Below are 1,132,760 nucleotides of genomic sequence, written 5' to 3'. Positions count from 1 at the left end.
ATCCTAATTTTTAACTTTTATTAGTTATATGGTGAGATTTTTTATCTTCATGTCACTATATTTATCTTATCTGTGTTTTTTTGTTTCTTGCATGTTTTCCATACAATAGTCTACAATAACCAAAAATATGGGCTGTTTTCTTACTAGAACCATCAAATATGAACTCATTTGTTAGATGCACAAATTTGTTAATATCAGCGCTGGGTCTGCCAGGTAATTTGGCTGCCCCTTCTATCTCCTAGGGACTTCCTGTCTCTGTTCTTCATGTTTCGCCCCCCTCAATCTATCACCACCAAAGGTGCTCATCCACCTTTGGTGTCCATTTTTCACTTGTGGCTCCAAGCAACTGTAGCATGCACAGCAACCATACCCCAGTAAGACTGTCTTGTCAGGCTAAACCAAAATTAGGGTAACCAACAGACCTCAGACCTGCTGGTGAGTTAGGGGGATGTCTACCCCAAGTACATGAAGACTTTCCTCATCAGAATGGGCAAATGAGAACCATTTATTCCAACAGCCTTGAAGGCAACTGAAGCAGGTACTATGGAATGTTTAGAGAGCATAATGCATGGAAGTTGCTGAGGTCATTCACTGCATCCCAGGCCCATCTCCAACCATCTTGACATTTGTCCTGCACTGGACTTCAGTGACTGGAAGAGAGTGAGGCCGATGACTGTGCAACTCAGCCTCCCATCCAGTTCAACCTGCAAGTCGAGACATCACCCTGTGATGTCATCAGGGCTCTTCGAAACAGTGAACAACGCCTTTATCCGTCCCAGGAACCACTGAGATGGTCAGATTCTTCCAGTTACTGTCCCTGTAAGCTTTTTTGTCTCAGAGTTCATATTTCCTCGGCTCCTTTAGAAGCAGTCTTTTATTTCATATAGGAGAGGTAGCATGATGTATGGCTGCAAGAAAGAATCCTAAGTCTGCTGCTATGTGATCTTGAGAAAGAAACTTCCACAATCTTCAGTTTTGATTCTTCCTTTGTAAAATGAGAGGGTTGAACTTAATGATCTCTAAGGCTCTTCAAGGTTACAAACAAAAATTGACACTATTGTACTTGGATGTTTTGTTTGCTTTGTAGTATTCCTAGCCATGGAAAGAGAGGGAAGGAAATGGGATAGATGTCTTTTTAAAGAGTGATTACAAGTAATAGTTACATAAATTAGGGAGGTGTTTGGAAAGCAATACAAATGAAAACTTCAAAGCTGTAGTCTCCTGTCTTTCCCCTTGTTCTTTCTAAAACAAGACTGAAATGCCAACAGTAGAAAGGGAAGAAAGCTGGAGCCCCATCTAGGTGGCAGAATCTTACTTGAAATCAAAACTTATCTTGCCTAGTTGTTAATGCTTGCTCCAGCATAAAACCTTTAAACTCTTCATTGGTGCTACTATGAAAACTCCAAATCCTGCTCATGATCTTTGCTGATTCTTTTTTCTTCCTTCTGACTACTAGTATTAATAGATGTCACAATTGCATTCCTGTAGAGGAAGCATGCTTGGCTTAGCACTCAGAGGAAATGTAACCTGCCTATCAATTTAACTAAATAAAGCTAGGTCCATTGATAGTAATAGAAATTGCCAAGAGTTCATACTGTTAAGTAAACAGTTTTTTTTTCTTTTAAGAGAATATACTCTATATCATGATGTACTAAGATTGCCTATTAAGTATTAATTCAGCTGTTAGCCTACCTAATGTGCTAACAATCAATGCCACTGTCAGAACTTAACCATGTCTGTATTGATAATCTTCCTAGAAATGAAACCATAGGACGAGGTTGCAGGCAAGTGAATGAATGACTCAAGTCCTTGGAGAGATAGATAAGGTATTTGTTTTCATCATACATGCACATTATTTTATGCTGCTTGTCTCTCCCAGATGTGCTCAAGATGAGGATAAGCAGATAACCATCACAAAAGATCATAGAACCATACAGCCTTAGAACTAGAAAGTACATTAGGATTCACTGAGTCCATTGCTCTCATTTGTACATGAGGGAACAGGCCCAACCAGATTTAGTAATTTACACATTGTCATACAATTGGAAAGAAAACTAGAGTTTCATCCCATATTCTCATGATTCTAAAACCAGTACTCTTTCTGTAATTTATTGTCATTATTAATCATTTTCAGTCATGTCTGATTCCTTGTGACCCCATTTGGGGTTTTCTTGGCAAAGAAGGTAGAATGGTTTGCCATTTCTCTCTCCAGCTTATTTTAAAGATGAGCAAACAGAGGCAAATGGAATTAAGTGACTTTGCCCTACATCACCGAGCTAGTAAGTATCTGAAACTGAATTGAACTCAGGTCTTCCTGACTCTGGGGCCAGCACTCTCTCCTCTGCACTACCTAGCTGTAACTTGGGCAATACCAAGGTGAGGGTAAAGTAGTGCAAGTAATAGATGTGCATATGTACAAGACAAAGTAGGGTAATGTCTCACTTAGGAGGAAAACAGTAGTCACGTGAAATGGATTTTTAAGGAAACCAGGGTTTCCCAGAAGCAAGGGTATTGAGGGAGGAAATTCCAAGTATGGGGACAGCCAGTACAAAAGCAAACCATTAAAAAGACAACCAGGAGAAAGTACTGTCACAATAAACTAAAAAGGAGAAAATATCTAAAAGAAATTATCAACTTTGTCAAAGGCCACAAAGTGGTCAAGAAAGATAAGGATTGAGGAAAGGACATTATACTTAGCAGTTAATAGATCATTAGTGATTCAGGATAGAATAGTTTCAGTTGAGTGATGAGGTCAGAAGCCAGGTTGCAAAGTTTGGAGTTTGCTCAGGCCATGTAGACACACAGAATGGCAAGTACCAGCAGGAATAATAGCTTGTTGGGGCCCATAACCAGTGCTGCAGAGTTCTGAATTGCTGATGTGAGCTGGACGATACTATAGCATACGGGACTGGCTGAGACGTTTTGAGACCCAACCACCCAGGAAACCAGCACCAGGGTGGAGGAGTCAAAGTGAATAGGGGAGAATCAGGATGGGGAAAAAAATGACTGAAATTATCAATAATCTCAGGAAGAAGAAAACTCAAAAACCTTGAACATGAGCAAATAAATTAACAGGGAAAACATTAACAATCAAAGGAAATGTGGCATCCTAGTAAACAAATTCAGGCATCTATGAATAAATACGTCAAAATGAATCTGAACACCTGATGGGACACAGAACTTTGTGGAATGGAGAACATGGAGCCACAATACACTTTTCCTGAGAGGTTCAAAAGAGAAAAATAATTTATGGCCTACACAGCAAAAATAATGGGCAGAATATAAAAACTGGAATCTACAATAGCAAGTCTCACCAAAGAAACAAAAGAGAACAATAGATAAGGAAAGTTGAAAGATAATCTAGAAGAAAAACAAAAGAAAAAACCCCAATAACTTTAAATTAAAAGATGCTCACTATGTAAGCCAAACATACTGATCTCAAAGACAGGATGTGTAGAGACAACCTAAGGATCATAAGTCTTCCAGAAGAATACAATAGGACAAAAAACCTTATCATCATAATGCAGGAAATAATAGAAAAGAACTTCCCAGAACTCCTAAATATAGAAAATGAGATTCCAATTGAAAGAATTCACTGATCACCTCCAGAAAAAAATCTAAGGCTGTAAAACTTGCAATCTCAAGGTGCATAGTGGTTAAATTTAATAATTTAATTCAGAAACAAGTTCTGCAAGTGATGAGAAAGATCTTCAAATACAAAGGAGAGGAGACTCAAATAATAGAAAAACTTATGCACCCACCAGAAAATGAAGGAAGAAATGGGATAATGTGTTTCAAGTAGCAATTAAGCTCAGTATGCTGTCCAGGATGACCTACCCTGGAAAATTTGATTTCAGCCCTATGTGAAAAGACATGGACATTCCATAATAAAGAAGCATTTGAAACAATTTTAGAAAGAAAAACCGGAACTAAAGAGACAGTTTGCTTATCAAACACCCAAATAACAGAAATGCAGAGGGAGTGAATAAATGCAGTGGTCAAGAACAGCACTAGTGGCAACGTCCCCAGAAAGACCAATAATTAACATCTTTCTAAATGTATACAGGGAAACGGGTAAAGGCAGAAGTTCTGTGAAGGGAACAATAAAGAAGCATGCTTAGGGCATCACGGGCAGAACTTAGTGATCCCTTGCCTACGAGGGAATTGGTGGGTTTTGTTTTGGTCTTTTCGGTGGAACTACATTAACATATGGGAAGATACATGGTGCGGGAGGTGAGGAGGAGGTGGGCAGAAGAGGGGAACGTGTGATGTGCCAGGGTCAGGTCCAGGGCTAGAAACAAGGGAAAGATCATTCACCTGTTATTTTTGGAAGAACTTACAGGGGAGTGGATGAAAAAGAGGAGAAAGGTGAGGAAAAGACTGAGGCTTTGCTATGGTGGTAGGAGGAAATTCCATTGATGAATCTTCCTGTGGGTAAAGAGATGGTCTGTGAAGGGAGATTGGAGACCTTGCACTGGGTGTGGCCTGAGATATTTGGTGCTTGAAAAGTCTGCTTGTCCTACCTCAGGAATGGGGCTTGGAATTCCAGGAGGCAGCTAGCACTTGGAGGAGTGAGGGAGCATGGACCCAAAGAGGAGATTTTAAAGCAGATGGGGTGGGGGGTGGAAATAAGCGAGAATAGTTATAGATCAGTGGTGGTTTCGATAATCAGAGATGTGGAGATGTATGTGGTGCTCTCCTATGACACCTGCAATAATTGGCATTGTGTTGGTAGTGAGTCACAACTAAAAAGAGGGATCCCTGAGACCAGCTCTCTACAAGGCTGTGGGAATGAAAAATGTAGAAGTTTTGATTACATAAAGAAAAAGAATAAAGTAACTAAAGAACATAATACTTAGCTTACAGCAGTTGAGGGGAAAATAGTAACATTGGGGGGGAAAACAATGTTATAGACAAATGGAGGAAAATATAAAACCAACTCTAATAACTTTAGATGGACATGGATTAAACAATCCAATAAAATGAAAAAATAATCCCAAAAAATGAGTGACAGATTGGATTTTTTCTTTAAAAAAACCTACAATCTGTTACCGAAAAAAAATTTTTTTAAGGGAAAAAAATGTTTAAAAATAAAAACATGCAAAATAAATTGAGAGGAAAGAAAAATTTTACTATGCAGCAAATGACTCCAAAAAAGCAGGAGTTGCCATCATGCTATCAGAAAACACAAAAACTTTCAAAAAATAGAAAGGGATAAACCAGAAAACTATATGCTGAAAGTAACCATAAACATCAAAGTAATGTCAATAATTAACTTATATGTCCTAAATTAAATGCCTTAGCATCAAAATTCATAAAGGAAACACCTGAGCTACAAGAATATAAAGAAAGTAACACAGTAGTGACAGAAGACTTCAATAGTCCTCCATCACTTTTGCATAAGTCTAACAAATAAAAGGAAAATATGGAACTCAACAAATTTCTGGAGAAACTAAAGTTAAAATACTAATGGCATCTTCTAAATGGAAAAGCAAAAGAATATACGTATTTCGCAGCACCATATGGAACTTTTACAAAAATTAACCATGTACTAAGGCACAGATAAATTGCACAAAAAAATGTAAAAAGGTAAAAATAGTTAATACATCCTTTATAAATCACAATGCAATGAATAGAAATAAGTTCAAGGACTACAAACAAAAGAGACAGGCCCAAAAGAAGATTTAACAATGAAATGCTAAATAATGAGTGAGTCAAAGAACAAGTCATAGAAACAATAACTGTAAAATAAAATGATAGTGATGAAGCAACACAACAAAATATCTAGATTGCAGTTAAAGTAGTCCTCAGGAGAAAATTATATCTTTAGAAATATACATTAATAAAACAAAAAAGGAAAACATTGAGCATGCATTCTTAAAATTTATAAAATCAATATATCCAAAAATACAACAGAGTAGATACTAAAAATTTGAGGGGAAATACATAAATTGGAAACAACATACAAATGATAACTAAAACTAAAATTGGCAAACTCTTAGCTAATGTGATTACAAAGAAGAGAACAGAAAATAAAATCAAGACTTCTTGGGGAGTAGTGGCGGGGTAGAGGGGGGGTGCGCATTAGCTTGGAGAAGACCGGCCGGGGTGCCCCTTATGGCTGGGCTGGGACCACAATGGTTTCCTGTACTTTGTACAGGGTGGAGGCTGAGTGGAAGCACAGCACAGTCTTTCCCACTTGTGTTTTGGAAAACAAAAAATAAAAAGCAAATTATGCTTTGAGGACATTGTATCCCCAGAGCTTTGGGCATCACAGCCTTGAATCTGGGGTCCTCTATCCATCAGCGAACTCTGCTGCCCACCCTGTCCAGTCCGAGTCACAGCCAAATTGGCCTTCCTGCTTCCAGAGCCTAATTACTCTCTTGTGGCCAAGTCTGAGCCGGGTTCCAGTGCAGGGGGCTCCACCCTGGGGCGGGGTTCTGGGGGGCGGGGGGGGGGGCCTCTGGAAATTGCACCTGAGAGCTGACTTCCAGCATACACAGCGTGATCTGGACACGAATGAGGTCTTTACCAAGAACAGTCGGGGTAACCACATTTCCTGTATGTATGTCCGCTGTGTGCCAGGAGCCAGGTTTACAGTTCCATTCTCCCATGGCAATGCAGTGGACCTCTGCCAGATGAGCAGCTTCTGCATCGACCTGGGCACCTGCACCAATTGCTACATCTTCTCTTATGACTACTCAAGCTACGGGGTGAGCTCCGGGAAACCCTCCGAGAAGAATCTCTATGCTGACATCGCCACTGCTTGGCCGGCCCTTCGGACCAGGTATGGCATCATCCCAGAGAACATCATCTTGTATGGGCAGAGCATCGGAACAGTGCCCACCTTGGACCTGGCCTTGCGCTACCAGTGTGCTGTTGTGGTGCTGCATTCCCTCCTTATCTCAGGCATGAGGGTTGCCTTCCCTGAAACCAAGCAGACCTATTGCTTTGACGCCTTTCCCAACATTGAGAAGGTCTCCAAGATCATATCTTCTTTTATGATATTTCATGGCACTGAAGACGAGGTGATTGACTTCTCACCTGAACTAGCACTTTATGAGCGCTGCCCAAAAGCTGTGGAGTCACTTTGGGTGGAAGGTGCTGGGCACAAATGACATCGAGCTCTATAGCCAATACTTGGAGCGTCTTCAAAAGTTCATCTCACAGGCGCTGACAAACCAGCCTAACTGAGGCCCTCAGTGAGCCCCTCAGGGCAAGATGGCCTTCAACAGGCAGACAGGCCCAGGGAACCCACTGGGAACTTGGAACCATTGCTGAGGAGTGAGAACTCAGCAGGGTCAGTCCGCTGGAGGATTGGGAAGTGGGGAGGACTCCCCACCCCTGGGCTTGCCTCTCCAGATTTGGTGCCCATGGCCTCTTCCGACATCCACTCCCCTTCCAGGAGAGGGGAGGGACAGAATGACCCCCATCTTTCCCTCCACAAAGTCCGCAGTGATGACCCCAAACTGCTGCTAACACTGGGGCTGCCCCCACCACCTGGGAGGGGCTGGGCAGTCCAAACCCCCTCCTCCTGCTTCCCTTCCCTGTACCAGGACAGTAGCAGTAATCCATCTGCTAAGTGTGGTAGGGGTGGACCTCATTCTTCCCCACAACCCTTTCCCCAAATCCCAAATTCCTGGGAAGGCAGTGACTGCATGAGAAACACCTGCCCTCCTTCCCCACCCCAGATCTCTCTGCCAATCAGGAAGGGGTATTCCTACCACACTCCAAGCCACAACGTGGCTCAGCCCCCAGCAGGGCCCTTCGTGATTTCAGACACCCAAACTCCCCTTCCCCGCTCTCGCCAGCATGTACAGATATACAGATAGGCAGAAATATATCTGCATTCGTTTTGGAAGCAAAAACAAAGAAATCAAAGATTTAAAAATTTACCGTTTAAAAAAAATAAATTCAATAAACTAGCAAATGAGCAAGGTGTAATCACAGCAAAATAAGAAATTTTTAAAAAATAATCAGAACATATTGTGCACAGTTGTGTGCAACTGAGAATACACCTGAGAACACAAAGAATAAAGGAATACCTTCAAAAATATAAAATACTTAAACTCTCAGTAGACGGACAGAAATCTTTAAAAACCAAATCTCAGAAAAGGAAATGGATCTAGCTCTAAAAGAACTACAAAAAGAAAAAACTCCTGATCCTAATGAATTCACTGTAGATTTCTATCAAAAATCTTAGAGAACAGTTAATACTCATACTTCACAAATTACTATTACAATTTGAGGGAAAAAACTTCTAGAATCCTTTTATGAGAAAAATATAATCCTAATACCTAAGCTAGGGAAACATAAAACATGGAAAGAAAACTATAGGTCAATATCTATGAACTCTGACTCAAAAGTTTTAAACAAAATCCTATCAAGCAGATTACAGTGATTTACCCAAGAAATCATTTCATTTTGCTCAACTAGGATTTATACGAGGATTGCAAAGATGGTTCACCATTAAGAAAACAATTAGCATAATTAATCATATTAAAACCCAAATCATGCAAAACTATGTGATCATCTCAATAGATGCAGGGGGTGAAAAGCCTTTGACAAAGTACAACACTTTTATGCTAAAAAACCCTACAACTCATAGGCATAGAGAGGCCTTTTTAAGTATCATATAAAGCATTTATCTAAAACCAAAAATAAATATCATATGCAATGGGGATTCACTAAAACCTTTCCCAGTAAATACCAGAGTGAAGCAAGGATGCCCACTTTCCTCACTGTTATTTGACATAGTTCTGGAAATGCTAGTAACAGCAATAAGACATGAAAAAAAAAAGAAAAGAATAAAGATAAGTAAAGAGGAGATAAAACTCCCTGTTTGCAAATGATATGATGGTTTACTTGGAAAATCCTAGGGAATAAATACTCTAACCAAAACAATAGCTTCAGCCAAGTTGCAGGCTCCAAAATAATAAAAAATCAATAGCATTTGTGTGTAATACTAACAAAACACAAGAAGCAATAATGGAAGGGGAAATCTCATTTCAAATGACTACAAAATGCATAAACTCTGGGGATTATCTGAAAGCATAAAAAAAGGCTTGTATAGATTCGATTATGAATTACTCCTTAAAGAAATAAGGAGAAATTTAAATAGCTAGAACAATGTTCAGTGCTCATTGTTATGTCATGCCAATATAATAAAAATGACAACACTACAAAAATTAATTTATATATTTAATGCTATATCAATCAAATGACCTGGGGAAACTATACAGAAGCTAATAAAATAATAACAAAATTAACTTGGAAGAATCAAAGATATATATATAGAATATCAAGAAAAAAATATGAAAAAAAGGGAGAAAGAAGAAAGGGGAAATAGCAATTCCAGAACCCATACTATATTATGAAGTAGTCATCAAAACCATCTGTTATTGGCTAAAAAATAGAGAGATTGATGAAACATATTAGACAAGGGAAAATCAGAAACAATCTCATGGTCTGAAACTTGGCAAAATGACCCCCAAAATGACACTAGTTGAGGTTGGAAGGGTGTGGTATGATAGGCATACTAATTCATTATTGGTGGAACTATGAAATGGTACAACCATTTTAAAAAGCAATGTGTAATTATACAGATTAAATCACTAAAATGCCCATACCCTTTGAACCAGAGATTCCATCACTGGGCTTATACCCTAAGGAAGTCATCAGCTAGAAGAAAGACTTCCATGTAAATCAAAATATTTATAGCAGCACTTTTTGTCATAGTTAAGAATTGAAAACAAAGTAGAGGCCCATCATTTGGGGAAACAAATTGTGGTCCATGAATTTTAATAGATGTGTGTTTTGAATACAGAGAAACTGGGAAAGGTCTATATGAATTGAAAAAGTAAAAAAAAAAAAGAAGCAGAGACAAGAAAATAATATACATAGTAACTACAACAATGTAAATGGAAAGAACAACTATACACACACACACACGCACACACATTAAGTGTAACAAAATTGTATAGACCAAGAAAGACTCAAGTGAAGGAGATACGAGAGGACGCCTCCAACATGTTTTCAGACATTTTCCATATATTCCTGAGTTTGATGTTTGTTTTTTTCCTTCTCTTAAAAAATACTGTTTGTTATATGGGATGACTTTCTGAGAGAAGGAAAGGGAGGGATACTTTGGATAACTATGACAATGTAAAAAGCAGAAGACATCAATAAATGGAGAAATATTGGATGAATTGACTCTAATTTTTCTTTTTTTAAAATTTTTGCAATTGTATTTTTTCCAATTACATGTCAAGATAGTTTTAAACATTCATTTTTGTAAGACTTTGAGTTCCACATGTTACTTCCCTCCCCTCTCCCCAAGACAGCAAGCAATCTGATGTAGGTTATACATGTACAATCATGTTAAACAATCATGTTGTGAAAGAAGAATCAGAACAAAAGGGAAAAAAATGTAAGAAAGAAAAATAAAGTGAAAATAGTATGCTTCAGGTTGCATTTAGACTCCATAGTTCTTTATCTGGATGTGGATAGCATTTTCCGTCACAAGTCTTTTAGAATTGTCTTGGATCATTGTATTGTTGAGAAGTCTGTTGTAGTTGATCATTGCACAATATTGCTGTTACTGTATACAATGTTCTCCTGGTTTTGCTCACTTCACTCTGCATCAGTTCATGTATGACTCCAATTTTTTAATAAAGATGTCCTAAGATGAAAGGATTGTGAGAGGGGATACAACAGAAAGCATGAAGAGGGACCACAATGTTTAGAGGAGTCACTATGGTGAGTAGAACAAATAGGGATATGAAAAGGATTGCCTTGCTACAGTGAGAGTCCAGCTAAGATTATGTAACATAGTGGACCTAGTCAACATGGGTGTGGCCACTCCTCATGCTATATCTTCTTGGAGCCACAGGTGAGAGTTGGGTGGCAGGTGGACACCAAAGGTAGATGAGCAGCCCTGAAAAGGGCTCCACAAGCCCTCACACCCAAGATGGGTCTGGTGTGAGGATGGCTTCTGGATGTCTTCAGAAGGCCATGGGTTGGAGATATCACAGGGGGGTGGCCTGGATCCCAGGCTGTACAGGTCTTCCTGTGAAGGAGCAAAGAGCCTGGGATGAGTTTCAGCTCTGGCTTTGTATTCTCAATGCCTAGCACAGTGTCTGGCACTCAATAATGCCAAATTGAATTGAAATGAATCATCAAGAGACCCAGTGTGTGACGTTAAATCATTATAAATCATATATCATCATAAAATCAACTTCTGAAAAACTTAAGACAATACACATGGTGTTGCCTATGATACACTCCCCACCTTAGCCCCAGCACAGAATGGTCTGCTCACCTAGAATGTGGTCTTGGAAGAGATTTAAGTGATCCAATCCAGCCTGCAGTGCAGGAAAGCCATGAGCCCCAATGACACTGAGAGCATTGTCATCACCTCCTCTTCAGAGACCTTCCTCAGAGATGTCCATCTGGCCTATTGAAATCATTGCCACTCAGAGACTGCCATCAATGTCCATCTCCATACTGTCTCTAACATTCTGCCCTTCTCTCTACTCGTCCAGCCACCATCTTATTTCAAGTCTCCATCTCCTCTCACCTAGACTTTTTGGTCCTAATTGGTCTCCCTTCCTCAGCCCCACCTTCCTCTCCAATTTGTCCCACACAGCAGCCAAAGTGATTTTTCTTAAACACAAATATGACTAGGTTACTACCCTATCCAATAAAGTTCAGCAGCTCTCTATTACCTCTAGGTTCAGATCCAAGTTCTTCTGTTTGGTTTTTGAAGCCTTTCACTACCTGAGCCTGGCCTCCCTTTTCAGCCCCACTACACAATACATCCCTTTCTACACTTTATAGTCCAGCCAAATTGACCTTTTGTCTCTTTCCATCTCCCTTCTCCATGTCTTTGCACTGGCAATCCCACATACCTGTAAAGGTCTCCCTCCTCACCTCTGCCTCCTGAAATCACTCCTTCAAGACAAAGCTGAAATACTACCGTTCATATGAGAACTCCTGATTCCCTCCCCTACTCCCTACAACTGTTGGGTTCCTACCTCCCTACTAACCTTGCACTTACTGTGTATTTATTCTTTATAGACCTTAAGCTTTAATAGTTTACAACTGTACTAAGATTCTTGAGACACTCTCTCTTCCCCCCCCCCTTTGTCTCTCTCTCTCACTTCCTCCCTCTCCCTTTCTGTCTCTGTCTCTTTTGTCTCTCTCTCTCTGTCTCTGTCTCTCCCTCCCTCTCTCTCCTTTTCTGTCTCTGTCTCTTTTCTCTCTGTCTCTGTCTCTCTCTTTGTCTCTTTCTCTCTCTGTCTCTCTCCCTCCCTCTCTCTCCCTTTCTGTCTCTTTTGTCTCAGTCTCTCTCTCACTTCCTCCCTCTCTCTCCTTTTCTGTCTCTGTCTCTTTTCTCTCTGTCTCTCCCTCTCTGTCTCTCTGTCTCTCCCTCCCTCCCTCTCCCTTTCTGTCTCTGTGTTTCATCGCAGTCTCTCCCTCTCTCTCTCTCTCTCTCTCTCTCTCTCTCTCTCTCTCTCTCTCTCTCTCTCTCTCTCTCTCTCTTTCTCCCTATCTCCCCCCCCTTCCTTTCTGTCTCTATCTCTTTTGTATCACTCACTCTGTCTGTGTGTATTTATTGTTTTCCTAAAAGTGTGCTAGATCAGTTCAAATCCAATTGTTAAATTTTTAGATGAGCATTTACTCCTAGGAAATCAGCAAATGCTAAAAATCAGGGCTTGATTTATTGTTTTGTTGATAATCTAGACTTAAGAAAATGATGAAGAAAATGCAAATGATATTAAACATAAAACTCATGTAGACTTTTTTTTTTAAGACAGTTCAGTACTTACTGGCATACCACTGTGTCTCCCCAAAGGTAATATAAACACCTTGGGAACATGGATTGTTTCATTTCTTTTTTTTCCCCTTTGGTCTTTGCAGTCTTACTGTGTGCCATAGTGCCTGGAATGTGTCAGACCCTTAATAAATGCTTGTTGGTTGGTTGATCGATTGATGTGAATCCTTCCACTTTGGAGTCCCTAGAGATAGCCCCAACCCCAGCTCCTTTTGTTCCAAGGCTGATGTGGCCAAATGGAATTCCATCAGTTTGTTGACTAGGAATTTCTTGGCCTTTGTTCATGGAATGAAGACAATGTGAGAGAATCCCACAGGGTGGGGACTGGATTGCCTTCTCTGTTAGCACTAGTAGGTCACGCTGGAGAGCCTGTTCAGTGTCCATTCTTGTGACAGGCAATTCTCTCATTCAGTAGTGGGTTTAACCAGACCTTTTGTCGTGATCTCTTCTTCCCCCAGCTAGACGATTCTTTGTAATGATAGAACTGAACAGTATCTTCAGGCTCATCTAAGACTGAGGAAACAAGCCACAGGTGTGAGGTGACATATCTAAGGTCCCTCGGCTAGTTAGTGGAAGAACCAGGACCAGAATTCAGGATTCTGAGTTTCAGGACAGTGTTTTCCCTTTACCCTGGTCTTGTTAGCTCCCAAAAGTGGGCTAGCTAGGAATTTAAAAGCAGGTAAAAGCTTAAATCCTCATTAGCGGCTCTCTTTAGATATTTTTGAGAGGAGGTTGACAGTACTGGCTAAAATTAATCATGGTATAATGCAGAGTGATGGATTTGGAATCAGAGGACCTGATTTTATGTCCCACTGTGGTTACTTATTACTGGTGTGACCTTGGACAAGTCAATTTCCTTTTCTATAAGGGGTTGGACTAGATTTCCAAGACTTTACAACCATGTTCTTAACATAAGGTTTGAGGTATTTGTGGATGTGAACTTTTGTAGGCCAGAGTGGACTGTTTGTAATTAGTGACTAGTGAAGATCTGTCCTTAGAATTAGACCATCTGGGAGCCAGACAGCAGCATTATACACACTCCCTTTTGAGCCGTTAATGTTGCTGTGGGTCCAAAGCCCAGGCAGATACTTCCCTCTTCCCTTTTCCAAAGACAGACCTCAAAAGTCTCCACTCCACCAAGTTGTCCTAATTTGGAGGGACCAGACCTAATAGAAGAAAGCTGGCACTTATGTGGCATAGAGCCCCATTGTTCTACCTCTACTCTATCCCAAGAGCACATCCCAGGAAACGAGAGATAGCCTTCAATGTTACTGACCTTCTTAGGAAGAGATCAGCAAGTCAGAGTGGGTCAAAGTAGTAAAGGACCACACAGAAACCAGAATCAGACTAGAAAAGTCCCAGCCAAGAGGATGGCCTGCGTAATTAAAAGACTGGGAGGTCTGGATCAGCAAGAAAATGGAATGAGAGTTTAAGGTGTTATCCCGTTGGCAGGGTCCCACAATAAGAAACCCTGGACAAATGCAGGGTTGCACAAAAAAAAAAATGGGTGCCTCATGAGGTGGCAAGGACCAAAAAGGAATTTCATCCATATCACAATTTTTGTTTAGGCCGGCCCTGGTCCAGACCAATGTGGTAGGTGTCTGCCTTTGTAAACAACACCTTACCTGAGAGGAATAAGGAACAGCTCTGAGCCAGACATAAGTCCAAGTTCCTTACCAAGTTTCTGATAGAAGCTACCCCCCCCCAAAAAAGGCATAGTGATATCTGCAGGTTGACCTTCATTAGGACCCATTTGACCTCTGAAAGATACTGGAAGAGTGTATTTCATCTTTGTGCTCCTTACCCTGGACATGGTACTTTACACATGATACCCACTTTATTGGGGATGTCAGAATGGCATGAAATGAATAAAGCTTAAGGCCTGTGGCTGTTTCAACCTTAAACAAATACTTCCTACTAGTTGAATGAGAAGTTCTATCTCCTTTGCTAAAATGGGTAAGATGTCAGGAAACCCAGCTGCCAGGAGGGTAGAAATATGCTTGCAGAAGACCCCCTTTTGGCTCCCACCCATGACTTTCAGGAAGCCAGCTGGAAATTGGGCACCTGTTCACTGCAGAGATTTTGTATTGTAAATGCTCCCAGCGATTTCAGAGCAGGCAGGTAAATACATTCACATAATGCCATCCAGTCTTCTCTCCACCATCCTTTACCCCAACTCAGAAACACATCCTCTCCTACCCCTGGAATCTAAAGACAGGAAGGCCAGTAAAAGGGCTTTATAGGTGGATCTGTGGCCATCACTGCTGTTGAGTCGTTTCGGTTGTGTCCAGCTCTTCATGACCCCGTTTTGGGGTTTGCTTACCAAAACTACTGGAGTGGTTTGCCATTTCCTTCTCCAGCTCCTTTTACAGATGAAGAACTGAGGTAAACAGAATTAAATGACTTGCCCAGGGTCACACAGCTAGTAAATGTCTGCGGCTAGAAGTGAACTCATAAAGATGAGTCTTCCTAGTTCTGATCCCAGTGTTCTATCCACTGAGCTAGCTGTGTGATGTGCCTATCACAGCCCAGTCTTTATTTCCATGCTATGCACCTTTTAAAAAATTAATTTCCCCTCCCTTAAGCTAAGGGAAGCCTAGGGGGCAGCTAGCTCCGGCCTTGGAGTCAGGAGGACCTGAGTTCAAATCTGGCCTCAGACACTTGACACTTACTAGCTGTGTGAACCTGGGCAAGTCACTTAATCCCCATTGCCTCACCAAAAAGCAAAAAAAAAAAAAAAGCTAAGGGAAGCCTGCCTGCAATAGGTCTGGGTGGTTCAGTATGTGGCACTCTTAGTTCCCTGGCCGTATACAGCAGACCACAAGGGTGGGTTGTTTCCTCTCCTGCTTGCTTCTCCCTGAACTCAGGCAAAAGAAAACAGCTGTGTCTCTGGACATTGCCTTCTCCCCTCAGTGGGCCAGGTTCCACCGGGACCCAAGGAGTTTAAAAGTAAAGCTGAAATTGAGAGCCCTGTCCAAACACGCTTCGGAGAAGACCTTGTTTCTCTGCCTGTGTTGCGGGTCTTTTTTGTTGTTTGTTTTGTTTTTTTTAATTTGAATTCACCTCCAAATTCTGTCCTCCTCTGGTAGAGGCCTGTGTGTGGTCACTACCCCAGCTTGGCTTTGAGAAGTTTCTCAGTAGGTGAATTTAACTAATTCTCTGGGCCTCAAACAGCTCTCTCCCATCCACCCCCCACCTCCCCCCCAACACACACACACACATATACACAGAGCCAAAAAACAACGGGGGAAAAAGGAGAGGCTGAGTGTTTCAGGAAACCCTCTTTCTAATGTTTTCCAGTGTGGTTTTCCTATTTCAAATAGTCCATTTGGGAATGCATGAATGGGAAAGATGGAAATCCTGATTCCAACAGAAAGAATTCTAGCTGAAACACCAAAAGAGTGCAATTGGTATTTATATCTTTTTTTCACTGAAAGTGGGGAGGGAAAGAAAAGGAAGTGAGGACTGGGCCCTTTGGCTCCAGCCCAGTCTATGGAAAATGAGCATAGGCAAAAATCCATAGAGAATCCTGTCGCCTTTTTCAGTGTTCTTTGTGTGGATCCATATGGCACTATTTCCCAGAGTTTTCCCAAACCTCAGCACACTTATGGACTTGTAAGTATAAGGGTGTGCCAAAGAGGATCCCAGTAAGGCCCTCCTGCATCCCTCTTTTTGTCCTTCTGAAAGTTAGCTCCTTATTAACAAGATTAACGAGGGCGAGCCCTTTATTCTAGCATTGATGGTGTCTACTTAATTAGGGTGAACTTGCCTTGCCCTTGGTACTTGGCCCATGGACATCACATTAAGGATGAATGATTCCTGGCCTGTTCACAAACCTGGGCTATACCCTTGAACTTGATCTTTAAAAGTGAGAGCAGACACCAGATGTGAAGAACCAGATCTGAGGGGAAACTGTGAGGGCAGTGGGGTGTATACAGATTCCAGTCAGGGACACTTTCCTGGAGATGATGGTCAAGAGTCTGTGAGTCTCCCCTCCCTGAAACTATGCATCCATAGAGGTGGTTGTGGCATAATGTCAATGAGTCCCTGGGCCAAGCTAAAAGATGCAAGAACTTGGGTCAGTGGGGGGTGGGGAAGAGGGCAGGGCAAAAGAAAAATTCTTGGATGCAGAAAAAGAAGTCCTGTGCCAAGCAAGAGCTGGAGCTGGGAAAGAGTAAGGAACAGAGCCCCAGGTGCTTTGCCCTTTCTCGATGCTGTGAACTATCTAGACCCTGAAAATCCAGGAAACAAGACTCAACTCTCAGGGGCAGCTAGGTGGCACAGTGGACGGAGGACCAGCCCTGGAGTCAGGAGGAGCTGAGTTCAAATCTGGACTCAGACACATAACACTCACTAGCTGTGTGACTCTGGGCAAGTCACAACCCCAATTGCCTCACCAAGAAAAAAAAAAGAGCCAACTTTCTGGCACCCCTAAGAGCACTTCCCCTAACTGCAAAGGAGCGCGCTCAACATCATAAGTCAATAGGATACAAAGGGCCCTGGGGAAGGCGAGGCCCACCAGAAGGGTGGGTTGTCTGGTTCTAGGAACCCCAAATGTTTTCTCTTGGCATGGACAGAGGCCGGGAGATAAAATAATTGTGGAACTGGAAAAAATTCACCTACTCTAACCTCTTCAAATAAGGTGATTAAATCTCAGAGAGAGACCAATATCTCATGAGCCGTAAGAACTGCAATTTGAAGAACCTAGGTCTTCCATTTCTAGGGCCAATGTTCTTTGCCCTCTAGTTGAAAACCCAATACCATGTTGGGTTTTCATTGGGTGGCATCATTCTATGAATTAAGAAAGGGAGTGGATCTTGACATCAGCAATAGTGTCCTTTCAATCATTTTAAGTTTTTCAATAAAATTCATTAATCAAGAACGAATGAAAAAAATTATTGTGCACTTACAGTGTACCCAGTGCCATACGATGTCTAGGTTTACAAATAAAAAGAAGGCAGCCTCTGCTCTCAAGAAGCTTAGGTTCTAATTGGGGGAAGTGGGTCAGCTGCAAGGCAGGCAGAAATGAAAGTGGGCTTTTCCTCTTCACCCTTTGGGACGGATATCCAGATACGTTCTATAGACTTCTGGGTCCTAACTGTCCACTCTACTTCTTTCCCCTTAGAACCACCAGGCTTTTCTCCTCCTCTGATGCAAGGCCTGTAAAGTACATGGTGGTAATGGTGTTCTTCTCAATGAACTAATCCATAATTTCTAAAATCTAGTAATGTAAAAGCAAAAAACCATACTCTTGAGTTTAACATTTTTTGAGGCATTTAAATAAAGTACAAAGCATCAATTTAATTACTTGTCTTCATAAAATCAGGTCTCTTTTGAACTAATTTCTCATCATGGTTGATTTAAAGGAATAATAAATCATTTAACCCAATATAAAAACAAAAGACTACTTAACAGAAACAAAAGAGGATTTATTTTATAGACAATAGGTTTTTGTTCTATGGGTAACAGTATAATGCAGCTAATGCTGAGTTTCTTGACCTGAGGTCTGTGAACTAAACAAAAAAAATTTTTTAAGTAACAGGACCTCAATATTATTACTTTCCTTTGAAATCTTAGATATCTTATACACTGAAAAACATTATACTAACAAGGGGTCTGTAGACTACCACAGGGCAAAAGGAATCCATGCCAAAAAAACAAGGACAACAACAACATTCAGTTACCATTAATTATGTATTTTCCTTCATCCTATTCCCTCATATTTTTCTTCTCTTTGTTTCCTCCCTCCCCCTTTATAAAGTAGAGAGTATGAGAGAAAAGGAGTATACCCAGCACCCGTGCTGTATTCCAAGCTTTCCACTCTGTTAAAGTAGTAGCTGCTAAATTTTATATCATCTTGATGATACCTCAGTAACTCCAAATCTTTCTTTATGGATGCTTGCACTATTTTTCTTTAATCTAGAAGTTCTGGATTTTAGCTGCAAGGTTCATGAGAGTTTTCATTTGGGGGTTTCTTACTGAAGGTGATAAATGTATTCTTTCTATTTCCACTTAGAACCTGAGGAATTACCCTTTAATTCTCAGAGATCTGGTCCATTTTCTTTTATAATTTCTTGAAATACGATGTCTTGGATATTTTTTTGCTCATGCTTTTTGAGTAGTCCAATAATTCTTAATTTTCCCCTCTCAATATATTTTCTAGGTTAGTTGTTTTTACTAAAAGATACCTTATATTTTCTTTTTTCAGTCTTTTAATGTTGTCTTAATATTTTTTATTATTTCATGAAATCATAAGCTTCTATTTGGTTCATTCTAATTTTAAAGGAGTTTGTTTCTTATGCAAGGTTTTGTACCTCTTAAGCCCATCTGTTAATTCCCTTTTTAATTCTTTCTTCCATAGCTTTCTTTTCCTTTTGTTCTCTATCGTTTTCATTTCATTTATAAAAACATTTTAAACTTAAAAAAAAATTCTTGCTTTATGTCTTCCAGAAATTCTAGTGAAAGTTGTGTCCAAGCTGTGACTTTCTTTGAGACCTTGCTTATAAGATGTTTGGAGTCATTCTATTCTTCTGTTTTTGTCCTGAGACTCCGTGTCACCATAATAGTTCTTATGGTGCTTTAATTTTTTATTTGCTTATTCTTCCAGCCTACTTCCTGACTTCAGACTTTATGTTAGGACCAGTCTCTGAGCACTTCTGGAGGAAATGTCTGGGCTGAGCTTGTATCCTCTTGAGTTCTATTGCTGCTTTCTTGGGATTTTGAGTATTGTGTTATACCAGGACCTCGGGACAGCACAGGCCAAGGACCTTCAAGCTTTCAGTGCTCCCAAAGTTGTCTAATGCAGGGCAAAGTGTGATCGTTAGACCCCTGGTCTGAGCCCTGTAAGTTCTTGACCTAGGTTTGGGCCTGAGCAACATGCCTATGGGCTTGCCCTTCACTGGAGTTCCAGTAGACTGCTGTTGGACTCAGCTACTATAAATCTGGAAAGTTATGTTGGTTCATAATCAGAACTGCAGATTCCGTTTTGGCTTGGAATTCCTGCCCCAGTGATTCTACTGCAGATTTCAGCCTGAGCTGGATGTTGGAACTGAGTCTCACACTCCATTTTTTCTCCTAAGGTCAGAGACGCACAACTGTTGCTTGCTCCTGAATTTACTCCTCGCTCAGGACACAGCCTAGGCCAATGACTGTTTCCCCCTGTGGAGTGCCGCCCCTCAGCACAGGCCCACTCCTCACTCTACTCGGGATCTGTGAACTGGACTTGGATAGTGAGCGACAGAGTTGCCAAGTGACACCTGTTCCTCTATCCTGCACAAGGTCAGACCTCTCTTTATGGATTTAGGACCTCTTCTTGCCCGGGTACACATCCCCTTAGTCCTTTTACTGGAATGCTCCAATCCTCTCTGTCTGTCTACCTATGTTAACCAGGGATGGAAAAATGACTCCAAATAATTTTTTTTTTAATTCTCCAGTTAAGACTTGGCCTGATGCATTTTCTAGATATTTGTTTTAGAATTGTGGAGGAACTCTCAGCTGTACTTCTTCCTGCTATTTCACCATCTTGGTTCCTTCCAAAGTCACTCTCAACCAATCTATCATTAAATATTTATTAAATGCTTACCATACATGTCAGGGAAGCTAGGTGGCACAGTGGATAGAGTCCCAGGCCTGGAGTCAGGAAGAGTCATCTTCCTGAGTTCAAATCTGGCCTCAGACACTTATTAGCTGTGTGACCTTGGGCAAATCACTTAACCCTGTTTGCCTTAGTTTCCTCATCTGTAAAATGAACTGGAGAAGAAAATGACAAACCACTCCAGTATCTTTGCCAAGAAAACCCCAAATGGGGTCATAAAGTCAGACATAACTGAAACAACTGAATAACAATAACAATATATACTTATCCCTTCCATATCACAGGGGTTAGGGGCATGGTGCCCCTGCAATCTGGAAAATCCACATAAAATTTTTTGGCTCTCCTTTTGTACCAGACAAGGTCTGAATTTTTTCCTTTTCTTTTATGGGGAATAGAATACCTTACCATAAAATACCTTACTATAAAATACCTTACCGTAAAATGTGGGTTAAGTGTTTGGTCATAGATTCTGTGTCAACTGCTGGCCTTCAAATACTGTCTTCCACAAAACTCTCAAAAAATGTCCATTTGATTTCTTGTGCTGGGCTGCAATATATCGAAACCACAATGAGGAAAGCTGCAATGTGGAAGGGATAACTGTATGTGCCAAGGACTCAGCTAGTTCCTGGACATGCAAAGTTAAAAAAAAAAAGAAAAGAAACCATCCCTTCTTTCATAGAACTTACATTCTATTGGGGAAGACAATAAGCACAGTTATTAAAATATACAGAACAAATATAAAATAAATGTAAAGTAGTTAGAGAGGCAGGCCACTAGTAGTTGGAAGGGATGAGGAAAGTCCATGTGAAAAAATGGTGCTTGGACTTAATCTTGAAGGAAGTGAGGGATTCTGAGACAAAAGTGAGGAGGTAGTGTACTCCAGGTATGGGGAATGTCCAGTGCAAAGTTACATAGACAGGAGGGGGAATTTCTTGTAAAAGGAACAGAGAGAAGACCAGGTTGGCTTCACTGTAGAGTGTGGAAAGAGGAGCAGTATACAATGACTGGAAAATTAAATTGGGTTCAGGTTGTAAAGGGCTTTAAAAACCAAACAGAGAATTTTAATTCTGATCCTATAGGCAACAAGAAGTTGGAGTTTGTTGAAGGAAATATCCTGATCAGATCTATGCTTAAGGAAAATCTTTTTTTTTTTGTATCCCTTAGCTTATCACAGTTTTTGGCACATGGTAGGTACTTAATGAAAGCTAACTGTCTGACTGACTTACTATATACAGAGAAGGGAGTCAAATGCTAGAGACATAGAGAAATAGTAAGATTTAGCATCAGCTTCAGTGAGGGGAGTGAGGGAGAGTGAGTAGTCAAGGACAGCATAGAGGATATGAAACTGGGAGCCTGGGAGAACATTGTGCCCTTAACACAAATAACTTCTCTATCTTTTCATTTCTTTCTTTCTCTCTGTCTCTGTCTCTCTCTCTCCTGTCCTCCCATCTCCTCTCTCTTTTCTCACAGCAACTTTATTTTTAAGTTCCCACCATGTGCTAAATTCCTGCTAATGGCAATCTGTGAGTTGTGACAGTTGCCACTAACATTTTTCCCTTTACTACTAGAAACATTCCATAGAGCTTTTAAAGTTCTTTGAGTGAATATCTATTATGTATACACACATACACACACACACATCTTATCTGAAGAAAATTACTTGTAATTCTTGTTCTCTGAAGGTATGCTATTATCATTATAATAAGAACAGCCATCAGCACACTAATGATACTCACCTGTGAATCTCCACCTGCTTTCCCCCAAAAAGCCTATTTCTGAATTCCCACATTCCCCATATAATAGGAATGATAAAGGAGAGGGAGATCGGGGTATTAAATCTAAGAGGAGAAGTAGGGCTTAGTGTGTTTAGCTTTCTATGGTAAGTATTTAGAAGTTAGAGGTGAAGTCACTGATGTGGATAACTATCTGTGTGACTACCTGAAGAGCAGTCTTTTCTGGTCTCTCTTTATGGAATGCAAAGAAGTCCTGTTTCCAGAGCCTGGTGTAATTGACAATTCAGTTTCTTGCCTTCAGCAGACCTTTTACTGAGACTTACAATGATGATGATGATGATGATGATGATGACGACGACGACGACGACGACGACAATGATAACAATAGTAACTAGCATTTATATAGTGCTGTAGGTTTGCAAAGTACTTTACAAAATTATCTGATTTTATCCTCATGACAGCCCTGGGAGGTAGTTGCTCTTATTATCCCCATTTTATGGACACTGAAGCAAACAGAGATTAAGTGACTTGCCTAGGGTCATAAGGCAGGACAGGACCAAGGACTTCCTGACTCCAGGTCCAGAGCTCTATCCACTGTCCACCTAATAGGGAGGCTCTGGCTTAGAGGCCAAGGTCATGGAGACTATCCTTGAAATGCTATTAAGAGGACAGGGCACCAGCAGCAATATTGGATCTGCTCTGAGTGCCAGATTCCCTCTTGTGCTCAGACCTTTGTGTGGAAACAACTGTTTATTTCTATTTAAATTATGTTCTGTTCAAATACACTTTGTTTTCTGTTTCACAAAAAGCAAACACAGGCCCTTAAACCTAGGCAGGAGATGGTGCAGAAGTTAAAGCTCTAGGACTAGTCACAAAGATCTGAGTTCAAATCTAGTCTGAGACACTTACTACCTGCGTGATTCTGAGCAAGTCACTTAACTTCTATCTGCTTCAGTTTCCCCATCTGTAAAATGGGGGTTATCATAATAGCACCTACCTCCAAGGGTGTTTATAAAGATCAAGTGAGATAATATTTGTAAAGTGATTAGCATAGTGCATGGCACTGAATAAATACTTATTCTTTTCCCCTTCCCTCTTAAGAAACAGGGTTGGAGCCATTGGGAGGGAATGATGATAGGATCACCTCTGAGTCCACAAGGAAGCCAGTTCCACCCACTTCATTTACTTTCTGAGGAGAAGCTTCCATTTAGCACTTTTTTTTAAAACAATTGGGGTTAAGTGACTTGCCCAGGATCATACAGCTAGTAAGTATCTGAGGTCACACTTGAACTCAGGTTCTCCTGACCCCAGGGTCAGTGCTCTATCCACCGTGCAATCTAGCTGCCTACCCCCCTACCCCCACCCCCGCTTTAGCTTCAACTTTTTTATCTTCTGGTTCAATTTATACCCAAAATATCTACGGATGTGGCTCAGTTCCTCCCAAGACAGTTGTATCAACACCCTCACTAGTCATTGGACAAAGATCTCACCTTGAGCTTTTGAACTTAGCCTTGCTATATTGCTTAAGCATGCATTGAGGAAATTGACTCTAAAAGGCAGATCTGAAACTGTTCTGCAATTTACAGCCTTAGAGAGATGCCCAGATACCTTAAAATATAGGAACATGGATTTGGAGCTAGAATGGACCTTAGAGGCCATCTTGGCCAACTCTTCATTTTATAGACAAGGAATTGGGGCCAAAAGAAGTTAAGTCAGTTGCCTATGTGGGCAGCTAGGTGGTACAGTGGATAGGGTGCCAGGCCTGGAGTCAGGAAGACCTGAGTTCTAATCTGGCTTCAGACACTGACTTGCCTAGTGACCCTAGCCAAAGTCACTTAACCCTGTTTGCCTCAGTTCCTCATCTGTAAAATGAGCTGGAGAGGGAAATGGCAAACTGCTCCAGCATCTTTACCAAGAAACCCCCAAATGGGAGTGGACACGATTGAAACAACTGAACAACAACAAAACGCTTTCTCATGGTCGCACCACCAGTGTGTTCCAGAGGCAAGAGGAAAACCCAGGTTTTCCTGATTCCCAGGAGAGCTCTCAAGCTGCTACCTAACTACCAGTTCTTTCTTGAATTGATTACCAACAGGTAACTAATGTTTGTTAATGATATAATGAAGGGCAGCCAGGTGGCAAAGTCAGGGCTGGAGTTAGGAAGACCTGAGTTCACATCCAGCCTCAGACACTTACTAACTGTATGACCCTGGGCAAAGCCAATTAACCCTGTTTGCCTCAGTTTTCTCCTCTGTAAAATGAGCTGGAGAAGGAACTGGCAAACCACTCCAGTACCTCTGCCAAGAAAACCCCAAATGGGGTCACGAAGAGTCAGACACGACTGAAATGACTGAACAACAACAACAAAAATAACAACGGCATGATGATTTGTGGCCCTCCCCAGCCCCCCTTTTTGCCGCTCCACCTCTATCACTATAGAAGTAGAAGAGGGTCAGACGAGATTTGAATCTGTATCTGTTTCATGAATTGCTGTGGCTAAGAACAATCATTACCTAGCAGTCAATCTTTTGGTGATAAGCCTCGTTCTGCTAAGCTAGGATAACGGGGTTCAGGGGATCGAGGTGGTGTACCACATTAGGCTAGTCATCTGTCAGTGGATGACATCTGTGTCTGGGACTGTGCTCAAAGCCTTTTCAGCCTGGCAGATCCTGCAAACGAATGGTATCCAATGGAGCTGGCCCCCTGCCTGTTTCATGACCAAGATCTCTCTTGGTTCCAGGCATTTGCTCTAGCTTCCCCCATGCCTGGAATGCTCTCCCTCCTTGTCTGTGCCTCCTGTCCTCCCGGGCCTCTTCTAAGTCCCATCTAAAATCTCATCTTTTACAGAAAGCCTTGACCACCCTTTCTAATTCTTCTACTGCTTTCCCCTCTCAATTATTTTCTATTTATCTTATGTAGCTTATTTGTATACATTTGTTTGCCTGTATCCTCTACCACACTGTAAGCTCCCTGAGGAGCTTTTGCCTCTGTTTGTACCTCCAGTTTGTAGCACAGTGCCTAGCACATAGTAGGTGCTTAATAAATGTTTATGGACTGACTGACAGCCTTCAGAATTCAGGATCAACTTCCAGGCCACAAGTAGATATTAGAACAGCATTTTGTAGCTGGTTGGGAATGGGGGGAGGAGAGAGGTGTGAAAATAAGGACAGAATTTCCATATTTATTGTATATCTTCCAGCAGTAGGAACTGTGGGCAGAGGAGGGTTTCTCCTGTACCCATGAACTCCACCTCTATCCCCATCCCCAACTCTTACCCTGTCTTCTGACTACATTTAGAGGTAGTCTTGGCCATTACCACTACCGACACCTGTCCCTAGCCCTGTAGGAACTGGAACTGGAACCGCAGAAGCAGCCTGAGCAGCAGCCTTAAGCTGTGGACACAGCCACTCTTTACTGTACTATTTATGTATTTCTCAACCAATTACACGTATAAAACTGTGTTACCACTTTTACTAGGTTCCTACGTCTCTTTTGGGGCAGCTAGGTGGCCACAATAAATAGAGTGCAGGACCTGGAGTTAGGAAGATTCCTCTTCCTGAGTTTAAATCTGGCCTCAGACACTTAGTAGCTATATGACCCTGGGCAAGTCATTTAACCCTGTTTACCTCAGTTTCCTCATCTGTTAAATGAGATAGAGAAGGAAATGGTAAATCATTCCAGTATCTGCGCCAAGAAATCCTTAAATGGGGTCACGAAGAGGCTGACATGACTGAATAACATCTCTCTTTTTATATGTCACTGATAAAGTTTTTGAGTGTTGTGCTTCAAATGCCCCATGTTTCCCATAAGCCCTGTGGTTTTTATGGGTCAATTTTTCACAGCAAGGTGATTTTTAGGAACACATATGTTGACTTGTAGCAGAACTGACCATATGAAGTAATTTCCAGACAGAGGGCATAAGATGTTATTTTTCCTGTAGAATTTGTAGTTCAAGGAAAGAATCTAGGGATTCTCTGAGGAGGGTAGCAAGTGCATTCCAAGTATGAAGGACAGTCTGAGTGAAGATGGAGAGATGGGAGCTAGAATGTCCTTTTCAGATCATAGCAAATAGGTCAGTTTGGCTGGAATGCAAAGCATGTGAGACTAGAGCTGGAATGGGAGACAGAGGAACAAGACTGGAGGCTACAAAATCAGTTAGGTGGCCTTTGTGATATCTGAGGCAAGAGGTGATAAAGATATGGAGTAGGGCGGGAATTGTGTGAGTGGAGACAAAGGACCGGATTTAAGATAGATCGTAGAGGTAAAATCAACAAGATCTGGCAGATGAGTGGATATAAGAGGTGAGGGACAGGGAAGAATCCAGGATCATTCCCTCATTTCTGTGCAGGTCAGTTATCTGTCAGGGATTAAAAGTCTGCTGGTGATCATTTGGTTCAGTTTTGTCAAAGTAGGTTTGTTAGAAAATTCCCACTATGTGCTATAAGAATTGACGAGCAGGTGGGTTTCTGAAAAACCTGGAAAGACTTACATAAACCGATACTGAGTGAAGTGAGCAGAACCAGGAGAACGTTGTACACAGTAACAGCAACACTGTGTGATGATCAACTATGAGCAACCTAGCTCTTCTCAGCAATATAATGATCAAAGATAATTTCAAAAGACTCATGATGAAAAATGCTATCCACATCCAGAGAAAGAATTGGTGGGGTCTGAATGCAGATCAAATCATACTATTTTCTTTATCTTTTTTTCTTTTGTTTTGTTTCTTTAACAACATGACTAATATGGAAATATGTTTTACATGATTGCACATGAATAACCTATATCAAATTGCTTATCTCAGGAAGGAGGGAGGAAAGGAAAGAGAAAATATAGAAATCAAATTTATATTTAAAAATACATGTTAAATTAATGTTTTCATGGAACTGGAAAAATAAAATACTATTTAAGGAGCCATGTGTACAAAAATTTTTATAGCAGTTCTTTTTGTGGTAGCAAAGAATTTGAAATTGAGGGGATGCCCATCAATTGGGGAATGTCTGAACAAGTTGTGGTATATGAATTGAATGGAATACTATTGTGCTATAAGAAATGATGAGCAGGCAGATTTCAGAAAAACCTGGAAAGACTTGAACGAACTAATGCTGAGTGAAATGAGCAGAAGCAGGAGAACATTGTACACAGTAACAGCCACACTGTGCTATGACTGATTTTGATAGATTTGGCTCGTTTCAGCAATGTAAGGATCTGAGACAACTCTAAAAGATTCATGATGGAAAATGCTATCCACATCCAGAGAAAGAACTATGGAGTCTGAGTGTGGATGGAAGCATACTATTTGCTCTGCTTTTCTTTTGTTTTCTGTTGTTTCTTCTTTCTAGTGCTTCCTCCCTTTAATTCTAATTTTTCTTTACATCATGACTAATGTGAAAATACACTTAATATGAGTGTGTAAGTAGAGCCTATATCAGATTACACACTGTCTTGGCAGGGGTGAGGAAGAGGGAGGGGGAGAAAAGGTAAAACTCAAAATCTTTTGGAAGTGAATATTGAAAATGAGAAATAAATAAAATAATTTTTTAAAAAAGAAAACAAAAGAGTTATTCCCTCTGTGCTTAGGAACTGTGGAAGTATACCTCCTTGTACAAGTTTGGTGTTTCCCTCTCCCCAGGTATACATCTATAATTCTGTAGCATTCCATGACCACAAAATGATTCCAATTCCAACAACTCTTTTACTTGCCTCTAAGGAAAACCTTTCAATCATCCTTCCACTTAGCTGTAACATGTCTTTTTTATTTTTTATGTTTTAATATATTTTTATTTTGTTAATATTTCCCAATTACACATAAAAAAATTAACATTTATTTTTTAAAGTTTTGAGTTCCAAATTCTTTCTCTCCTTCCTACCGCTCCCTCCCACTTGAGAAGGCAAGCAATTTGACATTGATTATACATGTGAAGTTATATAAAACATATTTCCATGTCAGCCACATTATAAAAGAAAACAGACAAAAAATAAAGAGAAATAAAGTTTTTGAAAAGCATGCTTCAATCCGCATTCAGAGTTCATCAGTTCTCTCTCTGGATGTGGATAGCACTTTTCATCATGGATCGTTTGGAATTCTTGCATGATTATCTTAATCAGAGTAGCTAAAGTCTTTCACAGTTGATCATCCTTACAATATTGCTGTATAACATATGTCTTAACCAATTAGATGCAAATTAACTTTTACTTTGGCTCTAGACCACAAGGCAAATTAACAGCTTCTCTCTCATAACACATCAATTGTTGGAGAAAGTCTAACCTATTAGGCAAGGATCAAAAGCAGGAGCAAAATAATAAAGCTCCAATGTGCTGCTATGAAAATTCATGATCTGTTGGCTCACTGAGAGCATCTTCAGGACAACTCCAGCAGCAAACAGGACAATATATTTGACATAAATTTCATCTTATTCTCACATGGTTTTGGTTTCCTCGGCTAAATTTCTATATTTTGAATGCTTTTCATTTCACATAGCTTAGGGACGAAAAGTTTGGGGCTATGGCAACATCTATTTAAAATGCTGTTTTGACATTTTTGTGAATCTATGTCCAACTTATTGTTACGCAATAAGTTAAAATTTGAGGTCTGTATTTGTATTATAGTTATCTGGTAGTTTATAAAAGATAGTGAGCTGATGACATATATAATTCCAGCCACCACGTCAGGTCTTGCTAAGTGCTCGACTGCTAAACGTTTGTAGCCTGGAGTGATAAGGCTGCGTAGTTTTACCACTTCCTTGCTGAATCTGCAAGGAGCACTAAGTCGGGGTTGCCCGCTGTTCAGCCACTTCAGTCATGTCTGACTCTTTGTGGCCCTATTTGGGTTTTTGGTGGGGTTTTTTGGCACAGATACTGGTGCGGTTTGCCATTTCCTTCTTCAACTAATTTTACAGATGAGTAAACTGAGGCAAACAGGATTAAGACATTTGCTTATCTGAGGCTGGATTTGAACTCAGGTCTTCCTGAATCCAGGACCGGTGCTCTATCCACTGCGCCATCTAGCTGCTTCCTATTTGGGTTTTTTTTTTGGCAAAGATATTGGAGTGGTTTGCCATTTCCTTCTCTAGTTCACTTTACAGATGAGGAAACTGAGACAAACAGGATTAAGAGACTTGCCCAGAGTCATGAAGCTAGGAAGTGTCATGAAGATGAGTCTTACTGACCTCCAGCGCTCTATCGACTTCACCTCCTTGCTGTCCCTGGGTTTCTTCTGGATAAGCTTTAGCAATGTCTGGTGGCAATGACTAGTTCTGAATTGCCATCATAAACGCCTTCATTTCCATGAACAAATCCACATGACTGAACATTTGTCTGAAGCTTCTTTGTTGACACGTTAATGGCTGGATTTGGGAGGACGTCACTCATGGCGGGTACTTAGATTCCATTCTTGGATCTTAGTCATTTCATGAGGCCCATTTGGAAGGGAACCACTTTAAATTACAGATACATTGTTATATTCCTGTCGTCAGCCTTTCCTAATTACTACTTGGTAAAGTGACAAGCCGTTATTCCAATTATTCTGTTGTAGGTTTTTGACCTGCTTCTCATGTGGCCTAAGACTGTCTACAAATCCTCTTCCTTCTTTTTGATGAGAAAGTATTAATCTTTTTTTTAGCTACCTTACTGGGATGGGCCCTATGTCTCATTTTTATAAGGATACTGGTTTTTTAAGGACATTTTCCAAATTGATTACAGTTTATTTTACAATTCCAAAAGTGTACAGCAAGATGGGCATTGAATAAGTTTTAATTGATTTAAACACATTCTTCCCATTCAGCTTTGATTTCAGAATGCCAGAAAATCTCAACATATTCAGCTAAATGGAAGGAAACACTACCCTTTAATATCTTTATCTTTAATGTATCTGAACAGGAGGAAACCAAAGTATTTGTAGCTGTATTGCCTGAGTCTTCTATAATATTTTGAGTTTTGGATTTGTAGTACCAGGATTTATCATCTGTCAGTAAAGAAAACAACTTTCCGATATATGATTCTAGCCACCAGGTTGTATTTTGCTAATTATTTAATAGGGGCTAAATTTTTACAGCCTGCAGTGATGTGTTTCATAGTATCTACTATTTCCTTGGTAATCAAGTCCAGGCTCCATAAAAATAACTTTTTTAGTAGTTTCTTATAGCAATGACTTGGTCCTGAATTGCTGTCATAAAGTCTTCCATTTCTATAAGCAATTCTGCATGTTTCAACCATCTCATGCTTCTTTGTTGACATACTGTGTGCTGAGCTCATCTGGATACTACCTAGAGGAAAGTCTTTTTATTCTACTCTTAAATCTTAGTTGCTTCATTGGCCTCATCCAGAAGTAAGCCACTTTAGGCATGACCCAGGTGTGGGCTACTGAATGTTTGACAACCAGCTCTCTAAAGAAAAAAAAGTACACATGACACATTTTAAAATTTAATCTGAATTATTAACATTTTTTCCATCATTTTTCTTAAGTCTAGAAATCAACAACAACAACAAAAAATCAAACTGATTTGCTGACTTCCAAGGTGTAAATGCTCACACTGAAAATGTGAAATTTTGTGGGTTTTCACAAGCTGGTTTGAGCTGGTTCCAGCACAACCCTGCATATACACATTATTGGTCTTTTCTATTGCTCAGTGAAAGCTGCATATTCTAAAAAGATTTCTGTAGACTGTTTGACCTTTTGATCATGTGTTCTAAGAATGTCTATTAATCCTCTTCCTCCTTTTTTGGCCTAGAAATGTTAATACTTCTATAAGTGCTAAAGGGTGATATGTCCTATATTTTCTTAATGTTACACAAGATTTTGTGAAGATACTTACATGGTCCATCTAACAGTTCCAGGGTTATACAACTGGTCTGGAGTTTTGTGTGTGATAATTGCTTTAAATGGGTTCTTCCTATCCAACTTGGAATTTAGAAATACCAATGAGCCACTTAATATTGAGTAACAGACTTCTTCATATCTTTGTGCTTGATTTGTCTCGCCCAGAGGAGAGCAAGATATTTGTAGGTAGCACCTTCATTCATTTGTTCCTCCTCATTTGTTCAATGTGATATCTGGATTCAAGCAGGAAGCCTATATTTCCTTGTTGTACAATAAGAATTTTATACATATTAAGTTCAAATTATATTTTTATATCTTTGTAGAAAGATTCTACGAGACAGAGAAGCTGTTTAATTTGGTTTTAGGTGAAGCCATATGGTTTGATGTAATTCCTATATACCAAATGGTTAACAAGTGGTTTTGATTTTCCTCCTTTAATTTGGAAGCTATACTAAGTTCTATTTAGGAGAGATGATAGCAGATTTAAGGCTAAGCAGAATCATGATGGGCTTAAACCGTTTCCTTGAAAAATATCACATTTTTTCTGAATTGTTCTTGACATTGTTGTGTTGGTAGCAGATCTTAAAAAGAGAACAGTTTTTTCATATGGACATCAATTACTCTAGCATTTTCTTTGTAGTTGGGTCTGTTTTAAATAGTTTCAGGGTGTGATTAAGCCATGAGTGTGGAACTGAGTCAAAGGCACCAATAATCAGCAAAGGAAGTCTAAATGTTATGGTTCTTTCAGGATACTTTTAAAATAATTACCCAATTGATGAGTTGTTCTCTATACTCTGGGTCTCAACAGGAAGACACCAAGGTATTCCTAGCTATATTGGCTGAGTCTTCCAAGATATTTTAAGTTCTGAATTTGTAGTACAGGAAATTGTCATCTGTCAGTCAATTAAAAAAAAAATACAAGCTTCTAGTCATCAGGTTGTATCTTGCTAGTTATTTAACAGGGGCTAAATTTTTATAGCTTGCAGTGATATGTTGCATAGTCTCTATTGTTTCCTTGATAATTAAGTCCAGACCTCAATGCAATTGGCTGGCTACAAAACCTGGAATGGAATTTTATTCTCATACGTCTCAATAGCTTGCTTTTAAAGCTCACATTGTCACAGCCATCTTTACCTAGAAACTAGATATGAATGGACATAACAGACAGAGAGATAACAGAGGGGCCATGTGCTTGCTTCATGACAGTTTCATGAGGTTCACAGTAAGAGAACGCCTGAGGATGGGGGGCAGCTAGGTGGCGCAGTAGAGAGAGCACCAGGCCTGGAGTCAGGAGAACCTGAGTTCAAATGTGGCCTCAGACACATAACACTTAGTAGCTGTGTGACTCTGGGCAAGTCACTTAACCCCAATTGCCGAGAGAGAGAGAGAGAGAGAGAGAGAGAGAGAGAGAGAGAGAGAGAGAGAGAGAGAGAGAGAGAGAGAAAGCCTGAGGACATTCCCTCACTCCAAAATCTACAGCAATTCATTCTCCTCCAATTTCAGCAAGTCTGAAAAGAACCCTCACCAAGAGACTAAGATATTTTCTGTTTCTTACAACACCATAGTATTCCATGTTTCACTCTCACTTCCCTTTCCAGAGAGCCATCCCATATGAAGATAGTATTTTTAGAGAAAATAAAAACAAAAACAAAAATCAGCATAACTAATTCATAATTGAAAGTCCAAAAACATGTGCAATGTGTAACACTTATGAACCTCCCACCTCCATGAGGTTGAAGTAGGGTTGGTGGTGTCTTCTCATACCAGTCCTACTTGATGCTGAGTCTGTCTTGACTTTTGTCTTGCCAGTGGAATCTGATGACTCTGGAAGAGAGTGAGGTTGATGACTTTGCACAGCTCTGCCTCACTTAAATCCAATTTACCTGATAGTCAAAAGATATCACCCATACCATTTTACTATTTCATTGTTTTATTATTTTACTATTCAACTATTCTACTATTTCATCATTTTAGTATGTTACTATTTTACCTACTTGGAAGTCTGTGACAACAGGCTAGTAACAACTGCAGATACACCGGGAGCTGTAGGTACAGCCCTGCACACAGGTGGCTCAGGGTGTAGGGTCATCTCGCTGGACTGAAGCGGCAGTGGGATTCAAAAGCCCCCTGCATATCTGAGCAGCCTTTTTAAGGACTGAACTGCTCACCTCCTGGTATAAGGAAGGGGCTAGAAAAGGTCCCCTAAAAATTGTCTGCTTCTCCTTACCCTGGTCTGCAGATGGGGTTGCAGTGAAAACATAAAAAAATGTACAAAAACTTTTGCAAAGATGAGTACCAAAGTCAGAGCTGGCCACACATTTTTCTGGAGTGAGAAGCACCATGAAGCTGGTGTAGGTTTCACAATCATATCTAATCTAGTCAACAAACTTGTATGCCTTCCAAAAGGAGTGACGGACAGGCTCATGATGATGTAATTGCTACTTGCAGGAAAGGGCTATGCCACCATCATCAGTGCCTATGCTCCCACCATGATGGACCCTGATGAGGTTAAAGAAAAAATTTATGAAGACCTAGAGACCCTCATCATCAATGTGCCAAGAGAGGACAAGCTTGTAATTCTGGGTGACTTTAATGCTAGAGTAGCACAGACTATCAGACATGGCAGGGAGTCCTTGGGAGGAATGAAATCAGAAATGGCAACAGTAATGGTCACTTACTACTGAAGACTTGTGCATCTCATGACCTCATCACCAACACTGTTTTCCATTTACCTAAATGCAACAAAACTTTGTGGATGCACCCTCACAGCAAATACTGGTATTTAATAGACTGTCATTGAAAGAAGAGGCAAAGAGGATGTAAGAGTGATAAAGGCAATGTATGGTGCAGAATGCTGAACTTACCATAGACTTATCCTCTCCAAGCTAAATATTCACATTCAACAAAAGTGCTGACCCCAAGGCAAGAGGGCTACTAGAAGAGTTAATATCAACAGATTAGAGTACTTCTCCAAGCGGAACAGTTTGTTGCTAACTTGGAGGGAAAGCTGAACCAACACACAATTGGCAACAGTGGAGCAGAAAAGGAATGGGCAGCTTTCAGAGATTTGGTTTACAGCAGTGAATTTACTCCTCTGGGCCAGAACACTCACAAACACCAAGATTGGTTTGATGAAAATGATGAGGAAATTCAGAAGCTACTAACTAAAAATTGAGAACTCCACAGGGTTTACCAGCAGGATAATTTGTCCATCTCTAAGAAGGCATCATTTAACTCCATCAAAAGTAAAGTGTAGGGGCAGCTAGGTGGCACAGTGGATAGAACACTGGCCCTTGATTCAGGAGGACCCGAGTTCAAATCCAGCCTCAGACACATAACACTTAATAGCTGTGTGACCCAGGGCAAGCCACTTAACCCCATTGCCTAACCAAATTTAAAAAAAAAAAGTAAAGTGCAAGCAAAGCTTAGAGAAATGCAGGATTCTTGCCTCAGTAAGAAGGCAGATGAGATTCAGTTTTATGCTGATGATCCAAAGAACTTTGGTGCATCTCAAATACTCAGTGCTGATGGTGCCACACTGATTAGTAATAAGGATATGATATTGGAGAGATGGGTTGAATGCTTCCATAATGTTCTCAACAGACCATCAACCAATGCTAAAGCCATTGACCACATAACTCAGGTTGAAGTCAATCCCTTCCAAACAAAGAAGAGATTTATGCCATTAGGCTCCTCTTGTGTGGGAAAATTCCTGGTGCTGATTCCATTCCAGCAGAGATCTACAAGGCAGGGAGTCCACTGCTCAAACAAAAGCTGACTGAAATCTTCTGGGTTATATGGCAAGAAGAGTTTATCCCCCAGGAGATCAAGGATGCTTCCATCATCCATCTTTATAAAGGAAAAGGAAATAAGTTGTCCTGTGATGAGGGTGGAGGGTCTCTCTCTTAGTCATTTTTGCTGACAAGATTCTTGCCAGAGGCCTTCTTAATTAGCTAATCCTTCATTTGGAAAATGGTCATTTACCTGAGAGTCAGTGTGGCTTCAGAAAGGTCCAAGGAATGGCTGACATGGTGTTTGCTGCCCAACAACTCCAGGAGAAATGCCATGAGCAGAGCAAACATCTGTACACAACTTCTGTTGATCTAACCAAGGCCTTTGACACTGCCAGGTTTTTGTTTGTTTGTTTGTTTTTGTTTTGTTTTTTGATAGTTGGTTTTTGCTCTTTGGTGAGGCAATCGGGGTTAAGTGACTTGCCCAGGGTCACACAGCTAGCAAGTGTGATTTGAATGATACTGTCAGTTTTGAGGGCTTATGGAAGATCGTGGCAAAATTTGGTTTCCCAGAGAAGTCTGTCAGTATTGTATACCAGTTTCATTATGGCATGCTTGCCCAGGTTCTGGATAATAGGTGATGCTCTTGCACTTTCCCAGTCACCAATGGAGTGTAGCAGGCCTGTGTGCTTGTTCCCATGCTTTTTTAGCATGATGTTTTCAGTGATGTTGTCAGACACTTGACTTCAACAAGGATGAAAATGGCATCAAGATAAGCTACCACACAGACAATAAGTTATTGTACTTGAAAAGGCTACAAGCCAAGACTAAAGTGGAGGGAGAGTTGTGGCATGACTTTTTGTTCACAGATAATTGTACATTCAACACAGCCTCTGAGCCTGATATGCAACAGAATATGGATTGATTCTCTGCCAACTGTACTAATTTTGGCCTGAAAGAAAACACAGGTTCTCCACCAGCCAGCACTACAACATCCATACATGGAACCATTGGTTACAGCAAGTAGAGAAATTTTGAATTCTTTGGTTAAGTTCACTTACCTTGACAATACACTTTCCAGAGATGTACATTTAGATAGTCAGAGCTAGCTCATTGTTTGGGAGTCTCTGAAAGAAAGTGTGGGAGAGAAGTATTAGGCTGCCTACTAAACTGAAGGCCTACAATGCTGACCTTGTTGTTATATGCCTGTGAAGCTTGGACAGTATACCATCACCATGTCAAAAAACTGAACTACTCCCATTTGAATTGTCTTAGGAAGATTCTGAAGATCACTTGGCAAGATAAGATACTGGACACTGAGGTCCTTTCTCAAGCTGAACTGCCAAGCATTCAAACTCTTCTGCAGAGAGAGAGCCACTCCAGTGGGCTGGCCATGTTGTTTGAATGCCAAATGTATGTTTGCCTAAAAGACTGATTTACAGAGAACTCACATAAGACAAGTGCTGACATGGAGATCAGAATTATTACAAAGACATTCTCAAAGTCTCTCTAAACAATTTTGATATTGATTGTGAGATATGGGAGACACTGACACAGGACCATTCAGCATGGATGCCCGCATCTGAAAAGGCACTGTACTCTGAGCAAAGCAGAATTGCAGTAGCCCCAAAGAAATTTGAGATATGCACCTTTAGAGACATCTCTCTCCCAAATGTTCCTTCAGATTACCTGTAGTAAAGCCTGCCGAGTCTGAGTCTGATCAGCCACAGTTGACACACTGTACATTGACCCCTGACATCATGATGTCATTTTGGTTCTCTTCAAGTATGAAGAACAACAAACTCAATCTTTGTAATTTTGTTTCATTTACTTTTGTTTTTTTTTAGTGTGTAATTGTTCTTTCCATTTATTGTAGTTACTGTTTATTTTTTTTTGGTTCTGCTTATTTCACTCAGCATCAGTTCATATGGATTTTTCCATGCTTTTCTATTCATCACATACATCATTTCTTATAGCACAGTAATATTTTATTACATTTATGGACCATAACTTGTTTAGCCATTCTCCAACTGAAGGGTATCCATTTGTTCAATTCTTAACTATCACAAAAAGTACTGCCATAAATATTTTTGGAGTATGTGCAGACTTTTTTCTTATCAATGGCTTTCTTGGAATATAAGCCTAGTAATGGAATCTCTAGTTCAAAGGATATGGACATTTTAACCATTTTATTTGCATAATTCCAACTTACTTTCCAAAATGGCTATGCCATTTCACAGCTTCACCTACAAAGTATTAATGTACCTATCATTATACAACTTCTCCAATATTGATTATTGTCATTTTTTGTCATTTTTGCCAATTAGCAGGATGTGAGGTGAAACCTGAGAGTTGTTTTGACTTGCATTTCTTTTGTAATGAAAAATATAAGTTAATTTTATTATTAATTATTATTAATATTTATTATAATTTTATTATTATTGGCACAGCCTAGCCATGAATAGTGAATATGTCTCCAGATATTTAGATTGTTCTTTATTTCTCCAAGGAACACTTCATAACTGAATCTATATTAAGTCTTTTGTGTGCTTTAGGAGGTTGATTCCGATATATTTTATGCATTTTGTAGTTATTTAGAATGGGATTTCCCTTTCTATTATTACTTCCTGTATTTTGTTTTTTATTATGTAGACATGCTGTTGATTTTTGAAGATATATTTGTAGCTTGCAATGTTGCTGAAACTATTCTCTCAATTATCATCTTTGCTGATTACCTGGGGTTTTCCAAGTAAACCACCCTATCGTCAGCAAACAGGGATAGTTCTATCTCTTCTTCACCTAGCTTTGTTTCTTTGATTCCCTTTTCTTGTCTTATTGCTAACATTTCCAGAACTACATAAAATAATAGTGGGGACAGCAGGCATCCTTGCTTTACTCCTGTATTTATTGGAAAAAGTTCTAGTGTATCCCCATTTCATATGATGCTTGTTTTTTTTTGTTTTAGATAGATGCTTTTTATATTTTTAATAGGCTCCCTCTGTGCCTATCCTTTGTAGGTTGGTGGGTTTTGTTGTTGTTGTTTTGCACAAAAGAGTGTTGTAGTTTGTGAAAGGTTTTTTTTTAATCTATTAAAATGATCATGTGGTTTTGGATGTTTTGAGTTTTAATATGATTAATTATGTTGTTTGCTTTCCTAATGTTGAGCCATCCTTTCAACTCAGGTATAAATCCCACTTGATCATAATGAAATGATTTCTTGGACAAATTACTGTAGTCTGTTTGATAGGCTTTTGTTTAAAATGTTTGAGTCAGGGTTCATTAATGATATTAGCCTATAGTTTTCTTTCTCCATTATATCTGTCCATAGCTTAGATATTTGGATTACATTTTTCCCTATAAAAGGATTCTGGTAGGGTTCTTTCTTTCTCAATTTTTGAGAATAATTTGAAAAATGTGGGTACTAACTATTCTTTAACAATTTGATGGAATTCTCCTGTGACTCCATCAGGACCAGGAGTTTCCCTCTCCTTGCCCCCCTTTCCTGCCCCCACCGCCCCCATACTTTGGTAGTTCTTTTACTTCTAAATCTATTTCCTTTTCTAAGATGGGGTTATTTAAGGTCTCTGGTCTTCTGATTCTTTTGGTATCTTATATTTTTCAAGTTATTCCGCTGTTTCTTTTGTGTTTTCAGTTTTGTTAGCCTATAATGGTGGCTACTTTTCCTAGCTTAAGGCAGGTAGGTGATGCCAGGGAGTCAGGAAGACCTAAGTTAAAATCTGGCCTCACACACTGTGTGACCTTGGGTAAGTCACTTATCTGTTTCCCTCAGTTTCCTCAACTATACAATGGAGATATCATACCACTTACTCCCCAGGAATGTTGTGAGGATTAAATGAGACAATTCTTGTAAAGTGCTTAGCACAATGCCTGGCACATAGCAGGTGCTCAATAAATGTTATATATTCATCATCATCATCCTATTTCAATTATTCCTAGGAACTGTCCGTGAGCTATCCTATGGAGTGAATTAAGCTTCAGAAAAATCTTTACATTCCTAATGGGATCCCTGCATAAATGCATGATCAAAACTCTACCTTGTTATTTATTCTACTGAATAATGGAGAAGCCAAATATGTACCTCAAGTCTTGACTCTAGCCTGGAGGGAGAAATGGACAAAATAACCAACACCCAAACCCCACTGTCTACATGAGTCAACAACATTTGGGGCAAAATCCATCTACAGCTGGTGACTTTACCAAGCATTTTGGATATCACAAACCTTTCTCCCCGAATGCCCTGGAATAGGGAATGGTGACTGGCATTTAGTGACAAGGAGGTTTATGGGATACCCTGGGGAACAATGTGAAGAAATTGTCAATATTATCTTATAGAAAAAGAAATTCAGTCTTTTAAAACTTGTCTTTGATATGGGCTTTCAATTTTAAAATCAAGAGGGAAAAAAACATGTTTTCTTCCTCTTTCAACTTACTACTTCTGTGACTTTGGGCAAACAATTTAACTTTTCTGGACCTCAGTATTCTTAGTTGTTAAATAAGAGTTTGTATTGTATTAGATGGCCTCACAGATCCTTCCAGTTTTAAATCTCTGATCCTATGAAATGAGCTAAAAAGTATTTTTTCTTTCCTTTACATATATATTTAGAGATTAAATGTTTCTAATATCTCAAATGAATTCAAAGGTGTTTTTGTTTGTGTGTATGTTTGGTTTTTGCTTTTTGGTGAGGCAATCAGGTTAAGTGACTTGCCCAGGGTCACACAGGTCCTCCTGACTCCAAGGCCAGAGCTCTATCCACTGCACCACCTAGTTGCCCCTCAAAGGTGGTGGGGGTTTTTTAATTTTTGGACAAAAATTCTGAATAATGATAAACAATCACAGTGCTATAGGATGGATGAAGAAATGCAACTTCCGCGTTTCAATAGAGTGGTAGGGGACCACAGCTGCAGAATGTTGCATTCTCTGTCACACTGTATCTGTTGTTTTCCTTAACTGTTTTTCTTTGTTACAAGGGAGGGCTCATTGGATTTGATTGTAATAGGGGGAGGGGAAAGGAGGAGGGGAATATCCAGAAATCACTGATATAAAAACAAAAGACAGTAACAAAACTTATTTTTAAGGGTTGGCCAAGATCTGCATTTTGAACTCTATCAAGAGAGAATAAACAACTTGACCTTTCTAACATGTGAAGAGTCAATTATAATTTGTTTGTACTCAGGATGATGGATGCTTTGGGCATCAATGGATTGGTTGGTAGACCAGTAATATTTGTAACCATCCAATGTGTACTCATTGCCACAAAGCCATCATATTTCAGTTACCTGAAAATGTTCCATTTGATTTTCTTCAGTCATTTAGTTCCTCCCTGAAATGGAACTGGGGAGCCCCATCGGTCATTGTCACTGAGACCCAAAATCCTGAAAAACACTGAAAGCTTAAGAAGCAGATGCAGGTTCTCTGAATTCCAGAAAACTCTGAATGAAAACAGCAGTTGAGAATGGAATGGCTTAGCAAACCCAAGCTCATTATTCTCTGGCTGCTCTGCTTTGTTTTTGGCAGGAACACTCGAAAATCTGCAGCTCCAGTTGCTCGGGCTCCAAAATGAGCAAAGAGAACCTGCCCTGGTAGGGATCCCTGTGCTTGAGAGTGGGAAACAAAGAGCCAGACAGTGGTGCTTCCCTGTCTCCTGATGGTTCTCTGCCACCCCCTCCTTCCCACCTGCCCCCACAGTCACATTTCTTACAAACTCTAGGATTCATCTGATTTTCTCCAAGAAAATCTTGGCCCTTCCCCACACACAGGATTATTTGGGTACTGCTCTGGTTCAAGTTTAACTTGCTGGTCCTTTATGCTAGGGCCATGGTAATATGATGCCTGTGAGTTTTGAGCCAATTATGGGGCTTAGCCAGGGTGGTCTGAGGAGCTGGGCCTGCTATTCATGCATTTCAGAAATGTCTATGTTATTTCTCAAATAGGTCAGCAAACTGTCATGGATGCCAGGCCTTTGACAGAATGAATTTTGGATTCCAGTCAAATATTTAAATTGATGCTTCCTTTCATTGTCAGGATTCTTTTTAGCTGGTTCTGAAGACCCATTCCTTTAAATGAGCTTTGACGTTATTTAAATCCTGAGCTTCTCTTCTGCTTGGGTATGGGGGTGGGGTTGCAAAGGAAGGGCACATTTCAAAGTTCATGAAAGCCTCGTTCAGAATATAGCTTCAGAGAGAGAAAACAGAAGTCTTCTCAACTCTTTTAGCTAATCTTGTTTGTTTAAGGTTCACTTGTCCTAAGATCATTTAGTTGGCTTTTGGGGGCCAGGTGGTTACATTCATTGAGATCTTAGGTCTCAGGTTTTTTGCCGTGTACCAAGAACCAGTGATTTGCCCTTGCCTTTTAGAAGGATAGGAATGACATGTAAACTCACTCTGTCTATCTTCATCTGCTTTTTGAGTTTTCAGGGCTAACTGCAGAGTTTATGTACATCACAAGGCTGTGACATATCACTTCATGTTAAAATACCCACAGATGATTTCATTTTCAAAAAGAGCAATTCATGAAGATAATTTCCCCCTATAGGAAATCTAATTTTAGGTCATATAATTCAGGCAATTCCAAATTGTAACTAGTTTTCCTTCTCTCCTGCCCTCCCTCTTTTCCCTTCTTCTTCCCTCCTTCTTTCCTTCCTTTCTTCCATCCTTCACTTACCTTCCTTCTTTCTATGCTTCCCTTCCTTCTCCCTTTCTCTCTCCCTTCCCTCCTTGCTTCCACACAACAAGTTATCTGAACTTCATTTTTAACATAAATGGGACTTGGAATCTGTGCCTGAAACAGCACGAGCCTTCATTATTGGCTAATTATTGGCTGGCTAATTATGCCTGACACTGTGAACACAAGTCGCAGCTGAAGGTGTTTCCTAAAGGGTATGGGCGTTTAGTAATATCCCTCCCACCAAAATCAAAGAAAAACACTTTGAAAATGCAGGGGGTAAATTTTCTTTCAGTGATTGGATCCAGGAATATAGGAGGGCTGCTCTCTCTGCCTAGTCATCCTTGGAATGATTTCTCATGCTCCAGTGTTGCCACTGTTAATGGCCCTTGAGCCCTTTCTCAGTGTTAGTCAGTCTTATTATTTCTACAATGTGCATTTAATTCTCCCAACACATGTATTCATTCTTTCTATCTCCCAATCCACTCTACAATCTGGTAAAAGAGGTGTTTTCCTAAGACCACTGGGTCTTTGTTTCATTTATTGCCAGGAACATGCAATGTCAGCTCATCTTTATTTTACCATCTTTTTTATATTCTGTTGTTCTAGCAAAATTGAGTGGTGCCAGAAATACGTATGGGCATTGGACACAAATCAGAAGACTAGATTCAAATACCAGCTCTGCCACTTATTAGCTGCTTGACCTTGAGTCAGTGGCTCTACCTGATAAAGTGTATATATACATACATACATACATATATATATATATATATATATATATATATATATATATTCTTACTATATGCTAGACACTGCTAAACACTAAGGATACAATACAAGCAAAAGAGATAGTCCCTACCCTCAAGGAGCTTATACTCTAATGGGGGAATACAACACATAGAAGAGTGCTAAAAGGTGGGTGGGGTTGGGGGCAATGCAGCAGGCCAAGAAAAAAAGGACAAGGAGTCAAGAAAGTATCAAGGTGAGAGTTGAGGCTCTCTGAGCCTCAAATCACTTGAATGTAAAATGATGCTAATAAAATTCACACCTACTTCACAAGGTTAATGTGAGCCATGGTGCTTTGTAAAATCAAAAGCGCCTTATAAGCATGAATGGTTATATGGGGTGTCCCAAAAGTCTTAGTGTTTAATAGTTTTAAACTGCATCAAAGAACCAGGGTTAAGCGGTAGAAAGGCCAAAGAGACAAATTTCGGTTTAATTTTTAAAAAATCCTAACAATTATAGCTACGGGCTATTTCCTCCTGACTGGAGTCTTCACAGAGCAGTTTGTTGGGTTTGTTGTAGCAGGAATCTTTTTTTTTTCCAAGTATGAGTTTGACTGGATTACCACCAAAGTCCTATTCACTCTAAAATTCTATGTCTTTAGGCTGTGTATGTGTGTGTGTGTGATACATGTGCACATAAAATCTGGAGTACTGTGGATCAGTTCTAAGTGCCCCAGTTTAGGAGGGCCATTAATAAGTTGGAAATTATCCAAAGAGGAGCAACCAGGATAGTAAAGGTCTTTGAGTCCATGCCAAAGGAAGATCAGTTAAAGAAAATTGGGGTGTTTAGCCTGAAGATGAAAAGTTGAGGGCTGGGGGAATTGTAACTGTGTTCAAGTATCTGAAAGTTTGTTGCATAGAAGAGGGATCCAGCTTATTCTGCTTGGTATCAGAATGACAGAACCAGGAACTATGGGTAGATGAGGAAAAGAAGCAAATATAGGTGAGATGTCAAGAAAATCTTCCTAATAATTAGGGCTATCCAAAAGTGGAATGGGCTGCAACAGGAGACAGCGGGTCCTTCCACACTAGAAGTCTTCATGAGGAGGCTGAATGACCATTTGTCAGATAGGTTGCACTGGGGGATGTTTGGGGAGGGGGGCATACTTGGGACTGGAATGCTATTTCTCTTACTCCAAATTTCTATTATTCCAGAGACCACATGATAATATCACACATGTAACATTTTAAGATCTGTAAATTGCTTTCCTCATAACACCCTACTAGCTAGGCAGTGTAAAGTAATATTATCCCCATTTTACAGATGAGAAAATTGAGGCAAGAATAGATTACAATATATTACTAACAATAACAGAGATGATATAAGGGCTATAATCCTGAAACATGAACAGAAAAAGAGGTGATGCAGTCATGGGGCAAAAACAAGAGATGAGCACAGGGACAACCTGAAAGCTGTACTGGTAGTTGTGAAATGTGGATTCTTTAGAAGTAACATGTAGAGTTCATGGGCAACAATCACAGAGGACGAGAGAATGGATGGGCTATGATTTGCACCAATGGAAAGGATTTCAGCATTGATGAGATTACATATCCATTTAAGTAAGTTAGTTTAGGGTCAGTGGTAGAGGTTCCTCCCTAGCAGTCCCTTAAAGTCCCTTTAAGACTTCAGGTTTGGTCTTTTCTCACACTTTTTTCAAGCAAAAGAAGCTATAGGGGCAGCTAGGTACCACAGCGGATAGAGCACTGTCTCTGAAGTTCAAATCCGGCCTCAGATCAAGCACTTGACACTTACTAGATGTGTGACCCTGGGCAAGTCACTTAACCCCAATTGCCTTAAAAAAAAATTTAGAGAGAAGCTATAGACTACCACTTTTTTTCACTCAACAGCTTATCTCCAAAGGATCATAGTTTATCAATTTGCATTTGCAAGTCCTGGCTTCTCAGCCCTGGGTTTTCTCCATTCATCTATCTCATTTGATGTAGTATATTACCATCTGTCACTGGCTCCAACTTAGTGCCTATTTGGTCTCTGTTTCTGCATACTATAAACCCCTTGCCCTCTTGACCCATTTTGGTGTGACTTTCAATACTGGTTAACAATTTTGTTATCCCAAACTGTATTTTGCTAATTCCAACCAAATCTCAAAGCAGAAGCAAGAAAGATGATTTTGCTTAAAATAATTTGTATTTTTTTAAACTATACAAAATTATTGGGATGTCCCTATTTATTTTCTTTGTTTTACTTGCTCAATCTTTTGTCAATGTATTTACCAACTAAACAAATGTTTAGCTAGTACAGTACAATAAAATTTATATATATATATGTGTTTCCCTAATGAACAGTAAGCTCCTTCAAGGCAGGGACTGTTTCATTTTAGCCTTTGTATTCCTAGCACAGTGCTAGGGATACACTATCTAGGGATACACTAGGAATATAGTAAGTAGACACTTAATAAAATGCTAATTGGCTGACTGATGTCAGAAGAGGAGCCAAGGGCGTTAAGAATTATACAGTTTTTAGACTGTCTATAGCTATTGGTAGATACTCTAAATATGACATCCTCATCCAATGAGTGAATAGAGGGATGGTAGTAATATAAATTTTGACACTGTAAGCGAAATCAGAAAAGAAAAGAAATCTCAGCTGAAAGGGACAATTTCTCACAGATTCTCCTGAAAGAGGCAAATAGAAGTTAGTGTAGTTGGTTATGTTGTATAATCAAAGACAAGGAAACCATATCATGAGATACTTGAGTCATGTGGTGTTTTGAAGTGTTCATTATAAACATTTGCAAAAAAAAGTCACTATGAAGATAATTGCACCTCATATGCCAACATCTTGCAGATGAGGAGGTAGAGGCATTCTATGAAGATCCTCCAAACCAAATCAACATATATTTTACCACTCAGTGATTTCAATAGTGGGCATAAGGAGAGATGTCAAAAAATATATTAGGAAGACATGATTCAGGGGTAAGAAATGAGAGAGGCAAAAGACTTAAAGAGTATACAGAAGCCTGGATGTCATGAATATTTTCTTCAAAGAGAGTTGAGATGTGCTAGACTTGGCTAGTACGGAATAACATCATAAAGAATAAAACTGCCTACATTTTAACAGGCAGAAAATACCAGGCTAATGTTGTAAGAACCATTTTTGAATCAGCGGTCTGTGTAGAGTCAGATGATTAATTTGTTAGAGCAAAGATCAAAACCAATATCTAATTAGGAGAACAAAAATGAGAAGATTTGAAACAAACTGAAGCAAGTCCAACTTTAACTATGTGTGTAACAGAAATGATGAAGGGACTGTTTGATCTGTTGACCTGGAGCACTTCTCATGGAGCTGTGCATGCACTGGCTTTGTGGGAATGGATTTATGCTCCTGCTCAGTGGGGAAGAATTTGCACTTTGTAACAATCCCTACTGTTCCCTGTTATTGGGGTGCTTTGTCAAGATTGGTGATTAAACTCTTTTTAAGAAATATTTATTTATTTCTTAATTTATGGAATAAAACAGACATTTCCATAACATAGCATAATAAAAAGATTGCACAAGAAACTGTAAATCTATTATATACAACTTGCTATTCCTTTTAAATACATAATAAAGTTATCAAATACATTTCTTTTTTTCCCCTTTTTTTCCCTCTCCCCTACTCTAGAGATGGCTATCATTAGAGCTAAATATATATATATATATATGTATGTATGTAAAATTGTTCTATACACACTTTTATGTATCAGTTCTTTCTCTGGATGCAGAAAGCATCTTTTTTCATATGTCCTTTATGGTTAATTTGGATATTTGTAATCATCAAAATGACTTATTTGCTCAAAGCTGGTCTTAGAACAACATTGCTGTTACTGTATACAATGTTCTCTTGGTTCTGCTCATTTCTTCTCTCTTAGTTCGCTCAGTTGCAGCTCATTTTCTTGGCTGCATTTCGGGCCTTTGGTTTGCCTTCTTCTCTTAGAGGGAATGTGACTGCAGGAAGTAGATCCAGCTAGGCAAACAGGCACCAACCCAGTGACTCTTAAGCTCATGAGGTAGCAGCTAAGGCTAGAAACATCTCTCTTTCTCTCCCACGGTCACTACTCACTTGTGCTTAAAGAAATGTGCTGCTTCGATTGGAGTACACCTCACAGACCCCTGAGCCTGTGCCTTGGCCACCGTGTACTTTGGAATGACAAAGCAATCCCCTTTGTAGCCTCTGAGCAAGAAGAGCTGTTGATTCAGTGGATTTTTGACTGCATCTCTCCCTGCAGAAGTGGGGAGAAGCCTTCCCACTTAGTCTGGCGGCATGGTTACTGCTCCCACATGGTAGCCAGAGCTAAGGGGCTCAATTAGGAGAGTTTGAGCCATGGCTGTCTCTTTTGAAAAAGTGCATATTCAGTGCTTTTCTGTTTGTTCATTTGTCTTGAGGCCCTACTGAGGTAAGAAGGATAGGGGAAGTGTTCTTTTGTGCCCTTAGTGCTACTTGAAAGGAATATTGGTTTTCTCTTCCCTGGAACAAATGAAAATAAAATCGAAAAATCTGTGTGGAGATTAAGCTTGATTACCTCAACCCTTGATTATTCGAGCAGCCTCAGGCATAATCCCTTTGCATTTATTTTTTTAAATTTGGTAAATGTTTTATTTATCTTTACATGACAGTCATTTCAAATTTAGTCTACTCACTGGATCCATATTGAAACACCACCTCCTCCCTTTCCCCCCATGACAAAGGAAAACAATTAAATCAAAACATCTGATACCACTGTGACTGAACCTGGCAACACATACTATACTCAGTCCCTTGCTTCTTTATGAGGAGTAGAAAACATTATCTGGTCTCCAGGATCTTCACTGGTTTTTCACTTACTTAGATTTCAATTTCTTTGTAGTGATCTTTTCATTCACAATTATTATAGTCATCATGTATATTATTCTCTTGGTTCTTTTTTTTCCCACTCTGAATCAATTCATCCCAATCTTTCCATCTTTCTTTGAATTCCTCACATTCATCATCTCTTATTTCATAGTAATAGTTTATTATATTTACACACCAGAAGCTTTTCAGCCATTCCACAATCCAAAAAAGTGCTGTTATGCATATTTTTGCCTATTATGGGTCCAGAGGATAGCTGACCCTCAGGATTCTAGAGGAACCCTGAAAGACTGCGATTTCTGGTACTGCAGCTGGCTCCTAAGCCCCCATACAGCATGCTATCCACTATTAATCAACAAGTACGACAACATCAGTTTTTAGAAAACAGATTTACCTAGAATGTATAGAAAACATTAATAACAAAATCCCTCCAATGTGGGGTTTATGCACCCTTTTCACACACAAAGTCCTTGGGGAAAGTGGGGTCAGACATAAAGTACAATGTGCTAGAAGAAAACTTTAGAGATCATCTGATCCAATCCATTCATTTTTACAGATGAGGAAACAGAGACCCAGGAGAAACTTGCCCATTCCCTCACAGCCAGCAATAAAGAGGGCCAGGAATCAAACACAGGTCTTCTGACTTTGAATTCAATGCTCTCTCTACCATACTGCTTTGCTATAGGAGCAATGCTAGTTTAAGAAAGAAACTAAAATTTTCCTATTCATAATGTAATATTATACCCACTCCCTTCCCTCAGTGACTAGAAATACAGGCCTGTTTTCTTTTCCTTCTTTAAAAATAACCATGGCAAATAGATGGTTGTTCATAGGTTATAGAATTAGACATACCTTTCTCCCATTCTTAAACTCCATCTATCTTATCTGGCTCTATTATATTGAAGGCTATGTCAGGTTGCCTTGGTCTAAGAGCAAAGTCTCCTAAAACTTACAGCACTTGTTATTTGGAATAAGAACCAGATGCAAATTCTGTTAAAAGGGAAGGGCTCAAACTTTTCTCATTAGCTGGCAGAAGAAAAGTCGGAGAGAATATGATTATCTGTTCCTGTTTTCCTTTCAGAGAGAGCCCCAGAAGTGGATTTTCCACACCAGCCCTTGCTCACATATTCCCCATCACACACCTGATCTTTATCTGCCCTTTTACCCCCAAGGAACAGTCTAGCAACATCCAGATGCTTGAAGCTGTATTTGGTGGAATTTCTTTTTAAACATTATTTTCTTCCTTAAATACAAGTAGGAAAAGAAAAAAAGCAATCCAACTAAGAATACCAAGAAACCCCTATATTTTTTGTCTAAAGACAATAATTAAACTCACTTTATGAAGAAAGCATTGAGATATGCCATATCTGGAGTTTGTTATTGTTTAGTCATTTTTCAATTGTATTCAACTCTTCATGGTCCCACTTGGGGTTTTCTTGGCAAAGGTACTAGAGTGGTTTGTCATTTCCTTTTCCAACTCACTTTACAGATAAGGAAACTGAGGCAAACAGGGTTAAATGACTTGCTCAGGGTCACACACCTAGTAAGTATCTGAGGCCACGTTTGAACTCAGGTCCTCCTGACTTCAGGGCCGGTACTCTATCCACTGTGCCACCTAGCTGCCGGAGGCGACATAGTGGATAGAACACTAGACCTGGAGTTAAGAAGACCTGAGTTCAAATCCAACCTCAGACACTAGCTGTGTGACCTTGAGCAAGTTACAATCTCTATTTGCTTCAGTTTCCTCAACTGTAAAATGGAGATAACAATAGCACCTACTTTCCAGGGTTATTGTAAGGATCAAATGAGATGATATATATAAAGTGCTTAGCACAGTGACTGCTCTATATAAATGTTAACTATATTATTATTATTGTGGTTAATAGCACCTCCTTAGAACACACACGCGCGCACACACACACACACACACACACACACACACACACACACACAGAGGAATGAGGTGAAACCTGGGCATTAGACATGATCTCCACCCACCACAGGCTTGTAGTCTGGGAGAGACAAGCACATGAGTCACTAAAATGCATAATAGAAGGCAGCCTCTGAAAGGGGTTTCAAAGCTGGATCAGCAGCACAACAGATGCTCAGTGAATACCAGGCAGACTAAAAGAACAAAACAAACCTAAGTTGCTGAATCTTGTGTTTAAAAGGCAGACATAGCCACTAGGGAATGCTTTCTAAGCCCCTCGAAATCAAAAGCCATCAGCCAAAGGAAAACAGACCATTAGTGGCTGGAGGAGGCAACAAGTCATCTGTCAGCCACTCCTTTGGCCTCTGTCCACTTCTCCAGAAATGGCGTATGGTACTTGGCTTCCATCTTAATAGGTTGGATTTATCTATTCATTATGATGAATACAGCAGTTAATTTGTGGTCAAAGGAGACAGTTTTCCCTCATCAAGATTCTACAGAATAAATTGGTAGCTGTTTCCCTGGTCCCCAAAGTGCCTTCAAGTTACGCTACACTGATTCAAAAGCAATCTGATCTTTTCAAATCTTTTTTTTTTTTTGGGCCAGGCAATGGGGTTAAGTGACTTGCCCAGGGTCACACAGCTAGTAAGTGTTATGTGCCTGAGGCCGGATTTGAACTTAGGTCCTTCTGAATCCAGGGCCGGTACTCTATCCACTGTGCTACCTAGCTGCCCCAATCTAATGTTTTTAGAAAGATTCTCGCTGAGCTTCATCATTCCTTGCCCTCCATACAAGGACCAAGACTCCATGTTGTTTCCACATGACCAAACATGGGGCACAAAGGAACAGTTTTTGTATCTTATGGTTCCTTCAAAACCCTCCTTTGATAGTTTTGCTCCACACAGATCCATAAGGCCATTTTCCTCTTAATGCTAATTTATCTACTTTTATCTATCCCAGATGCAAACTACAAGCTGATGTGGGTATCTCTGTGTGTGTTTTAATCTTGATTTTATGTCAGAGCAATTTTTACATTTGGCAAAGCAAAAGTGAAAATTATTCTACACAATACTTATAAACACCTAGATGGCTTGGGGGGAACCAGTGTCGGGCATTCTGAGGGAGTGTGAATATGTATTAAAGTCCCCTTGTATGAGGGCAGGCGTTGGGAAGGAGAGACTGAGCTATTCACTAAACTCATTGAGGAAAGAGGGAAAATGTCTTGGGGTTCGGTAGATAATAGTCACCAGTGTCCAGATCAGGTGATAAATTTACACATAGCGAACTTTAAAAGAGAAGTTGCTGAGTGATGTCTGGAAGTGTCAGTGAGGCACCATTATTCCAACTCCTCCACCAGGACTAGCTGATTGGAACTGGGAGTTTGGGAGTAAGAGGAACAGGAGGTATGAGAATAGATAGAAAGGATGTCCAGGAATGGAATGTGAGCCAGTAGCCAGGTATCAGTGGGTGCCAGAAAATGGAAGGACAAAAAGAGGAAGAGGTCTTAAATGAAGAAGTTTATTAATTATAGAGCGAGAGTAACAGAGGGCATAGTGAAAGGGGTGGGTTGGATCTGGAGTGGTACATTGAGGGAGGGGGGAAAGGTTGTCATACAGGCTAAAAGGGAATCACACAGCAGATGTCCGGGAGAGGAGTTTTGTTCTTCGGCCAGTCAAGAGTTCTCCTGTGCAATTCTTTCTTGTTAATTTACTACAGACTGCTGAAGCCTACCATACAATTCTCCATTGACCTGTGGGTGACCCATAACTCTAAGTCTTGAAGGACTCTGGTATTCTACGCTTCACAGCCATAGAGCATCCCTCGAAGGATACTGCTTTGTAAAAGATGGTTTTTGTTTCAGAGAGAGACCTGGAATCATTAAAAAGCACTGCACAATTTCCCAAATGCAATCTAGCCAGCTCTCTTTCTCCCATTCAGTGCTGGGCCTAGTTCATTGTTCTTCAGCTGCATTTGGCTGAGACAGATGTACTAATAGACCGACTCTATGGATTATACATCGAACTGAAAGTCATAGTCAGGACAACAGACATTCTTCATCCATTTTTTTTTCTATGTTGGATTCTCTTAAGTGACTGTGAATCTCATTTAGAGGGCTCTGCAATGTTCCATGTTATCATTTATAGTGAAGCTGTCTTCCAATTGGACTCTGTCCTGGACATCATTCATAACAGTGGCAAATACCTTTGGTGAGCATATATTTCCCTGCTTTATGCTTTGTTTGACATTTATGATCAAAGGGTTGAACAAAGTCCTCTGTTGTTGCATCTTACAAGGAATTTTACAGTTTTAACATATGTAGGAGAGACAACTTATTGAAGGAGAGCCTTTAAGAGAGAATTTAGCCCTGACTCAAGTGTATTTTTATAATAAACAAAGAACACTGTGGTGTATTGTATTCTTTACACCTTTCAGTCATTTGTGTGACTGTAAAGACGAGGGCTGCTTTAGACTATCATTTGTGAAAGCCTGTCTGTTCTCTTCATATAATTTCATTAAGAAGTCCCTCAGTATTTGTATAGATCATTCTGAAAAAAGATTTTGTAGAGATGGGAAAGTAGGTATAGTTTCAGTAGTCAATGTTTTTTTAATTGCCTTTTGTGGGAGAAGGTAGTAATAATGTCCATGACATTTTTAAAGTACTTGGTATCTTCCCCTCTTTCAGAAATCTTGAAAATCTATCCTTCGACACACTGAAAACATTAATAGTTTTAGCACAGGGATCCTCCATATATAGCTTTTCCTTCTATCTTTGTTTGCCTTTGTACCATTTCTACTTTCTCATGTAGAAAACTGGATACTGTGATATTAGAGTCTAAACGAGGTGATTCCATTGATGAAGCAAAAATTTTGTGATACTTATCATGACACATTTTTAAAGTTCACCTAAAACTTTAAAGTTTTACAGTTAAACATCTTTAAAGTTCCCAGCAAACCTTAATGCTTAATTTAATTTTAATCTGTAAACAACATAAAACTTAATTTGATCCTTAAATGCTCTTGGAATGATCTGTTTTAACTGGGTCTCTTGCCAAAGTTTTTGAATACCTGTTGTTCCCTACACTACTTCTCAACGTTTTAAGAGATGATGCTGCTCAGATTTCCAGGCAAAATTTTGTAAACAAATTTACAATTCAGCAGTATTCATTCATTACATCTCTTTACTTGGCAAAGAGAATAAATGTTTGTTGGCTAAGTCAGTGTCTAATTAGTCAGTAACTACTATGTGCCAGGCACTGTGCTTCAGAGAGGTCAAGAAGGATGAAGCCTGAGGGGGGAAAACTGGATCTGATGATTAACAGATCCTTGGTAACTTTGGAGGGAGTAGTTTCAATTTGCTGAGTTTGGCTGAGAAACGGAGGCAATAATAGGACAAGAATTTGAGGAAATGGTGAGAGAGAAAGTGTTTTTGTTTTGTTTTGAAGGAGAAAGAATCCTTAGTGTATTTGGGGGAATGTGGAAAAGAGAAAGGAAGAGGTGAAAAATTAAAGACAGGGAGATGACTGCAGAGACAATCTGCTGGAAGAGATGAGAAGGGATGGGATCATGGTTCACGTAATGGGATTGGCTTGAACAAGAATTGTTGCCTTTCATCAAAAATTGGAGTGAAAGAAAAGAGAATGAGGGATGACATCAAGGGCTTTTTTTTGGACATATGGAGTAGAGAGGAGGAGGAAGCTCATAATGAATGGCCTCTGGTTTTTTTTATTTTTTTTTCCCTCCAGTAGAATATGGGGCATGGTCCCCTGTTGAGATGATAGGCACGTGGGTTGTACAAGGCTTGAGGTGAGAAGGTATGGCTTGGAACATCCTTGGAACAGTAGGGAGTGAGAGAATCAATCAGGAAAACAGAATTGTCTTGTTACAGTGAGGGTCCAGTTGAGATTAAATAACAATTTGTAGTGGACCCAGTCAGGACTATTTTGAGATATCTTCAGCATTGTTCAGCACCATGGGAATAGGAGAGTTGGGGTTTAGCAAAGCATGCTGAAAGGACAGAGGGCAAGAGATTTGAAAGTAGAAGACAGAGTCAAGTGGCTAACTAAAGAGTCATGATTATGAAAGGAAGAAAGTGAACTCTGAACAAGGGTAAATAGCCTGGAAGAATAAGCGGGGTGGAAAGACTGGAGGTCGTATTAGGGAAGAATAGATCAGGAGTAAGGCACAGAGAAAGACAGAATGATAGGTAGCTATTGTCTGAAAGGACAAGCTGGATTACAGAAGTCGAACCCCTGTGAGTGATGGTGAGATCAAGGGCATAGCCAACACCTGTGAGGCTACAGCAATGTGAAGGTATAAGACACAGGAGCCGAGGAAAGCAAGATCTTTTTTTTTCTTAGTTCTTTTAAGTCTCTTTGTTGTGTCAATTGATTTACATCAGTTAAACTCCTTTGGAAATGGTGATAATTTGTGTTGATTCTATTAATATATTCTGCCACCCCCCTTTTTAAGCATCAACAGCTTATTTAAATGGACAACTTTGGAGTTCATTGCATACTGTTTTCTCATTTTCATTTACTCTTCCAATTTGAAATTGAGTTTTATCAATGTCTATTAAATCAAAGACCTGACTACACAGCTGACTGACATAATTTCCACATCTCTAACTAATAAGATTTAATAAATTTCTCTTTATATCACACCTTTTGGTGATTTTGTTCCAACCCACACCACACCCCTTTTTTGAAACTGGGGTTCCCTATTTCACTCCAATTGGTAACACAGCAGGCCTTTCATGGGCTGATAAGCATAGGAACTTGAACTACTCCATCTCTGACCTGGGCTATCTTGCCACTCCCTACGCAACCCAGTGGAAACCCCACCCTCCCCTGGGGCTCATCATATCAGGTGCTAGACTGATAGGAGATACCTGGTCAGTTTTAGTCTGCTGCAGCCCAGGATTCCTAAGCTCAAGTGATCCATCAATCTCAGCCTCCCTGCTAGCATTAATTAATTAAAGTATGTGTCACTATGCTTGGTTTTGAAGACAATATTCCTGATAAACAGGCGTGAGGCTTCTGCATGGTCTCTCAGTCTTTAGTTTCTTTCGTTTCTTACTCCTCAGCAGTATCTTTGAACATTTGTTTTTTGCCTTCTCCTAATACCAAATTTGCTTTGAAGTTACTGAATATTAAAGTATATGTTAAGGCAGATTTCAAAAAACCTGGAAAGACTTATATGAACTGATGAAAAGTGAAGTAAGCAGAACTAGAACACTGTACATAGTAACAGCAGTACTGTACAATGGTCAACTATGAATGACTTAGCTATTTTCAGCAATACAGTGATCCAAGACAATTCCAAAGGACTCATGATAAAAAATGCGATTCACATCCAGAGAAAGAACTGATGGAGTCTGAATGCAGATCGAAGCATACTATTTTCACTTTATTTTTTGGTGGTTTTTTTCTTTTGATCTGTTTCTTCTTTCACAACATGACTAATATGGAAATGTTTTACAAGACTGCACATGCATAACATGTATAATTGCTCACCGCCTTAGGGAGGGGGTGAGGAAAGGAGGGAGAAAATTTGGAACTCAAAATTTAAAAAAAAGAATGTTAAAATTTGTCTTTATGTATAATTGGAAAAAATATTTTAAAAGATGAAAAATAAAGCATATGTTATTTTAGAGTGTTTTATGGACTTCTTTAATAGAATTTCTCTACCTTATAGAATAAGACACCTAAAACTGGAAATGATCTCAGAGGTAATCTAATGCAACACTTTCATTTTAGAGATGAGAAAACTGAGGAAGAGGGACCTAGATAGGTCACGTGGATAGTCATCATCAGAGATGGGATTTGAATTGAGGTCTTTTCATTTTAAAGCCAGTGCTCTAGTTTCTACTACACCACACTACTTCCTCATCCCTATGAAATAGGTATTGGTACATAATATAATAATCTTTGAGTTCTCTTTGTTTTTTTGGTTGGGCAATGGGGGTTAAGTGACTTGCCCAGGGTCACACAACTAGTAGGTGTCAAGTGTCTGAGATTGGATTTGAACTCGGGTCCTCCTGAATCCAGGGTCCGGTGCTCTATCCACTGTGCCACCTAGCTGCCCCTCTGTTTTTGTTTTTTTACAAATGCTTATCATACCAGAAGACCAAGTATCCCATGGACTACTTGTTACATTTGGACAAGCAATAAAAACAAATCTGCCAGTTCCTTCCTTTTAAAAATTTTATTTATTTTTAGTTTTCAACATTCACTTCCATAAGACTGAGTCCTAAATTTTCTCCCCCTTCCTCCCCTCTCCCCAAGAGGGCATGCTGTCTGATAGAGGCTCTATATATACATTCATATTAAACATATTTTCATATTAGTCATGTTGTAAAAAAGAATTAGAACCAATGGGAGGAACTACAAGAAAGAAGAAAAAAAAAGAGCAAATAGTATACTTCAATCTGCATTGAGACTCCATAGTTCTTTTCTGGAGGTGGATAGCATTTTCCATCATGAGTCTTTTTGGAGTGGTTGCCAGTTCCTTTCTTTGCCTCTCTGAGGACCTGTGAACCATCCATCCAATTAGCTGCAATTTCCTTTTTCTCTTAATTTCATTTATAAAGGAAATATCAATATTGATGTAATTCAGTTCCACCAGTTTTTCCTTCTCCATTGGTCCATCAGATAAGACTCTCCAATTAAACTATCAATAGCTACATTAATGTTTATAGATGGTCTGTGGTGTGATGTTTAACACTCTCTGCCCCGATATTCTGATATTCTGTCCCTGTGTCCCTGGAGAAGCAAAGCGGACCAAAAAGGGCTGAAGGCCATTTACATCTTTCTTTGCTTCCATGGGTTGCCAAGGCTAAAGAATTAATCACGCAGTGGCCAGCCAACTGGTGATGGCCCTATCTATACTTAGCTAAGTTCGTCATTGGAAAACAAACTCAATCTGTTGCCATGACCCTGGCTTGAAGCTTTTCAAGCATGGCAGAAGAGGCTTGTGCTCTGCTGTCATAACCTTTAAGAATCCAAGGTCACCTCCATTCCACAAAGAGGCATCAGAACAGCACTTTGTAGAGATGAACATAAGGACCAAATCCCTAAAAATTGTCTCTCTTGGCCCAAATATGTACCTACTTGGGATACAGCATTACAATCAGTCATTAACATTAATTAGGTGCCTACTATGTGCTAGGCACTGTGCAAAGTACTGGTGATACAAAGGCAAAAAACCCAGAAGTCTCTTTTCTCTAGGAGCTCAGTCTAATGGAAGAGATGATATGTAAACAATTATACACAAACAAGCTACACACAGGATAAATAGGAAATAATCAATGGAGGGAAGGCATCTATGGGGAAACAAAATAGACTTGCTGAGGAAGGTAAGATTTTAGTTGGAACATAAAGAAAGCCAGAGAAGGAAATAGTTGGAGATGAGGAAGTAAGAATTTTCCAAGCATGTAGAACAGTAGGTGAAAATATCCAGAGTTGGAGATGGAGTGCCACAGGCCACAAAGAGACAGAGGATGGGGGAAAGGAGAAGAAAGAATGTCAGAGACAATGGAAACCAGTTATCAAAAATGAAGATAAAAGCACCTCAAAGTATGTCAATGAGAAAACAGAATTTGATTTAAAATCATTTAATTTACACAGATGTGTTTCAAGAACACACCTATTACAAAAGACAAGATACACTTAAACTGAAATTCACAGGAGCCATGGTAAATCTACTGCTTTAAACAAAGTGAACCTTACAGCCTTGTACTACCCTGTAAAGAGGTCTAGATTTGCAGTCATGGTACAGCTCTGACACATTATCTGTTTAATTCTGAGGAAGCAATTTACCCTTTCTCACCCTCATCTTCCTTTGCTTTAAAACCAGGGGGTGGTTAAGATGACTTCTAAGAAGATGCCCAGCTTTAAATATGTAATCCTAGGATACCAACCAAACTCTGGTCCCAGCTTCTTTTAAATAAGAGTACATTTGCATAGCATACATACTTGCTTTATTAGAAACTGGAGGAAAGGTTTAAATGTGAGATCAGGGGTTTATAACCTTTGTGTGTCATGGACCCCTTTGGCAGTTTAGTGAAAACCTATGGACCCTTTCTCAGAATAATGTTTTTAAATGCAAAAAATGGAGAGGGAAGACTGACAGAAGAGAAAGCAGACCCAGGGAGGCAGTAGACAGAAGCAAAACACTTTCAAGGAGGGAAAGGGTGAAAGAAGAGAGATGACAAACAGGAGGAAAAACAGGATGGAGGGAAATACGCAGTTAGTAATCATAACTGTGAATGTGAATGGGATGAACTCTCCCATAAAATGGAAGCAGATTGCAGACTGGATCAAAAACTAGAATCCTACAATATGTTGTTTACAAGAAACACACTTGAAGCAAAGAGATACAGAGTAAAGGTAAGAGGGCTGGAGCTGAATCTATTAAGCTTTAGCAGAAGTAAAAAAAAAAAGCAGGGGTAGCAATCCTGATTTCAGACGAAGCAAAAGCAAAAAAGAGATAAGGAAGGAAACTACATCTTCCTAAAAGGTACCATAGATGAAGAAATAATATCAATACTAAACACATATGCACCAAGTGGTATAGCATCCAAATTTTTAAAGAAGTTGAGTTACAGGTTTATGACCAAACAAGAGATAGCGTTACAAAATGTAAAATAAATGATTTTGATTATGTTAAATTAAAAGGCTTTTGTACAAACAAAACTAAAGCAACCAAGATTAGAAGGAGCGCGGAAAGCTGGGAAACAATCTTTACAGCATGTGTCTCTGATAAAGGCCTCGTTTCTCAGATATATAAAGAACTGAGTCAAATTTATAATAATACAAGTCATTCCCCAACTGATAAATGGTCAAAGGATATGAATAGGCAGTTTTCAGATGAAGAAATCAAAGCTATCTACAGTCATATGAAGAAGTGCTCTAAATCACTATTGATTGGAGAAATGCAAATTAAAACAACTCTGAGGTACCACTACACACCTGTCAGACTGGCTAATATAACAAAAAGGAAAATGATAAATGTTGAAGAGAATGTGGGAAAACTGGGACACTAATGCACTGTTGGGGGAGTTGTGAACTGATCGAACCAATCTGGAAAGCAATTTGGAACAATGCCCAAAGGGGAACCAAGTGCATACCCTTTGATTCAGCAACACCATTACTAGGTCTGTATCCCAAAGAGATCATAAAAAAGGGAGAACGATTTACATGTGCAAAAATATTTATAGTGGCCCTTTTCATGGTGGTAAAATACTGGAAATTGAGGAGATGGCCATCAATTGGGGAATGGCTGAACAAGCTGTGGCACAGGAATGTAACAGAATACTATGGTGCTATAAGAAATGATGAGCAAGCAGACTTCAGAAAAACCTGGAAAGACTTGTACGGACTGATGCAAAGTGAAATGAGCAGAACCAGGAAAACATTGTATACAGTATCAGCAACATAGTGCAATGATCAACTATAAATGACTTAGTTCTTCTCAGCAACACCTTGATCCAAGCCAAGTACAAAGGACTCACGAAGGAAAATGCTGTCCACATTCAGATAAAGAACTGATGGACAAGCAGATTGAGGCATACTTTTTTCACTTGTTTTATTCTTTTTCGTGGTTTTTCCCTTTTGATCTGCTTCTCTTTGCACAGCTGTGACTAATATAGAAATACATTTTACATGATAGCACATGCATAACCTCTATCAAACTGCCTACCATTTTAGGAAGGGGAGAGGGAGAAAAATTGGAACTCAAAATCTTGTAATAATGAATGATAAAAATTGTCTTCATATGTGATTGGGAAAAAGATAAAATACTATTAAGTGCATAAAATGCATAAGTTTACAAAGGAAACCAGTTATACTGAAATGCTGTTATCAGAATATTCTTTTTGAAAACAAAATCATGGACCCTGGGTAAGGACTACTGCGTTAGATGAATCTAGTCTTTCTGACGTAATCAATACTGACTACCTTGGAAGCTGCAGAAAAAACCCTCATCTCTAGCTTTAGTGACTATCTGCCAACTCAAACCCAATGGGCCATTCTGAACCAAATCCAAAGGGAATTCACCTTGATCACTGGATCATCAATCACAACCGTACAGGGTGTCCAAAGCCGATCTTCTCATTGGTGCTTCTTGTCTGCTCCCTCCAGTTAAATACAACTCCTTGGATGCTGACCCTGGCCCACTCCCTCAGAATCTGCCATGTTCCTGCTTTCTCTTAATTGCCTGAGGCTTGAGGGCTCAGTATTTAGCCCGTCCTTTCAGTTTCTCTGTTCACACAAACCACAGAGCTGGTCCTCTCCAAACTGCAGGGCTTTGCTGGTTCACTGTCCTACACAGCCCTTGGACTGGCCTGCCCTGCAGCTGCAGATAAGCAACACTAACATTAGTTTTTACAAAAATGCAAAGTGACTGGCAATCACTCCATTAGGTTATACCAAAACTCTTTGAAATGAGCTAAAAAAGGTTGTGGAAAAAAAATTCTCATCACCACAGCAAACACCACCCCAAAACAGAACATTAGTCTTGGTATTAAAAAAAATATATCATATCGTATAAACACCCTAAATGTGCAACTTCCTTGTAATGAAGGCTTCCAAAGTCTATCAGAAGAAAAAAAATCACAGGCAGCTTTATTTATTCTCATGGTGGACAGTCATCATTGGCCCCCACAGCCATCTGAAGCCAGTAGTCCTGATTGCTGAAAATAACGAAGTTGTACAAGTGTTCTCCCCCTTTTCGAAATCCATGCTCATTTTCTCTCCAAGACACAGGGCTGTCTGCAAAGCCCTGGACAGACAAGGTGACCCAAGGAGTTAACTTTGGGTCATCAAAATAGTGACTAAACGAGAGAAAGGAAAATAAAAAGCTTTAGTTAAATAGGGATAAAGAAGGAATAAGAACTTCTGAAAAATCCTGTTTGCCCATACAGAATAACCAGTGAGTTTGGTGATATTCTAATCAAAGATGTCAAAATGTTAACTTTAGATTACAGCACTAAGAAGATATTCATTAAACTCCTGCTGCCTTCTGTAAATATAACAAACGTAAATGGATATAATACACATAAAACATACTCCAATTATTACCCTACTCAGCCAGAAATTCATTTACCAATGAGTCAGCTGTAAAGTGCACAGTAATCATTTCCCTCCCTGGGCATTCAGACTTCACTGTTACTATGTTTACACAGACTTCCTTAATTGGAACAATGAGAAGGCATTGCTCCTCCTTTAAGTGTTTCCACAATTCTATTATGGGGAATTAAAGTACTATGCCAACATGAGTGAGAGAATAGAAATTATACTGGAGTGAAAAAGCAAAAGACAAACTCCATAAATGTTTAAAGTTTAAAAAAAAAAAGAATATGGGAATCTGTCTTGATACATAAAAACTAAGGGGAAGTAAGTTCACCAGATTGAACTGGTAACTAGTTAGCAAGTCTCTTCTTTGTTATGAACTCCAGACAGCAGAGACTATGCTTTATTTAGCCTTGTAACCCCAATGCCTAGCACAACTGTAGCACAGAATAGGTGTTGAACAAGTGCTTAATGAATGGAGAATACTACTAACAAGTTATCTGAATCTAGTAATATTACAGAGTAAGTTTCATATGGTACTTAATGTCAGGAACGCAATGAATTTTCATGTCCATTAATATCAAATGAGTAATTATTTTAACAAAGAACTCCATACTGTGGCAGAGTAAAATATATTGGAATATAGAGCTTATCAGTTTAGGGTGAATAGCCAGCAGCAAATGGATGAGTCATGAAAATAAATTTACTTAAAAAAAAAACACTAACACTTTGCTTCTAGTAAACATTTTTATGCTTTCTTTTCCAAAAAGAAACAAGCTATTTCATCACAGTTATTCCTAACAATCATTCTAGAATACCACTTCAGATGACAACACACTATCCCAAGACACCAAGAAGGAAAGAAAGGCATTTGCAAAGGAACTCCCCAATTCTAAGCAATAATATTTAAGGTCAAGAAGAGATCATTAAAACAACACATCTGCACAGACAGACAAACAAGACTTTTCTCACCACAGCTGTTCCAGTAACAGGCATATCTTCTCAGAGACTATGAAGCCAGTGATTGTGCACAAATAAGCTTTTTCCACCAATATACTCGGCTGAGGACAGCAATAGGTTGATACAAAACTGAATGACTGATTATTTCTGCCACAAAACCAAAAAGAGAGAAAGAGAGAGAGAGAGAGAGAGAGAGAGAGAGAAGAGAGACATAAACTATACATTGGCATCTGCTACACAATCATTCAGTGGAATAAGAAGTTTTGTTTCATTTTGGTTTCATAAGATCACAGACATCCTTGATACCTACAATTCCACGTTACTGAAGATAGCACCAAGCCAGTCAAAGAGTTCTGGTGCACTGCACGATTCGTCAGGCTTTCCTTCAAGTTCTCCACTCTGCAGCAAAGGACACAGAAGATCTCGTAATGTGCTCGATGCTATTTTTGGCTGATGCTCCTGAATTTGGTATTTGGAAAAGTATGACATCACTGTTGACTCTTCTGCACCTTAAACACACCAGGTACCATTGTTTAGAAAAATGCAAATTAAAAATCACTCAGTACAATAACAACCCATTGAAACAGTTCTCTTGGTGCCTTTGAATGACGCAGAAAAGGTTTGAAGAGAAAGTCTGAAAGCTGTAATGAGGCTTGTATTCAAACCATTATGGTCCTGCTCACTGTTCTTTTTCCTTCCCATTTGCTCTAGAAATGAAGCATAGTTTTAAATCCAGCTGATGTTACGTGCCAAGCTGGATAAGCCAATTATGTGCTTAATATAGCAATTTTGATTGAGTGAAATAAAATTCATAATTCACACACAGAACACTGTCATAGAAAGAGATAAGCCTCAAGGTTATCTGTAAAGAAAACAAAGAGAAGGAACACAAATGATGAAGCTTCTTTTTTTTCCGTGTAAGCTGGCATTTAAAATCAGTAACTCTGGATAGTCATTGAGCTATACATATCTTAGTTATGGAAATACTAGCTTGCCTACCTACCCCCAAGCACCTAAAAATAAGAGCCTGAATGGATGGGTAAAGTGAAAGGGCTGTTCGGCAGAGTAAGACTGAATAGTGCTGAACCACAGGTCAGCCAGCATCATTTTCACACTGGACTAGCACACTTTTGATGAGCTGGGAGAATGCATTCCAAGTTAGGGATGGGAGTTTTTCCTATCTTCTTGTCTTTACCCCATAGTTTCAAAGTCATGTCTGGAAACATGCAAAAAACATGCCATTCCCTTAGGCCCCCAAACAAACTAGGAACTCTAAGGGGACTGGATAAGTATATTTAGCACATGAGAGCCTTCTGTTTGGAACACAGTGTCTAAGAGCTGTATTAGAAGAGAGGTCACATTAAAGTGTTTTCATTCCAGGAAACCAGGTTTTAGGGCTGGTTCTAATGAAAACTGAAGTCCTTACTCAAACAAATGGCCTTGAAAATCAAAGACTAAGCGGACCATAATTCAACAAATATTTATTAAGCAAGTACTATATACAAGGTCTCCTATAGAGGCAGTATGGCATAGTGTATGAGAATTTTAAGTTTTAAAAATTTTTTATATTTTTATTCTGAACTTAAACACAAAAAAGAACGTTCCTACACACACAGCATACAAAGGTCGTATATAAAACCATGAATCATACTCATACCACTTGCTTTTTTTTTTACAAAAAAAAAGTAAATAAATTCCATGTGACTTTCAGAACTCTCCTGCTTGTCTACATTTCCTTCTGAATTTTCTTCTATTCTGTCCTGTACTTTTAAAAATGCCTTCTCTACTCCTACTTTCTTGGCATCACCATGGTTAACCTTTCAATTAAAAAATGAAAAAAAAAATCCTTTTAACAACTAAATACAATCAAGCAAAATGAATCCACACAGAGGCCCTAACAAGTATGTATAATGTCTTTTTCTGAACCTTCAGCCTGTCACCTCTCTATCAGGACATACTTCCTCATAGGACCTCTAGGGTCTGTTCCAGTTTTCAGGAAGTCCATCACTAGGGTAGGGTTTGCCAAGTTTCTATTCTAAGCAACGTTTTATCTTTTCAATTCTTTCCTCCAGAGCTTTTATTTCATTTTTTATGCTTGTTTTATTAATTTTAGGCATTCATGTTCCTTGGAGAAAACAGATTTTTTTTCCTTTGAGTCTTGGCGTACTATTGTTACAAACTTATCTGTTCCGTCTTCTCTAAATGTGCAATAATTTTTGATACTGGTCGGTGCCTTACTTGATTTACTCATCTGTCTAGCTGCAGTTCTTGAGTTAAGGCTTTGTGCCAGGGCCAGGCTCCACCCGCCCAACATCCCCCGCCCCCCACTGTACTTCTAACCTTGCTTGGTCTCTCCTGAGTCCCTGGGGTTCCTAAGTTGACCACTTCCACCTCCCAGGGGCAGAACCATCTCCTTCTACCTCCCTGATCTCTGAGGTTGGATCTTTAGGGCCCTATTTAGTATCTCAAGACAGACAGCTGTGGACCTCAGAGTCCCTGGGCCTGGACTGTCCATATCTGGGTGCTGTGGCCACACTGATTACTACTCCACTGTTCCCTTCCCTAGGACTTCCAGGATCCTCATCTTGAGGCTTTCTGACCACCTTCATTTTTCATTAGCACCCTCTCTTAAACATTTCAAAGAACATCACATCAAATCAACATCTAGATACTAATATGTAAGAATGTTTTCTCAGAGAAGATATGAAGAACATATAAAGATATGAAGAATATGAGGAGTGTAGTCTTCAGAGCTAAAAGGAAGCTTAAAGATCTGGCCTAAACCCCTCAATTTACATGAGGAAATTGAGGCCCAAGGTAGTAAGTAGCAGAGTCAAGATTCAAACCAAAGTCCTATGTCTCTACATCCACAGGTCTTCATTGTCTCTGGACCAAATTACTTCAAAGGGTCAATCGAGAAACAAGAACAAAGATTCTTGGCCCCAGGAAGAAGAATCTATTCAGCAATATGTGAAAGTTACTATAAACACAGATTCTGGTTCAGAATACAAAAACAAAAGTCCTAGGAGTGAACAACACAGCAGTGTAACGAAATGTTTTGGAGGGCAGTGAGTTCTTCATCACTGGATGCCTTCACACAGTAATTGGGTAACTATTTATCAGGGATGTCATAGAAGGAATCCCTGCCAAGTACAGGTTGGATTGGATGACCTCTGGGCCCCTCCCACTGTTCCCAGATCTTTGGACCTTGGATATTCCTGGTTGGGAAGTCAGGAAGGTCTCTTATCTCACCTGCCCAATATATTTAGTCTCAGGAATCTTTTGGAGGAGCTAGAGGTAGAGGGCTCAGGTTGAAGAGCCCTCTACATTTAGGGAGGTAGTCTGCTCAGTGAAATTTATGGAAAGTTTCCGGTCCAAAAATATCTCCCCATAATTATCTTAAATTCCTCCCATTAGAAATTCCTTAGAATGGTACTGGGAGGACAGTGGGAAAGGTTGGGGCTGTTATTGATATTGTAGTAGAGATTCACTTAATTAGAATGCTTTCCTAGCAGAGATACACCAACGAGATTCGTTTCTGGAAGGGAAAAAGCACTTTGTATAGCATGTGGCATATAATGAATAGGAAAGTAAGTGGTAAAGCCCAGGGTGCTTTGGACAATCCAATGACAACATAACAAAAGGAGTGTTAGGAAATAGGAAGCAGGAACCTATCAAAGCAGCTTTGTCTACCTGTCAGGTCGATGCCACCCCTTCCCTCTTTCCAGACATCAGGCACTGCTATTTTTTAACCAGGATGAGGAAACGGAAATTTCTTGCAATGATCTGACTCCACAATTCAATGAACAGGAACCTAAAGAGCCTTCCAGGAGCAAAGACTGGCTGCAGATTGGAATACTTTACGCCACCAGAAATGCAAGGCAGAAACAGAGTAAGAGCGATTGCTTCCTATCCAACGACTAAAAGAATTACTTGAGTTTTCCACGACATGACACTGACCACACTTTAAGAAACGTATCAGCCATAACTATCCAAATGCGTAGCCCACACAAAGTCATACTGAACAGCTTATGGGAAGCATAAGCTCTTCACTAGAAAAGCTAACTGTAATTACAAGCAGTATCTGTGCAATGGGAGCATTTCTGCTCCTGACCATGGATGCAGAGCTGTGGGAAAGCCAAGTGGCTTGTCTTTCCTGACTAATTTTATAACCCCACCCCCACCACAGAACTGAGCTACCATTCAATGTTTGGCTGACTCCCTTCAATTTATCAGCTGAATTTCAACTTCACAACATCATCACACAATGAATTCCCAATACCTTCATGATGCCAAGCCAGAAGGAAATTGAATTTCAGTGGTTTCTTTTCATTCAAGGCCCAAGATGCTCTTTTATATTTCTTGGACTCAGGACTGAAGGACGAATCCATCAAATCAAGGGTAACAACTTGAAAAGTTAAAAAAGAAAAAACAGAACACAACATATTATTTATCTCACATAATTTATACCACAAAGAAATTTCACACTAAAAAAGTTTTTTAAAAAGCTTTATCGTTTTACCTACTTGTCAGCAGAGCTACCTTGCAAAATTATTTTTTGTGTTCCTTTTGTCTACAAAAGCAAAATTTCTTGAGGAACCATATTTCTAACACTGAAAACAAGAAACACATTTTTTCCTCCATTCTGTCCTTAGGCAACAACAGTTTCCAACAGATTAATCACGTTCTACTGGTATACCTCAAAGCTTTATTCCAACTGATCTCCAAGGCTCTTGTTATCTCTATGCCCGGCTCTCATACAACTAACAAAGATTTCAAGTGGGGAGGGCAGCCTGGCAGCAACCCTCTCACCCAACTGCCCAAGTCATCAACTTTATTCCCCATCCTAAAACTGGGGGAATTCCAAAATAGCTCCTCAAAAGGAAAAAGTTAAGAAATCCTGATGATAATAATAAAATAACAGCCAGCATTTATATAGTTTAAAGATTTGCAGAGTGCTTTACAAATACCTTAATTGATAAGAATTAGAATATCATTATTCATTGCTTTTTGTTGTTGAATTTAAAACCTATAGGCAAACTATGTCTACTTAAGTTGGGAATTTTGAGGCAAAAACACTTAAAATAAATCCTCATCTTCCTGAAACAAAAGAAGAGGATTGACACAAGGATTTCTATTTAAGCGTATATAAGATCACTTCTGATTGTTAAAAAAAAAAATGGAATCTTTACTTATTGGTTGATGGCTTTTCTTCTTACATCCCATACATTTCCAAATATATCACTCTCCCCTCTCTCTACTCTTCAAGCCATCCCTTCTATCAAAGATATAAAAAAGGATAGGAAAAAAGACATTTCAGCAAAACTAATACATCGAGTGTATCTAAAAATATATTCAATATTCCATATGAATCCCACCAACCTCTGTATATGGGAATGAATTTTGTATAAACACTTACTGTATCTCATGACTTTTCTGCCAGAGTATTGAGATGGGCGACCTTGAAGTCCAATTTCTTCATAAGTGTCCTTGTCCAGGGACAAAATTAGTTTTCCTATACATCAAATCATGATTTCCATGAGAAGCATATTATAAATATAAATAGGTTTTCTCTGAACTAAAATAAAGTAAGCCATACTCAATAGTCTGGTGTTATTAGGAATAAAAGGAATATTACCATTGGGTAACAGGGCAACAGTATTGTCTTGATCAATATTTGTATTGTATGTTAGGGCATAACAGGAACCTGTAACAGAAAAATAAGCCCAAAGAAAGGATTAAATGGAAAGTGAAAACAAACATCATGCTGGTAATAATCAGTTTAGACAGATGAAATCCTCAGGATGACTTGAACCCAGTCATGGGGGATGGCAGGGATCCTAGTCAACTGACCACTGATCCAGATTACCCATCTGACCATGCATAGTAAGCAGTGTGCCAAGGGAAAGAAAGAATGAGAAAAGCCACGTTGCTACTAAATCACTCCACTCCAACAAGTTCGAGCTAGATCTTGAGTGATAAAGTACAGACTCAAGGACAAAGTTTCTGCCACAACTGATCTAGGTAACATTTTGTTGTTTAATTTCTCTCTTTTTTTTTTTCAATTAAGAAGGATTTATGTTCTCTCCCTCCTATTTCCCAAACCCTTACAGGAGGGATTGGAAAAAATGAAAAGCAAACTCCTTGTAACAAATATACATAGTTAAGCAAAACAAATGTCCATGTGGGCCTTGTCAAATAACATATATCTCATTCTGCATATTGAAACTATCACCTCTCTGTCTCTGATCAACTACGATTCTAGAAGACTGACAAAATGGAGTGATGAAGCATGCTACCTATGTAGGCAACATTTTCAGCAACAGCTCTGATGGTTGATACCTCTATAGTGGAGCAGCATTACTGGGATTAAGATGGACAATGATCCTTTTATTCCAAGGAAAGTTTCCCAGGCAGCAGAGAAAGATCCCCATAGGCTAAAATTTGGCACACTCCTAAGAGTCTAGGCAGACATTTTTGACTTACATAAATGAAATACGACCACTCAGGGATCTAAAGTTTCATATGCCTGCTAAATTTGGCTGGCAATTGGTTCTAATTTAGAACTTATCTGTTGGAAGAAGAAAGATTTTCCTTTGCAATTCAAATTATGGTGTTCCAATCCCTAACTCTATAAGCAAGGATGATCCTGGCAGTACTTAAAATGATCCATTCAACGGAAAAGAGATACTGAGGGAGATCATTTAAAAAACCAACAACAATCACTCTTCTTTTCCTTCACATGACTGCCCCTGACCTAAGGCACACAGAATCCAACAATTTTGCTAATCTAAAGGTTTTAGAAAGCCAGCTTACTTTGCTTACTCATTTTGTTACATATTCACTCAAACAAACAGGCAAAAAAACCCCAAACAAACAGAAAGCCTTGGGCAGCTAGGTGGCACAGTGAAAAGAGCACCAGCCCGGGAGTCAAGAGGACCAGTGTTCAAATGTGACCTCAGGCACTTGATACTTAACTAGCTGTGTGATCCTGGGCAAGTCACTTAACCCCAATGCCTAGCCAAAAAGAAAAACACACAAACACAAACAAAAACGAAAAACCAAACAAATTCATTCAACTTGTAAAACACGCACACTGACCAGTTGATCAGTCGCCTGGGCACAGTATAACTATACTTGGTCTAAAGGTACTGAAAGGTAAGGGAAGCCAGGTGTCTCTAAAGCATACACATTCTAGGAAGTTTAAAAAAAAAACCACAAACGTTTTTATCCTAATTTGGGTTTGGACATAAGGATATGAGCAAAGTCCCCATGGCAATGTGCAATTTCTTTCTTCCCAGCCACTGCTTTCACTAGCTTTTGCTTAAATAATCTGAATTAAATCACATCCTCCAGACACAGTAGGTGGTGATTCTTTTCTAAACACCTGAAATACCAGGCTTATTCTTGTTGGGGAACATTAGCACTATAATGGATTCTACTATATTTATGCCCATGCTTGAATTTTTAAAAGAAGTTTTCTAAAATGGGCTTGATGTAATTCAAAGAGTTTATCAAACTCTTGTCCATTCTTCTTCTCAGTCCTGTTGTCTGCAGGAGTTAATATAATCCAACAGGCTAATTTGGCATTATAGCTAAAAACAGAACTAAAATGTTCCACACCCCTTCACCTAGAGATCCCACAGTTAGGTATATATTCCAAGAAGGTCAAAGCCAGAAAGATATACCCCACAATATGCATAGCAGCAATGAACTGGAAACAAAATAGATGGGCTATCAATCAGAAAATGGCTAAACAAATTATGATATATGAATGCAGTACAATATTGCTGAACCAAAAGAAACTATGAATCTGGAGAATTCGGAGAAGCAAGGGAAGAATGACATGAACTGAAGCAGAATTAATGAAGCAAACATAACAATCAAAACAATACACACAAGAATAATAACAATGTATGCAACGAAAAGAACAGAAAAATTGAGACTGAATGCTGTGTAATTCGTATAATTAAAATGACCAAGAAAACATACTTCCTTCCCTTCCTGGTAGAGGTGAGGAAATATGGGTGTGCGGAACATGGCATATCGCATCAGACTGCATTAATATGCAGTTAGTTTTCTCAAAGTGCCCTTTTGCCTGGCACCCACCCACCCCGCCAATCACCTGTCAAGCCTACTGCATTCTAGTATTATATTTCATTAATCCAGCTTTTTGATCAGCTTCATCTATATCAACTATAAATTGTATGAACACTAAATGGAAAGAATCAATCAAATTAATTTCAGGACAAAACCAATGTGGTTTGCTTAATTATTCTTATTGTCTACAAGAGATTTCTTTCTGTATCTCTCTTTTTGGGGCTTTTGGTGTTTGGACATAAAAATGAGAGCCCCTATGGCAATATGCTATTTCTTCCCTCCCAACCACTGCTTCCACCAGGTTTCTACTGAAATAATCTGAATTAAATCATGTCCTCCAGACACAGTAGGGGGTGTTTTTCACCATAACACAGTGTAAAATACCAGGCTTACTCTTCTTGGGGGGTAATCAGTACTATAATGGGTTCTATTATAGTCATACCCATGCTTGAATTTTTTAAAAAGTTCTTTCTAAAATTAGCTTGATTTTAAAAAAAAGAAAAAGAAACCACTGAAGCATTTTGAAAAATGCAAAGAAGGCCATTCAGATGGAAAAAGAGATACATATGATAGTTTTGAAAGTAACATATCAAATTTATTATGTAGGGTTTTTTTAAGTAAGATATACATAATAGAGATTTGTGATTTCATGTTTCTCTTTCCATTCTACTTGGTATATTGAATTTTTTTATGTTTGTCATATTCTTAATTTTAAAAAATCTTTTTAGAATTATGCATATAGCTAGTCTACTGCTATTGTGGTGGTGCTCATCACAGTATAACTTCACTGGACAGGGCAAATGAAATTGCCATGTAGTTACTCAAGCAGCTATTGCAGAGTAAGCTGGCAAGGCATAACTTCTAGCAGAACACCTTAAAACATGAAAATAAAATTGCAAACAAGTTATATAACCAAGGGCTATTGGGTTACAACTGAAACTGAACCATCAACCCACTGCTGCACAAATCCAAAGCCTTAGAAGTCAACTCAGGCACCCAGAATTCCTAGTGCAAATAGCCTGATCAATAAGAGTTTTTCTTGCTTGTGCTCATTTCATTTCTTACTAATACAGTAAGGTAAAAAGAAGTTCACAGAACAGCAGTCAGTCTGGACAGAAGCAGGAATTTGCTTAGGGAATCTTAAGGCTTCTAAGGTATGACTGGGTCTTCAACAGATGAATCTTGAGCATTATTCTGTGCACTTTTAAATGGAAAAAGACTTAGTGAAGAAAGATCAATTTGCTCCCAAGGCAGAGTGTTGGCCTTCCCCATCCCCAACATACAATTCCGGAAATACCCAAATCAATTGTGTTCAGCTTTTTTTAAGTCTTTTCTGAAGAAAGACTTCAAGACTTCTATTGACTCTACTTTGAGTTGGGACCTGAGGTAGGATCAAATTCCACCTGGCAATGTGCTGTCTCTTTTCCTAAAACCCTACCAGCCTTTTGCTGACCTTTTCTTGGAAGCTGGCTCCTAAAGGTCTAGGCCGGTCCTTGGGTCCAAAGCAAATCTGTCAAGCCTTGAGACAGTTTTTCTTGAGCAAAGATTCTGAGTAGAGGCTACACCACAAAGTCTAAGTGTTAGGAAGAGAAGAGCCACAAAGATACCATGCTCTGCAAATAGCAGCTGCAGATATAAGCCACAGTACAGCCTTCAGAAAAGGCAAAGTAGGGACTATTGATTGTGCACTAATTTTTTTCAGCCACGAAGTAGCTATGTATTTGAAAACAAAGACAGCAATATCATTTATCTTCATTTGTCCTTATAAATGAAGACTGTGTATGTTTCCTAGCGAACAAGCTAGCTAAGTATGGAAAGGCTCAACAGTAGAAGGTAAACTACCAGGTAATGAATTTTATGGAAATGGCAACCCATGAAACAGCTCAGCACACAAAAGCCATTCAGTATGTACCATGTGGACCCCTTATAGTTCTATGGTGACAATAACGAAATGACAAAAATTGGGGGCATAGGACACTAAGAAACACAGTCCTCAGACTGTCTACAAAAATTAACTTAATTGTTGGTACTTTTAATGTGTCGTCTTTCCAGAGATCAATTAGGAGAAATTCTGCAAGATGAACTGAACCAGTTTCATGCTGACATCCTCACTATAAATGAAACCAGAAGTTGTAATCAAGTTGGAGCCAAATGGATTCTCCTCAAAAGGAAAATAATGGACTTGGAGGAGTTGATTTCACTATATAACCAAAAGCAACAAGAAACAGAGGGGAAAGCCTGGCCCCAGAGAAGAGATGAGAAAATGCACCACCCTTTCTTGGTTGAAGGGGTGGGGAGACTGTGAATGTGGAATGTTGTTTTGGTCTCGAGCATGATCAGTATGCCGTTTTGATTTACTGATTCTTAAGAATCTTTGTTCCTTGGGAAGGCTTGCTCCAGAGGAGAGGTATATTTGTAAATAAATAAAAAAGAAAAGGTATCAGTAAACCTTTTTTTTTAAGCAAAGGCAAGCAGATTACTATGAAAAAATTATAGCTTATACATCAATATTCATTACAAAGGATGAAGAAGTAAGGACAAGTTTTGAAGAACTTGACAAGATCTTAAAAATTCAAGTCAACTTCTACCTGGGCACCGAGTGATTTCAACATTACAGTGGGCACTTAAGATGGTGCAATGTGTTGGAAAACATGGCTTATGATTAAGAAATAAGAAAAGCCAAAGTCTTGCAAAGGTATGAAGCTTCTGACTAATCCATATTAGGAATATTTTCTCCAAGAACACAGTCAGAAAGTGCTGAATGTTACAAGTATTGAACATCATAAAACATTAAAGCCATAATCAGAATGAAAGTTAAAATGAGAAAATAATGGTGCAATTACGGCAGTTCCAATCTAATCCATTAAAACAGTCAACTCCAAAAAAATGGGAAATAGACAAAAGAATGCTGACTTACCCAATTACTATTTCTTTGCAGTTTAAAGCAGTAACTAAAAAGAATCCCAAAAGGCCAAAAAGCCATCTCAGCCAAATACCCGAGAGCTGCCAAAGTGATTTTCTTGATGTATAGATCCGACCATGCCACCTAATTCAAAAAATTCTATTGGCTCCCTATTCAACTCCAGGATCAAATATATAAAAAACACTTTGTTTGACATTGAAAGCTCTTCACAACCTGGCCCCTTCCTACCGTTCAAGTTTTTTCACATTTTACTTCCCTCCAAGAGTTCTCTGATCCAGTCATTCTGGCCTACTTGCTGTCCCTCAAACACAACTTTTCATCTTCTATTTCTGTACCTGTGTACTTGTCCCTCATGCTTGGAAAGCTCTGCTCTTCACTTCTGCCTCTTAGAAGATCCAACCTCCTTCAAGATCGAGCTCAAATACCCCTTTCTGCAAGAGGCCTTTTCTGGTCTCCTCAGCTGTTAGAGTCTCCCCTTCTAAGGTTATCTTCCATTTACTCTGTTCATATCTTGTACCTATCTAATTATTTACATATTGTCTTCCCCAATGAAATGTAAATTCCTAGAGGGCAAAGACTATTTTAGCCTTTCTTCAATGCCTGGCACATAGTAAACACTTAATAAATGATGCTGACTGCAACTTTATGGCTTTCCTTCTGTTCTCTTCTTTGCATTTAAAAAAAAAAGTTTCAACGACTCTCTCTTTTGTGGCTACCCTATTCCTACCACAACTCTTACGGCTATATAGAAATTGTTTTTAAAAGAAACAAAAAAGCCCTCATAATATGCATTGTCAAACAAAGTGTATTTCCACACTGGCTCTGTCCAAAACTATATGCCTTATTCTGATTCTTGAGCCTCACACTTCCCTGTCAGGAGGTAGGAAGCAAGTCTCATCATCAGTCCTCTGAAATGATGGCCAGTCATTTAAACTGATGAGAGTTCTTAAGTCCTTCTTAGCTGTTTTTCTCAACAATGTTGTTGTTACTGAATAAATTCTTCCCCAGGTTCTGGTCACTTCACTCTTCATCAGTTCAAACAGGTGTTCCCATGTGTCCCTGCAACTGTCTTCCTACAGTATAATAATATTTTATTACATTCAGAAACCACAATTGATTGGACCATCCCCAGCTGATGGGTATCCCCTGAGTTTCTAGTCCTGTAATAAAAAGATGATATAAAAATGTTTGTACATATAGGTCTTGTTCCTCTTTCTTTGACCTCTCAGCAGCAAAGACCAACAGCAGAACTGCAAGCTGGTGCAGGTATTTGTGAAAGCAATTTGGAATTAACTATACCCCAAAATGACTAAATTATACTGCTGCTGGTGCAGTGATATCACTACTAGGCCTATGCTTCTGGAAGGACAAAGAAAAAGGAAAAGGACCCATATTTATACGAATTACTACATATATATGTGTGTGCATGTTTATATCTTTATATATGTACACAGAGATATACAAATATACCATACAAACCATATACATATACGAGAACATCAATAGTGGCACTTTTTTGTTGTTACTACTAACTGGAAGGAAAATGAGTGCCCATCAATTTGGAAATGGCTGAACAAGTTATGGTAGGTGTATGTAATTGTGTAATTATGCCATGACAAATGACAAATATGATGAACTCAGAGAAACCTGGGAACATTTGTATGAACTGATAGAGAATGAAATGAGCAGAACCAAGAGAACAGTTTATATAATAACTCATCATAAATTTAGAAAATTGATAATGAAAGATGCTTCCTACCTCTTGGCAATGAGGTGATGGGCTACAGTAATTGTGTCAAACTCAAATTCAGACAGATCCCTGCAGGCATATATGCACATAATGACTTAGAAAACCATAAATTAACATTATCTATGTTGTACTGCATTTTTATTTATTTTGTTAACTATCTCCCAACTACATTTTAATTTGGTTCAACTGCACTACTCTGAGTTTGACACCTCTAGGCTAGAGGTTCAAAATACACACATACACACACACATTCTTTTTGTTTTTCAGACATGCTTCACATGTCAATTTGTTTTGCTTGACTATACTTATTTATTATAAGAGAGGGCTCCTATGTGGTGGGGGAGTGTTGGTGGGTAGTGACAGCAATGTAAAAAAAAGAAAAGAGTTCAAATGAAGCAATAAAAACACAAAGATTAGAAAAAAATTTAGAAAGGAATGCAGACAAGCAGCACAATTTTTATACTACTGTGTTAAATTTAATATACATTTTTAAAATGTCAGCATATAATAGAGGTTCACAGTTTAATATACAATCTTCACTCCTAGTCACTTTGATTTACTGAAATGTTATGTCTGTCGATGTTTAAAGTGGAAAGCATTTTAGCAGAAATGGTGTTTTGACTAATATCTTATACCATATACTACAAACAACTCCAAACAGATACAAAATCTAAACATAAACATCAACTAAACAAATCAGAGAAGCAAATGAGATTAACTTAACTAAAGAAGGGATGGAAGAGATTAAAGAAGATAAATGGAAAATTTTTAATTACATAAAATTGAACAATCTTTTATATAAGCAAACTAAAGGCAGATTTAGGAAGACTGAAGGGAAAATCTTCACAGAAAGTATTTCTGATAAAAAAAAAAGGTCAGATATCCAAGATGTTTAAGAAATAATACAAATAAATAACAAAACCCATATCACAACAGATAAGTTTTTGAAAGATAAAAACACATAGTTCTCAAGTGAAGAAACTCAAACTATTAACAATCATGAAAAATGTTCCACACTCATAGGTTCCCAAAGTGGGAGATACCACTCCTGGGTGGGGGTGGGGGAGAGGGGGAGAAGGCACTGGAATGATCCAGGGGAGTGGTAGTAGCCTTGGGTACAATTAGGGGAGTGTTGAAAAACACTAAGGATTAACCTAACCTAACCCCAGGGAGGTGGTGAGCAATTTTTTTGAAAGGGGGCAGTTGGCCAAATAAGTTTGGGAACCTTTGCATATAATTAGTAATATAAGCAATTAAATAAACAAAAAGTTAAAAATAAAGTAATAATTAGTAATAATAAAAAAATTAAAATTTCTCTAAGATTATAACTCACATTCATCAGATTGATAAAAGAGGAAAATAATAATTGTTGGAAGGGCTATAGAAAGACAGGAACACTAATGAATTGTTGGTGAAGCTGTGAATTGGCCCAGCTATTCTGGAAGGCATAAACTATACACATACCCTTTGACACAGCATCTATCCCAAGGAGGTCAAGGACAGAAGGAAAGACCCCACAGATACAAGACTATGCATAGGAGCCCCTTTTGTTGTCACAAATAACTGGAAACAAAATAAGTGCCAATCAATTGGGAAATGGCTAAACAAATTATGATGTATGAATGAAACTGAATATTATTATTTCATAAGAAATGATGATGCTCTGAGTTACACCCGACTGGTTATCCCCTCACAGTTCAGGTTCAATACTGAAACAAAATGAGATACTAATAATAATAATTTTTTAAAAGCTAGCATTTATATAGCAACTTAAGCTTTGCAAAGCACTTTACAAATATTATTTCATTTGATCCTTACAACAATCCTGGAAGGTAGGTGCTATTATGGTTCTCATCAAACAGAGGTTAAGTGATTTGCCCACAGTCACACAGCTATTGTGTGTCTGAGGCCAGATTTGGACTTCGGTCTTCCAGATTCCAAGTCCAGCAATCTATCCCCTGGACCACCTACGGTAGTAATACCATTCAACAGTTATCAAAAGGAGACTGACTTAGCCAGAGCAGGAGGACATTCAACAGGGATAGATACCGTGAAGTTGGTTCAGCTGAGCACGGATCCCTTGTCTGAGATGCCAATCTTTTCCCACCAGTCAATCAATCATCAGCCACCTCCCAGCCATCTCTTGGAGGAGGTTATGTCCACTTAGGTCATGAGGAAGTGAGGTCAACAGCCTGAGCCAACTAAATCTAGAGGATGGTTTCAAACCTTTAAAAGTAAGACTAGCCCAGGGGTGTGCTGGTAAATTTTTAATGACCTCTCTCCCAGTGAAAAAAATAAGCACAAACAATTTTAAGTGTAACCTGCTTGTGGCAATTAAGATTCCTCAAGTATAAATGTTCACACTGAAAACTGAACAATCTTGTCGAGGCTCCAATACACCTTGGACTTGCCTAACTTCCACAGGAAGAGAGGTCAGGCTATTGCTTCTCCCACTGATGAATATGACAAATTCAAAGAAACTGAGAGGATTTGAATAAATTGATGTAAGATGAAATGAGCAAAACTTGCATAATGGTCACAGTGATGAATAAGAAAACAGCCTTTGAAAAACTTCAGAACTCTGAACAAAGCTATGATCAATTGTGATTTCCAAAGAGTGATGATGAAGCATACCTACCACATCTTAAATAAGGTTCAAAATCAGACATGCAATTTCCGATATGTCCAAAAGTGGTTTGTTTTTTTGACTGCACATACTTGTTACAAGGGAGGGCTTTTCTTGCAGAAAGGGGTTGAGAGTTAGTGGATAGTGATAAAAACACCCCAAAAAGGAAAATCAATAAAATATTTTAAAATGTACAGAAGAAAAAAAAAGTATAGAAGGGAATATAAACTTTAAAAAAAACCACAACTACATATCCTAAGTTCAGTTTCTTACACAAACTTTTTTATTGTATACTGAAATGTCTGTGTTGCTGATAACTCTTAAATCATAATAAAACAAGGGAAAATTAAAATACAAACATTTCCTATTACAACCCACTTCTCAGTGCTATGTGACTATAGAAAAGGAAGAATTCTCATAAATACAATACGAGTTATGTAGAATGAAAAGGCTTTACTGATGATTAAAGGATACAAATATTATATGAAGAAAAAGAGACTTATGTATTGATTATTAACAGTTCCTGAGTATACTAATCTTCACAAACAACTATTTTCCTACCTTTTTTCACAAAGTTATTGATGAACTCATGTGCAATTAATTCATGAAGAGGTAAATTCTTCACCAAATAGTATGGTCCAATTTCCATGACAAGATTTTTTAATTCTTTTGACAGTATTCCACATTCAGGAATCAGAAACGATACCTATATGAATATGTAATAGAAATAAAGATCTTATTTCAATGGCAAGTAGTACTCAAGTTCACAAGGACAAAACAAATCAGCATTTTTAAAGCACCTCTACATATAAGGCACTGTGCTCAACCCTGGGTATTCAGAGAACAGAACAGTTCTTATCCTCAAGGACCTTACTTTCTGCAAGAATTCAACATATACAAATAAATATAATAAAAATAATAAGCTAATGGCAGTTTTAGAAAAGAGAGTACTAGCAAGTGGGGACACCAGAATAGTTTCACAAAGAGAGTAGCAAGCAAAATAAGGCTTGAAGAAACACCAGGATTCTGAAGCAAAAATATGGAAGGAAGTGATAGATTACTGATTTCGGGGAGCAGCTGGCTCAGACACAAAGTTGTGATGGAAAGTAGTGTGAAACAGGACTGGAAGGGTAGGTTGTAGCCAGACTGCAGCAGAGGGAGGGAACGGAACATGCTTACACAAGAAAAATTAACATATTTCAAGGAGAGAGAATTTACAAAAGATTTGTTTTATGATACGCACCTCAACAAACAATACAATAATGGTACTAAGCAAAAAAACCTTTTAATCAGGAAGCCTTTACATATAGTTTAGAATACATAGGCTTAAGCTATTTAAGCTTAAATCTGCACTAAGACTTTTGGGACACCTTGTATATTGTTGCTATCTTCTCAATAAAAGTATTGTCAGGCTCGCACTCTAGGAATCCACTAGAACAGAGAGTAACTGTTTTCTCTGACACCTTGTAAAACAGTTCATTTACATGTCAAGAAAATAAAGCATCATTAAATGCCCCATGTCTCCATCTCCATTCTGAGACCAAAGAAAAGATGCTCAACTAACAAACTACAAAGAAAACCACAAATAGGCTCCCTCAGTCTCATTAATGTCAAAAATTCTACAGGGCAAAATAGAGAAATGGGAAAGGAAACATCACTGCCTGGTGTAGGAGAGGTATAAGTTTTACATCCAAAGCAAAGAAAATTCTGAACATACAAATGAGATGACCAAGTTGCTACTTTAATATAGAAAAAATGGATCTTGGTTACAGAGGAAGGCTGGAGATAATATAAGTACAACAGTCCAGTGATAATCAAGCTCATTCCTCCTATTTAATTCTGGGAATAGATAACTATCAAACCTTTGTGTATGTCCAAGATATATACGTACAAATGGACTATATAGGCCAACTCTATAAATAGTCCATCCAATGGGAGGAAAATCTTTAAGGCAAAAGATTTCAATCTGTGCAACTATAAACATATGGTATTCTACAGAATATTGTTTGCAAAATCCTGCCTGTTCCCTTCTCATACCACCTGATGTGTGTGTGTGTGTATATACACATATATACACATACATGTATATATGTATATATTCATATATAAATATACATATTTTGTAAAGACTTTTATAGAAATGAGAAAGGAGACATGAGTCAGCAGTTACTGACATTTTCACAATCACCCTTTTTGGGTAATACTTTTTTTTTTTTGGCTAGGCAATGGGGTTAAGTGACTTGCCCAGGGTCACACAGCTAGTAAGTGTTATGTGTCTGAGGCCAGATTTGAACTCAGTTCCTCCCGAATCCTGGGCCAGTGCTCTATCCACTGCACCACCTAGCTGCCCCATAGCCCATTTTTCCCCCCAAGTATTTAACATCCTCTTCCTTTTCACATAGCTTGAGAACTGATTCTTCAATATCCACAAAACTGTTGTCTCCAGTATGAAGCTATCAATTTATGTAATTGGTTTAGTCAAGCTGCTCTTCCCATCTTTGTTTCGATTCCAAAGTCAGCTTTTCAAGTCTGACCACAGATTTGTTAGAGTAAAGTTTATAATACCACATTAGAAGAAAGAATATCAAGGCAACTTCAAATATGAGCTATTTAAATAGGTTGCATATGTTTTAAAAAAGAGGGGGAGAGATGAATAAAAGAACAGACATTGCCATAAATGATCACCGTTTCCTAAAGAAGTTTAACCATCTTAAATCAACACAATAAAGAGGCCCAAAATCAATAAATACTTGATGTCCTTGGCACATAGAGAGACTCAGCAGTCAAGGGCAATAACCAATTAAAATATTAACTCCTGAGTTAAATCTCACAGAAGAGCATTGTGGAAAGTTGGAAGCAGCATCACCTCATAAAATAGTAAAAAGCTATAATGAGGGACAAAAGTTTACAGAAGACCTGGCAAGACACTCAATCAATCCAGGTCATTCCCTAAGCATGTAAGAATAAAACTGGAAGAACCACAGAATATTTTTTTTAAAGGGGGGGGAGGAGATACAAACTATTTTATTTTCTCCATTCACGACAGTTGAACTCCTGTATTTGGACTCTTAACATCACAATCCTCTGATATTCTTTAGGAAGAAAATAAAAACTAAATGGATAAAATAATTTAAAATGTGACTGGATGTAAAATGCCTAAACTAACATTATCTGAGGCTTTATCTTTCTAGCTCACCAATATTTAAGTTGGTGACAAGCATCAGGTAAACGTCACAATGGGAAGTTTCCTGCCTCTTGTCAGGGAGATGGTAGACACTACGTGCAATCTAGAGGGAATTTCAAACTGAACTATTTAAACAAGCTATAGATAAGTTTTTAAAAAATAGTAAAGGGATAAAAGAAGGGTCCTTGGCATACGTATTGTCTGACAGCAAACATGTTGACTTTGGAAAAGAAGGCTTATGAATTTAAAAACACTTCTTACTGAAATAAATACAAATAATTGGAGGGATATTAAATGTTCATAGTTGTCAATATAATCAAAATGATAATACTGAATTAATTTGCAGAAATAGTACCATGGGTCATTTTACTGAAATAAGCAAAACAATAACAAAATTTATCTGGAGAAACACAAGGTCAAGAATCTCAAGAGCAATCAATCAACAAGTACTTATTAGTGCTAATTATTTATTAATATATTTATTAGATGTCTGGCACAACAATGTGCCAGGCACCGTGCTAGCACTGGTGATACAAGTTCAAAGAATTAAAATAATCTTTATAGCAGGGAAAAAAATAAGCAGGAAGGAATGGGACCCAATCTCAAACTATATTGTAAGAAATGCTAACAGTTTGGTTCCCACAAAATCGATAAGATGAGGGGCAGATTGATTTATTGGTTTACTGGTTTACACAAATAGGTAAACAAGATGAGAGGGAGATTGGTTTTCACAGACTCTATAGAAACAATAGATACTGCACTGCAAACACAGCTGTTACACAGGACACGCAGGAATGTTGGGACAAGTTGGGGGTTAAAGCCAAGTAATCCTATATAACCACTTGCTCCGCTCCAGTATAGGTGTGCGATTCCTCTGAGGGAACGTACACACCCAACTGTTGAGAAGTGACAATAAAGGTATCTCCTCTCTCACTCCACAACTGTGATTTCGTTCTTAACCAGCTAACTCTTGTTCAGGGAATTCACTGAGCCCAGTCTCGGACTGAATTCTGGTTTTTTGTTTGTTTGTTTGGGGGGGGGGGTTTGGTGAGGTAATTGGAGCTAAGGGACTATGCGACCTGCCCAGAGTCACGCAGCTAGTGAATGTTATGTGTCTGAGGCCACATTTGAATTCAGGTCCTCCTGACTCCAGGGCCAGTACTCTGTCCACTGAGCCACCTAGCTGCCCCTCGGACTGAATTTTGCATTGAGTCTGGGTTTTTATGACAATATGATAAAGCAATAATGTCAGAGCTACTTGGTGCTGATTCAAAAATAGAAAAACTGATCAATGAAACAGATAAATGAGACCCAGAAGCAAATAAACAAAAACATAGTGTTTGATAAACCCAAGTTTATTAACTACTGGAGTAAGAACTCCCTACTTGACAAAAACCTCCAGTAAAGCAGTCTGGAAGAAATCAAGTTTTCAGACAACAGTGATATGGAAATCATCCAGTTTTGTTCCCAGCTGTACCAGTAACTTAAAAGAACCTTTAGATAAGTCATGTAATAAACTTCACACCTTGATTACTTTTTACACCTGTAAAACAGGGACAGCTCACAGTGCTTGTGCCCTTTGACTCATCAGTACACTCTATCAAAATAGCTGCTAAATTTTATGAAGCAAACACATTTTTATCATCATGGTAATTAGGTGAACAGAGCTAAGTGTATCTTCTTTGTATCTATCTCCTTCTCTCCCTCCCTCCCTCCCCCATTAAAATGCAATCTCTTTGGAGGCAGGGGCTGATTTTGTGTGTGTATGTGTGTGCCCTCTGCACTAAGCAGAGAACCTAATACACACCAAGGGATTAATAAATATTTGTTGATTGATTAATATACTCCATAAAGGCAAGAGCTCTGTCTTTTTATTTATCTTTGTTTCTCCCCCACTTCCTATAAAGACTAAACTTTTAATATTTAATAAAGCGAATCTAAGAATGCCTTCCATTCTTCACAGGTGTAATCGATATCATATTGCTTGCCTTTTCGAGGGACAGGGAATTTGAAACTCAAAATTTTTAAAAAATGAACGTTAAATTTTGTACATGTAATTGAGAAATATTTAACGAAATAAAAGTATATATTTTTTTAAAATTCCTTATAAAGCACCCCCCCCAAGGGTGGCTGACTTTGATTAACAACTGCAAAGGATAGCAAATGCAATTCCTCCTTTAGATTTCAAGCCATTTCCAACCAGTATCTTTTGGAAATGCAGCCCCCAAATTTGGGGTTAACCACATCTTTTGGCTTACAAAGAAAAGTATCCAAAATCAAGGTTGGGATGGAGAGGAGAGTGTAAGAAGAGTAAACTAGTAAGGGACTGAGGCTTTGGGTGAAAACAAATGCAAAGATATTTAAAAGGGCAGCCGGCACTAGGTACCACCAGCCAGAGCTCTAAATAAACATCTGAAAAGGCAACGTGAACATCGCGAGTATTCTTTTCACTGCCACCTACTCCAGGGGTGACATCTACGAAGCCCCAAACTCTGGAGTCTGAGATTGAAGATGTAACAGGAGTATGCCCATCAATTTCCTGGACTTTCCCCAGCACGGTACAGGGCACTAGTTCTGGGGTTAAGAAGGCTGAATTCAAGTTATTTCTCCGACACCTGACCACCCTGGGCCTCAGTTTCCCAATCTGTAACCTGAAATAACTGGACTCTCGGATCTCCCGGCAGGGATCTTCGAAGTCTAGAACCGAAAGTCCCAAACGCTAGTCCTATCCCGCCTGCATTGTAGGAATTGTAGTCTTCCCAAGCGGCAGGACGTTAGGCCAGAGAAGAGGCGGTATACTACAACTCCCAGGGTGCTCAGCGCAATCCTCCACCACCCCCGCCAGCACCCGCCCACGTACCGGGTAAAGGGAGTAGTACTCCGGTATGGGGCTGGGGAGAAGGTGCGGAGTGAGGAGCTGGCGCGAGGTCTGGGTACACTGCAGTGCAGGGCCGCGCCGCCCCCCACCCCATGTACCCTGGGGGTGGCGCGGACCACGCCGGCGGGAGAGGAAGCTGCCATGGGCGGGACTCACCCTGTAGTTGTGGTAGTGCGTCTCCACGTGCTGCCGGTGCCGGGACTTCCCATGGCCGAAGTTGGACTTCTCACACACCAGCAAGTGTCGTGGCGCCTCCCGCAGCCTGCGCAAAGTAGACATAGTCACCTGCGAAAACACCCCCGGGCCAGTTAAAACTGTATTTTGCTAACCCGTGGCCGCGCTGGTGCGCGTGCCCAATACGGCTCCTCTGGCCTCCCACGTGGCTAATGGGAAACACGCGGCTCGCGACTCTGTGTCGGGATTGGACGAAGCCTCCTGGGGCCGGCCCCAGTAAGAGGATAATTAGGGAAGGCGGGTCCAGAACGCTGCCGCCTCGAGTCAGCCCCTTCCCCCTTTCCTATTCCTTTCCTCCCCCTCCCCCCCCTTCCTTCCTTTCTCCTCTTTCCTTTCCTCTCTTTCCCTGTCCTCCACCCCCCCCCTTCCTTATGCATTCACGGTCAGTTTAAGAGTCTATAGTATTAGAGGTTCCTTCCTCTAATGCAGATTGCAATTAATCCCTGCCTGACCATATTGAGAGACCAGTGTACCCCCATAAATTAACCACAGGGAGTCCCAAACACAAGGGAGCCTTTTTTTCTGCCTCTTTCTGACATTACAGTATTTATCAATGGACTAATAATAGTAATACCAGCTAACATTTCTACTACGGGCTAAGCACTTTACGATTAATTTCTCATTTGATTCTCACAAAAGCTCTGAGATGTAGGTGCTATTATCCTCATTTTACAGATGGGGAAACTAAGGCAAACAGGTGAAGTGCCTCTACCAGCTTCCACAGCTGGTAAGTGTCTGAAGCCTAGTTTGAACTCGGGACTTCGGACTCTGGGTCCAGCACTCTCTCCAGCGAGGCACCTATGTGCCCCAGGACTTAATAGTTCTTAGGCCATCCACATCTAATCCCTCACCATTGCCTGGGTTTTTCAATCATTTAGTTCCTTGGTGAGTCTTTTATTCTAGTTTCAGTCAGTAAACATTTAGCACCTACTATGTGCCAGGCACAGTGCTAAGTGCTGGGGATACAAAAAAAAAGGGGGGCAGTTCCAGCCCTCAAGAAGCTCAGGATCTAATGGGGGAGACAGGTACGTACAACAAGCTATAAATAGGAAATAATTAACAAAGGAAATGCACTGGAATTAAGAGGAGTTGGAAAGGGTTCCTGTAGAAAATGAGATTTTAGTTGCAAGTTAAAGCAAGGCAGTAGTTGGAGATGAGGCAGGAGAGCATTTCAGACATGGGGAATAGTGAGAGACAATGCCCAGTGCCAGTGTTTCTTTTGTTATCTGTCCTATCCAGCTCCTATCCTGCATAGCCACTGTCCTCTATAATGCTCATTTTTAATTCCATGGATACTGTAGAATCTTGTGTCTTGCAGCCAGATTACAGGTTTTTAAAATACGGGCTTTTGTTTCCAAGAGAAGTTACTTTTCATATCTATGGATAGGGGAAGAGTTCATTACTAACTAAATGACCGAAAGGGTCATGTAAGATAAAATGGACAATTTTGATTATATAATTTTTTTAAGGTTTTGTGCAGACAAATCCAATGTAAAAAATAGAAAGGAAACAGGGAATTGCAGAGGGCGGGGGGTAATCTTTGCAGCTAGTTTCTCTAGGAACTGATTCAGATTTATAAGACCAACAGCTATTCCCCAGTTGTTATTTGTCCTGTTCTCAAAAAGGACCATGACATCATGGAGGTGGATGCCATGACATGCAAGTGAATTGCATTTAAGTGAGGGAGGGCTGTACAAAGTCACCAGCCTCACTTTCTCCTCTGGGGCCATCTGGGTCCAGTGGCCAGATACACATAAGGATGACTGGGGATGGCCCCCAGATACAGTGGAAGACCTTGGCCTTTTAAAGGTAAGGTCTTCAGCAAGTTTCAGTTTGACTGAGGGGATACTCATTCAGTGATTAAGGCTGAGTAAGAAATGAGTCAAATTGAGGGAGTTCAGAATTAAGAATTGAACTTCAATCCTCTCAGTTTGATATCAATCCATTAATAATCATCATTAACAGCAAGCATTTATTAAATGCTTACTGTGTACAAGACGCTGTGCTAAACACTGGGAATACAAAGAAAAGCAAGCTGGTCGTTCTACTAGTTATGAATCTACTTCACTTTGCTATCATCTAGCCCATCTTTCCATATTTTCCAAAAGGATATAGTGAAAGATGTCATCAAATGTCTTGCTTAAGGTCAGGGATACTATGTTTATGAGAGTCCCTTGATCTATTGTCTAATAAGTAACCTAGTTTAAAAACAAATAGGAAGTTAATGCACTATTCCTTGATTTGTGAGGATTTTGAAGTTAATAATTGGGAAACTGTGACAACTAAAACTTTTGGGTTAACTATGTGATAATTGTATATTTCTTCTTTATGTCAAGTCTGACAGAAATGTGATTTCATTTTATCACTTTAAGTTAGAGGTGAGTGACTTTGTTGAGGTTCAGGGGCACCCCAAAATGTTGAGGCAGGCAGGCTCCTCCTTAAGGGAGATAGTTGCTCCTTAATATAGACAGCAGCTCCTTAAGACAGGCAGGCCCCGAAGGGAGAGGGCCCCCCAAGGGAGATGGCTGCTTCTGGGAGACATCCACTAGCCAGGAAAAGCTAGGCATAGATAGAGGAAAACCTGCCGTGGTTGGGGAGGAGATGGGGTAATCAGAGACAAAGATGGGCAGAAAGGTGAGGTAACCATGGACACATAGGCAAGGAGGCTGGTAGTTCAGGGTTTCAGGTATGTCTAGGGACATCATTATTCCATTGTTCAGCCCACTGGCCCTGGGTGGAGACTATTTCATTGACCAAACTACTTGAATCTCATTACATGTACTAAAGTGGCTTTAAGTATTACATGAGATAATGGGCTTTTCATTGCCCAGTCTATTTGAATATCATCTTCCTCCCCTCAAGAAGTAGGCACCCAAAATCATTTGGAAAAAAAGATTCATGCATTCCTCTTCTGCTTCACAAGGGAACCTTGCTTTAAGATGGGAGTCAGTCAGCAACTGAATATAAATAGAGCACAGAAGAGAGAAGCAGAGGGAAGTAAATCTGAGGAAAAGGAATGAGAATTCTGCTCCTGGAAGAAAACCAACCTAAACTGAGCCCACACTCAGAAGGGAGAATGCCCCTTTGTCTTACTGAGAGCTTTAGAAAGTTTAGAATCTGAATTGCATTCTCCTGCTGGCTGGAATGGAGGGAGAAAGAGCATGCTTTTGTTGCTGATTGGTGGAAAAACTTTGTTGCCCAGAGCTGATTGGAAGAGGAAGAATCCTCATTTGTTTAGGGTAAGGAAAGGTTTGTCCGACTTGCCTATTAACTGTCACCTGGGGGAGAGTAAGAAATTCCTCAGAACCCAGCAAACAGCCAACCTGAGTAACTTTGCAGTTTCTTAGGCTTAGGAGGACTGCTTTTGCTAATGAAGCCTAATCCTTGCTTGAAGCACAGCCCAAAATCAATTCAAGTAGAGCAGCCAGAAAACAAGTGGTGATGGGGTAATGGGACCTGGACCCCTAAAAGGAAAAGACCATGTCTTTGTAAGCAACCCAGTCCCTAAATTTTCCCACACATTTCAGCAGCTCAGATCACTGGTCTAGCCCGAAGCATCTGGCCCACCCCAGTCCACCTAGATACTTGACAGTCCTTTCACAGTCCTCTTGACCCACTCCAGACTACTTAATACTCCTTTTACTATTAAAACTGGCCCACCCCAGGCTATTTACCACTCTTTAATCCCATCCAGATCTTTTCTGTATATAAGTATCAGTCTCACTCTCAACAACTTGCAGATTCTGTAAGAATCTAGCCGTTCCTATTGGCTATAATGAACCTTGCTACCTTGAGTGGAAGAAGGTTTGAGTGGGTGGATTCTTTCCAGGTCAAATCCACCCTGTACATTTTGGGGTTCCTAGCAACCCCAAACCACATCAGTGGTCTCTTCTAGCTTGTCACTCTATGGAGCAAACAGTTTCCTAAAAATATCAAAGACATCAAGGTCTGTAGTCAAGAGTTGTGATTTGCCATGGATTTCTCTACTCATGTGCCTTCCTACTGGGTTTCTCTGAATTTGTTCCCACTTTTCCCCACAGACATTGTGTGCATTTGTGGGATAGTATTACCCGCATTTATGGATGAGCTTTTATGTTATGATTATTCTTGTTTTGCATTCTGTTTAGTAAATGTTAATTTGAAATGGATATGTGACCCTAATTTAAAAGATCATAAAAAATGTTTAAATTAGAAGAGAAACACATCACATACTTTTGACAGGCATGATGGGTAGGATATGTGTTCCTAACCCAATAAGGGATAGAGGCAGTTCCAAAAGAGAAAATAGATAATTTCAGTTACATGAAACTGAAAAGCTTTACACATACACTCACAAAATTAATATCTACAGGGAAGCAGTTGAATGAAAAAAAATTATATCCCATTTCTTATTAAAGGTTTATAATCAAAGACATACAGGGAACTAACACATACCTGTATGTATGTGTGTATATACATACATATATCAAAAACCATACACCAGTAAATAAGTGGTCAAAGCATATGAACAAATAGTTCTCAGAAGAATTTCCGACTATTAGCCACTTGAAAGAATGATCCAAATTGCTAATAAAAGAAGTTAAAACCAAAACAACCTTAAGATTTTACCTCATCCCCAGCAAATTAACAAAGATGACAAAAGATGAGAATAGTCAATGTTGGAAGGGATGTGGGAAGACAGGGCCGCTATTATGTTGTTGGTGTAGCAGTGAATCAAGACAACCATTTTGGAAAACAATTTAGAATTATGCAGTTAAAGTGACGAAAATGACCGTATCCTTTGTCCCAGAAATTCCAGTGCTAGATATGTGGCTTAAGCAGAAAATTGGTAAGATGAAAATTCCCAAATATACAAAAATATTTGTAATAGCACTTTTTGTGGTAGCAAAGAATTGCAAACAAAGTAGATGCCTATCAATTGGATAACAGCTAAATAAATTGTGGTACATAGTGGAATCTTACTGAGCTGTAGGGCAAATGAGATGAATACAAAGAGACATTGAAAGACTCACATGAACTAATGCAAAACGAAGTAAGCAGAGCCAGGAAAACATGCACAATAACTGCAACAATGTAAATAGAACCACCATAAATCAGTCATAATAGTGTGAATTATAAAGAATAAGCTTGCGTCCAAAGAGGAAATATAAGAAAGCACTTTCCCCTAGTCCTTTGTAAAAGTGGAGACCCATGTTGAACACTGCATATAGTGTCTGATTTTGTGTGTCATTAATTTATGCTGATTTTTTTTCTTCTCTTAAAAAAATTATTATATGGGATGACTTTCTGAGGGAGGGAAGGGAAGGATACAATGGGAAATGTAGGTAATCTAAAATCAAAAGATATCAAATAAAAAAAATTTAAGATAAAGAGAGTTAATGTTATCATCTTGGTGGGTTTAGTTAAGTTGGGAACAGACTATGAATTGTAGGCATGTTGTTGGGAAGTTACCCTAGGGAAGTAAACTGTAGGACCCTGACCCACCAATGTCAATGTGGGTTGGGGTGAACAAAGTAGTCCAGAGAGCAAAGAGAAGAGTTAGGGTATTGGGATGTTCACACTCCATGCCATACCTTTGCTACATTAATTTGTATTAGTTTGTCATTCTGCATATGTTTCCCATGTATATAGTCTCCAAATTATAATCTTCCTACAGTTCATTATTGAGTCAGTTGTTTAGAACTTGAGTTGTACAGTCTTACAAGATTATTGTTGGGGCAGCTAAGTGGTGCAGTAGACAGAGCCTTGGAATCAGGAGGACCTGAGTTCAAATCCAGCCTCAGACAGTTGACATTTACTAGCTATGTGACCCTGGGCAAGTCACCTAACCCCAACTGCCTCACCAAAAAAAAAAAAAGATTATTGTTATAAATAATATAGTAACACTACATCTAGAACACAACTATCCAGCAACCTCACCTATCAAGAACAACACTAATAACCAAGAAGGGTCCCCACCCTAGCCTTGCCAAAAAGAAAAAGCCTTTGAGCAACCACTATAGAAGATCACAAAGTACATTTTTAAAGCTAATATACTGTATTCAGGGAAAGTTCTTAAAGCCCATTTTAAAAACTCTTTTAAAAAATTTTATTTAATTTAAAAAAATTAAATCTCTTCCACTTAATGCCTCGTTGCTCATTAACCTCATTACTCATTTACCAAAAATTCACCTTCTCCTCTCTAACTTTTTCCTTCCTATTGACTAAGAAAGAAAAACAAAACCCTTGTAACAAATATAGTCAAACAAAACAAATTCCCTCATTGGCCATGTACCAAACCAGTACTAACCCATTTTGATGATTGCTGCTTTGTAATTGCATTGTATTGGTTGAGATTGGTACTACTAAGGCCTTCTTCCTTTTTTTGCCCTGAGGTTCTTGACCTTTTTTTCCTTCAAATGAATTTTGTTATTATTTTTTCTAGTTTTCTAAAGTATTTATTTGGTAGTTTGAATAATATGGCATTGAATAAGTAAGTTAACTTAGTGGTATTGTCATTTTTATTATATTAGTCCAGCATACCCATGAGTAATTAATATTTATCCAATTATTTAAATCTTGATGCAATTAAATTTTAGCAAAAGAGTAAACTGAGGCAGATCTCTGCGCAAGATAACATTTATTAGCAGGGGCATGCTACCTGTAGATACCTTGCTTCTATCAATGCCAAAGATCCCAAGCAAAAGGATAAGCTCCCCTTCTATAGGTTTTGGGGCATATAGAGCAAAGAACAGAACAGGGTAAATGAATTCATGGAATTAAGGCATCATGATTGGTTAAAGAGCTGGGGCCCAGGGAACAATATGATTGGTTGGAAGTTTGGTAAAGGGAGCTAGCAACACCTTCCCAGCTCCTTCCCCCCTTCCCCCTTGCCATGAGACTAAGAAATGCCCTTTGTTTGAGTCTAGGTGTAAGATAGTGGTTCAGACTTTTGGACAGCAAACCAGATATTCTTGAAGGATGGGTTGGTGGAATAGAGATATTAGACCTAAACTCCCTTGCTTTCTCACACATTCTCCAAGGTCAGTTAAATTCCTTCAGGATGGAGAACTGGATTTAATTTAAACTTAAGCCATTACAGGCCAGCCGAACTCTGAACCAACTTCAGAGACAAACAACTATGACTTAAGCAGTTACAGAGCAAAATCAATTACAGTTATTACATCACAACTTTCCCCATCATGATTTTGATATATTGTGAGTTGGCATAAGAAATTGAATAGGAATTTTTTGGGAGTTTTGTGGAATCCCCAGACAATATGTGAAGGCCAGCAGATGACACAGAAACAATGACCAAATACTTAACCCAAATTTTACAATAAGGTATTGTAAACACCCCATAAAAGAAAAAGAAAAAATTCAGACTTCTGTGGTATGAAGGGAAGGCCAAAAAATTTTACATGTATTTTGCAGATTGTGGGGATGCTGTGTCCCTAACCCCTACAATGTGGAAGGGATAAATATACTTGTAGATTGGATCAATGAGAAAATGATATTGGATCAATTTTAATCTATTTGTTTAAAGGGTGTTACAATTGTATTAGAATAGTTCTTCTATGTGTGTTGGCAGGTAAATTCCTAAGTATTTTATACATTCTTTAGTCATTTTAAATGTAATTTTTCTTTCCCTCTCTTCCTTTTGGGGTTTGTTGGCAACATATAGAAGTCCTTGTGATTTGTATGGATTTGTTTCATGTCTTACAATTTTGCTGAAGCTATTAAATGTTTCAATTACTTTTAGTTGTCACTAAAGTTCTCTAAGTAGAACCATCAAATCATATATAAATAATTTTGTTCCTCTTTATCTGTGCTTCTTTTCTACATTTCTTTGTCTTGTCATCACTATACCTAGCATTTCTAGTCCTACATCAAATAATATTATTGATAATGGATATCCTTGCTTTACCCCTGATTATATTGTAATGTCTTCTAGTTTAACTCCATTACATATAATACTTGTTCTTGTTTCAGTTGGATACTACTTATCATATTAAGGAAATATCTGTTTATTCCTATGCTTTTTAGTGTTTTTTTTAAATAGGAATGGATTTTGTATCTTGTCGAAAAAATTTTCTGCATCTATTGAGTTAATCACATGATTTTTGTTGTTTTTGTTATTAATATGGTCAGTTGTGCTTGTAATTTTCCTAATATTGAATAACTGAATTCCTGTTATAAATTCAATCCAATCATAGTGTTTAATCATCATGACATGCTGCAGTAACTTACTGGAAGATGTTTTAATTAAAAATTTTACAATCTTCATTAAAGATAGTGTTCCACAGTTTTCTTTTTCAGTTTGTTTGGTTGTTTCATAGAAGAAGTTTGGTAAGGATTCTTTCTTTTCCTATCTTTTTCCATAGTTTACAAAATTTAGAATTGATTTTTCTTTAAATGTTTAAGAATATTCACATATAAATCTATCTAATCCCAGTTTTTTTCCCCTTTGGGAGTTCATTTATGGCTTATTCAATATATTTTTCTGAGACTGAGTTATTTAAATTTTATTTTTCTTATTCTGTTGATCCAGGCATTTTATATTTTTGTAAAAATTCATTCATTTCAGTTAGATCATCAGTTTTGTTTAATTGAGAAAAATAATTTCTAGTAATTTCCTTTCTTTCTTTCTTTTTCACTTATTGTTAAATTCATTTTTTAAAATTTTGATACTGAAAATTTGATTTTCCTCTTTAAAAATCAAATTATCCAGTTCTTTGTCTATGTTAGCATTTTCCTCCCAAAAAAATAAACTTCTGGTTTATTTATTAATTTAAAACTGTTATTTTGCTTTAAAAATTGTTCATCTTTTCTTTTATTTGTAGGATTTCTATTTTGGTATTTAAATGGACTTCTATTGTTTGGTTTCTAGTTTTGTTTTTTAACTTCCACATTCAATTTGTTCATTTGTTCTTTCTCTTTTGATTGATATAAGTGTTTAGAGATGTATTTTCTCCTTAAGAGCTGCTTTGGCTGCATCCCCATAATTTGAATATATTGTCTCATTGTTGTCATTCTTAATGAAATTATTTATTTTTTCTATGATTTGTCCCTTGTCCTGCCTAATTATTTAGTCTCTAATTAATTTTAATCACTCATTCAATGCCCCTTTATTGGATATAATTTCATTTCATTTTGGTCTACAAAAGAGATGTTTAATTTCTATTTTTATGCACTTGTGAGTTTTTTATGTCCTAGTATATCATCAGTTTTTGTGGAGGTGCCATGTATAGCTGAGCAATATATATATACCTTTCTCTTCGCATGCAGTAATCTCCAGAGGTCTGGCACATTTAGCATCTAAAATTATATTCAGATTCTTAATTCCTATCTCATTTTTAAAAAAGTTATATTTATCTAGCTCTGAGAAGAATAAATTGAGGTCCCCAACTATTATAGTTGTACTTTGTTTTTCTCCTTGTCACTCATTTAAATTTTCCTTGAAGTATTTAGGTGTTATGATACTTTATGCATATATGTTAAGTGTTTACATTAAGTATTGATAATAAATATTGATAATAAGTACAAATAATGATAAATATTGATATTCTATATCTATGGTAACTTTCATCAAAATGGAGTTCCTTTGTTTATCTCTTCTAAGTGTGTTTTTGCTTCTTTTCTTCACTGAGTTCATTATTCCTACCATTGCAATCTCTCCTTGATCTTTTTTCAAGGTGAGTTGTTTTTAATATGAAATATTTTATAATTTCTTCTTTTTTTAGCTCTTTTACTTTTTAAAAAATATTTCTTTTTGTCTCATAGAGTCATTAATTTTTATTTAGTCAATTCTAATTTTTTTAATTTTATTTTTATTTATATGTATATATATATATATATATATATATATATATATATATATATATATATATATATATATATATATATATATATATATTCATTTATGTCTGGCTTTCAACATTCACTCCCACAAGTTTTTGAATTCCAAATTTATACCCCATCTCCCCCCTCCTCCCACCCCAAGATGGCATGCATTCTGAATATCCCTTCCCCTAGTCTGTCCTCTCTTCTATCTCTCTCCCCTTCTCTTATCCTTCCCCTTCTATTTTCCTGTAGGGCAGGATAGACTTCTGTACCCCATTTCCTGTATTTCTTATTTCCCAGTAGCATGTGAAAACATTTTTTTTAAACATATGTTTTTAAAACTTTAGGTTTCAAATTTTCTCTCTTCCTCCCTCCCAACCCACCCTCACTGAAAAGGCAAACAACTCAATATAGGTTATACATGTGCAGTTATGCAAAACACGTCCATAGTAGACATGTTGTGAAAAACTAACTCTATTTCCCTTAATCCTATCCTGCCCTCCCATTTATTCTATTCTTTCTTTTGACCCTGTCCCTCCTCAGAAGTATTTACTTCTGATTACCCCCTTTCCCAATCTGCCCTCCTCTCTATCATCCCCCTGCTCTCTTGTCCCCTTCTCCCCTATTTTCCTGTAGGGTAAGACAGATTTCCATACCCAATTGAATGTGTTTGTTATTCCCTCCTTAAGCCAAATCCTATGAGAATAAGATTCACTCATTCCCTCTCACCTTCCCCTGTTTCCCCTCCACTGTAAAGACTTTTCTGTTTTTTTTTTGTGAGATAATTTACCCCATTCTACTCTCTCTTTCTTCTCTCCAGTATAATCCTCTCTCATCCCTTAATTTTATTCTCCAGATATGACCCCTTAATCTTCAACTCACCCTGTGCCCTCTATCTATCTATCTACATATACATACATATAATTTTTTTCCTCCAACTACCCTAATACTGACAAAGGTCTCATGAGTTATAAATATCATCTTTCCATGCAGGAATGTAAACAGTTCAATCTTAATAAGTCTCTTATGATTTCTCTTTCCTGTTTACCTCTTCATGTTCCACTTGAGTCCTGTATTTGAAAGTCAAATTTTCTATTCAGCTCTGGTCTTTTCATCAAGAATGCTTGAAAGTCCTCTATTTCACTGAATGACCATTTTTTCCCCTGAAGGATTATACTCAGTTTTGCTGGGTAGGTGATTCTTGGTTGTAATCCTATCTCCTTTGCCCTCTGGAATTTATATTCCATGCCCTGCGGTCCTTTAAGGTAAAAGCTGCTAAATCTTGTGTTGTCCTGATTGTGTTTCCACAATACTTTCTGGTAGCTTGTAATATTTTCTCTTGACCTGGGAACTCTGGAATTTGGCTACAATATTCCTAGGAGTTTTCCTTTGGGATCTCTTTCAGGAGGAGATCTGTGGATTCTTTCAATTTCTATTTTGCCCTCTGGTTCTAAATATCAGGGCAGTTTTCCTTGATAATTTCTTGAAAGATGATGTCTAGGCTCTTTTTTTGATCATGGCTTTCAGATAGTCCAATAATTTTTAAATTCTCTGTCCTGGATCTGTTTTCCAGGTCAGTTGTTTTTCCAATGAGATATTTCACATTGTTTTCTAATTTTTCATTCTTTTGGATTTGTTTTACAGTGTCTTGATTTCTCATAAAGTCACTAGCTTCCAATTGCTCTATTCTAATTTTTAAGTAAGTATTTTCTTCAGTAATCTTTTGGACTTCCTTTTCCATTTGGCCAGTTTTTCTTTTTAGGGCATTTTCTCCTCATTGGCTTTTTGGACCTCTTTTGCCATTTGGGTTAGGCTATTTTTTAAGGTGTTATTTTCTTCAGTATTTTTTTGGGTCTCCTTTAGCAGGCTGTTGACTTGTTTTTCATGATTTTCTTGCATCACTCTGTTTTTCCTCTCCTTCCCTTACTTGCTTCTCAAAATCCCTTTTGAGCTCTTCCAAGGTCTGGGACTGATTCATATTTTTCTTAGAGGCTTTGGATGTAGGAGCTTTGACTTTGTTGTCTTCTTCTGGTTGTATATTTTGATCTTCTTTTTCACCAAAGTAAGATTCTATGTCTGACTCTTTTTGCGCTGCTTGCTCATGATCCCAGCCAATTACTTGAGTTTTAAACTCTTTGTTAAGGTAAGAGTCTGCTTCCAATGTGGAGAGTGTACTGTCCCAAGCTTCAGGGGTTTGTATAGCTGTTTTCAGAGATACTTGTAGGGATCTGTAAATTTTCAGTTCTTCCAAGGTGGTATGATAAGGGGCGAGGTGTTTACTCCTTTCCTGGCCTGTGACCCAAGTATTCCTTTCTGTCCTGTAACTGTGAGGAGGGTTCCTCTCCACAGCCACTCAAGCTCCCATGCCAGGTTCCTCCTCACCCCAGCACTGCCCCAGAACTGTGACCCAGATCCAAACAGGGCAAAGCAAGAGATTCCTGCCTCAGCACTGGCAAAGAGATCCCTGCAATCCCTCTCTGATCAGCCACTGGATTCCCCCTCAGTCTGTGGGCTGGAAGCTCGGGAAGCAGCTGCCCCCCCCGGGCCACTCTTGGGGAATGGAGCTGAAACCCACCTTCCTGTCTCAGCACGACAGAAACAGACTTTTCCCACTGACCTTCTAAGTTGTCTTTGGCATTTGTGGATTGAGGAGTCTGGAAACTGCCACAGCTGCCCGAGATTCAGTCCTCTGAGGCCTGCTCCAGGTTCACTGCAGCCTGCACGCCTACACAGCGCTGTGCTGCGCTCCCAGCCCGGCACGATACACCTTTCTGATCAATCATCCAGGTTGTCTTGGGCTGGAAATTGTTTCACTCTGTCTTTTTGTGGGTTCTGCTGCTTCAGAATTTGTTTAGAGCCTTTTTTTATGAGTATTTGGAGGGGTTTGGAGGAGAGCTCAAGCAAGTCACTGCTTTCACTCCACCATCTTGGCTCCGCCCCCCTGGTCCATTCTAATTTTGAAGTAATTTTTTGCTTGAGTAAAATTTTGTACCTTTTAGGCCAAGTTGTTAATTCTCTTTCCAATTCTTTCTTACATAATTGCCATTTCTTTTCCAGTTGTTTTCCTACTGCTCTCATTTCTTTACCAATTCTTTCCTCTAGTGCTCTCATTTTGTGTATAAAATTATTTTTCAACTCTTTAAACAAATGCTTGCTTCATCTCTTCCAGGAATTCTAATTGAATTTATGCCCAAAGTGTTCTGTTCTTTGAAACTTTTTGTTTAGATGTCTTAGAGTAATTCTGTTCTTCTTCCTTTTTGTTTTAAGTGTCCCTGTCATTCTAATAGTTCTTTATGGTGGGATTCTTTTTTTTTTTTTGCTTATTCTTCCAGTCTTGTTTCCTGAATTTGGACTTTGTGTTAGGGCCAGACTCTTTATACTTCTGGAGCTCTACTTAGTCCTATTTTTTGTCCTCTTGGTTCCTAATAATGCTTTCTTAGGGCATTGAGTGTTGTATTACTCAGAGATTTCAGGGACAGCTTAAAGTTGAGGACCTTTAAGCTTTCCATATGCTCAAAGTGATTTGATCCAGGGTGACGTCTGAGCACTGCCTTTTTAGCCTGAGTTCTGCAAGTTGCTGTGCTGTGTTGGAGTTTAAGCAAAATAGATATGGGCTTGCCACCCCTAGGTAGGGTTTCCTCCTCAGGCCACACTGGATCGGTGATCTACCTCTGGGGTATGAGAGACACATTGCCAGTTGGCCCCTGTTCCTGCTTCAATACAAAGTCAACCCCTTCTGTGCTGGATATGGGATTTCTTGCCCTGGTACACAATAGTGGTCAGGCTCATATTTAGTCTCTACTGGAATGCTCTCCTTAGTGAGCTTCCCATTTGTCAGTCCTATTGTATGCCTGTGAAATCTGGACAGTCTACCAGTGCCATGCCAGGAAATTGAATCGCTTCCATTTGAATTGTCTTAGGAAGATTCTGAAGATCACTGGCAGAATAGGATACCAGACACTTAGGTCCTTTCTTGAGCTGAACTTCAAGTGTTCAAACTCTACTGCAGAAAGCAAAACTCCAATGGACTAGGCATGTTGTTTGAATGCAAAATGTATGCTTGCCAAAAAGACTATTTTATGGAGAACTCACACAGAGCAAGTGCTCACATGGTGTTCAGAAGAAGTGATAAAAGGACAATCTCAAGGTGTCTCTTAAGAACTTTGGAATTGATTATGTGACATGGGAGAAAATGGCACAGGACCACTCAGCATAGCATGCCCTCATCAGAGATGGTACTATGCTTTATGACCAATGCAGAATTGAAGTAGCTCAAAAGAAATGCGAGATGTGCAATTTAGAGAATCCACCCCAAATATTCACATGGACTATTTGTACACTACCTATGGTATAGCATTCCAAGCTCATATTGGTCTGATCAGCCACAGTCGGATGCACTGTAACTTGACTCTAGCATAGTGGTATCATTTTGGTCCTCTTTGAGAATGAAGGACAACAACCAACCTGTTGTTTGCAGCCTTAGAGAGGTCTGTGCCAACCTGGACTGGAAAAAATGACTCCCTGTGATTTTTTTTTTGTAATTCCTGATTAATATTTGGTGCATTTTTAGATCTTTGTGGAGTAGTTGTGGGATAGAACTTAGCTGTACTGCTTCTTCCTACTCAGTCATCTTGGTTAGCTTAAACTCACTTACTCTTAATTAATTCACTTTTTAAAAAATAATCCTATCTAACTGATTTCTAAGCCCACACCAAGTTTTTTTTTTAAGTAGATTACATGGGAGTGAAAGAGGCTGCTACAAGCAAATAGACTGATATAGCAAGAAAAGGCAGTTACCAACCCAGTGTGAATGTAAGAAGACAGAATGATTATAATAAGTAGAAATGAGGACTCAAAAATTATGGTACAGGTATTTATGGAATAGTCAAATAGCCATACATGTATCAGTAAGACAATACAACATAACAGAATCAACCTAAGAGTTGGAAGAGATCTAACACACTCTAAACCCAAACAAGAATTCCTTCTATAATTAACCCAACCTTTGATATTCATAATGAAATCCTTATTAAGAAAAGTTTATATTGAAGAAGGTGGGATGTTTAAAATACATTTTAGAAAGATTTTTATCCAAGATGATTAAAGTAAAAATTGTGTGCATAATCCCCCTGAGTAGGAGGTGTAAAAACAAAGAGATGATAAGGAACAAGTATAGTATAATAAAAAAAAAAGTTTTAGATTCAGAGGACATGGGTTCAAATTCTTTGATACTAGGATGTGGGTTCAAATCCTTTGATACTACTTTTGTGACTCTATGTAAATTACCTAACCTCTTTGGGCCTCAGTTTCTATATTTGTCAGAAAAAAAGGATTGGATCAAATGAGTCTAAGTTCCCTCCCAGGTCTAGGACTCTAAGTCAAATTCTCTCCTTTGCTGGTCATCAGGTGACACCAGTGCTCCCAGACTGCTTAGTTTTGTCTAGAACAAGCTAGAAGGAGGTAGATAGGAAGGGTATGATGCTTTTGAGCTAGATGAGGAGAGAGAATTCAGTTTGAATTGACCCATAGTTACTACATATGTTCAGGATATGTCTATTATTAAGAAAGGCATAGTGTTCAGCAGTAGGGAATCCCAGGGTGTTCCACTCATGTCAGACTACATTTGGAATGTTACGTTCAGTTCTGGGCACCATGGTTTAATGGGTATATTGATAATCTGGAGAACTTTGAGAGGATGGTCACCAGGATGATGAGGGGTCTCAAATTTGTGTCATTCCTTAAAAACAGTAGGAATGTTTTGCCTGTAGAAGAAAGTACTTAGAAGATGTAGTAGTTATCTTTGTAGAGAGATTAGACTGATTGGGGGGAGGGGGTACAGTCTTCTTCAACCAGCCCAGTCCTTGTGATTTTCATAGAGTAGAGGAGCATAATGTTGGGCGAGGGGTGGGAGGAAGGTTAAAAAGTTTCTTTACCATTTCATCTAGCCATTCTCTTCTGTCTTTCAAGCAGTAGAACCTTGGGGATTGAATGTTTTTCATCTACAGGCTATGATAATATCTAAGAACTAAAATAGGTTTATGACCTTAAGTCTGATGAGAATTAACTGAGGAGTTCAGAGTAGACAGTAGAAATTAGTTAAAAGAACTGTTCAAAGAGTAGCAGGTGGTCCTGAAGCTACCACCCCAGATGAAAACTAAAGCTGAGGCACAGTGAGAAGCCTTAAGGGCTGCAACACTTTTCTGCAGGGGAGAGGCTTACTAACCACAGCATCCCTATTGGATGTTGCATAAGATTATGTCCCTAAAAATAGCTGGATAACTGAAGACCAGATGGAGCAGCATCATGAGGTGCAAAAGGGAGCTCCAGAAACTTGGTAATGCCTAGCAGAGCACAGTGGAAAGTAATACCCTATAGGGAGAAGACCCAGCATGATGATAACACCAGAAGACATGAGCAACTCTGTAGTATTGGAGGTATTATTTGTCTTTTTACTCATATGCCTTAGCCAAGTGTATTCCCCACGTGTATATGCTGCATATGTGATTTCTCTGCAGGTTTAGTCTTCCCAGTGAGCCTGTATGTATTTGCCTGTGTGTAAGTTCAGAGTGTATGGGGGTAATGTGTTATTGTTACATTTGTTGCGGGGTAAAGATGGTGAGGTAGTGCAGTGGATAGAGCACTGGAGTCAGAAAGGCTTGCATTCCAATGTAGCCTCAATCACTTACTAGCTGGGTGACTCTATGCAAATCATTTAACCACTAACTGCTTCATTTTCCTTGTCTGTAAAATGGGGGTAATAATAGCATCTTCCTCCCAGGGTGGTTTTGAGGATCAAATGAGATAATATTTGTTAAGCACTTAGCTCAATGCCTGGCACCTAGTAGGCACTTAATAAATTGCTTATTCCCTTGCCTCTACGTTATTTCATTAAATGCCTTTATTCTTGCGCTAGGAAGCTTGGGTTGCTGTCCTAAGCCCATGTAGGCAGATGGTTCAAATAACTGATTCAGCACAAATAAGGAGCAATGATACGCACTGGTAGTTCTTGTGCTGATTCTGGTTCTGGTTAGCTCTGACTCAGTTCTGACTCCTTTTCTCCTATGGAGATGAAGCTTGCAAAGGTGGCTAGAGAGTGGAAATACCATCAGGTCAGAAGAGGCATTTCTTCCTGCCGCCCCAATACACATATTGGTAGGTTTTATGTGTGTGTGTAACTGGGGGCAAGGCCTCCAGAAACTGCCACATCACTGAGGTTTGAAAACTTCAGTCAGGCAAGAAATAAACATTTTTGTTTTAGCTTGAGGTAGCTGGTGGCATAATGGATAAAGCATTGGGTCTGGAGTCAAGAAGACCCAAGTTCAAATCCAGCCTTAGACACTTTCTTCAACTGTAAAATAATGATAGCTCCTACCTCACAGGAATAAAGGGGATAATATTTGTAAAGCACTTAGTGCAATGGCTGGCACATGTGAGGTGCTATATAAATGGCTTGTATTTTTTTAGCTGCCTGTGGGGGAGAGGTGAGAGATGTCCACCAACATCCTTAATTGCCTCTTTCTCTCTCCCTCCTCCAGCCCAGTGGTTTGTAATCCTGTAAGTTCTATAGCTTAGAGACTTGGAATCCCCACCCAAATCTCAGGCAAGGAACTTCCCCTATTGAAATCTTGGCTTCTCTTTTGGACCTGTTTCTTTTCTTGTAATGTATATAGGCCTAGTTATAGCCCACCACATCTCTGAGCTAGGTGTTTCCCTCTGACTGACTAGTAAAAGCAAGCCCATCAATGGGTCATTGTGAGCTATAATTCAGAAGAGAGGATTCTTGCTTAAATCCTGAGGTAGCCTACTGTGAACTCATAGGTCAAGGGAACTCTGGGTGCTACAGCTTAAGACATTTAAAGGGATTTTATGTGGAAGTGGGACTAGACTAGTTCAATCTGGCCCCAGAGGGTAGAAGGAGGAGCAGTGGTGGGAAGTGGCAGAGAAGAAAAATTAAACTTGATATGAAGAAAAACATCCTAATACTTAAGCGCTATCTAAAAAAGGAATAGGCTGCCATGACAGCTAGCGCATTCCATCTCCTAGAAGTCTTCTAACGATGGATGGATGGCCATGTGTCATCCATGTGTCAGCCATGTTGCACAAGTGACTCGGTCACATGCACGCTTGACTAGAGACTCTGAGTTTCTATGATGTATTTGACAGTTGGATCATCAGATCTCTTAGAGCATGGACAGTACCTTTTGTTAGTCTTTTTGTACTTCCTAGTAATAATGTGCTGTGTTCACAAGGGCTAATCCATAAATATTGATAACTGGATGACAACAATGTTTCTGACAATAGAAATTGTTCATTTAAGTTTTAAAGCAAAACATGATATTTTGTGGTGAAGAAGGATTACAGGATGAAGGTTAACAAAGCAGATGAAACAAAGTACGAAAACTAATTTTCTTACATAAAATGCTCACACTGATATCAGTTGGAGTTTTTCACACATGACAAATACAGTCTAGGATTTTTAATTGTTTTTGTTTGGGGTGGGTTTTTTATTATTTTAAGGAAGGAAATCACTTAACAAGTGATATACTTTCTAATTTCCTTGCATTCCAAATCACTGTTATGATTAATGTGTACATGGATGTATTGTTCTGCAATTCCTTTCAGTGATGCATCTGTTTGCATGTTTTGTGTTTTTCTTAAATTTAGGCATTGCTTTTGAGCCTTCATCAAAGCAGTCTTGCTTCTAGCTTGTGCTTCTCTCCTCTCCAAATGTTGTTTACTGAAAAGAAAAGGAAGAGTTACCTTGAGTCAACTCATTTAACCATCCTCACTGCTTTCTTTTTACAGAAAGTATGTTATTCAAGGTTTCTGGATAACTCCTGGCACACCTCAGAATACAAGCACTCAGAAAAATAAAATAAGCAGCTCAGTACTTTAACCACCATACATGGTTCTCCATGACCACCCACATCCCCTCACCCCGCCCCCACCATGCATATTTTGCTATCAGCCACAGATTAGCATGAGATAAAGCTGGAAAAGGAGGATGGCACCAGTACCATGGGTACCACATGGAACAAGGGTGGAAGAGACAAAAGGTGGGTGGGAGACTCCCCAGGGCTAATCTTGTGTCATTGAGGTTGTATCTCATGGAACTCATAGAGCAGAAAGAAGTAGGTGAAGCTGTTTTGTGAGTCAAGTCCCAGGGTATGATTATACCACCTCTTCCTTCATACAAAGATGGTTTGGGGGTGGGATATTTAAAGAAAAGAAAGGGCAATTCCTAATGCCAGTGGAGCTAAGACTGGTCACAATTCTTGTTTCCTTTAAGGTAGTTAAGATTAGCAGTGAGAGAGGAACTGAGAAAATGAGTAGACACCTTCAACAAGAGAAGAGAGGAACAGTGGCATCAGTGTGGTTGATGGTGTTTTCCCCCTTGTAGACATTTTGTAGGCTCCACTGGTCTAAGTCCACTAGAGGCAAGATTATGATATCTCTACCCATCCCCCTCTCCTACTCAAGTGGCACTGTGGCTATGCTTTGTTTCTGTTCCAATGTTGTGGGTTAGCTCATTGGAAAAGCAAGTCCATGAACCTACACATAATTCAGGTTTGATCTAGGCTGCATTTCTGACCAAGCAAGTTGAGATTCTACCCTATTCCACAGGGGCATATTATACAATATCCCTGGCATTATAGTCAGATTGTGGAAGGCCTTGAATGCCACCTGAGAAAGGAGTCTGATCTTCATGTATTAGGCAGTAATCACCAAAGACTGTTGATTAGAGAACTGGCATGATCAGATCTACATATAAGGAAGGCAATAGTATGAAAGGTGAATTAGAAGGTAAAGAGAGGGGTTGTTCTTCACAACTATCTTGCCCTTAATTTATCTCCTGAGACTCATTATACGTTACTCTCCTCACACTCTATGGTCCAGCCAGATTGACCTTCTTGCTGGTCCTCATACATGACATTGCATCTCTCATTTCTATGCCTTTGCTGCCCCCCATACCTGGAATGAATTTCCTTCTCACCTGTGCACCTTAGAATCCCTTCTTTCTCTTCAAGACTAGACTCAAGCACAGCCTTCTACTGAAAGCCATTTCCCAGCTGCCAGAGCCCTCCTTTCCTAAGTATTTTACATTTATTTTGCATGAGTAAAATCTTCCTTACTAAGATACTGTAACTTAAGGGGCAGGGGGTAGGGAGAGCCACCACTTACAGAGTGTTTGGACTACTCAGGAAAGCATCAAGTCCTAGTGGACTTGGAAAAGATTTCAGCAGAGAAGCCATGAAGTATTGGAGGAGAAAGAGGAAGGAGGGCTGTTCTTGGAGTCCAAGAGAACTGGAGAACTGGACTGAACCAACTCCATGATGGTCCAAACCCCCTTGCTTGCTAGGATACATGAGCAGGAAGCTGAGTATTGGCCAGCAGGCATTGTTCATTTGATGGTTACAAGAAAAGGTCAAAAGAGAATGAAATAATGGAAATACTGACCAGACACTATTAAGATACAATCATACCATGACCAGACTGAGGACCAGAATACACATTGACCTGGAATAATAAGTGTGTTTGATGTTTGTGATGAACCCAGAGAAGCTTGGAAATATCTACATGAACTGATGCAGAATGAAGTGAGCAGAGCCAAGAAATATACACAACTACAACAATGTAAATGGAAAGAACAACTACACACAAAAAAAATCAAAAGTGAATGTAATAAAATTATAAAATCGATGAAGAGCTATAACGAGACCCCCTAACCCAGCCTTTCATGGAGATGGGAGGTGCACAGCTGTTACACATTGCACCTATTTTCATACTTTTTAAATGTATCAACCCATTGTACTGATTTTTTTTCCTCTTTAAAAAAATACTATTTATTATATGGATTGTCTCTCTAGGAGGGGGTTACTTGGAATAACTATGGTGATGTAAGAAACAGAAGACATCTATGAAAACTTAAAAAGCAACAACAACCAGATATGTTGTTTGTCAGTCCAATCCACAGTTCTTTGCTTCCCCACCTCTTCTATGCAGTGCTGCCTTCTATATTTTACCTATCTGAACATTTCCTATCTAGTTACCCTTCCTGTCATTGCAGAGTAGGGTGGGGGGAAAAGAGATTCCTCATTTTTGTAGCTTTGCAGCCTGTGATTTAATAGGAGATATGGTATGAGGGACAGCACAGTTTATTTATATTAGTATTGGAGTTGTGTTAGAGTCAAGAAGACCTGGGTACATATTCTGCCTTATACACCTACTAGCTGTGTAGTCCTGGATGAATCCCTTATCTTCTCTTGGAACTCTGTTCCTCATCCACAAAATTCAGGGATTAGCCAACACGGCCTCTGAGGTCCCTTCCAACTCCAAATTATGATCCTGTGACTGGAAGGCTTGATCCTTTCAATGCTCATTTTCTTTTCTGTGCTAATTGAAACTTGAATTGTTAATGGCCATTTACAGTGATTCTTGTATAAATGTGTGGTTAGAGAATGAGAGCAGGGAACCTAACCCAAAGGGAAATAATATTTTCTCTAGCTCAAACTGAACTGGTGGACAATGAGTTGACTAGAGAAGAGAGATGCTGCAATTTTAGCAATATCCCAAATATAACCATATCCACTTTTCCATCCTACATCTGCCTAAGGGAACTGGCTTCAGGGAAGTCTTTCTCAAGAAGGTATGTATGGCAATGGGGTATTTTTGGTCAGAGATGTGCAGGCAGCTTACAAAGAACACTTCCGGTTTCTTGGAGAGAAGGGGAAAAGAAGGTGCTAAGATATGGGAGAAAGGCATAGAAAGGAAGGTAGGAAGCCCGTAAGTCTGATTAAGGGCAAGGAGGATCTTGACTGCTAGACAAAGAAGTTTGGACTTTATTCAGTAGTTAACAGAGAATAATTGAAGATCTTTGTTTTTTAAAATTCTTTTTTTTAGTGTTATGAACTGACAGACATGAATTTTTTTCTGTATACAAAGAATAGAGAAAGACCATATGTGACACCATGAAACTATTACCTATTGTTTGATTTATGCAAAAGTATATATTAAATTTAACATGGTAGTTCCAATACTGCTCAGCTTGTCTGTACCCCCAGCTGAAAATCTTTTTACTCTTTTCTATTTTTAAAATGTTTCATTGATATCCTCCTTTTTTGAGGGGGATCACTCCTATTCCCTATGAATTCTCTCAAAATAAAATTATTCTTGTGCCAAATTAGCAAAATCAAGCAAAAAAAAAATCTATACATTGGCCATATCTGAGAATATGCATTTCCTTCTGCCAAGAGGTGGGAAATATGATTCATAATAAATGAATGATAATGTGAAAAACACTGTGCTGAGCCCTGGATATACAATAGAATCTCTGCTTTCAAGGGACTAACAGTGTAATCAGGGAAGACAATAATATGGAGGAGGTTTCATCTGCAAGTTAAGTGGAAAGGACCTATGGACTTTAGGGTGCAGCAACAAGGCAGAGAGCAATGCCTCTTCTTTAAAGTCATTTTCACTGGAAAAAAATAATATATATTTCTGATGTCAAACAATTCGAAAATGCCAAGAATTTTGGTGGTGAGGGCTTTCTTTTCTGGACCTTCTGTAGGTGAGGGCTGCTAAGGAGGTAGACTGCAGACTCCATTAACAGGTCATGTCTCCATGGGTTGATTTCCTCTATGGTGGCTAGAGGGGCATGCTTGAAGCTAGCCCAGTGACATGGATGATATTAGTATTCTTGGGTATCTTGAGCTCTGGGTCTTGAACTGTGTTACAACCCTGAAGGGATGTGATATTGAGGATCTGGTCTATCACAACCTGAAGGGATGATTTGACCCACATGTCACTTTTATTGTCTTACTAGGAATACTTAGCTTTTGCACTTTCGCACTTTTGCCCCATCAGTGGCGGTTGTTGAGCAGGTAGTGGTGGTGATAGGCCCCTTTCCCACAGGGTTTGCTTCCCTAGGTGGTGGTTGCATGGGCTGGTCTGGAAGCAGGACTAGTGGTCTGGGGAAACTTCTCTTCCCCAGGTGGGGAGGGGGGAGGATTATAGTCCAAGTGGTGATGATGGATTCACCCACCTAGCACATTCCTCTTCGTGCCTCTCTTTAGACACCTTGTGGCTTGAAGTGGTAAATACAGTTTGATGACTTTTGTACTATATCCTTTGACCCAATACTACTACCATTAGTCTTTCAAAGAGATTTTTTTTTTAAAAAAGGGAAAGGACTCTTATGTACAAAAATATTTATAGCAGTAATTTTGGTTGTAGCATAGGACTAGAAACAAAAATGGGTGTCACTCAATTGAGGAACTGTTGAATTATGTTTTATGAATGTAATAGAATATTATTATAATATAAGAAATTACAAAAATAAATGAATTAAGAGAAACTTGGAAATGCATTTTCAAGTGAACAGAACCAAGAGAACTCTTAATACAGTGAACGAGATATTTTAAATTAAAACAACTTTGAATGATTTAAGAACACTGATCAAGGCATTGAAAACTCACAACTCCAGAAGACTGATAAATGCCTCCCACCTGATAGAAAAGTGATAGGCTATAAATATGGAATGAAGTATACATTTTCAGATATGACCATTACAATCTGAATTTGTTTTACTTGACTATATTTTTGTGACAGGAGAGAGCTTTTGTCTTGAGGGAGAGAAATTAGAGGGGATGGAGGGAGATAGGGATAGTGATGCAAGCAAATGGAAAGAGAAGAAAAAAAGAATGCAATATATACAGAGGAGATGGGGAAGAGGGGAAGGTGTTCCAGAGAGAGAGACACAGGTAAACAGAGCAATGCTGGTACTACCATATTAAATTTAATGTATATTAAGAGGAACAACCTATGTGTAGTGGATTCATGATTTCATATATTATCTCCCTTTTATGACCACCTTTGTTAATTGAAACGTTCATGTTTGTTGATTTCCTAGTTCATAAAAATAAACATTGATTTTTACCATCCATTTTTTTCTTTGCTTTATGAGAAAATACTTCTCATAGATGTCATCCTTCACCTTTCTTCACAGGATTTTACAGACAAATTTATATTCCGGTTCTGGCAGTTTTGCCTTTGGCTGCTATGTCTCTCCATGTGGCAAGTGAGTCAGATGGTTGTTGACTAAGGCATTTTCTGGGCTCTTTTGGTCTTATTATGACAACTAATTTGCATCGGTAAAACATCTGGGTAAAATTGTCTCAAGTGGTGTCAACATCATTTTTGTCCATTTCTCATTTTATCCATGTTATCCATTTCTCATTTTTAAATTTTTAATTACTTGTTTAAATGATTCAAGGTTAAATCATTTTAATTGCACTCCATATCTTTTTCTCATTACTCTGTCTTGCTCTTGTCATTTACAAATTTTGATCTTAATTTTGATAAATTGATGGTCCTTCTGTATGTTGACAGCTGACTCATGGATAACTCCCATATCAATAACAAGTCTTTTCTTGTCTCTTAAAATGTAACCTACTTTGTTCTTTACGGTGTTATTTGGTAGTCACTGTATCCAATGTTTAACAATTCTTCCCCCCACCTCCCAATAAATGTATACATGATACAGAGGCTTGAGGCTTCTCTGTAACCTCTGAGGCCAAAGGATCTATCATTTCTTTTCCCTCAACCATATTTTCCCAAATATTTTTCCCCATCCTCACCTTTTCCTACTTTTATTTTGAAGTATTAGCTTATATTCTGTTTTAATCTAAAGGGACTTATCAAATTCTTTGTAGAATTTCTCTACTATTTCATCTTCAGAAACTGATGTTGGTATGTAAACTGCAATTATTTTCACGATGATATTTTTGCAAATTGCATTACTTTGCCAGCTTACAATATTACAGTACTTACCATTGGCACTGCAGGGGTAATCAAATGTCATATGAAATAATGTCAACGAAGCTTCTGCTCACTCCTTTCTTTCCCTCACCAATGAGTTCCTATGAACTGTCCTGTCATTTATCTATAACCAGGAGTGTGCTGGAGCCAGCTGAAACTGGCTCTGCAGAGCAGATTGTTAAATTTTGAGTGTGAGCATTTACATCTTTGAAAATAAGAGTTTGATTTATTATTTTGTTGTTTGGGTTTAAGAAAATAATGGAAAAAATGTTAAAAATGCAGATTAAACTTTAAAATGTGTCACATACATTTTTTGTTTTATTTTTGGAGAGTTGATTTTTAAACATTTACCAGCACACTGCTGGCTGTAAGTTCCTTTTATTTTTCTTTTAACATGTTTTTCATTGATGTCTTCTGTTTCTTACATCATGATTATCCCATGTATCCCTCCTTTTCTCCTTCCCAGAGAACCATCCCAAATAACAAATAATATTTTTGGAGAAGAAAAAAAATCCTCAGAACAATTGATAGATATATTGAAAAAAACTGAAAACATGTAATGTGTAATACCTATGGACCCCATGAAGGAGTGGGTAGGTAGAGGGTAACTTCTCATATCTTTTCATTCAAGTCCTTTTGATCTTTATAGCTTAGTTACATCTCCTTTTTTGGTGTGTAGTTTTTCCTGTTGTTATTGCGTATATTTCTTGGCTGTACTCATTTCACTGTGCATCAGTACATACAGATCTTTCCATGCTTCTCTTTATTCATCACATGAAGCATTTCTTACAGTACAGCAGTATTCCATTATTTTCATGTATTGTAATCTGTTTAACGGTTCCCTAATCAGTGAGCATCTACTTTGTTTCCAATTTTTTACCATCAAGAAAAGTGCTGCTACATATATTTTGATATATGTGAGAGACATTCTTCTTATTGATGACTTCCTTGGGTTTTAAGCCCAGAAATGGAGTACCAGGAAAGGGTACATATTAGTCACTTTCTTTGCATAATTCCAAATTATTTTCCAAAATAGTTGTACCATTTCACAGCTCTACCACCAATATGTGTGCCTATCATTCCACAACCCCTCTAACATTGACTATTATCACTTTTTGTAATCTTTGCCAATTTTGCAGGATATGAAGTGAAAACTCAGGGTTGTTTTGATTTGCATTTTTCTTATTATTAGTGGTTTGAAGCATTCTTTAACGTGACTTTTAGTTTTGTCTTTATCGAGAATGTCAAGATTGGTATGACTCAGCTTCTCCAGCAATATTTCTAATCATTGGTCTCTGGACAACTATCTCACATTTAGAGTATAAATGGTCAAATTAAAGTTTGTTGATTGTTTAAAAACTGATTCTTAGCACCCTCTGCTTTCTTTCCTGCTACTCTGCAACCACCACTATAAAAATGGAAGTGATGCCCAGTACCCAGGACCATTTTAAAAAATTTTTCTTTAGCTCATAGGTTGCCATGAACAAAAAACCAATTTCATTGCCATGTAGCCAGTTTACTGGTGATGTGCCCCTCTCTGATTAACTAGCTCAAAACCTTTCCAGCATGGCCATTTTGCTCCACCGATATAGTTTTCTAGAACGCAAGGTCACCTCCATTCTATAATAGGGTTCTAGAGGATGACTTAGTGGAATACTTATCTAAATACAAAAAATAAACAGAATCATAGAACCTCAGAGCTTGAAGGGCTTCAAAGGCCACAAAGTCTAAACTAAACCTGAACAAAAACAAAATTTGCAAAATTCCCAACAAGTGTTTATTTAGCTTTTGCTTGATGAGTTTACTCCTTCCTGAGGCAAACCATTGTACTCCACTAATTAACTTCTTTAAAGAAGATATCTTTCATTTCTTATATCAGAATTTCTCCCAGTAATCTCCTCCACATTCCCAGAAAGCCATCCTATATAACAATATTTTTAAAGAAAAAGAAAAAAAGATGAAGAGAAAAAAAATTGTCAAATTAATCAACACATCAAAAAATTCTGAAAATATATGAAGTCTTGCACATCCATGGACCTCTCACCTTATACAGGAGTGCAGTTGGAGATGGCTTCTCATATCCCTTTCGATTTCAAATGTTTTGTGGCCGCTGTTTTTTCCATTTACATTGTTGTAGTCATTGCATATATTGTTTTCTAGTACCTGCTTACTTCATTCTGCGTCAGTTCATGTTAACTCTGTGCTTCTCTGTATTCATCACATAGGTGGTTTCTTACAACACAATAATCTTCCATCACATTCACATACCACATTTTGTTTAGTTCTTTTCCATATAATGGATATCTACTTTATTTCTAGAGTTTTTGGCCACCACAAAAAGTGCTGCTATAAATATTTTGGTGTATATGGGTACTCTTTTTATTGATGACCTCCTTGGGGATATATGCTTAGTAGAATCTCTGGATCAAAGAGTATGACTGTAACTTCCAATGGAAATTATTGATTCTATTGTGTCTAAATCAGTGTAATTATAACACATGTAGTAAGTGGTGAGACATTTTTCCCTCGTTTTCCCTTTCCCTTTGAGTAATTGGGGAAAATAGAATTTCCATTCCAAGGGTTAATCATGATGATAGCTGAGGCTGGTAACTGGAGGAGAGACTATTCACTGGTAATTGCTTGTGAAAGTGGTAAGAACCAAAAAAGAAAAGAAAGACTAATAAAATGTTTTTGCCTCTGTTTTGCTTGAGATAGCATTGAATGATGAGAGAGCTCATTTAAGACTTCCCTGCTGTAATGAGCAATCATGATTCTAGAAGATGATGATAAATTATGCTTCCAATCTCTTAGCAGAGAATTGATGGACTAAAGGTAGAGAATGAGACATATATCCTCAGATATAGTTGATGCATGGTTTATTTTGCTTGACTGTACTTTTTTTTTTAAGCAGGGAGAGTTATGGATGCGAAAGAAGGAATGTGATACCAAAAAGAGAGAGAGAGAGAGAGAAGAAATAAAAAAGTATTAGTAAAACATTTTAGAATTACCCATGATGAAGTTTGGAATGGGAAACAGACAAGCAGGGTAGTGCTAGAACTACTATGTTAAATGTAATATATACGTTATTTTTTTTAAAAAAACCCTCTATGTAAAAGAGAATTATAGTTTCAGTTATACTCTTCTTCTTTTGCTCTTTTTCTTATATAATACAATGATTTGTGTTTGTTGATGTTTGTCAGGTACAAAATAATAGAAAATAAAATAAATAAATTCTCTACTTTCCTAAGGAACTGCAAGACTGTACTACTGAACCATGAATGTCAGCAGGAAGTTAGAGAAAGAGAGGAATACTATTTCCTCTTCTCCCTTTCCTTTGAGTGGTGGGCAAGAGCAGGCTGATATAGAATTTACCACCAAGACACTTCTACCAGAGGATGAGAAACCCTCATGAGAAATGTAATTGACTCAGGGCAAATATATATGTATGTATGTATGTGTATGTGAATGTATGTGTATATACATACATGGGACAACTAGGTGGCGCAGTGGATAGAGCACTGGGCCTGGAATCAGGTAGACTTACCTTCCTGAGTTTAAATCTAACCTCCGGTACTTACTAACTGTGTGACCCTGGGTAAGTCACTTTACCCTGTTTGCCTCTGTTTCCTCATTTATAAAATGAGCTGGAGAAGAAAATGGCAAATCACTCCAGTATCTTTGCCAAGAAAACCCCAAATGGCGTCACGAAGAGTCAGACACTACTGAATAGACACAAACATATATGTATCTTTAAGGGTAACACTGCTTATTCATCCTAGGATTTCTGTTTTCCTCTTTCTAATAACATTTGGCTCTATAATATTGTGAATGGAATGTGCCTGGAAGTGAGGAGTTGTTCTCAGTATACTAAGGGGAATAGGTATGTTCTTCCAGGTCTCTTGAATAGGAGACTCCTTGTTATCCCCCATGAAGGGAGATATATTACATGTCTACTATGTGCCAGGCACTCTGATAAGTGTTTCACAGTATTATTTTATTTATCTTCAAAATAACCCTGGGTGGTAGGTGCTATTATTATGTACATTTTACAGTGAGGAAACTGAGGCACAGAGAGGTTAAATGAATTGCCCAGGGTCACATAGCTAGTTGAGGCTAGATCCCTTCCTAGTACAGCAAGTATGTAACCTTTGGGACCAAGCCCAGAAGTAGCTAAAACAAGGGCTCATTTAGCAGCAGTGCTACATTTGGTCATTGACTTGGAAGAACCAATGTTATGTAAAAAATATGCTACTGCCCCCAGAGATTGAGGTGGTATGGGAGAGCGTGTATTCTCTGAGGTAATGGGAGAAAATGTTTGTACTTTTTTTCTTGCCTTATGTTCAAAGCAAATATCCCATTGTAAATGTTCTTTGATGTTTCATTGGCTAAATGGAACTGAAAGTGCTAGTCTAATTGGTATCTAATAATGGGAGTGTAGCAAACACCAGAATAGGGATCAAGGTGATAGCATTTGAGAAAGAGATACCCTCAGCCCTTCAGAGGTACTCCTAGACCCTGACAAGAAGACACAGACAAACTTCTTCTGGGAGAGGAAGGTGAGAGTTCTTGATGAGAGAGACAGACAGAAAAGGAGAGGGAGAGGGAGAGAGATAGAGAGATAGAGACAGAGAGACAGAGGAAGTCCAAATTAAAAATCATTCCCCAGACTTGTGAGATAAACCATAGATATAGATATAGATATAGATATAGATATAGATATAGATATAGATATAGATATAGACACAGATACAGATATATGCATACACACATATATACTTATATATACATACAAACACACACATATACATATATATATATATAATATATACATACATATATATATACACACACATATAAGGCCATATGCACATTAATATATCCAGGATCATTGTTACCTCAGGACCCTTCATGCACTGTATGCTCTAGCTAAACTTTTCCCCAATTTTGTCCCATGCTTTTCTGCTTCCATGCAGTCATACAAGCTGTCTTTTGTCCCTACAATTTCCCTACTCCACATCTCTTTCTATTAGATATTTCTCTTCCTTCAAGGCCTAAGGTGCCATTTCTGTGTCTCAATTTTTTGAAGTCGGGAACTTTCTCATTTTTCATCTTTGCTACCTCAAGTCATGGCAGCTTAGCTTCATTTTTTGTATTTTTTTTTTGACATGGTCACTAGATTGGAAGATAAAAGGAATGCTGTAGATATGGTATATCTGAATTTCAGGAAGACATTTGGCAAGGGCTCCTGCAATAATCCTTGTGAACAAGACGGAGAGATATGGGTTGTTAGATGATAGTAGAGTTACAATAAACTCAGAACTGATTAGATGGATCAATGTCAGGAGTGTCCTAGCCTCTATTCTATCAGACATTTGTATCAGTGACTTAGTTGAAAGCAGAGATGGGGGGCTTATCAAATATATGAATGGCATGAAGCTCTGAGGGATGGCTAATGCACTGGATGACAGAATCAGAATCCAAGAAGATACTGACAAACTATCAAGATTGGCTTAATTTTTATAGAGACAAATAGAAGAAAATAGCTGAGCTCCTAAATATGCAGTAAAAAATAGATTAACAGAACAAATAAAAGATTGGGGAAACAGCTACATAATATTGCTTATACAAAAAAATTTGGGAAATTTAGTAAATGGAAGCTAATATGAGTTAATAGTTTGATATGACAGTCTAAAAACTAAAAAGATCTCAGGCTGTACTAACCAAAGCTTAGGATCCAGAAAGAGAAAGCATTATAGTCCTGTGCAATAATCTGGGTCAGACAACATCTGGAGGATAATGAATAGTTCTGAATGCCATGTTTTAGGAAGGCAATGACAAATTGGATGGTGATCAGAGAAATGTGACAAGAATGGTCAAAGAACTCAAAAGGAAGGAACTGAAGACATTTAGGCTACAGAAGAAAAGTCTGAGAAGGACATGCTAGCTGTCTTTAAACATCTGAAGGGCTGTCATGTGGGAAAAAGATTCAACTTTTTCTGTTTGGCACTGAGAGTAGAACCAGAAATGGTGGATGAAAATTTCAGAGAGGCAGATTTTGATTTGGTATAAATACAGCTATCCAAAGTGGAACAAATTGTCTCAGGAAGGCTTGCATTACTCATCACATGAGGTCTTCAAGTAGAAAACTTAATAGCAAAGATTTCTGTTCAATGACAAGAAGGACTAGAAGACCTCTGAGGAAGTTCCTTCCAAATAGGAGACTCTGTAGCTCTATGATTAGTACTTACTCATGAAAAATTCATCTGATTCTCTGTACTTAAAAATTTAACTATGTTTTGGTCATTTATTTGAGATGATTCTGATTTTCTAGCTGGTTTTATTTCTTGACTCAAAGGTAATTTTTTTTAGCTAACAAAATTTTGTGGATTTATCAAATGTCAATTTCAAAAGCATGTTTTGAAGAGATTTTAACAAATCTGCCCTCAAAATTAATTGTACTGATCCTTTTGTAGATAATGGAATTAATAATAACTAGAATTTCATTGGTTTAATTCTTAATTGGTTTAATCATATAATACCTTTTAAAGAATTTCTCATATAATATCTTTTAAAGTATTTAAGAGATAAGCAAGGTGTAGCAAAGAACTGGAAACAAAGTAGTTGTCCATCATTTGGCCCATGGCCAAAGAAATTGTAGTACATGAGTGGAATGGGATATTACTGTGTGATGCAAAATCACAAATGTGATGAATACAGAGAAGCATAGAGAAATCTACATGAACTGATGCAAAGTGAATTAAAGAGAATCAGGAAAACGATGTAAATGAAATATAAATGATTATAACAATGTAAATTTTTGAAAACCCAAAATAATTGAAACAATGTTGCAAAATTATAATAACCAAAGCTTATACTAAAAGAAGAGATATAAGAAAACAATTCCATGCCTCCTCTGCTCCCAAATTCTAATTCTTTGCAGAGATTAAGGAATCATGGGTGTAGAACACTATATGCAACATTAAACTTTTTTGATGTATTGGTCTACCTCGCTTAATTTTTTTCCTTTATTTTAAGAGATGGCTGTCTGGGAAGTGGTGGATGGAGGGATACAATGTGAAATGTAGATAGTAGCCTTCTGGAGTTAGCTTACTGTGAATCTGATTGTTAAATTTTCTGTGTGAGTGTTTACATCTTAGAAACTGGCAAATGCTACAAATCAGGGTTAGATTTATTGCCTTGTTGATTGTCTAGGCTTGAGAAAGTGAGAGAGAAAATGTTAATAATGCAGATTAAACCTAAAAGCATGTGTGTACATGTCTACCTCCTTCCCTAGAGAACTTATTGTTAAACATATACCAACATACTCATGAATATAGTTGATATAAAAAACATAGGAAATCAATAAAATTGATTTTTTAAAAAAACTACTCACTGGAGGAAAGTGGAAAGGAGAGCTATAGTTTCATTAACTGAAAAAAAATATTAAATTTTCAAAAAGCTGTTTGGAGGAGGGAAGCCAAGCAGCTTTTAGGAATTTATTTTGTTTGTTACAGTCTGACCTCTTGTTTCTTTCCTTACCTGATAGAAAAGGTAGGAATCTACTGGCTAAAATACTAAAAAATTCTAGGAAGGGGGACATCCTAGAATACAAAGAGAGAGCTATAGAGAATAGTTGGAGCAGCAAAGTTGCACAGCAGCTCAGCATCTCCCTGTGCTGGTTCAGAACAGCTGACATCCAAGGAGGAAAGGAATTAAACACAAGGGAGCACACACACACACACACACACACACACACACACACACACACACACACACCCTGCTTTACAAGGGGGTTTCTGTATAATTAAATCTGCTCTTTCTTTAGTGCAAAAGTTCTTAACCTGGGTTCTGAACTTTAAAAAATTTTGATAACTATATTGTCATATAATTATTTTCCTTCGTAATCCTATATATTTTGTTTTTATGCATTTAAAAACATAATTTTGAGAAGAGGTCCGTAGTTTTCACTACCCTGCCAAAGGTATCCAGGACACAAAAAAGGTTGGGGGAAATGTACATGATGTGATACACACAGACACACACACTGTATGTGCATACAATCTATTTTAAAATAAATAAAATAAAGATGTGCTATATATTAAAAAATATATAAAAGCCATTTATCTCCATGTGTTCTCTTCTTCACTCCATCCTACAAAATCACTCTTCATCTTGACCCTCTCTCTCCTCCTCTGTTCTCTGGTGAAGAGATGGTCCTTCTCCTTACCAAGGTCAGCCACTCTACCTGGGCTTTCTTTGGCATATCCTCCTGGCTCTTTCAGGAACTTGACACGCCAGTCATTTCCACTCTTCTTTAATCACTTTCCATTTAGTGGCTCTTTTCTGTGGCCTTTGAACATGCTAGGGTTTTCTCATCCTTATTTAACAACAAGAACTGCTATTGGGTTAATGAGGTGGGGTGCTATACCTCCTCCCTCTCCATTAAGGGGCCCATCTCAGCTCTGGACCCATAAGTGTGGACCAGATTCAGTCCTGGGGGAAACTGACCTACAGAGACAGGGCTCAGGATTTTTCATCTTCCTGTCTGTGGCTCTGTATGCTCCCACCTCAGAGTAACAGGGGAAATTACTCAAACTTTAAGTTTTGGCTCATGTATAGATTATTTCCCGTGGGGTGGAGTAGAAAGGTACTCAATGAATCATGTAAACTAGGCACAGGACAGCTATTTATTTCTTCCACATAAAAGAAATGCCAAAACAAAACAAAATTTAAAAACCCATAGACCAACAGCATACATTGACAAAAAATTAAAACAGGCTACATTAACTTCTAACTATTGTTGTGCTCTCCTGGGAGATTGAAACTTAAACATCTGAATATGAAGAAATCTGCAGAATTGCTAAATAAACATTTTACATTTCACCTCAGTTCTGTACTGTCCAAATAGTTCCCTCCAGGTATGTGTCTCCTGACAAGCCAGGCCTGGGTTTGGACTCATCTTCTGCCATTGATGATCTTGTCTTCCCAGAAGTGTTGTAGTGGATTTAGAAAGAACACTTTTAGCACTGATTAAGAACCCATTATCTTTTCAAGAAATCTTGAACTTACAAAATGTCCTCCAAGCTTGGAAATGTTTATCTCAGGATTGCTGCTAGGTCATCTAAATTAGGCAAAGAAATATAAAACAGAAGAGGTAGATAGGACTCTGAGATCCAGTCTTTAGCTCCCACATGCTCACAGCCACCATTTAGCCATATTTGCAGGAAGGCAGCCCTTCCCCCATCCCTCATGGGAAGAGTTACTTGCCACATCTCCCAGAGAACTGAAGTAAGAGCTTGCAAAAGCTGTTTCTCCTTTTTTAACTGACAGAGCTCCCTAACTCCCTGCAGCTGATATGGGGTAGGGGGAAGGACCAAGAGACAGCCTAGCACAGGAATGGGGAATAGGTCCTCAAGTGTGGCCCTTTGACTGAATCCAAACTTCACAGAACAGATCCCCTTAATAAAAGAATTTGTTCTGTAAGAGTTGGACTTAGTCAAAAGGCAGCACCCAAGGACCTAGAAAGCCACATGTGGCCTCAAGGCTGCAGGTTCCCCATCCCTGGCCTCGAATTTGCTGCAATATCCCAAGAGCCAGTACTAAATTCAACATTTAGTCATGAATGACCCCAGAGTCCATGGAAATTGCCAGAAGAGCTTAGTGGGATAACTTCTACAGGCTCATTTCCATGCGTGCTCTGTGGAGTGTAACCTCTGCTACACTTAACAATCACTTACTGATGCAAAGTGAAGTGAGCAGAACCAAGAGAACATTATACACAGTAACAGCAATATTGTAATGATGATCAGCTGTGAAAGACTTAACTACTCTGATCAAGACAGTGATCCAAAATAATTCCAAACAACTCATGAAGAAAAATGCTATCTATCTCCAGAGAGAGGACTGGTGAACTCTGAGTGCAGACTAAAACAGACTTTTTAAACTTTATTTTTCTTGAGTTTTTTTTTTGAGGGGGGTGTTGGTTGTAACAATGGCTAATATGGAAATATGTTTTGCATGACTTTCTCTCTCACTTTCTCAATGATATTACATTGCTTGCCTTCTCAAGAGGTGGGGGAGGGGCTAGAGGAAGGGAGAGAATCTAGAACTCAAAATTTTTTTTTAAATATATGTTAAAAAAATGTTTTACATGAGTTGGGGAATATTTAACAAAATAAAAAATATATTTAAAAAACCCCTCACTTGACACTGCCCCCTCAAGATTTGTTTTTCCTCCATTTCTTTGCCAAACTCCTGGAAAGAAACATTTACATCCATTGCCTTCACCTCTTCACCCCCATTCACTTATCCCCTGCAATACAGTTTCTGTCCTCACCACTCAACTGAAAACCCTTTCTGCAAGGTTACCAGAAATCTCTTAACTGCTAAATCTAATATTTTTTTAACTCAATCCTCATCATTCTTGACCCCTCTGCATACTGTTAATTGTGTCTTCTTCCTGAACCTGTTCTCCTTCCCTTAGTTTTGTGATACTTCTCTCCCCTGGTTCTCTTCCTAATCATCTGGCTGCCCTTTTCAGTCTTCTTCAAAGAGACAATACCCATCTCCTGACCTCCCTTTAGTGTAGGCTCTGTCCTGGGTCCTTTTTTAATCTCTCCACACACACTTTCTCTTGGTGATCTCATCAGCATTCATGGGTTCAATTGTCACCTCTATATTTCCATCTAATCTCTCTCCAGAACTCTAGTCCCATTTCACCACTCTGCTGTAGAGTACCACTCACCATGTCCAAAACAGAAATAATTATCTTTCTGTCTCCTCTGACATTTGCTCTTTCTGTTGAAAATACAGCCATCTTTCCAGGGTAGGAAACCTTAGAGTCAACCTCAACTCTCCCCCTTTTCTAATTCTCCTCTCCCCAGCCACCAGGTTGCCAAATCTTGCCAATTCTACTTCCACAGAATCTCTTGTTTCTGTCCCCTTCTCTCCATTCACACAGCCACAACTCCAATTGTTCTCTTTTCCATTTCTCCCTTTTCTAATCCATTGTCCATATAGCTGTCAAGATAATTTTCCTGAGGCACTGGTCACTCCTCTGGTTAAAAACTTTTGGTGATTCTCTGTTGCCTCCAGGAAAAAATACAAATTCCTCAGCCCAGCATTTAAGGCCCACCACAGTCTGACTCCCCCCTATCTTAATAGCCTTATTTCTTACTACTTCCTTTCATGAACTTTACATTCCATTGATCTCTGTTGTTGTTCAGTTGTATAGACTCTTTGCGACCCCATTTAGAGTTTTCTTGGCAAAGACACTGTAATGGTTTGTCATTTCTTTCTCCAGCTCACTTTACAGATGAGGAAACTGAGGCAAACAGGTTTAAGTGACTTGTCCAGGGTCACACAGCTAGTAAGTGTCTGAGGCCAGGAAGATGCCTGACACTCTACCCAATGTGCTACCTAGCTGTCCCAATAATTGGACTTAGAGCTGTTCCCCAAACTTGTATCCCATCCCAGGTCTAAATGGTACTCTCTCTCCCCTTCTCTCGGCACCCCCTCCCCATTTCTTACCCAGCTGCATTTCTGGACTTCTCAGTCATCCTCCCAATAACTTCATCTTTGAGAAATATCATCCTGCAAGATCCAATCAGCCTTGGTATTCACACCTTATCAGTACCCTCTGCCTCTCTGTTTAGAAGGTGGAACCATGAACTCTTCAGCCTCCAGTTAAGGAGGAGGCACAAGACAGACATCTCATTTTACACCTGGCTGTACTCATTCGGATTTTGACTTTTCCACCATGCCTTCACTGGGTACCTTCCCAATCTCCCCCAACCCCCCCCCACCTCTTCCAGCTTTCTTTTGTGTTTTGTCTTCTCTCATTAGATTGCAAGCTCCTTGAGGGCAGGGACTACCTTTTCTTTTTTTCATATTTATTTCATATTCCCCAGCATTTAGCACGGTGCCTGGTCCATCATCTTTTTTTCCTTGTCTTCCTTCAGGGCTCAACACAGGTGCTACCTACTCCATGAAGCTTTCCCTAATTCCACTCTTCCTGGTTGCTCATGTTCTCTAGTTCTCAATTTTTTTTGTTCTTTCTCTCTCTCTCTCTCTGTATATTTATCTACACACACACACACACACACACACACACACACACACACACACACACACACACACACTCTTCATTTTTGTCTTTATCGCCAGCACCCAGCACAGTGCCTGGCATGTGATAGGCACTTAATAAATGCTTCTCGGTTTGAATGATTCTTTGAATTATTTGAAGTAGCAATGTCAGTAATTGTCATTTCTAGTTCATAATTAATATTCAGGCAGTAAATAGTGTAATTTTCTAAAAGCCACTCCTTAGATTTATTTTGGTAGCCCTAGAGTACAATGTAAAATGTAACAAACTAACCCAAAGATGGTTGAGGGTCTAGTATGTCTTTATCACAGCCACCATTAGGAGATGAGGGCCTAATTTTTCTTGTGAGTATTCTTATGCCAGTCTTTTACAGAAAACAAGTGACTGATATAATGCTTATACTTTCAAAGTACTCATAGATATTTTTTTTCATTGAAGGCTTTTGTTTAACAGGCTACATCTCTTTCATCTATTGCAAATGAAAATCTTAAAGTACAAGTGCCAATAAACCCATCAGCACAATCCTACAACTTTGTCCATTTAACTAATCAAAAAGTAAATTACTTGTTAATGCAGATCATTAGGCTAGGCAATGGGAAAGGTAGAAAGAGTTTGATTCCAACTCTTATAGGTGACCTTGGGCAAGTTCTTTAAGCTTTTGGAGTCTCAGTTTCCAAATTTGGAAAGTGATCAAGATGGAATATCAAGAAACATGGAAAACACTTTGTGAAATAATGCAAAGCCAGAGAAGCAGCACTAGAAAGATACTTACTAAAAGGAAAAGTACATAAAAATAAATGGACAAGAAACCTGATAGGGGATTGTTGTTGTTCGCTAGTTTTAATTGTGTCAAACTCTTTATGACCCCATTTTTGGTTTTCTTGGCAAAGATACTGGAGTGATTTGCCATTTCCTTCTCCAGCTCATTTTATAGATGAGGAACTGAGGAAAACAAGGTTAAGTGACCTGCCCAGGGTCACACCGCTAATAAGTGTCTGAGGTCAGATTTGAACTCAGGAAGATGAGTCTTCTGACTCCAGGCCCGGCACTCTGTACGTTGTGCCACCTGTGTTACTGAAAAGTTGCTTTTGACATTTTGTGTAGTTAAATACTTATTTAGGTATATTTGAGTATACATTTATTTAAGTATAAATGATTGCACACCAAGTTTGAGTGGCTGTTTTGATTTCCAATATTAAATTTAAAACAAATCACTTACTTCAGTATAAATGATTATAGACCAAGTTTGAGTGGCTGTTTTGATTTCCAATATTAAATGTAAAACAAATCACTTACTTCAGTATAAATGATTGCAGACCAAGTTTGAGTGGCTGTTTTGATCTTTAATATTAAATTTAAAATAAATCACTTTAAAAAATAAATCTGATTTTTAAGCTGATTCAGGGTCAGTGCAAAGGCAGGCTTTCAGACCACTGGCTGCACCGAGGAGTTAAGAAGAGGAGCAAGCGGTGAGAGTGTCCTAGGTGCTAGGTCGATTTTATGTGGCCGCAAGTGTTGTTGCTGTAGGAGAAGAATAACCCCACTGTGGGGCTGGGCAGAAGTATGTTGAAGCCAGCTCAGACGGGGCCAATTGTGAAATGTTCACTGTGAGCATTTTTTTATACCTTGGAAGTCAGCAAACTACAAATCAGGGCTTGATTGTTAAGAAAGGGATGGAGAAAGTTTTAATAATACAGATTAAATGTAAAAGCTTGTTGTGGGTATTTACCTCTTCTCCTCCCCCATCCCCATTGGCAAACCTTTACTAGCACACTCCTGGACCAAGACTTTTGGCTATCCCAGGGCTCCTTTTCCCTTCCTTTGCCTTTTCCTCATCTCCCCGGCTGTCTTTTTTTGGGAAGGTCTTACCCAGTGAGTACTTCTTACACTAGGCAGTTGCTCTAGTCCAAAGCTTCTTAGCCTTCTTTGAGTGACATCCCTTTTTCACAATCAGATAAAACATGGACCTCTTTTCTGAGCAATATTTTAAATGTACAAAATAAAATACATAGGATTTCAAAGGAAATAGATTATATTGAAATAAAGATGTAATTTTTCCTACCCTAGGTCATGAACTCCTTGGATAATTATTCATGGATCACTTCCATGGATGCCTAGATCCAGCAGCATGAATCACAGCTCTAAATGCAAGTAGTTCAGGTTGGTCCCTAAAGAAGGCGTGTGTGTGTGTGTGTGTGTGTGTGTGTGTGTGGTGTGTGTGTGTGTGTGTGTGTTTTCATAATGCTGGAAGGCTTAGGCTGGGGAGGGACTGGGAAAGGGAGAGGGGGCAGGGAATGGTTGACTCTATAGGTGGAGCAGAGGAACATTTTAACTGTTATCCTTGTACAATATGTTCTTTTAATTCTTAAATAGCAAAGTGGCTTTTAAGAGGATTTTAAACTTTGAAGCAGCTAGACTGACCTAATTTAAGTCTGGGCCTACAATAAAGGGGAAAGATGAGGAATTCAGTTCTAGACATATCACTATGTCTCATCATAACCTTATGGTTCTTCGGCTGGGTTGGACTAATCCAGGAGGCCATTGATCACATATCTGGTTGCTTTTGAGATTATCTTCCCCTTTGACGTTTTTCCTGATGAAGATGCAACCAATACTGGTCTGTCACCCTGGAAACTTTGTCTTGTGACTTGGAATCGTGAGTATTTAACCCAACCTATTTTGGGCAAGACTTCCAACCGGAGGCCATTTAAGCCCTCCAGCTGAGGCATTTAAGGACTTTGCCTCCTTTCAAGATGCTTATCTTTGGGGGCAGTTTTAGTTAACCTTGATCCAGGAAGGGATCTGAGGGCATAAGTGACTCCACTTTCTTAGCTAGTAACTCTCAGGATATTTATGCAGGGCATGACAGGAGAGTGAGCTGGCTGAATTTTGCCTTATAAACAGTCAATTTTACACAAAAGAAAGTGACGGAGATGTTTAATTAGAGTTTTCCAAGAAATTTCTAGCTCAGCTCTATCTTTAACTGAAACATGCAAATTCTAACCATTGAGAATATAAATCTTAACAATAACCTTAAGGACATAGACATAATCATTTTTACAAATCAACTAAAGTTAGATTACCTCACCCATTCCCTATTGGGCCTACACTGGAGACCTTAAAAGGATCTCGGTTCTGAACAAAGATAAGAGAGAGGAAAGAGATGCCATTTGTCCTTTTATGGATCAAAAGGGAATTCTTCAAAGAGCTGGAGGAGAAGACAGATGCCTACTGCTGCCAACTGCTCTTATGACAGTCAGAAGAGAGAACAAAGACCTAGAGGGGTGAGCAGAAGCACTATGTCAAGTCAATAAGCATTTATTAAACACCTAGTATGTGCCAGGCACTATGCTAAACACTGGTTTTCTGTATGTTCTTCATTCTTCCTCTGCATTCTTCTGGTCTTCTTAGTAGAACCTGTCTAGGCTTCTCTTCAGGCTGACTGGAGATACCACTCTATGCACTAGAGGCTTTAGGACAGATTTGAAGGTAACTGGAAGTTAGGTTAACTATTAGGTACAGATTAATTTTGAATTCTTGAGAAGATCTCAGTCTCTCAACAACAGAAAGCAACCTCCTCAATCCATTCAGGTTGATCTATGACTTCCTCCTTTTCCCAGACCAACTGTTCTGGTGAGGAGAATGTGGGAGAAAGTATTGTATTGTCATTTCCCCTGCTATTCCTTTTTCAAGTCCTTAGACAGTTGTCATAAGAAGGCACTCCTTCTTGATACTGCATAGGACAGCTAAGCTGGCAAGGCCGCATATGAAATCTCACCCTGTCCCAATTGCTTACATTTGCATGTGCCCCATAAATTGTTGCCAGGGCCTATTAATTTTAAAAATTCCTGACTACAGCCCTGAGTCTAACCCTTTACATGCTTAACATTCTAGCAACCGTAAATTGGGAAGCGGCAGACAACAGGAGAGTACGTCTATTCCACACACAGATTTAAAAAAAGAAGAAGAAAAGAAAAATCTCTTCAGGAAGGAGAGGTGGGGTAGAATTAGAGAATTCAAGAAGTAGTCAAAAACCTGGGAAGAGCTTGGTGAGAGTTCAAAACTTATTCCTCAGTGAGTGGCAAATGCCCAATAGCAGACAAAGCTTTGCACTTTTAAGTTTGACATTGTCTTGTGGTATCTATATACTGCCTCACATTTGCCTTCTCTGACTTATATGGACTCACCACTGGCCTATGGGCCAATGCTGGGCCTGAGAGGACAACAAACAGATGTGTTTTGTAGGTCTTCTAGAAATCCACTGCTGAAACATGGGGTTACCTGCTGCATTTGCTCCTCCTAATGGATGGCAAGGATATGAAGGAATGTGCCACACCAGCATGCCAGGAATTTTTAAGGTTTAAAATAGGCTGTAGAGGCCACTTGGTGTGCTATGATAAATCCTGCTGCTACAGGGCAGGGCAGGCAGATGAGAAGAGGCAATAAGGTAGAGATGGAAAAAGTGCTCTTTCCGGCTTGTCTCATATCTTGTGTGAATGGAGGCAATCATGAAACTTGTATGGTGAATGTGGGTGAGTGGGCTCTGTCCTGTAGGCTCACAGGCTTTCCTATATAGCTGCAATTTTTGGAAAGCTTAAACTTGGGCAAATAATTGAGATTTGACTAGTACGTATTCTGCTGCATTATTATACAAGTGGGGAGGGAAGATAGAAAGGGGGGAAAAAAGAAACCCTAATGGACCACAGAAGCAATAATGATTTAAAAAAAATTATGGAATCACCCTGGCTCTCAGCTCACTTTAAAGTAGGATTGAAATTGTCACTGTTCAAATGTCAATTCAATTGCTGGAGGATTGGCAGTTACCAGTTTAGCTGAGAAATTCTGATGAGTGACATATTCAATTACTTTGTATCCCCTCCCTCCCTCGAAAATAAAACAACCTCCAATCTCAATCACTGCTTGTCACTTGGCATTCTAAAAATGTGTGCAAACAGGCAGTTCACATGTATATTACTATCATCTTTCCTTGTTTGAAACATTTTTTGGGAAAAAACCCAACCAAGCCACATTAACGATTTCTAAATAATTGGGGTTTGGGGCCAGTGCCATGTAAGACTCCCTTATAAGATTTATGTATTTATATACTTTTGAGAGACATGGCTCAATCATTCCATTTAAGGATAATAAAATGAAGAGCCCAGAGGGTGGTTGTTCATACACACAAGGGGAGTAGACGCAATAGAAATGTATAGAGGCATTCATAAATTCCTTTAATGATTAGGCTCCTGCTTCAAGCATCTGGACAAGGAAATGGAAGGAAACAAGCATTTATGAAACACCTACTATGTGCTAGGCACTAAGCACTTCACAAATGCTACATATCTCGGATATGCTGTGAGTTTGGTTTCAGACCGCCGCAATAAAGCAAATATTGCAATAAAGTGAGTCACAGGAAATTTTTGGTTTCCCAGTGCATATTGTGTTTATGCTATACTGTAGTCTATTAGGTGTGCAATATATAAAAAGCAATATACATGCCTTAAGTTAAAAATACCTTATTGTTAAAGAATGCTATCCACCATCTGAGCCTTCAGAGAGTCATAATCTTTTTGCTGGTGAAGGGTCTTACCTCGGTATTTATGGCTGCTGACTGATCAGGATGGTGGCTGCTGAAGGTTGGGGTGGTTGGGGCAATTTCTTAAAATAAGGCAGCAACCAAGTTTGCACATCAATTGACTCTTCCTTTCACTTGAACAGTTAGAGACCATTGTAGAAGTATTGATTAGCCTAATTTCAATACTGTTGTCTAAGGGAATAGGGAGGCCCAAGGAGAGGGAGGTGGGGGGGGGCATGGGGAGAACAACTGGTTGGTGGAACAGTGGGAACACACACACACACACACACACACACACACACACACATTTATCACTTAAGTTCACCGTCTTAGATGATTGTGATGCTCCAAAACAATTACAATAGTAACATCAAAGATTGCTTATCACAGATCTCTATAACTGATGCAATATTTGAAATATTGCAAGAATTACCAAAATATAAGAGACACTATGTGAGCACATGGTATTAGAAAAATGGTGCTGACAGACTTGATTGACACAGTCCTGCCCACAAACCTTCAGTTTGTAAAAAATGCCATAAAACAAGGTATCCCTGTATTATCTCATGTATTAAAATCACACCCATGTTGAGAAAATGGAAGCAGATAGAAGTTAAGGGACTTACCCAGGGTCACAATAGTAAGTGTCTGAGGCTACATTTGAATTCAGGTCTTCCTGACTCTAAGCCCAGAACTTTATCCAGTATGCCACCTCTGCCTCTAGAAGCAAACAAACAAACAAAAAAGAAAATAGGACAGGTTGTGAGAACGTTTAGGAGGCATTGTATAGAGTAGTGGTTCTCAAACTTTTTGGTTTCAGGGACCTTTTATACTCTTAAAATTTATTGAGGACCTCAAGGAACTTTTGTTTATGTGGGCTATGTCTACCAATATTTATCTTTTTGAAGTTAAAACCAATAAATTTTAAAACATTCAAAAATTCATTTAAAACAGTTATAAAACCTTTCCATGTTAACATAAATAACATTTTTATGACAATAATTATATTTTCTAAAACAAAAATGGTGAGAAGAGAGGCATTATTTTACATATTTTTGCAAATCTCTTTAATGTCTGGCTTAATTGAAGACATCTGGATTCTCCTTTCTGCTTTTGCATCCAATCTGTTGCAATATATTGTTTTGGTTGAAGTATATAAAGAAATTCAGCCTCACATAGATATGTATTTGGAAAAGGAAGGAGAATTTTAATAGGTAGATAATGTCTTAGTATTCTTATGAAACTAGTGACCTTGTGGACTTGGTTGAAAAGATCTCAGGGATTTCCTGGAGTCAACAGACCACACTTTAAGAACTGCTATTGTAGAGGAAAGAGCCTTGAGCTGTATAAAGTTCTTGTTCTGCCAGTGTTTAGCTGTGTAACCTGAAACAAGTCCCTTAGTCTTTTTGGACCTCTGTAATCTCATGTACAAAATCACAGGTCCAGACCTGATGATCTATAACATCTTTTTTCTAAAATTCTGATTTTCTGAATATAATGTAACTTTATTCATTCACCCTGGAACTAGGATAAGTTTTTACTTTCTGTTGGTGATAACTTTTTTCAGGCTAGCTCACATTTTTTAGTTCTTTACCATTTGCAAAGAGCTTTCCTCCCAACAGGCCTCTGAGGTAGGTCCTGTAAGTAATATCTCCACTTTAATCAATAGCTAACATTTATATAGTTAGTACCTTAGGTTTTGCAAAGCTCCTTACAAATATGATCTGATTTGATCCTTACAGCAACCCTGGGAGGTAGGTGCTATTATTATTCCCATTTTGCAAATGAGGAAACTGAGGTCGACTGAGGCTAAGGGACCTGCCCAGTGTCATATAGCTAGCAAGTATCTGAAGCTGGATTTCACAAAGGATATAATGATGGCTTAGCTTGACCTGTACAAGATCATGGAGCTAATAAGTGGCAATGTTTCTGAACCTCCAGTTATAGATACTACAAACTTATTTATTTATTTGAATTTTAATTTATACAATAAAACAAGCATTCCATAATATAATATAATTTTTAAAAATATGATTGCACATGAAATTGCAAATCTATTATATAGATATAGCCCACATAAACAAAAACTGTTCCTTTTAAATATATAATAAAGTAATCATGAAATTTTTTTCCTTTTTTTTCTTCCTTTCCCCTTCCCCTCCCCAGAGATGACTACCATTACACACAAATATGTCTATATATGTAAAATCATTCTATACATGCTTCTGTTTATCAGTTCTTTCTTGGGTGTAGAGATACTACAAATTTTTAAAGGTGGTTGTTTTAAAAAGTTAAGAGAACAAACTGTTTTTAAGTACTTGAGCACTTTGGAAACATCATTAAATTTACAATGTACATTTGTTAAGCACAAGCTGTGTATAGAACGTTGTACTAAACTTTGGGTGAGGGGGGAAGAATAGAAACTTTATATGACATACTTCCTACCCTCAAGGAATTTACAGACCAATAGAACCAAATGACATACATATCTTTACCATACGGTATTACATTAGATTAATGTAAAAGTGCTAGGTGATGTTTGAAAGAGGAATGTTCATTACTCACTGAGTGGGGAGTATGGAGGACTTTGTGGAAAAGATGACACTTGAATTTAGCTTTCAAGGATGAGCATAAATTCAACAGACAGAGAAGGCACTTTGAGCCAGACCTGATTCGGTCTAGTCTGGTGGTTCAGCTTTGAGATTAGAATGATACTTATTGACCATCTAACATTTAATAAAAGGAAATTTACAACACTGTTTCAGTTGGGTGCAAGGTCCCTGCCTCTTGATTTGCCACGGTGGGTTGCTTATCAGATGCGTGTACTGGACCTGAGAAAGGAGCCATTGAATCTTCATGTGCCAGCTTTTATGCTTAGCTGACCAGGAAGCTACTTACGGGATCAAGCCTTGGTCTCTTGGAAGTCCTGAAGATGGTTTCAGGACCTGTTAAGGAAAAACTAGCCGTCTTTGAGCGGGCATCGATGTGCTCCTACAACAGAAGGGGAAGAAGGACATTCCAGGCATAGGGCATAGAAACCAAGATAAATAGGCCATGTTTAAGGGGCAGAGACTAAAGCATTTGCCTAGAACTTAGAGTGCGTGGAAGTGTAGTAATACAAGGCTAATAAAAATAGAGTGGCACCACACTATGCAGGGTCTTTATTACTAAACAAAGAAGTTTGAACATTACTTGGTGGTTAATGGGGAACCACTGAGGATTTGGGGGCAGATGAGTGGCATGACCAAATGTAAACAGAAAAAAATATTGGTTTGGCAGCTGTATGAAGGATGGATTGGCAGGGGAAAGTGAGAATGATGAGGCCTGATAGGAGGCAATTGCATTAACTCAGGTAATCAGGGCCTTTACTAGGATAGTGGCATTGGAAATGGAGAGTAAGGATCAGATGAAAGAGATATTGTAGAATTGGCAGAACTGGATAACTGATTGGCTTTGAAAGATGAAGGAGAGAGGAATCAAAGTTAACAGCAAGGTTTCAAACATGGCAGACTGGTTAATGCCAATAACAGAAATGGTGGAGTTAGAAAGAAGAGCATTTATGGGGAAAGAGAATAATTATCTCAGTTTGGGACATCTTTGTTAGTACAATCAGAGGTCAGATCATGTAATCTGTGGGGCAGGAAGATGATTGTTGTTCAGTCATTTTTCAGTCCTGTCTGACTCTCCATGACCCCATTTGGGGTTTCCTTGGCAAAGATATTGGAGTGGTTTGCCATTTCCTTCTCCAGCTCATTTTACAGATGAGGAAACTGCGGCAAACAGGAGTGACTTGTCCAGGATCACACAGCTAGTAAATGTCTGAGGCCATATTTGAACTCAGCACTCTGTGCACTACGGCACCACCTAACTACCTGCAGAGAAGATGGTAGCTGTTGCCAAAATACCTAATGAAGTCATTTGCCTGTGCCCTTCTGAGGCTTCCTGTAGCAGTTTATAGAAGCAAAGGTAGTCAGGCTTCTGAGCAAATGTTTCCAAATGACATATATATGTACACATGTGTATATGTATACGTAGTTTAAGAGAGAGATAAGGAAAGATTGGAAGGAGAGAAGAAAGAAGAGAGGAAGGAAAGAGGAAGAGACAGGCAGCTAAGTAACATATTACACTTACAGTGAAAAAGACCCAAGTTGAAATCTAGCCTCAGATACTTACTACCTGTGTGACCCTGGGCAAGTCACTTAACCTCTTTATGCCTCAGTTTCCTCAACTGTAAAATGAGAATAATAATAGTACCTACTTCCCACGGTTATAGTGAGGATAAAATAAGATAATTATTTATAAAGTGTTTTACAAACCTTAAAGAACTATGTAAATGCCAACTATTATATAAAATGAACATAAAGAGTAGTACAAATACATTCAAAGGGATTAAACATAAGGTAGGCTAAGAGGGAGGGCACTAGCAATTTGACAGGAATCAGGAAAAGCATCATGGTACCTGAGCAGCATCTTGAAAGATGAGAGAGTTTCTGCAAGGTAGAGTTAAGGAAGGATTGTATTCTGGGCACATGGGATGGCCAGGGCAAAGAGGCTGACAGGAGATGGAATGTTCTGTGTAAGGAACAAAAAGAGGGTCATTTTGGCTGGACTGAAGAGTGTGGGAGGGAGAGTAATGTAAAAGGCCGCTGAAAAGATGGTTTGGGGCCAGGTTGTGAAGGGTTTTAGAAGCTAAGTAGAATTTCTTTTTTTTTTTTTAAATGAGACAATTGGGATTAAGTGACGTGCCCAGAGTCACACAAACTAGGAAGTATTATGTGTCTGAGGCCAGATTTGAACTCAGGTCCTCTTGACTCCAGGGCTGGTGCTCTATCCACTGCGCCACCTAGTCGTCCCAGAATTTCTATTTTATCCTGGAGATGTTAAGCAATTATTGGAATTTGAGTAAAGGAGTCGTGTTTTCAGAACTATGTTTAAGAAAATTACTTTGGGGCCAGGATGGACTGGACTGGTGAGAGATTCGAAACAAGGAGAATAATCAGGAGGCTGTTGAGATTGCCTAGGTGGTGGTTGTATGAGTAAAAAGAAGTCAGATGTGAGACATGGCGTGAAGGTAGAAATAGCAAGATTTAACCACTGATTGGATATGTAGGGTGAGGAAGAGTGGGGAGTTTAGGATAATGTTGAGGTAACATACTAGGAAGACTGGGAAATGATGGTGCTTTCAACAGAAAATGGGACATTTAGAAGAGAGGAGGGTTGAGGAAAAAAGAATGATTTCAATTTTAGACATAATGTTTGAGATGTCTCCAGAACATCCAGTTTGAAATGTTTATTAGGTGATTGGTGAGGTGGGACTGAAGCTCAAGAGAGAGAGAACTGGGCTAGATCTACAGATTTGTGAGTCATCTGTATAGAGACTGAGAAATAAACCCATGGAAGCTGATACAGTCACCAAAAGAGACTAGGAAGAGAGAAGGAGAGGGTTTAGGACAGAGCCTGGGAGAACACCCACATTTAGAGGGCATGATACACATGCCCTGTGAGCCAGTAAAGGAAATTTTGGTCAGATAGGCAGGAGGAGAATGAGAAGAGAGTAGTATCACAAAACCCCAGATTGGAGAGAATATTCAGGAAGAGAGGGCAGTCATTTCCAAATGCCGCAGATAGGTCCAAAAGGATTGGGGCTGATACAACATATAGCAAGTAAGAGCTCTTTGGGACTTCTGGCCAACACAGCTCCTGAATCAAAGCAGACCACACATACCCAACATACCTACTCCGTCAAAACCTTGAAATTCACAATGGTCCAAACAATGATTTAAAAAATCCAGTTAAAAACTAGTGCAAACTATTCTCCCACCATTGATCTACATAAAAATAAACCAGAAGCATATGGGGAGTAGGAAAGAGGACCTCAGGGCAAAGCCAGCAGCAGCACAGACAAACAAACCCAGCTTCCCAGTACAACCAGCACTTGCCAGAGACAGGTGCAGCCTGTAAGACTCAGCGTCCAAAGGCAACAAGAACGGAGGACTCTATTGAGAAAGATACGAGATTAGGAAGCCCCAGGATCATCAGAAAACCCCAGGATGGGGACTTTGGAAACCTCAGGCTCTGTCAGTGACTCACACAGTACCACAACATAGAAGGCCCTGAAGATCCTGTGCTCTGAACCTCAAAGATGCGGTGAGCCTTACCTTAGGAGGTGTAGGTCAGCACAAAAACCCAGGTAAGATTTACAATCATCTACAATCTCAAAAACAGCTGACCTGAAAAACAGGCTAAGGAGAGATAATTTGCAAATCACCGGACTCCAGAGGACTCATGATAAAACATGCTACCCATCTCCAAATAGAGAAATAACGGACTCGGGGTACAGACTGAGGCTTTTTTTTTGGATGTGACTAATGCAGGGATTTTTTTTTTGCTTGATTATATATGTTTGTAATGAGTTTTGTTTTTCTTGCTTTCCCAATGAGAAGGGGAGGGAGAGAATTCAGAACTGAACTCTTTTTTAAAAACTGGACTTAAAGAGAAAAAAGAAATCATTGGACTTTCTGAAAACCATGATTTTAAAAAAAAAAAAGCTGGAACACCACATTTCAAGAAATCGTAATGAAAGCTGACCAGATCTATTTCAACCAGAGTGCAAAGTGAAGATAGAATCCATGAGTCACCTCCTAAAAATAACACAAAAGGAAAAGTCCCAGGAATGTCATTGCTAAAAAAAAATAATAATAAATGATAGAGCTCCTACATCAAAGAAAAACGCTGCAGGCATCCAGAAAGAAGGAGTTCAAGTAGCAAGGAACCACAATTAAGATCACACAAAACCTGATGGAACCAGGAAGACCTGAGTTCAAATCCCATCTCAGTCACTTACTAGCTATGTGTCCCTGGTCAAGTTATTTAACTTCTGTCTGCCTCCATTTCCTCAACTGTACAATGGGATAATAATAGCACCTCCTTCAAATGAAATAATATTTGTAATCAAGTGAAATAATATTTGTAAAAAGCCTACAACAATGCCCAGGATGTAGTAGTTGCTTAATAAATGCTTATTTCCTTCCTTCTAAAAACCAGAGGAGATCTTGTCATTTGTTCAGTTGTTTTTCAGTTGTGTCCAATTCTTGTGATCCCATTTGGGGTTTTCATGGCAGAGATACTGGAGTAGTTTGTCATTTCCTTCTCCAACTCATTTTGTAGATGAGGAAACTGAGGCAAACAGGGTTGAGTGATTTGTCCAGGGTCACACAGCTAGTAAGTGCCTGAGATTTGATTTCAGGAAGACAAGTCTTCCTGACTCCAGGCCAGGTGCTCTATCGACTGGACCAATGCAATATTCTTAAAGGCAAAAGATAGAGATTAACAACCAAGAATTACTTAACCTGCAAAGCTGAGTTTCATTTTACAGAGGGGAAATGGATTTTTAGTGGAATAAGAAACTTTCACAGATTTTTGATGAAAAGACCAGAAATGAGTAGGAACTCTGAAACCCAAACATATGGATAAAGAGAAATATAGAAAGGTAAATTTATTTGAGCAATTGGAAGGGGAGGTATGATGTTAGAATGTTAGCATTCTATAGGAGAGAAAAAATGTGTCCAGTACCCTAATGATTTCAAAGAATGTTGGGGGAGTTCAGTAAGGGAAGAAAAAAAACAACTTAGGAGTTGGGGATAGATTGGTTCTGTTCTGAGGACTTTAAGAAGGGAAAGAGAAGGGAAGGTAAAAGGAAGAATACAGTATTATAGAAAAAGGAAGAGGAAGTAAGTGGAACTTACATTTTTCATAATTGAGAGATGTGAGAAGGGCATATGGAGGTGGAGGAAGGGTCCAGGGAGCAATCAACAGATGGACCTCACTCTTATCTGAAATGGATAAAAAGGGGTTGAACACACACACACACACACACACACACACACACACACACACACACACAGAAGAATTTGGTGTAATAAATACATAAAACTCAACAGAAAACAAGCAGGGAAGGGGATGGAGGTGAGGCCTAAGTAAGAGGATAATACAGAGCTGGGAATCTGTATTTATGATAATACACAGCTGAGAATAGCCATGGGGAAAACAAATTTCCTGATCCTGGAGGGGGAAATAAGAGGAGGAAAAAGAAAGAAGGGAGGGGAAGGGAAAGAAAAGAATTTAAAGGGGATGCTTATCAATTGGGGAATGGCTGAGCAAATTGTGATTTGTAACATTGAACAGTAAAAAAAATGTAATGAAAGGGGGCATCTAGGTGGTGCAGTAGATAGAGCATTGGTCCTGAAATCAGGAGGACCTGAGTTCAAATCCAGCCTCAGACCAAACACTTGACACTTATTAGCTGTGTGACCCTGGGCAAGTCACTTAACCCCAATTGCCAAAAAAAAACCCCCAAAAACCCATGTAATGAAAGAGATGATTTCAGAGAATCCTCGATTGTATCAATTGGCTCAGAGTGGCATGAGCAGAAACAGGAAGACAATTTATACAAGGACAACAGCATTGTAAAAAAAAAAACCAACAACTTTGAAAGACTTAAAAACTCTGACCAATGCAATGACTAATTATGCTACCAGAAGATCTATGATGAAACATGGTACTCACCTCCTGACAGAGAAATAATATACGTGCAGAAAAAGACACATATTTTTGGGACATGGCCACTGGGTACATTCATTTTGCTTGACTATCCTTGTTACAAGGGTTTTTAAAAGAATACTTCTCTGGGTTTTTAATTAAGGTTTGGGAGAGTTGGGAAGACAGTAGTTTTATTATGCCATTGCTATTGTTATAACAATGCAAAAAAAAGAGGGCCATTGAAATGAATTTTAAACTGTACAGAAGGAAACAGAAATTGAGGAGGAAGCATAGATACAGAGGACAATTTTGAAAGTGATGGGGTGATAGGACCTGGACCCCTAAAAGGAAAAGACCACACAGGCCAGTCCCTGAGCTTTCCACAATCCAGTCCATGGCATTTCACCTGAGGCATCTGGCCCAGCCCAGCCCAACTGGATACTCAATAATCCTTTTAACTGCATTGTGGCTCTCCAACCACTTAAGTCCTTTCATTGCCTGCACCTGGCCCACCCCAGGTTACTTACCATTCCTTAATCCCACAAGATCTTTTCACTGACTCTTTTTCCCTTTTTCTGTATAAAAGCATCATTCTCACACCCATTAAGCTGCAGATTTACTAGGAATCTTGCCTGCCATAGTGATGTTACAGTAAACCTTGCTACTTTGACTGAAAAAAGGCTTGAGTGGTTGAATTCTTTCCAGGCAGACCACCTTGTACCCTTATATTTCAGGGTTCCCAGTACCCCAAACCACAATAAAAGTAGTATGTGGTGTATAACCTATTTTTATCAAACTGCTTACCATTTTAGGAAGAGGGAAGGTGAGAGAGGAAGGGAGAAAAATTTGGAACTCAAAATCTTGTAAAAATGAATGCTAAAAATTGTCATTACATATAATTGAAAAAAATACTATCAAAAAAAGAAAGTAACGTGGAATTTATTATGTACTTTTTTTTTTAAGCAAGCAGTATGAAATGAAGAGTCATAGTTTTATATCATCAACCTCACAGGGTTGTTGTGAAGATCAAATGAGATAACATTTGTAAAGCACACAGTAGGCACTGTATAAATGCTTATTCCCTTTCCCTTCTCTTTTGCAATCCCCTTTTTGCATTCCACTGTATACACTGAAATATTCTTAATTTGTGGAGTTAAAGTGTAGAATAAAAAAATAAGATTAAAAGAGAGAACAGTTTCCTGTGATGTCAGAAGTCAGATTGCAGAGGACTGCAAGGACTAAGATGAGAGGAAATGGAGTCTTTGAGTGTAGACAGCTTTTTCTAGGAGTTTGGCTGAGAAAGGGAGTATATATTATATGGGGTAATAATTTAAGGGGATGGTGGGATCTAACAAAATTTTTGTTTTTTTTTAAGTCTAGTTCAGTGGCTGGCCAGGTGCCACTGCTGAGGCCATAGTGGCTGCAGACAGTTACCAATTCCTATCCTTTACCTTCTCCCACCTTTTCCCAGGGTTTTTAGCTCTCAGGTTGCTTACCTCTGCAACTGGTAGAGCTGGTGCTTTGGTTTGCTAGTAAATGTTTACCAAAAAAAATGTACAAGACACTTTTAAAGTGGATATGCATTACTAACGTTTTCTCCATCACTTTCTTAAAACTAGACACTTAACAGAACAAAGCTCTGATTGGAGACCTTACAGATTTCCAGGGCATAAATGCTCACACTGAAAATTTAACCATCAGCTCTCGGGAACCAGTGTGAGTCAGCTCCACCACACTACTGTGAGTTGAAAGATTCCTGAGGAACAATTCTATCTTTGGCTCTAGATTAAAGCATCCTCCCCACCAGGGCTACTGGAAATGAAACTTAGGTACCTAGACCACAGTGCAAATATAAATCAGGTGTCGAACAAATAGTTTTATTTCCACACAGAAAAGCCATTTTAAAAAAATCACCGAATGACTACAATCATTAGAAAAGCTAATATTCAAGGCTCACTAGAACATTTGCAGTTTCTTTGCAATGGGCTACTTATTAAGTATTTTGCATTTTACCTCTACAAAGTATAGCTTGATTGCTCCCAAAGGGCTCCCCCTGCCCTGCTCTATGGGAGACTCTTGCCCTCTTTTCTCATCTGCCTCTGCTGCTGTGATCCTGGGCAAATTATTTTACCCCTCAGTACCCAACATAGCAAACATTCCTTTAATTGTCTCAGCACCTGGGAAGATAATTAATAGGAAAATGAGACAATAAAAAGTTAGAGAAGGGTGAGAGTTGGTGTGGTAGTCTGGGATTGTAAAATTATTTTTTCCTTTCACAGAGATATTTTTTTTCATTAGCAATCCTCTGAAATTCATAGAATCATAAGTGTAAAATATCTAACAGTGCTGTCAATGAGTCATGGCATTAATGTGTATATGTTAGTGTTCTATTTGAAATATATTAATTACATGTAATTGCTGTTTCACTGTTTATTACTATGCAATGTCTTGCTAAATACAGTCTTATCTAACAACTACTTGAAAAAATGGCAGTCAACATCTGTAATAAGTCTTGTGAGGTAATGAGTGCTGACACACAAAGGTCTCAATATTAGTAGTTCTTGAGAATGAGAATAAGGACATTATGTATTAAAAAGAGCTAAAAAAGAGTTGGAAGAATGTGACATGATAATTGGCAGAGTAAAACCAGAGGAAACCATTCAGTCAATATTTTGTGAATTAACAGACAGTTATTCAAAAATTCCTGATACGGTAACAGCAGACAACAGCACCTAGAAATTAATCTCTAAACCACCCTCTGTGAAGGAGTCAATTAAAAAACTGGAAGCTTTCATGTGCAGGGGTTTGCCAGGGGAAAAACTTAGATGCAAGCTGAAGTCAGGGAAAGATGCTTCACACAGAGGTAGTGCCAAATATAGGTTTCCTACACCACAAAATTATTATTGGCCCGTGCTAGGAATCTTCTCAGGACAAGATCCTCTTCCTCTTAGGGAAGCATCAGTAGAGGTTAGACTGAGTAGGCTAGAAAATTATTAAAAGACTGGTAGGCATCTGAGCGAGACAAAATGTATAATTTAGTAGGAGGTATCAGAGGACCTTGCTTTTGAATTTGTGAGGTCTCTGAGAGCAAGAAAACCTGAAATTACATATCCAGAGCATTTGCAATGACTATAGTGTCACTATGGGCCTTGCCTAATAATAATAACTAGTATTTACACAAAGAGCACTTTCAGGATTGCAAAACATTTTACAAGTATGATTTAAGTCTCACAACCTGTAAGATAGATGTTATTATCCCTATTTTACAGGTAGAGAAACTGAGACTGAAAGGTTAAGTAATTTGCCTAGGGTCACAAAACTACTATGTAGCTACATCTGTAGCTACATCTATCTCTATAGGTATACCCATATCTACATATCTATATCTATACACATACATATAATGCTTATAAACCTTAAAAGAGTTATATAAATGCTAGCTGTTATTCTACCTGTGTCCTTTAGGAACATGAGTGTGGTTGTTGTTTGTCCTTCTTGAAGAGGACTGTGACATCAGGGAGGCAACACCATGACTTGCAAGTGACATGGATTTAAGTGAGTGAAGGCTGTGCAAAGTCATTAGCTTCACTCTTTCCTCCAGAGCCATCTTGCCCAGAGGCAAGATATAGATCAGGACCACTGGAGATGGCCCCAGATGCAATGGGAAACCTTGTCTTTTAAGCTAAGGTCTTTCCCAGGCCTCAGTTTGACTGAGGCAACACCCATTCAGTGATTAAGGCTAAGTAACAAATGAGGCAAAGAATGGCCTCTTTTACATGATTGTGGAAGCATGCTAAGGCCCTCTGGCCCCCTTTCACTCTTTATCAAGAAATATTATTTCAGTCTGAAGTCACTTAGGACTCATCTAAATTAAATGTATCTTGTCAGTACTTAATCCAATTCCAAGGAATATATCTCAGGCTAAAATCCTTTTTAGCCTTCTTATTAGTGGCCTAACCTATTTCTAAAGAGAAGCTTAATCAAAGTTCAGAGAGGAGCTCCTTCTCCCAGAAGATAGAATTAGGGTGGTGATTAGCCTAGAGCAGGAGGCCTTTTGATGACTACAATTAAGAGCTGCACCTCTTTTTTCTCCGCTTTGACCTGATGTTTAGCTAAATGGTTTTCCAGGGGTTTACTGGAAGTTGTTACTGCTTTTCTTTTTTTTATAAATCAAAAACTATTATCTAAATTTTGTATTCTTGTTTAATCTTAACTGAAGAATTATGCTTCTTATTCTTAAATCCTATAAATTTAAAGTAGAAAATGGCTAGAATCAGAGATTTTCAAAAGCATTACATGTCTACCTCCCATGTCCCTTTGAATCTCTCTCCAATCAGTGATGCTTAGATTTAGATAATAAATTTGTCTCTGACAGACTTGTGTGAAAACACAAGTTATTGAGTGTTTCGCCACACGAGTGATGTGAACCTGAAACTGAAATAGGAATGCAGAATTGTTGTGGGAGAAGGTTAATTCCAAAGAATCAACATCAAGAAACAAAGATGGATAGAGATTGTCCAGACCCTGAAAACAGTAAGAATGACCTTATCATAAGTTAGATCACAATGTTTGAATACAAAAACATCATCATCAAGGTATAATCAGAGAATCACAGAACTATTTTCTGTTAAAAATGTAGATCTTGTCATTCCACCAAAACTCTCTCCAGAGTTACTGATGATTGCCAAATCCAATGGCCTTTTCTCAATCCTCATTTTCCCTGACCTCTCTGCTGCCTTTGACACTGTTCATCATTCTCTCCTGGATTCTCTCTTCTCTCTGTGTTTTCAGTACACCACTCTCTTCTGGTTCTCCTATCTATCTATCTATCTGGCCCCTCCTTCTCTGTCTCCGTTGTTGGAACCTCTTCCAGATCATGCCCTCTAATCACAAGTATCCCTCAGGGTTCAGTCCTGGGCCCTCTTCTTTTCTCCCTCTCTGCTACTTCACTTGGTAATCTCATCAACTAACATGCATTTAATCTCTATGCTAATGAATGCTCTTTTTGCAGATAAGAAAACTGAGGCAAACTGGGTTAAGAGACTTGTCTCATAGCTGTCTGAAGCCAGACTATTTACCACTCCTTAATCCAGATCCTTTCACTGTCCTTTCTGTACATAAGCGTCAGTCTCACCCTCATTAGGTTACAGGTTCACTAGGAGCCCTGCCTGCTGCTATTGGTGTTACTATAAACCTTGTCATTTGACTAGAAGAAGGTTTGAGTACGTGAATTCTTCCCAGGTGGATGCCACTTTGTACCCTGACATTTTGGGGTTCTTAGCAATCCCAAACCATATCACAACTACGACTTCCCTGGCTTCCTTTAAGTCCCAGCTAAAATCAATCTTCTATAGAAAACCTATTCTAGAAAATTCTAGTGTTTTCCTTATGTTAATTATTTCTTATTTATCCTATATGGTTTTTTTCCCAATTAGATCGTAAGCTCCTTGAGGACAAGGACTCTTTCTTTTTACCCAGTGCTTAGCACAGTGCCTGACACATAGTAGGTGCTTGATGTTTATTGATAGATTAACTAGATGTCTATAAATGTCAGTGAGACCAGCTTGAGCACCTGAAAAAGGCTGAAAACCTAGACTGGCCAATCAGAGGAGGATTTGAATCCTTCTGGACTGGCATACCAACGATGCTTTGTGATGCTCTCTAAGTGAACCCGAAAATCTTCCTACTATGTCAGTAACCACAAGACCAACGAAGCTTGCACAAACATCCTGTGTTAGGGGCATTTCCTCTCCTTGTGGAAACTAATCTTGGCTAACAAAAGGACAGACATCCCAACTCACGGGCACTTCCTTGTTTCATAGCTTTATAATCTGTGCAGCGTAACCCCAAATGAGCTCAGTTCTGACTGTAGCTCTGCATCCATGCGTGCATGCCTGCCAGCTTTGAGAGAAATAAACATGCATACAGCCTAATTTTGTTTGTCTTTTTTAGACAGAATTCTGGAGGTTGACATGTCTCAGGCACACTCAACAGGAGAATTATTACGTGACAGTATGATACTTGAATTTGTTATCAAAAATTGCAACCACAAAATTGTAACATTCAGCAAAATGACAATTTTGCTTAAAAAAAAACCACTTTGGTGTTCAGAGAATATTGGAGAGATTTGAAAGAGAAGCAAAACAAATGATAAACATACGGAAAAGCTTGAACACGAGATAATCTTAGCTGAATAAAAAAATCAGAAAGTGATGTGGCACAAAGGCACACTTTTATAAGAAATCAAACCATTTTATAGATAAAAAGATAGCTAGACTAGCTGTGTGACTCTGGGCAAGTCATTTAACCCCAATTGCCTCACCAAAAAAAGCAAAAAAAAAATAGCTAGACACTAAAACAAATCACTGCCTTAATACAAAAGGGCTGCTCCAAAGGAAACTGTGGCATGAAAGTAGCTGCTCAAGAGTGAGGAACCCAGCTCCCTTTCTGATCAGCTTAGAAGGCTCATCTGAAAGGTGCTGCTTTGAGCAAAGCAAACACTGTATGTAGAAACCCATTAACTTTTCCTAGGACTGAGAAGGACCCCAGTTCAGACAAAGGGGGAGCACTGAGAGAAGAGGCAGTACGTTTCCTGCCTAAAATCTCATTTATTAGAAACCCCATAAAGTTTAGAAAGAATGAAAATCAGCCACAATTTGAGGCTTATGTGCATAAAGATTAGTAGACCTAGAATCATATAAATTATGATGTTATAGGAAAAGTAGTTACTCATTTACCCTAATTCACTATATTTTTTAAAGTATTTAAAGTTTTTTAAATTTAATTTTAATTTTTATTTAAATTTTTAATTTAAAGTATTTAAGTGCTTACTATGTGGAAGACACTATGGTAGGTGCTAGGGATATAAGTATAAAGAAACAATTCCTGAGTGCAATGAGGTTATATTCTAATGGGGGAGATAACAAGGACATAAAAATTTTGGCATTAGGTATTTCAGATTCTTCATGACCCCATTTGGGGGTTTTCTTGGCAAAGATACTAGAGTGGTTTGCCATTTCCTTCTCCAGCTTACCTTATAGATGAGGAAATTGAGGCAAACAGGGTGAAGTGACTTACCCAGGGTCACACAGCTAGTAAGTATCTGAGACTGGATTTTAACTCAGCTCTTCCTGACTCCACATCCATCACTGCCACCTAGCTGGCTCTGGGCAAATAACCTCTATTTGCCATATAACCTCAGTTTACCTCAGTTTCCTCAACTATAAAATGGGGATAATAATAGCACTTAACTCCCAGGGTTGTTGTGATAATCAACTGAAATAATGTTTGTGAAGTGCTCAGCACAGTGCCTGGCACATAAGTAGGCACTTAATATGTGCTTATTTTCTTCCTTCCTGGATATTATGTTTACTTATTATTAAGAGTGTTACATATTCTTCTCCTTGTGCATACAGTTGTGGTGCATACGTGTATTACTTTTGTATGTATGTTAGAAAGCTTGTCAAGTGGAGCTTTGCATTGTGACACACTCATTACAAATATCATTAATATAAATTAGCTATATTTCAGATATCTTGTTGGGACCTGGAACATTTTGGATGCAGGGAGAAAAATGTAACCTCAGTTTAGATAACCTCCCTTGTAGAGACCTCATTTTGCTGAGGTAATGAAGGGTTATGGTTAAAATGTAAAAGTATAAACAATTCACTGTATTCAAAAAACAGCTGCATGAAAAATGTAAAAATATACAGTGATAAAGTTTTTTCACTTTGGGTGAAATATGGCTATTTCTACATATTTTCTGTCTGTATGCTATTTTTTGTAAGAATGGAGGAAACTTACTGCTTTTATCACCAAGTCATTATTTTCCTAATTGGAACTGTCTAGCAGCTGTTCCCCAGGTCCAAACACTCCATTCAGGAAAAGTAAATTGGAAGAGACCTTTAGTCCCCATAAGCTCACTGCAGAGCACCAAGGAAGTAATGGGGAATTTAAGATAGAGTGACAATCCTTTTTTACTGCAGGTTCCCAACATGTTGCCTTGGCATTCCATCTCATCACTATCTACTTTGATTGGAGGGTGGAGCCATGAACTCCAAAACTCCCATGTAAGGGGCAAGCTCTTCTGAGATACCTCCTCATTTCTCATGTGGCTGCACTACTTCAGGACTTCTTTGACTTCTCCAGCATTCCAGGTATCTCCTCCACCCCCTTTTCAGCTTCCTTTTATGCGTCCTCTTTCCTTATTAGATTGGAAGCTTCTTGAGGGCAGGGACTGTCTTTTTAAAAAATTTCTATCCCAGATGCTTACCATAGTACCTGGTGCATAGTAGGCCTTAATAAATGTTTATTGACTGTTGATTGTTATTCAGGGAAACTGAAGAATTCTCAAAGCTCTCCTGAGGCAGTAAGAATCTTTAATTAATCAAATCCAGCTCAGACACTTGACACTAGCTGTGTGACCCTCGAGAAGTCACTTAACCCCAATTGCCTCACCAAAAAAAAATACCTTTAATTAAGTAATTTAAAATTTAAATTTAAAATTCAGCAACCTTCTTGGAGATGTTGTAGACAGATTTTTCCCCTCCTATTTTCTATTCTGAATCATCTAAAAAGTTGTCTTTTCTCAATCAGTGAACATTTATTAAGAGCCTACTATATACCAGGGCCTGTGTTAAGTGCTGAAGATACAAAAGATGGCAAAAGACAGTCTCTGCCCTCAGAGAGTTTACAACCTTTCAAAGCAGCCATCTATAATATTCCTTTACTTAAGAGCAGGAAAGAAGAGATACAATGGAGACAGAAACAACAGCAGGTTCCCAGCCTGGGTGGGAAGATAAGGGCACAAGGTCTCTCTCCCTACCCAGAGCTTACAGCATGTCTTCCTTTGATCACCACCAGAAAAGAGAAAGACTAAGTTGCTCCATAGGAGTCTTTTACATGTACTCCCAGTTCCAACTCAGCTGCTAATCAAAGGGCTTTTCTTTACCACATGGCAAATGTATAGGAGTCGTAGAATACCTGTATTCTCTGAAGTCCATGTGCGGGATTTCATAAGGGCTAGTCTCTCATTGGTCAGACCTGCGTTATGCTTCTTTTCCTGACATTGGCTAGAAGCATAGTCAATAGGTCCTAGTGAGAGTCAGCAAACTTATGGAGAAGTGGGGATATAAGCATGGGGGAGAATAGTAAATATAACAGGCTTATCCCATGGCATGTAAGCTGAGTAGCCTTGGCTTCTTTCTTAGAAAGATGCTCACCTCTGAAGGGTTTATTACTTTAGGATGAACAGAAAACACTGGCTAGTCCCTTGGTGCCTTACCCTTTATTGACTGAAGCAGGGTGGTGAGGAGACTGTTTCATACCAAACTGATGGGTCCTTCGGAGGTGATCACATGTATCCCCAGAAGTAGCCAGAGCAACTCAGGACACACTCCATGGAATGGCCTTGGTTACATGAAAAAGGGCCAGTGAAAGAAATAGGTAGATACTGGAGAGAAAATGGGAAATGCAGCTTTAAGTCAAAGGAGGAAACAGAAGACTTCATAAAAAAAAATAGTAAAGCCTGGGAGGAAAGAGGAGAAAAGGGATCTAACAATTTTATCAACTGATCAACTATAAACAAGAAGTACTGGTCCTAGAATTCTTATCCCTGAAAAAGGGAAGCCGGGGGATATCATCAGAAGAGGCCATATCATGTGACTAAATTTTTAAAAAATTTGGGGGGGAGGAGTTCCTGTACCAAAACTGTAAGACGAAGTGAGAAGGAAAGAGAAAACAGAGAGAAAACCCACCCTTGTGTAGGCAGGGAGAGGGCCTTGACACCAGGGAGGCTAAGGCATAATTCTTGTTCAGTCTCTTCGCCCTCCCCCAACTTGGGCTACTGACGTGTCCCAGAAGGGAGGCAGATGTTTGATACCCAGTAGCAATTCTTCAAGCCAATTAACAAGAAGTGCTGACTGTCTCTGGAGAGTCTGCTGGCTCTCCTTTGTCAGCAGTCACAACACTGGACCTTTGGGGAAAGGATCTGACAGGATCTAACTGACCCCTTGGAGGAAAGAAATGGAACATGGCTACTTCTCTGACATGAAACATGCTTTAGCTGGCATTTCTCTGTCAATAATTTCCCACCAGAGGAAGCAGAGGCTTCTCTGCTTGTTTGGCTTTTTCTAGCAGATATTTTTCTTTGCATTTCTGTTATCTCTGGAACTAGAGGCTGTTCCTTAGCACATCAAATAATTACTTTGTTGATTTTGATAAAAAATAAACCAGCAACAGCATTTAAACATTACTGTAAAAATCCAAAGAGGGCCACAGAATTTTTAAGATAGACAGGTCGGACCATTCCTATGGGAATCCAAAACCACCTCTGGATTAAATAGGATAATTGAGATTCTTTTAACTTGTAAATTCATTGAGAAAAAAAACACCTTTCTACTCCTTCCCCCTATTGTTTCTTAGTGCCCTGTAGACAAAACAGCTACATATTTAATGGAATTAGTCACTTTTTTATCAAGGATTTTGGTTTTATCAAGCCACAGCCCTGGAGAGAAGTAAGGTATTGTAAGATTTTCAGAGGACCCGAGCTCAAAGAGAGCAGAGAGATAATCTAATTTACCTGCATCATCTTTACAAGGGTACCCAAGTGGCTTGCCCAACGTCACATAGGGAGTAAGCAGAAAGACCACGATGGATGGATCAGACAGTGTCCACTGCATCACTATTCACACCTTCCTGTGAATTGTTAAATCCACTGATTTCACCTGTCTGGTGTTGGGAGAGTGGGCAAACCTTAGAATTTAGGTAATGTGTTAAATATTCACACCTTCCTGTGAATTGTTAAAGCCACTGATTTCACCTGTCTGGTGTTGGGAGAGTGGGCAAACCTTAGAATTTAGGTAATGTGTTAAAATATTAGAGAAAGTACCTTTGTGGTAATTGTCTATGAGCCTTTCTTGACAATATCAATTTAATGGGCATTTTTTCTTCAGCAGGATGGCAAATACCTTTACAAGGAATCCCTACCTCATGCGGGTACTTCACCGCTCAGCTCAATCAATCCTATCTGATTAACTCTCTACTTCCCTCTTCAGTACCTTTTCACACAATTCATTGATTTCTGAATCTGGACATGGCTTCCCTAACTGTGAACAAACAAGCAAACAAGCAAATATCACCCAACAGCTAAGCCCTGAGGCTAATACAAAACTGGGACTGTTACTCCTCTCCTTTCTTCCCTCTCCCCTCCATCAATCAATCACTAAACATTTATTAAGTACTTACTATAGGCAGCTAGTTGGGACAGTGGATAGAGTGATGAGTGTGGAATCAGGAAGACCTGAGTTCAAATCCAGCCTCAAATACTCACTAGCTGTGTGACCCTGGGCAAGTCACTTAACCCTGTTTGCCTCAGTTTTCTCATGTGTAAAATGAGCTGGAGAAGGAAATGGCTAACCACTCTAGTATCTTTGCCAAGAAAACTACAAATGGGGTCAGGAAGAGTTGGACACAACTGAAAACAACTGAACAACAACAAATGTGCCAGATATTGTTCTAAGGTTAGGAGTACAAAAAGAGGCAAAAGGATAGTCTTTGCCCTCAAAGAGCTTACACTCTAATGGAAAGATAACATGCAAGCTGTATACAGGATATATACAAAACAAGCTATATACAGAACAATTAGGAAATATTTTACAGAGAGAAGGAATTGGAATTAAGAAGGGTAGAACGTGGGATTTTAGTTGGGACTTAAAGGAAGCCAGGGAGCTCAGTATTCTGAGCAAAGGAGAGAGAGCATTCCAAGTATGGGGGGACAGCTAGAGAGAATGCCAGAGCTGAGAGATGAAGAGTCTTGTTTGTGGAATAGCCAGGAGGCCACTGTCACAGGACCAAAGAGGATATGTTGGAGAATAAGTTATAAGAAGATTGGAAAGGTAGAAGGGGGCTCAAGTTATGAAGAGTTTTGAAGGCCAGACAGAACATTTTGTATTTGATTCTGGAGGCAACAGGAAGCCACTGGAGTTTATTGAGTAGAATGATGACGTGGTCAGGCCTGAGCTTTAGAAAAATCACTTTAGTGGATGAAAATGGAGAATAGCTGAGAGTTTGGAGAAACTCAAGTCAGACCCACCAGCTGGGCTATTGTAATAATCAAAGTGTGAGGTGAAGAGGGCCTGCATCAGATTGGTGGCAGTGGCAGAGGAGAGAAGGGGGCGTGTTTGACAGATGTTGTGAAGGTGAAATGGACAGGCCTTGGCAAGAGCTTGAATGTGGTGGGTAGGGTGGAGGGGAGATGAGAGATAATGGAGAATTCAGGTTGACAATACTGCCTGGGGTATTTATATGCTGTTGCAATTGTTGGGGGTGGGGAAAAGATGTTACTCTTAACTGGTGCAAAGAATGCTGACAATGCAGTGGACCTGTGTAAGGAGAGATGATGATGCCAAAGCTTCTTGGGAAAGAGACACACGTGGAAGGAAAAGACTCTGGAAGCTTCAGGCAGGGAGGGGAAGCAGGCTCTTCAACATGTCCTGTATTTCTAGCTTATGTCCCTAGAAAAGTCAGAGACTTTACCCTTGAGTAAGATTAGAGCCTTTGTCATAGTTGAGCTGAGATCTTTTCTTGCTCCCATATAAAGAGCTCTTATTTATGTTCTGCTATATATTAACCTGCATAATATCTTTTGTTGTTTGCTGTTTCCTTGGATAAATGGGTTCACTCGCTAATTGTGATGGCCTTTTGTTTGATGGGAAGCCATTAAGCTAATAGTATACTCTCCTCTTAGGAATGACCGAGGAAGTGGTATTTGTTTTGAAACTAAAAATCATACCCTTTTACCAGCAATACTTAAGGGGAGCAGATAGATATAATTCTAATCCAATACACCTGTTGAAGTTAGGTGCGTGAAGGAGCAAGCTTGAATCTAGGACCCCCTTCTTCTGCTCCCCTCAAGAAAGAAATTGTATCTATACAATGAAACAATACTCATAGACACACATATTTTATAGTAATCATACAGAGACTTACATGTAGATATATGTATCTTACATTATCTATAACCCATGTAGATATCCATATCTTACATTAAGAATTTTAAAATAAAATTAATTTTAAAAACTTTCATATTCCTCACAACAGTCTTTCAACCAAGGACCTCACTTTCTACTTCATTCTCTTCTTTCTCAGAATATCTTGCTTTTTCTTATCTGACATTATGGTTTATCCACTAATTTCTTCAGGGCACAGACTGTTTTCTTCTCTTTTTCTTTTTCTTTTTCTCCCCAGTGTTAGCACATAGTAGTTCTCTCAATCTCTCTCTCTCCTCTCTCTCTCTCTCTCTCTCTCTCTCTCTCTCTCTCATAAAGAGGTTTACTGAGTCACATATGTAATCTCCCTTCATACCACCATACAAAACCAGATGCTAAAGCCTAATCACAATCACAAATCTGCTCTTTTTCTTGAAAACACAGACCTTACTATTGCTCTCAATGAGCTGCCCAAGTCTTTCCACATGAGCCACCAGTAAGTCCTCCCATTCCCCAGGACATCAGCTCTTGTCTGATCAATGTCAACATTCTGTTAATTGAGCTGTGCAGATGCCATAGCAACTGAGAAATGAGAAAACCTGAGATGTGGCACTCAAAGTTGCTGTCACTCTTTTTGCCTGCTCAAGTTGTTAGGGTTGATTGGCTCCAAGTTCCAGTTTCCGAAATACAGTTAAGTACATAGCCCTAAACTGTTAATTCGTACAAATCAGACCTTGATTTATTGTTTTGTTAATTGTTTACACTTAAGAAATTGCTAATAATGCAGATTAAACTTAAAAGTATGTATACATACTTTTCTCCCCAGAGAGCCTGGTTGTTAAACATTTACCAGCACAACCCTGGTCACTAGTGTCACTAGGTAGGTTCTCAAAAGCCCAATTATGTTTCATTATTCATTAGGCTGATTTTTCACACGCTGAAGTATACCCATACACATCCACAGTAGAATCAATCAAGATAAAACTGTTAATAGGAATTGAAAGGATACGGCATTTAAGGGAAATGAAAAATCATATACAATTACATGGAACAACATTGACAGCTGTACTTGTTCTCTTCAAATGATAATGCCTTGCCATTTATTTAAGTAAATGACATTTATTTTAAATGACTGGGAATGAAGTCATCACCGTGCTAGAGGCCTAATGATTGTAGGCTAATAATAATCAATAATAATAATAGCCAGCATTTACATAAAAACTTTAAAGTTTATGAAATGTTTTACATCAATTATCTCATTTGAGTCTCACAACACCCCTGTACAGAGCCCACCCACCTGCCTCTAACATCTAGATATGTTCAACTTTTCTTGAATTGGGACAGAATTAGAAACTTGATAGGAACACGAAATTGAGGTTTGAGTCAAACAAAATAGAACTGTACACGCATAAAGATTGGGCAAAAATTTCTTCATAAGTCAGCCAAAAAATCAAAGTCAACAAGCATTTATTAAGCACCTACTATGTGCTGGACACTGTGCTAAATGCTGGGGATACAAAGGTAGGCAAGAACAGTCCTTGCTATCAAGGAGCTTACAATCCAGTGGGGAAGATAATACGGAAACAAGTATGTACCAAGAAGATATATAGAGGGAGGGCACTAAGATGCGGGAGAATAGAGAAACACTCCTTGTAGAGGTGGGATTTTAGTGAAGGAGGCCAGGGGGCTAAGATGAGTAAGGAGAGAATTCCAGGTAATGGCAGCAGCTAGTGAAAATGCCTTGAGATGGTCTTGTGTAAGGAACAGCAAAGAGATGACTGTCACGGAATTGCAGAGTTCATGGAGGGAAGTAAGGTATGAAAAGAACGGAAAAGCAAGAAGCGACCAGGTTATAAAGGTTTGGGCATTAAAATCCAAACAGAGGATTTTGTATTTGATCCTGGAGGCAATAGGAAGCCATTCAGTTTTATTGACTAATGCATGAGGTGACATGATCAGACCTTCACCACTTTGACAGGTGAGTGGAGCATGAAGTGGACTGAGGTAAGGAGACCAAGCAGTGGCCTAGCTAAAAAGATAGAGGCCAGATTGTGAAGGACCTTGAAGGCCAGGAATAGAATTTTGGCCTTTATAAAGAAGGCAATGCAGAGTCATTTTGAAAGTTTTTGATCATACAAGTAATATAATCAGAGTTGTATATTCAAAAACTGATCTCAGATTAATCTCTTTCCTTATCAATAAAATAATGGCATGTGACAAAATGCACACTCAAGGTCCTTCCAACTCTAAGTCTATGATTCTATAATAAGTATAATCTAGAGATGGTTTATAAAATGGATGGAAGGACATATTGCCTTCATTTCACATTACTATAGTGTCAGAGGTCCTTATATGTATAAGTAGCTTGAAGAAGAATTAGAGCAGGGTCAGAAACCTTATTTCCTATATTTATTAAAATTCTCATTTCCACAGAGGATTTCTTTCAGACCTTCCTTCTGTGGAAGCAGATAACTCTAAAACAGATAGATCTAAATATCTAAGTCTCATCTTCCTCCTCAGCTCCAGTCACTGATCTCCTATTGTCTGCTGGACATCTCTACCTAGATGTCCCATCGACATCTCACACTCATCATTTCCAAAACTGAACTCATTATTTTCATCTTAAACCCATCCTTCCTCCTAACTTTCTTATCTTCCAAGGGCAACACCATTCTCCTACTCATCTCCTAGTCATCCAACTTTAGTGCCATATTCACTCCTTCACTTGCTCTTTTTGTTGTTATTGTTGTTTCAGTTGTGTCTGACTCTTTGTGACCCCATTTGGGGTTTTCTTGGCAAAGATACTGGTGTGGTTTGCCATTTCCTTCTCCAGCTCATTTTACAGATGAGAAAACTGAGGCAAACAAGGTTAAGTGAGTTGCCTAGGGTCACAAGCTAGTAAGTGTCTGAGGTTTGAACTGGTCCTGAGATTGGGTCCTGAGTTTGAACTCAGGAAAATGAGTCTTCTTGTCTCCAGGCCCAGCACTCTATCCACTGCACCACCTAACTGCACTTGCACTTACCACCACCATATGAAATCATGTTTTTTCTACCTCTGGAATATCTCTCCTATTTATTCCCTTCTTTCTACTTATGCTACAGTCTCCCTAATTAAAGCTTCTATCATCTCTTACCTGGGTTATTGCAACAGCCTCCTAACTGGTATCTCTGTATTCAGCCTCTGTCCTCCCCCATTCACCTTCTACATAGCTGCCAAACTGAGCTTCCTAAAGCACAGGTCTGACCATGTTACTTTCCTGTTCAAGAAGCTCCTTATTGTTTCTAAGATAAAATATATACTCCTCTGACATTTAAAGCCAAACACTCTGGCTCCAATCTGTCTTTCTGAGCTAATTTTATATTATTCCCCTGCATACCTACTATATTGCAGCTAACTCAGTTAACTTGCTATTCCTTGTAGACAACATTCCATTCCCATCTCTGCCTTTGTGTGGTAAGCATATTTACCAGGCCAGAAATGCATCTCTGCCTCTTGGAACCCCAGCTGTCTTCGAGGTTAAGCTCATGGTACAGCTCCTACAGGAAGTCTTTGCTGATTTCACACCTCTACCCCTACACCCCTAATTTTATTAGTTCATCCTCTTAATTACTTTGTTTTGTACCTATCTTGCATTTGCTTATCTGTACACAGGTTGTTTCCTTCAGCAGAATGTAAGCTCTATGAAAGCAGAGACTGCTTTTTGTTGGAATTCCTAGTGTCTAGTATATAATAGGCACTTGATAAATACTAATATAATAGAATACAATGATAGGATGGGAAAGAAGAGAATACAATGATAGGAGTGGATAGGATAGAATAAAACAGAATAGAATGATAAGATAGCATAGAATGACAGGATAAGATAGGAGAAAATAGAATGATAGAACAGAATAGAATAAAATAGAAGTATATTCTTGTTTATCCTTCCTTCTTGAAGAGGACCAATGGTATCATGAGGTGATATCTTGACTTGCCTAGAACTGGATTTAACTCATCCACCCATTCCACTGGGGGAAGTCTTCACGTGCTTGGGGTAGACACCCCCTTATTTACCAACTAGTTTGAGGCCTATCAGTTACCCTCAACATGGTTTAGCCCCTTGGCTGAGACAGGCTGTGGCCACTGTACATGCTTCTTCAAACCACAAATGAGAGTTGAATGCCAGGTAGACAACAAAAGTGGATGAACAGCCCTGAAAAGGGCTCAGCAAGCCCTCATACCACATGTGCTAGTCTTCCCTGAGCAACCCACAGACCCCTGAATAGAAGGTAGGATAGAATAGAGTGATAGAATGGAATAAAATAGAATGGAATGGTAGGATAGAATACAATAGGATTATAGAATAGAATGATAGGATAGGAGAAAATAGAACAGAATTATAGAATAGGAGAGAATAGAATAATAGGATAGAATAGAATAGAATCAAATGATAGGATAGGAGAGAATAGAATAGAATTATAGAAAAATAGGAGAGGATGGGAGAGATAGAATAGACTTATAGAATAGAATAGGAGACAATAGAATGATAGGGTAGGAGACAATAGAACAGAATTATAGAATAGGAGAGAACAGAATAGAATAAAATGATAGGATAGGATAGGATAGGAGAGAATAGAATAGAATAGAATTATAGAATAAAATAGGAGAGGATGGAATGATAGGATGGGAGAGATAGAATAGAATAGCAGAGAATAAAATGATAGGATAGGAGAAATAGAATTATAGAATAGAATAGGAAAGAATAGAATGATAGGATGGGGAGAATAGATTAGAATGGAATGAATAGAATAAAATAGAATGGAATGATTTGGAATGGAATGGAATGGAATGGAATAGGATAGAATAGAATAGAAAAGAATAGACAAGCCTACCACATGCCTTAAAATGACATTCCCAAGCCTGTACATCTGATTAGGTCAAAGTCAACAGGTAGTTTTGAAAAGCTACATCAAACAGTGTCAGCAGGGACTTAAAAATGTAAACAAGGTAAAAGGTTATCGCAGAAATAAGGTCTGACTAGGAATACCTACTAGAGGAGACATAGATGAAACTTTGTGCTGAGCACACCCATACACACGTTCTGCTTCCCCAAATACAGACTTTACCATGTTTATTGTCCTAGCAACCAAGCTCAGGCCACTATTGATTGAGTCCATCTGTGACATAGACAACAACATTGACAAGAGTACAAGGTTGTGGTCATCTGGTGGGAAGCATGTCAAAACACTGTCTGGAGACTTTCCATGTAGGAGATGCAGAGTGCCAATGAAGTCTGAGGTCAGAGTTCTCTGCTGCCGCACACTTCTTGTTCATATACTGGGAACCTATTATCAGAATCATAACAAAGAATATTTTCTCCTGGGGCAAAAGTTGTTAGAGGCTGAAGGGAGTTGGCAGCAGGGAGGATGGTCAAACTGTGGGTGAAGTCATATTAGAAAAGGAGGCATTACAACACATGCCCCTTCAGGGGTTGGGAGAGAAGGTACCCTGGGGCAAGAAATGAACCCTGGGGGTGAGGTTCTGGGTGGGAGCAGTTAAGGCGACATAGGGTTGGCAGTCATCATAAGGGGAAGCATTCCCCACTCCCCCAGATATTCGTAAACATTTATTTTTTAGGCAAATCCCTATTTCCCCTATGTTAGTTATAACTGTACTACATATATGACACCATACTATCCCAGAGCAGTTATTTAAAGAGATTGGAAAAGAGATCTGAAGTTAAAAAAGAGAGGCAAGCAAAAGGGAAGATTCACTCATTCATTTATTCAGTAATTTTATTGAACATAGCCAAACAACAACAATAATAACAACAACAAACTTTACTGAACACCTACCTACTATGTACTTAGCACCTACACTGTGCTGAGTCCTATGGGAAATAGTAAGACCTATAAAATATGGTCCCTAATTTCCAAGATCTTGTAATCTGGTGGGATTGATGATGCTTACACAAATGAGTATATCATAAAGCAATCTGTAATAAATAACATGTGGAAGACATTAATAATAAGCAACATAAGATTGCAACAGAGGGCAGCTTGGTTGACTGATGGGGAAAGTCTTCCCAGAAGAGGGTAAGTCGTGACCTGGGCATTGAAGGATCAATAGAATTTCAATAGGTAAGGTGACTGTTCCTGGCAGGGAAAGCTACAGATAAACAAAAACATAAAAGGAGGAAGAGTGGCCCAGGGTTGTTCAAGGACAGCAGGGAGGAGGCCAGTTCATCCAGAGAGTAGGATAAATGGACCTTCCTTCCAATGGACATAACCTTCCATCCAGTGATGCTGGCCTCTCTCTCGTTCCATGAACAAGACTCTATCTCTTGGTTCTGGGCATTTTCTATGGCTGTCCTCCATGCCTGGAATGCTGCTCTCCCTTCTCTGTTCTGCCTACTGACTTTGTTGGCTTTCTTTAGATCCTAACTAAATCTCATCGTTTACTGGTAGGTTCTCCCAACCCCTCTTAATTCTAGTGCCTTCTCTGTGCTGAGTATTTCCAGTTTATCTTGTATATAGCTTGTTTGTACGTAGCTGTTTGAGTGTTGTCTTCCCCATTAGATTGTGAGCTCCTTGAGAGCAAGGACTATCCTTTGCCTCTTTTTGTATCCCCAGATCTTAGCACAGTGCCTGTCACATAGCAGGTGCTTAATAAATTGATTTGACTGCTTATCAACTGATTCTTAGGGTCATCGATCTAGGGCTGGGAGGGAGGGACATCTTAGAGATCATCTAATCCAACCCCTTCACTTTACAGTAGAGGAAACTGAGTTCCACAGAGGTTAAGTGATTTGCCCTAGGTCACACAAGTGGGAAGTACCTGAACCAAGATTTGAACGCTTGTCCTTTGATCCCATATCTAGAATTCTTTCCATTGCACCACAATAAGTTATTTTTCAACATAGCTCAAATCCCCGGTGTCAACCTTCCCCAGGACTGGAGCCCCAGACTAGGGGATGATAAGCTCAGATGTCAGAGGCACAAGCATTCAGAATAAACAAGAAAGACAAGAACAGAGAAGGAGAGGTGATACTACTGACTAGTCTCTATTGATCCCTAGTAGAGTGTGGTACTTGCTCCCAGGCTCTGAGATATAAAGAGGTCACTCCCCTCATAATAAGTCTCTGTGGCATATAAAAGCTGAGAGAAGTCTCAAGTCTCTTCTCTGAATAGGGGTAATCCCTTCAGAGAGGCAGCATGATGCTGTGGAAAGATCACTGGCTCTAGGTTCAAGTCCTACCTTGAATGCTTGAATGCTTACTACTAGTCTGACCTCAGGCAAGTCACTTAACCTCCATGGGCTTCAATTTCCTCCTCTGTAAATGAGAAGGCTGGAATACATGGCCTCTTTTAGTCTAAATCTATTATCATATGACCACTCTGCAGCCTTGAAACCTTCCGGATATGGCTTACTGATCAGGGTAACTCCTGGAGTACTAACACATACCAATCACTTGTCAAGGTTTCTTGTTCAATTGTTCAAGGTTCGACTTGTTCAAGGTTTACATTTGTTTCCGTACCTTGATGTATGGTCAGTTTTTCCAGCGATTCAAAGCTATGTCTGACAAGCACACAGATTATGAGAGAAGAGGTGCCCTATAAATATTTATTCATTGATTTATTGAGAGGAAACAAAAGGCAAATGGCATTATCACGTCTATCAAAAGTAAAAACTTAGTTTACCAAGAATTTACTCTGTTAAAAACTCAGGAACTCAGGGTACTTTGAGGCTAAAATGTGATAATGGATAAGAAGTACTTAATCAACCTTAAAGTGCTATATAGATGCCTATTATCATTGTTATTAGCCTACAGTCACTAGGACTTCAGTCTGGTGATGACTTCATTCCCTGAGTCTTCTACTGCTCTCCTGAGATCAGTCAATGTTTAAAGAGCAACATAGAGTGTACTGGTAAATATTTAACAGCCATGCTCTCTGGGGGGAATAGAGGAGGAATAATGTATGCAATGAATTATTTATTAATCGAATATTTACTAAGCCACTACTATGTGCCAGGCACTGTGCTAAGCACATCTTTTTAAGTTTAGCCCACATTTTTAATACTTTTTAAAAATCTCTACAACCAACAAAATATAGATCAAGCCCTCATTTGTAGCTATTGCCAGTTTCTGAGCTGTAAATGCTCACACTAAAAATTTAACAAAGGGCTCTCCCAAGACAGTTGGAGCTGGCTCCAGCACACCCCTGCAGGAATTGGGCTAGATTCTGTGTTGTTTGTCCTTCATTTTCAAAGAGGACCAGTGACATCACAGGGTTAATATCTTGACTCCTGTGTGAATTGGATTTAAGTGAGGGAGAGTTGCACAAAGCCATCAGCCTCACTCTCTCTTCCAGAGTCATCAAGGTTTGGTAGCAAGACAACAGTCAAGAAGACTGGCAATGGCCTGAGATGGTTGCAGTGGATGACTCTGACTTCTTGGATGTCTGACCAAGGCCATAGCACTTGCTTCAGCTGCCTTCATGGCTATTGGAACAAATTGTTCTCATCTGCCCATTATGCCAGAGGAAGTCTTCACATGCTTGGAGAAGAGAGCCCTGTGAATCATCAATGGGTTTGTGGCCCATTGACTAGATTCTAACAATCTCCCCAATCTTCTGAGATCATAACAGGACTAGTATGCAAATCAAAGATGTGCAACAGACAGCATGGACATGAATAGAAAAGAAAATGCAAGCCATATGAAAACAGCTAAACGTCATAAGGATCGGAATGTACATTGGGGAAAAAAAAGATGGTTAGGAGAATTGGGACAAGAAGAGCTTGGTCAGACTCCCTCATTGCTATTTTAATGCCTCATTCTGCCTTGGCCTTACACATCTCTTTCTCTGATGAGATTTGCTTTTGGAAACAGCAAACCCTACAGTTCTTGTTCTAAGAGATATGGTGCAGGAGGAAGAATCTTGAGGAGAGAACTGGGCTTCAGTCCTTGCTCCATCATTAATTAATTGTGGAACCTAAGGCAAGTCACACACAACTCTCAGGACCTCAGTTTCCCCATGTCCAGAATGAAGGATTAAGCTCTGACTTCTGAGTCATAGGTCTTCCCTTCCAGTGTCAATATTTTCTGAGTCTATAAACAGGTAGAAGAAGAATTTGTAAAATGTAACAGATGGATGAGAAACTAATAGCTTTTTGAAAGAGAAAATGGAGCTACTATGATGATCATGACAACAAGAAGCACTTCCCCCAAATTCATTGCAAACTCACTTTCTCAGACATTTTAGTTCTCAGATGAAGAAAGAAGCCAAAAATTCTATAGAATTAAACTTTCTTAAGATAAAAGGTATTTTTATAGGAAGTTTCCATTACTATATGAAAATCCATAAAAGTGTTCCATTTTTTGTGCGAAAACAAGATTGAATACATCTGGTTAATTTTCAGCGTGTTTCCAAATTACCATTTGATTGGGTATGACAGTTGTTTCTCCTATGAACTCATCCTTTTATTTTTATATCAATATTTTCCTTTCAGACAGAATTCCCTCTGCCCTACTGGCCTACTATTTCATTATACTAGCTAATTAAGTAAAAATAATTTCTAAAAATGTGTTCAGAATATTTCTAAAATCATTTGCTCTTTCACTACCAGATTCTGAGCAGGAAAAAAAAATATTCCATAGACCTTAATCTACATTAAGCAGAAATGTTATTAGATGTTTGGGTTTAATATGCAGACAGTTTCAACTAGAAGTTTATGAGCTGATTGAACCATTCTTATTCAAGGTTTAGAAATCCTATTAAATTTTGATTCTGGAAATGTGACGAAATGATCCAGTGTTGGGTTAATGATACTTAAAGATCTCACCGCTAATGTCCTCCTTCCATGAACCATCAGATCACGGAGAGAACCCTAAGTTCTTAAAGGCTAAACTGGAAAGGCTTTGCATATGGATCCAGTAAAAAATTGGTCTCTGAGGACTAGTTTAGTAAGCTCAGAGAGCCTCTTTCCCAGGTTGGCCCAAGGGTGATTAATTTATCAGTCTCACTGACTCTGGAACATTCAATCCATACAGGGATTGACATCTGCAAATAGCATCAGTGGAAGGAAGCTATGTTGCTGAGAGCATTGATGGGTTCTTGAAGTTGAAGTGTTAGAGTCTTTAATAACCAGTCTGCTAAATGGCCCTGGGGCTGAGACTAGGACCAGATTTCATTGATATTTGGAGTTCTCAGAAGTGAAAATTCCCATGACCTGCTTAATGACCAAATAAAAAGGGGGAGGAGTAGAAGCACTTAGGGAATGATCTCATCTTTTGAAAAAACAAGACTTTTTAAGACTTTAAAATCCACAAGGCAAACAGTTTAACTTCTAGTACATCTAGCTCTTGAAGTGGAATGTGAATAGTCATTATTGGAACCCCTTACAATTGCCTGTATTGTATCATGGTGCAGAAACATATATTTCAGTAGTTTTGGTTTCTATGGCAAACTAATAAGAAAAGTCTTTTCCTGATGTATTTCTAAAGATTGGCATTGAATTTTTATTCTTATTTTCCCCCTTGTAAATGCATCGTTTTCTCTAAATACAGAACATTCTTCCATGCTTTTGGATGGAGGTGATTTTTTTGCTATGTGATTTTCTGCTCATATGTAGAATGTTTCCTAATTCAGAGAATGGTGATAACAGGGAGCTCCATATAGAATAAAAGTTGCTGCTGGGAATCTTAGACATCATCTAGTACAGCCCCCCTCATCTTACAAATGAGGAAACTGAGATCCATTGAAATTAAGTGACCTACCCAAGTTCACACGGGTACTAAGTACCAACCAAGATTCAAATCCAGGTACCACTCCCCAACACAATGAATTCTCGTAGACTGGTTCCAATATAGATACCTGCCCCAAAGATGGTCAGTTTCTCTTTTTGGTCCATTTGGTTCAGTCTCTTTTGGTTAGTGCTGAGCCTGATGCCAGCACCCTGTTCAGGTTTGATTTGAGGATGAAATGAGGCACTCATAAGTCATCAAACAGTTAATAAGCAGAGTTTACTAAGACCTAACAGCAAAATGATGCAACAAAGATTCAGTGGCACTTAGTTGTTATAGATACCCCCTACTTCTTGTCTTCATATGGAAACACAATTGTTCAGCAGGGCAGGGGGTGGTGACTCTCATAGTCTTCAGACATCCACTTCATATGGGTGGGATTTTTTTATGCTCTTAGGTGACCAGGAAACTGTGTCAAAGGAGGCAGGGTCCAACAAGGTCCTGGGGGATAACTTTGTTACCTATTAGGGAAAACTAATTCCTGTTGCAGAGAAACAGGGGAACCCTGGTCTTATCATGCCCTCATATGAAATTGCCCCAGAAAAATCTCCTATATATACTCATGGTATAGTTCATGCCTACCTGTACAAGCATTCAAGATACCAAACATATGTCAGGTGCAAGACAGCTTTTATTTCACAGCACAGAGAATGCACAAAATTCAAAGTATTCAAAGGAGTCCAAAAGAGATGCAAAAACACCATCCAAATAATCCATAAATTCCCCTTGAAAAGAAACTAAAACTTTGACATTGCAGTGAATCCCTCTTTCCCAGAGTTAGACAAAGACTCCCCAAGACTTTTAGCAAGACTCTGTGGCTTAGTCTCCCCTTGGAAGGCAAACATACTCTGAGGGCTGATGGATAAACAATCTCCCTTCCATCTAGCTTCCAAAGAATAGTCATTAATGATTATTGTTATTTTGAAGGGAAGTCTGTGGTAGAGCGCACTGGGGATCTCTCTTTTAGTCTACACTGTCCAAAATTTTTATCCTTAATTCCAGAAAATGCATAGGTTTTTTCACACACTTAGTTGATACTAGCAATTACCAAAGTACAACATGAGGGAGCATGGCTGGACGATAATTCTCATGAAAAATATCTAAAAGTTTGTGCAGACTGCAAATTTGGCTATCACAACAGAGGGAGAAGGAGAGGAGAAGCTAATACAATTTTAGGTTGCATAAGAGAGGCATGCTCTCTAGAATGAGAAAAGGGATAGTTTGTATATAATCTGCTCTGGTCGGACTATATTTAGAATACCATGTGGGTGCTACATTTTAGGAAGGACACTGACCAAAAGTATCCAGAAAGGAGTGACTAGGATAGTAAGAGGGCTGGAGACCAAGTCAAAAGAGGATCGGTTGAGGAACCTGGGAGTGTTTAGCTTGAGAAGAAAATTTTTTTCCTTTGGTGGGGGGCACAGCTGTCTTTAAAAATTTAAAGATTTGTCTCATGGAAAAAAAGATTAAAGTCATTCTACCTGATTAGGGTAGAATAATGAACAATCGGTGAAAGTTAGAGAGTTGCAGATTTTAACGATGGGGAAAACTTCTTAATAATTAGGGCTCTGCAGAAGTATTTCAGAGCTGAGTTTTTCTCTTATTGGAAGTCTTCCAACAAGAGGCTATATGACCATTTGTTGGGGCTATTGTAAGAAATTATTATTTAGACCAAAGTTAGACTAGATTTATTTTATGGCCCCTTCTAACTCTGAGATTCACGTGAGGCTTTCTACAAACCATCACTGAAATAGCAAAGAAATGGTAAGTAATTGGGTGGGCTTGTGTCCGAAAGTTCTACCAGGTAAAAGAGAAGTACATTCTTCAACAGTTCTGTTCTATTATGGCGTTGGTCAAATTAAGATTGTGGGGAGGGCAGTGTGTTGATTTGTAAGCTCCTCGAGGGCAGAGACTGTTTGCTGCCTCTTTTTCTATGGCCAGTGCTTAGTACAGTGCCTGACATGTAGTAGGAGCTTCACATATGTGTTGATTTACTGATTGACTGAGACTCCAAAGAGGTACTGCTTCCTCCTGCCTAATGTTAACAGTACTGCTCCCAAAAATCCTCATCTTTGCTTAAACTGATTTTCATGATTCTCTCATTCTGGTTAATTTCCAATGATACACCCCTTAAATTTTATTTTATTTTATTACTATTTAAAATTTTTTCTTCAATTACATGTAAATTTTTTAAAAAACATTCTTTTGTTTAAATGTTGAGTTCCAAATTCTGTCCCACTATCCCCTTCCCCCTCCTTGAGAAGACAAGCAATTTGATTTAGATTATACATGTATAGTCATGTAAAACATTTCTTTATATGTTGCAAAAGAAACCACCCAACCAAAAAAACCCCACCAAAACCCCAAGAAAAATAAAGAAAACTTAAAAAGCATACTTCAATCTGCATTCAGACTCCATCAGTTCTTTCTCTGGAATAGCATTTTTCACCATAAGGCCTTCAGAATTGTCTATGTGTTGCTAAGAATAGCGAAGTCATTCAAATTGATCATTGTACAATATTGCTGTTACTGTGTACACTGTTTTCCTGGTTCTATTCATTTCACTTTGCATCAGTTCATGTAAGTCTTTCCAGGTTTTTCTGAAAGCATCCTACTCATCATTTCTTATAGCAAAATAGTATTACATCATAATTATATGATTCATTCTTTATTCTTATTTTACATACAATTTTAACAATCCTAGTTGTGTGATCTTGGACAACCCATTTTCCCTCTCTAGGTTGCAGTTTCTTCATCTGAAAAATGGAGGGGTTGGCTGGATGGTTTCTAAGATCACTTCTAGCTTTAACATTCTGAGTATAACAGAGGATGGGTTCTATGATTCTAAGCTTAGTGATCTGTTTTTGCAGCCATATAAAAATGGTGTTCATAATGTTAATCCTGTATCATCTTTAAAAGGTTAATTATATTCAATGTGCTCTATTCTATTTAAGAAGTCAGAGAAGTAGGTAATCCACTTGAGAAAACTGTCTATCCAAGATTACTGTGGTGAAATTAAGAATTGCCACTTAAAGGGGTAAGCTTCAATTATCTGGAAAATTAATTTGAGTGAAGGGCCTCAGTCCCCACTTCGTAAATGAGGTGCTTCTGTGCTTAGGTGTTAGATTTTGTTGCAGACTGGATCTGTGATTTTGTCAATGTAGGGAACCCTCAGTGGTGAAACTCCTTCTACCATTATAGATTGACAGCTTACAGTCTTAGAGAATATATATACATATAAAAGATATACATATATAATTTAATTAGACAATGTTTAGCACTTAGCACAGTGCCTGGCCCATACCAAGTGCTTAATAAATGCCCATTCCCTTCCACTTAGAAGCTGCCTGGAGCACTGAAAGGTTATGACTTATTAACAGTCATATAGCCTGTGTGTGTCTAAAGCAAGACTTGAACCCAGGTCTTTCTGACTCCAAGGTCAGCCCTCTGTCCACTACTGCATGTTGTTTCTCTGGTAGTTAGATGTTCTGAGATGATTATCAACAACAATAATTATTTATTCAGTACCTACTGTATAAAGAGCATAGTGAAAAAGGAGAAGTCATGACAAGGAATACTTTAATATTTCCCTTCACTGATTCAGACCAAAGCCCAACCTCACCTTAGCAAATAATCTCCATGAATTCCTATGACTTCATCCTCACCCCTCTTCCTCCTAGAAAAAAAATCACTGGTGATGAGCTCTCAGAACTTAGGCTGATTTTTGTACTGTGGACACAAAGTTTATGGAAAGACTCACACTTAAAGCTATTTCAGTGTGGAAAGATCTGACAAAGCTAGCACTCAGTTGGTTTAGCCTCAAAGTCCTCTTTGTTACTTCCACACAGACATGAGACACTGTGGTGGTGGGGAGTGAGGGGAAGAAGCATTTATATAGCACCTAGTATGTGCCTGCCAGGCACTGTTCTAAGTGCTTTAGAAATACTGTTTAAGCTCATTTCTGGGAGGGGCATTAACTATTTATTTATTTAGTATTTTATTTTCCCCCCAGTACATAATAGAAAGAATTTTCAACATCTGTTTTTTAAAATTGAGTTCCAAAGTCTCTCCCTCCCTCCCCACTCCCCTCATTGAGAAAGCAAGTGATTTGATATGTTATATACATGTGTAGTCATGCAAAATACATTTCCAAAATTAGTCATGTTGTAAAAGAAAACAAAGACCAAAATTTAAAAACTCAAGAAAAATAAAACTTTAAAAAAAGTATGCTTCAATCTGTATCCAAACTCCATCATTTCTTTAATAGGATGTGGATAGCATTTTTCATCATAAGTCCTTTGGAATTGTGTTGAATCATTGTATTTCTGAGAACAGCTAAATCATTCACAGTTCATCATCTTACAATATTGCTGTAACTGTGTACAATGTTCTCCTGGTTCTATTCATTTCACTTTGTATCAGTTCATATAAATCTTTCCAGGTTTTTCTAAGATCATCGAGCTCATCATTTCTTTTTCTTAAATTAATTTATTTTGAATTATCAACAATCACTTCCATAAGCTTTTGAGTTTTAAATTTTTCTCCCTCTCCCTCCCCACCTCCCTCCCCAAGTCAGTGTGCAGTCTGATATAGGCTATACATATACATTCCTATTAAACATATTTTCACATTAGTGATGTTGTAAGTAAGAATTAGAACCAATGGGAGGAACCACCAGAAAGAGGAAACAAAACACAACAGAAGAAAAATAAATAATAAATAGTATGCTTCAATCTGCATTCAAACTCCATAGTTCTTTCTTCTTTGTGGGTAGCATTTTCCATCACGAGGCCTTTGGAGATGTCTTAGATCCTTGTATTGCTGAGAAGGGTTAAGTTTATCAATATTAGTCATCACACAACATGGCTGTTATTGTGTACAACGTTCTACTGGTTCTGCTCACTTCACTCAGCATCAGTCCATACAAGTCTTTCCAGGTTTTTCTGAAGTCTGCCTGCTCATCATTTCTTATAGCACAGTAGTATTCCATTACATTCATATACCACAACTTGTTCAGCCATTCCCCAATTGATGGACATCCTCTCAGTTTCCAATTCTTTGACACCACAAAAAGAAGCTCCTCATTTCTTATAGCAGTAGTATTCCATCACAATCATACACCACAACTTATTTAGCCATCCCTCAATTAATGGGCACTCCTCCATTTCCAATTCTTGGGGCATTAACTTTTCAAAACTCTTTTTGAGTCTCATTTGGTAAAATTCTTCCCTCAGAGTGCTTCAGAGAGGACTCCAGAAGGTAGGAAGAACTACAAGATAAATGAAAAGAAAATGGTTTAATTTTTTGCCTACCAATAAAATGACCTCGCTAACATACTGTTGAATGGATTTATGATTTGATTTATGTGGATACTGTCTTCAGTGCTACAGATCTTAACCCATCCAGCCTGACCATTATGTACAACTCTTGTCCATGTCCTCCTATAAGTTTCCCCAGGGGGTCCACCCAAAATGTTAGAGACCTTCCTCCCTTTCTCAACATTATAAGGATACCTGTGGAGCATGTGGGTTGTCCACTGGTTATTCCTTTCTGTCCCCACATGACCAACCCTTCTTTTTTCTCTCATACATTTATTTCTTTGATGCTATCCTTTACTCTGCTGCTTCTTCATAGTCTCTGTTTGTAACATGTTAAAGCCTAGTCACACCCAACATATGCCTTTCCATTGTCCTCTGGGTATTCTTAATTTTCAATTCTTCATATACTGTAATGTTTCATGTGTTTAAGTCATGCAATAACACTAGAAGAATATTGGTATTTTTTTTGGAGGGGGCAAGGCAATTGGGATTAAGTGACTTGCCTAGAGTCACAGAGCTAGTAAGTGTCCAGTGTCTGGTCTGAGGCAGGATTAAAGTTGGGTCCTCTTGACTCCAGGGCCTATGCTCTAACCACTGTGCTGCCTAGCTGCCCCCAGAACATTGGTGTTAAAAAAGGAGACTTTGTTTCAAGTCTGGGGACATTAAAAAACCTCAAAATTTCTGAAAGTCAATTCAGCCTGCTCTTCTCCTATTCCATTCTAGATCTAACTCATTGTCCAGTTGTAGTATCTGTCCAAAATTATATACACATGTGTGTATATACACACTGATGAATGGGTTCTAAGCTCTGTGGGTTATCTAACTGACTATCTATCATAATCTGGACAAAAGGCATTCTTTATCCACTTGGTTTTCCTTGGGTAGAAAGGCCAAATTCTTTTGAGTGATTATGGATCTCACCTAAGCATCTCTTCAATGTTTGAGAACTTGGTGGAATTAGCATCATGCCATTTATAGATGGGAGGCTATGAAGATATCAGAAACCCTCCTTCAAGCTGGACTTTACATTGTATTATCTTTGGAAAGAAAACATCTTCCTGTTTTATGCCTTGTTTACCAGTGGAATCAGGGATAAATCAGTATCAGATCTGTTACCACATTCTTCAAAGAATCTGTAAAATTTTGATGTAAGAATGGCAGGCAAGTTATCAGAGGAGAACCTTTAAGGCAGCATTTTGTTCTACTGAATCAAATTCTTTTTTTTTCAGCGTCAACAAACAATAAAACTTAGTGGGGATCTTATATTCTTTATATCTTTCAATCACTGAATGATGACAAAAATGTGGTCTGCTATGGAATGTCACTTGCAAAAGTCAATCTTGTTGCTTTTAATACCCTCTTCAAGGAAGTCTTCGATATGTGCATAGATTGTTCTCATAAATATTTTATGTAGATGCATTGGTAGGCTTTTGGCTTGGTAGCTATTGATATTCCCTCTGTTGCCTTTTGTGGTTGTGATAAACAAACCATTTTAGTCAGCAAACACTCACTAGCATATGCTACTTAATTAATAGTTAATTTGGGGAAAGTTTTTTAAAATTAGTAAGTGACTCCCTTAAAGTGCTGAATAAACACTTTGTAATGCTAAGAGTGTCTTCTCTTAGTGGAGGATGCCTTTTAAACAGTGCAACATTGTCTATGTCAAACTTAATGAGGTGGTTAGATTGGAGGTGTCTGTGATTCTAAGTTAGGTAATCCCTTGGTTCTTCAAGATTTAGAAGGAAAGAGCTATTAAGTTATAAGTATAACTACTAGGGGGCAGCTAGATGGTGCAGTGGATAGAGTGCCACACCTGGAGTCAGGAAGACCTGAGTTCAAATCCAGCCTCAGACACTTACTAGCTGTGGGACCCTGGGCAAGTCACTGAACCCTGTTTGGCTCAGTTTGGCTCATCTGTAAAATGAGAAAGAAATGGTAAATCACTCCAGTATCTCAGCCAAGAAAATCCCAAATGGGGTCATGAAGAATTGGACATGACTCAACAACAAGTTGGTAGTGAATAGAGCACTGGGCTTGGAAACAGGCAAACTCATCTTCATGAGTTCAAATCCAGCTTCAGACACTTACTAGCTGTGAGAACCTGGGCTCTTCACCCTGTTTGCCTCAGTTCTTCATTTGTAAAAATGAGCTGGAGAAGAAAACAGCAAACCTCTCCAGTATCTTTGCCAAGAAAACCTCATAAGGGGTTATGAAGAGTTGGATACGACTGAAAATGACTAAACAGGAAAAACAGTAACTCGTAGAACCAGACATATCTCCTAGTTCTAAGTCACAGGGTGGGGGCTCCATAAAAGACTACCCAAGGCTCGATGTGTTCTGTTGTTTTGAATCCACTAAAACCAACGACCACAAACCCTCACCAATGTGTTTGCTCATAATAGTTAGCTAGAGGACATAATTAGCACAAAGAAAAAGTATTTGATGAAATGACATGACAAGAGTAGTAGTAATAATAAAACATTTCCTCTGTATAAATCTGGGGCTCAATTCTTCCCAGATACACACATCTTCCACAGAAAGAATGGGGACATATGTGTAGAGGGATGAACTCATAGGGCATATGTGCAGCTAAGGTGCATCGAAGGAAAGGCACACACCCAAGGAAAACATGTGGTGAGGGCACTCATATAAGGGGGCAATTCATGCCCCTGACACCTTAGGGCTATTCATGTCTTTTAGTGCTGTTGGGGTAGGCAATTTTTCTAGGCTTATACACATAACTAGAGTATGAGCAGGCCCTCTGATACAGGTAGGATTTTAAGGGGAAAATCCCCAGGTTATGGAGTAAATATGGTTATAAACCACATGTGAATCAGGGGCTGCTGCTAAAGAGTAAACCCTACCACATAGGCAACAAGAATGTCGAGGATTTTTTTGTTTTGTTTTGTACATAATAAAAGGCTTTGCCACTGGTGTGGCCCCTGCTATCCCCATGATCATGGGTGGTTAGATTGGCAGGCCACAAGCCTATCAGACATGGCAGATGGTCTAATCCATGCTAGTCATAGTTGCCGTCACTGGACACTGCTCCCTGGATTCATGGTGTCCATCCAGTAGTTACTGCCAAGCAGAGCTCCATTGGGCATGTGACTGAAGAGCTCCTCTCTGCTTCGATCATATGGCTTCAGCTGCAGTCACTGGCTACCCTCATGAGAAGAGTAGGTACTTTCATGCTCTTTTAGTTAAAAACTTGAGGCTTTTTATACGGCTATTAGAAAAGCAGCTACTAAGAAATAGTTACTACAAATGTGTACTAGGTCACTTTTAGTGATGGTAAATTTGATGTTTACACTTGAAATACGGGCAGCTCAGTGAGTTAAATACCAGCCTGAAAAGCACTAGTCTTAACACTTCTGTGATGTAGACCCATGAAACTGAGATTGCTAAGGCCCTCTTTTGACTCACAAGTAAGTTTTTACAGCTGAGCCACAGAGCTCTGAAATTTTTTGTTTACGATGGAATTGCTTAACTGTATCATCATAAATGGTGCTTTAATAAAATGTAGGGGGAGGGCAAAGGGTGGGAAGTTTGTGGTTAGGGGTGGAGTGGGGGGATAGAGGGAGGCGCAGCCAGAGGCTGAAGAAGCCAACATTGGCAGCTAAGACAAACTTCTAGCACAATTCCTTACTTTGCCTTCTATGTTCAACCTTATGATTTTATGTCAGTATTGAGGTCTTCACTGACTTTAAGATTATTTTTAGATAGTCTAGCGCTTGGACTGCATATTTACACATTTGCTGTTTGTTATATAAAATTATATTCAAGAAATAAAATATCTTAGAAATTGTTAATACCCATTTCTTTCTGGTACTTTGTCTAGTGGTCTTTGGCTGATGTGATTGGGAGGCTGAGAAAAATCATGTTTGGTCCCATTTTTTGTGAGGTTAAAAGTTATCCCTTTGAAACGTTAAGGAAAGATGCTTTGAAAATTTCTTATCTTTAATAGTTTCCAATATTAAATATCGGTTTTTATTAGAAAAACAAATATAGTCTTTACAGCAGTATTGATTGGAAAGATCATGTTGGTTTTGTTGTTCTGCTGTCTTTGAGAGCTCAGAAGAAATTTAAGTATCTTCTTATTAACTTTTTGCTGTCTTATGTGTTTCTAACAGTTTAAAGCAGGCCGCCAAAACACACACACACACACACACACACACACACACACACACAAGACTGACTTGTGATAGATTTAATTTGATAGTTGATTTTCCAAGGATATTTATTTTTGTTGTCATTCAGTCATTTCTAACTCTTTGTGATCCTGTTTGAGTTTTTCTTGGCAAAGATACTGGAGTGGTTTGCCATTTCCTCTCCAGCTCATTTTACAGATAAGGAAACTGAGGCAAACCTAGTTAAGTGACTTGCCCAGGGTCACACAGCTAGTAAGTGTCTGAGGGCAGATTTGAACTCAGAAAGAGGAATTTTTCTGACTCTAAGCCTGGCATTCTACCCGCTGTGCTCCCTAGCTACTTGGAATCAGGAAGACCCAAGTTCAAATGAAACCTTATTTGAACTTACTAGCTGTATGATCCTGGGCAAGTCACTTGCCCACTGCTCCACCTAGCTGCCCACCAGGGATATTTGTACCCTTGTATTTATAACCTTGATCACAGGTCCCTTTAGAAAGTTATACTTCAGGAATTTTTAGTGTCAAGGAACAATGATCTAGCGATTGCCAAAGGTAATATTTATATGCTATGAGCTCTTTATGTTTGAATTGTAAACATGTAAATCTGCAAAAACAAATTACTTTTACTAGGGAAGTAACTTGTGTATGAACTGAACTGTTTATCATTTCAGTTGTCTTGACATTTTTTTAAATGGGAAAAGAGAAAAGAAAAGCAGCCATTCCTATGTCAGCCTTAGGACCAGTAAAATCCCTTGCTAGAGAAGAAAAAAAAATACCAACAAACCTGTTCTCCATTAAATGAGTGAACCATCATTCTTTTTCAGAGTTTTAGAAAAGAATCTTCCTATTCTCAGCAAGAGATTCTTGGCTTTAGATAGCAAAGTCTTCTGGGGCTTAAAGCTGAGTCATTTGCAAATGCCCTAAAGTTTAATCTTTTCTTTAGCCTAATCTTCTTGGTTTCTGGGTTTAGCTGCCTGTGGGTGATCTCCCTGAACCCTAAAGTGAACATTTGCTATACCTTTTAATCTCTAAAGGCTCCACAACACTAAGTAGTCAGCTCAATGGTTATTCTTTCGGTAACTCCAAACAGTTCTGGGTTTCAAGCTTCCCAGTTTCTCAATTCTAAACCTTCCTCCCATTCTCCAGGATAAGTTAGTAAATGGGAGAAAAGGATAGAAACAAAGTGAAGCAAAGAAGGAAAGATAATTTTCTTTCCTACCTGGTGAACCACATTTCTGGCCTTCAATCTGTAGTTTTTTATTATTTTTTTATATGTTTTTCAGTACTGTCTGACTTCAGGCCTGGCACTCTATCCACTGCTCTACCTAACTGCAGATATGGCCAGCCAAAATCTAGAAGGTTTTGGGGTTATCCTTACAGTAGAAAAATGCCTAAAAATTAATGTTGGGAAAGTGCATAGAATGCTGATTGAATCTTTATGGAGCCTGTCTTCTCATCTGGAATACTGACCTAAACCCCCAAACCTGTAGTTTCCTTCCTTGTGGCTTGTTGATGTATTAGGAAGGGAGCATGTTTATGAGCATGCACAAAATGTTGCCGATCCAATTCTCCACGTGGAAGAGGCTGGGAAGCAAGCTTCCAGGAGAGTCATAATGATGCACAAGAAATATAACTTGTTCTGATCTGCTAGCTATAGAGTAAATGGCAGCCTTATTGATTGGTTGAGTTATAAAGCCAGAACTAGGGAAAGAGTTTTTATTCAAAAGCCTAGTCCTTCTTTTGGCCTTCGGTTGGGTTCTTCTCTTCTTGTGATTCCTTCCTAGATGATGGCATCATGTGAGACACAACGCTATTGGACCATCTCCTTTAATATGCGGCCCCATGAATATGGGCATTGGTGCTCTGCTTTGTGGTTTGTGCTTTTTAAAAAAAAATTTTTTAGGCAATTGGGGTTAAGTGACTTGCTCAGGGTCATACAGCTAGTAAGTGTCAAGTGTTTGGTCTGAGGTCAGATTTGAACTCAGGTCCTCCTGACTTCAGGGCCAGTGCTCTATCCACTTCACTACCTAGCTGCCCTGTTATTCATCCTTTTTCCTTTTAGGTGAAGGAAGTGGAAGGCTTTGAACTTGTGAGTTTCAAAAGGTCAGGAGAGTGAGCCACCCATAAAACAGTTGTTTTTCAAGAGAGATTAGATCTTGCACACTATGCAGAGTCTGCTGGTGGAGCTGCAGAGATGACTTCATGGATTTCCTTCTATTAAAAGCATAAGATGCAAAGATCACTGCAGGAGAAGGTCACATGATTAAGTTTGGGTGGTAGAGACAAAGAGGAGGTGTTCCCAAAGAGAACACGTTTTTTAGTGCAGAGACTTTTAACAAAATTTAACTCTTTATAATAAATTTATGTATATATTTATGGTAATAAATTATAAAATGGATTAATGATATACAGTATTTATGCATTTATGACAAAAATTTTTTAGTTTTCTTTACATAAATTGTCTGTGATTTTCTGCAGTATACCACAAATTTCCAAGAATTCCCATTCAATTACTGATGGCCCATCCACAAATAGCCAGAACCATGAATGTGAAACCCACAAATGTTGAGAGATGACTGTATAAACAGCTGGTTCTGAAATGATTTTCACATTAAGACAAATTTAGTTTCTTCTTTTGTTTCTGTTTCTTCATGTTTACTATGTTGTGAACCTCTAGACTCTTTTCTCTAAGCAAGTATTCACGACATACACTCCTAAGTCTTTTGGGAAGTCTCCAAGCCTTTAGTGTCCTTCTTTCCCTCCTTCCATTCTTTTTATACAGGTTATACATGTATAATCATACAAAACATATTTCCATATTAGTCACGTTGTGAAGAAAACACAGACTGAAAAACAAAAACAAAAAAACAAAAACCTAAACCCAAGAAAAGAAAATTTTAAAAAAAAGTCTGTTTTGATCTTCAGTCAGACTCCATCAGTTCTTTCTCTGGAGGTAGATAGAATTTTTCTTAGTAAGTCCATTGGGGTTGTCTTAGATCATCGTATTGCTGAGAAGAGGTAAATCATTCGTAGTTGATCATTGAATAATATTACTATCACTATGTAAAGTTGTCTCCTGGTTCTGCTCACTTCACTTTGCATCAGTTCATATGTCTTTCCAAGTTTTTCAGAAAGCATCCTACTCGTCATCTCTCATAGCACAATAGTACTTACTTTATCACATACTACAACTTGTTCAGCCACTACCCAATTGATGGGCAACCCCTAAATTTCCAATTTTTCACCACAAAAAGAGCTTCTATAAATATTTTTGTACATGTAGATCCTTTTTCTTTTTCTTCTTCAAATCTCTTTGGGATATAGACCTAGTAGTGCTATTGCTGGGCCAAAAGATATGCTCAGCTTTATCTTTGGGCATAGTTCCAAATTGCTTTCCAGAATAGTTGGTTCTGTCCACAACTCCACCAACAGTGCATAATGTTCCAATTTTTCCACATCCCTTCCAACATTTAGCATTTTCCTTTTCTGTCATATTAGCCAATCTGAGAGGTTAAATTCTTAAATTTAAGGTGTATCATTTTAAAAAAAGTATATTTTTTGAAATGATGCAAATAAAAAAAACCATTAGAGGGTTAAAGAAAGATTTCCAGGGCGGCACAAAGTAATTTTTTTTTGAAAAGGGGGTGGTAGGCCAAATAAGTTTGGGAACGTCTGATTTAGACCTTTGCATTTATCAAACATTAGATGACCATGATCATTTATTACTGTGTATTGTATACCTAATCTATTGCACTGACCCACCACTCTGTTTTTAGCCAGTACCAGACTATTTTAATGATTATTGCTTTGTAGTACATTTTGAGATCTGGTACAGCTAGGCCATTTTCCTTTACATTTTAAAAACTGATTCCTTTTATATTCTTGATCTTTTTTCTTCTAGATGAATTTTGTTATTTTTTTTAGTTCTACAAAATAATTTTTTGGTAGTTTGACTGGTATGGCACTGAATAAATATATTAATTTAGGTAGAATTGTAATTTGTATTATATTGGCTCAGCCTATTCATGAGCAATTTATATTTTCAGTTGTTTAGATTTGAATTTATTTGTGTGAAAAGTGTTTGTAATTGTGTTCATATAGGTCCATATAAAGGTTCATACAGGTTTACATAGGTCATGTAGATTTGTCTTGACAAGTAGACTCCCAATTATTTTATATTATCTATAGTTATTTTAAATGGAATTTTTCTATCTCTTGCTGCTGTACCTTGTTGGTAATGTATAGAAATGCTGATGACTTTTTGTGAGTTTATTTTAAATCCTTTAACTTTACTAAAGTTTGTTAATTATTTCAATTAGTTTTTTAGTTGATTCTCTAGAATTCTCCAAGAATACCATCATATCATCTGCCAAGACTAATTGTTTTGTTTTCTATTGCCTAGTCCTCCAATTTCTTTTTTTGTCTTACTGCTATAGTTAGCATTTCTATTATAATATTGATAATAGTGGTGATAATGGACATCTTTGCTTCACTCCTGATCTTATTGGGTAGGCTTCTAGCTTATTCCCATTACAGATAATGCTTGCTGATGGTTTTAGATGCTATTTATCATTTTTAAGGAAAGCTCCATTTATTCCTATGCTTTTTAGTGTATTTAATAGGAATGTGCCTTGTATTTTATCAAAAGCTTTTTCTGAATCTATTGAGATAATCATGATTTTTGTTGGTTTCATTACTGATATGGTCAATTATGCTGATAGTTTTTTTTCTAATATTGAACCAGCCCTGCATTCCCAGTATAACTTTTAGTTAAATTCATTAGGGAAATTGGTCTACCATGTTCTCTCTGTGTTTTTGCTCTTCCTGATTTTTATATTAGCACCATATTTGTGTTGTAAAAAAAAGTTTGATAGGACTCCTTTGCCTATTTTTTCAAATAGTTTATTTAATATTGGAATTAATTGTTCTTTAAATGTTTGGTAGAATTTACTTGTCAATCCTTCTGGTTCTGGTGATTTTTTTTTTCTTAGGTAGCTCATTGATGCCTTGTTCAATTTCTTTTTCTAGGATAGGGTTATTTAAGTGTTCTATTTCCTCTTCTGTTCATCTGGGTAATTTATATTTTTGTAAACATTCATCCATTTCACTTAGCTTCTTAGATTTATTGGCATATATTTGGGGAAAATAGCTCCTAATAATTGTTTAAATTTCATCTTTATTGGTGGTGAATTCATCCTTTTAATTTTTGATACTGGTAATTTGGGGTTTTTTCTTTCTTTCTTAAAAATCAAATTAATCAATGGTTTCTCTATTTTGTTGTTTTTTTTCCCCATAAAACCAGCTCTTTCTTTTATTTATTAGTTCAGTGGTTTTCTTCCAATTTTATTAATCTCTCCATTGATTTTCAATTTGGTGTTTAATTGGAAATTTTTAATTTGTTCTTTTTCTAGCTTTTTTTAGTTGCATGCCCATTTGATTTGCTCTTTATTTTTAATATAATTATATATTTAATATATTTAATATTTTTAATATAATTTTGCCCCTAAGTACTGCTTTGGCTGTATCACACAAATTTTGGTATGTTGTCTCATTGTTGTCATTCTTTTTAGTGAAATTATTTATTGTTTCTATGATATGTTCTTTGATCCACTCATTCTTCAGGATTAGATTAATTTCCAATTAATTTTTAAGCTATGTTTGCATGGCCCTTTATTGAATGTAATTTTTAGTGCATTATGATCTGAAAAGGATGCATTTTAATACTTCTACTTTTCTGCATTTAGTTGTATGGTTTTTATGCCCTAATCCATAGTCAATTTTTGTACAGCTGAGAAAAAGGCGTATTCCTTTCCATTCCCATTCAATTTTCTCCAGAGGTCTAGCATAGCTAACTCTTCTAAAATTCTCTTCATCTCCTTAACTTCTTTCATATTTATTTTTTGGTTAGATTTATCCAGTTCAGAGAGGGGAAAGTTGAGGTCCCCCACTAGTATAGTTTTTCTGTCTATTTCTTCCTGTAACTCTTTTAACTTTTCCTTTAAGAATTTGGATGCTATACCATTTGGTGCACAACTGTTTAGTATTGATATTGCTTCACTGTCTCTGATACCTTTTGGCAAAATGTATTTTTCTTGTTTATCCCTTTTAATTAAATCTTTTTTCTTTTTTAGCTTTTGTTTTGTCTGAGATTGTGATTGTTACCACTGTTTATTTTTTACTTCAGTTGAAGCATAATAGATTGTGCTCCAGCCCCTTACCTTTTATGCTGTGTGTCTCTCTGTTTCAAGTGTGTTTCTTTGTAAAAAAACATACTGTAGGATTCTGGTATCTGCTTCTGTTTTATGGGTGAGTTGATCCCATTCACATTCACAGTTATTATTACTGTGTATTTACCTGCATTTCATTTCCCTCCTATTTATCCTTCTCTCTCTTTCTCTCCTTTTTCTCTGTCCTCCTCAAAAGTGCTTTGCTTCTGATCACCACCTCCCCTAGTCTGCTCTCCTATCACCCCTTCCCCCTACCATCCCCCCTCTTCCCGCTAGCTCCCTGTAGAGGAAGATAGATTTCTATACCCAACTGGATACGTATGTTATTCCTTCTTTGAGCGAATTCTGAAGAGAATAGAGTTCAAGTATTGCATGTTCCCTCCACCCTCTTCTTTCCACTGTAAAAGCTCTTTTATGCCTCTTTAAAGTGAGATAATTTACCCCATTTTACCTTTCCCTTCTCCCTTCTCCCAGGTCATCCCTCTTTCTCACCCCTTAACTTCATTTTTTTGGATATCATTCCATCATAGTTAGCTCACACTTGTGCTCTCTATGTATGCTCCTTCTAACTGCCCTAATAATACAAAAGGTTTTAGAGTTGCAAGTATCATCTTCCCAGTTTAACCCCATTGAATCCCTTATGATTTCTTTTTCATGTTTACCTTTTAATGCTTCTTGAGTCTTGTATTTGAAAGTCAAATTTTGTATTCAGCACTGTTTTTTAAATATCCATTTCCCCCCCCAAAAAAAAGTTTATACTCAGTTTTGCTGAGCAGGGGATTCTTGGTCGTAATCCTAGCTCCTTTGCCCTCCAGAATATCATATTCCAAGTCCTCCCATCCTTTAACGTAGAAACTGCAAAATCTTGTATTATCCTGACTGTGGCTCCACTACATCTGCATTGTTTCTTTCTGACTACCTGCAATATTTTCTTCTTAACTTGGGAGTTCTGAAATTTGGCTATAACATTCCTGTGAGTTTTCATTTGGGGATCTCTTTTAGGAGGTGATTGGTGGATTCTTTTAATTTCTATTTTACCCTCTGGTTCTAGGATACCATCAGGGAAGTTTTCCTTGAAAATTTCTTGAAATATTATGTCTAGGCTCTCTTGTTGTTTTTTGGATTATGGCTTTTAGGTAGTCCAATAATTCTTAAATTATCTCTTCTTGATCTATATTCCAGATCAGCTGTTTTTCCAATGAGATAGTTCACATTTTCTTCTATTTTTTCATTCTTTTAATTAAATTTTATTGTTTCTTAATGTCTCTTGGAGTCATTAGCTTCCACTTGCCCAGTTCTAATCTTCAAATAATTATTTTCTTCAGTGAGTTTTTGTACCTCTTTTTCCATTTGGTCAATCCTACTTTTTAAGGAGTTCTTTTCTTCAGTGGATTTTTGTGCTTCTTTTACCATTTGGCCTATTTTATTTTTTAAGGGTTTTTTTTTTTTAGTTTTTTTCCTTGTGTCTCCTTTACCAAGCTGTAGACTTTTTTTGTGACTTTCTTGCATCATTTTCATTTCTTTTCCCACTATCTCTCTGATTTGATTTTTAAAATCCTTTTTGAGATATTCCAGGAATTCTTTTTTTTTGGGGGGGTAGGGGCTAAGACCAATTCACATTTTTTCTTTGAGGCTTTGCATGCATCTGTTTTGACAGTATTGTCTTCTGAGTTTGTGTTTTGCTCTTCCCTGTCACCATAGTAACTTTCTATGGTCAGGTTGTTGTTGTTTTTCTTTTTTTCTCATTTTCCCAGCCTATTTCTTGATTTTTAACTTTATGTTAAAGTTAGGATCTGCTCCTAGGGTGGAGGAAGCACTGTCCATGGCTTTAGGTTTTTGTGCTGCTATTTTCAGAATTAGTTTTGGGGGGGTCTGTAAGTTTTTAGTTCTTCCATGGTGGTATGATCTGAGGGGTGGTGTGCTCTATTCTCTTGGCCTGTGCTCTGGTCTGTGGGTGACCACAAGTACTCTTTTCTGCCCTGGAACTGTGATCAGAGTCTCTGCTCTTGCTCGTGCTCTTCCTTCCCCTGGGTCTGACCCAAAACCACATATGGGCAATGAAACAGAGTCCTACATCCACTGCCACCAAAGGGCCCTCTTGTAATCTCCTTCTGACCAATTGTCTGACCCCTCTTTCCAGATGTGGGCTTAGAGCTCTGGAAGTACCACTGCTGATTCTGTTGCCCCCAAGGCCTGCTGCTGGCTTGCTGAGGTGGGATCTGGTGCTGTCCTGCTGAGCATTGCTTGTGCTGGACTGTGCTTCACTCTCACCCTGGTGTGACAGACCTTTCCTGCTGACCTTCTAAGTTGCCTTGAATTAGAAAATATTTTCATCCATCCCTTTGTTGGTTTTGCTACTCTAGAATTTGTTTTGAGGCTTTTTTTTTTGGTGAGGCAATCGGGGTTAAGTGACTTGCCTAGGGTCACATAGCTAGTATCATGTGTCTGAGGTCAGATTTGAACTCAGGTCCTCCTGACTTCACGGCTGGTGTTCTATCCACTACGCCACCTAGCTGCCCCCAGAGGGATTCTTTTAAAGTTATTTGGAGGGCTATTTGGGAGAGCTCAGGCAAGTCCCTGCCTTTACTCCACCATTTTGACTCTGTCCTGTGTTTCCTTTTTTAAACAAATCAAATTTTTCTATATGTTTTTTCCTGTTCTCCCCTGAGCCCACCTTTGCATTGAAACCCTCAGTAGGTGTTGACTTGGTTTGGAAGATCTTAATTTGTTCTTCATTCTATTTTACTACCCTTTCATAATCTGCAACAAATATCAGAGAATAAACTCAGATTATCTTCCTATGGTTTTTTTGCTTCTGCTTATACTGAGCACTGCAAGACATAATGGCCAACCATCCCATGAAGCTATGTTTTTCACCATCTTTGGGCACACAGTGAAATCAAACCTGCCATTTGTCGTCTCTCCAAGAATTCATTTGTTATCTCTCCAAGAAGATATTCTGAGTCATACTTACAAAATTTAACTGCAGTGTTCTTTTATCTTCTGGTTTTACTTATTGTGAGAATGTCAATACTGATGTAGCTCATGTCTTCCATGTATATATGGATTTGTTGGTCACTGAACACAGATGTGACATTTAAGGTACTAACAGGTTCATTTTTGTGATAGATTGGGTTAGGGATTAAAACTTTGATTTCATTTGTATAGGTAACTCACAGGTTAGGAAATTTCCTCTACCAGTGCAAGTTCAGCACCTTCTTTGAAACTTAAGAGTCTTAGAGAGGTACTGGAACATTGACTTGCCCAGGGTCACACAGCCACAATGTGTGAGAGGAAGATCTTAAACCTAGATCTTCTTGGCTTCCAGGCCACTCTCTATGCACCATGCCATGCTGCACCTGAAGTTCATGTTTATAAATATTGAAAAACAAGGTGATTCTCAGAAATCTCTGCCCCCTCCTTCTCTCCCTTCTTCTACCATCACTACAGCCCATGAAATGAGGGAAATACTTATTTCCTTCAGTATTATGAAATCAGATATAATCTAGTGAGATCTCTAGCTCAAGTCTTATTCTGATGCCTTTATTTCAAGGAGAGGACCTTGGTTTCTCAAAGGCTAACTATGGTAGGAGAGCATAAGCTCTGGCAAGTCTGAACAAACTAGAAAGTTTTTAAACGTGGGCCTGGTGATTACCTATATGTCTCTTGGTCATGTGCTAGCCTAGCTATGTTCAGGGAAATTAATCACCAGATTTATGACTTGAAGAGCAATTTTTTAGTCAGCAGCTCTCAATAACCATCTACCTCATTGTAGAAGACTTGTATCAAAACCATTGTTTTAAGTGTTACAATACCATTATTCCCTCAGCTTCAATAGCCTGTCTCCAAGGAAGTACTGTTATTGTGAGGGCACCTTTAAGAAGCTTTGGAATCTTTAAGAGTGATGTTTTAACTACCCTTCCTTGAGGAGTCAATGGAGTGATCTACAAAAAGGCTGTGAGGAGGTAAGGAGAAACTGAGGAGAGTTAATAGGATGAAGAAAATTTCTTTGTGAAAGAGAAATAGTTTATCTACCAGATTGTGAAGAAACATCATAAAGAGAATTCCTTGAAGAGTGTTTGAGGAGACTGAAGAGTTTTAACTGTCATTCTGAAGAATTATCTGTCATGTTTGGAGAGTGATAGTGAAAAGAGAAAAAAAACCTTGTTCCTTGAGAGAATTGATTTTAACCCTTATACATCAAATAAGTAAGAGGATTCTTGAGAGACTTTGGCTGTAATCTTAAGAGCTAAGTGGTGGGATTGTGTTCCAAAAGTGAAGAGAAGTCAAGAGTAAAAGTGGTATATAGATGGGACTCTGGTTTTGATCTTTCTCAGAGTTAAAATGTTATAAATGAGCAACTGCTTGTATGGAAAGCTTTTTTTCAGTTTATTAAATAACTAATATTCAATAATCTAGGATAAGAAAATCATAGCTAATTATTTAATTAATAAGGAAGATGCTACTAATTTTAATACAGAAATATCAAAACATATCCTTGGGTTACCTTAGAACTTGGGATAATGAGAATGAAACCCCCAGGGCTGCACTCCCTAAGAAATCTCCCTTCATGTGCTAGTAGGTCAAATCATACTGGGATCATATTGCTTGGATTTTTCTTTTCTGGCTAGAAGGCCATATTCCAGGACTGTTGAACATGGGGTTACCTGAAAGGCAAACCTCAATGCTGGTATTATCCCTAGGCCATGTGGGCAAGTGCCCAGAGCTCACCGTGCATGTCTACAGCAGCAGTCACCACTCCACCTCAGTCCACCCAAACACCTGCTACACTTGGTGCAAAAGGCCCAAACTGATCTTTTAGTTCTCTTTTATAGCTCAGCAGAGTCAGCTGCTCTTCCAATAGTTTCAAAAAGAGTCTGAGTCAGGCAACTCATCTGGGGGGCAGTTTTCATCATTCGCTAAGAGGTGCTGAGGTGACACTAATGGGTAAGTTAAATTCCACAAGCATTTATTAAGCACCTGCTCTATGCCAGGCACTGTGCTAGGTACTGTGAATATAGATATAAAAAGAAAACAGTACTGCCCTCAGGGTTCTACTACATTCTACCGGAGAAATGGCATGTAAACAGAGAGCTATAGACAAAATAAATGCAATGCAATTTCAGGGTAGGAGATGAACAATTTGGACCATCAAGAAAGGAGACAGGCCTTGAGTTGAGTCTGAATCTAGGAGTTCTGAAAGCGGAAAGGAAGAAGCACATTCAGGCAGGGGGGGGATGGAGCACTCTATACAAAAGTATGGCGATGAGAAGTGGAACATTGTTAATGAGGAAAAGCAAGAAGGTCAGTTTGCTGGGAATGGAAAGTACTTGAGGGAGAGTAATGTGTAATCAGCCTGGAAAGATGGTTGGACCCAGATTGTTTGGCTTTCCATGACAATCAGGTGAATTTATATTATGTCCTAGAGGCATAGAGAGTCACTGGAGCTTTTTGAGCAGGTGAATAACGCGTAATTTAGGAATATCAGTTAGACAATTATGTGTCAGATGGCCTGATCCAGACAAGAGTCTGGATATAAGGAAACAAGGAAACTATTTCAGGCAAAAGGTGATGGCTTGTATTAGGGTGGTAGCTGTGTAAGTAGAGAGATGGTGACAGATTTGAGAGATGCTGTGCTGCAGAGTTAATTAATGTTTGCTAGCATTTATGTAGAGCCTGCTATCTGCCAGGCATTGTACTTTACAAATATGATCTCATTTAATACTCAGTACAACTCTGCAAGGAAGGTGCTGTTATTTTCCCCATTTTACAATTGAGGAAACTGAGGCAATCTGAGGTTAAGTGACTTGCCTAAGGTTTATTATTGTTGTTCAGTTGGTTCAATCATGTCTGATTCTTCTTGACCCTGTGGACGTGCCAATACTATCCATGAGATTTTCTTGGTAAAGATACTGGAGTAGTTTGCCATTTCCTTCTCCAGTGAAGTAAGGAAAACAGAGGTTAAGTGACTTGCCCAGGGTCACACAGCTAGTAAGTGTCTGAGGCCAGATTTGAACTCAGGTCTTACTAACTCTAGCACTGTGCCCCCTGGCTGCACCTAGAACTGATAACCTGACAACAGATTGGATATGGAAGGGTCAGGAGACAAGGATGACAGATTTTGAACCTGTGTGATTGGAAGAATAGTGATCAGAAAAAAAAAGAAGTTAGGAAAAAGTGTGTTTGTGATAAAAGATAATTCATTCTGTTTTGTGTAAGCTAAATTTGAGACTTCTGTGGGCACAGTGCCAGTCAGGCCTTCCTCAAAGGCAGTTGCAGTAGAGGCAGGACCAATTAACCACCTCTCTAAATTTCTGAACAGGACATGTGACTTTCTGATTTCAACAGGTATACAGGGCACCTCAGCTTCCTGGTCGGAAACACAGCACCTCCTGTGTTAGAGGACACAATAATGCAGGGAAGGCAGCCAGAGCCTAGAGAGTCAGTCAGCAAATTGCCAAGGAGCTCATAGTCTGATAGAATGGACAACATACCAATAACTATGTACATGCAAGATATATACAGAACTAAATGAACACTGAGCCTTTTTCAAGAAGACCTCACTGTTAGTTTGCTTCTATTCATTATTCCCCAGTAGTTAGTATACTCCGACCCTCCGATGTACCCCCAAACAAACTTATCTTCTCAACTTCAGCTGTCTGCTCTTTCATTTCCACTCCTCTTAGACTTATTCTGTTCCCACCTCCTCCAATGGCCCACTCCAGATAATGCCTGCTCCTTCTATTGTGCCTTCTGGGCAGACTGCTCAATACTAACATATTTCTGTTGCACCATTTCCTATTTTACTCCTTTCATCTTCTGACACTCAGTGAGACATGGTTCTCTCTTACCACACTGTATCCATCCCTGGCTACCCTTTTCATACCTTCCTACTCCCCTCCCCTCCCCTCCCCTTAAGAATACGATGTAGATCAGAAGAATTTACTAAAAAAAAAAAAGCCTGCTGTCTGGTAAATTATACAAGTGGCTTGAAGGCCTCTGTTCATCCCTTTACAATAAAAGTCTCCAAAGCTTTTCTCTCATTAAGCTCATCAAGATGAGAGGAAGCTGAGGGGAGCTTTTTAATTAACTCCCTCTGGTATTCGAAGGCAATTTATACAGAAGGTGAAGTGAGAGCATAGTAGCAAAGGAAGGAGCCTGACAAAATGTTCTGGGAAAACGTGAGGGCCCTCACGCAAATCATTAGTTATATCTGGAAAGAGCTAGAACAAATTCCAGCTAAACCATCCACTGGGGTCAGATAGTTCCCTCTGAATTCTTTGACTCCTGCCTAAGAATAAGGTGGGGGGTGGGATGGGGATACTCTGGTGTATCTCTTCTAGTCCTCTCTACTGTACAATTCAGTCACCCACCCCTTTAATCTTCTTGCTCCTAATCCCTAGCTCTATTTTACCCCTAGGAATGGAAAAGTTGCCCGAGTTAAGATAATTTTGGTACAGAGTTGTTTGAATTTTTGTTGAGAAATATTTATCAGAAAATATCTTGCCTTCCTCCCATCTTTTCCCCCACATCTACATTCGTTAGCAGTTTCTCTCTTTAACCAAATGAGATCCAACCATACATCATCCCCTTCGCGTGTTTAAAGACTGCCCAGGTCCTCCAGTTGAAATGGAGACCAAAGTAAACTAAACATGGAGGTGCGGCGGTGAGGAATAGGGGAGAAGGGGGCGGCCTCCTTCTAGCCCTCCTACTTCCTTCTTGGCGCCACAAATTGTCCTTGCCAGGGGAGGTTGATAAGGCTCCGCTACGTCACGAAATATGGCTGTCTGAGTGCATGTACTTTGCAAAGATGCCAGAATGAAAAGGCGCCCAGGAAGATGGGTTGTGTCTAGCTGGAGAAGCAACTCCCCAGCCCAGGCCATCCTTTGCACACAGACCTCTTTCCCGTCCCCTCCCCCCAGCCCTGCTTCTCTTCTCTGGGCTCTCGACCTCCACCACAGGGCAGTTTGTGCATTGCTCTAGAAGTTCGGCTACTGACTAGAGCCCTACTCAAGAACCTGGAAACGTGTTTGGTCCGGGTTGTGTGCTTTCGCACAGCCGGGACTAGAAGGGAAAGGGAGGAGGGTAGGTACGTGCACTGAAGTCGGTGGTCAATGTCTTACTGTACTTCCTCTGCTTTTAGAGGTCTCCGCCTTCCCCCAGACACACCCCCTGCTCGGTTTACACACCCCTTTCCAGCTCGGCTTCCCCGGAGAGTTCCAATTTCGGCCTTTCTTTTACCTCCATACTCCCTAGTGCCTGTCATCTCCGGTAGCCGAAAAGGAAGACGTGTCTTCCTCCCTTCCTAAATATCATCTGCACCGCCAGCGCTCTCTTAAAGAGAGACTCAGCTCTCCGACTAGTTTTCCTTCTGCTGGAATCCCAATTACTTTCTGTTGGGTACATAGCTCACTCAGCGCCTCCGGGGTTTTGGAACAACTAGGAAAGAAGAAAGTGGAGGGATAGGTAGTTTCGGCTGGGGATAGGGCCCCAAAACGTCCAGATTTTCTAGGAAAGTACTTATCTATCCATCAAAATCAATACCATCAAAAAATGCACTGACCCCACGGACCTGAGCCTATGCTTCCTCTTTGACGACGTTTTCATTTGTTTACGGTTTTGGACTGGAGATGTATATTCAGAATGGATTTTCTGAATGTTTCCCGTGCCCAGATTGGGTTTCCATTTGGAGGAGAAAAATTGCAAGAGGTAACAGCAAAGCGATGTGTGCGTTTTGACTGCTGTAGTTAATCTGCGAAATTCTTCATTCACTTTATAAAGCCAGATGCAATCCTGGGGGAAGTGACAATGGCATAAATTACTCTACCCTCAGGCAATCATAGTTCATTTTTTATGCAGCCCTTCAAGATTTGTAAAGCGCTTTACACACAGTATCTTATTTGGTCGCACAATACTCACAGGAAGAGATGCAGTAAGTTATCTTTATGCTACAGAGAAGTGAACAACTTCAGAGAGGCCGATACTTGCCCAGGTCGCAGAACTAATAAGATTGACGTGGGTACTCGAGGAAAATCAGGTAAATTTGCTGCCAAGTAATTTTATTCTCTCTCTTATCTCGGGGTTATTCCACAGCCCCGCCCCCCAACCCCTTCTAAACTGCGTACATGCTTTGAAGTATCCAAATGAAGCCATGTGAGTTGAACCCATCCCAGAAAACCTTGCCCTGGGAGTGCCCCCAGGTAGAGCAATGGTGAAGTCTCCCCTTCCCAGCAATTAGGTCCCTCCCACAGCCCATCACAGGTTCGATTCCAGTACTGGATCCATAGAAGGGCTATCCTTCCGTTGGTTTCCTCCTCCCACCCCTGCTTTTCCCCCCCTTTCCTTTGTCAGCCTCAGCTAAAACCCGGAGACTCTGCAGCGGAACAGCTCTCGGCCTCAAGCAGATTTCGGGGTTGGGGAGAGTCAAGACGGGGAGAGCTTTTCTCTCTCTACACGTGCAAGTAGGTAATAAAATCCCGAGGCTGGCCAAGAAGCCCCAGAGTTCACGAGAGACTGGAGGAAAGAAGCTGCCCCATCCAGCAATCCTACAGGGGCCCAGTCGGGTCCCAGTGATCCTATGGAGACCCAGGCTCCTCAGATCCTGAGTTTGGATCTTTCGGGGTCAATACCTACGAAGATCTGCCACCAGTTGAGGAGAGCCCCGATCCAGCGACCCTACGGCTGGGAGGGAGCGGCGGCGGAAACTGCCACAATTGCCCGGACTCCCCGGCTCGAAGCCCTCCCTCTCTGCCTAGGGGCAGCCCCCAACTCCCCAAAAGAGATGCCAGCCTCTTGGAGCAGAAGCTGCTGGATGCCCGCCGCTGCTGCCGCGCCCGCTCCTTCTCGCTTCCTCCGAGCCCTATCCTAGAAGCAGCGAAGTTACTGCAGCAGCAGCAGCAGCAGCAGAGGCTGAAGCCTCAGCCCGAGGATCCCGGCGCCGAGTGGGACGAGACGGACCAAGAGGAGGAGCTGCTGAGCCCCGGCGCCTGTTGCACCAAGTGCAAGAAGCGGGTGCAGTTCGCCGATTCTCTGGGGCTCAGCCTGGCTAGCGTGAAGCACTTCAGCGCGGCCGAGGAGCCGCAGGTGCCCCCCGCCGTGCTCAACCGCCTTAAGAGCTTTCCCATGCGGGAGCGGGACCTAGAGCAGATTGGGGACCTGCTGGCCGCGGCCTTCTCCCCGCTCTTGCCGGAGGGGAGCCGCCCCACTCCCGCTCTAGCGCCGCAGCTGCCCAGCCTGCAGCCTCTCTTCGAGCTGCCCGGGCCCGGTGGCGCTACCTCCGAGCGCCTCCTTCTGCAGCGAGTGTGCCTGGAGCAGGTAGACTGCGGAGCGCCTCCTGCCTACGAGGTGAAGGGCTCCGGCCGGGTGTTACGCTGCGCTGGGCCCCGGGAGGTGACCGTGCGCTACACCTTCACCGAATGGCATTCCTTCTTGGACTTGCCCGCTACGCTACAGCCCGGCCAGCCAGCACAGCTGGAAACGCAGGGGCAAGAGGAGCAACCCGGGCGAACTTACCTAGACCTAGGGACTGGGAGATCTGAGGAGGGGGCTGGTGACCCGGGCGAGCCAGACACCGAGCGCTTTCACTTTTCCCTGTATTTGCCTCCTGGACTGCTAGGGGAGAAGGAGGAGGAGCAGCAAGGCTTCGCCGTGCACTTCGCTGTCTGTTACCGCTGCGCGCAGGGTGAGTTCTGGGACAACAACAGCGGAGCCAACTACACCCTGCTCTGCCAGCTGCCGCATCCCACGCAGGTGCCTCCCGAGGGCAGCCTCGAGGGTCCTCATTGAACCGCGGATCTCAATACCTTTCCTCTTCCTCCCACATGCAAACATTTGTCTAGTGGTCAGACCTGGAGACTTGGGGGTGGGGGGGACTGGGGAGAGGTAGCTAGGGAAGGAGGCAGGGACAAGCTCAGGAAACTTTGGGTCTCTTTTGGCGACTTGCAAACTCGGCGGGGGATTGTGGGAAATTTGCCGGGTGATCCCATTTCTCACCTATAAACTCCTTGGGATTTTTTTTTTTGAGGAGGGAAGGAGGAAAGAGAAGGGGAGCGTAAAGAAACTTCGAAAGCTGTGCCGCTGCTGCTTGTTATGGGATTGATGCAGAGTCTCCAGGAATACTGCCAGAAATGGCGAGAAAGGGGAAGAGGAGCCTTGGGAAAGGGATGCCCTGTAAAGCGTGACACTGGAAAGTTGTTTTAACCAGAGGACGTTGCATCTGCCTTATTCCTCAGAAACTATGGCTTACAGCGGCCCAGAGAAAAGAAGAAACTCTAACAATAATAAATCATAGGAAAAGAGGGCCTTGCCTACAGATCCTTTATGAGGTTCCCTAAAGCTGAGGGTGACATCTGTCCAGGGAATCTCGAGGGTTGGTTTGCACGTAGACACATCTATTAATTTCTTCCAATATGAACTGTTAAATGCCCAAGAGTCTTTACCTCTACACCTCCACACTTGGAACTGTATAGCTCACCTATTTTTGTATGAATGCTCCCATAGAGAAGTATTTTTTTTAACGGCAATGTTTCCTATTTTTGCTGCCCTCAAGTTTTAGAGGCCTTGGCTGACAAGATTTGTCAGGCTGATAATATATGCACTTTAATTATTCTCAGTATTTTTAAAACCGTGCTTCCCTCTTTCCCTCTCCCCAGTGTGAAAAAGCTCTGGTTTTCCATGATGCACTGAAATGCCTAATTTTTGCCAGCCCTAGCTAAAATACGTATTTTTTTTTCATTGGAGGGCAACTACTTTTTAAAAAACAATATGTTCTGTAGATTATTTTGAAGTGCCAATCATTTAGTTGGCTTGTGTGCAGAAGTTGAAAAAACCATTTGTAATAGGTGTCCAAAGGCAGACTTTTTACAGTAGCTAGGTTACAGCTACTATTTAGCTCTGCCATTAGCAATTAGATATGTTGGATTCTCTTTGAAGACCAGGAACAAAAAGAAATTTAAAGGTTGTTTTCTGGAGGCAACAACTTGACAGTGAATGGTGATGAAACCCAGTCTAGCAAGTGAAATCTGTTAAATGGAGCCCCAGTGTAACACATCTGTCCTGCTCAACTAACACCTGGTTTATTGACCTAAGTTCTAATGCTAGACTGACTTAATGAGCTCTTCTTGGCTGCCAGAAGTTAGAACTGTGTTGTAGCTAGCCATCCACGACTGAATGAGGTGGTGGTCTTACCTAATGAGAAATTGAATTTACATGCCTGTCCTCACTAGTTTATGTGCTAGTTTCAATGTTCTCTAAATGAAGCTCCATTGTTTGTCTAGTACCATTAGTTATATGTGGAATGATAGCTATTTACAGTATTTATGGGCATCCCTGCAGCAATAAGGAGAAACAGCACATTAAAAACATTGTGTTGATAAGAGTTCTTAATAAAGTACTGCCCTCATAACACAAGCTTTTTCTTAGTGGATTTTGCCACTTGCAATAAGTCTTTCACAGGCAATACTTTCAAACTGTTTACATTAGCAGTTTTGATTAGAATAAATACTCCCACCAAAAACTCAACTCATATGTGCTATTAGTGCCCTATATTATTAACACAATAATTCCCTTTTTATTTATAGTAACTTACAACAGACAACAAACCTATATATTTGAAGTATGGCACAAGCCATGTTTTCCATTTAGTCTTTGTAGCTTCATGGAAAACATGACAATTCTGTTTGATATTTTCTTGTCTCAAAGTATTCAACCCTTAGACTGCAGAGATGTTCAGGGAATTTATTTTGGATAGGTGTCCTTTATAATTAGCTTCAGCAAATATTATGTTAACATGGGCGTGCATTGTAATAGAATCTATTTAAATGTCATCAGATTAATTTTTATAAAACTAAAATAATTAAATATTTTAATTATGGAGGGCCATGTACCCAAAATCAACTCAAATGCAAAATAATTTAAGAACTGATTGTAGTAACAGAAGTTCAAACAAAATACTCTTAAAAATTAAAAGGGACTTTGGAGGTTTTATTTTTTTTATCCCTGTTAGATTATCATGTTATTACAAAATAAGGAGCCATTATTTAAAAGTAGATAGTCCATGATATCAGTATGTAAACATAGCTAATAGCCAAAAGATGTCTTCAGTGTTCTCTGGGAAAACTTGCAGACTAGTTTTTCAAAACTACTGAACTGTGAAAAGCACTGTTAATACTCATGCCTTTTGTGTAAATTAGGATACATCTTTGCAAATCACTTGAAGTCAATTGAAAATTTTTAGTTAGGCAGCTTTATTTTGAAGAATCTCAGCTTGTATTGTAGATCACTTAAGTATTTTATAGTGAAATGTGAGATTTTAAGAAGGGCTAACATGAGTAATTCAAAGCCTGTGCAGTGTTTTCTCTGAGGTAAAGGAATGGGAGTTGTATATTGCTAAACACATTAAAGGAACGTACACACACACAGTGGAGATGTATTTTTTGCAGCATTATTCCACCCCTTCTTCAGTAAATGCTATTCAGTTTGGTATTTTAATAATTTAAAATAGTCATGTAGCTCCAGTGACTAAAGGTTGAACATATGATTAGCTAATTCTGCTTTGCTATCTTTGTCATTGCTGGAACGCAAAGAAACACTGAACTTCCAGAGATAGACACTAGCTCTTTTCTCTTTCTTTCTTTCTTTCTTTCTTTCTTTCTTTCTTTCTTTTCTTTCTTTCTTTCTTTCTTTCTTTCTTTCTTTCTTTCTTTCTTTCTTTCTTCTTTCTTTCTTTCTTTCTTCTTTCTTCCTTTCTTCCTTTCTTCCTTCCTTCCTTCCTTCCTTCCTTCCTTCCTTCCTTCCTTCCTTCCTTCCTTCCTTCCTTCCTTCTCTTTTTTCTTCTTTCTTTCTTTCTTTCTTCTTTCTTTCTTTTCTTTCTTTCTTCTTTCTTTCTTTCTTTCTTCTTTCTTTCTTTCTTTCTTTCTTTCTTTCTTTCTTCTTTCTTCCTTCTTTCCTTCTTTCCTTCTTTCTTTCTTCAATTGGGGTTAAGTGACTAGGTCAGGGTCACACAGCTGCTAAGTGTCAAGTGTCTGAGGCCAGGTTTGAATTCAGGTCCTCTTGACTTCACTGCACACCTAGCTGCTCCCTCCCCTCATTATTTCTGAAGTCACTTGAGTCTGCCACTGAATTTGAGCTTAAATGGTGAATGTGAGCATTTATGTAATAGTTAAACTTTTCATTCATCAGTTTCAAATCTTGAGGAAGAAATGGGTAGACTTTGGAAGTTTAACTAAATTTCTGTAGTAGGATCCAAGGAGGACCCAGTATAATAAACGGATCCCCCCAAATATATTAGTTTCTGATTAGCCAGCCAGGGTCAAAAAGGAAAGAGCTGGATACATAATGAATTGCTGTGTGGTGAACTTAAATACGATAATCACTTTTTACAGGGATACCAAAATGCAATTTTTAGGATCATTTAATATTAGAGCTAGAAAGAATCTTAGACATCTTTCCATTTTAACCCCATTGCCATCTGACAGATGTGGAAACTGAGACCCAGAGAGGTGAAGGAATGTAACATGGCTAGCCAGTGGTAGGTAGCTCCTGAACAAAAGTTTGAGGAAAACTGTGAGTCAGAGAGGCATGCTCTGCAAATAGAAGCTGTAGCTAAGAACCAAAGGACAATTTGGGCCTTGTCTGCACTGAGATACATAATTTTCATCTTTTTAATTACTTCCTTGGATGGTCAAAAGTATTAATCAGTTTTCTCATACCAGTCATTCAGTCAACAAGCAGTTATGTGCTGGGCTGGGCACTCAGAATGCACATGAAGAGATCAAACACTCCCGGCCCTGAAGGAACTTACATTCCATCCACATTTTTCTAACCAGGATTTTTGATGATCTTGATAAACTGCTCTGGGCTTCATTTTCCTCATCTCTAAACTAAAGGAGCAGGACAAGAAGATCTCTAAGGTCAATTCTACTCTTGACATTCTGTGGGTTTCTCAACCCCTTCCTTTATTCTGACATTTGGGAAACTCAAAGGTGAGTTCTCACCTTGAAATTCTGATCCTTTCCTTCATCCCTACCATAAGATGTCAAATCACACTGAAGCAGAGATTTCCTGTTCCACTGTTGGAGAGCTTGAAAAGGTACAATTCATTTCTAGTCATCTTGTTAAAAACATCCTTTCCCAGGCATTGTAGTATAAAAGCAGTGCATGGACAATTTTAGAATGTTAATTTTGGTTTTGAAGTCCTGGCTCAGCTTGATGTTTTACTTCAAAGTTGTGGATTTATAGCATTTGTAGGATTGTTGTGATTTCTGTCATGTGCTGCCTGTCAATGCTGCTAATAACTGCCAGGTGGAGGGAAGTCATTGTTTCCTTTTCTCTGACATGAAAGAAGTTTTTGGGTCTACTACAACTGGTAGATTTGCAATTCCACATTTACATATGGGCTGGGGATATAAGATTTCTAGGTTGGAAGAGGAGCCCTGTGTTAGCAGTAGTTAGTGCTGAAGAAATATACAAATAACACTAGGAAACCATGTCCACTCACCTTCAGACCAGCCTCTGTCATGAAGAGTCCCAGAAGTCCAGGCCACTACGCAGAATTCCAGGGCTGGGGCCGTAAGGATTCATGATGCGCTAAGTGATATTAGTAGATAAAAGAGCTGGGAGGATGTGGATTTTTCAGCTTGTGTCCTCTGCTTCCTTCCATATGGAAACATGTTAGTTATCTTCTAGGTAAATGGGCAAATGCCCAGATGTTTTCTGGGAGAGGCTGACTCTGGCCATCTGTTCAAGACATTGTAACAGATGTGTTTAACCACAATTCAAGGTCAGAAGAAAAACTGTGTTCATATAATTTTCTTGATCACTGTCACCTAACTGGAAGTCTCTAAAACTCTAATAAATACTCCATTTTAATGACCTTAATCCAAAGTCAGGATGTCTGTAGGCATGTTTCCTGCCTGTTTCTTGAATCAACAGTACTCCTCTGGAGCTGCTAAGCCCTTTTAGCCCTTTTCAGGAGGCTTTGCATTTGTGTTTTGTAGAGTAATTTTCTGACCTTGGCTAAACAAGCCCCTGTTAACAAGAAGAAAACTGAGCAGCATCTCAACTGAATATAAATTCAGAAAGGGCTAAGATCAGGGTGGTTGAGGAGAGGAGTGAAGATTATAAGAAAATAAGCAGCATCTTCAAATAAGCAAACAGTATAGAGACTTCAATTAGAAAACATACCTAAAAATAAACATCACCGGAAACACGGAAATCATTTGGGGATAACTAATGGAAATGAGTTTTGTTTTTAAACAGAGCAGCAAGATCCCTCTGCTGATAGTATTTACCCATCTCATTTATGGCCTTAGTATTGCTCAGCCCCTTGTCTTTTAAATAGTTTATCTGATACCATTTGTAGAGGACAGCAAATAAGGATTTAAAAGAATCATTCTGTTGCCTATTGGAAAGTCAAATAAGGGCTGAAAAACGCAAACTTAATAAACTAGAACAAGCAGTCTAAAATGAGCTGTTTGGAGCATTTTGATATTTTTGAGTTTAAAAATTCATGAACGTATTTTCATTGCAGATTTTTTTTTATACAGAATTATGTGTGTCGAGGGAGCATACTACTAAAGCTGATGAGGATTTACATTCATGGAAAGAAGAATAGTCTTTAAAAAAGGATCTTTTTTTTTTCTTCACCCAGCACTATTGAGGAGATTTGTGTTTTCAACACTTCTCTTGACATACGAGAGCGACTCCTTGTTGCTACAACCTTTCCATGGCAGTAAAAGTGTCTTTCCATATACTAAGTAGCTGCAAAGAGTCATTATTACCAGCTGACAGTTTGATTCTTTAAATTCTCACCTTGTAACATGACAAGTTTGGAAACATTTTAGTGAGCCCAAGCCACATTAGCATTTTACTTTCAGTTTTGTTCATGAACAATGTAGTATCCATTTAAAAAAAGAATCAACTTTTCCACCAGGAAACAGGACGGACTCTTACATGACCCTGTTTCATAATTCAAGTAAATACCCTAGGCTTAATTTAGGTTCTCATTAGGTTGTAATTTTTCTTTTGAAGTCACAGGCCTTTGAATTCATTAAATTGTTCTTTCATTTGCCTTTGGATTTCCAAGCTTTATCTATTCACTGAAATAAACATTTATTAAAAGCCTGTTATATGTAGAGGCTGGGGAGGAGGAGGAATACAAAGTGTGCTTATGGCAATCCCTACCCTCATGGAGCTTTCAGTCTACAAGGGAGCACACAGACATATTATATATGCATAGGCTACAAAATACATTATATCTTGAGAGAATTATTTGATACATATTTAAGAAAGCTTTAGACATATACTTAAACCTTAAATCACTATGGATCTCTCTGAGTTATTTGGGACTTTGTTGTGCTATTTAGCAGCAAGGCATAATAAAATGGATTTATTTACATGGTAGCATGGTTTATAAGAGCACATTCTTTTGAAAAACTGGCTTAATAAATACCTCTTGCAAGTATTCTACTTAAGTATTCTTCCATTGTCCCAAGAACAGTGATTTTTTTTTTTAATCTCTAGGCCTCTTGGATACATGTAGCCACCCTCAATTCTGCCTTGGGACTTGTAAAGGGGAACTTTGTTGTTGTTTTTAGTAGTTTTCCACATTTCATGATCCCATTTGGGGTTTTCTTAGCAAAGATATTGGAGTGGTTGGCCATTTTCTTCTCCGGCTCATTTTATAGATGAGGAAACTAAGACAAACATGGTGAAGTGACTTGCCCAGGGTCACACACCTAGTAAGGGTCTGAGGCCAGATTTGAACTCAGGAAGGTGAGTCTCCCTGAATCCAGGCCTGGCACTCTATCTATCCACTGTACCACCTTGTTGCCCCCCAGAAGGGGAACTACCAGGCCTATTCATTTAGAACCTTCTTTTTTGCCATAGAATACACATAAGTGTGTTGCAATCACTGGTGATTTTTGCTTAGCTCAGGAGTGGGAGTAGGAGGTACTGGTTTGATCAAACAGTCATTTGGGCCTCTGCCACCAGCCAATTTACTCAGTAACACAGGAAATGTGAATTTTTCAAACTTGGAATTTGAACTGTCTGAGTAATTACTTCCTGTGATATCTCAGAAGCAAGGTCCCTTACAAAGAGGCTCCAGATAATACAGAGAGAAGGGCACTAAGAGGAACTGCAGTTAAAAGCCTGTATGAAACTCTTCATTATATAATATCATGCTTTCAGATGTATAGGTTAGGGAGATCTATTTTAGTAAATCACAGCTTACTCAGTGATATCCAACAGTTTTCTTTCTACCTATCCTATCAAGAGTCCTTCCTTTTTTTTTTTTAAACTGCTGGTGCTGTAATTTTCCTTAAGTGTTCTTGTCACAAGTGGTTTAAACCCTATTTCTTTGGGGTCAAAGAATACAACTTAGCTTAACCAGGCATGAGGCTGGAATATTGAATGTCTCAAATACTCTTGTATTCTGCCTTCTCAGCCTTGCATTTTTGACTTGTTGGTGAGAATCAGTAATATTCTAGGTTCTGTTTCTGTCAAGGGGCATTCAGACATATAGCAATAGTAACCATCTACTTTTTTGGACTGATGTTAGGACCCCTTGGCAAACTTTCTATTTTCAAAAACCCAGCAGCAACAAGATTAAGGCTACTATTTTACATTATATATTTTTGTGTAATTACCATAAACTTTAGGGAATTCTTTCTCATAATGCTACTTTAGTTTTAGGATTCACCAGTGAGATTTGCCAAGTGTACATCACCTTCTGTGAATAATTTTGAAGCTGTTTATTTAAGCTTAGAACTGTTGGAAGCAAAATATGTTCCCAACTTTCCTTCTGGATTTTTAAAAGATCAGAGATGCCCTTATAGTTTGAAAATAACTTCTCCTTTTCTCAGACACACACTATCTATATGCCATGCCAATGTTCTGAGTTAATTTTGTTTTGTGCTATACTTAAAAAACTACTGAATTCACAGTCCTGGTATGAATAAAGATGTTTGAAAAATCAAGTTTCTTGTTTTATTTGGTACATTAATGTGTGATCAAGAGCTCTGTCAGATTGTGGTTGTTTGTCTTTTTTTTTTTTTTAGGCAATTGTGGTTAAGTGACTTGTCTCGGGTCACACAGCTAGTAAGTGTCAAGTGTTTGGTCCCAGGCCAGATTTGAAGTCAGGTCCTCCTGACTTCAGGGCTGTTGTTCTATCCACTGCACCACCTAGCTGCCCTTGTCCTTCATTCTTAAAGAGGACCATGATGTCAGGCAGGTGATGCCATGGCATGCAAGTGAATTGGACTAAAGTGAGGAAGGGCTATGCAAAGTCACCAGCCTCACTTTCTCCTCCTGAGCCATCTGGGTCCAGTGGCAAGATATAGATCAGGATGACTGGAGATGGCCCTAGATGCAGTCAGTGGGAGACCTTGCCCTTTGCAAGCTAAGGTCTTTAACAGGTCTCAGACAAACACTGAGGCAACACCCATTCAGTAATTAAGGCTAGGTAAGAAATGAAGCAGAGAATGGCTTCTTTAACCTAGTCCAAAAAAATAGTAAAAAAAAAAATCAATCCAGGAGGGGAAGACCCTCAGAGTTTCTGGCCAAAACAGAAACAATTGCTATTTATATTCACTCTGAGCCAATCAGGGCCCAAACAATGACAAAGTAGAGCTTAGCCTGAGACCTCTTGTTGGCCAATCAATGAGAGCAGGAGTGATTTGGGTTTAAGTCTCAGTCCTTAAGAAAAAAATCTAACCTATAAAACCTAAGATGTCTTTTGAAGTTTCAGGTATGACACCCCATGTAGACAGAGGGAAGGGAAGGAAAGAAAAAGAAGAAGAAAGGAAGGAAGGAAGGAAGGAGGAAGAGAAAAGAAGGAAGGAAGGAAGAAGGAAGCTGTGTTGCCCATCTAGCTATTTCCAATTGGGTCCCCAGTGGGGCAGCTACTACTATTCACAGAGGTTGTTGTTTGTCCTTCACTCTGAGAGGACCATGACATCAGGGAGGTGATGCCATGCCTTGCAATTGAATTGCATTTAGGTGAGGAAGGGCTACATGCAAAGTCACCAGCCTCACTTTCTCCTCCAGAGCTATCTGGGTTGAGTGGCAGGATTGCTGAAGTGTCCAGATACTAGTTGCTATAATTAAAGATAAAAGTGAATCTCTGATTCCATATAGGTTTTTATTTGCAGTATAATCCAGTCTTTTGTACACCGATATGAATTATTTACAAACCCATCAAATAAAAGCATATTTTCTTATATGCTCATGTAGAAGCCACATCTTAAGAAAAATGCAAAACCAGAGATATATGTAGAAAACATAATATTCTCTGGTGCCTGTGTAGATAAGTTTTTTTTTTCTGATGAATGAATGATTTGGGTATTAGTGATTGGCTTTTTCTCTCCAAGTTGGACCTCAATCTGGCTTGTATTCCTGTCACTTTATTGAAACTTTGACAAGAGTTTATTAGTTACCTCTTTATTCTTGACAAAGGACTTTTCCTTGGTCTTCCCCAGAACTAAGGTTTCTCTAACTTCAAAGCCAGGCCTTTGTTGTTATTGCTCTGCCATTTTCAGTTGTGTCTGACTCCCCATGATCCTACTGGGTTTCCTCTGTAAAGATACTGGAGTGGTATGCCATTTTCTTCTCCAGCTCACTTTACAGTTGAGTAATTGAGGTAAATGGTTAAGTGATTTGCCCAGGGTCATACAGCTAGTAAATATCTGAGACCAGATTTGAACTCAGAAAGATGTCTTCCTGACTCCAGGTCTGGCACTCTATCCACTGTACCACCTAGCTGCCCAACTCCAGTACTACATCATCTAGACACAGTATGGCAGTTAATTGTTTTTTTAATTTTTTCATGCATGTTAATTTTGTCTAGTAGGCAGGTAGGTGGCACAGTGTGTAGAGCACTGAACCTGGAGTCAGAAAGGCCCAAGTTCAAATCCAGCCTCACATATTTATTAGCTGTGTGACCCACAGCAAGTCACTTAACCTCATCTTCTTCAGTTTCTTCATCTGTAAAATGGGGACAGTAATAGCACTTACTTCTTATGCTTGAGGATAAAATAACACTTTTAAAGCACTGTCTAAATCTAAAGGGTTATAAAATGCCAGGGTTTTTATTATTTATTTTATTTTCTTATTGTTGCTACTAGTTTCAACAGCTAGACTAACCTTTTTAAAAAATTTTTATTAATTTATTTTGATTTGTCAACAATCACTTCCATATGCTTTTGAGTTTAAAATTTTTCTCCCCCTTCCTCCCCACCACCCTCCCCAAGACAGTGCACAATCTGATACAGGCTATACATTTATATTCCTATTAAACACATTTTCACATTAGTGAAGTTGTAAGTAAAAATTAAAACCAATAGGAGGAACCATCAGAAAGAGGAAACAAAACTCACAAAGAAAAAAAAAAGATAGATTCAACTTTCACAGTTATGATTACTATCTGTGTCTTTTTCTCCATCCTTTTCCCCCCAGTTTATGCTTTTCTTTCTCCTCTCTCCCTTCCCCCCTCACCAGTACTTTGCTTTTGACCACCGCCTCCTTCAGTCTCTCCTCCCTTCTATTATCCCTAACCCCCTCTTCCCCTTTGCCCCCACCGCTTCTTCCCTCCCTCCCATCCCCCCTTCCTTTTCTTTCCCCTTTTCCCTCCTACTGCCCATAGGGCAAGTTAGATTTCCATACCTAACTGATTATGTTATTCCCTTCTTGAGCCAAATCTGATGAGAGCAAGGTTCAAACAATGCTCACCCCTCCCTTCTTTCCCTCTGCTGTAATAGGATTTTCTGTCTTTTCCTGTAATGTAATTTACCCTTGTCTGCCTCCTCCTTTCTCAGTACATTTTCTAAGATCAGACTAATCCACTTACTTGGATCCATTTAACCCACTTGATTAGATTTTTTTTATCATTACATCAAAGTCAACTAATATCCACCCCCTTTATGTATACTCCTTTAACATGGTGTAATAACAATACAGTTCTCAAGAGTTGCAAGTGTCATCTTCCCTTGTAGGGATGTAAACAGTCCACCCTTATTAACAACATTTTGTATCTTTCTGTCCCATTTACCTTTTTATGTCTTTCTTAAATCTTGTACTTGAAGATCAAATTTTTTGTTGAGCTCTTCTTTTATGAGGAAGGTTTGGAAGTCCCCTATTTCATTGAATATCCATCTCCTCCCTTGAAAAATCATGCTCATTTTTGCAGGGTAGTTGATCCTTGGCTGCAATCCAAGCTCCTTTGCCTTATGGAATATCATGTTCCATGCCCTGGTCTTTTAATGTAGAAGCTGCAAGGTCCTGTGTAATCCTGACTGTGGTTCCATGATATTTAAATTGTTTCTTTCTGGCTGCTTGCAGCACCTTCTCTTTCATCTGGTAATTTTGGAATTTTGCTATTATATTCCTTGTTGTCAATTTGGGATCTTTTCAGGTGTGAGCTGGGTATTCTTTCTATGGTTATTTTACCTTCTGGTTCTAGGACTTCGGGCAGTTTTCCTTTATGATTTCCTGAAAGATACTGTCCAGGCTCTTTTTTTCATCATGATTTTCAGGTAGTCCAATGATTTTTAAATTGTCTCTCCTGGATGATTTTCCAGGTCAGTTGTTTTACAATGAGGTATTTTATGTTTTCATCTATTTTTTCATTTTTTTGTTTCTGTTTGACTGATTCTTGCTCTCTCATAGAGTCATTAGTTTCCATTTGTCCAATTCTAGTTTTTAACAGACTGTTTTCTTCTGTTAGTTTTTGTACTTCCTTCTCCAATTGGCCAATTGTATTTTTAAGGGATTTGTTTTCTTCAGTGTACTTTTTTTCCAGTTTGCCAATTGTGTTTTTTAGGGACTTGTTTTCTTCAGTGTACTTTTTTTCCAATTGGCCAATTGTATTTTTTAAGGACTCTTCTACCTCTCTCATTAGACTTAAAATCCTTCTTGAGCTCTTCTAAGAAGGCTTTTTGGGCTTCAGACCAGTTCATATTTCCCTTTGATGTTGCAAATGTGGGTTTGTTGACAATGTTGTCCTCTTCAGAATTTCTGTCTTGATCTCACTCTTCTCATAATATGAATCTATGGTACGGTTTTGTTTTTTTTTTTTACTCATGGTTTCTTTATTCCCTGGCCTTTAAAGAGATTGAGCTCTCCTGCTGGGGAACAGAGGGCACTGACCCAAGCTTCTTGCGTTGGGAGCCTAGGTCTTGGTCATTGGCTTTGTGTACTGGGGCCTCTTATGTTGGCAATTGGAGGCTGTAGGGTTTTGGTAGCTTACCTCATGTTGGGCTGGAATCAGTAAGGCTGGAACTTTCAGGCAATTCTAGGTTGCCTGCTTTTTCTTTCCTTTAGCTTTCTTCAGCTCCTTTTAGATGGGTGCTGCAGGGTGTTTATCTGCCTGGGGCCCCTTGCAATGCTGCCTCCCTCCTTTCTGCTAACGTGCTGGGAGAATGGTTTGCTGGGCTGCTGCACTGCTGTTCCTTGTCTTTCTTCTAGTTCAGCTGTTCCAGGTTTTTTTTCCCCCCCTAGGGTGATATTTTCTGGGTTTTCAGAGGTTGATGGGGAGGGTGAGAGTGACTACCTTTTTACTCTGCCATCTTGGCTCCCGGAAGCAGAAGTCTCCAGCTAGACTAAACTTGAGGGATTTTTCTATATCTCTTGAGACACAAGTTGGTATTCAACAAGCATTTAACATAAGTGAATCTTAGGAGCAAGTGACCTTAAAGGCTTTCAAGTCCATCCTTCTATCAAAGTAAAGATATTATCAATTTGTTGATTAACTAATTATTATTAACCCAAGCCATCACTATAAAAATTTTTGGTGTGAATTTACTTAATTGCATATTGTTTCTCTAAGACCTTGCAAAGCTCATCTGCATTAGAAGAATGGGAATTTTGGTAGTTAAAGAGGCTTTGGTGGGCTCATCTACCACCATGGTTTCAAATGTCATCTGTATGCAGATGAATCTGAAATCTCTACATACAACCCTCATCTTGATCTGTCAATCCAGCATCACTATGTGCCTGCTGGATAGCTCTTTCTGGAGGTTTCTTCATCTTAATCTCAACATGTCCAAACTAGAACTGATGATCCTCTGTTAAATCTCCTTCTTCAAGCTTCCCTATTTTTGTTAAAGGTACCCTCCTCTTCCTCCTCATTCTGGGCCATACCTTTGGAGTCATCCTCAATCCTTTTCTCACTCTCAACATTCAAATGGTTGGGAAGTCTTGCCTCAGTTTCCTTTTCTCTGCCCACACAGCCACATGCCCTATCGTGACTTGCCTGGACTACTGATCTTGCCTCTCCTATCTGTCCTCCACAAATTTAACTATGGCCTTGGCCTACTCATGCAGCCTCAAGGATAAAACAGAAATACCTTATCTTGATGTTTAAGACTTTTCACAATCTGTATCCCAGAGAAGCAGCCCATCTTTTTGGAAACAAGACCCAAAAGGGTATGTAGCCTGGTGACTGTGCCTACCTATCAGCTTACCCTGGATACCTCTCACCTCAATACCCCTCTCTCTTATCCACACAGCCACACACAATCAGTAAACATTTATTAAGTGCCATATATATATATATATATATATATATATCACACACACATACATAGGAGAGAGAGAGAGAGAGAGAGAGAGAGAGAGAGAGAGAGAGAGAGAGAGAGAGAGAGAGAGAGAGAGAGAGAGAGAGAGAGAGGGCAGATAGAGAGAGGGCATGCTAAATGCTGGGGATACAAAGAAAGGCAAATGAACAGTCCTTGCCCTCAAGGAACTCACAATATAATGAGGGAGACAAGCAAACAAATCCATACAAACAAGCTATATAGAAGATAAACAGGAAATATTTAACAGAGGGAAGGTACTAGCATTAAGACAAGTTGGGAAAGGCTTCTTGTAGAAGCTGGGATTTTAATTGAGCCTTAAAGGCAGAGCTAGGTGGCATGTTGGATAGAGTGCTGGGCCTGGAGTCAAGAAGACTGAAATTCAAATACAGCCTCAGACATTTAATAGCCGTGAGACCTTGGACAAGTCACTTAATCTGTTTGCTTCAGTTTCCATTTGTAAAATGGGGATAAGAGCAGCTATATTCCTAGGGCTGTTGTAAGGATCAAATGAGACAATAATTGTAAAGCCTTATTAGCACAGTGCCTGGCACATAGTAAGTACTTTATAAATGTTAGCTATTATGAAGGGAAGCCAGGGAAGCCTGTAAGCAGAGTTGAGGAGGGACAGCATTTCAGGCATGGGGACAGCCAGAGAAAATGCCGGAGCCAAAAGATGGAGCATCTTGATTGAGGAAGAGAAAGGAGTCCAGTGGCACTACAGGAATGAGTACAAAGTACTTTTGGTGAAGACTGGAAAAGTAGGCGTAGGAGTGGGGATAGCTAATGAAGGGGCTTTGAATGCCAAACAGACAATTTTTTATTTGAGCCTGGAGGTGATAATGAGGAACTGGAGTTTCCTGAATAAGATGATGACTTGGTCCAACCTTTTGTTTAAGAAAATCACTTTGACACTTGAAGTAGTAAAGATACAGGACAGGGGAGGAGGTAGGGAGGCAGAGAAAGAGTCGAGAAGGAGAGAGATTGGACTAGTCCCTTTTCCACTGCTAAGGTCCCTCCTACTCTAACATGCTGTGATCTTAAATTAAAAAACCAGCTCACTGGCAGGTTTGCTATTTTAGGCCCTGTAAATATTTATATGATTCTATCCCAAGACCCAAGTCATTAATAATACATTTACTCAGCTTAATGTACGTATGTAAGGGGAAATTGGAAAATGTCTTAACCTGCTTTTCCTACTAGTTCTTTCTGAACTTCCTAAAGCCAAGTGAAAATGTTTAAGAATCTATCTGAGTTCATGTTTGTTCTCCTCAAGCTAAAAGCAACATTCTTTATGGGCACAAAAACATCATCTTTGCTATTTGCAGAGGATCACAGATTTACAGATGAAAGAGGTCACTTTGTCTACCTCACTGTACAACCCCACAGAGGTTTAATTAAGTGACTTGACTAAGGTCACATGCTGTTAATCACAGGTCTAGAATTCAAACTCAGGTTTTTTTTTTTAACTCATCATCATTATCATCAAAACTAGCATTGATATAGTGCTTCAAGGCTGCAAACTGCTTACAAATACTACCTGATTTTACCTCATAGCAAACTTCCAAGGCTGGTGCTATTATTATCTCTATTTTACAGATGAGGCAACTGAGGTAGAGAGTGGTTAAATGACTTGCCCAAAGTCACATTTAGTAAGGATCTGAGGCTGAATTTGAACTCAGTTATTTCTGAGTCCAGGCCGAGGACTCTATGCACTGTGCCACCTAGCTACCTCAATCTAGCCTTTCTTTTTTAAAATTTCATATATATATATATATATATATATATATATATATATGTATGTATGTATGTATGTATGTATATTATGTGTGCATATAAAATTTGTTTCAATAGATAAGAGCTGCCTTCTTACCAGCCTCCTCCCCTCAACTGAGAATAGGAGAAAAACAATACCCACTACAGACATGTATAGTCAATCAAAACCAATGTCCAAAAATGTTGTCTCATTTTGCATTCTTAGTCCTTTACTTCTCTTTCAGGAGGTAGGTAGCAAGTCCTCTAGAATCCTGGTTGGTCATTATGTTGATAAGAGTTCACTACAATAGTATTTCAGCATATTTATATACCATAACTTGTACAGCCATTACCCAGTTTAGAAGTATTCCCTCAGATTTCCATTCTTTTTTTTTTAACCTTTATTTTTGGAATTGTTTTTAAACTTAAGTACCAAATAAGAAAAGAAAAAAAAATTGCCTTTGCATAGCAGAACATGAGAGGATGCAATGTAAAGCAATGACATTTCTATTTCAAGAAAACCTATATAATAAATATTATACATTGTTTTCAAAGCTGTCCAGCTCTTCTTTGCTTCCTTGTAGTTTTTCTTTTGTTTTCTGCTGTGCACTTTTTACTTTATTTTTCCCTCCTCCCTGCTTCCCCCAGAAGGCTACAATTAAACATGGATATATATACATACATATATATGTATACATATATATATATATATATACATATATATATATACACACATACATACACATAGATATGTATAAATACACCCACATATACTCATTCACATATATGTAAGACTGTACTATGCTTATTTCCACTTGTATCTGTTTCTCTGAAGGTGGATAGCATCTTCTTTCATAAGTCCAGGTCTTTCCATATTTTTCTAAATCAACTAGCTCATCATTTCTTCCACCACAGCAATATTCCAACCCATTTACATCTTGAGAAATTATGAAAGTTTTTCCCTCAATTTTCTGCATTCCTTCTATTCTTGACTACATAGGGTTTATTTATACAAGAAAATTTTAATTTAAAAAAATCAAAATTATTCATCTTACACTTCAACAATGCTCTTACTTTATAATACGGTTTAAGGTCTGATACTACTGAATCTGTTTCCTTTACATCTTTTTTCCCCTTATTTCTTTGAAGTTCTTGACCTTTTGTTCTTTTAAATGAACCTTATGGTTATTTTTTTCTAACTCAGTAAGATGGTTTTTTAGTAATTTAATTGGTATGGCATTACTCGAATAGTTATGTAAAATTGTCTTTTTTTTATTACATTGGTTTTACCTACTCATGAACAATAAATATTATTTCAATTCTTTAGATATAACTTTATTTGTATAAAAATGTTTTATATATGTATGTATATATATATATATATATATATATATATATATATATATTATATATATATATACATGTGTGTGTGTGTGTGTGTGTGTGTATGTGTATATATATGTATATATTTGTATAGTTCCTGTGTCTTTTTTGGAGGTACACTCTCAGGTATTTTATACTGTCTAATCAGATTCCCATTCTTTACCATGTCTTACAGCTGTCTTTATACCATACCTCAATGACAAGGTTTTCTAAAGAAATATATCCTGCAAATCCTTCCAACACCTCAGTATTGTGAAATAATAGTAATGACTTAAGGTTGACAATGATGGCCCCATGGGACACAGATAGTAAGGGACAGATCTAGGACTTTAACTCAGGTCTCTGGACTCTAAGTTGGGAGCTCTTTCCACAATATCTTCCTTCTCTTCCACATGGGGATTTCATTTCTGGTACCAGTAAGTTTGGTGTGTATTCACTATGGCAGCTCCCTCATCTCATCTGTTCCTGGACTTGCCCTTCCCACTATGTGGGTCGTATCCTCTTACCAGGCCTATATAGCCATGGAGGAATTCTATCAGTATGAAGCTGAAACACTTTAAGATCTTAAGAGATTTTTAGAGACCAGTAGTCAAAAGGTAGGATGTAACCAGGTTCAGGCATAATTAAATTTCTAAGTGAGACCATGACAAATTCATCTGGAGTAGAAAGCACTGTAGAACAAACTGAGGTCACGTTTTACATACTTTTTTTTTATTGTCAAAAGAACCAAAAAACACAGTTTTGAAATATTCTCCATAAGAGGTGATGAACGAGAATATGAAGGTGAAAAAATATAATAGACAGACTATTTTCATTGAGCTCCAGTTATACTGACTAGCACACGAACCACAGGAATTGTCATCTACCACTAAGGCAGCAAAACACTGGAAACATTTTTCAGTCTTTCAGCTTCTACAGCAGAGAACAAGGCCTTTTTAAAGGTGATGTAAGAGGCAACAGAAAGCATGCTGGGAGATGTCCTTAAGCACAGACTGCTACTGATGGTCCATGGCTGCTGCTAGAGAGCCACCCAACTTGCTTAGGTCCTGGGCTTCTTCGGATTCTCAATAACAAGCTTGTTAGTTGAGTACATTTCACTAAGGTGGGTCTGAAAGCAAATGAAAGGCATGTTAAGTTGGAGGATGCTGGAAGAGGTGTGTGTTCTTTAAGAGAAAAAGGAAAGAAGATTTCAAACATTTTAAATTCAGGTTAAAATTCACCATTTTTCTCCTTTTGAAATGTATTTTGGGACTACTGTTTATTCATCATATTATCTTTTTACTTGGTGTAGCTATTCTCTTTATCCCTATCCCTCAGTCTTGAAATTGTACCTTTCTCATTTTGAGAAGAAAATCTAGAAAAATATCCTCCATGTGCAATTTCTTCCATTCTCTTTTTTCTCATATATTCTTTTCCTCTTCTACCTTTCTTTCTTTTCCCCCTCTTCCTCTTCTCTCTCATACATTCTTTCTCTTTCTCCTCTGCTTTCTTTCTTTTTCCCTCCTCCTCCTCTTCTTTCTCTCTCTCTCTCATATGCATGTGCATGCACATGCACGCACATGCACGCACACACACACATGCATGCACAGGGATGTTCTTCCCCCTTCACTGAGATAGAAACCACAGCTGTAACCTTATTTTCTCTTACTGTCTTCCAAGCTCTTTAAGAGTATCTTCATTAACAGTTTCATTAGATTCATAGTTGGAGGAAGAGTGAACTAAAGCAATGTTACCCCAAACCAAACAAACTCCACTGCTGATAGGTAAAAATATCTGAATTTTCTGCCACTTAGTGATCCTTCCTCTGCTGCTCCACTAGGACAGCTCAGGGGACAGGGACTAGAAGCCAAGGAGAAGGAGGATGCTATGAAGGGAGAATGGGAGGAGAATGATGCAGGAGGGAAGAGAAATCAGTTTTTTAAAGTTCATAGGTTTTATGAAATCAGGACCTTTGATAGTGAAAGTATTCTTTCCTCCCAAACCCTCCCTTATTCCGAACTTTCCTATCACTGTCAAAGGGTACCACCATTCTCCCAGTCACTCCTTTGCAGCTGGTCATCCTTGACTCTTCACTCTCTCTCACTTTACACAGCCAATCAGTTGTTCATTTCTGTCATTCTAGATTCTTAATAGCTCTCAAATACAACCCCTTCTCTTCTCTGACATTGCTACTACCCTGGTGCAGGCCCTCAACACCTCATACCTGGACTACTGCCATAGCCTGGCTGGCTGGTCTTCCTACCCCAAGTCTCTCCCCTCTCTGGTCTATCCTCTACTCAGCTGTCAAATTTATATATTTTTTTCTTATTTTTAAAAGTATTTTATTTTTTCTAATTACATGTAAGGACAATTTTTAACATTCCTTTTTCATAAATCTTTCAGTTCCAAATTTTTTCCCTCCCTCTCCCCTAAGGAAGTAATCAATTTGATATAGGTTATATATGTGCAATCATGTAAAACATATTTACATATTAGTCATGTTATGAAAGAAGAGTGCAAAAAATCTAGTTTTCAAAAGGAAAAAAAAAACATGAAAAAAGTAAAGAAAGTGAAAACAGTATGCTTTGATCTGTATTCAGATTCCATCAAATCTTTCTCTGGATGTGGATAACACTTTTCATCATGAGTCTTTTGGAATTGTCTTGGATCATCGTATTGCTAAGATGAGCTAAGTCATTTATAGTTGATCATCATACAATGTTGCTATTACTGTGCAAAATGTTTTCCTGTTTCTCTGGTTTTGCTACTGGTCCTGGTTCTTCACTCAGAATCAGTTCATGTAAGTCTTTCCAGGTTTTTCTGAAATCTGCTTGCTTGTCGTTTCTTATAGCACAATAGTATTTCATTACATTCATATACCACAATTTGTTTAGCCGTCCCCTAATTGACGGGCATTCCCTTAATTTCCAATTCTTTGCCACCACAAAAAGAGCCACTACAAATGTTTTTGTGTATGTAGATCCTTTTCCCTTTTATTGGATGTCTTTGGAATACAGACCTAGAGGTGGTATTGCTAGGTCAAAGGGTATGCACAGTTTGATTGCCCTTTGGGCATAGTTCCAAATTGCTCTCCAGAATGGTTGGATCAGTTCACAACTCCACCAACAGTGCATTAGTGTCTCACAAATTGATCTTTCTTAAGTGCAAGTCTGACTATGACCCTGTAAGTCACTTCCTCCATTCAACAACCTCCAGGATCAAATATAGAATCCTTTTCTCTTTGAAAGATCTTCATAACCTGGCACCTTTCTACCTTTTGAGTTTTCTTATACCCTTCAGTGACACTGATCTCCTTGCTGTTTGTTCCATCCAAATGACACTCCACCTCCTGACTTTTCTCTGGCTATCCTCCACACCCAGAGCTTTCTCCCTCCTCATCTCCACCTTCTAGCTTCCCTCATGTCTCACCCAAAGTTCCATCTTCTACAAGAAGCCTTTCCCTATCCTCCCTAGTTTTAATGTCTTCCCTCCGAGGCTATCTTCAGTTTATCCCACATATAGCTTGTTTGAACATGGTTATTTGCATCTTTCTCCTCCATTAAAGTTCCTCTAATATATGGATTGTTTTTTGCCTTTCTTTGCCTCATACTTCCTTAGCACAGTTCCTGACACACAGTAGGTGCTTAATAACTGCTTGTTGATTTGATTGGCAGATGACAGCGCGAGAGAGATTACTGTCTACTAAACACCCTTTGTCTTTGCTTACTGGAGAAAAGCCAGTGGTTAGATCCTTGAAGCACAAATGTGTACTGGTCACTGAGGTCTTTAATCCAGCAGCTATATATATGTCTGACAGATGTCTCTATACAGTAATTGCACCTAAGCACCTACTATGTGTTTAGATATTATGCTAGCATTTCAAAGAAAAAAAACGAAAGAATTCCTGCCCTCAAAGAGCTTAAATTCTATTAGGGGCACACAATATGTATATAAGTAAGCAGATGCAATTTATCATCTATCAATATATCTTACTTCAGATACAATCATTTTGGGAGGTGGTGGAAGTAGTACTGCCCCAGGTTCTAGTCCAGGCTCTGCCATTCATTGGATGTGTGACCTTTGGAAACTCCCTTCAGTCTTCCAGGAATGAGATCTATAAGATGCTGGGGCTGGACTCAATGGCCTCTGAATTTTCTTCTAGCGGTGAGATTCTATGATTCTACATTCACTTAATAAAGTCTGGCAGGTGTTAAATGAGATACAAGTACAGTCTTTGTACCTGCTGGCATTGAAACTATACTAGACTCCCCAGAGGCTGCCTGAGGGAACTCTTTCAGTGGCTATTCCCCATAAAGACAGTGGGTGAGCACCACTGTGTTCTAGCAAGCAGAGCTCTAATTGGCTTTCTGCCACCTCTCAGACCTGCTGCTCTTCCCCTCCCAACTACCTGCCAGCTACAGCCCAGAAGCCCAAATGGTAAACACACTAATAGAGGAGGCAATGGAGATCTTTGCGGGCACTCTGATCCTCTGCTAGATACATGAGTAAGAGAGGAGAGAGCAACCAAAGAATGCAGGTGGCCGGCTACTGTCAGCCTCCTCCACCAGCCTTTTCCTTATCACCTTGACTGCATGGGCTCTTCTAGCTTCTGTACTAGCTTCTCTACTTCTGTATAGCTCTTTGTTTATACCACTCTTATTCCACAGTGCCTTGAACTGCAGCTATCTTTTTCCCCTGCTAGACTGTAAACCCCACATGGGCAGGGAATAGATTTGGGACCCCATAGTACCTAGTATGGTGTCTTGCCCATATAATTTCTCAACAGGAAAGAATCTTAGACATCTAGTTTAAGAGTTCTTAACCTGAAGTCTATGAACCTGTTTTTAAAAAAAAATATAACTATTTCAGTATAATTGGTTTTCTTTGTAATCCTTTGTATTTTTCCCTTTTTATTTACTGATCCATTCATTTATTCATTTATTCATTTATTTATTTATTTGTTCATTCATTCATTCATTCATTTATTTATTTATTTATTTTTACATCCATTTTTTTACATTTTGAATTTCAAATTCTTTGCCTTTCTCCAGTCCCTCCCTCACCAAAGGAAAATGCAAGCAATGTGATATCATTTATACATGTGATGTCATGTAAAACATATTTCCATACTTACTGTGTTACAAAAAAAGAAAAAAAGTAAGAAAAGGGAAGTGATAAAAGTACGCTTCAGTCTCCACTCAGAATTCATCAGTTCTCCCTCTGGAGTTAGATAGCATTTTTCTTTCTGGGTCCTTTGGAACTATCTTGGATCACTATATGTATTTCATTTAATGAACTGAAAAACATTAGTATGAGAAGGGGTCCATAAGCTTCACCAGACTGCCAAACAGGTCAACTGCACAAGAAAAGTGAAGAACCCAGATGATTTAAAACTGCCTTGCCACCTCCTCCTCCCTCTTCTGCCCCCCTCCCCTGCCATGGGATCATAGATTTAGAACTGGAAAGGACCTTAGAGATAACAAGTCCATTCCTCCACTTCACAGATGAAGAAACTGAGGGCTAGTGTGGTGAGGTGACTTGTCCAAGATTATACAGCTAGTAGGGGTTCAAGAAGTACTTGCTGAACACATCCATACAGGATGGGATAGTGAGTTTTGTGGTCTGTTGGAGGAAGTATGACATAGATTCAAATAGGTTCAAAGTAGACATAGGTTCAAATCTTAGCTCTGATACTTCCTCCAGTCACTATATCGTATAAGACAGTCACTTCCTTTTTTAGCCTCAGTTTTCTCAACTGCAAAACAAAGATAAAAAGGCCTTGCTCTCTGTATTCGATGGGTTATTAGAGGAAAGCATCTTGTAAATCTGAAAGCACTACAGAAATGTGCAAGCTTTTTTATTATGGCAGTAAGGCCAATGTTCCACACTGGCTAATGAAGATTGAGGGAAAGCTAGGACTGTATCCAAACCTTTTCTTTCCTAGTATACAAACTTTTCTAAGTGAACAAATCTCCAATGAAGATTTCATTGCCCTGAATTTTCATGTGGAGCATTCAAAATGTCCTATACTTTTCAGCTTTAATAATTTCAGTTGTAAGTAAAATAGGAACAATCTGCAAACAATACTTACAAGCAAGTTCATTACAGCTTAGGACAATTATATCATTCAAATGTACAAAGAATAGTCTTACTAACTGGCTAAAACACAGGTCACTCCCACAAAATAAGGAATGCATCCTTCATATGAGACCTCTTTGAAAAAAAAAGTATATGTGTGTGTGCACAGGAATATACTGAAAAATAACATTGATTACATGGCACATGGTAGAAGCATACCCTTTAACTTATAGATTCTACTTGTAGGCATTTTCTCCAAGGGTATCAAAAAGGAAAAATCTCCTACACAGTAAAATATTCATAGCAACACTTTTGTAGTAGTAAAGAACTTGAAACAAAGGCAACAGCATAAGAAATGGGGAAGATGAATTCAGAACTGATCCAGAATGAAGTTAAGTACAAGTGGGATAGCTATGGTGCAGAGAGAGTGCTGGGTGTGGAGTCAGGAAGACCTGAGTTAAAATTTGGCATGAGGCACTTACTAGATGTGTGACTCTGGGTAAGTCACTTCACCGATGTTTGCCTCAGTTTTCTCAACTGTAAAGTGGGGATAATAATAGTACCTACCTCCCAAGGTTGTGAGGATCAAATGAGATATAATTGTAAAGTGCTTTAGCACAGTGCCTGGCATATAGTAAGTGCTATGTAAATGTTAACTATCATTATTATTATCCTGAAAACAATTTATACAATAACTATGACAATGTAAATAGAAAGAGCAACAACAAAAAAAACTAAAATGAAACTGAGGGCTATCTAATTTGACTGAGTTTATCCCCATAGAAAAGATGAGAAAATGTGTCTTCCTCCCATCTTTGCAGAGGTAGGGGGCTATCTATGGGTGTGGAATGTTGCACACAATATCTTTTTAAATTCTTTATTACAAGGGATAGCTCACTGGATAGGGGAAAGGTAAGATATGTCATTAAAAATAAAAAGTAAAGTACTGAAATATTCTGACAATTCTGAATATGGAAAGATAAACTGGTTTCTGTGGCCAGTAGAGGAAGTTCATGTCAGATATGGGAGGAATACTCATTTTGCTTTTAAATTTCACTTTAAGGTGACTTCTATCCTACTGTCAGCCTATGTGATTAAAAATGAAGTTTAGAACTTCCACAAAGACTTGAAAAAGAACCTGTATTTCTATTTCTTGGCCTTTTAATAAAATGTAGTACCTGATTATAGCACTGTGACAGGAAGGGGCAGAATCCAACATTTTGCCATTATTTTTTTTGACATTATTAAAGAGAGCAGATACATCTGTTCCCGAAGATATGCACAGGACAGCTGAGATGCAAGTCACCGTGCTCTGTGTGTTAAGAGTAGTTCGTCTTGTTCATTGGATTGTCTAGAAAGAGGACAAAGTTCTGGCCTCACTTCTTGGCCCTTCTTCCTGACACCCGGCCAGATTTTAGGAGACAAAAGCCCCATTGACATAGCACCCCACTTGTTTCACATACTGACCATCCTAAAGGACTAACACATCTCCCATCTAGAGTCATAATCATTTACAAGTGCAGGAGATCAAACAAAAAAAGACATAATACAGAACTGCAAGAAAATAAGCAGGCCTCAAGTTCTGCAGCTCTTAAAATCAAAATGAACGTACCACTTGGATACATTAGATGCAAATCCAATCTGACATGGGATTTTTATGTTCATCTGGAGAGAAGGGAATGAAATGAGGCCTTATTAATAAAAATGGTGTTAAGAAATGTCATAAAGATGAATGCATTAAAAAAAAAGCATTATCAAGCAGTATGTTTCTGGCTCTGTGCTGTGCCAATCTCTCCTTCATCTAAATTCCTTGAATGTTCTTGGCTATGGCACTCATTCAGAGGAGGGTAACCAGGATGGTAAGTGGACTCCACACCAAGCCACACAGAGACTGAGGGAAGGGACTGGCAACGTTTAGTGTGAAGAAGCCTTCAGATGCCTTTATGTGCGTATGTACGTACGTGATGTATGTGAAGGGCGACCAAATAAAGAGGACATACTTTATTGGCTTTGGGCTGACCAGGACCTAGTGGAGAGACTTTCTCATAATTAATGCTATTCAAAAACATACTGTTTAGCTTACATAAAGCACCACTGTTTGCAGTTTTGTATAGCTGCTTTCTCATTATTGAGAAAACAGGGTTGTTACAATAATCTTGTAATTTTTTTATTAATTAGTTTATTTTTAGTGTTCAACATTCACTTCCACAAGATTTTGAGTTCCAAATATTCTCCCCATCTCATCCCTTCCCCCACTCTAAGATGGCATGCATTCTGAATACCCGTTTCCCTAATCTGCCCTCCCTTCTATCTCTGCCCCACCTTCTCTAATCCCCTTTCTCTTCTATTTTCCTGTAGGGCAGGATAGATTTCTATACCCCATTGCCTATATATCTTATTTCCCAGTTGCATGTGAAAACAATTTTTTAAACATTTGTTTTTAAAACTTTGGATTCTAAATTTTCTCCCTTCTTCCCTCCCCAGCCACCCTTATTGAGAAGGCAAGCAACTCGATACAGACTTTACATGTGTAGTCATGCAAAACACTTCCATAGTAGTCACATTGTGAACAACTAACTGTACTTCCCTTCATCCTATCCTGCTCCCCATTTACTCTATTCTCTCTTTTACCCTGACCCTCCTCAGAAGTGTTTGTTTGTGATTATCTCCTCCCCAAATCTGACCTCCCCTCTACCATATCATCCCCCTCTTGTTCCCTTCCCCCCTATTTTCCTGTAGGGTGAGATAGACAATCTTGTAATTTAAATAGAGTTGTAAGGGCTGCCTGAGGATAGTGAGATAATAATAATAACAAAATGTCAATGCAAATAATCAAAATGTCATTTGGACATAAAATTACAAATTCTATGAAATTATGTAATTTATTTATTAATAAGAATTTCTGACCATTAAAACAAATAAATAATAAATACCAAAGAAAGGTAGAGACTGAAGGCTCCAGGATTGAATCTACTTTGAACTAACAGATGAAACCAATATCTAAAAGCACCTTGGCCTTCTCTTGGTAAGACTTATAAAGCAAAAAAGATATCTGAACTGAAAGGGAAGACTACTTTGCACATGCTAAACAGGTAAATTTAACTGTACTTTTATTCTACTACAAAAAACAGTTATTTTACCCATCATTTTTACTTGAACCACAAGGAAATAGTTGAGCAGAATGAGATGGTAATAACAACATCAGATGAGGATAATGAGGCAATAATAACAGTTTACATTTATATAGTGCAAATACTTTATAAAGCAGGTGTAGCAAGGCATGAGGAGGACCTGACAGCTCATCTTCTTGAGTTCCAATCTGGCCTCTGACACCAACTGGCTACGTGACCCTAGGCAAGTCACTTAACCCTGTTTGTCTCAGTTCCTTACCTATAAAATGAGCTGGAGAGAAATTGGCAAACCATTCCACTATCTTTACCAAGAAAACCCCAAATGAGTCATGGAGAGCTGGACATGACTTAAACAATTCAACAAAATCTATAAGCACTCTATATTTCACCTGATCCTCACGATAATCTTGTTAGGTAGGTGCTCCTATTATCCCCACTTTTTTTCCGAGGAAATGGCCTAATCAGCATCTGAGGTGGGATTCAAACCCAGGACTTCCTGCTGCAAAGTCTAGTACTCTGTCTACTCCCTTATACTGCCTCTGGAGGTCTTCAGGTGGAGGCTGAATGACAAGCATCAGAGATGCTGCAGACAGGATTTATTTTATTAGGAATTGGACGAGACTGATCTCTCAGGTTCCTCCCCACTTGTAAGATATTGTGGTTATGTTTCTCCTCATATGTGTTTGGGAAACAGGTTTAAAATGGCATCATTTGGTTTCATGAAGTCTACAAACACTATATTTTGACCCTCAATATGCCCATTTATTACCAAGAAAATTGGGGACATCTTAAACGTCCCCTACTCCCAGACTTGTGACTCCTCAAGTTTTTATTCTCACACAACTGTGTGGGTTGGGAAAAAGATACAAGAAACAATTATTGCTAAAGTGTTTGCTGATAACAACTTGAGGCATGTGTATTTGATAGGGACTCCTAGAGACCAAAAAAATATTAAACACTCATTGGAATGAATCTACAGTGGCAGAATTTGAGATGAATAGTGATGGAGAGATTTGGAACCAGTGGACTTCTGATCTTTAAAAAAAATGTAGGCTGTCACTTATTAAGACCAATTAGGTACGTGACCTATGCCATTTTTCTGCCCAAGGAAAGGGTTAAACTTCTATTTTCTTGGCTCTCTCCTAACCAGGTATGTTTGCAGTTCACATGGTGATTCTTTCTTTCTCTCCTCCTAACCCCCCTCTCCTCTCTTTCTGGCTAGATGCCAATGTAGGAGGTCATTGTCACAGTCTTCTTATCACAGATCACCTGTCATAATAAAACTTAATTTCCAAACAAATCGCATCACTTTGACAGTACCCATTTGATCTCCCAAATAATCTCTTTGAAGGGAAAGCTGGATAAGCCACTCAGCCTTGGGCTTTAAAGTATTTCTAGGATTAAAAAAAATCTTCAGTTGAAACTGTCTTCTCCTACTCCTCTTGCAAGGACAAAGGTTCAATGGTGAGGTTACAATCTCAACACAGGAGTTATTGTTTCTGGACAGGGCAGGCTACTCAACCCCCTCCAGGATTCAATTCCCCAATCTGTAAAGCAGAAATGAGGAAACTCAGGCCTAGAGAAGTGATTTACGTATTGTCCCACAGTTAGAAGACAACAGGCATGGGATTCAACTCCAGGTCTTTTGACTTCAAATCTAATACTCTTTTCATTTGTACAACTTACTTTAGAGTGTTGTTGTGGATAACAGTGATTTGTAAACTTTAAAGGTCTAAATCGATGTGAATTATTATTACAATTACAATCATTGCTCCATGATGACATTGGCAAGGAGTAGACAAAATTCCATTTAGTATCTAAGGCAGAAAGTAACCATTCACAAGATCTCCATTAATACTTCTTTGGATGAATTATGTGAACTGTTAAGAAGATAGTTATCTAGCCAAAAGTACATTTAGGGAGAGACTGATTAAAAACTGGTTCACTTGGCTATGAGACTCCTCTGGCCTGTCTCATGGTGGGAGAAGATTGTCTCTTTTACAAATATAGCTTTAGGGAAAGAAAGAAGTTTGTAGGGACTTGTAGCCACATCTTCCAAAGGAATAAATTATCAGGGAAAATAAATGATCACTGACTCCGATGTCAACTTTAGTACATAATAACTGGTCAGTTGATAAGGATCTGGAAGTAATTTTCTTTTATCACCCCCCCCCAATATTCCATATTGAAGCTGATAATTAATAAAGTACATGGTGAGAGGATTTTGAACTCAGTTTTGGTAATGAGAAACCAGATGTGATAGGTGTATACTTTGATCCTACTTAGCAAAAACTATGGATTCTCACCTATATCCCTCCATTTCTTTAGTTCTATAAAAACACCACATGGGAGTCTCTTTCTTTCACATCCGAGGCTGCTGGAGCTAAAGGAAGATGACTCAGTACAAATGAATCCAGTAGGCAGTGGCTCCAGGAAGAATTCTTCACTTGCTGCCCTGCCCCAGGAAGCCTGAAGCTAGGAACAGCTTCACAATTATTTCTCCTTCCAGCAAGGTTACTTTAGTCCTCAGGAGAGAACAAACCCATTCTCTTTCCATGCCGTATTACCTCATTTCTACCCACAGCTATGTCTGTGGCTGTGATTACCACCTGCGAAGCAGATGTGGCATAGTGGGAAAAGCACTGGACTTGGGAGATCTGCATTCAAATCCTGGCTTTGCTACTTATTAGTTATATGATCTTGTTAAATTAAGTCCCTTCATCTCTGCATCTCAGGTTCCTCATCTGTAAAACGAAGGAGTGAGGAGAGATGATAGCTCTAAATCCAAGTCTGCATTACCAGAGGACAATGAATAAATACCATTGGATGCCTGGACTGTCAGGCTAGAGTCACCTGTTGAGGCCAGGATTGCTCACCAGGGCATTATGTAACAAGGGCTTCAAAACATAATAGTGTCAAAGCAACAAGCACCTGATGTGTAGGTCTGGTTTGTTCTTAGAACCTGTTGCAGGCTTGGCCAAGGACACCTCGACGTCAAAACCGCGTAAAAGCTGGCCTAGCAACAAGGACAACAGGAACTCAGGGCACTGGAGAGCACAAACGCCTAAGGATGATTCCCTGTCAAAGGTCAACCAGGCTGGGCAGCCAATCAGCACCTGAATTCATGCTTTGGGTCACCACAATCCCGAGAATCCCAATGCAGCTATAATTAGCTACATCATGATGCAATCAGTTATGTTGATGCTGCAGGGGCATGTGCCTTTCCTTATGAATAATTAACTCTCAACGTCCAGTGTGGGCACTATCCACTTTACTGATATATCTGGCAAATTTTTATTTCACTCAGTATACTCCTGGAATACTTTCTCCAACTGCTACCTTTTGTAGGCTTTAATTGTAATGTCAGTTAAAGAGGAATGTTATTTGAGAGAGTAAAACTCCTGAAAATACTGCAAATATTGGCAGAAACCAAATATTTCTGTATTATCCATCATTATCTCATTCCAAAGCTAGTTTAGCCCATGACTGTCCAGACTCCTTCTGGACCCTGACCCAACATGAACAACTCCTCCTCTTTTCCTACTGTTCCAGTTCCTTTTTATGTGCTGTCTTCCCCAATTAGAATTCTTGATTGTCCTTTGTTTTTGAAGAGGACCAGTGACATCATAGGGTGATGTCTTGACTTCGATGTGAATTGGATTTAAGTTGAGGCAGAGTTGCACAAAGTCCTCAACCTCACTCTCTCTTCTAGAGTCATCAAAGTCCAGTGGCAAGACAGAAAGTCAAGATTTATTGGTGATGGCCTAGGATACAATGGATGACCTCGGCATCTTTGTTCTAAGCCCTCCACAGTGCCTGCTTCAGCCACCCTCTTGGCTGTTGGAACAAATTGCTCTTATCCACCCATTCTGCCAAAGTCTTCACATGTTTGGGGTAGACATCTCCCTAACTCACTGACAGGTTTAGCTATCTGCTGAGATGGTTTTACTGGGCTGTGGCCACTCAGCATGCTATAGCTTCTCGGAGCCATAGGTGAGAGTTGGATGACAGATAGATACCAGAGGTGGATGAGTAGCCCTGAACAGGGCTCAGCAAGCTCTCATAGCAGAGGTGTTAGTCCTCCCTGAATACCCCACACACCTCTTTCTACTATATTAGTTGGTGAAATGAATTTTCCTGTTTATTCTTCTCATTTTTTTAAAGCTCTTATCAAAAAAAGAGGTAATAGGGAAGACAGAAAAGAGGCAGGGTTGAGGAAAGCAATGAAATGTTAGAAATGATGGAAGGTCAGAGCCAGCAGATCACTCGATATAAGACCCTCATTTTTACAGGTGAGGAAACTGAGACCCAGCAAGAAGGAGTGACTTCCTTCCCAACTGCTATTTTATACTCCTTGAAGAAACCTGGGCTTATGGAGGTTGACAGGCTTGGGCACCCTATAAATAGGGAGGAAAAAGCATTGGCAAATGTTACTAAGTGAATTTCCTTTCCTGGCTTTGCTTCTGGTAAACGGATGAGCTACAGGGAAGCCTACTGAAACCTGGTAGGGAGCAGAAAGGAAAATATGGACTTAGAGCTCTTCCCTCTGAAGCATTCAAATGGATCTATGAGCTCAATGATTCATGAGTTCCCTCCAAAAATGCAGATCACAACTCTCCCATGTCCAATCACTTTGGTGACTCTGGTCTGTGCCTTTCCATAGAATCTCTGAAGGCAGGAACTGTTTTTCTTTTTCTTTATATTATTATTCCCAGGGCTTAGAACTGTGCCTGGTACCAGGTAAGCTTTCCTTGTTCCTTCATATATTTTTTTGTTAAATATTTCCCAATTATATGCACATTTTAAAAATATTAACTTAAAAAAATCTGAATTCCAAATTCTTTCCTTCCCTCTTGCCTCTTCCCAAGGAGGCAAGCAATTTGATATCAATTACATGTGTGAAATCAATGTATTTCCATATTAGCTATGTACATGACAAGTTCTTAATAAATGCTCTTTGTCTCTGTATAAAATGATTCATGATAAAGATAATCAAGAGTTAAATGTACTTGATTTGATTTGTCTTTTTTCCCACTGGACTAGCTGGAAAGTATTCAAAAGACAGAGAGAAGACATTTGATGAGATTTTTACATTTGAAGATTGGCTATTTGGTCTGGAAAACAGAAGACTTAAGGGGGAAGAGACAGCCATCCTAAATGGTTTGAAGGATTGTTGGAAAAAGGATTGGTTTGGTTCTGATTGTTCCTGGGGACAGATCTAACAACAGAGGCTGCTTTAAGGGCAGAATTTCCAAGTGTCACTAAAAGTTCTTAACAGTCTGCTTTCAGTGAGCTTTGAGGCTTGGGGGAAAGAACTTTGAGGAACTTCACTATTTCCAGAATCAAGAATACAAGTGGGCCAAGGTCACAACAAAGAAGGATGGATGCATAATGGTTTCCAGAAAAGCAAAATAAAACGATATAGGAATAGAGCTATATTTGGGTCTTATTGCGTATCTTGATCCATGGTACTTGTATACTCTAGGGCTAGGCAGTGTTTGAAAATCTTATCCCTTGTGTATTCAGTAACACATGCATCTGGAATTATTGCAAATAATTACTCATGTATCATGGATAGAGGAATTTTCTGACAAGAAAATGTGTACATTTATACAGAGCAATATTAAAAAAATGCACTTCTTTGAAGTCCCTCCATACATGTACTATGTCATAGGCTGTTTACCTTTATATCCCTCATCCTAGTTTTACCTTGATATCTCTGACAGTGTCAGAAGTTATTTTAGGACAAGATGCTGAGACTACTGAAGTGATTTAAAAAATATATATTTTTATTATGAATTTATCAATCAAGAGTAAGCAAGAAGCAAGAATAAGCTTTGTTCCCCCTAAAAAGGCAATGCAAACTGCTATATATAGTTTGTTTTAACAAGGCAGTAACAAAATTGCCCTGTTTATGTTAACTTCTGAATTTATTTTCTGTTTTTGATGTTTTACTGATATTCTTTTCTTTTTCACCTCCCTCATTTCTCACTCATTCCCCTTTTCTCCTTCAAAAAAAAATTAACCAATCTTTTCATGAGAAGCAATTGAGTGTGCATAGAGACACAAATAAACATAATCATAGCTACATCATATCCCTTCATGCAGATCTTTCAAATCACCTTCTGGCCTTTGGTCAATATTGACCTTCAGCCTGCCCAAGCTAAACTGTGGAGCTGTCTAACGTGGGAATTGTGCTGAACAGGTCTCACGTTGCTGATCTTTCCATCTGTCCTCTTGGTGCCAATGCCTTAGCCTACATATAGGTAATTTCAGGTTGAATTTTCATCTAAAGCAGAATGGTACAACCCTTGCTATGAACCAACCCTAGACAATGATATCCTCTGTCCTCTATCTTCAACTTAACCTGCAAGAGGAATCTTGTTCAGCAGGGTTAAAAATTGTTGTTGTCATTGTTAGATGACCTCGGAAGTCTCTTCCAATTTAAGATTCCATGGTCTTATATTGTCTCCAGTTCTTCCAGATTCTTTTTGCTTGGGATAATTTCAGCCTACAGGTAATATTACATTTTCCAGCCAGGATGCACTCTGCCTGAATTGTCCATGGTTCTTCATTTCACAAAATCATAGCATCATAGATCTACAATTAGAAGGGCCCATAAAGGTCATTTAGTCTAACCCTTTTATTTTACAAACAAGGAAACTGAGTCCCAGAGAGTCAACTTGACTAAGGTCATACAAGTATTAAGGATTTAGAGGTGGAAGGGATCTTAAAAGGCAACTAAGCCAACATCCTTCATTTTACACATCAGGGTTCTGAGAAAGGTCGACTTACTTGGCCAAAGTCAATGGTAGAAGCAGACACCAGAGCCCAAGTCTCCTAACTCCTAACCTATGCTTTTTCTTTGGGTAGCAGTGAGGATCCTGTCCACAAATCCATTTTATTCTGCACCTCTAGTCCATCACCTCTCTGCCAGGAGGCAGGAAGCATGTTTTGTCTTGTGAAGTCATGACTGCCCACTGCATTGATCAGAATTCTTATGTTTTTCACAGTTATGCTCCTTTACATTACTGTGGTTCTCATTGCTTTCCCCCCCAGACTATGTTTATGTCAATATTCTTGGGGATCAGTGCATAAATTTAGTTATATGGTTCAGACTCAACAGGCTTTCCACAAAATTGCCAACATAGTACTTTTTAAAGTTTTTTCACTGAAGTCAGATTTTGATCTTTACCTGTAGGGACATTAGCAATGTTGTGTAGTGAAAAAACAAACAAACCAACCCAACAGTGGAGTGAGAGTCAGGAAACCCAAGTTCTAATCTTACCAAGACATTTAATCTCTTTGGGCCCAGTTTCCTTATTTGGAAATGAGGAAGCTGGACTTGAAGGTCCCTTCCAGCTTCAACAATGTGATCTATTTCCAAAGATGGATGAAAAGGCCAGCTAGGTGATGCAGTGGATACACTGCTGGGCCTGGAGTCAGGAGGATCTACTAGCTGTGCGACCCTGGGCAAGTCACCTAATCCTGTTTGCCTCAGTTCCTCACCTGTAAAATGGGCTGGAGAAGGAAATGGCAAATCACCCCAGTATCTTTGCCAAGAAAACCCCAAGTGGGGCCATGAAGAATCAGACACAACTGAAACAACAGAACAACAACCACAACAAGAAAATACCTGAGGTCCACTTCCCTCTTGAGGTACAGGGACTCTAGTGTTAAGGTGGGGGAGGTGGATACCACCAAAGGGAGGGAGAATTTATCTTATTTATCTACTCTTGTGAAGCCTTTGTGCTTTGTATCATCTGCAGAGTGAAATAAAGGCTGACCTATACTCGATATATTAAAAGAAAAAACCCACAAAAGTTGGATGAATAAGGTAACTTAAGAAGTACAGCTTTCTTGAGCCGAATGACACATATTACACAAAAATTTAGATGAAATTTTTATGTATTGCTGTACTTATTTCTTTTACCTGTGTTTTTTAAAATTGCAAACTTCACAAACACCAAATACAATGGGCACATACACCACAGAATAGAAAAAGACCACCCCCCAAATTGCATATCTCCACTATGTCCAGCTTACTTCTCCTTTTAAGTATACATGTTCAACTTGTGATTTTCAAAGCTGTCCTAGTTGTCTGTTACTTACTAGCCTTCCTTCTGTTCTCTTTTCTGCCTTGTACTAATTTCTCAGTATTTAATCTGGGATAATGCTAGTACAATTAGCTAGCTTAATATTATTATCATTTTCTTAAACTTGCCCTTTCTGTGCTGATGGCGCAGCTGTAAGTGGAATGAAAATTCACAACCTCGAGTTTGGAGGTTTGAATGTCTCTGATTGGTTTGGAAGTCATGTCTGCCAGCCCAATTATTCCCAAGGCTCAGTATCCTATCTCTGCAAAAGGGGCCAAACATGTTCTAGCACTGTGCGATTGACAGAAGGGACTTCAGAGGTCACCCACCTTTCTGATTCTTACTTCTCTAGGATAAATCATGTCCTACTTAGAAGCTTAGGGAAACATGTGCTCTTCTTTGGCCACTGACCCTAGTGATATAGCAGCCTCTGGTTTGTTTTGAATGTGGTTTGTACTAGCTGTCTCCCAGCAGCCTTTGCCAAAAGTCCTGTTAGAAAGCATTTGATGTTCCCTCCAGCACTAGGACGTGCAGTCTCATGGTACTACACAAGAGTCACAAGGCTGAGGTGTTAGAGAAAGTTGGATGGAGTCACAAGGGATAAAGAACACAGCATAGGGGTATAAGCAGAGAAAAAGAAAAGGGCCCTGGAGAAAAATGGTCGGAAGAGTCACTTTTACAAAGAATACCCTTCCAAGAAAGCTTCCGCTATACTTGGAACAGTGCCCGGCATCCAGTCAGCACTTAATCAATGCTTTATTCACCTATCCATCTCCCATATTTGAGGAAGCGTGGGCTTTGAGCTAATGAAGAAAGGTCAGCAGGTATGTGCCAACTAGACGTAATACCTCACTTGCTAAGCTGAAAGAAGGGGAAGGGGAGGCTAGACAGGAAGCTTTGAAGAGAATAGAAATGCACAGAGTATAGCCTCTAAAGATACAGAGGTATGAAACTAAAAACTGACCTTTAGTGGTTGGTTATTCCAGTGCTGGTGTGGAATTCCATTTCTTTCTGTCAATATTTGTGAAGGGAGAGGCTGGCCACAGTGCCAGTCATGCAAGGGACCTACTCCTGCATCTCACTGCCCTCAAGTAAGGACACAAGCCAGGGCCATGCTTAAGTATGCCTAACCCTCTGACAAGTCTGTATGCCCTAGCCCTCTTTCTACTTCCAACCTATTGCTTAGCTTTTTATCTTTCTCCATACGCATTCCCTTAGTCCAAATCTTGTTCCTCATTCTCAGTGCTTGGTCCCTCATTTCTGGCACTTAGCTATCAGCCCAAGGGCTGTGGTGGCATTTCAAATACTTTTAAATGAATGGTCAAGGGACTAGAACAAATCCTTATGTAGTATCAATCAATCAATTAACATTTATTAAGTAACTACTATGTGCCAGGCACTGTGCTAAGTTCTGGGATACAAAAAGAGGCAAAAGACAGACCCTGCCCTCAAAGAGCTCCAAGTCTACTGGTGTAGACAACAAGCAAAGAAATATGTACAAACAAGCTATATCAGGATAAATAGGAATTAACAGAGTGAAGGCACTTGAATTAACAGGGGTGGGAAAAGGCTTCCTGTAGACGCTGGAATTGTAGTTGGGACTTGAAGCTGGGGAGGTCAGTAGGCAGAATTGAGGAGGGAGAGTGTTCCAGGCCTAGGGAAAAGCCAGAGAAAATGCCTGGAGCTGATAGATGGAGTATCTCAGTGGAACAGCCAGGAGGCCAGTGTCACTGGATTGAAGACTTTGTGGTAGGGAGTAAATTCTAAGTAGACTGGAAAGGCAGGCGGGGGCTAGGTTATGAAAGGCTTTGAATGTCAAACAGAGGATTTTGTATTTGATTCTGGAGGCTACAGGAAGCCTCTGAAGTTTATTAAGTAGGGACACGGTCAGACCTTCACTTTAGGGAATTCACTTTGATAGCCAAATGGAGAATGGATGGGAGCCGGAGGAAACTTGAGGTAGGCAAACCTGCACTAATCAAGGCATGAGGTGATGAGGACCTGTACTACAGTGGTGACAGTGTCAAGAACAGAAAGGCCAGTGAGTATTTGAGAAATATTGCAAAGGTGAAATCGACAGGTGTTGGCAACAGCTTGGATGTGGAGGATGAGCCATAGTGAGGAATGCAGGATGACTCCTCGGTTGTGAGCCTGAGGGACTGGGAGGATGGTGATGTCCTCTGTAATAAACAAGGCAGGAGAAGGGGACAGTGTAGGGAGAAGATAATGAGGCAATGTAGTACATGCTTGGCGCTGACCGGCTCATGCTGGCAGTATAGCCTGTGTGTATGGTGTCTGATGTGCCAGCCACAACCCCTTTCTCTCTCTCTGGGCCCATTCACTCATCTCAACCTGTCCTCATGGTGGTTGGTAAGTCTTAGGGGATTTTTCCACAGCAGAAAAGGCCAGAAGTTGCCATGCTGTTAAAAGTCAGGGGTAACCCTGGTATTGGGCGATATACTACTACCCACCACTTTAGCTTCCAAACCCTTATTGGTGTATTTTCCATTTACATCTAGCCTAAAGCTGCTTATTATGTTATTATATACCATTTGCTTCTTATTATATACCACTAGTTTCTTTCTTCAGGTGGCTGCAAGGCCTTTTCATTCTTCTGATTTCTTCTCAGCCCATCTGGCTTCTCATCTCTGCTAATCTGTCTTTTAATGCTGCAAATCAGGACCCCTCATAAGCAGTGATACATCTTTAACCCAGGTTGAGAAACCTCAAATGTATAGTTTTATCAGGAATGACATAAACAAGTGATATAATTTTCCCATGGTCCCCAAGCCTTTATCTGATTTATAGTTTCTCAGCTATATCCTTCAAACTCATACGGAAACGAGCTGATGGCCGACCACGCACCGAAGCCATCTTTACATCTGTCAGTGCCCTCGCCTGAACTTCTTTCAAACAGTTCCTGGAAGTACATTTCTCTAAGGGGCTATTTTCTACTGACAGTTGTCTCAAGTTGCTTTTCTCAAACAAACTTACTTCTTCTGTCCACATGGCAAAGGGGCAGTACTTTACATTTAAAAGTCCAGAATCTAGAAATCATCCAGCTTAATTTGTGGTGGAACGAGGCTGGCTCTAAACTATAGAGTGACAACAGCTGACTTAAGGGTACCAAAGTAAGCTCTTATCAGTCACAGTGACGACTTAAGATGGGTTGATAGTGAAGATATACTGAGTCAAAGAATTAACAGATTATTGAAACACAAAATGTTAGATCTGTAAGTAACATATAAAGATTATCTTTACAGATGGGGAAACGATGTCCAGAATGTTAAATGACTTGCTTAAGATTATAGAGGTGGCAGAACCGGGTTTGTGACCCATGTCTTCTGTTTCCAAGTACTCTTTCTAAAATTTCACATTATTACTATTAATACAGTTATCCCTTCCACATTGTGACTTTCCCCATTGCAGTTTCAATATATCTCGGGTTAGCATGAGAAATTACATGGGAATTCTTTGGGAGTTTTGTGGAAGCCACTGATGACATGCAAAGGCCAGCAGACAACACAGAAAAAGTTTAGAAACTCAGAAATACATAAAATATATGTATGGTATTGTACAATATCAATATGTTTTATCTTTTAACACCCCATAAAAGAAAAAGAAAATATTCAGACTTCTCTGGTATGAAAGGTGGACCAAAAAATTTTACGTGAATTTTCCAGGTCATGGAGGTGTTATGCCCTTAACCTCTGCCATGTGGAAGGGATAACTGTGAGCATTTATGAAACACTATGTGCAGGTACCAAGCTAAAGGTTGGGGATAGAAATACAAGTAAAAAAAAAAAGACAGTTCCTGCCCCAAGGGAGCATACATATGAATAGGGGAATATAACACCTAAAAGGGAACTGAAAAGGTGAGAAGGGATAGAGTACCTGGCACAGGAGCACAGTAGCAGAGTCTAGAGACTCTGGTCTGGACCCATATTCAAAATGGAGGATCTAAGAGGAAATTATCAATGGGAGAGAGAAACCAGAGGTGCAAAGGGAAAAGGTAGATGAAGTGTAGTGACAAAGTCTAGTGGAGTCAAACATCATAGAGTGATTTTAAGTACAAGTACACAAGCATTTCCTAGATCCACTCAAAGCCTTCTTCCCATCCTTTGCAGTTTGGCTCATTAATATACTCAATTATTCACAATGTATTATGGTACATTGTCGGATCTGTGATTTTATTAGTGTGGGTACTACCTCTGCCTCCTACATGCCTTCTTAACTTGTGCAATTCTTGTCTACTGTTTCTCACAAATATTTTTTAGGAGATACAGCTGACATGCTGGAGGTCTTCCTCTGGTTCTTTTAACATTTCAGGATACCAACGTATCATTCAGGCTCCCTATTTGTTGTCTCTCATCACTGTCAAGGAATACTGTCCATCAATGTCTCTTCTTGGGAAGATAAAACAATTTTTAAACTTTGCAAACAATGTAAAAAAATGGGTCAAATGAGAATTCATTTTCCCCATAGTCTTCTGCCTATGTAGATAACACTTTTTGGTAAGGAAGTGATTGAAAAAAGAGGAAACTTGGTGGGGCTCTTGCTATTGCTTTTAATGGTCTAAATGACAAGTTCCTAAATAACCTATTTAAGGAACTGTGTATCAAGAAGCCAACGGAGAGCCTGGATCATCTCCAGTGAAACAGGAACTGGTATCAAATCACAAGTCTGGCAGCCATTATGGGACATTCTGCCAGCTTCAGCAGGTGCCAGCTTCAAATATGTTTCATCCACCAAGTTCTGATTTCATTTGTCCACCAAAGAGAAAGTCTGTTACATCAATCTGCAAAGTGGCAACTGGGACACATGCTTATGCACAGTGCTGAAATTAATTGTGTGCAGCTGGACCATTCATGTTCCAGAGCACTAACTAGGCTGCTACCCTTTGTCCCATTTTCTGTGATTCTGCTTGTTTCCATAGGGACAAATGGAAAAGAAGGCTACTTCACATAAGGCTTATTTAGCTTCTTGTAAATTTTAGCAGCTGAAACTGAGATCTACAAATTCCATTTCTCCTTGACTGCCACAGGTGACAAGGTCTCATGGCCTCTTCAAGTCTGCAGTATTTTAAACTCTGCAGGCAAAATGTAAGGAAATCAATCATAACGACTCAACTTTCCAAACCAATACTTCTGCTGAGTCAATAAATTATCTAGGAGATACTGTTTGTCCACTGTATAGATTACAACCTAACCATTTAGTTTTTTTGTCATACTCATTGAATAAAATTATTTTTTTACAGTTGTCATTACTAAGAAACTGAAATAGGTCACATGCAATATTTACAATCTTATGCAACTTTTTACATCTGTAAAATGGAAATCATGGGATAACAGTTTTGGAGGTAAATAGGGCTTTAGAGTTCTTTTAATTCAGCCCCTTAATTTTGAAAATGAGGAAACAGAGGCTTGGAGAGATTGTTTACTTGTGAAGTGGCAGAACTGGAATTTCAGTGTTTTCCACTGCATTACATCATTTTTGTGAGAACCAAATATAGAACATCACTATTATTAGAATAAATGCAATCTTCCAGAAGATGCACAATTGGAAAAGGAGATGGGTCAGTCCTACAATGAAATCTAAGGGTAACAGATGGAAAACCTGAGTTCTGTACTGTTGCCATGTAATGTAAAAGATTTTAGAAAAAACTCATTAACATACTGGGTGGAACAAGGACAGAAGCTGTACTTGATGGGAAGGCATAGGTGGACTGTAATCTGCATGGGTGAAAGAAAATCAATGGAAATCATGAGTCCCTTGAAATAGGTTTGGTGAACTATGGTAAGTGTCAGTATTATTCTTGTATTTAACACTGCAAACAAAACTCAAAACATTCAGGTCTTAAAGAGAACTAACTTAAGTGAAGAAATGGGAAGAAAGCAGCTAGCTGCTCTCCAAAGTTCAGGTCACCAGGCCTGGTTGAACTATATCCCAGTATACTGAAAGAACTTGCAGATGTGTTTTCCGAGTCACTCTTGATCTTTAAGGGAAAAAAGAAATGTGAATAAGAGGAGAGTTGCTGTTGGCCTGGAATCAAGCAAATACGGTTCCAGTTTTTCTAAAGGAGGAAAAAAGTGGGTTTTTCAAACTCTAGACTGGCAAGCTTGAATTCAATTTCTGGCAAAATCCTAGACGGTTTATGAGTATTTTAAAAAGGAAGTGGTGATAATTAAGGCAAAGCATGAGTTCTTCAAGAATAGGCCATAGAGTAGCCTAATTTTATTTTTTAATAAGTTTTGTAGAACAAGGAATGACATAGACATGTTATCTTTGAATTTCTATAAGGCCTGAGATGATGTCTCATTCTTTGTGAAAAATATGGAGAGATCGGGTTAGATGGCTATCCAATTAGGTAGATTTCAAACTAGATAAATGACTAGACCCAAAGCAAAGTAATTAATGGATGTATATTAACCTAGGAAGAACTCTCTAATGGAGTTCTCCATTAGATAATTAGCTCTGTACTGTTCAACATTTTTTGTCACTGTACTGGATGAGACTATAGTTAATAAGCTTAAGAAGTATATGGATCAAATCAACAAGTATGTATTATGCACCACTTATGTGCTAGGCATAAAGCTGAGGATAGTGAACATATTGGATGGAAAAACTGAAATCCCCAAAAGACCTCATCAGGCTAAAACAATGAACTGAAATGAGTAAGATGAAATTTGCTAGGGATAAATATAACATCCTAAACTTAAGCTCCTAAGTAAAGGAAGGGGGGAGTTTTGCTTGTGCCACAGTTGTACAAAAAAAAATGCCTGGGGTCTTTAGTGGACTGTGTGATTCAACAGCTAATCCAGAGTGATGCTGCACTAATATAAGCACAATGTCAAGAATAAGGAAAGTTGACAGTCCTGCTCTATTTTCTCCCAGTTGTATCACATAGGGAATATTGTGTTCAGTTTTAAGCACACATTAAGGCAGAGAGCAACAAGCTCAAATGTGTCTAAAGGAGGGTAACTAGGGGCATAGTATGGTTTTACATCTATCTATCTATCTATCTATCTATCTATCTATCTATCTATCTATCTATCTACATCTATATCTTCTCTCTCTCTATATATATATCTATAATCTATGTCAAATGGTGGCCTTCTCTAGTGCGGGGTGGGGAGGGAAGAAAGGAAGAAAGGAAGGAGACAGTTTGGAACTTGAAATGTAACAAAAAATGAATTAAAATTTTAAAATAAGGAGAGTAATCAGGGTGTTGAGGATACTTATAACCAGGTCATGTGAGTCTTGGCTGAAGAAACGAAATGGACGGCTGGTAAAGGATTTCAGGGGAACACGACAGTTGTCTTCAAGTATGTGAAGACTTGTTCTGAGGAAAAAGGATTAGATTTGCTCTGAATGGCTCCAGAGGGCAGGCAGGACAAGGAGCAAGAGGCACTTATTACAGAGAGTCAGGTTTTGACTTGACTAGGAAAAATTGGTACTGGACAGAAGGGGAATAAGCTGTATTATGAGTAAGTGAATTCTCCGTTCTCAGAAGTCTTCATGTAGAGGATGGATGACTACTTATCAAAGATGTTGTAGAGAGGATTTGTATTTGGGTAATGTATGGACTTGACGCTGAGATGCTATGATTCTATCATTTCCTCAGTGTCTTCTATCTTCTCCTTAAAACATTTTTTTTCCTAAGTTGAAAGAGGGAAGGGGGCAGGTAGGTGGCACAGTGGATAGAGTACCGGCCCTGAAGTCAGGAGGACCTGAGTTCAAATCCAGCCTCAGACCAAACACTTGATACTTACTAGCTGTGTGACCCTGGACAAGTCACTTAACCCCAATTGTCTAAAAATTTAAAAAAAAAGAGGGAAGTATACAATTCCATTTTTTCCCTTTCCCACATTTTTACTAGTTTATGTTTCTCTTCTCTTTCCTGCATTATCCTTGACTTCCCTCTTTCATCAAACAAAGGAGCTGTCACAAAGATGTCAGGCATGGTCATTACTGATTGGTGGAGTGCCCACGAATCAATCATTGTACCTGGGGAAGTAGATACACATGCTAAGAACTATACCTAAACCCACAACTACCAAGGTGGTGGGAATAAAGAGTATAAAAATACCTATGTGGAAGACATGCTTCCTGTTAAGAAGTCTTTGTTTCCAAGATCCTATCTCTGTTTAACGTTGTGAGCTTGGGTAAATTATCTAACTTCTCTAGACCTTGGTGGCTGCATCTGTAAAATGAGAGCTGTAGACATGTAAACACTGAAGGACTGTCCGGGACTTCTGAAGCCATCTAGTTCAAGTGCTCATCACACCTTGAAGCAGATGCTCTCTCTGTTTCCTCCTAGTTTTAAAATGCCACATTTCTCTGAGTTTAAGGTATAGTAGCCAATAGCTGGAATGAACATTTCTGAGTGTTTTTTTCATCTGTCACATGAAAGGGTTGGACTCGATGACCTTTAAGTAATCCCTTCTAGCTCTAAATCTATGATCCAATGAACCTAAGGATGCTTGGCTTTTATCAATTAATGCTGCCACTCTAATAAAGTCACTTTATTTTAGGCTCTGTGAAGAGCAACACTGCCACCAGCTAAATCCTTGTACCTTTCATCTTCACAGTCCTAGTTCTCTAATGAAATTTAATCCTCACAAAAGTCTGGCAAGCCCATCACCCTCATTTCACAGCTGACACATGAAGGGAGCGAGCAGTTTGCTCAGGGATATGCTCGAAGTTATCTGCGGAATGAAAATAAGAGCCCAAGACCTCCCTGCACACCAAATAGCCAAGAACATACGCTATCAAAAGAGAATGCTTCCTCCTTAAACAGCCTCTCACTGGATGTCCATCATGATGAATTCCATTTGGAAACAAGACATTCTAATGACATCCTCATGGACTGGAGTAAATCCAGCTCTTATAGTGTTCCCATTCCTCTTTGGCAAAAGCAAAAGCAAAGGTTTTTGTTGACTTCTTTTAGGTACATTCTGGATTGACTCTCGAACACAGAAAGCAGAAAAGCCTCTCAAACAATGCCCCGATGGCAGAAAGCTTTCCTTTAGGGTGTCTGCACAGTTTGGCAGAAATAACCTTGGCTTTGGAGTTGGAAGGCCTGCACTTGAATCCTCTCTTTGATACTTTCTGGCTCTGTGACAATGGGCATGCAACTGAACCTCTACGAAGCTCAGTTTTCTTTTCTGTATAATGGGAATGATACTCATATTTCCTGACAGGGTTGTTGTGAGAAAATGACTTTAAAATGCTAAAACTCTATAGAAATGTGTGATTACTAGAATTTAAAATGTTTTTCAGGTCAAATATGGGAAAGACTTTTACATGGATAACCAAGAGCAGAAGAGGTGTCTTTTGTAGACATTTCAGTCCTGCATACTTCTTTCCAGTCACTTGGGTTTACTCCCATTTCTGCTGAGAGCATTCTTTATCTCCCTAGGCAAGAAGTGTGAATTTTTTTCTTGGCTCTTCCCTGGTTCTTTCCTGAGGCCATATAAACTTCCCCCATCTCCCTTGGCTGACTGCGGAAACAGAGAATCCTCTGTTTTCCCATGTTCCCATTCTGGAGCTCAGGTCTAAATACACCGTAAGCAGGTCCTGGGGTCTTTGAGGAGTAACTTTTCACTCTGGTCCTCCACTTCTCTAGCTGCCACTATCCTGTAGCTTCCTTAATCATAACTTCCCTCCATTTCTCTTGCTGCAATATACTCTGTAGAGCGTTGCTAAATTAAACTGGTACTAAAAATCTCAACCATAGAAACAATCATACCGGGTTTTAAGGGTTAGCCTGAAAGGAGTAAACAAAAGGTCCATGACTTCAAAGAGCTTAACCTAGTGGGGCAGGGAGTGGGGGAAAGGTGAAGGAGAGGACCACTATAACTGTGGTCTGAATACAGACCAAATACTCCTACAATGAAGGAACAACAACAAAAATAGATATAATCCTCCCCCCCCCCGGGGAATCTTGATTATACGCTGTACCTAGGTTTTATACAAGCCGTATTTTTAAGGAAAAAATGTGGCCTATATTTGGATAGTATGGTAACCAAAGAATTTGATCAACGTCAGAAGTACAGACAGAGCTCTATGGTAATGCAGAATAGTGAAAGATTACATTCAGTTTAGAGAGAACAAAAGAAGCTTTATGGAGGGGGCAGTACCTGAAGGATGAGTAGGATTTCAAAAGGAGAGGTGGGTGGGGGAAAAGCATGGCAGATCAAGGAATGGTTTAGGCAAAAAGAAAGTGACAGGAAAGTAAGGGAGCCATTTAGGGAAGCAAATAGTGTAGTCTGACTAGAGCATAGAAAATAGGTAGAGAACAGACTAGCAATACGGACAGGTGGTGGCTATACTGTGTATGGCTTTAAATACCCACCTCTTGGACATTTCAATCTGGATGGCCTTCTAGTTGAGCTCTTTGCCTTATTGCTCTTCACTCCAATTTATGTTCTGCAGAGTTGCCAAAGCAATTCCAAAGTACAAATCTGACCATGTTATGTCATTGCTTTCGATTCCAATCCATCTTCCACACAATTGTCGAAGTAATTCCAAAGTACAGATCTGACCATGTTATTCTTCTATTCAGTAAATTTCAGGAGTTCTCTATTGCTTCTGGGATAAAACATGTGCTCTTTTGTTTGGCTTTTAATGCCCTTCACAACCTGGCCCCAATCCCTATGTCCAGCTTCATTACTCATTATTCCCTATCCCATGATCTTAGTCCAGGCACGTTGGCTTTCTTTGTTTCTTACACGACACCCTATGTTTCCTCTCAATGCCTCTGCACCAGCCACCCCCATGTCTGGAATGTATTTCTTTCCTCACCTCACTTCTCTGATCTCCTCAAATGTGAGTGCTCTCTCTCCCTCACTACATTGCATTTATTTTCTATATGCTTACATGCCTATATGTTGTTTCCTCTCACAGAATGTCATCTCCTTGAGAAGAGGGATGGTTTAATTTATTTTTATCTTTGTAATCTCAGCGTATAGCACAGTGCTCAGAACATATCACGTGCTTAATAAAAACTAATTTTGATTGAGATAGAATTTGTAGGGCCAGGCAAAGACCTAAAAGGGGAGAAGGCAGAACATTTCCTTCTCCAGCTCTTTTTTTTTTTTAATAAATGAGGAAACTGAGGCAAACAGGGTAAATTGACTTGCCCAGGATCACACAGCTATTAAGTGTCTGGGGTCAGATTTGAACTCAGGAAGATGAACTTTCCTGACTCTAGGCACTCAGTCTACTGTAGGAAGAGGGGAAATGGCTAATAGGATATGACAGCCAAGTGTAAGTAAGATGATAAGAGAGCCACCTCCCTGCTTTCAGTGAGCCCAAGTTATCAGGTCCCTGAAAAAAAAATTGGCAGACAGGATTATTGGGCCACTATCAGTGATCTCTAGAAGATCATGGAAAATGGTAGAAGTGTCACATGACTTGGAAAGGGAAAAGGCTTCCTCCTTTTTTAAAAAAGGGAAGAGTGTGCAACCTGACTTTGATTCCTGGAATAGTTATTGAATGTATTATTAAAGCATTAAAGGGTTAGTAAGAACAACTAGAAAAGGAAGAGGTGATTACAGAAGCAGCATGGACTGATCAAGGACAAGCCACACCAGATTAACTTCACTTCCTTTTTTGTTAAGATTGTTAGACAGACATACTTAGGGGAATGCTGTAGGAACGGATTATCTTGATTTCAGCAAAGCCTTTGATAAAGTCTGTTAGATATAGGCTAAATGAGAGTATATTTATGTGGATTTGCAACTGGTTGCCCGACTAGATCATCACTGTTGAATGACTAGATCATAACTACGTGTTGATGGTTCACTGTTAATATGGAAACTGGTCTCTGATGTGAGATCCCAAGGATCTGTGCTGGACCCCGGGTGGCTTAACTGGCTCTGTGAGTTTCAGATGCCAGTGAGACATGTTGGTGAAATTAACTGCTTGATATTTTTTTATTCATGATAGACTATCCTCTACTCATCTATCAAAATGATTTTCCTGCGGCAACTAGGTGGCACATTGGATAGAGCTCCAGCCTTGGAGTCAGGAGGACCTGAGTTCAAATGTGACCTCAGACATTTGACACTCACTAGCTGTGTGACCCTGGGCAAGGCACTTAAACCTGATTACCTCACCAACAAGAAAAAAAAATTTCCTAAAGTGCAGGTCTGACAATGTCATACCACCCCCACCCCTGTCAATAAACTTCAGTGGCTCTCTATCACCTCCAGGATCAAATATAAAATACTCTATTTGGCATCTAAACTCTCTCTACCTGCCTCTTCCCCTCCCCCCTTCTAGTCTTCTTACATCGTATAATCCACTATATATTCTTCTAACAAGTGACACTGGCCCCTTTGCTGTTCTTGGAAAAAGACGCTGGACATGTTCTCTGTTTGTCCCCCAAGTACAGGATGCTCTCCCTCCTCATCTGTCTCCTGGCTTGCTTAGTTTCCTTCAAATATCAGATAAAATTCTACTTTGTACAGGAAGCTTTTCCTGATCTCTTCTTAATTCTAGTGCCTTCCCTCTATTGAATATTTCCTATTTATCCTGCATATAGCTCATTTGTACATAACTATTTGTATGTAGTCTCCCCTATTAGATTGTGAGCTTCTCAAGGGCAAGGACTGTCGTTCGCCTTTTTTTGTATCCCTAGTACTTAGCACATAGTAGGTTCTTTATGAAGGTTTATTGACTGACTGGATGAAAGCACAAAGGCATGCCTATCAAATGTGCAGGCATCAATGCTGGAAAAGATAACAAATTGGACAACAGATTCAGAATCCACAAAGATCTCAATAAGCTAGAAGTTTGGGCAAATTTAAGGAACAATTAAGGAAAATTAAGAAACAAATGCAAAGTTTTTCACTTGAGTTAAAAAAATCAACTTCAAACATACAAGATGGGGGAGATGTGGTTAGACCTCATATCTGGCTGCAACAATGAGGCAGGTGATACTCTTGCAGTCCTAGTCACATCTGGAGTATGGTATTGAGATCTGGATGTCACATTTTTGGGAGGGTATTGATAAGTTAGAGAATATTCAGAGCACAGTGACCTAGAAGGTAACATGAGAATGACCGAAGGAACTTGGGATATTTACCTTGGTAAAGAAAAGATTTAGAGGAGGAGATGATTGGTGTCTTTGATCTGTGAAGGACGGTCACATGAAAGACTTATTCTGTTCGGTCCTCGAGGGTAAGCTAGTACAATAGGTAGAAACTTCAGGGAGAAGGATTCAGATGGGAAGTAAGGAGAAGTTTCTCAACGTCTGGAGCTGTCCAAAAGGACAAGAGGAGGCAGGCCTTTCCAGATTGGACGTCGTCAAGCAAAGGCCAGATGGCCATTTTGGGAAGATACTGTAGAGGGTATTTAGATACAGGTTGGACTAGATGGAGAGGATGGTAACCTTAGAATACACTTCCTTTCTAGTGCAATATGAGATCTTGCCCAGGGTCCCCTGGATGGAGTGTGGTAGGTTTCAATGAATTATAAAAACATTAGTAATTGATTATCTTAGAAATGGAAGTACTGAGAGTCCTTTGTAAGTTACCTTGACCTGTCTCAAGTTACCCCCACCATGCTGATGGGAACTCACGTGGAAATGTGCAGAAATCCTAAGAATGTTAGATTAGCAGAATGTTTCTACATATCCTTGATTATTAAATAGCAGATATTTGCAAGCAAAACAAATGTAAAATATCTGAAAGGCAATATAATGATTTTGTATTTTAGGACTCTAGCCTCTATCTTGTCAGTACAATCTTATTTTTGTATGAAGCTGGAGTGATGAACTCCTGGGCAGTTCCACATTTCATAGATAGTGCAGCTGTAGGATCAATATCTAATCTCAGAAGCTCAGCAGGCAGGGGTCAGTCTTGTGATAGTCTTCTGTAACAAAGACAACCTTCTGCTTCTAATTATAGAAAATTAAGTGACGATTCAAATCTAGTTTTCATGCTCTCTGTGCAGAAATTCTAGAGTATGTCCAATGTGGAGAGAATCATACTTAGCATCTTAGGTGGGGTTAATCAACAATTAGAAATCTAAGTGGCCAACTGTTTATCAGGAAATTAGAACCCCTCAATAAGCATTTATGAAGTACCTACTAGGTGCAAGGTGCTGGAGCTGGAAAGAAAAAAAGTAAAAAAGAATCTCTGTCCTCCAGAAGGCTGTATTTGACAAGGGGGAGGAGGAGAGGGAGAGAGTGAAAGTGTATATAAAAGTGAACACAAGGAGAATTTTTCTCTGCTGTTACCTTTATATGATACTACAGTATCATATAAAATCTATACACTGTGTTCTAGCCTTCACTGGAGTTTGCCTAGTTCCCCTATGATCAAACCTCCTGCCCATCTACATCACTGCTCTCTTTTGTCCTTTGTAGGAAGCTAAGGGCCTGTCGACTTAGGCCTACCTTAAAACATTCTCTCCTATATTCATCTATTCCATTCACATAACTTAAGTGTTGTTTTTTTTTTTAATACTTGGGGTGTGTGTATGTGGGGGGGGGTAACTGCTGGGTCATCCCTCACAGCTGTTATCTTTTGTCTTAATGATGAGGGCAAGAACCATTTTGGTTTTGGTACCCTGAAGTAGCATCCTGTACAGTGCTGCTCCTGGGTGCTTGCCTCCTTTAGGGTATAGGACCATAGAATACTGGAGCTGGGAAAGACCTTAGAGATCTAGTCTAGCCCCCCATTAGGACACAGATTCTGCTGTAATACCAAACTTTTTTTTTTTAAATTCCCCTTCTGCTTGTCAACTGAGGGGTAGGTGGTCAACTTCCCTTTCTCATATCAGTTCATTCTCAAATACTACCTTTTCTCTCCAATAGTTATATTGCCTTAGGGTAACATTTAACTGGTAGACTTTAAAGCCTTAGCTGTATGAACTCAAAGTCTATTGCTACCACCATGCATTCCTTCCTGTGTAGTCTAGGGAAATCCAGAAAAGGAATTATGCTAGGTTGACCTCCCCACCAGGCCAAAAATCAATGACTCACTCTGAATGTCCTTCACTTCCTCCCTGACCCATCTTAATAATAAAACTTCAGAGAAATTTAAAGTAGCTGCTCAGATAAAGCCTAATGACTCAGGTTTATGAAGCTCCTTTAAACCAACAAAATACACTCATAAACAAATGATTCCTTCCTGTTTTTCAAAAAGTAAAACTAAAGGGACATAGGATTTTAAAGCTAGAAGAGACTTTAGAAATTACCTAATCCAGATGTCTTGCTTTATTGAGGAGGAAACTGGAGGCCCAAGAAATGGCTTACTCTTGATCTACATAAGCAGTAATCATCAGACTTAGGATTCAAACCCAGATCTTCTGACTCTTAGTTCTGCTTCCACAATACACTGACTTATTTGCTTTATAAAAGGTCCTCTTCCCCCCCCCCATCCCCATGAGATCCAAAGTTCTCTACTTAGAAGAATCCTTTAGTTATTATAAGCTGGGGAAGAAATCAAGCAAGCAAAGAAGGAAGGAAAAAAGTATTCATAATGACAAAAAGATGTGAAAGTGGAAGATGGGCTGGGCATAGTGATGCACCCCTGTAATCCTTGCTACACTATCTCTTAAGCTTGGGAGTTCACAATATGTTACACCACAGGTGTCTCCACTAAGCGTGGCACCAATACAGTGAGCCTTGGGGAGGGGAGCGGAAGGAAGGAGAGGGAAGGGGGACTGCCAGGCTGCCTAAGGAAAGCTGAACTGGCCCAAGGTGGAAACAGACCAGGTCAAGGATCCTGTGCCAATCAGTGGTGGGGCCGGTCTGTGAGTGGCTTCTGTATGTTTATTTTTTCTTTTATGTATAATATTTCCATATCAGTAATTTTGTACAGGAAGACCTCAAATAAAAGAAAAAAAATGAAAGTGAAAAATAGCACCCCTCACTCTGTATTCAAACAATATCAGTTCTTTCTCTGGAAGGGGATAGCATGCTTTATCATGAGTCCTTTGGGATTCTCTTGGATTGTTGTATTGCTGAGAATAGCTAAGCCATTCGCAGTTCTTCACAAACAGTATTGTTACTGTGTACAATGTTCTCCTGGTTCTGTTTACTTTACTATGCATCATGTAAGTCTTTCCAGGTTTTTCTGAAACTATCCTGTTTGTCTTTTCTTACAGGACAATAATATTCTGTTGCAATCATATACCACAGCTTGTTAGCCATTCCCCAAATGAGGGGCATCCCTTCAATTTTTAATTCTTAGCCACCACAAAAACAGCTACTATAAATATTTTTGTACAAATAGCTCCTTTTCTCTTTCTTTGGACCTAGCAGTGACATTGCTGGATCAAAAGATATGCACAGTTTTACAGGCCTTTGGGCATAGCTCCAAATTGCTCTATGGAATGGTTGGATCAGTTCACAACTCCATCAACAATGCATTAGTGTCCCAGTTTTCCCTTCCAATATCCAACATTTTCCTTTTTTGGCATGTTAGCCAATCTGATAGGTGTGAGGTGGTCCGGTATACATCTCAACCATAGCCATTTTCAGGTATGAACTTTAAGATACTAAACATAGAGTGAAGCTGAGCAAAGAAAACCACACATTGTCCATTTTTTACATCTCATGGTGAACTTATTTTTGTGCATTTCCATGGGGAATCAGATGGCCACTCACTGAGTTATCTTAGTTTAATTCAAATTTTGTTAGAAAAGAGAAGTCTCTGGATACAGGGGAAAACTAGAATTCCCCATTTACATTTAATCTAATCACAACTCTGCCAAAGGCCAAGTGGTCACAATAGCAAACAGTGGTGTCATCTGTGGCCACTGGGATGTGTGGCTAGATGAAAAAACAATACTTTCTTTGGGGAGTAATAGTAAGAGGATTGAGGAGATGGAGTGGGAAGTATGTACTTTTGAGATTCTACATGAGTGGAGACAGAAACCATTGTTGCCACGGCAAGATGACTAAAACAAACGGATCATTCCCCTTCTCCACTCTAAGATGACAATACTGTTATTCTGTCTATCTTCTCCCCTTAGATTTTTTTGGAGAAGTTGTCAGATCCGAATTTGAGTTATGTTCGTGGCAGAAGCCTGTGTAAGCATGTGTAAGCTCAAAGGATCATTTGTTTTAAGGTGACTACTCTAGAAGTTGTTCTGTTTATAGCAGTGCTACTATGGACATTTTAAGTTTCTGTTGGCAATAATTTTTAAGGGTTGAACTTGGTTGAAAAAGTGGGCTATTTTCCCCACATATTAAAAGGTCAAGTCAAGTGCTAGATATTTTTCCTCCTTTGTCTTTGAAGGTAACATGGGAAATTATAAGAATCTTAGTTTCCTCCTTTATAAAATGAGGGGACTGGATAAGGTGGTCCCCAAGGTCCCTCCTGTATCTTAGTCTTATGATTGCAGCATGATCCAATGTGCCTGCCAGATATCAGGCTTTTGATGATGTCTAAGTGGCCAATACACAGTCATTGTGAAGACAGTGACAGCTCTCCACTAATACCAGTGGAACAAATTGGTATGATTTAAAGCTTAAATATATCACAACCACAGTAAATGAACAAATGGGGAGGAAATATAACAAAGCTCTTATTCATCACATTCCCCTTTCTCTCTTTACCCAACTACTTTCCCAGAGGACCATGTACATGAAGGAATTCAGACAGGTGTGGTTTTCACAGCATAAAATTAGTTCCCTCTGTTTATACCAAAGGCCTGAGACCTTACAGATTTCAAAGACAACAATCTCATTTTTTAGTTTTTATGACATTCTATTTGACAGGTGTATTAAAAAAAAAGGTAACTTGAAACATAATTTGAATAAAGCAAGAGTTGCTTTAAAATTGTTGTCTTCAAAACCATCAGACTCCTGAAAGTTTTGAGTATGGCCTATCTCACAAGTCACAGCTACTCCTTCCCCTCTGATGGTGCCATGATATAGTCTAATATCTTATATAAGCATGGGTGTATTTGTTTTGCATTTACTCTTCATATCTTTATACATAGATATGTCTCCATGAAACCAGTGTGAGCTTGAGAGCAGGGATAATTTCAGATTTTATATTCTTAGCAGCTAAGACAGTGCCTAGTACTATGTTGATGCCTAATTAACGCTTGCTGATTGACTGAGGGTCAAACTGCTCAGCATCTGTCTTGGTTTGTAAAGAATGACAACTTTATTCTCAGACCATCATACTCCTGATTTTCAAACTATGTGGCTGATAGGCATTGTTGTATGGTGGAGAAAAAACTAGCCTGTAAACCAGAAAGACACGGACGGGTTCCTGTCCTGTCTCTGACACACAACTGCTATATGTTCCTGGGTAACTCACAACCTTGAAATGCTCTGTCCAGCTTTCTGAGATAATGCATGTCTGATAAGATGTTGTCCTACCATTGGTGGAGGGATTTTCTACTCTTGGGAGTTCCTTATAAACACTGAAATCCAAGGTCCTATCTCTATAGATGACAAAGCACAGTGTACTGAGAGTTGACACCCAAACTCTAGTCCTGACTCAGTTATTGCCTAGCTTTGTATACTTTGTAAGTCATCTCACCTTTTTGGCCTTCAGTTTGTACATCTGTAAGGTAAGTGATTAGACTACGTGGCCCTTCAGATTTTCCAAACTTCAAGTCAAGCACTTTTTTTTCACTAAACTACTTCTTCTTTTGTCTGCTTGAGAGGTCTTTGAGATTAAGGATCATCGAGGCAGTGAGCAGTGGTGGGTTACCAAAGCTATTGACGACTGCATTTCTAAATTTTGTAGGAGGAAGGAATGACTTTAGGCCCTTTGGATTGTTTTACCTATTTCTAGCAGTCAGAGTCCTGAAAGTCTTTATGTATGTCTCTCTGGACAAGACTGCTGTACTCTGCCTTTACTTAAGGAAGGAAGGAAGGAGATTTTGTTGAGAAGAGAGATAATCAATATGAAGTTCCCATATTTCTCTGCCTAGGCACTACTCCATTACTGGTGACTAACATAGAGCCACTGGAGAGATGGAAGTTAGCAGCCCAAAAAACATTTAAAGGAGAAATCAGAAGTCCTGGACCAAAAGCTCTAGGCTGGGCTGAATTCATGCTTATTTGTTGGTGTATCCAGAATTGGACTCAGGATTAGGATTGACCAAAGATTTTGTAATCACTTTTCTATTCCCTCTCTCCTGTTAGCTTTTTATCTGCCAAAATTCCAGGACATGATTTATTTAGTTTGAGACCTCATTTGAAGAAACTCCTCCTCTCCAGTTCTCAAAAACCCAAGACTTTAGCTACAGGGTGACTAATTACAAAAATGCCTGACAAAGCAGGGACCACAATAGGCTGAGTGGAGTAGGACTTTGCAATGTTCACAATAGGCAGATTTTAGCAGAACAAAAATATCTAGCCAGCAGATGGCAACAGCGTACTTTGCAAGTGTTTAGGTGGACAGATTCAGAGCCGCTGGAAGGCAATGTTTAACTGGCTATTGTATAAGTGATTTATGTATTTGGACTCTGCTCAATGTTATATATGCATTCCTGAATAAAATATTCACAGTGTATTTTCCACTGGCAGCTGAGCTTCAATACTAAGCTCCATGTTCTAATTCCCAAGGCTCTTCAAAGGAGCCTCCTTGCCATCAAATTGCTTTCCTCCCAGAATAGCCACTTGCTACCCCCAGAAAAGGCTCTGGGTTGGGAGGGACTGTAATGCAGCCAACACCAACTGAATGGTTTACCAGGAATTTGTTAAGCTTAAGCAAATGTGTTTGCCAGCCTGCTCCCCCATGAAAAAATTGCCTGTTCCATCTTCCCAAGGCTTCTGAAAATTATTCATCAGATTTTACTGGCATCACCATTTCTAGCTTAGTATATTGTCATATTAATTTTTGGAGTCTGAAGGTTGTGTGTGTGTGTGTGTGTGTGTGGTGTGTGTGTGTGTGTATGTAGCACACCCATACTCCTAAGAAACACATTACAACACAATATAAAAACACAAAGAGTCAAACCAGATACATAAATCAGGTGGTGCTGTTCTCTCCCGCTTCAGCAGACAGGAGGTTCCCAGGAATTCAACACAGCCCCCACAGCCTTGAAGCTATGTCAGAATTCCAAAAGGGATAACCAGGAATTTTCTGGAATAACAGAACAGGATCATTTTGTTGGATGGAATGTAGTAATGCCACAGTAAAGCTACTATTATTTATCCACTCCAAATCAACTTCAACCCTCTCTCCTCCAAGGTCATTTAGGAGTCTTGCTCCTTCACTGGTGTTCTATCACCTATCCAGCCCTTGCAGGATTACAGGATTAAAAACCAGAAAAAGCCTTAGGAATTATCTAATCCAACTACTCTGATTTCCTAGAGAAAGGAAGAGATTTGCTCAAAGTCATGCAAAGAGTATCAGAGCTAGGATCCACTGGTTTCCACATGTTCATCCAATGTTCTTTGGATGACTACCCATTGTTCACTAGATCTTTCTCCACTTTCTCCCAAAGAGGATCTTCTGCTCTAGCCAGGTTAGTTTTTCCACTGAAATTACCTTCCAGTTCATGCTCATTTCTGCCTTTGTTCAAGTTGTTCCTTTCCCAACTTTTTCAAATCCAAATCTCGCCAATCCTTTATAGCCCATTTCAACTACGATTTTCTCCATGAAGGTTACCCTTAACCCTCTAGGGAACAACACTGACCCTTCCCCTTCATAAGTCCTTACTCTCCATAGTACTTAAACTCTCCGTTCTTTTGGCCTTAGATTCCCTTCAGTTTAATACGTACTGTTTTGTACAATTTGTCAATTTGTTCCTAGGTCTAAGTCTTCTTCTTCAATAAGTCTGTAATTTTCCTAGGGTCAGAGATCATCAACAATAAACATGAATTCATTAAGTACATATGTGTCAGGCACCATGGGAATACAAAGACAAAAATTGACACCTGCCTTCAAAGTGCTTATATTTTTTTAAAATAAGTATAAATTGGGGTGGAGCCAAGATGGCGGAATGAAAGCAGTGACTCGCTTGAGCTTTCCCCCAAACTCCTCCAAATACCTGTAAAAAAATGGCTCTAAACAAATTCTAAAGCAGAAGAACCCACAAAAAGAGTAAAGCAAATTTCCAGCCCAAGAAAACCTGGATGTTTGACTGGAAAGGCATATCACGCTGGGAGAGGAGGGAGCGCAGTGCAGCGTGGGCGCACAGGCTGCAGCTAACCTGGAGCAGGCCTCAGAGGACTGAATCGCAGGCAGCTGTGGCAGTTTCCAAACTTCTCAAACCACGAATGCCAAAGACAACTTAGAAGGTCAGTGGGAAAAGTCTGTTTCTGTGGTGCTAAGAGAGAAGTGAGGTAGTTTTAGCTCCATTCCCTGAGCACAACCCAGGGCAAGGGCTGCCTCCTGAGCTCTGGCCCCCAGACTGAGGGGGAGTCATGTTGCTGATCAGAGGGGGATTGCAGAAATCTCTTTGCCAGTGCTGAGGCAGGAATCTCTTGCTTTGTCCGTGCTTGGATCTGGGTCACAGTTCTGGGTGGCAGTCCTGGGGCAAGGAGGAGTGCTGGCATGGTGGAGCTTGTAGTGGCTGTGAAGAGGAAACCCTCCTCACAGTTCTAGGACAGAAAAGAGTACTTGTGGTCACTGATGGACCACAGCACAGGTCAGGAAAGGAATAAACAACTCACCTCTTATCATACCACCTGGCAAGAATTGAAAATTTACAGGTCCCTACAAGTCTCTCTGAAAACAACTGTACAACCCCCCAAAGCTTGGGGTAGTACATTCTCCACATTGGAAGCAGACTCTTACCTTAACAAAGAGTTTAAAACTCAAGTAATTGGCTGGGATCATGAGCAAGCACAGCAAAAAGAGTCTGACTATATTATCTTACTTTGGTGACAAAGAAGATCAAAATATACAACCAGAAGAAGATAACAAAGTCAAAGCTCCTACATCCAAAGCCTCTAAGAAAAACATGAATCAGTCCCAGGCCTTGGAAGAGCTCAAAAAGGATTTTGAGAAGCAAGTAAGAGAAGTAGAGCAAAAACTGAGAAGAGAAATGGGAGTGATGCAAGAAAATCATGAAAAACAAGTCAACAGCTTGCTAAAGGAGACCCAAAAAAATACTGAAGAAAATAACACCTTAATAAATAGCCTAACCCAAATGGCAAAAGAGATCCAAAAAGCCAATGAGGAGAAGAATGCCCTAAAAAGAAAAATTGGCCAAATTGAAAAGGAAGTCCAAAAGCTTACTGAAGAAAATACTTCCTTAAAAATTAGAATAGAGCAATTGGAAGTTAGTGACTTTACGAGAAATCAAGACACTGTAAAACAAATCCAAAAGAATGAAAAAATAGAAAACAATGTGAAATATCTCATTGGAAAAACAACTGACCTGGAAAATAAATCCAGGAGAGAGAATTTAAAAATTATTGGACTATCTGAAAGCCATGATCAAAAAAAGAGCCTAGACATCATCTTTCAAGAAATTATCAAGGAAAACTGCCCTGATATTTTAGAACCAGAGGGCAAAATAGAAATGGAAAGAATCCACCCATCTCCTCCTGAAAGAGATCCCCAAAGGAAAACTCCTAGGAATATTGTAGCCAAATTCCAGAGTTCCCAGGTCAAGAAGAAAATATTACAAGCTACCAGAAAGTATTGTGGAAACACAATCAGGATAACACAAGATTTAGCAGCTTCTACATTAAAGGACCGCAAGGCATGGAATATAATATTCCGGAGGGCAAAGGAGATAGGACTGCCACCAAGAATCACCTACCCAGCAAAACTGAGTATAATCCTTCTGGGGAAAAAATGGTCATTCAGTGAAATAGAGGACTTTCAAGCATTCTTGATGAAAAGACCAGAGCTGAATAGAAAATTTGACTTTCAAATACAGGACTCCAGTGGAACATGAAGAGGTAAACAGGAAAGAGAAATCATAAGAGACTTATTAAGGTTGAACTCTTTACATTCCCGCATGGAAAGATGATATTTATAACTCATGAGACCTTTGTCAGTATTAGGGTAGTTGGAGGGAAAAATTATATGCATATATGTGTAGATAGATAGATAGAGGGCACAGGATGAATTAAAGATGAAGGGGTGATATCTGGAGAATATTCTCATAGGATTTGGCTTAAGGAGGGAATAACATACACATTCAATTGGGTATGGAAATCTGTCTTACCCTACAGGAAAACAGGGGGAGAAGGGGGCAAGAGAGCAGGGGGATGACAGACAGGAGGGCAGATTGGGAAAGCAAATGCTTCTAAGGAGGGACAGGGTCAAAAGAAAGAATAGAATAAATGGGCGGGGCAGGATAGGATTAAGGGAAACAGAGTTAGTTTTTCAGAACATGACTACTATGGAAGTGTTTTGCATAACTGCACATGTATAACCTACATTGAGTTGCTTGCCTTTTCAATGAGGGTGGGTGGGGAGGGAGGAAGGGAGAAAATTTGGAACCCAAAGTTTTAAAAACATATGTTTAAAAAAAATGCTTTCACATGCAACTGGGAAATAAGAAATACAGGAAATGGGGTACAGAAGTCTACCCTGCCCTACAGGAAAACAGAAGGGGAAGGGGATAAGAGAAGGGGGGGAAAGATAGGAGAGGGAAGACTAGGGGAAGGGGTATTCAGAATGCATGCTGTCTTGGGGTAGGGGTAGGGTCGAGATGGGGTGATAATTTGCTCAAAATCTTGTGGAAGTAAATGTTGAAAACTAAAAATAAATCAATTTGTATAAAAAAAATAAAAATAATTTAGAAAAGCATAAATTTAATCATCAATAGTATAAACATTGTAATATGCAAAGAACAGAAAGAACTGTATTTATGTAATTAAATGTAATTAATTTAAATATACATTTAATTAAATTAAAATTGGTGTATCTTACATAATCTTTCTATTATTTTTAAATATTTAATTGATACTAAGAATTCACATTCTATTGAAGGGTGCTCTTTATATATATGTACATATAAATTAAATAAAGGTAATGGGGGCATATGAGAATTTAGGGGAGGAAGACAGGCTTCATAAGATGGTTCTAGAACTGAGTTTTGAAGTAAACAAGGAATTCTAAAAGGCAAAGGAAAAGGGGAGGAGAGAGTACATTATTCCAGGTATGAGGGACAGACAATCCAAAGGTATGGAGATGTCATGTGTGAGAAATAGATCAATATGAATGAATAAAAAAAGGCATTTATCAAGCCATTACTATGTGTATGTACTAAGCCCCAGGGACACAAAATAGAAAGTCAGTCCCTAACTCTCAAGAGCTCACATTTTTATAGGGAAAACTATAATTACATTTGGAAGATGTTAGCTCCAAGTCAAATGGAAATGTCCAATGGTCCTTAGGGCATGGTGGCAAAACAGATGCTTTAATGTCACTTCCGCTGATAAAATATCAGTTTCTAATGTTGAAACATTTGACAGTGCCAAGGACTTGGGTGGCAAGAATTTTATTTTCTGGGTTTTCAGTAGCTGTGGCTGTGGCATCCATAGAAGCAATAGCCAGGGTACGTCTCCACAGGGGATGCTTCCCAGGATAATGCTTGTAGACACTGGACTAGAGGCATTGCTATTCCAAAGGCTCTTGGGTTTTATCTGCTGGGTTGTGAGGGGAGATGGTTGCTAAGGTGCTGGTGTTGGTGGGGGTTTGATTTGCCTGACACATGCTGCCTCTTGCCTCTCCTTCTGCAAGGCTGTCTTACCTGCTGGTGGGTAGTGGCTGGTTGGTAACTGGTGGTGATGGCTGGCCCCTTTTTCACAGGAGTTGCTTCCCCACATGATGGCTATAGAGCTATACAAGAAGGGTAGTGTTCTTGCTGCTCCTAATGGTCTGGGGATGGGGGATGGGGATGCATAAACAGCAAAAAAGCTAGTTTGGCTAAACCATGGAGTATATGAAGTGGACTATAATAAGGCTTCAAAGGTAAGATGGGGCTAGGTTGTGAGGGGCTTGAAATACTAAAGTATATAGTTTATTCTTGAGGCAACAGGGAGTAGAGGAGTGACATGTTCAGATCTGCTCTTTAAGAAAATAATTTTCATGACTTTGTAGGGTACACGTGAAGTGTGGTAACTAATTAAGAAGGTACTGAAATAGTCTAGGTGAGAGGTGATGACAATTTGAACTAGAGTGATGGCTATATCAGTCAGTAAGTTAACATTTATTAGGCACCTACTATGTGCCAGGCACTGTGTTAAGTGCTGGGGATATTAAAAGAGTAGATAAGACTCTTATTTACAAAAGACACTCCTTGCCCCTCCAAGAGTTCATAATCTAGTAGGGGAGACAAGAAGCAAACAAAGACTTACAGACAAGCTATATGCAAGAAAAACAGAAAACAACAAAATGAAGACACTAGAAGTAAGAGGGTTTGGGAAAGGATTCCCATAGAAGGTAGGGTTTTAGTTGGGACTGAAAGGAAGCCAAAGATCCTAAGAGGTGGAGCTAAAGAGGGAGAGCATTCCAGGCATAGGGAATTTTCCAGAGAAAATTCCAGGACCTAAGAGATGGAATGTCTTGTTAAGGGAACAGTAAGAAGGCCAATGTCACCTGATTGAAAAATGTGTGGCAGGGAGGCAGCGAGGTGGCCCAGGGGATAGAATACCTTTCCTGGAGTCAGGAGGATCTGAGTTGAAATCTGGTCTTAGATCAGACATTTGACACTTACTAGCTGTGTGACCCCAGGTAAATCACCACCCAACTACCTTGCCAAAAAAAAAAAGGATGTAGCAGGGAGTAAAGTGTAAGAAGACTGGAAAGGTAGGCAGAGGCTAGGTTAAGAAGCGCTTTGTGTGAGCACAGGCACTGGAGTCAGGAGGACCTGAGTTCAACTCTGACCTCAGACACTTGACACTTACTACTTATGTGACCCTGGGCAAGTCACTTAACCCCATTGTCTAGCAAAAAACAAACAAACAACAACAACAACAAAAGAAGTGCTTTGTATGCCAAATTGAAGAATCTGTGTTTGATCCTGGAGGTGATAGGGAGCCACTGGAGTTTACTGAGTAGTCAAAGTAACATGATCAAACCTACACTTAGGAAAATCACTCTGGCAGCGAAATGGAGAATGGATTGGAGTGGGGAGAGACTTGGGCAGGCAGATCTACCAGCAGGGTATTGCGATAGTCCAGGTGTGAGGTGATGAGGGTCTGCAGAGTGGTGGCAATATCACAGGAGAGGAGGGGGTATGTTTGACAGATGTAAATGAGCAGGGATAAGGGCACTAGTACAAGAGATGTTGTAGAGATGACCTGACTCGGCAATTCTTTGGATATGTGTGATAAGGGAGAATTATAATGAAGTTAAGGATGATGATTAAGTTATGACCTGGATGACTACAAGGATGGTATTGCCCTTGATAGAAACCAGAGGGTTTGGAAGAAGAGTATTCTGTTGTGTATTGTTGTTGTTTTTTGTGTATTGTTTTTTTGCAGGGGAGGGAGGCAGGGGATAATGACTTGTGTTTAGATCCTACCTTCTATAGAACACCATTCCCTTTCACAAAAGACAGCTAGGATGCTCTGGGCCAGGGATTCTTCCTTAGACAGCCCGGTGGCAGGGCTCCCCCTACTGGTGCTGGGCTTAATCAACTTTTAGCTCACTACAACTCCCAAGCTTTAGTGATCTACTTGCTTCAGCCTCTCCAGTAGAAAGGGATTATAGATGTACATCACCATGCTTTTTTAAAAGTATGATACAAATGCTACACATTACTTTCAAAACTGTCCTTTTTGTCTGTGCTTCCTTTTGTTCTTTTCTCTGCATTTAAAATATGTTTCAAAAGGTCTCTTATTTTTGTCATCACTATTGCTGATAACCCTCCCTTTATTCTCCAATTAAGTACTGAGAAAAAGAAAGAAAAAACCCCACTAAAACCTTGTAACAGATGAGCATTGTCAAATAAAAACAAATCCACACAGTAATAATGTCCCAAAACAAGTTTCTTTCTCCACTTTGTATCCATCTCTTCTCTGTCAGGAGGTAGGGCTGATCAATTTTTTTATGTTTCTATGCTGGGCTCTTGCCTCTTGCTGAGCAGGTAGAGCTCCTTATGTCATGCAGGTACCTGGGTGATGGCTAGACAGGGCAGTTGGTGGTGACGAAGGAGTAGTAGAAAGGAGATGGAAGAAGCTGGAATGCTTTGGAAGTGGACAAGAGGCCAAGTCTAGTGAAACAGACACCAACAAGCCAGAATAGGAGACTGGGCACAAGGGTCAGGGACTGAGGACAAAGGGCCTCCGTGATCAGAAGTCAGGATCTAGGCAAAGGATCTGGTTAACAAATATCAGTTTCCAGTAGTAACAATGTAGTCTGACAGTAAGCCAAGTCCTGGGGAAGGTTCTTCTAACATATTTCCTGTCTAGTTGAATGGAAGAACAGGGTCTCAGAGTAAAGAGAGGTGTAACGACTTGGCTGGAGTGGGGAGAGGAGAGGATAGGAAGCTAGGCAGTTTTTGGCAAACATATACTTAGTATTAATGTAGCCAACCAAAGAAGTCACAACAAGGTCCAGTTCACCTAGAACATGGTGGTATTAAAACAGGCATACTGAAATACCACCTATTAATCTACACTAATGTATTAGTCACTTACATGCTTCCTTCCAGCAAGTCTTAGTGGTTAGCCAAGACTTGGAATTCTCTAGGCTATACTGAAAATGTTTTAAGACATGGAGGACACCATTCCCTCTCACAAAAGAAAGCTAAGACACTATGGGTCAGGAATTCTTAACCTTTTTGTGTTATGGACCCCTTTGGCACTCTGGTGAAGTTTATGGACACCTCAGAATAATGTTTTCAAAATACAGTTACAAAGGAAACCATTAATGTTGAAATACAAGTTTAAAACACTAAAAAACAAGTTTATGGACTCCAGATTAAGAACTCTTAGTTAGGCTATAATTCTAGCCTTTTTAATCATGGCAGACAACCATTCCTTCCCACTAAATACCCCCTGGAGACACTGCCAGAAAGGATACCAGAGGCTGAGTATATGGCATTTCTCATATTCTTAGGTAATACTTCAGTCCAAGGCAATTCTTCTAGCTCCCTATATATTCCATAAAGCAGCTCACAGCACAGAGTTATTTAATAAAAAGCAACCAACCAAATCTACACTGTGCTGGACCAACAGGTTAATATATCAGCTGGAAGAGTTGAACTGACAACAGTTGTCAATAGTATGGATAGGTTATGTTGTAGGCAGGCACCAAGAGATCACATACTGACATTGTACAAAGATAGCTGTGGGCAGAAGGGAATCAGGGATGCAACCATGAATAGCCATTTTTAAATTGTTCTTACTCTGGGCTCTTTGCCTGGAGTTGGCTACTCCTAGAGTACATGGCATCACTTCGATCATTCTCTTGATTCCCACTATAAATATTAGATTCTTTCTCCGCTCACCCCCACCCTGATATTTGTATTTCTGGATGATCTATGGGAGTGGAGTGGAGGGAAAAAGAAGCTTGGGATACTATAAAGAGCGCTGAACTTGGAGTCATACAACTTAGGTTTCACATTGACTATGCTACTTATGACTTGTGTGATGCTGATGATACACTTTACCTCTGAGCCTTAATTTCCTCATCTATAAATAGAAGAAGGTTTTTCTATAGGTTTAAAATCCCTTTCTATTCTAACATTCTGTGATTCTGTGACTTCAGCACAGAATTTGTTTCCCTCTGAGCAGTAACAGTCAAGTTTTCAAATACAAACATACCACTGAAAATCCTTGTTTCTTAAATATCATCAAGAATTATTTCACGTATGTAGGGATCTACTTCTGCTAGGCGTGGGGCAGGAGGTCCATGGTACGTCCCTGTGACCTCTGAACTCCAAACTCAAGTAAATACCACGCTGGACCTCAAGGAAGACAAGGAGAAACACATTCTGTTCTTTTTGTGCTGTGACTTCGACTACCAGCAGAAGAGGACAGCACCTGCACCTGTGGGAACAAAATGCTCCATCAGGTAGATGAACTGACCTGGATCATTGCAGACATGTCCAAGGACCCTATGATGCGAAAGATGGAGGACTCTCCCTGACAGCGGGCATAAGGCAGCTCTGGTCTTCTGATCCCATGGTGCCTGGGCTGACAAGGCTAGGTAGGCGCAGCTTCCCTTTCCCCATTATGGCTACTGGACAGAGTGACCTCAGTCCCTCTATCCTCTCTTTCTCCCTCTTTTCTCCAGCAGATGTATCCCTAATATTTAATTTTTATTTTTTGGCAAAAAAAAAAGTAAGTAGTACTCCACCTAACCTATTTCTATGTCCAGGAGAGATGACTCAACAGTGACCATGTTTCATCTGGTTACAATGTATTTTTTATAGGAAAAACCTTTTACAATGAATTCTTTCTCTGATCTCTGTCCCCATAAAAGTTCTCTTCTACAAGGAAAGGACCAAACTACATAGTATTTGCATTTGAGGTAATGTAGGGGAGAGGACAGTGATCTGAACTGCAGCATATAGCTAAGTTCTTGAATTGCAGCATCAAATTAGTCAGTTTTGCACTCAAGTCTCATGCCAACAGTTTGTGGGGCCATGGAAAGCTCTTATGGTTATACTGGAAAGGCTTCAAGTATGAGTTTGGTGGTGGTCTCTCAGCCTAGTAAAGTTCAGAACACTTTATTACCAGAAAGTTGGCCACTAGGTGATGAATCTTTTTTGGTCACAGTAAATCATAAAACCAAACTGACATGTACAAAAGGATATGATTGTATAGGTATAGAGAGTACCCACAGAGATGACATGTTCAAGTGGCAATTACTTCTTAATTCCCTTTTCCCTTTGACATCTCAAACATCTTTTACTTCTCAGCCTCAATAAAATAAAAAGTAAAACAAACCACTACTCTTAAACTATAGCACTACATACAAAAATACAGTTGTTAGGAGAGAAGGGATTGGAAAAATGTGCATGTGCAGAACTTACCTCTTTTCCACACTGGGTTAAAAGATACTCTTTTCACTCAGAGGGAAGATATTTGTTAGCTTTATTTCATGGCCAACTCATACAGCCAGGGAATATGATTTCTAATAATTTGTTCATTTTATCAGTACTCTATCATGGCAACAACAACAACAAAACCTGGGATTCAATGGAATTTGCTTGTATCATTGGGTTTTGTAGGGTAACATGGACACTAGAATAATTTGATGTTATATGCATACATTCATACACACAAAGAAAATGACCACAGCATCAAGAATAGAGTGGACACATTCTGAACTGGACCATAATACGTAAATTAAATCTCTTGACCAGAAACCAAAGTGACTTATCTAATTACTACATTTTCACACCAATGTCCTTTAAAAATTTATATACAGGACCACAATTATTTTTTACATATGTACAAAACTTCTGTTAATTACAGTGTTCTAAGAGAACATCCAAGGTTAAATGGAAGACATTTATTTGGCAAATGGGACCAAAATAAGATTTTGTCTTTATCTTCCAAGTACATACTGATAAGAAAGTGAAAGACAAATTCTTCACACTCCAGGTAAGGCCAGAACCAGAGAGCCACAGGAAAAGATAGTCAGCTATTTACAAATGGTTAAAGCACTCTTCCAAGACTTGAGTTTGTTCTTTTCTAACTCACAATTGGCTAGGAAAATAACAATGGCCTTGGTTAGCAATAACAGTAACAGGAGTATACAGAGTAAAGAGAATGCCATTATCTCCATAATCCAAATCGGTTCAAGACCTTTCAGCTGGTATAATTTAAACCTATCTCTCAAATCCCAAAGAACAACAGACAAACCCACTGTCTGCCAATTCTCAGTAAAGCTTTATGAATAATTCCCACTGACTTTACAGACAGTAAATCCAAATAAAGGTACTAGGAACTATAAAGTAATTGTTGGTGTAGTCAGGACCTTTCCCACATGATACTGGACATCTGTTTACTTTGGCTGTTGTGTCAAACTCAACTAAAGGTGATGGAAAAGTGGACGGGAGGAAACAAACTTTTAAAAATGGAGCTGGGAGGTATAGGTGAGCTACTAAACCCCAGCTCTGTCATTACATAGAGGACTTTTCTGATTCCCTGTGTTGGTTGTGCTCTTCCACAAAAAAAAAAGTTTGTAAATAAGAGGAGTAAAGAGGAAGGTAACAAAGGAGGTGTGAATAAGTTACTTAGTCCAAATGATGGAATTAGAGGATACTGGTCATTGGAAATGGGCAACTGAGAAACAATGATTGGCCCCATGCCTTGTAGGCTAGCCTCATTTTAAGAAGAGAATTGAAGGAATTCAATCTTCATCTTTTGACACTTGCAGCAAGTGTTGGGAGAAGGAAGTCATTTCTTCCTCCTCTCCTCCCTCCCTCCTTAGCAATAACGTCTTGTAGCTAAAGAACATAGCAATAGAGTTTTGCCAAGTGAGTTGGTGAGATTAAAGAACTTCCTGTCTAGGGCTGCAACACTGCACCTCCAGTGCTGAGATTCCGAGACAGCAGAATTGAAGATCTCTTGATCCTAGGGTAGAGGCGTCAAATTGGTCCCAAAGTGCACAGTGGTACCTCAAGCCAGGATCTCAGCTGACAGGGGCGGGGATGGCTAAGACCACAGCCTAGCATAAACATGGTGCACCCAGAAGAGAAAGGAGCCCAGAGCAGTGACTCATCCAGTGAAAAGCAATACAAGGACCTGATGAGAAGAGAAAAATACTGGATCTTACAGTGCGTGGCCTTAACTCACATGCGTTCCTTGTGTGTGGGCCTCTCTACTTTCTACTCTTCTCACAGGTATGTGTATTTTTCTGAGGCGGGAAAAGAGAAGGGTGCATCCCAGGCTTATGAGGGAAATGTTGCTCTAATATTGTTCATGCTACGTAATTTTGATAAATGTCTCTGTCCTGAGCTATGTCTTTTGGTGGCACGTTGGTGGAGACTCATGTAGTTTTAGGTGTGTGGACTCACAGAATAATTTCCTGAATCTTAGTCATCTCTCTGGAGGACAGGACCTGAGAGTGCAAGATAGGAGAGTGATACAACTTTATTTTATATATATGTATATATATGTATGTATGTATTTTGTACTTATATGTGTTGAAGGCAAGGGTCCAGTGTATATGTGTGTGTGTGTGTGTGTGTGTGTGCATGTGTGTGTGTGTGCGTGTGTATCCCCAGGGCCTAGCATAGTGCCTGGCATATAGTACCAGTATTACTTATAGTACATGCAATAAATAATTAATATTAAACTAGCTGTGTGAACTTGGCAATATAGTACAACAAAAAGAACACAGATTTGGGGAGTTGGAGAACTTGGGGTTCAAATCCTAATTTTGTTACTTGCTACCTGTGTGATCTTTGGCTTCTATAGGCTTCTATTTCCTAATCTATCAATCAAGAATCGGGGGGATGTTGGGTTATATAATCTCTAAAGTCCTCTTCCCCTCCCCCACACCCCAGCTCTACATTTAGGGTCCTATTATCTCTGAGCCTCAGATGCTTCATGCTGGGGTTGGAATAAATGGTACCCGCAACCACTTCCATAAAGGTCTACAATTGCACAAACATTTTAGTTTTAAGCATATGGTGTTGACACACCATCAAGGAGGTAAAAATCACACATGTCCATAAAAGCAGACTGGTGACAATTCCCTTTAAAGCATTCAGCTCATAAAAATACAAGGCTTCTGAAATGTTCCATGTGCTCTGGCCAGACTCTGATCCCGTGGACAGGAACTCTTATTCAGTATGAGCATCTGGCCTTACCAAAAGTTATTAGTCACAGAAAATCTTAATACATTTTCATGTCTGTGAATTGATGAAGAGGGACCACCAAAGGCGATCCCTTTTCACTAATTCATAAACATCTAAACCACAAATGAGGAGACAACATAAATCATTAAAATAACGATCTGTACCATAAGTGGTCTTCTCATGTACAAGGGAGTTCTTTAGGCAGTTAGGAGGTTAATTTCAATGGTTAGGAAGAATTTCTATGCATTGGTGTTACTGTGCCCATGGTCACTTGAGATTTAGGTTATTGCTGCTTCTAATTACTAGACAGGCAAGTATTATTCTTTAGCTTTTTCCTGATGTTCCACAAAAATGAAAACATTAATAAATAAAACAAAAACTCCTATTAATTAAAGAAATTATCACTCATCAGAAACATGCCATATTTGGAGTCTGAGGACCTGGCTATGGGAATTTGTGACAATCACTTAAATTCTCGGGTCCTTAGTTTCTTCATCTGTAAAATAAGGGGACTAGATAATTTCTAAGATCCTTTCCTAATACTATCTCTAATGCAACAGGGGTACCTTTGGGTCTATTTAGTTTACACGTTAAATTGCTTGCAGAAGGCAAATATACCTGTCAGTGTACTTCAACTGGCATCCAGACTCCACTACAATGTGGTGTGACTATCACCTGTGTGACCTTGGCTAAGTCACTTCAGTTCATTGTTTCCTCATTTATAAAAAGAGAGGTTGGACCAGATGACCTCTGAGGTTCATTTCAGCTTTAAATCTATGGTCTTATGATATGTTCTGAAATCATGTAATTGATTAAATGAAAGTGGCTTAAAAAAACCCCAAACTTGTTTTGTTGCTGGGAATTGCCTCCCTTCATTTTCGGCCTGTTGAAATCCCTCTCTTCCTTCAAGGCACAGCTGAGGTGACTTCCATGAAGACTCTCCCAGTTAAAAATCCTTCTATTTGAATTTCCAATATCACACTCTATTTGGACCTCTTCTACTGAGAAACAATTTCTTATTACAGTAATTAGTACTATAATTATGTACATGACTTACCTACCCTATTATACTATAAGTTTCTTGAAGGAAGTGATTGTATCTTAATTTATCTCCCATCTCCAATATCTGACACACTGCCTCCTATTTTTAGGTGATTAACAAATGTTTGTTGAATTGAATGGAATTCAAAAATACCTTAATGGGGCAGCTAGGTGGTGTAGTGGATAGAGCACTGGGTTTGGAATCAGGAAGACTCATCCTCATGAGTTCAAATTTGGCCTCCGCCACTCCCTAGCTATGTGATCCTGGGCAAATCACTATCCTGTTGGCCTCAGTTTCCTCATCTGTAAAATGAGCTGAGAAGGAAATAGCAAACCACACTAGTATCTTTACCATGAAAACTCCAAATGGGGTCAAGAAGAATTAAACACGACTGAAATGATTCAAAAACGACAACAAATACCTTATGAAGCAATAATCTCGGGCCATCTTAGGATCTCACCCAGAGGTTCTGTGGGGATCCAAGAAAGAGCAGGGTTGACTTTACACTGGGTAAGTTTAAGATAAGAATTAGGGTTTATTCTTAACTCCTAGGAGATAAGTGTATGCTCAAGGTAATTCTCCTGGTACAGTATTTTTAAAAATTGATGACTCAGCATGATCAAACTATAGCTCTGTTAAAATCATTTCTCCGTTTATAAATCATGCTTCCAATTTAATTTCTTCATTGCGGGAAACTCATTTGTCTTCTAGTGGGACATCTGAGAACCGTCATAGTTTCACCTTTGCAAAGTTCATCAGTCATAAAATATCTCATTGCAGAGGACTATGAAGGAAAGGGTCTTTAAAAACCCTGCACCAATCAGAGACTTGTGATTTAATAGAGGCACATAAATTTATATTGTTGTAGTATTGCCATGGGAGCTAGAACTCTGAATTTAAATTGTGACCCTGCTATGCATTTCTAATGTGACCTGAACCAAGTCAATGTACCTACCTCATTCCAAATTTTCTCAAGTGTAAAACAGGGATAAAAACACTGACCTCTTTTAGATGAGTCAGGCTAATTAGTCATGGAAAACATTTTGTTAATGTGGTTTTAAAAAAAAAAGGAATCTAGGATTCCCTTATGCACAGTCAGTGAACATGTAAGTAATATTCTTCATCTAACCAGGACACATGCTCTTTACATCCACTGTCCATGCATAGTTCTAACAACCATGACTGAAAGCAGCCTCTTAATTTTTAAAGAAAGCATTTATAAAAGAGATTGCAAAATTTTAAACTGTTAATTAAAACCACATAAAGCATAACTCTTTATTACTTTGTCCCAGCTAGGCACCTTCAATTCAGGAAACAGAATTCTGGCTGTGGATTTTGGGAAAGGCTAAACTTTGCATCTAGGAGAGTGTGGCTAATGATGTTTTTGTCATGAAGCCAGTTTGGCACTTCTCTGCACTGACTGTCCCCATCATTGCTAAGCTCTTTTCCTTTACTTTTATCTCTTAGTTTTTGTTGTTTTCTTCCACACTTAACTCAAATCCCACCTTCTAATGCTGTCTTCTTTCAGATCATCATCTAGTCAGTATGCATTTTGTATGTACCTAAACGTGTATGTGTTCTCTCTCCTATTACATCATGAGATCTTGAGAACAGGGACTGGTTTTTGCCTTTTGTTGTATCTCCAGAGCTTAGCACACTTTCTGGCACATAGTAAGCTGTTAATTAACACTTATTGACTGACTGACTAAATTTGAACCTCTCCTGAAACACAACATTTGTCAGGGGTGCATAATCCTACTAATAGTCCAATTCTGTGACTGAGTGAGTACGTGGAAATTATTATTCTACTGGAAGAACAGTCCTGAGTTCTTGCTCATTAATAATTCAGTGAAACTTCATTAATACATGTGATTTTTCAGGGACACAAAAATATATGTGGGAAAATGTACTAATGAGGTGATAACAATGAGACCAGGACCAGGAAAAACCACCCATGATATGTGGGAAAAGCATATTAGCAATGTTTCACAATAACAATAAGATTTTACATGAAAGGATCTTCCAAAAGTCTTACAGTATATTACAGAGATCAGCTCATTAATTCTCCCAAGGTCCTGGGGACACAGGTAGCAAGGACAGTGCCTGGCTCATTATTTCACAGGCACAGAAACTGAGGGTCAGGAGACATTAAGTGGTCTAACCAAGGTCAGGCAGAATGTCATAGAACTGGGATTCAATTCCCTCTGGATACTGGGTTTCAAAGTCATAGTTCTAACCACCAGGCCTTATGGCATCTCCAGACAGATTTCTTCCAAATTCTAGTCTTTATGGAAGTAAAAAAAAAAAAAGATTCTAGCAACTACAAAGTGATTCTGGGCAGCCTGACTTACCTAATTTATCAGGCTATAAAATGCCCTGGATTATAAAACACACCAAGGTTAGGAGAAAAAAAATCATTTAAAAATCTTGTGTTTGGGAAAAATATATAGCCCTGATGTCCTTGGTTTCCTGACAGAATAGGACAGAGCAGGGCTGTGCACAGCATAGGATAATCTGAGGCAAGTGATCTCCTTGAATTTCAGATAACCCTTTGTAGCCCCTTATTAGCAAGGGGGCTGAAGGAAAGTGTAGTTATTTTCAGCTACATGAAAAGAACTGAAACACCATGGGAGATGAAAACTGGGTAGGCCAGGGGAACTTATAACTTTTGAGTCCTACCGAAAGGGTGTGGGAATGCATGCCAGAACCAGGGGCCAGCTGATTGCAAGGGAAGGACACTGCAGCCTGTAACTGAACATAGTCATGACCAGTTGAAGCCTGCCTGGCTCCCTGACCCACTTAAGAAGTAACCTCCTTGTCAGAATTTGCTGCCACATTGGGAAAGGCTGAATTTATCCCCCTTCCATTTCATCCTCCTCCTATGCCTTGCTGCTACTAGGTGAACTGTTATCATTTACCCCTTATATCTTGTCTATTTGTATGACGGATTTTGTCTCTCGATAAAGTGATTTTTACTTAGTTCTGGGCAAATGTTTGCTGTGAATGAGTGGGCCCCACTATGGGATAAAGACAAGGGGCTGTCTGGACACAGAGACCTAGACTTAGATAGGAGCCTATATTGAGGCTTTCTATTTCTTTGGACATACAGAGAGGGGCTTCAATGGGATAATAGGATTTGGAGTTGGAAGAGATCTTGGAGATCATCTGGTCTGGTCCCTCATTCCATAGGTGAGTAAACTAAGAATCAGTGAAGGGAAATGATATGGCCAAGGTCAAAAAAGCAAACAGCATGTCCAGGATTCAAATCTATGTTCTCTCAACTCTAAATCCAGGGTTTCCCCCGCTATATTACAGGATGACTGAGGTTTTATTCAGGTGGTAAGTAGCAGATCCTGTTTTAAATCTAGATGGTATGACCCCAAATCCAGTTGTGATTAGGGCCAATATTCCCCTGAAATTAGATAGATGTCTGGATGGATGGATGGACAGACAAACAGAGAGAAAAAATAATTACCATAAAGTTGGTAGAGTTTGGGTTTATAATAGTTCTTCATACTAATGAATTGGTCACACCTGTATGTAATTTTATACAAGAGTAAATCATTTGCTGTGTAAAATAATATACTGATATTAAATCCTCTAGAATAAACAAGAAAGAAATATCAAATGTTAAATATTGATGACTATTGTGAGTAAGGAAGCTGAGCAGCTTGACTTTAAGATCTTAGTTCTTGCTGACATTCACAAACATTCAACCTTGTTTCAGGCTAAAGTAATATAAGTATATTAAAAGGCAGTAATATGCCACAATCCATCTGTTCTATTATGAGTTTCAAATACATTAGTAAAACCTTCAGATGTACACTATGAGAAAGACAAGAGATAAGCACTGACAGAAAACAAGCCTCACACTCTTTAAATAACTACTTTTATTGCAATTTTCAAACTTTCTGACGGTAATCAGTAAGGCAAAAAAAATCACTTAAAGAGTTAGGCTATTTTCTAGGGAATATAAATTAATTATGGATGGTGGGAATGGTGGGGCATCACTGGATGACATTTGAAACTGAGGACAATAATATTGTGTGGTTTAGGAAATGTTCTCGAGGAAAGCAGCAACATGTTTGTAATTTTTTCTAGGATGAAGTGCCTGCCATACATATCCTTTTTTTCATTGTAATGGGAAGACGTAAGGCCTACTGTCTGACATTCTCTATGTTTCCTTCACTTTAAAAAAAAAGTCTAAATAGTGACATATAAGTGATTCAGTGGAATAATTTCAGGTTAGATGGCATGGAATATTTCAGGCTGTTGGCCAAATTATGGAGGCCCCAACGTTTGTCTTCCTCACCCTGAAGTAGGTGCCATATTCCTTAGGTCTTCCCTCTTTTGTCTAATATTCTCAGGTTTCTGCCCTCCACCACCCAGTCCTTGCCAGCAAACCTCCCCCAGACCAAAATCCTATGAAATTTCCCAATTCTGTTATCTTTATTTGTTCATAGGATCTTAAGCTAAATAGAACCTTAGAGATCATCTGGTCTGCCTCTCTCTACTTTAGTGATGAAGAAACTGAGACCCAGAAAAATGAAGGAACTTGATCAAGGAAAGTAGCAGAGTCAGAACCTGAACCCAGATTCTATGACCTTTAAAATCCAGTACTTTTAAAATTATGCCATACTGTCTAAAGTGTCAGCTAGCTAATCTGACATAGGTTAATCAGAGTTTTAACTGTGTTCTAACCTTCTGGCTGTGGCACATGATAAGTGTCCCAGGTGTTACAACTTAGAAGGTAGCTCTGGGGGTCAAGGAATCACAGTGACTCACTCAGTCAAGTCAAGGATCACAGTTCTGAAATCTAGCTGCAGAATGCCTCATGGCTTGGAATTGGACATATCCATACATAATCTGTTTTTTGTTTTTGTTTTTTTGGCTAGGCAATGGGGTTAAGTGACTTGCCCAGGGTCACACAGCTAGTAAGCGTTATGTGTCTGAGGACGGATTTGAACTCAGGTCCTCCTGAATCTAGGTCCGGTGCTCTATCCACTGCGCCACCTAGCTGCCCCAATCCACACATAATCTGGACAGGTATTGAAGAGAACCTGGATAAAGTGGCCACTTATTTTGTGCCCGTGGAGACAACAATGGACAAGAGAAATAATATCCTTGAACAGTCCTCCCAACAGAAAACTGAGGCCCTCCTGGATGTTGAGCTTCACAGACAAATATTAAACATCAGCAAAATATGACAAAATATTTGTAGTTTTTTGGATGCATACAGAACACTGTCAAAATTATTAGCTTTCTTCTCCATCCAATCAAGAAAATTACCTGCCTGATGTTATAAATGCTGAGAGCTACAACTTTTCTAGAATACTTTAGCACCTTTTTTAGTAAAGCCATAATGTAAAAGGAGAAGAAAAAAAAACTTGGTAAATTGGATATTTTAATCTTCAAGGACCTAATTTTAATCAATACCAGTTTGGAAGTTTTAAATGACTTTCCATTGCTATTGGGTCTACGTATTCCCTTAGTGCCCCCCAAAAGTAATTATCTGAAATATTGATTTCATTCCATACTATTCAATCTTACGAGTTTATAAAATATGAGTCCATTAATGTAACACTGAAGGATATAGTTTAATGGAATGAAACCAGCAATGGGAATTTCACATGCCACCTGTAAATTTGTTCTAGATTAAGTAGTTCTGGAATTTAATGGAGCTTGTGTGTTTATGGAGGCAAAAGAATGAAGAAGGGATGAGGACAGAAGGGAATGAGAGTTTTTTTAATGAATAAATATCACTTTGATATAAGAATAACTAGCTCACAACGTCTTGTGCCATGTAGTGCTTTTAAGAGTATAACCAGAGTGCTCTTCTAGTAACTAGCATCTTTATGAGGTCAGTCAGTAAACAAGCTTTTATTAAGTGCCTACTATGTGTCAGGCACTATGCCAAGTGCTTAGGATACAAAGAAAGTAAAAGACAGGCCCTGTCCTCAAGGAGTTCCCAGTCCAATGGGGAGATAATATGAAAACAAGTATATACAAACAAGACATACACAGGGTAACATGAAGATAAATCAAGAGAGAAGGTACTAGCATTAAGAAGAATAGTAAAAAGCTTTTTGTATAGGTGGGATTTTAGCTGAGAATTGAAGTAAGCCAGGAAAGCATGAGGAGGGAAAGCTAGTAAGTCACTTTTGATCTTTGGAGGTCACAGTCATTAAATGAACGTGGACTACACTATTAAGATTATGTTAGTCAACCATCAATAACATTTGGCTTCAGCAACCAACTGGGATATTGGTCAACCTGGACAATGAAGCGTCAACAGTATGAGCACCCATGAGTTCCACAGTTTGCCTTGGGATGCCAAAGTGCTTCTGTATGCTGGGGCAGAAGGCATGTCCTGATAAAACACTTTTTCCTTATGTAGGGGAAAGTAGCTCAGAATGGAATCAGTGGAGACTCCTAGGGTGTACTACCGTATTTACAAATTAATAAATCAATTGATTTATCAATCAATTTACAGTCATTTATTAAGCACCTACTATGTGCTTGGCATTATGCTAGGTGCTGAAGGACTGAAACAATCCCTGCTTTTCTCAAACCTCTTCTGCTGCTCTTAGGATTAGTAGACTAGTTTGAGGAACCTTTAGACATTTTGTCTGTCATTTGAATGATGGAAGAACTTTAATAATATCTTGGAATTTAATTTGGGAAGTTAAATAAAATAAGAGAAATTCACATTTTGGGGTTTTTCACCTTCAACAGAACATATAGCTTAAAGGAAGATAAGTTTACAACATGATAAGGTACTGAACATAAAAGTGCTGCTCTCATTTCTCTAAATGCAGCCTCAAAGTGGCTCACATGTTTACTATGAAGGGTTTCAGTTACAGTATCTTCCAACTGTGAAAGTGAAGAAGGGTTTAATCATGGGAAAGCATTCTCCCTAAATCCTTAAGAATATAAAAATATGTTTAGGATTTGAATTTAAAGCCTAAAATTTTTAAAATAAAAATTATAAATTATAAAAAAAAACCAAACATTTAATTATATGAATGAACACCTAGGTATTCATGATGGGAGAGGGTAGTCTTCTGGTTATTTATACTTGATTATGCCTACAATAGTTTATCTCACTAATTTTACATACAAAAGTAAGTTTCGACCAATATCTTGCATGATTAGAAACTTTATCTCTATTAAAAAAAATCTGTGCTTTTATTACTGTGAGAGTTCTTTTCTGATACAGACTATATAACACTTCCATGCTAGTGATTCGTGAATTGCTGTGGTCAAAGAAGCCCTCATCCATGCTTTACACTGACAAGCCTCATGGAATTTAGCTAGGCAGATTATTGGATGAAAAATACATACGTTGTCACTAGATCTTACTTTCCTCATTTTTTTGTCATTACCCCTTTTACAAAGAAAGAGCTTTGACCATATAACACTATTCTCTTTCAAATCCTGGAAAATAACAGCTTGTCCTCTGTTGCTATAGGCTTAGAAAAACCCAGGTGACACCCACACCACGATGAAAACAGGACATTAGTGGAAGAATCAACAAATCAGAGTAAGTATGTTATGCATATGTTATAGTCAGTAGTTATGCAAACACATCTGAGAAAGGAATCTCATGAACAGGAACCAGGAAAATGGTATCCTGAGTTAAAAAAGAAAGGAAGAAACAAAGAATCCTCAAATTCGGTGTTTACAGTAATAGGTCTTAACTAAAAAAAGGAATCCTGCAGATGATGCTAAAATAAAAACAACAAATAAAAGTCCCAGAGGTAGCATTGAGGAGTGCGCTTCGGTTTCCATCTCATCTGGCTTAATAATGAAAACCTGAAAAATGGCTCCCTATTTCCAGAAAACATCAACATATTAGTCCATTTAAAAAAATGCCGTGAGAGACTATTCCAGCCTTTCTTTATGAAACAGATTTAGTTTTTGTTCTTCCTTTAAAATTGAACGCATCTCTCAAATTTAATAGCCCTTGAGCCCAGCAAGAGGAAGCATGAGTTGGATTTTAAATCAGGCCTTCAGTACAGAGTCTAACTAAATGCCTCCTGGCCAGGCAGGGCTACATAGTTGTTGCTAGGTTGGCTGCTGTCTTCTGAATGAGTTTAATGACAAAGCAAGTGGGCCTATGAAACAAGACTCATGATTAAACCCCAAGATAGTGAAAAATCATAACCAATGGGAACTGACAAAGAAATAAATACCTAACAGCCTCACCTGTAATGATAGGTGTGAGATTAAAAAGTTGAATTATTAATCAAAATAGTGTATCAGGAATCAAAAGAAGATACAAACACCATTGTGGAGCCATGATTTTTTCTGCTCTTTATCTTCAGATTATTTCAAAGGGGACTTTGATGAAAATTTATACTGGATAAAATGTCACAAGCAAGAATTAATTGTACTCCTCAAAGTACATGCCACGGTGTGATATAAATTGGATGCAATAGATTCTTTGCTCTGTAATCTGCTTTGTAGCTTTTGCTGCTGTACCTTAATATCTGAGAGATTGAGTCAAAACAAGTAGAAACAAAATTCCTAGGGATTAAGAGTTTTCACAAACTTGTCTGGAAGTAGTTTCAAATATGGAGTCCATCTTGGCAGATTTGGCCTGGCTTTGAATACAAGCTTTGCTACTCATTAGGGATGCAATGCAGTGTTGCATTTAGAAAGAGTTTAAATCCTGGCTCTGCCACTTAAAACCTGTGTGACTCTGAGCAAATAACATCTTGAGCTTGTGCCTCAGTTTCCCCAACTGTAAAATAATAAAGTAAGACTGGATGGCTTTTGGGGTCCCTTCTGCCTAGAAATTTATGATCTTAAGACTGAGGAAGGCCTCATGGAGATGAGATTTGAGATGAACCTGTAAAAATTGGCTGTCTGTATTTTAGCAAGTCACTTAAACCTTTATAAGCCTCAATTTCCTTTTCTGTGAAATGGGATTTGTCCTGCCTTCTTCACAGGGATGTTTTTGGAATAAAATGAAATAACATATATTAGATACTTTGTAAACTATAAAATAATAAAATAAAGTACTATATACATACTCATTACACAAATGCATTCGTGATTGCATTGATTTGAGAATTACCACCAGAGATGCAGATCACAACCCATTCATGCCTTCCCATTTTGTGTAACTCTCGTCCATGTCTTCCTAAAAATTAAACATTGAGGTCCACCTCAAGGGCTGGAGCCCCTCCTTTCTCCCAATATTGTGAGGATACTGGTAGAGTACTATGGCTGTGTAATTGTCATTCTTTTATCATACTATGTGGCCAGCCCATCTTCTCTTTCTTTTGTACAATTCCTGGATGATATCTTTAACTTCCATTTTTCTTAAGAGTTCTTTGTTGGTTAAATGTTGCAGCATGTTCATTTTTGTCATGCACTTCCCCACTGCCCTCGGTGTGATGCTCACCTTCTCTTCTTTGGAGGCAGTATTGTTACAGGTCTTGCTGCCACACAACAACATTGGTAAAAATACTTGTATTGAAAAAATGGCCCTTTACTGTTGGGTTCAGTAAAAGTGCTTTCTAATTTCTGGAAAGCAATGTTAATTCCTCTCCTCCTTTCCTTGTGAAGTCTGAGCCTAGTGCATTGTCCATTGATGTTGTCTGTTTCAGACATACATGCTGTTGGATAAGGTCTACAGGGTGTTCATTCAGATGCATGCTGAAATCTGAGCAATAGATATTCTTTATTTGGTCTTTCCTGTGCAAATGGATACAAGCCAAATTCCACTGAGTGACTAAAGATCTTTTCTAAGAGGCTCTGTGATGTCTTGGGGTTTGCTACAATCCATACAATATTATACACGAATAGTATTATCTAGAGGACCTAACCATCCATCCAACCCAACCTAACCAAGGAAATCTCTCTTTGACCTACTCTCTGAACTGGATCTCCTCCACCACAGTGGTGAATATTTTTGGAAGTATATTTCTGTCTTATACCTAAATTGATGCTTCTTATCATACAGTCATCAAAAAGGCATATTTCTACAGTTACATCTTCCAAAGAATTTTGAATGTATGAATTACATGCAAAAAAAATCTGGAAGGGTTTTGTTCAAATGAGTTGAATGCTTTTTTTCTAATCAACAAACAATAAGTACAATGGGATCTTACATTTTCATTTTAATAAATTGTAAGATATTAAAGATGTGGCCCATTATTGAATATTATTTGCAAACGTTCTCTACTAATACCCTCATAAAGGACAATTTCAATATATAGATGACCCTCATAAAGATGTTGTACGGGGGGGCAGTTAGGTGGCACAATGATAGAGCACCGGTCCTGAAGTCAGGAGGACCTGAGTTCAAATCTGGCCTCAGACCAAACACTTGACACTCACTAGCTGTGTGACCCTGGGCAAGCCACTTAACCCCAACTGCCTAAAAAAAAAAAAAGATGTTGTACAGATGGGAGAGGAGGCACATACTTCAATAGTTGTTGATATTTTCTCAGTTGCTTTTTTTGGGGGGAGGGTATCAGTAAGGTTTGATATTTTTTGATTTTTTAAAAATATCTCTTCCCACATTTATATATTTTGTAAACCTTCAATGCCCTTATAATTGCATCACCTCCATATCAGTCCCTCTCTCCCTCTCTCTCTCTTTCTCTCTCTCTCTGATCTAATCTGACAGTTTTTCCCATCTGTTTTTTTTCTTTAGTGACCTTTCTATTTCTTCTGCAGGGACCCCAAAGACTGTGATGTTAGGGAATAAACATGGTGTCCTTGGTGGATAACCTTGATGATGGAGAAAACAGTTGATCATAATAATTTAGCAAATCCTTTCTTCCCCCCACCTCCACCCTGTTTGTGGACTTTTTTTTTCCCCCACTTTCGTCCTTACATATCTTTTGCTTGGTTGGATATCTTGCCAAGCTTTATTTTGTTTGTTTTTTTTACCCTCCACTGTTTTTTCTTTTCCTCTGCATTATGAGATGATACTAGTCATAATCTTCCATTATCCTTCTTCATAAAATTTTACAGATAAGTTTCAAGACAAGTTAACAAGCCAGGCACTAGGTTTATATTCTAACCTGCTATTGCCTTTGGTAGTCATCTTTCTCCATTTGGCAAATGCTTGCTGACTAAAACTCTTTGGGCTGCTTGTTATAGCAATTTATTGTAGCAATATAATTATTTATTAATTGGTTTAATTTCTTGATGAAATTAGTATAGTTGGTGTCAATGTCATTTCTGTTGTCCACTTCCCATTTTTGTCTTCAACAGCTTATTTAAATAATTCAGGGGTGCTTCTTTTTGATTGTATGTAATATCTTTTTCTCATTCCTATTCTTTCTTCTCGTTTATTATAAATTCTGGTCCTAGCTTTGAGAAGTTGATGGTTTGACTGTGAAGTGATAGACGACTCAAGCATGACTCTCATATCTATAATAAATCTGTTTTCTCACTGTTAAAACTTAGTCATTTTCATTCTTTGTGATATTTTTTCATATTTGTCATGTCCAGTGTCTACTAATTCTTTCTTTCTTTCTTTCTTTCTTTCTTTCTTTCTTTCTTTCTTTCTTTCTTTCTTTCTTTCTTTCTTTCTTTCTTTCTTTCTTTCTTTCACTTAGTTCTCATGATACAGGGGCTTGAAGCTTCTGGATAATCTATAACAGAAATAACAAACTAGGCCCAAACAGATTAAAATGTAATTGGGAAATGTTTAATAGAATTAAAAAAATATAATACAACACAGATACTGTTAAATTGTGATGGTCTAAATTAATATGCAGCCTGTAGGGATCCATTTCTATTTGAGTTTGATACCACTGATCTATAAATCTCTGGCCTCTTTCATTTCTTTCATTTAAATCATATTTTCCTAACTATTTCTCCCCATCCTCACCTTTTCCCACCTCTGCATTAAAGTCATCAATTATCAGTTATGGATATTTTCAAAATCTTTAGTGATATTGTAATAACAGCTTATATTAATGAAATACTTTATGCTTTGTAAAAGTACTCATCTCATAATAAGTCTTTTTATATAGGTAGTACAAGTATTATTATTCCCACTTCACATATGTATAAACTCAGGCTCAAAGAGGTTCAGAGACATTCACATAGTTAAAAGGTTAGTAAGTGTCAGAGCTAGGGCTTTCTATAAAGAATTTTTAAAATCAGTGCTGAGCTTCTATCAATACAATACTCTTTATTGACAAGTCACAATACAATATGTAAAACTTAACAGCCATGAATATAAGAGCAAAAGCATATACTAAAGCCATAAAACAATACAAATAACAAGGTGAAATAAAGTAGCAGAACCATTATCTAGCTCCACAGAAAAATGGATTTAATCTCCTAAACTCCAGAACTAGTACATGGAGAGGAAATCACCTGGTTGTTCTTCAGTACAAGGAGCAGGAAAACATGCGGTCATTCCTATTTCCTTTCAGCATGGACAGATGTCCAGGAAAGAGATCCACTGGAATCCTTGGAGACTGGATTCACCTTAGCTCTGACTCTTCGCTGATAGCTTCTTCCTTATGGAGTTTATTTCCTAGGTTTCCATTCTCCACTGAACTAGATTGTTGCACTATCCTACTGGTGGGTCTGCCTGCCTCAAGTCTCTCCCTACTCCAATCTATCATCCATTAGGCAACTAAAATGATTTTCCTAAAGCACAGGGTCGATCGTGTTATTCCCCTACTCAATAACTTCTAGCGGCTTCCCATCACCTCCAGGATTAAATACAAAATGCTCTGTTCAGCATTCAAAGTCCTTCACAAGCTAGCCCCCTCCTACCTTACCAGTCTTCTTACACCTTACTCCCTGTCATGCACTCTTTGATCTAGTAACAATGGTTAGTTGGTTGTTCCAAAAACAAGATACTCCATTTCTCATCTTGGGGCACTTTTTTTGGCTGTCTCCTGTGCCTGATATGATCTCCCTGCTCATCTCTGCCTACTGACCTCCTTGACTTCTTTTAAATCCCAACTAAAATCTCGTCTTTTGGATTCTCTCTGTTATGCTCTGTTTACCCTGTATATAGCTTATTTATATATGTTTGCATGTTGTCTCCCCATTAGAATGTAAGCTCCTTGAGGGCAGGGACTGTGTTTTGCCTCTTTGCGTCCCCAGAGCTTAGCACAAGTAAGCATTTAATCAATGTTTAGTGATTGATCAAACTGCATAGTGTGGGCTGTAATGCTGGTATCTTTTGCTCAGACTGCATCCCATGACAGCAGACTGGACCAGTTTGGCTCTCTGCTCATAACTTCTCTTTCTGCCTGGTCCTGTCCATCTGATTTCCATCTACTTTCCATGTGGCTATCTTTCCTTTTCTAAGTTCATACCTCATTGAGAGAATATATACTTTTCAATAAAGTTGGCAGGCATTTGGTAATAAACTCTTTTCCTGTGAAATGCCCATTTTCTTGCCAACAATTTAAGCTCCATCAATGCAAAAAAGGCTCTGCATAAATTCATTCAGTTGATTATGGATAAGTTTGCTGACACATTGCATTTGGGGGACAGATTAGGTTTTTTAGACCTTACTTTACTGAGATTCTTTTTCAAAGAATATGAAAGGAATTTGATGGTGAGTTGCTTAATTAGAATTTCATTTTTATGATAGATTATTAATGGAATGATCACTGCTAGCACACTCCTAGAAAAGCCTGTTCCCTTGTAAAGCATACATTTTATCTAGCTCATAAACACATAAAATTCTACAGAAAATTTTAAAAAAAGGATAACAATAGGAGCTTTTCTAATAAATGTTTGTTGAATTAGATGCTCCAAGAATGTTGGGTCATAACCAAAGTCCCTGAAATTCTTTCAGCTAAAAGGCAAGACAACAGACTAAATGTCAGGGGCCCAGTTGTAGATTAGAATTTCCTCAAGTGAGAAAGATTTACCCAAGGAACTACTGAATTAAATTAAGGATGCAACTTGTATTGCTTAAAACACCACTGGGATATGAGATAAGGCATGGCACACTCTTTTTTTGCTAGGTGGAAAACGCATTTAGGTTGAACCTTTTATCAGTATTCATAGCATCATGGATTTATAGCCCAAAGGATCTTGGAGTGGCCATTTAATCCAACCTCTACCTTTTACAGATGAGGAAACAGACTCACAGAGTTAAAAAAAACAAACAAACCCAAAACACTTGGGTCACACTGGGCGTGAGTGGTAGAGTGAGACTCAAACCTTCAATGCCAAATCCAGCGATCCTTCCACTGAACCATGCTGCATCTTGTTCTGGAGTGTAACTAATTAGAATAAAATTCATTCTTTGTTCCATGCAAAACGATACCAAAGGCTCTTAACTTCCATCTCACAATCTGCTGAGTTCTAGTTAGTATCACGTAGAAAACCTCTCCTATTTACAAGGCAGGGATTCCCCTCTGCAACCTTTTTCTTTTTCTCAACCTTTTCATAAAAAGAAAAAAAATCTTATCATCTCTTGGTAATTGAAATATCCTCTTTTTAGCTTTACAACATGCAGAAAAGTACAGGGCTCAGAGAGAAGTGAAGGTGAGAAAGAGCAGAGATTTGAAGGTACAGGCGCAGCATCAGGTGAAAGACATAAGACAGAAACAATTACTGTTCATGCTGATAGTCAAGGCTGCCCCTTCCATACTCAAATCCCATCAAGTTTTCTTCTTATAAGAATCCCCCTCTTTCCACTTGTCCAATCTTGCTTCCAAGTTTTATCAACTTAAGGCCAGACTTTTTGAAAAGCCTACTAAGTGGTCTCTCTCTAACCAATTTTTCCTACTTCTAATTAATTTTGCATACTCTGGCTTTATTAGTGTTCCTGATCATCATCATCATCATCATCATCACTTTCTTCTCACAATGCTTTATATTTTGCCTTCCTCATAACTCCCAATTCAAAACTTTTTTTTAACAGTTTCTCACTGCCTATAGGATAAAATTTCTTAGTCCTGGTAGTCAAAGTTCTTCTCTCCTTACTACACATTACCTCTTTACTGCTTGTACTGTTCACTCCAAGGGAAATAATTTATTTATCTTGCTAAATATGCTTTGTTCTTTTCACCAAGGGAAATAATTTAGTCATTTCACTAAATATGTTTTGTTCTTTTCACCAAATCATAGAATTTGAGCATAGGAAAGGATATCAGTGTCCATTTAGCCCCATCGATAACAGAAATGAATCTCTACTATAACAGCCAACAAGTAGTTTATCCAGCCTCTACTTGAATACCTCCAAGGAGAAACTCAGTCATCGAGTATGTCATAGTGAAGTGGATCACTCCACTTTTCTTGACATAAGTAAACCTAAATGGATCCCTTTCCAGTTTCCACAATTCTTCCTGGTTCTGTCCTCTGGAGTTAAACAGAATGTTCACTCTGTCTTCCACAAGACAGCCCTTCAAAGACTGAATCATCTTTGAGTCTCCTCCTTTCCACAATGAACATCCCCAGTTCCTTCAAATGATACTCATAAGACAGACTCAAGACTCTTCATCTTGGCTGCACTCCTCTATATACCTTCTAAATTATCAGTGCTCTTTCTAAATTGTGGCACTGAAAATTAAACACAGCACTCCAAATGTTGTCTGACCAGGGCAGAATACAGACAGACTATCATTTTATTCCTGGAAGCTCTTTCCGTCTTGTAGCAGACCAAGATCTCACCATTTTTTTAGCTGCCATCATCATATTGCTAACTCATATTAAGCTTTCAGTCTACTAAAATCCCTAGACCTCTTTCTAGACAAACTGCTATGTGCCCCCTATGCTGTACTTTTAAAACTGATTTTTTTTAACCCCAATGGAAATGTTTACATTAATTCTTGATGACTTTTTTTCTCGAGTCCACTTTTGTAGCTTGTCACCATCCTACATGTGGTCATCGAGTGTGTCAGCTAGCCCTTTCAACTTTGTTATCATTTACAAATTTGATGACTGAAAGATTTATACCATTAACTACATCATTGATAAAAATATTAAGCAGCACAGGGCACTCCACTGGAGACCTCGTGCCAACCTAATATTGTCCTATTAATAACCACCAATTGTTTCCCACCTGGATGCGGTTCTCTGGACTTTTCATGCTTCTCCAAAACTCATCATCCTGCAAGATCACATCAATCCTGAAATTCACACTTCCTTAGTACCCTGACCCTTGCAACTTTCCCCACCTCAGGGTGGATAATGGAAAGTAGAGGCCTCTTCCCAGATCCTCCATTTAAGGAGGGTGCCCAGGGCAGCTTCATTTTCCACCTGGCTGCTCTCCTTGGGACTTCATCATGTCCCTGCCACAGGTAACTTTTCCCCTAACCCTCTTCTTTTCAGCTTCTTTTTATGTACAGTCTTTCTTCTTCATTAGATTGTGAGCTCCATGCGGGCAGGACTGTCTTTTGCCTTTCTTTGTATTGCTAGTACTTACCATGGTGTCCGCCACATAGCAGGTGCTTAATAAATGTGTGCTGTTATTAGTGGTTTCAGTTGTGTCAGATTCTTTGTGACTCCATTTGAAGCTTTCTTGGCAAAGATAAGTGGAGTAGTTTGTCATTTCCTTTTCCATCTCATTTTACAGATGAGGAAATTGAGGCAAAAAGGGCTAAGTAACTTGCCCAGGGTCACCTTCACAGCTACTAAGTGTCTGAGGCTAGATCTGATGAGTCTTCCTGATTCCAGGCTCAGTACTTTATGCACTGAGCCACCTAGCTGTCCCTAATAAATGTTTATTGACTGAATGATTGACTTGAGTCCTGGCATCCTCAGTCCAGGAATCCATCTATGGTTCTACTGTCTAGTCCACATGTCACCATCTTCTTCACGAAAGTAGTATGAGATATTTATCAAATGCTAAAATCTAGGTAAATTCTATGTATGGTATTCCCCTTCTTGACTAGTTTAGTAACCCCATAAAAAAGTAAATATATATAAAATTAGTATGGAATAAACTGCTCTTGATAAAACCATGCTGGCTTTCTGAAATCATCATTTCCTCCTCTAGATTTTCATTCTCCAACTATTTATTGCTCTTTTAGAACATCTCTCCAAGAATCAAATCTAAGTTCATTGGCCTAGAGTTTGTAGATGCTATCCTCTTTCCTTTTTTAGAAACCAAGTCAATGTTTTCCACTCTCCAATCATGTGGTACCTTTTTCATTTTCCCAAAATCTTTGAAATATCACTCAACTTAACACATTCGGCAATTTTTTCAAAATCCAAAGGTGTCCATCTAGCTCAGGTGACCCAAATTCATCAAAAGCCACAATTTGTTCTCTCACAAATTCTTTTCTTATCTTGGGTATCAACTCGCTGTTAAGAGACAGCATAGCGTGGGGATGGAGAGCCAGACCTGAAGTCAGCAAGACCCAAGTTCAAGTCCCTCCTTTGATACAGACTTGTTGTGTGACTCTGAGTAAGTCATCTAACCTCCCCAGGGACCAAGGGAAACCACCTAAATTTGTAACTTTAGAAAACATTCTAAAGTTACAAGAGAAAGGTAACAGTAGAAGGACTTTTCTCATTCAGTGGTCCCCTAGACAAATGAAATCACGAATCCAATCCCCATCCTCTATGATACTTTGAGCTGGTCTCTGGAACTTTTCCCCCCTCCTTCTAAACCAGTTTCAGCCCACAAAAGATTACTGGATAACTCATGGATGCTTTTAGTGCTGTTTACTTAAATGGAATCTATTAACAAAAACACAGCACAGAATGTTTAAAATATTCTGTATGTTAAAATATTTTTGCTATTGGAATGGAAAGCAGACATAATTTTAATCACTAAAGAGCATGATTACAAAAAGTAGTTTAAATAATTGATAAATTTTGACAAAGTTTTTCCACTGTAATGTCTCTGATTAATCATCGAATTCAAAAAATTAAAACCAATAAACAAAACAAAACTATTAGTCCCACTTTATGCATCAAAGGAAGCTTACTGAGCTTAATGCATTTATTGCATTGACATCTTTGTCTTAAAGTCAGGAGTTCTTCATAGTGGAAGGGGAGTAAAGAAGTAAGGAAAAGGAAGGAGAGGGAGGGACAGGTGAAAGCATTTTCTATTTGCAATGGCCCCTTCAACTGAGACACAACTATTCACCCACTTTCTTTTATAAGGCAATGACACAATAGGTAAAAGGGAGAGGGCAATCTCTAGAGCGCTGGCCCTGGAGTCAGGAGGACCTAAGCTCAAATCTGGCCTCAGACACTTATTGGCTGTGTGATCCTGCACAAGTCACTTTACCCTGTTTGCCTCAGTTTCTCATCTGCAAAAGAGTTGGAGAAGGAATCCTTGCCAAGAAAACCCCAAATGGAGTCACAAAGTGACTGAAAAAAAATGACTGAACAACAACAAGAAGAGGGTTCTTAAAAGAATACTAGCACCATTTCCTATTATATTCACACCTGAAGTCCATAGAACCTCTCCAGGGACTTTGGGGACTATAATCACCCCCTATCCCCAACACACCCAAACAAAACAAAGCAATATTCAAATATGTAAAGAAGGTAGCCCACACATGGTAAACTTCTTTGACTGCAGGTCCAGGATATGTAGTATAAATATTTTAGAATAATAACTGGTTAAAGACTTGTTTATAAAACACATTTAATGGTTTCTCATCAGCAATAAAGATAATAAATTCTGAGATTTTAAACTGCAAATCAGTAGTGAAGACTGTAACTCTCAGGGGGTACTTTTCATGTAATTGAAGGGGGAATCCTTTAAAAAAAATAAAACTCTACCAGTTAATTTTATATTCAGGCCAAGGAAATTTGTTTGCAAATATGAACACATTAATCAAACAATGTGGCGAAGATTCTGTTTGATGTCTCTAGTCCTTTTCAACAGATACTCTTTTAAACACATTACCACAATGGGTTTTCTTCATTTTATAAATGGAAAAATAGCTCTGTCCATTAGTGAAACTAAGCAGTTTCAATAATCTAATGTCCTAATTTTCTGTAAAAACGATTCCTCTATAATCCCTCCAGCACCCAAAGAATTTGCCTCATTGGCATACACAAATATTTGTATTTGGAAGGGGGCAGGGGAAAGAGATGGAGGGAGGGAGGAGAGAAAGAGAGAGAGAGAGAGAGAGAGAGAGAGAGAGAGAGAGAGAGAGAGAGAGAGAGAGAGAGAGAGAGAGAGGAAACTGAAAAAGCTCTATTTCAATTTGGTCATCTTTGGGGACTTCTATTATTAGATAAGGTGTGTCACCGTCTGGCTTTCTTAATCTGTTTTTCTCTCATTTTGCAAGAATGGGAAAATAATTAGCTGACAAATTACAGGAAATTCCATTTCTGGATACTGGACCACATTTTCTAATAAATATGTAACAGATTGAATTCATTTCCTTTTAGTCTTTCTGAGAAAATGTTGGTTGAGACTGAGAGTGAAATTTCTACAACCTCCTTAAATGAACTAAGAAAAATGGGGAAAGTGAGGCTGTTCAACAAGACCATGAAATTGAATGCCAGATACATAATTATTGTGTTTATGTCTATGTGTTTAAAGAATTGCAATTATACTCTCTAGATAGAATAATACTAAAAACTTGTTGCAATTGAGAACAAAAATCCTGACATACTAGAACAGCAATCATTCTCTGGGATCCAGCAAAAATATATCTTGTTCTGTGTTTCTGTTTTCCTTGGCTTTTCTAGACAATAAAAACCAAAGGCAAATATAATTTTTAAAGATTAATTTAGGCTAGCCATTGCTACTTCAATACTAATAGTAGTTCTTAAGTTTCTCACAGTGAACTTTTTTTCATCACCAAACCACATTAAATATTTAAGATTCACTTTAATGTACACAGAGAAAATTCCATTAGATAATCATACCACAATTTAAAGTGGTGCATGGAAAAAAATACTGTTAATATTTTTTAAAAGTAGCATTTAATATTTTTGTTCCAAACTTGGTCTTTATTTTTAAAGACAAATAGACTATTTTAAAAGTGATTTTCAGTTTGAGTTTATCCTGCAATGAGACCCAAACTTGCAAAAATTGTGATCTGCTTGTCTGACTGGGGGATGGTAAATTCTTTGTCTGAAAAGAAGCAGGTACTAGCAGTTTCAATTTTTCTTTAAGTCTTGTTTTGGGAAACCGTGTGAGAAAACAAAGACGGAAAGGGTGTTCATTTTGATCTTCTGAACAACTTGTCTTAGAAGGTTGGCAAAATAATAATAATAATCATAATGAGAAATAATAATAATGAGAAATAATAATAATGATGATGATTATAAACAATGAAAATCTTGCCCTTTTACCATTAGATGGCAGTAGTGTACCATTGTGGCAAAATATTGCCTGAGTTCGTTCTGTTTTTGAAGGTTGGGTGGAAACTGGCCAACCAGAGGTTTAAGGCAATGAGAAGTGAAATGTGGACAGTTTTAGGGTACTGTCACAAGAGGAGATCTATGAAATTCAAGATAGGGAAAAGTGGGTCCTGCTGGGAAAAAAAAAACAAAAAACAACAAAAACGCAAAAAACTCCATAGAGAATAAGGAGACTTGAGATAGTAAAAATAATTGCTGACATTTATATACTTTTTTTTTGCTAGATGTTTGGACACATTACCTTCTTTGATTCTCACAACAACTTTGAGAGGTAAATTTCCACTGTTATGCCAATTTTATAGACTGGAAATGCAGATTTTGAGAGGATAATATCATCTATCTATAGTCACACAGCCAGTAAGCATCTTACCTGGGATTTGAATCCTGACTCAAAGACTATCTTCTTTTCTGCTCTACTAGACTATGAATCAGTTGGCTTTTATGAAGCAGAATGTAGACAACAAGCAGGATTATAATAACTGAAGCCCATACTTACACAGCCACCCTGTGAGACAGGCAATATGAGTATTATTGTCTCCATTATATTTATGAGAAAATGGAGGTTGAGAAGGGGGAAATTAACTTGCCCATGTTCCATTTGATTCAATAAAACATTTATTAACTACATACAAGGTACATATGGCAGATACTGTGCTGAGTGCTGGGGATACAAAAAGAGGCAAAAGGCTGTCCCTGTCTTCAAGAAGCTTACAATCTAATGGGGGAGACAACAAGCAAACAAATATATACAAAGCAAGCTGTATACAGGATAAACAGAAATTTATTAAAAGAGAGAAAACACAAATTTAAAGGGGTTGAAGGTGTCCTGTAAAAGGTGGGATTTTAGTTGGGATGGAAAGGAAGCCAGGGAGGTTGGGAGTAAATGTTGGATCTTGAATTTGAACTTGGGCTAGAACAAAAATCTAGTACTCTCTCCACTAATGCCATATTGCCTCTCACACACTTAATAATGACCCTAGAACTATAAAACCCTGAATGACTCACAAAAACCTTTATATACCCAACAATTAGCTTCTGGGCACTATATAATGTCTGTTCACACATTTGCTAGCTTAAGACAAGCTAATATAGGAGGTAACTATGGTCAATTAAAATGTATATCACCCAAATAATTTTACAATATAACCCAAAAGACCTTGCTTTATTTAAAGTAACTGAGTGGTATGAGTGGATATAGCACTGCACTTGGAGTCTGAAAACATGAGTTCAAATCCTGCCTTAAAATACTAGCTGTGTGGCCCTGAGCAAGTCACTTAACTTGTCTAAGCCTGGGCAAGTCTCTTTGCCTCAGGTTCCTCATATGTAAAATGAGAATGATCCTAGCACCTACCTTGGGTTATTGTAAGGATCAGGTTAGACAATATTTGCAAAGTGTTTTACAAACTTTAAAGCAGTATATAAATGCTAGGTATTATTATCTGACAGATATTGTTATGGTGTAGTGTAAAAAACATGGTACTCTGGAAGCTGGGAGTCCTGGGTTCTAATCTCAGCTCTGTTATTAACTATGTGATCTTAGGCAAATCCTTTCTCTTCTCTGGACCTCAGTTTCCTCAACTGTAAAATTAGGGGGTTGGACAAAATTATTTCTACGGTTTTTTTTAGCTCTAAAATTGCAGGATTTAAAGTAATATGTGGGCTGAATTTCTTCCACAAAGTTTCATTCTGTTTTTTTTTAGCATGGCATAGAGGTGACGATAGGCTCTTTGAGGCTGTGCCAGTGGAAGTCCAAGTTCTAGAAGGTTCTAATACAGCTGGAACAATTCCAAATACACAGTTCTGGTGGAAAGCTGCTTGCTTTCCAAAGACTGATCTCGCTAAGTAAGTACAGAGAGGTTTATCACCAGAAGGCTGGTCCTTTGGTGATGAAATCTTTGGCCATAGCACCCTATGAAACAAAGGAAAGTACAAAGTGTCCCTCAATATGGTACAGCCTCCTGCTTCTGCAGGAACAGTGACCACATGAAAGAAATGGAGCAGAAGATTCTAGGAATCATTTCGTTTTTAGACCATCTACAAACAGAAATCTAACTGTTGGTAGTTTAAATGTGAGAGTCTTGTTCAATGGCCAACAAGAGAACATATTACTGGAGGAAATGAAATTTTTCAATCTTTCCATTCCTGTCATAAATGAAACCAGAAGACAAAAGGAAGTTGTAGTTAAATGAAAGGATGGCTCACAGGTCGTCTTTGGGGAAGCAAATGAAGGTGTTTATGGAATTGGTTTTATTGTGCATCCTTAGGCAACAAAAAACAGCATTTCATGGGCTGCTTGACAATGTTGTACTGCAACGCTCATGATGAGTAATTTTGAAAAGACCGCTATGGAGATAACTATAGTTTACATACCAACATCTGTTGCAGGGGAAAAGTATAGAAATTCTATAAAGAATTCAGTAAAGCCTTCAAAATTAAATCAACATGAACTTTAATTCTTGGTGAATTTAATGAAAAGACTGAATAAGGGAACATGAAAAATATTAGAAAATATGACTTGAATAAGAAATGAAAGTTTATAAGATTGTAAACAATGTAAAAGCCTCATGCCTTTTTCTTTTTGAGCATTAATATTCTTGTCGACCATGAGTCAGGAGGTGCTAGACATGGGGAACACCAAATAACATTACAAGATTAAATTGATTATACATTAATAGACAAGAAGGAAATGTTTCCACTGATATAAGAATCATTTCCAGATCAGCTGTCTATTTACAGTTCGGTCTTTATGCAGTGTTCCTAAATGGTCAGGTTCTCAAAGATTGTACCTAGTGATGTTCTAGAGCAGCTTTCCACTGTATCTGCTCAAATGGTACCGTGTACTCTTCTTTTGTGCAAGCTGATGCCAAGGGTTGGTTGGGATCTGTGACAGCAACCACAAGGGCAGGAGGAAACCAGCAGCCACTCAATATCAAGAAGTACAGAACAGATCATATTGGATGGATCTTACAATGGAGGATTTATGGGAAGAAAAGACAAGTTACACAGGATGAGAGAGTATGAATAATGATAGTGATGAGGATGTTGATGCTGTATATGCTTTAAAATTTTTAAAGTTCTTTATATGCATTCTTTCTTTTTTTCCTGTGTTTTTAGTGTTTTTTTAAAATATAAATTTATTTATTTTTAGTTTTCAATATTCACTTCCACAAATTTTTGAGTTCCAAATTTCTCACCCCTCCCCCCACCCCAAGATGGCATGCATTCTGAATACCCCTTCCCCTGGTCTGCCTTCTCTTCTATCTCTCCACCCTCCCTTCTCTTATCCCCTTCCCCTTCTATTTTCCTGTAGAGCAGGATAGACTTCTGTACCCCATTTCCTGTATTTCTTATTTCCCAGTTGCATGTGAAAACATTTTTTTAAAACATGTGTTTTTAAAACTTTGAGTTCCAAATTTTCTCCCTTCCTCCCTCCCCACCCACCCTCATTGAAAAGGCAAGCAACTCAATATAGGTTGTACATGTGCAGTTATGCAAAACACTTCCTTAGTAGACATGTTGTGAAAAACTAACTCTATTTCCCTTAATCCTATCCTGCCCTCCCATTTATTCTATTCTTTCTTTTGACCCTGTCCCTCCTCAGAAGTATTTGCTTCTGATTACCCTCTTTCCCAATCTGCCCTCCTCTCTATCACCCCCTGCTCTCTTGTCCCCTTCTCCCCTATTTTCCTGTAGGGTAAGACAGATTTCCATACCCAATTGAATGTGTATGTTATTCTCTCCTTAAGCCAAATCCTATGAGAATAAGATTTCCTCATTCCCTCTCACCTTCCCCTGTTTCCCCTCCACTGTGAGAGACTTTTCTTTTCTGTTTTTTTTGTGAGATAATTTACCCCATTCTACCTCTCCCTTTCTTCTCCCAGTATCATCCTCTCTCATCCCTTAATTTTATTCTCCAGATATGACCCCTTAATCTTCAACTCACCCTGTGCCCTCTATCTATCTATCTATATATACATACATACAATTTTTTTCCTTCAACTACCCTAATACTGACAAAGTTCTCATGAGTTACAAATATCATCTTTCCATGCAGGAATGTAAACAGTTCAATCTTAATAAGTCTCTTATGATTTCTCTTTCCTGTTTACCTCTTCATGTTCCACTGGAGTCCTGTATTTGAAAGTCAAATTTTCTGTTTAGCTCTGGTCTTTTCATCAGGAATGCTTGAAAGTCCTCTATTTCACTGAATGACCATTTTTTCCCCTGAAGGATTATACTCAGTTTTGCTGGGTAGGTGATTCTTGGTTGTAATCCTATCTCCTTTGCCCTCCGGAATATTATATTCCATGCCCTGCGGTCCTTTAATGTAGAAGCTGCTAAATCTTGTGTTATCCTGATTGTGTTTCCACAGTACTTGAATTGTTTCCTTCTGGCAGCTTGTAATATTTTCTCCTTGACCTGGGAACTCTGGAATTTGGCTACAATATTCCTAGGAGTTTTCCTTTGGGGATCTCTTTCAGGAGGAGATCTGTGGATTCTTTCAATTTCTATTTTGCCCTCTGGTTCTAATATATCAGGGCAGTTTTCCTTGATAATTTCTTGAAAGATGATGTCTAGGCTCTTTTTTTGATCATGGCTTTCAGATAGTCCAATAATTTTTAAATTCTCTCTCCTGGATCTATTTTCCAGGTCAGTTGTTTTTCCAATGAGATATTTCACATTGTTTTCTAATTTTTCATTCTTTTGGATTTGTTTTACAGTGTCTTGATTTCTCATAAAGTCACTGCTTCCAATTGCTCTATTCTAATTTTTAAGGAAGTATTTTCTTCAGTAATCTTTTGGACTTCCTTTTCCATTTGGCCAATTTTTCTTTTTAGGGCATTTTTCTCCTCATTGGCTTTTTGGACCTCTTTTGCCATTTGGGTTAGGCTGTTTTTTAAGGTGTTATTTTCTTCAGTTTTTTTTGGGTCTCCTTTAGCAAGCTGTTGACTTGTTTTTCATGATTTTCTTGCATCACTCTCATTTCTCTTCCCAGTTTTTCCTCTACTTCCCTTACTTGCTTCTCAAAATCCCTTTTGAGCTCTTCCAAGGCCTGGGACTGATTCATATTTTTCTTGGAGGCTTTGGATGTAGGAGCTTTGACTTTGTTGTCTTCTTCTGGTTGTATATTTTGATCTTCTTTTTCACCAAAGTAAGATTATGTCTGACTCTTTTTGCGCTGCTTGCTCATGATCCCAGCCAATTACTTGAGTTTTAAACTCTTTGTTAAGGTAAGAGTCTGCTTCCAATGTGGAGAGTGTACTGTCCCAAGCTTCAGGGGTTTGTGTAGCTGTTTTCAGAGATACTTGTAGGGACCTGTAAATTTTCAGTTCTACCAAGGTGGTATGATAAGGGACGAGGTGTTTACTCCTTTCCTGGTCTGTGACCACAAGTATTCCTTTCTATCCTGTAACTGTGAGGAGGGTTCCTCTGCACAGCTACTACAAGCTCCACCACACCAGCGCTCCTCCTCACCCCAGCACCGCCGCCCAGAACTGTGACCCATATCCACACACGGGCAAAGCAAGACATTCCTGCCTCAGCACTGGCAAAGAGATCCCTGCAGTCCCTCTCTGATCAGCCACTGGATTCCCCCTCAGTCTGTGGGCCGGAAGCTCGGGAAGCAGCTGCCCCCCCCAGCGCCACGCTCTTGGGGAATGGAGCTGAAACCCCACCTTCCTCTGTGACCACAGACAGAAACAGACTTTTCCCACTGACCTTCTAAGTTGTCTTTGGCATTCGTGGATTGAGGAGTCTGGAAACCTCCACAGCTACCCACGATTCAGTCTCTGAGGCCTGCTCCAGGTTTGCTGTGGCCTGCGCGCCCATGCGCCCACGCTGCGCTGCGCTCCCAGCCAGGTGCGATACACCCTTCTGATCAATCATCCAGGTTGTCTTGGGCTGGAAATTTGTTTCACTCTGTCTTTTTGTGGGTTCTGCTGCTTCAGAAGTTGTTTAGAGCCATTTTTTATGAGTATTTGGAGGGGTTTGGGGGAGAGCTCAAGCAAGTCACTGCTTTCACTCCGCCATGTTGGCTCCGCCCCCTATATGCATTCTTTCAATTAAACTTCACAATGGCTCTTTGAGTTAAGTACTACAGGTTTTATTATTCTTATTTTACAGATGAGAAAACTCAGGCTTATAGGAGTTAAGTGACTTGCCCATGGTCACTCAAGTAGTATCAAAAATAGGATTTGAATGGAGATCTTACTGAATCTGATTCAGGCACTTTATCTGCTGCACTGGTGAAAGATGTATTCCCAATGATGAAATCACAGATCCATTTGAGGACTGAAATATAAACCAAATTTACAAAAAAAAAAAAAGATGTTTATAAGTAAAGACGTATTTATTTGAGCTAAGAGAGCTTTTTACTTAAAGGAATCCTGTGGTGACATCTTTGGTAAAACAAATAATTACTGCTCATGTCATCTGTTTGGTAAATCTGTATTTTCATGTATTTGTACAGCTGTACTTTGGACCACTAAATGCGAAAACAAGGATGACGTTTTTCTTTCCACAGCATATGTCAGCACCAGTATTTCTTTAGTGCTGCTAAAATTAAGCTTCCTTAGACGTGGCTTTCATCCCACTTCTTCCTATATAAGTTCGTACAATGGCTCCCTACTGCCTGTAAACTCAAATCTATAGTCTTCATCAAGATACAAGTTCTGGGAGAACTCTATGGGAGTGGGAAAAGAGCAAAATGATTCTAGAGTCAAAAGGACCTGGTTTCAAATTTCGCCTCTGGGGAGATTTGATGATTACTACCTGTGTGACCTTGGGCAATTCATTCAAACTCCTGATCCTTAGTTTCCTCATTTCTAAAATGAGAGGTTGGACCCACTGGCCTTTCGGTCCTTCATAGCTCTAGAACTATGATTCCATGAACTTGTTCCAGCCAAACTCTCCAGCCTTCACTCATGGGCTTCCTTCTGCCTACCCATGATTCTCTTCCCTGGCCTTTCCTATGTACTAACTTGAAATTTATATTTGTCTCAATGTCCAGCTTTCATTAATCCTTCCTAGGTTAACTTTACATCAACATTCTTCCTTATCTTTTCCATTATGATGATCTGTCTAATACTCATGTCAAAAGCCCACAGTACACCAGCCTGCATTTGCCTAAGAAATGGTATTTTTAATTTGTCCTCTGAATCTATGTTTTTTCTTCACTAGACTATGATATCATCTGGGACAGTGACTATAAAAATTCACTGAGTGAATGCTTTATATACTTTGAGTCAAAGGAAACAATTTACCTTAATTTTCTGGAATGATTTGCCAAACTAGTTAGGAGCACAAATTATGTAGTCAAACTTTTTTTTTTTAAATTGGTAAGCTTCTTATTTAAAAGGGTCACTATTGGCCAGGCACTGAGATATGTTTTCAGCAGAAAACCATTTCTAGAGAAACACTGCACATTTTATTTTGGGATGTGAACGGAGTGCACCCCCCAAAGTTTCCGATGAAAAATTATTTTTATGGATAAAGAAAAAAGATTAGCTAAAAGCATCTATCATCTTATTAATCTAAAAACAATACTCAAAAGTCAACTACACAAAATCCCCAAATAGGCAAGTTGGAGAGATTAAGAATCACTTCAGCTAAAAATATTCTGAAAATGATATACTGAAGCTTATTGAAGAAGAGAACCAGTATTGCTGATAGCCAATTCATTTTCCTTTCTGTTTGTAATCATTCCTTGTCTTTTGCTGGTGGGTGTGTTGGAAGAAGGATGTCCACAGCTGGAAGAAATCAGGTCCTGTTTAAAATCAGTCTGTTGTATAAAAATTCAATGAAAAGGTGACATAGGAGGGCCTGAAAGTCTAACATACTCTTTGCTATCTTCCTGCCTCAACACATACTTGTTGCTTACATAAAAAGGCACAGAAATGATTTGATCATTTTGGAATTCAGTTGCATAGGCTAGACAATAGCAGGGAGGTCAGAGGGAACAGAATTGAAACACAGAGGAATAAGATGAATGAGAGGAATAACAAAAGGCATGAACAGAAATGCCTGGGCACCTGCACCTGGGAGAGATCAGATGTGCACGGCCCATTAGAAACACACCATACTTTGTGAGATGACTTGGAATAGGCCACTCTATGGAAGACAAAAAGGAATGCAGCAACCATGGAAAAATGCCTATGGTATAAAATTTTAGAGACTTACATTGTATTTGAAGTAAGATGGGAAACAAGATATATTTGGGTTCCTTTGGAAGTATTCCTGAAAACTGTGTATTCTTCTTCCCTAATCCAAGAGAAGGATTACCTGGCTTTCCTTAAGCGAAGAAAGATAGGAGGATAAAGTGACATAGAATATACTTTCTCTAACCTTTCAACCAGAATAACCATAGGGGAAACAGGTCTGTCATGAAATAAGGTAGCACTATATAACCCCACTCACTGGGCAGGCCAGCTCTTTGCTTAGTCATGCCTCAATCCAGTTTAAACCTGCTATCAGTTTTCCTTGTTTACCAGAGTGTTGATATCTTATGTCACCTGAAGGAAAAAGACCCCACACAGGGTTTTGTGTTTTGGCCTTCCATCCACCCAGTTCCCTCAGTCACAGAGCTGCCCACATTTTGCCCTGTGTCTTTGGTGAGTCACAGTCTTTGTAGGCCTTGTTTTCTTGTTTTCTTCTAACAGAAGGCTGTTGGACAAGGATGCAGTCCAAGGCCCCTTTTAGGTCTAATGTTCTCTGGGTTGGTAAAATATGCCGAATACTACACAAAAATGAATAAAGAAAAGAAGGGGAAACTATGGGGAGCTGGAATGAAAGATGAATCAACAAGTTACAAACTCTCCCGAGCTTAAAAAATAAAAACTCAACATGCAGCTTCTTAACATTTTGATTATGCTTATTAAACAGTTCTGTGAATATTTTAGAAAACATCAAAGTGATTAAATAGGTATTTTCTATGTGGCTACCTCTTTCATGGACTGAAAAGTGGTGGCTGGGTGTTTTTTTTCCTCACTTATTATCCATGGGTTGGACTCTTTTCCTTCTTTTATTTTGATACATTAGGTATTTGTGTGCCTATATAAAATTCTATGTCAGCAACTATATGGTATATATGATGTTACACATAATGTAATTTTAACTTGCTGATATATAATATTGACACATCATACATGTTATTCATTATTTATTTATTTATTTTTAGTGAGGCAATTGGAGTTAAGTGACTTGCCAAGAGTCACATAGCTAGGAAGTATTATGTGTCTGAAGCTGGATTTGAACTCAGATCCTCCTGACTTGTCAGTGCTCTATCCACTGCACCACCCAGCTGCCCCTCATACATGTTATTTATGTCAGCAAGCTAAAAACAATTAGAACATAACATCAGACACAGGAATGATGAGGAAACTGAGGTCCCAAGAAACAAAACAAAGTAAGTTTCCTAATGTCATGAAATGACAGTCATCACTATTTTTAGGTTTCATAGGGAGAACTAGGAAAGAGAAAAATCCCCCTCATTGGTAATCCAAATCCAGTACATATTATAGGAAAAGAAGCCAAAGTCTTAGGATGTCTGACAGGACTTAGACCTTAGACATCATCTAATTCAATCACCTCATTTTGTAGATTAGGAAACTGAGGCTTGGAGAGAGGAAGCAACCAGTCACAAAGGGAGTAATTACTGACATACCAACAAAGTAGAGAAAAGCATTTATAGTGTTATGGTTTGTAGACATCAGACAGAAAACTATATAAGATGACACACAGACCACAAAGTAGAAGGCACTTCAGAGACTATCTAGTCTAGAAGTTCCCAAACTTATTTGGGCTACTGCCCCCTTAAAAAAAAAATCAGTCAGTGTGACCCTGGAAATCTACTTTCTTTAACCTTTTAATGTTTGGATTTTTAAAAAAATTTGCATCATTTCAAAAAAACATAAATTTTTAAAAAAATGATGCACCTTAAATTTAATTCATTGTAAATTTATGGTTTTTTTTCCTGCATTGAAATTCTGATGATGCCATATGCGTCATATAACTGTATAGTATAATATTATAAACAAGTCATTACACACACATATTCCTGCCGACGCATGCTGGACTTCCTGACATTGTGCAACATGCTGGACTGCCAACATTTGCTTGTTAAGACTTGTTGATGGACTTGACCACTGATGTGTCATAACTTCCATTTTGTGTGTTTATTTGGAAAATAATGTAATCATTTTGACTTTAACACTGTAACATAACAGATGAAACATGCATAAATAGCTTTTCAAAATTTTTCTTCTCTTGTCTTCTTTCCTTATGCTTCTACCGCACCCTTATTTTTATTCAGCATCCACCAGTTGCACCCAAGGCTACTACCACTCCCCTGGATCGTTCCAGTGCCCCCACGGGGTGGTATCACCCACTTTGGGAACCTCTAGTCCAATACCCTCAATTTACAGATGAGGAAACTGAGGCCCTGGGAGGTTAAGTGATCTTGTCTTAGGACTTGGGTCATATTGTGGTTGTGGTTTGTCCTTCGTTCATGAAGAGGACCACGACATCAAGGAGATAATGACATGATTTGCAAATGAATTTGATTTGAGTGAGGGAGGGCTGTGCAAAGTCACCAGCCTCACCTTCTCCTCCAGAGCCATTCAAGGATCATTGTCCAGATATGGATCAGGACAAGTGGAGATGGCCCAGGATGTAATTTAGGTCATATGGCTATTAAGTAACAGAGGTGGGAGTATAATCAAAGGGATTAATCAAATGTGGTTAATAAATATTTATTGAATCAATGAACAAATGGTCCTTTGACTCCTAAGCCAGGGCTCTTTTTCTTTTTCTTTCTTTAGGCAATTGGGGTTAAATGACTTGCCCAGGGTCACACAGCTAGTAAGTGTCAAGTGTTTGGTCTGAGGCCAGATTTGAACTCAGGTCCTCCTGACTTCAGGGCCGGTGCTCTATCCACTGTGCCATTTAGCTGCCCCAGGGCTCTTTTTCTTGTGTCACAATGCTAGGATGAACTTTCTGATGGACAACATTAAGAACTCCTACACTATGGGTGGGAATGGAGGCAGATAGTAAACCTTTCAAGAAGAAATTCATCTTATAAATGTAATTATGAGACATTACTTTTTTTAAAAAGTCATTTTATTGTATTGATAACTTGTTTGTTTTTATGTCAATACCTTCTCATCTGAGTATGTCAAGCAAATCTTCCTTTGTAAGAAAGATTTAAGAAAAAAGTTCATTAAGACCAAATGATACATCAAATGCAGCTCACCACTCTGCAATATTCCCCACCTAGAGTCTCCCACCGCTCCAGTGAAAGGAAAGAGTTCAATTTCGTGAGACACATTATTGATAAGATGATGGTGCTTCCTCTGGTACCATCACAAAGTAGCCCGTTTCAAACGTAACCAAAATATAACATCAGCCACAAACCTCCATATTGCAACTCAGTATAAACAAATGCCGAAATGGGGAATGTAATGAGCATAAATAAAAAGGATATTTGTTGCCATGGAGTCCAGAAAAAGGATAGACACTTGAAAAAATAGTTGAGGAGTCTTTAGGACTGTCCAGTGCAAAGGGTGCTCAGAACAAACATACCGATATTTAAATTTACTTGGCAGATATCCTTACAGTGACGAAGGCTTATCTACCTGGCTCCCAGAGCTAAACGAAAACATTCCTTTAAAAACCATACAGTTTTGAAAGACGTAAGAACTCTTTAAACACAGTGAGTGATCAATTCGAATGCCTTCAGGGTGATGAAGAATGCTACCAAATTCCTGACTCAGGGTAATAGATTCAACGTGCAGAACGAGACATAAACTGTACATAGCCAATATGGGAATATGTCTTACCCCTCTATGTATATTTCTTACATTTTTTTTAATCGTTGAGAGGGAGTGCAAATGGGAGAGGGAGAAAATAAACATTTTGAACAATTGAATAAAGATTAATTTTAAAAGGTTTATTCTTAATCCTAAAAAAATTATTCCTTAAGAGTCCCTTTGTGAGCACCTGTTCAATATTAGTTTAGTTTCCAAGGAAAAGTCCCTAAAGGAAGAAAATATGGTGCCTAGCACTGAGCCCACTTTCCTGGGGACTAATCTTTCCTAGATGAGATGACCATTAAGATTCTGGACTTAGCAGGCTGGGATAAGCCCACCAAGGAAGAACAAAACTAAGAGGTTTATCTTACTTCCTCTCATCATTGGAAGGATCAAAGGATCCAGAGCTGGGTGGGAACTTGGCAGTGACCTAGTCCAGCCCCTTCATTACTACACATTTCACGATACAAACAGAACCCACAGTGTCTATTACAGTGAATCTTGCTTCCTTAGACATCAGTCAAAACAACTGAGACTTTGGATTTATTCACATTGCGCGATAGCTTACTAGAATGATCTCACATTGATGGGCATAGTTTGTTCAGAATTTTATTAGGTTTTCAAGATAAAAGTGAAATTAAAACCAACCCCAAAGTACTAGTACATCTTATGCTACATGTTGGCAGAGACTACTAGCAATTGTGATATTTTATCCCTTGGAGCTGGAAGATGAAAACAACCAAAATAATCTATCCAACTTAGAGACATAAAGCTGGATGACATCTTCTTTACTGCTGATAAATCTATTTTCTAATTGCATAGAAAGACATGTTTGTATTTGGCAATGGCTCCATTAAAAATACCAGAAGTATCATTGTTTTAATGCACATTAGAGGAACATGACTCCCCAAGTGAATCTGATACATTAATAACATCTCTTTAACTGCTGTCTAATGATTTTTGTAGACATGTAATGGAATATTTTATGGCTATTTTCAGCCATCTGTGCTCCTTTCTTCCTTTCAATACAAGTGTGCCAAAGATGTAATGAAATTGTGCTTTCTGCCATTATGTGTTTGTTAATACCAATATACCAATTAAATGGATCACCGGTGTCACCCATGCTGAATCTTGAACTATCACATTGATAAAAAGACAACTACTTTGGGTATTGCTAAAAGGAGCTGGGACCTTTTATCTACAAGATTCTCCTGAGCATCCCTGGAGGTACACTGAGGTTCTAACCCAAAATAGTCACATATCCCGGTATGACAGAGAGATCTGTGGTTTTAACAGGGTGTTGAGCCAGTGATATAACTGGAACAAAAACAATGTATTATAAATTGCACACTGAATAATGAGTTATACATGATGTGCTAAGATCAAGGTCTTTTCTTTCAATTAACAAAAGCCTCCAGAGAAATGTGTGCCAGAATATTTGAAATTCTGACGCTAAGTTCTATAAATTAAAACAACTCATAATGATTATAAGGGTTCTTTCTCAAGAAGTAATGAGTAGCAAAATCTTATATTCTCTAGAAGAACTATTTTTGAGGTTCATAATAGCTGTGTAGTATATGGAGGGTTAGGTGGAATACAATTGTATTGGGACTTAAAAAATGTACAGACAGTGGTGTAGCTAGAGCCATCTCATGATCAAACATCCATATTACCAGCACTGAAGATGAGCTGTTAGTTGCATGCTTTCAGAAGCTGGCATGGAATAAGTGGGAAAGTCTCTTGTTTCAAAGAGGGGACAAAACATTAGGCACACAAGAAAACCCTAGATAAATGAAATTGCTGCAATGGCTTTTTAAAAAGAATTTTTAAAAAACCTGTGCTTAATAGCCACTCACTCGGTGGTCCCTGCTTCCCATAGTGATAGCAAGTTGGATTCTGTTAAAGTAATCATTCTGACCTTTTGCAGTGGGAGATGTGTGGATGAATATAGCAAGGAATGAATAAAGCTTTCTTGGTAATGTTGGACGTCATGAGTTCTTTGTAACAGATTCTGCATAGTGCCTTACACATAGTAGGTACTTAATACACATTTCTTGATGTGTTGACATGTTCTGTGGTTTTTTTTTTAATGTAAGGAGTCTTAAAATGCAGCTTTATTGGCACCAGTGAAAGTTGTATGAAATATCTGGGAAACATTAAAATTTCAACTCCACCAAGAAAAAACCAATTAATTTCCCCTACCTAGAGCCACAGTTGGTTTTAACTTTACAATCAATTATTGTGGCTTATAATAAGAAATATCTATCCTCCCCCATTCCCAGCTTCACCTGGAGGTGATAATGAACAAATATCAAAGGAGTTGTGAGGTGCAGGAGTTTTCACTAAGAGTAAGTTTTCCAAAATTAAAATAAAGCCATTCCCGAAGCACATACATGCCTGCTTCCTGGTTTTTGTTTGTTTTGTTTTTCATCAGGACATTTCTACTCAATGGACACAAGTGTTAATTATAAGGTTAGCTAATGATTAGTCAAGGGGTGAAGATGGAAAAAATGTTTAGTCTAACCTTAGATTTCCCTATCCTTTCTTAGAAATGCCACTACTTTGCCCTTTGTCCTTGTAAATCACTAGGAGAGAGGCCAGTGATAAATTACAACACAGAAAAAAATGTCATGTTTCATGCATGGGTTAAATTAAAACTCAGCTAATGTTGACGGGGGTTGGTGAATTTGTAAGCGTTGGCCACAATAATCTGGTTAATATTTAATCATACAATGCACAAACAAAAAAGGATCTGTCCATTAATTGGAAATGGGTAAGAGTTATTCATACAATTGAAACAGATAAAAATACTGGTCTCTAATGTGCTAAATTAGTAATAACAAACTTATAGGCAGATTAAACTACTTTTACACTTTTTTGTATCATCTTCTATGATGGTGTAATTAGAGAAGCAGGATTAAATATTGAAATGTAAATACAGATATTTAACATAGTTTAAGGGAAGACAATATAGCTCTTCCAGGACAAGATGATAATGTTAATCCTTAATAGAAGACACCCAACATGACCCAGGTAGGCTGATGATTACAGGAGCAGATTTATAGCTTTTCAGAAAAGGATCAAACCAAAATCACCACCAGCAACAAAGAGGAAGAGTCAGGGATATGGACAAAATCTAGGATGTGTTCATTTAGAGTGGAGGAATGAGAGGAACAGCCTGTGAGAAGTGGGACATTGAAAAAAGGATTCATGGGGCCAAGGCCCACAGGATCACAAGGAAAAATAGCAAAAGAAGTGATTGAGCAAATAGCATTTCTGATTAGAAATTAAGCAAGGCGGGGGACCAGAGTCTCCAAAGAAAAGGACCATATTTCTACAGAGAATAATTTCTATGGCGATTCAGTCTTGGCCTGGTAGGTGGAAGCCATGAAGTGTGACTTAGGAGGACTACCAATAAACATATCTGCATGTTCTGGGGTGGAGATGGAGGACAGAATATTGTCCTATATCAGGGGCAGACACTCTGGATGATTGGTGTAAAAGCCACAGCTGGAGGGAGTGGTGGGGGGAGAGTAAGATGGAACAGGGGAGGAGTTCACAGTAGTTGATCCACCACCCAGGAGTGCCTATTTTAACTTATTCTTCTTAACTAGATTCCCAATTATATTTTTTCACCCTCTAAATTTAGTGCCAGAGGACAAAGCTTATTTCACCCTGCCTTTGTTATCACTTTGCGGACTAGTCAGTATTCACAGTATTTCAAAGCCTCAGGTCTAGGAAAAGCAACCTCTAGTTTGAAAAGAAAAAAATGTCAGCAGAGAGTATCTAGGCAAGATTAATACTCTATGACAAGTTAATTAAGAGGAACCTGTACTCTTGATTCATCACAACTGTACATAATAGTAATTTACTAGAGTGTGATGGAATTCTGTGATCCAAAGTTTAGTCACGTAATTGAATATGCTATCTTGTGTGGGAATACAGTTGACAGGGTTACGTCTCTTTTGGTGACCTTATTTTTCTTTCAATTTTTGATGCTCAGAACTTATCACTAACGACGACATTCAACCTACTCTGCCTATAAATGTTTCACCTATATGATCCAGGACACAGCAGAGTTCTATAGTCCTCCTGATGCCAGTATAATGGAGGAGGGTGGTGGGCCTGGAAAAGCCACACATAACTCTTTCCTGAGACACACAACAAGTTAATGATTGAGCCAGCATTAAAACCCACATCACTTGATTTCCACTCATTGCTTTTTCACACTGTTGCCCTTGTCAGGTCCCTTGAATAGAGTACTAAGCATATAAGGAAACTTCAGTAACTATGAATCAATCTAAATCAAACCTTGTCTAGTACAGTAATCATTACACTAATTGATTATAGACCAATAAGGCTGATATGTCATATACATATTTGCTCAGAGTTATGGCATGTATTTATCCACATACATAGGACACGCCAAATCATTAAGTTGCATATTTTCTTAACATTAAACACACAAGCACAAGACAATGCTATGCTGTTACGAGTTACTGTCTAATATGGAAATGTTTTGCATGATTTAACATATATGAGTTATATCACATTGCTTGCCTTCTCAATGGGGAGGGGAAGGAAGAGAAGAATGGGAAGGAGAATTTGGAACTTAAAAAAAATAAACAATAACATTAAAAAAAAGAGTTATTGCCTGAAAGCATGATGTATGATGTGAAATATGGACTTTACTTGGGATCCTGCTGATTACTTTGGGGAAAAAGCTAGAGTTTATACCAGGGGGCGGTGATGTGAAAATCTGAGCAAGGGATGGGCTAAGAGATAACAAGCTGCTGACTAATTTTCTCAAATACGTTCTTATCTTCACAAATTTTTCTGCTCAAATGTAAACTTGAAGGTCTCTCTCACAGACTTTATGACTGAGTGCTTTAATCACGCAAAGTCATTAGTGATAGTTATTTTTTTATTTATCCTATGATTAAATCCTGTTGTGTGTCTGGATAGAGTACATGTAACAAATACTGTCTTTTCCCTTTTTTTGTATCCCCAGTGCGTAGCGTACTGGCTCATAGTTGGTGCTTAATGTTTATGGAATGACCGACAAATATTTTCCAAAATAGAGAATGGCAGAATTTGTAACAGAACGCAGCACAGATTAAGAAAAAAGTATAGTGCAGGACTGATGCTTTTTGGCTCCCTGGAGGAGGAGGAAGTCCATTTAATTTTCATATTACTGTTTTTTCACCCCTACATCCTTACACTCCATAGCCATGGCATGTATCATTGCTGCTCACATAGCAACCAGGCTAGAGATTCTTCATTCCTCTTGGAAATGACACTAGGTAGTTTGCTATAATGTCTCCTCTCCCCTTTTGAAATGATAGCTAACCTCTGTTCTTATACTATATTCCTACTCCTTACCCTGTGTACAACAATGACTTTTCAAATTGTTTCCCAATACAGAGAAATCACATGTTGGACAAGAAACAAGCACATTCAGATAAAATGGGTTCAAAAGCATGGTCTATGGTGTAATACTTTTTCTGCTCGAAGCTGTTTTTTTTTTCACCCCAAAGAACAAGAACATTAAAACAATTTAACAATTTATTAATCATTTCTAGTCTTAGAAAGATGTTTGTCCTCTGGTCTGTGTCAGAGTCAGTTTGTAAGGGCCCAAGATTGAGCTCTTATTTTTGAAAATCTGGACAATGGGGACAAGATTCGCTACTTTCACAATGCTTCAATTCATCAGCAAAATAATACTATTTAACAAAACATTGAACAGAAGTCTATCCAGACAGCCATGAGAGATTATGTCTTAGACCTCCAAAAATATTTTCTGCTGATTTTGTGAAAAATTTACTGTAATAGCACAGAAAACACTGATTCTGGGAGGATGTATTATTTTTTAAATTTCTCAAATAACATGTTTCTCTACAAACGTTTTTGGAAAAACGCTTTCTTCTCTCTATAAAAATACTGTAAGGTTCCTTGTTGTTGGAAATATCAAGAGACCATGTGGGGAAGTATACATGCTTATCATAACGCAGTCATGAATTCAAAGAATACCAAAATAAAATGTTTTGACTCTATGTGTATACGTGAGTGGGTATGTTTGATGGTTGTTCAAGCGTGCAAGGATCTATAAGGTGCTGTGGCTGATGTGAGGACAATTAAAACATAATCCCCGTTCAGGATTATGAAGCAAAGATCATAAAATCTGGAGTCAGAATACCTGGATCTGAGTCCTGGCTCTGCCACTTGTTAGCTATGTTTCCATAAACACAAGTCACTTAGTTTTTTCCTTCCATTATTTTCCTCATCTGTAAAATGAGGATGACAATACTTTATTAACTACCTGAAGAGGCTGTTATTGCACCAGTCAGTCAATAAACATTTATTAAGTGCCTACTATGTGCCAGGCCCAGAACTAAGTTCTGTGGATACAAAGAGAGGCACAAGATGGCTCTTGCCCTCAAGGAGCTCATAATCTAATGGGGGGAAACACAAAAAAAGAAGATTTAAAAAAAACCAAAACAAAACAGGGGATGAGGATAGGGAGAGTAGACAGGGAAGGGACAAGACATGATGAAGTCCTGCAGCCAGCCAGGAAATTATGAGGTGTTTTCCCCAGGTTCCATCCTAAATAAAGGACCAGGGAAGAGCTCTCCTCCACCCCCTATGCTTAGAAGGAATGAGGGGCCCGAGGGGCAGGTCTGTGCACCAAGGAGGTTAAATTTTCAGAGCTGATTTTATCTTGCAGGAAGACTAGTTTCTGGAGACAAGGGTGATATCCAGGTGAACAGCTAGGTGGAAACTGCTGACTAATAATCAAAAGAGATTACGTATGTAAAATGATGTGAAAATATTAATGTACTATAATTGTATGCTGTTAAGACTACTGCTGTTGTTAATTACTAACAATAGTAATTACAGTTTAGTAGGAAAAATAAAACGCAAAAATACTAATTTGTCAATCTGGTGCTAAAAGTCATAGATAAATCTGAACAGATAAATTCTCAGCTTTGTATTTCTGCATCAATAAAATCTTCTGAAAGATTTTTTTCCCCCATATCATATGTCTACTCTATACCTTTTCATAATACAGGGGAAAAAAAGTCCAGTGTCCAAGAATAATCATGTCCCTGAAGCAGCATTTCTGTACCAATACTTTCAAATGCATCACAGTGATTTGACTAAACCACTCCTCACCCCAATTCTCAACCCCCAATAATCAAAGATCTTCCCTTAAGCAGCAGGCTCCTTCAAAACCTAACTCAGTGACGCATGAGGGCTTTGGTGCCAACATGATAATCATTCAACTGAATGATGTTTATTTAATTTACTTCCAGGCAGACTCCATGTTGACTTCCTATGACTTACTATTTCAGCCCTCTTGCACTAGAGCTTAAAGAATGTTTTTATTTCATCCTCTTCTCCAATTCTTTCCAACTTAGCTACCAAATGTTTTCTTATGGCACCACATTGTGTTAACCCCCAACTATGAATTGTTAATGAGCTACTGTCAATGCCTCCTTTAACATCTTACATATATCCCCCTCCTGCCTTGCTGACAATGTGAGCATTTCAGCAATGAATTATTGGTCCAGGATAAGGCCACATCCAACAGAATTTAATAAACACAACTGCTGTGGAAGCCAGACCGTATGACAAGGTACTTACTGATGAGGTAATAAGACTCATTTTTAAAAAATCAGAATTTGTGTGTCCAAATGAGCCAAATATAGTATCTATACATAATCACAAATGTGTGAAGAATTCCTGAACATAAGTCTGGGGGAAACCTTTTTCAAAGTCCTCAAGAGATGGAAAGTTGGTCATAACAGAATTTAATAATCCTCACTTGGATATAGAACTTCTTTCCTATACTCAACAAACTTTATTCAAACCTCACACAGTCTGTCCCCACTTAAATTTCATTACTCATGTTCCTGAACATTGCATAATAAAGACTTAGACTTCACATTCCTCTGCCTTATTCACTTACTATTTTCCACCATGAATGTGTCTAAAAAGATGAAACCCTGCTTATGGACACAACTCTTTTCTGCTTTCATCAATTACTTAGACTCCTGGAGAAAGTACTAATTAGAGTGAAAAAAAAATCCTGCACTTGCGAATTTGGGTATCTGTTCATGAGGGTCATAACATGAGTAGACAAAAAGGCCATCTGGATAGTAGGGTTATGAGTGAACACTGTGCCTGTGTAATTGTAATCCAGCTAAATTTTACTACAACTAATGAGAGGGAAGGTTCAGAGAGAGAGATGGGAGGAGGAAGAAGAAAGAGATGATTTTTAAAAAGAACTGAAAAATGCTCTTGAACACTAGGATCTCCTTTCTTTAGAAGTTTCCGTTTAGAGGCTTAGGTAACTTTGATCTAGAGGAAATGCCAGGAAGCAGCTGCTGGCTTGCTTCAACAATGAGAGAGTAGAGACAATAGTATAGCACCTCTGGGCAGAAAGACTCGGGTTCAAATCCTACTTCTCTAAGACTTGTTTTTGTGTGACCATGGGTAAGTCATCTCTTTGAGCTAGTTACACCTGCAGGTGTGAAAAGGAGGTAGTGGTACATATATGCCTTGGGCACAGGGTTGTTTGTGTCTCAAATGAGGCCCTATATACAAAGCACTAGGAAAACATTAAGTCAGCAATTATCAGAGAATCAGCTCAGAACAGCAGATAATGGGCCTCAGAACCAGAAAGACCTGGGTTTGAGTCTTGCCTCTGACAAACACAGGCTGAGAGATGCTGAGCAAATCACTTAATCTCTCAATGCTCCAGATAACTCCTGAAGACTCTAAATTGCAGAGAAGATGCTGATCTGCATTGGTAGAGGGAGATTCCTCACCCAGGAGTTCCTATGCTAAGGAAGTCCTCCGATCATAATGACTGTTACAGTTGGCTGGATTAGCTGGAGGTTGGAGAGGGGAGACAGAGGTGGTAAGAGTAATGTCAAAGCAGAGCTGAGAGTAGGATTGGGCAAGGTGAACATTTGACTAGAGCACAACACAATGAGGGGAACATTCCAATATAATGCCACCTACGAAAGTCTTCCTCTGGCTCCTCATCTGGACATAGAGATGCCCTTGACTTCTTGAGGGCTTTGTCAGCAAAGCATAAGCTGAAGACACATCAGAAAAAGGACCAGAGAAGGTTTGTACTTCTGTTGTCTAAGGGACAGCCTTGCTAAATTGGAGAGGATCATCACCAGAGTGGTCAAAGGAGGATACACATTTTGGGAACAGCAACTCTTAAAGACCATCTCTTATGTTATGAAGGGCTGGCATTTATGCCATCGATGGGAACACATACACTTATAAAAACTGTATCTTCTTAAAATATTAGATGCAATGCAGTTTTTAAATTTTAAATTTTTATTGCCATATTTTGCTTTCATATCATGATTAATTTTTTTTTGGCTTCTCCTCGTATCCCCAGTGCTTTGCACAGTGAATGGTACCTAGCAGGTGTATAATAAATGCTTATTGATTTGACCTGACTTGCCTTCATTACTTAAGGTGGCATAGTATATACAGCACTGGACTTGGAATCAGAAAGATCTAAGTTTGAACCCTGCCTCAGATTCTGACTAGCTACATAACCTAGTCAGGTCACTTATCTTCTTTGGCCTTAGTTACTGCATTTGTAAAATGAGGGGAGTAGACAGGATGATCTCAAAGTTCACTTTTAGCTTTAAGACTATGATTACATGATCTGGCTCTCTTCAGTATCCCTCCACCCCCAAGGGCAATCCATCTCTTGGAACAAAGAATAAAAAAGGAGGGGGGGGAAAAGCATTCCAGAAAAATTAACCAATACATCCACAGAATCTGATAGGATATGTAATGTGCATACCTCAAGTCCCTCATTTCTGTACAAAGAGGAGGGAAGGCTCAAGATTATAGATTTAAAGCTAGAAGGTACCTGAAAAGCCACATCTAGTCTCATTGCCTCATTTTATGAATGACGAAAGTTGGAGTTAGGATAGTTAAGTGACTTGCCTGAGGACCCATAGGGAGTAATTATCAGAAGTGGGGTCTAACTTCATAGCCAGTGTTCTTTTCTGAGTATACTGCCACCCAAAGGACATTTTTCTCATCATTTTTCATGGGCCAACCTTGGTTATTATAATCACCAGCATTCAGCTGCACATATTTTCAGTGACAGAAAACACCAATATATTGAACATGTGTATTTATTTTATGAAGTCAGTTTGCATGGGTTCAAGCCTCCAGTGGACAGTAGGCTACAGGAGGCAGGATATTAGATACCAAGGGGTACAATTTTCAAACCTTGTCTAAAGCACGCCAATGCTGTATCCTGGCTCTGGGGAAAAGGACGCAGAAGTTCCACCATTTCCCCACCACATTTTTATTTTTATAGCAGTCAAATGTGGTGCAGTGTGTTTGGAGTCAGAGTACCTGGATTTGAATCCTGGCTCTGTCACTTACTACCTTTGTGATTTTAAGGGTAAGTCACTTAATCCCTTGGGTTTCTCAGTTTCTTCACATGAAAGATGAGTTTGTTGGACTAAATAACTTTTAAGTCTATGACTCTCTGAAATCACATTATCACATTTGGTGGCTGTGTTTTGGGAAGGGATGAGATGAGCTAGGTGGCAGCCAAGGACTGAATTCGCCTTAGCTTTCTGCCTTCCTTCCACTGCAGCCAGGGACAGGCAGCTGGATGGATGCTCCTTAAACTTAACACTCTTGTCTGTCCAGGCAAGGACAAAATCTTTTCTGTTGAGGGCAGGCTTTGTTGGCAATGCACCTTTGATTTTAAAAAGGAAAAATAACAGTAAAAAAATATTTTGCTGCTGGCCAGGGAATAAAACAGAAAGGGGCAGAAATGGACTGAGAAATAATACAAAGAAAATATTTATTGATTTTCTTCCCAATGAGGCAGAGAAAAATATAAGAAGGAAAATATATCAATAAATATTATACAGTAGCTCATACGCTTATTCAATCAGGCTTTACTGTATTTTTTTCACATCACAACTTATAGTGCATTTTAATCTGTTATTCCACTTAATTATATGATGTGTGGCTTCAGAGAAAAGACTGAGAATACCGAGAAATCAGTCTCCTTCCTTATCTATAGTTAAGAAAGAGCAGCACATTGAGGGGGACTGACAGTCAGGGGTCCTGGTTCTACCTTCATTTTGACCTAGAGGTGTGACTGTGGATCAAGAGTTAGACAGCTGGATAGAGACAGGGACCAGACCTGGGATTTCAATGGGACAGGGAACTCTAGAGGGGAAAGTCACTGCAACCAATGCAGGTCAGCCCCTTCTTAGGAATTTATAATTGAGAGCAGATGTGTCAATCATGTTGCCTACTAACACTGAAGAGCAGGCTGAACCAGATTAAAATGTAACTGGGAAACAGTTAATGAAATAGATAAAAATATAATAAAACATAGATAACATCACATTTTAAAACTAAGTCAATATGTGGGTTCTGCATGCATGGGTTAGTGATCCATATTTCTATTTGAGTTTGACACCACTGGCTTAAGAGTGTTGCCCAGCACATTGGGAAGTTGAGTGACCTGTTCAGGGTCACATAACCAGTAAGTGTCAGAGGCAGGACTTGAACCCAGATCTTCCTGGTTTTGCGAACAGTTCTCTATCCACTATATTACACTGCTTTACAACCAATGTAACCACTTCATTTTACAAATAAAGAAAGAAACTAAGGCCCACAGAAGTTAGGTGACTTGCTCAAGGTCACACAGATTAATCAGAAGAGCCCAAATTTCCTCATCTGTAAAATGAGGACTAGAAGATTCTGAAGGCTCCTTTTGGCTCTAGTATCCTATGACTTCATCTCATGTTTTCGTAAAGAGACAGTCACTGTTCAGTTCTGGGCCTTCTTTTTGTTATATATTCTCTGAGATAATATCTGTAAAGTGCTTAGCCCAGGGCAGAGCACACAGGAAGCACTTAATAAATGCTTATTTCCTTTCCTCCCTTCTGTTTTGGCGACCTGTTAAGGACAAGTAACAATACAGGAGGCACTGGAGTCTTCTAACAGGTTTACTGTCGCTCTGCTCAGACAGGAAGACAGCTTCAGAGGGTAAATAAGCTTATTTTACTCTAGTCTAGTCTTCTCAAAAGGGTTGCTGATAATGGAAGCACCAGTCCCTACAGCCTTTCCCTAATCACTTTCTTATAGGGGCAGGAAGGAATGGTAGGAGCTACAACCCCTTCCCGGAACCCCTAAGCCTCAATGGGGGCCGGTTGAGGCCAACACAGATTCCCCCCAAGCCTTGATGGGGGCCAATCAAGGCAGGTACATGCATTCCTCTATGCATTACCCAAATCCCAAAATGGGTTCCCCACTCACTGACCAGTGCCCGCTTGCTTTACAGGACAACAAAGAAAGCATATTGCCAACAATAGCCTCACCAGGCTAACTTTAGCAATATCGTCATAACCTAGCACAGAACACATGTAGTAAATATTACATTATGTCACCCCCATATCTCACTTTGACTACGCAGTAGAAGCTGTTTTCTGTTGGAAATATTATCTAGGCTCCTGGAACTATTATCTAAAAAGGAATAACAAAAATCCTCTTTACACACATTGAAATCCACCTTACTTACATGACCTCATCAGCTCTAATGAGCTCAATGATCATCTCTGTACAGATGACTCCCAGATCTACAAAGCCAGTATTAGTTTCTTTCCTGAGCTCTAGCTCTGTATAACCAACCACCTAGTGGACATTTCCAACTGGATGTCTGGGTGACATCATAAGCTCGACCTGTCTGATGAACTTACTATCTTTCCCTCCATGTTCACCCCTCTTTTGAACTTCCCTATTTCTGTCAAGGGAACTCCATTCCTTTTAGGCACTCAAGTTTGCAACTTTGGAATTATCCTTGATTCCCCAATATCTCTCATCTCCCACATATCCAAACAGTAGCCAAGCCCTGTCCATTCTTCCTCCACAACATCTTGAACATCAATCCCCTTTTCTCCACTCACATAGCCATTTGCCTGGTTCAGGCCCTTATTACTTGTCACCTGGACTACTGTAATAGCCTTCTCATTGGTCTTCCTGCCTCCCGATTCTCCCTTCTGTAATCCACTCTCCACAAAGATGACAAAATGAGTTTCCTAAATCACAGGTCTGACCATGTCACCTCCTCCTCAAAGAACTCCTGTGTCTCCTGTTGATCAGAAGGATCAAAGACAGACTCCTCTATTAAGCATTTAAATCCTTCATAATCAAGTATACTTGTTAATAAAAGTAGTTTCCTAAAAAGCTTGCTTTTGAACAGCCTCATTACAGTACTGAGCTTCATTACTAACTGCCTTTGTCTTGAGTATTTTTGGAAGACTCAATCGCCCAATACTTTGTTTTTTATTCTGGGCACAGAAAAGAGGATTAATAAACACTTTGTGAACTGAGTTGAGCAGGGCCACCTGATGCCATCAGCCTAGTTCAGGTCCTTATTACCTTTCATTTGCACTAGTAAAATAGCCTCCTAATTGGTCTCCCTTCCTCCAGGCTCTGCCCACTCCAGTCTATCTTCCATACTGATGCCAAAGTATATACATACAAAGCATCTACTATATAACACATATTACATATAAAAATGTTTCATATAATGTTACATAAAATAGCCTGGTTATACACACACATATAAAACATATGTGTTACATACAACACTTATATTTTGCAAACATTAGCCAGTCACTTAGCATTTATTAAGTACCCACTATGCGCCAGTCACTGTGCTAAGTGAGGAGACACAAAGAAAGACAAAAGATCGTTCCTTTTCTCAAGGAGCTGACCATCTAATGGGGAGAAAACACAAGAACAACTAGGTACAAACAAGGTATACACAGGAAAAAATTGGATGTAATCTCAGAGGGAAGGTATTAATTAAGGAGGACTGGGAGAAGCTCCTTGCAGAAGGCAGGAATTTAGCTGAGACTTAAAGGAAGCCAGGGAAGACAGAATGGACATGGAGATGAGGAGGGGGAGAATTGGAAGGAGAGGGGGAGACATCTGGAGTCTGGAGATGGAGTATCAAGGGTGAGGAACTGCATGGAGGTAGGTGTCAATGAATAAAAGCGTATATGAGGAGTAAAGCGTAAGAAGAGATAGGAAGGGGTCAGGTTATGAAGGACTCTGAAAGTCAAATGGAGGATTTTATATTTGATCCTGGAGAGACTAGGGAGATGCTGGAGTGTAATGAATAGGAAGGAAGGTGATGTGGTCAGACCGACATTTAAGGAAGATCAAACTGACAGCAATATCAAGGGTGACAAACACAAATATTTTACATATGATAGTTATATGCTATAGCCATAGCATTTTCCGCACAACATTCCTGCATAGTGCAGATATCATAAGGCATATCATGGGCAGCAGGTAGAGTACTGGACACGGGGTCGGGAAGATCTGAGTTCAAATCCAGCCTCAGACACTAAGTAGTTGTCGACCCTGGGCAAGTTACTTAAGTTTGGTTTGCTTCAGTTTCTTCATTTATAAAATGGGGATAATAATAGCACCTAACTTCCAGGTTGTTATGAGGATCACAAGAAATGATAATTGTAAAGTGCTTAGCAGAGTATCTAGCACTCAGTAAATGCTATATAAATGTTAGCTATTATCATCATCTTCAATTTAAAAGAAACTGAGGCTCTGAAAGAAAAAAAAATGAATTGCTCATGGTTGGTCCATTGTCAGTATCTGAGGCAAGACACAAACCCAGGGCTCTTGACATCATGAGGCTTTTTGGAGATAACAATAGAATTAGACTTTGAAGGACAGTTGGGATACCCTTTAGAGGACAAAGATATTCTAGGCAAAAGTGACACAGACAAAAAGACAAGCACAAACACAAATTTGCAATTAATCAATCAGAGCATATTTCCTGAGTACATAACACATACAGGGAGGGCACTATGTGGAAGACAAGAGACGAAGTATCTTTTGTTCTCATGGAGCTTGCAGACCAGATGAGACAAACCTGTATGAAAGGATAAATGAGAGATACCACAAGGAAGGGTACAATTAGTTGCTAAATGAATGGAGCAGACAGTAGGGCTGCTGATGGAGCTCAAAGCTGACAGAGTGGTCGATAATCAATTGCATTAAAGGATGTTCAGCACCTAGCATATAGCACTACAGTCCAACTAGGGCTTGTCAAAAAAGTAAAGAATTTTTACAGCCAGAATAGATCAATCAATCAATCACTCAACAAACATTTTAGGCACCTACTATGTGCTAAGTGCCTAGGATATGAATTTGAAATAAAAAGTAAAACAATCCATACTCTCAAGTAGCTTCCATTCTAATTGGGGGTAGGTTGGTGGGCATATACAAACATATACAGAATAAACATAGAGAGAATAAATACAAAGTAGTTGAATACAAGGTGGTTTGGGAGGTAGGGCACACTAGTAGTTTCAGAAAATGTTTCACGTAGGAGGTGACTTGAGCTGAGTTCTGAAGGAAAATCACTTTCTTGGCAGTGTGAGGGTGGAGTAGAATAGTGAGACCAATTAAGAGGTCATTGCAATAATCTAGCTGAGAGGAAATAAGGGCCTAAACTAAGGTGACAGCTGTATAAAGAGATGAGGGGTCTGATAAGAGAGATGTGAAGGCAGAAACAGCAAGATTTGGCAAATGATTAGATATATAGGGTAGGAGAGAGTAACAAGTTGAGGATGAAGATGTGGCTACAAACCTGGGAGACTAGAAGGATAAGTGGTGTTTTCAATAAGAATAAGGAAGTCTGAAAGAGAGGTGGGTGTAGGTGAAAGTCTAGTGGGTTCTGTTTTGGAAATGTTGAGTTAGAGATGTTTCTATGGCATCTAGGCAATCACTTGGTGATGCAGAACTGAATCTGAGGGGAGACTGAGGCTGGATATATATAGCTATGTGATGGTAAATGTGAATTTACAAGGTCACCAAGTAAGAGAGCATAGAGAAAAGTGAAAAGAGGATGCAAGATAGAACTTTAAGGCATGTCCACAGATGGGTGGTATGATATGGCTAAAGAGCCAGAAAAATAGATTGAGGAGTAATTAGATAGGTAGGAGAAGAGTAGAGAAGCAGTAGAGAGTAGGGTCAGAGAGGAGATAGCACACAGGAGGAGAGGGTGGTCAACAGTGTTAAATGCATATGGGTTGAGAAGGATAAGGACTGAGGAAAGACCAGGAGGGAGAATATTAAGGAGGGATATAGGAGATATATTTAGGCAATGTAAAAGCAAAATATATCAATAAAATTTTATTAAAAAAACAAACACAAAAGAGATCATTGCTAACTTTGGAGAGACCAGTTTCATTTGAGTGACGAGGTTGGAAGTCAGAACGGATCTTAGTGATCATAGAACTATAGACGAAGAGTTGAAAGGAACCACGGAGGCCCAGTGAGTTCAATCCTTTCCTTGTAGAGATGAGAAAACTGAGGCCCAGGGAGGTTAGGTGACTTGTCTGTGTTGTATCCTGTTGTCTTCCAGTACAACTCTCCTAATTAATGAGGTTTTTGATTAAGCTGATTGTTACTTCAAGCACTTAATATGGATTAGATCTTCCCTTTTAAGCTAATCAGGAGCTTACTGAAAATATTTCAACACTTGAACAAAGTTTCATTAGCACTATTGATCCAGATACACTGTGATTTTGCTTAGTGTTTAAGAGACTACTATCCTGGGCTCTTCAAAGTATGATCTCAAGGTGAGCTCTGACGCTCAGTTTAAATTTGCTGGGTGCCCTCTACAAACTGGCCGCCCCTAATGGTGACAAAAGGGTGTGGCACAAAAATCTTAAACTGAATAGGAGCTAGACCCCTAAGTATGCTTTACTGGGCTCTTTTTGCCTTGCTCTGGAACTATAATCAAATCAACATTATCAATGCTTCTGTTGTCAATCCAATGCCCTATGGATCCACTCACCAGCTTAAACCAAAACACTTCTCTTTGGCTACCACTGTCCTGCATGTGTTGTCACCACCTGTTAAAATGTAAGCTCCCTGATGGCTGGTTCTGTCTACTTTTGTATTTGTATCCCCTTAATACATGCCTTTTCACCTACTAATTAAATAATTAATTGATTATTCTTAAATGTTTATCAACTGATGGGGGAAGTAAGAGGTTTCTTTCTTCCTTCACTTTTTTATTTTTTTCCCTCTCTCCTTTCCTTCCTTCATGCTTGCCTTTAACCCTTTCGCTAGAATTATTCTCCTTACCAAGCCACTGGGCCTAGAGACTAGACCACAGACCCCACTCTGCTATTTATTTCTCTGATGACAGCATCCTATCATTTTACACCCAAGAAAACCGAACCTCACATAACTTGTATGACCTAAATATTCGAGGATGGTAAAACAAACAAAAAACAAACAAACCACTTTTCATGATCACATTTCTCAAAGCTTCTTACTATGATTATTTAGGAGAATTAATGTTGGAGTGGGAGAAGGAAAGGGCTGTCATTTTTAATATATGATCAGCTGGCTTTGCTAAATTATTTGTTGCAAGGCCAGCCAAGGAGGGCTGTGTATATGTGTGTGTGTGTGTGTGTGTGTGTGTGTGTGTGTGTGTGTGTGTAAACTCCCATTTTAATTTCACTTGAATGTTTGAGAAAATTACGGAATTTTAGGCTGGAGGGAATTCTAAGTGACTACTGAGACTGTTTGTTGCTCTCCCTATTAGAATGTCAGCTCCTTGTGGGTAGACTGTTTTCCTAAGACCCCTACATGTTCACAACAAAAACTACTGAGAAGTAAGACATTCCTCAGGCTTTTTTTTTTGGGGGGGGTAGCAGCTTGGAATATGGATGGTGTGAGAAGTACGAGGTTCCCTTGCTCTTAGAGGTAAGCCTGCAGGATACTGTCATTAAAGAGATAAATGGGGAGAATGGGAACCACAGTCTAGTCTCTTTTTCTTTGTTTGTCTCTACAAGTGTATAAATGTATTTTTCCCACACATAATATACACTACACACTGCAACAAATAACAGTGAGGCTGGACGAAGATGAATGCTTTTTATCTATGGCCTGACTTTTCCCATCCCATTTCAGAACTCAGCATTTGTTCTGCCAGCACATCCTCGGCTGCCTCACAAGAGGCATCAGAAATGATACTCTAGGGGCAACTAGGTGGCGTGGTGGATAGAGCACCGGCCCTGAAGTCAGGAGGACCTGAGTTCAAATCCGGCCTCAGACCAAACACTTGATACTTACTAGCTGTGTGACCTTGGGCAAGTCACTTAACCCCAATTGCCTAAAAAAGCAAAAAAAAAAAAAAGAAATGATACTCTATACTACCCTGTTAGAGATCAGAGCTAGATTATATGTAGATAAGTATTGATATTTATTCTATTGTGTGCTTTTTTTCAACATTGATAAAGATTTTTAAAGTATTTTTTCTTTTAGTTGAAGAAAAAAAAGCCAAACCATGCAATATAATACAAGCACCACTTACCAGGCCCCTTCTTGAAGAGATCTGTGGTGACTGTGCTTTTCAATATGGTACTTAACAGGGAATGCTGTCCTACTAGTATAGGATGCAGTTGTGACATCCATGAATACCATGGAACCTGAAAAAAATTAAGAACTGTTTCATGTGTTTATGTATTGACCTGATTCGATAGTGAGCTCCTTGAGCGGGGTGGGCCCAGAGGTATCCTCCGGAGTGTCTTGCACATGGCAAGTGCTCATTGAATACCTACTGACTGAGCTGTATCTGCAGTAAGGCTTTAAGGAAGTGCATCTAAATGATGGCAGCCTCCTCTGACAGCCATAATCTATCTAGGGTACGGCCTGACCTTGATGAGAACATGTCCAGATTGTCCATATCTGTTGTGTCCTTTCTTTGTGATAAATTTGAACTCTGATCATTTATTTTCTCATTTTCTGCCTTTTTATAAAGTAGGCACAGGATCAGAGGTTTAGATCTGGAAGACACCTTAGAGGCCATCAAGTCTAACACACTCATTTTACAGATGAAAAAACTGAGGCATAAAGAGGTTAAGAGACTTGCACAACTGTAAATGTAATATAAAACAATCTATGATAAGTGAATGAGTGAGATGAGCATAAAGTTTTATGTGAGATCCCCAGGTTCATGTGCTTGCTTGGGAGGGTGGGGCTGGGGGGTGGGAGGAGGTGTGCACCTGAGGGGAAGGGAAGAAAGATAAAGTGCTACTGGCTGGGAGGATGGGGAAGACTTCGTGGAGGAGGTGGTATTTGAATTCGTTCCAAAGGATGGGAAAAGAAGCTAGTAAATGTCTGACAGAGGATCTGAATCCAGGTCTTTCTGACTCCAAGTTCACTGCCATGCTACCTTTCTGAGGTTTTCCTCCCAATGAGATGATCCTTTCCTGTTCATTTAACTGGATTCTATTCACGTCCTGCTGTTTTCTTAATGGTGATTTAGAAATCTCCTATTAATCATACATAAGCCCAGCTGTGCAGTGTTCCCAAAACAGGTCACATACTGCAATGACAAACTCCAAGAGACTGTCCACTTTTTTTTTTTAAAGTACTCAAGCACTCTTCCAACAACTGGCCATTGCTTGGGACTTCAAAGCTTTATGATTATGGGGAGGTTTTTTGTTTTTGTTTTTGTCATGGAATTTTACACACACACATATACAGATACAAACATTTTTATGGAAAAATCCAGGGAGGCTACCACATTTACAAAATGCAGCTGCTCAAAGTGTAACACTGAAGGTGAGAATTCGAGGCACCCCGGGATAGTTTCCGTTTTACAGAGCTCTTTTTCCTGAGGATTCATTTATTGTCTGGTTTCAGTGCTGATGAAGATACAGTAGTCAGTCACCACGAATTTACCTAGAAGTGCATCCATTTCCTCAGAGTCTCTGGCAGGCTAATCAAGTAGAGGAAGCTTACAAAAGGATTACAGAAAAGACACAGACACAGATATAACACTCTGTGGTTTTAGCTGCCTCCTGTGAAGGATGAATAGAAAGCAGACATACATGACCAATTCCCCCCACATACGTGTAAGCAGTTTCCATTTTCCATTACCTGACCCTTAACATCTCTGCTCCTTTCTCTTCCAAACAAGGAGCCAGTCTCATTTCTGCAGCTAGGCATTAAAAATAGGAATACAGTGAAGTGAGGCTTTTACCCCCAGGAGGAATCCACACAGCCCAGTATAATAACCCTAAAAGCCCCAGTTTTCACTTGTCAGCAGAAAGCTATCCTGTACCCTACTAGTCTGGACAACCTCAAAAAACTTCCCCCACTTTTAGATTCATAAAAAAACTCATCCTACCCAGCTCACATAACTTACTTCTTCTCTCTTCTGATCCACTAAGCCCAGTTTGCAAGTAAGAAGTGATAATTACTGATTCTCTTTTGGCTAAAGTGTGATCAAAATCTCCATAATAGGAAAAAAATCAACTAAATAAGAAGGCCTGGAGCTAATGTAAAGCTCTGATTGAATTGCTAAAAATAAGAAATAGGGTTTTATGACTTTACTTGGAAGAGTCAGAAGTCATCTTGCCTAATTATGTCTTACAGGACCTTATGGAAGAGATTTGAGATGTCCCTACTTAAAGCCACACAGTCATCAGACCTATCCCCTATGCAAGTTAACAACACATTTAACAAACATGTATTAAGCTCCTCCTGTATCAAGTTAACAACACATTTAACAAACATGTATTAAGCTCCTCCTGTATGCATAGCACCACATCAAGCTGTAGAAGAGAAAGACTTTAAATTAGACATAGTTTCTGCCCTAAGGGAGCTTATAGGCCAGGATGAAATGGCATACTCACAACTGTAAACGTAATATAAAACAACCTATGAAAAGTGAATATGTGAGATGAGAGTAAAGTTTTATGCGAGATCTCCGGGTTTACATGTTTGCTGGGAGTGGGTGGGGGGGTTGTGCATCAGAGGGAAAGGGAAGAGGGATAAATTGCTACTGGCTGGGAGGATGGGGAAGACTTCCCTGGAAGAGGTGGTATTTGAACTGGCTTCAAAGGATGGGAAAAGAATTCAAAAGCTGGTGTGGAGATGGAGCTATGTAGAATGTAATCTCTTTGGGGAGAGGGACTGCATTTCTTAAATCTTTGTATCCTGAGAGCCTAGCACAGTCTCTACATGTTGATAGACATTTTTTTGAATTGTATTGCGGGGGAAGGACAGAAAAAAACACTGCACCATGTCCAGGTAGGCCTGACTATCAGGGACTACTTAATTAATGTCACAGGACAATGAGCTAAAAACAGAATGCAAAGAATGACCCAATGAGTTGGCTGCTTCGCTAGAATGTAAGCTCCTTGAGGGCAGTGACTTCCCTCCCTTCATTTCTCTGTGTCCCCAGGCCTTAGCAAAGTGTCTAACACATACTACGTGCTTAATAAATGCTTACTGGTCAACTGATTGATTGATATTACATTTTACAAGAAAGGAATTAAGAATGGTAACAAGAGATGGAAGCGTTGTGGTATAGTCAGTCAATAAGCAGTATCAAGTGCCTACTAGGTGCTAGGAACTGTGGTAAGCCCTGGGGATACCAAGAAAGGCAAAAGACCATCCTGCCTTCAAAGAGCTCACAATATAATGGAAAGAGTATTGAATTTGGAATCACTATTTGGGTTTGAACCTTGGCTCTGACATTCATTAGCTCTCGACCTTTTAAAAATGTCTTATTAATTTTTTTATACCCGTGCCTCCTAACATTTCCCCCCACCACACTCCCCAGACTCTAACAAAGAAAACAACCAATAGAACAATCAAGACTGACTATGTATGCAACCTTCTGTACCCCTAGGCTACCACTTCTTTATTGAGAGAAGGGAGAGAGCTTTTATGAATGGCCCTATGGAATCAAGTCTGGTTATTGAATTTAATCTGATTTTTGATGTCTTTTATAATGTTCTCATTTACATAATCATAGTCATTGTGTAACATCCATTGTTCTGCTGGTTCTGTTTTGCTTTTTCTTGCAATGTTTCTCTGAATTGCCCATATTTGCCATTTCTTATGGTCCAATAATACTGTTATATTTGCACACCACAAGTTGTTCAGTCATTCCCCAACCAATAGGCACTTAACTTTGTTTCTACTTTTGCTTTCTTAACTTTGACAAGTTACTTTCCCTCCTTTTTGGCTCTCTGTTTTTTTCATATCTAAAATGAACTCTTCTTTAGCCATAAAGAACTAGGATTAGGATTAAATTGACAGTGCTAATCACATAAATTGAACAGTCCCTCAAAAGACAATGTACATAGTTTACATTAAAAATTATTTTTGTTTTAGAAAGCAAAATATTCTATATATTCTATAGAAGACATTCAGTAGCTGGCCAAGAATTCTAATGTAGGCATACTACATAACTAGCTGTGTTTGGGGGCTGAAAAGTAGGAAGGTCAATTGTGAGTGATGGATTTGGAGTTAGGAGACCTAGTTTTTTCTTATGTTGCCTCTGTTGCTTATTGTCTGGGTAAGCAGAGGCAAGACACTTCAACATCCTCCATGCTGTGGTCAACAACTTCATGAATGGGTATAGCAGAAATAAAATAAAATAAATAAAAATCATCAGTTGGTGGTTGCTCATCAGAGATCATGAGCATATCTCAACTTAACTAGCTAGGATAGTTTTTGCATTGTCTTCCATTGCCTGGCCTTCACTCTGAGCTTTTCTGATTCAGTTGTACCTACTACACTGTGGTAGACAGACAAAAGGTGTGGTCCACGGAACCCTGAGGTTTCCCAACACCTTTTCAAGGGGTTCATGAAGTCCAAACTATCTTCATAATAATAGTAATTTGTTATTTGCCCATTACATTACTTCTTCCTTTTCCAACTACATATTTGTGTGAGGTTGGATTTTTTTTACATACAGTATTTTAACAAAACAACATATCACAAAAGCAGATGGGAGAAATCCAGACATTTTCTGTTAAGCCAGACATCAAGGAGATTTGGGGGGAAAAGCAAAATAATGCTACTCTTTTCACTGAACTTTTTCTTAAAAATAATCATTTTTTTCCATAAAAACATATTCTGTTAATACAATGGGTTTATTATTATCTTAAAATTAATTAAATATTTAAAAATTTATTGGTTTAATTTCAACTATGGTGAATAAAGGTCTTTGGGGTCTTTAATAATTTTTAGGAGTGTAAAGAGGTCCTGAGACCTAAAATTTTGAGAATTGCTGACCTGGAGCTTATGATCTGAGGGTTACGTTTGGCGGAGAGGGGTGAGGGAGTAGAGGGAAAAAACTTCCCACCAATTGGTGATATGGATACAAACAGCTACTTCTGCTGTTATGCTGTATTCACTGTACTCTTGTTAAGCTGGTCTTTTAGTACAGCTCTTTGGACCATTAATCCCCTTGGCTAAATTTTTCTATGGCTCTTGCTCTATAACCCTCACCTTCTCCTAAGCTGTTTCATAAACTAAAGATTTCTTGTATTTGCTACAATGTATTCTTTTCTCCTCCTCTGAATGACACCTCAAAACCTTGATCTATGTAACCCCTTCAACAGTGCCTGGCTCAGAGTAAGCATTTTTAATAAATGTTCATTCATTTGGTATGATTTTTTTAGTAACGTAAAATAATTTTTATTAGGCAGTTACGTGAATTTTGGGGGGACAATTACTAATTATGTGCTATTTGGCACTGAGTTCACAAGATTTTGACATATTCTTTAATTCTTCATTATGAGACAACACTTTCTTTACAATTTGATCTGTTTCTTATTTAAAACACAGAGCTTGAGAGTAACTGAAAGATCTACTACAGTTTCCTCATTTGATTAAGAAATCAAGGCTGAGTTCTTCAGTTATTGCATCTATGTGTCGATTTTGCTTGTGACTGGTTAAACCCATCAGACGGTGTCTTGAGAGCTGGGATCCCAGCAGGTATTCATGTTCTCAACAATACTTGTTGCCTCTTATAAGTTGTCAGTTTTCCTTTAAAGATAAAGAACATCTCCGGGGTTAAAAACCCTCTCTTTATCTAATATGGCGGTTGGAGAAAGATTTTTAGCAAAAACAACTAACTGCTTTTAAGGCGCTTAAAGATAATCAGAGACATGCTTCCTTCCTTCTTTTCAAATTAAAATCACACATTGTCTCCTTTCATTAGTTAACATTTACTGAGGGCTCCGGTGCACCTGTCCTATCAGCAGCCGCCACAGGCACGGCTTCCCTCTGCTGTCTTGAGGGTTGTCAAAAGGGCACAATTTTGTTTACGTGCTGCTCTCCTTGGTTTCTGACCCTATCGTAGTATTAAAAGGGCTAAGTTCCAACCAAGCACCAGGCTTTGGTTGAAAGTAGGATGAAACAGTAAAAAGAGGGATGATTGTGGAGTGAGTCAAATAGCATTTATTAAGAGCCTGGGGAAGGAAGAGGAAGGAAAAGGGAATTTATATAGCACTTACTACACGCCAGGCACTGTGATAAAGGTTTTTTTTTTTTTAATATTATCTCATTTGATCCTGTGAGGATGGGTGCTATTATCATCCCTATTTTTTAGCTGAGGAAAACTGAGGCAAATAGAGGAGAAATAACTTGCCCAGGGTCATGTAATTATTAAGGGTAGGAGGCTGGATTTGAACTCAGGTCTTCCTGACTCAAGGCTCAGCAGCTCTATCCATTGTACCACCTAGCCATTTTAACATAGCAATTCTGCAGGCAAGGTGCTAAGCACTAGGGATACGAAGAAAGGCAAAAAAAACCACCCCTTCTTTCAAAGAGCTCAGTCTAATGGCAGAGAGAATGTGCAAACAACTCAGTATAAACGAGATATATAATACAGGTATAATTTCAGAGGGAAAGCACTAGAATTAAGGACAGGGGAAGGGCTTCTCGCAGAAGTGAGACTTTAGCTCAGACTTGAAGAAAGCCAGGAGGTAGAAATGAGGAGGGAGAAAGTCCCAGGTGTGGGAGACAGATAGTGAAAACGGCCAGAGTTGGAGAATGCTCGGGAGTCAGGGGCATTTGGTGTAAAATAAATCCTGGGTTTCTGACTCCCAAACCAGTGCTTTTGGCACTATACACTCCTACTTCTAACCAAGGTATTTAGTTAGAACTTAGTCACAGCCTCTGCAGATCTTGGTTTCCTTATCTGTAAAATTAAGAGGTCTCATGAGAAGTTCTCTGAGGTTCCTTCTAGTTCTACACACCAAGCTTTCTACATTCTTAAGCCTTTATTTTGGGTGGGGGCATTCTTCCCTCCCAGCTCCCACTCTATAATCAGAAAGCACAAAAGCTTACAAAGGGCCAGTATTCAAAGCTTGACTGTTTATTTGAACTGAAGTACATTAAGCTGAGGGAAGATTTCATGTGAAGAACTGACACTCTCAATGCACAATGAGGGCAGCATGAAAGTGTGAAAAGTAGCCTCTTATTTATCTCTTCATCAGATCAAGAGGCTGCTCCTAGTCACTTAATCCATTGATGTTTCTGTTTTTATAGTGAACACCTGTTGAAAGTACTTCATGGATAAAAACAGGGGGTGTTTTTGCTGATTTGTAAAATATAAGCTTCTTCAGGGCAGGGAGTCTTTAATTTTGTTTTTATATCCTCAGAATTTGTTACACAGTGGTGTGCATGGTCAGTCAACTGAACAACCTACTAGGAGGTGTTTAATAAATCCTTGTTATTATTTACAGAAAACTGTATTTTAAAAAATCCCCCAAGGGGCAGCTAGGTGGCTCAGTGGATAGAGCACTGGCCCTGAAGTCAGGAGGACCTGAGTTTAAATCCAGTCTCACAGCAAACACTTGACACTTACTAGCTGTGTGACCCTGGGCAAGTCACTTAACCCCAACTGCCTAAAAAAACAAACAAAAATCCCCCCAAACAAGAGTTTTGAGTCAAGATTTGAAAGGCTTACTTGATAAAAACTTTAAAGCTGCCTCTGTCCGGACTGTGTGCACTTTGAATTTGTATAGTATTTAATATAGGCATCGCTGGTTAGGTGTCTGGCATACATTCAACATACTTGGAGGATCTATGGTGGGTACTCCACTAATGAAGATTCCTGTCTTTCCACATCTGAGCAGATGGTTTCTGTGAGCTACTATGGTTAAAATAATTCATCAATTTGTGGCCAACCCTCTGGTGATGACATTGTGAACTTGGCTAGGCCAGCAGACAAGGAGGTGTCTCTACACTATCATGAATCTTCCAATAGAACTTCATTTGAGGTATTATATACTACACTGTAGTGTGCTTGTGTGTTTTGCGTGTGTGTGTGTGTGTGTTTTGCGTGTGTGTGTGTGTGTGTGTGTGTGTGTGTGTGTGTGTGTGTTTTCCTCTACAGGCCTTACTTCTAAAATAAGAATGGGTGCAATAACAGATTCTCTATGGCATTGAATAAATCATGCATACCATCTAGCACAGGGAAGTACCATGTAATGGAATCAGTGTTGGACAGCTCTGGATCTGAGAGGCTGACCTCTGACACTTGCTAGCTATTTAACTTTGGGCAAATCATTTATATTCTCTAAGCCTGAGGTTCCTCATCTATAAAATAGGAATGGGTACCATACTATCTACTTGCTAGGGGTCGATAACAAGCTGCAAAGAGATAATGTATATGAAAGTACTCTGTAAGGTGCAGAGCAAAACAAATGCAATATTAATATTATTAGGCACAATTGTATAGTTGGTGAATTTATAAGATAGCAATGCTTATGCAGAGTTAAAAGCAGAGAAAAGAAAAATGACATTTTTAATTAGCCTTATCATTTTTGTTAAACTCTGATCAAAACCTGACATCCATCCATCCATCCATCCATCTATCTTTCTATCTATCTGGAACATATAAATCCCTTTCTAATATATGTTTATCTAATATATATTTGTAAATATATATTTAACATATATGCACATATATATATGTATATATTTACAATCAAACACACAGAGAATCTCCCATTATGCCCCTCTTTGTTATAGAGATAAGGTCTATAGGGGAAAATGCACACATACATACTCACATAGAAATAATACAAGGTAGTACATGTATATACATGAGTCACTATATTTTTTAAAGAAGGAAAAAAGTATAAAGACATAATCTTAAACCTTTATCACCCCCATAGTCTCACATGTTATCTTTACTTTCAAAGCAGATTTCAGAAAGATCAATGGTTCAGGCTCTAAATTAGACTGTGAACTCCTTGAGGAGAAGGATTTTCTTTTGCCTTGCTTTATTCCTACAGTGGTTAGCACAGTGCCTGGCACATAGGAGGCACTTAATAAATTCTTACCGATAAACTGAAAATTAGATTAGATGTTTTCCTTATCAGTAATAGGATGCTTGCAGAGCTGTGATGTTCTGGGTTTAGAGTTCTTGATTTTGTCGTGAGAAAAATGTGGACTGTGAACTTTTTAGAGTGCAGGGACTACTTCTGTAAACAGGTGAAGAAGATAACTTGTAAATTAATTAATTAATTCTGATGCTTACAGCTGCTATCCTTTACAGGACTTTGAGTGTCATTTTTTCTTTCTTTTTTTTTTTTTTGGTGAAGCAATCAAGGTTAAGTGACTTGCCCAGGGTCACACAGTTGAGTGTCATTTTTTAATAACACTTATTGCCTGTAGCAAAGAAGGTCCATAAACTCCTTTCCATGGATAGATTCAGTAGGTCTGTGAATCTGCATGGTGAAAAACTTAGATCTTAATTTTTCACTAAGCTCTAATTGAAATGCAGCATTTCTTTCAATTATGAATGTAGGTAACAAACCATTATTTTTCATAGGGGTCCACAGGTTTTACCTGACTGCCCAAGTGATCTTTATCACAAAAGGGTGTAAGAATTTCAGTTCTAATGTGAAGTGTGTTAACTATAAAGAAAAGAATAATTAATCATCATAAAATGGAGCTCAGAAAGTGTTTTAAAAGAATAAAGAAATGTTTCATTTTATTTATAATGTTTCTTGTTACTGGTCATTATATGATGGAAAGGGCACTGGGTCTGGAGTCAAAAGACCTCAGTTTAAGCTCTGACATGAATTTTGTGACCTCCATTTACTTCATCTGTCAAATGGGGATACTTTATAATGATACTTTCATCTGCTCCCTCTCAGTGTTATTGTGAGGATCAGATGAAGAAATGTGCATAAAGCACCACATAAATGTAAGCTACAGTTAGTTCAGTATTTCAACAACTCTGCGATGTCACTGAGGCAGGTAGTCCTTCCTCTTGTGCTGACTGCAGCCAGTCTATTTGACATTCTTCCTTTTTTTTTTTTAAAGGCAATTGGGGTTAAGTAACTTGATCAGGTTCACACAGCTAGTCAGCGTCAAGTGTTTGGTCTGAGGCTGGATTTGAACTCAGGTCCTCCTGACTTCAGGGCCAGCGCTCTATCCACTGTGGCCAACTCTGCCCCTATTTGACATTATTCTTAACCACAATTTCAGGCTTAACTTGTTGCCTATCAATACTGCCTATCTCAAAGATTCAGCAAATTTCAAAGCTAAACTTTTACTGACCTGAAGCTGCCTGGGAAAGCAAAAGGCCCATTTCCCCAATATTATTACTTTACTGATGTGCTATATGGAATTGTGACCTGGAACATCACTGCCTCTGAAGATCTAAAAACGAGTATCACAGAGGGCAAAGGAGAGGCACAGGTGTGTGTGTGTGTGTGTGTGTGTGTGTGTGTGAGTGTGTGTGTGTGTGTGTGTGTGTGTATGAGTGTGTGTGTGTGTGTGTGTGTGTGTGTGTGTGTGTGTGTGTGTGTGATATAACCAGTGAGGAACTATAAAGGTAAAGAGAGAGAAAGTAAATTAGTAAGCAATTGTACCACAGGAAGAAAAGGTGAGCTAGTAAGAGTGAAGAATGACAGGGAGACAGCTAGGTATCCTAGATGTTGGAAAATGCAAGGAAGGTCTCCAATACATTGGCTGAACCTCCTGTGGTTAACTTGTAGAAGAATTTAATCAAGAACTGCAGAGGCTGGCAGACAGGGATGGGCTGTGAAATAATACATCAGTAGTTTTCAAAGTATGGTTCAAGGAACTCAGGAGGGCCCCAAGGCACTTTTTTTTAGGGTCCATGAGGTTAAAACTATGTTCGTAATAATACTAAAATGTTATCTGCTTATTAAAATACTTTTTCTTTTTCCAACTATCTCTGTGAGGTTAGAATTTCTTCATACACTTTAACCAAAACAATTTATCTCTAACAGATTGAATGCAGAAGCAGATAGGAAAATCTGGCTGCCTTCTATTAAACCAGACGTTAAAGAGATTTGAAAAAATATGTAAAACAATGGCATTCTTCTCAGTAAATTTTTTTTTGTTTTGGAAAATAGAGATTTTTTTCATAAGATATGTTATTTATGTTAATGTAATGGGCTTATTTAAAATAAATATTGTCAATAGTTCAAATTTCTAACACAGTAAATATTGATATATGTAACTCACATAAACAAAAGTTCTTTAGAGTCCTTGATAATTTTTAATAGTTTGAAGGGGTCCTAGGACCATCAAGCTTGAGAACCATACAGCCTGTGAGATTGCAGATGCTTTTGAATATTCTTATTCATGTTTCCCCACAAATATGTCAGAGAATTTCCCCAACTCCTTGGAGACCTTCCTCTAATTTAAAAAAAATTTTTACGCCTATCAATGTGACAATATGAAATAAATAAGTTATTATTATTATTGTTATTATCATCATCATCATCATCACCACCACCTATAAGTTATTAGTAGTTGGGAATTTTATTACAAAGTCCTTATAAAACATAAATTAGCCTAATAGTAACAGCTCATATTTACATGGTGTTTCAGCAAATACAAAAGCACTGTGCCTGAAATGGCCCTTGGAGAGAGGAAATGCAATTATCATCATCACCCTTTCATGAAAGAGGAAAGTGAAGGCTGAGTAAGGTTTAGTTACTTGCCCAAGATCTCACATAGCCCATTTACTAGAGCCAAGATAATGAAAATCCCCTCATTACTCCCCCAAAAGGAAACCCATATTAGAGTCTCTGCTTTACACATGGAGACAAAGAGATGTTTAACTCTTCCAAAGGCACAAAGCAAGCTCATGGAAAACTCAGGATTAGAACTCACAGCTACCTCTGTGCTAAATAGGCAGAGCCTGTGTATAGCTTGTATCTTTCCCTCCTTTAATTTCATGTAAGATTTTCACAGCGATTTCATAGGGTGTGTTCTAAGTTTTATTCTGAAATGACAAAGTATGATATAAAACATAAAGAGTGGAGAAAATGGTAGTCTCAGTAAATTTTGTAATAGAGGCAAAATAACAGCTTTCTTTGAGCTATTTAACAGTTTTGTTCAAATGGCAAATGGCGCAAACTTCTTTCATAGCTTCTAAATTGATTTTTCTAAAAAACAGATATAGGTGTTTTTGTGTACTTTAGAACAACCCAATTCTTCCTGAGAAAAATTCACTTAGAGAAAAATTCATTTGGTTTTCTATTGTAGCACCATTTCCATCTGAATGGGGAATCAATTGAATCGAGCAGCTATCATAGGAGAGGAATGCTTCTGACTCAGAAACATTCAACCCCGCTCCCCCTCCCCCCCAAGTACAACTGCATCAGACAGTAAGTGACTCCAACCCCATCTCATCAATTGTAGGCTTCATCATTTTAAACCAATCATCCTTTGTGGAACCTCCCTCTGCAGCTGTGCTGGGGTTTGAATTGCCGGTAGGGCAGCTGCACAAGTGAAGTTACTAGTTTAAGGAGTCAGAGGCGAGGGTGGGACAGGGGAAGAGTTGGCACAAATGACCTGGCCTGGGGCAGTCCAGAACAGGCAGTATCATTACTTGTTGATTACTTTTAACATCAATTATAAAAATAGGGGCTTTCAAAAGGAATAACAATGATAGACAAAATGCTGTCATCTCCGTAAATCTGTAAGATTTGTAAGTTATATAAGAAATTCAACATAGACTGTAATCAAAGAACTTCTAATTACATGCTAAGAACAGAATATATTTTAATGTAATTCTTAACTCTCTATTTCATGTTAAATGCATATACAATTCTGAATAATAGCTTGTGAATTGTGCTATGAATTGAGCATTCCCCACTCTATATGAATATTTGTTTCTGTGCTTTGTCAGTATGACATTGCTGTCTGATCTCATCATATGCAGTTGCAACTTTCCTGAATTAATTTTTTAAAAACAGCTTTTCATTTAAAAAGCTGCAATTTTGGAATTTTGGGTACATATTATTTATGATGATAAAATATATACTTTGAGAACAACAGATCTATATATTTGGAGAAAACTTGTGTATAAGCAAGATTTCAAATGCATTTGAATATTAAATTTTTATTCTTTAGTCATAAAGGTTACGTGAGCTATATGTATTTTGACCAAAAATACATTAAAAAATATATTTGTTTTTCTTAGTTTTAAAATAAAAATATTTCATGTCAAAAGTATAAAAATTAATATCCCAGGGAAAAATAAAAATAAAGTGAATTTTGTGAGGACTGTAGTTAATTTTTAAAATGTTGCACGAGTATTATAATTTGTGGAAAGTTGCAATTTGTGACATTGCATTTTGCAAGCATTTACTGCAGAATGTGATATAAATAATTTTTACTTATTTGTTTTTATGTGTTAGACAACTTTATTTTTAAGTGTTCTGTAGGAATAAATGTTTTCTACAGCTAATGTGGAAATGTTTTGTATGATTTCATATGTATAATGGGAATTGTATTTCTTGCCTTCTCAATGGGTAGGAGAGAGGGGAGAAGGAGGGAAAGAATTCAGAACTGAAAATTAAAGTCAAAATTAAAAAATGACCTGAAGTGTAAAAAAAATAATAATTTTTTTATTTACTAGGAAGAGCATGTTGTTTGTGCATGCATGCATGTGTGCATGCATTTGTGTGTGTTTGTGCATGTGCGTGTGTGTGTGGTGTGTGTGTGTGTGTGTGTGTGTGTATCAATACAAATCTTGGGTAAAATTTTTTTGGCCAATCTATTGTAGTATTGTCTTGTCATGTCTCCTCTCTCCTCTCTTCCACTGTTGCTGGGAGAGGCTCCCCAGCTTTTTTCATAGAGGCTGAACCCATACACAGTGGCCCTGAGAATAACCTAGAGATGCCTTACTTTCCAACAGCAAAGGCCTTTGGGGTTGCAAAGGTACAATGTTCCCAAGATATCTGATTCTCAATCCCCTCTGTGGCAATGCTCTTGGATTATTTACTTGCAGCCTAAGTGTAACAAGGGACTGACCTAGGACAGCAGAGGCTTTTTGGTGAGCCTGCTTCTGGAAGTGCCCAGTGCTATGGAATGGAGGTCCTAGCTCTCCACTTCAAAGGTTAAGGTATTTGGTAACTTTCCTATCTACTTGCATGCAGCATGGTGAGCTGAACTGGAATTGGGAATGCATACAAAATGCCCCAAAGGAGAAATCTGTTCTTTCCTTCCTACTGGATGTGTAGTGTTAACGACAACTCTGAGCTCTGGAGGGCCAGGAGTTGAAAATAGGAGGGCATCCTTCATCCTACAGGGTCAGCCCAGGAGCTCATTGCCCCCCAGATAAGGAGACACGGCCTCCTCCTTTTGTGTATTTCCTTTTGTGTAGGGCCTTGTGAGACTTTGACAGGTTGGTGATACAGATGTCCAGGACCTAGAGACCACACCAGAACTGCAAGGTAGCTAAGCCCATGAACCAGTGAAGTTCAGGCAGAATGATTTGAGGGAATCCAGCCCAGAAATGAATCCAGCCAGGCCACAAGGGAATGACTCTCCTTAGTGGCTATGGGGGCACTCAGAAGTGAACTGGGGCACTCTGTGTGTGTGTGTGTGTGTGTGTGTATGTGTGTGAAATGCTTTTAGCAACTGCTTCAAGTGTGAGCCCATTCACCTTCAGGGAATGAGGTAGTGGAGAGGAAAGCACACCCCTGGGGCAAACAGGGGTGGGGAAGGGGGAGAGATGTTTTTGTGCCCTGGTTCTTCTATCTTAGTAAATATTTCATGGTAACTTGTTATCAGTGATATTAACTGGCCTGGTTAGATGAGATTTAAGAAATAATTGGATCTCCCAAGTGATATTAGGGGGAACACACTGGAATAGGGGCTCTAGCCAATACATTATAAGAACCCCACTGACTCTTAGGTAACACTAAGAACCCTGAGAGGGAGACTATAGCCAGAACTCTGGTGATCTAACCCTCTAGTGTTTAATTGAATGTTGGAATAAGTATCAAATGGACAAGAGAAGTCTTAAAAGTCCTTGCTGGCATATTTTTATAACTGTGAACAAAAAACAATGTGTTAGTGCTTTGGACTTGGGAAGTCAAATGTCCTAAAATTCTGCTCCCCAAACAAACATATTATCAAACAGATATTATCTGAGTCACCGAGCTTTTTTGAAGCGTACCAGGACAGATTCAAAAGAGAAACTTAAATAGATCTGGAGCTTACAAACCAAAAGAGGTTGTCTAAAAATACAAAAAACTTATTTAAAAACCTCATTATTTTTAACCCTTGTGTTTGGAGAATAAACATTCCAACCACAGAGCTACAAAAGAGAACCAGTCAGTGAGTATTCTACTAAGTGCTCTTCATGTTCAGGGGTTTTTTAGGAGCTCCAGGGACAGGGCACTAAGACAGAAAAAGGAGGCACCAGCTCTGCCTTCAGAACTAACGCTTGTTGAGATCAAACAAACTTTACTGATCTATCAGTGTGGTAACTAAGACACAGAATCTTTCAGCTATAGATGTGTAGATACATAAACAGGCATCAGGTGTCTGGGTAGGTGGGAAGGAAGGATGATGGATGCAGGAGGGAGTCTGGAAAGACTTTATGGAAGAGAGTCTGAACCAGAGTCCAGCAACTTCAGGATGCAGCATAGCAATGAAAGGGAATGTTTGGTTAGAATGTTTAAAGCTCTATGTATAAGCCGTGAGGTTGTTAGCTTTAAAATGTTGTTATAAGATGTTTGTTCTGGCAGAGATCTTGACTTTGAGAAGATAAGTTTTTCTAGTGTAAACTGAGCTTTTTTTTTTTAAAGGTGTAAGGTCTGTCAAAGAAAATAGTTTTAAAAAGTTTTCAAGTTAATTAGGGGAGGTCCAGGTTTGTAAATAAAGTTCTGATGAGAAAGGAACAGGGAGATTTGCAGTGAAGGCACAGAGGGAAGCCAGTGAGATATGAGATAAAAGGAACCTATATGGCAGGCTGTTAGCTCTGTTTTCTCCTTGAAGGAGAGTCAGAGAGAACTACTAATACAGATGCTCCTAACTGATAAGGAAGCTGGACAGATGAACTAAGTATTTCTTTTTTATTTAGATATTGTAATTTTAATCAGGGAGAATAAACTATCTTTCCATGGCTGTTTGAAGAAAAGTTTGAAGTGGATAAAAGGAAACAGACAATATTTTGAGGCCAACTTTACTTCAAGTCCTCAACCTGAAATTCTGGAGCTACACAACAATACCTGGGGAGATTTGCCTGAAAGAATAAAATTTAGGATGAATTAGAATAAAGCATCCTCCTCTTTTTTTGTTTAATCAGTGCTTTTGTTTTTAAACTTCATTCTTTTTACGAAAAATTTTATTGATGTGTTTTGTTTTTACATTACATAGACTTACACATTACTCCCATTTTCTAAGAGGTCTCTTGTAACAAAGTAAAAGTTAAGTAAAATTAATAATATAGTGACCTTATCTGAAAGCACATGCAACATTCCCTTCTTCCTCTCTGTATTACTAGTGAGTCCAATGTATTTCTACATTAAACTCTGTGTGTGTGTGTATGTGTGTATGTGTTCTGTCCTCTTCTGAGTTTAGATAAAAGAGTAGTTCAAGTGACCCACCACCTTCCATTTTTGCATAAAATCCTTTTCTCTTGATATCTCTCCACCTCCACTACCTAGAACATTCCTTTGAAACAGATTTAAAGAGAAAACAATTCAGCAAAACTGACCAACTTTAGTATTCCACACCTATGGTTCCCTTACCTCCTCCTCTCCAATGAAAGGGGGGAAGTGGTTTTAGAAGGGAACATTTTATTATGTCTGGGAATGCTACCAAAGTTCTGTTAAGCCATGACTGAGGACAGTTAAGGATTCATAAGAAATTTACCTAATTGTACCTTAAATTTTTCCTCTAAAAGTTTGCACAATACGCTTCATCTTTAAAACCAGTACCTGTTAATATTAAGTGGAAGTATTTATATTAACAGTTATATTTTAAGGGCTGGGGAACAGGGGAAGCATGTTTTATCTGCATCCCAGACAAACCTCACCTATAGCATGAGCTTTTTGTTCAGACTCCAAACAGCCATGTAACTGTGGCCCTGCTGTCACCTGGTGTCAGCAGACTTAAATGTAGGATAAAATAGGATGCCTCTTCAAATCTGAATCTGCAAAGCTAAACATATAAAATGACTACGAAGTTTGAGAATCCCAGGGGAATGCATGCAGCTCTTCTAGGAAGGTGCTGCTCTCTATCATCATTAGTTATCTCTAAGGCCAGTAAAAGAACATCAATAGAATGGGCATGGTTTGGCATGGCAATGAGATCCTGCCCCAGCTCTATTTGTGAAGTAGAATGGGGGGTGAGGAAGAGAAAGGGAAAAGCTTGGCTTAATCGAGTACATGGAAATGGGAGATGAAAACTGGAGCAACTGGGGGAGAGAAAGGGAGTCTGAATTGTACCACAAACCCTCAGAACTGTTGCCATGTCCAGGATGGGTGAGGAAAGCACATCCGAATGTGGATTCTTGGAACCAATTCAATATTGCGCATGCAGGGAAGTGAGTTCTAAGGCCATGAGAGGCAGGGGGTTCTGGCTGTGTTCCAGCTAGGAGAGTTGTGGGCTCACGGTCCAGTGCTCACCCCCAAAGAACAAGCAGCCTGTTGGGAACTGGGATTAGTAAGACACAAATACTTAATTGCCAAAATTGTGAGTCTCCAGTTGTCTCTGAATGGGAAGAAGGAGAGTATGAGAAAGGCAAATGGAACCAGAATATGAAGGTGAAAGTATTTAGCACAGTAGATTCACATGACAAGTGATTAATAAAGATACATTAAATTTGTTGGATTAATAGCCAGTGAAAAGAAGTGAATGTGTGCACGCGCACGCATGTGTGTGTGTGTGTGTGGGCAGGGTAAGAGCAGGGACAGAGTAGGTGGTGCAGTGGATAGAATACCAGGCCTGGAGTCAGAAAGTCTTGAATTTAAATCCAGCCTCAGACAGTCACTAGCTATGTTTCCCTGAGCAACTCACTTAACTGCTGTCTGTTTCAGTTTCCCCATCTGTTAAATGGGGATAATAATAGCACCTATCCCCTAGGGCTGTTGTGAGGATAAAATGAGATAATATTTATATTGTGCTTTGCAAACCTTTAAATGTAAATGAATGCTAGGTATTGTTATTCTTCTTATAAAAATCCTTAGTATTATGAAATAGTAAATAACAAAAGCAAAAACCATAACAAGGTATATGGTCTCAACAACAGGACTTATACTCTTGATGAGGTTCATCTGGGATGGAGATAAGCAAGCTTTTCTTGTTCCTCACTTCTCCAAACTCCAAACTATAACTCTATTCATATTCACATTAACATTTTGACAAATAATTTCCACAGCTATGAGGTTTATAAAACTCTTCAGAAAACACAACCACCCTGCCAATTACGGAGCCTTAGTATCATCTACATCTTACAGATAAAGTTAGGGATCAGAGAAGTTAAACAACCTCACCAAGGTAACACAACTAGTTACGTGTCAGACCTTGGATTGGTCCGGACTCCCAAGTCCAGAGTTCTTATTACTATTACATCAGGCTGCCTCATGTAGTCAGAGAATAACACAGATGTTGAAAAACAAAAAATAAACCAAGAAGTTACTTTTCTTTAAGATACCAAGTCAGAGTTGGACAAAGCAAGCCACTTAAATTTGGAAATATCATCTTCTCTTAAGAAATGATACAGATTTAGGAAAGGAAATGGGCATGTTACAGAATGATTAAAAATATCAAGGGATGCTTTGCTGAGCACCTTTGGGAAAGCATTATTAATGCAATGACGTGGTCAATGAAATACAAAGATATGGGTTATGACATTTAAAGCATTTCCTTTCAGACTGGGGATGAGGCAGAGGGAGGGGGAGGAATATGTCTGGGTTTCGGAGGGCTGGAGAGGTAAGAGAAGAGAGAAAAGGGGGAGGCAGGAAGGTAGCTGAACTGGAGAAATAAAAGCACTGCGGTAGGCTCTCGGCACAATCATGTTAGTCCTGCTGAGCACAATTACAACAGCACTGACAGTACTTGCTTCATTCTGACCTTACTGAATGAGCTCTGAAAAACAACAGCAACAAACCCACAGTCATAGTTCACCAAACCCGAGGTTCAGCAGGGAATTTATTAGAAAATTTTAATATAAGCTTTAATTTCATCCAAAGGTCAGATCCATTACAATATTGTGGGAAACCACAGGTCTATGCTTCCATCACTCTTGTCTCCAGTTCCTCTTATTAAGAGTATATCAGAACTCCTGCTGGTTAGTACTTCATCACCCACATCAAAAATTGTCTCCACAGAGGTGGCACTGTATTCTCCATCCATGACTAGATCCATTATTCAGAATATATAAGGGTGCCAAACTTGAACAAGTTTAAAAGACAGACATTAAATATTTAAACAGTAGAAGGGAAAAAAACAAGAACCAAGCAAGAAAAAAAAATTCAAATGCTAACAGGATCATAGAATAGTTTAAATATGAATTGCACCTCAGTTTTCTTGTATGTAAAGTGGGGATAATAATACTTATGCCACTATCTGTCATAGGCTGCTAGGAGGAAAGCTGCTTTGCAAGCCTTGAAGTGCTACTAAAATGTGAACTATCGTTATGTAAATGTGCATTATCATTACTGCTTTTCAGGACCTCATCCTTGGCGATATTTAAAAAATAAGAGAACCACAGGAGTAAGATGACAACCTGTTCTTTGCACACCATTTTGTACTTGACCCACCAAGCCTGCCAAAAACATGGCTGTACTGGCACCCGATGAAGGGTGACGGCTGCTGTAATGATGTCCTCCTCAAACAGTGGCGGTTTGCATCATGTCCAGTATCCTGGTAGGCTGCGGAAGTTTTCAGTTCCTATGGGCTAAAGATAAATTCCAATCGATTGACTGAGACATGGAAGGTTACCAATCCTCCAGAGGCATTCTACCTCAAGTCTGTATGAAAAATTTAACCAGGGCCATTTGTTTAGAAAAGGAACTGAACAGACAGAAGTTTGATGGTAGGAACAATATTGGACCACATTTTCTAAAGTAACAATAGTATATACTGTAATAGCTCTAGCTAATAGTATCTACTCTAACACTGCAGCTTTGACCAAGAATTAATTACTCCAGTTGACGGTAAGCTATGAGGTATTTTCATTCTGTCTCAATGCTTAGTTCTGCGCCTTTGTGATTAAAGTTCTTAATAAGTATGTGTTACATGAATGGATGAATGAATAGGTACTCTAAGAGAAAGTACTTAAAAAAGAGAAAGGAAAGGATTGTACGTCATTTTAACTTTGTACGCTCTACCTCAAGTGAATGCTTTGATTTCATTCTTCCAGATTTCATCTTCTGAGTACTATATCTGGCATTTTCTCCCCATGGACAGATGAATAAATGAAATAAATGAATGAATACAATTTATTAAGTGCTTACTAGGTGCCAAGCATTATGCTAAGAACTAGGGAACAAACAGAAAGAATAAGGCATAATTACATAATTTCCTTGGGACTCCATGGTGTCAAGCATCCAATGGACATCCAATGAACAATAAGAGTTGACAGTGAAGACGTTCCTATGAGGATGCATATCAGTAGCTTGTGTATTTCTTTGTTTCTTCATTTATTCACTCAATGATCATTTATTAAGTGCCTACAGTATTTAAGGACTTGTGGCACGAGGCAGAGGTTGGGGGCCTTTATACCTTCTCCATACCTCATTCCTGCCCAGAGAATGTGCCTGGTACTTGATCTGAGGATGGGGAAAACACTCTAGGAATAAATTCTACCTGAGCCAAGGGAAACTGGAGCCAAAGTTTTCTTTACATAAATCCTTTGCCTGGGGGCCATATTTAACACACAGCTCTCCCCTTCTAACTTCCCTGTGCCCTTCCTGAAGGGGCAGATCCCTCCACTCTACCCAAAGTGTTGATGTGTGTAAAGCAAGCCTTTCTAATGTTAGAGTCAGAGCCCTAGGTTTTGGGCCTGAAATAATGTGAGAGTGGCGCTCCTTGAGGGCTGGGGCCTACTTCATTTTGTTTGGATCCCCAGGGTTTCAAAACCATTGCCAGTGCCTAGCACAGAATCTCCTTTTTGCTGGACCTGTAGTTTCATCTCAAGTGGTGGAACTTCCTCTACTAATGTAGACTGGCACCCCTTTGTGACTTACGGTCTCAGGGAGTTGTCAGGGAACCTGAAAGGTCAAATGATTTGCTTAATATGTGTCAACTGTGGCTCTTGAAACTGGAGGCAGGCTCTCTATCCACAATACCACAGTGCCTGTCATGTAGCAGGTGCCTAATAAGTGTTCAGTGATGGATTTATCTAATAAAAGCTGTTATTTATATAGTGTTCACCATGTGTCAGATACTGTGCTAGGCACTTTACAACTATTATCAAATCTGATCCTCACGACAACCTTGGAAAGTAGGTGCTATTATCATCACCCCCATTATACAGATGGGAAAACGGAGGCAAACAGAGGTCAAGTGACTTGCCCAGGTTTACATGGCTAGGAAGTGTCTGAGGCCACATTTGGATTCTGGTGTTCCTGACTCCAGGATTGGTGATCTATCCCTTGTGCTGCCAGCTGCCACATTTATGTGACTTAGGGATATCTCCAGCTTGCTAACTTCTCTCTCCATTTATCCTTCAATGGAGGCTACGCCAGCCAACCAATAGCGACAACGCTCCCCTGTCAGGCCACAAGAATCCCAGAGCCAAGGCAGCGTCATGCTGGATGCTTTTTTATTATCAGCAGCTTCTTTATTTATTTACTTTGGCTTCATTGCAGGGGACTGGTTTTTTGACTGAATCCCATGTGTGACCTAATGACTCAGTTCTCTGTCTCCTTCTATTTTGTGCTCAAAATATTCTCAGAAAGCCAATCTACAATACATCTGACTATGGAAGGGTGTTTTAAATCCTCTTGTCTGTCTAAAGTTACCTGTGGTCATGATTTATTATACAAGCTCCACTGTTATAACTTGGCAATTAAGAAATATTGATAAATGCAAACACATTATTGATGTCAATTAGAAAAAGCACAAGATTGATTAGCCTTCCACGAGTGCTTTGACACAAACAGTTTAAAGAGTAATGCCCATCAATACATATTCAACCAGGACAAATGTAGAAGGAAATCAGGTTGCCAGAAGACAAAGCCTTCCTTCAGTTAAAATTAAAATGATTTAAAGGGACAAATTAAGCATCTGGTCAACATGAAAGCTCAAACAGTCCTGAAGGCCAGCTGGTGGTAGATGAAAGGGCATATTATGGGGTGGAGGGGGCATGTCAGGCATGAGGTCAAAGAGCCCTGTTCCTTCTGGATCAGTTGGGAGGTGGTACAGGGAGGAAGAAGCAAGGAATCTGAACAATCTCCAGCCACTGGTCAAACTCCAATTGAAACTACTTTCTGGATGTGTATACTGACTTAGAAAACAACAAATTAACACTATCTATATTTATTGAATTTTTTTTATTTTGTTAACCATTTCTCAATGGTATCTTAATCTGGTTCAGGTTTTATAGGCCCAAGTTTGACACGTCTGAACCCAATCAAATAATAAATCAATCAACAAACATTTATTAGATGCTTAATACGTACCAGCCATTGTGCTTGGTGCCAAGTATCCACAAAGGAGAGACATTTAAGAAGGCGCAAAGAATAAGGGAAAGCTTGAAGGAAGAGCTAAGACTTAAACTGGGCCTTGAAGGACTCGATGCACCTGGAGAGGTCGGACTCATGCATTTCATGATGGAGGGTATGAAGTTGCAAGCTGAGTTAAGGCAGTGTTATGGGAATACAATGACAGGCAAGAAAAACTGGGTCAAGAAAGAGAATGGAGAAAAAATAGGAGGCAACTCCAGGTTTGGGGTGATGAAGGCAGTAGAAGTTGCTTTAAAAGCTCCATTTCAAAGGAAATTTCAGAGGACTTGGTGACTGAGTAGCTATAAGAATTAAGGAGAAGGATAAATCTAAAAAATTTCCAAGGTTTCCATCCTGGATAGGAAAGAAAATGGCAATGCCATTGGTAAAAACACTGGGGAGTTGGGTCAAGAACTGTTTTTGGGGGTTATATTTAAACAATGCTGAAGTTGAGGTAACAGACAAGTGTAGATATTCTGTAGATAGCTAGAGGCATGGGATTAATAATTATATAAAAGGATAAGAGTAGAAACACATATTTGGGCATCATCAACAGAAATGATAGTTTGATGATCCAGGTGAATGGATGAACAGAAGTCAAAAAGATCAAGAATTTCAAGAAAGATAAAGCACGGAGGCATAATGCACAGAACTGACAATGTCACTCCCTTGCTCAAGAAGCTTTGATGGCTCCCTACTGCCTTTAGGATAAAATACAAACTCCTTTGGCATTAAAGGCCCTTTATAATCTAGTTTCCTGACATTTCAGAAGGCCTATCTGATGTTCAGTGGTTAATGTTCTCCATCTCCTAAAATTACTACACACACACACACACAGACACACACACACACAGACACACACACACACACACACACACACACATATTTCATTTTTACTTATGGTGTATATGTTTTTCTCCTCTCTCCCTGTCCCCCAAGAATATAAACTCCTTGAAGGCAAAGATTGTATTTAAATCTCCACTGCCTAGCACAGTCAGACACATAGTAGGCACTTAAATAATGCCTACTGAATTGAATTGAGGTGATTATTTTATCAAAAGCAATAAAGAATTTTCAAAAAATGAGGGTAGAGAAAGGCCTTTTGGCTTTGGCGATGAGGAGACCAATGTTAACTTTGACAGAGCAGGCTCTATAGAGTGATGAGAATGGAAGGTATATGAAAAATACTTTAAATCTTCAAATATTTATTGTTTACCAACTAGGGACAAGACACTTTGCTAGGCACCAGAGTGGCTATGAAGATATGTGAGATGAGGTAGTGGACAGAGGCCAGACTCAGAATCCATAAAGTCCTAGATTTAATTGGGCTTTAGATATTGACAAGTTGTGTGACCTTGGGCAAGTCACTGAACCTCTTCCAGTCTTGGTTTCCTCATCTGAGGAAAATAGGCATAAGCCCCTACCTCACAGGGCTGTTATGCAGGAAGTGCTGAGCAAACTTTAAAATGTTATACAAATGTTGGCCATTAGTAAGACTGCAGAGAGTTAACACCGAGTCCCAAACCTGGAACCCAGTTTTGGCACGAGTCTGACTCTAACAAATGAATCAATGTATGAAATGGATCTAGTTTCACTATGAGTAAACCAGCCTATATATCACAAAATGTCTTGGTATGCTTAAATGATCACTTACATCACTCAAATGGTCTCAATGCTGTATATATTAATATATTACATATAATTTAAAAAATAGCTCAGAGACAGCATGGCAGACTGGACAGGGAGTCAGCCTTGAAGCCAGAAGGACCTGGGTTCAGATCCTTCCTCTAACACATGCTGGCTATGGGAGAGAAGGATCCAAGGCAGGTTAATTTAACCTCTCAGTGCTTTAGGTCAGAGCAGAAAGGGGAGGGCCACTAAACCATACATAAGGATCCCCCCCACACACACATAGTGATTGAAAAACACCACATATTGCTATTATTGATGTTTTACCGTATTTTTATTTTATTTTGCTAACTATTTTCCAACTACATTTTAGTCTGGTTCTTGCAGCAATCGGAGTGGAGTGTTGAGGGACACATAAGGCTGTGTGTTTGAACATCCCCTCTGGTCTAAGATTCTAAACTTCAGAGAAGGCACCTGTCTGCATTAGGAGAAGGTATTTTCTGACCTGGGAATTCCCTATAACAATGAAATCACAGGTCCAGTCCTTATCCCAAGCCTACTGATACAGCATTTGAACGCTTACAAAATGCTTTTTTCATGACAACCTTTGGAGGTAGGAAGGGCAATTATTATTATCCTTATGATACAGATGTTGAAACTGAGGCTCACAGAGGTAAAGAGGCTTGCCCTCAGTGACAGCTAAACTTCCTCTTTCCAAGCTGAATACCGCTATTCATAGCCACAAGGGGCACCATTTAAAGGTAAGATGAAAGGTTTCAGACTGAGAAAACCTGTGGGTAAATCTAATAGTCCTGCAGGTTAGGATACATCCTGCATGCTGGTTAGTGTTAAGCTTTGCTGGCCTTTGCTATGAAATCAGAGAGCTAAATGATCCCAGGATGGTAATCAACTGGAGGGCCTGGACTGAGTTGACAGGTAAAGGTAGGAACTCTAAGGCAGGACTGAGGGAAGCCAGGCTGAGAAGTAGCAAGTGCTAGGTGCAACAAACTGGTTAAACAAACTCACTGAATTTAAGACCTGATGTAGGTTCTGGGCATGTTAAGGGACCTGACCAGGACATCAGCAGTGATGGTCGGCACTATGGCCAGCAGCACTCACCCCTAATGGGTCGATTTCATCCATTCATCCCCTCACTTGAATTCTAAGGTGACCTATGAGATGGCAAACTGAGAAGAAATGTAGAGGAGCAATTGTTTTGGCAGCTGAGGTCTGCAGATGGTGTCAAAACAGAGACTGATAAGGGAAGTCTAAAATACACTCAACATCCATCAGTCCCTAAGGGCTGAACAAAATTAAGTCTCTCTCTCTCTCTCTCTCTCTCTCTCTCTCTCTCTCTCTCTCTCTCTCTCTTTCTGTCTTTCCTCTCTCTGCATATACACAGATATATTTTGTTTTCCTCTCTCTATAATACATCCTATTAGCCAAAAAAGTGGAGGAGGTGTTTGAAATTCCATAGGCTTAATAATTCTACCTGCATTTGGAGGTCGTAAGTTGGCATTTAGCCTGCCACAAAGATAAAGGACACTGCAGATGTTTTAAGGACCAAGAAAAAGGTAATACTCCTGTCCTATCCTCAGATATAAGGGCCAGAAGAGCCTTGAACTGCAGCAGCAGCAGCAGCATCATAGAAACCATAAAGAAAACTGACAGGAAGGAATTAAATGTTGGAGAAATCCTTCCTGAATAAATACCTTTGTTACTTCTTAAGCAGTAAAACTGCATTATTCTGGATGAGGTCCTGCTCCTCAATCTCTGGCCACTTCTATAACACTTTAAAAACACATCATGGTGAAGAGGGAATCCTGTGCATGCAATGGATTAGAAAACAACTTCCAGTTGTCATCTACAGGAAAATAAGGTTTTTCTTATTCATGACAGGTCTTAAACTGCAACTGATTTCTATAATCTTTATCAGCATGACTAACAAAAATAGTGCTTTAAGGCTTATGAAGTGCTTATTTATATTATCTCATTTGATCCTCACAACCACCTTGTGCTATTGTTATTCCTATCTTACAGACAAGGAAACTGAGGCAGGGAGGGAGCAAGTGAATTACTACCCAGGGTGATACTAACAGTAAGTATCTAAGGTAGGATGTTCCTGACTCCAAGGTCCAGTGCTCTATAACAGACTACACCACCTTGCTGCCCATACAGAAAGAAGTGAAACATAATTTAAAAGATCCCCAGAATAGTGAAGTTCAGTGCTCAAGTCTCAACTCTGCCACTCACTAGTTGGCTTCAGCTCTCTGAGCCTCAGTTTCCCCCTCTGTAAGATGGCTAATAAAACTAGCATCAGCAAACTTACAGGATTATTGTGAAGCTCAAATGAGATAATGAATGCCAAGCACTTTGTAAAACTTACAAGTACAATGTAAACATCAGGGATCGTTATGATTTCATATAGAGGACATCGGGTGAGGGAGAGTAATGAAAAATGTATGAAGTTACTGTGTTTCATATATGGTCTAAACTTCCACATGGCAAGACAGCCGAGAGGAATGAGATGCTCTCAAGAATAAAATTCTGATGTGCACAAAATGTGCTGAGGAAGAAAAGGTGCTCTTGGTTCCAGCGCTTGCCAGGCTGGCTGGCAGGGGAGAAAGCCAACAAGCAGTGGGCCTTAGGGTCGTTATGGGGTCGTGGACTTGGTATGAAGCTAGGAGTGCATGGCCCTGCTGGTGCTTATGTCTCTGTTGTTGTCTACTCTTTCCTACTTTTGGGTAAAGAAGTCTTAAGACAACGATGACCTCGTGAGCTCAGAAAGGTCAGGAGAGTGAGCCACCAGAAGTCTGTGAATTGGAATCTATGCCGAGACTTGCTGGAAGCCAGACGGTAAGAAACAAAGTCCTGAGTGACCTATGAGGCCCTGTGCAGCAGGAGCAGAGATGATGCAGACTCATCCGTCCTTTGGCCGTACTGCTTTTAGATAAGAAAGTGATTGGGGCAAATGCTATGGGGAAAGCGAGCTAAGTCTGAGCCTATCCTTCCCAGGTACTGAGGTGGCTGAGTGGAGGGCATGCTCCTCAGTATTGGGGGAGGGGTTTTTTGTGACTTCAGTTCTCGTTCTATCCTTGGGTGGTGGGTGGAAGAAAAGAGGCCCTGTCCAAAGAGAGACCAATGTGAATTCAGCCTCACTGTTCAACTGAGGTAAGAAAAAAAAAACACAGTACTTGGGAGATGGAAACTGGGACAGGAAACTGAGGGTGAATACAAGACTGGCACAGTCTTGCAAAAGCAATATCAGTGATGCTAAAGATCAGAAGAGGTTGGAGCTGGGAGTGAATACTAATTAAGAACAGCAAAACTACATTAAGGGCCAAAGAAAAATCAAATGATGAATGAATAAGTGTCCTGCTTAGGAATAGACAGGATGATGGGCCAGGCTGTTTGGCTCTTCTTTACAGCCAGAAAAATTTTGTTGTTGTGGTCCAATTGTTTCAGTTGCGTCTGACTTTGTGACCCAATTTGTGGTTTTCTTGGCTAAGTGGTATGCCATTTCCTTCTCCAGCTCATTTACAGATGAGAAACTGAGGCAAACAGGGTGAAGTGACTTGCCCAGGATCCTGAAGTTTTTATGTGTCTGAGGCCAGATTTGAACTCAAGAAGATGAGTAATCCTGGCACTCTATCCACTGCGCCACCTAGTGGCCCTTAGCTAGAACAATAGGTTAATTATAATTGGATGATTTTTATTTGAGGTAAGTTCAAAGACTCACATTTGGATTTTAAAAATCAGCTGCATGCACACAGGATAAAGAAGGAACAGTTAGGCAATGGTTCACAAGAAAAAGACTTTGGGGTCCTACGGGACTGAAAAATGGATATGAGTCACAAGTGAGATAAAGCAGCATCTTCAGCAGAATTAATAGAACCCTAGTGTCCAAAAGAAGAGCATCACATCTGGAATACTGTGTTTGGTAAAGGCATTCAGAAAGGACATGAAAAACTGGAACACATTCATAGTAGGGCAACCAAGATGACAGGAAGGCTCAAAATCATGCCTACGTGCAGGTGAAGGAATTTGGGCTGTTTAGAGAGAATAGAAGACGCCTTAGATAGGGACATCATGAGCCATCACCAAGTATTTGAAGGAGGCATGTGAAAGAAGGAATGGACTTGTTTTCCTTGGACCCAGAGGGGAAAGAAACAGGAGTATGGGAATGTGTAGTTTTAGGTTCAATGCAAGGAATAACTTCCTAATGATTAGTGCTGTCAAAGTACAAAGGGCTGCTGGTCAGTGCCTCATCCCTGGAGGTCTTCAAGTGATCACTTGCTAAGGATATTGTAGAGAGGATTCCTGTTCAAGCTTAAGTTGGACTGGATGACTTTCCAAGTTACTTTTTTTCTCTGAGATTTTATGGTAAGGCAAATTTTCAGCAAGAAATATTTCTCTGAGTTGTTTTTCTAGTAGTGATGATAGATGTGTTGAGTCACCCAGACTCTTCTCCCTTGAGAGCAACTGAAGATGGTTGACAACAGACCATGCAAAGTCTGTGGGTGGGATGTTGCCCTGGAGGCTAACTGCTCCAAATCTGTTTAAGTTAACCTAAATGTTTTCTTTTGGAAAGCATAGCACAGCATTGCTTTGAGGATTCTTTCAGGAGGTAATCAGTGGATTCTATGTTTCTCCCCTACCTCTCTCTCACTTTGATCCATTTTTCTAATAGGTCTGGGCAATTTTCTTTCATAATTTTTTGAAATATGATACCCAGGCTCTTTTTTTTGGGTCAGGAATTCTAATGATTCTTAAATTATCTCTTCTTGATCTGTTTTCTAGGCCAGTTGTTTCTGATAAGAGATAGCTTACATTTTCTGCTACTTTTTCATTATTTTATTTTGCTTTTAATATTTCCGGTTGTCTCATGAAGTCATTGGTTTCTTTTTGGCCCACCCTCATTTTCAAGGATTCTGTTATTTAGGCAAGGTTTTGTACATCTTATGCTAAAGTCTTTGTAAGTCTAAGGCTCCTTCTAAGTCTTCCCCTCAAAGTTCCCACTTCCTTTTTAGTTCTTTCTTCCATTTATAATGCCATTTAAAGACTCTCACTTCACTTCTTATAGGAATTCTAATTGACTTTGTGACAAAGCTATTTTACTTAGACTTGTTTTAAAAGTCTTTTTAAAGGTTTGTTATCATGGGTAGTTCAGACTTTTTATCATGGGAGTTTTTTGTTAACTCATTCTTCCACTTTTATTTTCTAGGCTCTATGTACTTCTGAAGGGAATGTCATGGTCTCACATGGCTCTGTTCTGTATTAACTGGATGTGTGTATAAACTATATAACATGTAACATATGTATATATATTATATACATACTCACACAGGTTATGTCCACCAACCCACCTAGCAACATTACAAAAATCTAAGGAAAAGAGAAATTAGTTTTTTAAACCAATGATTTTTAGAATATAAAATTAATATTCAGCAGTGTGTGAGGGAACAAAAACCAGAAAGGGAGACAGAAGACCTGAGTTTAGCCCTGGCATCACCACAAACTAGCTCCATAACCTTGGGCAAGATGCCCTCCTATGAACCCTAGTTTCTTCACCTGTAAAATGGTGGTTTGGGATCAGATGGCCTCTACAGTTCCTCTTAGCTCTATATTTCTATGTCAACAAGGTCAGTAACCACTTTTACCTGTTTTCCAAGAAAAGTATAATATTATAGAGTTTAGTTTGCACTAGTGTTCAAACAGCTGAGGGGCTGCCATGTGGAAATGAATTTAAGTCTTCTTCTTGGCCCTAAGGAGTAGGACCTTGAGGTATACTTGTGACTTTTAGGAGTAGAAGTTCTCGGGAAGAAAATTTAGTTTCAGCCCGAGGAATGAATTCTTAACAAACAAAACTATTTTAAAAATGCAGTGGGCTGCCCTAGTAGGTAACAAGCTCCCTACAGCTGGAAGTGTTTAAGTCAAGTCAAGGATGGATAGCTACTCATGGGAGATGTAACAGGAGGAATTGAAGATCTAGGCACGGTTCAGACCGCCCTTCTTGACTAAACGCCCTCTAACATCTCTCTCAGCTCTAGGATTTGATAATTCAGTTCCTCACTTAGAGCGTTTTTCTCCCTTTTTAACCAAAAACCTTAGAACACAAATATCAGCTCCTAAACACACCAAGATCCAAACTCGGTTCCACAGAACAATGGGCAGAAAGACTTTGATTTGTTCCTATCACAAACTGCGCTCCTTTTCCTTCCGTGAGCCACTGCATTGGACACGCTGTCAGGCTTCATACTCCTTTCAGCCCTTCACTGAGCTCTAGGGCTGGCCTCTTGGCTCACCTCCTTAGCCAAGCTGCTTTCTCCTTCCAAAGGGAACAAGCTAACTGTCTTTCAGATCTTGCTGACAGGGTGCATCTGGGTCCACTCCATCCCTCTCTATCTCACTTCCTTCAGTACTGGACCCCAAGGTTCCAGGGCATTGGGATCAAGAAAGTGAGAGGTTACACAGGGCTTCTCCAGCGTCTTGTTTTGTGACCATGGGCAAGTCACTGAGAACCAACTTGTGTTTTAGTTTCCCTTCAATAAAGCTGTTACTTATCTCACAAAATGAATGTCTTTAAAAAGTTCGGTTTATCTCAGATGAAAAATGACTTGATAAGTCTCCAATTCACTCAACCAACAATTACTGAAGATATTAGGGAGAGGATTCTGTGCAGGCTGAGCAGGGTATCAATATCACATGACCCCTGTTCTCTACAGGGAAAATAAGACATGTTCACAAGTAAACTATGACAGAGAGTATGAAAAGTACATAAAAGAGGTATAAATAAAGTGCTATGAGTTCAAATGAGAGAAGGATCATTAAGGATGGAAAAATCATGGAAATGTTGTTATTTGGTAGGCCTGGCAGAGTGAGGAGGATACTACTCATTATAAATATGGGCGAATGAGGTATTCTGGGCATAGGAAAGACCAAGAGCATAGGAGGCAGTAGGTTTATCATTTTGAATGATCTGTGAATCAGCCGACTCTATCTTTTATTTGACATACAAAAACGGCATGCCCATCTCAAGCTTTGGCTTAGGTTTACATTCCTTAGGAACTTGTCTCCCCTAACTCCTATCCCATTACCTTTCCCCAGAGTTTCTGTGTTGCTTGGTGCACTGAGAGCAGGGATTCTTAACCTGGGGTCTGAAATTTTGTTTTAAAAATATTTGGATAACTTTATTCCAGTATACAATACATTAAGCAACTAGGAAGCACAGTGGATAGAGTTCTAGTCTTGGAGTCAGGAATAGCTGAATTCAAACCTTGCCTCAGATAACATTTTACAGATGAGGAAACTGAGGGAGACAGAAGTTAAAGTGACTTGCTTAGGGTCACACACAGCTATTTAGTGTCTGAGGTATATTTGAACTTGGGTCTTCTTGACTTCAAGTTGAGCACTCTATCCAATGCACTACTAGTGGCCTCTGATATACATTGCTGTTCCTCTTTCTTCAGCAAATTTTCGTCTGGTTAAATGAGTTTTAAAGATCTTTGTAACCTGGCTCATTCCTACCCCTTCACATTTTATATTATACTGCAACCCCTACTCCTGCCCCCACTCCTTAGTCCAGTTAGATTGGTCTACTTGCTAGTGGTCTCATGAAGTTCCATCTCCAGAATTGGCTGAATCCTTGTGGGAGGGCCAACAAAAATTTAATTTCTGCAATACTTCTCTTCATGATGCCTGGTCTTCATAGTTCTATTTTTTAATCCCATTTGGGGTGTTCTTGGCAAAGATACCAGAGTGGTTTACCATAACCTTCTCCAGCTCATTTTACAGATGAAGAAACTGAGGCAAACAGGGTCCCAAAGCTAGTAAGATTTGAATTCAGGAAGATGAGTCTTCTTGACTCCAGGCCTGGCATTCTATCCATTACACCACCTAGCTACCCCCTTATAGTTCTATACTTCTATCTTATGAATATAAGGTTTTCCTGCTTAGAATTTTGTAACTAAAAATGCCATTTGCCTTCACTTTGAGGACGTAAATGAATTAATATTTCTTGCTATGGTATATGCACACACACATTCATAGCTATTAGGAAATTTATTCCTCACCCCCTTCCCCATGCCAATCTGGATTCTGAGCTAACTCATAAGGGAATACACACACACACACACACACACACACACACACACACACACACACAGCACCCACCTCCCACCCCCACTAAAATGGTAACTACTTATACTTCTCTTATATGTGGCTTCATATACAGGTTACAGGGGTAAAGAGAACAAGAAACAGGAAAATATGGTTAGCAAGGTAATTAGAATTCTCTTTACAAGTCCTATCTTAAAGCATAAGCTTTATTTTGTTCTGGTAAGACAAGCTGCATAGACAACTTGTTGATGACTTTCATTGAAAAAAAGTTTTATTGATGTCATTTTTAAAAAATCACAGTCATTTCTAGATAAAATCTTCCCACTTCCACCCCAGCAAGCCTTCCCTTCTGACAAAGAGAAAACAACAATTATTTATGCAAAAGTGGGGCTTACCCATGTTCATATGCAATGTCTCATAATGTCCCACATCCATAGTACTCCACCACTGCAATGAGTAGACGGATGTGCATTTCTTCAAAACTTCTTTTGGGGGGGGGCAGCTAGGTGGTACAGTGCATAGAGTACCGGCTCTGGATTCAGGAAGACCTGAGTTCAAATCCGACCTCAGACACATAACACTTACTAGCTGTGTGACCCTGGGCAAGTCACTTAACCCCATTGCCTAAAAAAAAAAACCCAAAAAAACCAAAAAAACTTCTTTGGGGTTAAGATTGGTCATTATAATCATAGAACACTAAGTTTTGTGATAAATCTCATTCTGAGAAAATTCTGATTGCAGATGGGTGGGCCAAACTGAGAGATACAAAGCTAGGGATGCTCTTCTAAGACTGATTTAAGAAGTTATCATCTCTTTCTGACAGCAAATTGTGATCATAAAAAAACCAAGGTGATCTCATTTCAAATTGCCAATGATTATAGTTGTTTATAGAAACTGAGTCTGAATAAATTGATTTTGTTATTCTTTATATTTCACACATTATCCCAGAGCAATTACACACATATTACAATTACACAGACTATAAAATAATAGGACTGGTTTTGTTTGCCACAGAGGAGTTGTGTGTGTGTGTGTGTGTGTGTGTGTGTGTGTGTGTGTGTGTATGTGTGCATGTGCACACATGCGTGCTTGGTTGTATTTGCTCCCTCATCTGAATGTAAGCCCTCTGAGCATAGGAAGATTGCCTTTGTCTTATATAAGAGGCAGCTAGATGGTGTAGTAGATAAAGTGATAAGACTGGGTTCCGGAAGGCCTGAATTCAAATTTGATTTCAGATACTGTGCGACCCTGACACGTCACTTAACTTATCTGCCTTAGTTTTCTTAAATGTAAAATGAAGCTCAAAAAACACCTACCTTTCAGGGTTACTGTGAGGATCAATAATTATGTATGTATATATTTATAAAGAGCTTAGCACAGTGACTGGCACATAGTAGGTGTTTAATAAACCCTTCTTTCCTTTTTTCCTATAAGTCATCAGTGATCAGAGTACAGCACTTTACAAACACTGGGAATTCAAAACATTTTGAGCAATTCAAATTCTCAGAGATAGAAGAAATGAGACCAATATATCATTCAGCCAAACAACATTTATTATCCCCACTGTCTAACACAGATTCTGGCACATAGTAGGCACTTGATGACTGACTGATTACATACCTTCCACGTGTGAAGTATTGTGTGAAGTACTGGTGGTGATACCCTTGCTTTCAAGGAATATATAATTCATTTGGAAAGATGGCATGCATAGAAGTAGCTACAATACAAAACCAACTTGACAAGTTCATAAAAGTTACATAAACAGGGTATGATGAGAGTTCACAAAAAGGGTGATAACATTTCTTGCTTGGAGGCAGGGGAAGGAACAATCAAGGAAGGCTTCAAGGACAAGGTGACATTCGACCTGGGCCGGGAAGGATGGGTAGGATTTCCTCATTCTTGATAGTCAAAGATACTCAAAGATGACTTGCTGATAAGGCAACTATCCAGCATTCAATCAACCAACCCATATTTATTAAATGAAACCATGTGTCAGGCACTGCGTTAAGCACTGCAGCACGTATTTGACTGCAGCGAAAATGACCGGTGGATAACTGGGTGCTTTCCCACAATGATTCCATGTCTTTTTTCTGCTTTGGTTAACAACTGGCTATTTGATAGACCTGTTATGGCTCCTTATGGCCCTGTCTTTACACCTCATAGCCTAAGAACCAGCCTGCCTCAAATCAGCCCCCATGACTCTAACAGCCGCTACTGTGTTCTCTGGCCTGCCTGCTGCTGTTGCCTTCCTGCAGTCCACCCTTTGTGGTACTGCTTAGAATTCTGCTTGGTCATGCTGGTGGTCTGCAGTGAGATGGTAACACTTTGAAAGGAAGCATTCTGTGGACTGAGTTTTACCTGAGGACTTTGAATTCCATTTGCTGGTTGTACTTTTATCAGAGAGTGATAAATATTTCATATTGAAACTGTCACCTAGAATTTAGTCAGTGAGGCTCTGCTGAAACCATTGGAAATCATAGATGAAAGTCCAGGCTGACTTCCCAACAAGTAATTGGTGCTGAAAGCCCAAAGATTAACACTGCCCCAGAGATTGGAATGGGGGCAGGGAGGAGAGCAGAAAAAGGGAAATGGTGTTTGCTCAACTTCTTACACACTTAGAAGTTTGAAAGTGAACTTCAGTAATAAGTTCTTGACTTTGGTTTATCATAGTGTTAAACTTTCTAAACCAATGATGTGGAAAGCAATGGATTGAGGCAGGGAAGATGGCTCTAGGATCTGATTGGAAACCACATGCAATGATATGATTTTTATCATATGGTTTGAATTTTAAAACATTTCTTTACTGAGCTAACTATGCCTGTCATATAGGCAATAAGGTAGCCTTGGACATCTTGACTAAATATGGAAAGGGAGAAACAAAGAATTAAAGAATATTGAAGCTCTAGTGGACCTCAGAGGTCATCTGGTCCAAGCATTTACTTTAATTTACATGTTAGGAAACAAAGCCCTAATGGTATAGCTGATCTCAATCTGACCTTCTTAAGGGAAGGTTACAATTAATTGGACTCCCTTTTCTAGAGCTAGTTAAGAGTATTTAAATGAAAATAAATTGTTACCTTGTGGACCAGATTAAAAGAGAGAATCTATATTTTATTTTTGTTCCTTTGGGACCATAAATTCTCTCTTCTGCCATTCCCACCTTCAACTTTCTTTCCCATAAAAAGCATACATTAATACAGTTTATCACAGTATGTCAAGGAACATACTATTCACTCCCTTTTCTGGAACTAAAAGATGTAAGGAATATAGGCAAGTTGAAAGGTAATAAGTTGTCTCGAAGAAGAAAGCTTAGAAGGGATGAGAAACTATTATAGAGAGAAAGTATGATGGTTTCTACTTCTCCCTATACAAAGTTATCTAGCTGTTCTGATTTGGGGGTGATAATTCTTCTTGGGGAACAATACTGTATTAATCAATCAAACATTTGTTAAGTGCCTACTATGTGTCAAGCACTGTGCTAGGGGGATAAGGATGCAAAGATAAAAATGAGAAGACAGTCCTTATCCTCAAGGAGATTAAATCCTAATAATGGACAATACCACATATGACAGAGTGGTAGCCAGATGCTTTAACCTGGGAAGTCACAGGAACAGCAAAAAGAAAAATAGGACAACCAACTGACCTGCCCTTTCCAGAGGCAATGATAGCATTGTCTTGATAATAGTTCCCAAAGACACAGGATAAATACATAAATAGAAGAAAAAAAATTTTTGGCGGGGAAATCAGGATAAGTCCTATAGAGATGATAAGCTATAGTTTCTGGAGAAAGGCTAGTCATGAGATTGCCAGATTATAGATTTAGGGCAAGATGGAAACCTTCAGGGTCATTTAGTCCAACCCTTCTATTTTATAGATGAGGAAACAGGCTCAAAGGGGTTAGATTTGTCCAAGGTCACACAGGTGGGATCTGAACCAAGGTTCTCCTACCCTAGGGATAGTGCTAGGTTCCACCGTACCATGGAAGAAAAAAATATTTCCTCATCTTTAAGAGTGTTTTCTTCTAAGTGTTCTATACTATATGCCATCATCACTACATCATGATGATCACCACCACCTTAATATCTATGTGGTATTTGTCAATTTTTGAAATGCTTCTCATCTGATTCTCACAAAAAGTCCAGGCTGAGAAGACCCAAACCAACACAACTAACACTTATCCAGTACATACTACATGCATGGCATCATTCTAGGCACTGGGGATAAAAGAGAAAATACAGAAGAGAAAAAAGGTTCCTGCCTCCAGAAGCATACATGTGGGACCTTAGGGGGGTGGGGGTGGGAGTGGGTATAATATAACATATAAAGAGATAAGCATATACCTGACAAGATGAAGAATAGAGCTAGAGCACTAAGAAGTAAGGGGTTCAGGAAAGAGTTCCCATAGGAGATGGCACCTGAGCTGAGCCTTAAAGGCAGCCAGAGTCTAAGTGCAACTGAGGCCGGAATACATTCCAAGCATGGGGGACAACCTATTCATAGCGAGAAAGGTGAGGGCTGGAATGTGGAGATCAGGAGACCAACGTGGCTGGAATGTGGCTTGTGAGCAGCAGAGTCCTGTGCAGTAAGCCTACAGAGGTAAGCAGCAGCCAGACTACAGAGAGAGAACTGATAAGACTTGGAAGCTGACTATATATGAGGGTGAGGATGAAAAATGAGTGCAGGTTAACCCTAAGGTTGTATACCTGGGTGATAGGATCATAGAGCTATAGTTGGAAACCATCTAGTCCATCAGCCACTATCATTTTACTGATGAGGAAACTTAAGAGTTTTGGTGACTTGCCCAAGGTCATAAAGGTGATAAGTGTCAGAGATAGGATTTGAACCCAGGGTCTCCAGCTCCAGAGCCCAGTGGCTCTGAGCCACTGGCACTCAACAAAAATTGAGAAATTTGTAGTACTTTAGTGGGAGAAGACAGTGAATTCCATACTGGACATAATGAATGTGACATGCCAACTAGACATAATGGAAATGTCCAGGAAGTCAGTGGGTGATTCAGCAGCACAGACAGTGATTTACTCAAGGTTAGTCGGTACCCTTGACAGAGATGGCAATAAAATCCAGGTCTTCTAACTCCCAATCCAATGATCCTTTCACTCTACCATACTGTCTCTATGGCATCCACTTTATTTATTCATATCATCTAATTCTGCAAAATCAGCAGAAAGACAGGATCACGGACTGAGAGGGGCATTTTACAGATAAGGAACCAGAGGCCCAAGGAAGCTGATAGGGAAACTAAGGCATAAAGCATAGAAGTAATTTCCCCAAGGGTAACAACCTCAACAAAGTGATGTTTGAGGACTGGGGATAAAATTCTAGTGTTCTGACCACACCATGGACCCAAACAGCATACTTTATCCTAAGCTGAGTATAGTGTTACAAAGAGATCAGGTCACAAAAAGAGATGGAACCTCTTCCAACCACACAATCTTTAGTGGGGAAAGGAAGAGAACGCAGGGGAGAGGGAAGCATTCATTCATTCAATATTTATAAATACTTGTTCCATTTGGTGTATCTGGTTTTGTGTTACGTGCTGGATAGATCATATATAATTCAGCTTATATTATATCTATCTATATAGGTGTTTTTATATAATATGGACGTATTTTGTCTATATAAACATATCTATATAGATATAGATATACACAGGGTGTTCTAAAAATCTTAATGCAGTCTTAAATAATAGCTATAATAATTTAAAACTGCACTAAGTCTTATGGGACATCCTGTATATACCTACAGCCATATATGCATACAAACACATCAATGAAATAAAATGTAGAATATTGTGACTGTGGGACACAGGCTGTAAGTGCTATAAGGGTCAACAGAATCAAGCTATTTTTTTCCTGCAGCCTCCCTGACCCAAATGGAGGAAAAAAACTGGACGCCTCTCTCAGAAGGAGAAAATCTGCTATATTTTAGAATACCAGTAAAACACCTGAACCTCAGGTCAAGGATATCTACAGAAACAGTTGAGAATTTTCATAATCAGCTAAGAATCAGGGATGAAAACTGAGGTTAGCTCATCTTGGAGGTATATGTACTGAATAGAAAATTAATCCCAGCCCTACAGTTTTTTTCCCCCCTTCATTTTTGTCTCTCCTCTGAAACAATCTGGTAAGAAAATCACTATCATCTCATCTGCAGGAAAGGGCAGCTCTGTATAATGGTTCATGCCCCCCTTATGTCATCCTCATCAGTGTAACACTCCTACCACAGCTGGGGGTGTTAAATGCTTTTAGGAGACACAGCTAAGGCTTCCCTCAATTAGACTCTGGTGCTGCATCTGGCTGCAACAGCACAACCATTACGTAACTACAAGCATTACATAATCCACTAACTCCCACACTCCCACAAAATACAACATGCACTGGATCTGTAGGACAAAGTTGTCCTTTTAAAAAGCCATTTTAGTAAAGAAAGCTGGTTGGTGCCATAAAAATTCACCCCTTCTCAAATCTTAAAATTTGAGCCAAAGACCCCACTCATGATCCATTTTAAAACTTCTGAGCAGGTGCCTTTTTGTAACTCCTCTTTCAAAAGGCACCCTCCCCTGCTTGCCTACAGAGGTGGGTGACTCTGGGCATGGAACACTACATATCATGTTATGTTTTCCTGTTTTTTGCTGAACCATATTCTCCCTCTTCCTCTTATTTTATAAGGGGTGTTATAAGGGATGGCTCTCTGGGAGGAATGAGGGAGACACTGAAAAACATAGGTGATGTAAAAATGAAATATCAATAACTATTTTTTCTAAAAGTCAAGGCAGTATTAAAGAACTGGAAACAAAGGATTTGCAGTTTGGAAGGGGAATGACTAAACGCATTGTGGTACATGAATGTAATGGGACATTATTTTACTGTAAGAAAGCAGGAACAAGAAGCATTGAGAGAGTAATGGAAAGACATTAACTAACGCAGAATGAAGTAGCAGATACACCTCTCTCCCTTCTTTGCAGAGGTAAGGAAACGAGGGTGTGGAATAGTGCATCTCCTAACAGAAATGGCTAAACACAGGGTCATAGATTAGCATTGGGATGGGACCTTCAAGGTCAGTTAGTACAACCCCATCATTTTACAAATGAGGAAACCCAAGACCCAGAGAGGTTAAATAACTTGTGCAAAGATGTAAATGTAGTAAGGTTTTACTGATGGACCAGAACCTAGAGCTCACTACACCAACCTCTCTGCCCCACCTCCAATATTACAAATGATGACTCTGAGGCTCAGAAAGGCTAAATTCTTCGCATAAGGCCAGTGAGAGACCACAGACTACAGCCTGGGTGTCCTCAGTGCCATACTAGTGCTTTTTTCCACTGCGTGAAATGTTTGTATAAATATTCTTCAGAGACAGTGCATAAGTCTAAAGGCGTGGTTCAAACTCAACAAGCTTTACACAAAATTGTCAACATGACACTTTCCCAAGCATTGTTGTGCATTAAGAAAAAAATTCCTTATTAAGAGGGATGGCTCAAAAGATTGGGGGTGGGAAGGGATACAGATGGAAAAGAAGGTAATGTAAAAACAAAGGAGGTCCTAAAAATAATATTTTAAATATCAAGACAGCATAGCTATGCTAGAAAGTATAAGAAGTTGTTATCCAACTATCCATGTATCTATTATTCCATTCATCCATCCTAGATACTACGGCTAGAAGGGACCTTAGATAGCAACTATTCCTCTGTTTTATGGATTGGGAAATTGCAGTCCAGAGAAGCTTATTGTTTCCCTCAAGGTCACTCAGTGAGTTAGTGGCAGAGCTGGGACTAGAAGCCAGAGATCAGTGTTCAATTTCTAAGTATCGATTAGGTTGCTACTAGGTGCCCAGTCCTGTGCTTATAATTCTGGCATTATTCAACACCAGTGAAGCTAAAGAATAATGAACAAAAATCATCTTCCCCCTCAACATCTGTTCCTCCTCCTGAATCATCTGTTAACGACTCCACTATTTTCTCAGACACTGAGGCTCAAAATTTCAGGACTCTGATCTCACTGTCTACATCGGGAACGGGGTTGCAGGGTAGAAGGAGGTTGACTAGAACTCTCAGCTCTGGTCATGGGAAATGGGCCAACCTTATCCCTTTGATCTCCACATCCAATCATCACTAAGTTCTATAGACTCAACCTCTGCACTATCTCACATTTATTCCCTCTTTCCTATTCTTATCACCTCCACTTTAATTCAGGCTCCTATTGTCTTCTTTTGGAACAACTTGAATAGGTTTTTAAGTGGACTTCTAGCCTCCATTTCCCCCCCCTACTCTTAAGCCATCAGGTACACTATTTCCAAGCTAATCTTTATGGTATACAGCTCTAATTATAGGATCACAGATTTAGAGTTGGAAGGATCATAGAGGCTATTTGATTCAACCACTTTTTTTTACAGATGAAGACCATGTAGCCTAAGTAGTTAAGTGCCTTGCCCAAAGTCACAAAGGCAGTAAGTCACCAGGGATGGATTTAAACCCAGGTTCTCTCTACTGTACTGAAAAGACTCTAATCACATGATTACCCTGCTCATAATTTTTTATAATAGTCTTCCATTAACTGAAGTCCAACTCCTCTGCCTATTATTCAAAGCCCTCTACTATCTTTCTTTCTTTCTTTCTACTGTCTTTTTCAGCCAGGCTGAACCATGGAATATTTCCTCAGCATGTTCCCACCCTTTTTGTACCTTTTACTCAAGCTGTTTGATCATGCTTCATAGAAAATTCTTCCTTTTATCTAGCCTTTTAATATACTGCCCATCCTTCAAGGCTCAACTCCACAAAACCTTCCTTAGTAAGTGTTGCATTCTTTGAGTGAACACCCATGGTTCATCTTAGGCAAGTCACATCAATGTAACAAACACCTAGTAGGTGCCTACTATGTGCAGGGTACTGGGCTATGTGTTGGGAAGAAAAAAATGAAAAATGACACTCTCTGCTTTAGAGAGCTTACAATCTACAGGGAAAAGATACAATGAAAACATAAAGAAGTAAAGTAAAAGGCAGAGTTTGACAGTGACAGAAGAAAGGGATACAAAGTGCTCTAAAAATCTAAGCAAGGAGATATTTAGCTGGGAGGGAGAAACACTGATGACTTCATGGAGATTTATTCTGGGTCAGGCTTGACTCAGGTTGGCCTAGTTCACTTGTGCACTGGAACCTAATGAGATCTATGTAAACTTACAGATAAAACGTTTAACCAAAGTAAGTTTACTCAACAATAGTACGGAAAGGATACTCAGGAAAGAAAGTGTTAGTTCAGTTGGGTGTAGGCTCCCCTTGACTTCACATACACTGTGATGGCTTGATCAGATACGCTGACTCTCGCAAGAGTGGGAAGGAAAGTCCTTCAAATCTGAGGAGCCCAAACTACTTGTGGCTAGGCTTTTATGCATTAGGCCAGTGGGAAACTAGCCTGACCCTTAGTTCCTTGGACCAAATTAAATCTCAAAGTTGGTTTCATTGAAATTGTAGGGGGAAAATAGCTTACATGACAGGCACCTACCAGTCTTCTTAGGCTATGTATAGTGAATTTCTAGCTTCACAATGGGGCCTCCAGCCATTATCAGTCTCAAACCAGATTAGAAAATACAAGAGAAGGGGAGCATCTTTAAAGGGGAGGGTGAGGAAATAGGTCAAAGGGGCATATAAAGGATGTTTAGATTTATGGGAATGGGAGGATAAGGGAAGTATCTTTGTGGGGGTAGGTTAAGTAAGAGGAGGCAAAGTAGCAGGTAGAAGTAAAGTAGAGGAGTAGGGAGGGATAGGAAATAAGAGATATGCACAAACATAAAAACAAAGATTAGGAGTAGAATCTGTTGGGGAAAGTATATGTTTATATAGGGATGTATGTATATATGTATGTGTATATCTATCTACATATTTATGTCCATCCGTATATCTACATCTACATATAAATATATCCATCCTTAATTGTTGCCTGGCGGGAGGGGAAAGGGGAAAATAAGAACAAAGTAAAAAAATATAAAACAGAGAACAGGAAGGAAGCAAAGACGGACAGCTCTCAACCCAACAAGTAGTATTTATTATATAGACTTTCTTCACATAGAAATCTATTGCTATGCATTTTGAATCTTCTCTTACATTCTGCTGTGCATGACTTTTTTCTTTTCTTATTTTATATTTAAGTTTTAATATTTAAGCTTATATTTCTTTTTCTTTCTTATTATGTATTTGTTTTAGTATTTAAGTCTAAAATTAAAAAAGATAAAAAGAAAGAAAGTACATGCTGCTCCTACCACATGGTAGAACTCACCCTAGGCCTTGAAAGAAAGAAGTATGTCAGCAAGCAGAGATGATGAGGGGGAAAGTATTTCTGGCATGAGAGGATGGTGTGAATGAATGTGCTGCAGAGAAATGTGGTAAGGTGAGATTAGGGAGGGGGAGGGGCTAGCATACAGTTTGTTTGACCATAGAATGTTCGGTGTAAAATAAAGATGGAAAGGTAGGCTGAAGTCTGATTAAGAAAAGCCCTAAATGTCAGCTAAGTGTGTATTTGATACTGGATGCAATACAACACCAATGAGGTTTTTTTGGGTAGGGAAATGAAGTGGCCAGATCTATGAAGAACTATTTTGGCGGTTGTATGAAGGATGGAATGGGGAGTAGGAGTGAATGCACTCATGCTCCCTCTCTGGGCATTCTCATCAGTGTAGGTGAGGGAACTACCAATCATCTCCAGTGGTTATTCTGCATCTTACCGTTTGAGAGAGTTGTGTGGGGCACTGAGACAGCCAGTGACTCCTTTTTTTCTCTGGCTAGGCAATGGGGTTAAGTGAGTTGCCCAGGGTCACACAGCTAGTAAATGTCAAGTGTCTGAGGCTTGATTTGAACTCACGTCCTCCTGACTCCAGGGTCGGTGCTTTATCCACCTAGCTGCCCCTGTCCAGTGACTTCTTAAAAATCATAGACTGCCTACGTAGACTGTGCAAAGATGCTATTTTTCAGGCTGATCAATTCTTTCATTTAAAGGAGTCAGCTTGTTCACAGCCCAAAGGAAACTATTCTCTTGTACATATGTACATGTAAATTAGGGAAAAAGAGAACTTGTACACAGACTAAAACAGGGAAGGGCCATGCTTTCTCTATCTGCTCACATAAAGGATGCTGGTAATGGATAACATTAATTAAAATAAACTAAGGGAACCACCATGTACTACCCTTTCTAAAATCTGTGACATTTGTCATCTGCCCCCTTTAGAAAACCTACTTGTATAAGCATGATGTTATCAGTTCTAATTACTTTAAAGACCAGGTTAAGCAGTGAGGCATGTCCCTGAAGGGCCCGTCAGTGATAGAATGCCAGAAGAAACAACATTGGCACCACTACTACCTTCTGATCTAGGATCCTTTAAACCTCACCTAAAATTCCACCTTCTCTAGGAAGCCTTTCCTAACCCCTATTAATTCTAGTGTCTCCCCTCTACTATTATATTATCCTGCACAGGGCTTGTTTGTGCATATTTATTTGCTTGTTGTCTCCTCCATTAGACTGTAAGCTCCTTGAGGGCAGAGACTATCTTTTACCACTTTTTCTATCTCCAGGGCTTGGCACAGTGCCTGGTACATAATAGGTGCTTAATAAAGTTTTATTGATTGATTATGGGTAAATTCAAAAGGATTTTTTTTTTCTGAAAAAGGTGCCTGCAATTTCATGGTGCAGAAATCTGGGTTTCTGCAGGAACTTTTTTTTTTACAAATGTGTGAACTGTATATGTTTTTTAAAAAATGTTCATATGAACATTTAAATAAAAATGTTGTTCAGTAATTTTCAGTCATGGCCAACTCTTCATGACTCTGTTTGGGGTTTCCTCGGCAAAGATGCTGGAGTGGTTTGCTATTTCCTTCTCCAGCTCATTTTACAGATGAGAAAACTGAGGCAAACAGAGTTAAGTGGCCTGCCCAGGTGTTCACAGCTAGTATGTATCTGAGGCCAGATTTGAACTGGGGAAGACTCATCTTCCTGACTCCAGGCCCAGACTATCCATTGCACCACTTAGCTGTCCTCAGACAAAAATAAAAAACAATAAAAGATACATAAATTTTTCCTCCTCTCCTAATCTTCAACCCAGCTTGTTTCTGAAGTCTGAGCTTCTCTTGTGTCAAGATAAGGCCACCACAAGTGGTAATTCCCTTGTTGGGAATGTAAGTGGAGAAGGGAACTCCCCACTCTGAATAATGATGGCTGCTGTGGAATCCAAGTCTGCCAAGGTTTGCAGCTTTAGTTCTCTATGTTCTGGTGAGCAGAGCTGTTCACTCAGATGGGTTCAGCTCAACCCATGATGGTTTTCCCTTTACCCCCACCTGCTGCCCAGAATCATCAGACATCAGTGGTGACATTAAATACTTAACTCATCTTTTAATGTACCCTTAGGAGCTTTCAGATATATATATATATATATATATATATATATATACACACACAATATATATATATGTATATATATATATGTATATGTTTATTTTATTTATTTTTTAATTTTTAAAAGATTCATTATTTATTTTTAGTTTTCAATATTCACTTCCAAGTTTTGAGTTCCAAATTTTCTCCCCATCTTGTCCCTCCCCCAACTCTAAGACAGAGTGCATTCTGAATACCCTTTCCCCTAATCTGCCCTCCCTTCTATCTCCCCCGTCCCTCCTTCTCTTATCCCCTTGCTCTTCTATTTTCCTGTAGGGCAGGATGGGTTTCTATACCTCATTGCCTGAATATCTTATTTCCCTTGGGAGCTTTCTTCTGTCCACCTCACATTTTTTACTTTCCACTTTACCCCTGCCCTGGCATACTTTCTTATTACCAGAACCTCACAAAGCACTTTTTGATCTGTACCTCTCTAACAAACATATAATAGGGATTATTATCACTGTCTTGTCAGGCAACTAGACCAGCAGAGAAAGGGCTTTGTCTTATCTAAACCTTGCATTTCCTCATCTAACATCCTAGGACAGAGCTCTTGTACACAGCAGACCCTTAATAAACATCTGCTGACCAAGGCCAGTCCTGCTAAGCGGTTTAGAGTGTGGCTTAGGCAACTTCTGACAAGAATGTGGGCACCAAATGTTATTCTTAAGAGATTTTATTCTGCCAGCAGATAAAAGAGTAGGTGGTCAGCAAAATCCTTCCTCATGGAGACAACTGCAATTGCCCTGTCTCTCATCTTTAAGTATCAAGTTAAGTTTCACAGCAATAGAAAAGCCCTGACTAAGCAGAAAGGAAGGAACACAAGAGCATTTGATTGTGGTACCCTTTCTCTTAATCTAACAACTTTAAAGAAAACTCATAGTCCCGCTTCCTTTCTAGGTTCTTTGTGTAAATAAAGGTGCATAATGATTTTTTAAAAATTACTTAACAGATACTTTTAGTACATCTGTGATTTCACTGACCAACACAGACCATAACCCCACTACAATAAAAAACTGAATGAACTGCTGTGACCAGAAATAATGCGCATGCCTGGGGAGGCCAGGCAATGGGCCTCTGCGACCTCTGTTGTGCTGGTCCTGCTCCAGGGCCATGTTTAGTGTATAAACATTATACTTTATAGCTTAATAAGACCTTCCAGCCAGAGTACCACACAGTGCCTATGAACTATTAAAATAACAAGAGGAAGAAGGCCACAGCACATTGGGTCCTGGAGGATTTACATAACAATATGGGTAGGAAAGTAACAAATATGAGGTGGACAGAAGAAAGCTCTGAGATTACCTCCAATCTATACTGTATATACCTTATTTGTAGATAGTTATTTTTCTGTTGTGTCCCTCATTACACTGTAAGCATCTTGAGAGCAGGAACCATTTTTGTCTTTCTTCATACCTTCAGTGCTTATGAACAGTGCTTGGCACAGAGTAAGTTCTTAATAAATGCTTGCTGACAACTTCCAAAAGCTGAGAACTGTACTAGTGGAGGGAGTGTCCACACTGATGATGGCATGGATCCACGGAGGGCCTGACACAGAAAAGGCAGTAAAGAAGATTGGTGCTAAGAAAGATGGCAGAAGAAAGGAGGAATCAGGGCTCTCATCCCACATTTGGAACTTGTGTGGCCTTAAGGAAGTCATTTTACTTCTCTCAGATTCCGTCTCTTCACCTGTCAAGTGGACAATAGTAATACTTATACTGCCTACAGCTTAATCTTCACAGGTAGTGGTGAGGAAGGCATTTTGCCCTTCTCAAAGCACTCTATAAATGTGGGTTATTTGCATTTATGGGGGCCTGCCAGAGCTTGTGCTCCACTTGAGAACCTGAGCAGCCTCCTTGCCACAATGAGCCACTAGGGAGAAAGGGGGACTATGCCCTGCAAGGAAGAGAATGGAAATTTACTTGAATTACATACAGCATATTAAGTGAAAGATCCTCTACCACTTGTAGCATTTCACAGAAAGGTTTAATATTGGGATGGAGTTTCCCTCAGACTTTGTGATTTTCTTTAAATTCTGGTCAAAGCTCAATGTAGGGGAGCAGGTCTCAATTTTCCAACTAGGCCTGTTTTTAGCAGCTGGGGTACCGAGTCCAGGGGTGGGGAACCATGTGGCCTCCAGGCTGAAGGTTTCCCACTCCAGTAGACTGTAACCTATTTTAAAAAGCCAATGTCACATACAGGCCAGGCCACAAAATTAAACATTTCCCAGATTCTTCCTCCTTCCAATGATGCTGCAGGAGTTCGTTTCCCCAAAGCTTAAGACCACACAGAACTAAGGGATATGGAATTCAGTGTAAGAGGAAATTTTCCTTGCTGTATACAAATTGATGCTGCTTCTCTCAAAAGCAGGTCCAGGACAGAGCACTTCAATGCATAACCTCTTTATCTGGCAATGTTTCTTTTTCATCTGCTATAATATATGCAAATTAATCCTTTGATCTAATCTGAAGCAATCTAGGTATGTAATGGTAAGAGTGCTGATGGAAAGAATTTCTATACCTATTTCCATTTCTGGTACAGAAGAGAACATAGAGGATCAGGAAGTGGAGGGAAGAATGTCCTCAGGAAGGAAGGCTATGGTAAAGGCCTCTCCTCATTCTTTCTCCCAGTTGTATCATCTCACAGCGCTACTTGTTGATTACCTGTTGGGGGCGGTTTGGGAGACCAGGGTGGGAGTTGAGGGAGAATGACAGAATGGAATACTAAATAGTAGCTCATCCAACATAATATATCACTTGTGTAGCGATTTAAGGCTTGCAAAGTATGACCTTCACAATTATGTTCTACAGTAGGAGCTATTATTATCCCCATTTTATGGATGAGGAAACTGAGAGAGGTTAAGTGACTTGCTCAGTTAGTATTTGAGGAAGGATTTTGATTCAGGTCTTTCTGACACCAAGTCTAACATTCTATCAATTACCCCACCTAACTGCCAATATTTCCATTTGATGTTGCTGAAGGGATTTGTATTTTGTGTAGGAATTAGAGCAGATGACTCTGGGATCCTTTCCAATCTTGCATTCTATGATTTTTGAAATCCACAGATTATGTGTTAAAAGCAGATTTCTATGCTCCAATTAGGGTATATAAAAATCAGTCTCAATCCTCTGAGCACATAATGACTGTGCAGTAAGAGGACAAAGCCTGGGAACCGTTATTGGGCAAAATGAGGCAAGTTAGCTTAACAGGGCCAAAGATAATTCACAAAGTGGACCAGTGAGACTTGTCTGCATTCGGAAAGAGATGAAATAGATACAGTATGCAAACATATACAAGAATGAATAGCTTTAAGCTAATCTGATAAAAATTTACATAACAAATAGACTAGAGAATAAATATTCACTTTGTGGAACAATGTTTACCAAATAATTCCTCTGAAGAGTGAATTACCCTAAATACGGTATAATTTTTAAAAATTCAGTTCAACTTTAGGGACACATCGATTATGGGAAGGAATGAAGGCTCATAGGATCAGCAATCTAGAAATAGAAGGGACCTGAGAATCCATCTAATCTACCCCCTCCTCCAACTTCCCCAGCATTGTATAAAGAAATGAAAGGGAAGCCCAGAGAAGTTAAGTAAGGCATGCAGGCAGTAAGTCAGAAGTGGACTTGAAGTCAGGGCTGCTGTCTAGAGCCAGTGCTTTTTCCACTGTGCTACACTGCCTCCCTAGTTAATAATAACATTTGTATTAACATTTTAGAATCTTAAAAAAATACCCTCCTCGTGACAACCATATGATGTGGGAGGCGTCAGTATTATTATTTATCCTCATTTTCCAAATGAAAAAACTGGTGTTTTCATATGTTAAATGACTCATACCCATAATATTGTTAGGAAAAGTCAAAATGAGACCTCGAATCCAGGTCTTCTGAGGTTCAGTCCAGTGCTCTTTTACTATACTAGTAAATGAAATGAATTTCCCTGGTTTATTCTTCCCACTCTTTTTTTTTTTTTAGCTCTTATCAAAAGAGAGGTGATAGGCAAGATGGAAAAGAGGCAGGGTCAAGGAATGCAATGAAATGTTAGCAATGATGGAAGATCAGAGCCAACATATCACCCAATACAAGTCCCTCATTTTTAGAGGTGAGGAAATTGAGACCCAGCAAGGAGTGACTTCCCTTCCAACCACTACTTTATCCTCCTTGAAGAAACCTGGGCTTATGGAAGTCGACAGGTTTGGGCACCCTATGAATATGAAGGAAATGGCATTGGCCAACATTATTAAGTGAATTTACTTTCCTGACTTTGCTTCTGGGAGAGGGGTAAGCTACAGGGTGGTTATTATCCTTTGTTCTTGAAGAAGACCAAAATGACATCACTGTGTTGAAGCCAAGGTACAGTGTGTGTCTGACTGTGGCTGATGAGAGTAATATGAGCTTGAAAGGCTCTACTACAGGCTGGGCACAAATAGTTCATGAGAACATCTGGAATGGAAATGTCTCTAAATTTGCACATCCCATGTTTCTTTTGGGCTACTGCAATTCTGCTTTGCTCATAGAGCACAGTACCTTCTCTGATGCAGGCATGTCATGCTGGGCGGTCCTGGGCCAGTGTCTCCCATGTCTCACAACTGATTCCAAAGTTCTTCAGTGAGACCTTGAGAGTATCCTTGCAGTGCTTCTTCTGACTTCTAAGTGAGTGCTTGCCTGGTGTGAGTTCTCTATAAAATAGTCTTTTAGGCAAAAATCCATTTGGCATTAAAACAATGTGGCCAGCCCATCAGAGTTGCACTCTTTGAATTAGAGTTTGAATGCTTGGCAGTTCAGCATGAGAAAGAACCTCAGTATCTGGTATCTTATCTTGCCAGGTGATTTTCAGACTTTTCCTAGGACAATTTAAATGGAAATAATTCAGTTTCTGACATGCCACTGGTGTACTATCCAGGTTTCACAGACATACAATAATGAGGTCAGCACAACAGCTTGGTAGATCTTCAGTTTGGTAGTCAGTCTAATACCTCTTCTTTCCCATATTTTCTTTTAGAGCCTCTCAAACACTGAACGAGCTCTGGCAACCTACACATCAACCTCATCATCTACATGTACCTCCCTGGAAAGTATACTGCCAAGGTAAGTGAACTTATTAACAGCATTCAAAATTTCTCTATTTGATATAACCAATGGTTCTATGTATGGCTAGTGTGCTGTTGGCTGATGGAGAACCTGTGTTTTCTTGGTGTTAATTGTTAGGCCAAAATTAGCACAAGTGGCAGAGAATCAATTCTTATTTTGTTGCATCTCTGTTTCAGAGGCTGCAATGAATGCTCAATCATCTGTGAACAAAAAATTATGCACTAACTCTGCCTGTACTTTAGTCTTGGCTTGTAGCCTTTTCAATTTACTGAGAGTGTGGTAGCTGACCTTGATGCTGTTGAAGGTATCTGACAACATTGCTCAAAACATCATGCTAAAAAGCATGGAGCAAGCACATAGCCCTGCTTCACTCCATTGGTGACTGGGAAAGTGCAAAAGCATTGCCTATTATCCAGAACCCATGCAAACATGCCATCATGAAACTGGCATACAATATTGATGAACTTCTTTAGGCAACCACATCTTCCCATAATTTTCCACAAGCAGACTCATGACTGACAATATCAAAGGCCTTGGTCAGACTGACAAACATCATATACAGACTTCTGTTCTGCTCTTGGCATATCTTCTGGAATTGTTGAGTAGTAAACATCATATCAACTATTCCCTGGACCTTTCTGAAGCCACACTGGCTCTCGGGTAGATGATCATCTTCCAGGTGAAGGATCACACTATTAAGAAGAACTCTGGCAAGAATCTTGCCAGCAACGACTAAGAGAGACACCCCCCTGTGATTGTCATAGGACAACTATTTCCTTGACCTTTATAGAGATGGACAAAGGAGGCATACTTGAATTCCTGGAGGATAACCTCCTCTTCCCATATAACCTGGAAAATTCCAACTTTTGTACAAGCAGTGGACCCTCTACCTTGTTTGTAAATCTCAGCTAGAACAGAATCAGCACCAGGCACTTTGCCACAGAAGAGGAGCCTAATGGCATCCCAAACCTCTTCCTCAGCTGTCACAGGGAAAGCTACTGAAATCTACCTAAATCCCATAAGGCAGGGTCCCTAGTAGAGAGCAGGAAAGAAAATATGGACTTACAGATCTTCAAGGATCCATGAATTCCCTCCAAAAATGCAGACGGCAACCCATCCATGTCTGATCATCTTGGTGACTGTGGTGTATGTCTTCCTATAAGTTCTCCGAAAAGGGTCCACCTAAATAGACTAGAAGTCTTTCTCTCTTTCTCCTGACATTACAAGGATACAAGTGGTACCACCTGTCATCCCTTGCTTTTGCCACATGGCCAACCTATTTTCTCTCTTCCTGTTGCACAATTCCTTGAGGATGTATTTCACTCCTGTTTTTTAGTATTCCTCACTGGTCCACCCATGAGCTCCACACCCACCATGTGCCTCCACATTGCTGTCTGTTTGCTATTCACTTTTAGTTCATCAAGGGCAGTTGAATTTTCCATTTTTCTCTGTTGTAGCCATACATCCTCTCATTTTGCAGATGAGGAAACTGGGGCCTAGAAAGGTAGAGATTTGCCCAAAGTCATATATGTATGAAACTGCGTAGAGTCCTATGTAAGTCTGAGGGAGACTTCGAAAATGTTCTCAACTGACGGTTCTGAATGAATCTTTGAATTTGAATGCTCACCTGGTGCTGAATTCCCCTTCTTCATTTGGATTGTCCTAACCAATAAATTTGAGAAATTTTTATTTATTTTTTATTAATTTATTTTGATTTATCACCAATCACTTCCATATGCTTTTGAGTTTAAAATTTTTCTCCCTCTTACTCCCCACCACCCTTCCCAAGATGGCACACAATATGATATAGGCTACATATACACAGAGAAATTTTTAGAACCCATTAGAAACAATGGTTAAATTATATGTGCATAGGTATGGGGTATGGTGCAGGATAACATGGAGCAGGTGGAGAATGTGGTAGGTTGTCATCTCATTTTTAAAAATAATTTTTATTTCTATCTTTTGTTTTTACATTACCTACATTTCCCAGTGTATATCCTCCACTCCTCCCCTCACAGAGCTATACCTAATAATAAAGATTAGAAAGAAGGAAAAACCAGTTCAGCAAAACTAACCAATACAATGAAAAAATCCAACATAACATGCAGCATGACTCATAGTCATCCACCCTTGCAAAGAAGAGGAGGAAGTGCTCATCTCATTACTTTTCAAAAGGTCTGGGGACAGTCCTATTACCTGACTAGCATGAAAGCACTCTGGATAAGCAATTCTACTTCTCCCTCATCAAATTATAAGCACTGGCTAGGGCATTTAAGGTAGATACTACATGGAATGACAACAAGTGATGACAGTCATTAGTCACTAGCTTCTCATTTCCCACTAGGCACATTCAAATAGTTATTTAGGGACATTACTTTTCAATGGTCACTTTTAAAGCTAAACTATAAATTAGCACACAAAAGCAAAAAGAGATTTGATTTTTGAGACTCCAGAAAGCACTATTGAGTTGGGTGTATTACTTTGCTTCTACTGATATGCCAAAAGAAGAAAAATAAGGAGAAAACCGGCAAGTTTAAGATGAGCTACAATACAGTGAAAACTAAAAGTCAACAAAAATGCAACCTACATGCAACATCTGCTTCAGTGCTTTTAAGTTTTAAGGTTTTACATAAGGTCTACTTTTAGCTGCTTCAAAATGCAGGTTCAAGATTTTGATGTCAGATGCACTCAGTATTTGAATTATTCAATTAAAAAAGTGTTAGCTTGTGAACAAACAGGAAAGATGGTAGAAAGCAGTCAATTATGCAAAACTGATTGTATTTTTTCATGGACTGTGAACATATGAGTATAAATGGCATTCCAAAGGAATGAGTCCTGAGATGAACCAAGACTAGAGTATATCCAGTCCAGCACTTCCATCTGCATTGATCTATCACCATGCAGAACTTTTTCTTCTGTTTGTGCTTAGCTTGCAAATTATAAACTTGTTCTTTATTTTGATACAGAATTCATCTCTACTTTTCAGACCTCATGCTAAACTTTATCTAACATTGACTGTTCACTGTGCTAGGGAAACCTTTCAAGGATCATCTGGAAACCTGACTACTACTAAATGCAAAAGCCCTCTCCTCATGGAAGGGTTTGAGACAACTGTTTATTTTGGGGGTCTTTTTTTGCATATATATATATTTGCATATGTATATATTATGTATTAGTTAACAAACATCAGCAAAGTTGAACATTTCCATATACAAAGAAGAAAGCTGCATCTGAAATTGTATCTTTATTACATCTAACTTGTTTCCTGCTTTAAAAAGTATGTTATACATTCAACATTTTAGTTCTCCCCCTGAACCTGCTTCTGCTCTCTTCTGGACATTCTTTTAAGCGCTTCATTGATACTCTTCTCCCTTTTAGGGTGACCAGGGGGCCATCACTAGCTATCTTTCCCCTAATTCCCTCCTCCTTTCTGAAGAAACCCAACCTCCCTTGTAGCATAGTCAAGCAAAACAATTCTACACATTTTCCATGTCCAAAAATACAACTCTTGGTCTCTGCTTCTGGTCCATTCATTATCTGTGAGGAGGTGGGGAAGCATGTTTCATCAACAGTCCCCTGGAGTCATGGTTCATCCTTATGTGGTAAGAGTTATGAAGTCTTTCAAAAATAGTCCTTTTTTTAAAACTTGATCCAGTCATTATATACATTGTTCTCTTAGTCTTGCTCACTTCCGCCTCTACCAGTGCAGATAAGTTTTCTCAGGCATCTGATTTTATCCCTTTCATTATTTCTTATAGTACAATAATGCAATTATATTCGTGTACTACTTGCTCGGTCATTTTCCAACTTATGGGTGCTCCATTAATTTCCAGTTCTTTTCTACAACAAAATGTGCTGCTATGAATATTTCTGTACATAGTGATCCTTTGAATACTTCTCAGAGAGCCAAGTTCATGGCTCTTTGATAGTAACTATGTTTTTTTTTGGTCAAGACCTGTTTCATTGGTGCTGGGCACTCCCTGGGGAGGTAACTCCCACTACCAAGCAGACAAATGACTTTTGTTTCAGAGGGTTGACTGAGGGTACCAGAGCCCAGTCTGTGTCCCAGGTAGAACATGAACTCAGGTCATCCTACCTACGAGGCCTGCTCTCTATGCACTATGCTCTTCATTTAGTATGTAGAAATTACCCAGGGAAATTCAAACCAGAATTAACTACCTTAAACATCAAATTTTCATCCACGTAACATCACTATAGCAAGAGTCTACCAAAAACACACACAAATGATACTCAAAGAAATTCTGGGGCTAAGTGTTCTTAGAATAATATACTTTCTTCTTAGGGCAGTTAAGAAGCAAATGGACATAGAAGCCCACTAGGATTCAAAGCTTAGGGTTTAGATTTGTTAATATTTGATTACTGCAAAGGGCTGAACAACTTCATTTTGGGGTTGGCTTAATCGGCCTTCACATTGAGCTATAAAATACGTGAGTCCCAGACTTCATGGTTATATAATGATTTTGACCAAGTTCTAAACCAAAGTTAATTTCAGCTTAGAATTCAGCTGAGCATCAATGAAATAAATATCTTTATTCTGTTGTTTGGGAAAATCCTACCAAAGTACAGCAATATCATGCTGATATCCGTTTTTAGCTGTATGTTCTTATCATTTCCAGGTTTCCTGGGAAATTCAGATTTTGATCTCGATTACAGCTTGAGCTATTTCAATAGGAATCATGTCAAATCATTACCTAATACTATTAGTGGAAGCAATAATCCAGATGGCAGAGTATGGGGTAAGGTCTCTGATCAGGAGAAGTCTCCTAAAGCTTCTTCCCTCTCTTTCCCCAAACCAGAAAGAAAGCACCAGGGTACATAGCTGCCAAAGATTTCAAAGCACTTGGTAACCTTTATTTCCTTTTTAAATATTGATACTGAACTCCTATATGAAATGTCATTGAAAAAATGTTGATAATAAATTAAATAAAAGCCACAGAAAGTTAGAAAGTTAGAGCTAGAAAGTGGTTGAGATATAATCTGGACCAATCTCCTCACAAGGAAGCTGAGACCAGAGTGACAAAAGTATTTGCCTAAGGCCACAAAAGGTTACAGTTTTACTAATTACTAGTAGTAAAGTCAGGACTAGAACTCAGATGTCCTGTTTCTCAGTCTAGAGATTTCTGCCCTTCATGACTTCAACCTTTCTATTCCCAATTCTAACTATCGTACTGACTAAATTTTCTAGCATATATACCACACTGGCATACAAAGACACACGACAGATGTTTATGCCAAAGATACTTAGAAATCACGAGACAAGACGAGTAGCAGAATTATAACACACTAGTGGCACTTATCAGATAGCAATTCTCATGCATCTTTTAAAAAGTGTTATCATCTCAGTAACAGCCAAAGACAATAATGGGTAAAGATGGCTATTACCATGCTTAGATGACTTTCTTGACTCTATTTCAATACTTTTGAGGTTAAATACACAAGAATACCCAGTTCAACCAGTTTCCTAAAAGAAGGACTTCATTTTCCTGAGGTGAGTGCGTTCTTAGGGGCATCTGTGAAGCTGGAGCCATTCTAGCATGATCATCTCTCAACGTTTGTCCACAACTGGATGTAAAGATTTCTGGCTGCATTCAAAAGCCAAGAAACAGATTTTGGTATCATTCATGGCTTTAACTATCTGTGCTTTATCTTCATTACATTAGAACAGTTCATAAAGGGTTATCTACACAAAGTCTCAGCTTTACAGAGGTCAGATACAACTTTTGATGCTGCTGATGCTTAGGATTCTTTTGAAAGTGAAAAATTAAAGTGAACTTAGGGGAAATGGTAGGCTGGTATCATTCTATCATCAGAAATGTCATTTTTTTTCTCATGAGAAATTTGTTGGTTTTTGAGTCTTTCCTCAAATAACCTTGCACAAATTATTGAATGAGGGACAAGATTCTTCTCTTTCATCTCATCCTTCTTCTCCTCCCCTCCCCAATAAGGTGTAAAGGATAGAGAAGAGTGGGTGAAACTGATGAGGTGCCTGCTGAACACTGTGTAACTGATGTCACAATCAGTTTCTTGTACTGGTGCAAATGATCAAATGGACATTAAGGGCAACAGTATTAGAACATGATATCCCAGAGGGCGAAAGAACCACTTGAGAGAAGGCTGCTTTAGTCTTTCATTCCCTAATTAATGTTATAGAAAGGCAACCTTATTATGTTGCCTGGGAATTTGTGGAGCTGCTTCACTCTACCTTCATAAGAAAGATATATAAAAGCAAAATTCATGCTCACAAGAAAGAATGTCTTCAAGAAAGCCAAGTTTCAGAGCCACAATTCATTTAGTATGTCCTACATCATTCTCCAACTGCAGAATATCATAATAACTGATAGTGATATCAATGATATTGACACCAGGTTAAATTTATGTTTATTGTTATCTAAGAAAGCAGGAAAATATTTTAGTCCATTTAAGAAAAAAATTTCTGTTAGAAACCCTTAATTAAAATAAAAATTTAGGACGTAAAGGACTAACATACAACTATATGGAAAACTGTTAACCTAGCAAATTATTCTTCAAGGATTCTGGATATCTGATGTCTTGCTGTAGATTGCTTTGACTTCCTAATTTCCAGGTGTTTCTTTCTATTTCTAAATGAATAACAGAGGTGGGATTTAAGACTCAATGAGACAGAATTCATATACATAGAAGGATGAAGAAATGATATGTTCTAAATTTAAAAAAAAAAGAGAGAGGGATTAAATCTTTGATATATCTTTCCATCAAAAGAAAATGGTAGATATAGGTAGGATGTAGCATATTGCCAACGATGACAAAATCAAAAAATGGCATTGTAAACATCATCAAGGACATTTATGGACAGAAAAAGAAGCAGGCCAGTCACAAGCAATTCAAGTATTACCCTGGGACTCATGAAATAATAAAAAAAACAGAGAAAGTGAGTTGGGTGGAACCAACCATCCAGGATGCTAAGACTTCAACAAATCATGGTCTACATTGGTAGATCAAGTATTCAAGCCGATAACCTCATAGATTGATAGATCAAAGTGCATATCTTACCTGTCGCCGAATTATTTCTAGGTTTCTTTTGGCTTTATTGACTAGCATTTGTATTTGTGCAGAATCCTTTACATTCTTATTTTCTCTGAAGGCTTCTCTTATCCTTCTAATGGCATAAGTTCTAAACAGATGGGAGGAAAAAAAGAAAAAAAAAGATTGTCAAAATCTGGCCTTTTAAATGCATTAAAATGGTTTCCTGTATCAATGATCCCTCCTTTGGATGACCTACTTTTGTCAACAAAGACTCATTTATAATGAGTCTTTGGGGAAGTCCTTGGGGAAAAAGCAGGAATTGGAAGGTCAAATTATCTTTTTCCAAACTAATCCACTAAAAACCTGGCAGAGGATCCATGATAACTAGAGCCCAGATGAGCTTTCTGTCTCCTGCTCTATCTTTACAACTTTTCTGCCTCTTGCCTTAGGTAAGAAGTCAAGATTTCAGTTCTGTTCACATCAGAATCCTATAAGTGATCATGACAAAGAATTTCCTTCAGTTTCCTCTACTAAACAATGATGAGGTTTGACCAGATGGATGATCTTTAAAGTCCCTTCCACCTCTAAATTCTGTGATCCTAAGATTCATCTTCTCTTTTTGAAAAATAAACACACATGCAAAGTGTATGGATTTGGGTAGTTTGCAGTTAACTAAATAGATGTCTTAATACAACCAATCAATCAATAAGCATTTATTAAGCAATCAATCAATATGTATTTGTGTGTCAGGTATTGTACAAGGCTCTGGGGGTAAATGGACCAAAATGAAACAGTCTATGTCCTGGGGACATAATATTCCATATAATAAGTTTATATATACAAGGTAACTGCTTGGGGGAACAACTACAAGCAGCTGGGGTGAGGAGAAGCCTTATTTAGGAGGGAGCATCTGAGCAGAGCTCTGAAGGAAGCCAGGGACTCTAAGAAACAGAAGTGAGAAGGGGGGGCATTCTAGGTATGAGAGTCAGTCCGCAAAAGCATGGAAATGGGAAATGGAATAAGAAATGTGGTGGGAGGAAAAACAAGAAGACCAAGCTGGCCAGAATTGAGATTAGTCAAAAGGGAATAAGGCTGAAAAGGTTGGATGGAGCTTTAAACGACAAACCCAAGAATGTGTACTTGATCATAGAGGCAAAGGGAGACACTGGAGCTTGCTGAGCAGGAGAGTGGCCTGGGTCAGACCTGGGGATCAGGAAAATAATTCTGGCAACTGTGCGGAGTCTGGAAAGGAGGGGTAAAAAGGGGAGACCAATTAGATTGGAGACTATTTCAATATTTCAGGTGAGAAGGCCCAAATTAGGAGAGATGTATGAGACAGAATAGGTAAGAGCTGGCAACAAATTATTTATGTGGGTGGAGGAGGCCTAGGAGCTTAGAAAAATGGTGCCCTTGACAGAAAAGTGAGATAGAGATATGGGCTCAAGTGTGAAGTAATAATCATAGCTAGCATTTATAGAATGTATGCCTGCTGTGGACCCAAAACTGAGCTAAGTGCTTTACAAATACTACCTCATGTGTTCCTCACAACAACCCTGTCTCTATTACCATAATAAGAATTAATAATTACAGTAGTTAGTAGTATAATTAATATTATTTCCATTTATAGATGAGGAAACTGAGGCAAATGGAGGATAAGAGATTTGTCCAACACCACACTAATGAGTGTGTTAATTAGCTGATACTTGGCCAAGACTGGTGTTGAAGTTAGGCCTTCCTAACTCCAGGACCAGTACTCTATCCACTGCACCCCTAGCTGCCTCCATAAATTTCGAAAGAGAATACAAATCTTACTGTCCAAGCCCACTCCTCCCTTCATCCCAACAGAAGGAGGGTCAATAACTTACATTAACCATATGTTAACAGATTTACAGATTTAAGGATACAGTTAAATATAATTTATTTTCTCCTGACCACTGCTGTTTTTCACAAGCCACCTAAAAATACAACATTAACATCAACAGAATCAAGAGAAAATATGGTATAAAGGCCAAGAGAGTAAAAAGAAGAGAACTAATCCTTCTGCATTAAACAGAGAAGAGGTATTTTGATCACACTGTGGTGGAAATAGCACCAGGTTCAGATTAAGAAGGCCTGGTTAGATCTTCTTATCTACATACTCTCTGTATGAATATGGGCAAGCCATTAAATATCCCAAAGTCTCAGTTTTCTGGCAAATAATATGGGCACAGTAATATATGTTGTGTTTCATTTTAGTGTTATTTGGATGAAAACATTTTTTAATCTGTAAAGCATTTATATCATACCCATGAACAATTTCAGATAATGTGTCAAAAGACAAAGTAAAACCATTAGCTCTTTAAACATCAACTCTATTTGCATTTGGAAATGCAAATCTGAACCTCAATATAAATACCTGGCTACAGAAAAAAAAAAAGGTAGCTTAAGAGCTGGGACATCTGTAAAATAATCCTGAGAAAAGCTCTTCAACTTTAACCAGCCAACTGGAATGTTAACATAGTAAGTAGATCATAAACACTTAATTCCAAACCTAGGAATGACAGTGACTATGACTTCCATGTAGTAGCAGATGGTATGCATCTTTAATGAAGGCCCATTCACCCATAATGTGATAAAAGGAGGTGTTGTAAGCAGAATTTATTAAATACAGGCTCATCTTCAGTTTTGTAGCTGATAACCTAACAAAGTTTTAGGGGGAAGTTGATTAGTATTCTAAGAGCACATGTAAGTTAAAAGCAAGCTTCTGTGCACTTGGTCAGTCTTTTTTGACATATCCTCTAACTGTGGCTCTATCCCAAGACTCTGGGAGTCCTGGACTCTCTTCTCTTCACACTCTCTTACTTGGTGTTGTCAGCTTCTATGAGTTTAATCTCTATGCAGATGATCCAGTCTCTCTTCCAAGCTCTAGTCCCATGTCACTTTCTTTCCTGTTCAGTAAACTCCAATGGGCCAACACCTGTATGATCAAATATAAACTGCTCTGTTTGACACTGAAAGCTCTTTACGATGTGGTCCCATCCTATCTTTGTAGAATTATTACTCTGCTACCTACTCTACTAACTACACAATGCTCCTAATTCCCATTTCCCCGACTTTTCAGTGGTTGTTCTCCATGCCTGCAATACAGTCTGTGTTCATCTCCAATGCTTAGAATTAATAATTTCCTTCAAGACTTGGCTGAAGCTGTACCTTCTTCAGGAAGTCCTCCATAGTATCCTTCAGTTATCAGTTCCTTCCCTGACAATGTTACTTGCTGTCTTTTTTTTTTTTTGGCTAGGCAATGGGGTTAAGTGATTTGCCCAGGGTCACACAGCTAGTAAGTGTTATGTGTCTGAGGCCAAATTTGAACTCAGGTCCCTCCTGAATCCAGGGCTGGTGCTCTATTCACTTCACCTAGCTGCCCCGCTGTCTTTTCTTGTATGTGCTTTATATATACGTACATAAATGCAAGATTGAATGCAAGCTCCTTCAAGGTGGGGACAATTTTGCTTTTGTCATGGGGCAAGTGTCTAGCATAGTGCCTGGCACATAATAGGAACTTCATAAATGCTTACTGATTGGTGATAATGGATGTTGGCACACTATATTATCCCCCAAATCTTGATCCTCTTTAAAAGATACTTTATTTTGGGGGGACTATTTGGTTTTACTATTTTGTACCATCTGTGGATGTTGTCACATGGCATAATTTTTCCTGAGGGAAGCATCCTGCCAGACCCATTTCCATCATTTTAATTCTCTACTCATAATGCAGCACTGGTCTTCCAGGAACAAAGATAAACAAGCCATGGTGTTCACTTCTAAACACTCTGCTCACAAAGCCAGTGGCAGGCACGTAATATCTTTGAAGAAAAAACAGGAGTACTATAGTTGATGTGTAGGGCTCTACATTTTTCATCTCTTCCAAACTTTAAGAAAAATGGAAATAACTTAAGACACCAAACAATTCATATTCAGTTTCAGTAGTCTGGCACAATTCCCTGACCCTAAGTATTTAGCCTGTTTTCATTTTTCTCCAAGCCCCTCCAGTTCCCATACTTAAAATTTACCTATGGCAATGAGGCTAGGTACCCATTCATTCAATGACATTTATTCCATGTCTGTCATGTGAAATGCATTGTGTTTGTTGACAGAGGAGGTACAAGATCAATGAGACACAGTTCCTCCCTTAAGAAATTCACAGTCTGTTAAAAGTATCTATAAAAACCTAGGGCAGCTAGGTAGCACAGTGGATAGAGCAGGCCTGGATTCAGGATGACTCATCTTCTTGAGTTCAAATTTGGCCTCTGACACTTCCTAGCTGTGTGACACTGGGCAATTCACCTAACCCTGTTTGCCTCAGTTTCTTCATCTGAGCTGGAGAAGGAAACGGCAAACAACTCCTGTATCTTTACCCCAAATGGGGTCACTAAGAGTCAGACAGACTGAAACAACACAACAACAAAATAAAAACCTAAAGCAATGGTTCGTGTCTTGCATGTGTCCTGAACAGAATAAAGCAGGCAGTCATTTTTTTTTTTACTCTTCCTAGTGCCACCTCTCACCCTTTCCCCTCTTCAAAGCACAAATCATTTTCTTTTGCCCTAAGGGAATATTCTTCGCTTGGCTTCGAAACTCCAGTCTAAGAGCGCACTAGCTAATTACTTAGGTTGAGTGGATTCCTTTCTGCTTTCCCAAAAGGTGAACCTGACTTCAGCAGAACTGCCTCCAAGCCATTCTCTATATATATAGTAGTCTATTCCTTACCTCCACCACTATTTCTATAACATATATATTTTGCTGATTACCTAGGTAAACGGTTTGTCTTCCTGTACATTCAGGATATCAGTCCCTTAACTATTTCACTGAAAAGGAACATTTCAAAGAAAAATTCACAAATGCCACAATGAAAATCACAGCCAGCTGCTGCACAATATCTGGCATTATGAAAATCATAATATGAGTCATATGCTGTTTGAAATAAGGCATGAAAAATTAACACATAAAGGGCAACAGACTAACAACCACCATGAAATGTGCAAAAGCAGGATACAGCCACCGAAACAGCTAGGCTTGTATTCCAAATAAAATTACTTTTCTTCCTTTACACCCACTGCTTTGGGAAAATCATCTGCTGTCTTCATCTGCTGCCCCTTCTTCTCTACTTATTCAGCCACAACCTTCAGGCCTTCATTATTTCTCACCTGGACTACTGCAATATCCTCCAAATTTAGGAATTCTTAACTTTTTTGTGTCATGGACCCTTGGACAGTCAGGTAAAGCTTCTCAGAATAATGTTTTAAAATACATAAAATATAATGCATGGGATTGCAAAGCAAACCAGCTATAATGAAATAGTTATAAAAATACTTTTCAAAATTCAGATATCCCACATGAAGAGCTCCTGTACTAACTGGTTTGTTTATGTAAACTTCCAAACCATCCCTAAATAATTGCCAAAGTGATTTTCCTAAAGCAAAGATCAGACCACAGTGCTCCCCTACTCAAGAAATTCTGTTGCTTCCCATTGCCTCCCACTTCCCCCACCTCACATTGGCCTCTAAAGCCCTTAAAAACCTGTGATATAACGGACATTCAATTAATGAATGCTTGTTGATTAAGGGATGAACTTTTTTTTATCTTCAGGAAGATGATGCCTACTTCCAATTGTCTCTTTCTGTTTCTCCACGCACCCACATCTTTCCTTCTATCCTATATTATAATCTGAGTGTTTATAATAAAGACCATTCCTATCGACTGTCCCATCACCTCAATTTTATTGCAACAAATATGAAATTCTGGAGTCTTTTTCCATCCCAACATCCCCATGTCTAACAAGGGCCCTTCCAAACCACAACAGCATTTTGGGCATGCTTTTCCTTCAGTACTTATTACATTCTGCCTTGTTTTGTAGTTGTCTTTGTATTCATTTTACTTCCACTACTACAGTAAACTTTTTTTCTCGCTCTCCTTCCCACCCCTCCCCCACCCACTGAGAAAGCAAGCAAAATGATGTCAATTATACATGGGAAAACATGAAAAACATTTCCATATTAGCTATGTCACAAAAAAGCAAAAAAAAAAAAAAGTAAAGCAAGAACATTATTTGCACTCAGAGTTCAACAGTTCTCTGTGGAATTCTCATTGGAATTGTCTTGGATATTCTATTGATCACAGCAGCCAAGTCTTTCATGGGTTAATCATCATTATAACGTTTGCTGTTACTGCGCATAAAGATCTCCTTGTTCTTCTCACTTCACTTTGCATCGGTTTGTATAGGTCTTGCCATGTTTTTTCAGAAACCACTCCCATCATCATTTCTTATAGCACAATAACACTTCATCACAATTACTGCAGACTTATGAAGGGCAGGAATCTTTGATTCCTCTGGGTACCTAGTACAGTGCCTTGTAATGCCATAGACATTTAAGGTTATGAATTAGAAGGGACTTTTTGGGTCATGAGACCCATAGAAGTTAAGTGACTTGCTCAAGGTCACACAGGTTAGTAAGTGGCAGAACTGGGCTTTGTATACAATTTCTCTGACTGCAAATCCAGCACTCCATGGCACTTTTCTGCCTTTGTTGAATGGAACTAAGTTATTATACTATAGTCATCTAACTGCTGTTGACTTTCTGACCTCCAGAGTTTTTCTCTGAATCTCATCTATACTGTGTGGATATTCCTTCTAAAGGTGTGTGGACTACAACCCATCTGCACTCTTATCCAGGGCAGCTCTTGTCTAGGTCCTGCACATCTTCGTCATAGGAGGTCAACCCAATGTAGTCAGGTATACAAAAAAGAAGCCTGAGCTGGAAACAATATTTACTTTTCCTGTTTTTGTTTTCTTAAATTTCGCTTCTAGCTCTTCATGTAGCAGACTAAAAACTGCGATATTAAGCGTTCAGCTGTGGTTTTTCTGCTATCATTAATGGGGAAAGAGTTTCTTATTAAAAAATCTTTACAAATCTTCTACGTTTTCCCATTTATTTGTTGTCCTCCTTCCATGTTCATCCTTACATGACCTCAGCATGATCCGATTTAATTGAGTCTCTTGTGAAGCTTTTTGTAAACTCCTTTTGGCTGCACTGATTCTTGCTGTTTTAAGAGGCAGTATTGCTCATAATCTTCTACCATCTCCCTTTGTAAGGTTTTCCCAATGAGTTTATATTCTAAACTGGTATAGCTTGGGGCTGCTCTCTCTTTCTTCTTGTCAAAGAGTTCACACAACTGTCTGGTTGAGGCAAGTTCAAAGCCAGGAGTTCTTAACCTGGGGTCAACGGATAGATTTCAGAGGGTCCATGAACTTGGATGGAAAAAATAATTATACTACATTTTTATTCTAATACAATTGGGTTCCCTAGTAATAATAACATGTATTTTATTTTATTCACTCAAATAGTATTATTCTGAGAAAAGGGTCTAGAGTTATCATCAGACTACCAAATGGGTCCATGAGACAAAAAAAAAAGGTTAAGAACACCTGAGTTCTGTTTAAGTCTCCTTGTTGTGGCAATTGATTTCCACTGTTAAACTGTCTTTCCCAGTAGCATGGCATAGCTGATAGAGTCTTAGGAGTCAGGAAGACTTGTCCTGCCAGAGGCAGCTGGTGGAGCATATGGACTGGAGTCAGGAAGACCTGAATTCAAATATGATCTCAGACACTTAATGGCTGTGACCCCAGGCAAATCACTTAACCTCAGTTTGTCTTAGTTTACTCAACTGTAAAATAAGAAAAATACTAGTAGCTGCCTCCTAGAGTTGTAAGGATCAAATAAGATAATATTTGTAAAGTGCTTAGCACGTAGTATGCATTATATCAATACTTATTCCCTTCTCTTCCCTCCCTTTGACACTATATGTGACCCCTGGGCAAATTACAGAAACTTTCAGTGTCTTAGATTCATCTATAAAACCTTTAGTTGCAAAGATTGCATTCAGCCTTGGTAGAGAAAACTCCTTACCCAATGACATTTATACCAATGAAATAATAGGTCCAATCAGAATTACAAACACAGAAATAAACAAAAACTTCTTTAGGAAATGCTAATTATCTGGTTAATCTGTTCTTTCATGTATTTGTGGCCTCTTTTTTTTTTTTTGTACCAATAGATTAAATAGGCAGCTCCTACCAAGGCAAAAAGCTTTAGAGCAGGGGTGGCAAACCTGCAGCCTCGAGGCCACATATGGCCCTGTAGGTCCTCAGGTGCAACCCTCTGACTGAATCCAAACTTTACAGAACAAATTCCTTTGTATTATCCTAGTAACAAATCTATTCTGGACCCTGATAAAATCCTCTCTCACCAATTTCTATTTTGGCTATACCACTTTATTATTCAATGTTCTCTCTAGTGGTTCTTTATGGTATTCAGATTAGATGCAGGAGATTCTAATACTGACTTCAGCCTTCTACCTTGTTCTTTGTTGCATCTAACACTTCAGAACTTGTTTCCCCTTCTCTCAACTCCTAGACACAGCTTGGCCTGACTCATATCTATTGAAAGGTATCCTACAAAGCTCTATTGCTAGACCACTCTTTCCCCATAATACACATACATACACACATACATATGTGTGTGTGTATATATGTATATTACATATATACATATACATGTATATATATACATATATATATATATACACACACACACACATACACATACGTATACACACATACATATCCATACAGTCAAATAATCACTGCCTAGGACACCATTTTCTCAGAATAATCTTGACTGGATAATATTACAGTGTGTATAATGTTTGGTGTTTATTGGTATTTCTCAAATCTTAAGCTAATCCCCAAGAAAATATCATCAACCCCAAGAATGCTGACAAATCTTGCTCATCTCTTTTCTCTGATATGAATGGGCTGGGCTTTATCTCATAGGTACTAAAATTGATGGGATGATAGTGATGATCAATATCTTCCACGTATTTTCTTATCAGAGAATAAGAAAATCTTACTGCAATAGCCCTTTGAGAAGAAAAGGGTATGGGCCACTGTTGGTATATCTACTATGTGCAAGGAATTGGGGAAATACAAGGAAAAAAACCACAATAATACATTTTGCCTTCAATGAGCTTACATTCTTTTAAAACATAAGTAAAAACAAGGTTTTCAGAGGAAGAATAGAGCACTAGCAATTTGGGAAATAAAAAAAAAACCTTCTTGTGGGAGACAATGCATGGGAGTTCATAAAATATTAAGTAGGCAGGACAGTCTGATTTAAAAGTAGAGTATATGGAGAGGAGTAATGAGAAACAATTTTGGAAGGGTAGGTTGAAAGCCATTTTCACCCATCTTCCTTCTTTAAAGCTGCTTCCTCATGTGAACATCTATACCAGGTTTTTTAACTTTGTCTTCTCTCATGAAGAACATCTTTATGTAAATACATCTAATTAATATCCAATAAAATTACAGATTATGGAATATAGCAATCAATGGACACTTGAGAAACAATGATTCTTCCTCCTGCAGCTAATCATATGATTATGTGTATAATTTACTCTTCATGCATATTTCATTTTATGTGAGCCCAAGAGGTCATTCCATGACAAGGCGAAATTTAAAAAAAAAATTAAACATTATTCTTGCATGATACTGAGTATGAACACAAATATCCTGAAAGAAAAGCTTTTTTTTTTGGGGGGGAGACAGTTGGGGTTAAATGACTTGCCCTGGGTCACATAGCTAGTAAGTGTCTAGGGTCACATTTGAACTCAGGTCCTCCTGTTTCCAAGGCTAGTGCTCTATCCACAGTACTACCTAGCTGCCCCAAGAAAAGCTATTCTTAACAACAACACATATATGCCTATATACACATAATACATATATAATATACGTGTGTATGTGTGTGTGTACACTCAACAATTCTTTCTCTCTGTTGAAGTGCCAATAATTCCTATTCTCCTCTAGCAGGTATTCTCCTCACACTTTGCAGACAGATTGTCTAAGAGACATTCCTGCTTACATCTTACATGCAGCATTTAGAAACCACTTAAAACTTTTAACCTGTAAATTAATTGAAATTAAACTTCTGGTTATCACCCAAATCTGTCTTGATTAAACTTTTAGTCTGGTGACATTTTGTTACACAAACAGATTTTTCACAGTGTAAACCAATTTATCGGAGTAAAAGCCACCTGCCATCTAAGTTTAGTAGTTACACACTCAGGCATACAGATTAGGGGCTGGCGGGGCCACTGGTTTCCTTTTGTTTAGTTTTGGAAATGCTTATTTATACAGTGCCCCAAATTGCTGCTTACAAACAAGAACAATACGAACAAGAACACCACTGCTGTTGCCAGCACCACCAGCACTACCACTAACCAAGCTTAAAGAGCCCTGGAATTTGGCACTGGTGTGCCAGATCCTCTGTTGCTGCTGCACAAACCACTCTCTTCTCATCTCCTCAGATTTCTAGCTGCTGAAGGCAGCTACTTCTGATAAGGATGTGTTCCAGGAAAATTGTATTTTCTGTCTTTCCATGTGTTGCTGGGTCACAGAATTCAGGCTCTCATCTCTTGATGATGACAATAATTGCAGCTGCAGAGATTTATGTAGTATTTTACATAAATTTTCTCATTCTATTCGGTAGGTAGAATAAGTGTTATCACTGTTTTACAGATAAGAAAACTGGGCTCCGAAGAGATTGTATGAAATATTCAAAGTCACACAATCACTGAGTAATGGAGCTGGAGGACTTGAATTCAAAACCCTTCAGTAACCTAGTGTGTGATAGCTGCTCCCCTCCTTTGGCTATAACAAAGTAAGCACATATAAAACCACCTGCCTTGAATATTATGGGGACTAAATAAACGGTTTTTGGATACTGTTTTGACTTATATCAGTCTAAAAATGTTGGGCTTAAATAAATTTGTGGTCTTACAAGTGCTTTCATTTTTTTTGTTATTTATTTATTCATTCATTCATTCATTTATTTAAGTGCTTTCATCTGAATTTTGAATTATGGCACATCTCTCAAAATCAAATGACACTACCCAAATAATATATTGCAGCACTCCATCTAACATGGCCTTTGAATGGCTTCAGATTTACTGGACATAAACCACGAGGCCTGGGTATACAGCTACATTTAAATTATTAACCTTAATAGAATAAGGGAGGCACAAATAATTGAAGGACCTGTTTTAGCCATTAGACTTAAATTACTCCACTGCTTTAACACTAACAAGGAGACAAATGGGCCATTTTGGGCTTCACCCCTCTCTCAATGCCACTATCCATCTCCAGGATTAAAATGAAGTAGGAAGAAGAAACAAGGGACTGGAGGTTCAAATAATGAACACTAGATCCTGTAGCCATAACTCAGAGACTGGTTGTCTTCTTCTCTTCCCCTTCTATCAAGACCACATGGTGAACCTGAACCATCAGGACAATAAAGAAGCAGCAGTACAACAATACCTTATCTCTCAATACTTTATCTCTCCAGAACACAGTAGAGAAGCAGGAAGTAAATGGTCTCTAAAGCCAGTACAAATAATTTACTTCTACTTTGCACACAATTCTAATAAGTTTGGATATCTACTTACTAATTCAAGAGATGATTAGAAGAGAAGAGGATGTTAGAGGTTCGCCTACTCCTTCTAATGGAAAACTACAAAAAGCGAGCAAAAGAATACAGTTATTTGAAGCTATTTAGACAACTTCAAAGTAAGCCAAGTACAATAACTAATGTTGAGAAGAAAACTCTTTGACACAACAAGAAAAAGCTTCTTGCTCAATATCTCTTGTATTTAGCCTCTTTTCTATTTCCACTATCATGTCCTAATACATGTCCTAACAATAACTTGTTACTAACCTGCCCAGGTTACTGCAATGAGCTCCAAACAATCCTCTCCACTTCCCAGTCATCCTTCATTGCTGTCAGACTAATATTCCTAATGCAAAATCCCATCATGTCACCCATTCAGAACTCCTTCTGGTGCCCCTCTGCCTACCAAATACAGCTCAAACTTCTTAGCCTAAAGTTCAAGGGTCTTCACATTTGGGCCTATCTATGTGTTCACTCTTATATTACTCCATTTCCTGTACTCTATCCATTAGCAGAACAGGACCACTCACCATGATCCCATATTTTCCAGTCTATGCCTTTGTTCACACTATACCAATTTTTTTTTTTGGGGGGGAAAGCATTGAAGTCTTACTCAAATACAACCACCTCCAAGAAACCTTCCCTGATCCTCACCCTGCCCCTCAACAATGACCTTTCCTCCAACGACCCTATAAAGCATTTAATTTATACTACAGTACTTATATATTATTTTATATAATGGGTATTTCAGATTCTCAGAGTTATTTATAATGGGCTTCTGAGGTCATCTAATTTAACGCATACCTAACCAACAACCTCCCTGACAAGCATCTTTTTGAAATGAAGGTGAACTCATTTATGTCCAGTCTTCCTAAAATATCACTTAGCACCCACAAATGGACTAAGAGTTGGGAATGCTAGAAGGATGGAGAGGTTATGAATCTTACCTTTGGTAGAATTTCGCAAGGAAGCATAGTAGGTGAATCTTACTGTGGGAGCATCAAGAGTTTACACTGGAGCATCAAGAGCTCCAGAATGACTTCTCTCACCTCTTACTGCCTGCTCCACCAGGTATATGAGCTGCTCCTCTAACTTCTTACCTATCCACTGCTCTGATTGCTTTACATATAGTGAAAGGACCACACAATAAACTAGAACTACAACTGCAGAATGCTAAAGCTAGAGGGGACCTTTAGCAATCATATAGTGTGATATAATGGAAAGCCGTAGATTTGAATTTAGCACCCAGTATGACACCTAGTATACAGTAGGTGCTTAATAAATGCTTATTGCTTGACTAAGATACCTAAGGTTCATAACCTGCCTCTCCTACTTCTTACCTGTGTGTCCTTGGGAAATTTAGTCAGTCAATAAATATTTATTGAGTGCTTACTATGTGTGGGCACTGTGCTAAGCATTGGCAGGGGTGGGGGGGCTAAAGGGGGGAGAAAGAAAGGCAAAAAACAGTTCCTGTTCTTAAGGAACTCATAGCCTAATGGGGAAGTCAAAATGTAAATAATTTTGTACAAAAAAAAATAAATTAGAGATAGTCAACAGGGGAAAAGCACTAGAACTAAGGGGCATCAGGAAAGGGTTCCTGTAGAAGATGTCATTTTATCAGGAAGGATAAAGGATTTATCTGAAGGCAGTCAGGAAAGTTTGAAGAGACAGAGCTCCAGGCATGAGGGGATGAATTTCATGAAAACGAAGAGTCTGGAAATGGAGTCCAGTGTTACTGAATCACTATAACACTTCTAGTGCCTCAGTTTCCTCATCTTTAGAACAAGAGGGTTTGACTAAATGAGTTCTAAGGTCCCTTCTAGATCTAAATCCTGTGATTCTGACATCCAGTCTTCATCTTACAAAGGAGGAAACTGAGGACTTCTGGAGTGTCCTATTCCTTTCCTGGACTGTAACCTCCACATGACCAAGGACTGCATTTTATCTTCATTTTGTACTGCCCCTTCTTTACTCAACACAGTGCTCAAGAGAACTGAACTGAGTTGTGAAGTTCTGTTTAGTACTGATATCAATGAGTCTCAAGAACGACACTGACTTTTGTGGGCCTTGTCAAATTCCTCCTTGAACTTCTCTACTTCTTCGTCCTTCCATACGAGCTGTAGGCAACCCACCTGTAACCATGACAAGCAGCCTCATCACCAAGTTCATGCTCTTCATTTACAGGAGCACCAGTTCAGATGGCTTACTCCTACTTCACACACAATTCTAGCAAGTGTGACTATCCACTTACCAATCCAACAGAGAAAAGAAGAAAGAGGGTGTTACAGATAGGCATACTGCTATTAGTATGAAATGATGGCAGATGACTTGACCTTAAAGGAAGAGAAAGGAAAACTATAGAAAATGCTGCACTACTTGAACCTCTGATGTGCAGCATACTCATTTGCACACACACACACACACACACACACACACACACACAGAGATATTTATCTTTTTTTTTTTTTAAGGCAATTGGGGTTAAGTGATTTGCCCAGGGTAGGTAACACAGCTAGTAAATGTCAAGTATTTGGTCTGAGTCTGCATTTGAACTCAGGTCTTCCTGACTTCAGGGCTGGTGCTCTATCCACTGCGCCATCTAGCTGCCCCTCATAGATATTTATCTTGACAGGCATTATGGATGGACCCTGAACCAGAGAATAGAAGAGAACTAAAAGAAAGGTGGATCCCATCTGAAAAAATCCATTTTTGACAATCCCAAATTACTCAGTGCTGCAAAACTTATCTTTTTACACCAATATTTTATCAGTGATATTATAAGGCTGTGACTTAATGGCTCTGAAGAATACAAATTGCAGACAACCTACAGGTCAATGGGAAGGCTATAAATCGGCTGTTATATTACCAGGGATATCTTTCATGGGAGAAGTGACATAAGACACATCATTACAGACATGTATGACAAGAAAAGAAAATGGGCTGGTCACTGAGACTGTCAGTACGGGAACAGCTCAGCCCTACGGTGGTATATGTGAGGTATTAAAAGGACCGGAGGAAGGTCATCCAGTATGGGGGCTGGGGAAAGAGGAACTTTATGCTTGATTTGCAGAAGGTTATAGATGAGAATCAGATAGGATATGAAGTGGTATCAACTGGCATTGGAGAAGGGGTTACCCATAAAGATGAGATAGTAGATCCATTTAAATATGTTCTGTATTTCTACTTAAGGAGACAACATGCAATGGTCTTCCACTCCCAAGAGTTAACATTAAGGCTTTAAGCCTTTGTCCATGTGGAAAGCCAAACCATCCAAAATACCTCATTTCCTGGGGGTCCCAGTGGAGAGGAAGAGGTCTGTACAACACTAAAGACTGCTCTCCATCAGTGCGGCTTTTCCTCTTTAATACTGTAGTTTTTATTCATTTGCTTTATAAATACATGTGTATATACAAATGTATATATTTTTCCTGAGAGGCTATCATACACCCCTGGCTTGGAGCTGGTATGTTGGCTCTGAAAGGGCAGGAAGGAACAATGAGATGGTGGTTCTACTTTCATCCTCCTTAGAATATTGAGACTGAATTCGGCGGCATGAGGCAATATGCATCACTTTAATTTTACACATTTAGAGGTAAAGGCAGCGAACTCAATATATATAATTTTATGCAAAGCACATACATTAGTTATGTTCCTGGGCTTACTGAACAAAATTTGGAAGCCTCCTCTCCCTCTGAAGCACTTTATTTTTACCTTTCGAAGATAAATGCACAATTAACTCTTACCTCTGTTATTTCTGAGATGCCAAAGATTGCTCATGACAAAGAGCACCATAACAAACACTATGGCTACAGAAATCATTGCTATGATTCCAGATGCTCTGTTGTCTTTTGAACCCAATCTATGTCACGATTTATAATTATACTACTACCCTGGCTTTGCACTGTGCCTTTCTTCTAACTAGGTCAAAACATTTTCAGTGCATTACATCATGTATTCCCATAAATTTTCTATGAAGTAGACAGGCATTTGTGTGTCTTATCTTAAGAATTAACATTCAATTTTATTTGAAGGAAAACATGCACTCTGAAATAAAAGATTAAGGAAAAGAAAGGAAAAGCCATCTCTGCATTTGCAAATGCAGTTTTCTTTTGTAGGACACTATTTTCTCAGAATAATCCTAACTGGATAATATTAGAGTGTACATAATATCTGGTATTTATTGGTATTTCCCAAATCTTAAGCTATACCCCAAGAAAATACCATGACCAGAATGCTGACAAACCTTGCTTCTCTCTGATGTGGATGGGCTGAAGAATGTGTGTTATAGTTATTAAAATGGATAAGATGGTGGTAGTGATCAGTATCTTACATGTATTCTCTTTTCAGAGAAAAAGAAAATCTTACTGCAATAGCTCTTTGAAAAGGAAAGGGTATGGGCCAGGACTGATTAATACACTTCATTTCAAATAAACATTGATTATCTACTGGAGATACAAGGACAAAAACACAATATGTTTTGCCTTCAATAAACTTATATTCTCTTAAAACAGATCAGTAAAAACAAGATCTTTGGATGGGGAAGACAGCGCTAGCAGTTAGGGAAATCTGAGAAGGCTTCCTGTGAAAGATGGCATCTTAGTTGAGATCTAAAGGAATTCAGAGGTGAGAAGAATGTCTGCAAAGGGAAGTAGGGGAGACAATGCATGGCAGCTGAGGAAATGGTAAGCAGGTGGGATAGTCTGACTTAAAGAATGGGAAGGTGTATAATAGGTTGAAGGCTAATTATATCCAGCTTAGTTTTTTAATTCTCTCTCCTTTTTTTTAGGCAATTGTGCCCAGGGTCACACAGCTAGTAAGTGTCAAGTGTTTGGTCTGAGGCCAGATTTGAACTCAGGAGAACTCAGGTCCTCCTGATTTCAGGGCTGGTGCTCCATCTACTTTGCCATCTAGCTGCCCCATTTAATTCTCTTTCTGCAGGTAAGAGAATTCCTGATTCACTCACAGGCTATTTGTCTCACTCCCCCAAACTCTCAGAGAGAGAAAGCATGGTAGGGTGGATTAATAAGCATAGTATCTGGAATGCTAAAACATCAAATCCCAACATAGATATCTACTAAATAAAGTCAAGTTAATAAGCATTTAATAAAGTGACTATGTTCTAGGTAAGCACTGGGGATGCAAAGAAAGGTAAAAGTCCTTGTTCTCAAGCTGATAGTCTAATGAGGGAGGGGCGGAGCCAAGATGGTGGAGTGAAAGCAGTGACTTGCTTGAGCTCTCCCACACACCCCTCCAAATACCTATAAAAAATGGCTCTAAACAGATTCTAAAGCAGCAGAACCCACAAAAAGACAGTGAAGCAAATTTCCGGCCCAAGACAACCTGGATGGTTGATTGGAAAGGTATGTTGTGCCAAGTGGCAGAGGAGCGCAGTGTGGCATGGGTGCGCAGGCTGCAGTGAACCTGGAGCGGGCCTCAGAGGACTGAATCATGGGCAGCTGTGGCGGTTTCCAGACTTCTCAATCCACGAATGCCAGTAGGTCAGAAGGTCAGTGTGAAAAGTCTGTTTCTGTGGTGCTGGGGGGGCAGCTGCCTCCTGAGCTTCTAGCCCACAGACTGAGGGGGAATCCAGTGGCTGATCAGAGGGGGACTGCAGAAATCTCTTTGCCAGTGCTGAGGCAGGAATCTCTTGCTTTGCCCATGCTTGGATCTGGGTCACAGTTCTGGGCAGCTGTCCTGGGGTGAGGAGGAGCACTGGTGTGGTGGAGCTTGTAGTGGCTGTGGAGAGAAAACCTTCCTCACAGTTCCAGGACAGAAAGGAGTACTTTTGGTCACTAATAGACCAGAGCACAGGCCACCTTATCATACCACCTTGGAAGAAATGAAAATTTACAGGTCCCTACAAGTATCTTTGAAAACAGCTGTATAAACCCCAGAAGCTTGAGGCAGTACATTATCCACATTGGAAGCAGACTCTTACCTTAACAAAGAGTTTAAAACTCAAGTAATTGGCTGGGATCATGAGCAAGCACAGCAAAAAGAGTCTGACTATATTATCTTACTTTGGTGACAAAGAAGATCAAAATATACAACCAGAAGAAGACAACAAAGTCAAAGCTCCTACATCCAAAGCCTCCAAGAAAAATATAAATCAGTGTCAGGCCTTGGAGGAGCTCAAAAGGGATTTTGAGAAGCAAGTAAGAGAAGTAGAGCAAAAACTGGGAAGAGAAATGAGAGTGATGCAAGAAAATCATGAAAAACAAGTCAACAGTTTGCTAAAGTAGACCCAAAAAAATACTGAAGGAAATAACCTTAAAAAATAGCCTAACCCAAATGGCAAAAGATGTCCAAAAAGCCAATGAGGAGAAGAATGCCCTAGAAAGAAAAATTGGCCAAATGGAAAAGGAAATCCAAAAGCTTACTGAAGAAAATACTTCCTTAAAAATCAGAATAGAGCAATTGGAAGCTAGCAACTATATGAGAAATCAAGACACTGTAAAACACATCCAAAAGAATGAAAAAATAGAAGACAATGTGAAATATCTCATTGGAAAAACAACTGACCTGGAAAATAGATCCAGGAGAGAGAATTTAAAAATTATTGGACTATCTGAAAGCCATGATCAAAAAAAAGAGCCTAGACATCAACTTTCCAGAAATTATCAAGGAAAACTGTCCTGACATATTAGAACCAGAGGGCAAAATAGAAATGGAAAGAATCCACCCATCTCCTCCTGAAAGAGATCCCCAAAGGAAAACTACTAGGAATACTGGAGCCAAATTCCAGAGTTCCCAGGTCAAGGAGAAAATATTACATGCTGCCAGAAGGAAACAATTCAAGTACTGTGGAAACACAATCAGGATAACATAAGATTTAGCAGCTTCTACATTAAAGGACCGCAGGGCATGGAATATAAATTCCAGAGGGCAAAGGAGATAGGATTACAACCAAGAATCACCTACCCAGCAAAACTGAGTATAATCCTTCAGGGGAAAAAATGGTCATTCAGTGAAATAGAGGACTTTCAAGCATTCTTGATGAAAAGACCAGAGCTGAATAGAAAATTTGACGTTCAAATATAAGACTCAAGTGGAACATGAAGAGGTAAACAGGAAAGAGAAATCATAAGAGACTTATTAAGGTTGAACTGTTTACATTCTTGTATGGAAAGATGATATTTATAACTCATGAGACCTTTGTCAGTATTAGGGTAGTGAAGGAAAAAAACTATATGTATGTATGTATAGACAGATAGATAGATGGCACAGGGTGAATTGAAGATTAAGGGGTCATTTCTGGAGAATAAAATTAAGGGATGAGAGAGTATTATACTCGGAGAAGAAGAAAGGGAGAGGTAGAATGGGGTAAATTACCTCACAAAAAAAAAACAGAAAAGAAAAGACTCTTCCAGTGGAGGGGAAATGGGGGAAGATGAGAGGGAATGAGTTAATCTTATTCTCATAGGATTTGGCTTATGGAAGGAATAACATACACATTCAACTGGGTATGGAAATCTGTCTTACCCTATAGGAAAATAGGGGGAGAAGGGGACAAGAGAGCAGGGGGATGATAGAGAGGAGGGCAGATTGGGAAAGGGAATAATCAGAAGCAAATACTTCTGAGAAGGGACAGGGTGAAAAGAAAGAATAGAATAAATGAGAGGGCAGGATAGGATTAAGGGAAATAGAGTTAGTTTTTCACAACATGTCTACTATGGAAGTGTTTTGCATAACTGCACATGTATAACCTATATTGAGTTGCCTTTTCAATGAGGGTGGGTGGGGAAGGAGGAAGGGAGAAAATTTGAAACCTAAAGTTTTAAAAACATGTGTTTAAAAAAAATGTTTTCACATGCTACTGGGAAATAAATACAGGAAATAGGGTACAGAAGTCTATTCTGCCCTACAGGAAAATAGAAGGGGTAGGGGATAAAAGATGGGGCGGGGGGAGAGAGATAGAAGAGAGGGCAGACTAGGGGAAGGGGTATTCAGAATGCATGCCATCTTGGTGTGGGGGAGGGGGGATGGGGTGAAAATTTGGAACTCAAAATCTTGTGGAAGTAAATATTGAAAACTAAAAATAAAGAAAATTAAATTAAAAAAATAAAAATAAAAATAAAGATAGTCTAATGAGGGAGACAATATCCAAACAGCTAAGTGCCAACAAGATAAAGACAAGTTAAACGGGAGAAAATTAACAGATGGAAGGCACTAGAATAAGTGGGATTAAGAAAGGATTCTTGGAGCTCAGGCTCTGGGATGATTAATTTGCCAGGTCATGGAAGACGGACTGGAGTGGGGAGAGACTTGAGGCAGGGAGAGATCAACCAACAGGCTACTAAACTAGTCTAGGCATGAGATGATGAAGGCCTGAACCAAGGTGAGAGACAGAGGTATGTATCAGGTGCTATAAAGGTGAGATCCGCATGCCTTAGCAACAGGGTGGATAATGGAAAGAAAGTGAAAGTGAGGAATCAAGGATAATACCAAAAATGTGAGTTGGGAGGGATATTGGTATTCTCCACAGTAATAGGAAACATAAGAAGAGAGAAGAGCTCAAGAGGAAAGATCATGAGTTAGGTTTTGGACATGGTGAGTTTAAGATGTTTAGGAGGCATCCAGTTTGAGATGTCCAATAAAGTATTTGGAGATGTGAGACAGTAAGTCAGTAGGGAGGCTAAGGCTGGATAAATCAATCTGAGAATCATTTGCATAGAGGTGATAATTTACTACATGGGAACTGATGACTTTACCAAATAGCATAGAGGGCAAGAGGAGTGGGCAATGGACAGACCCTTGGGGGATACTTACACTTAGTAAATATGTCTTAGATGAAGATCCAGGAAAGGAGACTGAGGAAACATGGTCAGCCAGGTAGGAGAACAAATATAGAGTATCAAGAGGGTGATCAATAGCATCAAAGACTACCGAAAGAACAAGGAAGGATGAGGATTGAGAAAAGACCATTAGATTTGGCAGTTAAGAAATCACTGGTAACTTTGGAAAGAGCAATTTAAGTTGAATGATGATGCAATCAGACTGTAGAGAGTTAAGAAAGAAGGCAGCCTTCAGTAGTAAAATGAGGATAATAATCTTTGTTCTACCTAAATTACAGTGGTGCTGTTATGTAAACCTCAAAGCCTAGTATCAACATGGTAAAAGGAAGATGCCCTCATCCTGGAAAGGACCTAGACCCATGTCCTGGAAAGCTTTTATTAGTCAAACTCCTTCTGGTTACAGAACAATTCCTCTCAGTATGTTTGGCTTCCTTTGTACTTAATTTTCCAGAAACAAGGTTGTCTAAAAGCAGTCACGCATCTATTAGTGTTTTTTTTTTTTAATAGGGGAAAAATTCCCTGTCCTCTAGTCAAAATGTTTGCTTATTAATGCTTAAACATAGCCTAATTACAAGGATCCTTAACTCCTGAACTAGTAACTTTAGCAGAGTTGCAGGATATAAAATAAACCCACATAAATCATCAGCATTTCTATATATTACCAACAAAACATAGCAGAAAGAGGCAGAAAGAGAAATTCCATTTAAAATAACTGCAAACAATATAAAATACTTGGGAGTCTGCCTGCCAAGATAAACCCAGGGACTAGATGAACACAGTTACAAAACACTTTCCATACAAATTAAGACAAATCTAAAAAACTGGAAGAAAATTGCTCATGGGTAGGTCAAGCCAATATAATAAAAACAACAATTCTACCTAATCAATCTACTTATTCAGTGCCATACAATCAAATTACCAAAGAATTATTTTATACAGCTAGAAAAATAATAACAAAATTCATCTGGAAGAACAAAAGGTCAAGAATATCAAGGGAATCAATGAAAAAAAAATGTGAAGGAAGATGGCCTAGCTGTACCAGATCTCAAACTGTATCATAAAACAGTAATCATCAAAATTATCTGGTACTGGCTAAGAAATAGAGCAGTAGATCAGTGGAATATATTGTACACAATATACAACAGAAAATGGCTATACTAATCTAGTGTTTGATAAAGCCAAAGATCCAAGTTGGGGGGGGGGCAAGAACTCACTATTTGTCAAAAATTGTCAAGAAAACTGGAAAACAGTTTGGCAAAAACTAGGCATAGATTAATATCTCACACTGTATACCAAGATAAGGTCAAAATAGGTATGTGATTTAGACATAAAAGGTGATATCACAAGCAAATTAGGGGGACATAGAAAAATTTACCTGTTAGATTTATGGATAAGGAAAGGGTTTATGACCAAACAAGAGAAAGAAAGGATCATGAGAAGTGTTTTAAAATTGTATCTCGTTCTGGTTCCATTGACCCTCTTCCTTCCCTCCCCCCAGTCAGTATAGTAAGTTTTATGGGTAGCCAGCACAAAGAGGCAATAGTGGGAAGTAAAATTGAAAAACTGTCCCAAAGACCAAAGCAGCATAATTCGCAAATTGTATCATTTTGTTATTCTTTAGTCATTTTCTACCTGATTCTTTGTGACTCCTCTTTGGGGTTTTCTTGGTAGAGGTACTAGAGTGCTTTGCCATTTCCTTTTCCAGTTCATTATACAGATGAGGAAACTGAGGCAAAGAGGGTTAATTGACTTGCCCAGGGTCACACAGCTAGTAAGTGTTTGAGACCAGATTTAAAACTCAGGAAGATGAATCTTCCTGACTTCAGGCCTAGCACTCTATCCACTGCTCCACCTAGCTGCCCTGATTGTATCATATGTTAACTAAAATTAACATCCTAGTAATATCTGCCAAATCAGGAAAAAAACATATAGGTGCTGCTGTCAGGGTTCTGGTCTTATGATACATAAATTCCAGAAAAAATTCAGATCTCCATAGTTCCAGACCAGCAGAACATCTAAAAAGTGTGGATAACTTTGAGACGATTTAGATATGTTAATGAACCAACCTCAAAGTGGCACAGATAGGAGTTGGTCTGTTCCCCCTCCCCCAAATATATAAAAATGAGACCTCAAACTCCTGTCCCCATGAGAACTCTTCCACCTCCTAAGGGTTATGCTGCTCAAATGCTCCCACCTTCCATAAGTGACTTATCTCTTCTCCATTCCTTTTCCTCATGCTGCCTGCCTCTTTTCAACATCCCATTCCCTTTGTCTCCTAGTCATCTGCCTTTGCATGCCCATTTTTCATTGCTTGTCTTCGTATTTCTTTGCTGTTTGCCGTTATAATGTGTTGTGGTTATTAAAGTGTGATTGCTGCCCCATTTCCTGTTCTTAATTGTGCTTTTCCTATCAAGTATCCAAAAAACTGGGTGTGCCTTCTCCCATTTCATAAGGTCATAAATTAATCATCAATGTAGGAAGTAAAATGTGTAATTTGGATTAAATAAAATTAATAAGGTTTTGCACAAAAAACATTAGAAAGAAATCAAGAAACTGGTAAAGAATTTTTATATCAAGTTTCTCTGATAAAGGCCTCATTTCTTAAATACATAGGGATCTAAATAAAAATTTATAAAAGAGATCCATTCCCCAATTCATAAAGGGTCAAAGGATATGAACTGGCAGTTTTCAGAAGAAGAAATCAAAGCTATCAATAGTTACATGAAAAAATGCTCTAAATCGCTAATGATTAGAGAAATGCAAATTAAAACAATTCTTAGGTACCACCTCACACCTATCAGATTTGCTAACATGATAGAAAAAGTAAATGACAAATGCTGAAGGGGATGTAGAAAAACAGGTACATTAATGCACTCCTGGTGAAGCTGTGGACTGGTCCGGCCATTCTGAAGAATAACTTGGAACTATGCCCAAAAGAGCTACAAACTGTGCATATTCTTTGCTCTATTCTCTTCTACAAAATTATAAGCTCTTTGAGGATAGATAAACATTCTCATTTATCTCTATATTCGCTCTAGGGCCTAACATAATACCTGCTTGTAAGAGATATTCAACATATATACTGGCCGAGTGAATCCCATCTCCAGCTGTACGGGTGCAAGTGGTGTCACAGGTCTTGCAGCCTTGGCCAGACCTAACCCAGCAGTTGTCAGACTACTCTTCCCGCCACTTATGCCCACTCCATAGTGCAATCCCAAGCAAAAATGCCTGGATTGTCCAAGTGCCATCAATCCTATCCCAGGATTTTTAAGGTCATAGATCTTGACTGGCTGAATTTCTAAGGGTATAGAACCCGACTCATGCTTCCTGTGTGTTGAAAATTATGTTTGGTTTGAACAGGACCAAAAGACAAACAAAACTTGCAGATGTGAATAAGGAAAACTACAAACTAAAATACATTCCCATTTTTCAGGGAGTCAGATTTAGGGAGCCACTTCATAGAAATGTGATGACGAAGGAGAAAAACTCTTCCTCTTCATAATAAATTCTTTACTAATTTCTAGTGGCTATTCTTATTTTTAATTTGATTACCCCCATCTAGTTACAGGGCTAACAGGTCACATCTGGAAAACATGAGGGAGTTCACTCTCTCCTCCTTATATTTTAGTTTGAAAACTAAAAAGCCTAAGGGATCAAAATTTGCACAAGATTTTCATTCTGAGCAGCATGAAAATGTTATCGCCTGGCCTGAGGCCAGGGCAGGCTTTTCGGTTTACACAACTACTCAGAGGGAGAAGGCATTATTTATCTTAGAATATTATGTGTATTTCCATGATCCCCATAAACCCCCACACAGAATTAACACATGCATTAATAGGAGATCATTAGTAGTCAGTTATTTTAAGGTAGAATGGGCTAACCTAAAATAGGTCCCATTTTATTCAGCTATTTTACCAAACTCTGAATTAATTATGTGAGAGATGATCTCTCAAAAGTGAAGCCTCCTCAGGGGATCAATAGTTCTTGTTAATATTTCTTGATTGTTGCTTTCAAAACCCTCCCCGGCTCAGACCCTGTGTTTTTTTTTAAAGGCTTAGCAGAAAGCGTAGCCCTGCCGCCTTTTCTTGTCTTTCGGATAAGGAGGAAGAGGGTTAGGGAGGGGGAAATTGCAGTAAATTTCGGGTTTCCTAGGAATTACCTAACTCATGGGAATTTGGTCCTAAACCCCCTCCTGATCACCACACCACTGCTACGTCAGCAGTAGGTTTACTAAATTAGGACATGTATGTTTGGATTGGCTATACCCTGTTTCCTTGTTCTTTGTCTTTGAATTTTCGTGCCTAAGAATGTAAGCTCACCTCCCTGGCCAATGGCAATAAGGGATAGTGGTGGGTGGAGGTTTGTTTGCCTTAATCTCATAATCTGTGCTTCCACCAGAAGTCTCTGAGTTTAATTGATTTAGAGTCACTGTCCCACACAATTATTCAAGACAACCAATAGCAAAGCTCATGAGGAGAGAAGAAGTTCTAATCTTCCAATAGCTTTAACAGTTGATAAACAGAGGCTTTGTGGGAAAAATCGTGGCAGGAAATTTCAAACAAACTCCCTCTAGAAAATACTTGGCCCTCTCCATATTATGTGTAGTGTAGGAGGTTAGAGAAACATATATGGCAAGGCAGGATTCCATGTAGAAAGCAGATTAGAAGACCTGGGTCTGAGTTCTGGCTCCTTCCTTTACTAGTTGTAAAGAGCAGCTTACTTAATTACAGTTTACTTAATGAGTTATTTAATATTTCTGGGCCTCTGTTCCCTCAGAGTGGGGATAATACTACCAGCAATGCTTATATCACAGATTTGTTGTTAATCATTCAATCAATAAGCATTTATTACATACCTACTGTATGTAAGTCTCTGTGCTAGTAGCTCCTCTAAACATTTTAATTGGGGAGACAATAAGCACATACATACATACATACATATAGAATAAATGTGAGAACAACAGATACAAATAAATACCAGGTAGTTTGGGATGAAGGTCAATAGCAGTTGTAGGGGGTGATCAGGAAATGCTTCCCATAGAAGATGGTGCTTGAGTGGCCTCCTAAGAGGAGAGAGGAACTCCATGAAACTGAGAGAAGAAAGTGAATTCAGGGTGTGGGAGTCTAACAGTGTAAAAGCAAATAAACAGGTGAGTATTATGTGTGAGGGATTGAAAGAAGGACAGTTTAAAAAAAAAAAAGAAAGAAGTCCAGTTTGGCTGGTGTAAACTGTAAAAAATGGAAGATAAAATTATTATTAGCTAATAGATCATGAACTTCTTGAGGCAAACGTTTTTAAGAGATTACAACTGGCTGGGTACTGAAGAAGAAACAAAGTTCAGATGTGACATAGCACCTGCCCTCATAGAGCTTATAGTCTAATAACGGAATATGTTACATACACCCCTAGTGGCTTTCAAACAGCAAGCTAAAAATACAAATGCAATCACTTGCTTTGAAGTGGAATTCTCTGATAACTTAGTTAATGATTTAGGATTCTAAGATAATCTACAGGTCAGAGATATGTAAACTTAATGTCAATTTTGTGTTGTTTTTTTTTAAAACTATCACTACCCTCATCTGTGAAACAAAGGGGTTGGACCAGATGGCTTTCAGTTACCTCCAGCTCTGACATTATTTTAGGAACTGAATGTTTACATTTTGTTTGTGATTGTTTTTATAGGACCTGATCAAAGTTCAGAGTAAATACATAAACAGGAAGGAAGCCTGTACAGCCTTGTCTGAATTCTATAGTTTCAATAAGAAAATCAACAACCATTTATAAAGTGTCTACTATGTGCCAGGCACTGGGCTAAGCACTGAGGAACCAAAGATAAAGAATGAAAGGAAGGAATAAAGAAAGGACAAAAGAGTAACTACCATCAGGAAGATTCCATTGGAAAGTATATACAACTCTATTTGAAAGAAGGGGAACTATGGGGATCAGGAAAGGCACTCAAGATAGGAGGTGGCACTCAAGGTGGGTTCTGAAGGAAGGCAGTATTTCTAAGAAGTGAAGGGAAGAATGGAATACACCATACACATGGTGGACAGGCCACACAAAGATATGGAAATGAGAGCAGTTTTTCCTTTAAAATTTTTATTTCCTCTTTTTGCTATCGGACCAGAGACGGCTACCCTATTTTAAGAGGGATCAGGTCATTTCTACAGTTCATTTCCCTCTGACTTGTAAAAACCTTCCTGAAACCAAGCCTCAGGCACCTGAGGCCTCTCTCCACTGGCTTGTGGCCCTTGTCTAAGCTGCCTGCTCTTCTCACACAGATAACTACCAAATCTACTGTTCTAGTTAGACTTTTCCCCATTAAATTGTGAGGGCCAGCTTTTGCTGTTGGGGTGTTTCCCAGTTGGAAGCAAATTTGTAGAGGGAGTAGATGCTCTTGTGAACTTTCTGGGCATTTCAGAAGTCTCAGGAAGGAGATCTCATTAGCACAGGCAAAGAAAGATCTGCAAACTAGGGTGGGCAGATGTCAAGAAAAAAACCCAGGTTTGTTAAAGAAAGTGTGGTAGCAGATATCTAAGGGCACTGAAAGTAACATTTCTGATACTATCCCCTTGTTCCTATCCTAATGCATAAGAATGACTGATGTTAATGTCCTGGAATTCCTATAGACTTGGAACACTAAACGCATAGTGAATAAACACTATGAGCCCATAGTTCAATTTACAGAACTGTAATGAGGAACAGATTCCAGTCTCCCATCTGCTGAGACCTTCATTAACTGTATAATTATCATGCATTGAATTCTCTAGGATGAAAGGCATTATGTAAATCCAAACAGTGGTGGTAATAGGCTGGCAATACATTTCCTAAAAGTATTTTAATGAATTTTTCTTTCCTGAAGTTCCTCTAATCAGTCCTTTCTTTTCTATTCACATTGTCTACTTTAGACAATCATCATTTCTCACCTGCACTATGGCACCAGCCTGCCTCTTCTTCTTTACTACATTTTACACAAGAGTATTCTTAATCAGTTTTCCTAAATACAAATCAGACTGATTTTACTCTTTTACTGGCTCAGCAATGCTTACTGGCCCTAACTTGAACATTTAAGACCCTCTGTGGTCTGGCCACCATCTACATTTTTAGCTTTATCTCTGTTTTTGTCTTCACATATCCGATGGGAAATCCAACCATGATGTACTCAGTAGCCCGAAAAAATCACACCCGCATTTGTATTTGCTCATTTTCTTCTCTCTGCCCAGACTGTTCTTCATGCCCCTGCTGAGCCCCCACCTCTGACTATGCTCTCTGACCTATAAATCTTTCCTGATCATCCCACCAGGAAATGATTTCTTCTTCTAAACTCTGACAGAACTTTGTTCTTCATACACAGGACTTACTTCTCCCATAAGGCTGTAAGTGTTCCCTGATCTGTCTTACTAACTTTGTGTAACCCACAGTATCCAATAGTGTTTACACAGTGTAGGTACACAATATATTCTTGAAGTTATTTTTTAAAATAGTACACATCATGTTTTGCCTGATGAAGAAAAAAAACCCCAATTATTCAGATACATAATAAAAAGCCCAGTTACTCAAGTCAAGGAAAGATTTAAAGAGCCAGGTATTAGATTGTGTACAGACTATCGCTGTTCTGAGAATTTGAAAATGATTCACAGTTACAACTTTTAAAAAACATTTTTGCCAAGAAGATACATTTATTATCTTTTTTTCTCTTAGACTTCGTGCATGACAAGGACATTCTGAGCCAGGAAGCTGGGTGACACAGTGGCAGAATGCTGGCTTAGAGAAGTCAGCAGGACCTGAATTAAAAATTCAGCCTCAGACCGTGTAATTCTCTGTATGTATGATCATGGGCATGTCATTTTATTTTGTAATTTTTATAATTTTATAAATTATTTTACTTTATAAAATAATTTTATTTTATAAAATAAAGGGGTTGGACTTGATAGCTTTTAAGGTCCCTTCCAGTTTTAAATGTATGACCCTTTAAGGGTTAAGTTGGAAATTATGGATCTTTTAATAAGTATATATTCACTATCATAAGATATAGAGAAAAGCTAAGGGAGTGAAGCAGGAGGAAGGTGGAGATGAGATGAGAAAGAATGATGAAAGAGAAGATCTAAGAAGTAGGTATAGTCATGACACATGCATTCCTGAAGGTGTGATATCAAATGGACTTTTGGGAGAATACTTTGCTTTCCAAACACCTCCCTTACTCAGGAAGGTAGGAAACCCCTTGAGGGCAAGGGTTGGCTCATTTTTGTCTCCACATGCTTAGCACCTAGCACAGGGTCTCTCACACTAATAAATATGTATTGAATTGAATAAAATGTTTCTACCTAGAGAGAAAGCCAACATTCACAGAACCAAAGGAGAGTTACAGAACTATGCTGCTGAGCTGGAAAGGAATTTAAGTTATCAGGTAGTCAAATCTCTTTCCAGATAAAACTAAGGCTTGAAAAGGTCAAATGATTTGCAAGTAAGTAACAAGCTGGGTTTAAAACCTTTGCCTGCATTTTCAAAATTACAGATCATAAGTTAATTTGGTCCATTCCTTAAATAAACTGTTTTGACTTAGGAGTAAGAGACTTTTGCTCCATAGTGAATTAGAATATTTAATTATACTTAGCAAGAAGCCTTATATAAGTTAACATTATGCATTGAGATTCATTAGTTCAAAAAAAAAAAACTAACAAAAGCAATATTAGGTAAATTTGGGAGTAGTCCATCTGTTGAGTAAATTTCAATCTCCTCTCTTCACTCTCTTTATAATAACCATTATTGCAAATTGTGAATACCAGACATTACTGGAAGTCATTTACATATTTCTCTAGTTATTAGTATATTAAATATCTGCATTAGTGCAGGTTTTTGAGCATATTATTATCATTCTATTGTTTCAACAGCATTAAGTAAGAGGATGAGTTTTTGAAAATGCCTCCTTTGAACAGACAGGATTGTCCACATGGCCTGCCCTTCACTTTCTAAACCCAAGGTGACCAGGGTTGCAAAGTAGGAATAACTGCACTGACACAACATGGAAACTGTGTCCATCAACTGCCACTGAAAGACTCTCAAAAATATAAAATACCATAGTACTGAATTCCAGATGTTACTTCCCTGCAGCATGTTAGAGTGGAAAGAACTGGTTCCTTTGGAGTCAGCAGACCTAGATTCAAAACCTGGTCCTGAAACTTACTGCCCTTGTGACCCTGGAAATATGACAACCTTTCTGAGACTCAGTGTCCTTATCTATAAAATGAAGGAGTTGGATTAGAAAGATTTCTAAGGGCCTTTCCAGCTGTAAGTATATGACCTTATGCTTCTCCAATGGGAATCTTGCAACCTGTGGAGCAAAGAAAAAGTCATCCAGCAGATGATGGCTCAAGGGAGAAGAGAGGAAAAGATAAGATGGAAGCCATCCAATGGAAATAGCTTAAAGATTAGCATACCTGAGCTACCTCAGGTACAGTCCTGATGATGGAGTTCTAGATGTGGAAAGCAATTGCCATGAGTAAAGTGAACGACTATTGTTCATTTTCCAACTTAAAGAGTGAGCCTTGGAAAGAGAACTTAGAGGATCAACTGTGGTTCCAGGGAGCCTGATGCCCCTCCCTGGCCTCTCTAATTCAGTTCTTCAATCAACAAATATTCTAAGTATCATTAAGTATCAGGCACTATGAATTCCAGAAAACCTGGGGTAGCATTTCCTCTCCATCTCCTATTAACTTTCTTCACCATTCCTTTCTTTCAATGCCATCACATTCCACCAACCATCTTTCCTGTCTCACTAAAAGCCTGCAGAAATGTTAATTTTAATTAACCGCTCCCTCCCACCTGCTGTTATTTTAGAAAACGTGGAACATACCCAAGTTAATTTATTTTCAGTTTATAAAACTGTGCCCTTTGTGGTAATATTGCCTTAGGGTGCAAGTATAAAATAGAAAATATTTAGGTAAGAAACCTGAGACAACAGCTACAGTTACTAGCAAATATTAAAGGATCAACTGGGAAATGTCAATTTGAAAGGATTTGTTTTATACTCTAACAGGTCAGCAGATGGGGGCCTCTGTAAAACCTTGGCAGGAAAGAACTTTCACAAATAAGACCCACTGCTTGGAAATATAGACATTTTGGAACTCTCATGGGAACACTGATGGAGGCCAAGTTTAGGAGCCACTGTATTTGCTGGAAATTGACCACAGATAGTGGAAATCAATTCACTTACTGATGCTAGTTCAATTACTAGTCCATCACAATCCCTTAAGAGAGTTTTAGAATCCTATTGGATCCAAGACTGATCTATCTATCTATCTATCTATCTATCTATCTATCTATCTATCTTCTTGAGAAATTGAGAACGTAAGTCAACAAACATTTATTATGCACATGTTATGTGCCAAGTCCTGTTCTAAACACTGAGGGTAGAAAGAAAGACAAAAGACAGTTGCTGCCCTTGAGAAGCTCACAATCTAAGGGGGAAGACAATTGCATATAACCATGTACAAACAAGCTATGTACTGGATAAATAGGAAATAAACAAAAGAAAGAAGGCATTAGAATTAAGAGGGATCAGGAAAGGCTTCCTGTAGAATGTGGGATTTCAGCTGGGACTTGAAAGAAACCAGGAGGCAGAAACGAGGACAGCCACTGGAGAAAGCCATGAAAATGTATGGAATTTCTTCAGTAGGTAAAAGGCAGAATCCTTTCATCCTGGGCAAGGTAATGGCTAGAACACAATAGACTGCTTTAATATTTCTCATTCCAAATCCCATTTCAAAGATCAGATCCAGCACTACCAACCCCACCTCTCTGATATTTGGAGAGAGAATGTTGCCACAGAGCTGGCCTCTATGATCAGTGGACGTTGAAAGGTAAAGAGTCCAAGAAACTGGTACCTATCTCAGCACATTTGTACCTCCTTCTGTGCTAATTCCAGCTATTCAAAATTGCTGTTTCTCAGAGCAAAAGCCTGCTTCTACTAAGTTTTACCATTTTCTGATCTCCTCAGCTTCCCCTAGACGCACCCTTCTGACTAATCCACTTTTGTTACATAGACTGATTTATGTACATCTTGTCTTCCCCATTAGAATTTAAGGACTTGAAAATAGGTATTGTTTTTGTTTTTTCTCTGTATCTCCAGTGTTTAGTACAGTGCCAGCATGTAGTAAGTGCCAAATAAATGCTTGCTGATTAATTCTCCCAGTCCTGCACCTCTGACTGCGGGCTTTGCTTTCTCTTCTCCTAATAACTGTGACCCTATTAGTTCACCAGCTGCCCTTCACCTTTCATTTCCTTGCCCCATTGTCATACTGTTCACATCCTGCCAGTCCTCAGCTCTTTATTACTCCTACCATCCTAGTCTGCTCATACTACTGAGATGCTGAGTGGGGGAGGGAGGGAGAAAGAGAAGGGAATAAATATTTACACAGCACCAACTATGTGCCGGGCACTGCATTAAGCGCTTTACAAATATCTCATTTTATCCTCATAACAACCCTGGGAGGTAAGGCTGGTTATACAGCCAGTAAGTATCTTTAGGCTGCATTTGAACTCAGATTCAGTGCTTTATCCACTCACTGTATCACCTAGCTGCTTCTGTTTGAATGCCACTGGAGGAAGTCACACCATTATACAGAGAGTCTTTGGTAATTTCTTGTTTACTTATCTCAACTGGGCTTTCACACAACAAAGTTTTTGTTATTCCTTGAGTGACTAAATTACTACCACCAGCTTCTCATCAAACACCTAATACCTTCTCTGTACACCCTATTCTCAGGGATGCTCTTCCATCTTACTTTGCTGAAAAAAGAGGTCATCTGCCATGTGCTTCCTCTTCTTCTCCTCTTCTACATAACAAAAGCCCTCTATGTCTTCATCCAACCTACCTTTTCATATACTTGTCTCTATGAAAGAGGAGGTTTCCTCCTTGCTAAGGCCAACTCCTCTCTCTCTGCTCTTGAGTCCATTCTGATTTCTCTGAGACCCTATCTCATCTTTTTCTTGCTCATTTTAAATCTTTACTAAGCTGCCTACACACATGCTCTGGTATACCCCATCCTTTAAGAAAACAAAGAAAATGCTGCTAGCTCCTCAAGATATTGTTTATCCTTTCTTCCTTTCATTGCCAAACTCACAAAAAGAGCTGTATAAACCTGTTGCTTCCATGTCTTCACTACATATAGAATTCTCAATCCTTTGCAATCTCACTTCTGATCCTACCATTTTATTCAAACTGCCCTCTGCAAGATTACCAATAATCTTTTCACTGCTTCTCAAATGTCATCATCCTCTTTGACCTCTCTGTAGCTTTTGACCAACTATTCCTCTTGGACACTCTTGTCTTCTTTGGCTTTTGTGACACTACTCTTCCCTCATTTTCTTTACATTTTTCCACTACTCTTTTTCTCCTATTCTGGATCATTTTCCATCTCCTGTCCCTACCTCCTGGACTCACTTCTTTCTCCCTGCACACGTTCTCTTGGAAATCTCTCATAAGTTACCTTGAGTTCAATTAACATCTCTAAGTGGATGACTTTTGAATCTTTATATCCAGTCCTAAAATGTCCCCTAAACTCCATTCTTCAAAGGCATTACTATGATATACTTATGGATACATCTGTCTTATTTCCATTACTGAATTGTAAACTCCTTTAGAACACCACCTGTCTTCAGCTTTGTTATTCTTCATAGGTCCCAGTGCCTTCTGGGCCCTTATTAATTTGTATTAAATGAATGAATAAATGTACCCAACCACTGACTCCTTTCCCATATAAGCCCTCACCCAGGGTGCTGGAAACACAATTCTCATGGAGTCAGGAAGACTGGATATGAGTCCTAGCTTAGACCTATAATAGCTGCGTAATGCTAGGCTTAATCTCTATTGTATTTTGGGGATGCCCAATTGTAAGTCACTTAATTTCTATTGTAATTTGGGGATGCCTAGTTGAAAGCATGAACAGATGTTCTCCAGAGACTGTGGAAAAATGAAACTGCCTGTGAAACTGCCTAACAAGCATTGAGATATATCATGTATGTTAATCAGACCATTCTCGGAGAAGCTGGCTAAAGTCTGTGTAGAAGGAAATTTAATTTGTGGACTGATGACGGAAGAATTAGAACCAGCATACAGTGTTAAATGTTGAGAGAATCCATGTATGTCTAAGGTTGCAGTAGATGTACTGAATGTTAGCCAGTGGGAAGGGAATGGGCTTAGGTTTTTGGCTGTAGTGTCTTCTCACATTGGTATTGGCATTGGAGAACCACAATGAGGTTTGGTCATATTCTAGATTGGCAAAGCATTACTGAATCCCAAGTTCCTGAACTCCCTGTAGTGTCCCCATGTGAAAAAGGAGAACCTAGCTGGAGGGACCTAATCCAAGTAAGCCCAGAGCACAGTGTGCAAGTGGCAGTAAGTGATAAATAAGTCCATAGTCAGTTTCCTGTAACTGTAAAATAGCGATAATTATACTTGTACTCCTTGTCTCACCAGCTTGTGGTAAGCAAGTGTTTTTTAAACCCTAAAGAGCCAAATACATTTGGTGAAGATCTGCCTTCCCTGTAGTGAGTCAAAAATTCACTGCCTCAGGTAAAGAGAATGCTAGTTCTCAATACTGAGGTCCACAGTTCCCTAATTCTCTTGCAGGTGTTAAAGATTCTGAGACTAGAATGTAAATCAAACATACTCTCTTCATCTGAATTCCAGGGTTCTGAAACCCTACTCCTCCTGGCTGATGAATTAAAATATAAAAGAAAAGGCAAAAAAGCTGCAGGCAGCCTTGCACAAAGGGGCAATACCCTTTTCTTCTATTCTTAAAGGAGAATAAAAACCACAGTCCAATGAAAGTAAACACTGGATTTCCTCTTAATTTCCCAGGGTTATGAGAATTCAGGAAAACAATTCTCTGTTAATAATTTTGCAGCTGAAATATAAATCTGCTACATAAAGCTGTTCAAAAAAGTCCTGGATCAGGATTAATTACTGTGATTACATCAATATCATCATCTGTGAGGAATATTATGTGATGCTAGAGGGTATCAGCAGAGAAAAAAGTTTTTAAAATACATATTTAATAAAAACCTGAAGGTTTATGATATAGGTCCCACCTAGAAGGTTTTATATAGGTTCCTCAGATGTTGTTTCTTTAAAAAAAAATATAGGATCAAAGATGTAGAGCTTTTAAGTCATCTGACCCAACCCCCTTATTATACATAAGACAAAACCCAGGTTCTTTGATTCCAAATCCAATGCTCTTTCCACTACATCACAATGCAAGATGATTGTAAGTGCTGCATCCCAAAAGTTTTGGCGCAGTTTTAAGCTATTAAAGCTTAAACTTAAATGCAGTTTTGGAACAGTCTGTGTATTACTGAGTGATTCCAGCTCAAGGACAATATGTCTTCTTTTTTCTTGTTTTGCATTTTCGAGTTTTGGTTTCATTTTGTTTGAATAAAAATTCTTAGTATCCATCAATCAATCAGCAAGAATTTAAAGACCTACTGCCTGCCAAGTGCTGTCTTAGGCACTAGGGATACAAACACACAAAAAAAGTGAACCCAGGGCACTATGTTGGATTCAGGTGCCAGGGACACAAACATTTAACTGAGCTAGAGAATCTACAATGCAAGAAAAAGAGTTTACACAATAAGGGGAAGGTGGGCTACTCTACCTATCACAATAAGAGTACCCATAATCTGAATCATCTTTCAGGGTTTAGTAGGATCCTGTTTGGGGAAATCTTTAAATAAAATGGTTAAAAAAATGGCTAAGGTTTCACCGAAAAAAGTTTGAGATCCAAGAAGAACAGAGAGCTGATTCAAATATATAAGAACAAGAGCTATTTCCAATAAATAAAAAGTTAAAGGATATGAACAGGCAGTTCTCAAGGGAAGAAATCCAAGCTAACAAACATACGAAAAATGCTCCAAATCATTAAACACAAGCAAGAGACATGCAAATCAAAACAACTCAAAGGTTTTACCTTTTATCTGTAAGGTTGGAAAACATGACAAAAGTGAAAAATAACAATTTTTGAAGAGACATTGGAGGACACGAACGCTAACATACCTACCTGAAGATGTAAATTGGTTCAATTCTTCTGGAAAGCAATTTGGAAAATATGCCCCAAAAAGTCACGGAATTGTGCATACCTTTTGACCCAGGGAAACTACTATTGGGCATATACTCCAAAGAAATTGGAGAAAGAGGGAATGGGCTCATATGTGCCGAAATATTCATACAGTAAAGAACTGAAAACTGAAGTGACTAAAACCTGGGTAAGGACTGAATAAATACGTAAGATGAACATAACGGAATATTACTGTGCCATGTGAAATTTAATACATATGGATTCTGGGAAACTAGGAAGACTTGTAAGAAGTAATACAGAATAAAGAGAGCAGCATCAGAACAATTTATACAATGACTACCACAACACTGTAAAGAAAAACGACTCTGAAAAGCCTAAAGAATTCTAATCATTGCAATCACCAACCACCACTCCATAGGAATGATGATGAAGCAAAGTACCTGCACTTCCTGACAGAAAGGTGGTAGAGTCAAGGTACAGAATGAAACATACATTTTTAGACATGATCAATGTGTGGATTTGTGTTACTCAACTATATCTGCTTGTTGCAAAGGAGGGGTTAAAGAATCTGGGAGAGGGATTTGAGGAGCAATAGGGGATTAGTGAGAATAATGCAAAGGAAAAGAAAAGGTGGTCATTAAAGCATTTTTAAAAAAATGCATAGAAGAGAACAGAAAGTTCAGGTAGCAGAGCTTTGGAAGTAAAATGCTGAATTTATTCTCTACTTTAAAAAAACAAGCTGTATGTAATGGTTGTCTGTGGACTCAAGGCTAAGAGTCTCTGATCCATACTGTTGTAATCATGGTGTTTTCCTGGTTCTACTTATTTCATTTTGGATTAGTTCATGTCTTTTCATGTTTCTCTGTATTCATCATGCTTACTTCACATTCCATCTGCAGGTCTGCTTGGTCTGAACTCCACAGAACAAGGTGCCCCAGCTCTGGGTACCCCTCGGTGTCCTTCCCTACTTCACCCCTTCCAGCCTCCTTTTGTATATTGTCTTCCCCCATTAGATTAAGCTCCTTGAGGGCAGGGACTGACTTTCTTTTTCTTACTGGTATCCTCAGCACTTAGTACAGTGCTTAGCACATAGGAGGACCTTAACAAATGTTTATTGAATTGAATTGTCATTTCTCACAGTACCATAACATTGGATTACATCCACATCCCATAATTTGTTAAGGCATATCCCAATCAATAAGTATTTCTTTTTCTGTCTTGTTAGATGCAGATGCCTCTTTAAAAAAATTCTTTGTTACAAAGAATGGTTTACTGAGAGGGAAAGTGTAGGGGTTCAGTGAAAATTGTAGGGGATGCAAAAACAAAACAAATCAATGAAAATGTATTAAAAGAATAAAAGTTTTCTATGTGACAAATGATTTGAAATTGATGGAAGGCAATATTTACATTATATACAAAAATATGAACCAAGATATAAGTCTATCACTCTGAGATCACTGTCATGAAGTGTCCATTTAGGTATAGCTGTTGTCATGGAGATGGAGAAAAATAAGGATGGCAGAAGGGGGAGAAACTGGAGGGAGTGGCAGGATTGAGTCAACTGCATCAGTCTAGAAATGGGAAAAAAAGAAGGCAATCCAACAAACATATCTATATCTATACATCTATATGTATCTGCAGAATATTAAGTGCACCAAACTGAGAGAACTTTATGATAATAGCTAACATCTACACAGCACTTTAAAGGTTTGCAAAGTACTTTTATTATCTCATTTGACCCTCACAACAACTCTGTGAGGTCAGTGTTATTATTATTCCCATTTTCTAGATGAATAAACTGGCTGAGAGAAGTTAGGTGATTTGCTCAGGATTACATGACTAGTAAATAACTGTGGTGGAATTTGAATTCATGTCTTCCTAACTAAAACTCCAGCATTCTATGCACTACACCAAACTTACACCTTGGTAATGAACTCTTGTACCCTGACCTGGACCCTCTACCTTTCACTAACTTTTACTTTTTTTTTAAAATTTTGGTCTTGACCCACCACTTTCTGCCTCTCTGACTTTAGCTCTCACGATCCACGTCCTAGTTATCAGCTTTTGCTCACATCTCCCTTTCCCCACCATTGTTTCTGCCCTCTCTTTGCTGAAGAGTTTCCCGTTCCCTGTCTTCTGACCCTCTGCAACAGGCTGGGAATGCTTCCACCAGTGCCATGGAGCCAATGGAGCGAGTTTACAACTGCAACATCAAGAAGTACATATTAACCCACTTTAAGGCATTTAGGGAAAAAAAATTATCCTCACCCCTAGCGCAGATTGTCCTCTAAATGTTTACCATATTTAGGATTATCTCTAAGCCTCACCTAAAACACTCTCATTTGTTGTTCAGTCATTTGTCAGTTCTGTCCAACTCTTCATGACCCCCATTTGGGGTTTTCTATGTTGAGATACTAGAGTGGTTTGCCATTTCCTTCTCCAATTCATTTTAAAGATGAGGAAAGTGAGGCAAACAGGGTTAAGTGACTTGCCTAGGGTCTAAGTATCTGAGGCCAGATTTGAACTCAAGCAGGACGTGTCTTCCTGACTCCAAGCCCAGTGGTCTATCTACTGTGCCACCTAGCTGCCCAATTTACTCTCACAGTGTGTGCAAAAAGGTGATACTCCTAATTTCACCCTACTGCCTTGGACTGGCAGCCTTTACCTGTATTTTCATAAACGCATTAGATCGCTCGCATACAAGTACTTACTAGTCAATGACAGTCATTTCTTAATAACCACAGACAGGTGGTAGTAGAAAATGATATTCATTTACTCACTCATTCATGATATTAAGAGCACAGTTTGTAAGTTCAGTCAGTCCATGAGTCACAGTAACACTGAATGAAACAGGTGGAAGCTTTTGCACACTGTCTCCAGGTCCCTCTCTCCCATTTTTTATTGTGAACGATTTTTTTTTCTTTACTTTGCTACATATGAGATCTTTAAAAATGCACCATCAAATAACATTCTAATATTAATGGCTACAAGCTTCTATTCTCATGGATAATTTCTATGTTACAGTGATGGATTATTATGACATATTCCTGGAATCTAAATGAGGTTTTCAGAATGGAGGAGAGAGGGTAGTACAGAAAGGGATCAGTTGAAAGAGTCAGCATCCTCAAGGTAATACTATTATTAACTTAAGAAGTTATCTGGGGGCAGCTAGGTGGTGCAGTGAATAGAGCACCAACCCTGAAGTCAGGAGGACCTGAGTTCAAAAATCTGGCCTCAGACCAAATGCTTCACACTTACTAGCTGTGTGACCCTGGGCAAGTCACTTAACCCCAATTGCCTTAAAAACAAAGTTATCTGGGGAACCTATACTCAACTTCTTGGAATCTTAAGTCTAGAAAATGTCTATGATACTGTCTGACCAATGATAAATTAATTCAACGTCCTCAGCCTCTGTTTATTTATCTGTAAAGTGGGAAAATAACATGAGCTACCTACACTGCAGGATTGTTGTGAGGAATGTGTTTTGTAAACCAAAGCACAATAAAAATGTGACATTATTTTGGATGGATTGAACTGATATAGCTTTCACTTAACTAGGTTAGCTGATACACATGCAAAAATCTAACCGAGAAGGTGAGGTTTGTGGTATAAGGCGCAGTGTGAGGGAGCAGAATATTCTAAAATTACTTTTCATCCTCTAAATTATACAAATGATATGCAGCTATTTTCATGAATCACACTGCCAGAGGTGGTAAGTTTTCCACTGGCCTTGTAAAAGCAGTTTTCAAACAAACTGTAATTCTATTTTATACACACAAAAAAACCTCGAGTCCAGTCAACTACAGAAGAATTCAAAGGCTTTTCAGATGAAGAAAACCTCAGGCACTTGTAACCTGGAAGCCTTTACTGAAGTCATTCAGTAATTAGGGGAAAATCTAACACAATTTTACTTCTGAGTTTTCAAAACTTAGGATGTTAGTTTTGGTTGATACTTTTACCCACCAAAATTGTTGCTCTGAATATTTTTTTACTGTTTTCTTCTCCCAAAGCAGGTGTTGGAGAACTCAAAGCATCAGGAAAAATGTTCACATTTAAAAGAGTTAGTATAATAAAATATTTTCAATTAAATTTTACTAGTTTTTCAAAATCATTACCAGGCAGTATGGCAGAATGATACAATCCTAATAAAAATAAAAAGTCTATTAGAAAGTACAAGTACATTCAATCACAATGAATAATCAATTTTATTTCAAAAGTCTAACAAAAAATTTCAGGTATTCATAAACTCATAATTGCCTCTGGTTGTCCTTGGGGGCATTATAGAGGGGTCTGATAAGAACAATTATTTTGACAAAATGCAGTAGGCTACACGAACTACACAATGGTATTGAGAACCAATTCAAGATTTAATTAGGCAGTAACATTTAAAATGAAAGCTAAAAAAGAATGTTCCTTTTTTTCCTTCTGCCTTGGCCCCAATCACTGCCCTTATAATAGAGGACTTTCTCTCTCTCTCTCTCTCTCTCTCTTCTCTCTCCTCTCTCTCTCTCTCTCTGTGCGTGCGCGTGCGCACACACACACATACACACACACACATATATATGTAGATATAGATATAGGTTTATATATATAGATAAATATATAGATACACACACACACACACGTAATATGCCATATATTGACACTCCCTTAAATACCTTAACTTCCCAGTTCCTCAATCTATTTAATTTCCATGACCTACTTTAGCTACCTACAGTGACTGTTTTTGCCATCATCTATAAGTGTTTCTTGAACTCTGAAATTCTTATACTGATCACTATCTTTTATCATTCCATCTTTCCCCCTATCTTAGAACCCTTACTCCTATTATTTACCCCTCATTGTGCCTTCCAATGCCACCATCCTTCAATTTTTTCCACAAGTTATCCCCCTTGCACTGGCTATACTCCTCTCCCTTCCCTATACAACCCCTTGGTTTATCAGTCCAACTCTACACTCAAATACTTTATCCCCGTCCTACTGCCAAACTCCAACCCTGTATTAATTCCACCATCACCTCCTTTTACTACTGTTCACATGCCGCTTAACAGACTTGGAGACAATCACAGAACTGTCCTGACTGGGTCCACTACAAATTTCTACTACATAATTTCAATGGCATTTTTTTGTTTTTAGCCAAGTGTGGATAAGTGACTTGCCCAGGGTCACACAGCCAGTAATTGTCTGAAGTCAAATTTGAACTCAGGTCCTCCTGACTCCAAGGCTGGCACTCTATTCATTGTACCACCTAGGGCCCTGCTACATAATTTCAACTGGGCTCTTACTGATGCAAGGCAATCCTTTTGTATCCTCCTGATTTGCTATCCCACTCATGATAATGACTCTTCTAAAATTTTTTATTCTTCCTCAAGCCTCCTATCACATCTTTCAGCTAAGGACCTCATCTCAAACTTTAAACAACAAACAAACAAAACATCCCTGAGGTTATTCACTAAAAGTTCCTTCTTCTCCCCACTTCTCATAACACTTGGCCATTCTCCACAGAGGAAATAACTTTAGGCTCTTCTTGCCAACCTCAACCCCTCGAATTTGCATCCTTGATTCTATCTCTTTCCATCTTTTCCAGTATATTGTCCTCAACATCTCTCCTGATTTCAACACTCCCTCCCTGCTACCTACAAACAGACCCACGTCTCTCTCTCCCTCAACATCTGCAACCTCTTGTCAAGAGGAGCCTCCATTTCAGGTCCAAACATAAACTAGTCTTTCATATAGTGAAGGCAGAAGTTTCTTTTAGTTCAAAAATAGATATGTCTCAGGCTTCTAACTGAGAAAAGCTGTATAAGTAACAATTGAAGAAAGAAGATGCCTGCCTTATAGGGGCTGAAATAAGAATTAAGAGTTATTTATACAGAGCTTTCTATGTCAACTAAAACCATTCTCTCAAGGCACCTGAAATATCATAGCGGCTTCACCTCACTTGGTGTGCCTGCAACCTCTCTGTGTATCTGAATCAGGTTCGGATACAGCTTTATTTCTAAGTTACTTAATGTTCATTACCCTTAGTAAGGCTGGCATATTTTTTTCCTACATTCTTGCACAGCACCTGGTGGAATGATTAATTTCCACCTAATAAACACAGTTGACCAAGATCATGAAATCTAGTTTTCTTTGTGTTATTAGGAGCGTTTAGCTATAGGATATGGGTTGTACAAGGGACCTTTTGATCCCATGGTTAACAGAGTCAATTACTTAAGTACTTGGGGTTAGGCATGCAGGAGAGATCCCAGTTGGTCCATTTAAATAAAACTGTATTCAATGAGACCTTTCTAGCTTCTCTGTCATGCTGCAGAGGGACCTCCCTAAAATTCATCCAAAATATCTGCGGATTTATGGCTGGTGACAATCAGTCAGTGCCAATGAGTTTGTATTTGAGGAATTTACCTTCCAGCTGAGAAAATGCTCCAATTATAACAAACTCTCAGAAGTCTGATATGATCATTTCCTAATAAATCCGATGATTGAAAAAGAAAGCTTCCATGTGAAATGAGATTAACTCATAAAAATTATAAGTGTTACTATTACAGATAATTTTTAAGATTCCGCCCCTTTCCTTTGCTATTAGAGTTAGCTATGGGATGTTTTTTAAAAATTATTATTGATATGATTAAAAAATAAAAACACTTATTCTCCTGAGGGGCAACATAGTGTAGCAGATAAAGAACTGGCCTTAGAGGCAATTAGGTGGCACAGTGGAGAGAGTGCTGGACTTGGCCTTGGGAAGACCTAGGTTTGAATTCAGCCTTACTAGTTGTGTAACCCTGGGCAAGTAACTCAACCTCTGTTTGCCTTAGTTTCCTCATTTATAAAATGGGGAAAATAATAGCACTCACTTTACAGGGTTGTTGTGAAGACCAAATGAGATAACATGTCAAGTGCTTTACAAATCTGAAAGTTCTATAAAAATGCTATTATCATTATTGTTGTGGTTATTAAAGTCAGAAGACCTAGGTTGAAATTTTGACATATACCAACTGTGTGATCATGGGCCAAGTTACTCATCTTCTTAGTGCTCCAGGCAAATCTTAAGACCACAGCTCATAGGACAGGTGATGGACTTTAACAGTGGAGGGAATTTCCACAAATTATACACTCTCCATAATATGTGTGGGTATGACTATATATCAGCATATACCACTAGTAATGCTTTATGACTCTAAATCACAGAACATCATATCTCCAAGGATCCAAGGAATCAAAGTTATGTGTGACCTACAAGACAACAGCAAGATGGAATGGTTGGTGAAAGTAGGCAGCACCTTATTAGAAATGATGGCTTGGGCATAAAAAGTGATGTAAATTCTTACCCCTCTGAAGTAAGAAAACAGAGGTTCAGAGTGCTTAAATGATACCAATATCACACAGGTAGTAAGGAGCTGGAATGTGAACCCAGAGCCAGGGTTCTTTCCACATTTTCCCCTAACATCAATCAGGGATATGTCTGCTTGGAGAAGGAATTGGGCTGGTCATATATGAAGAATAAGAAACAAAAGGTAGACAGCTCTACTATGATATGGATACCCCAAATCAAATATTTTAAAATTTTATTTATATTAATTTTTCTTAAATACAGTAATTTCTTCACCAAAATCTCCCTTGCAATAAGGAAAAAGTTAAGTATAAAACCAGCTAAAATAGCTACCACATCTGGCCAAACGATACCATATTCCACATGTGTAGTTCCTCATCTTTCCACTGAAACTAGTGTGATATATACACACACACACACACACACACACACACATATATATATATATATATATATATATATATATATATATATATATATATATAAATATCATGAGAAGCCTTCTTGGACTGACAAGTCATTACAACTGACCAGAAGGTCTTTTGGAATATAAAAAATTTACCCTATTGTGCTTATTGTTGTCCTGCTTACCTTGCTGTTTGTTAATATACAATATTTTTGCATCTTTTTCTGAATTCCTGAATTCCAAATCAATAATGTTTATGGATTTTTCATATACCACCATTTGTTCGTCAATTACTCAACCGATGGGCACCTCTTTTATTCCTTGTTTTCTCCTACCACAAAAAGTGCTTCTATGAATATGTAGTTGATATGAGGCCTGTCCCACTATCTTTGACATTCTTGTATATCAGGCTGAGTGGAGGGTTAGCTGAGTTAAAGTGAATGAACAAGTTAGTTACTTTTCAATTATAACAATCTGAAATGATGGCAGAAAAGTAACTAGGCCAATAATGCATAGAGTATCTATCTTCCCCTAGCCCCTCCAACTCTATTCATAGCTATCACCTTCTTTGACACTTTTGAGGAATGTGAGATGAATCTAAGTTGTTTCAATCTGCATTTCTCTTCTTATTAATGATTAAGAGTAGTCTTCCTAGGTTTTCCCAGTTCTTATGAAATAAAGAATCCTCACTGGAGGGGTTTGCGCTTTTGGGTTTACTGAAAACTGGCCTCCAATGAAGACTGCTCCTGAGTCTAGCTTCTCTAGTCTATTCTATCAACCATTCAACATGACAAAAACTAGAGGAAAGGCCTCAGCACAGGATTTACAGGATACAGACAAGAGCTGTGCAGAAAGAGGTATGGATAAGCTGTGATTTGTTTTGACATCAGGAAGAGATGAGGAAGATGAGCTCAGGGATGTAGTGAACTATCAAAGTTAAGTGCTATTAGTGCACTATAGATTCTTGGCCAGTTAGAAACCAATTATAAAAGTAATAATAATAACTAGCATTTATACAGTGATAAAAGGTTCACAAAACACTTTACATGTTAATTTATTTGGTCCTTCACACAACCTTGTGAGGTAGATGCTATTAATATCTCCATTTTTCAGATTTCCATACTGAGGCACAAAGGTACCTTGCCCAGGATCACACAGATAGTAAGTGGGGCGGGATTCAATTCATGTATTTCTGACTCTAACAAACGCACCACCCAGCTGCCTTTATTAGGTAGGAGGTCATGTTGTGAGATCTGTAACAATAGTTACTAAAACTTATGACTGAGATACTGTTAGTAGAAAAAAAACCCCCAGATATACTCATATTTTGGAGGTCCACTGACATTTTCAGTTCCTTTTTAGTGCTATTTAGTGTTCACTGGAATAGATGATTTATTAAATGGTTCTCTTGTGGCCTGGAAAGTGAGTGCTTTTCCAAAAACATGAGTAATTAACTCCCTTCATTAGGGCTATTATTTCATAGAGTTCATTATTGTGCCATTTTAACTCTGTTTCACGGTATATAGGAAAGGACCTACCTGAACTATAAAGTAAGGCTGACATTTATTAAGAGTTAATAATTTCATCTTGTCTTTGTGAAACTAGAAAATCAGTTTAGCGGCATTATGTGTAATGAGATGAACCATGGAAACATTTTCTCTTCAGGTCTGCTGTTTCTCAAACTCTGAAGCTCGGTTTAGAATAGACTTGAATCTTCTAGGTCGCCTTTGCTGAATTCTATCTATCCTCTTCCTGTTCCCCAGCAATGATGATCCTCCAAGGTTCTGTTCTGGACTCTCCTGTCTCATTATACTCTCTTTCTTGATGAATTTATCAGCTTCTATGGTTCCAATTTCATCTCTATGCTAATGATTCTCAAATCTATGTATGCAGTCCTAAACTCTTCTCTCAGCACCTGTCTCTTATCACCAATGTTTAAAACATTTTTTTCCAGTAAATCTGACCTTCTCTCCAAATTTTCCTATTGAGGACAATCCTATCCTTCTAATCACTCAGTTCACACCCTCAGAGTGACCCTTGACTTGTCCTTCTCATCTATCCATAGCTAATCAGTTACCAAATCTTGTCGGTTCTTCCTCCAGAATAGGAGGTGATTTAGAGATAGAGGGACTACCTTCAAATTCCAGTTTTTCTCCTCACTACCTCTAAGGACAAGTCATTTGGCCTTCTTTGGCCTCAGTTTCCTCATCTGCAAAAAAGGAGGGGGTGGGTGGGACTAAATGGCCTCCAAAGTCCCTTTCAACTCTAAATCTATGATGCTATCTTTGTTAATTTGAATTGAATCAAAGAGGGCACAGCTCTTTAACAGAGAAAAGGAAGTGGCCTAGTTTAGCAGAGTACTAAACCCTGTGTATGCAGGTTTGTAGCTTGGGAATCTGCCATCTATGGTACCCTGAAAAACACAATTTTTGAATTTCAGTTTCCTCATCTGTTAAAATGTGGGAGTTGGACTATAGGATAATAATGCTTTGCATTATGGGATTTCCCAGTTTTCAAAACACTTTCGAGGTGGCATGGGAGACAGAGGGCTGGACTTGGAATCCTGAAGACCTAAGTTTGAATCTTCCCTCTAACTTGTAAGTAGCTGGGTGACCCTGGACAATTGGCTTAATTGGGCTATGCCTCATTTTCCTTGTCTGTAAAATAGGAATAATAACAGCATCATTGGCATTCATAAAGTTGTTTTGAGGATGAAATGAGATAACATAGGTAAAGCACTCTAAAAACCTTAAAGTACTTGATAAATCCTAGTTATTAGTGATTATTATTATAACCTCTAAGGTCCCTCCCAATTTTAGAAATTCTATGATTTACTAATCATGTAATTGGACAAAGAACCTAGCAGCAATGTCTATGACGGTTTTCCCAGATGTGGGACAACTGATGCCAAAGATTGTCAAAAGACCTTCTTGAGGAGAGGGAGGGGACTAAATAATAGCTAAAATTATTAGCTATTTCTAAATACAACTTCCACTTAAATACAACCACCTTTTTTCAATGTAAATAAAGTTCAAATAAAAGTCAGTAAATGACCAGCATGGTGTCCTCATTCTAAAAGACAGCTCAGCAATTACTGAATACAGAATATGCAAATGAAGTCAAATCTAAATCAAGGTATGTCGATTTTCAATGCTAGTGTGATTTGTTACCATCACTATCAGTCACTGTAGGCTCACAACAAAGATGAGCTGTGTCAATCTAGTGTTTACTGTACTTTAATGTAAAGTGCACAAACTTAAAATTAAACAATCTCTGCTAGTTAAAAGTACTACAATATCAATATTTCACAATAAAATCTGATGTCTAAAAACTCAACTATTAAAAAAATTGCAATAACTTGAGAGCAATTAAAAATAATTATTTAAAATATTCAACAATTTAGAACTGACAAATTTTTGACTGTATCTGTTTTTATTTTTAAATGAAATAATATTCTTTCATGATAGGGAAATAAGCTGTTTGAAGAAATCAATTAGTCCAGCTGAAACAAAATATGAGCAAAAACAATAAAGTTTTAAGTTAGATGCTCAAAGTAATGGCATAAATACAGAAAATAGGATCCACTATATTTATCACTGGAGTTCACAGGTATTGTTATTGAGAGAAAGGAAAAGTCACTGTTTGCTGGGCATGAATATTTAAGTTGCAGACATCATCCTAATAAATGGCAAATAGAATACATTAGGAAGACAAGAAAATTTTTCAAGAAAGACAATTTTACTAAGCTAAAACAAATAAAGATAAAAAAGAAATGTCTTTGACATTAAAATAATTTTGTGCAACATATACAGTTGCTTATTGAACTATGAAGCTTACAAAGTCTCAAATGATATGGAAAATGCTGGTACTAACTGCAGCTATTGATACTGTCAAAACAATGCTTGAAAAATCATGTGCAAAACAGCTTTTAATGGCTTTACTAGCAGACAACAAAATGGGAATAATTGCCCAGTCTCAAGACCTTGCAAATAATTACTAAAACCTTTCTATTCTGCATTGTAAATGGATGAAGCAATAGATATATTTAAAGATACTCATTTGAGTACATATGTACAATATGTTTTTGAAACTGATGGTAGGGAAGATTTGTTACCTTGACAATTTGAGGGAAATGCTACCTCAAGAGACTTTTCAGTTTTACTGACAGATGTTTTAATGAAAAGGACAAGATGGGGGGAATTGTAATGCCCTCGGCACTGAATGAGCTTAATCAACATCAGGACAAAACACAAGTCTATAAGTGCCACTAGGTGGTGCAATGAACAGAGTTCTATGCTGGGAGTCAGAAAGATCTGCGTTCAAACCTGAACTCTGGGTAGCTATGTGTCCTTGGGCAAGCCATGTAACCCTGTTTGCCTCAGTTTCATCATCTGGAGAAGCAAATGACAAACCACTCCAGTATCTTTGCCAAGAAAACTCCAAATGGGAGCACGGAGAAGTCAGATATGACTGAACAACAACAAAAGTGTGGCCCCTTCGTGAAATTTGGAGCCATTGAATAATTCATAGACAATAACCTGTATTAATAAATAAGAGTGAGGAGCTAGAGTATTTCAAGCTGTTACAAAATTAGTCAACTTCATGAAAACTCATTAGAAGAAAAGATGTTTGTAAAATTGTGTGACAATATGGGGATAGAGCACAGAGGATTTCCGTGTTATTGAGAAACATGATGGCTTTCTCATGCTAAAATAAATTGTCATTTTCTTAGTTATAATAAAAAATAAAGCAAATTCATTTTATAACAGAAATTTCCTTCTGTAATTTGTATATGTCAGATATTTTTGGAAAACTGGCTATTTTAAGAAAAATCAATGCAATGTCCTTAAATTCATACTCTGATCCAGAAAAGGAAATTAGTTGCAAAAATTAAACTAAGTTTAAAAAGTTAAAGCTCATTACATTTTCCCTTACTGTTAAAACATATCAGAAGATTTTATACTGTTTATTTCAAAACTACAGAGATTCCTTTGGACATTACTATTTTCTCTACATCAAAACTAACTCAAATGTATTTGCCCATTTTGCCCAGAAGTGGGAGCAACACGCTAACCCTCTGTCTATCCCCTGCATGTTCTGGTAACTTTTCCCTAACAGTTACTGAAATTATCCTTGAGACAGAACTGACTCCCCTCAAGAGTCATATTCTAATAAGGGAATACCTATGTATAGGTAGATACATACAGAGAAGATAGAAAATAACTTTGGAGAAGCCACTAGTAAGTAGGGAGATAGAGAAAGGCTTCCGGTCGAGGGTGGGATTTGAGCTGAGTGAGACTTGAAGGAAACCAGGAAAATAAGTGAAGATGATGAGGAGGGAGAAACTCCCAGGTATGGGGAACAGTCAGTACAAAGAGATGGAAATGGGAGCTGGAGGGTCACGTGTGAGGGACAACAAATAGGTTCATGTAGTTAGATCACAGAGTGTGTAGAAAGGATTAAAGTGTTAGAAGCCTGGAAAAGTAGGAAGGGGTCAGGTTGTGAAGAGCTTCAAATGCCACACAGAAGAGTCCATATGATCTGAGAGGTAACACAGTCTTTGGGGTTTGCTGAGTGGTCAGAACCTGCTTTAGGAAAATCACTTTTGGCAGCCATGTGAAGGTTGGATTATAATGGTTTTGAAAAACTTTGGGGGGGGGGAGACCAACTTGAAGCCTGCAGTAGTCCAGTCAAGAAGTAAGGAGGGCCTCAACCAAGGTAGTGGCTATGTGAATAGAGAGAAGGGACTGCATAAAAGTTGTTTGTATAGGTCAAAACCACAAGACTTAGCAACTTAATGGATAAGTGTGGTGAGTGAGAGTGATGACCCTGAGGTTGCAAACTAAAATTCCTGTAAAGACTGTGATGCCCTTAATAATAATAATAGCAAAGTTGAGAAGGTGGGAGTTGGGGGGAAAGAAAATGAGTCTTGGGTTTTAGATGCCTATAAGTAGTCTAGAATGTCCACCAGGCATTAAGGGTTAGGGCTGGAGGTACAAATATCAGTTTTGCTTCTTTATCTTATTCACTACATTAATCTTATTCTGCAGATGGAATGAAACAAGACTAATGTAGTGAATAAGATAAAGAGCAACTAATTAAGTGCTCATACATTGGGTACTACCGGGCCTATAAATTGTTTTTCTCTTCATGGAGGTCTCACGTAGCTATCCCTCCACTGGGCAAATAGTCTCGCTGGCCAAATTGTTTAGGTGGGCTGCTGGGGTCAGGGCTAGTTATCCCTTGAATTTATAGCTGGCTTCCTCCTCTCTTGCCAAGCGTCATGTTCCTTGAAGCTGCTTCTTTCTCTGAGTCACTGCTTCTCTGTGTCCACCTCTCTCTAGTCAGTATGTGTTTCTGCCCCCACCAAATTTAGGGTCTCCTCTTGGTGGAGTACCTCCACTTCAAAGTGGTTGGCTGATGGATGGGATACAGAGGGAGAAGACTGCAATCTCTTCCTTCCTGACTCCTACCCTACCACCAGAAGTGAAGAACAATTACTTCTCAGGAGCCAGGTTCTTGCCTAACTCCGGTTACAACTGGCTCCCAAACTGGAGAGCTCAGCCTTTCTTGGATCATTACAGTTGTGGACAATCTTTGACCAACCAACGTTCAGATCCCTTTCTAACTCAGTCGAGGAAAAATCCTTCACGCTTAATGAAGGAATGACAGTCGGAGATGGCCCTTGAGCTCTGCTCTAACAAAGTTAGGAATTCTAAGAAGCAAAGGTGAAGAGAGCATGGATTCCAGGCCCAGGAGGCAGCCTGTAAAAAGCCTAGAGATGGAATGTCATATATAGGGAGCCAGAGGTAATTAAGACATTCTCAGGAATGAATGTCTTAGCCCTAGATTAACATACGACTTCATTTTCCATTTTCTGCGCATTACTATCTTCGATTTCATCAAGGAAGACAGGCAGAACTGGTCAAAGGGTTAAGTAACACACTACAATTAACTGTTCCAAACTTTTTCATACTCTTCAAGTTTCAGCTTTATCGTCCCCTCATCTTCCTACTCCCTCACAAGATGACCTTGCCTCTTACTTTACTGAGATTAAAGCTACTTGACTGAAACTCTCCAATTGTTCTTTTCTACCTATGGATCACACATTCTTCCCTGCTTCAAAATTTCTCTCAACCTAACCTCTCTTCCTTTCCTCCTGGCACACTAGAAAAGGCAGACTTCCTTCACTTCCTCCAAGCCTAAGACTTCAGTCTGTGCTCTTTATCCCATTCCTTTCACCTTCCTTCAGGGCTTTGCTCTATCTCTCTCTAGCATCTTTAATCTTTCTCTCTTCACTGGCTCCTCCTTTTCTGCTTAACTATCATTCATTCAATCAATCAAAGCCAGGTACTGGGCTAGGCCCTGGGGGACTGCGGAAGATATAAAAAGAATAAATTCACACAAACACAACAGTGGGCAGATAAAAGTGCTTTGAGGGATGGAACACTAGTTGATGGAGTCATGAAAAACTTCATGTAGAAAGTGGTGCTTGAGCTGAGGCTTGAAGTAAGAGTTTTCCATGAGTGGGATACAGTCAGTGAAAGTCTCAGAAATGGTAGATGGAGTATCATATGTAAGAGACAGAGGAATGGCAAGATCACACATGTTCCAGTCAATGGAGAGAAAAATATACGAAGAGCATGGAAAGATAGGTTGCAGCCAGGTGATGAAGAGCTTTAAAGGCTAAATAGAGGAGTTTATATTTTCATCCTAGAGGCAATAGGAAATCACTGGAGTTTACTGACTAGTTTAATACTGTAAAAAGCAAACCCAAAAGCTTTCCCTAGATACTGCTATCCTAGATTCATGGGTTGCCAGAGCTGGAAGGGTACTTAAGAGATCATTGAGTTTAACCTCTTCATTTTATAGTGAGGAATTTGAGGATCATAGAGGTTAAAGAATTTGCCAAAGTTCACACAGATAGTGACAGAGCTGGAAAGCTAGCCTCTTTTATTTCACTGACAAATGTTCTTGTTTTTCTCTATAAAAGATTTCCTATTAACTTTCCCATTCCTATGGAGGTTACCAATTATCCTTTCTGTCACCAAGTCTAACTTTTCCCTATGCTTTATCCTCCACACATGTAATCAGTTGTCAAGTACTATTCATTGTATGTTTCCTATCAGTCTCCTCGCCACTAATTGGCATCTTCTCCTCACATACTGCTCTGGACTATTACAAATACCTCCTAACACCAACCTACTTCACTACTCTTCCCTTTTCAATCCATCCTCCACACTGCTGCCAAAGTGAAATATTCTCCCCCCCCCTTATTTTTTCCAATTACATGTAAAGATAATATTCAACATTCACTTTTCTAAGATTTTGAGTTCCAAATTTTTTTCTCCCTCCCTCCTTCCCCTCCCCCTTCCCCAAGATGATGTGCAATCTGATATAGGTTATACATGTAAATCATATTAAACATATTTCCAAATTAGTCAAGTTGTAAAAGAAGAATCAGAACAAAAGAGAAAAATCATAAGAAAAAACAAAAACCATACAAACAAAAAAAGAAAACAGTATGCTTCAATCTGCATTCAGACTCCATAGTTCTCTGATTGTGGATAGCATTTTCCATCATGAGTCTTCTGGAATTGTCTTAGATCATTGTATCGCTGAGATGAGATAAATCTATCAAAGTTGATCATCGCACAATATTGCTGTTACTGTATACAACGTTCTCCTGGTTCTACTTCACTCAGCATCAGTTCATGTAAGTCTTTCCAGGTTTTTCTGAAATCTGACTGTTCATCTTATCTTGTAACACAATAGTATTCCATTACATTCATATACCACAACTTGTTCAGCCATTCCCCAATTGATGGCTATCCCCTCAATCTCCAATTCTTTGCCACCAGAAAAAGAGCTGCTATAAATATTTTTGTACATGTAGGTCCTTTCCCCCTTTTTATGATCTCTTTGGAATACAGACCTAGTAGTGGTATTGCTGGATCAAAGGGTAGTATGTACAGTTTTATAGCCCTTTAGGCATAGTCAAAGTGGAATATTTGTAAAGCTCAAGTTTGATCAAATCATTTTCCTGCTTTAAAAAGCTCCTGTAGTTCCCTCTTGTCTCAAGGATAAGTACAAACTCTTCTGGCACTGCAAGCACTTAAAAATTGGTCTTCAGCCTACCGTTCAGTGATTCCCTGTGACATACTTATGTTCCAGTCAAACTGGCTTTCTGGAGGCTCCTGATATATGACATTCCATCTCCAGGCTTTGTACAGGCTATCTCCTAGGCCTGGAATCCATGCCCTCTTCACCTTTGCTTTTTAGAATTACTAGCATTGTTAGAGTAGAGCTCAAGGGCCATCTCCTACACATGGCCTCCCCTAATTCTCCTCATTGTTAGTGTTCTTCCACCATCTGAAAACATCTGTCTAGAATGGGGGAACATAGTAAGCACTTAAGAAATACTGACTGATTGAAGCTACAGAATAAGGGTAGAACAACTCATTAGGACACATTAGATTCTTTTCTGTTTACATATCTACTCTGAACTGTGGCCAAATGTTAATATGTTTAAAAATGAATTATTATCTCTACTCCTAAATTTGCCTCTTCTGATTTCACAGTGTGTGTATGTGTGTGAGAATATCTTCAATGACCTGATTACCTGTGTTTGAAACCTTGCGCTAATGTTGGGCCTTTCCTCGAACTTCATCTTCAGTTTCTAATAAATTAGCAATTCCTTTCAATTTTCTCATAAATTAGCAATTCCCCTTGAAGCTAAGCCTTCTCTGTTCATATCGCTACCACTGTAGTTCAAGTCTTCACTGCTTAAGGTATTATCAGAACTTTCTAAGGAGTTTTCTTACCTTCATTCTTTCTTATTTAATACAATATCCTTCAATTTGCTGCCTTAGTAATTTTATTTCTGCATAAATCTGGTTATGTCACACTTCTGCTAAAAACCTCAAGTGGCTCCCTAGTGCCTCTTAAGTGAGATTCAAACTCTTCAGTGTAATAATAATAAAACTAGATAACTGGCATTTATACTGCACTTTAAGATTTGCAAATGCTTTACCAATTTTCTCATTTTTTCTTTGTAACCTTTGAATGCAAGGTACTATTATTATCCCCATTTTCCAAATGAGGAAACTGAGGCAGAGAGAGGCTAAGTGACTTGCCTGGATTCACACTGATGGGGTACTTGGGTGCCTGTGCTTGGACCCCAATTTCTCCCTGGCCTCAGAAACACTATTCCTGACAGTTTTCCTCCAGCCGAAGGGCTCTAACTCATGAGGTGGGCCCAGTGAGGCAAACTCTCTCTCCTTGTTACAAGAACAAGCTGACCTCTGTAGAATTTCCCTTGTGTGAACAGGACTCTCTTGTACCAGCAGAACTATCAAGTACTGATGCCTGCAGTTACCATATACAATCCAGAGGTCAAGTTATAGATGTCAGTTCCTGAAACTAATCTTGTTACAGACATTAACAGATCAAAAGTATACCCCTTAGGAACTCTATTTCCCTCCCCCTCCCCCCCCAAACTCCCTACCCTCGGTTTCCAGTAATGTATGATGTGTTGACCAAGGTTGTATGTTATCACCCAATTAGCATACTTGGCACATAATCCACTGCTTTTCCTATATAAACTTTAGCATCATTCCTGTTAGGTTGCAAGTTCCCTAATGAGCTCTGCCCACCATGGAAGGTTCCTTGAGAATCTTTGCCTGCTGTATAGCATAACAATAAATCTTTGCCACCTTGACTTAAAGAATGCTTGAGTTTGTGAATTTGTTCTAGACAACCCCCATCCTATACTCCCATCCTTGAGGGGTTGAAATTTCTCAGAATGCAACAACCTGACTAGCAAATGTCTGAGGCTGAATTTGAATTCCTGTCTTGATGACTCCAGGCCCAGAATTCTATCTAATGTGTTCTCAAAGTAGTTTTTTTTTTGGAAGAATTGGGATTCAAATTCAAGTTTCTTTGTTCTAAATCCAGTGTTTTTTATACTACACCATGAGGGACCCACGTGGCTAATAATTTTTACCCTAATCCAAGGAAAACTTCAAGTATAGCTTCTAGTAGTGTCTCAGTCCTCTTTCTACTATGAGTACAGACATTGCTGTTTTCCTGTTACCAGATGGATCCAAGTTAAGTTTTTAGAGGTCAGGAGTAGGGGCTGGGATAGTTCTGCCATTTTGCATGGAAGAGCAAGGAATGGGATGCTAGTGTAGGGGTTGGCACACAAGAGCAGGCAATAAGGTTAAGCAGAGAGGAAGCACTCCTTCCATTCCAGTCATTCTCTGCTCTAAGATTATGTCTTACTCTTGGGGACACCTGATACATGTGGCCTGAAAGATTCTTTGAGTGCTGCCAGAACCAGATTAAAATATAACTGGGAAATGCTGAAAATATATATAAAAATACAACATGGATAATAGTAATTTGTGGATTTTTTAGTAAATATGCAGCCTGCAGGGATCCATTTTCATTTGAACTTGACACCACTGTCCTATACTTTTGCTCATGCCATTACCTATGACTGAAATATTACCCATCTCCCTCTTTGCCTACTGCATTTTTACCTATCCTGCAAGGCCCACCTCAAATACTACATAAAGCCTCCAAAGATCTCAGTGGAAATGACCTTTTCATTGTATCTCAAAACACTGGGTTTTGCATTTGGTAATATACTTCTTGAATATCATAGTTCTCTTTGTTTTTGTATTATCCTTTTCTTGGACTGAAAGTTCGTTAAAGGTAGGCCCTATAAAAACAGCATAGTACACAGTAGGTATTTTAATGTTTTTTTTTTAATTAATACCGGAAGTTACTTTTTACTTTTACACAATGCCTAAATCCTCACTAAACCATTCTGCTTGGCAAAGATCAACCTGTGCTGCTGCTTGAACACTACCAGTCACAGGAGAACCCACTACTTCTTCTGGGAGCCTATTTCAATTTGTGCACAACTAAAATTATTAGGAAGCTTTTCCTTACATTAAGCTGAAGTTTGCCATTATATCTATGCACTGCAATTACTTCTATCCACTGGAACCAGAAATTGCAACCTTCCAAAAGACAGTAGGTATCTCTCATGTCATCAGGCTAAATATCCTCAGTTACTTCCAACAATTTTCTATAAGGTTTTGTAGATGAACAGTCTGCTTCTCATCTTCCTCCACTTCTATTAATCAAACTCCAGAGCATATTAGCTGACTTGATAGCTGAGATACATGGATTCATACTACGTTATAGTTTATCGTAGAAAACAAAAAATGGTAGCCAAAACTTGGACCAAGACAGAAAGCTCTATAACAGGTCACTTGAGACTATCTCTTCTGTCCCTAGGGGAAGTCCCACGTGCAACAGGTTATCCATTAATTGCTTCCCAGGGGGCTTACCTGCTAGGATTCACCAGCTTCAGCTGGTGCAGACAGAGTCGAAGGGTCAAAGAGAAGAGGGGAAAACAATTCAGTCCCTTGCACACAGGAGAACCCTCCCTCCCTTCCTTCACTTTCTCTTTCCTGTTACAGTACTTGTTTTAGCCTTTTTAAGCAAAATGTCCATTTCTTCTTTAAAGTGAAACCTCTTCTTCCGTTTACACCATTAAGAAGTATCCCACGTGCCCTATTACTGTAAATTACCTCCTAGGGTTGTAGAGCAAATGGTGGTGGACACGTGTCCACCCTCTGCTAGCCTTCGAGCGACAAGTTAGGTATTATTGCTACTATTAGAACCTCGGTAATGCTGAATTTCGATCACAAGTACGGAAGAGGATCTTACTTCAACATGGAAAAACCCCAACCACAACTCCCTGCTGAGGAGCAGAGCTCTGGCTTGGGGCATTCCCAGACCAGAGGTGCTACCTTAAGTCAGTGAACTTGGGGCTTCCCCCTCTCCCCTAACATTTGGATAACCGTTTTATAACAGGATTGGCTTCCTTGTTTTATGCCTTTCACAGCTTCATTCTAAGAGATCCACAGACTTTGCCAGGACACAGACCCGGGGAGACCCCGCCTTGCCCCCGCCCCCCAGGTCCCTGCTCCGGGTGACCCTTTGGATCCGGCGTGCGTTCGCGCTGTTGTCCCGGGGGATACGGGGGGGGGGGGAAGCTGGGTGTCCCCGGCCCCCTCCCCACCTCGGCCCCAGCCCCGGCCCCAGCCCGCTGAGGGTCACCTGTAATTGTAGGAGGTGAACTTGCCGCTCTCTCTCAGCATCACCCGGTAGAGATCTAACACTTGTGCCCGACTGGAGGCTGCCATTTTGGGAGGGGGTGGAGCAGAAAACAAACGGGTCCTTCCCCCAAGGTCCCGCTCGACCCAGAGGGGCGGACTTGAGTAAAAACCGGGGCCTATGAGGCGCGAGCTCTGCTCCACTCCGTGCTGGGGCCGTGGGCTCGGCACGGGGCGCGACACTCCGCCTTCACCGGTTCTCCGGAGCCTGCCAGGGCTCTCGAAGGGCTCTAGAGCCCGCCATGTTTTGGAAAAAGAAGACAGGCAGGACCTTGGACAGCTAAGCGGGGGGGAGGCGTGGAAGCCTGGGAAAGTCAAAACTTCGGCGGGGATTCACTGCTCCCGCCGGAGCCCCAGCCCTGAGCTGGAACGCGGTTGAGCTTGAATTTGGAAAGACTAAGTTAGGATTGTTTAGCCAAGGCGCCTTCCCTCTCCCTCCGCACCATCTCCTGGCTCTCTTCTGCTATTTGGTCCATTTCAAGTGTACTGACAATGCAGAGCTAGTGAAAATAGGACCCAGCTACGGGGTGCGGGGCTAGGGGCGCTCCTTGGTCTCCAACATGCATGCATGAGTGACAATTGAATTTTTCAGCTTCTAGAGCTGGGAAAAGGACCTCAGAAGTCATCCAGTCCTCCTGTATGATGCGACAAAATTGAGGCTCTGGGAGGTTGAGTGATTACATCTGTGGAAAATACCAAGCAGGATGAGTGTCTGTGTGGGTGTAGGAGACAAAAGTATGCCCCAGGTAAAGTAGGTGATGATGCATCAGCTTGCTGCAAGCTTTCCTAACTCCTTGTCCCTTTTTCTTATCTGATTTTAGATCCTGTCCCTGGGTTTGAATCTGTGGCCATGTTCAGTTTAAGTATGCCGCTGATGGGAAGCAGTTCCTATCCCTAGGGCTGTAGATGAAATATAGGGTTCAAATCTCATTCACTACCTGTATGACATTAGGCAAGCCTGTAGAAAATAAGACTCAGAGCAGATTAAAGAGATGTTTTCAAGTATCTGAAAGTCTGTCAAGTAGAAAAGGGAATAGACTTACTTTGTTTTGCCCTACAGGGCAGAATGAGGTGGAAGTTGCAAAGAGAAAAGTCAGGAAATCCCTCCTTCCTTTTTTCTTTCCTCTTTTCATCCCTCCCTTTCCCCCTTCCTTCCTTCTTCCATTCCCTCCCGTCTTTCCTTCCTTCTTCATAATGAGAACTATCCAAAAGTGGAATGGGTTGCCTCAAGTAGTGGTAGAACTCTTCTCTCCTAGAGTCTTCAATCAGAGCCTGAGCAATTTAGTGAGGTGGTTATACTAGGGGTTCCTGTTTAGGCGAGACTTGGACCTCAGAGGCCCTCTCCAACTCTGAATTCTGAGTCATTTCATGTCTTTGGGTTTCAAGTGCTTCACTTGTCAAATGAGATGGTTGGTCCGGGTGACCACTTCGGACCATAGATCTATGCTCCTATGATGGAAGTCTAGGGACCCGTTTTAAAACTTGCCAGACAGTTGCAAAAGGATTGCCAATCTCGCATACCCGTCTAGCCTGTGGACTTTTAGCTAGCTAAATTATTGCCTGTAGTCTTAATACATTCCTACCAAAAGCATTCTGTTTTTAATGAGTTCAGAGCAGAAAAATGGAGCTCAGGGAGTAGAGTATTGGCAGTACAGGGAGTTGAGGGGTGCATAGTGAAGCTGCTAGGCGAAGCCTCCTTTATTTCCGTTCAGGCATTTTTGAGGACGACTTGTTTATGGGGCCTTTCAGAAAGGGCCCTGTGAGTTTCAAGATGGCGGCGCCCAGAGTTCACGAGAACTAGCTCTTCAGTGGCTTCAAGTCCCTTTCCTGGAGCTAACCTGCGCCTAAATTACCAGTTTTTGAGATATCCGGAGTCTGAGTTATTCTGGCAGAGTAGCTGGTGAGTGCGGAGCCGACCGTCAGGAAACGTTCATGTGGGTTACTAGCGGGAGTTGGAAATTAGAGTGGATTTTTCTTATCTCAGGGGTTCCCTAGTGTTTGTGTTGGCTCTTAGTTCAGGAATCTTGTCACTTTGGTTTTGTGGGGGAAATGTCAACAATAAGGTCTGGCTTGGAGGAATTCAGCAGCATCTTTAAAGAAAAGGTCTTTATTTTTTTAGTTCAAGGATTCTGCACAAAGTTCAGAAACGAGGCAAGAAGTGTGGAAAATTCTTCAGGCTTTTGATGGTGACGGACACTCGTTCTTGGCACCTCCCCAGGAGGTCGTCACGCGCACATTCCCACCCCTGTTGACTTTGACTAGTTTCGTGGCGGTCCAACTTTAAACACTGTACCGAAATTATTTCCTTTTGTCTCTCCTGTGAGGATGAATGTGAGCTAAGCTCAAGACCAGGGAGGCCTGGGTCAGTTCTGATCCAAGTGTGGTTGGTTGCAAAGCACTTCACGTATTTTCAGTGTTACGCGAGTGAAATGTCATACGACAAAGACTTGTTGGACTATGTTTTTACACTCCCAAACAGGAGGATGATTTTTCTTTTTTTCCTTCCATCTTTCTTCCCCCTCTAAAATCTCACATTATTTGGTGCCCTTCATATCAAACACTGTCGATTCACTTTTTGAAGAAAGTGTTCATGGTGTATACTATTAAGCTTTTTGCCTTTTTTCTTTTCAACTTTTGATCTATGTTTTCTGATATACTTCACCCTTTCCTGTGAGCACCTTTGCATAGAAATCACAGTATGGAAGTATATTTGGATTAAATGTGATGGGTTTGCTCGAATTCTTCATACAACTTCTGTAAATCAAAACAGATTTTAGCTCATGAGCTGCATTTATTTTCGTGGCGAACTTTTCACTTGTTCATAAGGGTTGCAATATAAGAATGTTAGTTTTTTAAACCTACAAAAATGTTTAATGTGAACTGTGTTTGCTAAACATATAGTAGTGGGGGGGAGGGGTAAGCATTTATTGCATTTGATCCTCAAAACAACCCTGCCAGGTAGGTGCTATTATTGTCCCCATTCTACCTTGAGGAAATTGAGGCTGAGAAAGGACAAGTGACTTGCTTAGATTCACACAGCTAGTGGTAAGTGCTTGACCCCAGGCCTAACTATTCACTGCCACTTCTCTCTCTCTCTCATACAGTATCTAGATATATTTCAGATAAAGTGCTCTATATTGGTCTCATCACCATGAATTGAGAGGCAGTATTCATTTATTTCCCTGTCTCTGGCTACACAGTTTCAAGCATAAGTCCTGGTAGCCAAATATCCAGTACTTTACTGCTTTCTAACCAACTTGCACTTATTAAGTACTTAATGTTTACAAAGCACTATGCTATCCCCTGGGGATAGAAATACAATGAAAATGCAGCCCCTCTCCTCAAGGAGCTTATATTCTACTTGAGATTCCTCGTCTGAACTTGTCAGCAAAATTGTAGATATAAAGAATCTGACACATATGTTTCACATTGTTGTGGAGCTGACTCTGAGTTATTGAAAGCTGTCAGCAGAATGTAAGCTCTAGAATGTTTTACTAGGTTGAAAAAACTTTTGAGTACCATCCCAGGTAAAGACTGAGTTTATTGTCCAGAAACCAACCTAACTGATGGAGAAGTTCATTGTTACCAAATTGACCACAAACTAATGAATTCTTTGGCCATAATAACCTATGAATAAAAGATAAATAAAAAGTTCCTCACATTCCACTTCCACAATGACATACTGTTAGATCCACTGAACCACATCAATACTGATATTATTTTAGTAAGTGAAGCCTGAAGATTAAAAAGAAGTTATTTCTTATATGAAGGGACCTCACAAGTTCTCTTTTGAGAGGCAAACTAGGGAGTTGGTAGATTTTTTGGATCAGCTACCCAAAAGCAACGTAAAAAATAATTTCGTGGGATACTTGGGATAGCTTGTCTTGTAGTTCATGATGAATTTTAGCCAAAAGATTCCATGAAAATAATAAGTAACATCTTGTAGTACAATTAGATTTGAAAAATACTTTACAAGTATCTTGTTCCTTATGATATATCCTTTGAGCGAGTGACTGTTTTTCCATTTTGCAAGTAAAAAAACTGAGGCATAGAGAGATTAGTGAGGTTAAATGAACCTCTTTCTCCTCTTTCCCCTCAATATTATTTTATTTTACTTTTTTAAATTGAATTAGTTATTTTTAACATTCTTTTTTAAAGATTTTTAAAAACTTTATTAATTTTTTTTGATTTATCAACAATCACTTCCATAAGCTTTTAAGTTTTAAATTTTTCTTCCCCTCCCTCCTCACCTCCTTCCCCCAAGATGGCGTGCAATCTGATATAGGCTATACATATACATTCCTATTAAACATATTTTCATATTAATGATGTTGTAAGTAAGAATTAGAACTAATAGGAGGAACTGCCAGAAAGAGGAAACAAAAACACAACAGAAAAAAAAATAACAAATAGTGTGCTTCGATCTGCCTTCAAACTCTGTAGTTCTTTCTTTGGATGTGGATAGCATTTTCCATCATGAGGCCTTTGGAGATGTCTGAGATCCTTGTGTTGGTGAGAAGGGTTAAGTCTATCAAAGTTAGTCATCCCACAACGTGGCTGTTACTGTATACAACATTCTCCTGTTTCTGTTCATTTCACTCAGCATCGGACCATACAAGTCTTTCTAGGTTTTTCTGAAGTCAGCCTGCTCATCATTTCTTATAGCACAATAGTATTCCTTTACATTCATATACCACAACTTGTTCAGCCATTCCCCAGTTGATGGGCATCCTCTCAATTTCCGGTTCTTTGCCACCACAAAAAGAGCTGCTATAAATATTTTTGTACATGTGGATCTTTTTCCCATTTGTATGATCTCTTTGGGATACAGACCTAGAAGTGCTGTTGCTAGGTCAAAGGGTATGCACATTTTTATAGCCTTTTGGGCATAGTTCCAAATTGCTCTCCAAAATGGTTGGCTCATTTCACAACTCCACCAACAGTGCATTAGTGTTCCAATTTTCCCACGTCTTCTCCAACATTTTCAATACTATTTTACATGGTGATTTCTTTAGCTCCTATGGTTTCTGTTATTATCTCTCAGCAGTTGCCTCTCAGATTTACTTATCCAATACTGTCTCCCCAAACCTCTAGTCTCAGATCTCTAATTGCATTTCATCTTGAACTAGATATCTTGTAGACATCTTTAACTCATTATATCCAAAATTGAACTCGTTTTCTTTCCCCTCAAACCTTCCTTCTTCCTAATGTCTCACCATCTTCACAGTCACCCAGGCTTGAAACCTAGGTGTCATCCTTGACTCCTCATTCTCATTCCTCCTATCCTTTCGGTGTTCAAGTTCTGTTCTTTGTACTATTAAAAAAAATATTACCCATATTTGCTCCCTTCTCTCCTGGGACATTGCAGGCCTGATGCAGGCCCTCATCACTTCATGCCTAGACCACTGCAATAGTCTGCTGGTTGGTCTCTGTCTCAAGTCCCTCCCCACTCCAGTAAATCCTCCACCCATCTGTCAGATCACTCTTCCTGAAGTGCAGATCTGACCATGTCACTGTGCTATTTAGACAATGCCAGTTATGCCTCTTACCTCCAGGATCAAATATAAAATCCTCTGGTTTTTAAAGCTCTTTGTTACTTGACCCTTTCCTATCTTTCTTCTTATACCTAACTCCTCTCCATGTACTCTGGTAACAGTGACAGTCCAGTGACATTGCTCTTCTTACTTCTTCCTGGCATTTTCTCTGGTTGTTCCCCAATTCTGTCCTTTCTCATCTCTACATGGATTCCTCTGGTTTCCTTTAAATCTAAAATAAGGTCACACCTTCTGCAAGAAGGCTTACCTTAGTCTTAGCTCCTTCCCTCTGAGATTGACCCTGTTCATCCTGTATATAATTTTGTTTGTTTACATGTCATCTCTCCCAATAGACTTTGAGCTCCTTGAATACGTGGATTGTTTTCTGCCTTTTTTGTGTGCTCATTGATTAGCCCATTTATGCCTGGAACATAGTAGACACTTAATAAATGCTTATTGATTTATTGACTGAAATGTATTGATCACACAACTGGATAAAAGTAGATCTATGAATTCAAAGCCAAATCTCTTCTGACTCCAAGTCCAGCAATCTTTATGCCTTTCCTGCTAATAATGACTAACATTTACATAGCATTTATTGTGTGCCAGGTACTATGTTAAGCACTTTACAATTATTATTTCATTTGATCCTGAGGACTGCCCTGGGATATAGATGCTATTATTATCTCCATTTTATAGTTGAGGAAGCTAAGGCAAACAGAGATTAAGTGATTCACCTGAAGTCCCACAGCTAGTAAGTGTTTGAGTCTGGATTTGAACTCGGATCTCTCCTGATTCCAGACCCAATATTCTATCTACTGCATCACCTAATACTGGCAACTGTTACAGAGAATAAAGAATTGGAGGAAATTCTATGAAGCATTTGACAAGTGCTAGACAAGTCAAAACACTCATTAATAGTTGATGACTTCATTATAAAAGTGGGTACAGGAAGGAATGATGAAATGTATGATAAAACATGGTTCAGACTTAAGAAATGAAAGAAGCCAAAGGCTTGTGCTCTGCTTAGAATCTGAATGCATCTTCACAAAAGTTAGACTGACTGTATTATAACAGAGAGGAAGTCTTCTAACTTCTTGCACCCTGCATTCCTTCTAATCGGTTTTGTATATGCAAATAACTATGCTTTCAGAGCACACCTGCCTAAAAGTAGTTTATTGCAATCAAATAAAATTTACCAAAAGGTTCATCTGACAGACATTTAATGATAAAATTATAACATAGCTTATTTATTTAGACATTTATTGTTTCAGCAAATTAAGCTATTAGTATAAATGATGAATAAGAGAAGATCCTTGTCCTGAATGAGTTTATAATTATCTAGCACAGTGCTTTGCCAGAAGTAAGGGTTTAATGTTTATTGCATTGGATATACTTAAGTATTATTATGTTGCATTGTAATTAGGCATTAATAGAAAGCAACTCTCATCATTAGGTAGCTGGCAACCAGGTGATGGCATTTCCCCTACTAGAGTAGCTTATGAAGATGATTATTAAGGTAGGGAGTTGTCAATCTGCTTGACTCAGTAGATAATCCACACCAATGAAACTATAGTTCTATTTTACTAATGAATTAAACACAAAACCCAGTAGAGAAACAGTCAGACTGTAGTTCTGTCTCAGTATTGAAATAAGTAGCTCATGTGAAACTATATTCTAAATTAATTTTACACAGTCCAAACAAATATTTAGTTTTTATCTTTTCACTTGGTTAGTTTAAATCCCCAGCCAGCATCGCTGTGTTTCCTGTAATAAGTTACTGAGCTGAGTCTTGAAGGAAGCCAGGGAAGCTGAAAGTTAGAGGTGAGGAAGGAGAGCATTCCAGGCATGTGACACTGTCAGTGAAAAGGCAAAGCATTGGGAAATTGAATGGGGTATGAGGAAAGGCAAGAAGGTGAGTGTCACTGAATGGTGAAGTATGTGGAGGGGAGTAAAGTGTAAGAAAACTGGAAAGGTAGGAAGGGGATAAGTCATGAAGGGCTTTAAAAGCCAACAGGATTTTATATTTGAGTCTGGAAGTAAGCGGGGGTATTTGTGGAGAAATGGGGATAGGGTTTGGGTGTGATTCAGGAAGACCTGAGTTCCAGTCCAGCCTCAGATATTCCTAGCTATGTGGCCCTGGGCAAGTCACTTAACCTCTATCTGCCTCAGTTTCCTTACCTGTAAAATGGGGAGCATAGCACCTAGTTCACAAGGTTGTTGTGAAAAGATCAAATGAGATGGTATTTATAAAGCGCTTAACAGGTGTTGGGCACATAGCTCTTACTTAATAAGTAGTTAACTCCTTTCTCTTCTCCAATTAGAATTTGTTGTACATGGGAGTGTGATATGGTCCAACCTTCATTTTGTCTGTTTTGAGACTATGTCTCCTGTTGCCCAGCCTCAAAATGTAGTGGTCATTTATGGGCTTCACCCTGCTGCTGATTAGCACTGAAACTTTCTGACCTTGGGTCTTTCTTCCCACTTAGGGGCTCATTATACTGATGCTGGACAGAGTTAAGACACACAATTTGCTTAGCCCACTGTAGCTCAGAAGTCCTGAGCTTAAGTGATCCACCAGCCTCAGCATCCTCAGTAGCAGAGATTAGTAGGGAGCCATTAGAGTTTCTTTAATGGGGTGTGTGTGTGTGTGTGTATGTTACATGTGTGACATAATCAGACCTGCATTTTAAAAAGGTTGCTTTGGCTGCCTAGTGAAAAATAGACTAGAATAGGGAGAGATTTGAAGCAGAGACTGATCTGAAGTCCATTGCCATAGTTCATGTTCGACATGGTGAGAACCAGCGTGTTGACTGTGAGTGGAAAGAAGAGGCCATACAAGAGAGATGTAGTGGAAGAAGAAACAAACAAGTTGGCAACAGATTGGATGTGTGAGGTTGAGTGTGAGTAATAAGTGGAGGATGACATCAAGGTTGCTAACTTGGAAAATGGTAGCAAGAGCTCCTTGATGGCTCCTGTGCCTCTTTTTGTATCCCTAATGCTCAGCACAGTGCATGACATGTAGAAGACACTTAGGAAATGTTTATTGATTGATGACCAGTGCCAATAGATAGGTAGGTTAGGAAAAGGGGACTTTTTTGGGGAAATATAATGAGTTCAGTTTTGGACATGTTGAATTTGAGATACGTACAGGACAATCGGTTTGAGGTGTCCACTAATTGAGATGTTGGTGATTCAAGGCTAGATGTCAAGAGAGAGGTTAGAGCTGAATAAACATCTTAGAATCATCTGCATAGAGGTAGTAAGTGGCAGAACTAGGATTTGAACTCAGTTCCCCAAGATCAAGTTTTCCCCTGGCACCAGTAGCCAGCCTCCTTATAGTCTTTGATTATGCATTCCAGCTGTAGTGAAAGCTTTGGCTGATCAAATGCAGAATGTAGGCTAGCTAATAAACGTTCAAATTGTATTTTCAGCAAAACTCAGCTATTAACTACTAACTGGTAGTTGTTTAATAATTGCTCTATTGACTCCAGGTACTACTGAGTTGTAGTGTTGTTCCTCAGAGTTGCAAAGTTTGTTAATTTAAAAAATTTTTTAGTTGTTGTTTAGATGTTTTAGTCAAGTCTGACTCCTCAATGACCCCATTTGTGGTTTTCTTGGTTTGCCACTTACATTCCAACTCATTTTACAGATGAGGAAGCCAGGGCAAATGAGGCTAAGTGACTTGCTTGGGGTCACACAGCTAGTAAGTGTCAGAGGCCGTATTTAAACTCAGGAAGAGTTTTCCTGACCCCTGGCCCAGGACTCTATCCACTGTGCCACCTAGCTGCCCTTAATCTATTAGCATAAGACCATTATGTCAAAGATTGGCTGTACTTCCTGCTTTTAAAAGGCACCTTACCCTAATCGCAGTGGATTATTATGTGAATAATAAGCTGTCTAACATGTTATTCACTGGCTTTAAGCTGCCTGCCAAAACAATCTATAAAGAAATGCTTGTGTAGAATAAAGAGTACTCGTTATGATGTAATGAAGAAATAATTCTGTTCACATAATTAATGAATGTATCTAAGCCTTTTGTGCATATTCTTTGTATTGCTCCTTTGTTTTCTAGTAATATCTTCTTGCATTTAAGGTTGCTCCTATATGTCTTTCTGTGTTGTCAAGTTGATATAATTGAAACAGGACCTTGAATTTGACCTATTGTAGTGAGTTTGGGAGCACAGTTAAGTTTTAGGCCTGGAGTCATGTTTGTGTCTTGAATGTTGTATATTCCTTGTGTAGCTATAAAACATTTAAATGACCTTTGTAGCATTTTTATTGGGTAACTTGGTTATATTCCAGCACCTATACTTGAATTTTAATTTAGTACTATTTTTAATGGAGTTCTCTCTTATTTGCACAGCTTTTGTAAATGAGTGTTGTATCATTTTTATTGGATAACTTAGTTTTATTTCATGCAAGTCTGTTTGAATTTTAATGTAGTAGGTCATATTTTTAATAGAATTCTCTTATTTGTAAAGCTAACTAGTATATATAAATAATGTTGATACATATTATAAATATTCAGAGATTCTGAAATGTTGATTTTACGGTACCTTTTAGTCTTTTAAGCTACATTTACATTTCTCCCTATTAGCATCCCTTTGATAAGGCTTAGTTAAGATAACCCGTTTAATAGGTCTTTCTTAGTTGTTTGTTCATATAGATGAATAATTTCCTTTTGGGAGGGCTCTTCTGAGGCTCATTAGCAGCTCTGTATAAGCACTTTTCAAATACACTTAATTAAAATCTATTTTGAGGGTCTTAAAAAGTCATAGCAAATTGCTAATAGAGATTCCAACTTCATTGATCCCTTATCCTAGCATCTTAGAGTTCCCTTAGCTGTAGGCAGACACCCTGAAATGATGAGTAAATTGACAGTTGATTTTATAAAATATACTACCTCTCAGCAAGAGGGTTTCCTTTTGCTCCATTTAAGATAAAGTCTTTTCCTCCCTCTTCCTGATACATAGTAAGATAGATTTAACTAAATATAAGTATTTATTTTAGTATAATGTTCAGTAACAGAACTCTACACTTTTTTCCCTGTCAGTTATAATAGATGACCATTTTGGAGCAGGTTTTTCTGGTTGCCTGGTTTTAGTTATATATTTAGATTAAAAAAAATCAGTATATTGGTAGAGAAGATGACTTGGAATTATTCTGAAAATATTAGAAGTTCTTTTCACTAGAAGTTCTGATGAAAGTTACTGTCATAAGTTTTTAACAAATTTGGGATATAAATTACAAAATCAGCATCATAGAATTTTTGAGTTGTAATGGACCATGATCAGTTAGTCAATAAATATGTGTTAAGTACGTACTGTGTACCAGGCACTGTGCTAAGCACTGAAGATACAAATATGAAAAAAAAAAACCAACCTTCCCTGCTGTTAAGGAGCTTACAACACACAAAAGAAAGCTGAAAAGAGTAGGGTAGGTAGGCAGGCACTGGGAAGGCATCCTGTTTGTAGGTACATGGTGGAAAAATCTGTCCCACAATGTAGCCAGGTGGGAAAACAAGAAATGAGATGATGTTCTGACCTGGGGTCCCTCCTTAAAAAGAGGTTTTGAAGTTTGTGGCTCTACCCTCCAGTCAGAGGGACAGAAGGTGGTGATGACGTGAAGTCCCAAGGTTGTTGAGATCTTGCAGGTTGATGTTCTTTCAATAATCAGTTCCTGGGCCGTGATAGAGAATTCAGTGGTAATCCAGCTTACCCCATACCTGAAAAGTGATCTCCACTGTAATAGACAGGACAAGTGGCCTTCTGGGCTCTGCTTGAACACCTCCTTTGAAAGGGAACCCACTTCCTCCTGAAGCAGCCTATTCTACTTTTGTATAGTTCTAATTATTATGAAGCCTAAATGCTTCTTTGCATCTCCACAATCTCTATTCATTTCTCCTACTTCTTGTTTCTGAGGTCAAACACTAACATCACTTGTCTCTTTGTAACTTTACCTTGTTTTGTCCTCAGGGGCCATACAGAATAATTCTAATTCAGAGGTTTTTAATTTTAGGTCCATGAACTTGTTTTTTAAATATTTCCATAGCATTATTTCAGTGTAGTTGGTTTTTCTTTTAATCCTATGTATTTTATTTTGTACATTTAAATATATTATTTTGAGAAGAGATTCATAGAATTTATTGCCTTATACGAAGAAGGTCTAGAACTCTCTTCAACATGACAGACTTTCATATACTTAAAGATATATCTCATGTCCTACCTGAGCCTTCTCTTATCCATATTCCTACTTTTTTCAACTGATCTTCATATAACAGACTTGGAGCCCTTCCTTCATCATCTTGGTTGCTGTTCAGTGGATGCTTTAAAAAAAAGATTTTACGAAGCATTATTTACTGAGTAGCTATAACAAAAATATAAGTGGTAACCTTCTCTGCACACACATATACCTGGGGACACTCTCCTATATCACCCCAATTCCTGAGTACAGTGGGCTTAAATTTAAAGCAGTTTCTACAAAGTATTTATCCCACTAAGATCACTTTGGAATGTGGCATAACCAACACATGTGCCTCTCCCACCTGACTGTCATTATTCTGTGTCTGTGCTGGATCAAGCAGGTCACCTGGAACTTTGTTCTTCAGTGGACTCAACTGTCCACAAAATCTAGCATGGACTCCAGCTTCTGGACCTCTGGTGGCTCACTCCCCTGACCTTTAAAGCTAACAAGGTCTCAGCCTAATTGGATACTCTTTCACCTAAGAGCAGGGAAGAACAAATAGGATAGACAGGACCATGTGTCATTAGCCACATGGTGGTGGCCTAAGTGGGAAGATAAAAGCCTGAGGCTTATAGAACTCCTCACTCAAACATGGACATGTGGAAAAGCTCTTGTGGATGTTTTCCAGATTATGAATGTCCTTTCTAAAATGTAGAAATATGAGGGACAGCATGATAACAGTGGAAAGAGCGTTGAATGTGGAGCCACCCACCACTATCCCTTACCCCATTAACTGGGGGTGGGCTTACATTCTAAGCTGGAAAGTTTCTTCCTATCCTCTTAACTGGGAGGTGAGGCTTACATTCCAGGCCTGAAATTCAAAGACAAGGAAAGAGGCCAGAAGCTCAGGTTGGGAGTGGGGCAGGGCTTATTCTTTCTGTTAAGTGCTTAAAAACAGGGTCTAAGTGGGGGAGGATTTTGAAAGTAATAATCAAGAATTATTTGACCCTTTGATTAGCCTTCACTTCTGAGAGTTCATTTTCACACTACCTTCTGAACTCATTACCTTAATTACACTGAGAAGTCTTCACTGGGACATCCCATTCATGACAATCATCTGACGTAGCTGTTCCCTTTAGTTTTGTGTCTCCTGCAAATTTGATAAATATGCCACCTATGCTGTTCTAAATGGACCTTATGTCAACACTGTTGGTGTTCAATTTGGGGACAAAATAAGGCACTTAGAAGTTGTTGAACAGTTAGACTAAGGAGGTTTATTTAGCTTTGACATAGTAAGAATATATAACTAGGATACAGTGGAACTTAGCTTCTATAGATTCTTCCCCCTGCATATGGAACTGTGTCTGTTCAGCAGGGTAAATTGTGCTGACTTACATAGTCTTCAGATACCCACCACATTAGAGGAGTCCTTACTTCACATTGGTGGTACCTTTATGCCCTTAGAGACAGAGGCCAATCAGGTTCTGAGAAAGCTCTGTTGCATTTTAGGGAAGACTAATTTGTTGTACCTTTATCAAAGTCATTGATAAAAATATTAAATGGCATAGAGCCAAGCAAAAACCACTTGGGGTACTCTACTGGAAACCTAGTTCTAAATTGGCTCCTTGAGTTCAAGCCATTCAGTCAGTTGTAATCTAAGTGTACTGTCATAGCTCTTCTTTCTCTTTTCTGCAAAGATAGCAGGAGATACTCTGTCAAATTCCTCATTAAATTTTAAGTAAACTATATTTACATCTTTCTTTGATTTGTACATGTGATCACAATTGCTGAAAAGGAAATTAGGTTAGTGTTCTTGATGAAGTCATTCTGGAGAGACTTGACATAGGGAGGCCAGAAAGACCAAAGAGGCTCTTTCTTTGAAAGGTGATAGACACCTGAATCTGACCAGTATCTATGTGAGATAATAATAATGACAGTAATAATAATAGATAATATACTGTTGTAATGTTTGTAAAGCACTTAAAATTTATTACAATCTTATTTTATCCTCACAGCAGCCCCAAGAGACCTTTATGGACATTTTATGAGGAAACAGGTTAAATTACTTGCCCCACGTAGTGCATCAAATGAGCATTTTGGTGGGATCTGAACCCCATTCTTCGCAATTCCAAGTCCAGTTCTCTATCTAGTGTCCAGCACTGCTTTTACTTAGGAGCAGGAGGATTCAAGAGATATTATAGAGTTAGAAATGACAAGATTTAATATCTTTAATAACTTTAGATATGTGGGATGAGGGAGAAGGAGTCAGGGATAATGTCCAGGTTCCAGACGTGGGTGATTAGAAAATATGGTGGTGTGTGCAGCCAAGAAAAGGGGAATTCAAAAGGTGGGAAGGTTTAAAGGGAAAGATGATGAGTTCAGTTTTTGATATGTTGAATTTGAAGTGCTTATGGGACATCTAGTTTTGAAACATCTAATAGGCTTGTGTGTGTGTGTGCTGATCAAGTCAGTAAGTAAGAGTATCTAGAGAGAGTAGAATGAGGCTCAGGACAGAGCTTAGGGTGCATCTCCTCTTTTAGTTCAGTGTCCTACATGGACATCCTTACTATGGAATTGTATAGTGTTCCTTTCTCTAATAAACTGTCCCGTCTCCTCAGCCAGATTACTAAAATGAGAAGAGCCACCGTCACTGGGAAATAGAACCCTAGTATAAGTACTTTGGTTGGGGCTATCAACTAATTAGACAGTAGACCAAAGTATGCATTCTGTGTAACTGGTCCGGATCTGCTGTACCCCAGCACCATCTCTCTTACATAGCTTCTCTTGGGTGACAACATGGTGGGCATAGGTCCAACCAAGTTCAGTTAAAATGATTTACCTATCAGGTGCCTTCATTTTGAATTCTGAGGCACTTTGCTGTTAGCTAAGAATTTTAAAGAATTTAAAATACCAAGAATAACTGCTCTGCCTCAGGCTAACCTGGGCTATCTTTTTTTTTTAAATCTCATATTTGATAGCTGTTTAAGTCATGAAAAGCTACTTAGATTGGACTAGTTATCCTATTCTATTGTATTATTGTTAGTATAATTATTACAGCCATTCTGTTCCTCTGCTGAACAGATTCATCCTTGAATTCTCAGCATGTTGGGGATATGATGGAAGAGCAGCACAGTGCTGCTTGAAATCAGAAAGACATGAATTTGAGCCTTTTTTCTCACCTCTGACACTCCTCCAGTCACTCAAATTTTTTAAGCCTTAGTTTTTTCATCTATAAAACGGGGATGATAATAATACCTGGAGCATTTATATTCCAGGGCAGTTGTGAGATTTGAATGAGTTGTGTAAAGTACTTTGTTAATCATAAAGTATATGTATACATGTCAGACCATTAGTATTTTATCTGAAGCAATGATTTATGATGAAAATAATCCATTTCTTACAGGTTAATATTGGCCAGATGTTTTAGCAAGAGCCCTTAGTCTTACCATCTTATGTAATAGGGAAAGAATTCTGCAAGGATTAGGTGACATTTCTTTAACCCACACTTTACCTTCTACCAAGTAATGTTTTGAAATTGATCCTTTCTACCTACATCCTTGGAAAATGTGACAGTTCACCTTTTGTCAATACTTCTTGGCATACCTTTTAACTGGTCTGTCTATAACATATGTACTTTACTCTCGCAACAGATCTATAAAGCAGAATCCAATTTTGCATGTAAAAATGCTTGATTTATATTCTAGCAGCTTGTCACCAAGATAGTTTGAAGTGATCTTGCCAAACTTTTCTATGGGGGGTATGGCAGTATTTTTGGTAAGTTTCTGGATATGGGCAACATTGTTTCAACTCATTGCTTTTTTTTTCAGCTTGGGAAGAATAGAAATTTATTTAGATAGCATTTTAACTGATGTCAGCTTTGTAGCTAATGTGAACAGTTGAGTTTTATATGTGAATACTTGCTAATGTGGAAAAAAAAGCCAAAGTAGTAAATGTCTACCACTAATTTAGAAAAATTAGTAAATTAGTCTACCACTAATTTAGAAAAAAAACAACTATGAAAAAGTGTTGTAAAGTCACGGGATACCAAAAAATAGACTGTGATCTAATGGTTGATCTTAAAGGTAAAATCCCTGTGGTATTTATTAGCCTCAGGCTTCCATACCCCAATGTTAGGGCATTTCTCACTCAGAAGCATTGGGGAGGACGGTGACAAATATGTTGAAAATGTTGAAAAGTTAGCTAATGTGAACTGATGCGGAATGAAATAAACAGAACCAGGAGAAAATTAATGTAGTAACAACAACATTGTGAAGAAAAACAACTTTGAAAGACTTAAGAACTCTGATCAGTGAAGTGACCGTGGCATCATACATACATTTTTGGACATGGCAAATGTGTAGTGTTTTTTTTTTGCTTGACTTTGTTTATTTGTTACAAAGACCTTGTTTTTCTTTTATGGGGAGGGGGCAGGGATAGGAAAGATTGGGAAGGTAGCAAAAGCATTGCCAAAAATAAAAATAAAGAAAATGTAGGTCATTGAAACATTTTACAGATGCACAGAGGAGAATGAAGGAAGTTTAGAAGGAAACAAATAAGCAGGACAGCTTTGAAAATATCGTGTTAAATTTATTATATATGTTAAAAAAGCAAGCTGAACATAATAGAGATTTACAATTTTAAATAATACTCTAATGCCTTGTGTAAGGAAGTATTCTATTCTTTTTGGTGTTCATTAAGTTCAAAATAAAAAAATAAAGAAATTAGGTTTTAAATATTAGGGAAATTTCAAGAAATTTTAGGATTAAGAAATTAAAGATGCTAATGGCTTGTAGACTACTCTGAAAATTACTATATACATATATATATATATATATATGTATGTTGATATTAAATAAGAAAGGAGGCATAGGGAAGGGAAGGGTGGTGAAAAACCTTTTGCAAAATATGTTCAGGATTAACATAGGAGCCTAGCCAAAGGCTTTTTTATATAGCAGTAGTTTCATTCCCAAATAGAAATGATCCTTGTCACAACATATTGGCTTAGAAAACCACAAATTAGCAATATCTATGTTGTATTGTATTTTTATTTATTTTGTTAAATATTTCCTAATTACATTTTAATCTGGTTGGCTGTACTTGGAAATTTTGCAGCAGGTTGTAGCCTGGGCTGAAAGTTTGACACCTCTGTTGTAGAGTACTCTGAATCCTCACGTATGTGTATCATGAAAGTATTCTTTTTAAAACATTTAATATTTTATTTTTCCCAATTACCTGTGAAAACAATTTTTAACATTCATTTTAAAAATTATTTTGAGTTCCAAATTCTCTCATTCCCTCCCTCTCCCCCACCCCCATTGAGAAGGCAAGCAACTTGATATAGGTTATACATGTCCAGTCATGAAAAATATATTTCTGTGTTAGTCATGTTGTGAAAGAAAACACAGATTAAAAACAACAACAAGAACAATTTAAAAAAATGCTTCAATCTGCATTCAGATTCCATCAGTTCTTTCTGTAGTTTTGGATAGCATTTTTCATCATAAGTCCTTTGGAATTGTTTTGGAGAATTGTATTGCTGAGAATAGCTAAGTCATTTGCAGTTGATCATCATAAATATTGCTATTAATGTATACATTGTCCTCCTGGTTCTTCTCACTTTACTTTGCATCAGTTTATATAAGTCTTTACAGATTTTTCTGAGAGCATCCTGCTTGTCATTTCTTATGGCACAATAGTATTCCATTGCAATCATATACAACAATTTGTTTAGTCATTCCCCAATTGATGGCCATCTCCTCAATTTCCAATTCTTTGCTACCACATAAAGAGCTGCTATAAATATTTTTGTATCATGAATATATTCTTATAAAAGGATATGAGAAGGTTCTGGACATGGAAATCACCAAATGATATTAATTACATCTTAGCAGATGAGAACTGGTTGATTAATGATGTGGGAATCATTTTTGAATCTGGTATGTGTGTAGTCAGACTAGTTAGAGCAAAGATTAAAATCAGTACCAACTCAGAAGATTGAAAACAATGAGAATACAATACTACATGTGGTTATAATTATATTGATACAACCCATTCGAGCTTTTGACCTTGAAAAAAGTAAAATAAATAAAGAAATAAACATGAGTACAAACTATCACTATTTATATACATATGTACTCTTGTAGGACCAGGGATATCGTTGGTATAGGGAACTCCCCAATGAAATTCCCTTTACCAATTCAGATCTGCAGCTTGCAGCATTAGAGAGTTAAGCGATTTGGCCAGAGTTGCATAGCCTAGCAACCTAGATCTTCTTGACTCTGATGCTAGTTCTCTATCTTTAGGTTGTGATGCCTATCTACCTAGAAAATTAACACATGTAAATATTTGCCACCAGAAAGCCCTAAGCTCCCAGGAACTGCTATAGTCATCAAAGAATTGATCCTATTTCTAGGTAGCAAAGGGCAATGCTATTATAAGCTCTCTTGTAAAATGTTACAGAAGAAAATGGTGAAAGATCATGAGCAGTACAGGATCTCTTTCAGCCGTCCTTAATCAAATATCAAAGAGCAATGGAGGGGTAAAGGAGTCTGAGAAAAATCTGACATGAAACCTATTTAAATCAGATAGTTCCAAGAGTAGTATGTTTCACAGGCATAACCTAAGTCTTCCTAAGTCTAAAGTTGACTCTTTACAATGTCATAGATCATTAATCATCTAGTCAATTGACAAGCATTTATTAAGTGCCTATTATATATCAAACACTGTGCCATGTGTCAGGTGCAAAGAGAAAAATGAAACAACCCTTGCTCTCAAGGAGCTTATGTTGTATTGAAGGAGACAACTTGTTCATATAGAAACATGCAGAATAAATTCAAAATAATTATCAGGTAGTTTAGAGAGGTGAGGACACTAGCAATTGGAGGGATCAAGAAAGGGTTCCTGTAGAAGGTGGTGCTTGAGCTGGATCTTGAAGAAGATAAGGGAATCTGTCAGTGGTCTTGCAGGGGATCTGTTTGTCAGGTGTGGAGGACAGACAGTGTAAAGCCATGGAGCTGAATGATAGGGTGTTGTCTGTGAGGAATAGCAAGAAGGCCAGTTTGTCTATACCTCAGGGAAACTGTGTATAATGAGGCTGAAAAGGTAGGTTGGAACTGGGTGGAATAGGGCTTTACAAGACAAATAGAGGAGTTTACATTGATCTTAGAGGCAATGTGGAACCAATGGAGTTTAGTAAAGCAGGGAGTGACATCGTTAGACCTGCACTTAAATAAAATGTCTTTGGCATTTGAGTGGAGGGTGGATTGGAGTGGCAATAAACCTGAGTAAGGTAGATGCACTAGTAGGCTAATGCAAAGTCCACCTGAGAGATGATGAAGACCTTAACTGTGGTGGTAGATGTGGTAGAAGGGGATGGATATAAGAGATTCAGAGGTTGATCAGTGTTGGGACCTCTGATTTAATTAGTGTAGGTAATTCTGAATGAGGAACTATCTCTACAAAGGCAGATCTGCAGCTTTTGTACAATTTATAGCTTAAGAGAATTGTCTGGGGCTGTGGTGGTGAAAACTGCAAAGTTTGCAAATGATTGTATATGTGGGGTATTGGATGTGAGGAAGAGTGAGGAACAGAGTATGACACAGAAGTTATGAATCTGAGAGATGGGTGGTGATGCCTTGGACAGCAATGAGAAATTTCAGAAGAGGGATTGATTTTGAGGAAAAGATAGTTACTTTTTGAACAAGTTTGATATGAGATGTTTATGGGCCATCCAATTTGAAGGGTCTAGTAGACAATTAGTAATAATGCCTTAGAGCTCGGGAAAGAGACTGGGGCTGGAGACATGGAGTTGGAGATAGAGGTTGAGATAGGGATAGATATACACACTCACATTAACATGTACATAGATAAAAACATATATTTGGAGTCATCTGTATATAGATGATAATTAAACCAATGGAAGCTAATAAAAGAGAAAAGAAGAGAAAGCCTTAGAGCTCTGGGTTATAATCATGGTCAGGGAAACAAAGTAGATTGAGGAGCAGTCTGACTAATAGGAAGAGAACTAACCATCCAGCCCATCAATTAGTAAATACTTCCTAAGTGCCTACAATGAGCTAGGCACAGTGCTAAGCACTGGTGGTACAGAAGGACAGAAGAGAATACTGTCATGAAAACCCAGAAGAGAGTATCCAGAGGACAAGTTGGTCAACAATATCAAATGCTGTAGAGAGGCCAAGAAGGATGAGGACTGAGAAAAAAAAAAATCAGATTTGGCAATTAAGATATAATTTATAACTTTGCAAAGAGTGCTTTTCACTGGAGTGGTGAAGTCAGATGGCAGATTGCAAAGAGTTCAAAAGTGAGTGAAAAGAGGGAATGAAGACTACAAGTGCAGATACTAGGAGATTGAGACAGGGAGGAGGGGATATAGAATGAGAGCTTAGGGCTGGTAGAGTTTCATGAAAGTTTGAGAAGGAAAACAATAATAATTACTTTCTCATTTCTATAATGTTTTTAAGAGAATGACCTTCAAATAGAACATTTCATAAATGATTTTCCACATCAGACCATATCTTCATAATTGGACAGTTGTTGACTGAAATGTGTAGAGAATAGAGGATTCTGTTGTGTGTGTTGTTTATAGATTACAAAAAATATTTGATTCAGTAGAGCAAAATGCATCTTTAAAAGCTCTTTCCCAACAAGTTGGCTCCATTGCATACATTAATGTCATGTAAGGTTCCTTGATAGATGCAGCCACAGAAATAACTTTGTTTAATGATCTTCTGATTATTACTTTCAAATGAGACATAAAACTTGGGTGCATCTGCTCACCAAAGGGTGTTCATCAGTGTCACAAAGGATTTTGTGTGTAGAGCCCCAATCTAAGAGGAATTCCACATACATAGTAACACTTCCAGATGCTCCAGTTTACAGATGACATTGTGATTATTGAGTAAAGATCTAGATTACAGGGATGGGGAACCTGCAGCCTCAGGGCCGCATGTGACATCTACAACCATGCAAAAAACGTCATTATAATAATACACAGGGCAAACCAAATTGATGAAGAATGCCTATTAATCATATTGTGATACACAGCTGGGCAGGCATCTATCTCATTGAATTAGTCCATCAGGGTATGTATCCTGGAAAGACTGAGAGAGGGCTAGCTAGGCCCATTATTGAACAGAGTTGGCTAGATTGTATTTGTGAAATGGCACAGTACTTTCAGAATCCCAAATTGTGCCTAACCCCAAACTTGATTTTTGTTTTTTAGGAAGGCAGGAAATAAACATTTATTTTATTTTATTTTATTTTATTTTATTTTTTGGTTAGGCAATGGGGTTAAGTGAGTTGCCCAGGGTCACACAGCCAGTAAGTGTTATATGTCTGAAGCTGGATTTGAACTCAGGTCCTCCTGAATCCAGGGCTGGTCCTCTACCCACTGTACCACCTAGCTGCCCCAAAATGAGCATTTATTAAACACCTGCTATGTGCCTGTACTGTTCTAAGTGCTTTACAGATACTATCTCATTTGATCTTCACAACAACCTTGGGAAGCAGGTGCTGTTATGATCCCCATTTTACAGTTGAGGAAACTGAGGCATCCAGAGAGGTTAAGTGACAGGTCTAGTAAGTGACTGAGGCTGGATTTGAACTCAGGTGTTCCTGACTCCAAGCTCAGTGCTCTACCTTTATTGCTATGTGTCTGTTGGAATCACTGAATATCACACTCTTTGAATAATAAAACTCTTGTTCTGGGCAAGTCATTTAACATCTTATTGTGCCATGCAAGTCTCATATTATGAATCAAAGAGCGGTGCCAGTCTGCGTGAGTAGAGAGAGTTTCCCTCCCAGGAATTTCCCAACACCAATGAAATCCCAGGTCTGATGCAAAATAAAGTAATTAAACTAATAAACATATGGTGAATATATATAGGCTATACCATATATCTGCTCATTACCTTGAATGTAGGAAGTGGCATCAAAGATTATCAAGGAAATATTTATTTGGAAAAAGAGCTGGGCTGGTCATATATTAAAACTGAGGGATAACAGATAAGCTTGAGTGCTTCACTTATTTCCGTAGAATATTGGAAGACCATAGGTATGAGAATAGATAGATGAGAAACACCTGAGATTGGAGACTGTCTCCACACACACCGATGTAATTATGGATCTGTTAAAGTGCCAAGGAAATAAAAGAAGGAGCTACTGATGGAAATTCAGAGATCTAGGAGAGAAGCACTCACTCGTGGTGGTGTGGAAAGGTAGGATCGTTGCCAGTGATTTGTGAGCCTAAAACTCTGAATAGCTGTTTGTAAAATAACTAATTTATTTCCTTCTATTTCACATAGTAAGTGGTAAACACTTACTCAAGTGATACCTGTGATGCTTTCAGCTCCCTGAATGAAGAGTCTCTTGGTTTTATGGTAGAATGGAAGTCTGTATGAAGCCATTCATTTTTACCGCTGATTTTTAAAGGAACAGGTAATGTAGTGGAAAGAACACTGAGAATGAAATCAAGAGAGACCTGGCTGAAAATCCTGTTCATGGGCATGTTCTGAATCCCAGTTTCCTTATCTACAAAATGATGATAAAAACTATGTTGTAGAATTTTTATTAGACTCAAATAGTACTTTGTAAACCTTAAAAGAGTTATATAAATGTCAGCTATTCATTCAATCAACAAGCATTTATTAAGTGCTTGTCATGTGCCAGACAAGTGTTTGGCAATAGGGATACAAGAATGAAAGGATGAATCATTCTGTACTCTATTGCAAACTGTTATTATTATCATTATCATTATTGCTTTTGTTGGTCCAACTGACTTTGATTATGTTGTGGAAAGAGCACCAGATCACAGACCCTTAATCACCTGACCTCTCCATGTCTCAGCTTCCCCAGCTATTAAAAGGACACAGTGAATAGAGGCAGCTGGGCCTGGAATCAGGAAGACCTGAATTCAGATTTGGCCGTAGACACGTAATAGTTGTCTGACCTTGGGCAATTTACTTATGTTTGCCTCAGTTTCCTTAACTGTAAAATTGGGATGATAAATAATAGCATCCATCTCCTCAGGATCAAATGAGATCATTTGGGCAAATCCTGGTTCCTCTGAAGGGCTGAAGAAATAAATCAAGGAACTTGTAAAGTGTTTTATCACTATTATGACTTCATATATGAGGATTAAGTGGAAATCATATATGATAAAGAATTTTTGAAAGATAAAAGTGTTAACATAATCTAAATTATTTTTATAATCATAGAGTGAGATGAAAAATTGTGCCAAATAGAGCTGCCAAATAGAGCCTGAGTATACTCGTCTGGGTCAACCACAAATGCTGTGAAATAATTCGGTCTAGCTGTCTCACTTTGCTTAAACTTAATGGAAGTAGAAATGACTCTGGTATCTCATCTTGGCATTGCTTCGTGATTAAATGGCAAGTAAGAGGAGTGTTGAATTGCTCACAGTACTGTTTATGTTCCCCAGCCCCCAAAATTGTGTTTCAGCAGTACAGATGAAATCTCATTTGGCCCTGGACCACAGGTTAATTGGAACTATTGAAAGTCACATCTGAACATTTCACTTCCTAAACTACTTGAAGTAAAATAATAAAGTAAATTGAGTAGCAGTCCTCAGGATTATTAAATAGTTTATTTTAAAAATGCTTAACCAGGAACTTTTAGAATGTTGTATGTACTGAGTATAATTTTTGGTGAGCTGCCCTTTCAGACAGTGAAAAGACATGGTTTCTTTGGATTGTCCCTTAGGCCCCATTGCGATATAATGCAGCAAAATAAATAAATACATAAATAAATGGGAAAAAAAAGGTGGATTTGGAGTCAGTTCTGTTCAGACGTCTTCTGCTTCCATTACCTATGTGACTGTGAGGAAGTCATTTTGCCTCTGAGACTCAGTTTCCTTATCTATAAAGTATGGGTAATAATTTTTATGATTACCATATAGAGCTGATCTAGGGAAAAATGCTTTTTTAGTGTATTATGTAAATCATATAGATCTGAACTATTACTTTTTAGTCACTTTGGTTGTCTCAGGTAATTGAGGGGGAGGGAGTGTAATATATATATTTTTTATCTTATGGATTGCCTGCCTCCAAATATCTTATAGAGTTGTTAAGAAAAGTCAAATGAACCCTCTTGTCATTTCTGTAAGGTGTATACAGGGCAGATAATATTACACTAAAATTTTGTTTTTTATGTAATGTCATTAACTCAAATACCTTTTTACAAAATGAAGGTAGTTAAGATTTGAGTGGTGCTTATGAGAAATTTATGCCTGTTTTATTGAGTCCATGTATATTTTAGTTAATAAAGGTGAAAATGAGGAATATTGCTGTGTTTTATGGAGCCTCATCATTCAAATAGAACTTGATTGCAAAAATTGCATCAAATTGCCAATTTTTGTTTTCCAGAAAATCCATTTTTATGAGATCACCTTGGTTCCAGTACATTCTGTAAAGGGAAATTTATATTGCATCTTAGTTTTACAAGTTTTCACTTCTATCCTTTCAGATAGAAAAGGCATATAGCAACTATAGATAGAAACTATCTATGATTTGGAGTCACAACACACCTGGGTTCAATTCTGGATCTGTACTTATTATTGATGTGATCTTGAACAAGTCACATAGGTCTCTGGATCTCAGTCTCTTTATCTGCACATTGAGTTGGGTGGAATTGGTGATCTCTAACACCTCTTCCACCTTTATGTTTATGGTCTTCCAAACCCATAATCTCCATAATGCTGGACACACAGTGTAGATGCTTCATAAATTCTGTGCTTGTCTGATTAAGTATTCCATGTAGTGTAGAATAGAACCCTTGTCTTTTTTAATAGTTCCCTCTAAAAGGCTAACTTATCTCCTTAATTGGCCTAAAATACGATTCCTTTTAAAACAGCTGAAGAGCTTGGCTGGCAAGTCCACGTTTTTCTCCTTGCCGGGCCTTGTAACATAAAAAGTAGAGAACTGGATGGAACAGGGTGTCAGGAGAATAACGTTGAGGTTCATAGCTCTTGCTGCTGCTGCTGCTATTACTGTTGCTGCCTTGTTTGATCATGAAGCCATCACTTACTATCTGTGCTTTAGTCTTCCATCCTAAAATAGAAATTCTACAATCTGCTTATCCCCAAAGAATACTGTGGAGATTGTGAACATGTTCTCCTTCACCTGCTTTGTCTCCTGAAATAAAGGTGATATGTAAGGTTGGAGGCACAAATAATAGAATCCGATAGTAGTATAGGTTTTCCTTTATTTAAAAAAAAAAGGCTTATGCAGAATATTAATACCAAAACCCGATTTTTTCTAGGATGCAAAACTTAGTAGAATTAAGTATTCTTCTGAGACCTTTTGCTTAAAATGATAATGGTAATGGCACAGTTTACTTATAATTACTAAAATATGCTTCTGTAGAAATGTTTATGTTCTCTACAGGTACAGTTGCATGTGTGGGTTTAACATTTTTTCTTTGTATTTTCTCCTATAACTTAACAACTTGTTTTTTTCTTCTTCTTTATTTAGTATCAGACTTCTTGCCACAGAAACACAGATCCAAATGTCATAATCAACATGATTGACTTCTAATTAATTGGTATGAAAATACATGAATTTTTGATCCTAAAACACTTTGTTTCAAGCAAAACAAGTTCTATTTTTTGCTTTCATAAAGATGTAACCAGATGGTCAAGTGTGGTTTGGTTCACTACTCTAATGATAGAAAGATGAGCAAGACTTATCATTCAATCAGAGCAGTGTTTTTCATCCAAAGTAGAAGAGTCCAGCAGTGACAAGGCTTTGGGACCTTTATAAGGTCCCTTTATGCTAATAAGGAATCTTCTGAGTTGTCTTAGTAGACAGACTTTTTTCATTGTTGTATTTTAAAAATTTTTGAATGGACAAGAATTTATTTTCTTTCCCTCCCATCCATGCCCCCATTTAAGAGATTTAAAAAAAAAAACCTGGAACAAATATTTATAGTCAAGCAATACAAATTCCCAAATTATCTATGTTAAAAAATTTATGTCTCATCCTGCCTTTTGAATCCATCACCTTTAATGTAGAGACTTAAAAGAGAATTTGAGGCAGACACAATGGATGGCAGAGGACAAGCATACTGTGTACCATTAGGGCTTGTGGGATCCCTTTAAAAAAGTTGATAATTATAAAATAAAAAGAAAGGAGTAAAAGGTGTTTGTAAATAGTTCAGTGTTTTGGGGAAATGCAGGATGAAGGCAAGACAAATGTACAAACACACAGACTTTGTTACATTGATTATTCCCTTACCTCTTTCAGTTTCTAATTTAATGGCTTCCTTTGAAGTCTTACACATAATTAACTCTCGGTCAGTAGTGAGTGGGATAGAGACCACTTACCCAAATAAAAACTCAGAGGTTTCTCCAGGTAGAAAACAGAAGGTTTTATTTTAGCAAGTCTCACGCAAGAGTTGGGCGTCACTTACCCAGGGCAGACTGGAGTAGTGAGGCCAAGCACAAACAGCAGCAAGCAGTTATATACTCTTAGACAAATCACTCCAAGAAACCCCCCTCCCCACTTGTTTGTCTCAATCTCTTTATCCTCATTGGTTAAGACAAGAGACCTCACAGTCTATATTTAGAACCCAAGAGATACATTGTGCTCAAAACAAGCTTGGGAGCTAGAGGATTGCCTTCTTTGGTAAAGATAAGGTACAAAACAAAAGAGGGGGTGGTTACAAAACAAGGGAGGGAGTGGGAAGCTGGTGCACAACCCCATTGGCCAAAAACAAAAGTGAAACTTAGGCCCAACTCATGCTGAAGCCTTACTACATTTTTGGAGCATAGCTTACATCTCACATGAGAAACTTTCACTTGTCCCACACAGTAGGAACAGTACCCAGGTGTTGAGTGGTGGGAACAATGGAAAACATTAAACTCAGAGTCAAGAATATCTAGGTTTAAGTCCTGGCTCTGTTGCTTGCTGAGTACTCTTGGGGTATGTCATTTAACCTATTTTCTCCCCACTCCCTAGCTTCAGTTTCTCCATTTGCAAAATGGGGACAGTAATACTTGTACTACCTGTCTCACTGAATAATTTTGAGGCTAAAATGGGATAACTTATATGAAAACACTTTGTAACCATAAAATACTATATAAATGAAAGTTACCTTTAATAATAATAATAATAATAATGCATGCTGTGTGCTACAGTTACCCAAAAGTAACAGAGATTTTCTAGGTATAAAGTGAAAGATTTATTATGTTCTCACGAGAAGCAGGCGTCTGCTTTGTCCGGCAGTCCGAGTGAAGCGAGGCAAGGCACAAAGGCCAGGACAAAGGTTATATAGCCCTAACACAGAGATACCCACCCACCACTGGCTTTGAATTCCCATTGGACAGGAATTTCAGCCTTACAATCTTAAAACGTGAAAATCTACCCCAGAAACAATGAATGTCATTATAATACTACCAATCCTAGCTATTTTATCATTTTTAGTAATTAGCCATCAGCTAATGCTGATGTAACAGGACAAATCATGTGTTTTCTAGGAACCTGAAACTTAGGCCTATTGAGGCTAGTGTAACCAACCTTGAGTTGGAACAGTCTAAGAAATTGCTACACACTCAGTCCATCTGAGAGATCTCACATTGTTTACATTGTTTCACTCAGTTAAAAAAACCAGAGTCTTGACAAAAGTTTGTAAAAGGAGAAATCTCTTCATTGACTTGGTCGAGAAAGTGCACCCCGCTTCTGCCTCAGCTGCCCTGAGAGTTCTGAGTGCTCTTTGTTCAAGGCAAGACTACATAGACCCCAACATAGCAGCCCACCCTAACCCCGTTCCCATCAACTCATTGACTGAGCCTCAGGAATACAATCTACTGGTGTAAAAGCTATCCCAGCAACAGAGAGAACAAAGAGGTATAGAAATTACGTTAGCACATCCCCCTTTTCAGGGCCTCACAGTTTCAGCAGTCTTTTACCCAAGGTCATACAACCAGCTAGAGGACGAGATAGACAGGATGCTGCCATGTCTCAGGAATTTCTGCTAACACAATCCAAGAGTAGGAGAGGAAGAAGGCTAGGGGAGGGGGTCTTACATTCTGAGGGGTCTTCACTTGTACACATGTACCACTCAAAAGCAACAATACCAGAACCATTAACAAGAACTAATGACCCTTTGAGGAGGCTTTACTTTTGAGAGATCATCCTTCACAACGCCAACTGATTGAATTTCCTATAGCACAATATTCTACCAGGTTTGTGGTCAGACTTATCAGTTGTATATCTTTCCTTGAAGACTATTCCTGGCTACTACTAAATTGCATCTATTTCTTCTTGCCACAAGTCATTTTGCCTTGCCTTTAAATTGAAAGAATTCAACCTGTGCATAGCGTAGAGCAAATTCTAATAGAATATAGGCAAAACATTGCTAATTACAGTTAACATCTCATTCCCTGGATGACACAGGAAGAAATTTGTTGTATTCATTCATTTCCACCAGAACATCTGTTGAAGTTTGTAAAAAAAAAAAAACAAACCCAAAGTATAAAATTCACTGTATTTTCAATCAATCAACAAAAATTTATTACATTTCTATCATGTACCAGTCATTGTGCTAGGGGCTGAGGAGTTTGCATTCTAAAATGAAAGACGACATATATAGGGCAGTGGTGACCAGGGAAGAGAGTTTTAATGTGGCGAGTGACAGGGAGGATGAATTGGAGTGGTGATTGACCTGCTCTTTCCCTAAGAAATGGTAGTATTGATTTGATTACTGTTTCTAGAGCAGAAGATGGAAAATGAGGTTGGTGTAGCACAGATGGCAAGATGCCAAGATGATTGTTCATAGATACAAAGCATGTTTTGGGGCCATCTAGATATACTGGGTTAGAAAAGGTAACATTTCCTCACCTATCCTAGCAGTTAAGCCTGAGCCTGAATTCCAAAGCTGAGTGAGTCAACTCTCCAAGGGAAGAGGCTGTGGTCTTTGGAAATCTGATTGGAAGGATGATGTTTCAGGTAGAAAACCAAGGAACCTGGTAAGGCATATGGCAAAATGCTTGAGGTGATGATGGCTATATGGTTCAATGAACTACTTCAATTTGGTGTTTCAAGTATGGTGAGATTACATCTAATGAAGCAATTTGCTTTGTTTAGAAAATGGAACTATGTAACTAATGGATATGATAGCAGTATGAGTAGTAGCTATAGAGTTCTGGATTTGGAACAAGAAGACCTGCTTTTGACTCTTGCTAGCTCTGTGTCCATGGGAAGTACTTTATCCTTTTCTGAACCTTCTTTTCCTAATCTGTATTTGTAGTCTATACCTCACATGGTAGTTGTGATGCTTAAGAATAACATGCTGGGGCAGCTAGGTGGCGCAGTGCATAGAGCACCAACCGGCCCTGAAGTCAGGAGGACCTGAGTTCAAATTCGGCCTCAGATCAAACACATGACACTTACTAGCTGTGTGACCCTGGGCAAGTCACTTAACCCCAATTGCCTAAAAAAAATAAAATAAAGTTTTTTTAAAAAAAGAGTAACATGCCAGATTTTATCAGAATGTTTTATTAAAAAGTTTACAGAATTTGGCATAATGAATTTTATGTCACTAGATTAGAGAGCATTTTTCAAACTAAAATCACCCTCTGAAATGAATGTACATAATTCAGTTTGTATTTTTGTACCTTAGTTTTTCAAGATGTTTTCCTTGAAATCTTTAGAAGAAAAAAATAATTTTCAGACGATCATGCATGTTGGTGAGGATCTGTAGAATTGAAGTCTGGCAGTACGCTTTTCCCCTATAATATGTATAATGTGTAGATGAGCTAGCTCAGAGAAAATGACATTTGAGAAATTACCGGATTTGTCTGTGTTACCCCCCTGATATTTGGGAGAAATGGAGATAGAGGTATTTTTCCATAGAAGACTTCACTTGCATAAAATTATTTATCTACCTTGACTTGAGAACTCCCATTTTTTGGGTTCCTTAATTCCTACCTATTCTTAATAAATCGATCAGCAACTATTTATTAGGTACTTACTGGGCTAGGCCTGGGAGAGGCTCTGTATTCAAGTACAAAAAGTGAAACAATCCCTGCTGGCAGTGAACTTGTATTTTAATGAGGGGAGACAGCAAATACATGTAAGCGCACACATATAGCATAAATATACAGTTAATAGGTAAAAATATGTACGTAAAAGTCAAGTACAAGGTAGTTTGGAAGGGAGGATACTAGCAGTTGGTAGCATCAGGAAACTTTCCACATAGATGGTGCTCAAGCTTTGTCTTCAAATAGAGGAACCATGAGGCAGAGGTGAGGAGGGAGCATATCAGTGTCAGAGAACACAGCCACTACAAAGGCACAGACAGGAGATGTAGTGTGCTATGTGAGGAACAGAGAATTGCTGAAATGCAGTGTGAGAAAAGGCTTGTCCAGTGAGGCTGGAAAGATAGGTTGGGCTCAGGTAGTGTAGAGCTGTAAAAGCTAAATAGAGGAATTTACATTTTATCCCAGAAGCTAAGGGAAGTCTCTGAATTTGGTTGAATGGAGGAGCCACGTGGTCAGATTTGCATTTAAGGAAATTTATTTTATTAAGGAAACAGCACTGTGTTGGATGAATTGGGTAGACTAGGTGACTGATTAGGAAGCTGTTGAAGTAATTGAGGTGAGAGGTAATGACGGTCTGGAGTAAAGTGATAGCTCTGTGAGTAGAGGGAAGAGTTGATTTGAGAGATTTTGTGAAGATTTGGCTAGTGACTGTATATGTGAGGTGAGTGAGAGTGAGGAGTCCAAGGTAATGCTGATGTTATGAACTTGGGAGACCACAAGGATGATAGCGCCTTTGACAGAAACAGGAAACTTTGGAAGAACTGAGGATTTGGCGGGGAAAGGTTTCAGATATGTTGAATTTAAGATATCACTGGGACATCACTTTGAAATGTCCAATAAGCAGTTGGTGATGTGAGATGAACGTTAGAGTGACAGTGCTTTGTCCTTGTTTGTCTCCTTCCAATTTTTCAGATATATATTTGCCTTTCTAGGCTTTTCTTGACTCCTGTATTTGCATTTTAAAGTTTCTAATAATTACTGGTTATTATATCAGGAATTCATGAAAGTCTTCTAATCCATTAAAGATAAATTTTTTTCCCCCTGTAGAATTATGCTCTGTCTTGCAGGGTAAAGTATTCTTTTTTTTTTTTTTGTGAGGCAGGCAGGTTAAGTGACTTGCCCAGGATCACACACCTAGTGTCAGGTGTCTGAGACAGGATTTGAATTCAGGTCCTGCTGGCTCCAAGGCCGGAACTCTATCCACTGTGCCACCTAGCTGCTCCCGGGTAAGTTATTCTTTGTTTTAAGCCATATCTTTTATGTTTTAAAATACTGTATTCTGAAATTTTCTCTCCTTTATTAGGAGATGCTGTCAAGTTTTGTGTGCTCTTGATTGTGTTTCCTTTATTACTTGATCTGTTTCTGGCAATTTCAAATGTTTTTTTTTTCTTTGTCCTGGAAGTGCTGTATTTTGGCTCTGACATTCCCGGGAGTTTTCATTTTGGATTTTCCAGATTTTTTCTATTTTAACTTTTCCCTAAGGAGAATATAAGTTCTAAAAGACCTAGAGAGTTTTCTTATATGATATCTTGAAATAGGCTATCTCAGCTCTTTTTTTATGACTTTCAGATAGACCAATGATTCTCAAATTATCTTTCCCTGCTTTGTTTTCCAGGTCACTTGTTTTTAATATAAGATGCCTTATTCTTTCTTTGATTTTTTTTCAGGTTTTTGAATTTATTTCAATTATTTCTTATTGTCTCACAGATGTCTTCTATTTGGTCCATTTTAATTTTCAAAGAATAATGTTTCTTGGGTAAAATATTGTACCTCTTGTGCCAAATGGTTATTTCTCTTTCTAGTTCTTTCTTCTGTAGTTCTTTTTTCTTTTCTAATTCCCCCCCCCCAGTTCTGTCATTTCTTTCTCAATTGTTTCTTCTTGTATTCTCATTTAATTTACAAAATCAATTTTTCAAGCTCCTGATTCATCTCTTCTAGGAATTCTGTTTAGATTGTAAGCTCCTTAGGGACTGTCTTTTGCCTCTATTTGTATCCCCAGTGCTTAGCACAGTGCCTAGCCCATAGCAGGAGCTTATTAAATGTTGATTGATTGATTGATGGGGAGACTTGTACCCAAGCTATATTTTTCTTTCAGGCTTTGCTTGTGATGTTTTGGAGTCATTCTCATTCAGGTTTGTGCCTTGAGTGTTCCTGTCATCACAATAACTCTTCATGGTGGGAATTTTTTTTTTTGATTGCTTGTTCTTATTGCCTTACTTTTTGCCTTTTGATTTTGCATTCAGGCCAGTCTCTTCACACTTCTGGGGGAACCGTCTAGTCTGTGTTGTTCCTGTTTTGTGTCCTTTCAGGTCCTGGTGCCGTTTTCTTAGGAAATTGAATAGTGTTTTATTACAGAATGTCAGGAACAACTGTCTGGGGATCTCCCATGCTTTTAGTAAGCCCAGAGCTGTCTTATCTAGAAAGAAGTCTGAATGCTGTCCTCCTGGTCTGAATTCTGCAAGTTCCTAATCTCAGTTTGGGTCTGAGCAGTACAAATATTAGCATGTCTCTGATTGGAGTTCCAGTAGACTTTGGTGCTGGACTTAGCCACTGTTAGCCAGCTGGAAAGCTCTGTGGTTCTAGGGACACAACTGTAGGCTTCTCTTTGATTTGGGTTTCCTGCCCTAGTTATTCCACTACAGGCTTCAGATTGGGCCTGAGGCTAGATCAGAGACCTCATTCTTCCACTGGGGTCAAGGCCACACAGGTGTTTCTGTACTGCCTCCTCTCTCATTATGCATCCTAGGATCCATGACTGCTACTTTCCTTGAACTGCTACCTCCTATTACCCTTCTCTCTCCCCACCCTCACCTCATGAGGTGCAAATTCCCTACTTTGTCCACATATTTTTTCTCCCTGCATAAGTTGGGTCCCTCTGTGCTTTATCTGGGGCTTCTTCTTGATTTGGTGCATAGCCCCCAGTAGGTTATCACACAGTAGAAGATGCCCAACTGGAACCTGTCCTCAGTGTCTGTAGATCTCTCTCTCGCTACTGACCTGAGCTGGGAAAGTGTCTCTGTGTGTGTGTGTGTGTGTGTGTGTGTGTGTGTGTGTGTGTGTGTGTGTGTGTGTTTGTTTTAATTTCCTAGTCAGTACTCAGTCTGGTGCATTTTTTAGATCTTTGTGGGTAGTTTGGCTGTACTACTTCCTTATACCTTGCAATTTTGGCTAGTCTTCCCTGAGGTAACTCTCTAATAGCATGAGTTTTGGAGAACATGTCAATTTGTATCAGTAGAAGTAATTTTCTTATTTGGAAGTTCCCTATATCAATTAAGTCCAATCCCTATGCCATCCCCTATCTACTTCCTGACCTTGATTCTTAAGTCTCTTCCTATTGGCCCCTTTCTTCTCAAGCTACTGTACATTTGTGCTGAGGTTTTTCTGGGCCTCAAATAGAAACACACAGAAACTTCTTTTGATATTGCTACTTCCATAAGCTCTTACTTTATTTTATTTTTTTTTTATCATTTTAAGGGAAAATCCGTTTATACCTATGCTTTTGAGTGTTTTCAGTAAGAATTAGTGTTGTATTTTGTCAAAAACTTTTTCTGTATCTATTGATAAAATTATTTTTGTTACTTTTGTTATTGATATAATCACTTATGTTAATAGTTTTCATTATGTTTAACCATCCCTGCATTCCTGGTATAAATCCCATTTGTATAATCTTTGTAATATATTGTTATAGTCTCTTGGCTAGTATTCTATTTAGAATTTTTGAATCCCTATTCATTAATGAAATTGGTCTATAATTTTCTTTCTCTGTTTTTGCTCTTCCTGTTTTATGTGTCAGCACCATATTTGTTTTATAAAGGGAGTTTGCTAGGACTCCTTTGCCTATTATTCCAAATAATTTATTTAATATTGGAATTAGTTGATCTTTAAATGTTTGGTAGAATTTACTTGTAAATCCATCTGATCCTGATCCTTTTTTCTTAGAAAGCTCATTTATGGCCTGTTCAATTTCTTTTTCTCAAATAGGTCTACTTAAATATTCTATTTCCTTTTCTGTTAAATCAGGCAGTTTATATTTTTGCAAATATTTATTCATTTCACTTAGATTGTTAATTTATTGGCATATAATTGGTTAAAATGACTTTTAACAATTGCTTTGATTTCATCTTTATTAGTGATATATACACCCTTTTCATTTTTTATACTAATATTTTGGTTTTCTCCACTTTTTTTGATCATATTAACCAATAGTTTATATATTTTATTGGTTTTTTCATATAACCAACTTCTCACTTATTTATTAATTTAATGGTTTTCTTACATTTAGTTTTATTAATCTCACCTTTAAGTTTTAAGATTTCCAATTAGGTGTTTAATTGGAAATATTTAATGTTCTTTTTCTAGTTTTTTTAAAATTGTAAAACTACCTTACTGGCCTGCTGTTTCTCTGTTTTATTGATATAAACATTTACAGATATAAATTTTCTTCTGATTACTGCTTTTGCTGCATCCTGTAGGTTTTATGTTGTTTCATTATTATCATTCTCTTTAATAAAATTATTGTTTCTATGACTTGCTCTTTAAACCACTCATTCTTTAAGATTAGGTTATTTAGTCTCCAATTAATTTTTAGTCTGTGTTTCCATGGTCTCTTATTAAATATAATTTTTGTTGCATTATGATCTGAAAAGGATGAATTTAATATTTCTGCTTTTCTGCATTTACATGTGTTTCTTGAAAGCAACATATTGTTGGTATCTGGTTTTTAATACATCCTGCTGTCCATTTCTGTTTTATGGGTGAGTTCATCCTATTCTTATTGAGAGTTGTCATTACCTGTTGTCCATTTCTCTCTATCCCATTTTTCATCATTGTTTATCCTTCTCTCCCTTTCTTTTTACCCTGTCCCTCTTCAGATGTCTAATTTACTTCTGAGAGATATAATGAAAATATTTGTTTCCATGTAATTGAAAAAATCACTAGAAAAGTAACAAAGTAAAACTAGACACAGCCAGTCTTATCTTGTTTTGCTGGTAGAAATCAGTAAATAGGACAAAGGTTAAGCTTTACTTAGAGTTTGCATACTTCATAGGCTTGTGTGAGACAGAGACCACTTACCCAAAATAAAAAACAAAGAATTAGATACCTTGAAAACAGAAAGGAGTTTATTGCTTTCTCATGAGAAAGGGTACTGCCCCTCATCAGACTAATGCACCAGCCAGGGGAATATGAATTGGTTACAGAAAGCCAGCCTTATTTATACCATAACTCGAGCTCCTCCTCCCTAACCCTCTTCCCCGTATCCCGTTGGCTGGGCTTTCAGGGGGCACAATCTATTCATGGAAATCTTCCCCAGCAACAGAGACGCAAGTTTGCCCAGAGACAAGAAAAGGCGGGAAGTTTTGCAAGGGTAAACAGTTCAGGTTGGGGTTAGGGCTATTCTTTCTGCTGCATGCTTAAAAACAGGGTCTGAGTGGGGGAGGGTTTTGAAAGCAATAATACAAGAACTATTAACAAGAACTATTGACCCTTTGAGGAGGCTTCACTTCTGAGAGATGCTAGTTTATGAACATGCGATGTATGTAGAAGGAGGGAGACGGGGAACATGTCAAAGAGTAGATGTGTAATAGATGTGCCAGAAAGGTGTACACTCTGGAGTACTCAGCCAATGAGGAAACAGAGGAGGGACTCTGTGGTCCTGATTAGAAATAGTGAACTCTTGCTTTGGTGTGTGTGTTAGGACACCCGCTTTTGCAGCTGCATAATAAACTGGGCTTTTAACTTCATCCTTCCAGAGTTCGAATAAATTATTTCTCACACTTCTCACCACTGCCTCCCCAATCCATACCGTTTCTAAAAATCCCTCCCTTATCCTATCCCCTTGCCCTCCTATTTTTCTGTGAGTTACTCTTTTAAATGTATATGTTATTCCCTCTTTCACTTAGTTCTGATGAGAATAAGTTCTAGCATTAGAACTTATTAGCAGCCCTCTACTCCCATCTGCTTCCACTGCAACAGTCCTTCCATTCATGCTTTATTTGTATGAAATAATTGCTGTATTTTACCTCACCCTACCCAGTTTTTTTTGCATCATTCCATCAATATTCAGCTCATTCTTTTCCTCTTAAGTGCCAAATTGCCAGAAATTTTAGTTTAATAATAAAGATATCCACTGCCAGACATTCTTCTCCATTTACAGTGTATTAAAATCAACCTCAGAATCAGATCTGTTATTCTTAGGTGAAACTTTAGGGCATTACATTTCTGCCCATATCCTTTCTCAGACTATCCTTCGTCTTATGGTTCCAGAGCAGCACAGGACTGGACCGTGGACCATGCTTTTAGGAACACACAAACCTTGTGAGCTCCTGACTATCTTCCTTTAAGTTACAGCAGGTCAGGCTCACCCACAACAACGAGAAATGAGATGGAAAACCTCAACTACGGCAGCTGAACTGTGAGCATATTTCTCAAAGCCTAACTTAGCTGTTCATTCCCATATCTTCTTAAACACTGTAGTCTGAAACTTGCAGAACAAGAGACCCATATGACAACCAGTCTGTGACAGCCGAACACATTTGGTGATTCTTCATTACCATATAAAATGTAAATTTTTAGCATTCAAGGCTGTATGAAATTTGGCTTTGCCTTTCTTGCCTAATTTTATACCTCACTTCATGAGTGGGGAAAAAATAAAAAAACCCATAGGATTTGGAGTTAGAGGACCTATATTCAAATTTTGTCTTAGTTACCTACTACATGTGTAGCATTGAGAGTGGTACTTTTTTTTTTACCACTTTAATTCTCACCTTTCTCATCTGTAAAATGAAATGTTTGAATTAGATGACCTTTAATACTCCTTTATCCTGGAATTACTCTTATTTATCATGTTTTCTTGTTCTAATCCCTCATGCCTCCACACATTTGGTAACTATCATCTTCCATATCTAGAATGGATTCTTTCTCAATTTTACTGAAGGTTCTTGCTTTCCTTCAAGGCCAGTCTTGGTGCCATCTCCTTCATGATGTCTTCCCTGATTTCAATGGAATAATAATTTTTGTATTATGTACTTTATAGAGTTGACCTAAAAATCAAATGACATTATATATGTGTGTATGTGTGTGTGTGTGTATGTGTAATATGTAGATATTAATTTGCTATATGTATGTGAGCTTTTATTTTTCTTGTACCTAGTACTGAGCCTTGATCTTAGTAGGCACATAACAAATATTAGATTTATAGACTCATAATTTACAACCAAAAAGAACTTCTGAGATGATGTAGTCTAAACCAGTGGTGGGAACCTGTGGCCTTGAGGCCACATGTGGACTTCCAGGTCCTTGGGTTGGGGCCTTTTGACTGAGTCCAAGTTTTACAGAACAAATCCTTTTATTAAGGGGCTTTTTTTTTTGAAGTTTGATTCGGTCGAAGGGCTGCATGAGGTCAGTGGGCCACATGTGGCCGTGAGGCTGCAGGTTGCCTACTCCTGGTCTAAACCCTGTCCCCAAGCATTTTTAGAGATTAATAGTTGCTGAATAGAATTTTTTTTATACAGTCATATTTCATTTATTCTGCCTCATTTGATGTTGGGGTATTTCAAATAGCTGTATTTTCGAGTAACTAAAGTTTAACTTTTAAAGCCCCTGAATTTAAAAAAAAATTATATTTAATAGTAATTTACTTTTAAATATAATATTACTTTTAATTGTAATAATATTATAGTTATAAATTGTTATACACTTTCCTTATTCTCCAAGTGGTAGCCAGAATATAGTATCACCTTAAAATTTTGTTTTTCATAGTCGTTATGAACAGCAGTTAGGGTACTGCACTATAGCATGATGACTTATTTGAATTTCTCCTATCTCTTCCATCTGCTGTCAACTGTCTCTTTTATTAATATTTCTCCTGGTTTTAATTTAAAGGCATTTATTTTGCTCATGATTGCACGAGGGAGGACATGGCCTTTCTAATAGCTCTGTGATCCTCAGATCCCATTTCTACTTACTTCCACATTTGTAGATGTATTCTGGATGCCAAATTTGGTAAAAGTCTGACCTCTGGGTATCAGTATATTTTTATGCTATTCTGTTGTGAAGATTTCAAGTAAAGCTGGCTCTACCAGTATTTAAGCTGTTGTTTTATTAATGCTATTACTGATTGTTTTAAAATGCAATATACTAATTAATTAAGGCTACCCTTGGGTTCAGAGAAAGAGCCTGTGCTTTCCAGTATGAGAAATAGTTGCTTTGTGCTCAGCTACCAGCTACCAGCTATCATGTGGCTTGGTAGGGTGGTAAGGAATTTATTCATCAGTGCCTTGAGAATGGCAGGCATGGCTCTGCCTGGAGGTCAAGACCTTTTGAAATGAAGGATGCCATTAAGCAAAATAAATTAATTAAATCAGCAAATAAAAACTTGAGTGATAAATCCTTTAAAGTAACATCCTTTTCAAAATACAGTGCTTCTATTTCATGTTAAATTCTGTATTACATTTCTGGATATTTTTGAGTTTCTTCAGTTTTGAAGGGGAAAAATAAATTCTTTTGCTGTATTCCTATTGTACAATGAAAATGAAGAAAATAAATGCTGAAAGTATAAAGGTACTTTGCTACTTCAGATATTTGATGTGTGAACATTGTTTTTGCTCAACATGCAAGTTGTGATAGTACCTGTGCATTTAGCAGCATCTAGATTTTGTTAAAATGACCTCTACCTATTTAAATGTATTCATACTTCATGGTGAAAAATAGGAGACATTTCCTGTTAAGTTATAAAAATCATCTAATTTAGTTATGAGCTGCTCATGGCCATCACTAACCTTATAGGCTGACCCTGAACAATGTTCATTTCAATTCAGAAAACAATAACTCTAGAAAATCACTTTTAAGTGACAGGTGGTACAATTGACTTTACTGCATGATCATGGTCAGATTCTATGTAATCTACATTTTTACCAAACTTCATTTGCATATAGCTCTCTTCTCCCTGCCCCTCCCCTCCTAGTTATTTCATTCTTCTTAAAATCTCTTACTACCTGTTTTTATGAAGAAATAAGGCCTCTTATTAAAATAAGGGCTTCATTATGTTTATTGCAGATTGCAGATAAAACTCATGAATTTCTGTCTAGAGAACTGCTTTTAAGCCATTTTGTAAGCAATAAAACTACAAGAAATGTACAGGTAAATTAAATTTGTAGTCCAATGAAAGTTAAGTTTTGAATTGTCCTCTGATAATACTATTCTTCATAATTTATTCATTTGTTCTATCTAAATACTGAATTTAAAGCTATCCATTTACAGCTTGATCTATTGAGAAACAGAATGTGCAACAGTGAAATACTCCTCCCTGTTATAAGCTCTCATTGAAGCCCAGAAGTGGATTTGATGTGGAAGAAAATGCTGACCTTAGCAGCATTTGGGGTATTCACAATCAGGTAGACTTATCTGTTTGTTATCAAGTATAGTTTTCTCTTCACAGAAGATAAGGTTTTTTTTGATATGTCCTTCAGCCATTTTTGAAATTACTTATGAATAGCATCTTATGGAGAAACCAAGTTTTTAGTCTTATCTTTATCATTTCACATCTCTGATCCTCACTTTCCTCCTCTGCAACATAAGGAATTTATTCCAGATGATATCTAAGTTCCCTTTTTAGATTGAAGTTCCAGTTTCAAGATTGATGTGGATGAAGTTAATTAGATTCAGGAAAATATAAATCCAGCCAATGGATTTATATCAGGATAAAAATTGTCATTGATTCAAATATTTGTTATGCCATATTGATATTGAATGGAACCTTAGAAGTCATTCAGTCCAGCTCACCACTTAATGTAGGAGTCCCTTCCATAGCCTTCCTGACAGATGATCATGGAACCACTTTTTGAACACTTCTTGTTAAAAGAAACTCACTACTTTAGAAAGGCTTTTACAAATTCCTGGGACTTTTTGCTGAATGGAGAGTCTTTCTTAAAGTGATCTGAAAACTGCTTTCCTGCTGCTTCCACACATTGGTATTATTTCTGTCCTCAAACCTATGTAGCAAAAATCTATTCTCTCTTCCCCATTTTAGAGATTAGAAAACATTGGTTAAATTTCTCCCTCCCTCCCTCCCTCCCTCCCTCCCTCCCTCCCTTCCTCCCTTCCTTCCTTCCTCCCTTCCTTCCTTCCTTCCTTCCTTCCTTCCTTCCTTCCTTCCTTCCTTCCTTCCTTCCTTCCTTCCTTCCTTCCTTCCTTCCTTCCTTCCTTCCTCTCTTTTCTACCCCCCTTACCCCTCCCTCAGTCTTTCCTCTTTAGGTTAAATACACCTAACTTCTTCAACTATGCCTCACATGGCATGTTTAACAGGTAAACTGCCATGCTTAAAATGTAGTACCTGGAACTGAAATATGATACAATTTTAGCCTTGCGTAGATTCATTCATAGGAAAAAATTTCTACCGATGTATGACTCCTACCCCTAACAAAATTGTTATATTTCCCTTGTTTTCAGACATAGGTATATGATCTGCTTATTGTGTAGTCAGCCTGTAACAGCATCCGAAAAAGAGCATATTCTTCTCTTCAAAGAATTAGTTTTTTTACCTACTCTTTTCTATTATGTGTGTGTATGGTATACTTGTATATTTATGGTTTTTTTTTTAGTAATTAATCTAGAAATTATTTTTGATAAGATACTTTGGAATATTTTAGATTGCTACAGACTTCCTTTTATGCCCCCTTCCTACCCTCTGTCTGTGAGGACATAGAATAGCCAGAACCTGTCAGACTTCACTAGGGGAGGGAGTCTGGTCCTACCTACAGAGTACAAAACACTGGGCCATCACTTAACTGATGGTCTCTGAGCAAAGTTGCTTTTTACTTGGTAAGCTCTAACAAAGAAAGTAGGGAAGAGAGGCTGGATAATGACCCTGACTCTCCTTTACAAGAATGTTGTATTCATCTTTCATTGTTTACGTAGCAAAGGAGAAGTAAATTCCTGAAACTGGCAAAACCTTCTTAAAAAAAACAGCTTCAATATTTATTAGTGGAGAGTAGTCTAGGTGTTGTAAGGGGACACCATGTGGGTTACCTACCTCTCCTATGGCATGGGATTGTTGTGAGGTTTGAAAGGAAGCAGCATGGTCATCTCCATCCTCTTCTCCCCCACCCTTCTCTCCCACCCTTCTCCATGGGAGACTTTGATTCCTGCCAGGAGGAGGAGCAGGAAGTTGGGGCCAAAGAGAAGGGGTACTAGGTTAGAATTATATCTCTCCTCAGAGACAGGGGCTAACAGTCTGTATTTATCCCTGTCTGTTCCCTTAAATATTATTATTATTTTTCCCCCCCTTAAATATTATTAGTCAAGGCTAGGGGACGTGATCAGGTTTAGTCTAACTTCTCATTACTGTGTCATTATTGTGGGGGAAGGAAGACCCCAAGCTCAATATGAAAAGCTTGACCTCTTACACACTTAATAGCAATTCCACAGTGAACACCCGTATCAGGTAGTAAAGAAATCCATCTATCCAAATTGTAGCAAAGCAAAACAGAAATCAGAGAAGGTGTATGTAGGAGGATATACACCAGACAATATAGTGAAGCTTTCCCATTGGGAGTAAGATAACTCAGCTCATCCAAGAGAGATTGGCTTTGATCTCACCCAAGGGGAAACTTCCCACAGTCTCCAATGTGGTAAGCTAGGGATAGGGACACAATAGAGAGTTCCTTTCATGTCTTCCCAGTCTTTTCCTTCAGCAACCTGAAATGGGATTGGCATCTTCCATCATCCTTCTTGATGGAAGCCAGAAGTGCCCCCAAGCAACTTGAATTTTGAAGAAGACTGAAAAATAAAAATGAAGAAGGCTGGAGTTTTTCCACTCTTGCCAAGTCTGCCTCACCTCTCATGAAGGGCATTCATCCCTGCCACGAGCACCTGTGTCTGTGGCTGTGGTTTGATGCTGGTGGAGTGAGAAGATGGAAAGAAACACAGGCCAGGTGGGAGACAAGTAAAGAACAAGCTCTGTTTATTAATCTGAGGGTTAGGGTTTTTATATCTTTGACTCATGGGAATATCTCCCAAAGTAACAGCAAGTAAAGCAACAAAGTTTACATATCTTTACCAACAAGCAACACTGAGAATTTTTCTCATGCGAATACTAACCAAAGTAACAACAAGCACATTTCTCATGGCAACATTATCCTGGCTGTTTCCTTATCTCATGGGAACATTAACCAGGGAGTTATCCTATCCCGTTTTCTCACTTCCTTGTAATCTCCAAGGGCATCCTGTTCTCAAGAGACAGAACAGGGGGGTGGGGAGCCAATCTTCCTGAATTATGCAGCCATCTGATATAGGAGATGCTACAGGTAAAACCTGGCTTGCGCTGGATCCTCTGACTCTTCAGAGCTGGCCCTCAATATTTCCCCCCTTTTTTTTCTGTGCTAACTTGAGATAATGAATGGATGCATGAAGCTCACCTAAGATGTGGCGAGTGCATTTTAGTAGACACGGGAGTAGGAAGCATAAAACTAATACAAAACATAGCCAAAGTAGAAAGTGTAACAGCAAACTTAATACATTATTAAAAGGATTGAGTTGATTTATCCAATTTAACAGTTTGTTTGCAATATCTTGAGGGTCAATACCATTAATATGAGAATCAGCTGTTTCATGTTGTACCATAGATAATTGTCTAATTTCCCATGTAATATTTTCAGAGTTCCATGCACCCTGGAGCTTGTTTAATGTTTGTTCAATTGTTATATTAGTAAGATTTGAATACACATATGGAGTCACACAGATAAAAGAATAGCGATAATCACATTTCATGTTGAAGTGCATTGTTAATTGTTCTATTTTCATTAAAAATGTCGTTAGAATGAGCTGTTCCTCCCACAATTTGAGTATCATTAACAGTAATCCTCCCAATTTTATCCACCCAAGTACTAGGTTTGACCCGTGGTGGATTAGCCATGAAAGTCCAATGCAATCATTCTTCCATTCCATAAATACCCATGAGAGACAACGTTGCGATGAGAAAAGTCACTCTTCTAGCACCTGATCTTCTCCTTGGTCTTGCCTTTCTCTTCCGCTTGTCCCTCCTTGAAGGACCTTCACAGATCCTTGGGGTCTTCATCCTTGCAGCTGGCATGTTGACACATGTGGATCTTTTTCTTGGGGACCCAGACTGGTTCTCCTGCATGATCTTGAAGAACACAAGCATAACCTTGACCCCAAGTTAGTAATTTTACTGGACCAGCCCAATTACCTGTCTTTGGGTCCTTCCACATCACCATGACATCTGATTGCTCAGTTAACAACCTGTTCTTTTGTCCTGCAAAATGTCTTTGTGCAGGAGTACGTCCCTGATCATCTAGTGTCAAAAAATTTATGGTCCTAGGGAAATTTAGATTAGGATCTTCTCTAAGTGTGAAAAAGAGATTAGCCAATTGTTCCGTAGCAATTTGGAGTGTTGGTAGAAGCTAATTAATATCCCCTAAGAGTATTTTGAAAATCATGAAATGTTTCTAAAGAATTAAGGCTTAAGTGTGCTTTTTGTGGCTTCACTGTTGTTTTGGTGACAATATGACCTAAGTAGGAAAATGGAGATTTGTCTTGAACTTTCTCTGGGGCTATAATAAGCCCAGGGTTTTGTAAAGCTAATTAAAACTGAGGTAATAAATGTGTGAGTCCACTTTTAGTGGAATAGCTACAAAATATGTCACCGTATAGTGTATTATTCTTGCATTGGGAAATTGATACATTGTAAGGCTGTTTTTATGCCATGAGGAAGGACTTTCCATTGAAACCTGGTTGCAGGTTGTTCTACATTAACAGTGGGTAATGTGAAAGCAAGGTAACATTTGTCAGCTCCTTGCTTTGGAATAGTAAAAAAGCAGTCTTTTAAATCAATAACTATCAAAGGCTGGGAAACAGAAATCATAGTGAGGGGAGATATGTCCTTCTAAAAGTTGTTGTTTGACTAATGTAGACTGTGAAACAATATGTCTAAAGTAAGCAAAGGGTGATTTCTTTTGTACCTTTTCAGGGGCAATTATAAATTTATGAGACTGAAAGGCTTGTTAAAGCTCAGGCATTAATAAGGAGAGTTCGCTAGTAGTAAAACAAGTGTAAAGTTTATCATCCATGTAATAAATTGTTTTTGTCTGGGAATATGTCTGCCTAAAAGGTTTAATAGTGTTATGAACAAAATTTTGACACATGGTGGAAAACATTCTTTCTGAAAGGAACACAAACATTCTTTCTGAAAGGAACACAATAGGGAAACTTCAAATACTGATTTAATGGAGACAACTATACTCAAATGCAAACTCAAAACAAGATTAGTTATAGTTCTAAGAGTCTTTTGACTCAAACAGCAAGTTTCACTAATCATAGCTTAAAAGCAGATACAATTAATTTTATTCTCATGGAGTTGTAATAAGTAATAAAAATTTAGTAAGACTCACATATATAAGAGATTTCACTTAGTATCAATTTCTTCTCAAATTTAAACTTGTGCTGGTGTAAAAGCCAATTATTAGAAATCATTTCTATCTATTGTACATAAACTTGCAACTTCTCAGCAAGCTAATTTCATTGTTTAGGAACTGCATTATCAAGTTCTTTTCTCAGGGCAGATGACCTTGCCCACACAGATGGTTTCTAGGAGGCTTGTCAAGTTTACAAAGTAAAGGGAATTGCCTCATGCCCCTTCTTTTCACTCATAAGTTTAAAAATTCTAGGTTTTAACATTAAAACAGTAACTTCAAATAATTTAATTAACAATCTGGTAATTTTCTTAAGTGATAGTCAAATTGTTTTAGCTATAACGCTTTCTTTAATTACAGGTAAAGATGGAAATACCTCATTTTCTAATTGACAGTTATAAAACATTATAAGACAAGATTAGCAGGGCTTGACAAAATAATTTAATTGGTTTTACACAATTTCTCCACCATCCTTCAGTTTCTTTTAGTTCACATTTTAATAACATCCAAATTATGAAGAATTGATTGACATAACTGATACAAAAGTTTACCAATTGGAAACAATAATAGATGTTTAAAACTGGAAACAAACACATTACCAATTTGAATGAACTAAGCTATCTTTTGGTTATGTTCCGATATGTAAAAACTTTTCTTTTTGATCTGAGGGAAAAAAATTCACCCTCCTTTCCTTTTTCTCATCCTCTCTTCTGTACCCCAGCCCCAGCCAAGTTGTGCGCCACAACCCGGCCAAAGCTGAACGCAGAAGAGGGGAAGAGAAAATTTTCCAACAACTTATCTTTCTTACCTTATGTTTCCATCCACATTCAAAACCTTGGCCAGACGTCAGAATGTAAAAAGAAAGAGAATTTCTTCCTAACAGTTCTCCAAAAGTTTCCAAATCTTTTACTCTCAAACCCTCTGTTCACACTGTTCATGCAAACAGATTATGCTTTTCTTTCTACCCTTACATCTCTCATTCCTACATGCTTAAACTTTCTTGCCTTTCCTTCTGATGGACTTTGATAAAAGGTCCCTTTAAAACTGCACATGTCTTATTTCTTTCTAATTCTGACCTGACACTTCGAGGATCTTTCTCGACTTGCCTTTTACCAATTATATAGCCTAAATAATAAAGTATTTTTCTCTCTTTCTCTGTCCCATCCACCCGCTCCTCTGAGGCTGCTGTTATCAGGGAGGCAAAGAGGGAGAGAAAGCTAGCTGGCTGCAAAAGGTTTTAGATTACACAGGACATTCACTCATACCCACACAGACAAACACAGAACAGAATGACAGGGAGAATCCAAAAGCTCAAAGAGACTTGTCAGAAATCCCCTACACAAATCAAATAATATGTATTTTTATTTTTTCTTTTCATGGTTTTCCAGATGTTATGGAAACCGGGCAAAATTTTCCTTAAGGTCCTGGAGACTGAGCTCCCTGGAGGTAGCTATAGAGTAGGAGCATGCAGTAGGGAGATCAAGACCTGCACTGCCTTTGGTAGCATGATACAAGTCTCTTATTGTGGTTGGCTTGGCATGTGAACTGGAGGAATTAGGGATAATGCTGCCATTGTTTGGTGGGGCTGGAGCTGGCCCCGGGAGGTGTTTCCCGAAAGTAGATTGCTGTCCTTATCTGTAGAGGAACGACACTGCCTAGCCAAATGTTTGCCCTTGCAACATCTAGGATAGACTTGTGAAGGTGGCCGAGATGTCTGTAATTGAGGGTAACGTATAGGGGTTTGCAATCTTTTTTCATATGACCCTGCTTCCCACACTCATAACAGCAGTAATCTTTGCTGTCTTGAGGGGATATTAATGCTGTAGCAAAAGATTCCTCAAAGAAGGCTGTTGTCCCTACATTCTGACATCTTTTTATCATTTCTCCAATCGGTATGTCATCCCTTGTTCCACCTAAGCACTTTTTACAGTCGGTGTTAGCATTTTCTTTAGCTAATTTTTGTAACAGAATAGAAGCTGCCTCCGCGTTACTAACACTTTGTTGAATAGCTAGTGCAAGCTGAGCAACAAAGTCAGAAAAAGGTTCTTGGGGCCCTTGAACAATCTTTGTATAGGAAGTGAAACAATCAGTTTTTCCTAGGACCTTCATCCATGCCTCACAAGCACACTGAATAATTTACTCATAGGCATGCAACTCATATTTAGTTGATCTCTTGATTCTGAATATTGCCCTTGAGCCTGTCTTACAGCTCTGGTCACAATGTCCTTCTCCTCCTGACAGAGATTTAACTGGGATGAATACTTTGGAGGAGCTGTAGGGCAAGGAGAGTGTGGAGGGGGCCTTGAAACTTTAACTACCTCATTTCTTGCTTCATTCTTAATTTCTGTTTTTGTTAACATTTTTGCAACTTCTTCCTCTTCTGTAGTGCCACAAGAGGCTTCTACCTTAATTACTTTTGTGGCCAAAGGCACCTCTTCTGGCATTTGGAGGCATATTTTAAGTATGTTCCAAGTGAAGAAATTGAACACCGGAAAAGCATTGGGTCCGCATTCTCGACGATATTCACTTAATTGTTTGCCTACTCTTTCCCATCTTTCCATATCTGTCGTTCCTTCTTGGGGAAACCAAGGACAGCATTGTTCTACAGTTTCTAAATCTCTCTTTTTTGCTGATGAACACTGTCCCATATTAGCTAGTTATATTTTTCTATACACTTACTCAGCCCATGTAATTTCACCTTCACTGTGAACCAAATATAACAAGGCACTTTGATTCAAAGTGAATGTAAAACACACATACACCGATCCGTGTCTCTACTCCCCTGGTGAAAATGAAAAACTGTATAGGAAAATTATCGCCTTACCTTGTTAGTTGTTGTCTTCTGTGCAACGACCAGAGCTCTTTTTTTAGGGCTGTTGGCCAAACAGCCCACCTTGTCCAGGGCCACTCTGCCAGGGGAAGCTATTCTTTCAAGTCCCCAAAGGTCCCTGTTCCGGCGCCACTCTGCTGCGAGCACCTGTGACCGTGGCTGTGGTTTGGTGCCAGTGGACTGAGAAGAGAGAAAGAAACATGGGCCAGGTGGGAGACAAGTAAAGAACGAGCTCTGTTTATTAATCTGAGGGTTAGGGTTTTTATATCTTTGACTCATGGGAATATCTCCCAAAGTAACAGCAAGTAAAGCAACAAAGTTTGCATATCTTTACCAATAAGCAACACTGAGAATTTTTCTCATGTGAATACTAACCAAAGTAACAACAAGCACATTTCTCATGGCAACATTATCCTGGCTGTTTCCTTATCTCATGGGAACATTAACCAGGGAGTTATCCTATCCCGTTTTCTCGCTTCCTTGTAATCTCCAAGGGCATCCTGTTCTCAAGAGACAGAACAGGGGGGTGGGGAGCCAATCTTCCTGAATTATGCAGCCATCTGATATAGGACATGCTACAGGTAAAACCTGGCTTGCCCTGGATCCTCTGACTCTTCAGAGCTGGCCCTCAACACATCCCCACCAGTGAGGAGAGAGTCCTATGCTAATGGGCGTAGGACTGGGACTATATTTGCTTACTTTGAACCCAAGACATTCTTTAAATAATATTCCTTCTCTGACAGCCTTTTTCCCAAGCAGGTAAGTTTTAATTATATTGAGCTCTACAGTCAGTAAATGCCCACTATGTGCCAGGCACTGTGTTTTATGCTGGAGATACAAAGAAAATTTGAAAAACAAATTATTTTCTCAAGGAGCTCCCAGTGTATGGGAAGAGACAACATGCAAATCACTTTGTGTGATCAAACAATATAGATAGGATAAATTGGAAATAATTAACAGGGAGAGCATGAGAATTAAGGAGGATTGGGAAAAGCTTCCTATAGAATTTTAGTTGGGACTGGAAGAAAGCCAGAGAAACCAGGAGGTAGAAATAAGGAGCCAGCTGATTCCAGGTATGGAGGACAGAGGGAAAATTCCTAGATTCAGGAAATGAAGTGTCTAGTTTGAGGAGCAGCAAGAAGACCATTGTCACTAGCATATACAGGATATGTTATGAGACTTTTCTTCAGATTCATTGGTAGTAAGTAAGAGATGAGAGAGTGGCATGGAATGAGCAGATCAGATTTCCATTATTGCCCCTGCTCTGGTTCCTACTGCCCTCCACTGAGGTGTCCTTATGTGTTTAGAAGTTGAGTCATTGCCTACCTGGTATTTGTCTCTTCCCCACTGAACTTCTCATCCTTAACACCTTAGCTAATTCTTTTCCTGCCTCCCTGGGAGTAGGGGATGGGATGGATGCTGCGTCTTTTAATGACTATTTTCATCATATTTCCCTCACTGCAGAGTTTATCTGATTATATGAACTTAAGGAGAAGGAATGGTACTTTCCCTCCTGGGCCTCTTCCCTGCTAGTGCTTCTTGAAAGCAGAAAGTACTTTTGACATTTAGATATAGTCTGTATATACTTAATTATATACATGCTGTCTCCGTGTTAGAATTTTAAATTCTTGAGGGCAGGCACTATTTCATTCTTTCTCTGTCTTAGTACCATTCTTGGCACTTAGTAGGTGCTTAATAAACACTTATTGATTGATGGATATAGCCATTTGGCTATTTTGATACACAAATTCAGAAGTAAGCTTCCCCTAGACAAAAAAGTATCTGCAGTAGGGAAGAAATTGTTCTTGGTGTGGGATGGAAGTTAATTCCAGCTTCCAAGGATTAGGTTAGTGGTAGGCTCAGTAGATGCTCCATACTTCTTTACATGGAATGAGTGATTCATCATTGTCTTTATAACAGATGGGAGCTGAGGTCTCTCATCCAATCAGTGTCAGAAGAATTCATTGTATATTATTCAGCGAGTACAGGATTTAAAATTCTGAGGTTCTTTAGAAATCATCTAGGCATCAGGGGTGGAGAACCTGCCACCTCCAGGCCACATGTGGCCTTTTAGGTCCTCAGGTGCGGCCCCTTAACTGAATCTAAACTTCACAGAACAAGTCCCCTTAATTAAAGGATTTGTTCTGTAAAACTTGGATTCAGTCAAAGGGGCAAACCCAAGAACCTAGAAGTCCACATGTGACTTCGAGGCCACAGGTTCCCCATCCCCGATAGGCCAATCCCTTCCTTTCATGGAAGTGGAAACAGAGAACAGAAAGAGAAAACAAGTTGTCCATGGCGACACAAGTTGTATGACTTGAAAACCATTACTCTTTTCACAGTACACTGCCTTTGGCTAATTCAAAGTTAATGAAATTTTGTTTCTTGTTAATGCTCAATGAATTTTAGAAAAGGAATCTATATGATCATAATTCACTTCCAGGCTACTGGGATTTACTCATTTGAACCTGTAATCCCTTTGCTATCTCATTGTAGACCAGTAGTGTCAAACTCAAGTAGAAAGGAGGTTGCTAAACTGTATATAAGGAAGATCTCCATGGGCTACAGGTAGACTTAGAAAACCACATATTAGTGTTATCTATATTTTATTGTATTTTTATTTATTTTGTTAAATATTTCCTAATTACATTTTAATCTGGTTCTTACCATCAGGAAGTGTTGTAGGCCAGGGCCGTTAGGCCTCATATTTGATACCTCTGTTTTAAACTGTCCCCCCACCTGCCATTTTTAGTTCTGTCTTTCTTTTTCCATTACTCTACTTTTCATCTTCTATCCTTTTTGCCTTTGTCCTCTGATCCTGCCTCTACCTCACATGGGCATACGTGTTCTACTTATCAATGAGCATCACTGAGTCCAAGAGTCTTTTTTTTTTTTAGTGTATATTAGAGAGCTGTCCTTGAATCCAGGCAGAGCCAGGTTCAAGTCCTGCCTTTGACACATACACTGGCTATCATTTAAACTGTCATTGTTCTAGGCAGTTCTAAGACTATAAGATTCAGAGAAGGTACAGACCTTGTATTTATAGATTCTTCATTGCTGCGCCAATGAAATTACATGTCTAGTCCCTATTCCTGTTGACAGTGTTACAGTTAAGAGTTAGAAGATGGAGAGTTTTCCTCTGAGAGTTGCTCCTCCAAGTGGGATAAGCCCAGTGACTGTTCTATCCTACCTAGCCATGTGTTGTCTTTGGCTTTAAAGCCTTCTCTCATTTTCCTGTTTCTACCTGGTGATGCTTTGGGACAGTTTTTGTTAGCAGAAAATGTACCTGGTTGTGAGGGGAATGTTTAATCTCTTTAGGCTCTTGGATTGTCTCCCCGATTTAATTTTCTCTTTCTATTGAGATTGATGATGACCAAATTCAAATTTATTAGATTGAAATGTGCAAAATCTAAACAACTAGTATATGCCTCTCTCCTTCTACCCCTTTGAAATGTGGCATAGTATGTTAGTAGAAGTGTTGACTAGAAAGGAGAACTGAATTGTGAATTCTGAGATGTTTAACCAGATTTTCCCATTCTTGAATTTAGGGGCAAATACCATCTAATTCCAATAAATAATAATAGTACCTTATCTTTATAAATCATTTCAAAGTTGGTAGATGTTGAAGAAAACACATTAATAGGGTGCTATTTAAAAAAAAATATTTGAACTATGATTACATTGGTGTGTAGGAAGTTTTGGTGAAGAACTGTCCCTAGCCTTGAAGATCCACATTTTCTTTACCATTTTGAGATTTAGAGAGGAGTCTGGGGACACTGGGTTACATGACTTGACCAGATAGGGTCCTACAACCAGGATGTATTAGAGGTGAGATTTCTTTTCCTTCTTTTGAGGCCACCTCTATCCATTGTGCCATGGGAGCTTTAAGTACTAGTAGGAAGTGTACCATACCACTGCAATTTGAGGTACTATTATCATTCATTAAAAATAACATTTTCAAGCATTTATATTACTTTTCTCATTAAATTAACATTTTCAATTGGAAAAAGTCCCATCTCTCTTTTAATTATGTCTTAAGATAATGAAGTAACTTTTTGGAAAAACACCCTCTTCTGCAATTCATTGTCTCTGGCTTTAGTATCTTCTCTCATTTCCTGTTTCCACATGGTGAGGGTATGGGGCAGTTTCTCTGAGCACAAAAACTGTCCAGTTGTGAGGAAAATGTGTAATTTTCTTTGAGAGATATTGATGCTGATTCTCCCACCCCAGAACTAAACATTGAATACATTGAATGAAAAATAGGATTCACTTAGAAATGTTTTAGAAACATAACCGGGCAACCTGATTTCATTATGAAGATTTTAGATAAATATATGGGAATTTGGAATGTTGCCAAATTAATATTTAAGGACCAGAAAAGGGGGGGGGGACCTCCCAAATTACCATATATCAAGTTATCTTTATTTTAGAAAGCCCTGGGAAAAGATAGATTAGGAATATAGAATATGGTATTTTCAAATATTAGTTACCTCAAGCAATGTGCTTGTCATTGGTGTTTCAGCACTGATGCAAAACTCAATGCAAGACCTTGAATTTTTAGAGCAGCTTCTGACCACAGTGAAGTGACTGTGAAGGCTGAAGGTCGAGAATATGATTGATTGGGTGATTATGGTTCCTTTTAAAACAAATTGGAGGTGGCAGGTTTGCCAGAGGCAAGAAGTCCTGTATGGGAATGAATCTCATCAGCATATAAAACTTGTTAGATCATCAAAAAGAAATTTAGTGTGATTTTTTTTCAACCAAGAAATGACCTCCTTAGGAAATACCTTAATGTCCATGATGTTTAGTGCCCTTTTCTAAAGTCTACTTTTTCTGCACAGATATCCATAATAAGTAATGTCAGAGGATGTGTCTGGTGTTTAATTTAGAGAATGATGCCTTAGATGACAACTGCTGTTAAAAGTATTTGTCAGTTCCATACCCAGGAGTTATGCCTGCCTTGTGCTGGGGTTTAAGAATGTTTGGGTGTATGGATTTGTGATTAGTCTTTTTGTTTCTTGTGCTTGATTTTGACTGAGTTCTGAGGCATGTCTTATAATAAAACCTCAAGCAATTCTCCCTAGGTACAGTAGGAAGGTTATGTTCTTCCTGGTGCCTCTTCTTCTCTGTTTAGCATTTTTTCGCCCTATATCATAAACCCATGTCTTCCCTAACTTAACCGTCCTGGTCATCTCATCTAACTTTCCTGTTAAGAGACTTACAGCACATGACATAAAGATCTTCCGTCTCATTAAAGGTAAGAAAATGTTCCAAATCCTTTTACAGAAGATAGCCTACTTTTCTAAAAAGTAAAGGTAAATCATGAATTGTTCAACAGAAGCAGTGTAAAGGATGCTATCAGATACATGATTGAGAAAGGAAGTGGACTGTTCATGAGCCATGAATGAGGGCTCAGTGATGTACAGGCATCTCAGTTGCTCTATTGGCAGCATCCATGCAATATCAAGAACACTAAAGGAAAGTGTCTAGCTTAGTAGTAGGTATACCCTCTGAGGAAGGCTTATAGGAGACATATGTGTACCAGAATTCACAGGATGGGGAGCTAAGTTGATATCTTTTTCTTTTCTTTTAGATGCTGTACTCACATTGATGAGATCCCAGATTATGAGAACATAAGATAATATGTTTAGAGCTAGAAGGGATCTTGGTGGTTCCTTAGTCCAACCTTTTAATTTTATAGATGAGGAAACTGATGCCTCTAGAGAGAAGTTACTTCCCTACGATCACACAGGTAATAGATGCCAGAATTCTCTATCTAGGTATCCAAGTGAAGGCCTGGATGAGACTGTGGAGTGTTACACTGTACTTGAGCTGATACCACTAATGCTGTCACTTACCTTCAGGGGACATTAATGAATCTTCTTGGTAAATGTGAGCTCTAGGCCTTGAACTTATTTTCAGTGAGAAGAAGGTGGAAATGGAAAAGAGGTATCAAGGAAAAGAAGCCATTTCAGAAGGGTGATGGAGCTAAAATGGTGAGCATCCATTTCGCTAGAGAACGGACTAATTTCACATGCCTTCTCTTTTACGTGAGATTTTTTTGGTTGTTTTTTGCTGGAAACCCTTAAAAAATTAGAGGTATTTTGGCCTTGAGCTACAAAATGATTTGATAAAAAGAAAAAGGAAAAGAATCCTGGTTGTGACAGAAATAATATGGAAATGTAATCAAACCTACTCCATCATAAGGTAAAACACTTAGAGTCTATGTTTGCATTTTTCTTTCTTCCCAAAAGAAAAACAAATAGGTCTCCAGTGTTAGGTAAAAGAATAGTTTTAGTTTAGTGAGGTGGTCCTTGTGACTCAAATTTTCTTTTCGTTTATAGTAGGAAACTTTTCTTTCTCCTCTTCTGGTAGGCTCATATAATCCAAAGAACTCTCATAGTCTCACAGTTGGAAAGGTCCACAGGGACTGTCTGGGGCAACCTAAATCTAAACTAGAATTCCCTCTGCACCATCACCAGCAAGTGTTCCACCAGGCATGGGGCCAGAAATATTGGAACCTCTGAATTTATCGCATATATGTATCATCTCCTTAGGACTCCAGAATTCTGGTCTGAATTCCCTGCTACTATTGCCATGAGTTCCTAAGTATTTGGAGAAAGAGATCCACACCAATGCTATTCTGTATAATCACTGGAACCTGGAAGGTAGAGTTCCTAACCAACTCAGCTATTCTGTGGCTAGCAAATTTATATAACTCTCTTCTCTACTCCCCCCATCTTGACTTGTATATAGTGTTGTCTCCCAAGGCAAAGACCTTCCTGTGCTATGTCTTCCAGTACTCTTGTCCCAATCAATTCAGTCCTACCAGTCACTAATCCCTTTTTTCTAACCATCCTTTATATTTTGCTTACTGGGATTCCCCTGGTCAATGCTAAACAAACTTTCCTTCAGCCTCTATCTTCTCTTTTCACACTTTTTCTATTTTGTGCTCAGAGATACTTGGATCTCTCCAGAACACACAGCATGCAAGGATACCTTCTTCTGTGCTGTTTGTTCCTTCTCTCATGTTCCCTAATTTACTAGAGATATGAGGAGGAATTGGTATGTGCCTTGTTCCTGTCACTTTTATACACTCCCTTTAGAAACTACCTCCCAGGTCCTCCATTTTTATTTTTTAATTCTCTCTCTGACCCTTCCTCCACTCTCTCAGCTGAGAACCTTGTCTCATATTTTATAGATAAAACTGAATCCATTCACCCTTCTTCCTTAGTGCCTTCTTCCACTATCTCTTCATTCATCCCTGTCTCACATGAGGAGGTGACCTTACACCTTACCAAGGCCCACTTTTCCACCTGCCCTAGCCATCCTGTTCCATCTTGTTTCCTCCAGCGGATCACCTCCTCTCTCATCCCCACCATGCCACTCATTTTAAATCTCTCTTCAATTTGTCTACTGGCTCACTCCCTACAAATATTCCCATGTCTATTCTATCCTCAAAAAGCCCTCACTTGATCCTTTTATCCCTGCTATATATCATCCCATATGTCTTCTGTCTTTTGTGGTTGAACTCTTTGAAAAGTACGTCTGTAATAGGTGCCTCTGCTTTCTTTACTCTCTCTTCTTAACTGCTTACAATATGACTTCTGATTTTATCATTCTACTGAAACTAAAGTTATCAGTGATCTCTTAATTGTCAAATCTAAAGAACTTTTCTCAATCTTCATTCTTCTTGATCTCTCTGCAGCCTTGGACATTGTTGATCATCCTGTTCTCCTTGATATTCTTTTCTGTCTTGGTTTTTTGGGATACTACTCCCTCCAGGTTCTCCTACTTTTGCTGGATCCTCATTCAAGCCCCCTAACTGTGAGTGTTCCACAGGTGTCTTTCCTGATCCTTCTTCTCTTCTCTATCTACTATTTCACTTAGTGATCTCATCAGTTCCCATGGATTTAATTATCATCTCTGTGCTGATGATAATAGATCAAATCTATCTGATTTCTCTGCTGACCTTCAGTCTCTCATCTCCAACTGCCTTTCAGACATCTCAAGCTGGATGTCAAGTAGATATCTTAAACTCAACATATCTAAAACTAAACTCATTATTTTTTGTGAAAGGCTCCCCTTTCCTAAATTCCCTATTACTGTAGAACATATCACCATCTTCTCAGCCCTCAGGCTTTGCAACCTAGGTGTCATTCTCCACTCTTCACTAACCCTCCCCCCCAGCCCCTCCCCATCCAATCTGATGCTAAGACCTATTGAATTCACCTTTGCAGCGTCTCTCAGATATAGCCCCTTCTCTCGTTGTCTCATCCACACTTCCATCACTATGGTGCATACCCTTATCACCTCATGCTTGGATTATTGTAATAGCTGGCTGGTGCCTCACTTCTGTCCTCACTCCAATCCATCCTTCATTCATCCAGTGAAGTGATTTTTCTAAATAATCCCCTCCCCCCCCATTCAGTAAAGTCCAGTGGCTCCCTGATGCCTCCAAGATCAAGTACAAAATGCTGTGTTTGGCATTCTAAGTCCTTCATAACCTAGCCCTCTCCTACCTTTCCAGTCTTCTTACATATTACTCTCTGAGATGTACTTTTTGATCCAGTGACACTGACGTCTTAGCTGTTCCATGAATAAGACACTCTATCTCTTAATCGTGTATTTTCTCTGGCTGTTCCCCCATACCTGGAATGCTGTCCCTCCTCATCTATGCCTCCTGGCTTCCCTAGCTTCCTTCAAATCCCAGCTGAAACACCATCTTCTATAGGAAGTCTTTCCCAAGCCCTTTTAATTCTAATGCTTTCCCTCTTTTAATTATTTCTGATTTTTCCTGTATATAGATTGTTTGTACATTGTGTGCACATTTCTTTGCTTGTTACCTCCCCCCTCCCAATTCGATTGTGAAGTTCTTGAGGGTAGCCTCTTTTTGTATCCCCAGGGCTTAGCAGAATGCTTGACACATAGTAGGTGCTTAATAAATGTTTATTGACTGACTCTTGAAAACTAAGACTCTGAAGGAGCATTTATTTCTTCTTTTAGCTTTTTGACTTCCAGGACTCTCAGGATTCTTTTTTCCAGAAGTTGGAACCTGCTTTTTTTTTTTTATATTGTAATGGTTATGTTTTTTTTTTAGTATAAATTTATTTTTAGTTTTTAATATTCATTTCCACAAGATTTTGAATTCCAAGTTTTCTCCCCATCTCGTCCCTACCCCCACCCCAAGACAGTGTGCATTCTGAATACCCCTTCCCCTAATCTGCCCTCCCTTCTATATCCCCCCCTTCTCTTATTCCCTTCCCCTTCTGTTTTCCTCTAGGGCAGGATAGAGTTCTATACCCCATTGCCTTATTTCCCAGTGACATGTGAAAACAATTTTTAACATTTGTTCTCAAAATGCTTTTTTTTTTCTTGTAGGAGCATTTAATTATGTTGGAATTAGGAGTGCTATGCCAAGTTGATTTTCTCGAGGGTAGATGAGCAATGGCATTAAAGACTTTTTTTTTTTTAAATACAGCACTGCTGTAGATTAATGGCATCCATCCTGTTGGGAATCACCACCAAGAGGCATATGTGCATGTGGGTGTGGGTGTGTATAAAATATATGTAAATTTACATATATGTTTGTGAAATGAAGATAAACCTGTAGTATTAAGAAAAACTATACTGCTGGTATTTAGAGTTACTGAAGTCTATTTTATAAACCACCTTGAGTTCATACTTATTATAGGTTTAGAGTTGGAAGGGTCTTGATTGTTAATTTAGTCGCCTACTCTCATCTTACAGATAAGGAAATATTAATCTGAGATTAGTTTTTCTGATATACAACTCAGATTAAATTATTCTTATGAGCAAAAACTTTTAGTGAATCTCCATTGCCTTCTATATAAAAAATCCGGTGCCTGACCATCAAGAGGCTCCATGATCTAGTCTCCCTCTAATTTTCTAAATTGCCTGCTACTTGGTTTCCCTGCCACAAGTCAATATTTGTAAATGCTTAGCATGGTGCCTAGCACATAGAAGGTGCTTAATACATATTTGTTCTCTCCTTCTCTCCCTTCCTCACTCTAATTCATACTCCACTAAGCTGTCAAATTGACCTTCCTGAAGGACAGATCTGACTTAATAAACTGCAGCATTCCCTATTACCTCTAGAATCAAATATAGAATCCTCCTTGTGACTTCTAAAGCCCTTTATTACCTGACCCCTTCCTACCTTTTCAGGATGCTCACACCTTCTCTCCTCCAAACATATACATTGAATTCCGGTGATACTGCCCCATCTTGATATTCCTCACCCAAGAAACTCCATCTCTGACTCTGGGAATTTTCACTGGCTGGCTCCTTTGTCTGGAATTCCCTTCTCACCTCTGCCTCATGGGTTCCCTGGCTTCCTTCATATCCCAGCTAAAATCATGCCTTCTACAAGAAGGGTTTCCCTGTCCTCTCTAATCTTGGTGCCTTTCCTCTGAGATTATCTCCTGTTTGTCCTGTTTCTGTCTTGTTTGTATGAGGTTGTTTCCTCCATTAAACAGGAGCTCTTTGAGAGTGGGGGCTGTTTTTTGCCTTTCTTTGTGTCCTCAGAACTTAGCACAGTGCTTGACATGTACTGAGTATTTAATAAATGCTAGTTGCCTTTGAATTTCCACTCAGGCACTTCATATACTTTATGCTTCCAGCAAATTGTACTACTTGCCATCCTCCTAACTCGCCTGTGACATTGACTCTGGTCGTCTTCTCTACTTGTAGAAATCCTATCTATCCTCCAAGGCCCATCTAAAGTTATTATTAATGGTAATGACAGTACCAAGCCACTATTATTATTGCACTATCTAACATTTTAGAGCACTTTACACCATACAAACTGTTTTCTTCATAACAGGCAATAAAAATGCTATGAGCTTCATTTTATAGATGAGATAACCGATTTAGTTGCGGACACAAAGTGACTTTATGGTCATATGGGCTGTAGAACTGAGACTGGAAACCAGGCCTTCTGACCTTAAGTTCAAATCGCTATTACTTTTAATTTTTAAAGTAAATAATAATAATCACTGTTTTTATTAAAATATTTGGAAAATACAACTTCCTCCATGATAATATCTCTGTGTCCCCCAGTGGAATTGATCTGTCCCTCTGAATTCCTATAGCACTTTGGATCTCTTCTATGAAATTTAACATGTCCTTTCAAACTCTAAATTTTTTTACATTTCTGTTCTTCAATAGCAGATTGCAAGGTTCTTAAGGACAGGGGCCAGGCTTTATTCTTTGTATTGCTGGTGCTTGGGACATCAGCCTCTAATGAAGGGGAAGGGATGACATTTTGCTGTCCATGGCCAGTCAGTCTCATTGCTTGTACTTTTGATCCTATCTTGTCCTGTCTCTTGTAAATTGCCCCAGATGTATCCTTTCACAGACAGACAGGATAGTGTAGTGGTTAGAGTACTGAAGTAGCCATTCGGAAGACATGGTCAAGTCTTGCTTTAGATACCGTGTAGCCTTGAGGAAGTCACTTAAAGAGACTCTGTGCCTCAATTTTTTCATATGTTAAATGAAGGATTTGGATTTAGTGGCCTCCAAGGTCCCTTCCTATGATCTAATCTTCAATTTTTATTTTAATCTATTGGCATATTTCTTGTTGCCTGCAAATATGCCCAGGTTTCCCACATCTTACAAAGTCTTTTCTAGAACCTACTACCATCCTTTCAAATAATCATTTCTTCTTTCTTCATAGCCAGACTCTTAGGAAGAGCTGTTGTTACCTCTAGCTCTTTTCATCTAACTTAACCGTTAACATCTTATGGTATAGTTTTCAAACTTATTCAACTGAAATGTCTGTCTTCAAATTTACCAGTTATCTTTAAAAAAAGTACTGTCAATAGAAATCATCAAAAATACAAGCCTTTCAAAATACAAAAAAGGGGGGGATTGTATAAGCAATTTTGACCTTCTCTAATAGTTTTTTAAGAGAAATTTTTATATTATTTAACAAGATAGTTGGTCAGCAAGCACCTACTATATACCAGGCACTGTGTTAAGCACCGAAACTACCAAGAAAGGCAAAAATAGCCCTTTGAGGAGGTGTGAGCTATGAGTGTAGAATGTTGCATATACTGTCAGACATGGGCTGATATGTTGGTTAGTTTTGCTGAGCTGCTTTTTTTTTTTCCTCCTTTTAAATCTTTGCTATAAGTGATCACTAGGGAAGAGGAAGTATAGTGTTTTATGATATAAAAATATGAATAAAAATATGATTTGTTTTAAAGGAACAAGTCTTTTGTTGGAATGTATTTCTTTTGTTCAAAGACCAGTGTAGGTTGTCTATTTTTCTTTTCATGTACACACACATATGTTTTATTAATTTTTTCAATCATCCAATTCCAATTATTTTTTTCTCTTTCCCCTCTCTTCTTTTTCCAACATGCTCTCCATCTGCTTGCTGTCCTTCCTATATGACGTTCTCTTCCTCATCTTTGTGTCTTTGCACAAATTGTCCCCCATGCCTTTTTCTTCCTTTCCAAATTGTTCAAGCACTGGCTTTCTTCAGAGCTCAATTTCTGTTGCCTTCTGCAAGAAGCTTATCCAGATTCCCTCATGTGCTAGTACCCAATCCCTGGAAATTACTTTGCTTTTAGGCATAAGATTTTCTCTGGTCATATAGTTTTCCCCTAATACAATGTATGTTTCTTGAAGACAGGGCTTATTTCTTTTTTGTCTTTGTATGATTTTAAGTGCCTATTATGTGACAGGACAATATCTGGAACATAGTAGACTCTAAATAAATACTTCTTGAACACATGACTGAAACAGTTCTTTCTTCAAATAAGATTAACTTATTCGTTCTCAAGGGAAAAAAGAAGCAAGGATGATTTTATAGTTCCTCTAAAGTAGTGTTAATGTGTTATGGTCTTTTTCGTTGCCAAGTTGTGTCTGCTCCAGGGCTTCATCTTGAGAGGTTAGTGGTTACCATGTGTCCCTAAAAACATGTACTTTAAAGTGATTCTGTATTTGACAGGATGTTAGTGAAAATCAGGGTGAGTTACGTGCCAGAACCAGTAGGACTTTGTGTTTTGCTATCAGAGAGCTATCCTGTAAACGTAATTATTACTCTTAAGTTTTTAGACGTGACAACCTAGCTTTTCTAATCCCTGGGTGTAATGTGGAGAAGATAATCTAGTGTGTTTTATTCTGTTTGGTTTTCTTGGTGGTTCTCTTTTGGGCTAAACTGATCTGTATAAGGGATCTGTTCATTTCGTGAAGAAACATTTATTAAGCACCCTGGTGTGTGCAGAGAATTATGCTAGATGATTGAGGAGCTACAAAATTTAACTAAATCCTGTTATCTGCTTTCATAGAGTTTACAGTCTACGACAAGGTTAAGAAACAAAGATAATATGGAATGTTGCAAATGGATTAGAGAATTCCAAAATTTGTTCAAATTTGGCCTCAGACACTTACTAGCTGTGTGACCTTTGGCAAGTCACTTAACTCCTATTGTTTCCAATAAAGAAGAAGAAGAAAACTTGAGCAGGATGTAGGTTCACTTTGAGGGCTGTAGGCTAAGAGTCAGGATTAGTTGAACTTAGGGGGAGATAGATCTAAGGAACAAAAAACTCTGGCCAGATGAATTTTTTATGATTGGGGGCTTTGAACATTTGTGGTACTCTGTGCCAAACCAGAAGTCAGTACTTGAGAAGTATAGTTCTCTTTTAGTTGCCTATTTTCCATTGTTTAGAGAAACCATTTTCTTCTGGAACTACATTAAGGAGAAAAGCCCTAATTTTGAAAAAAAGACATTTTATATCTCTTGTCCTAAATTATTAGTCATAGATGGTGTGCATATAGGAAGTCCTCATTTCTCAGTGTGACACAGAAACATATCAAAATGTAAAGTGAAACTGAACACAGACGTGAGAAAGTGCTGAGGCGATAACGTGGGTACACGTTGTGCTGTTGATGTTCCCTATTTGCAGAAATTTCTAGAATCACTCCCTTGGGAATGGGGAGATCTCATTTACTTTGTTTCTTTAGAATTTAGAATTAGTTGGGACCTTAGAGATCATTGAGTTTAATCCTTTTATTTTACAAGTGAGAAACTTGAGCCTCAGATGGGTCAAGTGATTTGCCCAGGATCACACAGCTAAGAGTTTAACCTGTTTCTCTTAGTTCTTCTTAGTTTAACTACTCTTTCCACTCCATCACATTGTGATAGGCAGTGTTCTTCATTTTGTTATGTATTATCTGTCTGTAAATCCTTGCACCTAAATAAAACAGATTTTGGCATGAGCTTTCCCTCCCTCTAAGATTTAGTTAAAGCAGGGATTCTTAACCTGGGGCCATAAACTGGTTTTTAAAAATATTTTGATAACTGTATTTCAATATAATTGGTTTCCTTTGTAATCCTATGTATTTTATTTTATACATTTAAAAACATTATTGTGAGAATGAGTAGATACACTAGACAGATTGCCAAAGGGATTTTAAGAGCCCCTTAATTAAACCTTGATAGAGATGAATTTTCATAGCAATGTACATTGTTCAGAAGTATTTTTTCTGGAGAAAAGATAACAGTCCATTTGGCTTGAATTGAATTACAGTTCACCTGGCTGCTTTCTCACTTCTGAACTCATTTTAATTTTACTGCTTGACAGTGTTGGGTAATATATTTGCCAGCCTTTCTGCAGCCTGGAAGGTGGCCTCCCTTGGGACCATGGCCCCTTGGTGACCCTGGCTAAGATGCTTCCTATCTTATCTTGTGTATAAACACAGAGCAGTGTCCTTAAATCTCAAAATTAGGCTGTCTTTTGTTTAGGTCAGAGTCTACTTCAGAAATTTCATATCACAGGTTGCTGTAGTTGCAGTGGGCTTATCATTGTTAGGAAGTAGGTTTGTCACAGTTTGAAAATGCTGTATAGAAAATTAGAGACCATTTTAAAAAGGTTGATTATTTTTGCTTTAATTTTTTAAAAAAGGTATTTATTGAAGTAGACCAAAAGTTTTTAACTTTTTTGTCTGAGTCATTGATTCCTTTGTCAGGCTGGTGGATTTCCCACAACCATTTCTCACAGCCCTTTGTTTAGTGAACAGCTAAGGCAAAAAGAAATGTGTGGCTAGCTTTTCCTTTTATGAGCCAAAATGGCACAGAGGAAAACTTTCTTGAGGACCTCCATTGGTTGTTTCAAACAAAAAACATGTCAGTGTCCTTGGTTTTCATGCTTTGATAATTATGCAACAGTTGTCTCCTATGAAAAAAGGTTTTTTTACACTTTTTTAGGTTTGTTTTACCTAATTATAAATATAATGATAACTATATGACTATATATAACTATAACTATAACCATAACTCTAACTCTTTCTCTATATATAGGAAGACAGTTCTCTTAGGGTGGAGCTGTTATTGGGAAGTGATAGACAAAGAGACAGGCTGAAAAGGGAGCTAGAACTAGAGAAATAAATGAAAATTGGATTGCCTGACTACTAGCCATCTTCCCTGCCCCATTGACACAAATCTGGTTGATTGCTAAGTGCTGGGAAGAAATTTTGGTCCAAACATAAATGAGAAACAGCAAGTTTGGAATAGTTTGTACATTTAGTCACTTAAAAACCTCTAACATCATCTCGAGTCCATTAACTAGAACCCATCCACTTGTCTGGGTACCATGGTAACAGCACAATGTTGATGAATGAAACAAAACTTCATGTTTTTCTCTTCTGGCCATTTTCTTTCTGTTTCTCTCATAGTCACTCTGGCTTTTGTCATCACAGTACCCAAGCGTGGTGGTGAATACAACTCTTTAGTGTTGTCATTTTGGAAATGCAAATTGATCTCTATACACAAGCTCATCCCCAATTTTTCTATTCCAGTACAAATAAGAGGCAGCTGTAAATTCTGCTTACACTTCCCAGTTGCTGATTATTCCAACTCTTTCTACAGACATTTCAGTACACAGCTCCAAATGTGAACTCATGGGCTTATTTCTTTTTAAAAAAATTATTGTAAAGCCCTGCATGACTCCTTATAAATATCTTAAACAGATAGCTCAGTTGACAGGATGTGAGGTGTGCTGAGGGAATTCTCTGCCTTTATATGCTCATAATGAAGGAAATTTACTGGGGTTAGCAGATGGGCACTGCTCATTTTTTGGCAATCATTGACAAACATTCAACACCTCCAGGTGGCTTTGCAAAAATATGTTAACAGTGTGGCACAGGTCCCAACTACATGTCTATGTATGTATATATGTGTCAATATAATAAGTGTCTTCATGCACATAGAAATATATCTGTGTCTGTGTGTGAATATGCCTACATTTACATACCTATCTAACTCTCTCTCTCTCTCTGTATATATATGTATAGATAGATGTACTATATAATTTAAGCTGGTGTGGTTATAAAATTCTCTCTCTTTAAAGAAGAAGCTACTGACCCACTATCACAGGGACATGTCCTTCCTGGAAGTTGTTTTTCCCCCAACAGTAGTGTTGGGTTGTGCTGAGTGACCTTAATTAACTAACCTAACTCCGCTCATAGCAAAGAGTATGTGATGGAAATGGCTTCCTGAGGTGAAGAATATAGTCTTTCATCATGGAAAAGAGCCCCCCCCCCAACAAACAAACAAACAAACTAGCCAACTCATATTGATGTCACCTTTGGCCTCACTGAAGTCCATGCCATCTGTTTAAGTCACCCTCTCTTCATTCTTCTATAGTCTCCTGACCTAAGTTTCTCAAGACTGAAGTTCTTGGATCATACTCTTCCTCTCTGTTCCATGCCTTGCCATCATCTCTGAGCATGGCAGTATTTATAGTGATGATTCCTCCAACACCTGACATCTCTGTTTCTTAGTCTCATCAACTACACTGATCTCCTTCATTCTGTTTAGCTTGGCATAGATACACAGTAGAGCTCACTGTTCCTCCAAACATATTCAAGGTCTGGAAGCTTGAGAACCTGCTCTTTACCTGTGACCTCCTAAAATTCTGCCTCTTCCAGCCTCAAGGACATTAACTGTGTGGTATGAATACCATTGAATATTTGGAGCCAGGGAAACAAGTTTTGAATCTTAATCCTATTCCTTAGTCTTTGTGTGACTTTGTTTAGATCACTTTATAGTTCAAGGCCTCAGTTTCCTCATCTGTAAAATGAGGGTTGGACTAGTTGATCTCTAGGTTCCCCTTCTGATACAAACCTCATGGTTCTAAACCTAGTCTTTGTCCTTATTGTCTCTTAATCCATAATTTTTCTCCTAGTCCATCTCTTCTTAACTGGTTTTCTTTACCTCCAGAACCAGCCTAGATCTCATACTGGACCCCTTTATGGTTTTGCTAGGTACTACCTTGGCATTCCTTGTTGCTCTGACTTTCTGCCTTTTCTGCCTTTTAAATCCCTCAACTTCTGATTTCTCATTCCTGTCCCAAATCTAGATGACTTCATGCACTGTAAATTTATGTTGCATAATCTTACTGAGACAGCTTAGACAATCATCTGATATGACCTCCCTTCCTCCAATCCTCAGAACTTTTCATTGTCACCCATTCTGTTTCTGCCATAGAAGGGGAGGTATTCCTACTTCTTAATAATGTCCTTCACTCTACCTAAGCCCCTGACCCCATTCCATATCTCTACCACTCACCTCCACTACTGCTTTGCACACAGCAGGCATTTAATGTTTGTTGAATTGAAGAATTGAATTATATCCTTTCTGCTCAACGTGTTTGAAATTCTTTAAGGATTTTTTTTTAAGATTATAAGGACACACATTATAGCTATAACTCCAAATTATAACCATAAGCCTTAGATTAGCCAGATGCAAACTAAGATCATCAAATCAAAGGATCATAGCTTTGGAGGTGAGAAGGATGTTAGATGTTCATAGAATCATACATTTAGAACTTGAAGAGTTCTAAAGAGTTAAAGACCCTAAGTCTAACTCCCCCATTTTATAGATGAGGAGACTGAGGCTGAGAGTGTTGGAGTAACTTACCCCAGGACATATAGCTAGTAAGTAAGAACACAGGGCCAAGAATCAAGAGAAAAGGGTTCGCATCCCTTTTCTCTGGCACTGACTGGTTGTTTGAGCTTGGGCAAGTTAATTGATCTTCCTGGGCCTGAGTTTACCCATTTGTAAAATAAGGGTGTATGGGTCTGTGGTCTCCAAGGTCCCTTCAATCATTCTGTGATTTGTATAAACCTAAATATGTTGACACTCCACATCCCATTCTTCATACCCTTCCTCATTCTAATTCTTGAGCAAGATTCCTGGCAGCTTGGTGTTTGATGGAGACCTTGACAAGATTTACATACATACTAGATGTAGTGCCTTTGGGCTTGGCTGTATACTTTTTTTTTTAAAGCTACACAATAGTAGATGTAGCATGCAGTCTGGCTCTGTATTTACTACAATTATGTTAGGAGAAACTCTCATTATAATCCATATGCTCAAGGTAAAGATGTAGAGCTATCAAGGGAGCATTAACTCTGAGTTTCCTGACTTTTCTGGTGCGACTAAAATATAAACCTGAGCATAGCATCGGCTTTTTTTTCTTTTTCTTTATTTATACAATATACACCTTTGGCTGTTTGGTTAAAATTCTAAAGTCAAAGACATCAATAGTAGAGAAACTGCTCATAGAGAATGACAGAAGAAATAGTTGAGGAGAGAAAGCACAAATGAGAATTAAAATTCTGCTGGTTCTTTTAATAGCCATGTGATGTCTACCTAGGGACTTGAATGAATAGTAGATCACTGGAACCTGTTCAATCTGTGGTGGCTTGAGGCCCCTGGAAATTGATGTAAACCTAGTCAGCTGTCAGCAGTTATGGCCACTGGGTAATCAGGCTTGAAATTTATGGATATTTACAGTTTAGAGGGTTTTTTTCCCCCTTCTTCTTTCTTTAAAAACAAAACAAAACCCCATGTTCCTGTAACTTTTGTCTGGGGTACGATAGAATACTTTTTTTTTTTATCAATGGCAGCCAGTATAGGCTGTGCCTGAGAATGGCTCACCCCTGTATTGTCTTGCAGTGGTATAAAGATTACTCCTGCTAGAGGCAGTGCCACAGGCCAGACAATGCCTTTTAAAGTCACTTACATCCCTTTGACTATGTGTCTCTTTCATTCCATTTTTTATTATGCCTGCCACTGGTTCCATATGAGAACCCTAATGAACAGTTAATTTGGGTTGATTCATTTAGGGGTTATGAACAAATATGAACAGGTTATGAACAAATAAATCATATAAATAGGAATTATTATAATTTTACATCAATCCACACATATTATCCCCATAAGAAATGGCTCTGTTTTAAGATCAATTAAAGCCTAGCCATACCCAGAATTAATGATGGCAATTGAGTATTGTATACCACTAGGAAAAAACAAAAACATATGAACTAAATAACAAGATAAGTTTTTGCAATATAGAAAGTGCACTGAATCAGAAAACTTTGGTTCTAGGTTTTAAACCTAGAACAGGGTCTTTAAGATTACTCAGTTCAGCCCTTTCATTTTATAGAGAAGAAACCCAAGGCCTAGGAGGGGTTGAGTAATTTGCCCAAGATCACGAGAAGTAGCACTGTGATGATAGTAGGCCCTGGGTTTAGATTCAGAGGACCTATCTTTGAAGGCAGACTTTGACATTTATGAAGTATAGTCTTCCTGGGGCTCAATTTCTTCATGTGTTAAATAAAAGAATTACATTATGTTATCTCAAAGGACTTTTCTAGCTCCAAATCTAAGTAGCAGACCCAGAACTCTAACTCAGGTCCTCTGATTCTAAACCTAGGTCTCTTTCTACCATAACACTCCATTTGGGAGAAGAATTCACTTTGAGCGTGTATATTGTATATTGATGTGTAGAATGCTAGTGCTGGAAGGGAACTCGAAGGTAAACTAGTTTCCTTTTTTTTAATAGATGAGAAAGGAAAAAAAAGAAGGAAAGGTGGATGGAAGGAAAGGAAAAAAAACAAGCATTTATTAAGTGCCTACTATGTGCCAGGCACTGTGCTAAGCACTTTACAACTACTATTTCATTTCATCCTTACAACAATCTTATGAGTAAGTGCTATTATTATCCCTATTCTACAGTTGAAGAAAGCCAGGCAGGTGAGGGTCAAGTGACTTGGCCAAGGTCATGCTAAGTATCAGAGGCTGGATTTGAACTCAGGTCTTTCTGACTCCAAGCCCAGTGCCCCAACCACTGCCCTGTCTAGTTATAGGCTCTGCGAGGTTGAAATAATTTGCTTAGGGTTATGTAACTAGTTGAATCTTGACTCCCAGACCTGTATTCTTTATATAATTTCACAAAACTTTTCTGTGTTACTTAGTTCCTTTCTTAGTGATAAACGTACTCTATTGCTGTCATTTATTCTGGGTTAGAGTCAGGTTTTAATTGATCTTAATATAGAAACATTTGTCTTTTTATGGGATATCTGTGGATTAATATAAAATTATAATAATTCCTATTTTCATAACAAAATTGTTCATCAACAGCAAACTCAAAGATACTCTAACAGTGATATGTATGCATTTAGTGATATTTAATTACTAACAACAGTAGTGGTAACAATAATAACAATAACCATAATTAGCCTTTGTATTGAACTTTAAAATTTGCAGTACACTTTTTGTACAGATTTTTGAACCTAATTGCCTCTATGACAATAGAGCTTTAAATTCCTTTTCTGGAACTAAGATTTAGCTATGGAGATTTGTGTTTGGGTATGAGAGAAATGAGTAATTGTAATGGTCTTGGAGTTTTGGGTTGCTTTAGTTTTCTGAAAGAAAGGTGCTCTGAAAGAAAACTAAAGGAGAAGAAGACCAAGAATTTCCCTCAAGGTACTTAATAGTTGTGTGACCCTGAGTAAATCACAACCCCAGTTTTGTCATCTGGAAAATGGGAATAATAATAGCAACAATTTCCCAGGGTTGTTTTAAAGATAAAATGTAGTGATATTCATAAAGTGCTTTGCAAACCATAAAGAAATATATAAAATGCTAGTTGTTAATATTTATGTGAAAGGTGATATAGTTTGAGATCTGGTACTGTTGTGTCCCTTTTCTCCTTTCTTTGGTCATGATTTACCTTAAAAGTCCAGATCTTTGTTCCTTCAAACGAATGTTATTATTTTGTCTATAAACTTTATATAGTTACTCTTTGGTCATTAAATTGGTATTGAATTAAACCTCTGAATTAATTTAGGTAGTGTCATCATTTTTATATATAATAGCAAGGCACAGTCATGAACATTGAATGCTTCTCCATTTATTGAGGTCAATCTGTTCTTTCCATCTGCTGTGAACTGAACAGGAACATGTACTTTCCATTATGTGGTTATCTTCCCCAATTAGAATGTAAGTTCTTAGGCAACTACATGGTACAGTGGATAGAGCAGTGGATTTGGAATCATGAAGACCTGGGCTAAAATCCTTCCTCAGGTATTTACTGGGTGACCCTGGGCAAATCACTTACCCTCTCTGAACCTCAGTTTCCTCATCTATAAAATAATGGTAATGATAGCACCTATCTCCTGGGGTTGTTGTGCAGTTCAGATGAGATGACTTATGTAAAATGCTTTGTAAAACCTTCAAGGACTGTATAAATACTATTAATATTTTTGTTGTCAGCAGAGACTGCCTTGATTTTCTAATTGTATACCCAAAGCTTAGCATAGTTTTTCACACATAGTAAATAATTTTCTATTCTGTTCTATTTCAATATAGTCTGTAAACCAGATAATTTAATCTGTAACAGTTGTTTTGTAGTTGATTTATATAGATTCATATATACATATATGCACATAAAACATATATGCGTTTATCAATATCGTGATAGGTTAAGATATTTCATGTATTTTGTGTTTACTTTGAATGTAATTTATATTTTTATCATTTATTGTGGGTCTTGTTAGTACTACATAAAATTGCTGATGATTTTTGTGAGTTTATTTTGCATTCTGCATCTTTACTGAAACTATTAATCATCTTTAATATTTTCTTTGTTAATTTTCTGGGGTTATAAGTACAACTTCATGCCGTCTGCACACAGGCATAATTTTATCTCCCCTTTGTTAATGTTTATACTCTTGATTATTCTCTCTTGTCTTATTGCTATAGCTAGCATTTCTAGAACTATGACAAATAAGAGTGGGGAAAGGGACTATTCTTGCTTTAACTCTGTTCTTATTTAGAATACTTCCTGTGTTTTTTCCTCCATTGCAAATAATGCTAGCTCTTTGTTTTAGTTACTTTTGATGATATAGAGAAAGCTAGATCCTTCCATTTATGTGTTTTTAAGAGTATTTTTCTTCCTTGCAATTCTCCATACAGAATATGCAGTTATTTTTTTAAAATAAAATTTTATTGATTTTTTTTACAGTACTTATATTTTTTTTTAGTATATCTCTCCTCTCTCTCCCTTCCAGAGAGCCAAACTTTATAGCAGAGAATAAAAAAGAGAAAAAAACAATTCCAAAAAACTTGACAACACTTTAAAAAATGGTGGTATTTGCACTCTTCCACACTCTGTTCCCCACCTTGGCAGAGAAGGGAGAAGAAGCTGCAACTATTTCTGTGGGGATATTTTTGCAAATATTACAAGATTATCACATGTCCCATGTAATGTTCATTCTGGTTGTCTCTGTATGCCCAATAAAATCAAATGCATAAGAGGAAGAATGGTGCCCTGGTACCTGGAACTGATGAATTCCATTCCATAGCTTCATCACCATCCCCCTCAACCTTTTATCCTGAAGTTTCAACCTCACTCCATTCAGCTTTTCCACTGTAGCTTCCAGAATGCCTGTTCTGTAGGCAACAAACTTCCCTTCATCTTAAATCTTTTCCTCTCCTATTCTTTCCATCTAATACCTCTTACTAAAAGTTGGCATCCCATTTGATGACACTGCTTCTTTGGCCAGCCTTTCCTGGCCTGGCCACATCTTTACTCATTCTTCTGGTCTTGCTGGTTGAGGTTAGGGAGTTGAAATATTCCTTGCTCTCCATTGCCACTTTCAGGTTCTCTCCCTTCCTCCATTACTCAGTAACCTCTCTTCCTTTGAGGTTCTTTCTATTCAAATCTACCATCCAATCAAAACCATGGTAGCTGTTGTCTACAGACCCTCAGGTCACTTGCCTTCCTTCCTCAATAAGTTCATTACCTTGGTCACAATATTTTTCTCCTCTCTAGCTCCTGTCCTCATAAAAAGGGATGTCAACATACATATTGATTCTCCCTCAAATACTGTAATCATTCATTTCCTCAACCTACTCACCTCCCATGAGCTACTCCTCCAACCTACCTCAGCCCCACACAAAGATGATCATACCTTTGATCTTGCTAGTATCAACAAATATAACACCTCTCCATTCAAAAATTTTGCAAACCTCTTATCTGGCTATAATCTATTGACTTCTCAACTATCCCTCTGCCTTCCCTTACAAAACCCTACTTTTTGTCTGTATTATAACCTCCAATCTCTTAAAGCTTCAGTTCTCTTCCAGGCCATCCCCCTGGCAGTAGCCACTCTCTCCTCTTCTTCCCATCTTGAACCCTTGGTGAACTTATTCAATTCTACACTGTCTTCCTTTCTTGAATCCCTAGCCTCCTTACCATGTTGCTGATTATGCCCAGCCAAATCTGTCTTGGATCACTGTCAGCATTTTTGCATTTGCTCCTACACAAGGATTGCTGAGCATAGGTGGAGAAAATCATGCAGCCATTCTGACAGAGTCCACTACATATTTGTTGCACAACCTCAACTGGACCCTCACTGCTGCTAGGCAATCCTGCTATGTTTCCCTTGTCAATTCACTGTCTCACTGTCCACAGCAGCTCTTACAAACTTTTCCATCCCTGCTCAAACCTTCTGTGGCTCCTCCTCTCCCACTTTCTCAGCTGAGAACCTTGCCTCATATTTTTATAGAAAAAAAATTGAGGCCATTTGTCATGAGCTCTCTCTTCTTCCCTCTACCTCATCACCTATCACTCGGATGTCTTTTACTAGTATCTTTTCCTCACCCCCATCTCGCATGATGAAGTGACCTTACTCTTGATTAAGGTTAACCTTCACTTGTTCAAATGATCCTATCTTTTCCAACAGATTGCCCCCTTTGTCATCCTTACTTTTCCCCTTTTTTTCAATCTCTCCTTGTCTACTGGCTCATTTTCTACTGCCTATAAACACACCTATGTCTCTCCCATCCTGTAAAACACCTCACTTGATCCTTCCGTCCCCACTAACTGTTGTCCTGTATCTCTTCTGCTCTTTGTAGCCAAACTCCTCATATTTTTTTAGAGGCTTTGAATGTAGGAGCTTTGACTTTGTTGTCTTCTTCTGGGTGTATGTTTTGATCTTCTTTGTCACTAAAGAAAGATTCTATGGTCTCACTTTTTTTTTGTGCAGTTTGCTCATGATCCCAGCCAGTTATAAACTTTTTGTTAAGGTGGGGGTCTGCTTCAGGTGTGGAGAATATACTGTCCCAAACTTTGTGGGTTTTGTGCAGCAGTTTTCAGAGATATTTCTAGGGGACCTGTAAGTTTTCAGTTCTTCTAAGGTGGTGTGATCAAGGGTGAGGTGTTTACTCCTTTCTTGGCCTGGGCTCTGGTCTATGAGTGACCACAAGCACTCTTTTCTGCCTTGGAACTATGAGGAGGATTCTCTCTTCACCTCCACCACAAGCTCCATCATGCCAGTGCCCCTCCTCACCCCAGGACCACTACCCAGAACTGTGATCCAGATCCTCAGTGCCAGCAAAGAGATCCCTGCAATCCGTCTCTGATCAGCTGCTTGATCCCCCCCTCTGTTTATGGGCCAAGAGCTCTGAAAGCAGCCACTGCCCTGGGTCCATGCCAGGACTGGGGCCCAGCCAAGCTTCTCTCTCACTGTGGTCTACAGACCTTTCCTACTGACCTTCTAAGTTGTTTTTGGCATTTGTGGGTTGAGAAGTCTGGAAACTGCCAGAGCTGCCTGTGATTCAGTTCTCTGAGGCCTGGTCTTTGCTGGTGATGCAACCCACACTGAATTGCACTTCTCTCCCTGGCACCATTCAGGTTGTCTTGGGCTGGAAATTTGTTTCATTCTGTCTTTTTTGTGGGTTGTGCTGCTCTAGAATTTGTTTAGAGCAATTTTTTACAGGTATTTGAAGGGATTTGGAGGAGAGCTCAAGCAAGTCACTGCTTTTACTCTGCCATCTTGACCCTGCCCCCAATCTGATCATTTCATCCCCCTGTTCAATAAACCCCAATGGCTCCCTGTTGCTTCCAGAAGCAAATACAAAATTCTCTGTTTGACATTCAAAGCCCTTCACAACCTAGCCACATCCTACCTTCCCAGTCTTCTTATACCTTACTCCTTAGCAATGACTCTTCAGTCCAGTGACATTGGCCTCCTGGTTCTTCTGTAGACAAGACACTCTTATCTTTTGTCTCTGGACATTGGCTCTGGCTGTCTTCTATGCCTGGGATGCTTTCCCCCCTACACTTTGACTACTGATCTTCTTAGCTTCCTTTAAGTCCCAAGTAAAATCTCACCTTCTACAGGAAGCCTTCCCCACCCCCTTTTAATTTTAGTGCCTTCCCTTGTAAATTATTTCATATTTATCCGATATGTTATTCACTTTGTATGTATTGGTTTGCACATTTTCTCTCCCATTAGATTGTAAGCTCCGTGAGGGTGTGGACTGTCTTTTGTTTCTTTTTGTATCCCTAGAGCTTGGCACAGTGCCTGTTACATATAAGGCATTTAATACATGTTTATGGGTTGATTGAACATGAGTTTGAGTCCCTTAACTACCTACCTACCCGGTAGCCTTCTATGAATATGTATGATGTTTCGGTTGTAGTTGGATTTTCTTTGGAACCCAGGGTAATAAAAGTTAATTCTAACTGTTAATCTCATAGTATGCGATATTGAACTTTCTGAGTGTTTATGCGCGTGTGTATGTGCGTATAAATTTAGGGGCTTAAGATACGTTGATTTCTGATGGACTTTTAAACAGTGTTTAGTGTCTGAGGCAGGCAGGTAATTTAGAAACAATTGTGCAAGTGATTTGGGACTATCTCCAGGAAGCCATTCAGATTCTGAATGAACCAGAAATCCCTCTGAATTCTTTATTAATTTAAAAGGATTTCCATTTTATTCAGTATACTCATTCTCTGCTCCCCAAGCCTTCTTCCCCCGACCTCTCTCTAAGAATTAAAGAATAAAAATGTAAAGAAAAATTTCTCCTGGGCCTTGCTTGCTGCTAATGTAGAACAGTAATACCTTGCATTTATGTAGTAACTCAAAGAATATAAAAATGTTTTCACATACACTGATTCCTTTGAGCCTCACAGCACTCTTGTAAGGGACAGGGCCATGGGAGTATATGCCTGCGGATTTATGTATTGGTCTTTTAAGTCAGCTGTCCTGGAAATGAGAAAAAGGAAGTAATGGCTAGTTGAAGTAGGTAGAGGGATGTTATTTAAATAATGAGGAAATAACAAAACATGTAAAAAAAATGCAAAAATTTAGCTCAGACCATTAGGGGAAATTGGTGGCTGGATCAAAATCAGGGTCCTTTGGTCTTGAGCATGTTTATTCTAGGTTCAGTTCACTTAGGGAAGGGCATTAGCTGTTATGTTTCAGGATACCCTAAGGAAGTATTTAACAGTACTGACAAAAGACATAATAGATGGCAAGTTGAGGCAGTGTTGGCCAATAGACAGAATACTGTATTTGTAGTCAAAGGACTTACTATATACAATGTGGTGAGCTTAGGTAAAGTAAATAGTTCAGTAAGTCAAAATATTTAAAAGCCTTGGCCATACATTGAAATTTTGGAAAAGACACTTCTGGGCCACCATTATTACCTCAGCTGTATAATGAGAAGATGAGACTAAATGCCCTTTAAAATTCCCTTTACCTCTAAATCTGTGGTCACATGGGGTCCAAGTAGTTTTATCCAGATCTCCTTTTCTTTGTTCATATTCAGTATTGGCAGCTCACTTGTTACCATCTAGAAATGCTCTTATAAAATTCTACAGGACGTAAGAGAGATGCTATTGTTGTTTGACCAAAGCCTAGGCCTACGTTGCTTTAAATAGCCTAAGACTTAGGCTATAAATGACCTACTAAGTTATTTGTGTCTACCTCTGTATTGAACATAAAGCCATCCAATGTCTGTCCCATAGGATCAGGGAGCCCAAATTGACAAAGCTTCTGAGGGACTTTGAGCCCCGCCCCCAACAATAGTTGCCACATTTGTATTCTGACAAGTCTGAATGATCAGAGACCCCTTAGTTCATTGCGCTGTCCATGTGCTGGCCTCTAGTCAGTAATAATAATTAATAACTCATCTTATACATATGCATAGAGTAATGTGGCTGATGGAAAACTGGCCCTACAGTATAGACAATCTGGATTCAAGTTCTGCTTTTTGACACATTTTGGCTGCGTGACTGACTGCATGCAGGTCACTTTACTTCTCCTTCTGAACCTTTGGCAACTCTTGAAGATTCCATAGAGAGAGAGAGAAAGTTTCCTGTTCTGCAGTTCTTTACACTGACAGAATCACTGGTCCAGTCCAAACTATTCCTGTAAGGGTAATTTAATAAATGAAAACAGCAACAAAAAACCCTTCATGTGTGTAGCATTGCGTAGTTTAAGGTAATGGCCCCACCTGCCTCACTTATGTTATGTGTTCTTTGTAAGTCCTCAGTTTGTGGGAGTTCTTTTCCTGCATGATGATGCAGTCTAGAATTGGGGATCCCCATTAATCTTCATATTGTGAGTGCACCTGGCAGGCACCCTGCCTGAGCTGCTATTCCATCCACACTGAGAGATTATTATCTCAGTTCTGGTTGCCGTGAGGACATTCCATAGACCTAATGAGTTTCTGATTTTCTCCCTGCCCCCTAACAAAAGAGGGATAGATTTAAAAATCACAAATTTTTTTTTGTAGGATCTGCAGTTGGAAAAGGCCCTTGGTTGAGAATTTATCTCATTGATGCCCAGTGCTAGAGTCAGGCAAGTGCAGCTCTTTGCTCTTTCTTTTCTTTTTGCGGGAAAGGTAGCCTAGCTTAGTGTACAGAGCAGTGCACTTGGACTCAGGTAGACTGTAGTATTTTTTTCTTTTTTCTTTTCTTTTTTTTTAGGATAGGCAATGGGGTTAAGTGACTTGCCTAGGGTCACACAGCTAGTTAGTCTTATGTGTCTGAGGCTGGATTTGAACTCAGGTCCTCCTGAATCCAAGGCTGGTGCTCTATCCACTGCACCACCTAGCTGCCCCTAGACTGTAGTGTTTTTTGAATTGACATGGTAGGGTCTGGACTCGAACAAAGGTCTTCCTCTTAAATCCAGTGTTTTGAGCTACAGTAGTTGTCTCACAGAATTAGGAACAAAGTGCTTTTGTAAACCATAAAATAAAATGCTTTACCCATTCAAATTATTATCACTGCATGAAGCTGCTTCCTGTTAGCTTTGTTATCCTATTAGACTTGCTGATTCATCACACATAAAGCACTTGCAGGGTTCAGCATCCTATGTTAGGCATAAAGGAGTTATTAAAATCTTTTTCAACCCTCAAATTTGATAATTCTATGGTTGGATTTGTATACAACATGTCAGGAACATACTTATTGTAAAAATAAAATACTACCTAATATTATTAATTTGGCTTTTGTGTTATTTTAAAAAGGAATGAAGACCCGAGAGATGTACTTTTTCCACATAGAAATCAGAAAAAGGATATTGTCTTATATATATATGGTCTGCTTCCTTTCTTTATTACTACAGACTGTTTAAGGCTTCCCTCTCTTCCTTTCTCTTCCTTTGCTCTACCCTGCAGTGAAGTCATAATCCTGTATTTGACATTTCAATCTGTTGCCATCAATGTGATTGTAAAGTCATAAATTCTCTGTAATGAAATTCACTACAGGTTCAGGTAAGTAAATGGGCGAGTTTTGAAGGCTAAAATCCTTGGGGTACACGGCAAACACATTTGGCAGAAAGCAAAAGTAGCAGAGGGAAATTATGAAAGTACAGTCTGGAAAATAGCAAGACCCAAATATTAAATATTTGCTGAGGGGTAATTTCCCCCTTGAAAAAAAAAAGATATTCTAAACAACAAAATACACATTTTCCCCAAAGCAGCAAGATCTAGTTTTTATAACTTGGCATATATATATATATATATATATATATATATATATATATATATATATATATATATATATATATATATATATATATTTTAAAGACCTTTTCCCTTTGTCTCTCTAATAAAAAGTAGATTGATGTGGGGATATGGAAGAAAAGAGGGCACCAAGAGTACCTAAAAACATTTGTGCTGAGCCAGTTGTATGAGTGCATGTTCAGAGGCAAATGGGTATGATAAATGACTGTCCAGGAAACAGATTTATTTAAATGAAGTCATTTCACTCCTGCTCCCTTATACAGCATCAACAAATGAATTGTGCATAAGAGACAGAAAAACATATATTGTAAGCTGACAGGGTGAGTGCCAGCAACAGCTTCATTTTTCAGATATGGAGAAAGATGCGTGGGTCTATCCAGATGCTTAATTGGTGGTCCTGAAAAACAAATGGAGCCATATTCAGGGTGGCTGGCATCTGCTTTTACAAGTACTTGTAAGGAAGGGCCGATTGTAATCAAAACCATGAAAGAGATTTTAAAATGTCCACAACATAGAGAGAATCTCCTGGGGTATTGGGCACCTTGGTAAAGGTGAGCAACTTCTCTAAACTGTTGTAGATGCTGAATGTGCATGTTTTGTGTTTGAAACCCCAAGTTTTAAAAGTCTGAACAAAATCACTGTTGCAGAGGTGTTGTAAAGTTCTTAATTTCAACCTAGGAAGATCCGGGTTCAAGTTAATGCCTTCAGCATGTACTGTTTTTGTAACAATGATTATCTCCAGCTTTTCATTCATGAAATGGGGCTAAAAATACCTGCCCTATAGGATTATTGTGAGGCTCAAATGGAATGATGCATATATGGCACACTTTATATATGTCTGCCTTTATTCTTCATATAACGTGTCATTGAAGAATCCTCTAAAGGAAGGAAGGAAACAGATATCTATCAAGCACTTACTATATTCTAGGCATTGTGCTAAACATTTACAAATATTATCTCATTTGGTCCTCGCAATAGCCCTTAGGAGACAGGTGCTATCCCTGTTTTACAGATGAGGAAACTGAGGCAGACAGGTTAAGTGACTTGCTCAAAGTCATATAGCTGGTAAATGTCTGAGGCTAGATTTGAATTTGGGTCATCCTGATTCGAGGCCCAGAGTACCACAAGCCACTGCAAGCAGCATGGTGCTATGTGTCTTCATATATACATTATACAAGTAATGAAAGGAACTGTGGTTTGAAGCAGGCCCTGAAAATTCTAGCCTTGGGGTGGCTTCTGGTGAATGGAGTTGTTGGACATCAGTATAGAGAATGACTAGCTTTTGTCTGATCATATACTAATATCCTACAGCCTTGGCATCTGCTTAATGTTTAATTGTGTTTGTGAATGAATGCATTTTTAAGTGCTTTTTATTAAATGAAGGCATTTATTAAGTACTTAATATGTGCAAAGCATAGAGCTAAGCCCTAGACAGACGAGACAGTCTCTATTCTCTAGGAGCTTTGGGAGCTCACATTCTGATGGGGGAGATGACATATATGGAAAGTTTCAGCTGCGGATCAAATGGAAAAGTTGTCTGGTCCTTGTGGTGTAGCAGTTAAGAGGATGTTAGTACATTTTCTTCCCTGTCATTATTCAGTGTCACCATTCCCAGGGCCCTAGGGTTCAGGGTTCCTGGACATCCCCATCTGACTATCCAGGAAGATTTAGGTCAAGGCAGTGGTGGTGATCTGACTTGTGTGAGACATACTACCTCCTGTCTCTCCTCGGGTTTCCTTGTGTATATGGATAATGTAATCTCTTCAGAGCTGTTTGACTGCTAGGAACTTTGTGACCTGTCATGGATGCCCTGATTTCATTTCTCCTAGAGCCTTCTTTTTGTAACCTCAGTGTAATCCTAAAATGTAAATGCCACCTCTAAAATACAGAAAAATGTGGAGCTAAATCTTGTGGCTCCTCTGGCAAATGAGTTCAGTCTGTAGTAGCACTTGGCCACCTTTGTCCCTAGTCACCTCAGTGAGGGTTGGAAGTTGAGGAGGGGGAAGGAAAGACCAAGTATATCTGTCTAATGGAAGAGTTGAGGGAAATTGGCTGCCTGAGTATAAAGCATCCTAGCCTGTTTGTTCCACTGAATGTTTCAATTCCTAGTGGGGAGGGGGGAGTGATAGGGGTAGTAATAGAATAAATCCAGAAATGACTGTGATATATGAATAAAAGATGCAATAAAACTTACTTGCAGAAAAATGCCACATAACCTTATTTCCTCTTTTTTTTTAAACACGTTAACATTGTGAATACTTTTTATTGTTTTATCTCATTTTGGTGAACAAGATGGGTCAGTGTGGCTCAGACAGTGGTAGTTAGATAAATTCTGAATTATTTGAATGGCTGGACCTGAAAAGCAGTCCTTTGTAGATCATTGTCAACTTGGTGTTGGAGGAAGGTTTGTAATGGAGTGACCCTGTGCTTGACCTTGGGTTTTTTTTTTAACATTTTTTAAAATCAGTGATAGAACTAGAGGATGGGGGTGGGTATGGGCCAGAGATACTCAACCTAAAGGGAAGAAGATTTATGATGGACCAGCAGAGAATATTGAGAAGGAATGGTAAGATAGGCTCATAGGCGCTTCAAGAGACTTTAGTCTTACAGAAGAGGAAACTGAGACTTCAGTTCAACTTTGAGGGACATGACCAACATGGCATAGGTTGGATGTGACCATGCCAGTATTTGAACCCTTTGAGGGGAATGTCAGTAGGGAGGGATTTGGGTCTAGAGCTACAGTTGTAGATAATAAGGGTTGAAGGAAGGAGGAGGTTAGGAGGTGGTAGAGATATATAGATTTTCCCAAAATGTTTGGTGCAGTTTTAAGCTATCTTAAAATGTAATTACTTAAACTGCACCATTTAGAATACTCTGCATTTTAGTGGCAGAGAGAGGGAGAAGGATAGGTGGACAGACATTTAGTTAGTGACTGAGACTAGAGAGTTGAGATGTTTCATAATTCCACTGAAATGTTGGTAATCCAAAATGTTGGGCTCGTATAGGGCTACTGAATAATATTATGCTGCTCCTGGCTTGGGTGAGGACAAGATTCTTCCAGCTATTAAAACTAGTTGATTATGACTAATGCTGCTGCTAGTTTTTCCTTCATGGTATATACATACACCTTCCTAACATTTTTTTTAAGGCCATTTACAGATTGTGTTTGGACAATAATGTCAAGTTATAAACTGAAGTGTGGGGAAAAAGTATGGAGGAAGGAAAGGTATTAGGTGTGGGGAGTTTGGTTGGAGAATGATTTGATCTGCTTAGGTGCCTTGTGCTTAATAAAATTGTACTTACCAAGAATTTGGATTCTTCTTTCAAGGATGAAAAAAAAAGCTACCTAAAATCAGTTCATTGCAAACTAGATAAGGGCAAGCCACACGGCATAGAAATTGTATTGCCAGCTTTTCTTAGGTCATTTTCTATCACATTTCAAGGTGAAAGATTCCAGTGCAGGCTTTTGCAAAAGAGACTTTTGTAAGTATAATGGTCTTGAAGGAGAGGAAACAGTTTCTTATAGCATGTAAACCAGAGAGTCCGTAGACACTTTTGTCAATTGATAGATTTCAGAGTGTCTGTGAATTTGGACTGGGAAAAATGTTTTTATTTTCAATAAACTTTGGTTAGTTTAGTGGTCTTATGTATTTTATATAATATATGCATTTAAAAGCATTTTTGTAATAAGGGTCCCTAGACTTGGCCAAATTGCCAAAGTGACCCATGAAACAAAAGAGGTGCTTGTTCTAAACCTTTCTGCAGTCTCTCTTCCAATTGGGTGGACCATATAATAAAACCATTCCTCAGTAACTAGATTGGAGAATAGTTTGCCAAGACTAATCTGGAAAAGCAAATTAATTAGTTTTTTGATGAAATGCTTAAAAATTAATTTTTCTTTTACAGAATTGATCACAACATTCTATGACATGTCAGAGCAGTGTGACATGACAGTGATGGGGGCTAAGATTCAAGGAGAAAGCATGGGAATACAAGGGCCAAATAGAAGAAAAATATGTCACTGGAGCCCCACAGTTTAGACCCTGAGCACCTCCACTCATCATGGGTGTGTGATCCATTTAACTTTTATGCCACAGAAGCTCATAAGGCAAGGATGCACATTAGAAGCTATTCATTTTAACAGTGACACTGTAATACTCTGAGAAGAATGCTAGATATAATTTATTAGTCCAAAGGCCTGGATTGGAATTCTGACTTTGCTACTTCTTACTTCTATAATCATCCACAAGTAACTTCATCTTTCTGGGCTTCAATCTCTTTAACCTATAAAATGAGAAGCCTGGACCTAATTACTTCTTCATTCTTAGCAAATTTATTGAGAGCAGGGACTCTCCTCTCTTGCATCCTTAGCACTTAGGTGCTTAACAAATATTATTTGACTGACTTATCCTAATTCAACAAACACTTATTAATATCTATTATGTGCAGAGTTGTGTGCCAGGAGCTAGGTATACAAAGAAAATGAAATAGTCTCTGCCTTGGGGAAGTGCACTGCATTACATAGTTTCATCTTTTGTAAGGGGAAGTAATCTTTAAAAGAACATTTTGTTTCATCTCAAAGCACTGTTCCTCTTGGGTTTATAGTATTAGGCAATATTTCCTGAATCATTGGTAAAGATTAATTGGATACATGCTCAGCTATTTAAACATTTGTTTTATGGTAAAAGAAAACCGCAACCATTTAAAATTTGTGGTATAAAGGTAAGTAAAATATCTTGGATTATTTTCAGTCAACTTACAATATCAGGCATTATAACTTTTGTGTCTCCTACATGTGGGATGAAAAATCTGAGGAGTTCGTTAGTTTTACTTTCTTCATTTAAAGTGGAAAAAACAAAGACTCTTGCTTTTTGAATTAATGATTCACTGAGAATTTCTGGCATCTTTTGTAGAAAAAAGGATGAACCTCCATCTCAGATGGACCTTTTGGAAAATAAATCCCGTAAGGCAAGAAAACTCAAGATCTTCTAATTTTCTGTCTTTATAAGATAGTTAAAATAATAATGATGATGATGATGCTACTACTGATAATATAGCTAGCATTTATATAGTACTTTAAGGTTTACAGAGTGCTTTACAAATATTATCTCATTTCATCTTCATAACACCCTATGAAGTAGGGGCTATCATTAGCCCTATTTTAAAGATGAAACTGAGGCAGATAGAAATGAAGTGACTGCCTAGGGTCTCACAGCTAGTGAATATCTGAGGCTGGATTTGAACTTAGCTCTTCCTGACTCCAATCCACTTCACCATCTAGCTGTAGGTATCTTTCACATATATATATATATATATAATATATATATATATATATATATATATATATATATATATATATATATGTATATGTATATACATATATATATATACACATATATATACATATATATACATATATACATATATATGTATGTATGTATATATATGTGTGTGTGTGTATACATACACACACACACACACACACACACATATTCTAGCGATCTCTCAGGCAGTTCAGGTAGTTCAGAATTTCTTATTTTAATGGATAAACCCTACTAAGCAGTGAACTGATGGAAACCTGACGTAGACATCAGTATCCAGGCACACACACCAGGCTTCTGCAAGTATCTGGTTACCCATCTATTGTAGCTTAGCCCAGCCCTCAGAACCAGCCCAGGAGGTATCTACTATACATCTTCTAAAGCCAGTCTTCCCTAGGAGGTCTGGTACATTCAATCAATTAATCATTTCCTCAAAAAACATTTTTTAAGCACAGGCTGTGTAACAGGCAATATACTAAGAGCTGGGGATACAAAAAGAGGAAAAGACAGTTCCTGTCCTCAAGGAGTTTTTAATCTAATGGAGTACAATCCAATTATAATACATTAGATTACAATCTAATATCCCAGGTTGGCTGTGGCCCAAAGGGCCGCTGAGAGTTGTTGAAGGGTCCCAGAATACATCCTGGTAGGGTCCATATTTGAGATCTTACGGATCTCATGAGATCTTATGGTTCACCATAGTCTTCTCACAAAATTTGGAGACCCTTAGAGATGGATCCCAGGGTCAGAACAAATCTCTTTAAAGTCTGTGGCCCTGGGTTCAATCTAGGGGTTTTACCTATATATCCAGACTATAATTACTTTTGTTCCTTTTTAGGTTGGCATTCCTTTGCTGTTCTTCCTTCTTTCCTTTTCTTCCTTTTCTCTCTCCTGCAACTTTCATGCTGCCAAAGGTTTCTTCTCATACCCCTCAAGCAAAACAGGAGGGGTTGAATAAGGGAGAGAAAGCAGCACAATAAGGAAGACAGAACACCATTTTCCCTACCTTCCTATTGAGCAATCAAGCATTAGTCAACAGACTTTTTTTTTTTAAAGTGTGTACTGTGTCCCTGGCACTATGCTAGGTCCTGTGGATATGAGTAAAAAGCACGAACCAATCCCTACTGGCTAGGAGTTTCCATTCTAATAGGGGAGACAACAAATCCATTAACTATGTGCCACATAAATATAAAGAGAATAAATTCAAATCTGTTCAAAGTAGCCAAATACAAAGTAGTTTGGAAAGGAGAGCTTCATGCAGAAGATGGTGCTTAAAGGAAGAAAGAGGGACTCTCTGTGGCAACAATAAGGAGGCAGCACGTTCCAGGCTTGTTAGATGGGCTAGCCAAAGGCACAGAGATGTGGGGAGAGTGGGATGAAGGGAATGTTGTATATGAGGAACAGAGAGAAGGCCAGTTTGACTGGGTGGCAGAATGCAGGAAAGGCTTAATGTTCAATGTAGGTAGAATAATAAGTTGGGGCCAGGTTGTGAAGAGTTCTAAAAGCTAAACAGACTAGTTTATATTTGATTCCATAGGCAATTGGAAGCCACTGGGGTTGGTTGAATACAACAGTCATCTGGTTAGAGTTACACTTAAGGAAAAGAACTTTGGCAACAGGGTGTAGAAAGGATTGGAGAGGTGAGAGACTCAAGGTAGAGGCTATGGTGGTAGTTGTGTGAGTGGAGAGAAGGGCTAAGATATGGAATCTTTTCTGAAGGAAGAAATGGCAAGATTTAGTAACTAAATGGATATGTGAGGTGAGGAGAAAGAGGAGTTGAGGATAATTCTGAGATTATGAACCTGGGATACTAGAAGAGTGGTGGTATCTTTGGCAGGAATAGGGAAATTTGGAAAAGGTCAGAGTTTTGCGGAAAAGGTAATGAGTTCAGTTTTAGACATGTTGCTTTTGAGATGTCTCTGGGACATCTAGTTTAAAATTAGTGATGTGGAAGTGAGGCTCAAAAAAGAGAATGAAGCTGGATATATAGATCTAGGAGTCATCTGCATTGAGATGACAGTTAAACCCATGGGATATCATGAAGTTATAAAGAGCCAGAGTGTAGAATGAGATCATCAAGTGAAATAGGACAGAGGGAGAAGAGAAGAGAGACCAGTACAATGCATTGTTGAGTAAGAAGTCTTCTGATGCTCCCACTACTACAATGAGAGAAAGTGTAGCTGCTATTGGAAAAGATTGAAAAGTATGCAGTGCCATCAAGAAGGAGCCAGATCTCAGTGCTGGAAGATGGAAGGAATGAGAAAGGAAGAAGTTTAAAACCAAGGGGAGTTTGTAAATTTTGTAGTAGGCTTTTTATGGGGGAACAGTGGAGGCTAGTTGTTGGGGGCAGGTACACCTGGAGCAGGACATTGCCTGGATAGAGTTGAAGAGATAGAGAGTAAAAGCTCTGGTAGAGTTGGGGGTGGGGACCAGGGTTCATACATCGGTAGTTGGAGATTTCAGAGTCATTGAGATAAATAGAGGTTGTGAGAGTATGCTAACTATTGAGAAATGAATCCAAGCAAATGATCCTTAGTGAGAAGTTTGCCATTAGAAAACACATTAATAGATTGCTCATATCTGCTAGAATACTAGTATTGAAATATATTGTTTCTTCCACTGAAAATTAACATAGCAATGATTGATTAAGAGGCTGTTCTATATCAGCTGTTATGCCAGGTATTCTGAAGCAGACAAAACATAAAACAAGGTCTCTACCCTCTCGGACTTCTTCACAGCATTAGCTTGTCTCCGTTTAGTACCAAAGACTAGAGACAAGCCAGAACTGCCCTTAGATAGTCATTTCCCTCAATGAGCTGCAGTTTAACTTTGTTGGAGATTCCTAATGGTGTGATTAGTTTCAGAAAAAATTCCCCTATGATGAATCCTTTTTGAGTAGCCCCCCCCAAAAAAACAGGGCATAGTTCTATGCTAGGAACATTTCAGGAAAAAGAGTGTTTTAAGTCCCTGTAATTGTCCTCCATAAGGAAATATGATTATTTTCTGTTTTCAAATGACTTCTTATTTTCCAGTTCCCTATTTCCCTCATTTTCTAATCCTAAAGCCAGAGAAGTTTTGAGTTGAACTCTTTATAATAAAGTCTCCTTGTTCTACCTTGATAATGAGTAAGCAATGGGATCCAGGGAACAGGATGCTGGTTTTTAGAATCATAGGACCCGAGTTCCAGTGCTGGCTTTGCCACAGTAAGTGACAGTGTACCTGTGTGACCTTAAGCAAGCCATATCACTTCTTTCTGAGCCTCAGTTTTCTCATTTTTAAAATGGGAGAATTGGAATACACGAACTGTGAGGTCCCTTCTATATCTACATCTATGCTTCTTTGGTTCTATGCCAAAAGGCATCAGTTGTGCCACAGTGGATAGAAACCTGCCTGGGAGTCAGTAGCCTAGGTTTACATTGAACCTTTGATACATTCTAGCCCTGTGAATGTGCAAGTCACTTAACTTCAGGCAACATTTTAAGACTATAACTTGTGTATTAGGTATGTATCTGCAGATGAAATTTCCTCATCACGGTTTCCTTTTACAAATGAAAAATCATAGGCAACATTAAAAAAAAAAGGATTCTATGCCACTTTCTTCACTGACATGTCTCACCCTCATATCATTCATTCTTAGCATCTCACTAAAATCTGCTACTGGATACTGTTCAGCAAAGCAAGGTACACAAGATCTAGGAGTACAGAGTGAGGAACAGTGTTATGAATGGAGGTGTGTGATTGGTTGGTTCATCATCTGGGAGTTTGCTTTAGGGATTTCTTTCATTTTTCTCTTTATTATGTTCAGAGCAGTGCCTTCCTGCCCCATGGAGGGCTAATTCACTGCTCTCTTTTGTGTGGCTGCAGTACTGAGAGACTGGGCTGCTGGTGTGATTCTCAGCCATACTTGTTTGCAGGCAATTTCCTTCACTGCAAAAAAAGATAGCCTTTCTCTACTTCCTCAGCAACTCCTTCCTCTTCATGTTCATGTTACTAAGAATATAGTTTGTCCATTTTTTGGTCCTAGAGGATCATAGATTGAGAGCTGAAAGGGAACTTCGATATCATCTTGTCTAGCCCTGTCATTTTACAGGTGAGGATACTGAAGCCATGAGAGATTAAATGATTTGCCCAAGTTTACATGGTTTGTTAGTGGCAGAGTGGGTATTTGAACCCAGGTCCTCTGGTATCAAATACAGCACCACTTTTGGTGGATGCTTTAGTTGTATCTTTTCCCAGAAGTTATTTTCCTTGAACCAGCTGGTTAAATGACTCCACTTGGAAAGAGAAGCATATATATGATAAATTGTATAAAATGATGGACCTTCATATTGATTTAGGAAAGCAGTGGTTGAGACCATTCTTTTCTTTGTAGTTTCTTAGCTTGGCCTTTAATGCCTGATACTTGGTTCGATTTCAGAGAAGACGTGTAGTTATTTGCGTGTTTAGGTGAAGTAGATTCATTCTGACTCCCCATGTGGAAGCCACTCAGATTTTGCCTCTTGTAACATCTCAGTCTTTACATATTGTCGTATTGAAAGACGTGGTATCTAGCTGTGGGAAGGAATTTTATTAATAAGCACTAGCACACATCTGGGTTCCCATACTTTATGTATGTTTCACAGTTATTCTTAGAAATCTGAGTACTTATCAGAATGAAAAAGAAATTAAAGCAACACCTTTTCAGTATTTGCTAGATTTTCTTTAGTTAAAAATTGGCTTTGGATTCACGGTTGACTACTTAGGGGACTATAATTACATTTTAGTTATCTTTTCCTCCAGGTAGACTGGTGGTCCTGTTATATGTTTTTTGTTTTGTTTTCTTTTCCTTTGTCAGAAAGGCGAAAAATTGCTGATAAATTCAATGCCAGAGCACTTGAGGCAAATCCATTTTGAGCTATGAGTATAGCAGCAGAAAAAAATGCTGCAATGATGTATTATTAATTTTTTTTCTTTCCTGATGGTAAGCGAGCTTAACAGAAACATTGAATGCTACCTCTTCTATGCCACCCCAGGCGGGCAAGGACTAGTAAACATTAGAACAGATTTAGTTGGCTTGCCCTGTGTAGGAGACTGCTGTAGCTGACTGAGACTTCCAGTGAGTGAGCTAACTTAAAATGGAGCCCACAGCTGGCAACATCAGTTTTAGGTACCATCCTCTTTAGGAGTACAGAGAGCATGCTCGTGTATTCCAGTTTATAGATGAAAAGGAAGTAAAAACATATGTCTTAATTTATTTCTTAAAAAGATCCCAAGTCAGCCCAGGGCATTGTCATCTTCCTGGAGCATTAGGGATTCCATCTATAAAAGCTCAGTAATGAGCATTTGAAACAAGTAGAATGTAGGAATTTTTTTGTGCAGTGTTTGTGACTTTTAGGCTAATGTTCAAATTGCTGACTCTGTACTTGGCCAGGGTGATTTGTTGGTTTATGTTGCATGAGGAATAGAAAAATAAGGATATTATTAATTGAGCAAATGCTCAAAAGTATTTGTGAGTTTTGACTTTGTACACACCATTATAAAACTCTTAGTGGAAGGATTGGATGGTTTTTAATTTCTAAAAAGTAATATTTCTGTTCGCAGTTCTTTTTTTTTTTTTAGGCAATTGGGATTAAGTGACTTGCCCAGGGTCACACAGCTAGTAAGTGTTGAGTGTTTGGTCTGAGGCTGGATTTGAACTCAGGTCTTCCTGACTTCAGGGCCCATGCTGTATCCACTGCGCCACCTAGCTGCACCTCTGTTTGCAATTCTTAAACTTGCTTTGAGTATTGATTTTTTTTGAATGTTAATATTCCTTGGGTATAGTACATCTTTTTGGAAACCCTTTCCTTCTGGTAGAAAGAGCACTTGGTTTGAAGTCAGAGGTCCTGGGTGAATATCCTGTAAATATTAGAGTATTTACTACTTGTGTGGCCTTTGATAAGTCACTTGCTTTCTCTAGGCCTCAATTTCCTGATCTGTAAAGTGAAATAGTTGGACTTGATGACCTCTAAGAACTCTTCCAATTTTATATCTATGAAACTGTGAATTTTACAACTATAGATTGTCTAGTCTAACTCTTTCTTTTTACAGAAGAAAAGGTAAAGTCTGAGAAATTATTATACGTGCTTAAGGACACACACGAGTATCCTACCTAATTACTAGTCCAATGTTCTTTGCACTATATCATTCTGTTGCACCTCCTTATATTCTTGTGAATATGCAAGATATGCAGCTTGGTGACACAGTGGATAGAATGCTGGGCCCAGAGTCAGGAAGGACCTGAGTTCAAATTAAGCCTTAGATATTTACTAGCTATGTAACTCTAGTTCAGTTTCCTCATCTATAAAATGGGGTAATTATAGCATCTACTTCCCAGGGTTATGAGGATTGAATGAGATAATTATAAAATGCTTATTATGGTGCCTGGCATATTTATTATTATTATCATAACTCTATAATTCATTTTTCTGCCTTTATTCTCATTTAAATACACATGACTTTTTGCTGTTTTCTTGATCTGAAATTATTTATCATTAGATCGCAATACCATATAGTTGATTTAAACTTTTCTGTAAATGGTCACAACATAGTAATGGATGGATATTTGAAAACGTAAGCTCCTCGAGATCGAGGACTGTTTAATTTTTCCCCCCTTACTATTCCTAGTGCTGAGAGCAGTGTCTGGCACGTCACAGGCACTTAATAAATTATTATTGATTGATGTTACAGATGAATAATTAAGTTTCATTTCCTTCTATCTCGTTCCATTCCTTGTGTAATTGAAAATTATTAGGAGACATAGAGTGTACATATTTGGAACTCCAAAGTATGGAAGGCTCATTATGGTGGTAACTCGGTTATTTTTCAGAGAGACAGGAAGAACATAGAATAACAATGTTAGAGCTAGATAAGTCCTTATGAATCATTTAGCCCAACCTCTTTACTCTTTAGAAAGCTCAGAGAGTATACAGATTAAAGCAGGATTCCCCATAATTTTGTGAGGGATCACTCTTCATTTCTCCCAAACCTTGAGGTTACCCAGGCAGAGAGAAGAAAGAAGTTACTGACAATAAAGTCCCTGAAGAGCAATTTTCTCCATTGCTGGGACTTCCATAAACCAGTAACAAGTTGGACATGGTAGTGATAAGCAGTGAAAGCAGATATCCCTTTTTACAAGATATGCCTTTGAAATAAATCTGTTGATAAAACCAGATCTGCTGGCTGACTGTTCCAAAGCTAAAGATGCTAATTCTTCAGGTATTGTGTTTTGTGAAGCTTGAGCCTTGGAAGAACTCAGGTTGTATGAGTTTGACATGCTTTAGCACCTCATTACCTCTGATAGAACCTAGAGTTTATTTACTGGAATATTAGACTTGGAAAGAAATGGAAAAAAAAACATCTAATCTAGTTCACCTCCTTCATTTTATAGATAAGGAAGCTAAGACTCAAGTAAGACAAATGCATTACCCAAAGTCATGTGACAAAGCTGAGATTTTTCTTTTTTTAGCTCAAATCTTCTGGTGGAAAGTTCATTCCTCTTCCCAGTAAATCATATTGCCTATGAAATCTCCATGGAACTTCATCATTGCTTCCACTGCCATTTGAAACTGCAAGTGTTTCCTGATTGTGGGGAGATCTTAAAGAGATCTGGCCCTGTTTTTTTTTTAAACTTCTTGTAATAATTAATCATGCCTCTATATAGAAATGTTGTCACATGGTCAGAAAGTTCAATATAGAAGTTATTGGAAGGGTCAGACAGTCGCATAATTTGATGTTTAGTGTATATGTTTTTAAGTGGTGGCATTCTAGGGTCAGGAAACTAATTTGCATATAGTTTGCATATATTTGCATACACCCCACAATCTCTTGATTCTGTTCTTTGGCAAACTCATCAAATTAGTTTAGCTTATTGCAATAGCAGTTAGATCCAGTATTAAGGATATTACACACATGATTTATAAACATTTATAAACCAATGTAATTATATCTCAGACTTTAAGAGTCAGGAATACAACTAACAATAACTGTCCCTTCACACACCAGTAATACTGATGAATCTATCCATATATTCTATGGAAATGAAACTTCTTCCTGATGAAATAAGCTCAGTGTCATCTACAACTCCTCACTTTCTCTCGGCTTAGTATCAACTCAGAATTTGTAATTTCTACCTGTACAACATGTCTCCCATTCTGTCCTTACTCTTTATTTGTACAGTTACCATCCTAGTTGAGGCTCTTTATCACTTCTTGTTTGGAATATTACAGTATCCTCTTTATTGATCTCCCTACCTCAAATCTCTCCCCAATTCAGTTCATCCTTCATATAGTCACCTAAAGTACATATTCCCTATTCAGTAAATTCCAATGACTTGCTATTATCTCCAAGGACAAGTATAAATTCCTCTGCTGGGCCTTTAAAGCTTTTTGATTGATTGAATTAATCCGAAAGCTCAGTTGTCCAGAATAGGTTCTTCTTTGGCCATGTCAATTTACAGAGGTATTGCCATTATAATTGATCTCATGGGGAATTTGCATTAGAATACATACATTATAAGAGCCTGTAGCCCACTGAGAACAGCTGGGTCAGGAAGAGGCTTGGCAGACCATACCAGTATGTCATTAGTAGCTTGGGTTGAGTCACACAAGAAGTTGCAGTTTTGTAAAAAAACTAAAGTTTTGGGGAATTGGGTAGAGTCAGGAACACAGTTGGTTTCCTCACTCATTTTCTGAATCTCAGCTCTGGCAACCAATTTCCAGCTTGTTTCAGCACTCTGGATGCTGGTATTCCATAGGTACCCTGGTACCAGAATGGGCAGCTAGGTAATACAATGAATAGAGCATAGGACTGGGTTTGGAATTAGGAAGACCTGAGTTCAGATGTGGCCCCAGACACTTACTAGCTGTGTGACCCTGAGCAAATCATTTAACCTCTGATTGCCTCAGTTTCCTCCTCTATAAAATGAGATCATTAAGGTACTTATTCCAAGGGTTGTTGTGAGGATCAAAAGAGATAATTGTAAAGCCTTTAGCACAGTGCTTGGCAAATAGTAAGTGCTAGAGAAATGTAAGCTATTATTATTATTGTTATTATTAATCAACTTGGCTCGAATTCTTGATTGTGTTTACTCTATTCTCAAACTGGATCCTACATCCTCAGTCCCAGCCTTTCATCCTGCCCAGGTATTTTTCTAATTATCGAAATGGTTAAATTCTGCCTGCAGTGAGATACAACTTATATGACTCAGTGCAACTGTTGTCACTACTGGGAGAGTAACCTTTTACTTATTAAAATTTTTTTTAACTATGTTTTTATTGATGTCTTTGGTTTTTCATATCATCATAGTTTTACCCAGAATCCTTCCTCCTCCTCATTCCAGAGATCTATCCCATATAAAATAGTATTTTCTGAGACAAAAAAAGAAAAATGAAAACACATCATCACAACTGATCAACAAGTTGAAAAAGTCTGAAAACACATTTAATGTGCAAGCCCCATGGACTTCTCACCTCTAGGAAGGTGTGATTTGGGACTATCTTTTCATATCTTTTCTTTCATCACCTATATCCTATCAGTGGAGGTTAATTATCATCATCATTATTGATATCATCATCTTACCTGAGGGACAGAACATCTTCCTCCTTCATACAGGTGTTAAAAAGCACCTTGTTAAAAAAAAAAATCAGGGCAAAGAACAATATACACAATGGCATGTGTGCAGTGTAAATAAAACCAACATTGGGAGGCAGCAAAATTCTGATCCAAAACAAATGTCAATGTGAGTACTATTTTGTCTAAGGGAAAGGCCGTATCACTTCTTTTCCTTAACAATTGATAAACTGTTTTTATTCCCCAATAATTGATAAAGTGTTTTTTCCAGGTATTGTTGGGTGGGGTGGGGTGGGTATGCTTTGTTTGTTTCTTTGTTAGATAGTGTCTTATCAAAATAAATGTGTCAATGAATTAAAAAGTTCCCAAACAATACTGTCCAAATGCAGAGCCCCACCTTAATATAACAAGTGGTTCATGTGAACAAGGACATGCTGAGGAAAACAGGTATTGATGCTGAAAGAAAAAAAATGAGCATAGATATGGAAAATTTATTTGAAGAAATGAAATAGAAGTTAGCAGATTTACTTGTGTGAAAAATTAGAATCTACATTTTGGGGCATTTTCTGGCAGATTGGATTGTTTTATATGTCTTTAAAATATCCAGGTTAATAGAAAAGAGAGCATGTCGATTTATTTAAATCAATTTTCACTCAGAAAACTTAGGATTTGCATATCTTTCTCAATGGGAATTCTGTGGGTACTTGTATGTTGGAAATGGGGTGGCATCCAAATAGATAATAATAGAAGCAAAAAGAGGAAGGCAGTGTGGTGTGGCACCAAGGGCTCAAGATTCAGAATCATAGCACCTAAATTCAAATGTGGTCTCTGGCACTTACTGCCTATGTGACCTTAGACTAGATACTTCCTTTCTGTGGTTCTCAGTTTCTTTATATGTAAAATGAGAGTGTTGTACCCATTGATCTGTAAGGTTCCTCCCAACTATAATTCTATGATCATGTGACAAAAATGTTTATATTCTTTGACCCAGAGACTGCCAAGGAGGATAAAGATGAAAAGAGGTTCTTTGTACTCTAAGATGTTAACAGAAACACTTTTTCTCTAGCAAAAATCTGGAAATAAGATATTTCACCTTCAAAGCAGCAATAGCTAAGCATATTTTTATACATGAGTGTAGTATAATACTATTGTTGCCCAAGAAATGAATAATATGAACAATTCAGAGTTTTAAGGGAAGATTTGTATGAACTGATAAAGAATAATAATCAGAAAAATATTCTCAGTGACTTCTCTTAATGGAGAGAAGATTAAACTGACTATAACTACCAAGCTTGGAAACCAATAATTCCTTTTTTTAAAAAATTTGTATTCTTATGGGATTTTAGTGGCTTAGTATTTTTTTTCAGAAGTCTGTGGTTAAAGAATTTAAAGTTTAAAACCTGGTAATGATGAGGATCAAAATTTTAGACTGAAGCTCATTAGTATATATATTGTTCATAATGATAGGGGGCTCTTTTTCTCTCTAAACCTGTACATTCACATTAATTTGTTTTTGCTTTCTCTACAAATGTACAAAGATAAATTGAGCAGAATTTGGCTTCTGTGACATAGCTTTCTATAATGTTTGACCTTTAAAATTATAAATTCCTTAACACATGAGAGAATTTGTTCCAGCAAAGCATCTTAGGTGGCTCCTTATATGCTGCACAGTTCCCCTGCTTCTAGATTGCTATCTGTCTTTAGAGGAAGAGTACACGCAAATCACGGTGAACTTCTCACAATCTACAGTTCATTTTCTCTGTTGCCTTTAGTGGTTTGTACTTTGACAATAATAATAATAGGAGGAGGAGGAGGAGGAGAAAACTAGATTGTATAGAGGATAGAGTATTAGAAATGGACTCAGAAATATCTGAGGTGAATACTGCTTAAGACCAGCGTATTGACCCTGGGCGAGTCACTCTTTCTCAGCTTCAATTTCCTCATCTGCCAACTAGAAATTAATAATAGCACCTATCTCACAAGGTTGTGTGAGGATCAAATGAGCAAATGTATGTAAAGCACTTTGGAAAGCTTAAAGTGTTTTATAAAGATGTGGTATTATTATTGCTAATAATAATATTTATATAGAACTTTAATATATGCAAAGTTCTTTATATACATTAACTAATTTGATAAAACCATAGGCTCCTTTAGCTCTGCTTTTCTGATGATTATACATGTGTAAAGACAAGTCAGAATATTCTTAGAGTAAAACTGGAATGGGGAAGTGGGAATGGGGAATGAATTACTTTCCTTGAAGATTCTCAGCAGGGTAGCCTTTTACATCATTCACATACTTTCTGTCTGATCTGATGTTTTTCCTCAGTGTATTGGATGAACTTTTAGTGTAAATAAGTATATTTATGAAGTTACTGATAAATTTATGTTGTCTTCATATTATCTTTAATTTTTGTATTGTTATTCTTTTGGCCATTGCTGACATATGGGTAGAAATAATGTAATTAAATGTACAACTGCCACTCAGAGGGGTAAAGGCTGTTTCAAACTCAACTCCACAGTTCTGAAAAAATACTTTCAAATGAAAATTAACATTTTTATTGAATACATAGTCTTTTGTTATTTTTAATGTGATCGTTGCTGTTTTGTAGTAGTGCTGAGAGGTGGAAATAGACTGTTCCTGGATTTTGCCACTGACTAAATGACTTTGGGCAAATTACTTATCCACTTCAGTTTTTCTAGCCCATAATAAGACAGTTGGATTAGATGATCTCTAAGATCCCTCTGAATTTTACCAATCTATTTTTACTATCTTTAAGGGAAAAGGTGGACTGGGAAGAAATTTAATATAGTTGTGTGCACTGTACTGGCTCAGTCCAATTTGTTGTTGGTATTGATAGGTGGGAATATATTGATTATGTTTTGTGTCCATGCATAGTTTTCAAGATCCACTTCCAGAAGGAGGGGGATCCTAAGAAGTACCAGTGATGCTTGATCCTGAGTTGTGGAAATAATTGGGTGCTTAACAGATGAGAGAAAGGTATCTCATTTCTACTGATCCTCTTGTATTATGTCTGAGAGGTTAACTTAACCAATAAGGAGAAGGTAGAGGTGTGCTGATGAGGAATCCAGGTTCAGGATGAAAGCTGCTGTTCATTGAGGATGAAAAGATGATTGTCCCATTCCTTGCCATGGTCACATCTGGCATATTGTGTTCTGTTCTGAGTATCATGTTTTAAGACCTTCACTTATAAAATCAAAGTTAGGAAGACCTAGATTTAATCCTACCTCTGATTCATCCTAAGGGTGACTAGGATGGCAAAGGACCTCAAGATCGTGTCATCAGCCTTGTCTTCAGAGGACTTGTAATGAAATATGTTGCCTATCTCCATACAGAGAGGCAGTAGATACAAAGTACAGAAAGGGATGAATATTTCTGGACAGATTATGTATTTGTTGCCTGACTATGCTTATTTATTACAAGGTTTATTTGTTCTTGGTTTTTAATGGGAGGAAACAGGGGAAAGAGTTAGCAATAGTTTTGCTAAAAAAAAAAAGAGGGCTATTAAATGTTTTTTCTTTTAAATCCATAGAAGAGAATATTGGGAAGCTGAAAAAAGTAGTACAGTTTTGAAAGTAACATGTGGTATGTAGTGTGTGTATAATACTTAAAATTTTTTTTAAATGAGTGTTATGAAGTGGAGATTCATGGTTTCATATAGAATCCTAATTTTTTTTGCTGTGTGTATTGAAATGCCTTTTTTTGGTGTGCAATTTCAGAATTAAAAGAAAATTATATGAGAATCAGATGAAAGTACTGTGGTATTTAGTCTACAGAAAATAAGACTTAGACACAATAACAGTCCTCAAATATGTGAAAGACTGTCATATAAAGTAAAGATAAGACTCATTCAGTTTGTTCTCAGAGGGCAGAACTGGGAGGAAATAGTGGAAATTACAAAGAGGAAAATTTAGGTTTGATGAGAGAAAAAAATTACCCAGCAGTTATCTATCTATCTATCTATCTATCTATCTATCTATCTATCTATCTATCTATCTATCTCTAACAGTTATTTAAAAATGGAAAATTTCTTCTATGGAGATAGTAGATTTCCCATCACTGTCTTATTGCTTCTTAAAAAAATTAAATTCATTTTAAATTTCATTTTTCAATCAACCAGCACATTTCCCCTCCCAATATTCCTGCCTCAATGAAAAAAAGGAAAAAAAAAACCTTGTAACAAATTTGCATCATAAAAAATTCCTGAATTCCTGTGTCTAAAGCATATGTCTTATTCTTTGTCTTGAATGCATCCCTGTATGGAAGTGAGTAGCGTGCTTCATCAGCAGATCCTACATTGCATTAATCACAGTTCCTAAGTCTTAAGTTCAGGGTTTATTTGGTTGCCTCTGACATGCATCGATTCTCTAATTCCATAGTTCCTAGCCTTGTTATAGGACCAATGTTAAGCCTTAAGAACCTTTAAGCTTTGGATTACTAGCCATCTTGTCCTATTACTGTTCTCATCCTGCCCCATGTACGTGCTGCTAGGGATTGCTTTATAGTATATTCTGTTCAGTTATTGAAAGGAGCTTGTATTCTTTTGTTATGGATCTGAGGAAGAATTGAACTAAAAAAAATTCTTTGGACTCCAGGGGAAACGGTACTGGCTTTGTTCAGATTTCACCTCTAGGTGACCTTGGGCCAGTCACTTTTCTCCTGAATCTCAGGCTTCTCATCTGAAAAATGAAATGGGTCTTCTTTGGGCTCCTTTCATCTCTGATTCTATGGTCTTATGATCTTTATTGGTGATCTAGGGTTTGGGGTCCCAAGATTGTGTTGAGATGGGTATGTACCTTGGAACGAGAAGGGGACACCTGGGAGCCAAGAATTAGATGGGGTGGGGGGGAGAGGCGAGAGATACAGAATTGCTTTGAGCTCTCCAGAATCTGTTAATAGAATCATAGATTTAGAGCTGGAAAGGATCTAGTCCAAAACCTTCATCATAGATGAGAAATTAAGGATCATAAAAGTCACAGTGAGGACTAAGATTTAAACCCAGATTAGTGCTTTTTCCACAGTATTATATTTGAGTGTTAGAAGTTTCTTGAGCTATCTTTCATTAAGATTGGAACAAATGTATCCTTTTGACTCTTTCTGATCTTCTAAAAAGCTTACTTTAACCTCATCAGTTGCTATTTTCACCAACCAATCAATGAACATTTACTAAGTGCCTGCCATGTGCCAGGCACTCTACTAAGTGGTATGGATAAATAAAAAAGCAAAAAGGCAACACTTGCCCTCAAGAAGCTTACAATCTAATAGAGGAAACAACATGCAAACAAATAGGTACAAAGCAAGCTACATACAGGATAATTAGGAAGCAATGAACAGAAGGAAACACTGGGATTAAGAGAGGTTGGAGAAGGCTTCCTGTAGCAGGTGAGATTTTAGTGGGAGAAAGGAAGCCTGGGAGGTCAGTAGTTGGAATGGAGGAAAGCGAGCACATTCCAGATACTGAGGACAGCCAGGGAAAATGCTCAGGGCCAAGAGATGGAGTGTCTACACTAAGTCACATCCTTGACTCAAGCTTTCTTTTTCTAGTTACCAGGCCTGTGTTTCTGGTGAGCATCTCAGCTAAGACAGTTGTGGCTTGTAGCTAAGTTGACAAGTGAAATAATTTATTTCCCCTTAAGAATCAGGTTGGGAGCACCAGGCCTTTGCCTCCCCTCCAGGACGAACTACAAAATAAGTATACTAAATTTACTAAATAAAGTTTACTAAGATCTTCCATTTTCCTTTCTGTACTCTTCGTTGCCCAACTAGCAACTCCTTTCTCTGCTGCCCAGGTCCTTTATCTGCTCCACCAGCTGTTCAGACCCTGTACCTCCCATGCCTTCCCCGACCTGTAAAAGGTCCCACCCAGACCTGCTTTCCCTAAAAATATGTTATCCCACAAATTACCTTTCCTTCTTCCTCTTCCATCATTAAAACTCATATTCCTACAATGTACTTGATCTCACCAATCAGAAAACTTAATCCTTTATAGATTATAGTTATTCATTCTGTTGGAAGAGGAGGAGGAGGGCAGGGAAAGGAGTGCATTTGCGTTTTAAAAGATCATCTTGTGAACCCAATTGTATTTCTAATGAGTAGAATGTGTGGTCTGGAGATCTTGTTGTAGGAGTCTTTCTATGTGTGCTCTCTTATACAAGGAAAAGAACATGAATCAACAAGTTGGCACTGGTTCTCTGAAGAATTCTCAGTGCCTCTCATACTTTACTATTCATTTATGCAGAAATTACCAAATTCTTTCCCAAGAATATTTCTAGTCCTGTAATATAATATCTAGAGATTAAAACTATTTAAAAGAACTTGCCACCTTTCAAGGAATGTAGCATATAGCAATTGTAGTAGTTGGGAGCCAAAATTTTCAAATATTGCTGTAGCTATAGTCTCAATGTAATAATTATCAAGTTTTTTAGTGTTATTCTTAGTTTCATTTAGCTTGGTGTTTCTAGAATACTGGTGTATTTAGATGCCTAAGGAGGGGTGGGGTGTGGAGCATCTTTTGCAGTTTAATAGAAGGAATGGAGGAGTAGGGAGACAGACGACCAAGTGGTGTTTCTTACTGTTCAGCCAGTTATATATTATATGCACTTTAGTGTGGAATTCCTTTTTCCTCTAAGGCTTTTAGCTTTGACAGATGACATCTGTGGATATTTTAATACGCAGTTTCTTTCTAAGCATAGCCTCTGAAAGTTCACCTTATTTTCAAATCCTGTTGTTTTTACCTTCACAGTATCTCTTGAATACATTTCTTCTGTACTCACTAAAGTAGCACCCTCATTAACCTCCTTCCTGCAATATTTCAAAAGCTTTCAAATTTTTTTTCCTGACTGGAGGCTCTCTGTACTCCAGTCCATCCTCCCCTCAGCTACCAAAGTGATTTCCCTACAGCCTGGTGTTGGCCATGTAATCCTGCCTTACCTAAATTCTAATGGCTCCCTCCAGGATCAAATATAAAGTCCTCTATAAGATCCCTTCCTTCCTTTCCAATATTCTAACACTTTACTTTCCTTATACACACTTTATTATCCGAATTCATTAATCGACTTGCTATTGCTTGAACAAGATCCCCTCTGTCCTATCTCTTCCCTTTTGCATTGGATATCCACCATTCCTAGAATGTTCCTCCCCCTCATCTCAACCTCTTTGCTTTACTGCCTTCTTTCAAGACAGCTCTAATCCTACCTTCTGCAGGATTACTTATTAGTACAGAATTCAATTCAATTATTCAACATTCAATTATGCAAAAGTCATCTCAATAGGAACAGATCTAACTTTACAAAGGAAACATGCTGGAAAAATATTGACTATTTATATCCTAAAACAAGAGAGAGAGAAAAAAATTGCCAGTTTTTTTCAAGTGGGTTCCCCAAACTAGGGTATCCGTCAGTGAAAGTCCAGGGTAGCAGATTTCTTCAAGGAGTCCCTACAAATGCGAATGGCCCAATTTTATGTCAGATGAGGCTCCACTTGTAGCCCTTCTATTCTCTGAGGGACCTTATTCCAACTCCCACTCATGCAGATGGGTTGGCTTCCTGAGCTAGGCTATACCTCTTCATCAGGGTTCCAAGGGTTCCCTTAGTGTTCAGGAGTGATTATCTGAAGCTGTTGGTTGGAGCTCTAATTCTGGTATGCTGTCCCCAATATCAATCACTAGTGATTAGCATCTCAGTGCTATTGTAACCAATTAACATTGATTAGTTTTTACAAAGGGATACTTACTGAGAAAGTGTATGAAGAATAGAAGTATAAACATCACTTTCCAGCACTGTGGCTTAGTCCCCCCTCTACCACCTGAGTCCCTGGGAGAAGTGGGCTCAAAGTTAAAGTAGCTGCTACAAACATACAGCCTGCCAATTTTGTGTCCCAATTTAGCATGGCTATTGGATGTATAGCTCAGCTATTGATAAGCTCAGCTGTGGTTCCCCTTGGCTGCACTGGTGTTTCCATACAGGAGCAAACTCCTTTCTTGACTCTTATCATTGGATTTATTGTGGCTTACTCTCCTGGTCATGAAGTTCACAAAGTGATAGCTGTCTCAAATATTCCTTCACCTAAAAGCAGGAAGTAACAAACAAAAAAGGATAGGGAAAACTAGAGGCTTCTCTCCATCCATGTGCTTACAGCTTGTTTTCTTTCAAACACAACTAGATCAGTCAACATTTATTATTTACAATGTGCCAAACACTGTGCTAAGTACAGGGGGATACAAAAAGGGGTAAAGGGTAGGAGCAAAAAGTTCCTGCCTACAAGGAGGTTGTAATCCAATGGGAGAAAGAGAGAAAAGGGAAAACATTTTTGCCATCTAGAACTCTTTGGAAGCATTCCCAATACTTGTTCAGTCACCACTTGAATGGCCCCTCATCTTCCTTGGCTATGGGAATCACAAACATTCAGCATACCTGCACGTGTTTTGAAGAAGCAGCTTGTTGACCAAGCCCCATTACATCTGTAGATATCTTGTATGTACATAGTTATTCATATGTTATCTCCCTTTTTAGAATGTGACCTCCTGTGAAATTCTTCCTACAAAGCTTTTTGCCACTCTCACCATTCTATATAATCCCTGTTAAGACTGAACCAGACCAAGGCCCAATAATTTATTTGGTAAACAAGGTTCAGAATGAAATACATACCAAATCTAAATTTTAGAAATCTTCAGAAATTGTGGAATGAAGAAGACCCATTATCCCAAAGAACAAAGATAAAATGATCCGATTTTTTTTAAAGTCAAAGCAACTTTTATTTATGGTTTTATGAATTGACAGGGACCTCCAGAATTCCAAAGGAAATTTATAAAACATAAGTAACCTATTCATGGTTGAAAAATCTTTACAGCTTTATGGGACAATGAACCTTATTTATGATGGTATATTTTTATTTTAAAATAAGTATGCAGGCTATTTTACAGCAGTAGTACTGAAAATAGCCAGACAAAGATTATTTATATAGAGGTAAACTACTGGAAAGATAATCAGCATTTCAAAGTGGAGTTATTCTGATGTTCCAGAGCTCCAGTGAACCGCAGGATGACAGGAGCAATTAACTTCTGGCTTGCATTTTCACTTTGGAGACTACTGAAATTTTTTTAAACAATATTTTCATAACTACAAAAAAGATAAAACAAATTAGTTTCAACTTTTTACCTGGTCATACACCGATATAAACTGAGTTGCTTCTGGGGGGAATAGTTTCTGAGAAGCACAGAGTGGGGAGTCAACTTAGTTCCAGCCTTTTAGCTCCTCTTGCTGACTGTGGCTGCATGGGGGAAATTATGCATAGAAAACAAACTTCATTTCCTCCAAATTGAGGTGAGTAAAGTCTATGGCTAAGGAGAAGAAAATGCACATGTCAATACAGTGTATTTTTAAAGGTGTTATTGTAAGGGGGACTTACTTGAATTTCCTTTTAAAGCCACAGCCTTGCTAATGTGTACTCTGAAAATGTTAAAAACGAATAGTTCTTTAATGAATAATTAATGCCCTTGGACGAATTCACTGTTGGTCCCAGAACTTTAGGTTTATGAGATGAAGAGTGGGGGCTCTTCTGAGTGTTTACATTTCCCTGATACCTGATTTATCTTTTCACATTGCTTCTGAGATAGTTGGGACCTCTGCCATCAGCGTGTTAGCATATTACACTTTCTACAAAAAGGGGGAAAGGGAATACTGCTATGAGATTGGATTGTTTGTTATCAAGTTTTTCTCATATACAGTAGGGATTTTAGAGACTGCAATGGGATGAGCTATGAAAGGGACCATTTGTATATTAGTGGCCTGTGGAGCAGTAGGACTTATTTTTAATAGGGAAATATTATAGGCAAGGCCTTTGTACATGGAGACTGTGACTGGGATTGGAGAACATGTACAATTAGATGGAGATTAGCTTGATATGGTCTTGCTAATGGTCATCTATTACTTGTATCCATTAGAATGTGAGTTCCTTGAGGACTGAAAAGGTTTTCTTTTTTTTTTCTTTGTGTCTCCAGTGCTTGATAAATACTTGATGAATGAATGAATGAATGAATGAATGAGTGAATGAATGAATGGAGTTGGAGTAGTAGAGCACTTGTAGAATTAATCCATCTCAGAATTCTAAACAGATTTTGGAACGTTGGTATTTTGGTGTGTTCCTCTTCAGTCTAGTGCCCTGATTTATTACTAGCTACTTAAAAGAATTTTTTTCAATATCTTTTGTTTTTATATCATCTACTTTTGTCACTATATTCCTCCCCTTATGCCTTCTCAGAGAGCCACCCCCTCCAAGAAAGCATGAAGAAAGGAAGAAAAGAAAGTTAGACAGAATTGAAAGTTATACAGCATTAAAAAAAGTCACTGATGCATATGTAGTGTCCTGTGCTTATGGTTCTCCATTGCTGCAAAGGATTAGGGAGAAGTATCATCTTTTATTTCTTCTTTGGGGTCAAATTTTGCTATTTTAACTTCAAAGGATTCAGTTTTGAATGTTTTACTCTTTAATCTCCTTCCCATTTATATTGGTTTAGTCATTGTGTGTACTGCTTTACTGGCTCTACCTACTTTGCCTCCATATATATGTCTTTCCATGCATCTCTATATCAGGCTCATTATTTCTTACAGTAAAGTAACTTTTTGTTTCATTTATGTACCACAGTTAGTTTAGTCTTTCCCCAACTTATGGATATCTCCTTTGTTTCTAGTTTATCCTACTACAGAAAGTGCGGCTATGAATATTTTGCTATAAATTTTTGTCATTGACTTCCTTGAGGTACATGCCTAGCATTTCTAGTCACCTTCTTCACGTGATTTCAAATTGCTTTCCAGAATAATTGTCCTGAGTCACCGTTCCACTGACAGTGCATTGTTGTGTCTTTCTACAGCCTCTCTGCTATAGACTCTTAACCATCTTTTGTCATCTTTGCCTGTTTGCTGAACATAAGGTGAAACCTTAGGATTAAAAAAAAATTTATATCTCTTCATAGTGATTTGGAGCATTTATTTGTGTAGTTGTTGATAATATGCCGTTCTTTTGAAAACAGTTTGTTCGTGTCCTTTGGGTATTGAATGTGCTTTGGTAGATTGATTTCTAAATATTTCATAAATTTTGTACTACCAGCTTCCTTTAAAGGCAGGAGTGGTCTTCTGTTCACCATGTGGGACTGCAAGGGAACTGGGATACATTCCCTTCCCACCCCCAACTCATCTCTACAATGCAGTATGAAAGCTCCTTTATTGAACAGAAGTCCAGAGCCCCAGGTTCATTTGCTTTTATCTGTTACTTACAGTTAGCTTTAGAATGAGGGAAAAAACTGATGCCCTTATTAGAGTTATTGGCAGCAGCTTTAGCCTTTATGTTCTCACAGTTTTCCTGCCTTACCTCCTCCAAAGATAGGGAAAAAGGGTCAGCAGCATATGCAGATGAAAGCAATCGACTAAATATAAATCCTGAAATTAAGGCTACTAAGCTTGAAGAGTGATTCATATATCTTTTCTTCTAAGGACTTGGAATACTTTACAAATGTTCTTTCCTTCACCTTTTCTGCCCCCTATCAGGTAGAAATGGATGATTTTTCCTCCCTGAGATTTAATGTCCATAGTTTCCTGCTTTCAGGTTTTTAGCCAGTTTTGCATTCACTTTTCCTGGAATTAGATTCCTTATCTTATAACTTGTGATTGAGGTTAAAGTGTTAGAATCCCTAGAAGATGAAGGAAAGTATGGGGGGTGGGTAGGAGATGAATGAAATTAAACTGCTCTTATACTTTCATTAGGGAAAAAATAAAACAAAACAAAACACTGCTGTGGTCCAGAGGAATTGGTTCATTGTTAGAAAAGCTGTCATTCTGTCAGACTGGTTTTTATCTGTCATCTGCCAAACCTTTTATAGAAAGTTTTCCATTCCAATGAATGAGTTGAGGTAGGGCTGAAGGATAGGTGGTACAACTTGTTTTAGAGGAAAGGAAATAGAAATAGAAGAAAAGATGTGGACAGATAGGTTGTGTGTGTCTCACCTGTTTCCCGCTTATTAGTTGACAGGACAAAGTAGAATGTTACTGACTGTTATAATAGCTTACATCTATATAGGACTTTATATTTTATAGTGTGTCTACCTACAGTATCTTATTTAAAATATCTTGCTTTTTGTTTCCCCCAAATCTAATTTTTTGTTTTGTTTTTTCTTTATTTTCCAAATGTGTAGGCCTTATATCATCTTGCTTCATAGACTTTCATGTTTGCAAAATTAAGTATCTTAATAATAATTAGGAAATCTCTATGTCTCTGTTCCTGTTTGTCTCTCACCCTCCTCCCTTCTTTTTTTTTCTCTCTTCTCTTTTTCCCTTCCTTCCCTTTCTTCTTCTCCAAGCCAGAACCTATGAGTCTCTGTTGATACATTTACTTATCAACTAAAGGATACAGTTCAGAACACAGGCATTTAATGAAATGCCAATTAATAAAATAATAATATGTCTTGAGCTTACTCCTTTGCAAATACCCATGTGCCCAGGAGGAAGTATATATGAATCACATGTGGAACATAAATGCTTGTGAGGAATATGTGTGACCAGTGTACCTGGATGAAGTGATTGCATAAGGCACATGAGGCTGGAGATGTGCCTCCAGTGCTGCAGAGCATTGTTGTCATCATACGGCTTCCTCCCTGTTAGGCTATTGCTCATTCTTGATCCTTACTAGGTGTATCTTACCTGCTATCTCCCAGGATTTTTCTCTTCCCAGTTGGTCTCCAGTTGTCTCCCCATCTTCAGGGTCTTCTAAAACTGTCAGACGATTCAGTACAAATGGTGTGGTTAGTAAGCCTCTCCCTTGGATGGAGGGGGTCTATAGCTCTGTTAACCAACTCATTCCCCTGGAGAGTACAATGGCTAATTGGCCTATCCCCTGCAGTGAGGGCTGTAACTCGTACTTCTGCTTTGTCTCAGCTGTAGACCTCAGCTGAGATACTATTTACAGATACGTCTCTAAATCTGTCTTTCATCTGCCAGAGGTGCTATGATTGATTAGTAAGGCTTTTTCCTGAAGAGTAAGTGAATAGCTGTATCTTCAGTTATTCCTCCCATTGAATGTCTATGAAGCTGTCTTTCTGTCATCTAGGCTACACCAGAAGGTGAGAAGAAGTCAGGCTAAGAACAGATTTGTTTTTTTTCACTCTTCTGAGAACTCTTTAATGGGGCTTTTACAGTGACAGAGGGGAAGCAATAAAATTGCAGGAATTTGGGACACATACAGGGTGGTGATGATTCATCTGTAATGGCTGAGTAGACAGTGTTCAACTGGTTAATTAGGAAGACCTGTGTTTGCTGCCTCAGACACTTCCTAGCTACATGACTGTGGGTGAGTCACTTAGCTTCTCTGTGGCTCAATGTCTTTTTCTATAAAATGGAGCTAACAATTGTGCTTATTTCACAGAATTGTTATTATCAAATGAGATAATATATGTAAAAGTACTTGAAAACCTTAAAATGCTGTATAAATTTTGGCTATTTTTGTTAATGTGGTGATGATGATGATGATGATGATGATGATGATGATGATGATGGTGGTGGTGGTGGTGATGTTTGCTCCTTGCTAGGGGTAGGCCTGATTACCAGTATCTGCTTAGTTCAGGTTCAATGCTAAGATGAAATAAGACACTTGTAGTCTATTGAACATTTGACAAAAAAGGGTTTATCTAGCTAGAACATAGAAAGGATATCAGCAATCATGCAGTAGAACCTGTTTTTACCTTTGGTAGACATGACCTCCCCTTCTTACTTATGGGAATAAGTCTAGTCAAGCAGAGAAGGTGATGGTGTTTCAAGACAGTCACCAAGTCTGAGAAGTGGAACTTTTGTGGCTTTCAGTGACCAGGAAGCTGGATCAAGGGAAACAGAGGCCAGTCATATCCCCAGGAGAGCTTTGTCTACTTCTAGGGAAAACTAATCCTTAATGTGTGTGTGTATGTGGGGTGGTGAGAAGGAAGGCAGAAATAGGCTTATCTTAAAGTGCTATATAAATACTATTATTATTTTTTGGGAGGTGTTCTTTGGTTGTTTCTGACTCTTTGTGACCCCATTTGGAGTTCTCTTGGCAAAGATTTTGGAGTAGTTTGCCATTTCCTTCTCCAGCTCATTTTACTGATGGGGAAACTGAAGCAAATAGGGTTAAGTGACTTGCCTAGGGTCTCATAGCTAGTAAGTATCTGGGTCTAGATTTGAACTCAGAAAGGGGAGTCTTCCTGACTCCAAGCCTGGAATTTTATCTGCTGCACTACCTAGTGGCTGATTCCAATAATGGAAGTTGTGTGTAACCCCCTTAACCCATGTTGGGAGGAAGGAGAGGAAGTCCTGGGGAAATCCTGGTAGATATTGGTCCTATCATATTTCTAGAGGTTGATTTGGATATTCTCCTTGGTGGATGCTTTAGTTCACTGATACCCAACTAAATAATATTCATGTCTTATTTTCCTCTTCTTGTTAGGAGAATGGATAAAAAACTTTTGATTGGACTCCAAAATCTGGTTAAAATAACAGCAGTCTGGAGCCACTTTATCTTTCCGGTCTTCTGTTGTATTACTCCCTTCAGTGCACTCTATGCCAAGCTTGCTGTCCCCTGAACACAGCTCTCACTTTCCTGCTTTCCTCTGCCTTTGCTTTTACTAGCCTTTAATCCAGGAATAGCTTTTCTTCCCCAAGTATTGTAATGAATTTCTATCAGTTCTTTAAAACCCAGCTTACATGCTACCTCTTGAATGAAGCCTTCTCTCTTTCCCCCGCCTGCACTGTTCAATAGTAATATTCCCTCCCCTGCTTCAGCCGTCACATAGCTTTTACACTTAATACACTGATGATGTTTTTTGTTTTTATTTTTTGTAGTCTAGTTATCTGTGGAGGAATCATATCCCCTGCTAGACTGTAAGCTTGATGGGAGAAAGGACCATTTGAAAAATCTAAACTGATGGAAAATGGAGAGTTAGCATATGATTATTTTCTTTATTTGTGTTTTTCTTGTCCTTTTAGCATTTATTTCTCAATTAGAGAATGCTTGTTGATAGTAAATATAACAAATTCATATAAAAAAATAAGGCTTCAAATACTTGTGATTTGTTTCTTTGATAATTTGGTTTTTAAAATGTATTAGTATAGCTTATCATAGTGCCTGGCACCTATTAAGTATTTAATAAATGCTTATTGACTGACTGACTTTTGGAAATAGACTAGGAAATGGAGTATGTTAGCAACCATTTTAGAAGTAAAGAGATTAATTTAAGATTTTTGGTGTCTGTCTTCATCCTCATTTTTCAATTCAATAATTCAGAAAACATTTATCAGATATCTACTATGTGCTGGGCACTGGGGATACAGTGACAAAACAAAACAAAACAAAACAAAAAGATTCAATCCCCCTCTTCAAGGAATTTACATTCTGATGAGAAATACAGCACGTATATCGTGAAGTAAAAATGAGATAATTTGAAGAGGGAGGAAGCACCAAAACCAGGGGAGCATTAAGAAAGATTCCCTTCAAAGGTGGCAGCTGAGCTGAGCCTGAATAGAGACTGAATATTTTAAGAGGCCAAGGGGAAGAGGGAATGCTTTCCTGCCATGAAAAGACAGCTTGGGCAAAAGTGGGAGATGGGATGCTGAGTTTGGAGACATGTAGAACATTGAGTATATGAAAGAAAGTAAATGAAACAAGTCTGGGGAGGCAGGGCTGGATTAGAGGTCCTGTTTCTATTTGAGTTTTACACCACTGGTCTAGATAATCTCTAGGGTCCCTTCAAGGTATAAAATCCCTGATCTTATCTCTGAGCAAACATAAAGATAGCAAGGCTACTTTGTCCCAAACAAATGATCCAATGCAGAAATTAGTGGTACAGTGTTATTGGAATCTACAAATTTTTTAAATGCTATGTTGATCTAGAGGCGCTTGGGGGCCACTCCTCATTTTTGAGTTGGGATGTGACATGGCCAGATTCTTTTGGCACATTTATGGAGCATAGATTGTAGAGAATAGAGATTAGAAGTTGAGTAATCAGTTAAGAGGCTGTTGGAATAGTTTAGGTGAGGGATTAGGTCATGAGCTAGGACAGTGAGTCAGGAATCTGATTATTTGTGAATGGCCCTACCTGCCTGCACTGTGGTGGTAATGGTAGACAGACTGTGCAAAGATGAGAGATGGGTTACTGAGTTTGGAGAGGTATAAAACTTTTCTTCCTTACTTCCTCTTGATGAGGAGAGTATAAAATCTGGCTTAAAGCTTAACATTAAAACAAACAAGCAAACAACAGCTAAGATCTTGGCAGCTGGTCCCATCTCTTTCTAGCAAATAGAGGGAGAATAAAGGAAAATAGTGCTAGAGTTTATATTCTTGGTCTCAAAGATCACTGCAGATGGTGATTTGAAATTAAAAGATGCTTGTTTCTTGGAAAGAGAGCTATGGCAATTCTGGGCAGTATACTAAAAAGCAGAGATATCACCTTGCTGACAAAGGTCCATATAGTCAAAGTTTTTCTGGTAGCAATGTATGGCTCTGAGAGTTGGATTATAAGGACAGCTGAGCACTGCAGAATAAATACTTTTCAATCGTGGTGCTGGTGAAGACTTTTGAGAGTACCTTGGACAGCAAAGAGGTCAAATCAGTCAATACTTAAAGAAATTAATTCAGGCTCTTCACTGAAAGGTCGAATACTGAAGCTGAAGCTTAAATATTTTGGTCACATAATGGGAAGATGGGACTTATTGGAAGAAACCCTGATGTGGGAAAGAATGAAGACAAAAAGAAAAGGGGATGGCAGAGGATGAGATGGATAGATAGTGTCATGGAAGCAATGAACATGAACTTGGACAGACTTGAGGAGATAGTGGGAGGATAGAAGGGACTGGCATGCTATGGTCCATGGTATCATGAAGAGTCAGACATCATGACAGAGCCATGGAACAATAACAATAAAACTTCTGTTGACTCGAGGCAGAGGAGGTCTAGCCCCTGAGTTTATAAATTCCAGAGGAAGAGGCTTCCAGGAAAGACGCTTCCTATCTAGTCCCCGAGAACCCAAACTAGACCTTCCCAATGGTAGCACCTTCTCTTCAGCTCCTTACTCTCATTCTGGTTTGGGGAAGGAGCTCTAGCCCAGGTGCCAGTGGTGCCACTCTTTTGCCTTCTCTCTGATTTCAAATATTTATGGGAGTGTGCCCATCCAAAATTTCATGTTGTATTTATTTAGAAAGCTGTCATATCTATAACCTTTCAATAACATCATAATTAATGGGAAAGAAGTGAGGAAATAGTTAATTATTAACAATGTAAACCTATCTATCTAGAGGTCTTTATAAGAAACTAGCTTTTTACATTACTGAGATAGATAAAATGACTTTCATAAAAATAAAATGACTTTAAATTTAAATCTTTGCAACATTCTACCTGTGAAACTTATTATCATACTGAGGTATAGCTTTGGTCTTCCTTCTCCTTTAAATGAAAATCTTCTTTCGTATATATAGGTTCCACTCTGACTACCAGACATAACGCTCTGCCAGTATTGGGTCACTTGTTTGGGGCAGAGTAGCTGTGCTATCTTTAAGTTTATTCAGAGATAGGATTAGGGAAGTTAGATCTTGAAGGGACCTTAGAAATGATCTAGACTCTGTAGTGTCAAACACAGAAATGGGTCCACTAATCCATACAGAAGGATCCCTGCAGGTTGCATATAGACTTAGTTTTAAAATGTAATATTATCTATGTTTTATTGTATCTTATTTTGCTAAATATTTCCTAGTTACACTTTAATCTTATCCTGACTATATATTTGACACCTCTGATCTAGACCATCCTCGGTTTATAGATGAGGATGCTGAGGACACTGAGTCCAGGTGACAGAAGTGACTTCTTATTTGGCCATTTCAGTCATGTCCCACTCTTCATGACCCCATTGAGGGTTTTCTTGGCAAAGACATTGCAGTGGTTTGCCATTTCCTTCTCCTGCTCATTTTATAGGTGAGGCAACTGAGGCAGAGGGGGTTAAGTGATTTACCGAGGGTCACACAGCTAGTGTGTGGGGCCAGATTTAAACTCACAAGATGAGTCTTCTTGACTTCAGGCCTGGCACTCTATCCACTGCATTATCTGTCTTACCCAAAGTCATATATGTTGTAGACAATAGAGCTGGGAGTCACACCCAGTTCTTCTACGTATAGATAAATAAATGAATGAATGAAAAACATTTATTAAGCACTTACTATTTGTAAAGCACTGTGCTAAAGTCTAGAGATAGAAACAGAAAATCAGAGACAGTACCTGTTCTCAGGGAGCTCACATTTTAATGGGGGAGACAACACACATAAGAGGTTTTAGATGTTAAATCAGAGAGAAGGTGACATGGAGTACAGAAGCAAAGCAGATAGTAATTCATCTTCTTCAGTGTTATTTCCATGATAAATTTATATCCATTTGTGATGCTGAACCATTTGATGGTGTCCAGGGCTTTGGTGATTAGAACTTCCATTTCTAGGTATTTGTTACTTGGAACTTCTACATGGGCTGATCCCCTTCTTAGTGGAGGTAGGGACAGGGATGGAAGAAGGATTGGGTTTGAAGGGCACTGCTATTCCTAGGGCCCTTAGGCTATCTCCATCTGGGTCTGAGCGGAGGTAGTAGTTTGACGTGTCTGGTGCATGCTGCATCCTTACTTTTCCCTCAGGTTGCTTTGTTTGTTCTTTCTGCTAGATTGACTTAGGTGCTCTTGATAGTGTTCTTTGCACTAACACATCTGATCCTTGACTTCTTTCCTACAGATGTAAAAATGCTTGCCAGGTGAAAACATTGGTGGTTTGAACCCAACTGCTCCCCACAATATTCCTATTTGTCATTCATATTCACTTTTCTTGGCAATGATCTTTCTATAACTAATGGGGAAATGTTAATGTTCCTCTAACTACTTTCCCCTATTTCCCTGTATACAGGGAAATGTAGCATACAGACCTCACTTATACTTTAATAATAATAATGAATTGGCATTTCTATAGTTCTTCAATCAGTTAAAAGTGCTTTATATATTATTTGGTCTTCACTACAACACTGTAAAGTAGCTTCTATAGAGATAATTATTTCCATTTGTAAGTCAGGAAACAGAGTCAGAGAGTCCAAATGTCTTGTCTGTGGTCACGTAGCTAGCAGCTGTTGGAAGTAAGTTTCCTACCTTGACCTCTTCTTACTTAAAATCTAATTTTCTTTCTGTTACATCACATGGCTTATTCAGTTTTGACCACACTATTCTCCCTCTCCAGAAGTTTCAGTGGGTCCCTGTTATTTCTAGAATAAAGTATAAGCCTGTTTGTTTGGCATTTAAAGCCCTACATAGTCTGGCTCCAGCATCTTTCTAGGATGGTTACCTAGCACTATCTTTCCTGCATTCTGTCTTCTAGCCAAATTGATATATTTGTTGTTAGACAGTTAGAATCTATCTCTTTTCTGTTATATAGTCTATCTCTTTTCTTTGTTTTTTTATGGGCTGCCCTCCATACTTATAATATTTTCTTCTTGATTCAACCTTTTGTAACTCCTGGCTTCCTTTATAGGACTCAGAAGAGGTACCACATTCCACCAGAGGTCTGTTCTGATTTCCCTGCATCCCTCATCTAATCCCATGACTTTGCATTCATTTTGTATTTATTTGTCTGTATAAATACAAAAATGATAACATTGTCAGAATGGAGGCAGCAGTAAATTGCTTAACCTGTCTGAAAGTGGAATAGATTTCCTCTTTGAGGGTGGTGCGCACCTCACCCCCTCAGATAAAAGGTATTCAAACAAACGTCAAATTGGATGATCACTTATTGAGGACATTCAAGAGAGGATTTTTGTTCAAGGACAATTGAACTAGGGGACCTCTGAAGTCTGTTCTGACTCTGTACCTCTAACTGTACCTTTAACAAGTTATATGATTTTGGGCAAATTATTTAATCTCTGGTAAAATTCCTTCTGTGGAGCACCTTATTCCCCATGAAAACTATGTCATTGCATTTTGTTTTTAATGAGCATTATTCTATTTCACTCCTGTTCTAGCTTTTTTTTTAATTGCAAAGAATTGTGAGTTTAACATAATGAAATTCTTTACCTTTAAGAGAGCCAGAATGACATTTTTATTTGTTTCTATTACAAGGAGAAAGAACGTTCTCATATTCTTTCAAATTTTGTAAGTCATTAACTATCACGAAAAGCCCAGAAAAAGTTGTTAGGGAAGGACAAATATATTTTACTATTTCTGTAGATAAAGACATGTTGACATGAGAAAATGGAAGATTTTCAACATCATAAGATCATAGAATATAAAGCCATTAGGTACTTTAGAGATGATTCAGTTGAATATAAGTTCCTTGAAGGCAGAGAGTTTTTTCATTTTTGTCCTGCTGTCCCCAGCACCTGCCACAGTTCCTGGAACACAGTACACATTTGATAAATTGCATATTCTAATTATACAATTATATAAATGAAGAAATTGAGACTCAGAGAATTTAAATGAATTGCATATTTTCACACAGATAGTAAGGTAGCAGTGTAGGGATTTGAACTGAGGGCCTCTTTCATTTCCACTCAGTGTTCTTTCCGTTTAAGCTAAGTTGCTTCATTTTCCAGAATCTGAAGTCTCAGTTGGATATGGACTCTTAATGCATTGACCTTGACTCCACTGCTGTGTCTTTATTTTTTTTTCCAATCCAATAAAAATTTATTGACCACCTACTATGTGCCGGTCACTGTGCTAAGCCCTGGAAATACAGTAAATAAAAAGATAATCCTTGGCCTCAAGGAGCTTATAATATAAAGGTGGAGACAACACATAAAAGGAGGAAGGAAAGGGCAGGGGGAACGTGACAGCAGGGGTATCTTGTTCCATGGAGCTGAAACCAGGCAAGGCAGTAGATGCAAAGTGGAGTGAGTTGAATTCCAGTCTCACACACTTAATAGTTGTGTGACTGTGGACAAATCATTTAACATCTGTTTGCCTCAATTTTCTTAACTGTTGAAATGGGGATGATAACAGCATCCACTTTGGAAGGTTGTGAGGATCAAATGAGATAATATTTGTAAAGTGCTTAGCACAGTGCCTGGCACAAAGTAAGTGCTATATAAATGCTTATTCCCTTTTCTGTCCTCTCTGTAGTGTCTCATCTTCATGTGGAAGTAACAATATGGACTTTAAGTTGAGTTGAAACTGGGCAGAGCAGCAGATAAAAAGTGAGGCCACTCTCCCCCCTGTTTCCTCCTTCCCCCCATGTATGTTTTAGTGTGTGTAATGCAATATAGTTTCAATTAGAAATTGAAAATCTCTCTAACTGGTTACACTCATATGTACCTCATTCTACACCTTGGTTTCTGATTTGATGTGTGTTTAAAGCTTGAAAGAGGAGTAGGTAATATTCAAGGTTAATGAATGATCTATTTTGAAATTCTTGGGAGTATAGGGATGTGGAAATTCAGAATAATGATTTTAATGATAGGTTTTATACTATACATGTGTAAAGAATATTCACCTTTTGTAGCTAAATGTTCTTTTTCAGGTTGCTTCCATCCATGTAGAAAACTATTGGCCTAAATATAAACTACGTGAAAATTTAGTAACAGGATTTTGTCTTTAAGTCATTGTTAGAGTAAAATATGGCATTGTATTTGCAGAAACTTCTTTGGAATGGTTCAGAACTAACTGATTTTCTGAGTACATTTGGACAATATCATTGTGGTATACTGAGAAGAGCCCTGGCTTTGGAATCAAAAGATTTGGAACTTAAACTCTGGCTCCTCCCTTTGTTTACTAACTGGGTCATCTTTGGAAAGTCATTCCACCTTTAGGTCTTTACATATGAGTTTGCTAATGTGTAAAATGAAGAATTTAGATGGCGCTTTCTAATTCTAAATTCTGTGATTTAGAGGAATTTGCCACTTGGAGGCAGTTTCTTCCATGTCACTTTATTATTTTTTCATTGCTTAAAGTAACTCTTAATAGGCAGCTTAGTGAGGCTGATTCAGAACATATTTTGATTTTACTTGCAGTAGCCATTCTACTTACCAAGTTATTTCAGGATGAAAATTTTATTTCATTATATTCACATGATTCTTTTCAATTGGCTAAGCAAATTCTGTTTAAAAACTGCTATAAAGGTATAAGTTAGCAAGATTATAAAAGTCCTTTGATACAGAATTTAGTGAGTAATTAATAATACCAACATATTTTGAACATAGAAAATATGGAACTCCCATTCATTAGATGCTTTCCATTAAAAAAACACAAGTAAATGATAAATTACGTGTTGAAAAATAGTTGTTATAAATTCAGAATACCTAGCAATCTGAATATTGCCCAACTAAGCCTGTATAGGTGCTAAAGAACTATAAATCACCTTTGTCATTGTTCCTTTTGTTTTTTTTAAGGGTACAGATTTCTGTATCTCTGTTGGGATGAAATTTGCTTGCTGGCTTGTCGAGGACTGGAATCATTTGGTCTAGGTGACATTCATAATCTGGATTTATTTTTACTAATCCTAATGCTACTCTTCAAGTGAAAAGTTACCAGGGAGGGAATCAAAGCACGTCTTCCATTCCAAACCACGATGACATCTTTTCATTCTTGTTAATGATCCTCAGAAAGAATTCATATTGGGAAGATCTTTGGTTGCAAAGTCGTTCCCTTGGGCATCCTTTTAATTATGGATGTTAACCTTCTGACTTGGTGCAGTGGATCCAATTTCACTTGGTAGCCCAGCACCTCCTTTTTTGAAGACCTTTAAAAAGCCATGGTTTTTTTTCCATGTGTATTTCTGTCTATCACAGAACATTTTTCTCCAGTGTATTCTGCCGCCCTTGAATAATTATAAAGCTCCCGACGTGACCAAGCATCTTCAAAAGTCTCAGTCGTGGAAGTGGGACATTCTGTTAGCTAAGATCTTACTGATAGTTATTTCCCTGCAGAATCGTAGTGACACATTAAGAACTGATCTTCTGAATGAAGGGGAGTGACTTATATTTTGATAATGACTCTTTGGAGTCATATTCTTTTCCCCCTTCCACATTATTCCTCCCTCATCTCATCAACAAATTCATTTATTTAAAAAAAAGTCATTCTTACAAAGGTAAGCTATTAGGAAAGAAGACCTGAGAGTCAGATGATTTCTAAGGCCCTTTGATCAGCATGCCTTGGCATTTCATCTCACAGGGTTCACCCTCTTTGTGTAGCTGCCAACTTCTTGAATAATTTTCTTGACGAATGGTTTGCTCATTAATATTTCAACCCTTCTTCTGCTAACCCTATGGAAACCATGTGCCCCAGGCAGCAAGATGCAGCTCGTTCTTAAAGTATCACTGTAATCCCTGCCTTAAATGCTTTGTCAAGACCAATGATGTAGAAATGAAGCTGATCCCATTTGAGTTAAGATGGACTTCTTTTTTATCCAAGCAAGAATATTTATTAATAGTAAGGTGCTACTGGTTTCCTTCCTGTACTACAAATATACAAATGGTCCCTGCACTGCCTATTTCTGCCTCAAAGGTTCTCTTTCCTGTTGGCATTGCTCTATCCTGTGTTGTAACGGGAAAACATACTTTTTGAATCTTTAGAGGAGTTTATTTCCTTCTTTGAATTCATAAGTATTCAAATAGTAATGGTAGACAGAAGTGTGATTATCTATCTATCAGGATCTTTAATTAATTCTAGACCTTAAATGGTTCAGGCCTGGTGAAAACAGTAATTTAACTACTCTGAGAAAAGTGACTTCCCCTTCCCTGACGCCAGCCAGAGAACTTAAAATAAAACATAGCATTACTCATTAAGACTGCAGAGATCGCATAGTAGTCATCTTGAACAGAGCTGGGGTCCTTGGGAAGCACTGCTCACTTTTGTGGTGAACCACAGTAATAAAGCAAAATTATCTTGTGCCCAAATGACCGAGAAGGTGGGGAAGGGAGCCCATATGAAAATTTATGACCATTGATAGAAAGACTCACAATCTTAGGCAGTTCCTTAGTAGTTCAATACAATTGTTCAATGAAGAGCTTACTAGTATATTCTGGATTTCTTAAAACCTCTTAATTTAACTGTTTCTAGTCTGCCCTTTATCCATCTGCTGCTGTCCCATCTCTGTCTGTTTTTCTGTTTTTTGCTATCATTTAATTCTGTTTCAGCTTGCAAAGTTTGCCTTTTGTTTTCTCCTACATCTCACTTACAATTCCAATAATAGCGACTAGGTTGTGTGTTTTCTGATTCAGCCGTTAGAGGATTTTTTTCTACCCTTCCATGTGCAGATAATTGGGAAGTGATAGGAAATCATATGACCCAATCTAATTATAGCTTAGTTTCTGAAAATATAGCTTATGAAAAGAGCAGTATAAATATTAATCACAAATTACCTAAATTTACACATTAAAAGCAAGAGAAATTTATTTTTTTATTCAACAAATACTAAGTGCCTACTCCGTCTAGAGAACTGTGATAGATTTTGGAAGAAATACAAAAATACATAAGACATGGCCACTACCCTAATGGAACTCACAGTCTGATAGGGGAATATGGTACATATACAGATAACTATAGTATAAAATATAGCTTTAAAAGTTTTATTGATTTGTTTTTACATTACAGACAAAGATTACTCTCACTTTGTGGGAGTAAAACATTTAAATAAAATTAATAATGCAGTAATCTCATCTGAAAGTGAATGCAACATTTCACATTTATAATCCCCTCTTCTCCTCTAAAAAGAGGCAGGTAGGTGGCACAATGAATAAATACTGGGACCAGGAGTCAGGAAGACCTGAGGTGAAATACACACTTAGATACTTACTAACTCTGTGACCCTGTGCAAGTCACTTAGCTTCTGTTTGCCTCAGTTCCCTCATTTGTCAAATGGGGATAATAGTAATAATAATAGCACCTACCTCCTAGATTGTTGTGAGGATCAAATGACATAATTATTGTAAATCACTTAGCATAGTGCCTGGGCACATAGTAAGCACTGTATAGAAATTAGCTGTTATTATTATTACTTTAAACTTTCTCAGCCTCAATTTCCTCATTTGTGTGCTGTAGATAATAATAGCTACTCCCAGAGTTGTTTTGAGGTTAAAATGTGATAATATTTATAAAACACTTTGTAAACCTTGAAGTGATAACATTGTTTTCCTTTCCAACCCCATCCCATTGAAACAGAAAAGAAAAAGAAATTTCTTATAACAAATAGACATAGCCAACTCTTCAAATATCTATATGTATAGATATATCTACATATATCTTTATCTCCTCATTCTGTACCCTAATTCTTCATTGGTCTTCAGAAAACTACAACCCAAGGGCTCTTTCCTTGTGTGGTTCTTTCATTTGAAGTCTTTTTCACTGAAGTGGGTAGAATACTGTGTGATTGTAGAGTTAAAGCTGAATGGTACCTTAGAGGTCATCCAATGAGAACAAAAGCACAATTCCTTAATTTTACAGATAAGAAAACTTTAATATTAAAAATAGCAGAGCTGGGATATTGATTCTGGCCTTCTACTTTCAAATTTAGAAGTCTTTTCACAGTATTATGCTGCCTAATTTTCCTGGAGGAGGTAGCATTTGAAGTATATTGAATATACTTTGAAGTGAGAGTTGAAGAATCTTAATATCTTGGTACAGGTTGTATTTTCTTTCTAATTTCAGCTCTACTACTTATTCTTACTCTATGCACTTTTCAGTAAAAAAGTGTCTCTGATTAACCTTCCATCTTTTCTTTTTTAAATTTTCTTTAAAATTACATGTAAACAAAAAATTTTAATATTAGTTTTTTAAGATTTTGAGTTCTAAATTCTCTCTCTCCTTCCCTCTCCTGCTCCCCAGAAGGCAAGCAGATTAATATTGATTATACATGTGGAGTCATGTAAAACATATCCATGTTAGCTATGTTGCAAAAGAAAACAGACAAAGAATTCCCCAAGAATACTAATGAAAGTTAAAAAAAAAGTATGCTTTAATTTGCATTCAGATTCCATCATGTTCTTTCTCTGGAGGTAAATAGCCTTTTTTCATGGAGCTGTCTTGGATCATTGTATTGCTGAGAGTAGCTAAGTCATTCACAGTTTATCATCGTTACATGATTGCTGTTAGTGTGTACAATGTTCTTCTGGTTCTGTTCGTTTCACTTTGTATCAGTTCATGTAAGTCTTCCTAGGTTTTTCTTAAAGTATCCTCCTCTTCATTTCTAATAGCACAGTAGTATTCCATCACAATCATATAGCACAACTTGTTCAGCTATTCCCCAGTCGATGGGCATGTGTTCAGGGTCCAATTCTTTGTCATCACTAAAAGAGCTGCTATAAATATTTTTGTACATATAGGTACTTTTTCTTTGATCTCTTTGTGGTACAGACCTAGTATTGGTATTGCTGGGTCAGAGGGTATGCACAGTTTTATAGCCCTTTGGGCATCATTCCAATTTGCTTTCTAGAATGCTTGAATCAGATCAGTACTCCAAGATAGAGAGCCTGGGGACTTTGGGCAGGAAGTTCCACAGGCAGTCTCATTTTACTATTCACTATAGTCTGACAGTCTCTTTACAGGCATTTGCTCTGTTTCACCCCCATTTTGACCCCCACAGCCCTATGGACCTTGCACTTCCTTTTTCAGTCTCAGTCTTTCTTCTATTCATAGTTCAAAATAGAGTTATTTCTTTCAGACCCCTTGGCTACTGAAGAAGCAAAGGTCCTTTCTGAATACCTTTTGATTCTAAATCAAAAGTCTTTTCTTAAAACCACTCAAATAGTGACTATGTGGCAAAGTGGTTAGAGTGCTAGACCTAGAGTCAGAAGGACCTGCATTCAGATCTGGTCTCAGTCACTATGTCCCTGGGCATGTCACTTAACCATCTCAGTTTCCTCATCTGTTAAATGAGGATGATAATAGCATTTAACTCTCAGAGTTGTGAGAATAATATGAGATGATATTTGTAAAGTGCTTTGCAAAACTTAAAAAGGTTCTACATAAATTCTAGTTGGCTATTATTACTATTAATTTAAAACAAATCAAATTCCTTTTCTCCAGGTCCTTTCAGTCTATCTAGAAAAATTCTGCTAGGACTAATCTCAGTTCCCAAGCCTTTTGTAGCTGGTTTCATCAACCCTAAAGCTCTACAACTTGCATTAATCTTCATGCTTTCTGAAATCCAGTTTCTCTGAGATAGCTTCATTTTCCTTTTCACATCTCTAATATTTTTCTTCTCCCTTTCTAACACCTCTTAAATTGTTTTCTCTTAAAGCCTGCTAGTAATCTCCTATTTCTGCCTTCTAACCTTTTATTCTGCGTCATTACTTAGACAGTCACATCTGCTGTATACACATTTAAAGATGAGAAAGTTGAGAGGCCTTGAGAGTTTGCATTATTAGTCCAAGGCCCTACAGCCAGTCTGGAACAGAGCTAGGGCGTGATCCCAAGTCTCCTTGCTTTACTGCTGAACTCATTTCCTCTTCATGACCTTCACTTACGTAGTTAATGCTTATGTTTGTATTTTATGATTTTTGTCTTCAGTGAAACTGAAATTTGCATAAATTGTGGAAGGAGGAAAATGCTCGCTGTCCTAAAGAACAGAGATTCGTTGTTGTTTTCTATGAAGCTGATTAGCTAGGGGCAGGTAGTAGGTGGTGCAGTGCAATAGAGCACCCGGCCTGGAGTCAGGAGAACTTAAGTTCAAATTTGGTCTCAGGTACTTACTAGTTGTGTGACCCTGGACAAGTCACTTAATCCTGTTTGACTTAGTTTCCTCATCTGCAAAATGAGCTGGAGAAGGAAATGGCAAACAATTCCAGTATCTTTGCCAAGAAAACCTCAAATGGGGTCATGAAGAGTTGAACATGACTGAAACAGAACAAAAAACTAGCTATACATTTTAAGCATCAAAACTTATCAGTCTCAAAATATCTTGTTTATTATTGCAACTAGACAGATAAATAAAGGCATAGCAAAGAGATATGGCCAAATAAATAAGTGACGTATACTTTAGGTATTGCACCAACCTCCAGCTCTTCTCAGGCTCTCTCTCCCTCCTTGGGCTAGGGCCAGTTTACTCATTCCCCTTGCACCTCCTTTGGCATGTCAGGTGGTTCTCTTGAGGCATGACCATCCAGCTACAACTCAACCTCTCAGGGTCCTAGGTTACCCTGGTTGGTGGGGTATACTCATCTTACCTGCTAGTATAATCTCTGAGACATCAGTGGGGTGCTGCCTTTTCACACAAAATCATTTACAATGACATCATTGAAAATACGAAACATTTACTCAGTGAGAAGGCAAAAGCAAGAATGATCTTAACATGTACACAATAGAAGGCCAAGGCTGGAATAATCCCTATATATCAGTGCATTCACGGGCCTCTTTTCACACTTTTCTCCAATAGATATGGTATCTTTTGAGGAGAGAGTGGTCTTTAATAGAAAGTAGCAGTTACATTTTGATTGGGTCAGAGTTGGGGAAATCAAACCAGAGGCCAAAAGGATAAAGAATTATGTGAATAAGGATAAGAGATTTAAATATGCTTTAGGGGAAAAAAAATTAAAAAGAGGATTGGAGAATAGAGGGTGTGCAATAAAGGGACTTGAGAATCACATGCATCTGGCTTAAGTGTGTTCAAGTATCTGTGGAGCTGGAAACTGAGAAGAAAAGGTTAGTCAATATGCCACAAATGACTGCATCCTAAATAGCTTTCCCAGAACAGCTTTGAATTTTGTGTTAACACAGTGTATGCATTTGGAAGGGAGATAAACGTATAGCTGAGAATTGTGAATTAAGTACCTAACTACTGAAGAGTGTGACTTTCTCCCAAGATATTTGTGGGTACACATGCATATGTAAGAATCCCGTCTACAACCAATACAGAACAATGTAGTTGGAGAGATATTTTTCAGTTGAAGCTAAGCCAGTGACATTTTAGAGACAACTCTGACAAAATGAGACCACAAATGAACATATTTGTAGAGTTCATTCTGAGTTTGTAGAACATGTCTCACACTAGAATTGCCTCAACAAAAAGCACTGAGAACCCTAGTGAAGTTGTCATGAAGACTTCCTGCTGAAGGTATATTATTTTCCATTTGTGAGTCAGGTGAACAGGACCAGTCTAATACTGTGCTCTGAACTCTTGATTCTCGGTATCTTAGAACTTCATTACAAAATAGCTCAGTAATGGTTGATTTTACAGACCACACATTGGAGGGTAAGTTACTTGCCATAGGTTGTATAGGTAATAAACAATCAGAGTCAAGATTTGAACCAAAGTCCTCTGATTCCAGGGCCCATGCTCTTCCCATGTTCCACATGGCCTTTTGTGTGGATCATATGCTAATGGAGAGCCTGTATGGCTACGTCTGGAAGAGACATACAAAATGATGTGAATGGGGGCAGCTAGGTGGTGCACTGGATAGAGCACTTGCCCTGGAGTTAGGAGGACCTGAGTTCAAATCTGGCCTCAGATACTTGCCTCTTACTAGCTGTGTGACCCTAGGCAAGTCACTTAACCCCATTGCCCAGCACCACCACCCCTCCAAAATTGATGTGAATGAATCTTATAATCAGAAATTTTAGAAGTGGAAACTTGATTTAGTGGTTAGGATGAATATACTTATAGGGTGTGCTGGTTGTGCTCAGGTACAACCCAATGTGTCCAAAAAAAGTGGCTTTGTTTTTAATTTAGTCACATGATTCTCTTAAAGTATGAATTACTATGTTATGTGATAAGTACTAAATTGTGTGATATTAATATTATAGAAATGAATGGAAAGACTGTGTTTGCTTGTAGTCCCCATTACTCTATCATAGAATTACCTTTGATTCTCTCTTTTACCTTTGACTACTAATCTAGAAAATCTTTTGACCTATTCAAGTTGCTGCCTTGCGAATGCCCAGCACAGTATGTAATCTTTGTTGTGGATATGCTACTGAAATAGCATAACAAGCCTATGGCTTTACATTTTAAATCAATCAATATGACATCCCCTTTTAGTTAAAACAACATGAATTAGTTCATTGTTAAAATAAGACAAATTAAGGAGAAGAATTATTATGAATGTGATGTTAGTAATAGAAATACCTCAGACTTCTTGGTCCAGAACTTAGGATAAGATAATGCTGCTAGCAGGTCTAATACATGCAGCAACGTGAGTAATGAATGACCGGTGGGAACAGACTTTGACTGTTAGTTCAGGTCTCTATGGTTCAAAGTTTTCAAACATTCTATCTAATGATATTCTCAAAAATAGGTTAGATTGCCAATCCTGATTATCCAGAGATCCTTATTAGCCTATATTAAAGCTTATTTTCTAGATTAAAAAATAAGTTTTCATTTCACTTGCTATGAAAAGTCAGAGTAGTTAGAATATATTCTCTCAAGGGATGCAAAAAACAAAGGTCTCCTTGATCCCACATTGATTATTAAGGAATTCAGAAACCAGCATAGGGCTGAGGTCTGTAAAAGTACCAGCTGTCAGAATCTCACATGTTGATCTATTCTTCATGGTCAAGCTTTAATGAAGGGAAATCTATTGACACGTTGGATGAAGATAAGTCAAGTTATCTCAGTGAACAGAAGAGCAGTGCTAGAAGTGTAAAAGGGCAATTGATTGACATTATTCTTTGTTTGGCAAAAGGTAGGATACTGCTTACTGGTCATAATGAAAAGGCTGACAGGTTTAAAAAAGACTTCTTTCTAAATCTTGTCAATTTGCTCCAAAACCATCTTCCTAAAATGGCAGCACATGTGCAAAAATCTTCTCAAAAGGCTACCTTTCTGAGTAATTGTGTGAAAAATAATTTAATGGTGCCCTTGAACAATGCTGTGAAACTAATGATTGTGTCCTCACTAAATGGAAAAATAGTTGCTAATGATAAAATATGTTTCGTGTCTCTTTAGAGGATCCCCTTAAGGCCAGAACCTTCTTTGTAAGATTATCTCCAGTTTATCTTGCCTGTATCTTGTTTGTATGTAGCTATTTGCATGTTGTCTTCCCCATTAAACTATGAAATCCTTGAAAGCAGGGACTGGTTTTTTGCCTTTTTTCTTTTGTTTTCCTCAGTGCTTTGCATAGTCTCTGCTTTATTTCTATACAAAAATTGATTGAACATCATTTCTTAATAGTCAAATCAATTCAACAAACATTAATTAAACATGTTGAATTGAGTTGACATTATTTAAATTTGTCATCAGTCATATCTGTCTTTTTTGATGACTTATCTACACCAAATTTAAAGGGTCCTTGCAACCTGAAGTCAGATTTTTTTGTGGGTTATGATGAATGATTGGCTAAAAGAGTCAAATCTCTCATACAAGTTCCAAATTTACAAATCTGTTTAGTGATTTACATTTTTAGTTGTTACTGTGAAAGTGTCTTTTTAAAACTAGCCCATGTTACAAAAATAAACAAACAAACAAACTGAGAAGTGCAATGTTCCCACAATGCTTCAGCTCACTCATGATTTTGTACATTAAACAAGGAATTAGCTTCTCAGTTAGTTACAATGATGTGCTTCAGGAATTTAAGTCCACTTTTCATTCTCAAAGACAGGAAGATAAAGAGCATGATTGATAGTGTGTGTGTGTGTGTGTGTATACACACATACATATGTATATATTTATATATACACATATACATATATCTATATCTATATCTATATCTATATCTATATCTATATCTATATCTATATCTATATCTATATCTATATCTATATATCTCTGAATCTCACCATGGCAAAAAAAAATGTTATTTTTGCACAGCTAGATTCCAGTTAGTTTGAATAATGAATCCCATGAAGTGGTCATATGTATTTGAATTCACACTATTCAGAGTTATAATTATGTAAAATATAGTAATTGGTTCCAATGCAATGTAAATATACAGTGCAAAGGAGAGTGCAAAATCCCAAGATTGGATAGGTGATGTCAGGAGGTAAATGGTCCAGAATAATGCTGTGCTTATCTGAGTCTCTAAGTCCCTGAAAAGATGGTGTTGCCTTTGACAGACATCAAGCAATTTAGAAGACAGATGGTTTTAGTAGAGGGTGGGGGATAACAAACTCAGTTTTATGTGTTTGAGTTTAAAAGACCAATTCGAAATGTTTAATAGACAATTGATAACATGGGGCTGTAGCTCAGGGGAAAAGCTGGGGTTGGACATATGGCTGTGGAATTATCTGTATAGAGATAATAGTTAAACTCATGGAAGCCAATGAGCTTATGAAGAGAATATAGATGGTGAAGAGAGAAGTCCTAAAACAGAATCTTGTGGAAACATTCAAAGTTAAGGGGCGTGGTGCAGATGATGACCTGGCAAAGGAAACAAAGAAGGAATAGTAAGGCAGGTAGGAGAACCAAAAGACAGAAATGTTACCAAGATTCAGAGAGGAGACTATGTCCAGGACAAGAGGGTTGTCATCAGTGTCAAGTGAAGCTGATAGGACTGAGAAAAGACCATTAGATTTGGTCAAAAATAAAAAAAAGAAGATCATTGATAATTTTGGAGGGAACAATGTCCATTGTACTTGGCAACAAATGCATTAATAAAGGATGAAAGTCAGCCTAATTTGAATACAGAAGGGACATGAACTAGATTGATAGTGTCCTTTCTTGAGGTCAAAATATGCAAAAATTCAGTGACTTTTGCAAAAATATGAAATGCCTACTTCTTCTCTCATGGACTCAACAAGTTTCTGCCTAATCTTGGGGTTCTGTGAAACACAATTTGACACCACATCCTGAGAAGGTAGGTTTGGGATAAGCCAAAGATTACACTTGACCCAGAGGCCAATCTATAGTCTCCTGGATAAGGCCTGAAGATCAAGGAGACCGTAAAAAATAGCAGTGCAAGCCAGATTTGGGGACTGTATTGTTATTAATCTGATTGTCTTCCTTATTGCTTTCTCTACTCTGCTGGATTCTAATTCTCCTGAGATATAGGACCATGTCTTCTATTTTTATTTTCTATCCCCATCTCCTAGTAGCATCCCTAGTACATTGTAGATGCCCTATAGAATTTAATTGAATGAGTATTTTGAAGTATAGGATTTTTAAAATGTGGCTTTTAATTGATGATATATCATAATGACAGTGGAAGCATTAAATGTAAATGATGGTATATAGAGCTACAGGGAAATAAAACATTTCCTTTATATAAATAGTTAACAGCTGTCTTGCATTGTTTTTCCTCATCAATCAACATTTTAGGACTTCTGTCTAATCCTTTTTTCTTTTTTTTTTTTACACCAAACAAAAATAACTGCCTCATCCTCACATTTCTACATCTTATATAAAATGTTTATAAAGTACAGGCAGTATCATTTTGTGATACAGGAAAATAACATTGCAGTCATGCTTTTCCATTTTCTTCATTTGGTCTTAAAGAAGGGGACTTAGAGATCACTTAGTTCACCCCTTCTTTTTATAGATCAGGAAACTGAGGCCCAAAGAGATGAAGCGATTTCTTCAAGGTCATGTAGTTAATGAATATTAGACCCTAGATTCAAGCCTGAGTGCTTTTGACCCTGAAATCTATGTTCTTTCTACTGTACCAGTCAACAAGCAGCAAGCATTTATTAAGCACTTGCTCAGTGCTTATTGATTACACCATTTTTTCTAAAATATATGCAGAACATTAATAAGGAGTAGCAAATACTCAAATGTGTGGTATTTATAGATACTACTTTAAAAAAGATTATCCTATTTACTATGTTTTCATATTTATAGATTTAATAAGAATCTCAAGAAGTATAATCAAACAATGAGCGATTGCATCTCCAATAAAACCATAAAATCTACACTGTTTACATTTAAAAAAAATAACTTTTTAATAATAAGGATAATATCTGTCTTGTATCCCCTTTGAATTTCTTTTCCAGTTTGAGGTTTTTTAATAGTCTTGCCTCTTATTAAAGCACTGAGTCTCTTTTATAAATGAGGTACTAAGTACCAGTGTACTGAGGTTTTACTGAGTCCTATTAGATAAGCATCTATCTATTGGTCCAGAGAAAGGTGAAAAATTAAAGGAAATGGTTTTAGTTTATAGCAGTTTTCCTGTTGATGGATATCAAGTATATCATAATGTAGAAAAAGGAAACTTCTGTGAAAAGAATCAATCAGTAAGTATTAAGCCCTATTATATGTCAGGTATTATACTAGACACTGAGAATGCAAAGAAAAAAATGAAGCAGTACCTTCCCTCATGGAGCTTACATTCTATTGAGAAAAACATTTAAAGACTAAGGGCATGATTATGGAGATAAATGTGCAACTTAAAATTGTTTTCAATATCGAGTAGTCAGTGTGACCTGTTTATTACCATATTACTATGATTGTGCTTTCATCCATTGTACAGCTATTGTTCTTGGGGAGATATGTGGTGGAGGTAGAGAGTAAGGATCAGTAAGGAAAATGGGAGGCAAGAAGATTGTTTGCTTGCGTTCCGCAAAGATAAATGCTAAGTTTACATCTTTGATGTTTCATTTCTAGAGCCTTTGAAGAATCGCTACCATGATCACTTGGAGTCTTACTAAAAGAATGCAGCACTGCCATGTTAAACTGTGCCTGGGAAATCTGGTCAGAAGTGTCTTGAGAAACAGTAGGTCATTGACCTCACATCCCATCACTTCGGAGCTTACTGCCAGTGGGACTTCCAGAAGTTCAGTGGAGGTGCTGGGCAAGTCCTATCCTCGGGATGACCATAGCAACATACCAGAAAAGATTCTTTCCAAGGTGGGAAAGAATTTGCATAATAGGAAATATCACCCGTTATGGCTGGTCTTGGAGAGAGTGAAGCATCATTTTTATAAACAATATATAGGCCCCTATGGGACTCCACTGTTCTCTGTGTTTGATGGCCTCTCTCCAGTTGTCACAACATGGCAGAACTTTGATAGTCTCCTTATCCCAGCTGATCACCCGAGCCGGAATAAGGGAGACAACTATTACCTGAATCGTATTCACATGTTACGGTCTCACACTTCAGCCCACCAGTGGAACTTGATTCGTGCTGGCCTCAATGCTTTCCTTGTGGTTGGAGATGTCTATCGGCGGGACCAGATTGACTGCCACCATTACCCAGTCTTCCATCAGTTGGAAGCTGTCAGGCTCTTCAACAAGCATCAGGTAAGGGGGATTTCTTAGTGAGAGATCAATAGAACAAACACCTAAGTGTTTCTATAATGGAGCAAGTGAGTTATTTTCCCCTTGACCTTAATTTTAGCTCAGTTGAGACTGGTGCTTAGCAAAAGCTAGGTGTAAATAAGCAATATTTTTTAATTGATTGATATGTGCAGCATTTAATATAACTGAGGCATTTAATCTACTGAAACTTGTGAGTTTTTTATTTCCTCTGCTGTTTCTTCTTTCTTGTTTCCATACTGAGCAGCTTCCCTGCTGCCATCTTTCTCCAAGGCAGCATAGTATAATTGTAACAGCATGGGAATCCAGAGTTAGAAGACCTGGATTAGGTTCCCTTCTCTGCTGACTCTGCAGCCTTAGAGAAGTGAATCAACCTCTCTGGGCATCCATTTCTTCATGTGTAAAATCAAATGGACTGGTTCACTTGTAATATCCATTCCAGCTATTTATCTCATTGATTCTTTGTGATTGAATTTAAATTACTGACTCAGATTCAGTCTTGGTACATTGGGACCCAAACCGGTAAAACTGTCATCATAAGTTATCTAATGGCCTCAGTGGGTTAATAGAATTGGCCCAGTTTTTAGAACAGGCTGATTCTGTTGTTACTCTGCTCTGTTCTAATCAGTTCTTTATTTGGCTGAGGAAGAATAAGGATTATGTTGATTAAATTGTCCCCCAAAATAACACTGTTCTCATTTATACCCCCTTTCAACTTGGCATATTGGGGGGTTTATGTGGAATAGGTTTGATTACCACTCTCCTTGTTTTCCTATGATTCATGTCTTACTAGAGGGCTCTGCCACCACTGGCGGTGTCATGCCCCGAATGCCTTTCCCTTTTTCTCCCTCCTTGGGCCCTAGAACATCCTCGAACCAATACAGTATAATTTGATTATAAGAAGATCTGCCAGCACTGTGGGTGCTCTATCTCCTTTCCTTCTCTAAGGGAACATCTGATTGACTTAATGGATAGAGTATTAGAATTGAAGTTAACTTATTAGCTGTGTATTCCTGGGCAAGTCACTTAACACCTCTGTGCCTCTATTTCCTCCTTTGTAAAATGAGAGTAGCATCTGTCTTACAGAGTTGTGAGAATAAAATGAGATATTTGCAAAGTATTTTGCTTATCTTAAAGCACTACATAAGCACTAGTTGTTGCTAATCATTATTGTCATCATTGTTATTTCTTCCTTCATGGTTTTGGGAAGTATCAGAACCACTCAGGATGAGAGCCCTCCCCACCATTGGGGCTGTCCCAGAACCCTTGCAATCCCCTTTGCCTCAACTGCTTGGCTGCTCACAGGGACTGAATGAGACAGAAGTCAGCAGCTCCTTACCATATGCCCTGCTTCTCTGTCCTGTGGTCCTCCAGCACTGACATCTTAACTATTTCTATAATCTAACATCCTCAGGCCTTGCCATTTGCCTCACAGTCAAAAGAGAATATGAACTGGTCTGAAGCCCAAAAAGCCTTCTTGGAAGAGCTCAAGAAGGATTTTAAAAGTCTAATGAGAGAGGTAGAAGAGTCCTTAAAAAATACAATTGGCCATTTGGAAAAAAAGCACACTGAAGAAAACAGGTCCCTAAAAGACACAATTGGCAAACTGGAAAAAAAGTATACTGAAGAAAACAAATCCCTTAAAAATGCAGTTGGCCAATTGAAGAAGGAAGTACAAAAATTAACAGAAGAGAAAACAATCTGTTAAAAACTAGAATTGGACAAATGGAAACTAATGGCTCTATAAGAGAGCAAGAATCAGTCAAACAGAAACAAAACAATGAAAAAATGGATGAAAACATAAAATACCTCATTGGTAAAACAACCGACCTGGAAAATCGATCCAGGAGAGACAATTTAAAAATTATTGGACTACCTGAAAATCATGATGAAAAAAAGAGCCTGGACAGTATCTTTGAGGAAATCATAAAGGAAAATTGCCCTGAAGTCCTAGAACCAGAAGGTAAAATAACCATAGAAAGAATACACCGCTCACCACCTGAAAGAGATCCCAAATTGCAACACCAAGAAATATAATAGCAAAATTCCAAAATTACCGATGAAAGAGAAGGTACTGCAAAGCAGCCAGAAAGAAACAATTTACATATCATGGAACCACAGTCAGGATTACACAGGACCTTGCAGCTTCTACGTTAAAAGACCACAGGGTGTGGAACATGACATTCTCTAAGGCAAAGTAGTTCAGATTGCAGCCAAGGATCAACTACCCTGCAGAAATAAGCATGATTTTTCAAGGGAGGAAATGGATATTCAATGAAATAGGGGACTTCCAAGCCTTCCTCATAAAAAGACCAGAGCTCAACAAAAAATTTGGTCTTCAAGTACAAGATTCAAGAAAGATATGAAAAGGTAAATGGGACAGAAAGATACAATATGTTGTTAATAAGGGTGGACTGTTTACATCCCTATAAGGGAAGATGATACTTGCATCTCTTGAGAACTGTATTGTTATTACACCATGTTAAAGAAGTATACATAAAGGGGGTGGATATTAGTTGACTTTGCTGTAATGATAAAAAAAAATCTGATCAAGTGGGTTAAATGGATCCAGGTGAGTGGATTAGTCTAATCTTAGAAAATGTACTGAGGTTGAGTTTTGTTTCATCTTTCTGATGGTTCCTCCTATTGGTTTTAATTTTTACTTACAACTTCACTAATGTGAAAATATGTTTAATTGGTGTGTAAATGTAAAGCCTATGTCAGATTGTGCGTTGTCTTGGGGAGGGTGGGGGGGGAGAGGAATAGGGAGAAAAATTTTCAACTCAAAAGCATATGGAAAAAACAAACAAACAAACAAAATTAACAAAAAATAAAGAAAATGTACTGAGAAAGGAGGAAGGCAGAAAAGGGTAAATTACATTACAGGAAAAGACAGAAAATCCTATTACAGCAGAGGGAAAGAAGGGAGGGGGGTGAGCATTGTTTGAACCTTACTCTCATCATATTTGGCTCAAGAAGGGCATAATCAGTTAGGTATAGAAATCTAAGTTGCCCTATAGGCAGTAGGAGGGGAAAGGGGAAAGAAAAGGGAGGGGGGAATAGAAGGGAGGGAAAAAGCAGTAAGGCTAAAGGGGGAAGAAAAGTATTTAGTATAAGTATTTAGATGTTAAGTCATTTGATGCATAAAATAGTAGCTAACATTACTGTATACCATGCACTGTGTTAAGTGTTTTATAATTATTATCACATTTGATCCTGGAAACAACCCTGTGAAGTAGTTGCTGTTATTATTCCCGTTTTGACAGATGATGAAAGTGAGGCAAAGAGAATTTATGTGACTTGCCCAGGGTCACACAGCTAATTAGTGTCTGAGACAGGATTTGAACTTATGTCTTCGTGACTCTAGGTCTAGCACTTTATCCACTGTACTACCTGGAATATTTATTAAATATTAATTTTGATTCATTGACTCTAGCTCTTTAAGCATAATTCCCCTTTCGTAGTTGTGTGTTTTTACCTACCTCCTTGTCTGAGATAATTTTTGGTAACCTTGCATTTTTTGAGTTCAATGAAAGCATGAAATTTCATACCAGCCCCCTTATTTTAACCCTGCAAATCTGTGTGTTTCAAGTGTTTTCCTTATAAACAACATATTGTTGGATTCTACGTTCTAATCAGCCCATCCTGCTATCCTCTCCTATTTTATGGGTCAGTTCATCTCATTCATGTTCACGATTTGATTATTAATTGTGTATTTTCCTCCATCCTGTCTTTTTGCTTTTTTTTAAATTCCTTCCCCACCCCCACCTCTCTTTTTACAAAGAAGGAGAAGGTGGTGAAGGAGTACATTCAGAAGTAGAGGCTGGTTCACCTGTCTCTCTTCTCTTCCCCTTGACCTGCCCCGCTCTCTAGTTGTTGCTCTTTCCTTCCTTTTAATCCTGTCTTTGTTTTATTCTCTGAAGTTGGATTTTGTTTTGCTTATGTCTTCTCCTGCACTGATCCTGTATTCCCTCTTAATCTCTTCTCTCCCTTGTACTTGTCAGTTTCCCAGTTGAATATGATTTTTAGAAATATCAATCCCTTTCTCTCTTTGTGCATTTGTCTTACTTTTCTTTAGGCTGTCAAACACAGAACATAACCACCTCTTGCCCCTCTGTTTATCTTATTTAACTCCCCTTGAATGCACACATTAGAGTTCTGTGTCTCCTTCTCTCTACCTGGTCTTGAACCTAGGCTGTGCCTCTTGCTTGTGAAACAGACATGCCCCATCCAGACATTGTTAATTGTGAAGCATCAGGTCTCTTGAAGTAGCATTTATACAGTGCTCTAAAGCTTGCAAAGTACTTTACCAACATCTCATTTTATGTACTATGAGAGGTAGAGACTATTATTATCCCCATTTTATAGTTGAGAAAAGGGAAGCAGATAGAGGATAATTGACTAAGGGTCACGTAGCTAGTTAATGTTTGAGGCTGGATTTGAACCAGGTCTAGGACTGCATTTACTATGCTACCTAGCTAGAGACTGGAATATATCAAGTATTACCCTAACCCTTTTTCTTTCTATAACTCAGGTATAAGCTGCTGGGTGCTGGACTGCTCAGACACTGATTTGCTGTAGCCTGGGCATGGACAACTCAGGCACAGGTTGGCTAGGTACTATGTCTTTAATAGACTGCCTGGACGCTGATCTAGCTTTTACTCTAGCTTTGCCAGGTTAATAGGTAAATTTGCATCCCACCCCCTCTCAGCTTTAGTCCATAAAACAAAATCATTTCTAACTAGTTTGCCAGGTATAGCCCTAACATTTCTTGCCTAGATAATCTGAGCCAACTAGCTTTACCTTCCTTCTTGGTTTCTAAGCATACAGTATTTTAGTTTGTTCTCTTATTTGTAGGTGTCCAACTTGTCACCCTCTTCATAATGCTTTCTTTAGCCCTTTCTCATCATCAACAGTATTCTTTCCCTAATTTTTTTTTTAATAGTCCTCCCTTTACGGCCATGACTTCTTTCTTTGCTTACTCTTCACTTCAGTTTTCTTGACAAGTGCCTTCTTTGATATATCGGGAAGGAAAATGGAAAATTTCTGCAGGATTTCTCTTGCTCTATTTTTGGTCTGCTTTAACTTAAAAATTTTCTATGTACTGCTCTGAAAAGCTTTAAAAGAAATTAAAAACAAAGCAAGAAGGGAAAAACAAAATATTTTCCTAGCATGTTGGTGTCATACTTTTAGGAAATAGGGTGATAGTAGCATGCTGGAGCATGAATTCCATCATTGTCTCACACAATCTATGTAGAGAAGAGATATGGAGAGAGAAATATCTCATTACTATATCATCATTATCAGCATTAGAAAACAAGGTATTCCACGTTTTCAAAATAGCTAAAGGCTTACCCCTTTTTAAATGCCAAACCTTGTTTTATTTTAACCATTTTTGATGGAAACCTTTATGAAACAAAAATAAATTGTGGTATTGAAATAGCACTTCAATATTTACAAAGTACTTTTTATTTATGTATTAATTAGTTAATTAAAAAAATTTTAGAAAGGAGTGAGATGTATATGGAGAGGTTACCAGAATCAGATATTTCTAGATATTATTATCCCATTTTAAAGATGAGAAACTGAGGCTTATGGAGACTAAGAGACTATTCCAGCATCAGTCAAAGGCAGGATTCTAACTTAGATAACTCGCCTCTCTACTCTAGAATGACATCCAGTTTTAAGCTGCCTCTGAGATGGCTTAACTAGTCAGGCTTCTTAAATAGTCTCACAAACACGATTTAACCTTATTTCTATGACTCTGGGTCATGGAAGGCAAGAAGGCACCATTTAAACATCATGCGATGTGTTGTAAGAAGATCTGGCTTAGAGTCCCCCCATTACCTGTGTGACATTAGGATGAGTGCCTTTTACTCCCTAGGCATCAGTTTAATCCTTAGCCCACAAAAGAATTGGGCTAAATGATTTCCAAGGTCTTCTTTCAGCTCTAAATCTTTGAATCATTAGGAACAAGTATTATGCTTTCATACCATGAGGCTCTCAGGGACTATTGAGGTATGTCAGGTTGTTTGTCTCTTCAGGACACAGCGTAGTTCAGACCACTAGGATTTTAAAATTCTTGTGTCTGCTCTTGATAGTTTTCTTGTCTCCTCTCTTGCTAGGCCTTGCTGTCAGCTGTCACTTTTCTATACTAATAGCGAGCCTACTTCTTCAAGCCTTTATTTGTCTTTCACTCATTTTGATTGACTTTTTAATTCGTGGACTTGGAAAATGGATAAAACCATGTTAGGACATTGAGAAGTCCAGGTTCCCATAAATACCTAATAAAGTTCTAAAAATGCACCAGAAGGCAAAATGAGGAGACCAAAGAAAATTAGCTCTAAGCTCTCTTCCAATTTCAGAGATACTGCTCACTTGATTATTTCAGAAAATGACAACAGGGAGTACTTTGAATTCTTTCCATATCCCCAACCCCCATTAACCTTTGCTTTCTTAACTATGTTGTTTAAGAAAAAAACATAAAAGATATGTATACATTGTAAACTATGGATTTTCAGTGCTCACAGAGGTTCAGGCCATGTAATAACTTGTTCATCACCACCACTAATAAAATGTTTGCTAAATTATTGTAATAATATTATAATTTTATATAATCATGTTGCTGTTTTTAAAGTGTCTAGTTTCATATTCTGAAATATTTTATTTCGATATAAGTATATCATATATACACACATTTATATGTATGTATATAAATGTATAGTTGAATTCATACTGTATTTTCATTGGGCTGGAAACAATGACCAAATTTTATATAATTATAACTGAGAATAGTGCCAATTCTAATGCATGGGACCACTTCAATGGATTCATTATTTGCACTAATGGGATCCTAGCTATAACTCAATAGGTCCTTTGGTCATCACAGTGATTTAGTAGTTATGTTCTAGGAAGTTATTTGAGATACCTGAAGCTGAAAAGACTTGTCCAGCTTCACACAGGTAGTAAGTGTTAAAGATGGGATTTGATCATGACCTCAAGCCAGTACTGCATCCATTAAGCCATACTGACTAAACATAGAAGTATTTTTTTGCATTGTTTAGCAGTGTGGTAGAGGCAGAGAGGGCTGACCTTGCAAGTCCCTGTCTCTGACATATACTAGCTGTCTTACCCTGGCTAAGTCACTCAGTTTCTCAGTGCTCTAGGCAACAGTGTAAGAGTCTAAACTGCGTAAGAATTGCTGGCAAAGTAGGAAGCCTACATAGGTGAAACTATAGGTCTAGATCAAAAAAGAAACATCGAATAGTGTGTTGATACTTAAATGGGAAAGTAAGCCCTCTAACAGAATTAAGTATTGAAAGTGACTCATTCTCTTCTTGTTTTGCATAGTCACAGTTTTGCTATGCTATTATTCTTTGAAATAAACTTAATTCTTTCCTTTCTGGGTTTTTGGCCTTGTTGGCCAAATGGGGGGTTAATTTCATGCTCTTAAGTAGCTGAACTTGGGTTCTCCGCTGAGCTTGAGGTAGGTGACATCTTATCCTAAATGACTATAAAGGCTCAGTTTATGACCCCAAGGGAATGGGGAATTCTCTTTCTTTTTTTGGCCACTGTTAGATTACTCATCACTCTCTGTTATGGACCTGTTGTATCCTTGTGAGAAGTAAGGAATGATTATATCTCCATATAAGGAAATTGAGAGGAAAGTAGCTCTGGGTGAGGAGCTTCAAGAAACATCTAAAATCAGGTGAAACTGGTAGTGTGGTTGGGGAGGCTGTAAGTAGGACAAAGGTTAAGCTTTACTGAGAGTGCACATGCTTAATAGGCTCATGAATACTAGCTTCTCCACCTCTGGGCGGGTTAAGACACCATTTTCTAGATATACCATGTATGAAGAAGGGAGTAAACGTACCAAGGGGAACATGTGGTGGGAGTTTCAGGAAGTCTGTGACCTATGCTGACTTCTACCAATGAAAGTCAGCTAGGAGGGACTTGGGGCCGGGAATAGGGATATACGGTTTGCTTTCGCTTCTGTGGTGTATGTGTGCTCATCTTGAGTTCCATTCCCGCTTCCTATGGGAAGCGTATTAAAGGTTTCAACTGCTTCGTTCATCCTGAGTCTGGCTAACTTACTGTGTCTATTTGGGCACCAGAGGTTATTTCCAACATCCTAATGAACAGAGTTCATATTGGTAATCCTTATCACTCGTTTTATTGAACATCATTTGTGTGTGCTTGGCTACAGGCCAGGCACTTTGGCATTTTGTAAATGTGTAGGTTTGGTTTTGTTCTATTTTGATTGTTCTCTTTTGTCGATTAATTCAATACAAAAAGTATTTATAGAATGCTTACAATGGGCCTGCCCCATCAGGGGTATTTTTGTTGCAGGAGGCTGTGCTAGAGGAGGACAGATTGAATAGAACCCTCTCTAGTGCTTGAGCACTCTCTAGCACGTGCCCCTCCTCCTCTTGAGAGACATATACAGAGCACAGTTAGAAGGTACAACAAAAGTTTGGAATGCTGGTTTTTAAGAACTGTTTTTTTCCCCTCAGTTTTTGCTGAGAGATGTGCTTTAAAAAAAACACAACATGAAACAATAGTGTCATCAAATCACTAGCCTTCAGAGAGATCTCAAGGTCTTCCTTACATTTGGAAACAGTGACTCTTTTGGTGTTCTCCGTTGGTCTGCTTTATGTTCTCTGTTCAGGTATTAATTGTTTTGATTTCTAAGTTGGTTCATTTTACTGTCTCTGTAAATTACTCTTTGGGCAAATCATTTTGGTTCTTGAGGCTTAGTTTCTTCTTCTTTCAAATGAGGGACGGGAATTACATGACCTCTAAGGTCATTCCCAGCTTTAGGTCCTCTGATCCTATGAAATGTTTACCCAGAGCTGACTTGATTTATACATTTAGTTCAGAATGAGCTGTACGTTTCCTGTGTTTAATGTACCCACTAGAGGGAGCCCAAACAAATCCTCTTGTCTGTTTAGACTAACAACATATTAATTGAAAATTGCGTAGGACTATAGCAGTGTTCAAACAGGCTGTATTTCCCTGTTGCCCCTAAGCCACGTTATTGTGTTGTATCAGATGTGTTGGCATGATGACCCAGAGGATACACCAAGGAATTATTTAAGAGAAGGAAGATGCCATCCTGGTTTTTAATCCTGTCTTGATAGCATGGCCCCAGCTCCTTCCATCTCCTATCTTTCCCTCAAGTTCATTGATGTCTGTTTCTTTTTTTTAAATTTTATTAATTTATTTTGATTTATCAACAATCACTTCCATATGCTTTTGAGTTGAAAATTTTTCTCCCCCTTCCTCCCCCCCACCCTCCCCAAGATGGTGCACAATCTGATATAGGCTTTACATTTGCATACCCATTAAACATATTTTCACATTAGTGAAGTTGTAAGTAAAAATTAAAACCAATAGGAGGAACCATCAGAAAGATGAAACAAAATTCAACAGAAGGTAAAAATAAGTGATAGCGATTCGACTTCCAGAGTTCTTTCTTTGGATGTGGATAGCATTTTCTATCCCCGAGGCCTCTGGAGATGTCTTAGATCCTCGTAATGCTGAGAAGGGTTCAGTTTAACAATCTTAGTCATTGCATAACAAGGCTGTTATTGTGTACAAAGTCCTCTTGGTTCTGCTCACTTCACTCAGCATCAGACCATATAAGTCTTTCCAGGTTTTTCTGAAGTCAGCCTGTTCATCCTTTCTTATAGCACAATAGTATTCCATTACATTCATATACCACAACTTGCTCAGCCATTCCCCAATTGAGGGGCATCCTCTCAATTTCCAATTCTTTGCCACCACAAAAAGAGGTGCTGTGAATATTTTTGTACATGTGGGTCCTTTTCCCATTTGTTTGATCTCTTTGGGATATAGCCCTAGAAGTGCTATTGCTGGGTCAAAGGGTATGCACATTTTTGTAGCCCTTTGGGCATAGTTCCAAATTGTTCTCCAAAATGGTTGGATCATTTCACAACTCCACCAACAATGTATTAGCGTTCCAATTGTCCCACATCCTCTCCAACATTTATCATTTTCCTGTTTTGTCATGTTGGCCAATCTGATAGGTGTGATGTGATACCTCAGAGTTGTTTTGATTTGCATTTCTCTAATCAATAATGATTTAGAGCATTTTTTCATATGACTATAGATGGCTCTAATTTCTTCATCTGAGAACTGCCTGTTCATATCCTTTGACCATTTATCAATTGGGGAATGGCTTGTGTTCTTATAAATTTGTCTTAATTCTCTTTATATTTTAGAAATGAGGCCTTTATCAGAGAGACTGGTTGTCTGTTTCTTTTCTCTGATCAGATTCACACGTAGATAAATCTCTGCATGTCCCCAAGATATATACAGATTTCCTTTAATTATTTGGACAATTCAAGACAGATCTTTCTTTCATTTAAAAAAAAAAACTCTTCACATTGCCTCCTCTCATTACTCTCATCCCAAAAGTTAAGAACCTGTTAGGACCTTATGAGCTATTCAGAGATAAAGTGGTGGTATGGCCCTCTCATTAAACAAACATATAAATTCAGTTTTGAGTCTTAGAATGTATTATAAAGGAGATGTATGTTAAATATTTAGAAAAGAAAGTAGTGATTACAGAGAACCAAAATGGCTTCATCAATGACCTGATGCCAGACTATATTTCTTTTTTTTGATAGGGTTATCAAATTGGTGGCTCATAAGATCATAGGACCACAGGTTTAGAGCTGGAATGGACCTTAGTGTACATTTATTCTAATTCCCTCATTTTACAGATGAGGAAACTGAGGCCTCAGAGAGGTTGAGCCTGATGTCGCACAGGTAAAATCTATATCATCTGACTCCATGCTGCCAGGAAATTGCTGTAGGTTTTATCAGATCATTTGATAAAGTTTCTCATTCAGTTATGGAAATAATGGACAGAAGTAACATCAATGATAGTGCTACATGGTATCTGTAGAACTGGGTGAATGGCTTGACTCAAAGAGTAAATATTAATTAATCACCAAGCTTTTATTGAATATTTACTATGTCAGGAAATATGCTAGACCCTAGGGTTACAAAGGTAAAAATGAAATACAGCTAGGTCTCATTCTTGTGAATAAGAAATCCCATAAAGTAATCTCATTTCATCAGATTTACACTATTCAAAGTTACCATCGTATAAAATATGGCAATTGGTTCCAGTCTAATGAAAATATGTAATGTTAATTCAAATAATATGACCAGTTCAAGGGATTCATCATCTAATCTGTAGCTTATATTCTACAGAGGAGTTAGCACACATATAAACAAATACATACAAGGTTTTTTCTTTGTTTTTTGGTGGAAGATATTCACAGACTGTGCTAGAAGCTGGGACTCCCAGTCTGCTCCTGGGAGTCTAAGCCACTATAGCTTCTTCCTTCTGAGCTTGCTCCTTGCTTGCTACACAGCCCAGTATCCATGACTGCTCCTTACTATGGAATACCCCCTCTAGGTGCAATCCCCTTCAGCAGGCTGCCCATCAGATCTGTGTCCAGGTAGTATCCAGCTAGATGGCTCAGTGGATAGAGCTCTGACCTTGGAGTCAGGAGGACCCAAGTTCAAACCTGGCCTCAGACACTTGACACTTCCTAGACAGGTTGGCGCCTATTCCTGAAACTGTGACAAGATACCCTATTATCAGTCTGGGTAGGAACTCCTCTTGGCTTGGTGCGCAGTCTTTCTTCATGCTGGAAAACTGGCAATCCTGGCTGGATCTGGTCCTCAGTGTCTGCAGACCTCTCTACCTGTCTTCTTGTACCAATCTAGGATGGAAAAGTGATTTGTGGCGGGTTTTTTTCTTAGATGTCACCATCAGGATTTGGTCTGGTGCTTGTTCTAGAGGAGTTTGAGTACTTCCTGCTACTGTATCATTTTAGGTTGGCCTCCCTCAGGACATTCTCTAGGAGTTGTTCTGCTGTTTAGTTGGGCTTGCTCTTCACTGGTCATAGTATTTCCGTAGAATCAGTAGCCTAGATAAGCTTGCTACTGCTGTGGTGTATGTTTTTGTGAGACAGCCCAGTCTGCTGATAATGGTAATGGTGATGGGTGAAGGGAAGGGAGAAAGAAAGTTTATTAAAGGCTTGCTATGTGCTAGCTGTTGTGTTTTCACTTGATCCTCACAATAACCCTGAGAGGTCTCTTCTTCTTCTTCTTCTTCTTCTTCTTCTTCTTCTTCTTCTTATTATTATTATTATTATTATTATTATGTCTAGTTTTTAGTTGAGAAAAAGGAGGCAGACATAGGTTAAGTGACCTGCCCAGAGTCACACAGCTAGGAAGTGTCTGAGGCAAAATTTGAACTCAGATCTTCCTGACTCCAGTCCCCTTTGCCACCCACCCACCTCTGCTTGCTCCTCATTAGGCCTTTGCTGCTGGTCTAGGCCAGCAGCCTAGGGTCACTGCTACCTGGGGCCAGTGGTCATTTTTGCCATTGGGCAGCTTCTCAGCATGCAGCATCTCTGCTTGGATAGATCAATCCATTTGTCTCCTATTCTCACTTTTGGATGGATAGCTATGATCTTTCCCCACCTTTAGCCACTGATTGCTCTGAATGGTACTTCACTTTCTTCAACTGTTACAGAACTCTTTTAACAAGAGTAACACACTAAGCCTAGGATTGGTAGACTTGTCTTCCTTTTGACTTCCACAGAGAATCAGTTCTGAGGGAGTTTGTCACCTCCCAGGAGACTGGAAAAGGCTTGCCCCTTCTGTAGATACATTCTTCCTCTACGTTGGAGGACAGAATCAAGGTTCAAACATGGAGGTGAATTAAAAAACAAATGAACTTTAAAAGGGCTAAATAGAAGTATTTTCCATAGGGGAGGTTTTCCTCAATTGCATTTCATATGACAAAGAAGTATGAGTTTTGGTAGACTTCAAGCTCAACACACGTCAGCAGTGCAATATGATGGCCAAGAAAGCTGATTTGATCTAAAGCTATTTTAGGAGAGGTTCATAGCTTCTAGAAATCAGGAAGTCTTAATAGAATTACTCTCTGCCAAATACTCAGACCCTACCGGAGTATTGTGTTCACTTGTGGGCACCACATTTTTAGGAAGGATACTGATAATCCGGAGGGCATCCCAAGAAGGGAAACTAAATGTTGGACCTTGAGTTCATGCCATGTGAATCTCAGTTGAAGGGCTGTTTAGCCTGGAGAAGAGAAGACTTGGGGGAAATAGGATAGTATTTGATGGCTTATCACATAGGGAAAGATCAAACTTGTTCTGTTTGGCTCGAATAGGCAGAACTAAGAGGTGTGTGGAAATTTCAAGATACAGTCTTAGGCTTGATGCAAGCAAAAATTTCCTAACAATCTAAGAATATAATGATCTGTCTCTGGAAGTATTGGGTCCTCCCATATTTGAGGCCCTAAAGCAAAGGTTGGACGACCCCCTTTAGATTGGTTGGGATACTTCTTTTAGATATGTGTTCAAGTGCTTGGCCTTTGCATTATTTTTCCAACACTGAAATTTTTTGATTGCCCAAATTTAATGGAATGGTGAGCAAAGAGACAGACAGCTATGGGTTCTTAGAATATGTGTGTTTTAGAATATGTGTCTATGTATATATTGGGCAGCTAGGTGGTGCAGCGGATAGAGTGCCAGGCCTGGAGTCAGGAAGACTCATCTTCCTAAGTTCAGATCTGGCCCCAGACACTTTCTAGCTGTGTGACTCTGTGCAAATCACTTAAGCTTGTTTGCCTCAGTTTCCTCATCTGTAAAATGAACTGGAAAAGGAAATGGCAAACCACTCCAGGATCTTTGCCAAGAAAACCTCAAATGAGGTCACAAAGAGTCAAACATGACTGAAACAACAACAGCAGCAATGTATATATAAAAAATACATTATTATATATGTGTAATGCATTATATGTTTTACATAATATATTAACCACTGCTGGGTATTGACCTTTGAAATATGGATATTAAATTCTAGTCTTTTTATTACTAAAATGATTACAGGCTTTTCAGAAGCCATCATTATCCCAACCCTATTGGGTTATTCCTCTTTAAAATACATTGTTTTATTTTACTTTTCACTGGTGAATTTCCCAGTACAACATTTTGTGTAGGACTTTTGGAGTCCTTCAGGCTCTTTCTGGTCAGCAGATATAAATTATTTATCATCACAAAATTTTACCCTCCTACCATACATATGTCACCCTCCCTCACTGTCCAGATGGCTAATTAGAACACCTCTGTTCCTGGGCCTTATCTATGGAGTTCCCCCCACTGTTATTCTTGTGAAGAGCTGAGGAGACCTCCCATTATTCCAACTTCATGCTCCAGTGTTTCCTTAATAGACTTCAGAGACTGGCAGAGGATTTTTTTTTTCTTCAACATGTGTTTACCAAATTTCCTTAATAGCTTATTGGTGAGACTTTTTAAAAAGGTTAAATAGCTCACATACACCTGGTTTTGTTAATCTTTTAACTCTTTCTGGGATCTTCACCAATCATAGGAATACCTTAGAAGTAATTTTGCTTCATATACCCTCCTCTGTCTTCCACAAGATTTGCATTAAGTACTCTCCTGTTGATCTTGTTGGGAGGGTGGGGTCATGGGAATAATACAGGATTCCTAGAATTTGAATTCTGGGGAAAAGAAAAGCAGATTTAAGAGAACCTTTCCTGGTACTTTCAAATTACAGATAATCCTTTCTACCTATGTCTTGGAGTTTGTCGTCATTCATTTGGTATTTGGCATATTGCTGCTTTTATTTGTTAATGTAGCCCTTGGTTTCTGTCATTCTGGAACTATTATCTTCTCAGGTTCAAACTGAGTGGGGACTTGTAATAGTAATTTACCTACCTTGGCATTTATTTGTTGTCTGTGCTAACAGACTTAGGTAAGGAACAAAACTGGGGAAAAACACATATAAAGCAATTAGGATATAGTTGAATAATAGAGCAACAGAAATTATATAAGCGCATATTATAGATGAGTAGAACATAATTCTACATCTCTCCATAGTAGCATGGGACTCAAGCTCCTTCTTTCTGAAGCTAGATTATATTCTTGGATGAGTTCAAGGGTTAACACTCTGTGAAAGGCTGGGGTTTTGTCTAGGATCTTCTGTTTTGCCAGCTTATGTCCCTTGCATCCCCAGTCTTTCCTTACAGCTCCCATCTTGGATTGTTTCCAGCACTCCTTTGACTGGCCAAGCAAATGTCTCCTTGTTCCTAGAGCCTTGGCTAGCTCCTGGCTTGCCCTGGCTTTGACATTTCTCCTGGTTTCCAGTCGTGGTCCTCAGTGTTTAGCTTTTCCACAGGCAGGACATGTCATAGTTTTATTCTGCTCTTCATGATCACAGATCTAGCAAAAAGTCCATTTCTGGCAAAGGCACAGGGTTGAGATCAGCCCCCGGGACGTTTAGAAAGCTATGGCATTAGTTTGTTTCGAGAGCTAGAAATCTGACAGACAGATCCTTGGTCTCAGGCTTCTGATTTATACCTCTGCTTCAAGCACAGTGCCTTGCTGATTCTAGGTGCTCAATAAATGTTTACTGGTGGTGACTAAAAAAATCCAAATTACTCCTTTCTGGAATGCGAATTTCACCCTGCACAGCTGGCAGCCACTGATTACTTTCAGAAGTTGTGGTTTCATTTGCTTCTCAGGTTTGTCTACGTATACCTTGCAAAAATAGTTGAATTATCCAGAGTAATTTATGTACACCTTAACCAGTTGTAACCTTGGGTAGAGGGGACGGAAGAAGGAGAAGATACATATGTCTATGTATACCTTGCAAAACACGGTTGAATTGTCCAGAATAACTCATGTCTCTTGGATCTCAAGCGAAATATTGTTATTCATGTTCTGCATTTGCCTGCTTGTGACTGAGAGGCTCTCATTAGGTTTTACTGAATCTATGTAATTACAGGAACAATATGTTTTGCACTAGCTGTTGAACTGTGTGAAAGCAGCAAAAATATTTTCACAGAAATATTGTGCTATTTCAAAGGAGGCGTCACAACCTGCTAAGGACTACTCCCCCCCCTCCCCCGTTGCTAGTGGTAGCTGAATGCCATTTGGAAGGCAGCAGTGGTATGATTCCATATTCTTAGCTCTCCTGCATATGAGTTTGACTGTGGATTTTGATGAGAAATCTTCTTTGAGCAGCCATAAAACCTGGAGCTCTCCTTTGTCACAGGCACAGTACTCATTATGAAATGTAGGCAGCCACTTAGCATGTCACTTGGAGGGTACATAATAAGGGTTGTGTTCTCCTATCACTTTTAAGAAATGTATATATTTTTAATACCAGAAAAGTTTGGTTTCCAGGAATATCCACTTCATCTTTCAAAGGGAGGAGTCAGGAACTGCTGCAACGTAGTGGGTAGAAACATTGGTCTTGGAGTCAACAAGACCTGGGGACATGCTTTTAGTGCTCCTTTTCTCTCTCCCCCCAACCCCAATCGACCCATTCCTTACACATAAATTACTTTGATATCTTTTGTTTTGACATTGCCTGTATTTCCCACTATGTTTCTCCCCTTTTCCCTTTCAGGGAGCCATTCCTTATCAATAAAGAAAAAAAGAGGGGAAAAAAGTTCAATAAAACTAATATATTGAAAATAGCTTGGCATTATAGTGTAGGTGTGGAAGAGGAGGATGAACTTGAGTACATTAAGTTTTGGGGAAATATCTCCCCCAGATAAAGTAACCTCTAAGGCCAAAGAAACAGCTGTGGTGTAGGGTAAATAAAGACCCTTAGTTCATACTTTTCTCTTTATTGGCAACATCAAGAAAGGCAAGACTGACACCGTTTTGAAGAAGCCTCCGACATCTTAGAGATATCCTACCAATACAAGGCTTTCTAATAAGACTAGTCACAAAGAAAAATATTTCCTGAAACAAACCTGACTTATTTAGTAACTACTGTGTCCTCAAGGCTGACATAGTCTAATGTCTCCCTATTTCTTTTCTACTGTTATTGATCTGATGAGTTGAGTACCTAACCTGGCTTTTTTATACTGTACAAACCTCAAGTTCCCCCAGCCTACCCAGACCTCTCCTGAGAGAATTCCTTAGCACTAATCAACCCTCCCTTGTTTCTGTGATGGCTGAGAGCCTTCTCAGACCTACTTAGAAGGCTGAGGTTGGAACTCCTGAGTCACATGCAATGTCTGACACCCATAATCCCCAACCTTTGCAAAGACGTTGGGAGAGGTACCTTCTCACACCTTTTCTTCAGGACCAAACTTAGTTATATAATTTTGCAGCATTCAGTATTGATTGTTTTATTGTATGTAAAGCTGTATTGATTCATTCAATAAAAATAACAACTAATTACCAGAATTCATCTATTCAACCAGAAATGTTTGCCTATTCTGTCTGTTTTTTCCAAGAGTTATAGTTTTTAAAGTAAAATATTTGGTAGGATTATTAGGCTTTATCTCTGAAGGCTTTTTACAAAGAGTGGGTATTTGGCTTTGACAAAATATGAAATTTAAAATTTTAGAGATGTGTAATTGACATACGTAAAGCCTTTTAAATAACTTCTAAAGTTATTTATGTGAAAGTTTCAGTTGAGCATCTCTTCAATGCAGAACCCAGATATTTCTCTGTTTTCCTCTTGGGGTCTTTGTCTCTCATCTTTTCTTACTAGAGATCTTTCCTTGCCTTTAGTTGTCCAGAATTTTTATCAGTGACGTAATCTCTCTCTCTCTTCTCTTCTCTCCCCCTTCCCCCCTATGTATGTAAGTTTAGGAGATCTTCAGATACATATAATGCTTCAAAGGGATGGATCACAGGCTGGAAAACCAGGATTATGATGGCTATAGCAAGATAGGGGAAGGTTAGAAGGAATTCAGTCAGCTAAGGTAAAGAAAGCAACATGACTTCTAAAGTTAAAAGGAAGAGGTTAGAAGGTATTCCTCCCATCTTTCTTCATGCTCCAATGTTTCCTTAATAAACTTCAGAGAGTGGTGAGGATTCTTTTCTTCAGTATGTGTTTGCCAAATTTCCTTAATAGCTTATTGGTGGGACTTTTTAAAAAGGTTGAATGGCTCATGTACTCCTGGTTTTTTTCTTCTCTTTAAAAGCTATATGCCAAACAGTATGCTAATGACAGGGCTTATGAATATACAAAAAGTGAGACAATCCTTGCCCTTAAGAAGCTAACATTCCGCTGGAGGGAGACAATACCTACAGAAGGGTAGTGGCTGCCAGAGAGGGAAGAAACATGCATTTCTCTTGTCAAAATGTAAGCTCCCAGAAATTGGGGGCTGTTGTCTAATCCCTAGCACTGAGAACAATAACTTGCACATTGTTTCTGCGGTCTGGACCTGTAATTACATCAGTAGAGAGAACTTTATATGCAGAAACTCTCCACTGACAGAGCCAGCACATATATACTGTGTTAAATCCTCCCTTGGCATTTTTAGGACAGTCATTTGAAAAATCTTGTATTTTCTTGATTTTTACAACTTGTTGCTCTAGAAAATAGTTTACATTTATAATAGGTTAGAAAATGAAAGGGAGGAATTTTCTTAGGCAATCATTGCCATATCTGCTTTGGAGGGTACCACTAAAAATAATGCATACCATGCTGAGTTGGCACAACTATTAAGAAAAATGTTGATTCCGTACTCTGATAACCACTCTTCCAGTCAATGAGAAAATTCTATTCCTGACTAATGGTTAGCTGCGGTTACAAAATTGTTACCAAAATTTTTAGTGTTGTTCAGTCATTTTTTAGTCATGTCACCTTATGCCTGTCAAATTAGCAAAAGTATCAAATTATAGGAGTAGAGTCAGTGTTGGCAGGGGGAGAGGTTGTACAAAGTCAGGCATGCTAATGTGTTGTTGGTGAAGCTTTGAATTGCTCCAGCAATTCAGGAAAGCAGTTTAGTGACTAAAATGTCATAGACTCTCGGACACATACATTAAGGAGCCTAGTGACAAAAAGAAAGGCTCCATATATGCCAAAATATTTATAGCAGTATTTTTTGTGGTAGTCACCTAATGAAGAAGAAGTAGGTGCCTATCAATATGGGAATAGATAAATAGTGATACATGGATGTGATGAAATGTTAGTGTTTTAGGAAATGATGGCTGTGATAAATACAGAGAAGCAAGGAGACATGAACTGATACAACGTGGAGTAAATGGAACCAAGAAAAAAAATATAAAGTTACTACAACAATGTAAATGAAATAACAACTAAACTTTAAAGCTGCCCTGCTTATTTGTTTCCTGTTGACTTTCCTTTTACTCCTATTTTTAAATGCTAAAGTGACCCTTTAAAAAAAATCATTTTGATAACTTCATTGCTAGCCCTTTACTTCATGCCCCCTCTTCTGAGTTGAAAAGAAAAACAATTCTTGTATCTAGTAAAGCAAAGCCTATATATATATATATATATATATATATATATATATATATATATATATATATATATATATATTTATATACACACATATATATGTGTATATATATATATATACATATATATGTATATGTATATGTCTGAAAATATGTATCTCTTTCTACACCTTGAAATGATTATCTCTCTGACAAGATGGAGGCAGCATGTTTTGTCATTGGTGCCCTAGAATTACGGTGGATCAAAATGGACTATTTTGTTTTTTCTTTAGAATATTTGACCCTAAATAGTACACCCCCAAAGCATTTACACACACACACACACACACACACACACACACACACACACCCCTGTTTGAAACTGTGAGTTTCTGCTTCATACCCACTTACTTTTTTTTGAAGGCTTTAATAAATTACACATTATTTTCAAAACTGCTCTACTTTTTAAGTTCAATTCTATCAGTGCTATTTGGGAAGAGACTTACCTACTGTATGCTAACTGCTATGCTAAGACCCTTACAACAACCCTGTGAAGTAGGTGCTAAATCTATCCCTATTTTACAGTTGAGGAAGCAGAGACAATTAGAGGTTAAGTTACTTGCCTAGGGTCACATAACTAGTAAGTATCTGAGATTGGATTTGGACTCAGGACTTCTTGACTCCAGGCTTACCATGACTGTGCCACCTTTTGTAGCTGCCTTTTATATTTAAGAACATGAAGGTTCTGAGGCAGTGATAAATATTTATTCTTCATTTTTGAAGAAGATCAGCAACATCATGGGGTGACGACTTGCTCATGAATTGGATTTAAGTGAGGCAGAGCTGCACAAAGTCATCGGCCTTACTGTCTCATCCTGAGTCATTGAAGTCCGATGGCAAGACAAAAATCAAGACTACTGGCGATGGCCTGGATGAAGTGGATGACCTTAAATCTTTAATGAGGCAGCTAGGTGACCTGACTTAATCCTATTTGCTTCAGTTTCCTCTTCTGTAAAATGAGCTGGAGAAGGAAGTGACAAACTATTTCAGTATTTTTGTCAAGAAAATCCTAAATGGGGTCATACAGTCAAACACAACTGGAAAATGAGTTAACAAAGGTTCAGAAAGGCCGCTTATTTATTCCATCTCTGTTAGAACTTTAGCACTATATTTTCATACAGCTCCTTTCATTTGCTAAAATAAGTTTACCTTCTAGGTTTTTCTGTACTCAGAAAATATATTTCTGAGTTCCTATTCACTTTTGAGTTGTTGGTTTTTTTAAATCAGGAATGCATGAAAATTCCTCTGCTCCATTTAAAGTCCTTTTTTCCTTTGTAAGATTATACTCAGTCTTGCAGGGTAAGTTGTTTTTGCTTGTAAGGCTTTTTTCTTTTGGAATATTATACCTTATTATCTCTTTTTTCAGTAGACTTGCCAAGTCTTATGTGAACCTCCTGCAGTTCATGGGTAGTTAAACTTTTTTTCTAGATGACTACAATATTTTTTCTTTAATGTAGGAGCTTTGGGTTTTGACTATGACATTCCTAGGAGTTTTCCCTTTGGGGTTGCTTTTAGGAAGTCATTGATGGTGAGTCTTAAAGTCTTAATTTGTCCTTTGTCTCCTGATGTTAATAAATATGATAACTTTTGACGTATAATTCCCAGAAATGTAGTGTCAGGGATTTTAAATTCTCTCTCACTGATATGTTTTCCAGGTCAATTGTTTTTTATATCAAATATCTTAAATTTTTTTCTTTTCTTGATTCCTGTCATTCCATTCTCATATTTTTTCCGTCTGTCATGGAATCATCACTTTTGTTTAGTATGCTTATTTTTTAAGAAGCCCATTTCTTGGATAAGGTTTGCTACTTTCGCTTCTAAGTGACTATTCTCCTAATTCTTTCCTCCAGAATTTTTACTTCACTTTTTATGTCATGTTTCATTTTTCCTAGGTATTCATATACTTCTTGTGGAAGACCCATTTTTTCCCTTAGAACCCTTATTTTTAGCTGTTAAAGAGTTATTCTCTTCTTTTTGGTGATCTCTAAATTTGCAATACTTTTTAAATACTAGTTTATGGCGTTTTTCTTTTTTTAATTCATCCTTCCAGTTTTATTTCCAGAATTCAGGTTTTGTGCCATGGTCAGGGTCTGCTCTCTTCTGTCCTTCTGGGTGGGATGGTTGGCTGTTGGTCTTACTTTAAATTCTCTGGGTTCTTTCACTGACCTCAGCTTCCTAATAGTAGGTTCCCCTGGAACTTTGAAGTTTAGAACCCTGGATCTTAAGAGCCTTCTCTAGGACCTCCAGACATAATGTTAGGGACCTCAGCATCCCTGGGCCTACCCTGTCTTGTTCTACACATTGCACTATGCACTGTTGATCTTCTGTCTCCTCTCACTTTCATATTTCCCATGGATGGGGTTTCTCAGGGGATCCCTCAGCTCTTGCTGCCTCTGGACCCAGAATCTTTCAAGTTCCTTGTCCCTGATCCTCTCTGGTCATACTGGGAGACAACACTGCAGTGGAAGAGAATAAAGGAACCAGATGCTTCTTATGCTTCTGAGTGACTTTTTGTGCATTTCTGGGATAGAAGAAGTCACATAGTGTTGTCTCATTGTACTTCTTGATCGATACCTGGCTTTTTGTGAACTTCAGGATTTCACTAAAGCTAGGTGGGTTGGTTCTTTTCAGGCAGCCATTGTGGTTGGAAGTCTCAAACTGGACAGTTCTTCTAGGGCTCTTTCCTTTAGCCATATGGCTTTATAAACATGCTTAATCCTTTCTGTTTTGTCTTTCAGCTCACCAACATTGTTTCCTTTGTCTTCTTCCTCTAACAGTCATATATGTAGGATTTGGTTAGGGTTTGGGAGCTGTTATATTTCACTCATAAGCATCATGAATGATTCACAGTCAGTATTCTTTGAACACCACAGGGGCTATTTCCTAGACCTGAAGAAGACAGTCCTACTTCTTCCCCCATTTCATGTGTCATCACAACTTAGGAAGAGATCACAGTGTAGAAAATGATGGTAGAATGGATAAGGTTTTCTTGGTTTACTCCTCATTTAAATCATGGTTTTGGGGAGAACCAGTTCATATTAATCTGTTAGTGACAGGAGTGTGGGTTTGGCAGGTATCTACGTGTACACATATGTGTTTTCTTTTTGCCTCAGCACATCAAGGTATTTAGACCCTGACTTGTCTTGTGACTGGTTCCATGTGCCTTTTTGGCATCGACTGTTTCTGAATCCATTTCTTCTTTTCTTCTGTATACACCATAGCTTAGCAAAGACCATTACTATACCATCTGCTCCCATTGGCACCCCTGAGGGAACCCTTAAAAGAGAGAAAAGCCTGAATTGTACTTGCCATGATATGTCTGAGCTAATCAAGCAGAGAAGACAACCAACCATATTGCAGAAATACCCAGAAGCATTTGCACAGCATCTTGTAGGGAAACAATGAGTGAAGCACTCACAGAGGATCCCAACCTGACAGCTCTGTAGGTTGAATCACTCAGCATATGCCTAGAAAACAGCTGTATAGAGTCATGTGTGTTACCTTATTCTATGCAGAGAATAGTTCTTGACCCTGACCTGGGAGAGAACATGTACTCCTGCTTCTAAACTAGTAGTGAAACAGCCCCTGTGGGGTTCAAAGTCCCGGTTTCTTCTTTCTTTAAAGATTCTGGCAAGGGAGCAATTTGCTGGGGCTGTGCTGTGCTGTGCTATGGGAATCAGTTTCAGTTTGATCATGGAGGTGTAGTGGGCTGGGATTGCCTGTCAGCGCTAAGATTACTGTCATGGCCGTTTAGCCTTTTGCAATTTGAGCTTACCAGCTTGTAAAACACCCTTGACAGCCAATATTTTGTTAAGTTAAAATTTGACCATGTCTAAATCCCAGGCACATTAATTCTTAACCAACTGTAATATAAAGATGAAAATAAAGGACAAAATTGACCATTTTAATTACATAAAATAAATGGCCTTTACAAAAACAAGTCACATGTTCAGAATAGGAAGAAAATATATGGACCAAGGAAAATTCTTCATATTAAAATTTTCTGAAAAAAAAAATCTGTTATCAAAACCTGTAGGGAATTGATACTAATTTATAAGAATAACAGCTATCTTTCAGGTGCTAAAAAAGAACATAACCAAGCAGCCTCAAAAAAACAAAAACCAAACCCTATAACCAGTTGAACAGCTGATCAACATAATAATCAAAAGAATGCAAAATTTAAACAACTTAGCAGTACACCTTGCTTAAATCCATGAAATAATCAGTTGTTAAATGACATTAAAATTCCATGGGATGCTAATTTCTGGTGGAGGTGTGAATTGCTGCAATGATTTTAGAAAGCAAATGAAAGTTATAGAAATCACAGAATCACATAATTTTAAAATTGTAAAGGGCCTCAGCAGTCATCCAGGCCAGCCATACCCTAAAGGAACATACATACTTGTTACATACTCAGCAAATCTGCTTAAAGGCTTCTGAGAAGTGGGGGATGGGACTGACTATCTTCAAAGGTAGCCCATTCCAGTTTTGGACAGTTCTGATTATTAGGAAATTTTTATTATTAGCTAACTATTAGTTTTATTATTAACCAGTCCAGATTTGCCTCTTTTTAACTTCTATTCTTTTTTCCTAATTCTGCCCCCTTTCCTCACTCTAGGCAGAGCACACTTAATCTGTCACATGTCACACTTTTCTATAGTTGAAGACAGCTATCACATTCCCCTTGAGTCTACTCTTCTCTGGGCTAAAAACCCCCTGGTTCCTTCAACCAATCTTTGTATTTCAGTCCCTTCAGTATCCTAGCTGTCCTTTTCTGGATGCTTTCCAGCTTACAAATATCCTTTACTGTGTAATATCTAGAACTGTACTCAGTACTCCAGATGTAGTTTGATAATGTGAGAATACAGAGAGACTAGAACCATTTTAGGCCAGGAAGCCATGCCTCTCTTAACAGAGCGCAAGATTTCATTTGTCATCCAATGTGATAGGTATCCCTTTCGGCCTTAAATAATCTGGAAATTTGATAAATGTGTCATTTATGCCTTTATCCAAGTCATTGACAAATGAAGGTCAAACCACCCTATTTCAAATATTCTGCAGTATTGACATTGTTGATACCCCTTAACCAAAAGCTTCCACCTTTATCTTTGTAATCTAAGGAGGTTAGGAAGAGCAAGAGAAGAGCATCCATATAAAACTATCATAGCAGAACTATTTGTTATGGTGGGGGGAGGGGGGAAGGAGGGGACCCAAATCTAGAAATAAAAATGATTAGTGATTGATGGATGATTTACTGATAATTAGTTAATAGCTAAATTTATGGTATATGCATTGTTGTTCAATTGTTTCAGTCTTGTCCAATTCTTCGTGACCCCATTCGGAGTTTTCTTGACAAAAATACAGGAGTGGTTTGCCATTTCTTTCTCCAGCTCTCACAGATGGGGAACTGAGGCAAACAGGGTAAAGTGACTTGCCCAGGGTCACACAGCTAGTAGGTATCTGAGGCTAGATTTTTTTCCCTCCTTTTTAAAAAATTTTATTAATTTATTTTGATTTATCAACAATCACTTCCATTTGCTTTTGAGTTTAAAATTTTTCTCCCCCTTCCTCTCCACCACCCTCCCCAATCTGATATAGGCCATTAAACATATTTTCACATTAGTGAAGTTGTAAGTAAAAATTAAAACCATTGGGAGGAACCATCAGAAAGAGGAAACAAAACTCAACAGGAGAAAAAAAATGATAGCAATTTAACTTTCACAGTTATGATTACTATTTGTGTCTTTTTCTCCATCCTTATTTCCCCGTTATGCTTTTGTTTGTCCTCTCTCCCTTCCCCCCCTCACGAGTACTTTGCTTTTGACCACCGCCTCCTTCAGTCTCTCCCCTCCTCTTCCCCTTTGGCCCACCACTTCTTCCCTCCTTTCCATTCCCCATCCCTTTTCTTTCCCCTTTTCCCTCCTACTGCCCATAGGGCAAGTTAGATTTCCATATGTAACTGATTATGTTATTCCATTCTTGAGCCAAATCTGATGAGAGCAAGGTTGAAACAATACTCACTCCCCTCCCTTCTTTCCCTCTGCTGTAATAGGATTTTCTGTCTTTTCCTGTAATGTAATTTACCCTTGTCTGCCTCCTCCTTTCTCAGTACATTTTCTAAGATCAGACTAATCCACTTACTTGGATCCATTTAACCCACTTGATTAGATTTTTTTTATCATTACATCAAAGTCAACTAATATCCACCCCCTTTATGTATACTCCTTTAACATGGTGTAATAACAATACAGTTCTCAAGAGTTGCAAGTGTCATCTTCCCTTGTAGGGATGTAAACAGTCTGCCCTTATTAACAACATTTTGTATCTTTCTGTCCCATTTACCTTTTTATGTCTTTCTTGAATCTTGTACTTGAAGATCAAATTTTTTGTTGAGCTCTGGTCTTTTTATGAGGAAGGTTTGGAAGTCCCCTATTTCATTGAATATCCATCTCCTCCTTGAAAAATCATGCTCATTTTTGCAGGGTAGTTGATCCTTGGCTGCAATCCAAGCTTTTGCCTTACAGAATATCATGTTCCACACCCTACGGTCTTTTAATGTAGAAGCTGCAAGGTCCTGTGTAATCCTGACTGTGGTTCCATGATATTTAAATTGTTTCTTTCTGGCTGCTTGCAGCACCTTCTCTTTCATCTGGTAATTTTGGAATTTTGCTATTATATTCCTTGGGTTGTCAATTTGGGATCTCTTTCAGGTGGTGAGCGGTATATTCTTTCTATGGTTATTTTACCTTCTGGTTCTAGGACTTCAGGGCAGTTTTCCTTTATGATTTCCTGAAAGATACTGTCCAGGCTCTTTTTTCATCATGATTTTCAGGTAGTCCAATGATTTTTAAATTGTCTCTGGATGATTTTCCAGGTCGTTGTTTTACCATGAGGTATTTTATGTTTTCATCCATTTTTTCATTTTTTGTTTCTGTTTGACTGATTCTTGCTCTCTCATAGAGTCATTAGTTTCCATTTGTCCAATTCTAGTTTTTAACAGATTGTTTTCTTCTGTTAGTTTTTGTACTTCCTTCTTCAATTGGCCAATTGTATTTTTAAGGGATTTGTTTTCTTCAGTGTACTTTTTTTCCAGTTTGCCAATTGTGTTTTTAGGGACTTGTTTTCTTCAGTGTACTTTTTTTCCAATTGGCCAATTGTATTTTTTAAGGACTCTTCTACCTCTCTCATTAGACTTTTAAAATCCTTCTTGAGCTCTTCTAAGAAGGCTTTTTGGGCTTCAGACCAGTTCATATTCCCTTTTGATGTTGCAGATGTGGGTTTGTTGACAATGTTGTCCTCTTCAGAATTTCTGTCTTGATCTTCACTCTTCTCATAATATGAATCTATGGTATGTTTCTTTTTACTCATGGTGTTTCTTTATTCCCTGGCCTTTAAAGAGAAGCTCTCCTGCTGGGAACAGAGGGCACTGACCCAAGCTTCTTGTGTTGGGAGCCTAGGTCTTGGTCACTGGCTTTGTGTGCTGGGGCCTCTTATGTTGGCAATTGGAGGCTGTAGGGTTTTGGCAGCTTACCTCGTGTTGGGCTGGAATCAGCAAGGCTGGAACTTTCAGGCAATTCTAGGTTGCCTGCTTTTCCTTTCCTTTAGCTTTCTTCAGCTCCTTTTAGATGGTGCTGCAGGGTGTTTATCTGCCTGGGGCCCTTGCAATGCTGCCTCCCTTTCTGCTAATGCACTGGGAGATTCCTTTGTGGTAGAGTGCCAAGGCACCTGGTGGTTTTCTGAGCTGGTTTGCACTGGTTGTCCCACCCTCACTGAGGCACTCGGAGGTCCAGGTGTTGGTGTTTGCCTGCTCTACCACCTGGGCTTCAGGATCTCTTCCTGGTTGACAGAGGCTTAACTGGTGTTGGGCTGGAATCAGCAAGGCTGGGACTTTAGGAAGACTCTAGGTTGCTTTCTTCAGCTCCTTTCAGATGAATGCTGCAGGGTGTTTATCTACCTGGGGCCCTTTGTAGTGCTGCTTCCCTTATTTTTGCTGAGGCACTGGGAGACTGGTTTGCTGGGCTGCTGCACTGCTGTTCCTTGTCTTCCTTCTAGTTCAGGTGTTCCAGGGTTTTTTTTTTTCTAGGGTGATATTTTCTGGGTTTTCAGAGGTTGATAGGGGAAGGTGAGAGCAACTACCTTTGCTCAGATATCTTGGCTTCCTCCTGAGGCTAGATTTGAACTCAATCCTTCCTGAGGCCAGACCTGGCACTCTATCTGCTGTGCTACATAACTGCCCTGTAGGTACATGAATGTAATTAAATGATAATAATTCATGAGGAATTATGAATATGAAGAATACAAAAAACTATAGCAAGACTTATATGAATTGATACAGAACGGGGGGAGAAAGTAGCATTTAAAGGCCTGTCACTTGGGAAAGGAATTAAAGTTCTTCTGTTTGATCCCAGAGAAGTGAACCAGTACAATGAGTAGACATTTCAAAGAGGCAAATTTAGCCCTTGGTGGAGAAAACCTTTCTAACAGAGCTGTCCCGCTGTAGAACGAGAACCATCAGAAAGGAGTGGCTCCCCCTTGCTGAAGGTCTTAGAGCAAAGGCTGGATGCCCACTTGTTGGTTATGTTGGAGAGGGAATTCTGGTTTAGCTAGGAGCTCAGACCGGCACTGTATCACCTCTGAATTCCCACCCAGCACTGAGAGTCTGTGAACCCAAAGGGTGCTGGGCACCATAACTAACTTGAGCTACCTAAAGGATATAATATCAAATAGCAGCAAAACTCATGGTAAACATGATGCGCGGCGCTGGTATTTCTGCTTTGTATTTTTGTCTCTAACTCCTTGAACGGTGCCCTGCACAGCGTAGCACTTAAATGCTGGTTGATTGATCGGTTGAATGCATGTGATCTTTATATCTTTTATCACTCATAAAATAACAAAAAGGTAGAATATACAATGTTGTTCAAAACCACTGTTTTAAATGCCTTGCTTAAGATTTAGTGTTTTTGTTTTATTTTGTTCTCTGATTATTTTTTGGGTGGGGTGAGAAGGGATAAATATATATTTGGGAGAAACAAGGTGAAAAAAACGTAAGCAGCTCTTACAGCCAACATTTTGCTTAGTTGGCATTTAACCATGTTCAACTCCTAGGCACATGGAATATCCATGAAGCTAGCTATATATTTTTGTAGTGCCTATCACCATGATACATTGACTCTTTCCAGTCTGTTCCTGTCAAATTCACTAGCAAAGAAATCACAAGGAGAAGAGATGAGGTAAGCAGTGGAGAATAAATAAATTCTACTTTTTGTGGGTAGGGCTCTAATGCACTCCCACCCCTGTGTTAATCCCTGTAACTTGATGAATTGACACATGGTGAGTTATAGTAAATCCAGTGAATGACAGGATGAATTCAATAACAATTAACGAAATTAGGATCAGACATCCTGCAGAGGCTCAGGACAAAGCTGTTTTTCAGCAGGCCTTTTAACACACAGCACTTCCCAAATAATGTAAAGAGGGCATTTCACTTTGTGGACTCAGTTTAATATATTGAACACTGTCACAAAAGAATCTGAAATCCTATTGGATGGAGCTGGTATTTCTAATGCAATGCTCTGTGCACTTTGACTAAGATGCTCCAATCCTTCCTATGAAGCATCTTGAAATACTTAATATATGCTGAAATACTTTAGTTGGATTTGAATAACATAATTGAATTTGCTTGCCATATTCAGGGGAAATGAAGACATGGGAGGTTCCCAGGTAAGAAGTGTAAATGTGCAGAATTTTTATAAGTGGTTTTTACTTATTACTTCATTTACAAGACAAGAATTAATAAGCAGTGGAGCTGCCAAACATATAGGGTTGTCATTGTTAGGGGGCCAGGGCTATGTTCCTACAAGAATGACTTGCTTGCCCTAGATAGTCTTAGGGAACCTGTCTAGGGAAGATTCTCACGGTCTGCACTTCTGAATGCAACAACATTCCTGGAGACTTCCTTTTCAAGTGAATATTTTTAAGAAAAGCCTTCTCTAAGTATGAATTATTGTCTGTGCTTGAATCAGCAGAAATAGATGAGTAGGGGAGCACAGTCTGTGAGCTGTGATGTTCAGACCCTTCATTAGACACCTGACTAAAAGTATTAGTATCTCAGAATGCAAAGGGGTGAAAACTAGAAACTAGTGTTAGATTGTAGAAGATGTTATTATCCATTTCTAGAGTATATACTTAAGCCTTGTGAATGCACAGTGATAATTACTAGAGAAACACCTGCATGACCTTGAGATCATCTTTTCAGTCTAATGGTTATATCTGGGATTGCATGTTAAAAGAGAGATTATGTGAGTGGCACTGTGGCCACAGAGAAACCTTTATATCAAAAATATATGCATACACAGTGTCTTACCCTTCTCTTCCCAAATGTGGTACTTTACATTTAAGCGGTGCTTCCTACAGCAGTTCTAATTCAATTAAGCAGTTAACAAGCATTCAAGGACTGCTGTATACTGGGAACAGAGCACTATTCTTGAGGGATCAGGAGATTTGTGTTTTGGTTCCAGGTTTGTCAATAATTTCACAGGTGACCATGGGTATGGCACTTTCTTCTCAGGAACTCAGTTTTATAAGTGGGTTGGAATAAATTCTCTTCCATTTTTAACATTGTGTAGTTCAAATCCTGGCTTTGTCATTTACTACTTGTGGACTTTGAGTAATCAGTTAATCAGTTAGCATTTATTAAGCACCTACTGTATCCTTGAGCTCAAGGAGCATTCTGTCTGAAGAAACTATGTATACATATACTATACTTGGTTTGAAGTCCAGGGAACAAGATGCTCCTCCTAGTATTAGCCCATCACTTGAAATCTCATCACCATGTTTCTAAAAGCTTGATACTCAGCACCTTCCTAGCTCCCTTAGCCTACTCTCTCCTCCGATTGGAGGGCTGGAGGATGGAGCCCTGAATGCCTCACAAAGCTTTTCTTTATAGAGGGCAGGATTTGGACTTTCTGGCTCACCTCCACTTTGCATCTGCAGCTCTTGCTTACAGCCCAGACCCCTACTCCCTGGCATTCCTCTCTCCCCCCACCCTTTCCAGCTTTTTTTTTTAATGTGTGTGTTATCTTCCCCTGTTAGATTGTAAGCTCCTTGAGGGTAGAGACTGACTATCTTTTCCTTATTTGTATCCCCAGTGCTTAGCATAGTGCCTGACACCTACTAAATGCTTATTAAATTAATAATAAATAATAATGAATATTTATTGAATTGAAATTGAGTATATAAGAAATACACACAAAGTAAATGCAAGGTAATTTGGAGATGGAGGTAGCAGTAGGCATAAAGAAAGATGGCATTTGAACTGAGTTTTGAAGAAATTTGGGGATTCTAAGAGGTAGAGGTGAGGAAGGAGGGCATTTCTAACACTGGGAACAGTCCAGATAAAGACATAGAGGTGTGAGTAGAACATTCAGTGTGTGTAAAGGGGAATAGCGTGTAGGGAGTCTGGAATCGAGCTGGACCTAGGTTGTGAAGGGTTTTAAATGTCAGACAGAGGAGTGTGAAAAGGTAGGGAGGAATTCCTTTCCTCAGTAAGGTTGCAGTTGAGATTAGATAACATAATAATGCTAATTAAAATATTATTTATATAGCAATCATTCATTAAACATTTATTAAATACCCTGCTTTGTGACAGCCACTGTGCTAAACTCTGGGAATTAAAAGAAAAAAGAAAGAAAGAAAAAGAAAGACAGCTTTAACCCTCAAAGAGCTTACAATCTGATGGAGAAAGATAAAGTAAAAGGAAGATGAAAATCGTGGTGGAGGGAAAGTATGCTGAGGCAGGGACATCATGGCAAAGTCCAAAGGAGTACCGCTATGTAGAAAATGAAAAGATATCTGGGCCTGGGCTCCCTCCTTCAGTGGAGGTTTGTAAAGCACTTTGCACATATTATCTTAACCACTCATAGTATTGGTCTGTGTATATGTTGAGAGTAGAATTGGCAGATTTAGATTCTTTTCTGCTTCTTCCTCCTTGATGGTTAGAGAAAAAGCTGAATACTTCCTACATTTTTCCTTTTCCTCACTGGGGGTGGTGGTTTAGGGTGTGATCTTTTGTCTTTCACTGTCTAATCCCCCCTACCCTATTTTTTTCTGTAGATTTAATCAGCCATACTTTGTTTTAACATTTAACTCTTTTTTTTTTTTAGCCTGGTGGCAATCTTATGGTCCTTAGGTCCACACAATCCTTTTTTACTAGTTAATTGAGTTTATATCAAATGAAAAATTGGTGATATGATTACAATAGTTTTGGAGCCCCCAGTTAGGAAAATTTCTAACATTTGTAATAGACTCAGTAAGCACTAATGGACTCCTCTTTACAGCATCATTAGCTGCTTATGTATATGGTGGGAATAACCCAGGGTTGGCAGGGAATAGTCAAGTTATAGCTATAGTCAAGTTGTATCAACAAACATTTAAATGCCTACCCTGTACCAAACATTGGGCTAAGTACTGGACAAAAGGGAATTGTTGTCCTCCATTTTTCGAGGAGGGCTAATCATATCACATGGTGACATCTTGACTTGTATGTGATTTGGATTTAATAGAGGCAGAGTTGCACAAAATCATTGGCCTCACTCTCTCTTCCAGAGTTATTCAAATCCAGTGATGATGGTCCAGGATGCAATGGATGACCTTGGCATTTTCGATGTCTGATTAAGCTCTAAATGCTCCACAGTGCCTGCTTCAGCTGCCTTTGTGGCCATTGGAACAAATGGTTCTCATTCATCCATTTCACAGGGGGAGGTCTTCACATGCCTGGGGAAGATATACCCCTACCTCAATGATGGGTTAGAGGCCTATTGGTTACCCTCAACTTGTTTTAGCTCATTTGCTGAGATGGAGTGTGGCTGCTGCATTCTTGGAGCCACAGGTGAGAGTTGGGGGACAGGTAGACACTAAAGGTAGTGTCTGAAAAGGGCTCATCACCAGAGTCTTCTATTCCTCTATGAACATCCCATAATCCCCCCATGGAAAGTAGCAGTCATGGATCCTCGGATGTATAATGAAAGAGGAGCATGAAAATGGATAATTTTGATTACATTAAATTGAAAAGTTTTTGCACAAACAAAGCCAATGCAACTAAGATTAGAAGGAAGGTAGAAAATTGGGAAAGAATTTTTACAACCAGTCTTTCTGATAAAGGCCTCATTTCTAAAATACATAGAGAATTAAGACAAATTTATAAGAACACAAGCCATTCCCCAATTGATAAATGGTCAAAGGATATGAACAGGCAGTTCTCAGATGAAGAAATTAAAGCCATCTATAGTCATATGAAAAAATGCTCTAAATCATTATTGATTAGAGAAATGCAAATCAAAACAACTCTGAGGTACCACATCACACCTATCAGATTGGCCAACATGACAAAACAGGAAAATGATAAATGTTGGAGAGGATGTGGGACAATTGGAAAACTAATACATTGTTGGTGGAGTTGTGAAATGATCCAACCATTTTGGAGAACAGTTTGGAACTATGCCCAAAGGGCTACAAAAATGTGCATACCCTTTGACCCAGCAATAGCACTTCTAGGGCTATATCCCAAAGAGATCAAACAAATGGGAAAAGGACCCACATGTACAAAAATATTCGTAGCAGCTCTTTTTGTGGTGGCAAAGAATTGGAAATTGAGAGGATGCCCCTCAATTGGGGAATGGCTGAGCAAGTTGTGGTATATGAATGTAATGGAATACTATTGTGCTATAAGAAAGGATGAACAGGCTGACTTCAGAAAAACCTGGAAAGACTTATATGGTCTGATGCTGAGTGAAGTGAGCAGAACCAAGAGGACTTTGTATAAAATAGCAGCCACGTTATGCAATGACTAAGAATGTTAAACTGAACCTTTCCCAGCATTACGAGGATCTAAGACATCTCCAGAGGCCTCGGGATGGAAAATGCTGTCCATGTCCAAAGAAAGAACTATGGAAGTCAAATCGCTCTCACTTAATTTTACCTTAAGTTGAATTTTGTTTCATCTTTCTGATGGTTCCTCCTATTGGTTTTAATTTTTACTTACAACTTCACTAATGTGAAAATATGTTTAATGGGTATGTAAATGTAAAGCCTATGTCAGATTGTGCGCTGTCTTGGGGAGGGTAGGGGGGGAGAAAAAGGAAGAAAAAATTTTCAACTCAAAAGCATATGGAAAAAAAATTAAAAAAAAATAAAATAAAAAGTAGGTGACAAAAAAAAAGAAAGAGGAGCATGTACAGAAACAAACAGTACCTGTTTGACCTTGACCCCGTAGAAGAATGAGGTCTCAGATCTAGCCTAAAGTCCAGTGTGAAGTTTGCAGTAGAATAACTAGGGCAGGAAATCCAAATCAAAGGCAAGCCTGCAATTGTGTCCCTGGAACCACAGAGCTTTCCAGTTGGCTAACAGTGACTAAGTCCAGCAGCAAAGTCTACTGGAACTCCAGTCAGAGATAAGCTCATTTGTATTGCTCAGACCCAAACCTGGATCAGGAGCTTGCAGAGTTCGGACTGGAGGACAGCATTCGGACTTCACCTTAGATCAGATAGTTCTGGGCTTAGTGAAAGCATGGAGATCCCTAGACAAATGTTCCTGACATCCTAGAATAAAACATTATTGGGATACCCTAAGAAAACAGCACCAGGACCTAAGAGGACACAAAACAGGAGTAACACAAACTAAACATTTTCTCCAGAAGTGTCAGAGACTGGCCCTAACACAAAGTTCAGAGTCAAAAAAGTAAGGCAGTAAGAATGAGGAACTTGAAAAAAACTCCCACCATAAAGAGTTATTATGATGACAAGGACACTCATGACACAAACCCAGATGAGAATGACTCCATAATATCACCAGCAAAGCCTGAGGGAAAAAAAATATAGCTTGGGTACAAGTTCAGTTATCAATCAATCAATCAATAAACATTTATTAAGTTTGTACTGTTGGCTAGGCACTGAACCAAGCACTGAGGTTACAAATAGAGGCAAAAGACAGTCCCTAAGGTGCTTACAATCTAAGAGATTGAGGAGCAGAAGACAGTAGAATAGTTACCTGGTTAACTATAGGGTCCAGATTGGGAAGGGAAGAAAGTGAAGCCAGACATGGGTCATGGATGGCCTTGGCACGAAGAGCACAGGTGGTGAAAGGGAGTAGAGGACTGAATAGAGGAGAAGTGAGCCATAGGGAGAGATGTAAAGACAGGAGATCATAACTGGTTATGGAAGAAGTCACAACCTTTCTGAGAGATGACTTCAGGATTCTTCCAGCTCTTCTAGTTAATTAATTTGATCAATAATCTGTGATCCTTTGGCTGTCTGTGTTTATAAGGCCCCTTAATGTTATTCTCACTAGACTTCACACAGTCAACTCCTGGCTCTACTAGGATGTGTGAGATATGCATGACATCTTATATACTAGTTGTACCTTTTTGATTAGCTATAGTTTGACATCTTTTTTGTATTTTAATCACTCCAGAGGTTTTCTTGAGTCTAATTCTCTTTGACCCTTCTGCAGCAATTGACACCATTGTACATCTGTTTCTTCTGGATGCTCTCTCCTCTCTAAGTTTTCATGACACTGCTCCCTACTGGTTCTCTTTTTGTCAATCTGCCTGATCACTTTGTCAGTTTCCTTTGCTGATTCTTTCTCCATTTCAGGGTCGGTAACTGTGGGCATTCCCCCAAAGCTTCTGCTCTTTTCACTTTTATACTCTCTCTCAGTGATCTCATCAGCTCATCAGTTATCAGCTCTGTACAGATGATTCCCAGATCTATATATCCAGCCTACTCCCTCCTCTGACTACAGTCATGCATCTTCATCTACCTCTTGGACATCCTTATGGGATCTCTCATAGGGATGTTAAACTCAGTATCTTCAAAGCAGAAGTCATTATCTTTCTTTATCAAACCCACTGTACTTTCAAACTTCCCTGTTACCACCAGAGCACCACCATCCTCCCAGTCATGTGGGCACAACCTCATTGCCATTCTTGACTCGTCATAATCTTTCATCTTACTCTCTTTCATCTTACTTAACCTAGTCTATTGCCAAATTTTTTTCCTTATATCCTTCACAATATCTCTCACATACGTAACCTCTCTCCATTTATACAACTCTGGTTTAAGCCCTTATCGTCTCTTGACTAGACTGTTTCATTTGCTTTCTGACTGATCTGTCTGCTTCTAGTTTCTCTCCACTCTAGTCTGTCTACCACTCACTCATATCCCAATTTGATTTTTCTAAACTGTAGGTCTGACCATGTTACCTATCCTGTTCAGTGAGTTACATTGGCTTCCCCCAGGATCAAATATGAGCTCCTCTGTTTAGAATTTAAAGCTTTTCATAATCTGGCTCCTACCTACCTTTCCAAACTCTTCACATCTTATTCCTCTGCAGGAAGTCTAGGATCCACCTATGGTGGTCTATTTGTAGTTCCTTGAACACAACATTGCATCTCTCATCTCTATATCTTTGTTTGGTCCACCTTTCATGTTTGGAATCCTCTGTCCCCTTGCTTCTGCTTCCAGACTTCTCTGGTTTCCTATTTAAGACTCAGATCAAATCCTACCTTCAACAGGAGATTGTTCCTATTCTCCCCAGCTTCTCAGGCCTTCCCTTTCAGATTGTCTTCATCCTCTCTGTGTGTGTCTTATGTATACCAAGTTATTTATATGCTGTCACTCTCTTTAGAATGTATAGCCCTAAAGAGAAAGCTCAGTTTTGGATGCCCAAAGTTTAGCACAATGCCCAGCACATAGTAGGCACCTTATAAATACTTGTTTACCCATTGACTAAGTGTAGAGTGGTGACCCTATCATGGAGGAATGTTCAGTCCCCTATTCCCAGAATGCTTCTCTTTATACATTCTTAGCTTTGGATCCCCAGACCTGCTTGCTCTGAACCTCCTGATAATTCAGAAAGAGTCTTAGACTAATGGCTAACAGTCCTATCTGTCCAGCTCAATAGGCCCTGAAAGCATCACCACATTTATGGCACAGTCCAATAACTAATGTTCTTAATGATAAATTTAAGCCATCAAAATTAAAGATAAAAATTATATTTCTATTAAAGATAAAATTATATGTCTTTATTTGATTTAAGAGAGGCAGTAGGGCATACTAGACTGAGTGTAGAACTCAGGAAAGACCAGCATTAGAATTCCACCTCCAACACATTACTTTAGCTGTGTGGCCATGGGCAAGTCGTTTAATGCTTCAACCTCATTTTCCTTATCTTTAGAATGAGTGTGCTAACATCAGTATTCATCTTCTTCAGTTTCTTCAATTTGTTAGCTGTTCTCATCTTCGTTTGTCTCAAATCATTGTATTTCTGCTTATAGAAATTGAAATTTTTATGATTCCATATCTCATATCTTATCTTACATCTCTTGATGCAATGGATTGTTTGGAGCACTAGATGGCACTCATGCATGAATTTAAGATTCCACCCTCCCCCCACACCCACCCCCTCAAAATGTATGTGAGCTAATCTAATTGGAAGCAATCCTTTCTTCCGTTATGGTGAATGTACTAATTCTTTCAATATGAGCCTCTCTAATAAAGCCATATAATCAAATTAAACGTCTGTATCTGCTTACAAATATATTGTCCATCCTTGATGCGCATGCAAATGACTTTGAAAGATATTTGTTCTAGAGCAATGAGAATTTGTAGCCAGAGGAAAAACAATTTGAGTTTCTGTGGATTAAAATTCTTCCTGCCCCACAGACAGAGGTTTTCAGATATTGTCATGACTTTAGGAATAAGCTGGCATTATTTAAAAAGTCCATGCAAAGGGCCAAATAATGTTGCTAAACTTCTGAAAGGCTCAGAAGGACAAGATTGTCTTTAAAACAAAACCTGAAAAGCTGTAGGACAGGATGTGTTTCTCTATGACTTAGTGTCTTTGCACCTCTGCCCACTCATGGATAGGGTGCCCTGAGGTCTGTCTAGATGTAGCTGTGTGTACGTAGGGTAGGGCTGGTGTTCCTGGCCTTGGCTAAGGGTCCTGGCTAATTTGTTTAGTCACATTAACCAGTAATATTTTTATTTCTGAGTCAGCTTGGAATCTCTGGATTCATGCCTTGATGTTTATCAGATACATTCACAAGCAAAGATACTGTTAGGATATCATTTCAGCCAACTTACTTTTATGTTACTAGACCTGTGCTTAGTATGGTTAGTTAGATGTTATTTTATCAATTCAAAGTTAATTACTTTAGAGATTTAATAACTTGATTGACTTTTTTTTTTTTTTTGGTTAGGCAATTGGGGTTAAGTGACTTGCCCACGGTCACACAGCTAGTAAGTGTCAAGTGTTTGATCTGAGGCTGGATTTGAACTCAGGTCCTCCTGACTTCAGGGCCAGTGCTCTATAACTTGATTGACTTTTCATTTGCTCAAAATTTTAAATCAATTTCAACTATCCTTTTCACATTTTTCTTTTTTGGTTAGTCAGTAAGCATTTATTAAGCCTCTATTATGTGCCAGATACAATGTTAAATGCTTTTAAAACTATGACACTTGAATAAATTTTGCTTTGTGTAATAATTACATCAGCTCCTCTTTTTCTCCTCCTACATTTTGGCTAATCTCTAGCAATATCCTTTCTGTTTTAGCAAGTTAATATTGTATATGGGGAAGCAGGTTAGAGTGGAAGCCACAGTGCCTTGCATACCCTGCTTAATGCTATCAGTTTGGTGGAAGGAGAAGAGTACTTAGAGCTGGGTACAATGTCCGTCTCTGACACTCACTGTCACCTTGTTCTTGGGAAAGTTATTTCACCTCCCTCAGCCTCAGTTTCCTCATTTCTGAAAAGAGGGGGTTGTATTAAATGGCTTTTGAGGTCCCTTCTGGTTCAGACCTGTGTCATCCTTTATGAAATATTAGCTGAACTGACTTGAGTCAAATTGAGTTCTGTCCAACATTGAAGTTCTCTGATTCGCAGAAACTAAGTATATATCAATGGCTTATACTATATACCAAGATAAAGTCAAAATAGGCATGTGATTTAGACATAAAGGGTGATACCATAAATAAATTAGGAGAGCACGGAATAGTTTACTTGTCCGATCTATAGATAAGTGAAGAATTTAGGATCAAAGAAGAGATAGAGAGCATTATGAGATGTGAAATGTATAATTTTGATTATATTAAATTTAAAAGCTTTTTCAGAAACAAAACCAACACAACCAAGATTAGAAGGAAAACAGAAAGCTGGGGAAATTTTTTTTATAATAAGTTTCTCTGATAAAAGGCCTCATTTCTCAAATGTAAGGAGAAGTGAATCAAATTTATAAGAATGAGTCATTCCTCAATTGATAAATGAGCAAAAGATATGAACAGACAGTTTTTAGAAGAAATCCAAGCTACCTATAGTTACATGAAAAAAAATGCTTTAAATCACTATTGATTAGAGAAATACAAATTAAAATCACTCTGAAGTACATCTCATACCTGTCAGATTGGCTAATATGACAAAAATAGCAAATAATAAATATTGGAGGGAATATAGGAAAGTTGGAACACTAATGCACTATTGGAGTTATGAACTGATCCAACTATTCTGGAGAACAATTTGGAACTATGCCCAAAGGGCTATAAAACTGATCCAGAAATACCACTACTAGGTCTGTATCCTTCAAAAAAAAAATTAAAAAAAAGGAAAAGGGCCTATTTGTACAAAAAATATTTATAGCAGCTCTTTTTTTGTGATGGCAGAGAATTGGAAATTGAGCAGATATCTATCAATTGGGGAATGACTGAACAAGTTGTCGTATATGATTGTAGTGAAACTCTATTTTGCTATAACAAGTGTTAAGCAGAGTGATTTCAGAAAAACCTGGAAAGACTTACATGAACTGATGTAAAATGAAGTGAGCAGAACCAAGAGAACATTGTACACAGTTAACAATAATATTGTATGATGATCAACTTTGAACGACTTAGCTTTTCTCAGTAATACAATGATCCAAGACAATTCCAAAGGACGTAATAAAAAATACAGCTCAAGAGAAAGAACTGATGGAGTTTAAATGCAGATTGGAGCATACTTTCACTTTCTTTTTTTTTGTGTTTTTTAAAAATCTTTCAAAGCATGACTAATATGGAAATATGTTCTGCATGTTTGCACATGTATAACCTATATAAAATTGCTTGCCATCTCAGGAAAAGGGAAATAGAAAGAAGGAAGGAGAGAATTTGGAACTCCAAGTTTTTGCATGTAATTGGGAAAAATGTTAATATTATTCAAAAGAAAACAAATTCTTTTATTTTAAATGTTATGCTTAGATGTATGGCTCCTTGTTTCTTTGTGTAACTGTTATGGGAATTTTTTATGTTCTTTTTTTATTTGGGACTCAGTCATTCCTCCTGCAGATTTTAATTGATATTAGCCTCATGTGACCAATCAGATTTCTGTCCCATGGGGATATAAAGATTTACTTAAGGACTTTAAGCATCCCTTAGATAAGAATCCTGAGGAAGAATTTCAACTGTCCCTGATTCCTTGTGTACATGTAAATCTTCCTCCTCAATCAGTCTATTTATGAGTTCTCTAAATGTAGTTTAATCTGTAACTTGATTTAGTTTACCTGTTTCTTGATGAAATTTGTTTCCTTAGGGGATGTATGAGATTATGACTGTTCAACTAAGTTTGTTCTACTTTTATGACATTGAAGGAAGTGTGGGATTGTGGATCTGTCTTTTCTTTACCTTTTATGGCCTACAAGGAATATACATGATTACAATATTTAAATGAATTATTTCTCTGTCTTTCTGACATAATTTTTCCTATAAGAAGCCTTGTTAGAAATCTCTTAATTGTTTATGTTTTCTCTGAAGCCTGACTCTTTACTTGAGCATAATAATAAAGCCTAGGTTTTTACCTCTCTGATTTCTACATTGTGGTAAACATATATCTGGCAGCAGTTACCTACCACATGAACTCAGAAAGGAGCTATTTCTCTCATAACATAACTGTATATCTTGTTGCTCAACTTCCCTTGAGTTTGTGTAGTAACCTAGTGAGATTTACCCACACTTCACATTCCTGGTTGAGTATGCTCTATCAACTGGACCATAAAAGCTTAGCCTTGAGCACAGAAGGGACCATGGGATTATTGAAGGGGTATTAGGTAAGAAGACTTGGAACCCATCAAAGTTTTAGAGGGGGACTTTCCTCCAACCCATTATCCCTGAAATATCTTTGGTATACATCCTTGAGGAATCAGTTTTTTCAGGGACCCTCCAACAAGAATAGAGGCTCCTTAGGCTATGCCCAAAAAGTATTGCCTAGGATTACATCTTTACAGTCTTTTACCTGCCCCTGAGCCCTCAGTTATATTTTGTATATACACTTGTAATGTGTGTGACAGCTACATATATTACTCATTCTAGCTAAATATACCTTCCCCCCCACTCCCCATAGTTGTTTGTACTTATAGTTTATTTCTTTGACTAGTTATCATCTGGCCCCCTGTACTAATCTGTGTCTCTTTTTTTTTCATTTCTTTTTTCCCCACATCCTGCAAATCCATCACAGTGTTATCTGTGAATAGGACTATCTCAAGAACCTTACTATTGGTAGCAAATTCCTCTTTTATTTGAATTCCTCATAAGATATCCACTGTGACACTGGTGAATGCTTTTGGTGAAAAATATCTTCCTGCCTGTCTGATGCCTCATTTGATATAATCAGTGCCTCATTGAATAAAATTACTTATGTAGGCACATGTGGAATCTTATGTGATTTCAGTTTTTATATGGGAGAGAGCTTTTCTAAAGGAAACCTTTAAAACTGCATTTTGGTCTACTGAGTCAAATGCTAGATTGTAACCAATAAGCAATCGAAGTAAGTGGGCCCATGTATTCTCTGCATTATCTTGGTCACTTGTGTACTAGTGAAGATGTCTACCATACAAGATCATCTGCGAAAACTGACCTATTCCTTTCCACTCTTTGTTCACGATGGGGCCTCCTGATGAATACACAGACTATTTTCATACTTCCAAACTTCAAGCATCTGTGATTTTATTAGTGTGGCTAGTCCCTCTATTGATACAGACTGTATTTCCTTTACAACTTAGTGGATAGTCTTTAAATATTGCTAAAGCTGAAAAATTCTTTCCCCTTATACAATCTAGTGAGGAACCTCTCCTCAGACAAAAAGCTATCATTGGGCTTGTTCTAGAAGTCTTTCTACCTTTGTAGGAACTAACAATTTTCTAGGATCTTATCTTTTGCTGACATAGTTTTCAAGAACTCTATATGTCAGAGAAGGATTTTCTAAATCTTCTGTTGTGTCTTTAAATGTAATAGGCAGATTTGCTGATTTCTTTTCAGTTATCATTTTAGGGTAAAAGTATTACCCTAAAAAAGATTTTTTTCCTTTTTTTCCTGTCTTCTACTTTTTGAGGTACCTTGAAAATCATCACCTGATGCATTTGTTCAAAATTCATTTGGTTCATTCAACAGGCAAATGAAGTATGTGTAAGGATAAGTGCTAAGCATACAAAGGTAAGAAACAAAGAAGGAGAGATCACTCCCAGGGGTTCAGAACATAGATTTCCTGCTGCATGTGACATTTGAAGTATGCCTTAAAGGGAGAGAAGTATTCCAAATGGTGTAGATGGGGGTCTTGGGGGGGCATTCTAGGCATAAGAGATAGAATGTGAGCAAAGACTAGGGATGGAAGAGGATATACAAGATTTGGGGGCATTGACTAGTTTATTTGGGCCAGACAGTAGAGAATAATAGGAGTAGGAGTCATTCCAGAATAATAGGAGTAGGATCATTCCAGAAAAGTAAGTCAGATTGTGGAAAGCATTCAGTACTTGGAGAAGAAGGAGAAAAAGGAGGAGTCCACACTCCTTACAATAACTCTGTGGTATATTTAAGTATAAGTATTGTTATTCCCATTTTAAAAATTGGGGATTGTTCAGGTAAAATGACTTGTCCAAGGCCAGGTAGCTACCAACTCTGTTCTCAAATCCTAGGTCTCCTAACTATAAATCTAATTTTTTTTCACTTATTCCATATTTTCTCTCTTTATTCAGTAGTTAATTGAAAAACATGGCAGGCATTGAACAGAAGAATGATGTGGTCTTTTGCTCACAGCCATCCCCAAACATCACATTGAAACTCTGTTCTCATTATGGCATCTACATTGTACTTCTCTCTCAGCACCTGGTGAAAAAATAAATTTCATTTATTTTTGTTTGCATTTTTACTTGTATTTACTTTATGCCTCATTTTGAAATGTCCCATTGGCTTTCATCTTGGTGGTACTTTATTGGTTCCATATTTGCCCTAAAGTTTTTTGACAATTATGTTCTCGTACTTACTCTTCCTACAATTGTGTGAACAATGAGCTGTGTGAGTCTGGCTTCATGAAAGAGCTATAGTAGGGATGGAATTTGTCTTTTGATTCACCTGGGTTTATCTGCCTAACAAAATGTCAAACCACGTGAAGAGAACAGGGAGAAATGTGCCATATATCATAGATCTTTGCCTTGTAGACACTTCTAAAATGTCTTTAGTGGGAATAGAATCTTATGCGTCCTATGTTTTCTCTGAAACATAAACCCAGGCAATTGGAAGAATAGTATAATGGCAAGTGGCAAAACACAGATTGAGTTGGAAGACCTGGTTCTCATCTTGGCTTTGCCATCAACTAATTCATGGCAGCTTAATGTCTCTGGGTCTATTTCCTCATTTGTAATATTAAGAGGTGAGATGAGATAATTCCTGAGGATCCTTCTTTCTTTAAAAGTTGCTGCTCTTTTCAATTGTAGAAACATTGGCTATCTTTCTGAGATGATTTTATCAGGAACTGTTCTCTTTGGCATGTTGATATTTAAAGCCCTTTGTTCTAGCTTTTGTTAAAACATGGTGCTGATGAAGCCAAGGTCATAGGACTGAGCCTTGTATAGCTTGCTTATTTCATAAACCACAACATATGTTTCCAATGATATTCAGAGGAGATGACACAGATGTTTGCCGTTGATCAAAAAGGACATGTGGGGGGAAGTATTGGAAGGAGAAGAAGGAGGAGAAGAATGAGGAGAAGAAGAAGAAGAAGAAGAAGAAGAAGAAGAAGAAGAAGAAGAAGAAGAAGAAGAAGAAGAAGAAGAAGAAGAAGAAGAAGAAGAATTCTTCAATGTTATTGAAGCATCCTTAAAAATCCACAGAAGTGAACAGAAGGAAGTTCAGAGGGAAACAAAAAGCAGAACAACTATACAAATAAAGTGTGGAATTATATACTTAGGAAAAAAGCAAGCTGTACATAATATAAGATAAATAAATAGAGCCAGCTATGTGACAGTGTGCAGAGTAGTGGACCTTGGGTCATGAAGACCTGAGTTCAAATCCATTTAGACATTTCCTAGCTTTGTGACCCTGAACAAGTTACTTAACCTCTGTCTGCCTGAGTTTTATCATCTATAAAATGGTGATGATAATGGCACACACCTCCCAGGGTTGTTGTGAGAATCAAATAAGATAATATCTGTGAAACCACTTTGCAAACCTTAAAGTACTATATAAGTGATATTATTATTATTCTAGATTGTCAGGTTCACATATAATCTTTTCCTTTTCTACATTATATTTAGATATACAGTATTCTCTTTTTTTGGGTGTTCATTAAATTCAGAACAAAACAATTAGAAAAGAAATGCCTTTGTTATAGAGTGGAAAGAGACTTCCTGCTTTAGCATTCATTCACCATTGTTGACACCAATGAGTGTGGGCAGGTCAGTAATGGAATAAGCAATAGGGTCACCAACATTCCTGTTACCATACTGTCCTGACCTCGCAGCTGATTTTCTGGTCTTGGGTGGGTTGTTGAGGGTAGGACTCCCTTTTCTTTTGTTAATAATGCAATGAAATCTATATCAGCAAAGGTGAGTATTTAAACAATAGATCACAAGGAACTCTGGGAATTGATTTAATAAGATTTCTTGAGCAAATGCACTACATTATGGGTTAAAGAGGTCGTGGTGCTCATATAGGATTTTAGCCTCAGATGTATCCAATTAGGAAGCAACAGTCTTTTAAGTCATTGTATGATGGGAGGGGAGGAGGGATAGCTCTTCTTCAGGCTAGTACAGAAGTAGTAACTAACAATATCAGGGTTGTTTGTTTTTCTTCTCAAAGTTTGCACTTGAAGGAATCCCATTGTGGTTATCTTTTCAAAAGGCAATTTTTAATGTTAATGAATACCTTCTCAAACTTCTACTTTTGATACCAGGGTTAAGAGGGCTCTTTATTTTCTCCTCCATTGCCTTTTTGACGACCTCCTTCCTTTTGTTTTATTCTTTTTAAAATAATTTATTTAGTTATTCCCCTTCTTTTCTTTCCATCCCTTCTACCTATCTTGAATTTCCCGAAGCAGCATAGAAACAATATGTAGTTTCTTTTGCCTTCTAGAAGCATATTTTTTTGCCTTCTAGAAATATGAGTTCTGTTAGTTGGTACCATTTTTTTTTCTTTTCTTGTTATGCCTTTTCTTAAGTAAAGCTAGACCTTTCTACTCTAATGAGTCCTAATCTCTTTTTCTAGTTTAAAAGTCTTAACCTTTGTGCTGAACTTATAACTCAGAGATGGCCAGGATAGGGACATGCCTTGTAGTCATTATGCTTGTTATTTTCGCACAGTAAGGAGATCATAGCAATGAATTTCCCCTTCATCTGTACTTCCCTCTTGAAAAGAGAAAAATGGCTGCTTTGGGGTCCAAATCGAAACTCCATGGCAGAGTAGTGTAATATTATTTTTCATTGTAGTTACTCTTGTTGTTGTTGTTCATTCATTTTAATCACGTCTGACATGTGATTACATTTAGGGTTTTCTTGGCAAAGATACCAAAGTGGTTTGCCACTTTCTTTTCCAGCTTATTTTATGGATGAGGAAACTAAGGCAAACAGGGTTAAGTGACTTGCCAAGGGTCACACAGCTAGGTGAGTGTCTGAGGTCATATTTGAATTCAGGAAGATGAGTCTTCCTGACTTCGGGTCTGGTACTCTTATGCCACCCAGCTGCCCCAGCTACTCTTCTGCCAACCCGCTAAGACTGAATGTTGAATTAACATACCATGCCAAACCAAACCATACCTTTTAGGGAGCGAAAATAACAATCAGAATGGGGCATTTTATTTTATTGGTTAAATGATATTCCTACATTGGCTGTATTCACTGTACCACCTGGAAGCAGAAGAAAGATTTCAATGGATCTCACAGACCAAAGAAGTAGGCCAATATCAGCTAGGTGGTACAGTGGATAGATCACTGAACTTGAAGGAAAGAAGACCTGAGTTCAAATCCAGCCTCACTCAGTAGCTGTGTGACTCTGAGCAAGCCACTTAGCTACTCTCTGCCTCAGTTTCTTCAGTTATTAAATGAAGATAATAATAGCACCTATCTTCCAGGGTTGTTGTGAGGATCAATTAACATATGTAAAGTGCTTAGCAAACCTTAAAGTGCCATACAATGCTAGCAGTTATTGTTCTAATTATGATGATTTTTATTATAGGAGAGGGAATCAAAGTAAGAGTCATGCTCTCTAAATCTTTAATCATGTTACAGAATGTCTAATGTGAGCTGGGGATGGTGGGCTTTTGCCTATAATCCCAGCTACCAAGGAGATAGACTGCTAGATCTTTTGAGCTTGGGAACAATAAGCTCTAGTGGGCTACACCCGTTGAGTATTTTCACTGTTTCAGTATTGGCCTGTAGTGGGGAACCAGGCGGTTGGAGCTCCTGGGCTAAGCAGTAATGGGGTCAGGCCTGAGAGCAGCCCTAGATATTCTACACTTGGGAAGATAGGGAGACGTAGTCATAAATAAAAACAAAACTTAACAACAACAGAAATGACTGGTGTGCTTCAAAGCATGGTGAGCACCCAATGAACATGGTTACTACACCATTCTGACTTCTGTTCATGTACTGATCAGAAAGGTAATGGATTTCTCTTTCATTTAGTGAATGGTATGGCATCATTAATTTCCCGTGCCCCTTTGTAGAACCTGGTAGAACATTTCTGCTATTTATTTAAAAGAACTCAAACCATTTTCTTTGGTTTACAGTTGTTTGGTGACATAAAGGATGGAGAACCCCTCCAGCTATTTGAACAAAGTAGCCGCTCTGCCCACAAGCAGGAGACCCATACCTTGGAGGCCGTGAAGCTGGTAGAGTTTGACCTTAAGCAAACACTTACCAAGCTTGTGACACATCTTTTTGGAGATGGTAGGTGTTTAGGTACTTTCATCTTTGGGGACATGGGATTATATGATTCCCCAGTTAGGAACATCAAGATTAGTCAATCTTAGCTCACCTGTGTTAAGATACAGGACAGTGCTCAAATTTTGTGAAATGAAGGAATTTGTGGGTCTCTTTGGTAGACCTGAAAAGGAACTATTCAGAGGCACAGATTGAGCCACTGTCTGTGGCTGAGGAGAGTATGATGAGATGAGAGTCAAAATAAGAATCAAATTCCCCATTATTTGGGAAGAAACTTAGTAAAGATTACATATAGGGAAAAAATTATTAGTGACAGGGGGCAGGAATGTCATTAGGTCAGATCCTGCAGATTGAGAAAGATTCCTATTTAGGTGGGTGCCCAGGGAAGAATTGGGCAGTGGGTCAGATTAATTGGGAACTTGTGTGTTAAGAACAATATTAGTCCAGCATTTATGGGAGGATCATTGTGTGGTGCAGGGGAATTGGTGCTGGATTTTGGTAATGGGAACCGAGTTTAAATCTCTGCTCCTTTCTACCTATGCCACAGTGAACTATACTTTAACCTCTTCGGACTTTAGAATCCTCATCTTTAAAATGTGATATTTGCATTACCTGACTTTTGAGGTCCCTTCTGACTCTCAGTGGATAAACCTGTATTTCAGATGCCTTACAAATGGGTCAGTATGTTACCAAACCTTTCAAACCTATCCCAGATGCCCTTTTATTTATTCTTAATGAACTTTGAAAATGAGTTCTGGAGTTCTTCACTTAAGTGATCCCTGGCCCTAAAGAAGCTCCTTCAATAGCAATCTGGAACTTCCATTGGTGATTAGCTTCCAGTCTGCTATCCAATGCAGGAATCTTTCTAAAATGTGTTACAGGTAGTCTTCCAGTTTGTATTTGGACAATTCTTTTTTTCATGACGGAGGGCTTAACTACTTTCCAAGACAGCCTATTCTATTTGTGAACAGTTTAATGCTTTATTGAGGTGAAAACTGTCTTCCAGAAACACCTGCCCGTTGGTTTTTAATTTGCCCTTCGGAGTCACACAGAATAAATCTAATCCCTCTTCCATTGGCTAGCCCTTTAAAGATTTTAAGAAAGTGCTGTATTTCCCATAAGTACTTTTTTCCAGGTTGAATATCTTTAGTTCTTTCAACTGTTTCTCAGAAGAACAGTTCTGACAGACTCAGACACTTCACCATTCTTTGGAAAAGCTTGAATTTATCAGTGTCCTTAAATTGAGGGGCCCATAATTAAATGTAAAAGATGATAGAAAACACAAAAGGTAGTATGCTTGAGGACTGTTGCTTTCATTCTGTTGGAATATCAAAGAGGGTTGGTTTGTAAGTGGAGCAGACTGGGCAGAGTCCAATGGGCAGAGGAACCTTAGACTTTGCCAGAGGCTAATACCTTTGGGCAGAAACCTTTACGTTGTATTTCTGAGTAGAGAAAAGAGACAAAGTGGAGTCCTGCTGGAGTCTAGATTCTGCTTGCTTTATCACATATGACAAGCAAAAAGCTAACAACCCCCTCTCTTTCCCTGTCCCTGCTAAAATTCACTGTCATGTGATTCCTTAGGAAATTCTTCGAAAAAGGGACTGGATGTGGGATTTATAATAACATGTCTCTTAGCACTTTCATTTGATTATCTGGGTTTTTGAAAGATTTAGCTTATTGTGGTGGCTAAGTTAATACAGTTAGAATTTTGGTACCAAGTGAAACCAAGGATGGTTATCCCATCCCCAAAGGAATATGATTTTTGCTCCATTCTATGGCAGTATATATACTACTGACTCTGGCCAGCTGTTATAACAGTATATGTCACTGGTCACAATGTGGTTATCTGAAAAAGTATGGATGGAGCAGAGCAATTGTATTTCCACTACAGGAGAAAAATTCAAGGTGCATGCCCTGCTGAATGGGGTGGGAGGTGTTGTTGATGGGATCATTTTTTTAAGGACCTCAAGTGAGTAGCTGACATTCATATTGTTCTCTAAATCTTGCAAAACGCTGCACGTGAATCATCTCATTTTCGTTTTACTGAAGAAAAGAAAGAGGTTTTGAAAAGCTAAGTAACTTGCCCAGGGTTACACAATGGATAAGTGTTGGATGTGGGAATTGAAGCCAGGTCTCTTCTGACTCCACATCTCATGCTTTTCCCATTAAAATAGCTCTATAGCTTGTAGGAAATAAAACAACATAGAGCAATGGAAAATAGGTTGAGGTGTGAGAAGAAAAAAGGAGAAAAGGGAAAAAAAGAACCCCAGAGGGGCTAAATAAATGGGATATGCAAATCAGATAATTGAGAAAGATGCAAAGACAAGAAAATTCTCAATGGTCCTAAATAAAATGGAGGACAATAGTGAAAAATTAAAACATGAAGGGAAGAAAAAAAAAGGAGAGTAGTGAAAATCAAAAGTGGAGAAAAAGGAATCATGAAAAAATAACAAAAATAATGACTTAAAAAGCAAGAAGGCATAGTAACTGGGCCATAATTAGGAGCCTTATAAATTCCTGATAGTGAATAAATGAAATTAAAATGGGAAGAGGAATGGAAAGGAAGAGAATGGATTTAGGAAGAATTAACATATAGCACCTACAATAGGTTGGCTGTGTTTTATCTGAGAGGTAGCATGATTTACACTCTGTCAAACACGCAGTGTGCTATAATACTCTTCAATGATTCTTGATCCAGATTAAAAGGTAATTAGGAAATATTTAACAAAATAAAGATAAAAAAACCAATAGAACATAGGTTATGTTAATATGTGATTTTCTAAATTAATCGGGGCTCACAGAGACTACCTACAGGGATCTATATGTACAATTTAGTGGCCCTGCTTTCTGTTTGAGTTTAATATCACAGGTGTAGAGGATAGATCTACCCTAGTTTCAGGAAGACCATCAATAAATATTTTTCAAGGACCAAGAATGTGGTTGGCACTCTAGGTAAAAGAAATTCGTTTCACCTGGAACCTCAGTTGTATAAATTTAGTCAGATGTAATTTGTCTCATGGTTTTTATTTTAATTATTTGTAAAGGTTTTGAACCTTCAGGATCAAATGGAATTTTCCAATTTTCTTAACAAAAGTAATCTTCCACAATATATGAAGTTATGACAGTGATGGTCCGCTGACACAGCAACCTTGCTTATAACAGAAGAGATTCTTAATTTCCAAATGAGTGATACATTTGTTGCTTCCTTATTTCAGGGAGGAAAAATACACACACGCACACACACACACACACACACACACACACACACGTATATACACGCACACACATACACACATACATGTGTAAACAAATATATACACATAGAGTTATCCATTCCACATCACGGGGATTAGATACCCAGTGCCCTCGAGGTCTGGGGAATCCAAGTAAAATTTTCTGTCCCTCCCTTCATACCAAAGAAGAAGTCTGAATTTTCTTTTTCTTTTATGGGGTGTTTATAGGACCTTATTGCAAAATTTGAGTTAAGTATGTTGGCTACTGGCCTTCATGGATCCTCTCTGACTTCCTCAAAACTCCTAAAAAATTCCCATTTAATTTCTTATGCCTACCCGCGATATATTGAAACCACAATGGGGAAAATTGTGATGTGGAAAGGATAACTGTATATACACATATACATACATGTGCACATATTCTCAAACATTATATATTACATATACATATGTATTATATGTGTACATGTATTATATATACATACATATGTATGTTTTTTTCTGATATAGAATTAGACTGTAAGATCTCATAAAATATAGGATTTTTGAGCTAGCGGGGCTTTTACTAATCCCTTAGTTAGCGGAGTCCCCTCACTTTAAGTAAGAGAAGACTGAGGCACCAAAGTTGACTTGCCCAAAGCCACAAGGCTCATTTTCATTAGAGTTGGACTCTGTTAGACCCCGGTATGCTTTGCTTCTAATCCTAAGTTCTTTCCCCTCTACCTTGTTGCTTTTCAAATTTCATTTAAAAAAAAATCATGCTCTGGCAATGGTAGAAATGCCTGCTACCATTTCAAAAATCTCCAAGACTACCTTCTTTCAGGTGGCAGAGTCAACAGAACTTTTATTATCCTTTTAACTTGTATGGTTAGAGTGTTTTCCTTTATTATAGAGCATATTCCATTCCATCAGTCCTGTGAGCTAAGTACCACAAATGTCATCATTCCCATTTCGCAGATGTGGAGCTCAAACCTTAGAAAGGTTTAAGCTTGCTCAAGATCACACTGATGTTCACTTTCAGAGACAGGGCTTGAACCGGATCTCATGACTCTAAGTCCGATGTTCTTTCCTCTATTCCCACTGTAGTTTCTGTTACACATTCCATCTCCTTGAAGAATGCCAGTAGTTCACATGCATTAAATTTATTATAAGTTTATTTTCAAGAACAACATACCTTTTTCTCCAGTCTATCACAGAATTTGATAGAACTCATGCAGACACCTAAACACGCATTAGCTCCCGATTTCTGCCTGACTTTCAAAAGCAAGCCTTCATATATTTATTTGTTAATGAGGCCCTTGTGAGCAAATGTGTGTAAAATTGTGAGTTGATGTGCTTGCTATGCCTTGCACAACTGCTAAGATGTGTTATAGTGGATATATTAAGCAAGATGGGAAATGTTGGCTCAACCCATGACCATTTAGCAGCTGTTATAGAAAACAGACACTTGCAGACACGGCCTTTTCATAGCATGCACACTGCATATTAACAACCCCCCCAAAGAATCTGTGCTGTTCTTGAGAATGAGCATTGTTTCTTTTGGACTGTAAGATTCTTGTCTTCTTTCTCTCCTGGGTATTTTAGAACTGTGAACTCTATTTTAAAAATATTTTCTTTTTTTACCTTGCTTAATGGTCTTGCAGGAAAATGACCTTCCTTTGTACCTCAGCCCCATTTAGATCTGGAATCGCTAGCTACACTGGAAAACAGAGGACTGATGTTGGTAAAATAATACAAAAAAATTGTTTTAATTAAACAGGAACTTGGAGATTATGCACAGTATGGGTGCCTAGCACACATTCAGAGTCCTCAGTAAACCAAACAATTTCTAGGCACTCAAGACTGTGGCAAGGCTGTAGTCCTTCGGCTACCCTCCCTTCTCCCAAGAGACAGGAATGACTTAGTTACCATTCAGGGAAGCCATGAACATCCTGTCTTTGATTAACTTCTACCTCATCTCTCCACCACCCACCCCCAGGTTTATCATGAGATACTGAATCCTGAGAGCCATAATACAAATCTCAGAGCAATAATGCTATTTTTCTTCTTGTTATGAATGGTGATATCCTCTGCAGAGTTTTTTGAAATGTGCAATAACCTCTTTTATGTTCTATTTCTTTGTTTCTTTGTCTTATCTTTTCACCTTGGTCTTTTCATGACAGATTCTTTTGCACCTGAAAATCAAAATTAAAATTTCACCATGCTGTTTCCTTGTGGCAGTTTGTGTCCTGTTATTAAAGCTCCTGTTTTTTAGAGTGTAGTTTATTGTTTCTGTTAATGATTTGGTTGTACCCCTTTCCTGAGGCTGTTTTAACAGAGAATGCAGTTCTAGAAGGAGAAAGAAATAAAACATCCTCTAACACTACTTTTATTCTATTGAAATTTTCTTGGTTATGCTACAAATTTTTTTTCTTTTATAATTTTTCAAAACACATTGCTTGCAAATCTTTTGCTGACAGTCTAGGATGAGGGGTTCAGGATTAAGCATTTTTATTATTCTTCCCTTCACCTGCAATGTCAATCCTTCTCCCTATCTCCTGTTGACAAGCTAATTCTAACTTATTAAGGTCCCTTAGAAGCCACACATCAAATTAAGCATTCCTTGATTCTCCACTGCCACTCAAAACCTCTCTCAGTCAACTTCTTAGCGCTTTGTATTCTTCATATGCATTTGTCATATTCTGATTTGTATTATATTTACTAGTCTAATTATAAGGTGAGAGAGGATGAGAGTAAAATAATAGTGATATCCTTAAGTCAAAGGAAGCTAGTAACATGATTAAAGGAAAATATATTGAAATTCTTCAGAAATATATGAAATTCTTTTGAAATATGGAAATTATAAAGCTTAAAAATTAATAAGCAAAGTTAATTTTCTCAAAAGAGAGGAATTGTAGTATGATAGAGGTCTAACCTTAGAGTAAGGAAGACATGGGTTTGAGTTTTACCTCTGTCTGACCAGAGGCAGATTATTTAATCTCTGTTTCTGAGTCAGATTTCTAAGATAAGTTATAGGAGTTGCCAACCTGCATAGGTGGAAATTTTTCACACCAGGAGTTCCCTACACTGGTGAAATCATAGGTCAAGACCCTCTCAAATAAAAAAAAAATCCAGGACATTAATATAAAAGAGAATTTCAAAATAGTAGAAGGAAGCAAAAATACTGGCATTCAGACAACCTTTACAAAACTTCTATAATACTCTGGAGCTCAAGAGACCCCCTGGGAAGTCACAGTACTGATGCCTTCTCTTGTTAATTCAGGTTTCTAATTCATAGAGATTCAGTTACAAAGTGTTATCATAGCTTCACAACAATGTAAAGCAAAACAAATGAATGCATTGTCTATTTCTGATAGCATGTGCCTTGTTCCACAGCTGTTGTTCATGTATGCATAGAGGAGGGAGGCAAGCCTTGCTGTTAGTGGGTATGCTTTCACTCACCCCCTCTACTCACTGGTTGAGGTGGGTGAGTTGGATTACTACTTGCTCCCCTTTGCCACTTCGAGGCTCACCTCTACCAGCATCACTTAGTAACATCTTCTCCTTCGAGGTTCGATAGATCTATGTCTACCACCCAATCAAAATTCTTTTGCTGTGTTGCCTACTGATCTTCATGGTATCTCCCATCTTTCCTCAATGTGTTCAGTGCAGGGCTCACAATCTTTCTCCCCTACTCACCTTTTGCTCTCATATTAGGGGGCTTCAACATGCATGTTGATACTCTCTTAAATACCATTACTTCCAGGTTCTTGACTTGCTAATTTTCTGTGACCTATACCTCTACTTGCCTCAGCTACAGAGACAGTTATACTCTTGATCTTGCTATTACTCACAAATGCTTCCCATTCACATTTATGAAATCTGAAATTACCTTATCATTTTAAGAAAAATTATACTTTATTTTAACATTTAGAAAAAAATTTGAGTTTCAAATTCTCTCCCTCCCTACAGTGATATGATATCAATTATGCCTTTAAAGTCATATGAAACATATTTCTATGTTAGGAAATTGCCTTATTTGATTATAATGTATCATTATTTTACCTTTCCTTCTGTACTGAAACTCCAAACCCTGTTCTTTGTTCTTACTTTGATGTCCAGTTCATTGATTCCTTAGTTCTTTCCCAGGCCATCATCCTTGCATTGGCTAAGCTCTCCTCCCTTCCCCATCTGGACCTGTTAGTAAACCAGTTCAATTCTACACTGTCCTTTTCTCATGATCCCTTTTTTCCAGTCTTGCCCTGCCAAGCCATAGCCCTGGGTGATTCCCACCATCTGCTACCTTTGCTCTTACTCAACTAGTGCCAAAACTGGAGAAAATAATGAAACCATATTGACTGGATCCACTACAAATTTGTGTTACATGATCTCAATTGGGCTGTTACTGCTAAAAAGGAATTCCTTTTACCTCCCTAATTGACTCACTAGCCCCCTCACCACAGTAGCTTTTCCCAATCTTTTCATCTCTCCTCAAACTTATTGTAGCTGGGGCAGCTAGGTGGAGCAATGGATAGAGCACCAGCCCTGAAGTCAAGAGAACCTGAGTTCAAATCTGGCCTCAGACCAAACACTTGACACTTACTAGCTGTGTGACCCTGGGCAAGTCACTTAACCCCAACTGCCTAACCCCTCCCCCCCAAAAAAAAACCTAACCAAAACAAAACCAAAAAAAAAACCACTTTCTGTAGCTTTCCTTCATCTCTCTCCCCCTGTAGCCATTGAGAATCTTGCCTCATATCTTACTGAAAAAATGGAGGCCATTCATCAAGAGATTCCTTTTCTTCCGTAATACTCTGACATCACTTAGATGCCTTCTGCTCGTGTCCCTGCATTCACTCCTTTCTCACATAATGATGTAGCCCTTCTCTTTGCCAAGATGAACCTCTCTACGTGCATGTGATTTCATTCCATCCCATCTTCCCCAGTTCATTTCCCCCTCTGTCATATCTGCTGTCTCACTTATCTTCTGTCTCTCCTTGTCTCCTTGCTGCTTTCTTACTACCTATGAACATGGCCATCTTGATCCATCCATCCCTGCTAGTTATTGTCCCATATCTGTCCTCCCTTTTGTAGCTAACCTCTTTGGGAAGGCTTCTACAATAAATGCCTCCACTTTTCTCCTCCCATTCTCTTGGCTTTCTAACTCATCGTTTAACTGAAGCTACCCTCTCTAAAGTTACTAAGAAGCTCTTAACTGCCAAATATAATAACCTTTTCTCAGACCCCATCCTTCTTAACCTCTGCAGCCTTGATTCTGTTGATCACTCTCTTCATCTTGATGCTGTCGTCTTTCTTTTCTTTTCCTGCCTATCTGACCACTCCTCAGTCTCCTTTCCTGGATCTGGATCTTCACCCAGGTCGTGCCTGCTAACTGTGAGTGTCACACAGAATAGTCATGGGCCCTCTTCTTCTTCCTCTGTACTGTTTCACTTGGTGATCTCATCAACTCCCATGGATTCAATTATTATCTCTGATACTGATTCTCTATTCTATTTATCTACCTCCATCTTCTCGCTTAACCTCTAGCCTCATATTTCCAACTGCCTATTAGCCCTCTCACATTGAATGTAGACACCTGAAACTCAACATGTACAAAACTGAACTGCTTATCTTTCCCACCAAGCCTTCTCCTCTTCCTTACTCCCCTATTATTGTCAAGGGTACCATTATCCTCGCCTAATCACCCAGGCTTCCAACCTAGATGTCACCCTCAGCTCCTCGCTCTCTCTCCTTCTCCATATCCAATCTGTTACCAAGGCCTGTCAATTTTGCCTTCGTAATGTCTCTCATAAATGCCTCACTTTCTCCTCAGACATTGCCATACCACCCTGGCATAGGTTCTCATCACCTCACACTTGGACTATTTTTAATAGACTGCTATTTGGTCTTTGTGCCTCAAATCTCTCCCCACTTCATTCTGTCCTCCACTCAGCTGTCAAAATGATCTTACTAAAGTGCAAGCCTGACCTTGTCAGTCCTCCCCACACACCCCTTACCCCTATTCAATAAACTCCAGTGCCTCCCTGTCACTTCTAGGATCAAATGTAAAATCCTCTTTGGCATTCAAAGCCCTTCAATACTTGCTACCCCTCTCCCCCCTTTCTAGTCTTACACTTTATGCTTCTCCTTACACCTCTCCTCTATGATCCAATGAAATGAGCCTCCTTGCGATTTCTCACAAAAGCTACTCCATTTTCCAACTCCTGGCATTTTCTCTGATTGTCCCCCATGATGGAATTCTCTCCCTTCTCGTCTTCTCCTGGCTTCCCTGGCTTTCTTCAAGTCCCAACATTTAAACAGTATGATTTTCAGTGCCTTCCCTCTGTTAGTTATCTCCAATTTATCGTTCATATAGTTTATATGGAATTTGAATATTGTCACCCCCATTAAACTGGGAACTCCTTGAGAGGATTGTCTTTTGCCTTTCTTTATGTCCCTAGTACTTAGTACAGTACTTCAAACTTAGTACCTGCCTAAAAAATGTTTAATTGCAGTGTCTTTAAATGCTTTGTTTTATATTATTGTAATCTTAATAGAAGTGGTTCTCCTGGTTCTCTTCACTTGACTGTGCATTACTTCACATTAATGTCGGGTTTCCCAGAAGAAAGGAAATGAGGATTTGTTAAGTACTTAGTATGTGCCAGGAACTGTGCTAAGACTTGGGGGTGTAAATACAAGCAAAAAGAAAGACAGTTCCTGACCTTGAGAAAGCTTACATTCTGGTGAGGAAGACCACATACAAAAGGGAGTTGAGAAGAAGGGAGTGGGAAATAAAGGTACCTGGCTTAGGAGTTTGGTTTTGTTGTCTTAGCCAGGCACTGGGGTAAGAGGGGAATGAAAAAGGAAATGAAAAAGGGGAATGAAGGCCAGCCTGGGTCCCTACTGAAAACAGAGGCTCCAGAAGGAACTCACCAGTGGGAGAAGGGAGTAGGCCTTATAGAAGAAAGTTCCATATGGAGAATGCTGCAGAGGTAGTTATGTACCAGACTGAGGAGGCCCCAGGTTCTGAGGGAAGTTCCAGGGCTAGACACCATGTTTTTAAAGTTCAGAAGCCAGGAACACAACTGGGAGGACAATTCTTGATATTCTTCTCTTCTTAAATCACAATAGTATTCCATTAAATTTCTTTATCACAGTTTATTCAGCTACTCCTCGATTGTTAGGTCCCTACTTTGCCTCTAGTTTGTTGCAACCACAGAAAGTTCTGCTATAAATGTTTTCATATATATATTGGACCTTTCTTCTGTCCTTGGGATATATACCCAATATAAGTATCTTTGGTTCCTCTTAAAAAAATTCCTTTATATTTTACTGCATAAGTGAGATGCTGGTTAATGTTTAACAATCAGCTTTTCAAAATGCACAATATTCTTTTTTTTTTTTTGAGTTAGGCAGTGGGGTTAAATGACTTGCCCAGGGTCACACAGCTAGTAAGTGTTATGTGTCTGAGTTCGGATTTGAACTCAGGTCCTCCTGAATCCAGGGCTGATACTTTATCCACTGAGCCACCTAGCTGCCCCCACAATACTCTTTTAAGCTTAATCTACATTGTTCACATTTTCTTTATCACTTTCTTAAGGCTAGACAATCAGCAAAACAATAACTCAGTCCCTGATTTGTATATTACTGAGGTGTAAATGCTCATATGAGAAGTTAACAGTAATTGTAGAAGCCTTCTCCAGCACACCTGGATAAAGGAATCGATTTATCCTTTGTTTTCTAGTGAATGTGGAACGATTAGAAACTGCCAGATCAGTGAAACTGCTAAAATTAATTTATAGCCCTGCCCTAAGAAAGGTCAGTCCTCCCCTCCTTGCAGGGTTTGGTGGATTCAGACAGGCAGGTGCAGAGATTAGGTAAAGTTTTGTTGTCAGGTGTTTCATTTTCAGATTCTCAGACAGCCCTGAACTTGGCCACCCAACCCTAGGCTTGAAGGCTGGTCTGTTAGGAAGGTGGTCTGGATGGGGGATGGGAGCTAATATTTTATGGTGTCAAGATGTAGTGTGATTTGCTTTATGCATATTGGGAATATCTATCTATAGGATGTCTATCTATATGCATATGTATCTATATATAAATATACATATATAGATGTAGCCATGGACTTCCTTGAGTTCAGTAGATGATATTTAATTCTTTGATTATAGCTGTAAGGGACCTTAGATGCCACAGACTCCATCCCACTCACTTTGTAAATGAGTAAATTGAGGTTACTTGTCAAGGTTAACTTGCCATGGGTTTCAGGTAGTTAGGGTCTGAGGTACAATGTGAATCTATATTTCCTTGTTTCCAAGTCCAATGCCCTATTGCCCTTGGATTTGTTACTATCAAATCTAGCTCTCAGGATTGAGATGCCTCTAATAGGGTACTTGAATGCAGCCAAGGAATACTTTTGAATTTTTTTTTGGTGGAATTTATCACTTCTAAGCAGAGAATGAATATCTGGGAGAAGGCTTGAAAGATCAATCGCCATATCTTATTGATGGAGCTGAGAGAAATGGGTTTTAAAACTTTCTTATTTTAGTTGAGGTTACTTCCATTCTCCCCTTCCCCTAGATTCACAGTTGAAGAGTCCTCTTTGACTTGACCTCCTTTCCCTAATCCCCCATCTTCAATGTAATCAATTGCTAAGTCTTGTAGATGATATCTCCACAGTGTTTCTTGCATTTATCATCTTCTCTCTACTCATGTTGCTGCCATCTTGGTTCAGGCCCTCTTCACCTTGCCTTTACCCTGTGATAGCCTTCTTATTGCTTTCCTGGCTTCCAGTCTCTCCTCTTTTGATCCACCTGTCACTGCCACAATTATCTTCCTTAGGCACAGGTCTGACCTTGTCAGTTTCTTGTTTAAAAAAAAATGCTCAGTGGCTTTCTATTGTCTCTAGGGTAACTATGTGTTTTCCCCCGAGAGGAAGTGGGACAAAACTATTATCCTCCTTTTCAGTACAATCACTTTTTCTTACCAGCCCAGCCTTTTCATTTGCATAAAATAGAGGAGCATGACAGGGAAAATTAAAAGTAATTTCTTTACCATAGTTTCAGCTCCTTTTCTTTTTGGTGAAGTAGAGCCCTGGAGATATATGTCTCAAATCTCAAATGGTGGGGTGTGATCAGGCCTAAGAATTAAATTAGATTTCTCACCATAACTCTGTAGAGAGTTTTAATGGTGGTTCTTGGGCAGGAGACTTTGAGGATAGAACCTCAGCTAAAGACTATAGCTTAGGCACAGTGGGAAGGTAAAAGAGCCGTAGACCTTCTCTACAGGGGAGAGGCTACAGAACCACATCACTACCCCTTATCCCTCTCCTGCTAGACTGTGAAAGTTACAGTAAGAACAGAATAAAAAGAGCTGTTACGCTTCCTGGCGTGGGAGAGACTTACTGAAAACAGCTAGATACTTAAAGACCAGATGGAAAAGCAGATGCAATGCCCAGCAAGGAGCATCAGTCATGGTACCCAGCAGGAGAGCAGGATAGGTGCAATACCTATGGGGAGCAGCAGTGGTAGAATACCTGTTGTGGAGAGGCCTGGGAGACAAGCAACATGATGATATCACCAGAATTGGTAGCTCTTCAGCATTTAAGGCATGATTTGTTCTTCCATGCCTGTACCCTGGACATTTTATTGTCTGTGTTATGTGTCTGTGAGACCCATGTATAATCCCTATGAATGCTTACTCTTCCCATTAAGGATGGATGTAGCTGTAGGAAAGTGAGATAAAATTTTATGGAGAGGAATGTACTGTTATTTTTATTACTATGATATTTCATTAAATGCTCTTGTTGGAACTAAATGTTGACCCTTGTCTGATTAGTAAAAGTAAAATGCATCATTGGAGAAGCATGAGAGGGTTGTGATTCACAAAGTACTTAAAGCCTGAAATAGTTTCCTAGGGGGCCAGTGATTGCAAAGGACCCAGGTGTTACACTACAAAGTATTCACTCTTGCACGCAAAGACTCTCCATAATCTGACTTCTATATCCCTTTCCTGTACAATCTGGCAACTACTCACCTACTTTGTTTTCATACTTCTGTCTTTCCCAGACTCCGAGCATAACTGGACTACTGGCTGTCCACAAACCTGACCCTCCATCTCCAATCTCAGTGCATTTACACCATCTTTTCCCCCATGCTTAGAATGTGTCTTTCCTCAACTCTGCCTCTCTGGATCCTTTTATACTTTCAACTCTGGTTTCATCTCCTTTGTCAAGCTATCCTTGACCCCTCCAGTTTTGAGTGATCTCTGCCAACTCATTTTACCGTGTAATATACTTTCTTGCATACACATTATATCTCCTCAGTAGCATGTAAGTAACTTCAGGGTAGGGACCTCTCGTATTTTAGTCTTTATACCCTTACTAACTTAGCAGAGTTGTTAAATATTTGCTGTGTTAACTTGTTAAAAGTAATCATCTTGTAGGTAGTAGGTAGCTGACAAGCTTTTCTATATAAAGTGAAATGGAAGCCTCTATACTGACTGGAATCATGGTAGGAGTGGAAGAAAAGAAGCAGCAGCTGCCATCTCTTCCAGAATCCCTTCTGAGAAGACTAAAGGTCTTTGTGAAACTGAAGGTGAAGTTTCTGCTATAGAAGTTGGCCACAACAAGCTTCAGAAGATATGAAAAAAGGTTGTCTATGAAAGGGCTAATACTTGCCATACATAATACAGATACATGTGGAGTTGGTTAGTTTGGGATGAAAAGCTAGCAACCACAGTGTACCTGTTGAACCCAAATTAGCTTTTGTGATCAAATTTAGAGGGATCAATGGTGGCAGCCCAAAGGTCCGAAACAAATTAAAGCTTCTGTCTTCACCAAACCTTCAGTGGTCTTTTATTAAATACAACTAGACTTCAGTTAACATATTGAGGATTGTGAAATCATACACTTGCAGAGTTACCCGAACCTGAAGTCTGTGAATGACTTGATTTCCAGTATAGTTGTGGCAAGATCAAGAATAAACTGCCCTGACTTTTAATGCCCTTGTTGAAAAATCTGTGGGTAAATATAACAACAACAAGAAGTTAACAACTATCATTTATTTAGTGTTTTAAGATTTCTAAAGCACTTTATGAATATTATCTCATTTGATCCTCACAGCAACCCTGCATTATTGTTATTATATTGCTGTTATTGCTATATTTGCTATTATTTTATATTATTATTATTATTATTATTATTATTAGTGCTATTATTATCCCCATTTTACAGATGAGGGAACTCAAGCCACAGCAATTTATTGATTTTCCCAAAGTCCTACAGCTAAGTGCGAGTGTCTGAGTACGGATTTGAAATCATGTCTTCCTAACCCTAGCCCTAGTGCTTATAGCCACTGTGTCACCTAGCTGCAACTATCTGCATGAAGGATTTGATCCATTAGCTCTGTGGGGTGGTGGCCTTTTAGGTCCTCAAAGCTGGCCCAAACTTCACAGAACAAAATGAGGCCTCGAGTTTCCTACCCCTGAATATTGTTGGCAAGTACTTCAAAGCTGCCAGCAACTTCCTCTGGCCCTTCAAATGATGTTCTACAAGGGATGGGATGAAGAAAAAAGACCATATGCATTTTTGGTAAGGTGGAGATGCTTATTAGAGGAATGAGCTAGAGATGCTTACCATGATTGTTTTTTCCCTAATGGCCTATTAATAAAAATGCTTGTGATAAAATTGGGAAAAAATAAAGCAAGTGGAAGGTAGAAGTCTTAATGGGCTATCCCCAGATCATGGGGACCTTGAGGTCAGATTCAATAAAACAGATGCTCAGAGACCTTAGGACTAGTGAGGTCAACGACAGATAAGGGGAGATAGGAAGAAACCTGGAGCCATCCCATGTGGGCTGTGATAAAATATATCCTTCTCCCCTTGATAGGAATTAGTGGTGTCACTTTTGTTGTACGTATTTGAAATAATTTTTACAACTGTACTGGTAGACTTCTGTAGTATTGTTGCCCTGAGGCCAGTTGAGTAATGAATCATCAAAGGAAACCTGGAAAAATTTTGTCCAGCCGGTAGTCTGCTTTTCATTTGGTGCAACATGTTTCAGACATCTATGCTCTACTTAACTGAGAAGTAGAGGTGTCCCCCTGTTAGGAAATAGGGAATTGGTAGTTTCCCTTCAAAAGGAACTCTTTGAAGTAGGAGGGATGAAGGAATATGATTTGCTATCATACCTATTGGTTATCTTTTCCCTCTCATCTGCAGAAGAGACTCATGTGGCTGGGAATACTTGCTGATTTTAGAGTGGCTAACCGCACCCTACATCCCCAGCACTGAGACAAAGAAGCTACACCTACAGTCTAGAAGGAGTGGTATGGCTGTGATACTTGGCTATAACACCTCCACCACAAACTCCTTTCCATGCTGATTCAGCCCTGTTGGAGGGTTTGATAGAACTATCTGGATAAATTCTGCCCCTGTAGCATTTAGTGCTATGAAATGAATCTGCCTGTTTTCTTCCAGGCCAGCAGTCTGGGAACTAGTCCAGAGAAAACAGGTCTTATCTTTTCAGTTTTGCATGTTGTATTCTTGGGAGAGCAGTATTTCCTTTCAGTTTACTGCTTCCCTGGGTTTTTATGTATGAGTCTAAAGAGATTTGGAAGCAAGAGTTGACTTAGACTTAGCTTGTAGAACCATAGCTGAGATTATAAAAGATAACGTGATAGTAATGGATAGAATACTGGACACAGAATCAGAAAGACCTGGATTCAAATTCTGCCCATGACAGTAGCTGTGTGATTGTGAGCAATGTTTAACTTTTTCATGTGTCAGTTTTCTCACCTATAAAATGGGGTACATAATATGTGTAATGCCAAACTCAGAAGTTTATTGTGAAGATCAAAGTAGATAATTTATGCAAAGTATTTTGCAAATGTTAAAAACAGTATTTAAGTGCCAGTTATTTTTATTTATTATATTTCTAAGGATATGCCTGTGCTTGCAATTGAGGAAGTAATCAAAGAAAATTACGTTATTCTTAGAGAGGAAGCTAAATGTGATACACACAGGTAAAGACGGTATAAAGGGCACATGGATGTTAGAAATCCAAAATGACAAAATGATGAAACACATTGTCACGAAAGGATAAAACTATACATTCTTTTAGTCTTGTATGTGTGTATATGCATATATATGCATATCTCTGTACACATACATATGTTCATACATGTATACATATATGTGTATATACATGTGCATATACATAGATGTGTGCATATATGCTGTGTATGTGCATATATACATGTGTGCATACATATATACACACACATGTATATGTGTACATATGAGAAAGACAAAAAGACAGAGAGACATAGATATTTGGTTTCATATCACCTATATCAATATCATGCATATATGTTTATATCGCCTATGTTTCCCAATGTAATCCCTTCTCAGGAATCCATCCCTTATAACAATAAAAATGTGGAAAAAAGCCCAGCAAAACTAATCAACACATTTAAAACATCTGACATATGCAATGTTACACATCTGTAGTCCTTTACTTCTACAAAGAAGTAAGACAATGTGCATTCTTATCTTTGGGGCCCAGCTTCATTATAAATTATTTTGTTGTTGTCCTTTTTATTTACTGTTTTTTTATTTGTTGCTTTTTTTTAGTTATCCATTTTTCTGATACCCTAGATATTTTTATTTCTTACATGTCTCAATTTTTTTATTTCTTCCTCTCCCATCCTTTTGCATGGTTATATTCACTATATATATTATTTTCCTGGTCCTGTTTACTCCATTTTGTATCAGTTCATATAAGTTGTAAGGTCTGGAATTCCCCTCGCTGGGAAACCCTGTATATCCTCCATAACTGTGAGGTATTCTTTTTAATACAAAAGGCTAAGCAATCATTATGAATACTTACAAACAGGGGCAATCTTCAGTCTGGGGTGGCAGCTAGACAGTTTTGTAGATACCTGCTGAAGAACCTCAAAATCCCATGGTAATTATAGAAAACAGACAAAGGCCAGAGGAGCTAGAGAGTGCCTCACCACTGATTAGTGGGTATTTTTGGTTTTCTGCTTAGTAATGAACTTGGGAGTTAAGCCAATGTTATGCCCAAATATGAGTTTATGTATTGATCATGTTGCAGTTACAATATTCTTATTTTGGCTTTCATAGGTTGCAGTATCTTAACTTTTGATTCAGTGTCTAAATTACGATTTGTAAACAGGTCACCATGTTGAGGCTTCCACCTTCCATAGAGTTTATGTTTTTATGGCTTTTCACTTATGAAATACAGCAGTATTTTAGGACTTTTCCTAATTCGAATCCTACAAGTCTTCTCATGCCTCTCTATATTCCTCATATTAACTGTTTCTTACAATATACTCTATTACATTCATGGATTTGAATCATCCTTTAGTTGATGGGCAGCTATTCTGTTTCTAGTTCTTTGCTACTGTAAAAAATGGTACTATAAATATTTTGGTATATGTGGGGTCTTACTTCTTGTCATTGACTATCTTGATGTACATGCTCAGCAGTGGAAATTCTGAGTCAGATTGTGTGGATATTTTAGTCACTTTCTTTGTATAATTCCAAATTGCTTTCTAGGATGGTTGGACTAAATTCACAGCTCCACCAACATTAAAGTGTATTAGTGTGCCCATCTTTCTACAACATTTCTAACACCAACAACAGCTACGTTTGCAATTAAATCTGAGTTTGGATAAAGCAAAATCCAGTTCAGCATAAATTATAGTCCCTGTTGTGTGATCTACATTCAAACTAAAATGTGCTACTTGATGTTCCTTATATGAGACTTACCCTCTCCTGTATGTGTATCTGTGCATTTCTTTACACAGGCTTTCCCTGTAACTGGAATTTACTCACTCCGTACTCTGCCTGTTAAAATCCCTAGTTGGGTTTAAGTCAAAGCTCAGTTCAAGTACAACTTCCTGTATTATGCCTTTCCTGATTCCCCAAGTTACTTGTGCCTCCCCGCTTCATCACTACTACTTTGTATTTACTTAGGTTGCATTTAATGAAGTACAAGATTTCATTAATATGATGCATGTGAACTAGTTGAAGATTTTTAACATGCCACTATGTGATAACTTATCAAAAACTTCAAACTGGCCATTTCCAAAGCATCTTGGCGTCTTGCAAATGGAATTCATTTTTCTTTTCCCCACATCCTGCCTCTTTTCGTTGGAGGTGAGGGTACCACAGTCCTTCCAGTCACTCAGCTTCCCAACTTGGGAGTCATCTCCGGATTCTTCCTCTTCCCTCATTCGACTTATGCTATCAGTTGCCACCTCTTGTGCATTTTTTCTCCATAGAATTGCTCACATCCAGCTTCAAGACCTCACTGCCTCCTCTTGCGATAGTTTTCAGAAAGGTCTCTGTGTCTTGAGTCTTTCTCTTTTCTCCCTCTTCTTCCACATACTCACTAAAAGGATGTTTCTATGGCGTGAGTCTGAATGCTTCCCTCCAAAATCTCCAGTTCCTTTCTATTGCCTCTAGGATAAGGATGTACTCCTCTGTTTGCTATTTAAAGCGCTTAACAATCTCACTTCAGCCTGCCTTTCTACCCTGATTACACATTCGTCCCTGTTGCATGATCTACATTCAAACTAAAATGTGCTACTTGCTGTTCCTTATATGGGACTTACACTCTCCTGTGTGTGTATCTGTGCCTTTCTTTACACAGGCTGTCCCTGTAACTGGAATTTACTCACTCCACACCTCTGCCTGTTAAAATCCCTAGTTGGATTTAAATCAAAGCTCAGTTCAAGTACAACTTCCTGTATTATGCTTTTCCTGATTCCCCCAGTTACTTGTGCCTCCCCCCTTCATCACTATTACTTTGTATTTACTTTGTAGATATCTTGTATTTACTTATGTGTCCATGTTTCTTTTTCTTTTTAAAAAAATATTTCAATTTTTATTTTTCAGTTAACAGGCATTTTTAAATTAATCTCTTCTTCCTAATACTGTCCTGCCCATTGAGCAAATTGAGACAGAGATAGAGACAGAGAGGGATAGAGAGAGAAAAGAGACAGAAATAGACATGAAAGCGAGGGACAGACATGAGAGAAAGACAGAGAGAATGGGAAAAGAGAGACAGACATGGGAGAGACACACAGATATGAGAGACACAGGAGAATGAAAGGAGAGAGAGAGAGAGAGAGAGAGAGAGAGAGAGAGAGAGAGAGAGAGAGAGAGAGAGAGAGAGCGAGCGAGAGCGGGCAGCTAGGTGGTGCAGTGAATAGAGCTCTGGCCTTGGAGTGAGGAGGATGTGAGTTCAAATCCAGCCTCAGACACTTAACACTCACTAGCTGTGTGACTCTGGGCAAGTCACTTAACCCCATTGCCTAGCAGAGAGAGAGAGAAGAAGAAGAAAAGAGAGACAGGGACAGATTTGAGAGAGTCATAGAGTGAGAGAAAGACATAGAGACACGCAGAGAGAAAGTAAGAGAAGAGACACACATATGAAAGAAAAAGAGAGACAAAGAGAAACTGCAGAAGTTACAGTTAGTGTCTTTTGCAAGAGGCCAACCTCAATGAGTGATATGGATGCTTTTCCTGATTAGATGTCAGGTGTTGTTCCCACAGGGTCACTTAGCAATCCTCTGCCACATGTTGGTCATGAAACTCATATAGAAATTCCTTTACTTCTCTGTTTTTCTAATTAAAAGAAAAAGAATCTGCAATTTCGTCAGTATAGGGAACTTCTAGTGAGGAATGCCCTTGAGTAGGGCAAGTTGGTACCTGTTCTGCTCAATGTACAGTCTTAGAGAGTTGTCTGGGTCCCTGATGGACTAAGTGACTTGCTTGGGGTCACACAGTCCATGTGTGTCAGGGGTGGGACATGAATCCAGGTGTTCATTACTCAGAGATCAGCTGTTTTATTCATGCACCCTATCATCATCATCATCATCGTCATTATTGTTCATTGATCAATTATCAATCAATAAACATTTATTAAATACCTGCTATGTGTCAGGCAATGTGCTAAGCACTCATTAATCCAGAAAGCAATCCCTGGTTGCCTGCTTAATGCAAAAACACTGCAGGATGCACACCACTTGATCAAGAAAGCCATTTAAAAGCCATCTAGCAAATGCTGCAACTTCAGTACTGGAGAATCCCACAATTTCTGTGATAGCAACAAGAAGAAAGCTACAGACAGATGAATGCCACATTGTATTCATTAACTTGCATGTAATTGTATAAGAAGTTCTTGATTTATTGTCTATTCCAGTGGAGGGCAGTGTTGGTGAGGGCATACGTGTGTGTGTGGACATGCATATGTAACATACATGTACATGTATATACACATACATACAATTTGGTTTTGACTACCAAATCTTCAAATTTTAAAGACTTTACTGCCTTTGACAAAGTAGTCATACTTGAAAACATCATCTCTAAGTAGAGAAATTAATGAAGAATGAAAAAATTCATTCAAGTGAATCAGTAAATCACCCAAAGTAAATAAAATATGAATTCATATCCATTCGTTGTATTTCGTCTGTTAGAGTCATACTCAGTTGATTTGTGGAGTGAGGTAACCCTGGCTTTTCAAATGTTGTGCCTGTGATTCTGGTGGGTCCTACCAAGCTAGAAAAAATTCTCTTTTCTCTTTCCCTGTCTCTGTGTCAGCCCAGCAATGGACTATGCATGTGTTTTCTGAGACCCCTCTTGGTTAAGGTCTGGGGTGGGGGTGGCCAGGGGGTTGGCTACTGGGTGATAATATTTTTCCCACAACTGCCTCCTAAAATCATAGGTTTAGAGGTAGAAGGTAATCATTGGCACTGCTAAGATCCATACCCAGGTCCTCTGACTCAGAGTTGAATGCTTTTAGACAAGCTGACATTTCTGTAATACTCTTTAAGATTTGCAAAGCACTTTTTACTTCTCCTCATTTGAGCTTCATAATCCTAGAAAGTAGTTACTATATAGATATTATTCCCATTTAATAGGTGAGGATGCTGAAGTTCAAGTTTAATCTTTACAGATCCCCTAGAAAGTATTACAAATGAATTATCATCCCCATTTTACAACCCATGACACTCATAGGCTACCTGACCTTTATTTAATACTTTAAAATTTGCAAAGCATTTTGCATGTATTTTCATTGGATCTTCATAGTCATTTTGAAAAGTGGGCATTCTATAGACACTACTATTATTGCCATTTTGCAAATGAGGACATCAGTGAAGATATTTGCTAGTGGTCATGAGAGATGAGATTTGAACGTAGGTCTTTACCTGACATTAAGTTCAGAGCCCTTCCCACTATATCATATATACACTCTCCCACACTATGCTGTAAGATGTAGCCATGTGCCAAGTACCTGGCACCAGTGAAAGAAAGGTGCTTGCAATATTGCGACCCTTTGATGTTTATTAAATGTATAGAGCCAGAGGTTCTTAAATCTTATATTTTATTGACTCCAAAGTATACAAATTGTAACCCCTATGTGTGCCCTTCCAGGGCTGTTCTAAGGATAATGAGGTCATCCTGATAAATTCCTTTAAAATAGAATGCTTAAGGTGAATGGGTCTGTGTTAGTGAACCGAGAAACAAAAAGATTATCACCTCTCAAACTTGACCTTATTTATTAGGGACTCAGCCCATATAATTCCATTGTCCTATATATCCCTTGAAAACAACAACAACAGATGGTCAAGGGGAAAGTCAGGCCACATAATCTTTATACCCTCATTTACAAACTCGTATGTATAAGCTACACCACAAAGGTCATTTCCATTTTATTGGGGATTCCCAGGGATTCTATCCCTGGGTTTCAAATTTCTAAAAAGCTGCTCTGGCTTTTCTTTTGATTCATAAAAATCATCCAAGCAGTCTCTAGAAGTCATGTGAAGCAGTTTTTTTTTGACTGGAGATGCAAAATTTCTAGTAAATGTAGGCCATGGAATTGGCAATGGAAGGAGGTGTGGTGGGTACAAAATGTCAGGGAAAAAAAAGCAATTTGAGAGAAATCCAAGATATGTTAAATATTCCATTTTAAAAATAACCTTTGCAGAGCTAAAATCATTTTTAATTTGGGAAGAAAAAAAATGAATAATGTGTAACTGGTGTCCCAATATCTCAAGTTGTAGACTTAGATGAATTGGATTCATTCTTAAGAATTTTCCAGAAGTCATTATTTGGATGTGCCCCCACCCAGGGGGCATTCCTTAGGAATCTCAACACTTGGTCCATTTTGTCTAAACTCAGGGACATTGGGGCCCTTAGTACCTATGCAAAGCACTGAAACACACACACACACACACGCACACACACACACACACACACACACACACACACACACACATTTATTGTCTTCATCTCAGAAAAAATTTTCCAAACAGATAGGACTTTGAGGAACCTGTAAGTCAAGATAATAGTCAAAATAACTTCACCTGTTTTCTCCAAAGGAACGAGTTCTCCAGGCTTACGGCGCTACTCTGTAGTTGATATTCCGCTGAAAGGCAAACACAAAGGGATGGCAGAGAGATGAGCTCTCATCCTCTGGTGAAGTCAACAAAAATTTATTAAGCACTAACTCTATGTGCCAGGCACTGTGCTAAGCACTGGGGATACAGTATATAGATAGAAGCAGCATGACAGTTCCTGCCCTTGAGGAATATTCTAATGGAGGAAGACAACATATAAAAGGAAGCTGAAGAGGAGTGTAGAATGGACAGTCAATATGATGGGTTCTGCAGAGTCAGGAGTGGAGCTCAGGAAGGAATGAAGGAGTAAACATGGCTGCCCTGGTGGCCCTTCCCTCACATGGAGAAGCTGAAAGGAAATGGCCATTCAGAGGAAAGGATCTCTTAGTTTGGAGGGATTTTCCAGGATGAGAAGGCTTGCTGAGACGTGGTGGCAAAGGTAGCTTCCAGGGTGAGAAGACTACTCTGGAACAGTGGAGAAAGAAGGCCAATAAAGGCATGAACATGGCTGGCCTGGGGGCCCTTTCTTAAAATGGAAGTTCTAGGAAAAAACAACCAATCTCTCTTTCTCTGGTGAGCCTCACATTTCCCCAGAGAACTGTACTGTCCTCTAGACTTATAGTGCTACATTAATTTTGGGACTCCACAAAAAGGAAAATGCTCTTTTCTTCTAGTGAGTCCCACCTCTTCTCATGGAACTATAAAGTTCCCCAACTTTTCTCAACTGGAATTTTAAAATTTGGGTTGCTGGAAACCCAATCTCCTTCTCACTGAACTTATGCAGTGGTTATTTTTCATAGTAGTAGTAGAAACTGTTTACTAATTCTGCTCTTCTTTTCCCAAGCTCTGTACCTTCCTGTTCTTCCAGCTTCAATGACACATGTTTATTCTCCCTGTGAGGAGCTTTAGTGAAATTCTTCTCTCCAGAAGGCTGAGTTCTGAAACTTGAATATGATTTTTCCTTATTTGTTCATTTTTAACCTCCTGACCATTGTCTCCCAAGGCTCTATTCTGGGCCCTCTTCCCTTTATGTATTTTGCTTATTTTATCAGCTGTCATAGGTTCAACTATCATCTTTATGAAGATGATTCCCAGATATCCAGTCCTATTCCCTCTTCTGAGCACTAATCTAATATCACCAACTGCCTTTTGGACCTGATGGTCCCCAGTCATCTCAAACTCAGCATGTCCAAAATTGAACTTATTGTCTTTCCTCCAAATCCTCCCCTCTTTCAGATTTCCCAATCACTGTTAAAGGTACCACCAGAATCCAGCATCCAGGCCCACAATCTCAGTGTCATCCTCTATTCCCCTTTTTGCTTTCTGCCCGCCTGCATATCCCACCTCTTGCCAAATCTTGTCATTTCTGCCTTCATAAGGTAGAATGTATGTGTCATCTCTCCACTCACACTACAGGCATTCTGCCCTCCTCATCACCTCATGCCTGGACTATTGATATAGCCTTCTGGCTAGTTTCCCTGCCTTGAGTCTCTCCTTATTACAATCTGTCCTCTACTCAGCTGCCAAAGTATTTTTCCTAAAGTACAGGACTGAGATGTCACCCTGTATTCAGTAAGCTCCAGTGGCCCTCTGTTACTTCCAGGATCAAATATAAAATCCTTTGGTATTTTAAAAAATCCTTACAAGGGATCTTTCCTACCTTTTAAATCTTCTTAAGCTTTGTTCCCCTTCGTTTTCTTTTCTTTTTTTAAAGGCAATTGGGGTTAAGTGACGTGCCCACGGGCCCCCCTTCATTTTTACTTGGTTATTTTCCAGTCCAGGTCCAGTCCTGTCTGCCACCCTGACCCTCCACCTCCTTTAGGGGCTTCTCTCTGAAATTACTTTCTATTTACACAGTGTATATCTCTTATGCACAGTTATTTACATGTCGACTCCACCATTAGAATTGGAGGTCTGTTTTCCCCTCCTTTATATTCTCAGTGCTTAGCACATTCCCTGCCTTGTAGTAAACACTTAATAAATGCTTGTGACTGACTGATTAATTTCTTTCTTTCTGTTTTTGACCTCTGACCCCTCTTTTTGTAATCTAACTCTATGTTAACCTTGATCCAGTCTGTGATTCTCATTGAGTTTTTGAGCACACGTAGCACATCCCAACAGTGAAATATCCTCAGTCTTTTTTGTGTGGCATCAATGGCCATTTCCATACCATATAAAGAAATCAAGGTGAGCTCAAAGGCTTCATCTTTTGACTTTGTGGAGTTGGTCACATAAATAGAGCCTAATGTGTTCTTAAATAGCCATGTTTAACATGTGAAACTGAAATATAGTATGTTTCAAAAATAATAATGTACAGATTAAAATTCTCCCCAAATACTACACTACAAGTGGAGCAGCATACTGCTTAACTTTAAGGAGTTTAATATTCTTTAATTTTTGCCAATTTACAAGAATTGGGCAAAAGACTCGAGTGTAGAAAAAAAGCACATTAGAGAGAAACCAAAGTTATTTGTTTTGTGGCCTGCTTGTCAGGCAGATGTAGAAAGCACTTATCTTTCAGGAAAAGAGCTGATGAAAAAAAGGAGAAAAAAAAAGGCTGAAATTCACTGAATATGACTTCTGCTACCTGGATCTTTGTCTAATCAATCTTATTTTCTGAACTATTGCTATCAGCAGTTTCTGCTTTTTTCCATTCTTCATTTTTATCACTGTCATGGACTTTTGAACATTGAAGGTTTGCCTGAATTGAGACAGATTTTTCTGTCCCTTCATATGTAAATTTACTTCTTGATTTCATATGAGTACTTCTAAACTTAGAACAGTTTTCTTCTGCTGCAGAAGGTGGAGGAATCTGAAGTAGGTGAGAAGAGTGAGGAGTTAGAGGTCCGTTGTACAAAGACTTTACCATCCACCAAATCACAAGGATGGGGTAAAGGCTATATATGAATACCTTATTTTAAACACTTCATCAATTCATTTTTGTCAGAAATAAAGTTTATTGTTTTAAAAAAATCAAACCAAACCATTTCTGCACAAGGAAAATTGGCAGGGGCGGGGAGTGGAGGGGAGAGAGGGCAGAACCTCTGTGTGTCCCAAGAAATCTGTTAGGTACTTTCCTCTTTCTACACCATTCTATTGAAGAATCCAGGAAGTAGTTTATAAGTACAACAATGCAGAATGCCTCAAATGTAGTATATGGGTATTACTGGTTTTTGTTTTTTGATGAAAGCTCACAGGAAAGCTCTGTACTCTTGGTAAAGGAGTAATAAATATTATTTACTCACTGCTTTTAATCAGCAAGTACATTAGGTACAGGCTTCACTTAGTGTTTTAATTGACACTTTGACACCTTCAGTCCCCTGCCCCCTTAATTTTTTTAAAGTTCTTTGGCTCTATCCTATAATCATCTACATATGGATAAGTTATCCAGATAAGTAAGTTGAATCCCTGCTTAATTTATGTGTAACATTCTATGAAATGAGGACATGCAAAGTGAGCTTGGCCTTTATTCCTATTTTAATGTATTTTTCATTATCATTATGATTAAACAGTAGCTAAGTGCCCAGAGCTCAATGAACTGGTGTAGGTGCTGTCCAAAAGAAATTAACTGAATGCAGTCCTGCCTTGGGAAAGTGCTTGTGAGGTGCATACTCTGTGCCCAAGATGTTTCTGGAAATCTAGTGTTTCAGGAGAGAACAGCTGTTAACGTGGCTTGTGACACTTACCTGCTGTGACTCACAAGGGAGGGTCACAAGAGTTTTAGAGCCAACAGATTTTTTTATGCCTGGGACAGACCTTAGAGATGGTCTCCTTTCATTAGCCAACCTTTCCCCCCCCCATAACCAAGCAGTTCCTACCTCTGTTTCCTGACAGTGAGAACTACATCATGCAGCTGTGGCCATTCGTGCCTCTTTATTGAAGGGTGTGAGAAACTGAGGTTGGAAGGTTGTAACTGACCTTGTAGATATAATCGATCTAGGCAGCTGGATGATGCATTGGATAGCACGCTGGTCCTGGACTCGGGAATGACTCGAGTTCAAATCCTGCTTCTGATGCATAGTGACTGTGTCACCCTGAGCAAGTCAGTTAAATTAATGTCTGCCTCATCTGTAACGTGGGCATTCGCCTCCTAGAATTGTTGTGAGGATAAAATGATAGTATACAATGATGATTTAGAGAAAGTAGAGAGATGTAAATCTGGGATTAATCATTAATACTTGTTTGAAGTAGCACTGGAATATTCAGTGGGAAATTTTTTAAAAAAGTTTTCTATTGTGTTTAAACAGAAATGAAAGTAGGTCAGTTTTTATTTAATGGGTCATAATGACAATGACTTAAAGTGAAAGACAACACACTGAAAAAATAAGCCTCCTCCCCCAGATTGCCAACCTCTGAGGAGCTGTTCGTCATTTCCACTTATAGAAAATAACAGAATTACCTGCTTTCCTCTGATCTTGGCTTATTTTTCCTCCTCTGCCAGGTGGTTGCAGAAATTTGACAAGTGATTGATGTGGTTTTAGAGGGTGCTGGAATTGCACAAAGTGTTTCTCATATTAGAAAAGACATGGTCATTTTTCCCACATGTTTAAAGATTTATTGCCTCACACTAACGTGTTGCAAATTAGGTTGTTTGCTATTTATTTTCCTCAGAATACAGTAATTGGTGTTAATAACACTGAAGGGCAAGTTTGATCCACTTGGAGGGAGTGGGGAAGCCTTTTAATACCTACTATTTATTTATTTGAAATATTTGTTGCAGGACTGGAGATTAGATGGGTGGACTGCTACTTCCCTTTCACTCATCCGTCTTTTGAGATGGAGATCAACTTTCAAGGAGAATGGATTGAGGTGCTGGGCTGTGGGATCATGGAGCAACAGCTAGTCAATTCAGGTACTTACTTCTTACTTTAGTGCTTCCTTGGCAGTTTTTGTCTGTATTTCCCCATAAATCTTCCACTAAGGATCTTTTCAACTCATTGGAGCCGTTCCCTTAGTTCTCTTAATATCCTAGGGTATCAGTGTACCACTCTCAGCTTCCCATCTGTCTTCTCTCATTTTCACTGCATGCCCAGTCCACCTCCTTTTCTAGTCACACGAATCCTGGATAATGTATTTTAGGCTACTTGTTGCATGTCAACCGTCATCCATAAAATGCTCAGAGAATGCTTATACTCAACCTTTGCACTTTTTGATTGTTTGCAATTTTGATTCTTCTGAGATTGTGAACCACAGCCACTTAGCAACCCAGACATTATTGGTGCTAAAAAAATGTTCTTTTGTGATGATCCTTGAAGACACTGCACGGTTTCCTTGATAAGAGCCAGCAGGACCTCCCTCTATTACTCAATGCTAAACTCAGCTGATTGCCAAACTGTATTGGTAGCGTACAGCTGTATTGATAGTGTACCTCAAGATGTACTGTGTTTCTTTCTTGTGACCAGTTAGTGTTGCTGTGAATTTCATTGATGAGGTTTTGCAGTGTTCCGGGCCTCCATGCAATTAATAGGACCATCACCATCAATAGGGAATCTTTTTTGGATTCTGGGGAGGTTCCATGATGATAGGAAACACCTTAGGTGAACTCGTCTTCTTGTTTTACATCTCATTGGATGTCAGGAGTCAACATATTGTTGAACAAATGACCCCCATAGCCACATCTGTCATAGACTTGAATGGTTTTATTATGCTTGTGGGAGAGACTTTGTCAGAAGAGAGTATCTGAGGCTGAATTTTGTTCGACAAAGTCAACTGCTTATAAAATAATTAAATGCTAAATACAATAAATACAAAATGCGTACCATTTTGTCAAAAGACAAAAATAAATGAAGCTCTCAATTTTCTTGCTAGTCTGTTGTTAGCAAGGTCTTCTGAACCATTCATGTTTCAAGTCAGAGTGTGTGTATGTACCCTAGGTATCCAGGTGTGTAGCACAGACCATGTATATGGATCTTTGTCAATACTATATCATATTGTAATAATAAGCGTACGTGTGTTTCTTGAAAAATCTGCTTTTTTGTTTATAATTGAGTTTCTGTATAATCATAATGCCTAAGTTTGGTGGAGGAGAAAAGATGAGAACCTGCTTTGCAGAGGGAGGGAAGGGTCTGTGAATGTGGAATATTGCATATACTCTTAGATAAAATATTTGTGTTAGTTTTATTGAATTTCTTTTTTCTCATGTCTTTCTTATTTTTTATTACAAGTAATGGCTCAGTGGGTAGGAGAAGGGGAAAGGATATATTTTAAAATGAAGGTAACCTAAAAACAAAACATATCAATACAATTTGTTTTTAAACATTGGCTTGACCATGATCCATGGATGGAAAAACAAAAGCAAAGTCAGAAGAAAGCATAAAAGTAAAAGGGAGCATGAATTCATTTGCTTATTTATTTAAAAAAATTATTGATATTTTTAATGCATCGTTATGATTATTACCACCAGCACACTTTTAACATATTAAAAATAGCTGAATAAAACCCACTGGGACATAATCAGGTCTGCTTGCATTTGCCATATTCCATGTTGTTATAAGACAGTACCCTCCTCCTCATCCCCTGCCTCAATTCTTCTTACATAGAAGAGAGGAGAATGTTTTATCATCCATCTTCTGGAATCAGTATTGGTCACTGAGCTCAAGCTTACTGTCAGCATCTATTAACTATATCTGGAAAAAGGTCTTTTTCTCAATAGCTGATGGCTGAGAGAGCAGCCCTAATTTCAATTTCCTAGCCTTGTAGCAATCTACATTAAACCACCTTCGTTCACATTTAAAATAAGCAGGACCTTCCCTCTCCCTTATCCAGAACTTGTTAAGAAATAAGACTTTGGAGCATTTTGTCTTGAGAGGTTGGTTATCTCTACCCTAATGTCATATTTTGGGAGCATGAGTTGGGCTCACTTATTTGCCTAACATTCCCAAATCAGCCTTAAAGTAGAGGTGAGAAAATATAGGCATTTTAGGAGCACTGGATTTAGCTCTGGAAGGAACTTTACAGACCAACTAGTCCAAACTCTTCATTTTACAGATCAATTAGTCAGTAAGTTCTGTGCCAGGCAGTGTGATGGGCATTGAGCACACAATGACAAAAATAAAATAGACTTTGCCATTAAGGAAGCTTGCTTTCTATTGGGGAAGACAATGTGTGTCTATGCACCAAATATACCAAATTCACTCCAGATAAACAGGCAGTTGGTGATGCAGTACTAGAGTTCAGAAGAGAGAGTGGAGGGGCAGCTAGGCGGTGCACTGGATAGAGCATTGGCTCTGGAGTCAGGAGGACCTGAGTTCAAATTCGGCCTCAAACACTTGACACTAGCTATGTGAGCCTGGGCAAGTCACTTAACCCTATTGCCTAGCAAAACAAAAACGAACAGAAAAAAAAGAAGAGAGACTAGAGCTGTATCTACAGACTTCGAAGTCATTTGCATACATAGAGATGATATCTGAATACATGGAAGCTGATAAAATCATAAAGAGACAGAAAATAGAAAAATAAAAAGAAGATGGCTTAGGACAGAGCCTTGAGATTTAACCACAGTTAGGGTATGTGATATGGAAGAACTGATGAGAAAACTGAGGACTAAAGAAATTAAATCACTTACTTAGGTAGTCAGTAATAGAGCTAGGCCTTGGTCCTTTGATTATGAATCCATATTTTTTTCCACGACAATGCTTCACCCAAAACAAAATACAGTTATAGAAACGAAGCTTAGATAAAGCACAGGACAGCAAAGCTTAGGTTAACAATGTCTCGTTTTAAAATTTTATTTATTTTATTCTGAACATAAGAAATAAAACAGGCATTTCCATAAGATAGTAGAATAGGGGGAAAAAGGTGATTGTACGTGAAACTGCAAATCTATTATGTACAACTTGCTATTCCTTTTAAATATGTAATAAAGTTATCATGAAGCTTGCTTTTTTTCCCTCCCCCTCCAAGATGGGTACCATTAGACACAAATATATACATATATATAAGTAAAACCATTCTGTACATACCTAATTATGTGCCAATATAGTTAAAAACTTAAGTGAAATGGTAGAACATTTGCAAAAATATAAATTGCCTGCATTAGCAGAAGAGGAAATAGGTTAACATTTGAAGACATTTGAGTCAGAAGCTACTTCCCACACTTTTACCAGACTCAGAGGTGATAGAGATGATAGGAATAACTTCTGCATGCCCTTTGGGCCTGTGTGGGGAGTGGGGTAGGGGAGAGATAGCATGTCATTATTGTCTACATGGTGCTTAGCTTCTGGGAACAGTTTCATTTTTTTCCAGACTAGTAAAAGAAAGGAACCCAGAGGGTGGGCAATAAAGTGGCTTTGCACAGGTCTTTTGTAATATGTCCATAAGGTTTGTATATTATTCAGTCAACCCAGTAATTAGATCCCCTGAATGTGAGGTGCTATTTCTGCTCCTTGAGATCCTGAACCAGACTAGCACAGCTACAAAAATACATTTTCCAATATTCTTGATGGTTTTTTATCAAGTTTATTCAGTCAGTAATTGGTAGAATTTAGTTATCTGAAACGAGTTTCCAAGCCATTATTGCACACTAATGAGGCTCTGCTATCCTCCCGTTAAATCAATCCTGTCATGGATTCTTGGGGAAAAAATGAAGAAATTGAAAACTGACAATGTAAAATAATAATAAATTTGAGAGTAGGGATGATGAGAAAGGAGTGTTGGCTTTAAGGGGGATGGATAATTGGGAATGTAAAATTGTTCAGTGATAGAGATGGTGTAAAAGGGCAACTGGAGAAATAGAAGAAAAGAAGGATTAAAAGAAGACACACACACACTGTGAAGGTTCTTATTTTTAAGTTGCAGTTATCATGACAAATTCCTGCAAAAAATCCATATATGAAATCCATATTTTGGCCTTTAACCATTAGATACTTTCAGTAGTATTCACTGTAGTCATTTAAGTATAAGTTTGTTTGCAGTCACTATCTGGTTTGTCCTAAGGCTCGTGGAAGCCTGCATAATTGAAATACAACATTAATACTTCAAACTACCTTTTGTCATAGTTTCATTCTTTTCTTTCTCCAAGCCATTCATCAGAAATATTACCAGGCATCAAAACTGACTGGTGGAACTTATGTTTCTTTCTTCAGTATCTCTCTTTCTCTCTGTCTCTCTCTGTCACTCTGTCTCTCTGTCACTCTGTCTCTCCCATTCTCTCTCTCTCTCTGTCTCTCTGTCTCTCTCTCCCATTCCCTCTGTCTCTGTCTGTCTCTGTCTCTCTGTCTCTCACCCTCTCACCTCCAACCCCCCCCCTTGAGATCCAGCTTCTGTTGCATGAATTGTGTGGGCTCACACCAAAGGCACACATTATAGATTTGGGAATAAATTGCATAGCAATGATATTTGAATCCATGGAGGCTGAAGAAGCCACCCAAAGAGAGAAAAAAGAAGAGGGCTTAGGTATGCTTTGAGGTACGCCCACTATTAAGCTATACCATTTCATCTCCCTGTGCCCCAGGCAACTCTCTAGACAGTAATAGACCTAGTTGCTGAGTAGCATCATTGGATGGACTTTCCATAGGTAGAATTCCTCCATTGGATGAAATCACATGTTTGTACCACAAATAAACCAACACCCCAACAAAGTGGTTTGAATGGTAGATTAAAGGAATGTTGTAGATGTAGTATTCTTCAACAAATTATTTGACATGGTACCATATACTAACTATGTGGTCAAGATGAATAATTATGAGCTAGTTGGATGGATTTGGAATTGGTGAAATGACTAGATCCAAAGAGTGACAGTTAATTGTTTGATGTCAACTTGGAAGGAAATATCTGGAGTGCTCCCAAGCACTGGTGCTGGACTCTGTGTTCCTTAGCATTTTTATCAATGCCTAAGCTAAAGTCATAGATAACATATTCAGTGAAGCTAAGGGTAGAATACACAATATGTCTTATGACAGTAAAACAACCAACATGCATTTGTTAAGTTCCTACTGGGTACCAGGAGCTATGCTAAATATTGGGGGATACCAAGACAAAAATGAAACAATCCCAGCTCTCAAGAAGTTTATGTTTAGTCAGGGAAGGCAGTATGTAGTCATATAACAGTATACAAAATAAATACAAGATGTCTGTGGGAGAGGCACTAGTAGGTAGGAACATCAGGAAAGGCCTCATGTAGGAAGCTGCATCTAAACTGAGCTTTGAAAAAGCACTTTGGGATTTTAAGAGTTGAAGGTGAGGAGGCAGTCTATTCTAGGCCCTGGGTGTAGGGGGAGAGGGGAGAGGAACAGCCTAAGGAAAAGCACAGAGGTGTGGATTGTAATATTGTGTGAATGATAGCAAGTAGGCCAATTTTCCTCAACTTCAGAGTTATGTGAAGGGGAGTGACATATAATAAGCTTGGCAAGGTAGATTGGAGCTTTGAATGAAGGGCTTTGAATGCTAAACAGGGCAGTTTGTATTTTATCCTAAAGTTACTAGGGAGCTGCTGGAGTTTGGTGAACAGAGAATGACATGGTGAGAAATTTGCTTTAGGAATATCACTTTGGGGCCAGAAAGATGAATTAAGAAGATACTGTAGTTGTCCAGATAAGGAGTGATGAGGGGCTGAAGTAGGGTCTTAGCTACATGAATGGAGAAACAGGAATAGATGGATTCAAGGAATGTTGTGGAAGTAGAATCCACAAGATTCAGTAACTTATTGGCTCTAGAGGGGACAAGGGGGAGGAGATGAGATGTTGTAATAAATCAGGAATAATTATAATGGACCAATTTTGGGTGACTAGAATGGTGGTTATGCCCCCAGTATAAATAGGGAAGTTTGGAAGAGGGGTACATTTTGAGGAAAAGATAATTTTGTTTTGGACACTTTCACTTTGAGATGCCTGTGGTAGATCCATTCGGAAATACTTAGTAGGCAGTTGGTGATGTGAGACAAAGGCTTACTAGAGAGATCAGAGCTGGCTACCTAGATCTGGAAATTATCTGTGTAGAGATGATAGATAAACCTATATGAGTTGATGAAATCACCAAAAGAGGATTTTTAGAGAGATGATGATTCAGGAAAACGACTTGGGGTACATTCACATTTCAGGGCAAAATATAGATGATGGTCTAACAAAGGAGAGTGAAAAAAAGTGCTCAGAGAGGTGGGAGGAGACCCAAGAGAGAATAGCTGATAAAGCCCAGAGAGGGTGTTTGGAAGAAATGGGTAGTCAGTAGTGTCCAATACTGCAGAGACATCAAGAAGGGTGAGCATTGAGAAGAGGCACAGTGCTTTTGCATTTAGGAGATTAGTGGTAACTTGGAATGTGCAATATCAAGTAAATATTGAAGTTGGAAGCCAGATTGCAGGGGTTTGAGAAGTGAATGAAAGAAAAAGAGAGAATGAAACTAAGCAGCTTTTTTCTTGGATTTTGCCTATGAAAAGGAGGAAAGATGTAGGAGTTAGCAGAGAAGATGGTTGGATTAAGTGAGGCATGTTTATGAGATGAGAAAGACCTGAGTGGGCTCATAGGCAGCCAGCAATGAGCAATAGGTATGGGGAAATTAAAGATGATTAGATAGATAATGGATGATTGCAGGGACTGTCTACTGGAGGAGGTGGAATGCAAACAATAACAAGAACAACAAAAACTCCAAATGGAATGAGCCAATGCCAAACGTATACATATATATATGTGTATATATGTGTGTGTGTATGTATATATGCATATATATATAATATATATATATATATATATGCTAGAATAATGGACTAAATCTAATAAGATTAATATAAAGTGATCTATTCCACTCCAAAAAATTAACTTCAAAGTGGGAATTGTGTAAGTATTTAACAGTTTAGGTGAAAGAGATCTGGGAGTTTCATTAGTGCAACTTGGCAACTAAAAAAAAAAACAACCCAAAAACCAAAACAAGTTGGAATGTATCTGGAGAATATGAGAGAACTAGAATCCATGACATATTGTGGATATCAGTTGAAGGCAGCGTTTAGCCTAGAGAAGGAAAGACAAAACTTACAGTGACATGGTATCTGTCTTCAAGTAAAGATGTGAAGGGCTGTCATGTGCGGGGGAGATTAGATTTACTCCATTTGTTCCCACAGGAAAAAGTTTGGAGCAATTGGATAGATGGAAGTGGGAAAGGACAATGTATACTTTACACAAGTAAATTTTTCCTAATAGAACTATACAGAAATGGAATGGGCTGCCTCAGAAGATAGTGGGTTCCTCTGCTACAGAATTCTTCAGGCAAATGCTTGTTGACTTCTATTTGTCAAGGATATTGTAGTGAGATGGCCTATTCAAGTACCAGTGGGTGTTGACTGCCCTTTCATCTCTGAAATTCTGTAATAACAGTGGAGCTTTAAGATTTACTAGCCAACTTACATACCTTGCATTTGGCCCTCACAACAACCCTGTGAGTTCAGGTCTGGCATTATTATTCCCAGTTTATAGGTTATGAAACAGAGAGCAAGTCACAGGGAGCTCAGTTTACTTGCCCAGAATCTTGTAGTTTGTAAATGGTAGAGCTGGATTTCATCTAAAGTATTCTCACTCCAAATCCATTACTCTTTACACTGTACCATGGATTTGATCTCTCTTGGTACATTCTCTTGAATAAAAAACATAAAACTGCACTTTTAATTTAGAGACATGACATTTATATTCTCTTTTCTTTCTGAGTATAAATATTTTGCATGTGTATGTAAAATGAGTTTTAAAAAAATTTTTTTCTGATGGCTTGTCTTAGATCTTTAAGGGAATGTGATTTGCATTGTCTATCTTAAGAGTTTGATCTGCTTTATAATTGTATTATGTGGATAAAAATAGAATGGTGTGTTTTTTGTTCAAAATTATTTTTAAAGAACAAAGTCACAGTACTATCCTGTGACCCAGAAATAGTCGACATTCCCATAGAATACTGCTTCTTCTCATTCCTGCCTCTAGTCTTTTTATCACTTTTTGCCCCATTTTGATTCATTAGTTGTGAAGTGGATGATGGCTGAAATGATGCAGAGAGGTGTTTTTTTATGAAGATCTTTTGAAATATATATTATTGTGTCAAAAATATTCAGACTTCTTTCCCACTGGATTTAGAGTGACAGTTTCTTTATATAGAGCATTCATAGATCATTTGAGCTGGAAGAGAGCATAGAGATCATTCTCATCAACCCCTTCATCTTACAGACAAGGAAATTGAAATCCACAAGGGTTAAGTGATTTGTCAAAGGGATCACAGTATATCCTGGACTAGAACCCAGGTCTTCTGAATCTCTATCCAGTGTCATTTCTGTTATACCAGAATGTCTCTCCAGAGTCATAACCAGACAATTTTACCTCTGAGGCAAGAGGCACAATATGCACACATAAAAGGTGTTCTCAATTGAACTGAAGTGAGAGAGGGACATAAGGTCCTATCTGGGTCAGTAAGAGGCTGCTTCTGGGGAGGCTGACATAACTGGGAAGGTGGAGCAGGATGAGATAGGCAAAGGAAGAGCTTATCTGAATGGTGGTCATTAGAAAGGGAAGACATCTGAGTCTTGTAGTTTTCTTTTTTGCTAATTAGTCTTGCTTACTAGGTGATAAGTGCAGCTGTTTTATGCTGATTGAAGTGCTAAAATTGTTGTCTGCACTCATTTTGACTTTGGCTATCATATGGCAAAGTTTCGTTGCCCTGATTTAGTTACAGCCCTGTACCCTTCTGATTGAACATAATCACTAGGACAATCTATGCTGTAATTATTCTAGCATTTGATATTTGTTGAACCTCATGGTACAAAGGAATATATGAAGACATTGAGAACAGATGGAAAGGAAACAATCCCTATGGCTACCCTTAAGGAGCTTTGAGAAAATTTCTTAAAGGGCATTTCAAAAGTCAATCTCCTTGGGTTTTTTCTTTTTTGTTTCTGTATAAAACTTAAAATCATTGATTATAGGAAAAATGTCTTGCTTCCAGTAGTCATTACAGTTTAGTTCCCAATTTTTTTTTTGAATTTGATTCATTGCCAGAATAGCATCTATTAAGTGGAGTTTAATCACCTTGACAGAAGCCATTTTTTTGGGCAGTTGAGTCAACCCACTCACAGTAAAACCAGAAAACCTTTAATTTACAAGATGAGTCCAATCTTTTCATGGTTTGACTTGTATCTTTAAGGAAATGTGGTTTGCATTTAGTCAGTCTTAAGATTTTGATCTGCTTTATAGCAGTATTACCTGAATGGAAACGAGATAGCTGTTTTTTGTCATTTTTTAAATTAATTTGTTTTGATTTATCAACAATCACTTCCATATGCTTTTGAGTTTAAAATTTTTCTCCCCCTTCCTCCCCACCACCCTCCCCAAGACGGCGTACAATCTGATATAGACTTTACATTTACATTCCTATTAAACATATTTTCAGATTAGTGATATTGTAAGTAAAAATTAGAACCAATAGGAGGAATCACCAGAAAGAGGAAACAAAACTCAACAGAAGAGAAAAAAATAGCAAATAATATGCTTCAATCTGCATTCAAATCCCATAGTTCTTTCTTTGGATATAGATAGCATTTTCCATCATGAGGCTTTTGGAGATGACTTAGATCCTTCTATTGCTGTGAAGGGTTAAGTTTATCAATATTAGTCATCGCACACCATGGCTGTTATTGTGTACAACGTTCTCTTGGTTCTGCTCACTTCACTCACCATCAGACCATACAAGTCTTTCCAGGTTTTTCTGAAGTCAGCCTGTTCATCATTTCTTATAGCACAATAATATTCCATTACATTCATATACCACAACTTGCTCAGCCATTCCCCAATTGATAGGCATCCTCTTAATTTCCAGTTCTTTGCCACCACAAAAAGAGCTGCTATGAATATTTTTGTACATGTGGGTCCTTTTTCCCATTTGTATGATCTCTTTGGGATATAGCCCTAGAAGTGCTATTGCTGGGTCAAAAGGGTATGCACATTTTTATAGTCCTTTGGGCATAGTTGCAAATGGTTCTCCAAAATGGTTGGATCATTTCACAACTCCACAAACAATGCATGAGTGTTCCAATTTTCCCACATCTTCTCCAACTTTATCATTTTCCTGTTTTGTCATGTTGGCCAATCTGATAGGTGTGATGTGGTACCTCAGAGTTGTTTTGATCTGCGTTTCTCTAATCAATAACGATTTAGAGCATTTTTTCATATGACTATTGATGGCTTTGCTTTCTTCATCTGAGAATTGCCTGTTTATATCCTTTGACCATTTATCAGTATCATTAAAAATTTGACTTAATTCTCTATATATTTTAGAAATGAGGCCCATATCAGAGAGACTGGTTGTAAAAATTCTTTCCTGATTTTCTACCTTCCTTCTAATCTTAGTTGCATTGGCTTTGTTTGTGCAAAAACTTTTCAATTTTATGTAATTGAAGTTATCTCTTTTGCTTTTCATAATGTTCTCTATCTCCTGTTTGGTCATGAATTCTTCTGTTCTCCATAGATCTGATAGGTAAACTATTCCTTGCTCTCCCAGTTTGCTTTTAGTATCAGCCTTTATATCTAAATCATGAACCCATTTTGACTTTATTTTGGTGTATGGTGTGAGATTTGGGTCTATGCCTAGATTCTCCCATACTCTTTTCCAGTTTTCCCAGCAATTTTTGCCAAAGAGTGGGTTCTTATCCCAGAAGCTGGGGTTTTTGGGTTTATCAAATAATAGATTACTGTAGTCATTGACCACTGTGTCTTACATATTTAACCTATTCCACTGATCCACCACCCTATTTCTTAGCCAGTACCAAGCAGTTTTGATGATTGCTGCTTTATAATACAATTTAAGATCTGGAATTGCTAGGCCACCTTCCCCTGCATTTCTTTTCATTAGTTCCTTTGATATTCTGGACCTTTTTTTTCCAAATGAATCTTGTTATTATTTTTTCTAACTCTATAAAATAATTTTTTGGTAGTTTGATTGGTATGGCACTGAATAAGTAAATTAGCTTAGGTAGGATTGTCATTTTTATTATATTAGCTCGGCCTACCCATGAGCAACTGATGTTTTTCCAATTATTTAGATCTGATTTTATTTGTGTGAAAAGTGTTTTGTAATTGTGTTCATAGAGTTCCTGGGTTTGTTTTGGGAGGTAGACTCCTAAATATTTTATAATGTCTACAGTAAGTTTAAATGGAATTTCTCTTTCTATCTCTTGCTGTTGGGCTTTGTTGGTAATATATAGAAATGCTGATGATTATGTGGGTTTATTTTATAGCCTGCAACTTTGCTAAAGTTGTTTATTATTTCAAGTAGTTTTTTACTTGATTCTCTAGGATTCTCTAAGTATATCATCATGTCATCTGCAAAGAGTGATAGCTTTGTTTCTTCTTTGCCTATTCTAATACCTTCAATTTCTTTTTCTTCTCTTATTGCTAAAGCTAACATTTCCAGTACAATATTGAACAGTGGTGATAATGGACATCCTTGTTTCACCCCTGATCTTATTGGAAATGCTTCTAGCTTGTCCCCATTACATATAATGCTTGCTGAAGATTTTAGTATGCTATTTATTATTTTAAGGAAGACTCCATTTATACCTATGCTTTCTAGTGTTTTTAATAGGAATGGGTGTTGTATTTTATCAAAAGCTTTTTCTGCATCTATTGAGATGATCATGTGGTTTCTGTTGGTTTTGTGTTGATATGCTCAATTATGCTGATAGTTTTCCTAATATTGAACCTACCCTGCATTCCTGGTATAAATCCTACCTGGTCATAGTGTATTATTCTTGTGATAAGTTGCTGTAATCTTTGCTAAGTTTTGTTTAAAATTTTGCATCTATATTCATTAGAGAAATTGGTCTATAATTTTCTTTCTCTGTTTTGACTCTTCCTGGTTTAGGTATCACACCATATTTGTATCATAAAAAAGAATTTGGTAAGACTCCTTCTTCATTTTCCCAAATAGTCTATGTAGTGTTGAAATTAATTGTTCTTTAAATGTTCACTAGAATTCACTTGTAAATCCATCTGGCCCTGGAGATTTTTTCCTAGCGAGCTCATCAATGGCTTGTTCAATTTCTTTTTCTGAGATGGGGCTATTTAAGTATTTTACTTCCTCTTCTGTTAATCTGGGCAATTTATATTTTAGTAAATATGTATCCATTTCACTAAGATTGTCAAATTTGTTGGCATACAATTGGGGAAAACAGTTCCTAATTATTGTTTCAATTTCCTCTTCCTTGGTGGTAGATTTACCTTTTTCATTCTTGATACTAGTAATTTGGTTTTCTTCTTTCTTTTTTTTAATTAAATTAACCAAAGTTTATCTTTATTGGCTTATAAAACCAGCTCTTGTTTTATTTATAGTTCAATAGTTTTCTTAATTTCAATTTTCTTAATTTTTTCTTTGGTTTTCAATATTTCTAATTTGGTGTTTAATTGAGGATTTTTAGTTTGTTCTTTTTCTAGGTTTTTTTGTCATTTTTAAAGAATAAAGTCACAGTATTCTCTGGTGACCCAGAAATAGTCTTTTAAAAATGGTGATTTTTTAAAAATGTGGTGACTTTTTTTTGATGAAATCTCCGCCCAAGAACTTCTTCTTATTTACTTTCAACAAATTCAAAATACTGAAAAAAAGAATGAGAAAATGTAAAACATATCTTACATTGTAGCAAAAACAATTGTTCTAGAAAACAAATTGAGGAGAGTAAATTTAAGAGTCATCGAAATGCCTGGAAAGTATGACCAAAATAAAAACAGCCTATAAATCATGTTTCAAGAAATCATAAAGGATCTCTTAGAACCACAGGACAAAGCAGAAAAAGAATCCATTACTTACCACCTCCTGAAGGAGACCCCAGAATGAAAACTTCAAGGAATATTATAGCCAAACCTAGAACTTCCTGGTCAAAGAACAAATAGTAAAAGAAGCCAGAAAGAAAGACTAACGCACCAAGGAACCACAGTCAGGATCACACAAGATTTAGCAGCTACCACTATAAATGAGAACTTAGGAAATAGTATTCCAGAAGGGAAAAAAAACATAAGCTTACAACCAAAAATAATTTATCAGCAAAACTGAGTGCACTCTTACTGGGGGAAAATGGATTATTAATGAAATAGAAGAATTTAAAACATTCCTGGCAAAAGATCTAGAAACTCTGAAAATCCAAACATACAAAGGTACATGTGAGCAAGAAATCATAAGGAACTGAATGAAAAACCATTTGTATTCTAGAGTGGGAAGATGATACATGTATTTCCTCAGAACTCTATCACATCAGGTCTTATAGAAGTAGTCTTATTGGACAGAGGCCTCAAGAATGGTTTAATATGTTTTGATAATCCTTAGAAGGGAGTGGGAATAAGGGAGGAAGAGGGTGGTGAAAATTATCTCCCAAAATTGGGCTGTAGAAATAGAAGTCTAGACCAGGAGTTGAGTAGATCATCTCAGAATTAAATCATAGGGTGATAGGTCTAAAGCTAAAACTCGGAATGGAAACATCTGATCTACAATTCACTGCTCTTATCATAATACCACAGTGTCTTTGTATAAGTCAGGAGAGCATGGTATCGAGAAAACAGTTAGTAGTCTAACATTCCATTTAATTAACCTTCATTTATGATTTGTTTATTTATTCAGCAACCATTTATTAAGCTACTATGTATACTTTGCAAGGAAAAATACAGAGATAATGTTTGCAATTGAGTATTTGTGGGTCTTCTGTTATGTGCTTTTGATTTGAGAGCCCCTTGGATCTTACTATCAGGATGATGAGACTATCATTCCATATATTTATTTTATTTTATTTATTTATTTATTTTTTGGCAATTGGGGTTAAGTGACTTGCTCAGGGTCATACAGCTAGTAAGTGTCAAGTGGTTGGTCTGAGACCGGATTTGAACTCAGGTCCTCCTGACTTCAGGGCCGGTGCTGTATCCACTGCGCCACCTAACTGTCCCTGATTTATTTTATTAAAATTAAATAAATTAAGAGGGTAGAAAACTAGATGAGGCTCTCTGCTCTCAAATCTTGCTGCTCATCTCTTGTCACATTTCAGCCCTGGATTTACTCCCACCGTTCACCTCCTTTGCTGCTACTCACAATCTGTTGGATGCAGCAAGAGGAAGTATCATCACCATTCTGAGTACATAATAAATTTATGTTATCTATTATCCCACCTTAAGGGTAGCTAGGTGGCAGGCCTGGAGGCAGGAAGATTCATCTCCCTGAATTCAAATCTGGCCTCAGACACTTAGTAGCTGTGTGACCCTGGGTAAGTTAGTAAACCCTGTTTGCCTCAGTTTCCTCATCTGTAAAATGAGCTGGAGAATGAAATAGGAAGCTACTCCAGTATTTCTGCCAAGAAAACCCAAAATAGGGTCACAGAAAATTGGACATGACTGAAAAACAACAACAAATCCTACCTTAACTTCTTTTTTGATGCTGTTTCTCACTCCCCACAAAAGTGATTTCAAGCATTTCCTTCCCTCTTTAAACCTCATACCCCTTCTCCTCCCTCTCAAGTGAGGACCTCACCACTTTCTTTACCAAGGAGATTGAAGTTATTTAATATGAGCTCCCTGTTCTCTCAGTCTCTTCATCTTAAAACCCCATGGCATCATCTCCTACTCTCTTCTTTCCCCTGGTCTCTGACAGAGGTCACGTGTCCTCGATCCCATTCTCTACTGCTTCTCTAGCAGATTGCATCTTCAGTCATTCTCTACTCTACCCTTCCCTCAGGATTCAACCTGTCTGTATATATTGGTACGTTCTCTACTGCCTTTCGGCATGTCCAAGTCTCTTCCATCCTAAAACAAACACCAAAATGAACAAAACTTTACCATCCACTCAAGCTGTAGTCCTATATCTATCCTTCCTTTCTTAGCAAAACTCCTTGAGAATTTTATCTAAACTATCTTCAATTCCTCTCTCACCTTCCTTAACCCTTTGCAGTTTGACTTCCACTATTATGACTCAACTGAAATTGTTCCATCTAGAGTTTCCAGTGATAGCTAAATTGTCCAGTATGATGATCTTTTCTTAGTCCTTAGCCTTCTGGGTCTATCTGCTTCCTTTGATACTCTTGACTGCTTTCTCCTCCAGGACACTCTTTGCTCACAGGGTTTTCATGATAATACATTCTTCTGGCTCTCTTCCCACCTTTCTATTCACTCTTTCTCAGTCTTTTTTGGGTGTTGATCATCATTGTTATGCCCTCTGACCATGAGTTTTCTTAAGAGTTCTGTCCTAGGCTCTCCTCTTCTCCTTCTTCACTCTCTATCTTGAGAATTTTATCAGCTAGTGTAGGATTAATTGTCATCTGTATGCAGACAACTTACATGTCTATAAACCATCTCCATTCTCGCCTTTAGACTTCAGGCTCATGTCACCATTTGCCTTTTTGGCATTTCAAGCTAGTTGTCCTAGAAACACCTCAAACTCAACTTGTACAAAACTGAATTCATTAGCCCCAGCATGTCCACTCTTCCACACTTTCTCATTTCAGTTGAAGGCACTACCATTCTTCTAGTTTGCCAGGTTCATAATACTGGCATGATTTTGGTCTCCTCAGCATCCCTTATACCACGTATCTGATATCTAATTGCCAAATCTTGTTTTTACCTCCACAACATCTCTTACGTTCAGTTCTTGTTCTCTTCCTTAATTGAGGTCCTCGTCTCTCACTTAGATTATCTCAACAGTCTCCTAATTGGTTGCCCTGCTTCAAGTATCTCCCCACTTCAGTCTATTCATAATGTTGCCAAAGTGATTTTTCCATAGGAAACTATCTGGCCATGTCAATCCCCTATTCAGCTACCCTCCAGTGGCTTCCTATTGCATCTCTCTTTTGTTCTGTTGTTTTTAATATAAAGTATAAACTCTTTTGCTTAGCTTCTAAAGCCCTTCATATCCTGGTGCCAACCTCTCCTTCCAGCCCTATTGACCTTCTCTCTTTACCTCCGTCACAGCACTTACTCTCCTGTCTTGGTAGCACCTTTGCACTAGCAGTCTCGCATGCCTAGAATGCATTCCCTCAATTAATTGTAAGTGCCTCATTTTGTCCCAGCGTTGAATCTGAATGTTGTATAGCCTTAGAGCCATCTCTAAAATTTTTTCATTACAATGAAGACTCCTAATATATGAAGATTATTTTATTCTTTGTACTTGAATCTGTAGTGCCCAGCACAATTCTGGGTGCACAGAAAGACTTAAAATGTTTGTTGATTGACTGATCTTTTCATTTGGCAGACCTTGAATATTTCAAAATCTACTTAGGCTCATCTAATACCATTCATTTAAACAACAACAACAACCACTACTACTACAATTACAGCTTCTCCCTTACAGATCCTACATTGCCTGTTGGCAAAATGACAGAGAGTGTCATTCAGATTAATGTCAGTTTAGCATATCCTGAGATGTGATTTACATTTGTTTTTTTGGAGTGGGCTTAAGTCTCTTTATACTATAGGAAGTTATTTTTTTCTGCTAACACAAGTATGTCTTAGTTTTCCTGTTGTACTAACATAATCTCCCACTTACCATATTTTATATTAGCAGTTTGAGCTCCTGATTTTGTTGCTGGATTTTTGAGATGAAGAACTTTGAAATTGTGAATACTTAAAGCCTTTCCAAAATCTACCCTTGGTCTCCTAAGGGTTCAAAAAGACTTGGTCCCACTCCCTACAGTATAATTTCTCTTGGCCAAGAATGAGTTTTCTTCCTTGAGTTCCTCTGAATAGGCAATATAGGTCGAAGATCTGTCTGGAGACTCTCACTATACAATATTATTGTCAAACAACTTGATTCGCATCCTAGGGAGTATAGTATAGTATAGTATAACCATTTTCCTCTGTGATTTATTCCCCCCTTTCTCCATCTATATCATTACTACCACTCTAAAGTTTTTGCTGCCTTGTTTAAGGTATGTCTTTATGTGTGTGTACTTGTAAAAAATGCTCATTCATTCATTCATTAAATAAAAACTTATTAGTTGCCTATGTGTGAAACTGTGTTACTTTGTACACTGAGAGACAAAGATAAGACAAATAGTGTGTATTTTCCATGTCATACTACTTGTGAATAACAAACTTGGAGACCATAGAGGCTGTATCATGTCTATTTTTTTTTACAATGTTTAAAACTCTGCCTTTGTCAGGTGCATTGCTGATACCTTAATATACCATACCAGTGGAATGCTCCTAAATCAGTCAGAAAAGAAAATGAGGTTAGTCTGCTATAACTTGGTTTTTTAATGAACTCATGCTGACTTCTAGCCATCACCATCTTCCCTTTAAATGTTCACAAATAGGTCTTTATTAGTGTGTTTAAAAATTTTCCAGGAGTCAATGTCAATCTCATTAGCTCGTAGCTTGAAACATCTACCTTCTATTTTTTTTTTAACTGGAACATTTACACATTTCTCATCCTAAGCCATTTGTCTCTTGTGATTCCTTGATGGTGACTGGGACCAAGTTAGCAGTCATATCTACAAGTTCTTTCCTTAACCTGGGATTTCGTTTGTCTGAAGGAGGTGGCTCAACCTTACTGAAGTATCTTGGGTTTCATTTACATGTTAGCCATTTTTATTCTGTCCTTTCCAATCCAAAAATCAGTCTCTTTGGTAGAGAAAACAGGAATAAAATCAGAGGTACATCATTCTGCCTTCTCTCCATCATTTATCATTATCTTTTTAGCCATGACAAGAGAAGATTCTATCCTTGTATTTTCCTCTTGTCCCTAACATAATTTTAAAACAATCTGTAAACCCTTCTTTTTATTGTCTTTATATTTATTATATTCCTCAATTCAAACTGGGTATTAGTCTTCTTGATGCAGTTTTTACAAGATCTTGCAACTTTGTGATCTTCAGTTCTTTGCCCACATTTTTTTATGTGTCTGACCTTTTAAAATTTGAGCTCTTCAATGACCTTCCTGTTCAGCCACATAGACTTTTTATTTACTGCCCCCTTTGCTACCTGTTCTGGGGTCCCACTGGACTGTTATTAGAGGACAATATTGAAACTTCTGGTTAGGTAGAGAAAGAACAGAGACTCTCCAAGTCACCCTAGCCTTCAAAAAGAATACTCCTTCAGAGATTAAGAGACATAAAAACACTCTTCTGAGCCAGACTTAGGGAAAGAGTGTTTCTCTTCTGAGCTACCATTCCTGCCTCTGCCCTCTAGTGTTTTCAAACTGTGGCATACATAGATATTTTTGGTGTTCCTGATTCTCCCATGGCAGGAATATGAACATTTTTTCTTGTTGCTGAATCATTTCTCTCTCTCTCTTTCTACTTGACCTTACAGACATGTATTTCATTCAAGTTAGGTAGCTGATTAGAACATCATTATAAAGCTGATGTGCATCTTGTTCAAGCACCAGAAACGCTTACCATAGAAGGGAGAGAAAGGGGCACTCTTAGAGACTCTCCATAGATTGTGTTCTGCTAGATTCTTCTCTATAAAGACTCGCTTCATAGATTTAACTAAGCTTGCATCTTTTCAGTCACTTTGATCTTTAGGAGAATTGTATTCAGAATTGTCTGGTCTTGCAGTATCATCTTCTCGCTATCAGACTTAGTTAGTACTTTATATTTTGTTATTCTTACAGTAGTTTAGGAGCTTTAACAGTCAGATTTGTGGTCAACTAGATGATGGCTTCTGCTACTGAAGGAGGAGATCCGTGAGGTCTTAGAGAAATCTTGTTAGTATCATCATGAGGCTCTTTCTTCTATCTTGTCCATTGCTTCTAGACATTCATCAATTAAGTTAGACTTATGACACTCAAAGGCTCATTATTATGGGTTCAGTATGTTTTTTATGAGCAGTGTGGTCTAGTAGAAAGAACGTTGTAGTCTTTGATCCAGAGAGCTCATTGTTACACTTATGTCCAAAAGAGGTCAAAGACACAAAAGAAACACCAGAATATTCATAGCAATGTTTTTTGTGGTTACAAAGAATTATAAATGAAATACAAAGCAGTTAAATAGAATGTATTTTGGAAAGAAGTATCTGGAAAGGATTCATATAGAAGGAGGTGCTGGAGTTGTGTCTTGAAGGAAGTGAGGTAGTCTCAGAAAGTGAGGTGAGCCTGGAGTGTGTTCCAGACATGGTGGATGGCCAGGATGACCTGGAATGGTGAGACACTAGAGGAAGGAAAACCAATTAGGAGACAGTTGTAAACATCAAGGCAATGGGTAAGGAGATACTCAATGATTATGGAATAAATCTCTCTCTGACCTTCAGTTTCCCAAGAACAAACCACTTGTTTTGTACTTCTGTCCAAATTCTTATGGGAGCCTTTGAGTTAACTATCTTCTCAGCCTTCCTCTTTCCATTTTCAATTTTTTGGTTGCCTGTATTATATATGCCTTTCCCTTCCTGGCCCCAAAAGGAAGTGATCATATTAATCTTCCACTGTCTCTGTCACTTTTCAGAAAGGGAATCAGGTTTGGCCTAAGTTTATATTTGTTCATGTCACTTATTGACCCATGTCTTATTAAATATGTAGGTTTTCTTTGGTTGCAGATGGGAAACAGTGTGGGATAATGGAAAAAATGCTGGAAAATCAGAGGACTTGGGTTCAAATCCCAGCTCTGTTACTTGCTACTTGTGTCACTTTGGGTAAGTCACTAAACCTTTCTTGGGCCACAGATTCTTTATCTGTAAACTGAGAAGACTGGACAAAATGATCTCTAAGGTTTATTTCTGCTCTAAATTTGTGATCCAATTACTTTTCTTTGCATCGTCTATTCACAAACCTCTTTGGAATTGAATAGAAACACAGGGAACTCAACACTATTCTGGTTGCAAAGGATACCTGATTATCTCATTTTCTGCTGAGAGGATTGGTCAGAATCAGGACTAGGGCCAGGCTGGCCACAGTTTCCCTTCATAAAACCCAAAATGTATATCCCACAAGATTGACAGAAATTTGTTTAAAATGTTAATGCCACATGGAAGAGTTTGATGTCCTATAGAATTTAAACTGCTCTGAGTAAGGGACTGCCTCCACACGTAGCACTTACCTCTGCTGTCATACTCATTTCAGCACTTCAAAGATTTGTGATTTCACTGCTGTGGACTCTTGCTAGAGTAGGTCTCAGTCCCTCCACTGCTTAATCAGGAGCTATGGCCCAGCCTTCTGATGACTGGCCTTTTCCATCTCTGCTTGGCCAAACCCCTACTCAAAGCCTCTGTAGTTTGTTGTGGTGATTGTTAAATCCTTCCCAAACCAAGGGTCATGTTAACACTATGATGAGATACTGAATAGAGCTTTTTGTGCAGTTATTATAACATTCTTGGGAAAAAAATGCATATTATGTCTCTGAGCTCAGTAGCATCAGGTGAAAAAAAATAAAAGAATCTCTGTCCTGGATTTCTGTACACTCATTCAGCTGCTGTCACTCAGTGCAAATTAAACCTCAGATTCCAAATCCAAATCCAGTTCATGAGCAAGGTAGGACAGTGTTCTGCCTTCCAAACAACAATAGCAACAACAACAACAAATACACACACACACACACACACACACATACATACATACGTGTGTGTGTGTATATATATATACACACACACACATACATATACATACATACTCATGAACAGAAAAAGTTATAGCCCTAGTATCATATGACTTATAGTGAGAAAGGACCATAAAAGTCATCTAGTTCAACCCCTCCTCATTTTACAAGTGAGGAAGCTGAAGCTCAGAAAGAGTAATATTATATATATTATTATTATATGATATACACATATATATAATATAAAACATATCTATATATAATATGTATGTAACAAATATATATGACATACATGTCTGTGGAGTGGGGGAGTGAGGGTTTGTATATGTGTGCATATATGATATGTATATATATGTATCTATGTGTATATATATATATATGCGCATATATATGTATATATTTATATATATAAAACACAAGTATTTCCTAACCCCTATTCCATCTAAACCAGGCAATAGTAAGTGATTCATTGTATAGCAGCAAGATTTGATTTATAATACTGGTTTTATAGAAGAAAACACCTTATTAAAATCTTTTGTTACTGTCAAGTAAGGTAAACTGTGGCACAAAGTTCCAGGCATAATCAATTTATTAGTAAAGTGTGAATTTACCAATTAATAGGATCTCAGCTTCCTCAGCAAAGCTAAGACCCCAAGTGATGGGAACAGCTCCCTTTTATAGTTTTTGGGAAGTACAGAACAAGGAACAGGACTTTGTAGGTGGAGAACAAGTTATGATTGTTTGCAAGAGCTCAACATCATAAATGGGGAAATCAGTGTGATTAGTTACAAATCCAAGGTGCAGGGGAAAATATGATTGATTGTAAATTGGGAATGAGGGACTTGCAACAATCCTTCTTTCCCTCCTATGACTAAGAAATATTCATTGCTTGGGTCTACCTGTAAGGGTAGAAATAGTGAACCAGACTTATTTGGATAATAAACCAGACATCCTTGAAGCATAGCTTGGTGGTGTAAAAATAGTAGACCAGATTCCCTGGTGTTCACCCATGTCCCCCGAGGATAACAAGAATAGTATAGTGATTAGCAGGAAAACTAGTTTTCTAATCTTAACTCATTACAGGCCAGCTGAATTTCTGAACCAAAGTCAAAGACAAAGAACCCTGACTTAGGTTGTTATGGGACAAAATCAATTAATTGTAAATATGATCAGTTAAAAAAAAAGGCAGAATCAATTTGCTCATTTCACTTTAAAGCAATCACAAATATTTTCATATAATAGAGTTTTGTTTCAGCCATTTATGAAACCTTGCCATATGGAAACATTGCAATTTTATAGGCAAGTAAGTGATATGTTCCATAATGACTCCATATTAATTTCTACCTTGCAAAATGACAACTTAGAAATCATTTATGATTCTTTGTGGGTAAACCTAGTGCTTCTAGATTATTTTTCTTTTATCATATTTTAAGGTTAGCTTCAGTACAGTATCAATACTGAACTGAAATTCACAGTCTCAGGAAACTACTGAATTGTTATGCTTGTGCATGAAATGATATGATTAAATGAAATTCATACCAGATACTGAAATCTAGATGTATAAATTGGCATATCTTGGGAATGGAATTATCATATATTCCTTTTTGTCCAGGCTTGTTCCTAAGGCTGATGAGAAATTAACAGATTGAATTGAGTACAAGTATAAGGAAGATTAATGTTGTTTCCCATCAAGTGTTTCTCTTCTTTGTTAGCATGAGGGGTAGATAGGTATGAGAGATGTCTGAAGGGAGAAAGCAAACTTCAACCAGATAGAGCTCTTCTACCTCTGACATTTATTACTCATGTAACCCTTGGACAAGTCAGGTAATCTCTTTGGGTCTCAGTTTCCTTATCTGTAAAATGGTTGGATTAAATGACTGATCTTGAAAAGAATTGAGTTATGTGTCCCAAAGATCCCTTCTAGCTCAAGATCGGTCATTATTTGATTTGAAAGATTCTATATTTTAGACTCAGAGCAGAAAATGTGACAGCCCTAGTATCATAGGATTTATAGTGAGAAAGGACCATATAAATCATCTAGTTCAACCTCTGTCCCCTTCTCATTTTATAGGTGAGGAAACTGAACCTCAGAAAGTGTAAATGACTTAGTCTGAGGTCATACATATAAGTAAGTGAGTCAGGATTTGAATCCCGGGCATCTGATGCAAAAGCCAGCCAGTCTTCTGTTCCACCTTGCTGCCTCTCTGAAGTTACAAAAGCATTATGAAGGGAAGCAAGAATGATAGTCAAGGGTTTGCTTCTACTAGATAAGGTCCTTAGAACATTGGGTACAGAAGAGGTGACTCAAAAAGGGTCCAGAGTATGGGATGCTACCAGTACTCTTTTGGAGCTAACTACATTTGGTGATTGCAGGCAACAAGAGTTAATATGGACTTCGGGGAATACACTTCTGACTCAGGTCATATTCCCATTTTTTTATTTTCTAGTTGGATTTCATCAAATCACACACATGTTCTCTGCTCATATGTTCATAACAGTGTTGATTACATATTGATATTGCTCATGTGCTTATGTTTCTGCCCAGATGCCAAAATGATATTCCTTGTCACTCTTTCCTTGCTTTTAAAAAATTAATATTTAATTTTTTCTAGCCATAATCAATTTGTCTTATTTTTTATTGAGAAATAGTCAATAAGGGAAAGTGCCTTTCCTAGGAACAGGGAAGCATGTGTTTATTCTTTATGAAACTGTTCAGATGGCTTTGTGACAATGCAGTTGTGTCAGCAACTGGGCTTTGAAGCATTGTCCCTCCTTTGTAGACCTTTCCCTGTTTCTTCTAGGATAAAATACAAACTTTCCTGGTTGGCATTTAACACCCCTTATCGCCTGGCTTCAGCCACCTTTCCAGGCATTAGAGCCCCTGAAATTACCTTACGTATGTGTATATTTTCAAGTGTACATTGCTTTTCCTCCCATAGAATGCAAGTTCACTGAAGGCAGGGATTGTTTCTTTTCTGTCTTTATTATATACCCACAACCTAGCATAGTTACTATTGAACAGTTAGTGCTTAATTAATACTCATTCATTGATTGCTATAGCATTGAAAGGATAAAGTGGGTACACTGATATCTGGACTGCTGTATCTGATAGTCCTCACTTAATATTCTTGCACAACCATCCTAAGACTCTAATCTGCCTCTTTTGGAAGATACAGTTGTCTGGTGGTCAAGGCTAGGCACCACACTAACCATGGGCTATTAGTTGAGTGTTTTTTATCAGTTCCTAAGGGAGCTAAATTACGATAGTCCTGAAGGCCACAGTAGCCCCCATCATACCCTTTTGAACAGTGATCTTTACCCATTTGTTGATTCATTTCCTGTAATGCTTGTGGAATATATCAGGGCCAGTAAGCTATCCGAGCTGCTTGGGACAGAATTCAGACAGTCATGAATCAGTGAGTATTTGAGGGTTGAATCAATTAGCAAGCTTTTATTGATTTCCTACAATGTGCCAGGCATTGTGCTGAGTATTAAGGATACAAAAACACAAATAATCCCTGCTCTCATGGAGCTTATGTTCTATCTGCAGAAACAACATGAGTATATAAAATATAAACAATATGTTCTGAATGTATTCATTGTTGTTCAGTTGTTTCAGTCATTTCCAATTCTTTGTGACCCCATTTGGGATTTTCTTGGCAAAGATACTGTAGTGGTTTGCCATTTTTTTCCTCCAGCTTATTTTACAGACGAGGAAACTGATGCATACAGAGTTAATTAACGTGCCCAGGGTCACACAGTAAGTATCTGAGGCTGGATTTAAACTCAGATCTTCCTGCTCCAGACCCAGTGCTCTATCCATTAAGCCAGTAGGAAAATTCCTCACACTACTGATTTGACACTTCTCCTATCCTATATTTTCAGTAATCTTTTCATGGGCCTTTCCTGCCCAGTTAGAGTGTAAGTAAGGGCCTTGTGGTCAGAACCTAAACCTAATTACTTCCTCGTCAGTGCCTTACATACTCAAAAAATATCTTTAAATTTCATCACCTCACATCCTTTCTGCTTCTCTGAGGTCAGTCACCTCTGGAATCTGTGTGGACTCAGAGCCTGAACCCCTTATAGGAGAGATCTGTCCTGGACCATGGATCACGTTCTGAGCTGAATATATGTGATTTTACAATTTTTATATATTCTTTCTCCTTTTTTTGCTCTGGACCTCTTGTTTTGGGGCTCCCTTCTCTGTATATCACAATGGTTTGGAAAGAATTAGTTCCAATAATTATCTACTTTTATAAGATATATACATATAAAGCAATGAGTAACATTTCAGGACTTTCAGGGTCATTTCATAGCCTACATCTCCACAGGCATGCATCTTTTATCTTCATTATAATTGATAATAAATAAACTGGGATAGTTACCTTGGACTTAATTTACACTTTAAAAAACCCCTGCTTTTCATCTCAATTTTATTCTCTCCTTTCATGTTTAAGAAATAGACCAGAAAGTCGTCACATGTTAGCTTCTGAGGCTCTATTACCTCAGACAGCTTCATTATGTTTGTGGGAATCGAGTGTGCTCTGAAAGAATTAATCTAGCCTTACTTGCAATCTGTGTATGTTTACACAGAATGAACAAACATTGCATTACGTTTCATGGAAATTCAATTATGCCTGTCTCCAGGAAACATATTCTGCTTTGTATTTAATTCCCAACTAAGTCAGCGTGACAGTACTTTCACTATCATCAGTGGAATTTGGGTTGTCCTCATGGAACACTTCTTGGATGCCTGGACAAATTGCCAACAGAACATTAGGATGGTGCTGAGGCTGCTTGTCACCATACATGCCTTTAGTCTTGGGATAATGGAAGAAGGAAGTGCCTTTTGGTCTGTGCTCCTTTACATGACCCAGGTTCTATACAACTTGTAGTCACATTTTAATGTTTTCATTAATAGATATTATTGCAGATAATATTCTACATAATTTTTGTTTGACTCTAGAATGTGTTTGTATTCATTCACCATTTATTTTTATTGTTTGGCATGTATTTTATATATTGGCAGAAAGAGCATTGTTTGGCACTTCAGATACGAATTTAGATAAAACCAAGTCCTTGCTCTTAGGGAGCTTACTGTGTGGTGAGGGGAAGGGTACATAAGGAGGAGTGTCTAGAATACATAATGTTAGATGATGAAAGCCTGACTGGTGCAAAACAAAGAGCTGTGTAAGGCCAAACATAAGTCAGATCAATAAGCATTCATTAGGTTTGTATTATATACTAGGCACTGTGGGGAACACTGGGAACGTATACACAAGCTGAGAGAAAAACAGTCCCTGCCCTCCAGGAGCTTACATTCTGATGAGGGAAGATAATAGAGGAGGAGAGAAGGGGACTGTGTAGAGCTGAATTTGTTCACCAAGGAGTTATAAGACAACAGCTCAAAGCTCTGTATCTATCCAGATGAGTCTTTGTCGCCCTTATGGCTTTTGAGTTGGACTTACATGGTAGAATGATTTTTGAAAGGGAGAGAAGAACATTTAGTTAGGGGTGGTCAAGAAGGTCAAAAGCTGCAGAGAATTCTGCAAGGAGAATAAAGACTTTTTAAAACATTTGAATATTTGCATATTTGACGAAATTTCAGAATGCATAAAGCAATGTAGCAAAAGATCTGTCTGAGAAGTTACAGTGCCACAATGAAATAATAATATATGATAATTCTAAAAGAGATGCAGAGAATGAATACTTGTTTCATTGCTGAATGTGTAACTAGAGTTAGTGGTATGAGTTCATATGGAGGAAATATCGCTATGGGCTAGAGTAACTAAGAAGGCCTTCTAGGAACATCAGCTGGCCCTTGACATCTGGCTAAATTTGGATAAGCAGAGAGGAGAGAGGAAGGCTTTGCTCTTGAGGAGAACAACATGGGTGAGGGTCCAGAAGTGAAAGTACCTATGATGTTTCTTAACAGGTCTCTTCATTTGGGTGTTGAGGGAAGGCCTTCTAAAGGGGATTAATGGGAGGTGACTCTAGAAAGGTAAGAAGATGTCAGGTTGTAGGAAGTCCCTTTAGTTTCACTTTATTTCCCTTTCCCTGCTTGCTCTGGAGGGACAATCCTAACAACATTAACTGCTACAAAATGGTGGTCAGCTTTGGCAAAAGCAGGATTCTGTTCAATAAAAAGCAAATTATAAATCAAAGGCAGTCTTTTAAAAATCACAACTCTAGTATTTATTTTGAGAAGTTTTCTGTTTCACCCAACCAATTTTCTGTATCAAGTATTATTTTTCCCATCATTTGATGTGACGTAATATTATATAAAGTAAGCTATTTAAATGTGTGATTAGCACAGTGTCTTAGTTGATGCTTAATAAATATTTAATGATTGATGATTATAAAATACTATATGCTTACTAAGCTGTCTTTTACATGCTGTATTCTTACTCCCAAGTCAGGAGAAGGCCTTCTTGACCCCATGTAAATTCTTTTGTACTGCACCAGAGGAGCCTTCCTTGTGTTGCAGTTCCATGATGTATTGTGGTGGAAGTGTCTCAAAGAATTCAGTCAGATTACCTCTACGCCAGGTAGAGGCATTTATTGAGATTGGCGCCTCTCATGAATCGGGCTAAGTTCCAAGAGGAACCAGCAACTTTAGTGAAAGCAAGATGGATTTATATAGGGTAAAGATGCAATTACGTAATAGAAATTATGAAATTAAAAAGTCAGGAGGCATTTGTTAAAGGATTAGGTAATAGGGGAGGGATCCCAGCCTTAGTGGAACTACGCATGCGATTTCCTACAATGCATACAGAAAAACCCATTTGGGGGGTTATGTATGTCTGATAACGATATTATAATAAGCCTCTCTGTGTCATTAAATTCACCTAAAGGACAGCTTTTGCTATTGCTGCACAAGTGCCTACTTAAGTCCCTTCTATTGTTTTTGGCTCTACATCCTCCTTGGGCGTCCTGCAGTTGCTGCTTTCTGGTTGGCTGAGTATTGTGGTCCTGACTAGATGGATGTGGTTGTGGTTGAGTGCATGGACACACCTGCTGTTTCTTTGGGAAATATGAGGAATGAGTCTGGGGGCAGTGGCTAGCTAGAGACAGTGGCTGGGATCCTTATCACATGGACACGCCTGCTAATTCTGTGAGAAATATGAGTTCATGAACACACCTGTTCTAGTGAACAGTAAAGCATATATGAAGAAATTAGGATATTGAGTAGGGGTGGCGGGGGGTGGGCAGTGGCTAGGTAGAGGCAGTGGGCCTGCTATGCAGTGGGGCCTATAAGGAAGCTAGAATATTGGGGCTGGGGGAAGCTTTATTAGGATTTCATCACTTGGCTATTTATAAAAAATGGGATCTTGCATCTTTGGGAGTCCACATCCTTCCAACTTGTGATACTAGTTTCTTATTCTGGAAATGGTGACTTGGAACTTAGGAGCTTACATCTCTTCAGAAGTATTTCCCAGCCATTCCAAAGATAACACCAGCCTCTATTTGTTGCCTTTCAATATAAATACACTTTTAGTACAAAGGGAAGATTTCTGAAGCTTGGGTTTGTGCAATTCTCTTGGGACTCAGCGGGGAAAGCCAGTATATGAAGTGTTAGTTGAGTAATGCCTAATGTAGTTTACTGAGCAATTTCATAGGAAAGTAATGGAGGTAATCTCAGCAATTCCAAACAGCAGCATTTTTAAATCACAGAGAAAGTGTTGCCTTCATTTTATTGACCTGAATCAAGATATTTTCCTATCCCACCTCCTATCCCCACTACCCAATTTTATTTTTATGATCTTGATCTTCTATGTCATGGCAGCACTGATGTATCTTCAAAATAAGATTCTTTAGAGTTCTATAAAGTGTTCCCCAAATTTCATGTGGTCTTAATTGTAAGACACTGGAAAAATGTGAAAATAGAGGCAGTGTATTATGGACAAGAGCATTTGCAAATGGGATTGAAAAGGCCAATGTTCTGGTGCTAGTTAATTGGCTATGTGATCTTGTTCAAGTCATTTAATTTCTTTGGAACTCAGTTGAAGCATCTGCAAGATGAAGGGGTGTGGATAATGATTTTTAAGCTCTAAAATTCTATGATTCTGCCACGCAGATCAGGTATACAATTGAAGGCCTATTTAATGAAAATTGAGGCCCACCTGGCTACATCTGATGAGTTAATAAGAATCTGATAGCAACCTTCTGTATAAAAAAGAAGGCATTAGTTATATGTGAATGATGGGGATTTGGAGCTTGGAAGTGTGTGGTATGGTGGAAAAAACATTGGAGTTAGATCTGCAGAAAAGAGTTCAATCTCAGTTGTTCAGCCTATTTTCTGTGTCATCTTGAGAAAGTCGGTTAACTTTTCTTGGCCTCAGTTTCTTCATCTGGAATGAGGTGATTGATATAGAGCAGTGGTGTCAAATTCAAATACAGATGGAGCCACTATCTCATACTTTAACTTAACATTATCTATGTTCTATTTTATTTTTATTTATTTTGTTAAATATTTCCCAATTACATTTTAATCCACTTTGGCCAGGAATAGTTGGTTGCATTGGGCCATGCATTTGATACCTCTGTGCTAGATAATTTTCAAGATCCCTTTCCATTGCAATTTGTGAACCTATAAATTATCTTTGGGACAGTTGGTGTTCAAGGCATGTTCATCTTTTGGCAATAATAATGCTTTTTAAACCAGCGGGGAATATAACAGACATCCATTCCCACCAAATCACATGTCATACAGTGATACGGATGTGTCATGTCAGGGAGGTTCCTTGTTCTTTTGTCCTAGCATCCCAGCAGGATAGTGTAGAGAGGAGGAAGTCACCATCTTCATTCTGTTCCAGATATTCCTCTATCCCAAAGGCTTAGAGATGCACCAATTATATCAGAGAAATCTCAAGTTGAACTTGTAACCAACTTTCCATTTCCAAATGGGAAAATTGAATCTGAGAGGTTAAGTAGCTCAAAGCTACAAGGGATGTCATGTGGTGGAGTAGATAAAGAACTAAATTAGAGTTAAGGGACTTGGGTTTGAATCTCCATGCTGTTACTAATTGTGTGACCCTGAACAAATCACTCAACCTCTCTGCCCCTCAGTTTCCTCATCTCTTCTATAGGAGGGATGGATTTGGTGACTTCTAGGTTCCTTTCATCTCAAAATCTCTATTCCAGTGAAGAGCTTCTGATACCACAGCTAAAAAGGCAAGTGAATATCTGTTTGTCCTCAGTTTGCAAAGCAGCTGTGATGCAATGGGACAAACACAGTCAAGTCAGAAAGCCTAGATTCTTTCGTTTACCAGCTATGTGACCTTGGGCAAGTCACTTACTGCTCCTCAAGTCAATTTCTTCTGTAAAGTGGGAAGAATGTTTCCTTTGTGAGGCCGTAGTGAGGATCAATAGAAATAATATATGTAAAATATAACATAAATGTCAGCTACTACCTAATGTAGCCTGCTAATTCCAGGAAATATCAGACAGATTAAGGAAAAACAACATTAGAGATCAAAAATGCAAAAAGAAAATAATATCATTAATAAAGATTTGTTTTTTTAAAACTAGAACATCTCCCAAATACCTTCTAGAGTAAATTTTGGTTTTAAAGTGTTTTATTTTCAACTTTTAAACTAAATTAATATCTAAATAGATAAATTATGCTTGGTTTTCCAGAAAGCCTTCCTGAAGCTTAATGTAGTCATGATCATCAGCCATGTTCATGATTAATACAAATAGTTCAACTAAGTCCCACCCCCTCATCTTCAGTCCCTTTCTTGGACACACACACACACACACACACACACACACACACACACACACCCCTTCAGTCTTTAAATCTCTTTATACTTACAGGTTTCCCTGATACCTACAACTACTAATATCCTTCAGTCTTAAAATATCCCAGCCTTAAAAACCCGTCATTTGACCTTGACATCCCCTAGACTTATTATCTTATATATCTTCTCCTTTTCTGAGCCAAACTCCCAGAAAAACCAATTCCTCTCTTCCTCCTTACTTCTCAGTTCCCTAGTAATCTGGGTTCTAACCTCACCTTTCAATTGCAGCTGTCCTGCCCAAAGTGAACAATGACCGCTTAATTGCTAAATTGTATGTCTTTTTCTTACTTCTAGACCTTCTTGATTAGTTAGCAGCTTTTGACACTGTTGACTACCTTTTCCTTCTGGATACTTTCTCTTTCTTGGGGTCTCTAACCCCACTCTGTCTAGGTCCTCTGTCCAGCTACTCAATCGTTGTTGCCTTTGCTGTATCATTATCTGTGTCCCACCCTGTAACTCCAGCTTACTGGTAAGTACTTAATGAGTCTATCAATCAATTAACAGTTATTAAGTGCCTGCTCTATACCAGGCACTATACTAAGGGTTGGGATATAAAAAGAGGCAAAAGACAGGTTCCTGCCCTCAAGGAGCTCACAATCTAGAGAGGGAAAAAACAAACAAATGTATAATGTAATATATATACATATTTCTATATAGTTCCATGTTCTATATATATGTTTATACATAGGTATATATACAATATAAAATGAGTGCTTTTTGGTTTGGATTTGACTTTATTGTGTTTTCCTTACTCTTATGTTAAACTCCTCTTTTCCTCTGCATATTTAATTACCACATGAGCATAGAATAAGCTACAGAGGCTCAGCTTGTGCTCCCACTTCTGTAGCTGAGGCCCTTTTGGCTCCCATTCGTTTGGCTTCTGTCTAGCTTGGCTCTGCCTGCCTGATTTGGGGGTTTGTCTGGGTTTAGTACTTTGTAATCATTTAGAGCCATGGTTGCCCATGGTTAGAAAATGCTATCCTGGCTTGGCACAAGGAAGTATTTGGGGAGGAACTGAATGTCCTGTGAATAAAACACCTGACTCCCTGACACAGCACAGGAGGCAGAAAGACGGAGACTGCCTTGGCATGGCCTGATGGCTTAGGGTAGGAGAACAGCTGTTCTCTAGTAAGGGGTGGAGTAACCCAGCTAGACAGCCAGCCAAGCCACAAGCTACTGTAGTTCATGGATAAATTGGAATAAACAAATGGAAATAGGTAGAGATCATAGGTATTTCCCCCCTTATAAATAACAGCTTACAGTGGCGAATTATTAATAGACTTAAAAACAGCATCTCATTTTTCCCAAAGAGATCAGACCTAATTAGACCCTGCTACTGGACAGTTATATAAGAAACATTGAGCCATTATGTAAGGAACTTTGATAGTAAATGCCTGGAACATCATGCCAGAAACCAGTTAAATAAGGAATGCCCTGTGTTCTGTCTGTGTCATTTAGAAGCTATATCATTTTTTGAAAAATAAGAGCCTACAATTTAAGAAATATACTCATATTATTAATCATAATTGTAATTATTCTACTATTTTAGCATTTTGTTTTACCTTTAGAGTTGACATTTCTATTGCTTCTTGCTTTTCTGAAAACAAATGGAGTATTATTTATCTATTTTCATATATAAATACATATATATGTATGTATATAATTCCTATAATCTACACGGTTAGATTTATAGTACAAACACATATTGTAGTAGCAGTGTAATTGCTAAGGAATTAAGTTGCTCAGGCAAGTGTAAATCTGTTTGTTGTGTCCAAGAAGGCATGAGCAAATGGCACAACACTATCCTAAAAGGAAATATAAGTAGAGATTGTAATGTTGACTCCACAGCTTCTATTCCTGCCCATTTTAAGGTAAAAATAAAGTCTCAGATCACTTTTTTAGAGAACAGTCTATGAGCCAAGTGTCATCATTGACTACAGACCTTTGGGTGTGTACATACATAGACATCTCAAACTTAGCATGTGCAAGAAAAAAGTCTTCTTTTCCCTTGAACCGCCCCCCTCCATCTTCTGAATATTTCAATTACTCTTGAGGAGGGCATCACCATCCTCCCACTTGCCCAGGCTTACAACCTCTGTATCATCCACTATTCTTCTTTCTGAATCCATGTGTCCAATCCATTGACAGCTCTTGTTTCCATAGTCATAACATCCCTCACATATGCCCCCTTCTGTCATACCACCACAACTTTAATTTAGGCTCCCATTACTTCTTGCAAATACAGTTGCTGTAGCCTTTTAACCAGTCTCCCTGCTTCAAGTCTTTCCCTGTTTAAAGTCCACTTTTCACTCAATCCTAATATGTCGGTCTGATCATGTCATCCCCACCATGCTCAGTGAGTTCTGGTGGTCCCCTGTTGCCTCCAGGAAAAAATAGAAACTCCTCTTTAGTCATTTAAAGCTCTTCACAACCTGGTCCCTTCTTACCTTTCCAACATTCTTAAAGTTCACTCCCCTCTACAGATACATTTTATGGTTCAGCTTCACTTGCCCCCTTGCAGGTCTTGGAATGCAACGTTCCATCTTCTGTTTCCCATGCCTGGAATGCTTTGCCCTCTCATTTTTCCTTGCTTCCTTCAAGACTTAACTCAGATCCCACCTTCTGTAGAAGGCCTTTTCCAGCCTCCCTAACTAAACTTTTTCAGATTATCTTCAGTCATGGGCTAGGTTATTGTTGGAACTAGGAAAGTGTGAGTTAATGCCCCTTATTTCACTGTTACCAGCTGGGACTGTTGCAAGCAAGGGAGTTCTATTGTAGATCTGGGGCAGATGAGATTGACTTTATCTGCAGGTGGATTAATCTGGAACCCAGATATGGGCCCTTTGGGCAAGAGGAATGTGAAAGTAGGTTTTGAGACTCTAAGAGTAAGCGCCTAAACTCCAGGGATGCTTTTTGTTGAATGCTTTTTAGCCTTCTTACTGGTGAGTTTTATATGCTTTTATCCTTCAGGTAATTTTTAAACCAAATTGAGAAGTGCTTCTACCTGAGGGTATTGAAATATTATTTTAGCAAATGAGCTTTGTTTAAACTCTCTTGCTCTGACTGATCCATTATTGTACCATCTGCAGAAGAATGAACCTAACACTTATTCATGTACCCTATATCTTATATGTACCTAGTTATTTAGATGTTGTCTCCCACCAATAGAATGTGAGCTTCTTTATTGGAGGTGGTTGTTTGTTTTTGCCTTTGTATTCTCAGTGCACATAGGAAGAACTTAATAAATGTTTGTTGACTGACTGGTGTCTATGCTATTACAGATTTGTTCACCTTCTTTACTATAAAAAGATCACTGGCTTCTGAAAGCCTCATGGTAAGACACCAGTACCTGGGAAGCACAAATGGCAAGACATCTCCGTCCTGAGGTAGTGCCTGAATCCTTTAACCCATAGCCGGAGAGGTAATGGGCCCTGTGTTCCTATTCTAGTCTGATGTGTCAGCGTATTAGATATGCTTCAATCAACAGAGACAGCTGGGTAGATGGACACCATAACCAGTAATTGTTGGAACCAATCTGATCGTTCTTATAGACCCTACCCCAAGGTCATTGGGCTCAAGAAAGTTCTCATGGGCTCTGAGAGGAGACACAGCCATGTCTACTGGAAAATCCAGCCTTGTAGATCTCCACTCTTTGGTAGCCAAGGATTAGAGAGATGAACTCCATACGTCATGTACTTTCCTGGCATTCTTGCCTGCATATAGGATCATCACTAGAGACCTGGAGCAGGGTGTAGATATTAGTTTGTATATCTTTTAGTTCTACAAGGGAAACAACAAAGAACAAAGATAGGAATATTATATTTTATTGGCTAAATGAAGTGGGGTATGTTTTTCAACTCAAATGCATTTTGCTTCTTTCTCTTATTGTGCTCCAAAACCATGTTTGAAAGAGTTGATTGATTTGAACAAAATTTGGCATCCTACTAAGGAAAAATCAAGATATACCTTAGATTAGATTTGTGGTTCAGTTTGACATCATTCAAAGAATATATCCTTTGTAATGTTTAATAGATTTCAGTGAAATTGGTCTGTCAGTAGAGCTTACAGATGTGTGATTACACTGAGTGGAATCTAAAATCCATGGAACTACCAGAACAGTAAGAATTTTGGAGCTGGAAAGAATCTTAGAGATCATTTAGTGAAATCCCCTCATTTTGCAAAGAGGATCAATTAGGTTCACCGTATGGTTAATTTAATTAGTAGCAATTTAATAGAACTGGATTAGTTCTAAGAAAACAAGTTAACAGCACTAGACCTCTGAAAATCATAGGTCTTTGACTAAGTATAAAATGGTTCTGAATTTAGACAGCCTAATCCGCCTTTATTTCACAATATTTCCATTTCAGTTTTGTTAGAACGAGTAGTTAGATAGTACATTGGATAGAGTACTGAGCCTGAAGTCAGTAAAACTCATCTTCCTGAGTTCAAATCTGGCTTCAGACAACTTACTAGCTGTGTGACCCTGGGCAAATCACTCAACCCTGTTTAACTTAGTTTCCTCATCTGTAAAATGAGCTAGAGAAGGAAATGGCAAACTACTTCGGTATCTTTGCCACGAAAATCCCACAAAGAATTGGAAATGACTGAAAAATAACTGAACAAAAACAACATTGTTAGAACAGGGTTCCTGTCTGTCACATTCCTTTCAGAGATGTGGGCAAGTCTCCATACCTTAATGTGATTCTTTGCGTATACTTGATTTGTATGTGAGTGCTTGATTTGGAACCAAATGGCTTGGGTTTTCATTTCAACATTGCCACTGACTAGCTCTAACCTTGGTTAAGTCATTTAACCTTTCCAGGCCTTAGTTCCCTCATCTGCAAGATGAGAGGGGTTAGACTAGATGACTTCTACAGTCCTTTCTAGTCCAAAATCTGTAAGTGTGTCTTCATGCTCATACTTGTTAAGCAGCTGTCCAAATCAGGCTGTGTACTAGCGACTGTGTATAAGAGAATTACTCTTATCGCATTCTATAAAACAGACTGACTTAGAGAGGCAGTGCTGGAATTCAAGTCAGGAGAGACCTGTGTTTGAAAACGGCTTCCATCAATGTTTGTTGTGTGACCAATGGCAAGTCAGTTAACCTTTCTGAGTCTCAGTTTCCTCGCCTGTAAAATATGAATAATAGTATCTTAGTGCCTCTTATGGGATTATTTTGGTGATCAGATGAAATGATCTACCTGATGTACTTTGCAAACCTTAAAGCTGTGTATAAAATTTCAGCTATTATCCTTATTACTTGTCCAGAACATAGTGGAGAGAAACTTCACTCAAACCCTCTCAACTCATTTTTGGAAGGACTCCTGCCAAAAGTTTATGTCAATCTATTATTCTGCCTCTGTCAGCAAGTAAAAAGAGCCCAGTTGTGATTATGCAAATATATCCATTCTGAAAAATAGCAGAGAGGGGGGGAAAAACCATTCAATAGTAGTAACATGATAAAACATTAATAGTACCGATTATCTGTAGATTTTATTTCTTGCCTGTGTTATATGCATGCATAAACATTGTTTCTAAAGTAAAATAACTTAGCTGTGTGCACTTTATGACTAGATTTGTTTTCTGGAAAATACTAGATTAAAGCATATTATTCAGGTCCCCTTTTCTCATCAGTTCTGTACATGAGAACTGATTTACTATTTCTTCGTGGTATTGTCCCTTAACAGCATGTTTGCAACTTCAGATTGCTTTCATTTTTCTTGTGGTTTTCGCTGCTGGGGTAACATTACTGTTTCTTTTTTCTTTCTTTCTTTCTTTCTTTCTTTCTTTCTTTCTTTCTTTCTTTCTTTCTTTCTTTCTTTCTTTTTTTTTACACTTTATCCCTTCTGCAAAATGATTCCAACTGGTGGAAGGAAAGAAGAGTTTTATCTTATAAAGAAAATAAATATAAATATCTTTGATAAGGAAAAGCAATCTTGCTTGCACTTTATGTGTCAACTTTATGGTCAAAAGAAAACCTCCTAAGAAGACATTCTTCTATAGAAGTAACAATACCCAAGTAAACCACCCCAGAGATGGTCTCCCACCATTGATAATGGGAAAAACCAATGTAAAAACTTCATGTCAGTTTTTTCCTGCTATTGAATCAAGTCATATCACATGGTCGGTTCTAATTCTCTAGTGAAAAGAAGTAAAAATGACTCGCCCAAAACAAACATTTTATTTTGAGAACAAACTTAACCGAATACCACCTCTGAATTTTAGGTGCAGCCATATCTGAGAGTCAGTTTCTGACAGTTTATTCTTGGCGATTCTACTTTAGAATTTCCCAAATATTTTTTTGGGGAGATATATTTTTTTTTAACTCTTGTTCCTTGTCATGAGCTTCAAGCTCTGGGCTGATGATCTTCTATAACCCTTGACCTTGCCTTCTTTGCCATTGACTCTGTTGACATCTATGCCCACTGTGCAGAAGCCACTGACTATCTCATGAACATCTTTCTGCACCTTATTATCACTAGACACTGCTTCTGCCTCAGAGATTTCAACTTTGGTCCCCTTCCTCTCTGACTGTAGCTTCTTAACCTATCATATCTTTTCTTTCCCTGTAACAATTGGACTTTTCCAGTTTCTTCCAATTTGTTCCTAGCTACTTTAAACTCTCTAGTAAGATGATAAAATGCCAACACAGGTGGCTGTGCTATGTAACATTTCATGGTATGTACATTTAAGAGGAATAAAACAGAGATCTGTGTGATATCTAAGGGAAAGAGTCATTAACAATCAAAGTCATCAAAAGAAACTTTTTGAAGGAGATGGCATTTTTAATCTTGCCTTTAAAGAATTGATGGAAGGACCTGGTGGTAGATTGGTATTGTTATGACTATTTGAAAAAAGAAGGAAAAGGAGAGTAGTGGTGGTAAAGGAATATATTAGAATGAAAGGAGGAAGGAGGTAAAACTCACTGTTTCTCATAATTGTAAATTCTCATAATTCTATGGGGGGATGGTTAAAGGAATATGCTAGAGTGGCAAAGAGGAAGAAAGAGGTGGGACTTGTTGCAGGCACACCATGCTGGGTGGTCCTGTGCCAGCATCTCCCATGCCTCACAATCAATACTAAAGTTCTTCAGAGAGACCTTGAAAATGTCCTTGTACTGATTCTTCTTACCTCTGTGTGAATGAATGCCTTGTGCAAATTCTACATAAAATACTGCTCAATAATAAGGATATGATCCTGGAAAGATGACCTGAACGCTTCAATAGTGTTCTTATCAGACCATTACCAGCCAGTGCTGATGCCACTGACAGTATACTTCAAGTTGAAGTCAATCCTTTTCTAGCTGAATTTCCAACTAAAAAAGAGGTTTTGAATGTCATTAGGCTCCTCATGTGTAGCAAAGTGCCAGGGGCTTATTCCATCTCAGTAGAGATCTACAAGGAAAGGGGTCCATTGCTCATACAGAAGTTGACTGAAGGTAATATAAGTACTACCTAGAAGTATAAGAAACTAGAAAGATAGAATGGTTCTAGGAGGGGGTATTATGTCCAAATATGGAAATGCTGATTTTTAAGTGTTAAAGTTCAGAACTTTAAAAAATATATATTTTAAACTACTTTAGCAGTTGAATGGATGATGGATTGGAGTGAAAAAGACTTGAGACAGGGAGGTTAACCAGAAACACTGCTGTGGTAGTCCAGGAGTGAGGTGCTGAGCCCTGCCTTGGGGTGCTGGTGACTGAATGAGTGAAGAGAACTGGACTTCTAAAGATGGAAGATGATTTGTGGGATAGAGGTAAGTACAAGTGCAAGCCTGTTGCCATAGTGCAATGTAATGAAAAGATGATGGATCTCAGCCCTTGAAGTCCTCGAATTTTAATTTGCACATTTGTTTTTTTATTTATTTTTGGCAAATGAAATTATAGAATAAATGTAATTTTAAATGTAACTTGCCTTCCTGCTCCAAACCCTGTAAATAGTTAAGCAAAATATGGCTAAAAAATTAGTTACAAACAGTACAGAACAAGACATGCTTGATGGTTAATTTTAAAGAGTCACTTTGTTCTCTGTCTTTACATATATTCTTTCTAACAAGGCATGGCTCTCTGGAGAGGGTAGGAGCCAAAGGATATATTTGGAAATAAAGGGGATATTAAGACATTCCAATAGAAATATTAAAAAAAGAAGCTGAGTGTTAGACTGCAAGGTGGTTACATGGAATATTAATGATAATAACTGGTATTATATAGCCTCTTAATGTTTGCACATCATTTTATATAAATTATCTCATTTGAAATCTGATTGCATTGTTCTTACTTGATTTTTGTTCTGTTCATACTTGATTTTTGTCTCCCCATATATAAAGTCAATAAAGTATATGCTGGGCTTTGGAGGGCAGAGCCAAGATGGCAGAGTGAAAGCAGTGACTTTCTTGAGCTCTCCCCCAAACCTCTCCAAATACCTATAAAAAATGGCTCTAAACAAATTCTGAAGCAGCAGAACCCACAAAAAGACAGAGTGAAACAAATTTCCAGCCCAAGACAACCTGGATGATTGATCAGAAAGGTATATTGTACAAGGCTGGGAGTGGAGCACAGTATGGCATGGGCGCATGGAAATAGAAATGAGAGTGATGTAAGAAAATCATGAAAAACTAGTCAGCAGTTTTCTAAAGAAGACCCAAAAATACTGAAGAAAATAACAACTTAAAAGATAGCCTAACCCAAATAGCAAAAGAGGTCCAAAAAGCCAATGAGGAAAAGAAGGCCCTAAAAAGCAAAATTGGCCAAATTGAAAAGGAAGTCCAAAAGCTTACTGAAGAAAATACTTCCTTAAAAATTAGAACAGAGCAATTGGAAGCCAGTGACTTTATGAAAAATGAAGACACTGTAAAACAAATCCAAAAGAATGAAAAAATAGAAGACGATGTGAAATATCTCATTGGAAAAACAGCTGACCTGGAAAATAGATCCAGGAGAGAGAATTTAAAAATTATTGGACTTTCTGAAAGCCATGATCAAAAAAAGAGCCTAGACATCATCTTTCAAGAAATTATCAAGGAAAACTGCCCTGATACGTTAGAACCAAAGGGAAAAATAGAAGTTGAAAGAATCCACTGATCTCCTCCTGAAAGAGATCCCCAAAGGAAAACTCCTAGAAACATTATAGCCAAATTCCAGAGTTCCCAGGTCAAGGAGGAAATATTACAAGCTTCCAGAAAGAAACAATTCAAGTACTGTGGAAACACAATCAGGATAACACAAGATTTAGCAACTTCTGCATTAACGGACCACAGGACGCGGAATATAATATTCCAGAAGGCAAAGGAGACAGGATTACAACCAAGAATCACCTACCCAGCAAAACCGAGTATAATCCTTCAGGGGAAAAAATGGTCATTCAGTGAAATAGAGGACTTTCAAGCATTCTTGATGAAAAGACCAGAGCTGAATAGCTGGTGAGAGGGCAGATTTTTGCTAATTGAAAAAAATTAAATATAAATTTACAAAATTGGTTACATATTACTAGTACCAACTCATCTTGATAATTGCTCTAGTGGTACATCTCCAGTCTTGCTTTAAATCAAAGGTGCATGTTACACATAATATAATACAAAATGCTTTATATATTTGATATTCACAACAATTATTTGGAGTAAGTATTGTCTCCATTTTGCAGATGGAGTTAACTGAAGCTCAGAGAAGTTAAGCAATTTGTCCTAAGTCAGACACCTAATGAGTGGTAGAGCTGGAACTCAAATCCAGCTTATAGAATAGTAGAACTGGCAGGAACTTTAGACATCGTCAGTTCCTTCTTTGCTACTTACCCCATACCTAGTAAGTGGTAGAGTTAAGACTTGAGCTTAACTCCTCTGATTCTCATTCTGACCCTATGTTGCCTTAATCCAACATGTTCTGCTATTTATTTCCTTTTTTTTTTTAAAGATAGACTATCCAATCACAAAAATGTTCATGTATCTAATGTGGCACTAGAGTTTTAAAATTTTGAAGCAGAGCATCTGAGGGCTGGAATAGCAGAATGCATTGAAGAAGTCTGCTCACTCCCTTACCTCCCCCAACCTGGACTGAAACAGATCTTCTGATGTCTCACTTAAACAAGTGTTAAATGCATGAATCAGTAACATAACAAAGTTAAATAAGATACTAGGGTGGATAAATCGAAATCTAAAATGCAGTAATTTAAAAATAATCTTTCCATTTCTAACCATTACAAATTAAGCTCTTACTAGAGACAGAGGTTTCACAGCTTTAGGAAGGTGATGAGTAGGATGCAGAGGGGACTCACTGAGATGACCAGGTGATAAGAACTATAAGAAAAGACTAAAAAGGACTTCAACAAAGTATTTATCCTAGAGTCAGATACTGTCCTGGAGCTGGAACTATGATTTATTTTTTTCTTTCTCAATTATTCTACTGGTTATTATGGAGAAGATGGCAGCTACTCTTCTCTATCATCTCTGAACACACACACAAGAAATTCTTTCACACTGCAACATGTGGGATTTAGGTCAGGCATAAGAAAAACATCCCCTGGCCATTTAGGATTATTTTACATGATGCAGGATTGTGTTGGAAATCAGACAACTTCCTTACTGGCTAGGGGAGTTATATTTTTATTTTGGATAGACTTAAAATTTCAGTCCTGTTTGAAAAAAGGAGACTGAGATAATGCCTAAAAAGGCCTTACTAACACTAAGAGTTTTTGTATTTTCGTTGTTACACATGCACAGGAAGAAAAAATCTAGCATGAGATTATGAGTAGTTACTTTTTTGTGTGTTCATGTGCATACAAATGTAATTTTTAAAATATCTTTATTTTGTCTGCTTCACAGAGGTCAGTATCTTAGCAATGGCTGTCCAATTCAATCACATGGAGAAAAAGAAACAATGAGAACAGAGTAGTCTTATATAAAAAGACAGAGGGGTTAGCGGTTCTTTTCCCCATCCAAGTTAAACAAGACTGAATTGAAGTAATCTTTGAGCTGGGCTGCATGCCAGGTATATCTATAGGTTGCAGCTTATTTATTTAAAATTTTGCTGCTTAACTTCTAGCCAGAACTAGGCCAACACAGCATGTTCTATAGTAGGGTTCTGACAGCATTCCTCATTGATTTTGTGTTTTTGTTTATTATTTTTTTATTATTCTTTGCTAAGTTGATAAATACTTGTGTTTTATTCCCATTAACTCCTCACAAAATTCCCATTAACTCCTCAGTTTTGATACTGAAAGCAGTAATTTATTCTTTTGTCATTAGTACTAGTGTGACTTTGGCCAGTTTCAACATCTGTGACATGAGAGATTGAGACAAGATGGCCCCTGGGGATCTATTATCCTAAGTCCCTTTGTGAGTCTGGTGACTTTGTCTTTTTATATGCCGGTAATAATTCACTCTTTGACAAGTAACTTCAAGGATTTTTTCCTCTTAATATCATGGTGGTCCAGCCATCACAGCACACACTTGTAATCCCAGCTATTGGTAAACCTTAGGCTAGTGTATTTTTTGTACTTGGAAGTGCTGAGTCGAAATGGGCTATGCAGATTGGGTGTCTGTACTAAGTTCAGCATCATATATTGAGCCCCTAGGAGCAGGGGTGCCACCAGGCCACCTAAGGAGGGGCAAACTGGCCAAGGTTGGAAAACAGAGCAGATCAAACTCCTATGTTGATCAATAGTGAGATTGGGTCAATGAATGGTTGCTGTACTTCAAGACTAGATGAGATGGGGAGATCCAGATTGTCCATGTATATACATACATACATACATACATACATACATACATACATACATACATACATATATATATATATTCACATATATGTGTACATATATATCATTGTGAAATACTAATATTTTAGCCCATTTTGTTGAGGACCAATGTCCTTTTTTCTGTCTGCATGTAATTGGGACATCTAGGTGGTACAACGGATAGAGCCCTATGCCTGGAGTCAGGAGGACCTGAGTTCAAATCCAGCCTCAGACACTGGCTAGCAGTGGGATCCTGGGGAAATCACTTCATCTGTGTTTGCTTTAGTTTCCTCATCTGTAAAATGGGGATAATAATAGAACCTATGTCCCAAGGTTGTTATGAGGATCAAATGAGATAATAATTGTAACACTTATCACAGTAACTAGCACCTAGTAAGCACTATATAAATGTTAGTTATTTTTGTTATTAATTGCTATCATTTATTTTTATGTAACTATCATTTCCAGATCTTTCCCTATGCTGTGCCCCACCCTGAGAATTATCTCTTAAAATAATAAGAACACCAGCAACAAAAAAGGGAAAAAATCAGTAATAGATTGGGGATGACAGAGGGGACAGTCTAATGGCGAAGAAGAGATAGAAAGGGACACGTGTACATAGAGGTGTTTACCTTTGCTCCAGTTCATATAACTCTTCCCTTGCCTCCATGTATCTTTCCTATTTATGGTTACTTATAGGCACGGTAATATTCCATTGTATTTCTAAGGGGATGTGTGTTTCTAAGGGGTTAATTGACTAAGTGGATTTAAAATAAATGTAAAATGCTCTGATACCCTAAACATGTGAAAACATTCTGTAGGAGACCTTTCCCAGTCCTGCTAGGAGCTTACCCTTTTAGATTACTTATTGTATACTCTGTATATGTCTTGTATTTACTGAGTTATTTATATATTGTTTCTCCCTTTAGAATGTATGTTCCTTGAGAAGAGGGACTTTTTTTTTGGTCTTTCTTTGTATCTTCAGTGCTTAGCACAGTGCCTGGTAATACAGTAAGCATTTAAAGTAATATAACAAATAAATGCCTGGTGACTGGTGGAGTGACTGACTGAAAATTGTCTGAAGCAATAGCCCAGCTTACTTGGCTGAGAAGGACTTTTTATTCATATCAAAAGATGGCATCTTGTTAGTCAATCAGCATTTATTAAAAGCCTGCTGCTATATGCCAGGTACAGTTCTAAATGCTGGCTATATATGCAATGACAAAAATTAAACAGCCTCTGACTTCTAGGTTCTTACCTAAATAAGAGAAAACAACATGTACTTATATAAATTTATTCCATACACATAAAAAGTTAATCTAAGGTGATTTTTGTGTCAAGGCATTAGCAGCTAAAGTAATTGGGGGATGGGGCTCATGTAGGAGGTGGGCCATGAGATAAGAGGCAATATTGTGATAAAGTTCAGTGATGCTGAAGTCCATGGCAAGAGGGGAGATAGTGACTATAATGCCAGGGGCTATAATAGATCTGCAGATCCTGTTTGGCCCTGGTGAAAATATCACATATCCAGAAAAAGCAGTCTATGTTACTGTATTCTGGGTTACCAAAAAATTTGTAGTCTTACCATTGTGACAGAGATTTAGACTTCTTTGCAAATCTCCTTTTTGTGGGGATATATACATGAAAGTGGGATGACAAAAGGAGGAACTCATCAGATGTGGAATCTCTTTTTGGACCCAGAATTGAACTTTCTTTCTTGCATTCACTTGTATCTGGACAAAAAGATGTTTCTGTTGTTGGAAGGTTGTGAGTTTAGTTAGCTAGGTCAGAGGGGCAGTGAATTTCTCTACTCATATGGTTGTTTTCAGAGATTATGATTGTGAAGAAGGGAGGTCTTTCATTCAGGTTTCTTGAACCATATATATGCTATCAGATTTTAATACTTAGGATTTGATATTCTGGCGTAGGATCAGTTGAAGAATAGCAGCAATTTGGATCTGACATCAATTCAGCTTGATAACTGTTTGGAGGGACTCGAGATTCTGATGGCTCATGTGAGCAAACAATCATTCCACAAGCATTTATTAAGTATCTGCTGTTTGCTAGATAGGGATATTAAAATTAAAAGGAAATAGACCCTGGCCTTAAGTAGCTTATATTCTATAGGAGGAAACAACATGTACACATATAAGGTAGTACAAACTATATGTAAATTTGGGAGTGGAGGCACTAGTAGTGGGGGCTGGGGACATCAGGAAAGGATTCATGTATGTAAGAGCTCGGCTTTGAAAGAAGTGAAGAGATTTTCCAGGAGACAGAGGTGAAGATTTAATATATTCCAGGTGTGGTAGGAGGAGGCCCATGACTGGAATGTGACTGGATGAGTATACCTTATTTGAAAAAGAGGTTTGAAAGAAGAGAGAATAAGGGTAGCTGTGTATTTTAAGAAGGTAGGTTCATGGGAGGAAATTCTGGAATCAGAGTGGGGAAGCATGTTGGAGAGCATTCTTTTCAAGAACAATGGAGACAGAAACAGAAGTGATAATATCATTAGACTACTCTACATAACACAAAACTGAGTGAGGAAATAGAATTAGAGGAAGAGTTTAGGAAACAGATCAAAAGTCTCCCATGAAGTTATGGTACAACAGTGAAGTGGGATTTTATGTGTCTAGACAGCTTTTGAACATCTCTTCCTACCAAAGCTGAGTGGCTAACAACTTTTTCACTTAATAATTATTTCGTTCTTGAAAAGAATGTAGGAACTAACAAGGGGAACTTCATTTCTGGAGTCAATTCTCACCAATAGTCAAGAACTGGTTGCTGGAATGGAAATGATGGAAAATTTAGGAGGAAATGACTACCTCTTCTTGAGTTTTGGATGGAGGAGAAAAGTAAAACCTACCAAAGTCTGACCTGTATTCTATATTTTGGGAGAATAGATTTAGAAAATTTCAGAAGATTGTTAGATAGAATCCCGTGGACTAAAAGTCTTATCAATTGATCAGTGAATACACATTTATTACCTACTGTGTACTAGGGCAACATATTGAATGCTGAGGGTACAAAGATCAAAAGGAAATAGTCTTTTGTTCAAAGAGCTTATATTCATAGTGAAAAACAACCTGCACAGGTTGTAGAGAATGCATGGCTTAGCTAGAGAAGCAGCTTCAAAGTCAGGAAAATCTGTTTTCAAATTCTGGTTCTGATACATAACTGTATTGTGACCTGATTAAGTCACTTACCTTTTCAGTGCTGTAGGTAACTCTCTAAAACTATAAGGTTAGAGAAGGTACAAGCCTGCGTTGGTAGAGGGAGGAGTCCCTATGAAATCATAAGTTAAGTGCCTATCCCTACACAGAGCCAATACAACACACACACACACACACACACACACACACACACACACACACACACACACACAAACACTGTATATATTGGAGGGGTAATGGTATGTGGGGAAAGTGAATAGTATTAAAAAAAGGATCTCCTATAGCAGGTGATCTTTCTTTAGGGAATGTATCTGAGAAGGGATGTGAGACCCAAGAATGAAATTGTGAAGACACAAAGGAAATCAATGAGAAAGAAAAATGGAAATTGAGTGAAGGGGCCAATGTCTCTTCACACAAAGAACTTTACCAACCAACGTAGATTTTTTTAAAGTATATTTTATTCCACACCCCCCCAGTTGTAAAGATAATTTTTAGCATTCATTTAAAAAAAATTTTTGAGTTCCAAATTTTCTCCCTGAGAAACACCTGAGACTCTCCCTGACTCTGTAAGCAGTTTGATACAGGTTATACACCAATGTAGATTTTTAAAATCTGCATATAGAAGATAGAAGCAAGGGAAGACAATAGAAATGCATTTGAAAGAGTAGTGCCATCCTCTAAGAAGAATGTCAGGAATGCCCAAGTTCAGAATGAACTGAGGCTGGTAAGGAAAGCTAAACACAATAAAGGGGGATTTTAAAAAAAACATATGGGGGTGAGGGGGAAGAGGGCCAATGAAGGAACAAGACTTTTCCTTCATTGGGGGTAGATTGAACAATAACAGAACAGAAAGAAGGCAGAGCTTCTCAGGTTCTCTGCCAAGGAGATGACTTTTAGACTGGAAAGAAATGAAGAGAAATGACTAATAGTAGTTGAACCTAAGATATATAACTAATTACCAAGCATTTGTAAGCATGTGCCAGGCCCTGAAAATATGAAAGAGTAGTAAAAAAAAAGAAGTGCCTAGTTGCCTTTCATAGGTCCAGGCTACCTGTGCCAAGTGACTTATCTTTAGGTACTGAAAAAAAAAGATGAGTGGACGGTGTTGCCAAACCACTTTCAATGACATTTAAGGGATGATTGGGCCCAGGAGAGATTGGACGCTGGAGAAGGACAAATATCCTGGTTTTCAAAAAGAGAAGAGACTGGATTCAGCAAACTGTAGGCCAGTGATCCTGACTTAAATTTCTGGGGAAATTCCACAGCATATTATTGAAGAAATGGTTTGTAAACATCTAGAAAAGTAAGGGGTGATCAGAAAGGAGCAGCATGGTTTTATCCAGAATAGGTCATGCCAGACTAGCTGAATTCCTTTTTTTTTTTTGACAGGGCTTCTAATGTCATAGATTAGGGAAATGCTTTAGATATAGTTTTGTTTTTAGCAAAATATTTAGCAAAATATATCATGATTTTCTATGTTATGGACATGCTTGTTTTATCCCATAAATTAAATATAAAGCAAAAATTTTAAAAAGATGGAGAAATGTAGGCTAGGTGATTGAAAAAATAGATTTAGAATAGGCTAAAAGGTTAGTTTCATTGTTAACTTAGAAGGAAGTCTCCACTGTTGTTTCTTAGGCATCTGTTCTTGGACCTGTGATTTAAAAACAAAAACAAGAACAAAAAACCAATGACTTGAGTAAAGACATATATAATGTTCTTAATAAACTTGCAGGTAGTGTAAAAGCTGGGAGGGATGATTGACTCATTGCCTTACAGGGTCAGGCTAGAACATATTGACAGGCTAGAATATTAGGCTAAGTTTAATAAGATAAAATTTAATAGATATAGATGTAATTGAACTTGGCTTCAAAAATTCCATTTCACAAGTACAAGATGGGAGAGACATTATCAGGCAGCATTTAATCTAAAAAGTTTTTCAGCTTTTTTTTTGTTGACTTCATTTTCAGTCTAAGGCAGTAGTTGACATGGTAGCCAAGAAAGCTAGTGTCAGCTTGGGCTACATTTTATCTTCTAGGACTAAGCATGTCATTGTTCCTCCGTACTCTATCCTGGTCAGATCATATTTGGAGTATAGTCTTCAATTCTGGGCACGACACTTTAGGAAGGATGTTGATAAGTTGGTGTCCAGTGAAGGTCATCCAGGGTGGTGAATATCCATAAGTCCACGTGGTGCTCAGCTAAAAATCTAGATGTGTTTTGTCTAGAAGAAAAGATGCAGTGGAAACATGATTGCTGTCTTCCAGTACTTGCAAGTATATTGTTCTATTTGGTCCCAGAAGGCAGTGCTAGGAGCACTAGTGGAATGGAAGATAGACAAATTTAAGCTTGATGTCAAGAAAAGCTTCTTGAACTGTCTTGGGATGTATAGAGTTCTCTTTTGTTAGACATCTTCAGGCAGATGCTGGATGACCCTCTCTTTGGGTATGTTGTAATGAGTATTCTTTTTGGGGTGGTGGGTATTATCACAGATTCATTACAGCTCAACAATTCTGTAATTCTGGTTTCCTGACTACCAGCTGAACATTCTTTGCATTATTGTACAATCCCACCCCTCATTTTGAATCTACAATACTTAATACACAGAAAGCATACAGTCATCTTCAGTGATAACTTTTGCTGTGAATATTGCAAGTGTGCTGAGTTTAAGAAGATATTGATTGTGGTATCAAAATGTAGTAATGATTCACATTACAAAAGAATTATCTGTTGAATTAAATGATTCTTTTCAACATTTATTTAAATAGAAGCTATTGCTCACCATTAATTAACTACATGAGGAAAGGCTGAGGGACAGGCACACTGAAATTTAAAGTGATAGAAGACACTGGCAATTGAAAATTAATCACAAATGAAGATAAACTACCTCAGAAATTGTAATCTGTCACTTTTTCATTTATTCATTCATCCATCACACATTTGAGCACCTACCATGTAAATAGCACTGTATGCAAATATATGAGAAAGCATGATTTCCAAAAATATTTTTATATAGCTTTTAAAGATTGTTTTATTATATAAAAGTAAGTATACTTGTACTCAAAAATAATAGCTAACATTTATATAGCATTATAAGGTTTGTCAAATGCTTAACATTTATAACCTCATTTTATCCTCACAACCATCATGTAAGAAAGGTAGGTGCTATTATTATACCCTTTTTGTTGTTGTTTGGTTGTGTCCAATTCTTCATGACCCCATTTGGGGTTCTCTTGGCAAAGATACTAGAGAGGTTTGCTGTTTCCTTCTCCAGCTCATTTTACAGATGAGGAAACTGAGGCAAACAAAGTTAAGTGACTTGCCCAGTGTCACATAACTAATATGTATCTGAGGCCAAATGTGAACTCAGAAAAAAGAGTCTTCCTGATTCCAGGTTTGGCACCCATCCATGAGCCACCTACCTGCCCATTTTTAAAGATGAAGAAACTGAAACAGAGGTTAAGTGATTTTTCCAGAATCATATGGCTAATAAGTGTCTGAAACAAGATTTGAATTCAAGTTTTCCTGATTCTGTTAGACTATCCAGTACACAACATAAATATTAAGCTGCAAAAAAGCTTTTTTGCATCCTCAGCCTAGGAGTTCCGACACCCTGATATGCAGAACAGGATGAATTATTATAAGAACTGTGATGTCACTCATGACTCCTTCTGACTAACATCAAAGCCCATAATTACCAAGTGGTATTTTTCATCCTGCTGCAGAATAATAGTTCTGAATTGTGAAGTACACCACATCTGCTCTCCCAGAGTTAGTTTAATATTTCACGTCCTGCCAATTAAATCTTTTTTAGCTCGGCAGGTAATAGAATTTTTTTTAGTCATATAATGAAATGGAAGGAGGATTTGCGTGAAATAAAGTAATGTTATATCAGGTTAAAATAACTAATCTCCCTTTCATTTTTATCATCAAACATATTCCTATTTAAAGTAAGACCTCTTTAAGAAGAACTGATAATGCTATCATAAAAATACAGGAGAGATTGATCAGACATCTTAAACTCTATTTCAAAGGGGCTGTTTGATTCAAAAACTATAATGACTGCCTTCTAAATATTGATGTTTGAGCTCTTATCTTTTTCATCTTTCTGCAGAATGGGCTACGGTTTCATGTTGTAAATCTGTAAACCATTTCATGTCCTGATGATTAGCAAATTAATCACATTTTATATAGGTACAGAATGCCTGGAAGGTGATAGTCATTTCTTAGCTTAATAGTGAATGATATAGCCCAACAATTACAAGGTTCATTCATAAAAATTTTCTATTTTCTCATCCTCTTCTCACAAACAGTTATACTTCTTAAATATTCTATGTGTTGGAAATTATTTGTGTGTGAAGATAACTATCGATCCATCCATCCAAGTATTCTTGCTGTGTAAATATAAATATAGATATATTTACATACTTCAGCATATATAGAACTTTAGAAACATATTTGTTGATATTCTGATTTAAAAACTACAGTTTGATATTTTAGAAATGGTTTCTTTTTAATTTTTTTTTTGGTAGAAAAGCAGAGGAGAAGAAAATGTTATTTTATGGCTCATAATGGGTAATTATGCACTCTTCAGTAAAAATGTGAAAAGGAGCCAAACTTTAAGCACAGAAATACATCATCAAATCACCAAATCAAAAAACTCCAAATGACTACTGATTTATACCTTGTAGCTGCTAAAGAGAATTATTTGGTAATGGGGAGGAAAGGGAAGACATTTAGTAACAAGGTCAACGAAAGGAGATTTTGTAGTTTTGAGCTTGCTAAATGAGATATACCTTTCCTCCTTTGAGTCATAAATCATTCTTGCAAATGTGTAACTTTTGACAAGTTTGGCAGTAAGTTTCCTGTCAGCACCCCAAAAGAGTAAATAGTAGGCAGATAGCAGTCTGATGAGCTCTCAGAGTAACATTAGGAATGATGCTTACCAAAATGGTGGTAAGAGGAGGACAGCAGGCATGACAAATGAGGGGGGTGGCCAGGAGTGGGAGCCTCAGAGGGACCAAAGAGGATGAAAGAAAGCTTGTGCACAGGAGGCAGCCCTTATCCGCAAAAGAAGCACAAGTCATGAGCAATGTAATGTAAGAGATGTGTTGACTCACCCCTCATGCACAGGGAATGTTTAGAGGGGCAGTTGCCAGGGAGCCGGTGAAGAATCACTCAACCAGCCACCAGAGGGCAGCTAACCCTAATTCCCATCAGGAATGGGGGCTATTTAAGGGCATGGCCAAGTCTGATTCTGGTCACCATTATTAGGCTATCCTCTCTTCATTTGGTATTGTAGGATTTAGCACCTGAAGGAATCTTAGAAACCAACTGGCCAAACCCTTTAAACTCCTCATTTTACAACTGAGGAAAAGGAAGTCTGGAGAGATTAAGTGATTTGTGTAAGAATTCTAGTGATTCTCAAAAACTGACTCCAAATGTGGTTTTCTTCACTATACCATACACCCCTGTAGAGAAACCAGATCAGTTCTATTGTGTCACAGTAGTGGATTATAGCTGAAAAGATTGGCACAGGCTCACAGACCTCGTGTTGCTGAGAGTCTCAGAAATCCGTCCTGCTTTGTCCTTATTTGTGAGTAGATATGACTTCTTCCTTTGTATAATAATAGTAATAGCTGACAGTTTTATAGTGCATACTATGTGCCAGATACTGTGCTAAACACTTTAAATTATTATCTCATTTGATCCTCACAACGACTCTGGGAGGTTGGTGCTATTATTATCCCCATTTTATGGATGAGAAAACTGAGGCAAATGGAGATGAAAGTGACTTATCAGGGTCACAGAGCTAGTAAGTTTCTGAGGCTAGATTTTAACTCAGATTCCTTACTTCAAGCCCAATATTCTGTCCACTACTCCACTTAGCTAAAGTTCAGAGCCTAGCAGGTTTATTCTGTATATTTGCACAGTGGGATTCAAGGATCCTAGGATCCTAAGATCCTCTTGTTTCTCTTTCTACTATCTATAGGTTTTTTGAGGAGTTTGTGTCCTGGGCTGATCTTCTCTGGTCACAGAAGGAATCAACCTTTGATATGAATTGATTCATGCTCTGCTAATGTCTCAGCTAAAAAGCATCTGTTTGAGGTCATAAGAGGCAATGTTAAGTTAGAAAGGTAGCCAGTGACACCAGTGGGATGTGTGTGGGTATATGTGTATGTATGTTGTATGTGTCAGTGTGTGTCTGTATGTTGTGTGTAGATTCAGCACTCCATTTATAGTGATGAAAGTTAAGAATTTATGTACCTATAGATTTGGGATCTGTAAATGTTGTTCTACACTGGACTTGGCATCCTATATCCCCCTTTTCATCATTTTTATGACAGATCAAATTTGAAAACATGTCTACCTGCTAAGCCTTTGTTTGCTGGGTTCGATTTCATTCCATATTTGCTGAGACCTTGAGACTTGAAAAGAGCCTGAAATGAAAGTTTGTTTTTGGGATAGCTTTTTTGCCTGAAACCATTCTTTAGTCATTCTTAATTCCATTTTAGCCATTTATTTGGAAGCCTTAAAGGACCAGATAACATTTCTATCACCTAATGACTACTCCATAATGTTTCCTCATGTCTGTCAAAGCTTGATTGGACTGCCCCATTTCCTTTGCTGCCCAGACCTTTGTTCTCATTAAGCCCACTCTGCTGTCACCTGCTGTGGCTTGCAGTTCTCAATCTAGAAAGCCTCCCCCACTCCACCCCCCAACCCCCACCACTTACAGCCTTTAACACTTACAGATTTCCTTGTAGAGACATGGGCCCCTCCCTTTGTTCCTGGCACTAGTTGAGAAGACTTCTTGGGGGTGGAGAGCAACTAATCCCTTCTCTGTGTATTTCTCCAACCCTTTCTCCAGCAATTGCTGAAAGTAGAGAAAACCCCTTCTACACACCCCAGCATGTCAAAATCCAGCAGCTAACTGCTAATTGCCATTACAGTGATTCACACACCATCTGCCAGTCCCTGGAATTTGGTCATGTGGAATCTGCTTTACACTGGAAGGCAGCTCTCCTTGATGGAGGTGCTCTTGTGTCAATGACACTTGCCTCAATTCTGGGGGGAAGGGTGAATTTAATGATGTTTATGTAGAAACTAAATTCAAAGGCTAAAATGCATATGTTTCTTGGTGTCCTGGCTTTAAAAGAGTGACTTAGGAAATTAAAGGAGGGACTTTGAGGACAGATAAAGTTTGAGGAATTATTACTATTATTATTATTACTACTACAGTGGCCTGATCATCTCGATTCTAGCCCATGTGATTCAAAAGAATAATTTTTGTTGTCTTGTGACAAAAACCTTCATCCCACTTCGTGCTAGCTGTATTTATTTCAATTTGAATACTTTAAAAACTTAATCCTTTTTAAAAAAAATTTGCTAGATCTGAGATCTTGTGGCATTTAGCCCAATTTCTTCCCAAAGTTGAACTTGATAGTAATGTGTTGGGGTTTTTTTTGTTTTTTTGTTTGTTTTGTTTTGGGTTTGTGCAAGACAATAAGTCTGAGACTTCTCACAGAAATGAATAAGTGATCTAGATTTTTCGGTAACTAAACACACAAACACTGGGGAAAACTAAATAATGCTATTGAATATTTCAAACTCCCAAGAATATTCAAGTTTATTTTTTAAAAATTCCATCTGACTGATAAGGATATGAGCAAGAAATGTAGAATTGCAGCAAATTCTCCCATTACTTCTACCTCTCTGGTGGTAGGATGGGGGCTGGGAAGAGGGGGGAAGGGGTAGAACACAATTTTTAAAAAATCTGTTTCTTCTTTATTTAAAATTGAGAGTTCTTGTTTGAATCACAGTCTTTTGTCAGGCTGCTATAAATATTCTTCAATGCCTTAAATAGTTTGTACCAGAATACTCTATTTGTAAGTCAGCCTGCCACATTTGGAATGTGTGATTCCCTTTTCTCCCCCTCTCTCTCTTACACCTTTTCTTCCTATTCACACCTGTCTCCAAAGGAGCAGGCACAGACCCGTAAGCCCAGGCAGCAGGTTTCACATGACAGTAAGAGAACTAGAGAGATGTAGTTTCAGAAAGCTTAGAGCACTGGGGCACGCAGATAGAATATGCTTCTGTGTGTTATTGATGGAGCAGTAGAGGGCGCCACATGCTTCATTTCAGCCTTCTTATGACCTTTTTCATCACAGATTCAAGAAATGAATGGCAGATATTAATTAAACTTTGAAAAATGCTTTCTAAGTTGAGCAAGTAGTAGGTGTATATAGTAGATATTATTTTATAGTGGGGAGAAGTAAGATCTGGTAGGAGCTTTATTGAAACCTCAAAGGGAGCCAGCTAGAATGCTGAAACTTTCTCTTTGCCCTATCCCCTACACTAGTTAATATTTTATAGCATATGAGCATAAGGAGGATGCAAAGGAATAGCCTGAACTTATAAACCTAACCTCTCATTTTCTGAAGTCATATTTTATCACTTAAGTTCTTCCAATGGCATATGCTATATTTGATATTTGGTTGGAAAATTTTTTCTACCTTTTATAATGTTACCCACAATACCATATTGACTGTTTAAAAACATTTTTTATTCTATTACATAATCCTTCCAGCTGCATTTTTGTTTCTGAGCAATAAAAGTTCTCCTATATATCTATAGCTATATATACAGAGAGATAGATACAGATATATCCGTAGGTACACATGTATATACACACATTTATATGTATATATACATATATATGTATAATAGTAGAATCTATGGTGCAGAAAACATAGAATTCTTAGAATCTGCAGAAGAAATAATTTTCTATATAATCTTGCTTACTCCTATTATGAGGTGATTAGATCAGGGCTTCAATCAAGCAGAGGATTCCCCAAGGCAGGGTCTTGTCCCACCAGTGCATAGAGCATGCCCCATCTGACACCAGGGAGACTTGAGAATTGAGCTGAGTGAAGGTGCAGTATGGTGTAGCAGATGAGCACCAGTGGTTGCCATGGAGATCTCTAATACAGCTGAAACTCAAAGAAAGGGGACTTGCTGCAAGCAGAGGAGCTAAACTGAAAATGAATGAGGAGCAAGCAGAATTTAGAATAGGCCCTCAGCTAGCTGTCCCACGTGGAGTTTTAATTTCCTCTCTTCTCCTCTACCTCTTTGTTTCTCCCTTTCAGAGAAGAAACTTACACCAAATCTTTGTGGTAAGAAGAGTGCAGAATCCCCTTGGACCTCATCACAAGTAGAAACCTTACAGACATAATTGTATATTAATGATTTTGCATGAGTAATGCGATTGGGGAAGGAGGAGGGTGTGATAGCCCTTATGTAGGCCTCTTGCCACTGGGGCTTAGTAGGGCCTTGGGATTTGTCTATAGCATATGCGCTGCTGTTAATGATTGAAAAATTACCACAACAATTAGTCATGGATCGCTGAAGGCAGGGCCCCCAAATGGGATGGACAATGTGATTAAATCCATGTATGTGACAATTAGCTCTCCTGAAGGTTTATCCACCAAGGACATTGCTCTGGGGCTAAGAGGGAAAAAAGGGATGGTGGACAGAGAGGGCAAGGAGGGATAACAAAAAGGAGAGGGACAGAATAATGTAGTAGAATGCATCTGATACAGCTGGCACTATTGGTTTTAATCTGATCCTGAATTAATCACATTTTGATTAATCCTGTTGTCACTATACCTTCTTTGTGGTCCATTTCTATTTCCCCTACTTTTATGTAGGGGATGGAGGCGTGACTGATTAAATTTTTGCCCATTCTATGTTTTTAAATTTGAAAACCAAGTCTATCCAGTTAATGCCATGTTATAGGAGGTTCAAGGTGCAATTATCTCATAAAAGCTAAGTAGGCACCAGACGTAGCATGTCGTGAATCCTCTCGTGTATTACAGCTGAGTAACTCAGAATAAATATTTGTTTGCTCAATATTCTGCCTAAGCAGAAAGAAGCTCTCAGATGTCAATCTGCTTATTTATCTGGGAGGAAAAAAATACAAATATGCACGCATACTTGTGTGTATATGTGTGTATAGATATAGATATTTTCCCTTCCAGATAAATGTATTGTATCATGCATGTGTGCATGCATACATATTATATATATGACAGTGAATGTTTTAAATATGTATATTGTACATAGAAAGGATCAGCACAAGCATTCAGAGGTGCTGATGGCAAATATGTCATATATGCATAAAGGTGTATATGTATACATATATACTTACATGTGTCACGGAAAAGAAATATTTATAGGTAATAAATATGTCCAGACAAAGAATTATTTTTAATCTGAATGTACTGTTTATATTTGTTCTTGTGTTCTTTTTTTTGTATCTAATTACATTTAAAAAGCTACATTTAAACAATGAACAGGTTGTGACAGAAATTAAAGCTTCCTGACTTTTCTGTTGGTATAATGCTGTTTTTATCAGATGAGATAATCCAGGGTGTTTCAGAAGTCTTAGTGTAGTTTTAACCTATTAAAGTTCAAAATTACACTAAGATTTTTGAGATGATCCATAAAAGTACCGCGCTTTGGAAACCTTAAAGTGCTATAAAAATGTCAGCCATTGGTATTAGTTTTGAATCTGTCTCTTCTGTCATAAATTTATACTTACATACCTTTAAAAATGATTGAATTGCATATTTTTCTTTCTGAATTTCCTTGGAATCATTCCTTTAACTTTTTGACTCCTTGAGTTTATTTTTTGTTGCTCAGATAGAATTGCTTGTATGGCAGTACATTTAGGCACAGGCATATCAGACGTGTGTTACCATCAAAGGCTGAGTTGGTGATATTTTTGGAGAGTCTTCAGCATAGCACATAATTTACAGGAGCAGAAAACAGCTACATTGGTGGTCTTGCCTATGTATTTCTTTGAGGTGCTGGAGTCAATGGCTCTCGATTGTAGGGTGCTGACATCAGCACATTGGACAGCACCTTTTAACAAGCCCATAGCTTACAGATCAGACTAATGGATGATTTGGGGACTCCAGGACCTTAGACTGCTAATTCTTCTCCCACTAAGTCAGTCCCAATAATTTATCCTTTGATACTACGCAAAATGAACCAGAATGTGGAAATGGTCCCAGATCTGTCCTGGTTTTAAAAGCTCCAGCAGGAATGATTCTGGTACTAATTCAGAGGAAGAGCCTTTAGGCTGTTTCCTGAGAAGTCTCCTAGTTGAAGCAAAAATGCCTGTATAGGGGGCAGCTAGGTGGCACAGTGGATACAGTACTGGCCCTGAAGTCAAGAGGACCTGAGTTCAAATCCAGCCTCAGACCAAACACTTGACACTTACTAGCTGTATGGCCCTGGGCAAGTCACTTATTAACCCCAATTACCTCAAAAAAAAATACCTATAGAGAATCAGAGAAAATTCTCATCCCTTCCATCTTTTGAAACTCTGTGACCAGATACTTCTCAGAGAATTCTACAAGCAGTTTTTCTTAGTCTAAGGCCTAAATAAAGCTTAACAATGATGAAAATGGTAGCAGTGATAGTTAACTTAAGAAATAGAATGGTGTAGTGGAAAGAGTGGTGAACTTTGAGCTAGGAAAACCTAGATTCAAATTCCAGCTCTAACCTGTACAAGCTGCCACTTTATAGACAGTCACTTTATCTCTCTAAGCAACAGTTTTCTCATTTGTGAAATATGGATAGTAGTACTGGTAGTCCTATCTTCCGTGGTTGTTGTGAGGCTCAACTGAGGTAATGTCTGTGAAGTGCATTAACAATTTTTAAAGTTTTATAAATGTTACATATTATAATTATGATCACTTTCTGTTCATATGGTGCTTTTACTTTTGCACAATAGTATCAGATTCATTATCTTAATACTTAATCTTATTATTATCTTAATACACATAACTGTATAATATAGAATCCTAGGCTTAGAAGAGACCCCAACAGGTTCTCTGTATCTGATAGAGATGTTTTTCCATTGTGATCGTTTACTTTTTATGAATGAGAGAAGGGAAACAAAGTTGTTAGAGTTCAAATCAATCCAAAAATTATTTATGTAGTGTCTATAATGTTCAAGGCACTGTATGTAGGCATTGCGGGGCATATAAATGTTGAAGTTTAGCACCTGCCTTCAAGGAACATCCAGGAGATATAACAGCCATCATTAGAGCCAAAGGTAGGATTGGATGAGAGATGCAAAGAATATAATACATACAGGGCTTCAGAGGAAGCAAACATTTCTTCTGCTTGGAACATGAGTACCTTCTGCAGGAATCAGGTGACATGTAAACTGAACCTTTAACAAAAAATAGTATTTTGACAGCTGGAGATGCATGGAAGAGCATTACACACACAGGAGAAGAGCAGAAGCAGAAACATAGAGGTGGCACAGCTCAGGGCATGCTTGGGGTTGTGAGTAATCCACTTTGACAGGAATGTATAGTAGTGATGTCAACCTAAAATAGACATGGATCACTGTGGGCCATATACTGACTTAAAACCACAAGCTAGCATTATCTATGTTTTATTGTATTTCCATGTATTTTGTTAAACATTTCTCAATTACATTTTAATCCGGTTCAGGCCACACTCATTTTTGCCCATTAGCTACCAGTTTGACACCTCTGATATAGAGTATCATACAGGAGAAATGGGAGATAAACTTGGAATGACACATTGGGTACATGTAGTGGAGAACTGTGAATGAGAGGCTGAAGAGTTTGATCTTTGTCTTGTAGAAAAGGGAACCACTCGGGGCAGCTAGCTGGTGCAGTGGATAGAGCACCGGCCCTGGATTCAGGAGGACCTGAGTTCAAATCCAGCCTCAGACACATAACATTTACTAGCTGTGTGACCCTGGGCAAGTCACTTAACCCCATTGCCTAAAACAACAACAACAAAAAAAAAGAAAAGAAAAGAAAAGGGAACCACTGAGGTTCTTTCAGCAGGAAAAGGTCATGTTTGGAGTTCGGAAGTCCAGAATAGGTGTTCTTAACCTAGGATCTGTGAACTTTTTTTAAAATAATTTTTTTTATTGATACTTTTTTTTAAAAACACCCTTGTCCTCTCAGAGAACCATCTCACATAACAAATATTTTAAAGACAAAATATGAGAACAAAAAGCAATATCGATCAATTCATTGAAAAAGTCTGGAAATATGTGCAATGTACCATATCTGGAGACCTCCTACCTTTACTAAGACATGATTTGGCATTGTCTTCTTATATCCCTCCTTTGGAACCATGCTTATTCTTTGTAATTTTGCAACAGTTATTTTTGATTGTATATGTATATGTGTGTGTGTGTATGTGTTTGCATGAACTTTTTAAAAAATTTGATTACTATTTTAATGTAATTGGTTTCCCTTGTAATCTTATATATTTTTTTTTATGGATTTAAAAGCGTTATTCTGAAAAAGGGTCCATAGGCTTCATCATTCTGCAAAAGGAGTCTATCAGACACATAAAAAGTTTTAAAACCTGTTCTGGAGCTTGAAGGGACCTCAGGGGCCATTTAATCTGATCCTTCCATTTTACAGATAAGTAATTGAGACCTAGAGGTTAAAGGACTTGCCCAATGTCACAAAGGTGGTATGCATCAGAAATGGAAATCTGAACTTTTTCAGAGCCAGTACTCTTTTTCTTTGTAACATAAACTTGAATTTTTTGCCCCTAATTAACAAGCATTTATTTTCTCTCCTGCTTATCTTCCCTCCCTACTCCCAGGGTAGGAAAAAGAGAAAGAAAAATACTTGTAAAAAACATGCCTACTCAAGCAAAACTTTAACCTGGCAGTGTGCTCTAAGATAGTGTGAAGTAGGGAAAGACCAAAGGTAAATATACCAGTCAGGGGGCTTTTCCAATAGTTTAGGATAATAAGGGCCTTCATTTGTGTGGTAGTAGGAATAAAAGAGGAAGGGCTTGCTGTGATAGACAATTTCAACTACTTTTTTCATGAATATGTATTCTTAATTTTCCCTGCTCTTGGAATTTTCCCTTCTCTTCCTTGAAAGAGGCTTTTCCCACATTTAACAAAAAAGTGGTTGAATAATTAACTGTTGCAGTCAAATAACCATTAACACAGACCCCCAAGAAACTGGAAGTAGGGGAAACTTAGAGATCACCTATTCCAGTCTTGTAATTTTATAGATTAAAGCATATAATAATTTATAGAAAACTGAATGAGACCCAGAGAGAATAAATGCCTTGTCCAAGGTCCATTGATCCAGTGAATGCTTGAGCCAGAACCAGGACAATTTATAACTTCTTTAGTACTGTTCCCATTATACTATGCCAGCTTCAGTAATAATAATGATGATGATAACTTACATTTGCTGATTTTTTTTCACAGTTTACCTAAAACACTTTTCTCACAATAAACTCAGTGAAGATGAGATAAATAAACTGAGACTCCGAAGAAATTAACTGACTTCCCAAGGCTATACAGCTAATCAGTTTCAAAGTCAGAAGTTTAATTGATTCTAAAGTTCTACAGGAGAAACAATAAACTACTGATGATGACGTGTGTGTGTGTGTGTGTGTGTGTGTGTGTGTGTGTGTTATGTATACACACACACACACACACACACACACACACACACAGAGTCAGATGGACATGTACACCATGGATAAAAAGGTGATCTGGGAGCTGGGAGAACCCATGGAAAGAAAAATGGAATGAAGACATTCAGTGTAGGAAATATGGACTCTCATATGAATGAGAGTACATATTGTGGCTAGTTCAATAACTATATAAAAATGTTTATTAATGGATTATGGTCGCGCTAGAGGGATAATAAATGCTTATTGAATGAATGGATATTTCTGATTACAAAAGCATGTCGCAGGATTCTCTTCTTGGTCCTTTCAGCAGTACATTCATACATGCACACATATCCATATACACATATGTGTATACACCATACACACACACATGTGCATGTGTGTATACATACATACAAAATAGGATTATAAAATTGCAGGTGATACACAACTTGGAGTTATAATTAACGCATTAAGTGATAGAATCAGGATTTAAATTATAAACTGATATGATAGCTTGCATCCAATGAAAGCACATTTAATGGAAAAAATGTAAAGTCATATATTTAGGTTTTAAAACAAAAACAAAAAGTCAGAAAACATTTATTAAGCACCTTCCATGTGCCAGGATCTGTGCTAAGCCGTGGAAATACAAAGAAAGGCAAAAAAGAGTCTCTCCTCTCAAGGTACTCACAGTTTGATGAAGGAAACAACATGAAAATGACTATGTACCAGCGAGATTTTACAGGATAAATCAGAGAAAATCAACAGAAAGAAGACACTAGAATTAAGAAGGATTAAAAAAGGCTTCTTGTACAAGGTAGAATTTTAGCTAGGACTTGAAGGAAGCCAGGGATGCTAGTTGGTGGCTGAGGAGGGAAAAAAATCCCAGGAATGGGAGATGCAGTCCCCCATAAAATGCCTGGAGTTGGGAAGTGAAATATCTTGTGGGAAGAACAATAAGGAGTTCAGTTTCACTGTGTTGCAGAGTATGTTGGGGAGAGCAATGAATAAGAAGACTGGAAAGGTGGTGGAGTGTTTTAAAGTGCTAAAAAGTGGATTTTATATTTGATCCTGAAGGCAGTAGGGAGTCATTGGAGTTTGAGTAGGGAGGTGACAGGGTCAGATCCACACTTTAGAAGTGTCACTTTGGCAGTTGAGTGGAGGATGGACTAGGGTGGGGAGAAACTTTAGGCAAGGAGACCAATCTACAGGCTATTTCAGTTGTCTAGGCATGGAATGATGAGGGCTAGCACAAGGGTGTGGCAAAGTAAGGGGATAGAAAGGAGTGTATATGAGACATGTTATGAAGATAAAATTGACAAGCTTTGACAGCAGGTTGGATGGGGGGGTTAGGGAGTGAGGAGGTGTCAGTGGTGGTAAGAGAGAGTGAGCATTGAGGATAGCACTTAGGTTGCAATCCTTGGTGACTGGGAGGATGGTAGTATCCTTGACAGTAATAGAGAAATTAGGAGAAGGAGGCAGTTTGAAGGGGAAGATAAAGAATTCATTTTTGGACATGTTGAGTTTAAGATGTCTATAATACATCTGGTTTTAGATGTCCAGCAGGTAGTTGGAGATGCAAGACTGGAAGTCAGCAGATGGGGAAGCCTTGGCTTGGTAGCAATTTATGTGCAATGTGTCTACATGTTTTAGTTTTTTACAAGATACATATTAATTAACAATGTAACTTTTGCTTTGGTGCTTTGGAAAAACCAAAGTAAGACCAATGGGTGAAGGCAGATTTTGTCATAACACAGAACTTTCCAACAGAACTGTCCAACAGTGTAATAGTCTCCTTCATAAAAGCCTCCTGATGTAAATTGAGGATGTTGTCAAATGTACTCCTAGGATTAGTAGGAAGTTAATTTTGATGGCTTCTAAAGTCCTTTCCAATTTTAAGATTCTATTACCAATTTTTATCATTTATTACACTATTCTGGAAGAAGTTCATATGATTAACTCTTCTATTGCAGAGGATGTTTCCTTTGAGACAAGGCATTATCATTATGAAACAAAGTTAGTTTGTCAGATATATGCTGTTGAGCTAATCAATCTAGAGAGAGAAAAGGAGAAATTGTAAAACTAAGCCAGCCCCATTTGTAAACAAAGAAGCTGCTAGTCACTTTTATAAGGGTCAAGTAATTGTATTTCCATAGCTTTATCAAATATTGAGTGACTCCAAATAACAAAAGAAATATTTTGTGAATATTATCACAAAAGAACATTTACAGAATGAATACCTCTGCAAAGTCCTATTCTAATGCCGTGTTATGTAAGGCAAGTTACCCCATGTTCTTGAAGGTATTCCCAGAGAATGTAAGCTTTGCATATTCTGCCATGCTACTAAGGTTTTGAATAAGGTCCCAGCAGTAGAGTGAGATATAGAGAAGAAAAGATCCTTCTGTGTTTATTCTCTTTTTAGTCTAATTTTTTTTATTCAATAATGCAAAAGGCCCTCTTAAAAATTTTCTCTCCACACAAGATATGTCCTATGAATACATCAAATTATGGAAGATTCTTTGAAAGCTATAATAGCAGAGAAAACCTTGTTCAACAATCTCCTGTTCATTAATACCAGGAGAAGTATAAAACAGGGAGACAGAAGCTCAGCAAAGTTATTTTCCTTGATCATGGAGATTACAATTTGAAAAGGAATTCTCTTGAGATGATGAGATCTTGCATATGCTCATGTTTTAGTATGATATTGTGCTACTTGGATGAAGCCCCAGAATATTACAGAATCACAATCACTCTAAGAGCTTGACCTAACCATTTACACAGGAAAAATTAAGGCTATTAGATAGGCAACACACAGGACTCATTCATCAGCATATATACCTTAAACAGACACTGAAAATGGACAATGAATTGGGTACAGAATTAAAAAGGAAGAGGAAAACAGACAAGATTATCTTTGGGAAATTTCAGAGTTCCTTCAATGATTCCAAAACTTCTTGAAACAAAGGAATCTCATTAATACCAATATTCTGCTAGTGTTATTGTATGACTTTAAGGCATGGAATGCTACAATCTCTGAGGAATTAAAATTGTATTTAAATTGGAGTGCAGTTTATTTGTAGATGTGAGCAAGTTGCAACAGATGCCAAAGAATAACTTACAATAAAAGTTAATGAATGGCTATCATCAAATGTCATCATGATTAAAAAAGAAAATGAGCAGGTCAGGTGGTAGATAGTGAGAGATAACCATTGGACTGCTCCATTGATGTCCTTTTGGTGTCAAGAGAAAGTGAAAAGATACCTAGCATGTTAGATAGACCCCTTGTGATGAACTTGTGGGAAGATATGGACAAGAGTTGCACTGAATGGGTTGTGATCTATATTGTTGGAAGGAACCTCCACATTGATGAGATCCAAGATCCATTTGAGTAAATGGAATAATGTGATAACATAGAGCTGACTTACTCTTTGCTCTTTCTTTCTTTCTTTCTTTCTTTCTTTCTTTCTTTCTTTCTTTCTTTCTTTCTTTCTTTCTTTCTTTCGTGAGGCAATTGGGGTTAAGTGACTTGCCCAGAGTCACACAGCTAGGGAATGTTATGTGTTTGAAGTCCGATTTGAACTCAGATACTCCCGACTCTAGGGCCAGTGCTCTATCTACTGTGCCACCTAGCTGCCCCCCTTTTCTTTTTCTTTCTTTATATTGTGCCTCTCAAGTACTGAATTTAGTAAATTTCCAGTCTTTACATGTCAAATGCAAATATATCCAATCAGAAAACTAGATTTATTAAGCTATGTGATTCTTAGGGTGAGCTCTCTTAAATAGCAAACTGTCTAAAGTCAAGTTCTGCAAAGCAGAAATTGTTAAAGGAGTATCTCAAAACCTGTCTCTTGCACCTTCCCTCCCTACTAAAAAATCACAACAGCAGTACTGCTGCAGCTAACCAAACCCAGTATATTGACACCCTTTCCCCTTTGAATAAACTGGATTTTCTATTCTTTTTCCATCCATGTTGAACATCTTTCTGAATTGAAAACCTTGAACAGGTCCTTATATATAAAATAAACTTCAACAGACCAAAGGAAAGAGGTACAGAAGACTTTAAAAACAATAACACTCTATGTGTATGTTAAATTGATTCATAAAAGGTAAAAATACATACTGTTTAAAAATCTTATTTGTACTCAGCTCCCAGCACAGTTTTCACTGTTAGAAAAAAAGGCACCTATTCCTTTGTACCATATTTTATTCCTCCATTTCAATTTCCCAGCTCTCCTCTCCCCCCTCAAAGAGAAGTATTCTAGCCAAAGTACCCCCCTCCCTTCCCCAATCAGAACATGTGCCACCTGCCTCATACAGCCCAGAGGAGCCCTTTCTGTGTGTTCATGCCCAGGCACACCACATGGTAGCATCTACACATTGCCAGCCTGATGTGCTAAAAGCCAAAGGAGGGGAGGGAGGAGAGACAGAGAGAGAGAGAGAGATGCCAAGGGTGAGAGGAAGTGCTGAACCATTACAAAATGTTTAGCAGTAGTCACCTATTTATTAGATAGTTAATGCTGCCTGTGGTGTTATCAGGAGAGAATAAAAGAAGTAGGGCATATTGCAGACTGTTAATTGGACTCATAGCTGTGAGTTGTAATTACCAGTATGGTTTTCCTTGTTTCCCTCTCACAAGTTCATCATTCCCAAAAGACCTGAAAAAAAAAGCTGACACTTTAACCCTTTGTGATCAGCTATCCAGAATCTGTCCTCAGTGAGTTCATTATTCAGATGAAAATGTAAATTAAAAAAAAATTCCCCATACAAATTCTATTATCTTTCAGATCTAGCAGCTTATTTTTTGTTTGCTTTAGTAACATGTATTTGGGTTAGAATTCCTATTATATTCTTCAAAAATGTGTGAATATCTGAGCTTACAAATCCAGTTGTCTAAGAATTATGAGACTCTGTGTCAAAATACTTTTTCTTGTGGTCTGCCTTTGTAGATAGAATGGATGTGATTCTATGGAAAGACAGCATGGCCTAGTGAGTAGAATATTAGGCTAGTATTAGCAAGATCTGTGTTGCAAGTCCTTCTTGGACACTCACTAGCTGACTTAGCCCCACTGAGCCTCAGTTTTTAGTCTTTAAAGAGTGGATAATAATGATACCTATTTCACAGGGCTGTCTCAAGAGTCAAATAAGGTAATGTAAAGTGCTTTGCAAGCCTTCAGGTACTATATAAAAATGACCTACTAATAATTATTTTTTAACCTCTTTGTATGTCTTCTGCCAGCTTTTTGGATGTCAGAAGTTCCACTATTAAAGATGCATTTCTTTTGAAAATATAAATAAGTCTGGAAGTAGCAATGTGATTCCCTACTCCTCAGTCATTTGCATCTCAGTATGAAGTTTATATTAAGAGCCTGCTTGTGGCGTTGTCTTGACTTTGAATTGTCAAAGGCTATGGCTGCAGAACAGAAGATTTGTTAAGTCCTACTAAGCTGGCAAGAATTTTAGTACTGGTCCAGCAAATGGACTGTGTCTATCATCTGAAGACCAGCCTTGCTAAGCTAAAAGAAGCCAATCACTAGGTTGACCACATGGTAATTTATTTTTAAAACTACAGAGACTATTGGCTAAGGCATAGAGAATTTTTGATCTACACATATAGAGAGAATATCTCCATCCACAAAATAATGGATTCTTGAAGTATGGAAACATATTTGAGTTCTTTTCATAATAGTGAGCTTTGCTGGGGAATAATCAAAAAATGTGAAAGGTTTGGAAACTAGGTTCCTATATCTTCTTAACCATTTTACTTAGAATTTGCCCTTTGGTGTGATAGGGAAAAAAGCAAAAACAGAAATGTGTGGATCAGGACTTAGATAACCACATAGGACTTGGATAAGGAGACTACTTATTAACTCTTTCACATTTCTCCTTGTTATTGTGTTTCCTTGGGCAAGTCATTTACCTTTAAGACCTCAATTTTCTAGTAAAATGAGGGATATAGTTTCAGAGATATCATGGTTTCCAACTATGTATAAGAAATGACCTCCATCTCTCTGCCTTGTCAGCCATCCTCTGTCCTTGCCTTGATCGTCTCAAAATGTACCATCTCCCAGGATCCTGACTTCCTAAATTCCCCTCTTTTAAAACAGTCTCCTTTTCCTTTATAGCTCCCATTCACTTGTACCCACTGAATATGCTGTTCTTTGTCACGAAATTTTATCTCTCCACCTTTTCAATTTTCCCAATCCATTAGCCACCTTATGGCTTCTCTTTCCTCCTTCTCTAGCACCTACTTGAGCCACTTCAGTAATGTGTTCAGTACTGATGCACTGGCCCCTTGACTTTCATTCTCATTCTCCCCAATATCGCACTCTGCATAGCCCTAGCATCCGTTTTATTTGTCTCTAAGCTGCTTTCAGACATTGCTGGAAAAAGTCGTAGTATCAAGCTGATTTATATTTCCTTCCAATTCAACTCATTGAACTTTGGCTGAGCCTTAAGTACTATTCTATCCCCCCCCCCCCAATTTATCGTTGATTCTCTGTAGCATTTTTCCACAATGGCTATTCCAAACCTCTTCTCCTGTCCTTCCCAACCATATACTTAAAATATGACCTTAAGATCTACTGTACTGAGAAAAGCAAATGCTTTCTGGACAATAACTCCTCCATTTCCATCCTCTGTATATCTTTTCTCTTTCCCTCCTGTGTCATACGATTAGGTAATTCCCTGTTTTCAATATTAACTTTTCTACCTGTATCCTTGATTCCATCCCTTCTGTGCTTTTTTTTTGGGGGGGGTGGAGGGCTAGGCAGTAGGGTTAAGTGACTTGCCCAGGGTCACAAGGCTAGTAAGTGTCAAGTGTCTGAGGCTGGATTTGAACTCAGGTCCTCCTGACTCCAAGGCTGGTGCTCTATCTACTACACCACCTAACTGTCCCCCCTTCTATGCTTTTCAAGGCCATCCATGCTACCTGTACTTTCTATGCTTTCCCTATAGCCTTGATTACATCCCTCCAAAGCTTGACCTTGTCTGGAAGACTCCTAGCGGATAGATAGGGATGACAATCACTTAACATACATTCTACCTTTTCTAAGATCTTACTCCATCCATACTCTGCCCTTCTTTCTCACATCTTCAGTCCCATTTTTAAAAAACAAATTTAGGTTATAAACACATTCTGATCTTCCCAACCTTAATAGTTTCCTTTGTCTCTGATAACCACTCAACAGTACCATTTCCTCATTTTTGCTGCCAAAAAATTTAGAAGTCATAGTCTATTTCAGATGTTTCTTTATTCTCATCTTACTCTCCTAATCTGCTTCCCTTTCCAGTGATGGAACTGAAACGATTAACTTTAAAGCCACCAATATTTTCTTAGGGCAGCTAGGAGTTAGGAAGGCACATCTTCCTGAATTCAAATCTGACCTCAGACACTAACTGTGTGACCCTGGGTAAGTAACTTAACCATGTTTGCCTCAGTTTCCTCATCTGTAAAATGAGCTGGAGAAGGAAATGGCAAATCACTCCAGTATTTTTGCCAAGAAGACCCCCAGTGGGTTCACGGAGAGTCAGACACAGCTGAAAGCATGACCCAATGACGTTTTCTTGCCTGACAGATTCAACCCTTCTTATAGTTGTCATCCTCCTCAGATTCTACAGCACTTATACTGTTAGGCATCATGCACCCACTTAGTAATAGAATAGGTTAATTATATAGTGCTTTACCAAATTACATAGCTCATTACATACATTATCTCATTTGTTTTTCATAGTAGTCTTCTCAGGTAGGTGGAATGAGCATCATCATCCCCATTTCGCAGGTGAAAAAACTGAGATTCAGAGATGCTGAGTGATTTGCTCAGACTTAGACAGCCGATAAGCGGCAGATCTAGGACGTAAGAAATTTTCTTTTGCTGACGCTGCAGAATTTTGATTCTCCTCCTACTTCAGTAACCTCTCCTTCTCTGTATCTTTGAATTACACTTCTATTTCCCTCTAAATGTAGATCCTTAATTAGCTCTTTCACCTTTAATCCTGTTGAATTGGAATGAATAGAAAATCAGCTGAATTTCTGTTTCTATGAATTCATAGAAAACCTGAAAACAAGAGGTCTTATTTTAAAGCAAAGGAGTCATCATTTGCAGCACTTTGCAGGGAGCTGTCTAGTAAGTGATTAAGGAGCTCACTTTCATCTTATTAAAATCCATTCTGAATATAGTAGCCAGATGGAGGTGGGGAGGGGGAGTCAGGGTGGGGTTGGTGAAGGTAAGTGCATGAGTGAAAGTCCTAATTTCTTAACTGAGCTATTGTGCAAAAGGAGTTGAAATTTCCCGGGCTGTCAGTTTTACATCTTGTTTTCATTTTAATCTTTTAACTTTTTTCAGGTGTAAGTTACATCCATACTCACCCTATGGTATTGAAGTGCAGAACCTGTTCTATTTGTTCAGCTGAGTGGTGGGGGTAGAAAGAAAGGTTAAATCACGAGGGAAAGTGTTCTGCAATAAGAATTTCAGAGTAAATTACTCTTTTACTTTTGTTTATAAAGGGGTTATCATTAAAGCTAGATTGATTAGCTGCTCCTACAGTGCTAGTATACTGCTTGTTGCTGAGCAACAACTTGACTCTTTGTGTCTTGTGAGGGTGGCAGGAGTGATGTGGGGAGACCAAAATACTGGGTCATTGGTTCCCAAAACTTGGCCTTGCTTCCTAATGCTGCCACACATTCAGTTGGTGCTCGTATCAGCCTAAGATTTTTATTCCATGTTAATATATGAACAGGCCAGTGGGCACATGGCAATTTAGTTCTTTAAAGAAGAAAGTTATTTGCCCTGCCCATTCTGAAGAAAGATTATAGCCCTTTAATGTTGTATCAGAGTTTCAGAAATTCTGAATGCACCCATTACTGATTTCATCCACAACTGATTTACTTAAGCATTCTTTTTAGCACTCAGCTCACTTCACATATAGGTGGGGTGAAGGGCCCCCAAGAGACTGATTGTACCTCAGTGAGTGGGATGCTGGTTTTGCATGTCCAGAGGTGTTAGTTGTTTGTCCTTGTTCTCAAAGAGGACCATGACAATCAAGAAGGTGATGCCGTGACTTGCAAGTGAATTGAATTTAAGTGAGGAAATTGGTGACTATTTCTAAGAAATGTGCATCTAAAAGCACCACTTTAAAAGAACCAAATCTGGTATACTTAGAGAATCAACTAAAAAACTACTTGAAATAATTGATAACTTTAGCAGAATAGCAGGATATAAGATAAATCCACATAAATCATCAGCATTTCTGTATATTACCAACAAAGCCCAGCATCAAGAGATAGAGAAATTCCGTTAAAAATAACTGTAGACAATACAAAATATTGGGAATCTGCCTTCCAAGACAAACCCAGGAGCTATATGAACACAATCATAAAACACTTTTCACACAAATAAAATCAGATCTAAATAACTAGAAAAATATTAATTGCTCATGGGTAGATTGAGCTAATATAATAAAAATGACGTTTCTACCTAAATTAATTTACTTATTCAGTGTCATACCAATCAAACTACCAAAAAATTATTTTATAGAGCTAGAAAAAGATAGTAACAAAATTCATCTGGAAGAACAAAAGGTAAAGAATATCAAGGGAATTAATAAAAAAAAAATTTGAAGGAAGGTGACCTAGTTGCACCAGATCTAAAACTATATTATAAAGATGCAATCATCAAAACTGCTTGGTACTGGCTAAGAAATAGAGCAGTAGTAGGTTAGACACAGTAGTGGATGATGATAGTCATCTACTCTTTGATAAACCCAAAGACTCCAGATCCTGGGATAAGAACTCACTATCTGATGAAAACTGCAAGGAAAACTGGAAAGTAGACAGAAAGTAGGCATAGACCAACATCTCAAACCACGTACAAAGATAAGGTCAAAATGGGTACATGATTTAGACGTAAAGGGTGATACCATAAGTGAAGTAGGAGAGCAAGGAATAGTTTACCTGTCAGATCTGTGAAGAAGAGAAGAATTTATGACCAAACAAAAGATATAAAACATTATGAAATACAAAATCAGTAATTTTAATTGTATTAAATTAAAAAAAGTATTTGTACAAACAAAGCCAATGCAACCAAGATTAGGAGGGAAGCAGAAAGCTAGGAAACCGTTTTTACAGCCAGTGTTTCTGATAAAGGCCTCATTTCTAAAATATATAAAGAACTGAGTCAAATTTGTTAGACTACAAGTCATTCCCCAATTGATAAAAGGTCAAAGTGTGTGAGAAGCAGTTTTCAGATGAAGAAGTTAAAGTCATCTATAGTCATATGAAAAAAATGCTCTAAATCACTATTGATTAAAGAAATGCAAATTTAAACAACTCTGAGGTACCTATCAGATTGACTAACATGATAGAAAAGGAAAATGATAAATGGTGGAGAAGATGTGGGAAAATTGTAACACCAATGCATTGTTGGAGTTGTGAATTGATCCAACCATTTTGGAGAGCAATTTGGAACTATGCCCGAAGGGCTAGAAAGCCACGCATACCCTTTGATCCAGCAATAGTGCTACTAGGTCTGTATCCCAAAGAGATAGTGAAAAAGAGAAAAGGACCCACATATACAAAAATATTTATAGCACCTCTTTTTGTGGTGACAAGAAATTGGAGATTGAGGGAATGCCCATCAATTGGGGTATGGCTGAATAAGTTGTAGTATATTAATGTAATGCTATCCTATTGTGTTATAAGAAATGATGAGCAGGCAGACTTCAGAAAAATCTGGAGAGACTTACATGAACTGATGCTGAGTGAAGTAAGCAGAACCAGAACATTGTACATAGTAACAGCAACATTGTGTGGTGATCAACCATGATAGACTTAGTTTATTCTCAGCAATACAATGATCCAAGACAATTCCAGAAGACTTGGGATGGAAACATTATCCACATCTAGAGAAAGAATTATGGAGTCTGAATGCAGATTGAAGCACACTATTTTCTTTCTTTTTTTCTTTCTTGTGGTTTTTCCCTTTTGTTTTGATTCTTCTTTCACATCGTGACTAATGTGGAAATATGATTAATAATGATTGTACATATATAACCTATATCAGATTGCTTGCTGTCTTGGGGAGAGGGAGAGGAGAAGGGAGAGAGAAAAATTTGGAACTCAAAATCTTATAAAAGTGAATACCGAAAACTATCTTTACATATTATTGGAAAAAAATACTATTAAATGGAAGAAAAAACCCCTCCATTGGCCATCTCATCACCATTTCTAATATCATTTGTGACTCTCAGGTCCATAACCTGAGGTTTTGCTTAAGAAAAAGCTAGTCTTCAAGTTAAAGAATTTGGTGTTTCAAATCCTTCTCCATTGAGAAGAATCTCTTCCTTCTCCCTCAAATCCTCCTGTGTTATTAAAGCATATGGAATTCTGGAAAAAAAAATAAAAGAACCAAATCTGTCCTGAATAAAGATTTGTAGGGCTGCTTCTCTCTGTTGGCTTCTATAGGTTTCTTCTCTCCTATCCCACCTGATTTTTGTTTTGCACATTGCTGTCAGAATGATAACTCTACACTTGAAATTTTGATGTATGTCTGTAGTGATGCTTCGTCCTCCTTATTCTCCTCCTCCTCATCATCATCATGATAACTGATATTTATATTTATTTAAGTTAAAGCTTAAAACTGCACTGTGATGTCTGGGACATATATAGGAAAAAGAAAAAAAAAGAAATAAGCATTTATTAAGTGCCTACTATGTGCCAGGCAGTGTGCTAAGCACTTTACAAATATTGTCTCATTTGATCCTCACAATAACCCTGGAAAGTAGGTGCTGTTTTTCTCCCCATTTTACAATTGAGGAAACCAATGCAGGCAGAGGTTAAGTGACTTGCCCAGGTTCACACTGCTGCTAAGTGTCTTTGACTGGAACCTTACCCAAATGCTTTGGGTATTGTCCCCATTTTATATTAAATACCTTCAATCTTGAAGAGGTTAGGTGACTTGCCCATAGTTACATAGCTAAAAAATATCAGAAGCAAATTCCAACCTAGGTCTTCCTTACTTTGAGTCCAACATTCTGTCTATCATGTTGTGCTCCTTCTCTTGCCCCATATAAGTAAAGACGTCATGTATAGAGTCCAGATGAATGAAAAATGAGGCTGGAGAGTGGGATTAATTATACAAAAGTTGTTAGAAGGCAAGGAGTAGGTAATTATTCTGAAGATGGGTTGTGGGTGTGAGATAGTGAAAAATTCTAAGAAGTAAAGCAACTTGGGCACACAGGCTTAATATCTGCCAGTGGTGATTTGTAGATAAATTTAAAGAGGGAACATTTAAAATATACACTGTCTATCACAATAGAAAAAATGCTGAATTTGCCATCAGAATAATTGGATTTAAATCTTGCTTCTGAAACTTAACTACACCTTGCTTTAGTCAAGCCACTTAACTTCGGTGGGACTCAGTTTCTTCATTTATAAAATGAGAGCATTAAACTAGGTAACCTCTGAGACCTTTTCTAGCTTTATATCTTTGATCCTATGAAGTACTGGTAGAAAGTAATTTTAGAACTTTTAGAACAAGAACAACCATTGTCAAATAATTATCATGGAAGTAAGGTAAGACTCTTCTGCGTAAGGTCAAGCATAGATTTCTGCAGGTAGAGACAACTCCATAGAAAATTTCCTATCTGGTACAATTGAAATAGTCAGGAGTATGCCAATTGGTCTCATTATTTCGTTGTCATTATTCAGCATACCAGTCAGTATACCTTCTCCAAGAGGTAATATATTCTCTTATTGAGGATATTTTTCCAAGTGTTTTTTTTTTCTTTTTCACTGTAATCAGTAGAACCATAGACTAGCATGTGGCTAGTTTATTAATGAAGAAAAATAGGCTGTTTTCCTGTGTCCCTTGGATAGAATATTTATTTCTAGTGCTGTAACCTCACCCTTCAGCTCTCTTCTAAAAAAAGAAAAGAAAAGAAAAGAAAAGTGAACAGTGCCTATACATGTACCTAGTACTTTAAAGGAAAAAAAAATCCAGCCACAGAGTTGCATGGGTCTTCCCAGTTTTACAGTTCTGTTTTTTTTTTTCAGAATCACAGGATTTAAAGCTGAAAGGAACCATAGAGTTGATGTCAATAAGAAGGAATTTAATTAAGTGGCAATCCTAGCATGTTAAGAGTTTTTTCTTTGGTTCTAAATAAATTACTGCCCTTTTTACTTAATAGGCTCTTAGTAAATGTTTGTTGAATGTGGTTGGTAGATTACAGATGTCAAATACATGGCCTATAACATGCCAGAGTGTGGCCCAAACCAGATTAAAATATAATTTGGAAATATTTAATAAAACAAACAAATATAATAAAACATAGATAATGCTAATATGTGGTTTTCTAAGTCTATATTCAGCCTCCAGAGATCCTTTTGTATGGTTTAGTGACCTCCATTTCTGTTTGAGTTGGATACCTTTGGGCTCAGTCCAGGCATCAGGAGAATTCCTGATTCATAAAAACTTGGCAGTCTGATAACTTTTCCCTCCCACAGCCTAAATATTTAATCTCTTTAATCTACTTCTGTTTGCTTCTGTGGGGAGTGTTACTTACTCTATACCATTATTTGCTAATGTATAAAAGTCAACCTTATAATGTCTTTGCCGTTATAATCACGCTCTTCAATTCTAAATTTTTTCTCACTTAGTGAAGTTTAGTTTTGAGACAGTTAGCCTTAGAATTCACAGGAGCATTTTTAATTAGAAGGGATCTTAGAAGCCATATAGTACAGTTCCCTCATTTTCCAGATAAGGAAACTGAGGCCCAGAGGGTTCAGGTGATTTTTCTGAGGTCATACAGAGCAAATTATAGAGAAGGGATTCAAATCCAGTTTCTTTGACTGCAACTCTGTTTTTTCCCTAACTGTGTAACACTGCCTAGAGTATACAGATGTACTTCTGTATAATCTCCTTTCTAGAATGTTTTAATTTTTATTGCTCCCCAAATGATGCTTGGGCCCTGTGACCCCTGCAGGAATCATCATTTCATAGGTTTGAGTTAGATGTCTTGATGTTGACAGAGATACATCAAATATCTTTCTCATTAAATGTAGCATAACTTATAGCTGCAAAACAAAGTGGTCCTGGTTGATTGCTCCATTGTTCTTTGTGTTATTAATCTTTTATTCAGAAATAAATGGATCCCCCTTTGCTACAGAATGAATATTTGATTACTTTTGTCTGCTGGGGTGGGTCTCTATTAGGACTGTTCAGAGAGAAATCTCTAGCCCATGCCAGGTAGTATACAGCATTTTCCTGCTTGGCCCATTTCTTTGTGGTCATACAGGCTGTAGAACTGAGACTGGAAACCAAGCCTTCTGGCCCTAAGTTGAAATCACGATTACTATTAATTATTAAAACAAATAATAATAATAATGATAATAATCACCATTTTTATTAAAATAGTTTGAGAATACAACTTTCTCCATGATGGTATCTGTCTCCCCCAATGGAATTGATCTGCCCCTCTGATGGTAAGCTTGAAGGGCCTTCTGCAACCTGAAAGTTCTTTGTTGTGACCTTCCAAAAGACATCCACAGCAGCTATGGGAACTTAAAATATTATTTATGTTCTCCATCCCCTCCCTTTTATAAACAAAAGAATAAAACCTTCTCTGTTTTGAGCTAATTTAAAATGCTATCCATTTTGAGGTACTTATATTTGAGTGTCCGCATAAGGTAAAGTAATAAAATCTCAGACAAATGAGTAATTTTTGAAGAACAGGTCTTAATGAGATAAAGGCAAGGGGCTACTGTGATGCTTTCTGTCTGCTTCTGTGTAAAAAAAGTGGCAATGCATCATCCCCAGGCTATGCTGGACACACACACACACACACACACACACACACACACACACACACACACACAGACTTTCTTGTCAGATAGAGTCTGTAGTAGATATTCTTTTATCCTGTCTTACTTTTAAGCCATTTCACTGGTCAAGTTCTATGTGCATGTAACTATTAAAAAAGAAGAAAAAGAAAATAGATTTAAAACCAAATGCTATCTATATTAAGATATTAGATGTCTTTGGCATCAACCAAACTAAATTTAACACTCTAATTGTGTACTTAAGGCACATTAAAAAGTATTTAATCAGTGTTAGTTGACTGACTGACTGACTAAAGGTTGCCCCTTGCTCATTCTCCTAAAGTAGCTCTCCTTTTATATTTACAATATCTCTAATGTCCTTTTCTTTCTCTAGGTTGCAAGATATGTGACAATAGCAAGTTAAAAATCTATAAGAAAGGAAAGCTTTAAAATGAAGATAAATGAAATAAAAATATATAAACCTGCATTTTTAAAACTATGGCATGTATGGAAATTTTTAAGCAGTAGTCAAATAAACTTTTCCCATTCTTCTGAATGTTAATCATTGTGTCTAACCTTTAACCATTAACCTACTGGTTCTTATAGAACTGTAGTCTCCAGAAAATACTTTAACTTGATTCCCTATATAGACTTTCTTTGTCACTAGAGAACTTTTGTATTAATTTCAGAATCTTTTAACGACAGTGTTGAAAGTTAGGGTGCTTATTGTATTCATATTACTCTGTAATGTCATTCTAGGAAATAATGACTTATACTCATATGAATTTTCCTACCATATCTGTGGATGTACTTAGTTACTGTGAATAATATGTGGGGTTTTTTTTCCCACTGACTTAGAGGTTAAAAATAAAATTTTTCTATAAAATTTTTCATCAGTAAAGGAAATTTGAAATGGTCCTCCTTGTATTTATCATTACCATTATGATAAAAATTCAATTTATAAGCATCTATTTATGGGTTACGCATTGTCCAGAGAGAACTAGATGAATCTGGCTCATGCCCCATGGAGGCTGGCTCTCTGAAACATATGCTGCAATAGATATATGTGTACTTTATGCAGATAGTGGAACAGAAACATGAAAACAATGTAGAAATGGACAGTAAAGTAACTATCATATGCAGGTTATAGGTATATGTATTTTTAGGGATAGGGATGGAGACAGGTTTCAAGCATTTGTATACCAAGTACCTTTTATGTCTGGGACAGCTTTGTTTTTTTTTTTTAATTGAATTACATTTAAGAATTTTTAAAAATCCACTTTTTCACCTTCTGTGCCTTCCCATTATATGTGTGTGTGTATATGTGTGTGTTGTGCAGTTGGGGTTGGGGGCAGATGGGACAGAAAAATAAAATTCTTGTAATAAATATACATAGCAAACAAAAGAAATTCTCCCATTAGTTACATCCCCCAAAATATATCTCATTCTATATGCAGAGTCAATCACCCCTATGTCAAGAGGCATAATGTAGTTTCCCTGTTTATCTTTTTTATCACAGACATTCTTGCTGTTGCTGTGTCTGAGACCCTGATTGCTATCCCTGCTTTTTTAGTTCAACTGAAGTGTAATAAATTTTGCTCAAGCCCCTCTTTTACATCTATGTGAGTTTTTATTTTTCAAATATATTTCTTATAAAGGACACATTTTGGACTCTGCTTTCTCCTCCATTTAACTGTCCTCTTCCATTCAGTGGGTGAGTTCATACCATTCACATTTATATTTATTAACCTTAATTTTGCATTTTCCTCTATCCTATTTTCTTATACCTTTTTCCTCTTTCTTTTCCTACCACACGTAGGAGAATTGTAAGACAAAAGTGTGCTCAGTGGCAGTGTTCTAGGTTTTGTGTAGTCAGATTTTGTTCCCTTGTACCTCTTCTTTTTTTCTTGCCCTAATCTCAATCACAGCATTTTACCCTTTCTTTCTTTCTTTTTAATCTTCTCTTCAATGTCCACCCTCCATGGTTAGAATTTGTTTTTCTTATGACTAATCCGGCTGTGTGTTTTCCTTTCTGTTCTTTCCTTCTTCACATCTCCCAGTTCCCTCCTATTTCCCTGTTTATTTAAATGTATTTATACACCAGACACTGTATGTGTATGTGTTCTAGATCCATTTGATTGGCTTAGATGAAAGTGAGATTCCAAGTGACATCTGTTATGTCCACCTATTCCTCTTTATTTTATAGTCTTATATCTAGAACTTACAATAGTCCTAATTATGTGAAATAGTTTCCCCACAATTTCTTCCTTATTCCATTCCTTTCTTCTGTTAAGATAATCAGATCATAATCAAACCATTCCTATGCCCTCTATCTTATTGAACTCCCTACATTAGAGTTTTGAAGAGATACTTTTTTCAGTTCCCATTTATAATTACTACTGTTACTTCCATGTATTGACATTTTTATATTTCTCTTGACTCCTGGATGTTTTAAAGTTTCTGCTCAGCTCTGGCCTTCTCATTAGGAATACTTTTTTATAATTCTATTTAATTTAAACTCCTTTTTATCTCTGTAGGATTATACTCAGTTTTTGCTGGATAGGTTATTCTTCCTTATAAACCAATGTCTTTTGCCTTTTGGAATATTGTATTCTAAGCTCTCTTCTACTTTATAATGGTAGCTGACAAATTTTATATGACCTGGACTATGGCTCTTTAGTACTTATACTTTTACAGTATTTTTCCTTTGACCTGTAAGATCTGGATTTTGGCCATGACATTCCTGGGATTTTTTTTTTAATTTCAAAAGATGATGGTTGGAATCTTTCTATTTTCACTTTTCCCTCTGGTTCTAATAGGTCTAGGCAGTTTTCATTCATGATTTCTTGAAATATTATATTCGTCCTTTTTTTGTGAATGGGGAAGAGGGACTCTATGGCTTTCTAATAGTCCAAATAATCTCTATTTGCTCTGCTTTCTGTTTAGTTGTTTTTAGTAGGAGATAAGTTATATTTTCTATTTTTCCTGTCTTTTGACTTTGTTATAATATTTTTCCTTTTTCATAGAGTTGTGTGGTTAATAAAATTTTATAATAAAAACTCCTTATTGGCATCATTGACACATTATAATAACAATAATAGTAATAACATATTTAAATTCTTTCTTTACAATTGTTTTGTGAAGTAGATATTATATATATATATATATTATTATTTTTTTTTAAATCATGAAACAAAGGCTCAGAACAGTGAAGGCTTACCTAGCCCTTATTCTAGCAAGTGCAATCTTCTCTCTAGAAAACCTAATTGACACCTCTAATCGGTATTATTTTTCAGTATATTTCTATATATTATTTTTTTCCCCTTCAAAGGGAACTCATTTTAGATGTGTTGTCTTTAGGAGTAGCCTATTTAAACCAATATGATAGATTTTCTTTTCCTTTTTTAATGATTTAATTGGGAAATACTTGGGATAGTGAGTGGAATTTCTCCCTCCTCCACCATCTCCTTTTCAACCCCTCCCTGCCCTTATCAGAGGCCATGCTCTAGAGGAACCTGCTGTCCCATTTGGGGCCTGCCTGTCTCTGGCCCACAGTTTTAGGAAAGCCTCACGTTTCACTTCAATGCCTCTTTTCTGAATATCTCCTTGCTAATTGTCTTTACTTTGGAAAGATCACTTATCATACACATAGTTACTTCATCTTTAAAATGGAGATTACAATAAAATCTGTCTTGAATTTGTTGTGAGGATCAAATGATTTAATTTTTGTAAAGCATTTTACAAATCTAAAAGTGATACATAAATACTAATTGCTATTATTTTCACCTACATTGTAGACCTTATCCTTTCCCCTCCCCAGAGTCTAGTTCTTGAACCTTGAACTATCATAATCCAATCTACCCTCCCATTGTTCATGGAGTGTGTGGTTCTTTCCTTCTATGCACCTACTCACCATCTCTCTAACGTTCTGCATAAAAATTCCCTTCCATAGTCACCACTCTCCTTTGTGTGTTATTTTCCCCCATTAGAATATAAGCTCTTTGGGGTAGCTAGGTGGCGTAGTGGATAGAGTACTGGCCCTGGATTCAGGAGGACCTGAGTTCAAATCCGACCTCAGACACATAACACTCACTAGCTGTGTGACTCTAGGCAAGTCACCTTGACCCCATTGCCTAGCAAAAAACAAAACAAAAGAAAAAAGAAGAATATAAGCTCTTTGAAGTCAAGAGCTGCCTTTGATTTTATATTCTTTCCCAAGTACTTAGCACATAGAGCTTAACAAATACCTCTTTATTAATTAATTCTTCATTCCTGGATCAAATTTATAGCCAAATTGTTACATAAGCATTTTTAATAAATAAAGCAATTAAATTTAAAAAAAACCCATTTATTTAGCCTCTTTAGGTAATGCATTTTATTCATCAGTAATAAAAGTAGATATATAATGTCATAGAATTTTAGAGCTGGAATGGACCTCAGAGATAATTTCCAATTCCCTCATTTAATAGATAAGAGAACTGAAGGCCACTCAGGGTTCTCCTGACTCTTGTTCCCCTATATTGCATTGCTTCACCATGAAGCTCATAATGTAGATCTGTGCCTGAAACAAAAACTGAAACTTTAGAATCTTCTAGTCTCCTCTCTCTAAGCCTGAGATTCTCATCCTGGGGTCTGTGAACTTTTTAAAAAAAGGCAACAAGACTTTGATAATTGTATTTTAATATAATTTGTTTCCTATGTAATCTTATGTGTTTTATTTTTATGCATTTATGAACATTTTTCTGATAAGGAGTCCAATGACCAGTCTGCCAAAGGAGGCCATGATACAAAAATAGTTAAGAACCCTGGATCTATAGGGTTAAATTTTAGAGAAAAGGGTAGAATATATGATGTTCCTTCTATTCTTCTGTTTCATTACTCTCTATCTCAGCATCAACTTAGTTTATTAGCATTCATTTTATTAGGGCTCTAATTTTTGTTATTGTTGTTGTTGCTGTTGGTTATTAAATGCATTTGGGGCCTCATCACTTGATATTTTTCCCTCAGTGCCTTTGTTATATAACTGGACCCCAAATGACCGCTGCCTGAAAAGACAGTTTATTCTAATTTAATCAATTCAGTTTTGTTAAACTGATTTGTGTCTCTTTCTCATTCTTTCTCTTCCTTTTTTGCAACCTAGTTCTTATACAATTTGCTTAGCGACTGTAGCCAGGTTTCACTGTGTCAGAGTCAGCAACCTGAGTCTCTGTCCTCATCCACTTCCCTCCCCCAACTTTGAAAGCTTTTAGTGTTTTAGAAGTCTTTCTTTGTAGAAAAGCATCTCGCTTGAATAGATGTCTACTCCCACTCTATTTCTAGTGTCGCTCTTATTTATTGTATATCTGTGGTGGTCTTAGTGCAGTTGAGAATTCTGGATTTTGTAAAATGGTAGAATGCCTATAAAATCAGCCTCATTCTGGTGAGTCTCAGTCAGACTCATCCTCTTCTGATCCTAGAACATTTACTTTCAAAATAAGTCACTTGGCGCTTAATTAAATAATCCCTTGGGACGCTGCATTGGTACCATAGTGTTACTTAGTTATGAGAGGCAAGGGTCAGGGAGGAGGAAAGAGTGATGTTGGATGGGATGATGCACTTTAATAAGGAGAACCAGAAATCATATTCCATTTCTCTGTGACTATGAGCCAGTCACAAAACCTCTCTGAGCCTCAGGAATCTTTCAAAGGCTTCAGCCTTGATGATGGAAGAAGTCGCCACCAGGGCACAGGCCCTTGGTTTTGTCAGTCTGGGTAAATTTCCTCTAGTTGTGCCAATTGCCAGCTTTTCTGTAACTTACAGGTTTACAGAGTGGCCCAGGAAGTGGGTGATGATGGTTTGTAATTTGCTTGTGGCCATACAGGTGATGATGTGTCGGAGACAACACTTGAACCTGGGTGCCCTCTCTCCACTATTCCATAAAATGATTTAATCATAGAATATCACAAATCGAAGAGACCTAGGAGACCACATGGTCTGTGTCTTTGAGAAATATACAAAATGAAGCCCAAAGTAAATTGTTTGCTCGTGTTGTGCTGCACTTGGGGGCACCCCCTCAACTTGCATAGTGGTCTTGTTAATGAATAGCTAACCATGTTCAAGTTAACTCTTATAGTGTGGGTTCATATCTCCTTCTGCCAATGGCTTTAACTTTGATAGTTATCCAGAGGATAAAATTTCGAAACAAAGACAGTCAATAAGATGGCATTTTAAAAAAACGTAGCGCTAAACTATTTCCCCCGTAAACCTAGGTTTCATTCTCCCATAAACATGTATAGCATTAATAGGAAGGGTCTTTCCCCACTCCAGTTCATCCTCTTTTCAACCACCAAAGTAATTTCCCTGAAGCACAGGTCTACTATGTTATTCCTGAGGCTAAAATGGGTATTTCCTTTGACTCAGTGATTATACTGATAGATACCTCAAGAGAGGCAAAAGATTGAAAGCAAGTTACAATACAGACCAAAATATTTAGAGTCGTACTTTAAGGCCTTAAGACTTAAGAAAGTGATGGAGAGAATGTAATAATCCAGATTAAATTTATAAGTGTATCCTGTGTATACTTCCCCCTCTCCCCCTGCTGCCCCCACTAGCCAGTAGTTGTTTACTAGCATACTCCTGGTTTTTAACCTCCAAGTTTCTAGAGGCCTGGAATTAGTGAGATTGCCCAACACATATGAGATAAAATTGAGCCATCAGACTGAACCGGTTCAGTCCCGTTCAGGTTCTTCTTGGTATGTTCACCTTCATTCAGATCTGCTTCCTTGGGTTGTAATTTGGAACCAGGCTCAGCTTTAGGAGAAGGGAGGGCAAGTCCAGATATTTCAGAGCATTTGGCCCCTATTTGGCCCAATTTACCATTAATTACTCACCGTGTGGACTGTGGCTTGAAATTTTGGTTTGAAAATCTTCTTTAAAAAATAGGCAACATTATATTGAAAGCACAATTATACTAGAACACAGAAAACACAGAAAGTACATATGTTTAGGGGGAAAATATCTATTTCCTAAGCTCATATATCTTTTTCATTTACCTTTCTGTACCTACCCATTAGGGCCTTTACATTATACTTTACTTCTTCCTCCATCCAACTCATTCTTCATCATTTATGATTTTTCCTAGGTATTCAGTGTGTCATTACCTTTCCACTCATGACTATATGTAACGACACACACAAATACACTTTTACAAACATGCACGCATAGGGAGAGATATGACAACCAACTGGATATAAAAAATGTGATGTAACAAGAGATCTATGTTTTGTTTTTTAATTGAAAGTGTTTTTAGTAATAGAAATATGAAAGGGGGATGAAATAAGGCAGAAGTAATGTAAAATAATTCTGTTATATGCATCCATATAAGCTGGATTAATTTCTTTATTTTTGATCCATTTTAACAAACATGTGGACTATTTAATAGAATTACTGTACTCTTTAGAAAGAATTCCTGTAAATGACTGGTTAAAGCCCTTTATAACCTGGCCCCCTTCTTAACTTTTCAGTCTTCTTATACTCCCTTCCACATTCACATTCTTATAATCTAGCATCATTGGCCTCCTTACTGTCCTTTGTAGAATACTCTATCTTCTAACTCCTTGCTTTTTTTACTGGGTATCTCCCATGCCTGGAATTTCCTCCTTTTTTATCTTCATTTCTTAGCTTCTCTAACTTCCCTTTATACCCCATTTAAAATCCCACCTTCTATGAGAACCATTTCCCCATCTCACTCAATGCTAGAGCTTTCCCTCTGAGATCATTTTCAATTTTCCATGTATAAATCTTTGAGAGAACTAGGTGACACAATGGGTAGAGCACTGAGCCTGGAGTCAGAAAGACCTGATTTCAAATCCATCCTCTGATACTTAATAGCTGTGTAATCCTTGATAAATCACGACCTCTCCCTTAGTTTCCTCAGCTGTAAAATGGTGATAATAAAAGCATTCACCTCATAGAGTTGTTGTGAGGCTCATGTAAGATAATATTTATAAAGAGTGCAATGCATAGCATAAAGTAGGTATTTAATAAATCTTCCTTCCTTCCTTCCTTCCTTCCTTCCTTCCTTCCTTCCTTCCTTCCTTCCTTCCTTCCTTCCTTCCTTCCTTCCTTCCTTCCTTCCTTCCTTCCTTCCTTCCTTCCTTCCTTCCTTCCCTTGTCTCTGTTGTCTCCCCCATTAGAGTATGAGCTCCTTGAGGGCAGGGACTGTTTTTGTCTGTTTGTATGCCTAGCTCTTAGTACAGTGCCTAGAATAAAATACTCACTCAATAAATACTTGTTAATCATAATAGCTAGCATATAAATGGTGCTTTAAAATTTGCAAAGTACTTTACAAATATTATCTCATTTTATCCTCACAATACCTCTAGGAGTAAAGTGCTATGATTTCCCCCATTTTAGTGATGAGGAAACTGAAGTGGACAGTTGTTAACTGACTTGCACAGCATCAGACAATTAATGTATCTGAGGAAGGATTTGAACTCAAATCTTCCTGACTGCACATCCGGCACTCTCCCCACCAAGCTTGTTGACAGACTGATCATCAAAAGCCCTGCATTCTGGTTTATGAATGTTAGTCAGATTGAGAGGGTCATTATTTCTACCACAAATACCATCATCACTACTAAATAATGAAATTCTCTGCCTTCTCAGAAAATTGTAGAAATTCTACTCAAGGTTAAGCTCTATGAAAACTTTATTTGAATGAAATCAGGGAGTGACCAACAGTGGAAGTCTCATATCCTAGCCTTTGATCCACAGTAGTGTGCCAGCTGGAAGCTGCCTATTTGTCATCTTTCCATACCTTGATTGTTTCTTCTCTTTCCCTTTTCTGGGTTGTCACAATTCTCAAACTTTATTGTCTTTCCATGTTATTTCTCTCCCCCTGATAAATCTCTACACTCCCGGTGGAGCCAGGAGAAATTGTACATGGGGTTTTGATATTTTGCCAACTGTTTTCTATAATTAAAAGTGAATTGGAAGTGTGAACATTGCCTCTGTTCTGCTGATGCTTCTCAGGCCTTTAATAGAAACAAATATAGGCTGTGCAGAAGGAAGGCTCAGTGAGTAAGGAGGGAGAAAAAGGAAGAGTGCCTCTTTTGGCTTAGGAGGAAGTTGACTGTCCTCTGTGCCCAGAATGCTCTTTGTCCTCTTTTCTGTCCCTTCAAATCCTGAGTTCTCTTCAAGGCTCAGCTCCATCGCAATGTCCTATAAGATGTACCTGATTCTCCCCTAGTTCTTAGTCTATCCCCTTTAACATTTTTCTACTTATTTTGTCTGTATCTGGTATTTGTTTATGTCATTATGTTATCTGTTATTATATTGTATCTCTCCAGTAGAATGTAAGCTCCTTGAGGGAAATAACTTACTCACTTTTGTATTTTTATTCCAGACCTAGCACAGTAGGCACATAGTAAGTATTTAATAAATGCTTATTGACTGACGCAATATTCTATCAACTGGTGGTGTCAGATTCAAAGATAAATGGTTCCCATTATTGGCATTTTGATTTAGAAAACTACAAATTAGTTTTATCTATGTTGTATTGCATTTTACTTTATTTTGTTAAACATTTCCAAATTACCTTTTAATCTGGTTCAGGCTGCACTCAGGATTTTGCAACTCAGCTTTAGGCAATCTACCTGAATGAGGGTGCCTTTGTTTTGGGTCAGAAGTATTACTCAGGTAAATTAGCACAAACCTAATACATGGGTAGTGTTGTTACTATTTGCTTTAATGCTTTCATAATTCCTGAACTCAGAGATATAGGTATTCTCTCTACCTTGTGGGGATCGCTGTCTGTCCCTACATTCCTCTGCATCTGGTGTGATTCTTGTCCATGTTTTTCTAAAAATCTTTATTGATGACCTGATTACCATTCTTGAAGCCTTTCTCCATGTCTTTTAATATTTCATGAATCTCAGTAGTACATCTCATGCCTCAAAACATTAACTCACTGGGGCAGCTAGGTGGCACAGTGGATAGAGCGCTGGCCCTAGAGTCAGGAGGACCTGAGTTCAAATCTGGCCTCAGACACTTGACACTCACTAGCTGTGTGACTCTGGGCAAGTCACTTAACCCCATTGCCTAGCAAAAAACCCACAACAAAACAAAACAAACAAACAAAAAATTAACTCACTCCCACTGATGTCAATTGCACCTCAAGATATAGAGTGGAACACCAAGCAGAATGGGGTTGAAATTGAGAAATTTCATTATAAATTAATTTTCATATTTTGAAAAAAGAGATGAAATATGCCTAGACCCTGAGAAAGATTTTCATCTTCCTATGTGACAAATCAAGATAAATTCCTTTAAAGGCTATGGCGAACTTCAAATTAATTACCAGCATTTTAAAGGAAAAGAATAAACAAGTGGAGTTTTTTTTTAATGGAAACAGTTCTATATGTTTTGTACTATTGATACATCACTAACTTGTAGGAATGAAAATCAAATCAAAACTTTTCAAAAACATTCAGATTTCTTTTATTTTTAAGGAGCAACAATATAAATGATCTATATTTATTTTCACTCTCAGATTGTGGCTAGATTCTCTGAAGTATTTAAATAGAAGTAAAGGCAGTGCTATATTATCTGTACTAATAGGGGCCACCAGAGGTATATGTGTTTATGTATGTATTTAAAGTAGGCCTGCTAATGGATGATAAAATTGACTCATTTTGATTAGATGAAGACCTCTAAGGCTCTTTCCAACCATTTTGTTGTTCAGTCTTGCCTGACTCTTAAGGACCCTGTGTGGAGTTTTCTTGGTGAAGATATTAGAGCGGTTTGCCATTTCCTTTTCTAGCTCATTTTTAAAGATGAGGACACTGAGGCAAACAGGGTTAAATGACTTGCCCGGGGTCACACAGCTAGTAAGTGTCTAAGGCCAGATTTGAACTTAGGAAGATGAGTCTTCCCGCTTCCAAGCCCAATGCTTTATCCACCGGCCGGCTACCTAACTGCCTTCTTTTTCCAATTATAATAATATGAATTTTACCTATTTTATATCCAATGTCCCCTGAGAAGCAAAGTTGATGTGGCTAGAATGAAAAGGAGAAAAAAAATCCCTCTGGATTAATCACTAAACTAACAAATCTCTATGTCATTGAGAGTTGGCTACAATTTGAAAAGAGGTCTATGTGTGTATGGAGGTAAGGGGGTGGTGTGCAACTCAGGTAGTAAGTATGTAGAGGAAAGGGTACTAGAATTGGGGTCAAAGGACTTCGATCCAAATCCTGTTCACATTCAGAAAGGGGAAAAATCCAACAACATTACATGGTATGTTTAGGATGATCCACATCTTAGAAATAAATTTTATTGATTTTTTCTAATGTAGCCTAGATTTCCCGCTGAATCCCTCCCCATCCCATTGAGCCATCCCATGTAAGATTTTTTTTTAAGAACAAGAGCATGAAAAGAAAAGAAAATTCAGCAAAAAAGATCAGCACTTTGAAAAAAAATGTTGTATAGAGTGTTTGACTTCTGCAAGCAGAGGAAGTTGTCTTCTCATATGTCTTCTTTGGGGCCAAGCTTGTTGTGCAACATTCAGTTTTGGATATTTTGTAATCATCATTCTTTTCATTTACGTTTGTTGTACTCATTGTGTACATTGTTTTCCTGGCTGTGTTTACTTCACTCTTTCAGTTCCCCTCCATATTCCTATACTCTCAATATTCATCGTGCTTGTCTTTCCTTTTTCAAAAAATAGATTTTTACTGATATCCTTTGTCTTTCACATTACTAGCGTATGTCCCAACATCCTACCCCCTTCCCTCTCCTAAAGAGCCATTTCATGCAATATGTGATATTTTATCTTGGCATATTTATTTATTTAAACATTCATTTCTTAAAATGAATATTTTGAGTTCCAAATGAGTTTTCTTGGGGGTCCAGATTTTCTCCCTCCCCCTCAATATGTTACCCATTCATATTATACATGTTGTTTACTTTTTGTTTTTGAAGAGAACCAGTGAGATCATGGGTAATATCTTGACTTTGCATGAATTGAATTTAAGTGAGGCAGAGTTGCACAAAGTTGTCAGCCTCACTCTCTCTTCCAGAGTTATCGAAGTCCCGTGGCAAGACAAAAGTCAGGACAACTGGCGATGGTCTAGGATGCAGGGGGATGACCTTGGCATCTTCAGTGTCTAACCAAACTCTAAGTACTCCACAGCGCCTGCTTCAGCAGCCTTCATGGCCATTGGAACAAATTGCTCTCATTCCTCCAGGTGAAGTCTTCTCATGCTTGGGGTACTAATTCAGTGTCAACCTGGTTCAGCCAAGATGGTTTACAGGGATGTGGCTGCTGCACATGCTATAGCTCCTTGAAGCCACAGGTGAGAGTTGAATGCCAAGTAGACACCAAAAGTGGATGAGCACCTCTGAAAAGAGCTCAGCAATCCCTCACACCAGAGGTGCCAGTCCTCCCTGAACACCTCATATATCTCTATAATAAATAACATTTTAAAAAAGTAAAAGGAGGAAGAAAAAACCGAGCACATTGAAAAGGTCTGAAAATATATGTATTGTGCCACACTCATGAAAGTCTCACCTTTGCAAAGGAGTGGGGTTGAGGGTGTCTTTTCATATCTATTCTTTGGGGACATGCTTGTTCTTTATAATTTTGCAATATTTGTGTTTAATTGTTTTGTGGTTTTTCTTTCTATTTATAATGTTGTAGACACTGTGTAACATATTTTCCTGGCTCTGCTTATTTCAGTCTGTATCAGTTCATTTGTCTTTCCTTTCTTCTCTGTGTTCATCGTGCTTTCAATTTCTTATTGCACAATAATATTCCATTACTTCTATGCACAACCATTTAACTATTCCCCAATTGATGAGCATGTACTTTGCTTCTAGTTCTTTGCCACCACACAAAGTGCTGATATAAATAATCTGGTATATTTGGGGACTTTCTTCAAAACAATGAACACCTTGGAAAATGTGCCAGTGAGGAGAATCTATGGACCAAACAATGTGAACATCTTAGTAAGTTTATTTCCTAGTTCCAAATTGTTCTCAAGAGTGGTTGTACTGATTCATAGTTCCACTAATAATGTATCAGTGTTCCTATCTTTCCGTAGCTTCTTTATCTTGACTATCGTGTTATATTATCTTTACCAATTTGCTTGGTGTGAAGTGAAACCACAAGGTTGTTTTGATTTTAATTAGTGATTTAGAACATTCTTTCATATGATTGTTAATAGTTTGCTATTCTTTTTTAAGGAACTGTTAATTCATATCCTTTGAAGAGTGGCTTTGGGTCTTATAATCATTAGTTATTGATATATTTTGATTAAGATGATGCATCATTTAAACATGGTATCCTAATATAGTAATAATAATTATTATTATTATTGCTGGCATTTATGAGGTGCTTTACAATTTACAAAGTACTTCACAGATATTATTTGATTTTATTTTCAAAAAAGAAAGAAAAAATGACTTGTCCAGAGTCGCATAGCTAGCATGAGTCAAGGCTAAATTTGAATTCAAGATTCTTGACACCAAGTCCAATGCTTTATCTATTGTGCCACCTTCTGCCTCATGTATTCTTCTGATTCCTTTAGTACTTTCTGAGTGCTATAATTCTTTTTTTTCTCCCTCTGATATCTTTTCCTTTCTCAACAGTGCCATGCCTTTTTCTGTTAACTTTTACTTTGTATTTGCATAGTTGCTCTTGATTATGCTGCAAACTTTCCCAGTTACTATAGCCAGCAGTGCAAATTGCTCAATAAAATGAGCAATTCTACACTTAATGAGGGCTTTTAGATGATGGTGATAATAGAATTTGCCTCATGGAAGTGGTTCTCTGACTTTAAAAAGAGTTTTATGGGTTTCATGGTGTTCAGAACATCTTGTTTGTCCTATTGAATAGAAACTTTTGTACCTAAGTGAATTAATTTATTCTTCCAGTACGTTGAACACCTCTACAGAACACACTGGGGAGAGAGAACCCAAGCCTACCACTCCTTTTTAAATGGATTGTAAATGTCTCCATTCTGATGCTTTTGTTCTCCAAAATGGTTCCAGTCAATAAATACAGGGAGATTAAGTTTTGAGTTACAGCATACTTTCTGGAGCCCAAGAGAGACTGGTGTTTGTAACTGGTGGTTAGAGTGATACTATAGAGAAAGAGGATGAACATAATTACGCATCGCTCAGTTCTGACTGATTTGCAAATAGTTGAACTAAAACTTAATGTCAGCTCAGTTACCTCCTGAGAATGAAACTTTTCAAATGCCTCCTAGATGAAGGACAAACTGAACTGTGTCTCAAGTCACTGGTTGTGGTGACTATAAACATGAGAACAATGAGAGAGAATGAGCAGTATGTTCTTGATCTTAATGGTGACAATTATAATATTTTACTGAAATATGATTTCATATTTTCAGTTACAAGTTTGTATTAAACTGCTATCATGGTAAATAGCATATTACCATTGGAAATGAATGTCAGAGAGATCATTGAAAGTTCTTGTAGTTCCCAAAATATTTCTTAAATGCTCTGCCTAATGCTTTTGTACAGTGCAATTTTAGTGATTAGTGTTGGATTCATTTTAATAGAGCTTTAGAAAAGTCTATTTTTTTTTAAATTCCCTACTACCCTCAAATAAGTAATTAGTTAACTTGTCATTGTAATGCGAAACTGGACATCCAAAATCAATTGTTTTATATTCATTATATTCATTGTGTTAGTAAACAAATGGTTTGCAGTTCTTTCCCCCCAGACTACTATAATTTATAGATTATGTAACTAATTATACAATGTGAGAGCTAATTTTAAAGGGGGAAAGGAGAACCCACCAAAAGCCTCTTCTTCACTGGTCTCTGCTATATATTCTAGGAGATATAAAGAAAGGATTAATTGAGATATGAAGACCACAAATATTGGTACTTAACCATTTGGTACCACTAGCAACTTCGTAGAAGAAACCTTAGACAACAAATTATTAAAGAGTAAGAAGAGTTTTAAAGCATGTTTCACAACTACACTAACTAGAACAACATTAAATTATAACATAACAGCATTTCATAAGTCAGCTCATGAATCAGCATGGTACAGTGAAGTTAGGGGAACTAAGTTCAAATCCTTAGCTTTGTGATCTTGGGAAAGTCATTCATCCTTAGTAGGCCTCATTTTCCTCATCTGCAAAATGGGATGGTTGGACTAGATGGCTCACTTCTAATTCTAAATGTATGATCTTATGATCCAGCCTCTATCATCATTATTATTATTATTATTATTAATATTGTTATGGCTCCATTCTGGTAGGAAAAAGCGAACCTTCTCCTACCAAATGCTAACACTTCTCTCTACTTATGTCCTTGACCTGATCTACCTTAACCTTTGGAAACTTGTCCCTATCATGTATATTCTCTCTGTGTCTCTGTCTGTCTCTTGGTCTCTGTCTCTCTCTCTCTCTCTCACACACACACACTCATTCACTCACATATCTTATCTTTTCTATCACTCTATCTCCTAGTTCCTTACTACCCCAAAACATGCTCAGATGGCTTTTTTTGGGTAATATTTTCCCTTTCACTAGGTTTTGTTGTTGTTATTGTTGTTGTTGTTGTTGTTGTTGGGCTATGCCTGATTCTTCGTGACCCCGTTTGGAATTTTCTTGCCACAATTATTGGAGTGGCTTGCCATTTCCACTTCCTCATCATTTTACAGATGAGGAACCTGAGACAAGCAGAGTTAGGTGACTTGCCCAGGATCATACAGACTACTAAGTGTCTGAGGCCAGATTTGAGCTTAGCTGCTCCTTTTCACTGATTAGCTAGAGTCATCTATATTCATTGCTTCCTCTGTTTTACTACCCAGTCACTCCTCATACCCTTGAAGGTTACCCAAAGGGACCATCCCTTGGCTCACTTCTTAAACGGCTCTAATCACTGAATGGGCATTGCCTTAGTCAAAGTGAGAACTCTAATACACCTTAGCTTAAAAATGCCAAGGTCTCCCACTGCTTTGTGGGCCATCTACAGTTGTCCTGATTTGTGTCAGTCCTTGACCCAGATGGCTCTGGAGGAGAAAGTGAGGTTAGTGATTTTTCATAGCACTCCTTCACTGTAACCAAATTCATTTGCAACTCATGGCATCATCTTCTGATGATCAAGAATAAAGGACAAACCAAAACCACAACAGGCCCCACCATTCTACTAAAACTGTTCTTTTAAAGCTTCCCAGTGATCTCTAAACTATAAAACCCAGTGGTGCTTTTTCTCAGTCCTCATTCCTTTTAAACTTTCTCCAGCTTTCAAGCACAATTGACCACTTCTACCTCTTGGATGGTCTCACCTTCTTTGACTTTTCTCTCACTTCTCCTCCTTACCTGTCTGACTAATGTTTAGTCTCTCCTTTTCTGCCTCACCATCTCTCACTTCCTGTGTGAGTGTTCTTAGAGTTTGTCTTGAATGATGATGATGATAATAATAATAACTACATATAGTGCTTTAAGGTTTGCAAGGTGCTTTATAAATATTATCTCATTTTAACCTCACAACAACCCTGTGAGGTTAGTGCTGTTATCCTGATTTTATTGATGAGGAAACTGAGGTACAAGGTTAATTGATTTGCACAGAATCATATAGGCAGTAAATGTCTAAGTCCAGATTTGAACTCAGGTCTTCCTGCCTCCAGGTCCAGCCCTCCCATCTGTTGTACTATGTAGCTGCCTCTTGAATTGTCTTTCATTTTTTCTCTCTATTTTTATAATCTTTGTCTTAGAGATCTCATCAGTTGAACCTCTCAGATCATTACTTCTGTGCAGATGATTAAAATTCATGTCTGTATTTCAAATCTTCACTTTTCTTATGTACTCTCTAGCTTTCTGCTGGACATCTCCTTTTGGATATCCTGCTAACCTCTCAAACTCAACATGTCCATAACAAACCTCATCTCCTTTCCTCCTAAACTCACCCTTCTTTTAACCTCCAGTTCTGTTGAGGGGACTACCATCATCTTCTTAGTCACTCAGGTTTGAAACTTCACACATTTTTGAATCTTCACTCCTATTTATTTCTCATAACTGTCCAGCAAGTTGACAAGTCCTGTCAATTTTACATCTAAAACAGCTATTGCTTCCAGCCCCTTCTCTCTTCTCTTGTTCTATCACCATATTCTAAAACCTCATCACTTCTAAACTGGACTATTTTAGTAGGTTCTAATTGGTCTTCTTCCCTCAAGTGTCTCCCTTTCCCAAATCTATCCTTCACAGAGCTACCAAAATAATTTCCCCAAAGTACAGATCTTGCTATTTCTTTCACCTGCTAGGCAGCTGTGTGGCACAATGGACAAAATGTTGGGCCTGGACTCATGAAGACTTGAGTTCTAATTTAGACTCAAATACTTACCAGCCATGTGACTCTGGGGATGTCATTTAACATCTATTGGTCTCAGTTTCCTGAACTATAAGAGGGAGGTAATAATAGCACCTGCTAGAGTTGTTGTGAGATCAGTTGAGATATTTGTAAAGCTTTTAGCAGGAGTTCATGAAACATAAAAGGTACTTAATAAATGTTTGTTTCCTTTCTTCTCTCTATCTCTATCCCCAGATCTCCAGTGATTTCCTCTTGCCTCTAGGATAAAATAGAAGGTCCTCAGCCTGGGATTTAAGGCCATCCATAGTTTTTCCTTTCTAGCCTTACTTCACATCATTCCCTTTCACAAACTCCATGTTTCATCCAAACAGTACAGCAAGCTGTTACCAGCCCTCAAAATAACATTAACAACTGGCATTTAGATAGCGTTAAAAAATTTGAAGTTTATTAATTTCACCTTCTAGAATCCCATTATTTTTTCAAGGCTTAGCTCATAACCTTCCCTGATCCCTTTAAGTGAAAGTATTTTTCTTTCCCCCCAGATATTGCCAGAACACTGTTTTTCCTGTGCCCCATCTACTCTCCTTACTTTTCTGTGTGCATATTGTATCCTCCCCTACTCCTTCCATTCCTTCTCTCATAGTAGAACATAAGCTCTTTGAGCTCTTAGATTTTGTGTCCCTGGCATTTTTCTCATATAATAGGCACTCAATTTTTCACTCAGTTGAATTGACTATTAGGAAATTTTAATCCAGTTTATTATTATAATGATTATTAACAATCATCATCATCAATAAATGTTAGCTAAATAAACTATCCCAAGTTCCAGTACCATTAAAACTTTTTATAAGAGCTTCTAAATAACTAGATTAGTTAAGCCTTTTGCAACCTCAAAACATTATATGAATTCTTTCTCACAAGGTTGTTGTGAGAATCAGATTAAATGATATCATGTAGATGAGAATATGTAAAACACCTTGAAAACCTCAAAGTGCTATATAAATGCTAGCTATTATTATTTTGTGGCATCTGCCAAAGAGAGGGTTTTGTCTTTTTGATGTGTGTGCCTTTAATTTTCCTCTCTTGTATTATTGTTTTAGCTAGCGTATGTATAGCTGTTATATTGGAGCTATAGCAAGAGTTCTACCTACGTTTAGTAATCTCAAATAATACTAGGGAAATGAGATTTCTTCTTTACTTTTCTACTTACTAGGAAAACTTTCAGTGTTTATCCATTACAAATAATGCTACTACTTGGTTTTAGAGACATATTTCTGATCATATTCAAAGAGGATTTTTCCATCTTGTTCTTTATATTGGCTTTTTAAGAAAATATAGTCTTGTATTTTATGATGCTTTTTCTGTACCTATGGATAGAATCATGTTATAGAGGGTGTGTATGGTTTCTATGATTAAAATGCTACTTGTATTCCAAGTGTGTAAGTATCCTTGGATTCCTTTTATAAATCAAATTTGGTCATGTCAAATAAAAAATATTAATACCACGCTGCAATTTTAGGCTTAACTCTGCCAAGAGCAATTTTGTTTAATTCAACATTAATCAATATCCAAGCCATTTCTACCTTGGAGAGAGAAGGAGAGAGAGGTCTAAACTGACATAATCCTTTATTCCTTCCTACATGACTCTCTGATTCATGGTGATTTCAGGTAAGAAAGGTATGTATTATATGTAAAAATGCAGTTTGGATTAACATTCTAAGCTAAGTAACAAGTAGCCATCCCATTCCATTCTAGACCATTCCCCTATAGGTTCAAAGGAAGATCAATATGGTGAATCTTTTCTGAAATGAAAGTTGGTATGGGTTCCTCCTTTCTATGGAATCTGTCCTAGAGCCAATAACTTCTGGGTTAGGGAAGGTCTGTAACAATAGTTGTTATTGTTTTGTCATTTTTAGTTGTGTCCAATTCTTTGTGACCCACTTTAGGTTTTCTGGGCAAAGATACAGAAGTCATTTGCTATTTCCTTTTCCAATTTATTTTATATATGAAGAAACTGAGGCATACAGGATTAAGTGATTTGCCCAGGGTCACACAGGTAGTAAGTATCTGAGGATGAATTTGAACTCTGTCTTCCTTACTCCAAGCAAGGCAGTCTATCCACTGTGCCACCTAGCTGCTCATGACAATAGTTACTCTTTGTTAAAAGGTTAAATACCATCCTTAATACATTTTCGAATTTATTTACTTAAGAAAAGCCTGTTGTCCTCCACCTGTTGCCTGCCTTTCTGCAAGGTCTTTTCTAAGAATTTTGGAAAAGGTTTTAGAGAAAAATGATTCCTTAAAATTTTCAGTTTTACTAACAAGGAGTTTTAAAAAAATATGCTTCAACAGTGTTTTGTTACATTAAAGTGCTGTATACAGATTAGCAATGATGATGATGGTGATGATGGGGTATGGGCCCTAGAAAACCCTTGAACTGTCCTTGAAATCTCACACTTGATCAAGGAGGTCTTTGGCATTCCCCTGAGGCCATAATTCCATCAAATCTCCCAATTCTCTGTTATCTTTAACTGTGGTCCCTGATCATTTCCTATACTTAATCCTAGCTAGGCTCCATTGTCCAGGTCCCAGGAGTTCTGTTCACCCCAGTTTACCAGCCACTCCCATTCAGATCTTCCTTAGAACCCCTCCTCCAGTCACCCCAAACTACGTGGCCACTCCTAAATCCCTCCCACAGTCTTTCTGTATATAAGGCCCATATTGTCTCCATTAAGATGCTCAGATTCTTAGAATCTAGCCAATACCTCATAGACTCTCAAATTCATTAAGAGTCTGGTTAATATGGCAGATCTTTAAGAAATCTTGTCTTTGGCTGAAAGAAGGCTTGGGTCGAATTCTTTCTGGCAGGACCCACATGTCATGATCTCAGGGTCCCAGCACCCCTAAACCTCTAGACCTCATCAATGATATCTCCTAAAGGGATAATTTTGTCTCCTCTTTAATGTGTATACCTTTACTTTGTCTCTTGCATAATTGCTATAGTAATCATATGTTTAACTGTAACTTATAGTAGGTGTATTGGAACTATAACAAGAGTAGTAGCCTGTAATACTGTAAGCAAACTGGGAGAGCAAGGAATAGTTTACCATCTGTAGTCATATGAAAAAATTCTCTAAATCATTACTGATTAGAGAAATGCAAATCAAAACAACTCTGAGGTACCACATCATACCTATCAGATTGGCCAACATGACAAAACAGGAAAATGATGAGTATTGGAGAAGATGTGGGAAAACTGGAACACCAAGGCATTGTTGGTAGAGCTATGAAATGATCCAACCAGAGCAATTTGGAACTATACCCAAAGGGCTATAAAAATGTGCATACCCTTTGACCTAGCAATAGCACTTCTAGGGCTGTATCCCAGAGAGATCATACAAATGGGAAAAGGACCTACATGTACAAAAATATTTATAGCAGCTCTTTTGTGGTGGCAAAGAACTGGAAATTGAGAGGATGCCCATCAATTGGGGAATGGCTGAGCAAGTTGTGGTATAAGAAAGTAATGGAATACTATTGTGCTATAAGAAATGATGAACAGGTTGACTTCAGAAAAACCTGGAAAGACTTGTATGGTCTGATGCTGAGTGAAATGAACAGAACCAGGAGAACGTTGTACACAGTAACAGCCACGTTGTGCAATGACTAATATTGATAGACTTAAGCCTTCTCAGCAATGTGAGGATCTAAGACATCTCCAAAGGCCTCATGATGGAAAATGCTATCCACACCCAGAGAAAGAATTATGGAGTTTGAATGCCAATCGAAGTATACTATTTGCTATTTTTTTTTCTTCTGTTGTATTTTGTTTCCTCTTTCTGGTTGTTCCTCCTATTGGTTGTAATTCTTACCTACAACATCACTAATGTGAAAATATGTTTAATAGGCATACATATGTATAGCCTATATCAGATTGCCAGCCATCTTGAGGAAGGAGGGGGAGAAAAATTTAAAACTCAAAATCTTATGGAAGTGATTGTTGATAATTCAAAATAAATTAATGAAAAATTTTAAAAAAGAGTACTAGCCTAGTCGAGTATTCTTTCATTTTTCTGACATATTTCTTTAAAAAAATCAATATTAATTAGTGGATTTCTCTTTCTTTGACCCTTCATGGTTTGCAGCAAAATATTATTTTCCTCATAAGAGAAGTATGACATTCTTTCTATATGATTGTGGACATATTTTTGACAGTCATAAACATTATTTGCTCTTTATACTCTACATTCTATATGCTATTTATTCTTATACTTTTTATACTCATTTATTCATTTGATAAGATTTGCTTGTAAATTTACCCAGACACAGGTATTTTCCTTTTCTGGTATTTCATTTATGTCTTGTCAGATTTCCTCTTCCCTGCTCTTTCCCCCTATGATTTAGATATTTCTTTCTGTTCTTTTTGTTTTGTCTTGTTATTGACTGTTAATTTGACAGTGTGGTATAGTGGAGAAGCAGCTGGCCTTAGAAACAGGAAGACAGGTTCAATTCCTGCCTCTGACATACTATGTATCATAGTCATAGCTATGTGACCCTGGGCAAATTACTTAGCTTCTCAGTGCTCTAGGTCAGTCATGTCACATTTAAACAGAAATGATGGTCATTAAACTATACAAAGGATCCCTGTGAGCACACATTGATTCAGAAAACCACATTTTAACATTAGTATTTCATTATATTTTAATTTATTTAGTTTATTATTTTCCAATTATATATTAATCCAGTTTTGGACTGTTCAATGGACTGGTATGGGGTATATTTGGCCCATAAACCTGCTCTAAATAATGCATTAAGATTAAAAGTTAAAAAGGATGTGTTGACCAGTATTGGTAGGGGAGTTTTCTCGTCTGGGAGTTCCTTAATATCAGTGAAATCACAGATCTAGTCCCTATCCCTATCTTTATATTTGAAATTAATCATTCATTTCCATTAGATTTGCAGTTTCTTTGGCATATGATTACATATAGTATGTAGTATTCTGTCCAGTATCCTAGATTTCCATTTAATAGAGGGATTGATGATATAGAGCAGTTCCATGTTTACTCCTTTTTAGACCCTGAACAAGTCACTTATCTTTACTTTCGTCTCTTCATCTGCAAAATGAGTAGGTTAGACTTTTGAAGGGTTTTTGAAATCCCTTTTAGCTCTAAATCTATAATCATAGAAAATTTTGATGAACAAAAATTAGCTAGGTCACTAGAAATTGAGATGTGATATTTCAAATCTCTGAAAAGAGCTATGAGTCACACATACACACATCCTTTCTGAAAAGAGAAAAAAAATGCTAGGATACCCACTAGCTTCTGAAATTCCTTACCTTTCTCCGAATATTCTCTAGCCAAATCTTGAGTGGATCCTAACCTGATTAAGACTGAGAGATTATTCCAAATAAACATTTTTTCAGTGAGATCCCTTGTGAGCTGAATATATTGGGGTTCAAGGCAAGCAATACAGTGGCTTCAGCTTATCTAAAGACAATACAAATTTCCTTCATTTTTATATCAAATGGAATAAGAACATTTTCCCCACTTAGACGTAAGAATTTCTTTGGGTGTGGTCCAGTATACCATAACTTAAAAATACCAGGAAGACAATATTGTGATTGCACAAATCAGTACTAGACTGAACATTGGTAGACCTGGACGCTGGTCCATCTTCAACATTATTGTCACCATCGTCATCATTGTCATTGTCTTCATCATCATCACAACAATAATTATAACAGTAGCAAAAATATGGTGCTTTGAGGTTGCAAAGCCTCTGAACCTAGAGCCAGTGTTCATTCTACTGTACTCTAAGAAAATTACTTCACCAATTTGTGCCACTAAGGAAATTAAGTTAGATGACCATTGAAGTCTCTTTCAGTGCTATTAGTGCCTTCAATCTATGAATTTAAAAGTTTCATGAAGTTCTCTATAGAATTCTCATTACTTGTTAAATACAGTCAATAAACAATTATTAAGCACCGATTCTGTGCCAGGAACTTTGCTATACACTGGAGCTACAAAAAAGACAAAAGACACACACTACCCTCAAGATGCTCCCAATCTAATGTGGTAGACAACAAGCAAATAAATATGTACAAAAAAGCTACATACAGGATAAATAGATAATAATCAACAGAAGGAAGGCACTAGAATTAAGAAAGAATGGGAAAGACTTCTCATAGAAGTTAGGATTTTAAGTGTGACTTGGCAGAAGCCACGGAACCCTGGGAAGATGGGTACTATTATTATCCCTATTTTACAGGTAAGCCAGAAGGCAGAAATAAAGAGGTAGAGTATCCTAGGGATGAGGGATAACCATTATACAGTTTTTTTCCTTCATGATTCCAAGGTCATTTTCTCTGCTTTTTGTACCTTAGGACCAGAGTGAATTGATGCTGTTTTTGAATACAAAAATGGGGGGTGGGGATAGTTTATTCAGTATCCCTTTAATGACTATTGAAATCATTATGTTGATCTCAGGCATTTTAGCAATAGACTCAAATGCATTCTTATTTTGTATTTACTTTTGGCTTTCCCCATAGATTTGACTTCCCTTCCAATGCCTTTCTGCTCCTTTCTCCCACCCCAATAAATTTCCACCTGAGGCATCTGAAATTTTGACAGAAGCCAGTTCCAGTCATACCAAACTGAGGTAGCAGTTCTTCTGTAGAAGCAATGTGTTGTTTTATGAAAAAATAATTTTCAGCTGATTCTTTGAGTCAGCAGCTTTACTACTTGACATTGTGAAAAAGCCTATTGGATATCTGATCCAATTCTCTATTATTCAATTCTACTACTCTTTCTCTTAGAAACTTTAATTTCCCTAGCTTTGGAAAGTATGTTGTAAATTTGAAAATTCTGCTTAAGAACCAGGAGAACATTGTATACAGTAATAGCAACAGTAAGGATGATCTGGAAAGACTTAGTTACTCCGATCAAGACAATGAACCAAGACAGTTCCAAAGGACCTATGACAGAAAGTTCTGTCCACCTCCAGAGAAAGAACAGATAAATTCTAAAAGCAGATTGAAGCATAGTTTTTAAAAACTTTCCTTATTTTTATAGTTTTATTTTGTTTGTGTTTTCATTCACAAAATATGGGAATACATTTTGTATGACCTCACGTGTAGTTGAAATCAAATTGCTTGCCTTCTCAAGGAGGGGGGGAAGAGCAAAAGGAAGAGAATTTGGAACTTAACATGTTAAAAAAAGTTTTAAAAATTTACATGTAATTGGGAAATATTTAACAAAACAAAAATAAAATAAATTAAAATAAACACAACTTCATATAATATATATAAATTATATATTATATTTATATATTTATATTATGTTTATAAATATATAATAAAAATAAAATTAAAAAATTAAAAATAAAGTTTTGCACACCTATGTCTATCCTGTTACCTTCAGCATCTGAAAAAAAAAAGCTTACAGAATTGGCAAAGCAACCTGATAAATTTTGCTTTCTTTGTATGGCTTACTTTTTAATAGAGTAAATATTACATAAATAGATAGAATAACCCAACCAAAAATATCATAGTTTTCTTTGGGGATTGAAGCCTGTAGGGACAGAAGAAAGACAGAAGGACGAGAGAAGTAGAAGAAGAATCATAGAATTTCTTCTGCAGTCTTAATAATCTTAGTTCCTTCGTTCGTCTTGAGTCACATGGTTTCAAGTTCCCCTTACATCCTGGTCATCCTCTTCATTCCTTTCATCTTCTCAATCCCTCCTTTGCAACTTTGCCATTCAGACCTGAACACATTTCTCCAAATAAGGTCTGAACATAGTCAGATTATCATCTCTCTATTTGGAGAAATGAACAGCCAAATATGGTAGGCCCTACCTACTCATTTTGTTTCCAATCCACCAAGACCTTTAGAACATTTTTAACTGAACTGTTTTCTAGCTGTGTTTCTCCTATTCCATACTTGTTTGGTTTATTTTTATAAGTGTAGGTTGTAGCATTTATTCTTGTTTAATTCAATCTTTGATTTTGTCCATTTTCTTGCTGAATAAGATCTTTCAAAATCCTAATTCTTCCATCTAGTGTCATGCTATTTGCACATTTGACAAATGTCCTATAAAGACCTTCATCCAAATCATTGATAAAAATGTGGAACACAGCAGGAACAAGAATACAGCTCTTAAGGAAAGTCCCGCTAGAGATCTCCCTCTTTGTTGATGTCAGTCAACAGCAGATCCAATTAATGAGAAAGTCCTAGAACCTACCTTGCTGTACTACTATTTCCTACACATCTCCTCATCATGTTCACAAACATATTATAAAGTACCTTGTCAAATTCTTTGCTGAAATCTAGAAAAGTCTGACATAATAATGGAATAGTTTTGCCAGAAAAGGACATAAAGTCATTCTGGCTTATCTTCTTCATGAACCTATTCTGGCTTATAGTAATTATCATTTCTATTTTATGAGTACTTGCAAATGATTCATGTCACCATTCTTTCTAGAATTTTATCAGGAATTGATGTAAGATTCTCTGGCCTATACTTTTAAGTTTGTACCATTCCATCTTTTGAAAATTGGAACAGAATTTACCATCCTCCGGCCTATGATATGTCTTCTATTTGACAGTTTCTCAAAAATTACTGACACTATTTAGTAATCACACCCTGAAGTTCCTACACAGGACTAAGTGACTTGAACTGAGGGCTAGCAGGCATTCTTTTACCCTCTTCTTTCCTTTGGATTTCAATTCTGTTAACAAATTTTACTCTATTCTTTCTGTTCTGAAGGTCTTTCTCTTTTGTAGAACAAGCAAACGAAAAGGAAAATGGGAAAATTCTTGTCATCCAATCTCATTATTCTATTTACCTCAAAGAAGGATATTGTCCCTCCTTTTAAATCTTACTCTTACTCCCAACATAGCTTTAAAAGTCTCTTTTTAGTGGAATTTACAATTCAGCATAAGCCTCTCCTCATTGTAGGTTTTCTCCATGTCTTTCTTACAGGTTCTTGTTGTTTCACTTTCAGTTACCCGCCTGCAGTTTCATCTCCCATGTATGTCCTTGCTGTTTAACAGTTCTGACAAAAAGGCTGATGGGTCATGAGGTTGAGATTAATTATGTGACTGATGTTTTTCCACTCCCAGTTAAATGCCTACCATGCTGCCTTCTTCAAGTGAATGAACATTTGGAAAAGGGGGGAAAAATACACCATCAAATTGATGGACTTACAGATAATCTGAACAGCCACATTAAATTGGCCATTTGATTTCGTTCTCTAGGTAACATTTTGCTGAAGCCGATGACCTTCTTTTCAGGCAGACTTTTTGACTGATTATCATCAGTGAGGCAGGTTTCCTATCTTATCATTAGCCCCTCCCCTGACTTGATGACTCTCACTTGCCAGAAGGTGATTTCTAAATCTTTGGTTCAAGTAATTAATCTTTATTAGTAATGATAATGATGATGCCAGTAACTAGGATGGGAGGAAAGCAGGGAAGGAGTGTGATGGGGGTGAGAGAGCAGGTTTGGCTCCTAGACCAGGGTACTGATGTGATAAGCCATCTGCTGTATGAGTCAGTCTTTTGGGCATTTGTGAACACTGCTAGATGAATCACTCTGAAAGTTCATGAGCAAAAAGATGAGAGGAAATCTGACTATCATCATAAATCATTGACATTGCTCTGGGCAATATAGAAGTACCTTTATGAGGAGAGGCCAGAAGGTTAACTGTATCTGTAAAGATTGCCACTTGTGAGTATGTGTTTAAGTGTATTGTTAAAAAGTCTTTTATTTCTCAACAAAGAATTGCATTTTCCCACTTTAACACTTATGAATGTATGTACAAATAGCTGCTGTTCTGAGTTTCAGATCTTTCCAAATGCTGGCTGGCATAAAGAGCTAACCCACCTGACCCTTTTCTGCCGCCTACCTTCTCTGTGAATACAGCCTTCTTGTAGCTGTCGTAGACAGAAGTGTTGAAACTTGGCAGGAAAAACTAATGGCATCTAACACTTAACCACTATGATTGGCAAGAGCCCGGACTGACTGACTTTCACATTTGAAGCCTGGTCGAAACAGCCAAAACTTACTTGTGAGCTGCTGGGTAGAGTGTATATTTTTATGCCTCAAATATACTTTGCCCATATATAATAGATATAAAGACCACACTACTTGCTAGCATCTTTCATTTGAACAATATTTAAAGTCATGTTTTCTTAAGCCGTGTTTATATAAAGCCATGTTAAGCCTTCCTGGACACAACATTAACAGAGTGTGAGTTTTAAAGTAGATTTCTTTCCCTTTGTCCCTGCCCCCTTCTCTAATGGACAAATATCTCTGTTATTGATAAATTACACTGATATTTACAGAAACAGTTGCAAAGTTGGTGCTTTGGAGGTGAGAAATCATGATGAGGTCAAGAAATAATTCTCTAGATGTGAAAAAATACAAATATTAGCTGTGAATGATTGTATTTGATAATATTCAGTAAAAGAAACAGAAATAGTAAAAGGGGAAAAAAAATTCCTTTGGCTGCTTTCTTACAGCATGGCTTTTAATTTTCTACCTTGGAAGAAGTCAGCCAAGAAGCCAGTGAACTGTTGGAGAAGGCAGCAGGCATGTAGATGCCTTGCACCTGGCTGATGGGTGATGTGCTCAATCCTAGCATGGAGTGAAAGAAAGTGAAAGAAAGAAAACAGAACAACAACTATTGCAGTGCAACTAATCTGGGAAATTTTCCAGCTTTTCTTCTTCTTAGCATGTCAGCAATTTGGTTTCATTGTTTTTCTTACGATAGAGGAATTCCCGAGAACACTATATGGAAAGTCCTTTCTTACAAACATGTACTTGCTTTGTGAAAGCCCATATCCTCAAACAAAAGAATTGGTAGAATAAGAGTTTAGAATGCCTGCTGCCCCTAGGGGCAGCTATCTAATTCCCAGACCTAGAAAGTGCCCTTCTTGCCTTGCTGGTATTGAGTCAGCAAGTTACTTCCTTGGCACATTCCTTTTACCTTTCTATGAATTTTGGACAGCTGACACCTAAAAAGGAGAGAGATATTTTTGTCATCCTGTCCTGGAATTCATGAAACATTTTTTTTTGTATAGAAGGTGTTATAAATGATAGCTAGATATAGGTGACATAGTGCTCAGACATTACTACTATGTTTCAGATACATGATGAATTAAATGGGCTTTTGTGAGCTGGTCTGGAAATCTAACCATTTGTTTCAGTGGGAAAAGAGGTTCTGAGTTCAATCAACAAGCACTTTTAAAAAAATTTTATTTTCACTTCTAAATTCTGTCCCTCCTTCCTCCTCCTTCCCCATCCATTGAGGAGGCAAGTAATATAATACCCATTATATGTATGAAATCATACAAAATATATTTTCATATTAGCCATGTTGCAAACTCCCCCCCCAAAAAAAAGGAAGAAAAAGAAAGTGAACAAATAGGCTTCAGTCTATACTCAGAGTTCATCAATTCTCTCTCTTTCTTTCTCTCTCTTTCTTTTTCTCCCTTTCTTTCTCTTTTTCTATCTCCCTCTTTCTTGGTGGATAGCATTTTTCATCATGGGTCCTTTAGAATCAACAAGCACTTTTTAAACACTTACCACATGCTAGGCAATGTGATCTACAGAGACAAAAGGGAAATAGTGTCTGTCCTCAAAGAGCTTATATTCTATTAGGAGAGGTGACATGGACACATAAAATTGTACAAAAATGAATTCAAGGTAATGGGGAGGGGGGTTGCTAGCAGCTGGGTACATTAAGAAAGGAGGGAGTACTTGACCTGAGCAGTGAAGATAAAAGTGATTCTAATAAGCAATAGAAAATAAGAAGTACGTTCCAGACATTTGTATGCAATCAGTGCAGAGCCATGGAGATGGGAGATGGAGTGTGATGAACAAGTGGAATCAACAAACATTTATTAAGTACTTACTGTGTGTCAGGCACTGTGCTAAGCACTGGGGATGCAAAGAAAGGCGAAAGCAGCCCTCACACTCAAAGAGCTCAGAGTATAATAGGGGAGACAACACATACATAGGATGTATATACCCTTTGTGATTGAGGTGTGCTGCTTTAAATTTGTCTGTCAATAAGATTTTGGAAATAAAAATTATTTTTTTCCATTGAATTAGATTATTATTTTAGGGATATTTTCCCCAAATCTGATTGATCTTAAATTGACAGGGCCTCATTAATTTTAAATTTCTCTATTAAGTATTTGATTATATATAACACAACATTTTGGTGAACTAGGAGGCCTACCATTAAAAGTAATCATTTGAGAATATAAACAGTAACCTCCTTATTTATTTATTTTTTAGAAAAACAAATTTAGATTTTAATACAAGTTTTTTCTTAAAGTAATACATGCAAACAAAAGTCATTATCAAACAACCTACCAACTACCTAACAGGTATTTATTGAGCCACTCTCAAATGCCTGCCACTGTGCTACACCTTCCTGAAGATGTAGAGATATGTGACCTAGTCCCTGCCCTCAAGGATTTTTACCACCTGGCTCAAAATACAAAACCAACAGATGTGAAACAAAACAACAATTAAGTCCTGAAATAAATGAGATGTCTTGATTTCAAGTATGTTCAGAATTCACAGAAAAGAATTTTTAGCATAAGTTTAAAGTAAGGGAAAAAAACAGAGCTGCCCAAAAGAGAAAAGGGCTGCCTTGAATAGCGATTCTCCCTTCCCTCACTAGAGGTCCAAATAGCACTTTGTCAGGGATATTAGAGAGGGTTTCTGTTCTGGACACAATTTGGATTAGATAATGCCTTGAAGTACTTTCAAAATTCTGAGATTCTTCAATTCTGAGCACTAGTATAAATTGTCCCTGAACTTAGATGCCATTCACTCCAGAAAACAGTATCTTACAATAGATTATCATTAAATAAAACCCTGACCATAAGAATAATATTGTATTATCTATTCAAGTATGTTTGGTATTATCACCAGAAATTCTTGAATAATGATAGCAAGAAGTGAAATGCACATGCTTAATAGTGGTATCAAGCGATTAAAATGGCAAACTTGAAATTCACTTATTCAACTTAACATAACATTTCTTAAGTTCCTATGCTAAGAACTGTGTTAAGTTAGGAATAGAGACAAAAAGGAAACATTCCCTGCACTCATAGAGCTTACATTTTATGGAAGGAGGGAATAATATGTATATCAAAAATTAAAGATAAAATTTTAAAAGTGATTTCCAAAGGGAGAGCACTGGCAATCTGAGGGGTTCGAAGAAGCACTCTGTAGGAGGTAGGATATTATTTGAGCTTTGAAGAAAGCTAGGGATTCTATGGGACAAAAGGAAGGAGGAAGCATATTTTCGACATGAGAAACAGCCTCTGCAATAAGATAGGGCCAGGAGACGCAATGTTATGTCCAGGGAAATGCAAGTAGGTTCGTTTACCTAGAGCATAAGAGTGTGTGAATGAGATTTAATGTCAAGTAGAGTATTTAAGCTGAGGAAATACTCATAACAGTGCTGTTGTAGTTGTAGCCCTTTAAAGTGAAAGATATGTGGTGGCTTCCAGAAAACATGTTAAACTGCTAGGAATAATGCATTGGCATAGGAGAGGCTCTAGGGCTCTTGAATATATCCCTCCATCTCTGAATGTATCTGTGCAAACAGGAGTTTAGTCCATTTTCAGTCATGTCCAATCTTTGTGACTCCATTTTGAGTTTTCTTGGCAAAGATACTAGAGTGGTTTGTTATTTTCTTCTCCAGCTCACTTTACATATGAGGAAACTGAGGGAAATGTAAGTAAGTGACTTGCTCAGAGTCTCACAGCTAATGTCTGAGGTCAGATTTAAACTCAGGAAGATGAGTCTTCCTGACTCTAGGCCTAGCATTCTGTCTACTGTACCACCTTTTATTCATTCACTTTTCAGTCATGTCCAATTCATGAGCCCATTTGGGGTTTTCTTGGCAAAGATACTGGAGTGCTTTGCCATTTCCTTCTCCACTTCACAAATGAGGAAACTGAGGCAAACAGAGTTAAGTGACTTACCCAAAGTAACACAGCTAATAAGTGTCTGAGGCCAGATTTGCATTCAGAAAGTTGAGTCTTCCTGATTCCAAGGCTGCTGGCACTCTATCCAGTGTGCTACCTAGCTGCCCTACTGGGCCATATAGCTGCTCCCAACAGGAGTACAAGTAGTATTTGTTACCAAGATTGTTTCTGTAAATGTGCAGTTATATTGTTGTATTTTTCTAAAGTCAAAGAAGAGAGGAAGGCAATGCCCTAGATTCAATTGTATGACATTTGGTTTAGATCATTCCTCCTGTCCCTGGAAATGTGTACTCCATCCAAGGTATTTTAATAGACATTTACGGTATCTTTTTAGAGCATATGTCCCCTCCCCTTTAATATTGCATGCTTTCATGTGGAAGTGCATCATCTAGGAAAGTACATGGTAAATGCAAGTAAAGTACATCAGCATGTCTGCTTTACTCTAACAGCTTCCCAAAACAAAGATCTCTAGCAATCCTGGGCCCAGGATTTGTTTAAAAAACGAACAACAAAAACCCACTAACTTTCCTCTAAGACTTACTTTCTCATCTTTTCAGCAGATCAGGCATGACTGGCTTTCGTCATTGGACAATTACATTTTATTGGTTGGTGCATTTGGGGGAGAATCAAAGTCTTTTGCTCAGAGATTACCAGAATTTTAAGGCTGAATTTTGGTATATTTGAGTATTCTCAAAATAGTAGGGAGAGCCTCTTTTTTCAGAGAAGGCTTTATTGAGAAGGCAGGGCTAAAACTATGTATTAAAGTACAAATAGTATTTAGATGAGTGAATAAAAAAATATTAAACACTATGCATCAGGCACTGTTCTAGATACTGGAGACCAATCAATTAATCAATCATTAAACAGGCCTACTAAGTACCAGGGCTGTGCTAAGTGCTGAGGATACAAAAAGAGGCAAAAGACAGTCCCTGCCTTCAAGGAGCTCACAATCTAATGGTAGAGACAGTATATAAACAAATATAAACAAAACGATCTAGTACAGGATAAATAATTAACATAGGTTGGGAAAAGCTTCCTGTGGAAGGTGCAATTTTAGTTGACGCTGAAAGGAAGCTGAGGAACAGAGAAGGGAAAGCATACTTTCCCATGCATGGAGGACAGCCAGAGAAAATGCCTACAGCCAAGAGATGAAGTATCTTGTTTTTGGAACAGCCAGGAGGCCAGTGTCACTGGATCAAGATATACATATGAAAGTTAGATAGCCCCTGCCTTATACAAACCTGAATTATAATAAGGTGTATATCACACTTACAAAGGAGTGGTAGGGGAACAAACCCTAGAACTTTCGATCTGGGAAAGTAGAGGGGTTATGAGTGAAGCCATGGGACAATGATTCTTATGTCCCTTCTGGTAGCTCTAGAAGTATTGATTTATCTTGTTCCAAGAGAAAGAACCAAGTGAAGAGGAAGGGCCTTCTAGGCAGGTTAAACAACAATAGTGAGATTGGCTCAAAGGGAGCAGAGGGTGGATATTGGGAAGTAGTGGGGAACAAAGTTGAGTAGGTAGAATGGGATTTGCTTATAGATTAAAACACAGGCAAGAGAGATTGGGGTTGATATAGTCAGAAATAGAACACCATTATAGGAGCTTGAACAGAGAACAGCTTAATGACATTAGTGTTTTAAGATTAGTCTTGCATCACTATGCAGGTGCATTGGAAGGGAGGGAGAAAGACAGGAAAGAGGAAAATGACCTAGGAGGCTGCTGTAATAATCCAAGGGGGAATTGGTAAAGTCTTGGTCTAGGCTAGTAATATGTGAGATGGAGAGGGTAGGGAAAATCAGAGACATTTCAAAGGAAGAAATGGCAAGACTTGATCAAGATCTGATGTAAGGAGTAATGACTTGTTGCATTGAATTAAATTGAGATATTTCCCCTTGTAACAAGGCTAAATATTTTTCTTTGCCCCCTCCACTCATTTCTCCTAGTTTTGCCCTCTTAGTCCAAGGAAAAATAAATCTTAATCTCTCCACATAATAGTCCTTCAGATACTTGAATATAATGATCATATTTTCCCTAAGTCCTGTCTTCTCTGAAAGGCTAAATATCCTTATTTTCTTCACTGGCATGAACTCAGGACTCCTCATCATCTTTTTTACCTTTTCTTTAGTAACCCAGAAATGAACTCCATGTTTCAGACATGGCCAAGGCGAGGACATTAAAACTGGCACTATCTTGTTCCTGGATTCAATGCTTTCTTTAATGAAGTCCAAGATTATGTGAGTTTATTTGGCTGCCATAGCATATGGGTGACTTACAGAGCCTGCATGCCTTTTAAACCCAAAGATCCTTTTTCAGAGGAACTACTACTGCTATTTCTCTGCTTTCCTAGCCAAGTCTTTCCAATTTTATTTGTGCAAAGTTGATTTTTTAACCCAAACTTAAGTCTTTAACTTGCCCCTATTACATTTCATCTTACTAGATTTGACCTGACATTCTAGCCTGTGAGGATCTTTTTGAATACTGACTTTGTCATCAAGTGTGGTAGCTGTGCCTTCAAGCTTTGTGCCTTCTGCAAATTTGATAACCATGCTGTCCATTCCTTTAGTTAAATCATTGATAAAATATTCAACAACTCAGGGACCAGCATGGATTCCTGGGGCTTTCTGAAGAGATCTCTATAGGATTCATTTGACACTTAACATATTGTTTATATTTTTGTGTACTCAATCTTTCCTACTAGATTTAAGCTCCTTTGATACATCATTTTATGATTTCTCTCTCTCCCACCATGTATTAAGTGGGCAGCTAGGTGGCACAGTGGATTGAGTACCAGGCCTGAAGTTAGGAAGACTCCTCTTCCTGAGTTCAAATATGTCCTCAGACATTTACTAGCTGTGTGACCCTGGGCAAGTCTCTTAACCCTGTTTAACTCAGTTTCCTCCTCTGTAAAATGAACTGGAGGAGAAAATGGCAAACCATTCCAGTATCTTTGCCAACAAAACCCCAAAATGAGGTCATGAAGAGTCAGACATTACTGAAAACAACTGAACATATATTAAACTATAGGTGCTAATAAATATTAATTGGTTTCTACATGTGATTGTGAGGTAGATATGGGTAGCAGAGGACTAAGCTTTAAGTACCACTGCAAAGTCTTTTCTGATGGCCCTTTGCCCTTAGTCTCTTCTTTGTTTAGTTTACATATGGCAGTGAAAATCATATTCCTCAAGTGTTTTCTTAATCAGATTATTTCCTTTCTCCAAAACCTAAAGCAGTTTCTAACTGATTTTGGATTTATGTCAAAACTTCAGTGGAAAGAATGCTGGATTTTTACTCAGAGCACCCAGGTCCTATTCCAACCTCTGTTACTTACTACCTCTCTGACCTTAGGAAGGTCACTTAAATTCTGTGGACCTCAGTTTTTTTGCCTGAGTTTGTATTGGATGACCTTTAAGGTTCCTTCTGTTTCTAAATCTGTGATCCTGTAAGGAGAGGGAAAGAGTCAGTTATGATTCTAAACATGGTAGATTGGAAATGTACCGTGCCAGTCGGCCTGAGGGAGGTGCAACCTAGCCCAGATTTAAAAACAAAACCAAATTGGAGCAGGTCAAAGCTTCTGTGCCAATCAGCAGTGGGATTGGGCCTAGCAGTGGCTGCTGCACTTATAAGTTGAGTGAGATAGGCGGACCCAGTCTCCCAGTTAAGAGATTAGCCAAAAGGCTATATTAGATGTTAAAGCAGAGCAGAGTGAGTCAGGGTTGTTAGAGTTAGATTGCAGGCCAAAAAGTACAACAAAAGCCCTAGAAAGTGTCCAAGGATATGCTTTTACAGATGCAAATGATGTCACAGATCAAAGGAGGGAGTGCATGAAAAAAGCAGTAAATATTAGATGAAGGAGACTAGTTTTAAGTCAGAGTGAGACAGAGCAATGCAACATATGGAGAGTAGGTAGAGAAAATGCTATTAGTTGGGCATGACTGAATTCTCTTTAGGGAGTAGGTGGTTTCTTTATGTGGATACCTGCTGGAGCGTCCTAGTTTTGAAAACAGGTTACTAGGGAAAATATTACCCACTAACATTTCAACATATGTAATTGCCTTTGTGTGTTTATATACATACATTATCTCAAGTTTATTTTTCTTTAATTTAAAATATATGCATCTTTTTTTTAAGTGTCTGAAATTCCATTTGGTATAATATACATTGGCCTCCAGAACTGAATGAGTATTTCTATATAATAACTTTCAGTTCCAAGTTTACGTATGCATATGTCATGAGCTAGAGGTACAAGGAGTCTGATTGTCACAGGGATAGGTAGATAGCAGTGATAGGCATTAACCACAGACTAAAGGGAATGTGATGTTTAACAAAAGTCTTCATATTATTTTAATAATGCAGTTTTATTCATTGATATGGTTTTCAGAGAACAGAGAAAGCTGTTTCTGTTGGTTTGCATGGTTAGCAGAAAATCTATTACTGAGTAATGACCACTTTGAGGTCTCAGTTAAGGCACAGCAAGATTGAGAAAGGATAGTATTTTTGTAACATGACCATATCTTGTAAAATAATGATAATGACGGTAATAACAATAAGAGACAGATAGTAATAAATGTCTATACAAAGCCTCTATTCTGGTGCATAATCATGGTCTATTGGTGACAAAGTCTGTGCTAGCAGATTGCTGGCAAATCCTACCAAGATCAGTGACTTTAAGAATGGGGCTGGTGACCCATCTGTGTGTCTGCTAGCCAAAGGCCTGACTAAATGACTACTGAGAGGTTCTTCATCAGAAGGCTGGCAATCAAGTGATAACTTTTTCTGGGTGACATAGCCCAAGAACTAGGGGAAGTGAAACTAAAATGACCTGAAGTTCTGAGGCTTCCATAATTCTTAAAAACATTCACAGATAGTAATTTATATGTTGTAGAAGTAGCATGGTTACAGTGGAATGAGTGCTAGGTTTGAAGACAGAAGACCAAATCCCAACCTTGCTAATTATTAGCTGTGTGACCTTAAGCAAGTTACTTAAACTTCTCTGGGCCTCATTTTTATCATCTACAAATTTATGGAATTAGATTAAATGTTAAGGTGCCCTTCAGCTCTGAATCTTTTCTCCTGTATTCCTGTGATCCTCTTGACATGTGATCTTTGTTTAGGTATAAAACAAGTCAACATACCACTGAAGGAACTGAAGACCATTCATATTGATGTTCTTGCTGTAAAAGATAGATATGAAGAAGATATATAGATATATAGATATAGATATAGATATAGATACAGATATAACATACATACATACACGCATGTATATATATGTATGCATGATATAAAGAAGTTAGCAGCCATTAATGAAAGAATGACTAGCAGGCAAAGATAAAGAAGAGTTGGCAATTTCATTTTGTGTCCCCGAGAAACCCAACACAAAACATCATTTCATGAGACACATTGTAATCTTAACTTATAGTACTCAAGATGAATGCCAGCAGGCTACCAGGAAGGTAATTACAGTTTAATTGCCAACAGATATCTGCTGCCAAGGTTGGAGTGCAGAATTCCTATGATGGCCTAGACAAGATCCCTCAAATTAAGTTAAAATATGCCTTTGTACTCAAGAAATTCACTACAAAAGTGGATACTTGGAAGGATAGTGAACACACACTGCTGCTAAGTATGGTTCATAATTGTAAAATGAAAGAAGCCCAAAGTTTATAAACTACACAAAAGCCTCAAGCCTTGTGTATCACCAATACTTTTTTCAAGATGAGAATTGGAAGATCCTGGTCGTTCTGAGAAACAAATGACATCATAAAAAAAATGAAATAGGCTATGTCTTAACAGATAAGAAATAATTTGGAGCTGCAGTACCAGCCGTTACAGAATCTACTGTGTGCGTAGAATCTGTTCAGTTAGAGCAAAGGTCAAAATCAACACTAACTTAGAAGAAAGGAGAAATTGGAGAAGCTGATGCAGTGTGAGATGATAGAAGCTTCAACCCAATTTGATTAAGGGAGCTAACAGTGCTGAATGATGAAAAATGGGCCGAAGTAAAGACACTGACTCCAATTATTGCTTTTTCTTATTGAAGTTCAAGCAATGCAGAAGTCATTGAGGACACCAAGGAAGCCCAGAAATCATTTCAGCCAGCAAACACCTAGTCTCATTATCAAATGGAGAGGCATTACACCTAAAAAGCAACCCTGATTTAGAATACAAATTGATTGCAAAACATTTCAAAGGAAAATAGTCATCTAGGAACAGTGTAGCTCTGGAATAACATAAAAAGTAGTGTAAAAGAAAATGGGTCTGTGGCTACCTTAGTGTGAGAGCCTACATTCCAGAGTTGTAGTGAGGATAAAAATATGATAATGTTAGTAAAGCACTTTGCAGACCTTAAAGCACTTTGCAGACCTTAAAGCACTAGCTATTACAATGATGGTGATATGATGCCTTTTCTAACACTTCTCAGTTAATGTGTCATCATTAAGACAGCCTGCTAAAGAAAATCATGCCAAGGATATTTGTAAATAAAACAAGATAAAAGGAAAAAAGCAGGGATCAGTTTTCTTTGGCAATAATAACAGAACCACCATATTTGAACTCTGCCACCTCAGTGCCCAGTGTACCATATGAAGAGGTACACTATCTTGCTGTTACCTAGGGGAAATCACTCTAACTCTTCAGTCCTTTGTTTGCTCATCTGCCAAATAACTGGATTATAAAAATGACTTTTAAGGTTCTTTTTAATTTTCAGTAGTTTATGAGTCGAAGAATTTAGCAAAAAACTAACCTGTTATTTCATTGAATCCATAATCTCATTATTAAGGTTCTTATTTCATTGGTGCATATTGGACATCCTCCATGTTTTCTCACCATCTACATAAATGTTCCACAAAACGTCTACCCAATACAATTTAAGACTTGTTGCCATTTTAATATTTTTTAGATACTTGCTCATAATTTCTTCTACATGCCTTTCATATGGCCATGTGGATTAGTGGATAGAGTATTGGACCTCAGTCAAGAAGACCTGATTTTAAATACAGCCTCAGACGTTTACTATGTGGCCCTGGGCAAATCACTTTACTTTTGCTGCCTCAGTTTACTCATCACAAAAGTAGAGGCTAACAGAAGCACCTACATTCCAGAGTTGTGAGGATAAAAATATCATAATATTAGTAAAGCACTTTGCAGAACTTAAAGCACTAGTTATTATAATGCTGATGATATGATGCCTTTTCTATCAATTCTCAGTTAATGTATCATCATTAGTAATATACTGAAGCCCACTCACACAACCTTCCATCTATCTTTCCATGAATTTGGTCATGTCAACTCATATAATTTAATTTATATATGTATATATGTATATATATGTGTATATATATATACATATATATACACATATATACATACATATATATATATGTACACACACACAGAAAAGTTGTGTGCTAAAGCTGATACAATCTTCTACACTCAAGAAATACTTTTTCTGAACATTTCAATATTAGACATCAAATCGTATCACATATTTTTTGTTGTAGTCCCTCTTCCCTTTACCTATCCCTCCTTGTTATTGTTTTCACCCAAGCTAGAAGAGAACAGGTCTTCTTCTGTGTTTTGTATGATACATCCTACGTTGTTTCCACTCAGCAAAACTAATTATAATAAAAATACTAATAATTCTGATAGAAATGGGAACTTTCTGTGTAGAACACTTGGTTTTCATGTCAGGTCAGCATTATCAGCTGAGGCAAAGTGTAAGAGAGGCATTGTGATACTGTAGAAAGAACACTGAAGAGGTTCAGGTTACCTCTCTCCCACCTTCTAGTCCTGTGATCCAGTAAGGTCTCTCCTATCCTCACTTCTCTCATCTGTAAAGTTGAGAAAAGAATATTTGTGCTTCCTACCTCAATTGTGTTGTTGGGAGAATTGTGCTTTTCACATTGTAAAACATACGTGAATATGAGTTATAATCATCAGTATAATAAGGTGGTACAATGGATAGAAGGGCCAGTCTGGAATCAGGAAGATTCTTCTTCCTAAGTTCAAATCTGGCCTCAGACACTCACTAGTTGTGTGACCCTGGGCAAGTCACTTAACCCCATTTGCCTCAGCTTCCTCATTTGTAAAATGAGCTGGAAAAGGAAATGGCAAGTATGGTTTTCCAAAAAAAAAAAATCTGAAAGGGGTCAGGAAGAGTGGAACGTGATGGAAAAATGACCAAACAACAACAACAACAGTAAAAAGAAAGTGAATAACATTGAATTTCAGAGGAAGGACAAAGAACAGGAGCTGTAGTAAAGAGGAAAAGCCAAAGATTTCCTAAAGAAAAATCAGAAACTCTAAAAGAAAACGTTAGATTTCTCTGAAAGTGAGAGGGAAGTAGAAATGTTGGCTCTGGTGAGCAAATAACCTGTAAATTATATTTAAACAACTTTCCAAATAAATATAAATCATATAGTTACATAAAATCATTTTGCTTTCATTATCATAATGTTAATAAATTTTCATTTTCAGGTACATATGCCCAAAGGCCTCGAGGCTCCTAAACACAAAATAATCAAAAAGCTAATTAATCACAAATTGGTAACTCTCCCAAATAACTTCAGAAATGGTTACAACTAAGAATTAATACCTACAACATACAGTAAAAGCACAATGATAGGTAATATGCTACATTGTGAGTCATATAAACAGAAAACTGGAAAAGTCATTTCCTAGCCTACACAATACTTTAACAGATACACCTAAGGGAATTCCTAATGGGGTGATGAAGCTGGCATCTTGATACACCCAACATTCTTATTCCTAGTATCCACGAGGATATTATGAAAAGTTTTATTAGATGTCTTGCTGAAATCAAGCTATACCAGATCTTTACTTTGTAAACCTTATAGTGCTAGGTAAATGTGAGTAATGTTGATTATAATAATCCATTCAATAAGCATTTGGTAAGCCCCTACTGCATGCAAGGGACTATGCTGTGGATTGCTAATACAAAGACAAAATGTGGTGATAGTGATGGTGACATCAGAGTATTCATCGATTTGTTTTCAAAGCCCTCCATAAACTTTAAAGTGCTATGCAGCCCTTTTTCTGATAGCTAAGAATTGGAAACAAAGTAGATGCCCATCCATTAGGGAATAGCTGAACAAACTACATGAATGTGATGGAATATTACTACACTGTAAGAAATGATGTGTGTGGTGAATGCAGAGAAGCATGGAAAGATCTACATGAACTGAAGCAGAATGAAGAAAACAACATATCCAGTAACTGCATATTTGTGATGATTTTTTTCCCCCCATCTAAAAATACTGTCCTATGGGGTGGCTTTCCAGGAAGAGGAAGGAAAGGGGTTCTATGATGATATAAGAAACAGAAATATCAATAAAAACTTATTTTTTAAAGTTATACAAATCCAATACTCTATCCACTGTGCCACCTACCTGCTTAACAATATAGAGACTAAGACCTGTAATTTCATTAGTACAGGGAACTCTTGAACGTACCCCATGCAGGTCAGCTTCTTTTTTTCAACTTAGAGGGCTGCCTAGAGCACTGAGAGCCAGGATCACACAGTCAATGAGTATTTGTTTAAAAGTCCAACTTGAACCCTGGTCTTTATGGCTCCAAGACTAAAGTTATATCCACTATGCCTTGCTGCACCGCTTTTTCTAACCCTATCAAAATAAAAGTGAAGTTAGTTTGCCAGAATACCATATTTATGATACTATCATAGAATCTCATAACTGCAAGGGACCTAAGAGGCCTATATGATTACCACTTCTACTTTAATAGAAATTTCCTCTGCAAGATCCCTGGCAAGTGGTCATTCAACCTTTTCTTGAGGCCCTCCAGTGAAGGGAAACACCCAACCTCCTGAGTTACCCCCTTCTACCCTTTTCTAGCTCTAATTGTTAAAAAGTTTTTACCCCCATACATCAAGTATTGATCTGCCTCTCCACAGCCTTGATCCATTGCTTAAAACTCTTCTCTCTGGAACCAAGCAGAGTAAGTCTGATCCCTCTTCTGTGGGACAGTCCTTTGAATATTTACTTGAAGATAGCTGTCATGTTAAAGCATCAGGGTGACACAACGGATAGAGTACCATGGTTGGAGTCAGGAAGGCCTGAGTTCAAATACAACCTTAGACACTTCTTAATTGCATAACCCTGGGCAAGTCACCTAACCTCTGTTTTAATTGCCTTAGTTTCCTCATCTGTAAAATGGGGGTAATAACCAGACCTACCTCCCCAAGTTGTTATGAGGATCAAATGAGATAATATTTGTAATGGCACAGGGCATGGCACATAGTAGGTGCTATGTAAATGTTATTTATTACTATTTTTGTTATAATTATTCCCCCCCATTCCCCCACTGACCTAAGTCTTCTTTTCCCATTCTTCAGGCTAGACTTTTGCAGTTCCTTAAGCAGTCCTCACATAGCATGTTATCTAGTCCCTTCACCATATTGCTTTTCCTCTTCTGGGCATCCTCCAGCTTGTCAATGACCTTCCTAAAATGTGATACCTAGAGCTGAACATAGTCTTCCAGATATATTTTAAATCTGGGCAGATTACAGCTGAACTATAGCCTTCCTCATTTTGGACACTTTACCTAGGATAGATATTATTTTTCTGATGATTTATTAAAACTCACAGGTTTCTTGCACATAAACTCTTGTCTCCTCATTTCTTCCCCACCTTGATACTTGTAAAGTTGATATTCTTGTTCAATTGCTCAACAGTTCCCAATCTACTTGTACTATGGAACTAGCCCATGTCTCTCCATTTTATCCACAAGTTTAACAGGAGAGACTTTGTTAAATGTATTGAAATCTAAGGATATTGTGCCTATAGCAATGCCCTAATCCACCAGTCCAGTTATTTGAGGGAATTATAAAATTTTTAAAATATAATTAGATCAGTTTCGGAAAGTCCATGTCTATACACAGTGTAATCATAACTTTTGGAGTTGTTAGGGACCTCAGAAATTATTTGGTCTCACTCTATCATTTTACAGATGAGCAAGCTAAGATGCAGAGAAGGGAGACAGCTTGCACAAGGTTGCATAGATGATGGTGAAACTAGGATTAGATCCCCTGTTTGCCTGACTCACAGAGCAGATATCTTATCACTGTGCCACCACAATGAGCAGATTAAAACAAGAAGATTTGAATCTTCAAATTCACTCTGGTTTATTCTGGATTTTTTTTAAACAACTGGATGATTTCTTTCTATGTAGGAAATAGGCAAAGACCTTGAAGGAGACAGTCATCCTACTGGACTTGGTATTTATGTTTTGCTTCAAGACTTCTTTGCTTGGCTAAATTCTTGGTGATTTTGCTGAAAGATTTTCCATTCATAGTGAGTTAAAGGGAATTTCCAGCAGCCATAGCTGTGTGTTTAGCAGTGCTCTGCACTGTAGTTCTCTGCTTGCGGTGAATCTAAAATACTCATCCAAATCCCTAGAACAAAGACAAGCATTTTCTTCTTGTAGAACCAAATAAAGTGAAGGACATAAAACTAAATGTAAAAGTTTCCATTTGGTTTCAGGGGCTTTAGCAAGATTCATGTCTTCCTACTGTCCACTATAGCCTAAACAGTAGACTGCTGGACAAATAATCAGTCACTCTGCAGCTTGGTTAGCCAAAATAAGATTTGGGATAGACTAGAGACCCTAGGAGAAAAAGGTACAGAAGCAAAGTGAGTTCAGGTGCCAAAATCAAATAAAACTGGTTAGATAAATAGAACATTTATTAAGTACTGACTATGTGCCAGGCACTGTGCTAAGTTGTGGGGATATACGTACAAGGAAACAAAATTGTCTCTATGCTCCCGGAGCTTATATTTTAGTAGGGGAAGATACACAGAAAAGGAAGCTAGAAATTGGGGAGGAAGGAGAAGGGTGTCTGCAACAGGGCATAGTGGTTGTCAAAGAAGTCTGAAAAGTTAAATCATAAGTAAAGTGGAGTATAGCTGGGGCCTCTCATGAAATGGTGCCATTGTCATTGTTGTTGTCATTGTTTATCCTTCGTTCTCAAAGAGGACCATGATATCAGGAAGATGATTCCTTGACTTGCAAATGAATTGGATTTAAGTGAGAGAGGGCTGTGTAAGGTCACCAGCCTCACTTTCTCCTCTGGAGCCTTCTGGGTCCAGTGGCAAGATATAGATCAGGATGACTAGAGATGCCACCACTCCCCAAACAAATAGCCACCAATCACAAGAGTAGGGCCTAAGGGTGGAGGTTTCTCCGAGGCGAGAAGGCAACTAGAGAAGAAGAGAAATCTGGAGAATCAAGTCATGGGTGAAAATGAGCATGGCGGAGGACCCTCTTGATGCAGTATTTGCTCACTATTAAGTGGTTAGTGAAAAGCCCCTTATTCCATCCACTTCAACAGGTATTATGAGCTTAACATTGTGCTATGCTATGGTATGGGGTATACAAATGAAATGATAATATGTAGAGCACTTTGCAAACCTTAAAGTAATGTTAGCTATAATAATAAGAATAATAATTATTATATTAAAAGCTTTAGAAAGTCCACCAGCTTTATAAATTGAGAGTTCCAAGTTTTAAGTATTTACTGTGTGTCTTGCCAACTTAACTAATGTAGTTTCCATGTTCTCCCAGTCCCAAGTTCTGCCCTAATCCCACTTCCTGTTCCACTGTACATCTTGATGGCAATGTGGAAAGAGTTCTGGATGGGGAATCCTGAAACCTAGGTTCATATCCCAACTCTCATTTCTTAGCTATTTAACCTTGAACAAGATACTGAACTCCTCAACTATAAAGCACTTGTAATGCTGTCACAAAGTTGTGGCAGTCTAATTAGATGTAGGTAAAGTGCTTCACAAATATATAGCATTATATTAATATAAGTCGTTATGATTGTTAGTTGTAATTGTTAATAATAATAGTGACTATTAATTGTGCTGTTATCTGAAGCCTGCATCGTTAACTAGGCACTTAGTTCTTCTAGTTCTAATATAAGTGAAAGATCCAGTAAAATGTAAACTCCTCGGAGGCAGAGGTTGTTTCACTTTTATATTTTTATTATCAGAACCTAGTAGAGTATGTGATACATAGTAGTTCCTTAATAAATGGTTGTTGATTGACTAATAGCTCCGTGATTTCAAAGACATATTACTTGTAATCTTATATAATCAGAAGAATTGAAAAAACATTGAAAGGGGAAACATTTCATCACTTCTCTAAGGCAACATTTTGGTACTTTCCCAAAGCCCTTTGTATTTGGAACAAATATGAATTGCTGACATACATACATACATACATACATACATACATACATACATACATACATACATACATACATGCATACATACATACATACATACACACATACATATATACACATACATATACACATATGTGTATGCATGTGTCTATACATACATATGTATGTGTTCCCTTTTTGTCTTCTCTCAATCTTTACGCATCAACTGTCTTACCAGTTTGCCCTCCTGGTGCAGCTCAAATGCCCTCAGGCTTTTGCTGATCCCTTTAGTAGGCATCTGTTGTCATTCACCCTCTGGTGCTTGGCTTCTGTCTGCTTTTTGGGGCTCATCCCATTTTGCCTTGTATCTCATTTATTGGTACACCTGGCTTGTCTCCCTTACTAGATTGTTAGCTTCTTGAAGGCAGGCACTGAGTAAATATTTACTGAATTATCAGAAACTGACAACTATACACGATGACTTGGGACCAATGCCAAATAAATGGTAGAAAACATATGTGCTAGACCTGTTTTGAGAAGGAAAAAAATCATTGTGGGCTGCAGTTTTTGGAAAAACTTCACTTTCCATCCCAGCATAAGTAAATATTTTAAGAAAATATGATTCTCATAAAATACACAGAACTTGCCTCTATATATCATATTTGGAAATATGCAGACTTTCAAAGAGAGTGTGATAGATTGTAGAAAACCACCCAGATATATATTTCACCTTTAAAAAAAATTTCTATTCGTTTGAGGCTGACCAATATCCAGTCAGACTCTCTAAATGGGATAGAAATAATAAGGCACTTATCTTGTAAAACAAATTGTGTGAATGATAATGAAACAGTTTCCTATTAATGTGAGAAGCAGGCTTCAGAGGAACATTAAAAGACACAGTCCTTGAGCAGTGTTACTGCCCTGGTACGGCTCTTCTGTAATAGCAACAGAGAATTGCCTAATTTAGTCTAGGGGCTGTTTGTGTGACTTTGTTTAGAATAGTCTCAGGGCACTCAAAAGTCTAAAAAATTACTGTACTCTGCATCAGATAGAGAAAACTTCAAACTGAATTTAAAACCAAAACATTGTAAGCTTGGGAAATCTAGGTTGAAGCTGGCTGAGGTTATTCTGACTGCAATATAAACTAATCTATTACACTTTCACTTTCTTAACTATATCTTGGGCCATATTTTTAAAAATATGCCTTTCTACCTCGCTCTGCCTAGTTGTGAAGTGAGTTACTTGAGTTCTCTGTAAGGTGTGTGTGTGTGTGTGTGTGTGTGTGTGTGTGTGTGTGTGTGTTTATGTGCCCGTGTGCATGTATAGATGTATGTATTTAGTGGGATGAGTTGGGGAAAGGGTGTTTCTATGAGGAACTTTCTAATCTAATTGGGGAATCTGCTAAGTCCATGATTTTGAACACTACAGAATCTGCCATCTGTTTAACTAGGAGCAGATGATGATGATAATAACGATAACTAGAATGTATGTAGTGCCTACTATGTTCCAGACTCTGTTCTAAGCACTTTACAGATATCTTGTTTGATCCTCACAACAACCCTGGGAAGTAGTTGCTGGTATTGTCCCTTTTTACAGTAATAGCACCACAGCCACCATTTAGGAAGCTAAGGCCAGCAGAGGTGGCTTGCCCAAAGTTGCATAGCTAGTAAGTGTCTGAGGTGGGATTTGAACTGAGATCTTCTTTACTCCAGGCCTAGCACTCCACCCATTGTACTACCTCACTGCATGAAGAGTTGTCCCTTCTCCTTCTACTCCTACTCACATTGTTTAAGCCTAGGGTTACCAAAATTAAAACTAAAGAATCCCAGATATGACTTAACACTTCTATGATGAAATATCTTTCACGCTAGTTAAATAGTGGTTGTTTGGCAACATTACCTTTCCCTAGTGTATATCAATCTTTTCTCCTTAACCCCGAAAAGCTGGGATCATAGAGCCTGGCTACTTCAGTTACGTTTTACTTTGGCCTACTTTAGTGGGAGTTCAGAAAAGAGAGATTTAACATTGCCACAGGCCTCCATTTAAGATTTCTGAAAACTCTGATTACTTTCTTTAATCTTTTTAATCAGAGTAATACCACCTGTGCAGAGGAGACCTACCAAATTCCCCATCAATCCTGAGTAATAGGAGACATCAGGGATGGTAAGCAATGGTACATATGTTGTTTTACCTAATAACATCTTCAGAGCAGGGACTTTTTCATTTTTATCTTTGTATCTCCAGCTCCTAGCACAGTGAGAGGCATATAGTAGGTCCTTAAAAATTGATTGTTTGATTGCATTGTTTTTCCCTACCAACCAAAACTATAACCAAAAGGGATGATGCCCATGGTAGATGGAGGTTTCTTTCAGAGGGCAAGTTTACTTCACGCACTCCCAGAGTTGAAAAGAATCTCAATGGCCATCTTGTTCAGATCATAATTAGTCAAAGTATCTATAAAACCCCTGAGCAGCAGTCACCCAGGTTCTTCTACTCGAAGACCTCCAGTTATGGGGAGCTCCACCCTAAAGCAACCTTTTCCATTTCTGCACATCTGGAATTGTGAGGACGTTTTTAGCAGTTCAGATATAGCATCAGGCACTTACTAGCTGTGTGACTCTGGGCTAGTCATTTAACATGTCCTTCCTAGTTTCCTCAACTATAAAATGTTGAATCTTTTTCTTTATCAATCCTTCCATCTTTTGGCCCCTGCTGAGATGTGGCTCCCTTTTGATGACCCTGGCCACCCTTTCCAGAGCTGGTTGCACTTTCATTTCCACTAACCGCCCTCCCCAACTCCCAATTCACTGGTCCTGGTGGGAGATTTGGAATACTCCTTGCTCCCCATTGCCACTTCCTATATCTCTCTCTAATCATCAATCTGTAACTTTTCCTCCTTTGAGGTTAACTTGGTCTATATCTACCTTTAATCAAAAAAATTAGTCTTTTTTGTTTACCAACTTCCATTTTACTCCCCTTCTTCCCTCAGTGAGTTCAGGGCCTTATGCATAGTCTTTCTTTCCTGCTGTAATACTGAGAGACTTCAGCATACATCCTAACTTCCCAGTTCCCCAGATTACTCATTTTACATGACCACTTCCCAAGCTATACATAGAGATGATCTTGCCATCACTCACAAAAGTAGCACTTCCATGTTCATGAACTCTGAAATTCCATTATTTGATCCATAATCTGCTATCATTCCTTCTCTCCCTCTGCCTTGCAACCCCAAACCTTGTTCTTCATTTTCACTGTGGCCTCTAATCTCTTCACCCTTCAGTTCTTTCCAAAGCCATCATCTTTGCACTGGCTATACTCCCCCCCCGATCTTGACTCCATTAGCCAATTCCACTCTACACCATCCTCTTCTTTTAAGTCATTTGCTCCCTTATCCTACTGCTGATTTTACCCTGCCAAGCCTTCAGTTTTGTATTACTCCCAACACCCACTGCCTTCACTCCTACTCATGTAGAAGTGAATAAAGCTAGAGAAAATCCAGAAATCAGCCTGATTGGGTTCCACTAAAAATTTGTTATATCATGTCAACTGGGCCCTCACTATGACAATGCAATCCTTTTACATCTCCTTAATCAGACTCATCATAGCAACTTTTCAAAACCTTTTCATTCCTCCTCAAGCCTCCCATGGATTCCCCTCCCCTCTTAGCTAATAACTTGGCCTCATATTTCACTGAAAAAATTGAGGCCGCTAAACAAGAATTTCCCCCCCCTCCTCATTTCACATCATTTAAATGCCATCTGCCATCTCCACTTTCACCCATCTCGGATTAAGAAATGGGCAAAGCAGACCCCTCCATGTGAACGTGATCCCATTTCATTCCATCTTCTCTAGCACATTACCCTTTCTATCATCCCCACTTTCTCACTTATCTTCAGTGTTTCTCTGTCTACTGGCTAGTTCCCTTCTGCTTACAACCATGACTATATCTTTCCTATCCTCAAAAAATTATCACTCCATCTGTCTGTCCATCCATCCATTCATCCATCCATCCATCCACCCACCCATCCATCCATCCATCCATCCATCCATCCATCCATCCATCCATCCATCCCTGCTAGCTAGTGTCCCATATCTCTACTCCCTTTTGTGGTTAAACTCCTCAAGAAGGCCATCCATAATTGATGCATCCATTTCCTTTCTTCTCACTAACTCATTAACTCTACAGTCTGGCTTCTGACATTGTTCAGTTAAAACTGCTCTTTCCAGAGTTATCAGTAATCTCTTAATTGCCAAATCTAATGGCCTTTTTTCAGTCTTCATCCTTTTTGACCTCTCTGTAGCCCTTGACACTGTCAATCACCTGCTTCTCCTTGATACTCTCTTCTCCCTAGGTTTTTGTAACCATGCTCTCTCCTGGTTCTCTTATCTGTCTGTTCACTCATTCTCAGTCTCCTTGCTGGATTTTCATCCAGGTAATGGGGCTCTTTTCTTTTCTGTCATCATACTATTTTGCTTGGTGATCACATCAGCTCCCATGAATTCAATTATTGTCTCTCTGCTGATGATTTTCAGGTCTCCTCATCCAACTCTAACTTCTCTTCTGTTTCTCAGTTTCACATCTCCAATTACCTATTAGACATCTTGAACCACATACCCCATAGACATCTTAAATTCAGTATGTTCAAAAACTAAATTTATCTTTCCCTTAAAACTCTCCCCCCTTTTCTACTTCCTTCTTACTGTTGAGTATACCACCATCCTGCTACTAACCCAACTTTGCAATCTAGAAGTCATTCTCAACTCCTCCTTTCTTACCCTATAATATACAATCTGTTGCCAAGGCCTATCAGTTTCACCTCGACAACATCTCTCAAATATGCTTCCTTCTCTCCTCTGACACTGCCACCACTCAAATGCAGGCTCTTATCACCTCATATCTGGTTTATTGCACTAGCCTACCTACCTCAAGTCACCCCTCACTCTAATCCATCTTCCATTCAGCCTCTAAAGCCATTTTTCCTAAAGCCCCATCTGAACATGTAACTTTCCAATTCAATAAACTCCAGTTCTCTTTCATCTCCAGGAATGAATATAAAATCCTCTGGCTTTCTCATCTCCTTTCCACCTCCACCTCCACCTCTCCAGCCTTCTTACAATTTAATTCCCCCTACCTACTCTGTGATCCAGTGACACTGGTCTCCAAGCAAGATACGCTTCATTGACTCTGGGCATTTTTACTGGCTGTCCTCCATGTCTGACATTCTTTTCCTCCTCATGTCTGCCTCTTGGATTCCCTGGTTTCCTTCAGGTCCCTGATAAAATCTCATCTTCACCATTAATGCTAGTGCCTTCTCCTTATTAATAACCTCTTATTTATCTTCTACATATTGTGTTTATATGGGAGGGTTGTTTTTTTTTTTACATGTTGTCTCCACCATTAGACTGTGAGCTCCATGAAACAAGGGCTCTTTTCTCTTTCTTTTTATTGCCAAGGCTTAGTAACATGCCTGGCACATAGTAGGCCCTTAATCAATGCTTGTTGACTAATTAAAAAAAAACAACAACAAAACAAAACTTGTTACTTGAAAAAAAATTCTTAACAAAGCCAGATATGCTCTTTTGCTTTTAGAAGCTTGCGTTTTGCAGTTTATAAATAGAAATGAAGACTACTTCTCATTTTGCAAAATGTTTGTTGAAAAAAGAGAAATTAATTTATTTCCTAAATAAATTTTGTTTACTAATATTTATACATCTCCAGACATGCAATACTTTAACGAATAAGAATATTTTGAGTCTTGTAGTTGGCTTTTGGATAGCCACTGAGCCATCTGAACACCAGATTGATGTGGCTGCTTCCCCTAAAGTAATCAAAATAGCTTTTCTTCTGACAGGTTCTATTTAACAACTAGAATGATAGCCTTTCCCTTTCACTGATGGAATGACACTAAGGGCAAGATCTGACACTTGCAAGCATTTTCACAGCTCATTAGGGGTTTTCTCTTCTTTTTACCACATTGTCTTGCCTGACTGGCTTACAGTTTTGTGGCTAATCCCATTTCCAGTCTAGCTCACTACCACTTAGTTGAAGATCATCATGAGTTGCAGTTTTTATTTATTTTTTCTAAAAAAAGGTATCACCTGATGGCCAAAGTGAAGAGCATCCCTAGGTTTGTTTGATATTCATCTGTCTTTCCTCCACCTGCACTCAAAGCCCTTATAATTTGGTGGGACCTGCCAGAGTTTTACTCATGGTTATGGCTCCAAGAGCAGGAGTCATGATAAAGCATCAGATCAGAACCTTTCTAAAAGCTTCACCTTCTGACAGCTTTTAAATAAAGGTCTCTCAGTCGCCCATATTTTAGAAGATTTTTTTTTAGCAAAGTCTCAATTCTTAGTAGTAAAGTTTTGAGTAAGATTTTGGTAATGAGTGGTAGGTACAATTATATACATGCCATCATTTTGAAACTTGGATATATACTTTATAAAAGTGGACTGATATTTGAGCAAGCCATAAATGAACTGCCAAAGGAAAACTATGACTCCTAGGTTAGGTGGATTTACAAGTGAATTCTATCCAAAATTTAAAGAGTAATTATCATCTTTATTATAAATTTATTCTGAGAAATACACAAAGAGACAATATCAGCCCCCCTCCCCTTTTTTTGAGACAAATGTGATCCTGAGACCCAAACTGGGAGAAAAAAGGTAATCATAGACTAATTTCACTGATATTAATGCCACTCATCTCTTGCCAAACCTTAGCTATGGATTATTCTCACAATCAATCTTTTCTCCTCTTACTCACTGGATGCTGGACATACCCAGAGAGTCTTACAACTGTGCTGATTATATTATAAATTCATGTTATCCAATTTCATCTGGGCCCTCGCTGCAGCAAGGCAGGTTTTTTTTTTATCTTTTCTAATTGATTCCTTCTCTCATTCTCCACAAAAACTATTCTCTGTTCAAGCCTCTCACACTGCTCCCTGCTCCTCTATCCAGCGAGGACCTTGCTTCTGACTTTGATGAGAAAATTGAGACCTTTTAATGAGAGCTTCGTCTTCTGTCATTTTCTTCATCCTCAAGACCCTTTGATATCATCTCTCATTCTCCCAGTCTCTGAGTAGGAGATGGCTCTTCATCTTGCCAAGCCCAATCCCTTTACCTTTCTCCTTGATCCCATCCCCTCCTATCTTCTCTAGTAAATTGATTGCAATATCAACTGTCCCATCTTTATCTTAAATCTTTAACCATCTACTCCTTCCAAACAGCCTAAGTCTCCCTATCCTTTAAAGAAAATAATCTTGATTAGACCCTACCATCTCCTTGAGAAGTGAAGGTTTAATGTAGATCCTATAGAGAGTGAGAGAGGGAACCATTTAAAAGGAATCAAAATATTACCTTGCTTTATGAGGGCCCAGTTGTGTAACTCAATTAGTAACAGTCTGGGGCTTCTTCTACATATGTTCAGCAGCTAATGAATAAGAACAGAAGCAGAGGAAGCAGATAGTGGGATGAATCCAGGGCTAAGGTTTGTCAAGAAATGAATGGCAATAGGACAAGGTGGCAAGGTATTTGAAAGCAGCAGAGTAAAGTTGAAATGGCCAACTACTGAGATGAGATTGGAGGGGGAAGAAAATGAAATCAAAGCAGAGGTAATGACCTGAGAAAGTACTGAAGGGTGAAGGGATTAGAGGTCTCCATTGAGATTGAAGAATAGGTTTAGAAGGGTTGAGGCACAGAGAGAGGTGGAATAATGGGAGGTTATGATCAGATAAGGAAATGTTTGAGTTTCTGATTGAGGAAATGGAGAATTTATAGGTAATGACAAGATCTAATTTGTAACCATTTCTAAATGTGACTGATATGGAGTGAGGCTGTAAAAGATGAGGATTTAAGGAAGCTGTGAATTTGGGAGTTTGGGGAAACATTTTTAAGGACAGAAGTTGGAAAGAAAAGGAATATAGTGAGCCAGGTTCAGATCTCTTTGAGAAAAGAGGGGAAATAAACTGGATGTTAGGATACCACAGCTATCATTGATTGCATTAAATGGCAAATTTTGATTGAAAGGACTTCAAAGTTACCATCTTGTTGGGATCAGGAAATATTCTGATTTTTCCTCCAGAACAAGAATTTTGGGGAGTAAGAGAGAAGGTACAACCAGTGCTAGAGTGGATAGTTGGGGAAAGAGTATCATCATAGGGGAGCCAAGTTGAAGTAAAGGCTAAAAGATGGAAACAAAGAAATCCAAGATGAAAGAAAGTCTGTTCCCTGTACAACAGGTAATCCAGAATGCACAGTGGAAGGAGGCAGAGTTGGAGAACTCAGCAGTTTTGGAGTGGGACACTGGATGGTTAGGTTGAGGAGGATAGGGATGAGAGTACCTAGTGGATAACTGAGGCCAATCAGACCAGCAGGGCTGAGGATCTAAGATCCAGAGCCCCACATAAATAGATTGTTGGCTTTCTTCTTTTTAACATAATTTCTACAGAGTCATGTTGGTTGTCAGGCACTTTCTCCACAGTCATAACCCTGTCAAGTAAGCAGTATAAATATTATCACCTCCATTTTAGTGATGAGGAAACAGATTTGGTGAAGTAAAGCAGTTTGCCCTATGTTATAACACAATCCATTGTAGAGCTGGAAGTCAAACTTAGGTCTTTTAAACTCTAAGTGTCACCATTCTGTGTTTCTCAAAACTCAAGACTACTCAACTTTCCTCAGAAACCTGTTTCAAGGAATAGTCAGTCAAGAAGTTCTTTTCTCTAATCAAACTCTTTCTTGTTATGATTTCAGTCCTCTTATGTGAGCCCCTGTGGAGCTGTGGAACATCTGGTCAGCATTCTCATCATAATAACCTGTCATAAATGGTTGTCATCCCTTGTCTTCATTTCTCAGAACTTCAATGAGAGGCCCTAGATTTTCTAAATTAGCAATGAGATTCTTCCAGGGCAAGGATAAAATGACATTGAACTTTATAGTTTTATGTCCAGTATCATCCTTGAGTCATTGAGATATTTACAGATTCCACAAGCCCCAAGATTATTCACAGTCATGGTGGTAATGAATAATTGAAGTATCATGCTTGAGTTGATTTTTGTGTGCTGGAATTATTCTTAGTGGTCTCAATGTGAATTTGATGAATAGTTTGGTGATAAAAAGGACACCCAGCTTCATCATTCCCCAGATCAGCTCTTCCATTTTTGTTAGCCTGATTATCACATTGTAATATAGAGCAGATGCATGTGTATGGACCTGTGGAAGTATGATTTGGGTTTTGCCAACAGTGAGACTGTTTTCCTTCATGCTTTTGCCCTTTTAAGTTTGCCTCATTCTGCTTAGTCTTTTTTTATTTTTTAAATTCCTAGCTAGGGTTGGGAAAATGTATTGCATTTGCCTGGGAAGATGTAGGTTGATTACTTTACTGAACAGATTAATTCAAATATATTTGCAACTCATGTTAGAGTGGAGAGTGGAGAAAAAGGATTGATTTTCTTTATCCTTTATCTTCTGGTTTCTCTTCCACCAGTAGAAACTTCTGTATTCATCTTTTCTAAGTTTGACATATTTTGACTAAGTTTGACTACTCTAAGTTATGGTAGGAGTAAACAGCAGTCAAATGTTTTAAAATTTTTCCTTGATGCCTAGGAAAGTTGCTGACTATATGACCCTGGACAAGTCACTTAACCATTCTGAGTCTCATTTTCCTCATCTGTAAAAGTGAGAAGGTTGGACTCAGTAGCCTCAGAGTTTCCTTCCCACCTATATGGGAATCATATCATATGGTCTGTGATCTCCAATCTATGAAAAGTTCCCATGCGTGTTCTGAGAGGGAACAGAGTATCTTTTCCTTACTTTTTGGAAGTTGGAGACTTCAGTATTGCTGTTAGACTAGTCAACAAGTAGTGAAATCTGTGAAGATCTGGAAATTCCATTTTCTTACTCAGTCTTACCTGGGGCTGAAGATTTATTCTGCCCATATTAACAATTGCTTGTATTTTTACATAACACTTAAAAGCTTACAAAACGCTTTATTGGTCTCGTTTCCTCCTTAGGCAAGCCTATTGTGTAAGGTATTTTTGTTGTTGTTTTCCATTTTGCAATTGCAGAAGTACAATTTTCTATACCCTTTCCTTCTCCCCCTTAGGTTCTGGAGCCATGAACCGTGATCAAATCAGCTCTGCCATTGTTTTTGAATTCGATGCGTCCTTGATCTATTCTCCTCTAGCCCTATTCATTTTCCAGTAATTTTCTGGTCAGAATGTTCCCTTCTTCTTTACCACTCCCTTATGTGTACTATTTCTCCCATTATATTGCAGCTACCTTGAGGACAAATTTGTTTTTGCTTTCATATGTATATCCCCAGTACTTAGCATGAGATTTGCACATAGTAAATGCTAAACAAATGCTTTTTATTCATTCATTCACTTATTCATATGTTGTCTCTCTGTCTTAGAATGTAAGCTCCTTGAGGAATAGGGATTGTATTGTATTTGTCAGTTAAACTTTTATTGAGCCTAGTATATGCCAGATACTGTGTTAAGTGCTAGGGATACGAATAGGAAAAAAAAATAGTGCCTGCCCTCAAGGAGCTTGTGGTTTCATGGGGGAAGATAGCACATAAAAGGCAGTTAAACGGGGGTAGAGTAATTGGAAGTATCAGTGGGGCATTATGGACAAGTCCAAAAGAGTGCAGCTGAGTGGGTGATGAAGAGATGGCTGGCCTGGGGGAGTCTCCTTAAATGGAGGTTTGGGAAATAGCTTTTCATCCTCTCCTCCATTCAGAAGGGCAGGGACCACTGACTGGTTATGAGAACTAAGGCTGTTACGTTCTTGCAGGCTGGTGAGGTTCCTTTTGTATCTGAGTGCCCAGAGCTTAGTTCCATGCCTGGCAATGTGCCCACTAATGACTCTTTCATTCTTTTATTCATTCATTGTGAGATTTTGAGACCCCTTAAAACAATGCACCTTGGACATTTCACTTAACTTCCCTGGGTCTCAATTTCCTAAAATGCTATAAAATAAATGAAATAAAATAGAAATTCAGTAACTGAACCAGTTGATGACTAATCTTTTCCAACTCTAACATTGTGTTACTGAATCCTATACTTCTATTCTTATCCAGTAAAAGGCCAAAAAATGTTGAAATTTCATTGCCTATTTTTCTTGGAAGGCTTGAAAATGCTTCTTCAAACTTTTGGTGCATTAGACCACAAGATAATTAAATTGTTCATTTTAAAGGTTTTTAAAATGTTAAATATAATGTTTGAAATAAAGGAAATTATTGAAGGTACAAAATATTTGAAATTTTAAAAGACAATTTTCTTGCAAAGTCCTCCCTGCCAGATGAGTTCCCAAAACACTGATGGGAATTTCAAGATCATGTTTACTTGGTTTGTCTTGAGGGACCTGTAGAATGACTTTTTAGGAAAGGTTTTCATAGCCCAAGATAACAAGCTATTTCTTTTGCCCATAATTTTCATTTTAAATTTTATAGTTGCTTTAAATCACTGTTGGCTCAAGGTGAATTTCCAGGTTGGCAGACCTTGACATCCTACATAGTTGCTTAACTCAGCCCCTCACAAAATCTAGAGGCAGCTCTTAGTGCAGTGGATATATTCAGCTTCAAGAAATCAACAACACAAGTCCAAGATGGGGGAAGAATTGCTAGACAAGAGTTTCTGGGGAATTTAATAGAACATAGCCTTAGTATGATTCAGCAACGTAATATGGCAGCCATAAAAGCTAATCTTAGTCTATGTTGCAGTGGGAGGGAAAGGGCCCAGAAATGAGAGAGTTGATAACTCTGCTACACTGTGCTCTAATCAGAGGATGCCTAGAAAACTGTGTTCAATTCTGGGCATCATATATTTAGGAATGACATTTACAATTCAGTTCAACAAATATTAATTTTGTGCCTATATAGTGTCTAAGGCACTGGAGATGATGATGATGGTGGTGGATGATGGTGGTGGTGGTGGTGGTGGTGGTAAATGCCAACATTTGCATAGGGCTTTAAGGTTTGTAAAGCACTTTACAAATATTATCTCATTTTATACTCAACAACTCTGTGAGATAGGTACTATTATGATCCCCATTTTACAGATGAGGAAACTGAAGCACAGAGCAATTAAGTGACTTACCTATGGTCACACATCTAGTCTGAGGCTAAATTTGGACTCAGAGTTTCCTGATTCCAGGCCCAGACTTCTATCTACTGTACTACCTCAGTGCCTCTAGGGACTGGAGGTAAGTCAAAGGATTGATTGGAGGAAATAGGGACATTTAGCCTGGAAAGGAGCTTTAGGATTAGATGTGGTTTCAGTCTTCAAATACTTAGAGGGAAAAGGACTTGTTTTATTTGGTCACAGGAAGCAGAACTTGAAGCAGTTCAGTGGGAATTATAGAAAGCCATATTTTACATGCTAAGTAAGAAAAAACATCCTTGACACAGTAGAAATAGGCTGTTTTGGGAGATAGTGAGTTCTACTTCATTGGAGGTCTTCAGTCAGATCTTTTTTTTTTTTTAATTTTATTAATTTATTTTGACTTATCAACAATCACTTCAGTCAGATCTTTTAAAGGAGATTCCTGTTCGGGTGGCTGCTGAGGCCCCTCACAACTTTGAGATTCTGTGTTTCTTGATATATAGAACGTTCTTGTTAATAGGTAGTCTGAAAACTCGAAGACCACAAATATGACTCTATATATTTTAGCCCACTGGTCACCGACTGAAAATAAAAGCAACAACCTATCTAGAATACCTTTATTGATTTGTTGTTTCTTTTTGGAAAGGTCATAGAATATTTCCATAGCAGAGAAGCTATGTATCCAATAGAAAGGAGTGTGAATATCACCCCACTTTTCCTGTGTTGACAAGTAGAAGTGATACTCCAAGCTGACTATTGTAGACATATACAGGACAAGAGCTAGAAGCTGCCAACATGAGTTTATCTGGAGACTCCCTTCAGATTTACATGCTGAAATAAAAGAAATATCTGCAATTTTCTTTTCCTTTGGGGTTTGTGTGTAGTCAGGTTTCATGTTTGTTTTAAAATGTGATCTTTTAATTATACTATGGATAATGAAGAAGAGAGATACAATTTGGTTATGAGAGTAAATCTTAAAAGACTCGGTAGCTCCTTCATCTATTGCTTAAAGTAATTCCCACTAGTAAAGAGTGTTTCATTAATTGTCATTACTTGGGAATTATGGAATTAGAACAGCTGACATTTCTTTTATCATTCATTTCTTTAAGTGACAGTGGCATTACTTACTCTAAATTAAGTTCCTTGTATGGCAAAAAAAAAACTTATGAAGTATGTGGACAAGTAGAGCACAATTAACTTTTATTTTGAGAAAGCAATTTTTCCTAATAAAGGTTTGAAAGTGCAATTTTTCAACCTTGCAAGACAGACAACTTTTATTTCTCTTGGCTCTACAACAGAAAGAATCTGATAAGCTAGCTTCCAACCTAATTCAGCAAGAATTTCACTAAGAGATTGAAATGTCCTAAGCGCATCAGCCGTTTTTACTCCTTCTTCTCTTGCCTGGAGAGGAACAAAGCACACCTTCACAGCTCCTGGATAGATTCCACAGCCTTGATGCCTGGCTGTCCTAGAATTGTAATCAGATGAACAAATGAATCAGCAAATAAATAAATGGATTTATGCCATAATAATAAAAGGGGGTGCAGTGGTTAGAGCATTATACTTGGTATCAGGAAGACTCATCTTACCAAGTTCAAATCCTGCCTCAGACACTTACTAGCTGTATGACCTTGGGCAAGTCCCAGAACCCTGTTTGCCTCAGTTTCCTCATCTGTAAAATGAGCTGGATTAGAAAATGGCAAACCACTCTAGAATATTTGTCAAGGAAACCCTAAAATGGAGTCATGGAGAGTTGAGCATGACTGAAACGACTGAACAACAACAACAATAGCTATGAAACACTTTGCACATTAATTTGTGACTGTATTCTATTGCTATTTTTTTAAAATTCAGGGATCTGTTATAAGTGAATCCTGCTCTTTGACAGCTAGATATATGAAAACCCAAACTTGCTAAACAGATAAAGTAGGGAGCAATTATTTACTTTACAAAAGAGTTCCCTGCAGGGTTCCCTTAAACAGCAACCTCACTAAGTACACTTAAAATAGGATTCAATTTATAAAAATTTGTTTACCACTTTTCAGGAATATATTATTGCCTAAAGCAAGGTACATATGTAAGCAATGGGCAAAAAAAAAAATCCCTCCTTGTCTACAGAGAGAAGTTCTAGCACACTATTAATCCTTGTGAATAAGGCTTGCCCTGAAGATTTCTTCATCCTTGGAATGAAAACTTACTTATCCATGCATAAGTCTTATCACCTCCCCCAGGCTCTCACATTGGTATTCTAGAAGGGAGAAAAAGAATGGTAAATGTTTTAGATGAAGATAGTGAGTTTAAATGGATGGGATATATGTCCTAGATTACATGGGAGTCAACCTATTTGGCCTTTTAACCTTGGAGAGAGCAGTAGAGTAGGAGGCAAAGAAACTGTGACAGAATGTTGGCCCAGCCTCTTACTCCTTGTGTTGGTCAAGGAACAAAAAGCAGGAGGGAGCTTTTGAATTAATGTCTCTGAAAATGACAGCCAGTTTCCACCACAGTCAGCACCTTATTGATTTAGGATTAGGGAAGTCTGGTAAGCTTGTGTGTGGTGTCCTTTTGCGGAGCATGCTGGATTAGAACTTGTAGTACCTGTGACTTAGTATGGATCTGAAATTCTTCTATAAAAAGTTTTTATATAGTGAAATCACATTTACTGATTCACACAATTTCAGTTGAAGGAGACCTCTGAGACCATTTAGTCTGACCTAGGCCAGAAAAAAAAATCTTCTTTACCATATACCCAATATATATGCAATATATTCTTTTTACTACTATATATCCAATAAATAGTCATCCAGCCTGTGCCTAAAGATCTTTGTTAAGAGGGAGCCTCCTTCCGGGGATACCTCAATGAGTGGGAAGGTTTTTTTTTTTCTAAATTTACTTCTTTGCAATGCCTACCCATTACTTTTGCTTTACTTTAAGGAACATAATAGAAGAAATGAATATAAGAAAAAATAAATGGAAACACTTTCTTTTTTTCACCCTCTCTGGAATCTGTTTTTTCATGAGCATGTCTTTTCATACAAATGCTACTCTACACCATCACTATCACCACATGATTTTTTTTTTTGCCCATCCCTTTTCTTTTGAAGAAGGTATCCCTTTCCAGAACCATAGATCAGCCATGGGGTTCATTCTACCAAATCCCAGTAACATCTTTAATACCAAACTTTCTCCTTTGAGGATATCTAGTGTGTCTTTGTTGTTCTCTTTACTCTCTGCTTTAGTTAATAGACATCTGAGGCTATCGGTGATATTACTGGCTCCTTTCTTGGATTTTGTTTCCTGTGAGTTTCTGAACATCTACTGCTGTTTTTCTGCTTTGTAGGTAGGCTCTCTGGTATCTAGGTTGGTGGATAAATATAGACCCTTTTGTGCTCTCCCCTTCCTTTTTAGTTCAAAGTCCTATCTATTATATTTGTGAGACTCCCAACAAATATATTTTTCCAGCTCTTTTCCCATATATTCCATACCTGGCTAGGAGCCTCTCATTCGCTACAAGTCAACTAACCACACCCTTGAAATATAAAATCAAAGAATATTAGAACTGGAAGGGCTCTTCTAGTCCAGCACTCATCCTTTACAGATGAAGCAGATAAAAATTAAGTTATTACAAAACTTAATTAACAATTTTCCCTCAGTCTCACTCCAGACACTTATAGTAGAGGTAAAAGGAACAATAAATTGATGCCAGAGTCTTTTGAAAAATAAAGAAAATAAGACACGTTCAATGTATGACCTAGGTTCATTTCTCATTTGGTCCAGTTTCCTCTATAGTTTACATTCTTATTCTTATAAAGTAAACATGTTCAGGGGGGCGGAGCCAAGATTGCGGAGTGAAAGCAGTGACTTGCTTGAGCTCTCCCCCAAACTCCTCCAAATGCTCATAAAAAATGGCTCTAAACAAATTCTGAAGCATCAGAACCCACAAAAAGGCAGAGTGAAACAAATTTCCAGCCCAAGACAACCTGGATGATTGATCAGAAAGGTGTATTGCGCCAGGCTGGGAGCGCAGGCCGCAGCGAACCTGGAGCAGGCCTCAGAGGACTGAATCTCAGGCAGCTGTGGAGGTTTCCAGAGTCCTCAATCCACCAATGCCAAAGACAAATTAGGTCAGTGGGAAAAGTCTGTTTCTGTCGGTGGTCAGAGAGGAAGGCGGGGTCTCAGCTCCATTCCCCAAGAGCCTGGCCCTGGGGGGGGGCAGCTGCTTCCCGAGCTTCCGGCCCACAGACTGAGGGGGAATCCAGTGGCTGATCAGAGAGGGATTGCAGGGATCTCTTGCTTTGCCCGTGTTTGGATCTGGGTCACAGTTCTGGGCGGCAGTGCTGGGGTGAGGAGGAGCGCTGGTGTGGTGGAGCTTGTAGTGGCTGTGGAGAGGAACCCCTCCTCACAGTTACGGGACAGAAAGGAATACTTGTGGTCACAGGCCAGGAAAGGAGTAAACACCTCGCCCTTATCATACCACCTTGGAAGAACTGAAAATTTACAGGTCCCTACAAGTATCTCTGAAAACAGCTGCACAAACCCCTGAAGCTTGGGACAGTACACTCTCCACATTGGAAGCAGACTCTTACCTTAACAAGGAGTTTAAAACTCAAGTAATTGGCTGGGATCATGAGCAAGCAGCACAAAAAGAGTCAGACTATATTATCTTACTTTGGTGAAAAAGAAGATCAAAATATACAACCAGAAGAAGACAACAAAATCAAAGCTCCTACATCCAAAGCCTCCAAGAAAAATATGAATCAGTCCCAGGCCTTGGAAGAGCTCAAAAGGGATTTTGAGAAGCAAGTAAGAAGTAGAGGAAAAACTGGGAAGAGAAATGAGAGTGATGCAAGAAAATCATGAAAAACAAGTCAACAGCTTGCTAAAGGAGACCCAAAAAAATACTGAAGAAAATAACACCTTAAAAACAGCCTAACCCAAATGGCAAAAGAGGTCCAAAAAGCCAATGAGGAGAAAAATGCCCTAAAAAGAAAAATTGGCCAAATGGAAAAGGAAGTCCAAAAGATTACTGAAGAAAATACTTCCTTAAAAATTAGAATAGAGCAATTGGAAGACAGTGACTTTATGAGAAATCAAGACACTGTAAAACAAATCCAAAAGAATGAAAAATTAGAAAACAATGTGAAATATCTCATTGGAAAAACAACTGACCTGGAAAATAGATCCAGGAGAGAGAATTTAAAAATTATTGGACTATCTGAAAGCCATGATCAAAAAAAGAGCCTAGACATCATCTTTCAAGAAATTATCAAGGAAAACTGCCCTGATATTTTAGAACCAGAGGGCAAAATAGAAATTGAAAGAATCCACAGATCTCCTCCTGAAAGAGATCCCCAAAGGAAAACTCCTAGGAATATTGTAGCCAAATTCCAGAGTTCCCAGGTCAAGGAGAAAATATTACAAGCTGCCAGAAGGAAACAATTCAAGTACTGTGGAAACACAATCAGGATAACACAAGATTTAGCAGCTTCTACATTAAAGGACCGCAGGGCATGGAATATAATATTCTGGAGGGCAAAGGAGATAGGATTACAACCAAGAATCACCTACCCAGCAAAACTGAGTATAATCCTTCAGGGGAAAAAATGGTCATTCAGTGAAATAGAGGACTTTCAAGCATTCCTGATGAAAAGACCAGAGCTAAACAGAAAATTTGACTTTCAAATACAGGACTCCAGTGGAACATGAAGAGGTAAACAGGAAAGAGAAATCATAAGAGACTTATTAAGATTGAACTGTTTACATTCCTGCATGGAAAGATGATATTGTAACTCATGAGAACTTTGTCAGTATTAGGGTAGTTGAAGGAAAAAAATTGTATGTATGTATATATAGATAGATAGAGGGCACAGGGTGAGTTGAAGATTAAGGGGTCATATCTGGAGAATAAAATTAAGGGATGAGAGAGGATGATACTGGAGAAGAAAGGGAGAGGTAGAATGGGGTAAATTATCTCACAAAAAAACAGAAAAGAAAAGTCTCTCACAGTGGAGGGGAAACAGGGGAAGGTGAGAGGGAATGAGGGAATCTTATTCTCATAGGATTTGGCTTAAGGAGAGAATAACATACACATTCAATTGGGTATGGAAATCTGTCTTACCCTACAGGAAAATAGGGGGAGAAGGGGACAAGAGAGCAGGGGGGATATAGAGAGGAGGGCAGATTGGGAAAGAGGGTAATCAGAAGCAAATACTTCGGAGGAGGGACAGGGTCAAAAGAAAGAGTAGAACAAATGGGAGGGCAGGATAGGAATAAGGGAAATAGAGTTAGTTTTTCACAACATGCCTACTAAGGAAGTGTTTTGCATAACTGCACATGTACAACCTATATTGAGTTGCTTGCCTTTTCAATGAGGGTGGGTGGGGAGGGAGGAAGGGAGAAAAACTAAAGTTTTAAAAACACATGTTTTAAAAAAAATGTTTTCACATGCAACTGGGAAATAAGAAATACAGGAAATGGGGTACAGAAGTCTATCCTGCTCTACAGGAAAATAGAAGGGGTAGGGGATAAGAGAAGGAAGGGTGGAGAGATAGAAGAGAAGGCAGACCAGGGGAAGGGATATTCAGAATGCATGCCATCTAGGGGTGGGGGGAGGAGTGAGAAATTTGGAACTCAAAAACTTGTGGAAGTGAATATTGAAAACTAAAAATAAAAAAATTTATTAAAAAAAATTAAAATTAAAAAAAAATAAACATGTTTAGTATCATAACACTGAGGCCCTGAAAGGTCTTCATGATTACTATAACTATCATTATTATTATTAAATTGAAATTTATATAGCACTACAAGATTTTCAAAATGCTTTCCATATTATCTAATTTCATGCTTACAGCCCTGTGAGGTACTATTAACTAATTAACAATTATTTATCAAGCATTTACTGTTTGACAGGCACCGAGGAAACAAATACAAAGAATGAAACAATCTCTACTCCCAATAAGCTAACATTCTAATGAGGGAGGAAACAAATACATATAAATACACCTAACCTACCTACCTATTTATCTATATATCTATCTGTCTGTCTAGATATGTCTGTATCTATAGATATATATCTATTATATGTCTAGAAATATAATACAAATATTATTTTATCAGTATTTTATTTTTATTTTAATATAATATTTCATACAATTTTAAATATAATAGTTTAATACCTATAACACATTTTAATTTTATTTTAATATTTTAATACAATATAATTAAAGTTTCTAGAGGTTAAGTGTCTTATTCACTGTGACATGGTTATTAAGTGGTAATTCAAACCAAGGCTTCTTGATTCTAGGGCCAATGCCTTATCTTCTTTCAACTATATTAGGTTGCCTTCAATATATTCTACTTAAAAAGAGAGGAGGTTATGGTAGTATGCTGTTGAAACATTTTCAACAATAAAATGGGGGGAAGAGGATTTTCTGTATGTAGCCTTGAGTTAAAGAGAATATTCTTTGAATATTGCTCATGTTTTATTTAATATGAGGGAACCACTAGAGAGTAGTGAGTAAAATATTACCATAATGATGGTGGTGCATTAGAGAGATTACTTGAGCACAATAATTGAAGCCTGGACTAAAGAAAGAAACATCAGTTAAGAGGCTATTATGATAGTCTACACGTGAAAAGATGAGGGTCTAAACTAAGGTGGTTACAGTAAGAGTTCAGATATGTTCATATATAAGAGATGCTATGGAGGTAGAAATGAGAGGACTTGATGGAAGCATTATTGATGACTGTCAAATGGTGATACTAGGGGCAGCTAGGTGGCGCAGTGGATGGAGCACTGGCCCTGGATTCAGACACATAATACTTACTAGCTGTGTGATCCTGGGCAAGTCACTTAACCCCATTGCCTAGCCACCCCCCCCCAAAATGGTGATACTATTAAGGGGCATAGTTAAGTTAGAGGGAGAGGCAAATTTGAGTTAAGAAATGACAAGTTGAGTTCTAGACATGTTGAGTTTGACATGGCTGGGGAACAGCCAAGTAAAAATTTCTAGCAGTTAATTTGAAATATGAGAGCCCGCAACCTAGGAGTCATCCTGGATTCCTCACCCTCTCACCCTCCGCATCTAAGCTGTTGCCAAGGCCTGTCAATTTCATCTTTCCAGCGGCTCTTGAGTACACCCCCTTCTCTCCTCTGACACTGCTACCACTCAAGCACAGACCCTCATTACCTCACACTTGGACTATTGCAATAACCTGCTGGTGGGTCAGCCTGCCTCAAGTCTCTCCCCACTGAAGTCCATGTTACATTCAAACAATTAAGTGATTTTCTTAAAGCTCAGATCTAATTGTGTCACACACACCCTCTCCCAACCCCCATTAAATAAATTCTGATGTCTTCCTTTCACCTCCAGGAACAAATACAGAATGCCCTTCAAAGCCCTTCATAACCTAATCCCCTCCTCTCTTTCCAGACTTCTTACACCTTACTCCGCCACATGTACTCTTCTATCCTATGACACTGGCCTCCTATTTCAAAAACTGTTTCACATATAAGACACTCCATCTCTCAGTTCCAGGCATTCTCTCTGGTGATTATGGAAGCCATAGGGATTGCATGGGAATGCCAAGAAAGAGAAAGAAGAGAAGAGGGCTAAGAGTAGGACTTGAGAAACATCTGTGTTTTAAGAATAGGAGCAGATTAAAGAGCAAACAAAAGGTCTTGACTAGGACTTTTTATGTCTTTAGGTCACCCAGATACTGCATTGGGGAAGCCAGGGATAATCAGGTCCCAAGGACAGCAAGGACAGCTTTATCTCCTTTTTAGGGAAAGTGAATCTCTAGGGATTAAGAAGGAGAAGGAGCCTGTACCAGAGAAACACTGGGAAACATTAGTCCTTTCCCAAGAGGTCAAAGATATTAGTGACCTTGCAGAAAGCCAGATTGCTTGAGGTTGAAGAGTGGTTTAGGCATTTGGAATAATGAAGAGAAGGAGAAAGAAGAGGAGAATTTCATGAAGTAGAAGTATCAATGGAAGGTTTTATTTATTTCAATTTTTTTTAAAATTTTGAGGTCAAGAGAGACCTCAGCATGACTTGTGTGCTAAAGCGAAAGATTTGGCAGAGAGAGAGAGAGAGAGAGAGAGAGAGAGGGAGGGAGAGAGAGAGATTAAAGAAACATGAAAGGATGATTAATGGAACAAGGTCACAGGAAGACACGGGATGGACACCAGGAAGGACACCAGGAAGGATTAAGTGGAAGGTTGCCTTTAGCAAGGACAAGGAAGTCTTCTGCTGAGATTGGAGTGAAGAAATCAAGGGTTAATGAGGTTTAGGGTAAACAAGGTTGTTAGAAACAACATCAGCTATGAGAGAATAGAAAAAAGAAGATGAGAGAGCGTCTGTGGACATGATCTCAAAAATAGAAGCATTAATCAAGATGGTTAATATCAGAAACTACGAAGAATGAATGAGTGAATGAAAAAGCATTTATTAAGCACTTACCTTGTATGACAAGTGCTGTGCTAAGTTCTGAGCATAGAAATGGGGGGGGGAATCGAGATCTTGCCCTCAGGGAGATTATATTCTAAAAGGGAAGACAGTATCTATAGGGAAGGAAGCAGTATCCTACAAAGGACATTTTGCTCTGGGAAGTCACAAGATGGTGAGCTGATGTGTATTGGTTTTCCTTTTATTTCAATAATGGTATAAAAATTGGATAACTATGCCTACAGCAAGAAATAGAAAGGTGGGGGTGGGGTCTGAGCATTGAAAGTATACATTCCTGTGACAGCATTTAGATGATAAGACACAGATGACTGGATGGGATATAAAAGTGAAGCATAGACTGATGTCTAGATAGAGACAGTAGAAATAGTAAGTTAATGGGGCCAATTTCAGTCCCTCAACTGGGCTTTGGGGGAGGGGAGCTTGAAAGATGAGTGGTTAACTTCCCTAAGAACTGGGGATATGCATTCTGAAAGCCAATGTCTAATGGTATTCATGGTTTTTCATGTAGGGGAAAGCAGGAAAGCAACAGCACCATGTGGATGGCAAAATGACCTGGCTAGATGATTGGATATGTTATGAAGGTGAAACATGGGTGGAAAAGAAGTGAGTTTAGAAGAAGTTAGTACAGAAGTGGTGAAGAAGAAGTAAAATCCATATGTATTGTACTTCGGTGGTCCTCAAAGGCATACGGGGACTTTTTATGACCCTTCAATAGTCCCTATGCATATAGCTAATATACTTCCACATGTGAGGAGGGAATCGCCAAACACAGTGCATGTGCTTTCCAAAGGGAAGGCATTACATGTCAGACTAGATGGCTTCTGGGGTCTCTTCCAACTGTGATTCTATTAGAAAACAATGGGAAGCTGAAAACAGATTGCATGTGCATCCCTGACCCATCAGCTTAGCTTATGGATGTGGTAGGATCCTGGATTCACCTGGAAAAGATTAAATTATGTTTAGCATCCTCTATTTACAGCCACAAAATGTAAAGAACATTTTCGAGGGGCCACATGGTTTAGTAGATATGATAGCCAGCCTCTGAGTCAGGAAGACCTGGGTTCAAGTCCCTCTTCTGGTTTCTCCTAGCCTTGTGAACCTGTGTGAGTCATTTAACTTCTGAGTACCTAGGCAACTCTCTAAAGCTCTAAGTTCCAGAGCAGGTTCAGATCTGCTTTGCTCTAGAGAATTTCTTCCCTACACCAATCAAGTCACAGTTCCAGGGGAGAGGAAGGGAATTTTAAAAATTCTGGCACTAAAAAGGTTAACCTTCTGGTAATCAGACAGTGAACTAACCAGAGTTATTCATTCTCTATGGGTTTCAGAGAGCTGAAATTGTGCAGTGTTTCAAGGGACACAAACCAAGCAAAATATCTAGATCCAATAAAAAATGTTTTCACAAGGCATCTATTCCAATAAGAACATCATTGTTTTAAGGGTGGGCTAGAACATCTTTTCTCCTGAGAAGGCATAATTGAATGTTTACTTGGGTTTCTGGAGTTCTTAATCAGTGGCTTATTTAGCATTCTGAAACTGCAAGCAAAATCCTTGTTTTAGTACATAATTTAAAACAGATTGCATGCAGCAGCCCAAACACATCAATTCTACTGAGATGGAGGATAATGCCATCGTTTTGATTTTTTGCTGCAGTCGAAGCAGTGCATGAGAATGTAAATGTGTTTTTGTCATCATCTGATTAACGTTCTGCTTACCTGGCCTCGGAACAGTGCTTTCTTTCTTTCACCATAATGTCTGTTGGCATAGGCTGTGTGCCTGAGTGGGAAAGCCTTGGAGTGGTGACTTCCTGAAAAACTTCTTCCCCCCCCCCCATTCAACTTTCTCATAGATGTTAGCTGAAAAGATAGTAGAAGTCTCAAGCATTTTGAAGCATGGAGAACATTTTCCTAAAAAAAAAATCCGTATTTTCTTTTCAATGATATCTGTCACTGAAAATATTTTGATTTGAAGAGGAAAGGGTTTCAGGGGAAAATTATTGTGATTAGACCCTGAAAACTATGCATCAATTCCCCCACAGTTCATATTTTTTGTGAACTGTTCATTATTTTTTTTAGCACCTTGATGCTACAAATTGCTTTACATATCCTTCGTCATTCTGATCCCCATTTTTTATATTTGTGGAAACTGAGACTGCATAAAAGTTAAATGATTTTTCCAAGGTCACATGGTGAGTGACCAAACTGGAACTCAAACCTGAATCCTTTTACTTCAAGCCCAGTAAACTTTCCCCCTAACGACTTGCCTTTGTTACTAATACATGCAGTGATGGCTTTTGGTAAAATTATGAAGTAGAAAAATGTTAAAATTATCCTGTTTCTCCTTTCTCATACTTCTGCCTCCCTCCCTGCTGACCATCCAAAGTCTACTTCCAGAAAAGGGAGAAAGGAATAGGAATTTATTAAGCACCTACTATGTGCACTATGTGTTTTACAAATATGTTCTCATTTGATCCTCACAACAACCCTGAGAGGTGGGTGCCATTATCCACATTCTACAGATGAGGAAACAGACAAAGGTTAAGTGACTTGCCCAGGAAAAGTACCTGATCATCATGTATACTTTAGTGCAAATAAGTTTTAGTCAATATCTGTTTCTTCAATAAATTTGCATCTTAAAATACTATCTGTAATAATTAAAAGAAACATTTTTGCTACCTAATAAAGAAACTGGAGGCATTTTAACATTAAGAAGAGCTATGGTACTCAGGGCAACTTTTCTATGCTTCTGAAACAGTGCAATGTGGGCATAAATACTAGAAGCAGCTAGGTGGCTCCAGCCTGGAGTCAGGAAGACCTGAGTTCATATCCTGCCTCAGACACTTACTAGCTGTGTGACCCTGGGCCTTTGCCTTAATCCACTGGAGAAGAAAATGACGAACTGCTTGAGAATCCTGGCCAAGAAGACCCCATGAACAGTATTTCTATGGTCCCCAGGGTCACAAAGAATTGACACAACTGAACTACAACAACAACAACAGCAAAGACATAAATATGCCTTTGGCGTATTTGACAACAAAGGCATATAAATAAAAACTACTAGTTTATTTCTAGTGCTAGTAGTAGAGTCACTGAATTTTAGAGCTAAAAGGTACTTCAGAAATTATTTCTTCCAACTCCCTCATTTTAAAGATGGAAGAACTGAGGCCAAAAATATTTTATTGATTTAACCATGTTCACACACAGCTAGTCAATGAGAGATCAGGGAGTGTAATTCAAGCTTCCCTAATTCTCAGCTTAGTCAATGCTCTTTCCAAGGTACCATATGGTTGGTTATATCTACATGATTTCATTTACATATCTGACACCAGTATAAATTCAATATAAATGTATATATCTAGAGAATGCCTGTAAGCCAAGCAGTTTCTGCAGAGGTTTGAGGGCGGAGAAGCTGAAGGGCCCTGGGTGATAAGATATCAGATATCATTGTTTTGCCAGGGTTTTTTATACCCTGAGCTTTCTTAATAGTCTATCTTGATAGAATAATGGAATTTTAGAGCTGAAAAAACAGTCTCTGAAAGATCAGATAATCTAACTACCTTTTTTTATAGATGGGCAAACAGAGGCGTAGAGACCTTCACATAGCTTTCACTTAATTGCTAAGCTAGTTAATGGCAGATTCAAATCAGTAAATCCGAATCAGTCAATCAAAGAAGCATTTAAGAAGTTATTAAGTGCCAGTTTTTGTGCTAAGTGCTGGGGATACAAATAGAAATAAGAAGGCCCTGTCCCTAAGGAGCTCACATTCTAATGGGGAAGACAATATGTAAATAACTAGAGAAACACAAGACATAGAGTAGATGGAAGATAATCTCAGAGATGTTCACTAGCCACTGGGGAGAGGTGACTAGGAAAGGTCTCCTGCTGAAGTGGGGATTTGACACTTGGAGGAAGCCAGAGAAACTAAGGCATGGGGGGATAGCATTTGCCAAGGTACAGAACCTCAAGTTAGCCTTGGTAGTTGGACTTCAGAGTGAGAGGTGAGGAATAAAGCATAACCCTGGAAATGTAGGAAGGGCCCCCGCCAGTTATGAAGAGGTATAAATGCCAAACATGGCATCTTATATTTGGTCCTGAAATGAGTGAATGAATGAATGAATGAATGAAAAGTATTTATTAAGCTCTTACTATGTACAAAGCACTCTTCAAAGTGCTGAGGATATAAATAGAAAGACCAGACAGTTCCTGTTCTCAAAGAACTCTCTTTCTAATAGATGGAGACAATACATATAGGAGGGTTCAGCTGCAAGTCAAATGGAAAGGCCCAGTAGTCCTTAGGGTGGAACAGCAAAGCAGATGGTAATGTGTCTTCTTTAGTGTCATTTCCATAGATTAAAATGACATCCCTTTATGATGCTAAACCATCTGAAAGTTCCAAAGTGCTTAAGGGAAGCTACTGGAGTTGGTTGAGTAGAGAAGCAAAGGAGAGTAACATAGTGAGGCCTAGGATTTAGAAAAATTTCTTTGGCAACTTAGTGGAAGATTAATTGGAATGGGGAGAGATTTAAGGAAGTATGTGGGACAGAGCCCACTTACTCAAAATAAAAACAAAGACTTAGATACCTTGAAAGTAGAAAGGAGTTTATTGCTTTCTCATGAGAAAGGGTACCACTCCTAGTCGCCATTGCTGGCCAGGAGAGTACCAGTACGTTACAGAAATTAATTTATATCCTAATGAGAGCTCCTCCTCCCTAACACCCTTCCCCTTATCCCATTGGCTGGGCTTTTAGGGGGCACAATCTATTCTTCCCAGCAACAGAGAACAAGAAAAGGCGGGAAGTTTTGCAAGGGCAAGCAGTTCAGGTTGGAGATAGGGCTATTCTTTTTACTACTTACTTAAAAACAGGGTCTGGGGTGGGAAGGGTTTTGAAAACAACAATACAAGAACCATGAACAAGAACTAATGACCCTTTGAGGAGGCTTCACTTCTGAGAGATCATCTCTCACAGAAGGGACACTAATTAGAAAGTTTTTGCAATGGTCCAGTTGAGAAGGGATGTGGAGGTAGCTGCATTACATTTATCAATCATTCATCTATTTTTGTCAGTTATCATCTATATACAGATTATATTGTCTGTAAATAAATGATAATTGAATCCATGGGAACTCATGTCATCATCAAGAGGAAAATGCATAGAAGGAAAAGAGAGAAGGATCCAGGACAAAGGACCTGGAGGACCTCCTCACCTCACCTCCCATTAGTGGGCATGACAAGTAGGAAAACCCAGGAAATAAAACTGAGAAAGAATGGTTGTGGTTAAAAGGAGAAGAACCAAGAGACGTTGTGGTGTGAAAAGCTAGAGAAGAGATAGAATCTGAAAAGATAGGGTAATCAAAGGTGTCAGATACTGCTGAGAAGTCAAGAAGGATGATAATTGAGAAAATGTCACTAGATTTGACAGTTAAGAGACCACTGGCAACTTTGGAGAGAGCAGTGTCAATTGAATGATGAGATTGTGTGTGTGTGCTTTGTCCTTTCTTCTTCAAGAGGACCATGAGATGAAGACATGACTTGCAATTGAATTTGATTTGAGTGAGTGAGGGTTGTGCAAAGTCACCAGCCTCAGTTTCTCCTCCAGAGCCATCTGAGTCCTGTGGCCAGATGTGTATCAGGACTAACCCTGAGATTCTTCCCCTCCCAGTTTGCTTTTTTTTTTTTTATTAAAGGGGACTATCCCTTGACTTACTTCTTAAAGAGGCCTATTCACTGCATGGGCATTGCCTCACCCAAAGTGAGACCTTGAAAAGACCTTAGCTTAAAAAGGCTAAGGTCTCCCACTGCATGATGAGATTAGAAGCCAGATGACAGAGTGTATAGAAGAGAGTGATAGGAAAAGAAGTGGAGGCTACTAGTATAGACAGCTTTCACAAATGGTTTAGTTGAAAAGAGGAGAGAATGGACTGATAGCTAGTGGAGAGGTTCAAGTGAGGAATTTTAAGAGATGATGAGACATGAGTATGTTTGTAGGCAGTGCCTAGGTGCCTAAATACCAGATTTTCAAGGTTTATTCTGCTCTAATTTATTGTTGGTCGTAAAAGAATGATGATGTGCTCTGAGTTGCTCTATAATGATGATATCTAGCTAAACTAATCTTTGAAAATGAAATCATCTTTATGGAGATGATTCCAAGATCACTTTGTGCAGCTCAGTCCCCTCTCCTGAGCTCTAGTACCCCATTACCAACTACTTTTCAATTGAGCGATTGCAATTCAAACTTTTCAATTCAATAACTACAGGTCAGACTGGTATCCCACAGGTGTCTCAAACTCAACACATCTAAAATGGAACATAGTATCTTTCCTCTAAAACCTACTCATCTTACATTGAAGGCACTACCATCCTTTTTTGTCACCTAGATTTTCAACCTTGATCTCATTTTCAGCTCTTCTTTCTCATTCACTATACGTGTCAAATCAGTTGTCAAATTTTATGCTCTCTTCTCTCTCTGTCCCCCTCTGCCTCTCCCTTTCCCATCTCTCTCTCTTCCCCCCCCCTTGACTTTTCTTTTCACATATATACCACCACCCTACTTCAAGACCTTTTCAATTTTTCACTGAACTATTCCATTACCTACCTAATTAGATTCCCTGCTGTATAAGAAGAGAAAAGTGATCGGATATAAGACGGGTTGTGGAAGTAGAAAAGGGAAGAATTGACCACTGCTTGGATTTGTGGAGCTTCTCAGGGAGAGTGAGGAATCAAGGTTAGAGTGAAGGTTACAAACCTGGAGAATGGTGGTTCAGTATCATTGTAAGGTTTACAAGATTATAAGCTAAGAACTGGATGATTGCTGTAGAACTGATCTAGTCCAATGCCCTCATTTAACAGATGAGCAAACTGAGGTACAGAGAGTTGAAATGTTATTTGCATGCTCCCCCTCCCCAATTAGACTGTAAACTCCTTAAGGGCAGGGACTGATTTTTGCTTTACTTTTTCTCCTTAGTGCTTGGTTTAGTGCATGATACATAATAGGTGTTTAATAAATGCTTATTGACTTGACTTCTCCCAGATCACACAAGTGTTAAATGTTGAGGCTGAGACCCCAACCTAAGTTTCATACCCCTTAAGGAGAATGATAAGTACAGGGTAATAATATCTAATGATAATAATAGCTACCTCTTAGATAGTGATTTAAAATTTGGAAAACACTTTATAAATATGATCTCATTTTATCCTTACAAAAACCCTGGAAGGTAGATGCTATTATTTTCCCTTTTTTGTGGATGAGAAAACTGAGGCAAATAAGGGCTAAGTGACATTCTCAGGGTCACATAGCCGTAATCAGAGGCTACATTTAAATTCAGGTCATCCTGACTCCAGATCCTGTACTCTGTTCACTGGACCACCTAACTGACTCAGCATATGGATAAAATTAATTTAATGTTGTTGTTCAGCCTTCATTCTGGAAGAATACCAATGCCATCTTGAAGGTGATGTCTTGACTTGCCAGTGAATTGGATTTAAGTGAGGCAGAGGTACACAAAGTCATCAGCTTCACTGTCTCCTCCAGAGTCATCAGAGTCCAGTGGCAAGATATAATAAGTAAAGGCAACTGGCATTGGCCCAGGATGCGGAGGGAGACCTTAGCCTTTTTTAAGCTAAGATCTTTCCCAGGTCTCAGTTTGTCTGAGGTAATGCCCATTCAGAATTAACTGGATAGCATTAATAGGGAGGAAATGGGATTCCATAAGGGCCTTAAAAAATTAGTAGGTCATCAAAAATATTTAGGAGGACTCTTGTTGGAACAGGAGCATGAATAAAGGTTCAGAGGTAGGAATGAGCTTAGCAGATGCTGACTTTGTTGATGGAGACCGGGTTAGACTTACTCAAGAAGAAAATTTGTGTTAGGAAGTGATGGGAGAGAATGCTGGTTAAGTAACATGGAGATTACAGAGGGCCTGGAAGGCAAGTTGAGGAGCTGGATTGGATTGGTCGGCAGTGGATAGATAGGTAAGAATAGATTGTCAAGCTGCAGTGTGTTAGGAAAAGAGGTGGAATGAAGGGTAACAAAGATATTAAAGGCGGACAAGCCAGCTAGAATGGGAGCAGTGAGAATGGAGAAGAAAGGGCAATCCAAGAGGTCAGTTTTGTTAATGAAGGAACATAGAAATTGAAAGTCTTGCTCTATATCCCTGCATAACTTCTTGTCTGCTCCCAGGGCTTCCAGACTGCATAGGTTTCTATTTAGAAAAACCTCTAAAAATGTGTGTAAGTTTACAAACTTTCTTGGGGATAGACAAAGATTATAAGATCCTGACTGCCAGGCTAGGAAGTCTAGGCTTTATTCTGTGGGATCCATTGATGGTTTTTGAGGAGGAGGTGGGTGACAGCTTCAATACCATGCTTTAGGAAGACTGATCTCTATCAGCTTGTCTTGGGGATTACCAAGCAAATTTCTTAAACTTGGGCTTTAGAAAGTGAGAATCCTAGCTAAGAAGACCCCCATAAAAGGTTTACATGTGTCTAAATAGATCAATGCTTCTAAAAGGAAATGAAGACATGAAAAGATAAGTTTGGATAAAATATTTTTGGTGACATCTATTTGCTCTCCTAAAGAAAATGTGTTATCTGGCCTCTACTGAGAACATTCAAGAACAATCCTCTATAATAATCATAATCATAATAACTAGCATTTATACAGCATTTTAAGGTTTGCAAAACACTACAAATATTATCGCATTATATCCCTACAACAATCTTGTGAGGTAGGTGCTATTATTCTCCTCATTTTGCAGATGAAACTGAGACACAAAAAGGTTAAGCAGCTTGCCCAGGGTCACACAGATAGTAAATGTCTGAGGAAAGGTTTGAGCTCTGGTCTTCATGACTCTTTGTCCAGGTAGACTTGACTGCCTACAAAAAGCAGTCCCATTTTAAGTGAGCGTGTGGAAGCGTTGTGCTTAAAGCATGCTAAATAAATAGTACATAATTGTTATCATAAGATATTGTTTTTCAAAGTGAGACTCTAGACCAAGTTTTTGCCTTTGGTATATATATACCTGGGCAAGTCACTTAACCCCATTGCATCTTGTCCAGTCCCCCTAATCACCCCCCGACTTCCGTAGTCAGTATAGTATTAGTTGAAAATAAGATTGCAAAGGGAAACCTGGAAGTCACTAAAGATCAAAGGAACATAATTTAGAAATTCTATCATATCTTAATTAAAATTCACATCCTGGTAATATGTGCTTAATCAAGGGAAGCTATCTAGGTGCTGCTTGTAAAGGTTTCTGGGGTATGATACATAAATTCCAGACCAAATCCAGACTTCCACACCTCCAGACCAGCAGAATATCACAAAGATACTAATAACTTTGAGATGATGACTGAAGTTTTACGAGTAACTTTGAGATGATTTGGATATGTTAATGAACTAACCACAAAGTGGCACAGCTAGGAGTTGGTCTGTTTCCCAAAAAAACCCTATAAAAATGAGACCTTAAACTCCTCCACTGAGCCTTCTTCCCTCTCTGTTAGTGCCATATTGCTGAGTGCTCCCAACTCTAATCCATGGTTTTGCAAGTGATTCTCTCTGCCTCTCCCCCTAGCCCCATCCTTTCCCCTGCATTGCCTGATCTTCTTTCACCATCCTGATTCCCCCAGTACCTCCCTGATAGTGTCTTCCTCCCAAAATTACCATTTATTTTTTCATATATTTTATATATAGTTATATACGTCTATGCACATTGTTCCTTCCTATAAAACGTAAGAACCTGACTGTAGGGACTGTTTTGTTTTTTTGTCTTTGCATTTCTAGTGCCTATGACAGTGATTAGCATGTAGTTGGTACTTAATAAATGCTTGATTAAGATCGATTGCTCCTCTTTGGCTACCCTTCAATAGTGCCTTTCCATATGTAACCATTGATGATTTATATAGTTTCACCATAGGGTTATTTTCACCTTATTCCAAATTAAACAGCAGTAGGCCAAGACAGAAGCTTGGAATGAGTAGCTTTGGAAAACGTTTTATTTGTTTTGAGGCTTTCTTTGAATTTAATGTTGAATTATACAAATCAGAGAAAACACAGCCTTAAGATGTATTCCTTCTCCATCTGTAAAAGTCAGTTACCTAGATATAATTATTTGTAGTAAGAGGAAATTCCAAGTTCAAAATTTTAACTCATACTCCCTGAAAAAATGAAATTTATTCCTTAACTGCCAGAATAGATCTCTTATATGTGATGGGAAAAAAATAGAAGTGAGAAATTATTCTAAACTTACTAATGGAAAAACAGGCAAAGTATAACTTGTAACACCATCTGAATTTAGTTGTAGTTCTCAGGCTTACTAACAGACTACAGACATGTGTTCCTGCTGCTTGAATGGAACCACCATCTCATTGAAATGGGAATATCCTCAAATGGCACAGATCACAACCTGACCACATCTTCTCATCCTGTGGAGTTAGTCTCCATTTCAACCCATAGACCCTCCAAAGAAGATCGATCCTAGGTGGTATAGACCTTCCCTTAGGTCTTTTAATATTCCACAGTTACAACTGCAGTGCTTGAGCTGACTATTTTTTGTACCTTGCTCTGCCCATGTGACTGGCTGTTTCAGGCATTAATCATTCTACCGAGGCCTTGGGCCCTAAGGGGCTAACTATGCTGCATGGCCTTTGTGATTTAAAAATGCTTGTGGAAACCTTAGCTGTGGGTATACAAAATTGGCACAGGCTAAATGCACTTTTTGGTGAATATTATCTTAACTGGTGTCAAGAAGATGCTGTTATCAATCTGATGCTATGGTTATTGACAGTTGTTTTGAGTCTATTTTTATTGTGCCCCTTTGAGCACCTAGGGCTCTTTTAATAGGCTGCATCTGTTAGTGTATAAACCTTGCTGACTGCTGGCTTGTATATTCTTCCTGAATGTTGGTTTGTAGTTAGTAAATGGGGGGTTGGGGGTGGGTGGGAGGGGAGTGGTGGTGGTGCTTTGTTTTTCCTTCATTTATTTATTTGTTTATTTATTAATTTGTCTTTATATCATCATAATCCTTCCTGCCTCCCTCCTTCCTTCTCTCTCTTTTTTCTTTCTTCCTTTTTTCTCTTTCTTTCTTTTTCTTTCTTTCTATCTTTCTTTTTTTCTTTCTTTTTCTTTCTCTCTTTCCAGCTTCCTTCTTTCCTTCCATCTTTGCTTCTTTCCCTTCTTTTCTTTCTTTCTTCCTCCATCCTCTCTCCTTCCTTCTTTCCTTCCTTCCTTCTTTCCTCATTGATTCAATCTCTATTCTAAGTACAGGACACTCCATTAACCTTGTTCATGCTTTTGAGCCTAGAACACATTCCCTCCTCACCTTCATCTCACAGAGTACCCTTCATCCTTTCAGATGCAACAAAAGCACTGCCTTTTGCAGGAAACCTTCCTTGATCTCTACCCCTTAGCCCCCAGCTGCTGGTGTCCTCTCTTCCTAACTACCATTTCTTTTATATTCTGTTATTTCTTATATATTCTGTAGATACTTGCATATATAAATTTATAACTTCAAAAAATGCCATTACTTGCTGGCAGAATGGTCCCAGTCAGTGATAGGCACAAGAATATCTCATTGCCTGCCAGATATTGGGAAAATGTCTGCTACATTAGAAGCGTCCATAAGTCCAGACACTCTCCTAAGGGACTCTTACATTGCTGTTCAATAGAAAACATTAGCATTTCTGTCTCAGAATTAGTGAAGACAGGTTTTGGCCTATGAATATAATAGAGCATTTTAATCTGAGAGCTAGAGGGAGGAGATGGCAGGTGGGAGCCACACAGTATATTTATTATCTCCCATTGCGACTCCCCAAGGATGTGGCCTTCTGGTGCTGTAACTTGCACTTGCAGACTCATGCCTAGCTCTGAGGAATAACCCACACCTGCTACTCCTGATCTAATCACACTAGGAACAGTACGTCAAACTGGGACAGATGATATATAGTCCCTTTCCTGGGAGTAGAAAGACCACTGACTCAGGAATCAGAGGACCTGGGTTCAAATTCTACCTCTAATACTACTTGTGTGACTTTGTGCAAGTCATTATAAAATGAGGTGGTTCGATTTAGTGGCCTGTTCAGTCTTTTCTAGGAATAGAACTATTATCCTATGATTATATTTACATTCACATTATATTTACATTATGTTGCTGGACTCCAGATTCTTCTGCATCATGAGACCCTATTTCTAGTCTCCTTCCATGCCTTTTTCCTTGGGCTCAGGATGATTCACCAGGTCTAGCCTATACCCAGGATCTTATTTTACTCGTGTACTCTTTTACTTGGTTTGTACCTCTGGGACTTGGCTCCCAGCCTACATTTACTAACCTTTCTTTTCACCTGTGCCCTTTTTCTGATTGGGGCCTTAGATCCCGATTCCAGTCCTTTAGCCACTTTGGTTTATGCACTTTAAAGCTTGGATTTGCTCTCAGAACTCACTGTGACTATAAACCTCTCACTCAACAAAACCAAAACTAGCAAATCTAACAAATCTAACCCTTGGAATGAGGAAGTAGAAACCTCAAGTCAAAGAACTCAGCATTTGGGACGCAAGATGCTAATGGAGAGGTAGATGTTCTCACCTGTAACATTAGGGAATTACACTGATTGTGCCTTAAAGGCTCCTTGTAGCTTTGAAACTATAATTTTATTACCCATCCAAAATCCTGGGACATTAGGAGTCTGTGCTGGAGAGGCCAGCACTGGGGGAGTAGGGCCAGGCTAGGCTGGGGAAGGAACTCACTTGGAATGTGGGATGGCAGTTGCACTGTGGGAAAAACAACCTGTCCTCCAGAAAGTCCAGCCGACATTGATCTAGCCAAGTCACTGGTCTGTTATTTTCCTAGCCCCTGAGGAAGGTAGATGAGGGGAGGTAGCAGTGGGGGGAATACAATGATTCTTGTTTTCCTTGACCTAGAATGTAGAGATATTGTGCTAATTGTGCCAGTAGTGGGCTGTGATACCTGGAGCCAGGGACAGCAGTCCAGAGGATATCATAATTGGGCATCATCAGAAGCTAAACCCTTGTATGTTACAGTGCGTTGTTTCTACTCCCTAAGGGGGTACCAGTGCTAACAGTACCACCCACATTTTCATGTCCTAGGACCACTCCTTGCCTACTTAGAGCTCATTTCCTTTATTATACAACATTGCCTTCCACTAATAATCCATACCATTTGCTACTGGTGTGTCCCACCTTATCAGCTTTGGATCCTACTGTTTTCTGTAGTTGGCCACAAATCCGGCACTGACAGTGTTAAAGAGGAGAAATCACTGCTCTTCCCAGAACTTTCTGATAATTTTTTTTGGGGCCGATACCATTATACTCTTATTCCTCTAGTTGTTTTGGCTGCTTTTTCTTCTCTGAGAAAAATAGCAGCATATAGATTTACTCCTAAAATAGCACCTATATGTTTCCTTTCAGTTCAATGCCTCTAAAACACATTGGTGAGCAACGAAATTTCCCATCTGTAAAACAAGAATTAGAGTCCCAAAGATAAATTAATTTTTAATATTCCTCTTTCTTCTCTTCTGGCTATTCCTCCCACTCTATGACTGTGGGCATTCCCCAAGGTTCAGCCTTCAGTTCCTCTGTTTATCTCTTTAACCTCTCCCTCAGATTTATCTACTATTGTGGTTTCAACTCTCTTCTCTATGAAGATTACTTCCAGTCTATATCTCCAACCCTACCTTTTCTCTGATGTCCCCTAGAAAATTTCTAGATACCGGTATTGCACTGAAGGCTTACTACCAACATTCATCCACATTTCTGTTATTAACTATAGAACAACTGGAGAAGAGCCGTTTTGAGGGGGAAGGTTAAAAGTTCAGTTTTAGAAATATGTTTCAGTTTGTAATCAGGCACCACGGACCATAAGATCCCCAGTCGTTTAAGCTAAAAACTTTAGAGAAGTCTTTGACCCTTCCTCACCCTTGTCCCTTATATACAACCAATCACCAAGTGCCATAATGCCCTTTTCTTTCCAGTCCCTCTGAAATATTATTTTTGCACGTTGCCCCTTTTCCCAAGGCCTTCGATGGCTTCTCACTACTTGTAAATTAAAATCCAGATACCTTATGTTGGCAATCAGGACCCTACACAAACCATTTCCTACTTTTCCTTCCAGACTTATTTCTCACTATTCCTTGACATAAACGCTGTGCTCCAGCCATGGTTGCTCTGTCTGCTCCCTGCTATGCTGTCTTTGGTGATTCTTACTCTCACACCTTTGCTCATGCTGTACCACTTACTTTAAATATTCTCCCTTCTCCCTGCCACAACTGATCTCAAAACCTTGCTCAAAGAAATTAATGGAAGAAAAAGCATTTATTAAGCATTTACTATGCACCAAGTGCTGTACTAAGTGCTGGGGATAAAAAATAAAGATGGCTCCTGCCCTCAAGGAGCTTACATTCTTATAGAGGGATGCAGTGTGGTACAGTGGCCAGAGCACTGGACTTGGAGTCAGGAAGACTTGAGTTGTAATACCATCTCAGATAATTACTTTATGACCTTGAGCAAACTCTCTCAGCTTCAGTTCTCTCATTGAAAATGGGGGACCTGTCCTCGATTGCTTCTAAGGTCCCTTTCAGAATCTGTGATCCTTTGATTCTATGGGAGACTACATAAAAAAGGAGCAGTCACCAGCAAGGGACCCTTTGGCTCCCCCCCAAAAAAAAGCAGAGATTTTAATTGAGACTATACTGAAGTAGATGTAAACACCCTTTGGAGAGCAGTGGCAGAATGATTTAATCATGATTCCAGAACTGGAAAGTAGAAGGAGAGAGGAAAGGGTGAAAGGAAGGTGGGGTGGGTGGGCAAGAAAATGGACAGGAAGTAGAAAGTAAAGCATAACTTGACTGGAGTCTACCAGAAATTGTAGGTCAGGTGAGACACACATCATTCAGATCATCAAGGCCTCGGGTGAAAGGGTGTTGTCCAGAATATAGCTAGGTGACTGTCAAGAACACAGCCAAATCTCAGCTCCTCCATGAAGTCTTCTCTGATCACTCAATACCTTCCCTCCTTTTCTTCGCCAGAGTGGGCTCAATTCCTATAGGAATAATTGTCAGGACTATTAATTTAGTACTTACCATTTGTTGTCGTAATTTATTAATCACATTTTTGAGTCTGTATCTTCCCAATTAGACTATAAGCTCCTTAAGTGTCTTCTGAGTCTATGTGGGACACAAGCAGGCACTTGATAAATATTAATTAGCTAATGGTATGTGTTAATAGATTAGCATCATTTTAAATAGGAACCACAAGAATGCATTTGAAAACAACTGCTTCAAGATATATTGGGGCAGAACCATAACAAGAGATCTCTGATCAATAGATCTCATTTTGATCTTTGTAAAAACTAATGAAACTAGTAAACTCTTTGCTTAGTGTAGGTCCACAAAGCAGAAACACCTTCAAAACATATTCTGAGAGTATGAGTGATTATGGAACTTAAATTGAGGGGGCATGATAAATGTAGGGATATCAAAATAATAATAGCACACACCTTGATAAGTAGGCTTCCGCATCTACAAGTTAACTTTTGAAACAAGCTTTTAAAGGAATCAGTACACCACAAGATTAAGGAAAAAAAATCTCAGAAGTAACTATTTATCATCTGCCTGGTTAAGGCCCACATTCCTATAATATTCTATCACCAGGTTAATCTGAGTAATAAAAAATAAAATGATATATAAGTGTGTTTTCTAAATATCACATTTAAGAAGTAGCAGTGCGTAATGTTTCTTTAGCTTCTCTTGTTCATTTCCCTTTCAGGAATGCAATCAAATATGTATTGAGCAGCTATTGCTTATAAAACATTGTACCGTGGGCAGGATGAAGACATGGTCCTTGGCCTTTAGGGAATTCCAGTCTAAATTTGAAGAGAAGACTTACAGTTGAAAAATGATATAACACTAGAAAGCTCTTCAGAATTAGTGAGCTTCTTGAGGGCAGGGATGGTCTTTTGCCTCTTTTTGCATCCCCAATGCTTAGCATAATGTTTGGCACATAGTAGGAGCTTAATAAATATTTACTGATTGATGATTAAGTTCCATTAAAGTAGTACTTGACAATAATCCTTTTTCCTTATCTCCAATTGGCTCTTTCTCATGTTTCCTGTAGCAGCTGATGTGTGTGTGTGTGTGTGTGTGTGTGTGTGTGTGTGTGTGTGTGTGAACGTATGTGTGTGTTAAGGAAGAGATCAGAGCATGTTTGTAGCCTGAGGAGAGGCTGTTGTCAAGCATCTTTAAAGCCTTGGAAAATACCCCAAAGTCCCCTTCAGGATGGCTATGAAAGTCTTTACAAATCTCCTTCTGTAGTCTAATTAAACCTGAATTTCTTCAAGTACCAACATTCCAGATTAATAAAAAACTACGTTAGCATATCTAGTCTGTAGAAGAGAAGACTTACTGGGAGAAATAATAGCTTCCTACAAGTATTTGAAAGGGTGTTATAGAGAAGAGGCCTTCTGGTTTATTGGACAGAGGGCCAGCCTTAGTCAGAGAGACCTGGGTTCACGTCCTACCTCTGATAAGCACACATTAGGGGTATAACCATGGGCGAGTTACTTTCCGTCTCGCTATAAAGAACATCTTCACAAGACTCTAAACTGCAGACAGTCTTCACCAGTAGAGGGAATTTCTGTACTGAGAGTATAGACAAAAATAAACAAAAATGTGAAAAGGGGATTAGATTTATTCCACTTGGTCCCAGGAGGCAGAACTAGAATCAACAAATGGAAGTTGTCGAGAGGCAGGTTTCAATTCAATAGAAGGAAAAGCTTCCTAATAACTCAAGTCAGTCAGTCAGTAAACATATTTAGCATGTGCTATGTGCCAGGCAGCTAGGTGGCACAATGGATAGAGCACTGAGCTTGGAATCAGGAAGACTCATCTTCATGAGTTCAAGTCCAGTCCCTCAGACACTTACTAGCTGTGTGACCCAGGGCCAGTCACTTAACTCTCTTTGCCTCAGTTCCTCATCTGTAAAATGAACTGGAGAAGGAAATGGCAAACCACTCCAGTACCTTTGCCAATAAAACCCCACGTGGGGTCATGAAGAGTTGGATATGACTGAAATGACACAACAACAACAATAATGTGTTAGGCATTATGTTAAGCCCTGGGAATGCAAAGAAAGGCAGAAGACAATCCCTTTTCAAAGCTATCCAGAAGTGAAATGGGATACTTCATAAGGAAGAGTTTCTTGTTATTTGAGTTCTTCAGGTATAAGCTAGATGACCATTTGGGGGACTGGGGTAGGTAGGGGGGACGTTGTGGAGATAATTCCTGTTCAGACAGATGTTTGACTTCAACACCTCTGAAGTCCCTTCCAACTTGGAGATTCTGTGATTCATATGGAAAAAGAACTAGATTATATAATGTTATTGTTCTTCTGTTTTGATTGTGTCACTAGTATTTCTATAATATCAGTTTCTACTATTTTTCATTACAAATATGTAATGCTTCAACCACATTGTGGGCTAAATAGGCTTTTGGGGCCTGACCTGAAAACCTAGCCATTTATAACATTATTGGTGTGGCAAAATGAGAATTCTTAGTTCCAAATAACTGACACACAAACGAACTTTCGGAAGAAAACAATCTCTATATTGGAGATGCCAGTATGTACCTCAGTGGCAAAGGCCAACTTACTCTTATTGAAGCAAAAATGATTGTATTCACTAAGCACATCAGTAACATTACTAAGATTCCAGTTCACTTACTAAGAGCCAGTTCCCTAAGCACATATGAAATATCTGTGGTTGTAGTTAGGAACCAGAGAGAAGCAAAAGAAAAAAAAATTGGAAAGTAGGATAAGGAAGGAAAAAGTAAAGGATGAAAACCATTAATAAAAGTTTAGAAGAAATATAGCTACAGTGACATGAATAGACAAATGAAATAGATAAAGAAAGAGAATAAGGGGAGGGCAGGAAACCAGACTAAAGGTTTAAAGCATATGACTTAGAAAAAAACCCAACACTTTTTATAAATGAAGACCTCAGAGAAAGTACAGCAAGAATTTTATGGAATATTATTATGCTATAAGGGATGAAGATAATGAAGAATTTTAAGAAATATAGAAAGGTTTGGAGAAATGGTGCAGAGTGAGGGAAGTAGAATCCAAAGGACATACGATGTAAAGATAAAGGCCAGATCTATGATTTCGTCAGTATAGGGGACTGCCAGGTGAGTAAACTTCCTCTCCCAATACTGGTTGATACCTTCTCTGCTACTTAGAGTCATACCTAGAACAAAGGGGTCAAACAAGTGCCTCTATACTAGATTAAAATGTAAATGGGAAATATTTAACAAAATAAAAATACATTTGCCATTGTTCATTTGTGTCTGACTTTTTGTGATCTCTTTTTGTGGTTTTCTTACCAAAGATACTGGAGTGGTTTGCCATTTCTTTCTCCAGCTGATTTTATAAATGAGGAACTGAGGAAAAGAGAGTTAAGTGACTTGCCCAGGGTCACACAGCTAATGAGTATCTGAGACTGGATTTGAACTTATAAAAATGAGTCTTCCTGAGTCCAAGCCCAGTGCTTGATCCACTGTGCCACCTATCTGCCCTAAAATACAGTAGAACATAAATAAAGGTAATAAGAGCTTTTCTAAGTTAATATGCAGCCGGTAGGGATCATCACGTACAGTTCAGTGGTCTCATTTTTATTTGGGTTGGACACCACTGGCCTAGAACACCGATTAAATAACTCACATGGTCGGTATGGCTTAGAGGTAGAATTTGAACTCAGGTCTTCCTTTGCTTTGAAACCAGCTTTCTATCCACTCTGTCCTGCTGCCTCTCTTGAGGAAAATTAAAGAAACTTTAGGCTGGTCCCCACCACAACTGTCTGTTCTTTGTATTCTATGACTTTAAGAGGGAGCATGATGTAGTAGAACGAGGTCTAGATTTGCAGTCAAACTACAGGAGTTCAAGTGCCTCAGCTGCCATTTAATAGCTGAGTAGCCATGAGAAGTTAGTTAACTTCTCTGTGCTTTACTCTCTTCATCTCTAAAATGGGGATACTCATATTTGCCTCATCTACCTCATAGGAATCAAGGGAGGTGATAGTTATAGAGCAGGAAGCATAAATAAGACACCCTTTAAGGACTTCTTCAGCCAAAATGGGGAAAACTTCCTAGTTAAAAGGGTAGATACAATGACAGGAGCATTAAAGATGATTTTCCATTCTTCAAAACATATTAGCAAAGAAGGAAAGGAAAAGAAAAAAAAACAAGGAAGGGAGAAAATAAAGATATTGAGAGAGAGAGAGAGAGAGAGAGAGAGAGAGAGAGAGAGAGAGAGAGAGAGAGAGAGACCAGGTCTGACTCAGTGTGAATCAGTTTTTACTTGCCATGTAGAGCTATTTATAAAGATTTAATATTAATGATTATGATGATGATAGCTAACATTTGTGTAGTGCTTATTATATACTAGGCACTGTGCTAAATACTTTACAATTATCATTTCATTTGATCTTCACAGCCTTGGGAGACAGGTGCCATTATCATCTCCATTTTATTGAGGAAACTGAGGCAAAAAAGCTGAAGTGATTTGCCCAATTTCCTGCAGCTAGTAAATGTCTGAGGTTAGACATGAGCTCAGGTCTTCCTATCTCTGGGCCCAATACTCTATTCATTAGCCTACCTAGCTGCCCCAATATATGAAAACTATGACTCCTGTGGCTTTTACCATGGTTTAAAAAAAAAACCCTTTACTTCTGTATCATTGAAATAATGGTAATTTATGTAACATTTTAATGTTTATGAGGTGCTTTACGTAAATCATCTCATTTGATATTCATGGCATTCCTCTGAAGTTCCACAGATAGCTCCACTTACAGATGAGAAAACTAAGGCTCAAGGAAACTCTTTCCTTGAGCCTTCCTTGTCACATTGCAAACAGTGATTTTGTGTAATAATTTTTCTTAGAACATAAGTAGTTTTGTTGTACTTGCCTGAAAATTTGATGTTGTGAACCTATCCCTATATATGGTGGTTTTACTATGCACAGTTTCTTCATTTTGCCTGAAGGTTAAGACATAGAATCTTGCTTTCCAGTAATGAAAAGTTAAGAGACATAGTGATTGAAAGAGAAACTTGAGTCTAGAAGTGGTGTTCTGCTACAGTGACATACAGCAGTTGTCTCCACTGCCAGAGACTTTTGAAAGAAAAGTCTTCCATGCATTACTTCCGACAATTACTCTCAAACCTTCCTGCTTTGCTCCTCAACTGATTTCTTGTGGAGTATAGTATAGTTTATCTCAATTTGCGCACACTTCTCTAGTATTCTGTACTCAAAATTTGCTCTCCACCCTTTGTCTTCCCTATCATACTGTTATATCTGCCCACCCATTTTGTTTAATATATTACTGTAAAGTTCCCCTGCACAGGTCCCCTTCTCAGTCTACCCAAATTCTGTAACCCAAAACTGGGTAATAGGCAACAGAGCTGCCAGTTGGCACCTCTTCCCTTAACCTTCAAGAGGGAAAGGTGCCCCAGGATGTATCTGTGATGTCCTCTTCGAGTGCACAGCCTGTGCTCTTGCCTTGGTGTGTAGCTTTTCCCTCTGCTGGAGTGCTCCACACAGCGGGCACCTGGCTAGACCCCTTCTCCATTGTCCACAGATATTTCTTTCTCTCTCCCTATAATGGCCTGGGCTGGAAAATGATTCATTGTGGCTTTTTCTTGGATTTCCCCATCAGAATTTAGTCTGGTGTGTTTTCTAGATCTGTTTAGAGGAGTTTTGGTGGGGAGTTCACTGTACTTCTTCCTGCTTCTCCGCCATCTTGGCTCCATGTCTTTCCTCTTATTATTTTACTCTTACTTGTAGCTCCAGCATATAGCACAGTTCTCATACATAGTAGGTATTCAATACAATGTTTGATGATGATAATACTCTCTTTTCTAACCTCTGTTAAATTTACCTCAAGTGCCACCTCTTTCAGGAGGCCTTTCATGGTCTTCATCCAAGCTCCTAGTGGCATCCCCTTTTCTATCCACTTGGTTTGTGTTATCTTGTATGTGTAGCAGATATTTTGTCTCACCCATTAGAGTATAATCTTCTTTAAGGAGGGGATTTTTTGTTTTTTCTTTGTATCCTTAGCACTTTACTATGTGCATGGAACATAGCAAGTACTTAATAAATACTTGTCAATTGATTGTAATGAATGCTAGGGATATATTACATGGATCTGTAAGCTCTTAGATTATCATCCTTAAAAAATTTTTATTTTGTTGAAGCTGGTGCTCGAAGCAATATTGGATGGGCTTTTGGTCTGGGATTGGAGAGGCTGGCCATGATGCTGTATAATATCCCTGATATTCGCATGTTTTGGAGTGAAGATGAGAGATTCCTGAAACAATTTCATGTGCCTAATATCAACCAGAATGTACAATTTCAGGTAAGAACATTTGCAAGAATTATTTAAGCATGTATTTTATTATCAGTTTAGCTTAATGCTTAGCACAGGGTCTGACACATAGTATGCACTTAATAAATGTTTATTAATCATTTTATTAATGAGAATGAAAGACCATGAACTTGAAAAGAAATAAACTTTAGCAATAAACAATGAGTATTTGATAGAAGAGTATTTGCTTTCCTAGTTGTGATTAGAGAACAGTCTTCATTGATAAGGTAATAGAATTAGTATTGCACTGACAAGGTGTTGCTATTGTAGAACCTTTGATGATCCTCTGGAGAAATTGATGGTTCTGTGGCAATAAAAATAACTCATATTTATATAGATCTTAAAGATTTGAAAAGTACTTTCCTCAGAATAACTCTGTGAGATATATGGTGCGTATATTGTTGTTGCTTTGTTACAGAAAAAGAAAACAGGGATCTGAGAGGTTAATTGACGTGGTTATGATTCCTCAGGTAGTAAGAGTCAGAAGTGGGAATGGAACTGACTTTGGACTGTCCAAAGTCCATTCTTTGTGCTGTTCACTATACCAAGCAACAGATTGTTGATCATTAATATCCCAGTCCAATTAAATATTAATTTATACAAAAGTGACTGTCACTCTTTGTTCTAGCATGAGGCACTTGAACTCAGTTTTCATTTAAAACACGTACATACACACAGCAAACTCACTAAGATAACTGATTGTTTTAAACCTAACAGTATATCACAGTGGACTGGCATTGGACTTGTAGCTAGGACAACCTGGGTTCAAATCCTATCTTCTAGGTTTACTAATTGTGTGACATAGGTAGGTCACTTAACCTCTCTTTGCCTCAGTTTCCTCATCTGTAGAATGATGGTACTGAATTAAATGGCCTTCTAGATTCCTTCTATGTTCTAAATGTGTGATCCAAGATCCTATTATCTTATGATTCACTTCACCAGATTTCAACATATGATACCACCATTACCTTGGTGACCTCAAAAATAGTTAGAAACAATCTAAATCTCTTGTTTCAGGCACCAGCATTCTTTCCTGTATTCTGTTCCATCCTGTATAGAATTAAGAGATACCATATTCCTACTTGTATTCTTACTAGGTAGTAATTTTTATGTGATCTCAAACTTAATACTTTGTTAGGCACAGTTACCAGTGGTACAGCCAAAATCCTGAACATTTAAGAAATGCATGCACATAAAAATGATTTCTAAACCACAAATCCTAGAGAAATATTCCCTTATCATTTATTTTTTGAGTTTCCACAGTATACCATGTATCTCACTTATTGTATGTTTATATTGTTGTAAATTATCTGTTATTGGTTAAATGATTCTCTTCATGTATAAGAAAACAACTGTTCATGGCTAAGAATGAAGAATAGTCAAAGTTTGCATGTTGTTTTCTCATGCCATTCTTGTGGGAAAGATGGAAAGATGTGGATGAGACAGCAGTACCATTTGGTGGATTCATAACTGGCTGAACAGCAGAACCAGAAGAGTCTTTAATGGGTCAGCATCATATTGCAAGGTTACAAGAGAGTGTCCCAGAAATCTTTGCTTGGCCTTATGTTCTTTTGCATTTTTATCAATGACTTACGTAAATGTAACATGAAAATACTATTGGATGAGAATCAAGATGCAAAAAATATCTTGACAAGCTAGAACGTTGGATGACATCTAATAAGATGGATTTTAACAACTATAAACATGAATTTGGATTAATAAAAAAATCTAACTCACAAGAATAAGATGGCAGAAAGGTGACTAGACTCATCTGAAAAAGTCATGGGGGAAAAGAAGCTAGGGATCTGCAAGCTGAGATCCCACTAGTGCTATCCTTGGTTGAGTGTGCATGACAAACTTGATGATAATCCTTTTGTACCTTTCCTTGGTCCAGTGCTTTTTAAACTGTGGGGCACGATGGGGTCACTACCCACAGTTTAAGAAGCACTGAAGGGGTATCTAATGGAAAAAAAGTTTAAGACACCCTGTATTAGACCACGTCCAGACTGATGTCTTAATTTCTAGTGTCAACATGGAAGTTTAGTGAAAAGAGGCAAACAAGCTAGGAAATATATATATTTATATTATTTATTCCCTTAAGCTAGCAGAATACATGTAATACATGGGAGCCAGAAGATAATTCTGACTCAGAGATAAGCAAGTTGGGGAATACCTTGTATATTCTTAGAGCAATCCTGCCTTAGGATGTCTGTGTTACTTAAAATTAAGTCTCCATATGTGTTTAACCATAGCACGAGAAAGGAATTTTCTTAATTGGATAGGTTGTAAATACAATAAGATAAGTGCCTAAGTGTCAATTAAAATTACAGACCCAGGATATCCATGTTTCCCCTACAAAGCACATGTCAATAAAATACCAAGATAAGAAAAGTCTCACTATTCAAAACAGTGTCCAGTCCCAGGCGCCTTGTCCTTAGTAGTCATAAACAGCAGAATGCTCCCAGTCAGCCTTATCAGGCCCTGTAGTTGTTGACACAGGAAGGGACATTTTGAGTTCATCCAGAGAGCGCAGCAAAGCATGTCTGTTATGCTAGAGCACACAAAGCATTATGGTAGGTTAAGCTCAGAGTGGGCCAAAATGTCTCTCCTGATTGGCCAATCGAGATTTTAGGCCTTTCTCAGATCTTAGGGGTTCAAAAATGGTTTGGAGAAGGGTCTATACTAGATACCACACTTCAGTGTGGATGTCAGTAAACTGGAAAAGGCCCCAGCTGAGGCAACCAGCATAGTAAAAGCTTTGAGTTCATGCCATATGAAGATGACTGAAGGAACTGATAGTGTTTGAACAGGAAAGGAGAATTAGCAGGTCATTGGTTGTGTCCTTATTCTGAATGCCTTGGAGAGAGAGCCCCACCTTGGCCACTTAGACAACAGCTAGAGCAGGAGTGGGGAACCTGTGGCCTTGAGACCACAAGGTCCTATAGTATGGGTCTGTGTGACCTCAAGGCTCCAGGTTCCCCACCCCAGAGCTAGCAGTTCCCTTTTTCATGTGCCTTCAGCACATCCTCTGTTGAGCCGAAGAGCCTCTTAGCTTCTTCAACCACATCCTCCACTATTGCTTTTTGCTACCCTCATGATTACTGTTGCTACTGTGAGTCCTACTTTAAGCACATCTATCAACCCGTGGACCATGTGTAGGCACTCTGTTAGTCTTTTCTTCTTCTAGACACCAGTGACTCAGACCTGGTGCCCTGAGGTCAAGGCACTGATACACTTGCCTTTCAATTCAAATCACCAAACACTTGTTTAGACACTTACCATATACAAGGTACTGTGCTTGGCCCTGCAGATATACAACAGTAAAAAACTAAAGTAGTCCCTCTTCAGGAGTTTACTGTCTAATCAAGGAAATTTTTCGTATTCATAATCATTATTGAAGTATCATACTAAGTAGAGTTATGTTTGTGGCAAAGGAGAGATACAGGTAAAAGAGATCTAAAGGAACTTGAATGGGATCAAGAACAATTTCAACTAATGCCATTAAAGAAGCCTTTGCACCTAAACTGAACTTTAAAGAAAAATTTTAACAGTTAGAATAGAAGAAAGAAAATGTTTCCTAAAGATGACTATACCGACTACTTCCCTGCAGAAACTGTTGAGATTTAGAAGTTTAGGGGTACTAGGACCCCAAAATCACGATACTTGAGTCCTGCCCAAATGAATTTGACCCAAACCTTCTTTCAGCCAAAGACAACATTTATTAAAGATCTGCCATGTTGGCCAGATTCTTAAGGAATCTGAACATTTGTGAGCTATTGGCTAGATTATAAGAATCTGAGCACCTTAATGGATTGCAGATGGACAATATATACAGAAAACTGTGGGAGGGATGGGGAGGTGGACAGTAGGCTGAGGTGATGGAGGAAGATTCTAGGAAGGATCTTGATGGGAGTAACTGGGAGGTCAAGAATGGGGTCTAGATAAGGTCAAAAGTAGGAAATTGCTGGAGGTAATAGACAATAGAGGGCAAGGCTCAATTAAGGGTAACAAAGAATTGGGAGATTGGGTATTGATAGGATTATAGCCTCAGACAACAGACTGAGATTTGGCCATCTGGGGAAGTCCAAGGCTTTTCCTCTTTGGGGTCCAGATCTCAACCTCATCAAAACCATTGGCAAGAAGCATTTGAGTAGCTAGTTAGCTCAGCTGGTAAGCACTGTGCTACCGAGGTCCTAGGTCACAGTTTCCATGTCCTTAGGGGCTAAGTCTCCACAGATGTAGGAGTCATCACATTTGACTATTTTCATGAGGTTGTCTCCACATGGGCCAGTCACATTGGTTCAATTTCTGGCCATATCCTGCATTCCAAACCTTGGCCAATCAGTTTAAAAGTGGGTCATGTTGCTTGCAAGCAAAGAAAGAATTAAGAATAACAGATCTCTCAACACTTATGGAAACACCACAAATGTATGTGTGATGGATCAGTAGCATCGTCTTTCTGTGTTGAGGATATTCACTTCATCACATAGCTCAAGGATCTGAAAGAACCATTTTTATTTTGTTCTGTGTGTAAGTGTATAGGCTAGCTTTTTAAGCTAGCCAAGGGACTTTGCTATAAGATCTCAAAAGATAAATGAGTGATATTCCATTTGCTGTATCATGGCTTATAAAACAACCTTAAGGATATGTATGATCAGAAAAGGAAGTGAGCTAATTATATAATGAGATCAAGATATAACAACTGAATAGCTTGAGTATGACCTTGTTCTTCATAAATTTTAAGTATTGGGAAGAAGGTGTCCAAGACATTGGTTAGATCTTCTCTGCAGGATGTATGGAAAGAAATAGGCAAGAACTGCAGAAGATGAGAAGACATGGATGGATTGCAATTAGCTCTGGTGAGAAGAGTGTCTTCATTGACATTGTGAATTTATGGAAAAATTGATCCATTCTAGTAGCAAACTAGCTATATGACCTTGAGCAGATTGCCTTTTCTTTCTGCATCTCATTTTCATCTTTTGTAAAATGAAGTGGTTGTGTAGGACAATATCTGAGATTCCTTGTAACTCTTTTAAGATTCTGTGATTTAAAATTGCACTTTGAAAGTGGTAATAAACAGACTTTCACATTGTACATCATTTCTGCCTCATCGTGTTGAAACTTATTATTTCTATGCCCTTTGATGCAGTGGATTTCAAGGCAAGAAACAGCACCTTTTACTTTTGATGAGTTCTCCCAGCTATTTTTTTGGTGGTTGTTTTTTGCCATTTGTGGTTGTCAGGTTGAAAGGTTGGTGTGAATAAACGTATGCAGTATAAATGCATACTTTAAAAGTTGTTACTGAATTTACGTTTAGGTCAGAGACTTGCCTATGGATTTGTGAATGATTTTGAAAGTTTTATGATTTAAAGGAGACAAGAAAGAAAAATACAACAGGATATTAAAAGAAGTTTAAAAATATGGATGGAAATCAAGAGAAGGGAAACCACAGCTGACAAAAATGAGAGGAATCCACAATAAAAGGCAAAGACTCCAAAAGGCAGATGCTTTGAACGAACACCAGCAGGACAAAGCAGAGGTATTCTTTAACCTAAACACACACAGAACCACAACCCTTAGATCTCCACTGCCCACGTAACCAACCCCAGCTGCCTCTTATATCTGTCACACATAGGCTAGTTCCTTTTATATATGTAGGCTGTGTCAAAGTTCACACTTATTGTACCCTGCTTGTGGCTCTGAGAAATGAAATTTTTATTTTATTTTATCTGTAGCTAGAAGAGCACATCTCAAACTTTTAAACTGCCCAGATATGTGATATGTACCTCACTCCATCCTATTTTCTCCTGCCTGCCACCCCCCCCCCCAAGGGTAGCAGTCTCTTTCCTTTGTTCAGCCTAGAAGTGGCTAATAGCCTGTGGGGGCAGCCAGCTAGTGGAGTTGATAGCTGAGCCTGGAGTTAGGAAGAACTGAGTTCAAATGTGGCCTCAGACAGTTACTAGCTATGTAACCTGATGAGGTAGAAAAGAGTGCTTGAGGCAGATGGAACAAGCAGGATGTGATAGGAGATAAGAGGCTGGATGTGACCAGCCAGAAAAGTGATCAAAGAAGACCATGCATTGAAGCCCCAACCTGGACTTAGCTGTGTGCTCTCACAAAGTACCCTCAATTCCAGAACAATTCTTCCCCTCCCCTTTCCTGTTCTCTTTGCTTATCACCTCCTGCCTACCTGATATCCCAGGCATTTTGGAGCCATGCTTGCTCCTCCCATTCTCTTGTCCCCCTTCCCCCATTCCATAAAATTGTATTTAAACCATACCTTTGACCTAGCTAACCACCTTTGCCTCCTATGGGAAGCAGGGACACTCTGCTCCCTTAGGGGAGCAGGCCTGCGGCCTATGCTCTGCCTCTCATGTGGAGTAGGGCCCACTGGGGCTCTGCCTCATGGGGAGCCTGTGATGCACCTGTGCATCACCCCAGTAAATACTTTTATTTAACTTGGAGACTGTCTGAGGGTATTCTTTCAGGACACCAGGACCTGCACATCTATTCCTCATCATTTCAGGTAGCACCCCAACATTCTTGGAGTCCACTCTGATCTCATCACCAATGGCTACAGAGAAGGTCTAAATGAATTCTTTTACACCTGAACCACTCTCCCAAATCTGATGTCAACATGACCCAGGGCAAGTCACTTAACCCCTTTTTGTCTCAGTTTCCTTAACTCTGAAATGAAAGTAACAGCACCTATTTACAGGGTTGTTGTGAGGATCAAATGAGATAACATTTGTAAAGACCTTATCACAGTGACTGGTACTGGGAAGTCTCTTTTTCTCTTTTTGGACCTCTTTTGCCATTTGGGTTAGGCTATTTTTCAAGGTGTTATTTTCTTCAGTATTTTTATGAGTCTACTTTAGCAAGCTGTTGACTAGTTTTTCATGATTTTCTTGCATCACTCTCATTTCTCTTCTCAGTTTTTCCTCTGCTTCCCTTACTTGCTTCTCAAAATCCTTTTTGAGCTCTTCCATGACCTGGCACCGATTCATATTTTTCTTTGAGGTTTTGGATGTAGGAGCTTTGATTTTGTTGTCTTCTTCTGGTTGTATGTTTTGCGCTTCTTTGTTACCAAAGAAAGAGTCTATGGTCTGACTTCTTTAAGCCTTTGTTTGCTCATGATCCCAGCCAATTACTTGAGTTATAAACCCTTTGTTAAGGTAGGAGTCTGCTTCCAATGTGGAAAATGTACTCTTCTAAGCTTCAGGGGTTTTGTGCAGCTGTTTTCGGAGATACTTCTAGGGACCTGTAAGTTTTCAGTTCTCCCAAGGTGGTATGATAAGGGGCAAGGTGTTTACTACTTTCCTGGCCTTTGCTCTGGTCCATGAATGACCACAAGCACTCTTTTCTGCCTTTGAACTGGGAGGAGGATTCCCTCTCTACTGCCACCACGAGCTCCACCACACCAGCATTCCTTCTCCCCCCAGGACTGCCACCTAGAACTGTGACCCAGATCCAAGCATGGGCAAAGCAAGAGAATCCTGCCTCAGCACCAGCAAAGAAATCCCTGTAATCCCCTTCTGGTCAACCACTCGATTCCCCCTTAGTCGGTAGGCTAGAAGCTCCAGGAGCAGCCGCCACCCTGGGGTTGCAGCAGGGTTGGGGCTGGAACCAAGCTTCTCTCTCACCACAGTCACAGACTGTTTCTATTGACCTAAGTTGTCTTTGGTGTTTGTGGATTGAGAAGTCTGGAAACCCTGGGGCAGATATTCTTGATAATTTCTTAAAATATAATGTCTAGGCTCTTTTTTTTATGAAAATGACTTTCAAATAGTCCAACAATTCTTAAATTATCTCTCCTCAATCTGTTTTTCAGATCAGTTTTTTTAATAAGATATTTCACATTGTCTTCTAATTTTTAGTCTTTTGACTTTGTTCTATTGTTTCTTGATGTCCCATGATGTCATTAGCTTCCACTTGCCCAATTCTAATTTTTAAGGAATTCTTTTCTTCAGTGAGCTTTTGTACTGCTTTTTCTATTTGGCCAATTTTGAAGTTTTTTCCTTCAATGTTTTTTGTTCCTCTTTAATCAAGTTGTTAATTCTCTTTTCATAATTTCCTTGAATCATTGTGATTTATTTTCTCAAGTTTTCCTCTACCACTCATCTTTTTTTTTTAACTCTTCTAGGATGTTTTGTTGGGCTTGGGTCCAATTAGCATTTTTCTTTGAGGTTTTGCTTGTAGCTCTTTTTACATTATTTCCTTTTGAGTTTATGTCTTGCTCATCGCTACCATAGTAGCTTTTTATGGTTAAGTTCTTTTTTTGTTGTTTGCTCATTTTTCAAGCCTATATCTTGATTTTGAATATTAAGTTAAAGTTGGGCTCTGCTCACCTGTGGGTGAGGAGGCATTGCCTCAAACTAAATGCTTTTTCATGCTGCTGTTTTCAGAGCTAGTTCTGGAGGTCTGCAAGTTTTCAGTGCTTCCAAGGTGATATGATCCATGGAGAGGTGTGGTCACTGCTCTTTTGGTTCATGCTCTGGTTTTTACCCAGGAGGGACCCCTGCTCCCCTGCAGCTGCAAGTATTATCCCTCCTCTTGGCTATGGAATTGTGATCAGGCCCTGTTCTCCTGCAGCCATACGTGCTAGTGTTGCTCTCTGCCTTGAAAGTGGGACCAGGGCTCTTACTCATTGGTGACTGACTGCAAGTGCTACTCTCTGCCCTGGAACTATGACCCAGAACATCTCTGGGCTGAGAGTTCCTGAAGCTGCTGCTGCCATCATATTGTAACCACCTCCAACGCCATGGCTGGTGTTACAGCTGAGCTCTGGGCGGACTCCCACCTCCATGTTACAGACCTCTCCCCTAAGCCCCTTGTCTTATGCCAGAAAAATGTATCATTCTGACCTTTCGTTGGCTTTGACACTGGGAAATTTGATTTGAGGAATTATTTTTAATTTGGAGGGGAATGTTGGGAGCATTCAGCTAGGTGGCTACCTCTAATCCTCTTGCTGTATTTTCACAGAGCCTTACAGGGTTTGGGCCATCACTAATGTTAATGGAAAACACTTCAATCACTGTAATGTGTAAATAAGGTGCAGAATTTCTTCTTTGCCGTTGAGGAATGTGAACATGTTTTTCCCTCCTCTCAATTACATAATCTTTGAAAGAAGAGGTGACATTAAACTAGGTACTATGAATTGCCTTAGAGCAGAGACCAGGAGTGTGTCCAGTTGTCATGCACAAGTTTCAGAAGCAAACACTTTCATAACAATGTTTACTCCTTTAGTTGGAAAATTAAGTGCCAAGGGCTCATTTAATCACTATTATTGGTGTCTTGGGGGCTACAAAGAAATAAATGACATATTTCCTTTACTAAAATACTTTATAAAGTCAGGAAAGCAGGACAGAGAAGGGAGACATTAATATTTCCTTGAATTTCCTCAGTCTTGGTTTACCTCTAGCTAGCCAAAACCTGTCTGATATTGCACATGGTTTCAATATTTTACAACAGAGGACTTGTATCACCTGTAGATATCCCTTGTTCCAGCCATACATGAAGAACTATGAAACCTGAGCACTTCTTTCCCTATTTAGCTGCAAATGGTAGTGTCATCATAGCCGTACATTAAGACTGATGTGACCGAGTTTTAGTTCCACCTTTGCTATCATCTTATAATGTGACTATAGCCAGCTTGTGGACAAGTTAAGCATCCATGGGATTTAATTTCCCTATTCATAAAATGAAGATGTTCAATTAAAGATTTCCAACTTGAAAATATTTCTAATCTGTGATTCTAAACAGATCTGAATTTTACTTCCTAATGTATTCTAAGACAACTCGTATTATAAATCATAGGTTGGTAACTATTTTCATCTGCTCCAATATCCTCTTTGTCTATATTGTCCTTGTATTTGCCTTTTTGTTTCATACATACATGTTATTTCACTCACTGTTGTGTAGTCTCCTGGACAAAGGTTGAATACTTGACAGTTTTGTCCCCTACTAGCTCTATTTATGAGCTGGTAAATTTGGTTCATTTTGTCTGTTCACTTCCAGGGTGGCTGGTTGAGGGGTTCAGATTCAAAACTAGGCCATACATTCAACAAAAACTTATCAAGTCCTTTCTGTGAGCTGAGTACTATAATAGGGGAGATGCATAGTTTAGAAAACATGATCCCTGTCACCAAGCAGCTTACAACCTAATAGAAGAATATGCTACATACCGAAATAACTGTTTTTAAAAGTTTTATAAAAACCCTTCCCACCTTACTTTTGTATATAATTTAAGCACTTGCCCCAAACATCTCTTTGAAGTCGTATCCATGTTTTACTGACAAGGTAATAGAGGCTCTGAGACTCACTCATGATCACACAACTAAGTAAATGCCTGGGTGGGTTGGAGAGTTTAGACTCTGAGCACTTGATTTTTCCTTCTGCCATGCTATATCATGTAATATGTAAATGCATTGATTAGGTACAAAGTGAGATCTAAGGGAGGGAAAAGATTAAGAATGCAGTCTATGGCTATAAAACAGATTTTTTTTCTCCCCAGTTCTCTGGGAAAGATGGGGAGTAAAACAGAAAAAAATCACCTAGAATAGAAAAAAGCCCTTTGCATCTCTGATTTTTATCATCCTACACAAAGGGAAAAAAAAACAACAATAAAAACCAACTCATTATTGTTTCCATAGAGACTGTTCCACACTACTTCATTCAAAGGAGAGGAATATTTGAGTTTATCTGAAATGATATAACCTAAATATTGCCTGTATTTGCTTAGACAAATAACTAATATATAATCTGGTGTCATCATTGTTGTTCAGTTGATTCCATCATGTGACTCCAGTTAGGGTTTTCTTGGCAAAGATACTACAGTGGTTTGCCATTTTCTTCTCCAGCCCTTTTTACAGATGAGGAACTGAGGCAAACAGAGTTTAGTGACATACCCAGAGTCACACAGCTACTAAGTATCTGAGGCCAGATTTGAACTCAAAAAAATGAGTGTTCCTGACTTGAGGCCTGATACTCTATCCATCCTGCCATCTAACTGCCCAGTTCTCATCTCTGCCTCTTAGAATTTCTGTCTTTCGAAGTTCATCTCATGTCAGGTCAAGGCTTTGGAAGCCCAAGGTTTTGAATCCCATAGTTATTAGTGCTTTCTCTTCATCCTCAATTTAAGATAAGAAAATACACAACACAATAACAAAATACACAGATAAAATAAGCTCTTTGAGGTCAGTTTTTATTTTTTTTTTATATTCGTATCCCCAGAACATAGCATCGTGCCTTCTACCTAGTGTTTAATAAATGCCTATTTGATTGAATTGGATTAAATACATTTAAGTAAATTCTAATCATCATCAAAGATTAATCTCAAATGAAAGTTTTAAGAACATTTCCTTGAGTTTCCCTAAACTGTTAATGCACTCTCCTCCAATGCTTAGGTATTTTAAAACTCATAAAATGTTATTGCTTCTTGGACTAGGGGCCAAGAAATAAGACGTCCTGTAAAGATTCCTGTTTTCCAGACAGTCTCATCCCAAAGATGAATATTTAGAAAGAATTCCCAATGCATTTATTTGGGGAGAAACATGAGAAAGTGAGAAGGGGGTCACCTTGAAAGTTGTTTTGCATTATGTATTTAAGGCTTTCGCAATCATGAATGCTATGATACCTGCTCTGCATTCTGGTAGGATGATAGTGGCACTATAAGAACCCCTACTGCTTTCTCCTTCCCACCCTTGTGGGCTTAAATTTACATCTATAACATTGTATTATCATAGCTTTTGCATTTAATATACTCTGGGGTAATTCTATTGCAGTCTTCTCATATGACACAGATATCTAGTTTGGTAGTGTATATGTGTGTGTTTTTTAAATTCTCACTCAGTTTCCCAATTAGCACCTTGTTAGCTATACACCTGCGACACAGACAATTGTTTTGTAGTTTTTAACCCTTTTTTAAACACACCCTCTGTTACATGATTGATTTCACTTCAGAGGGAGGAGTATCTTTGGATATGGTGGAGCCCTATTTTGATGGTTGATGGGGAGAACCTGCCCTGACAATTTAATAGATACTGGCAATAGAATGAGAAAATATCGACAGGTCCTGTGGACCTGGGGAAAACATCTGCACAGCTCAGCAACTGTGCATACATAAATTTCTAGCTCTAAATCTCAAAAATAAAGCCCAACTAAGGGAGCTAGTCATTTTCCCTGTGCTTCTGTGGTTCCTTATAGGAAAGGCTCTGAAGCTCCTCTGTTATTATACAGGTCTGAAATAACTGACATTTATCATATCATTCTGTGATTAGCTTTATTTCCTAGTGTAGAAGAAATAAATAGAAACTGTGGCTGTTTCATTTTCAGATTTTTCATCAAGATCGGGTAACTTCACACTTAAATAGTTATTCATTTATTATATTTGCCTTCACCTCATGTATCTATTAACGGAAAATATGCAACTATTAGTATGCAAATTGAACTTGGGTGCCTGAACAAATGATGTACAGCCTCAAACATTATTTATTCACTAATTAGTTTTATTGTAATCAGAGAAGATAAACATATAAGCATATGTATGTGTGTATATATGTGTGTGTATACATGTGTTTGAACAGACATAATCTTTGGGGATCTGACTTAATTTAAATCTTTATTTTTTGTGATATATGAGTGAAACTCCTTTTATCAAGTATTAGCTATGACCTTGTTTGATTTCAATGCTTTCTCAACTATTAAAATAATGGTTATAGTTTAATGGAAAAAATTATGGAGTCATGGAAGAAAGAGGATAGGAAAAGTTTTCCACCAGACTGTCTGCCCTCTTTGAGGGCACAGGCCTTCATCTTATCTGAACTTTGACCCTCCCCTGGTGCCCAGTACAGATCTGGATGCATAACAGATGAATAACAAATATTTCTGTATTTGTAGAAACAAGGGAAAAGTCATCAGAGCTCTTGCCCTTTCAATCTTACAAAGCCTGAAGGAAAAAAAAAAGTTACAATAAAGTCTCCTAACTTCAGGCTGTATTATTTTGGAATTTGAGATGATTCAAAAATGCTGTTACCATTTGGCTGTGTAGACTCTATGGAGAGAGGAAAAAAAGATTTGCTAAGCAAAGTAATGATAGAAACAAGAGACATGTTTAGCTTACTTAATAATAAAGGCTAGCAAGTTATTTTACCTTTTTAAAAAAGTTCTCTCATACTGATACCTTTCATTTTTATATCACCTTCATTTCTAAGCATGCTCTTCCTCTAGTCAGTATGCCATTACTTATAATAGACATATAACAGGAAGGGGGAATGAACCATTCAGCAAAACCAAACAACACAGTAATCACATCTCATGGTATATGCAGTACTCCATTATATCCCATTCTATCATGAAGGGAGAGTGGTGCCCTTTCTCAGCTCTTCTCCAAGGCCAAGTTTGTTCACAATTACACAGTGCTTAGTTTTGGGGTTGTTTCTATCTGTGCTGTTGAGTCTCTATGTCTGTTATTATCCACATTCTGCTTACTTTTTTCTGTATCAGTTCACATCTTCCCATGGCTTCTCTGAGTTCTTTATAGATGTGTGTGTGTGTGTGTATAAAATTTCTTATGGCACAGTAATATGCCATTATATTCATATTATCATAGTTTCTGTAGTGATTCCTCACTTGATAGACATCCACTTTGTTTCCAGTTCTTAGCTACCACAAAAAGTATCTCTGAATATTTTAGTGTATACGACAACTTTGGTAATCCTGGTATATCTGAGTCAGAAGGCATGAACATTTTAGTTCTCCCTCCCGCCTTTATTTTAACACAATTCCAAATTGCTTTGCGTAATGGTTGGACCAGAATCAGAATTGCACTGATGTAATACACAGTACGTTTGTGTGCCTGTCTTCTAATACCATCTAGTTATCCCCACACACAATTTTTTTGAACTGTGCCTGTTATTTCATTAGTATAGAGAACCTTCTGTGAGGAAAGTCCCTCTACCCTCTACTCTCTGAAATTAGTAATATAAATGAATAATCAAACATTCATTAAGGGCTTACTTTGTGCCTAACTCTGTGATACAGGAGCAAAGTGGATCCCTTCACTTAAGGAATTTATGTTCTTAGAGGAGAGATAGTGGCCTGAGGCTCTGACAGGGGCTTGACTTTGTCAGGGTTGCAGTGCCATTTTGTTTCAGAGGTAAGACTTGAATCCATGTCTTCTTGATCCCAGTGCCAGCCCTCTACCCACTTTGCCCTGCTGCCTCTCTTCCAACAAGCACCCCATGAGCAGAATCATTTGCAGATGGCTGTGCTAATTATACATAAATCATATCCATTAAAATATTAGGAGTTGTGACCGGTAAATCAGTCTCTTTTCCCAACTCCTGTTACGTTTTGAAATAATAAAATATATTTAAAATATTTTCTCACTATATTTACTTTTTTTTTTAAAGTAAAACCGCCTTTCCTCTTGCTTTATTCTGTACTTCTCCCAACCCCCTCAGGACAAGTTAATGAAATGTCATTGTATAGTCATTGATTTCACAAGAATAATGAAGGTAGTGTCTCACCAAAACCCTATAGTATTCCTCCACCCTTCTGAATATTAGTGATTCATGATAAACACGAAGGAAGTGTGCAAACCTGACTATCTGTGACCAGCAACTTACATGCTAATGAGTCATGCATGATTTCTAGACTGTGATTTCTTTATGGGGAAACAAGTAATTACCACGGCAACTTGGCTCTTCTTTGATACTGTAAACAGGCCCTTATGCACATTTACATTTCAGTTTTTTTAAAAAGTTTAAATAAAAAGAGACCATTTTATTGGAAATCCTTTCCACCTTTAAATTGAATGTGATCTTGAAGTACCCTCCTACTTTGATCTGCTTTTGTTCAAGATCAGTTAACAGGATAGTTAGGTGGCACAGTGGATAGAGTGCTTGGCCTGCAGTCAAGCAGACCTGCGTTCAAATCCAGCATTGGACACTTAGTAGCTGTTTGATCCTGGGCAAGTCACTTAACCTCTGCCTCAGTTTCTTCATCTACAAAATAGGGATAATAATAGCTCTTACCTCCTAGGGTTGTTGGGAGGACCAAATGAAAGAGTATTTATATAGTGCTTTGTGAATCTTAAAGCACGATGCAAATTTCTAGCTAGCTATTAATATTATCTCCTCATGGGTGCTGTGGGAGAAAAGAAGGAACTAGCTGGGAATGAAACAGGCGACCACAATAAGGCTTTGCTGTGTGCTGTTATACCTTCACATCCCCTTGCTCGTTTGGGGTAGAGGTCATTTCACCCACTAGTCATTATTGCAAGTGTGTCTTTGAGTGATCTTCATAATCCTATGACTTCGATCACAAAGAATCTGATGTTAAGGAAGTGCTCATAGGATTGTAGGAATTGGAGCTGGAAGTGTCTTTAGAAATCATTTAATTAAGTACTTCCCCCCATTTTATACTGAAGGAGATTGAAGTTCAGAGGAGGAATATAATGTGCCCAAGGTCCCACATGTAATCAGAAGGACTGGGATTTAAACCCAAGTCTTCTTAAGGTTGCATGGTAGAGTAGGAAGGAAAGATTGTATTTGGGAAACTCCAGAGTATATCCAAGAATCCCAAACTGTGTCAAACACAACAATTTGTGTGGTTTTTTTTGTTTTTGTTTTTTGTTTTTGCTTTTTTGGTGACGCAATTGGGGTTAAGTGACTTGCCCAGGGTCACACAGCTAGCAAGTGTCTGAGGTCACATTTGAACTCAGGTCCTCCTGACTCCAAGGCCAGAGCTCTATCCACTGTGCCACCTAGCTGCCCCTCAATTTGTCTGTTTTAAGAAGGAAGGAAGCAAGTATTTATTAAATGCCTTCCATGTGCCAGACACTGTGCTAAGCGCTTTACAATTATTTCTCATTTGATCCTCACAATAACCCTGGGCGGTAGGAGCTATTGTTATCCCCATTTTAGAGATGAGGAAACTAAGGCAGAGATGAAGTGACTTGCCAAGGGTCACATAGCTGTTAAGTCTGTGAGGCTGGATTTGAATTCAGGTCTTCCTGCCTCCAGGCCCAGTGTTGTCTCCATTGTACCTTCCTGCCAGCTCTGATGACTTCAGATCCCATGCTCTTCCTGTGTCACCATACTGCCTCTTGGGGATGCTCAGGTTCAGTATTCCCCTCTCCTTGAGGGGTATCCTAAATGCATAGTAATGAGTCATCCCTCAGTATCTGTAGCATAATCTGCATGATTATGACTGCTCCTGCTTTGTGACCTTGGGGCAAACCAGAGAGTTAGATATGATGATGTTCTTTCTGTCTGTTGAGCCGTGGGACTCTAGTGGGAGTCATTCTCTACCTCTCTGTGACCTCTGTTGTGACAAAACTGTCTTGTAAACATCCAGGTGTCACACTCCTCCATTCAGCAGTCTTTGGCCCCAGACAATCATGACTTAGTCTCCCAGACCTCCCAAAGGACTTTGATATGAAACTACTTAATGTACATAGTGCATAAGGTTGTATGTTAGAGTGATCTGCATTTCTGTTTTGTCCCTCTGCTATCTACAAAAGGGCAAGGACCATGTCTTCCCCTAACTTTGCAGCTCAGCCTTCTGCAGAAAGAATGGCACTTTATACATGATACATGCTTACTATATATTTTTGAATGAATAAGCAAGCATGTATCACTGTTAATAGTATGGCTTCCAGAAATATCACTTCTTAATGATAGGGGGTCTAGGTAACCATCTATTAATTGAGGCCTTTGCTTTTTTATGCTTAGCATGCCCCTTTACCCACTCTCAAGTACATGCTGATTTCTATTTTTGTAAAGTTTCAAAGCTATAATGTTATTAGTCATTAATGTGTGTAGCTGGGAGCAAGCACAGGTTGGCTTAATACAACAGGTGTGTTTTAACTGTTGGAAGAGATCAGTATTGGATGGCTTGAGTTATATTTATGCCTATTAAACTGCTTTCTGTCTTCCTTGAGAAAGGGACTGTGCTACAGCCGTCTGTGTATGCTCAATGTCTAGTGCAGTGCCTGGCATATACTAGATACTTACTAAATATTTATTGAATTAAAAGTTATTTGTGCTTTAGGCCTCGTTTACAGGAAGCAAAACATATTAAAAATAGGATACCTTCCCTGCCGGATACCAGTGTCAGTCAGCGAGCATTTATTAAATGTCTGCTATACCCTAAACATTGTGCCAAGGCCTGAGCATATACAGTTGCCAAAAACATAGGCCCTGCCCTCAAGGATATTACAATCTAGTAGAAGAGCTTGCAAGTATAAAGATAATTAAAGCAGAGTTACCTTCCCATGCCATGAAACCTATACAAAATTGTTAAATACAAGGTAGTTTGTGTAGGAGGTGACTAGCAGTTGGGGTAGGGGTAGGGAACAATTTATGGTTTAAAGATATCCCAAATGGCAGGTATGGAGGTATTTTAGCAGCTGCATTTGAATAAGTCATCAAAAAGATATTGAGCTCTTTCAGTGTACTCAATACTGGGATAGATACGTTTGGGGAGGGGCATAGAGAAGGGGTTACCAGAAAGAAGTAAGTCTTGCCCTCAAGGGTGTATGGTCTGGCTGAAGAGACCAAATTATCAAATGAGAAACAATTCTACTTCAATGCTTTGATGGATCTGTGGACTCATGAATTCAGGATGCAGACTGCATCTCATCCATATTGATCCTTTTTGATGGTGGTCCATATTCTCCCACCAGTACTCCACAGGGGATCTACTTAACATGCTTGAGGAGAGAGACTTCCTCTAGTTCTCTTAGTACTGCATGAACACCAGTGGAACACATGGGAAATAGAGCTATAGATTTAGAGATAGATACATGTATGTACATGTACAATAATATATATTTATTAAGCACCACCTGTGTGCCAAGCATTGTGTTAAGCACTGGGAATACCCAAAGGGAAAAAAAAAAGATAGGTGCTTGCTATCTAATGGGGGAAGGCAATACACAACATGATAAAATACAACTGAAAAGTGTGTATGTACATGGTGACAAAGGGTACCCAGCCCAGGTACGTGATGAAGATGATGATGGAGTTGAAACCAAGCAGAGCAGCTGGTGGCAGATGAAGAGATGGCTGACATTTTGAGCCCTCTGTAAAGGGAGACTATGGGAGGAGATTTTTGCCTTCCACCTTCCATCCCTCCAATTAGAGGGGCAGAGGCACCTGGGGTGCTGATGAGGTATGAGTAGCAAAGTGTCAGTAATCTGCATAATGAGTTTCTTGGTGATGAGTTTATGCCGAGTGGGATGAGACGAAGATGATGATGGAGTGGAAACTAAACAGAGCAGCTGGCAAAAAAAAAATGAAGGGCTATTCCTTGCTCCCTTAATATGATTAATCCATTTTTTTTCTAGGCATATGTTTCTCTGAATACATCCTTCATACCACTTTTGCTACATAGTTCTTCATAATCAATTTGTTTCAACCTACTGACACCTATCATGTGCCTTTCTCTTATGTTGCCTTTTGGGTGACCCTCAATTTCGATTCTTTGGAGCCTGAGGTAGTCCATTACTTGAATTTGTTTTTTTGAAAAAAAGGTTTTTTAAAAATTGTTTTAATATTCTTAAAAAGATGAGCTTTTGTTTTAGGGAGGAGATTGGGGTAAAAAAAAAGCATTACATAATTCCTTAAAAGTAGTCTTCCTTCTTCCACTCTCCATGGACTTTCTTCCTTCTCCTCTATCTCTTGTTTAGTTCTGGTCCTGACTCAATTTTCCTTCTGCAATTTTTCCTTTACAAAATCTATTTACTTGCTTAGAACAATCGTTGGCACACAGTAGGTGCTTATTAAATGTTTATTGACTGATTGGCTAATGGGCCAGCTCTCTGGGCTATTTTTTAGAGATCATAAAAAGAAGTAAACTGTGTGGTAATGACAATAAATGCAGATCAGTGCAGCATGGAGTCCAGTAAGGGATCCGGGGAGGGGAAGGGTGGGTTTTCAGAAAGCCTTTGAGAAATGTTTATTTTGCCATTTTTAGTGGGAGGAAAAAAAATCAGTCAGTCAGATGCCTTATCATCAACTGTGCTGATGAAGAAGATGCCAGTGTTATTGCTAAACATAGTCCCCCAGGACCCTGTAACTACCCAGCCAGGTGTGCAAGAGATGTTGGGCTTGTTCATTTGCCCTCCAGCTGACAGCTGCTTCACAAATGTGTGGCTGCTGTTCATGCTGAAGATGGAGAGAAGAAAAAGAGAATCGTTAGGTTTGCATTTTGAGGGCATCATTTCTTGGGGAGACAGCCTGACATGAGCAGTATAGACTTACTTTTCTTTTCATGGAAGATGTCTGTACCCTAAGTCCAGCCATACTCTACTTGGATGCCATGCCTTCCATACCCTCAGGTTCGAGTTAGACTGTTGTTATCAGGACCAGGAGCTCTTGCCACATGTTTCTTTTCTGAACTTATGTTTGTGCATTGTTTAGATCTGAAGCCTAGACAGATTTTGATGAGACTTTACAAGGGGGAAATAAGTTTTTCCTTGGATTGAAAAGCTCCACACACTGAGTTTCAGATTAGTGGAGGATAGGGAGAGTTTTTCCCCCTTCTCTCTCTAAAGGATAAGATTAGAAAAATAGGAGTTTATGGTGTTATTCTACGACATTGCTCCACTCTTGTGGATGTCATGATGTAATATGCTGATTTATTTTTGATAACTTCAGTTTTCTCTGAGAGAGGCAACCTGGGAAGTTCCCTTCTGAGACTTTATTGAATGCGTTTGAGGCTTTACTGAATGATTGCTTAGCCGAGGCCTAATGTGCTTTAAAAAATAAATGTGCTGCTGCAGTGTTAGGTGATTTCTAACCCTCGTTCATTTATCATTAGACTAGTGAGGCCCTTTTAAACAAACATCTCACAAATGGGTACTCATGCTGCTGCATACATAATTATTGGGCTCTAAACTTTTTTTTATTACATTGTGAATGGTAGAAATAAAATTATTTAAGTATGCCACATATCAATTTTTATCCTATGGACATAGAATTAAAACATTCTTTGGAAACTGAGGCTGAGAAATAAAATGACTATAATTTTGTCTATAAAAAGGATAAACTCAGGATAAAGAAGAAAATGTACATCTAAATGAAGCTATAATTCATTAAAGTTTATATGATGACCATCCTAATGTTTTAAGTATGTTTTATTACTGTTTTTTTTTAAACATCATCATAGTTTTCCCTCTTATCTCTTTCACTTCCACCTAGCCAACAAGTTGGTACAATAGATAGAGTACTCAACCTAGAGTCAGGCAGACCTTGAGTTCAAATCTAGCCTCAAATACTTATGAACTATGTGACCCTGAGCAAATCACTTAATCCACTGTCTGCCTCAGTTTCCTCAACTGTAAAATGGAAGTAATAATAGCACCTATCTTTCATAGTTGTTGTGAGGACCAAATCAAATATTTGTAAAGTGCTCACAATGCCTGGTACATAGTAGGTGCTATGCAGATACTTAATTCTCTTCGCTTTCTCTTCTCCCTTTCTTTTTCAGAGAGCCATGCCATATAATAAATAGTATTTTTTAAGACCAAAAAAAGAAAAAGAAAGGAAAAGAGGAAAAATCAGCATAATTGATCAGTACATCAAGAAAGTATGAGAATATGTGCAGTGTACAACACTTGTGGACCTCTTACCTCTGCACAGGGGTGGGATAGGAGTGAATGACCACACTGTTAAGGAAATTAACCCTGAAAAACTTTGGAACTATGATTAATTCAGTGACTCCTAAGTACTTAAAATGAGCCTGCTTCTCAGTAAAGAGGAGGTGGATACATTTTCAGATTTGGCCAGTGTTTTGATCTGTTTTGCTGTACTCTGTTTTTATTGGAAGAGAGGAGTTGGAGGAGGGAAGAATTTAGAAAAAATGACAGTGATGTTGAAAAAAAAAGGGCATCAGCTTTTGCTGAAAAATATATAACTCAGTCTTCTTTCAACCCCTGCTACTGGTTTAGTGGAGGACCTTGGATAATCCTATTCCATTCCCTTCAACAGATGTGTGACATTTTTGTATTGAGTTTCATGGAGGAATTGCCAAAGAAATATAAAACATGGACCCTGCACTCAGGAAGCTTCCAGTCTATACCTCATTTAGATTTTGTTTGTAAAAAAGTTTGAGCTCTTCAGAAAAAAATCTATAGAATAATATAATATTATTGTCATTATAGTCATATATAATAATATAGTCATTATAAAAAAGCTATAGAATAGCATAGTCATTACAAAAGGGCATTTTGGTTACTGGAGAACATTTACCATGCCTTTCTCTCCTCTAAGTTGGGGGTAACTATGTGGTATGGTATAGCAAGTAGACCACTGGGCCAGTAGTCAGGAAAACATGAGTTCAAATCCAGCCTCAGACACTTAACTAGCTTTGTGACCTTGGGCAAGTCACTTAACTTGTTTTCCTCAATTTCTACATCTGTAAAATGGAAATGATAATGATAGCACCCGCCTCCCAAAGTGATTTTGTGGATGAAATGAAATAATATTTGTCAAGTACTTAGCACAATGCCAGGCTAAAAGTAGATACTATATAAATGCTCCTCCCCTTCCTCCTCTCTCCAACTGAGTTGCACTGGTAACAAGAGTAATGGAAGTGGCTACCATTTTTACTTTCCTCACATAAATTGTTACTCACTGAGCAAGTACCTAGTTCCAAATCTGAGACTTCACTGAGGAAGTCCCTCTAGGGTAAATTCTCTTTTATATCCATAAGCATGAAACATTTTCCATTTGTTACTAAAAGAATGTGGTTCTGTGGCCTAAGTGCTTAATCAAACCAGTGATATAATTTTTAAAAAGCAGAGATTGAACATTTCTCCTGGAAATGGCCACTTCTCCTGTGGGAGAACCAGTTTTCAAAAAAGGATGTCTCTATCTCCTCCTCTACCCCTTCCTGCCTCCATTTAAGGCCTGAATGACTACCTACAAAGAGAGCTGTTGCTTGCCCCTGTTTGCAGTAGTTTTTCTGGGAAAAGGCAAGACCCAATTTACCTCCTACCCAACCAGGCTCATTCATTCTGATCCTGTAATCTTGACCACTTTAGCAGTTACTCCCCCTCTTCTTGGCTGCAATATCAAAAGAACCTTGAATTTTATTTATTTCACTTTAATCAACCCATTATTGCATATCATGAGCCAGAAATGAAACCAAATTTAGCAGAATTTCTAAAAAGAATTGATCGACTTTTGACAGAAAACAATGGTTAACCTCTTCCATGGCTTTGAAACAGGCATCAGTCATCACACTAATTCATCTGTACACTTACCAGCTCCTTATTTGGGGATTTCATCCATTTTGAGAGATTTTAAACCTGTATGAAATGCATTCTGTGCATCCTTTTTAATCATGTTGTGGAGAAAGACCATCTTGTTTTCTGTTGATGACAAGTTTGCTTGATTACAATTTGGCCAGCATTTGTATACCTATGTATGGAACCCCAAATAATATTTAATGTATAAGATTCTGAAATGAACCTGTAAAACAAAAAACAAAAAGCAAAACCCAGCAGTTGTCATCTACATTATGATCAGCTGCAGAAGACCAGCTATATAAGGCATAACTAGGAAACAGGAGGACTATGTTGGTGCATGTGCATGAGTTTGGTTATAGGTATATGGTACTAGTAAAATCTGGTTTTCAGCTTCTTCTCCTCTGATCAGAATAAGAATTAGGTTACATCAAAACCAAATGATGTAAAATAGGATAAGGGCGGAAGAAAAAAATACAGTATTATTGTTGTAAAATCCTTCCTTTGTATCCTTTGTCATGCTGGAACATGCTGGAATAAAGTGCTGTTATCTGCATGTGTTCTCGTTATGAAACTTTGTACAGATGGGACACATAAAAGTATAACTAACCAATTAGAGAAGCAGCGCTTTTAGTAAGGTCTAGGCATCCCTAGATAGGTTAATTGATTGAATGAATGAATGAAAAGGCATTTCTTGTGCTTTCATGATATACCAGACAGCATAATGTAGTGACTAGAGCATTGGCCTTGGAGCCAAGAAGACCTACGTTCAAATTCCATTTCTGACATATATTAGCTATAAGACCATGGGCAAGTTACTTAATCTCTCAAGGTTCTAGGGAGTTCTCTAAGACTATAAGTTGCTGACCTACATTAGGAGAAGATGTTGTCTCACCAGGCAGTTCCCTATATCAATGAAATCATTGGTCTAGTCCCTATCCCCATATGTCAGACAGTTTGCTAAAATGCTGAAGTTATAGAAAACAAACAAGCAAGATAGTCACTTCCCTCAAGGAGCTTACATTCTAATGGTGGAAATCAACACATAAAGGGTAATTGGGAAAAGAGGATACTGGGTTAAATGAGAAATGATATGGATAGGATAAAGTGAACTCTCATCAATCAGAGTCCAGGGATCTTAGGGGCAGAGTCCAGGTTCTGATAAGAGAGTGTTAACAGGAAAGGTGGCCAAGGTACAGGCAATATTCTTTGAAAACAGTTTCACTATGGCTATAGCCATGTGTGTGTGTGTGTGTGTGTGTGTGTGTGTGTGTGTGTGTGTGTGTGTATGTGTATGTGTATGTATCAGACAGAGGCCTTTCAAATTATTAGACTACAATCTATCCTTAAAGTTTTACTCTGGGATTCATCATGGTGTAGACCTAGAGTTTCTGAAGGCTATAACAGTACAAGCTAGAAAAGTTTGAAATATGACCCTGATTTGTCTGATGTACAAGGAGCAGCCTAGCTGTTTGGAGATATTTTTAATGAAAGATTGTCATAAAGATTAAGTGAAGAGATGAAGTATTATTGTTAAAAACAAAAACATACTGCCAAACCTTTCAAACCTCATTCCCTTCAACCCTTTTTATCACATTTAACACTGTTGGCTACCCCTTCCTCCATGATAGTGTGGAGAAGGTAAACTGAGAATTTGGGAGAAACTTCTCCCCAGAAAAAGTGAGCTTAAAGGTCAAAGATATAGAGCTACAAGGCTGTGAAAATAGATACAAACACTAAGTCTGCATTTTACTCAACAGGATGAGACCTATTGATTCTATGTTAAAGGAGGCATCTACCACCTTAGGGATTTCTGGCCCAACCAGTATATTTTAATGAGACCAACTTCAGAGAAATTCGTTATCCAAATGGAACAAAACTGATCTTTGTCAATGCTAAGACTCCAAGGTTGGCAGTGTTTTAACCCCAAGATTAACATATTCTCCTCCAAATCTCCTTACATACTCTCTCTGTTACTCAATCTCCTGAATAAGGAAAGTGGCCGAGCAGCCTCACCTGTTAGGTGGATAAGTTCACTTATCTTGGCAGTATATTTTCCGGGGATGTAGATGATAAGGTTGACACATGCATTGCCAGAGCTAGCTCAGTGTTTGGGAGACTCTGAAGGAAAGAATGGGAGAGAAGAAGCTGCCTACTAAACTGGAAGGTCTACAGAGCCGTTGTGCTGACTTCATTGTTATATGCCTGTGAAACCTGGGAAGTATGCCAGCTCCATACCAGGAAACTGAATCGCTTCCATTTGAATTGTCTTAGGCAAATTCTGAAGATCACCTGGCCAAGATAAGGTTCCAGACACTGAGCTCCTTTCTTGAACTGAACTGCCAGGCAGTCAAATTCTAGTCTAGAGAGCACAACTCTGATAGGCTGGCCATATTATTCAAATACTAAATACATGTTTGCCTAAAAGACTATTTTATGGAGAACTCACACAAGGCAAATGCTCACCTGGAGGTCAGAAGAAGCAATACAAGGACATTCTCAAGGTCTCTCTGAAGAATTTTGGAATCAATTGCATGATATGGGAGAGACTGGCATAGGACTGCCCAGTGTGACATGCCCTCATCAAAGAAGGCTTCACTCTGTGAGTGAAGCAGAATTTCAATAACTCAAAAGAAACATAAGACGTACAAATTTAGAGACATCTCCACCCCAAATGTTCATATGAACTATTTGTGCCCAGCTTATGGTAGAGCCTTCCTTGCTTGTATCGGTCTGATGAGCTGCAGTCTGACACGCTGTGCCTTGACTCCAACATAGTGATGGCGTTTTGGTCCTTTTCAGGAGAACAAAGAACAACAACCAATTGACTCCTTCCTTTCCTTTGTCCCACACATCTGCCCAGTTATCTAGTCCCATCTCTTATCTTCTTATATCTCATTTCCTCCAAACAAATTTTATTGCCTCTTATCTGATCTATTATAGTACCTTCCCAATAGGTCTCCCCACCTTCAGTCCCCCTCCCTCCAGGTCCAATCCATTCTATTTATTTCCAGGGTCAAAGATATTAGTCAATGAACATTTATTAAGTGCCTACTATGTGCCATTCGCTGTGCTTAGTGCTAGGGATACAAAAAGAGGCAAAAGACAGTCCTTGCTGTCAAGGAACTAACAAACTAACAAGGAACTAACATTCATTCCACTCATCAAAAACTAGGGGTTCCCTGTCGGCATTCAGGGTGCCCCACAGTCTTGCTGCAGCCTACCTTTCAACCTTATCTGCTTCCCATTATATACATCAAACTCTAGCAAAATCATATTTGCCTTTCTCCAAATATGCCTCATATTTTTCTTCCTACATAAATGTAAAATAGTATAATGTCCGTAGTATTGGTCTCACAAGAGTTATCATGAGAATTAAATAAAATAATATGTTAAGGGGGAAGGTATTATCCATACCTTCGCTTATGTTTTTCCTATTTCTAGAATGACTTCTTTCTCCTTGACTCCTATAATTTCTGCCCAATGATGTAATGCCCTTTCTTTTTTTTCTTTTTAAATGTTTTACTATTTTTTTTCTTTTTTTAAATATCAGTCTGTCCCTTTTTCAAAGCCAAGTTCAAATGCTAAGCTGTTCCATGACTTCTGTGATTCCCCTGTCCATACACAGCTGAAGTGATTTGTCCTTAATCTGTATTTTATGCTCCTGTGAATGTATTATATTTTAATGTGTTTTATATATGTTTGTATGTAAATGTATATGTATGCATACATGCTTTACTTCTCCCCACTTGTCTGTGAGGGAGAGACTTTGTTGAGGCAGGAAAACAGCATAATTCAAGGAATATAGCATGTCCTTAATTTATGTTTGTGGAATATGAACAAATGAGTGAATTTGATGTTCAGTTTTCCTCTTAACTTTATGTGTATATGTGTGTGGGGAGGGAGGGTTTCTCCTCAGCTTAGTTGATGAAATCACAGAAAGGACAAAAATAGCAAGGTATTAAAATGCCAAACAAAGTTCAACAGGTTTCTAACCTGTTATCCCTTTTTTCAGTCTGAAGAAGTATTCCTGGTAGAATTAGGACAATTTACTACTCACTGGATTAATATTGGTCATGTCCCTGTTGGCTTTAAAACAACAACAACAACAACTCATTTGTCATCTCTGGAGTAAGAGAGTGGTGGTCCATGGAGGCAACTCTAAGATGTGTGGCTTCTGGCAGCAAAGAAGAGAGCCATGGAAACGGAGAGTTAGTCTTTGGTAGTCAGGAGTCAGGCTGTGGAGAGGAGCTCCAAGGATGAGACAACTTCCGGGGGGAAGCAGACCCCTCAGTACCAGAGGCATGAGTAGCCTTGGCCATGTGTGCTCCCTACATGTCTGGTCATTTTTACAAGTGAAGAAACTGAGGCCTAGAGAGGTGAGATGATCTGTCCAAAGTCACACAGCTGTTAAGTGGAAAAGTCAGTATTTAAATCTATGTCATCTGAATCTTTGAATTCTAGGTTCAGTACCTTTTTACCAGGGTATTACATTTATATCCATTCTTCCAACTGATAGTGCATATATTTGTGGGAGAGTATGCCTCCCCCCCCGACCCAGTGTGTGTGTGTGTGTGTGTGTGTGTGCGGTGGTGGGGGGTGGTGAAGGGGGAATTATAGTTACTTATTCTATCTCTGTTAGTACCTTGTTATCGTTCAGTGATTTTTCAATAGTGCCCAACTATTTGTGACCTCATTTGGGGTTTTCTTAGCAAAAATACTGGAGTGGTTTGCCATTTCCTTGTCCAGCTTATTTTGCAGTTGAGGAACTGAGGCAAACAGAATTAAGCAACTTGCCCAGGGTCACACAACTAGTAAATGTCTGAGATCAGATTTAAACTCATGAAGATGAGTCTTCCTGACTTCAGGCCTAGCAGTGCCTTAGCTTTGACCTAATTGTGTCTGTTGGCTGACAATTAAAAGTAAGTATACTGGCAAGGATTCATGAGCCATTGTTTTAAGAGGGTGGGCTCACTAGGTACCTTTGAATCTGGGTTAGTAATTATCCCCTACAGACCCTACCCACCATTACAAGTGCCAGCAGGGAAGGAGCATTGCCAAAGGGGATGTGCCACGTGTGTAACCTTTATTCTGCTCAGACTGTTACCTTCAACAAAAGCAGCAAGTCTGTGTGGACTTGGGCTGAACTTGTCAGTATTTTTTATTTTGGGTACACATGAGAAACCACTCATCAAGCAGCAGGATCAGCTGCCAAAGGAGTTTCTCTGCAGTGACTTAGGTTATTTATGTCAGAGAGAAGACAGAAGTGTGAGAACAAGTATAGATTCCAAGTACCACCTTTATAATAAACCAAGCCTTTTCTCTTTAGCGAGGCTTCTGGGAGCGATACCAACATGCTATGATGTACACTGCCATCAGATTACAGATGGGAAACACCTCTGTTGATCTCTTCTTTTGTGCAGAGCTATAAATTACAGTCACCCAGTCTCTATGGGAAATGGGTACTTGAATGAAGCCCAGTCTAAGTGGTCCAGAGTCACATTGCAATAGAGAGAAGGGCCTTGTGTGAGCCTCAAACTGGATGCTCATTCTTGAAGGAGCAAGAGTTAGCTGTACATGAAAATGAAGGAAGCATTCCTCATTAGCCCAGTGCCATCTGTTTATGCTGTGCCTAGCACTGCCTCAGGTGATAAAGAGATTGCAGAAGAATAGATATGACCTGCTCCCTCCCTTTAAACAGTTTACCTTCAGAGCCACTGTCTCCTAGGAACTCTTCTAGACCAGCTGACTGTTGAACACATCCACCAAGATGCTCCATCACCAACTCAAACTCAGCATGTCAGAAACTAAACTCTATGTTTTTGCTTCCCCCCCACACCAAACCAGGACCTCCTAACAGTGCCTGGTGAGGCTACTTTTCTTCACATCACTCATGTATATTAACTTGGTCTCATCCCTCCAATACATCATACACATCCCTCCAATAGCTAGTGTTTTTCCTCCCCTAACTACCATGTATTTAACAACTTGTGTTTATTCTGTGTGTGTGTGTGTGTTTATGTACGTATGTATATGTGTGTCTGTATGGTATGTGTATATGTATATTTATATACACACATTACAAGGTAGTGCAATGGATAGAGCACTGGACCTGGATTCAGGAAGACCTGAGAATCTAGCTTCAGACACTTCATAGCTGTGTGACTCTGGGCAAGTCACTTAAACCTTGTTTGTCTCAATTCCTCATCTCTAAAATGGGGATAATAATAGTACCTCCCTCCAGGGGTTATTATGAGGATCAAATGAGATAATTGTAAAGCGCTCAGCACAGTGCCTGGCACAAAGTAAATGCTATATAAATGTTAGCTATTATTGGCTGTCATTATTATTGTTGTCTCCTCCATTAGTTTGTAAGTTTCTTGTGGGCAAGTATTGTCTTTGTTTTTATTTGTATTTGCATTCCTAGCACTTAGCATATTACCTAAGACATAGTGGACACTTGACAAATGTTTATCATATATGTGTTTATTCCATATATATATATATGTATATATGTACATGCTGTTTCCCTCAAAGGAACTTTGAGAGTAAAAATTGTTTCACTTTTTTATTTATATCCTAAACACAGTTCCTGGCATTTAGGAAATGCTTTATAAATGTTTGTTGATTGATTCCAGATCTCTGCCAGATTAATGTTCTGATCTCATCTGCTAGACTGCAGACTTCTTACTGTGGTGCCTTTCACTTAGTAAATGTTCCATTGACTTATCTAATGAATGAATGGATGAATGAATGAATGAACAATACAACACAGTACATAATCAGTGCTAAATTCTGTACTGCATACAGTCATTGCCACAGGAGTTCACCTTCTTAGATTCTCCCCCTGCATTATTAAAATGAGTCATTTTGCATTTATTGGCTTGGGCTTTGATAGCTTCCAGTCACTGTTGTCACCTGTACTTACTTAAACAAATGAGAAAATGTGATTAGATAGTCATAGGAATTTAATTCTGCCTGTTATTTTACCATACCCTGCTGAAAAAATATACTCAACAAATCTTTTCCTTTTTTAATTGCATTTATGCAAAAACACTTGGTTTTCAGCTGAAAAAGCATTTGCTATTGAACTGAAGGGAGCCCATATTTCAGCCAACCACAATCAATAACCAATAAGCAAAGACAGAGGCAGAGAGGGACAGAGAGAGAATCTTGCATTTTCTGACACATTTTTCTTTTTGTCCTTTCCACCTAACCCCATGCAGCAAGCGAAGCAAGCCTTTGTTTTCTGTACTCCATTGCTTCAAAATACTGCCTTGAGTTTAGAGAACACCAGATTTAAAAAAAAAAAAGGGCAGGTATAAGGGCCTTTTAAAGATAACATCTGATAGCTTGACAGTATCACATATAACCCTCACCCCAGACATAGCCGTTTTTATCTCATCCTCCTTTAGGTGGATACCTTATTTTTATTCCCTTCATTCCACCATCTTTGAAATCCTCCCTCCATTCCCTTCCCTCTACCTATCCCTGCTTTCATACCAGGAGATAGGCTGAACTGATATCAACCTAGCTTCCTTGTCACTCTCAAAGGAAGTGGAAGCAAACCAAGCCTCCCTAAAGGTTAACTAGGTCATGGTTCATTAGCTAGCCCAAGTAGAGGTGGAAAGGGCAGGTGGTAGACTTCAATATGACATTGAAGGATTAATATGTGTAACAATTGAAAGGAAGTTCAAAGTTTTATATATAATCTTCCTCTTTCTCTTTGAGATTCTATTGTTTCTGAATGGCAGACACACACCCACACGCAGAGTCCTCACACAGAATACAGAGAACATCTTGTAGTCAACAAGCACTTATTAAATGTTTACTGTGTAGCAAACACTATGCTTATCGATGGGGATGAAAAGACATGCAAAAACGTGGTTCCTATTTAGATATGAAGATTGTGGGGGAAAAAAGCCTATGAATGCAACAGAAACAACAGGAAATTCAATACAAGTATAAAGGTACAAGCTATTCTCTCCACCGATCTCCCCCATACCTTTTCAGAAGTGGATGATCCTCATGAACTGCTATGGCTAAAACAGTTCATTACCTCGTGGCCAAACTTGTCTTTTCAATAATTTCTCCTCCTTCAGCTGGTTTCCTGTTCTACTCTCTCCTGATTGTTTCTTCTCATTCTTTTGTTGCTTCATTGTCTTCCTCCAACCTCCAAAGAGTTAATGCCCTCCTACCCCCAAGGCCTACTTCTGCCTTCAGCTCTCCTTTCTCCTTTCTCTGTATCCTCCACATTGGTTATCTCATAACTTAATTCATTTCTATTCAGAATATAATCAAATTTATATATCTAGCCCCGTTATTTCCCTTGAGAGCTAAACCTACATGCCCAACTGGCTGTTGAACATCTCCAACTCAATTTCTTGCTGGAACCTCAAACTCAACATGTCTAAAAGAGACCTTAGCATTTTTTTCCCCTTCAAATCTGTTCTTCTTCTCAATTTCTCTGTTTTTGGTGGTGATGTGACTAGCCTTCCAGCAGTCCAGGCTTTAAATCTCGAAGTCTTTGATTTCTTTCTCTTCCTCATTCACCTCAGCAATTGGATCAGTTACCAAGTTCTATGGATTTTAGCTCCACGGCATCTTGCATCTGTGCTTTCCTCTCCATCCACATTGCTACCACTTTAGTTTAAGTGCTCATTCAGTCTCACCTGGACTCTTACAATAGTAATAGCCTCCTGACTAACCTGCTTCCCTCCTTCTAATCTCTCTCTCTCTCTCTCTCTCTCTCTCTCTCTCTCTCTCTCTCTCTCTCTCTCTCTCTCTCTCTCTCTCTCTTTCTCTTTCCTTTTTCCTTTTTTCCTTTGTTCCTCTCCCTTCCTTCCTTTCTTTTTCTTTTTTTTTTTAAAGGCTGCTCAAAGGTGGTTGTTTCTGTTGAGTACAAAGGAAACAAGGTTGCTACAGCTGCTTCAAAGCACATAGGTGACTTGGATAGAAAGAAAAATGTGGTTTCCCGTCTTCATTTTTTGTTTTGCTTTTATTTTCTATTAAGAATGCACATGCATACCCACCTACTACTAAAGGAGCTTGCCTAATTAAATGCCTGGGTAGGAAAGGAAGTAAATGGTCATGGGTAGAGGTAAATAATGGGTGCCAAGCCCTAGCTCACTTTGGGGATGAGCATCAGTAAGAGCTACCGTTCATGCAGAAGGCCCATGATGGTTTTGCTGGGCTCACTGACATGCCTCTTCCTCATGGCCTTCTGAGCCAGGTCATGGGTTATCTTTAAGTTCCTGGATACCCTAGGGATTGCAATACAGTTGTCATGAATGGATGACAGTTTCCTGAAGAAGAATCTTGCTGACCAGTATCCTGGTGCTGATTTTAGAAGACCAGGATATTGGGGGAATCACTTCTCCAGAGTACTAGGCACTTCCATAGTAACTCTCCCTGGAAGTGGAACCTAGAAGCCTTCCACAACAGTCATGAATTGCTGCAAGTTACACATTAAATGGGATTGCTGCTATGTTGCTTATTCTTGCTTGTTGTGAAGATCTAAACCTTAAACAAAAAAAACAAACAAAAAACCCCGTGTTTTATTTACTTATTTATACATTATGTGCATGTGCTACTCTACTCATAATTATATACTTTATCAAACACATAAGAATTGAAATTAAATATCTCCTTATTACCTTCTAGTCTTTCCCAAACTTTTTGACTAGGTATTTGAAGCCCTCTATAATCTGGTACATATCCATCCTTTTCCTATCCTATTGTATTTTTTGTGGATTTTATAGGGGTATAAGTGAACAGCAGTAGGATTCAGGAGGGTGAAGTTCTACTCAGTCTGAAACCTCCTGCCAAGACTTTTAATATTTTGGGGATACTACTGTAACACCTTGGGTATCTATCTCTTATCTCTTGCTTTCACTACATAACCACCCCACCTTCTATTATGATTATTCATGTCTATGATGATGTCTTATACATTAGTCCTCACATGGAATCAACCAATCAATCCATAAGTATTTATTATATAACTACTGTGTATATTAAAAGCAAAAATTAGTCAGCAAACATTTATTAAGTGCTTACTGTATGCCAGGAACTGGATAAGCATCAGGGATGTAAAGAACAAGTTAAAAACAGTTTCTACCCTCAAGGAGTTTACATTCTAGTGAGGAAGGCAACCCATATGTAAATAGGTGTATATAAGATACATGCTATTAGAAGAGAAGGGAACTAGCATCTGAGGACACCACGAAAAGCCTCCTGCACAAGGTTGAGTTTGAGCAGGGTCATGAAGGAAACCAAGGATTCTATGTGGCAGAGGTGAAGAAGGAGTTCATTCCAGAGATAAAGGATAGTCAGTGTAAAGGCAGAAATTTGGGAGGTGGAGCATCTGTGAGGAACAGTAAGTAGGTCAGTTTGGCTAGGTCTTTAAGGGTGGAGGGGAGTAACATATAAGGAGACTGGAAAGATAGGAAGGGACCAGATTAGAAAAGCTTCAAATGCAGACAAAAAGAGTTTATATTTTATCTAAGAACTAATAAGGAACCACTGGAATTTATTGCATATGGAAATAAGATGGTCAGACTTAAATTTTAGGTAAATATTTTGGCAGCAGTGTGGAAGATGGATTGGAATAAGGAGAGACCTGGGATGAGGAGACCAATTAGAAAGCTATTGCAGTAGTCCAGTCAAGAGGTGATGAGATCTGAGCTAGGGTGGTGATTATGTGAGTAGAGAGAAAGGGATGGGCTTTACAGGGTGAGTGAGGAGTCAAAGGTTACAGCAAGATTGGGAACCTATGTGACCTGGAAGGATGGTGGCCTCTTCCTACCCTGAATAGGAAACTTCTAAAAGGGGTTGGGTTTGGAAAGATAATTTCTGTTTGAGACATATTCAGTTTGAGATGCTTATGAAACATCCAGTTTAGAATGTTCAAGAGGTAGGTTGGTTATTCTGATTTGCATTACTCTAATCAGTAATGATTTAGAGCATTTTCTGTATGACTATAAAGGGAAAGAACTGCTAAAAAGAAGTATATACAGAATGATTTTACACATATATACATATTTGTATAATGCCAGCCATCTCTAGGGAGGGGGAAAGAGGAAGAAAAAAAAAGAAATTTACGTAGTAACTTTATTATATATTTAAAAGGAATAGCAAGTTGTACATAGTAGATTTGCAGTTTCATGTGTAATCATCCTTTTTTTTATTAATTATGTTATGGCAATGCTTGTTTTATTCTACAAATTAAAAACAAATACAATTTTAAAAAAAAGAAAAAAGAGGTAGTTGGTGATACAGGACTAGAGCTCAAGAAGAAGCTGGACTTACAGATCATAAGCATAAAGATGATGATTTAATCCATGGTAGCTGATGAAATCACTGCCCTCAGAGAGCTTACAGATGATTAGGAGGGACAACATGTACATAAAAAGGCTATGCAGAATATCAACAAAATAAATGCAAGGAAATTTTAGGAGGAAGGGTACTGGGAGCTGAAAGGGTCAGAAAAGACTTCCTGTTGAAGGCAGTATGGGAGCTGAGTCTTAAAGGAAATTATGTAGTCTAAGAAAACAAATGTGGCTGGACCATAGAATATGCAGAGGGCTGCCTTGTAAAACATCTGCAAAGTCACTACTGGTAATACGCTGCAGCATAATTACACCCATCGTTTATTTCTCTATGTCCTTTAGGTCAGGGCTTCTTAAACTTTTTCCTCTCGTGACCCCTTTGAGTGCTTCTTAAACTGTGGGTCATGACCCCATAGTTTAAGAAGCACTGCTTTAGGTAACCCACAGTGTTCTTTATTTAAATATTATTTGTAACATAGAACATATGGGAAGATAGTGAGGTTTAAAAAGATGACCTTTTGCATCATGAAGCAGCTTGGAATATAGGAAGTATTGTATAATTTTCCACTGCCATGTAGGTCACCATTTTCCTCCTCTTTGATCTTGGTACCAGCTAATGATTGTCTGCAGTCCTTGTCCAAGGTATATTGTATTGATCAACTGGGCAGAGTTAATAACAAAGCCACCAAAAATGTTACTAATTCCAAAAAGACAAATAGCCTTAAAATCCTTTATATGAAATTATTTTTCTCTTTGATGATCATAGTGTATTTTCAGCTCCTTTTTATAGGAACTGTTGTCCAAAAGCAGAAAAAGAGAGTATCTAGACAATAAAAGAAGATGTAGTAGATGTGAATCTTAGCATGTTTAAGAACAATTATTTCTTCAGTGAAGCAACACATGAGAGATGCAAAAAAAATGCCAGAAAATGCCAAAAAAAAATGTCGTCTCCACCTTCAGTTACCTTGTGGTCCAGTCAGAAAGATGACATGTGAACATGAAAAGTTAACTAAATACCAGACCATTTACCCTAAGCACTAAATGATTTTTGAAAGCAGTAAGTGTTCCCTCCTTGAAACACTTTATTTGGCATCTGTGAAATCTCAGAAAGAATTGAGACCATAGCAGAGGATAATTAAAAAGCTCATACAATGAGAAACTTCCAAAATGCTAAGAGGAACACGTTGACTTCTGTGGGCCTCAGTAATTGAGATGTAATAGAACAAAAGCTGACTGGTAGGAACTGTGCCTGCCTCTGACTGGCACACAGTATGCTCCTGGCACTCCATGAAATTAAGTAAGAGGGAAAACAAAATAATGGAACAAAGGGAGAAAATCTGTAAATATACAGGGCATAATGGAATCATAAGTGAGAACAGCTGGAGTTCATAAAGAACATATCATTCCAGCCAAATATGATAGCTTATTTTTTTATTGCCAAATGATTGGATGAAGTTGTGAAGTAAGAGCTGTCAAAATTTGGACTTTAAGGGGGAAAAACACCTGATACAGCATCCTATTTTTGCAGGTAAAATTGGTTTATGGTAACGCAAAGCACAATTTCACAGGCTGAAAGCTGACTACAAAAACTTTCAAAAGTAATGAAAAGGAGGACTGGATCTTATATGTGTGTGTGTGCATACAGGCACACAGATAGATGAAACTTAACCGTGTGATACCTAATGATATATGTATATGTATATAAATATATATATATATATGCATGTATGTGTATATATGTGTGTATGTGTGTGTGTGTGTGTGTGTGTGTGTATACATATACTTGTTGTCCTTCATTTTTGAAGAGGACCAAAATGATACCACCATGCCAGAGTCAAGCTCTAGTGTGCCTGACTATGATGAGACCAATATGAGCTTGGAAGCTTCTACCACAGGTCGGGCACAAATAGTCTGTATGAACATTTGGGGTGGATTCTCTAAGTTAGCATATTTTGTATTTCTCTTGAGCTATTTCAATTCTTCTTTGCTTATAGAGCACAGGACCTTTTCTGAAGTGGGCATGCCATGCTGAGCCATCCTGTGCCAGTGTCTCCCATGTCACACAATCAGTTCCAAAGTTCTTAAGAGAGACCTCGTGTTGCTTCTTCTGACCACCATGTGAGCACTTGCCCTGTGTGAGTTCTCCATAAAATGGTCTTTTTGGGAAGCATACGTTTGGCATTTGAACCACATAGCCAGCCCATTGTAGTTGCATTCTCTGAAGCAGAGTTTGAATGCTTAGCAGTTTAGTTAAAGAAAGTACCTCAGTGTCTGGTATTTTATCCTGCCAAGTGATCTTCAGAATCTTCAGACAATTCAAATGGAAGTGATTCAGTTTACTGGCATGATCATGCTGGTGTACTTTCCAGGTTTCATAGGTATACAACAATGAAGTCAGCATAGTGGCTCTATAGACCTTCAGTTTGGTAGTCAGTCTAATACCTCTTTTCTCCCATACTTTTCTTCGGAGCCTCCCAAACACTGAGCTAGCTCTGGCAACGCATGTGTCAACCTCATTATTGATGTGCTCATCCCTGGAAAGTACACTACCAAGGTAAGTGAATTTATCCACAGCATTTAAAACTTCTCCATTTGCTGTAACCAATGGTTTCACGTATGGATGGTGTGGTGGTTGCTGATGGAGCATCTGTGTTTTCTTGGTGCTAATTGTAAGCCAAAATTAGCACAAGCAGCAGAGAATCGATCCATACTTTGTTGCATCTCGGCTTTAGAAGATGCACTGAGTGCACAATCATCTGCAAACAGAAAATCACTCACCAATACTCCCTCCACTTTGGTCTTGGCTTGTAGTCTTTTAAAGTTGAAGAATTTACCATCAGTGCAGTAGCTGACCTTGATGCCATATTCATCCTCATTGAGAGCATTTGACAGCATGGCTGAAAACATCATGCTAAAATGCATGGGAGCAATCACACAGCCTTGTTTTACTCCTTTGGTGACTAGGAAAGCACAAGAGCGTTGTCCATTATCCAGAACCCAGGCAAACATGCCATCATGAAATTGATGCACAACGCTGATGAACTTCTCCAGGCAAACAAATTTTGACATAATTTTCCATAAGCCCTCATGACTGCCAGTATCAAAGGCCTTGGTCAGATCTACAGTCTTTGTATACAGACATGATAACCAGCTTCAAGTATCCGAAGGTTGTCATGTAGAAGAGGGATTAGGTTTATTTTGTCTGGACCCAGTAGGTAGTACTGTGATTAGTGGATGCTAGTTACTGAAAAAAGAAAAGAAGAAAAGAAAGGAAGTGGGATTCAGTTCATTACAAAGAACAGCTTCCTAACAATTAGAACTATACCAAGTGGGATGAATGGGTTACCTCACAAGAGTAATGGGTTCCTCACTACTGGAGTTCTTTGAGTAATGAATGAATAACCACTTAGGGAAAAGTTAAAGCTGAGATTCATGGTTCCAGTAGGGTTTGTTCTAGAAGGGGGCACATGACACTCCCTCAAGGCCCTGAATCAGATTAAAGTGTAATTGGGAAATATTTAACAAAATATGTAAAATATAAAAGAAGATAAATAATATTAATATGTGGTTTTCTAAGTCAATATGGCTGTGATCCTTATGGTTCCCTTTCTATTTGAGTGATATCGCTGGTCTAGATCTCTTCCTAAATGGCCCCTCAGTAATACAAGTTCACAACCTCTGAGTCATCAGTGGGCTGCTTCTCTGCCTCACACTCCACATCCAACCATGTCACGTACTCAAAAATCTTCAGTGACTCAAATAAGCTCTAGGATAAAATGTAAACTCCTAAGATAGGCAATTATAGTTCTATACAATCTGTCTCTAGCCTACCTTTCGAAACTTTCCTTTTATTCCTCCTCATTTAATCTACATTCCAGCTGCACCTTACTAGCTGTTCCCTATCTTGCATCTCCTGTCACTCTGCCTTTGCACAAGATACCCTTCATTGCTCAAGTGACCTCCCTTGTCCTTTCCTCCTTTAGAATCTTTACATCCATTCAAGGCTTGGCTCAGATATGGCCTCTTCCCTGAAACCTCTCCCTCACCCTCCAGTTTTTAGTGTTCTCTCCTTCCTCAAGTGACTTCAAGTTTACTTGTATGTGTACGTGTTGTTTCCCTTATCCCCCAGAAGAAATTAAGCTCTCTGGGGGCAGCAAGGATTTTGCTTTTGCTTTGTATTCCCAAAAGCTAGCTAGAAACCTTGCAAGTACTCTAAGTTTAATGAATGTGTGTTGAATGGAATGGAATTGAATGACCTCTAAAGTCCCTTTTAATTCTATGATTCTACTGCATTTACCAAAATGTTCCCAGTTTATTGAGCACCATAGTACAAAGAGCCCTTTAGAACAATAAAAAACAAATAGGCACAATGAGTGGAGAAGTAAATCTCCAATTGAGATTTGAAAGACAAAAGTGTAATGGGAATAGTTTCATTTATTGTCTCAATCAATTTTCTTTATGCCACAAAATCTGAACTTGTTACAAAGGGCGTTTGTCAACACTATTACTTTATGGAAGTAAAAAAGCAAATTAGACTTAATTTCATATCAAAATCTAGGGCCCAGTGTTTTGTAAAAATGAATGAAATTAAACATCAAAAGGTTTAAGTTAATGATTAGTCAGTTATGAAGTGGGCTATCACTTTAAATACTGAATATATGAGCTCAGTCTTAAAGAGCCTGATTATTTCCTCCTGGGCTCTATACTTTCAGAATTTGAGCAGCTGCCACCAAATAAATAGTGGTGCTTTGAAGGTAGTGTTGAGCAAGAAAGCAATCTAGACTTTTCCCAAGTGTGGATTTCTGAAATTTTAAGTATTTTACAATTTTAACACTACTTTCAACCATGGGTCCTCCTCTCTGCTCCAGGCCTCTTGAGCCTTGTCTGTCAGTTAACCAACAGAGGAGAGAGGGAAAAAAGCAACCTACTTATTTCAGCATTGTTATTCCTTCTCCATCCCACCTCATCTTTGAAGCTCAAGGCTCTTACAAAAGTTACTTTGGACATAATGCTAAAGAGTTTTCATTAACTAGTCTAATAACTCCTCCAAATAAATATTTTTGGGAGAAGAGAGGAGAGTAGAGGGTTAGCCTCCCTTAAGCCACTGGTTTTTATTTTTGTTTTTTAGTCCATGTCCATGTCTTTTTTTTTTTCTGAACATTTTAGAAGGAAGAAAAGAAACCTGCAAAAGTTTTAAAATAAATTCAGATAGTACTTTTGTCACAACAAGTAGACAAATCTATTTTTAAAATCCCTTGTAAACCTTTAACCCCTAAAATTTAAGTTGAATAAAATAGAATGAAATTGAATAAATTGGAAGGAAGTTGAGCATGGATGGGTCCTGAAATGGAAGATGCCCCCATAGGTACCTTCTCTCCCTCCTCTTCCTCGCTCTTTCCAGCTATGTCTTACTCCATTGGAATATAAGCCCCTTAAGGACAGGGACTATCTTTCCTTTTGCTTATTTTGTATCTCCAGTGCTTAGCACTGAGTTTGGCACATGGTAAATGCTTAATAAATGCTTGTTGCCTGCCTGCCATGAGATTAGAGAAGTGATTAGGAATTAGGCTTATTTGGAAATTGAGCTTTGTTCCTTCCCCAAATAGCTTCTAGGTGTAGTTTTCTCTGATCTACTCAATCACTCAGTCAACAAAAATTTATTACATACCTACTATGTGCTAAATAAACATTGTCCTAGGTACCGAGGTTACAAAGGTGAAAAACAGGGTCCCTGCCCTCAAGGAACCTATAATCTACTTAATGGGACATGGGAGAAGAATATAGTACATACACAAATTAATATATATCAGGTAGAATGAGATAGGGATACAGGAGAACTCTGGATTGCAAGGCTGTGAGCCTAGGTCACAGAAACAATGGTGATGCAATAAGAAAAATTAAAGAAGTTAGTGGAAGGAACACTGTTGAAGATGATAAATTCAAGCCAAGTTAAACATTTATCAAGTGCTTACTACTGTGCCAGATACTGTGCTAAATTCTTTTGAACATGTTGAGTTTGAATGACCAGAAGAACATCCAGGTAGAGATGCCTAGCAAATCATTGTGAATGGGATGGAGTGCCAAGAAATGGTGTGAAGACTATTTCTGTTATGCATGCAATAAATACATTTAAAAGTTAGACATGTTGATGCCATTAACTCTCATTTTATGGAATCACAGAATGGCTTAGAATTGGAAGGACCATAAAAGGTCATCTCTGCCGAGGGTATGAATCTTTTCTGTGATATCGCCCAAGAAGTAGTCACCGTGACTGAAGACCTCCTTTGACAGGAGCATCCTGCTTTTGAGTCGTCACATTCTTCTTTGAAAGCTCTAATTGTTAGGAGAGTATTTCTTATATCCAGCTGAAGCCTGCCTCTCTACAACTTGCAAACACTGTTTGCTCCAGGCTCTGCCCTCCTAGGGTAGAACAACTTAACCCTATTTTTCTAAATCCTCTCCTCTGTATTTCTAGTCATGTTCATATCCCTCTTCTGAATTCATTCAATTCTTATTCTAAAATGTGCCTAGAACTAGATAAAATATTCTAGCTATGGTCCCAGGACAACAGTGAACTGTGGTATGTTATATAATTCTGTTTATGCAGTTTAAGATAGAATTAGCTTTTTTGTTTGCCGCCTCACTCTACTGACTTCAAAGACCTTACAGTCAATCAGTCATTTAATCTACTCTGTGCTTGGCTATGTTCCAGATCCTGGGGATACAAAATGCAAAAAATGAAACAATCCCTGCTGTCAAGGAAGTTTCCATTCTGTCAAGAGATAATGTATATATATATACACAATACATTTTAAAAGAATAAATTCAGATTAACTCAAGGTACTTAAGCACCTGGTGGTTTAGAGGAATCAGGCATAGCTTCATGCAAGAGGTGATGCTTGAGCTTAATTTTGAAGGGAGAGAAGGGGTCTATGGGGGTAACAGGGGCATGGCATAGACTTAGGAGATGGAGTGCTGTGTCTGAAGGAAAGAGAGGTCACTGCTTTTCTCCACCTTGCTTTTTAGCTCCATAGCAGATTGTTTTTTGTAACCAAATATAACTTTATAACATTATATCTCCATTAAACTTCACTTGGATTATATAATTTTTTTTTCTTTCTTAGTGCTCTGAACAAAGTTTTTGCTTAAAAAATATTAATTGAATTAGGTGCAAAATTATCACTTCTCATTGGTTTCTTATAAGCAATGCTTATTTTTAAAATAAATTTTTACTGATATTTTCTGTTTCTTAAATCACTATAGAATCCCATTTATTCTTCTCTCCCTTCCCTCCCTCCCAGGTAGTTATCCCATATGACAAATAGTATTTTTTGGAGAGGAAAAAAAGCACAACTGATTGGTACATTGAAAAAGTCTAAAAACATAAGCAATATGTTATACCCATTGACTATTCATTTCCACAAAAGAGTAGGTTTCAGGTGTCTTCTCATATCTCTTCATTTGAATCCCATTTGAAATTCATAATTTTGTTACATTTACTTTTGAATTTTGGTGTATCATTGACCTTTCCATTTACATTGTTATGGTTACTGTATATATTGTTTTCTTGTCTCTGCTTACTTCACTCTACATCAGTTTATAGAAATCTTTCCATGCTTCTCTGTATTCATCACACACATCATTTCCTATAACACAGTAATATTCCACTACATTCCTGTACAATTTGTTTACTTATTCCCAAATTGATGAACATTTACTTTGTTTTCAGTTCTTAGCTATCATATAAATTGCTACTATAAATATTTGGGAGTATATGAGGACTATTTTTTTTTTCATACTGATGGCTTCCTTGAGCTATAAGCCCAGTAATAGAGTCTCTGGTTCAAAGGGCATGGGCATTTTAGTCACCATATTTGCATAATTCCAAATTGCTTTCTAAAATGATTACACCATTTCACATATCCACCAACAATATATTAGTGTGCCTATCTTTCCACAATGCCTCAACATGGACTGTTGCCATTTTTTGGTCATTTTTACCAATTTGCTTGGTGTGAGGTGAAATCTCTTGGTTGTTTTTATTTGCATTTCTCTCATTTTTAGAGGTTTGGAGCATTTTTTCATGTGGTTGTGAATACTTTGCAGTTGTTTTGAGAATAATTGATTATCTATTGAAGAATAATTATAAATCATATGTATTTATTAATTGTTAACATATCTATCCTAGATGCATTAATGTTGTCTTTGTAGAAGCTTTTCCGTTTCAGGTTTCCTCTTCTGTAAAAACAGTATTATGTTCATTCAGTTACTTTAAATTTTTTTTCATGTTGACTCTGTTCCTACTGGCTCTATTCCCTTCACCCCTGGTCCCCTCTTCTCATTTCATATTCCGTCTTCCTCTCCTACCCTTCAGTTAGTCCTGTTCCTTAGTTTTGTACACCTTTCCAAAAGAGATTTTTCTCATTCTCTTCATTACCCACCTTCTTTTTATGTTTTCTGGACCCTCATTCTTTGATTCATGACTCCTATAACTATCTGGTCTCTTTCTTTTCTCTATATTCTTCATTATTTGATAGAAGCTTCCAAGGTATCCATTCTAGGTGCTTTCTGCCCCTGCCTTATAGGACTTACTTCTCCCTTTCCATTATTTCTCACTTTCAGAACAATACCAATTATTATAGGTATTAGAGAAAATATTGCCCATGACAGGGCCCTTCCCTCACCAAGTACCTGATAATGCAGCCCACAGCTGGTTTACACCCTCTCTTGTTGACCTTTTTTTCTACATTTCCCTGGAAATCTTCTCCCTATGTCCCATTTTTCCCACTTCCCATTTTTCCAGGTGTCAATTGCCCAACAAGAGTTACAACTACCCCTCTCTACCCACCCCACCCAAGGCAAGTAGACTTTTCAAGAACCAAATTCCACAGGCTTTATTTCCTTTTACCAATCATCTCTCTTATATAGGAACTATATAAATGCTATAGGAACATTTATCAGTGGAACCCCCTCTTACTTCCAAAGTTAGGATCCTTCCTTCACCTCTTTTCAATCTTCCCCCTTCCTCTTCACCCATTTCCCTGTAGACTCTTCTCTTTCTGAGACCACAAGGCTCATCTTTTCTTCACTGCTAGATCTTGATTTGACCCTAGTGCATCACTCAACTCCTCTCAATCCCCTTATTTCTTTCCCCCACTTTAGGTACTCTCCCATGTTGTAGTGTAGTCCCACCAAAAAAAAGCATTGATTTACCTGCAGGCAAAGTGTCACCACGTTCTGTCCACAGTGCCTCATATCTGCTACTTCACTAATACCTCTACCAGATTTCCCCCTTCACCCCTGTCTCCTTGTATACATTTAGAAGGAAACCTGTTACTAATCTCTCTTTTGCTGTTGTTGTCTTTGCCTGCTATATTTATTCACTCCTCCTGCATTTCTGTTGTTTGGGGTGTTCTAGAGGCAAGTAATCTCTTCAATTCTGGTTTTCTTTCTAAAAATGTTTCAAGCTCTTCTTTATTATTGAAAGTCAATATTTTGTTCTAAGTAGTGAAGCTCAGATTTGCAAGACCTGTCATCCCAAACTGTGTCCTGAGTTCCATTGTTCTTCAGAACACATTTTTCCATTCCCTCCTCTTTTTTCTCATGGTTGCTGAATAGTCTGGCTTTATTCAAATTTCCTTTCCTTTCCTGTATTTGAAAGTGTTTTCCCAGATGGTTTGCAGCACTTGTTACTTCTGAATTGAATTGTTAAATGTAACTACTATGTGTCTTAGAGTTTTCAGCTTCAGATTTTTGTTTTTGCTTTCCCCCCCCCCCCAGGGCAATCTGAGAATTCTTTAAATTGGTATTTCATTTTCTATATTCAGAAGTTCTGGGTAGTTCTCTTCACTGTGATGTTTTGTCCTGTCATGTTCTTCTGGGGGACCTAGGATCCTTAGATTGTCTCTGCACATTCTGTCTTCAAGATCAGTGTGTTTTGCTTGCATGGTGAGCATATTTTCTTTCTTTTTTTTTTCCCCCTGAGGCACTGGGGTTCAGTGACTTACCCAGGATCACACAACTAGTAAGTCTGAGATCAGATTTGAACTGAGGTCATCCTGACTCAGGGCTGGGATTCTATCCACTGCATCACCTAGCTGTCCCTCAAGCATATTTTCTTTTAATGTTACTTTTTTTGTTTCTCTTCTTCTAGGTTCTCCTTCTTTTCGATGTATTTGCATTCCTAATCTATTGTTCTCTCTTTTGTTTCTTTGTTGAAACTTGGCATTGTTGATTCATGTTTTTTCTGTTCTGTTCATTATTTTTGCTATGTAGGACATAAAGTACTGAATCGTTTTGACAGAGAAATTCCATTTAAAATAACTGTAGACAATATAAAATACTTGGAAGTCTTACCTGCTAAGATAAATCCAGGTACTATATGACACAATTACAAAACACTTCACACAAATAAAGTCAGATTAAAACAAGTGGGAAAATATTAATTGCTCATGGATAGACTGAGCCAACATAAGAAAAATAACAATTCTACCTAAATTAATTTATTCAGTGACAAACCAATTGGACTACTAAAAATTATTTTCTAGGGCTAGAATAAATAATAAAATTCATCTGGAAGAACAAAAGGCCAAGAATATCAGGGAATCAATTGAAAAAAAATGTGAAGGAAGGCTTTAGCTTAGCTGTGCCAGATCTCAAACTGTATTACAAAGCAGTAATCATCAAAACATTCTGGTACTGACTAAAAAAATGATCAGTGGAATAGATTAGGTGAATAATATGCTGTAGTAAATGATCATAGTCTAGAGTTTGATAAACCCAGAGATCTAAGCTTTTGGGACAAGAACTCACTATTTGACAAAAACTGCTGGGAAAAATTGGAAAACAGTATGGCAGAAACTAGGTATAGACCAACATCTCACACCTTATGATAGGATAAGGTCAAAGTGGGTACATGATTTAAACATAAAGGGTAATACCATAAGCAAATTAGGAGAGCATAGAATAGTCGACCTGTCAGATCCATAGATAAAGGAAGAATTTAAGAACAAACAAGACATAGAGAGCTTATGAGATATAAAATGGATAATTTTGATTATATTATATTAAAAAGGTTTTACACAAAAAAAACCAATACCCAAGATTAGAAGGAAATTAGAAAATTGGGGGGAGAATTTACAGCAAATGTCTCTGATAAAGGCGTCATTTCTCAAATATGTAGAGAACTGAGTCAAATTTGTAAGAATATAAGTCATTCCCCAATTGATAAATGGTCAAAGGATATGAACAGGCAGTTTTCAGACAAAGAAATCAAAGCTATCTATAATCATATGAAAAAATGCTCTAAATCACTATTGATTAGAGAAATGCAAATTAAAGCAACTCAGAGGTACCACCCCATACCTACTAACTGGCTAATATGACAGAAAAGGAAAATGACAAATGTTGGAAGGGATGTGGGAAAATTGGGACACCAGTACACTTTTGGTGGAGTTGTAAATTGATGCAACCATTCTGGAGAGCAATTTGGAATTATGCCCAAAAGGCCATAAAACTGTGCATACCCTTTGACCCATCAATAGCACTATTAGGTCTGCATCCCAAAGAGATAAAAAAGAAAAGAAAATAGACCTATATATGCAAAAATACTTATAATACGTACCTCTTTTTGTAGTGCCAAAGAATTGGAAACTAAGAGCATGCCCATCAACTGGGGAATTGCTGAACAAGTTGTGGTGTGTGATTGTGGTGGAATGCTATTGTACCCTAAGAAGTGATGAGCAGGATGCTTTCAGAAAAACTTGGAAAAATTTACATGAACTAATGCAAAGTGAAGTGAATAGAACCATAATGTTGTACACAGTAACAGCAATAGTGGATGATCAACTGTGAATGACTTAGCTATTCTCAGCAATACAATGATCTAAGACAATTCTGGAGGGCTCATGATGGAAATGCTATGCACCTTCAGAGAAAGAACTGATGGAGTCTAAATGCAGATTGAAGCATGCTTTTTTTTTAACTTTATTTTTCTTGAGTTTTTTTGGGGGGTGGACTCTGTGTTTTCTTTCACAACATGACTAATATGGAAATATATTTTGCATGACTGTGCATGTATAACCTATATCAAATTGCTTACCTTCTCAATGAAGGGGGAGGGTAGAGAGGAAAGGAGAGATTTTGGAACTCAAAATTTTAAAAAACAACTGTTAAAAACTTTGTACATGTGAGGCAGCTAAGTGGCACAGTGGATAGAGCACCAGTCCTGAAGTCAGGAGGACCTGAGTTCAAATCCAGGCTCAGATCAAAGTCTTGACATTTACTAGCAGTGTGACCCTGGGCAAGTCACTTAACCCCAATTGCCTAAACCTAAAAAAAAAGTTAAAAATTTAAAACTTTGTATATGTAATTGGGGAAAATAAATATTTGAAAGGAAAAAGAATTGAATCATTTTCCTTTATTTTGCAATATTTTTTCATAGCTGCATGAGCATGCTTTTTAGATCTGGAGGCCCTGTTTCCTTCTGTTATTACTGTTTTTCCTGTTGATTCATCTGTTTATGTTCAAGGTCTTTGAAGTTTCTTCTTCCTGAAATTTTTGCTCCTTTCAGTCTTTTTTTCCTTCTTCCTCACTTCCTGACTCCTTTCCTTTTGACTGCGATTTCCTTGGGAACTGGCTCTTAAAGCATCTCAGTCTGCCCCCAAGTTGGGCAGTTCACAGTTCACCAACCTGGGTCTCTGCCCCATCTGACTTTTGGGTGGTCAGATTTTAACTGTCCTAGCTAGATGCTGTGCTTTTACTTTTTTTTCAACCTCAGGTTTGGTACAGTGCTATATAGCCCCCAAATACACACACACAGTGTCCCGTCCTGGTGATCTGTCTCACTTTTTCTGTTTCTTGGTTTTCTAGCCGAGCATCAGCAGTTCAGAACCTGTTTTCCCCAGCATTGGCAGTTCAGAGCTTTGCAGTTCTGGTGCTGCTAGGTTGCTACCCCCAGGAGGCCTTTGTTTTTGAAGGGTTATGGCCAAGCTGGCAAACTTCTGCAATGTAGAACCAGGGTCTCCATGGCTCTAGAAAGAGAGAAGGGGAAGCTAGGGTAAAAGGGTGAATTTTGATGTAAGAATGAGTGAGTAAGCCTATGTCATGTCCCTGGGTCTGCTAGACCAGCCTTGGTGCCAGTAATATTGGAGTTGGGGAAGGAGTGCTAAGTAAGCTCTGGGTTCCTGGGTTTGGGTTTTATTTTGTTTTATCTTCTTTTGGGTTCTGGATATCCTGGACCAAGGAGGCAATTGAAGTTACTTTATCTTCAGCACATAATTTCTGATTTGAAGAAGTTGGAGAGGTCATGAGGATCCAAGAAAATGTCCAGTCTACCAGTTTGTTGCTTACGTGACTAGTAACCAGGAATGATGCTTAATTTTTTTTTTTAAAGAAAATTGGAAGGTTGAGAAAAAGACATTAAGACTTGGGTTCTGATGCTTTCTCTGAAAATGCATCTTGCCACAACTGTTAATTTGCACACATCACTTCATCTCTTTGGATATATTTGCTAATCAAAAAATATGAGGAAGCTAGACTATATTTATTTAAATTCATTGATTAAACATTTACTGTGTATAAGACATTGTTTGGGCCAGGAGGTGGTACAAAGATTGGTGCAGATTACCTTCAGGAAGTTTATTGTCTCATGGTAGATATGCCATACACACATATAGGGCAAGGGGTGGCTAGAACCTCTAAATAGAGAAGCATATGTAGTACCAGGAACGTGTAGTGTGGTTAGATGTGGGCAGGGGGAATAAAAAAAATTTTTTAAGAAAACTTTATTGTTTAACTTTAAAAAATTTTTTCCTCACTAAGCACTTAAGTTTTCTCATATGTTAGAGGAATGTGTGTCACTCTCCCTGAATCCATTATCCTCCCAGAGCAATTTGATTTGTCACATGACTGAAGACACAGAGGTATGCCATGCCCCAGTGAGTAAGCCCCTATTCCTCCATTCATATCTGTCTCTTTGCTCATGATCTGCTGCTGCTGCTGCTAGTTGCATTTGCTAGTCTTGAATTAGCTAAAGAGTAGATTTTATGTATATGTATATATATATATATATATATGTATGTGTGTGTGTGTATATATATACATACACACATATACATGTATGTATGTGTGTATATATGTATATGTGTATGTATATATTCTTTGTAGACCATTTTGCCCTCTTGAATAATAATTAATGTCTCTAAGGAACTGGTTTAGTTAAGCTTTCATGCTGCTCATGGGGCATCAGAGTCTCATCCCATAGTGTAGGTGGATACAAGAAAAAACATCCGAGCAAGAATGTTTCTTTGTCCCTTCTACCTCAATATAATCATTAAATTCCCTTCATTTTATCTCTTTCTAACAGTTGTGGTAATTATTTAGCACTGCAGCTTGGCTCCTCGGAGAGGAAATGGAGCCTATCTTCCTTAGCAGGATATTTCATAATGCACAGCTACATGATAGCTTTATTGTGTTCAGGTTTGAAATTGGGGTTCCAATCCGGTGCATTTGTCTGACAACTTTATTCATATTTCAAGTTGAGTAATCATTTTGTTTCACTATCTGATTCCTTAGAGAATGTGCTAATTTAAAAGTTGTGCTGTTTTCCTTATCAGGTATTCATTGATGGCTTATACTATAGTTACCCAGGCAGCATAAATCAATTCGTTGTACATATTTGTCCTCCTAACAAGTTTATAGTTTTATCAGGTATTCTCTTAGGATTTCTCAGTTGTGTCATAAAATATTTGAGAATGGAGATATGATTTTTGATTGAGATAATATCCTATATACACCAAAACCTTTATATACAGGTTGTAGTATCTGTGGAAGCCATTTAAACAAAGACAGCCATTTTTAAAAAAATTTAAACTTAACACCAGATAACACAGCATTTCCACGTACAAACTAAAACGTAAAACTGTGAACCTATATTACACTATTTTCCTTTAAGCATAAAACAAATTCCACATGTAACTTTCAAAGTTGTCTTGCACACTCATGTTCCCTTCTGAAAACCAGTAACTTCTCTAATGTTTAAACATATGCCTGATGAAACAGTGAAAGACTGAATATAGAGAAAACTTACATAAAAAAATCAGAGGGAAGAGATTCCAGTATTCATACTTATGGTACTTTTTCTTATAGGCATAATTTAAGAAGTAATTCCACTTTAAAAAAAATCTTGCTAAATACGTAATAGACAATGAAAGCATTACTAATCGAAATATCCATTTTGTAAAGACAACTACTTATTTCTAAATTAAAGAGGTTTCCGGAAAGTACCATAGGCAGTTAATGAATCTCTTCTTAATTAAATTGAACCTTTTTCCTTCTCTAACATTCAAATGAGAAAATTTGCAATATGATAAATTCAAATTGCTTTAATACTAAATTGACCATTAGAGAAACTATAAATCTAACATATAGTCATATTATACAATTATGATAAGAATATTTTATATTCATAATGAAATTATCTAAATTTTGAGATGAATTTATCCTTTAAGCTTGTCTTATTCTCAAAATACAGAAAGTAAATTAAGGATTCATTAACTTTTCCCAATTAGCCAATTGAAACTTGCCATAAAAATTCAGAATATTTCCTTTCCACACTAAAAATTCATCTTTTTTTTTTTTAGCCTCTTAGCAAGTATCCAGCTTTGGTGAATGACATCTCCTTCTGGCTACCCTCTCAGAATTACTCTGAGAATGATTTCTATGACTTAGTCCGAACCATTGGAGGGGACCTGGTAGAGAAGGTTGATCTCATAGACAAGTTTGAGCATCCAAAGTAAGTAAAGCTTTTTAATATATTTTTTCACCACATCTAGGTGACAGTAATTTTCTGAGAATAAACATCTGTTTATTTACATATGGTTTAAAAAAAAACCCTGTTAATGTGAATTCTCAAAGAATGATGTTACAGTTTACTGAATTTGTTGTTAAACCTGAAAATTCATCAGAAGTTTCCTTTAGTGCCCTAACCCTCCTTGTTGAAATCTTTCCAAAAGGCTTCAGTATCTTTTTCTTTCTTTATAAGTTGAATAAATGATGCTGTGTCTTTCTTTGGTTAAGTATGAATGGTATTCCAGAAGTCCTGGTACAGTGTTAAGCACTAAGACTTTTGGGACTTCCTTTACTACAATGTCTTAATTCTGATTATGAATTCTTATCATGAAATAGTTTAAGTATAGTAATAGAACTTACAGTAGATTCAGCTGTACCGCAGATATTGTTGTTTCAAAATTAGATCCTTGATTTTATTTTGTTGCTATTCAGCTCCATATTAAAAGCATAGAGATGGGGAAAAATGTATAGCTAATTTAAAATTTAGTCCTTTTTTTGTTCTAGCACTTAGAGACTAGGCCTGTGTTTTCACTCACATAGGGAAGTATCCTAGATTAGGAACTTCCCTCTATAAATGCAGGTTGGCACCATCTCTGCAATTTTGAAGTTTTGAAGAGTTGCCTGGAGCAATAAGAGGTTAAATGACTTGACCACAATCATATAACTAGACTGTATCAGAGGAAAGACATAAACCCAAGTCTTCTTGGCTTCAAGGTCAGCTCTCCATTGACTTTGTCATGCTCCCTCTCTGTAGCCTTTGATTTTGAAGGTAAAGAATAGTAATGAGTACTTTGAGAATATTAAACTATCTCAACTAACATTGATACCTTCAGGTTTTATGAAGTCTTATGTGCATGGACCTTGTATTGACAGGGGTACAAGCCTTGCCTTGACCATGATAGGGAATTAACTCCCTTTCACTGGTGCATAGGAGTTGTACCCAAGAGTCCTAGTCAGGATCTCATGCTTCTAAGGGACATGAGAGAGGGAGAATTCCCTGTCACTGAGGCATGGGTTCAGGCCTGCAGCCCTTGCTCTCTTCTTTGAAGGCAGTAAGTCTTGCCCATGAAGCTAACCCCAAGGATCTACCATTGAAGCATGAGGTTCTCTGTCCTAGCCCTTCTTCTTTGAAGAAGACAGAGGGTGACAGTAGGGCTGCCTGTCCCGTCACATCTATGGAGGTGCAGCTGCCAGTAAACTTAGTTTCAGCTTTGGTCAGTGGCCCATGAACTAAGGTGATATAGCCATAGCCCAAGCTCAGATTATTGCCCTTTCAGCTGGTTCGGTTAGATTCTGACAAGAAAGCACAACTCCAGTAGTTATTACATGAGGCTTTATTAGAATCACATTGATACTTACCACTGCCAGTTGATGGTGGATGTAAACAAGATCTAGAGGACAGTGCTGAAGTAGAGAAACCTATAGTGAGCAATAGGGAAGAGGAGAAAGGAAGAATATGAGAGGAGAAAAGCTGTGCCACTCAGGGAATTAGGTACTATCTGTGGGAAGAAAGAGCTGATCCCCAAGCATCAAGTGAGAGTGGAAGACAATCATACTCTCAAGGGACTGTCAGTGATTGCTCTTCTGACTAAGGATTTGAATGGGATTTTTATGGTGTTCTCCAAGGACATCCCCCCAGATTTGGTGGAGGAGGGGAGGACTGAGGAGAGGTGGCTGTCTCCAAGTGCAAGGTAATCAAAGGCCTGCCCACTGCTTTGGTCTTGGCCACCTCAAGCAGTGGGACCTATCTCCTAGGTTCAGAGTAAGCAAAAGCCCACCCAGTGTTCTGACCTTGATCATCTTGACAATGGTGGCTTATGCCAAAAAACAGTATAGGAGATGGTCTGCAGGCCTTATATCAAGAAACAGGGTAGGAAGGGGTCACTTATCTGGATACACAGTCAGGGAAAGCCAAGGTGTGGAGATGAGAAGGGATTCAGCAAACCACCTAATAAGTTTCCCCAGCAAAGTGAAACTTCATCACAAGTCAGTTACAAGATGGACCCCCAGTCATGAAATGGAGTCTAAGAAAGATCAAAGGATTACATAGTAGTGCATATTTTCACTACAAATCTGTAGTCCATACTCGATGAATGAACAAAAAAAACTATGTATTTGAGGATTTCAGGCTCATAGTTTTACACGTCTGTTGGGTACCTTGCCAACCTATCCTAGATTCCACTGCCTACCATTCCTTGCTGTCATCTCCAACATCTCATTCACTGTTCCTACTCTGTACAGATGTACCTTGCCAAGGGTGTGCCAAGGTGTGCCAGCTCAAACCAGCTCATGAGAGCTAACTCAAATTTTCGTTGTGAGCAGCATTTATACCTCAGAAATCAGCAAACACTAAAAAATGAGGATTTATTATTTTATTGATTATATTATTATGTTATATATTATATTATTGATTTGTTTAGACTTAGGAAAGTGATAGAGAAAATGTTAACAGTACAGATTAAACTTTAAAATATATGTATACTTTTTTTGGGAAGTAATTAATCTGTACACTATTTCCTTCATTTTCCTTGTTTTAATGTGAAAGGCAACATACACGTAAATCAGTACATAAAATATAAATGCAGAGTAGAGGAAAGGTAACTTTAGAAAGAAAGGCACTAGCATCTGAGGTGGAAGGAAGGCAATACATAAGTGCACCATATTATAGCTGCAGAAATTTCATGCTATACCATGTCTCCAAGGGTGTCAACCCTAATTGTAATTTTTTCCTCATCTTCCCCCTTTTTTAAGCCTCTTTTACTATACTTTGGAGGTCTTGGATTTTTGGTAATCCCTCTCTTTCTCATACACATGAAATGAGGTAAAAGATTCCCTTGTTGCTGGTGTAAAATGAAGACTAGATGATTTCTTAGGTCCCTTTAAGTTCTAAAATTCTATGAACTCTCAATACCCTTCTCATTGGTCCTGTTCCCTTCTCCCTCTTCTGAGAAAATATCCATCAGATTCTGAGGATACCTCCAAGTCTTTCACTCCTATACCCCTTCTGCCTCACTGCTTTCCCAGTATCTATGTGATCCACAGATGTGTTGGTGAGGGTATGGTCTTCCTTCCTTTCAGACATATCTGAAAGATTGCTTCTGCCATGGAATCTTCCTTAACCATTAGCTGATCACTATTAATCAAGTCAGCATCTATGATTCTGTGTTTCTTCCTATCGCATGGAGATGAAGTTGGAATAGATGATCACTAGGAACCCTTCCAACCTGAACTTTCACTGCTCTCTAATCTCTAGATAAATGTGTGTGTACATACATGTATAGACATACATATAGATAGATAAATAGATATTTCAGCAAATTTGTATGGCTTTGAATGGGTGTCCATTATGTATATTTATAAGAAAAATGACTTCCTTTGGTGGGTTTAGGGACCCAAGAGGGAAGATTACAATCCCTAAATGGTGATGCTTTTAGAAAGACTTTACAGAGAGTCTTAGAGCTTTCAGGATATCTCTAAAGTTAGAAATGATGCAGAAGCTTTTAGAGGAAAGGTAGCTCACCACAACTAGAAAAAAGAAAGTCCAATTCAAAGAAATTTTGTGAATAGAATCCAGAGAAGTCACTAAATCGGAATTCAGGTAGCTATGAGGAAAGCTATTTCAACTTGGGACCAAGACAGAAAGGCTCTTACTTCCTCTGGGACCAAGAGAATTGAGACAAATTACTTTGGCCTTAGGCTGGAAGTGGAGGTGGATGTGAGTGAATTCAGAAGGAAAGTTGAAAATGCCTGTAGAAGTTAGTTTTTGCATGAACTTATACCAAACTGAATTGAATAAAAGGAACCCTGTACCTGAATTTAATTAATCTGTATATAGTTTTTACCCTTTCCCCCAACTCTCCATTTTTGCACTTTATATAGTTAAACATGCTGTGTTGGAGAAACATAGTTGAGGAAGGGTTAGCTCAGGTCATAAACATAATCATGCTATTTTTACAAGCAAATTCCCTAGGTCCCTGAATGATGATAACTCAAGGCAAAAAGAAATTTCCCCATTGGTAATTTAGCATGCATCAACTAAGTTAGACTTTGTAACTAACACTATGTCAAATATGACACATCTCACTAGTCCAACTACTGGATTCTTTCAGAGGGTGTGGAGGGAATTGAAGCAGCTGTTTACATGCACGTTGATTTTCCATATAGTCCTAAAGAACCCTGACTACTCTTTTGCCAAAAATTGGAAAGATATCATAGGACAGTGGAAAGAGCACTGGATTTGGAGTCAAACGACCTTCGTTCAAATCCTGACTTTTTACTTACTTCATGTGTGACCTTGAACAAATCATGTGGCCTCTCTGAGCCTCAGGGCCCTTCTGGGTAAAATAAACATGGTAGACTAGATAACATCCAAGGTCTTTTCCATCTCCACATCTATGATTGTGATCTATGTGATGCTGAGGCTGGTTTCTCCCATGGTTGGAATGTTCTCCCTAATAATGATTGCAACAAAAACAGTAATAATGAGGATGAGGATGATAGCGGCTAATATGTTTCTAGTGTTTTACATCTATTGTCTCATTGGATACAACCTTGTGGGTTATTTTACTCCCCATTTTACAGATGAGGAACAGGCCTGTTGAGGCAGAATTTAAACTCAGGTTTTTCTGACTTGAAGTCCAGTACTCTATCAACTATTCCATATAGCTGCTTCAATTCCCTCCACACCTTTGTTTCTTACTGTCCCTAATTTACTTCAAGATTCAGCTCAAATCCTACCTTCTTCAGGAAGTCTTTCCTGGTCCCCCTAGTATCTTCCCTTCCAAGATTACCTTACATTGAATTTGTACATATTTTATATGTACCTAGTTATTTACAGGCTGCCTTCCCCATTTAAAAGTAAGTTCCTTCAAGGTAGGGACTGTTTTTATTTTTCTTTATATCTTCAGCACTTAGCACAGTGCTTAGCATACTTAATAAATGTTTGTGGACTGATTTCCTTCCTGCCTTATTCTGGATATATGTGGCATAGATACTAGCCCTCTGAAAGAATCCAATAGTTGGACTAGTGAGATGTGTCATATTTGACATAGTGTTAGTTACAAAGTTTAACTTAGTTGACACATACTAAATTACCAATGGGGAAATTTCTTTTTGACCTCACATCATGATCATTATCTATCCTGAAGGAGGATGGGTACCTACTGAGAAGAAGGAGACAGTTTGTTTCAATCTCAGAACTCTGTTGTCAAGTCTCTGGGTGTCCACTTAGATAATCAGTCATTGGGTGGGTGGAGTGACAATTACAGTTCAAAGGTTAACACATTTTTCAATTTATGCCTTTGGTCATCACTTTGAAAAGTATGGGAGTATTTTGTTCACCATCTGTCCCTGAGGCCATGCAGCTCAGGGAACTGTGACATGACAAGACAGATGAGCTAAGTGGCCAAGTCCGATTACTTACTCTGGAATACTAAATTATGATTTAGTCCTCTATTTCTGTGCTTTTGTTTTCTTTTCTAGTAAGCAAGAGATAATGTGGTCTAGCAGAAAGAACAGTGGACTGAGCTCAAAAGGCCTTGGTCCAGAGGTCCTCATTTGTAAATTGAGAGAGTTTTGGCTTGATGATTTCTAAGGTTTCTAACTCTGGAGAGGTCATAGCATGGGGAATTGAGAAAGACTGACAAATGGCAAGGATTAGATCCTCATGCAAGTGCCACTTCAATCAAGAAACCAGCTACTAGGTGATAACCTTTTGGTCTCAGCAACTTATTACTGAACTATCCACCAGGGTGTGGAAGAGCTTTGGCAAGTAGAGGCATGAATATTCCTCACCAGTGTTGTTATGGATTATTTAAAGTTGGATGACAAGAAGAAATAACTCACTCTGAAACCCACAGACCAAATGAAAAGTAGTACAACCAATTTAACAACATCAAGGTCCCTTAAAAAATGTGATTTTATTTAATGTATAATAATAACTTAAAGTATAGTAATAACTCATTGTATAGTCCCCAAAGGGTTTGCCAAGTCCTTTCCTCACAAATATATGAAGTGGGTAGTGAAAATGTCATTCTTATTTTACAAATGGGGAAACTGAGGCTCAGAGTGGTAAAATGTCTTAAGCTGAGATTTGAACCAAAATCTCTTGCTCCCAAGTATAGCATGCTTTTTCTCCAGAACCACAGTATAAAGCTATGTGTTGTTCATCCTTCATACTCGAAGAGGACCAATGACATCACGATGTTGGGGGTCAGGGTACAATGTGTCCAGCTATGGCTGATCAGTACAGTATGAACTTAACTTAGAAGGCTCTACCACAAGTCAGGCAAAAATAGCCCAGTTAAACATTTGAGATGGAAAGGTTTCTAGGTGTGTGCATCTCATGTATCCTGTGTGCTGCTGTGATTCTGCTTTCTTTGTAAGATAGAGTCAAGGAAGCCTATAGTCTGATTGAAGAGATAGAAAGGATATAAACATATGCAAGAAAATAATTTAAGAAACATCACATATATTGAGTAGTATAGACATTAAGTGCTGTGAGTTCAAAGGATAGAGAGAGAATCCTGGGCTGGATTGGTATGATAGCCTGGGAGTATTTAGGCTTTGATAGGTTAAGGCCACAAATATGACACAGCAAACTAATAGCTAATGAGGAACTTCCCATGGGAAGACAACAAAGTCATAGACAGGCCTTCATGTAATTGATCATCTGATTGAGAAGGATCTCCCAAGGTGCTGGTAAGAGGTTCAAATGCTCACCACCTTTTTGACTTTAGGCAAGTCACTTAATATTCCATACTTCAGTTTTCTGCTAAAATAGGGTTGGACTAGATGTCCCATGTGCAAATGTTCCTCTCAGTTGCAGATCTCTGAACACCCTACCTATATTGGGGATCCATTTCTCAGACCTGACACAACCACCCCTAGCTCCGTGTGGTCTCCATCTGGCGTCAATAAGCGCAGGACCAGGGGAGGCTGTACCCACTGTTTTTCTTTGTGCATCATTTCAGGATTATTTGTATTTTAGTAAAGCAAGGACATGTTTGTATACCTACACTCTAATTGCTTCGTTGCTGGATCTGATCCCCTCATAAAACAAATGATCTGGGAGAACTTCATGGAGGAGAAAAGACACAAAGTTCTGTGCTTTTAACCCCTTGGTGTAGTCTTTTCAAGTGAATTGTTCCTCAGTTTAGCATAAGAAGTTGCTCTGACCTGCTGCCTATGCACCTTCCCTCCTCCACTCTAATTCTTGCCTTTATAGCTTAATTGTGTACCTGTTAAAAACTGTTTGGGTTTTTTGGTTTGTTTGTTTGGTTTTTTTGAGTATTTTAAATATATCATTGTCCTGCCTCTGCCATTAGATTAGAAATGACTTCAGGGAAGTAACTCTTTATGATAGCCTTTCCCTCTCATCACAGTGACCAGTACAGTTGGTGCTAAAGTTGAGAATCCCTGGGCAATGCCTGGGTAACACAGACAGCTTGCCATTCATTCAGTGTTGTGGTAGTGACATCTGTTTCCTGAATATGTTTGTAATAAAGCAAGAAGTGCTTAGCAAGCGCATGAAGTAATCGGGCATGAATGAATAGAACAGAAACAGTAGGGAGTATAAAGATTGTACTGAATGCATATGTAGTGAGTTAGGGTGTTAACAGATTTGGGGCAGCTGCCACTTATGGCCCATCACTTTGTGGGTAGAACATGCATTCCTTACTCACAACCCTTTTGTACCTTCTTTACCCCAGTCAAGCCTGAGTGGTAAGTAGGACAGAAGGGACTTAATTGGAGATTCTTGGGAGCTTTGTTAGGGTCCTGGAGAGTGAACTTCGGGGCCAGGATATGGCAGGTGATTTTCACCTGTGCCGCTGACCCAGAGGGCTTGTACACTCAGAACCTGGTGGCAATCTCAGCAATCCAATGCTGTAGTTTTAAGGGCTGTGATGATAAAACCGTGACTCTGATGTAGTCCTAAGTCCCAATTATCTCCACGTAGAACAAGAGAATGTTCATGGAGAAACCAGTGCACCCACCCAGAGTCTGGAAATGAAGTGCCTGTGTTTTGGTCTGTGCAAAACAGATAGTGTTGATGAGTTGGTGGTCTGTAAACTTACCTTCCAGTGTTTTAATATGTGTAAAGCATTTAGCAAACAATAAAGTGGTATATGTCTTAACTGTTTTTACTATTATTCCTTGGTAGTCAAGCCTCATTAAAAAATTAGAACTCACTTGTAACATTTAGGAGGTAACCTTCAAAATAAATATAACTAGACTAGACTAACGTGGTCCTAACAATGAAGCTAACTAGTATCGTTGGCAGTCTTGTGCTTGGCAGCCAAATATATGTCTGGGAAGTTCAAAGAAAGGAAGGAAATAGACCGAGAAATACATAAAACTGTCATGCAAAAGTGAACCGTGTTCTCCCTAGTACTTAAGGAGTAAATTTTTAATCAGAGGAAAACTAAAAATACTCTCTTAAAGGGGCATTGGAGGTGGCCAGCCTGCACAATTATTGCTACTGTTATTATTATTAGATCTAGCTAATGCCTTCCCCATGCATCTGATTCAAGGATGTTGTTAACTGTGAGAAGCCAGATGGCCCCATTGGTTAATGAAAAAAGTCTCTTGCCTGGTGGCTGTAGACAGTTGAAAAGTTTTAATTATCTGAAGTGTTGTAGGAGACTTAAAAAATATTCCAACTTAATATTCACATAAGGTTAATGTTTTTAGGATTCTAGGGGTTGACTGCCCCTGAACTGAGAGCGTACTGTTGCTGAGGAGACTAGTTAAAGTCTGCAGAGCCTGTCAAAAAGTCCCCAGTTTTGTTTCCTTAAAAAAACAAAAAACAAAAACCCCCTGTAAACTATGAGAATGTATGGGCCAGAACATTGTTATTGTTGCTGTTCAGACGGCAGAGAAGAAATACTGTTTAGAACTGTTCTGAGCCTGGGCATCTGTGCTGTTTCCCCTCCTTTCCTTCCTTTCCTTCTCCCTATAAGTGAGCCTGCATCTTAAGCTTTCCTTCCTCAAAAGGCACATTTCAGCTGAGTGTTGCAAGCTGCCCCATTTTCTGCCAGCACTAGACAAATTAAAACGCAATTAGTTCAGTCCCCAATCTCCTTGTTCTCCCTCGTTCCCCAATACATCAGCATTTGCTGACGGATTCTTCGGGATTACCTTCAGCAGCTGACCTGGCAGAGTCCCAAGGTGCAGCATGCAGGCCTGCACGGCTAACTAGAGGAGAAGGAGCTGCTTGACACCAGCTAGCAGAGAACACAGGCCGCTGGTTTAATGAGCTGTGTCTTTTCATGCTCTGTTGCTTTATGAAACACCTTTATAAAGATAAGTCATTCATTCTCCTTAACATCCAATTAATGGCTTAAGGGAGGTGCTCTGCAGACCACTGCCTCTGGTCATCTTTGACTGTTCTTTGCGTTGCCTGGAGTAGTTTTGGGGGTAGGGGGACTGGGGTAGAATAGTGAAGTTCTTGTAATGTGCACCATCCTGAAGATGTTAAAGACCCAGAGGGTATATGGCCAAGGCAAATCATTCTTTGAGTTGAGTCCCCATTTCTTTTCTCCCCCACCCCATATTTTTATTCAGGTTGAAGTGAATGTTGAGGATAGGCCTGAAGGGGAAAAATGTCAAGAAAGGATTGTCAGTGGAAGAAGAACCCACTAATTCTTGAGGCACAGTAGATAAAAAACTGGGCAGGAAGTCTGGAAGACCCTGGCCAAGTCATATAACAACTGCCTGCCTCAGTTTCCTGAGCTGTAAAATGGGGATAATACTAGCATTTACCTCTCAGGGTTGTTGTAAGATTATAATGAGAAAACATCTGGTAAAGAGCTTAGCACAGTGTTTGGCACATACAGTTGCACCAATTTGCAACATTAAGCATGGCTGTCCCTTCAGTACGCTCTAATGAGGTTTTTATAAGCTCTGAAACAATTACAACTTAAGCACCATTATAGAAGCACCCATCCTACAGAAAACCGAATAAAGAGTGGGTCCTAACTTGTTTTGTGCAGCAGGTCTCTTCCCTTTATACATATCCAGAGCCACCACACCTGTGGCCATTACATTGCTGTGTCAGTTCATCACCCACACCACCCCTGGCTAGGGGGTTCCCTGGGGTGCTTTTGTTAGTATGAGAATCCTTGAAGCTCAGCTGTTTTTTTGTTTCTTTATTTAGTTGCAGTGGAATGATAAGCAGGGTTCTGTTAAACAGTTCACTGGAATTTCAGGTGAGAGAAAAGGAAGTTGAGTATGAGAGGATTACACTGAGGCTATAAGCCTGGGTGTCTGGGAAGATGGTGATGCCCACAATAATAGGGAAGTTTGGGAGAGAGGAGAGTTTGAAGAGGGAGAAGAGTAAGTTCTGTTTTGGACATGTTGAATGTAAGAGGTATCCAGTTTGAGATGTCCAAATTGGTGATAGGAGATGAGCTCAGGAGAGAGGTTAGGGCTGGATATAAACTGAGAATTACTGATCTAGTGATGATAATTGACCCATTATAGTACAGAGAGAGGAGAAGAGAGGGACCATGATAGATCCTTAGAGGATACCTACAGTTATTGAGTGAGAGCAGCAAAAGAAACTGATCCACGTGCCTGTCCTCAAGGATTCTATGGAAGATTCAGGAGATACAGAATAGCATCAGTACCCATGGGTTGTTATTCCATTTACTGGGAAACTGGAACTGTAGGAAGCTAGTGGAGGTGAAAAGGAATTCTGTTTAGACACCTGGTTTTCTGATTCTCTAGGTCTTACCAAAGGAACATAGAATCAACTGCAAAGTTGAAGCCCAAGAGAGAGATGAGGCGTATGCAGAAAACGCCTGTGAAGAGGGCATCTAGGTGGCACAGTGGATAGAGGACCAGCCATGGAGTCAGGAGGACCTGAGTTCAAATCTGACCTCTGACACATAACACTTACTAGCTGTGTGACTCTGGGCAAGTCACTTAACTCCAATTGCCTTAAAAAAAAAAAGGAAAAAAGAAAAAAAAAGAAAAGGCCTGTGAAGCAAGCATTTATTTTATGGATAGAGCCCCCAAAGCCTAGATAGAGGAAATGACTCACTCACGGATAGTGACAGAATCAGGATTTTGCTATACAATGCTAATCCACTAATGACCATAAAGTATTACATAAATTATTGTTGTTGTGCTTGGCCAGGTTCTGTTTTTACTGTTATTCTATATCATTGGCAGTAAGTTTTTCCCTACACTTTCTCTGTGTTATCAGAGTTACCCTGTCCCTTTTAAGGGCTCTGTTCTCCTGGGCAGAGATATGACTAAGACAGCATGATAGAGACTTTGTCTTAGGGTACAGAACTTTACAGTATGCTTATATATTTCTTCAGCAGGTAGAAACTACTGAAATTCATAGATAACTCATTAGCAAGAATAATTCATTAAAATAGGAAGCTGTCAGATGATGCTGTGTATCCTTTTATCCTGAGCTCCACCCCCTTCTGCACAAATATACAACAACCCAAATTTGTCTTGGGGATATCTTTTGTGCTGCTTGGCCTGCAGGCCTTTTAAAGTGTTTTTTTGGGTGCTAGAATGGCCAGTTTGGGTTCTAGTCTTTGACTTCACCTCCCTCTCCTGGCCTCCCATCTCCTCACCCAGGTCCCCCAAAGCAGGGAAATATTTGCCAGAACAATAGCCACACATGTGCAGTGTTAGTGTAGAACTGAAATCTATAATAAATTTAATCAGTTTAAAATGTGTTCCTTGTAATTTTATTATTTGGCCATTTAAAGTAGTCCTTTTACTCAGGCTCAGCACTCACGGTATGAAGAAGAAAGTTCCATTTCCTTCCGGTTCTCATTGTATTGGAGAAAACAGCCAGGCAGTTATTGAGCTCATTATTGTAAATTTGTTTAATTAAAATTACATTGAACTGCAGTGAGATAACATGCATTTTCAAACTACTATTAAAAATAGCTATTATGATCAGTTGGTTTGCATCCTTGGGTGGCTAATTATTTCTATTGGAGAGAGGCTTGAGGTTTTTTCCTTTCATTAAATGTGTAAATGTGTAAGCTAAATTTTATGAAATGGTACAGATAATTTAAAATTTTCATTTTTTGGAATGATTACTGAGTTTTATTATGTGAATATGTATGCATAGATAGTTAGGTGGATATATAGATAGAGTTGGATATAGATATTAAAACTCAATGTTTTCTTTAAAAAAAAATGCGTATCTGGTAAGACATCCCAAGAGATAGTTTCAGATGAAGAGCAGTGTCATACAATTCTGTGAATAGTTTGTTCAGATGTTACAGATTGTAAACAATCTTGGTATGGAAAAAAAAAGTGTCAAAGTAAGTCTTGAAGGGAAGTTATCCTAAGAAGAGTGACCCTTGGAAAATATGGTTAGTTATTTTCCTAAAAAGTTACTTCTTGGGCCATTTAACCATTGGATAATAAATCCACCAAGCCATCTCTATAGTTCAATGGAAATGTGTTCATGTTTTTGCTGAAACAATAAGGCCATTCTGAATTCAAACTAATATAGAGTCTTCTTGACTATCTTCTGCTCTAGATTTTTTAAGTACATTGGAAGAGAGAGTAGAGTCAGCATGATGCAGTGATAAGAACATTCAGTAAGGGCACATGACTTCAAGTCTCTGAGCTTCAGTTTTCCCAACTGTAAAATGGAATAATTAGAATTGAACTCCCTCAGAGGTAGGCAGAACAACTGTATACTTTAAAGCACTCTATGAATGTGAGTGATTATCAAGCTAGAACAATGAGTTTAATAAAATAAGATTAATAAGTTAAATGTAAAATTCTTTATTACGTTCAGAAATCAGCTACCCAGATACAAGATGGGCAAGGTATGACCATTATGAAGAAAATTATATTCCCATTGTCCTGTACCTTAGTTTAACTGTATATGAAGTACTTTGTTCTTGGAAGCATTGCAGTGTGTTATAGTGGAAATAGAACTGTAGAATTTTCACCTCAGAAATTTACTTGTTGTGTGACTGTGGGAAAGTTATTTAATCTATCAGATTCAGTTTCTTCATCTATAAAATAAGAATAATACTGTACTACCTACCTGTACTAACTACCTTATGGGGTTGTTGTGAGGAAAGTGTTTTGCCACCCTAAAGCACCATATAAATGTCAGTTATTTGGGGAAAGAGATTAACAAGGGGGAGTGTCTCAAGAAAAAGGAATAGGAAAAAAAGAAAAAAGAAAAAGGAACAGGATGAGAAGGGAATGAGAAACCATGCCACCAGAGTGCCAGCTAAAGAAATAGGGGATGTCTACCCTGAAAAAGAAAAAACTTAGAGGAGATGGGATATGTATTGATCTTGTCCTTCTTGGCCCCAATGGGCAGAACTATAAGAAATAGACAGGAGTTGCCAAGTATCTGATTTCTGCTCCATGTGACGGATAATGTCCTAATGCTTTTGGCACTGTTCAAATGTGAAATGGCTTCCTTTACAATTAGTGAGTTCAGTTCACTGTTACTTTTCAAGAGGGGAGCATTAACACCAGGTCTCAGGGATGTTGTAGACAAAGGGAAGAGATTGGTTGGACTAATTCATCTCTGAGCTTCCTTCCAACTCTGAGATTCCATGTTTATTCCCATTTATATAGTGAGGTAAGGTTAGCAAAGTGATTTCTTCACAACAGCCTTGTAAGGCAAATAGTATGTAGTTTGCAGAGAAGAACATTGAGCCTGAAATATGTTAATGATTTCCCCAGGGTTTCATGGCTAGTAAGCAAAAGAGGTGTGAACTCCCATTTTCTGAGATGAGACATCCAAGAGAATACAGAGCAGCTTTTGATGTGTTCTCAGGCTTTGTCCTTTCCCCATTAAAAAAAAGATGTGTATGCAAATATATACATATGTATAAAATGCATACACATATATATATGCACATATACATACATATATATTTGTATATACACATGCACACATCATGTTATTGTTCAGTCTGTGTCACATTTGACTCTTTATGACTCCATGCATTGTAGCACACCAGTATAGTCCATGGGGTTTTCTTGGCAAAGATAATGAATTGGTTTGCCATTTCCTTCTCCAGTGGATTAAAACAAACAGAGGTTAAGTGACTTGCTTAGGGTCACACAGCTAGTATGTTTCTGATTTGAACTCAGATCTTCCTAACTAGGCCCAGGGCTCTATCCACCGAGCCATCTAGCTGCCTCAAAATATATGCATACCTACTTACATACTGTTTAAAGGGAACACAGTTATTGTGCTAATGGATCCTTATTTTGGGGCAAACCTAAATCCTGCATTTAATGATGTATATGTTATATATAAATATGCAATTACAGTACCCTGACTTCAGGTTAAATGATCTTTATTGTTTGTCTATGGGGTTTTGTCCATGCCTAGAAAAGGAGGTGAGCCAGGCATGTAGCAAGATTGTAAGCTGCTTGAGGGAAGGGACTGTTTTTGCCTTTCTTTGTTTCCCCAGTGCTTCTCTGGTGGTGAAAATAATATAGAAAAGGAAATAAAAGCTACTAGCCAGATTGCAGAATGGCAAAATTTGGTATCTGCAGTCTTCACATAAATTACTATGGATGAGATTTTAAATTTGTAATGAATGGACATCATTGTCTCTAAGGTTTCTGACCTGTTTTCAGGGTTACTACAGTGTCCTAATGCAGTAGGGGACTCTATAAGATCATGAGGTTTAGAACCTACCCATCTGATTGCTGGACAAGTACCTTAAAGGTTATCTAATCCAAAAGGACTAAAGGTCATGGTAAAAATGAAGAAAAAATATGCAGTGAAACAGAGAATGAAACTGAGACCCTGGGAGGTGACATTGTAGTCACAGAGCTAAGATTCAAGTGCAGCATCTCGCTCTACCCAAATCCTGCTCTTCCCCTATCACACCATTGAAGGAAGGGAGAAAACAGGTAGATTCTGATTTGGAATTTGATGAGCTATTGATATGGTGACTTAAGGGAATACAAAATAGCTGCTGTCAGTGTTCCACAAAGTAATCAATCATATTAAAGATCTGACTCAGTTGTTTTTTTTTATTTGAAATCTATTTTTATTTTAAAATCTCTTTGGTGATAATTTTTTTTTCTAAAATATGGCAACTGCTAGATATATTTTAAAGTGACAGCCCTCTGCTAATTTTCCAAGGGCAATTTTATTTCTTATGGGAGTCATGATAAAGAAGTGTCATTAATTCTTAAATACCAACAGGAGGAGTTGAATGAATAATCAGAAGCATTTAATCACATATTAAATTAAACAAACAATATTGGATGAGGCTAGTAAAATAATAACACTTTTAAAAATAGAATTATAAGGATCATGACATAAAATTAGAAATTAATCATTTCATGATACTAAATTTTAAAAGAAATATTTTAAAATCCTAAAGGGCAAATCCATTTTGTAAAGATCTTAATTTTTCTAAGAGGCATAAATAATCAAGTAATCCACCATAATGGAAAGTGATCTGAGTTAAAAATCCAGAAACCTGAATTTTAGTCCTAACTTCCCCCACCATCTTGATGCTGAGCAAGTCACTAAACTTCACTATCCTTTACCTTCCTCATCTGAAAATTGGAGATAATGCCTCCCTAAGTGTTCATCCCCTCAGCTATGGAACTTTAATAGAGGACTGAGCTTTCCTGATTGATGAGTGAGTACAAACTCACATGACCTACTACATCTCACCAGGTCTAGACCTTGCTTCACATCCATCTTCCCCTATTTGCCCTGTGACTATATCTCTCCTCCTTAGAGAACAATAAATTAAATCATTGCTTCTAGAAAGATCATGACAAACAATTGCCCTATGGTTGCATTCACCATCCAAGTGACCTCATAAACCAAAACTCTGTCCCCCAGACACCCTTTCCTATGTGCGTCTCATCCTATTAGAATATAGCTTCTTGTGAGGAGGGACTAACTTTTATATGTGTATCTCCATTGCACCCAGTTAGACAACAGAAGCAATTTAGGGAGTTGAGAATGTTTTGAGTGTAAAAAAACTGAGTCAATCAACATGGTAATGAGATTTCAGATTATCCTGGGTGGGGCATGATATTGCAGAATTTAAACCAAGCACAGCTGCTGATGGAAAGTGGAAAGTGGTTAATCTAATGTTATTTTAAACTAAGAGTTGCTATATATGCCATACACAAATTTTTGTTGGTAAGTCATTTCAGTCGTGTCCAACTCTCCATGACCCCATTTGGGATTTTCTTGGCAAAGATATTGGAGTGGTTTGCCATTTCCTTCTCCAGCTCATTTGACAGATGAAGAAACTGAGGCAAACAGAATTAAGTGACTTGCCTGGAGTTATATAACTAGTAAGGATCTGAGGTCAGATTTGAATCATGTCTTCCTGACTTGAGGCCCAGCACTCTATCCACTGTGCCTTTTGGCTGCCCCACGTACAAATTACTAGCTTTCAAATGAGCAGAATGAAAGAAGATATATTTGTCACTTAAACTATAATGAATATCATTTGATCTTTCTTTGGCATTGTTTGAGAAGAACTTAGGAAACCTGGGTTTGGGTCAGGCATGTCTCAGCTGTGTCACTTTGGACAAGTCACTTAACCTTTCTGAGGTTCAAATATTCACCTCTATAAAATTTTTGTCACATCGTTTTTAAGTCAAGTCTAACTCTTCATGACCCCATTTGGGGTTTTCTTGGCAAAGATACTGGAGTGGTTTGCCATTTCCTTCTCCAGGTCATTTTATAGATAAACAAATTGAGGCAGAGTGAAGTGACTTGCTCAGGGTCACACAGCTAGTAAGTGTCTGAGGCTGGATTTGAGCTCATGAAGATGAGTCTTCCTGACTCCAGGCACAGCACTCTATCCACTGTGCCGCCTAGCTGCCCTCCTTCTGTAAAACAGGTTATCACAATACTTGCATTGCCTAAATTATTCAGTTGTAAGTACCTTATTAAACCTTAAAGCATTATGTCTGTGTTGCACACGTTAATGTGTTCTCCTAATATTACTAAATCTTAAAGTGCCATGTCAATACAAGGCATCATTACAATTATCATTGTTGTTATTAAATATATTCAGGAAGCTTCTAAGGATTTTGTAGTGCCTCGGGGCCTTCATTTGGAAGCTGAGCTATAATTGTACAACCCTCTAGATGTTAATGGTAAAGTAAGATATTCTGCACAATCAGTCTGGTAAATCCCTGATGCCAGCTTATGGACTTGCCATTTATCTTTCATGCACATATAGTGGAATGCAGAAAAGTTTGGGGGATTTTTTTAGCTTTCTGAGAAGCTAGGTGGTACAGTGGATAGAGCCCTAGATGTGGAGTTGGGAAGACTGAGTTCAGATCTGGCTTCCTATACTTCCTAGCTGTGTAACTTTGGACAAGTTATACAAACTGTTTCCCTATTTCATCTCTGAAATGGCAATTGGTGTTACTTATTTTTGTTTGTTCTTTGTTTTTGAAGAGAACCAATGACATCATGGGTGGTGACTTGTGTGTGTGAACTGGATTAAAGTGAGGCAGAGTTGCACTAAGTTGTCAGCCTCACTATCTCTTCCTGAGTCACCAAAGTCCAGTGGCAGGGCAAAAGTCAGGATGACTGAAGATGGCCCAGGATATACTGAATGACTTTTGTTTCTTCAATGCCTGACCAAGCTCTAAGCACTGCACAGCTCCTACTACAGCCACCTTCATGGCTATCGGACAAATTGTTCTCATCTGCCCATTCTACCAGGGAAAGTCTTCAGATTCTAGGGGTAGACACCCTGCTAGCCCACCAACAGGTTTGAAGCCTGTCAGTTACTTTTAATCTGGTTTAGTCCACCTGCCAAGATGGTTTAATGAGGTGCTAATCCTGAACACCCCATATACCCTATGCAATGAGCATAATAATAGCACCTACCTCCCAAAGTTGTTTTGAGGATAAAACAAGATAATACCTTAAGATGCTATATAAATGCTAGCTGTTCTGTTCTTTATTAAGGATCAGTGGAAGTTAGTGGGAGTTAAAATTGGAAAATGAATTGCAACATGTGCCTACACATGCCTTTACACTTCCATTTAATAATGGGGTTCTAGAACCAAGCTAATGGCTTTTGTTATCAATATTCCAGTTCTCTCTGAGAACAGTAACTGACAGTTGAATTTTGATGTAATAAATTCACATTTTCCACCAGCATACAAGCCATCATCAACATTTAACAGAGAGGAAGAGAAGAGGAAATTCTGGTGTTTTGTTGGTGGTAGTGGTGGCAGTAGTGGTAGTTTCTTTTTATATTGAATAAATATAACAATGATGGTCTTTGCCAGGATGTTTTTAACTTGTATTCCTTCTCAACACCCTACAGTCTACCCCATTCCTTGGGTGTTCACTTTCTAAGTTAGACTGAGAAAAGCTTAAAGAACAGAGATTTTAAAATCTGAGTGTTTTCAGTCATCCTCCAGGCATACTTCATTTAAGAGCCTGGTCCAGTGGTGAATCAGGGACAGTAAAATGGGGCCTGTGAGTAAACAGTAAGTGTGTGGAATCCACCACTGTACATTTAATGTCTTGAAGAGGCCATTCACCTAATGAAACCCCAGTGGCCTGAAAGAATTAATGAGGCCTTATTGATGATGGTTCTGGTTGGAATTTGGTCTCAGTTCTGCACTGCGTTTCATGGTGTGTGTAACAGTACAGCCTTCAACTCCCACAGAGAGAGGGTTAGTGGTGAAGTGTAGGGCTCAGGATGTGTGCAAAGTGCTTGATTGCTCTGCTCTTATGAAATGTTTAAGTTAGAAAGGAAGGTAGTTCCATTCCACCCAAACCTCATCATCTCCCCGATGGTCTAGCTCCATGAAATGTGTTTTTCTAAAGGAAGAGAAAAATGCATATGGTTGAGGCGAAGAACTTGAAATAATAATCCTGCTTTGATCAAACCTCCTTGTTATAGTGTTCACTCTGAAAATGATTTCTAATCAATGCACACTAACACAGTGCACCAAGGAGTAATTACCTTACATGTGTTTCACTCTGGGCTGTGATTAAAAACAAGATGTGAGATCAGAGAGGCATAAAATGAATATAAGAGAAAAAGTCTCAAAGAAACACCTAAGCATTCAGGCAGTCAGATATTTAATAAGCATGCCCTGATGAGGAAAGGCTTACCCCAAGACTAGATCCACTTACTTTTAGTTTCATTTTTATCAAGTTCATTAAGATCAGTAGGTGGAAGGAGTCTTGCACTGATGAAAAAGGACTTGCTTTTCCCTAATACCTTCAGCCTAAAGAAGAGGCAGTAATAGGAAGCAAGCAAGAATTTCTGGGAAGCAAAAGCAAACTGTCCACAACCTGACTCCCGTATACCTTTCCAGATTTACTTCATCTTACTTGCTTTCATATTCTCTGCCTTTCATTCAAACTGGCTTGCTGACTGTTCCGTGAGCTTGACAATCCATCTCTTGTCTCTACAACTTGGCACAGGGTTGTCCAGTGTGCCTGGAGTATGTGCCCTCCCTCTTCATGTGCACCCCAACTTTTACCCTCCTTAATCTCACTTGACATAAGGTAAATTTTCCTGCCTGAAGTCTTTCCTGATTACCTGTGTCATTGAAGCATCTTCAAATTACCTTCTATTTCCTTATCAGTGTGCACCCCTTATCTCCGTAAGGACAGGAGCTGTTCTGGGTTTTGACTTTGAACCTCCAGGGCCTAGTGATTTACTTGGTACATAGTGGGTGCTGAATGAATATCTGCTGAATTGAACTGAATTGAGTTGAAAGTCAGCCATGTGCATTTGTGGTACTTGTGGGGAAGCAGGGAGCCATCTGGGTAGTGAATGATACCTGAGCCTAGCAGAGTGTGGTGAGGACAGTAATCTGGTCATGTTATTCTTAAAGCATCTCCTGCAAAAATGATTCCTAGAGGAGCATTGACCATGATGAAAGATTCCAGAGGAGTGAGTCCCAGGAGAAGCAGGTTTGAGGAAGATACAGATGCTACCTCCCAAAGTTCCAGACTGTACTCATACTAGTAGGGCTACCCATATTTTGTTATAAAATGATTTATTCGTAGAAAGAAATCACCTTTGGGGGAAAGGAGAGGTTCCATCTATACCCATTCTCTTGATGGTTTGGCCTTGATGTAAGTACCATCTCTGCTCTTTATACATTGAAATAAACATCTTTTATGTAAAAAAAAAAGGTTCTTTGGAAAACTAGGAATGAGGTAAATTTATACATTCACAGACATGATTTTGGGTGGTGCGAAATGAGTCATTCAGATTGTTGTTAGAGACAACTTACTTCCCAAAAATCGAAACCTGTCTATGAAGAGAAGGGGGTTCTAGGTTGTACATGACAGATGGGTTATATATTCTGTAATATGAGAATGATCAGCTCTCTTTCATTTACAAAGGTAATGGAACTAACCTGCCATTAGTAGGATATGAACTTGAATTAAATTGTTTTTCTATTAGTTGTGAAGACTTTATGTTAATAGGCCTGCTTGGCCTTATTCATCAGGATGTCAATCTGTGGGTATAAAACATTGCAGTACTAACAGGCATGTACTTCAAACTGGCTGACATCCAGGGGTCTATTCAGGCCTCAATAGTCTAAGGAAAACCAGAAACTTAAAATGCATTACGTTTAGATTCAGAATTGGCTTTGTACTGAAAAATAGCTGACACATCTAGAAATATCCTCTACCTCATCCTGTACCCAAAGAATGACTGTTTAAATGCTTTATCCTGGAACCCTTTCATTCATCAGTAAACACTAACTACTTCTGACACAAAATGGTAACCATTCTGCTCCTAGTACCATATTGTGGGCTTGGATAAGAATGCTATTATCTAATGCCCATTTTTAGACACAATTAAAGAAGACAAAATATACATTAAGTACCTAAGCAGGAATTTGGCCAGAACTTTGAGCCAATATGTCTGTCAGTGTGTCAGATTTATTCAGTTTTGAGTCATAAGCCAAATAAATTGAGTTGGTGTGGTTGATTTAGAAATTACCTTGGCAGATAACAGATTTAATGAAACATAAGAAGGTTGATGGAGATACATAAAAACATTTTCAGATCTCCTCCATCATTCCTTAAAAAAAACTTCAGTCAACCCAACTGTGCCTTCAAACCATTATCTTATGTCTTTCCTCTTTCATAGCCAAACTTCTGGAAAAAGTTCTCACCTCCCACTGACTTCTCAACCACTTGCAATCTAGCTTCCAACTCTCCTTATCTGTAACTGCTGTCTCCAAGGACACCAGTAATCTTTTTTATTACTAAATCCAATGGCCTTTTTTCTCAGTCCTTATCCTTCTTAACCTTTCTGCCACAATTGACTCTGTGAGTTTTCTCCCTCCTTCCCAGAGTTTCATGAAAATGCTCTGGCCTAGTTGTTTTCCTGCCTGCCTAAATGAGCCTTCTCAGTCTCCTTTGCAGGATCATCACCATGCCCTCCCCCATTTGGCAAAGCCTATGGACCCCTTCTCAGAATGGTGTCTTTAAGTAATTGAAGGAAATGCTAAATTTCAATTAGAGGTTAGTGAAAAAGCTTGTATTTGTTTTTCCCTTCCAAGTTCATGGACCCCTTGAAAACTATTAATAGGGTCCTGTGGACCCCAATAAGAGCTCCCTGCTTCATAGGCTCTTCACTCATCTCTTCAGCTTCCATGGATTCAATTCCATTCATAAATCTAGAGCCAAAGGAGTTCAAATCAGAAGCCATCTAACCCAACCCCTAACTTTACAAGATGAGGAAATGGGGGCCCAGGGAAGTCCAATGACTTGTCCAAAGTTATATAGGAAGAAAGCAACAGAGATGAGATATGAACTCAGTTCCTCCAAGTGCAGTCCATAATAGTTCCATTGTATCACTTGCCTCCTCTGCAACTGGCTCCCAGTTTTGCATTTCCGGACTACATCTCTCCTGACATCAGTACTATATCTCCAACTTCCTTGTGAACTCTCCACCTAGCTGTCCTGTTGGCAAAATGTCCAAAATTGAACACATTGTTCTTTCCAGATTGATCTTTGTTACTAACTTCTTAGCATTCTTGAGCACTGCCATTCTTCTAGTCGCTCAGGTTTACAACCCAGGAATCATCCTTGACTGTTCACTTTCACTCAGCACCTTTATACAACCAGTTGTCAGATCTTTTCCATTCTACCTCCACAGCAGCTCCCTCATGGTGCCTTTCACTCTGTTTACAACATAACCATCCTAATTCTGGCCCTCATCACTTCTTGCCTCAATATCTGCAAGCCTCCTAGTTTGGTCTCCCAACTTCAAGCCTCTTTCCTGTCTAGTACATCTTCCACACAACTGCCAAACTGATATTCCTAGAGCATGGGTTTAACCATGTTTCAGCTCAATGGCTGCCTATTGCATGCAGGATGAAACGCAGTCCTTATGCTTGTCATTTAAAGCCTTTTATGATCTGTAACCAGTATTTGATCTCTTAGCTCTTTGCCTGTCCTGGACTATCCAGAATTCCTAAAACATTCTCCCTTTGTACCTCCACCTCTTTGAAAATCTAGGTGTCTGTCTCTCTCTCTCTCTCTCTCTCTCTCTCTCTCTCTCTCTCTCTCTCTCTCTCTCTCTCTCTCTCTCTCTCTCTCTCTCTCTCTTTCTGTGGCAAGGCAATTGGGGTTAAGTGATTTGCCCAGGATCACACAGCTAGTGAGTATCATGTGTCCGAGGCCAGATTTGAACTCAGGTCCTCCTGACTTCATGGCCAGTGCTTTATCCACTGGGCCATCTAGCTGCCCCTCATCTGGCTCTTTTTGAAGGGTTAGGTCAAGTTCTACCTCCTTCAAGAGGCTTTTCTTGATTCTTCTAGTTGTTAGTGCCACCTTCTATCATTTGTGTGTGTATGTATATAAAATATATGTATATTTGTATGTAGGTAAAATCTGTCATATATTTCCTTATCATCCCTCTTTGAGGATTGGTGCCATCTTTTGTTTTTGTATTCCCATTACCTGTAACAGTGCCTGGCACATAGTAGGTGTGTAATAAATGTTTACTGATTAATTGTTTTGCACTGTCCTCAATACCAAACCTTGGCTCTGTTTACCTTAGGCATTTGAGAGTACAGAGAGTAGAATGTGTGTGTGTGTGTGTGTGTGTGTGTGTGTGTGTGTGTATACAGTACCCTTATATTCCACTACAACTCTACTTTTACCCTTTCATAGAAGGAAGGGGAGAGAGAGAGAGAAAGAGAGAGGAGGAGGGGAGGGGAGAGAAAAAGGAAACTCTGTCAGGTTTAAGAAGGGCATTGAATCACAGAACCAGTGATATTTTTACCCAATTAAATCTTGTCCTCATTTTGAATTCATTTGGTGTGGTTGGTTTGTGTTAAATTCACCCAGTGCTTCTATAAATTGGCATATTAGGAGTTAGAAAATTAAGCATATAGTCTTTGTCTGGTTCTGTGAGACAAGTACTTAATATTGACCATTTCTTGGCACTTTTATCTTACTGCAATACAGTATTTGGTTATGTAAAATTGAGTAAAGGAGGACTGAAATAAAATGAGGGAATTTTTCCGGAGTAAGAGGACATTACAAAGATCAGCCAAGGCAAAGAGGTAGTTCCTAAATTTGTTTAGTATAAGTAAAATAATAGCTTACATTTATATATAGCTTTTCTGTTATACGGTGTTGTATACACATTAAGCAACTCACCAGAGTCAGTGCTATTAAGCCAAGTCTATGTCTACTAAAGACATGATTAATGGACCCCAAATTATTTATTTCTGAGAGCTAATCTATATATTTGAAAGTACTAAATAACAGTGTATCCCCATAGCTGTCATATAATATGTAAGGTGAATAACACCCATTTCCTCAGTCATTTGCAAATTCTATGTTACTATTTTTTTTTCCCAATCAGACAATCACCAAGTTCACAGTATCACTTTCTGATGACATAGTGAATTCCTCACCACTAAGCCCAATCACAAAGTTAGGTTTTTCCATTATAATGGCTTTAAGCTAATCTGCAAAGATCAGCTCAGCTCAGTTTAGCTCAATCCAGGTGTCTAGGTGAGTCTTTGGTCTTTATCCTTCATTGCTAACCTCTGAGCCTCGGTTTTCTTATTTGTGAAATGTGGGCATTGAATTAGATGATTGCTAAGTGCCCTTCTAAGCTGTAGCATTCTGTTGTGTTGTGTTTTGTCCTTAGGGTATACTAGCAAGGCAGATGGCAAGGCCTGGTGGTCCTCCATGTTACTAAAATGATTATAGTTGGTAATTGCAGGAGGGGTATGTGAGGCTGGCAGGACTTGATCCACCGCTGCTGGAAAGGGAAAATTGGTCCTGACAGTTAGAATAGATTGGAGTGTCCAGGTTCCTTTCTACATGGGTTGGATGTGAGTGTTATCCACCAACTGAGAGGGAAAAAGAAAAAAGGGTCAGTGGCCAGAAAGCTAGGGAAGAAGTGCTCCCTGAAGTGCCTGCTCCAGCTGGACTCTCCAGCACCTGGTTGATTTAACATGCACCTTTCTCTCTGTCTCTCTCTCTGTTTCTTTCTGTCTCTGTCTCTCTCTGTGTCTGTTTGTCTGTCTCTCCCTCTCACTCTCTCTCCCACTTCCTCTCCCTTTCCTCTTCCTTCCTTCCTTCCTTCTCTCTCTCTGCCCCTGCCTCTCTTCCCCTCCCTTCCTCTCCCTCTCTCCCTCCTCTCTCTTGGATCCCTAGTTTCCTTTAAAACATGAATCAAGTGGTAACTTCTACAAGAGGTGTTCCTTGATCCCTTCAAGAAGTGCTTTCTAGCCATCACAGTTTGTGTACATATTGTACCCTGCTCCAAATAGAGTTTAAGCTACTTGAATACGAGCTTACTTTGTGTAAGACATGCATGCCCCCCATGGAAAAATCTAGATGTATAAGTAGTTGACTTGAACAGAGGCATTTAGAGGTCTCTAGAATGTTGCCCACTCCTCCCTAAGACAGGCTACATTTCCTCCCTTAAGAAGGAGCAGTAGAGTAGGCCAGAAGGCTGGTCTCTCTTTACTCCTCTGAGAAAAGGATATTGGACTAATATATATTGATTTGTCTCCTTAAATACTACTAGCCTAAGGGCATGATTGGTTCAGAACAAAAAAACACTAGTTTCTGTGGCCACTATTTTTTGAAGTGAGAATGGGTACCCCAAGCTTAGACCCACTGTTTGGCCTCTTCCCAAACAGTTGTTACACAAAAGACCATCACAACTAGTGAATAGCAAGTAAACCCATTTATCCAAGCCAAGAGCAAACATGAAACAAGCATTCTATAGATTCAAATATACTAGAAAATAAATTAAGTAAATAAGCACTTTCTGGGAGCAAGATATCTCAGCACAGCAAAAGAGAGGGGCCAGTGTCCCTAAAGGCTCTAGTGAGCAAATTGGAAATCAGGTCCATATTGAGGAACAAGCTTCCCCTGTGCATCTGCAAGACAGGTTTTCTCTTTCTCCTCCCTGGAGTTAATCTCAAAGAGAGTCTGGAACCATGACATACACTCTCTCTCTCCTTTCTCTCTCTCTTTTTTTCCTCTCTCTCTCTCAAAGAAGAAGAGGAGGAGGAGGAGGAATGAGGAGTGAGGAATGTCTTTCTTCTCCAGAAGGTCTCATGGCAATGCCACTTCTCACTCACCCCCTCCCACTCCCACCCCAGAAGCTTCACATCAGTATTCTTTCCACCATTTAGGAGAGTTTCATACAAATGATTCAGGCTTGGCTGGAAATCTGAGTTACATTTGTATCCTTGGTAACTATCATAGTGTCTGGCACATAGCAAGCATTTAATAAGTACTTATTGAATTGTAGTAGTAGATGAAAGCGGTAGGGTCACTCAAAACACATCAGTCAAATGTATTACTCAACTTAGTAGGTAAAGGAAATTGACAGCTGGATCAGTATCAAAGTCCTGAAAATGAAAAATAGGGTTGTTTCCAAATAAATTTAGTTGGTAGGAATAGCACATTCATTTTTGACCTTGTGTGGTAGGATTGCCATAAGAGCTCCCTCACAATTTGTCTGACACCACAGATTGTATCCTGGTAAGGTCAGACTCTGTGATAGGGTAGTAAGTGCATTAGATTTGGAGTCAGAAAACTTTTTTTTTTAATCATCCAAGAAAATCTATCTCTACCTAGATTTTATACTAGAGAGAAGAGAACTGGAAGGGAAAAAAAGTTAGCCTTTCTTTTTGTTCTCCTTTCAGGACATCACTGAATGTTTTAGCATCCCAAAGCAATCTTTGTAAAGGGCCTCATTCACCTCTGCTTCTCATGCCTGAGTTTAAATGTCTTCAGCCTAATGCCTGACCTGGTCCTCTTCTTTGTTTATCCCTAGTTTTCCATTGGTTGCCCATCAGCTACAAACCTGGAGGCTTCCTCTGCTTACTTAAGGTTTCAGGTATACACAACTTTTCTATTAAGACAGCTAAGAAATTCTCCAGACCAAACTATTCCTCCTTGTTGCCTATTATAGTCTAAGGTCTCTGTAAAAACAAATTTTAAAGTTTTATGGTCTGAGTTTTGGCTGCCCAGAAACATAATCTTTCATTTATAATACTGTTGCTATGGAAATAACTGCCCCCTGCAAGGCTGTTTCACCACAAGTAGCATTTTTGTTATACCAATTAATGACATTAAGAAGAATATGCAAGTACAGAAGAATTATGAACAACTGTCCCTGACCTCTTAGAATATTTAATTCCTTTGGGGAAGCAAGACTATTATGCATAAAACAACAGCAAGTAATATAAGACAGCTTAAGAAATATGTTTGAGAAATTGTGTTTTTCAGACTATCTTTTGAGAGCTGTATATTTTTTGAGGCTGTATATTTTTATATAGCACACAGCACAATGCCTTGCATATAGAGGCCCTCCTTTTGTAGAATGAATGAGAATACAATTAAGTATTAAAATATATATTACACCCCAATCAATGAAGTCTAGAATAGTCATTAGAAAATTTAATGAGGTCTGTGGGCTTGAGTTAGGCCTGGGAGGATAGATAGAGGAGAAAGGGCAAGACGTTCCTGGTAAGGGGCACTATCTAAGTAAGGCTATGAAAGTAAGTACAAGCATAATATGCCCATGGGGGGCTCAAACTGAGTGCATTAGAAAATCACACCTCCTACCCTTCCCAACTTGTCAAAAGTACCCCTAGAACCCTAAGGAAGAGAAGTACCCTTGCTACAGGACCCCATACTCATCTGTGAGAATGAGAGTTGGGCTAAGGAACTTCAGAGCTTGTATGGGCTATGCTGTGACAGGGTTTATTTCATTTAGAGTAGTAACATTCTTTCTAATTTTTGTCTCATTCATTTCAGAATATTTCTAACACTACCCTCGAGAATGTGGCCATGTGGTTAGGGGAATGAATACTGTATTAGGAACCAGGAGATCTGAATTCTAGTACCAGCTCTATTACTGAGTAATTGTATGACCTTGGTCCTTTCAATTGACCTCCGAGGCTTCAATTCAACAAACATTTTTTATTAAATACCTACTCAAAACAACAGTCCCTACCTTCCTTATACTAGATGGGGGAAGAGCAGAGATCAGGAATGTACACAAATAAGTATAATTCAAGGTTGAAAATAATGGAGGCAAAGGAGAGATAGAATGCTGTGTGAAAATTTAGAGAGAGAACACTTTCAGCTGAGGAAATCAGGATTTGTAGAGGAAGTGTAACTCCTAAACTAAGCCTTGAAGAAAGAGAAAGATTTGTGAATGGGAGACATATTAAACAAGACTGGAAAGATAGTTTGAAGCCAAACTATGGAGAGCCTTTAGTGCTAAGCTAAAGAAGTTATACTTTATCCTACAGGCAATAGGAATCCTCTGAAGGTGCCTTCTGAGGATTATTTTGCCTCTTGAGTGGAGGTGAAGGAGTAGATACTAGAAGCACAGAGATTAATTAGGAAGCTGTTACAATAGTTCAGGCAAAGAATGATAGGAACCTGGACCAAGATGGTAGAAAGGTGAGTGCAGAGAAGGAGAAGAATGCATGAGATGTTGTAGAAGTGAACTGATGGGACTTTGAAAACTAATTGGGTATAGGGAGGGAGAGGAATGAGTCAGAGATGATTCTAAGGTCTTGAACTTGGGTGAATCTGGGTGACTGAAAGAATAATAGTGCCTCCAATAGAAATAATGATGTTTAGAGGAGGATTGGGTTTAATAGGGGAAGATAAAGAGTTCCATTTGGAATATGTTGAGTTTGAGCTGATTTTGATACATCGAGGAGGAAATGTCAGAAGTTGACTATGTTGACTGGAATTCAGTTGACTGCATGACTGGAGTTCAGAAGAGGAATTAAGGGCAGCTAGGTGGTGCAGTGGATAGAGTGCCAGCCCTGGAGTCAGGAGGACCTGAGTTCAAATCCAGCCTCAGACACATAACACTTACTAGCTGTGTGATGCTGGGCAAGTCATTTAACCCTATTGCCTAGCCAAAAAAAGAAGAGGAATAGATAGATTGACCTATTTTGGTTAATTTGTTTTTCACCTATCTTTATTCGTGGCCCCCATTAGAAAACTTGATTGAAGGTTTTCCCTTGTTCTATCTTATCATGTTGTTTATCTTTCCTGTTATGGGATTCATTTTGTTTCTATTCCAGGGATCATAGGTGGTTTTCTCGCTTCTTAACAATAGGTTCAGATATTGGCTTTGGTTTGTTTTCAAGGTGGTGTTGATTTCAATTTTGGTTAACTTAAAAGGTCAGAGTGTATGGTCTGCATTAAAAGGAAAAAAAAGAATGAAAAACAACCTATCACTTCCTGAGGACAAAATTAAAATTCATTCTTTAAGTGTCTGAGTCTCACTTATACCAGCTTTGACCTGGGAACAAAATCACCAAACTCCTCCTGGGAAAATGCTTTCCAAAAATCTGACAAAAAACTCTTGGAAATTGCCTCCAGGAGCCATAATTTAGCTGTGCCTAGAAGTTCCTGTGTCAGCTAGATCATGATAAGCCAACATGTTCTACTGCTGCTGCCCATGTTCAAATTAGAGGAGGGGACAGTTATTCTCATTGACTGCAAGGAATGGTGTTTGAATTCCCAGATAATAAAACTGAAATATAGTATCACATTCAGGTACAACTGGGCTACCAAATAATCAAATGACTGCAATTACAAATAGTTTTGTTTGTTTGTTTATTTTAAGTATAGTCTTGACCTTCATAACTTTTGATGTTTATATTGGTAACAAATGATAAAATGCTATTGTTAACTATCGTCCCTTTAAAAGTAGAGATGTCCCAAATATTTTACTTTAGAGGTTTTAAGTGCTTATGCAAGTCCTGTTCCCATCCCCACCTTCCAGTGAGCTATCTGCTGATTGTGGAAAGGAGACTTCTTTTTCAACCAGAAGGAAGATATATAGTAATTCTTTGCTTCTGAGGTATCACAGCACCCAGTAAACTGAACTAGAGACAGGAGTATGTGTTACATTTTAACGTTGGGAATCACTTCTTTTAGGTTTAGTCAGTTTGTAGCTGTAATCTAATCAAAAGCAAGTCAACTAGCTCTCTCTCCCCTCCCTCCTCCCTTCCCCCCACTCCACTCCCTTCCATTTGTTCCATGGGAAACATAAACCCCAACAACTGACTGTGTCACCATTTTAGGTACATTTCTTTAGCTTCATAAAAAGTGAAATCACTTGCTTTTGTAGGAATGATATCCTAGACAAATCCATTCCTGGAAACATTCCTTCCTACGCAGGAATAAAAGGGACAGAATAACGTTCCAACCTTCTGGATTCTCCATGGCATCTAACACATTGTTGCTTAAAGAATATACGTGTGAAGGGTGTTTTTTTAAAGTGCTTATAAAAGTGACTTCATCCACATCTACTTAATTTATAGATAAATTTTTAAATACCTAATAAAATAAATCCTCAGTTTTAACTTTAGAATTAAATTCATCATACTGAAGATTTACAAGTTGATGGGATTTCCTTTAAGTGAAGGTCTAATCACATCACTCCCCTATTCAAGAAACTCCAATACTCTTGGAGCAAGATCTCTTCTAGTCCCCATGTTCTCTGAGTCCCTGATTCCATCTACCCTTTTTGAAACATACCCTTATACTAAAACAGGGGTTCTTGACCTTTTTGGTGTCATAAACCCATCTCTTTGGCAGATGAAGCAGATGGACTCTTCAGAGTAATATTTTAGATGCACAAAATAAAATACGTAAGCATCCTAGAAAACATTATATTGAAAAGCAATTATCTTTTTTTTAAATCAAGCTAAGTCTGAAGCAAACTGATTATAACGTGGGTAGTAGTGCTAGAGTAAGAGCTGAGGGTAGAATGAGGTTTACAAATATGTCATTGTTCTATTATAATCCAACTGCAGGATGTTGGGGGAGGGGAATCATTTAAATCCACCGTTCCTCTGTCTATCAAGGGTTAATATTAATAATTATAAGAGTGTAATCTGAAGGCCTTCATTAACTAAATTAGCCTTACAGAGATAGCTATTGTTAACATGAAGAGGTATGAGTGAACATATGTTTGTTCTGTGTCCTTATCTCTCATCCGTGCAGCTTTTATATTTTAAGTAACATTTCTTCGGGTGCTGTGTTCTATTTATGATTTTACCATAAAAACATAAATAGTTCATCTCTCTCCTTTATGCTTTAAGTCATTTACATCATTTTATTCTTTTAAACTTTAAAAAACTGCAGTTTTGTCACTGAAACTAATTGAGAGGATGAGGGCATTGGGTATTTATTAGCAACTGTAATTCCAACCTTATCACACACACACACACACACACACACATACACACACACACACACACACACACACACAAGGCAAGACCACAAAGAGCTGCCTTTTTCACCATGTGCCCATCATAAAATTCTGTGATTCTACAAATAATCACTTCACTTCTTTGAGACTGTTTCCTTATCTGTAAAATGAAGTGGTTGAATTATGTAGTTCCAAAAATATCTTCCATCTCCCTGAGTCTGTGAGCATGTGACTAGAATCTGTAGCTGTTTGAGTTGGGATCTAGAATACAGCTGCCCACTCCTCTGCCCCATTCATTGCCATTGTTAGACAGACTCATGGTGGGATCCACCCTAAATTGAACTTTTCACCACTGTAGGACCATATAGCATTGAGGTCTGAGTGAGCACCCCTTTCTGTCTTATTCAAAATGACATGGTATAACCCTTTCCCCAGCACCAAATAGGCCTTTTACTTGGAATCTCTTCACTAGAGCATAGGTTTTGCATTTACATTTTTCTGCATTGTCAGTGAGGAGAGGTCATGAATACTATCATTCCTTCAAGCTATCTCCCTTTCTTTTCACTGTACAACTTTACTCTTTCCCTGCTGTTTTAGTTTCTAATTTCTAAATTAGTAAGGAGAGAGGAAGATAAAATTCATGATGCAATAGAACTATGCAATCCTGAGTTTTAGTCTTGGTTTTGTCCCTGATGTCCTTTGTGACCCTGAGTAAACCAGTTAATATCTCTGAACCTCAGCTTTCACATTAGCAAGATGAAGAGGTTGAACTGGTGGCCTCTGAGGTCCTTTCTAAGCTCTCACATTCTATAGTTCCTTCAAAGTAATCCTCTTCGAAGGAAGAGGATGCTGACTTCTTTATCCCTAAGGTCTAGTCTCATGGAACAGCAAATGGTCAGTCCCAGAGTGGATCTGCTTACTGTGGTTAGAGAGAAACCTCAAAATTTGATGAGAAAGGTCATTAATAGTCTCTGTCTCTACTCTGCCTGTCTTGGCAAGGATTAAAGGCAGCAGTCGGGTTTCCTGAAGGGTGGGTGATGCATCAGTTTTTTTCAACAGACAGTCTGCAAGGAAATACTGGCGTCGGAGATCCTGAACATGTCTGATTTAGGCATTCTGAACTTGGGCAAGAGACCAATAACCTAAAAGGCAGAGAATCTGGTGTATGTGTGTTAGGAGAAGGAGAGAGAAAATTTATAAATATACATGTATACCATATGCCATTTGTTCAACACAGTAAGTCAGTGTGCATTTATCTGTTCCCCCTTCAAATTATAGATAAGGCTTATTTATTATTCAATATATTTAAAGATATGCACATTTGTATTGATATACTGACTAAAGTCATGCCTTTCAGCACTGCTTGGGGATAGGATCCTAACAAGGCTTCATGTTATTGATGAGTCTGATTTTCCCACTTGTGATAGCTGACTTATTACTCTGTGGTGATATCTACCTTATTATGGCAGTGTAATGTAGTTTACTTATATAGTATAACTCGGCATGCAGTAAGTACGCAGATGAGCCTGAGGATGCATTGTCCTGTTAGTGTCCATCAGACTGAAGCCAATGGTAAGTGAAAATGGCTTCTGAGTCCTTTCCACCCTTCTGATCTTCTCTGAGTCAGGGCTTATATACTAACTCTATTTTCCGTACATATTGATGCTTGTTAATTGCCTGGCTTCCCCCACCCCCAAAAAAGCTACTTAGAAAACCACAGTGTTTAAAAAAAAACAACAGCACAGTGTTTAGGTAATGATAGATTGTTGTTGTTCAGTTTTCTTGGCAAAGATACTGGAGTGGTTTGCCATTTCTTTCTCCAGCTCATTTTACAGATGAGGAACTGAGGCAAACAGAGTAAAGTGACTTCTCCAGGGTCATACAGCTCATACATAATGCCAGATTTGAACTCAGGAAGAGGCGTCTTCCTGATTTCCAGGCCAGTGCTCTATCTACTGTGACATGTAGCTGCCTCATTGCAGTTAGATACAACTAGAAATTCTGGAAACCTTTCATTCTTACCCACTCCTCCCCACCAAAACCAAAATATCAGAATGGGTTCTCTTACGCTCTAAATCGCAAGATAAACTAATTTTCAGCCCTTTTTTTTGCAATGTAGGGGATCAATTTGGATGATATTTACAACAATAGAAAGCAAAAAGAAGAGCAGCAGCTTCTGTCTTTCCTTCACTCCATCTTGCAGAACAGAACCATCTAAGTCATGGGCCCTTAGCCCACTCAGCAACTGATGATTCACAAATCGGAGACCCAAAGAACTCACTTGCAGGTTTAGAAGACTTCACTGAAGTAGGGGTTTTATTTCAGTCCTATAATTCATCCTGCACATAGCTGCCAATCTAAAACACAGATCTGACCATGTTACTCCTCTGCTGAGTAAGTTTCATTGGCTCCCTGTTACCTCTAGGAGAAAAAAAAGGCTCCTGACTGGTATTTAAAGTCCTTCACAATCTGGCTTGAGCTTTTATTTCTTGATTTATATATTACTGCCATTCATGGCAAACTTGCCTACTTACTGTTCCTTATACATATGATTTCATTTCCTGCTCCCTTTGTACAGGTGGTCCCCCAGGCCTAGAATGCTGTATCTGCCCTCTGCCTCCTCATATCCCTAACCTTCTGCAATGCTCGGCTTAGATTCCCCACTTCCCTGGTGCTAGTGCCCTCAATCAATCAACATTTATTAGCTGCCTACTATGTGCCAGGCTCTATGCTAAGCACTGGGGATGAAAAAGAAGCAAAAGCTAGTCACTGCCTTTAAGAATTAAAATCGAACGGAGACAACACACAAATATATAATCTACAAAGCAAGCCAGATAGAGGATAAATAGGGGCTAATTAATAGCTAATAAATGTAATAATAGCTAATTAACATAAGGCACTGGAATTAAAAGAGGTTGGGAAAAACTTTCTGTTGAAAGCGAGATTTTAGTTGGGACCTAAGGGAAGCCAAGGAGGTCAGTAGTCAGCATGGAGGAGAGAGAGTGTTCCAGGCATGGAAGAGGATGCCAGAGATGGAGTGTCTTCTTCATGGAACAGCCAGAAGGCCAGTGTCACTGGATCAAAGAGTACATGAGGGATAGTAAGGTGTAAGAAGACTGGAAAGGCAGGAGGGGACTAGGTTATAAGTGGTGGTGAATGCCAAAGAGAGCATTCTGTATTTGCTCCTGAAGGCAGTAGGAAACCACTGGAGTTTATTGGATAGGGACGGTATGACATGATCAATTCTGTGTTTTAGGAAAATTATTTTAGAGGCTGAATGGAAAATCGGCTGGAGTGGGAAGAGACTTGAGGCAGGCCGACCCCTAGCAAGCTATTGGAATAATTCAGGCATGAGGTGATAAGGGCTCGCACCAGCATGATGCCAGTATCAGAGGAGAGAAGGGAGTATATTTGAGAGATTGTTGCAAAAGTGAAACTGAGAGGCCTTGGCAGCAGCTTTATATATAATATAATATAATATAATATAATATAATATAATATAATATAATATAATATAATATAATATAATATAATATAATATAATATAATATAATATAACATAATATGATATAAAATAGGAGTTGAAAGATAGTGAGGAATCTAGGATGACTCCTAGGTCCTGATGCATTTGACAGTATAGGAATGGTAGGAGGTGGGGAGAATTTAGGGGGAAAGATAATGAGCTATGTTTGGACATATTGAGTTTAAGATGTCTACTTGACATTCAGTTTGAGGTGTTGGAAAAGCAGTGGGAGATGTGGGATTGGAGGTCAGCAGAGAGGTTGGGGCAGAATGGGTAGATCTGAGAATCAGCAGACATTGTATTTACTTAGTATACACTTGTGTATGGTACAGTGTAAACTGTGAGGGTAGGGGCTGTTTCAGCATATAGTAGTATGTAAATTTATGTTGAATTGTATTGGAATTAGAAGACACCAGAAGAGGACTAAAAAGACTGTCGAGGGTTGTCTGCTTGCCTAAAATTTCATCTTTAATGGAGGCAGTAGGGATTTGCCTGAACCTCATCCCCGTGGGTCACAAAATAGTGCCACAGTAGTCTTTCTTGCCCGGATGCTCTATTGAAGCTCTGTGCTTAAACATGCTGAAAAGCTGAATTTTCCATAGCTAACGGTTTTCTCCTTTGAACAAGAAAATTTTTTACTTTAATCCTATTGGATGGTAAACTTTATGGCATTATATTTTTTTCTCTGTTTCCTTTAACAGATTAGAGGCATTATAGGACCACAGATCTAGGAATGGACCCCAAAACCCATCTGATCCAACCTCCTTATTTTACACTTGAGGCAAACTGAGGCCCAGGGAGATTATGTTACTTTTCCAGAGCGATGCATTTAGTTAGGGGAGGCAGCTAAGTAAAGCAATGAATACAGTATTAGACTTAGAGTCGGGAAAAGGTAAATTTGAATCCTGCCTCAGACACTTACTAGTTGTGTGGCTTACCTCTCTGTGTTTCAGTTTCCTTATCTGTAAAATGGGAATAGTAATAGCACCTACCTCCCAGGGTTGTCATAATGATCAGATAATATTTATAAAGTGCTTTGCTAACCTCAAAGTGCTATATAGATGCTGGCTATTATTATTGTTATTAACAACAATGATGATGATAATAATAAAAATGTCAGAGGTAGAATATGAATCTAGGTCCTCTGACTTTGGAACTAGTATTCTTTCCACCATACCATGCTGCCTCCTTCACATACTTTGCTCATGAAGACTCAGTATCACCATTATGAATATCAGTTATTGTATTTCCTTTTTTTCTTTCTTTTTTTTTTCTTTTTCCTTTTTTGGCTAGGCAATGGGGTTAAGTGATTTACCCAAGGTCATACAGCTAGTACGTGTCAAGTATCTGAGGTTGGATTTGAACTCAGGTCCTCCTTACTCCAGGGCTGGTGCTCTATCTACTGCACCACCTGGCTGCCCTTAATTATTGTATTTTAATATGCTATACTGCAGTGATGCCCTCTAAGCTTGCTAAGGTTTCTTATTCTATTTTAAATGTTATTCTTATTCTAAATGCTCCCAAACTACTTTATTTGTTGAATTCTCATGCCTGCTTTTTCTAATTTTTCTGTTTCTTTCTTTGCCTGGGCTGTCAGCTATCATTCCTTGCTATTGTTAGCATGTCTCACTATAGCAGTACTCCTCTTCTTGATCTGGTGTAGATTTGGAAGCCAAACTCCTTACTATTATGTGTAAAATAAGAGAAAATAATCAATGATTGAGAAACTATTTCCCCTAAGAGTAGATCTTAAGACCTTTATTTTGGCAGCCCAGTAGCTTTATTTAGTTATTTATTTTTTTGGCTTCCTTCTTGGTTCTCACAGATGTTCTAGTTAGACAAGGTTATCAGCCAGTTGAGCTCTAGATAAAGTATTATTATACTCTTACGCATTATTATACAACTGTCAAGTCTGTCTCTGCTTTCTCTCCAGCAAGAACCAAATGTCTTATCAAACAAATGATGTATATAAAGTACTTTGCAATCACCGAAGTACTATATAATTGCTGGCTATTATTATTATTCTTATAACTGTTGTTATTATTATTATTAGCATTACTGTTTCCAGCCATAATTAGCCCGGTGTGAATAAGGCACAAGTATTACAGTTGAAGGAGGAATGACTTTATATCCCTCTCAGTTTGGAGATGGATGCTCAGTTGTGAATTATCTCTAGGCTGTAAAGACGTATCAGGTATGTTTTCATTGGAGTAGGTGTGACTAGCAGACTGTCTGTGGACTAGACATTGTGTAGGGAGTCTCAAATGGGAGAGTGATTTCCCAAGAAGAAAGCCTAAGCAGTTGGCAGTGATTTCTGAGGATACAGATCCCCAGGAAGTTTGAGAAGTGTTTTGTGCAGACGACTTTTTGATGGGGACATCAGATTGTGGCTCTGTGGTGGGTTAGGTTCAGGGATGTATCAGTAAATGTTTAACCATTAGCTCTTTAAAAAAAAATCTTCATTCAACAAGCTTGTAAATTTAATCTGCATTGTAAACATTTTCTCCGTCACTTTCTTAAGTTTAGCCCTAGGATTGGCACATTGCTATCCACTGACCATCCAGCCACTGCTCATTTTGTCCAGCTTGGGGCTGAGTAGTTTTTACATTTTAAAATAAAATTTTAATGGAATCCATCCATGCTCATTAATTTATGTATTGTCTATGGCTGCTTTCTTTCTATGACGACGTAGACAAGTGGTGACAACAGAGATCCTAAGTCACTCTCATCACTTCACACTGCTGCTTACTGCACTACATACAGATTGCACTGATGCAATTGTAACTCAACAGCGCTTTGAGTGCCACATGTGTTGCTGTACCATGACATCTTATTTTTTCTATGGCCAGTGCATATCCATCATGCTAAACAAGAAAAGAAGGAAAAAAAAGCTTTTGTTAATAATTTTTTTGAGCTTAGGGCTGAGATTGAAATTTTTCTGATTGAGAAGAACTCCTTTCAATCACTATTATTGCACACTGAATGATTTTAAAAATTCACTTTTGCTGCAGACTCGATGAGGCTTCTTAATGAATCTGACCTAAATTTACAAAGCAAAACAGAGCTTATATGCAAAACTTATACTGTGGTAAAGTCAACTCAGCAACAAAAATTTTGAATCACAAGTAACAGGCAACTGGTTTATATACTTCCCAAGATTCTTGTGCTGTCCAAAGTTAAAACAAGATGTGAGACCTCCATTCCCACACAAATTTGCAGTGGATATATTTTCTGAGCTCTCATACTACAGTTCCAGTAGATATTTTTGGACCTCACACTACATGTAGTTCCAGTAGATATTTTTGGATCTTGAGGCAAATGCAAAGGAAATTTATGTATTTCCAAATCCTGTGCAATTGAGGAATTTCCACCTGACTTTCAATTGGAATGATTAATCTGCAGTGTAGTGACATTCTAAATAGCAAATATCAAATGCCTTCCAAGTAATGAATATGCTCAATTACAATCATGTGCTTGTGGATTGGTATCAGTATTAGACAGTACCTATCTGTATGAAAAAACATTTTCAAAGATGAAATATATAAAATCTCATTACAGATCAGCATTAACAGATGAACATTCACAGTTTATTTTGATGGTAGTGAACACTAACTTTGAACCTCAGTTCATTAAAATGTTACCCCTTCCTGTTCTTCTCATCAGTAGATCTGTATTATAAAAAAAAATTCTAATCGTCATTATAATTATTATATTTTAAATTTCATTAATAAAACTTTTGTGGGAGTTCATTTTTTCTCATTTATATAAGTACCTTCATAATATCCTTGATTTTGCCTCTTGGCCCACAAAACCTAAAATATTTACCCTCTGATCCTTTACCGAAAAGTTTGCTGACCTGGTCTAGACAATCAGCAAAATAATAAATCAAGCTCTGATTTGTAGTATTTGACAATTTTGAGGTATAAATGTTCACATTGAAAGTTTAACGATCAGCTGTGTGGTTGGAGTTGGCTCCAGCATACCACTGGTTAGGTTCCCATTGAGTCATGACTTATGCAGGATAGGAAAAGTAAGAATTAAAGGCTGTCTATAGACGCAGGAATGTCTAATCTGTGCATCCAGCCTGTAAGCCTCAGATATCCCAGGGTCCTACAGTCCCCACAGATTCTAGCAACTGAGCAGCATGACAAAGAGCCCTTGTGGGGCTAACTGGCGTAATTCTGGCCCACAATACTATCTGCTCAGGAGGACAATACCTGGAAGGGTAGTAGGTACAAACAGACCCAATACACAGGGTACAAGTTTAAGTTAAGTGAGTAAGTAGTGTGAATGGGTCCATGATACATAGCAAACTTTTTGATAAATACTTGTAGAATTGAATTTAATTCAGAACAATAGAAGTTCCTAATATATTTCGTATCCCTTAATGTGAAAAAGCATAGTAAAACCAGGAAATTTTTTCCTGTCTAGAATATTTTTTCCCTTCTACCTTCCCAAGAAAAGGTTGATCTTTTCTTATATGCTTCTAAAGATGGAAAGCCTCATCTAAATAAGATCTTGAGAGTTCAGATACATCTGGCCTCAATGAGAACAGTGAATACCATCAGGATCACTTGGTGCAATTAAGGCATCTTTTCCACATTACTGCACCAAACAGATTGCCCAATCAAGCACGGAATAGGAAATGGCATGGAAGATTGAGCCTAGGGAAGCATTTAAATATTTGCCCTCATGTTATAAGACCAACTGAATTTAACTTAACACCCAGAGTTATACACCAGTTAATATAACACCCAGAGTTATATATCAGAATTTTATTCTGGCAAAGATAGGTTTCTGGCCAAGCTATTCTGGCATGTATATTATTTTGGTATCCTTTGGTATCCTCTGCTATCAATAAAATTAGTTTTTGGTTTGAGAAGAGTCTGAATTTTTCACTGATATAGAGGAGTTTGAATACATCCAGCTGTATGAAGTTTTAGCCAAGACGTCATGCCATAGTACAGAGATGTCAAACTTACTGGCCAACATCTGGAAAAACTCCAGAATGAGGCATAACCAGATTAAAATACAATTGAGAAATGTTTAATAAAATAAATAAAAATAATTATACAGCATAGGTGATGTTACTTTGTGGTTTTCTAAGTAAATGCACAGCCACAGGGATCCATTTGAGTTCAATAACACTACATTAGTGGATAGAATGCTAGACTTAGGATAAGCTGGATTCAAATCTCACTTATTAGCTATAGGATCCTGAGTGAGTCCTTTGAGCCTTAATTGTGTTGTTCATTTGTTTCAGTAATGTCTAACTTTTCATCACCCCATTTGGGCTTTTCTTAACAAAGATACTGGAGTGGCTTGCCATTTCCTTCTCCATCTCATTTTACAGATGAAAAAACTGAGACAAACAGAGTTACATGATTTGGCCAGGGTTACACAGCTACTAAGTGTCTGAGACTGGATCTGAACTCAAGTTTTCCTGATGCCAAGCCTGGCACTCTATCCACTGTGCCACCTAGCTACCCCTTTGAGCTTTGATTACCTCACCTATAAATTGAAGGTAATACTACTTGCCCTATCAAAGTACAAGAGATAGTATAAAGATAAAATTATAGATGATGGATGCAAAGTACTTTGTAAAGTGCTAAATGAATATAAATTATTATATAAAACATAACAGCTTCAGAATAATAATAGCCAACATTTAAATAATGTTTTAAAGTTTATAAAGCACTTTCCACTTAACACATCAATTGATTTTCATTATACCCCTATGAGGTCAATGCTGTTATTCTCCCCATTTTACAAATAAGGAAAATGAGGCTTATAGAGGTTAAGTGACTTGTCTGGGGAAATACAGCTAGTGAGTATCTAAGGTGGGACTTGATCTCAGGTTTTCCTGATTCCAACTTCAGGGTTCTAGCCACAAAAAAATCAAAGTCTGGGTAATATGTATTATTCATCTACTTGTTTTAACTTGGAGGGGTAGTTAGGCTGAGCTCTTTGAAGTGGTTATGGATCTCTTTCCGGAGGTTCTGCAGTATTCCAAAGCTTGATGTGATGAGCACAATACCATCCACAAGAAGGACCTTATGGAGAACTTTACCATTCTGTTGGAATCCCTCTTTAACTTGGACTTTGTCTCAGGTGCTCTCCGTCACAGTAAAAAATTTTGTTGTTCACTTTTTTCAATAGTGTTTGACTTTTCCTGATCCTATTTGAAGTTTTCTTGGCAAAAATTCTGGAGTGGTTTACCATTTCCTTGTCCAGCTCATTGTATAGTTGAGGAAACTGAAGCAAACAGGGTTAAACGACCTGCCCAGGGTCACACAGTAAGTGTCTGAGGCCAGATTTGAACTCAGGAAGATGAGTCTTTTCTGACTCCAGGCCCAGTGCTCTATCCATTGTGCCACCTACCCACCCCTTAACAGTAGAAAATACCTTTGGTCAATATATGACTCCTTGTTTTCTGGTTCATCCGGTATGAATAATCAGAAGGATTTTCAACTAAGATTATCTCTATTGTTATCTTTCAAGAAGTCTTGTATAATTTTGAGATTTGCATGGGTGACAACTTCTTGGAGGAGAGCCTTTAAGGGAGTGTTTTGGTCTGCCAAATCAAATGCTGTGCATCGAGATCTTTTTCATCTTTTAGTCATTTGTGTCATGGTAAGGATGTGCTCTACAGTGGAATATCACTTGCAAAAGCCTGCCTATATTCCCTTCTAATATTTTACCGTGGATGCCCTCAGTACATGTGTAGACTATTTTCACAAGAAAATTACATAGATGCAAAGATAGGTGTGTGGATCAGACTTTATTTTTCTCTCTCACTTTATTTTTGGTAGTCATAAGAGCAGAGGTTTTTCATTGAATTTGAAAATCCTTCAGATGCCTTAAAGATCAGTTCTTCAATGCCTTCCCAGTTGTGTCACCTCCAGCACAGACCTTCTTTAGATATACTTGGACCAATCTATATATTGTGGTCATAGTGTCCTTGACAATAAAAGGAGTTTGTCATTTAAAAACAAAACTTTGCAGTCCTGTTCCACCTTTGGTCTATCTGTTGTCCTTTTTCCCACTTCTTCAACCTTAAATGCCCTTGGCATAACTTTCCTTAGTTGGGTCTTTTGGTGAGTTTTCCACAAACTGATTTTATCTTCCACCACTTCTCTGTGTCTTATAATGTGATGCAGCTCATAATCTTCCTCAGCTCTTTGCTGTTAAAATTTTACAAAATAATTTATATTCTAAACTGGTATCAATGTTGGCTGGTGTATCTTTCTGCTTGGCAAGTAAAGCAAGTATTTGTTGACTAATATGATTCTTAGTTATTTTTAGGCTCCTCACTATGGCAGTTGATGTACATTGATTAAATTTCTATATGAAATTGTTATAATTGGCACTGGTATATTTTCACCCAGAAATTCTTAATATAATGGAATTTTACTTGATGTGCTATCTAGAGAGTGTAAGGTATTTCAAGATCTTTTCCAAAAGGAATTTCAGGCAATAATTTATCAAGATTACATGTTAAAATTCTGAAATTCTAACTTAAATCTCCAGCAAAAATAGAAGTAGGACACCAAACTATATGTTAATCTCCACCTAAGAATAAGTAATTAAATGACCAGTTTTTGTTTTCAATCCCTGTTTACTTTCAATTTATATACAATTCTAACTAACTTTGTGATCTGGTCATAGCACATTAGAAGTAGCGAGTTAGAATTGGGAAAGATTGTATCCTGTCCTGAGGACTGCTTGAAGACAGCTGGAAATGTTTAGCTTAGAGAAGATCTCACTTAGAGGCAACATGATAACCATCTTTATGAATTTATTCTGCTTGATACAGGAGGGTGGAACTAAGGCCAATGATTGGGAGTTACAGCTCAGCATGAAGAGAAACTTACCTCTTGAATCAGCCCCAGAGGCAAATGGGCTACTTTGGAATATAGTGATTTCCTTGTCACTGGAGGTTTTCATTTTACCCTGGATAAACACCTGGGATGGTCCACCTGGATTACCTCCTGGGATGATCCCACCTACATATAATGTGTGAAAGGTTTTGTAGGCTAAATTTGTGATTCAGACAGGAGTTGTACTAGATGATTTTGGAGATCCCTTCCCAATCTGTGAATATAAGTAAAAACTGTCAGTGAGGAAAACTATCAAAACCAAATACACAGAAACTCATAAAGCTAAAAAATCTGCAGCCATTTAGCCTAGGCAACTAACTATACACACACACACACATATATATATATATATATGTGTGTGTGTGTGTGTGTGTGTGTGTGTATATCGGTGTGTGTGTATATACATATATATACACACACATACACATGTACATAAATATACATATATGTATATATACACACGCTTATATACATTTATATGTGTGTATATATATACATTTACATACATATACACACATATATATGTATTAGTAGCCCTTCAGTTTGTCACTTACACAGTACAGTAATTGATTTTTATAATGAAAACCTGAGTCATCAAGAAAAGATAAAATTATATTCATTGAATTCTTAGGAGAAAAGCAGAGTTAATTTTTTAAAAATATGTGCTTAAATACCTAAAGTCCTAGTTGTCCAGAGCAGTTAATTCCCTAGGAGTTCTGGATTACCATTGCTTTATGAGCAAGAACCAGAAGACCAGATTGTTTTCAAGTCCCAACTCTTGTACGTACTAGCTTTAGTGCATAGGCATATCACAACTCCTCAGAGCCTTAGTTTCCTCATCAGAAAAATAGGAATAATAATAATATTTGTCCTGTCTTCTTCTCAGGCTTGTAAGAAAAGCACTTTGTAAACCCTGAAATGTGAACTTGTCTAAATACTGCAGTATTATTCTGTAGTTTATATTAATTGGCAATTTCTATATAACTTAAGAAGTGAGTACTTATATTTTAGTAGCCTTACATTTCATTTATTTTTCATAAACAGCAGGAAAACAATCAAGGATTTTTTTTTATCAAAATATTGAACTTTCACAGTATGAGCTCCATTACTGGCAAAAGATGTGCCTAGATTTTTTTTTTTTTTGGCAAAGCAAGTTTCTACTGGGGTATATGGCACTGAACTCTTTTTTCCTAAAAAAGAACACAGTTGTTAGGGAAATGTTTTCATTGGCATCAAACTGTGAAGTCACCCTCACCATAAACTCAAATAGCAGGGACATATACATATATACATACAAATACATATGCCCTGCTTTTGTTTTCAATTATTTCTTGTTGATGTCAAACTGCTTAATGATAGGAGAAGTGGATCCTGGCATTCAGCCTTGTGTTTCTCAGTTTTACGCTTCCTTTGCAGTATCTAGAAATGATTCTATAAAGTAGATCCATATTAGGTCCAAATAATTTTATTTATTGTGATCTTTCTTATAATAATGTCTTCCTTGTATGGCCAGCAAGGAAGATGAGGGGAGTGAAGAAGATTTTTCAGAATTACCAATGGAGGCAAGTGAGAAATAGTGATCAGGAGCGTGGTTTTGATGAGTCTCTGTTGTCCCTAACTCTCCTCTTAAAATTCAGATGATTATTTTAACATGTAGAATTTTAGCACCCTTAGAAATCACGTAGTCCAATATCTTCATTTCACAATGGACATTGAAGGGCTCTGAATTCACAGCTCCTTAAGACACAGTGTAGGCTGGTTCTAGTTCTAACAAGCATTGGATTTGTAGACAGAAGACCTAGGTTCAAATCATGGCTGTGCTCATTACCTTCCTCTGTGACCCTAGACAAGTTGCTTCTCTCCTTCTTCTCCTACTTCTCTCTTCTCTCTAAAAAAGAATTAAATTAGATATTTGATATATGATCACTTTCAGCTCTGAATCTTCTGAACCTATGATGCATATAATGAGGAAGGAACTTGGGCAGCTAGTTAATTTATGGGAGAACCAGCTCTAGAGTCCATTCTGGGTCTCCTGACCCCATTTCATTCTACTATACTGCTATAGTTTAAACAGTTACAGTAATAGTATAGATATAATGATATATATATATGATTTATATTTTGTATATTTATTTACATATTATATTTATATAACTCAATTATGTTTATGATTTTATCTATAATTATATATATATATATATATATGGTAATGTTTCTTATCCATTAAAAAATAGGCCATTAGGCCCACCTTCCCATCACTACCCCTTCCTTCCCTGCTGTGTCTTCTTCAGCCCCCCCTGTGCAGAAACCTCATCCTTCTTATAGCTCTCCTCAGGTATTAAATGATATAAAAAATTTTAATTGATATGAGGAGCCTCTCAATAGTTCAAGCATTTTAAAAAATGTGTGAGCACACTTGAGCTATCCCTCTCCTCACCATCTTCCATCTCTTTGCAGTTCTGGAAGGGGATGGGTTTGTCCTCTGGGATGCTGTAAGCACTTCTTTTGCTTATAGTCTCAGCTTTGGAGAATGGGTTGTCTACCATCCGCTGTCCCTGACTTGTGAAGGAGAATCAAAGAGTTGCCAACCAGGAATGAATGAAAAAAATGAAGACTTGGAATACCAATGCACTATTGGTAGTAGTAATAGTAGTAGTAATTTATATAGTGTGTTAAATACTTTATTTACATAGGTCTTTTACACAGTGCTTTCCTCATAGTGATTCTGTGAGTTTTGTAGTAGAACAAGTGAGGAAACTGAGGCTCAGTGAGATAAAATGCTTATCTAAGGTCTTAAGACTAACCAAAAATTACTTATTGAGTTCCTACTATGTGCAAGGGACTGATCTGATGTTGACAATGTCAGTACAGATCATTGAGGTATTTTATTTTACCTTGGATGCCAGAAGAAAAAGGTTTTACTTTTATCCTGGGTTTATCTTTGACATGTATCTAGATCATCCAGCTACCTTTATTGAATTTTTCACAATGGATTATTTTTGTGCCTCTTCCCTATCCCTCCAACTTTTAAACAATCACAGAAGAAACTGACAATCCAAAATTCACTGCAGTCATCTCCTTGCTACAGTCAGGATTTTCATTTGTCAAATTTCTTTCCATCCTGACACTTTGTCGCATAAAACAGGGCCCACGCAATATAGAAATGCATATTATTATTCTGTGTGTATATAATTGGTTTTGTTTTGTAGTGACTTAACTCTGAATAGCTCAAGATGTCTTATGAGATCTGACAATCATTCTTATACCACACCTGTGATATAGGTAAAACTCATTTCAAACAATGCTCTACTCCTAATAATTTACACTGTCTCTTCCTCCCCTTCCTTCCTCTCCCCTTCTCAAGCCCATGGCTGTCAGAGAGTGCTATAGCCACTGGATGATGTCAGAGTTCACATTTTGCCTCCTGTTAACAGTTGTTGACATTGGCAGGTAGGGTAGCCCTCCAGGAGTCTTCACTGGATGGAGCTAAATGTCCAAAGTCATTGTAGCCACAAATGATGTCCATGGTCCTACTGATAACCTTTCTTCAGATCCTCTGTAAAGGCAAATTCCATTGAAACTGCTCTCTCTTGACCTAAATAGGGATCAGCTAGTTTGCATCAATGAAAGTTTCCTTTTTATTTTTGAACTTTTGGGTATTTTTTTTTCAGTTATCAATGATTCATTTTTTCCTTTCCCTTCCATCTCTCTCTACACACTGAAAAGGAAAAAAGGAAGGAAGAAGGGAGGAAAGGAAGGAATGAAGGAAGGAAGGAAGGAAGGAAGGAAGGAAGGAAGGAAGGAAGGAAGGAAGGGGAGGGAAGGAGGGAGGGAGGGAGAGAGGGAGGGAGGGAGAAAGAGAAAAGGGAAGGTAGGAGTGAAAGAAGCAAGGAAGGAGGGAGAGAAAGAAAGAAGAAAGGAAGGGAGGAAGAAAAAAAGAAGAAAGATAAGGGAGAGATGAAGGGACCACAGTTATTGTACCATTTATTTGCCTCCCAGTAGATTGCCAGGAACTTGAGCTTAGCTCCGTGCCTTATCCAGCCATATATCCTCCACACCTGCACAAACCTGGATGTTTAAAGGATCCATGACTTCATCAGTGCAAATACCACCCTGGTTCTTCGCACATATTGACAGGGATCATAACCCCACCACATTTCAGTAGATAGTCTTGGTGAGTTGTTGCCTGTTGTTGAGCTGCTCTGACCTCTGCCATGTCAGAGTTCATGCTTCACTGACTTATCTGTCATCAACCTAGGTCAGTTTATCCACTTGATAAGGTATCTAAGGAGGACTTTAGTGGAGTTCATAATAAGTATTTAACAAGTATTTGTCTTATGGACAAGTAGGACCTTTTTCTGGGCTCCACAAACAAATCATGAGTCCCTAAGGCCAGACAGGGCATTCCTTTGCAGGGTCAGTGGTCTATGCACCAACCTCTGGGGCAGGATACATACACAGACACACACACACACACACACACACACACACACACATTTACACCACAGATGGAGCAAGGCAGAGGCATCTGCTGTAAGGAAGAATTCCAGTTAGAAAGACAAAAAGAATGCCTCATGCTATTTATATCAGAGTCTACCCAGTGTATTAATAATGGAGACTTACCCAACAAATTGAGAGTCTGGATATGGAAGAGATGGCAACCAATAGTTACCTTGCCACTGAAGTGCTGATAATGTTCACTGCCTGGGTGGTACATGTACCTTGTTTGATCCTCCCTACTGTTCTGTAGGGTTCTTTAGGCTGGTGGTCCCCATCTACAACTCCCAGCAGCTTAAGTTGGCTTCTTTTATTTTTTGAAAATTATTTGTTTTTAGTTTTCATCATTCACTTCCATAAGCTTTTGAGTTTTACATTTTCTCCACCTCCCTCCCCTCTACCCTCCCCAAGATGACATGCAATCTGATATAGACTCTAGATATACATTCTTATTAAACATATTTTCACATTAGTCATGTTGTAAAGAAGAATTAGAATGAATGGGAGGAACCACGAGAAAGAAGAAACAAAATTAAAACAATAAAAGAAAAGAAAAGGAGAGCAAATAGTATTCTTTGATCTGCATTCAGACTCCATAGTTCTTTCTCTGGATGTGGATAGCATTTCCCATCATGAGTCTTTTGGATTTATCTTAGATCTTTGCATTGCTGAGAAGAGTTAAGTCTATCAAAGTCAGTCTTCCCACAGTGTGGCTGTTACTGTGTACAATGTTCTCCTGGTTCTGCTCATTTCAGTCAGCATCAGTCCATACAAGTCTTTCCAGGATTTTCTGAAGTCCGCCAGCTCATCATTTCTTATAGCACAATGGTATTCCATTGCATTGATATACCACAAGTTGTTTAGCCATTCCCCAGTTGATGGGCATCCCCTCAATTTCCAATTCTTTGCCACCACAAAAAGAGCTGCTATAAATATTTTTGTACATGTGGCTCCTTTTCCCATTTGTATGATCTCTTTGGCCTGCAGCCCTATAAGTGTTATTGCTGGGTCAAAGGATATGCACATTGGGTATAGTTCCAAGTTGCTCTCCAAATTACTCAGTTGAATAAGGGTCAGTTCACAACTCCACCAATACTGCATTAGTGTTCCAATTTTCCCACATCTTCTCCAGCATTTATTGTTTTCCTGTTTTGTCGTGTTAGCCAATCTGATAGGTGTGATGTGGTACCTAAGAGTTGTTTTGATTTGCATTTGTCTTATCAGTAGTGATTTAGAGCATTTTTTCATATGATTATAGATAGCTTTAATTTCTTCATTTGAAAACTGCCTGCTCATATCCTTTGAGCACTTGTCAATTGGAGAATGTTGAGCATTCCTTTAAAACCCTCTTATAAGTATTTTTCAATGTGTAATGTAGCTAAGGATTATTGGAGGTAAGTTTCCCTTCCTTTGTTTTTTTCTCTTAATTTCTTAATTATTGTATACAACTATCAGCAACAAACATTTTGATGTAGAGAAAACCAGAAGATTGTATAAGAAACTGCCATAGAACTATAACAGAACTTCCATTAGAGTTTGGTTTGTTAAAGAACCATCTCCTTTGCTAAGCCTTCATCCATGTCACGCCCACTAGCTGATGGGGTCTCCTAAGAGTTAATCATTATCCCTCTTCTCTTTTCCATCTATACTGTCTCACTTAAGTATCTTATAAGCTCCTCTAGATTCAGTTTTCTCTGTGCACATGATTCCTAGTTCTGAATATCCAGTCCTAGTCTCTGTCCTAAGCTGCTGTCCCACATCATCAGCAGCCTTCTAGATATCTTAAACTGGATGCCCTATATGCATCTCAAGCTTGTTGAATCCAAAATGGAACCCTCCCTGCAAACCCTCCCTACTTACAAACTTCCCTATTACCATTGAAAGCACCACCGTTCTCCCAGTCACCCAGCTTCGCAACTCTAATTTTATCCTTGACTTCTAATCCTCACCAAATCCTGTTCTTTTGTCTTCTCTCCATTCATATAGCCACAACTCCAGTTTAGGGTCTCATCAGCACTCACCTGGACTACTATAAAAACCTTCTAACAAGTCTCTCTGTCTTGAATTTTTCCCCACTCCAATCCATTCTCCATTTAGCTGCCAGAGTGATTTTTCTAAAGTATAAGTCTGATGATGTCAGACTGTTGAATGGGATCCAAATGTTTCCCTATTACCTCTAGGACCAAATATAAAGCTGCCTTCTTCTAAAGATAGTTGTATTTTTAAAAAATAATTGTAAGCTCATTATAATCTAGCCCCTTCTTACCTTTCCAGTCATTTCACACTTTACTCCTCTCCATGTATTCTACAATCTCGATATTCTGGCCTATGGGAAGTTCCTTGAACATACCACTCCCTGTATTTTCTTGTCTTTACACTAGGTGTCTTTCGTGACTGGAATCCTCTGCCCTCTTACCTCCATCTAACACACACACACACATATATAAAACATATTTGAGTGTACATCTATCTATGTATGATGTACACAGATATTTCTGTTCAAATATGAGCTCCTTGTGGGCAGGGACTCCTTTTTTTTGGGGGGGGTCTTTGTTTTACCAGTGCTTGGTGTGGTCCCTGGCATATGGTAAATATTTAATAAATGCTTAATTGACTTAATGACCAGTAACAAAATCACTTTGTGTCCCCTTCTATACTTTTTTGTTTTCTCTTGTATATCTTTTTAAAAAATGTTTGATTAATGTTCCTATTTTTCTTTTCATATCCTTCACTCACTAATACACCACTTGTGTTCCTCAGTAATAGTATAATCAAGCAAACAAGTCCACACGTGGCCATATCTGAGAATGCATGTTTCATTTTGCATCTCTGCTAAGAGGTGAGTGGAATTTTTCATCATTAATTTTCTGAAATCATGATTGGTTTCTACTTTGATCAGTGTTCTAAAGTCTTTCTAAGTTGTTTTTCTTCATTTTGTTATTATGATCATGAAATAAATTATTTTCTTGGTTCTGTTCATCTCATTCTGCATCAAGTTTATACAATTTTCCCATGTTTCTATGAATTCACCGTTTCCATCATTTCTTAACAGTGCAATATCATCTCACATTCATATGCCACAATTTGTTTAAGCATTTCCCAGATTATGAGCATCTATTTTATTTCCATTTTTACTACCACAAAAAGCACTGCTATATTCTTGTATTACTATTAATAATAATAATAACTAACGTTTACACATGGATGCCATCTTCCCCTTTAGCTATGGAATAGCAAGATTTGAGTGTTCAAAAAGCATCCCTCCAGAAGCCTGTTTGCATTTTATTAATTTGCTGCAGATTTAGCATATTTAAATTGGTGCCTTTGGCTTTAATCCATTCCTCCCTTCATAGAACCTCTATTGTAACATAGTAATGGTGATCTGTGAGCGTCTTAAGGAAAGAAGCTGGTGTGATGGAAGGAGTGGGGACAGCAAACACTTCAATAGACTTGTTAACCACAGCCCAATTTCCTCTGCTTGGCTTGTCCTGAATCTGTCCCCCTGCGGGAACAGGTATGGAGAGAAATCTTATTTATGAGAACATTGAGTATGTCTTTTAAAAGATGTCAGGACAGCCAGAGACAGAGATCTGTCTCTGATTCAGGGAAGGAGGAGCAGGTCATGCCCCATAGACTTCTGTGGAAAGATTCATTTAGCACCACTTGATGGGAACTGGGTGATGGCAATATGTTTGGAGATTAGATTGAGGTTTTATGTGATGGATGAACTGCACATTCTCCAAATGCCACGGACAGTTGTTGTTTTGGGGTTTTCAAGATCAGTTTTAAAAAAAAATAAGCTCTCTAACTGTTGTAGCAATGGGTATTTTTTGTCTTCCATACTCTTCTCCACACTCTCCTCCCACCTGATAGCTGAGCAGCAGCCACATCCTTTAAGTTGGCATGAAGTGGAAGTATTTAGATATTTAACTGTAAGGAGACCACCTCTATTTTAGAGAAGCAAAGATAAATGTTTTCTACATGTGCAGATTTGCTATAAAGTAAGGTAGTGTTTGCACTTAGCACAGTGCCTAGCACATAGTGAACATATAATAAATTCTCTTTCCTTCCTTCTTCCTTCCCTTCTCTCTCCTTCTTTGCTTTCTTCTTTCCCTACTCCTTCCTTCCTTCCTGCTATGGGGGACCAAAAATTATGGAGAATCCCCATCTTGATGGAGAATCCTTTCCCTAATTTTGCAATGAAAACATGTATTCTGCCTGGGATTAGGGAGAGATTAGAGTCCCAAAGAGTAGGGTGCCGTTGGCCCTCCCATCAAATAGTCCCTGTGTTTTGCTCATCCTCCAGGCAGCCCAAGGCTACTTGACTATAGTGAGTCAATCCAAAGATTTAATCTAACTGTAATGGAGTATAAAGATCATTGACCTTGGAATCAAGAGACTGTAGTTCAAATACTGTTTCTCATGTTGTTCATGGGCAAGTCTTATAGGGAAACCTGGCAGTTTCATCTGTAAAATGGAGATATCAGGTCAGCAGTATGGCAGTAATGAGATCCAGGGAGGAAACAGGAAAATGTTATCCAAAGTCACATATAGGTTTAAGAGCAGGCATTCAAATCAATATGAGTTTTTACAGAGATTTCATATACAATTTTTTTTTAAATTCAGTTCAGTTTGCATACCGCTGCCTTTTTGGTGGCTTGGCATGTCATGCTCATCTTGCCCTGGATCTGGACTGAGAACTGGGTAATGAGTGATATAGCTGCCAGTTTGCAACTGTTTCTCTGTACTACACAGGTTTAAGTCTCTCTCTACTTGATTTGGGACCTCATGTTGGTACACAGTGTCTCCCTATGTTGAAATTCTCTGCACTACAATTCCTATCTTAGACCCTGTCCTTAGTATCCACAAACCTGTCTATCTGCCCTCCAATGCTGACTTGAACTGGAAAAATGACTCACTGTGACTTTTTCTTGTATTTCCCAGTCAGGATGCTGTCTAGTGTATTTTTTAGATCTTTTTGGTAGAGTTGTGGGTTGCAGCTTCACAGTACTACTTCCTGATACTCTACCATCTTCTTCTCCCCGTCTAACTCACTCGTTGTCAATTTCAGTTAACTGCCCAAGTCTCAAGAAGGATGTTCTCCAGTCTTTCTGGACCTTACATAATCTTTCTCAGATATGACAGTAAAACTTTCCCAAGGACAGCTAACTTTCATTCAATACATTAGCAATGTCTAAGGTCTTCGTGGCAAAAGGTATTTAAATTTGGGTCATCCTAGAAAGAATCATCTGTATTCCTTATTTCCACTTCATCAGCTCCCATTTCTCAGTCCCTAGCAATTTAGCTTCTGACCCCACCAATTGACTGAAATCACTCTCAAAAGTTACCAGACTGCTGAGAAAATCAAATATTGATTTATTATCTTATATTTGATCTCATTCTGTAATTGATTCTATTCTGTACTTGCCTAAGCCATGTTTCTTTGTCTATGAGTTAAGTTCAGAAGTTCATGAATCCAGAAGTTCAGTTCTCCCTCTCTGAGTTAGTTTAAAATTCAGTTGTCCTATAAATTCCCTTAACTCAAAGAAATACATTATCTCTATACAGCCTTACATAAAATTAAGGGAGATCTGTTATCTTACTAACAGGCCTTACAGAATGCAGGTGGGCACCAAGAATTCTGTTATCTCTGTTCAACTAACCAGCAAATAGACTCTATCAATCAACCTTTCCTGACAGCAGGATGAAAGGAGGGGCTGTACTAGCCTCGAATGTCCAGCCAATCGTGTTGTTTTCTATCTGTGATGCTTCCTGATCTTTGTTTTCTTGTGCATCGCAAAACAATGTGAAAGCTTGTATCAAGTCCTACCTTATGATCTCTTGACTGGCTGAAAAACCAAGAGAACCATTTTATTGGTAATTGCTAACCTTGCTAATACGTGAACATGCTCAGAACTTTGTGCCTCAGTTTATCTTAATTTCAGTCACAACACCTCTTAGCTCACAAAGCTTTTGGCCTCATCCTGTTTGACCTTTGAGCAGCTTTTGACACCATCAAATTCCCCCTACCCTACCTTATCCCTCACTTGGCTTCTATTAGACTCCCTTCTACAGGACTCTATTCTGGATTCCATTTTCTCTTTTGCTCTATTCTCTCTTTAAATGACCCTGTCATTTCTCAAAAGTGTCATCTTTGTATAGCTAACGCTCAATGGATTTATCCAGTCCTAACATCTTTCCTGAAATTAAGTCCTACGTCACCAGCTGCCTCTTGGACACGTCACCCTGACTATCAGCAGTTCAAACTCAACAAATCCAAAATGGAGCCCATGACCTTCACCCCTAATCTGACCCTCCTCTAAGTTTTCCCTCTTTTATTGAAGGTACCGCTAATCCCTCTAGTCACCCTGTTGTACAGCCTTGGAGTTATCTATGACTCCTCCATCTCCAGTTCACCCCATATCCAATTAATTACCAAGTTTCATCAATTCTGCCTCTGTGTTTTTTGTATCTATTACATCTTTACCGTCACAGTCAGTGTCAAGCTCAAGCCCTCGTCATCTCTTGCAGAAATCTTGTGATTGAGATCTCAGCTTTCTGTCTCTTCCTTTACCAATCTACCCTCCATGCTTCTACCAAAATAATATTTTTACTTTAAAATAAAATGTATTGAGCTACTTTTTTAAACATGGTGCCTCAAATTCCCCAAAATACTCGACTTTCACATCTCACTGAACCTTCATTCTCCCCTCCCCAATAGAATCCTCCTGTGTAACAAAGAATTTTATTTAAGTGAAACAAACCGACATATTGGTCACATCTGACCAGTGGGTCATTCAACACCTAAGTAGGTATTCCATCACCTCTCTTATAGAAGCGAAAGATATTCTTCAGCTTTAGTCCCCTGAAGTCACTATTGATTCCTGCATTGATCAGACTTTTGAAGTATTCCAATTATCATATATATTGCTCTCCTGACTCTGCTTGCTTTCCTGAACCCTACATTCTGTAATCTTCTACCTTCATGCCTCTGCCCAGGCTGTCCCCCACTTTCTCTTTACCTCTGTCTCTTAGAATTTGTCAGTTCCTTCAAGTCTCAGTTTAGGTAAAGTCTCCTATGTGAAGCCTTTCTTAGCCCCTCCTTCTTCCCCCTGCCTTGCCCCTGTATCTTCCCCTAAGTCATTAGTGGTCTCCCCCTCCTCAAATTATCTCAAATTTCTTATATGAGTAGTTCTTATATTCTCTAGCAGAATATAAGCCCCATGTGGGAAGGGGCTTAAATCTTTCTGTATCTAGCCCTTAACATAGGGCACACTTTTGTTTTGAGTCTTTTCTAAGGAAAAAAATTAGATAGAGAGGGGTTTATGTTGAAATGAATATTTTTTTTAAAATTTGTCTCAAGAAATCACTTACACGGGGGCAGCTGGGCGGTGCAGTGGATAGAGCACTGGCCCTGGAGTCAGGAGGACCTGAGTTCAAATTCGGCCTCAGATACTTGACACTTACTAGCTGTGTGACCCCGGGCAAGTCACTTAACCGCCTTGCCTAGCCAAAAAAAAAATCACTAACACCTTGGATTCTTTCCCTTCCCTTACTCCATCCTTCTTGGCCCCACCAATATAAAGCACTCACTTGTACTTATCAGTGTCCACAGAGAATTATATTGACGCACATTCCTTGTATTCAAGGAGTTTACAATAAGGATAAACAAAAAATGAGTGGACAACTTAGTAAAAGATACGTGCATTTGACAATAAAAGTATATATACATACATCAATAACAGCACTAAATTGATGTGTAATTTCAGGTCAGTGGTCAGAATGAACACATCATTGGGAGGGAGGATAGGGGAAAGCATTTTGGAAATTTAAATTCCTTGCAGGGTTAAACTCAGGATGCCATTGATTCTCATTTGATCAATCTAGAAACACTTCCTAACAGAAGTAAGATTTTCCAGCAATGAGTTTTAAGTCTTAGAATGAGTTATTGACATAAGGTATGCAGTCTTCTTCCTTTTGAAGTAAACTGGATAACCTTTTATTTGGAATAGCTTTGGTATAATAGAAAATCCCTAAAGATTCCTGCTAGTGTCATGATTCTTAAACTTTTTTTATTTCAGGACCCCTCTATGTTCTTAAAAATTGAGGACTCCAAAAAGCATTGGTTTATGTGGGTTATATCTATCAATATTCACTTATCATATTAGAAACTAAATATTTTTAAAAGTTTCTATTTAATTTCATAATAATAAACCCAATACATGTTAAAATAAATAACATTTAATAAAAAGGAATTTTATATGCTCACACACACATATGTATATGAAGAGAGAGAGAGAAAGAATTGTTGTGTTTTTTTTCTTTTCAAATGGCTTACTCTCTAATATTAGGTTGGTAGATCTTAATGGGCAACTCAACTGAATCAACTTAAGGTGTCCTCAGTTACCTATCCTTGTTGAATATCCTTCTGCTATGCCTAAGTAAATCTCCGTTTTGTTAACTGTTAAATGGTCTTTGAGTGTTTCATTTTCTTCAGACGTTGAATTTAAACTAACAGGGCAATGTCTTGAGTCAAGCAAATCTCATCCAGAACACCATCCAAGAGATATCATCAGAGTCCAAAATGTGATGTCTGTGGGTATGGGCATACTCTGTGTGGGGAGATATCATTGACAAAGGCCTCATCTTTCATCCTTATTATCCTGGATCTTCCTTCTCCTGGTCAATTCCTTTATATGAAGTTTATATTGTTCCAAGGTAACACGACTACTTTAGGCATAAGGAGATAGGACCGTGAAAAGAGAAGAGCTAATAGAGTTCCATAGTTTCTTCGTATGTCACATGACCAGCTTTTTCCCAAAGTATAATGGAAGCAATGTGGGATGTTGTGTCAGAGGTTGTTGTTCAGCTGTGTCTGACTCTTTGTGACTCCATTTTGGGGTTTTGTTGGAAAAGATAGTGGAATGGTTTGCTATTTCCTTCTCCAGATCATTTATAGATGAGGAACTGAGGCAAACAGGGTTAAGTGACTTACCCAGGGTCACACAGCTAGTGAGTATCTGAGGCCAGATTTGAACTCAGGAAGATGAGTCTTCCTGATTCCAAGCCCAGTGCTCTATCTACTGCTCTCCTGTAATTTGCTACCTATATGAGTTCAGATAAATCATTTTATCTATCTGTGCCTCAGTTTCTCATATGTAAGGTGAGGATGTTGGACCAAAAAATGATTTCTAAGGTCTAAATCTATGATCTATGATCTTAATAGTTAAAAGCTGTATAACCATCTGTCAAGGGTTCTGCAGTAAGGAACAGGTAGGAGAAAATAACAGTAGAAGACCTTAGAGGTCCAATTTAACTCTAAATATTTGAATATTCTGAGCAGAAGAACAGAAATGCATGTAATGTGTCATAGAGGGGAAGCAGTTATTCAAACATTCTCCCTAGGGACAGCCTGGGGTTGGCAGATTACAGGCATAGTTCCCTCTGTTTGGCACTACTTCATTTATTGGCTGAGAATACAAACTGTGCTCTCTCTTCCACCTTGCCCTGCTTCGAACGCCAAGTCTATTATTACCCTGGTGAGCCACGTTGGAGCAGAGACACTATCTATGAGAAAAGACTGTTGAATAGAGACACTATGGGAAAAGACTGACTTAGTTTAGCTTGGAAATTGAGCAAACTTCTCTGAATCTCAGTAGTCACAGTTCATTCCAAAGGATATGAAATAGTAATGTCAGGAGACACAGATGCTTTGGTATCTGTAAATGAGATGGTCTCTATGTGCTTCATATTGAAGGAGATGAGATTTCTTCTTTTTTTCCCCCCATATAGCAATGTCTGACGGGAAACAAGCATCCCAGGGGCAGGCACTTTAGTGACCTGAAACAGAGAAAAGTGCACAATGAACAGTTTGTGGAAATGTAAGTTTCTAAAATGCATTTAAGCACTTCAGAGATAATGGAAATTATACACTTTTTTTCTTTTAACTATTTCCATTGAGTGTCAAGCATAAAATATTTTGAATTTGCAGTATTCTTTCTGAGTAGGCATGGGTGAGACTCAATAAAAACTCTGACAGTCTCTCTATTTCTTAAAATAAACAAAAAACACCATGGTTTTTTTTGGGGGGGGAGTGAGGGAGCATGTCTGATGCACAGGTTCTAGATCAGATAAGAGATGGACCAAGTGAACTGAGGGGGCCCTTTTGACTGAAATTCTACGATTCTTTGACTGTCTAGTCCTTAGCAGACTTCTTTGCTAATCAGTTACAATTAATGCTGTATCACAGGAGTAATATAGCTCTGTCCCATACCTCCATGCCATTGCCTGGAGAAGTAGGAACCCACATCCTCTCAGAAGATATGAGAGATTTGGAGAAAGGACTACTTTGCAAGAAGGGAGAGACTCTGAACGTATGTAGTGAGAGGCAGATGTGCAATCTGGTTCTCAAGTCAGATCCACAGAAGGTGATGGGAGCAGATGAACTGGGTCAAAGAAATGGTGATGGCAATAGTAAATCCAGAATGCTATTTATAGAAGGTCTATAATCTTTTATTTTTAAAAGATGTCCTTCTTCCTTCCCCTCCTAAAAAAGAAACGGATTAATTTTTTTAGATTAGAGGTTTTTGTTGTCGTCAGATTAGAGGTAAAGAATACTAAATATTTATTTGTTGATTGATTGATTGACACTAAAAGTTACTTGGAAATAGGAGTAACCTTCATCCAAACCTGTGTTTCAACTCATGACTTCCCTCCAACCATAAGAGAAAAAAAAAAAGAAATAGAAGAGTGGACTTAGGTTAATAGAATCATAGTATTTAGAGCTGAAAGTGACATTTGGGCTTATCTAGTCCAGTTCCCAAATGATGAAACCACAGTCCAGAAAGCAAAATCAGATTGTCCATGGTCTTTCAGTGAGTAAGTTTAAATTCACATTTTCCCAATCTATGTCCAGTGTTCTTTCACCTATGGTAGGAGTCAGAAGATGTTAGCTACAATCCCAGTTGTATGCCATGGCTTTCTGTCCTTGAAAAAGCAGTGACCCTCAGTTAAGTAGGAAAAATAACCCTGTCAGTACCAACCTCGGGGGATCATTGTGGAGCTCAAATGAGATAACAGATATAATTAGTCTTAAAAAGTAAATTATTGCTACATAATTATATGCCTACATAATTTATCCAGCAAGCACTTATTAAGTGCCTACTGTGTACAAAAATATTATGGGACAGCTAGGTGGTGCAGTAGATAGAGCGTCAGGCCTGCAGTCAGAGAGACTCATTTTCCTGAGTTCGAATGCAGGGTCAGATGCTTATTAGCTGTGTGACCCCAGGCAAGTCACTTCATTCACTTCATTTCTGTTTACCTCAGTTTCTTCATCTGTAAAATGGAGATAATAACAACATTTACTCTCAGCGCTGTTGTGAGGATCAAATGGGATAATAATTGCAAAGCATTAACCACAGGGTGTGGCACATAGTAAGTGATGTGTAAATGTTAGCTATTATGGCAACTAGTTGGCACAGTAGATAAGAGTGCCACGTGTAGAGTCAGGAAGATCTGAGTTCAAATCCAGCCTCCCTGGGCAAGTACTTTAACCTTTGTTTGCCTCAGTTTCCTCATCTGTAAAATAGAGATCACAATAGCACCTGCTTCCCAAGGTGTATCAAATGAGATAATAATTGTAAAGCAATTAGCACAGTGTCTGGCACAGAGTAAACATTATGTTAGTTTCATTAGCTATTATATGGTCATTGACAGCTTGAATTTCTTCCTTTGAGAGTCACCTGTTCAAATCCTTTGACCATTTAACAATAAGGGAATAGCTTATTCTTATAAATTTTAATCAGTTCCTTAAAGATCTTATAAATGAGATCTTTGCTGGAGAAATTTGCTGCAATGTAATATCATTTCACCTAACATTAAAGACCTCCCTAGAGGTCCTCCAGAGAAGAATGGATGGCCATCTGTTGGGTATACTGTAAAGGGGAATCCTTCTAGTGTATGGGTTGCATTAGATGACCTCTGAGTTTCCTTCCAATTGTGAGATTCTGTTACTAAGAACTAATTATTAATGACTTCAAGTGGAGTTTGCCTGGATGGATTTTTGATAAAAGTTTTTTTGTCACTTCCTGTGGAAAAGAACTATATTTGGCAGGTGATGCTGACAAATTCCAAACCCACTTACAGCCATTTCTATATCAGAATCAGTTTTAAATCACTGGACATGATTTCTAGTTAGTGCTCTCATGAAAGCAGTTGCCAGCTGCATACCAGTCATGATAATATGTCTACCTTCTAGAAAAAATGATGTGATTTCTTCATAAAAGGAGGAGGAGGAAGGGAAGGGAACAACCATTTATTAAATGCCTACTATGTTCTAGGCACTGTGTTAAGTGCTGTACAATTATTGTCTCATTTGATCCTCACAACAACCCTGTGAAGTAGATGCTATTATTACACCCATTTTACAGTTGAGGAAACTCAGGCAAACAAAGGTTAATTGACCTGGCTGCTAAGTACCCAAGGCTGCATTTTAACTCAGTCAATGCTCTGGCCACTGTACCACCTAGCTAAAAGGCAAATTAATGTCGATGACTTGTGAATGGGTTTAATTCTGTAAGGAGTCTCTCTGTTTGCTATGCCCTGGTAAAGGCAGAGAGGCTAGTTTGAGATAATGTTTGGTTAATCATGTAATTTGTTTAACCTGAAGAGTTGAGTGAAGACTATTTTCTCACATCTAAACCTATAATGGAAATGTCAGAAAATAGACCAGGATCTGTGTGGCAAATGGTTCAGGGCCCTTACCAGCCAGCATTTCCAAACCATGCGGCCAGCCTGCATATGCATCTCTGCCCCCTTTCCAGCTCCCCTTTATGTGTTGTTTTCCCCCATTAGAGTGTAAGCTCTTTGAGGGCAGGGTCTGTCTTGCTTTCTTATATTTGTATCCCTCAGGATATAAATACTATGTTCACAATTCCTAGGACATAATAAGTACTTACTAAATACTGATTCAACCTTTAGTGATCAGCATTATACTTCTAGACTTATAGGCAAAGTTATAAGTATTTGGGGAAAACAATCTCAGTGCTGCATAAATGGTGACATTCTTAAAAACATAAGACTTACTCCTCAAAGAGTCCCAGAAGAGTCTTATGATCAAAACAGTTGTAAAGGCACAGAACAGAAGTAACAGAACTTCCCGACTCCTATGATGATAGCAAGGGCTTCTTTGTAAATTTGTGCATCATTCCGTAGTTTAGATGACATTATTCTTGATGCATCTGTGCCATCTGGTATTTTGTGGTGAAGCTTTAGTGGGAAGAATGAGTGCTTTATGTTCATCATGGTGTATTAGTACGTACTCAGATATTAGTAATTGCTTGAAATTCTGGAAAGGATCCCCACATTCAGAAGCCCATTCCCATGGAAAGCCCCCAAAGTTCTGACTTAAGGCTTCTCTTTTTTTCACTACATGTCTCCCTGTTGACTGTGAACAACATAAGATTTGATCCTATAACATGTAATCAGGACATCATGGAAATCCTAGGAAATATGAAACACTAGAAAACTCCAGAGGTGACAGAAATTCAAAACTGAAGATCATTAACTAGAAATATCCCTCAATGAATAATCACAGAAGCAAAGAATTTGAAAAGAGCTTAGAGGCCATCTAACTCAACCTATTCAATATTAATAATTAGTATTTACATTGTGCTTACAGGTTTGCAAAGTGCTGTCCACACAGCAGGTATGGTGAAGTAGGTGCTATTATTATTATCCCCATTTTACAGATGAGAAAACTGAGGCTATGAAAGGCTAAGTAATTTGCTCAGAGTCTTATAACTGGAAGTGTCTGAGAATGGATTGGAACTCAGGTCTTCCTGACTCGAAGTCCAGCATTCTGTCTACTTTGTCAAGCTGAAAATGAATACAGTTTATAACATCACCCCCCCCCCCACCAAATGTATCTGCTCTCTGCTTGAATATTTCCAATAATGGAGATCCCACTACCTCCCCCCTAAAAAAGCACATTCCAACCAGGAACAATTCTACTTATACTTACATCAAACCCAAACTTACCTCTCTATGCCTTTTAGCTGTTGCTTCAGATTTGTCCTCTAGGACCAAGCACAAATTTTAATCCATCTTTCATATAACACATATCATATCCCTCAAATCTTCTTTTCTCCAGTCTAATTATATTCAGTTCTTCAACCAAATATTGTGGTCTCTGGTTTTCTTCTACCATTCTGGTTTCCTTCTTCTGGATGCTATTCAGCTAGTTTATAATTGACAAGCTTGTCAATGTTTGCAATCTAAAGATATATCGTACATAGCCAGAAGTTGATAATTATTAGCAGTGTCAATTTTTTTTAAATTTTTAAAAAATAATTTTTTTAGTGTCAAATTTTCAAAAGACCTTTCCCTCATCAAGAGCATTTGCCATATCAACAGTACACTTATTGTATAGTATACCTAATATCAAGATTTAATAATAATATAGCCTACATTTATGTAATGCTTTAAGATTTACAAAGTGTTTTGCACTTACTATCCCATTTGATCCTTATAAGAGGTAAGTGCTATTTTGATCTCCATTTTGCAGATGAGAAAACTGAGGCTAAGAGAAGATACCAAGGTCACACAGTCAGTAAGTGTGAGAGCTAGTATTTTGGACTCAGGTTTTCCTGACTCCAAATCCACCACTCTCATCACTACACAAAGTCATCTGTGTTATTTTGATTGGAATAACCCACTTTGTACATTGATATAACTTTAGCATCATTATGATCAATGTAGCCTACTTGGTATAGACAATTAGATTAAGGAATTACAACTCTCATTTAAAAAAAAAAGCTTTCTTCCCTTTTAAAGCAAAAGATACATTTGTAAGGGTAGATATGCTGTAACTTTCAAATGAGGTTGGTGCAACCGGTTCTTCTAACTCACCCAATGACTTTTGCCTCTACTATTTATAAGTTCCCAGTTGTACAAGAAACACCCTGAGAAATCTTTTGGTGATTTCCTGTCATCAGACTATTCCAATAACGTGAATGCTTTCAGTGGTGATTCCCAGTCTTCCAAAAAGGCTTTTCTTTTTCCTGCCCCTTGTCCTTCAAAGAGTTTTATCACAAATACACAGCCCAACTTCCTGAGTGATCATTGTCTTGAAGTCTTGAAGAATCCCCAAATTTGGCAGTTGGCCTAATTAAGGAAGAAAACATTGTGGAAGGTATCTTTATACAGTAGACTTGATCTTATGAAGATAGCTGGAAGTATGGCACTATTTTAATGTATCTTGCTATTGACATTCTAAATATTTGCATCTTGGAGGTTTTGCTGTCTTGTTAATAATCAAAGTGAACTACTGTTGTAACATCTGAGTATCAACTATGGAACAAGTTTAAATTAAGGGTCAGGGTTTTGAATTTATATTAAAATTTCTTTAATTTTTGTTGACTTGTGATGATGCCTTTTTGATGGCTAGGGCCTTGTCTTGTATCATGATAAATGTCAAATTGGTACAGTCAGGAGATACCATTGGAGTGCTGTATCATGAAGGCTACTTAGACTCTGAACTCATCTCAGAGCAAAGTGTTGAAACAGCTTATATTGCAGCTTAGCAATATAAACAATGATACTCCATCCAGGATGTTTATTCTTTTTCTGAAATTAAAATAATAATAACTGATAATCTGGGTAAATTATGTGCTTGTATTAATCCCATTAATATATTAAATATAGCTTAGGAGATGCAGACCTAGTGAAGTTAATTATAATATATACTTCCCTTCCCTGCACCCTGCCCTCCCCAACACACACACATTGTCAGAAGCTCAGCAACATTTTTGTTCAGGATTCTATATTTTATTTGTTTCAAGATGGAAGCAAAATCTCTCTTTATAATAATCTTAGAGAAATGACTGACATTAAACTCATCACAGGATTTAGAGCTAAGGACTTAGGAGGACACTGAGCCACAGAATCTTAGAAGGGGGCTTGGAGATCATCTAGTCCAGCAGGAATCTGAATAAGAATCCCCTCTTCTGGACTACAATCCCTTCTTCTCTGAGGACAAAATCTAGCTGCCTCCTCTTTTAGTACAAGGATGAGCTAAGAATGGTTTTTACATTTTAAAATAAATTTTATTTTATTTAAAAAGGCAAAACTATTCCTACAAAAACAGACAGTGGGCTGGATTTGGCTCTTGGCTCATAAATTGTCATCCTCTGATCTTGTCCAAATCCCTCAGTTTATATATGAGGAGAATGAGACCCAGTAAAAATATCCCGACTTACCCAAAGTCTTCCATGTCCCCAAAGCAGTGATTGCAAACACAGTTCTGCTTAGGCTCAGCACAGTGGAGGTCCCATTCGTTTATGGATTGACAGTCCTTAAGAGTACATTTATATGCTTTGCAACTGTCCAGGTTTAACAGGATTCCATTCTCATCACCAGTAAAAGTGCTGTGCCAAGATCAGCAAACAGGCAAGTGATAGGCAATCATGTGACAATCCTTTATTACTGCTAAGATTACTCTGAGCAAAATCCCATTCTATAAATCACTTCTGTGTATAGCTATGAGAATGCAATAGAAACAAAACACTAATAGGAACTCAAAAGAAATAAAAATACCAACATTGTACCACAGAGCCCCTGGCATACATAAGCTGGAGCGGAAGTGGTGATTTAATTTAGGTTTGATGGAACTGCCTGTTTGTTTTGTTTTGTTTTGCTGTGGATCTTGTTAAATAAGGGAATTGTTTGCTGAAGGACCGTAGGATAGGATAGCATCTCAATGAGGGAGTGAACCAGGTGATTTCTTCACATCTCTTCTACCCCTAGAAACTTGTGAATGATAAAGGATGCATCTGCCTTGTAGAGAAACTAATAAAAATTATCTTTTTGCCCTTTTTTTTGGTTGACACAATCCTGATTTTCCCACTTGCTATCTAGGCAAATAACAACCTCTCTGGGCTTCAGTTTTCACAGCTGTGAAAAAGGTTCTTCTAATTTTCCTTCCAGCTCTAAATCAGTGATCTTAAAAAAAATTCTATAAAGCTGCATTTGAAATAGAGTAAAACATTCACATGTACAGTTACATCATTCGTAAGTATATACCAGCCTGCAATTGTTACTTATATTTAATGTATACACGATTTCATCTGTGTAGACCTATTTCCACTCATGCAGATCCTAGCTGTTGTACATTTTCGCATCCTGTGTGTCTTACCCGTATTCCACCTTATGATCTTGATACTGATTGAGAAAGATAGTTGGTTTGATTTTTAGCCAATAGGAGTCTGGGATCTTTGTAAACAACAACAGTTCTTCAGAGGCAACAAAGCCTTGTTTCTTCCTCCTATTCAATCGTGAACCCAGATAATTATCCTCACTTTATTTTTTTCAAACTCCATTACTACCTATTAACCTAGTATATCACTTCTGAGTAGGCAGAACCCAAGTATTATGATTTCACTATCATCACTATTGAGAACAGATTACTATAAAAACACCAACTGTTTAATTTCACATCTATTTGTTGTCCTTTCACTTTTAACTACAGAGGATATTCTGGCTGGCTTGTTTTTATTTATACTGCTTTTTGATCTTTTGGGAGACAATACTGCTCATATTCTTATGCGGTCCTCTTTCAAAACATTGTACAAATGAGTTCATACTCTTCCCTAAGTCATTGTTCCCCTTGACTATTTCCACTCTCCATTTGACAAGAAGATTAAGTATTTGTTTACCTATGTGGTTTCTGGGCCTTTTTGGACTCAATCATTGTAGTGATTGTCTTGTGTCAGCTAAACTGCTCTAGGAAAGGTGACAGAATTAATGTATTTGCATGCGTGTGTGTGTGTGTCTGTGTGTGTTGTAATCTTCTTGAAGGGCAGAGACTGTCTTATGCCTCTTTTAGTATCCCTAACACTTAGCACAGTGTTTGGCACATAAATGTTTATTGAATGAATATGTGTGTGTGCATGTACTTCTTCATTTTCCCCTTTACAGGGCTTATAATTAAATAAGTCAGGTCGAAGCTATTAAGAGTACAGGCCATGCCTTCTTTTCTTTATACCTTCTTCTATTTGGTCCATGCTTTGGCATTTACACAGACTATTTGATAATTTGATAGCACATAAACTCCTGGGTGCCCCACATCTAAAATCAATTATTTAATGTCGTTAATAAAATTTTTTTTAATTTCACAGTGCAAGAAGCTATGTATTGACTTGGTTGTGGAGAGTCTTGTCAGGTTCTTTATAGAAGTTCTCTGTTTTTATTCTCTGCAGTCATTGTTGATACATTCCTTATAATTATCTTCATGGTGGTTTGTTTACATATGAGCATTATTACAAAGTGAAGAAGGTCAAGTATCCAATAAAATGATATTTCTTGTTGGCTTTAGGCACATGATAGAAAAAAGCAACAACAGCTTTATTTAGCTTTCCAAGGAAAACGTCAGCCATCCTTCCATTATAGTTCAACTCCTTTATGTCTGGTATCTTTTAGGGCGGTAATGGCAGTAAAAATATGCTGACGTTCTTCTAGTGGGGGATCAGTGTCATTGGTCGTTGGACAACATCTTGCATAAAGAATAGGATAGAGATAGGGATGAAACCTGTGATGTCACTGATAGAAGAAATTCACTGGTGAGCCAACACCTTCTACTTTCTCTGCAACTTATAGTCTTGATATATGTGTGTGTGTGTGTGTATATATAATTTATTTCATTGAATATTTCCCAATGACTTGTACAAAAATTTTAACATCCATTTTTTAAAATTTTGAGTTCCAAATTCTTTCCCTTTTACCTATCCCTCCCCCACGCACTGAGAAGGTAAGCAATATGATATTGATTATACATGTGAAGTCATGCAAAAACATATTTCTGTATTAACTATGTGCAACTTATAATCTTAAAAAGTGGCCTAGAGTTAACTAGGCTAACTGAGAGGTTAAAAGTAAGTTATCAGAGGCAGAAATTGAACCCAGCTCTTCCTGATTCCGAGGCTAGCTCTCTATCTATTATACACAATGCCTTTCACATTAAGAATTCCAAGAGTTAAATTAAAGTTTTGTTGCTGCTGTTGTTTTTCAGTCGTGTCTGACTCTTCATGACCCAATTTGGAGGTTTTTTGGTAAAGATACTGGAGTGGTTTGTCATTTCTTCCTTGAGCTCATTTTATGGATAGGGAAGCTGAGGCAAACCAAGTGAAGCAACTTGCCCAGGATCGCACAGCTAGTAAGTGTCTGAGGCCAGATTTGAACTCAGGAAGATGAGTCTTCCTGACTTCAGGCCCAGCACACTATCCACTGTGCCACCTAGCTGGCCTTTGTACTTGATAGAAAACTTAAGCAGAGCACCCAATGGCCCCTTTTCTTTCATACTGACACACCATTGCTCTAGAAGGTAAGGGAATTGAGAGTTATTTCCTGGTTTTTGTCCATTCTCAGTGACCAAAAATTTCATCACTTAGTGGCCAACTTTCTGGTGATGAGACTCTCCTTCCTTAACTGGTCTAGTTCTAAGACAGCAGATAGAGTCTACCCACCTTAGGGGGCAGATATTCTAGAGAAGTGAATACAGTAAGTCTACAGTTGGTACCTCAGCTTCCTTTCCTTTCACTTTCTCTCTCCTTAACCCTCCACAGTCTGGCTTCTGACCTCAACACCCAACTGAAACAGTTCTCTCCAAAGTTACCAACTATCTAGATCCTCATCCTTCTTGACCTTTCTGCAGCCTTTGTTACCCTCTTCTAAGTATTCTCTTCTCCCTTAGGTTTTTGCGACATTGCTTTCTCTCCTGTGTCTTCCTACCTGTCTGACTGCTCTCATTCTCTCCCATTAGACTGTAAGCTCCTTGAGGGCAGACACTGTTTTTGTGTCTCTTTGTATCCCCAGTGTTTAGCACAGTGTCTAACATGTAATCATTCTTTAAAAAATGCTTGCTGATTTGACTATTCTATTTCAGTAAACAATAAAACCTCACTAATTAAGAATTTGGCCAAAAAACAACATCTGTTAGTGAAAAGGAGAAGTAAAATCCTAGGATTTGAGAACTGAAAGGGAACATAGAGGTATTTTAGTCAGGCCCCTCATTTTAGGCAGGTGGATACATGGTGCTGTAGATAGTATTGGACTTGGGGTAAGGAGGTCATTGTTATTGTTGTTGTTCAGTAGTTTCAGTTGTCTAACTCTTTATAAGCCCATTTAGGGTTTTCTTGGCAAAGCTGTTGGAGTGATTTGCCATTTTCTTCTCCAGCTCATTTTACCAAATGATGAAACTGAGGCAAACAGGATTAAGTGACTTGCCCAGAGTCACATAGCTAGTAAGTGTTTGAGGCTGGATTTGAACTCAGGTCTTCCTGACTCCGGGCCCAGCAGTATATCCATTGTGCCATCTAGTTGCCCTGGAGTCAGGAAGACTTGAGTTCAAATCCTTTCTCAGATACGTACTCAGATATACAGATAGCTGTGTGACCCTGGGCAAGGGTTCCTTAACCTCTCAGCCCCAGTTTCCTCAGCTGTAAAATAGGGATAGTAATGGCACCTATTTCGCAGTTATTGTAAAGATCAAATGAGATAATGTATGACAAGTACTTTGCAAACCTCATAGCTCTATATAAATGCCAGCTCTATTTTGTATATGTTTTTAACATACAACACGTCTCCTCCGATAGAATATAAGTTTCTCGAGGGCAGAGATTGCTTTGTTTTATAGGTGGTGCATTGGATAGAACATAGGACTTAAGAGTCAGGGAAACCAAAGTTTTAATCATGTCTCTGGCACTTGGTAGCTGTGTGACCTTGGGCGGGATCACATATGAATCTATAAATATAAACTGCTTCAAATTCCTCATCTATAAAATGGATGTGATTAATAGTACCTATGGACCACATACTTTACAAATGTTACCTCATTCCTCCTCACTGCAACTCTGTGAGGTAAGTGCTATTTTTCTTCCCATTTTACAGTTGAGGAAACTGAAGAGGTAGAGGTTAAATTGCTCCCCCAGGGTCACATAACTAGTAAGTGTTTGGAGGCTAATTTTGAAACTCATATCTTCCCGAGTCCAGGCCTAGAACTCCACCCTTTGTGACACCTAATGGCCACAGGACTCTTCCTCAGAGTCCGGAAGACCTACATTCAAACTTCAGCTCTGGCACATACTGGCTGTGTAACCCTGGTACCTCTTTGAAACTCCTTTCAACTTTAAGTTACAAGGCAAGTAACAACTGCCTTTCCCCCCAACATCTCAGGTCCAGTTGAAAAAAAAAATCACATGCAGTAACTGGAACTATTGACCAAACAGGATTTTGTTAGTAGTGGCTCTGTTTTCATAGTTTTTTGTTGTTGTTTTTTTTTATTATGATAGTTTTAATTAGCATATAAAAGCATTGGTGCCTAAGCAATTCTTTAGTCTGCTTACATTGCTGTTAAATTGTTTGTAAATAAATTAATAGTTCTCAGGTAATAATTTGTTTGGAAACAACCTATTGTATCAAGTAAGTAAACATTCTCTATATTATCTTATACATATTATTCATTTGCATAGCAGGCCCCTGCCTTTTTTTTTTTGTACTGACCAGCTAAACTTTAGCTCATTTGCCTTCAGAAGCATTCCAAATTTTAAATGAGTGAAGTCTTGAATACATGAAATTTTGCCATATTTATATTTTCCTGAAACGTATTTTTCTCTGCACAGTGTCCTCATTGCATTCAGTTCTGTATATTCAGAGGTTCACTGCCTATACCTGTTTCTCTCAGAAAGAGTTGGAATGTTCACACAGTTTAAATAACAAGTGTCAGTGAACTCATTACAATAGATCCTTGGGTAATTACTTTCTGTCTTAGTTGGGGGACTTATGGGAGCTTTGCTAAAATTATTCTGTCTTGAAACAAACCCTGAGGTGATTGTTATAGTTAAATATAATTCATTTGCAGCATGTTTATTATAGTTAAATTTTACTAATTTAGGGTTTGTTGCTGGCCAACAGACGGGGAGGAGGAAGTCTCACCATCCATGAGTCTTCACAGTTGCTTCCCATATAGAGGGAACAGGCATGGCATTGACTTTCTAGAACACAACATAAAAAGTTACTCCCACTCTCTCTCTTTTTCCTATCCCTGTAATTACTAAATTAACAGACTGATGTGATTGTCAGGCTTTGTGTTACCAGAATGAACAAAAGTATGAGAATTGAGCCTTGTTTTTAAGTTTGTTTTACTCTGTATTCATCTCCCCAGTAATGGCCCAAGTATAAAATTTAGACCTAGGTCCCCTAGCAGAAGTTTCAGAAAAGGACCCTTAGCTAAGCTCTGTTAACTATCAAATAAACCTATTTCCTCGACAGGAGAGGGACCCCTCTTTTTATGGTCCAGGCTAGAAGCATAAGAGCTGTTCATTCCTATAATGCCTTCCAGCCCAACAGAGTGTGAGAAATGAAAAGACATAGAGGAAGGAACTATTCAAAGGAGCAAGCATGTGTTGCAGAGGATGATTTCATCTTTTCTTTTCCCACAAAATGAAAACTTTTAAAATAGCCTCAGTCTTGTGATGATTCCTCTAAACTAGATGGCCTCACCAGTCTGAGATAAGGTAATGCACTTAAGGAAAAAATAACCCAAGCTATACTTGAAATATGACAGGCTCTGAACCATCCCTAGTCCTAGGAAGGAAGCTGGAAATCATTAGAGATGAACTGTTCCCTGAAGACACTGGCCCATTATGTTATTGCTGTTTTTCCTCTCCCTACCTCTCAAAAAAAAAAAGAAAGAAAAAGTCAAGAAAATACTGAACATCATCAGGAAAGGTCTTAGGGGGAAAAAAGTATAAAGAAAACATTATGTGTGTCTGTGCCCAGAATATTGTTTGCCATTCTGGTTATTCAAGAAAGTCTCCAGTTGGAGGAGGTCCAGGGAAGGGCAAGTAAAATGAATATGAGGTAGAGAACCTGCCATATGAGAACAGCCTGAAAAATAAATCAGTATACCTCAGTGTAAAAAGCTGAGAGAAAAAAATTATTATAGTCTATTAAATCATGAAGGGCATGGAGAGGGTGAATGTGGGCTGTCTCACCATATCCCAGGAGCATAGAATCTAAGGATCATAGATTTAGAGCTGGGAGCAACATTAGAAATTCTCAAGTTAAAATGCCCTCATTTTTAAAATAAGGAAACTGGAGCCCAAAAATGTATAAGTGCATTGTTCATGGTTACTGCCCTGGCACAGGCAGAGTAGGATCTAAACCCAGGGCACCTGATGCCAAATTCACTGTCCTTTCCACAATAATTTGTTGCTGCCCTTTACAGTTATATTCCTCATAGCTTGAGAGAAGCATTTACTTTGTTACTTAGATGAATTTATTATCTTCTCAGTGAAGGTTCTCCCTTCACAGGAACTAGTCACAAGCCCTATACAATTCTTTCCACAAATTACCTAGAGTAGATCCAATGGATGTCATTCTATTGATGTCACAAAGTCCCCTAGCAAAAGTTTCAGAAGGGGTCTCCTTAGGAAACATTGGTCACCTGTAAAATAAAACAATTACTTGGCAGGGAAGGAGCCCCTCCTTTCATATCTATCCACTTGAGCTATCCTCTCATTCTTGCTTTGAGACTAGCCCATCTCCTTTTATAAGCATACATGCCTATGATAATCTCTTTTTTTCTGCTTCTTATGTGCAAGTCATCGATGGCAATATGCTTCCCTCAGCCCTCCCACCCCCATGTGTTTTTTCATAGCCCCTTTGTTCATCTGCAATCTTCTTTTTTTTCCCCCCCTGAGAACGTGGTAATCCATGGTTTGTAATCATATAGCATGTCTTGGAGACTTGGTGCCAGAGATGGATTTTTGCAGCAGCAAGCAGCTAAGAATTAAAAGCAATGTAGTTTCTTAAATATCATCTAGTCTGATTTTGTCGTACTATCTAATTCTGGGAATAACTTGTCCATCTGGTTAGATGTAACTTAAAACAAGTGAAAGAATGTACTGGGATCACAGGATCATGCCTGGATCTGGAAGAGACCTTAAAGGTCATCTAATCCAACCTACTCATTTTACAGATGAAGAAACTGAGGCTCAGCGAGGTTAATGATTTGTCCAAGGTAAAAAAAAAATGGCAGAACAAGAACCAAAACTCAGGTCCTGTGACTCCAAGTTCAGTGTTTTCCCTGCCATATCATACTGCCTCCCAATCTATACTTTTTTGCAGTGAGGAATCAAGATTTGAAGTTTGATACTCCCTAAAGATGGTTCAGTTTAAAAATATGAATAGGACCAAGAAAGGTTTAGATAAAATTATAGATGATTGATGTATATGAGTTCAATAAAGAAAGTCAATGATGTTGTAAGACTCCTTCGCAAACTTCATGAAGGTTTTTTTAATGGATAGCTATTGGTGCTTTGCTAGAGGAAAACTATTGATCTTGAAATGTCTTACCCCATATCCCATTATATTCTTTTGTGAGAGTAATAGGGGGAAAAGAGAAAGAGAAGAATTGACCTGTAATCCCATTACTTTATAGAACTCCCACTTAGATGTAGGACTTGAATCCCGACCTTCCTGATTGCAAGGCCAGCCCTACAGTCCTTTAGCCTAGGGTCAGAAGACCTGGGCTCAAATCCTGCCTCTGGTATTGTGTGAGCTTAGGCAAGTCACTTAACCTAAATGAGCTTTAGTTTCCTCATCTGTAAAATGGTAGGTTTTCATTAAATAAATGTTCTGATCCCTTTTTGCTCTAAATCTATGATGTTCTGTGAACTTGTAACCTTGTATCTAATAGCATGTACAAGGGATCTCAAAACCATGGATTGCTTTTCCCCATCAGTATGTTTGTATCCTGTCAAGATGTAATGTGGCATGCAAATTACTTGGGACAGGAGAAAGTTATCAAATTTTATGACATATAATATCATACAAATTTTTACATCTTTAAAAAAATTAATATATAAATTCTTCTTTCACTGCATTCACTTGTCTTACATGATTTGACATTGAAGTCGCAAGAGTTTGACATATTTCTTTTTATTTTTCCTTATAAACCACATCTGACACAATTGATCTGACACTTTGCTGAACACTCCATATTTCCAAGTATAACCTTGATTATAGCTCATTGGTTTTCATTGGGGTTTAAATTGGGCAAATTCTGAGGCCACTGAAACATGTTTAATTTATACTCTTGGATAAATTTTTCATGGTGTGAAACATGGGTAAAGATTGTGTTGTATCATTTTATCTCAGTTTTGTAATTTTTGTAATTATGAAACGAATCTGCTTCTCATCATCTAATGATATGTTCATGAGAATTAATCCTTTCTTCAATGGGGATGAGACATTCAGGCCCACTAGAAATTTAAAAAGAAATTTTTTCTGGGTTTTTATAGTCAGATAAGATGTCCAGATCTTACAGGCTCACCTTAGAGGCCTTCTGACAATGGTTTTGGTATACCCTTGAATAAAAAAGTATTGCGTGGTAAAAATTTTTTTTTTCCAGTCTTCCATACTCTACTTTTTGTATTGTCTTGTCTATAACAAGCATTTTTCTTCACAACAAGGGTTAGCAACTTTTTAAAAATTTACTGGTATTCTCACTCTTCTTCAAGCTTCAAAAAGCCCATTCTGCAATATAGAGTAATAAAAATCCCTTTAGCTCCCATCTCAAGTCTTTGCATATTTTCCAGAAATTAATTAGATTCTTTCATAGCAATAGTTTTTTAGTTCTTGACATTTTTCATTGTGAGCTGCATTTTCTTTGTCTTTTAGCTTGTTGAATCTTGTTTCATTGTAGACTTAGCTGATCTTTGAAATGCTTGACTTCTCCACACGAACAACCTCTAATATCTCTTACAGTTATTGAAGTATGCTCTTTAAGAACTCCAACTTTTACATATTTATTTGGACTAACATTGATTCTTAAAAATCACATATTAAACACACAACAAGAGTGAACATTGAAATGTGTGTATGGCACGAAATCCAGCACTCATCTTACTGAATTGACTAACAGTGGGGAAACCAGCTCAATCTAGTTTGCTTTAGTCAAGGTTAGACATTCTGAGTCAGCCAGCCTTTTGTCGGTAGAAGCATACACAAATGTCCATTATTATCACAAAATGATGGCATATAAAAATTACTGCTTGTCCCAAGTAATTCACACATCACTGTATTAAATATCCCTTCTTTGGTCCCTTCATCTAAATAAAAATGTAATAAGATTAACAAGTCTTTGCAAAGGAAAGCAAGTTTTAGATAGTAGTAGTGTTGTTTAGTCATTTCAATCATGTCTGACTCTCTTTGACCTTATTTGGGATTTTCATGGCAGAGATACTAAGGTGGTTTGTCATTTCCTTCTCCAGCTTATTTTACAGATGAGGAAACTGAGGCAAACAAGGTTAAGTGATTTGTACAGCTTCACAGAGCTAGTAAGTGTCTGAGACCAGATTTGAACTCAGGTCTTCCTGACTCCAGGCCTAGCACTCCACTCTGCTACCTAGCTGCCCAGATAGAAGTAGTACAAATAGATAAGTGTAAGAAAATTTGAAAAAAAAAATTTGAAGAAACATGAAATTAAAGTTTGAAACTACTGGCATATCCATGTAGAGCAGTTCTCAAAATATATATACATATTTTTAAACAAATTTATGTACACTAAATGCCCTGAATTAGAGTCACGGGGAACAATTATTCCCTTGATATCATAGTCTAAATGTTTTAAGAGTGTTAAATCAAATAATGACAACCTGAATAAAATCAAATGCTATCTATATCTATATCTATATCTATATCTATATCTATATCTATATCTATATCTATATATCTATCTATATCTATATATCTATCTATATCTATATCTATATCTATATCTATATCTATATCTATATCTATATCTATATATAGTGTTTCAGGATCTTGCAAATTGCCTTCTACTTTTCATCTGCTTGTGCTGTGTCTTAGACCACCTGTCTGAAACTCACTCACTGATAGGGACATCGTAGCAGCTATTTGCACCAAAAAGTGGAGAGCCTTCTAGGGTCTTCTAGAATCCAGTTTCCTCTGAGTACATTGTGTGCAGTAATTGATATTTATAATAATACTTGGAAGTCATCAAGAAAATGTTAAATTATGTTTAATATACTTTTTAAAAGAAGGTAGGAAACTCATGTATTTAAAAGAATTTCCATTAAAAAAAATCTGTGTTTCCAGAACTAGGTAGAGGCTTTATAGAAAATTGATGGCATTATAAGTATATACTAACATGGTCTGTAGGTGCCTCAGTGCTAATTGTACCTATTTTAGAGCCTATTCTGTTCTCCAAAGTTTGAAAGGGATCTGAAGAGGATTCCAAAAATAATAATAAAGGAGATTAAAGGGCTAAAAAGTAGGAACCCATGGAGAGTCATACAATGTTAGAACTGAAAGGAATTCTAGAGATAACCTCGCCTCTTTTGAGGAATACATGAGGAAACTAGGGCCCCAGTGATTTCCTAAAGTTCACACAATTATTAAGGGGAAGATTAGGAGCTACCACTTCAGTCTCCTGCCCATTCCTTTTACAATACCCTATAACTCAAAACTGGTAAATGTGACCATCAATTCCTCTGCAACTTGATTTATTAGTGAGTCCTTTACCAGCTGCTAATTCAAAAAGCAAACAAATTGCAATTCACTGTTTCAAAGAGAGACTCTAAAGTGACTTAATGAATAGCCTATGTGTACCTCTAGATATGGGGCAGCTAGAAGGCACAATGGATTGAGTGCCAGGTCCTGAGTCAGAAAGACCTGAGTTCAGGGTTCGGCCTCAGACACTAGCTGTGTGACCTGGGTAAGTCACTTAACCCTGTTTGCTTCAGTTTCCTCAAAAGTAAAATGAGCTGGAAATGGAAATGGTGCACTTTAGTATCTTGGCCAAGAAAACCCCAAATGGGGTCATAAAGAGTTGGACATGACCAGACAATAATAGCCTGTAGGTGTTGACTGACAGGCCTCTCTGCCCTCATAGGACAAAACGAGAGGCCTTGCCTATGTGGCCTTAAGGTCCAAATGCTTTGACCCCACATACCCTTGACGGTCTTCATTTTATCATTCCTGATTTTTGTCTTGCACAAAGAGGATGATCGCTCCTTTGCCATACCCAAGTACACTCTAGTTTCTCAAGCTTTGTCCTTATCAGTACCTTCTAGGAGGCAGAGGAGGTGCATGGTATAGTATAAAAAGCACTAGATTTGGAATCAGAGGGTGAGGGTTTGAATCTCAGCCTTGCTGAGTTCTGTCAATGTGAATGTGTTTGAGGTAGAGGGAAGAACATATGTTCAGGGATAGAGCAAGAAATAGCAAATGCTTTCTCTCTTTCTCCTTCTTATCCTTTTTCCTTCTTTCTTCTTTTGCTTTCTTTCTCACTCTCTTTCTGTCTCTTCATTCTTTCTGTCCCTTCCTTCCTTTCTTCTTTTCTTCCTTCTCTCTGTCCATTCCTTGCTACCTTCCTTTCCTCTCTTCCTTCTCTTTCTCTTCTTTCCTTCCTCCTTTTCTCTCTCCCTCCTTTCCTTTCTTCTACCTCCTCTTTCTTTCTTTCTTTCTTTCTTTCTTTCTTTCTTTCTTTCTTTCTTTCTTTCTTTCTTTCTTTCTTTCTTTCTTTCTTTCTTCCTTCCTTCCTTCCTTCCTTCCTTCCTTCCTTCCTTCCTTCCTTCCTTCCTTTCTTTCTTTCTTAGATGATGAATAGGCCAGTTTAAGTAAAGTGTGTGTATGGGGGGGGTTATTTGGGAGCAGTATGAGACTTTTGGATACTCTGTCCTCCCCAGATGTTCATGACATTTCTGTCTACTTGTTCTCCTGCTGCCTATTGGACTGATCCTTCTTAGTTTCCTTTGCAAAGTTATCAACCATGGAAGCCAGATTATAGAGGACCTTGAATGCCAGGTTATAAAGAATTTGGAATTTTCCTATAGGCAATGGGGAGGTATTGACGGTTTTTCTGCAGGGAAGGGAAAAGTGTAATAATACCACTTTCATAATATCAGCTCTTTTAAATAGAGTTGAAAGGGACCTTAGAGGCCATCAAGTCCAATGCCCTCATTTTACACATAAGGAAACATAAAGATGAAATGACTTGCCCATGCAGGATTTGAATGCAGGGCCTCTGACGCCAGATCCAGTGCTCTTTAAAAAAAAAAAAATATATATATATATATATATATATATATATATATATATATATATATATTTATATATGCATGCATATATATATACACATATATAATATATATACACATATATATTATATATGTGTATATATTTATATATATACACATATATAATATATATGTGTATATATATTATATATGTGTATATATATTATATATGTGTATATATATATGCATGCATATATAAATATATATATGCATGCATATATATACACACATATATAATATATATACACATATATTTCCTTCAGTATTTCTTAATTAATAAAGTGAAAAAAGTACACTTCAGTCTGCACTCAGAGTTCATCAGTTCTCTCTCTGGAGATTGATAGCATTTTTATCATGGGTCCTTTGGAATTGTCTTGGATCATTGTATTGTTGAGAACAGCTAAGTCATTCAGAGTTGATCATCATACAGTATTGCCATTACTATGTACAATGTTCTTCTGGTTCTCCTCACTTAAATTTGTGTCAGTTCATGTAAGTCTTTCCTGGTTTTCCTGAAATCCTCCTGTTCATCCTGTCTTATAGCACAATAGTATTCTATTACAACTGTGTACTACAGCTTGTTCAGTCATTCCCCAATTGATGGACATCCCCTCAATTTCCAATTCTTTATCACCCCAAAAAGAGCTGCTATAAACAAATAGGCCCTTTTCCCTTTTCTATGATGTCTTTGGGATTCAGACCTAGTAGTGATATTGTGGGATCAAAAAATATGCACAGTTTGATAGCCCTTTGAGTGTAGTTCCAAATTGTTTTCCAAAATGATTGGGCTAAGAGAAGCAGTGCTCTTTCTGTTTTACTGCACTGCCTCAACACACATTTATTAAGTACCTTACTGTGTGCCAGGCAATGCGTATGCAAAGACAAAAGTGAAACAATCCTTAGCCTCAAAGAGCTTATATTCTTTTGATGGGAAACAACATGTACATAGAAAATAAAATATAAGATTTATGCAAAATAATTTCCTTGGCGAGAAAGCAGCATGTGAAGTACAAAGTTCAGCTTTCTGGATAGGCTTCCTGTGGAACCTGACCTGAACTTTGAAGGAGACTTCATCATATTATATCATGTAGACATGAGGCAAGAGTACATCCTCCAACATGGGGGACAGATTGTCCAAGCATGAAGAAATGGGAAATGGAATGACACCTATAGAGTGCAGCAGGAAGTCCAATTTCTCTAGAACATGAAACCTGTGAAAATGTGTGTTAATGATGGAATGCTAGAATGGTGGGCTGGAGCCAGTAGTGAAGAGTTTAAAAAATCAAACAGATGAATTTGTATTTGATGCTAGAGATAACAGAGAGCTCCCAGAGTTTCTTAAGTAGGGGAGTTCTTTAGCTTTAGAGTTAGAATTTCCTTAACAAAAACACTAGAAGAGAGCAAAGGGTATTTCTGTCTCCATTTTACTGATCTCTAAGGTTTCCCAGTTAAATTAGTGAGTCAGCTAAGAATAGAACCCAAACCACTTAACCCAGAACTCTTTACCTGTCGACCACATTGTCCATTCCCACTAGAAGTGGGCAATCCATTATTACCATGGCTGAAGGTGAAACAAGACAATCACCAAGTATCACTGTTCTTATTGCCTCCTCACTGATCTCCACATGGGCTAAGTCCAAGAAAACCCATAGGAGAATCTTTCCAGTGTAGTGGTAGTAGCATATGGTGTGTTATAGGAGAGTAGCAGCAGTGGTATGCCAGCTGTTATCTGAACAATATTCTAATTACTAGTGCCTCATATCTTTTCCATGTGGTCACCTATAGTTGACTTCCAAATTGTTAGACAAATCATTTCTTTTTTCCTTTAGTCTAAGACCTTTATGGAAACTTTATTTTTTCCCTTATGCTAACATTGACTTTCACAGTTCAAATGTTTTGTGATTGTGTGGGGGAGAGATGCTTCATAAAAGTAAATTCTATTATTTATATAATTTCAAGTACAGGTTAACTTTCCCCAGTCTCCAATTTCAAAGTAGAAATTTGGTTCAGCTTATTAAAAATTCAGGTGGAAATAATACTGCTTCCTATTCCTCCTCTCTCCTCTCTTCTCCCCCCCCCCAATTTAAATAGCAGCCAAAGTATTATTGTGTCTAAATCACAGTTTGGTGTCGATCCAGGGCTGGGTTGCAACTGGACCTGTCAGAATGAGGCCACAATGATTCATAATAGGGAACTGTTTGGTTGCCATTGACAACATCTGATATTTTCAGTTTTCTCTCTTGAGCAGGTTACATTATATTTTGCCTACAGAATGGGAATATTTTTACAGTGTTGGGGAATGGATGGGATGGTATGGGATAGGATGTGATGGGGTGAAAGGCTACCATTAATGACCTCTCTCTGAGCCTTTGTTGCAAGGTACTCAGTGTTCCTAAATATTAATTAAGACAAGACTGGTTCAATTAATGTCATCACTTATTCTCATAAGTTCTTCTGTGCCTGTGGAATAAGTAATTTGGCATATGAGACCCTTTACAATCTGCCTCCAGTTTCCCTTTTCAAGCTTCTCTTGTGCTCCTCCACATGTTTTATATTCTAGCCAAACAGGTCTTCTTTTTATTCCCTATTCTCATCATGCCTTCTTCCATCTCTCTGTCTTTGCTCATACCATCCTCTATCCATGCTACTATCTCTGTGACATTGAACAAGTCACTTCCCTTCTCTGGCCTTCATCTGAGTGTTTCCAGCACTCAGTCCTATAGTCCTATAAAGAGTTCTCTCCTTTCCCCCAGTCTCTGCCCCTTGACATCTCTCACTTCTGCCAAAGCTCATTTCACATGCTGCTTTCTTCATGAAGCCTTCCTTTCTCCTTCACCAGCTGTAAAGGATTTCTCTCTCCATGGATTTCTCAGATGCTTTGTCTAGACCTCTCTTTTTTACTTACCCCATTCTACCTAGTATCCTTTTTGTTTGTTTAAAAATATTATGGCCCTTATTAAATTAGTGGTTCCTTGTAAGAAGAGACTGTGCTTTCTATCATCTTCCCAACAACATGCATAGTGCCTTGCAGAGATTTGGTATTTAATGAGTGTTTTTTTAATTAAAGTCAGAGAACCCACTTTCTAATTCCAGATTCTAATTCTTTTACTGCCTTTATGACCTTGAGAAAGTCATTTAACCTGTGGGCCTCAATTTCCTCATCTTAGAACTACAGGAGGTAGAACTATTCAATACTAAGAATAACTTTCAGACTAGGAAAAGTAGTGGGTGGGGGGGAGATAAATTAACAAGGAATTGAAACCCAAGATAGATGAAGACATAGTAAGAGTCCCAAGTTGCTCTAAATGAGTTTGACTTATTCTATGTCTGGAAAAACTTCATCCATCCTAGAGTACTAAAGAAATAGACATATGTGATTCCTGAGTTGCTGTAGGTGATTGATGAATGATTTCAGTGAAGAGGATAAGTGTCTCAAGACTAAGGACAAATTTCTCCATTTTCAAAGAAAGGAGAAATGTGGCAGCTACAAAATATTACATCAGTGGACTTGGCTAAACTTCCTAGCAAAATTCTACCATCCAATAGTAAAGGGATGGTTTGTGAGCATTTAGAAAGGAAGCAACAATTACTGCAAAGTAGGATGATTTCATCAAAGAAAGATCATGCCTGACACCTTGAAAAATAGATTTGTTATGCTAGTTAGTCAAGAGAATGCTATACATGGAGTATACCTGGATTTTAGCAAGCCATTCGACAACATTTCTCATGATATCTTTTTGGCAAGATAGAGAGATATATGCTAGATAATGGCACAATTAGATGAATTTAATGACCAGACCCAAAGAGTAGAGTTGGGGTTTTTTGTTTGTTTGTTTTTGTTTTTACTAATCTGAACCTGGAAAGAAATCTCTAGGGGAGTTCTCAAGGCATCCATATTTGGAGCCTGGGTCCTGTTCAACATTTTTTATGACTGACTTAGATGAAGGCATAGTTGGCATGCTTAAAAAAACTGAAGATAATACAAAACTAGAACAGTAGATTAAAAACACACACACACACACACACACCATCACTCATGAGTCTGTAATGATGGGCTGAATCTAATAAGACCAATTTTAATGAGACTAAACATAAGGTCTTATGCAAGGGTTCAAGAAATCATCTGTACAAAAGAGGCAGTGAAGTCAGGAAGATCTGGGCTCAAGTCTAACCCCTATTACATGTAGCTTTCTAGGCCTGGGCAAATTACTTAACATCTTGGTTATTTAATAACGTCACTTGACAACTTAAGTTATGAAGCAGGTTCTAATGTGCATTGATAGAAGGAGTTTTTCCTTTCTGAATTTCCTATTAGTTAATGAATCAACAAGCATTTAGCAAATGCTTACTATGTGCCAGGCATTGTGTATGATGTTGGTGATACAAAGACAAAAATGAATCTGTCCCTGTGCTTGAAGGGCTTGCGTTCTATTGGGGAGACTACATTGGTCAATCTGTCAATCAATATTAATTGCCTACTATGTGCCAGGCACTGTGCTGTGCTCTGGGGATACAAAAAGAGGAAAAAGACAGTCCCTTCCCTCAAGGTGCTTACAATCTATGTAAGTATATATAGAAAAGAAATGCAAAATAAATATGAGGTAGTTTTGGGAGGGAGGAAACTTGCAATTGGGACAATCAGGAAAGGTTTCATATGGAAGGTTTTACTTGAGGTCTTGCTTGAAAGATTTAAGGGATTCTGTTAGGTAACATGAGTTGGGGGGGGCATTTCAGGCATGGAGTATGGCCAATATAAAGATTTAGGGACAAGAGATGTATAGTATGCTGTATATGAAGAACAGCAAAAAGGACAGTTTTTTTAAATGTGTGTATACATTATTTCTATAGACTAGGATATAAAAATAACATAGAATGAGACTAGATAGGGAAATAATATATAATGAGATTAGATAGTTTTGGGGGGGGGATAATTTGGGGGCAGCCTATGAAGAGCTTTAATTTATATTTGATCTTAGAGGCAATAGGAAGCCACTGGAATTTATTGAATGATATAGTAAGAAAGTAGAGAAATTGAGGTAGGATATTGGGAGCATGGGTAGGAGAAGTTGGAATGGACCAAAGGGAAAGTTCCAAATTTATGGAAATGTTTATGGTATTTCCTGATTCAAAATTTGTGGCAAGTTTGAAACCACATCATGAAGATGACTGTTTTCTGCTCCCCATCTCCATCTCTTTCCTCTGCCTGGAATGCATTTCCTCATATCAATCTTTGCCTAACAAACTTCTGCCAGATCCCAAGGGCCAGTGTAGATGACACCACCTCCATGACTACCTAAGCCATGTGATCTCTCTTCCTGTTCTGAGCTCCTATAGTGATTGTCTTTGCATCATTCTGATCATACTTATCCCATAAGTGATTGAACAGAAAGAGACAAGGGCCACAGGAGCTCAGAAGAGGAAGACAGATCACCTGATTTGGATAATCAAGAAAGGCTTCATGGAGATGGTGTCATCTACACTTGTCCTTGGGAGCTGGCAGAAGTTTGCTATGTGGAAAACCTGGATTCTCATCCAGGCCTTGCTGCTTGCTAACTGTGTGACAATGGAAAAGCCACTCTCTGAGCCTGTTCCCTTATTAGAAAAATAGAGATCATAATATTTGTACCATCTGCGTCATAGGGTGACTGTGATGAGAGTACTTCTTGAAATTTAAATGCTAACTCTTATTATTAAGGACTTTAAAGATCATTTAATCCAACAATCTCATTTTATAGATGGAGAAACTATGACTGAGGAGGGTGACTTGTCCATTGTTAAGATATAGTAATACAGTTAAGGCTTGCAGTGGATAGAGTGCTAGATTTAGAGTCAGGAAGACCTGAATTTGAATCCTGCCTCAGGTCCTTACTAGCTTTGTGATCCTGGGCTAGTCATTTAATCTCTCTTTTCCTCAGTTTCCTCATCTGTGAAATGATATAGTTGAGCTCATGGCCTTAAAGCTCACTTCCAGCTTTAAATCTATTGTCCTGTGAGCTGGTAATTAATAGAATTTGGAATTATTCAGACTCCAGATCCATTACTCTTACCCTGTGCCATAGCTGCTTTCTTTTCTACTTCAACTATAGCTCATCTTGTCTATTTGATTGAGCTCCACAAAATCAATGCCCATCTCTTATTCTGTTTTTGCTCATCCACATTCCTCAGTATGATGATTTGCTTTATTAGTGCTCAGTAAATATTGATTGATTGAATGAATGAATATAAATGCTCCCATCCCCTCTACTTCTTTTTTTAATTTTATTAATTTATTTTGATTTATCAATAATCACTTCCATATGCTTTTGAGTTGAAAATTTTTCTCCCCCTTCCTCCCCCCCACCCTCCCCAAGACGGCACACAATCTGATATAGGCTTTACATTTACATACCCATTAAACATATTTTCACATTAGTGAAGTTGTAAGTAAAAATTAAAACCAATAGGAGAAACCATCAGAAAGATGAAACAAAACTCAACAAAAAGGTAAAAATAAGTGATAGCAATTCTACTTCTATAGTTCTTTCTTTGGATATGGACAGCATTTTCCATCCCGAGGCCTCTGGAGATATCTTAGATCCTTGTATTGCTGAGAAGGGTTCAGTTTAACAATATTAGTCATCGCATAGTGTGGCTGTTATTGTGTACAAAGTCCTCCTGGTTCTGCTCACTTCACTCAGCATCAGACCATATAAGTCTTTCCAGGTTTTTCTGAAGTCAGCCTGTTTATCATTTCTTATAGCACAATAGTATTCCGTTCCATTCATATACCACAACTTGCTCAGCCATTCCCCAACTGATGGGCATCCTCTCAATTTCCAATTCTTTGCCACCACAAAAAGCTGCTATGAATATTTTTGTGCATGCGGGTCCTTTTCCCATTTGTATGATCTCTTTGGGATATAGCCCTAGGAGTGCTATTGCTGGATCAAAGGGTATGCACATTTTTGTAGCCCTTTGGGCATAGTTCCAAATTGTTCTCCAAAATGGTTGGATCATTTCACAACTCCACCAACAATGTATTAGTGTTCCATTTTTCCCACATCTCCAACTTTATCATTTTTCTGTTTTGTAATGTTGGCCAATCTGATAGGTGTGATGTGGTACCTCAGAGTTGTTTTGATTTGCATTTCTGTAATCAATAACTATTTAGAGCATTTTTTCATATGACTACAGATGGCTTTAATTTCTTCATCTGAGAATTGTCTGTTCATATCGTTTGACCATTTATCAATTGCATACCCTCTACACCAAGAAATTTGGCTGATATATCACCACCAGCACCATCCCCTTCATGTTTGTAATGCCAGTGTACTGTTCTTACTCCCTCAATACCCTTCCAAAATTCTCCCTTCCCCAAAATCAATCATTATTTAATAAATGTCTACTATGTGCCAGGTACAGGAGAGTTCAGAACATTTACGTATGCCGCTTTTCAGTGGTGATTGATTTCTAGTGTAGGAGTTCATTGAAAGGAAAAATTTAAGATCAATGCAGACAGGAATAGTCAAGAAAGACTTCTTGGTGTGGGTGAGACTTGGGCATGGTTTTGAAGGCCCGGTGTAATATGCATAGGCAAACAGAAGAAGGGAAGCCAAAACAAGCTTGGTATGTCTGTAGGACAGGGATGAGTTTGGTCACACTGCAATGGATGGTCATGCTGTGGAGTAGTTGAAGTGACAAGCCAATAAGTTTGTACTAATTGAGACGTGTAAGTGAGACTCATAACAGTCAAGATGACCCAAACAAAGATTTATTTGTATGTTATTTTGAAACAATGGAGCCCAAAAAGCATTTGCTCTGATAATTATCTTTCTCTCCTCATTAATTTAATATTGACTCTTCCTAGTTAAAAAGCATTCTCTTCCAAATAAGTAAAGCAAAGAAGGAGAAACTTTCACCCAGTGGAAGAGTTAGAGGCATTCGTTTTCTTGGCATGTCACCTACTGTTAATAAGAGCCCAAGTCCTGCTACAAACTTATTCTCATCCATGTTTAGATAGACTTACAAAGTTAAGCTTTTAGTTACTGGTAGAAATCCTAATAGAATTTCCATTGGCTCAATATTAAATGTATTCAATGAGAATTACTGGACCTTTGAAGGGGTTTTGTTTTACTCTGTTTTCTTTGATTCATCAAGATTATGTCATAGGCTGAAAGCTGGCAAATCAAACTTTCATTGCCATCTTTAACTTTCTGGTAGGAATAGCTAATCCATTGGATGGCAGAATGGGAATCCCCTGAAATCTTGACAAACAAGAACAATCCAATAAGTTAAAATTTAATAGAGATTAATATAATATCTTATACTTAGGTTATAAAAACCATTTGGTCAGTAAGTATAGGATTGCAGGGATGTGGCCCAGCAACAATTCAGGTAAGAAAGCCAATAGTATGATGTGTCTTCCAAAAGAATATGGTTTTGACTAGACTAACAGAAGATAGCATCCACAGTGGGAGAGGAGGTCATTCTGTTATACCTGGTCAGGCCACACCTAGGACACTGTATTCAGTTTGAGACACCACAATTTAGAAAGAGCATTATTAAGAATTTATTAAGCATTTGCTATGGGCCAGACCATAGGCGAAGCACTGGAGATAAAAGTACAAAGAATGAAACAATCCCTATTTGCAAGGAGTTTACATTCTGAGGGGGTAGATATCGTGTGTGTGTGTGTGTGTGTGTGTGTGTGTGTCTGTGTGTGTGTCTGTGTGTCTGTGTATCATACATATAAAATGAATAAATACAAATATATATATATATATATATATCTGATAGTTAAATACAAGGTCATTTGGGAGTGAGGGAGAGCACTAGGAATTGAGAGCATCAGGAAAGCCTTCATGTTGAGATAGTCTTTGAGCTCGTGTCTTAAAGGAAGAGAGGATCTCTGTGAGGTGAAGAAAAGGAGGTATTCCATTCCAGGCATGTGGGATGGGCCATTGCAAAGGGACAGAGAAGGGAGATGGAGCAGAGAAAAGGCCACTTGGAAGATAGAATGGGGAGAGGAGGGAAGGAAACAGTATTTGTTAAGTATCTACTATGTACCAGGTAGGAAAGGAGGGAAGAGTATTTGTTAAGTATCTACTATGTACCAGGTAGGAAAGGAGGGAAGAATATTTGTTAAGTATCTACTATGTACCAGGTACTATCTAAATACTTCACAGTTATTATTTCAGTTGATCATTAGATCCAATTTGGCTAGATAGTAGAGTATGTGAAGGGGCCATTACATCTTAATGAATGCATAAAGAGAGACATGGGGCCAGATTACTTTGGGGTGAGACATGGTAGATATCTGCAAGGATTTGAAGGACTGACTTGTGGAACAAGTCTTAATTTTGTTCAGCTTGGTCCCAAAGGGCCTAAGTCAGATTAGTGTATAAAAATTATAGAAAGGCAGATTTCAGTAAAATTAAAGAACATCTTCCCAGGAATTCAGTCCAGTAAGTACTTATTAAGCAACTACTAGTACAAGATACTATATGGATGGCTAGGGGTAGAAAGATGAAAAAGAACAATTAGGAGACTGTTACTGCAGTCCAAGCGAAAATTAATGAAGCCCTAAACTACACTAGTAGCTGTGTCATTGGATTGGGATGGATGATGAAAGAAACTGTGAGGGAATAATGAACAAAATCTAACAACTGATCAGGTTTTTCAGGGTGGAAAAAGAAAGGAAAAGAAGAAAAAGAGAGAAAGGGAAGGAAGGAAGGAAAGGAAAAAGAAAGAAAGGAAGGAAGCAAAGAGAAAGAAAGGAAGGAAGCATTGTAACGTTTTAAAAATGCTTTACATTTATAATCTTATTTTAGCCTCACAACAGCCATGTGAGATAGGTAGGCACTATTTTCTCCCCTTTTTGTTGTTATTGTTCAATTGTGTCCAATTCTTTGTGACCTCATTTGGGGTGTTCTTGGCAAATATACTGGAGTGGTATGCCATTTCCTTCTCCAGCTCATTTTACAGATGAGGAAACTAAGGCAAACAGGATTAAGTGCCTTATCCTGGTCACACAGCTAGTAAATGTCTGAGGCTAGATTTGAACATAGGTCCTCTTGATTCCAGGCCTGGCATTATCTACTGTGTTGCCTAGCTGCCCATCAGAGATTAGTAGGATTACCACAAGCAGTTGAGGTTAGAATGCATACATTTTTAGTGGACCCAGGCAGCCTGGTTTCACGATTCCCTTCCTGCAGGCTCAGTGTCTCAATAATTGGGTACAGAGAAAACAGATATAATAGGAAGCCAGGTAGGGGTGGAATATCAGTAAGACAAGGACGCAAGGGATTCAAGAGATAGTATTCTCTTTAAATGACCATGTAGAGGGTCAAGACTGTGGAGAGAGGGGTGATGAACTGGGCGGGATGGAGAGACTTAAAGTCACTGTGAGGTTGGAGATCAGATTCTGAGAAATGAAAGGAGAGGAGATCACGACTGGAGAAGAAAATGAGATCTGTCCGGCAGCGGGATGAACTCCTTTATAAGGCAGTAGTTTCCCCATCACTGGATTTATTTGAGGAGAAAATGGATAACTACTTGGAAATGATATAGAGGTGATTTATGCTTCAGATGAGAATTGGAATCTGAGGTCCCTTCAAGCCTTGGGAATCAATGATAAATGAGCGGTGTCTTCTCTAAAAGAAGTACCACTCTTCAGCGCTGGAAGTAAAATACATACATAAAATTAGAGTAGGAGAAACTACAACATGGTAAAATGGGAAGAATACTGTACTTGGAGTCAGTAAGACATGGGTTAGGATCCCTCTTATATTCACAAGCTGTGAGTGTTAATTAGATTATGAGTTCTTTGAGAAAAGGTAATGGTTTGGTTTTTAAAATTTTTTTGTTTTTGTTTGTTTTGGGGGTTTTATCTTAGTCTTTCTTTCATTCCCCAGCACTTAACACAGTACCTGGCACATGGTAGGAGCTTGAGAAATACTAGCTGACTTGCTGACTATGACAAGTTACTTGCCTCTGTAAGGCACTATTTCCTCATCTGTAAAATAGAGTTGATAATCCCTGTAGTTCTCTTAAATCAGGGCAACTATGAGGACAATATGGGATAATGACATATGCAGAGCACTTTGTATCATCTTCACTACTGATAATAATCATCATATAATGTTGGCTCTGTTAGTGATGTCCAAGCCCTTTCATTTTACAGATGAGGAAAGTGAAGCCTTGAGAAATGAAATGAGTTGCCCCAGGATTATACAGGGAAAGTCAAGTCCTGTTCTACTACTTAAAATCTCCTGAATCCACCTAAACATATGTCACATGCATTCTAGAGGAGAAATGTTGAATCCCAGTTTTATAGGAAGAGAAAGAGAGAGAGGTTGAAGGATTTGCTTAAATTCATCTACTGAAGCAGAGACACAGTAAGGAAGGTATTGGGTGATTGATCATTATAGGATATCTGCTGTACTAGCCACCATCAGTAACTATTCAGAAATCATGATTTTGCATGGAGTTTGTGTTAGGGGATAAGAGGGAATTACAGAATATAAAGAAAACATGCACACCATCCTTACGGACTTTGTTCTTACTGAAAAGGAAACATGTACACAAGTAGACCTACATGGGTTTGGGGGTGAGTAATTGTTGATACATCACATCAACCATGGTCTGGTTTTTTGCCCAAGCACGGCATAATCTGCTTCGTATTCCGTATGTACCAACTTCAGTGTTTGAAAAAACAACAACAAAGCTCAACTGGATTAGCATAAACTCTAAATGGAGTTGGAGCTTGACCCAGAAGGTTGCAGTCTGACTTCATTTTAGAATTTGTGTTTTTAGAATCATGAGATCATATTTTGGATTATGGATCAACTTTGAAACATTCAAAAAAATGAAGTGTATATGCCTTTGAAAGTCCTTGAAAATGTTGTTGGAATTAATATGAAGGGATATAGGACAAATAACATGGACCTGCCTAGTTTCGTTGTGAAACACTAAGATTCATGTTCTCATGGCATTTTTCATTAGTTAGTAACTATCAGAGGGTCAACTTTATTTTCTTTTGCATGTCAGAGAATACGTTTTCTTTATTTCCTTGTAAAAATAGAAGAATAGTGAACAGTATCCTGGGCATGTTGTGACAACATATAGTCTGTGTCGATTAAAAGTGTTTTCAAATGATGAAAATTTCTTCCTCCTCTATAAAATGAGATCCAGATGATTTATAAGGTCCCTTCCCACTTTAAATCCTACAAACTTAGATTAACCTGATTTTTGATTTGGGGAGAGGTAGACAAAGGAAGAAAGAGTATCTCGCCCTTCTCCATGTCACCCCCTCCTTCCACCCACAGAAAGTTTACATTTTTTAGCATGGGCACTTAAATTTTAATTGACAAAAATAATGAATATTCTTTTTATCTAGGTTCATAACAGTAAAGTAACATTAAATATGACATGACAAAAAAAATTTTTAAGCCAGTTGAAGTGGGTGCAATTTTGTGACAGCAGTAGGTATTTTGGGCTCTTACATCAACCCAGAATCTTTTTTTAAAACTTGTTTGCCCACTTTTGATAACTTTAACTATTTAAAACAGCAGAGAACAAGAAACTAACTTTAAAAGGTGCTTGAACAATCAAAATATGTCACAGAGTCCATTTTCTAAAGCTCATGTACTTTGCACATAGCAAAATCCATCAGACCCTTACTCAGACTTACTTAATGTGCAATTCTAGCAAATTCAGATTAGTTGATTTCCCCCATCTCACAAGAATAAAAGTCCACGTTAGCCAGTGAGTGTGATGGGAATATTATCATTAGAAGCAAGCAAGTAGAGTGCTTCAAAAAGTGACAACTGATAGTCTGAAAGTGAAGGAGAAACAATCATAAAACATATACGCAGATTCAAAATGCACAGCACTCTGGGGCTGTTTATTATAAAGCCACAAAACCCTACACACCTGAATAGCCCCCAAATAGAGGGCTTTTCCACCTTACGCATTGCAGCATTTATGATAATCTATGTGCATTATCAAGAAAAGGTTCAATTTTGTTCTTTGACTTTGGTTTAAGACAGCAGGGAAGTATATACTTCATCTTAGAAAGATATTTTCCAAAAATATTTTTCAAAACTTTTGGTATTTAAAAAGGGTAAACTCCAGTTATCCAGGAAATGTATTTAATGTGAAACATACCACCTCCCCCAGTGATGCCAAAGAAACTCAGTTTTATTTAATATTGTTGATTTTGTTGTTATTTGATTCTTCTTTTCTTTCCTCCACTCTCATTTCAAGCTCTTTATGCCTGGCATTTGAATTCCATATTCATCAGATACAAAACTAATTTACAGCTATTGGACACATTCCTAACTTTGGATTTATGCCATCCTCTCATTTTTTGAAATGATATTACCAATATATTTTATTGAATACGCCTACAATGTCCTCGTGGTTAAGGATCTGCATCAATTCTCCATATCTATCTAACAAAGCCTTCCCAGAGAGCAGAAAAAGCCCTAAGGACATTTACAATGTCACACCAAGGAGGAGTTTATGCTAGGCACCTTTTTACAATATATTCAAGAATTTAGAATAAACTTAAAGCAGTCAAAAGAATACTGAATAGACCTGCCTTTCTGGATGTAAAACTGTGATTTTGTTCAATTATCTGTGAAATTCTCCCAAACTTAATAGTGTTAGTCTATGCTTTTATTCCGCATTCATTAGCAAAGGAAAATCCTTTTAGCTTATTAAAAATTACATACCCCAGCTGGCCACATTGACTGTGACTACATGTGTCAACTTGGTCCCTTTCTTCTCCCTATTGTCTGTTGCATTTGATAGCTCTCTGTAATCAGTAGGGGGCAGCTAGGTGGTGAAGTGGATAGAGCACTGGGCTTGGAATCAGGAAGATGCACCTTCATGAAGTTCAAATCCAGCCTCAGATGCCTACTAGCTGTGTGACCCTGGGCAAGTAATTTAACCTTATTGGCTTCAGTAACTCATCTGTAAAATAAGCTGGAGAAGGAAAAGGCAAAGGAATCCAGGATCCTTGCCAAGAAAATCCCAAATGGAGTCATGAAGAGTTGGACACAGCAACAAAGCTTAGATTTAGATTTGAAGCAATTTAAATATTATTTCATTATTTACCTAGTAGTAATAATGACAATAGTTAGCATTTATATAATACTTTAAGGTTTCTAAAATTTACAAATATTACCTCATCCTAGCCTTACAACAACTCTGGGAGGTCAGTGCTTTTATTATCCCCATTTAACCTATGAAGCAATTGAAGACCAGAGGATGACTTTCCTAAGGTCACACAGCTACCAAATGTCTGAGGGTGGATTTGAACTCTTATCTTCCCAACTCCAGGGCGACTATTCTGTCCACTACTCCATTTGAATGGACCGAAGAAAACAGAAATTCATTGAACTGCAAGGGGCATCTTGGCCCTTTAAAAGAAATTGGGCATATTCCCAACATCATAGCAACATATTTTGCTGTAGGACTATATGGAGATATAGATTAATTAATCAATGAACATTTATTAAGTGTCTGCTATATGCCAGGCACTGTGTGTGGGACAAAATTATGAGAAAAACATTTTATGGGAGATATATACATATATATATGCAATAATACATACAACCTGTTATAATTGTATGATAGGTGTTATATATTATATTAATCATATTGTATTAATATGCCAACATGTAAGTAATATGACATGTAAATGCAGTAATATGCAACCAGTTATAATTAATAAGTGACTAGGCCTAGGCAAAGTTGTGGAATAAGTCATTTGTCTTCAGTTGTCCACATCCCTCATTCTCCTAAGTGTCCTTATATTGTCCCTGCCTGTTTTAGTTGATCAGGGTTCTCCATTATGGAACTTTACCTAGGGCCATCTTACTTAGTAGCTCACAATTGCCTTTCTAACTCTAAAATGTTATGTAAATACTAACTATTACATATGTGATCATTGTCATGTTGTCCCCACCATAAGATTGTGAGCTCTTTGAGGGGAGAGATCATTTTTGCCTTTTTCTGTATCTCTGGTGCTTAGCACAGTGGTTGGCATATAGTAAACATTTAATAAATGCTTGATGACTTCACTTGACTTCTCTTCCCTTTCCTCTTTGTTCTTTTAACTTAACATACCAGGCCTATGTGTCATTACTTCAGAGCCCCTACAAGGGGACAAGAGGGATATAATAATATCCAAAAGGAGTGTGATAATATAATAATAAGTTATTCCCATCTGTAATGGTATGGTAAGGTCATTCAGCTGAGAGGTTAAAGTCTTACTTTTCTGAGACCTTATTTTATACTTTTAACAAAGGCCTTATTGCCTTAATCTAGGCACTCTTTAAGTACATAATTCTTCAGTCCTTAGCCTTGAAAGGTGAGTGGAGCCCAAGTTTAGAGCTCTCCTATTTCATCCACCCTGAACCCTTCCTTCCTAAAGAGAAATCTTTCTAATGGAAGGGGTTCTCTCTCTCTCTCTCTCTTTTTTTTTTAACATATATTCCCCCTTAAAAGTGTAAATACTGTCTGGATGCTATTTGTGCCAGTACCCAAAGAGCATAGTTTGATACTTTAGATACAGCTTGAATGCCATTTAAAATTTTGCCATTCTTTTTGGTCCCCATGGGAACTGAATGGACACATTCATCTCTGCCTTCTGACAGGAAAGGAGCTGACTTGAGCCTTTTGACGACACATGAGTAATTCTCCATTCTTCCAGTGGTTCACTGATTTCACTTGTGTGGACATTCCTTCTAGTGATAAAGATCAGTGGCTGTGCTAAATGACTCTCTTCTGTGTGCTCCCGTAGGTTCATTACTGGGGATCCAGTCAGTGTACTGGGCCATCCTTGTTTTCTTTTCATGTCAGATATTTAGAAAGCTTTTCAGTACCCAGCTAGGCTGGTCCTTAAAAAGCATATACAGAAGGTGGAGCTAAGATGGCAGAGTAAAAGTAGTGACTTGCTTGAGCTCTCCCCCAAACCCCTCCAAATACCTGTAAAAAATGGCTCTAAACAAATTCTAGAGCAGTAGAATGCACAAAAAGACAGAGTGAAACAAATTTCCAGCCCAAGACAACCTGGATGGTTGATTGGAAAGGTCTATTGCACTGGCCTGGGAGAGGAGCATAGTTTAGCATGGGCATACAGGCAAAGACCAGGCCTCAAAGAACCTGGAGCAGGGCTCAGAGGACTGAATCACAGGCAGCTGTGGCGGTTTCCAGACATCTGAACCCACAAACACCAAAGACAACTTAGAAGGTCAGTAGGAAAGGTCTATCAACCACAGTGAGAGAAGAGCTCGGTCCAGCCACAGCCTAGGGTGGTGGCTGCTTTTGGAGCTCTCAGCCCACAGAGGGGGGATCAAGTGGCTGATCAGAGGGAGACTGCAGGGATCTCTTTGCTGGTGGTGAGTCAGGATTCTCTTGCTTTGTCCATGCTTAGATGTGGATCACAGTTCTGGGTGATGGTCCTAAGGCAAGGAGGAGTGCTGGTGTAGTGGAGCTTGTTGGTGGTAGTGAAGAAGGGTCCTCCTCACAGTTCCAAGGCAGAAAAGAGTGCTTGTGGTCATTCATAGACCAAAGCACAGGCTAGGAAAGGAGTAAACACCCTAACTTGGATCATACCACCTTGGAAGAACTGAAAATTTATAGGTCCCTAGAAGTATCTCTGAAAACAGCTGCACAAAACCCCTGAAGCTTGGGACAGTACATTCTCCACACTGGAAGCAGACCCCTACCTTAACAAAGAGTATATAACTCAAGTAATTTTCTGGGATCATGAGCAAGCAGTGCAAAAAAAGTCAGGTCATAGAATCTTACTTTGGTGTCAAAGAAGATCAAAACATACAACCAGAAGAAGACAACAAAGTCAAAACTCCTACATCCAGAGCCTCTAAGAAAAATTCCAGGCCACGGGATTTTAAAAAGCAAGTAAGAGAAGCAGAGGAAAAATTGGGTAAAGAAATGAGAGTGATGCAAGAAAATCATAAAAAACAGGTCAACAGCTTGCTAAAGGAGACCCAAAAAAAAATGCTGAAGAAAATAACACCTCAATAAATAGACTAACTCAAATGGCAAAAGAGGTCCAAAAAGCCAATGAGGAGAAAAATGCCTTACAAAGCAAAATTGGCCAAATGGAAAAGGAAGTCCAAAAGCTCACTGAAGAAAATACTTCCTTAAAAATTAGAATGGAGCAAATGGAAGCTAGTGACTTTATGAGAAATCAAGACATTGTAAAACAAAAGCAAAAGAATGAAAAAATAGAAGACAATGTGAATATCTTATTGGAAAAACAACTGACCTGGAAAATAGGTCCAGGAGAGATGACTTAAAAATTATTGGACTACCTGATCAAAAAAAGAGCCTAGACATCATTTTTCAAGAAATTATCAAGGAAAACTGTCCTGATATTCTAGAACCAGAGGGTAAAATAGAAATTGAAAGAATCCACCAATTACCTCCTGAAAGAGATCCCCAAAGGAAAACTCCTAGGAATATTATAGCCAAATTCCAGAGTTCCCAGGTCAAGGAGAAAATATTGCAAGCAGCCAGAAAGAAACAGTGTGGAAACACAGGATAACACAAGATTTAGCAGCTTCTACATAAAGGGACCAGAGGGCTCAGAATATAATATTCCAGAGGTCAAAGGAGATAGGATTACAACCAAGAGTCACCTACCTAGCAAAACTAAGTATAATCCTTCAGGGGGAAAAATAAGCATTCAGTGAAATAGAGGACTTTCAAGCATTTTTTGATGAAAAGACCAGAGCTGAATAGAAAATTTGACTTTCAAATACAAGACTCTAGAGAAGCATGAAAAGGTAAACAGGAAAGAGAAATCATAAAGGAATTATTAAGGTTGAACTGTTTACATTCCTATGTGGAACGATGATATTTGTAACTTCATGAGACCTTTCTCAGTATTAGGGTAGTAGGAGGGAATATATATAGACAGAGGGCACAGGGTGAGTTGAATTTGAAGGGATGATATCTAAAAAATAAAATTAAGTGGTGAGAGAGGGTTGTACAGGGAGAAAGAGAAAGGAAGAGGTAGAAAGGGGTAAATTATCCCATATAAAAGAGGAAAGAAGCTTTTACAATAGAGGGGAAGAGAGGGGAGGTGAGAGGGAATCTTACTTTTACTGAATTTGGTTTAAGGAGGGAATAACATACACATACAATTGGGTATGGAAATCTGTCTTATCCTTACAGGAAAGTAGGGGGGGGAGGGGATAAGAGGGGGAGGATGATAGAAGGGAAGGCAGATTAGGTGAGAGAAGCAAACACTTTTGAGGAGGGACAAGGTCAAAGAAGAGAATAGAATAAGTGGGGGGATGGGATAGGATGAAGGGAAATATAGTTAGTTTTTCACAATATGGTTATTATGGAAGTGTTTTGCATGACTACCCATGCATAACCTTTATCAAGTCCCTTACATTCTCAAAAAGGGTGGGTGGGGAGGGAGGAAGGGAGAGAATTTGGAACCCAAAGCTTTAAAAACAAATGTTAAAAATTGTTTTTACATGCAACTGAGAAATAAGATATACAAGCAAAGGGGTATAGAAATCTATCCTGCCCTACAGGAAACTAGAAAAGGAGGGGATAAGACAAGGGGGGGCAGTAATGGAAGGGAGGGTAGATTAGGGGAAGAGATATTCAGAATGCATGTCATCTTGGGGTGTAGGGGAGGGAAGAGAGGGGGAGAAAATTTGGAACTCAAGATCTTGTGGAACTGCATGTTGAAAACTAAAAATAAATTAATTAAAAAGAGATTAGAGCTGAATAGATAAATCTGGGTGTCACTTGCACAGAGGTGACAATTAAACCTGTAAGAACTGATAAGGTTACAAATAAGAAATAGAAAAGGGCCCATAAACACCAATGTATTGTTGGTGGAATTGTGAACTGATTCAAACATGCTGGAGAACAATTTGAAACTATGCTCAAAGGGCTATAAAACTGTGCATATCATTTGCTCCAGCAATACCACTACTTGGTTTCTATGTATTCCAAAGAGATCATAGAAAAAGAGAAAGGACCCACACATACACACATATTTATATTAGCTCTTCATGTGGTGGCAAAGAATTGGAAATTGTGGGGATGCCCATCAGTTGGGGAATAGCTGAATAAGTCACGGTATATGAATGTAATGGAATACTGTTGTGCTATAAGAAATGATGAGCAGGTGGACTCCAGAAAAAACTGGGAAGACTTACATGACCTGATGCTGAGTGAAGTGAGCAGAACCAGGAAGACACTGTACACAGTAACAGCAACATTGTGTGATGATCTTAGACTTAGCTCTTCTCAGCAATACAGTGATACAAGATAATTCCAAAAGATTCATGATGGAAAATCCTATCCACATCCAGAAGAAAAAACTATGGAGTATGAAAAAAAAAGCAGATACAGTCTGTGGCTAACTTGTACTTGAAACCTATCCATGAAGAACCTAGGGCTATCTTCACACCACAGTGAGGCTTCAGAATAGGACTTCATGGGAGATATGAGACTATTTTTTAAAAAGTAATTTTCTTAACTCTTTTTCATCCTGCTATCTTCTAAGGTCATCTAGGAACCATTCTGAGCGCTAAGATATTGTTTGCTTTGGGTGGGTTTTTGGGGAAAGTGTTTATGCCAGATTTTAAATAAGGAGAGATCTTTTGTCTAATCTTTCTCTACCACTTTTCACACTGTTGAGTTTGGCAGTCTAATGCAAGCAACCAGGTGAGTTATACCACAGTGGTGTTCATGTAGAATTGGCTTCCCTTTGGATTAGAAGAGAAAACTCTTAACACATCGATTTGTGACTGAGAGTAGTGATCTGAGCTCTAGGAATGTCCTTTCAGCAGATGGCTCTTAGAAAATAGTCCCACTGAGTTCTTATTAGTGTAGAGATAATATACAGCAGCTTACCTTGTTTTGAAATACAAAAAATAAATCACAGAACAAATCACAGCCTCTTACTTTTATAATGTTTCCTACGTCCTGTGGTCACTGGACAGGAAGGAGATCCTTGATTTTCTAGACATTATCTGTTCAAGAAATTAAAACTTACTACTTCAAATTTGCATTTTACTGACCTCAAAAGAGAATGTAAACCTAACTCCTCAGGCAACTCAGTTGTTACTTTTGTTGTTACCAACTAATGCTTTTATAGTTTTTTAAATGCCATTAGTTGTACCTTTTTTAAGGGTTGGTGATTTAGAAACTCTTGGATACTATGAAACTTAATGTGAATGTCACTTAATGTAAATGACAAACCACATCAACATAGAAAATAAAACCTGTACTATTTATGGCACAGTTAGGCCTGGGCAATATGAGTTGATTAGGATAACCAAGACATGAGTTTGTTTTTTTTTTTTTCCAGTTGAACCTTGGGTACCCAAAAAAATAAGAAATTTCATATATCATCCATATGGTTTATCTACAAAGTTTTTTTTTAAATGCTCTTTATAGTCTTTGTAAAATGTTCTTTCTATGAAAACATAGAAGTACATAACATATCAAGTGACAATAATGGCCAACATAAAGAAAGTAAAATCATCAATTCCTTTTTCTAAAAATTGTTAGAAATTCTTTATATGTTTTCTCTATCACCACTTCCACCACTGCCACCATGGGCTTTAGTCTTGTAATAAGTGGATTATTAGCATTTTTTAAAATACTGCTGTATCTTCTATGAAGTCCTACTCTAAAGCTTCATTATAGTGTGGAGGTAATCCTGATTTCTTGAAGGTTATGTCTAATTTCTTTACTCTGAGTATTCTTTATACCACTATAGAAACTCTACATGTTTCAAGAGAAAGACTGATGTCTAGCTTTCTGGTGATGAGTCTATCAGAACTTGGCAAGATTGGTCTTAGCTGGAGAACAGAAACACAGCTCACTGCTTAGCCTGTACTTGGAGCTCAGCCATGTTGGTGGGACCTGCCAATGCTTGCGTTTCATTGATATAAACATCAAGAACCAAGTATCCCACCAATCTACAATTAGCCATTGGAATTAACCATTAGTGGAAGAAGTTCATCAGGTATGATGATCTGTAAGATTCCTTTCAACTCTAAGTAATATATTATGAAATTTTGTCTAATTTATGGGTAAGAAAACATGCAGAATATAAACCTGTGTCTTCCCCCCTCTTTCTTTCTTTCTGTATCTTCAGCCATCTACCTGTAAATAAATATGCCCATTTACCCAGAAGATAAAATAAATAAGCCAAGAGACACCCTGGGTCTTTATTAAAGTGTTTTCTATAGTGGATGTGGTATTTTTTTTCATTCTCCTCATCCTCTTTTTCTTCACTTTCTTCCTCCTGTTCTTTCTCTACTTCTTAGCTCAAAGGTGCTACCCAATTACCTGTGAGCTGATCCATATCTTTTGTGCTTCCTCTCGTGGATGGCCTCATTTTGTTGTTGGTTTAAATGACTCTCATAAGTAATATGTAAAGATATTTAGTTCTTTCTCACTGGAGAACTCTAGTCTATCCTAAGAAAGGGATTGTGTGTGTGTGTGTGTGTGTGTGTGTGTGTGTGTGTATTTTCTCTGGTGCTGGGAGAAGTAAAAAAAAAAATTTCAAGAACTATTCATTCTTCTCCAGGGCCTTTCAATCCAGTTAGGATGATAAGATACATATTTTTTATGGCAATATGATGTAGTGGACAGAGAAATAGTGTTGGAGTCAAAGGACATGAGTTCAAATCACCGAGTCTTTCCTGATTTTCCCCACTGCTAGTACCCTTCTTTTGAAACTACTTTATATTTAAATATTTTGTATTTATTGTAGCTAGGAGGCATAGTGGATAGAGTACTGGTTTTGAAGTCAGGAACATCAAAGTTTGAGTCCTATCTCAGACATTTGCTATCTGTGTGATGCTAGACAAGTCAGTTGTCCTCTAAGCCTCAGTTTCCTCATCTGAAAAACATGAATAATAACAACACCTAAATTAAGCCAACCCTCAACAAGATAAGTTCCAAGCTTATGGATGCCATCCTCTTCCCTGATCCCAGCCGTGTTCAGTAGCAATAGCAATGTTCAATTGCTTCCTCACTTCTCTTTCCTTTCCCCAAATACTATCTGGAAAATCATCAGCAACTTATCTAATAAAGATACCTTATGTATTACATGAAAAAAATGGAATAGGTTTTAAGACAGCTGAAGAGAGCAATTCATGCCATTAGCAAGATAGTTTTCCTGCTAACAAGAGAACAGTTTTCTTCTATCTATGGCAAAATTCACTTAATACTGGCATCATTGACTGTTTAAGCTTCAAAAGTCCTTCAAATACCATTTTTCAGCTAAACAGAAAAAAAAGCAAAAACAAAAATAAAAAATACAAGCCTGACCCTTGAAGCAATAATAGAAACTTGTATTGAGCTAAAGAAGTCTTAAATTATATCATCTCACACAACAAAATCTTGGAATATGGGGCAAAAAGGACTTTGAAATGGACAGAAATTCATAGTTAGAAGTAGCAATGTAAACAATTGAAAAAAAGTTGATCTTAAAAGATCTTATGGACGAAAAGGAAGGGCTAGTTCCTGAAGGATCACGTAAAGGTAAGAGATCAAGAAATTTTGCTTTTACTACTTGTTTCAGAGACCTATAGACGTTGGACAAGGCTCTTAACCTTTCTGGTCCATGATTTCCTCATGTAAAATGGGAGACAGTAATATTTAAATTACCTGTCTGATACAGTTTTTGGGAGAATCAAATTAAAAAAAACAAACAAAACAAAATTCTTTGCAAACCCTAAAGCCCTATTCCTGTTGTTGTTCAGTCCTCATGTCTGACTCTTCATGATCTCATGGACTTGTCCATGGGGGTTTCTTGACAAAGATAATGGAGTAGTTTGCCATTTCCTTCTCCAATATGTGCCCATTTTACAGATGAGGAACTGAACAAATAGGGGCTAAATGATTTGCTAAGGGTCACACAGCTAATAAGAGTCTGAGATCTGAATTCAGATTTTTCTAACTCTAGGCCCAGGGCTCTATCCACTCCAGGCCCATTGGTCTATCCACCACCCAGTTGCCTCCCTATTCCTATAACATTTCATCATTTTCTAAGCACTTTGCCAGCAACCATTCTGTGAAGTAAATAGAGCAAGTATTTTTATCCCCATTTTATAGATGAAAAAACTAAGGCCTGGAAAACTCAAGGTCATACAATTAGTAAGTGACTGCCAGGGTCTTCTGGCTTCATATTCAATATTCTTTCTACTGTATCATTCTCTATGGCTGGAACGCTTCCTTTCCTCACCTCCATATCATTATTATTATTATTGTTATCATTATCATTAATTAATAATTACAACAATAGCAACCACAAAAAAATGAATCAGGACTTTGAAAGTAGGTGATTTTCAAGTATAGGAGCTGAACTTGAAGAAAAATAATTTTATAGTAGTGAGGGAAAAAAAAATCAAAACTTTTTCTGACATGGCTTCCTTGAACAAGGTCCCAAACAGGAACCTAGTCTGACTATGTTATTTCCCAGCTACAGAAACTTCAGTAGCTCCCCATGTTCTCTAGAACAAAATACAGCCCCTTCTGCCTGGTATTTTATTCTTTTATAATCTGCCTCCAGCCTGTCTTTCCAGACTGAAAGTCACTTTCCCTGGCACATACTTATTCCAAGCAAACTGGCCTATTTATTCCATGTACAACATTCCATCACTCTCCTCTTTGTCTTTGCACTGGCTATCTCTGGGGTGGGGAGCCTGCAGCCTTGAGGCCACATGTGGACTTCTAGGTCCTCAGATGAGGTCTTTTGACTGAGTCCAAGTTTTACAGAACAAATTAGTTCTGTGAAGTTTGGATTCAGTCAAAGGGCTGCACTTGAGGACCTAGAGGGCCACATGTGGCCTCCAGGCCACAGGTTCCCCCCCTTGGACTATCTCCATGCTTGGAATGCTTCCTTTGCTCACCTCTGCCTGGTAGAATTCCTAGCTTCATTCCAAAATACAACTTGAGTGCTATCTTTTTTAAAAAAATTTTATTAATTTATTTTGATTTATCAATAATCACTTCCATATGTTTTTGAGTTTAAAATTTTTCTCCCCCTTCCTCCCCACCACCCTCCCCAAGACAGCGCATAATCCAATATAGGCTATACATTTGCATTCCTATTAAACATATTTTCACATTAGTAGTGTTGTAAGTAAAAATTAAAATAATAGGAAGAACCATGAGAAAGAGGAAACAAAACTCAACAGAAGAGAAAAAAATAGCAACTCAACTTTCATAATTCTTTCTTTGGATGTGGACAGCATTTTCCATCATGAGGCCTCTGGAGATGTCTTAAATCCTTGTATTGCTGGGAAGGGTTAGGTTTATCAATATTAGTCATCGCACAACATGGCTGTTATTGTGTACAATGTTCTCTTGGTTCTGCTTATTTCACTCAGCATCAGACCATACAAGTCTTTCCAGATTTTTCTGAAGTCAGCCTGTTCATCATTTCTTATAGCATAATAGTATTCCATTACATTCATATATCACAGCTTGCTCAGCCATTCCCCAGTTGATGGGCATCCTCTCAATTTCCAATTCTTTGCCACCATAAAAAGAGCTGCTATGAATATTTTTGTACATGTGGGTCCTTTTCCCATTTGTATGATCTCTTTGGGATACAGCCCTAGAAGTGCTATTGCTGGGTCAAAGGGTATGCACATTTTTGTAGCCCTTTGGGCATAGTTCCAAATTGTTCTCCAAAATGGTTGGATCATTTCACAACTCCTCAAGTGCTATCTTTTACAGGAGGCCTTTCCAGATTCTCCTAGCTGTCGGTGCTCTGCTTCCTACCCCAGAAATTACTCTGGAACCCTTTCATATTGACTTGTCAACATGTGATGACATATACATTTTGTTTCCCTGGGGTAAAATGCCAGTTCTTTGAGGGCAGAGGCTGTTTCATTTTAGTCTGGCATGGTGCCTTGCACATGGTGGGCGCTCAGGAAATGTTTGTTGAATGGAACTGAATTTGTGTGCTATCATGGATGCTTCTAATACATTTACTCTAATCTCCTCAACACTTGGCCAGGCCACGGGCCAGGCCACACCTGGGGTGACCATTTATCCAGGACTCATAGAGTAGCTGAAGCAACAAGTCCCTAAGAGTGTCAGGGAAACGGGTGGTGGAACTCTTGACACTGGGTCTTTATTTGAAGCAGAACACCGATCCTTGAGAAGACTGGCAATAGCAAGGCTGGGCCACGCTCTCAAAAGAATGGAGGTTTAGGCCAAGGAAGCAAGATGACCCTGAAGCAGGATTCTCATTTCTGCTTTGCCACAACTTGAATTGTAACCCTGGTTGAGTCACTTAACCTTTTGAATGAATTTATGTTTCCTCATCTGTAAAAGGAGAATTAAAATAGCATTAACTTCACAGAGTTCTCGTGAGGATCAAATGAGATAATGTAATTAAGGCATTTTGGAAACTTTAAAGCACCGTGTAAAGATGATGACGATAATGATGATGAGGAAGAGAAGGATGTACAGGTGATCTTCGAAATTCTTCTCCCTAGTCCTCAGTCTACTTATCTAAGCATCCCTCTTCTACCTCTCATATTCTGATTCTGATATGAAATAGTTGAATGAATGAAAAAATGCCTCCTACCCACCTTACCTTCTCCCCATCTCAAAATTACTAACAGTTATTTTTATAGATGATAAAGTTATTCTTTGTATTTAAGAGTCGTGGTGAACAAATCCTCAAAACAATGAATGTGTTCATTTTTCCCCCTGCCATACAAGTTACATCTACAATAGAGTGTTTTTAATTAGAAACAGTCATTTTGTTTATTAATGTCACAGAATGAATTCTAGGTTTATGTAGTAGGACTAACTTTTCCAGGCACACAGTTGTGAGAATTTTATTTTCTAAGTGAAATGAGAGACAGTGATTTTCTAGTCCAGGGGGAGAAGATATTTTCAATAAAACATGATGAATGAAATAGCTATGATTACTGGATGCATGATTAAAGATGATGGGAGGGCAAGCCAGGGATATCTATTTCCTTTCCTTTGATTAGGCTCCAAAGGAAGCACCCAGGGACTGAAGTAGAGACCAAACTGAAAGGCTTTCCTGGAAAAAGACTGTTCTTGCCCCCTTATTTCCAGTTGCATTCCAGGTGCATTTCTGTTTTCTATTTCAGTGTGAAAGGAAATCTTTTTAGTACCCTGGTGAGAAAAACAGAAAATGTAGTCTTAAGAAATAAAGGATTTGAAGTAAAAGAGATGTGAATTCTAGTCGCAACACAAACACCCACTTGTTATATAAATAAGATATAAATAAATTACTTTCCAATGCCTCAGTTTCTTCATGCAAAAAATGGAAATGATGCTATTTTTCTCCTCTGAATACTAGTAGAAAGATTATAGTACACTGATAGAGATAGATAGATATAGATAGCACCTTGAACTTCATGGAAGAAATAAATGAGTTATATTATTATTGGCCACAAGAAAGAAAAGGCAAGAAATATAGTAGGCTTTTTTTTTTGGTAGTGTGGCATTTGTCCCAAATCCACTGTGTAAATACTAACTAGCTGTGTGGCTTCAATTAATCATTTCCTCTTAGTTAGGACCCAGTCTTCTCATCTGTTAAATGAGGAGGCATTACTAGAAGATCTCTAAGGATGCTTCTACTCTGAACATTCTATTATTCTTTGCTAGCACCTTCATTTTCTAGTGAAAGTTTCTTTTTTAAGCCAATCACTGTGCTTAGGAGGATTATTTCATTTTCCTTTCCAGCATGATAAAGAGGAACAATAAACTTACTAGACACAAGATATTCTTAAAAGCCAGGATTTATAAAAGTCATTGCAAAAGATGCTCTCCTGAAAACATGTGTATGAAACACTATTCATGCTAAGAAAAGATTCATCCTGGCATTATTAAAGGGATGATCTTTGAACATTTGGAAAAGGAATCAGTGATCACAAAGAATCAGTCAGTATGGCTTCATCAAGAACAGGTAACGTGAGGCTAATCACATTTTTTTTTAACATCTTGTCTCTACACTAATATGTCAGGGGATGCCAGAGATTTAGATTTCAGCAAAACATTTGATAAAGTCTCTTCTGACATTCTTGTGGAACATATTGGGATATGGATTAGATCAAGGGGTCAGCAAACCACAGCCCACAGGCCACATCCAGCCTGATGCCTACTTGTGTATAGACTACAAGATAAAAATGTTTTAGGTTTAAAAAGAATTTTTTTAACCATAAAAAACAGGCGAGGGGTCAGACTTGGCCCATGGACCATTGTTTGTGACTCCTGAGTTAGGTGACAGTACAGTTAGGTGAATATGAAACTTGTTAAATGGCTGGACCAAAAAAGCAGCCATTACTAGGTCAATGTCAAGTTAGAGGGAGGATCTTTACTAGAGTGCATCAGCGGTCTGTACTTGGTTTTATGCTTTGCAGCATGATGCAAGCAAATACAGAATTCTTATCAGCTTTGCAGATAACACAGACCTGGCAGGAATAACTTTTGATGACAGAATGGGGATCTGAAAACAATTCGACAGGCCAGAACAGTGAGCCTAGAATCAGGTTAGATGAAATTCAGTTGGGATAAATGTAAGATCCTTTCCTTGAGTTCAGAAGCATCAGTTTTTGTATGTATGGGGTTTAGTAAATTGCAAGGTCAATATTAGTCAACACTATGATGTGGCAGCCAAAATGTGTAAAGATATGTTGGGCTGCATTAAGGGACACAAAATATCCAGGACTAGAGAGGTAGAATTTTGCTGTCTCCTGCACATCTGGGATAACGTATTCAGTTCTAGGCATCTCTATTAAGAAAGATATGGACAAGCTAGAGCACATCCAAAAGAGAGCCGTGAGACTGGTGATGGGCCTTTCGATTATGTTTCAATCTCTTTATATTGGCTGAAAAAAACAAGGATGTATTTACTTCTCCGGAAACAACTTCTTGCTTCCCCAGAAGCAAAGAGGAAAATGATAGTTGTGTTCCAGTCTTGGAAGGGTTGGAATGTCAAGGAGAGATGAGACTCATTTTGCTTAGTTCTGCAGGGCAGAATTAAGAGCGGTGAGTGGATGTTTCATCAAAACAGATTTAGTCTTGATGTAAGGAAAACCTTCCTGACCATTCTTAGCTGTCCAGCAGTGAAGTGGTCTTCCTCAGAGAGTAGTGAGGCTCCCCTCTCATTGTAGATATTCATGCACAGTCTGTGTGACTGACCAAATTTCGGGAATGGTCTGCTCCTAGTAGGATTCCCTTCCAACTCTGAGATTCTCTGATTTATTAAGGATTACTTGCCCCCCTATAAATATTGTGGAATCTTGATATGTATTTCTGTTATTTCATCAGTTTAGCAAATGCTCCCGATCAGGGCAATGACCAATTTCCTCCCAGAGTGAACTAGACAGATGTACTGTATGTCCATTCACAGACTGCCTCTATAACCCCTGCTGCCTCTATGACCCCTGCCAGCCCTCTCATATATGTATAACATTGGCCTCGAGGCTTCCTGGGGTGTTTTGTCATTTCTTCTTGTTGTTGCATTATTTATTTTTATTTTTGCCATCAAAATTGAAGATCTGATACCAATAGAAATTAACAAACTTATACCTTATATGTCTCCTTCCAACTTTCCCTCAACCCATTACTTTGTTATAAACACAATTATTATTTGGACATCTATAGCAGAATTTTTTTTTATTATTTTGCTATTGAAAATTCCTATGACAATACCTAAAAGCATAGCAAACAGAACCTGACATTAATCTTTAATGTTCTCAGGGTGAACAGTTTTAAGCTGAAATAGTCAGAGAGACAACTGTCAAACGTTGTCAACTGGAACTGATGAAAGAGAAAAATGTGGCTTCTGAAAACCTACTTGCAAGAGATAATCTAAATATTTTATTTTCTCTTAAGAAAATCCTGGCCAGATCTGCCCCCTTCTCCACCAATCTTACAACAGCCAGATGATTTATGGAGAAGCCATCGTTTGGCTTTTATGTTGGGAGCAACAGATGAATGATTGCTTCTAAAGTGTTGCTGTTTAGTGAGATATTAATGGGAGGGATAATCCATTTACATTTTTACTGCAGAAGTTTTGCAGTGCTTTGGGGATTCATTTATCCTTAGCAGTGGCAAGAGAGCCTGTGGTGAAATAAAATGAGAGTAAAGCTCCATGTGGAGGCTTCCTCAGAAAAATCTACTAACTGGTGAGTTTTTCCCAATAGCCACACATATTGAGTAATCTCCCTTCTCTAAGACAAGGGTGTTTTCTAACAACTTGTGTAGATAAATGTAACTTGAACCTGAGGGGGAAAAGTATGGGGGAAAGAATTTAAGTAAGGGAAAAAATGAGGGAGCAGCTGGGGTGACATCAGTGTGGTAGTATATTTTAGACCATCTGGGCAAATGGAGGAAAAGGATGATGAGTTTCTGTACAATTAACAATGCTAGCCCAGAGGCAAAACATACTAGCAATAGGGGGATTCAGTTATGTAGGCACCTAATAGAGGTTTGGGGTTTTTTTCCAAAAAATTTGGCCATTTGATAAATTCTTGGGGGGTTTTTTGGTTTTTTGTTTGTTTGTTTTTTTTGCTGAGACAGATTTGAACTCAGGTCCTCCTGACTCCAAGGCTAGAGCTCTATCCACTCCACCACTTAGCTGCCCCATTCTTGGTCTATCTTAACTTCTTTTCTGAACTTAACTGTGACCTATCTGTAAAAATTTGTAAATGAGGTAAAATGAGGGTAACTTGAGGAGAGTTAGGAATGACTGTCTCATCTTAGAATTCACAACAGCCAAAGTGGAGAACACTGGGTATTATTAGATATGTACCCCAGACTTCAGAAAAACAGAATTCAGTGAAGTCTTGGCATTTGTGGCTCCGTGGCCTGAAGCCTTACCACAGAGGTCTTAACCAGTGGTGCGTGACATTTTTTTTTAATGTATTTTATTTTGTGTAAATTATTCTGAGAAGGGGTCTGAGGCTTCACCAGACTGCCAAAGGGGTCTGTGACACACAGAAAACTGGCTAAGAACCCCAGCTGTACCAGAAAAGATAGCCCAAGGCACCTGGTCACATTCTGCCTAGATACTGGACACACAGCTCCCGTTCAGTTCTCAGTGTACATTTAAAAACAAAAACAAAAAAACTCAGCTGTGATCACTGAACCCCACTGTATCCCTGAACTTAGAGCAACTGTGCAGATTAAGGGAGATACTGGAAGACTTTGGATGAACACTTATCCCAATTTTCAAAAGGGAAGCAGATTTCACAAACTATAGACTAGTGAATTTGACAGTGACCCCCAGAAATCATTTAAACAGAAAAGTCAATCTGCAAACACTTGGGAAAATGATGATTGCTAGGAATTCCTGTGGACAAAATGGAGAAATGTGGGTTGGACAATAGTAATCAGATAGATTCTTCAAGTCAAGCATTTATAAAGCCCTTACTATGTGCCAAGCACTGTGCTACATACTCAGGATACAAAGAAAGGCAAAACCAGCCTGTCCTCAAGCAGCTCACAATCTAATGGGGAAGACGATGTGCAAACAACAATATACATGCAAGAAATATACAGGATATATCGTACGTAATCTCAGAGAGAAAGCACTAGCATTATGGGGGACTAGGAAAGTCTTTTTATATAAGGTGAAGGAAGCCAAGGAATCCAGGAGGCAGAGGTCTATAAATAATAGAACCACCAGAGATCTTTAGTGAGATGCCATAAGGTTGTCTTTTCAGTTTTGTTATGTTCAACACATTTATCAGATACTTGGATGAAAACATTAACGATCTATTTGTTAAGTTCCCATGCTATGAAGCTGATAAAGATAACTAATATGTTGGATGATAAAATCAGAATCCAAAAATATCTTGACAGGTGGTAACAGTTGGCCAGCATAAACAAGATGAAATTTGCTTGGCTAAGCATACCACACTTAGATTTAAAGAATTAATTGCAGAATTATAGGAGATGAGAGATGTGGTTAAACAGCAGTTCATATGAACAAGACCTGGGGGTTTTTAGTGAGTTTCAAATCCAATATGAGTAAGCAGTATGAAGTGGCTGCCAAAAATTCTAATGAGATCTTAGATTGCACTTGGAGAAAACCGGTGCACAGAATCAAGAGACAAGATCATCCATCAGACCACATCTAAAGTATTGTGGTCAGCCCTGGGCACTTCATGGTAGGAGGCAATTTGACAAACTATAACATGTCCTGAGGAGGATGACCAGAATCCCGAGTACAGTTAAAGTAGTGTCAGATGAGGAAGGAAGCGGTTAAAGGAACTAGGAGTACTTAACCCGGAGAAAACTGTCTTCAAGTATGTGATAGCTTACCATTTGAAAGGAATTAGCTTTATGCTGTTTGACTTCAGTTTTCCTCATCGATGAAATGGGTAAAATAATGGTACCTACTTCACATGGTTGTTGTGAGGATCAAATGAGATAATGCATGTAAAGGACTTTGTTAACCTTGAAGTGCTATATAAATGTTAGCTATTGTTAATGTTATTGAGCTCCAGAAGGCAGAAATTGGATCAGAGATTGAAGTTATAGGGACTTAGAGTTCTGTTCAGTATTTGGAAGATCTGCTAACTACTAGAGATGTGCAACAGTAGAAAGGCCTCCCTCACGATGCAATGAATTCCTGAATTAATGTATTAAGCAGCTCCTATGTGTCAGGCACTGTGCTAAGTGCTGGGGATACAAAAAAAATATGCAAACAACAATTCCCACCATCAGGGAGCTCACAGTCTGATGGGAGAGACAATAAGCAAATAAATATGTTCAAACAACCTATATTCAGGAAATAAGTGTTTATGCAGTGGCTGGAAGACCATTTCTGAGGTCTAGTCCACTATTCCCAAGGGCTACAGCATTCTTGAATTACACAAGGGAATTGGACTTGATGATCTTCAAGGACCATTTAAAGCCTAAGAGTCTCTGATTGTCTGCCATGTCATGAGCCAGCCAGGGTTATTTTGTGGAAGGTCTTGTGCCTGAACAATGCACATAAAATGCTGGGTTTAAAATGGATAATTACATATAGCAATTTTCTGGCTTTGTAAAAATTTAAATTTTTCAGAAATGTCACTGCCTGACTGAATCAATGGTTTTATGTCATTCTGTTTTGTGTGTGTGTGTGTGTGACTAAAAGTGATATTAAATTGATCACAAAATCTAGAGAAGCAGATACTTTCACACCAAAGTTGCTCATAAATTTGATTTAGTGCTATGTTAAAACAAGAAGTGTCAGAATAATTGAGGGGGCTGTCGGGAAGAAATCCTTAGTTTTTACTTTCTGGTGTCTTTGATTCCGGAAAAATTCAGATAAAAAGCTGTGCATAAGTATAAACTATTTCTTTACAAATTGGATGTGTGTGTGTATATATATATATATATATATATATATATATATATATATATAGGTGTTTCTGGTTTTCCTTAATATAGTAAAGAAGAGGCCCTTTGACAATAGATAGCTGTTGTATTTTCTTTTTTTTTTCTTTTTTGTCAGAATCCTGTGGTAGTACTGAGTCCTGGGTAGGCTGTTAGGCTTTCAATAACCTATTTCACCTCTATCTTCTGTTCTTGTACAAATTCTTTGAACTCTTAGAGAATGCAGGTATTTATGTAAGGTTGCTTGTTTCTGAACAAAAAATGACTTGTGAACCTTGGAGCTGTTCATTCTTGGCATTTGCTCATTTTCCTTGAGTCTTAATTAGTGAATTTCCCAAGCAAATTTTATTAAGCATATACTATGGACAAGGCTCTGAGTGACATGCTAGGGATACAAATACCAGTCCCAGCCCTCATGGAACTTACTCTGATCTTTGTTTGAACTCCAGGGCAAATACACACACACACACACACACACACACACACACACACACACACACACACTCATACATATATGTATATAAATATATACATATATATTAAGTTGCAACATGTTATCATTGTTGACCTGTACATGCAAAATGGACTGGAAAATGTCTCTCTAAGGACATACACGATGAGACAAGATGAGGATTTCCTTATGTTGACCAGATTAGAAGCACCAAGCCCATCCACTCTGAGCAGAACAAGAGTTTTGAACTGTTCCATTTCCATCTTTCACCTCTTTAAGAAACCCAGTGGCTCTCCCACTCCCAGGGCCTTACCATATTAATGCTGAACTTAGTGTGGACACCTGGTTTTCTTAGCACACTGCACGCAGGTCAGAACTCCCTAGCTCAAGAGATCTGCCGACTTCAACTTCCTCATACCTGGGATTAGATGTGTGTGCCACCGTGCCAAGCAAGATACTTCACAATAAAATAACCACCTAACAGACATTAGAGGCTGATGAACCTTTCTCAGTTTAGCTAGATTAGTCCTTGGCTGATAAACCATTGAGAAGTCCATACTTAAAGCTTTTCCAGCTTCGGTAGCATCTGCCAGAGTTTATATTCCATTAATGTGTCATTTGAGGAACCAGGGTTATTTCCATACAATATTATGGCATCAGTGAAGGATCTTAGAGGATGTGTGGATATTTATAAAACATTTCAAATCTGTAGGAAACTCTTAATGCTATCATTCAGTCAATATTTATTCTGTGTACCAGTACTAGGAACATTGCAGCCATTATAATTTGGTTGTCTAGCTATCTGCCACATTCACCATTGAAAAGTGAATGAATCTCTGCTTCTCTTGACAATGCTCTAGAAAAGAAGCCAGAAAATTCAGTATGTGGTCACTTCCTGCCCTCTGGACACAGAAATTTACCACATATACTATGCTAACTTGTGATATAAGCTAACTAGTGACTACATTGGGAAACCTTGCATTAAGCACTATGAAGAATTAAGTTAGACATAGTTCCTACTTTCTTAGAGGTAGAAATCTTAAGGTGAAAATGTAGTCAGCATTGATTAGGACTTTTTTGCAAATGGGCAATCCTAGCTGCATATAGGTATACAGGACTTGAACAAATGCAGAAAACAAGTTGATTCAGGGCTGACAACAAATGAAATTAATACAAATTTATATGTGTGTATATATACATATATGTGTGTGTGTGTGTGTATATATATATATATATATAGTCAAATTCAAAAACCAATTATTACTTTTGTTAATAATAAATTTAAGAACAATACAAAATTAATTTGGTTATTCTTCCATTGCATTTTAAAGCAAAGATCTTGGATGTAAAAAGGGAAATTTCATCCATTTTTCTTTAAGGCCAGAATTAAGCATTTCTCTGTACCTGGAAAAGGCCACGCTGTCGGTTTGCATATGGACTATTTTGTACATGTTGACTCTAACATATAAAATTATATAATTATTTTATAAAAATATCATGATGACTCATAATACCATGGTTTAATAAATATTATAACTAAAGTATTATCCTTTGGAAGGTAATAGTGAAAACATTTTTTAAACTGGTTAGCCTTTCAAGTGGATATTAGTCCTAACACTACACACTAATGTTACAAATGGTTTTAGGTTGGCTCAATATTGCTTAGAATTTTGGAAAGCTTTCCGGAGAATACCAGCTGTGATTATAGTATATGAAATGTTAAGAGAAATGATTTGCTGCATGGCATGAAGGAGTGTATTCCAAAGCATTTAATGCTTTTTGTATGGAAAGGATAGAATGATGTGGTCTTGATCAAAGTACAGTTAGATGACTATAGAACTGATTCAGTTGCTAAACACAGAGAAGTCACTTGAGTCAGCTAGATGGAATGGTGTTGGCTTCAGAAAGACCTGAGTTAGAATCCTGCCTCTAATACATACTAGTTGAGTGACCCTGAGCAAATCACTAAACCTCTGTTTCCTCATTTGTAAAGTGAGGAAACTACTCCCATGGTTATGAGTATCATATGAGCAAATATATGTAAAGTACTTTGCAAACCTTGAAGAACTACGTAAGTTACTATTATATTATTAATGACAATTAAATTGTTATTAATTATAATTATTAATAACAATAAAAACAATAACAATTGTGTTGATATCAACTTAGAGTGAAGTCTACAGGGGACTACCTCAGGGATCTGTGCTTGGCCCTATGTTTTTTTATGTTTTATCAATGACTTTAGTAATATCATAGATAATGCACTTAACAAATTTGTGGATGTTACAAAGCTGGGAAAGATAGCCAAAGAATTGGATGACAGTCAAAATCCAGAAAGTTCTTGACACTCTAGAATATCAGGATAAAACTAGTTTAATTAGGATAAATATAAAGCCTCACACTTGTGTTTTAAAAAAATTCTAGTTCAGAAGTACAAAATAGAGGAAGTGAGTCCAGTCAGTAATTCATCTGAACCAGTTTGTGGGTTTCAGTGGACGGCAAACTCGACCATAGTCAAAAGTGTGACATGGCAGTCAAAAAGGCTAATGGTATTTTAGGCCCTGTTAAGAGAAGCAGAATGTCCAGGACTAGGGAGGTATTAAAACTGCTGTACCTTAGTCAGACTAAGTCTAGATCAGTTCTGTGCACCACATTTTATGAAGGTCACTGAAAAGTTGGAAAGCATCCATACAAGGTCAGTGGGATGGTGAAGGTTCTGAATTCCCCACATATGAGGATTGATTGAAGAAAGTGGGGATGTGTGACCCTTCAAAGAGAGAACTCAAGGGGGATGTAATGTCTGTCTTCAAGTAGTTGAAAGATTGTAGTGTGAAAGAGAGATTGTTCTTTTTTGCCCTATAGGGCAGAATTAGGAACAATGAATAGAAATCCCAAAGAGGAGATTAAGGCTTGGTATTAGGAAAAAAAATATCCTAAGAATTAGAGCCATCTAAGAGTACAATAATTACTTTGGAAAGCATTGGTTTCTTCTCCATTGGAAGTCTTTAAGAAAAAAACTGGTTGACCCCTTATTGGGTATGCTATAGAGGGATTTCTTTTCCCATCTAGTTGAACTAGGTGGCCATTCAGATCTCTTCCAGTGCCAAAATTCTGTATCATTCAAGATTGTATGAGTGTGATCATAGGGAGGGGAAGTAGAATTGGACCATTTTTATGTAGACGGTTGGGTGAATTCTAAAGATGGCTGATTAATTAATTTTTTTTATTGAGTCCAAGGTTTGGTCCCACTAAATGAGCTGGTAGTTGTAAAGTGCTTAGCACAAGGGTCTTGCACATAGTAAGTGCTTAGTAAATGCTTATTATCTTCCTGTTCCATCTAAGCAGTTTATTTTATTCCCAATGGCCATAGGATGCATCCCTCAATTTGGTCAGCATAGGCTCATAAATAGTATAGCTTAGATACTTGGAAAACCATCATCACATCTTGAAAAAACACCCAGGAAGTATTTGGCAAATAGAATTTTTATATTAAAGGTAATTAATTACAATAATATTTATATTTATGTAATGCTTTAAGGCTTGCCTTAAAGCACTTTGCAAATATTATCTCATTTGATCCTCACAACAACCCTGGGAGGTAGATGCCATTATTCTTTTCATTTTTACAGATGGCAAATTGAGGTAAACAGAGGTTAAGTGACTTGCCAAGAATCAGCTCGTGTCTGAAGTAAGATTTGAACTGAGATTTACTTTATACTCTATGCCTGCCATTTAGCTGAGGCATGGTAGGCCTTGAGTCAGGAAGACCAAGTTTTAACTCATGCCTGTGACAGTTATTGCTCTGTAACTGTGAACAAGCCCCTAAACTTGTCTGAGCCTTGATTTCCTCATTTGTAAAATGAGAGGGTTGGACACAGTTATCTCTGAGGACCCCTCCAGTTCTAAATCTATCACCCTATGAAGCCAGCCTTAGGAAATGTCTTTTTGACAGTATATATCAACAGAGACTGGGAAAGATAGAAACTAATATTGCCCAAGCCTAAGAAAGTAGCTTGAGAGCTACAGTGAGCAGGTTGCTACATGCCTACTTTTCACTGGATATCACATTGTATGATTATCTTAGAAATTTAAAGCAATACCAGCATCCTTTCCAAAAACAAGTGAAGTAATAAGGATAAAATAACTAAAAATGTGAACACTACCTTTTTCAACATCCAGAAAAACTTTCTTCCCTACAAAAACAGTACCAATGATCCCTATTTATGCCACTGGTGTTAGGAGATTAGGACTAACCTTGTATGTAAAATCAGCATTTAATTAAATCAATTCAATAAACTTGTATTAAGCACTTACCATTTGCCAGGCTCTGTGCTGAACGCTTGTGATACAAAAAAGAAAAAGAAAGATAGTACCAGAGAGCTTACAGTCTAATTGAGCAAGGCAAAACACAGAAGGAAGCTGAAAAGTGGAAGGTGGGGGCACCACCCGGAGGGACCCAATGGGGATGTGGAAAATGAAGAATTTCCTGAAAAGTCTTGAGCCCTCTGTAAAGGAAGGGTTTGGGAGGAGTTTATTGCTTCACCCTCTAGCCCTTGAGTCAAAGGGGAGAGATAACTGAGAGAATTGAGTTATGTAGTATTAAAAGCCTGGGTCAATCTGCATGGTGTTGAGATTTCAGGTGACCAGCTTATGCTGGAGGAAGCATGATTTTCGATAGAGTCAAAACCAAGCAGAGCCTCTGATGGAAAATGGAAAATCTTTCAGGACAGTGCAAAGAGTAGCACAATTTTCCTTAAGCAAAGACAAGAATTAGAAAGTAAAACTAAGATTGTCAGTTCTGTTAGCCTTTGAAGTGCCTTTAAATCACCGTTTTAATAGCATAGTCACACAGAACCTGATTTACATTCATTTGCAGACTTCAAATATCCAATTTCAGGGCAAATTTCAAATGGGTAATATTAGAGTCCTTTGAATTGTGCCCCTTAGTTTAGAATGGTGTAGTAGGTTTGAAAAGGAAGTCAATGCTGAATTCTTAAGAACAACCAGAATTTTGGAGAACTAATTTAAAGCTAATTATTAATAATTGGAACATTCCTAACAAAAAGTTGGTGTCATTTTCCACAGTTAGATAACTGGAAATCTCAAAAGTGACTTTGAGAAGCACTCTGGCTCATTGTCGAAAGCTGAGTGGAAAGCTAAATAACACCTCTTTGTCTCAGCCCCGTGTTTGAAGGGTCACATGCTGAGTGGCATTTTACACCATATATTTTACAAAAACACACATTGTCAAAGGGCATTTTTTTTTCCAGAAATGTTTTAATTATAAATACAGCTTTGGGAAAGAAAGAATGGTCTTCTGAAGCACTGGTTCCCTGCTTTTCCTCCACACCCACAAAAGCTCTGAGTTGCATAGGCTGGAGGCAGGACTCTCCTGGATGACTGGAGCTCCCCTTTAAAGATTCTGTGAAGCTCTAAAATGAGAAGCTGGGGAATACCCACCTTCCCAAAAGAAATTGGGCAATGTATAACTAGGGTCTTCCTGCCCACTGAGAATCTCCTTGGCAATGCCGTAAGACCAAGTCTACAAGTTGTAGTATGAAACATTTAATCTATCCTACTGATGGGGGGAGAGGGGAGGAAAGGAAGAAGTAGGAGCCCCCAAACTTACTGCCATTTATGTTGACTTTAGTGGCTCCATAAGGCCACCAAAGTGAATTTGATTTCTGCAGAGTAGGATATTTCATTCTTCCTATAAAGCTGCAGGCATCCTGTGGCTGAGCATTAAGAAAGAATATTAGGCTCTGAATCTAACCCCAACTGGTCATAGCATTTAATGATATGGGAGTTTCCCCCCAGATGACTGCTGGCAACAAGAGTCTCAAAAATACCATTGTTTTTTTAAAATAATTTAAGAATGTCTCATTTATACAGTGTTTCTGTGTTTATATAGAACTTTCTCCACATCAACCCTGTCAGATAGGTGGTAAAAATGCCTTAGTTTTACAGAAAGGAAACTTACACTGATCTGAAATACAGTATAATCCAAAATTTTTTTGCGTATGTTTATGGAGTGGATAACATTTGATAGATGATGGTTATGTAAAAAACATTACTTCCCTAGTCATGTTTTGTTCACAAAAAACGTTAACATTAGTTTTTATTCTCTGACCGGGTGCCAAGCTGATTGTGCATAGGGGTGGAACAGACATGCTGAGTGGTAGTGATTGGGATTAAAAATTTCCAGTGGATAATCCCAATGTGTGGGTACTAAGAGGTAACAGTCTTGAGAAAAAAGTTTTATCAATTGCACTGAGAACAAAGAGTGAGGAAGCACGTCATTCCTTACTCTATTTGGTGTTTAATTTCTTGACAGGTTTTTTGTTAATTTTGTATTGATGCCTTTTGTTCTTATACCACATTCATTTCTTTTTTAAAATGTATTTTTTATTCCTATTTAGCAAACAACAAATAAAATGAGCATTTCATATACATAATAGAAGAGAAAAAGAGCATTATACATGAAACCATAGATCTCTGTTATAGTTTGCTTTTCTTATATAATAAGAATATGATTCATTATATAATAGTATATGATATAAAATAAACATATAAAACAATAAATATATATCATATATTTAATTAAACTTGTAGCTTTTGAAGCTGTCCTGCTTGTCTGTGCTTCTTTCTGGCCTTCCTTCTATTTTCCTTCTGCACATTTTTTTTAAAGTACCTCTCTTTGTGGTGGCAAAGAACTGGAAATTGCAGGGATGCCCATCAATTGGGGAATGGCTGAACAAGCTGTGGTATGTAATTGTGATGGAATACTACTGCTATAAGAAATGATGAGTTCAGTGATTCTAGAAAAACATGGAAAGACTTGCACAGAATAATGAAGAGTGAAATGAGCAGAACCAAGAGAACATTGTACACAGTTTTAAGCATGACTTTTAGCAAATAAATTATTTTGTGTATTATAAATACCCAAATTAAGTATAAAAGACATATGAAGAAAGATGCTATCTGTATCCAGAGAAAGAACTGATAAATAGAAGTATGTATAGAGTGATTTTACATACATACACACACACACACACACACACACATACACACACACACATCTATTTGTGTCTAATGGTAGCTATCTCTAGTGTGGAGGGGAGGGAAAAAAAAAGAAATTTACATGATAATTTTGTTGTACATTTAAAAGGAATAACAAGTTGTGCTTAGTAGATTTGCAGCTTCATGTATAATCATCTTTTTTATTGTGCAATGTTATGGAAATGCTTGTTTTATTCCATAAATTAAAATTTAAAAAAAAATTTTTTTAAAGTACCTCAGTGACCCTCTTTCCTTCCTTCCTTCCTTCCTTCCTTCCTTCCTTCCTTCCTTCCTTCCTTCCTTCCTTCCTTCCTTCCTTCCTTCCTTCCTTCCTTCCTTCCTTCCTTCCTTCCTTCCTTCTTTCCTTCCATCCTTCCCCCTCTCAAATCAGTTGTGTAGCAAGTTAGGCATTGCTCTTTAAGGTCAGGAAATAGCAGTCAGGAACTACTTTCCTGTCCCATGTTCACCCATGTCTTGGTGTAAGATTGGATTTCACTGGTTGGAAAGGGTTTTTATTTCTCACTTAACACACGGAGCAGCTTCTTTGGCTTTGTAAGAGCCTATCATTCTGTCATTTCCGGCTCCTCCTAATAGAGGCCGGTCCTGCAATAAAAAAGAAATTGGCTCCTGGTCCAGTGGTCATTTCCAGGGGATGGAAGTATTGCCAGGAAATGAGTCCCTGGAGCTAATTTTCTTACTGAAGTTGTCTTTTTGACAGTGAAAAGTTTTCACATACTCACACTGGCTGTAATTTTTAAAAATGTCTAGGTTTATGCAGTCATTGACTTGTTCACCAGACTTTGATGGAATATAATCATTTGCCCTCCAAGGCCCTACAACCTTATCCCATGATCTGTTGTTAGCATATATCATTTTTGGGAGAAGGGGGCAATTTTTATTCATCTTCACCTAAGTTTAGCATTACAGCTATGGTTGTATAGATATATATTTGTTTTTATGATTTGGCTATGCATATATTTATTTGCTGAAACTTTACTATTTCATGCCTTCCTAATTTATGGAGTTCAAAAATTGTCCCCTTAGATAACCATGTAACAATAGATGTATTCAGCAAACCAGGCTAGTTGTTATTAAACCTAGACTTTCTCTCCCTTTGGATGGTTGAGGTTACTCAGTCATTGAGTATCATTTTTACACTGTTATTAGGGGATGACGCCAACCTTAAGGTACACATTCTTCCCTTATCTTTAGAAATGGAATACTTTTTCACTTCTCCATCTTTAACTATTCCTTCTCTATCTTATTTTCTGGCCCTTGGTCCTCTTCCCAACCCCCAAAGATGGATATTCCCTAAGGTTCAGCCCTGGGCCTTCTCCTCCCCAACCTCTCTTCTCTCTATACCCTCTCCCTTGGGACTCAGATTCAGTCCCAAGGTTTCAACCAGTAGCTCACTGCAGCACTCCAGACCAAAATCTCCAACTACCTATAGGACATCTACCTTCATTATCCTGTCAGTATTGCCACCATTTACTCAGTCTCCCATATTCTAAAACTTTGACAGTATTTTTTATTCCTCTCATTCCCTCACTTCTCCTGTTTCCAGTGACCAAGTCTTGTTGATTCTTTCTCCACAATATATCTCACCTCTGTCTCCTCCTTTCAAATCCTACCACCACCCTGTTATCACAGGTCTTATTATCACTTGTCTGGATTGTTGCAGGAACCATCTTAAAATTATTGCTTTTATGCATTTTCTTCTCTTTCCAGTCCATATTGTATCTGTCTGATCAAATGAGGGAACAAGCTAAGAGTGATGGTGAGGATGATGATAGTGATAACTCACATTTATATAGCAATGTAAGATTATATTATAAAGTACTTGACTTACAGCAGCCCTGCAAGATTGTTCTTCTTCCTAATTACACCATAAATAGTAATAAATAATAATTAATAAATATAATAAAATAAATAAAATATATAAATTAAACCAAAAAAATAATAGTAAAACTTATAACTTTTTACCCATTTAATTTTCAACAGGACTTACAAAAAAAAGGACTTCCTTGCATTTCCTGTTTGTTGACAATGAAAGTGGCAGGTTCCTTTCTCCTTGTTTCTCCCAATCCAGTGGAAATTAAATAAGATTCAAGGAATGAAAAAACTGTTGTTTCAAGATCAGAAAAATCCATGCGATTTGAGAGTCTGCAGCAGAAAAAAAATTTATTGCCTATATCTCTGAAAATTTTTTTCTTTCTGTGTCAAATGGAGACACCAGGCAGGATATTTTAATTCTTTATTGTTGTCCTCTGCCTGTCCCTGGGTAGTACTTGGTATGACCAAACTACACATGTTTAACCTCTCTAGAATAGCCGCTGGTCAATAAAATAAAGAACCTGTATTAGTTGTAGCAGAGTAAGCTGTCAATAAGTCATTTCTCTTTTGTGGGCCTGAAAGCTTATCCCACCTGCTACTTCTAAAAGCATCCTCTCCCTTTTCATGAAATCATTCAGATGTTTATGTGGAATGCTGAAGTATGTGGCATGGTCTTGAGCCTGAAATTTATTAGTTACATCAAGTTAGGAAAAATTACTTAATCCTAGAGCCTCAGTTTCCACACCTGTAAAATGGGGACAGTAGCAATCTACATCAATGTAATGCTTTAAAATTATAAAGCATTTTGTGTATATATTCTCTGGAGGGTTTCCCAGTGAACCTTTGAGGGAAGCACTACTGATAAGGAAACTGAATCTCAAAAGGGGTCAAGTGACCTATGGCCTACAGTCACACAAGTAGTGAGGGGCCCAGAGGGGGGAGGAATATTGAAACGAAGTCTTCCTGACTCCAAGTCCAGAATTCTATTGACTTCACCTTACTGCTTCTCCTTGAAAATGCCAGTTCTGTCTTCCTCATAAGACAGTATGAGTATCAAATGTGATAATGTGTATGAAAACTCTCTGTAAACTATAAAGGACCTTACCAATGTAAGCTGTAAGTATGTGGGTCATGGGACTCTGAGCCGAGAGGGAATTTTTGGGTCATCTAGTCCAGGGGTTCTTAACCTTTTTTGTATCATAGATCCCTTTGGCAATATAATGAAGCCTAAGGATAGACCCCTGCTCAGAGCATTGTTTCTATATGCAAAATCCATCAGATTTTACAAAAGAAAACAATTATATTGAAAATGAAGGGTGTTTTTGGTTTGAGTTTGTTTTGTTTTGTTTTGTTGTTAGCTATTCAAGTTTACAATCCCTCTAAAATCTATCCGTGAACCCCAGGTTAAGAGCCCCTGATCCAGTCTGACACCTTCATTTTACCTTGATCTCAAGAGGCTTATACTCTATCAGGGATTCAAAAATATATATGTGTGTGTGTGTGTCCATGTATACATATATGTATGTGATTTGCTCAGTCATACAGGTAGTAAGTAGCAGAGCTAATCAGTGATGCTGGAACTAGTAGTTCATCTTTTTTTCTTTATACATTCTACAAGGCTTTTTTATTTTTATTTTCAGTTCCAAATTCTCTCCCTCCTTCTACCCCCTCTCCTACCCATTGAGAAGACAAGAAATGCAATACCCATTATATATATGAAGTCATGCAAAATATTTCCACATTAACTACGTTGCAATAGAAAAAAAAGAACAGGGTCAGCATGGGGAGAGGGAGATGAAAAAGAAACTGGAAAAAAAGGATTCAATCTACTCAGAATTCATCAGTTCTCTTTCTGGAGGTAGACAGCATTTTTCATCATGAGTCTTTTTGAATTATTGTGGATTATAATATTGATCAGAGTAGCTAAGTCTTTCATAGTTGATTATCATTACAATATTACTGCTACTGGGTGCAATGTTCCCCTAGTTCTGCTCACTTCACTTTGCATCAGTTCATGTAGGTCTTCCCAGGTTTTTCTGAAACCATCCTGCTTGTCATTTCTTATCACAAAATAGTATTCCATCACAGTCATCTACCACAACTTGTTCAGTTATTCCTCACTTCATAGGTATTCCCTTGATTTCCAAATCTTTGCCACCAAAAAAAAAGCTGCTATATTTTTATACATGTAAGTCCTTTTTCTTTAATCTCTTTGGGTATAGACCTAGTAACAGTATTGCTGAGTCAAAGAGTATACACAGTTTTATAGCCTTTCAGGCATAGTTCTCCAGAATGGTTGGACCAGTTCATAACTCCAATAGCAGTGCATTAGGTCTACTAATTTTTCTAGTTCTAGTTTTGAGTAGGATTTTTTTTTCTTTTTCTGTACAAGGACTTTCCCCATGATGAGAAGCATAGCAATGAAAGAATGTCGTTCAGTTATTCAGTCATGTCTGACTCTTCATGACTCCCTGGACAATAATGCGTGAGGCCCTTCCATCCTCCACTGTCTCTGAAAGTCTGTCCACATTTATGTTTATTGTTTCCATGATGCTTTGTATCCATTTCATCCTCTACCATCCCCTTTTCCTTTTGCTTTCAATCTTTTCCAACATCGGGGTCTTTTCCAATGAGTCCCATGTTCTCATTATGTGGCCAAAGTATTTAAGCTTCACCTTTGGTATTTGACCTTCCAGTGAATAGCCTGAATTAATTTCTTTAAGCAGTGACTGATTTGACTTCCTTTCTGTCCAAGAGACTCTCAGAAGTCTTCTCCAGCACCACAATTCGGAAGCATCAATTCTACCCCTATCAGCTTTCCTTATAGTACAACTCTCACAGTTGTACATTGCTACTGGAAAAATTTCATGGCTGCAGTTGCCATCTGCAGTGATCTTTAAGGCCAAGAATATAAATCTGACACTGCTTCCGTTTCTTTTTCCTCTATTTGCCAAGAAGTAAAGAGACCATTGCTAAGATCTTAGGGTTTTGTTTTGTTTTGTTTTGTTTTTATGTTGAGTTTCAAGCCAGGTTTTACACTCTCCTTATTCACCTTCATCAAAAGGCTTCTTAATTCCTTTTCTCTTTCTGCCATCAGAGTTGAATTGTCTGCATATCTGAGATTGTTGATATTTCTCCTGGCACCCTTAATTCCAGCTTTTGATTGATCCTGCCAGGCATTTTACATGTTCACCTCTGCATATAAGTTAAATAAATAAGGTGACAATATACAGCCATGTCATACTGCTTTCCCAATCTTAAACAAATCAGTTGTTCCATATTCAGTTCTCACTGTTGCTTCTTGGCCAACATACAGGTTCCTTCAGAGACAAGTAAGATGATCTGGTACTCCCATCACTTTGAGGACTTAACACATTTTGTTGTGATCTACACAGTCAAAGGCTTTAGTGTAATCAATGAAGCAGAAGTAGATGTTTTTTCCTGGAACTCCCATGCTTTCTCCATAATCCAGTGAATGTTGACATTTTGGTTGGAAAAAGATTCAATTTAAAATTGTGAAATAAGAGCCAAAATGCTACCCTATTCCCTTCCTACTCACCCCCTTAATATAAGAAATATTCCTTTTTCTTGATTTCCTGCCCAAAGATATTTGTACTTTATAAAGATAAAGTACAAATAACCATTCAGGCACTACACCTTCCTACAGATACAAAATGAATAAATAAAAAGTGGGGAGGGGGGTGCTGTTAATTCTAGGAAAATGTGACTGAACTTGTGAAGGTTGATTGGAATTCTCAGTGTGTTCTGATGAGTACATTTTATTAATAAGATGCTTTGTATTTTTAATGGCCTATTTGTGGCAAGTGGTTGAGTTGCCATTATATTCATTACTCATTTTTATAAAGAAACGTAATAAATTTTAAAATAGAAATCTCAGGGAAATGATCTGAATGCAAAATAGTTGGGCCACTTGGCAGATGTAAAATATGCCCATGTGAGTTTATACATGTGATGTTTACTCGGTTTTCATATTTATTGTGGCTGTACATTGTGGCCTATTGTTTCCTGAACTCCTTAGAAGTTTTAATGGTAGTTGCATTGTTCTTAGCTGTAGCAAAAATACAGATTTTTTTTTCCCCAAATAACTTCTAAAACATATCCAGAATGGAGTCTTTGAAACCCAGGGGAATATTTTTCTTTAACATATATATATATGTCTATCTATCTATCTGTCTGTCTTTATACATACATATGTGTATGTGTGTGTGTGTGTGTGTGTGTGTGTGTGTGTGTGTGTGTGTGTATATATATATATATATATATATATATATATATATAAAATCACTCCCTTATAAAAATAAACATACTTTTTCTTTTTAATTGAAAAACCAGAAATGTATAATTATGTGTATTGTTAGTCAATCAACAAGCATTTATTAGATATAGATATAAATATATGGAATGGATAAAAAGGCCACTAGCACATGGTGGTGGTCAGGTTTTATGTAACGGATGGTACTTGAGCTGTGTCTTCCGGAAAGTAAGGGAGCCTATATGATATGAAGAATGGATGTCCTGTGCAGAGGGCACAGAGATCACAGATGGAGTTCTTTGTTTGAGGAACAGGCAGCTAGGTAGGACAGTGGATAAAGCACCAGGCCTAGAGTCAGGAAGACCTGAGTTCAAATGTGACCTCAGAAACTTACTAGCTATGTGACCCTGGGCAACTCACTTAACCCTTTTTGCCTCAGTTTCCTCTGTAAAATGAGCTAGAGAAGGAAATGGCAAACCACTCCAGTATCTTTGCCAAGAAGACCCCAAATGGTGTCAAGAAGAGTCAGACACGACTGAAACTATAAAAAGGCCATCAGTATAGTGTAGGAAAGGGAATAATGTATAATAAAATTGGAGGTGCATATGGGAGCCAGTTTGTGAAGGGCTTTAACAGCCTACCAAATAATTTCAAGGACTTTTATAAACTGATCAAGAATAAAAAAAAAAAGCAGGGCCAAGAGAACAATTTATATAATAACAACACTAGAAAGACAGATAACTTTGAAAATTCTAAGAAGATCACCCAGAATTCCAAAAGATCAATGATGAAACCTACCATCCACCTCCTAATAGAGAGGTGACAGATTTAGGAGAAGAACAAAATATGTATTTTTGTATAGTCCATGAGGGGATTTGTCTTGCTTGATTATGTGTATTTGTCACAAGATATTTGTTTCCCCCCCTTTTTTTCCCAAAGGGGTGCTGGAGAAAAAAAATAGACATTGTTCTATTTTTAAAGAAATTTTATATAGAAAAATGGGAGTAGGGGACTTTTTTTCAGATAAAAATGTCACATGCCCTTTTGGATGAAGTTCCTGTATTGTTTTGCATAATTGTTTTATCTTGTTTCAAGAGTAACAAAGTTTAATTGTTTTACTTTGTCTTGGAGTGGGTATTAATATGTAAATGTTTGTAATGGAAAAACAAAACATTGATGAAACTTTTTTTCTAAAAGCCTAACAGAGAAGTTTATATTTTATCCTAGAGATAAGGGAGACAGCTACTGCAGTTTTTAGGGGAAGGAGATGACATAGACCTGTGTTTTTAGAAAAATCACTTTGGCAGCTGAATTGGAGTGGAGAGACACTTAGGAGGCCACAGCTATAGTCTAGGTGAAAAGTGATGAGTCTGAATTAGGGTGGTGGCAGTGTGAGCTAAGACTAAGGAACAGATGTGAGAGATGATACAGAAAGCAAGATTTGGCAACTGATTGAGTATATGAGATGAGGGAGAGTGAAGAATTGGGGATAACAGACATCATACACCTGGGGGAATTGAAAGAATGGTGGTACCCTTGATAGAAATAGACCAATTGCACCTGAGACTACTGCTGCCACCACTGCTTTCCCCTGCCCACATTGTTCCAGTGCCCCCCAGGGGGCAGTATCACCCACTTTGGGAACCTATGATGGGGAAAGAAAATGACTTATGTTGTTGAATCTGAGATGTCTATGGGACATTCAGTTTGAAATGCTCTGTAGAAAGCTGGTGATGCAAGCCTGGGACTTAGGAGAGAGACTGAGGCAGGATATATACGCCTGAGGGTCATCTTGCATAGATGATATTTAAACCTTTGGGAAATGATTAAGTCACCAAAAGAGAATGTAAAGAAAAAAGAAGAAAAAAGGACCCAGGACAAAGCTTTGGGGAACACCCAGAATTAGGGGGTATGCTATGAATAGAAACAGGGGAGTAATCAGAGTCAGGTGAAGAACAAAGAGTGAGTATTGTTATGAAGTGTCAGAAAGGAGAAAAGATCCATGAAGAAAAGTTGGTCACTGGTGTCAGATGCTTCAGAGAGGTCAAGAAGAATGAGGACTGAAAAAAGACCATCAGATTTGGCAGTTAAAAGATAATTCTAAGAATTATCTTTTTATTTTATTTAAATCTGTTTTAAAATTTTTAATTTTTAAAAAATTATCATTTTAAAATTAAATAACTTCAAAGAGAAAAGTTTCAGTTGATAAATAAGGTCAAAAGGTAAATTACAAAAGATTGAGAATTGAGTAAGAGAAGAGGAAATATAGCTGACAAGGGTACTTGCAATGACTGGCAATAGCTTTTCCTAAGAATTTGGCAGAAAAACAGAAGAAAGATATAGAATGATCATTTGAGAAAATAGCAGGGTCTAGAGTTTAGTGAAAGGAGGGATTTTTGTTTGTTTGTTTTAGGGCAGGGGACACTGAACATGTTTGAAGGCAGCAGTTAAGGAACCTGCAGATAGGAAAAGATTGAATGTGAGAGGGAGAAGATATGATTAAGAGGGCAATCTGCTGTTGAAGAAGATGGGAGGGGATGGGATCAGGAGCACATGAAGAGATGTTGGCTTTGATGTGGAAACAGGCCACCTCATTACCAGAGCCCTGGAAAAAAAAAAGAGGAGTGAGATGACATCAAAAGGTTTGGAGTAAAGAAGCAAATCATGATAAATAGCTTCTATTTTCCCTGCAAAGTATGAAGGAAAGTCTTTAGATGAGAGGGTATTGGGAAGGGAAGTAGGAGATGTGGTGGATTTGAATAGTGGAAAAGGGAATCAATTAAGGTTGAATAAAAGGATCATCTTGTGAGGGCCTCTTTGAGATCCTATGACAAAAATTTATAGGGTCCCTAGTCATTTTAATTATCTGACTTCCTCCAGCTCCATGCCACAGCACAGGAACAAGAGCATAGTTCAAGAGTGCCAGCCTGAGGCTTGGCAAGGCATGGGCTGCCACAGGACAAAAGGGCAAGGGATTTAAAAGCAGAAGACAGTGTGGGAGTTGTTTCAACATTTAATCTCCCCAAATACCTATCAAAGTGACATGCACACTGTAAATGCTTAAAAAATGACTGTTGAATTATTATTTGAATGAGTTCTTTTGCTCTTATAAGATACAAATTGTACCAGATTTCTAAAGTACCACATTTTTATGCAGTTACGGGCAAGAAGTCGGCATTTTTTTGCAAAGTTTTTAGTAGCCAGAAAGTATATTAAATATTTGAATGAGATCTGTGATCTGGCTTATTTAATTTTCTGAATAAATGAGGTTTAACTTAGAAAATCTATTTGTTTCAACTCTTTCTATAAATCTTCTCAAAATGCATTCACTTCTTCTCCTGCCTTAGTAAGTAGAATATAGTGACCATAATTAGAACTTTCTTGGTAACCGAAGATCTTGTAGTGCTTCAAGACCATCATTATAAATATCCGTTTTTATTAAATAAAATATCTGTCTAGGGATTAACTACCATCTGTCTCTAACATAATTCCCTCCCAAAACTATGAGCTCAGTCCACTCTCTACCATAGCATTCAAACCAATTAATCTACAACAGTCAGTCAATAAGCATTTATTGAGCGCCTGTTAGGCACTGTGCTGAGTGCTTGGAATACAAAGAAAAGCAAAACAAACAAATAAACAAAAATGCCAGTCCTTGCCCTCAAGGATCTCACAGTCTAATATGAGAGACAACATGCAAACAGCTATGTACAGAGGATCTGTAAAAGCTAAACTGGAGATAATCTGAGAAACAAGTCACTAAGATTAAGGAAGACTAGGAAATGCTTCTTTTTTTTCTTCTTTTTATTTAGTATCTTATTTTTCCCCAGTTATGTGCAAAAACAATTTTTAACATTTGTTTTAAACCTTTGAGTTCCAAATTCTCTCCTTTCTTACTTCCCCAACCACTCCTTCCCCTTTGAGAAGGCAAGCAATTCAATATAGGTTATACATGTGTAATTGTACAAAACATTTTAGGAAATGCTTTTTTTGTAGGAGGTGAGACTTCAGTTGAGAATTGAAAGAAGCCAGGGAAGCTGGGAAGTAGAGATGGTGAGGAAGAAATTTCCAGGCACTGGGCAACAGCCAGTAGAAATGTCTGGAGTCATAAGATGGAGTGCTGTGGTTAAGGAACACCAAAAAGGACTTCGTCTCACTGGATCCCAGAGTATGGGAGGCAGGGGATGATGGAGAAGGAAGTTTAGGGTATAAGAAGGTTGGAAAGGTAAGAAGAGGCCAAGTTATTGAACCAAACAAAGGAATTTTTTTGTTAGATCCTGGAGGCAATAGGGAGCCACTGGAGTTGATTTAATGGAGGAAGAGGGGTAGTGATAATGGTTAAACGTGCACATTAGGAGGATCAGTTGGAGAGCTGAATTGAGAATGGACTGGAATAGACTTGAGGAAAGGAAACCAACCAAGAGCCTGTACAGGGGTGGGGAACCCAGGTTTTCCTTTTCCAAATTTGGAACTCTTTCTGCTGTACCACTTCAAAGGTTGGGCTGAATCTCTTAATTCCAGGATACATTGTGGAAGTTAGGGTGTTCCACCTGTTGCTGTGTCAGTGTCCAGTAGCCCAGCATTGGTTTTGGTGAATTGTTATTTATCTATTTTAAAAGGTGGTTTCGGCAAAAAAAAAAAAAAAGTTGTGGTCAACTGAAAGTTCTGATTAATTGAGTTCTAGTTAATTGGGATCTTGATAAATGTCTGATAAAGAGCCCAAAGCAAGGAAGGCTGCACTGTGAGCAGTCAGTAAATAACTTGGAGGGAATGATGTGGCGGTGTGGCAACCTTGAGGCCACGTGTGTCCCTCCAGATCCTCAAGTGTGGCCCTTTGCCTGACTCCAAACTTCACAGAACAAATCCCCTTAATAAAAGGATAATAAAAGGATAGAAGGATAATAGGCCCTATTGCAATAGTCCAGAGATGAAGTAATAAGAACCTACCTGCACCAAGGTGTTGGCAGTGTCAGAGAAAAAAGAGGGGCATATAAGAAGATTGCTAAGAAGAAAGAAATGACAGAACTTGACAATGGGTTGGATATGGAGGATGAGAGTGAGGAGTCAAGGATAATATTTAGGTTGCAGTTATAGGAGGATGGTGGTACCCTCCACAGTAATTGGGAATTTAGGAAGAGGAAAAGGTTTGGGAGAAAATATTTTTTAAGTTCAGTTTTTAATGTATTGATTTTAAGTTGAGTTCAAGATGTCCAATGGCAGTTGGAGATGTGAAACTAAAGGTCAAGAGAGAGGTCAAGGTTGGACAAATAAATTTGAAAATCATCTGCATAGAGATGATCATTAAAACATGGGAGCTGACGAGATAAATTACCAAGCAAAACAATATAGAGAGAAAAGAGAAAAGGGCCCAGGAAAGAGACACACATAGTTAGCTGGAATGACCTATATGAAGATCTAGAAAAAAAAAAGACAGAGTGGTCAGATAGATAGGAGAACCAGGAGACAATAGGGTCATGAAAATCTAGAAATGGATAAATTATATCAAGAGAGTCAAGAAGAAGAGAATGATTAACAGTATGAAAGACTACAGGCAGAGTGAGGATTAAGAAAAGGCCAGAAGATCCCTTGTAACTTTGGTGAAACCTGTTTCAGGTGGATAATGAGATAGAAACTAGACTGCAGAGAGTTAAGAAGAGAGTGAGAGAAAAGAAAGTGGAGGCATCCATGGTAGAAGACCTTGTCACTGAGTTTATCCACAAAAGGTAGAAAAAATAAATGTATGATAATAGCTAGCAGAGACAGATGGATCAAGTGAGGGTTTTTTGAGAATGGGAGAGACATGAGTGTATTTGTAGGCAATTAAGAAGCAGCTAGTAGACAAGGAGAGATTGGAGATTAGTGAGTATAAGGATGATGGAGGAGGCAATCTGGGGCAGGAGATGGGATGGAAAGGATCACTTGTGGTTGTTGAGAGATTTGCTTGGGAAGAACACTTGTTCTGATGAGATAGGAGTGAAGAAGGAGAAAGTAAGCAGTCATCTGGTCTGTTCTAGGCTGGGCTTGACTCAGCTCAGCTCCCTAGTAGTTTAGGATCAATACTGAAACAAAATAAGACACTTGCAGATCCTTTAAGCCTTAACAAAAGGAGGCTTGGTCATATCTGGAGTATATTCAACAAAGAAAGACACAAGGTATACCTCAGGTTGATTCAACTAGGAGAAGCTCCCATGACTGAGTTGCCCACGATGATCCTCCAACCAAGCATCAAAGCACCTCTCCAACTTCTCATGGCTGCTTTGTACTCAAGTGATCAGAAAGTTATGTCAGCAATCTAAATCTTTAGTCTTTGGAGCCAACCAAGTCTTGAGGATGATCTCCATACCCTTTAAGGAAAAACTAGGCTAACCTGCATAGAGGGATGGGTTAGGTTGTTAGGATATTGTTTCTTCTATAGATTAAAACCCAGGTTTTCCTTTTCCAAATTTGGAACTCTTTCTGCTGTACTACTTCAAAGGTTGGGCTGAATCTCTTTTAATTCCAGGATACATTGTGGAAGTTAGGGTGTTCCACCTGTTGCTGTGTCAATGTCCAGTAGCCTAGCTTTGGGTTTGGTGAATTGTTATTTATCTATTTTAAAAGGTGGTTTCAGCAAAAAAAATGAAGTTGTGGTTAACTGAAAGTTCTGATTAATTGAGTTCTAGTTAATTGGGGTTTTGATAAATGTCTGATAAAGAGCCCAAAGCAAGGAAGGCTGCACTGTGAGCAGCCAGTAAATAACTTGGAGGGAATGATGTGGGAGTGAGCAGCCACAGCTGGTGGTGTGGCAGATGAAGAGTGCTAGGATTAGACGGCAGCGAAATCCTCACCAGTTGTGTTTTGTCTTGTGACACTTTTTCTTGGGTGTTTCTGAGCATGTGAAAAATCACCCAAAGTTATCTTTTTGAAAAACCTGTAAATTTTATAAAAAGGACCTATGGGAAAGAAATGGTGATGGCACACATTTAGATGGTGTCAGGTTTGTGAAGTATCTTGTATACATTATCTCATATGAACTATCATAAATGATGAAGAATAGCTTCAGGGCATCAGATAATTTTTTTTTCTTTTTGACTCAGCCCTGTCATTTTACTAGTTAGAAGGAGCACCAGATGAGGAGACTTGGTCCACCAATACTGATCTTTACCACTTCTGTAACAAGAAAATTGCCTGGGATATTTCAGTGTTGAATAACTAGTTCAGGGTCACACAGCCAGTATGTATCAAATGTGGGACTTGAATTGAGGTCTCTTGACTCCCATAGCCATTTCTTATCAGGTACTAATAGTACTAGTACAGATAATCACTCTTTATATAGCTCTTCTAACACACTTTACACATGTTTTCTAATTTGAACCTCTAAGCAAACTTGTGAGGCAGGTTAGGCACAGAAGATAGAGAGGTCACATATTCCTACCAATGCCTTCCCTTTACAAATCCACCTTTCCACTACCCACCTTTGCCTAGCCCCCATGCCCAGAATGCTGTTTCTCCTGATCTCTGCCTCCAGACTCCCCTGGCTTCCTTTAAGTCCTAGCTAAAATCTCACTTTCTACAATTCTACCTTTCTCAATCCCTCTTAATTATATTTTTTCCCTCTTTTGATTATTTCCTATTTATCCTGTATATAGCTAGTTTGGTCACAGTTGTTTGCATATTATTTCCCCCATTAGAGACTCTTCAAAAGCAGGAACTATCTGTTTGCTTTGTATCCACAGCACTTAATACAGTGCCTAGCACTTAGTAGGTACTTAGTAAATGTTTCTCAACTAACTGACTGACTACCTCTTCTCTTTTTCATAAGAGCCAAGTGAAGAAGTCTTTTTAAACTTAGGGCCCCTCTGGACAGAGACAGTTAAAATGTTTTTTTCTTTTTAATTCTGATGGAAAACATAGCTTTGATTTTTCCTTCTAAATTTTTATCTTTCAAAATACAAACAAGTTTTGCATTAGCAAACTTATAGGTTGTGTAGCATGAGCAGCATGGGTCTCAGGGTTCCTCTCTGCTAAGCGTTTCTTACTTTAGTAATTAAAGAATCCATAGTTTCCTAAGTGTAGACACTTCCTCCTCCAGGTAGTAGACTACAGTCTACTCTTCCTGCCATCCTCCCACTATGGCCAACCTAAGATTGGATAGGTTCATTGGCAGAGGGGTGGGCAGCATAGTAATCTCATGAAGACCATCACTGGGAAAGATTTCAGTTCTTTCCAGCTTGGGAGAATCTGCCAGATTCTTTAGCTAGCACCATGGCAATAGCCTCAGAGAACCCACAGCTGCTTCAGTCATCAGGCTGGAAATTGGGTTTCTGCTACTTCTTTATGCTTTTGCATAGAAGTAACTCAGATCTAGGTGCAGAGATTGGAGAATAGGGAGCATAAATGGAAGAACCGACTATTATCAGTTTGGTAAAAAACATATTACATCATATCTAATCTGTGTGTATCTTGAATATACTTATATATTTCCCTCATTAGAATGTGAGCTCTTTGATGGCAATGGACTGTCCTTGTCTTTCCATAAGTCCCCAGTGCTTAACCCATTGTAAGTGCTTAAGAGATGCTTGCTGGTTGTTGACTAATTCTAAGATTTTAAAAAAGACTTTGAGAAAGTGTCCCAAATGTTTCATCCTAATGAATATACTTAACATAAGGTTGGGAAGGAGGGGAGAGAATAAGCAGTTTCAAGATGTTTTCCATTATAATGAGATTTTCTTTAGAAGGGTATTACATTGAGGCATGATTTGACTTTTATATATAGTAAATAAAATTGGGCTTTCTTATAGACATATTTTATGAAAATGTGTTATAGACTCTTAGGGTGGGAAAGGACCTTAAAGATCATTTAGTCCAACCATCCTCATTATACAGCTGAAAATACTGAAGCCTTATTTCAACAACAAAGTTAAGTGTGCTATCCAAAGTCCAACAGCTAGGTGGTGTCATGACTGCTAGACCAGTGCTCCTTCTACTGTGTCATGCTGCTTTATCATTCAGGTTTAGTTTTCTCAAATTAAAAATCTTAATAATTGGATCTGACCTAATCCTCTGTCTAAAAGAACTATTTATTACCCATTTCACCCTGGCCATGAAAGCTTTAGAGTAGTTTGAAGTGGTTCTTTTTTCAAACCCAATTAGACATAATCTGTCAGGCATCCAATAAGCAAGATTGTATTTGGATCTCCCCTCTGAGGAGCAGCCTTTGGCATCTGAATGGAGAGATCTAGTTTCTAATGGTTAGTCCTCTTTGTATGATTTGTGTTTGTGTTCAGTGTTAAAGACAAAGAACCATGTCATTATTCTCTACCAGTTTTGTGATTTACCAAGCTTTGCTGGAAGCAGTAAGTAAAGTGGCATTCAGATGACAATTTGGCGAGACTTTGATGCTACAGTGGAAGTAGGCAACCTTTCTATCCACTTACCAAAGTCCCCGCTGTTTCCATTTCAAAGTGGGTGAAGCCATAATAAATACTGAGTGGATACATCTTAACTTTCTCAAAAGTGTCTTAGTAAATAAAATGTCTTGTTTTTGTTTTCCAGAGGCCCAATCAGTGCACACCCATAGGCTATCTCTAGTTTTTATTCCTTTTGCTGTGCTTTTCTCACTCACTTGTATTAGGGACCTGCTTGATATCATCACCTTGTTGCCATATCTGCTGGTGGAAACAAATCTGTCCCAGCTGTTTCCTGTCGATACCTTGTCTGGAGTGAGCAGCGTGGGCCCACCTCAAACCGTGCTGGTGATGGTGTTTTACTGATAGAACCAGCCTTTTCATTACTACTTGGGGGACAGCCTTTACACAGTGGGATGATGTGAATTTGAAAAACAAATATATCAACCAAAAGTGAAATGAGAAGAGGGTACCTGCAATCACAAATGTAGGGCATGACTGAGTAGGGACTTTCAGGATCAGCATGATGAAATGGAAAGGAGCCTGGACCCAGAGCCATATGGACCTTGCAGAATAGTTATGAACCATGTGAAAGTGTAAGGGAAGAAGACCATTCCTCTTTCATCCAATATTACTCGCCAACTAAGATCATCAGTCCATTTTAGACTGGCCAGTGAGTTTTCATTTCTATCATGCTGGTTAGCTTGAGGCTGATGGACAACTTAACTAGCCAGCAGTAGGGGTTGTAATTGCTGGGAGCCATCAGACCCACTCTGATTCTTTCACATTCCCTTTCTCTCTATATTCAACAGTAGTCTAAGGATGAAAAAATGTGTGTAGCTGTACCGGGAACACAGGAAGAGCAGCAAACTCTGCTGGCTCTTCAGTCTCCTGCTTAATGTTTCTCTTGCACTCATAAATAAGAGGAGAAGTCATATTGAGTTAGGGTGCAGATGTCCACTGAATGGGACAGTATTCCCAAATAACTCAGTGTTGTTACTGGACTGGTAGTCAGAAGACTTCATTTCTAGTTCTACTATGTCACTAGCTGTGCAATGGTGGGCAAGTCCTTTAGCTTCCCTAGACTTTGGTTTCAACAGTTTAAAGAGCAACCTATTAATCACACTAAAAATTGAGGATATTAGGACCCATGTTACTTTAAAAATGCCTTCTATTTAGCTCCTCGATGTAGCAAAGCCTTGAAGAAACTCTGGTTGCTAAGGAACTCCATGGTCACTGAAGATTGGTTTATCAGTCATAAATCTATATAGGTCACAAATTATAGGATTGTAGGGTAATCGATTTAGAGATGAAAGGGACCTTTAACATATAAGGAAACTGAATCTCAGAGAAGTGAAATGCTTTACTCAAATCTCACAGGTAATATATATATATATATATATATATATATATATATATATATATATATATATATATATATATGTATATATATATACATATATATATACATATATATACATATATATGTATATATATATGTATATATATATACATATATATATATATATGTATATATATATATACATATATATATATATATATATGGCAGAACCAGGATTTGTACACAGGTCATCTGATTCCAAATTCAGTATTTTTTCCCACTATGTCACTTTTTTTTTTCTGAAGAGGAGGTATAATTGTTTTTGGTTTTGTTTGGTTTTCCTGAAGCCTTGCTATCACAGAGAAACTGGAGGCCTCTTTCTAGGCTATAAGGAGAGCAGTATCCTAAGACTCCCCTTTAAACCATGCTAGTTAGGCCTTGTCCTTAAAAGGTATTGGACTTGTCTGTGAGGTTCAGTTGACTAAGGCTCAGGACCAATTTGCAGCTTCCTGGTTGTGACTGGAGCTCCTCCCTCAGGCTTCTGACCAACCACTGACCAGCAGCATGAGCTTCACTGGGAAGTTGCGTTGAGCTGAGTCAGTGCTTTATCCCATGACTATCAGTTCCTTGCTCTGAAAATACCTCTCTGGCTACTGTGAGGTGACCCTCCTTTGTTAGATGTTAGTTGGATTACTACTACCACAAGTGCCTTATTTCTTTCCAGTTTCAGACTTAAACTACCAGGGGACCAGCCTGAATCAGACACAGCCCATATAAAATCCAGTCTCAGACACTTACTAACTGTATGACCCTGGGTGCTTAGCCTCTGTTTGCCTCAGTTTCCTCATCTATAAAAATGGAGATAACAATAGTGATGCAGTTTAGGAGTTCAGAGGTTCTGGGACCCCAAAAATCACAATACGTGGATCCTGCCTGAAAGAATTCTACCTTTTCTCAGCCAAAGACAAGGTTTATTAGAATATCTGCCATACTGGGCAGACTCTTAAGGAGTCTGAACATTAGTAAGCTATTGGCTAGATTATAAGAATCTAATGGAGATAAGGTGGACCTTATATACAGAAAGACTGTGGGAGGGACCTAGAAGTGGCCAGTAAACTGAGGTGAACAGAATTTCTGGGACCTGGACCTTGTGACCAAGGGAGAATGGAGATTAAGGGTGGGAAATGGCCAGGGGCCATACATAACAAAGGAAGGCCAGGCTAGGTTAAAGGTAACAGAATTGGGAGATTGGGTATAGCCACAGTGATAAGGCCAGTTGATAGGATTATGCCTCAGGCTAACTCCAAAGATTTGGCCATGTGGGAAAGTCCAGGGTTTTTCCTTTCTGGGGCCCAGATCCCAACCTCATCAATAGCACTGGTACAGTCCCAGGGTTGTTGTAATGATTAAATGAGATTATATTTGTAAAGTGCTTAAAACAGTGCCTGGCACATAGTAGGAACAATAGAAACGCTAGCCATTATTATCGGAACTGTCTTTGGCCACAGCTAGACTCTACTGTAAACAGTAGCCCAGAGACTTTATCCATATAACATAAAGAGCTAGACTTCATGAGACATGAAGAAACTACCCAGGCATGAGTGGATCAGTTCTCAACCCTGGTTTCAATCCAGTCAGTAAACATTTATTAAGCACCTACTATGTGCCCAGGCACTCTGCTGACACTAAAGATTAAAAAAAAAAAGCAAAAGACAATCTCCACATTCCAGGAGCTCACAGTGTAATAACAAATATATACAGAGCAAGCTATATACAGGATGAATGGAAAATAACAAAGGTAAAGTACTAGAATTAGGAGGGATTAGGAAAGGCTTCCTATAGAAGATAGGATTTTAGCTGGAACTTAAAGGAAGCTAGGAGGTAGAGATGAAGAGGGAGAGCATTCCAGACATGGTTTTCTCTCTTTAACTCTTATCAACTAGTTCTGTGCTGCAAGTTATAAGAATGGCATTCTCTTCTTTCCAAAGAGCCATATTCCAATTTAACTAACCTTTAAACGTGGTCAGATTCCTTTTCTCTTTAAAACTAGTGACCCTGCTGGCACCTCTCAGCAAATTATGAAATCAGTCCTGTCAGATGTTATTAGCCATTCCCATTTGCAAATCCCTTTACATTCATCCACCTTCTTATACTCAGATTTTGACTGATCACAGTGACAAGGATGATGAGGTTAACTGGCACTTAAAAAACACTTAAAGATTTGTAAAACACTGTTGCAAATTTTATCTCATTTGATCAACACAAACAACCCTACAGGTAGATGCTTATCCTCATTTATTTGATGGGAGGTTATCCCCATTTCACAAATGAGCAAACAGAGGCTGAGAGATTAAGTGATTTTGCCCAGAGCCAAACAGCTAATAAAGTGTCTGAGTCAGGATTTGAACACAGGTCTACCAGATTCCAGGTCCATTACACCACCTAGCTTGTAGCTGGTTTATGATAATGCTCACATACTGGCCCTTCCCAACTCCCCATCCCAGCCCTAGCCAAGAAGGAAGTGTTCATTCTCAGGCCTTTATAAATTGATAGGACCATACCATATATTACTTGCTGAAGTTTAGTGCTGGGACCCCAAAATTAGAACAAGCAGGTCCTGCCTGTAAGAATTCGACCCAAGCTTTCTTTCAGCCAAAGACAAAGTTTATTAGAACATGTCATATTGGGTGACTTTTAAGGAGTCTGAATATTAGTGAGCTATTGGCCAGATTGTAAGAATCTGAGCATGTGGCTAGATTAGAAGAATATAAGCATCTTAATGGAGACAAGATGGACCTTATATACAGAAAGACTATGGGAGGCATCTAGGAGTAGTCTATGAGGCACTAGAACTCCAGGGACCTGGACCAAGTGGCCAAGGGAGATTGGAACCTAGATAGGATTAAGGGTGGGAAGTGGCCTGGGGCCATAAGGAAGTAAGACAATGGAGGGCTAGGCTAGATTAAGGGGTACCAGAATTGGAAGATTGGATGTAGCCACAATGAAAGGCCAGTTGATAGTATTATAGTCTCAGGCAAATGCCAGAGATTTGGCCTTGTGGGAAAGTCCAGGGATTTTCCTTTTTGGGGTCAGATTCCAACCTCATTATTACCTATACAGTGAACCGCTTTCCCTAGCCCCCCAGTTCCCACCAACAGTTAAGAAAGGACCATTTCTCCACCATTTATCCGCTAACCTCGTGCCATGCCTGCTTTAACAGTGAGCCACTAATTGCTAGCATGCCTCCTTAGAAAAAAAAAGTCTTTTTGATTTTCTGAGCTTCCCAATTTAAGCTTGTTTATATTTTATGCCAACAGCGTCTTCACATATGCCGTGCACAGATTAGCACTGTCACATCATTTCAGTAATAAAAATAATGTGTGGTAGAAACCTTATACTTTTACTGGGTTGGCAGAGGATCCTCCACCATAAATTGAATGGGAAATGATAGTGCTTCAGATGAAGCCCATCCTTTTTTTTTCCCCCTAAGCATCACCTTCATTACCATGGTGAACCTCAAAATAAATTAGTAGTTGAGGGCAGTGGATTTACATTTAGAAAAGTGCCTGGCAAAAGCAGTCATTGTAATTCATCTTCAGAGGTTCCTCTTGTGTTATTAGGAAGAAGTGGCTACTTTCTCTTTCTCCTTCTCCCAGCCTTCCTTTTTCTTTCCCTCCTTCCCCAGCTCTGAGACAGAGACCTTTCTCAGATCTCTCCCATTAGACTGTGACCTCCTTGAGAGCAGGGATTGTCTGGCTTTGTTCCTTTGTTTTTACCTTTCTTTGTATCCCCAGTACAATGCAAGGTACATAGTTGGTGTTTAAAAAGTAATTGTTGACAGACTGACTGACTGAGGTCAGTGTTGGCCAGAAACTGGTATTGGAAAGGAAGATGTCTTACTCTCATGTCCAGGGTGTTATTATTGTTATTTTTGTTGAATCATAAGCCCAGTGCTTATCTAGTCAATCTCTATGCCAGCTGAATATGTCCCTTGAGATATATAGTAAACTACGTATCCTAATGAGACTTAAAGATCTCTGACACATTTTAAATACAGGGTAGGGGCACAGGAATGGACTTCCACATTTGGCACTTAGAGTTCCTTCATTTTGGGAGTTCCCATGGTTTACTTTATGCTCATGTCAACGACCTCCAGGACCAGCAGAATTGGAGACTTAGCTCAGGACAAGCTGCCGTTGCCCACTGCTTCCCCAGATGCAAGCCAGCCTAAGAGTCCAAATAGCAGGATACAGCTGTTTTAGAGGGAAGAAAGAAACTCCTTTATTCAATTCTCATGAGAATTGGGTACAGTCCCTCCCAGAAGGGAAGCACACTGAGCACAGAAGCAAGAGCGAGCTTTATACTGTTAGTCTGGTCCCCTTACTCCAAGACTCAAATTAGTCCGAGTTACAATCAAAAGTTTCACAATTGGTTAAGTTCACAATTCCATATTCTAATTAGAGAAATTTCAATCCAAGTTACATATGCATAAGGTTCACTAAGCCTGAGTAGTAGCAGATTCTTGTGCTTGGACATTGACCTCCAGCCAGCTTGGACTGGTTTGGGCCTTGGGCTGTAAAGACAGGAACCCTGATGTCTTAACTGGCCTAAGGAATGTCACTCTCCCCTTAATTAGTTAGCCATTCAGCACCTTTCCTGTTTTTTTGCAACTTATGTGGAAACCTAATAATTCAGCATTTCTCGCACTCAGAAGATAATGTCCATGAGGATGTGACGCACAGTTGGGATAATCTACAAACTGGACAATAGATCCCTAAAGAGTCAGGAATTGACTAGCTGCCTAACCACTTTGTGAACTCAAACTGATAAAGATTGGTTTCAGGACTGTGGAGGAAAGGTACTATAATGACCCAGCATTCTTTGTAACTGCTTTCTTGTGATGGTTTGGATTGAGCCTTCCAAAAGCCCAAGAATGAGTTCTGCAAGCCCAGTGGCACACAGCTCCATTTGGGCAGCTGCATGCTGAAGACTCCTTGAGAGGGCCAGGGCCAGAAAGTAGCCTGAAAGACCATCCTGCTCTTTTGCATCAGTTTGTTTGGCAAAACCATGAAATCCAGTCCATATGTTTAAGTTGTTACTTGGCTGATTGCCTAGTACAGTCACTACAACGAAGTTTAAAAAAAGAAGAAAAGGAAAAATAAAAATTTGTTTCAGTACAAATCTGTTTTAGAGTAATTGCCATAGTTGTGTGCCAGGAGTATATGTGTCCATATAAATCCTCTTGTGCATGTACTCAGAACAGCATATATGAATGTTATTCATGATTTTACTGTTTTATGTTCAGGGGGAGCCTGTCTTTTATTTTTATTTTTCATTCCCTAGGAAAGACCCAAGAATTTTACTGATTTGAGAGGCTTACAGTAATCCAAGAATAACATATAGAAAGACCTAAACTAGGGTGGTTGCTATGGAAAGGGAATATAAAATTGGATTCAAAAGATACTTTACAGGAAAAATCACCACATAAATTGGTTAATAAATAAACATTTATTAAGTACCTAATATGTGCCAGGCACTGTGCTAGGCACTGGGGATACAAATAAAAAGAATAAAATAATCCCTCTTCATAAAGGTTTTACATCCTAATGGTTGAGACAAGAATATATAGAATGAATGTAAAGAGAATACATACAGATATCTATAAAGTAATTAAATATGAAATTGAGGGAATGAATGATGGAGATGAAGAAAGGGATTCTGTGAGGCTGAGGTGAGCAGGGATGGCTACTGCAAAAATGCTGTATAAAATGATCTAGTTTGAGTAAATGATCTCAGAGGTCCCTTGTAGCTCTGATGTTTCCTGATTCTGTGACTCTAGTATTGGACACAGGTGATCTCCCTCATATTTCAGCACTTGCTCTCACTCCCAAGATCCTTGCCTTTTGGACACCTTGAACTAGATTTCCTGTAGACATCTCAAACTCAACATGTTTAAAACAACTAATTATCTTTTCCTCAAAACTCTCCCCTCTTCTAAACTTCTTTATTAATGTTGAGTACAATACTCAATTACCCAAGACCAGATCATAGCCTCAGTCCATAATCCCAGAGGTATGAACAGATCCTCAGCCCATAGAAAAGGTGATTCCAGAGATATAGAGCCTTACTCTATCTACATAGTACAGTCCTGATCCTTGCATATCTCAACCAGAAATCATGGTACACTTAGAGAGCACCATGCTTTTGTATTAATATACCTTCTGCATGCCTTGTTCCAAAGCTCATAGATTCAGTACTGTCAAGCCAACAGGCCCTCCAATAAGATGCAGTCTTCCATGGTGCCTAGAATATAGAGATTGACTTTAATCACCTTCTTCACTATCTAGGAAGCAATATAAACAATGACTGTGGCCTGTGAGCCCAATGCATCAATAACACCATGGCAAAACTTGAAAGCCAGAATACTGATTAGGTGATACAGCTTGATCCCTGGCCTTCTGGGGCACCCTGATCAGGCATGTTTCATTTCCAGGTCTTCTAGAACCAGATCCACCAGATATAAGCAACTGCTGATTCTCCATCTCACTTCCCACAGAAGCTATTGCAATCCCCCCCCCTTTTTTTTTTTGCAAGGCAATTGAGGTTAAGTGACTTGTGGAGGGTCACACAGCTAGTAAGTGTTACATGTCTGAGGTCAGATTTGAACTCAGGGCCTCCTGAAGCCAGGGCTGGTGCTCTATCCACTGCACCAACTAGCTGCTCCCCCTAACTGCTCCCCCTTCCCTTCTTTTCTCAAGTTTCCCACACCTTTCCTTTCCCCTACTCTCTCAGCTAAAGACCTAGCCTTTTACCCTACTGAGGAAATTAAGGTCATTTCCTGTGAGATTGTTCTCTTCTTATCAAAACTCCTTGACATCATCCCTGACTCACATCTCCTTCTCTCTATTCTCTGATAATGAAGTGGCCCTTTTCCTTGACAAGGCCAACATTGCTACATGTGCCTTGATCCCTTTCTCTCCTGCCTTCTTCTCTAGAAGATTGTCCTATCAATAATCTCCTGCTTCTCTTGAATCTGCAGCCAATCTCTCTCTGTTGATTCCTTCCCCACTGCTCAAACTTGCCCAAGTCCCCCCTTCTTAGAAAAAATAAAAATAAAAACTTTACTAGAGCTCATCATCCCCTCTGTTGTCCTATATCTGTCTTCCCTTTCTTTGCCATAAAAACTTGTCTATATTTACCAGTTGTCTCCACTTCCTCTCCTCTCATTCCTCTTCAGTCAGGCTTTCTGGCCTCATTACTCTCTCCAAAATTGCCAATGTATTCTTCATTACCAAAGGATAAGGTTCCCTCATTCCTTATCCTTCTTTACCTTTCAGACTAATTGGGCCCTGTTGAAGATCCTTTCCTCCTGGATGTTCTTTCTTGTGTGAGCTACCATGATGCTACTGTCTTCTGGTTCCCCTCTTCTCTTCTCTGACCGCTCCTCAGTTTTCTCTGTGTTCTGCTTTTTACAATTTTATAGCACTAATCCCCTGGAACCTTCCTATGTCCTTCCTTCTCTCTGCCTTTTAATTTGCTGTTTCTAAGCTATGTTTGGTAACTAGAATACCAATCTTGTTAGTATTATCTCTAGCAGAGTAAGTGGGCTCTGAGAAGGGCCTCCATGACTAAAGGGCATGGATTTTTCTAAATCCTTATTTTGGCTGCTCTTCCAGTCTCCAGTTTTTCAGCTGTCCCCTACAGAGATATCCTCTGGAGAGACAATGTGTTCATATAATAGATGTTTTATTTGATTAGAATCGATATTTCATTAATTAGTGAAAACCAATTAAATAAAACCAAGTAAGTTTCAGGTAGGTAGAAAGGAAGGGCTAAGGATTGCAAGTGAGGGAGGAACAGCATGAATAAGGGCTTGGAGACAAGAATGAATGTGCTTGTTGAGCTAACTAGATTTTACTCTGTTCTTTATAGCAAAGGTAAAGCTCCAGTGAATAGTTAACAACATATTTTTTAACCATCCCAAGCTGTTTTCCTTCCTGCTGCTTACCCAGCATCCTTCTGTATTACCTCACCCAATTACCAAATGAAGGGGAGTTTCCAGGGAATGCTGAGCAATGTTATTGTGAGCCATGGGAGACAATGGCACAGGACCGTCCAGCCATGGTGTGCCCACATCAAAGAAGGTGCAATGCTTTTTGAGTAAAGCAGAATTACAGTTGCTCAAAAGAAATGTGAGATGCACAAATTTAGAGCAATCTCCCATCCCAAATGTTCACGTGGACTATTTGTCCCTGACTTATGGTAGAGCCTTCCAAGATTCTGTTAGTCTGATCAGCCACAGTCAGATACACTATACTTTGACCCTGACATTTGATGTCATTTGGGGCCTCTTCTAGTACAAAGGATAACAGTGAAGAACTACTTTTTTCTAATGCAATCTAGCTTCTTTGTCCTTCTCATCTCAGGTTAGGGTGGGTGCAAAAGGTTTTGGGCCCCCTTCACCTTTGTGGGGAGGGGCAGAAGCTGCAACTGAGCATCCCATCCCCCTCCCCAGGCTATTTGATTAATATTCTACCCTCCCAGTGGCCACTTAACTCTCTCAGGACTAATCTTCCCCGTCTGGGTGAATAATAATATTAGGTATTTGAACTGAAAAGGAGGTGCTTGGAAAAGTCTTCCACCCCTTCTGGAAAACCTCCCTCAGCCTACCTCCTTTCTCTGAAACTTCCTCCTCTCACTGGTCCCTTTTTCCTCTCCCTTTCCATTGCCACTATCTCCAGTTCCCTAGAACTGCCCCTGGGAGGGGCTGCTTGATTTGTATTTTTTATAAAGATGGTCATAAGGTAAAAAAAAAATACCTCCTTGGAAGCCAGCTTTGGCCTGGAAAGCTGACGCTAAAGGCCAAAAAGAAATTACTTTATTTATATGTGTATAGAGGTTTGAGTCTGTGTTTTCCATGTGCTGGTTTCAGAAAGGGACTTTAATTGTCTTATTCATGCAACAGGAGGAATCTCTGTTAAAAGGGGCATATGTTCTAATGATTGCCCTCAAGTGGCCAGGAAAACCCACTATAGACAGCTGATGTTTGGGCATGAGAGCACATGAAATAAAAGTGGTTGGGGAAACTTTGATCAATCCCTACTCCTCACTGGAATGCAGTGACTGGAAGGACCTTTTGTCTTTTCTGTTCCAAGAACAGCTTCCATTCTCTGATGCCAGGTAGCACTAAGCCAGGGAATAGAGCATCATGTCTGCAGAAGGCAAAAGAATTCTCATTGATTCTGGGGGGGGGGGGCGGTGTGTTTAGGCACAAGTCTTCAGGGAGACTGTCCAGTTTTCACAGTGATCACTTCAGGATAACTAGCCATTTGTTTATGTCAGAAGGATTCTTTGGACCACTCGATCCATAAGAGAAATTCTGATTCAGAAGGGATAGTAGCTTATGTTTTTAAGGACACAGATGCTCCAAATATACTAGGAACTGCTATCAAGACCAAACTTAGCCAACCTTGAACAGTCATTAAAATTCGGCTTTGAATTTTTTTTTTCCAGTGCTCCCACTTCTCTCTCTGGTTCATTCAACTATATCAGTGATTCTCAAAGTGAGATCTGAGGACCACTGGGGGTCCCAGAGATCCTTTCAAGTGGTCCATAAGATCAAGACTTTTCATATTAATACTAAGATGTTTTCACTTATAATATGGCAAATATCAATAGATATTTAAATAGTTAATATTAGTAGCTGTAACCTACATATATAAGGGCTCTTTAGGGGATCCTCAAAACGTTTGAGAACCCTTGCCCTTTGCACTTTTAACAGGGTTTTTCTTATTTATTAAATAAACCCTGATAGAAACTTTTTGTTTTTGAGTCATTTTCAGTCATGTCTGACTCTTCATGGCACCTTTTGGGATTTTCTTTGGGAAAGATATTGGAGTGATTTGCAGTTTACTTCTCCAGCTCATTTTACAGATGTGGAAACTCAGGCAAACAGGGTTAAGTGACTTGCCCAGAGTCACACAACTAGAAAGTGTCTGATAGCAGATATGAACTCAGAAAGATGAATCTTCCTGACTTTAGGCCCAGCACTCTATCCATTGCACCACCCCAAATGGAATTCATTATAACCCTTCACCCTACCCACTTTCCACAAACCCACCTTTCTTTCTAACCTCTCAGTTTCTCTTGAGGGTAGCCAAAACCTTCCAGTCACCAACGTTCCCAGGCGCCTCCCTTTCCTTTACCTAAAGTGCTCCTCAATTTCCTTTCCTCAACATACCCAATCAGTTGCAAAGTCTTTTCACATCTTCTGAATGCCTCACCTTCTTTTCGTTTTCATGGCTATCCCTATCACCTCTCACCTGAACTATTTTAATACGTTACAAATATGTATTATATATATTATACCTCTATATGCAAGATATTGAATACATGCACACTATACATGTATAATAATGTTATATGGCTTATACAATACTATACACACATACATAAATACTCATATGTTGTATTTACTTATATGTGTACGTGATATTTCCCTCCTCCTCTATTAGGATGCAAGCTACTTGAGTACAGTGACAGACTCTTTCTTTGTCTTTGGACCATGGTGCCTTGCATAGGGCCTTGCAGATAATGGGCACTTAATAAATGCTTGTTAGATAAATAAATATATGGATGAATTCTTTGCATATTAATTTGCATATTAATAGAAAACTGGAATAGAGAAAACCTTAAGATACAAGAAAATTAATCTCTAATGATGGAATTTGGGGCACAGTATCTAGCAATGGAAGAAGATATTTGAGTGTAGATAAGATCTACCCAAACATCTAACATTTCAAATCAAACTACTTAGCTGGCTACCTATACAAAAAACAACTTTGCTCACAATACCACAATAATTTCATTGAAAAAAAATTTTTTTACAGACCTGTGGTTATATTAGTAAGAAATTCCCTGGAAGTCAAAACTACCTCCCCTTATGCAAAACAGAATCTCTTCTGTAACTTACCATCTTAGAGATTTCGATGAAGCAACAAAAAGTTAAGTAATTTTCCTATAGTCACATAACTAGTATGTGTCAGAGACAGGGTTTGAACCCTGTCTTCCTGATTCCATGGGCAGCCCTCCATCTATTCTTGCATTCTGCCTCTCTTTATTTGTCAATGAAATTCTCTTGGTTGGGTCTGTGCTTGACCCTAATAAGGGACTAGATAACTGAAGTGTCAAAGATGTGATTGATTATTAAATTCTTTTCCCCCCCTACTATTGGCAGCCCTACAGCGTAGAAAACTTTATTCCAAAAGGCTCCAGGACACAGCTCTCAGCACTTGGTGTAAATGTCAAGTGTAATAAATGCCAATAGACAATGACTTCCAAATGAGTTTCCTCTATTACTACAATCTATTCAGATCCTTTGTTAGAAGGTGACTCCAGGTGAATGCAGCTGTTAAAAGGTGAACTAATGTGGCTGAAAGGTCCCTTGGAGCTTCGTATGCTGTGGGTGCTTAATGGCTACTAAATAATTAAAACAAAGTCATAGATGGAACAATTAATAAATTTAAGAGGAACTTGTGGGGGAGGTCTTAGAGTATTTGCAAATTTTCTATTAATGTTTAACACTGCCTGCAAATTTTCTATTAATGTTTAATTAACAGTTGCCTGCACCCCCTTAGTTAATTTTGAATTGGAGAATGAATTCAGAATCATATGGTAGTTGTTTCACAAGCTATTTAAATGGAAAAATTATGCCTGGCCTGCAGTTCTATATGGTAATCTGTTTATTTTAAAACATCCTAATATCTGGGAATGGCATTGCACCATGTGTAAATGTACTTTGAAGGCACTGCAGTACCTTCGTGTTGTGACATTAGGTAAGGAATTATGGATTTTGAAACATTATAGCTTATTACTTTGTTTCTTCTCCTAGTTTCAAAATGAACCTTGCTAAAGCTGAAATGACTGCATATTCACAGTAATGGGGGTGGGGGAAAAAAGATAAGAGGATGAGGGAGATGATATTGCTCAAGGGAAAAAGAATGCTTTTTTTTTCAAAATGATTTTTGTCTCTGGCAAAGCAGCGACTATATTCACATGACTTTCTGTAGTAAGTGATGCAAAAAATCATCTCACATAACAGTGAATAAATGTAACATGTTAGCTTGGATTGCAAGGTTAGCATCAGCATCTTTATCCCTCGGTGGTTTGGGAGTGCACAGCTTAAGAGAAGCAACAAAGAGCCCTAGGTTTGGAGTCAAAGGGGTTGAGTTTCAATCCCAGTTCTGCTACTTATTTCCTATGTGAAATCAGACATGCCTTTTAAAATTTTTCTTCTTTGGGCTTTAGTTTCCTCATCTTTAAGTGAAGGTATTGGGTAAGATCACACCTAGCCTTGAATTTAATGGTCCAATAAAAAAACAGGAATATTTAAATATGGCAAAAAAGTTCTGAATTTGGAGTCAGAGATCTGGGTTTAAATCCTGGCTCTGGCATTTACTTCATAGATGACCTTGGGCAATTCACTTAATTTTTTAGATCTCAGTTTCCTATTCTGTAAAATGGGGAGACTGAACTAGGGGTCTTTTATATGTTTTTCAACTTTGCATCTGTGGTAGTGTGATCACATGTACACTATCTGTGTTTGGACTTCCCCAAAGGAAAATTTTGTCTCTGTCCTAAGGTGGCCTGAATTCTTCTGTCTCCTTCTAGGAGGAATAGTACAGTTACCAACTTTATGCATTCAATCATTCGGCAAAATATTTGTTAAACATTTACTATATGCATCTTCTGCCTCTATTGGTTGATTGGCATCATGGGAGCTTGCCCACCTTCGTTTGTAGAGGTGGTCTGAATGTAGTACTACCCTGAGCCTACCTCTTCTTATTTCCATAACTTTAAGAGTCAATGAAAGAAAAAAAATCGTCCTCAGCCTTGGAGTAAAAGAATGCTGGTGACAGATGGCTATTCTGTGGCCTGAAAGCACTGGACATATTTTGTGTGGCTTGCTTCACGTTCCAGCATCTGCAGTGTTCACTCATACTGGGGATGTCTGTGATTTCCATTTTTCAAAACTTAACTGAAAAGGGCACTTAAGTGAAGCAGACATCAATCTTGCTACAGTGAGAAAGGACTGGGCCCTTTTATGGCTGGTATTTGAAGTTGATTTTGAGTACATGTTGACTAAACTTCCTCTCAAGGTAACTAAAATTAATAGCTTGTGTGCTAATGAATGAGGAAAGCAGAGAGTCAGGGAAAGCTCTTTTAGGTCCCCCATAAATCTTCAGAGTTCACTCACTAACAGATCAGAGAGCAAGTCTCTATGGGGCTTTGCTAGGCCCAAGTTCCAACCATGGGAGCATGTGCCTGACCACAGAGGAATAGACTAGATGTCCTCTTGAGAGCCTTTCCAACCCTATAATTGTAACCAAAAAAGAATGAATAAAGCAAGGAGGCAGGGGCATTTTTTTTTGGTAGAGAAGAAGAAGAAAACCCAGCAAAAGATGGATACAAAATAATTGCGGGACAATATTCAGGAAAAAAACAACTGCAGTGTGTGTGTGTGTGTGTGTGTGTGTGTGTGTGTGTGTGTGTGTGTGTGTGTGTTAAAAATAGAGGGTGAAAAAGTTGGCTTTTTTAAATGGAGTGGTTACAGCTATCCACGCAGGAAAAACAAGTGGATACATAATGCCTATTGTCCAGATTTTGCTGAGCTTATCTATCAAACAATATTTCTGTTATAGACACTGCAAAAGGACAGTTAGCTAGGCTTATACTTGAAGAGAGTAGACTGGATTGCTTTTGAGAAATGGCAAATTTCTTTAAATGACCCCCAGCTTCTCACTGATGCAAAGGCCCATCCATTTAACACCAGTATTCTTCTACTGGTGGTGCATAGCTGTGAGTCACGGAGAGATGGCTATGAACCTGAAAAGAATGCAGCTTATTATAAGGAATTTTTCAAGAGAAGCAGTGTAAATTATGTCATCAAAAATGTATTGCTGAAGAAGGAAAAAGGCTGGTGAAGTAACAAGAACTAGGGATACAAATGGATAATCTGTATTCTATAGTATTCCCTAGAAAATTTATGGATATCCTTATAACTTCAAGAAACATAAGGAAAGCCTTTGGCTTCTTGGATGGAAGTCCTTTGGAGACCTTGTGGAAATACAGGGCTCCAGTCACCCAGGATAAGCAGGCATAGACTTTCTCCTGTCTATACCACTGGAAGGGATGCTCACATTGATGAGATCATGGATTAATCAGAATTTGGGCCTGTAATGCAATCTGCTTTTCTTTTTTTATGTCCTCAGATCCTTCCTTCCTATCCTATGTCTCATGTTTTTGTTCTTGTTCCCTCCTTTGATCTTCACCCTCCTTCCCTTGGTGGTTGGAGATAGAGGCCATTCATAAATGCTTGTTCTACTAGTCTTCCTGAGCCAGGGTATCAAGTCAGCACTTGAATTTAAGTGACAGATTCCCAGTTCTAAGAAGAGCTATCTCCCAAAACTTCCCGGAAAGCATTAATATTTTCTGTGGGTTTGTCTTTATGGAAGGTTTATCATAATAATTAGAAGCTAGCCAACCATTTTTCTCTTTTCCACTACATAACATACCTGTGTGAACTCTTAGGCCTTATGAATTCAATTAGTCACTTTGCCTGTTTTCATTTTTAAAGGAGACTTATGTGAATCAGGAATTTAGTCTTTGTCACTAACCTAACTTTTTCTTGTATTGGATTCTAATTAATATTTTATTATATAGGATCTCCTTATCATCAGTTGATAGACAACCTGAGAAAAGACCTGAAGGTAATTTTTAAGTGACTCCAGTCTTGAGTGGGTCTGTCACTAGATTTCAGTGTAACCTTAAGCAAGTCACATCACCTTATGGGTCCTAGTTCTTCAGCTTTAATATCAGAGGGGTGGATGAGGTAATTTCTAAAGTCTCTTCCATCTCTAACTATCTATCCAGCCTTTGGTAAATGGATATCATGTGCAGAAAACTATGCTAGGTCCTGGGGGAGATACAGCACTTCAAGCCCAGTAGGATATAACACACAAATAATTATAGAATTGTAGATATATAGAATAATATACATGATAAGCACACAAGAGAAGTACAAGAAAAATTCTATGTTAGGTCCAAAGGGGAAAAGATCATTCTCCACGGAGGTAATCCTGAGAAACTTCCAGGGGAGGTAGCATTGAAGGGCTTTAAAGAAGATGTAGGATTTCAACAGGGGGTAGGGACACAGAGTTGAGGAGAACATTTTTGGCAAAGGAAATTATGTAACTAAAGGTATGGAAGTATGAAATCCAGGGCATGTGGAAGCATACTTTGAGATAAGACTAAAAAGAGAAAATCATGGGATAATAATTTAAAGTTAACATTTAGCACCTTTATTTTATAAATGAAAAAATTGAGGCCCAAACTGGGATTTGAACTCATATCCTTGACTCCAAATTGAACACTCTAGCTGCTTTAACACAGACATAAGACTATGGAGGCCAGGCTAAGGAATTCAAACTTTATTATTATTTTTAAATGCTTTTACTATGAACTAAGAAATCATTAACAAGCATGGACATTTTTTAGTCAAAGGGCCAGAAGAGAGGATTTACATGAAAACACAGATCCACTACAGGTAGCTCATTCCTTTTAATATAGATAAAATTTTAAATGGTAGTGCCATCACTGTCCTTCTTATCTGTGTCCCCACTCTAAACCTGCCCCCACTCTTGAATGTAAATTTAAAAAATATTTCATTAATGCTTATTTCTTCTCTTCCCTTTTTTGTACCACTATCATTGTCTTCTCTGCCCAGCTTTATCCAGTTCCTTTTAATAAAACTAGAGTCAAGCAAAATAAATGTGTGTTGTAATGATCCTGTACCTACAGTCCCATCACTTCTCCACCAAGAGAGGTGGGAGGGATGCTTCATCATCAATCTTCTGTAGTCCTGCTAGGTCATTGTTTTGATCAGTTATTAATCATTTCAAAGTTGTTTTCCTTTACAGTGTTGTAGATATTGTATAACTATTTCTCTTGGCTCTACTTATTTCATTCTGAACCAATTCATAAAAATCTTTCCAGATTTCTCTGATGTCCCTTTTGTCATTTCTTATGTCATAATAATATTCCATTATATTCACATATCATAATTTGTTCAGCCATTCCGCAGATGATGGATAACCATCTTGTTTCTAATTCTTTGTAACTACAAAAAGCACTGTTGTAAATATTCCTATATATCTTAGTCATTTCCCTCTTTCTTTGCTCCCCTTAGGGTTTATGAGTTGTAGTGGCATTGATAGGTCAAAGGGTGAACTTTCTTCTATTGACAATAAAAGACCACCAACTGGTTTCTATAGTAGAGATGACATGAACAGATGTATGCATATAAGAAAAATTAGCCTACCAATGTTGTAAAAATGGAAGACGCTCTGATAGTCCAAGCTGGTGGTAATGAGGGCCTCTATCAAAATAGTGACTGGGGGAATTCAGAGGGGACAGATGCAGGAGATACTGAGGAAGTACAATTATAGGACTTGGAAACTGACTAGAAGTGGGGGCAGAGGGAAAAGTGAAAAAAGATATCAAGATTCCAAATATGTTAGACTGAATGATGATGCCACTACTAAAATAGTAGAATCAGAAGAAAAAACAGATTTTGGGGAAAAGCTAATGAGTATGGTTTAGGAAGTGTTGAACTTAAAATACCATTAGGACATCCAATTCAGGTCTGGAGTTTAGGAGAGGTTAGGGCTAAAGTTGTGGATTTGGGAGTCATTTACACGAAGGTACTAATTGAAGCAATTAAAAACTCAAGAGTTACTGAGTTTGCCAAAATATAAAATATAGAGAGAAGAGGACAGAGAATAAGAGGAAGATTAGGTGCGAGCAAAGGAGGAAGAGGAATATTTAGACAAGTAGGCAGAGAACCAATAGTCTAATGGTGTCATGGTCCTCTTTGAGAAGGAAGGACAAACCACAACCTGTGAGTAGCCCAAGCTGCCCCAGTGGAGATCCAGCTGGGCATCTCCTCTCCTCTTCCCCCCTCCCCTTTTAGCTACTAATATTTTATCATGTTAAGTCTCTATGTACATTTTGGTTTTACCTATTAACTGGCAAATTTACAATCCATGTTATGGGTATTTTTTATTGCTGTATACTCATTTGCTATACTATCCCTTCTCCTCTCCTTTCCTCTCCTCTCCCTCCTCTCCCATGTGGGAAATAATACCCTTACCTGAGGATGTTCTGCCCAAAGGAAGGTAAATTTTGATGGCTGAAACCTACCTAGCTACCCTAGTGTTTACAGGCTAGATTTCTTTCTTAAAGACCATTCCTTAAACCCGACTCACTCTGGCTGTCTTAGATTGGACAACAATAGGTCCCTGCCCAGGCACCACTTAATGGTTATTTTTTGGGCGCTCTTGACACCCAGTAGATATAAATAGTAAGTGTTTCTCTTTTGGCCAGCAACTCTGAGGGTGTTTTCCTCCCAGCTTTATGTATTTATTTATTTATTTATTCATTCATTCATTCATCTGTTCATTCATTCATTCATTTATATTAAGAGGGCCATCCTTTGACTCTCTTCTTAAACAGACCTATTCACTGAATGGACACTGCCTCACTCAGAGTGAGAACCTGAAAAGACCTCAGCTTAAAAGGTCCAAGTTCTCTCACTGCATCCTGGGCCATCTCTAGTCCTGATCCATATTTGGCCCAGATGGCTCTGGAGGAGAAAGTGAGGCTGGTGACTTTGCACAGCCCTCCCTCACTCAAATCCAATTCAATTGCAAGTCATGTCATCATCGTCTTGATGTCATGGTCCTCTTTCAAAAGGGAGGACAAACCACATAACCACACACCTTGGAAGCCAAAGAAAGAGAGAATATCCAAAAGGAAAGGGTTTTAAACAATGTCAGATGCTGCAGAGAAGTAAAGAAGGATAAGAACTGAGAAAAGGCCATCAGTTCTAACCAGGAGGTGGAAAGTGATGGGATCCCAGGCACAGATAAAAGGATTTTCGATGGCAAGGAGGCTGGATACCTCTTCCTTTGAGTCAAGCTGGTTATGGTTGTCTTTTGTGCTTGAAAAGGACTAAAATAATGACATCACTATGTCAGGGTCCAGGTACAGTGTGTCTTATTGTGACTGATCAGACCAATATAAGCTCAGAAGGCTCTACCACAGGTTGGGTACAAATAGTCCATATGAATATTTGGAGTGGAGGTGGCTCTAAATTTTCACATCTCACATTCTTTTAAGCTACTGCAGTTCTGCTTTGCTTATAGAGCACAGTGCCTTTTTTGATGTGGGCATGCCATGCTGGGTTGTCCTGTGCCAATGTCTCCCATGTCTCACAATCAATTCCAAAGTTCTTGAGAGTATCCTTGTATCTCTTCTTCCAGCCTCCAGTGTGACCACTTGCCTTATGTAAGTTTTCCATAAAATAGTATTTTAGGCAAACAGACATTTGGCGTTTGAACAATGTGACCTGGCCAGTGGAGTTGCACTGTCTGCAGTAGAATTTGAACTCTTGGCAGTTTAGTTTGAGAAAGAACCTCAGTGTCTGGCACCTTATCTTGCCAGGTGGTCTTCTGAATCTTCATAAGACAATTCAAATGGAATTGTTTCCTTGCATGGCACTGGTATACTGTCCAGTTTTCACAGACATATAACAATGAGGTCAGTGCGACAGGTCTGAAGACCTTCAGTTTGATAGGCAATCTAACACCCCTTCTCTCCCACACTTTCCTTCAGAGTGTGCCAAACACTGAGCTACCTCTGGCAATGCGTTCTTCAATGTCATCATCTATGTGGACGTCCCTGGAAAGTGTACTGCCAAAGTAAGGGAACTGGTCCATAGCATTCAAAATTTCTCCATTTGCCATAACCTATGGTTCCATGAATGGATGGTGTAATGATGGCTGATGGAGAACCTCTGTTTTCTTGGTGTTATCTGGCCCAAATTAGCATAAGCAGCAGAGAATTGATCCATACTCAAAGCTAGAGGTAAGCTAGAAGATAGAGAATGGATAATGATGTTGATAAATTGTGAGATGTGGAGAAAGGGAGTTTGTGTCAAGTGGTGTTGATCTTCTCAGTGCATTAGAAGATAAAATCATCTACCATACTTGAGGGTTATAGAAATGAGTTTGGGTGATTGAGAAGCAAGGAAAGGATTTGTAATGATAACTGTTAGAAATGAGATAGGATTTAATTTCAAGATGAATGACATTCACACTCCAACATACTCATCAAAAAAGGACACATCGTGGTATATGATTGTGATGGAATACTATTGTGCTATTAAAATGATGAGCTAAATGGTTTCAGAAAAACCTGGGAAGACTTATATGAACTGATGCAGACTGAAGTGAGCAAAAACAGGAGAGCATTATACATAGTAACAGCAATATTGTGAGGATGATCAACTGCGAAAGACTTAGCTGATTCCAAATGATCAAAACAGTGATCCAAGATGATTCCAAAGGACCCATGGTGAAAAGTGCTACATATCTAACTCTAGAGAGAGAACTGATGAACTCGGAGTATAGATTGAAGCATACTTTTTTTTTTACTTTCTTCATTTTTACTTTATTTCTTGGGTTTCTGTGTGTGTGTGTGATTTCTTTTGCAACATGGATAATATAGAAGTATATTTTGTATGATTTCACATGGATAGCCTATGGGATAGGGAAGGGATATAAGGAAGAGAGAGCATTTGGAATTCAAAAAATTTTTAAATGAATGTTCAAAAAGGTTTACATGTAATCAGGAAATATTTAGCTAACTAAATAAATGTGTATGTATGTGTGTTTTAAAAGGACACATCAAAAAGGGGCTGGCAATCATTCAGAAGTAGGGCACTAAGTCTTGATTTACTCACTCTAAGGTTTCTTTTCCCTAGTCATAACCTCCCTTCCTACCTGTCACTGTGGATTGATTAGGAAGTTCTTTGTAAGTGAAGGGGCCAAGTAGACGAAATGTAGCATGATGAACATGCTAGTATTTGGCTGGTGAAGATAAAAATATGGATAGTTGGTGAAATTAGGGGAGATGGGAGACTTTAGGACTGGAAATAGCTACAAAACTGTGGAAAAACTGGAGCCTTTAGAAGATCTTTGAGTTCAGAAATAAGAGAAACTGAGAAAAGCAGGAATAGATTCAAGAAGAGAAGAGAAAACTTTGTTCTTTATCACTTCCTTCCTGCAGCACATGATGCCATTCCTTGGGTTACAGCACTTCGGTTGCTTCTATGCTCCTTGAGACTGCAGCACCTGTGCAGAATATAGCCATAGTAGTTCCTGAATGACCTATATGTCTCTGCCTTTTGAATACCATTATTCAGACTAGCACAGTCAATACCACTCAAAATGGCCTCTTCTTCCACCCTTGTTGATACCTTAGACCCATGTAGATAGGCCCTCCACTGATAGAGATTGCAGACCTCCCACATTGTTTTTAATCCTGTGTCATCTTCTCCCATCTCCCCTAATTTCACCAACTATCCATATTTTTATCTACACCAGCCAAATACTAGCATGTTCATCATGCTACATTTCGTCTACTTGGCCCCTTCACTTACAAAGAACTTCCTAATCAATCCACAATAAAAATAATTGTTGACACATATCATTTTAAGGTCTATGTGAAAAAACAACTTCACATATGGTCTCATTTGATCCTCACGAAAATCTCCGTGTAGTGTGTCAGGTATTATTATCCATCATACAGACAATGAAGCAAACTCAGAGAAGGTAAACAGCTTTGCCAAAGTCACATAGCTGTGTCAGAGGCAGAACCGGAACCCAGGTCTCTGCTAATTCCATTTCCAACATTCCTTCCATTCTGCTGTGTTGCCACTCCTTTTATTATCTCAGGGATACCAGTGGACCACTAGGGTTGTTCTTCTGTCATCTCTTCTTTCACACTACATCATCAACCCACATACTTCTCTAGTCAGGCATGCTGTTATTGTTGTTTTTCAGTTGTTTTGGTTGTATCAAACTCTTCATGACCCCATTTGGGGTTTTCTTGGCAAAGATACTGGGGTGGTTTGCCATTTCCTTCTCTGGCTCAATTTACAGATGAGGAAACTGAGACAAACAGGGGTAAGTGACTTGCCCAGGGTCTCATAGCTAGTAAGTGTCTGAGGCCAGATTTCAACTCAGGTCTTCCTGACTCCAAGCCCAACACTACCCACTATGCCACCTAGCTGCCTTACTCAGACGTAGGCTCCATTTAATAACACCATCATTGGCAACATATTCAGGTCCACTGTCTTCCTCTTCAATATGAGTCATTGGAATTCTTCTGCAATCATTGTATTCTATAATCCACAGCCATAGAGCATCACTCGAAGAAGACTGATGTTAAAAAGAGGGAAGTTGGTGTCATGAAGCAATTTAATATTTTCGAGCATGTGGCATCATTTCCCAAATATAGTCTAGCCCAGCCCAGTCTCCTCCTCCTGCTGCACAATTCCAAGCCTAGCTCTTTACTCATCTGCAGCACCTCTCTGAGATCAACATGCTGATGGCCTGAGTGGGGACAGGTCCAGATGCATGTCCTTGTCTGCTCAGTGTACATTCTCTATCCGTATTTTTTTAGGATGACTATTATACTTCTACTGCTGCCTTTTGTGTGGGGCTTTCCCTTTTGAAAAGTGACTTGACATCTATTATTTCATTTGATATCTATAATGGTCTTGTAAGTTAGAAAGGGCAGGTAGTTTTACCTCCATTATACAAATAAGGAGATTAAAGCTCACAGGTGAAGTGAATAGAGCGCTAGACCTAAAGTCCAGAAGACTCATCTTTCTGAGTTCAAATCCACACTTAATAGCTGTGTGACTCTGGGCAAGCCAATTAAAAACTGCCTTAGTTTCCTAATCTGTAAAATAAGATAGAGGAGGAAATGGCAAACCATTCCAGTATCTTTGCCAAGAAAACCCCAAACAGGGTCATGAAGAGTCAGGATACAACTGAAAAACAAAAGCAACTGAATCACAAACAGCTGGCAGAGTGTAGATGACTTATTCAAAGCCACCCAGCTAATCCCTTTCCAAACCAGGTTAGGAATCCAAGTCTTTTGACTTCCATTCTAGGTCTATTTTTGCTTCTCATACCTTGGATAAGAAGGGAGTCTACATTTATTTAAGCATTTCTCAGACTTGTGAGTCCATTTTTAATGGCAAATTTTGCTGTTGTTTTTTTCCCTTTGATTTCTTCATCTCTGTGAACTATTATTTAATTGATTCATTCAATGAAATTTTAAGCTACCCTTTGTGTTCAGAATTCAGTGCTAAGCCCTGGAGTAGAGACAAAGTTTAGATAAAACTCTTGAAGTTTATGTCGGTCCCCACCCTTCTGAGGCTCGTGAATTAAATTAGATGCAAGTACAGATAACTGTGATACAATATTATATGCTAAATTGTTTGGCAGATAATTGGTATAATAGATAAAGTGCTGGGCTTGGAGTCAGGAAGACCTAAGTTCATATATAGCATTAATCACTTACTTAATTGTGTGATTCTGTGCATGGCACTTAACCTCTGTCTACCTCAGTTTCTCAGCTGTAAAATGGGGATCATAATAGCACCTACCTCTCTTGTTGTAAGGATCAAATAAAATCATATTTGTTAAGCTCCTAACATGTATTAGGTACTTAAATGCTTATTCTCTTCTTTATTCCTATTATATTATTGTATAAAACTATAATATTGCTTATGTAACAGTTTTATTAATAATGTGTGTGTATATACATACATATATATACATACATAAATATATACAAATATATCTATCCAAGTCATGGAAGGAAAATGAAGGAAATGTATTTTACTAACTCAACACAAAATCTCTTTGCAGTGAAACTGCAAGATAACTGAATATTACTTTTGGGTTTTATCCCATTTTTTGGTCAGTTTCCATGTTCACCAATAATTTTTTTTAACCTTCAAAGGTGAATGGTATAAAAGCATACTCTAATACAGAGTTTTCTAAACTTTCTCATTTCATAGTTCTCTTGATATCTCAGTAATTTTTCCCCAGCACCCCTAGGCCAAAAGGAATACCTAACAATTCCATTAATTAAATACTTAGGTCCATACAACCTAATAACCATTAATGTCCTAACAATTTCATAGCTATTTTTAAAATAATACATATACATTGAAAGGAAAAAAAATAACATTTCTATTTCATTCTTTTTAAATAATATTTTATTTTTCCCAATTACATTTAAAGACAATTTTTGACATTCATTTTTTAAATTTTGAGTTCCAAATTCTTTCCCTCCCTCCCCTCTCCCTCTCCTGGAGATGGTAAAGAGTTTGATATAGGTTATATATGTGCAATCATGAAAAACATATTTCCATATTAGTCATGTTGTGAAAGAAGACACAGAGTCAGCCCCACCCACCCCCAAAAAAGAAAACCCAAAACCCACAAAAAGAAAAAAAGAAAAGAAAGAAAGTGATGTGGACTGGAATTTGAGAATCCAAATGGGACTATAACTAGGTTGAGGGGGAACTTAGTTTATTACTAGAGAAATTAAAAGACATGCATGCCAGGACCCCTCTACCCAGAGTACAAAGAAGCCTGGCTCCTCAGGCAAAGCCTGAGATATTTATGGGTTTCATTGAAATTGGGAGGTATGAGGGAGGAGAAGGGGCAGTCCCTTCCAGAAACTGCTAGAACACAGAAGCAGGATGTTTTTGTTTATCGTAAGTTGGGAAAGGGGAGTTTGCAAATAGCAGGATAAGTTTTAGCCAGTTCTAATTAGCTCTGGTGGGCTACCTTGGAGGTAAAGGCAGGGCAAAAACAAAGGACCCCTAATATGTCAAGGCTGAGCAATCAATTACTGATTGATCTATGCTGTCTTTAGGCCCTCCATCATCCTCCCATAATTTTATGGAACAAGCTAATAGATTAATTTCAGGTTAATTCACAATGGAAAGATAGAATTGCTTCAGTCTTCATTCTGATTCTATCAGTTCTTTCTCTGGACAGCATTTTTCATTATGACTCCTTTGGAATTGTCTTGGATCATTGTATTGCTAAGAATAGCTAAGTAATTCCCAGGTGATCATCATATGATATTGCTGTTACTATGTACAATGTTCTCTTAGTTCTACTCACTTCATTTCACATCAGTTCATGTAAGTCTTTCCAGGTTTTTCTTAAATCATCCTTCTCATCATTTCTTACAACTCAGTAGTTTTCCATTATAATCATATACCATAATTTCAGCCAATCTCCAACTGAGGGCATCCTCTCAATTTCCAATTCTTTGCCACCACAAAAATGAGCTGCTATAAATATTTTTGTACAAATAGGTCCTCTTTTCCCCCCCCCCACTTTTTAAAAAATATCTCTTGGGGATACAGACTTAGTAGTCCTATTGCTAGATCAAAGGGTATGCATAGTTCCAAATTGCTCTCCAGTATGGCTGGATCAGTTTACAACTCCAAGAATGCATTAGTGTATTTCGTTCTTAAATAACCACAGTTAGTTACTGTGGGAAGGATGTACCATATGCACCTACTGGACAGTTCACACCTTCTTAAACCTTGGAATCAGATTGGATACCACCACCCTTGTTTCCTGATCCACTTTAATTTTCTAACAGTTCTTGCTCTTTATCAAAGCAACTATCCCAAAACCTAGCTTTGAAAAGATATGACATTGAAAATGAGAAAGTTCAAGGAGTTACTGGTGTAGGTGAGAATACAAGAAAACATATCTCTAACATTGCAAAGCATTCATTGGAAGGAATGTAGAATGATCTAATGTTGAAATTGCGAACAATCTCAAGCTAATAGTTTGTGTGGTGTCTCATGGATGACCCCAGCCCTGTGAGTTCACTAAGGAGCATGGGGCTGCTATGACCCTACTGGCTAGTTTTATGTCCTCAACATTTGCTAGCTACAGTTGGGGAAGGTCTTTTCCTTCACAATGCCAAAGTTGGCCAGATCATATCAGATGCATCCAGTCTCTTCACTGAATGTGTTAAGATATCACCCAACTTGAAAGGCATAATGTACCAGTGCTCCATCTTATACACATTGAGTAAAGCCAGAGATTTTTTTAAAAATAGAAGTTATAGTACAGGATTTAATTGAAAAAAGCAAACTTTAGTAGTGAGAGGGGAGGAAGAAGTTAGAGAGTTAGGACTTGGATGTTTTACAATCTTTTGTGACAATATGTCAGCCATACTTTTGTGGTCAGAACACATGTATTACTTGTGTTTGAATTTTTGTGATATACGTAGAAATTGCTTAATAAATATTTCTTGAATTAATTAATTCAACAGGTATTTATTTTGTACCTACTGGATATATGGTGAATGACAGTGTGGCGTAATTGGAGTCAGGAAGACCTAGGTTCAAGTTCTGCCTCTAGTGTACATGTACCAGCTGAGTTACCATTGTCATGTCATTTAACCTCTCAGTGCTCCAGGCAGCTCCTTAAGACTATAAATTTCAGATGAGTTTATGATTTACAGACATGAATCAGAGCTGTAGAGCTTTCAGGGACCTTGGTTTTCCATCAACTCTCATTTCCTCCAATGCCTCATTTGTTTTGTTTTATTTTTAACTTTTTAAAAATTTTCTGAATGTAATGGACACCAAAAAAAAAAAAGGAAAGCATTTCATATACAAAGTAGAACCACAAAAGAGACTTCCATGTCAAACCTTGAACCTCTATTAAATGCAGCTTCCTTTTTTAAGAGTACATAATAAATTTCAACATGTTACTTTCACAATTGTCCTACTCTCAGTGTTTCCCTCTGAACTTCCTCCTGTTTTCTGTGCATTTTAAAGAAATGCTTCAATGGCCTTCTTTTGTTTCTTTTCTTCTTCTTTTTTTTTTATCAATACTATCACCAGTTTCTCTCTTCCTCACAATCTCTTCAATAAATAAATAAGTAAATATATATATATATATATGTGTGCATATATATATATATATATACACACACACACATACATATATATATATAAAACATAATCCTTTTAACAAATAAGAATAATCAAGCAAAAAAAATTATGCATATTTTCCACATGCAAAAATGTATGTCTTTTTCTGCATCTTGGCTCCATCACCTGTCTAGAGGAGGTGGGTGGTCATCTGGAGCTGTGGTCAGTCATTGTGTTGATCTAAGTTCTTAAGTCTTTCACAGTTATTTTTGTTTACCATGTTGTTGTTGCCATTTAAATTGTTCCTCTGGTTCTACTAACTTAAGTGTGAATCAGTTCATACAAGTCTTCCCAGGTTTGTCTGTTTTACCATCCTTTTCACTATTCCTTACAGCATAACAATATCCCTTTACATTCATAGACCATAACTGATTAAGCTTTTCCCCAACTGCAGGGTACCTCCTTTGTTTCTAGTTTTGTTCCAACAAAAAGAGCTATCATTTACATATGGGTCTTTTGCCTGTTTCTTTGACCTCTTTGGGCCAAATCCTTCATTTTACAGATGAGGAAACTCTGGCAAGAAGTGAATTCAGTTATCCAAAGTTATACAACTAGAAAGTGGCAGAGACCATTGTGTTTCTATTAGATCACACAAAGCAGTTTAGGTCTCTTTTATTATCTCTGGATGATTCTTCCCATTACTTTCTTTTTCTACTTTTTCCTACACTCATATTTTGCCCAGAATAAAATTTACTCCTCCATTCATACCACTTTGAAAGATTCCATAAAGCATATATTGCCATGACCCTTAATGTCCAGCTGGCATGCAGTAAGCTGCAGTGAGGTACAGGGCCTTGTGGAAAATGAGGATGCTTGTAATTCTACAATGTTACCAAATAATGAGAACCAGTATAAATTCCAGAGTTTTGCCCTGGTTCACTTTTTCTAGGAGGAAACTTTGTGTGATCTTAACCCATTTGTAAGATAATTAACCCTAAGGTCAAAAATTCATACCCTCCGCTTCCTGCTGAGGCTGAAATTACATTAAAAGAAAAAAAAAAGAAAGAGAGAATTGAATCGAGAAGCAATTGCTATTACATAGAATTAAGAACTTCTATAAAAATAATACTACCTGTAGATGGAGAGAAAATTAGAGGAGTCAGCCAATCAATAAACATTTATTAAGCTCCTACCATATGCCAGGCACTATACTAAGTTCTGGGGATACAAATAAGAAAGGTAGTCCTTGCCCTCAAGGAGCTTACACTCTAATAGGAAAAGGCAACACACAAAAGAAAGCTAAAAAGCAAGGAGTGAGGGCACCTAGTGCAGGAGCATGGTGGGGAAGTCAAAGAAGTCTTATGAGTGCAGCCAGGAGTCCAAAATGACAGGAAAAACTCCCAAACAGCAAAGATAAATGAAATGTCCACAAGCGCAAATGAGATTTGTTTGTTAACAAAGGGAATTGGGAACATGTCAGTACTTGAGAACCCTATTCTTCCTAGTGCAAATTAAGCATGTCCTAAGGTCATATGTGTACTCTGAATAGTTGGCAACTAAAATGACATCCACATAAGAGAGATTTCCCCTGGATTTCAATTCAACTCAACAAAAAGATTTAAGTTTTTACTCTATGTGGAGCATATCAGGTGTGAGGGAGCTACATAGTCCCAATTCTCTTTTACCTTATATGTAAGAAGAAAACACATTTCTCATCTCCCTCAATTCTGTGACAGTACATTATACCATGTGTCGGACCTTGTACCACTATAGCAGTGACACCATGGACTGGATGAAATAGAGAGGAAAAAAATCTTCTCCTTCACTGTTCCCACTGCTCTCTTCTGAATATTCATCCTTTATCCTAAGGAGAAGGTGCAGTTGGCAGTGTGGGCCTAGAGACCTTGGTGATGTAAGAAACAGAAGAAATAGCCATGGAACCTCACATTTCAGGTTAACTTTCTTTCATGCCTCCTGAATACATGCCGCAGGTAGGGCTGCACTTGCTCTGTTTTTGATACCACACTGTCCATTTGGACACAGATAGTCCACATGCCCAACCTGAGATAAAGCTTGTATTGTTCTGATGAGCCACAGTCAGATATATTGTACCTTGACCCCAACATAGCAATGTTGTTTTGGTCCTCTTGGAGAATAAAGAACAACCAACCATCAATTTGAACCACTTTTCTTCTTTAAAGATTACAAAGGAATATTGCACCCAATAGCAATAATATCTTCCTTTTCTAATAAAATACAGTCAAGAAGACAGAGCAGCCAGCCTCACCCTTGCAATAAGGGAGGAGGATATGATGTTGCCATCTAATGTGAAGTGTGACCATATCTCTAAAGAGTTGAGACTAACGGGTAAGGAGTTGGCTATGTGGAAGCATTGGAGAAGGAAATGACAAACCACTCAAGTTTCTTTGCCAAGAAAAGCATAGATACTCTCTTTATATTTTTTTATAGCAACTTTATGACTACTTCACCTCATCCCTCGACCAATTTCCTCTTTCCTTTATAAAATCCAATCCATCCTTCCAAGGAACTTTTTTGAAGATTTTGAATAAGAGAAGAGATTGGATTTGTGATTTCATTGGTATAGGAATTTCCGAATGAGGAAGGTCATTAGCAGAGACTAATAATGCAGTATCTACTCTGAAGTTTAGACTTAGAGAGTAACCTAGGACCCTTAAAGGTTAAGTGACTTGCCCAGTGTTTGGACATTGTCAAATAGCTAGTTTATGTTAGAGTGGGAGACGGGAGACTTCAACACAGTTTTCCCGGCTGCAAGGCCACTTTTCTATCCACTATACCACATTGCCTCTCTTTGGAGGTTAACTCCTAATTTAATTCGTGATTACTTACTCCATTAATTATGATTAAAAACCAGAAAGCTTAACTGATTAAACTGGCTTTTAAAAAACTGGAAACTCTTATGTTCATTTCAACCCCAAGAGAGTCTTTACTACTGGACCCCTGGCTGTTTATTATGGAAATGGCAAGTCTTAAGTGGAGCAGAATGAATTAGGCCCCTTAATAAATGTAAAACCATTGCAGGTCCTGAAAGATCCCCATTCTTTCATTTACATAGGAGAGTGTTCTATATAACTTTTAAAAATAACTTTATAAAAAGAATTAGCATGGCATCATAGAAAATGTCATTTTCCCAGGAATCAGGAAGAGTTGGGCTCAAGTTTACCTCTGACACATACTGGGTGACCCTTCACAAGTCACTTAACTTACTAGTGTCCCATTGATCATTCTCTGACAATAAATTGGAGAACAGTTGTTGCATTGGTAGAAGGTATTTCCTCTTAAGCACTTTCCTCTACCAATAAATTCACAGGTCCTGTCCAAAGCAAACATGGAGCCTCTCTGTCATTTGAGCCTCCATTGCTGTAAATTCTTTGTGTTTCTGTTCCATGTTATGCACATGCTGTCTTCTCATTAGACTATTAGCTCCTTACAAGTTTTGGTCATAGATCTAAGACTGTTGGTCATAAATCTAGATCATAAATCTAGATCTGTAGGATCGTAAATCTAGAGCTGTGAGGGATCTTAGAGATCATCTAGTCCAATGCCCTTATTTTACAGGTAAGGAGACTGAGGTCAGAGAGATTAAATGATTTGTCCATAGTCACAAATCTTGGATTTCTCATAGGTGGTATTTGAACACAAGTCTTCTGACTTGAAGTCAGTTTTTAGCTACTATGTCACTTTGACTTTCAAATTCACTTTTGGATTCATTGAATCTGAAATGCCACTAGACAAGATAGTTCAGGTAAGATATCTAGCAGGTACGTAGAGATAGACTTTTTAATCACGATATCTTTTTCATTTTAAGAGTATGTTGTGGTTTCATTTACATTAGTTCATTTGATCTTCACCATACTCAATGTGAAAATATTTTTATCTCTCATTTTACAAATGAGGAAACTGAGTGGTGGGGTCAAACTAGAACAAAGGTCTTCAGACCTCTAGTTTGGTGTTCTTTCCAATAAACTGTGATTCTATCTTTAAAAAGAAAAAAAAAGAATATAAGCTCCCTGAGGCCAGGACGTTTGTCAAAGCAGTTTTAGCTTTTTGGTTTTATCCCTAGAACTTAACATGTTGCTTGTCACTTAGTCACCACTTAATAAATGCCTGTTGATTTATTGATGACATGGGTAAAAATATACAAACAAATTTGGTACTGTTGGACTTTGGCAAGTCACTCAGTAAGGTTGTTGGGAGAGAAGTACTTTACAAAGTGCTATATAAATAAATGGGCAGCTAAGTGACACAGTGGACAACGTGCCAGGCCTGGAATCTTATCTTCCTGACTTCAAATTCAGCCTCAGACACTTACTAGCTGTGTGACCCTGGACAAGTCACTTAACCCTGTTTGCCTGAGTTTCCTCATCTATAAAATGAGCCAGAGAAGAAAATGGCAAACCATTCCAGCACCTTTGCATAGAAAATCCCAAAAAAACAACAACAAAACATAAATAAATATGAACAAACTGTTTTTTTCTTCTTTATTTGACATGATAAAGTTAAACTTCACAGAGCCCTCTGTAAACAGCACTTAGCACAGGGCCTGATACATAGTAAGTAGGCACTTAACAAATGTTTATTGATTGATTGAATGATTGTAATAGGACCTTCTCCTAAGTGGAGTGAATGGTGGTTAAGCCATATACTTATTTGAAAACCCAGAGGGGGTATTCTGAGGTATCAGAATACCATACATTTAGACTTCGAATGAATTTTAGAGTCCTATTCCAAACCAACCTCCCCAAAGCTGCCATTTTATGGATGAGAAAACAAAGGTGATGTGACCGGCCCAGGTTCACATAGGAAGTAAGTAGCAGAGCCAGAATTCAATGCTAGATCCTCTGACCTAAGTCTAGTGTTCTTTCTATCACACCATACAAAGTCATTAATCTAAATTCCTCAAAAGAAAGGGTTAATAAGCTGTAGGGAAGAAAGGAAGATAAATCTGGAAGGAGCCAGAGTCTGACATTTCCCCTAGTAGGGTATAAACTATTTGAGAGTAAGAACTGTGTTTCCATTTTGTCTTTGAATCCCCAGTACCCAGCACCTTAAACACGCTGGAGTCACTTATCTACTTGTTGGATTTGACTGGATGGGGAATTTAGGAATCCCAGATTTTTCTCTTGTTTACTGGATGTAATGCTATCTAAATAATGAGGAGAAATGTTTTACTGCCAGAAAATCAAACTTTGTAAAAGCTTAAAAGTAATTTTATCATTATTTTTTGTAGAATTTTTGTATTAAAGGAAACACCATATGGTAACAGCAAGAAGATTTGGTTAGAAGTCACGAATCTAGTCATGGATTTTTTTTCCAGCAGTTAAGTTCAAAATATTTATCATGTTACTGAAAGACCCCATGTTTTGGAGGTAGTACAAGTTTCAAGTCCCATAGAAGTATAAAACTTCACATGACTGTTCTATTTTGTCTTTTTTCTCTACAAAAATGTAAAATAAAGCTTTATGATATGGCCACATGAAAATAATTCTCAATCCTCAGACTAAAAGAGCATTTAAAACCCTCTATAATCTGGCTCCAGCCTACCTTTCCATAGATTTTACTCTGTTAATACCCCCTTCATACATTCTACAATCTCAGCAAACTTGACAATTAGTTTTCAGTTAAGCTGAAATCCATTTAATTCAAATTAAGCACCTGCATATGTGCAGAGTACTCTCCTAGGTTTGGGAGGGATTTAGAAAAGACACAACCCTTATCTTCTTGGGGCTTATAGTCTATAGGGAGAGGGAATAACAAAAAACCAAACTATTATAATAGGTATAAATGAATCAGTTACATGATTTCTAAAGCAGACAGTAGTTACCAGTGGGTTGGGTTGAGTAGGGGGTGGGCTAAGGAGGGCAGATATTGTCAATCAGGGAAGATTTAAGTAGGAAGTGTCATTTGAATTAGATTGAAGAAATTGATGAGAAGAAATTCACCAAGCAAAGAGGAAAGACAAGGATTCAGACATTTCAGGTACAAAGAATGTCATGAGTAACGGCTGAAGATTTGGAGTGCACAGTAGGTGTTCAAAACAAAAAGATTTGTTCATCTTGGCTGAATCACAGTACATAGAGAGAATAGGGTTTGAGATACTAGAAGCTACGGTGGCATCGGATTGTAGAGGACAGTGGATGTTAGGAAAACTCTTCTTAGGAGATTAAACTTATTAGAAAAAAAAGAGAATCTGAAGATTTTTAAGTAGAAGAGTGACATACATAAAGAAGATCTATGCATAAAGATTATTCAGGCAGTGGCCCAAAAGATGGATAGGAAAGGGAAGAGAAACAGGGAAGACTTTCTAAAAAACTATTGCAAAAATCTAGGCAGGTGGCAATGAGGACATGTTCTAGGATAATGGCAGTGGAAATGCATAGAAGGGAGCAGATTTAAGAGATTTTGTTAAGGTAGGAAGACTGTGTTTTGGTGATTAAAAATGAGAAGTGAGAGAGAAAGAAGAAATTATCAAAGATAACCCAAAGATTATGAACATAGGAAATACAGGCAATGGTGCTGACATTGAAATGCTAATATGAAAAGGAGGAGCAGATTTAGGAGGATACATCATAAACTTCATTAAGGGCATGTTGTGTTCAAGATATCACTGGGACATGCAAATAGGCATGTACTATAGGCAACGGGGTATACCTATCTACCGCTCAGGAGAGGTCAGAGCTATGACTCATTTGTCAGTAGATTGAGAATCTCAGCTCCTTGTGAGTAGGAATTGTTTCATTCGTTGTATTTGTATTTGTATCCCCAGTGCACATGGCATGGTGCCTGTCACATAGTAGGCACTTAATACAAACTTGTTGATTGATTGCTTGCCAGGTGGTTAGAAGAGACAAGTGAGCTTTTCAAAAGAAGAGAATCAAACTATTAACAATCACATAAAAACACTTCATATCTCTGATATTTAGAGACATAAAATAACTCTGAGGTTTTGACTTGCCCTCCCAAAATAGGCAAAAGAATAATAAAGATAGAAATAACCAATGTTGGAGGGGCTGTAGGAAAACAGGTACACTACAATGAGCAATTGATGGAGCAGTGAATCAGTCCATAAAATTCTAGAAAAGAAGTTCTAGAAAAGAATTTGGAACTATGCTAGAAAAATGACTAAATTGTCCTTATCTTTTGACACAGTGATACCACTACTGGGCACATCCCCAAGGAGGTCAAAGAGAGAAAAATCTCCTATATTCCAGAATGTTCATAGGAAGGTCTATATTCTCTCCTTCTATAGTGGTTAGTGAAGAATGTTTTGTTGTTGTCCTTCATTTTCAAAGAGAACCAAAATGATGCGTCTGTGTTAGAGTCAAGGTACGCTGTGTCCAGCTGTGGCTGATGAGATCCATACAAGCTCAGAAATGTTTTACCACAGGTTAGGCACAAATACTCCATGTGAACATTTGGGATGAGGATATCTCTAACTTGTGCATCTCATGTTTCTTTTGAGCTACTGCAAGTCTGCTTTGCTCCAACTTTTGATACTGCCAGTCATGAGGGCTTATGAAAAATTATGTCAAAATTTGATTGCCTAGAGAAGTTCATCAGTATTGTACATGAAATTCATGATGGCATGCTTGCCTGGATTCTGGACGTGATGTTACTCTCACACTTTCTCAGTCACCAGTGGAGTGAAGCAAGGCTGTGTGCTTGCTCCCATGCTTTTTAGCATGCTGTTTTCAGCAATATTGTGAGATGCCTTCAGTGATGACGAATATGGCATCAAGGTCAACTACTGCCCTGATGGTAAATTATTTAACTTAAAAAGGCCACAAGCCAAGACTGAAAGTGGAGAGAGAGTTGGTGCATGATTTTCTGTTTGCAGATGATTGTGCACTCAATGCAGCCTCTGAAACTGAAATGCAACAAAGTGTGGATCGATTCTCTGCTGCTTATGCTAATTTTGGCCTAGTAATTGAATAGGCATATAGTCTAATGAAAGACTATCATTAATGAGTTTTCATTTAAGATAAAAAAAAATGTGATCCCATTTTCATCAGAATTGGTAAAATATTAGCTGTGTGCAAGGCACCATCTTGAGAACCAGAATTTCAGGGCCCTATCTAGGCTTGTTCTTTGCATTTAACGAGCTCTTAAACTAAGAGATAAGAAATTTAAACTGGTACCATTCATTATAGGAAGAATCACACAAGCTAAAATAGCTAGGGGTGGATGTGTGCTAGTGTAGGCCTGCCTCAGTGGCACTGAGAATCTCTAGGTCCTTTCTAATCAGTTTCTAATTCAGTTTTTTAAACAAAGTGATTCTTTTTTAAAGTTGTAAAGACCAAAAAACATACAGGGGTGTTGCTCCAGTCTAAAAACAATGATAATAATAATAATACAGGACACATCAACAAACCACATTTCAGTCACAGTCAGGGATTGCTCCAGCACTTACAGAAAGTTTCAAGCTACTACATGAAGCCTAGTGTGGGAAAACATCTTCATTCTTTCCCTTCCCTCACTGTGAAGAAGAAAGCCAGATAGAACAACCTTATGTCCACTACTGAAAACGTCCATGTTGTAGCAGAACCATAAGGAGCTAGCACTGTCCAATTCTCGGTGTCATTTTCAGGTATCTTCCTCCATTTACAAAATTAAAAAAACATAGAGAGATCACTATGCACCAGACGAACCAAGGGTAAACCGTCAATAGGGCATATAATTTTTAACTACAGTGAGCAAGTAGGTGTGTTATCTGGGAAATTAAACAAGTACCAACATCTCCCTGTTATGGAATATGTGCAAAGTAGAGTTGCAAAAGACTCACACATGTCAATGTGTTTGTTCAGTTGTGTTCACTAGACTCCCTTCTCTGAAGGAAGCTCCTTTTAGAAAATACATTTTTTTGCCCTCCACCCTTGATGCTATGGAGCTATTAACCAGAAACAGCTTGGGATAGAATAAGGAAAGCATATTTTTACATTTCCTAAAAATAAATTGAAAAGTTTCCAACGATCATTTTCTCTTTCTTAGGTCAGTGATTTCAGAGGGCTAATTTCATATTTGCTATTCTGGAAATGCACCCATCTTCCTGCCTACTTCACCACTGCACACTCTCATATTTTTGCAACCCATCCTGTAACCTATAAGTGTAACTAAAGGTTGGCGACCCTTGGCTTCCTGGCCTCTTTCAGAGCTTCAAAGTATGTCCACATTGGCAAAGAATCAGGAATAAGGAAAGTGTCCATTTATTGGATAGTGGCTTAACAAATTGTGGTAAATAAATGTGATGGAATATTACCACAACATAAGAGAGGAAAGATACAAAGAAATTCAGAAAAGCCCAGGGAGACTTACATGAAATGATGCAGAGTGATGTAAGAGAAAAACATGCGTAATTATGTAGATGTAATGAACACTGAAATGAAATTGAATACTTTATAATGACTGAAGTTGGAACTGGAGGAAAGTTGATAAAATGAATCTCCCTCCATTCACTGCAGAATTAGTGAACTAGGGGAAAGGAATAAACATAATCAATGTAGTTATTTTGGTAAAATCCTTTTTAAAAAAATCTTTGTGACAAGTGATATCTTGCTAGATATGGGAGAGAGGATATATTTGAAAATAAATGATATGTAACAAAAAAACATATCAGTGATATTTTAAAATAAATTATATCAACATTCAAGAGGTTCCTAAGATGATGGCTGCTAGGCATGATTTTATGAATGCTACTTGAATTGGTGAATGGCTGTCTTCAGTGTGGGAAAGAAAGGGAACCAAGACTTTGCAGTTCTAAGCAGATTCACTTTCTAGCCTAGACTTTCTCTTTATGATTCTTCAAAAATAAAACATGTTTGTGTTCCTGCCTGTGGGCAAGTTGCCTTATGGAACTGATCTTCAGAATGCTTTAGTCCTAGCATTATGAATCGTATTTAAGCTTGTCTTGTTAAAAAGACTATTTAAAACCCCTGTCTAGATAAGCATGCCTCCAGAGCACCTTCCTAACTATTGTTCTTCGTTGAGTCAAGTAAGCTTCCTATGTATAAGTTCTTGCTGATGTCTTATTTTTCTTTTGGATCCAGTTTGGGGATGCAGGCTTCCACCTACGCATCACTTTGCCTTCACTCCCTACACTTTTCTTCCCACTTCCTCCCACACTGCCTCTCTTCCCCAGCTTTCCCATCCTTTTGTTCCAAGTACAGTTCCTATAAAAGAATAAAACCCTCTCCAGTACTAAAGGGGATATGGTTCCCTAGGATTTTCTTAGGTTGTTTTCATTAGGTATGATTTTTTCCCCCCTATTGTATGTATTCCCTTCTAAGTATTGGCTTCTGTGAGATTTCGCTGGTATGGAACACTTAGAATTTTTTTACAGGACTCTCAACAATTTTTTTCCTTTTTCTCTTTTAAAATCTGGCAAATACGTAATTAAAAAAAAACAACCGAGCTGTATTTTTGACTATCCATAAAGCAAGACAGAGGATTGGTGAGTGCCTATTATCAGCGTTCTAAGGGAAAGGGGACTGAGAAGTACTATTTTAAGCATGTGCTCTTTCTAGCCAAGACTTCTTTTTCTAAAAATTATTATGAACTTGATAAATACCAACATGAACATCTCCATATACAAATGTAGAAATAGACAAGGTCCCTCTTCCCTTTTTTAGAAATTTTAAGAAGTATAGTTGTTTGTTAATATCCCAGCCTGAAGCCTTTGTAGCAATTTGAAAGAGAAACCCTTATCAGGCTCTCTGTATCAATTCAGAAATAATTCCATGTCCTCCTTTCTTTCTGAGTGGCAGGGCCGCCATGCTATTCCTTGAACTAAATATTCCACCTCCAAGCTCCAGGCATTCTCTAGAGCTGTCCTCCATTTCTGGAATTCTTCCCTTCCTCATCTCTTTTAGCTTCTCGGGCTTCTTTTAAATCCCAGCTTAAATCCAGCATTCTCCAGGAAGCTTTTCCCAGTACTCCTTACTGCTAACTAAAGCTTTCCTTCTATTGATCATTGGGGTTGCAGTGGATTGGCAGGAAGACCTGAGTTCACATTTGACCTCAGAAACTTGGTAGCTGTGTGACTGTAGGCAAGTCACTTAACCTCTGTTTGCCTCTGTTTCCTCAACATCCAAATGAGAATAATAATAGCACCTACTTTTCACAGTTGTTGTGAGGATCAAATGAGATAATATTTGTAAAAGTGCTGGCCACATAGTAGGTACTATATGAAAACTTATTTCCTTTCTGTTTCCTATATAAATTGTCTTATGTAGCTGTTTGAATGTTATATTCTGTGATTAGACTGTTTTCCTTGACTGAAATAACTGCTTTTGCCTTTCTCTGTATCCCTAGCACTTAGCACGGGACCTAACACATAAAAGATGCTTAATAAATGTGTGATGACTAGACTCTTTATTTGATCTACTTAAAGGGATTGACATAATGACCCACCTTCATAATGACTCACCTCCAGCAGTACTCTCTCCATTTCCCTGATAGATTAGGAGGGCTCTTTAATTACTCTGGGGCAGTTGATCAAGTGCTGAGTGCCTGGCCTGAAGTCAGGAAGACTCATCTTCCTGAGTTCAAATTTGACCTCACATACTTCCTAGCTATGTGACCCTGGCCAAGTCACTCAGCCCCATTTGTTTCAGGTTCCTCATTTGTAAAATGAGCTGAAGAAGGAAATGGCAAACTTTCCAATATCTTTGACAAGAAATCCCCAAGTAGGATCATGAAGGGTTGGACACAACTGAAAATGACTGAGCAACAACAAAATTGATTACTTTAGTCCTGTGGAGAGGTGGCTGGGGTTAGCCCTTGAAGGGAGTGTCCATAAAGAGAACTAGTGGTTTTTGGAAAATGAATCTCCAAAATTACATGAATATTCTTATGGATTTATGAAGCAAAATGTTATTTTTTCCTTTACATTGATTTGTCTAACTAGGTTTTATTATTTTGTGAAATTTCCTTGTTCAAGAAAACTAGAAATGGTGTTTTAAAATATCTTCTGCAAGAGTTGTCCAAGGGCATGAGAGGATTGTGTCAATTTGCACATATCTTTCTAGCAGAAAAGCACTTGGATTTAGAATAATGATAAATTAATAAAGATGTTTCTGGCAGATTGTACCTACAGTGCGGAGTATAGCATTCATTTTACTTCACAAAGAAGAAAAAAAGATTGTATGTGAAACTGTGATCCTTACTACGTACAGCTGGTTTGGGGTTTTCTATGGCATATATTTAATTCAGCATGCTAGTTACAAAGCTGCCTCACTTGCTTGTGTGGCCCTCTGAACCTCTTCCAACCTTTTTTTTTTCTTTTTGGTAAGGCAGTCAGGGTTAAGTGACTTGCCCAGGGTCACACAACTAGTAAGTATCAAGTGTCTGAGGTCAGACTTGAACTCAGGTCCTCCTGACTCCAAAGCCAGAACTCTATCTACTACACCACCTAGCTGCCCCTATGTCTTTTCATTTTTTAAAAAAGGCTTCATTATCGTTCTTCTGGGGGCGTGGCAATAACTAGTCCCATTGCCCAACAAGTTCCTTCTTTACCTCCATCACCACCACCACCACCACCAACAACAACAACAATAACAAATCTCGCTTTTAATAAGTTAGTAATGATGTTTCATTTTTCAATCCTGTCTGACTCTTCATAATCCCAGTAAGTTAATTTAATCAAGCAAAAAAGTCTACATATTGCCCACATCTAAAAGTGTATTTCTCATTTTGTACCTACAGTCCATTCCCTACTTTCCTGTCAAGAAAAAAGGAAAGGGGGAAGTATACTTAATCTTCAGTTTCCTGGAGGTATAGTTGGTCATTGCATTGATTAGAGTTCTTAAGTCATTTCTTATGGTACAATAAGATTCTATTCCATTCATCGACCATCGTTTGTTCAGCCTTTCATTTGATGGACACCCATTTTGTTTCTAATTCTACAGTTTAAAAGTGCTTCTAGGAATATTTTACACGTACTAGTCCTTTCTGTCTTTCTTTTATATCTTTGAGGTTTATACAAGGAGTGTTATAGGGAGAGTCATAGAGTGTGCACAGTTTAGTAATTTTTGGGGCGTAGTTCAAAATTACTTTCCAAAATGGCTGAATCAGTTCACAGTTCTACTATTAAGTTATTAGTGCATCTATTCATCCACATCTTCCTCCAATGATCAGTTTCTGTCTTTATCAATTTTGCCAATTCCTGGGAGATAGAACCTCAAAGTTGTTTTAATTTGTATTTCTCTTATTTATAATGATTTAAGCTTGTTTCACATGGTTGTTTGAGACCAACCTGTTCATACATTTTAACTATTTTTCAATCAAAGAATGGCCCTTGTTCTTACAAATTTGAATCAATTCCTTATAGCATATCTTGTATATAAGGCTTTTATCAGATAAACTTGCTACAAAGATTTTTCCTTGTAACTTTAGCTTAACTTTTTTCCTTGTAAGTTTAGTTTCATTGATTTTGTTTGTGCAAAAGCTTTTCACTTTTCACAATAAGAAGTATCTTTACTATATCGTATTTGGCCAAGAACTCTTCTCCCCTTATTCATTATTATGAAGGGTATATCCTCCCCTGTTTCTTTAATTTGTTTATGACATGACCTTTTATAAATCAGTCTTATATCTATTTGGTGATATGCTGGTATGTGGAATGCGATCTTGGTATGAACTTTATTTTTGCCAGACTGATTTTCAGTTTTCTCAGCAATGGGTCCTTGTACCAGTAGTTAGGGTGTGGGAATTTATTAAACACTATATTATCATGTTTGTTTTCTTCTAGCTATCTTGTTCCTAATCTGTCCTACTGATCAATTTTTATTTTTTAACCATTAGCAAACCATTTGATGATTACTACTTTATTATGTGATGTGAGAGCTATTATTGCTGGTGCTTTTAGTTTCTTACTGTTTTTCCTCATTATTTCCATTATAATTATCTATCTCTTATTCCTCCAAATAAATTTTGTTTTTATTTCTCCTAGCCAGGAGAGTGCTTGTAAATGTTTTATACCTGGATCTTGTGGGGGGAGAGGTGTGGAGGGAAAAACACAAGTGCACAATACACTTTTAAGTTTGATGTGTATTATTAACATTTTCTCCATTACTTTCTTAAGTCTAGACAGTCAACAAAACAACAGATCAGGTCCTAATTTGTAGCATTTTGCCAATTTCCAAAATATAAATGTTCACACTGAAAATGTAATAGTTGGCTCTTAAGGAGCCCTTAAGGAGCTTACATTCTAATGAGAGATGACAAAACATAAAAAGATAATGAAAAGGAGTGGGGAACAAGGTGGGAAAGTAGTCTGGGGAGTCATCGGCAGGTCTGGTTTTGAAGTGAGTATGGCTTGTTAGAGATGTTGATCTATAGTTTTCTTCATCTGCTTTGTCTCTCCCTGGCTTAGGTATTAATACCATATTTGTATCATAGAATTTTGTAGGATCTCTTCTTGTTCCATTTTATAAACAGTTTATGTAATATCGGAGTTATTCTTTGAATGTGTGATAGAATTCAATTATAAAATCTATCTGGGTCCTGGGTTGGTTTTTTTTTTTCCTCTTTGCAAGTTTATTGATGGCTTGTTCAGTTTTTCCCCCTGAGATTGGCTTATTTAAATTATCTATTTCTAGCAATTTCATTTATTACCTTTTCATTTATTTTGAATTCCTCATTTTCACTTTTTATATTGGTAAATTGGCTTACCTCTCTTCATAGAAATCAGATTAGTAACACTTTTTGTTAGTTGTTTTAGGATGTTTTCAAGCTCATAATTTTATCAATCTAATTTCTTTTTCTTTTTTTTTTCTGCTTTCCAGGACTGGGGGGTATTAATTTGGGGGTTTGGGGCATGTTGCTTTTCTAGCCCTACACTATGTTTCCATATTGTCCTCTTCTCTTCCAACCTCCACTAACTCACCTGCCCAGTCTGAACATCACTTTAGTTTTTAATTCTTCCTCTTCTCTTCCAACCTCCACTAACTCACCTGCCCAGTCTGAACATCACTTTAGTTTTTAATTCTTCCTCTTCCAAACTCCCTTCCTATATACTTTCTTGATCTGGACACTGCTTTAGACTGTTCACTTGGGTTCATGCTAGCTTTCCTGGCAAGATAACTCTTCCAGCACTCATAACTTTTGGCATGTGTGTGTGTGTGTGTGTGCGCGCGCGCGCGCGTGCATGTGCATAAAATCCTGGACTCGGTTTTTGTTTTTTAAAGGCTTTTCTTGGTTTTTTTTAAAGATCTGATGGAGTCTGTGTTAGAGAGCTACAAGCCTCCTATACAATCTTTCAAACTGGCATCTTAAATGGAAGTCCTTTTCCTTTATCTCAAAAAACAAAACATTGAAATAATCAGAATGGAAGTTAGGTGTTCAGTGAAAATGGCTAAGAAGCTGCAACTCTGAAGTGTATCTAAGATGAAACATCACTCACCTTCATCACCTACTTTCCAAAAACTCACAGTACCACTTACCTCACTTCAGACTCTGATCCCTTCTCACCTGGACTATTGTAAAAGTTCCATTTACTTTACTAAATGGTTGCAGAGTTCCAAGAAAAGCTTCCTTTCCATGTGTCTACAGATTTGTCATATTTGTTTGAAATGCGCTCTTGAGGAAATAGATTATCTTCCTTTATACCCCTTGAAACTCTCTAACTACAATTGCTTTGGTGTAACAGTACTCTGGCTGGAGATGTTGAGTTTACAAGTAGAAGGTAGCATGGTTTAGTGGAGAGAATCCTGAATTTGGTATCAGAAGATGAGAAAATTCCCATTGTAGCTGTGCTCCTTACTCCCTTTGTGACTATGGGCAAATCATTTAACCTTTTGGGACCTCAGTTTTCTCATCTGTGAAGTAAAGTGATTGCACTCAATAGTATCTTCTCATCTTCTCATCTCAGCCTCCTGACTTCCCTGACTTCCTTATATTCCTAGGATAATGGTCCTGTCCAACACTAAATCTCATGATCTTCTATTTCTGTCATCTTGATGACTCTAGAGCAAAGGTTCTTAACCCGTTTTTGTGTCAGGACCCCTTTGGCAGTCTGGTGAAGCCAGCCTTCTCAGAAAAATGCTTTAAATGCACAATTTTTTTAAAATGGAATTAAAAGAAAACTAATTATATTGAATTTCACTTTTCAAAATTTAAAAAAAATTTCACTCCCTCTACATTAAAAACCTCTGCTCTAGATTCTATATCCCCTCCCTGTTTGGGGAGGTCTTCCAGTGAATTTGCCTGATAAGGCTGCATCTCAAAGCAAAAATTATGCATCACCTTTCTTATGGCTGTTGAGAAGCTATAGTATTGCTGTTGATTTATGGCAGCACTTAATCAATGCAAGGAGTTTCCTTGTCTCTTTGTAACTCTTCAAAGAGCTTGAATATTATAAGGTTAAAGTGATGCTTTATAATAACCTTATGAAATTTTTATGCCAGCATTTGATCGGTAACAAGCCTGGCTAAGAGCAAAATCATGTTACTTTTAATGCTTTTCTGCTCTTAGGTTAGGATTAAACTTCCCCAGGAACTGTTTTCAGATTTTGCAGTTCCAGGTGGGAGATGTTATCTTCTCATCTCAGCCTCCTGACTTCCCTGGCTTGTTTCAAGTACCAACTAAAATCCTACCTACTACAAAAAGCCTTTCCCAATTCCCCTTAATTCTAGTGTCTTCCCTCTAATGATTATCTCCAATTTATCCTGTGAATAGTTTGTTTGTGTGTAGTTGTGTGCATGTTGTCTCCCCCATTAGACTTCTAGTTCCTTGAGAATAGGTGTTGTCTTCAGCTTTTTTGTATCCCCAACACTTAGCATAATGCCTGGTGCTTAATAAATGCTTACTGACTGATTGACTTGGTTGAAGTATTCTATGAGAAGTGTCAGTCTACATCAGTGAGAGGAAATGGTGAACATAACTTCTGATGCAGGGGTTGGGGAAGGGGAAGAAAGCATTTATATAGTGCCTGCTATATTCCAGGCACAGTGCTATCCCTGCCCTCAAAGAGCTTATAATTTAATGGTGAAGACAATGCACAAAAAGAAGCTGAAAGGGGATGGGAAAGGGGATGCTCAGGAAGATACCCAGCCCAGTTCCAGTAGCCAAGCGGAGCAACTGATGGTAAATAAAGTGTTGGTGGCAGATGGACATTTAATACAAATGACTCATGGTAGATCTAACCATGTCATCTTCCTTCTCCGCACCAACACTCCCTACCCTCACCTCCCCAACTTGAGAAAAGCTAGTGCAATGGATAGAGCTCTGGCCCTGGAGACAAGAAGACTCTGTGACCCTGGACAAATCACCTCTGTTTGCCTTGTTTTCTTCAGCTGTAAAATGAGGGTAAGAACATTACCTCCTGTGCAGGATTGTTGTGAGGACCAAATGAGATAATATTTGTTCTTTTAAAAAATCACTTAGCGCAGTACATGACACACACACAAAGGCATTCTATAAATGCTTATTCCCTTCCTTTCTCCTACATCTGTTCAATAAACTCTGATAGCCTCCTATTACTATTAGGATCAAATGTAAACTCTTTTGTTTGCCACTTTAACTTCTCCTAGACATCTATCCCCTTCCTACCTTCTAGTCTTCTTATGTGTTACTCCCCTCTACTTACTCCATAATCCACCCATATCAGCCTATTTGCCATTTCTCATAGGTGATACTCCATCTCCTACCTTTTGAACTAGAATGCTCTCCCTTTTCTTAGTAAATCCCTGGCTTCTGTTAAGGCTCAGCTGGAACATCACCTTCTGTAGGAGGAGACCTTTCCTGTTCTCCCCAAGGTCGCCTCCTATCTATTATGCGTACATTTTACATGTACCTATTTATTATGTATGTGTGATCTCCTCGGTTAAAATGTAAGCTCCCTAAGGTCAGGGATTAGTTTTGCTTTTTCCCTTATGTTCCTAGAGCACTTAATTTAAAATTGCTTGTTGTTGTTGATTTGATGACTAAGTTTTCTCCTTACTGCCTGAATGTGTTATATCCCACATGCAGTAGTGTTTTTCTAGTAGCATTGAAGGCTTAGTATGTCCTCTGGAACAAAAGAACTGCCATCATTCAAACTACTTCGGAGGTTGGATGAAAATTGCAAAAGTGTTCCTTCCATTCAAACAGGGAGGTGCATCCCTAACCTGGCAGAGAAATATGTCAGCATGCTAGGATAGAGGGAAATGGTACCTTTCATAGAATCCAACATGCAGTAGGCACCAGTGCTTGACTTGGAGTCTAGATGATCTAGATGTACTCAACCATCTGAAGAGCAGATCCCCTCTAATTTTTATCCAGTAGATCGAGGTCATGCCTCTAGGTAAAATCTCTGAGTAAAATCTAAAAGCGTCATTTCGGTACATGGGATCCAATCCATCCAGGCACTAAAGAAAAGGCTTAATTATTAGTATTTGGTGTCTGCATGCCACCTAGTCATCAGTAAATGAAGTTAACAAGCATTTTGTTAGATACCAGCTATGTGCCAGGAATAGTGCTAAGCACAGGTAATACGAAGAAAGGCAAAAACAGTCCTTATCCCCAAAGACCTCACAATCTAATGGGAGAAATAACAATGTACAAACAAGATATATACAGTATAATTTGGAGATAATCACAGAGAGAAGGCATAAACATCAAGGGGGATTACAAAGGAATTCTTTAAAAATTGGGATTGTAGCTGGGACTTAATGGAGTCCAGAAGATGGAAATGAGGGGAGAGAGAATTCTAGCCACAAGGGAGAGCCAGTGAATGGAGTCAAGACATGGATAAACATGCTTTGAGTAACAGCAAGGATGCCAGTATCACGGGAACTCAGAGTATGTAGAGGTGAATAAGGTGTTAGGATCCTGGAAAGGCAGAACAGGGCCCAGGTAATGAATGTCTTTAAAGGCCAAACACAGGATTTCATACTTGATCTTGGAGGCAATAGGGTTAGCAAATGTCCATCAATTGAGAAATGAGTAAACAGACCCTGGTGTATGAATATAATGGAGTGTTATCGTGCCACAAGAAATAACAAATATGACAGATTCAGGAGCACCTGGAAAGGCTTTTATGGAACTAATGCATAGTAAAATGAGCAGAACTAAAATAATGATCTACATGATCACCATAATAATGGGCCATAAAACATGTTCGTTTATGTTTCTTAATTTCATAATAAAAAGAATATGCATATTTAGAAATAGTATACCTGGGTAAGGTAATTAAAAGTGCATCCATAGCTATGATAGCTAGTGTTTATAGAGTGCTTTAAGGCTTTGCAAAACATTTTACTAATGTTTCATTTTATCCTCACAACAACCCTGGGAGATGGGTGCTATTACTACCCTCATTTTACAAGTGAAGAAACTGAAACAGGGAGAGGTTAAGTGACTTGCCCAAGATCACACAGGGTCTGAAGCAGTATTTGAACTCAGGGTTCCTGACTTCAGGTTCAGTCCTCTATGGACTATACCACCTAGCTAACTTTGTCTTTGATGAAAAAACTACTTTATCCCAGACTAGTTGGCACTTAAAACTTCCTAAACTATTCCATCTAAATACAGATGCCTCCTCAGTCCAACTCTCTTGTAGCTCCAGAAGAGAAACCCTTCTTCCTCATTTATTTGGGATTGGCCTGCCAGCATACTTTAAATCCAAGTTGTAGGCCCATTTTACAATCCAAAGGTTACTTTCCACTAGCCAGGAAGCCCCCAGAATGCATCCACATTCCATCTGCATTCCTACTTAATCACTGACTAACTCCTTGACCATCCCCCAACCCCAGTTTAGGGAAAGCAGGTAAATGCAAAGTACTCTAAACAAAATGCACCTCGTCTGAAAACATATACCATCTATGATGCTATCAAATGATTCTAGTATTAAATGACTTTTCTGTGTTATCAACTTATCAGGATGGCTTATTTTGGTGACCAAATACTTGCTCCTATGGTCAGGTTCTAATGTATATCTAGTATACACTTTCTAGTATAGTTCTAGTACATACCTTCATCAATTGGACTTTTTAAAGAATTGTTAACAATTGTATCATCGGGGCAGCTAAGTGGCACAGTGAATAGAGTGCCAGGCCTGCAGGCAGGAAGACTCATCTTCCTGAGTTCAAATCTGGCCTCAAACTCTTCCTAGCTATGTGACCCTGGGCAAGTCACTTAATCCCGTTTGTCTCAGTTTCCTCATCTCTAAAATGAGCTGGAAAAGGAAATGGCAAATCATTACATTATCTCCGCCCAGAAAATCCCAAATGGGGTCACAAAGAGTTGGACGTGACTGAAAAATTGCTAAACAACTTTCTCCAATATATAGATATGAGCTGGGGTAGCTTATATCTGTAAAAGAAAAAAAAAGGGGGGGGAATCAATAATATAATAATTGAATCATCAGAATGAGAAGTTTAGGAAAGACCCCAAGATTAGAGCTGTGAGTAAAGGAAATATATTAGTGGCAAGTAATTTGCACTCAACTCTTAGCATCCTGGTTCCTATATTAGTCCCTTGGAAATCTGGTTGCATAAAGTAGAGAACTCTGTTCTTGATGCCCCCTGTCTTCCCCAGTGCCTTTGGCCTCATCCTTCTCCTCCATCTGCACCTTTGGTAGAAGGGGGTCATTTTATTGTTGGATAAGAAGCCATTAGTTTGGGAGCCATCAAACTGTTATGGCTCTGGTAGGAGAGTCACCAAGCATTCACACTCCATCTTCTATTCCTGTGGTTTAATGGGCCTTTGCTTTTTAATTTTCTGCAGGTTTTTGTATATCTTTTGTAATTGATTTTTTATTAGTTCTTTTCAAAGACATAGGAAAAGTACAATTTGTTTGAAAAAGCATGGAATATCCATTTGTAAATAGGGGAATAAAGAAAACTATGTGCCCTTACAAACTCACTGTTAACAAAAAAAGGCTAATTTCTGTAATCTATAACAGACTTATGTGGGATTGATTGTAATGTGAACTTTCCTAATCAATCGCTATTTTGAACATTTGGTGGGGGATAAGGTATCCTAACTTGTCAATATTGATTGATTATCAGAGAGAGAGAGAGAGAGAGAGAGAGAGAGAGAGAGAGAGAGAGAGAGAGAGAGAGAGAGAGTAGTGAGGGAGTAGAAGAGTAGGGCACAGATGGAGGGCCAGCTAGGAGTCAGGATGACTGACCCACATTCATGTCTTGGCTTCTTACCTATACTGATGTGTAACATTAGGGAAAATCAGTTTACTTCTTAGTGCCCCAGGCAACTCTTTAAAACTCTTAAGTTTTAGAGCCATTGCTGATTTACACTGGTAGAAGGAATTTATTCAGCAAATGAAGTCATAGGGCCTGGATCCCTCCACCCCCAACCCTAACAGAAAAGGAGGGCCTAGTATGGACATTCCTTCCATTTCTCTGATGTAGATGGCTGGGTACCTTTCCTATAAATTATAATCTTATAGAGTTTCATGGTGGCACTGAGAGATAAAGTTACTTGTCCAGAGTTGAACAGCTAGTGTATATCATTGGCAATAGTCTGCATCCATTAAGCTACAATTCCTCTCATTTCCCAGCCTTTTGAGTTTGAGGGTGCTGTTACTCAGTCAAGAACACCAAAAGCTCTCCTGCCACCAATAATTCCTTCTTCTTCTTGCAATTACAAATGTAATTCATTTAATTTCTTTGCCTTCCTTGGCGGTCATCTGATGATTATCTTTTTCGCACTGCTGAGAGTTACATAAGGTCAGTGAGGCTCTGGATGGAAGCAGTTAGCAACCTACCGTTGCGAACAAAGACTGTGGCCTATTCACCAGGCAGCCCTTACCATGCTGAAGGAGAGAGAGGAAATTTTAAAAATTCAGCATACTCTTTTTCCATACCAGTCTGTACAATTTGTGTGTTTAACAAATGTGACCTCTGTTCCTGCTGTGTGTAATAACCGTTTGCACGACATACGGTATCCTGCCTCATCACTGTCAGGAACCCTTGGCTCCTCCTGTTGTCTGGACTTCTCTGCTTTATGTGTTCCCTGCTGGGATGGGATGATAGAGCTCTTCAAATAAGGGTGCTCTGGCAATACCAGTATGATGGGATGCACATTCATATAGTAGATCAACCAATTATTGTAGGGCACAAATATGACCATGTCACTCCTCTGCTCCAAAGGCTTCATGGGCTCCCTATTACCTCTAGGATGGAATACAAAATCCTCAGCCTGACGTTAAAAGCCCTCTACAAGCTGGCTTGAACCTGCTTTTCCCTTCTCACTCTCTACATTCCAGATAAACTAGACTTGTAGCCATTCCCTGAACTCAGTCTTCCATTGCCCACCTCCATACACCTGCACAATGTCATCCTCCCTGTGCCTGGAATATGCTTCCTTCTCATCTCCATCTTTAAGAACCCTTGTCATCCTTCAAAGCTCAGCTGAGTTCCTCATCTATAAAATGAACTGGAGAAGGAAATGGCAAACCACTCCAGTATCTTGGCCAAGAAAACCCCAAATGGGGTCATGAGGAGTCAGGACACAACTGAAAAACAACTGAATGATAAAAAGCTCATAAAGTATAGGCAACGTTCTCAAGGTCTAAACTCATGTTTTTACTCACGTTATCATCCTTCAGGAAAATGTAAGCTCACTGAGGGCAGGGTCTGTTTCTTTTTTTAGTTGTATGTCCCTAGCAGGTAAAAGCACCTTGATAAGTTCTTTAAACTGAATCTGCCATGTCAGGTTGTACTTAGCAAGAGCAGAACCAGGAGAGAGCTAGGTATAAGTCAGGGCCCAGTGCTAACCAGTGAATGACCTCGAGGTCAGACAATCAAGTCTGGTAATGCATGTGAGTGATATATTATTGACATGATCAGGAGGCCTAGAAATAAGGGTAGAGTCTATCTCGGAAGCTCTTTTAGGCAAAGGTCAAGAGCCATAGATGAAAGATAATGCATTTTACATAAGGGAAACTTGAGGCCTGGAGAAGGAAACTGATTTGCCCAAAATAACATAGTCGCAGAACCAGGGTTGAACCCAGCACAATGCCTGGCACATAGGAAGTGTTCTTTCCACTGCAACATTCTCCCCAGTTTATACTTATATTTAGCAGTGTGCCTTTTTTAGAGGTCATTCAGTTAAGTAGCATTTATTAAGTACCTTCTGTGTGCCAGGTGTGCTACCTGCTGAAGATAGAAAGAAAAACAAAAGACAGCCCTTGTTCTTAAGGAGCCTACAGTCTGTGGAATGGGATTGATGTTACCCTGATTTACTTTGTCCCATGAATAATTCTGTCCAGCAGGCTAGGTCATTTGAATGTCTGGTACCAAACAAATGAAATATTCTTAAGTGACTCTAATCCTTGGCCAGGACCTATTTGCCCTCTGATCTATTTTTTGTACTTCCCACCTAACTAAGAAGTGAGCCTGCAGGTTTGACAAAAGAGCTATAGCTGGTTAAGGAAAGGTACAGGACACAGGAGCATTGGTTTTCATTGCTTTGGAGCAGAGTTTCTTATCCTTTGTTGTGCCATGGACCCCTCTTGGCAATCTGCTGAAGCCTATGGATCCCTCCTCAGACTAATGCTTGTTGTCTACATTTATAATTGAGGGAAATGTTCAGTTTGAGTTGGAAGTTAATGGGGGGGGAAATATAATTTTTTTCTCCATCCCACTTTACAGAGCCTCTGAAATCGATCTACAAATCCCATCTATGAACCCCAGGTTAAGAACTCTTGTACTAGAGTGATGACTTCTTGCATGCCAACTATGCCAGCCATAATTTAGGTGCTAAGTGACTTCCCACGTGTGGGTCCTATTTCTGAACACTGTTAAAAAATCACATGTAATTCTCCACTTCTTGGTCTTTATTTCAATTGTAAAACTTTTCTTAAAATTATCAGATTTAAGGATTGATTTTTCTGAAAATCAAAACTTAAAAGTCTCTATTTTAACAATCTTCTAAAATTTCTGAACTTTTGTTTTCATCCTCTACTGAAAAGTTTTGTACTCATCCATTAGTTTTCATGGATTTACTTATGACCTTCAGTGTACACAGATGTCCCAACATCCTTCTGCTTTTTGCATTTTCTCATGGCCTTAAATGAAACCATGGGCCTGTTCTAAAGATTAAGCCATCTTCCCTCTGTAGAATTCCTCTGTAGAATAAGGAAGATCAATTAAATGACCTCTGGCCTCCCTTCATACCCAACTCCATGACTCAGTTTACACTCAGTTCACAATTACTCAGTTCATATTGTTCAGTTCACAGTCTTCCCCCACTACCTCAAAAGCTCTCTCTTCTGCCACTCCCTTTCCCTTCCTTGACATTTCCCCTGTCTTTGTCTTCTGCCTTTATTTGCTACCATTGTTAACCCCATCCTCTGTGCCTTCTCAATCCTGCCTTCTCTTCTGGGCTGCTTAGGAGGAAGTTAGGCTAATGGTGTTTTACTAAGAGCCTGCACTGACTATCTTAGAGGCTGTCTTGTCTAGTTGAAAGGCTGTTTGGTGCTGTTAGCAAGGGCCTTACAAAAATGCAGTGAACAACTATTTTCTTTGTTATGACATTCGATGTTAGATATTCTTTGAATGTCTAAACCAAAAATAACGCATAGGACTTTAGGTATCAGATTCCTTCTAGCTAGTGTGACACCAGGGCTTCCTTGGTCATTGTCACTCGATGTCAATCAATTAAACAATTATTAAACACTCTGTATTTGTTTCTGTACTAGACAATGGGTATGCAAAAAACAAAGAATGAAAATTCCTAACTTTTTTTTTTTAGTGAGGCAATAGGGGTTAAATGACTTGCCCAAGGTCACACTTCTAGTAACAATTCCTAACTCTTAAGGACCTTCCATTCTAACCCCTAACATTAGGTATTGTTGTTTTAGCTTTTGGAATAATCAGAGTACCAAAGTACTTTCTTCTTGCCCTGGATTGTAAGATATGAACCTGAAAAAAATGACATGCTTCTGCCTCATGAGCATTTTGCCTTTCTTATTTGCATGACACTGAATAGACCCATACCTTACCTAGGAGAGTGACCAAAGAGTGACCAATCTATTCCTAGGTGAACTGAAACCACGTGACTCCAAGTGCCCTTATTCTTGTGCTAGAGGATGGTCAGTGCAGAGTACCAAGTCTCCCCAGTGTGAATTTCCATCTTTGGAGCAATGACAGTTTGGGGACAAACTGAATCAATGATTTGCTTGAGAGAGAAAGAGAATGAGTAAAGAAAGGCAGGAGGGAAGAAACTGTGTAAAATTCTTTTGAAGAACAAACAGTGTTACATCTCCTTACATGAAGTATAGGCCATGCCCTCAGAATTCTGAGTGGAATTTCCACATGTGAAAGATGCTGTGGCCTCAGGGTCCAATCCCAGCATGATCACTTCTACCTTCTGACATTTGGACAATTTCTAAAGGAAAAAAAAAGCCACAAAGGCATTCATACTCCCCCTCGAAGAATTTTGAAGCCATAATGTAGGTGCAGCTTTTGGCAGCCAGCCAAGTAGTCTTCATCATTCCCCCACATTGGGGGAAGCAAATCCTCTCATTTTCAGGGTGAGAACATGAAATTACTGTCTTTTAAAGGTACCTCATTTGGGAGGAGCAGCTGCATCTGACCAAAGAGCTTATTCTTTGTGAGCTAAGGGTGATGAATCGACTGCTCGTCTTTGCTGTAGGGCCTGATAAACTGTTCATTTTCCCAGCACAGACACTGCATTCTGTAAGGAGATATCTTGTCTCCAGTCTTTTACTGTAGCTGGGCCAGATTCTAAACATGAATAAAGTATGGGTCCTGCTGGAGACGGCAGCATCTTCCTGGGTGGGCTGCACTACTTCATTCTAATCCATCCCATTCTCCAAACCCTCAGCTCCAGTGAGACATCAGAGCAAAGAGGCTATGCAGTATTTGTTACATCTGGCTGGTGCCAGCTTGGTGAATGGTCCAATTAGCAAGGAAGCAGTGTTGGTGTAATCAAGGCCCTAGTCTGGGAAAAGTTCCTGCTCTTGTATAGAAAAGGTTGAGATTGCTTTTCTGATCCTTAGCTGCTTGTCAGAATCACAGAATCTCAGAGTTGAAACTCTAGTTCAATCTATCCTTAGGCAAGAAACCTCTCTAAGTGATCCCCCATAAATGGGCATCCAGCCTTCACTGGAAGATGTATAGTGAGGGGGAACCCATTGGCCTTTGGAATATCTCTGATTGTCTAGAAAGTTTTTACTTATAGCGAGCCTAAAACTGCATCTCTGCAGCCTCCACATCCTTGGCTCCCAGGTCTGCCCCTGGAGCCAAGCAGAATCCATCTAATCCTTCCGATAACACTTCTTCATTTTATTGAAGAATTATCATGACCCCATCTTTGTTTTTTTTCTTCCCTCATTAAACATTCTCATTTCTCTAAATTAATCCTTATATGTTATAATATTTTTATATATATTTTTATCTTGTTAAATATTTCCCAATTACATTTAAAACCATTTTTAACATCATTTTTCAAAATTTTGAGTTCCAAATTCTCTCCATCCCTCCTAGCCTTCCCTACTGCTTGAGAAGGCAAGCAATATGATATCAGTTTTACATGAAGTCATGCAAAACACATTTCTATATTAGCCTTGGCTCATGGTCCTAATTACTCTTCCTTTGAATATAATCCATTTTGTCATTGTTGTAGATGGAGTGCTAGAGTCAGGAAGACCTGAGTTCAAATCGGGCCTCAGAAACATAGTAGCTGCATGACCCTGGGCAACTCACTTAAAATCTCTATTGGCCTCAGTTTCCTTATCTGTAAAATGAGTGTAATAATAGCACCCACCTTCCAGGATGTTGTAAGGATAAAATGAGATAATAATTGTAAAGTGCCTAGCATATAGTAAGCATAACATGATGTTATTATTTTTAATATTATTGTTATTATTATGCCCCAAGCAAACACAGTGCTCCAGACAAGTTTTAGAAGGGCAGAGTACAATGACATTGTTACCTTCTGTATGTTACACTTTCCTTCTCTCTAAATGCAACCTTAGATCCTATTAAATTGGGCTGGGGCAGGGAGTAAGAAGGACTGCTATGCAATATGGTTGATTTATTTTGAGCTTGATCTTGCCATTTAATAAAAATCCTAGATATTTTATACCAGTCTTATACTTTATTTTCCTTCACATACTCCCTTTATCCAGCAATGCTGACCTTCTTGCAATTCCTCATATTCGACACTCCTTTTCCAGACGGCTCTCCCCAGTGCCTGGAATGCTCGCCCTCCTTGTCTCTGACACCCAGTTTCCCTGACTCAGCTCTAATCTTACCTTCTGAAAGAACCCTTTCCCATTCTCTCCCACTGTTAGTGCCTTCCCTCTAAGATTACTCCCAATTTACTCAACTTACATATTAGTAGGTACATAGTTGTTTGCATGTTGTCTCCTCCATTAGACTGTAAGCTCCTGGAGGGCAGGGGCTTTTTTTTTTTGGCCTTTCTTTGTGTCCACAGTGCTTAGTATAGTAGTTAGCATAACTAGGTGATTATTAAATGCTTGTTGCTGACAGAAACTATTGTCTTGTTTGTATGCTTATGAATTTGTTTCTTAAAATCAAGTTATGGGACTTTATAATTTACCTCCATTAATTTCATTTTCCTATAGATTCAGCCTGTCATTCTAACTGCTGAGATATTTTTAATCCAGATCATGTCATCCAAAGTGTGAACTATTCCTTTCAGCTTTGTATTACCTACAAATTTGATAAGCATACCCTCTATGCTTTTGCAAGAGAAGACTTGGAGAATGCAATAACTGTCTTCATTTATTTGGAGGTCTGTCACTTTCTAGAGTCAGGGAAGAGTTGGGTTCAAATCTGGCTTCAGATACTTAGTAACTGTGTGACCTAGAGCAAGTCAATTAACCTTGTTTAACTTCAGTTTCTTCATCTGTAAAGTGAACTAGAGAAGAAAATGGCAAACCACTCTACTATCTTTGCCAAGAAAACCTCAAATTGGGTCACAAAGAGTCAGACATGACTGAAACAACTGAATAGCAACTGTCACATGAAGGGAGAAATAGATTTGTATTGCTTGGCCCCAGAAGCCAGAACTAGATGCAGTGGATGGAAGTTGAAGATTTCTTTTCAATGTATGGGAAAACTTCCTGAAAATTAGATATTAAAGGAAGGAGTAAACTACCTTCTTCATTGGAAGGTTCATTGGAAGTTACAAGAAAAGAGGCAAGACAATCAGACACTTGTTGATTATGTCATAGAAAGGTTCTTAGGTAAAAGCTGGACCAAGTGGTTTCTGAAACCTTTCCAGCTTTTAGATTCTGTGATATATAAAAGACCATGCTCCTATGGATCTATCCTTGTTTATCTGCCCCAGCCTCAGTGTTCTGTGCTTGTCTTCTTAAAACCTAGCTTGGCTCAGTTCCCTATGTATCCACATAACTCCCTCTTTTCCTCCTCATCAAAAATATTTCTCTTTCCTCTTTTGGTCTTCAGAATTTCACTTTTGAGAGCTCCTTTTCCTTCTTTGATGGACCTTTCCTGTAGAATGTCATCAATGGGATACTACCTATCCTTTCTCTGTACTTTTCAAAATCTGCTTTCCAAAAATTTAGGGTGTGTGTAAGGCTATGTCCAATACTTCTTCAAGGATGAAGTTATCAATAAGGCAAAAAGAATCTATTTTGCCTTTGGCATAGAGAGAATCACAGCAAATATCTGGATCATTAAGACCCCCATTTCTACTTCATCATGTCTCTGGGCTAGGATTGTGATCTATGTCCAGAACCCATTGATTTTTTTTTTGTATCTGTGGCATACTGCAATGGTGATGTAGCTTCTGTTTTTCCCCCCATTAATCTTTACTCAAATGCTTCACACTGTTCTTCCCCTCACTAGTTCCTAGATTTCTTCTTAATGCACAGTACTTCTCTCTCCTTTCCCCACCATTTTTTTAACCTATCCTGTTCCTTTAAATGTGTTTGCCCTTGCAAAGCTATTTTCTGATCATTGATCTCACTGATATCTCATTGATACATTTCCTCCCTTTCATTAAGTTCTACAATCCATCTTGCTTGTTACCCATACTTTGTGCATTTGTGTGCAGATAGACATCTTAGACTATGGATTTTATTGCTGGTACGTGTCTTGGATTTTGCCTTCTGTGTATTTCTAGGCATCTTTGCATTTCTCCTTTAACCTACATTGTGGCTTCTCTCAAGATTAGTTAACTTCATAGATACATGTAGGGAGCTTTTTCTTCTAATCTAATCATCTGCAGTAAACTAATTTGCATTGTACTTATTTATGTTTGTATATTATTCTCTCAATTACATAATTTCTTTGAGGGCAAAGACGGAGTTAGTTTTTACGTTTGTATCCTCAGTGCCTAGCAGAATGCCTTATACTTTCTTTTTTTTTTTTTGGTGTGAAGAGGGTATAGATTTGTGATATAATCAGTGTAAAGGAACTCACAGATTGGAAACTCCTTCTATTGATGCAGCGTGGCACCTCAGATATATTTAAGATCCTGGAGAGTTTCCTGGGAGCAATGAGAAGTTAACATTACTTTTCTATGGGCACATGTCAGAGAGAGCGAGAGAGAGCTTGAATTCAAGTCTTCGTGACTCCAGAGTTGGCCACTGTGCTTTGAACTATCCTGCCTCTCTCATACTCCTAGCAGGTGATTAATAAATGTTGAGTTGACTTACATGAGGGCACATTAGATTTCTTCTGGACTTCTCCCAGGTAACATTGTTGTGTTATTGTTGTTCATTCATTTCATTCGTGTCTGACTCTTTGTGACCCCATTTGGAGTTTTCTAGGTAGAAATCCTACAGTGGTTTACCATTTCCTTCTCCCGCTCACTTTATAGATGAGGAAACTGATGCAAAGACTTTCCCAGGATCACACAGCTAGTAAGTGTCTGAGGCTAGATTTGAACTCAGGAAGATTCATCTTCTTGACTTCAGGCCCTGCACTGTATCCACTGCGCCACCAGTAACATTAGCTACTACAAAATGCTCCCAGAGTTGTTTAGGTTGTTCTTGAATCTTCCCTACCTACTTACCTGGGAAGAGGAGCCAAAGGTACAAAATAAAGGGATGGTAAAGAACAAACAAAGTAAATTTAAAATTCTGGAGCCCAGTTTCTGTGTTTCCAGCTTGTAGGCAAATCGCCCTTTCTGGAGCCTTGAGGTTGCAAGGGAGAAAGGTGGAGGTTGCCATTATAGCAACACTACACTCAGAGTTGATAAAGAATAAGAAAGCCCAGACTTCCAAGCACCCAGGTAGACATTCTTTTTTCTAATGAGCAAAACAAGGTTATGGGTGATTAGAAAACAGGAGAGCACAGCAATCCATTATTTGAACTACTTGTACACTGTCCACGCCAGTGTTCGTTCTGCCGAGAAATCCTCCACAGGAGAATCATTAAATATCCATTTTCCCTTCTGTGTTCTTCCTAACCTTCTGGAGAATGGTGTTTCTCCCCATCCTCATAGGCCAAGTGAGTGAGTGGTTTCTCTGCTGCTGACTGTGAAGCCCTGCAGGCTCCCCATTCAGGCTCTCAGAGAATGCTGTGCTAATAATGGGAACGGACTCACTTCCTGAAGAGTTTAAGTTCTGCCAGCAGAGTGCCCCACCAATCTACCTCCTGTTCCACTGGTTTCCCCACTCCTAATTGTCTGGACTCACCTCTTCAAATGCAAATGCATCTTCCTACGACATTCTCTGGAAAATGGGATCAGCCCTGCTTCTCCCCAGGCCCACTCCAACTGGGTTGACCCATCACAAGGCCAATTTAAAATACCTTTTTATTATGAATTTAACAAAAAGAAACATTTCCTTACACAGAAAAGGAATATTGCATGTGAAACAGTGAACCTCTATCCAACTAGCCTCTTTTCACTGAACTTTTTGTTACCTGTCCCCAAGTATTGTTACTGGATTTCCCTACATTTTTAACTTTTCAGCCAACCTTTCTTCCAAGTCTTCATCTTAATTGAAATCTGTCCTCACCTTGAGGCTACTATATTCCTTGCAGTCCTATCCTGTTAGAGGCCAGTTTTCCCACTACCCCCAATTCACAGGTCCAGGAGGAGTGCGCATTCTTTCCCTTCACCCTACTGCTGATTTCCAACCCTTCCTCTACCACTAACCACCAGTAATCTTTCCTTTTCTGAGATTGATGTAATCTGTTCATAGCATCTTCTCCATATTTTTGTTATTCTTGTCTGTTCCTCTTTATCTAAGTCATTCTCCCAATTTTCTCAATGACTTTAGTACCCCCTACTCCATCACCTGTCATCATCCTCAGGGACGTCATTGTTTACATCCAATACCTGTTTATGAGCTTGTCCTTACAATTCCTCATCCTCATTAAATCTCTTCCCTAATCCACTTTAGACACACACATTTAAGACATACCACATTTAAGTGGTAACACCATAGGAAGTGTTAATACTTTTGAAATCATACTACTTCTAAGATATGGAATTTTAAAATTCTACTCTTGCCATATCTGACTATCCTGCTTCTCCCCCCAACCCCCATTTACACCAAACTTTTACCTTTATGGTATATGGTTCCTTAACCTGTCCTTTACCCTTCTCTGGCTTCATTTAAGTATAAAATCTTGAAGCCAACCATGGTCTTCTACTTTAACATTTCATTAGCTACCACACTAGAATTCCTTTCCTCTTTGATTTTCTGCCATTCTTAAGCCATGAATCTTCATCCTTGGGTATTCTTCACCATTCAGTTTCTTCACTTCTGTTCCAATAAATTCTCTGGAGATCTAAAATTTAGCTGCTTTCCACATTACAACCCAATGGTATATAATCTCAGCTAGACTTTTACTAAGTGTTATTCTTTTCACCTTCTTAACTCATTATCATAGCAGCTATTTTAAACTCCTCCAAACTAAACCCCTATACCCTACATGAGCACCAGATGACCCAGCCTCCAGATTCACTAAGAAAATTGAAACCATCCCTCAGCTCTCCACCTCCATTTCTCAAAACTTCCCAACATTATTACACATTCTCTCACTCTTCCTTCTTGTTATAGAAGTGAAATTTCCTGCTAATCCCTCAACCTGAGTCTTTGATCCTATCCTCCCATCCTTCTTCTGGGACCTTCCCCCAGCAGCCTTCTCCTGTTTCTCATGCACTGTCAGTCTCTCTTCACTGGCACCATCTCTAATATGCCTGCAAACATGGTCACATCTCAACCTGAGAAAAACCTCTCCTTGATCCTTCTAAATCATTATTGTCCTGCCTCTCTCTTCTTTCACTGATAATCTTTAAAAAAAATTCTACACCTATTACTCATTCCTCACCTGCGTTCTGGTTTCTGTCCCCATTACTCCATTGAAAGTACTTTATTAGCTCACCAAACGACCTTTTAATTGCCTAATTCAATAGTCTTTTTAAAATCTTCACCTTCCTTGTCCTTTTGTATTGATACCCACCCCCTCCTTTGATGGGCATGGAGTCAGGGTAGATCTGAGTTCAAATCTAGCCTCAGATATTTACTAACTGTGTGACCCTGAGTAAGTCATTTATTTTACTACCCCCCTCCTATTGGATTTTCCTCCTTTGTTTCCAGAGACTTCACATTCTCCTGCTTCTCCTCCTACCTCGCCAAACATTCCTGTTCTCTATTTTCTGACTCTAGATACTGTTCTTGATCCCCTAATGTAGGGTTTGTCTTTAGCCCTCTTACTGAACTCTGCACATTAGTTCCCTTATTGATCTCATTTACTGTCCTGGCTTCAGATACAACTTGGCAAACTCCAGCTGGAGTACTGTATTCAGTTCATCACATTTTAAGAAGCATATTGATAAATTGGAATGGAAGGAATTAGAACTTGGGAAGGCAGTCAGGATATTGGAGGACCCTGAGGTCTTGTCATTTGATGACCAGTTGAAGGAATTGGGAGTGGTTAAGCCTGGATAAAAGAAGACTCCAAGGGCACATGATAGCTGTTTTCAAGTTATCCAAAGTCATATAGAAGAGTAATTAGACTTGTTCTATTTCCTATAAGGGTTCCTTTTGAAGATCTCTCATGATAGGAAGATTATCATTTCCAAAGATAGTCCATCCTATTTTAGGATAACTATAATATTAGAAAAGATTTCCTTATATTTATCCCAAATCCACCTCTCTACATCTTCTACCCTTTGTTTGCAGTTCTCCCCACGGAGCTGGGTAGAACAAGCCAAATCTCTCTTCAATATTATATTCTTTCGGATAACTTGAAGACAGATATCAGATTCCTCCTAAATCTTCTCTGCTTGCGGGCCAAACAGCCTAGTTTCTTCAACTGAGCATCCCATGACATGTTCTCCAGTCCTCACCATCTTGATTGCTCTCTCAGTTCCGCTTCAGTTTGTCAATATCCTTCCTAAAATGTGGTATCCAGAACTGAGCACAATGCTCTAGTTGTTGTGTGCTTGTTATAAACAACCCTATCATGTGCTTCACTTTTTGGCTACCATGTCACACTATTGACTCATATGGAGCTTGCACTTTGCTAAGATCCCAAGGTCTTTTTTTTTTCCACACAAATGTCTAGGCATTCCTTCTCACCGAGGCTGTACTTAAGTCATTGATGCTTTTAATTCATGTATAAGATTTTGCACTTATCCATATTCATATTTGGTCCATCATTCCAGCTTGATGAGGTTTTTTTTTATCCTTACTCTGAAACATACTATGCTAACTCTCCTTCCCAGATGTGTGTCCAGTGAAATTTTGTTAAGAATATTGTCTATGCCATTATCCAAGTCATTAGTAAATTATATTGAACAGCACACCATCAAAGACACTCCACTCTACCCCACCCCGCTCCTTGCAAGTTCACACTGAGTCATTGATGACTGATTATTCTTTGGGTCTAGTCATTCAAACACTTCTGAAGCTATGTAACAGTACCATATAATGTGGTTCTTATTTTTCTGTTTTGTCTACAAGAATTGCATAAGAAATGTTGTCACTTTGTCAAAATCCAACAGATAATGCATAAGTGCTTTGCAAACTTTAAAACACTAGAGAAAGTTAGTTGTTATTATAATTGTTAGGAATAGGAACTCTACTTGTGATTTCATCAGTATAAGGATTTCAGAGTTGAGGATGCTCCCTCTACTAATGGAAGTTTGCACCTTCTCTACAATAAACAGTCTTAGAAATTTGCCTTAGAGCCCTGAGAGGACAAATGAATTGTCCATTATCACACATTTAGTATGTGTTAAAGGCAGGCTTTGAACCAGGTTTTCCCAGCTCCAACACCAGCTTTCTATTTGCTGCACCACACTGCCTTTTGATGCTGTTGTCGTTATCAATGTTACGGTATTGCCCTGGTCTGCCAGTATTATAATCTTATCACACAAGCAAGTGAAGTTAGTCTGTCATGACCTGTCCTCGATGAACTCACACTGCCTTCCCTGTCTAAATGCTCAGAATTCATCAGTTTAATTGTATATTCTAGAATTTTGCCAGAAGTCCAAGTCAAGCTCAAAGACATGTAGTTTGAATGTTGTACCATCCTTCCTTTTTGGAAACTCAGAACCACATTTGCCCACCTCTAGTCCTCTGGCACCTCTTCTGCTCTCCATGAGCTTTCAGAGACCACTGACAATGCCTCAGCGATCACATCACAAGTTATTTTATGTGATAGAAAGAATATGAGGCTTGGTGTAAGACCTGGGCTTCAAGCCTGGCTCTGACATTTAATAACTGTGTGATCTTGGGCAAGTCACCTAATCTCGCTGAGCCTCAGTTTCCTCGTGTGTAAAGTTGTTGTTGTTGCTGTTGTTGAGTCATTTCCCCCTCTTTGCGACCTCATTTGGGTTTTGTTCGTTTGTTTGGCAAAGATCCTGGAATGGTTTGCCATTTCTTTCTCCAAATCATTTTATAGAGGAGGAAACTGAGGCAAACAGAGTTAAGTGACTTGCCCAGGGTCACACAGCTAGTAAGTGTCTGAGACCAGATTTGAACTCAGGAAGATGAGTCTTCCTGACTTCAGGCCAGGTGCTTTATCCACTGTGCCATCTAGCTTCCCCATGTGTGAAATAGGGATATTAATAATCACCTGACCTACCTTAGAGATTTGCTTTGTAAACCTAAAGTGTTATATAATACAAGTTAACTGCAGGCACAGTTTGTCCTGGACTGGGAATTTATCCCCTACCGATTCCCTCTTAACAATTTTTCTTTTCCCTTGCAACCTGAAAATCTTTATTCTTGATAGAGAAAACAGAAGCAAAAAATTGATGCCTCTCTGGTGCACTTATCCTTAATACTATGTATTGTACTCTATAGGATCACAGATTCAGGGCAGGAACCTTAGAAATCATCTAATTTCCCTCATTTTACAGATAAATAAACTGAGGGCTCAAGAAGTTAAGTGACTCCCCCAAGTTTATAGGGGTAGGAGTTGCTGAGTGTGGACGTGAACCCAGATCCTCTAATTGCAAAGCATGTGTGCATACGTGTGTGTGTTTGTGTGTGTGTGTGTGTGTGTGTGTGTGTGTGTGTGTGTGTGTGTGTGTGTGATTTCCCTATTTGACTGCTTCGCAAAGGTAGGGACTAAGTCCTGTTCAAACTTCGTGTCTTTCCCAGTATATAACTCAGTGCTGTGCACACAGTATGTTTTTTGAGTAAATGAGAAGACAAATGAATCAACACAGGACACTTTGGATTCATTATTAGGTAATGGTAGTCGCCTTTAGACTTACCAAGCATTAAGTCATAAATGACTGAGTAAGCCCTGGAAAGCCCAGATATCTCCTGCTATTCTAAAAGGATTCTCCTTTCTCCTCGTCTTCCTTCCCCACCATCCCCTTCTCCTGACAGTTTGTACTCTACTGCCCTATCAATCACTTTCTTTTGCACATGTGCCATAAATTTGACATTTCTTCTATTAATCATCCTTCAGTGGGTGAAAGATAATACAGTCTTCAGACTAGGTTCTGCCCTGGGCTTCTCATTCACTTGCTACTCCAGGATGAATGATGGGCACAATAGTGGTTTTGTAATTTGGGCCCAGCCATTAAGGGCTGGATTCGTTTAATATCTTGGTTGTAATGTGAAAATGTCCTCAGAGGTGAAAGATGGGTGATTAATATGAATTCCTGCAGATCCTGCCCCATCCTCCCTCTGTATGAAAATGTCACACAAGCACATTGGTGTGACTAACTTACTACATTCCGTAACCTTTCCCTACCGCAGACATACATGCATGTATGTACACATGTGTGCATGCACACACACATGCTCTGTCCAGAATCAATGTAGATTTCTTGCCTACTAAATCTGAATCGTCAGATACCTTTAATTAAATAACATGGGGCAAAATCAGGATGTTGTAGATGCTTTCTAATTGCGATTAGTTCGCCTTTAATATCTCAGTTTGATCCTTGAAAGACAATCCGTGGTGTGCCTTTGCACACTTCTGTTCTCCTTTTCAATCTCAAGGAAGAATGTTCTTGGTTGTGGGCAGCACGGGGTTTATCATCTGTAAAAGGAAGCCTCATTTCCATGGCAGTGACTCAGCAGCTTACCAAACCCAATGAGCAGCTCTGCAGTGTTTTCATTCAGTTTCTCCCAGCCTATAAAATGAAGTATTTGTATTTTGGGTTGGTTTGGTTTTTGGTTTTTGGTTTTTTACATTTAATTTTTTCTCAATTACATGTAAACAAAAAATTTTAACATTAGTTACTGTTTAAATTTTGGGCTCCATATTCTTTCCCTCCCTCTCTCCCCTCATTTTACATGAGAGCAAATGGAGACTCAGAACGGCTACATGATTTTTAGGGACCCACAACAGCCAGTTAAGGACAGAACCAAGAATAGACCCCTGGCTCTTCACTGGCACTCCAGTATTTTTTGCACAAGACTGCAAGGCCTCACTAAGTCAGAGAGATCATTGTTTTAGGAAATAGTAGAGGAATTTGTGAGTTTATTCAATATTTCATGAACCAAAGTCACTTATTTAGCACCACTGATATAATTTCTTATTTAGCACCACTTGTATAATTTCATCCATTCCAACCATAGACATCAATGTCAACTATGCATTATAAAGCTAGGGAAAGGGCAATCAAGGATGGGAGCCCCCCTCTCCTCTGAGATCTGCTTGTTTGGCAGTAAACAGAAGACACAAGGACCCTCTCTCCACAGTTTTGCTAAGGGGCCCCCAAATTTATAACTCATTCAGTTGTTCCTAGAGTAGTATTTGTAAGAAACAGAATTTTTTTTCCTAGGCATTTGCCTGAATTTTATGAAATGAAATTTTTTCGTGCCAAGATACCTACATAAGAGGCAGAGGTGAGTGAGTGAGTTCCTTTTAGTAAGATGTACAAATAATCAGTCATGACAGAATTTATCCTCTGCATAGTTTGGTTAGCAAATGAAATACTTCCTTTGACTTCTGTTACTGCTCTGCCCAGCCAAGCATATTTAGCATGACAGGAACTCTCTTACTAGGTTTGCCCATTCTCTTACGAGCTGTATGACAAAATTGGTCCTTGCCTTAGTTTCTCTTTATGGAAATTATACTTGTGACCAAAAGCTATTGCAAGGTAGTCTTTCATACTTGGAGAAATAATTTGAAGTATATACACACCCGCTTTCGGTGAACACTGGAAATTCTCAGAGCTAAGCTTAGGCAATTAGACTTTTCAGAGACAGAGAGGCAAGGTAGTATGTAATTGGACCATCTGTGTAAAATGATAATCTGTAACAGCCTTTCCCAGCTCTAAAAATCCCGTGACCCCAGTGTTCTTACCAGCTACTTTTCAGAAGTTTTAAAATCATCATTATGCTACATTCTTAGTGCTTGCTGCCAGGTCATTTTACTAATTTTGTCATCTACTTATAGAAAGGACGTTAAAGATAATCTAGGGTGAACTCATTTTTATAAACAAGAATACTGAGGCCTACAGTTTCCTGAGGTCACGTAGGTTGTAAGTGGCAGAGCTGGAATGAAACTGAGGTTCACTGACTCCAAATTAAGTGCTTGAAGGAAGGATTCAAACTGGAATTATAAATAGCCATTGGCCAAATCTCACCAATATTTGCATTTTTAGCCATTCTTTTGTTTTGTTTTCTTTAAAAAGCACACAAAAATTATTCTGCAAAAAATACGAAATTGTTCTTGAACTTAAATCAGTAAGCATTTATTAACACTTTTAACTCTCTAATGCCGTATACTTAATTATTTCTGTTCAGTTGTTTTTCAGTCATGTCCGACTCTTCATGACCCTATTTGGGGTTTTCTTGGCAAAGATACTGGAGTGGTTTGCCAATTCCTTCTCCAGCTCATTTTACAGATGAGGAAACTCAGGCAAACAGGGTTAAGTGACTTGCCCAGGGCCATACAGCTGCTAAGTGTCTGAGGCCAGATTTGAATTCAGGTTCTCCAGGCTCCAGGCCCAGAACTCTATCCACTCTGCCACCTAGCTGCCTTTGCACATAGTAGGTACTTAATAAATTTTGTTGAAATTAATTGCATTTTTACTGAAGCAACTTGTAAAGCTTCCAGGCTTTTGTTGGTACTGGATTTTTTTTGTGGAGGACTTTCTAGCTTAAGAAATTGTTTCCTAAAGAGAATCTCTCACCACTTAGTTAGCAAGTCATAGACAAGTGTATTTTCTAAGAGGAAGCTGGAGAAAGAGCCCTTCATTCCTGACACATTCACATATTAGTGAATCTGAAGCCTCTGTCTTAGAATTCTATGAACCCATTCTTCCTACTCCTTATTCTTGACCCTTTTCCTTTTTTTACTCCTTACTTTTTTTTTTTTTTTGGTGAGGCAGTTGGAGGTAAGTGACTTGCCCAGAGTCACACAGCTAGTGAGTATTATGTGTCTGAGGCCACATTTGAACTCAGGTGCTCCTGACTCCAGGGCTGGTGCTCTATCCACTGTGCCACCTAGTTACCCATCTCATTTCTTCTTTTTCCCCCCTCCTCTCCCACCTCCATTTTATCCTTACTGCCCCTGGCACTACCCTGAATCTGGCCTCTACATCACTTCTTGGCCATCTGCACTCTAGCTTTCTTCCCCACCAGACAATTGAACCCTGCCCCTGGAACCATCCTGGGCCTTGATAGGTGAGTTTTCACCTTTTCTTGTCCAGCTCCTGCCTCCCATTCATTTCCCAGACATCTTCAAACCATGAAACACCATAGATACCTCTTTTTCCTTCCTTCCTCCCACTCTTCATTTTTCAGCTCCCCTGTATGTGTCATTTTCTCCCATTTGAAAGTAATTTCCTGTCTTGCTGGCTTGCCTGTATCCTCAGCACTTAACACAGTGCCTGATATAAGGGAAGCATTTTATAAATGCTTTATCTATCCTACCTCCTCTGCCTGAAATTTTTCCCTATTAAAGTCACATTTATATTAGCTCAACCCACATAAAGTTGCTGGAAACTCTTAAGTGTAATAGTACACAACAATTATTGACCTCATGTTCCTAAAACAATTTAATTAACATATAAAGGAGAGGCTGCAGAGATTAATGAGCTATGTATGATCTGCTGAATTCCTGGTGCCACTCAAGTTAATATAATACATGGGTGTCACATTAAACATTACTTAGTTTTCACAATCCATATCCCCCGAAGCTATGTTATAACCAAAATAATGCCCCTTCAAGACTACCCAGTGAAGGGAGACTTTATAAGTCACTGTGTCCAGGAGAGCTTGTAAGCACCATCTTCATCTAGGCCAGGGGTTCTTACCCTTTTTTTTTTTTGGTCATGGACCCCTCAGAATAACATTTTTAATGCATAAAATAAAATACATAGGCTGACAAAGGAAGTCAGTTACACTTAAGTAAAGATGCAAATTTGTTTTGCATCCAAGTTCAGAGAACCCCTGAAATCTATCTATGGACCCCAGGCTGTTAACATTACATGCCCTCCAGTGTATCACATGACTGTCATCTGTTATCCCTCTGTCTTGCTATATAATGAACACCTCTCCTTTTCCAGTCGCATATCTCTCTGGTAATGTCTTTTTCTCTCCCTTTTGTGTGCAATACATCTTTGGTGATATGTTGAAGCCTCTGGATGCTCTTGTGTATTTTACCATTGCTCTCTGGTTGACCCACAAGTTCGACTCCTTTGGAAAGTATGGTGTTCCACAATTTATAGAATCGCTGGAAGAATATTAATGTAGGATGCATTTATTTAAGATGAGACACCAGAGTGCATAAAATATAACATGAAATGAATACTTCTCTTAGAAATATGGAATAGTGGATAGAACACTGAAATTAGAATCAGAAAGCCCTAAAGTTTGAATCTTGCCTCAGTCATAGGTGTGTGACAGTGGACAAGTCACTTAACCTCTTTTTAATCTGGAAAATGGAGATAATAATAGCACCTTCCTCAGAGGGTTGTTGTGAGGATCAAATAGAGAGAGTGGATATAAAATGTTTTACAGACTTTAAAATTCTATAAAAATATGAGCTGCTACCAACCCCATAATAACTTTGGATTGGCCATGCACCATAAATCTAGGCTTGTTACTTCAGAGTCCCACCTCATTTTCTTATCCCAAACATCATTACTCAGTTTAACTTACCCACCAGATTTAGCTTTGAATGAAATTTCGCTTCCCAAAATCAAATCCACCTGTTAAGTATGACAATTAACTAGTCATCAAGTGAAGTCAACAAGCATTTATTAAGTGCCAGGCACTGTAGTAAGTACTGCTAATACAAATGCAAGCCGAAATAAGGACAGTTCCTACCCTCTAGGAGCTTACATTCTGATGGAGGACATAACATATATAAGGAAGGTAGGGGTAGGGTGGGGTGAAGATGAAGGTTCCCAGCTTGGGAGCGTGGTTAAAAAAAAAGTCTGGAGACTGAGGAGTGCAGCTTGGAGAGGAATGAAGATATAGTTGATCTGAGTCTCCTCCTTAAAATGGAGGTTCTGGGAGGAACCAGCCAACCAGAAGGAGAGGCCTCGAGGGTGGAGAATACGTACAGCGTGAGAAGTAATGCAGGAGTGGAGTGAGTTTCTAAGATGAAGAGATTTCTGGTGCATGGTAGAAGATGTCTAGAGAGTCAGGTGTGCAGCCTGGAGGGGAATGCTAACATTGATGATGTTCAGAAGAATGTGCTACAGGCTCTGAAGGCAACTCAGAAGGAGTTTTAAAGAGTTTTCATCTTTGTATTCCCAGCATCTAGTGTATTACCTTACACAAAGAAGATCCTTAATACATGTTAAGTGTCCAGAAGCAATAGTAACCTCGTTGGAATCAGATTAAAGGTTCCCAGGATGACTACCTTGGAATGGACAGTACTCATTTAAATATACAAAGTCTGATATGTTTGTTAAAAAATATAATCACACCTTGCACTGAGGTCACTACCATAAAGGATAACAGCACCTACAGCCATAATGTGGATTGATCACGGTGCATGTAAATAGCCTGCAGACTGACAGCAGAAACATTATTGTATACACATAGAGAGTAGCCAGGCTGGTCACCAACAAGAGCTGCTCAGATTCGGATTGGTGGATGATCTCTGTGGTCCCATTCAAATCAAGTTCTGAGATGTTGTGAACAAGTTGACACATGGGCATCCTATGTGCTATAATGATCTAGGTTGTTGGTGGAATAAGAAGGTCTTCAGGAAGTCTACTGGATCCTCTGGAGAGGATTTAGGGAAACCCACTTTAGAATTGTAGCTAGCTGTAATTGGCCAAGATCCCTGTGGTCAGAAACTGCTTCATTCTTGTCTTTATATCTTTGGTGTCTAGCACAGTGCCTGGCACATACTAGGTACTTAATAAATGTTGATTAATTGGCAAGAATTGCATAAGTTAAGAAGACAATCTATATTCTTGCTACATTCCAAGTTAGAATAAGATTTGAAGGAAGGGTTGCCTTTTCTTTTGCCTTTCATCCATCCTTCATTCCCTGACATGGGTATAAGTGTGCATACTTGCACACACATACATACACAGATAAATGGGTTTTTATAGTGATTTAATTTGCTAATTGAGCTCTAGAGAGAATCTCTTTTATTTTGATATGACCATAATTGACGTTTTTTTAGATCAAGTTCTAGTTCTGAGGATGTAACTCCTTCATATTTAACTAGACTCTAAGAAAATGCTTCAAATTATTTTCTCATCTTAGCCTTTGTTTATCAGAGAAATAAAGAGGTCTTTTAAATTCATGAATAACAAGGTTTGAGGAAAGATCTATGGGATAATCTTCAATTATTTGTCTATTAAATCCAGATGGAAGATATGCTGTAGAGGAAGGCTTCAGTTATTCCCCATGGTTTCAGGAATGGGATGTTTAAAATTAACTGAAGTCTGACCCTTTGATACATTGAGACTGCTAGGGGCTCAGATGCCCTTTCTCCTAGTAGAATACTAGAACCTACCCCCTGGAAACTCTCTTTGACCAAGTTTTACTTGTCTCTTGGATGGCTGCACCACACATTGATCTCTCCCTTTACTGAGCTAATGAACTTACTATCTATGCCTCTCTGATTTGGCAGTTTTATTTATAAGCACATATATATTTTTATATATAAGCATTCTGACTAGGAAGTAATGAGATTCAGCAAGCCTTTTTTGAGGACATTTGATGTACGTGACCCTGCCCAGTTTGTTTGGTCTTTCTTTGGTGTTAGTGTATATTTGGAGGCGCATAACCCATATTTATGATTACCAAAACCCCAAATTTATCTCAAAGCAGAAGGCCTGGATGAGCTCTGAGATTCCCTTTAAGCTCTAAATCCTGTGCTTCTATGAACTACAGGCTTCTAATTAATTATCCACTCCTCCAAAACATGTTACAGATCAAATGTAACTGGGAGGAGATACTACAGAGAGTAGCTGCCATACTGTTTAGACCACTCCTCTGTATTAATCTCCAGGCTACTGCTGATTGACATTCTGCTGTATGAGCTGCTGAACTCCCAAAGCCAGAAAGCAAGGCTGTTCCCTTGCCTGTCATTCCCCACTGGCACTGGGCACAAACTATAGCTTGCCAAGCACTTCTGATGTAATGATGATAGTGATCAATTCAAGGTGAGCATCCTGATATCGTCATTACTTTTTCCTCAAGTAAAGCAGGTAAAGAGTTTAGAAGTCCTGATTTTCTCTCTGTCTCTCTTTGTATAGGTAACTAGGGAGCTTGACTTGGAGTCAGGAAGACATGAGTTCAAATCTTGTCTCAGCCACTTACTAGCTATGTGACCCTGAACAAGTCACAGGGACTATTTTGTTGTCATTGTTTCCATTGTTGTCTGTATAAAGTCATATTTCCTTTTGCCTTAATGAAGATAACCTTGCTTTCAAGGTCTTATTAATATAGTTAACTAGTGTCAGCTACAAAGTCCTGTGTTGAAACAAAAAAAAAGGAAGAAAAAGAAAAAAATTTATCAAGTACCTATTATGTCACCTAGTAATCACTTTAAAAATATGATCTCACTTAGCACAATACCTGGAATGTATAGTAGGCACTTAATAAATTCTTGTTGACTACTTATCGACTAACAACCTCTCTCAGGTTCATTTTCCTTGTCTCTAAAATGAGGATAGTAGTAACACCTACCTAACTGGTTTTTTGTCAGAATCAAATGAGACAATCGCCTGTGTATGTATGGTAAGTGCTTTGCAAAACTTAAATCACAATATAAATGCTACCTACTCTTATTCTTTATCATCATCATCTCCACTGTCCCCCTACCTAATCCCAACCCAGGGTATGGCAATTTTGTGAAAGTCACCATTTCAATACTCTCAAGACTTTGAAAGGGTATCGCCCTTACAAAGTGAGACTGGCCTGATGAACGTTACAAATTAGATCCCCTTGTTTAATGCTATATTGGTGGTTGCATACCCAGCCTCTTCTGAGTAGACAAGAAATCTCATTTCTCTCTCTGATATGCTCTATTTCCTGAAAGTATGGACCATCTTTTTTTTTTTCCTGGCAAGAAGCTTTCCTTTATAGAAATATTTGGAAGAAAGACCCTTGTATACATAGACCCTTTATTTAAAAAAATAAATAGTCTTCCTTCAATCTGTGTCTTTGTATCTCGGTTTGTCACCAATTTGCATTCCCATTAATCTCATCTTCCCTAACCTTTGGAGCCTGTGCTCTACACTACTTAATGATCAGAGTTCCGTGTTTCCATTTCTGTCTAAATAATTGAACCACTGGTTCATCCCACTGAGGCTTCAGGTTCCTAGTCATCTGCTTAGAGTCCTTTGGGATCCAGTCAGTAAATGAGGTAATCCAGCTGTTGTCCATCATCCTGGCTACATGACCTGCCCTAACCCCTCTTGAATGATGGACTGACTCTGGTACATCTGCCACCCCTGACCTTTTGTGGTCAATTGCTATTACCTGACTGACCTTGTTAACAGTCCAACCAAACTGAAGAGAAGCGTAGTGGGAAAAGCAATGGACTTGGGAACAGAATGCCTGTGTTCAGTTCTCTGCCCCTCCCAAGCTACATATGACTTTGACAAGGGGCAGCTAGGTGGCACAGTAGATCGAGCGCTGGCCCTGGAGTCAGGAGGACCTGAGTTCAAATCCAGCCTCAGACACATATTTCCTAGTTGTGTGACTCTGGGCAAGTCACTTAACCCCAGTTGCCTCACTAAAAAAAAAGAGAGAGAGAGAGAGAGACTTTGGCAAGTAGCATCTCCACACCTGTTTCCTAATATAGGAAACAGGGATTATAATTCCTACCTTGCCCTGACTCTTTCACAGAGTTGTTGGGAGAATAAAGTGAGAGAATGTATGTAAAAATGCTTTACAATCATAAAGGAACATTTGAATCATCATTCTCCACCCTGCTTTGAGTTCTTCTCTTTTATCCATTATTTCTACTACATGAGAGACATCCTCGAGAAGGCAACGTGGTATGATGGATAAGAACCTGGCCAAGCTTTGACTCCTATCCCAGAAGTTTAATAGCCTTGTGACCCTGGGAAAGTCACCTAATTTCTCTGAAATTAGTAAATTTCCATTTCCTCAGCTATAAAATGGGGATGATAATACCCCACAAGATTGTTGTGAAGATCAAAGATGATCTAAGGACCTTGGAAACCTTAAAACTATAAAAATGTTTATTAGATGGAAATGATTTTATTAGTAAAATAATTTATTCATTGATATTAATTATGGGTTATTATTAATATTAATAATCATTAGTAATAATCATCCTTGGCCTTACTTGTAATGGCAGCTGCTCAGTCTTGGGAATGCTACTGTGAAAAGCCATGACAATCTCTTGCCCTATGACTCCACTCAGGATCCCTGTGATTTAGTCACTGTCTACCTAGATGGGATCTATCTTTGGCCACCAGTCCCAGCTCCCTCATAACCATAGTCAGTCCCACCCCATTCTTCCCTGTTGAGCCCTCTGGAACCTCATTCTATTCTTAACAAACTGCCCTTCATATTAGACCTATCCCATCTCTATGCTCCCCCACTCCCATCCCCCCCCATTACTTTGTATATATTTCACATTCTCCTCCCAATAGAATGTAAGACCCTTAAGGGCAGGGACTGTTTTGCTTTTGTCTTTGTACCCCCAGCATCTAGAACCTGGTACATACATATAGTAAGTACTTGCTTAATACATGCATGGTGAATTGAATTAAATGCCACACACCTGTGGCAATAAAAATTAGGTAAGAGGATACAGTAAAGTGAGTGAGGAACTGTAAGAACTTAGAGAACAGAGAGACATGCCCACATTGAGACCGAAAGCTTTCCTGGAGTAACTATTATCTCTGTCTGGCATCTGAAAAATATTTTTTCCAAAAATCTTCCCCAAACCAATGACTTCCCCCAAAGACTATCCTCCCATCCCTAGGGTTCAGGAGCAACCAGTGTTGTCCATGGATGCAAGCAACTATCTCCCACTACTCCAGAAGGCAGCAGTATGTCATCTGAGTTGCTTGGCATAAATTGCTCAGCCTGAAGCACCCAGAAAAGCTGCAGGGGGTGGAGGGAATAGGAATCTGTGGGTGCTTTGAAGCATCCCTGGGGACTTGGCAAATGTTTGATTTTTAAAAGCATGTCTCCCTTGCAAAATGCAAGTCCCCCAGGAGCTCTTACATTACAGACAGGCAGACGGGGAGGACCTGAAGAGAGATGTGTTTGAAGGCTAGAGACTTGCCTCTGCTGGGCCCTGGCAACTCCCTCCCTCCCCCACTGGCTCTGGCTTTCCCTCACTGGAGGACTGGATTTGAGTTGTCTTTCCCAAGGCAGTAACTGTCAGAGGAAGCATCTGGTTTGGTTTCTTGTGCCTGACTCCAAGGAACAACCATCTCCTCTGGGAAGCAGCAGTAGCAGCCAGAACCAGCTGCAGCTGCAGCAGGATTGCCCCGAGGTCCAGAATCCAAGCCAGGGAGCAGGATCACAGCCTTGAAGACCTCGCTTTGGGGTCTTCCATCTAAAATGGACAGTTCTGAAAAGGACAGAGCCCCTCGACTCTCTTGGTTGGAGAGCCATGTCAATGGAGAAAAGATCTCCACGTCCACAATGCAATGGCAGGCAGCAGGCTTACCTCCTTCTAAGCTTTGAACTACAGTCATTCTCCAGCCTAACCAGATGATCCTTTTCAGCCCACTCCCTGAACTCATTGTCCCCATTCCTGTGTACATTTATGTTGACGTCTTTTCTTGTCTCTAGTTCCTGTTAGATTGTAACTTCCCTGAGGGTATAAGAGTTACTGTCCTCCCCAAAAATCCTATGAGTCTACTAGTTCACTGATATAGAGTCTATGGTGGGATTCAGAAAATATTTGCTACTGACTTGACTAATTGCTTACTTCAGAGTTCCCTTTCCTGAAGGCACTTAGATTCTAACTGGGGAGATAACAGGCTTGTATATTGTACAGAATAGATGGAAGGTAATCCTAGGTATTAGAAGTTGAGGCAAATGGGAAAGACCTCCTGAAGAAGATGGGATTTGAGTCAGTAAACAAACATTTATTAAGTACTTACTGGGTGCCTGCCACCATGGTTAGTGCTGGGGATACAAAGAAAGGCAAAAACTGTCTTTGGTCTCAAAGAGCTCACCTTTTAATGGGGGAGATGATATGTTAGTAACTATGTACATCTAAGATTATTTCAGGTGAAAGGGACTAGTAAGGGTGGGGGAAGGGACTGGGGAAGATCTCCTATAGAAGGTATGATTTGAGCTAAGTCTCGAAGGATGCCACAGAAGGTGAGAGGCAGGAATAGGGTGGAGTATTCTAAGAATGGATGGAGTGTTGTACAAGGAACACCAAGAAGGAGGTGCTTCTGGATAGTGGAGTATGTGGAGAGGAATAAAGTATGTGTAAGTAGACTAGAAAGACAGGAAGAGTCTGAATTGTGAAAGACTTTAAATGCCAAACAGAAGCATTTATATTTGATCCTGGAAGTTGATAGGGGGCCACTGGAGTTTATTGAATGGGGAGGTGACATGGTCAGATCTATGCTTTAGGAAAATCATTTTGGCAGCTAAGTGGAGGATAGATTAGAGCAAGGAAAGACAAGCCAAGGAGACCAATTAGAAGACTACTGTAAAAGTCCAAGCAAGGGGTGATGAAGACCCAAATTAGGATTTTGGCTCAGTAAGCCAAGGCAAAAGGCTATACAGAAAAGATGTTGTAGAGAAGGAAACCACATTACTTGACAATTGATTATCTATACGAGGTGAGTAAAAATGCGAAATCAAGGATAACAGTAAGGCTGCAAGACTGGTTACCTGGGAAGGTGGTAGTTTCCTTGACAGTAATATGGAAGTTTGGAGGAAGGGTGGGTTTTGGAGGGAAAGATAATGAGTTCTATCATTTTAGTCACTTTTCCTTTCAGGTACTGATACTATAACCTTTGTTTCAGAGACTCCTATGGCATAAAAAGCCCAGCTCATGTCTTGATTTGGCATAAAGGAGCACTTCCTTGATTTGAACCCCTCCCAATCACTAATCAAATTAGAAGACTGGTACCAACTCCTCACTTAAAAGATAAAATCTTTGGATTAGATTAGAAACTGAGATTAGAATTCAGATTTTCTGACTCCAAGCCTAGTGTTCTTTCCATGACATCATGAGTTGTATGTATTCACACATGTGACAATGCAGAGTTCAGGAGCTTCCTGGCAGTCTTCTACATGAGATTGTCTGCATTATATAATGCAGGTTTGGAAAAATCTTTTTGTTGTTTCTTTGAAAACTGAACCCATCCAATGATGCCATCTTTCATTTTGTGTTTATTTGTTAAGTAATCCCCTCTGTCATGAATTGGTGATGTTTGTAGTGAATGTTGGTAGTAAATGGTCTATTTTAGGAGACAAAGAAGACATCTATGTCCCAACTCAAGATCAGGAAGTAGCTGCTTCTGACACAGATGGAGAGGCCAGTCAGTGTGGCTGTGGTAGGAGCTAAGTTTTTAACTTAGTACCTGGGTTGAGCGTTTTTAAGTTCAGGCTTAAGGTAACTTAAGTTTTTAAATTTTAAGTTCAGGCTTAACTCGGTTGCCTAGATGAATCAAGTGGCTGTGCAGTAGGAAGGATTTCAGCCCTTGCCACATCTCTGATCTATCCAGGATCAAATGAAATAATCTTTATAAAGCATTTCACATAGTACCTGGTACATAGTAAATGCCTAATAAATGCTTGTTCCTCCTCCCTTCCTTCTGATGAGTTTTAATTGTCTTGAAGTCCTTTAGAAATTCTCTTTCAAACCCCATTATCTGCTATATTTTCAATTTGACAGTAACATTATTTTTAGTAAGACTTTTGTATTCATTAGTTTTTCCTATGTAGTTGGTCAGAAAGGAGAAAGGGAGGTGGTGAAGGACTCTGCTAAATATTGATACCTTCTTTAATCTTTTATGTAAAAGTAGATGAAAATATATAGTACATCTTCTTTCTCTTCCTTATTACTTTTTAGGATTTCTGGGAAATGAAAGAACAAGTAGTTGAAGAACATTGTCTTGCTCACTGTCTTATCTACTATCCAGACCTGTTTCCCCTGGGATCTAGAGAAACAGGATGGTACTAAGTTATTGGCTGAACAGTTGAAGAAATATAGAATTATAGGATGGAGATTCATAGATTAGAGCTAGACCTCACAGGTCCAACCTCAAGCTGGGACATTGGAAACAAAATAAGAAGAATGATAGTAGCTTCATTGTCTCCCCTAACTGCCTCCTTATTACCTGGTCGAAGCATGGGGGTGATCCTGTGTTCTCAAAGACCATTTGTACCAGTGGAGTACACACTAAGTCAGGCCCTACTAAGACAGACCATCCTCCTGGTATGACCTAGAGATGGACAGGGTTTTGCCCCTCACCAGATGGTTGGTCACTAGTTGTTGATTTTGGGCCCTGGGATCTTTTAAAGTATGAAATCAGTTTACATTAATTAGTGTTCTACAGTCATAAAGTATGTTATAACCACCATCTTGTTTGAGTGCCATTGTCTCATCCATTCTGTGAGGTAGGTACCACTGCTGGGATTAAAGAGGCTAATTAGGAAGATCAGGCCAATGAATGCTGAAAACAGTTGACCCTCCTCCTTGTTATATTTAAGAGAATTCCATTTGGCTTAGCAACCCACCAGAGCACAGAATAAGAGACCAGGACAACAAGAGAACAGCACTAGAGCCTTCTCGCCTAGACCCTGGGGGCAGATACCTCCAAAGCAGAGAAGGGGGGTGCCACAGGGATGTCACCAAAGATCCTCAGGCACAAAGGTCTTCTAGCCATGGCAAGAAGAGGGGGAATACAATATGGTCTTTCCAGATGTTGCTCCTACAACTTGGCTTGTGATTATACCAAGCTCTTACTGTGACTCCATAGTCTAATACTTTAGGGCAGTTCTGGGGTCAGGGCTGCTTAGATAATTTCTTAAGGAGGGTTAGGGTCCTACTTGATTGAATCTGATGGTTTTCCCAACCCTGAGGTCACAGACAGGCAGGAATACCCAATCAGTTTGGGTATTGAAGAAGGGACAAGATGGAAAGGAGGGGTACCAGACGGAAGGAAGGGTCATAGCTAGGGTGAAAATGACATATTGGACTACAGAATGCTGAGCTGGGATCCCAGAGGCTTTTCCCCCACTCTGGATTGCACTAGAGCAGCTATTTAACTTCTAGAAGAAACTAAGGCTAATAGAGGATTAAGCAATTCAGCCACCCAAGGTTCCATCTCTAGTAAGTGGAAGAACCGTAACTCGAACCCAGTAAATCCCGTGGTCCTGGCTGCTGAAGGATGGAGTCATCTGCTTCATTTTAAGGTCTTTGTTGTTGTTCAGTCGTGTCCAACTCTGCAAAGATTCTGGAATAGTTTGCCATTTCCTTCTCCATTATTTTAAGTCCTACTGGAATGACTTTTTATGACGGGAGCAAATAAAGAGCCAGTTGTAAAAGTGGAAGCTGGAATATATGCGTGGAGTGGTTTTCTTAATTACTCTTTTGGTCCCCCTGTTTACTTCTTAATCAGTCCTCATCTAGTACTCAGATTTATCGAGTTACTTTTACATGGTTAGCATCTGATCTCTACTTTAGCAGCAGCCCTTCCCCTACTAACATATTAGACAAAGAATCATTGAATGGTAGAGTTGGAAGAAATACCAGAAACCATACAATCATTTCTCTTGGACAGAAAGGAGTTAAAAAAAACCATATATGCATACACACACACACACACACACACATATACATGTATATACACACACACATATGTATGTACATATGCACGTATATACATACACCCACATATATTTAATTTTTTTCACTTCTCAACAACTTAGGAAATGCTACCACTTTTCATGGTAGGGAAGAAAAGAGATGAGATATGGTGGTCTAGCACTGGTCTGTGTTAGTAACTAACCAACAAAGGGTATTTATTGTAAGCCTTCCCTGATCCTCTCCACTGGCAGTGGCCTTCTTCCTTGGACTTCACGTAGAACTTGGTTCTTATCTTTCTAATAACTAATTAGTTATCTGTGTTTGTCTTCCCCTTTACTAGCCTGTGTGTTCCATAAGGTCAGAGACTGTCTTGTGGAAACCCTGTGTCCCAACCCAGTACCCAGGAGGTGAATAGGTTATGCTTTTTTTTTGGATTGTTGGATTGATTTTTTTTTTACTTTCACATCACTCCCTCATTTCCCTCTGCATCCTTTCTCCCAGAGACATGCCTTCTAACAAAAAGGAAAAAAGAGGAGGGGAAAAAACCAGTTCCACCAAGCTACCCAACACATTAACCAAGTCCAACATTCCATAACATTCCACCCCTGTTGTTCCTTGTCTTTGGGGGGAAAACAAAGAAAATTTCTTTGGAACCAAGTTTAATCATGATAATTTCACAATACATTGTGGTAGTCATTCTGTATATTGTTTCGCTATTGCTATTTACATCGTCAGTTCATACAAGTCTCCTGATGCTTCTTTGTATTTTTCATTTTTGCACTCTTTTTTTTTCCTTGGTGAGGCAATTGGGGTTAAGTGACTTGCCCAGGGTCACACAGCTAGTAAGTGTCAAGAGTCTGAGGCCCTTTACAATCCTTTTTAAAGTACTCAGGGCAACTTCAGGAAGATATTCACACTACAAACACAATCAAGTGAAATGCTGCCTACCTTTGTAAAATGTAAAGCATATCTTCCTGAACTTACAGAGAGAAGGAAATTGAGACTCAGAGACATTGGTGACTTGCTGAAATGCTCTTTCCATTGTTTTTATGTCCCACAGTGAAGCAATATAGGTTTCATTTTCAGAGGCAATTTGTAAATGCCCCAGGCTGAAACAGATCACGTATCTTTGTGAAGTATTTTGAGATCTTTGGAAGAAAGATCTTTGCCTCCTCAAAAAATCTTCAGTCAGAGTGAAGTGAGCAGAACCAGGGAAACATTGCACACAGTAATAACATTATGTGATGGCCAATTTTGATAGACTTACCTCTTCTTAGCAATCCAAAGATCTAAGACAACTCCAAAAGACTCATGATGGAAAATGCTATCCACATCCAGAGAAAGAACTGTGGAGTCTGAATATAGCTCGAAGCATACTGTTTGCTCTCTTTTTATTTGTTTGTTTCTTCTTTCTTGTGGCTTCTCCCATTGGTTCTAATTCTTCTTTAACATGGCTAATGTGAAAATATATTTAATATGAATGTATATGTAGAGCCTATATCAGATTGCACGCCATCTCGATGAGGGGGGAGAGAAAAGAGGGGGAGAAAAATTTGGAATTCAAAATCTTGTGGAAGTGAATGTTGAAAACTAAAAATAAACTTAATATTAAAAAAAAAATCTTTAGTCACTCCCCATTGCCGACTGAGCAAAGCTCAAACTCCTCTGCCTGGCATTCAAGGCCCTCCATGGCGCTACCCAGCCAGTGTCTCATCAGTCTCCTCTTAACACCCTTTTACCTTCTCACCAAACACACCCAGAACTTGCTGGATTGTGTGTGTTGGCTTCTTTTCCCAGTCCTTGGGCATTGTTGCCATCCTTCTTCACTAGGTGAATTTTTTTTGGGGGGGGGGAGCTAGGCAATAGGGTTAAGTGATTTGCCCAGGGTCATACAGCTAGTAAGTGTCAAGTGTCTGAGGCCAGATTTTAACTCAGGTCCTCCTGACTCCAGGGCTGGTCCTCTTTCCACTGCGCCGCCTAGCTGCCCCACCCCAGGTGAATTCTTAATCATCTTTTAAAGCCTTACTCAAATGAAACCTTCTCCATTAAAGCTTTCCTGGATCCAGCACTTAGCATAGTGCCTGGCACATAGTAGGTACTTAATAAATGCTTATTGACTGACTAATTGATCTACCCCTCTACTCTGTCAGTAATGACCTTCTTCAGACTTCACATGGCACTCTGGGTTATACTTTTACACTACACTTATCATTGTAATATTATGTGTTGTTTATATCTTCTGTCCCTCTCAGACTATAAGTTCCATGAGGCTCAGGGACTGTCTTTTCCAATCTATTGTTTACAATAAGTTGTATGTTTGTTATTGTTGTTTAGTAGTTTCCAGTCCTGTCCAGCCCTTCTTGACCCCATTTGGGGTTTTCTTGGCAAAGACACTGGACTGGTTTGCCATTTCCTTCTCTAGCTCATTGTACAGATGATGAACTGAGGCAAACAGGGTTAAATGACTTGCCCAGGGTCACACAGCTAATAAGTATCTGAGACTGGCTTTGAACTCAAGTCTTCTTGACTCCAGGCCTGGAACGCTATCCGTTCCACCTAGCTGCCTAGGTTGTATGTTTACTAAATGTTTAGTTAGAATCTCTAGGGCTGAGAGTTCCAGTCTTAGCTTTGTTGCTTCATGATGACTTAATGCTCGGTTCTGGCCATGGGTCTTCTTTGACTTCCTTATTTTCTTCAGTTGTGGTGGAATAGGAACTAGAACCTTTGTAGAGATACGGCCAGACTCTTGGCTTGTATGCACTTACAGAGGTCTGAACCTAAGTTCAAGGCTTTTACATTCTAGTTGTGTGTATGACTTATCCAAGCCACTTCAGGGCTTTGGGCCTCAGTTTACTCATCTGTAAAATAAGAGGATTGAACAAAATGTCCACAGATCCTTTTCAGCACTGACATTCTATGCTTCTGAGTGACTAATTTGACTCTTCTATAATTAACAGGAATCCATAAGACTCAAAAAAATTGAAAAGCACGCTAATTAGAAGGGACCTAAGAGATCATCTGATCTGACCCTCTCATTTTACAGCTGAAGAAACTGAGGCCTAGAGACATTAAATATTTTATTGAAGTTTGCAGGACTAGTTATCAACTGTTCTCCTGACTCTGGTCCCAGAAAGGATATTTTACTCCCTTGGTTAAGCCTCCATCCCTAAATTAAAGCCAAGAATTGAAATAATTGTCCAGATAACTTAATCTTTAACCCTACCCTAACAGAATAGTTCTCCATCCCCAAAATATACTAATGGTTAACTTTAGATTAAGCTTTTTTTTAACCTGATACTTAAGATAATTTCTTTAATCCTTTGTTTGGGTTGAAAAACGTGGCCAAAACATATGCGATTCTTCCATATTGTTAACATGAGCTTTGTGAGATGAAGCTGGGCTTTCAGTTCCTCACCATTCTGTTCTGCTCTTCTGTTTTCCAGGACACAGAGAGTCAGCCATTGCTATCGAATTACTTATCGCCACATGGAGAAGACCCTCACCCAGGAAGAGGTGACACACATCCATCAGGCTGTCCAAGAAGGGGCCGTGCGGCTGCTAGGTGTGGAGGGCAGATTTTGACATGCCTGCCCTGCTCTGCTGAGGTGGGAGGTCTTCTCCCTACTTACAGTTTCACCTATGGAGAAAGGATCACACTCCTATCCATGAATTGGAGGCATCAGCTATCTTTTGATAAATAGTTTAGTTTTAGGAATTGTGGAAAATAAAGAATAACTCTAGAGAAATTGTTGACATAGCATCTGTCTTTTATTTTTTTTGGGGGGGGTAGTGAGAAGCAGAAATAATATGAGATTTCCGTCTTGTTATAAGTAGACATACTCCAGCTGGTGGCACTCATTGTTGTTAATTGGTCCCTGGGTTCCATTAAAGTGTAAACACTAGGTATTATTTCTTGTTTGACAGACTCTTCTTTCCACTTAGTACATGAAACCAAAGAGGAACATTGTATTCTCCAGGTACCAGAAACCTTTTGTTTTCATTTTTTTAAACTGGCCTCCCTCCCTTTTGTTTCTTTCCATTTTGTAAAGGGCAAGCTTCAGAGAAAGCAATAATGAAATACCATGGCTTCCTCAAAAACAAAGGTGCCCTCATATCTCCAAGATGGGTCTTTTCCTTAAATTGAAACAATTACTTAGAGGTGTACTGCTAGCCCTATGGTCTACCATTCTGCAGTTTGTTACCCCACCAGATAAGGAAAGGATAAAGGAGTGGCTGCCTCCCTCAGTGTTTTGCTTCCTAACAGGAAGCTGCTGTTGTAGAGGCGACCTTTGAGAAAGAATGCAAGACTTTGAAATCCTTCCTTTTCCATACCGATCACTTTGTAGCTAGCCTGCTTCATTTATGACCAGTGATAATAGGCAAATTCCATCCCTGGCATCATGCTGGAGGCTGGTGGAGATTCACAAGTGCTGGGATAAATATTTTATGAGGAACTGCCATTAATGGTTAGCTCTTGGAGGGTCAGTGCAAGGGGGCAGGCACTGCTTTTGGAAGGGCAGGGTTTTAATGCAGTTTTACTATCAGGTACTAATTGAAAGGTTTTCCAAGGAGCAGTACGCCTTCTGGAGGAATAAGAAAAACAAAATGCAGGGTCTTGCCAGGAAGACACTGGAAGGGGACCTGTTTCTAATAGGGACAGGGTCTGAGTGGAAGAAGTACATAGTAAAATTCTGCCCTAGAGCAGCCATCTCTGCAAAACGTTTTAATCCCACCTCAGATCAAAGACATCTGTTGACTGCGATAATGAGTTTCATTTTCATAGAGGGGGTCTAACAAGGTGAGCAGAGCTGATAAGCACAAGCAGCTTGCATGACTTTTATGACTTTCAGTATCTCCAGGTTACGTCAGATTATGACTATTTGTTCTGTTCTATTTTAAAAACAAAACAAAACAAAACAAAAAAACCAGATCCTGATGGATATAAGCTCCTTGACAGCAGAGATCACTTCATTTTTTTTTTGGTCACTCCAGTACCTAGGATGGTGTTTGGCGTGTCGTAGGTACTTACAATAAATGCTTGATGGATTGATTTGAGCCTTGTTCCCTGCCTCTCATATATTGCCATCCTTTTTCTAATCTTATACTCTATAAAAGCTTCACCTGACCCCCAAGTAAATAAGCAGGCAAATATTAAGACACAGGGCAAAACCATAGAAATTTGGAGCTGAAATGGATCTGAGAGTTCATCTAGTCCAACCTTTTCATTTAATGGAAAAGGAAACTAAGTCCCAAAGAAGTGAAGTGACTTACCCAAGGTAATACAGGTGATCAGTGATAGAGCCAATCCTAAAACTCAGGTTTCCTGACTCCAAGACCAGTAAGTACTCTTTCCACCACCAATCTGACCCCATAAATGCCTCTTACAAAGTGTATTTATCTATCCAAAAGCCTTGGCATTCACTGGAATCTGTAGTTTGAGCTTGGTTGAGCAGCAAAGTAAGGGAAGGGTTAAGAGGCCTCTTTAAGAATGGGGACTAGACTAATGATTTCATTGAAATAGGTAATTTCCTGATGAGGAAATGCCCTCCGCTAGTATAAGTGGGCATCTCCTCAAAAACATCATCATGGAGAGGGCCTGGGGCAATAAAAGGTTGTATGATTTGCCCAATATCACACAGCCAATATGTCCAAGGTGGGACTTGAACCCAGGTCTTCCTGGCTTTGAGGCCACTACTTAGCACAGTGCCTGGCACATAGTAGACACTTCATATTGTTTATTGATTGATTTCTCTCCACTACACCAGTGGTCTACAGAACCCTAGATACTTTAACAGTCCTATATCTCGATAGCCATTTTGGAAAGCACCCTCTGGGCCCTTATACATTTTATCCTCTTCAATGGACATTCTAGAGACTGGGGATTCTACACACCACACAAGCATTCCCAATTAGTTCAATATTATCTCTCAATGTAGGAAGAAAAAACATGTAAGAAAATAAAGGCGAGGATGAGTCTTTACTATATACTTGAGCTTGTGAGCCTTGTACCCCTAGTTCACCACCACCTTTTTGATTACCTGCAGAGCTTTCTGAGGGGATCCCTGGGGGGCACTGGCCCGGAGTTTCTAACCCTGCTTAAAGCCATCCATCAGATACACATGACCCAGGCTGATTGAAAAGGACAGGTATCTTGTTCCTCCAACCCTAGTTACCAGTGGTTCCCCTGACTTTTGGCAAGTTAATTTTAGTATTGTGGACCTCTATTTCCTCATCTGAAAGATGGCTATAATACTAAAACTTAAAATACCTCTCTTACAGACTTGCTACAAGGAAATAAGTGCATAAGCTGTATAAGAGTGTAATGGTCATACTCATCATGATTATCCCTCTTACTCTGGGCTCATGCCATTGTAAGACCAAGCCATAAACCCTCAGAAGGCTCAGCGGACAGTCACAAAAACAGCAGTGAGCAGGATGCATAGGACTCATAACCTCAGGCATGTAGTAAAGACTCGTCATTGCCTTTAATTTCTTACATGTTTTTTCCTTCCTACATTGAGAGAGAATATAGAACTAATTGAGGATGCCTGGGACAATGACAATGGATGATGGAGAGAAGGTAGAGCTTCCCAACTCTTTTTTTCCTTTCTGTTTTCTTTGCCAAGCACAGCAACTTTTGAATCAGAAATGACAGAACAAAAATGACTTAATTTAAAACAAAAGAGAAGTATAAAGATAGAGAGCACATAGCTGCCTTTGGCAGATGAGATATGAACCACTAACAGTGAGAACTCTGAGTGACTGTAACCAACAGGAGAAATGCCACAGAACTGGAGAAAGACAAATGTTTCCCTGATTTTTAAAAAATGGAAGTAAAGTAGTCAGGGACTGTACTCTGCAAAGGATAGGCCTGTGAAGTTGACTTTGATCACTTAAATATTCTAGAATGGGGGTGGGGAACCTGCAGCCTCGAGGCCATATGTGGCCTTTAGATCCTTGGGTGTGGCCTTTTGACTGAGTCAAAGTTTTACAGAACAAATCCTTTTATTAAGGGGATCTAGAGTTCTAGATCCTCCCTCCCCCCCTCCTTCCCCAAGGCTTCTGCACCATTTCCCTCACCATTGTTTTTTTGGGCCATTCCCTCACCCACTTGTTGCTGCCAAAACTACACCTGGGTGGGGGGAAGCCCAGGTTGGATGGACAAGTGCCCCTGCCCCTTTCCTTTTGAACCTCCTTCCTGTATGTAGTTGGGAAGATTTTTTTTTTAATTTTTGTGGTTTTGGTTTTTTTCTGGAAACATATTGGAACATGAATAAAAGATTCTACTAATAAAAAAAAAAGGGCAGCTAGGTGATGCAATGGATAGAGCTTCAGCCTTGGAGTCAGAAGGACTTGAATTCAAATTTGACCTCAGGCACTTGACGCTTACTAGCTATGTGACCCTGAGCAAGTCACTTAACCCCATCGCCTCACTTAAAAATATACATACACATTTATATATTTATATATATATATATATATATATATATATATATATATTATATATATATATATATACATATATATATATACACACACATACATATACATATTATATATATTCTAGGGGTCTAGATTATGTCATTACAGGGATGATAAGTGAACTTATCACAAAGGCTAGCTGGCTCCAATTGACAGCAAACCATGTTACACTAACCCCATTTCCTTTTTTCTAATGGGGCGAGTAGGCTGGTAGATCTAGAGAATGCTGGATATGTTGGTTGCCTAGATTTTAGTAAAGCATTTGACAAAAGTCTTGTGTGCGATTCTCATAGACAAGACTGAGAGGGCTGGGCTGGAGAGCAGGACAGTGAGATGGGTTCAGGAATCATCAGTGGCTGGATATTGGTTTGGAAAAAGGTTCCTGCTTTACGGTGTTCTCTTGTTATCAGTGACTTGGATAAAGGCACGAATGGCACCCTTGCCAGATTTGAAGATGGCACAAAGCTTAGAAGGCTATATAACATTGCATGACGAAGTCAGGATCTAAAAAGATTTCCATGGGCTAGCCAGGACATTACACCAAACCGAATTAAGATGGAATGTAATAGTATATCACAAAGTCATGATTCAAACTCTAGGTCCTGCCGGTAAATTCTTTCACTTGGGTTCACAATAGCAACTTCATAAGCGCATGAGAGAGAGAGCAATGCCTAGATAGTTCAGTTGGAAAAGAAAAAAAGCTGGGACATTTCCTATACTGTAATGGTAATATGGGTCTGCTAGGTGGTGCCATAGTGCATAGAGCACCAGGCCTGGAATCAGGAAGACTCATCTTTCTGAGTTCAAATCTGACCTCAGAGACTTACTGGCTGGGTGACTCTGAGTAAGTCACTTAACCCTGTTTGCCTCAGTTTCCTCAACTGTAAAATGAGCTGGAGAAGGAAATGGCAAACCACTCCAGGGTCTTGGCCAAGAAAACCCCAAATAAGGTCCCAAAGAACCAGACATGACTGAAAATGACTGAACAACAACAGAGCTTCCAGAGGAGGGCAGGTAAGATAATGGGCATTAAACTCATGCGATATGAGGATAAATGGAAGACATTGAAGCTGCTTAGCATGGAGAAGAGAAGACTTAGGAGGTGATAGGATACAGAGAGGAGTTATGTGGAAGAATGTAGAGAATTGTTCTGGCTGACCTCAGAGGGCAGAACCCAGGACCCATGAGTAGAAGCTATAAAGAGGCAGATTTAGACTTGGATTGAGGAAACGTAAGGATAAACTTTCAAATCCATAGAACTGTTCCAAAGTGCAATGGCCTGGGTCAGGCCATGGTGGGTGCCTCTTCACTGCAGGGTTGAAGCAAATGCTGGATGACCACGTATCAGGTTTGTTTTCAGGGATTCTTGTTTGTAACAAGGTTATACCAGATGGCCTCCGCAGGCTCTCCTAGTTCTGAGATTCTGCTCTTTCGAAAGTCGAAAGTGGGAGCAAGTGGCATACTGAATTTTTGTTCCTGAGATCATTAGGAAACTGTTGAAGGCATTGCATCCATGCCACAGTACTGGTATTGACCTGATGCTTAAGAAGTGAAAAGATAACCTTCCTAAAACCAATCCACTGTGACGTATAAATGCCTGTTGTCATTCCTGTTCTCTTTTCACCTTTGTTCTGAAAGCCTGCAATAACATCTCCAGAGAGCCTTAAACTTTACAAAGTGCTCTGCATGCTTGAGTTCATTGGAGCTGCTATAATCCCAGGAGGGCTTGTCATGTTTGCTTTAAAGATGAGAAAGCAGATATTTAGGAAAGAGAAGTGATGTCACAGTCTCCAGGGCCACAGGTAAGATCTGAACCCAGGTCTTTCTGATTCCAAGACTACCACTCTATCCACTGCACCACTTTCTCCACATAAGCGTGAAGTATGAATGAAAGGACAGTCACTTGGGGAGGTCTGGGTACATTCAGGTTTAGTTGCATGTTAGCACACTCCTAGGCACCTAAAGAGGCACACCTAGAGTATTGGCATTCTCCTGTTGTTTTCTAATGTCCCCACACGCTCATCACCAACACATTGACTGCACATCAACACTGACTAGCAAATGCTATCTGTTTTATATGGAGATAATGGAATCGATCCACCACCAGACAGGCACGAACCTCTGAGTTATAGTCCTCCCAGTAGGGGTAATTTGCACTGATTCTTGCCTAGTCCCTCTTGGGGACTATTTATAAGCTGACTGACCAAAGTTGGGCATTCAGTCTATGGCAGTCAGTCAAATAGCATTTATTAAACACCTACTATGTTCCAGGCATTGTGTTAAGCACAGAGGATACAAAGAAAGGCAAAATACCCTTTGATCCAGCAATATCACTTCTAGGTCTGTATCCCAAAGAGATCGTAAAAAAGGGAAAAGGACCCATATGTACAAAAATATTCCTAGCAGCTCTTTTTTTGGTGGCAAAGAATTGGAAATGGAGGGGATGCCTATCAGTTGGGGAATGGCTGAACAAGTTGTGGTATGTGAATGTAATATAATACTATTGTTCCATAAGAAATAATGAGCAGGCGGATTTCAGAAAAACCTGGAAAGAAAGACTTCCATGAACTGGTGCTGAATGAAGTGAGAAGAACATTGTAGACAGTAACAGCAACGTTGTGTGATGACCAACTTTGATAGACTTAGCTCTTCTCAGCAATGCAATGATCTAGGACAATTCCAAAAAACTCATGTTGGAAAATATTATGCACATCCAGAGAAAGAACTATGGAGTCTGAATGCAGATCAAAGCACACCATTTCCCACTCCCCTCCTTTTTTTTTCTCTAGGTTTTTCCCTTTTGTTCAGATTTTTCTTTCACAGCATGACTAATGTGGAAACTAAAAAAATAATAATAAAGAAGAAAAATAGATTAAAAAACAAAGAAAAAAGGCAAAAAATACTCCCTGCTCTCAAAGATCTGATAGTCTAATGGAGGAGATGACATGCAAATAACTGTACTAACAAGATAGACACTATAAATTGGAGCTACTTTCAGAATGGAAGCACTAAAATTAAGGAGGACTAGGAAATGCTTCTTGTAAAAGGCTTCAGCCAAGATTTGAAGGAAGCCAAGGAAGCTAGAAGGTGGGAATGAGGGAGGAGAGCATTCTGGGCATGTGGCAAAGCCAGTGAGAATGCCCAAAGTTAGGAGATGGAAGGTCTTGATCAAGGAACAGCAAAGAAGACAGTGTCACTGAATTGCAGAGCATGTGGAGGGGAGTAAGATAGAAGAAGATTGGAAAGGCAAGAGCGGGACAGATTATGAAGGGCTTTAAATGTCAAATAGGGGGCTTTATATTTGATCCTGAAAGCGATAGGAACCCACTGGAGGTTATGAATAGAGAAGGTGGAGTTGATATGGTCAGACATGGATTTTTAGGAAGATCAGTTTGACTACTGGATGGCAGAGGGGGAAGACATGAGGTAGGAAGACCAACCAGCAGGCTATTACAGTAGTCCAGGTATGAGATGATAAGGAGCTGCACCAACATGCTGGTAGTGTCAAAGGACAGAAGAGGTGTATATGCATAATATTAAGAGGGTAGAGATGATAAAATTCACCAGTCAATTGGGGATGAGTCAAACATGATACCTAGGTTGCTAGCCTGGGTGACTGCAAGAAGGATCGTGCCCTTGATAGTAATAAAGAGTTAGGAAGATAGGAGGATTTAGGGGGAAAGATAATGAGTTCTGTTTTGGATGTGTTAAGTATAAGACATCTAATAGGCAGTTAGAGATGCAAGACTGAAGGTCAGGAGAGGGGTTAGGACTATACAAGTAGACCTGAGAGTCATCTGTATTGAGATAGTAATTGAAACCATGGGAGCTGATGAGATCAGTAAATGAAACAATACATAGCAAGAAGAGACTATGGTGTAGGATAGAGATTTGGGGGACACTTACCATTAGCAGGCATAACCTGGATGCAGATCTAGCAAAGGAGACAGGAGAGAAGCAGTCAGACAGGTAGGAGGAGAACCAGGGGAGAAGAGTGTCACAAAAACCCAGAGGAAAAAGAACATCAAGGAAGAGAAGAAGATCAGTGGTGTCAAAGGCTGAAGAGAGGTCAAGGAGAATGAGGACTGAGAAAAGGCCTTTGAATCTGGCAATTAAGAGATCATCAGCATGGCCTTTTAATGAGCCACAGAGAGCAATGAATGAACACTTCGAACAACTGGCCCACAGCACCAGCCATGGGTTTTATGTCAAAACAATTAGACGTTGCTCTGTAATCTCAGGCTCTCGAAGGAGTCAGTAGATTTATACAGGCAACCACAGCTCAATCAGGAAGGCAAATGGCATGCAGGGACATGGTCAGAGTTAAAAAGGTCATCTCTTGTGTGATAGAGATAGCTTGCAAGTCAAACAACCTTGGTGTCCTTCAAAGACAACCCACACTCCCAGGGGGTTGTTCTCTTTCATACTCTTCCTTGGTAACATAGGGTTAAGGGGTATCCATTCCTTACTTTGATTTCAGAAGCAATTACTCAAGATTCCCTTGGCTTTGAATTTTTAAGGAGCTTCTCTACATAGCAATGATGGCCTTATAGCCACTTTAACAATTATAATGCTTTGTCCTTCACATATAAGGAAGACAGTGTAACAAAAAAAAAAGTGCCCACTGGATATGAGGTCAGAGGACCTAGAGTTTAAATCTTTATTACTTTTTGCCTACATGACCTTGAATAAAGTCATTCAACCTCTCTGGGCCCAGTGTCTTCATCTGTAAAAATGAGGACAGTAGATGATGTTTAAGGTAGTATGAACCACTATTCCAACCTCTTTTGATAATGAAGATGCCTTATCTAGCACCAAAATATTTAGTGCCCCACCCCCCACCACTTGATAGTAGTTATATTATTGGTATTGACACTTCACCCTGGGACTGAGCTGACCTGATTGGTAGGTGAGTGAAAGCTCACCTAACCCACTCTATCTAGTCAATCCCAGAACATACTTCATATCCCACTGGCCATTCATCAGGACACTAAGGTCTACCAAGCCTTCCACCTCTTGCTCTGGGGATAGTCATCATATCAATATGACTATTGCACAGGAAAAAATGTAACTGCCATGTGGCTCTACTTCCCACTCCTGGGCCCCAACTCAGTATTATGTGTTGTCTCCCCTTGTAAGAATGTAAAGGGTAAAGATTGTCTCACTTTTACATTTGTATCTCAATCACCTTGCACAGTTCTGTACACATGACAATGGACTTCAAAAATGCTTGTTCATTAATTTATATCCATTGTTTGAGAAAATATATAAGGACAAAAATCTACTGTTAATTAAATGACATTTTGGATGAATTTGTATTTTGTTAATGACAGCTATGTACATTTGAAAGGTAACACATACATTTGTGAAACATTATTTAGTTTACAGAAGATATATTATGTTTGCTTATATCTTATACTGAGTCATGCTGCATATTTTATTGGAACCAAAGATCAAACTGACAGTGCTGTGTGTGTGTGTGTGTGTGTGTGTGTGTGTGAACTGCTGGATGCCTTGCGATAATTCTGTATCCCCCTCCTGGACTCCTCATCTGTAAGTTGTAAATTATGTCCATAACACAACTTTGAGCATCCTCATTTTCATGGAGCTTGCTGTATCCCCTACCATGGGGGTGGGGAAGTCACTTTTGATTGGCTGCCTGCATCTTTAAAACTGGTGAGACCAATCTGGTCAGTTTCTCTTTCCTCTGTCCTTCTGTTGTGCTCCTAGCTGCTGTGCCCAGTATGAACAACATGAACAAAACCAATGAAAGTAGAGGAATTTGCCTTCTACTGCTTACCTCTGTTTTACCCTGGCTCCCAGAAATTGGCCTGAAAGTGTTTTTTTCTATTCTGTATTGTTTCTTCTCAATTTCCGGCTCTCACAGGCTGAGGAGTTTGCGCCACGGAGATCGTGGACTCAGAATTGTGGACAGAGTGGTGCAACAGCCAGCCCACCTGGCATAGACACCCTGAGAAGCCAGGGGACCCGGAGCTCCAGCTCCAGGAGGGTTTTAGGCTTGGAAGAGGGACTGTGTTCTACAAAAACTGAGCTAAACTATGAACCTGATCCCCTTCCCCTCCCCAGAAGCTGAGGTGTTGCAGAAGGGAAGGGGGATTATGCCTCCCAAGTGCTGGGGATAGTGTGCTTGTATATTTGTAATTATCTTTTGGAAGTAAATATTCCTTTTTGTAAAAGATCCACCGTTACATCTTTCTGTCTCTGTCTCTGTCTCTCTGTCTGTCTGTCTGTCTGTCTGTCTCTCTCTCTCTCGATGGAGAGGAGACACAGCTCTAGAATAGACAGCTGTTTGGAAAGTGAAAGACATGGCTAGAACAAGCAGAGGTTTTCCAAGCTAAAATAGTCCCCCCCAAACATTGAGAATATGAAAAGTTAATACTATAAGGTTAACCTCTAGAGCAGGTTTGATTCTGTTTCCCAACACTTAATCCTGCATCTTGCCAGATCTTCCTCTTGTTGGTGTAGGGGTAACAAGCTGTCTCCACTTTGTTGAGAAAATATATCACAGATATTGAAGGAGGTACATAGCCCAGGACCCTGGATCTAAGAAGCCTTGGGAATAACAATGTCCTGCTCCAACCCAGACTCAACAGCTATCACGACAGGAAACAACTCCTGTAGGGAAGGGACCAGTCACTCCTACTTACTGCTGCTGACAACCCCTCATGGGGCAGCCAAAACAGCCTAGCTGAACCAGCAAGGCACCTCGAGCCAGAAACAGGAGCAAAATCACCATCCCCTGCTCCCCTCAGACCCTGATGGAGATAGCCCTGGACCCTGAACCCTGTGGGCAATAGTAGTATCTTCCACATCAGGGGCCTACTTCCAAGCCTGGGCCCTAAAGCCATCACTGGGAGGAGCAATCACAGTGGAGAAAGGGTTCACCTTCCTCCCCACTACCAACAGCAACTGCTGAGCCATGGCCACCTAGGAGGCTGGAAGCCCAAGAGGGCTGGGAAAGCAGCCCCAGCCCAGCGCTCAGTTGCCATCCTGGGAAATGCTTCCTGTGGATGGGCAGCCTGGCAACTGCTCCTGTAGGTGCTGCAGACACAATTGCTGGAGATCCAGAAATGGAAGTACTTGCTGCCAAAGTCCTTGGCACTGGCGAATAGTTTAGTATCAGAAACGGATATAATTTTATCAGTAGAAATGACATTTAAGAAGACGCATTACCATGCGCTTTGCTGCTATTCCCCATAGACACCTTTCCTTCTGACTTACAGCTAAGACTTCCTATAATGCATTGTCTCCCCCCATTGGATTGTCATCTCCTTGAGGGAAGGTCTGCTTATTTTGCTATATGTATCCCTATCACTTTGAACAGAGCTTTGCACATAGTAAGTGCTTAATAAATGCTTTTTCACTCATTCATACTTCTCAAAGGTCCTTCCTAACTCTAAATCTTACAATCCACCAGACAGCATATGAATTTGAGTGGATTCTCCCACTGTTGCTGCTGCTGAGTCATTTTCAGTCATATCTAACTCTTCGTGACCCCATTTGGGGATTTCTTGGCAAAGATACTGGAGTGGTTAGCCATTTCCTTCTCCAGCTCATTTTTACAGTTGAGGAAACTGAGACAGAGAGAAGTGAAGTGACTTGCCCAGGGTCACACAGCTAGTAAGTGTCTGAGGCCAGATTTGAACTCAGGTTTTCCTGACTCCAGGCCTGGCACTCTCTCCACTGCACCGCCTAGCTGCCCCTTTTCCTGCATCAGTGGTGGCTTTTTTATGATTCATCTATACCCTGACCCAGTGCCTCTTTTTAAAAAAAATTAATATTTTGTTTTTCCCCAACTGCAAAAACAATTTTTTCTTTTTTTTTTCTTTTTTTCCAAATTGACCAAATTCCTCTTGCTACCAAGGAAAGGCTGTCATGAGATTACTGCCTATCATCTAGAAATCAAAAGAATGGAACTAAACTGACTAGTCTATTCAAGGATTGACTCCATGACCTCAATCTTGAATATGGGTTAATCACCTCCAGACCAGGTTCCCTATAACTATTAGAGTGAACATTACTTGGCACTGAGAGAACTGTGATCTCATCAAGAATCCAAGGTGAATAAGTGCTTTCATGTACCCTGCATATTATTAAAAGTGTGTATATATCATCTACCTATCTGCTTTTAACCATAAAAGCAGGTTAAAATAAACAGCATGAGGTCAGCACCTTTACGCCTGATTTGTTTAGTGTTTATTGATGTTTCAAGGGCAGAGTGTATGAACAGACCCACATCAATCTGTGACAAATTAACGTGATAGGTATGGAGTCATAACAAGTTGACCTTTTTTTTTTGAGCAAAAGGCAGAACGAGAGGTCATGTCGCTCAGTCACAAAAAACATTAGGTGTTGCCAAAGATAGTTACAGGTACGTGACGAAGGACAGGGAATGTTGGCCATATGGTACTTTTTGCAGTGACATCTTTTAGGAGATGATAAGTTCCTAGGCATGTCATTCTTTCAAAAGGAAAAATAGGGAAATGTTTTATTCATTATTGGTGTTCTTATTTATAATAATTAATAACATTATCATTATTTATTAATAATAGCTCATATCTTTGTAGCACTCTGCAGTTTACAGAACACTTTCCCTCTCAACCACAATGCGAGGTAGGCAGTACAGTTATCCCTCCCACATTTCAGGCATTAGGGGCATGGCACCCCCTTGATCTGGAAAATCTTCAAAGAAAAAATTTTGGGCTCTCTCTTCATATCAGAGAAGTCTGCATTTCTTTTCCTTTTTCTTTTATGGGGTGTTTGCAGTACCTTACTGTGAAATTTGGGTTAAGTATTTAGTCATAGTCTATATGTAGGTCAGTGTTAAGTAAAAATACTTTTTCTGTGTTGTCTGCTGGCCTTCACATGTTGTCTGCAGTTTCTGCAAAATTCCCCAAAAAATTCTTTTAATTTCTTATGCTGACGCATGAGATATATTGAAATCACATTGGGGAAGGGGTAGCTGTATGAGTAGTAGTATCCCTATTTTACAGAAGAGCAAACAGGGTTAGAGGAGTCAAGAGACATGTTTGAGATCATACAGTGTGTTTATGCTTCTTCCTCATGTTTTAAGTGGATATAGCATTTTTATTCCCTCTTTGAGTACAATGGGTGACAGCCAATGAGCCTGGTCTTATTCAGAGTGCTATGTTGATGCAATTCTTATGCAGACTTTGAAGTATGTGAGGACCACTCTTTATATATAGACATATATATGTATATACAGATGCATATATGCATGTATATGTGTGAGTGAGTGTGTATAATTGTGAAGTCCTTGAGAGCAGGGATTGTTTTGGCTCTTTCTTCATATTCCCAGGGCTTGGCACACGTACTTAGTACATAGTAATTGCTTAATAAATGTTTGTTGATTGACTGGTTGACAACTAAGCCAAGCCCCTCCTTTCTAGTATTCTTGCACATTATCCCTCCCATGCACACAGTAGTCTAGGCATCTTCGTGTACTATTTCCTCCCAGGTGACATTCCATCTCTTATCTCTCCACTTTTGCACCAGCTATTCCTATGCCTGGAATCTTCTCTCTCCTCACCTTTACTTCTTGTAATCTCTGGCTTCCTTCAAACCTCATTTCAAGTCCTACCTTCTGTAGGATGCCCTTTCTGAGCCCCCACATTGCTAATGCCCTCCCTCCTAAGACCACTTCTCATTAATTTTGTAAATACTTTTTACATAGAATCAATCCTCAACATTTGCCCTCAAGCTTTCCCGTAATTTTATTGGTAACCTCATTTTCACTTTCATGTTGCAACCACAGGCATTCAGAGCTATGCACAGTAGAGGAAAAAATGGGAGGTGAGAGGTGGCAAGTTTATATCCGCAAAAAGGAGGATAACATTCGTAAGTGTTCGTGAATCTGCTCCAGAAAGTGCTAAAGCAACCTCTCAAGTGTGCAATGAGGGAATTAAAAACATGGAAAAGCAGCTGAGTTTGTGGGTACATGAGGTGGTGGTCATTTCAGCCCTCTCACCAGCACTTGCACAGCTGAGCAAGCAACCTTTCTATCCTACTGCCTGTGCCACTGGACTCCCAAGAGTCCTGGCAAGTGTCTTGTCCTGCCAGATGTGCAGGCTTGGGTGGTAGTTCCAAGCTCTGATGGGGGTGAGGGACTCACCCCAGGCATGGAACAATTCAGCCACTGGAGCTGAAAGGGAAAATAGAGATTGCCCTTTTCTCTTTTTAATCTTGGGGTTCTTCTGACATCACTGCGCCTGCCCCTCCCCGTCCCATCTGCATTTTATGGATTATTTCATGGTTACTGTGTTAGGAAAAGTACATATTTTCAGAATTAATGTTTTCTTATAAAGAATTGTATGCAGAAAAATGTATTTTCAGCAATCCCTAGTGAAAGATTGCAGTTTTGGGTGGTTATGGGAACCTAATCCTCTGTTTATTGTGGGTTCAATGTATCAACAACATTCCTTTTTTTAACTTGGTTGCCATTTTCTAGGAATGTTACCGCTGTAGAAGTTGAGGATTGATTGTAACACATATATACACCTGCATGCACATATGTATATACATGTATGTAATACACTTCACACACATCATGTATAGGGGCAAACACATGCCTATATATGTGTGTATTTGTATATATATGCACATATGTATATAAGTGTGTATATCTGTATTCATGCACACACTTAATGTATGGGGGCATATACCTGTCTGTATGTGCGTGCATGTACACATATACACACACATGTATATATGTGTATACACCCCTGTATTTATGTACACTAGAATGCCTAGACCACTGAGTGCTTGGAGAGGAATAAGGTGCAAGAATGCTAAAGAGGGGTAGGGGGGAGGGAGAAAAAAAATAAAGTAAAAAGCGCACAGCAGAGAATAAAAGAAAACCTAGAAGGAAGCAAAGAAAAGGTTTTCTTGAAATGGAAATGTATTGTTTTATATTGAATCCTCTCTTATGTTCCTCTGTGTACATGGAAATGTTTTTTTTTTTTTTTTCTTTTCTCATTTTGTCTTTAAGTTTAAAATAAAATTTAAAAATTAGATAAAAATAATAAGAGGCAATAAGCTTGGTTGTAAATCAATCAGTCAGTCAACAAGCATTTATTAAGTACTTACTATGTATGAGGTATATGTGCTAAGCCCTGGAAATGCAAAGAAAAAGGGAAAACAATTCCTGCCCTCAAGGACTTTGCAATTCTAATGGGTAAGGCAACATCAAAATAAATAAGTACATACAAATACAAGCAGAGCAGATGGAAGGTGACCTTAGAAGGGAAGGCACTAGCATCCCAGGGGGGGATGGAAAAGGACTCTCATGAGGTGGCAGTTGGATGGAGCCTGGAAGGAATCTAGGGACTCTAAGTGCCCAGAAGTGAGGAGGGACGGCATGCCAGGCACCAAGACAGAAGGCCAGTGTGGCTGGACTGCAACATTTATGACACAGTAATGTGTAATGAGGCTGCAAATGTAGGAAGGAGCTCTTAAGAAGGGCTTTAAATGCCAAGCCGCAGGGCTTATGTTTGATCCCAGGAATAATAGGGAACTACTAGAGTTTATTGGCTAAGGAAGTGACATGGTTCAGACCTGGGCTTTAGGAAAATTATTTTTGCAGCTGTGTGGAGGATAAATGGGAATGGGGAGAGACTTGATTCAGGGAGACCACTTAAGAGGCAACTGCAAAAATCTAGGCAAGAAGTGATAAAGAGCTGATCTAGGGCAATTACTGTGTGAGTGGGGAAGAGGGGACAGATACATGAAATATTATAGAGGGAAAAACAATGAAATTTGGCAACTACCTGGATATGTGGGGTGAGTGAGAGTGAGGACATGAAAATGATAGCAAGGGTGCCAACCTGGGTGATTGGTGGTACCCTCAATAGAAATAGGAAAGTTTTAGAGAGGTGAGGATGCAGAGTTGGGGGTAATACATTATTTTTCTTTTCTTTTCTCTTTTCTTTTCTTTTCTTTTCTTTTCTTTCTTTCTTTTTTTTTTTTTGATGTGTTGAATTTGAGATGTCTATAAGATATCTAGTGCAAAGTATCCAATAGGCAGTTTGTGATACATGGCTAGAGTTCAGAAGAAAGACCAGGGCTGGATATATAGATCTAAGAGTCAGCATCATAGAAATAACTAAACCTCATAAGAGGTGATGAGGTCAATATGAGAAAGAATGTATTAAGAGAAGAGAAGAGGGCTAGGATGGAGCCTTGGGGATCATTCACAAGTAGAGGTTGTGACATGAATGATCAGGAAAAGAGACTGAGGAGTGGTCAGAAAGGAAGAAAAGAAAGTAGCATCATGCAAATTCAGAGAAAAGACAGTATCTAGGAAGAGAGGATGTTCAATAGTGCTAAATGCTGAAGAGATTGAACAAAGGCTTCAGATCTGGCAATTTAAGAGGTCAAAGGTAACTTTGGAGAGGACATAAAATAGGTCAGTATTTTATTTTTGAAAGGAACTTCAGCAAAGCTAAAATTATCCCTTTAGGTATTCTTAGATCCAGGCTCTTCCACAGTCTTGAGTATATTAAATGTGTTCTTCATGTCCAGAGATAGCCTTTTTGATATCTCCCTTGCCCACCTCACAAAAAGCACTTTACTAGGGATTTATCCCTGCTTTAATCTCCAAATTACCCAGGGTATGGGATGAGATCAGACACCTTTGATGAAATCATAATCAGTGGGGGGACCTTATTCTTTCTGTGATGAATTGACCATCAGGATAGTATGATATGTAAAGCCCTTCAAAATACAGCCCCCAATCCTCGTTCTAACTTCATCTCCCCTGTGTAAGCCCTACATTCCCATCAAACTAGAGTACTCCTCAAATGTACCATCTGCTTCTCTACCTCTATACCTTTGCCTCAGATGCCCTTCACCAACCTTTTGACCTATACTTTAAAGCAAACCTCAAAAGTTACTTTTTTCGTGGTGTCTTCCATGAATCCTTAACTACATGTCAGCCCTCCTTCCCTTCTCTCTCTCTCTCTCTCTCTCTCTCTCTCTCTCTCTCTCTCTCTCTCTCTCTCTCTCTCTCTCCCTCTGTCCCTCTCTCTCTACCTTTCCCCCTTCTCCATCTTTCCCTCTCAATTTTCTTTTCTCTTTCCCTTCCTCCTCCTCTTAACTCTCATGGCATTTTACCTTTCATTGTCACCTAACACTTCATCCCTTGTACTATAATACTAGCTTGCAGACTTGTCTTATGTTCTCCACTAAATTACAAACTATGTGCGGGCAAGAAACGAGTCTTACCCATCTTTGCCACCCCGATAATGCCTAGCACACAGAGACCATCAGGAAATATTTATTGAATTGTGCTGGATTGGCCTGGTAACTAATATAAGCTCTGCATGGCTTAGAGGGAACCAGGGAAATTAAGATTTTGAAGGCAGGATTTTTTTCTTTATAATCCATGTTGGACCCGTTAGAGGACTGTCCTGTCAGAAGGGCATAAGCCATCTTAGCAATGGATTGGTCTCCCTGAGAATCCATCATATTGGAATCCCAGCATCCCTGAGGTCTCAATTAATGGTAGAGGGGAAAATGAGTTTCAGGCTTCTAATGCTTCTTGAATATTAAAGCAAGTTGCCCAGAAGGCCCGCCCAAGGAAGCTGCAGAAACTAGTCTTCACGTGGCGTGCTACTATATTGGAAATGTCCAGGATCCCTATAGTGCAGTAAGCAGAAACAGCATGAGCTGAGAAGACAAGAGAGAGGTCATGAAATGTTCCGGTTGAGGACCTTTGTACGTGGATGATTATGTCAAGTCCTTGCCTTAGGAAGCTCAGATGATGGCAAGCTTGGCATTCCAAGGTTAACAGCTTATCAAATACCTAGATAGGGAGCAGACAGGCTGGGTTAAAGGCAGTGCTCCCAGCATCCCCTGGGGATGAATGGCCTAATGGCCTAAAGAATCAGAGCAACACACATGGAATCTTCTGCTGACGGTTTCACTGGTAGAGGGGTGGGTGTTCAGGCTCCAGGTTTGCTGGGGCAAGTCTCAGGATTAAGGATTTGTGTTCCCTTTTCAAATGCAGGAACTGAAGAATCTGTTTCAGTCACCTCCAGGGCTTATGCTATACTTGTCTTCTCACCAGAGGTGGGGAGGGTAGAAGACACTCACTGGATAATTGTGCCTGGGATGAAAGTGGTTTGTTTGCTTAAGCAGAAGGGGAAAGGGCTTAAGGAACATCACTCTGTATTTCAGTTTAATAGAAAGGATGAAGTTGCTAGACAGATATGAAACAATAACGTATCTTTAAAGTATGAGGAAATTTTGGGAGGAAAAAGTTCTTAGGCTTTGGAGGGGAAGCAAAACCAATGTCAAAGGCAGCTTAGAAAAATGTGCCATGGACAAAAAGAAGGGCAGTGTGGTATAGTGGACAGGGCCCTAGACTTCAGTTAGAAAGAACTGATTCCAGGGGCAGCTAGGTGGCATAGTAGATAGAACACTGGCCCTGGATTCAGGTGGACCTGAGTTCAAATTTGACCTCAGACACATAATACTTACTAGCTGTGTGACCCTGGGCAAGTCACTTAACCCCATTGCTTAGCCAAAAAAAAAAAACCAACCCAAAAAACTGATTCCAGAGTCCACCTCAGACACTCATAAGCTCCAGTAATACAAATGAATTGCTGACCTGCAACTGAAATCACATACAAAAAGGACCTGACCCCTCTCAACCTGAACTGGATCCTTAAAGCCTTCTCTGAGCCTTGGGCAGGAAAAAGATATCCAAAAACTGCCAGCAGAGTAGTGCTTGCAACATGTCTGACATGCACTGTTTCTGTTGCCTCGTGTAAGATAGAAATGATAGATTTTGTGTTCACCAGTGGGGAAAAAGACAGGTAATATTCAAAAACACCACCAAACATTCACTCAAATATGGATATTCTTGCAAGATCTTTTGTTTTAACATAGGGGCTTGGAGTCAGGAGGACCTAGGTTCAAATCCAGTCTCAAATATTTACTTCTTGTATAATCCTGGGCAAGTCACTTAACCTCTGTTTGCCTCAGTTTCCTCATCTATACAGTAGGGATAATACCTCCTAGGGTCATTGTGAGTACTGAATGAAATAATGTTTATAAAGCACTATGTGCCTGGTACATAGTAGGTACTTAATAAATGCTTGTTTCCTTTCCTTAAGGGATAGCATAATATCATGAAGAAGATGGTGTTTAACCTCTTACATGCATGTTAAATGTGAAGACTTTATCTCCTTTGGTTATGGCAGTCTTAATGAGACCCAGGTAACGTTTCCCATCCCTAAATGAGGCAGTCAGCTGTACTGTATGCTGTGTTGGTGGGGCCATCTCTAGTCGTCCTGATCTATATCTTGCCACTGGACTCAGTTGGCTCTGGGGGAGAAAGTGAGGCTGGTGACTTTGCACAGTCCTCCCTCACTTAAATCCAATTCACTTGCATGTCATGGCATCACCTTCCTGATGTCATGGTCCTCTTCCAGAACAAAGAACAACATTATGCTAACAGGTTGTATGATAGAGTAGAAAGAATGCTAGACCTAGAAGCAGAAGAGACTGGAGTTTGAATCCTACCATTGATATTTAATAGTTGTATGACCTTGAGCAGAACACCTAACTTCAACCTATGAGCCTCGATTTTACCATCTGTAAAATGAAGATTAAAAACATCTTCCTCATAGGGTCGTTGTGAGGCTTAAATAAAATGAATTATATAAAGTGGTCTGAAAATTTTAATGAGTTACATATGTCTCAGTTATAATTATCATTTTTACTTTCTTCAGTGCTCATAAGTTGCAGTTCTCACCCTGTCTAGGCTTGGGGAATCTCTTTCTAGTACTAGAATGATTAAATAAAAAAAAGAGAAGTATCTTGGTTGTAAGAAGGTATGATTTTACTTCTAGTGCAGTGCATGTTTATCTCTCTCTCTCCTTCTTCCTCCCACTTTTCTTTCCCTCAATTGTTGGAACTGATTGGTAGGGTTCAGGAAGGCTGATTGTTAAATTTTCATTGTGAATATTTACACCTCAGAAATGAGCAAATGCAAAATCAGGGCTTAACTTACTGCTTTCCTTATTGTCTGGACTTAGGAAAGTTATGGAGAAAATTTTAATGATGCAGAGCAAACTTAAAAGTGTGTCATGTATACATTTTTCCCCCAGAGAGCTTGTTGTTAAATATTTACCACCGCACACCAGCCTCATCTCTAGCTGTCCTACTTCTTTTCATCCAGAAGACTTAGATCCATATCTTCTGCATTCACAACCTCTCACGTCCATCCTCCTGTCTCCCCTCTCACAGCCACTGCCCTGGGTAGAGCCTTTAATTGTGACTCACTCAAACTACTTCAATAGCTTCCTTCTCCATCTTCACTTTTTCTCCCCCAAAACATCATTCATTATTTTTGATCACTTTCTTTTAACCCCCCCATCCATTCTTTCTTAGCCATGAATTTGTTTATGTCACTCTTCTGCAACACCTTTTAATGGTCCTCCATTGCCTAAGGAATAAAATTCAGATTCCTTTGCCTGACTTTCAAAGCCTTTCATAATCTCTTGCTGTCCTCCCTTTGCTTAATAGAGACCATTTTCTCCAAGGGTACTTCTAGTAGGAGGTGGGCAGTTAGATGGCACTGTGGACAGAGTATTGGTCCTAAAGTCGAGAAGACTCATCTTCCTGAGTTCAAATCTGGCCTCAGACACTTAGTAATTGTGTGCATCTGGGCAAGTCACTAAACCCTGTTTACCTTGGCTCCTCATCTGTAAAATGAGCCAGAGAAGGACATGGCAAACCACTCCAATGTCTTTGCCAAGAAAACCCCAAATGGGTTGGACACAAAAGAGTTGGACACAACTGAAATGACTCAACAACAAATTCTAGTAGAGAGCTGTCCTGCTGAGTCCAGGGAAGCTGGATGGTGAAGCTGATTGGCTTTACTACTCAGGACATAAAAAATACGTGTGTCCACAAGAGGCCAAAATGCTTTGAATTCTGCGCTGAACTCATACCCTTTCTATTCTCAGTATTAGACCACATCTCTTTCTCTTGTTCCTCAAACTCTGATGATCTAATCTAATGCCCACTTTCTTTCTCTGGGCCCTCAGCTCAGCATCCTAGTGACCCTGTGGCTCCATTTCTAATCCTTCTCTGAGTAGGGGTCCTCTAGTCATGACTTTCCATAAATCCCCAGATAGAAAATTCTCAGCTAGTGGAATTGCCCAGCTCTAGCCCTCACCCTGCCTTAAGCTTAGCAAGACTGAGAGGGACATTACATTTTTGTTTTGTTTTGTTTTGTTTGTTTGTTTGTTTTTTGCTAGGCAATGGGGTTAAGTGACTTGCCCAGGGTCACATAGCTAGTAAGGGTCAAGTGTCTGAGGCCAGATTTGAACTCAGGTCCTTTTGACTCCAGGGCTGGTGCTCTATCCAGTGTGCTACCTAGCTGCCCTGACATTACATTTTTTTCCCAGCCTTAACTCATTATTTGCTTCTACTTACTCCATGCTTCTGAAGTATTCCCTGATATACTCAGTACCCTTCTGCCCTCTTGGGATGGCTTTTTCCCCTTGGACCTCAAATAGCACTTTGTGTAAGTCTCTCTCAAACACATGTATTATTGTGTGATTATTTGTATGTCATGTGCCTTTACTGACTGTAAACCTCATGCAGAGACCTAAGACTTATCATAGGAGCATAGGAATTACAGCTGGATGAAGCCTTGAAGGTCAACTCTTCCAACCCCTATAATTTATAGATGCTGAAAAACTGAGGCCCAGAAAAGTTCTATGAACTTTGTATCTTCCTCCATGCCTAGCACAATGCTTAGTACATAACAGATGCTTGGTAAATGTATGTTTAGTTATTCTGGATGAAGCTAACATAATTACTAATCATGGATGCTTTTCCTTGGATACTTGTCTTCAGATGTCTAGAAAGGGAATCCTGTTTGTGCCTGGGTTTAATTTCACCTGAAAAGATGAGAATTAAGCTTCAGCCACTGCATAAGGGAGCAGCCAGTGGCCTGGGTAACCTGCTTACCCCCTGTGATTCTCCAAATACCGTCTGGCAAATTAACACTCAATGAGAAGGGCAGCAGTCCAATTCTCCCATCAGTAGGAATTAATCACCTTCATCTGCAGGCCGGGCACAGACAGCAAGACCCACTAATAACAACAGGAGAGCATGCACATTTAGCCTAACCTTCCCCATACAGATGGGCCCATTTAGCAGAAACCTGGAATTGGGAAAATATAAACAATACCCAGAGCTCTGCATTGTTCTCTGGTGTCGATTTCTGCTAATGTAGCTAAGTTGTGCAGCTTCAGTTCTGATCCCAGACACCAGTGTGACTGCCTTGCTTCTAAACTCTCTTCTGTGTTTGGTTGTCAAGAGCACTTCCAAGTGTTGGCAACTTTTGATTTTAGAGTGCTATATTAACGTTTGAGAAATGTTCATTTGGAAGTATATTTAGCACTGGGAAAGGCTTTAGAGATCCTTTAGTCCGACCTCTTCATTTAATAGATGAGGAAAATGAAGCCCAGAGACATTAAGTGTCTTACCCAGTGTCCCAAAGGTAGTAGATGGAGGAGACAGGGTTGAAGTTCAGAAGGTCCTTTGATTCCCAAGTTCAGCCCCCACAGTTTAGTGCCCTTTCTACCATACCTAATTGTCTCTCCTATACCATGATGCTTACAGATGAGGAAACTGAGACCTACGAGAGGAAGTGACTTACCCAAGTTTGTATAAATGGTAACTAGAAAAGCCAAGGCATGAATCCAGCTCTTCTTCGCATCACTGGTCCTGCTCCTAGTCTGGTCCACACAGCTATCCAGGACATCACAAAGGGGGGCCCCTCATCCTTGCAGCCCTGAACACCAACTTCTGGTCAACTGCAATTAATGGATATTTAAGCCCAAGAGGTCTGGGAATAACAACGTACCCAGACCAATGGCCCTGCTTGCAGCCTGGACCCCCATTGCAACTGCTGTGGAGAAGGGACCAATCATCCTCACCACCATCAACAAAAACAATCACCAGTGAACTGCTACCAATAGTCAAGCCAGTTAAGTGAAGCAGCTTTGAAGGAGGACAAGAGACAGCACATAACGGGTGGATGAAATAATTGCCACCACCTCCTTCAGACACTGGAGGTCACACCTCAGGACTCAGATCCCAACTACCTCAGTAATTTCGGTGCCCTTTAGACCAGTGGTCCTGCTTCTAGAGTCATCATCAAGGGGGGCAACCCTAGTGGAGAACATCTCTACCACCATCACCGGGCATGTAAGCCCAAGGATCCTGGAAATATTAGTGTCTTCGCCACTCAGCCCACCAATCCTGCTACCAGCTCTGTTTCCATTGCCATTTTCTAGTCCTCCTGGAGATGCAACTTATCAGCAGCATATGCGAATTTCTTGGGCAAGTGTTGTGTGCAAGGATCAGCAAGTAGTCTGCTGTAGCTAGATCACAGAGTAGGTGGAACGGAGTGAAGTATAAGAAGCCTGAAAAAGTAGGAAGGAATATGGTTACTGAGAGCTTTAAATGTGTAATGGAAGAATTTATATTTTATCCTATAGGCAATAGAGAGCCCCTCAATTTTTATTGCTTAGGGAGGTGACAAAGTCAGAACCCTCTCTCTCTTTTTTTTTTTAAATCACTTTGCTATCTCAGCATAGGATGGATTGGAATGGGGAAAGACTGGAGTAAGGAGACTATTGCAATAGTCCAGGAAGTGATGAGTCTGAACTGAGGTTATAGGAGTGGGGGAGGTGGCATATATGAGAGATGTTGAGAAGAAAGAAATAATAAGATTTGACATTTTAATGAGGGAGACAGCATGCACACAACTATTGGAATGGCCTTTTCCCCTTGGACTTCCTGGAAATCAGTACCTGGTGGTGGCAGCTCTCTGATACATAAGCAAGAGTCCATGGTGAAGCAGCTGGATAGATTTCAAATGTTTCTTTTACTAATGTCTTTGGAAATCTTTAAGCATAGTGATCTTTTGTCAGATAAGGAGTTGGATTACCAGTTTGCAGATAAATCAATAAAAGACATTGGTATTAGTTCCACAAGACCCTGACCCTTCAAACTGGCTCCTTGACTTCCTGTGTGTTGTTACTATTAGTGCAATTTACTCATCATTTGGCCCCATACCTGGGAGGGTCTCCCTTCTCATCTCTTCTAGGCTTCCTTTAGGACTCAGCTCAGATCTCACCATCTGCAAGAGGCCTTTCCTGGTCCCCACTGCTAATACTTTCCTGCTGAGACCATCTTCCATCTGCTTTGTATAAATCATGTATATCCATAGTTATTTGTATGTTGTGTCCCCTGCCCCATTAGAAAATAAGCTCCTTGAAGGCAAGAACCCTGTTTTTGGGCTTCCTCTGTGTTCCCAGTGCTTGGTACAGTGCCTGGAGTGCAATACGTTCTTTCTTTCATAGATGCCTTTTGATTGACTGATGGACTATTGATTAAAATTTAGACTTCTGCAAATGTGAGTTCATCCATCTCTATGACACATGGTTTTTTATAGTAAATATTATATATTATTTTTTCCAGTTGCTGGGTCACTGAGGCACAAAGAGGTTGAGACATTGGTTCAGGGTCATAGAGCAAGGCAATGAGAGGGAAAGCTGGCCTAAGACTCTAATCTGACACTCTAATGTCCTAGTGCCAGACCCTTCAGAATCTCGAGCTTCAGTAGCTGTTGTCAAGAGTCAGAGGAATGGTTCCACTGGCCTTTGTAAAGACCAGAATAAATGAAACAATTATTATGTATGGTTTATTATCAAGAATACATGGCGCACATTTCTGCCAAGCTATATGCCCTGAAGTCTCCCACCCTTCACACACACACACACACACACACACACACACACACACACACACACACACACCCAAAGAAAGAAAGAAAAGAAAAAGAAAGAAAAAATTTGTTTTGGTAAGGATCAATAACACTATAGATTATGAAAAGGGGACTAGGGAGGAAGAGGAGAGAGAGAGACAGAGAGACAGACAGAGAGACAGAGAGACAGACAGACTTTATGGCTGGGGGCTGGGAGGGAGGGAGGAAAGGAAAGGATATCTCCTTTTTTTTTTCTAATTGGGAGTAAAATGATCAGACTAGATTGATGAGCTCTTTGATTGCTCCATGTTGGCCAGAGGCCTCTGTCAGATTCCTGTGCCTACCTCCTCCCTCTTCCAGACACAGCCTCAGTGCAGGGTTCGGTGGGCTGGACCCCCACATGCTCTCCTTCTTTCTCTTCCTCTCTCCTCCCCTCCCTTCCTATCTAGAATGATTTGCTGCTGGGCTCACTGTCAATGGCTTCCCATGGTAACCTCATTACAGAAGGAAGAAAAGCAGAGGAAATTGAGCTGCCATTTTGATAGGTTGGGATGAAGATTCTAATTTTCATGTGTAGCAAAACAAAATTAAAAAAAAATAAACCAGTCCTGCCCAAACAAGCACCAAAAACTTCTTGCCCCATCCCTCGCAACTCAGAACCATTTCTACAAGCCATTCTTTGCTACCCTTATGGAAATAGGAGGAGAAAAAAGGAAAAGAGTAACAGTTCACCAAAAAGCAAAAACAAACAATTAATCAAGAAACAAGCATTTGCGATGCAGTTTGCTGTGGTGAATGGAGAACTGAATCTTCTGACACGAAGTCCTCGGTTAAAATGTCATGTGAAACATTTCTAAGCAATGTCGTCCTGGGCAAGTTACTATACTTCCCTATGCCTCCATTTCCCTGATGTGAAAAATGAAAGAGTGAGACTTGACACCCACCAAGGTCCTTTCTGGCTCTAAAACCTCTGATACGTTTATTAAGCAGCTACTGTCTGCCAGGCCCTGGGCTAAGTGCTAGAAGAGAGGCTTCATGCCAAGGTGAGGTGAGATCCCCTCTCTTTTGTGGGTTTCTTCTTTGGAAGGGGCTCATTTCATATTTCCTCCTGTTAAAATGCTGAGGATAGGCCTGTGGAACACCTACCCCCAATAGGTAGCAGAGCCCAAAGGAACTCTGATATGGATTGTAAACTCACAGGATTTGTGGGGGGAAAGCCCTTTGTAGGCCTCAAAGCTTTATATAAGGAGTTACTGTCATGATCATCCCCTTCCACGTGAGATGAATTTGAATCATAGATTATGAGAGCTATAAAGGACCTTAGAAATCACCTTGCCGGGGCCATTAGGTGGCGCAGCAGATAGAGCACCGGCCCTAAAGTCAGGAGGACCTGAGTTCAAATCCGGCCTCAGACTAAACACTTGACACTAGCTGTGTGACCCTGGGCAAGTCACTTAACCCCAATTGCCTGGAAAAAAAAAAGAAATCACCTTGCCCCATTCCTTCTTTTGAAGTCAAGGAAACTGAGTCTGAGGGAATCTCAGGGATTTGCTCAAGGTCACACAAACAGTTAGTGCCTGTGCCAAGACTAGAAGCCAAGTCTCCTGGCTTTGCAACCCTATTTGGGATTTTCTTGGCAGAGATACTGAAATGCTTTGCCATTTCCTTCTCTAGCTCATTTTACAGATGAGGAAACTGAGGCAAATAGGGTGAAGTGACTTTCCCAGGGTCACACAGGTAGTAAGTATGTGAGGTCAGATTTGAACGCAGGTCTTTCTGACTCCAGGCCTTGCTCCTATCTGCCCTAGGACTCTTCAGACTATACCAGACCAGAATACATTTAGCAACAAGATAACACGACTTCCTTCTCACCATTCCCATCTTGATCTGGGCCTGGGAGGAGTAGGATTTACTCTAGAGATGTTCCTCTGAGATCACTCCCCCCCCCACACACTTTTTTCATTGTGAACTGAGACCTTGGGAATTTAAGTGACTTCCCTAAGATCACACAGACAAAAACAGACACACAAAAGAAACATAACATTTAAAAAAGAGATCGATAGGAAGAACCTTCCCCTTTTCCTTCTCTTGCTTTATCACTTTTGTAGGCTGGGCCTTTCTTATTTAGATTCTTAATTGCAACACTTTCTATGACTTATCTTTTGGACTTTTAACCCTTGCCTATGGCTTTCTTTAATTAGTTTGCATTGTAAAAATTATATCTAGATACAGCCTGGAGATATAGTATACCCTCATCTCCTACAAGAAAAAAAATAGAGGAGCCTGTGGGTATAGGTTTGGTACTTATAATGTGGAGGTAGTGCCCATTTTTTAAAAATCACTTTCAATTCTAAATGTTTTTCAAAAGAAGACTAATACAATCCAGTAGTTGGATGAGATTGTAGGGATGTCCAATCTCTTCATCTCATTATCCCTGAAAAAAAATTTTTGCCTCCTGTCTAAAGTATGTTCCCAAACTGCCCTATCCTTAGCAGCTTCCCCAGCTAGTTATTACTAACAGCAAGAGAAAGAATATTTGGGACAAAAGGCTTGTTTCTAAGCTACCTAATGTAAAAGTAAAATAGAAATGAGGCAACAAGATAAAATAGGGAGCATAGATTTTCTTAAGGATTTTTTAAGATTTCTTAAGGATACATTTCTTAAGGATCATTTTCGTGAAACTAGGGTATGTGGGAGCAAGGTATCTATATGGTCCTTGAAAGAGGATATAGAGTCGTCAAGAGAGGTGATCATCAGACCAATATTCCATTCACACTCAACCCTCTGGATCCTTTTTTATGTATGAGTATGACTCATTCTGCCTTTGGCTTGTGCCTTTTCCTACTTGCCATACCCCTTCCTTCCCCTTGAGACATCGAGAGTTAAGCTTCATTACCTGACTAGCACCAGGCCTGGAATCGGGAAGATCTGAGTTCAAATATGACTTCAGATACTCATTAGCTGTGTGACTTTGGGCAAGTCACACAACCCTGTTTGCCTCAGTTACTTCATCTGTAAAATGAACTGGAGAAGGAAATGGCAAACCACTCCAGTATCTTTGCCAAGAAAATTCCAAGTGGGGTCATGAGGAGTCAAACATGACTGAAAAACGATGAAACTGACTACGTGCCCAAGGGTCACTATCTTAGAAGGCAGTTTATTTGAATTAAATGAAAGCGTTAACAAAATGCAGGCAAGAGAGTATCTCTGAAGTGATAATTATATTAGTTCCCTCCCTTCACTCTGCCCCCACCCCAGCATGGAACTTTGCTCCCCTGGTTCTCAGTATAGGAAGAAACAAACAGATTTTCATACTTAGAACAACCTACTGACTGCTATGAGTATAGAGGTGAGTGGGTAGGTCACTTATAATAGTTAACACTGGGAGCTGGAATTCCTTCCCTCAGTTATAGACACTTTGATCCTAGAACTCTGCCTCTTAGTGCTGCTCATTCATCAGCTTGGCTAAACTGGAACTTGCTTGCTTTGATGCCTTACTAAGTTTTAAGAGCTCTGACTTAAAATCAAAAGATCTTTATGAATGAGAGGGCATCCTGTGTCTGGGGAGGGAGATTTGGAAAGCATAGTAAGACAGAGAAAGGATTTCAGGGATGAAAAAGCATTGCAAAGTTCTGAAAGTGTGATAAAGTATTTCTAATAGGTATAACAGTGAGAGGTGTTGTTCAGTCGTGTATGACTCTACATGACCCCTTCTGGGGTTTTCTTGGCAAAGATACTGGAGTGGTTTGCTATTTCCTTCTCCAGTTCATTTTATAGATGAAAAAACTGAGGTGAACAGGGTTGGGTGACTTGCCTAGGGTCACACAACTAGTAAGTATCTGAGGCCAGATTTAAACTCAAGAAGATGAATCTTTCTGATTCCAGGTCCAGCACTCAATCCACTGTGTCTTCCAGGTGTCCAGCAGTGAGAGAACTATGACAAGATTTGGCATACCATGGGAATGGCCACCATAAAATCTCAGAAACCCAGAATCTCAGCGTTGGAAAGGACCAGCTAATCTAACCCAAACAGGAGCAGGAAGCTCTCCTAAAACACTCTCAACAAGAGTCTTTTCTTGAAAACTTCGAGTGATGGGGAACCCTTCTAATGAGATAGCCCCTTCCACTGTGATAGGGGGTAGTTCTAAAAATTTCTATGCCAAAATGTTTTTCCTTTTCTTTTTTGTAAATTTTAAATTTTAATTTATGAAATAAAACAAGTATTTCCATAACATAGTATAATAAAAAAAGATGATTATGCATGAAACTGCAAGTCTGTTGTGTACAACTTGCTTTTCCTTTTAAATATAATAAAATTATCATGTAAAGTTTTCCCCTTATTTTTCCTCCCCTCCTTCCCCAAAATATGTTTTTCTACAACTTCCACACATTGTTCTTGTACCCTGGCACCAAGAAAAACAAGTCTAATTCCTTTACCGCAAGATAGCCCTTCAACTACTTTGAAACAGTAATGTGGTTACCTCAGTCTTTCCTTTTCTAGGCTAACCATCCTTTCTTCAGCCAGTCCTTCTATGGCATGGTCTCATTACCTTGGTTGACCTCTTTTGGATGCTTTCTAAGTGGTTAATGTCCTGCCTAAACAGTGATGCCCAGAAATGGACACAGTTCTCCAAATATAGTCTGATCAGGGTAAAGACAAACAGAACAATTATGTTCCTCGTTTTGGATTCTATTTTTTGTTATAAGACTCTAAATTTCAGAGCAGACTTTTATTGGCAGAGGCAGCTTCCTCCCCAGCAAGCTCTGTGTATCAATAAAATCACAGGTCTGGAAAAAATGATGATGATAATAATAACAATTTTAAACTTTAAACCTGCAATCCACAAGCATACTCTTGGATTTATTCAGATTGGATTCCATTATAGGTTCTTCTCCAAATTCACTCTTTTTGATCCTTATCCCCACTCAAGATTACTCCAGGTACATTAGTCTATAGCTCATATCCAGGTCTTTCCAGAAAAGTTAAAAGAATCTTCAGCTCCTCTAAAAGAACCTGGGGAAACAATACATTGAATACAGGTTTTTCTTTACCTCACCAAAACCCCCAAACAGAAAGGATTCACATGAACCCATAAACAGTTAAACCGCTCTCCTTCCTTCTCCAGTTACCCACCCTCTGATAGTGGGAGCTGCCATAACATTGGTCCCACTCCCAATAAAGGAAAGGTACTTGGGGGTCAAAAGAAGATGACTCCCTTTTCTTTTACCCTCAGATTTTTATATTTGCACTAGTTGGACCCCACCTCCCATAGAGGGAGGCCCTCAGAGATACTAGAGAACAATTAAAGAGTATGATGATAGCGAACATTTATATAGTGCTGTAAAGTCGCAAAGTGCTTTACATATCTCATTTGATTCTCACAACAACCCAGTGAAGTAGGTGCTATTGTTATCTCCATTTTGCAGATGAGAAAACTGAGTCTGAAAGAGGTTAAGTGAGTTACCTAAGATCATATAGCTGTAAGTATCTGTGACGGGATTTAAACTTTGGTCTTCCTGACTCCAGCTCTAGTACTCTAATCTTTTCAATGCCTATTGATCCTTTCCAAAGACCTATGTAATCTTGCAGCCTTACAGTCCTACCCTAGGTGTCTATCCTTCCCCCAAAGGAGAAGGTACTTGGAATTGCTAAAGGGTTGATAGCTTTTCCCTCTGGGAACTTCACAGTCAGCATTCAGAGTACTAGTCAAGGGCAAGCAGGTCAGGGGCTGCCTCTTCACATCTTACTATTCTGCCCCTCCATTTAGTCCAGGCACTGAGAGTGGGGCAGTAACTCTTCTTTTTGGCAAGAGGTTTGGTTCAGGGATTTGGCATGGACCAGGAATTCAGTGTCCAGTTTTAGGAGGCAGCATGACTCAATGGAAAGAATATTGTACTTGGGGTCTTTATGAATCCCAGTTCTTCTACTTGTTACTTATGTGATCTTGCACAAGTCACTTAAGATCCTAAGACTATAGATTTAGGGCTGGAAGGACCTCAGAGGTCATCTGGTCCATCTCCCTGCTTTTACAGATGAGGAAACTGAGACCCTAGAAGGATGAAGGGCCCAACATTGTCAAGTGTCATTCAAACAGGAGAAGTGGGCCTGAACCCCATGTCTTCTGACTTCAGAGTCATTGCTTTGTCCACTATGCCATGCTGCCTTGTCTGGCCTCAGTTTCCTCATCTATAAAATGAGATAGTTGGACTAGAAAACCTCATAGTTTCCTTTCATCTCTAGATCCTGTATTCCTATGACCTTCCTCACCAAGAGTTTTTACCTCATCTTTTGGGATACTCCCCACCCACGAAATTATGAAGTTATACTTTTTTCTTGGTGAAGAAAGCTTCAGTTTTAGAATAAAAATCAATGTAAAATGGGATTTGTTTTGTAATATACATATACATATATATACATATATACATATATACATATATACATACATATATACATATATATGTGTGTGTATATATATATATATATATATACACACACACAGAGAAAGAGAGAGAGAGAGAGAGAGAGAGAGAGCGCTAATTTTGCTTGACTCCATCTCTTTTGTAGTACAAGTGATAGTGACATTGAAATTTCTAACAATGAATGGAGATAATCTAAACTTTGAAGCAAGGCCAGTTTATTAGTATAGTTCTTCTACTATATTCCAAGGCTATGGTAGGACAGAGCAGGGAGGGAGTTCTAGAGACAAGAGTTACATAAAATGGTCACTTTCAATGAGCAGTAATTACTCAACAAGCTAGTTACAAGTTGACATGAAAACACATCATTACCATACTTAATTTTATTCCTTGTACCTTCCTCTATGGAAATAGAATATGGAAATTCTCTTTTGTTCCAATGAAAGACACTAGTTTTTCTGAAAGCTCTTGTTCTGAGCTGGGCTTGGGAACAAGGAAGAGCACCTGCCAACATTGCACTCTTTACAATGTGATCCCTCCATAATGGGATATAGTGACCTGGTCTTGTTTCATTGCTGACATCAAAATATACAGGAGAAGTGGGCCTGAACCTATGAAACAATTAAGCCCGAATTCATTGGGTATGACGTGGTAGATGAGCAAGACTGTTTTTCGGAGTATACCTTCAGATGGCTCTGGAATGGGGCAGCTAGGTGGTGTAGTGGATAGAGCAACAGCCCTGAAGTCAGGAGGGCTGGAGTTCAAATCTGGCCTCAGACCAAACTTAACCCCAATTGCCTTAAAAGGAAAAAAAAAAGAAAGAAAAAAGATGGCTCTAGAACCAGTCAGATGGGGGCCAGGGCTTTCCTTTGTTGTCATTGATTTTTTTTTTTTGCAAGTGGCTATCAGAGGGAGCATGAGCTGAAGACCATTTCTATGAGATGCTAGGTTAGATCAAGGGTTGTGGGAAGGGATGACTCAATTGGAAGAGGTTTTATCCTAACACCATTGGATCTGGTGGGCCAGTTCTAACTAGAATCTCTGAAGTCAGCTTAGGAAAACTTCTTTGTTTAACAAGAGCCATGATTTTTCTTTTTCAGAACAGAACCAAGAGTCCTAGTATTTGAAGTTTGTACACAAACCCAGCCTTGTTTAATAGAAATGCAAAAATTTTGAATTGGTAGGGAATCAAAAGGGAAAAGTAAGGGGATCTGGTTTCTAACCCAATCTGTTCTGTCTGATCTTGGGCAAATCACAACATTTCTAGACCTCAACTTCCTTGTCAATAAAATGAAAGTTGAACAAATTATGTCCAAAGTCCCTTCTAGCTTTTAATGAATGATTCTATGATTCTATGATAAAAGAAAGGAGAGACCGTTTTATTGACTAAGAGTCAGTCAGTTGTGTATATGGCAGACCTATATATCTCATTATCTCAGCATAAATACTAGTAAATTTAGTAGGAAACATATCTAAATAGCGCCAGTGTTGGAAATTGATTTGAACAAGCAAAAGACACTATATTATTTCCTTATTTTATTAAAAAATTTTCTGATTATCTGAACACGGACTGCCTCGTTCATTAATTCATTCAACAAACATTCATTAAATGCCTGTGAAATATAATGAAATATACTGGGGATATAAGGAAGAGAAAAAAATGTCATATTCCCTATTCCCAAGGAGGACTAAAAGGGTGACTGTGCATGAGGGAAGGCCCACTTCAGTTTAGGTAGGATGACCTTGTCATGGACTCAGCCTCCATAGACCTAAGGAATGCATTGGGAAAACCAGTTGAGAAGCTTTGATGGCATGGTTACCAACACAGTGGATTTTTAATTGCATGATCTGAATCCAAATCTCTACGTAACTGCTTCCTAGCTGTAGATTAAGTGAGGTTACATGTAAAGCACTTTCCAAACCTTCAAGCACTATGTAAATATTCTTAGCATCATTATTGGCAATAGGTAGCAAAGTAGATACAGCACTAGGCCTGAAGTCAGAATAGACCCAAGTTCAAATCTAGCCTCACACACTTAACAGCTCTATGGCTTTGGCCAAGTCACTCTGTTTGCCTTTGTTTCCTCATTTGTAAAATGGGATAATAACTCCCAGCATTGTTGTGAAGATGAAATGATATTTGTAAAGCACTTAGCACAGTACCCGGCTGAGGACAAGATCACAGGTTAAGAACATGCCAGTCAGAACTACAGGAGCAACAACCTTTAGCCAATGCATTGACAGCAGTTACCAAAGCTACCTTTACCACTTTGCTTTTTAATAGGTTAACAATTTTGAGTTTTTATCAAATTGGGGGATGGAAAGAGGTTGGTTTTTTTTAAAGAAAAAAGAAAAAGAAATTATTTCAAAAAGTAACTTACCTGGTAAGCAAAGGCAGCAGTGCTAAGTGTAGGCAAGAACCTTTTGTAGATTTCTTTTCCGCTATTTGGCTTCATGGTCTGATCTTTTTATTTAGAGTAAATTTACTCCTCCCCCCCTCCCCTTAATAAAATCACATCAGATAAATGTACCAGTGTATCCTACCAGGGATGCAGTGGGGCATGGAGTGAGGCATAATGGAAATATTATTGTGATTGTGGAGAAACTAAAAACATGGGGTTTCATTTACCTGCTTCATGCTTGACCTGGCTCAGCCACTGCTAGCCACGTGATGGCAAAGCCTTTCAAACTCTAAACACCTGTGATTCCTGCCTACCCTGAAAGGACAGCACCCAAACCTCCCATTTTCATCACTGTCTCTTCTACTCATTTTTCTTTTTTCTTTTTTTCATTTTTATTCTAAGTTTACACATCATCAACACTAATAAGTATTTACATAAGTGAACTAAAATAAACATTTGTAAAACCGTAGCTCCAAGTTATTTACAATTAATTTTTTTAATATATATACATTAACTAGAACAAAATAAAACACATGCCCTATTTGCTTCCACGTCTCCTTTAGATCTATTTTTACTTCAGCATATTTTATTTGGATTTTGTTAATGTTGTTGTTATTCTATTTTATATAGTTATAGTCAATAACATGTGTATGTGTATTAACCATATTATTTGTGTATGTATGTGCACACATACACACATGTGTTTGTTCTGATTCTAATTTCTTCTCTTGGTGTGACTTCATGTCTTCCTAAGCTTCTTTGTATTCTTCATATTTGTCATTTCTTAAGGAGAAATAATATTCCATTATGTTTGTATTTTATAATTTCTTAATTAAAAATTAATTTAATTAAATTAATTAAAATTACTATTTCATGGAGCAGCTAGGTGGTGCACTGGATAAAGCACTGGCCCTGGAGTCAGGAGGACCTGAGTTCAAATCTGACCTCAGACACTTGACACTTATCAGCTGAGTGAGCTTGGGCAAGTCACTTAAACCCTATTGCCTGGCCCCCCCCAATTTCTTTTTTTTTACTATTTCTTAATTATTAGACATATGGGTTTGCTTCTAGGTTGTTGCAATCATGAATAAAGCTGCTATGAATAGTCCCGTGTGGATAAAAACAAAATTATTTTTAATAACATTCTTATGGTATAGTCCCAGTAGGAGAAACACTGAGTTGAGCAGCATCAACAATAACAACAGCAATAACAATAATAAAATCATGACCACGTATGTAGACAGCTCTTGGGGTTTACTGAGGCATCGCTTTCCAAAGAGCTCACATAGATTCTCTCCTGGTTTTTCCCTAGGGTTCAGATCTTTTACCTGGATTTTCTGAGCTATTTTTAGTGAATCAAACTAGATCTTGCGACCTGGACCCTGAGTAAGTTTTGCAGTTATTTATTAGATGTGAGTTTGAAAGGCTTGTACTTAGTTCCAAGTAGCAACTTTTCCTGCAACTGGGATTGGCTGCTACTGAATGAGCCTTTGAGCCTTTGTTATATCCTTAGAGTTTAAATGGCCGGGCATTTTCGCCAAAGAGAGAGTGCGCCATGTTCTGATTTGTTGTTATTGCTGTTGTTGTTTTAATTTTCTTTTTCACTCAGGATGCTGTTAAAAACAAAATAAAAATGCAACTGTTAAAATAGCTATATATAAACCTAAACTTATAACCATGTTATAGTGATAAAATAGCTACATTGTCTATATATACTATAAATGTACTATGTTACATATCATACTAAATTATATAACAATGTAACACAATTACTATATTTAAGAAAGGAAACTTATTGTAGCACAATGCCTGGCTCTCAGTGAGCATTTTGTAAATGTTTGTTGATTGACTTAATGAACAGGCAACTAGCTGCTAGGGGAAAAAAGGGAATGTAGTTTAAAATTCTTAGCACCACATTCTAAGAGGAATGTTGACAATCTAGAAAGTGTCTAGCGCATAAAGAATGGTGGGAAATCTGGAATCCCGTCATAAAAGGAACAGTTGAGAGACCTGGGGTCATTTAGTTCAAACTAGAGAAAATGCAGGAGATGGATTAGAGCTGTCTTTGAATATTTTAAGATCTATTGTGTGGAAGAGAGAATACTTACTCTGCATGGTTCAGAGTACTACTCAGACCAATAGACAGAAGAAAGAAGGAGGAAATTTTGGGCTCAATAAAAAGGACTTTGTAACAATCAGAATTTTAAAATAATGGAATTAACCGTATTGTAAAATAGCGAGCTTACTTTAACTTGAAGTATTCAAACAGCTGGATCTATAAGGGATTTTGTTTTTAGAAAGATTGTAGTACATGAACTAAGTGATGCAAAGATTTAAATCAATTAAATCTTTATTAAGCACCTACTGTGTGCTATCACTGTTCCTGCTACCAGGGAAGGTACAGTTTATATAAGATATGTTTTCTGCCTTCATAAGGCTTATAGTCTACTAAGAGAATATATTGTCTTTAATAAACTATCCTTAAAAATAATGTATGGTAAATACACTAGAGAGAGGCAAGCAAAGTACGACATGGAATTCCTTCCAATCCTAATATTCTATCATTCTGTGAGTAGAAAGTTTTTCATCTGTTTGTTTAGTCCCAGCAGAGCTGAAAGCAGCACTTTAAGCCAATTGTAGAATTGTCAAAGAAGAAAAGAACTCTTCCTCTTCATGCAATTGGGAAATTATTAGAGCAGCTCAGCTGTGATGATGGCAAAAGGTTGCAACTCACTCTCCAACATCAACAAATTCAGCAATTTCAGCAGCTAGAAACAATACAGAACACAGGCTGCCCTACAAGCGGATCTCTCTTTGTCAGTGTCCCATGACCTCTTGAAATGAAATACCCTCAAAATAATAGAGCTAGAGCTGGTGGCAACCTCAGGGGTCATTTAGTTTAGGTCTGATTTTACAGATGCAGAAACTGATTCTGAGGAGCTTAAGTGACTTACTCCAGGTCACATAGGATATGACCATCAGAAGTAGGGTTTGAACCCAAGGTCTTTGCTATTAGAGGCTAGTGTGCTTTTCACTGTACAAGAAATAGATTCAATGGTGTTATTAAGGATACAGCTGGCACTGACCTTGTAACAGGATAGCCTCCAATGGCCTCAAACCATTGGAAACACATGGGAATCTCTCTCTCTTTCTGTTTGTCTGTCTGTCTCTGTCTCTAAATTTTTTTCTAAATTTTTCTAAATTTTTTTAAAAGACAATTGGGGTTAAGTAACTTGCCCAGGGTCACACAGCTAATAAGTGTCAAGTGTTTGGTCTGAGGCCTGATTTGGCCTCAGGTTCTCCTGACTTCGGGGCGGTGTTCTGTCCACTTCGCCACCTAGCTGCTCTAGTCTCTGTCTGTCTATCTGTCTCTCTCTCTCTCTGTGTCTGTCTCCCTCTGTGTTTGTCTCTCACTCTCTCTCTCTCTCTCTCTCTCTCTCTCTCTCTCTCTCTCTCTCTCTCTCTCTCTCTCTCTCTCTTTGTCTCTGTCTGTCTGTCTCTGTCTCTGTCTCTCTCTGTGTGTCTCTCTCTATTCCTTGCCTTTGCTTTCCTGTCTCTCTCCTCTAATCCTATGAGGCTCTTCAAAAACAGTATCAGGAGGGCTGGCCTCAAATACCAGCAGTGAAAGACCTGCTTCTTCTTGCTTTTATGTGCTTGTGTTTAAAGCAGCTCCCTTGTAGAAGAGAGACTAATGTACTCCACAGGGACACTGAAACAGCTGCTGCCACCTTGCTGCTCCTACAGCTGGGCTCTTCTGCCTTCCTTGCTATGCTAACAGTCCTATGGGATTGTAATGGGCAGCAGCTGCTTGGGCCATGGGGAAGTTTCACCCAGGTAATTCCAGCAAGAAACTGATCTATGTTCTCAGGACACCCCTAAGGAGCACTTTTGTTTGTTTTTACCTGTGACTTTCTCAGTGTCAGGAGCTTCAGGTGAGGAAATTTCCTCTATCAATGCAGATTGACAACTGTTTACAATTAACATTCTTAGAGAATTGCCTTAGAGTATGGAAAAGTTCAGAGACTTGCCCAAGGTCACACAATTACAATTTTTGCTACTTTAATGGATGAATTCCATCTTCTTGTCAATATATTTTGATGTCAGCAGTTATTTCTATAGATAAGCCTCCTTTCTGTAGGTGAAATAGTAATGTTTAGGCCTGGTACAGTTTTATATAAAGTCTTCATGTAGGACACCTCAAATGTTTAGTTCTTTACTGGAGATAAACCACTTGCTTTTAATGTGTTTCTACAGCAGAAGATTAAAAAAATTAATACATTTAATTGTTGCCTTTTATCTCTACATCTCAGTTATTTTCAATTCTAAACTCCTCCATACTGACCCCTTTCTTTTAAAAAGAAAAACAACTAAGAAAAAAAACCCATTTGATAAAGAAGTCTCCTTTGACAACATATGCTACACATATACACACATACATCTATCATCTATCTATCTATCTATCTATCTATCTATCTATCTATATCTATCTATCTATCCATCCATCCAATCCATCTATCTATTATCTATTTAATCTCCCACCTTTCTGATGTGAAGGACTATTCCCCCCCCCATTACTCAGAGTTCGATTTCCTTTCCAGTCACTCACTCAATCAGAATTAATTTCAGCATTTATTATTGTACTCATTGTGTATATTATTCTCCTGGTTCTGTTCGTTTTTCTCAGCATGGTTTCATAGAAATCTTCCCACATTTCTCTTAAGTCCTTATTTATAATTTCTTATTGAACAATAGTATTATGTTATATTCATAATATAGGATTGAGAACTGATGGGCACCTACTGGTGCTACCCATTCACTTACCACAGCATTTTCAGCCATTCTCTGATGAATGGGCAATTTCCCGCCCCTGCCCCCCCCCAGTTCTTTGGTACCACAAAAGAAAACTCACTAGTGGGATTGCTAGGTCAAAGGGTATGAAGAATTTATTAACTTGTCTTACATAATTGTAATTTATAGATTTAATTGGACCAATTTACATCTCCTCCAAGAGTCTGCCTGTCTTCCCACAGCCCCTTGAACAAGGACTGTTCACAGGGGTTTTTGTTTTTTTAACTTGGGTAATTTCTATGTATAAGGTGAAAATTCAAGATTGTTTTGATTTGCATTTCTCTTACTATTGGTGATTTAAAAGAGCATGATAGAATATTAAGTATGATCATTTAGAACACAAGACTTTAGTAACTATTCATATCCTTTAACTGCTTCACTATTGACTTTGGACAATATATATTTGGGTAAATTCTTTGCATATTGTATATGTCAAACTTTAATTGGTGATATTTGTTATAAAATGAGATATCTATTGCAATTTTTTTAGATCTATAGATTTTCTTCTAGTTCTGCCTTTGTTGACTTTATTCATACAGTTAAAAAAAATGTTATGTAGTTAAAATCGTCCATTTTGTTTTGTGCTTTTTCCTATCCCTTCTTTGGTTAACAGTTCTCCCCCTCTAGCCATAGTTATGAAATATACTTGATTTCAATGTCTTCTAAATTTTTTATGGTATGACTTTTTATGTTCAGGTCAAATATTCATTTTGAGCTTATTGCAGTATATGGGACAAAATCTTGTTCTAATCCTAATTTCTGCCAAAGTGCTCTATAGTTGGGCTGATGGAACAAGGCAGATGGCAAGATGTCCACTCAGAGGGGAAATGGTGCTGTATTCAGTACCACTTGTGGTATTTATCTTCTTCCATAATCTGAAACTTGACACTAAATCAGAGGGCCTGAGCACCAAATTTTCTAATATCAAAATATAGTTTGCCCTTCCTTTTGTTTGATTTATAGTGTTTTAATATCTAGTTGTAATACAGCCCATGGCTCAAAAAATCATTCTTCTTGCTATAAAATATTATATCTAGGGTTAGAAAAAATAATTCGCTGACTGCCAAAGAATTTTAAAAAGTAGACACTTAATAAACATTTAAATTGAATTGGGTTGAATTATAAGATGGTAGTGTTGTTATGGTGGTCAGTCTATTGCCTGGTATAGCCCAGAGTTACTAAAAGAGTGATAGTTGGGCTTATGGTAATGATGATGGTGGTGGTGGTAGGTGTTTCCTTCCTTCCTTCCTTCCTTCCTTCCTTCCTTCCTTCCTTCCTTCCTTCCTTCCTTCCTTCCTTCCTTCCTTCCTTCCTTCCTTTTCCTTCCTCCTCCCTCCTCCCTCCCTCCCTCCCTCCTTCTTTCCTCCCTTCCTTCCTCCCTTCCTTCCTCCCTTCCTTCCTTCCTTCCTTCCTTCCTTCCTTCCTTCCTCCCTTCCTCTCTTCCTCCCTTCTTTCCTTCCTCCCTCCCTTCTTTCCTTCCTCCCTCCCTTCTTTCCTCCCTTCCTTCCTCCCTTCCTTCCTCTCTTCCTTCCTCCCTTCCCTCCTTCCTCCCCTCCTTCCTTTCCTCCTTCCTTCCCTCCTTCCCTCCCTCCTTCCCTCTCTCCTTCCCTCCTTCCTTCCCTCCTTCCTTCCCTCCTTCCTTCCCTCCTTCCTTCCTTCCTTCCTTCCTTCCTTCCTTCCTTCCTTCCTTCCTTCCTTCCTTCCTTCCTTCCTTCCTTCCTTCCTTCCTTCCTTCCTTCCTTCCTTCCTTCCTTCCTTCTTTCCTTTCTCCCTTCCCTCCTTTTCCCCCTTTCTCCTTTGTTCTTTTCCCTTTTCCTCACTCCCTTCCTTATTTTTTACCCGTTCCATCTTCTGAACTAGGTTAGTTTGCTCTTCCTTGGGTAGTTGGGTGGTCTCCTGATCCTAGGGGCTCACCATATTAGCACCCAACTTAGTTTGGATGCCCAGTTGGCTCAGCACACCTATAGCTCAGAACTCTTAAGCTCAGACAACCCACCAGCCTCAGCTTCTTGGTAGCAGGGATTACAGGCTGTGCCACCTTGCCCACCTGGTGGGTGTTTCTTCCTGGAAGGTCATAGTAGCATAGGTTATTGTGGTTTTTTGCTTGTTTGTTTTTGTCCAAGAAAGTAACTAAGGACACCAGCCTCTTGTATCTTAAAGTGTCAACATCTTTGTGCCAACACTCAGTTCAAAGGCATTGGGCAATATGCTAGAAACTTTGGCAATGTCTGAGAAGGATCCAGCTGATCCAGGGTCAGATCAAACTTAATTCTATCATTATCTTACCTGGAGAGAGAAGCTCTTGTGGGTTGAATAAGTCCTGTCATACTCCCAATTCAGTGTGATTCAGCCAAGCTAGAGAGAAAAGTGAAAGAAGCTTTGAGAACATTGAACATATTGTTTCATGAAAAATTTTTCCCTTCTTTTTTTGGCCTCAGTACAAATTTGCTTTTGGGGTTTTTTGAGTTCCTAGAGAAATCACTTTGTTTAGCTCAGGTTTCAAGACTTTTCATTTATCCCTTGTGAAATAGGCCAAGCTTTTTCCTAACTCTCCACTGTTCTTGAAACAAAGACTAATTGTTCTTCTCTGCAGTGGGCTCAGTGTGGAAGGAATGGTGGCCTGAGCCTCTGGAAGATTTCTAGTTCCCTGCAGCATCATAATTTAATATATTGTTCATCATATATAGTACAGAAAGGATAATAGTGACATATTAGATAATGGGTATTGGAATTTAAAAAATAAATATTTGGTTGGTACCCACCACGTGCAGAATCTGTTCTCAAGGAGCTTATAATCTAATGGGGAGAATTCCTCCTTTTAGACTGTAAATTCTATGTCCAAATCCTGCCTTAGACACTTAATAGCTGGGAAGTCATTTAACTGCCCAGCTTCTGTTTCTTTATCTATAAAATGAGGATAATAGTAGCACCTACTTCACAGGATTGTTATGATAAGCAAAAAAGATATCATACATACACACATGCACTCTCTCTCTCTCTCTCTCTCTCTCTCTCTCTCTCTCTATATATATATATATATATATATATATATATATATATATATATATATAATTTAATTTATTAAAGCTTAAAACTACTCTGTCACTATAGAGCACAGTGGATAGAATGCTGGAATGTTGGAGTCAGGAAGACTTCCTGAGTTCAAATCTGGCCTCAAACACTGGGCAATTCACTTACCCCTGTTTGTCTCAGTTTCCTCATATGTAAAATGAGCTGGAGAAGGAAACGACAAACCACTCCAGTGCTTTCCCAGGAAAACCCCAAATGGGGTCACGAAGAGTCAGATATGACTGGCAGGACTGATCAATAAATGACTGTTGGGACATCCTGTATAAAGCATTTTTTTTTGCCAACCTTAAAGTACTGTATAAATTATCTCTATATTAAGTGCTGTCATCATTATCATTAGTAGTAGTAGTATGTTCCTCTATAAAAAAAATTATTTTTGATGAATGCCTGAGGGATACAAAGATAATGTAAAATCTAATGTGGGGTAAGATCTGCAGAATGGATGGAGGTAGTGAAGTAAGGATGTTCCATGGAAAAGACATTTGAACTAAGCTTTAAAGGGTGGGTAGGAATTCAACAAACAGAGAGCTTTGAGTTGTTTTTCCAATATCAGTGATGGGTTTGGCCCAATCGATCTAAATTTTTTTACAGCCTCTGGTGAAAAACAGCTCTCCTTTTTAGGGCTGGCTGGGGTAAAAGGTACAGTCTGTGGCTGTGAAACAGAGTGAAGTTAATGGGACAAAATAGAAATCCAACCTGAAATCTTGAGCTCCTTAATGCTATGCTCTAACCAATTGATCCAAATGCCATAATAATAATAATAATAATAATAATAATAATAATAATAATAATAATAATAGCAACACCAACACCAACACCAACACATAACATTAATATAGTGCTTTAAGGTTTGCAAAGCACTTTGCAAATATTGCCTCATTTGATCCTTGTAACAACCCTGGGAGGTAGGTGCTATCGTTATTCCTCTTTTACAGATGAGAAAACTGAGGCAGACAGAGGATCAATGACTTGCCCAAGGTCACACCCCTAAAGTGTCTGAAGCTGTACTTATATTTGGAACTTCCTGACTCCAGGTCAGTTACTCCATCCACTCTACCCCATAGCCACTAACTCTTGTATAATCATGCATTTTTTTTGAACACCTATTATGTGCACGAGGCATTGGAGGCCATGTAGGTGGTTCTTGGCTCTTTCTGTGTTTCTATGTTCTCATGGGTTTGGGAACTCCCTTCCCTGGAGCTGACAGCAGGTCATTGGCTTCTCACACTGTGTGATGCTTCTCTGTGTCTTTCCAGAAATGGGCATCTCTGCCACTGAGGAGGCCCTTAAAAAATTGTAGGTGCCAGTAAATCATTAGAGCTTTTAACTTACTATTTCATTTTTGCTATAACTCAAACGTGTTCTTGCTGATGTGTTTTATGCCATTTCCCATGAATTGTTGTTGATAAGGTATAAGTAGGCAGCTAGGTGGTAGTGGAGTGGTTAGAATGCTGGACTTGAAGTTATGAAGACCTCAGTTCAAATCCTCCCTCATACTCTTACTACCAATGTGACTCTGGGCAAGTCATTTAACCTTTCATTCTCAGTTTCTCCTTCTGTACTATGGGGATGATAATAGCTTATCATATATATATATGTATATGTATATATATACATATATGTACATATATATACATATACATATATATGTATATATATGTATATGTATATATATACATATATATGTATATATATACATATACATATACATATATATGTATATATATACATATATATGTATATATATACATATACATATATATGTATATATATATATACATATATATATATATGCACACATGTATATAGTTATGGGATTATTGTGAGGATCAAATGTGGTAGCACATGTAAAGTCCTTTGCCCTTAAATCATCACACAAATGCTAGCTAACTGTATTAAGAAACTTCATTTCTAGCCACTTGAATCTTCTCGTTATCCTTTGGATTCTCTGCAATTTTGATTCTCCCAAAAGCATAGTGTTCCAGTTATGTAGTATGACCTAGAAACACTGACATTAAAAAGATGAGCTTTTGTGGCAGAAAACAGTCTGGGATTATTGAAAATGTCAAGTAGTTTCCTCAAATGTAGTCCAGGACAATCTTCTCCTCCTACTCAACTCTGGACCCAGCTCATTGGCTTTCTTAGCACCTGTCCAAGAAATAAGTACAAATAGACTAATTCAAAGGCCTGCCCGTCTGACTGAATTTCACAATCTGGTCAATATGGGAGCTTACAAAGAAGCTTTTAAAATATAATTGCTGACCTCAAGGAGTTTAGGATCTAACTGGGAAGACAAGACCACACACACACATACACATACACCCACACACCCACACACCCACCCACCCACACACACACACACACACACACACACACACACACACACCCACAATCTCTATCAATACAAGACAGTATAAGCCAAGCCCAAAATGAATGATGTTACCAGAATTCAGAGAAAGGAGAGAGCATGATGGGATGAAGTAGTCTGGGAAGTCTTCACAGGCTGGGCCTTGAAAGATTAGTTGTTCATTAGTTGTTTTTAGTCCTGTCTGACTTTGGTGACCCCCCCACTTTTTATTTTTTTTTGGTGAGGCAATTGGGGTTAAGTGACTTGCCCAGGGTCACACAGCTAATGTGTCAAGTGTCTGAGGCCAGATTTGAACTCAGGTCCTCCTGACTTTAAGGCCAGAGCTCTATCCACTGAGCCACCTAGCTATCCCTGGGGTTTTCTTGGCAAAGATACCAGAGCGGTTTTCCATTTCTTTCTTCAACTCATTTTACAGATGAGGAAACTGAGGCAAACAGGGTTAAGTGACTTGATTAGGGACTCACAGGTAGTAAATGTCTGCGGGCCAGATTTGAACTCAGGAAGATAGGTCTTCCTGACTCCAGACCTGGCACTCTATCCACTACTCCACCTAGCTGCCCAATAGTTTGGGTAATTAGATAGGGTCCCCAAAGGAATGAGATAGGTGAAATGAAGACAGGAGGCCGTACATGCAAAAACATGGAGGTGAAAATGTTCTCTGAAGAACAGGGAGTAGACAGACCAGCCTGGCTGAAGCACAAGGTTTGTGTAGGGGAGTAGCACATTACCAATTCAGAAAAGAAGGAAATATTGGACAGCAGCCTAAGAAATATGCTTTTTATCCTCTAGGGAATGATTTTTGAGAGATCTCTGACAAAATGAAAGCAATGATTTAGGGGAATTATCTAGGCAGTGGTAAGCTCCATGCAAATAGGGATTATTTCATTCCTAGTATTTGTATTACCAGTGCCTAGAAGTGCATGGCACATAGTAAACACTTAAATGCTTGTTGTTTGATCACAGATTGGATTGGATGGAGAGAAACTGGTGGTAAGGAGAGGAGATAGGAGGCTGTAGCGATAGCTTAGTCTTAATTGTTCTTTGCTATGCTACAAAGGAGGTAATAGGTAATGAGAATCTCTACCTTTCCAACAGAGATGTCAAAACATCTCTAATTTAATGAGTCTAAAACCATTTGTGGGCAAGTTGGTGATGCAATGGATCGAGCACTGGGCCTGAAGTCTGCAACATGAGACTTCCTGAGTTCAAATCCAGCCTCAGAAACCGTCGTAGCTCGGACACTTCACAGATTGTGACTCTGGGCAAGTCACTCACTTAACTCTGTTTGCCTCAGTTTCTTCATCTGTAAAATGAGCTGGAGAAGGAAACGGCAAACCACTTCCAGTATCTTTGCCAAGAAAACCCCAAATGCGGTCACAGAGAGTTGGACATGACTGAAAATGACTAAACACAACAAAAACCATTTATATACTTCCCACTGCATCTATTCCTTGCTCAATGGAAAGAACACTGACTCTGGAACCAGAGGAACTGGGTTCTAATGACGCCTCTCATCCTTGAGTAAGTCACTTAACCTACTGGGCCTCAGTGTTCTCATCTGTAAAATGTAGGGTCTGGACTAGATGACCTTTCAGGCCTCTTCTAGTTCTAAATCTTTGATCCTACAATCTTTCTGATTTCCCTGTTTCTTGCCTGTGATCTGACCACTCGTGTAGTTTCCAAGATGAAATCTTTGGTGTTATCTTTGACCCTTCACCTGCACTACCCTCTAACATCCAAGTTCTGTCTAATTTACCTCCATAATATCTTACCCAGAACATCTTCATTTATTTGTTCCTCTTAATACAAATTTTCTCCTGGTTATTGCAATACTTTCTTAACATGTCTTCCTGCCTTAACTTTCACCCCTTTCCAATCTTTCTTCCATACTGCTTTCAGACTAATTTTTTCTTTCTTCCCAAACTAATCTTCCTTACGCATAGATCTCGTCAAAAATTGTTGATGGCTGCCTGTTGCCTCCCAAATAAAGCCCAAATTCCTTTTGCCTTGTATTCAAAGTCCTTCATTAGCTAGAACTACTTTACCTTTCTACCCTTATTTAAACTTGTCTTCATGCCTTCTCTAAGTCAGCCAAACTGGATTATTCTCTCTCCCAAACCTACACTGAATTTGCCCACCTCCACCCTTTACTGACACTCTTTCCAACTGCTTATTGGACAAATCCAGGAGAAACTGATCACCTGAAATCCCATCACCCTGAGGGCCAACTCAGCTTTGGACACTCAACACTGGAAGGTGGAGCACTAAGTCCTCTCAAAGCTTTCTTTTATAGAACACTGAGACCTGGACTTTCCAGCTAACTCTCCACTTTCCATCTGTAGCTCTGCTGGGTTTCAGCTCCACAGAACATGATGTCCCCTGCACCAGGTGCCCCCTGGTGGTTCCCTTCCCATCTACCCTTGCTTTCTAGCTTGTCTTCATGTGTTATCTTCCCCTATAAGACTGGAGGCTCTTCAACTTCTTTCTTTTTCTTTTTTGTATCTTCCGCGCTTAGCATGATGTCTGACACATTTGTTATTATTCAATAGTTTCAGTCGTGTCTGACTCCATTTGAGGTTTTCTTTTAAAGATACTGGAGTGTTTTGTCATGGCTTCTCCAGCTCATTTTACAGATAAGGAAACTGAGGAAAACAGTTGAGTGACTTGCCCAGGGTCACACACCAAGGAAGTGTCTGAAGTCAGATTTGAACTCAGGTGTTCCTTACTCTAGGCCTAGAGCTCTATCTACTGTGCCACCTAGCTGCCTGGCACATAGTGGGTACTTGATAAATGTTTATTGTACTGTACTGCATTGTATTGTATTGTACATCCAGTTGGAAACCCTACTGGTATTTCAAACTTAACATGTTCAAAATAAGTGTGTTATTCTCCTCTACTTAAATGCTGCTGCTTCTCACTATTCTATTCCTGTTTATCTCCCATAATTCCGGCTAGATGGCACAGTAAATACAATGCTGGACCTGGAGTCAAGAAGACTTGACAAATTTTCTCCTGGTTATTGCAATACTTTCTTAACATGTCTTCCTGCCTTAACTTTCACCCCTTTCCAATCTTTCTTCCATACTGCTTCCAGACTAATTTTTTCTTTCTTCCCAAACTAATCTTCCTTACGCATAAATCTCGTCAAAAATTGTTGATGGCTGCCTGTTGCCTCCCAAATAAAGCCCAAATTCCTTTTGCCTTGTATTCAAAGTCCTTCATTAGCTAGAACTACTTTACCTTTCTACCCTTATTTAAACTTGTCTTCATGCCTTCTCTAAGTCAGCCAAACTGGATTATTCTCTCTCCCAAACCTACACTGAATTTGCCCACCTCCACCCTTTACTGACACTCTTTCCAGCTATTTACCTCAGTTTCTTCATCAGATGAGAAATGAACCATATATGTCTCTATCCATATCTCTGTCTCTATTATCTCTATCTGACTCTATCTCCAAAGCTTTTGTTCATATCTGTCATTTCATTATTTTCTCTCTTTCTCTCAAATCTTTCCATGCTCCAACCTATTCTCCGTATAGTTACCAAAGTGATTTTCCTAAAAGCTCAGGTCTGAATGTATCACCCCCTACTCTATGAACTCCAGTAGCTCATTATTACCACTGGGATCAACTATGAACTACTCTCTTTAGCCTGTAAAACCCTATACAATGTGGCCCCATCCTACTTTTCTTGCTTTATTACACATTACCCCTCTATAGTTCAGCCCACTTAGCCTTTTTCTTGTTCCTCACACACAATAACCCCTATCTCCATCTCTATGCCCTCACCGGGCTGTCTCCCATACCTAGAATGCACTCCTTCCTCACAGTCTTCTCTTGGAATCCTTGGTTTCTTTCAAGACTCAGCACAAGCTCCATCTTGTTTAGGAGGTCTTTCCTGGATACATACACACATACACACACACACACACACACATTGTCTCCTCATTAAAATTTAAGTTCCTTGAGGGGAGAGGTTATTTTGCTTTGATCTTTGTGACCTCAGCCCCCAGCATGGTGGTTGGCACATAGTGGATATTCATTGTTGTTCAGTCATTTTTCAGTCATGTCTGATCTTATATGATACCATTTGGAGTTTTCTTGGCAAAAATACTGGAATGTTTTGCCATTTCCTTCTCCAGTTCATTTTTACAGATGAGGAAACTGAGTCAAACAGGGTTAAATAACTTGCCTAGGGTCACACAGCTAGTCAGTGTTTGAGGATAAATTTGAACTCAGGAAGATGAATCTTCCTAACTTCAGGCCTGGCATTCTATCCACTGTGCCACCCATCTGTGGGTGATATAAGCTGTTAAGGCTTAAAGCCTTAAGGTACACTGACATTTTTGTGATTCCCTGTTTTTCTTTCACTAATAGTTCTTAACAAGGATGATTTAGCTCTTAAAAGTCCCCATTAGCTCAGACTTCAGCCCAGAGTTAGATGGAAACATTATGAAAAAACATTAGACAAGAATTTGAAGTCTGAGAAGGCTCTCAAGTCCTAGGGCTCAGGGAAAACAACAACAACAACAACTTGAGGTTCCTTCTGGGACACAGACGGATGATACATGGACCTTATCACCATGCCCCAATATTCCTTGTCTTTCCCTAGCAACAGAGAGAAAAAAAGGCATGGGCCAGTCAGGCTTCAGAGAGGTAACCTGTCTCCTGGTAATACTGTTCTTCCATCATTCCAGCTAGAAAGCTGTTGACTATGTGCTTTGAGATCTTGTGGAAAGAAGATTCTCCTTTGGCCTGTGGTGGAAGAAGTATCTGAAGACAGTGCTAGAATGGAAGGGCTCATTTCTAACTGTGACAGCATCTCTTTGCCTCTCTTTGCATCTCTAGGAGTCATAGTGAGCAGAGTGAGTGAGTAAACATGAGGATGGCAGTGGAGATTTGCTCTCTGTTACCGGGATCCTCTCTTGGGTTGATTCTTTGATAGCCCAGCAGTTACCAGACTGCAATGCCATACTGGCCCTCCCCTTTCCTCAGCTACTCTCCAACACTCCCCCCACCCAAATCCCCCTGCCCTATTTATAAATAGGCTCTACCAGCTGGGCTAGCTTGACAGCTTCATGAAATCTGTTAGAAGAAACTGCCAGTCTTGCAAACCTGGCAACATTCTACTGGGGTGTGTGTGCATGTTAACTGTTAACTGTGTGTGTCAGACTTTCCACAAATGAATTAAATCAACAGTCTTTTACCAGATCCCCAAGTTTGTCAGCCAATATCTACCAGATGCCTGGAAGCCAACAGCCTCTTAGTGCATTTGTGGTTTGAGATCAAAAGGGACCATGATGCTAGGAGGTAATGTGGTTCAATGGAAAGAATCCTGCTTCTACATTTGAGTGCAAAGGACTGACATTCAAATCCTGCTTCTGATACTTACTACCTGTGTGACCTTTGATAAGTGATTTAACAATTTTCTCACCTATAAAATGAGATCATTGTACCAGGTGGCCTCTGAGGTCCCTTTGGGTTCTAGATCTATGGAGCTCCAGGCAGGCTCTGATCAGCTGTCATCTAACATTCATTCATTTTCAGATCATGAAAGCCTTGATTTAGGGTAAGAAGGGACCGTAGAGGCCACCTAGTCTAATTCCATCATTTTATTGATGAAGAAGATGAAGCCCAGTGAGGTTAAGTGACTGATTCAATGTATTTGGAAGTGGTAGGATTTGAAGGACCCATGATTCCACCATTTGGGCATGTAAATACTCTAGACTTCACTTTTCTCATCTGGTTAATGAGGGAGTGGATTAGATGGACACTAGGGTGCCTTGCAGCTCTAGATCTATGGTCCTATGGAAAAAATCCTATGGAAAAATCATAAATTTTAAGGCTGAATGGGACCTTAAAGATCATCTCAACTAACACTTTTTTAAATTAAATTTTATTTTCATCTACTAAAAATATTTATTTTCTGTTCCTCTTCTCCCAATGGGAGGAGAAAAAAAGAAAAACAAAGCCCTTGTAACAAATATGCATAGTGAAGCAAAATCAATTCCCGTGTTGGTGGGTAGGCAACAAGCATTTATTAAACACTTACTATGTACCTGGCACTGTGCTAAGTACCAGGGATACAGATACAAACAAAAAGAAACACGATTTCTGCCCTCAAGGGGGAAGACAACACATAAAAGGAAGTTGGGATGTGGGGAAGAAGGTACCAGAGCAGGGACATGCTAGAAAGTGGGAAGAGTCAGAACCTTAGTCAGGAGGGGAATGAAGGATGATGGCTGGTCTAAGCCCCTCTCCACAATGGGTCCTTTTCATCTTTCTTTGATCTCTTTGGGGTACAGAGAGGCTAATAGTGGTATCACTGTGTCAAAGGGTATGTACAATTTAGTAACTTTTAGGGCACAGTTCCAAATTGCTTTCCAGAATGACTCAACCAGCCACTTAGTCAACAAGCATTTATTGAATGCCTGCTGCATGCCTGGCATTGTGCTAAGTACTGGGAATACAAAGAAAGGCAAACACCAATCCCTGCTTTTAAGGCCTCACAGCTCCACTCACAGCACGTTAATATCCCTGTTTTCCCCAAAGCCCTTCATCATACTCTTTTGTTTTATGGATGAGGAAATAATAGTCAAAGGGGTTGAGCATTTTACCCAAGGTCACACAAAGGGTTAGTAGCAGAGTACTCAAGTAGCATGTCTCCCAGTCTGGTACTTTTCCAGCATTGTCTCTTCAATACCATTAAAGCCTTGAAATTAAGTTAAACTTCTAAAATAAAATAAAAGTCTGCCACTCTGAGCCACTTAGTCAAAGAGAACCATTCAACACCAGAGGACAGATGATGGACAATCCCTTTCTATCCTAACTGACCATATTTCTTGTGTATCCAAATTTTACCTTGCCTCTGACTTATATTTCTTCCTGCTTCCTGGACTTTGATCTTATTCACTCTGTTTAACTTGTGCATCTGGCTTCTACCCCAAGTTCTTAGTTTCACTGACCCTAGTCAAATTTAAGGGTTCATGCTTAAGTTCTTGCCTGTCTCCTCAGATCTAGTATCTAAGTCCTGAACGACATGCCTGAAGACATCCTTCTCTCAGAAGTGATCCTTAGCTTCCTGTCCAGTAGAAGCAAAGAGAGACACACTTTAAAGCCATTTTCTACCTCATAACTGCCAATCTTAATATATTCCTACTGTAGCTCCTGGTTTCCTCACAACTGGCTTTTGTCCCAGATCTTTTGTCATTCATTTTGTAGGTTCTGTTCATATGTTCTTTGGACCTGGCCCATGTTGTGGTTTTTATTCCTTGTTTCCTTGGCTTTGTCATTTCCTGCCTTCTTCTAACACTTTCCCAGCTCTTAGTGATTGGATTTCCTTGTTGACATTGAACCACGGTACCTAAATGCTTCTGATTCGGCAGGGGCCACTGGCTCTGGTCATTAGCCATTAGAGGCAAATTGGTGTAGTAAAAGGAATGCTGGATTTGAAATCAGAGATCTGGGTTAGAATACTGGCTATGGCATAGCCACAGCCATTATGCTATTAATACTTATTGTGTGACCTTGGTTAAGTCACTTAACCTCCATGGGCCTTAATTCTTCATCTGTAAAATGAGACAATTGGACTAGATGGCCTCCAAGGTCCCTTTGAGCTCTAAAGATATGATCTTTTTATGTCATGAAGCCTGAACCTTCCCCAGACTCAGTGGAGACTCTCAGTACTTCATTGCATGTCTTCCTTCCATATGTTCAATAGGGAAAACCTGTCTGGGTACAATCAAAATACGTCTCAGTAAATAAGGGCAGTGCAGTTAGGCAGTTGAAGAAAGCTTGGCTTGTCAGGCAGGGTGGTAGACTTGATGAAAAGCCCGGCTTCTTGGCAATCAAGTGGACCCTGAGGCTCCTGCCTCATCTTAACCTGTCTTAGCCCCCTGAAAGATTGTACAAGTAAATGGAAGAACTCTCCAGCCTCTTCCCTCATTTCTGGCTATTTGTAAAGCTGGACCACCAGGAATTTGTGCAGAGTTGGGAGCAGATGGGATTGCCTTTGAAGAGACAAGGACACTACTATGCACCTGAGGACAGCCCCTTCTGAAGAACTATGAGAAATTCCTAAAATTCTCCATCTCTGTCCTACCTTAGTCACCTCTAGGAGTATGAATAGATGGAACATAGGGGTGGCACCTTAGACCTAACCATCATCTACAACTCTTCCACCTCCAAGTTTCCAAAGTCTGAAATTCCTCTCCTTAATTCCCCCCATAATCTCCTGTCCTTTTACCTCTCCTTTGCTTTACTTTTCCTGAATGTGCTCTTTGAACTCACAATGATCTACAGTTCCTTCATCTTCTTTTTCTCCCAGTTCAGCACCATTGATCTGCTTACTTCTCTTCCTTCACAGTCTTGACCTTATAACTAGCCATTTCAGTGAGATACACACTGTGTCTGCACCTGAATCCCTTTCCTTCTCATTCTTCTGCTGTTCCCTGCCACAGGTTATAGTCTGACTAACTCCTTTGTGGCTAATGAAGAAATTCACTAGTAAAACATTCTACTCTTTGGTTGGACAAGGTATTTATGCATTCCTAGGGGAGATCATAGAGTCCATAAACCCCTGAAAAACTCCTTTATTATAGTACATTCTAACTCACACAATGTGAAGCTTGAGGATCACAATGAAATATCCAGGGGCAGGAATAGGGTAGGGATGGAGGGGCCAGAGCAAAAAGGGAAAGATAAAATCAGGGAGTTTGCTGGAGCTTCTAGTGCCATGCTGTTTTAGAGGAAGGGAAATGTGCTGGTCCTTTAGAGAGCCTCACTTGGGCCTGGCACACCTAGCTTTGTCAAACTCTTCACTCCTCCCCCTCAGTTGATGTGCTGGTCTCTATTCTCATTGAGGGAGGCTTACTGACATGGGATTTATAGGGATCACTTGTGTTCACTCAGGCATTTCTCGGTTTCCCATTTCTGATATTACAGGCAGGGAGAGTAAGGTATTGCTTGAGTGAGACCTGGGGAATACAAGCATGGGCTATGGAAGTTTCCAGAAAACAACAGGGTTAAGAGTATTATGCGAAGAGTTATGTTCAGAGAAAAGGTAGCCTGTCATAAAGGAGTCTTATGGGTGTTAAAGAGGAGTCCAGGTTCCATGGTTTTTATAATATGACAACTAAAATAATCGAAAGAATTAGAGAAGTTGATGAATGAGAACAAACTCAAAAGGTAAGACTGAAAGAGGTAAGCTAAGGGGCAGAGGTATTATTAAAGTTTATAGAATCATGAAAGTCATGTCCAGGGCAAAAATAGATGTACTTTTTCATCATATTTTTAAACTCCAGTGTACGTGAAGTTTGGGGGCAAATAACAGGAAGTGCTACTTTATGAGATACAGCCAAACTTATGTAGCCAATTAGTCAAAGAAATGATACAGATAGAAAATATAAATATATTCAATAAGGCTTTGTACCAAATTATTAAGGAAAGATAGGAATTTTCTGGGGAATTTCCCAAGATCTCAATATTTTCTAGATGTCTGTATACGTAAATTTTTGTCTCCCTGGCACTCTATAAGTACTTAAATTCTTGTTGATTGATTAATTTTAAAGTAACTTCAAGGAAAGCAAAGCATGTCTTTCTATCACAGCTCCATTGGTAACTACAGGAGAGATATAATATTGGCCCAGGTAGATGGCCCATCTGTCTGACCCAGTGTGGTGTTTCCTGTTTCTACTTGAGAAAGAGTGGGACAGCATTATCAAGTCTAGTTTATTGTTGAGGAAATGGAAGCTCAGAGCTATTAAGGAATTGGATTGAGCCACCTAGTAACTGAAGGAGAGAGCCAAAGTTTCCTGACTGTTAGTTCCATGAAAACTCTACTGGCCCCTGACATCACATATGCTCTTGCATAGAAGCTTGGTGAAGTGATGAGCACTAGATTTGAGTCCTGGTTCTGGATCCATCATCTTTTAAATGACTGATTTGGATGAAATTATTTCTTTTTTAAAAAAAATTTATTGCTATTTTAAAATTTTACATCACTTTCATTTCTGAAAATATCCTTCTCCCTGCCCATCCCCAGAGAATCATCTCTTGTAACAAAGAGTAATAGCAAAAGAAAAAGTGATTCAGCAAAACTAACCAGTACATCAACTGAAGTCTGACCAAGGAGGCATTGTTCCATACCTACAAGCCCTGGATTGCAGGGGAAAAGGGAAGGAAGGAAGTATACTTTTTTATCTGTTTTTCAGGGCCAGGCTTGAAGGCAAGGATGATCCAGGAAATTCTCAGGAATTATAATCACATAGTTCTGAGTTTCTAGTTTTTTTGTTCTTTCCATTTACATTGTTGTAGTCATTATGTATATTGTTTTCCTGGCTCTAGTTACTTAATTTTGCATCAGTTCGTGTAAGTCTTAGCACATTTCTCTGTATTCTTCATAGTCCTCATTTCTTAGCTTGCAGTAACATTCCATTACATTCAAGTACTTGTTTGGCTGGTCCTCAATCAATAGGACTCTACTTTGTTTCCCATTCTTCACTGCCATGAAAAGTGCTGCTATGCATAATTTAGCAGACAAGGCATACGAAAAGTCAGTGCAGTTTCAAGTTATAGCTATAAATATTATAACTATAGATAAATATATATTGTTGTTGTTGTTCAGTCATATCTAATTCTAAGTGACCTGATGGATGTTGTTCATGTTTTTTTCTTTTTTCTTTTTTTGCAAAGATACTATAATGATTTGACCTTTCCTTCTCCAGTGTATCCCCATTTTACAGATGAGGAACTGAGGTAAATAGGGGTTAGGTGACTTGCCCAGGGTCACAAGGCTATTAAGTATCTGAGGCCAGATTTAAACTCAGATCTTCCTGACTCCAAGCCTGCTGCTCTATCTACTACACCACCTAGCTGCCCCTAGATAAATATATAGCTATACCTTAAAATTGCACTAAGACTTTTGGAACACCCTGTATATAGTAACTTTCTTTCTATGGTTAACCTCCCTGGAGTATATGCCCAGTGGTGGGATCTCTGGGCTGGGTCAATGATTTTGGACCTTTTGGACCAGATGATTTCTAAGGTTCCTTCCAGTTCTAAGGCCTGAACCCTGTGACTTCTTTATAAGGTTTATAAAACCACCTGAGTATCCTTTAATTAATTCTGCAAACACTCTTAGTAGATACAATAAAAATCAGTCAAATTCAGATCAGATTCTGTGAAGGTGAGATGGAGAAGAAACTTCCCCATAGAAGACAGGGAAATGAACCTGCCTTCTTCTTCTTCATCATCCTTAAACTCTTTTTCTTTTCTTCACCATCCACATTCCCTTTTGACATTATGGGACTCTATCCTATTGAGGTATATTGTTCACCTGTTGTTGTGTTTGTCCTTCATTCTCCAAGAGGACCATGACATCAGGGAGATGAAGACTTCACTAACAATTGACTTTGATTTGAGTGAGGGAGGGCTGTGCAAAGTCACCAGTCTCCCTTTTTCCTCCAGAGCTATCTGGGTCCAGAGGCCAAATATTCATCACGACAATTGGAGATGGCCCAGGATGCAATGGGCGACCCTGGCCCTTTTAAGCTAAGGTCTTTTCAGGTTCTCCTTTTGAGTGAGGTAACACCTATTCAATGAATAGGCCTCTTTAAGAAGTGATACAAGCAAGGGATGGCCCCTTTAATAAAAAACAAAACAAAACAAAACAATAGTCAAACTAGGAGGGGAAGTATTGTCCACCTAGATGTTCATTCAAGAATCCAGCCCCCAGTAACCCTGCCAAACAATCTGCCTTTAGGAGCTGGGAATTTTTTTCCCTTTTGCAGAACAAAGGGGGCAGAAAATGGCAGTGCTGTTTTGTTCTGAATAAGACAAGAAATCTGAGGGAGTAAAGTTAGTGCTTTGAGGATGTTAAAGTCAGAAGGGGAGGGTACAAGACAGCTGGGCCTACAGCAGCCTACCTGTGACCAGTGAGCCTGCCTGGTCTCCAGGATATCTCTCAGGGTTCCCCTGGGATAGTCCTTGCCCTTTAAGGTGGGGATGGGGGTGGGAACAGACAAGGCTATATGATGTCTGCAAAAAGCCAAGGTCAATGTCTCTTCCCCATCCCCTCTGCTCTGTGCATGTGTGTGTGTGTGTGTGTGTGTGTGTGTGTGTGTGTGTGTGTGTGTGTGTGTGTGTGTGTGTGTGTGTGTGTGTTGGGGGTGTGGGAGACGACATCCAGCAAGAAAATATGAAAACCAAAGAAGCAAAAGGAGGAAATGAAAGTTCCTTTATTGACAGGGCAACATGAATTCAGTAACGGCTGGATTAGGCCGTGTGTTATCAGCGATGATGAAACACAGCAGCCGGCGGTAATGAAATATTTATGAATGGGGAGATGAGACTGCATTCTGCAGAGCAGCACTGGGGAAAGTGAAGTTTCAAGAATACTGTAATAGCAAAACCCTCCATTAATTATCGGAAGCGAGATGTAATGCCAGTTCCTATGGCAACAGGGTCCCCTCTGTATTTGGTGTTCCTCTTCTCCTTTTTAAAGCTGCTCCCATTTACTGTGGCACTGTATTTTGTTTTGTGGCTGTCCTTTGGGTGTGAATTCTTCCTCCTTCCCAGGCTTACAATAGGCTAAGTAACTTGCGCATGGGGGTGGGGAAGGGCAGGCAGGCAAAGTTGTGGAGCTGTAATATGGAGCTGTGAGCTAAAATCTCCCAGAGGGCTTTGAGGGAGACTGTCAGGATTTTCTCTTCAGGGTAGGTAGGGTCTAGGAGGACAAGGGAAATAGTAACCCACTGCAATTGCCATCTGGAGAGCACGGAGGCAGTTGTAGGATTGGCTGAGGTTTTGGTACTTATTACCCATGCAACCTTGAACAAGTTACTTGGGATCATCATAGGTCATAGATTTAGAGGTGGAAAAAAAAACCAAACCCAAAACTTAGTCATATCTGTCTAGTCTTTCATTCTGCAGTTGAGGAAACTGAGGCTCAGAGAATTTAAAGTTATAGAGTTGGTAAATTGGCAGAACATGGTTTTGAATTCAGGTCTTCTGACTTCATCCATTATATCACCCCATCTCCTTCTCCTCTCTCTGGGCCTCAGCCAGTGTGTGGACACAAGTAAGGGGATGTAGCAAGGAAGGGAGAATGTACATGTAAGAATCTGGATGGAGAGAAAAAAGACAAAAGCTTCTAGGTCTGCAGGGTTATCCTAAGCTAAACAAAAATTTCTATGGGCCTAAACTCTTCTTCTTCTTCTCCTCCCCCTCCTCTTCCTCTCTCTTTGTCTCTCTCTGTCTCTCTCTGTTTTTGTCTCTCTGTATCTCTCTCCTTTCTTCTCTCTTTCCCCTCTTTTCTTTTTCTTCTTCTTCTCCTCCTCCTCCTTTTCCTCTCTTTCTTCTCCTCCTCCTCCTCTTCTCTCATTGTCTCTCTCTGTCTCTGTCTCTCTGTGTCTCTCTCCTCTCTTCTCTCTCTTTCCCCTCTTTTCTCTTCCAACTCCTCCTCCTCCTCCTCCTCCCTCCTCCTCCTCCTCCTCCTCCTCCTCCTCCTCCTCCTCCTCCTCCTCCTCCTCCTCCTCCTCCTCCTCCTCCTTCTTCTTCTTCTTCTTCTTCTTCTTCTTCTTCTTCTTCTTCTTCTTCTTCTTCTCTTCTTCTCTCTCTCTCTCTCTTCTCTCTCTCTCTCTCTCTCTCTCTCTCTCTCTCTCTCTCTCTCTCTCTCTCTCTCTCTCCCTCCCTCCCTCCCCTGCTGTACAGAGCCAAAAGAACCTATTTTTCATCACTTGTAAGAAAGGCCTAGATAATGCCAAGAGAGAATTTGTGACCAGTACAGTTTTCCAGTCACCCAGGCTAGTTACCTTGGAGTCATCTTTTGACTCCACCTTCTCCTTCATCCTTCCTATCCAATCAGTTGCCAAGCCTTGTCATTTCTACCCCCACAATAGCTCTCACCTCCAAGCCCCTCTCTTTAGGCCCCTAACCACCATCCTAATCCTAATAATCCTCTCTGGATTACTATCTGTTAATCTGAATCCAGTTCCTCTCTAATGTAGTCACCACATAACTAACAAAAGAATCTTCCTTACATACAGGTCTGATGATCATGCTACTCCCCTGCTCAAAACTCTTTCATGGCTCCCCATTGCCAATGGGATAACATGTGTACTCCTCAGCCTAGTGTTGAAGGTCCTCCACAATCCAGCTTCCACCTACCTAAGCGACTGTATTTCATATCTCTCCCTATTTGAACTTCATGTTCCAGCTCCACATCTCATATCCCACCTCTGGAAATTTGCCCAGGCTGTCTGCTCCCTTTATTCCCTTTTTCCCACAATGCACCTGAAATTTACTTCCTTCTCACCTTTACTTCTCAGAATACTTGTCTTGCTTCCAGGTTTAGCTTAGATGTCACCTCCTAGTGAAGTCACTCCCTGATTCATATACTTAGGATTCTCTCCTCCCTTTATTTTCCTTGTATTCTATTTCCTTGTGTAAAGACACAGTACAAGATGCTAGACATAGGTATATGTAACAGACTTCTTGTCCTCACCACCCCATCTCCCTACTACTCTTGGGTTACACATTCCTGGAGGGCTCAGATGATTTTTGTTTTTGTCTTTGCATCCCCATAATCTGCCTGGCACATTAGAAGATGTTTAATAAACAGTTGTTGACTAAAATTAAATTTGCTACTTTTGATGGTTCTTTATTCAGTCTCATAGGGGATTACTAGTAGATGTAGTGTGGGAAATGAAAGGACAGAGGATTCTGAGTGAAGGGCAGGGATATTGGCAATATAAATAACCCTGGAAAGTGACACTTTCTAAAATTCCTCCAGCCTACCACTTGAGAACTTGTTTCGTTACTTAAGGAAACTTCCCCCCCAAACGCTGTAGTTTAGGGACATGGGAAAAAAACAGAACAAAGATTAATGTTCTCCAGTGAAAAACATGCTTTAAGAGTCAGAAGAGAGAAAATGTCTTCCCTTTCCCCGCTGGTGATATTGCTTCGAGCATCCCTTTGTCTCAATATAAAATAAACATCCAGAATTGTAAGAGGCATTCTATAACCTTATACAAGTCTCCTGAATATCTAAGACATGGATTCAAACTCCTTTGGCCCCTGGACCACTTTTGTAGAGCTACAGACCACTAACTGTCACACTCCCTTTAACCTTGTCTTAGAAGCCACAGGAAGATAGATGCTGCTTTGTATGAGACATCAATGGGATGTGGCCAAAGTAACTGGTTGACTCATACTAGTCACAAAAGTAGAAACATTAACATATTTTGAAAATTCATTGACAAAAATCCTGTCCACTCATGAAAACAAGATATAATCAGTCTACTCTGATGAGCTGGTCAGATCACATGAGAGATGAGTTATATCTGGTTGCCCCATCTTAACAGGGACATTATGTCTAGAAGAGAGCAAACAGAATGGTGAGGGGGTTCAAAGTTATGACAGATGAGGAACTCTGAATGTATAGCCTGAAGAAGGAGAGAAGACATGCTGTCTAAATATTTGAAAGATGAACATGTGAATGAGGGATTAAGCTTATTTTGCATGACTTCAGAGTCCTCTGAAGGAACACCCAGCAGAGTACTTGTGATGTAGTATGCTTACAGAATTAGAATTACATTCACTACCTGTATGACCTTCAGGAAGTCATTTGATGTCCCTAAACCTGTGTCTTCTGCAAAATGAGGAAGTAGGATGAGATGGCTTTTGAGGTCCATTCTGTCTGTTATCCTATGAAAGAACTGTTGAATTGAACTAGTACAAGGGAATAGAAGTGATAAGGAAGTAGATTTGGGTTCAACATAAATAAGACTTTTCTGACAATTGGCATGGTCCCAAAATGGGATGAAGTATACCAGGAGGTTCTGCGCTCCCCTCCACTGGAGGTGTTTGAGCACAGGATGGGTGCCCACTTTTCAGAGTCGTGTAGAGAAGATTCGCCCTTTGGGTGAGGATTAGGCTTGATATCTCTCTGAGACCCCTTGTAAGTCTAAGATCCTAAGTCATTCAGGGGAGCAAAGTGCCCTTGGTGGTTCTGGTTTTTTTAAAAAGTTGGTTTTCATATTTTTATGGCTCCATGTCTGAGTGGTATGACCCATGACGTGACCCAGCTTAAGGAGAGCCAACCAACTGACCCAAGACAAGACCAAAGGACTGCCTGCCTGTGACAGGGCAGGCCAATGTGCTGTGGTATGATTACAGTAACAAGACTGGTTTTTGTGAGCGGTTTGTGGGAATCAGCCTTATATTTCCTAGCCCCACTCTGTATAGTCATTGTCATTTTTAAGGAGGAATGAATGGCAGCCTGTAGTGTCATGCCTTACTAGGCACTGGGCTTTCTCCAGGTGCTTCTGAGAGGCCCACCTCTGACTCAGTCAGGTGAACTAAGGCACAGTAGAGCAGCTTATCTCACTCCATCCTATCTTGTACTTCCTTTCTAGATCTCATCGTGGAGACCAGGAGACTATCTCACTCTCAGTAAGGTATGGGTTAGATGAGATAGCTTCTGAGGTTTCTTCCAACTCTGTAACTGAGACTATAATTCTGTGACTATGACTAGAGATGTATCACCAGTAAATGCTCTTTGATGGGCTCAAAGGAAAGGCTGGGCAAAATGGGCGGGAGGCTTTCAGAAGACTATCCTGGTTAAATTGGGATGGTTCTAGGATTTTTCTATTCAGAGTCACTCTTAAACCAGTGCCTGTATTATATGAATTGTCAACTTTGGGTAGAAATGCACCTTGACAAGAAGAAAACCCTCCTGAGGGCTGGCATGGCCTTCTAAGTGGCAGAAGTGACTATGATGTGACCTGAGAGGCCCCAGGATAGGACCTATTGATGTAAAATATGTCTCCCACCTCTTGCCTAAAGTTCTGCCATTATAGATTAATTCCTTTGGGTCTCAAAGGCTTTTTGGTCTTCCAAAATTCTCTATTAAAATGCAAATATATCTGGAAATAAGGAGTATCATAATTTAAGCTGCAATTAAATAAGAATTAATAGTTAGTTGAGCAAGGTCCTGTGGGAATAAGTCACAGGATAGTTATGTAAAGCACTGGGTGAGAGCAAGGAGCACCAAATCCAGATCACAGGTTCTGAAAGCTGAGGGGCAGAGAGAAGGGTGCCAAAAACCAGTCTTTCCTCTCTCACAGTTCTAAACAGTGCTTGTCCTACACTTCTTGTCATTCCCATCAACTATTCTATAGTACTCTCAAGTTTGGAGTACTATGATTGAAGGGCTACTAGTCTTCTTACAGATATTAAGAAACTACCTCCTTATAATTGTGACTCACTAGAGGGAAGGATCTCTGAATACAGAAGTTTTTACAAAGCCCTTGGGTGACATTTTCCAAAGTTTCCTTTATAGCTTCAATGCTGACACTTCATAACACTTCTATTATTTCACGGAGGCAACAAGGTGACTTAGTGGATGGAGCACTGGACCTGGAGTCAGGAAGACTCATCTTCGTTGAGTTCAAATCTAGCCTTAGACGCTTAGTAGCTATGTGACCCTGGGCAAGTCACTTAACCTTGTTTGCCTCAGTTTCCTTATCTGTAAAATGAACTAGAGGAGGAAATGGCAAACCACTCCAAATGAGGTTGTGAAGATTTGGACACAGCAACAACAGCAACAACAAAAGAAATTAAGACCAGCATCTACCTCTGAGGGTTGTGTGAGGATCAGAGATACAGTGCTTGGTAAACCTTAAAATGCTTTACCAAAGCTAGCTATTACACAGTCTTCCTGACTGACCTAATATTTGAATCGGTTCCTTCCCTCTCTTGTTAGATAAATAATGCATATGGGGTACTGGGTAACCACTGGGTTAGACGAGATCGCTTCTGAGGTTTCTTCCAACTCTCTGACTGAGTCTATAATTCTGTGACTATGACTAGAGATGTATCACCAGTAAATGCTCTGTGACAGGCTCAAAGGAAAGGCTGGGCAAAATGCATGGATGGGAGGCTTTCAGAAGACTATCCTGGTTAAATTGGGATGGTTCTAGGATTTTTCTATTCAGAGTCACTCTCAGATCAGCACCTGCATCATATGAACTGTCAGCTTTGGGTAGAAATGCACCTTGATGAGAGGAAGACCCTCCTGAGGGCTGGCATGGCTTTCTAAGTAGCAGAAGTGACTGATGATGTGATGTGACCTGGTGACCCCTCTCCTGATGATGAAACTGCTCAAAGGTAGCTAGGCTGGACTTGGGATGGCAGATAAATGTTCTTTCTTTGGACCTATCCTTGAAGTTCTCCAGCCTGGTAAAGCACCGGGTCACCTCTATGCCACCACAGTAAATAAAAGGGTGGGGCGGAGGGAGATACTGATGGGAGGAAGTCACCTGAGATTCTCCCCCCTCAATTCAACTCAACTTAATAAATATTAGTGCTTACTCTGTACCAGGCACTGTACTAAGTAATAAAGGCAAAAATGAAAAGAATCCCTGCTCTGAAGGAGTTTATTGCTTAAAAAATAAATCAACAACCACCTTTGTTATGTTGTGACCCCAGTGGGTCACATATTTCCCCAAGACAGGCATGTCAAGATAATTTTCAGAGTTTGGGGGGGCAGGCACGGAAGAAAAGGGAAGCAGCAAGGAAACCAATAGGGCAGATCCTTTAGGAGATTTGAAATCACATTAGTTGTATTATCAAGGGGGAAAATTTGGAAAATGTGGGTCTGTCGCTCATACTTCCTTGTCCTGATAATGTTCTCAACATCTAACTAACAGATCGTATATTAAGTCACTAACCAGATTAACCACCTGCTCTGCATTTCTAGGACTCACCATCTTTCCCATGGTGCTCCACTCAAGCTAAAAGGTGCCAGTCTTTGGGACAACTGTTGTCTCTTAAAGCCATTGTTTTCTAGAGATCCACTTATCAAGCAGTAAGCCATTTATCTACCCAGAGATTCAGTTTTCTGGAGGAAGTGAAGCACAGTCTTTTCAAAAAGGTTAAAGTGAGCTGTCAGAATTGGTGGGGGGAGGGAGGGAGCTGGCAAAGGAAGAGATGAACCACCTGAGGTTTCGGGTCTGCCACATTTAATGGGGAAATGAGACATTTCCTAGGCAATTGCTTTTAAGTGACTATTGAAGCTAATGCTTCCTTCCAGTAGCACATCTTTGGAAGAGCATTTGACGTCTCAGAGGGAGCAAAAAGTTTTTTTTTTAAGCACTAAATAAGCATAGGTTAGGTGGTAAGAGGCCTAACAACAATGGGTTTCATGCCACCGTAGAACACTTTACCATGAAGTGGGCATCTCAGTTTGTGCTAAGTGCCCAGGCATTAAGTATTCATTGTAATAGACTGAGAAGGAGGGACTTGGCTGGGTACTTAAGCACTTCCGTAGGAAGCTTAATCTTCCTTTGCTCTCCCTGAAGCATTGGCATCAGGGTAATCAGAATCTAGCAGGCGGACATACCCATGGAATACAGAGCTAAAGCCATTATCTATCAGTAGGACTACTCAGTCTTTTGAACATCCCAGTCCTAGCTACTCTTTCCTGAGATGCCCAATCCAGTAGAGGTGAAAGGGCACATGAATCAGGAATCCTGAGCTCTACCCCAAACTCCATCTGGCTCCTGTGGTATTTCTGAAACCTTTCTTCTCTGGGCAAAAGTATACCTTGTAGAGTTGGGAGCATTTTGTAAAGATGATATTGCTACAAGATAGACAAATCCCCGCCAAACGTCTCCTAATCAGTCAATGAGCATTTATTAAGTACCTATTGTGTGCCAGGAGTTGTGCCTAGGCACCAGGAATACAAAGAAAAAAAAGTATCTTCACTCCAGGTGCTTACATTCGATAAAGGAGGCTAGCACGTAGAAAACTTGTGATTTAGTTGATTTTCAGTAGTCTCTGGCTCTCCCATGACCTTATTTGGGGTTTTCTTGGCTAAGATGTTGGAGTAGTTTGCCATTTCCTTCTCCGGCTCATTTTATAGATGTGGAAACTGAGGCAAACAGGGTTAAGTGACTTGTCCAGGGTCACACAGCAAGTATATGAGGCCACATTTGAGCTCAGGAAGATGAGTCTTCCGGATTCCAAGACCAGCACATTATCCACTGTGTCACCTTGCTGCCCCTGCAGAACACTCAAATGTGTAACTCTAGGCAAAGTAAGTATATACAACCTTAACAGAGTGCCATTTGGCTAATTAGTGGCACATCAGATGGTCAGGGACTCTTTGCTAGCCCCTGCAGAAGTAACTCCCAAATGTCAATATGTTTACTATTCCGTGACTGACATTATTCCTATAACACCGAGTTTTTCACTTTTTTAAATGTCATGAATCCCTTGGGCAATCTGATGAAGCCTATGGACCCTTTCTCTGAATAATTTTCTTAAGTATACAAAATATAACACATAGAATTGCAAAGGATATCAATTTTATTGAAATACATTTTTCAAGATATAACAATAAATTCATATACTCCAGGCTAAGAACCCCTGATAGGTACTAACTTATGCTATAACATTGTTTCAACTAACATAACTTTTTCCCCAAATCCATGGCTGTTGTTTGGGGGATTATTCCTCAGTCTAATTGTTTCCCATTCTCTTACATTGTTAACAGAATGAATGTGATAATATTTAAGATCATAAAAAAGTTTTAGGAAGAAGGGAATTATCAAATAACAAGATGCTGATATGATCTGCCCCTGCCCCCTCAACTATGGTTTGTAAGTCTTGCATGCACTGATCACATAACCTTGGATATTCCCTACTAGACTGTAAACTGCATGAGGGCAGGGCCCAAATCTTATCTCATATCTGTCTCTACCCCAGTACCTAACACAATATTCTGCACACAGCTGGTATTTAATAAATTCTTATGTTGCATTGCATTAAACGATATAGTTTTATGTTGTGTTGTACAGAACTCTCCTTAGTAGATAAGCAGGGCTTTGACATACCTGAATTCTAAGAGTATTTGGTTTTGCATCCTAAAAAGTGGATATGGACTCACAGACACTCTCAGCTCATTAAAAAGCACAAGACTCCACCATTCTGAATAGACCGAGTAGCTCTGAATATTCTCCCAGAAGAGAAAGACTTCCTTTGTAAGCTCCAAGGATAAAAGCTATATAATGTAGGCCACATGTTTGCCTTCTTTGCCCTGGAGAAATGGAAAGGCCTTAATGAGCTTAATAAAGGTGAAATATTAAATAACCACTTAAAAAAAAACCCTCCCTGACCCTGAACATGTCCCTTCAGGGGCTATTTCTACATTCCATATTACCAAATAGATGGGGAGAACATTTTGTCCTGTCCTTGAAATTCTAGAGTTGAGGAGTTTGGGATGAAGTCAGCACAATTAATGAAATTGGCAAATGAATTGACTTGGCTCTGGTTCTGTTTCCCCATTCCCCCTCCTGTGAAAGTCGGTCCTTTGCTGCCGCTGCAATCACAGCCATTTTGGTATTTGCAAGACACCTAGAATTTCCTTGTTTCAGTGACTCCTCACAGCCTGATGCTTGTATTAAAGAAACTGTTCATTACCATGCTCATTGCCCAATTTACCCCAAGAGCCATTTCTTCCTAGTCCCCAAAGCTCTGAAATTTCTTCCATTTCCCATGTGTCTTCTATTTCTCCTCCCCAATCCCAACTGCTCCCCTCTCTTCCATGTAGGAAAGAATTCAAAAGATAAGATCTACAGCCCTGACCTCTGTTTTTTTAAGTTTACTTTCACAAACAGCTATTTTCTGCACATAATGTATCTTAACCATGATTCTTCCTAGAGCTCCCTCACTTCAAGTGACCTTAGCCATGGAGTTTATATCAATACATTTTAAGCCTAAAGGTGATTTGTGTGGTCAAATAAGTTTGAGAAATGGAGATCCCGTCCTTTTTTTTCTTTTAGTAATCAAGACTCAGAGATGTTATGTGACTTGCCCAAGGTCACACAATTAATGGCAGAGTTGCAACTAAAATCTAGTTTTCTAGAATTCTTTTTACTCCATATCTTCCACCTCTGGTTGTCCAGAGAACCATCTCTAGTGATGCCATATTGGCAGGATGCCCTCAGACCCGAAAAATACTCTTTTTCTTTTATCCACGTTTTAGAATCCTTTCTTTTCTTCAAGATTCAGCTAAGGTGAAGCTTCCCCTGATTTCTCAGCTGTTTATGACCTCTCCCTCATCAAATCACTTTGCATTTACTTATCTGTGTGCATGCTAAGTCTCCCATGTAGAATATAAGCACTGAGACAGAGTCCTTCCTTTCCTTTTAATTCAAGGATTGGACTTGTTGCCTAGTACACAGTATGTTCTTAATACAGGTTTGTTGGATTGGATGGACTTCCTCCCCTCTCCTCATCAGTGCTAACTCCTTTTGCTTCTGTTCTCCTTGTCCTAACTCCTAGTTCTGCTAGTGTATTGATGACATGATATGAAAGCCCCAAGACCAACTATCTAGAGATATTGAATTGCAATATTATGTAACTGTCTTGAATCAGTAAGAGTAGATGAGGCATTGAGAATTGTTGTTATTGTTGTTTTTGTAGCTAAGTGGTGCGGTGGGTAAAGTGCTGGGCATGGAGTCAGGAAGACTCATCTTCCTGAGTTCAAATCCAACCTCAGACACTTGCTAGCTGTGTGACCCTGGGCAAGTCACTTCACCGTTTGCCTCATTTTCCTCATCTGCAAAATGAGCTGGAGAAGGAAATGGCATACTCGTCCAGTGTCTCTGCCAAGAAAACCCGAAATGGGGTCACGGAGAATCAGACACAACCGAAAAACATCTGAACTGCAAAATGAAGAAGGCATCAAGTCACAGGTACAACACGATCTACTAGAAAGACCAGTGGGCCTCAGAAGAATTGGGTTCTAATCTTGACTTTGCTACTAATTTACTTTTTGACTTTATTTCTCTGGATCTCAGTTTCCTCATCTGTAAAATCAAATGATTGGATTAGATGGTCACCAAGGTCTTTTTCAGCTCTATTAGTCTATGAAAACCAAGAAACAGAGTTAGTCTTTTAGGACTCTTGAATCCTACCAAGTCCATTTGGGGACAAAAAGAAATAGTAACTTCGGCCAAAAAGGAAGCAGTCAGTTTTGCCTCCATTAAGAATATGATACTTGGAATTCAAACACTTTTGAACTGCTAGGTCTCCCAAAGTTACTTTACCCTATTATGACCATAATTATTGGAAGCTATGAGGAACAGTATATAAGGCATTGGACCTGGAGTCAGGAAGATCTTTGGACCATTGGCTCTGTAGTCAGGAAGACTGCAGGCTTCAATTTTTACCACTTTGGCTTTTGCCACTAGAATTAGCTCCACGTAGAGAGCAGGATAGAGTGCTGTCTACATGATTATATTAAAGGGTCACCAAGGAAGTACTCCTACTCAGAAAATGTAGCTGTTGTTCAGTCATTTCAGTTCTGTCTGTCTCTTTGTGAACTCATTTGGGGTTTTCTTGGGAAAGTTACTAGAATGGTTTGCCATTTCCTTCTCCATCTCATTTTAGAGATGAGGAAACTGAGGCAAAAGGGATTAAGTGACTTGCCCAGGGTCACATAGCTAGTGTCTGAAGTCCAGATTTGAATTCAGATCTTCCTGACTTCAGACCCAGTGCTCTATCCACTGTGCCACTTAGCTGCCCCAAATACCTTCTTCATTACCCTTATCTCAGAACCTCAAAGTCCAATATTACCTATTCTTTTTGGTTAAGGCACTGATGAGTACATTTATTTTAGCTAGGAGGAATAATACAAAAGACTTGGCTGCCATTTTTCTTGTGCTGTTTACTTTCTGTGTGACCTTGGGCAGGGTAAGGAAACTCTCTAAGCCTCAGTTTTCCTGTTCTATAAAAATATAAAAAATGGACTGAATGCTTTTTAGGTTCTTATCTGGTACTAAATCTATTCATGATACTGAACCACTTCTGGCTGTCAGCATGTTAGCTCTGATTTCGTTTATCAGATGACAGAGCAGTCACCCAACAGGATTTTAAAGGATTAGGATGCAACATAGGTAAATTCTGTTAGCATTCTGGAATCTGCCTGGGAAGACACACCTAACTAAACTATGCTAGGCAGGGAGCTGGCAACCTGAAATGGGCAAAAGGGAGAAAGGAGGGCAGAAAGGCCAGTGAAAACAGATTGCCTGTGTAGGAGGTGCCTAGATGGATCAGTAGATGGAGCACCAAACTTGAAAGACCTGGGTTCAAATTCTCTCTTGGATACTTTAGAAGCTATGTGACGCTGGGCAAGACATTTAACCTTCACGAGCCTCAGTTTCCCCATCTGTAAAACAGAAAAAATAATAGCGCTTACCTCACAGGTCACTGTGAAGATTAAACAAAATAATAAATGTAAAGCACTTTGCAAACCTTAAAGTGCTATATAAATGCTAGCAATGATTATGTCACCTTTTTGCCCAGAGTAGACCCTCACTATTTAAGCTCATCACTCCCTCTGCTCAGTTTCCTGTCCCCCAACATTTATGGTCATGGAGACCCAGGCAAAGCACCCAGTGCCTTATATATATGACTTGCATATACCAAAGGGGAAGGAGAAGAAAGTGAGGGAGGACTCCACAGCCTTTATATATTCTTTGTGTATACTCTGGTGTAACCTTGCTGGATCACTGGGAATCCCTCTGGAGATGGTGGTGGGTGGCTCTGGCCTAAAATAGGCAGAGTTGGCCTTGCTAAATTTCCAGTTCAAGCTGTTCTCCAAGCCAGGCTGACAGGAAGGTTGATGCATTTTCTCAGTGGCCAATAAGGCAGTAAGGCAGGAGCCTGAAAATCTATCTGAATGTCACCTAGTGAGGTCGAATTCTAGGGGAGCTACCCACAGGAAGCTGGCAATTATCACCACTTGCCTCAGCCTGGCATTGGAGGAGGGGTTTTCTGGAGAGTATGATAGATGGGCCCCAAGCCATTGATTTATTTTTTTGTACTTGTCTAAGTGTTGTGATAAAATGTCTTTTCTTCTTTTTTTCTCTAAACAAAGCTGAGTTACTGTGGCTCATGGAAACTTCCAAGATGTAGTTATCTGTATGCTCTCTAAGCACTGGAACAGGCTCAGCCATTAGAAGTCATCATACTGGCTTTGATACTTTCACAAATCACTCTGCACCCAAATGATGAAGATGATGATGGTGGTGGTGGTGAGGATGATGATGATGAAAAATAGCTTTTATATAACACTATGTGCCAGGAGGGGCAGTTAGGTGGCACGGTTGATAGAATGCCAGGAATGAAGTCAGGAAGATTCATCTTACTGAATTCGAATCAGGCATTTACTAGCTGTATGACCCCAAGTCACTTCACCCTGTTTGCCTCAGTTTCCTCATCCGTAAAATGAGCTGATTGAGGAAATGGCAAACCTCTCCAATATCTCTGCCAAGAAAATCCCAAATGGGGTATGAAGGGCTGATATGTTGAACAACAACAACATGTGCCAGACATTTTGTTAAGCATTTTATAAATATTATCTCAGAAGACCAAGTCCCAAGCCTTTCAGTGTGAGCCATTTGCTAAATTTCAGTCTGACACCACAAGCTGCTTATACTTCTGGCTCATTCCAAGAGACCTGTCCAATGCCATTCTTGGCATAGTGGGAGTAACACTGGATGATTAGTGTAGACATCTAAATGCATTAAATGTGCACCTCTTCAAGAGCAGCCAAGGGAACAACAGAGAGGGAGCACCATCCAGGAGGTCAGCCTTCTGGTCCCCCTGTTGGAGCCCCCCCCAAGGTAGAAGGACTGTGGGAGAAGGGCTGTTACCTGGTGAATATTGCCATTTTCTTTGGCTTCTGATAAAAGCCCTACTGGTTTCTGTGAATAAACCTTTTCATGACAGGAAGTTTAGTACAGTGGAAAGTGTGCTAGGTCTGGAATCAAAGGATATTTGGTCAAATCTTGGCTCTGCCATATAGTAGGCAGTTAGATGACTCAGTAGATAGATGGAGCCAGGTAGGGAGCCAGGAAGACTTGAGTTCAAATCTAGCCTTAGACACTTAGCAGCTATGAGGCTCTGAGTTTCACAACTTCTGGTCACCTCAGTTTTTCCAAATGTAAAATGGGAATAATAATTAGCACCTGTCTTCCAGGTTGTTGTGATAATCAAATGAGATTTTTGTAAAGCACTTAGCAAAGTGCCTGATAAATAAATTCCTATTCCTGGCTTAATAAATGCTTGCCCACTTCCTTCTTAGTAACTGTGTAACCTTTGGAAGGTCATTTGACCTGTCTCAATTTCTTCAACTGAAAAGTAATGATTGGACCAGACGACTCAGTTGTTTAATCTGTATCTGAATCTCTGTGACCCCATTTGGGGTTTTTTTTGGCAGAGATAGTGGAGTGGTTTGCCATTTCCTTATCCAGCTCGCTTTACATATAAATAAACTGAGGCAAACAGAGGTTAAGTGACTTACCCAAGGTAACACAGCTAATAAGTATCTGAGGTCAGGTTTGAACTCAGGTCTTCCTGACTCCAGGCCCAGTGCTCTATTCACTGTGCCACCTAACCCATTTATCTTTAAATCTATGCTCTTGTGTTCTGAGGTTCTCATAAATCCATGCAGTTTATGAATGTGGGTGATGACATCTCAGTGGACTTGGGTGAAGGGTTAGATACTGAAATTCTGAGATATTTTGGGCGGGAGCAGTGAACCAGAGAAGAGAGAAGTCCCTCAAAGTATATCCAGGCCCTTCATGTCAGGAGGGAGCCTTTGACCTAAGAGTTACATAATCCCATCAAGGGGAAGGTGTTGTGCCTTCCTTCCCTGCAAATATTACAGACAGGCTATATTTCTGCAGTGTTAAGCAGGTGTGATCAATATGGATGGAAAGTTACAAACATTTGTGCCACAATGTGAGAAATGTAATAAGGCTTACTGGTGAAAATATTGGAGGCTGGTCATTTTCTGTAAATGCCAACAGTATAGCATTTGTGCTCTGGTTGTCTGCAGCTGATCTGTCTGCCGCATGGGGAAAAAGCCAAGCAGCCTTTGTCCTCTGCCAAGCTCTGGAGCTGGCAGAAACATCACTGTCCCCTCTCGTACCAGTAAAAGGGAGACTTGGACTCCAGTTGGAAAACAGCAAAGTTGATGCAGAAGAGCCAGAGACCCTAGGGTAGATCCTGACAACCTTTGCCCAAGGGTTACAGCCAGGTGGAAAGGAAATTTCAAAGCCCCAGGGTCCTACCCAGTGTAAGGATGCTCAAGTAAGACAACTTAGTCTCAGACCCTGGTTCTGTTGCTTCCAATGTGAACTTAGCCTTGGGTTACTTAACTTCTCTATAAAATAAAGAGGTCAGATTAGATAACTTCTAAGGTCCCCTCTGACTCTAAATCTTATGATCCTATTAGTATTCCAAGTAATTACCTATGGAAGGAAGGCAGCCAGTGTATCAAACTGTAGTTCAAGGCCAATGATATAGCAAGAATGAGCTTGCTGTAAATTTCAAAGCAAGCCCTAGAACTTTGTATATGCCTTTCAGAATTAACCAAGGGTTCAAAGCATCCTACAGCCAAGTCAAGTTCACAAGTGTTCCATAAAAGTCTCCTAGCTCTCCTGGGATAGATGTTGTAGAGGTAAGCACAAGAAATATTAGGCATATACTCTTGCCTCCAAGAATCTTACAATCTCTGTAGGAGGGGACACAATTAACACATAAAATAACAAGGGAAAAAGTCAGGATAATTAAGTATGAGATAGCCTGGTCTAGACAATTAATGAAAAAGATTAGAGTCAAGGACTAGTAATTCTTTTTTTTCTTTTTATTTATTTATTTTTATATGAATTTATTTATTTTTGGTTTTCAACATTCACTTCCACAAGTTTTTGAGTTCCAAATTTTCACCCCGTCTCACCCCTCCCCCACCCCAAGATGGCATGCATTCTGAATATCCCTTCCCCTAGTCTGTCCTCTCTTCTATCTCTCCCCCCTTATCTTACCCCCTTACCATTCTATTTTCCTGCAGGGCAGGATAGACTTCCATACCCCATTTCCTGTATTTCTTATTTCCCAGTAGCATGTAAAAACATTTTTTTAAACATGTGTTTTTAAAACTTTAGGTTTCAAATTTTCTCTCTTCCTCCCTCCCCACCCACCCTCATTGAAAAGGCAAACAACTCAATATAGGTTGTACATGTGCAGTTATGGAAAACACTTCCATAGTAGACATGTTGTGAAAAACTAATTCTATTTCCCTTAATCCTATCCTGCTCTCCCATTTCTTCTATTCTTTCTTTTGATGCTGTCCCTCCTCAGAAGTATTTATTTCTGATTACCCCCTTTCCCAATCTGCCCTCCTCTCTATCATCCCCCTGCTCTCTTGTCCCCTTCTCCCCCTATTTTCCTGTAGGGTAAGACAGATTTCCATACCCAATTGAATGTGTATGTTATTCCCTCCTTAAGCCAAATCCTATGAGAATAAGATTCATTTCATTCCCTCTCACCTTCCCCTGTTTCCCCTCTACTGTAAGAGATTTTTCTTTTCTGTTTTTTTGTGAGATAATTTACCCTATTCCACCTCTCCCTTTCTTCTTCTCCGAGTATAATCCTCCCTCATCCCTTACTTTTATTCTCTAGATATGACCCCTTAATCTTCAACTCACCCTGTGCCTTCTATCTATCTATATATACATACATATAATTTTTTTCCTCCAACTACCCTAATACTGACAAAGGTCTCATGAGTTATAAATATCATCTTTCCATATAGGAATGTAAACAGTTCAATCTTAATAAGTCTCTTATGATTTCTCTTTCCTGTTTTCCTCTTCATGTTCCACTTGAGTCCTGTATTTGAAAGTCAAATTTTCTATTCAGCTCTGGTCTTTTCATCAGGAATGCTTGAAAGTCCTCTATTTCACTGGGATGACCATTTTTTCCCCTGAAGGATTATACTCAGTTTTGCTGGGTAGGTGATTCTTGGTTGTAATCCTATCTCCTTTGCCCTCCGGAATATTATATTCCATGCCCTGCAGAAGGACTAGTAATTCTTAAGAGATAATGCTCAAGAAAAGAGTCAGCACTTACTCATTGGCTAATATGTCTATGCACAAAGAACACAATAAATTAATTAGAGATACTTAACCTAAGAAGCCAGATTTGATCTCATAAGGATCACTGAGACTTGGTAGGATGGGAATCTTGACTGGACTATGGCTCTGGAAGGGTATAGCTTTTTTGAAAGGAACAGGATATGTAAAAAGTATAAAAAGTGGGTGGGGGCATATGTTAGAGCAATATAATACTTTTTTCTTCTTTATTAAAATTTTTAAATGCTGAATATCAATAGATCATTAGACTCACCAGATAAATATGTACTTTAAATGAATGAATTATGATACAAAAAGTCACTTGTTTTAGTCACTCCATCTGAACTTCTATCAAGAGTCTTTCTTTCCCTTTTATTCCCCTTCATTCTCCCTTTTTTATTATCATAATCAATCTATACTCTTTTTCTGCTTCTTTTTTTCACTTTGCATTTTTTCATATAGGTCTTTCCATATTTATTTGTTTTCCTTATACTTGACTATCTTAATTGCATTATAATGCTCTATTGCTTATATTCAACCATTTTCTTACTTTTGGACATATATTTTGCTTCCAGTTATTTTCTCCAATTACTTCAAATGCTGATATGAAAATCTTTAAATTGCTACCTCTTCTTTGTTTCAGGGCATACTCCCCCAAATAGAATCATTGGGTTAAAGGATGTGATTACGGTTGTAAAATATTGTCAAATTACTAGCCAAAAATATTCTACAAGTTCGGAATTCCACTATTCATGAAAAAATGCACGTATGTTGAACCTGCTACTTTCATTGCTTTTAATTATTTTTGTTAATTTTATTGATGTAAAGTAATAGCTCAAAGTTGTTTTAATCTCTATCCCTTTGATTATTAGTAAGGTTGATATTTTTCAAGTGATTATTCACAATTTGTGTTTCTTCTTTAGAAAAATATTCGCATCCTTTGATCACTTATCCATTGTGGTTTTGTTATTACCTTTGCAAATTTTTACATACTTACATACTTCTGTCAAGTTTTATTGGTCATATTTCCTGTGAAGATTTTTTCCTTCTTTTTCTTTTGATTACATTGGGATTTTGTTGTTGTACTGAGAAATTCAAATTTACTGAGGTAAACCACATCTATATTATCCTTGATATTTCCTTCTCTTTGTTTAAGCAGCATATTAAGAAGATATGCTCACATGAGGAAATCTAGGGCCACAGTGAAGAAACATGGTGGAGATCACTTGTGTGAGAATGAATGGAGGGAAGATGAACAGAAGTTATTGTCATCAAAGTACATTGCAGACCTCCCAGACAGAAGGAAGAATTGGACTCCACGACTTGAATTTCCAAATATCTTCTGGAGCTCTCTCTCTCTCTCTCTCTCTCTCTCTCTCTCTCTCTCTCTCTCTCTCTCTCTCTCTCTCGCTTTCTGTTTCTATCTGTGTCTCTGTATGTTTCTGTCTCTGTCTGTCTCTGTTTCTCTCCTTAATGGTAACTCTACCTTCAAAAGGTGGAATCATTTGCATTGTCTCCCCTGTTAGTGAGCAGGAACTGTTTTTTGCCTTTATTTGTATCCTCAAGTGCTTAGCATAGTGTTTGGTGCATAGTAGGCATTTAGAAATGATTATTAACTAACTAGTAGGAGCAATAAATGAAGCTACTTTTCTGAACTTGCTTTTAACCAACAAGATGAAACTGGCTGCTGAAATAGATGTAATAAAAAGCTTTTTGGCAAGTGGCCACTTCTTTAGTTCATGAGAGAAGAGAGAAAAGATGAACATAATGTAATTCACCGCCTTAATTTGGAGAGAAAAGTTGTCAGAATATTAAGAAAAGGGATCCAATGGTTTGTTATCCAAAGGAAGGAATTCTAAGAGAAATAGCATTCTCTAAAGGATGAAATACTGAAGATACAGGCAAAAATTATTCCATTAAAGAAAAATGGGTAGCTGCTTCAAGAAGCTGATGTGGCTGCACAGTGATCTCACTGATAAACTTGAATTTTTTAAAGGTAGATATAGATGGAAGTAAGAACAAATAATAGAGCCTAAATACAAAATAATAGGCATGATCCTGAAGAATAAGGTTCAACGAGTACAGAATGAGGTGAGGCTGATGATGAATGTTAAGAAAAATGTAAGATTTTTTTCTTAATTTAAACTGTTTTGTGAACAAGAGTCAAAAGGGTTAGGACCCATACTTAGAGTGAATGGAATAGTGATAATAGATGATATTGAAAAGATTGTTTTCTTCCTTTGTTTCTTCCATGGAGAATCCTGTTTGGTTTGGGCTGGACAAGTATTTGTTATTGCTGACAAAGCAAACAAACCAAAAGAGTTGAAACCCAAAGTAAGTGAAGAAATGGTAAGAGGATGTATCTGGCTGCTGTCAATGAGTTCTAGTCATGAAGTTTGGACAAACTACAACCTAAGGTAATGAAAAAAAAGAGCCAGATGTAATTGCTGAGCCATTGTTAGCTATTTCTGAAAAGTTCTGGTGAATAAAAGTGCTACAGAATTGGAGAAAGGCACACATGTTGTTCTGAGTGTTGAGGTTGGACTTTGTAAATTATGATGAATGGTCATGACTTTTATTCTGTGAGGGAATTGGATTAGATAATCTCTAAAGTCTTCTCCAGTCCTTAGAATTTGTGAGTACTGGGGAAAAATGAGTGGGTTTTCTTGGTAGAATGATCCTGCCAGATTATTGAGGAGGTAGAGGAAAGAGAGAAAGGTGAGACTATGTTGATAACATTGCATTTCTATGCATTTTTCTCATTAAAAATTCTGTAACTTAACTTTTAGTATTCATTCCTATGCTTGTGGGTGGGCTCAAGTAGAGTTAGGAATTTATGATCAAATCGGGCAATTGAATTCCTAGCTAATGATAGCAGAAGGGTATATATATATTCTGACCCTCTGGCCTATCTGAGACCTTCAAGTCCCAGCTGGAATGTCAATTTCTAAGAAAGGCTTTCCCAATCCCCTTAATTCTAGTGCCAGTCCTCCTCCCTGACACATATGCCTTCCCTCTGTTGATTATCTCCAATTTTTCCTATACATATTTCATTTTTACATTGTTATTTGTATGTTGTTTCCCCCATTAGATTGCGAGAGTAGAGATTGTCCTTTGCCTTTCTTTGTATTCCCAGTTCTCAGCACAGTGCCTACAAGCTCTATATAGTAGGCAGTTAACATATACTTTTTGACAGACTGACTGATTGTTGATTGATTGATTTCTGTATTTTTTTTTGTTATCTTTCCAGAATCAGAAATGAAGACCACCACACTTTACAAAGATCACCAGAGGAAGAGTGATAATGGATTTAATGCCAAATCAAAAATTCTTTCCTGGCTAGGCCTAAGCAGGCTACAAAATGGGTGGCATAGCTTGAAGAGTAGGGGGTTTGTGAGATAACACATCTATTCTGGATATGATGGGCTAAGCCCATAATCCTTGTAAAGCATATAGTGTCTGATCAGAGGCACTTCTGCTTCTACACATATAAAGTTGGGAGAAGGGATGCTAAAGCCTTAGTTTAGAGTGTTGAATTTGTCTTTAGGTTCTTTTTAATCACCTGGTTTATCAAGACAACTTCCTGTAAAAAAAATACACCAAGATTTTACATCATTTTCCTAAGTAGTGCAACTAAACTCCTGATCCATTCATCCATCCATCCATCCATCCATCCATCCACCCATCCATCCATCAAAAACCGTCATTGTTTAATTTGAACAAACTGGCCACTGCTCCTTCTTCCCCCTCCTACACTTAATAGTATTTTATTTTTTCCAATTATATATAAATGTAATTTTCAACATTCACTTTGATAAGATTTTGAGTTACAAATTTTTTTCTCCCTCTTTCCCTCCCCTCCCCACTCTCCAAGATGGCAAGCAATTTGGTATATTAAACATTTCCACATTAGTCGTGTTGTGAAAGAAGAATCAGAACAAAAGGGAAAAAAGCACAAGAAAGAAAAAGAAAAGAGAAAATAGTATGCTTTGATCTGCATTCAGACTCCATAGTTCTTTCTCTGGATGTGGATAGCATTTTCCATCATGAATCTTTTGGAACTGTCTTAGATCATTGTATTGCTGAGAAGAGCTAAGTCATGGCACAATGTTGCTGTTACTGTGTACAATATTCTCCTGTTTCTGCTCACTTCACTCAGCATCAGTTCATGTAAGTCTTCCCAGGTTTTTCTGAAATCCACCTGCTCATCATTTCTTATGGAATAGTAGTATTCCACTACCTTCATATACCACACCTTGTTCAGCCATTCCCCAATTGATGGGCATCCCCTCAATTTCCAATTCTTTGCTACCACAAAAAGAACTGCTATAAATATTTTTGTACGTGTGGGTCATTTTCCACTTGTCTTTGGGATACAGACCTAGTAGTAGTACTGCTGGATTAAAGGGTATACAGAGTTTTATAACCCTTTGGGCTAGCTACTACTTCTTAAGTGTAAACTTTCACCATGCGGTCCATCCCTAGAACATAACTGTCCCACATATGCATCTTACATAGACCTTTGTTTTTCTCTTCTCTACAGTTTTATTCTGAGTTATTGCTCCGCTCCTTTAGGGCAGGGACAGGGTATTATTTAAATTTATTTATACAATGCTTTCCACATAGTAGGTGCTTAATAAATGTTTGTTAATTTAGCTTGTTGTTTTCTTGAATATTTAGAGTATGTGGAGGTGTATTCTGCTTTAAGCTAATGTAGGAGACCAAAATCCAGTCTTAAACATGAATAAATTTGAGATGGATTATTTATTGCTTAATGAGATTTCTCTTCACAATTGTTGCTATCACAAGCTTCCTTTAAACATCCAGCTTTTCTAGGATCATAGATTTGGGACTTGAAAGGGACATTAGAAGTCATCTAATCTAACTTTTTCATCTTAGAAATGAAGAAACTTTTGTCCAGAGAGGTTGTTACTTGCCCAAGGTCAAACAAGTTGTAAATGGCAAATCTAGGATTTGAATCCAGATTCTCTAACTCCAAAGCAAATTAGGTCTTTTTTTTTTTTTTTGCAGGGACAGGGGCTTGCTTTGTTTTTTGCTCTCCAGAGCATCTAAAATATAAAATTCACAAAAGTGTTATTTACATGGAACTTTACAGCACCATGGCCAGTGTTCAAAGTGAGTCATGCCTGCATTTGTTTTTCTCTAGCAGGAAAAGTTTATCAGAAACATATGCATTTTGCCTGTATTCTGGTCCTCTATTTGGATCCTTGGCTGTTGAAGGAAGTCATACAATTTGTGTCTGTTGAAGGGGGCAACCAATAAACCTAACAATGGTGAAGCACTAAAGCAGACCATGGAAAGATTATGGGAGGCAGGAACACAGATAGAGTCACCAGTCTCTTGCTTCTAGAGCTGAGTTCTCAAGATAAAAAGCAAGCTTTGGGTGCTGGTTGAGACTGCCTTTAAAGACATGGTCCTTGCTATGAAGCATGCCTGACAAACAAGGACTAAAAATCTGAAGGTTTTAAAGGAAAAAAAAGTCCTCCCTCACACTGTTTTTTTCAAAGCTACACTTTCATATGTTGGGTTAGGTTAAACCAGGATATCCTGGTCCTTAAAATGTCCACATGTATGAACATGCCAAATAGCTAGTTGACAAAACACACATATACACACATGTGCTACTAATCAACAAACATTTATTAAGCATCTGCAATATACAGGAACTGTGGTAAGCTCTGGAAATACAAGTTAACAAATGAAATTATTCCTTAGAAGAAGCTCAGTTTTATTGAGAGAGAGAAATTATTTTTATTCTCTTTATAAAAATGATTCTCCTATCAGTTTATGGAGTGCATATAAAATGGTCCTGAGACAAGTTGCTATCCAGCTATTATTCTCTCTCTCTCTTTTTTTTAATGTTCTGGAGACTGTCACACGAGCAGATAAAATAACTACTTTTTGTAATTGAATTGGAGTATTAAGATGTAAACTCATCTTCTGCAGTCTCACTGAAAGTATTTTTGAGGTAACTCCTGTAGCAGACAAGACAACAGAGATAATATATACCTCATCTTGTTATTGTGTGATTTTAATTTCTTCATCAGATCTCCATATTTTGGAAGTTTTTAATTTCATATGGTTTGGAGGTAGAGTATTCAGTATTATGACATCCATTCATCATTGTTCTTATATTTTTATGGATCAATATTTTATTTATCTGTGATGGTACTACAACTGTATTGTTTATTTGTTGAATTATCAAGGATAGTTTAGGTCAGGGTTGTGGAACCTATGGCCTTGAAGCTACATGTGGCCTCTAGGTCCTCAAGTGTGGCCCTTTGACTGAATCCAAATTTCACAGAACAAATCTCCTTGATAAAATGATTTGTTTTGTAAAACTTGGACTCAGTCAAAACCCTAAACTTTAGAGTCTGCATTTGTAGCACTGGAATTTATTGTCTATTAATTTAGGAAGGATGACAAGTTTATGGAATGTAATTCTGGCCAACATGTAGTGATATGGCATACAATTTCTAGTGTTTCCAATCTGCATTGATTGATAAATTCATTTTCCTTAGGGACAGTCTTTCTGTAAATTCTGGTTACAATGACCTGGTCTGGAATGGTTATCATAGAACCTTCCATTTCTGTAACTAAATCTGCATGAGTCAATGATTTGGTCTACTGCTTTTTTCTTGACATATTTTTGGTTGAGTTCATGTGAATGTAGTCCATGGAGGGCCTTTTGATACCACTTTTGGATCCTAGATGTTTTGTAGGTTCCAACAAATAGTAAGTTTTTTAAACTCTCTATTATGCCTCAGTTTCCTCATCTATAAAATGAAGGAGTTGGACTAGATGATTTCTAAAATCCCTTCAAGCTCTAAATTCTGGGACCAACTCTGTGAGTTAGGGAGTAAAACTGTCATTGATATTAGAATGGTCCTCTTATTTATCCCCATTTTATAGAAAAGGAAATTGAAACTCATAGAGATAAATGAGTTCCCCAAGGTCATGCAACTGTTAAATGTCAAAAGCCATTCTGGAACTCTGACCTCAAGATAAGTTCTAATTCTTAGCACTCATAAGAATGGGTAGAAAAGATTTCCAATTTCTTTTACAATGGTGGTGTATCTACAGAGCACAACATTTATTTATTGAACAAATTTCCATTTGGAAAGTGAACATCCAACTCAATGGAAGTTAATTAAAATTGTGTAAAGTGTGATCTTTGCAAATTAATTGATGTTAATAAAAATGAGCTTTTCTTCTCCTTCATATCACTTTCCCATAGAAGCATTTCCGATTCTTAAAAAAAAAAAACACCTTTTGATCTCAGTTCTTTCAATATCATTCTTTTGCCCTCAGCCAATGGAATCATAAAATGTAAAATAAGGGTGGTTGAATAGCATATTTTGCCTTCTTTTCATGGGCAGATGATCTTGTCTTCATAGGAAGAGACCATAAAATACGAGATAGTAGACAGGGTGTTTAAAAAATATCAAACACACACACACACACACACACACACACACACACACACACACAAAACTAATAGAGTTGAAAGAGCTGGCTGACCAGACACCAGAATAATTGAGCTACAAAAGAAGGTCCATTTCTTGCCAACATTGGTCTTCATCCAATATAACTAGATTTATTCCTTTAAGTTCTTTAGGATCTTGGGGAAAGTGGACTTACAATCTGTTTGGCAAGACGAGTTGAACACATGCAAATAATTAGGAAATAATATAAAACAGTAGGAAGTTAGGTGCTAACTTGCATAGAACAGATTTCTAGTACTACAAGCACTTCAGAGAAGGGGAAATCAACAGGGCATATCATAACTTTTCATAAGAGGTTGAGAGGAAACAGGTGCATATTTCCTTTTTAGACGATTCCAAACCTTACAGTAACATAGTGCCATAGGAGATGAGATAATAGGACTTCATGGAATGAGCAACACTCACCCATGTACTATGGCAACTGATCGTCACCCTTGTCTGGTGTTTTATAAGGATGCTATGAGTCTATCTTAGCAAGTTGCTTGCTTAGGCAATTTTTGACTCTGGGGAAAAGGTGAATTGTTTTGAATCTGTTCTCAATTAGATTCTCTGTACATCAGATTTGGGGAAATCGGGATTAATAATAATTGAATCATTGAATTGCACTTCTAGCTACTAACACAATCCTATTCAACAGATTATACAGAGCAGATAAGGTCCCATCTTTACCCCAATGGTTTTGGTACTCAATCTGTTGAATAGGAATGCTGGAGAAGTAATAATCTCTCCATGGTTTTCAAGGAATGGACATTCCTGTTTCTAGGCGATTATTCTAATTTGCTGAGATTATATGGTTAGTGTGGATTTACCCAATTGGAATTTACTCTGCGTCCCCATTCTACTGGGTGAATCCTGACTTCTTTCCTGAACTTTTTATAATTTACTGAGCCCTAGTTACAAAATGTTAGCATAATGTAGTTGACTCCCAATAGGAAAAGTTAGGCAAGTCTGTATACAGCACACTTCTGGAACAGGAATAGCAAAAGCCATAAATTATACATCATTATAAGTCATATGCTCCTTGATTGCACGTCCACAGCTTCTCCTAGAGCTGGGAAATTCCCACATAGAACTGGGCTGCTGCAAAGCCAGGTGTTCTAGGAAATACAGAATTTAGTTTGCTTAGCACCCTTTTTTTGTAAGTAGGCAAAGGAGTGTAGACAGTAGGACAGAGTTCACAACTGTTGTTCAACTCACACACTCAGTAGTGTCAATTATCAGGGGAAGATTCAAAGACTTGACCTGTGTTGAAAGCACAGGGCATAGATTCAGGATTTGGAGCAGGATGGAATCTCTTGTACCTACTACTTTTCTGTTTGGGGTCCTAGTTTTGGAAGGAACCTCTGACTGTTCTTGCCTGAGCTAGTTCACTCTCATAGATAAGGGTATAGTCAAGAGCAGGTCAGACACAAGACAAACTGAATCCACTCTCCTGGTCATTTTGCCTCCTATGTCCCCCTCTTGTCCCTGAGCCTGACCATAGCACCTCTTTTCTTCTGTGTCTGATCACTTTTCCTATTACACACTTCCTCTCAGTTCCTATCAGCAAACAATGCCACCCCCACCCCCACCTCCGTGTATTGGGAGATGGGCAGATAGAGTAAGAGTAGTGTTACAATAATAGTACTTTTGTATAGAATTTCTCAGTTGTTGGTTTAGGGGATGGGAATTTGAGTAGGGTGCAGATCAGACAACTCATTGGTAACTCTTGGTCTTAGAGTTGTTTGGGAAATTGAAAGGTTATATGACTTGTCCAAGGGCATATAGCCTCTGTGTTTCAGAGGAAAGGCTTAAAATCCCAGGTTTTTCTGATTCCAAGGCCAGCCTTCTATCCATTACACCACACTATATCTCTGTATAGCACTTACATGGTATCATCTGAAGTTTTCAACAATCTTAAGAGTTGAGGTTTCATGTATCATCTCCATCTTACAGAGGAGGAAACGGAAGCTCATTGAGGGTGGACAATTTGCCCAGAGTCCTCTAGCTAATAAGGGTCAGAGGTGGGATGGGAACCTAGGACTGCTTGATTCCAATGCCCACACTCTATCAACTGTGCTACCTTGTTTATTTTCTACCACTCCTATTGCACTCCTCTGGACCTCCACCATGCCCCAAACCTCTGATTTTCTGCTTTCTTTCATGTGTTATCTTCCTCCATTAGATTGTTAACTTTTTGAGGGTAGGGGCTATTTTTTTTGCCTTTCTTTGTATCCCTAGTGCCTACGGCACATAGTAGGTGCTTAATAAATGTTTGACTGACTGCATGCATGGTGTCTTCTTTGTGTGCCATATTTTGAGCTTTAAATTGATAACCTTATGGTAGCCATAGTTTCTTGCTGAAAATGTAAACTTTAGACCCCTGAAGTGGGGGCATCACTTTGTTACCCCAAAACTTGGTAGCAGGCCCCACTCTGGACCTATTCTTACATTATTATGGATTCAGAAATGCTCACAAGGGCAATAACAGAAATCCAGGGAGCTGCCAATGAAGGAAATCATAGCCAGACTGAGTATAGCCATAGTCCAGATAATCTAATAACAACAACAATGACAACAATAGCCAACATCTTTTACATATGCTATGTGACAGACATTGTGTTAAGCACTTTATACATATTATATCATTTGATTCTCACAACAACCCTGAGAAATGAGTGCAAATGAGGAAACTGAGGCAAGCAGAGGTTAAGTGACTTGCCTAGGATCACACAGCTAGTAAGTGTCTGAGACCAAATTTGAACTCAGGTCTTTCTGATGCCAGGCTTGGTGTGCTATGTACCGTGCAACCTAGCTTCCTGTAAGTTCCTCTAGGAGTGAAAAATATATCCTCCTCCTCCTCCCATGTTCTCTCTTCTACATATACACATATATACATATATACATATTCCTGGATTTACCCAGGTGGGATTTGGAATCATCTAGCTGGGAAGAGGAAGAACAGATGTCACAGAGGTGTGAAGGCAAGCAAAGAGGTGGCAAGAGAGAGCCTTATGATCACAAGATGTTGAGATTACTTAACCCAACCTGTAATACTGCAAATGAAAAAACAGAGGTCTGTTGGAGTGAAGTGATCTAATGAAAGCCATGTGTTTAATCAACTAGAGAAGGAAAACCAAGGACACATGGTGTTGTAGAAAGAGTGAAGGATTAGATAAAACACTATATCTTTTCCATTCCTAGGTTGAATAATTGTCTATGAATATCTATGTAACCCTGGCCAAGTCACTTTGCCATCTGCAAAATGACCATGCTAAGATATGCACTGTCTACCTCATCAGTGGTTTTGTAGGAAATGCTTTGGAAATCTTAGTGTTGTATCTACATTACATATTAGAATCACAGTGTCAGAGAGGGAGAGCTGGAAGGGACCTAGGAGGCCATCTCATTCAAACCTCTTATGTTACAGATGAGGAACTCAGGCCAAAAGAAGTCAGCAAGCATTTATTAAGCACCTACTATGTGCAAGACACTATACTAAGTGCTGAGGATGCAAAGAAAGGAAAAAACAAACAAGCACAATAAACATTCCCTGCTTTCAAGGAACTCACAGTCTAATGGAGAAAAACATTGGAACAACTATGTACAAAGAAGATAGATCCAGGGTAAACTGAGCTTCCTTGGGTAAGGAAGGCACTACAATTAAGGAGAATTGGGAAAGGTTTCTCTTAGAAGGTTGAACTTTAGCTGGGACTTGAAGGAAGCCAGGAAAACCAGGAAGCAGAGATAAGGAGAGAGGGAATTTCAGGCACAGGCAACAGTCAGTGAAAAATCAGAGTTGAAAAATGGAATGTTTGGTTTGAGGAATAGCAAGGAGGCTAGTGTGACTGGCTGGCAGAGTACAAGAAAGTCAGTATGGTGTAAGAAGACTGAAAAGGTAGGAAGGGGCCAGGTTATGAAGGTCTTTAAAAGCCAAACAGATAAATTTACATTTGATCCTGGAGGCAATAGGGAGTCACTGTAGTTGATTGAATTGAATAGGGAGGTGACATGGGTAGACTTATTATTTAGGAAGACCGTTTTAACAGTTGAATGGAGGATAGACTGGAGTAGGGTACACTGGGAGAAAGGAGACCAAATCAACAGGATATTGCAGGAGCCCAGGCATGTGGTGATGAGGGCCTACACTAGGGTCATAGAAGTGTTAGAGGAGAGAAGGTAGCATACACGAGAGATGTTATGAAGGTAGAAACAACAAGACGTAACAACAGATTGGCTAAGCGTGATGAATGAGAGATAACACTAAGGATGACCTTTAGTTTTGAGCCTGAGTGACTGGGAGGATGTTGGTATCCCCAGTGGTAATTAGAGAAGTTAGGAGGAGGGGAGGGTTTTTTTTTTGTGGAAATATAATGAATTCAGCTTAGGACATGTTGAGTTTAAGATATTTATGAGACATCCATTCAAGATAGCCAATTAGTAGTTGGAGACTGTAGGTCAAAAGAATGGTTAGTGGTGAACAAAGTTGATCTGAGAATAATCTAAAAAGTGATGATAGTTGAATCAATGGAAGCTAACATGATCACCAAGTGACATAGAGGGAGAAGAGGGCCAAAGATAGAGTCTTGAGGAACACCTACCATTAGCAGGTATGATCTGGATGAAGGTCAACAAAGGAGACTAAGTAGTGACCAGACAGATAGAAGGAGAATCAGGAAAGAGTAATGTCATGAAAACCTAGATAGAAGAGAGTATCAAAGAGAAGGAGGTGATTCAAAGTGTCAAAGGCTTCAGAAAGACCAAGAAGGATGAGGAATGACAAAAGGTCGCTAGATTTTGTGATTAAGAGATCACTGGTAACTTTAGGGGGAAGTGTTTCAGTTGACTGATGAGGTCTAAAGCCAGACTATGGGTAGTTAAGAAGTGTGTGAGAGGAAAGTAAGTGGACTCATGGATTGTAGACGGCCTTCTCAAGGAGTTTGGACATTAAAGGGAATCAATATATAGGACAATAGCTATGGAATAGCTGAATGAAGTGAAAGTTTTTGACATTGTGGAAGACATGGCCTTGTTTATGGGCAGTAGAGAAGCAGCCAGTGGACTGGGAGAGATTGAAAATTAGTGGGACTTTTTGTGGTGGCAAAGAATTGGATATTGAGAGGATGCCCTTCAATTGGGGAATGGCTGAATAAGTTTTGGTATATGAATGTAATGGAATACTATTGTGCTGTAAGAAAAGATGAGCAGTCAGATTTCAGAAAAACCTGGAAAAACTTACATGAACTGATGCAAAGTGAAATAAGCAGATCCAGGAGAATATTGCACACAGTAATAGCAACATTGAACAGTCAACTAGGAATGACTTAGCTCTTCTCAGCAATACAATGATCCATGCCAATTCCAAAGGACTCATGATGGAAAATGCTATCCACATTCAGAGAAAGAATTGATGGTTTGAATGTCGATGCAAGCACACTATTTTCACTGTCTTTATTTTTTCCTGGTTTTTTTCTCTTTTGGTTTGTTTCTTCTTTCACAACATGACTAATATAGAAATGTTTTACGTGATGGCACAAATATAACCTAGATAAAATTGCTTACCATTTTAGGGAGGAGGGAAAAGGGAGAGAGGGAAGAAAAATTTGGAACTCAAAAGTTTTTGGATTAATTAATTAATTTTTAGTTTTCAACATTCACTTTTATAAGGTTTTGAATTCTAAATTCACCCCTTCCCTCCTCCCTTCCCAAAACAACATGCAACCTGATATAGGCTATACATGTATAATCATATTAAACATATTTCCACGTTAGTCGTGCTATGAAAGAAGAATCAGAACAAAAGGGAAAAACCATGAGAAAGAAAAAACAAACACAAAAAAAGAGAAAATAGTATGCTTCAATCTGTAGCTAGACTCCATAGTTCTTTCCCCATCATAAGTTTTGTGGAATTGTCTTATATCACTGCATTACTGAGAAGAGCTAAGTATATCAAAGTTGGTCATTGCACAATGTTGTTGTTACTATATACAATGTTCTTCTGGTTCTGCTCCCTTTACTCAGCATCAGTTCACATAGGTCTTTCCAGTTTTTCTGAAATCCTGCTGCTCATCTTTTTTTTTTTTTGGCAATTGGGGTTAAGTGACTTGCCCAGGGTCACAGAGCTAGTAAGTGTGAAGTATTTGGTCTGATGCCAGATTTGAACTCAGGTCCTTCTGACATCAGGGCCAGTACTCTATCCACTGCACCTGCTCATAATTTCTTATGGAGCAAGAGTATTCCATTACATTCATATATCACAACTTATTCAGCCATTATGCAATTGATGGGCATCCCTTCAATTTCCAATTCTTTGCCACTGCAAAAAGAGGTGCTATAAATATTTTTGTACATGTGGGTCCTTTTCTCTTTTTTATGATCTCTTTGGGATACAGATCTAGTAGTGCTATTGCTGGATCAAAGGGTAAGCATGGTTTTATAGCCCTTTGGGCATAGTTCCAAATTGCTCTCCAGAATGGTTGGTTCAGTTTAGAAATCCACCAACAATGCATTAATGTTCCAATTTTCCCACATCTTCTCCAACATTTATCATTTTCCTGTTTAGTCATGTTAGCCAATCTGATAGGTGTGATATGGTACCTCAGTGATATTTTAATTTGCATTTCTCTAATCAATAGTGATTTAGAGCATTTTTTCATGTGACTATAGATAGCTTTAATGTCTTCATCTGATAACTGCCCGTTCATATCTTTTGGCCATTTATCAGCTGGGGAATGAGTTGTATTCTTATAAATTTGACTCAATTCTCTAATTATTTTGGAAAGGAGGCCTTTATCAGAGACACTGGCTGTAAAAATTGTTTCCCAGCTTCCTGCTTTCCTTCTAATCTCAGTTGCATTGGCTTTGTTTGTGCAAAAGCCTTTTAATTTAATGTAATCAAAATTATCCATTTTGCATTTCATAATGTTCTCTATCTATTGTTTGGTCATAAATTCTTCCATTGTCCATAGATCTGACAGACAAACTATTCCTTACTTTCTTAATTTGCTTATGATATTACCCTTTATGTCTAATCATGTACCTATTTTGACTTTATCTTGGTATATGGTGTAAGATGTTAGTCTATGCCTAGTTTCTGCCATACTGTTTTCCAGTTTTCCCAACAGTTTTTGTTAAATAATGAGTTCTCATCCAAGAAGCTGGAGTCTTTGGGTTTATCAAACAGTAGATTACTATAGTCATAGACTACTGTGTCTTGTAACCTATTCCACTGATCCGCCACTCTATTTCTTAGCCAGTACTAAGTAGTTTTGATGATTGCTCCTTGATAATAGTTTTAGATCTGGTATGGCTAGGCCACCTTCCCTTACATTTCTTTTCATTATTTCCCTTGATATTCTGGACCTTTTGTTCTTCCAGATGAATTTTGTTATTATTTTTTTCTAGATCCATAAAATAACTTTTTGGTAGTGTGGTATGGTACTAGATAAGTAAATTAATACAGGTAGAATAGTAATTTTTATTATATTAGCTCAGCCTACCCATAAGCAACTGATATTTTTCCAATTATTTAGATCTGACTTTATTTGTGAAATGTTCTGTAATTGTGTTCATATAGTTTCTGGGTTTGTCTTAGCAAGTAGACTCCCAAATATTTTATACTATCTACAGTTACTTTAAATGGAATTTCTCTTTCTATCGCTTGCTGCTGGGCTTTGTTCATAATATATAGAAATGGGGAACTCAAAAATTTTAAAAAATGAATATTAAAAATTGTCCTTATGTACAATTGTAAAAAAATAAAATACTATTTAGAAAAAATAATGTAAAACAAAAAAAATTAAAAGAAAAAAAGAAAGAGTGAGTGTGATGGAGGGATCAGTCTGCTGGAGAAGATGTGGTGGAATGGGATCACTTGTGCATATAGAAGGGGTTGCCTTGGCGAGCAGAAGGGATACTTTTTTTTTTTAATCAAGACAGATGAAGGAGGGCATAGTGACAGGAGACATCTGAATCCTGTGAGTTGAGGAGGAGAGAAGAGGTAAGCCTTCAACAAAGGGCTTTATTTTTTTTCAGTGAAATTTGAGTCAAAGTTCTCAGCTGAGAAAGGAGGGAGATGAGAAACCAGGGATGCTTCTTTGAGGAGGCATGAAAAGGTTCAGAAGAACCTCTTCAGTGATTGGGATGCTGGGTTAACTACTGAGGTGTTAGAAGATTGTCTTTTCTACAGTGAGGGCCCAGTTGAGATTATGTAACATAAACTTACAATGAACTCAGTCAGTACAGTTTTGCTATTTTCTCCAGCTTTGTTCAGCAGAATGAGTGAAGGCAATGGATGGTGGGAGAAATTCAAGAGTTAAGCTAGGCAGGGCAAAATTTGTGATATGATAAGGGGACAAGGGACTCAAAAGAAGAGCACAATGTAGAATTGAACTGGTTTGAGTAACAGTCAAGGTGAGAAAGGAGGACAGTATACCCATTTGGGGTGATGACCTGGGAAAGAACTGAAGAGTTGAGGGATTGGAGCTTATGGTGAGGAGGAAGAACAGGATTTGGGGCAAGGCAGAGGGTAAGGTAGAATGACAATAGATTATGATGAGATAAAAGAATTTCAGAGATCATGAAAATGAAAGTGGAACACTTGTGGGTGATGGCAAGATCTAGGGTATGACCATCTCTGTGTGCAGCTGATGTGGGTGAAGAATAGAAAAAGAAGAGACTTGTCTAGGATCACAATCTACTAAGTGTCTGAGATAGGATTTAAACTCAAGTCTTTCTGACCCCAAGTTCATCCAGCATTCCATCCTCTGCTCTCTACCTTGTGCATTCTTCATTTTCAAAGAGGATCGATGATGTCATGGGATGATGTCTTCACTTGCACATGAATTGGATTTAAGTGAGGCAGAATTGCACAAATTCTCACTCTCTCTTCCAAAGTCATTGAAGTTCAGTGACAAGACAAAAGTCAAGATGACCTGATCATGGCCTGGGATGCAGTGGATGACCTTGGTGTCTTCAATGTCTGACCAAGCTCTAAATGCACCACTGTGCCTGCTTCAGTTGCCTTCATGGCCATTGAAACAAATTGTTTTCATCTGTCCATTCCCCCAGGGGAAATCTTCGTATGCTTGTAGTAGACACTCCCCCAACTTAAATACAGGTTTAAGGCCTATTGGTTACTCTCAACCTGGTTTAGTCTATCTGCTGAGATGGTTTTACTGTGGTGTGTCTGTTGCACATGCTACAGCTTTTTGGAGCCATGGGTGAGAGTTGGGTGAGAGGTGGACACCAAAGGTGGATGAGCAGCCCTGAAAAGAGCTCAGCAAGCCCTCATGCCAGAGGTGCTAGCCCTCCTTGAATGCCCCATTCACCTCACTCTCTAACTAACTGAATGGTGAAGAGAGAGTAAGCTTGAATCCACCATGGCACCAGAAGACTTTGTGTGGAGTGGGAGACAGTGCCCCACTGCTTTTTAGTTGGGCCCTGCTCATGTTGGAAAAATATTTTCTGTTCTGTCCTTATCCCAAGTGGGCTCCAGAGCCTGAGCTCACCATCCCTGGAGTTGGGATCTCATTCTTCTTTTGAATCTCTGCACCTCCTCCTCCAACACCGCCTCATTCCCAAATATGAAGCCAGCAGAGGGGTGGAGCCTTGTTTCACTGCAGGCTCATTTTCAGGGTTTAGAAGAGATGGTTGCTTGAGCTGATGTGTCCTGGGAGGTTAGGAAGGGCAAATTTGGAAAGTGAAGGCATTTCCTTGTGCTTTCAATTAAGCAGAGGGCTCAAAGGTGAGCCCAACATACACATAGAGGCCCTGAAGCTCTGAGGTGCTTTGTGATGAGCAACTGTAGCTTAAAAAAAAATCTTCCTATTTCTGCTTACAATACAGACAGCAGCAGTGGGCAAAGGACTTCTCAGAAGAAAGCACGCAGACCTGAGGCACTCCTACTCTCTGTGAAAGGGGATCGTAGTATTTGGGAGCTGGAAGGGGAACTCAGAGAGAATCTCAGTGAAACCCTTGTTTATAGACGAGGAAATCTCATCTAGACATGGATAGTGATTGGTTTAAGGTCACATAGTTAATTAGTAACAGAGCTGGACTGAAATTCAGGGCTCCAGATCCCCCAGTCCAATGTTCTTTCCACTGATATCATCCTGCCTCCTTTCTTTATTCACTTATTTCTCTTTTCTTTTAGCCTTCCTTCTTTCCTGTTCTGTTTTCTCTGTCCCCTTGTTCCTCCACTAAATCCTCATCTCTTGCCTCTTGGAACTGGAATTGTAGTTTCACTAAATCCTCACCTCTACCTCTTGGCACTCCAGCTCCATTCAAAGTAGGGTCAATAATTACTTTCTTCAAAAGGCCTTTTCCTTATCCCTTTCTTCATCTTCCCTTCCCCTGAATTTCTAGTATCTCCCTCTGAAATTACCTTGTATTTACTTTTCATATATGTTGTATTTACTTCTGTGGGTTTCTCCATATAACATGTAGGCTACTTCCTGGAGAGCAGAAACTGTTTCATTTTTGTTTCTGTAGTCTTGGTGCTAGGCATATATTGGGTACTTAATAAATGCTTATTGATAGATTGATTTTTAGACACCCAGTGGCATTCTCTGCTGATTATTTAGTCTCTCATTGGCACTCTGGGTCAAGACATTTGCTCATTCTGTTTCACAAGGGCTACTCTGAAGATTGTATAATCATCACCTGGCGTAAGGTCACTTAGGAAAGAGCTGCTTTTTTTCTTTTTGGGTGTAACAGGGATAATCCTGAAGTCTTAAGGCATATTAGGGATGTGTTGAGTTTCACCATCAAAGGAGCAGAACTGGATTTTGGTCAGGGCATGGACTAGCACTGACCCTTCTACTCTTTCTCAAAGCTCAGGGTCACTTAATAGGACCACAGAAAAGGGTACAGAGCAAGCTCCTGTTTCAAAAAAGTGAGTACGGTACTTAATTGAGAGTAAGAGGAATCTTAGCTCTTCAACTTACTACTTTTGTGATTTTGTGGAAATCACTTAACCTTTCAGGTTAAGAGTTTAGCTAGATGACCTCTCAGGTACTTTCCAGCCATCAGTCTATGATCCTGTTTCTCCATCTGATTCCTCAGGAATTCTCCTGGGTATTCTTTATGGGTTTTCTTTCTTCTCTACTGCAGACTAGCCAATCAAGCCCAATTAAGATTTGAGCTCTTCAGTGAAGCAAATCATGATAAAGGCATTTATTAGTTACCTAATGTGTACAAAACACTCAGCTAGGTGATGGGAAGTTATAAAGATAAAACAGAGTACCTGCCCTCAAGGATATTATACTCTAGTGGGGAATAGAGACTGGAGTGATAAGAAATGTACACCAATTAGAATACAAATACACAAGAGGCGTATAAGATGCTAGGAGATCTGACTTGACCTGCAGCTGGGACTATAATTCAGCTAATCAGAGCTACACAAAGGGCAGGCGAGTTGATGCCAGGGGAGTGACTCGGACATAGTCTGGTGAGATGAGGGTCAGCTTTAATAGGCCTGAGAGAGAGCACTCTGAGCGGTACTGCCAATCAGGGGAGTCCTATCTTATTATAGGGAGAACCTGTATGTGCCTCGTTCCTGAGGACCGGGCATCCCTGCACATCTTGAAAATGGCTTTGAAAAGTGGTATTGTAGTTTCACTAAATCACTTTTTTTTTTCTGTCCTGCATTTTACTAGTACCTCCCACTTGTCAGGTTTTCCCACTTGCTTCAGGTTTTCCCTTCTCAATGTTTTGTTTATGCCCATTTGCTGTTTCTGAGAATGAATAAATAGTTTGAACTCAGAAAGAGACTCACCCAATGAAATGCCAGGTTTGGAGCATTACATCATCAAGTGCAACTCCAATTGGCTGAACTTGCCCTGAGGAGATGAGGATTCTCATTAGCCCCCTCCCACTGGTCCCTGGCACAGCAGGACCCACTAACCCTTCCACCAGGCTCTATTGCTCTGTCTGTCACATTAGAGCAGGAGAGATGCTCAGGGGCACTGGTGCCACATTATGCAATCTCACCCTCCATTTTCACAAAGGCTGGGAGCCAAGCCTGCCTTTCAGCCTCCTTGATCACAGCTCAGCTGCAGTAACAGCTTCATCAAGAGAGGACTGCAAAGTTTAGTAGAAAGAGGCCTGGATTTGGAGTGAGTGGAAGTCAGAGGACTTGGGTTCGAATCCCGAATCTGCTACTTATTCTCTGAGTCATCTTAGGCAAGTTCCTCATAAGGGGATTGAACTTAATGGTCTCTGAGCCTTCTTTCTTTAGAGCTATGGAAGATTCCTATTGCTACTATGTTGCCTTTAATAGTTTCAATAGCTGTTCCTAGGTCACTTTTGCTCATTCTTATATAGGGGGCCTAAAATGTGCTCTTGTGTTATAACAAATAGTATCCATCCTTCAAAGCCCATATCAAGGCTCGCCTCCTCCATGAAACTTTCCCTAACCACTCCACTCCAGAGTAATCTCTCCTTCCTTTGAAACTTAGGATCATAGATTTAGAGTTAGATGAGGCCATCTGAAGCCATCTAGACCAACCCCTCATTTTACAGATGGGGAAACTGAGGTCCAGGAAGGTTAAGGTCCAAGGAAACAATTTTGAGGGGATTGATTTGAGTCCACATCTCCTAATATCAGAGTTAGTGCTCTTTTCATGTTATGACCAATCATGGTTGTTGTCTCTGCTAATCA

The 1,132,760-nt window shown here is 38.6% G+C and overlaps 4 protein-coding genes and 1 pseudogene across 11 annotated transcripts; 3 read left to right on the top strand and 2 right to left on the bottom strand.

Moving 5' to 3' along the window:
• The first annotated feature begins 6,298 nt into the window (after positions 1-6,298).
• On the top strand, positions 6,299-10,557 carry LOC110199101 (alpha/beta hydrolase domain-containing protein 17A pseudogene; annotated as a pseudogene).
• A 45,975-nt stretch (positions 10,558-56,532) lies between these two features.
• On the bottom strand, positions 56,533-82,808 carry RPP40 (ribonuclease P/MRP subunit p40). 2 transcript variants are annotated; one of them, XM_020973825.2, is made up of 8 exons: positions 82,583-82,808; positions 76,926-77,070; positions 66,604-66,672; positions 66,385-66,480; positions 65,248-65,373; positions 61,276-61,474; positions 60,978-61,112; positions 56,533-59,767 (listed from the first exon to the last, which is right to left on the bottom strand). In XM_020973825.2, the coding sequence occupies exons 1-8, from the start codon at positions 82,703-82,705 to the stop codon at positions 59,569-59,571; spliced, it is 1,092 nt and encodes a 363-aa protein (XP_020829484.1). In that variant the 5' UTR covers positions 82,706-82,808; the 3' UTR covers positions 56,533-59,568. The 2 variants fall into 2 exon arrangements, with proteins under 2 accessions (XP_020829484.1, XP_020829485.1); XM_020973826.2 differs by lacking the exon at positions 66,604-66,672.
• A 99,222-nt stretch (positions 82,809-182,030) lies between these two features.
• On the top strand, positions 182,031-184,094 carry PPP1R3G (protein phosphatase 1 regulatory subunit 3G). Its single transcript, XM_020973820.2, is given in 2 exon segments — positions 182,031-182,606; positions 182,609-184,094. Coding segments are annotated over 2 exon segments (1,206 nt in total). The 5' UTR covers positions 182,031-182,557; the 3' UTR covers positions 183,766-184,094.
• Positions 184,095-201,376: 17,282 nt separating this feature from the next.
• LYRM4 (LYR motif containing 4) lies at positions 201,377-415,488 on the bottom strand. 4 transcript variants are annotated; one of them, XR_002321931.2, is made up of 4 exons: positions 415,191-415,484; positions 358,939-359,059; positions 246,638-246,862; positions 201,377-201,795 (listed from the first exon to the last, which is right to left on the bottom strand). XR_002321931.2 is itself a non-coding variant. In XM_020973823.2 (4 exons), exons 1-4 carry the CDS (start codon positions 415,274-415,276, stop codon positions 201,785-201,787), a joined length of 333 nt encoding a protein of 110 aa, XP_020829482.1. In that variant the 5' UTR covers positions 415,277-415,488; the 3' UTR covers positions 201,377-201,784. The 4 variants fall into 4 exon arrangements, 2 of the variants coding, with proteins under 2 accessions (XP_020829482.1, XP_020829483.1); XR_013486274.1 differs by lacking the exon at positions 246,638-246,862 and adding an exon at positions 205,801-205,962 and having other exon boundaries at positions 415,191-415,477; XM_020973823.2 differs by lacking the exon at positions 246,638-246,862 and adding an exon at positions 302,210-302,324 and having other exon boundaries at positions 415,191-415,488.
• Positions 415,489-417,006: 1,518 nt separating this feature from the next.
• FARS2 (phenylalanyl-tRNA synthetase 2, mitochondrial) lies at positions 417,007-1,040,074 on the top strand. Of its 4 annotated transcripts, none has more exons than XM_078153627.1 (8): positions 417,007-417,146; positions 446,145-446,268; positions 540,848-541,483; positions 587,935-588,094; positions 615,452-615,583; positions 777,552-777,712; positions 826,948-827,099; positions 1,039,609-1,040,074. In XM_078153627.1, exons 3-8 carry the CDS (start codon positions 540,869-540,871, stop codon positions 1,039,745-1,039,747), a joined length of 1,359 nt encoding a protein of 452 aa, XP_078009753.1. In that variant the 5' UTR covers positions 417,007-417,146; positions 446,145-446,268; positions 540,848-540,868; the 3' UTR covers positions 1,039,748-1,040,074. The 4 variants fall into 4 exon arrangements, with proteins under 4 accessions (XP_078009753.1, XP_078009754.1, XP_020829478.1 ...); XM_078153628.1 differs by lacking the exon at positions 446,145-446,268 and adding an exon at positions 876,517-876,595 and having other exon boundaries at positions 1,039,609-1,039,690; XM_020973819.2 differs by lacking the exon at positions 446,145-446,268.
• Positions 1,040,075-1,132,760: the final 92,686 nt, after the last annotated feature.

The sequence above is a fragment of the Phascolarctos cinereus genome, unplaced genomic scaffold, assembly GCF_003287225.1.
Source record: "Phascolarctos cinereus isolate Bilbo 61053 unplaced genomic scaffold, phaCin_HiC Scaffold_4;HRSCAF=312, whole genome shotgun sequence".
NCBI lineage: Eukaryota > Metazoa > Chordata > Mammalia > Diprotodontia > Phascolarctidae > Phascolarctos > Phascolarctos cinereus.
Note: the sequence above shows the minus strand (reverse complement) of the source record. Positions and strands in the feature narration are given on the sequence as shown.

Excerpts from the sequence above, each read along its gene's own strand:
- LYRM4 (XM_020973823.2), bottom strand. The coding sequence starts at position 415,276 with ATGGCAGCCTCCAGTCGGGCACAAGTGTTAGATCTCTACCGGGTGATG. Across the intron at positions 359,060-415,190 it reads TTCACCTCCTACAATTACAG|AACTTATGCCATTAGAAGGA; the intron begins GTGACCCTCAGC and ends CCATCTGTTTAG. Across the intron at positions 302,325-358,938 it reads TAGAAATAATTCGGCGACAG|GTTCCATGGTATTCATGGAT; the intron begins GTAAGATATGCA and ends AATTTTTTTCAG.
- RPP40 (XM_020973825.2), bottom strand. The coding sequence starts at position 82,705 with ATGTCTACTTTGCGCAGGCTGCGGGAGGCGCCACGACACTTGCTGGTG. Across the intron at positions 66,673-76,925 it reads CAATAACTTTGTGAAAAAAG|GTTCCTGTTATGCCCTAACA; the intron begins GTAGGAAAATAG and ends TTTCTGTTACAG. Across the intron at positions 61,113-61,275 it reads ATCTTCAGTAACGTGGAATT|AAATAATCAGTCATTCAGTT; the intron begins GTAGGTATCAAG and ends GTTTTGTGGCAG.
- FARS2 (XM_020973819.2), top strand. The coding sequence starts at position 540,869 with ATGATCACTTGGAGTCTTACTAAAAGAATGCAGCACTGCCATGTTAAA. Across the intron at positions 541,484-587,934 it reads GGCTCTTCAACAAGCATCAG|TTGTTTGGTGACATAAAGGA; the intron begins GTAAGGGGGATT and ends TTTGGTTTACAG. Across the intron at positions 615,584-777,551 it reads GCAACAGCTAGTCAATTCAG|CTGGTGCTCGAAGCAATATT; the intron begins GTACTTACTTCT and ends ATTTTGTTGAAG.